General features: G+C 41.3%; 4 protein-coding genes, 1 long non-coding RNA gene and 4 pseudogenes across 15 annotated transcripts; 4 read left to right on the top strand and 5 right to left on the bottom strand.

Moving 5' to 3' along the window:
* Nucleotides 1–110,155: 110,155 nt before the first annotated feature.
* LOC110210079 (NACHT, LRR and PYD domains-containing protein 1b allele 5-like) lies at nt 110,156–169,935 on the top strand. 2 transcript variants are annotated; one of them, XM_020988854.2, is made up of 17 exons: nt 110,156–110,414; nt 123,406–123,437; nt 126,103–126,159; nt 131,341–131,379; nt 131,867–131,902; nt 136,392–136,439; nt 138,879–138,923; nt 139,016–139,062; nt 139,157–139,206; nt 141,238–141,455; nt 141,551–141,801; nt 148,147–148,281; nt 150,860–150,998; nt 153,362–153,415; nt 153,717–153,797; nt 164,397–164,666; nt 168,177–169,935. In XM_020988854.2, exons 1-17 carry the CDS (start codon nt 110,356–110,358, stop codon nt 168,188–168,190), a joined length of 1,575 nt encoding a protein of 524 aa, XP_020844513.1. In that variant the 5' UTR covers nt 110,156–110,355; the 3' UTR covers nt 168,191–169,935. The 2 variants fall into 2 exon arrangements, with proteins under 2 accessions (XP_020844513.1, XP_020844514.1); XM_020988855.2 differs by lacking the exons at nt 164,397–164,666; nt 168,177–169,935 and adding an exon at nt 154,968–155,854.
* Nucleotides 169,936–176,513: 6,578 nt separating this feature from the next.
* On the bottom strand, nt 176,514–183,458 carry IL12A (interleukin 12A). The gene is made up of 6 exons (XM_020988856.2): nt 183,375–183,458; nt 182,166–182,311; nt 179,399–179,512; nt 179,255–179,296; nt 179,024–179,167; nt 176,514–177,186 (listed from the first exon to the last, which is right to left on the bottom strand). Exons 1-6 carry the CDS (start codon nt 183,403–183,405, stop codon nt 177,028–177,030), a joined length of 636 nt encoding a protein of 211 aa, XP_020844515.1. The 5' UTR covers nt 183,406–183,458; the 3' UTR covers nt 176,514–177,027.
* On the top strand, nt 183,372–208,840 carry LOC144454762 (uncharacterized). Its single transcript, XR_013483283.1, has 2 exons — nt 183,372–183,461; nt 207,985–208,840. It is a non-coding gene; the product is annotated as an uncharacterized LOC144454762 (long non-coding RNA).
* A 21,364-nt stretch (nt 208,841–230,204) lies between these two features.
* LOC110210236 (small ribosomal subunit protein uS12 pseudogene) lies at nt 230,205–230,661 on the top strand (annotated as a pseudogene).
* A 41,322-nt stretch (nt 230,662–271,983) lies between these two features.
* SCHIP1 (schwannomin interacting protein 1) lies at nt 271,984–924,625 on the bottom strand. 10 transcript variants are annotated; one of them, XM_020988859.2, is made up of 8 exons: nt 924,104–924,625; nt 437,019–437,819; nt 314,731–314,849; nt 292,366–292,483; nt 290,911–291,108; nt 288,703–288,826; nt 281,512–281,605; nt 271,984–272,640 (listed from the first exon to the last, which is right to left on the bottom strand). In XM_020988859.2, the coding sequence occupies exons 1-8, from the start codon at nt 924,164–924,166 to the stop codon at nt 272,589–272,591; spliced, it is 1,569 nt and encodes a 522-aa protein (XP_020844518.1). In that variant the 5' UTR covers nt 924,167–924,625; the 3' UTR covers nt 271,984–272,588. The 10 variants fall into 10 exon arrangements, with proteins under 10 accessions (XP_020844518.1, XP_020844520.1, XP_020844519.1 ...); XM_020988861.2 differs by lacking the exon at nt 924,104–924,625 and adding an exon at nt 480,057–480,147; XM_020988860.2 differs by lacking the exon at nt 924,104–924,625 and adding an exon at nt 479,720–480,041.
* On the top strand, nt 733,270–736,669 carry LOC110210241 (polyamine-modulated factor 1 pseudogene; annotated as a pseudogene).
* Nucleotides 799,941–801,005, bottom strand: LOC110210197 (tropomyosin-like; annotated as a pseudogene).
* Nucleotides 924,626–938,503: 13,878 nt separating the features above from the next.
* On the bottom strand, nt 938,504–1,140,602 carry IQCJ (IQ motif containing J). The gene is made up of 4 exons (XM_078147598.1): nt 1,140,255–1,140,602; nt 963,071–963,135; nt 957,161–957,241; nt 938,504–938,962 (listed from the first exon to the last, which is right to left on the bottom strand). The coding sequence occupies exons 1-4, from the start codon at nt 1,140,261–1,140,263 to the stop codon at nt 938,782–938,784; spliced, it is 336 nt and encodes a 111-aa protein (XP_078003724.1). The 5' UTR covers nt 1,140,264–1,140,602; the 3' UTR covers nt 938,504–938,781.
* Nucleotides 1,132,618–1,133,069, bottom strand: LOC110210083 (DNA-directed RNA polymerases I, II, and III subunit RPABC2 pseudogene; annotated as a pseudogene).
* Nucleotides 1,140,603–1,153,433: the final 12,831 nt, after the last annotated feature.

Raw genomic sequence — 1,153,433 nt, 5'->3', positions numbered from 1 at the left:
GCACAATGACTGCCACATAGTAGGTGCTTAATAAATGTTTATCAATAGATTGAGTGATTACAGAGTCACCGGGATCTAACCGGGTTGTCTGAGAAAGCTGACTCAAGTTGGCGGTGGTAAAATATCCACTTTTGTGCCACAAATTAGGAGGAACATAGAAGAGTTCACAGAGTCTCCTTCTGGGTCTCCTTCTTCTCAGTACCTCAGCAGTGACAGGACTTTAACTTTGAGGGTGACCTTGCTTTCTGGAAATAGCCCTAACATCATGCCACCTCTATTGCTGCCCAGATTTTGCTGAAAAGTCCACGTAGAACATATCAGTACCATTCAGCTATGGGCCAGCTGCTGTGTCCCAAGTCTTTTTGTTTCTTTCTTCACAAACTTGTTCCACTTGACTCTAACTCAGGCAACTTTAGCTCAGTTCGGGGAACGATCACAGCCCTTACCGGGCAGGGAGGCAAGACGCGTGGCTTCCAGTCCTAACTCTGTCACTGACTAGCTGCATTGACCTTGGGCAATTAACTGGACTTCTCTGGGCCTCAGTTAATTCATCTGTAAAATGAGGAGGTAGCCCAAGTCTTAAGAGAGAGAGGTGAATAAGGTCAAGATGCATAATAAGACATGTTTTTTATTACAGCCAATGTGGGAATTGGTTTTGTTTGGTGTTGTATATTTATTAAGATAAAATCAAATAAAATGAAATTGAAGGGCAGAACTAGATGATGCCTAATTTTTTTTTTTTAGTCCTCTGACATTCTGGAATTCAGACTAACTGAAGATTATTCCTGTAAATCCCTCTAATGCAAAAAACTGAATGAGTTTACACTTATTTTTGGTCTCTCTCTAGCTGGGTGACCTTGGTTAAATTATCTACCCTCTCTGAACCTCAATTTTCTTAATCTATACAATAAGTAGGTTGGACTAGATAATTTCCAGGAGACCCTCCCTCCTCCCCCAATCCTATGACCCCACAGTCCCTTCCTGTCCCAACAGTTCATTGTTCCAGGGCTCCTCACTTTGGTATCAAACAAATTCCACTGTATAGATACTGTCAGAATCCACCACTCTCTTCTCTGCCTCCTCCACACTCCCCTCTAGGTAAATGCAGCCAGTTTCCTGAACCTTGGAGACTTTTTCTGCCCTGGAAAGATAAGGAGCCTCTGGTGGTGAGTTTAGTCTTAGAACCATGAACAGCAGAATGGCAGAGTCCTTGGATGGGGGGGGGAGCTTTTTTCTAATTTACCCATTGCCTGGATTTGGGTCTTTTCCTTGCCTAACCCTCTGATAGATCCATTCCTTCCCCTTACATGTGGTTTACCCGTGGAATCTCTGGCTTTTGGCCTAGGTGCAACTTCAGGTAGTACCAGGTGCTCTTTTCTTGGTCTGGGCCTGTGATTTCTTGGTGTGGGGAGCACTGGTGTCACGTGGCCATGCCAACTGTCCTTCAAATGATAATGTCCCAGAGTGGCCTGGGAAGAGAAGAGGCCTGACTAGTAGATTGGAATCTACGTCTTGGATACTGTAAAGTCCTTTACACATCATTAAGAAGCCATAATGTATTTTCATTTTTTAAGGGTGGGGGTCTATGTTGGAGATTGTGTCTGTATAATCTGGGTATGTAAACTCCCTCAACATGTCACCTTTAACTTAGAGTCCCAGAGAATTGTCCAGGGGCATTAGAGGATAAGTGATCTGCCCAGGGTGACACAGCCAGTCTGTGTCAAGTGTAGGATTTGAGTTCAGCTCTTTCCGGTTCCAAGCCTGGCACTGTATCTGCCCCCCTAAGCTGACTCTCAGAGGCAATGGTATTTACAATAAATTAGCTTCTCTCTCTACTCTTTACACAGACCTCTATTTATCAGTAAATCAAGCAAGAAAAATTTATTAAGCACCTGTTAGGTGCCGGGTATCGTGCTGGGTGCTTAACATATAGAGACAAATCCTAAGTAGTCCCTGCCCACAAGGAGCTTACATTCTATGGGGGAAACAACATGTACATATATAAATATATACAAAATATAAGCAAAATTAATACAAGGTAACATGGGTGATGGGAGGAAGCACTATTAACTTTGTTGTTCAGTTGTGTCTGACTCTCCATGACCCTATTTGCAGCTTTCCTGGTGAAGATACTGGAGCGGTTTGCAATTTCACTTGTCCAGTTCACTTTACAGATGAGGAAACTGAGGCAGAGTTAAGTGACTTGCCCAAGGTCACACAGCTAGTAAGTGTCTGAGGCTAAATTTGAACTCAGGAAGATAAGTCTTCCTGACTTCAGGCCCAGAGCCACCTAGCTACCCCAAGTGGGTGCTTAGTAAGCATTTATTGACTGCCTGACTTATTTGTTCTATTCATCTAACTGAAATCAATAATCTGGTCAATTGGTAGTCTTCATCCACTTGGTGTTTATTGTGTAGATGGTTAGGCTAAAGTCTTATAGCTGTCACAGATTTTGCTTAGGAGGCTATAACTGTATAGAGGCAGTTGACTCAAAAATGACTCCCATATGGCAAAGAACTAGAAACTAAAAATGTGCTTATGAATTGGGGAAAAGCTGAGCAAGTTATGGTCTATGAATGCAGTAGAATACTATTGTGCTACAAGAAATGATGAAGGGGATGGTTTCAGAAAAACTTGGATAGATTTGCATGAACTGACACAGAGTGAAATGAGAAGAACCAGGAGAATAATACACTATGCCATCAGTATTATGAAATGAACTATTCTGAAACTCTTAAGAGCTCTTTTCAACACTATGACAAACCATGATTCCAGAGGACTGATGATGGAGAATACTGCCCACCTCATGACAGAGAAATGATAGACTAATTGGCAGAATGAGAAGCATGTTTTTGGATGGGGCCAATAAGGAAATTTGCTTCATATTTGTTACAAAGTTTTTTTCTTTTTTTCTTTCTCAGTTGGGAAGAAGACAGGCTGGTTAATTTTTTTAAAATTAATTTAAAAAAATTCATAAAGAAAAAATGACTTGCATATCTGTAACCAATTATTTCCTTTTTCTTAATATATAATCAATTTCATTTAAAATTTTTTATCCATTGCTCCCCACATGCAGTGACTACTGATTGTTTTCTCAAACAAAATATTAAAGATACATGAATACGAAGTCTAGTATTATTTTCAGGTCTTTGACTTCTCTCTTTTCTTATTCATGATCTATATTTTTTAACACTTCTTTGAGATACTCATCTAGTCTCATGTTTGCATGGAAATCACCAAGGATCAAAGTCTACATTTATTAAACTGGGAGAGTGCTGTTGAATACTTTCTGAAATTTTTCTATCCTTCATTCTCTGTAACAGATGGAATATTTATTCATGAGCTCCATGATCCAAGATGGCCAAAAGTCCTGTAAAATGATATTTTTTGTTACTTTTGGACACAGTTAAGCCAACTCTGCCAATTCCTTTTTTTTGCATCTGCAAGGAGAAACTATGGGCCATCCTTCCATTGAACTGCAATTCTTTCTTCTTCATCATCTATGCCAAGCATGTCAAGATTGATTCCATTTATTTTCTCCAGTCAATCAGTCAATAAGATTTTATGAAATGCTTACTCTGTTCCGGGCAGTGAGCTAAGCACTAAACATACAACGTAAGGGGGAAAAGAGTCTCTGCTTTCAAGGAGTGTATGCTCTAAAGATGGAGAAAACATGAATATCTGGGTTCATGCAAGAAACAAAGAGAATTTGGAAGGCAGAAGGCATTAGCTGGTGAAAAGACTGAGAAAGAACTAGAGAAAGATGGTATTGGAATTGCTTCTTAAAAGAAGCTGGTGGGGGCAGCTAGGTGGCGCATGGATAAGAGCACTGGCCTTGAAGTCAGGAGGACATGAGCTCAAATGTGACCTCAAACCAAATGCTTGACACTTACTAGCTGTTTGACCCTGGGCAAGTCACTTAACCCCAATTGCCTAAAAAATAAATAAAATAAAATAAAATGAAAAATAAAAAAAAGAAGCTGGAAAAACTAAGAGGAAGAGGTAAGGAGGCAGCTGGGTCAAAGGCATGGACGTGGGAGATGGCGGATGGAGTGTCACTTTCAAGGAATTCCAAGAAGGCCAGTGTAGCTGAAGCATGAGTGCGTGAGAAGGAGTCAGGAAAGGTAGGACTGTCCACTCACAAGTAATGGCTAGGCCAATTGGACAAGGAGCTGGCATTTTAAGTACCAACAATGAAGTTCAAGTCTACGGATGGTCCAAAAATAGTTTACTTCTTAACATCATCTGCTCTACTTTCCACCTCTTTGCCTCCATCACTACAAAAACAGATGGGATGTGCAGAAGAGGAGGGCCATTTTGTGTTTTCTTTGGTTTCGTGGTTGGCAATTGCCAAAGAGGTCGGTGTTGTTCAGCCATTTTTGGCCATGTCCGACTCTTCCAGAGTCTGAATTTGAACTTAGGTCTTCCAGACTCCAGGCCCAGCACTCCATCCACTGAGCCACGTAGCTAGCATTGTCTCCTCCCACTTTGCTGCTGTCTTCTCTGAAGGACTTATCCATATGGAGCCTAATCATTAGAGAGGGTGCCATACTGGCCTTGTCGGACCTGCAGAAGTCCCTGTGTCTCCTTCACTTGGTCACTGCAACACTCCTAAAAAACGATGTCAAAGCACGACTATAACATTATGAAGTTTGTAAAGGATATTTACGTATTTTATCTCATTAGGTCCTCACAACAACCCTGAGAGGGGGGAACTGTTATTAGCTTTGTTTTACAAATGAAGAAACTGAGGCTGAGAGAGGTTAGGGAACTTGCTCTGGGCCATAAACTACCAGGCAAATCACTTCGCCTCTGTTTCTTCATTTGTAAAATGGGGCGGCTAGGTGGCGCTGTGGAGACAGCGCCAGGCCTGGAGTCAGGAAGACTTGAGCTCAAATTGGGCTTCCCTTGGACAAGTCACTTCACCGTGTTTGCTCCCTCAGCAGTCAGATGAGCTGGAGAAGGAAACGGCAAACCACTCCAGGGTCATTGCCAAGAAAACTGCACACAGGGCCATAAAGAGCTGGACATGACTGAAAGGCTTAACAAGAATGGCTGGAAAAGTCAGCATCTTTCAGCCATACTGGTGAAGAATTCTCCAAACTTTGCAAAGCTGGCTTACAGTTGCCATATGTGTGGTTCATCATTGGTTAGCCCTACTTAGCGACTGCCCAGTTGGTCAAGACCTACCAGAGATGTGTTCTGCCAGGGTAACCTTGGAGAACCTAGGGCTAACGTGAGACTCCATGATGAGGCATTAGTGCAGGACTTCAGTGAAGGTTAAAATAGTGACTTGTGACTTCAAAATAAATCTGAAAGGATGCAAGAGTAGAAAAAAGCCATATTCATATGTGTATGTGTAGGCACATACATGTATATATATAAACCTTAGAAAAACATTGATTTCTGAAAAGCGAGCATATGTTTTTTCAGCTGGGAAGAATGTTTCCTTCTTTCTCTGCCCCTTTCTCTTCTCTCTCTCCCTGCCTCAGCACTTAAAAAAGCGCAAATAATGAGCAGTGAGGGGCAGCCCCTTTCAAGATTTGAACACCTTCCATCTGTAACTCTAAAACTATTTGAGAAGCTTGAAGTCCAAAGGTCTGGCTGAACCAAAGCCACAAAGCAGGGCTACGACATTTTTTGCGACTTGCAAATACTTTCCTGTTGAGCATAAAGAAAGGAGGTTCCCATGCTGACACATGACTGTAACTGCTTCCTAGACAAGGTCATTTCTTCTGCTAACAAGCTTGGAACACATCCAGAAACAAAATCATTTCTTCAACTAAATTAAACCTTGAAATGCTGCAACAAAATCATATTCCGGATTCCGACACCGGGGACTGTATTTAACATTTTCCCTGTCTCTGCTGCTGGTGGGTGTAAGAATGATAAAGATTAGGATTTGATCCTAATAATATTTTCCTTGTCATAACAATAGCTCTGCTTAATGTCTAAGATAATAAACATGTCTGTGCAGTGACTTGTTACCAGGAAAAAAAAACGGTAAAAATCCCCTCATTCTTTTTTCAGTCCATCTGCCCAGATGATCATTAGCAGGTATTTGAATATTAAATAGAGTTCACTCTAAATCATCCAAATGTTACAATGTCTAAGGTTCAGAAAGAATACCAATCAATACACTTGGAACATTCCAGAAATTTGGGGAAAGGGCCTTTAGTAATAATAAAGAAGCTCTTTATTTTCTGGAGAGTGTGTGTGTGTGTGTGTGTGTGTGTGTGTGTGTGTGTGTGTGTGTGTGTGTGTGTGTGTAGGGGAATTTTTCAAACTACAGTTTGGTTTAGTCATGCACTTTCTCAAGAGGCAGTAATGATATGGTCATGAATTCTGAAGAGATGATTTCATAATTTCATATTTTCACTATTATTTACAACTTAACCCCCAGACTCAAGCTGCTTTCCATTACTTATTGTTAAATATAGACGCTCATTCTTGCCTGTTCATTTCTCCCCTTGGGAATTTCTTTCTTTATTTGGCCACCCACACAAGTCCCAGAGTCCTAAGTGAGACCATGAGAATGACAGGCCCCTATCGGGTAAGACCACTCTTTGGCGACTCCTCAAGGTCACTTCAGATCCAGAAGGTGAACTAATGTCTGTCTGAATTCCAGACCAAACTCTCAGAAATTAAAAAAAAAATTGGCACCATGTCCTCATAACAATGTCCTGATTTCACAAAATGTTTCTCACAATTTATATACACTTACAAACCTGCACACAGACATGCAAAAACATATACTTATATATATGCATGCATGCACACACAGAGTCGCTGGAAATGTTATATAGGTATTGGGTAGCTGGGTTGTGGGGTCTCTCCTCCCCACTCCCTTCCCAGTGAATCACATAGACAGTAAACAGATGAGCATTTAGGCAGTGGAAGGAGCTGTCAGCTTGGTTATGGAATCATCTTCTGTGAAGATACTCAATGTTAAACCCAATCCCCAGGGACCAGGGTTCAATTATAGATAATGAATTCTGTCCTGTGATGCAAACAGACAGAATTGATTACCACCAGTGAAGTTCCATTCAACCCAAATGACCCAAGGATGACGAATGGCCAGATAAGGCTGATCTACAGGCATCAGCACTCCGGCTTCTGCCGCTTATACCTGCCGGGCTGCTGGGTTAGGCACCAAGGATTCTACACTGGGTTTCTGCAAAGAATTTTTACTGACATTAAGTCCCTAAGGCCTCAAGATGGTTTCTCCATTGTAGAACTCTAAAGGGAAATGAACAAAAAAATGCCTTTTTCCTTTTTCAGTAACCTTGATACTTAAAGAAACATTACAGGTAAGACAAGACTTTAGAAACTGTCATTGGACAGATTAATTTGATTAGTGTGCATTAAACTATCCTTCTAGTGAGTTAATTGGCCACATTTACTAAGTATAAGAATGGAGACCACAGCTTGATCTTACTAACGTTTTCCCTGTGATAACATTGTCTGGCAAACATTTAAGATAAGAGAAGTAGCAGTGTTGGATTTCACGCTAGGCCTGGAGTCAGGAAGACCTGAGTCCAAATCCTGCCTCAAACATTTACTTAGTTGTGTGACCCTGGGCAGGTTACTTAAGCGTTCTCTGCCTTACTTTCTACATCTGTAAAATGGGGATAATAATAGTGCCCACCTCCCAGGGTAATTATGAGCATCAAATAGTATTTGTAAAATACTTTGCAGACCCTAACCACCAAATAAATGCTAGCGATTTTTACTAGTCTTCTTCCCTAACAAAAGGGCTCAATAAAATGCCTTTTTCTCTTATTTTCTGCAGTTGGCCTTCTCAGTCCCTTGATCTATTAATCCCTTCCCTTTTGAGGTTGCTGGCTACCTACTCTTATCTATCTTGTATGCACCTAGTTATTTCTTTTGTTTTGCTAGGCAGTGGGGTTAAGTGACATGCCCAGGGTCACACAGCTAGTAAGTATCAAGCACCTGAGGCTGGATTTGAACTCAGGTCCTCCTGACTCCAGGGTCAGTGCTCTATCCACTGTGCCACCTAGCTGCTCACTGCACCTAATTGTTTACATATGGTTTCCTCCATCAGAATATAAGCTCCTTGAAGGCAGGGACTATTTCCCCCCCCTTTTTTTTTGTAGCCCTACCCCTTACACACACACACACACACACACACACACACACACACACACAGAGTAGATGCTCAATAATTTTTAATTAAGTGATTGATACTGAAAACCTACTACAATTGGTTCCCCTCCTCCAATGGAATCTCCTTTGAGGTGTATTATTGATGCCTTTTAGATTTTTAAAACTAACACAGTGCTATCTTGCTGCGTCTGCATCACTGTTGAACCCTCCTTTGTATCTATGATAAATAATGAACCTCATCTGACAGTGCATGTAACATTCTGTACCCGTAGTACCTCTTCAAGAAAGCAGGTGGGAGTGCTAAACTGCTTTTCTTGGTTATGAGTGAGATTTATTGGCTTGGTTTGAGGGGATATATCTGTATATATACATACATATGTAACATCTATGTGTATATTTTTATATACATATATACATACATGTGAGCACATAAATATATGTCTACTAAAATATATACATGATATCTCGAATGATTATGATCTAAAAAACAAAAGACAACAATAAAACCTAAAATATAGTTAAGCACAACAAACCTAGAAGGTGTTCACATCTGTCCATGTATGCACCATTCTGCTTCCATAGCCCCCCTTCACTAGCAAGAGAAAGGAATTGTATTTCAACACATGTTCTCTGAAACCAAAACTGGTCATTGGAGGCCTTGGTTTTTCAAAGCTTTAAATGTTAGCTCAAACTTGGGAGTGACAGCAGTAATTGACAAATTGTTTTAGAGAAGACAGCATGGGTGAGAACTTATTGACTTCTCAAGAACCCATGACGACCAAGAGAAAAAGACAGTATAGACCTTTTGTAATTTTGAACAGACTTTTCACAATAGGGTTGCCATGTACAGTTTAAGTCAACTCAACCATATGCTGATTGGCTGAGTAACATCTGGCTGGCCCATCCGACCACCCAAAAGTAAGTTGTCCAGTAGCCAACTTGAAATGAAACTGTAAGTATATGAAACTTGTTTAAGAAGTAGTAAACTTTACATGCAAAAAATAATTAATTCTAAGCCAAAAACTGCTTGAGCTGGCAGAGGGATCACATATGAGGGAGAAGGGGTAGTGCAATCAATAGATTTGCAAAATGGCCAAGGGGAAATCTGTTGCCACTCGGGCAGGATATGTTTGGGAGCCTGCCATCTTCATGGCAAAGTATAATTTTGTGACAATGGAAAGAACAGTCTTTCTGACTGTGAGGTGGCTCAAACAATGGGAGTGCTGAGCTGGGAGGTGAAATGTGTCAATTCCTCAACCGGAGGGATAGAATCTTCCTCACCCTTAAGGGGACATTAATGCCCCTTTGGCTCTGAAGGAAATTATTCCCCCCTCCCACTTTGTCACCCTGCAGGGATTCATGGTTGTTGAGAATGTTAGGGATCTGAGAGATCATTCAGGCATTAATCACTCCCCTTCCGTTTTGGATAAGGAGACAGGCTCAATCAATCAAGAAGCATTTATGAAGCACTTACTGTGTGCTGGGTACCGCTGGGCCCTCAACGTCCAAGTGGAGGTTACGGGATGTTGTCTCTAAGGCCCCTGAACTATGTGTGACAATCTGGGTCCTATCCTAGACGAACGCTCCCTAGCTATGTCATCTTGAGCTTCCCCTTTTATTAGAATGTAGTGTTTTGAGGGCAGGGACCAGGTTTTGAGGGTGGATTTGGGTATGGGGTTGTAGGAAGTAGAGAAACAACGATTCATGGAGTCATAGATCTAAAGTTAGGAGGGATCTTAAAGGACATCTAGCTTAACCCTGTCTTTTACAGATGAGGAAACTGAGGCCCAGAGAAGTCAAGAACGTTGCTTGAGTTTGCACAGGTAGTAAGTGAAAGAGACAGGACTTGAACCCAGGTCCTCTACTTGCAAAGCCCATGCTCTTCCTACTGCAACACTTTGTCTTCCACACGTTCTCTAAATCAGAGATTTTGAAGTTGGGGTCTGAGAACCAGTTTTTTAAAAGAATATTTTGATAATGATATCTCACTATAACTGTTTTCTTTGGTAATCCTACGTATCTTACTTTATTCATTAAAAAATATGATTCTAAGAAGGGGGTCCCTTGACTCTTCCAGACTGACTCCCCAAGGGGTCCCGGATATGAAGAGGAAGAGCCTATGCTCTATGGAAAGATGCATGGGCATCATTCTCACAGCAAACATTAGAATAGTCAAAAGAAACTATGAAAATAACCTACCCCAACTCCCTCACTTTACTGAAGAAACCAAGGCTCAGACAGATTAAATGCCCTGTCCAAGCTTGTCCAATAAGTAAATGACAGAGCTGGACCCTAGTAAGTCCAAGCTGTCTTACAGTAACATCACCATGCCTCATACATCTTGACCCTGCAGCTCGCTTCACTCCCCTAGGGGAAGAATCCGTGTGAAGGGTGTTTTTCCCAATTCAGCCCAATATAGTGGAAAGCTTATGGAACTGGGGATGAGAGGACCCAGGCGGAGTGCAGGGGGAGGGATGGAGAGAGGGATGGGCTTTTCCCTGAAAGGTTTTCAGCAAAGGCTCCATGGCAGCGCTTCCAACAGATGGGTACTTGTTCAGATGCGTCCTTCCAAATTCTGGTATTTCGTGATTAGCAGCTGGAATTCGATGACTGGAAGAGAGAGTGAGGCAGACGACTTTGTGCAACTCTGCCTCACTTAAATCCAATTCAAGTGCAAGTCAAGACATTACCCTGTGATGTCATTTGTCTTCTTCGAAAATGAAGGATGAGCATGAACAGCAATCTTGTAATTTGGATCCCATGAGGTCAAAGGCCAGCGTGGCCCCTCCCCCTCTGGGCAGCTTTGGACAAAGTCTTCAGCCCTCTGAGCCCCAGCTTCTTACCCTGTCCAGACAGGCAGCTGCAGCATGACAACTAGGTGGATGTTGTGCTTCCCACAACAGCTGGATGAGCTGACAGGAGACAAGGAGCTTCATTCATCTAACCTGAAGCATGCCAGCAAATGTCTGGGTAACTGAGACAGTGGCGTGACTCAGTGGGAAGGATGCTGCGTTTGGAGTTGGTGAATCTGGTCGGGAGACCCAGCTCAGCCACTCACTTTTGTCATGTGACCTCGGACAAGTCATTTCCCTCTCTGAGCTTCAGCTTCCTCTTCTGTTAAATGAGGAGGTTGGGCTAGGTGGTGTTTATCAGTGACTTAAGTAAAGGCATACGTGGCATGTTCATCAAATCGGCATCTGCAGTAATCTGAGCACGACTTTTAACATGATGGACGATAGGTCAGGCTATAAACAAATCCTGACAGATTAGAGGACTGAGCTGAATCTAACAAGGTGAAATTCGATAGGGATAAATGTAAAGTCTGATACATGAGCAGAAAAACAAGCAATTTCCTAAGTCCAAGACAGTGAGGAATTTTATTTAAAAATTTTATTTTGAAATTTATTCGAAAAAATAAATTCAGTTTATTTGAAAAATATCCAAGAGTTTTAGTGGCCCACATGCTCCACTGGAATTAGCAGTGTAGACTGGCAGCCAGCGAGTTAAACGGCATCTTGGACAACATGAAGAGAGATGCGGGTCCCACCACGTTCTGCCCTCTTCAGATCACACGTAGAGTATGATGGTCAATGCCTGGCACCCCAATGTAAGGAGGACCCTGGTAAGCTTAAGATCCTACAGAGAGTGGTAATCTAGATGATGGATGTCCAGGACTGGGGTTATTAAGCCTGGAGAAGGCTCACTTGTTGTTTCCCCCATTGGATTGTGAGCTCCTTTGAGCGCAGGGGCTGCCTTTTGCTTCTTTTTGTATCTTCAGCTTCACACAGTGCCTAGCACACAGTAAGTGCTTAATAAACATTTATTGTTTGACTGATTGAAGAGATGATTCGGGGCAACCAGATAGCTCACTGTAAGTATTGAAGGATTGTCATGAGAGGGATGAGAGCTAATTTTTTACCTGGTGTGTGTGCTCTCTAGTCTGTGCTTTAACTTTCTTTATGCTTCCCCTCTTGGCTAAGACCATTAACATAGAAGAGCTAATGAATTTGACCTTGGCCTGTACCTTGACGCCTGGCTGTGTTCCTTCTGGAATGGAAATAAAGCTCTCAGATATACTAGCGACAGGGCAGCATGAAGGTCTATGGTCTGACTAGAGAGCTGGAAAATGTGATTGGCAGAGTAGTTTCTGGAAGGTGGAGCTTCCTTCTCTGATACAGGACAATCCCACGCACATTTTCTTCTACTTAAAAAGAAGGAGGGAGAGTGAGCTAGTCGACGTAGATCTGGCCAGGAGGCAGGACGCCTGGGGGTGAGCTTGGCCACTGATTAGCTATGTGGCTTTGCATATGATGTCTCTGGACACCACGGTCCTGAGAAGGCACCGGGGCACAGTGTCTGATGCTGCTGAGACATCAAAGAGACAAGAACTGGAGAAGGTTGTTGGGTTAGTAGAAAGGCTGAGGGACAAAGGGACTCTATCTAGTCCTGCCTCTGAAACTAACGAGCTGTGTGACCTCAGGCAGGTTACTTGTCTTATCTGGGCTGTGGGTGTCATATCAAATGCTATGAAAAAAATGAAGAGTCGGACTGAAAAATTATTTCCAAGATCCTTTCCAGCTGTAATTAGGTATTAATAATAATTAATATACATATATAACACTTTAAGGTTTGTAAAAAAAATGCATCATAATATCATAGATTTTGGACTTTGAAGGGACCTGAAAGGCAATTGAGTTCAAACTGCAAATTTTACAGAATATTATCTCATTTGATCCTTATAACAACCCTGTGAGGTAGGTACTGTCATCATCCCCATTTCAAAGATGAGGTATCGATATTGAGACGTTAAGTTGCTTGTCCAGGGTCTCAGAGTACTAAGGATCTGAGGAAGGATTTGAACCCAAGTCTTCTGGTAGCCTACCCCCTATACCAAGCTACTTTTGAGGTGGCTTTCAGCTCCGAGAGTCTAAAACATTCTGCTATTAGGCTATTCTGTTTTAATATGCTTCATATATGTATAATTTAAAAATCAGGAGCACTGTGTTTTCCTCCTGTGGCAGTGATATCTTTGATTACACTGGAGGCTGCCTCTTACACAATTACCATTTTTTCACTTCCAAATTTGGAAGGGCATAAGTTTCATTAATAACCAATTATTTGGTGGGGACAATTTTTTAAATGTAAATTGTGAGCCCTATTTTGATTTTCTTAAAATAAAATGACTGAGTCTTAGAAGCAATTTCAGAGGTGGGTAGTAAGAAGCCAAAAGTCAGGAGATGTTATGGTTAGTGGAGTCTACAGTGAGGAACTCCACAGAGATTCTATCCTGTGTGATTGTGGTGGAGCCCTTGAGAATGCAATTCAATCTGTTAAGAGGCATTTAAATAGTTCTTACTATGCATCCAGCAGTGGGTATATAAAAAAGGCAAATATGGGCCCTGCTCACAAGGAACTCATAAGCTAATGAGGGAGCTAATATGCAAATAACTATGTATATGTGTGTGTGTGTGTATGTATATATGTATGTATTGGGGGCAACTAGGTGGTGCAGTGGATAGAACACTGGGCTTGGAGTCAGGAAGACATCTTCCTGAGTTCAAATTTGGCCTCAGTCACTTACTAGCTGTGTGACCCTGGACAAGTCACCTAACCCTGTTTGCCTTTTCAAAGAGCAGCAAAGAGGATGATGTCACTGGATGGGAGCGAAATGTCAAAGACTGGAAAGGCAGAAGGGGAGTAGGTTCTGAAAGACTTTCAAAAGCAGAAGACTTCGTATTTGATTGTGGAGGCAATAGCAAGCCAAATAATATTATGGAAGGGGCAGGTGACCTGGTCAGATCTGCATTTGAACAAGATTACTTTGACAGTTGAATTGAGGACAGACTAGAGTAGAGAGAGACTTAAGGTAAGGAGACGTGTCATCCACTTGTGAAGTGATGAAGGTCTATACTAGGACGGCAGCTAACAAAGAAGGTGGCCCACCTGATCTTCTCAGGGCTGGAGATTGGGGGACAAGGAAGCATGAAGTTGCTTCTCCCCACTTATCTGGTGCAAGTGACCTGCCAGTATCCACCCCTGAGGTGAAAATTTTATTTTACTGTTACTATTGCTACTGATGACCACCATCACCAATAGTAGTAGTAGAAGTAGTAGTAGTAGTAGTAGTAGTAGTAGTAGTAGTAGTAGTAGTAGTAGTAGAAGTAGTAGTAGTAGCAGCAGCAGCAGCAGTAGCAGCTAGCATTTCTATGGCACTTTAATTTAGAAAGGCCAAGATCACCCACGGCTTCCTGGGCCAAAATTACCAATAGTCTTGATTCTTGTCTTGACACTGGACTTCCATGATTCTGGAAGTGAGAGCAAGGCCCACTCACACCCAGTTCGCACACAAGTCAAGACCTCCCCCACACGAGGTCATTGCTGTTCTTTGAGAATGAAGGACAAAGAGCAGTACGGGCTCCTCGAGGCAGGGCTTGTTTTTGCCTTTCTTGGCATCTTAGCACGTGCCCTGGCACAGAGTGGATGTTTACTAAATGTTTGTTGACTTGACTGAATAAACATGTAGAAGGCGGGAAAGTAAAAGAACACAGATGTTGCATCACTGAGTCTATGGGAAGTAGGGGGTTAGTTCCCATAACCACCAAAAATTGTAATCTTTCACTAGAGATTGCTAGAAAAAAAACACTTTTCTGCATATAGTTCTTTATAACAAAACATTAATTCAGATGACACACACTTTTCCTAACACAGTAACCATGAAATAACCCATAAAATGCACGGGAGAGGTGAGGCAAGAAGGGACAGGAGAGGCAGTGGATGTCAGAAGACTCTGGAGACAAAAAAGTGAAAGGGGGATCCTGCCGTCTCTAATCTGGCTTTCGGCTCTGTGGTTGAACTGCTCCCTGACAAAAAGAGAAAAGCACATGTCTTGGGGTGAGTCCCGCTGCCGCTGGAACTCCTACTCAGGGTAGCTCAGCTCAGCCCAGCCCAGCCAGGCTCTCCCCTAGTAGGAAGCCTTGGGGGTGGGCCTCTCAGAGCTCTGGTGAGAGGAGGGGAGGGCAGTATAGGGGGTGACCACCATCTCATTTACCCACAAGCTTTTCCATTTTTTTTTTCAATTCCCTCGTTATGCACTTAAGAGTTTACTTTAGCACTCTGTGGAGCAGAATCAAGAGCACTTTTTATAAGTACTTTCCTCCTTTTTGTAGATATAACAAATCATTGATTCTTTAACACCAGTTTTGCACACTTAGGCTTAGAGCCCAAAAGACTTGCACTATATATTTGGGGGCATATTTGCAACACAAAGCTTGAGTTTAAAAGGCAAACAATAGAAACATGCAAAGAAATCATGGGGAACTCTTTCCTCTACAACAGTAAGGTGAACAAGACCAGTGAAGCATCCAGAAGGATACCAGCTACTCCACAAAGTTGGTCATCAGGCCTCTCGATTTTTTCTCTACTGCCCATTGCCTTGAATATGCACTGTTGCCAATTTGAAAGTGAAAATGAGGTTACTAATAAAATGGTGCAAATGTTTGAAGACACCAAAGTTAAAGGCGAATGTTGAGGACTGACTGTAGGTATAAATCAAGTAGATACAAGGTGATTTTGGAGGAAGGGTGTTAGCAGCTGGGACAATCAGGAAAGGCTTTATGCTGGAGGTGGTGTTTAAGTGGAAAAATAGAGATTCTTGACCCCTTTTCATCGAATAAGACCTACTTTCTCAAGGGATTTGTACAGCCACCCTCAGAATTTTGCTGCTACTCTATGGTTGGGGTTGCTCCCACTAAGGAAAAGGATTGGTGTCATAGGGAGTCAGCCCCCTTCTTCCAGTCCTTCAAAGCTCATGGTAGTTGTATAGGGATGGGTCAAGGTTTTACTTCACCACATTGCAGATCTGTTCCTTGCTGCTTCTGGGCTTATACTTGGTCCCAGAACCTTTCCATTTGGCTCAGGAATTTGGGTCTTGACCAGGGATTCCTCCTTTTCTATGAGGAGGCTGGGTCTCAGAATTCCTACTACAATTGTGTCTGGTAACTACAAGCATGCAGTTCACCTGAATTCATGGAGGACAGCTGGGCATTCTTATTATCTTTTTGTTCATCTTGGACATTAGCTCTCTATCTGTCCATTTTGTTCTATCATTTCCATCATAAAGGTTATTCTCCTTTGCAGAGATGATGGAGTTTGGCAGCCCTGCCTTCTCTCTGGTGTTCATTGGCATCACACCATCCACTGCGATGGTTCTACCTCTTTGGCGATCCTTCTTTTTCTCTCCACATAGGAAAAAACCCCTCTCCTGTTTGTTGTCCTTAGCTTCCTTTGCCAGCCCTCAGGTTGCTCTAAGCTTTAGCATCCGTGACGCCATATTATACCACCATGTCACTCTCCTATTTATTTTCAGTTACTTGGCCTTAACTCCTGAATTTCCTTATAAGAGCTAAATCGTTTGATGAATTTCCTGTGCATCCACATCTATCTCTTTAGATAAATTTCATTTTTCCTTCTTGTTGAAATTGTTTCCTTTCATGTTTTCAAAAGGTCATCCTTGAGCATTCACTTCTCCTCCTGAGCTTAATGCTTTCTCTGCAGCATTTAATCTTTGGGTTTCTACCCACCTTTCCTCTAAACCCTTCAGAATCCCATTTCCCCCAAATCTGCATGTTAAACTACGTCCAGATTTCCACTCCTCTATCACAAAGTCTTGAATGGAGTGCTTACTCCCCACCCTAGTTCCCAACATTCTCTTCCTAGTTAGTCAGAATCATATCCAGAACTGAATTTCCTTTTATTGATTCCCACACCTTTTGAAGGATGAAATGATCATTAAAGCAAGACAAAAAGTTATTAGCGCCTCTTCTTTTGGCAGAAAGGGAGAGAGTTCTTCAAATGTCTGGATAATTGAAGTTTTTTCACTATTATATCACTGTCTACTACATGGGTCAGGAATTTGATCTGTTCCCCAAAGTCCTCATCTATTTCCCTTTTCTGTCCAGGTGGTCTGTAGTTTACTCTCATGATATAATCACTTCTATTCTACTCTCCTTTGACCTTCATCCAAGTATTCTCTATCTTGCTTCCCTCACCCCTCAATGTCTGGATTTCTTCACATGAGTTTACCTTTCTGATATACAATGATACTCTGTGTCATCTTTTACTTATTCTGCTTCTTTTGAATAAATTTTATCAATCTATACTGATCTACACCAGTGCTGGGTTTCATCCCATAAAATCTCGGTGATACCTTTGGGGCCAGATTGGCTATTGTGTTAACTTGTTGGTTACCTAAACTTTAGGTATGTATTTATAGACATTTTCAGCTATGGGTTTTTATTTGTTTGTTTATTTATTTATGGTGGCCACTAATAATTTTTACTTTTTAGTCTTTTTTTTGTTTGCTTTCTTATTTTATTTTTTCCAATTACATGTAAAGACAATTTCCAAGATTCATTTTTTATAAGATTTTAAGTTCCAAATTTTTCTCTGTCCTCCCTCCCCTTCCCCCTCCCAAGATGGCAAGCAATCTGACATAAGTTATAATGTGCAATCATGTAAAACATATTTCCACATTAATCATGATGTGAAAGAAGAGACAGAAAAAAAGGGAAAAAACAAAACCAAAAACGAATAAAGTGAAAATAGCATGATTTGGTCTACATTCACCTTCACTTCTTTCTCTAGATGTGGATAACATTTTTCATCATGAGTCTTTTGGAATTGTCTTGGATCTCTATGTTGCTGGGAAAAGTTAAGTCAATCATAGTTGATCATGATACAATGTTGCTGATCCTGTGTACCATGTTCTCCTGGTCCTGCTCACTTCACTCAGCATCATGTTGTGTAAGTCTTCCCGGGTTTTTCTGAAGTCAGCCTGTTCATCATTTCTTATAGCACAATAGTATTGCATTACATTCATATACCACAACTTTCTCAGCCATTCCCCAATTGATGGGCATCCCCTCAATGTCCAATTCTTTGCTGCTACAAAAATAACTGCTGTAAGTATTTTTGTACATGCAGGAGCCATGGGTTTTGTTACTATTGCTTGTCTTAGGTTTGCCTCCCATGAATCTCTGGGCATCCCATCTAATTTGGGAAATATAAATCAACAATCTTCTCCCTCCTCTATTCTTTTTAGTTTAAAGTACTTTTTGACTGAATTTACAAATCTGATGACCTTAGAGATGATCAAGTCTCGCCTTCCAGATCTGACAGATGAGGAAACTAAGGCTCAGAGAGAATATATGACTCTAAAATCCCTTCCAGCTCTAACTTCTATGACAACTGGACCACAGGATCATATAGAACTCAAAGTACCTCAGAGGTCATTCAGTCCCACCCCCTCATATCACTGATGAAGAAACTGAGGCTTAGAGAGATTAAGTAACTTGTCTTATAGGTAGTTTATGAGGGGGAATCTAGATTAGGTTATCCTTCCAGAGTCGGTGCCTTTTCCTTCACACCATATTGCGTGATGATGGTACCTGAGCTCTGGAGCAGGGCTCTCTACTGAAGACCAATCTTTGGTCTACCAGAGTGCCTCCTAGATATGTATCCCATACCAGCATTTTCTGTTCTTGGACCTTCTTTCCCCTGCCCCTTAGTGACTCACGTATTCTTGTGCCAATCCACTTCTTCAAAAAAATTGTGGGTGCAGAATCAAGGAGATGCAGTTGAAGGTTGTTGCGTCCTATCTGAACCTAGCTTCAAGGGGCACTTCTGAGAAAAATGTGTCCCAGCCTCCATGATGTGGACCAAAGGGATGCAGGCATTTTCTGAAGGCCAGCAGCTGACCAGGCTGTGGTCTGCCTGAGGAAGAAGTATCTATAGCTTTCCTGGAATATTCAGTTACTTGGACATCATTGCTTTAAAATGTGCCGAGCCAGCCCCTTTCTCCCTCACCCTGTGTTTGGGTGAGTCTTTTCACAGAACTTGTTTTGCTTCTGTTCCTCTGTTCAGCCCCACTCCCTCCCTCCCAGGGAGGGCTTTGGGAGAAATTAGGCCTGATGTCTATCCTCAGACTTAAGAACGTGGAGAATTCACAAAGGCAATGTGGTTTAGACAGGAGGATACCTAGACAAACTGGAGTTTGTGAACTGAAAAAGGATAGCCCTTCATTGGGATTTGAAAAATGTTTTTAAATGCATTAAAAACTTCACAATTTTACAAAGAAAACCAATTCTATTGAAATACAATTATAAAAAAATTTTAAAATAGGTTTTTGAGCCTCAAATTAAGAGTCCCTGCCCTAAGCAACTGGTGAACAGGCTAAAGTTTATACCTCATGGAATTTAGAATTGGCACTCACATAGCTCTCCAATGGATCTTCACCAATCTCTTTCTTTACTGAGTTCAATGAACTCAGTAGGTGCCTACTGTGTGCAAGGCACTGTGCTAGGCAATGAGAATGCAATGATGAAAGGTAATATAGTTTCTGATCTTAAGAAGTTTGTAACCCAAATAGGACACAACTTATAAAAATAAGCACAATGAAAAGTAGATTGTGAGAGAGGCAAATCCCAAGTGCTCTATGAAAATTAGAAGCAGATGATAATTCTTTCATTTAGGGTAATCATGGAAGGCTTCAAGCAAGAAGCGACAAGAGTTGGGTCTTGAGAGCAAAAACACAGTTCCATAAATAGAGAAGAGGAAGGAATGCTGTCTAGGTATGGAGAGAGAAGAGGGTCAAATGGGCTAAGATCAAATAAGCAATGAGTTTGTTTGGAAAATAGTGTGTGAAGGAGAATCATATGGTATTTTTTGATCGTATCCCCTTTCCTCTCATTCCTGAGGCACTCTGCTGCAGTAGCTCACCCAGCTCTGCTCTCCCTTGACAGTTGCCCCAAATATCTCCCAACTCCTTCTTCCTCTCTATCAAAGCTCCTATTCCCTCAGTGCTCTATTCTCAGCTAGCTATCAGGAGGAAAATAGCTTAAACTAAGGTCTATAAGACTAATAACAGACTTATACGTTACGTTATAAGACATTTTAAAAAAGAATGTTTATTAATCCAAAAGCAAAGAGTACTTTAACCTTATTCTTCTAGCACTAGTCTGGCTCTATTCTCCCTCTCAGAGTTCTAGGGATATTCTTGAGTGGCTGGGGGTATTGCTTCTCTAAAGCTTACAGTTCAAGCTCCCATTCTGGTATGGTGTCTTCCCTGTTAACTGCCAGTGATGAACTTTTCAGTTTCATTTAAGCAATTAACATTGATTTGCTTTTATAAAGGGATATTTACTTCAATGATAGAGCAGGAACAAAATTGCAAACATTCTTCTCAACACCTGAGGACACTCTCTATCCATATCACCTCAGCCCCTGGGAGAGCGGAATCAGACTTAACCCAGTTTCTAACCCAGTCTTCTGAGGATGACATCACTTGTCTCTCTGCGTTGCTGCCCCCTGGAGGATGTTCCATCTCTGCTATTCCCCACTAGGTGTTGAATCTCTCTCCAGAGGGTTTGCAACAATGTGATTATTTTCAGTCAGCTCATACCCTGTCTAATATCCAACAGGGATGCTGTGGTTAATAAATGGCTTCCTTAAAGAAGAGGGTTGCAACTTTTATCATCCACTTTCACTCTCCACTGGGGAAATGTTGTGGTTTATAAGCCTCTCCCTGAAGAGAAAAGTTGATAGCCTTCCTCAGTTGCTTTCTCAGTCAGGGGCTATGAAGTGTTCTTTAGCATAGCTGACAGCCAAAGATAGCAGCTGCACACGTGATCTTTCACTTCTTCTTTTTTAAACTAATTTCTATTATATCAGATCCACTGAGTTCCTCAGTTTATTTCTTATCTGACTTAAGGCCAGAAATTCATTTTAGTTCTTAGGTCTTTTTGTATCCTCTCATAAAGCAAAAACCCCTCAGGCTTAAACTCCTCAAATTGAAAAGAAACTGAGTGATACTGTGCTGAAGAAACTGAGTAACTTCCCCTCTCATACTCCTCTGTTTTGTGTACATTTGTGTAAGGGTTGAGCTGAACAGAGGCTGAAATGGTGGCTCCCTTTTGTCCAATTTCCCCCAGGAAAAAAATCTCTATCTCTTTTATCTCTCTGGCCTCTCTATATATGCATACCTCTTGTTTGTTAATTAGAAAGCATAATTCTCATTGACTTTAAAATCCAAAGGCCTGAACCAACCTCTATCTATTCTTTCTGGCTTCTCTACATGTATATATACCTCATTGTTTGTTAATTAGAATGCATAATTCTCACTGACTTTAAAACCCAATGGCCTAAACAAAATGGTGCAATGAATCAGTCCCTTTTCTGACCAAGACTTGGATAAATAAGGCAAAATTACTGTCCAAACACTCTAGAGAGCTATTAAAATTATGTTTTATGCAGAAGTCAGACCACTTTTCAGCTCAAAAATTGCCAGTGACATCCTATTGATTTCTAAGTAAAATTCACATTTATTTTCTTGACATTCAGGGTTATCCAAAACCTAGCACCGCCCTAATTTTCCAGCTGCGTCTTGTCTTATTTCTGTCCACAAGCTGTATACTCTAGCCAGACTAGACTTCTGTCTGTCTCCTCAATATGTCTTGTGCCTCCTGGGTCTTTTCTTAAGCAGTTCTTCATTCTTGGCATAGAGAAGTATTAAGCTGGAATTCTTTCCCTCCTCCTTCATGCCTACTGAATGAATAACAGCTTACATGCATATTACACGTTGAGATGTGAGAGGAGAGATTGCTTCATTCTTTGTACTTGAGTCACCAGTGTGTGACACAATGCCTGGTCCACAGTAGGTGCTTAACAAATGCCTGTTGTTTCGTTGAGGGTAGGGATATTTCATTAGTTGTCTTCACATTCCCAATGTCTAGCATAGTGCCTGGCATCTAGTGGGCACTTAAAATAAAAGCTTGTCGATGGATTGAAAATAAGGCTTTTCTTCTTTATATTTTAATTGTCTTCAGAGGCCTTCTGGCTATAACTTTGGATCTGTGAAATCCACCCTGAAAAGAAATCTTTCTAAGAAAGGATCCCTTTATATGGAACAGTTTTATGACCCTCCTGGAGACAGGCTTTGCAGGGCTTGGATAGAGAGGAAGCAGGTCCATGAGCCTGAGCTGTCATTGAAAGGCTGCCTTCAAGATGCTGTGGATTAAGCCTGGAAGTCTATGATAAAAGCTTGGCTCCAATTTATGAATGTGGGAGCATTTTGGAAGCTCACTCAAAAAAATTCAAAAAAGCATAAACTCATCATTGACTAATAGACATTTCCTCTCTCACAGAAACCTCAGGAATTTTAAAAACTGCTCTGTGGGCGAGAGAACTTGGAAAAATCCAAGTCTGATTTTGCTTTTCCCATGAAGTCCCTGTTACATCAGCGTCTTCTCATTATTAAGTGTTTTTCTGCCATGAGCCGCAAAAGTCTCCTTGAGCAGCCAAGGGGCTGATTTTATCATTAGGATGGAAACAGTTACTCGTTGTCCATTCCTTAGCATTACAAAGAATCAAAAACTCACTGGCCTTAGTGGGGCTCTGATGGTTGGGATAGTAGTGGGTCCCTTGTGTCAGCCAGACCCTGTATTATCTTGGAGAGATATACTTTAACTTGGACCTGACCTGGAAATCTGGAAGATTACTTGAGGCAACTTAACAATCTAATGTCAAGGAACTCCAAAAGACAAACAGAATAGATTGAGAGCCAGAAGGGCCCCTGGAGGTCTTTAAGTCCAACCCACACATTTTATAGATGAGCAGCTAAGGCCTAGAGAAATTAATTCACTTGGCTAGGGTCACACAGCTAATTAGTATCTGAGACAAGACTTGAACCCAGGTCGTCCTAATTCCAGACTCATCAATTTATTCACCATCCCAAACTTTTTCAGGCAATTGAACTACTTCAAAACAAATAAATCATCATAGTACTCCAAATGCCCCTCCATGTCATGCTCCACAATGGGCCAAAGCATTGTCTGGAGTTGCTACAGACTTGTCCAAAGTAGAAAAAGAACAGATGTTTTATCTAGCATTATTCTTTTTTAGAAAAAGAATATTTCTAGCTTTTGTTTTTACACTGCTTTAATTTCCCATTATATCCCTTGCTACTTCCCCACCCAGAGAGCCAACGAAGAATAAAAGAGGAAAAAGGGGGAAAGGAGTTGAGCAAAGCTAACTACAACAACCAGTCAGTAAAAAGTCATTCATTAAGCACTTACTGAGAGTGAGGCACTATACCAAGCCCTGCAAATACAAAGAAAAGCAAGATTAGTTCCTGCCCTCAATGAGATTACATTCTAATGAGGAGAAACATGTAAATAACTAGGCACAGATAAGACATGACCCCAGCTGCTCAGGCAGGGATAGTCCAGGCCCAGGCATTCTGAGGTCTCTAACCCTCTGTCCTGAGAGTCCAAACAGGGCTCTGAAGATCCAGGAGGGGTGAGCCCAGGGAGATAGAGGCTAGGGAGGTGGAGGCCAGGGTGAGACCCCAAGGGACTCAAAGCAAGGCCAAGCAGGGCTGACCACCTCACCTAAAAGAACAACAGGGGACAGAGCCTGGCCCTGGCCCTGGCCCAAAGCCCCAGTCTGAGAATGAAGGCTGGATAGGACAGTAAGTCAAAGAAAACACCCCAAATTATAAAAAATTGTTGCAGATCCAATTCCATAACCACTTCAAGCACAACCTCAAAAGAAAAGGATGGAATTTCCATAAGGACTACATATATTTTCATGAATGAAGCCTTGAAACAAGAGATAAAGATGAAATAAACTCTTGAGGAAAGAGTGGCAAATCTTACCCAAGAAATGGAATCTCTAAAAACTAGGATAGGTCAAAAAGAAATCAGTGACTCCACGAGACAGCAAGAATGATTTGAACACTGTAAAAAAAAAAAAAGAACTCTGATCAAAACAACAATCAACCATTTCTCCAGAAGACCTTCGATGATGCGTGTCATCCGCGTCCTGAGAAGACTGTACTGGACCCAACGAGCAGATATATACAATTTTGTATGTGGCCTCTATGTGTACTCATCTTGCTTGACTATGTTTATCTGTCACAAAGGGGTTTCCCTCTTTCTTTCTCTAGGTTAAAAGGGTAGGGAGCATGGGAAGAGGGAGTAATAATACTAGCAGTAGTAAGGCCAAAAAGGGAAAAAAAAGGGCCACTGTGATATTTTTTTAAAAACACAGATGAGAACAGAAAGAAGCACAGAAAAGCTGGATAGTTTTGAAAGTAATGTGTGAAATTTATTATACGCTTTTTTTTTAAACAAGTGGTCTGAAATGAAAATTCCCTGTTTCATATAGAGTCTTTTTGTTTGTTTTCTTCCATGTATAGAAATAATCTCTTTTCTTGGAGTTTAAATTCAGAATTTTTAAAAATTGAAGAAATATACAGCAGAAAAGGAAAGCACTAGCACCTGGGGGCACTGGGAGAGACTCTGCTGAAAGCAGGATTTTAGCAAAGACCTGAAGGAAGCTAGAGAAGCCAAGAGGAAGTTTGAGGAAGGAGAGCATTCCAGACATGCTGGATAGCTAGGGCAAAAGAATGGAGGTGGGAAACTGTGTTGTATACGTGTGAGGCATGGTACAGAGGCCAGTGTAGTGGGATCACAGAGTGTGTGGACAAGAGTGAAGTGTAAGAAGACTGGAAAGGTCTAAAAGGAATAGAATAAGAAGAGCTTTAAATGCCAGAGAAGTTTATAAAGTCCCAGAGGTAAAAGAAAACCATTGGAGTTTATTGAGCAAGGGCTTGACAATGTGGGCAGATGAGTGAAAGCTGTATTGGAGAAGAGAGAAATTTGAGGAAGCAGAGCAGTACAGAAGGCTATTGCAGTACTCCAGGCATGAGGTGATGAGAGCTTGGACTAGTCTGTGGGCTGAATAAGTGGGTAGAAGAGAATTGTGGGGAGGAAAAAAGCAACCTGATTTGGCAGTGGATTCAACATGTGGGGTGAATTTGAGTGAGGAGTCAAGAATGACACCTAACCTAGGTAACTGGATTTGACAGTAACAGGGAAGTCTGGAAAAGGGAATGGTTTGGGAGAAAGATAAAGAGTTTTGTTTTGGAAATACTGAGTTTGAGGTACCTATGGAATAACTAGTTTTAAATGTACAAAAGGCGATTGGTGATGCCAGATGAGAGCTAGGGAGAAAGACTAGGTTTGAATGGATGGATCTGGGAATCATCTGCATAGAGATGGTCATGGAACCCAGAGGAGCTGATAAGATGACCAGCTGAGACAGTGTAGAAAAAAAAAAAGAGGAGAGACAGCATAGGCAATGACCCACATCCACAGTCCCCCACCTTTGCAAAGAAGGAAGGGAGATGCATGCTCCTGCCCCTTTTCCAGGGCCAACCATGGTCATTATAATTGCCAGGCATTCCATTTCAGTTTATTCTTATTGTTGTTTCTTTTGTTGACACTGGCATAGACCTTGTCCAGATGGTTGTTCTGGTTCTGCCTACTTCACTCGTGGTTCTCCCCTCCTTGGAGATCTTGAAGCAGAGACTGGCTGACTACTTGCTGGGCAGGTCATAATAGGAATTCCTTTTGTGTACAGGTTGGACTACAGGGCCACTGAGGTCCCTGCTAACTCTCCAGTTCTATAATTCATGTAACTTTGCTCCCTGGGAACATTTTTTAAAATAAAATTTTATTGAATCTTTTGTTTTCACGTCACTTCTTCCCCTTCCTCCTCTCCTAGAGAGCAGCTAGGTGGTGTAGTAGATAAAGTGTAGGGCTCGGGAGGCGAGGCCAAGATGGCAGAGTGAAAGCAGTGACTTGCTTGAGCTCTCCCCCAAACCCCTCCAAATACTCATAAAAAATGGCTCTAAACAAATTCTGAAGCAGCAGAAGAACCCACAAAAAGACAGAGTGAAACAAATTTCCAGCCCAAGACAACCTGGATGATTGATCAGAAAGGTGTATCGCGCCGGGCTGGGAGCGCAGCGCAGTGTGGGAGTGCAGGCCCCAGCAAACCTGGAGCAGGCTTCGGAAGACTGAATCGCGGGCAGCTGTAGAGGTTTCCAGACTCCTCAATCCACCAATACCAAAGACAACTTAGAAGGTTAGTGGGGAAAGTCTGTTTCTGTCTGTGCTGAGAAAGGCGGGGTTCTCTCCATTCCCCAAGAGCGTGTGCGGGGGGGGGGCAGCTGCTTCCCGAGCTTCGGCCCACAGACTGAGGGGGAATCCAGTGGCTGATCAGAGAGGGACTGCAGGGATCTCTTTGCCAGTGCTGAGGCAGGAATCTCTTGCTTTGCCCTGTGTTTGGATCTGGGTCACAGTTCTGGCGGTGCTGCTGGGTGAGGAGGACACTGGCTGGTGGAGCTTGTAGTGGCTGTGGAGAGGAACCCCTCCCCACAGTTACAGGAAAGAAAGGAATACTTGTGGTCACAGGCCAGGAAAGGAGTAAACACCTCACCCCTTATCATACCACCTTGAAGAACTGAAAATTTACAGGTCCCTACAAGTATCTCTGAAAACAGCTGTACAAACCCCTGAAGCTTGGGACAGTACATTCTCCACATTGGAAGCAGACTCTTACCTTAACAAAGAGTTTAAAACTCAAGTAATTGGCGGATCATGAGCAAGCAGGCAAAAAGAGTCAGACTATATTATCTTACTTTGGTGAAAAGAAGATCAAAATATACAACCAGAAGAAGACAACAAAGTCAAAGCTCCTACATCCAAAGCCTCCAAGAAAAATATGAATCAGTCCCAGGCCTTGGAAGAGCTCAAAAGGGATTTTGAGAAGCAAGTAAGGGAAGTAGAGGAAAAACTGGGAAGAGAAATGAGAGTGATGCAAGAAAATCATGAAAAACAAGTCAACAGCTTGCTAAAGGAGACCCAAAAAAATACTGAAGAAAATAACACCTTAAAAAATAGCCTAACCCAAATGGCAAAAGAGGTCCAAAAAGCCAATGAGGAGAAAAATGCCCTAAAAAGCAAAATTGGCCAAATGGAAAAGGAAGTCCAAAAGATTACTGAAGAAAATACTTCCTTAAAAATTAGAATAGAGCAATTGGAAGCTAGTGACTTTATGAGAAATCAAGACACAGTAAACAAATCCAAAAGAATGAAAAATTAGAAAACAATGTGAAATATCTCATTGGAAAAACAACTGACCTGGAAAATAGATCCAGGAGAGAGAATTTAAAAATTATTGGACTATCTGAAAGCCATGATCAAAAAAAGAGCCTAGACATCATCTTTCAAGAAATTATCAAGGAAAACTGCCCTGATATAGTAGAACCAGAGGGCAAAATAGAAATTGAAAGAATCCACAGATCTCCTCCTGAAAGAGATCCCCAAAGGAAAACTCCTAGGAATATTGTAGCCAAATTCCAGAGTTCCCAGGTCAAGGAGAAAATATTACAAGCTGCCAGAAGGAAACAATTCAAGTACTGTGGAAACACAATCAGGATAACACAAGATTTAGCAGCTTCTACATTAAAGGACCACAGGGCATGGAATATAATATTCGGGAGGGCAAAGGAGATAGGATTACAACCAAGAATCACCTACCCAGCAAAACTGAGTATAATCCTTCAGGGGAAAAAATGGTCATTCAGTGAAATAGAGGACTTTCAAGCATTCCTGATGAAAAGACCAGAGCTGAATAGAAAATTTGACTTTCAAATACAGGACTCAAGTGGAACATGAAGAGGTAAACAGGAAAGAGAAATCATAAGAGACTTATTAAGATTGAACTGTTTACATTCCTGCATGGAAAGATGATATTTATAACTCATGAGACCTTTGTCAGTATTAGGGTAGTTGGAGGAAAAAATTATATGTATGTATATATAGATAGATAGATAGAGGGCACAGGGTGAGTTGAAGATTAAGGGGTCATATCTGGAGAATAAAATTAAGGGATGAGAGAGGATTATACTGGAGAAGAAGAAAGGGAGAGGTAGAATGGGGTAAATTATCTCACAAAAAAAAACAGAAAAGAAAAGTCTCTTACAGTGGAGGGGAAACAGGGGAAGGTGAGAGGGAATGAGTGAATCTTATTCTCATAGGATTTGGCTTAAGGAGGAATAACATACACATTCAATTGGGTATGGAAATCTGTCTTACCCTACAGGAAAATAGGGGGAGAAGGGGACAAGAGAGCAGGGGGATGACAGAGAGGAGGGCAGATTGGGAAAGAGGGTAATCAGAAGGAAATAGTTCTGAGGAGGGACAGGGTCAAAAGAAAGAATAGAATAAATGGGAGAGCAGGATAGGATTAAGGGAAATAGAGTTAGTTTTTCACGACATGTCTACTATGGAAGTGTTTTGCATAACTGCACATGTACAACCTATATTGAGTTGCTTGCCTTTTCAATGAGGGTGGGTGGGGAGGGAAGAAGGGAGAAAATTTGAAACCTAAAGTTTTAAAAACATATGTTTAAAAAAAATGTTTTCACATGCTAATGGGAAATAAGAAATACAGAAATTGGGGTACAGAAGTCTATCCTGCCCTACAGGAAAATAGAAGGGGAAGGGGATAAGAGAAGGGGGAGAGATAGAAGAGAGGGCAGACAGGGGAAAGGATATTCAGAATGCATGCCATCTTGGGGTGGGGGGAGGGGGGAGATGGGTGAAAATTTGGAACTCAAAAACTTGTGGAAGTGAATGTTGAAAACTAAAAATAAACAAATTTGTATTAAAAAAATAATAATAAAGTGTAGGGCACATCAGGAAGACCTGAATTCAAATCAAGTCACTTAACCCCTGACTGCCTTAATTTCCTCATTTGTGAAATTGGGATAATAACAACATCTACCTCCTGGGGTTGTTGTGAGGATCAAATGAGACAATAATTGCAAAGTGGTTAGCACAGTGCCTGGCACATAGTAGGTGCTATGTAATTGTTAGCCATCATCATCATTATTATTATTCCTTGTTAACGAAGAATTTTTAAAAACAAAAAATAGTTCAGCAAATCTAATCAACATATTGAAAAATTGGACATTATATTCATTGCTCCACATCTATAGCCCCACCTCCCTGCAAGGGAAAGGGAGGGGTGTCTTCTCCTATCACTTATTTGGGGCCAAGCTTAGTCATAATAATATTGTAGCTTTCACTTTCAATTATTTCCTTGTTCTTTCCACTTGCACTGTTGTCATCACTGCATATGTTGCATTCCTGGTTCTGCTTCCTTCACTTTGCATCAGTTCAGATAAGTCTTTGACCTAAGATCCTAAAGAAACAAACTTCCTGTTCAACCGAAGAGTCCTTGAAATCAGGGATGAATTCTCTGCCCACTTTCCACTGGGACAGAGACCAAATTGCATTGTAGGCACTACTATCACCATTTAGGACATGGGGCTGGGTTTCATCCACCCCACTTAAATTGAGAACAGGAGGAGGATACGACAGTAGCATAGTGAGCCTCATCTCATGAGGCCCATGTAAATGTTCACTGTTTCTACAGATACATTTGATTTTGAAGGAAAAGGAAGAAATAGGAAAAAAGTCAATACTCCCCCCTGCCATTGTGATGTCTCTCTGCCACTCTCTCCCTTTTCTCCTTGTGCTCCTTAGACAAATGAAGCAAGCCCTCCAATGCAGAAAAGGTCCAAGTGCAGAAAATCCTCAGTGTTGGAGGGTGTGCAGCTTCCTTCCTATTTTAATTCTGGGAGGTTTGCCTTTGACCAGATTCTTTCCAGTGTGGAGATTAGATGGTTTCTAATATAAAGGAGTGAAAAACTACCCTTGACTAATAAAGGCTAGCAAGATGGGGATAATGAGAAAGACTGGATTTGGTCTATTCGTGCTGCCACAACCTGGCTTCTCACCCAACCTTGCAGATGGATGAGAAGTGAAGTTTCTAGCCCCCATCTGTTTTTATTAGTGTCTCTGTCACCTCCGCTGTCCCCTGTGCTGCTAGAGCCAATTGGACCCAAAGTGGAGACCTTCAGGACTTGGAAAATACTCCATGGTCCTTTGGCTCCCAAGAGCCAGGGGGAAGATAATATGATAGCACTGTATGGACAATAATGATAAAATAATCCTAAAAGTTGGCCCACAAAAGGCAAAATGATGGTAAAACTCAAGTTCCTTCCAGTCGTTAGAACTTTAAAAAAATTTTTTTTTTGCTTCTGCCGCTGGAATGACTCAGCGAGTCTTCAGGCTTCGCAGTCTATTCCTAGGAGCAAAGTTAACATCTAAACTTCCTTGTGCAGAATCAACCACAAACAGACGTTTATGGCCAGCTGGGAGGAGCATGGGGCCAGCATGAGAAAATCCACAGGAACAGACCACAAATCAGAGAACCATCCGCTAGAATGTTTCCCCAGCTGGTAGCCAACCAGTGCTAATTGATGCCAATAGAAAACATCTTCTTGAAGGCCTAGTGGTGAATTTGCTCAAGGGAGACCAAACAAGAATACTTGTAACACACTAAATGGATCCGAAGTCTTGGAAAATTGGGCCTTGTGAAAGGATGCCATTTTAGAAATGAGGGGCACTGTGCTGGCATCACTTCAATGCTCAAAAAACCTTTTCCCTCCATAATTTTATATGCTAGACAATCATCATCAACAAAACTAATATTGAATTGAGAATGAGGCGGTATGGACTGGACCAGGAATTTCATCAGTGGAGAGAAAACCCCCTCTACCAAGGCTAGTTGGCACCTGCTCTGGAGGCTCTAACAGTTATGTGACTTGCCCAGGATCATGCAGCCAGAATGTAGCAGGACACAGGACATGATCCAGGGTGACTCTCTGCTCACAAAGTCACGTTGCCTTCAACACAGAAACAATTTACAAAATGATATCTCTCTCTCTTTCCTTCTCTCTTCTCTCTTTCTCTTCTGTCTATCTCTCCCTTTCTCTCTCTCCTTTTCTTTCTCTCTTCTCTCTCTCTCTGTCTCTTTCTCACACACTCACAAAACCCCAAACTCCAAACATTTATTATTTATTAGCATTCAACATTTTAACTCTATTAATGCCAAAGAGAAGAGACTGTAACTGAAATCCAGATAAAAATCAATATTCTTTAGGTATCATCAGGTAAAAATGCTGTTGGCTATAGAAATCTCCTTTCTTCTCATATATGAATAAGAGCTCACCATGCGACAGCATCTTAAAGGTGAAAAAGCACTTACTCTATGATAGACCTTCGGGAAAAATGGTACAAAGATAAGGTGCTCAATGGATAGAGCTCTGGGTTGGAATCAAGAAGACCTGAATTCAAATTCAGCCTCAGATACTTCCTACCTGTGTGACCCTGGGCAAGTCAATTAATTTCTCTCAGCCTCAGTTTCCTCATCTATAAAATGGGGATAATAACAGCACCTCCTTCCCGTGGTTATTATGAGAATCAAATGAAACTAAAATAATTAAAATTCTGTATGAGGCTTAAAGCACTATGTAGGCACATTATTATTATACAGTTGGGTTTTCAAAGACTATATCAGCAGAATATAACCTCTGTTTACCTGCCAGAAGGTCTTTGAACATGGTGCCTGTGATGAACTCTTTGTGTTTTTCCAACAACCAGCCTAGCCAGATGGGGAATGGTCCATCATCAGTAGGGTGAGGAGTTGTGGAGAATTCTTTGGCCATCAGAATCCATGGAGCGGAGGGCTCAGTGTCTGCATTGTAGGAAGCAAATCCATTCAAAATTACAGAACTAAGGCTTGAGGAAGAAATATCTTGTTAAGTGACTTGCTAAGGTCACATAGCTAGTGAGCAATGGAGCCTGTGACCCAAACTGGCTTCTTCTATCTAACACTCTAACACATGACCTCTCAAGCCAATCTAGTGAATGACATGCTAACAGCTCTTCTGAAGAAACACATGGGAGGGAGCAGGTGGCTCAGTGATGGGGAGTCAGGAAGTGCTGAGTTCAAACTCTGCCTCAGATACTTCCTGTCTGTTTGACTCTGAACAAGTCATTTAACTTTCCTCAGGCTCAGTTTCCTAATTGAAAAAAACGAGGGTAATAGTAACACCAACCTCTCAGTGTTGGCGTGAGAATCCATGATATGTAAAGCACTTTGCAAACCTTAAATGCTATAAAGAAATATAATATTGATCAATCAATATACTATATAAATATAATATAAATACAACTATAAATAAATACAATATTAATTGATGACTATAGTATATAAACACAATTATTATAAATACAATTATAAATATCTTAATATGTAGATATAACATAAATATAATAAAATTATACATATAATGACTTTAAATATATCAAAGGAATGCTGTAAAGCCAACAACATGTGAATGCACTTTAAAGTGCTCATGATAGATATCATGCTAATATGGCTATGTCTGCCCTTTACAACTTGGCAAAATGGAGTGGGGGGAACCCCATTGACTCTGAGTCAGAGGAGCCAGACTGAATCCTACCTCCCAACTTCCTGACTCCTGACCTGGGACAAGTCATATCCCATTCCTCAGCTATGAATTAAGGGGGTTAGACTAGATGATGTCTGAGGGCCTTTGCAGCCCTAAGCTATAAGCCTCTAAAGGAGTTTTCCAAGGCATAGAGAGAGGGTTTAAGTCACTTGCATGTAGCCACATAGCTAATTAATATCAGAGGCGAAATTTGAACCAGCTATAGAACTTTGACTATTCATAAATAGCAACTATTTATTAAGATGCATAAGTGAAAAGAGTAACCAGAACAGATTGTTACCTGGAACATCTCATCAGAACTATTAAGGAGGATCTAAAAATGTACAGCTTTTGTTTTCTTTATTAAGAATTCTTTGTCTTCTGGGGCAGCTAGGTGGTGCAGTGGATAGAGCACCCGTCCTGAAGTCAGAAGTTCAAATCTGGCCTCAGACCAAACACTTGACACTTACTAGCTGTGTGACTCTGGGCAAGTCACTTAACCCCAATTGCCTAAAAAAAAAAAAAAAAGAATTATTTGTCTTCCATATCACCCTAACTAACAAACTCACTGTGTTCTTTAGCCAATGCTTTTTCCCACTGAGGATCCCAGAGTTAGACTGAGTCTTCCCAGCTCCAAAACATCTCTATTCTTTCTTCTTTCTGCCTCTCGTGACAGACACAAATCATTTGGAGGAGGAGGAGGGGAGAAATCATTTAACCAGAAAAGGACAAGTCTAATTATTTTGCTTTAAGGGATGTTTTCCTGTGCTTTGATGCTGGAATAGTAAATGAGAGTCCTCTTCCATCCTTCAACGGGGAATGAATGTCTGGATAGATAACGGGGTGTTCACTTGATCCGTCCTGTGAATTCTCCATGAAGATATTCTTTGGGAAAGTGTGGAGAGAGTGTCTTGTAACATGCTTTACTTATAAAGAACCATCCCCATCTGCTGGCTAGAAGTAGGAATTAAATGAGCGTGGGCCTTCGCGAATGCTTTGCTTGGGGACTTCACTGGCATTTGAGCAAAGCTGCCACTGACCCTTAACCCACATCTCCTCCCCTCAAAGGTTATCCTAAAAGCTAGTTTCTAGTGGCGCCTTCTGAGTGAGTCCTGCTGCATCTCACCCAAGTTACTAGCAGTTTCGCCTTCTGGAAATGGTTTGAGGTAAGGGTTAGTAGTACAGATGTATGAACGGATAGGTTGTATCTTCCCAGGAGAATGAAAGCCCTCGGAAGGGAGGAACAATTTCCTTTGATCTTTGTGTCTCCTGCACCTAGCATGGGTCTTTGCACATGAAGGTTTGTTGACTGACTGACTGAAAACTGCCTCATTGGCTAGTTATGGGTGAATAGAAGCCAAAGTTTGGAGTTGGACTTGCCACAGGAAAATAGGACAAGAGTGCCCCCTCTTGCTTTGTTTGGGTATTCTCTCCAGCCACAGACTGGTAAATCTTACAGGATGCACTCCATGTCTTTCTTTCATAAAGCACACAGGAATAGTTACATGTGGTAACTAATCAGATAATATACGCAAACTAGAATGTTTTGGAGCCAGCTTCTTAACCTGAGATCCACAGGGGTCCGTGGACAGATTTCAAAGGGAAATTGGTTGGGAAAAGAAGTCCATTCTTATTTTCACTAAGCTTTAACGTCAGCATTTCCTTCATTTATTTAAAAAAGTAATTCTGAGATGGGGTCTAGAGGCTTCACCAGACTGCTAACTGGATTCAGGACACGCTGGGGTGTGGTGGAAAAAAATCTTTGGATCTAGAGTTAAAGGATTTGGATTAAATGCCATGCTCTCCAGCTTATCAGCTGTGTGGCCTCAAGCAACTTATTTCCTATTTCTAGGCCTCAGTTTTTTCATCTGTAAAAAGGAGGCATTGAACCAGTTTGCTCTGCAAAGGTTCTCCCAACTCTCATTATGGAAGCTCATGATGTTTATAGGTGGTAATCATGATGAGATTTGAGAACCAGTCCTGGTGAGTAGGAGGGAAGGGCTAAGGGAAGCTGGTGCCATCTTGCATCTCAGGAAAATGCCAGTTAATCTCTTCTGGGACCTGGAATGTCAAGACTCTAAGGTGGGCACAAAAATGCCTTCTCAAGGCAGACTGTCTCATAAATGATTTGTTGGAATCAATATGGGTCTTCCTTGTCTCTTTAGCTAGCGTGGTCTCCAGGATAATTATTAGTGGCCTATGGCTTTGAGAGCTTACAGTTGTGTGGACCAGGTAACTAGAGTTGAGCTATGGATCAGAGAATTGTTTTGGGGGAGAAGAAGGCATTGCTAGCAACTGGGGTTATGAAAGACTTGGGATTCTCATGCTGGGACCACCTGCTCCCCATTCCATCTCTCTCTCTCCCCATCTCTCTCTCTCTCTCCATATAGTATATATACATGTAAAACATATACAAATATAATATATACATATGTTATATATCTTGTTCATTTTTAAAAATATTTTATTTTTCCCCATTACATGTAAAAACAATTTTTAACATTTGTTGTTTTTTTTTTAAATTTGAGTTCCAAATTCTATCCCTTCTTCCCTTCTCTATCCCCTCTCTGAGACAGTAGTAAGCAATCTGATATAGGTTTTGCACGTACAATCATGTAAAACATTTCCACATTAGTCATTTTGTAGAAGAAGAAGAAAGGAAAGAAGGAAGGAGGGAGGGAAAGATGAAATGAAGGAAGGAAGGAAGAAAAGTGAAGTACAGTATGCTTCAGTCTGTATTCAGACATCAGTTCTTTCTCCGGAGGTGGATAGCATTTTTCATCGTGAGTCCTTTGGGATTATCTTAGATCATTGTATCGTTGAGAACAGTGAAGTCGTTCACAATCCTTCATCGTACAATATTGCTGTAATTATGTACAGTGTTTTCCTGATTCTGCTCACCTCATTTTGTATCAGTTCAGGTAAGTCTTTATAGGTTTTTCTGAGATCATCCTTCTTGTCATTTCTTATAGCATAATAATATTCCCTCACAATCACATATCACAACTTGTTTAGCCGTTCCCCAATTAATGGGCATCTCTTCGATTTCCAATTCTTTGCCACCACAAAAAGAGCTGCTATAAATGTTTTTGTACAAATAAGTCCTTTTCCTTTTTTTTTTTTAATGTCTTTGGCATATAGACCCAGCAGTAATATTGCTGGATCAAAGAGTACGTGAGGTTTCATAGCCCTTTGGGCATAGTTCCAAATTGCTCTCCAGAATGGTTGGATCATTTCACAACTCCATCAACAGTTAAATCCCTCTGCTTTCAAAAAGACATTTGGGATCAACACTAGGTCAAACTAGTTTCAACTCTGGGGACTTTTCAATAAAAAAAACCCAAAACCAGTTTTTCTACCACTGCGGGTCACCTTGGGGACATTAATATCTGCCTCATGTCTTACCTTAAAAGGAAATGTGGTTACTATGCAATAAACAAAATGTTAACTATAGAATAGACTTTATTTACCCTCATAGAAAAACAAGAGCTCTTTCACAAACCCACACATGATCAAGTCAACCTTCCTTCAATCTTGTCATGTTAGCCCATGGCCTGCTTGTAGGCAGTAATCATGATATAATGTGAAATTAAGCAGCGGCGAGTAAGAGGGGAAAGCAGCTAAATGGTGCAGTGGATAAATCCTGGTCCTTCAGTCAGGAAGACCCGAGTTCAAATCTGGCACTTACTAAGTGACAGAAGTCACTTAACTTCTGTTTGCCTTAATCCACCGATGAAGGAGATGACAAACCGTTCCAGCAGCTTTGCCAAGAAAACCTTCATGGACAGTATGGTCCACAGAGTCACAAAGAGTTGACCATGACTGAAAAACAACAAGAAGGGTAGAAAGGAAGGGCTAAATGAAGCTGGGGCCATCTTGCATTTCAGGGAAACTCCAGTTGATCTGTCCTTGGGATTTCACCTTCCACAGGGACTCATAGAGTCTTCCAGACTAATTATTCTATTTTGGGTGTTCCCTTACCCTTTAAAAGAGAAAAGAGCTGAAAGAAAGAAAGACAAAGAGAAAGAAAAAGAAAGAAAGAAAGAAAGAAAGAAAGAAAGAAAGAAAGAAAGAAAGAAAGAAAGAAAGAAAGAAAGAAAGAAAGAGAAAAGAACCCTAGGTTACCAGAGTGTTAAAAATCTCTCTTAGTCCATCAGTAACCCCCTGCTACTATGTGCCAGGCTCTGTGCTAGATGTCAGAGATACAAGTTTAAGTACTTGGAAGGAGCTTACACATAATGGAGAAGATAACAATTAAGGCTATATAAACATTTACAGCATAGAGACAAAGGGAACAAATACACACATATGCAAAGTAGTGAAATTCCAGGAAGCTTGGGAGGGTGCTTGGAAGCTGTAGGGATCAGAAAAGGCTTCACGCAGAAGCTTAGGCTTCAGCTGCATCTGAAAGGAAGAGAGAGGGCTCTATGAGCAGGAGGTCAGGGAAGGAGTGGATGTGGGAGGTCTGGGGCAAAGACAAGGAAGTTGGAGATGGCATGTTCCATGTGAGGAAGAGAGAGGGAGAAGGACAGTTTGGCTGAATTGCACAGTGTTGAGATGGAGCCATTTCCAATGAAGTTGGAAAGAGAGGTTGGGGCCAGATTGAGAAGGGCTTTAAAAGCTAAACAAAGGAGTGTCAATTTTATTATAGAGTGAACAGGAAGCCACTGGCATTGATTAAGGAAGTAACACGATCAGATTTGTGGTTGAGGAAAATTACTTTAGCTGCAGTGTGTAAGGCAGACTAGAGTGAGGAGAGATAAGGCCAATGAGGAGGCTGGTACAGTACTCTAAGGGAGAAATCATTAAGGCCAGTTAATGAAGAAATAGGGTTGGATGGGAAACCCTAAAGAGGTCAAAGACATACAGAAAGGTCCAGGGTAGACCAAAATCTTCCTAGCAGCACTTTTGGGGTAGGAAAAAGCTGGGGGAAAAAATCAGTCTCCCTTGCTTTAGGAATGGCTAAACAATATATAGTATGTGAAGAACGGGCAAATCACAGAAAAAACATTGATTAAATACTCACTCAGAGCGTAGGTAAAAAGGAAAAATGTGCTCTGAAAAAGAACTCATTGAACAGGAAGATTGGTCTGAATTGATGTGAGCAAAGAAAATAAGACTAGGAAAACGATTTAGACAATGATTAACAGTGTAAATGAAAAAGGAAGTGACCAATCTTGGCTCCAGAGAAAAGGTGACAGACTAACTAACACCTTCTGAGTGAGTGGGGGTTATTTTGTTTCAGAGTTAGAGGAACTCTGTCTGCTGTCAGAATTGGTGGGAATATTGATTGATTGGTTTGGCTTAAATCACTGCTTTTTGCTTTTCGTTTTTGTTTTTTAATTTTAAGGGAAAGTTCACTGAATTTGGAGAAAGGTATGTTCAGAAATGACTACAATATAGAAACAAAATATTAATAAAACTTTTAAGGAAATACTGATGAAGACAAAAAAATAACAGTTCACACTTCAAGAGAGCTGCAGAGTTGGGAGTGTTGGATGGCTGTGGCCATGGCAAGGGCTGTGTTTGTGGTCTGCACTTTAGAAATCTGTTATCGGTGGCTCTGTATACTTCCTTTTGAGAAGCTCCAGAGACGTTTTCAAATCCACAAAAATGGGCTCTGGGAGTGGACCAACCCCCTTTTGCTACATTTGTCTCAGCCGACCTTCAGACTGACAACTTTTGGCCTCTCCATTTCTTATAATCGCACTCCCGAAGAAAATAGTTATTAAAAATCAACCTGAAGCACATATTAAAGATTTTGTGGCTGTAGGAATTAAAATTCTTGGCTCTAGGAATGTCTTGCAAGTTGGAATGGTAGCATCGAAGCACTGGCATTTTTTCATTCCTAAAGATTTTTTTCCAAAAACATTTCTAAGGAAAAGCAGTTCCCATTGGTTTGAAACAAGGATGGCTTTGTGACAAGTCTACTCAAAGCCTCCAACAGCAAATGGCACTGTCTGGATGCTCCTTGGACCCATGACAAGGACAGCACAAGTGCCGGGTCTGTTCCAGGAGTAATACTCTGAAGAGAAGCCTTCTTCAGAGGAAAGGCCCTGTCCATTCAGTCTTCTAGCTGGTGGTTGGTGATGACCTTTCACCTTTCTGAGGGCAGCTCAATCCAAAATGACTTTTCTCTCTTTAGGAAAGAGACTTCTTTCTGTCTCTCTTCTGTGTGTGTGTGTGTGTGTGTGTTTGGGATTTGGAGACAAAGAGCTCATTTCACAGCTCGGAGCTTTGCCCGTTAGGCTGATAAGGTCCCTTTAAATCTTGGCTCTATGCAGCTGGGTTTTCTAAAAGGCTGGGCACAGGAGAGCCGTCAATGGGCCATTTCACCACTAAGCGCTGGGAACCTTGTCATAATCCCAACACAGTCCCGATACTGAGCTAGGATGCCTATTATTAGGGGCCTGGCAATAGGGTGGGATTTTCATCACTGCCCATCACTGAGCATCAGTTCCCAGCAGATGGGTTACTGTGGCGTCAGGAAGGAAAAGTTTCATGAGCCTCCAAAGAAGAATTGGCCTCTGGGGTCTTTATTCTAACTCCTTCCTGCTCTGCAGGAAGTAAACCACCCTGATTTCCAGAGTGGAGAAGAAATAAATAATTAAATTTGTTTCTGTCTCCACATCCGTGAACCGATGACCAACTAGGGGTTGTTCATGGTGCCACCAACTAGCTTTGGTCTAGGGGTTCACAAGTCCTAGGATCACAGCTCTAATGCTGGAAGCCACCGCAGATGTGCTCCTGAGCAAAAAGCCATTTACAAAAATAAACACGAACATCTTCCGAACAATGCTGAGTAGCGGCAATCTTGGAGTAGCATAGCATCCAAAGAATCAAAGTTGTGGGTGACCCAAAGGGTAAGAGAGATACACAATGGGAACATATTTCTGATGATACCATCTGTGCAAAACGCAGCTTAAGAAATGTTATTGAGGAAATACAGGATTGGAAGAGGAGATGGTTCAGTCATGTGGTGAGTGTGCAGGATAATCAATGAACAGTGCCCGTGCTCCCCTGTCACCCTCAAATGCCTGATTGTTTGATGCAGCCCCATTAAGTGTCTTGGTCAGGGGTGGGGAACTTGTGGCCTCCAGGCCACATGTGGTCCTCTAGGTCCTCAAGTGCTGACCTTTGACTGAATGCAAACTTCATAGAACAAAGGACCTAGAGGGCCACATGTGGCCTCCAGGTCACAGGTCCCTCAACACTGGTCGAGGTCTCTAGAATTAAGCTAAGTGCTGTGGGTACTCAAAGGAAGCAGAAACCATGATTCCTGCCCTCAAGGATTTTTCAGTCTCCCTGGGGAGAGTAGGCACAATTGAGCATAACACAAGAGATCAAATAACCAAATGACCCCTCAGTGTGACACAGACAACACACTCTTGATAAGTCACTGCACCAGAGAGCTGGAACCATGGCATGCAGCCTTGGTATTGCATGAGGCAGCTAGATGGCACAGTGTATATTGCATCAGACCTGGAGTCAGGAAGACCTGAATTAAAATCTATCCTCACATACTTAACTATTATGTGACTCTGGACAAGTCACTTACAGTCTGCCTCAGTTTCCTCATCTGTAAAAGTGGGATAATCATAGTACCTCCCAGGGTTGTTGTGACGATCAAATGAGATAATATTTGTAAAGTGTTTTGCAAACCTTAAAGCACTGTATAAATGCTGGCAATCGTTACTTAAAGTAATATGTAAATGTAAGCTGTTATTACTATTATACTTTAATTCTTCAGAGCGGATATGCCCTCTGTCAGTGCCTTCTACTCCTCCATGCTTTCACTTACTGTGTGATTTCCTCCTCAGAGGCAGCTATGAAGCAGTGAATCTGGGGCTTGCCTTGGAGCCACCAAGACGTGGGTTCAAGTCCTGTCTCTGACACACACTAGTCGAAGCACTCTGGGTAAGCCCTTTCACTTCTCTGTGAACTACAAGTGACCTGCAACACAGCTAAACCTAAAAAAGATTAAAATGTAATTGGGAAAAGTTAAACAAAAGAAATAAAAATACAATAAAACACAAATAATGTTAATTTGTGGTTTTCTAAATCCATTTGTATCCCGCAGGAATCCCTTACTATTTTATTTTCACACTGCTGCCCTAGGCAAACTCTGACAGTGTAAGTTATAGAGAAAGTACTGATGTGCACTAGTAAAGGGTGTTTCCTCTTCTGGGAAGTCCACATACTGTGTCAATGACAAATCAGCTCTACTCCTTATTGCATTTTTTTTTCATAGACACCCCCACAGAGAGAGTTCCTTGTCTGAGAGTACTTTGTATTAATGAAATTACAGGTTTAGTTTTTAGCCCTTAACCTTCCTATTCAAGTTTTCTAAGTCACCCTTCCTTTTTTAGTTTGGAAGGGAAAGGGACCTTCCCCAGACCCCATAGTAAAAGGCAGAATCTGGATTTGAACTCACATCTTTTAACTGAAGAGGGAGCAGAGAATGTTGTTCCACCACCTAGCCTTAGACACCGTATATCCCTACAGGCTGTATGCATTTGTACTTGTTGAATTGTAATGAAAAAGAATAAGAGAGAGAAAAGAATGAACAGAGTTCTACGTGGAAAAGGAAGTCGTAAAGATGTACTGAAATGCACAAAGATCTTACAGGTGCTAAAAACAATGTTCTCTCAGCCGAAGGCAAACCTTGTGCCTCAGATGGGCAGATGGAAAGGTTTAGGGTAGAGGTGCAGAACTCATAAAAAACGACCATCCTCCCTTGGACTTGTTTGAATCTTGTAAAAGCATCTTGTTTAAATGGTTGGGGCTGGGGGAGGGGGGCGGTGACATCTGGTATGGCCAGGACATCAAAGGAAGCCCTCTTAGTAACAGAACAAGGCATCGCCCCAAAGCAACCTGCAATCGATCGGCTTTCACTGCTTCCAGCAGAGCTTTCTTTTCAGATCAGGAGAACAGACTGCCTGTATTCTGATCTCTAGCAGGCCAGGCACAGAGCAGGTGCTCAAGGAACACTTGCTGAGCCAAATTCGTGTCTGATTGATTTTTATACGTGTGTGGACAGAGCTAGAAGGAAGCCAGGCTACATGGGACTTGGCCCTGGGGCACTCAAATTTATAGGATACAAAAATTTAAAACCATAATTTCAGTTTGCTACATTTACATAGAGATAGCACATCTACTCCTTTAGTAGGTTAGGAACAACTTGGCTTAGTGCCTAGCTAGCAGGAATAATGGCTGAAATAAGAAGCTATCAGTTAGTACGCACCAGTCTGTGAGCCAATACAGTAACTAATTCCTGATTGTTGCTCAACTGACTTTGCCTTAGTGTTGGTATTATTTTCACACTGCGAATTACAAAGTTGATTTGAAAGTCTGGTTTCTCGCTTCTTGCCCTGGTATTCTCCTTGCCCAGGAGTTCACCTAGTTACAGCTATGTGCATGTGATCAGTTAAAAGTGGTTATGGACAGAGATCAGTGGTGCCCTCTCACTTGGTTATATAGCCATCTAAGTCTGTAATCAACTATAAGAAACCTACACCGGCTGGGAAGTTTGGTGATGCTCTCTAAGGAAAGCAAGATTGCTAGTGGATGGTCACTCTGAGGCCTGCAGAGCTGACGAGCAGATGCAGGATAGTCAGAAAGTTCAAAACCAAAGGGGCTTGAATTCTTTCCTTTGGAAGTTACAAAGAGGCATATTGGGGCTTTATGTCAGGAAAAACCCCTTCTTACCAATTAGAGGTGTACCAAAGTAGAATGGGCTGTCCTATAAGCTAGTGAGCTCCCCATCACTGGAAGTCTTCAAGCCAAGTGCAGGTGACTTATTGTTGGAGATGTGGTAGAAGGGATGCCTGTTCAGATACCAGTTGGAATGGGTACTCTCTTAGGCCCCTTCTAGATCTGAGGTTCTCTGATTCTGGGAGATGGGCAAATGTTTATTTTACTTTTAATCCATTATATTGATGGCTTTTTGTCTTTTCGTATTCCTTTCCCACTCTCCTGTCCTTTCCAGTTGAACCTTCTCTTATGCCAAAGAAAAACAAGCCAAACCATCTGACCTGGATACAGTATTTCTTCTGTTAGCTTTCTACTTCCCTTGCGTGACAGAGAAACTATTGAACTGGAGATATTTGATGAAACACATTGGATCAGAAGGGAACACCTAAGGGTGATGTGCAACTCAAATAGAAATGGATTCTTGCTGCCACATATTGACTTAGAAAGCCACAAATTAACATTACGTATTTCTTGATGTACTTTTATTTATTTCATTAAACATTTTCCAATTACACCTGGTTAGAACCACACTGGGAAGTTGGGTGTCCCCCGTGTCATCAGTGATCTTGAGTTGGACATCTCTGCTATTTGCACATTCTGTGATAGTCCTTACACCCTTGAGATGGGGCCTGTAAACTCTGGAGAGCAATCTTTCCAATGATGGCCTCTCAAAGTGGGCACTGATAGCCTGAAGGGAAAAGTCCCACATTTGAACTCAGAAAACCTGAATTTAATTCTTGTCTCTTCTACTTATTATCTGGGAAACCATGGGTAAATCATTTAACCTCTTTGGGACTCAGTTTCCTCATCCGTAACATAAAGGAGTTGAACAGGACAGTGAAAAATACTGGCTTTAGAGTCAAAAGCTTCGAGTTCAAAACTTGCCTGTAACACTTGATGCCTGTGAATGTTCTTGGGCAAGTCATTTAACCTCCGTGAATCTCAAGTTCCTCATCTGTAAAATGAAACAATTGTAGTAAATAACCTCTGCCATTCTTTTCAGCACTTACACTCAGATCCTCTGATTGTCTTTGGCTCTAGGACTTCTATGGCTAGAGGAGTAAGTGACCCTGCTGGGCACTTAGGCATGGGTATCTTTGAGGCAATGGATCTAATTGAAAGAACATCAGATTTGGGGATGGAATTCCTGGGTTGTACTTCTGGCTTCACTATTTCTGAATTGTATGACCTTAAGCAAATCGCCGACCCTACCTGAGGTTCAAGTTTTCTCATCTATGAAATAGAGATAACTTCCAGTACGTCTACTGATAAAAATAGCCGTTCTTGGGCCAATCCTTTTTGTCAGTAGTCATCTTCTTCTTTGAGAAGCTTCCTTGCCACCAGCCAGTTACACCTCATTGTGCCCATTACCACTGGACTTCTCAAACCCACGCAACCATCACATGGTAGGTTTTCTTAAGATCGGGAAAGAACAAACACAGAAGAAATAACCGGAACCCCAGCTCATCCAGCTTTAGATGCTACATACTCATGGTTATGTGGCATCTGAGGGGGGAGGGTGTGGAATAAGGCCAGTAAACTAACTCTACCCTCTCCTCAGGACGCAGTTCTGACCTGATTCACAGCTGTGAGAAAGGAAGAGAAGGACTGATAGGTGTCTCTCTTTTGTACATCCATTGATAAGGGTACTTACTCTTTGTCACATCAAACGGCAAACCGTTTAGCTCCAAGTCACACGAACCCCTTGTAAGTTGTAAAGCACTAAACAAACATGAACATGAATTAAATACCAGGGGCACTCTATAACCTTACTAGGTCTGTCAGGTACCCTTTCCTGATCAAGCCAGTCAGCTTGGAGACAGTGAGAGGAATTGGTGGCAAAGGTAGCCATCCTCTTTGATCACTAGAGTAGATTAAAACCTACTCCTCCCTATTCTCTTTCCTCCTCTTTCCCCCCCCCATTCCCACTGAAACTATCTTTTATTGTTAAATTCTTTATAATGCTAGATCACTTCCTCTAACCTGCCTTCCATCTTCTTGTGCAAACCTTCCTGATGTCATGGTTCTCTTTGAGAATGAAGGACAAAAAGCAGCAACAGTGGATCTTAGGAACACACTCCTCTTGGACTCCTCTCTAAGACTGGCTTCACCTTTTGCCTACTAGGATAATGGCACCCTCAACAGAAAGAGAGAAGTTCAGGAGAGGGGCGGGCCTGGGGAGGAAGGTAAAGGTTTCTGATTTGGACATGCTGAACTTGGAATGCTAGCCTCAGAATTGGCAAGACCCATTTCTGACATATGCTGACTGTGTGAACCTGGATAAGGCACTTCGATCTCTCAGTACCCCGGAGACTTTATGACTATAAATTGCAAGGAAGGTGCCAGTGGGACCATGAAGCTTCCTCATCCTGGAGTTTCCAATGCCAATGAAAATATAAATCCATCTTCTATCCCTTTGGACAGATGCTTCGGCCAATGTGAATTTCCCCCATATGGGAAATGCTAAACATTAAATTAAGAAGTCTCTTCCTCTTTTAAACCAGAGACTCTGGCTTTTAGTGGTTTGCTCTCCTTATCATCATACTAGACTCTTTTGCCCACAACCCTCTGCCCAGAAGGATTCTTACCCTGGCATTTCTGTCAGCTCAGCTCTCTCTGACCTTCCCACTGTCTGCCGGTCTTCCTCCCCGCCCCACCCCCTTTAATGCACTCAGCACTTTTGCTGTTCTTTGATATTCTCCAAGGGATAGTAGATTAGAGCTTTACTGAAAATTTGCATCTTAGGCAGAAAAGAGCTCTGGAACACTGGGAGAGGAAAAGGACACAAAGATCAAAGTAGTTTGGGAACAAAAGAGGGAAGGAGGCGGCCATAAAATTTGAATGAGGAAGCTAGAATAACAGGTAGGAGAAAAGTTTTATCTCATAAACATTTTGTGGCTATAAATTTAAGAAAGAAGAAAAGGCCAGGGCAAGAGAGAAAAAGAGAAGGAATTTTATGTTAAGTTGCTTGGTTTAAGTAGAGTAAAGCAATTCTGCTCAAAACATCCAGCCCCCACTTCCAATATCCAGCTTCAAAGGACACAAATACATCAGCTCCATATTTAGCTGATTTGCAGAGAAATCATCGACTTAATATTTTGTCTTAGTAGAGCTCATCACCAAATGTCTTACTGTAATGGATCAAAGCATCATTTCTCAAGCTGAGGGGGAGGTTCCCAGAGATGAAGCCACTTCTGTGGTCATCACTGAGTTGCCCGGCTAATAATAGCTGACATATTCTTTGTTGAAGTGCTTTATATACATTACGTCATTCGGTCATCATGATGACCCTGGGGGATACTCACATACTAAAAACTGCTCTGTGATCTCATCGATGTGGATATTCCTTCCGACAATGCAAATCAGAACTCAGCCGCGAGGCCTGCTCATCTTGCGTGGCCCTTTTCCAGTTTCTCCCCTAAGTTCACCAAAGGAGATCCATGAGGAATATTATAGGTTGGATCCCCATTTTGCGATGAGGAAACTGAGGTTCATGGAGTGTGATTTGCTCCTAGTCACACAATGAGAAAGTGCCAGAGGTAGGACCTTGTCCTATTATGGATCATCGTATCATTGATTTGGAGCAGGAAGGGACCCGGAGAGGCCATTTAGTTCAAAGCCCCCAATCTACAGATGAAGAAACAGAGTCTCAAACAGTTAGATGATTGTCTGCAGGCACACAGCTGGTGTCAGAAATAGGATCTGAAGCCAGGTACCTCCTAATTCCAAGACCAGTGGAATCCCTGAGCAACTCCCTTTAGAGACATACAGCCTAGACTCTGTCTGTGAGGCACATGGCCTGAGGTGCTTATCCTAACTCCTGCTCAGTCTGATGAGTCAGGTCCCCAGAATGTAGCTACTATATCCCTCAGGGCTCTAGGAGTACCACTGCTGCAGCTCATGAGCCCCTGCTGGGGGCTCTGCCATGACTATCAGTTAGAAGCTGTTTAGTTAGCCAGACTTAAGTAGATATTAGAAAGATACCAAGGTGGTCTTGTTGGCACAATGCACCCCCAACCCGATCAGTCTATGCAACATTCTCTGACAAGTATACATAGCCTAAGGGAAAGTGAGCTCAGGCTTAGAGATAACTTGTGGGTCCTTGTCCCTTGCTGTCCTTTCCTCCCCTCCCCCCTCATCCCAACCCCACCGTCGTAGGGTGCTCAAGAAATTCCCTCAAGAAGTTTTGTTGCTGAGCTCTTGGTAGAGCTGGGAATCTGCATCAAGTGTTTCCTTTGTTCCTGGCATAGGCCCTAACACCAGTTTCTGCTCTCCTAGAAGAGAGATGATAGGGCCCCAGTGGGAAGAAGGGAGGGTCACCAATCACTCACTGTATGGCAGTCACAGGATTGAGATGGCACTAGAAGCACATGTGTAATTAGAATGTTCACTTGTTGACGTGTATCTTTCTATATATGGAAATCGACTGGCAACGTACATGTGCTGACAGCAGCACTGAAGAACTGACTGGTACCTTTGAGAATTAAAAGGGATATTTGGATTCTACCACAAGGAAAGGGTCTTCTAGACTTGGGTTGGCTTAGACTTCCAATCCTTGTGTGTACAAGACCATTGGAGTGATCAAGTGACCATAGATGATTCCAGTTACTAGCTTGGGACCTCCATGAAGGCAGGAATTGCCTGAACTTTGGGTCTTCTTCAGCACCCCGCACAGAACCCCCAACACAACCTTGATACCTGTTTGTTGAACTGATTTAACGATTTAGGCTAGCAGAGAACTTTTTAGAATGCATTCTAGATGGCACTTTAGGCAATGGGTAAGATATCTTCAAAAGCTCAAAAATGAAGAACAGTTCAAAGTATTAGGATGGCTTAGCTTCCAAGCCTGGAATTCCATGGCTTCATTTGTGTTTGGGTTACTGATTGCCACACAGTCAAAGCTCTAAGCCACCTGGTTATACCATATAAGTGCATCACTTTACACAGTTACTATAACCATATTACAGTCAACAAACAATTCCATGGGATTCTTGTTTGTTCAAGTTTAACTGCATACTGGGAAGGCAAAACTAAAAGAAGGAATTGCCTCTGGTTGACAAGCTATGAACATACAATTATTAGGCACTGGGACTGGGAAGAGAGGAGAGGCTGCTTGAGGAAAGAAGCAATAAACTTTGCAACTCATTAGTCCAAAGTGGTTGGACAATCAAGAAGTGTTTATTAATGACTTCTTGTGTGCCTAGGCCTGTGCTGAGCACTGGAGGAGATACCAAGGCAGCAGCCATGATACGTATTACCAAGGAGTCTGTAATACATGAAGGGAGTCAGGAGTAACTAACTGAACTTATAAAAGAACAATTAAACATGGAACCGTAACACATATATAACATCCAGTTATTCTTAGGCTCTCACCAGAAGTTGTCATATAGGCAACATAAAAAAATAATACAGTGACACAATCTATTACGTTATAACAATGAGACAATATAATTCAACACAATAACACATTACAACCTGGCTCCCATAAATTCTTGATGAATTACAATTCATTATTCCCCTTCATATACTCTCTGGTTCAGCCAAAATGCCTTTTTATTTATTTATTTTTTAGGCTAGGCAATGGGGTTAAGTGACTTGCCCAGGGTCACACAGCTAGTAAGTGTCTGAGGTCAGATTTGAACTCAGGTCCTCCTGAATCCAGAGCTGGTGCTCTATCCACTGTACCACCTAGCTGCCCCCAAAAAGTCTTTTTATGAAAGCCTAAAACTACACTAAGATTTTTAGGACACTGTGGTACATACACATTTTTGTTCAGTCATTTCAGTGGTATCCAGACTCTCCATAAACCCATTTGGGGTTTCCTTGGCAAAGATACTGCAGTGGTTTGCCATTTCCATCTCTAATTCATTTTACAGGTGAGGAAACTGAGGCAAACATGATTAAGAGACTTTCTCAGGGTCACACAACTAAGTGTCTGAGGTCAGATTCAAATTCAGGTCTTCTTGAGTCCAGGCCCTGTGCTCTATCCACTATGCCATCTAGCTGCCCCCATATATATACATATATGTTTATGTGTATACATGTATGCATGCATACATACATATATTTATGAGGTGATATAAAGGTAGAAACAAGACATGGTAACAGGTTGGGTATGTAGGGTGAGTGCAAGTGAAGGCTTGAGGATGACATTTTTGTGAAACCACCTGAGTTATCATCTTGTCTCTGACAGTAACTGTGTGACCCTGAGCAAGTGACTTAACCTCTTCAGCCTCAGTTTCCTCAGCTTTAAGATAAGGGTATTTCAGAAAAACCTGGAAAGACGTGTATGAACTGATGCACAGTGAAATGAGCAGAAATAGGAAAACATGGTACACAGTATCAGCAACATTGTGTGATGATCAACTATGAATGACTCAGCTCTTCTCAGCAATGCAATGATATAAGACAAGTACATAGGACACATGATGGAAAGTACTATCCACCTTCAGACAAAGAACTGATGGACTCTGAACACACACCGAAGCATACTTTTTCACTTTTTTTGGTGTTTTTTCCTTTTGATCTGTTTCTTCTTTCACAACTGTGACTAATGTGGAAGTATGTTTTACATAATTGCATGTATATAAGCTATGTCAAATTGCTTACCATTTTAGGAAGAGGGGAGGGAAGGGAGGGAGAAAAATTTGGAACTCAAAATCTTGGGAAAATGACTGCTAAAAATTATCTTTACACATGATTGGAAAAAATAAAATATTTTTAAAAAATAAATTACCTTCCTAGAATATATCACAGTTTTGTATGTCTTAAGGCTTAATAAATTTTTTCTTTATTCAAAAATAAAGATAAGGGTATTGCATTGTATAAGTATAAGGTGGTTTCCTGCTCTAAATATATAATCCTATGACCTATGACTTTCTTTCTTTGTTATCCTTTCTCATCAAGGGATGAGATTTTGTGTGTGTGTGTGGTTTTGGCTAGGCAATGGGGTTAAATGACTTGCCCAGGGTCACACAGCTAGTGTTATGTGTCTGAGGTCAATTTTGAACTCAGGTCCTCCTGAATCCGGGGCGGGTAACCTCTATCCACTGTGCCATCTAGCTGTCCCAAGGGATGAGATTTTCACTAAATGACTTTCACTAGCTTAGAAATTCTGGGAAGTCCTCTGCATACCAACATTGAAAAAAAGATTAAAAAAAACTACCACATATTCTGGACCATTTGTATGAGTCATATTCTCCGAAACTTCAGCCTTTTTTGTTGTAGAAAAAAACTGTGTTCCTTGTCTCCCCCTGTAGGCACTAAGTAGGCAGGGGCTGCCACTCCTGTCAGGAGCTTAAGATTGCTTAGGGGAAAAGGAGACCAGAAGTGTCCTGTCATAGGATGTCTTTTCCCCATCTCCCACCATTGAGCTTGTGGTGACAAGGAGCTGTGATTCTTCTGGACGTATTTAGGAGTATCTTGAAATAGCCTCAGGGCATTTTTCTTGAGGGGTTTTTTTTTTGTCTTTGTTTTCACAACTTGACTATTACAGAAATGTTTTGCATGACTACACATGTATAACCTGTATCAAGTTGCTTGCCTTCTCAATGGGGGTGGGGAGCGGGAGGAAGGGAGAGAATTTGGAACTTAAAGTTTTAAAAACGAATGTTAAAATTGTTTTTACACGTAACTAGAGAAAAATAAAATACTAAATTTAAAAAAATAGTCTCAGAAAAAGTGTATGTTGATCGGTGTTTTGGGGAAACTAGACTGAAGGCTGGGAGATCGTAGCATGGGAGAAGACACAATAGGCATGGGGAGAGTTCTGGGTAGAAGTGTGGAGTCTGGGAGCTATGCTAGTGTACTTGAGAACTGGTGTGAGAACAGTGGGAGTGGCCTGTGAATAAGTGTGAAATAAAGATAGCTTGGCTGTAGGGCTAACCTTAACTCTGATGTTGCTATTGCCTTCCGGACAGTGTTTGTCAGCGTGGAATCCGCCATACTGCATGAAAAGCTGTAAGGTCAGCTGTCTCAATCGGAGGCTTCTGGTCTGCTTCAGGGCTCTCTTTTGGATAAACACTGCCTGCCCAGAAAGGTGCCAGCTGGCCTAGGGTAGTGGATGAGGTGCTTATACTGATGAATTAAAAATCCTTGACACAGTGACGTTATACTGAGAGCCATAGGGCTGAGAATCAGGATCTCTGGGGCAGCGGAGAGAGCACCGGCCCTGAAGTCAGGAAGACCTGAGTTCAGATTCGGCCTCAGACCACACACTTGACACGCACTAGCTGTGTGACCCTGGGCAAGTCCCTTAACCCCAATTGCCTAAAAAAAGTAAAATAAAATAAAAATAAAAATAAAAAAAGAATCAGGATCCCTGCCTTCTAGGCTTACCTGTGCCACTAATTAGCTTTGGACTCATGGGCAAGTCACGTGCCCTCTGCGGACTTCTGTTTCCTCCCCTGTAAAATGAGAGCCTTGGACTGAAAGATTTTTTTTTCCTCAGAAGATCCTAGCTGCAGAGTTGGCAGGAACTTTAGAGAGCCTCCAGTACAACCTCCCTCCTTTCACAGACAGACTGAGGTCCTTGGAAGCTGTGATTTGTTCAAAGTTCTCTAGCTAGTAAGCATGGGATTCGAACCCAGGTTCTGTGACTCCAGAGGCAACACCCGTTCCACTGTACCACATTGCATTTATGTGATCCCCTTTACTTTTCCAGGTGCCCAGCTATCCACAAGCTCCCCCATTGTCTTTTCCCCAGCATAGTCCAGGCCTGTGTTCTGGCCTGAGCCACATTCTTCACGCATCCTGCTCTCCAGCTGCAGGTTCTAAGGAGCATGCTGGGAATTAACTAATGAGATGAGGGTTGTTTGTCCCCCCACCCCCACCCCACCTCTCAAGGCACTTCTTTGTTTCAAGCTGCAACAAATCAGAAAGTTGGGCAAAGGGAGTGAATTGACATAGTTAGAAAGCAATCTGGCATCCCCCAGAGGGCCTTGGAATGTGGATAAACAAGGCAGTTGATACAGCAAAATGATTTCTAGGAAACTGCAGCATCTCTCCGGCATGATAACATTGGCCTCGGATGACCTGTCTGGATGAGAGCAGCTCCTTTTTCAGTGGGTCTGTTTCCCTTCCCTCTTAGCGTGCTGATCTTCCTCCATCTTCTATGAAATGTCTTCTTCCATCACTGTTCTTTGAGGGGTCAGATAGAAGAGATATCAGAAGCCTGCCACGAGATGGAGAATGAGGAGATAGGTTAGTAGCGAATGTCTCTGACTCTTCCCCTAAGCTGGAGTCCCTGGCAGCTGGCCTTCACTGGCATCTGTCAGGGGAAATGCCTACCCCACCTTCTCCAAGAGGTAGAAGGTCACTGGACTCAGCTGCTCCGACAGGGGTAGCTGAAGGCTTACATTTTAACAGGTGTGTTTAATGGTGTGCCCATTCACAGCACCATAGGATGAAATAAAGTAAAATCTCAGCCTTGAGGTGGGGAGGGCTTTGGTTTGATTAGTCACAATCACAGCAGAGACTTAGAACTAGAAGGAACTTTGGAGGAGGCCATTCATTCCCAATGCACCATTCCACAGAAAGGGAAACCAAGGTACAGGGAGATAAGTGCTTCTCCCAACAACAAGGTAGTAAGTGGCAAAACCAGAATTTGAACCCAGGTCCTCTTACTCCAGATTAAGTATTCTTTCCACTGTACTGCTGCCTCCCTTTATCAGTATGCTTCAGTTTATTGATTTCACACACATACACACACATACTCACACACACACACACACACACAGCTGGTTAGGAGGTAACAGAATATTATTTTAGGAACCTCTTTTGTGAACTCCCATTTAAATAAATAGTTGATAAATGATATTCCCTGTATAAACTGCGTTTTTAGGATCATACGATTCAAAACCAGAATGGACCATAGAATTGCCTAGTTCAAATCCCTCCTTTTACAGGTGAGGAAACTGAGGCCCAGAGCAACTTGCCTGAAGTCACGGAGCTGGTGAATTGAAAAGTAAGGGTTCAAGCCTAGGCCTTTTGGTTCTAATTCCAGGACTCTCTCCAGCACATCTTTGGCTTTCTAGAAGTCAGGACTATCCCTAGAAATCTGGGTCACATAGTTGCTATATTTGTACCTAGCACAGAAAGAGCCATAAATTTCCTCAAAACATTCCCTAGTGAGTGCCCTGTATGACAAATTCATCCTTTCTGCTCATAGGAAGAAATTGGCTTTGTAATGTAAGTGTAACAGGGCCTTTGGAATATGCCCAGTTGGCCTAAGATGGTGGCATCTCTCAGGCGGGGCTTACCTGGGCATGTTCAGACCTCCTAAGATGGAGGATTTCTGTGTTCCCTACTAACAGGGCAGCCTGAATAGACCCATAAAGACAGTATCTTTAAAACTGGTCAGACAGAGATGGTGGATCCCTTCCTAGCTTGCATTCTTTCCTGTGTGCTCCTTCCTGCTGTGTCCAGAGGGTGAAGATCCCAGTGTGGGCACCAAGAACTGAGCTGATGAGACTTTTATCCCTTTTCTTCCTCTTTTACCCTGTGGCTCCAAGCAGTAAGCCTGGGGGTGTTTGCTTCTGTTCTGTGCTGTTTATTCTTCTCAGTTTTAGGTGCAGGTGGTGATCCTCACCAGAATTGGGAGGTGAGATGTAGCCAGTCAGTCAGTCAGCCCTGCTTGGAAGCCTTGACAAGCCAAAGTGCTTGGGACATGAGATGAGCGTGGTTTGGGACTTGAAAATGGAACTGAGCCCTCTAGATGCCTTTGAGGTCCCTCTAGGAACTGAGCTCTGAACCTAATTAATCCACTCTCCTCCCCAGGGTCTAGGTGGTGTGGGTGGGAATTATGCCTCTTATAAGTTGAGCAGTAAGTTTGTATACTTGCGATTATATCTGTTGAGTAAGTATTTCTTTGTAAAATCTAACCTGACTTAGTGGCTAAATGGAACTGGGGTTCGGGGACCACCCCTGACACTTGAGGAAACACTACTACTGTGAGCTAGAATCATTGGCAGACAGCCTAGACATCCCCAGCCTTCCTTAAGGGTACAGGAGAACCCTAGGGGAGTGGTAAAATATAACATTCCTGGCCTTCACAAGTTTATTGGAGGCTATTGGAATCGTTTATGGGGATGGATAGAAAGCACAAAGAATGGCAAAGCAGCAACCACCTTTTCCTTTGGAAAGCATCATCACGTAACTCATGCACTGATTTGTTTCCTGGCTGGGACACCCAGGCAGAGCAGCGATTAGGGATGCAAAGCAACAGATTCAGAGAAACCTGGGAAGGTTCATATGAACTGATACAGTGGTGGGAGCGGAATCAGAATAATAACGTACAGGATACTCCCAACCTTGTAAAGAAAAACAACTTGGAAAGATTTAAGAACTCTGATCAATGCAAAGAGCAGCCACAACTCCAGCAGGCCAATGACGGTGCATGCTTCCACCTCTCGGCGTGGAGGTGATACATCAAGAAGTATTGACTCTTCAGAGCAGTTGCATTGCACTGACTGCAGTGCTTACCCATTCAGGGTTATTGCTGGAGCCCAATTTCCAGGCCTTCGCAAGGCTTTCCTAGCTACCGTGATGATCCCAGAGCATTCAAAGTCTGCAGTGCGCATCACCTTGAGTTGCCATGGCCAACCCACCTCATGGTACAGATGACAGGTTGAATTTTCATTATTTATTTATTTGTGTATTATATGATTTCATTTTTTAGAGACTCAGTTGCTTCATCTGTAAAATGAGGGGGTTGACCTAAATGACCTTCAGAATCACCTCCAACCTCAAATATTGTGATTTGCAGATTCCCAGGGTTCTCTGTCCCATTGTGACTTCTGGGAGTTTTACCACAATTGACTCACTCTGAGTAAAGTCCTACAAGAATAGGGGTTTGACCTCATTTGCACAGCCATAGAGGGCAGAAATAGGAGTGCAGAAAGGAAAGGAGGGAAGGAGGAAAGAAGGGAGGAAGGGAAGAAGAGAGGGAGGGAGCAAAAAAGGAAGGAAGGGAGGGAGGGAGAAAGGAAGGAAGGAAGGAAAGAAGAAAGGGAGCAAAGAAAGGAGGAAGGAAGGAAGGGAAAGAGGGAGGTATGAAGGAAGTGCTTACTATGTGCCAGGCACTGTGCTAAGCACTGGGGAAATATAGCTAGCTAGCTAGCTAGATATAGATATAGATATATGCAGAAAGAAAAAGAGTCCCTGCCCTCAAGGAGCTTACATTCTAATATTAGGTAGAAGACAACCTCCAAAAAGGGTCAGAGAGAAGAGAGGGTCAGAGAGATGCAGGAGCATGATTTTGAAGCCTAGAAAATCAGGAAGGCTGAGAGGAATGAAGACAAGCTGGCCTGGGCCCCTCCATAAAATGGACACTCCATGAGGAATTCCTGGATAAGAGACAGAGCTAGAGCTGGGCCTTGTGGGAGAGATATTACATGGTGAGCAGGCCACAGGGGTAACAGGATACTCCAGGGCAAAGAGACCCCAAGCACTGAAGGAAGGCCCAGGATACCACAGCAGTAGAGGCATGATTATGAAAGTCAGGAGGAAAGTCAGGGGGGCAAATGAATCACTCAAGAGAAATGATGAAGAGGCATGTTTTGCCTTGTTAGAACTAACAGTGAGAACTGTCCCAAAATGGTCTCAACTGCCTTGGGGGATGAGTTCAGTCACTAGAAGTTTTAAATCAAATATAGTGGCCCTTGTAGAGAAGATCCTTGCTCAGGTGTGAGTTGGCATAGATGCCTTTGAGGTCCCTTCTATCTATAAGATTCTGTGATTATAATTTGTGACTTCTTTAGTTATGGAATTTGAATAGTGAACCCCAAAGAGACAGGTCAATAAATCAGACTTTCCAAATATTTTCATTTGAAAAGACTATTTCTTTAGTCGATGTCTTCATTTCATGGTTGAAATTGACTTTTCAAACTGATCTTTAAAAATCCCATTAAAAAGCTTTAGTTTCAGAGGGTATCATCATGGGTTGACTATCCTGAGAATAAGATCTCATAACATCAGCATTCTGTTAGACTGGGCCAGGACAAGACGAATTTATCTTTTTTTACAATGTACCCTTTGAACTGAATTATTTAAATACCACAACCTTTCCTTCATTAAACAAACATGACTGGTGTGTCTGGATGGAAGAAATTTATTGAAGCTTTCCAGTGTAATTGACTGGAAGAAGTATTAGTATTTTTAAAAAAAGAAGTATTAGTATTTCCCATTTCTAAAGCTTTTTAAGGGTCACAAAGTCTTTCTTCGCAATAAGCCTGTGAGGAAGGTAGTATAGGTATTCTCATTTTATCAATGTGGAAAGTAAGGCTCAGAGATCCTAAATGACTAGTCACAGTTACATGATAGACAGACAGATAGGTAGGTAGACAGGCAGAAAGAAAGAAAGATCAATGGATATTTAGATAGGCAGATAATAAAGAAAAATAGATGAATAGATAGATATTTAGATAGACAGGGAGATGAGAGAGATTGGATGGATGGATGGATGGATGGATGGATGGATGGATGTTTAAAGCATTTATTAATAATTTACTATATGTCAACCACTGTACTAAGGACCAGAGATATAAATACAAGCTACCTTCAAGAAGTTTACATTCTAAAGACAACATATAGAGAGGACGTGGAAGGTAGGAGAGTAAAGGAAGATGTGTGTATGGGGCAAAGCTGCTGGCAAAGAGAAGTTCAAAGAGTGAGAAGTGGAGGTGGTAGTGAAGTGAGTGTGGCTTGGGCACTTTATGAATGGAGATCCAGGTTAGGGCCTCACCAATCAGAAGACAGAGCTGCAAGGTAGAGGCATCTCTAGGGTCAGAAGGTTGTTGGCAAGAAGGTGTGGTAATCCAGAGAGGATGGAGTGATTAGTAAATATTGGAGGCAGAATCCAAATCCAGGTCTCCTGGATCCTAGAAAAGAACATACCCTATGCCAGGGCTTGGTGGGCACTGTAAATACAAAGACAGAGACAAAACCCAGCCTCCAAATACCTTACATTTTAACAGGAGAGAGAACGTGTACATGTATGTACGGATGGATGAATGCATATTCATGGGAACAAAAAAGATACCAGACCACCTCAGGGTGAGGCTATACAGAGAGTCTGATACTTTTCCCACCACTGCACACCATTGTGCCTTCCGGAGGGTGGGACAAAGCAGTAGACATGACCCACCATAATAAGAATTTTAAAGCTTTTGAGGCCATCTGGAACCAACTCTCTGTTGGGTAGAGCTCCTCTTCAGATGATGAATTAGCCCTTTTGCTATTAAAGTCTCTCCCAGGGCCAGAGCCACCTTTGGGCAGTGCCCTAGTTGGGGATGCCTGAGCCCAGCATGTTCTGGGGCCCTCTCTTTTGATGTATCTCATAACAACTCTTTGTTCCCATTGATGAATCAATCAATCGAAAGATAAATATTTATTAAGTGTCTATTATAGGCCCAGGACTGTGCTAAGTACTGTATATACAAAAGGAGGCAAAAGACAGTCCCTGTCTTCCAGGGATGTACAAACAAGCTATTTGCAAGAGGAACAGGAAATAATAAACGGAATGAAGACACACATTAAGAGGTGTTGGGGAAAGCTTCCTGTCAAAGATGGGATTTTAGTTGAGACTTAAAAGAAACCAGGGAGATCAGTAGGCAGAGTTGAGGAGGGGGAGTGTTCTAGCCTTGAAGGATAGCCAGAGAAAATGCTCAAAGCTGAGAAATGAAGTGTCATATTCATGGAACAGCCAGGAGGTCAGTATCACTGGACTGAGGAGTAAGGTGCAACACTGGAAAGACTACTAGGTCTGTACCCCAAAGAGAAAAAAAGCAGGGAAGGGACTTATTTGTACAAAAATATTTATAGCAGCTCTTTTTGTGATGGCAAAGAATTGGAAATTGAGAGGATGTCCATCAATTGGGGAATGGCTGAACAAGTTGTGGTATATGACTGTAATGGGAAACTATTTTGCCATAAGAGATGATGGGCAGGATGCTTTCAGAAAAACCTGGAAAGAATTACATGAGTTGATGCTGAGTGAAGTGAGGAGAATCAGGAGAACATTGTATAAAGTAATGACAAGATTGTATGATAATCAGTTGTGAATAACTTAGTTGTTCTCAGCAATACAATGATCCAAGACAATTCTAAACAACTCATGATAAAAACTGCTGTCCTCCTCCAGAGAAGGAACTGATGGAGTCTGAAGGCAGATTGAAGCATGGTGTTTTTCACTTTATATTTTTCATGTGTTTTTGTTCTGTGTTTTCTTTTACAACATGACTAACATGGAAATAGATTTTGCATGATTGCACATGTATAACCTAAATGAAATTGCTTACCATTGAAGGGAGGGAGGAAAGGAGAGAGGAGAGAATTTGGAACTGAAATTTAAAAAATGAGTGTTAAAAATTGTTTTTACATGTAATTGTGAAAAAATTAAATGTTAAAAAAAGAAGAATGAAAAGAAGTTATAAGGACTTTGAATGCCAAACAGAGGAAAATTACTTCACTCAACCCCAGTCCCTTAATAACATGCAAAAAAAGTCTGCCTTTGCCTTCATAGATTAATCATAAACCAGACATTATTTACAATTAGGTCTTGCCTGATTGGAGACTAGAGGATCACATTTTGTTTGGCAGCGATATTGTTATTCAGGCAGAGAGGAGAAAAATGTTATGATGAAAGGAAATGTTAGAACTTTTGCTAACATCTACTGGGAGGAAAAAATAGAATCAGGCCAAGGGAAATTAAGTTAATCTTGTTATCTAGAATTTATTTTTTTGCTAGACAGCTCTTTTCAATTGTTGACTAATTGAATATGAAACCCATTAAAGGACAGAGTTAATTTATCATTTGAATGACGGAAACTCAATTTCCTTGTAGAAATGGCCCACTAAAGTCTACTAGTTCAAGGACTCCATTTTCCCAAGTAAATTAAGCCCAACATTTTGGACTCAAATATTTCTAGTTCAGAAAAGAGGGAGGGGATTGAAAGTAATTTGGCTTAAAAAGAATCATCAAGTGAATCTTAAACCTTTTCAGTTCTAGTGTGTTTTTTCATTGGGTTATTTGTAAATAACTCATTGCATAGGAAGGGTAGATGCTAGAACTTCTTCCCATCAGGAATGAATGAAGAAATGAGTGAATGAAAAAGCATTTATTAAGTACTTGCTATGTGCCAGACACTGGAGAGAGAAAGACAAAAGAGAGACAGTCCCTGGCCTCACAGAGCTTACCTTCTAACAGACAGAGACAACACATATAGAGGAAGGCTGAAGTCAGAGGAATGAGTGGAACCATAGAGCAATCAATAGCTGCACCTTTTCCAGAAACAATGAGAGCATTAATTTGATTACTATTCCCAGAGCAAGTGGTAGAGGGTCTAGGAATGGGATGGGGTGGTGAGTATCAAGGCAAGAAAATTCTGTACTAAGGGACCAATTGCCTGAGTATGGTATATGACATTGTATAGTACAGGCCAACCTACTATTGTAGTAGTATCTAAGATTTAGAGCTGGGAGGGATATTAGAGGCCGTCCAGTCCAATACCCTCATTTTAAAGAAGAGGAATTTTGAGTCCCAGAGAAATTAGGTAATTTGCCCGAGCTCATACAGCCAGTAAGTGCCAGAGGCAGCATTTGACCCAAGGATACTTTGCACTCTATCACACTGATGACACATGTAGTTGGATGACTGGGTTTGGCTAGATGTAGTGAGCTCTCATCAATGAAAACGTTTGGGTGTGTAAAGGGAAGCCAAGGAAACACGAAAGTCTAAGGGCAGGTTGGAATCACTGACTCTGAGAGATAGAAGGAATCTCAGCTATTATTTAGGACAATGTGCACCGGGGTAGGCATCCCCTTTATAAAATCCTTGGCAAGTGGTTCAAGCTTCAGCTTGAAGACTCTAAGTGAGAATAGGGCTCAGGATCTCTAGAGGAAGGCCAGCTCAAATTGCTCAAAAGGGTTTCCTTATATCAAGCCCGAATCTGCCTCCCTGAAACTGACCAGAAATCAAATCAAAAGAGACCTTTGACGGCACTCCAGAAGCCATTATAAAACATGAAAACATAAGAAAATTGAGAAGCTGGAAATCGGATGCGTTTGTCATCAACTTGGAGAGAAATCTGAATTTGAGCATTAATAGACATGGGTTTTCTCCCAAAATCAAATCTTCATGGAATTAGGCAATACATGGGACTTCCTCTTTCCATCCCTTTACTATTCAGTTTTCCAACCTTGTTTAGAGTTTGCTCTTTCTCATTTCTGCCTTATTTTTTTCTAGCTACTACAGATGTGAATCTGTTAGGTGAAGGGACTGTGACAGAGTCATAGAGGGTACCTGGCAGTCTCCTCAGGTGAATCCACTAAAACCACCAAGGAATGGGATGGCTTCTCCTACATAAACCTTAATCCTGAGTCCACTGCTCCCTCCATGGTCTGTTCCACACCCTTCTTTTCTTTTTCTTTTTCTTTGTTTTTTGTTTGTTTGTTTGTTTTTGGCTGGGCAATGGGGTTAAGTGACTTGCCCAGGGTCACACAGCTAATAAGGGTCAAGTGTCTAAGGCTGGATTTGAACTCAGGTCCTCCTGGTTCCAAGGCCGGAGTTCTATCCACTGGGCCACCTAGCTGCCTCTTTATTTCTCTGTATTGCACACACTTCTTTTCTGCTACCAACAATCCTAAACCCACTGTGAAGAATTTGTTGTTATTGTGGACTTAATGAACACCAAGTATGCTCATTTCCCTGTACAAAGAACAGATTGTGCATGAAGCCATGAATCTCTGCATGAAAGCTGATAGTTTTTTTAAAGCATGTAATAAATTTAATAGAATAATTCTAATACTGTCTTACTAGTCTGAGTCTCTTTTTAAACTTTCTTCTGCTCTCATCTATGTATTTTATAAGTGTTTCATTGATCATACTTTCTTTTCTTCCTTCCTTCCCTCCTTTCTTTTTCTTCCTTCCTTCCTTCCTTCCTTCCTTCCTTCCTTCCTTCCTTCCTTCCTTCCTTCCTTCCTTCCTTCCTTCCTTCCTTCCTTCCTTCCTTCCTTCCTTTCCCTCTTGTTCTTTCTCACTATTATCACCTCTCCTTTCTAATCCTGCTCTGTTTTTCTGTTGATTGTGAATCTCTATCCCAACTGGATAGGAAAGTTGGATGCTGGAATTTATTCCCATCAAGAATGAATGCAAAGCACTTACTAAGTACTTACCCTGTGCCAGAGACTGTACTAAACACTGGAGATAGAAAGACAAAAGCCAGACAGTCCCTGTCCTCAACAACCTTACATTCTGATGGGGCAGACAAAACCTATAGAGTAAGTTGAAGTCCCCTTGCCCCATGACTCTGTCTTCCCACAAATGAATCCCCAAGCCAAACAGACCCACACATTGGCCATGTCTGACAAGGCATTGTTCATTCTCTACCTAGTCCATCGTCTTTCTGTCTGGAGGAGGGAGAGTGTGAGTCATCGCTGGGCTTCTATAGTCATCATTGTTCTTTGCCTTGATAAGAGCTCTGAAGTTTTCAAAGTTGTTTTCTTTTACAATGTTGTAGTCATTGTATAAGTTGTTCTCCTAATTATTTTTATTTCATTCTGCATCAGTGCATACAAGTCTTTTCAGATTTCTCTGAATCCATTCCTTTCCTAATTGCTTATGGAACAATTTGGAACTATATTCCATATTCCATTACATTGATATGCCACAATTTTATGATAAACATTTATTAAGTACCTATTATATGTCAGGTACAGGGGATACAAATTTAAAAAAGAAAAGAAAGACAGTTCCTACTTTCAAGGAGCTTACAATCTAATGAGGGAAGATAATACACAAAAGGAAATGGAAGGAGATGGGATGCCAGAGGGTACCTGGCTGGAGGGTATGATAATGATAGTGAAGTCAAAATAAAGCAGAGGAGCTATTGGCAAATAAATTCTCTCAGCATGCTCCAATTGATGGGCAATCTTTTTCTTGGTTTTTAAAAACAGTTTTTTTCTAGTTTTTCTAATTTCTAGTTCTTTGCTAAACAAAGTGCTGCCATATACTTTTGTACATGTGTCTCCTTTCCCTCTTTCTTTGATCTCTTTGGCGCATGACCCTGGTAGTGGCAGCTAGATCATTCAGTAGGTAAAGTACTGAGCCTGGAGTCAGGAAGATCTGAGTTCAAATTTGGTATCAGATACTCACTAGTGATGTGACCCTGGAAAAGTAACTTAACCCCCGTCTGCACATAGCAGATGTTATATAAATATTATGTAACAGCAGCAGCAGCAGCAGTGGTAGTAGTAGTGGTAGTAGTAGTGGTAGTGGTAGTGGTATACTAGTAGTAGTAGCAGTAGTAGTAGTAGTATGGTAGTGGTGTAGTAGTATTAGTAATAGTAATAAGAGTAGTTGTATTGGTAGCAGTAGTAGTTGTTAGTAGTGGTAGTGGTAGTGGTATAGTAGTAGTAGTAGCAGTAGTAGTAGTAGTATGGTAGTGGTGTAGTAGTGGTAGTGGTAGTGGTATAGTAATAGTAGTAGTAGTGGTAGTTAGTAGTAATAGTAGAGCAAAAGGTATTCACAATTTGGTCATTTGGGGGGAGTATAGTTCCAAATATGCTGTACTGTATTTATTTATTTTGTTAAGCATACCCAGAATGATTCCTGGATTTGTGGGACTGTGCAAGTTTGACTCCCCTGGCCTGGATCACAGATTTGTTGTTGTCCTTCAGTCATTTCAGTCATGCCCAACTCTTCATGACCCCATTTAGGGCTTTCGTGGCAGACACTGGAGTAATTTGCCATTTCCTTCTGCAGCTCATTTACTGAGGCAAATAGGGTTAAGTGACTTGTCCAGGGTAACGCAGCCAGTATGTGTCTGAGGCCATATCTGAACTCAGGAAGATGGGTCTTCCTGACTCCAGACCTGGTACTTTATCCACTGCATCACCTACCTGCCCTCATATATGTTTAGGGGGCAGGAATAAGAGAAACCAGAAATCCATATATCACTGTTACTCAGTTCTGCAACTCTGGAACACCACTGGTAAATACCATGCACCGCAAAGTTCACATGCTGACTATGTTCCCACAGTCCTCTCATGCAGAGCCTCAGGGCTCTCAAAGAACTCCAATTTGGATGTAAAAAAAAAATCAAGGTTTGGGTAGCACTTCCTTTTTATCAGCAGTTGAATCCTCTTTCCCCACAAAGCCTTTCACCAGAACTGCTTGCTAAATCTTGCAGCTGAATTGTTTTGTTTCCTTTTCATTTCTTTTGCCTATTATAATGGTGTCAAAAAGCATCGTGGTAACAAATGTCCAACAAAAAAGGATCCTTGAGAAACTTGAGTAACCCAGAAACCAACTCTTGAATAAGTTAACAGTTGGCTACATGTATTTAAATTTATTTTTACCTAGTGCAGATGAGAAATAGACCTCTTGCCACTTCCCCAGGAAAAAATACATGCATACACACATGCATATATGTGTGTGTGTGTGTGTGTGTGTGTGTGTGTGTGTGAATGTGCGTATTCTAATAGATTTTTCTAGAAACGGATTTGATCTTAGTAGGCTTTGAAGGAGCCCCAGTTTTATCATTGTAGGTTTTTCACTTACCTAGGTCTGGCCAACTGCCTCATTTTACAGAAGAGAAAACAGAATCTCTCTTCAAAGAGATTCATAACTTGCCCATGGTGACACAGCTAATAAGTATCAGAGGCAGAATTTAAACTGAACTTTCTCCTGATTCCAAGGTCAGGACTCTATCTACTGTTATCATGTTACCTCTTACTTGTTTGCCTTCAAGAAACCTTGGAAAATCTCTGCATGGCATCCCTAGTATACCAAGATCCATTCCCTATTCAAATACAGGGTATATAACATTCAGAAAGAGGAAATTTTAACTCATGGCTTTAATTACAGAAGGAAGCACATTTTATTGCATGAACAAAGAAAAATGAATAAAACTCTTTGGGATAGTGGCCAGAATCTCCCGAATGAACAGTCTTCTCCCAGAAATCTGTGTAAATTTCCAGTCCCTTGTGCTTCCAAATACAAGCATTTCCTGTCTGTGGTTCCCAGTTAAGAGCCTTTGGGGGATGTTCTCTGGGGCTGTTCCCAGTATGGCAGCTTGGATGCTATGGTTCACTCTGTAGTTTCCTCTGGCCCCCAGCAGAGGTCACTAAATTTCACTCTAATCTATGCCTTCAAAGTTTGTCTTTATTTTTTGCTTCCAAACATCTCTACGTGATCTGCCTGCATCTTTGAGCACTACGTTCTCAAAATTCTAGTGGTTTTTGGTCTCTTCTGAAGGAGGATTCTGCTCATTCATTAACTAGCTGTTTTTTTTGTTTTTGTTTTTTACAATCACTAGTAGTAATGACTGTGATTTCATTGCTATAAGTAATTCCCAGATGAGGAAACTCCATCTACCAATGCAAATTGGCACCTTTCTGCTATTTATAATCTCAGAGAACTTGCCTTGGGCACAGAGAGGTTAAGTGACTTGCCCAGGGTCACACAGCTTATATGTGTCAGCTACAAGGTCAATTCTCTCTATCCAATAGGTCACTGTGCCTCTCTCAATAATCATCCTATCCCTCATTTACATAACAATTCAGGGTTTGCAAAACCTTTCACATACTTGATTTCACTTGATCCCCATAGCAACTCTATGAAATGGTACAGATATTATTGCCATTTTATAGATAAGCAAACTGAGGCTGAAATTTAGAGTTAAACCCTACTAGTTATTAAGGATTTTAGTTGGCATTTGAATTCAGGTCTTCCTGACACAAAATCCTGAACTTCCCATTCTCAAGACACAGAACTTTGCATTGGGGACTAATTCACTCTATGGTGTGAGGGGCTAGTGAATCAAAATGTTATCCCTATCAGGAGTAATTGCCTTTTAAATTAAATGTGTATCTAGTGGATAGAGTGCAGGACTCTGAGTCAGGAAAACACGAGTTTGAATTCTGATTCAGATATCTACTTAGCAGGTAGCTGTGTTACCCTAGGCAAGTCATGTAATCTGGCTCTCTGCCTCAGTATTCCCATCTGTAAAATAATAACACCTACCTCACAGAGTCGTTGTGAGGATCAGATGAATTAAGATATGCAAAGTGATTTGCAAACTTTAAAGTGTTATTTAAATGCCAGTTTGTTTTTTTTTAAAAAGGAAATCCTTAACCCAAAATCATGAATCTCTCAATGGCATGCCTAGGTAGGGAAAATATTTTTTAGAGAGGGTATCTTCTTGACTTTCCTTATATTACCTCACAGAAGTGATTGCCTACATTGCTTAGGGGTAAGACTACTATTGAATTTGGACTCAGAAGACCTCAGTTAACTCTGCCACTTACTAGCTGGAGTCCGGGGACCTGGGTTCAAAACACACCTCTGCCACTTAACTGTATGGCTTTCTCCAATTCCCTTCACCTCTGTGGACCTTACTTTCCTCATCTTTAAAATGAGAGGGTTGACCTAGATGATGTAGAAGACTTTAATGTCAAGGGCCACTCCAGAAGCACTTTCTATAATTAGATGTTAGTTCTGCTCTTTAAAACAGAAAGCTCAGCAGGCCTGGGGAGGAAGTACATGATTCTGTCTGGGGGAAATCACTGAAGACAAGAACATGGGGTTAGTAGGAGGCAGTAAGAGAGAAAGAAAATATCCTGAAAAGCATTTCCATAGCTGGAAATGGTTATTTTCTGCTCAGGGGGCTTCCTATGCTATACAAGAGGTTTGAGTGTCAGACATAACCAAAGGCAAGAGGATCACTCCAAATCATAGTGGCCAAGACATGGCATGTCAGTTCTGAGCAGGACACCAGGCTCCAAAGGAAAGAATACCATTCGATATTTGGAAAGTGTAGATCGATTGGTGGCATGTTAGGGAAAAAACCAACCCAAATGACGAAAGAAACTGGGAAGGTAAGGGAAGGTAAGCAAGGAAATGTCAATAAGCATGTGGACATAGTGCCAGGTGTGGCTAAATTGTTCTGAGAACTGGCTGAGACCACAGATTCCAAGCAGTTATGGATGAACAGATCTCAGGCAGCAGGGCTATTCGTCACAATTCTGCACGAGTAGAAGCAATACTGATGAAACTGAGAATAGGGGATCCAAGACTGTGAAGTAATTGGAAGTATGCTGGAGTGCTCCTCTCCACAAACTCCTCCAAACAGACCTAGGAAATGCACCAGATCAAATCCTGATGGGAAAATCTAGAAAAGGTCACAGTGAATCATTTGTGCCTCTTGTCTGGATTCTCTGAGGCGTCTACCCAGCCACTCCCCACGACTTGTTCATCTGCTGTGCTAGTAGCTGTGTTTTCTAGTTACGTTGACACCATCCAACTAAGGCTGTGCTCCTGAGAGCTAATGGCAAAGGGTAGGGTTGAGGTGATTTTACAGATTCAGATGAGCATCAGCTAAACATCCCTAACTTCAGTCTTCTCTGGCTTTTTGTACTTCTTTATTCTAGGCCACTTCTTCCCCTTACTTGCCCCTACTTCTACTCCCAGCTCTCAAGGCCTTCACAGCACAGGAAATTCATGATTAGAAGACAAACCTCAGGCTTTGGCCTCGTGCAATTGGACTGAGCCTCTAGCAGTGTCTGAGGGGATGTAGAAGCTAAAGGTGTTTGGACGCTGGCTCTCTCCTCCATGTAGACTGTTGGTATGCTGTCCATTCTGAGGCATATTCTATGTTTGATTAAAGGTGCCTTCTGTGGCTATGTTGTTGGATTTCCTGGGGTCTGTGTAAAGTTAGAGCTAAAACATGTTCTAGGGCAAAGAGAAATGGACTTGAGAGTCACCAGGAATTGGGTTCAAAGCCTTCCTCTCTCCTCATTAGTGAAATGGGGTATTGTGCCTGCCCTACTTGGTTGTTCTAAGGATCAAAGGTGATATTGTCTGTTTAGTGGGGATGGGGACCAATTAATCAGGGAGTCCCTGATTAGCTCCCTACCCCAACAGTTAATTCCCCCAACAGCTCATTGCATTAAAGGGGCAGGTTACAGACAGCAAGGAATTAAGGACCTAAGTGTAAAGAAGGACGTACGCTTTGTTGCTTCATTAACAGGAATGAAGAAGTTCTTTCACTGGGTCAGCCACACTCCTAGTGGCCTTTAAAAATCAAGAAAGTACATTTTCTAGGCAATCAGTTGAGGCGGGAACTAGTTCTGAGAAGTGTGAACTCTGGCAGCCTAGAAGAAAGCCAACTTTGTCTTTCTTTGCCTCCTTCCTTCCTTGTTGGCTCTTGACTCCCCTGGACTTTATTATCCCTCCTCTGCACAGAGTTTGTGTTTATCTGTGTATATGTTATAGCCTGTCTACCACCATCCCCCCTAGACTGAAAGCTTTTCAAGGGCAAGAGTCTTGCCCGAGACTAGCTTTCTTTTGTCTTTGTATCAGCACAGAGTAGGTGCTTAATAAATACTGTAGACTGGAAGTGTTTTGTCAACCTTAAAATTCTACACAAATGTCAGCTAATAATACCATTAGCCATCATCTATTTGATGATGGTCCACTTCCCTCCCCAACCAGTGGGATCCAGGTCAGAATTGTCTCATGCTATGGCTTAATGGGTTCCTTGATTCTGATTAAAGCAGAAGCAGAGAAAGGAATACTCCGGAATTGGCTGCAGGGAGGTTCTGTTACCAATAAGCACCAACCAGATGCTTTGTGTGGTTCACATCCAGGATATATCTGAATAGAACTGAAGGGCCAGAGTCAGGAATCGATGCCCAGACATGACACAGGGACAAAACCAGTATGAAAACAAAGTCTAAAGGGGCCCAGGGGAGGAAGGGTCAGGGGTTGGACTTGATAAAGGGGTTTCTCTATTTGTCATACATTGGAAACTTAGGACATTTGAGGATAAAAGCTTGCTGGGAAGCTAAAACTTCCATAGGCCTACTTGGAAAACAATCAGAGTTCTACAAAATAGCTTGGAATTTTAACCTATGTCCTAGCACTCTGTCCTCACTCCCACCCACAAAGGACCCTTATACTCACAGACACTAGAGCTGACCCCAAGAGTGTCAGTTTTTTGATTTGGCTGTTTGCCCAGACCTAGAGTTAATCCAGGAAAATCTCCAAAATAAAGCTTAGATATGGCTTATGTACAGGTTTCCCCAAATATGAGTAATAATGAGTCCCCTACTCTTGTATGGGCACTCATTGTATAAAATAGGATAGCCTTTATTTTACTCCTATAGAAAATATCTAAGAAGCTAAAAACTTGGAGGAACCTATGATAATAATTTTTCATCTTTGATTTTCTTTTATTAATTTTTATGTTGGGGGCTCAGGGCTATTCCTCCTGCAAATTTTGTTTAACTTGAAGCCTGTCTTCTGTTAATATTAACCTCACCTTAGTAAAAACCTGACTCAAGGAATAATGATGTTAAGGGAACATCAGGGCCATTTCTCCCAACAGAGCAATTCTTGAGTTGGCTGAAAGCTGTTTCATTTCGTCCTTAAGCATTCCTTAGACAGGAAGCCAGAGGAAGAATGTCATCTGGTCCCTGATTCCTTGGTGACATGTAAATCCCTTCTCCCTCAGTCAGCCCATTGTGAACCCCTTAAGTGTGATACGGATCTGTAACTTGACTTAGTTTACCTATAGAGTTTGTTTAACTAGGTTTTTTTCTTTAGGGGCTGTATGAGATTATGACATTATTCAGCTAAGTTTGTTCAACTTTTATGACATTGAAGGAAGCATGGGATTATGAATTATCTTTTCTTTAACTTTTGTGACCTAAAAGAAATGTACAAGATTGCAGTAAGTAAAACTATTATTTCTCAGTTATTGTGACATAATTTTGTCTAAAAGAGGCCTTATTAAAACCTAATCTTCATTCAGTTTTTTTTTCTTTTGGTCTGAGATTTGAACCTATGCTTAAACATAGGTTTTTACCTCTACAATTTCTGTATTGTGGTAGATCAAATTCAATAGCAGTTACTTACCACATGAACTCATAAATGAGATATTTCTCCCATAATAAACCCATGAACAAATACAGAAGGAAAGTATTTGAATTGCCCATCATTCTCCCCCTGCAAAAGGGAATTGAACTTGGGGCTCTTATCAGGGTAACCCTCAGTCATTCTGGACATTCTCTCTATCCCCATAGAAGTAGTACCACCCAGTGGTTTATATGCTTCCCCTCCCCACCCCTAGAATACCTTGGCAAACATACTTTAGAGCTATATAAACAAATAAACTCCATCCCACTAGAACTTGCACAGTCTGAGTAATTCATGAGCTTTACTTTCCAAGTAGGATGTTAGATGGGGATAGCACTTTTTTATCTCTAAGAAAATATCAACAAGCCTACTTCGTTCCAGGCACTGGGGATTTAAAAAAAGGCAAAAGTGAGTCCCTACTCTCAAGGAACTCACAGCTTAATGGAGAATGGAACAAGCAAATAACTACATACAAACAAGATATATACTATATAAATTCAAGATAATCAACAGAAGGAACACACTAGAATGAAGGGGAACAGGAAAGCCTTCTTGTAGATGGTGGGATTTTAGCTGGGACCTGAAAGATACCAGGTAAGCAAGGAGGTGGAAATGAGGAGGAAGAGCATTACAGGCACGAGGGACATCTGAAAATGCCTGGAGTTCAGAAATAAAATGTCAAGTTCCAGGAACAAGGAGCCCAGTATCACTGGATCCCAAAGTACATAGTGGCTTGCAAGAAGACTAGAAAGTTACTAAGAAGGAATCAGGTTAAGGAATCAAATTTTTGTTGTTGAGTCATTTTTCAGTCATGTCATACTCTGCTTGACCCCATTTGAGTTTTTTTTGGCAGAGATTTTGAAGTAATTTGCCATTTCCTTCTCCACTCATTTTACCGATGAGGAAACTGAGGCAAACAGGGTGAAGTGACTTGCCCAAGGTCACACAGCTAGTGTCTGAGGCCAGACTTGAACTCAGGAAGATGAGTCTTCCTGACTTCAGCCTGGCACTCTATGCACTATGGCGCCATCTAGCTGTCCCATGAAGCCAAATGGACAATTTTATATGTGATCCCTTAGTGCATATAGTAGGCACTTAATAAATGTTTATTGAATTTAATTGAATATGATCTGGGATATTGAAAGCTTCTGGAGATGATTGAATCGGGAGTAGGATGGGGAGGAGAGAGAATGATATAGTGAGACCTTTGCTTTAGAAAGCTCAGATTGACAGCTAAGTGGAAAATAAACTGGAGAGGGGAAAGACGAGGCAGAAAGACCAGCCATGGGGGTTGCAATAGTCCAGGGGAAGGTGACCACCTAAACTAGGGGGGCAGCAGTATCAGAGGAGAAAAGGGGACTTATAGGAGAGATGCTATGAAGCAAGAAATGAAAGAATTTGGCAACTGATGGAATATAAAGGGGTGAAAGGGGTCAAAGAGTTTAGGATGATAACTAGGCTTTGAGCCCAGGTGACTGGGAGGATGGTGACACCCTATAGTAACAGGGATATTAGGAAGAGGGGAGGGTTTAGGGCAGAAAGAAAATCAATTCTGTTTTAGATCAGTTGAGTTTGAGATGACTATGAGCCATCCAGTTTGCAATGTCCAATAGGCAGTTGGAAATAAGAGACTAGAGGTCAGGAAACAGGTTAAGATTGTACAAATAAATCTGGTGATTATCGGCGTGGAGATAATAGCTGAATCCAGAGGAGCTGGGGGGTGGGGGTGGTTCATGGTTTATTATAATGACCGGGATGAAAATCCAGTTAAGGAGCTTGAGAAGGAATGGCTAGAGAGATAGGAGGAAAACCAGGGGAAAGCAATATCATGGAAACCTAGGAAGAAGAGAGTAACAAGGAGGAGAGGGTGATCAGCAGTGTCGGAGGCTGCAGAGAGGTCAAGAAGGATGAGGATTGAGAAAAGGCCCTTAGTTCTGTTGATTCAGAAATCATGGATAACTTTGGAGAGAGCAGTTTTGGTCTGATGAGGTCAGAAGTCACACTGCAGAGAGTTAGAAAAGGAGTGAAAGGAAATGAAGTGAAGGTATGATAGCAGACAGCTTTCTCAAGGAGTTTAGACAGAAAAGGGAGAAGAGATCTAAAATGAGAGCTAGGAAGGCTGAATGGATCTAGTGAGATGGAGAGACATGGCTGTGTTTGTAGGCAGGAGGGACGCAGGGGGTAGACCGAGTGATTGAATATAACAGAGGGAGGGAGGCGCTGATAGAAAGGGCAATCTTCAGGAGAAGACAGGATGGAATGGGATTGCTTGTGCGTGAAGAAGAGTTTGCTGTGGCAAGGAGGAGGGCTATCTCTTCGTGAGAAACAAGGAAGAGATTGTGGCAGAAGGCATCTCAGTGATAGAAGATAGAGGGGAGGATAATAGTAAATAGCTAATATTTATGTGGCACTTTCATGTTTGCAAATCACTTTTACAAATATTATCTCATTTTTCCTCATAACTGTGTAAAGTAGGTGCTATCATATCCCCCGTTTTATAGATGAGGAAACTGAAGCAGGTAGAGGTTAAAAGTTACCCAGTCACATAAGTAGTGTGAGGCAGGATTTGAACTCAGTTCTTCCTAACTCCCAGACCCATGCTCTATCCACTGCTCCAACCTAGTAAGGGGTTTTGTTTTTGTTTTTGTTTTTTACTGAAGTATGAGATAAGGCTCTTAGCTGAAAGAGTTGGGGTGGTCATGAGGGATGTGGAGAAGTGATAAGAGGTTTGAGGAGAAATGCAAAGGATTTTTGAAAAGCTGCTGTGTAGAGTGGGAGTCGGTCAATAGGCGAAGTGTGAAAGGACTGCCCTGTTGCAGTGAAGACTCCAGTTGAGATTATGTAACATAAATCTGTAGTGGACCCAAGTCAATATGATTTCATGATTTTTTTTCCAATTTGTGTGTAAGAGCAAAGGCAACAGATGTTGGGAATGATGCAAGAATGAGGTTTGACAGGACAAAATTGTTGATAGCAAAAGGGGGAAAGGGACTAGAGAGAAGAGAATAGTATAGAGTTGAACTAGTTTAGCAAGGGATCAAGATGGGAAAAGGAGGATAGTGTTTAGGTTGAGCTAAGAAACAAACACACATAAAAACAAAACCAAAGAAAACCCAACGTGTCTTATTATTTTGTCCTACACAACTACTGGTGGTTAAGCTGGATTCTCTGTTCCCATTATCTGGGGCTTTGGAGTATTGGCCAATGTCCTCAAGGGATTTTTTGCTTCTATGTTCTGGTATGGGAAGTTTAAAGACGTCCCCCCTCCCTCCAGAGGCTAGGACCTCTGGTTAATTTTATAATTCTGCCCAAAAAAGTCGTAAAACTTGAACTTTGCACTCACTTAGCTTTTCCCTGGAAGAATGAGCCTAATGGAGCCATGGCGCTTTTGTGGTCTCAGAGGCAACACTCCACTGCCCTGGAGCTAAGAGGCAACTAGAAAGAATTCTACCTCAGAGCTAGTCCCCAAAGCAAGGTCTTTGAAGATTTCTGGGTGGTTAGGAGGAGAAAGTGAGGAGAGCACAGTCAGGCTATACTTCCCAGTGATGCCTCAGGTTAAAAAAGTAAAAATAAAACAAACAAGTAAGAACAGGAAGAATAGTAAATGAAAGGAAAAGGAAAAAGGAAACTAAGCTTCCTTTACCAGAGGGAAAGTCCAATGCCAAATCAGCTCACAAGACTTGTGGAACTCTCCCAGCGTCTTTTGGAACTTGGGATAAATGGTGACTAATCCTTTGCTCTCAAGTGAAAACCCCATTTTTTTTTCAAATGATCTCTTTAGGGAAGAGAATACAACAGCTAACCTTCTGATGACAAATCTATTGATCAAGGTTCTCCTCAAAAGAGAAAGTGCTTAGGATTGCTAGACCATCAGGGAAATCCCATCCCACAGAGCTGGAGTCCATGAAGATTCTGGGAGCTAGGTGCTATTGTTATCCCCTTCTCACAGAATTAAGAAACTGAGACCGGCAGGGGTAAAGTAACTCGCCCAGGGTCACACAGCTAATAATTGTCTGAGGCTGGATTTAAACTCAACTCTTCCTGACTCCAGGCTCCTTGCTCCCTCCATCGTGCCACCTAGCTGCCCTTAGTTTTACAGTGAACAATTATTGTTCAGCATCTGCCTTTTTGTTTTTCCTTTTGAAGAAATTTAACTTTAGGAATAGAGAATGGACCTATGATTTCATTAGTAGACAACACTCGGTAAGGAAACTTCCTCTACCAAAACAGGTTAACCCCTTCTCTGAAATTAAGATTCAGAGAGTTGCCTGTGGGGCACTGAGAGGTTAGGTGACTTATACAGGGTCACACAGTCAGGACGTGTCAGAGGTAGCACTCTCTCTATCCACTATGCCACCCAACTCTAACTAGGCATCTATATCTTCTAGACCAATGTAGTAAAACTGAGGCTCCCTGAAATCATCAATTCTGTTTTTATTCCTCTTTTGGAACCCAAGAGTCCACATAGTGGGTACTATGGTGTATTAAATATCAAATTCATGGATTAATTAATCTTCTGCAATTGGGGATGTAATTTTCTGGTTTTGCTAGAATGAGTCAACTAGTGTTAACTGAGTGCCTACTGAATACATAGTGTTACAGGGCATTGTGAGTGATTGAAAAAAGGTAGAAGAATTGGTCCTCATCCTCTAAGATATTATAAACTTTGGGTTATGAGTGTTTGGGGCGACTGCAACTTGTACGAGTGAGAAGAGTGAGAATCCAGGAGGAGAAACAAAGAGTGTTTCCTCTTCTTTATTCGGTACAGTATATTACCCGTGACCTCCTGGGGGGGGGAATGGGAGAATAAAGGCCACTAGGTCAGTGTTTTTAAGTGTTTGCAGGATGTTAAGCAGCAGCAAAACATAGAATTGGCCTGGGTCTCTGTAAAATAGGTGGTGTGGTTTAAAGAAAACCTGTAATAAATCTTAATCATAGTACGCCAGTAATGAGTCATAATTGCCTGTCCAGAGAATTTAAGTGTTTTCTCTGCAAAAACCAAAACAACAACAACGATGACAAAAACCAGCCAAAGAAGACGTCCTGGCTGAGCGCATAAAGCCAGAGAGGACTTGGGGAGGTGGACTGTTTAGACCATGGAGATGACATGGCGGAAAGGAAACGATTCTAGGGAATTTTTGTGTCTCAGATTACCACTGATTTCAGTCTTCTCTTTGACCAAAAAAATAGACCAAAACAAAATACTTCAAAACGGGGTTTTTTTTGGGGGGGGCGGGGCGGGGGCGGGCAGGGTTGTGGAATCTATACCTTAGACATGTTCTTCTATTCTTTCCTCCCTTGTCCTCTCTTCCTACCCAAATACATCAGCAAAGAAAAGAATCTATGGGTGCGTGAGTCACTAAATGGATATGCATAATGTCCATGGAGAAATCACGCCTGTTTCAAATTGAGTGGTCATAATTTATAGGCTCCATTTCAGACAAGGGGAGGAGTGTAGTGTTCGGAAAAGCACATCGGACTTGAAATGAGAATCCCTGGACATGAAACCCAGCTAGCTTGGTTGCATCTGTGGGGGTCAGTAACAACTGTAAGCCCCAGTTTCTTTATGAATAAAATGATTATAACAGTCAGGTGACCCACATTTCCAGTGGGGGAAGCTAGACTCCTCTCCTCTTGGCAGATGGACTGAGTTCAATCTGGGAAATTCCCTTTAGTAACATTCAGTATGACACGCTTGCCCCCACCCAGAACTCTCTGCGAACATCTGAATTGGGTTCATTTCTACATCTCCCCTAGGGAGGATTCATTCCTCTCACTCCACCCCTGACAAGCAGCAGACTCCCAGTAAACATTTGAACATAAAGCATATTTAGCACAAAGAATATGGTTGACCTAATTGAACTTTTCCCCAAGTTTGGCAAAGGCTAATTCCTTGCCTTATCTACCATATAAGCAAGTCTCCCAAAACCAGAAGTCCCAGCATAACGTTGGATGAAGAGGGAGGAAGACTCGAGCTCAAATCCAGCCCAAGACACTTATTATTTGTGTGACCCTAGACAAATCACTTCAACTCTGTATGTCTACATCTCCTCAACTAACTGGGCATACTAAAAGCACCTACCTTCCAGGATTTTTTGTTAGGATAAAGTGAGATATTACTTGTAAAGTGATTTGTGAACCTTAAAGGACTATAATAAATACTAGCTATTGTTAGTATTATTACTATGAGTATAGCTGGAAAGCTAGGTGCAGGGATCATTTTCTCTTGGAGCTAGACTGCTTCCCCTAAGGGTCCACTTGAGGCTTCTGCACCTGTTTCTTTATCCAGCTGTTATCCACTTTTAACAAGTCAATAAACATTTCTTAAGAGTTTGACCTCCTGCTTAGCTAAAGGAATGACAATACAAGCAGGAAGAAAAACAATTTCTGCCCTCAAGGATCTTCCATTCTAATGTGGAAAGATTCATCAAAGGGAGATGAAAGGCGTTAGGGTAAAAATGAAGGTGCTGGATGCTTAGAGAAAGTCTTGTGGAGAGATGTGCCACTGCGAGAGGAATCAGAATGTACCTGGTCATCGCCTCCTCCTCAGAATGGAAGATCTTAAAGGATCCAGGCTATCAGAGGGAGAGGCCAAAGAGGGAGGATACTTCTAATGCAGGAAGTAGCCCAGGAGTGGAATGAGCTTCCAGGGTGAAGAGGTTTCTATAGCGTGGTAGAGAAAACACCATTTAGGGACACAGAAAGAATCAGGACATAGTTGGGCTGGGCATTCTCCTTAAAACGGAGGTTTGGGAGGGTACAGGCCACTTCCAATGTCAGAAGCAGCCCAGGGTGGAGGGAGCTTCCACGGTGAAGAGGTTTCTAGTAAAGAAAATCCCTCAGACATGAGTCAGGGAGCCTGGAGAAGCAAAGAAATCTCTGAGTTGGATGTAACTTCAAAGGCTCTGTTGGCCAACTTTTACCTCGACAAGAATATCGTCAAAATGCATGCAACAAATGCTTCCCTAGCCTTTGTTTGCAGACCTCAGAGAACCCATTTCTTCCAGAGGCAGCTGATCCGACTTTGGCACAGCTCTATTTGTTATGAAACTTTTCCTAATGGGAATCCTGCATTTGCTGATTCCACCACGGGGGACCGGCAAATATCCATTTTCTAGATGACATCTCTTAAGTCTCCTCTTCTGCCCCAGGTTCTTCAACTGATTCCTTTGTGGTTCACCATGCTCATTGTTTCCTATTGGCCTCCACTGAGGCCTTTGAGTGGAGATGAAAGCTGTGATGTAGACATGGCTAGGCCTCTCCCCCATCCCTGCTCTGCCAATTCGAATCCAATGAGAATGGGGTGTGGCTGAAAAATGACTTGGAACTGACATCGGTGAAAGAACAGGGAAAATTTCATTCCCTTCCTCCCCTTGTTGCCTGCAGAAGGCAGAAACTTACATCCCAATTTCTCTGTTTTGTTCATTCATGATTAATTGAATGATTAGCTAATTCATTATTTTTTATATAAACTGTAACCAATCATAGTCTTCCCCAGCATCTGGGCATTGGGCCTCTCACTAGCATCAGCACTTCCCACGAGTCTAGATAGAACATGGGTTCTCTACCTGGATCCCTTGAACTGGTTTTCTTATTACTCTCTAATGACTGTATCTCATGTATTTCAATAGAATTGTTTTCCTTTGTAATTCTATACTTGTTTTACTTTATGCATTTAATAATAATACAGCTACCATTTATGTAGCTCTACAGCTTCTAGACTGCACCCCCAAACCCCATGGGGCAACACAGATTATTCATAGGGGTGCAGAGGGATATTAAAATTATTGACCTAACTACTTAATCAACTGTTGGGTATTTCTTTTGACCTAGGGGCACTATGAAAAAATTAACAAGATACTAGAGTGCTTCCAGCTGAGAGCTTTTAAGGTTTGCAAAGAACTTTACAGATGTTCTGTACTATCTCCACTTTATATATATGGAAACTGAGGCAACAGAGGTTAAGTGACTTGCCCAGATTCACACAGCTGGTAAATGTCTCAATCCTTAATCACTCCCATCTGGGGCAGCTGGCAGGGTTATTTCTAATTTAATGGGACTGTTCTAGGGCAAGGAGGGGGAAAGGCATTGTAGTCCTTTGGCCTACTAGGCCCCAGGGACAGTAAACTTTGTAGTTCTTGCTATAGACACATCCTAGGTGGCCTAATTAGAATTCCATTTGATCAAAATGATAGCATCCTAATAACACTGCCCCCAGCCCCAATACTCTAACTTCCTTATGGGCCCCACTGAACAGCAGGCATGATTTAAGCACACAACCTGTCTTTAACCACACCAGAGGCCCCCAGACTCAATACAGCCACTGCTTCCAGATCCAATTCACATATTTGAACAGGTGTGTTCTTGTGTTCAACCACAATCTCATTATCCATTTAGCCCAAGACAGGACCACAAGACCTAATTAGCCATCTTGATCAGACAGGACCACAACAGCTAGTCAGTCATCAGAGGGCAGCATGACCAGAAATGTTTGACCATAGAATTGTAGAAGGGATCCTCCCCATTACCTAATCCCTTAACAAATCCCTCCTGCCTTTTTAATATTCAGAATTTCTGTTGTGTAATCAGCATCATTACACTATAAATTTGTCTGGGTCGTCTTACCAAGTTGCCAGTTCCTCTGGGAACCCAGGCTGCTTCTGAGGGGCGTCAGTCACCAACAAATGCCTACGTTTGGATTAGAGGTGGTCTGACTTGACTCCTTTGAGACAGTGTTGCCACAACACACCATGAAACTGCAATGAAAGGAGAGCCTTTTATAAATTCTACAACCCCCGTGCTGACTTTTTGGGGATTTTGGAGTGCTTCATAATTTTCTTTTGTTTAAAAATTTAATTTAATTTTTCAATGTACACTAATCAATTTTCTTTTTCTCCCATCTCCTCTCCCCCAATTGGTGGGAAAAATAAACAAATCTTTGTAACAAATATACAGTCAAGGAAGCAAATTCTCACAGTGGCCAATTAAAAAAAAAATAGGTTTCCTTCTGCCTCCTGAGTCCATGACCTCTCTCTCTGTCGGCTTTATCCTTTGGGATTGTGGGGAGCCAAGATGATGGAGGAGAAGAAGCACTACAGTTGAATCATCCTGACATTCCCCTACAAACAACTTTAAAATAATGGCTCAAATCTATTTCTGGAGTAGCAGAGCCAATGAAAAGTCAGGGTGAGACATTTTTCCAGCTCAAGACAACTTAGGAGGTCAGCAGGAGAAGTCTGTGACGCTGGGTTGGGGGCAAGACCATCAATGAGCCTTGGTGGCGGCTGTGACAGTAGCAGCCCCAGCTGCTGGAGCTCTCAGCCCAGAGGCAGCCAGAGGATTGGACAGCAGGTCAGAAAAAAATCCCAGGAGACCTTCAGTTGGCACTGGGTGCAGGAGAGGGTACTGTTTGGCAACTCTATTGCCCTAGTCCACTTCTGGGTCCTAGTTCCAGGGTAGAGAGGAGCATTAGCACTTATGGCTGCAGGGGAGCAGGGGCCCTTCCTGAGAAAGGACTAGAGCACAAACCAGGAGAGGAATGAATACCTGTCTCCCCAGATCACACCCCTTTGGATGTACTGAAACCTTCCACTCCCCATCCAAATAACTCTGAAAAGAGCAGCACCAAAAAGCCCCCAGGTGAGCAGAGCCCAGCATTAGCACAAAGTTCAAAAGAAAGACACAGGCTTGAAAAATGAGCAAACAACAACAAAAGGAACTTGGCCATAAAAAGCTCCTTTAGTGATAGGGAAGATCTAGACGTAAACTCAGAAGAAGACAACAAAGTAAAAACAGTTACAAGCAAAGCGCCTTCCCCCCCAATAAAAAATGCAGATTGGATATAAGCCCAACAAGAATTCCTGGAAGAGCTAAAGAAAGAGTAAAAAAATTTTTTAAATAAAATAAGAATAATAGAGGGGAAATGGGAAAAGAAATGACAGCAACACAAGAAAATTACGAAAAGAGAATTAACAGCTTGGGAAAGAAGGCACAAAAATACTGAAGAAAATAATACCTTAAAAATCAGAATTGGTCAAATGGTAAAAGAGGTATAAAATTTCACCAAAGAAAAGAACTCCTCAAGAATTGCGTTTGGGTGAGAAAGTTGGGACACTAAGGCATTGTTTCAACCATTCTGGAGAACGATTTGGAACTATGCCTAAAGGGCAATCAAACTGTGCATGCCCTTTGATCCAGCAATACCACTACTATGTCTGTATCTCAAAGAGATCATAAAAAACAGAAAAGGACCCACATGCACAAAAATATTTATAGCAGCAGTTTTTGTGGTGGCAAAAGAATTAGAAAATGAGGGAATGCCCTTTAACTGCAGAATGGCTAAACAAGTTATTTTATATGAATGTAATGGAATACTATTGTGCCATAAGAAATGATGAGCAGGTGGATTTCAAAAAAACCCAGAAAGATGTACATGAACTGATGCTGAGTGAAGTAAGCAGAACCAGGAGAACATTATACACAGTAACAGTAACACTGTGAAATGATCAACTATGATGGATTTAGCTCTTCTCAGCAATACAATGATTTAGGACAATTCCAAAGGACTCATGATTGGAAAATGCACCCACATCCAGAGAAAGAACTACGCTGTCTGAATGCAGATCAAAGCATATTATTTTCACTTCTTTTTTGTTTTTGTTTTTTGGTGGCTTTTCCCTTTTGCTCCATTTCTTCTTTCAGAACATGACTAATATGGAAATATGTTTCCATGACTGTGCATGTATAATATCAGATTGTTTGCTGTCTAAGGGAGGGAGGAGAGAAAGGAGGAAGGGAGGAAGAAGAATTTGGAACTCAAAATATTTTAAAAAATGAATGTTGAAAATTATCTTTACATGTTATTGGCAAAAAATTAAATAATATTTTTTTAAAAAGAATTGTGTTTGAGCATTCCTTATGTAGGTTTCTAAAGTTTTTCTAAGAAAATTTTAATGACAGTCAAGATAACCCAGCTGACCAAAATATCTTCAGTTATCTTTTTCACTTTGCTTTTCTTAAGTGGAGGATCTTATCTCCCAGCTGCTCGAGTTGGAACTCCAAGCCTGGCAAAGCTACAGAGTGGCTTAGTCATCATTGGAAATTTATTTCTTTGGCTTCCTCCCCTGTAAAATAGGCCCCCAGGGACCTGGTTTAACATGCAGATTCTCCTGGGAATGGTTACACCTAAAGACTTGTTTGTACTAAGATGGCAGATCCAATTTTTCTTTGAAGTCATAGTAGTAGCTGAAGAATATGCCCCTCTAAGGGTAGGGATGGTATTTAATGGGTACAGGGTAGGTTAAATAAAAGGGAATCAAGGTATAGTGAAGGAAAACTTTGTCTACTGCAAATTCTTGCATGTGTAGCCAGCCTGTTTTCTGCTCTGGGCTCACTATTCCAGAATCAAGCTGGCTAGGTTTCCTCATCAGGCTTCTTAGGATACCCTTGAAGGGTTGGAGTGTTGTCCACAGCTGCCATCAACTTAAGCCCCCATTGTATTCTCTCCCTCCCCCCACTGTTAGCTACCAATGAGTGACTAGCAGTTCCATTTAACCAATTAGCATCAATTAGCTTTTACAGAGGTTTATTTACTTCCACAAAATAGTAAGAACATAAGTACAAACATTTGCACCCAACATCTTAGAGGCACACTCTTCCATACCACCTAATTCTCTGGGGACAAAGGGTTCAGATTTAGCATAGTTTCCATGTAGCATTGTTCCCACCAAGTTCACCATGCAAATGTTTGGTCACTATGACTCTAAAGCCACACCTCAGTCAGTTTTGGTCTGGCTGCAAAGTCTGGCATGGACTCCACTCCTAGACTCCAGAACTCTCTGGCTCTCAGATGGCTAGCTCTCCCTTCCTTTTGAATCTCACAAGGTCATAGCCTCCAACTCTCTACATCAAAAAACAAATAAACGACAACAGAAAGAAAAGAAAATAAAAAACCAAAACTCCGAGGCAGGCAAAGAATGGATAAAGGCCACAAGTCAGCTTCCTGAGCAGAGAGCCCTTTGCAGCATGGCCACTCACTGAATAGCATCTCACAGGAAGGAGTCAGCTGTAGAGGAAAAAAAAATCAAACCAAGAGAGAAAAAAAGACCAAAGCTGGTCAGGCCTTTTCAAGGCACCCCTAGTTTCAGTTCCTTAATTGCAGACAACCAAAAAGGCTAACGCATGAGCTTAGCAGATAGAACCACTCACACAAGGTCTCTTCAAGATGCTTCCATTACGGTCGTCACAACTTTCCTGGAAGCAGGCTCCCAGTGTCTTCTAATCAGCACTACTCTATGCACACGTTCATTGGGACTGGGCTTATTGGCCAGTCCTCCATCACACTTTTTTTTTTTTTAGGCAATTGGGGTTAAGTGACTTGCCCAGGGTCACACAGCTAGTAAGTGTGTCAAGTGTTTGGTCTGAAGCTGAATTTGAACTCAGGTCCTCCTGACTTCAGGGCCGGTGCTGTATCCACTGTGCCACCTAGCTGCCTGATACATGTTTTCTTTATAAACCTTTACAATGTACTACACCAAACACGTATTGAGCAGCGTGATAGGTTCTAGAGAAGCTGCGTAAAATAGTGGAAGACATTCCAGACTTGGAATCAGGAAACTTGTTTTCAAATCCAGACTCCAAATGTTGCTGTGGGATTGTGGTCTACCTATGTGAGCATCACTTTTCCTTACCTGTAATGGGGGGAGGCAAATAATGCACGCACAATCTGCCCCACAAAAGTTCTACCCTGTACCAAAGTTCAGTTGTGGTTTTGGTTTTTATTTTGTTCGGCTTGTCTTACTTTGTATCTCTAACCAGTACTCAGCACAGTGCCAGGCACATGTAAGCCCCTGATAAATGCTTGCTGGTTAATTGGTTTGACTGTGTTTCATCCTGGTAGGAAGATAACTCTGGATTCTCAGAAGCTATGGCTGTGGAATAAAAGCAATGACAGCTTTTGTTAGGCTGAGAAGGCTTCAGCATCAGTTGAAGTGCAGCTGCGCCACATGGGAAATCTGCCCCACAACTGAAGAGGTGGTGTACTGCTATGGAAATGAAATCCCTATTTACCTTCTCACTAAAAAGAAATCCGAAGACATAGGAAAGGGGCACCTCCATGGAAGGATGACTGAGGCTCTCCTTGGTGGTGAATAAAGTTCACCAAAAGGCAAAAGGAAGCATCATTTCATGGCACATGTGGTCAACGGCCTTCCAAGGTTTACCAAGCCGGTAGCCAGCGGGGAAGCAGGACTCGGTGGCACTGAGGAAGGAGGGCTAGATTTAGAATGAAAGGATCTTCAGCCTTGCCACTTGTGGGGCCTTGGACAATTTGTTTGTCCTTTATGAGACATGATTTCCTCATCTAAAAAAATTATAATATCCAGCATTTATATAGCTTGCAAAGTTTATAGAATGCCTTACATATTATCTCATTTGAACCTTACAATAACCCTGGGAGGCAGATGCCATTATTACCCCCATTTTACAGATGGGGAAACTGAAGTGCCTAGAGGTTAAGTGACTTACCCAGGGTCATATAGCTAGTAAGTAGCTGAAGCAGAATTTGAACTCAGGTCTTCCTGACTGGAGGTTCAGTATTTGATCCACTTAGCCACCCAGCTGACTTTGAGTAGGCTGGCCTAGATGATCTCTGAGGTTCCTTCAGGCTCTAAATCTATGGTGCTATGATTACCTCAACAAAAAGGCCACGATGAAAGTAATTGTAGATTATGCAGCCATAATTGTTCTGGAGAGTGAAGAGATGAGGAAAGTCAATAAGGAACCTAAGACAATCTCCAGACTTCTTGGTTTCAATGTCATAGGCCATAGGGCATAGGGCATAGAGAATGATGGTTAAAAAAAAAAAACTCTTAGAAAATGTGCCCCATGATAAAGAGGCCAGTGCCTGCAGAGAACTCTGAAGCCTTCTTTAGCAAGTGAGTCAAAAGGTGACAAGTGTGATGAGCCCTGAACGTCACATCCAAGAGAGGAAAGCAAAGCAAAGCAAAATCAAACCAACCAAACCCCAAAGAGGAAAGCAAACACCACTTTGGCTCCCTCCGCCCCCCCCAAAAAAAAACAAAAAAGGAAATTGACTACATCTTAACAGACAGGAAATAACTGGTTTCTGATGTGGGAACTATTACTACATCAACTGTCTGTAGTTTGATAATCAATGAGAGTACAGGTCAATATCACATTAGAAGAAAGAATATTAGAATTATAACCATTATTAAATTATAATCATAAATTTAATATTGTAAATGATATTAAAGAATAAAGAAAAGAATAAAGCCATTTACAACTATTGAATTATAATCAATCTGACCTATTTAAACGAAGTATTGACTGTAAAGTGGAAAATAGACAAAAGAATATATTTTCTCCAGTAATCATCACTTTTTAGGAATTTTAACTGACATAAAATGGTCGCTATAATAGGGAGATCGAAAGAGGTCAGAAGCTGCATTAGGCAGCAAATGTTTATTCTCCTTGCCAAATAGAGAGACATAAAAGCTCAGGGCAACCTCCATTTAGAGCACAAACTCATTCTAAAACATTATTTGTAGGATGATAGAACATTACAAACCTATTATCCAACCCCCATGACAACCAAGAGTGGGGGAAGGGAAAATGGGTCAATAGAAAACTTGGGGTAAGGCCCATCTAAGCCAGATTGTCTTATCTAGACAATAATAATCTTATCAAGAGCATTTATACAAAGAACTGCAAAACTGGACCGACTGGTCAGCATTACCATTAGAGAGCTATTCTTTCTGTCTGTGGCAGCTGAACCACCATATTTGGAATCTGACACCTCAGTGCCTAATGTGCTAGGCTAGGGTGTAGAAATGGTACTTAAGGAATTGGAGAGTAGGAATAACTGTATCTGACCAACTACACAGAAAAGAAATCCATGTTAGAGGTGACGAAATTTGAAAAGCACTCCAGGATTAATTTCAAATATATCTCAAAGAAGAGAAAATATTCCCAAATGGAGAAAATTCACAGATGCTATTATTATACAAAAACTTTAACTAGAAGCTAGCAGCAACTACCAGTTAATATATCTAATTTCTTCTTTCCACAAAATCTTGGAGCCTCAGCTTGGCTTAATGGATAGCAAACTGGGCTCAGAACTAGTGTGAGCGAAGTTCAAATCTTGCTTCTGACACATACTGACAGTGTGACCTGGGACAAGTGATTTAATCCTTTTGTACCTTCAGTAACACTTCAAGACTGTATGTTGTAGAGACCAGGCTGGATTAGTAGAGGGACTTTCCTCATCTGGGAGTTCCCTAAACCAATGAAAGCATGAGTCTATTTCCTATTGTCATAGAATGGTCTACACTGTAGTGAAAGTATTCTTAATAAAAATATGAGCAAGAAAAAGGCAGACTTCCGTAGAGAATTTTCTACAGCGTACCCCATCTGTATAGTAAGGCAGCTAAGAATACAAATGAACAACAAAATGTATCTTGTTAACAAGAAGGCTGATGGGGAACATAGTTTTTCTTATCAGGAAGAAGGGTCTAAAGGATCATGGAGGGGAGGGGGGGAGGGTTCAGAAGCAACTTTTGAGTGGGAAAGCCTGGGGCCTTCTGAGTTCCTCAGATAGGATAGGGGCATGTGGAGACACAGTCAACTGCAAGTAAAGGGTGCTATTACTCTGAACAGAATATAACCATGAGCCCGTTGGAGCCTTGTCTCATTCACTGCCATGATTAGGACATGAACTGCCTGGGCAGACTTTGCTCCTGCCAGATCCAGGTGAATTTACTCCTCTACTTCCTTCTCTGCCTCACCACTGCCTGGAGAAAGAGCATAACATACCCTTCAATCACGTTTATTTGCTCTCTGTACTTTTATAATTTTTTTCCTCTCTAAAGATAAACCCGTTTTTATGGTACTCTGAGGGAGTGTTTGCTGTAATTAAGTAGACAACACCATGGGGAACCTCTGGACAAATAGCCCTAGACTTAACCTTGAACCTATGTTCAAGTTTTCTCTCCGCCTCCCCTCTCCCACACCTTCCCCTCACCGCATGCCTACTGCATGGTCCGTTGCCCTGGAGTAAATTCATTATAATATCCCTCATATTCTGGCAGCTAGCACTAGGCACCATTGAGGTTTATTCTGGGGCTCTTCTTAATCACCCTGAAGGGTTAGGGTGGAACTGGAGACTTTGTTCTATATTCCTATGGTTACATTCAAATCTATGCCCTAAGAGGATTCTTCTCTGCCAATAGGAAAATGCTACTCAAATTACACGACCAGTAATCCTTTAATGCCAGCCTGCTTTCTGTTTCCTTTTGTTGTTCAATCATTTCAGCTGTGTCTGACTCTTGGTGAGCCCTTTCGGGAATTTTGTGGCAAAGATACTGGAGTGGTTTGCATTTCCATTTCGTTTTACAGATGAGGAAACTGAGTGAAGGGACTTGTCCAGGGTCACACAGCTAGTAAGTGTCTGAGGTCAGATTTGACCTCAGAAAGGTGAGTCTTCTTGACTCCAGGCCAGCTCTATGCACTACACCACCTAGCTGCCTTCTGTTTCCTTGCCTGAAGTGCCTATCTGACAAACAAAGCCCTTGTGTCAACTGTATCATATAATATTTCCTCTTTTTTGTCTGCCTTCCTGACTACTTTCTTAGGACTACTTGGTGGCCTGTTGATTTTTATGTTGTGTGTCGAATATAAAACCTTTTAGGTGCTTTAATAATAATTCTCATTTTTTATAGTCTTATAGTGATTTCCACACAAAAGCCCTTTGAGGTAGGTAGAAAAATATTATCAGTGCTCTACTATAGACCCTCTTCTCTCTATACTCCTCTTGGTAATCTTATCAGCTTCTGTGGGTTCAGTTTCCTTCTCTTTCCAGATGACTCCAAGAGCTCTATATTCAGCCCTCATCTGGAGCTCCCTGCTGCATGAGAGAGAGAGAGAGAGAGAGAGAGAGAGAGAGAGAGAGAGAGAGAGAGAGAGAGAGAGAGAGAGAGAGAGAGATGCTGATTTCTCTCTCTTCCAGGACACAGACTGTTTACTTTTCACGCCTGCATCCTCAATCCCGTACACAGTGCCTAGCAGGTACTTAAAAAATCCTTGAAGAACCACCATCCCTCTGACCCACTTTAGGAAACTGAGGCTTAAGTTGCCCTAGGTTGACACCACGTCGGGAGACAGCAGGAAGGGCAGGTCCGCGGTCCGCCTCCGGCCCGGGGTCTTTCCACTGCCCCCTCTGCCCCTGGTGTCAGCGTCAAGTTCATTCGGTCGGGCTCTGGCGGGCTGCGTCTCATTTCTTCCTTCCTGCGGCCTCGCCAGTTGGCAGGCGTCCTAAGTCTGTGCGTGTGTGTGTATGGATTTCTCCGGCAGCCTTGGCTTTTCTCCTGCCGTCTCCCATAAAAAACAACTCTCCGCCGCTTTCCCGCGCTGGCTTTGTTCCTCGCCTGCTTTCTGGAAGGGCCCTGTCTTGTCTCTTCTTGTCCTCGGTCCCTCTGCCTGGGCTGCGCCTCCTTCCTGGGGCTCCCACGCGGGCTCGCTTTTGCACATCGAGGAGCCTGACCCAGCTAGTTTGGCGGCGCCCATTTTGGTCAATGCCCCCCTTACGCACAGTTCTTCCTCGGGGGCGGGGGGGGCGGGGGGAAGACGGCTAAACTGGCACCAATCCTTTGAGCGTCAGCGATCGGAGCTTTGGGTGTCGTCTCCTTCTCGAATGCTTGTCTCATTCAGCTGGAAAAATCCCTATATCCTTTGGATGCGCATGTTCTTTGAGAGATAGCATGAATGTGGTGGCAGTCATGCTAGACTGAATCACGAAGAATCATGAAGACGTGAACCTACCTTAGATGGTCACTAGCTACATAATCATTGGCAGTTCACGCGCCTCTCCGCCTGAGTTTCTCCATCTGTAAAAGAAGGCTAATACTAGCACCTATTGTAGGGTTATTGTAAGGATCCCCTGGAAAATGCTCTTGGAACTTTAACCGGACCTTCTTACTAAATTGTATCACGGACTCTTTTTGCAGTAAGTATAGTGAAGCCAGAATAATAGTTTTAAAGTGTAGAAAATAAAATACGTAGGATTACAAAGAAAACCAATTACATTAAAATGCAGTTGTCAAAACCATAAAAAAAACAGTTCAAAGACTCTAGATTTAGAACGTCTGCCTTAAAAGGTTATAGAAATGGCAGCCTGAGTGTGGCAAAAAGCAAATTCCAGGTGAAATGAGCAAGTGCTCATTTTCTTGGATTTTAAAACTCATCTGATTTAATGTGTGGCCTTCACACTCGGTTAAGAACCTCCTTCAAGGTGAGCCAATTAGAGCTAACCTTGCCCTTCTTGTGCTGAGGTGCTTTGGACAAAGCTTAACTTTAGGAACTAATGTTTCAAGCCACTGACTTGCCATTTCCTAGCAGGCCTGTTGAATTCTTTATGTAAGCTCCGCCTCTGAGCTGAAAAACAAATGTGAACCCAACAGACTACAATCTTGCAAAATCATGCCCCAGTTGGTTTTGGCAATTTATTATTCTGCCTTCCAAACAGAAAAGCCAAGGCCAATCTCCCACATTTTCTGTAGCTTAACTGGAGAGGTCCCTTCTGTCGTCTATAGTGCCAAATCCTCTGGCAAAAATCCATTTAATTCAAAAGACATTTATTAAGCACATTAAGGAAACATGGCACAGTGGAAAGAATACTGAACTTGGAGGCACAGGGCCAGAATTTGAATTCTAGCTCTGCCACTGACTACCTACCTAAATGGCCTGGACGAGTGACTTCATCTTCCTGGGCATCAGTTTCCTCATCTGGATGAAGCTTCTCTTTGTGGGGAGGGAGGAAAAGATGGAGGGAAGAGAAAGAGAGAGAGGAAGAGGAAGAAGAAGAAGAAGAAGAAGAAGAAGAAGAAGAAGAAGAAGAAGAAGAAGAAGAAGAAGAAGAAGAGGAGGAGGAGGAGGAGGAGGAGGAGGAGATGGAGGAAGAGGAGGAGATGGAGGAGGAGGAGGAGATGGAGGAGGAGGAGGCGATGGAGAAGGAGAAAGAGGAGGAAGGGAGAGAGGGAAGGATTTGGAGGGAAGGAGAGGAGGTAGAGAAAGATGGAGGGTAGGAGGGGAAGGGAGGTGGGGGGAAGGAGGGAGAGAAAAAGAGAGAGAGAGAGAGAGAGAGAGAGAGAGAGAGAGAGAGAGAGAGAGAGAGAGAGAGAGAGAGAGAGAGAGATTCAATATGGGTTTGATGTTTTGGGGGTTTTTTTTGGTAAATTTTAAAAATAATTTTAAGCCATGTACACAGTACATAAGAGAGGAATCAATTTCAAGAAAACCTATATAATAAATACTTGTTTTCAAATCTGCCCATCTTTTCTTTGCTTCCTTGGTGGTTTTCTTTCATTTTCTGCTGTGCACTTTTTACTTTATTTTCCCCCTTCCCTTCTCCCACCACCCTAAAGAAGGCTACAATTAAGCTTGGAGATATATATATATATATATATATATATATATGTATGTATACACACATATGTATATGTGTATGTATGTCTATGTGTACATGCATGTATGTATACCTATGTGTGTACATATACATATATATACACATAGATATCTATAAACATACATATATACATAGATATCTATAAATACAGACATACATATATATGTATATATATATGTATATATATATATACATATACAGTCATACACATTTATGTAAGGCCATACTATGCTCATTTCCTCCTATCATCTGTTTCTATGAAGGTGGATAGCATCTTACTTCATAAGTCTAAGTCTTTCCATGTTTTTCTAAATCAACCGCTCATCATTTCCTATACCACAGCAATGTTCCAACCCAATCACATCCTATCTGATAGATTGTCTATGAAAGTTTCCCTCCCCCCCAATTTTCTGCATTTCTTCTATTCTTGGCTACATAAGTTTTATTTGTACAAGAAAAGTTTAATTAAAAATAATCAAAATTATCCTTTTTACACTTCAACAATGCTCTCACCTTACAATATAGTTTAAGGTCTGATACTGCTCAATCTACTTCCTTTACATCTTTTTTCGCTGTTTTTTTTTAAGTTCCTGACCTTTTGTTCTTCAAATGAACTGTTATTTTTTTAACTCAGTAAAATACCTTTTTTAGTAATTTAATTGAGATGACATTGAATAAATAGGTAAAATTGTAATTTAAAAAATTATATTGACTCTAACCAAGAACAATAAATATTACTTCAGTTACTTAGATCTGAGTTTATTTGCATAAAAAGTATTTTATGTTTATATTCATATAATTCCTGTGTCTGTTTTGGCAGGTATACAATCAGGTATTTTATACTATCTAGGTATTTTAAATGTTCTAAAGCAATGTTGAATAATATTGCTGACACATAGGGTACTTTCTCTATTTTCTACTTCTGATTAAATATTTTAACTTCAATTTTGTCTGAGATCATGATTACCATCCCTGTTTTTTTTAAATACTAAATTCTACATCTGCCCCTCACTTTATCTCTGTGTGTAACTCTTATATTTATGTTTTCTGAAAGCAATATGTTTTTGAATTCAAAATTTTAGACTGCTATCTGTTTTCATTTTATAGGTAAAAGGTTTGATGTTAATTAAGTCTAGAGATGAGATCTTTGTTCAGATGTTTCCCTTTGTCTCTTCTTCTCACTCCCCCTCCCCCATAATGTGGTCCCCTCCTTTACGGCAAACAATAAGAAAATAATAAAAATCAGCATATTTTCATCTTTAAATAAGGCCCATTTGAGAAGTTACTTACAACAAATAAGCAAGAAAAGCAATACTAGTTTGCCAGGCAACAGTGAATAAGAGGAGAGGAAGTAGAGAGGGCACAAATTCACCTGGTCTTAATGTCAAGTCACCAAGTCAACAATCATTTATTAAATGCTTAGTATTACATCACTGGGCTAAGCTGGGGATAGTAATAAAGCAAAAAGAGTTCCTTCCTTCAAAGAGCTTACAATCAAATGGAGAAAAACAGAACTCAAAGTGGGTGGAGGTGGCAGATGGAGGGGTTTGGGGTGTAAGAAGGTACCCAAATGGGGCCATGGTGAACAGGTCTGGAGAATTCTCAGTTCTACAACAAATTCTGTCCAAAGAGGTCACTATTTAAGTGAATTGATGAACCAGATAAGACTCCCACTCCTCATGATTATATTCAATTTGAAGTTTTTCTCCAGAGAGCCTGATGGTTGGTTAAACATTCACCAGAACACCCCTTAATTGTTCTAAAGATGTAGCATGAGCTCAGCAGGAGTGAGAGAGAAGGTTCCGGGAATGAAGTCACCACTAAACTGGAGGCTATTATTATTATCATCATTATTGTTGTTGTCCTCATTATTATTATAGTTGGCATATCTATAGGGCTTTAAAGTTTGCAGAGTACTTTTTATCTCTTACCTCATTTTAACTTGGAGCATGAGATAAGAAAAGTCTGAGGGGGGAGATTGCTTCCATTGTGAGCCTTGAAGTAAAAGGTGAGTGCTGAGTCCTATGGCTTGTAAACAAAGGTGGGAGGAGTCCTTCTTCAAAAAGGAATCTTTTTGCTCTGTTATGTCTCTATCTATATATCTCTCTGTTGATTTCAACTGTAAAATGAAGGAGCTGCATTCAACAATCTCTAAGGCCCCTAATTTTCATTCCTATGAAACGTATTTATCCTAATTGTGTGGTGTTGGTGAAATACAACTAGACTCAGGGTCAGGGAGATTTGCCTTAGGATACAGCCTCTGACATGAGCCATGCGGCAATGGGTAAAATCACTTAACCTCTCAGATCTGTATTCCCAATAATAGTTATAATATTTATACAGCACTTATTATGTGCCAGGCACTGTGCTAAGCATTTTATAATTATTATCTCATTTGATCCTCACAACAACCCTGGGGGGTAGGTGCTTGTATTGTTCCCATTGTACAGATAAAGAAACTGAGGCAAACCGATGTTAAATGACTTGCCCAGGGTCACAGAGCCAGTAAGTGCCTGAGGATGGATTTGAACTCAGATCTTTCTGGCTCCAGGTCTGGCATTCTATCTGGTTCCCTGAACTGTAAAATTGGCATAATAAAATTGTAGTACTTACCTCACATGATTAATGTGAAAATGCAACAAGATAACATACATAAAGTGCTTTGCAAACCTTAATTAAACTCATTATCTTTTGTCCCAGAACCCTCCCCTCTTCTGAATTTCCCTATTGCTGGCGGGGGCACCGCTGGGTATCTTCAGAGTCCCCTAGATGCACATCTAAGCATCCTCCTCCTCTTCTCGCCTATCTCTCACCTCCTCCCCCTCCATGTCCAACCTGTTTTCAACGCCTGTCGATTTCACCTTTGAAATATTTCTTGAAAATGTTCCCTCCTCTCTTCTGATCCTGTGGTAGAGACCCTCCCCATCTCACACCTGGATCATTGCAATGGTCCGCGGTTAGCTTCCCTGCCTCAGGGTTCTGTCCACTACAATCCATTCTCTACTCGGCTGTCACACAGCTGTCACACTGATCTTCTGAAACTCGGGTCCGCTCATATCACCCCACTATTCAATAAACTCCAACAGCTCTCACCTCCAGGATCAAATATAAAATCCCCCGGCATTCAAAGCTCTTCATGACCTCCACCCCCTCCACCCCCTCCAGCCCTCCCCACATTTATAGTCTTCTTATACCTTACCCCCTTGATGTACTCTGATCCAGTGATGCTGGCCTCCTTGCTGCTCCTTGTAAGAGACACTTCATCTTCCCTCTATGTTCCCTCCACAAAGACATCTCCGATTCTCTGCATTTTCTTTGGGTGACCCCAATACTGGAATGCTCTCCCTCCCCATTGTCAGCTCTCAGCTCCCCTGGCTTCCTTCACATCTCAGCTGAAGTCCCACCTCTTCAAGAGGCCTTTCTCAGGCCTCCTTCATTTTAGTGCCTTCTCTCTGTTGATTACCCCCAATTTATCCAGACTACTGCTTGTTTAGACATAGTTGTTTACATATTGGCTCCCCCATTAGACTGGGAGCTCCTTGAGGGCAGGGACTGTTTGGGTTTGGGGTTGGGGTTTTTTTTGGCCTTACTTAGCTCAGTGCAGTGCCTGGAACACAATAGATGGTTTACAAATGCTAGTTGACTATTACATAAATATCAGAATACACACACACACACACACACACACACACATATGCACACAATACACATATGTATATATGCACACACACATATGCTATATATTTTTTTCCTATATCTGTGAGTTCTTTGGTCTATGGGAACTTCAGGTGGGGAAAGTCCCTTTAGTGATGCAGACCAGCATTGCTCTGTAATCTATGGTCTTAAAGGTTAGCAGGGGCATGGAAGGATAAATGACTTACTCATGGTCAGAAACTAGCATCTGTCAGAAGCAAGACTTAAATCTGTCTCTCAATCTGTCTCTCTCTCTATGTGTGTCTCACACCCATATACACAGAGACAAATAGATATATCTGTATTTGTATATCTATACATATATATATATGTGTGTGTATGTAATAAATCTATTTATTACAATAAATATATGTATTATAAATAAATATGTCTGTGTATTGTGTATTTGTACATGTGTATATGTACACACACATGTACATGTGTATATTTACAAATGTGTATATTCACACATACATGCATTTATATTTACCTCTCTGTGTGTATCTCCTACTGAGTGGGCAGTTCTTGGCTCAATCATCAATCACGTTCACCAAGAAGTCATGGGAATCAAGCAACCAGCTAGGACCTTTCAGTCTCCTGTGCCCTTTAGCTACGGTCCAGAGCACATGTGGCTGACCGGAAAAGGCTAAGGTATAAACTAATCATGATAACAACAATAGTATTTATATGGCACTTCAAGGTTTGCAAAGTGATTTGATCCTCACAACAACCCTGAGAGGGAGTGCTATTATTATTCCAATTTTACAGAGGAAGAAACTGAGGCAGGCAGAAGTTAAACGACTTGCCCAGGGTCACACAGCTGGTAAGTGTGTCATGCTGGATTTGAACTCAGGTCTTCCTTATTTCAGATCCAGAGCTATATTCACTACATCACCTAATGTGCATGCTTCATATGATCTGTCTCAATGTATATGTACATATGCATATAGTGTATATGTACACACACGTATATACACACATTATGCATGTATAATGTTCTACACTGCTATACATATATACATACTCATACATAGATACATATATACATTCATGTAGCAATATGTAATGTTATACAGTCATGCACACAATGTTCGGTAAATATATTATAGGGCAATAAGCTTTAGGGTGTGTGACACCAAGAGAGGTTTTTAACCTTTGCTGACACGTTACTTACATTGAAATGAAAATCCATCTCACCAGCATTCATGATGTCACTTCCAACAGTCACATGCAGCAGCTGCTCAGTCTCCCTGGGTTCCATTGGGAATTGAGTAATTGATCTTTCACTCTTTGACTCAGGTTTGCCTTCATATTCCCCTGGAGCTCATCTTCCTACCACAAACATGGTGAACCTGTCCTGCATCAAGTAATGAGTGTTTTGTACTCTCTTGTTGACCTTTATTCAAAGGCATCATTTTGAAGAACCTTCTAAAACTAGACTTTATTGTCTTGCTGGAAAAACAGTGGCTAATTTAAAAACTGGTGTCTAAGCACTCTTAGTAATTCTACAGAAGATATGTAAATATGAGCCAGGTAAACATGTATGGTGTGTAATCAAACACTCATTTTAACATATTCATGACATGGGGGTATGAGTATGCCTTGCGTGTAGAGTCACCAAAATTTAGATTCTGCTGAGATCCATGATCCTCAATCATGTACCCTCTTGGGAGAATATTTGTGTTGGGGGTGGGAGATTGAAATATTGATTAGGTTGAGATCATCCCAAGTTTTGTACTTTCCCCATATTCAATTCAGCCCAATCATTCTAATAATTAACATTTCTCTTCTACTTTAGACTTAAAAAGTACTTTCTCTACAACAATTCTATGAGGTAGATAGTAGACTCTGAGATAGATAAGTGATTTCCCCATGATCACATAGCTCCTAAGCATATGAGGTAGGAATCAAAACTAGGTCTTCTAACTGCAAGTCTAGCCCTCTATTTACTGTGTACACTCTGTTACCTTTCTTCTCTTCCTTTTCAACTCTGGGCCCATTTCATGTCCCTCTGCCGCAATGTTTCAAGAAATAAGTCCTGATGTTCTAACTCAAGTGGTCTGGTCCCTGAACTGCATCATAATTTGAATACTATGTATCTTTCATCCACTTTGTTTGTCTAGTGTGTATGGCTGAGCCAATTTTAAAGGATTGTGTATCTCTTTAAGATGGCACTAAAGTGTTCATGTCAGTCAACAAGCATGTATTAAAAGCCTTCTATGTGCTAGGTACTGTGCTAAGTAAGAAAGGCAAATATGACTCCTGGCCCTAAAGGAGATCACATTCTAATGGGGAAAACAACATGTAAACAGCTCTGCTCCACGCACGCATGTACACACACACATACACACACACACTAATATGTATATAAACCTATACAAACATATGTCTATATACACAGAAATATATACATATATCTACAATATATCTACACTAGCTACAATGATCACTTTCTTCTTAACGTATCTGATCAGGTCTCTTAGCTTTCCTTCCCAGACGTCATTTTCTTGAGTGACACCATAGGACATCAGGTCCCTCAAAGGTAGGGTGTAAATGTGATAGTTCCAAAGCTGCCCCTGGTAAAAACAGATGGTGAGTGGAAAGCTGGCAGGGCTATTTCCTATCACGAATATAAGTTCTGTAAATAAGTGTATTCCTCTTTCAGTCTTGGAGTGGACACTTTGACCAGACATGAGGGGCAGATAATAAAGACAAAGAGAAGGAAAGTGTTTTAGGCTCAGAGTGGCCCAATTTGCTCCTTCTAAGGAAAAGGTTATAGAGATTATGAGAGGGAAGTATCCATTCTTTTCAGACTTTGGGTGGTCAATTTGCAATTTGTAAGGGCATGGGTCAGACAGCCCTCTCAGAAGGGCCCCAGTTTCTGAAATGCCGAGTGAGCAGTTAGCAGAGACAAAGAACTTGTCCCTGAGCATTCAGGGCCTTCCAGCAGGTTTTCCACCCACTCATTTACATGAGCTCACATGAGAGACTTAATGTTTTAAAGCTGGAAAAACCTGAACTCCAGAGCAATTTGATCATTATTAAGCAAATAAGAACCATCTGGTTTATAGCCTAGCTTACAGTGAGAAACACTTCAAAAAGTGAATCTCCATTAGTCATAGAAGTCACCTCTCCATTGCCATAGCCACTAGACCCTCAAGCCCTTGACCTCTGGCCAGACTATCACAGCAGCCTCCTAATTGGACTCCCTGCCTCCAATTTCTCTGCTCTTCAGTCTGTCCTCCACCCTGCTGTCAAAGGGATTTTCCTAAAGGCATATCTGATCACTGTTGCTGTGCTTCTCTTACTCAGTAAACTCCAATGGCTCCCTATTACCTTTAAGATCAAATGTAACGTAATCTGGCATTTAAGCCCTTTCCAGCCTGGCCTCTCCTTATGCGTCTGTGATTCATGTTCTCCTCCATTCTCTGTAGTCCAGACTGACTTGCTATTCTTCCCCCATGTGGTTCCATGCCTGTCTCTGAGCCTCAGCATAATCCGGCCCAGCTGGTTCTCCACGTTTACAATGGCCTTCCTCCTCACTTCTGCTTCTTGAGATGCCTTGGCTTTCTTTAAGACTCAGCTCCATCTCCTCCAGGAGTGCTTTCCAGGTCCTCATAGGAGACCTTGTCATTCCCTACGGCTACCTTTCATCTACGCTATTCCAAGTTTATCTTGTCTATACTGACTTATATATGTTTTTGCCTCCATTAAAACATAAGCTCTTTGAGGGCAGGAACTGTTTTTGCTTTTTAAGAATTAATAATAGGGGGCAGCTAGGTGGCTTACTAGCTATGTGACCCTGGGCAAGTCACTTAACCCCACTGCCTAGCCCCCCCAAATAAATAAATAATAAAAGCTAGCATTTACATAGCAATTTAAGGTTTGCTAAACACTGCATATGTTAACTCATTTGATCTTCACAACTCTGTGAGGTAGGTGCTATTATTATCCCCATCTTACAGATGAGGAATCTGAGGCACTGTAAGGATAGATGACTTGGCTAAGATCACCCAGACAGTAAATGTATGAGGCGGGATTGGAACTGAGGTCATCCTGCCTCCTGTGCTCTTATCTAACTTAGCATAGTTGTTGTTGTTATTCAGTTGCATCTGACTCTTTGTGACTCAGTTTGGGGTTTTCTTGGCACAGACACTGGAGTGGTTTGCCATTTCCTTCTGCAGCTCATTTTACAGATGAGGAAATGGAGGCAAACAGGGTAATGTGACTTGCCCAGGGTAACATAGCTATGCTTGAGGCCAGTTTTGAACTTAGGTCATCCTGACTCTGAACCAGCACTCTCACTATGGCACCATGTAGCTGTCCACAATTTAGCATAGTAAGTGGCACATATTAATTACTTAATAAATGCCTGTTGATTGATTTATTGATAAGCTTAGGTCTCTGACTAGAGGGATACAGCTCTGTACCTAGAAGGGCCATTGAATGCTTTAACCCTTTGCTAAGATGACCCTGTTCCTTAAAGTTTCAGAGAGGTGTGTGTGTGTGTGTGTGTGTGTGTGTGTGTGTGTGTGTGTGTGTGTGTGTGTGTGTGTGTGTGTGTGTGTGTGTGTGTGTGTGTGTGTGTGTGTGTGTGTGTGTGTGTGTGTGTGCGTGCGCGCGCGCGCGCGCGCATGCGCACACACCCTTGAGAGCACATAGACGGGGATGCCTCCAAAGAACCCAGACCTAATTGAAGGCTTGCGTTCTTTCTGAAAGAGCAGAGCAGCCTCGAGGCCAGCTGCTGGTGTTAGAGACTGTGGCTCCACCAGGTCCCGAGGTGGGCAAGCTTTTCCTACCCCCTCCCTACTTTTCATCTTCCTTTTTTGTGTTACTTGTCCATTAGAATGTAAGCTGCTGGAGGGTAGAAACTGCCTTTTGCTTGTGTTTATATTCCTTACACTTAACACAGCACCTGATACATAGTAGGTTCTTAATACTTGCTTATTAACTGACTGATTGCATGAACACCCCTAAAGTAAGCTCTTCCTGATTCCAGGACAATAGGTGGACAAGAGACCTAGACCCTTTCTTTTATTTTTAAACAACTCCAGGGATTATTATTTTTTGGTTTTTTGTTTTTGCTTTTTGATGAGGTGATCAGGGTTAAGTGACTTGCCCAGAGTCACACTGCTATTAAGTGTTAATTGTCTGAGGCTGCATTTGAATTCAGGTCCTCCTGACTCCAAGGCCAGAGCTCTATTCACTGTGCCAGCTAGCTGCACCTCCAGAGATTATTTTTGAGATAAATTCTAAAAGTCTTTTCCTTGTACTGTGGAATCCCAAGGATTTTTGTCCTCTATACATGAAATGAGGGTGAATTTTTTGTATTTGTTTTGGAATTTGGGAATCTGTAATTTTACTTGTCTGTTGGCCTTAATTGGTTACAGGCCCAATTAATATTCAACAACTGTCAATTGTAACCGCCCCCCAAAAAAAACCCAACAACACACACAATTCCTCTTTAGGAATTTCCTAGTTTAGAGGAAATAATTTGCTTTAGCTGTATTCTACCAGTATTCCAAATAATCTTGTGGTTACTGCCTCCACCAACGTAGACACCACCCTCCAGATTTCAGTGGATGAGCTCATGAGTTTTTGTGAACAAAAAACAGCCAACTTTCTAGTTAGGAGGCTCTCTGGACCTTGCTATGCTGGTTCTTGCAGTGTCTGTCACTGCACTGATGCTCAGTGTTTCCAGATTTGTAGAGTCTGGCAAAGCTTTTTTCCTACTGCCATAGTCTTCAAGAATCTGGTTTCACATTCATACCATGATGAGCCATGTGGTTATGACTTTAGTGGCAGTCTTATTATGGAGAGGCTGTGTGGTACAATGGATAGAGCATTGTACCCTACAGTCATGAAGGCCTGAGTTCATTCCCACCTCAAACACTTAATGGTTATGTGACCTTGGGCATAACACTTAACTTTGGTCTGCCTCAATTTCCTCATCTATAAAATGGAGGATAATAGTAGCACCTATGGGTAGCTAGGTGGCATAGTGGATAGAGTACCCAGCCTGGAGCCAGGAAGACTCATCTTCCTGTGTTCAAATCCTAACACTTTCTAGCTGTGTGACCCTGGGCAAGTCACTTAACCCCGTTTGCCTCAGTTTCCTCACCGGTAAAATGTGCTGGAGAAGGAAATCACTTCTGTATCTTTGCCATGAAAACCCCAAATGGGGTCCTGAAGAGTCTGACATGACTGAAAAATGACCAAATGACAATAAAAATGACAACCATCTCCCAAGATTGTTATGAAGATCAAATGAGATAATACTTGTAAAGTACTTTGCAAATCTTAAAGCACCATCTAGATGCTAGCTATTATTATTTTAAACAAATTTTGTAGCGTTATGCTTCCCTCCCTGAGGATGGTTCAGGGATGTTATGGGATTTCCCTAGGGTAATACAAAGCGTATGAGTGGCAGTGAAACCTAATGGACCACTAGCCTCAGAGTGGGGAAAACCAACTCAAAGCTTACTTATTTCTGAGAAGTTGCTTTTAAATCAAATATTTGGATCACAGAATTAGAGCTGGAAGTGAACTTAGAGGTCAGTCTGACTCCTGCATTCTACAAATAAGGAAACCGAGGCACAGAACAATTAAGTGACTTGTTCAAGTTCATGCAGGTAAGCAAATAGCATAGCCAATATTATAACCCATGTCCTCTGACCTGAAATAGAATCATATTTTACATGTATAGTTAAAGCTTATTACTTAAATAATTTTTAAAAAATCAAACCAAAGAAACCACTGGCAAAGTCACCAGCCACCCCCACCCCAAACTTGATCAATTTTGTAAACTTATGGTGTCATCAATCAGGATTTGTTAGAGCAAGGCATAAAATTATTTATTACTCCCCTCACTCAGTTGCTAATGACCTGGACCGCCAGAAGGCTAAGATCTAGGTAGATACTGTAGCTTTGGCTTTTACCTTCTAAAGTGCTAATTAGGGTGATTAAGAAACACAAGCGGGTGAAAGGTGGCTCAGACCAGATTTTGGCCTTCCTGCTGAATTTGCTTGCTTGTCCAAATGAAGTGTCAAAAATATTCAGAATCTTAGAAAATAAATACTTCACCAAAGGAGACCAGCGGCATCTTTTTGACTGAAGGCAGTGTGGTACAATGGAAAGATTCAACTCTCATGCCTAATACTTTTCATACTGTGTGACCCTGGAAAGAAAATAGGACTGGCCATTAAGAGATCTGGGTTCTAGACCAGACTACGCTATTTATGGGTCTTTGAGCAAATTGCCTAAAAAAAAAACCACTTTGCTTTTTGGGGAAAATGTTGCTTTTGCTGTCCAATAAAAACCATCCTTGATGACCAGTGATCTCGACACCTTTCTCCTCTCTGGCCCTCAATTTCTTCAACTGTGAAATGAGAATATTGGACTAAGTCATAAGTATGGTGCCTTTCAGCTCTAACATTCCATGATATTGTTGTTATTCAGTCATTTCAATCATGTCCAACTCCTCATGACTCCATTTGGGGTTTTCTTGGCAAAGATACTGGGGTGCTTTGCCATTTCCTTCTCCAGCTTGTTTTACAGAGGAAGAAACTGAGGCAAAGTTAAGTGACTTGCCCAGGTCACATAGCTAACAAGTGTCTGAGGTCAGATTTGAACTCAGGAAGTTGAGTCTTCCTGACTCTAGGACCAACACTCTGTCTACTGTGCCACCCAGCTGCCCCATTCCAGGACATATAAAGTAAATTAAGTTGAATACATTACATAGACTGTATGAATAAGAATGAACTTAGAGGGATCTGGTATTTCAGGTACTTCATCAAGTTTTTCTAATTGAAGAGATTCTGAGAAGAAATCATTAACACTGGGCAGTTTCATCATACCCAATTCTACATGCACCATATCTAGTGTTAATGTAATTCTTCCTTCTGAGCCACTTGCCAGTTACCAGAACTCTAAGTTGTGATTTTACAGAGTTGCTGGAGGTTCAGGAAGGTTGTATTACCCAGGGCAGGGAAAGGGAAGCTGTGGCTTGGAGGCTGTGTGTTTTGTTCTGTGAAGTTTGAATTCAGTCAAAGAGTAGCCCTTGAGGACCTGGAGTGCCACAGATGGCCTTGAGGCTGAAGGTTCCCCACCCCTGACCTAGGGTAATACACAGAATGTGAGCTATGCCTCATGGATGGACACCTAGCTTCAGTGTGGGGAACAGCTGGATTTGACTCCTGCCCACATCATAGGCTGGCTATGCAACCTTAGGCAAGTCATTTTACCTCTAAAAGCCCTCAGACACCTCTCTGAGATTAGGAGTGGCCAGACAGATGTTGATTTGCATTGATCGGAGGAGTGCCGGCAGGGAAAGTCCCTACTCCAGTACAGTACAGGCTCAGCCTCTTACACAACAATGTCCCAAGGCTTGGGACTTCCTGACTCCAAATCCAACAGGCCACATTATCTCAAAAGTTCAGGAATCTCTAATCTCTGGATAGCTGGTCCCTTTCTAGCTTTTCATGCTTTTCTGATAGTGAATACATCTATTGCCTGCCCCTTTTTAAAGCTTTCCAACTTGGCGGAGCCTTCCAGAGCACTCAAGATGGTCTTCAGGACTTGGTGAGCTGAATTCAATTAGCCAGGCAAAATCTGATCAGACCTAAGAAGAGACCAAGTCCCATCCAACTGGAGATGTTCAGTGTTCCAGGAAAATTACTACAATGTGTAAACATCCTACTCTTAAACTCAATCATTACTTTGTGGTTACCCAACAGTCACATTTACTTTCTCTTCTCTCCACCATCTGGCAAAATGGTTCTGCAAAATCTTCCAAGTCTTAGCTATATTACAGCCAGTACTTTCAATGTGGGGCTGAGTGTTTATCCAGTAGTCAGCTCCCTGAGGAGCTAGAACAGCTGTGTGGAGCCATAGTGCACAAAGACTCATCTTTGTGAGTTCAAATCCAGCTTTAGATACTTACTAGCTGCCTGACCCTGGGCAAGTCACTTCCCTCTGCTTGCCTCAGTTTCCTCATCTGTAAAATGAGCTGGAGAAGGAGACAGCAAACCAGTCCAGTATCTCTGCCAAGAAACCTCCCAGAATGGAGTCATGAAGAGTTGGACATGACTGAAACTGACTGAACAAGAACAGCTCTCTGAGAGACTGGATTGGATAGATGGAAAGGACATGAGCTTTAGAACTGGAGGGCCTGGATTCATAATCTTCCCTCTGCCTCTTACTAGCTATGTGACTTAAGGCAAGCCTTCACCCTCTCTGAGACTCAGTTTCTTCATCTCTAAAAAGAGGCTGGACTGTACGATCTCCAAGGTAGCTTCCAGCTCTAAAAGTATTTCTACTGGAGCTCCCAGAGGCAGTGATGCACGATGGGCAGAGTGCACTAGGTTCCAATTCCTCTCTCTCCTAGGCAGGCTGTTTAACCTCTCTGAGGTCCAGGCTGCTCTTTAAGTTGGGTTTTCTCAGTTATCGATGGTTATATTCTGACTCAGTGAAGACTTGATGTAGTGAGCTCACTGTTACTGGAGGTATTTAAGTAGAGGCTGGATGATCATCTCTTAGCGAAGTTATAGAAGGGATCCTTGTGACAGTACAGCTTAGACCAGATGGGCTCTGAGGTTTTGTGATTCTTCAGATTGGGAGATCATCTATCTATCCATCCATCCATCCATCCATCCATCCATCCATCCACCCACCTACCCATCCATCCATCCATCCACCCACCTACCCATCCATCCATCCATCCATCATCCATCTTATCTAAAAGGCAGTTAGGTGGTACAGTGAATAGAGCACTGGGCCTGGAGTCAGGAAGACTCATCTTCCTGAGTTCAAATCCGACCTCAGACACTTACTTTATCCTTGGCTTCAATTTCCTCATCTGTAAAATGAGCTAGAGAAGGAAATGGTAAACCAATGTAATAACTTTGGCAAGAAAATCTCAAATGAGGTCATAAAGAGTCGGACATGGCTGAAAAACAAAAAATATATATATGTATTTATGTTATACAATTATTATGTAATATAGAATGTTATATATTTATAGAATTATTACATATTAAATAAGTTTATATCATATATACATAAATACATTATATAAACATATCCTTATAACCTCTCTTGTCTTTCTCCACTCCCTGCAGGATGCAGCCTCCCACTCAGGGAAGGGTCTGAGGCACTGCGCTGAAGCTGAAGTCTCTCGGGTAATAGGGGCTGGGGAGTGGGGTGTAGAAGAAATCCCTTCCCCTGGCTCTCTGAAGCACACTCCACAAAAGTGCTTCATGTCTCAGCTGTGTTACCTGTCTCTCAGAGGTAGCAGCAAACTTGCTTTTGAAAGGCCTCCAAGAGCATGGGCAATCTTTGGCTAGACAATGGAAAAATGCCCTCCAATTCCATTAGGGAGAACGCCATTACTCTTTTGAAATGGGGAAGAGGACTAGATAATCTTTTAACTTCTTTTAAAGCATCAGTTCCCTGCTGCTTTTTTTCTCTGCCTAAATCAACAGGGCTTGGGAACTGAGATGGGGAGCCAACTCACCCACCCCACCCCACCCCACCCCCAATATAGAGAAAATGCATCATAAAGAAAAGAGATAAAAGCTATGCCTTTTAAGGGACTTCTGGTGTAATGAAAAGGAGATATCAAGCAACCTTGGAGCAAACAGGTTGTGTTTGAGAAGATAAGGAATATTCACTCAGTCATCCAGAAAATAGTTTGTCATAGACAAATGTGCTCAGTATTGGGGAGGAGGGAAACAAAAAAAACTAAATAATCGCCCTAAAAAATGGACATTTTCCTAGAAGGAAACAACATGTACACAGACAAATCAATACTCTTTCTCTCTTCCCCTCCCTCTCTTTCATTTGTTTATTTAAATACAAAGGGTTTTTTTTTTTTGCTTTTTGGTGAGGCAATTGGGGTTAAGTGACTTGCCCAGGGTCATACAAGTAGTAGGGGTTGTCTGAGGCTGGATTTGAACTCAGGTCCTTCTGACTCCAAGGCCAGAGCGCTATTCACTGAGCCAAGTAGCTGCCCCAAATATAAAGTATTTTTGAGGGGGAAGGGGACACAGCATTAGTAACTAAGAGAATCAGGAAAAGCTTTTCATAGGAGGTGGCCTTTGATCTGAGCTTTGAAAAGATCTAGGAATTCTAAGAGGTACAGAGGGGAAAGCATTCTAGAAAGGCTGGGCAGCCCACGAAAACGCTTAGGCATAGGAATTGGAATGTCCAGTTGGGTAGGAATGGAGACGAAGGAGAAGAGATGATGTTTGGAAAGATGGCTGAAGCCCAATTGTGACTGGCTTCATAGGAAATGAGCATTTATATACAGCCATGGCCCAGGAGATGAAAAATCCAGATTCATAAAACAGAGGAGGAAGAATAGGATCACAGATTTTGAGCTGGAAGTAACCTCAGACTTCACTTTGTCCACATTTTCACTTCACAGATGAGGTAACTGAAGTCTAGGGAGAAGTTAAGGCCCCCCTCCCCGCCCCCCCCAGCTCTTCACACAGGCCGTGGCAGAGGTGGGATCTAACCCTCCAACCCCTGACTCTGGGCTTTCACCTGGACCATCCCTCATGCTACTAAAAAAAAAAACCCCAGTAGCTGACACTTCAATAGTGCTTTCCCATGCCTAAAGAAAAATTAATAGATGATTGTTGACGTGACAAAACTCTCTCAATGTAAATAAAAGAAAAAGAAAAAAGGGAGGGTCCTTTATATAATCCGTTCAGAAGAGGTCTATTTTAGAGAGTAAACTCCCCTATTACTATGTAATCATGTAATTCAACTTATGCAGGCATCATGGGATACAGTGATTATTCTAAACAGGCACACCTGTCTTCTACCTTCCCTTGGAGAATCTTGGGGTTTTTTTCCACCAAAGACAAATAACCCAAGAGAGCGAGGGTCAGAATTTGTTGTGGTTCAGTTGTTTTTCAGTCATGTCCAATGCTTCATGACTCCATTTGAGGCTTTCTTGACAGAGATACTGGAGTGGTTTGCCATTTCCTTCTCCAGCTTATTTTACAGATGAAGAAACTGAGGCAAACAGGGTTAAGTGACTTGCCCAGGGTCCCACAGCTAGCCTGTCTGAGGCTGGATTTGAACTAAGGAAGATGAGTCTTCCTAATTCTCAGCCTAGTGCTCTATCCACTGTACCACCTACCTGACCAACCTGTGAGACAGGTGCTATTATTATCTTCCCCATTCTACAGATGGGGAAACTGAGGCTCAGGAAAGTTAAATGACTTGCCCAGGATCACTCAACTAGTCAATGTTTGAGGCAGGATTCAGAGGCAGGCTTTCCTGATTCCATATCTGGCTAACTAGCCTGCAGACCAGCTAGATGATGCATTTCTCCATCTTTCCATCCTAATCCCACTCGCAAGCACCAGATTGAGAGTTTTATTACAATGGACCACAATGAGGGAGATAACAACGATTAAAAATGTGGGCTTCCACAGTGATCTCCCCTAGAGTCACTGATATTCTGTAGAAGGGGCCTGGCCTAGTCAGCTCAGTCCTGCCCAGCAAGAATACTCTGTCCACTTCAGAGGAAGAATCATCTTGCTGAGTTCAAATCTGGCCTCAAACACTTACTAGCTATGTGACCCTGGGCAAGTCACTTAACTCTGTTTGTCTTAGTTTCCTCATCTGTAAAATAAGCTGGATAAGGAAATGGCCAACCACTCCAGTATCTTCACCAAGAAAACCCCAAAAAGGCGTCTCAAAGGACACTACTGGAAAAACTACTGAACAGCAAATAGATGACACCACAGGTTCTAAATCCAGTGTTCTGGGATCCTCAGTAATGCAGATTAAACAAAGCAGAATCCGAAATACAATAGATACAGTGATTCAATAACAAGGATCAGTCCGGTGATTTCATTGATTTCGGGTAAGCCCAGGTGCGCCAGCTCCTTTGGCCAATGTAGAAGTACTAGCCCTACTCAGAGAGTTAGTATATTGAGAGCTAAAGTGGTTTGCCCAGCACTGGAGGAAAGGCCTGACTCAGGCCAGTGTTTTGATAGCTGAGGTTTGCCATTGGAATAAAATGTGCGATTCATTGATCTGACAGTTAAAAAAAGGAGACTTAATTAGCCATAGCACAGGAAGGATATCCAGGGAGGACACCAGGTTGAGTCTGCTCCCCCATTTCTTTGCTGCCTGTAACAATTAAGCACCAGGGAAAAGGTCTTTGTCCTGGTCTTTCGTTTTTGTGTCAGGTGACCAATCACATCTTGAGGATGAGTTTGATATCTTTGTTTTTTATTTTTAGGCAATTGGGGTTAAGTGACTTGCCCAGGGTCACACAGCTAGTAAGTGTCAAGCGTTTGGTCTCACGCTGGATTTGAACTCAGGTCCTCCTGACTTCAGGGCCGGTGCTCTATCCACTATGCCACCTAGCTGCCTCTGAGTTCGATACTTTTGCGGGAAAAGAATGAGACCAGCCCACATGGCAGGGCAGGGCCCTGGAAAATAGTCCTCCTCCTACACCCAGCATCATTCTGCCAACATACATCAGGGGGAGGACTTACACTCAGGTATGCCTAGCCCTGAGGCCAGCTTTCTCTCTCCACCACACTATGATGACAAAATAGAATCCTTGAAGAAAAAGGGCATATGAAAGGGGGTTACTGAAATTAAAGTGACATTCTATAATGACCTGAAAGATATATTACCCTCTGCTTTGTGGAGGCAAAAGATGATGGCATATTTTCATTTGTCTTGTATCTCTAGCCTTCCATACATGTTTTCTCCCTCATTTGAATGTGAGCTCTCTGAAAGCAGGGAATGTCTTTCTTTTCTATTTGTGCACGTAGTAAGTACTTAATAAATGCTTTATCCATTTACTTACATGGGGGATCAGACCTGCCCACTACCTCAGTTCCCTCAGCATTGGAAATTCTGGTCCAGAGTCTTCGAGTTTAGTCTTTCCCTGGCTTGTCCACGAGGCAACTGTCGAGTTGTTGTTCTGCCAAGGTCATTGCGGACTACAGTCAGGAACAGGACCGGCTCTCTGTCTTGGGGGAAGCCATTGAAAATTCCTTCCTGATTTTTCAAGTGATCACTTCTCTTCTGGGAATGATGCCAGCTAAGGGGCATTCAAGTTCCTTTGATTGTTTATGTTTCAGTGAGTGGGAGCCCAGAGCCCACAGGATCACTTGGGACGAATCCTTTGTGCCATCACCCAGAATGACTCACCCCTTTGCACATAGAGAAAATAGTCCTCCAATTCCTTTCTAGGTTAGACTCACTTATATAGCATGGGTAATCAGTGGAACCCCATACTTGTTGCACTAGGGGCCCTCATAAAGCTGGATAGGGGCTCTGGATGCTTGCTGAGGTACAGGCAAATTTCTGGGGTGCCCCTCTGAGACCCCTGATTGGAGCTCACTGTGATGAGGGCAGCATGAAACATGATTGGTAACTGAATCACAAGGACTAGACCCTCCTCTGCAGTCTATAAGGACAGCTAAGGAGAAATGACTGTCCTCTTTTGGAATTCTTTTCCAGTGCTTTCTCTCTCTGGGATTTCCAGCATGGGAGAATATGGGGAAAAAAAATTTGTCTCCCCTGCCCTCCCAGAAGCATTGGTGGTTTCCAGAACAGAGCAGAAATTACCTCCAGGACCCCCAACTCTATCCCACCAATCCATCCCCAAAACAGTGGAACAGTATCCCAAAAGAAGCTAGTGGCATTTCCCACCTTTAAATGTTCCTTCACAAGAGCTCTGTGTGTCTGTCTCACCAGCCACTCTCACAAAGCTCTAGTCAATGAGGACAGATCACTAGTTCTCTGTGTTATACTAGGGAGTAGTCGGTCTCAGCCAGAACTCAACTCCATGGGGGGTACCCCAGTCCAACAGATCATGGGGTCCTCCAGTCACCCATGCTGTGCTTAGATGGGATCTGTGATCTCATCAGTTACTCATCCCAATCTTTCCAGAGACCCCTCTCATCCTGTACAATTCTTATCTATCTGCTTTCCTTAAATCCTTGAAAGAGTACCCACCCAAGACTCCCAAGCCTGCTTCTCTTTAAAATATAAAGGCTTCCACTTGGGGTGCCCATTTATTTTTTCTCATTCTCCAGTCCTGATCAGCTCATTTCCCTCCTGAGTCACTCATGTCTGTGACAATGTAGGCCTCAGTGGTGCTGGAGTAGAGTGAGCTGTGAATGTGGAGGAGCAAACCAGGACTCAGATCCTAAGCAGGTCTGTTACCTGCTACCTGCATGACCTCAGGGAAGTCTTCCTGTGTGTTGGGTGTGGCCAAGACACAGAGACAGCTCTAAGCTGCCATAAACGCAAATCTCACTACAGCTTGAAATAAGAAGGTAGTCTCACTAGACACAACAAACATGATGGGAGCCACAGTCATTCACATCTGTGGGAATACAACAGCCATGTCCTTTGGAAGGGCAAGCTAAAGGCTAGTTGGAATGGACCCCTTAGCCCAAGACCAACCCTTGGCTGATGTCAGCTTCCCAGGTGGATGCCAGTGTCTCTGCTATGCTTGTCTAGCTGGGAGTTTATTTGAATCCTAGAACCTAGGAAACATATACTTTGTATCAGGAAAGGTTAGTGCTTTGGAAAGTTAAAAATGAGAATGCTGGTTCAAAAGACGTGAACAGCTTAGTCACTTTTCTTATATAATTCCATATTAATTAACAACCAGAATGGCACCACTAACATTTCTTTGAGTATCTCTGTCTTCCCAAAGCCCTTCCAACATTGATTATTTCAAGTTTGTATCATCTTTCCAGACTGGATGAGTAAGAGGTAAAACCTCAGAGTTGATTTAATTTGCATTTCTCTTACTAGTGAGTTAGAGCAGGTTTTCATATGGTTGCTGATAGTATGTAATTTTTCTTTTGAAAACAGTTCTTACTCTTATAGTCTTTCATCTTAAGTACTTCTGTCAATTCTTTACGCGTCTTAGAGACCAGATTTAAATCAGTGATATTGGATCAAAGGTGTTTTCCTGCTCCACAATTTCTCTTCTAATTTTGTTAGCATTGATTTTGTTCATATAAAAGCTTTTCAGTTTTATATAACTAGCATTATTTATTTTGTACTTTTTAATGACTCATCCTTTAAGAATCCACTAGGGGAAGGGTACATTTATTAAACTCCAACTGTACGCCAGGCACTATGCTAAGGACTTTAGAATATTGTCTCATTTGATCCTCATAACAACTCTGTAAGTAGGTATTATTATTATCCCTATTTTGCAAGTGAGAAACTGAGGCCCAAAGAAGTAAAGCAACTTGGTCAGGGCCTGATCAAGACCTAAAGACAAAACACCAGCTAAAGTTGATGTTAGAAGTTTATTCAACACTGGACCAGAAGAGGTTGGGCTAATTAATATTAGTGTCCATATCAATGATCCCTCACATGGGGTAAGCTATTGTGCCCAGAGCCATAACTAGATCAAGATGCCTGGTGTTCTGCCCCAGGGTTCTGGCAACATTTGTACTAAGTCAGCTATAAACAACAGAGCCTAGAACCTGGTTAGCAAGAATAATCGGTTTTGCTGGTGGTCTCAACCCAGGTGATCTCCTCGTGGTCTCGCCCCAACCTAGTCCACCTTGTTCCCTCCCCTGATAGAGGACTCCCTAGCAGAAGCAGGTCTCCCCACATGGGGAGTGTGGCAAATCTCCCCTCTAAAAGGCTTTCTGTTCTGAAGTCTCTTCCTAGATTTAGCTTCCCCCTCCCCACCAACCCCACTCCCAGTGAGAACCTTTGTACTTTCCCATTCCCACTCAGAATGGACTTCATCCTACATGCTTTCATTCCTCCTAAAACGGTCCTGCTATCTGTACTTGGTTTTTTAAAATTCAAGTTTATGAAAATTAAACCCTGAGAACTTTTAGAGTTGTAACTCTGCATAATGGTAATACTTTTCTGACACATTCTAGTAACCAAGGTCAAGAACCAGCCACCTACAGAGGCAGATCCACCAATCGGAATAATTTTTCAGGGGATACTCATGTGAACTTTCCAAAGCGCTAACCTTTCCTGATACAAGGTATATGTTTCCTAGGTTCTAGGATTCAAATAAACTCCCAGCTAGACAAGCATAGCAGAGACACTGGCATCCACCTGGGAAGCTGACATCAGCCAAGGGTTGGTCTTGGGCTAAGGGGTCCATTCCAACTAGCCTTTAGCTTGCCCTTCCAAAGGACATGGCTGTTGTATTCCCACAGATGTGAATGACTGTGGCTCCCATCATGTTTGTTGTGTCTAGTGAGACTACCTTCTTATTTCAAGCTGTAGTGAGATTTGCGTTTATGGCAGCTTAGAGCTGTCTCTGTGTCTTGGCCTACCTGAAGGCACACACCCAACACACAGGAAGACTTCCCTGAGGTCATGCAGGTAGCAGGTAACAGACCTGCTTAGGATTTGAGTCCTGGTTTGCTCCTCCACATTCACAGCTCACTCTACTCCAGCACCACTGAGGCCTACATTGTCACAGACATGAATAACTCAGGAGGGAGATGGGCTGATCAGGACTGGAGAATGAGAAAAAATAAATGGGCACCCCAAGTGGAAGCCTTGATATTTTAAAGAGAAGCAGGCTTGGGAGTCTTGGGTGGGTACTCTTTCAAGGATTTAAGGAAAGCAGATAGATAAGAATTGTACAGGATGAGAGGGGGTCTCTGGAAAGATTGGGATGAGTAACTGATGAGATCACAGATCCCATCTAAGCACAGCATGGGTGACTGGAGGACCCCATGATCTGTTGGACTGGGGTACCCCCCATGGAGTTGGACATGGGCTTTGGCTCCTTACTGAGACACAAGCTACTTTCTAGGATGACACAGAACTAGTGATCATTCCAAGCTCCCTGGACTGTACCCACAGTGACTCAATGAGGTCCAGGGTGAGTTTCATGGGACAATGGAAGCGTATTGAGGAGGGTCTAGGAAAGGCAACTGTAAGTCCCACTGAATTGACGAACAGCAGAACTGGAAGGGATGTTGGTCTAACACTTTCATTTTACAGACGAGGAAACAATTTCAGACAGCCTTGCTGAGCCTGTCACATGACTAATAGGGAAGTAACGGCCTACCTTGAGCCCACATCTCCTGAATTCCAGTACAGTGCTATTTGAAATACAAGAAGTCATTAAATTGAATTCAGTTCAAGGCATGCAAAGGTGGAAGTTGGTATAATGAAAACAGGGTTCAAATCCCTGGGCTTCAATTTTCTCCACTAAGGGGCATCTCCCCCTGGAGAGATGCCTGGTGGTCAGGCATCGAGGACAGACAGATGGCCTTAGAATCAGAAAGCCCTGGGCTCCAGTTCCACCCCTGTACTGACCGTGTAAATACGGTCACTAAAACTTCTCTGTGCCTTACTGTTCAAGCAGTAAGTAGCAAAGCAGGTGCCTTCCACCATTAGCATCTAAGAGCAGACCCTTCCTTTTACAAAGAAGGAAACTAAGGTGTTGAGCCTTGTCCAAGCTCCCACCCAGGTCTTGCAGCCAAGTGCTGCTGCGGTGAGAAAATCACGGGATTGGTTAAAACAAACAAACAAACAAACAAACTGATGGTCCGACTGGGCTCCTCTAGGCACTGAATTCACAGCCTGTGTTCCTAATGAGGAGGCAGGCGTGCTGAATGTGCTGCATTAGTAAGCAAGGCGCTATTGTCGGTGCTGGAGCAGAGACTTTAGAAACCGGCCATGAATTCTTTCTCGGTTTTCAGAAATGTATAAAGCCAGACGCGCCGCTTTGATTCTCTCAGTGTGTCTGTGTGTGTGTTGATGTGTGAGTGTGCGTACGTGTGGCTAGCAGGAGTTTCCGTTCTGGGCACCCAACTCCAGAATCGGGCTCCGCACGGCTGCAGATGCACGCCATCACCCCCCCCCCCGGCCCCCTCTCTCTTTCATCCCCTCCCTCCCTCCCTTTTCTTCCTCCTCCCTCCCGCCCTCTTCCCCCCTTCCCTCTCTGGGCTCCACGGCGCATTTGCCCCTCCCGCCACCCTCGGACGGACGCAGAGCGTTCCCCTCCGCCAACCCTCGGGCTCGGCCCTCCTTCGCAGGCGCCCCGCTTCCCCTCCGAGGTGTCCCCTCCGTCCAAGGCTGCGGGGTGTCCAGGGCCAGGCTCAGAGTCTGCCTCGAGCAGCAACAATGAGCGGCAGTGGGGCCAGCCAGGAAAGCGAGCGGCAGTCCCAGGAAGAAGGGAGCAGGTGAGGCGCGCGCGGGCGCTCGAGGCACGTAGGGGGCACGCAGGGGTGCAGGCGGCGGGCCCAGGGGCCTGCCCCGGCCCCCTTCCAGCCGCCTGCCCCCGGGACTGGCTGCGGGGTGGGGGAGATCGGAGGATGGGGCCGGCGTGGCCGCGTTGGGGGCGGGGGGCGCTTTGTGCCGGTTGAGGCGGGCGGGGGTGAGGGTGTGACGGCTCAGGGTGCTCGGAGGGGATAAAGGTGCCGGGGGCCCCATGGCTGGAAGCTCTAGCGCTGCTCGCAACCGTCCGCCGGGGCCAGCACAGGCTGGCCTCGGCTTCGGTGGCAGGGCGAGGGAGAGGAGTTCGCGCGTCCAGGGGCTGAACCTAAAGAGCAGGGCGCTTGGCATCCTTCTCCTCCCCCCTTCTCATCTTCATCTTCCTCCTCTTCTCCTCTCTCCCTCCTCCCCTGGGCTGGTTGACGGAGGTTGGAGTCCAGCGCTCCTACTGTCTGATCTCCCTGGGGTTTGGAGGCGGGGCGCGGGGGAGGGGCCTAGCTTGGGCGCGGAGACTTTGTTTACCCTGGCTCTTTTCTCTTCCGAGGCCATTGGCTCAGGGCTGCCTACCCACTTTCGAACCGCGATCGGGGCGGGAGAATTAAAGGGAGCGCACCGGAACCCCGGGTCAGGGCCGAGGTGGGGGGCAAGCCAAGGGACCGGGGCCCTCGAGCTGGCTTTCTGGGCCCCAGGCAGGACTCTGCCCTCATCTTCCATCTCACTACCTTCATATTCACCCCCGCTCCCCTCCTTGGACTTAGGAATCGCACTCCTGCTCAACTCAGCCCCGGGCACCCTGCGGCTCTTAGGCCACCTCACCCACCACTTTTGCTGATGGGAAATCGTCTTTGGGGTTAGAATCCGCTAGATTTATTCCTCGTAGGTTTGTGGGGCGCCCATGATGGTGACCCAAAGTCTTACACTCAGTCTGCGTAAACTGTTTCGCCTGAGGCTCCAGCCTTCTTTCTTCTTTTCTTGAGGCTAATCAGGTTTATTTTGACCACGTGGAAACAGTCCTGGCCAGTGCCCACCGAAAGAGAACTGGTGTTTAAGACTGATTTAAGGGTTTATGCCATGTATACGGGAGTTTTTACTTGGAATCAACTTTCCACTTTATATAACCCAGAGCATTTTAAAATAGGGAGATTATTTTAAATAGAAAGGCTTTAAAAATTGTCACTAACTCTCTTTGGGTCTAAACTTCTGGAGTGCAAGGGCTGTTCATCTTTTTATCATTGCCACAGGTTCCCCCCCCTCCCCTTTTTTCGTTGTTCATTCATTTCAGTCAAGTCCAGCTTTTCGTGACCCCATTTGAGGTTTTCTTGGCAAAGATACTGGAGCGGTTTGCCATTTCTTTCTCCAGCTCATTTTACTGATGAGGAAACTGAGGCAGAAAAGGTTAAGGGACTTACTCAGGGTCATATAGCTATTGTCCTAGGCTAAATTTGAACTCAGGTTCTCCTGGCTCCAGGTTTAGCATTTTATCCGCTGCGCCACCTAGCTGCCCCTTCGATTAATAAATGCTTATTGAATTGAATTTAAACTCCTTGGCCCCTTCCCTCTTAAGAACTTGAGTCCTGACATGTAATTGTGGATAGCTTATTGGAATATTTATTTTAATGAAGGCAGTGATCAGTCAACAATCGGAAAGCATTTAATAAGTGATTATTGTTTGCAAAACTATGCTTAGCACAAGGACTACAAAGGAAGACAGTATCTTTAGAGCGGGGCTTGTTAATGGAATTTCTATCAAGGATCCCTTGGGCTGGTTGGTGAAGCCTGTGAACTCCTCAGAATCACATTTGTAAATGAATAACATTAATTTAATAAAAATCAAATATATAGAATTGCAAAGAAATCAATTACATTGAAATACAGCTATGAAAAAAAAAAGCCCATTGGACTCTGGGTTAAGAAACTGATTTAGAGGGACCTGTTCTAATCCACCTGTGTATATCAGACCTGTCCACTGAGTCTGCACCTTCATCATTTGCTAAATGTCTTGGCAGCTGGGTCTAGCATGTCATTATTGTAGCAGTACTCTGGATGGCCCACTGACCTACTAGTTGGTTCCTTGACGGTTGAGAGTCCTATTTGGACTTTGTTATCTCCTCCTAGGGCTTAGCACACTGGGAAGGGAAAAAGGAAAGGGAGTAAACATTTTTATGTAGCACCTACTGTGTGTCAGTGGTTAAGAGACTTGCCCAAAATCACAGAGCCAGTCAGTGTCTGAAGCTAGATTTGAACTCGGGTCTCTTCCTAACTCCAGGCCATGGCTGTATGCACTGGACCACCTAGTTGCCTTGATACCTGTTGGCTTTCCTGAGGGAATATGTGTGTGCATGTATATAGGATGGTGGATTTAGAGTTGGAAGGGATAGCAGAAGGAGGCCATCTGCTCCCACCTGTCATTTAATAGATGAGGAAACTGAGGCTTAGAATGGCTAAGTGCCTCCCAAAGATAGTGTCAGGTGAGATTTGAACCCAGGTCTGTCTGATTTCCAGTAGTTTGTGGCCTCCATGGCAGTATATGTGTGCATGTTGTTTTCTCTTGCCTTTTTTTGGGGGGGGGAGGCAGTCAAAGGAGTTAAGTGACTTGTCCAGGGTCAGACAGCTAATAAGTGTCAAGTGTCTGTGGCTGGATTTGAACTCCGGTCCACTGTGCCACTTAGTTGCCCCTTTCTCTGGCTCTTTAACAATGGGGACAATTTCCTTTTTGCCTTTGTACTTCCAGCCCCTAAAACTATGACATATACTAGGTGCTTAATTCATGCTGAATTCATGATTTGAATGTCTGCAGAAACACCTGGTAGCCCCCAAGCCAACCTTCTATAGTCTTTTCTTCTGGCTATCGATGATCTGTAACGTCTCGAGTCCATCCCCCGAATTGCAGAAACCCTGACAAAAGCTACCTCCAGTAGCTAAGAATCTTGTCTTTCAGGGCCACGTCCTGCCAGCCACACTAGGAACTTGCTGCTTTGTCTAGGTCAGAGGGCAAAAGATGCTGAGGCTGAGAACCTCCCTGACTCATTGAACAGATGGCTTCTCCTCAGAGCATTGAGGCTGGTGATTTGCACCGCCCTCTGTCACTGATATCCCTGACTTGCAGGTCATGGCATCACCTCCCTGATGTCATGGTCCTCTTTGAGAAGGAAGGACAAACAGCTCTCTCTGCGAGGTAGCTTTTGCTAACTCCTCCCTAAAGGAGAGGCAGAAGCAGAAGCAGAAGCAGCTGCCTCTCTTGTTGAGCTGATCTTGCCCTGGCTTCTGCCTGTTGGGAGACGGTGCTCGAGGCTAACAGGACATTTGCACAGGAGCAGCCTATGTGGAGACTTGAAAAGAGAGTTTTTCTGTAGCAGACAGCTATTAGCCTGTCCCTACTGGAAGCTCTGGGCTTAAACTCTAGGGATGTAGGGAACAGCAAAAACAGTCTGTGTCCGAAGGAGAATATATTCTAATTAGGAAGATAAGATGTAAATAACTAGATTTGAAGGGCAGATAAAAGGCCGTCTGAGAAGGGAATTATAAAAACTGACAAAAGCATTAGGCAAGTTTTTGAAAATGTCAAAATGGTCCCAGTGTTGCAGTATACAGTTTATAAAAGGCCAGGCTGGCCCTAGGCAGTTAGGTAGTTTGTGGTCTACACCTTCCAGACCCTCCCGTTGCCACTGACTGCTCAGAATTTCCCACTGCCAGGGTTTCCCAACAACTCTGTCTCAAAGACAGAGGCTCTCCATCTTTACATCCTTGTACTCTCAAGACCTATTTTTAATAGATCCTTGTTGAACTGAATTGAATTCTTTTGTCTCCTCCCCCATCAAAATTTATCTGGCACATAAGTTAAGAGACCAGATTCAGCCACAGGCTTTATGAAGGCAGTTCATAACCCTGGCCAGCTTCTTCCTCCTGGGACTCAGCCCTTTCTGCCCATCTCCTGCTGAGGGATGTAAAAGGTTATTTGCAAATTGAGGCAAGATTTTGCCTTCAGAGAACAAAGGAGCCTCACGTGGCTTTGCAGAGATAAAGTTGTTGGTAAATTTATTCAGGAAAAGATCTCCTGGCCCTTAGCTGGAAGGGCCCCCAGAGGCCATCCAGTCCAGTCCTCTGAGGAAACTGAGGCACAGGGAGAGAGGAGGTCACAAAGGGAGTGTCAGAGTGAGGACTGGAATCCAGGACAGCAAACTTTCTTTCCCCTGTAATGTGCTACAGGAAATACTAAATTAATCTACAGTGTGGGTAAAAGAAAAACCCCATTTTTCAGATCAGTATTTTTTTTTAAAGAAATGGATGCTTTGATGTACATATTTACTAGAGCGAACTTTCATACACAAATAGACAAGTCTTTAGTTTACCTGTGACCCCATATACAAACAGGAGCTGTGCTTCCCTGCAGGTGAGGCTGCTGCTCAAGCAGGCCCTCCTCTCTTTCCCTCCCTCTGGAGACCCTGAGGTCTGGCCACTTCATCTCCTTGCCACTGTCACCCCCAGGTCTAGTCACTCCTCCTCCCCCTCGGGCCCCACCCTCTTTGTTTTTATCCTCTCTCTGCTGATGCCTGGCTAGTGGGACAGCAACCTCCCCCCTCCATGACCAGAATATCTCTCTGCTCTGTGGCCCTCATTTCTGTTTCCCCTACTCCAGGACTAGTGTGTGGGCTAGCATCCCTCCCCTCTCCCCAAACGAGTGCCAGGTGAGGTGGCCTGAGAACTAGCATGGGGATAGTGGATACAAACAACCCTTGTCTTGGAGCAAGATAGGTGAGTTCAAATGTGGTCTCAGGCACTAAGCTCTGTTACCTTGGGCAAGTCAGTTAATGATTGTCTGCCTCAGTTTTTTTGTCTGCCTCAGTTTCTTCAACTGTAAAATGGGTCCAACAATAATATCTACCTCCCAGGGTTGTGAGGATGAAATGAGATATATGCACACACACATGTTTATTGCCTGGCATGGTGTTAGGCACTTGGTAGGTGCTTAATAAATGCTCATTCCAGTAAGCCCTGGGTTCAAAACCTCCTTCTCTGGGGGACCATGCTTTCCTGATCCTCAGATTCCTCACCTTTGAAAAAAGGATGACTGATACTTGGAGTGCCCACCTCTGGTTTGCTATGGGGATTGACCCAGATTCTCTGTATGAAGTGTTTTGCAAACATTAAAAACAGCCACCGATGATAATGATGATGATTGATGGTGATGGAGACTAGACAGTTTATTTTGGCAGATAACAGCTTGTCACAACTCCTCTTGGCCTGTGGCTTCCACCCAAGCCCTCATCCTGCCCTAGGCCACTCTGCCTTTCTCCTCTCTTCCCTTCCCTCTCTCACCAGCAGTCACTTGGAGTTGGGAAGAATGTTTTCCCCACCCACTGCCAGGCAGGTTGGGGTGTGTGGTTGGTGAGGCACAGAAAGGGAGGGTGGAGTAAAGAAGGAAACCTCTTGTTCTATTGCCAGAGCATCATTCCATGGTAGGACACTCAAGGCATTTTCCCTTTAGGATCTTTAATGCTCGTATAATACCAGGCTTTAGGTACATTATGTTTTCAGCTCCCCCAGGATGTAGCATGGAAGTATAAGTCAGTCCAGTGAAGTCCTTGGCTCCATACCATATGAAGATCTAGCTGTTCTCTCTATTAAAGGACCTGGGGCTGTTCAGCTTGAACAAGAGAAGACTGTTTGGGAGTCTGTGTGTGGGGAAGGGGGGACGTGGTAGTTGTATCTGAAGGCCAGTCATGTGGACAAGGGAATAGGCTGGCTGTATAGACTCCAGGGAATAGTTGATAGAACTTGCAAAGAGGCAAATGAGATTTGTTGTCAGGCTCCCGTTCCTGCCTGGATTCCACCTCCCAGGGTCTTCAAACAACGGCTTTACAACCACTGGTCACACACACTGTAGTGGCCATTCATTCTGGCCTGCGGTTGGGACTTGATGGATACTGAATACTCTTCAGACTTATCAGCTTTGTAATTCTGAGGCTTTTTTTTTTATGGTCAATGTCCATTCCCTTTATTTGTGGCTCTGTATTGTAATAATTACAGTTTATGTTGACTTCTATGGATTGTACAAGCAATAAAAGGCAGCCAGCTATGCTTTACATCATTGTTTCACACAAAGCAAATACAGAAATATCATATTACCTAATTTTCTATTTTAAGAAATTTCTATAGGCACAAAGCAGAATGCTGGAAAATCACCATGGAAAGAATATGCATAAATAAAGAAGTATTTCTTACATCAAAAAAGTCCAAGAATCACAAAGTCTGCAGAAGCTTGGTTAATCAAATACTGCAGTACTGATTTAATCAGTATAAAATTGAAAGAGCTTTAGTTCTGTAATAAAAATTCAAATTTGGGATAGGGCAAACTTTAAACAGCAGCCAGTAAAGAAGGGAAGGGAAGGGAAAGGTAGTGGGACAGGTGAACAGGCACATTGGAAGTGTGGGAACATGTAAATCGACCACTGTCAAACCAGTGTAAGTTTCTTGGTTTCTCATGGAAAATATTTTAATTCTGAGGCTTTTAAAATGAACCTCATCCAGTGGTCCCTTGGAGAGGCGCCTCTTCTCCAAGGCCCTAATTATGAAGTGGTTTTGACTCAAATGCCATCCCCTATGTAATTTGCAGAGTGGCTTCAGTAGATCTCATTTACTTCCTCGTTTTAAGTTCTCAATCTTTGCAGGCAGTAAAAAAAGAGATCACTCAGGTAGCAAATGTGGTGGCCAGAAAGCAGTATGGTATGATGGGAAAAAAAAAACCTCCCGAAGATAGTAGGCAGGAAGTCAGGTGATTTTTGTGTAGTTCCACATCTGCCGCTGCTGGTGAGTTAATAATTCCAATTCTGTTCCTCCTTTCTCCCCACTTTATTTCTCACTTTATTTGCTGCCTCATCATCTGCATTTAACAAATACATTAAATAAATGTTATAGAATTATGAGATTGAAGATGAGAAGGGTCTTATGGGCCATAGAGTCCAGCATCCCTATTTATCAGATGAGGCAGGTTAAGTGACTTGCCCAGGGTCATATAACTTGGAAGTGTATGAGGTGGGATATGAACCCACATCTTCTTGACTTAAGGTCCAACCTTCTATCCACTATGCCATGCTCATTGAGAGTTTCCCATTTTCGAAGTGAAAGTGTTCTGCCCTGGGAGAGAAGAGAGTTTCTGTTGCTTTTTCTCCCTGTGCAGTCAAGGCAGCAGACACAGCCTCGACATGTGAAACTAAGAGGACAGTCAGACAGTTGTGACTTTGGCTTTCTAGACACAGAAGAGGATTAAAACAACAATAACAATAACAATAACCTACTTTATTCCTAACATAAAAATGGAAAAGGAGCTTTTTCAAACACGAGTAGGACACAAGAGGTGGTTCAATGTGAAGTCATTAATCTGTATTTCAGGCCACATGCCTTTATCTATTTTACTTTCTTTTTAAAAAATTTAAATTTTTTGATTTTTTAAATTTTAATTTTTAAAAAATTTATTATTTTTAGTTTTCAATATTCGCCTCCCCAAGATTTTGAGTTCCAAATTTTCTCCCCATCTCATTCCTCCCCCACCCCAAGATGGAATGCATTCTGAATACCCATTCCCCTAATCTGCCCTCCCTTCTATCTCTCCCCCCCTTCTCTTATCCCCTTCTCCTTCTATTTTCCTATAGGGCAGGATAGATTCCTATACCTCATTTCCTGTATTTCTTATTTACCAGTTGCATGTGAAAACTTTTTTTTTTAACAGGTGTTTTTAAAACTTTGGGTCCCAAATTTTCTCTCTTCCTTCCTCCCACCCACCCTCATTGAAAAGGCAAGCAGCTTGATACAGGTTATACATGTGTAGTCATACAAAACACTTCCATAGTAGTCATGTTGTGAAAAACTATATTTCCCTTAATCCCATCCTGCCCCCCATTTATTCTATTCTCTCTTTTGACACTGTCCCTCCTCAGAAGTGTTTGCTTTTGATTACCCCCTCCCCCAATCTGCCCTCCCCTCTATCATGTCCCTACTCTCTTGTCCCCTTCCCCCCCTATTTTCCTGTAGAGTAAGATAGATTTCCATACTTGAGTGTGTATGTTATTCCCTCCTTAAGCCAAATCCTATGAGAATAAGATTCACTCATTCCCTCTCACTTTCGCCCACTTCCCCTCCATTGTAAAAGCCTTTTCTTGTCTGTTTTATGTGTATCTGTGTTACTTTCAAAACTGTCCTGCTTGTCTGTGCTTCCGTCTGATCTCTTTTGGACATTTTATTTTTTATTTTATTCTTAATTAATTAATTTTTAGCTTTCAACATTCACTTCTGTAAGATTTTGAGTTCCAAATTTTCTCCCCATTTCTCCTTTCCTCCCACCCCAAGGCAGCATGTAAATTGATATAGGCTCAACATAAACATTCGTATTAAACCTATTTTCATATTAGTTATGTTGCAAAGAAGACTTAGAACCAGTGGGAGAAACCACAGAAAGAAGAAACCAAAGAGAGAGAGAGAGAGAGAGAGAGAGAGAGAGAGAGAGAGAGAGAGAGAGAGAAAGCAAATAGTATGCTTTGATCTACATTCAGACTCCATAGTTCTTTTTCTGGAAATGGATAGCATTTTCCTTCATGAGTCTTGGAGTTGTCTTAGATCCTTGCATTGCTAAGAAGACATCAGTCTGTCAAAGTCAGTCATCACACAAAGTGGCTGTTATTGTGTACAATGTTCTCTTGGTTCTACTTACTTCACTAAGCATCAGTTCATGTAAGTCTTTCCAGGTTTTTCTAAAGTCTGCCTGCTCATCATTTCTTATAGCACCATAGTATTCCATTACATTCATTTACTACAACTTGTTCAGCCATTCCCCAACTGATGGGTACCCCTTTAATTTCCAATTCATTGCCACCACAAAAAGAGCTTTTATAAATATTTTTGTACATGTAGGTTCTTCTGGACATCTTAAGGATGAGTTGCAGTAGTGGTCTTTTTTTGATATCTCTGTTGCTAATCCCTCTCTTCCATCTCTAACCTCCCACTAAAACCTAGAGAAAGAAAGAGAAGACTAAAACCCTTGTAACAGCAAAAAAGGATGCCTCGTGTCCAACATCTGTCAGGAGATTCACGTGGGAGTGCCTGATTTTGGTTATAGTATTCCTGGAACTTTGCCAAATGAAAAAAAAAGTTTTTATTAATCCTTTTTTGTCTTTATACCACATTTCACCTCCAAATTGAACCCACATAACAAAGAAAAACAATTCCGCAAAAAGCAGTCACTTAGGTCAACAATTCTATATTTGAATATAATATTCCACCCCCCCCTCAGTCTCTGCTTCTCTGTGGTAGGGAGGCATTCTGTTTTTCTGTCTTTACTGAAGCAGGTTTTAAGCCGATCTGCTCTGTACTGATTGTGCGTGAGCTTTTTGCTCCTTCAATTTAAAACAAGTTTTAGAACAAAAGAGTCATTTGTTTACATTTGTTGAGTAAGACAATTAGGGACCAACAAGCCAAGATAGCACTGGTTGACTTAGGCGATCTGATTGTTCTTTCCACACTTGGGCTGTTTGTCATTATGTCTGGCATCAGAAGATGTCCAAACCGCCACTCATTGAGTGAGGTGTGAGATCAGTGTTAAAGGTTAAGACCTCAGAACTGAAATTGAGAATGCCGGTAGTTCTTAGAACAATAGAAATCTACGGAGTGTAATTCCAAACTTGGGAATCCCTAGGACCATGGCATGAGTCGGTGGTATGCTCCCCAAGTTTGTAGAATATTGAGTATTCAGTGCTTGTCGGCTAAGGAGCCTCCACGATCTCTTGGAGATGAGGGCAGGGAAGGTGGGGGAGGGGAATCAGTTGCCTGGGCAAGGAAAGAGGCATTGAAGAGGAAACATGAGCTTGTCCAGAGCCCCAGAGGAGAATTGCTTGGCCCTGTCCAGGGCTTCATCTGTGACCTCTTTGTGGATGACTCCCAGATCTCCATGTTCTCTGATCTCCTGGCCAGCATCTCCAACTGCCTTCTCAATGTCTCTGCCTGAGATACTTCGCCAACATCTCAAACTGGGCATGTTCAAAATGGAACCCCTCATCATCTTCCAAACCTCCTCTTGTTCTGGATCTTCCCTGGTTCTCTTAATGGAGCTCTGTCCTTCCAGCCATTCAGAAAGATTCCTCAGAGTCGTCTTTGAATTTTTTCTCTTCCTCTGCTCGCCAATTCTGGTCAGAGACTAAGTTGCCAAGTAAATTCTACATCAGGAACAGCATCTCACTGCAATGTCCTCCCCCCTTCACCCCATCCCACCCTTTTCAGGCCTTAATTCCCGTTTTCTAGGATAATTGCCTGAAACAGGCTCCTTTAGGTTACCTTGCTGCTAGTATTTCCCATCCCCAATTCAGCCTTTACCCCAAAGCCAAAGTCATCTTCCTAATACATATGTCTAATTATTTCCTTTGATTGAAAACCTTCGATGTGTCCCCCATTGCCTATTTAAATTTTTTAAATTTAATTTTTAACAAAAGTCTCTTCCTACCTGTCTCCCTTTCTCTCTCCTTCCTCCCAATTGGGGAGGGAGGGGAGAGAAAAACAAAGCCCTTGTAACAAATATGCATGGTTAATTAAAACAAATTTCCATGTTGTCCATGTCTGGGTGTCTCATTCTGTACTCTTGAGTCCATCACCTCTTTGTCAGGAAGTAGATATACTTCATATTATTGGCTGGTTTTTTTTCTGTTCTGTTTTGTTTGTTCTTTCTCATGGTTCCTCCTATTCTAATTTTTCTTTACAACGTGACTAATGTGAAAATATGTTTAATAGGAATGTATATGTAGAGCCTATATCAGATTGCATGCTGTCTTGAGGAGGGAGGAGGAGAAAATTTAAAACTCAACGGCTTATGGAAGTGAATGTTGAAAATTAAAAATAAAGTAATTAATTAAAAAAAATGCTTCACTGTTGGTCCTTGGGAATCATGACTAGTAATCATATTGATTGGAGTTCTTAGAGGGCAGCTAGGTGGCACCATAGTGCATAGAGTGCTGGGCCTGGAGTCGGGAAGACTCCTCTTCCTGAGCTCAAATCCAGCCTCAGACACTCACTTGTCCCTGTTTGCCTCAGTTTCCTCATCTGCCAAATGAGCTAGAGAAGGAAATGGCAAAACACTCCGGTATCTTTGCCAAGAAAGCCCCAGATGGGATCACGAAGAGTCAGATGTGACGGCAGAGCTCTTCAGTCTTTCAAAGATGTGAGTCATTAAGATGTTGTTATGCACATTATTCTGCTTCTGCTCACTTCTCTCACCCCTCAGTTCGCACAAGTTCACAGAATGCTGAGTTCGTGCAAATGGCACACTGGCCCGTCCTTTGTTCTCCCCCATTTCCTCTTCAAGGGACTTTCCCGTCCATCTCGTTTCTAACTGCCTCTACCACCTTGTTTCTTCTTATACTCTTACATTCCAGTGAAACTGGGCTAATAGCTATTTCCTGATCTTGATGCTTCTGTGAAGGAGTCTTCCAAAGCAGAAAGGCTTTTGCCCCAAGCTCTGCCTTTTGGAATCAGCTCTTGGACCCAGATGATGAAGAGATTTGAGCCCCAGTCATGTGATGATTTCTTGAAAGAGCTGGGGACATTTAGCCTAGAGAAGAGACGACAAGGGGGCACTTGCCAGTCGGCTTCAGATATTGGAAGGACTGGTGTGGGAAACAGGAATTAGAATTTAAAGCCCAACTCAGATGTCATTACCCCAGGCAGCCTCCTCTTCAGCCTCCCAGCCAGAAGTGACTCTCTCCCAGAATCTTGCTGAATCTCTCCTGCACACAAATCACATCTAGCCATTTATTCACATTTTTGTTTGTTTATTTATTATTTTTAGTTCTAATAATTATTTATTTGTCAATTTGCAGACTGAGACTGGTAGGTACTGGCAGGTATCTCAGGGATCATCTAGTTCATCCAGACAACCAACCAACATCTCTGGCAACCGCTGGCATTTTTATTGTATTTTTCCTTTTATTTCTGCTTTTTCATTTACATTCTTTCATTTACTGGAAGAGAATTTATTGGACTCTTACTTCATGTCAGTCAGTAAATATTTATTAGGCACCACCTCTGTGCTAAGCACTGAGGATACAAAAAAAAAGGTAACAAATGGTCCCAGTCTCAAGGAGATCACAGAAATAATGGGAAGACAACATGCAGACAACCATGTAAAACAAGCTATTTACAGGACAAATCGGAAATGATCAACAGAGGGAAGACATTAGAATTTAGAGGAATCAGGAAAGGCTTCTTGTAGGAGGTGATAGGGAGCCGTAGTGAGTTGGGGGCTGGCATGGTTGGATTTACCCTGTAGGAAGATCACTTTGACAGCTGACTAGAGGATGGATTGGAATGGGGAGACGTGGCAGGTGTTTCAACCATCAGGCTATTGTGATATTCCAGGCATGAGGTGATGAGGGGACTGTACTAGGGTGATGTCAGTGTCAGAAGAGAGAAGGAGTATTCAAGAACTGTTGCAAACTTAAAATCTACGGGCCTTGGCTGTAGATTGGATATTGGGGGAAGGGGCGAGAAAGGGAGAAGTTGAGGATGGCATCTAGTTTGCAAGACTGGGTGACTGGGAGGATAGTGGTGCCCTAAATGTGGGCAGCTTGGTGGTACAGTGGATAGAGCACTGAGCCTGGAGTCAGGAAGACCTGAGTTCAGATCTGATCTCAGACATATACTAGCCGTGTGACTCTGGGTAAGTCACTTAACCCTGCCTGCCTTAGTGTCCTTATCTATAAAATGAGGTGGAGAAGGAAATGGCAAACCACTACAGTATCTTTGCCAAGAAAACCCCAACTATGGTCACAAAGAGTCAGACACGACTGAAAAAATGACTCAACAACACAAAAAATTTTTGGGAAAACATTTTATAGTGGGCATCTTGAAGAGTAGCATAACCATCTTGTCCAGAAAGCGTTCTGATTTAATGTCTTGTCTTTTATTTTTTACCCCCCATTCTAGCTGTTACGATACTTTCTCTTCACAAGATAGAGGTATGATCATTTTAAATCCATATGTATTTATTTGAAAGCCGAAACTGTACCATGTCAATATCCATTTTCTTCTTGGTAGATGATTTCCTATTTCTTGGACAAAGACGATGTTTTGTCAGACTGAGCACATTTGCAATGTCATATAAAATACAGCCCCCAACAAAAATGTGCTTTGTGGTTATTTGAAAATTAGAAATGAATTGTTTTTGATCAATTTTTTTTACAGATAACAAGAAATACAAGTCAATCAAGGCTCTCTAAAGAAGTTGGAAAAGAAACCCAATGAGAAATCAAAGGGAATTTTTTAAAAGGCTGCAATAAAAATGGTGGCAGAAATGGAAAAAAAAATCAATATGTGAAAGTTAAAATAATAGAGAGATAACATCAAGAACTACTTGTTTTGATCCTAATTAAATTGCTACCTGGTCAATAAAACCATAGAACCAACATGACCACAAAGATAAATGAAAGAGGAGCGATCCCAGTATAGGATAGAGAATGCTGAGTCTGAAGTGAGAGAAACTGGGTTTGGATTCTGGCTCTGCCACTGATTAACTATGTGATGACCTTGGGCGAGTCACATCTCTTGACTTTAGTTTTCTCATCTATAAAATAATAATTATAACTAGCATTTGCATAGTGCTTTAAAGTTCACAAAGTGCTTTACAAATGTCATTTTACCCCCGTGACAATCCTAGGAAGTAGGTGTTATTATTAACCCCATTTTACATATGAGGAAACTGAGGTAGATAGAGTTTAAGTTACTTGCCCAGGATCAGTTTCTGAGATTGGAATTGGGCTCAGGTCTTCTGGACTCCAAGAGTAAAGTGTGAAATAAAGAAGTTTCACCAGGTGACCTTTTAGGGGCCCTTTCATATTGAAACTGGTGATCCTGATTAAAAAAATAATATATACATCTTGTATCAGGGATATGCTGGTAAAAATTTAACAACTGGCCCTGGGGTAAAAACGTTATACACAGCACAGTTTTGTTACCATTTTCGTCATCACTTCCTTAAAGTCTAGAGGCCAGCAGCAATAAATGGAGCCCTGATGTGGAGCAGATGTCAATTTCTGAGGTAGACATGCCCACACTGAAAATGTAACAGTTGGCTCTTGCAAACCTCTAAGAACTGGTTGCAGAACACGACCACTTTGTGCTCCTCAAATTGGCAATAAAATAAAATAAAAGTGAGAACTCTTTTTGTTGTTGTTGTTTTGGTGAGACTGTAGGGAAGGAGGTATAATATGAAACAGCTGGGAGAATTACATTTTTCTTGGAGCTCAGTCTGGCCGAACAGTAGAAGAGATCTATAACTCATGAGCCAATGATCTTATTAATTAGAGTATATCCTGAGCATGTAATTGACAACTTGAAAAAATAGCTATATGCAATTTTCATAATTTCTTTGTAAAAAGGGAAAAATAGCTGCAAACTTAATATTCAAAGGATGGGGGAATAAACAGGCAAATTGTTTTCGAACAGTTTAGTGGGCTATGATAAGCCTACCCTGTTCAAAGTGAGAAATGTGTGAGAACTGCCAGGAAATATGGAAAAACAAATGAAATGATGATGAAATAATGCATAATAATGAAAGAACCAGGAGAGCGGCAGGAACAGATTGATATTCTGTATTAAAAAACAACCAAGCATATGGATGTATTCATATATATATTTTTACACATACAAATATAAAAGGACAGAGAATCAGGAGGAAAACATGTAATGAACATGTTGCTGATATTTGTTAAGGTATATTTTTATTCTAACTCATTCAGGTCACTGAGTTCCTGGGAGATTTTTCACTGTTATTTAGATGGTCACTTTCATAATCAATTTTTTCCCCAAACAAACAAAAGGGACCCATTGCATCTCTTCTTTGAACCATTGTATCAGATCAGAAGTGTTTCCCCCTGCACGCCGGCCCCACCTTATTTACCCAGCCTCATCACGTGATACTCTGTAGCTGGGGAACAATAACTGTTTGGCTAGGTTCATTTTCCAGAGGAGGAAACTGAGGCTCAGAAGGACAGAAAGTTCGCTACTAGCACATACTTAGTCAGTCAAGGTAAAAGAGAAAAGCATCTGGATGATCATGTGGTTAAATGGACTGTTGGCCCTGGGCAGTGCCAGACTGTTGGTACAGGAGCTTTCTATTCAGCTATCTCAGTTATATAATAGCTCTAAAAGCAGATGTTCCACTGTCCCCTTTATTACTTCCTCATTAACAATGAATGTGAGCTCTGAGCTGGCTGCACAAAGCAAACAGTAGAATTTCCTTTGTTTAAAGTAGAGTCTGATGACTAAGAGACCAAGTCAAACATTGCCCCACCCTGTGGTAGGTGGTTAGTTTGTGTTTGTTTTATATGATAATCCTTAAGACTTACTCTGTCTAAAATAATTTCCCTGCTAGAATGTAGGCCAAATATATCTTAAAGGCGTTGGTTTGATACTCAAACTTTGTTTTTGTGACATGAAATGTTAACGTTGAGGGTTTGGGGTTGTCATCAGATCAATGATTGGGTTATGAAGGTGACCTGCTTATCATATATGTGCTTGTGGGTTGTGGGATTAAAATAGACATGAATTTGCAGGTTTATGTACTGTTTACTCATTTTTGTTTTTATTCTTGTATTTTGCATCTTCTTTCTTTCCCAAATTTAGAAAGCATATTAGAGAGTACCAATTCTTCTCAGGATGCTTCTGCAGGCTCCCAATCAGGTATGGACGAGACTTTGACTATTTCATATCAGAGCTTGCTGGAATGCAGGTCAAATTGCATGAGTTCCGTGTTGGGCAGAATTAACCTGATTGGCCATGGAGGTTGGCCACATTGTCTGGTTACAGTTTTATTCTATATTGTGTAGACACAGTCAACATGTGACTATTGAAAACAAAAAAGCTGCATCTTGTTACCTGTAAAATGTTTTTGTAGTTACTAATCATAAATTCCTTATTGTGGGCTTGGAATCCACAACATGATTCAGGGTTCACTTTGGAGGCTGTGTCTGGCTTTGCCCCCTTGTTCCTGCCCTCCCTTTCCAATTACTTTGTATTTCATTGTTCTTCGTACGTTCTTCGTGTTTTCTTCTGTGCAAGTGTTGTATCTCTGCCACGGAACAGAAGTTTCATTAGGGTGGGAACTCTCCATTTTTGTCTCATTGTTTCTTATTGTCTAGTACAGTGCCCATAGCAGGTATTCAGTTCCAGCTTCCTAAATTGAATTGCATTATGTGTTATCCAAGCTTTCAGAAACTTATTCAGGAGATAGCCCTTTATTCCTGACTGACCTTTTTCTCCTAGGAAGTAGTAGGCTCACACTTATGACTGATGGAGGGACCCCAAGGCTTTTCCCAGATATAATTGGCCTTAATGCTGGAATGTTGCTTTGCAAATAGCCCGAGTAATTATGCCTGGCAAGTCAGGATTTAGCATAACCAAGGCAAAAGATGGCACTGTAATTTCTCTTGTTGGCCTGTTCTGTTGAGGCAGCATGGCCCTAGTGGAGAGATTATTGGGTTTGTAGTTAGGAAGATTTGGGTTCAGATACTGCCCATGCCTGTAATGGCAGTCATGCCACTGGCTGGGTAAATCTCTTAACATATCTGTTGCCTTGGGCAGCTTTCTAGGACTTTCCTCATCAGTTATTGATGGCTCATAATCTGCCCAGTATTTCCTGGTTGAGGAAATCCCTAATCTTCCTTGGTGTGTCCCACACCGATTACATGGGAGAAGAAGGTTGGGATTGAGGTGGCCAAATGTGTTTGTAGGCCAATGCAGTGGTACTAATTTTGGAGGTGGCACATTTGCTGTTTTACCCTCGAAGTGATGTTCCACGATTGTTTGTTGTTTCAGATGGGCATTTCATGGTGCCTTGTTCAAGCTCCTAGTGAAAAAGGAGCTAACAGGTACCACTGAGGTAGTGAACCGACACCATCCTGCCCGATACAAGACAGGCTCAAAGGGCATCCCCTGAATTTAAGTTGGGCTAAGTGAAGGGTGTTATTAAAGGGGAAAAAAGATTGAGCTGAATGAAAATTTTCATAGCCGTATTATTTGTAATGGCAAAGAAACTGGAAACAATGCACATGCCCAGTGATTGGAGAAGAGTGATTTAAACATAATGCAATGTTTTTGTAGCCTAACATGACAAAGGTGAGAAGGAGGCTGAATCTGGAGTCTGAATGAATGAGTTCTTACTCTTGGCTTTGACAATTACTACTTGTGTAATTTCAGGAAAAACCATTTCACCTCTTTGGGCCTCAGTTTTCTTATCTGTAAAATGGGAAGATTAAACCAGATAATCCCTAAATGTCCTCAATCTTATGATCCTCAGTAATGCTGATTAGAGAGGGCAGAATCAGAACCTCAATATATCCAGCGAATTTGAGCCTGAGATTGAGCCTGGGACTTAGGGAACATCCAGATGAGAAAGCTCCTTTGACCAATAGAAATTCAGCCTTTTCTGTAGTACTTCTAGACAGTCATCTAGAGCATTAGAGGCTGTATCTGGCCCATTACTGTAGGAAAAGCCAGATTCTGGACAGTCCCTTTGGAAGTTTAGGTTTGATATTAAAATGAAATGCAAAATTTGTAAAAGGGGATTTAATTAGCCCTAGCAGGGGAAGGATATTTAGAGAGGAGACTGTTTTGATTCAGCTCAGTGCTGCTTCCCCATCTCTTTGTTGTCAGTCAGCTGAAGGCCCAGTATCAGAAGGATGGAATCCTTGTGATAGCTTGAGCATGGCTTCAGAAGCTTTAAAGGAGAAGAACAGGCCCAGCCCACAGGGCAGGGGCTTCCTCCTCCCAAACCCAGGATCTCTGCCAGTATGTGTCAAGGGTGGTCTTTGAGCCCAGGTCTCCCTGCCCCTTTGGTCAGTTCTCTCTCCATTGCACCCTAACAGCGAAACAAAATCCTCAAGGAAAAGTTATGCAGATGAACAAGAGCTTGGAAAGGTATGTGAACATGTTATTCAAATTATAGTGACATTGAATAATGACGTCAAAGAGGAAACGTGGCCATCTGCTTCCCTATGGACCATGGGACTTTTCCATCTGATTTGCAGCTGAAGCCTTTCATAGGGTTTTTTGTTTGTTTTTCGTAAGCAAGCAAGGTTAAGTGACTTAGGTTATGCAGCGAGATTGAGGTTGGATTTGAACTCAGGTCCTCCTGACTGCAGGGCCCATGCTGTCCACCTAGCTGCCCCCATAGTTTTTTTTATTAGAATGGAAGCTGATCAAAAGCAGAATACTACTTTTGTAGTATTCTGTTCCCAGCACTTAGCACAGTGCTTTGTACACAGTAAGTGTTTAATATATGCTTTATTCATTTATTCAAAATTAGCATACTCATTTTCTTAACAAATTTTAAATAACTTGGGAGTTTATGATTTTATTAAGCATCTTCTTTGTTCATTTGAATGCTTTTATTGATGGTTACTAAGTTTAGAATAAAACTTATTAAATATGAAAAAAACTTTTTAGTATTCAGTGCTAGGATTTCATACTCTTGTCAGTTATTTCACTTAGCTATTGTTAATAATAATGATAATAATAATAATAATAATAATAATAATAATAATAATAATGACAGCTAACATTTACAGGTGTCAGGTGCCAGGCACTGTGCTAAATACTTTATAATTATTATCTTATTTGATCCTCACAACAGCCCTGGGAGAGGGGTGCTATTATGATGATCCCCATTTTACAGATGAAGAAACTAAGTTTTCTGGGGTTACATAGCTAGTAAATGCTGTGGCTGGATTTGAACTCAAGTCTTCTAGACTCCAGGCCCAGTGCTACACCCACTGTGCCACCTAGCTGCCAGTGTATGGTGTTGGGAGAGAATGGTTTGTCTGCATATTGTATCCATGGTACCTAGCCAACTTTCTTCCCTTGCCTCTTAGCAGGAGCTTCCTGGCACACAGTTAAACCACCAGATGGCACTAACAGCCACCAACCTGATCCTATTCATCAAAATCAGGCTCTGAAAAGTTCCTTGTTTGCCATGGCAGTCATAACCAACTCCCAACACCACTAGGAGCTGGCAGGAAGACCTAAGCTCACTGTAGTTCTCAAGAGCTAGCAACCTTGAAGTCTTAAGTTCTGCCTCTCTTTGAGTAGCCTCTCTTGCCCTGCTATTCTGAAGGATGTATCTAATCAGAATAGCTCCAAGCCCCCCTTCCAACAGGAAGCCAGGCCATAAATGAGCCCTAGTTATAAGACAGTTCTATAATGACACCTTCAACACAAGCAAAAATAGATAAGCTTAATTATATACATAATTTTTAACTCTTTAGTATAGAATCAATCAAAGAAATATAATGGAGTCTGACCAACACAGCCCCAGCCTCAGTGAATAAATCAATAAACATTTGTTAATCACCTGCTATATACCAGGTACTGTGCTAAGTGCTGAGGATAGGAAAGGAGACAAAAGACAGTGCCTGCCCTCAAGGAGCTTACAATCTAATGGGGAGAATGGGCTTTTTAAAAGAAAAATCTTTTTCTCCCCTACCACCCACTTCCCCTCCTCCCCCATCGGGAATTTTTTCATTTCAGATGAAGTCAATGAGACCCATCCAGGGGATGTGACTTGCTGAAGGTCACACTGGTGGCTGGGGTGGGGCTCTGTTATTTTCAGGAAGCTGACCCCTTCGGCCTGACTAGGCAGCTTCTTCTCCCAGTGACCTTATTCCCCCAGGGACCAGAAAGGGGGAAGATAGTACACAGCTTGGTGTCAGAAATCAGTGTAATCTGGCCAGAACTAGAAGTTTCAAGGTTAGGGCCTAGTGGAGACAGCCAGCTAAATCCAGTGTGTCAGCTTGAGGGGTGGGGTAGGAGTGGGAGGAGAGAGGATGGACTTTATTCTACTCTAAACTTGAACAGGCATGAGCAATAGAAATTATCTTTGTTACTTACCTCAGCTGCATATGAAATAGTAGTAGACTAGAGGATTCCAGGCTCTCAGCTTCCCCCCACCCCAGTGGAAAAAAAAAATTGGGGCATGATCTTGGATGGGAGATATTTCCTCCATTTTTGCCTCAAGGGAAAAAGGAAATTTAGATTATCTTGGGGACAAGATAAGGTAGCACCATTTCAGCCCAGGCCATTATTTGAAATCTTGACCCAAGAACTAGGCTATCTCTCTCCCCTTGCTGCCAAGAAATAAGAATTCTTTTTTATATTAGAGCCATTTCTTGTACTCTTCCGTAGCAGCCCTCCATTGTAATCAAGAAGGAGGGTCAAGCCAAACTGTCTGTGTATGACCCATTTGGCATCTGTAGTCCCCCCGCCAAGTGAGAGCAGGGAGAAATGTTTTTATCATTTGCCCTCTTGGAACAAAGTCTGTCATTGCCTTTGGTCAAAGTTCAGTTGCTTTTCGGGGTTGTTTTCAGTTATGTTTGTGTAGTTACTGTGTAGTAAGTACTCTGTCTGCTGTCTTCCAGCTACCTCAATTCCTATGAGTCTTCCCATGGTTTTCAAAATTTTTCATATTTGCTCTTTATTAACTGCACAGTAATATTCGAATACATCTGTGTGTCACAGTCTGTTTGCCCAGTCCCCAAAGTATGGGCATACCCATTTTGTTTCTAGTTGTTTCTGGTTTTTGCTACCACAAAATGCACTGCTATGAATGTTTTGGTATGTATAGGACCTTCTGATCTCCTTGGGGTATAAAGCTAGTTAGTAGTGGGATTGGGGGTATGAACAGTTTTGTGTGAGTCATCTCTTTTTGCGAGGTGGTATGTTTCTGACTTAAGGGGGAGTTTAACAAACTCACATGACCAAGCAGAAAATTAGGCTTTAATTAACTGAACTCTAAGTTGTCTTTAAATATTTTAAAAAATGTTTGTTTTTTATTATTTGTTTAATACATGTTATGTGATTTTTATTTAGGAGAAGAGAATTCTGATAGTGGTTCTGAAACAGAGTCTGGTGAGTTTAAAGTTATACTTAAGGGGAAAAAACCATCAACAGTAAATTATTCTTAATTAGTTAAGTGACTTCAATGAGAATAGATCTTTCGAGACCCAGGGATCCTTGGTTATTTGCCTCTCATAGGGGATTGTGCCTCTCACTTAATTCTTATGAGTCTGTTGGGCACCATTCTTTTCTGATTATTCAGAATAAGTGGACATGCCACCTTTTTTTAAACCAAAGTCATGTCCAGGGGGTTTAACAATCAGGAGATTGTGGTTCTGGGCACTTTGATAGCTGGGAAGGACTTTCTCCAGAGGCAGATAGGTTTGTAATTGGCAAATGAAAGTGGCAAAACAGGATGATGTGATGAAGAATGGTAGGAAGTGGGTGCTATGGAAACAGGTAAACCTCTGTTTTTTTATTGGCCTGTGTTTACAGCAGCCCATGTTTGAGTTCATGCTTGGTGTCATTCTGAAACTAATTAGGATGTTTTCTTTTATAGAGAGTGAAGAGTCACAGCTGGAAATAGGAAAGTCAAGTGAGTGCACTGTCTTTTGCTTTTTATTTTTTTTCACTGTTAAAAATAAGTGGAAACATTGAGAATCTTCAAGCTTAAGGTTTTCTGGTTCATCTTGCATTATACCATTTTGAATATTTTTAATAAAGCAAATTATTTTTAAACATTGAAACTGTTATGTTTGGAGGTACTGGATCACTCAGTGAACTCCAGTTTTTCCCGTTTACCTCTAGAATAAAATAAAAACTCCTCCATTTGGCATTTAAAGCCACAACCTTTTCAGCTGTATTGTACTTCATCCCCTTCTTGCCCTCCCCGGTCTGTCATATGATATTCCCTTCTTTCCTCCATCTGTTTGCTTTGGCAGGCTCCCATGCTTGGACCCCCCTCCTTCCTTACCTCTGTTCCCTAGCCTCCCTCATTTCCTTGGGTGTCACCTCCTACATGATGCCTTTCTTGATCCCCAGCTGCTAGTACCTCCCCATACCAAATTACCTTCCATTTCGTTTTTTTTCCCCAACAAAATTCAGTTAAAATTTATGAAGCACCTAGGTGCTAGGAATTTTCTTTTCATGGGAAAAAAGTCAATCCTTGCCCCAAGGAGGTTACATTCTGCTAGGATTTGACATGTACACACAGATGAATAGAGGGTAAGGTAAAATGTGGTGAGGACAAGGAAAGACGGAGAAAAATGCTCTAAGAACATTTTTTTTGGTTATTCTTTTAAAAATTATTTTTTGTTTTTTAATTAATTAATCAATTTTTAGTTTTCAACATTCATTTCCACAAGATTTTGAGTTCCAGATTTTCTCCCCATCTCCAGCATGCATTCTGAATACTCCTTCCCCTAATCTGCCCTCCCTTCTATCACCATCCCTTTCTGTTTTCCTGTAGGGCACTTCCATTTCTTTTGTATAGAATTTATAGACATTTATTTTATCTCTCCGGGTGGAGTGGATTCTTCCTTGAGAAGCCTCTCCTTTTTGTATCCCTGTTGCCTAATACAGCACTTGGCACATAGTAGGTGCTTAATAAATGCTTATTAATTGATTGGAGCACATGGATTGTGTTAACACTACTAGTACTAGCTACTGTTAGTAGCAATCTGCTTCATTAACTGAGAAGCAGTGCAGTGTAATGGTTAGAGTCATGGACTCAGAGTTAGGAAGATCTGGTTTCACATCTACCATATTCACCAGCCCTATATCCTTGAGCCTTAGTATCCATAGTTGTAGAAGGATGGTAATCATGATCGTGATAGCCACTTCTTAGGATCTGGGGGATGCCCAAGTGAGACTATGTATATATAACACCCTGCAAACTTGAAGGTACAATACAAATTTCAGTAATGGACACAGAGGCAACGTTCCAATTTCCTGATTCTGTCTTAGTACATAGAGTCAGGAAGACCTTGGCTCCTGTCCCACCTCTAAGAATACTTCATGGACTTGGGATCCCAGGGCCAGACCTCTCAGTGACTCTGAGATGGTTAGTCACTAGCCAGGGGTGGATCTGCATAGGACAGAGCCTCCACGCTGAGAGTACCCTAGGTTAGTGAAACCAAAAGGGCAAACAGCGTCCTCCAAGTCCTCCTAAATGGGGATGGTGTGCCTGCGATGGAAACCAATCTCCCAGGACTTCTCGGGAGGCTTTCATGACATATTTGTAAAGGCCTTTGCCAGCTATAGAGGGCTTTAGAAATGGCAGTTTGTGTCTGAGGCTGGATTCAAACTTGGGTCTTCCAGACTTCAGGCCCAGCAGTCTAGCCCCTGGGCTACTCAGCTGCCATTTTTACCCCATGTGTTGTGATACTGGTCACACGCCCATAATAAATGATTGCTGGATTGGGATGGACTGGACTGAATGTCTTTTGTCACCAGGAATCTAGCCAGGGTTTGGGCCAGTATAGGAAATGCAGTAGAAGAAGTTAGGAGCAGGAGAGGCTGCTGCTCTCAGGAAGCTAGCAAGGGCGTGGGTTAGGGCCTGTTGGGGCTGTTAGGAGTGGTCAGTGAGACTCCTCATGGGATGGGCCAAGGCGTGCAGAGCAAAGGGACTGAACACTGGAGCAGTCCCAGAATGGTGCCCTGGGATTGGGAATGCACTTACTACTTCTGAGGGCCGTTATCTTGAACAGCACAGACCTGCTAACTTGGCTTTGTCTCTCTCTGGAATGCTGGTTGTTAAATGGCTCTTGGCCCTTTATATGGCAGACAGCCTCAATGGAGCTAGAGAATCAGTCTCCTTTGGAAGCTCATTAAAACACTTTGCCCGTAATAAACACTCAGGAAATAGACACTGAGATGTTTGTTCTCTCTTCAAAAGCTCTCCTTCTTTGTTCTGGCCTGAATGGGGACCCCACAGGGATGCTCAGAACTGTTAGGCTGGTTCACTGGGAGGAGATACTTGTCTTCATCCTGAGATGTTTCCTCCTGGATGTCCTCTATTACAGGCCTGAGGCCAGTGTCCTGGCCTATCATCCAGGGAGGGGAAGGGAAGGGAAGGGAAGGGAAGGGAAGGGAAGAAATATTTGTTAAGCACCTACTATGTGCCAGTCTTTGTGCTAAGCATTTTACAAATATTATCTCATTTGATCCTTACAACATCCTGGGGAGAGAGGTGCTATTATTGTTCCCATTTTACAGTTGAGGAAACTGAGGCAGACAGTGACTTGCCTAGGGTCACACAGCTAATATCTGAGGCTAGATTTGAACTGAGGTCTTCCTGACTACCCATCTGGTGCTCTATCCACTTTACCACCTACCTGCCCATAAACATGGTACATAAATTATGCATAAATATAATAATCCTCAAACAGTCTTCTCTTGACTCTACCATCCCCTCAAGCTCTCCTCAGCTGAAATCCTAGAAATCCTAGAAATCAACTGTCCATGTTGTCTGCCACCTCTTCCTCTTGTTTTCAGTCCTCTGCACTCTGGCTTCTAACTTCTTCTGACCTCATTACTTGACTGAAATGGCCTTCTCCAAAGTTACCAGTGATCTCTTATTAACTATTGAAACTGACAGTCTTTTCTTAAGTCTCCATCCTCCTGAACTGATGTACCAGTACCTGGCCCGTAGGAGGGTCCTAATAAATGTTGGTTGGCATGGACCGAAGGACTGAATTGAACGTCCTTGTTTAGAAGTAGCCGTCATAGTGCAGGGATCCAGAGATCAAGAGAACTGACAGGCAAGGTTCTCAAGAAGTCTGGTTGAAAGCAGAGAACAGTTAAGGTCATGTTAAGGTAAAACAGATGGGCATCCTCCCAACCATTGTTGACTCAGCAGCTATTGGGAAAGAGGTAAAGCTAAAGCAAGATAATTCATTACTTTGCTATAAATGAACTTGGCTGTGACACTGTTTAGCCTAGATAAGCCGGGCACCATAACTGCAGTCCCTTTGCCCTGCCATTGTGTCTGCCCCAAGATCCCCTGGCCCTTACTGTCTGTCTGACCTCCTCTGTGCCAGTGGTCCATGGACAGGGAGGGTCTGTGGATAGATTTCAGAGAGTCTGGGGGGAAAAATTTGTCTTTATTTGCACTTATCTCTAAGGGAAATTGAACTTGTGCTTCCATTGTGAATGAAAGCTGAGCAGGGACCCGGGGGGTCTCCAGACTGCCAAAGGGGAGTCAATGACACACATTTAAGAGCAGCCCTCAGATCTGCAGCTCTGCTAATTCTGCTCCAAGCCTCCTGGACCTTGCCATTGCCTGACAGCTGCTCCCTAAGCCCATCAGCCTGCTCCTCCTGCCCTGCCACCGAGATCTCTTGTATAGGTCGTCTCTCCCCGTTTAGAGTGAGCTCCCAGAAAGCAGGAACGCCTCATTCGACTATTTAGATCCCTAGGGCTCAGCCCTGTACTTTCTCATTCATTTTTCATTAGCTCCTAGTCAGTGCAGCTCCTGTGACCCAGCCCTGGGGCTACTGTGCCTGCTTGGGATTGGCTGTTGTCCTTTATTCTTGAAGAGGCCCAAAATGACATCACTATGTTAGAGTCAAGTTACAATGCGGCTGACTGTGGCTGCTCAGACCAGTGTGAGCTTGGAATGTTCTACAACAGGTCAGACACAAGTAGTCTATGTGAACATTTGGGGAGGATTCTCTAAATCTGTACGTCTGGCATTTCTTTTGAGCAACTTCAGTTCTGCTTTGCCCCTGGAGCATAGCACCTTCTCTGATGAGGGCACGATGCCATGCTGGGTGGTCCTGTGCCAGTGTCTCCCATGTCACACAATCAATTCCAAGATTCTTAAGAGAGACCCTGGGAGTGTCCTTGCATTGCTTCTTTTGACTGCCACATGAACGCTTGCCCTCTGTGAGTTCTCCATTAAAGTCTTTTTTCGGCACACATCCGTTTGGCATTCTAACAATGTGGCTGGCCCATCAGAGTTGCCCTCTCTGTGGTAGAGTTTGAATGCTTGGAGTTTAGTTGCCTGGTTTTTATTACACTAGCCTCAGTGATGCATGCTGGGCTCAGGCATCCAGGTTTAATTGCTTGTTTGTTCTCGGCAGGTGAGGAGCAGACTGAGTCTTCTGCTGAGGAATCTCCATTCTCCCAAGGTAAAGTAAAGCCCCCAGTTTGCTCCCTCTCTGCCATGTGGGACCTTCTTCTTTAGAAGGCTCTCTGAGACAGAACTTGTTAGGATGAGAGTGAACAAGGCTTAAGATTGAACCAGACAGAAATAGTAAGGAGGTGGTGTCATTGATGGAAATGGCTTTTGAGATGGTGAAAGGAAATCCCCATTGCACTCAGTCAACAAGTATTTATTAAACACCTACTATGTGCCAGGCACTGTGCTAAGCACTGAGGATACAAAGAAAGACAAAAGATATCCCCTGCCCTCAAGGAGCCCTCAGGCTAATGGAGGAGACAGCTTGCAAATGACTCCACCAAAAAGAGGTCCAGGATAAATTGGGGGTAATCTCAGGGAAGGAATGGAGATGAAGAAGAACTGGGAGAGGCTTCCTATAGAAGGTGGGAATTTGGTACTTGAAGGAAGCCAGGGAAGTTGGGAGGCAGAGACAAGGAGGGAAAGCATTCCAGGGATGGGGGCTGGCCAGTCAGGAGATGCAGTATCTGCCTGGAGGAACAGCACAAGGCTGGCCTTAAGGGATCCAAGTGTCTCCCTAACGAGGCACCAGGTTTAAACTGGGCAAATTCTATAACCTCTGCAGCCTCAGTTTCCTGGTCTTTGAAATGAGGGGGTTGGAGTAGATGGTTTTTAGGCTGCCTTCCAGCTCTCAATCTGTTACTCTGATTCTGAAAAAAGAAAGAAAAATCTTCTCAAGGTGAAATATGCCTTTAAAAAAATGGAGCATTGGGGCAGCTAGGTGGCACAGTGGATAGAGCACCGGCCCTGAATTCAGGAGGACCTGAGTTCAAATCTGGCCTCAGATACATGACACTTACTAGCTGTGTGACCCTGGGCAAGTCACTTAACCCCATTGCCTAGCCAACCCCCCCCCCAAAATGGAGCATATTAAAGAAAACTAACATAAAGGGGCAGAGACTGTGGGGTCAGAAGACCAGGCTTCTAACACTCATATTGCTGTTTGCTAGCAGTGTGGCCTCCCCATTTCTTTGGGCCTCAGTTTACCCATTTGTAAAATGAGAGTGCAATGACATAAGGTTCCTTCCAGCTCTGTATCTCTGATCCCAATCTCCCCACATGTGGACCATGTGGCCTGCTTGTCTCTAGATCACAGGGTTATGCTGTGGGGATTCAAAGGAGAATGTATGTGGGAAAGTATGTGATGAGGCAGTGTGGGCAGACAACAAGCATTTATTAAACACCTACTGCGTGCCAGGCATTGGGCTAAGCATGGGGGATACAAATAAGGCAAAAATAGAGATAGTCCCTGCCCTCAAGGAGTTTACATTCTAAAGGGGAGGAGTGTGTGTGACTGCATACAGAAGGGTGTTGAAAAGCTGGCAGTCAGGTACCTTTGAGGGGCTACCCAAGAGTGAGGGTCCAGAAAACCAGATTGAAGGTTGGCTGGCCCCTAGGAAGAACTGATCACATGGAAGAAGGCGCCAGCATGGCAGAAGCCGTTCCAGGGAAAGGAGGCTCTAGGCACTGAGGGAAATTCCAGAGTGGCTGGCAGCTGAGGCCTGGGGGCAAGGTCTGGGAAATCAGAAGCAGGGCTGGGAGATGGGGGAAGTGAAAGCAATGTGAGACAATGGAAAGAATCTACATTTGTAGTCAGGACCTGGGTTCCAAAGCTGGCTTTGTCCCTTACCTGTGTAACCTTGGACAATCTCTTGGCCTCAGTAAAATGGGATTGGACTAGACCTTTTAAGGTCTCTTCCAGTTCTAAATCTATAGTTTAATGGTTTTTAAAAAAAATTTTTTTGGTAAGGCATTCGGGCTTAAGTGACTTGTCCAGGTCACACAGCTAGTAAGTGTCAAATGTTTGAAGTCGGATTTGAACTCAGGTCCTTCTGACTTCAGGGCCAGTGCTCTATCCACTGCACCACTTAGCTGCCCTAAAATCTATGGTTTTACAATGCTTTGTAATCTATGAATTGCTTTAAATATATAAGGTATTATTAAAAAGCAACCATTTTGAAAACTGTACTGTAACTTACATTCATGGTTGTGATGCCGACTTTTTTTTATTTTTTGACCCAGACCTGTGATTTTATCCCTTTAGGGAATTCCATGTATAGAAACTCCCTTCACCAATGTAGGGTACCTCACAATACAGCCTTAGGGGATGGCTTGGGTCACTGAAATAACTTGCCCAGGGTCACATAGCTGGCACGTGGTAAGGCTTGAACCTGGATCTTCCTGGCTTGAGGTTCCACTGTGTTGCCTGTGATATAGAATGGAATTCGCAAAAATGGTTTTCTGTCATTTGGAGTGACTTGGATGCCTCCCTGATGCTGACACCCATGGCTCAATGTGCTGTTCATTTAAAAACTTGCTGTTCCACTCTGAGGGTCAGAGAGTCCACAAAAACTCGTGTTTCCCATTTATGGAGGATGTTCCTTTCCAGGGGAAGACCTGACGAAGAAAGGATTCCAGGCTCCTTTCCCTTCAGGTATGGCCTCGTCTCATCTTGACCGCGTACTCATTTCACAGAAGTCAATAACATTCCTAGAAAGTAAGCAAGATTTTCTCTCTGTTATTTAGAGTTTGGCTGTCCTCGCACTCAGTGTGAACACTGCATCACTGAAAATGTAAGTGGACTCAGGATAAAAGGGGCTTTTTTTTTTATACAGAGAGCCTCTACCAGTCATTGATCCCTGTGTGTGTTTATCTTCTTGTGTTTAGAAGCAGAATGAGCAGGTGATGCCCAGGCTGCTTTCCAGGGGACAATTTCTGTGAGTGATCCTGAAAGTAATAGTAGGGCAGTTTCACGTTAGGGCTTTTTAATCCCTATCCCAAATCAGAGAATCTACAGTCACTCATTTCCAGATTGTTACGAGGCCTCGCTGTGCTGTTGTGTTTGAAGGCAAATCTTATTTGAGGGTGGGCATTGGGCTTCCCTCTCTCCCACCTTGTCTCTGCTTTTGGAAATCCAAGCCCACTTTCAAAGGCTGGCCCAAATGCCCCCTTCCCCCTCCTGAAGCCTTCCCTGATCCCTCTGGCCTGAAGGGGGCTTTCCTTCCTGGTAGCCCATGGCCCTTTTTGGGCAGCTATGTCTCTATTCCAATTTATTCACATACTGTTCTGATTCAAGTCTGGTCTGCTTGCTAATTATTTAACAGATGGATATTTACTTTGTTATTATATGCCTGCTTGTGAGGGCATGGTGGCACAGAACACAGAGAACTCGCTCCTTGGAGGCAGGGCCATCCCTGTTAGAGTCCAGGTCCTGCCTACCTCTGACACATACTGACTGTGTGATCCTAGGTGTGACCATGAGCCCCAAGCCTCTTTCTCAGACCAGAGGAGACAGAAGAGCTGCTCATCTGTATCACCAGGGCAGGGCTTGGTTCTTGGAGTCCGTGGTATCTGTGGGACTGTGCGTGTGTGTGCGTAGTTGTGTGTATGTGTGTTTCTGTGTGCATGTATGCACATGTGTTCTCTTTTGTGTGTTTGTGCGTGCATGTGTCTGTGTGAGTGCATGTTCACGTGTCTGTGTGTGTATTTGTATGTGCATGTGCACACAGTTTATGTGCGCTGTGTGGATAGGCATGTTTCTGACATCAGTACACACACGTCCACACATGATCACCATCTGTAGTTGGGCATTCATGTACAGGTTTGCACATGCATGGGTGTGCATGTGTCTGTGTCTATGTCTATGTGTACACATGCACATATGTTTTGTGTGTATTTGTGTGTGCGTGTGTCGGTGTACTCATGCACACAATTGTGTTGCATGCCTTTTCTTGTGCACATGTGTGCATATTTGTATGTGCACATGTGCATAGATTAGGTATCCGTGGAGATGTGCATAGGTGTCTATGTGCACATCTACATGCATGTAGGTGCATGTCCATTGTGTGTATTTGCATGTGCATATGTATGTGAGCATTGCACACATGTACATTTAAAAGAACTGTTTCAATGCAATTGAAAGCTTTCCTCAGTGACCCTCTGCTTTTTATTTCTCTAACTAGAAATATTATTCTGAGAAGGGGTCCATTGACCTCGCCATGCTGTCACAAGGGTCCATGAGACAAAGAAAGCTTAAGAACTTCAGAAGTAGAGGGAGTTTCCACACTGACCACATTTTAGGTCCAGATCCCACCTATTCCCCCCCTCACCCCCCACTGTCAGCTCTGTGAGGTCAGGGACCAAGACTTCATTATTGTGGTCCCTCTCTCCAGGGCTAGCATGTGCATTGAGCATAGTAGGCACTTTGCCTGTGATTATCTCCTGTTTCTCTTGGTTGTAGTCTAGTGGTTTGCTTGTAGTCTTCTCCATTAGACCATGGGCTCCTCAAGGGCAATGACTTTTTTGTCTTTCTTTGCATCTCCATCACTTAAAACATCGTAAGCACTTAAGAAATGCTTATTGATTGACTGACTGACTGACTTTTTGGGGTGTGTAGACCACGATTTCGTTGATGTAAAGAACTCCCAGTGAAGAAACCCCCTTAGCCAGTGTAGATCAGTCTTGGTTGAATGGAGTTGCTCAGAGGTTGGGCCTGAGGTCACACAGCTCTGTATTTCAGAGGGAGGACTTGACTTTGAGGTCTCTCTGACTTTGAGGTTGGCTCTTCTCCACATTGTACTGCCTCCGCTAGGCACTTTGAAATGGTTAGTACAGAATAGGGGAGAAAGGAATGCATTCGAATGAGACCATTCTTTCTCTTAGCATTTTTGAAATAAATTAAAAATGAAAAAATAACAGGGACACTGTTTTAAACTGAAGTCACTATTAACCTAAGACGTCTCATGCAGGTTGAAGGTAGACTGTGAAGGAACATACCAGTGTGCCCAGACGGGCCTGATTTTTGAAGTCAACAGGAAGACTGACATCAAGTACTCGGTTTTGTCCTGGAGCAAATACGCTGACTTGGTGGTTAAGCCCTGGATTGTTGGCGGGCCCTTATTTGACGTGAAATGTGACCCGGCCATTCTTGTCTCCATCCAGTTTCCACATTCCCTTTGCTTGGGCTGTAAGTGTCCTTCAGCTTTCTCTGCCAGCTTAAAGAGTGCTCGTTTCTGGGGTAGACCAGCAGCCCGGTAATCGTCTCTGTGCACATCTTTACAGACCATGAATCCTTGATGATGTTCAAAGTGTTCCACGTCACAAAGTCTGGTCCTGCTCTCGAATCCACTGTCAATCACTCCACCACCCACGTCAAGTGGCACGTGAGCTCCCTTTCTCCAGTGGGGCCGGTCATTCAAACCCAGGAAACTGTGCAACATCACGGGGCAGTGATTTTATACAAAGTTATTGACAGCCATCCATCCCTGTCCTTTCGCGTTTATGTGGCCACGAATAACGACTCCTTCATCAGGGTAAGGCCATTCCAATTTCAGCTCTCCTGGGCATTCGTGGGCCTAGTCCAGCTTTTAGATGCTCCTGTAAAGTTCAGCTTTATTGAGTTGGAACTTCTAAAACCAGACCTCTGAGGGGAAGAGAATGAGGGCCCATGTACAGCGTCCTTAAGTCCTCGGGGAAGCAGAGTTTGTTCATTCAGGTGAATCTCCTTGGAAAAGAATGTGGGCAATTCAGTGGTGGAGGAACAGACCTTTTTTCCCAAGCCTAGGCCAGCTTCATGAGGTCAGAGTCTGGGCATGAAAAGGCATTCTGAGCCAAGTGCTCTCTAGGCATAGGTCCAGGGTTGGAGTTTATTGAGATTGAGTCAGTGAGGAAGATGGCAAAAAAAAGCGAACCAAAACCCAAACTCTTTTACTAGATAAACAGCAACCCGGAGCCATCCACACACTGAACAAATACATGGTGCATCAGTGAGTGCAGCAGGCTGTAGGTCTCTGAAGAACAGCAGTCTGGTCTGCTGCCGCCTATATCTCCATTCTAGCTCTCTCTAGCTATGACTAGGAGCTGTGCATCCACCATGAAATTCTAACAGTGCCGTGCAGCCTATGTGAATCACATAAGACCTGAGGAGAATGTGTGGCGCTCATATGACAGGCCTACTTCTGACACCACGCCAGGTCATCATCTGTACAAAGGTCTAAAAAGGCAGATTGAAGCTTTCTGGCTCTAGCCTGAGCCCCAGGTAACAGTTCAGTCTAAGGACCTCTAGGATAGCCCTGAATCAACTCTCAGAAGGCATTTTCCCAGGAGTCCTTTGGATAGAGTTTTCCTAGGGATAGGCTAAACATTCTGGACTTACTAGTCTCCTCCTCCTCCTCTTCCTTTCTCCTCCCCCTCTGCTCCCCTCCCTGCTCCTCTTCCATAGGCAGTAGCAGGCAGCATATTTTGAAGGGATGCCTATCATGCCCTCCCCTACGAGGCAGGGCTTGGTGTAGAGAACAAACAGGCGTTCTGCAGGGTGCTTCCAGGGTGCAGGGAAGCCCACACTTTGGGCTACAAGTCAACGACAGGCTGGGTTTTGTCTATAACTTCATGCCAAGACTAGGAGAAGCATTGGTTGGTGTACATGTGGCCCAATGGTGCAGTGGTTAAAGCATTGTACTTGTCCTCAGGGAGAACTGAATTCAAGTCCTACCTTAGATACTTGCAGCCTCAGTTTACTCATCTATAAAATAAGGATAGTAATCTCACCTGCCTCACAGGGTTGTGATAAGGATCAAATGAGCTAATGTGTAAAGTGCTTTTAAAACCTTACAACACTCCATAAATATTGGCTGTTAGTATGCTCAGGGCAGCTAGTTGGTGTAGGGGATAGAGTACTGGGCTGGGAATCAGGAAGACTCATCTTCTTGAGTTCAAATCCAGCCTCAAAAACTTACTAGCTCTGTGACCCTGGGCAAATCATTTAACCTCAGTTTCCTCATCTGTAAAATGAACTGGAGAAGGAAATGGCAAAGCACCCCAGTATCTTTGCCAAGAAGACCCCAAATAGGGCCACAAAGAGTCAGACACAACTGAAAAATGACTCGGCAACAATTATTGTTGTGAAAGGATCCTCTATGGGGTAGGTAGGCTTCTGAGTACATTTCTTGTATTCAGAAATTAAAGATAGTTTGTTAATATTAACTTAAAGATTTTAGAAAGCAGTCATACTGGATTCACGAGGTGTCAACCAGCAGCTTTGGGGGCAGTTTGGTGTATTCCAGGGGTGGGAGGAGGACTTTCTAATCATTTATTGTTGGGTCCCAGAGTCTGATACAGGACAGACTGTCTTTTTGCTGTCCTTGAACGAGGACTGGGGCAATGGAAAGACAAACGTAGGGCTTAGATGTGGGATTGCCTATCTCCCTTCAGTTCACACTGAATTGGAGGCTTCTTTTAAACTGGCTTATATCAAGAAAGGGAAGATGTGGGCCTTCCTCTCTGTACCACCTTAGTGGAGGGGAGTTAGCCCACTGTAGAGCTGCTGCCTATTGGGAGCACTGTGGAAGAGGGGCCTCTTTCCGGACTGGAATTGACTGTTACCCTCATTGGTGCTATTCTGATAGTGGGTACATATATGGGGAGAATGGAAACAGGAAAGATGAGGTGTAGCATCCCACAAATAATTCGCTGCAGTCAGTATTTATTGAAAGCTGCCTGTGTGGGAATGTACTGTGTGAGGCTCTTACTCAGGTCAGTTCAACAGATTTTTCTTTTACTGTTTTAGTTCTGAATATATTCTTTCCTTTTCTCCTACCCTTAGGGCCATCCCTTATAATAAGGATTTTAAAAAATAGGAAAAAAAAGACGGTTTAGCAACACCAATCAATAGTTCAGTCCTGGGTGCCTGGGGCCTGAGCAGCTCTGATTATGTTGTCGTCAACGGCATCGTATTTGAGAGAGTATGTGTCTTCCACCCCCAAATTCCTTCATGAACCCCTAGAAAGTGGAGGGGGTTGGGAGGCCTGTTTGCTCGGCTCCTTCTCAGGCCTCGGCTCCTTATTCTCATTACAAACATTCAGTGTCATTTGATTTATTCTTTTCGTTTACATGATTCTAGTCTCATTGTTTTTTCTAATTCTGCTCACCTTGCTTTGTCTTATAGTTCATACACATCTCCCTGTGCTTCTCTGAATTTTTCTTATTGTTTCTTTTTTGGAATAGATTTTTATTCCTATCTTTTGCATCACGTGAGATTTCCCTTGGTTCACGGAGAACCATCCCTTAAAACAACAACAAAAAATTGAGAAGAGGAAAAAGCGATTCAGCAAAACTGATCAACACTATTGAAAGAAATCTGGTGGCAGATTTAATGCCCCGCAGCCCTGGGTCCCCGGGTTCTGCTGAGGAGTTAGGGGAGACGTCTTCTCTATGGGGCCAGCGATGTTCTGTATACTTCCCCAACATTGTGCTGCCTTTTCTTTCTGTTTGCATTGTTGTAGTCCTTGTGAATCTCCTCTTCCTGACTCTGTTGTCACTTTGTATCAGTTCACTTCAGTCTTTCCATGTTTCTTTGTATTCATCATGTCTGTCATTTCTTAGAGCACAAGAAGGTCCCTTTCCATCCTGCATTCCTCATCCTTGGAGTACCCATTCCCCAATCAGTGGCTGTCTACTTTGTTTCCAATTCTTTGCCTCTACAGAAAATGTTGCTAGGAATATCTTGTTATATGTGGGCACTTTGCTTTCTGTTTCTAATCGAGAAGTCTCTGCCTAGCAGTGGAAACTCTCAGTTGAAGGGGCATGGACATTTTACATCCTTTTTAAAAAAAGCATAATTCTAAATTGTTTCCAAAATGGTGGGCCTATTCTTGGTCCCTCCCAGGGCCTTCCTTTCCACAGCCTCTCCAGCATTGACCCTTTCCATCCTTTGTTTTCTTTGCTGGTTTGAAGCGTGAAATGCCAACAGACATTTATTAAATACTCACTGTGTGCCAGGTCTTGATGCATATGCAGTTTTTGTCTTTTTAACTTCTAAATCACAGCATATTGAAAACCAAATTTCCTTTTTGTGACATCTGAGGCAAGGGCAGGAGATAGTGATTTTGCTTAAAAAAAAAAACAACCCAAAACCAAACCCTTTCCCCCCTCCCAGGAAAAAAAAAACCCAAAACAAAAACCAGGTGACTTAGGCTCCAAATGAGGCTCCACCTTTCCAACCCAGTCAGCAGTTAAAAATAATTTTTAAAATTTCTCAGGTTATAAGTTTTTAAAAAGTCCTACAAAACCATTAAAAGCTCAAGAGTTCGAATGACATGGGGAATCATGTGGATGAATGAAGGATCTGAATTGTAGAAGTTTTTCCTTAAAATTGTGGCTTTGGACACAGTATAATTATAAAGGTCAGGTTTGTCTATGAAGAAGAGAGGAACAACTTCTTTCCTTTGCGAAGGGTAGGGGAGGTAGGATGTGGAGCATTTCTTATCCTGAGAAGCTCTTGACCGTCAACTGGTGTGGCTGAACCGTGTTTTTACTCTAATATTCTTTATTTTTCAATCTAACAATAATAGTAATAGCTAGTCATTGTGCTTGAAAGTTTGCAAATCACCTCACAAATATCATCTCATTTGATCCTCACAACAATCCTGGGAGGTTTTTTTTTTTGCAGTTGAGGAAACTGAGGCAGCCAGCAGTTAAGTGGGGAAGGGAAGAGGAGGAATATATTTGAAAATGAGGGTGATATGACAACAGAAAGCTAGCAATGACAGTTTTAAAAAGAAAATAAATTAGCCTGTGTTTATTAAAAATAAAACCAAAAACAGGGTATAGTTCTGTTATTTTCAAGTGCATATAGTCCTTCGGATTCACCACTCCCAAGTGGTTTTCTTGCTGACCAGGTAGCTGCCTTCTCAGATGAACTCCTCCTGCTTGGGCCTGCAGGGCAAGACTGGTGTTTGTTTCTCTTTTGCCTTTCTTGATATCTCTTGTGCTTAGCAGGTGTAGACCCTTGGTAAATGCTAGGTTGCCCCACTGACTCTTTATAATTAGGCCTAGCCATTAGCATATAAATGGTTAATGTGCTAGAAAACTTTTAAAAACTTTTTTTTTCCCTTTTAAAGCAGATTAAGCAAGCTATGCCTTCTTATTTAAATCATGATTTACTCTGGGAATCTTTCCCCTCTGGTAACTTGGCTGTATACCTCAAACCTTCCTAGGTAGAATTATCACAAATTCTGAATTTGTGACTTTGGGATTAATAAGGTGTTCCCCTAATTATTAACTAATGAAAACAAAGGAAACTAGTTTTTTAAAACCAGCCAAAGGAAGCTTTGATGAAGTTGAGGTAAGGAATAGAGGCCCCATGAGAGGTCTGATTTTTTAAAGAAAGAAAATACACTGAGGAAGGAAGTGTCTTTCATCTGTTATTTTTAGGGTGTGTGGGTTTTGGGCCTCTTTCTTCCTAGGGTGACTTTTCCTGTTTGACAGAGAGGAAAAGATAGCCCTGACCTCTGCACTCAGGAAACCTGGCTGGGTGCTAATTCTGGCTTCATACCTCCCCTGCTGTGACCTTGAATCACATCCTCATTTGTAATCTTGGAATAATACTCTCATCAACCCCCCTCCCCCACCCCAGATAGGCAGCTAGGTGGCACAGTAAATAGAGTGCCTGCCCTGGAGTCAGAAAGACCTGAGTTCAAATATGAACTCAGACACTTACTAGCTGTGTGACCCTGGGCAAGTCACTTAACTCTGTTTGCCTCTGTTTCCTCATCTGTAAAATGAGCTAGAGAAGGAAATGACAACTACTTCAGTATCTTTGCCAAGAAAACCCAAAATGGAGTCACAGAGTCAGGCATGAATGAAATGACTGAACAACAGCACCACCCCCCCCAGCCCTTCTGCTAGGTATGGCAGGGAAACAAAACAAGAGATCAATTCCTGAGTAGAAACAGGCCCCCAGAAATAAAAGTAATGGAATTATTCTGTCTGGCACCTGCCATCCTGAGACTCTACAATACTATATAAATAAACACTAATTGGGCTGAGAAGCAGTATGACCTAGGAGATAGAGAGGTAATCTGGCAAGGCCCAAATGGACATCCTGCCCCTGACCCATCCTGGGTGAGTAAGCCCTGTAGTCTGTGAGGGTTCTGCTTCTAAGATGATAAATTGCAGAGAAGGTACTTGTCTGCACTGAGGGGCAAGGATTAAATCACAAGTCTAAACAAATCAGAATGACCCTACCCAATGCTCATTCACTCCATATTCTAGGCAATGAAAAGCTTTCAAAATACAGAGAGCTAGGGAAAGAAATCAAAGCCATGGGGGATGGGATAAAGGACTGAGCCTTCCTTCCGCCTGTCTCCTCTAGAGCTCTCCCAAAGATACTTTGAGCAAGCCGAAGATGAATTTCCATCCCAATACTTTTATCACGTTACAGAAAGCAGTTGCTTTATTCATTGTAGTCCAGGGAATGATAGGTAGCAGGAATTCTAGCAGAATGGCTGCTTGCCTGTCCTTAGAGTATTTCTCTCTAAAGTCTACTGAAAAAAAAAAAAACAAACAAGAGGAGGTAAGATCATGATAATGATAGTGAGCATGTTAACAGAATTCTTCCCTGCTCAGTCAAGGACAGCTACTAATGGCTCTAGTGTCTGCTTGAGGGTTCGAGGAGCTTCAGAGGCTCCAGGCAGATTCCCCAGGGAGATCCTGCTTCTTTTTCCTGAGTTCTGGGTCAGTGGCCTTCCTAATTCCAGCAGGAAAGGCCAATAAGAACCAGGCTGGTGGGAACAGATGCTCATTGGCTTTGCTCTCCCTTTAGATGTTTTTCCAAGGTTGTCTCTGATGAATTCCAGGTTAATTCCTGTTTTTACTTTTAGGATATTGCCAAAGCTGTCAAACATTCTTCCAAGAAGTTCATAAAGATCGACAAGCCTCCCGTGTGCCTGAAACTACTGGAGAACGGGAAGCGATACCGCCTGGTCAGTGAGCCAGAAGCCGAGATCACCCCTGAGGTTGGTGGTAGCTTTGTGTTCCATAGAGCATCTGAAATGAGCAGTCTGAATGGGTCGCTTTGGGCTCTAGTATATGACTGGTCTTTCAAGTGGTAATCATTTAAGATCAAGTGAGCCCTGAAAAGGGCCAAAAACCTGAATTAATCTTTTCTGAGTGAACTAAAAATGCACCTTCCTGTGTCAGCAGCTATAGGACCAGATGAAACTGACCAGCATTCTTCCTGTTTGTGATCACTAAGGATAGGATACCTAGGACCAGACACTCTCTTGAATAGTGGGACTTTTCTTATCTTGGTATCCTGTGGACCCATGTTATGTAGGGGAAACACAGATATCCTGGATCTATAATTTCAGTTGACACTTTGACATTCTCCTATTTTATTGTATTTACTTTTTTTTGGTTTTGTTTTGTTTTAGGCAATTGTGGTTAAGTGACTTGCCCAGGGTCACACAGCTAATAAGTGTCAAGTGTTTGGTCTAAGGCCAGATTTGAACTTAGGTCCTTCTGACTTCAGGGCTGGTGTGCTATTCGCTGCTCCACCTAGCTGCCCCTATTTTATTGTATTTACAGCCTATTCAACTAAGAAACTTCTTTTCTCATGCTATATGTTAAAAACATATGGAGGCGATATTTTTTTGGGGGGGTAACAGACATCCTGAGTCAGGGTTTAAATGTCCTCCTAAAATTGCTTGAGTCAGTCAGAGTTAAAGCTCTGGCTGCATGTACATGTAACTTAAGGGAATAAACAATATGTATTTACTTATCACCTAGCTTGTTGTCTCTTTACTTTCAGGTTGACACAAGTAACCAGTTCTTAGAGTCAGAAAGACCTGAATTTAAATCCAGCCTCAGACAGTGATCCTGGCCGAGGGTCTGTTTCAGTTTCCTCAACTGTAAAATGGGAATAGTAATAGAAGCTGCTTCCTAGAGTTGTTCTGAGGATCGAATGAGATAACATTTGTACAGCATGTTTTGTGATCCTTCAAGTGCTATTACAAATGCTAGCTTTTGTTCTTTGTTGTAACTACTATCCCTAATTGTCTTGAACTAACTTCAAAAATGTAGAAAATAAATTTTAGACCTAACTTGTTCTTTTTGGCTTAGGGTTTGTTGACCTTTGGTAAAAAAAAAAATCAGGTCCCTGAAGCCAGCTAGGTGGCTCAGTAGATAGAACTCTGGCCTTGGAGTCAGGAGGACCTGAGTTCAAATGTGGCCTCAGACACATGACACTTACTAGCTGTGTGACTCTGGGCAAGTCACTTAACCCCAACTGCGTCACTGAAAAAAGCAAAAAAAAAAGCAGGACCCAGTTTTTTTATATCTCCTCTCCTCCCCACTCCATATTGTTTAGTTAGGGTTTAAATTAATTAAATTTCTTTTAAAAATTACTTTGCTTCAAATGAATAAAAACTGTAGGGCCATGGCCTACGGCATCCTTCGTCAGTATTAGGAGTGCTGGGTTTTGATTTCTGCTCTGCCCCTTAGTATCTGTGGGACCTTCGGTAAGTCATTCTTTCTGAGCCTCAGTTGTCCCATCTGTAAAATGAGGAGGTTGGACTTCCAGCTTTAAATCTGCATCTCTGTAATAAAGGCAGGAGGGACCTCAACCAAGGAAGAAAAGTTAGTTTGGAGCTTCTAGGGACTGACGAAGAATCACCTGGGAGCTGTTTCCTTAGGTGGTTTGCCCCCCAGGCTGGCCTCAGATTTCCTTATTTCTACAAGTGTTTTTGGCTTTTTTTGAGGTTTTTGTTCTGTTTATTGCTATGCCAGTTTGGCCATTCCCTGCTCCATGTTTGCCACTTGGTTTCCAGGGTTTTACTCCACAGAATGTGCCACTCAGAATATTTTGGTCTATGGCAATGGGACCTTTGTTTCTTTGACTTTCATAGAGCATGTGCGTAGGCCTGTAGATCTAGAACCCTGACTCTTAGGAAATTTGAGCTCCTCAAGAGGTCCAGAGGTCCGTGAGGACCCTGACTCAAGGCCACAGGCATTGTTAATATGGCCTCTGTGCTCTTGCTTTTTAAAAAATACATAGATATGTTTCAATAACAGTTATACAGAGGTGGAGGAATGGGGTGGGGGTGTTAGTTCCCTTGTTAAGTTTACTTGTTCAACACATAATAGATAATTGATTTCCTTTGCAGTCCTATGTATTTAACTTTATGCATTTTAAAACATGACTCTGAGAAGAGATCCATAGTTTCCCAGGCTCCAGAGGGGGGGGTCCAGGACACAAAAAGAGGAGAAGAACCCTTGTGGGAAGGTGACATGCTAAAAGGAGTATGGACAATTGAGTCAGTTTTCTCTTATAACAACAAACTGTTTTCCTGAATGGTTCGAGCTGTCATTCACGGCCCCACCCACAGGGTTAATGGGCCTTGCTTCCCACAGCCCTTTCAGCACAGACTCTTAGAATCTCTAATCAGGTTTGCCAAAATTCCATCACCTAGGCCCACGTGTGTTTGTGGCTTCAGGTTTACTGGCCTCTCCTTCTGCTTCACGATGCCCTAGGTGCTGGTGTTCTGCTGCGAATGACTTCTGTTTTTTTTTTTTTTTAATTCTTTTCTCTCAAAGGAAATTGAATTTGTCGACGGTTCCCTTCTGAAGTTGAAAAGTTACATTGAAGTCTTTTTGGAGCAACCTCTGGAGTTCAAGTTGTCTTTGGTCGAACTGGATTCTGAGGAAATTGTATGGAAAGCAAAACTCCGAGAATGTGAGTGTTCCTCATGTTGGATAAGGCTTGTTTCCTTATTCTGAAGTGAATTGGTGCTTGGATTAACTGGGGTTCAGGTCCTGCCCCTGACATGTACTGGTTGTGTGACCCTGCACAAGTCTCTTCAGTTCTCAGTGTTCTAGGCAGCTCCCTAAGGTTATTAGTTGTAGAAAAGGCATTGACCTGCATCGGTAGAGGGAATTTCCTAAACTGGGAATTCCTTATTCCAGTGAAATGACAGGTCCTGTCCCTATTCCTGTCCCTCTTAATGACCTCTCCCCATAATATTTAGAATTCTGATCATTAAATGTGGCAAACAGAACTCAGTCCCAGAGGATAGGAATAGGAATTTGCACTGAAGATGAGTAGATCTGTTGACAAGGGGATTGGGCTGTTTGAGGAAGTCAGGGAGCTTTTGCTGGAGGTCAGGGGCAGGGCAGGGCAGGGCAAGGTGGGCATGAGTGATTCTCTTCTATTATTACAAATAACTCACTTGACTAATTATATATTATATACTAGGTATCCCAAAAGTCTTAGTGCTATTTTGTGTTTTAAAATGGCACTAAGACTTTTGGGACAGCAGGTGTATTATTTATGTATGTGTGTCTCTATCTATCTATCTATCTATCATCTATCTATCTATCTATCTATCTATCTATCTATCTATCTATCTGTCTGTCTATCTGTCTATCTACAGATAGACACATATGTAGAAATACATATACATACAGGTGAGGGAACGCTACGTTTTCTCTTAAATCCTGTAATTTGTTTCTCTTTGAATGTTGAGATATTGACAACACACACACACACATACACACACAAACACATATGTGTCTCTGCAATTAAAAATGGTTTTGGCTCTATTGTAACTGTAGTGACACTCATCAGCCCTTCATTTCACAGCTGTTGTTTGTTAAGATCGACGAGAAACTGTATGTGTATATTTGGGGCAGGGCAGGGTTGTATGTAGATCCATGGTTTTATTTCTTCCTGAGACCCAGATGAAGGTGCAGCCCAGAGTGAAGGGCCCAGCATCGACATCGGTTTCCCTTCTGATCTTTGCATGGTGCAAATGAATGAAAGCCCAATTCCTCTTTATGGCATTGTCCATGCTTTTCTAAAGCTATGGCCCAGTCTGAGACTTGTATCTTTACAATCCTACTGTTTTTCTTAACAGACCTTGCAACATTCAGAATTACCAGGAGGAGAAATGTATTGTTTTCCTTGTTATTCCTGGATTTGCATAAGTAAATAAGTTACTATTTATCATGCAGTGCCATGGCTATGGGAATAATGTGCATGGACCTGTATAACAATAATAACAATAGTACAAAGAAGAATGATGAAATTTCATTCCTCATTCAGTTGATAATAGCTTCTAATTTTGTGGGGGGTGGGGATAGAAGGAACATGGATAAGAAAATTTCTTAATGGTGAGATGGGAACAGTCTCCATCCCATTCTTATTGTCCAAGGTCAATTCATTCAGAAAGATTTTCCAAAACAGTTAAGGCATTTCTATCAAATGCACTAGAAAAAGGGGTTTAATTTGAAGCTTGAATTGAAATAGAATGGTCGGCCCAGTTCCATGTGAGGCAAAAATAATTTTCGGATTATGGCTTTCCATGGATAAGAGAGTTGGAGTTCAGGGAAGCTTCAAGGGAGGAAGAATGTCGTAGGAGCTCTGTTCCAAAAGCTGCTGCCTATCTTAGTTCCAGATCCCAAGCCCAGCTGCCATATGGTGTCCTTGTCCCTACAGGAAGGGGCCGTAGCAGGGAAACAGATTAGGTAGTGGGAATTGTGCCAGTGGCTAGCACGGGACTGACCGCTGAGAGGCAATTGATAAGCTCCTGGAAAATGGGGGCAGAGTATTTCAAGTATAACATTCAATTTTAGTATCAAGCCAGTTCAAGGGTCAAATCCAGAACTACACGAAATATCAGATCCAGAGGCCAGGCTGGAAAGTGTGGTCTAAGTTTTGGGGGTGATAAGGCTGGTCCATAGAGAGCTAGATGAGGAAAACAACGCAGGGGGTGAGGCAGTTCATAATCACTCAGCTCCTTTCAACAGACTTTGATGAAGGGCCCACCATGTGCAGAACACAGTGACTTGCCCCTTCCTGCAGAGAATCAGTCCAAGGCCAGCTGTGTGTGAGATGAACCCGTGAGGGAAATCCAGTGGTAGGCTTCCTGGACGTCCTGCCTCCAAACCAATAGAAGCCAATGCAGCCCAGATTGTTATTCTTCTCTTGGAGGCATATGGATGGCTTCCATTGCCCTGGCATCTCCTGGTTCCCCAGTCCGTCTCCAAAATACCTTTTATTTCCCTTCCAAAGGTATTCATCTTTGAATGTTTTAACAGGTGACTGGGTCCAACGTGATCAGAACCAGAACATTCAGAAAAACAACACAAACCGTAAGTTGCTACAGTTGGCATTTATGGGGCATGGCATGCTAAAACAAACACACAAACCAACCCAAATCAACAGATTTATGCCCCCTTTATAGATTTTGGTCTCCTGCCCTAATGCTAAAGTATTTGAAGCATCCGTTGAGTTGGGGACTGGGGGACACACCTTCTATATCTTCTTTGGAATTATTCTGTGACTTGTTTCTGTCTGAATATCGAGTTATTTTGCATCCTGGGAGGAAGAAATGGGGGAAGGTTGAAGATGAAACAAAGAAGTTAAAGGTCATTTATTTTGTCCCTTCTTTAGTTAACAGAAGACGGAAAATGAAAGACAGTTTACCTGAAGAGGAGAATTATATGAAAAGAATGAAGCAGATTGATACTTCTGGTATGTGAAGTGGTTTGTTCTGTTTCCGTGGTTGTGCTCATTCCAGCAGCCATAGGGATCACTTGACTCATCTTTTTTTTTTTTGGCTGAGTCAGTTAGGGTTAAGTGACTTGCCCAGGGTCATACAGCTAGTGTCAAGTGTCAGAGGTTGGATTTGAACCCAGATCCTCCTGACTTCAGGGCCAGTGCTCTATCCACTGTGCTACCTAGCTGCCCTTTGACACGTCTTCTTGCCTGAAATTTCTCTCTCCCTTTTGGCTGCCCTTCTCGCTTCTGCCTCAGTAACCTTCCTAGAACATTGACCTGACTGTATTCTCTCCCTGCACAAAACCCTCCAGGCCTCCTGCAACCACCCTACCCTCTGGCCCTGAATAAAGTGTGAGCTCTTCAGCTTGGGATTCTAGGCCCTCCCCAAGATGGCCCCAGTTTGCTCACCATGGCATTTTCCAGGCCCTGCCTTCTTGCCCAACAGAGCCCCTCGCTAGTCCCTTGACCAAACTCTGCCCTTCTCCTGCTTCTGTGACTCTGTCTGTTGAAAGCCTGCCCACCTCAAATGCCACCTGTTTCAGGAAGCCTTCTCTCACCCTCCAGTCTCCCCCAGAAGTGCTTGTTTTCTTTCTTGCTCTCCCAACTTCCCACTTGGGCACCCCAAGCTCTTTCTCAGTATCTCTCTTATGGCATGTGTTCAGTCATTTTGGTCATGTCCAACTCTGCGTGACCCCATTTGGGTTTTCTTGGCAAAGACACTGGATTGGTTTGCTGCTGCCTTCTTCAGCTCATTTTACAGATGAGGAACTGAGGCACGCAGGATTGAGTCACCCCGGGGTCACACAGCTAATAAGTGTCTTAGGCTGGATTTGAATTTAGAAAGGCAAGTCTTCCTGACTCCAGGCTTGGTACTCTGTGCACTGTGGTGCCACCTAGCTGTCCACTTAACCAGATTTTATTTTGTATCCGTCTCTTCCTGATTAGAATCTGAGTCTCTTGAGTAAAAGGGATTTGTTTTTATCATTTTAACAAATAATTCAAGAAGTATGAAGAGGTCTAGGCAGTAGTGTTTTGGGAAATGTTTAACCATTGGCTCTCCCCCATCCCCCCAAACGTGCACTTGACAGACTTTTAAGTTTATCTGTGTGATTTACATTTTTTCCATCACTTTCTTAAATCTAGACAATCAACAAAACAAATCAGGCCCTGATTTACAGCAGCTGCCAACTTCTGAGGTATAAATGCTTGCGGTGGAAATTGAACATTCAGCTCCTCAGTCAGAACTCGCTCCACCACAGCCCTGGGTATAGCAGATAGATTGCCAGACCTGAAGTCAGTAAAACCTGAGTTCATTTCTGGCTTCAGACACTCACTGGCAATGTTTCACTGGCTGGGCAAGTCCCTCAACCTCTCTCAGCCTCAGTTTCCTTACCTGTAAAATGGGAATTATAGTAGCACCTACCCCACGGGGCTTGTTGTGAGAAACAAAAGAGATTCATATGGAAAGTGCTTTGGAAACCTTGACTTCTTACATAAATGCCATCTATCATCGTCATCATCATCATCATCATCACCATCACCATCATCATCGTCATCATTATTCCAGAGTGCCTTGCAGACCCTATTTAGGCACTGGAAATAGAAGCTAAAAATGAACTTGTCCCTGCCCTCAAGGAGCTTATATTCAACTTTGCATCCTTCTGTTCCCCATAGTACCTAGCTATGTCTTGCACATAGTGGGTGTGTCTTGTACATAGTAGGTGTTTACCAAGTTTTTTTTGGGGGGGGAGGTGGTCTTATTACTAATCAAAATATGGGTAACATTTTAAAAACAACTCATTAGCCAGGTGACTTGCCTTTCTGGGACAGTATAACACAGTTTGAGAAACTATTGTCTACACTCGTTGAAAAATGTATCCCTAGACTCCGAAGGCCTGCGTTGTACAGCTATGGGTTTTTCTCTTAATTCCCTGAGCATCTGTAATTAATTAATGCTCTCAATGCCTAAAATTTCTCAGAAGTTAAAAAAATGGGATAATCCTGGTATTAAAAAAAAACACCATTGTTAACCAGCCAGCTAAAGCAGTTCTCTCTAATTTCTATCTAAATTTTTTTTGTTAAAACTTCACCCAGAGAAAGTCACTCCCCCCCCGCCTTTTGAGGGTTTTAGAAGTTAGAAATTACCCAAGTTAATATAAATAGGACTAAAATAAGATTTAAAAATTATTCATGTAAATAGGAATAAAATTACGTTATGAGAATTTTAGCTCAGATTTATATTAACTCTCCCAGTGTTCTGGAGCTGGAAGGGGCCTTGGAGCTTGTCCAGCCAGACCCTGAATTCTCAGGGGGGGAAGCAGCCTTGGGGCCGGGGTCGGTGGGGATGAGGATGTGCCTTATGTCTCATTTGCTCCTCATGCCAACCCTGTGAGGTAGGGAGGGCATGAATATTATTATCCCCATTTTGATGGGTCAGAAAACTGACGTAGAGAGGTAGTGAGAATTTCAAACACATAGATGAACCGTGGAAGAGCGGCGTCTTGAACCCAGGGCTTTGAAGCAGTGCGGTTCAGTGGGAAGAACCTTGGATTTGGAGTCGGAGCACCTGGGTTCAAACTCCAGCTTTGGTGGTCACTGCCAGTGTGACCCTGGGCAAGTCACTGACCCTCTCTGAGCTTCATTGTCTTCATCTGTTAAGTGAGGGGTTTGGGCTAGGTGGGTTCCCAGCTCTACATCAGGCATTCGGGGTCTGACCCCACTCCAGGGGGCTTCAAGGCACAGTGAATGCAGATTGCCTTCCAATCATAAGGACTTGGGTTAAAATGCCATCTTTGCCACATACTGGCAATGTGCCCCTGGGCAAATCACTTACTGGCTACCCTCCCTTGGTAACTCTTTTTAAGAAGCTGTACAGCAGGTGTGAACTACATTGCTAGAGGGGCTTCCTCACTGGGAGACCCCCAATAGGAAACTCACAGATCCACTACACATGTACACACACACACACACACACACACACACACACACACACACACACACACACACACAATGTCCTAAAAGCTTTAGTGCAGTTTTAAGCTGAAGACTGTATTAAGACTTTTGAGAGACTGTATGTGTATATACACACATTGCATTCAGGTGTATCCCTATATATGCAAACCTGTGATTTCATTGGTTGAGGCAGATCCCACCTAATGAATCTGTTTCTACTAATGGGGGTGGTGGCAGGTACAGAGACAGACAGACACACACACACATGCACAGAGAACAAGCAGGTAAAAGGTCATTTAATGTGGAATTGTGTTTTGCAAATGGCCCAGTGGAGACAAGAACTTGGGTATCTTTATCCCCAGTAGTGCTAATGCCTCCACACAAGACTGGTATACCCAGAAAGAGGCAGCAGCAGGCGGTTGGACATGCTTGGGGAGAAAGGAACATAGTGAAGAGTTTTCTTTGTGACTTGAGTTAATTCTTCTGAGTCCACTCTTATTTTTCCCTAATCAACTGACTGGCCCAGGGTCACACAGCCTGTCTGTCTGTGTGTGAGGTGGGATGTAATTCTAGGTCTTCTGGCTCTGAAGTCTATAAGTAGACATTATACGTGTACATATATTCCACCCCAGGTGTTCACATGGACTATTTGTGCCCGAGCTGCGGTAGAGCATTCCGAGCTCGTGTTGGTCTGATCAGCCATAGTCAGACAGACTCAAACATGGTGATGTCATTTTGGTCCTCTTCGAGAGCGAAGGACAACCAACCATATGAATACGTGTAAATGAAAGTGATTTTTCACTAATAGTATTTGGAATCAATTTTATAAATATACTTTTGTTTGATATCACATGTATTTCCCATTGTCTTCCTTCCCCAACCCCTCACAGAGAGCCAGCCCTAATCATAAAATATAAAGAAAGGAGAAAAAAAAAGCTCAATAGCATTTCCCCCTCCCCCGCCCCATGTTCTCTGCAGTTGCCTCTACTTCTGCAAAGGCTTGGGCGGGAGGCGGAGTTTCTGTCTCTTCTTTGAAGCCGGTCTTGGTCCTTATGGGCTAATGGTGTTCTGATCATTCTTGAAAAAACGTCCCAGTTTGAAGAATGACTTTGCTTGAAGAGAATTAAGGAGCCACTAGAGGGCACTGTGTCATCTTTTAAAGTTCGTCTTTGACCAGAAGAAGCTTGGCAGCTAGGCAGATGCCCATCTTCCGTCCCAACTTCAGGTCCCATTCACCTATAGTTTTCTGCAGGAGATTAGCGTTAGGGAGTGGCTGATCTTGCTTCCTTTTCATGCTGCAGTCCCAAGGAAGGTGGATTGCCTTGAGAGTCCCCTGATTAGAACTTGGATTTTAAGGAAAGTGACATTCTGAATACCCTTTGGCTACCAAGTCAACAAGCATTTATTTAGCACGTACTCTGTGCCAGGCACTTTGATAAATGCTGGGAATATTAATAAAAGCAAGGAAGACTACTAGAGCTGGCTATCTGAAGGAAAGGATGCTATGATGATGTTTCCCTCCTCCACCATGGCATTCTTATAATCATGGTGTTCTACAGCTGGAAGAGACTTTCAGGATTCTCTAGTGCAGGGATTCTTACTCTTTTTTTGGGGGGGGGTGACGCTGTCAGGGTTAAGTGACTTGTCCAGGGTCACGCAGCTGGTAAGTGTCAAGTATCCAGAGCAGGATTTGAACTCAGGTCCTCCTGACTGGAGGGTCAGTGCCTAGGGATTCTTATTCATTTTGGGCTCATGGGTCCCTTTGGCAGCAGAGAGTGCTGAAGCCTAGGGGCCCCTTCTCAGAGTAATATGTTTAAATGTGTAAAATAAAATATGGAGAGTAATAAAATTACACGAAATACAGTTATTGAAATATTTTTTTAAAATAAGTTTTAGGATCCCAGCTTAAGAACTTTGACTCTAATGTGCCCCTCATGTTAGAGCAGATATTTTCTCAGCAGACTGGTTGGCTAGCTGACTTACTCCGGACTTCGGACAGTGAGTTTGTTCCGTCCATTACACGCACATCGTACACTGTCTGTAAGGGTCTGAGAAGATCCCTCCATTGCTCCTGTAGTGTTTTTGTTGTTGTTCAGTCGTTTCAGTCATATCCAATTTTTTTGTGACCCCATTTGGGTGTTTCCTGCAAAGGTACTGGAGTGGTTCACCATTTCTTTCTCCAGCTCATTTTACAGATGGGGAAACTGAGGCAAACAGGGTTATACTTAAGTGACTTGCCCGGAGTCACACAACTACTAAGTGTCTGAGGCTAAATTTGAACTCAGAAAGAGGAGTCTTCCTGACTCTAAGCCCAACACTCTACTGTGCCACCTAGCCGCTGCAGCTGGGAAGACCTGAGTTCAAATTCTACCTCAGGCTCTTTCTGTTTCTGTGACCCTGGGCAAGTCACTCATCCTCCCTAAGACTCTGTTTTCTGGTTTGTAAAATGTGGATGATGCTAATAGCACCCTCCTCACAGGATTCTTGTATAGTCAAACGGGATAATAATCACATACGTGTGTGACACAACATAGAGGACATATAAAACATACATGTAACATGTGAGCTCCATGGAACACACGGCAGACCTTGAATGTAGTAATGTGTGATATGTAACACATATGTAACACAGATGATATGATATGTAAGACACATGTAATGTGTGTAAAGCACTTTGCAAACCTTAAAGCACTATATAAAATATGAGCTATTATTCTGAAGGATTTTTCCCGCTCTTCTACCTGCTTCATAGGCCATTATGTCATACTATTTGAAGTTTATTGGATCCCATATTTAGAGCTAGAAGAGGCCTCAGTGGCCATCCAGTTCAACCCCCTCATTTTACAAATGGGGAAACTAAGGCTCAGGGAAGTTAAATGACTTTCCCAACATTACACGGCTAATAATCATCAGAGGCAGCATTTGAACCCAAGTTCTCAGACTCCCAAGAAGAGGGCTCTTTTCACTAGACCACACTGCCTTCTGAGATTCATTTCAATTTGTCATTCTTTCAAGGTCTCTGGGAAATCTCTTTTCTCTTCCAAATTAGTAATACTATTTCCAGGAATGCGAAGATTGTTACTGTTGTTTTCTGTGAATTCTCACATTCTTCCACAGGAAGATCCTCTTTTAATGTGGAAATGTGTTTTGCCAGTGACCCAGTGGAAACAAGAACTCAGGTATCTTGATCTCTAGCAGTGCTGATGCCTCCATACAAGACTGGCATACTCAGAAAGAGGCAACAGCAAGCAGTTGGACATGCTTGGGGAGAAAAGGGCATAGTGTAGAGTTTTCTTTGTGAGTTGAGTTAATTCTTTTGAGGTTACTCTTATTTTTCCCTGATCAAGTAATCCAATGCAAATGGAAAGAATGATTTTATTGAATGTCATCATCATTGGAGAGTTTCAAGTTCTTGTTTTCATCATGATTTTATTTTACAGGCATGGTGTCATGGGAAGACTTGGAGAACCTGGAGGTGGACCTCTGGTCTGCCAGTTTTTCTGTATGCTCCTCCTTGACCTCTCTGTTGCTCATTCTCTTCTTCTTGATACTCTCTCTTTTCTAGGTTTTTCTAGGTTCTTCTCTTACCTAGCTGACCTTTTTTCCCCCTCTATCTCCTTTGCTTGATCCTCCTCCAGATTGTGCCTTTTATTGATAGGTATCCCTCAGGCTTTTGTCCTGGGCCCTCTTCTCTTCTCCTGCCATACCACTTTACTTAGTGATCTTGTCAGCTTCCATGGATGTAATTGCCATTTGTATGATGCTGCTGCTCAAATCTACCTTTTCCACACTAATTTTCTCTGCTGACCTCTACTCTTACATCTCCAGCTGCTTCTGAGACATCTCAAACTGGATGTCCAGTAGACATCTTAAACTCAACTTGTCTGAAATGGAACCCATTATCTTTCCTTCTCATCCCCTCCCGCCTTCCCTATTACTGTAGAGGGCAACATCATCCTCTCAGTCCCTTGGGCTCCTGACCTAGGAGTCATCCTGGACTCCTTTTTTCCATATCCAAGTTGTTGCCAAGGCCTGTTGATTTCACCTCTACAGTATCTCTTGTAGATTTGACCTCTGTATCATGTCTTGTTGATGTCATCTCTGTGACATCTCTTGTTGGTTTCACCTCTGCAGCACTTCTTGTAGATTTCACCTCTGCAGCACTTCTATAGATTTCACCTCTGGAGCATCTCTTGTAGATTTCACTTCTTCAGTATCTCTTGTTGATTTCACTTTTACAGCATCTCTGGTAGATTTCACCTCTGTGGCATCTCCCCAATACATCCCCTTCTCTCTTCAGCTGCTCCTACCCTGGTGCAGACCCTCATCACCTGGGCCATTGCAACAGCTAGGGGTGGGGGAGGTGTCTGCCTGCCTTAAGTCTGTCGCCTTTCAATCCATCTTCTATTCAGCCACTAAAGTGCAGTCTGATCATGCCATGTCCTACTCAGTAAACTCCAGTGGTTCTATATTGCCTTTAGGATCAACTACAAGATGCTCTAGTTGGCATTCAAAGCCCTTTATAACCTGACCCCTTCTACCTTTCCAGCCTTCTTACCCCTTACTCCTCCCTCTATACTCTTTAATTCAGTGGCACCAATTGGCCTCTTGGCTGTTCCACAAGCAAGCGGCTCCATCTTACAGCTCTGGCCGTTCTTTTTTTTTTTTCTTCATATTTTCATGTTGTGAAAGAAGAATCAGAGCAAAAGAGAAAAACCACAAGACAGGAAAAAAAGAGAGAGAAAATAATATGCTTCTATCTGCATTCAGACTCCATAGTTCTTTCTCTGGATGTGGATAGCATCATGAGTCTTTTGGAATTGTCTTAGATCATTGCATTGTTCAGAACCAAGTTTAACCAAGTCAGTTATTGCACAATGTGGCTGTTACTGTGTGCAATGTTCTCCTAGTAGTGGTATTGCTGGATCAAAGGGTATGCATATTTTTATTTATATCCCTTTGTGCATAGTTCCAAATTGCTCTCCAGAATGGTTGGATCAGTTCACAACTTCACCAACAATGCATTAATGTTCCAGTTTTCCCACATCTTCTCCAGCATTTGTCATTTTCCTGTTTTGTCACGTTGGCCAATCTGATAGGTGTGATGTGGTACCTCAGAGTTGTTTTAATTTGCATTTCTTTAATCAATAGTGGTTTAGAACATTTTTTTTCCACATGACTATAGGTGGCTTTAATTTCTTCATCTGAAAACTGCCTGTTCATATCCTTTGACCATTTGTCAATTGCAGAATGATTTGTATTCTTATAAATTCGACTAAGTTCTCTATATATATATGTTTAGGCCTTTATCAGAGACACCATCTGTAAAAATTGTTTCTCAGCTTTCTGCTTCCCTTCTAATCATGGTTACATTGGCTTTGTTTGTGCAAAAACCTTTTAATTTAGTACAATCAGATTATTCATTTTTCATTTAATAATTTCTCTATCTCTTGTTTGGTCATAAATTCTTCCCTTCTCTGTAGATCTGACAGGTAAATTATTCTTTGCTCTCCTAATTTGCTTATAGTATCAGCCTTTATATCTAAATCATGAACCCATTTTGACTTTATTTTGGTATATGGTGTGAGATTTTCATCTATGCCCAGTTTCTGCCATATTCTTTTCCAGTTTTCCCAGCATTTTTTGTCAAATAGTGAGTTCTCCCAGAAGATGGAGTCTTTGGGTTTATCAAATAGTAGATTACTATAGTCAATTGACTATTGTGTCTTGTGTACCTAATCTATTCCACTGATCCATAATTCTGTTTCTTAGCTAGTACCAAGTAGTTTTGATGATTGGTGCTTTATAATACAGTTTTAGGTCTGGTATGGCTAGGCCACCTTCCCTAGCATTTCTTTTCATTAATTCTCTTGATATTCTGGATCATTTGTTCTTCCAGATAAATTTTGTTATTATTTTTCCTAGCTTTATAAAAATTTTTTTTTGGTAATTTGATTGATATGGCACCAAACAAGTAAATTAATTTAGGTAGAATTGTTATTTTTATTATATTATCATCTCTGGGCATTCTCACTGGCCTTCCCACATGTCTCCCCTTCCTCTGCTTTGCCTAGTAACCTTCCTGGCTTCTTTAAGTTCCTACTAAAATTCCACCTTCTGCAGGGGGCCTTGCCAAATCCCTTTTAATCCCAGTGCCTTCCCTTTGTTAATTACTTCCTATTTATCCTGTATAGAGTTTGCTTTGTATATATGTGTTTGCTTGTCTTCCCCATTAGATAGTAAGCTCCTTGAGGATGAGGACTGTCTTTTGCCTCTTCTTGTATCCCCAGCACTTAGCAGAGTACGTGTGGTACATGTTTATTCGTTGATTGCCTTGGGCCAGTCATTTAACCTTGCTGGACCAAGATTTCCTTGACCATAAAATGTGGAAAATGGATGACCTGCCAGCTCTCATTCCATTCTTCTATCTTCCTATTACTTCAACATACAGGTTGGAAAGCCACGATTCTCTGAAGTGTAGAAAATGCCAGCTAATGTCTAGTTAGTGCTTCACAGTTTGCAAAGCAATTCATATCCAGTTATCTTGTTTTATCCTCACAGTAACATTATGAAGTGGGTGCTGTTATCGCCCCATTTTACAGATGAGGAAACTGAGGGTAAGAAAGCTGTTACACAGCTAGTATCAGAGACACTCCTCACCCCCAGTTTGGTGCTTTTCCTGCTGTAGCACAATGAAAGCATTTGATAGCTTCTTTTGCCAGTCCTCTTTAATGCTAGGGCCTTTCTTCTGTTGATTATTTCCTATTTATCCTGTTTACGTCTTGTTTGCATCTTATCTCATCTATTACTAGAGATTCCTAAACTTATTTGTCCTACCGCCCCCTTTAAAAAAAAATTACTCAGTGCCCCCTAGAAATCTGCTTTCTTTAACCCTTTAACTTTTTAAAAATCTGTGTCATTTCAAAAACATATTAATTTTTTTAAAAAAATGATACATCTTAAATTTAATAAAACTTATTGTAAATTTGTGGGGTTTTTCCTGCGTTGAAATTTTCATAATGCAATATTGAGTCATGTAACTGTATAGTTTTGTAATGTAAATGAGTCATTACACACACATATCCCTGCCAATGCATGCTGGACTTCCTGACAATGCACAACATGTTCACCTGCCAACACTTGCTTGTTAAGCCCTGTTGGTGGACTTCACCACTGATTGCTTACAACTTGCATTTTGTGTGCTTATTTGGAAAATAATATAATCGCTACAGCATTAGCTCTGTTACACAACAGATGAAACGTGTATGAACTGTTTTTCAGAATTTTCTTATCTTCTTTCCTTATGCTTCCTCCGCCCCTTTATTTTTATTCAAAGCCCCCTAATTGCTCCCAAGACTATTACCAGCCTTCTGGACTGTTCCATTGCCTGGGGTGGGAGGGCACTTTGGGAGCTTATGCATTAGACCGTAAGCTTCTTGGGGGCAAGGACTGATTTTGACTTTCTTTGTATTCTGAGCACTTGACCCAGTGCCTGGCACATAGTAGGCACTTAATAAGTGTTTATTGACTGACTTTAGGGGAGTCTGTTTTCATTATAAATGGTTATAAGTGATCAGACTAGAGTCAGAACCAATTGCTGAAATTCTCCTCTGTTTTTAGATTCCATCGAGAAGGAGGTGCTATCAGATCAGCAATTGATGACTCTTGCTCGGAAATTTGGGAAGGAGTGGATTGAGCTCGGCATTGCCAATTTGGGATTAAAAATTACTGACATTGAAGCCATTCAGGAAAATTGTGAAGACATTACAGTTTGCAAGTTCAGAATGCTGAAGAAATGGCAAGATAGGGAACAGGAGAATGCAACAGCCAAGAACCTGTACAACTGCCTGGAAAATGACGCTTCTGTTGAGGTCCATGGTATCCTGAAAGGTACGTGGGAAAGACTCAGGAATTACCGCTACCCCTTCCACATCTCTGGGGTTAGGGGTTCAGTGCCCCAGAGATCTGGAAAATCTGCATAACACTTTTTGGCCTCTCCTTTGTACCAGAGAAGAAGTCTGAATTATTATAGTAGTAGAAGATGCAATATGTTGATATTGTACAATACAATACATATGTTTTATGTATTTCTGAGTTTCTAAACTTTTTCTATGTCATCTGTGGCTTCCTCCAAACTCCTCCAAAATTCCCATTTAATTTCTTATGCTGACCCATACTGTATTGAAACTGTGATGTGGAAAGTCGTGACGTGAAAGGGATAACTGTACTTTAGTCAAAGATGTGACCTCTTTGAGCATTACTGGGTTCTGTAGAACATAGCTGGGTTATATACATACATGCATATACTTACACATGCGTATACATATATACACATATATATTTGTGTTGATTATACCATCCTAATTCTTCTTGTCTATAGATTATGATGTTGGGTTTTTAAACTTTATGCAGCTCCATCTTCCTCCCCCTTTTCATTAAAATATGCCTGACTTTTCATTAAAAATATCCAAATAGTTTTATTCCTCACTTTCTGGATTTCTCCATCTCACTGCCCACCATTTTCTCACTTGGGAGATGCCTCTGGCCTGTGGCCCTTTCTGTGGATTGTTGAGTCCCTGGTCTGGACCACCATTTCATGAGGCTCCCAGGCAATGCTCACTTCATTTTTGGGAATACTTCTCACTCTCAGCACCTCTCTGTCAACCTTGCCTTTTTAAATGTTGTCTTCTTCCATTAGAATGTAAAACTCTTGGAAGGTATCCAGGGTGGGGAACTTGCAGCCTCTAGGCCACATGTGGCCTTCTAGGTTTTTGACTGAGTCCAAGTATTACAGAACAAATTCTTTTATTAAGGGGATTTGTTCTGTGAAGTTTAGGTTCAGTCAAAGGGCTGCACTTGAGGGCTCCATGTGGCCTTGAGGCTGCAGGTTCCTTACCCCTGGTATAGACTATCTTTTCTTGCTTATATTTGTAATCCTAGCATGTATCCCAGCCTGATGGACAGTAAATGCTTAATACGTGCTCTATCTATTTGTCCATCCATATATTAGCTCATCATTTATTCTACTAAAGAATTTATTACACTGTTATAACAAACTTGAAAACACAAAAAAGTCAATATTTATTGATAAAATCCTTCACACTTTTCATATTTGTTACCTATAAAGATAATAACCATAATAATCATATTAATGAGATGAATAAGCTTATTTATGGCACAGAGCATTTCAGAGCTAATGTTGGTGTCATGGATCCTGCTAATTCTGTTTCAGCTTATAATTGAGATCAATATACTGTCTTTTTTTTTTAACAGCCAGAGCAGAATACCTCATCATATTTGTCCCTGACAAATGGGCCCCTTGTCAGTTCTAGAAGGATCAAGGACTTTCAAATAAAATGATAATTGTTGCTGTGGAAGCTGTTGCATAGATAGTGCTATACAACCACACAGTCAGTGAGCTCTTTACTTCTGTTTTATTTGCAGAGTAGATATTTGTGAAATTAGGAAACATGAGTTTATTTCATAAATGAGTTTTCTGTGTCTAACTTTTTTATAACTATTGTAGAAAGAGGAAAAAAAGGGGTAACGATAGTATAATGTGGCAGGGTGCCAACAGTAGTATCAGGCATCACCCTGGTCCCCTGACCCTAGACCAAGGCTTCTTAACCAGGCATCTTGAAACTTGGGTTTTAAAAAACATTACATACATATGCACATACACACACAAGTGCACGCATGCACACGTGTACACATATGTATAAATTCTAATTCAATATCATGGTTTCTTATGTATTTTAACTATTTAAAAATATTACTCTGAGAAGATGTCAACAGGCTTCCCCAGACTGGCTGCCAAAACAGTCCAGGATAACAAAAGGATCTCCTACCTTTGGTTTCCAGTTATAGATTCATCAAATTTTCTCTGAAGTCATTTATATGATTTAGAGTAAAAAATTTAGATTAATTGCTCTTTGAGATCAGGACAGACCAAAAAGCATTCTTCCCCTCACTTATTATTTTTTGAGTTATGTTAGGAAACCAAACAAATATTTCAGGACTATGTGATGGACACCATGTTTCTCCTTCCTTTGTTTCCTTCATCTTTGGTATGATGGATGAAATTTGAGCCATGTGGCCCATCATTCTGTTATTTCATCCTTGGGCACCAAATAGATTGAGAATAGCCTGGTAGTGAGGGAACTTGGGGAATACAGAAGCCTTTCACATCATAAACCAAGGGGATGGACTTGATTTGGAATTTTGAATAGATTTCCCTTCCTTTTCCTCCAAAACACACCCATTCTAAATTGATTATGTATATGTGTGCATGTATGTGTATATGTGTGTGCAGATATGTATATTGCCGCATTCTTTTCTTTTTTATTTCTGTCTGTGGGTTCTTCAGGGAGGGGTCGTCTTCAAGGAGACGGACTTACCTCCATCTCTTCTGCAAGTTAGTAACTTACCTGGAGCACCAAGGAGTTGTTCCTTGCCTTGGGTTACACATGGGCTGGGGGGGAGGGGAGGGCATGAACTTTTAAAAATAATGTCTTGATAATATTGCGTGTCAGTGTAATTGATTTCCTTTGTAATCTTTTCTATTTTATTTTATGCGTTTAAAAACATGATTCTGAGAAGGGGTCCATAGGCTTCAGTGGGCTGACTGCCCAAGGGATCCAGGACACTAACTTGTTTTTAGAAGGTACCTTGAGATAATCAATCCATTAAGTACTAGGGCTAAGCACTGAAGATACAGAGAGGCAAAACCATACGAACAATCCCTGCCTTCAGGGAGCTTCCTTGCTAATGGGAGAAACATGTAAATAAAGAGTGATAGGGAGTAGATAGCAGGTAGAAAGGAGGGGGAAGCTTCCTGAAGAAAAAGCCCTTGAGCTGAGTCTAGGAAGAACCCAGTGATGTCAAGAGGAAGAGGTAAGGAAGGACAACCTTTCACAAGGAGGTAGAGGATGGAGTATCCTTAGCAAAGAACATTAAGTAAGCAGTGGGTTATTGAAGGTGTGGAGGATGAGGAGGTAAGTTGCTTAACCCTGTTTGCCTCAGTTGCCTCATCAGTCAAATGAGCTGGAGAAGGAAATGGCAAACCACTCCAGGATCTTTGCCAAGAAAACCCCAAATGGGGTCACAGAGAGTGACGTGGCACTGATGTGAGTGGCATGACTGACCGAAATGATTGAATGGCAGCAAAAGCCCTATTCACAAAGTCGTCTAGTATTTCAGCAAATTCCTCATATTCACCATTTCTTTCCGTCAGTCAATCAGTAAACATGTATTAAGCAGCTGCTATGTGCCAGGCACTGTGCTAAGTGCTCTGGATACCAAAAGAGGCAAAAGACAGTCCCTGCCCTCGAGGAGCTCACAATCTAATGGCACAGCTCTGTGTCCTTGTATTCACAGGCATGTATCTTTCTTTTCTCTCAGGTTTCTTGGAGTAGATGGGAAGTCTTGGAAGAGCGCCTACAAAAATGGTAACCTCAGGAAGTTTTCTAATGAGTTCAGACCATTCCTAGTGTCCATTAATTTATGCAGCTTTGAGATTACAAACCAGTGATGAAGCTGTGGTCGAGTTTCAAGGACAACCACATTTTCCAGGTCAAACAAAGCTGAGGAAAAATGGAAGATAAACTGGGCCAGAAAACAGGAAGGAGGGAAGAGCCTAGAATGTTGAGAATATTCTTCCTCTCTCCCTTTTTTCCTCAGATCAATGTAGCATTTGCTTAGATCTTCCGTGGTGCTTGAACAATGTTGACCTTTTAGCTGCAGGTGAAATGTGATCATTTTTCTTAGGGAAACTGTGAACTAAGAAATCTGCGTCGGGCATTTGAAGCCTGTTTAGCTGAAAGTGGTGGCCACGTTCTTTGTGTTAACTTCAGTTAGCTTTCCTATTGGCATTAATAAGAAACGCACTTTCCTTCTGTTATTTAATCCAGAACCTAACATAAGCATCCACATACATGCACTCAAGCACATATACACACCCTCTTTCTTGTTTGCCCTAGGATTCCTTCCACCCCTGGGGCAAGTGTACTTTTCCTATTGGACATGATCTTCACCTGTACCAGGGCTGTGCCTTGGAATTGATTGGATGGCAGACAGCTCACTTTCTTTAGATTGTTGAATCATGTTCATCCTCATGAGGGGACAGAAAGGAATGGAATTTCCTTCTACCTTCGTGCAGGTGATGAGCACAAACTAAAAACATGATCTTCTGCTGTCAAAGAATTTCAGGTTGTACATTTCCAATGGGTGTGCATACAAGCCAACCACTACGGTTACTTAACTTTCAAACTGAGATTCCTGCCTTGCCAGGGGCAAGATGCTGAGGCCCCAGCGGAGCCAAGGAAAGTTTGTTATCTCTTCTTGTGGAAGACTTTCCCCAAGGAATTATAGGCCACATTGGTTCTCTTTGTTTATTGATTTGTTCTTTTGTATGCTATTATTGTAAACCCCCTGAATCTGGCTTATTTGGGGGGGAATTGAAATGTTGACTGCCTTGAACAATTGTACCATCTACAGTCATAGCTAAGAAAGAAGAATGACGAGGAGGTCTTTGTTCTATATAATTCCCCAAGGAATTATAGGCCACATTGGTTCACTTTGATTATTGATTTGTTCTTTTGTATGCTATTATTGTAAACCCCCTGAATCTGCTTTATTTGGGGGGTGGGGATTGCAGTGTTGACTGCCTTGAACAATTGTACAATCTACAGTCATGCGTGAGAAGCAGGAATGACTAGGAGGTCCCGTGTAGAACTGAGAAAAGTGAAGGCCAATGGCCAGAGGACCTCAAAAGAAGGGAAATACAAGTTTGACCTACAGTGTTTAGCACACTATTAAAGATAACACTCATACTTGTTCAAAAAACAATTCTTGCCTATGGGTCAGGATTATTTTTAATATTCAGGAATCCATCCAGAATCTCTATGAGTTTCTTTTTTATATGTGATATAGCCTAGAAAACAAGGATGGGGATAGGGGAGAGTAGGCTTTTTAAACTACATGAATGGGCTTAGTTTAATTTTTATTTTGAGTTTTTATAAATAAATTTTTTTAATAAATAAAAATGTTCATTTCAGTGAATTTGCAGAATGAGATAATGTAATAATTTACACCATTTTTTATCAGCTTCTATTTGTCAGTGGATGGGGAGGGTAAAAAATAAATCTGCTTATGTACAGAAGTGTTTGTCTCCTTCTTTCCATATATTTTTATGCTGATTGGATGCATTGTGTTTTGGTGGTGTTCTCTCATATTCTACTCCTCTTATTAATGAGAAACAGTATGAGCTATGCTTCAGAGGGGGACAGATTTGGAGTCTGGAGAGACCAGGTTAAAGGACAGTGAGCAAAGTCACTTAACTTTCCTGATCCTCAGATAATAAGCCTTGTTGAGATCTGTGATTTTATTGGCACATAGACCCCTTCGTATGTGAGGAAACGACCTCTATCAGTGTGAACAGGAAATGACTCTATTACTTAAAGAATTGCTTGGGGATACTAGGGTTTAATGACTTAACCAAGAGCATGCAGGCAACAAGTGTCAGGGACAGTTTTTTTTGTTGTTGTTTTTTTGTCATATGATATTTTATTTTTTCCTTGATTACATGTTAAAATTTTGGTAAAGTTTTGAATTTCAAATTCTATCTCTCCCTCTCTCCCTGAGATGGTAAACAATTATATGTGTGTGTGTGTATATATACACACACACACACACACACACACACACACACACACACACACACACACACACATAGTGACACTGTTTGAATTCGTCTTCTTACTCTTTGCACTCAATCAAAAATATGATCACTTAAAAAAACCCAAAACACCAAAGACTAACTTTAATATAAATTACTTGGCACTAGAGGTCAGAATTAGGAATAATGGCTGAAAGTACATGGAAGTATTGACTTGATGTAAGTAAGGAACATTTTCTTAATAATTATTGCTGTTAGAAGAGGAAAGGGCTAGTTTTAGAGGCAGTAGGATCCCCTTTGCTGGAAGGCTTCAGATGAAGATAACCATTTGTATGAGGTAAAACTAAGTGAGTTGGTCTAGGTTCCTTTTAAAATTTATTATTATTTCTAAATCTCTATAATTCTATGATTCTCAGGTCAGTATGGCTTGGCCCCAGTAACCTGAGCTTCTTCCAAGTCTGACATTCTGTGATTCCATTTTTTCAACTGTAAAGTGGGGCTGATATTTAGCAGCCCCTCCTCCACCCCAATATCATGAGGATCAAATAAGAGTAGGTATGGAATGAGCTCTTTGTAAACCCAAAAGTTATAGGGAAAAAGTTGGGACTTACTGGTTCCTGATTTATTCATTCACTTCCCTTTCTGGGCCTGAATTTTTCTGTAAAATGGTGGTGGTGGTGGTGGTGGTAGTGTGTGTGTGTGTGTGTAGTGGTGGTAAATTAGCATAAATTCAGGCTTTCTTAACCTGGGGTCTATGAACATTAACAAATGTATTTTGGTAACTATTTCAATATAATTGATTTCCTATGTGGTATTTAATGCATTTTAAAAAGTTATTTGGAGAAGCAGGTAGGCCTTACCAGATTGGCTGCCAAAGGGCTCCATGACACCAAAGAAGTTAAGAACCCCATGTGTTAGATGACCTCTAAGGTCATTTCTACTTCTCCTACCCTGGGATTTCTTTGATAATGAGTCACTTTCTCTAGCTTAATTCCAGGCAGGTCCTCTGAAAATTAAAAGTTGGATAGAGTCCTATTTTTTTTTCTTTTTCTTACGACCTAGCCCAAATGCAGGCCAACCCAGAGACTTCTCGCCTGTCTCCCAGGCTGATGGATAGCTGGCCCTCCAAAGTGGGTCTTGGTGATTGATCCCTGCCCACGGCAGCAGGGAGTGGCTCTGTAAATTGGCTTGTTGTATTCAACGAGAAACAAAATGCCTCCTTGCTTTTTCATGAGGTTGTAAGTTTTCAGTCCATTTTGTCATTAGGAGACCACAGGGTTCTCTGATTTAAAAGAATAATCATAATAAAATAAAATGAAGTGGCCCGGAGGGAGAGCTCAGATTTCAACAGTTGGTGTAGTTTATGTTCCCCATAGCTGGAAATCTCTCTTTGGGGCTAAATACCCATTTAAACATGTCAAATCATTTGCTAATGGGTCTCATCCTGGTGGGGTATTGAGGGATTTACCACTGTAATCACAGGCATTAAGTTCAAAGGAAGGTCCCTCATTCCCATCCCATAAGCAGTAGCTCAAGATGGTCTGATGGTGGTCCTGCTTCTGGTAGGACTAAATACTCATACTGTGTTTGGATTTCTGGATTGACTCAGGATGTCAGAGCTGGCAAAAAATCTTGAGTCCAACCCTCTGATTTTATAGCTGATTTGTAGGCACACGGATGGAAAATGACGCATCCAAAGTCATCCATTTTACACTTCTGCTATGACCAATGGTTATAACCCTACATCCCTTAAAGCAGAGTGAGTTTCAACTAAATAAAGTTAGTTTAAACTAGACTAAAGTAGGGGCAGCTAGGTGGTGCAGTGGATAGAGCACCGGCCTTGGATTCAGGAGGACCTGAGTTCAAATCCGGCCTCAGACACATAACACTTACTAGCTGTGTGACCCAGGGCAAGTCACTTAACCCCATTGCCTAGCCAAAACAAAAACAAAAACAAATAAACTAGACCAAAGTTTTCCTGGATTGGAGGTGATTCAGTGGTTGAAGCTTGACTAGGGGGAATGGAAGTTTCTGCTGGTCATACTTTGTCACTGAGTTGGAGACTCTATGATAGGTGATGTGCCTCTGGTCTGACAGGTTCATCATGAAGTCGGCCATAGGGCAATAACTTTTTCAGCCACATCAGCTCATGAAGACCTACTGTGCTAAGACACGCAATCTCTATGGGTGGAGGGAAAGCTCACACCAATGGAAGACTGAAGGAATTTAAATCATTATTTAAGTGCCTTCTTCTGATGACTGGATTGGCAAAGTGGAAATAGAGTTATACTTGCAGTCAGAAGACCTAGGTTCAGATACTCCCCAAACACTGACTGATGAAGGCATTTTTGCCTGTATTTGCCTGAAACAACTCTCTGCTAGCTAAGTCAAAAGCAACAAGGTATTATGGAAATCCAGGACTGAAACATGGTGAACATCAATGGAAGCAGAAGTGAAACAGAATAATTGTCATTGGAGATTTCTGCAGACCATTTGCAGGGTAAGGATGAGCAGCGTGGCAGACAAATAGTGGGCATGGAGCATGATGGGAGATATAGTGTTAAGGGACTTCAGTTATCCAGACAACTGCTGGAACTCTTCCCAATATAGAACAGCTAGTAAGTGCATGATTTGTTTCCACGCTAATTTCATCCTTCGAAAGGTAGAAAAGCCAGCAAGGGGAGTACTATTCTTGACCTGCTCTCAGCTAACGGGATTGAATGGGGCGGGCATGATGGGAGCTTTGAGAAGGGAGCATTTCATCTTAGAGTTTGTGATAGAGAATGAGGAGAATCCAGCCATGCACCTTTGATTTTGAGAAAATGGATTTTGAGGGGTTAGAGGAAAGATAGGTAGGACCCTGTGGGATAAAATTCTATAGGGAAGCCAGGCCAGGGGCGATAGAAGCTCTCAACGATGAGATTCTGAAGATACAAAGAAAAATGATTCTGACGAGGAGGGAAAATTGGACATTGTCTAAACACATTGATGTGGATAAACAGAGACATGCCAACCAATAGGGCTTTGCTTTTCTCTTTTCTTTTTTCTTTAAAGAATCATCTTACCATCCTGTAAGAGTAGTTTCAGGAGACTTACAGTTTAGAATAGTGAGAAAAACCAAGAACCCCCCAAAAGATAGTTTTATGCAAGATCTAATTGGTAGAAAATTTTTTAAAAATCAAAGCGATACCAATATTTCTTAGGATGGATAAAATGATAATAATTAACCACAGAGACAGAAGAGCTGTTCAATTTGTATTTTTCTTGTTGCTCTGCCAAGAAAAATGACTTAGAACTGGAAAGGTCAGACCAAAGATGGTTAATAGGGAGTTGCTACCAAGCTAGGGTGGGGTGGGGTGAAGGGATGGGGGGGAGGGGAGACCAAGAGAATATCTAGCAGTCCTTGATGAGCTCAACTGGCCCAGCACAGAAGAATTCTAGCCTTGGGGATTGGAAGAGCTGCTAAATGTGATGCTACCAGCCATCTCTCAGAGATCTTGGAAAAGCCAGTCAGGCAACAAGCCTTATAATGGGAAATATACTACAGGATTGAAGAAAGGCAATTGTCCTGATTAATTTAAAAAAAAGATTATGGAAATGTTTTGCATAACTGCACATGTATAATCTATGTCAAATTGCTTGCCTTCTCAAGGGGGGGGAGAAAGGAGGGAGGGAGAGAATTTAGAACTAAAAAAAAATTAAATGTTAAAAAAAGATGACAGTAGAGCATGCAAAATATAGGTCAACGAACTTGACCTAGATTTTCTGGTAAAATCCTAGAATATTTTAGGGGTAGGTCATTAGCAAATAGGCAAAGGAAGTAGTGATCTCAAAGAGCCAGCATGGCTTAATCAAATAAAGGTCATGCCAGGCTAACATTGTTTACTTTTGGCTCGGTCACTGACTGATTAGATCAGGGAACAGCTGCAGATTTAGGTTAGTGGGGATGGGCAGATCATATGATGATTTTCTGAGAATAGGGCAGACTTGAGTGTGTGTGTGTGTGGGCAGCAGGGAAGCAGCCAGTAGATGTGGAGAGAATGAAGATAAGTGACAGTGGTAAGGATAAGAGGGCCATTCTGCTGGAGAGGCCGGGATGGAATGGGCTCACGTGTCCAGGTAGAGAGGTTGGCCTTGGAAGGAGAAGGACCAGCTCTTCATGTGAGGTAGGGAGGAAGGAGGAGATAGTGGCAGAAGGCATCTCAGTGATTTGGGAGGAGAAGCAAGGGGGGAGAAGAAGATGTTCTAGGTAAATAGCCTCATTTTTTTTTCAGTGAAATATGAGACAAGGTTCTTAGCTGAGAGGGTGGAGAGAGGAATGGCCATGAGAGGTTTGAGGAGGAAGGAAAAAGTTTGGAAAAACGGCTATGAGGAGTAGGAGAGAAAGTAAATTGTTGATGTATAGTCATTTTTCAGTTGTGTCTGACCCTGTGTGACCTCATATCGGAGTGGTTTGCCATTTCCTTCTCCAGTTCATTTTATAGATGAGGAAACTGAAGCAATTATGGTTGAGTGACTTGCCCAAGGTCATACAGCTAGTAAAAGTCTGAGGCCAGATTTGAACTCAGGTCTTCCTAACTCCAGTCTTGGTGCTCTATACGCTGTGCTGTAGCTAATTAACTAGTGAGTTAAATGGGAGGGGGGCATAAATGGACTGTCTTGTAGCAGTGAGGGCCCAGTTGAGATTATGTAACTCATTTAAATTGAACCCAAATGGGATGGTTTCATGATTTTCTCCAGCTTCGTTCAGCAGCACCAGTGGGAGTGAAAACAGTGGATGGTGGAAGTAACCCAAGGCTGAAGCTAGGGATAAGGGGCAAGGGACTAGAGAGAAGAGCCCAGTGTAAAGTTTTAACTGGTTCGCCAAGGGGCCAAGAGAGGCAAGGGAGAAGAGCATAGCTAGTGCAGTGGTGATGGCCTGGGAAAGAACAGAGGGGTCATGCAACTGGATGTCACAGTGAGAATGAAGAAGGTTTGAGGTTTCTCAGCCCAGGGAGAGGTGGAATGATAACAGATCAGATAAGAGACCTTCAGAGTTCATGAACATGGAAGTGGAGCATTTGGGGAGTACAATCATAGGTCACGCAGATGGAATCTTTGGTACTGGAAGGGGCCTTGGCCTATACTTAAATTAAGAATATGTTCTAAACTTAGAAAAGTTATCCGGCTTGAAAAGTTCTGCAGAAGGAAACCTTCAGTGAGGAGGAACCCACTTCACCATGAGGCCTGTTTGGACAGCTCTAATCATTAGGAAGCACTTCTAACCTTCATTTGCTTTGTTACCATTTCCACATAGGTTCAGGACTGAACAGCAGGGTGAGGGGAAGCTGTAGAGCACCTAGAAAAACATGAAGAGCTTCCAGTGATCCCGAGCTTACCTCTAGCACAAAGTAAAGTATCATTTTAATGCCTTCTGGTATCCTTCTAATACCTTTCTAGTGAGAGAGGTGGCATGGAGTAATGGAGAGAACCAGAATCCCACTTCTGGCATCTACCCACTGTGTGACCCTAAGCCAATCACTGGACCTCTCAGTGCTCTAAGGTAGCTCTCCAAGGTTCTACAAGTTGCAGCATAGGTGCTGACTAGCAGTGGTGGACGGAGATTCCTTGAAGGGAATTCCTTATGCCAATGAAATCCCAAGTTTGTTAAAAAAAAAATTAAAAATTATTCTGGTTGAGAGGCGGAATGGAAAAAGGAATGAGGAAGATCTGGGTTCAAATCACAAGGTCATAGATGGCTTTGTGACTATTAGGGCCCCAGCTTACCCTCAAGGCCTAGCCATTAGAGGTGAATTTCTGACCTGCATTAATGGAGGGAGTTTTCACAAAGGGAGGTCCCTACATCTTTGAAATTGCAAGCCCAAATCCCACAAAAAGAAAACATCCTTCTGGTGATATTTTATGACTTCAAAGCACGGCACATCATAATCTCTGTATCATCGAAACTTTATTTATATAAGAACAAAATTCACAAGAGAGTGTCTCAAATTAATTAGATAATAAATATTTGAATAAATATAAATAAATATAAATTACTTTTCAACATGCTTCCACAACAACTTAAAAAGGTATAAATAAATATTTCTGAATAAATATTTCTGAATAAATATTTCTGAATACATTCAAGTGTTCCATATTTCAGATAACATTTAGGTACAGAAATAGCTTATATATACTTTTTTTTCTATCAAAGTGAGAGAAAGAGTAAGATGATTGGTCAGAACATTCATAGTCACTGGTAATTTTGGTCAAGAAAACCAAGATAATTCCATCCATTGTAAACTTAGTGAAGTACATTGATCCAATGAATGGTTCATATCGAGAACAACCACGTCCTTCACGGACCATGCTATGGAGAATGTAAACAAAGGCAATATAAATAGAATAATTTAAGCAATATTAAATAGACCCCAGTCAAACCCAGCCCTTCCCTAGTTCCCCAACCCACTCCAATAAAAATCGCTATTGGTCACTATCTTAGAGACATTTCAAAGGAATGTCCCTGATGGTGACAATCTTTGAGATCCAGGCTTTACTGTTATCCCGAAGATCTAAAGTCATCGGGTGAGGAGCCCTTCACGAAGAAGCGGTCAGGAAGCTCATCATTCTATTGATGGTCACGGCCCGGATTCTGAAAGCGTGAAGGAGGATGCAGAGCTTGACCTTAGTCTTGTAAAAGTCAGGTTCTTTGGGTGAAGAGACCAGTGGCGCATTCTCACTGTTGAAATTCAGGGCCTAGGACAGTAAAGATAGAGCGCGGCATAGAATGGGTTCCAAAACGAAAACAAATCCAGCCATGATAGGTTACCATCACAGACCTAGAGCTGGACAGGACCTCAGAGATCATCCAGTCCAGCCCTCCTCATTTTACATATATATTGTACATAAGGTCTAGAAGAAGGAATTTACTTGCTCAAGACATACCTATAAGAAGTGGCTAAGCCAAGCTTTCAACCCAGGTCCCTTAACTTCTCAGCCACTGCCCTCTCCCCCATCCAATGCTGTCTTCTCATTGATTTCCCAGATCCCACGCCTGATCCCCCCAATTGTCTACCTAGAGACAAGGACCATTAGAGATCTTTGGAAAGTCTCTAGAAGCCCATTTGGAAACCGTCACCTGGGAGCTGGCTTCTGCAAAGGAACGATCCAACGAAGATGGCACCTGCTGCCATTCCTGATTATTTTTATGTGTGTTACATGAACAATTGTACTCACTTTAGAATTGGAATTGATTCACGTAATTAATCAGAACTGTCTGTCTTTGTAATCTCCTGTCACTGACGAGTCTCCATTCAGTCCTTCCCCAGGGTTAGCTTTTTCTCCCATTTGAAATGGATTTTTACATACCTTGTGTTTTCCTAAGTCAAATCAAGTCAAAAAGTATTTATTAAGTGCCTACTGTGTGCCCGGATACAAAAGAAAGACAATCTTTATCAAGCTCACACTCAAATGGCAGGATGCCATATGCCAATAACTAGGCTACAGAGAAGATATAGAGAGGGTAGATGGAAGGTAATTTGAGAGGGAATGGCATTAGCAGATGAAAGAGTTGAAATACATGTTGCATCCCCTCCTAGTAGGCTGCAAGCTCTTTAAGGGCAAGGGACTGTTTTGGTTTTGTCTTTGTATTTTCAATGTCTAGCACACAGAAGGCACTTAATAAATGCTGGGTCACGGGTTGAGTGACTTGTCTGTGGTCAAGAGCACATAGAAGGCACTTAATAAATGCTGGGTCACAGGTTGAGTGACTTGTCTATGGTCAATAGCACACAGTAGGCACTTAATAAATGCTGGGTCACAGGTTGAGTGACTTGTCTGTGGTCAATAGCACACAGTAGGCACTTAATAAATGCTGGGTCACAGGTTGAGTGACTTGTCTGTGGTTGCACAAGGTTATTTTGGAGGTCAAATTCTAACCCAGTTCCTCTGACTCCACAGACAATGCATTTTCCTTGGTAGCACACTGCCATCTTATCTATTTACAAGATGTACTACCTCCCACACAGCTAGGTGGCACCATAGTGCACAGAGTGCCAGGTCTAGAGTCAGGAAGACTTCTTTTCCTGAGTTCAAATCTGGCCTCAGACACTTAGGAACTGTGTGACCCTGGGCAAGTCACTTAACCCTATTTGCCTCAGTTTCCACATCAGTAAAATGAGCTGGAGAAGGAAATGGCAAACCACTACAGTATCTTTGCGAAGAAAACCCCAAATGGGGCTATGAAGAGTCTGACATGACTGAAAAATGACTGAACAAGAACATTGGGCTGAATTTTATTATGAGGACATTTGAAGTACTTTCTTCCTATCTACTACTATGCTGGGCACAGCTGGGTATCATTCAATAAATACTGTGGGTACTAATTGTGGGTATTAATAAATCAAGGACTCCTGTTCTCTTGCTATCCTTGAGCTCCTGGGCAGCAAGGGGACTTTCACCTTTCTTTGTATTCCCAGAGCTTAGCACAATGCTTGGCACACAGCAGTCATTTAATACATGCTTAATAAATGCTTTTTGACTGGCTGACATATAATACAAGTAGATAAACCTGAGCAATAGTTTTTTTTTTTACCTGCATCATCTCATCAATAGCAGCCAACATATTTTGGTCCAGAGAAATCTGTCTTGTAGGGTCCTTTGCAAGAGTTTCCTTGATCACATTAAACTCAGCCTTATAGATCTCCAGGTCCTCATAGATGCTTTTAAGGCAACAGTGCTGCAGGGCATAACACAAAGATTAAGGAAACACAGAAATTCACCAAGAACTTTAAAAAAAATCACAACGGGGAGTTTCCTGTTTTACCTTAACACAAAGTGTCTTTCTGGAAACCAGGCAGCTTCCATTCTAGAATCAGAAAGGTCAGATGACAGTGATTAAATTTTGCACTGATGGGTTAGAAATGAAATTTTTTTTGTAGAGAAAACAAAAAGCAAGTGTTACTTCTACCTTGGTTAATTCTGGTGGTATGCAGTCCCTCACTGTGCTGGTTCTGACTTCAGTGATATCTTCATGATCAATTTCTTGCAAGGAACAAGAGTACAGTTCAAGTTTTTGTCTTGCCTGTAGAAATAAAGGCACCAGGTAGATCAGCCTCTCAAATAGCCCAACTGGCGAATTTCACTAGAGTATTAGGGAAGTAGGTCATGGTGGGTCAGCTTGGCGCAAATATAGCTGCCCTGGCTTTCATCCTCTTGTCCTGTTCAAAATTTTGTTCAACCACAAGAAGACACTATTTCATTTCAATCATGTGCTCCTCCCACTTTGGACATGGTTTTTTCAATGACATGTTTTCCATTATACAAACACCATAAATCGTTTCAACAGACTATTCTCATTAGAACCTACCCTTCTTTGATACTTCTGTGATCCCTTCTGGGATACTTGCTTATGGCAAATAACTTCCCCCCAACCCCAGACGAATCTTTTTTCAAGTGTAACTTTCAAAGAAGGAAACAATAAGGTTGCTTTAATTTTTTGTTGCTGTTTTCACCTATGAGTTCATGTGTGTAGGGAACTTCAGCTATGGAAATTCCCTCCAATGAAGCAGATTGGCAATTCATTTGTAACTTCTGAGATCACAGTACAACTGTTCATAGAATCATGCTTTTAGAACTGGGAAGAACTTTAAAGATCTTAGGTCCTGGAGTTTTATATCAAAAAGGCAGAAATCAACTTCTTCCTCTTCAAAGATACATTGTTTCTTGTTCCTTGCAAAACAAGTAGCCATGGGTCATTTCGGCACTTCCCTCCAGCGAGTTTGACAAGGTGAATGCTATGAATAATCTGAGACTAAATACCAGAGCCTTTTCAACCCAGTTACTGTTTCTGTGAACTAACAACTCTTTCATTTAGAACATATTTTCCTCTTAAACGGAAACAGAATGGCTTGTCCTGATTGGATTTTGAAAAAACTAAAGCAGTGTATAATACATCCAATCAAAACTTTTTTTTTTCTCTTTGAAATGCTATTTCTCAGTCTGGTTAGCATCACTGGTAGGCAGCTGCTATGTGGCACAATGGATAAAACACTGGGTCTGGGGTCAGGAAGACCTGAGTTCAAATTCAGCCTCACATACTTCCTAGTTATGTGATCCTGGGCAAGTCACTTAACCTCTGTTTGCCTTAGTTTCCCCATCAATAAAAGAGGAATAAAAATAGCGTCTACCTCTCAGAGTAGTTGTAAGGACCAAACGAGATACTAATTGTAAAGTGCTCCGCACAAATGTACCATATAAATGTTAGCTATTATTACTTTTTTTTAGTCAAGATTGGACTCAGAGACAGCTTCACTTGGTTTCCCACTAGAAAACGTTAAAAGGGAAAGCCTGGGTCGAAAAGAGCCTTGTGGCACAGAAGTGAGGTGGAAAGGTATTTATATAATAATCAACAAGAAACCACCCAAGGAAAGTTTTAATACAGTTTCTGGGACACATGGAAATGTCAGTTTTTCTGCAACACATACTACATTGAGCACTTCCAAAAAGATATTGCTTGCCTTTGTATTTTAAAATGAGAAATCCAGATGTTATCAGGAGTAGGAAATAAGGTCGGGAGTTTATGTGAGGGGGTGGGGGCAAGGTCTGCCTATGCTTTGTGTGGAAATCCCCTCCATAGCCTGGCAGTTAGTTGGGAGTCTCTCTTTAGAGAGTGGTCCCCAGGAGTGAAGGTTTGAGCATAGGTCTTCTTTCCTTCAAGTGGCGTCCTCAATTCACTACGCCCTGATGCTTCTCAGATATATCTGAACTTGGGGAAAACACAGCCCACTTCACTTTCAAGATCTCCCAGTTTAAAGCTCTAATGCAAGGATGGGGAACCTGAGGTCTGGAGGCCACATGTGGCCTTCTAGGTCCTTGGGTGCAACCTTTTGACTGAGTCCAAGTTTTACAGAACACACCCTTTTTATTAAGGGGATTTGTTCTGTGAAGTTTGGATTCAAAGGGGTCAAGATTTGAGGACACAGAGGGCCGTATGTGGCCTCGAGGCTGCAGGTTCCCCATCCTTGCAAAAAGTGTTAAGTGCTATCAGCAGGGAAAAGACCATGCCAAGGTAACAGGGCAAACGAGAATTTCTGCTCTGAATTAGTTATCCATGTTACCACCGGCCCGAGATATTGCGAACACCCTTGTCACTATACCTGCCATTTCCACAATGACAATATAAATTCAGCAGCACCCTCCTCTTGGCCAATTTTAGAGCAATTCTTAAGCAAGCAATTGATCGATTAGTGCTATTCACTAATCTCTCCTTTAATGAGAGTTAACCAATTGATGAATTCCCCCCCCCCCTTTTAAGAGTGAGGGAACTGCGGCTGACAGCCATGTGCGACTTTCAAGACACATAACTTTGAAAAACTTGAGAACTCTGACCAAGGTCAAGCACAGCTCCAGAGGACCAATGTGGAAGTGAGCCATCCACATCCTAGCAGAGAGATGACGGATTTAGGGAACAGAATGAGATGTTTCTGGACATTTTTTGACGTGGCCAACATGGGAGTGTGTTTTGCTGAACTCTGAATGCTATTTATAAAGTTTTGATTTTCCTTCTTTTTTCCCCAGTTGGGGCAGGGAAGAAGAGAAAATAAATGATTTTTACTTGAAAAAATTAAAAACTTTAAAATTACTTTGGCCCATTTAGGCATTGGCAAGTAAAGAGGGGCACATTTAAAAACTACAAGATCCTAATATATCATAGAGGAAAAGAATCTTTGCTTTACCTTTTGAAGAGTGTTGCTTACAGCCTCCAACAGGTTCTTGGAGCCTCTGAGACACTGGGGCATGCTGGGTTCAGGCTGTGTCACAGGAAGGCTTTTGGCCCAGTTGACTTGGCTAAGGCCAATAAGTGTGGCAATGAGGAAGATATCTGAAAGAGAGGGTGGTCATCTCCAGCTGCCCTTTGCTCCTCTCTACTGTCCTTCTCCTGCCCCAGAACTCTCTCATGTCTTATTTAAGCTTCCTTCCCTTCACCACTCACCCCCTCTCCTATGCCAACTGCCAACTGGTTCATCACCTTTTCTGTGTCCTGCCTCTTCTCTATACTGTTCTTCCCTTCTCTCCCTATTCTCTCCCCTAGCCCTATCATATTCTTCAAATCTCTCTTTTTTCCCCCCAAAAAGAGAGATTCTTTGCTGTAAGTTTCCACTGTTAGAGGGTAGCATTTCTGTGGGCATTGACACCATGTGGCAAGCAAAGGATTTAAGTGAGGATGCTTCATTCCTGCCCATCTTTCTTCATCTTTGGGATCTCCACCCAAAGGATTTCTATTTCATCTAGTTACAGGAGACATTCAGTCCTAGGCTGGGACACGTTCTTAAAGGTCATTAGATCCAACCTCTCACTTTCCACAGGAGGAAGCTGAAGCCTGTGGGGGGAGGGGGCTTAAACAAACCCACAGAGGTAGTAAGGAGCAGAGCAGAGATTTGAACTCACAGCTTCAGACTCCAGATCTACCAAACTTTCTCCTTATCATAAGATCACAGATAAAGAGCTCATTAAGTCCAACTCCCTCATGTCGCAGTTGGGTAAACTGAGGCCTAGAGACATCAAGTAACTTCCCAAGTAGCAGAATTGGGATTTGAACCCACACTGTCTCACTCCCGATTCAGCATTTTTCCTACTGTATCATTCATCAACCCCCTTCCTCCATTTCTTTTAACAGATAATGAAAATGAAGACCCAAGCAGGTACTCAAGGTCACATGGGTATTAAATTGTGACATTCGAACTCAGGTCTCCCCTATTCCAGTTCCAGTTGGGCCCATTACAGCACCCTGCTTCTGCCAAAAGGCTGGAGTCTCTCCCAAATCGCATCCCCCCATCCCCTCCATGTCAGCCCTCTCTGCCCCCTTTGCCTGTCTCCTATGCCTAGGCTAGGGCCCGTAGGCTGCAGGGCGGTGCGAGGGGGCGCTGGTCCAGCTGGTTACTCACATCGGAGGCTAGCGTGGCGGCGTGACTCCATGACGGGAGCGCAACGGTGACTGGCGGAGCTGGGCTGGGCTGGGAGCTGCAGCGCAGGTGGGAGCTGGGTTGAAGGTGGACAGGGGGCGTCCCCTTTTATAACAACCTACTGGACTTTCCCGGATCCCCTGGGGCCCCGGACTCTTCTCGTCCCCCTCCCCCTTCTTTCTTTCTTTCTGTCTGTCTCTCCTAAGCTCCGTCTTTCTCTACATCAGCCTCTCGGTCTCACGTAGAACCGGCGGAGCCGGACTCTCTTTCGAATTAAGTCCGCGGGCCGCCCATCCCACTCATCCCGAGACCGAGCTCTGTCAGGGTGACCCATCCCCACCCATCCCCGCCCCGCCCCTCAGATCCCGTCCCGCAGCCAGCCCGGGATCCACCGCTGTAGCCCCAGGGCAAAACCGAAAGCACACCCCGGGGGTGGGGGTGGGGGTACCTGGCACCAGCGGACTCCGGGAAACTGAGCCCAGAGAGCGCAAGGCACTTCTCAGGGGACGCACAGTTACTAGTGTCAAGTGCCACTAGGAACTGGAATGTTCAGCGTCCCGCAGACTGAAGGGTCTCTAGCATTAGCTGCCCCTAGGGCTACAAGACCTGGGTACAAATTTCTTACTACCTGTGTGTGACTTTGGGGGAGACAATCAGCCTCCTTTAGCCTCAGTTTCGAGGGAATTGGTGCCCTCTGAGGCCCTTGAAATTTATGATCCTATTTGAACCTCTAGTTGTATTTCATTAGGTCGGGGGGGGGATGGGACGGGAGTGTCAATGAACTTTTTTTTATATATAACTATTTCAATGTTATTGGTTACCTTTGTAATCCTACGTATTTTATGCATTTAAAAACTTTTTTTTTCCTGAGCAAGGCAGTACCAAAATGCCAAAGGGGGTCCATGACAAAGTTAAGAGCAGGTTTTACCCATTAGACTAACACTTTTTTTTGGTCCAGTTCTACTCCATTGATCTTGTGGCCTCACTACCTGCGACGAAGAGGGGGCAGTCAGATTACTATATTGTCACAGAAGAGTGAGGGACTGGATTGGTGATTTTCCAATGTAACGTGTTCATACTATGGAACATGGATCCAAAAAGGGGAAATTCAGTACCATAAATGCAAAGATAGAGGCTTCAGAAAAATCAGCTACACAATCCGAGCTGGGAGAGGCATGCTTATAATTTGTCTGATAACAATAACAACCAGGGGGTTCATACACTAAGCTCAATATGAATCATTAATGTATTTCAATGTAATTGCTTATGTATTTTATGCATTTAAAAACATTTTTTCTGTGAAAGGGTTCTGACAAGGCAGCACCAAAATGCCAAAATCAATACAAATCAGATGATTGTTGTTCATCAGAGACTCCATTTGGGGTTTTCTTGGCAAAGATCTTTGGAGTGGTTTGCCTTTTCCTTCTCCGGCTCATTTGACGGATGAGGAAACTGAGGTAAACAGTATCAAGCTGACTTGCCTACGGTCACAGTTAGTTAAGTGTCTGGGGTCAGATTTGAACTCAGGCAGAGGAGTCTTCCTGACTCCAGGCTGGCACTCTGTGCATTATGGCGCCACCTAGCCGTCCCATTGATGTAATGCGTGAGTCAAAACGGCGAATTGGGCTGCATGAGAGAGGCAAGAGTTAGGGGAGGGACTGGAACTGTGATGTCATTGGGATAGAGAACTCGTTAGATGAGGAAATTCCCTTCTCCAATGCAGGTCAGCCCCTTTTCTGCCAGCTACTCTTGAAGAGTGGCGGGAGAGGCCAGGAGTCCAGAAATCAGGAAGTGATAGTGCCCTAGCACTCCGCCCCGGGTCTGAGCACACCTGCAGTATGTCGCTCCCTTTTGGCCTCTGATGCACAAACAGATGAACAAGGCGCATGGTGTCCCTTCTGGGTCTCTCTGTCATGAACAAGAGGGATTTGATTTGTTCTGTTTGAGTCGAGGCGTAACGCCAGGAACAGCTTTCCACCAAGCTGACTTGTCTCGGGAGGCGGAGGGCTCGCCCTGACTGGAGCAGAGAGTGGGGCCTTCCTTTGGGGGCGTTGATTGGACTGGACCGACGATGGTGTTCCTTCCAACTCGGACTTTCTGGGAACTCTTCCAAGTCTGCAGAGCACTTACGATGTATTGTCTCACTTGAGGCTAGCTCCAGTTCCATGAGATAGGCACTGTCTGGTGTAATTATCCCAACTGGTGAGCTGCAGAATCTGAGGCTCACTCAGGTGAGGTTAGCCGTTCGGGGAGCTCACCTGCCAGTGGTCATGGAGGTAGTTTGTGTCAAAGGGAGGACGGAACCGGGGCTTTCCAACTCCCTCCCCCCTTCCACCATTATAGGCTACCTACCCTATTCTCTGTGTGCTTACAGTCTATTGGAGGGAAGGGCAAGTACATATGACAATATATAGGATAAATATAAAAGTTAACAAATATATATTTATGTGTATAGACAGAGAGAATGGGGGAAGAGAGGGAGGAAAATAGGGGGGAGAGAGAGAGAGAGAGAGAGAGAGAGAGAGAGAGAGAGAGAGAGAGAGAGAGAGAGAGAGAGAGAGAGAGAGATTCAGGCCAGGTTGCAAAGGACAAAAAGCAGGTAAGATGGGGTGCTGGTTTAGAGTAAAAGGTCAAGTGGAATTATTTAGGCTCTTTCACTTTATAAAACTTTAGGCAAATACCTGGACTGGTATAGTGACATCAAGATACCTCTCTTTCCTCAACTGTAAAATGAAGAGGTTGGATGAAATGGGCTCCTATGTCATGGTAGAGTAAAAGGGCCTGTGGTCTCATTGGTATAGGAAACTCCCAGATGAGGAAAGTCCCTCTACCAATTCCGGTTGACATTCTTTTTTCTACTTGTAGTCTTGGAGTACTTAGAGTACTTAGTGCCCTGACCACAGAGAGGTTGTGTTCCTTACATAGGGTGATAGTAAGCATGGGTGAGAGACTACCTCTCTATCCATGACACCAAGTCACTTTGGAGTACAATGAACTGTATCCAGTTCAAATAAAATTTAAAAACACACACATTTGCTAAGTATCTCCTATGTGTGAAGCAATATGCCAGGCTATAGAAGGATGAATGAGACATAATCTTTGCCCTCACTGGGGAAGGGAAAAGAATAAGCATTTAGAGGTAATGCCTACTGTGTTCCCAAGATGAAAGGCTGAGAAAATGCCTTTCCCTTCCTTGTTTGCAGAGATGGGAGCCTATGGGTGGGGAACATTGGTTATGTATCAATCAGTTAGTTTTGCTGAACTCTTTTCCATCTTTCTTTTTTATTCTTTGTTATAAGAGATGATTCACTGTGTAGGGGGAGGGGAGAAATTATTCAGTAAAAACATAAGATATCAGTGCAAATTAAATTGAAATCCCCAAAGACAAGGTGTGGTGAATTCCACGTTGTGAATGTTCCTGTTGGAGACAGCTGCAGAAAAGTCTACAAAGAGCTGGTATTTAGAAAGTGGATTTTTCTTTTTGTATGTTTGCATTGCTCTGCTTAGCCACAATTCTGGGTGGGGTCAGGTGCTAGCTTGGTCAGCCCACATGGATATTCCATCCAGCTCTGCTTTCATACACTGATTTCATTTTCCTAGGGCTGGTTGTGTGTCGCCACTCCTGGGTCATTGTCTTCCCTTTTGGCAGAGGTCTGCCCAACTCCCCTAGAAGAGGACCTAGTTTATTTTTAACCAACCCCCCTCTCCCATCTTGAAACTAGCAACCATGCCCTTGCCCCCATATTGATTCTTTTCTATGCTAAACATCCCCAATTCTTTCAAGCAATCCACACATGGTCAGGTCTTAAGCCTCCTTACTGTACTGGTTTTCTTCCGGATGATGGCATGTCAATGTGCCCCCTAAAGAGTGGCACCAGAACCAAATACAATGCTCAAGAAGTGTGAGCAGCGGTACTATCACCTCCATTCTGCATATATGAAGCCTCTGATTGTGCTAGTAATTTTAAGAAAGCTGTTGTATCACATCATTGACTCATTTGAGCTTGCAATACACTTAGACACCCAGATCTTTTATACATCAACTGTTGTCTACTTATCCCCCCAAATGCTATCTTGTTTTGTGAAATCGGTTTGGGGAACCCAAGCACGTGTATCTCCAGTAAACATCATTTTAACAGAGCAGTGTTCTAGCCAGTGGATATCTTTGTTGATTCTGAGTCTGTTATCCAAGAATCAGCTAATTTAATAGGTTGTGAGCATCTCCAATGATACGTCCAATTAAAGGAAGGAAAGCAGAGACCAGAGACACCACCATGATTTTCTTTTTTAACGTGGCAGATATTTTTAGGAGTTGATTGTTTCAGAGCCCCATTTTTTCTGCACGCTAAAAATTCTCTCTCCTTTTGGATGAATATGACCTCATATTTTTGAATCTAAATTTAAAAAGAATCTTCATTAGATTAGAAAGTACTTTAAAGATTGTAACATAGAGGAGCAAAGACTACATGGAGGTCAAGTTTGACAGCTTGCATTAGTTACAAAAGTTTTCAAAGCATGTCTGAAGTTTTGCATCTTAACGATGATCTGTACTCAGTACCTAAGGTGGACGAAGTCTGAGTCTTAAGTCTACTTCTGTTACCAGATAGCTATTTGACCAAGGTAGGGGTGGATGGGAAATAACATATTGTCTGGGCCTCATTTTCTCATCTAGAACTCTAGAAATGAAGGTGTCCTTAACTTTGGAATTTGGAGATTATATACAAACATGTTAAAAAGGCTCATGAATATGGATGAGACTGGAATTTATAAATTCTCAAATAAAACCTGAAACAATTAAAAAAAATTGAAGGCATCAAATTCCCTAGTGTGGAAATTCTCTAATCATTGTGCACAGAAGGGACTGAAGCCCAGAGAAGCAACAGGCTGGAATGGAAAGGTCCTGAGTTATAGTCCTCTGGACTCTGACATTTTATAAATGCTTTCTAATAGTGTTAGGGGGTGCTTTTCTTTAGAGATGTGTAATTAGAGAATTTTAAAATAGTCTTGTGAGGACATAGTTTAAGGAAGAAAAGGGCAACCTTTCATGTTCAGGCTAGGCCTGGCTCTCCACAGGAGGGCCTTCTCTAGGCCAATATTGCTATAGCCAACAATGACCAGAAAAGGTTTTACTAGATCTAACCCATTTGGAGTGGCACCTACTGAAGACCTGGTATCAGCCATTAATTAGTAAACTGATAACATTTGCCAAGAGCAGTGATAACTGGTTATCCTACTTTGACATCCAGAGCTAAGTGACCCTTAGACTAGATGACAAAGTTAATTTATTTTGACTGATATTTAGCATATCCTAAGCTAAATTCACTTTGCCCATTTTTCTTCCTCTCTTCTTTCTGTCTTCCTCTCCTTATTTCTTTTCTCTTTCTTCTCTTTCTGTGGCAGTTTTGTCTATTTCTCCCTCTCTCCCCACCTTAATCTCATCTGCTTTTTTCTTTCCTTCTTCCTCTCTTTTTTCTCCTCTATTTCTTCTTTTCTCTTCTGTTTCTTTGATTAGCTGGCCCTAATTTGAAATCAGAGTATATTTAAAATTATTTGTTGCATTTTGAATAAAATTTTTTTGATATTCTGAATTTTTAAACCAAGTTTTATTCTCTTTCTCTCTCTGTCTTTTCCACTCTGTGCGCGCACACACACACACACACACACACACACACACACACATGCATGTATGCACACATAACTTTAGTCAATCTCTCTCAAAAAATTCTAATGAAATTAAGTTGCTTTTAACTTAAACTGCAGAAGGCCAAAAAAAGTGTAAAAGGGGTTTGGGAAGGACAATGAAGATAAAGGTTCTGGTGGTAATTTGTTTGTGCGTGTGTGTATGTGTAAAAGTCCATAGCCAGAGTTTTTTATTTCCACATTTGAGCTACTCTGATAAAGTATTGGCTACTGAGAAATTTTGTTAATTATTAACTTTTTAATGAAACTTTTCAGCATTCATTAACAAAATGCCATAATTTATATTGAACACACACACATATATATCCCTCTATTACTTGCTTTTAATTTAATTGGTTGGGTAGATTTATTTCATGCTGGATTATTTTTCCATAAAGAAATTGGCCTAGTTTTCTGTAGACAATATTATCTTCGGTGACCAAAGACCATATAAAGAAAACATTATTTTTCTTAAATTTTTAAAAAAATTATAACCTTTAAAAATATTATCTTCATTTCTAAATCTCTCTTTGCATAGCAAAACCAACCAATGTATCAACCACGTCTGCAGTATATGCAAGATTCCAAGCCCATAGTCACCCACTTGTGCAAGGAAGGGAGATGCATTTTCTAATCTCTTCTCCAGGGCTGAGATTGGGCATTCTAATTTACAAAATGGTCTTCCTTTTTTGTTTAGTTCTTTCCTTTTGCATTTGGTCATTATGCATCTTGTTTCTCTGGTTTTGCTTACTTTATTGTGCCTCCAATAATGTAAGTTTTTCCATGCTTCTCGGAATTCTTCACATCTGTGGCTTCTTACTGCACAGTGCTTTCCTGTGACATTCATATACCACAAGGAAGCACGTGTTTTCAAAACTATGGGGCTGCATATTGGATCTTTGTGAAGAGTAATGAGAATCACTTTTAAGTTGCTTCCTCTTTATTCCAGCCATCCTGCTATCTGAGGTGGCAGAACAGAAAAAGGAAAGAGCCTTGTGGTTCAGGAGTTTTTAGTTTTATCCACTCCAGGGGAGGGGGAGAACAGTGTGTATTTCTACATACACATTTTTCTCCCCTTATAGGATGTAAAGTCCTTGAGGGCAGGTTCTATTTCATCCTTATCTTTTTCTCTCTAGTGTTTACCACAATGCATGGCATAAAGGGGACATTTAATAAATACATATGGATTGATTGATTAATTGGTTATTCAATCCTGGCTTAGGTTAATTGCTTCTATTCAAGGAGGGCACTTTGAAGATAGTTCAAAATGTGTAGGGCAGTAGACATTCAGAAATGCCTAACCTCAGAGTTGGGGGGACCTCAAAGGCTGTTCAGTCCAACCGGTGCCTAACCAAGAAATGGCCTTGTAACCTGTGCGTGGAGACCCATGGTAGAGGGAACCCATCCCCTCCTGAGGCAGCATGTTCCATTTTTGACAGCTCTACTATTAGGAAGCTTGGCCTGACATGTGGCTAAATGGTTTTTTTTGCAACTTTTAGATAGTAATTTATGATCTTCCTCAGACACGTTTCCTTAACTTAATTTATGGGTACTCTTAATAAGTTCAGCCTGATGAACAAAGTAAATGCCTCTGTCCAAAAGATTCAGTTTAGAAACCAAACTTCTTTAGCTAAAGTAGCTTTTGCTACATGCACCTCCCTAGAAAAAAAACCCGTTCCTTTTGCTGACTGATCATCAATTTGTGAAGAGTAACTTTGCTCACTCTGGAAAATATAGAAATGAGTCATAGGGTATTCCCTACATACTCATTGCCCTAGTTAGAACTTTAGCTAGTTTTAAGCTGATTAGAGGAGGATATAGCCAACAGTAAGATGTTTGGTTTTCTGTTTCTGGTTCATAGGAGATAATATTTCATGTTTGGCCAGAAATTTCCTACTTACCCAGAAATTATCAAAAGATTGCAATAGCCAATACTTTTGGCTTTATTCCAAGACCAATTCTTTTTTAAGTATTGAGTAAAAATTTTGAAGATCACAGACCTAAATTTGCAACATTTCTGTCATTTTATATGTAAATTAGAATATAGTGAATTTCCACCCAATCACTTATTCTACTAAACATTTAAAATGATTGTAATATAAAATAGTAGGTAAGGATGGATGATTTTTAAAAGTCTAGGTTCATTGGCCCGTGATTAACTGAGAGTCACATAATAAAAAAGTAACTTTGCTTCATTTCTCTGAATTATTTTTTCATTAATACATGTGATTTCATTGGTCTGAGGGGCTCCCATTGTGTAAACTCACTTTACCCAGATAGAACTCCAAATGCTCTGGAACTCAGAGTCTTAGAGACATGTCTGGGACACTCAGAAGTTGTCAGTCAACTAATGTTGACCCAAGAACTAAATGACATTGTAATGTGTTAAGTAATAGGAATATGGAGAAAGGCAACAGGACTCTTGCCTCCAAGGAGCTCACATTCTAATAGGGGAGACACCATGCAAATAACTATAACTATAACTGTAATGATAATGACAACAGTAAATATATATAACTATGTATATATATATGTATGTATATATATGTCCATATCCCTACACACACACACACACACACACACACACACACACACACACATATGGAGAGAGAAAGGGACATAGAGAGAGAGAGAGATTGATTCGGTCTGGTAAAGGCCTCCTGAAGAAAGTAAGATTTGAGCCAAGTCTTGAAGGCAGCCAGGGAAGTCGGTAAGTGGAGGTGAGGAGGGGGAACATTCCAGGCATGGGGGGGATAGCCAGTGAAAATGCTCAGAGATGGAGTGTTATAGGAGAGCTATAACAAGGACAGTATTTCTAGATCACAGCTTAAGTGGAAGGAGTAAGACATAGTAAGACTGGGAAGGGAGGAAGGGGCTAGGTTGGGAATTAAGAAAGGCTATAAAAGCCAAACAGAGGATTTCTTATTTGATTATGGAGGTAATAGAGAACCAATGGAGTTTTCTGAGTGGAAGAGGGGAAAGTGGGGGATGGGGAGCATGACCTGCTCAGATCGGGACTTTAGAAAAATCTATTTGGAAGGACTCGAGGCAGGGTCATAATAATCCATGCAAAAGCTAATAAGAGTCTGTCCCTATGCGGTGGCCGAGTGAGTAGAGAGAAAGGGATATATACCAACATGGTGTAAAGGTAGAGAGGACAGAACTCACCAACAGATTGGGTGTAGGGAGTGAGTGAGAAAGGGGAGTCAAGGACCATGCTCAGGTTGCAAGCCTGGGCGATTGGGAGGATGCTGATGGCTTTGACAGTTACAAGGAAGCTAGGAAGAGGGGAAGATGAGACAGCAAACCATTCAATAAGTATAACATATATGAAGAAACAGGGCTGCTCTAGTGGGAGAGAACTATCAGAGAGACAGACCACGTCATCTCCTTTTCTCTCTTCTCCCCTTCCCACCTCCTCCAGATTTCTATTCAGGTGAAATCAGGCCAAAATGAGGTTCAGGAAGTCTTGAGAGGGGAAAATATGCCACAAACTCTTGCAAGCTGCAATTTGAAGAGATATGTGTAATAGACAGGCTGGGAGGCTGCATCCATCTTTGCTGTGGATGATGGGAGTCATGGCGGCTAGTGTTTAAGGGCTGAATTTTGTTAATTCTGCATCTCCAATTTTGTCTTAGTCTTAGCTGTTGAGCCATTGCTAGCCTCCTTTCTAGCTGACATTCTGATTCACTGCCCGTTGGCCAGGAGCATGGGGCCTCATCTCTCCAAAGTGTTAGATCTAGGCAATCACCTAAATTTTCTGTATTTTACATACATGTGCGATACATGAACACAATGCATAAATGTGCACACATGACACATAATGTATATTACACACATGTATTTTTCATGTGTTTAAATGTGTATGATATAGATATACATGTGTGCATATCTTTCTCCTTTCCCCTGAATTTATCTGATTCTCTGACATGCCTATTTTTCTCTTTTCCATTCCCATTTCTTTTTTTTTCCTTTACTGATTATAATATAGAAAAATAAAGGTATGTGTATATTAAATTACTCTCATGCTCAGGGAAGCCTTGAGAAAGCCCTAGAAGAGACAAGGGAAGGAGATGGGTAGAGCATTTGACTGTCACAATCTTGCTCTAACAGTGAAGACTCATGTCCTCAATTAGACAACATACATATAAATGTATATGTATATGTATATATACACACACATACATGTGAATGGTGGCAACATGGAAAAATTGATCTGATACTCATTAACTCTGTGACCCTGGGCAAGTCCCGTAATGTCCTCAACTTGGCTTTAGCCTGGACTCCTCATTCACCCTCATACTACATACTTAATACTTTGCCAAGTCTTGCCATCTCTAACTTTACAGTGTCTCACAGATCTTATTCCTTCTCTCCACACCCAAAGCTACCACCTCAATTCAGCCTGTCATCACCTCCTGCCTAGATTATTGCAACAGCCTCCTCAGTGATCTCCCCGACTCAGGTCTCTCCCCACTCCAGTCCTGACACAAAAAATGCCAGTCATTTTCCTTAGCTTGTAGAGTTATGTGTCTCCTATAGTCAGTAGACTCCCACTAGCTCTCTATTGCCTTTAGGATCAAATGCACACTCCTCTGTTTAGCCTTTAAAGTCCCTTACAACCTGGCCCCAACCTATTTTTTTCTCCACACACATACATAACTGTATATAGATACATAAATATATCTATCTATATTAATTTATATTTATCCTCTATGTATTTTTGTACTTGTCTCTCCCTATTAGAATGTAAACTCCTTGTGAACAAGGATTGCTTTATTCTTTTTACTTGAATCCTCAGGCCTGGGCACTTAATAAATACTTTGATTGATGGATGCAACTAACCTCTGAGTGCCTCAGGTAACCCCCTACAACACAATCTATTAAATCATAGAGGGTTTGCTCTGCAGCGGTGAACTCCTATAGGGATTTCCCAACACAGATTGGCAGAAACTTTAAATGCTGGGGAGTTGCCTCCAGCAAATGGAGGTGAAATTGACTTTCCCCAGTTGTTTGGCTGGTAAATATCAGAAAGGGTGTTTGAACCTGAGTTTTCCTGTCTAACCCAGCATCGTCTCCATAGACTCTCTGTCTCTCTCTGTCTCTCTGTCTCTCTCTCTGTCTCTCTGTCTCTCTGTCTTCCTCTCTCTCTCTTTGTCCCTCTGTCTCTCTGTCTCTCCCCCCCATCTCTGTCTCTCTGTCTCTCTCTCTCTGTCTCTCTCACTCTTACTGTCTCCTCTCTGCCTCTCTCCTCTCTGTTTCTGTCTCTGCCTCTCTCTGTCTGTCTGTTTCCTCTCTCACTCTTACTCTGTCTCTCCTCTCTCTCTGTCTCCCTCTCTCTCTCTTTGTCCCTCTGTCTCTGTCTCTCCCCCATCTCTGTCTCTCTGTCTCTCCTCTCTCTCTGTCTCTCTCTCCTGTCTCTGTCTCTCTCTGCCTCTTACTCTCTCTTTTTTCTCTTTCCTCTTTCTCTCTGTCTGTCTAATATTTCTGTCTTTGTCTCACCTCTCTCTGTCTCTCTCACTGTGTAAATATACATGTAGGTAGAGGTGTATACACACATATAAACATGTTATCAGTCAAGCCACAAGCACTTATTAGGCACCTACTTTGTGCCAGTTTCTGTGTTAGATAGAGAGAATACAAAAACAAAGATCTTTGCCTTTATGTAGCAAACTTAAGTAAATACAAGCTATATGCAAAGTAAAGTACAAGCAACACGCACACAAATAAGTAAATGCATCATATATACAAAGTCAGTAGGCAGTAATTGTAGGGGTGGGAAGGAGGCAATAGTCCTGGGGAGGGGGGGAGGGGGAGAGGATCAGCATGTAAGGGAAGCCTCAAAATAGGACGCCTATGAGGTGCCTGTGAAAAGGGGTTGGATTTTGGGGATGAGGGACAGTATATGCAAGGGCCCATCGATGGGGAATGGAACATTGTGAATGAGAAGCAGGCAAGAGCCAGGGTGGCTGTGAAGTGAAATGGAGGTAGGGGAGTACTAGGGGAGGAGCCTGGCAAGGCAGGCTGGGGCCAGATTGTAAAGAGCTTTAATTACCAAGCACAGGGCTTTATATTTTACCTAGAGACAAGAGGCAGCTTGCTGAGTAGGGATGGATATATAATAGGGATTCTTAACTTCTTTGTGTCTCATGGACCCAGTTGGGGGAAACAGGCCTCATTCCCTTTCTCAAAATCATGTCTTTAAGTGCATAAAACAACATATATGGGATTACAAAGGAAACCAATTATGTTGAAATAGTTATATATATGATGTATATGTATGTATGTGTGTGTGTATCTATCTATCTATCTATCTATCTATCTATCTATCTATCTATCTATCTCTCTATCTCTGTGTCTATCTGAATCAAGTTCATAGACCCTAGCCCAAGAACCCCTGAGTACTGTTGTTACTGGTCCTTCATTGTTGAAGAAGACCAATGCCATGGTGGGTCATGCCTTGGTTTGTGTGCGAATTGGATTGTAATGAGACAGAATTGCACAAAGTTGTCACCTTCACTCTCTCCTCCAGAGCCATCATAGTCCAGTGGCAGGGCAAAAGTTGGGACCACTGTCAATGGCCTGGGGTGCACGAGATGACCTTGGCATCTTCTATGTCTGACTGAGCTCTAGCCTCTGTATTGCCTTCTTCGGTCACCTTCACAGCCATTGGAACAAATTGTTCTTATCTGCCCATTCCCCAGAGGAAGTCTTCACATGCTTAGGGTAGACATTACTCTAACTCACCACCAAGTTTGAGTCCTGTTGGTTACCCTCAACCTGGTTGAGATGGTTTTAGCAGGTATGCGCATATTACAGGTTCTTGATGAGAGCTGGGTGACAAGGGAACACCAAAGGTGATGAGCCCTGGAAAGCACTTCACAAATCCTCACATTAGAGGTGCTAGTCTCCCCTGAATACCCATATACCCCAAGAACGCCTGATAATGTAAATTCCTGTGCGATGTATATGTAAGAGGAGACCCTGGTTGCTGCAGCAGGGTCTTGGACAGTAGCCACCAGCTTCCCCCTTCTCCTACCCCCTTTTCTAGTGCTTTCCTGAGATTTGCTTAGGCTTCAGCATAATTTAAATGGCCTTATCTTCATCACATGGGTGGGGGTGGGACACGGTGGGAGTTGGAAAGGAGAATGGAATTTAGTAACTCTAATAGAGCTGGGAGTTCATTCATTAATTCTTTTATTCATTCATTATTTATTCATTTATTCATCCATTCATCCATCCATGCCAAAGGCCTATTCTAATATTTCATGATATTAGATGAGGTGATAATGAGATCACACATTTGTATATTTAGGGGAAGGAGAAGTGAGGTCCAGGAAATGTTTTTATTCTAAAGAGGAACCTCCTTTTTGAAGAGTCTGATTCCTTAGTTTTACACAGGAGGGAATTAAAGCCCAGACCTGTAAAAAAAAATCACACAGAGAGTGAGTTCTTTTGCCTGCCAAAAACCTGTGTGAAGAAGCATCAAGGTGGTGTACTAGCATCTTCCTGAGGAAGGTTCATGTCATTAAGCGGGATTGGATTGCCGATCAATGATATGGAAAAACATCAGCATAAAAAGCTTTTATGTCAGTTTTGATTATTTAATCTCTGCTACTTCACAGATGCATCTTTAATGTTGATAAACAGTGACAGATGAAGTGACCTGAGAGATTCTCACATCTTTTGGAAATGAAAATAGAGATGCCAAAGCAATGTGAAGAATAAATAGCAATGGACAATGGCTGGTCTTCACACTGGCTCCGAAATAAAGATGTTGTGGCCTGAGAGCACCACAGTCCCATGTGTCACAGCTTTGCCTGTGATGTCAAAGTCTTCCCACTCCCCAAGTTTCATATGCCTTTAGGCAAGATGGCCTTGGGGGTTGGGCATTTTCCTCAAATTCTACCTTTGTGTTATTCTTCAAAACAAAAGCTTTCTTGTCAATGTCTTGAGGGCAAAGAATGTTTTGTTATTGTCTTTGCATTCCCTGTGCTTGGCATATAGTAAATGCTTAATTAATATTGATTGTTTCATATAGTGCTTCACATATTTAGTAGTATGATGGAGCTAAGCTGGATTCAGACCATGGCCTGACTACTTCTGTGACCTCTGGAAGTCACTTAACTATGCTGGACCTCAGTTTCTGCCTTAGGAAAAAGAAAGGAGTTGAACTCCAAGTGGTGCTTAACTGTCTCTGACCCAATGTACTCATAGCAAAAGACACGCGTGCCCAGGGCTCAGCAGGCAGTCCACTCCTCTTCTTTTACCTCCTAAATCAGTTTTGCATTTATTTTATGTATTTCCAGTCCCATTAAAAAAAAAGACCTTAGTTCTTTATTAATTATTATCTTGTGATTTGTTTTTCTCCAAGGGACTTGCAGGGGAGTGGTTTTTCCCATTGGCCTTGGTTGGTGGTAATTCCCAACCAGGTTGGTGTACCTTAATTTCCAGTATTATGCCCTCCTTTGCTCTATATTCTTGAGTGTTGGTTCATGTTTTGGACCGATAGAAACTCTGCTGTCTTAAAATCCAATAAATGGTTGAATATTGTCTTCAAAAAAGCAAAAAGGAGGGTGTTGAACAGATAACTGGATAGATAACCTGTAGGTCTCTTCCAACTTTGACATTCTCTGATTAGGAAATTAAATTCGAAGGAATCTCTAATCTGATTAGCAAGTCTTGGGAGGATGGAAAGAGTACCTGGTTGGAGTGTGAGGCTCCGAGCTCAATCCCCAGCTCTATTACTTCCTATTTTCTGGCTTCAACTTGCTTATCAATAACATATATACTTAACAATAATGATAATGCTGACACAATTTGACTTTTTTTTTAAGTTCCCGGGTCATCGTTATGAATATGAATTAGTATTCATACTGATCATTTTAGCATCTTCTGTTTAACTTTAACCAGATAGGGAAATAGCCTCTTAGCAGAGGACTTCTGGAATAAGGCCCTCATTTGTAGCCAGAGCAAATGCGCTGATTTGTTTGATTACTTCTCTGTTGCTTTTATTTTAGGAAGAATTGTAGGGAAGTAACAGCAATGTAAAAGGGAAAAAAGCCAAACCACAAAACAGCCACCAAAAAACAACAACAAAGCGTTCTCTCCCATCTCCTCCCTCCCCCATAATCATCACGTTCTAATTGTAAAATTTTTATTTAATGATTTCTTTCTTCCACCCTGGAAAAAAGAAAAGATACAAAGTCCTCGTTAAGTATAAGTATAGTCAAACGAAACAAATTCGCACATTGGCCAATTCAAGACTCCACCAACGGTAACTCTAAGCTTTCATCTCTCCCTGCCTACTGGATCAGTGCCTGCTTTCTACAAACATGCTGAAGTATTCCCAGTCTTTAAAAAATCCTCACTTGATCCCAACACTCCTTTAATTATCATCCTCTATGTCTCCTACTTTTCACAGCATTTATATGAACTAATGCAGAGTAAAGCGAGCAGAACCAGGAAACTAATTTATAATATCAATATTATAAAAATTAACGATTCTAAGAGACTCTGATCAATGCAATGATGAGCCACGATTCCAAAAGACTGATGATGGACGCTGTCCACTTCATGACATAGAGACGATAAAGTAATATGCAGACAGAGATGCACATTTTTTAACGTGGCCAATGTGGGAATTTATTTTGCTTGACTCTATTTTGGCCATGAAAGGTAGGAGACATACAGGATGATAACTAAAGGGGTGTTAGGATCAAGGGAGGATTTTTTTTTTTTTAAAGATTGGTAATACTTAAGCATGTTTGTAGAAAGCAGGCACTGATCCGGTAGGCAGGAAGAGATTAAAGCTTAGAGATACTGTTGGAGTTTTAAATTGGTCCAGTCATTCAGAAAAGTAATTTGGAACTATGTCCAAAAGGTTACTAAACCAAGCATGCTCTTTGGCCCAGAGACACCAGGACTAGGCTTGTACTCAAAAGACATCAAAGAAAAAGTTAAAGGACCCATATGCACAAAAAATATTTATAGCAGCACTCTTGTGGGAAAGAATTGGAAACTAAGGAAGTGACTATAAATTGGGGTGTGGCTAAATAAATTATGGTATATGAACATGATGCTATAGTATTTGAAGAAATGTCCTAGAAAAAATTGTCTTCTCTAGTTGACTTCACTTTCTCTTTTCTCACTCACTTTGCAGTCTGGCTTCTGGTCTCATCACTTAACTGAAATTGCTGTCTCTAAACTTAGTGCTAATCTCCCACGGCCTTTTCTCAGACATCGAGGCGTTCCCCCGGACATCCTGAGATCTCTTGGCGAATGAAGAGAAAAGCGATTGGAATGTAGGCCCGCGGACCTGGCAGACCTGTACGCAGCGACTTTCCTGACGTCTCTGCAGCATTAGACGTTGCTGATCGCCCTTTCCTCCTGAATATTTCTTTCCTCCAGGTTTTTATGACTGGATTCTTTTTCGACTTTCTTCCTCCTTCCTATTTGGCCCATCTCTCTCCGCCCCCTGTGTTGAATCATCATCCATGTTCTAAAGAGGACAGACCAGAAAATCTCCAAGGTCCATCCGCCTCTAGATCCTATCAGCCCATGAAAAATGCTCAAGCTGCATTAGATTAGATTAGTATTTATTGAGCATTTACTATGTGCCGGGCACTGTGCTCAGCACTAGAAATAATGATACAAGCAAAAGGACCTCCCTACCCTGAAGTACCTTACATTCCAATAGAGGAAGACAAAGCATACAATGGAGCTAAAGAGAGGATGTGAAATAACTTTGAGGGGATGAGGTGGCAAGGTTTAGAGAGAGGAGAGCAGAACTGGGCGATGACTGTTAGCAGGTTAAGTGGCATGGTCTTCCAGCAGAATCTAAAATAAGAAAATGAATACACGAGGGTCTGCCTGTGGGTTTGCTTAGTCCATGGGACTGGATGCCAACCACTTTTCCCCTTATTCATTAAACATGCCCAGGACGTACCATGAAGTCCATGGATGACCAAAAGGGCTCCTTGCTTTCTTTTTTTCTTTTTTTCAAAATTAATTAATTTTGAGTTGTCAACAATCACTTCTATAAGCTTTTGAGTTTTAGATTTTTCTCCCCCTCTCCTCACCTCCTTCCCCAAGACAGCGTGCATTCTGATATAGGCTATACATATACATTCCTATTGAACATATTTTTACATTAATGATGTTGTAGGAATTAGAACCAATAGGAGGATTCACCAGAAAGAGGAAACAAAACACAACAGAAGAAAAAAAAAAGCAAATAGCATGCTTCAATCTGCATTCAAACTCCTATGGAGAAGCTCTTTCTTCTTTGTGGATAGCATTTTCCATCAAGAGGCCTTTGGAGATGTCTTAGATCCTTTATTGGTGAGAAGGGTTAAGTTCATCAGTATTAGTCATCGCACAACATGACTGTTACTATGTACAACGTTCTCCTGGTTCTGCTCACTTCACTCAGCATCAGACCATACAAGTCTTTCCAGGTTTTTCTGAAGTCAGCCTGTTCATCATTTCTTATAGCACAATAGTATTCCATTACATTCATATACCACAACTTGTTCAGCCATTCCCCAACTGATGGGCATCCCCTCAATTTCCAATTCTTTGCTGCCACAAAAAGAGCTGCTATAAATATTTTTGTACATGTGGGTCCTTTTCCCATTTGTATGATCTCTTTGGGCTATAGCCCTAGAAGTGCTATTGCTGGGTCAAAGGGCATGCACATTTTTATAGCCCTTTGGGCATAGTTCCAAATTGCTCTCCAGAATGGTTGGATCAGTTCACAACTTTACTAACAATGCATTAGTGTTCCAATTTTCCCACATCTTCCCCAACATTGATCATTTTCCTGTTTTGTCATGTTGGCTGATCTGACAGGTGTGATGTGGTACCTCAGAGTTGTTTTGATTGGCATCTTGCTTTCTTGATGGAACACACTGAGAAGTTGTCTGGTTACATGCTTTGCTGAAGTGACTGGATCTGGAATGCGTGGGAAGCTGGCCTGACATAGAGAAATCCTTGAAGGGGAGGGAAGGAAGAAGGGGGTTGCACAGTGGTCCTACACTCAGAAAGGACTCCTCTCTGGTTTTGCTCCTATCTGTCTGTACCGTGGACCGTGACTTTACATAGTGTTCTTCCTATTTTCTTGTTAAAGCTTGTCCAAAGACCTGAACAGGGCCAGCCCCATTTAGGAGATGTGACTATAATGTGACCATAAAAACAAACCAAACAAAGGAAAAAACCCCAGCTACTTGAAGCAGAGGATTTGCATTAAGATCTCCTCTCATACCACTTACTTCCATATGATCTTGGGCCTCAGTTTCCTTCTCTGTAAAATAAGGGAATTGGATCAGATGATCTCTCAGCCCCCCTTGAGTTTTAAGTCTATGTATAAGGATACTTCTTGTTGAAGTCAGGATTGTCTTAGAAAATTTCAGAGACAATCAAGAAAATCAGACTTATTACCTCATAGGCAGAAAAAAATAAATTAAAACCCAACCAGCGTTAGTCAGCTTCATTGCCCATTTCATTTATCAGACTTGATCTCAAATGGTTTTTGGATGTTCCCATGGAGTGAAAATATTCAAATGATTGCATTGCAGGCTTTGAAAACAGTTCTTAAAGGAAAGTGTTAAAAGTGTTTTAAGCAACGGCAGCACCTTCAAATAGTACCTAAAGTATAAATATATTAACAAGTATCTAAAAAAGTCCCCTTCAGGGACTGCCTTGAACAGATCAACACTCATTTGATGTACAAGGATGCCTGTTGACAAAGAAAATGAACATTGCAAAGGAAATCATCACTGATACAGTTTTGTTCAGAAGGCTGTCCCAAGTCCAAGTAGGTCTCCACAAAATCTCCCTAAGCTTTTTGGAGATCCAGAAATTGGCACCCTTTGAATCAAGCTTTCAGATTAAAGTATTATCTTATAGAGTTGAGATGGTGTTTGTACAGAATGGTTGGTAAACCTCAAAACTATAAAAAAAAATGGTGACTGTAATTATTATTCTTTGAAAGATGCCACAACAAAGCTAACTTTGATGATCATGAGAGTTACAAAACAAGGAACCTCTAATGCCATGAAGGATGTCCAGTGCAGAGTCAATCTTTCAACTAAATGTTTATTAAATGCCTACTGTGTGCCAGTCACTTTTAGGTACTGGGGATACAAATATAAAGAATAAAAAAGAGCTTGTATTTTGTGGAAGACAAGCACATATACAAACACATGCAGCATAAATATGTAACATGGTTGACCCAGGCTTGACTCTCTGAAGTTCAGGACAATTTGAAGACACCAACAGTTCCTTCTATTCAGCCAATGGAAAAAGGCTCCTTCCAATTGTGTGGTAGGCCAATGAAGAACATCTACTCATACTCCAGTCCTTATGATTATCCCAGAAGCAGCAATCTAGTATTTTTTTTTCTTTTTGGTGAGGCAATTAGGGTTAAGCGACTTGTCCAGAGTCACACAGCTAAGTGTCAAGTGCCTGAGGCTGGATTTGAACTCAGGTCCTCCTGACTCCAAGGCCAGAGCTCTATCCACCACACCACCTCGCTGCCCCAATATCTTCCACATGCACAATTCCATCTTTGCAAACAGATGGTATTTGCACATTCACCAGACTCCCATCACACTCTCCCCTATGTGAAAAATTTTCCATCCCTGGCAAATATTGAATACTTTGAATACTATCTAAAATAGTCTTCTTGAGTCTCTGAAGAGGCAGAAGCCTTGTTCTTTCATCTGACCGGAGTCAGTGTCATAGAGGAAATTCTCATTTTCCGCCTGGCTGCACATCTCTGAACTTCGTTATGCTCTCTGGAATCTTATCATCTTGCAAGATTACATCACCCTGAAACTTACACCTCCTCGCTACTCCTTACCCCAGGGTCCCTCCCTTGCTCCCTCTGACTGGAGAGAGTGGAGGCTGAACATCAGAGAGCTCTTCCCATGTCATCTCCTCTCCCTTTCATTTGAGTTTCTTCCTACATGTCATTTCCCCCTATTAGAATGTCAGCTCCTTGAGGACAGGGACACCCTTTTGCCTTTCTTTGCACCTGCAACACATACCATATAGGGCCTGGCACATAGCAGGCACTTAATAAATGTTTATTGACTGACTGACTGAAAACAGCTAATGGAGTGTGGACTTATAGACAGTCCCACATATTCAGGTGAAAACAATTATGTCCCACTAGAAACTTTTGCAAATTCAACAAAAAAGGAACATTTCACAAAGTTTACCAAAGTTTACTGCTTGCTCAGTACTCAACAAATGCCTGATATTGCTTGAATGGCCTTTCTCAAGCCAAAACAAAAAAAAGAAAGAAAGAAAAAATCAAGGACCAAGAAAATCAATTTCCTGCCTTAGAAACCGAGAACTTCCTAGACCAAGTGGAGCTCTTCCCACAGGGTGTTAAGACTTGGGATCGACTAGGCATCACGCCTTCTCTCTGAAATAAGAAGCCAGCTGTCCTGGCTAACAACTCCTCCATGATTTCCTCCATACATAAGGCCATCCAAATAAGGTCTGGACACCATTTTCTAGGGATCTTTACACAGGGCAGGCCAAAATTTCTCTAGGAGCTCATAATGTACCATAACGTACCTTCTAAGAGATACAGACAAGTTTCCCCGAGTCCTATTGCAAAGGGTACCTCGAATTTCTCCCAATAGATCCCTGGACTCCAGGGTAATCCAAATGAAATTGCAAGCTTACCTAGCAAGTTCAGTAAGGAAAATGGCAAAGGCAAACACTTGGACTTTGTCAGAACGTAGGCAAACTCTATGAAGTTTTAAGGAATATTGATCTCATAATAGAACAAGCAGCATAGGTCTGTTTAAATGTAAAAAGGAGAAAAAATCCACATTTTCCAACCTGGCACCAGCATTCTAGTGATACAAACCCCATTATTTCTCATCTTAGAATCAATATCAATATTTACACAAGATTCAATAGTGCAAGTATCACTCAAGGAATCAATAAGTGGAAAATTTACAAAATTACCTTAATGGAACTGACTTGAGAAGGAACATATACTGAAATAATAATAGCTACCATGTATATAATGCTTACTACATGCCAGGCACTGTGTTAAACACTTTACAATTATTATCTCATTTGATCCACAAGCCTGGGAAGTAGGTGCTATCATTATCCCCATTTCACAGGTGGGAAAACTGAGGCAAAGAGGTTAAATGACTTATCCAGAGTCATACAGCTCGTAAATGTCTGAGGCTGCATTTGAACTTGGGTCTTCCTGATTCCAGGCCTGGTAATTCTACCCACTGTGCTACCTAGCTGTTCTGGGGGTGGGGGTGAGGGTGGGAATCAACAGTACAATTATAGCCTAAATTTTTTTTGGTCAATTTCTTATTTTTTTTTCAGTCAAAGACAAGGTTTATTAAAGATCTGCCATATTGGCCAGACTCTTAAGGAGTATGAACATTTATGAACTATTGGCTAGATTATAAGAATCTGAGTACCTTAATGGAGACAAGATGAATCTTATACACAGAAAGACTGTGGGAGGGATCTAGGAGTGGCCAAATAGTTTGGGGTGACTGGAGGAGGGGTCTAAGGAGGATCTGGATGGGAGTGACCAGTAAGCTGGGGTGAACAAGATGCCAGGGACCTGGACCACATGGCCAAGAGGGAATGGAATCTAGAGAGACTTAAGGGTGTGAAGTGGCCAGGGACAATCCGGAGGTAACAGAACAGAATTGGGAGATTGGGTTTAGCCACAATGAAAGGCTAGTTAAGTGAATTACAGCCACAGGCAAACACTGGAGATTTGGGGAAGTCCAGGGATTTTCTTTTTTGGGGTCCAGATTCCAAAGACATGGTCTTTTCCTTTAGGGGTTCAGATCCTATCCCCATCATTACCCCCTCAAACAAATGGGACCCAAATTCTTTTAGGGTAAGGGGTGAAAGTCTTGGCTTCTGAGACTGCTTCCTGATGGCAAGGGGCATAGAGCTGGCCCTGCCTTGAGGGGGTCCCAAAGAGGAGGTTGACTGGAACAGAGCACAGGCTGCATCCAGGGAACGATGGGGGGTTATTGGTTGGTACCCACTGTTTGCTACCAACTGTAGGTGAATGGCCTGTAGTCTAGAAGACAGAAATCTGTCAGAAAAGACTGCAGGGCCCCGATATGGGGAGAAGTAAAAGTGTAAGAGTCCCATTAAAATCATTTACATTTGACCTGCAGGATTATCTGATCTTGTTACTTTTTCAAAAGTTTAAGTAACACTTTTGCAGGTAGAAGTTTTCCATCCCGGGTTCAATAGTTACACAAATGAATTTGCCAGAGACTGACTTTCACTTCAATTATCACTGAATTTCTCCTCCCCAAACAAAACTGAAGATGTTTCTGATTTAATTTCAGTTGTTTGGGGATATTTAATGACTACACATTCAGGTCAAAACAGCAAGATCTCACACATTTGCATTGATCTTTTACTGACTACTTGTTGATTATAGAAATTTGCTATAAAAAGATAAAGCAGGGACTAGATTTAAGGCCCAAATATTTCAGGATAAAAGATCCTTAGCTGTTTGGCCTCAGAAAATTTACAGTTTTCCAACAATGCAGCATTAAATCCAATTCATAGTCAGTTTCAGGAATAGCCAGGTGAGTAACATTCCTTTTCAAAGGAACACAATGGGGAAACTGAGCCAGGAGGATCCCATCTTACACTGAGGCTAAAGCTGTCCTCTCAGCTTTTCCCCCATGCAGACTTCCCACCTGTATCACATTCTCCCTCAGTAGCTTGTGGCATTTCTCTCAATGGTAGATTATTGAGTATTGATTATGATCCGCCAGACAACTCAAAATAAAATCACTTACGGTCCAGTGAGCTTTTACCTCAAACAGCAAGTTTCACTAATCACAGCTCGGGGAGAACTTTTCCAGGATTTACATCTCAAATTTTAATTTGTCCTGGTGTAAAAAGCCAATCATTAGAGACTATTTCTATACACTTGCAAATTCTCAGCAAGCCATAACCCAAACAAGCTTTTTGGCAAGTTCACATATTAAAACAATAAACAACAAATTGTTTTAGCTGTAACCAAATTATGAAAAGTTGCTTGACATAACTGATATAAAAAGTTTACCAATTTCAAACTTGAAACAAACCCATTATCAATCAGGTGACTTCAGTTTTGTTAAATGAATTTCCAAATTACTTTACGCAGAGAATCAACATCTCATCATTAACAGTTAAAACTACAACTTTAAAAGAGCGTGCTTACCCAAGTTCAGAGGCCAGCTTCTTTACCTTGAGCAGGATGTGCTGGACCTGGGTGATGCTTCCAGGCAAAGGTTGCCCCAAGGCCCAAGGCTGTTGTCAGGAGGGCCCATGCTGTAGCTGCTGCCTGTCCCCCCTCTTTCCTTTTGCCAGGTGGGGGAGAGCGAATTCAGAGGTGGGGAGGGTGAAACTCTCTTCTTCTATGAGAAGGATTAACAGATGCCCTCTTGACTCAAGGGAAGGGAGTGGGAGAAGTGAGTGACCAGGGTTGCAAAGAGGAGTTTCAAAACTCCTTAATGATAGATCAAAAACCTCCAGAATCTGCTAAGATGTTTTTAGCTATTCAAACTTTTCCCTGTAACCTCCATGAAGGAGGATTCAGGGGTGTAGAGGAAAAGGAGTAAGTAAGCCTCAGGGAATCAAAAAGCACCTGAAGTTTTCCCAATTCCCTAGTGCTGAGAGAATTGACAGAATTGGGCATAGGCTTCTGGATAGGGCATATGTCCTTGTCCTCTATGCTGTAGAAGGTGTACCCAAGTCTGTGGCCTCGAACCGAACCAGTGGACCCAGAGCCTGAGAGCATCAGGCTGAGTTCAAGACAGGCTCATAACTGTCTACCCAAAAAGCACCTCCAAGCCTTCCTAGGTGCTTGGAGAGTGACCCCAACTGCAGGGCAAGAAAGAAGGGGGGAAGGCTTATATGTCTTCCAGTCTTGGCTGGAGAAGAACTTGGGGTTAGGCAGCTTCCCCATAGGGGCCACCAAAATGTTGAGATTTAGAGGCTTAGGGGTGCTGGGACTCCAAAATCATGACACACGGGTCTAACCCAAACGAATTTGACCCAAGCCTTCTTTCAGCCAAAGACAAGGTTTATTAGAACATCTGCCATATTGGCCGGACTCTGAAGGAATCTGAACATTGTGAGCTATTGGCTAGATTAGAAGAATCTGAGCTGATCAATTTCTTTAGGATCCTACAAACTAGGGTATCCAAAACTTAAATTCCAAAAGAGAGAGTCTTTCTAGTCATGTTCTTAAATATGAAAGGCCCCATTTTATCCTGCAGGAGGCCCCACATGTAACATGGTTGATTGGTACCACTCTGTAAGGGCTGGAGAGTTCCACCTGACCTTAGGATTCTCAGGTACCCTGATGGATCTCTCTTTTCTGTGCCATCATCTTGATACTCCATCCCACCCTTGGATGTGTCCTCTCATTTTTAGGTGCCCAGTGACTAGCATCCCATTTCCATTTAGCCAATTAATATTGGATAGCTTTTTACAAAGGAATATTTACTTAGAAGCTATAGCAAGAACAAATATACAAACATTCTTCCCATCAGCTCAGAGACATAACCCTCCCTCTACCCATATTTGCCTTGTCCAGTCCTTTTCAGTTATAAATAAGTTGATGCAGGCTGTGTTATACCAGGAGAAAAGTTCCCTCACACCCCAAAAGCTCAACCCTCTGCTAATCCATTGGCTCCAAAGAGTGAGTTGTCTGCAGAATGACCCAGTTGTTCTGGTTGGGCAGGTCTTTCTTTAGTTACCCCTTGAAGGAGCATTCCTGAAAAAAACCTGGTAAGTGGTGCCATGAATTATGCATAGGGGACTTATTTCAAGTCATGCATTTAAAATGGGCATTAAAAATATAACCTTGACTCTCTGTTTCCTTTGCAACCAGCCCCAGGAGCTCGCTAGCACAGAAGCAAAATGGAGTCTGATTGATTGGGTTGGAGACATTTACATACTGGGGAATTTCTCACGGAGCCAAGACTCAATCCCATAAACCCAGTCGGCTCCTAGCTGAGAACAAGCAGACTGAGCTCTCAGATGACTCTCTTCTGGATTCCTCTTACCTGAACAAGCACTAACTGATGCATCTCTCATGCTGGCCTTCCCAGTCCTGGCCTGTGCCTCTACTCTGCAGGCTGGAAAATGGAGCTTAAGTGGCTTCCAGAAGCCTCCAAATAGAAGCCCAGGAGTTTCAAGATCTAATTCTCCTTCCATCACACTCTGCCGACAGAAGCCAATGTTTAATCTTCTGATGCAACTATCCACGGGGCACTGGTGTCACTATTTTTTTTTTTTGATGCATGAATGAAATTCCGTACTGATATGAGAAGATTCCCTTTCAGCATCAGTGAGACCTAAATATGAAGGCAAAACAGAAGCATAGATACCAAGTGAAACTAAAGGAGCCAAAGAATAGGACGACCAAGACAAAAGCTGGAAAAGACTGCACAGGATCATCAGAAACTAACCTCTGTCAACAAGACAGTTGGGATAAAACTCCTATAAATCATATTGCATAACTTCCATAATGAATCTACCAATAATTTAACTGGGGGAGCCATCTTCTGCCACTCAATCCTTAATGAAAGTGGAAACGACTCAATTTCCCTCCTTATAACAATAGCTGACATTAGTATTGAAGTTCTTAGAGGGCAGGGATTGTTTTTGACCTTTTTTTGGTATCTCCAAGCACTTACCAGTGTCTGGTACATAGGGAGTGCTAAATAAATGCTTATTGATTGTCACTCATGCATATTCCACGTTTTACAATTCCACAGATTTCTAGAACCCTTTATTTACTCTAAGGTTCAATAATTATCTTGGGAGTACTTTTGCAGTAACCCAAAAGAAATATGAGATGCGCAGATTTAGAGACATATCCATGCTAAATGTTCACGTGGAGTATTTGTGCCTGACCTGTGGTAGAGCCTTCTGAGCTTGTATTGGTCTGATCAGCCGCAGTCAGACATACTGTATGCTGACCCTGACACAATGATGCCCTTTTGGTCCTCTTGGATTACGAAGGACAACCACCAGCATGGGAGTAATCAATTACACAATTTTTGACTTGATCCCCCTTCTCATACAGTTCACTACTGCCAGTCAGATAAATCCAATAGCAAAAGCATTTAATTAAAACAACGTAAACGACAATGAGGCAAACACAGATTCTTGGCACCTATACAAATGGGAGCAACTTCCTCTGCCTTCGGAGGAGTTATAATCAAATTTCCCTTTAATCCTTCTGATTCCCCAGTATAGGGGTAAAATGGAGTCACTTCAGAGCTCGCAGTCCAGTGGTAAGTGCTTAGAGAATGTGCCTCTTAGAATTTCTTTGCAGTAGACCTGGCAGAATCCCAGCCGAGCTAGTCAGCCAGCTGCGTGCCCTGACACTTTTGCATCTTGGAAGTCCACACTCCCTTCAAGATGCAGATCAGGTTCTACTTCCTCCAAAACCTTTTTCTGATTCCTCCCCCTCCTCCCCCATTGTTAACCCCTTACCCTCTGAAACCACTTTGTATTTGTCTTGTATACGGTCCCTACTTATTTATCTGTGAACAGTGAATTCTCACCAGTAGACCAGTGAGCCCTTTGAGGACGGCTGCTGTCTCACATTTAGAATTTACACCCAACAGTTAGCCCATCATAAACGCTTATTGACTGAGAATGGCTAAAGCCTCTCCCATTTCTGGTCATAAGGTTCTAATTACAGTTTCTGGGTTCAAGTATTCCATGGCCATAGAGTTCCATGTAGCCCTCTTCTGACTGAATAATTTGCTCCTCCCTTCCACCTCCCCAAGCACTGTGGGAAGTAGAGTCCTCAGGTCAGACCAACCACATCAGTAACTTTACAAAATGCTTTATATACATCAACATGCATCAAACAACATACTACATACACACAACATGCATCAACTCATTCAATGCTCCAAACAACCCAGCATGAAGGTACAGCAGACCATGCCCATTTTACAGATGAACAAGCTCAGAGACTAAGTGCTTTGCAGGGCTCATGCAGCTGCTCAGAGGTGTCATTTGAGCCTGGGCATGCTTTCTACAACACTGTCCTGCCTTTCCTTTTATGATAGATGGGAACTCCAACCCACTGAGCTATCAGGCTTCCTTTGGAGCCTATTTTGATGCTTTGGTTTCCTTCCAGCTCAGGAATTTTAGGATAAAAATGCAGATTCAATTCCATTTTGAACTTTTCACACTAGCTTTAAAAATCCTCCTCAAAACGGATCCAGTTTAGAGTTTATATCTATATATCTATATCTATATGTATATCTATATGTGTATACATATATATACACACATCATACATACATGTGTGTATATATTATATATGTATATATATTATTGTAACAGACCATTGGAGGCACAATAGAGTCCACTTTCCCCAAGAGGCTGGGAAATGTAGTACCAGTGACGACTACCCCAAGACGTGAACAGGGCAGGGATGGGAGCTAGCCTGGGGAGGCTGGTGAGTGCCGGGAGCTATCACAATAGCAATAACAACTGAAGAAGAGAAGGGGAGAGGGGAATGGGAGAGAGGGAGAGAAAGAGGATGAGAAAGGAAGAGAGAGATTCTGAGAGAGAGAGCGCAGAAAAGCAGAACTGAGAGGCTGCTGCAAATGGCAGTCAAGAACATCTAGTGCCCCACCTCCCCCCAGGACCAGCCACAAGCTGCCAAGAGCGGAGCTTTCCGGAGCTGTGAACCGCTGTAATGGAGGGGGCATTTCTTTTACCTCTTCCTCCCTCCCTGCTCTCCTCTTCTATCTGAGGGGACCAGATTTAAACCAAGTGTGTCCTACTTCCCTGGGAATGTTGCAGATGCTATGGGTGTGCTTCATGGCCAAAGAGTTGTTTGCCCCATTGTTGGGTCTTCTTTGGGGAGTCTTTTCACCGTGATGAGTGTGCAGTGTGCAGGGTGTGCGTGTATGTGTGTGTGTGTGTGTGTGTGTGTGTGTGTGTGTGTGTGTGTGTGTGTAGCTTTAAAAACGTTTTGAAAAATAGTCTCTATACTATATAAGCCAAGACCTTAAGGCTTGCTAGTCTAGAGGACCACCTGGGGGAACATTTTATGATCATTTTATCTTGTTTATTTTCATAGCATTATGAATTCCCAAAAGCAGAATGGAAATGGATGTATTGGGCCTTTTGTTCTATCTGCCCCTCAAACTGTGAGACCCTGCCCTCTTTCTATCAGGGAGGAGATCTCTCATGAAGGTGGGGGGGAAGGGCCAGGAGAAGGGGAGAGAGAGAAACAGACAGACAGACACAGAAAGAGAAAGAGAAGAGAGAGAGACAGAGAGACACAGAGAGACAGAGAAACAGACGCACAGAGAGAGAAGAGAGACACACACAGAGAGAGAGAAACAGAGAGACAGAGACAGAGACAGAGAGAGAGAGAGGGGAGGAGAGGAGAAGAGGGGAGAGGGATTCATCATCTGCGCTAGCAGAATGTGAGCTCCTTGTGGGTACTGTCTCTTGGTGGAAATGGGGAGAAGAATTTCCCTTCTGTCCCAGTAGAATGTAAGCCCCTTAAGAGCAGTATCTGTTTCCTTTCATACTTATATTATCACTTATTCCTAGTATAGGAAGAAGGGGAGAGGGAGAAAGTAAGAATGGGAAAGGCAGGGGGAGAAAGATTCACTGTCTGTTCTACTAGAATGTAAACTTCTTAAGGCACCATTTCCCCCCCTTTTGTCCTTATACCTCCACTACCTAGTGTAGTGTCCTTACACTTAGTAGATGCCTAATAAAAGTTTGCTGAATTGAATTGCCCTTCATGACCAAACTTGGTCACTACAATTAATCTGAGTTTAAATGTGTCTCTTTTTTGGGTCTGTTTAACATCATGGTAGCCATTGTGAATATCTTTTCCTAGCACTACTTTCTTCATTATACATCAATTCATGCAAGTTTTTTTTTTTAAAATTCTGCATTCATCATTTCTTCTGGTGCAATGATATTCCATCATATCCCATGCCATGATTTATTCAGTGATTTCCTAATCAGTGGGCACCCATTTTATTTCCAGTTTTTGCTACCACAAGACATTCTACTGTGAATATTTTAGCACACATGGGACCTTCATAGTGTTTTGGACCTACTTGGGGTGCCAGAATTTATGTGTCAAAGAGCATGACAAATTTGGTGGCTTCTAAGAGGAGTCCACAGGACTATGTAGGTTTAGAGCTAAAAGGCACCTCCTCGTATAATTCCAAATTGTTTTCAGAATAGAAAATGGACCACTCCCCCACATCCTATTTTACTGATTTGCAGTTTTGCCTGAGTTGGGCAAACTCTGCTCTAGAGAACCTTCCACCATCTCAGGTGATTTCTTCTTCCTCTATATTTTACAGTATGAATCTATTTTTAGAAAATAGAATATTTTCATTTTATGGATGAGGAAACTAATGCCTGGCTAGGAGAAGTGACTTGTCTGAAATCCCAAAGTAATAACTAATGGAGCTAAGGTTTGAGCCCATGTCCTCTGAATCCAAATCTAGGGCTCTTTCCAAGGCTTAGCACAGTACATGGTACTCAGGAGTGCCTAACAAATGTTTATCGATAGACTCATTGTCTCTTCCCCTTCCTTTTCCTAAGCTTATTTTATATTACTCATTTAAAATTTAACTATACTTAGGAAATAAGATTTCAAGCTAGAAGAAACCTTAGAGTTAACCTAGTCTGGTGTCTTCATTTTATAAATGAAGAAACTGAGGTCCAGAAAGAAGTGGTTGGCTCAAGATCAAGTAAATGACCAAGTTAGAATTTGAACCCAGGTCCTATCCTTCATCAGCCCAAATGAGGGCAGAAGCTCTGCTTTACATTCTTTTCTGTCTCTCCAAGTGGCTAGTCTCCTGTTGACTGGGTGCTTGCTCCTTCATGCTCTTTATTTCTCTGCCTGGAGAAAGAAGCCACACCCAGCACATGCATCAGCAAAGTACCAGCCTGCTCGCAAGTGGGGCTGGGCTGAGACTGAGGGATGTGGAGGCTGACAGGAGTTCTCCAGCGGGGCTCTTTCCGGGATGCCCTCAGTCTGCAGAGGACTTCCCCCGTAGCATGTGGCTGAGAGCACTGTGTGAAGTTGCTCTTCGCCATAATTGTAACGTAAAAAGGAAAGTGCAGGATCCCCCTCCCTCTCGCGGGCCCATTTTGACAAAAGGCTCACCAGCAGTCTGGTGGTGGGCAGCCCTGGGCATGCTGGCCAAAGTCCATGCCAGGGATGAAGCCAGGAGGTCCAAAGACAGTTTCCGGCTGTTGTTGCCTGGGAGGAATGAGGACAGCAGCCTTTTGTGGGTGCTAGACTGAAAGCTCCTAAGGGGGCTATCTCAACTTTGACACTTCCTTAGAGCCTCACGTGTTTTTCCTTGCTAGCATGGTGTTCTTTATCCCCATACCCATCCGCCCTTTTTCAAATGAACAAACATTTGTTTTTTCCTTCTTCTCCTTCCCTGAACCAAGCTACAATAATAATAAAAGACAAACAAAGCCTTTGTAACAACTACGGAAACTCTGGTGCCAGCCATGTCCGAAAACGTGTGTTTCATTCCATGTCTCTGTCAGGAGGTGGGCAGATTCCTCCTCTGTCCTCTGCAATTGGAATCAGGAGTCTCAAATTTGTTCTCATTTATAATGTTGTTATTGTCTACATTCACCTCCAGATTTTTCTCTTTATTCTGCATCAGTTTTCTCTGAAGCCACTAATTTCATCACTTTAAATAGTGCGATAATATTCCATTACGTTCATATGCAGGGCAGGTAGGTGGCTCAGAGCATAGAGTGCTGGGCCAGGAGACAGGAAGGCTCATCCTCATGAGTTCAAATCTGGCCTCGGAAACTTGCTAGCTGTGTGACCACGGGTAAGTTACTTAATCCTGTTCATCTTAGTTTCCTCATCTGTAAAATGAGCTGGAGAAGGAAATGGCAAACCCACTCCAGTATCTTTGCCAAAAAACCACCAAATGGGGTCATGAAGAGTTGGACACACCTGAAAACAAATGACTGACATTCGTATCCCATCATTTGTTCCCTCATTTCCCCAAAGATGGGCACCCTCCTAGTTTCCAGTTCTTTGCTACTGTAACAAAGAGATGCTATAAACCTTTTTGTAGAGGTGAGTACTTTTCCTCTTTCTTTGATCTCGGTGGCCTGTTGCTGTATCGCTGGATCAAAGGGAAGCAGTTTCATGATGTTTCGGTCATAGTTTCCAACTGCTTTTGAGAAACCTGCCTCAATATTCTGCACACAACAGATGCTTGATAAAAGCTTGTTGAACGAATGAAGGAATGAATGAATTGAGCAAAAGTTAGTAAAATGAGAGTATATTATAGTGGAAAGAGTCTGGTATTCAGAATCAAGAAAAGATCAATGGTGGAAACTCAATCAACCAACTAGAACAGGGACTGGATCTGTGATTTTCTTGTAGAAGGAAATTCCCAGATGAGGAAACTCAGGTGCCCAGCTGGGCACCTTTTCTGCAACTTACCTGAAAGAGCTGACTAGACTCATACTGAGAGGGTGACTTGCCCAGGGCCATCCAGACAGTGTGTGCTGGGGGCATGACTTGAACCCAGGTGTTCCTGGCTGCAAATCCAGCACTCTAGCCCTCATGTCTCCAAACTGATGAATTAATAAGAATTGACAAGTGCCAAGGCATTGTGCTAGCCCTGGGGGTACAAAACCCAAGGTGAAACGTTTCTTGCCCTCCACGATGGTGTATTCTTTCTGAGAAGACAACAAGAATTCTCCTTTACCTGCTGCTAGGTGACTGTGAGTGAGTCACAGAACCACCCTGAACATTTGTTTCCTCCCCTGTAAAATGGTGCCAAGAGTCAGGGATTTGTTTCTGTTTTGTTTTTGCATCTCTAGGGTTTGGCACGTAGTAGGTGCTTTTGTTGTTTAGTCTTTTTCCAGTCGCGTCTGATTCTCTGTGATCCCATTTGGAGTTTTCTTGGCAAAGACACTGAATAAATGCTCTGTGCTTGACTAACTGGATGGGAAGAAGCTCCTAGTTTCATAGATTCAAAGACCTGGGGTTGGAAGGGCTTGCAGAACTGAACACGCCATATGTATCAGCTTTTATTATTGATAGCAACAAGTGGGGAAGTCTCTGTTGGGGAGATGGCAGGGTCATGGAGTTGCCTGGAGCTCTCCATCCTTCAGTAAAGGCCAAGGGAGTGGGAGAACATCTTCAATGAAGAGGAAGTGAGGGTCCTCACTTTCTGTAAACTACAGCCAACCAACTCTTCTGATAGGCAAAGGCTCTTGGCTTATTCCTGAGGCCAGAGGAGTGGAGGATGCTTGCTCCATCTCATTAATAACCAATCAAATGCTCTCCCTGCTGTGGCCTAGTTTAGAGTGTGAATGCTCAAGATAGCCTTTGGACTTCTTTCTCCAAATAAATAGTGGGGGCTGCCGTAGGTGCTGGGCTTTCCAGGCTGGAGACAATGACAGTCCATTTTGTCGTGTCACATCTCCCCACAGCCCTAGGAAGCTAGCACTTCTCTCTCCAATGCTGACAACTCGTTGGAGGGCTGTGTGATACTTCTGATAGTGGGAGCTGTCCCTGGACAGTATGTCAGCACCTGAATGTTCCCTGCTCCCCAGGGCCAGTTCCTGACAAGTGCTACCCATCTCCCTACCTGAACCCCAGTTCTATCTTTTTGACAGCTGAGGGGAAAGGAAGCACAGCAGTTACCACTAGGATAGGAAAGCTGCCAGAAAACTCCATGAAGCCAAATTAAAGGAAAATCAGCTCGTGGGAAGGGTTTTTGTTAACGGTCAATTACACTGCGAAGGAACTGATTTAGCCAGTGGTAGCGGACTGGTTAGTAATGACTGTCTCTCCCCTCTGGGTCTCAGTTTCCCCATCTATAAGATAAGGAGGCGGGACTAGATGAATCCTAAAGTATCTTGCAGTCCTTAGCTGAAGATTTATGATCCTGGATGGACAGAGTTCTGTAAATGGGGATTAATGTTTTCCCATTTCCATGTGACCCAAATCCATGGGCTTCTTCTGATTGTCTGAGCTTATTGGGGTAACTTAGATGTACAAAATCCATATGTAATACAGTTCTCTTCTCCTTCTCTTCACTCCGTGTTCATCACCTTCAACCCCACCTACCTTCCTTTGAAATCTAGCGCAGTCTAATTTGAGTATCTGCTGTGTACAGAACAGTAGAGGCATTAGACACCAAGCACCGTTCAAGTAAATGATTGTGAGTGTGGTCTTGGGGAAAGAGGCTGTAACCAACTTGAAGGAATCAGGGAAGGTTTCTTGGAAAAGATGGCCTTTGAGTTGGCTGTCAGAGAATGGGCAGAAATTCACTTGTGGAGAAGAGGAACAAGAACATTATGGCATGGAAAAGAGTATCGTCAAAGGTTCAGAAGTGGGATATGTAGGGACTCCAGGTTGATTGACTGACTGCTGGCCTTTTCCTATGTGGTTGAGCTATTCCTTCTTCAGACTACTTTCTTGACATTTGAAAGGCCTTTCTTCTCTTTACATTTCAACATCTGTCTTTTGCCACCTCCGACCTTCAGCTTTATTTATAAGGTCTGTGTAAAACTGAAGACACCTATGATTATTGCTTCCTAGATCTTCATGAATGACATTTGATAAGCCAGAAGGAAATGGAGTATTGAGTCAGCTGCTTACAGCTTGAGAGAGCTTGGTCTAGTGGTTAGAGCACTGGGCTTGATGTCAGGAAGACCTGGTTCAAATCATCCTTCGGACACTTCCTAGCTGTGTCCTAGCTCCCTTCATCTCTTTGCACCTCAGCTTTTCAATTTGTAAAATGAGGAGGTGGGGCCTGATGACCTCTGAGGCCTCTCCTGGTCCTAGATCGGTGATTCTCTGACCAGTTCCTACATCTCCACTGCCTTTGAGGCAGTGGGTTCTTTGTGTAACAGTTCCAGATACATTTAAGGGCATTTTACCTCAGGTTTGGTCAATGAATTCAAACCACAGGTATGGACCTTGTATATACCAATGACGTTTTATAGTCAACCTCCTGTCCCATTGCTAACCCATTCCTAGGCTTTCTAGTTTTGTTTTCTGTGAATCAGCTGGGTGCTGATATGTCTGTTTCAGTGCAGAAATGAAAGGAAGCCAGATTTGGTTGCTGGGGAAGCTCTCAATTTCCTTCCTGTCAACCTGCTTCCTTTAATTCTGGCATTTCAAATCCCTACGTTAAAAAGGTTCTTTTTGAGTGAGTAATCAAATCTTGGAGATGTCCACTCCACTATTTGTGATGTGGAATTCAGATGACATGTTTATTCCAGACTCCTGCCATTTCCCCTTCAAGTACATCACACACAGCAGAAAGTGTTGGTAGATGTGTTTGAGTGTAACAGCAGAACCTGCTGGCTCCCAGGGCCCGGGGTACTGAGTCCTAAAGGGGGAGGCTAGCCTCCAAAGAGAGGGCTCAGCCTCCTTTTTCTTACTGTCTGTGGTTATTTAAAGCTTCACCATGGAGCCCAAGGAAGAATCACTTAAAACTTAGGTTTGGTTCATGTCTAAGATCTTCCCTAAGGGGAAGTAGGAAATTCTCAAGTATATAATATTTTCTAGGCATAGGATAGACATTTATTTGTTCCACAAAAGGAAGGTGCACATGCACATATATACACATACATATGCACACATTGACAAAGATGAACATAAAACAATAGCTTACATCTCTTATTATACTCTCCTAGGAGTATAACATGAAGCATTTAGTGAAATGTTGAAAAGGCATTCAACCTTCACCTTGGCTCTCTGCATCGTCCAATATCTCCCTCAAAGTCAATATCTTCTGGCAAGCTAGACCAGGATTTGGACTCATCTATTTTGGTGGTCATCCTCTCCCCTGAAAGTGCTTTAACAGCTGAAGTGGAAGTCTCCCAAAGTGCAGCTGCTACTGACTGAGAAACCCAGTAGCTCCCAAGAGAGCCCCTCCTGCAAAGTCCTGAAATATTTTTTTTTAAAGACTGCTGTTGCCTTGTTGTTCTCATGGGGCCAAGAAATTATATGTCATCTCATAGCATTATCAGCATTGAACCAGCACACATGGCCAATAGGAAAGGGACATATATTTAAGGACAGACAGTACATGTCACTTTGGAAGAGGTCCAACTCCAGGTATGTTCCATATTTTAGCCAGAACTGATTAATCAATTAGTAAAGGAGGTAAATAAGGTAATAGATTACCAAACTCCTCTGAGCTTCAGTTTCCTCATCTATAAAACAAAGAGGTTAGACTAGATGACCTTTGGAGTCCCTTCCCGTTCTAGGTCTGAAAGGGACACTACACCCTAGCAGATGGAAAGAGACCATTGGGAATTTTTTTCCTAACATATTTTTCAACCAGCTTTTCTCAGTCCCGTAGTTTGGTCCTCAGAAAACCTTCACAGAATCATAGGATTTGAGAGTTAGAGGAGCCCTCAGTGGCCATGTAGTCCAACCTACATATGAAAGGAACACCTACTATAACTCACCAATAAGCAATCATCTTCCCATGCTTGAAGACCTCTATTGGCGGGGAGCCCACCACTCTCAAAGTAGCCCATTCCACTATGGGACAGTTTTAATTATTAGGACGTTTTCTCTGACATCAAGTTTAAATGAATTTTCTTTCCACACATCAAACTTTGACATTTTTTAGATTATTTGTTGAACAAAGAGTTCAAGATAGGGTTGTCCAAATGTGTCCTTTGAAATAGGGAGAGCTTTCATAAAAATGTAAGTAATTGATAGAAAGGGGGTTCCAGATGAGGACCAAGAACATTGAATTTGGAGTCACAGGACTTGAGTTCAAATTCCAGCTCTCCAATTTATTGTTATGGGACCTTGGTCAAATCATGGCACCTCTCTGGGCCTCAATTTTTTCATCTGTAAAACAAGAGTGTTGCACCCAATGTATTTTAAGGATGCTTCCGGCTCTAAATCTAGTTGTAGGAACTAGATAGTTCTAGGAACTGTCCTGATGCAGAAATTACCTCAGATGCCTCAGTGGGATGATAGCCCTGTTACATTCTCTTAGAAATGGTCTATTAAGCCCCAAACATCTAGAAGAGTGATGCCCTTCCTTGGGTAATTCTGGGTATCTCAAGAACGGTCAAGAAATTCTTTTAATACCTTTAATGACCTATCTCCAGAGTTGTTGTGGGGATCAAATGAGATAATATTTGTAAAGCACTTTGCAAACCTTAAAACTTTATGTAAATGCTAAGTGTTATTTAAGTGCCTTGGAGGTCTATCCTCCCAAGTCTGGGATTCTGTGATTCTCCCAGCCGGGTTCACAAGGCTTGTGAGCAGCTGGGACTGGAGCCCAGGTCTTGGTACTTCTCACCTCCTGCTCTTTCTATCCCCCAACATTGTTTTTGAATGTCCCCACTGTATCAGGTGGGACTGCAAAGCCTGCAACATCCCCACCCCCAACCCTCAGAGCCAGAGATTGTAATACTGTATCCCCAGGGTTTTTCTCAATGTTCCACAAGAGAGAAGGCTATTTCAGCCAGCCTCCTACCCAGGCTCGTCCAATTCCAATGGGCATTTAGTCCTCCTCTGCTCTCTCACTCGGACCCCAGGAGCATAGCTCTAGGGTTGGAAGCAACCTCATGGGTCAAGTTAGACCAGCCTCCTAATTTGCAGTCAGGGAGACTGAGGGCCACAGAAGTAGTGGGATGCTCCCAAGGTCACACAGTAGTAACTTGCAGAACATGGATCTTCTCACTCCAGATCCTGTGCCCTTTCCACTGCATTTGGTTGGTAGAAATGCCTCAACTCCTGTGGAAGAATAATTTTTCTTCTACTCTGTAGCATGAAAGGCCAAATATACAAATGCTGAATTTTCCTCTTGTTTTACAGGAATCCATATTCCCTCCTCCATTTCCCTGAGGGTGCATAAAATGTAAACATTGAGGCAAGCCATGAAGGAATTCATTTCTTTTCGTGCTATGTTTTCAGGAAGTCAGAAGACGGACTGCTTCTGCTCTCAGAAACCATCAATCAAGTGCCGTCTTTCTTTGTGGGAGACACTTCCACACTCTGGTGGTGTCAAGCTCACACTTGGGAAAATTTCTCAGCCTACACATTGCTGGGTGTTTCACTACAAGTTGTCAGTGAGCCAATGTGAAATCTGAGTAGGAACAAAAGGAGAGGCAGCAAAATGGGACAGCACCAAGTTGTCATTTCTGAAGGGATTTCTGTGATGTCACAGAAATTTCTCCTCTCTAGAGGTGTGGCCTTGAATGCCAAATTATGTGGAGATGAGTGTGAGCCCTCCCCCGCCACCTTGAAGAGAGAAAGAGGAACAGGTAAGGCCTTAGCTGGGTTCTCCAAAGAATTCTTGAGAAGTCTTGAGGATATTCCAGAATTTCTAGAGGAGCTGAACTTTGACAATGGAGGGTGGTTTGCATAAACAAAAATTTAAAAACATTATGACTGTCTTTTGTTTTTACATAACCTTCACTTCCAAATATATCTTTTTTCCTCCCTCTACCCAATGCACCATTTCTTGTAATAAAGCCTGTTTTGGAAAGGAGAGAGAAAAAGTAATTTAGCAAAACCAACCAATACATCAACTATATCTGATGGCATATCTAACAGTCCACACCAGTAATCAATCCCTCAGGTATGCAAAGAAGGAAGGGAAATTCATTTCATCAACTCTTCTTCAGGGTCAAACTTGGTTAATAAAACTGTATAGCATTCAGGTTTTGGAGGGCCATTCTTCCCATTTACATTGTAATGGTCATTGTATACATTGTTTTCCTGGTTCTGTTTACATCAACACTTTTCATGAAAGTCTTCTCATGGTTTTCTGAGTTCTTCATATTTATAATTTTTAATGACTTTATAGTCATATAACACAGTTAGTTTTGCCATTCCTCAAACCTTGGGCATCTACTTTGTTTCCTTTTTTTTTTTTGTTAACTTTAAAAGTTCTGCGAGGATATTTCAGTATAAAGGAGACCTTTCTGTCTTTGTTCTCCACATGCAAATACATATAGCAGTGGGAGCTTTGGTTCAAAGACATTCTTGTCACTTTTTAAAACGTAATTCCAAATTGCTTTCCAAAGTAGTAGAACTAATTCACAACTACACCAACAATACATGCCTGCCTTTCCACGGCCCCTCCAGCATTGACTATTTCCATTTTTTGTTATCTTTACTTCCTGGGTGTGAGGTGAAGTAGAGGGTAATTTCTACTTGTGTTAAAGCTTCGAATTTAGCCTGTGGATGGATAATTCTTCTTTTCATCAGCAAGACTGAATCTCGATAGGTGTTAGGTGGTACTAGTCCATTGTCTGATGTCATTCAGTGAATAAAAGACAAATATTATAGCAAAATCTCCAGGCATTCCCAAAACAGTGCTCTGTGATTTAAGATAGATTGAAGCCTATTCTGCCTGCTCAGGGAAGAAAAAAGCAGTTTCAGGCTAACAAGCTGAAATGATTCAGAACTCAGTTCTAAGTTCTATTTATAAGTGGCTCTCTCCATTTCTGAGGGATCCTTAAAAATAGGCTATACCCTTTGCAGATATGTTGTTTTAAACAAATAGTACTCTCTCTAGGCTTCTTAGGGTCATAGACTGGGAGCTGGAAGGGCCCTTAGAGGTCATGTAGGGCAGTTCCTCTCATTTGACAGATGGAGAAACTAAGTCTTAGAGAGGGAGTTACTTGTCACATGTCACACTAGTAGCAAGTGGCAGTCAGGATTCAAACACAGGTCCTTGTGACACCAATCTAGGGTTCTGATCTAAGGCTCATATCTCATCCTGGTAACTCACTATGTGACCCTAATAGGCAAGTTTTTTTTTTTTTTTTTACCATTCTGAGTTTCAGTTTGCTCATCTGTAAAAAGGGCGTAATAGTGGAACCTACTCCACAAGGCTGCTGTGAGAATGAACTGAGATAATGTGTGCTTGTTTGCAACTCTTAAGGCAGTAGGTAATGTGAGTTTACTTCTCTTTCTATATTTGACAGAATTCAGATCATAGCCATCCTGGGATAAGTCACCTTCCTACTATTACTCTTTTTGATCTAATAGTCAGCAGTCTATTTCACAGTAGCTAAAATATTGTTGTTTTATGATTGAATAAAAGTGCCAGGATATAAGTTAATAATAAAACAAGAAATAATAATAACAAAACAATCTCTGATATGTAGTGGTAACTTAAATTCTTGTGCCCCAGATAACTCTTTAAGACCTGAAGTTGTGAATAGGCATTGAGAGAGTAATTTCCTCCTCTGGGAGTTCCTGATACCAAGGAAATCGCAGCTCACGTCTTTTCTCTAGACTACGCTGTCTATTCTTAGCTGGGAACCAGCTTCAGGGGATTATAGACTGTTGGAGAGTGATGACTCCTGCCTGGGGATTCCAGTTCCCTTCTAGACCTAGGAGATTTTTTTCACCTGCAGTAGTTCAAGCCTGGAGAATGGGTCTAATTCCAAACCCAGGGTCAGAGGTGAGGCCCCTCTGAGCTGCCAGGTGATTTTGAAATCAAATAATAGCTTTGATGATCTGGAGAACAGGAAAGGTAATTAGAATTCAGACATCAAGGCCAGGCAAATGCTGGGGTTGGGAAGAAATGTTTACCTTTGGGTACCAATAGCTGGATTGGTTATTATTGTTTGTTTTTAATGGTTGATAAAGCATGAAGCATTGACCTCAGCTGAACTCCCAGGAGATGAATCAGCACAAGTACAGTACAGTTCTCCAGGTTTCCCAGAGACATTCATTTATTCATTCATTCGACAAATATGTACCTACTCTGTCCAAAGCACTTGGATACAAAGTCAGAAATGAAACAGTCTCTGTCTTCATGGAGCTTACATTCTACTGGGAAAGATAACATACACAAGCCAGTACCAAATACAGACAATGTAATTTCCAAGCAGAATGAGTGCTAATACTGGGAGGGGGGAATCAGGCAGGAAAGACATCTACTAGGTGGTGGCAACTGACCTGTGCCTCCAACGAAGCTAAGGATTGATTCTAAGGCAAAGGTGAGAAAAGAGCACATTGTAGACACGACTGAGAGCCTGAGAGACTCAAATGGGAGATGGAATTTCATGTAAGGGGAACAATAATTAGGCCAGTTAGATGGGAATGGAGACTGTATGGAGGGAATAAGAGGACATGGAAAGGCAAAGACAGGAATCACTGTAGTTTTGGTTTTTGCAACACAATTTCAAAATCCACGTAGGATCTAATACAATGCTCACCTTGGGCATCCTTTAAAAAAACACACACAAGGATTTTATTTGGTATATTCTGTTTTCATGTCACCTTATTTTCTCCCTCTTCCTCCCTCTCCCTCTCTCTCTCACCCCACTTTTGTTACATCAAACTCCTTTTCTTGTCTTTCTGGAGCAAACTGAGCAAAGTAAGGTGGTTCCAGTAAAGTCATCTCACGGTGCAGAGTCTGACTGTAGATACTTGACACGGTGAGACCTTGCCCTCTTCCTCCTTGGGTCTCTCATCATTCATTTATTGAATGAAGGATGAGAGTTTTACAATAACGAGGAAGAGAAACTCACTGCAGGGGACACGTAAGCCAATGTGCTAGAACGCAGACTTCCCAAAAGTGTCTTCATTCAAATTTTCTTGGGGGCTGCCCTCTGTAAGAGATTATTAATGACTAAATTGAGGTGTTTTTTGGCCTTTCTATGTAGTCTGAGTCCTTAGAATAGTGTCTGGCACATAGGAAGCACTTAATAAATGTGTGTAGCCTGACTGATTGACTGAGCTACTTCAATACTTTTATATCTTTCAATATTTGGATTAAGTGATATTAATTATGCCCCAAATTCCTATTATATCCAATAAGGATTGCATGAAATAACTCAAATTTGAAGATTCCATACAAATAGCACTTAACAGATTTATTGAGCACCTACTATGTGTTACGGGCACTGTGCTAGGTGAATGAATAAATTAAAATGTTTGCTATGTGCCAAGTACATAGTAAGGTGGAGATGCAAACAAAAGCAAAGTTGTCCCTGCTCTCAGGGAGCTTACTATCTAATGGGGGAGATGCCACATAGAGAAGTGGTTGGCCAGAAGAGGCATTTTGATTCAGAGATGCCCAAATACAGTGAATGAGGGCCTGTGGTAGTAGCTTGATACAGCCCTTCCTTCCAGGAGCAATGGATGAGTTGATTTGGTCATGGCTACAGAACTTGAAGGAGGGGTAGTGATGAAGTGAAGAGTAGACCTAAAGAGGCAAGGCAGTTGGTGAGAAAATGTCCCAGGAGCAGTGAAAATATGAAGAAGCCTAGTCACTCTCCAAAACTTCATAAGTTCCTTGTGGGCACACACTATTTTTGGTTTGGTCTTTGTATCCCCAGGGTCTAGGAGGCCACCTCACTTCTTTTGGGGGGGGTGGTCTGAGAGGTCTCTAGATCTGTGTTTTAAGCAGTATAGGTAACTCCTGGTGTGGAAACTCCCTCCACTGACACAGATTAGCAACATCTCTCTAACTTTTGGATTTAGGGAGTTGCCTGTGGGGCAGTGAGGGGTAAAGTAATTTGTCTGTGGTCACACAGCTAATATATGTATGTCAGAGATAGGACGTGAACTTAAGCATCCCTCTATCCATTATACCATGCTACCTATGTAGGGAGCATTTAATAAATATATATTGGATCAGCTTGATTCACTTATAAGGGCAGGGTTGAGGACTGTACCAGGTTATAAGCCTAAAGTTATAATCTAGTTGAGATAAAAAGTTAAATATTAATACATCAATAGCTCAGTGTCTACATGAGCTCATCCATGTGGGTATTTCCCTCCATTTGTTCATATAGCAACCTGACTATAGTTTCTCATCCTATTAAATAATCAACTAACATTTATGAAGAACTTACTACTGGGACTATGACTGCTACCATTAAGAAGAGTTAGCATTTATATATCACTTTAAGTTGGTAAAAGTGCTTTACAAATATTATCTTATTTTATCCTCACAACAGTCCTGGGACACACAGATACCATTATCCTCATTTTACAGATGAGAAAACGGAGTCAGTCAATGAGTATTTATTAAGTGCCTACTATGTGCCAGGCAGGGGTAGCTAGATGGTGCAGTGGATTGAGCACCCTGTCTTGGAGTCAGGAAGACTTATCTTCCTGAGTTTAAATCTGGCCTCAGACCCTTACTAGGTATGTGACCCTAGGCAAGTCACTTCATTTTGTTTGCCTCATTTTTCTCATCTGTAAAATGAGCTGGAGAAAGAAATGGCAAACCACTGCAGTATCTTCACCAAGAAAATCTTGAAAGGGGTTATGAGGAGTGGGACACAAATGAAAAAGTGACTGAACTACAACAACAGCAACGGCCACATGTGCTGGACATTGCATTACTTCTGAGGGTACCAAAAAAAGAAAAAAGAAAAAAAAAAGCTAGTCCGGGCCCTTAAGGAGCCCATAGCCTAATGTAGCAGATGACGTGAAAAGAACTGTGCAAGGTATGTACAGAGAAATGGCAGAAAGGCATCAAGGGGATCAGGAAAGATTTCTCTAACCCTAATTCTGAGGCAGTCACACAGATATTTGGACTGGATTTGAACTCAAGTCTTCCCGATTGCAGGTCCAGTGCTCTATCTACTGAGCCACTGAGATGCCTCTGTGTCAAGTACTGTACTAACTGCTGGAGAAACAAAGGAAATCCCCTTCACCTACAGAGCCCTGAAAGATTTACCCAATGTGGTTTCAGTCTCTAGATCTTTTTACACGCTGTGGGTCCAGTGGTAAAATAAGACAATAGGTAGCCTCTGAAATCCCTCTCAGCTGTAAATCTAAGAGCCTTTGAACCTTGTTACTGATCCAGAATTGACTCACCTTCTCTTCCTATCATTCATTTTCTTTTCTTTTTTTAAAAAATGTTTTATTGATTTTTTTTTTGGCAAGGCAATTGGGGTTAAATGACTTGCCCAGGGTCACACAGCTAGTGAGTGTCATGTGTGTGAGGCTGGATTTGAACTCAAGTCCTCCTGACTGCAGGGCCAGCACACTATCCACTATCCCCCTATCATTCATTTTCTAGATGACATCCTGTGCTTAGGTCATTGTTGGAAAGACGCTGCAGCTGGCTCACACTTACAATGTGTCTCTCCATTGCCTTTTTAGCCACCTGTAAATTTGATTTTCTGTGGACTTGGATATTCTAATCGAGTTCATTCCACCAAACATTTATTAAGTACCTATTTTGTATAAAGCAATATGGCCTAATAGAGTCAGAAAGATCTGGGTTCAAGTCCTCTCTATGACACATCCCATGTCACTTAGCCTTTTGGTGTCTTGGACAGTTCTCTAAGTCTATGCATCACAAACAGATGCCAATATGCAATGTGGAGGGAATTTACTCACTGGAATCTCCCTATGCCAATGAAATCATGGGCATAACCCAAAAAGAAAAAAATCAAGGCTCTGTCCTAGGTGCTGAGGGTACAAGGACAAAATGTAAGGCAGTGGCTGCCCTCAAGGAGCTTACTGGGTGGCTTACAACAAAGTCTCTTCTCAAGTCTTTTATCTCTGGCCTGTGCTCAGAAGAGGAGGATTCTAGGATTCACAACCATATGGCACCTCCAGAAAACCAAAAATGATGTTAAAGAAGAAGCATGAGGGTGTGAATATGGGTGCATAGGTGTGTAAGGGAGCAGTCCAGGATCATCAAAAGCCATGTGCAATTGATATTTTTCATCTCTTTTGTTTTTCTTTTGTGTATTGTTGGGTTGCTCTCTTGTGAATTGCTTTTCTTGGGAATAAAATGATTGTATCCTCTCCCATCCAACCTTTTGCCAGTTACCAACAAACAATATAGAGACTAGTTTGACTTATCCTGTCTGATGGACATGATATTATGTAGTGAAGTAGTCAAAGGTGGTCATTAGGCAGGAGAAAGGAGAAAAAAAAGGGCATAATCCCTCCATAACATGGACAAACATCTAGACTGAGAGACAGTGCTTTGTTCAAGCCACTACATATTACTACTAGGTAGAACCATGAAGGTGGATTTGCTTCTCTCCATCTACTGACTTTCCTATTGATGATGAGAACCTTTGTCCAAAAGGCTGTGGACAGTGTGAAACATTGGCAGAAGAAAAGCTGACTCAGAGCAAAGCAGATTTATTCTTCCTTACCATATGATGCCATTCAACTAAAGTGGATTATTTCAGCTGGTCTTGGAGATGAACCTCTGGAGTCCAACTGTTGGACTGGCCCTTGGCTAATCTCTTATGAGAGGGAAGTGTGTGTGTGTGTGTGTGTGTGTGTGTGTGTGTGTGTGTGTGTGTGAGAAGTGAGACATACTGTGGCTATTACTCAAGAGAACAAACCAGGCCATCTGTACTGGTTTCATCTTAGGAAGAGAAAAGAATGAGTGCACCTGGGCTCATGAGTGTTCAACATTTTTTACTTGACTTTTCCCCTATTATTATAATCCATACCATCTAAACAACTTTCATTATGATCTATTTGTAACATAAGGATAGGTTGAAAGGGATATTTATTTGGTGATGATCCTGGGATAACATAATAACTGCCTTTAAGTCTTTGAATGACTGTCACAGCAGTGAAGAATTAGACTTGTTCCGAAGAAAAGAGTGGAACTTGAAAGATGATGTTAGGCTTGACATAGGAAAAAATTTCCTCAGCTGCCATGATGTCTGTTGGAACAGATTGTTCTCATCCCCTGTTCCACCAAGGGAAGTCTTTATATGCATGGGGTAGACATCTCCTTAACTCACCAACCAGTCTGAGGCTTGGGGGTTACCCTCAACCTGGTTTAGCCCATCTACTGAGGTGGTTTTACTGTAATGTGGCTGCTGCACATGTTACAGCTTCTTGGAGTCCTAGGTGAGAGTTAAGTGCCAGGTGAATGCCAAAGGTGGATGAGAAGTCCTGAAAAGAGCTCAGCAAGAACTCACATCAGAGATACTAGTGCTCCTTGGACACTCATAGGTCCCTGGTCTTCCAGTACAGGCCAGCTGACCTGCTGCAGTGGAGGTCCTCATTTATTTGTTCAAGGAAATGTTGGACTAGGTGGTCCACATCGCTTCTTTCCAGCTCTAATATTCCATGAATCCCACCTTCCTTTACTCTTCATGTGAGCAGTAGGAGAAAGGAACTGCTGAGTGAGGATAGAGAAAGTCTGAGTAATAAAAGTCAAGCCAAGTCAACAAGCATTGATCAAGTGCTTATTACATGCCAGATTCATAAATTCCCTTGAAATCTAGGTTAAGAACTTCTGATACCAAGGGAGAAGAGAAGAGGACCTATGAAGGGGCCTTAGGGGATGGTTAGTGGGTGGAACGTAGATGAGAAAATAGCAAAGGAGACTGAGAAAGAGCATTTGGAAAGATAAGAGAAGAGCCAGGGGAGAGCAGTGTTATCAAAACCAAGAGTATCCAGAAGGAGAAGATGACCAGTCATGTCTGATGCTGCAGAGGTAAAGAAAGCTGAAGATCGAGAAAGGGCCATTGGATTTGGTGAATGAGAAACGTGGGTAACTTTGAAGAGGGCAGTTTCAGTTGACTGATGATGTTGGAAACCATATGGCAGAGGGTTTTGAAGAGAGTGAGTGAGAGATTGAGTCACGGAAGTTTTCTCTGTTGGAATCAGCAGCCTCAGGAATTTGAAGGACCTGGCATTTCAGGGACTTTTTAGAGGAGACCTTTCCCCATGCCTCTCAACCACATTTGTACAAGAAGTCTTCTTATCATCTTGACTCTAGTGTATATCTTTCCCTGGAAGGAGAAATTCTCCTGGTGTTTACATGTGTGCTACCTTCTAACCATAAAGAAAAAAGATTTCATTGCCTCTAACAGCTTGTTGCAAAGGAAAATTGCTTAGGAAGGAGATGGTTCATGCAAAAAAAATCTCCTCTCCATACTCAATTTGATGAATGATACATTCAGTTCAGAAGGCCTGGAACCGGTCACTGGTCCTTCCCTCCCATAGTAGGGTTCCATTATGAGTCAGTCCACACTACTTAAAAATGACCTTCCTTGTCACTTCAAGTGGTTTCTTTGCCTTGGCTACGCAAAGTGAAGAAGAATGACTGATTCAGCATCTATGAACTGCTCATTGACTTCAGAGGGAAACTCCCAAGCAGTGCTACTTCAGATTTTGGTGGGTATTTCCTTGGTATAGCACCTGGTCATAATATCTGTTTTTTTGAACTTCTGTGGTTTGGGGATCCAGAAATACTATTATCAGGGCTCCTAACTCATTTTCAGCTAAAGTATAGTGTGCCATCCAGGCTACCGAAGAAGGAGGCCTCTGCATTTTCATTTCTCCTATTCTCTGAGCATCTTAGGAAACACCTGAGGTTCCATTGTTCACAGCTCTTCAGCTTCTCTTTGAAGTGTCATTTCAGGGCCTGGATACTGCTTAGGTTATTATTTCAGTTATTCCATCGACATCATCACAGCACAGTATAGGCAGCTCCTGTTAGAAGTGAAGAAATTAATAATATCCACATATACACATGTGATCATGAAAGTTTAGGTTGGGAAGGGGCTTTGAAAACTTAAGAGCCACAGAAACTGAGAGTTGGAAGAAACCATCTAGTTCAACCTATACCTGAGAGGAATCCTCACTATAACATATGCAGCAAGTAGCTGATCAGCTCCTGCTTGAAGTTTGGGGCACCGAGGACAGCTGTCATCGTTAGGAAGCTTTTGCCAACATCAGACTTAAATTTTCCTCTTTGGAACTTCCACTGATTTCTCCTGGTTCTGCACTAAAGGTAAGGATCTGGCACTTAGAGCCCATCACAGTCCAGTTCCAGCTTACCTTTGCAGGTTTTTCCCATGACTATCTCTCACAGCCTCTATGCTCCAGGCAAAGTGGCCTGGTAGGTGGTCATTTTTTGTCTTGGTGCTGTTACACAAATGGTCCCCCATCTCTGAATGTGCTTCCTATTGACCTCCAGCTCTGTGAATCTCAAGCCTCTCTTGAAAGCACAGCTTAGGTGTCACTTCTTATGTGAGGCTTTCTCTCATCCCTCTAGTCCTTAGCAATCTCTTCCTCTTGAAATAATTCTGAGAGCTCAAAGCCACAGGGGATTGCAGGCGTGCACTTCCTTTCTTCCTTCTCTCTTTCCTGTTGGCCCGGACGGCGGCAGCATGGGTAAGTGCTGTGGTCTTTGTACTGCTAGAAAGCTCCAAAGCCACAGGAGAGACCAAAAGTGCTATGACAAACAATATAAGAAAGCTCATTTGGGCACTGCCTTGAAGGCCAACCCATTTGGAGGAGAATCTCACGCAAAAGGGATTGTCTTGGAAAAAGTTGGTGTGGAAGCCAAGCAGCCCAATTCTGCCATCAGGAGGTGTGTGAGAGTCCAGCTGATTAAGAACAGCAAAAACAATCACTGCCTTTGTTCCCAATGATGGCTGCTTGAACTTTATTGAGGAAAATGATGACGTTTTGGTTGCTGGATTTGGTCGAAAAGGTCATCTTGTTGGTGATATTCCTGGAGTATGATTCAAGGTTGTAAAAGTTGCCAGTGTTTCTCTTCTGGCCTTGTACAAAGGCAAGAAGGAAAGGCCAAGATCATAAAAATTGTATGACGTCTTTGTCACAGTAAAAAATTTCCATGTAAAAAAAAAAGAAATAATTCTGCATTGCTTTGTATATAGATTGTGCTCACTGGCTTCTGGACTCATTGTGTCCACTTAGTACAATGTAAGCTCCTTGAGGGCAGGCACCATTGTATTGTTGCCTTTGGGCAGAGTCTCCTGTATATCATAGTTAAAGTTTTTTTTTTTTGGCTAGGCAATGGGGTTAAGTGACTTGCCCAGGGTCACACAGCTAGTAAGTGTCAAGTGTCTGAGGCCGGATTTCATAGTCAAAGTTCATTGAGTTGAATCTGGTCCAACCTCTTCAAGTCAAAAGTCCACCCATCAGATAAGCATTTATTAAATACTTCTTTTCTTCTAGACCTTGTGCTCAGTTTGTGGGATTGCAAAGCGAGGCAAAACCAGATGCACTTCCAAGGGATTTACATTTGAATGTGGGAGAAAAGATAAAAAAAATTGTATATACACAATAGATTCAGAGTAGCTGGAAGGTAACCTCAGAGGAAAAGCATGAGTCGGGGCAGAAGGTAGGATTTTGGATGAGTCTTGAAGAAAGCCAGGAAAGCCAGGAGGCAGAGGTGAGGAGAGAGAGCATTCCAGGCTGGGAGGGAGGAGACAGCTAATGCAAAGGCCTGCCATGTTCAAGCTGTAGAAAGTAGGCTGAAGTCACTGGATAGTAGGGTATTTGGAAGGGAGGAAAGGGTAAAACTATCAGGAAGGCAGGAAGGGGACAGATTGTGAAGGGCTTTAAAAGGAAGCAGAAGGTTTTCTATCTGATTCTATAGGGAATAGAAAGCCACTGGGGTTTATAGAGTACGGCAGCAATGTGGAATTTAGGAATATCACTGGTGACTGAGTGTAAGATGGACTGGAATGGGGATAGAGGTGAGGCAGAGAGACCAGCTAGAAGCCTATTGCAATAGTCCAGGAAAGAGGTGATAAGAATCCATACCAGGGTGGTGGCTAGGTGAGCAGAGAAGGGGGCATATAGGAGAAATGTTGTGAAAGTGGAAATGAAAAGATACGGTGAGAGACTGAATATGCGAGGTGGGTGAGAGTAAGGGGTTGATGATAACATCAAGGGTGTAAGCCTGGATGATTGAGAAAATGGTGGTATTCTCAAAAGTAACAGAGAAGTTTAGAAAAGGAGAGGATTTTTTTTTTTAGAGGGAGGAGGTAATGAATTCTGTTTTGGATATGTTGATATAATTCCAGGTCAGTATGCTCCAGAGGCAGTTGGTGATGCTGGAGAGAGGGCATGACATATTGACTGAGGAATCATCTATGTAGAGATGATAGTTGAATACATATGAGTTGATGAGATCATCAAGGAAGATAGTGTACAGGAAGAAAACAATAAGGACCTAGGACTGAATACTGGGGGACACTCATGGTTAGTGGGGATGACATAGGTGAAGATTTAGCAAAGGAGATTGAGGAATGGTCTGAAAGGTAAAAAGAACCATGAGAGAGCAGGGCCACAAAAACCTAGAGAGGAGAGAGGAGCCAGTAAAGAAAGGTGATCAATCATACCAAAGAGAAGTCAAGAATCATGAAATGAGGATTGGAAAAAGGCCATTAGATTAGGCAATTAAGAGATTATTGCCAACTTTGGAATTTGGCAGTTTCAGTTTAATTATAGGGTCAGAAAGCAGGATGCAGAGCGTTAAGAACCAAGGGAGATGAGAGGAAGGGAGGCGGTGAGTGTAGATGGATTATAGGATGATAGAAAGTGGGCATGGGTGGAGGAAATAAGGGTTTTTCAAGTACAAAAGAGACATATCGATAATTGCAGGCAGCAGAAAAGCAGCCAGTAGATAAGGCAATATTAAAGATTAGTGAGAGCAGGGATGACAGTGGGGGCAATCTGTTAGAGATGAGAAGATGGAGTGAAATCAAGGGTACGTGTAGGACATGCATCAAGGATACAAGGATACATCTTTGCCTTTTAAAGGGTCAGAGACACCTCTTCATGTAAGATAATGGTGAGGGAGGAGAAAGGGTGAAGACATCTGAGTGATAATCAATGGGGAGGAGGGGAGGAGAGTGGGGCTCTCATCAAACAGCTTTAATATTTTTAGTGAAGTATGAGGCAAGGTCTTCAAGTGAGATGGTGGAGTAAGGAGCTGCTGTGAGAGATTTGAGGAGGGATGAAGATATTTGAAACAGCTGCTGTGGTGAGTGGGAGATGGACTTGATCAGGGAGGTACAGAAAGGATTGCCTTCCTGCAAGACCCAACTGAGATTGTGTGACATATATGTGTGACCCAGGCACCATAGTTTTGTGATTTTTTTTCTAGTTTTCAGTGGCACTTGAATAGAAATGAAGACAGGAGATTGTGGGGATTGTTGGGATTTTGCCAGGCATGATTGGAAACAGGACAAGGGATAAGGGAGTCAAGGGCAGAGGTGAGTGTAGAATGAATGGGTCACCAATGGGTTGAAAGGGGGGAGGAAGGGGGTAGAGCCAGTGCAGTGTGTTGGCTTGAGGATGAACTGAGGGGTCAATGGATTAGAGGTCATGAGGAGGAAGAAGAACAGTTTGAGGAGCAGAATCAATGATGCAAGGATAAAAAGTTATGATCAGTTAAACGAAGTTCAGACTTGATGACCTTGGAAGTGGAACACTTGTGGGTGATGGATGGCAGGCTCATTATATGACCATCTCTGTGTGTAGTTGGGGTGGAGAGGAGAAATAAGACATGGCAATTGAGCAGTTGGAGGAATCTGGAAGTCAGGGCACTTGAGAATGTACCAATATGGGGTTCCGTTCCCAGAAGCCAAGATGGTGGAGTAAGAAGTAAGTTGCTCTTGCCCTTCCTTATTAAACTCTGAAAGCCCAGACAATATCACCAGAGGAAAGCCCCTGGAACAGCCGAACCAGCAGAAAGACAGGGCACAGCAGTCCTGCAGCCCAGGAAGCTTGAGGGGTTAACGGGAAAGGACCCTCTTGCCCTGGGGGAGGGGGAGCAGGACAGCTCCCTGAGTTTGGCTCCGTCTGGTGTTCACACTGGCAGAGCAAGATCAGTAGCCTGCAGGTGATACCGATCAGCACAGACCAGCAGCTATATAGAGAGGTAGATCAATTTAGGGACAAAAATCATGCTTTTCCTAATCTCACAATATGCGTGCTAGGAATACAGAGGGCCTCTCGTATACCCAATAACTTGTCCAAAAGTTTAGGAGCTGAATGAGGTCAGAAAAAAGCCAAAGGTAGGAGAATTTTTAAAAGGGGAAGGCCTACGTATGGAAAGTATGACGGAGGTATTGGTGCCTGGCTGGGGCGTGGGGAAGCCTGTGTGTCCCTCCTCTCTCATTGTGTGATGCTTTCTTTGTGACCTAGGCCATTTACTCCCCTCTGGGAAAAACTACCTCATCTCTCCCCCACTAGTCTTCTCCTCTCCCCTACCCCCACACTCTCCTCTCCTCCTCTCCCCTCCTCTCTCTTCCTCTCCTCTCCTCCCTCCCCTCCCCTCCTCTCCTCTCCTGTGAGAGGGGAAGAGATAAAAAAAAATTTAAAAAAAATAAAAAAATGAAAAAAGAGAGGGGAAGAGATAGACGCCAATTCCATGGTTGTACTTTGTTTAAAAAACAACAACACAAAATGGACATGATAGAGGAGTAGAGACAGTGGTTGAATGGATGAGGAGATCTCAGCACCTAATATTGTCTATCTGCAGAGCCCGTGTTGCCTTAGGAAAGATCTGCAGAAGAGTTCCTGTACTAGTAGTCTGGACATTGACCCCTCCCATCATGTCCCCCCATCCCCTCCCAGCTTTCTTTTCAGTGTGTAGCACGATGGTGGGCACCTAGTAAGCAAGTGTTTAATAAGTATTTGTTGACTTGTTATGAACAGAAAAAAAAATGCCAGATTTTTATGGGAGTACCTTGGAAAGAACTGAGCTTTGGGGTTTTGGCTTGCCTGGTCTGTATCTAGTTACTTACATGGTACTTACATATCTAGTCAACTTACATGTTGTCTCCTCTCGTAATGTGAGCTCCTTCAGGGTAGGGCTGGTTTAGCCTTTGTAACCTCATTGTTTAGTAAAATACTTATTGATTGACTATGGATTATTTCCAGTGTACCTTTACATAGCTTGTTTGTACACAGCTGTTTGCATGCCCTCTTTCAGATTTGACTGTAAGCTCCTTGAGGTCAGGGATTGTCTTTGGACTTTCTTTGTATCCTCTGCACTTAAGACAGTACTTTGCACATAGCAGGCACTTAATAAATGTTTTGACTGATTGGTCTAAGGAGATATGAGGAGGGTGGCTGGGAGGGAGGGAATAACCCCTTATTAAGCATCTACTATGTGCCAAGCATTATGCCAAGAGTGGTGAGGTGGGGGGATACAGTCTCTGGATATCTTGGTATTACTTATTTTTACTAATTTCTAACATTCTGATTAAAATTTTATACGTTATGTCCTTGAGCTAGAGGTGAAATCAATGAAGCACTCAGCCAATGACATAACAAAGTGGAATTTCTCTAGTAGGATGGAGGTCAAGGCAAGATTATTGGCTAGTCTACCCAAGGCTTCTTAAACTTTCTCCACTTGTGACCACTTTTCACATTTTGGCAGCATTGCATGGCCTGAGGGCATGTACAGTACAAAGTGCACATGCTTTGTGTTCAGAACCAAGGCTGCAGTTGCGCCATGCAACATGGGCAAGAGCTGCCAGAAACACCTTGGATTCATTGTGTATTTGATTTTGAATTAATTTTTGGTCATTGCACATTCAGAAACCTTTTACCCAGAAACCCACAGTTTAAGAAGTGCTGTTCTACACAAACCAACCCAAGACTAGAGAGAAGAGTAATGCCACTCACCATGGGCATAGTTTAAAGGGAGAGAGGCAGTCAACTCTCTGAGAGTCAGCGAGAGCTTGATGTTTACCCCAGGTCATTTTCTGTTATTTGGTGATAAGGATAGCAAGTAGAGATGTATAAGCATAAAAGCACCCTGCTTCTGAATAGAGCTGGACAACGGTGGCTCTCTACAAAGGCATTTAGGATTGATATTTTTTTGGGGGTTGGGAAGAACAGAATGATTAGATGCCCTGCCCAAGGCAATGGTGAAGCTAGGAATGCATAATCCAGGTGTTATTCTTTCCTCATTCATCAGTTTTTGTGCAAGAAGACATACTTTGACCCTATCAGCTCTGACTTCTTAATTTGGTAGAAATCACTTAATCAATTTCAAAAGATTCTAAATCTTTGGAGTTGACTCTGCATGAAAATTGCCTTTGGAGCTAGGTCAGGAACTCAAAACCTTTTCATTTCACTGAAATTTGTTTTGGGGAATAACTCTTGCCTCAGATCAATCACTCAATAGACTCTTCAATTCCATTGTCTGCTTTGGAACCTAGCTATAGTCTGTCCCATAACCCCCTTTCTCAACTCAACACCATACTCTTCTCTGTTCCCTCATGTTGGTTTGGTAAAGGCAAGGATCCAATGCGGAAATGGTGACTAAAGTTGCAGAGAAAAGAGCTGACGATATTCTCTGTGGTCCAGCAGTAGGCCAGTTGGCCTTGGGCCAACGGGCTTCAGAAGCTGGGCAAAGAAGGATACACTAACTCTTGCTCAACTGCAAAGGCTATGGAATGAAATTAAGGACACTTTTTAAAGGTACATGGCAGTTTCATCTGGGGAATGTAACATAATATGTGAAGAAGGCACTGGAGCTTGTGTCAAAGGACCTGGGTTCAAATCTCAGTTCTTATTTTCTTTGTGACCTTGAGCAAATCACCTCTGGGTCTCAGTTTCTCCATTGATAAAAGAAAGCGGTTGGAGTGGATGACCTTGGCTCTTCATCCTAGCATCCCATGAATTCACTAAGAGTTTCCAAATCTGCAATTTTGCTTTGAAAGAGTTCAATTTGATTTTCTATTTAAATAGTCTAGACTGGTCTTCAGTTTCCCACCCTAATTGCACAATGACATTCCTCAAGAGAGAGGATGTTGAGAATGATTCTCATGGTCTAGTTTCATTCATTAAGCCCTGAGAGAGAGAGAGAGAGAGAGAGAGAGAGAGGGAGAGAGAGAGAGAGAGAGAGAGAGAGAGAGAGAGAGAGAGAGAGAAGAAGAAGAAGAAGAAGAAGAAGAAGAAGAAGAAGAAGAAGAAGAAGAAGAAGAAGAAGAAGAAGAAGAAGAAGAAGAAGACATTAGAAAAGAAAGAACAAAGATTGACAGGAACATTAAGGGAAGAGAAAACACATATCTCCAGCTCTAATGCTAATGATTGACTTTTACAGAACATCTTTAAGAATACTGCAAATATTGTGTGTGTAGGATCTCATTTGATCTTGACAGTGATTCTGTGAGGTTGAACACTCCATTACTATCATCTCCATGTTGCTGATGAGGAAGCTGAGTCCCAGAAAGGTTAAGTAGCTTCCCCATGATCACACATACAATAAGGGTCAGAGGCAGGACTTGAACCCTGACCTCTCTCAAGACTCTGCCCTGGGCCCTATTTTATATACACTTATACTGTTTGATTTGGTGATCTTATCAGCCCCCATGGATTCAATTATCATCTTTATTCAGATGATTTGCAGATCTATTTATCTAGGCTTGTTTTTTTTTTTCTGAGTCCTTTATTACCAACAGCCTATTGGACAACCTGAACTGAAAGTCCTTCACATTTTAAACTCAACATGTATGAAACTGAACTCATTATCTTTTTCCCCAAACCCTCCCCTCTTCCTAGCTTCTCTGTTACTATTGAGGACACTGCCATCTTCCCCAACACCCAGACACCCAACCTAGGTGTCTATCCTCTATGGCTCAATGACTCACACTGCTTCTCTTTCATCCCTTCAAATCCAGTTTGTTGCCAACATTTGTGGATTCTGCCTTCTCTACATTCTCATATATGCCCTATTTTCTCTTCTTGACACTGCTACCACCCTAATGCAGGCCCTCATCCCCTTATGCCTGGATGAGGAAACTGAGGCAAACAGGGTTAAGTGACTTGCCCAGGGTAACACAGCTAGAAAGTGTCTGAGTCCAAATTTGAATTCAGGTCTTTCTGACTCTAGGCCGGTACCACCTATTTGCCAAGAGTGCCTATATGTCCCTAGAAAAACAGAGATCTATGGGCAGTAGCTCTGTTACATCTGTTTTTGCTGCTTCTTAGAGATTTCTGCTGCCATGGGGAGTAGTGAGGGCAGCAAAGTCAGGAGCTCTGCAGGTGAAACCAGAGGAAACTTGTGAAAAAGGCTTGGCCAGGCATAAAAACACAAGGAAAGAACCTGGGAGATCATCTCATCTAAACTCTTCATTTTATAGATCAGAAAACAGAGCCTACAGAGAAAAAATGACTTCCTCAATGCCATAGGGTCATTAGTGGCCAACCTCAAGGAACTTAACCAGCAAACTGGTAAAGATGACAAAAGATGGGGGTGGCCAATGTTGGAAGGGTTTTTGGAAAGACAGGTACACTAATGGGGCAGCTGGGTGGTACAGTAGCCCTGGAATCTTGAAGATCTGAGTTCAAATCTAGCCTCAATACAGGCTGTGCGACCCTAGCTAAGTCATTTAACCTCTGCTTGCCTCAGTTTTTCCATTTGTAAAACGGGGATCCTCCTAGCACCTACCTCCCGGGGTCATTGTTAGGATCAAATGAGATAATAATTGTAAGGTGCTTAACAATGCCTGGCACCATATAAATGTTAGCTCTTGTTATTACTATGATGATGACAATGATGCATTTTTGGTGGATCTGTAAATTAGCATAACTATTCTGAAAAGGGATTTGGAATTCTGCAAAAAAAATCACTAAAATCTCCAGTCCATTCGACCCAGCGATTCTGCTGCTAGACGTATGCCCCAAGGAAGCCAATGACTAAAAGGAAGGTTCTGTATGCACCAACATATTGCTAGCAACACTCTTTTGATGGCAAAGAACTGGAAATGAAGTGGATACCTACCAGCTGGGGAATGGCTAAACTGATTGTGGTACATGAATGCAATGGAATATTACTACAGTGAAGGAAATCATGAATATGATGAATATACAGAAGCACATGAACTGGTATGAAGTGAAGTAAGCCAAGCCAGGAGAAGGAAATACACAATGTAAATGGAAAGAATGACAACAACATAACCAGAACTGAATGCTGAGAAATTATAACGACCAAAGGTGGCTGCAAAGAAGTATGAGAAGGAAATTACCCTTCAGTCCTTACTTCCTTCCAGAAATGAAGAACTAATACATGCCTTGGTTAATTAACATTGGTTAATTTTAGTTAATTTAAATGAATTTTAATGAACCTTTCCTTCTTCCTTCCTTCCTTCCTTCCTTCCTTCCTTCCTTCCTTCCTTCCTTCCTTCCTTCCTTCCTTCCTTCCTTCCTTTCTCTCTCTTTTTGTCAAGGATGGCCTTCTCCAGGGGAAGAGAAAAGGGATACATTGGGAAATGCAGATAATGTAAAAATATGTCAACACAAATTTATTTTAAGAATAAGTCTAATCCCCTTTCACATGACAGTGCATCAAATATTTGAAGATAGCTCTGATGACCTCCCCCCCCACCTTGAATCCTCTCTTCTCCAAACTAAATAATCTTAGTTCCTTTCCCTGTTCCTCATAAGTCATGAAAGGAAGGTCCTTCACCACTCTGGCTGCTCTCCTCTGGATGCTCTTCTGCCTATCAATTTCCTTCCTAAACTGTGTCACTTAGAATTGAACAGATGTGGTCTGAGGATGTGATCTACAAAATGTAGAATACAATTGGACTCTCAAATCCTTATTGCTGGAATCTATGTCTCTCTTAATATAGCCCAAGATTGTATTCAGGTCATACTTCAAGTCCTGGGGTGCCTAGGAACAAGGACAGTGTAAGGATGGCACACTGCATGTTCTCACAGAGCCTGGGAGAAGTGAGAAGTTTCAACATCTCTTCTTTTCAAATTAATTTCATCTTCTGATGCTCATAGAAGCCTAGATTCTGCTGGAAGGCAGCTCATCCTTGCCATCTGCTCTACAACTGGACACTCCTCCCCATGCCCTTCAACCCCTTGGGCCAGGAGGAGGAGCCAGCACACTCTCTCCACCCCATTGCCACCATCTCTCAGTAACCTCTCTGCCTTTGAAACACCTTTCATCTGTCTCTATCACCCTCTCCATATCCTTATTGTTGTCACCTCCCAGAAACCAAGTCATTTTCTTCCCTTTTTTAGGGAGTTCAGGCTCTGGCTCACAGTCTTTCTTTTTGCCAGCCTTTCCTGGGGACTTCAATATTTGTAGTGATGTCTCCTGAAGCGTGAACCAATCCAGTGTGGTCTTTACTAAGTGCCAGGTTACAGAAGGCACTGGGAATCCAGAAAAGCCCCACAAACCAAACCATTCTCTTTCTTCAAGGTCCTTACATTCCTGTACCCTGTGCTACCTTTACTACCTCTCACTCCCTTATCAAGCTCTTGTAATCTGACTCCCAACTTGACCACTGTATTGAAGCTCTTCTCTTGATGGCTACAAAACAAATCAGTCAATCAGTGAGCAATTATTATGCTCCTACTATATACTAGACACTGTCCAGGGTGCTGAGACTACCAAGACAAAAATACCAAGACAATCCCTGCTCTCAAGGAATTTATATTTTATCAAGGAGGTTTGCGGTGCTACGTGAGATATTTCATGCTTAGGTAAACTGCTACTTCTTATTCAATCAACAATAACAACTCTAACATTTATGTATCACCTACTATGTGCTAGGCACTGTGTTAAGCACTTTACATTTGCATTTCATTTGATCCTCATGCATAGGTGCTATTATTATCCCCATTTTATTGATGAGGAAACTGAAGCAAATAGAGGTGAAGTGGCATTAAGTGCCTACTGGGTGCCAGTATGCTAAGCCTAAGGGATACAAAGACAAAAGTGGCACATTCTTTGTCTTTGATATCTTCATCTGATCAGTTTTTCTGAAGCTTCATCGTTCTTGACCTTTATGCTATTAATGACTCTAAAAATTACACCCTTGACCTAAATGTTATCTCATTTGGTGGTCTCCATGATGGTGTCCTTACATGTTCGTCATCCAGACTGCCTGACTGCTCTTTCTCAGGCTTTCCCTTCACCCCAGATCATTACATTTCTCCCTTTCACCTAAGTATTCTTCAACTCCCACAATCTTCTCTACTCCACTAAAGCCTCACTATCACCCTAAGCTGCCCCTCCTACATGATCTTGAACTTGTAATTTCCCTCCTTCCTCTTCCCCTTTCCTCCTGTTTCTGTTGAGACAAGATCTTTCTGGTCACCCAGTCTCACAGATTGGCAAGTCCTCTTTATTCTCCTTCACTCCCTCATAGGCAAGCAGGTGCCAAGTCCTGGTGCTTCTCTCTTCCCCAGCACCTGCCCAATCCATCTTCTCTCTACTCACTCTGCCACTGCCCTACTTTAGGTCCTTTTCACCTCTCACCTGGATTATTGCAATAGCTTCTTAACTGGTCTTCTGGTTGCCAGTCATTACCTCTCTAATCTGTCCTTTATACTACTCCAGAACTACTCTTCCTAAGGTGCAAGTCAATCTCCTGATTAAAAATAACAAAATTGCCAAAACCTTTCAATGGCTCCATATGGATAAAATGCAAACAACTTAGTCCGGCACTTAAGGCTGCCACCAAGCAGTTACAATCTACCATTTTATCTTTGTTGCATATTATTATCCCCATCACACAGATAGGGAAACTGAGGCTGGTAGAGGTTAAGTGACTTGGCCAGGGCCCCTTTCTAAAGTGTAGGTCTGACCATAGCATATTCCTGATGGATAAACTCCAATGACTCCCAATTGCCTCCGGAATCGAATATGGCATCCTCTGTAAGGCTCCTTACAACTTGGTCCTTTTCTTCCTTTCCAGGCTCTTACCTTTTTCTCTCCACACCCTCTACTCTCCACCCTGGCTTTCTTGATTTTCCTTCCACTTGACACTCTGTCTTACAAATCTGTGCCTTTTAAAAATATATTTCATTTTTTCCCCAATTGCATATTAAAACAATTTTAAACAGTTTTTTTTAAGTTTTGAGTTCCAAATTCTATCCCTCCCTCCCCTTTCCCTCCCTGAGATGGTAAACAATCTGATATAGGTTATACATGTGCAATCATGCAAACATTTCCATATTAGTCATTTTGTACAAGATGCTTGAATAAAAAAGACAGGAAGGAAGGAAGTGAAAAATAGCATGCTTCAGTCTGTATTCAAATAGTATCAGTTCTTTCTCTGAAGGTGGTTAGCATGCTTCATCATGAGTCCTTTGGGATTGCTTGGGGTCATTGTATTGCTGACAATAGCTAAGTCATTTACATCAATCTCATCATACAATATTGCTGTTACTGTGTACAACATCTCCTGGTTCTGCTCACTTCACTTTGCATCAGTTCATGTAAGTCATTCTAGATTTTTCTGAAATCATCTTTCTTGTCATTTCTTACAGTAAAGTAATATTCCATCACAATCATATACCAGAGTTTTTTAGCCATTCCTCAGTTGATGGGTATCCCTTTGATTTCCAGTTTTTAGCCACCACAAAAAGAGCTGCTATAAATATTTTTGTACAAATAGGTACTTTTCCCTTTTTTATTTGGATGTCTTTGGGATACAGACCTAGCACAGGTATTGTTGGATCAGAGGATATGCACAGTTTTATAGCCCTTTGAGCATAGTTCCAAATTGCTCTCTAGAATGGTTGGATCAGTTTACAACTCCACCAACAATGCATCAGTGTTCCAGTTTTCTTACATCCCCTCCAACATCTATCATTTTTCCTCTTTTTTTTGGTAATATTAGACAATCTGATAGTTATAAGGTGGTATCTCAGAGTTGTTTTAATTTGTATTCTCTAATTAGTAATGATTTAGAGCATTTTTCCATATGACTATAAATAGCTATGATTTCTTTGTCTGAAAACTGCTTGTTCATATCCTTCGACCATTTAACAACTGGGGACTGACCTGTATTTTTATAAATTTGACTCATTTATCTATTTGAAAAATGAGATCTTTATCAGAGATACTTGTTGCAAAAAATTTCCCTCTAGTTTTCTGCTTTCTTTTTAATTGTGGTTGCACTGGTTTTGTTTGTGCAAAAACTTTTAACTTTTATGTAATCAAAATTATCTAGTTTACGTTTTGTAATGCTCTTTATATTTTCTTCCCTTATCCATAAAATCTGTGCCTTTTCACTGGTTGCCCCACCCCCTCAAACCTAAGCCCTCCCCTACAGTTTCAATTCCACTCATGGATTTCCTGGGCTTCCTCCAAGACTCAGGTCAAATCTCACCATTCGCAGGAGGCCTTTTCCCATCTCCCCCCTGCCTCCTTACTCACTACTGCTAGTGTCTTCTCTCTTTGATTACTTTCTACTTACACCACAGGCACTTTTGAGTATATATTTTTTTCACATGTCTCCCCATTAGAACATAAGCTCCTTGAGGGGCTTTTCTTTGTCCCCCTAGCTCTTGGCATAGTGTCTGGCACATAGTAAAGGCAGCTAGGTGGCAAGGTAGATAGAGTGTTGAACCTGGAGTCAAGTAGAGCTGAGTTCAAATCCAGCTCCAGGCACTTACCAGTGTAACTGTACTAGCCTTCACCTGCCCCAGGTTCCTGATCTGTACAATGGGGATAATAATGGCGTACCTGGGCTCCATAAGTGCTTGTTGGTTTATGCTGAAGGGACCACTCACTTCTCCTTGAGTTGACCTTCTTCTTCCACGTCCTGCTACCTCTGTGTGTGCTCATGAAGGCTGGGGGTTCCTGTTCCTCAGTGCTGCTTGATGTTTCATCCCTTTCCCCCTTGAGAATCTCTTTTTTCCAACCTTTGACCCAGGTGCCACCTCCCCTTGGTATCTGTCTTTGTCCCTCCAGACACAAAGTTCTCTCACCAAATCCCTTTGTCAGCTTTCTCTTTCACCATTTAATTATATTCAATGGTATAATTTTATAACCTGTCCCCTTCCCACACTTAGAATGCAAACTATTTGAGAGAGGAAACTATGCTATTCTAATATCACCAGCACCTAGCAAAGGGACTGCACTTTTGGGGGAGACAGAGTTTCCATTCCTGGTATTTCACGGGGTAAGGAACTCCCAGAGAAGCAACTCCCTCTCCTCTAGATGTTGGCAATTCATCTTAGAAAGTTGTTTGGGAAAGTGACTTACCCAGGGTCACCCAGCCAGTATGTGTCAAAGGTTGGGGAGAGGAGAGACCACACATAGTAGGCACTCAGTAAATGCTTTTTCAATTCCTGTCAGTTTTGCCAGAAAAAGATCAGATCAGGTAGCTCTGGGTGGTGCCAGGTGTGAGTGCCTAGGGATGGGTGCTAAGCAATGGATACCCACCACCATGGTGAGAGGTTGTAATTGATGAAATTGATAATGACTCCTGAAGAAAGGGTCTGGTGCACATGTGAGGTGGGCATAAAGGCAGGGTTTAGCCACAAGTTTTGGGGGATATTGTGTTGCCCTAATCGTGTGAATAACAAGTTAATAAGGCCTGAGGTGGAGGGGGTGGTGTGTTGTATTGTTAAAAAAAAAAAGAACCAAGGTTAGCACTTAGTTTAAAACCCATCAGTGAATGGCTGGCTAGGCTGGTGTGTGGTACTGAGATAAGCAAACAGCCGGGAGACCCTCCCAGGAGAGAGCAGATTTGGCAATGCATGTTTTGTGAAGCATCGCATACCAATCAGGGGACTCAGAGAATCAAAGGCAGACTCCTTCCTGGCCTCCTCCAGCAGCAGGAATTTGCTGGTTAGATTTAGGGATGGTGCAGTTTTCCTGCAATAAAAGCTCAGAGGTCATCTCCAGAGTGATAGCCATCTCATCCACTTCAGGGATCCCTGAGGCAACAATCACTTTGCTGGCAAACTGGCCCAGCTGGAGTGCATGCATGTGGGTGTGTGCCTGAGAGAGATATGGGAAGAGACAGGGAGACAGAGACAAAGAGAAAGAGACAGAGAGAAAGGAAAGAAGAAAGGCAAGGCTAGAGGGCTTGCATATGTATGTGTGCGTTTTTGTGTGTGAAAGAGAGAGACAGAGACACAGAGAGACAGACACATGTAGAGAGAGAAACAGAAACAGATGGAGACAGAGACAGAGAAAGGAAGAGAGTGTGTGCAAGAGAGAGAGAGAGAGAGAGAAGAGAGAGAGAGAGAGAGAGAGAGAGAGAGAGAGAGAGGGGGAGAGAGAGAGAGAGAGAGAGGAAGAAGCCAAGTGCTTGTGTGTGTGTGAAAGAGAGAGAGAGAGAGAGTGAGAGAGAGAGAGAGCTGGTCGTTCATCATCACGTCTCATGGAGCCCCCTGGATCCAATCTCCAGAAACGTCCCTCCCCATCTGCTTGCATTTCCTTCCTCAAATCTCAGCCTGGACTGGAGATTGATGGTTTGTTCCCTCAAAGTCAGGCAAAGGGCAAACAAGGCCCCAGGCCTCTCGGGGGAGAGAAAGAAGAGCACAGCTGTCAGGAAGCACAGTTGTTTGTGGAGCTGTTCTGTCTTTGGGGACTTTTCAGTGTGACTTGAGAAACCCATGTTAGCAATTCTCTCTGGCTGATCATGAAGGGGGGAGGGGCCGAGAGGGGGAGCAAAGACAGCCAGAAATGCATTGACTCCTTTCTTGATTGTACCTGGATAGTACTTCCATTGGGTGTATCTTGGTTTCCTAGACCAACTGGGATTTAGGACCAGGGTCCAAGGTTCTGTTGAGTGATTTTTGTTGTTTAGAACCCCATCCTGGGTTCAAGAGGAGATGCTCTAGCTCTAAGGATACATGGCTAAGCTTTGGGGCCCTGGCTGTGAGCTGTCATTTGTTTTTTCATTCACTCACTCATCATTCATTCATTCATTCATTCATTCATTCATTTTTGGGCTTCCTTCAAAGCCCAGCTCGGGCACACCTACCTCTATTTCTGATCCTTCTAACGTCCCCTCAAAATTGCCTTGTATCTACTTTGAATATTTTTTGAGCATAATAATAATAATTAACAATAATAGCTAGCATTTACATAGCACTTTACAATTATTGAAGCAGCTAGGTGGCTCAGTAGATAGAGTTCTGGGCCTGGAGACAAGAAGACTCCTCTTCCTGAGTTCCAATCCAGCCTCAGATATTTACTAGCTTTACGACCCTGGACAAGTCACTTAAACCTGTATGTCTCAGGTCCTCATCTGCAAAAAAAAAAAAAAAGAGCTGGAGAAGGAAATGGCAAACCACTCCAGTATCTTTGCCAAGAAAACCCCAAAATGGGGTCATGAAGAGTTGGACATGACGGAAACAACTCAACAGCAAGAAATTACGATTATTATCTCACTTGATGCTGACAACAATCTTGTGAGGTAGGTGCTATTATTATCCCATCTTACAGAGAAGGAAAGTCGGGCTGAGTTAGGTTATGTTACTTGCCTGTGTTCCTACGGTAAATGTCTGAGGCAGGATTTGAATTCAGATCTTCCCGATAGCAAATCTAACACTCTACCAACTGTGTTACCGAAGCTTATACTCATACACACGTGCAGAATCATAGAGTTCAAGTGGAAAAGACCTCAGAGGTCATGTGGTCCAGCTCTAGTTTTACGGATGAGGAGGAGCAAGACCCAGAGACGTGAAAGGATTTTGAACTCGGATTCTTTGACTTTAAATCCAAACCCAGCATTCCTTCCATCGCACCTGGCACACAGTAGGAGCTTAATACATTCGTATTTGTTAATTGTTGATTGATTGATTCACCTACCGATTCATCTGTCTGTTCAACAAGCATTAATTCAGGGCTCTACTCTATTCACCGATCCAAAACAGGAAGACTGTTTCCCATGGGGCAGGGAGGGGAATCTGAGATGGGCTCTGTCTTCTCAGGCGTGGTCCACCTTGACAAGCTGGAAGCCCACATCGTTAGCTCTGACATCCAGTGTCGGGATCTCTTGGCAACTTTGGGGTCACCAGAGTCAAAGATGTATGTCTCATTTTCAAAACTCCTCCCTGCTCCATTCGCTGACTTTTTTGACGCTCTTGTGGACTCAACTGAGCTTCAGGAGGAAGAAAAATTCAAACCTCCCTCTACTCTAACTGATACTAGTTTTATGCACCTGTTTATCCTGAGGAGAAACACAGCCATGGAAGGGGGGGGCAGGGAGTTGGGAGACAAAAAAAGGGAAAACCAGATGGAAAACCAGGTGAAGAGAACATGAAAACTTGGTGTAATTTTCAATAGTTTAATTTGATCAACTTAACAAATTTTCCACAGTTCAATTTGATTCAATTTAACTCAACATGTGTTTATTAAATGACTGTCATGTACCAGATACTGTGCTATGTAGGTGGATATAAAAAACAAAAAGAAAACAAACAGTCCCTGCCCCCTGAGGGAGTGCAAATTACATCTTTTGGAGGAAAACATCTTGTACGTAGATACGTGAATGCCACATTGTTACAAGGCATTTTGTGAGGGCAGGGACAGGTAGCACCTATTATTACCGGAGGAAAACCATATAAACTGAGTTGGAGGGGTTGACTTTTAATATCAGTTGTAACATGTTGGAGAGATTGTGGAAAGGCAGGCGCATGAATACACTGTTAATAGAGTGAAGAAAGAAATTTAGAATTATGCTAAGAAAGGGGCAAAATGCCCTTAGTTTCCCCCTCCCCTTACCTTTTGATCCAGAGATTCCATTGCTAAGCATATACCCTAAGGAGGTCAAAGACAAAAAAAGATAGACTCACATCTGCCAAAATATTTATAGCAACACTTTTTAATCTCAGCATAATGGGGAACTGGCCTCCTCTAACCCTGAGTCAGATGAAGTAGAGAGTATACGATAAGCATAATGGAGGACTGGCAGTGAGTCTAATTCTTCTCATGAGTCTGGGCAAAGTGCTCGGCAGACACATTTCCATCGTAGACTTTAGCATGCATAGACATGCTATAACTGGCTCCAGTCTGCTAATCACGAGGTGAACGGGAATGTCTTTGGCTGAGGGTGGGTAATTTGCAAATTGGGTTATATTCAGAAGGTACTAGCCAACAAAAGGGTTAGATCTTCCTTTGGTTTAATTTTTTTCTGAGCTGGTAGAATTCCAGTGAAAGAAGAGATGGTGGCGTAAGGGGAGAGATAAAGGATGTTAACTACTTAAATGTAATTGGGGGGCTTTCCTCTTCTTCCTCCCCTCTAGGAGTGATTTCATCTAGACCCTTAATGAGCAATTGGATCATCTGGGACAAGCAGCATAAAAGATATCCTCAAGTCAACATTTTAAGACAAATTCAACTGGGTTGGGGGGTGGAATGGGAATTAGAGTGAGATGGTGGTAAGGAGGAGTCAAGAAACAAGATCTAATGGTGAGGAAAGTCCCTAGACTCTTTTTGTATTCCCAGGATTTAGCATAATTCCAGACACATAGTAGGTGATTGCTGACTGAATGATTGACTTTGTTCAATCATTTTTGTTCGATTTTCAGTTGTGTCTGATTCTCTGAGATTCCATTTGGGGTTTTCTGGTCAGAGATACTGGAGTGGTTTGCCATTTTCTTTTCCAGCTCATTTTACAGATGAAGGAATTGAGGCAAACAGATTAAGTGACTTGCTAGGGTCACACAGCTAGGAAGTGTTTGAGGTCAGGAAGACTAATCTTCCTGACTTCAGACCAAGCACTCTGTACACTATGGTGCCACCTAGCTGCAAACTTGTGGCACTCTGATAATAGGGCAGACCTGGGCCAGGGAAAAGCTCACCTGGTCAGGAGGAAGAAGATGGCCATCTCATAGCTTTCTATTTTAACTAATTATACTTGTAAACTAGGTGCTAAGCTGAGTTGTTTCTATCTGCTGAAGTGCTAAGAGGGATAAGTCCTCCAAGCTCTAGGGTTTCTGTAGGGGCAATCATCAAGAAAACCAGAATAGGAAGCCTAGAGTCCCCCTTACACAAGCAAGAAGGTTCTAAAGGATTTTCTCCTACAACAGTCTGTAAGGGAGGGGAGAGAGACCTCAATTCCTCCCTGAACCAATGAGATATAAAAGAAGGAAGAGTTTTTTCCAGCTGACATCTCCTTCATGCAGGAAAGTGATGTCAAGTCCAAAGCTATGAGTAATCTCCTTAAAGTGCCGGTCTGACCATTTTGCCTGAGCTCTCCTGCTCCGCACCTCCCCCCCCCCATTCAGTAAACTCCAGTATCCCTCTGTTACCTCCAAGATCAAATATAAAGTGTTTCTTGGCTTTTAGAGTCCTCCTCCACCTGATCACTCTTACCTTTCCAGGCTTCTCACACCTTACTCACCTGCACAGATTATTTGACCCAGTGACACTAGCCTCCTTGTTCCATGCAAGAGGTGCTTTATCTCTTGGTTCTGGGCTGATCCCCATACACGGAATGCTCTCCCCCTTCTCATCTCCATCTGCTGGGTTCTCTGGCCCAATCCCGCCCTCACTCCCATATATTTATTTGTACATAGTTGTTTGCATGTTGTCTAGCCCATTAGATTGTGAGCTCCTTGATAGCAGGGTCTGTCTTCTGCCTTTCTTTGCACAGTAGGGGCTTAATAAATGCTTGCTGATTTGACAAGAAAAGTGAAAAGTGGCTTGCCAACTTTTAGGCCAAGTTCTCATCAGAACTGGGATGAGAATCAGTGGATGAGAGCGGGAAGGGGACTTCCTGATTTTAATTCAGGGACTCTTCACCTTTTTCCTGTCCTGGACCTTCAGGCAGTCATTTGATGAAGCCTTAGGATGATATTTGTAAATGCATAAAATAAAATGCATACAGTTACAAAGGAAACTAATTATGTTGAAATATATTTAATTTTAAAAAAAAGTTCATGGACTCAAGGTCAAGATCTAGTCCAAGTCCTTAAATTTACACTGCAGGAAACGAGGCCCAGAGAAGTTGGTGACTGGTCCTAGATCACCCCAGTCAGAAGGAGCAGAGTCTGGGTTTGATCTTAAATCACCAAAGTCTGAATTCTGTGCTCATTTTCCTAAGACGTCGCTCTTCGTTCCATAAAGATCAAGGGATATTAAGGGAATTCTGAATGCTTTTGCAGGAAATCTGAATATATTTTCGGATTCCTTGGGCAACAAAATAAACAGGGCCAAGAAAACAATATCTGCCGTGTCTACAATGTAAATAACTGTGAAGCAATCAAAAGTGAATGATGCAGAATTACAAAGAGCCGGTATGACCCCAAGGAAAAGACACAAGAAGACCCTACAACCCCACTCCCTGGAAGAGAGGAGAGGTCCATTCGCCTGGGGGTGGGGTGGGAGGGGGGTAAGTTGCCTTTATTTTCACTTTTTTTCAGTATGCTGTGTGTCCCTAATGTCTTAGTACATTTTTAAGCCAAGAAAGCTTTGAGACAACCTGTGTTGATTGTTTTTTTCCCCTGATTTTAAAAAATCTCTTCTCTCTCTCTCTCTCTCTCTCTCTCTCTCTCTCTCTCTCTCTCTGTTATAGGGGAGAGAGGAGGATATGAGGAGAAATTCTGTAAAAACAAAATATATCAATAACATTTATTTTTTAAAAAGAAAAAATACTCTTCTAAATGAAACTGATAAAAATAAAATTGTAGAGGAAAATCAAAGCATTCTTTTTCTAGGTGTTTAGTTGAAATAAAGAAAATCCTGTGATTTCTCACAAAGACCCAAATGTTCCATCTTTTAGCCCAGAACCCTTGCCTTAACAGATCAGGAAGCTGGGACTCTCAGAGAAGTGGCTTACCCAAGGTCACACAGGGAACAAGGAGGCAGAAATCAGATTGAAATCCAACTTTTCCACCTCCAAACCAAATGCTCTCTCCATGGCCTTTTGCTCTTCAGTTAGATGAATTCTAATATTCCTTCAAAGCTTAAGCTCATGCAGTTCTGTAAAAGGCTTGAAGCTTTCTTGCTAATTCCTTTAGTAATTTCCGCAGGAGGGGGAAGAAAGGCCAAAGGTTTCCCCCTCAAACCAATCTCTAAGGACCCCAATTCTTTTTTTAGAGTTCCAGGTTTTTCTTTATGGGGTTTTCATTGTTTGGTCTGACATCCATGGGGTATGAAGAGCCCTAGAGAGCTCCTTTGACAAACACATTTGGTCATTTTCTTTAAGCATTACAAGTCCTATTAGCTAGCAAATCAATCAATCATGCAATCAATAACCTCGGTATTTGTGGAGCTTCTATTATATGCCGGACCCTGCACCAGATGTTGATTATGCAAAGACAAAAAAGAGGGAATTCATGCCCATAAGGAATTTATGCAAGTTTATGGAAGCCGTGGTGGTGGTAATGACCAGGGTTATCAGAGCTGTCCTTTGTGTAGGCTGTGCTACTCCTCCCAGCCACTCTCTCTACCCCTCCCGGAAGGTAGGACTTTCCATAAACTCTGGAGTGGAGATGTTTCCCTTTCAAATTGGTCTCTGCGAAAACAATGGGCAGAAAGGTGGCACACGCCCCATCTCCAGAGGCAGCCCAGCTGGTCCAAGTTCTCTGCCAGACTGCTGACTCATTCATTCATGACTTACCCAGAAGCCTCAGAATGGATGTTCCTTTTCTCTTGAGAATTAAAAAACAAAACAAAACAAACAAACAGATTAAATAATTATCTTTCTCACAGCTCTGAGCTCCCACCCAGAGAATGGATGGGAACTAACAATGTCTGCAGGTTGTCTCTCCTCTCTTGGGTGCTTCTTTGTGGCATCTCTACAGCATTTCAGTAAGGATAGACATGGGAAAGCAATACAATGGCTAAGGAAGTTTTTAGACTGAAAAGGCAAAGTAAACAGAAAATGAATATTAGAGACAGAGGTAAGGTTCTGGAAAGGGGGACATCCCCCTCTGTAGAGAGTGTAAGGGAAAGGAAAGATGGGACAAATGGAGGACTCACTCTTTGTGGGTCTGCATTTAGGGGAGAAGGGACTCAGTGACATAGCATCTTTTCCAATAGGTTTTGTCCATGGGGTGCACAGCCCCAATCCTGCAGTCCTAAACTTTAACTTCTCCCCTTTCTGTGTATTACTCTGGTGGTGTTTCTCTCTCTCTCTCTCTCTCTCTCTCTCTCTCTCTTCTCTCTCTCTCTTCTCTCTCTCTTCTCTCTCACTCTGTCTCTCTGTCTCTGTCTCTCTCTCTTTGTCTGTCTCTCTCTGCCTCTGTCTCTATCTCTCTGTCTCTCTGTCTGTCTGTCTCTCTGTCTCTGTGTCCACCCCCCATCTTTCTGCCTCTGTTTTTCTCTGTCCCTCTCTCTCTGTTCAGTTACCCACAATCCCTTAACTAGGAAGATAAACTTCTGCATCTCATAAGCTGCCTTCTGCTACTCCCCAGGTTAAGGCAAATATGGGGCTGGGAGAGGGGTGGAAAAAGAGTGAAACATTGGGAGACCACTGGGAGCCAGGAGCAGCAGGTACCCCTCTCCGTTCAGGGACCTGATTTCCTTGACAATGCCACAACATACATACACAATAGGGTTAGACTTAGGATTTTACTGGTATAGAGAACACCTGTTGAAGGCAACTCCCAACATTTCCAGTTGGCTCCTTCTCTGCAGCTTAATGGCCAAGAGAGTTGCCTTGAGCACTGAGAAGTTAAATGACTTACCCAGGATCACACAGACAGTATGTGTTAAATGTGGGGCTATACACACACATACATACACACATTATATATATATATATATATATATATATATATATATATATATGTGTGTGTGTGTGTGTGTGTGTGTGTGTGTATGTATATATATGTAAATACACACCCATATGAAACAATCCCTACTTGCAAGGAGTTTACATTCTAATGAGGAGACAACAAAGATGTAAAAAATATATATTCGGGGGCAGCTAGGTGAATAGAGAAGGAGTCTTGGAGTCAGGAGGACCTGAGTTCAAATCTGGCCTCAGATACTTACTAGCTGTGTGACCCTGGGCAAGTCACTTAACCCCAATTGCCTCCCTCCCCCCTAAATAAAAAAAAATATATATATACTGCACAAATACAAAGTAAATAAATAAATCTATGTATGTGTGTACATAGATACATACACATATATTTATTAATTTTATATTTATGCTATATATGTTTTTATACATCCTGTTGTTTCCTCCATTAGAATGTAAACTCCTTGGCACTAGGCCTTTTTTCATTCTTTGTACTCTCCTCATTGCCTAGCACCATGCCTGGCACATAGTGGGTACTTGCTAAACGCTTGGTGATTGATTATTTAGAAAGTCCACATGTTTGATGTCAGCTTGAGATACCAGGTGTGTCTCCAATCAGCAGAGCTCAGCTCTGATGCTTCATGCCAAGACTAAAATACTGGCTTCAAATTTTGGCTTTGCAACTTACTACCCATATAACCTTGGCTGAATCATTTTCTGCACCTCAGTTTCCTTATCTGTAAAATGAAGAGTAAGGTTCCTTTCAGTTCTAATTCTATGATCCCATGATTTTATTGATGTTAACACTTCTTAAGGATCATGCCTTAAACCCTATAATCAGGATTATACCCTGTACATACTATAGAACTGGGTCAGTCTCTTTCTCAGCCTGTCAGCCTCTCTTACGCCTTTGTCTTTTTCCTCATGCCATGAGGGGAAGTGGTCCTACTCAACTCCTTCTGATGTAGCTCAGCTCCTAACAAAGCTTCCTTAGACACTCAGGGGACAGATGAGGGCCTGGGGTGACAGGCTTTCATGAAACTCAAGAGTCTGTTCTTGTATTTCTGCTCATCAGAAAGAAAAAACCCTGTCACAGTGAGAGGGCAGAAACTTTAGATTTTTATTGATTCAGAATTCTCTAGCCAGAGAAACCTTAAAGATCACAGAGTTCAATGCCCTTCTTTCACAGATGAGCAGATGAGTTAAAGTGGCTCCCCTGAGGCAAGTCAGCAGGAGAACTCTATCTGATGTCCATGGGAGAGCTATATCTGATCCTCCCCCTTATACAAATGTAAACACACACTTGCATGTGTATGCATGGGTCTCCATAACTCTATCCATAATTGAACTCTGGGCATGCATTAAAAATGCCATGTTGGGACAGAGCCATGTTCCATCTTTCCTAATGTTCTATCAAATGGTGATACCAACGACTGTGCTGTAGGAGAGTTGTTTGTCTCAGCAAAAACCTAGAATGTTAGTGATATAGCCAGGAGTGCATTGTGTACATGCATGGAGGCTCAAGATGGTGGGATGGGAGTTGGCAATAGCTGGTAGTTTAGTTTTGTTGGAATGCTGAGCATATGAAGGGGAGTAAAGTGAGTTCTGACTGGAAAGGTTGGTTGGTGCTAGATAGAGGAAGTCCTTAAATGTCAGGCCAAGGAATTTGTCTTTTATTCTAGAAGCCAGACGGAGTCATTGAAGACTCTTGAGCAGAGGAGTGACATGTTCATAGCTCATTTTGGCACTAACAAATGATTGCCAAAGGTTACACAGATGTAGGTTTCAGAGGCAAGATTTGAGCCCAGGTCTTCTTGATTTTAAGTCCAGCCTTCCGTCCATTACCTCACCTTGCCCCATGGAGGAAGGATGAGGGTTGCCTGTAATGAAGACTGATTATCTACAGTGACTCCCTCCAGCCCCCTGTCTACAGGGGAGGTAGACCTTTGAGGTTCATTCTAGGTCTGGACCTCATGAGCCTATGAACAAAGATTCACTTGAAGACTATGCCTTAAAAAATTGACCTGGGTTTTGAGGGCATCACTGAGCGGCAATTACAAGGTATAGGACATGGCACCAGGTGCCATGGGATTTACATAATTTTGGTTAGGAAGCTTTCCCTTAAGGAGCACATCGAAGAAATGGACTAAGAATTATAATGTGTTGGTCTAGATATGGACTGTCCCTGAGTATATACCACAACCATAAAATGAGATAGATTTGAAAGGGAAAAGTATCACCAAAGAGTCATAGCAATATTTTTGTGGTAACAAAGAGCCAGAAAGAAAATAGATGCCTATCATTTGGGAAAAGGCTGAACAAACTCTGCTATATGAATGGGGCAAGATGGGATATTGCCCCACTGTGAGATGCAACAAAGGTGAGGAATTCTGAGAAGCGAGGTAGCACTTGTATGGACCAATGAGGAGGCAAGTGAGTGGATACCAAAGGACAATATGTATAATGCCTATGATGATGTAATGAAAAGTTCTAAAGGCAGGCAAATTCTGATTAATTCTAGCACCAGTTCAGGTCCAGGAGGACAGATGATTCAACACCCTTTCTCTTCTCAGTAGAGAGGTGGGGGACTATGGGTGCAGAATGTGGTAAACACTATCAGAAGCAATCATTGTTTTGGTTGGTTTTAACTTCTCTTTTCTTGGTAACAAGGAAAGATTTAATGGGAGTGAGTGTATGTTAGGAATAAATATGGATTAAAATAAAAGGAATCCATTAACCACTTTTTAAAAAGGTAATACTGTTTTTTAAAAGAAAGGAAAATGTACAAAGATACACAGTGAAAACTATTGGAGTTTAGGGCTACACTCGTGTCTTTATATATCAGATATTGGGGGGAATGTATTGCCTGCACTGGTCCTGATCCTGTCTGACAGGTACACAATGTTTTCCACATCACAGAATGTTTTCTCAAACATCATTTTTTTAGTCTTTACAACAAACAAATATGATAGACATGCCCACTTTACAGACTTGGAGATACAGGCTCAAAAGGATGAAATGACTTGCCCATAGTTACACAACGGAAAATCAGTGGAGCTGGGACTCAACCCAGTTCTTCCAGACTTGCTTTCGTTATGACATGAACAGAACATTGTAGGGAGGCAAGGTGAGGTAATGGGTGGAAGACTGGACTTGGAATCAAGAAGACCTGGGTTCAGATCTTGCCTCTGAAACCTACTATCTGTGTGACCTTTTGCAATTCACTTGTCCTTTCTCTGCCTCAGTTTTTTTATTTGTAAAAGCTTCATAGGGTTGTTGTAAGGCTAAAATGAGATGTAAAATGCTTTTCTAATCCTTTAAATGGTATATAAATGCTAGTTATGACATTGAATGGGTGTGCTGATAAATGTTTTACAGTTGGCTTTCCAAAAAAGAAAAAAGTATTCACTACAAACCTTTAAGTTTAATTCACATTATTAATATTTTCGCCATCACTTTCTTAAGGCCCTGCTGCTTGGATGGGCAACACGCCTAAGTGTGTCTAAACCATATTAAAATGGAATTGGGAAATATTTAACAAAATAAATAAAAATTCAATAAAACACTGATAACGTATTTTAAAACCAAGTCAATATGCAGGCAACAGAGATCCTTACATATGCTTCAGTGGTCCCATTTGCTGTTCAATTGTTCCGTCATGTCTGACTCTTTGTGACCCCATTTGGAGTTTTCTTGGCAAAGATACTGGAGTGGTTTGCCATTTTCTTTTCCAGCTCATTTTATAGATGAGGAAACTGAGGCAAACAGGGTTAAGTGACTTGCCCAGGGTCACACAGCTAGCAAGTGTCTGAGGCTAGTTTTGAACTCAGAATGATGAGCCTTTCTGACTCCAGGCTGGGCACTCTGTGTGCCATGACGCCACCTACCCACACATTAATAATAATAAATCCATGTTCATTGACTTACTGCTATGGCGGAAATATTCAGCTCTTGATGGCCAGCCTCTGGCAATGCAGCCCTCCATGCTGACTACCGATCCCCTGCTTCTCTGATGACAGGCATGCAGGCTGCTGCCAGGATGTGTGTGAAGGCTTTCCAGCCTTGGCAAAACCTGCCAAAATTTCCCTCTGCTGTTGTCATTTTCAGAAAGCCAAGGTCACCTCTGCACAGTGTTGGTAAATGGTAAACAATCACTCTTCACAAAAAAAAAATTACCAGGACACATTTTTAAGCTGAATTTGCATTATTACCATTTTCTCCATCACATTCTCACGTCTAGACAATCAGCCAAATGATAAACCAAGCTGTGATTTGGTATAAATGCTCAGACTGAATATTGAGCTATTGCTGTCTGGATCCTGCTCAAGCTGGCTCCAGCAAACCCTGGCCTCTACACATGAGAACATTGTGGAATATTTGTTTTAAAGAGGCTGAAGAAATCCCCCAAATCTCTCGCAGGTCTGCAGTCTCTTCCCTTAGGCAGGCACTCCCTTCAAGGATGCAAACAGCAGCCCGTGGCTGCCCGGACGAAGGCCTTGAGCACATCAGCTTGCCACAGAGGAGCGGGACCTTCCTTGAGGTCTGTTGCCCGTGTGAGGACCGCAGGGGAGCGCGCAGCTTGTCCGTCACCCTTTGCTCTGGCTGTGTTGTCTGCCTCAGTCAGACAGTGCTTTGGAGGCCTGTCTTTGTCCCACTCCCCTCCCTCTGCATCTCTCTGTCACCCTTTGCAGGGTTATGGTTCCGTGTTCTCAACCACACAGCAGAATCAGAAGAATGCGGCCCTTTGTCTTCAGGGAGAAGTGTGGAGACGTAGTTACCGAGAAAACTGAAGTCACGTTGAATTACAAGTGTGTGTTTTGGAGGCGGGGACCGTTTCATTTCTGTCTGAGCATCCCTGGCATCCAGCATCATACCTGGCACATAGTAGGGTGCCTAATAAATGCATATTGATTGGTTTTGTGTTTGGATTCAAGAAGACTTGAGTTCAAATCCTGCATTAGATACTTACTAGCTGTGTTCCCCTGGGTGAGTCACTTTACTTTTCTCATTCTGAATTTCCTCTTCAACAGGGATGACAATCACATCTACTTCTCAGGGTCGATACGAGATTTGTCAAGTGTTTTATAAACCTGAAAGCACTCTATATATTATTTGTTATTATTATTGTTGTTTGTGGTTGTGCTAATACTTGGATCCAGCTTTCTGGTAAGCCTTGGGTGGCAGTAGTGATCATAACTTTTTTTTTTTAAATCGGCAGTCTCTCTGGTCTTTGTTCTTGCCCCAGAGCTGCCTGAGACCCAGTCTCCAGCTCCCCTTGTCCTCGGCAGATATTATACTCTGCTTCCTTTGAGGCCTCATCCCTGGATAAGCCTGTATCTCCATCATTCCTCCTCCTCCTGGCCCCCTCTATTACCCACCTTACTTCTCACAATTTCTTCTTCATCTTGAGTCCCTCAGAGGTCCTAGCTCCCCTCCTGCTCTCCTAGTTACACGGCAGTGGCGCCACCATGGCACCCAATGGCCTCTGATTCCTGCTGCAAGGGCTCCTTATCCCAAACAAACAGAAGCATCCCAAACCTCAATATGCCCCCTTCTCTCCTCTGGCATGGCCGTCACCCTCGTGCAGGCCATCAACACCTCACACCCTTCTATTGGGTTCACCTGCCTTGACTCTCCACTCCGGTCTAGCCTCTAGTCAGCTGTTGAAGTGATCTTCCCAAAGCTCAGGCAGGTCTGACCAGGTCATCCCCCCTCCCCCACTCAAGAAACTCCAGTGGCTACCTATCCCCCCCTGCCCAGGAGCAAATGTGAGATCCTCAGCCTGGTGTTCAAAGCCCTTCTTAGCCTCCCCCAGTCTTTTTCATGTCTCCCTCTTGTTATCAGTGGCAGCAACAGTGAGGCACAGAACCTCAGTTTTCTGCCATGTACTCTTTGATCTAGTGACGCTGGTCTCACTGTTCTTTGAACAAGACACTCTCCGGACTCCAGGAATTTTCACGGGCATCTATGCCTTCTGGCTTCCTTCAAATCACAGTTTAAATCCCACTTTATAAAGGAAGTCTTTCCTAATCCCTCTTAATTCTCATACCTTTCTCTTTCTCTCTTCCAGTTTGTTTGTAGATATTTGTTTGCTTGCTTCTCCCCAGTAGAATGTGAGCTCCTTAAGGTTGGGCAGCATTCTACCTTTTCATCCCTGGTACTTAACTCAGTGTCTGGTGCACAGGAGGTGCTTAATAAATGTTCATTGACTGCCTAACCATCTCTAAAGTCCCTTCCCACTCTAACATTCTTTAATGATGGCACCTGAACTTGGCTCTGGTTTTAGCTCTTGCTGTCTCTCCAGCACCCCCCCCCCCCCCCCATCTTCGGAGTTCCATCGGTCCCCAGGTTACTGAGATAGAAACTTCAAGGGCCTAGCGAGTGATGAAGAAATCAAAAGTGAAAGGCCTTTGGATTGGCTCAAAAACCAAGCCACAACACCGACACAGCTCCTCAGCTCTCCCTGACATTCATTTTCAGTTCAGGCAGAAGCTCCTGACCATCCCTGGGCCTTTGAGTCTAAACATTTCCTCTTGGCTTCTAGGGATTGCCCAAAGACCCGAGTCATGGGATAAACCAGGATTAATTAGAGCAGAAGCTGATGCCATGACATTCATATTGTTCTTAGCATGTCTGAGGAATCTTTGTGACCAATCATTGACCTTGTTCCCCCCAAGCTTTTATGGGAAATCTAGCCTCCTGTTTCCACTTAATGTCTTTAAATTCACTGTGAAACTGAGGAAGACTCCCATTCATTTAAGGAGAAAAAAATCCCATTCTTAAGATTGAAGTCAAGGAGAAGAAACTCCAGCTTTGGGTTTTTTTTTTTTTTAACAAATTTTTATTGATAATTTTGTTTTTACATTACTTAAATTTCCCTCTGTATCCCTCCTTCTCCCACCTCCCAGGGAGCCATTCCATGTAATAAGAATATTTTTTTTAAAGAAAAAAGAGTAGAGAAAGAAAAAATCAGCAAAAATGATCAATGCATTAAGAAAAAAATGAAAATATATTCAATGTTCCATACTTGTAGACCTCTCACCTCTCCAAAAGAGTGAGTTTGGACTAGAGAGACTCTTCTCATGCCTTTTCTTAGGGGCTATTTGTTCTTTGTAATTTAGCAACATTCCCTTTTGGTTGTTTGGGGTGATTGTTTTTTCTCCATTTACATTGTTGTAGTCATCGCATATGTTGTTTTCCTGGTTTTGCTTACTTCACTCTATCAGTTCATAGAAGTCTTCGAACTCTTCCCTGTGTTCATTACATTCATTGTTTCTTATAGCACAGTGCTATTCCATTACGTTTGTACGCTACAATTTGTTTCCCACTCCCCAATCAATGGGCATCAACTTTGTTTCCAGTACTTTGCTCCCACAAAAAGTCCAGATTTGATTTTTAAGTAGCCAAGAGAGGAGCTCAGTTCTAAAAACAGATAAAACAATTGTAGCTTCTGTGGTGCTTTATCTCCTGTGAATTCTACTGGAGGCCATCATGAGAAAGGAACTTTTCCTAGAGTAAATGATAAGAATGAGGCTATGGCTGTGAGATCCCATCTCTACGTTGGTATAGCTGAGACAATCCTTTCAGTGACATCGGCCATATTAATACTGGGCACAAATGGAAGTTGTAGGGGTAGGTACAAATGGGAAGATCACTTCAACAACTGACTAGAGGCTAGACCGGAGTGGAGAGTCGAGGCAGGCAAACCCAATAGAAGGGTGTGAGGTGATGAAGGCCTGCACGAGGGTGACGGCAATCAGAGGAGAGAAGGGGGCATATTGAGGTTTGGGATGCTTCTGTTTATTTGGGATAGGGACTGGACCTATGATGTCGTTGGTAAAGGGGACTCCCAGGTGAGGAAACACCCTTTCAAGTTGTAGTCTCAGAGCAGAGGTTTTTAACCTGGGAGTCATCCCTAATGGGGCTGTGGATAGATTTCACAGAGTCTATTAACTTTGCTGGGAAAAAATTACAACTGTATTTTCACTAATTCCTAAGGGAAACTTAGCATTTCCTTCAACAATTTAAAAACATTGTTCCCTCCTCCCCCACTCCAAGATTGCTTTTGCTCCTCACACCTGCCTCATGGCTTTTCCAAACTCCTTAATGTGAGTGCCTTCCCACTATTCCTTATCTCCAATTGATCCTGTCTACAGCTTGTATGTACATAGCTCTTCGAATGTGCCTCCCCACTAGACTGTGAGCTCCTTGAGGGCAGGGCCTGGCTTTGCCTCTCTTTGTATCCCCAGCATTTAGCACAGTGCCTGGCATGTAGTACATATACTTTATGGATTTGACTGACTCGATTTGCCTAGAGCTCTGAGAGTTTGTGACTTGCTCAGGGTCACACAGCCAAGTGTGTGTCCCAGAAAGGACTGCAGTCTGGCTCTTTTCTGACTTTAGGGCTGACCTCGATCCATTACGCCTTGGTGTTATCACTACTACCACTGGAGAGAAATAATGTTTATTACAGAACCCTTACTATTTCCAAGGACCATGTTAAATGCTGGGGATGCAAAAAGAAAAAGAAGTCAGTCCCTGCTTTCAGGGAGCTCATACCCTCAGTGCCACACATAGGAGTGTTCAGTAATAGGGCAGACGGTTAATTGGAGCAGACCTTGGGAGCAGGGCAGGTGATCCGAGGCTTGGGGAACAGGATGGGCTCACCTGAGTTCTCCCTTCAATAGCCCTCATTGGTACTTGGACTGTAGGTAAGTGGGAAGAGAAAGGGAAATCCCTGTAATATGTTGAAAATACAATTATAAGCATTAAACAATAATAGTAGGATAGTGACTTTTCCTATTACTGGACTCCCACCAAAAAAAAATCAATTAGACAATAAGGCTTTATTAAACACCAACTAAGCGCTGAGTTAAATAGCTGGGGTTGCAAAGAAAGGACAGATCCATGAATTCAAGAGGTTGCCATTCTAATGGAGAGACAATATGTAGACAACTGTGGAAAACAAGTAGAGACCAAGTGAGTTGGAGATTATTGGCAGAAAGAAGACATTAACATTAAGGGGGATCGGGAAAGGCTTCTTCTAGAAAGTGGGACATCAGCTGAGCCTTGAAGGGAGCCAGGGACAAGAGGAGGCTGAAATGAGGAGGGAAAACATTCCAGGCATGGGGGGGGGAGAGTGACAGGTGTCAGTGCACATGCAGGGAGGTGCAGCTTGTTGGAGGAACAGCAAGGACGCTATCTGCACTGGTGGAGAGAATAGCCATACAGGTGATATTACAAATCCATTTGGGTAATAGCCAACATTTACATGGCATTTTATACTCTGACAAGTTTATAAAGCATGTTCCATACCTGATCTCATTTGCTTCTTCTTGAAACCCTGTGAGGTAGGTGGTACTGGTACTCGCCCATTCTGTAGATCAGGACACCGAGGTTCAGAGGCCAAGTAACCTTCCAAGGTCACATGGCTGGTAAGTGGTACAGCCAGGATTCAAGTCTGGTCTCTTTCCTGACTCCAAAGCCAGGGCTCTGACCATACCGAACTATACTATTCCAGGCTACCTCTATGGTATTTATTCCTACTTACATTTCGGTAGCAGTTACCTTGAAATTAAATTCTTTGAGAGATGGGGCCATACTTTATCCATCAAAATGATGAATCAAGGCAGTTTAGTTTGATGGTTCAAGCACTGGCCGTGGAGCCAGGAAGATCTGAGTTCAAACCCCACCTCCTATGGTTATTAGCTGTGAGACACTGAGTCATTTAATTTCTTTGAACCTCAGTTCCCTCCTTCGTAAAATGGGGATGATAGTGCCCACCTCATAGAGTTTTGGTGAGGATAAAATGAGACAATATATTCAAAGCATTTTGAAAACTTCACACTAGCTATCGGGCCTGGGATTGGCGTTAGGAAGGTGTGGATTCAGATCCTGTCTCAAATGTTTATGAACTGTGTGTTCCATTACTTCAACTCTGCCTCAGTTTCCTCACCTACTAAATAAGGGAGCTGGACGGAGGGACTTCTAAGGTCCTTTCCAGCTTTAAGTCAATTCTATTATTCTATTATTATTTCTCTCCTTATGTCCTTGAACATGGTTGGCTAATAAGTGTGTGAGACGGAATTTGAATCCAGGTCTTGGTGATATATGCTCTTTCCACCATAGCACACTGCCTTCTCTAATGAGAAAAGAGAAAATGGCAAAGAATCTGTTTAAAGAACTTCTGGCCCTGGCAACATAAGCAGACTGGGTATGGGGATGAGGGGAAGGCCTGAGTTCTAGCTATCCTCCAATTGGGTGGTGTGACTGAGAAACACCATCTCTGTGTCCATTTCTTTGCCTGCAAAGTAGGAATCCCACTTGCTTTTTCTCCTCATACTTGCCAACTAGCAAGGAGGCCAAAAGCAATGCTGAAATTGTTCTCTCTGGGCCCAAGGGTTTCTTTGGCAATCAGCTAGACAACTTTGGAAACTTCATTAATTTTTTTTTTGATTCTTAGCCAGCTCAGTTCATACATATCAGAAGACTCTGAGTTGAAAGACATTTTACAGACCATTTAGCCTAAGCCCCTCATTTTATACATGAGGTAGTTGAGGCTGGGAGAGGCTAGACACTTGCCCCAGAGGGAACAAATCAAATTGAATTGAGATTACTAGACTTTTGGCATCAATCCTCCCACCAGTAATAGGAAAGCTGGCTGAAGTTTCCCCGTTAAGAACTAAGTTAGGAAAGGCTTTACCATTCGAAGTTGTGGCGCAGAGATAGAGGAAGAGTCCCTGGATGGTGGGAGGGGGAGTGCCTCCAGATGATGTCAGGGGTTTGGAGTTGGGAATGACCACAGACTCTGATTCTTTGGAGTCCCAGGGATTACAGCCACCACCAAGGGGTGACTTTCATTTTCTGATGCTCTGTTAAAAGGAATGCATTTGGTTCAATTCATGACAGTGGAGGAAAATCCTCCCCGCTGTCACCTGAAACCAGAATCACTCGACCAACTTCCGGCTTTCCCCCATCCACAAGCCCGTGGGAGGCCAGGGATGGCTTGAGGCTCCCAGCTGTCGGCTTTTGGTGACCAAGGCCCCTTTCTCCGGTCCAGACCCCTTCTTGGTGCTGAGGAAATGGATTGGGAACTGGGGTTTTAAGTGGACACAGACAAGAGCTTTGAGGTTTTCTCAGCTAAAGACAGTGGTGTTTCTTTTAGGAAGTGATACCTTTCTGCGTCCTTTGAAAGAGGAAGTGGGCATCTGGACTCTTGATTCAATGGGACGGGGCAGAGTCCTGTTGCTTTCAGGCTATGCAAATCAGCCCTAGCCCAAAGCTCTGGGGAAACAGTCAGAGAGCATGGTGGGATGGAAATGAAAACTGGCTCCCACTCCAGAGGATTTTGAGGAAGGTTCTTTCAAAAAAAATGTCTAGGACTTTTTGTCTGACTTGGTTGAAGTCTACTTAATTCTCAGTTATTTATGCTGACTTGTATCCCTAGGACCTAGCACAGTCTTGGAATATATTAGGCACTTAATGTATGCTTGCTCATTGATTGATTAATATTGGAGAAGTTGTCTAGCTAGTTTCAAACTTTTTTGTTTTTAATTTTGGGACCAAATTTAAGACTCAATGGTAGGGGAAAAAATTCTTAAGGATTTTGCTGCTGTTCGGTCATTTCAGTCGTGTGTAATTCTTTGTAACCCTGTTTGGGTTTTCTTGATTTTCTCCTCCAGCTCATTTTACAGATGAGGAAACTGAGGAAAAAAAAGGATGAAGTGACTTGCCCAGAGTCACACAGCTGGTAAGTGGCTGAGGTCAGATTTGAACTCAAGAAGATGAATCTTTCTGACTCCAGGTCTAGCACTCTAACCATGGCACCATTGAGCTACTCCAAAGTAGAGGAGGTTGCCTGGGGAGAGAGTGATTTCACCTTCACTGGAGTTTCTTCAAACAGCACTTAAAGATCGTTGGGTTCACTGTAGTGGGAGGGGCGGATGACATGACCTCAGAGGGCCTTCGAATTCCAAGATTCTGTGATTCAGGGACCCAGCCTCAGTCTTTTTCTTTTTCTTTTTCTTCCTATCTACTGGTTCCTTCACTGTTGCACTAACCCAAATCTCTGTTCTCCTTAAGGAAAAAAAAATCACTAGATTCCACCATTCTTATCAGCTTCAGTCTTCAAGTATTAGAAAGTAGCTTGGTAGAGAGATGACTTATTCTAATTGGACCCAAAGTGTAAAGCTGGTAGTGATGGGCAGAACATGGTAAGGGGTGGTGGCTACCGTAAAAGGTAAAACATGATTAATCAGAGCCATTCCAAAGTGGAAAGTATCCATGGGAGGTGGTGAGCTCCCTGTTACTGAAGGTCTGCAAGCAGAGATTTCATGGCTATGCATCAGGTAGACTGGGGATTCTTCTGGGGGAATGGGTTGGGCTAAACAACCTCTGAGGGCCTGTCCAACTCTGACATGCTGTGATTCTGGGAATGTGCCAAATTTTAACCTCCCACTCCCCAAACACTTTCTTTTCCTTCAATTCGATTAATATTTGTTAAGTGCCTAATGTACACAAGCCCTGTGTTGGTGCTAGGACAAATCTAGATAATTAAAAAAGCAAGACAAGACACTTCTTCCCCACAAGGAGCTTACACTCTACTAGAATGCTAATGAGGCTGGCTTCAGGTAACATTAATTTCCCCTCAGCATCCAGTTGGGCAGCCAGGAGAGTAACTGAAATGCTCATTGGATGCCAGGGAAAAGCCATCCAGGAAGTGAAGTAGCCCCAAAGTGCATCAACCAAGACAGAATAATTCCAAGTTGATTATACATGGAGAAGAAGAGGGAGCTCATCGGACTCATCAGGTCCAGCCCATATCCAGCCCACATACCCAATGAACATATTCTACCTTTTTTAGTTCCATTGTAATCATTTTAAGGGAGGATCCAAGAACCTGCCAACTCAGACCAGAAGATTTTCAGTGTTTCTCCCCTTCCTCATGAATGGTGAATGTGGTGTTAACTGGGTGGTTCTTCCTTCCAAGAGCCCACACAATCCTTCCTGAAGAACTCCATCAATTAGGCATAGAAACAAATCAAACTGATGAGACAATGCCCCATTTGCCTTATCCATTCTTAAAATGGTGGATTCTCATTGGAACTTAAGGTTAGGCTTGGTACGGGGGAGAAAGAAGTTCAAGGAGGTGGAGGTGGAGGGGTCAGTAGCTAGGGGCAGGGTAGGCAGAGGGGCAAGGTCATGGCTGGGGAGTCAGGAGACTTGGGTTCAAATCTCCCCTTTGACATTTCCTATCTGTGGATTCGGACAAATCACTTAACCTCCTTGGGCCTCATTTTCTTCATACTTAAAATGGAATAGATGACCTCTAAGGTCTCTTCTAGATCTAGATAGATGATCCTAAAATAGCCTTTATAACAACAACTTGCATTTATGTAGCTCTTTTCAGGTTTCTAAAGTGCTTTTACTTAGGATAGATCACCTGATCTTCCTAACAACATTTTGCTGTTATCTCCATTTTACAGATGAGGAAACTCAGGTTGAAAGTGGCTAAACTGGTTTGCTCAGATTTATGGAACCAAAGGGTCTGAGGCAGGATCTAAACTCATTGGACTGATTCCAAGTCCAGTGTTCTCTGCCCTGTAGCCCTTGGCTGAGTGAGACCTGGAAGAGGTTTTAGGCTCATCTAGTCCAGGTGGTTCTTTGCCTTTTTGTTTCATTGTCCCCTCTTTGGCAGATTAGTGGGACCCAGGGACGCCTTCTCAGAATCTTGTCTTTAAATGTATCACAAAAGACTTCAATTAGATACACATAGTTATCAAAATATGGCAAGCTAGTGTTCAGTTGTTTCTTTCAGTCGTGTCTGACTTTTTATGATCCCATTTGAGGTTTTCTTGGCAAAGATAGTGGAGAGGTTTGCCATTTCCTTCTCCAGCTCATTTTACAGATGAAGAAACTGAGGCAAACACAATTAAGTACCTAGGTCACACAGCTAGTAAGTACCTGAGGGCAGATTTGAACTTAAGTCTTCCTGACTCCACGCCTGGTGCTCTATCCAGTATATCACCTAGCTGCCCCTCTCCCAATATGGCTAACAACTCCAGTATCTTTGCCAAGAAAATCCCGAATGGTATCACAAAGAGTTGGACACAACTGAACAACAAATTCACACACCCTAGGTTAAGAAGTCCCGACCAGCCACCCATTTTACAGATGAGGTAAGAGTGACTCAAGGAGTGGCAGTAATTTGCCCAGGGTCAGAGCTTCAGCTACAATGAAAGCCTTCTAATGTCAGGTCCCCATAAAGCATTGGAAGGTGGGAATGAAGGTTTTCCTCTGCTTCTCCTCCTGACTTACCTACCGTTTCAAAGGCGAATTCATTACCATCTACAAAACAAGTGGCTCCCCAATCCTTCTTCTTGCAGACTTCATTACTTCCTTCAAAAAATTGCTTACTGTGGACAAGATTTCCCACAAAGGAACAAGCATTCCTCAGCCTGATTTGTATCTCAGATGACAGCAGATATTACCGAGAGCCTCGAAGCAGAGATCAGAGTCCCCGACTTCACAGAAAGGGAGATGGATGCTCTTGCTTTAAAGTCTGACTTTTCACCCCCTTTAAGCCTCAGGTGCCTTTTCCTGTCTTCCCAATCCAATTGCCCTTGAGGCAAGGGGTTGGTTCTTAACTAATTTTTATTTTACTAATTTACTAATTGCTAACCAAAGTCAGATGTGAGTTGCAGCATTAGCCTCAAAGCCGTAACTATCACAGGGTGAACAAGACTTTGTCCCAGGAGACCAACAAGGTGGCGCCATGTTTCCTTGTGGGAAGGGGCAGTTTTTCCCTGGAGAACTAGCACCGTCTTCCTTTGGGGTCCAGCACCATAGCCTGTGATGTTGCTCTCTTGGGATTTATTTTCACCCTTAACCTCCCCAGGGCTGGGGACCACATTGTCCCCTCTCTTTGCATGGCTACTTGCATCATCTCTTTTTTCTCTTTTTAGGCAATTGGGGTTAAGTGACTTGCCCAGAGTCATGCAGCTAGTAAGTGTCAAGTGTTTCATCTGAGGCCAGATTTGAACTCAGGTCCCCCTGACTTCAGGGCCAGTGCTTTACCCATTGTGCCACCTAGCTGCCCCTAGAATCTTTTTTATTTTCTGCCACTCCAGCCATGCCTTCTGTCAATCAGCTGTTTTTTAACCAACTAGAGAGAGATCTAGTTAGGGCTCCATGTTTCTAAGGACCCACACCTCTCTCTGAGTAAGGAAGCAAAAAATGCAAGATCTTTCTCAGCAGGGCTCACACCAGAGCCAGACACCATCGTTTCCCACATTGCCTGAGGACAATTTCTTATTAAAGAGGGAAAAATCTGAAGATAAGGAAAAAAAAGTCCTTCTAACCACAGTAAAGGGGGAAATAGGTAGTTTGATTAATTAGCACCTTAACCAACCCTTTCTCTGTGTTTGGGTTAGGGAAATGGATTCACAGGACTTTAGAGGTAGGAGTGACCTTTATTGTTGTTCAGTCATTTTTCAGTCATGTGTGACTCTTTATGACCCCATTTGGGGTTTTCATGGTAAAGATACTGCAGTGGTTTGCCACTTCCTTTTCCAGCTCATTTTAGAGATGAGGAAACTGAGGCAGAAAGGGCTAAGTGACTTGCCCAGGGTCACATAGCTATTGTCCAAGGGCTGGATCTGAACTCAGGTCTTCCTGACTCCAGGCCTCATCCCCTGTCTAGCTGCCCTAGAAGCGCCCTTAGGTAGCATTTATTTCAGTTTCCTTATTTTGTGGATGAGGAAACTGAGACCTGGAAGGCACCGAAGTACAGCAGAATTCGTAACCTGCCTGGGTTCCATTCTCTGGATCTGTAGAAGAACGAGGACCGGACAATATGGCTGCTATGGCCCTTTCAGGCTCTAAAGCCTATGGTTTGGGAAGCAGAGGGCCTGGGTTCAAATCCACACTCTGTAATTTACCACCTGTCTGACGACTGTTGGGTAGCAGGTGGATCAATTAGCCCTTCCTGGTGGCTGTTTCCTCCTCTGTAGAATGGAAGGAGAGGAGGCTGGCGTCTGAGGTCCTCCCCTGGATCCAGATGCCACGAGCCTCCTTGAGGTTGGATGACTTGGCCAAGGACTCACAAGCAGTACTTGGCTGAGCCAGGGTTCAAATTCCATTTCATGAGTTACATCCCCTATTCCACATATACGAGTACCTACTTTTCCTCTCCTTCCAAGACAGAGTGGGAAGAGAACAGTTATTAAGCACCAACTATGTAGTGCCGAGCACTTTACACGTATTCTCTCATTTGATCCTCACCACAGCCCTGAGACCTATAGGGGCTATTATTATCCCCTTTTTATAGCTGAGGAAACTGGGGCAGCTAACAAGGAAGTGACTCATCCAGGGTCACACAGCTACTACGTGTACAAGATTTGAACTCAGTCTTTCTGTTCTCTCCATCCACTTGGCCACCTAGTAGTTTGTTTCTTACAACCAATTAGCCTCGGGTGAATGATTTCTCATCTGTGCTCTGAAGCCAGATCCTTTTGGGTTCTCTCTTGGTAATTAAAAGGTCATTTTAATTGGTGCTGAGCCAGAACATTAACTTATATCACTTAAAATATTAATTTATACTGACAACTGAATATATGACTCTATTAAAGTATCCCGAAAGATTCATTATCTATCAAGCTACCTTGGGATGAATGTTACATCTCATTGGTGGAGAAATGAATGTAAATACAGAAGGAAGCCTGTTCCTTCCAGGGGTTAAGATTTGGCAGGAGTGTGGGTCTCCAAGTATGATGGTCCCATCATTATGGACCATGAGTTAATAATGACAGCTAACATTTTTGTAATTCTTTAAAGTGTACCTCATATATATTGCCTTCATTGAGTCTCACAATAGCTCCTGTGAGATAAATGCTATTATTGTTCCCATTTTACAGATGAGAAGACTGAGGCTAACAGAGGTTAGATGAGTTGTCCAGGGTCACTGAGCCAGTAAGGGTTTGAGGCCAGATTTGAACTTGGGTCTTCCTGGCTCCAAGTCCAGGGCTCTATTCACTCTGTCAAAAACCATGGGATGACAGAGGTCGATGGATAAGGATTTAGAGATCCTAAGTCTCATGCTTTCAGGACTAGAAAGTTGAAGTGCTTTGTTCAAAGTGGCAACTTTGTGGCAGGGCCAGGAGTAAGACTCAGGTCTTCAAACTCCCAGAGCTTTTACCCTATTCCAACCATGGACATTCTTCCAGGGTATTTAAAGACAATGACTTCTTTTGCTAATGTGTGCCAGGCATATAATAGGTGATTAATACATGTTTATTGTTTGATTGATTTCTATCCCCCCACCTTTGACCACTACTGATGTATGGGAGAGATTCAGATGGGGACTGAGGGAGAAGAAGGCGGCTCAAAGGATCTTTCACCTTGGGATGAAAGAGCTTGAGAGTCTGGTGGTAGCTAGGTGGCACAATGGATAGAGCACCAGCCTTGGAGTCAGGAGGACCTGAGTTCGAATCCGGTCTTGACCAAACACTTGACACTTGCTAGCTGTGTGACCCTGGGCAAGTCACCTAACCCCAATTGCCTAAAAAAAAAAAAGGGAAAAAGCTTGAGAGTCACGAAGCTATAGAGAAAGGCAGGGAGACCCCATTTGGGGTTTTCTTGGCAAAGATACTAGAGTGGTTTGCCATTTCCTTCTGCAGCTCATTTTACAGATGAGGAAACTGAGGCAAGCAGGGTTAAGACTCGTCCAAGTTCACGTGGCTAGTGAGTGTCTGAGGCCAGATTTGAACTCAGGAAGAGCAGTCTTCCTGATTCCAAGCCCAGTACTCTATCCACTTTGCCACCTGGCTGCCCATTTCAACTCAACATTTATTAAGCGCCTACTGTCTGTGCTAGCCCATGGTTAGACTTGGGGTTCGAGTCAGTGCTCAAATATTTGCTCCAACAGAAGCTCAGAGTCGGAGGGTACTTCCTCCAACATTTGTGTCTAGTGGTTGTCCATACATGAAGACCTTCAAGGAGGGGAGCCCTCTCTCCCAGGTGACCCATTCCACCTGTGGATCACTCCCTGAGTCAGTTGTCTTGACCTCTTTGCGATTTCCACTCTTTGTTCTCTCTCTGAGTGAGCCTGAGTGAAATGTTACGTTTCCCGTTGGACTTCCACACGTTTAGTTGTGCACGTGCATGCAATACATGAGTTTTATACTAGAAATATTCCTCATGAAGCTATGCTATTTGACTTTCACACATCAAATGGGGGTCACTGATGGGGGAGAAGCTCAGTTGTTACTTACATATAAAAACACCTTGGTCAAAGTAAAAAGACAACTAATGTTCAGCTTTTGAAACTGATTTAACAACAAAAGGTGAGAGGTGTCATTCTCCAAGAAGCCGTTTGCACGCACAGTGGCCGCACTCTGGTAAGCTGTCTTGGCAGGTGGGACAAGCCTGGTGGAGGGTAACTGACAGGTCTCAAACCCATTGGTGAATTAGGGGGACATCTGCTCCAAGCATGTGAAGACTTCCCCATCAGAATGGGTGGATGAGCACAATTTATTCCAATGGCCACGAAGACAGCTGAAGCAGATACTCTGGAGCGCTTAGAGCTTGGTCAGACATCGTAAATGCCAAGTACATCCACCATATCCCGGGCCATCACCAGTCATCTTGACTTTTGTTTTGAACTTTGATGGCTCAGGAAGAGAGAATGAGGCTGATGACTGTGCAACTTTGCCTCACTTAAATCCAGTTCTCATGGGAGTCAAAACATCACCCATCCTCTGATGTGTCATTAGTCCTCTTCAAAAACAAAGGATAAAGTACAACAGCAATAATCCATAGGAGGGTGTGTGTCTAACATCCACTGAATGTCAGTAACTTAGTAGATCATGCCTCTGTTGACAATGCCATTTCTCAATCGAATTGTTTGTTTATCTAACTGACTACTGCTGCCCTCATTAGGGATTGTTTAGGCTTTTTGTTTTTGGATGAAGTCTATGATTTCATCAGCATAGGGAACTCTTCACTCATTCAACAACTTCGTCTTAGAGTTACCTGCGGGCATTGAGTTGCCCAGCATCACACAGCCAGAACGTATCAATTACAACTATTTAAAAGTGGAATATGCCCAGGAACAGCGGGTCCTTCCTCTTCAGTGGTCTTCAGGCAAAGACTGGATGACTACTTTTAGGGAAAGTGTTAATGCTACATGGCCCAGTTGAGGGAGCACTGGACTTGGGTCAGGAAGACCTGAGTTTAAATCCAGCCTCAGACACTTACTAGCTATGAGGTCATGGGCAACTCACTTGCCCATCTGTCTACCTCAATTTCCTCATCTGTAAAATGGGGTAATTATTGCATTTACCTTCCAGTGTTGTTGTAAGGAAATTAAATAATGTTTGTAAAGTACTTTGTAATTCTTAAAATCCAATATAAATTCTAGTTATTATTATTATTATTAAGATTCTTTTGGGGTTGGGATCGATGACCAGTAAGTTGCTTCCAACTCTGAAAATCTATCTTTCTGGGCAAAGCAATAGTTCTTCTTTGAACTCAGATCAACTCATGCAAGCTCATTGCCTCCCTGTAGGTGTTTGGGAACAGGCTGCAATGAGCTTCTCTGTAGTAAAAACCACAAGATGGAGAATTTCTCCTTGGGAAAGCAAAGGGGAAGGAGCGCCACTATGTCTGCTGTTGAACAAAAAGACATATCCTATGAAACAAATTTTCAATTTTTATTTTACATATTTATACATAAAACGTTTCAGGGAAACTCTCTGAATCCAGCTGAATGTTAATAGCACATCTAAAAATGAAGGTCAGGTAGTCAACATTTACAAAATGTTGAAAACTGATTAAAATATCCAGATGACGGAAAGCTACAACTTCACGACGAGGCAGGCAGGTATGGTTTGGACTTTGATAGCACCGGCTTCGACAGCTTTTTCTTTAGAGTGAACTACGGTGAGGAGTAAAAGTAGGCAACGGGAAAGGACGGGTTCAACTGAAAGTCTCTAAACAAATAAAAAATAAAGTTAAACTACCCTCTGTTCCCAACCAGGGTTTGTAACAGCATGGCTACTGTACATTTTCTTCTCATAACTGTATTTTATTAAAATGCCGGCTATTTAGTGGCACGAGTTAAAATGAAAATAAATTAAGAAGCAAAGGCCAATCACTGGACATGAAGCTTCGGACATCATCACTGACTAACACTGATTTTTTTGTTTCTTGCTGCACCCCTCCAAGGGTGTATCCACATTTTAGGAACACAGAAGCACAATAGTTTTCAAGCGTGGTCTCCTGGTGGGGGCTCCGGATTCATTTTGCCGGCATTTTCTCCGCCAAGTGCTTCTGCTGGCTTTCAGCATGTCTGTAAAATTAATCACAAGATTCATTATTTTGGTTCCAAAAGGAAAAGTCTCTGCTCCTCTTTGATTTTCCAAGGATGGTACCTGTTAGACAAATGGTCAGATCAGCTCAAGAAGAAATACATTCCCAAGAACCACTAAACTGCAGTCTAGTCAGACCAACTTAATTTCTGGAATGTTTCTACGCCATACAATTAACTGTATTTCTAGAATAAGCAGGTAGATCAATTGTGGGGTTATATCCACTAATTAGGGTGTGTATAACAGGTTCTCTACCTTTTTTGTACCTGGCCAACCTCTGGCAGTCAGTCTGATGAAACCTATGCACCCCTTCTCAGAATCATGTTTTTAAATGTATAAATTACACAGGAACACTAAGGAAACCAATTATATTGAATAATCGTTGTTAAAATATTTAAAAAACCCAGTTCATACACCCCAGGTTAAGGACCCCTGGTCTATAACCTAATGGTGAGAAGGAAAATTATAAGATGTGTCCAAGAATGAAAGGATGTAGGTAAAGTTCTATGGGGTTGGGGAGGTTGGTCATTGGGAAGTGTTAATAATATTAAAAAAAAACAACAAGAAAACATTGACTTTGGTGGGGGATGGGGGGGGAAGAACAAGGAGAAAGAAATTTTCAAACTCCAACTGCAAATAAATTAAACAAGGCAAAAGGACCAAGTAACCTAAGGGACATGATGGGAATCGGAGGTCAATATGTGTCTTTACTCTTACCAAGATGAATAACTACTAATAATTAACATTTGTGTATTATTTTAAAGTTTGCTATAACATCTCATTTGAGCCTCTCAGCTGAATGGCTTTGGTGGACAGAGACTGAGTTTGGAGCCAGGGAGTCCTGGGATCAAGACCTGCCTCTGGACACATCCCAGCTATGTGACCTTGGGCATGTCATTGACCTTCTCAGGGCCTTACAAATTATAGTGCAGATTCCAAGGTCAAGTGACGGAATCCAGATCTTCTTGACTCCAATCAGATTGTCAAAGGCACTACTGTTTCCAATCATCTTCATTTTTATATAGAACCACTACTGCCCCGCTCCCCCCAATCCCGGCTCAAAGAGCCAAGAATGATCTTGTCATGCACACAAGCAAATGACTCAGAGGCCCTGCTCTGGAGCATCTCCTGCCCAGGAAGCCTCTCACGTGACTAGGGAGCCTGAGGCTGCCCAGTCTGACAGCAGGCTGAACAGCGGGCACAGGAAGGCGGAATGGCCAAGTCCAAGGCTTGCCTCATGCTAACGAGCACTAATTAAACATGTTGTTTGGAAAAAATGTGCCCAAGGATAGCAAAACACAATGGATTCACCCAGATGGTTTTTGGAAGTGGCCAGGCTGGCCTGAGAAGGGAAAGGCAAACTCTCCCCTGTCCCGGGGAGGGGTGACACATTCTGTTTCCTAGCTCTTGAGTGGCTGGGGAGGGATTTCACAGATGGTGTTGAATTGGTGTGAACCCCAAATGGAACAACTTTAGGAGACTGTCGTTTACATCTCTGGATAAAACAATCTTTAAGGAAGATGACAATGCATGAGGTCTTCCTCCCCTGTCCCGAGCTCATGGCTCTGGGGGCAATGACAGATCAGGACGACAGAAGCCAGAAGCCAGGCAGAAAAATGGGCAAAGACATTGGTCATCATACAGCAAGTAATGGCATCTGGAAGGAAGGGACTGCTCCCTCCGTCACATCCATTCCCACGTCCCCTCTGGGGGTACACAGAGCCTGTTTTGCTGGGCCTGACTCCTGAAAACTTGGCACCAGAAGCAGAAAGATACCCCAATGAGCTACCATTTCTGAGACCTTGGTGCCAGGAAGTCAAGAGGATAACCATGGAGCAAGTGCCTCCTACATGCCAGGCACTGTGCCAAGACTCAGCCGATTTAATTCAATGTAGTTCAATTCAACAAACATGTAGGACTGCAGATTTAGACCTGGAGGGGGCATTAGAGGCAGAGTCCAACCTCCTCATTTTCATAGATTAGGAAAATGGGGCCTAGGGATGGTTAGTGACTTGCCCAAGGTCATATAGCTAGTTAAGTGTCAGAGCCAGGAATCAAAGGAAGAACCCCTGTAACAGATACAGTGTTCTCTCAACACCAAAGGCACTAACGTACCATTGTTAGTGTGTGTGTGTGTGTGTGTGCGTGTGTGTGTGTTTTTAATTTCTGAGGGTGGAGGTAAAGGCAAATGGGATGGGATGGAAGGCTTTAGAAATCTTCCAAATTGCATATTTACTTGAAGATGGAGTTAGCTGGGGGAATGTTGCTGCTAAGAACATTGTAAATACCATATTTATTTCCCCAAACTTACTCCCCCCCCATCCCTGTAAATACAGCCCCCCCCCACCTCCAATCACCCCCAGCAGAAGTGGAGATATTGCATTCACTTCAGTGCACTGGGAATGAGGCAACTTTAACATGAACATTTTAACATGTTGTCTTCTTTCCACGAAAAGCTCAATTGCTGAAGTCTTGACTATTTTCTCAGGCCTCGTCCTCCTTGACAGCAGCTCTGATACCACTGACTGGTCCTGGCCACTCTCTTCTTCCTTGGTTTCTGTGATGCTTCTCTCTCCTGGTTCTCCTCTGATCAGCCTGGCCACTCCTGTTCATTCAGCTTTGCTGGGCCACCCTCCATCCCCTGCCCCCTAACCATGGATGCATGGATGTTTCTGAAGGCCCTTTCCTAGACCCTCCTCTGTTTTGTTTACACTTTCCCTCATGGTGATCTCATGACCTGCCAAGGAGTTGGCCTGTCTTCTGCAAACAGATCATTCCCAGAGCTATGTGCGTAGGGCTAATGTGAATCCTGCACTCTAGCTGGCCTGCTGGCCACCTCCCCGTCAATGTCCTCAAACTTCCTGGATCCCAAATAGACCCCCTCATGCTTCCCTTGGAACTTGGCCTTCCTTCAGGTTTTCCCATTTGCTTAGGGCATCCCCCTGCCCCTCAAGTCACTAACGTTCAGAGTCAGCCTTGACCCCTCCCTCCACTCTGTCTCTCACATGGGCTGGGGGGAAGGCAGTGTGTGTATAGTGGGAAAAACACTGGCCTTAGAATCAGAGCTCGTGGGTCCGAATGCCAGCTCTAGCTTTGACTCTCTGCCACTTTGAGCAAATCATCTAACTTGTCTGAGTCTCAGTTTCTCCATCTGTAAAATGAGGAGGTTGAGCTAGATGACTTTTACAATCCCTTAAAATTACACATCTATCACCTGCCCCCATTCTCTACTTTGGATGGCTATTGGAGCCTCATTGGGATTACTGTAATCAGCTCCTGGTGGTCTCTCTGCCCCCAGTTTCTCCCCTTTCTGATCTATCTTCTTCCCAGCTGCCTGTTTCTCTTAAGACACAGATTGGATAGGGTTGCTCCCTTGCCCTGGAACCACTGGTGGCTCCCTATTGCTTGGATAAACCATAGCCTGCTTGGCACTCTTGGTGCTGCCCCACAGTAGGGCTCCAATCTGCTTTTCTTGTTTATTTTACCTTAATTTCCTTCATACCGTCTAGATTCCAGACACACTGGACTACTAGTGGTTTCAAGGACTCAGTATGAACTTAAGAGGCATGGTGGCTAGTGGGGAATGGTGGCTCTGAAATCAAAGGACCAAGGGCTCCGCTATTTACCAAGTGACCGTGGGTGAACTCTGCACTTCATTTTCCTAAGGTGCACAAGGAAGGATTTGGATCAGACCACTTCTGTGCTTTCTTCAGCTGTAAATCTACAATCCTATGTCATCTCCCACCTCCAAGCACTTGCAAATGTCATTGCCTTCCCCGATTTGTTCTTATCTTTACCTATCATAATCCTCCTTTTCCTTGAAGTCTCATCTCTGGAGCCACCTCCTCTATGAAGACTTCCCTGATCCCCTCTCCCTCTTCAAGGATTCACAAGTGGCTTGACTACATCTCTCCTTGTCAATCCTTCTCTTCCAAATCCCCACACTGTATTATGCTTAGCTAGATGTGTGTCACATCCCTCCCAATGGAATATAAATCCTTGAGATACAGAAATGTTTCTTTATCTATCCCCAGTGCTTTGTAAATTTATAATTATATATTCATCACATTATATTTTAAGTTGTAAATTATTGACAATTATAACGTATGATATTAAAATATAGCATAACAATGATATGTGATTCTAACATATAGTATTAAAATATAGTATAATGACATATAATTATAATATATTAGAATATAGCATAATAATTAATGGTGTACAATTATAATACATGATGTTAAAATATAGTAGAATAATTAATTATATATAATATTAAAATATAGTATATTATACACTATATTATAATAAATAGATTAATGCTTAATAATTAATTTAGTATAATTTGATTAACGAATACTTATTGTCACACATATAGAATAATACGATTAATAGGTTTGTTGAATGGAATTGATACCTCGTCCCTATTTGTCACCAGAGGTTTACATTTAGCTTATCAGGACACCTCCATTCCAGTGCCATTGAAACAAATCTTTTTAGCCTCGGTCTCTCCAGTACTTTCTGCTGGGAAGTGAACGTGAAATATGCTGCAATTATAAACGACTAAGGAAAGAATACTGATCATCTCTTAATCCACTTTTTGAAATTAAGAACTGCTAGTGCTGTTCCAAGTGTGTTGAGAAGGGCTCTTTCTTCTCACTGTCAGAATTCATCAGCTTTTGAGGGTTCGAAGGTGTCCGTGCGCAGACATCTTTTAGAAGGCACAACTCTGTGTGTTGGTTACGTTGGTGTCACTGTCTTTGTTCTGAGGGAAATTCACTTATTGGGGGATGGTAAGGGTGGCAAGGATTTTATATCCATATAAACCCACCATATTGTAAAAAAAAGTATTAATAATAGCAGTAACAATAAGATTTGCAAAGAACTTTACAAATATTATCTCATTTGATCGTTACAATAACCCTGGGAAGTAGGTGTTATTATTATCTCCATTTTACAGTTGAGGAAACCGAGGCAGACAGAGGTCAAGGGTCATACAATTAGTAAGTCACTGAGTCTAGAGTTGAACACTGCAGGCTCGGTGCTCTAACCACTGCACCACCCAGCCGCGTCAAGGTCAGATAGCTATTAAATATCTGTGCTTAGATTTGAACTCAGGTCTTCCTGATATCAGATCTACATTAAGTGCTATTAAAATTTTTTTAAAGAAGATATATTGACTGCGAGGTCCTGGGTCTACACGGTACCAGTAAACTGTTTCCTTCTCAGCATCGGTGTGTGGGTTTCCTTCTGCTCTTTCAAAGGATGGCTCAGGTCCCTGTCCTTCCTTCAGAAGGTCCCGGCTGAACCTCCTACTTTATAGGGCACTCCAGATGCATGTTCTATTTCCCTCACCTCCAACCCCACCCCAGAAGATTATAAGCTCCTCGAGGGCAGGGACTCATTTTTGTCTCTCTACTTCCAGCACCTGCCAAGGTGCCTGACTCCTAGTGGGTGAAAAGGAGACGTTCTACCAGTAACATTTAATCAGTAAACAGGAATCACTGTGGTTCTCAGTCTAGATTTGTGCCATAAAGTACAAGCTCACTCCCCATCCAATTACACCATTCTTTGTACCTCTGTCTCCAGTACCGAACACAGTGCCTGGCACGTTGTTGACGCTTTATAAAGACCCGACTGATTGAAAAGAAAGATTCTATTTTATCATGAGGCAGTGAGGTGGTACAGTGGATGGAACACTGAACTTGGAGTCTGGGAGATTTGAGTTAAAATCCAGCCTCAGTCACTTACTTACTACCTGTGTGACCTCGGGGAAGTCATTTACCTTCTCCCTGCCTCAGTTTCCTTATCTGTAAAGTGGGGAGTAATAATAACCTACCTCCCAGGGATTTTGTGAAAATAAAATGAGAGCATATTTAAAGTACTTTGCAAATCTAAAAATGTTAAAAATAGGTGCTATTATTATTATTATTATTATTATTATTATCATTATCATTATTATTATTATTATTATATCCTGGGATTTAGCACTCAGGCTAAGTCATGAGAAGGGAACGAAGATAAATTTTTGCATATTTTGCCTTTAGAGATGAGACCGTGAGAAATGTGAAGCACACAAAAGGAAATACTTTTTGTTTATCCTAGCGAAAACCTGGCCAAAGCCATACCACATGTCTTTGGTTACCCATTTATTTTCACATCATCTTCAGTCTTTCAGTATTTCAAGGATCTGGGTACCTGTAGGTATGAGGACTGACTCTGTAACTTGTCCTGGGCAATTATTGTGGCCCAAACCTTCACTGCCCTGTAGCTGACCAAATAACAAGCCCTTCACATCCACCCTAGGCTGGTCCTCGAATGCCGAGCCTACAGTCCCCCTCCAGGCTGATCCCTGAAGCTTTCTTAGTAAGGCAGAACCTTTCTCTATGAGTGCAGCCTGTAAGAATCCAAGATCTTCTCCATACCACCATGAGGCCCGGGAGTAGGATGTTACTGAAGTCGCCATTATTAGAAAAATTAATTTAACAAGCTCGACATAGTCAGAGAAGAGACACCACGCTAAGTGCCCTGAGCATTATTTTTGTAGTTTTTCTCACTCTCTTCCCTGAAAGAATTCTAGACCATGTAAACTAATTAGACGCATGCTCTTGACAAATGTTCTATTTATCCTCTCACCTGGACTGTGCAAACGACTCCTAATTGGACCCCAGGCTTCTGACCTCTCTCCTTCCCAATCCAGGCGCTACACGGATGAGCCTCATCACGCCTTTCAGTCTGATCGCATCCCTCCCTGCTCAAGCACACACTGTGCAGTAGGGCATTCACACAATACGGCTGCTGCCTGTCTTTCCAAACTCATTATCCGTTGTTCCCTTCACACGACCTTTTCCCCGACAAACTGGACTACCTATTTCCTGCCTCAGCACTTTTGCCCAAGCTTGCCTGATGCCGGGGATGCTCCCTCTCCCAAACTTGCTGGCTTCCTTCAGGGCTCAGCTCATCTCCTCCAGTCACCCCTCCATGATCCCCCTTGCTGCGGGTGCCCTCCTTATCTCTGAGTCACCATGTCTAGACATATGTGTTTCTGTGTCGTTTTCCCCCCGCCCAATGCTTTGTTTATGTCTCTGGTTCTCATGATTGGCACAGTGGTAGACACTTAATACATGCCTGTTGGACTGGGCTGGATCTGTAGATCAAAGCTCAATGTGGTCTTCATTTTACAGGTGAGGAAACTGAGGCAAACAGAGGTGAGAAGTGACTTGCCCAGGGTCACATGGCTAGTAAGGGTCTGAGGCAGGATCTGAACTCAGGTCTTCCTGACTTCAAACCTAGGGCTCTAGCCACTACACCGCCTAGACCCCTCATTTTATAGAGACCTTTCAAATAGTGACTTGCCCAAGGCCACATGACTAGTAAGTACGTAGTCAGAAATGGAAGCCAGGTTTTCTGTCTCTGAGTTTGGGGCTCTTTCCACTACCCCTTGCTGCCCACTAATTCTGCTTGCCTGGACCCTCATTAGTAGAGCCAGCCCTTGGCTAGGGGATAGGAGACCTGGACTTTTAGTCTTCATGCTGTTGCCCTGTGGGCACTTGGGCAACCTTGTTTCCTCGTCTGTGAAGAGAGGGGTGTGAGTCAGGCAGGTGCTAAGTTTCTTTGGGGTGGCAGCAGACTGTGTATATGTAGTGGTCATCTCAGAAATTCTGCCTCTTTCTCTAGACCAATCAGGTTGGGCCCCTGGGGAAGGAGGCATCCTACACACTGCCCAAATAGCCTCTTGGAGCATTTCAGTGTCCTGTGTCCCCTGTGATGGTCATGCGTCTTGTGGGTGAGCTTAAGAACCGTGCCATCTGACTAGCTTTGACATACTTTGTTTGTGTCTGGGGGAGGGAGGCATTTGTTACCCCTTGGCAGGGAGGCTGCTGCAGCTCAGGCCAAATGAGAGGTTCTAGTTTGAGATTCACCATGCAGGAAGCGCAATCTGTCAGCAGGTGCTGGGCCTGGTAGAAGCCAGGGCCAGGCAGGGCTCTTTCCAAGGCTACCTCCTATGCATGGGGAAGAAGGAGGTGGAGGGTGGCCTCCATGGCCTTCCTGCATGGGCTCAGGGCCCCTTCCTTACTGGGGACAGTTCTGTCTGATGGAATCAGTGGAGGTCCCACTGGGGAGTCTGTCTGTACATACTAGGACCTGGGGCTGCCTGAAAGGTTGTGATACAATGAAAATGGACCCCGCTTCTGCGGTGGCTAAGAAAGCAATGCATTTAGTCAGGACTAGGAGCTGAAAATGGCAGTCACAGAGGGGATGCTTTTTACGAGGCCTTAAAAAAAATCTGTCTTTTCCGTAGAGAAATAGCCAATATTGTCACACACACACACACACACACACACACACACACACACACACACAAACTGTGTCCTGAGCATGGTGGTATTGTGGCCAGAGCATTGGACTGGAGTTAGGAAGACCTGGGTTCAAATTTGGGCTCAGACACTTACTAGCTGTGTGATCTTGGGCAAATCCCTTCACCCTGTTTGCCTCAGTTTCCTCATCTGCAAAATGGGAATGATAACAGCACCTACCTTTCTGGGTTGTTTTGAGGATCAGTGTGATAAATCTGTAACGTGCGTAGCATAACACCTGGCATATACTCAGTGCTATACAAATGTTAGCTGTTATTATCATTACAGAAGGAATTCTGAGATGCCCTAATCCAATCCAGTCCACACAAGTGCCTACGATGTGCCAGATGCCATGTTGGGCACCGGGGGTACGAAGACAAGCAGTGAAATGGTTCCTGCCCTCAAGGAACTCACTTTCTCCCGGGAGTGGTGGCAGTGATACAGTAAGTCCATAGCACAAAGGCTAGAAATCACATTATTGCCCGCCACACTCACCTAGTCAAATCTTCTATGTCAACCAGCATGGCGTCTTGCTCTGTGTGTAGTTCATCTCGGATGAGAAGCAGCTGCACCAGCTCTTCGTTCAAGCCTGGGACCGAAGCAAAGACAGACCAGCATCAAGACGTGAAAGGGTGTGTGAGCCTGGAGCCCGACGCCTCCTTTCATTTCAGAACCGCGTGGGGGAGAAGAGAACGGCCGCTATTTATCACAGCCAGGGGTCCCTGAAGGCTCTACTGCTCTCTACCCCCAAGCCACTGACTTTTGCTTTTAGCATGAAGATTTCAAGGTAGCTGTAGTGATATGGCTGGCCAGGCTTCCAGGGTATTTCCAGGACGATAGCACTTTAGGACAGTTTTATTGATGTATCTTGTTTTGACACAATAATCCCTTTCTAATACCCCACTCCCTTAAAACAAACAGGCAAACCAATGAATAACAGTTAGGCAAATATCTGACATAGCAATCGGGAATGGTAGAGCATGTAATATTCCAAACTTATAGCTGACCAGTTCTGAAAACAAGAGTCAGCAAACATTTGAAAATAAAATTTTGTTGAATTTTAAAATGTAAAATCATTCTTAGCTTGTAGGATGTACGAAAATGGGCAGCAGGAGGTATAAAAACAGGCAGGGAGCTACATTTGGCCCTCAAGTCAGCTTGCTGACCTCTTCCTTAAAAGAAAGAAAGCAAGAATGCTTTTACACTGGTCGTATGAACCAACATTGACCATTGCAACGGACTTGACTTCAGTTAGTTTTTAGTATGTTTCTTCATTTACATTATTTTAGTTAATTCGACTGCATAAACAAGGCCAGGAATGCTGCCCATCCTCACCTCTGCCTCGTGGAAACTCAGTTTCCAAGGTGCAGCTCAGAGGCTTTCTCCTCCAAGAAGCCTTTCCAGATTTCCTCAGTTGCTAAGTGATTCTTTCGTGGAGAAATCACTTTTATTTATTTATATTCATTTAATTTATCTGTGTTGGTCCTCTGCAGGAACGACGGACAAAGAGCTTACGTGTGTAAATACAGAATTTCAGCTCAGCAGAGTGTACTCAATAGAACACAAATTCCTTCAGGTCTTTTGTCTCCCCAGTCAGGCTCATTGTACGGTACCAACTAAACATTTAGTAAATGCTACTGCGACTGAATGGAATTATTCCTGATATAGTCACCTATTCAGAGGAGATGCAAGTATGCCATGAATGTCAACAATGTGCATGTTCTGTCTGCTCCGTACATAGTAGGCATTTAATAAATACCGTTTTGGGCTGTGTTGTCTGGTGTTGTCTGGTATGATCTGGTCTGGTCTAGTCTGATCTGATGTGCTCTGGACTGGTCTGGCATTTAATTTTTATAATACATGTGGCCAGTTCCCCCAACCAGGAAATTGTGTTCCAAATAACAATGTTGAAAGAAAGAGAGTCAGGAGATTAAAAAAAAGTACAGCGCTACCAAAGTGGGAAAAGAAATTTCTATTAAGAAAATAGCTTGTTAAGGGGGAAGAAAAAAGGTAAGAATTTGTTTCAAAAAGAGCTGAGACCACATTAAAGTTTTCAAACCACCTGGTGTTCAGAGCACCATTGCTGCTCTTTGGCTTCATTCACTCTTGGGGGGTCTTACTGACTCTTGTTCACAGCATCTGCTAAGAGACCAGCCTGTAAGAGGAAAGATGTTGGGTCTTCTCTGAAGCCATATGGCCTTGGTCCTTGGAATCTATGTTTATTCTTCTTGGTTCTAGGTGAAGGGAGTGAAGACACCAACATCTTGTGAGTTCAAAGGGTCCAAGATGGTGCTTCAGAATCCTAGAATTCCAAGGTCTAGGTTCGAGACCCAGTGAAGCAATGATGCTCTGAGAAGCAAAGAGTGACCTTCAGGGCTCCAGTCCAGTGGAAGCTCAGAAAGGGACTCGTCCAGCAAAGATTTTGGCTTTGGTGGGACCAATGCTATGAAGGAACTGAGGTAAATTATGAGCTTCCCACGAGAGACCAAAGTGGAATAGAGTAGAGTATGACTGATATGTTCAGGAGACATATTTGTATGTTTGTTCTCGCTATGTCTTTGAGGTAAATATCCCTCTTGTTATAGCTATCTGTATTAAGTGGTTAAATGGAACTGGGTGTTAGTTTTTGGGCCCCTAACAATGAAGGGAACACTGCTGGTGGAAGTTTGTGGTAATCATGGTGGAAAAAGAGACCCCCCTCAAATCCCTCAGTGTACCTTAGAATCCTGAGGGGGCAGTTGGGGCATCCTGGCTCTGAGAGAGGAATTCTCTCAGCCATTCACTACATGAAGAGGCCTGGGCTGGGATAAAAAATTGAGCCTTTCTTATTTACAGGGACCCCTCAAGAGATTATTTACCCAGGACTTTCAATTTTAGAGACTCTAATTTGCGGGATCTTGGAACTCTGATCTCTATGTTGATAAATGGCTATACTTGTACAGTTGATTTTTCCAGTGCGTGTACCTTCTCGAGTCACTTTGGTTTGAGATGATTCTGCACACCTTCACACTTGTTGAATGTGTAAGTCTTGCTACTTGCTATGCTCCTGAATCCTGTACAAGTATGGACACTGAGTCTAATATGAGAAATAGGAAGGTTGCATCACTACAATGTTCCTCTGGTTGGGAGAGAGAAAAGAAGAATGCCACTTTCGTGATGAGAGTCTGAGGCCTGATGGTCTTCTATTAAGACCCACTGCTCCTAACCCTTAAAGTCACCCTGGGGAAAGATGCATGTAGTCAGCCTCCCAGCAAGAATGATGTTACAAAGAAATAAGAAATATCAGATTAGTGCTACCATCTGAAACTGGAGATACAGCAGGAAGAACTTAATTAGCCTCTTGGGAGAAGGTAGGCCCGAAAGAAAAACAACAGCAAGGCCCTGGAATAAAAGCCACATCTGTGGGAATAATTCCAGCCCTTATGGAGTAAGAGTCACATGTGCTCACTTGGCCAGCGCTACCGGAAGGGCCGGGTAAGTGGCATGTTTTTCTCTTTCCACAACAAGAATTCTCCCAGGGAGCCGTAGGGTTTCGCCTCAATAGAACTAGGCTTGTAGGTTTAACCTCCACCTGAGGACCTCCATGTGGCAGGGGGCCCAAAGAACATACGGACCCCCAGAGTCTCAGCTTTAAATATGCACCCCCATCTAAAAAGCAGTATGTATGCCTGCCTCTTCGAATCCCAGGCTTTCTTAACTTGAAGACTCAGATCAAATACTGCTTTCTTCAGGAGGCCTTTCTAGGTCTCCCCAGCTGCCTTCTCCTCTAAGGTTGCTGTCCGTCTACCCTGCACACATCTTGTTTATTTACATGTTGTCTCTCCCATTGAGACGTAAGCTCCTTGAGGGCAGGGACTGTTTTTGGTTTTGTTTGTGTCCTTATAGTTTGGCACAGGCAGATGGGCCTGGCTAAAGCATCAAGGTCCCCTGAAGGAAAGAACAGGGGCACCGTGTGCCAAGGGAGGAAAATGACGTCCCCTGGACCATCTGTATTTGTGGTCTCCCTATATTAGAGAGCCTCCTGAGGGCAGGGACTGTCTTACTTTACTACCTGTATCTCCCACATTTAGAAGAGTGTTTTGCACATCACTTTTTCATTCATTCATTTATTCATTCCTTCATTCCTTCATGCATTGTGTCTAGTACAAAGCAAGAACATAATAAATACTTACAGACTGGCTACTTGCTTCTAAAATTATAAATAGCACCAATGTTAATTCAAGATCCAATGTGACTTGAACATCCCGACAGCAGGAGCTATGCCCAAGAAGAAGGGGCTGCCACTGCGGGTAATGGGTTCCCCTTCTTTGGAGGCCTTCAAGAAAAGACGGGACGGCCACTTGCTGGGTATGCTGTAGCTGGGATTCTTGGCGAGGCGTGGGTTGGACTAGACTGGTCTCTGAGACCCCTTCCGACATGGAGAGTCTACGAACTAGAACCTCATGCGGATCTTTCAAAAACGACCAGACACCAACTCTGTGATCTCACGAACGGCGAAGAACAGAACAGGAAAATGGTGGAATGGACTTGAAAGCTCTTCTGTGACTGGCATTGGTTGTCACTTATTCTCTGTGAAGGGAAACTGTGAACTATATATTTTTTTAATTTAAGAAAAGAAAATCATTCCCAGATAGAGAATTGGCAGCTTTATTTACATACATTTTATTGAACCTGATTCTTTTTCCTCTGAGCTCCAAATAGTTTATCGATGTAAATAGATAGGAAGCAGGTTTCATCACCACTCCTCTGACGCTGGGCTTGCCAAGAGCATTCTTCTCATATTGCCTTGATGAGAGTTTGCAAGTATTTGAACACTTTTCTTTATAATACTGCAGACTTTGTATGAATGCTCCTCCTGGTTTTCTCACTTAACTCTCCTTGAGTTTATACAAGTCCTCCCAGGGTTCTCTGAACTGTACATTTTGAGGGAAGGGGGAAAGGCAAGGCAGTCGAGGTTAAGTGACTTGTCCAAGGTCACACAGCTAGTAAGTGTCAAGGGTCTGAGGTTGGATTTGAACTCAGATCCTCCTGACCCCAGGGCTGATGCTCTATCCACTGTGCCACCTAACTGCCCCTTGTACCTTTTGTTAAGGCACAAGAACATTCCATTCCATTCATATGCTAGAACTTGGTTGGCCATCCCCCAACTGATGGACCCTCATTTTCCTGTTCTTTGCTACATCAAAAAATGCTGTGAGTATTTTTGTACTGATGGGGATTTTCCTTCTTTCTTTGAACTCTTTGGGATATCAGTCTAGCAGAAGTATTGCTGGGTCAAACAATGTGTACAAGTTAGTGACTTTTTGGACCTAATTCCAAATTGTTCACAGAATAGTTGTACTAAAACATGGCTTTCTCTTGGTCTCTTGTTTGGTCAAGAGCTCTTACCCATAATTTTATCTCCTAATCGATTTGTATTTAGGTCAGGTATCTTTTGAGGCTGGTTGTGGGATATAGTGTGAAATGTTGATGTGAACCAAATTTCTGCCACATTGTTTTGCAGTTTTACCCCCAGTTTTTATTGAATAATGAGTTCTTCCATCAGTATTTGGGAACTCTGTTTTTCCTCACTCTGTGCTGTCATGCTCATGCACTTCTGAAGCGTGTTTCTGATCTGTCCCACTGATCTACTTTGCTATTTTTAACTAGCACTAAATAGCTTAGCTGATAATTGCTTTTTGGGACTGCTAAATCCTCTTCTTTCCCATTTTCCCCATTTTCCTCATGAGATTTTTGGCCATTGGCTCCTCTAGATTAATTTTGTTATTATTTTTTTCTAGTTCTACAAAGTAACCCTTCAGCAGTTTGGTTGGCATAGCACCGAAAAAATAAATTTAGGTAATGTTTACATTTGATCGTACCGGCATGGCTCAAGTATGAATAATGAGTATTTCTCCAATTATTTAAATTATTTATTGTCATTCCATTGTTGTTGCTGTTCAGTCATTTTCAGTTGTGCCTGACTCTTCGTGACTTGATTTGGGATTTTCTTGGCAAAGATACTGGAGTGGTTTGCCCTTTCCTTCTCCAGTTCATTTGACAGATGAGGAAACTGAGGAACATGGGGTTACGTGACAAAGGGTCACACAGCTAGTAAGTGTGTGAGGCCAGATTTGATCTCAGGAAAGATAAATCTTCCTGACATCAGGCCTGGTATTCTATCCACTGTGCCATCTATTTCCCTGGCCCAGATTCTCATCATTCACTGGGTTCTTATACCTCTGCCCCGCTTTTAGACCTCTGGTTATTATCTGTCTGCCAAAACTGAAGTTTGTTGTAGTTGTGGCTATGGTCCTTCCAACTTTATCTTTCCTCTTAAATTTCTTATTACCTGTCCTTAACTTGTTTCCCTCTTTAATTAAACGTTGTAATACACTAAACTCTGTATGTGTGTGTGCATGTGCGTGTGTGCATGTGTGTGTGTGTGTAAAACTCTTTTGTTTGGTCTAGATAAGAATGAAGTGAATGTTATTTCTGCACCTTACTCCTTCTCACATTATGTATATTCTTCTTACACACCCCAATTATAAGAAATAGTAAGTACTGCATCTCTCTTCCTCATTTCTTCCCTACAATCATACATACTTCCCTTTTATTTCCTTGGTTAAGGTCATCAAAACAGAAAAAAACCAACTACCAGTCCCTCCAGTTTTTCCTATTTGATTTCCACTGTGACCTTTGAAGCCATCAGGATTCTAATGTACTATTTATGTCTTGACTTCCCATTATATCATCAGTGTTGTGGAATTATCCTCTTCCGGGTTTATGTCTCGATCCATAATGCTTCTCCATAGCGGTCAGTGAGGTTCTTTGGGTTTCTTCGTATTTTGAGCCTCAGCTCCTGATTCAGGACTTTTTGCTAGGGCCTCCACCTTCTCCTACACTCTTGAATGAAGTGCTCGGGTCCCGTTTGGCTCTGAGCCTATTTTCCTGGGCGCTTGCCTCTGGCTGCCACTTTTGTTGTGTCTGCCCTCTGAGTACTGTCCAGGCACCAGATCCCCGGTCAGAGGTGGGTGGCTGGTTATCCCTGGTCAGGGTCCTACTAGAGTTTACTCCCCTCCCTGGGGCTTCCCTCACTGAGATGATGCCAGGATCTTCTTTCCCTCCTGCAGGGGCTTCTCTAGTCAGACCTCTGCCGTAGGCCCGTGATCAGTTCATCTGATTTTGTGCTGCCTTCTCTGATAGGTCCCATCTTTCAGCAACTGCAGCTTCTCATTCTGTTTTTGTCTCGGTCAGGATGAACGAGCTTTCTGATGTTTCTCTTTGGTTTTCTTGGGCATTGCTCGGTCTGGTGCCCTTTGTAGATCCCTTAAGTCAAAATGGCCTAGACCTGGGTTCCTCTGAGATTTTTACACTCTTATCTCAGCCAGAAGTCCCTGTCCCCTTCATACGAACAGATGAACACCTAAGTGGGTACTCATATACTTGTCAAATTACTATGATAAAGATATCTAGGTTATCCTCAGCTCCATCTTAAAACATTCAATGTTTCCTCACATAGCTAATTCAAGGCATAACTATTTATTTACATGTCAAGTCCTTCTAGCAGACTATCAGTTCAAGGAAGATCAAGACTGTGGTTTATCTAAACATCTCTCTGCCAGCACCTAGTACACTATATTGCATATAGCAGGTGCTTAATAAAGGTTGAATTCAGTTGGACAACATGACGTGTCTTATACTTACTCTCTATTTGGGAGTGGAGATCATTGACTATCACTTGTAGCTGCCCAATGGTCATGTCTCTCAGGTCAGTAGGTTTTAAACTTCTTTTCATCAAACATTCACTTATATGAGGCATATGTGGCAGCTAAAGATCAGGAAGGGAAGGGGAAAGAGACTTAAATAGGACTGCTTGATCAATCAGCTGCCCCAAGAAATCCACTCATCACCACCACCACCACCACCACCACCACCACCACCACCACCATCACCATCACCACCACACCACCACCACCACCACCACCACCACCACCACCACCACCACCATCACCACCACCACCACCATCACCACCATTAACATCATTACCAACACCACCATTACCACCACCACCACCACCATCACTACCATCACCACCACCACCACCACCACCACCACCATCACCATTACCACCACCACCACCATCACTACCATTAACATCATTACCAACACCACCACCACCACCACCACCACCATCACCACCACCACCATCACCATTACCACCACCACCACCATCACCATTACCACCACCACCACCATCACTACCATTAACATCATTACCAACACCACCACCACCACCACCACCCACCACCACCACCACCACCATCACCATTACCACCACCACCACCACCACCACCACCACCACCATCATCACTACCATTAACATCATTACCAACACCACCACCACCACCACCACCACCACCCACCACCACCACCACCACCACTACCATTAACATCATTACCAACACCACCACCACCATAATCATCATCCTGATTCACAATACATGATATTCTAAGGTTTATAAAGCACTTTCTTTTCAACAATCCTATGAAACGACTGATCAAGATTAAAATCCCTATTTTATAGAAGAAGGAACTTGAGAGTTTGTCATACAACTGGGAACTTAGTGAGAAGGTATTCAAATCCAGACTTCCTACTTCAAGGTCAGGACACTGTCCATTATTCCATAAAAAAGGAAGACTATGTATTGCTATTCTGTTACTATTAATTTAGGAAGTATACTTTTAAAGTATCTCAATTTATGTCTCTAGTAACAGTGCCCTGGATCAGTGGGTGTGCAGGTGCTTTTTGTCCAAACTACTTTAGAATAGTTCTTATGTCAAAAACTTTCTGACTGGCTTTTTAGTAACATTATTAAACTGGGAGTTTTCTGAAGGGATAGATCTAGGAATCTGTACTACCTTAGGGTACTATGAACCAAATGAGCAGTAAAGAGCTCTCTGATGCATCATACAACTAGGGTTGGAAATATGAAATATACAAATAAGGAAATTGATATGACCACACACTTTTTGTGGATTTATTTTGTATCCTGCTACTTTACTGAATCTATTGATTATCTCAATTAGCTTCTTTGCTAAGTCTCTGGGGTTTCTCTAAATAAAACATTATGGCATCAGCAAAAGAGATACTTTTGTCTTTTCTTTTCCTGTGTTTATGCCTTTAATTCCCCCCCCATCTGATTGCTATTACTAGCATTTCTAGACCTACGTGAATAACAATGGGGAAAATCCTTGCTTTACTCATGCATTTGTAGAGGTTTCTAGTATTTCCCCCACTGCAAAGAATGATAACTTATGACTAAACCATTTTTAAGAGATTGAATTTTAAAAATTCATTGGGGTTCAAGAGTTTCTGAACATATGGCTAATATGACCTAGGGAAACCAATTAAGACATACATATTAAGTAAAATTCAGCAAGAAATACAAATTTCAAAAATTCAGCAATTCATACAAGAAAAAATGAAAGTTTGGTAGAGCAGAAAGGACACTGGCTTGGGAGGAGGAGAGCGGTTGAAAATGAAATTTTATTACTGACTCACTATGGGGACTTGAACTAATATATTAATCTCTCTTGGCTTCAAGTTTCTATCTGTAAAATGGGCTAGAGAAGAGATTGGATGATTATTTCCAAGGTCCCTTCTAGTTCTAAATGTCCTTTTTCTAATGTCAATTTCCCTTTTGAGAAGTCTTTTGCTTATATAGCTACCATATAGCAACAGACAGAGTCCTGGGAACAAAAAGAATCTCAATGACCTGTTTCTCAATGACATTGGGTACTTTTCTAAAAAATGCCATTGAGAAATCCAGGATTGTGCAACTCTGAGTAGGGAAGGACTGAGATGACAACGGCCGCTCTACAGCTTTCTAAACGTCTGTGTGGACACTTACGAGATCGGCCACTGGAGATTTTTTCCTGTTTTGTTTCTCCACTTCTACTTGCATCTTGGCCATTGGTTTGGCCATAGCGAGCGCCATCTTGGCTTCTGCCTGCAGCTTCCTTTGTCTGGTGAGGAAATCCATATCATCCAGGGACTCCGACTCCTCTTCAGTTGTGTCTCTGTCAGAGTAGGAAGAGCTCTGCTTGCTCTGTGGGGTGACAAGAACAGCCACAATTGGGAACTTCTTTTCTTTTTCCACCTTCCAGGAAATGGATGCCCATTAGAGAGCGGCAGAATCACTCTTCTATTTTACAACAACTTTGTATGTCAGAATGCTTTGGGTTTGAATCAATGTTCGCTTTTCCACTTGTGTATCTCACTACATGATTTTGGTGTCCTTGGTGCTGAAGCTAACCCCCCAAATGCCTTTTTAGTCAATGCCAGGAGCAGAGGGAAATGAAGCTTTCTGATTTCAGTCTGAGCAGGATGAGAGGGGAATGATGCAATGAATTATAAGAGAGATTTGAATTTGTAAGATTAAAGCTTCCCTTGACCCAGCCTCTTTTTTTTTTTGTGAGTAGCCAGACAAAACAAAAAGAGTCAAAGGGCATTCTGAAATTTAATCCAAAGTTTATGCAATCCGGGGCACAACAGGGAGGATCACACTTGGTGAAGCAAAAGAAACTGTGACACTCAATGAGCAGAAATGAACCACCTCTCTCAGCATCTGATCATCAATAGAGAAAATCACCTTTGAATAGCATCTTCCCAGGCCTCCAGTGCTCCCTTCTCACTTACTCCTTTTGGAGTCTTCATTTTCCTTTAAGATTCAGCCCAGGGACTACTTTTTACATGAAGCCTTTCCCAGCCTTGCCGGTTCTTATTGCTCTCCCATAAAATTACTTTAATTGACCTTCTATGCATTTTGTATTTGTGCATCTTTGTGCCAAGTATCAGATCATAAAGTTAGAGCTGTAACAGACTTTATAGACATCTAGTCAACCTCTTCCTTTTATTAAGGAGGAAGCTAAGTGACTTGCTCAGGGTCACACAGTAAATGTCAAAGGGAGGATTTGAACCCAGGTCTTCCTGGTTCCAACTCCAACACTCTATCTACTAACCTGATGGTCTTTTTGGTGGTAACCAATAATGGCTGGAGTTTGTACTTACAAGCTCACCTGGGAAGAGAATGATGCCTCATATATTTCCTGCATTAGAATATTCAGCTTGTATTTATTTCAAAGTCACTGCATAACTTTAAAACCTTGCTTGCACTTTTAATGTACCATAATTTCCTCCTTCACTAATTATAATTTTCTAAGAGCTTAAGAAGTATGAGAAATTTCACCTGCCTTTCCAGTACCAACTCTTGTCTCCTAATGGACTGGGTAGCTTGGTGAGCTCAGTGACAGGACACATGGGGAGTTAAGTATCTCCATGGGTATCCATACCATGGCTGTCTTACCATAGGTGACAAAGGGGTGTCCAGACTTGTTTCTGTCTTACTGTCATCTGCATCACTGTCTTTGTCACTGCCGCTGTCATTCACAAAACAAATTTGCAAGTTCATCCCACTTTGTAGCCTAGACCAAAAAAGAAAAAAAAAAGAACAGTGAACTGTAACTTTGTGGTTTTCTTTTTCAGCTGCAATCAGATTATTTCCTTGAGAAAAGCGTTTTCAGGAAACGATTTCCAACAGATGCAGTGGCTTGAGAGCCTAGGGAGGGAGGAAGGGAGGGGGAGGGAGGGAGGGAGGGAGAGGAGAGAGGAGAGAGAGGGAAAGAGAGAGAGAGAGAGAGAGAGAGAGAGAGAGAGAGAGAGAGAGAGAGAGAGAGAGAGAGAGAGAGAGAATGAATGAGAATGAGAATACCAGCTTTGGAATCAGGAAGATGTAGGTTTAATTGCTGACATGCAGTAGATGTTCGACCCTGGACAAGTCACTTAGCTAACTGTTTAATGTGCCAGGCAGCTCTCTAAGGTGGTTCCAGATGACTTGTTAATGGATATTCAAAAGAAATCATAGGTCTGGCAACCTCTTTTGCTCCTCGCCCTTATCTTTCCCAAAGCAGTAACGTTATTATTGTTTAGAGTGTCTTAAACTGCATCCAGAGTCAGGAGGCACCTGGGGTTAAATTCCATGTAATTACTCACTTATTTGTGTGATCCAGGGCAAGTCACGACCCTTACTTTTGTCCTCTGCGTTAGCAAAGTGAAAAAGAGCTTTGGAATCAGGAAGCTTTAGTAGCCTCAAAATGCATTAAAGGATTTTGGGACACTCTACATACATAGTATATGCTTCACAAACCTCAAAGTCCTGGCCAAAGTCAGCCATTGATGTTGTTTTATTTTCTAAGTTCTGGTAATCCATTTCAGAGGCATCTCTGTGACATGAATGGGAAAAGCCTCATCCTCTACCCTCATGCCTGGAGTTGGAGCCGATGGGCTATTTTCTAACTGATTTTCACCCCCGGCCATATTCAGATCTACTGGAGTCTTTGGAAGGACAAAGATGGCTACTGGCTTGGGTGCTGCCTTGGTTCAGACTCGACAGTCCTGCAGTAGGTTAGATACAACTAAATACCCCAGAACAAATGCTACCTCACCTGGAGGAGAAAGCCTTCAGGAGGAGAACACAGACAATTGTTTTTTCTTTCTTTCTTTTTTTTTTTTTTTGGCTAGGCAATGGGGTTAAGTGACTTGCCCAGGATCACACAGCTAGTAAGTATTATGTGACTGAGGCCAGATTTGAACTCAGGTCCTCCTGAATCCAGGGCTGCTGCTGTATCCACTGTGCCACCTAGCTGTCCCAGACAATTGTTTTTCAAGTAATTTATAACAGGAATGTCTTAGGGAAAATATTTGCCAACCACCACCATTGAGAGTTTATGTTCTTTTTGAAAAAAAAAAAGAGCAAGCATCCACAAGTATAGAGGACCCACAGATCCAGGCCGATGCGGTCTGAAATAGCAATTGTGAACCTAGGATTTACGGACCCCTTAGGGTTCTATGGATAGATCTCAGGAGTTCAGGATGTCCGTGAACTTGGATGGAAAAAAATGGCATCTCTCTGTTTTCACTGACTTCTAACTGGAATTATTTAAACATGTTCTTTTGAGAAGAAGTCTATAGGTTTTATCTGACTGCCAAAGGGCTTCAACCCGTAAGAACAAGAATTCTTGCCCTATGAAGATTCAGTGCTGAGATATTTGGTGTTGAACGCTTGGCCCAGAGAGCCTGGAAGACCAGAAGAGCCCTTAGGAGCCACATGGACTCCAGGCAGCTGGTTCTCCACAAATCTCTAGGTGACTCAGTCTCTATGGAATGTCCTGCCTTTGGAAGTTTAGTCTCCAAAGGTAACTTAAATTACAGCTGTAGCATAGTACTGTCCATATGTGCACGTAAGCCCCTACCAGGATCTTATTCTGGGACTTCTATGTAGTATTCTTTAAGAATGCTGTATTTGGAAGTAGAAGGCCCGGGTTCAAATCCTGATGCTGTCACTTACTACCTGTATGACCTTGGGCAAGGCACAAACTCTTGGGGCCTCAGTTTTTCCATCAAGGTCTTGGACTAGATGTCTTACAGTCAATACTATTTGATAATTAGTTGAAAAGAGCATTTCCCACAGTACTACCATTAGCCCCAGTCTATATGTGATCTTCAAGAAGGGAGAGGAATTAGATCCATGATTTTATTGGTATCTGGAATTTCTGGGTGAAGGGATTCCTACCAATTCAGGGAGCCAACTTTCTGCAACTTTTGTCTTAGAAAATTGCCCATAATCCTGAAAGGTTAAGTGATTTTTTCCCAATGTCATACCATATGAGTCCAAGGTGGGATTTGAACTCGGGTCTTCTTGGCTTCAAAGCCAGTTCTTAAACCTAACTACACAGCCGCTGTCTCATGAACTCTCCCCCAGATTTCCAAGAAGTGTTCATTGAACTAATCTGAGCCAGGTCACAGGGTCTGGACTCCCATTAGCACTCCTGTCTCTTCTCTATGGCTAGTAGCAACCTCCCCCATGCATATGAAACTTTATTCCCAAATAGGCTAAATGCTAACATGCCAATTCTCCCAGAGACCACTTAAGATACTTCCTCTGATTCAAAGCAATCAGGAACAAATAAACATAAAGTGATCCGAGTTGCCAGACGACAAGGCAGCAATGGTAGTCTGGTGCCACCTATGGTTGAAATCTGTGATTAATGATAGTTTTGGGTGCTTTCTACTGCACAACACATCTGGGCTCCCCCGAGCACACGGTGCTCTCCTCTGCCCTTGGGCAGAGGCTTGTGCTAAGGAATAATAGCTGTTCAGCAACCAGTAAGTGTGTATTCAGTGCTTACTGCGTTCCAAGCACTGTCAAGTCGATGGCGGCTAGGAGAGGGGGAAGGCTTTCCTGGCACCTTTAAGAACGTTGGTCTACACATGCCACGTCTTCTGCTGGGGACACACTTTCCTTGCGTGAGACTAGTTTGATGCATCTATTTATTCATCTCTGTGTGTGTGTGTGTGTGTGTGTGTATGCTTATATATATATAGAGAGAGAGACAGAGACAAAGAGAGAGAGACAGAAAGGAGAGATAGTTAAACAGAGACAGAGAAAGGAGAGAGACAGAGACAGACAGAAACAGAGACAGACAGAAAGACACAGAGAGACATACATACAGACAGAGAGAGCACATAGAGACTGTTCCATACCTAATAGAAATAAGATCTGAGACCCAGATCTGGAAGAGACTTCAAAGACAATCAAATCCAACTCTTTTTCATTTGTAAAATGAGGAAACGGAGATCCCAGGAAGATCAAGGGCCTTGACTGAGGTTACAAGGGCAGTATATATCAGAGGAGTGATTTGAACCCAGAGCTTTTGACACTAGACACAGTGCTCTTCCCACATCACCACAGCTAAGCTTATTTAAGGCCTCTAGGTTTTTGCCTTGAATCATTGTTAATTCTGATAATAAGTTCTCCAGTCCTGTTCCAAGAGATTACTCTCAGGGGATGATGATTTCAAATTGAAGACCAAACCAGAAGCGTTTATCCAATCTAATGCTTCTAAGAGTCCAAAGGGAAGTGGGCAGGATTTAGCAGTCAGAGGGAGTGAAATAAGAAAGACCACTTGGGTAAAAATGCAAGAAATCGCCTTAGTACAGCTTTATCGCAGTGGGAAGCTACGTAGACCTTTTTGTAGGGTGAGCGCCATAATTCTTTACAGAACTAATCACCAAGAATGTGACTCTAGAAAAGGAAATTATGTGACATGACAGTGAATGGTTCTGAAGGGACTGTAGTAAAAAATACCTTACAATGGGCTCAGGTTTCAGGAGGGATTCTTTGCTTTTCGCTGAGCTCTGAGCATGGATTAAGATGAAGGGACACATTCCCAGCTAGGCTCTCAGAGCAGCTACTTGACATCTGCAGATAGGTTGGTCCTCTTGCCGGAGCTGTCCTGAGCAGGGTGATGGATTAGCTAATCTCTTGGGATCCTTTCCTCACCTAGGAAGGGTCCTGACCCAGAACGCTTCCTGAGAGGCAGGGGCTACAGCAGTGGGATGCTGCATGCTCTGCTAAATGCTTTGTTGTTTACTTTTGTGTAAATGTTTTTCTTCATTAAATGGAAGGATTTGTAGGCAGGGATCAAGTTAAAAAACCTCAAAGCATAAATAAAACATTAAAAAGATGAATGTAGTAATATGTCCAAGTTGTTTGGAATTGAAAGTCGTGCTAGGAAAAATAAAGAAATACCTTCAGCTTCATTCATGCAGCAAGGATTTATTGAAGACCTACTACGTGCCAAGAGCTGGTGCTGCTTGCCATCAATTTGAAAGACTGAAAACAAATGGAGTTTTGATCTCACAGAATTGACATTTTACTGAGGAGGGAGAATGGCATGCACATAGGAAAGAAAATATGAATCTATATGGGAAATAAACAAAATAATCTGGTGAGAGGAGAGCAGTAACCACTGGGGGAAGCTAGCTAGCACTCTGAGAATTTAGGATTTAGGTGTGGGCACAGAGACCCTCCCCTGATGCAGACCCCACCTGCTCTAGACTTTGGCAGATGGTTTCATGAGCTGCTGCAGGTGAAAATAATGCATCTTCTGCTGAGAATCTCTCAGAGCTTCCCCACTGGTCCTCAGGTGATGGGCACCCAGCCCATTGCCAGGTTCACATTCAGAGCCTTTCCAGTTTGGTGGGACCTGTCAGGGCTTATGTTCCACTGGCACACCTTCAAGAGCCCAAGGTCACCTCTGCTACCATGAGGCATCAGAAACAGGCTTTAAATAGAGGATCCACTTAATCGGGGGAGAGTTTCAAGGGATCTAAACCTGTAGTGAATATTTAACAACCAGATCTCCAAAGGAACAATGGTCTTTTAAATGTAATCTGCATTATTAACATTTTGTCCATCATTTTATTAAGCCTAGAAAATCAACACAATAATAAATCAAGCCCTGATTTGTAATGTTTGCCAACTTTTGAGATTTAAATGCTCACATTGAAAATTTAACAATCAGCTCTGGTTCTGGCACCCCCTTTGAATCTAATTTAGGTTACTCAATTACCATTTGCTCTATGGAGCATCTAAATGTGGTGTATGCTATGTTTAAAGTAGAACTTGCTGGCTGGGGACGCTTCCTAAAGGTCGACTTTCTGATTACCTAAGAAACCACCTGTCACCTATGCACCATCCAGCAATTAACAAGAAAACATGATGTCACTCCCAATGAAGTCCAGGGGTCTGAAAACAGGAGATATTCTCCATGGAGAAGGCTCAGTGAGCATGAAATGAGAAATGATCATTGTGCCTTTTGGAGAATTCCAAGGATCTAGAAGTAACTTTCTGTATTCTAATGATAGAGTCCTAGTCATCAAAAGGGGTGGAGAAGAATGAAAAGAGATTTAGAATGAAAGGAGGACAGGGAGGGAAAGAAAGAGAGAGAAGAAGGGTTGGGAGAGGGAAGGGAAAGAGAGAGAGAAGGTATGGAGGAGAGAGATGGAGAGATGAGATAGAGACAAGAGAAACACAGAGAGAGAGAGAGAGAGAAAGAGAGAGAGAGAGAGAGAGAGAGAGAGAGAGAGAGAGAGAGAGAGAGAGAGAGAGAGGACAGAGATATAGGCAACAGATTTCTGAGTTACTCTTCACTGCTGATGGATTTCCAATGCAGCATTTAGAACAGGGCGCTCAGTCAGTTTCCAACCCTCTGGGAATCACTGGCTGCTCTTCCTCTATAAGGGCCATCATTTCCAGAGATGTCACGAGTGGACTGAGGGGATGGCCAAAGTTTAAAAAAAAGGAAGGGCCTTCTTAACTACTAAGAAAATAATGATGGGATAAATTGAAGAATGGTAAATCCCCTTTCATGGAAAAATACCCTCCCTCTAGCCTGCTCTCCTCCACCCCCAAGAGAAGTAAGGGTAAGATCCTAGATGGAGAGCTGGAAGAGTTTCGGGCTCGTTTTGTCCATCTAAAGGACGAGGACCCTGAGGCCTTGGGGGGTCACAGATTTGTAGATTTAGAGCCAGAAGGGACCTTGGGCTTATCTATTCCACATTTGGCAGAGAAGGAATCTGAGGTTCAGAGAGGTGAGTGGAAGCGATAGGTTACCCAGGTATTAACAGAATGAGGATTAGAACCCGGGTGCTCTGATTTCAAATCCAGTACTCATTCATTTCCCCCAGGAAACACTATCCTGTGTTTTCCTAGTAGAGACAGCCTTGGAACAACTTTCCAGCTTACCACAAGCAAATATAACTCAGGCATTTACACACAGCCTTCTATTTTGCTGATTTTCTCTCTAAAGACATCCCTGAACAGCAGGGTCACCCTCAAGCTGCTAAGCTGTAGGCATGGACATTTGAAAGCAAGATCAATATCAAGAAAACAAACATGGTGCCTCTTGGTATTTGCTTTTCTTTCAGAGCATTCTTGGAGGTTTTTTTTTTTTGCGAGGCAATTGAGGTTAAATGACTTGCCCAGGGTCACACAGCTAGTATCAAGTGTCTGAGGCTGGATTTGAACTCAGGTCCTCCTAACTGTAGGGCTGGTATTCTATACACTATGCCACCTAGCTGCCCCTTCTTTCAGAGCATTCTTTGTTTTTGTTTTTTTTTTTTTTAAATTTGGTTAGGTAATGAGGTTAAGTGACTTGTCCAGGGTCACACAGCTAGTAAGTGTCAAGTGTCTGAGGTCGGATTTGAACACAGGTCCTCCTGACTCCAAGACTGGAACTCTATGCACCGTGCCACCTAGCTGCCTCCCAGAGCATTCTTTATGGAGGTAGAATGGATTAGTGGATTAGAGTCAGTTCCTTGGAGTCAGGAAGACCTGAGTTCAAATCCAGCCTCAGACACTTGATACTAGCTGTGTGACCCTGGGCAAGTCCTTTGGCTCCTCTGAACCTCAGTTTTGTCAATTGTTACCTTTGCTTGTGGTGACCTTTAAGACCATGGTGCTGGGGAGAGAGCATAGGATTTGGAGACCAGGTTTAGGACTCCAATCCTGGTTCTGCTTCTTACTTGTATGACCTCAGGCGGTCATTTCACCTCAGTTTTCTCCTTGTAAAATGAGGGGGGTTGGATGAGACAGCCTCCTCGCTCCAATTAGATGAAGTCACAATCTGGTTCAGCAGCTTTATTTTATAGAAGAGTCAAAAAAAAAAAAAAGGCCTAAGAGTCAAATGACTGCCCCAAAGTCACACAGGTAGTAAGCAGTACAATGAAAATTCAGATCTTGACCCTCTTGGACTGGGAATCCATTGGGCTTTCCACTCTTTGATTTTGCCAGTGTGAATACTTCTTTCTTGGGCCGAGATCAGAGCCCTAACACTACTTAGAAGACTGTTTCATGAATCATAACGGCCAATATAGAATTCACCAAGCAATGACCAGCCTTGCTTGCTAAGGCTAGCCTGGTCCTCAGACAGCAGGTAGAAATACAGCACCCGACTGGCCTTCCTGTACTCAAAGTTCGGTAAGACCTTGGGTCTTGCTTTCGAGAATCCAGGCTCACCTCTCTGACAAAAGGAGGCATCAGAGCCATACTTCAGTAGAGGCTTGAGAATAGCAAATCATGATGAAGGCAGGTTGCAATTATTTTCTTCTTGGAAAGCAGTTGTGCAGCGCTCATTGTAAAACTATTGCAGGTGTAAGTTTCCGTGGGTTTAGCTTTCATAAGTGCATTTTGCATTATCTGCCTGTGAGAGCATGACTCCAAAGCCACATGCCCAACTGTGTTATTCTTGACTCAATATTCCCAACTCTTTCCGGGACAGGCCATTAAAATACATTATTTTCCATTTGTTTTAATGGATCTTTGATGCATTATTCATAAGCAGTATATATAATGAATAATCACCCATATTTTTATGCCACATCTTTTTTTCTATTTCATGAGAATTTCAGAGGGGATGGAGCATAAAATATAAATTACCACTATCCAAGGGCAGCTGTAAACACGCAATTTTTTCTTAAAACTTGTCGCTTAGAGAGAATATGGGAAATATTCAGGTTTGTGCAAGATGGGCTCGTCATTATGTCTGTCCTAAAATACCTGCGTGTGAATTCCATACACACACAAGCCGATCCATATGCTTGGAGAGAGAGATGCGGCTTTGAATTTTGAAATGAGACACAGTCAGTAAAATGTATTTGGGGAAAAAAAGGATAATAAAATGTGATGGAAGATTAATAATAGACTAGGTTACTCTGTATGTATAGGTATTAGATAGGAGGGGGAACAGGAAACGAGTATTTATTAAATGCCTACCATGATGGAAGAGGAAATAGCCTTTTGTGAAGTTCCTACCACGTGCCAGGCACTGTGTTAAGTGCTTTACAAATATCTCATTTGGTCCTCACAACCATCCCGGAGGTAGGTACTGTTAGTATCCCCATTTTACTCATGGGGAAACTGAGGCAGACAGAGGTTAGGTGACCTGCTCAGGGTCATACAGCTAGTGTCCAAACTCAGGTCTTCCTGACTCCAGTCCTGACTCTAGCCTCTATGTCACTTAGCTGCCTCTAACCCCACTGTGATAACGCGTTACAAATATTCTCATTTGATTAGATAGATGCGATAGAGAGATTAGATGTGTGGATTAGACTTGACTTGTGATTTAATTGATACTGGAGTCCCCTAGAAATGCAGGTTGGCACCTTCTCCACAACTCACGGTCTTAGGGAATCTCCAAGAAGCACTCGGAGGGTCCAGTGAAGGAAATGACTTACCCAGGGTCACACATTGAGAATGCAGCAAAGACCTGAACTCAGGTCTTCTGAATGGGAAGCTCGCTCTCTACAGCGCCACAGAGCCTCTCTAGTGAGCCTTAATTATCCCGAAACAAGTGAGGCCTGGTGCCAGAGTCTTGATGCTGACTTGAATTGCTAGATGGTCATTATGGGCGCGTGGGTGTATGTGAAATTGCTGGCTATGTGCTTATAGACTCTGGCTCTGGTCAGTCCTTCCAGACTGGATGACACACAGCTTTCCTCCTCACAGGCCCTATCCTTCGTCCTACTGGAGATGCCTCGGGTAAGAGGCTCCGTTTCCCACCTCAGGATCTTTGCACAGGCTATCTCCCCTTCCCCATGACTGGAATGCTCTCCCTCCTCAGTGCCACCTCTCAGAACCGAGTGCCTCCTTGAAGGCCCAGTGCCAGCGCCCCCTCCTCTCACAAGCCTCCCTTCCCCTCCCTCACCCTGTTTACAGTGGGCCTGCTGAACCCTTCAAATCACTTCGCGCTTCCTGATCATCTATTTTCTATTTACTTATCTGTGTCCACGGTATTTCCCCCCGGAGAACAGCTCTGTGAGTGAGCAGCGTTTCAATTTTGGTTTTGCCCGCTGCTTGGCACAAAGCAGGTGCTTATGAAAATGTCTGTTGCATTGAAACGTGCTTTTACATTTATGACTGGGGCTGAATAAGCAGATGCCTTGTTTAGGAAAATCGAACAGCTCTGATCATGGTGGGAGGGAGGAAGGAAAGCAAAGGAGGAGGTTGTCTCTGACTCTTTATGATCCAATTTGGGGTTTTCTTGGCAGAGATACTGGAGGGTTTGCCTGTCTTTCTTCAGCTCATTTTACAGATAAGGAAACTGAGGCAAACAGGGTGAAGTGACTTGCCCAGGGTCACATAGCCAGTAAGTGTCTGAGGCTGGATTTGAACTCAGGAAGATGAGTCTTCCTGATTCCAAGCCTCAGTGCTCTATCTACTGCACCACCTAGCTGTCCTGTCTGCTAGCTCCTCTGTTTAATTTCACATTGTCTGCCCCTTTAGAATATAAGGTCCTCAAGGGCAGGGACTGTTTTTTTTTTTTGCCGGGCACATGGTAGGTGCTTATAGATGTTTTTAGTGATGGAACAATCCTGGAGAAAATTGTGAAGATGGTACTAAATCTGCAAGCCCAACCGTATTCTGGTAGTGGCGTGGCAAAGTGGGTCACTTACTGCAGATAAACCTTTCTGCAAAAGGTAAAGGGCCTACAAGATGAGAATGATCCATGCACAACCTGTGAAGGAAATGTTTGTGTTTCCTTGTCCCTTTAGGAAATTCCTCCAGTATGGGAGGAGTTGTAGTTTGTTAGGGGCTGGCTGAAGACTCAGCCACATCCCTGGTAGCCTTTAAAAAGCAAACCACATTCTGTAATGCCCGTCAGGATAGGGGCTGGCAGAGTTTGATACAGCTTGACAAAGATTCCTTCTTCTCTCATGTCGGCATCCAGAGGAGCAGAGACCTTTGTGGAGCGAGTCAGGAGGGGCTGAGGCAGCTGTGACAGCCCAGGGTTCAGCTGCCCAGGCAGTAGGTTGAGGAAGCCAGCAGGCTAGCTCTTAGGTCCTGAGTGCAGGTGGGTGAAGGGGGAGCGAGGATGCCATGAGAAAACAAAGAACAATGGAGCCCTGCTTCTTGGGATGTGTGTCCTTGGCTCTGGATACTCTCTAAGTGGGCGCCTCTCTACTAGCGTCCACGTGGGCCCATCTGTCTCGGGTCCCCTTTTCTTCTCTGGCTTTTCTCCTTTAGGGATTTCGTGAATTGGCTCCAAAAACCACATCTCTGCAGAAGACTCCCATACTTCTATCTCTTCCCTGGATCATTAGTTCCTCATTTTCAGTTGCCTTGCAGGTATCTGTGGCTGGGTATACCATCAGCACCTCAAGCTCAATCTATGCAAAGCTCCATTCATCATATGCCCCCACAGGCCTCTTCCCCAACTTCTGTTGAGGATGCCACCATTTTCCCAGTCAACTGGGCTTGAAACGTCTTTGCCTTTCCTGTTTTTCTTGCCCCCCAGGTCCAATTCAATCCCATCCCAAGTCCTGTAGATTGAATTTCTAATTCTCTTCACATCCATCTTCTCCCTCCCCTTCTCACAATGCCTGGCACACATCAGTCACTTAATAAATGTATGCTGATTGTTTGGGCATTCATTATATTCTACAGGAACTCTGAGAATAGCCTCTTAATTGGGATTTTCCACGCTAGGTGCTTTTTCCTCCACCGTCCCTCAATGCCTGAAGAACATTTCCGTCTTCCACTCCCTTCTCTCCTTGCATCTCTGCCCGATGACACATCTCCCTTCTCTCATAGTCTAATCCTCCAGGAACTATTCCCAGGTAGCTTGGAGGTGCAGTGGCTAGAGCACCGGACCAGGAGTCAGGAAGCCCTGATTTCAAACGTGACTTCAAACATTTACTAGCTGTGTGATCTTTGGCAAGCCACTTGACCTCAGTTTGCCTCAGTTTCCTCATCTGTAAAATGGGGATGATAATAACAGCACCTACATTCCCAGCGTTGTTGTGTAGATACAACAAGGTAATATTTGTAAAGGGCTTCGCAAACCTTAAAGTGCTATAAAAACAAGCTATTTTTATTATTATGCTAATGATTACTCTAGAATTCAGTCAAACAGCCTTCTTGTTGTTTCTTACACACTGCACTCCGTCCTGCATCTAGGGGCCTTTGCATGAGCTGGCCTTAATTTCAAATGAGAGTCAGATTTGGACTCTCCATCCACTTTTCTTTCCACCATACCACCCAGAGGCAGTTTCCAAGTCCTGATCATGGTGAGGATACTTTGGGGCCTGGATCAGGGAGATGATGTCCCTCCCCAACCCTCTGTCCCATGGTTCACATTTGAAAACTGACCCCCTCCTTAATCTCCTTGAACAAATGCCCAGAAGAAAAGAAATGAAGGTCACAAAGGCAGTAGAATGAAACATCCCTTTCTCTCTAGGGGTTCTTAGGAGACAGTGTGGCACAGTAGAGGGGGCACTGGCTCTGAAGTCAGAGGCCTAGGGTTCAAATCTCGCTTCTGATGCCTCCTCACTGTGTGACCTTGGGCAAGTCACTTAATCTCCCCAGACCTCTGTTTCCCCAACTGTAAAATGAAGGGATTGCCAAGATCGCCTTTGAGGCCCCTTCCAATCCCAGATTTTGACTCCTGTGATGCCCCATATCCTCTTCTCCTCTTGTTCCTTTTGGAGTAAGGATCACAGGCCAGATTCTGGACACACGCACAAGCTGAGCGATGCTGGGAATCCAGCTAGCTCTGTTAAGTGGCCATAAAACCCTCTCTCTGCTCAAAGAACAAGCCGGTTGCGGTTCTCGGTGCTTGCCAGCTTTGGCTCAAACCCCACCACAGAAGCCACTTTTTAGGATAATTATGAAAATTTGGAAAGGACAAAAGCTTTTCATCTCTGGAGCCTCAGCCTGCACGCCTTCCCTGTGGTACTCTGGAGGGCCGTGACGGCTTGGCTGTTTTACCGAGCCTGGGTCCATTTCCATCACTAACAAGCCCTCACACATGACTACACTGGGAGCCACAGAATGCTAATGTAGGAAGAGGGGAGGGTGAGAGAGCATGCTGGGTAATTCTCTGCCTTGTCTGGTACCAGGAATGAAGCCTCACCCTCTTCCGCATCTTGGCTCCGTATTAGACAATTTCTGTTTCTCTTAACTTAGGGGAAGAGACACGTAAGAAACAAAGCATCACACATCTTGTAAAACTCTAAGGACATCATTAGGAGTTAAAAAAGAGAAGGAGTAAGCAGAAAGGGAATGGGGAGGGGAGAAGGGGCAGGTGGTTAGGAGAAGTAGCACCGTGAGGCAGCATGGGCCATACAGTGGAAAGGACACTGGCCCTGGGGAGCCCTGCCTCGGATACTTCCGCTGGGGCAGCGGGGAAGTCAGGGGTCTTCTCTGGACCTCAGTTTTCTTCTTTGTAACGTGAAGGGGTTGGACTCGTTGGCCTTTGAGGTTGCTTCTAGTTCTAGCTCTCAATGCAATTATCTCAAGTCAAAGCCAGGCCAGTGGAGGAGACCTCGTGACTGAAATTATTGGACATCCTTCCTATCATGAGCCTAAATGCAAAGTTTCTAATGATCTCTCATTGGCCCGAGCTAACTGTCTTATCTCAGTGCTCACATTTCTTGACTTCTGCACTATTGCACATGTCTGACCACCATGTTCTCCTGGATTCTCTCTGAGTTTTCCTGACACCACTCTCTTGATTCTCCTTTCAGCTGTCTGGCCTACCTCAGTTTCCTCTGTTCATTCATCATCCACGTCACGTTCCATATCTGTGGATGGACGAAGGGCGTGCCCTGGCTCCTCTTTCTCCTTTCTACATTTTCTCACTTGGTGATTCCATTAGCTCCCATGGATTTAAGGATCATTTCTGACTCCATCTACCCTAGTCTTTCCCAAGAGCGTTACAGCACAAACCGCCTATTGGACATCTCACCCTGGATTTCTCTAGGGCCCCTCAAATTTCAACACACCCAGGACAGAACTCATCATCATCCCTCCTCTAAAAGGTAGAAGGCACCACTGTCCTTTCAGTCATCCAGGTGCCCAGTCTCCAACTCACCCCTTGTATCCCATCAGTTGCCAAATCTCGCTGTTCCTACTGTTGCAACATCTCTTGTGTACCTCCCCTTCTCTCCACTTGGGTAGCCACAACCCTAGTGCAGGGCCTATCCCCTCTCCCCAGACTTATTCCAATAGCTTCCCAATTAGTTTCCATGCCTCAAGTCACTCCCTACTCCAACCCATCCTTCACATAACTGCCAAAGAACAGGTATGGTCTCTACTCAATAACTCCAGTGCCTTCCTACTTCCTCGAAGGTTACAAATAAACTCCTGGGTGGGGTCTTTCAAGCCCTTCTCAACCTGGCCCCACCTGTCACACAGTCCTCTCCAGCCAGACTGCCCTTCCTGCTATACCTCCTTCTCTGCACTCGATCCCTAGCTCCAGGCCTTCACAGGGGCCATTGCCCCTGGCGGAACAGTCTCCCTCCTGGCCTTGCGTAATCACTGGTTTCTTTCATGACTCAGATCAAATGCCACCTTTTACATGAGGCCTTTCCTTATCCCTCCAGCTGCTAGACCCCTCCCCACCCCCGCCACGTTACCTGGATTGGTTTTGTTTCTTATGACTATATATGTGCATGGTGTTTCTCCTTTTAGACTATAAGCTTCTTGAGAGCAGGGGCATGTTGCTTCTGTACTCGTGTCCCCAGTGACCAGGACAGTCTTTAAGAATGAGCACTGTTTGCTTGGCTTGGTTGATCTTGGGGGCAGCTGTGTAGAGACTTCCCCCTCCCTTCCCCTCTCCTTACCATCCAAAGTACATTTTTATGTCATTAAGCTAATTTGTGAGCATTTGTCCTTCTGGGGCTCTGATTTGGCCAGAATTAGGCAATCTAGGTGGATTCCTTCCTCCAGCTGAATATATTCTGGGATTTTTAATGTCTGCGGAGTTGCCTGCATTTCAACTAAACAGAAAAGTGAGACAGCTTTTCCTGGCAGCCTTGAACAGAATTACTATGGATTATCCTACGTTTAGAGCTGGGGCTCTTAATCTGGGAGCCATGAATGTAAGGTTTTTTTTTAAATTTAATATCATAGTAACTGCATTTTAATATAATTGGCCTCCTTTGTAATTTGATGTATTTCATTTAAAAACATTCTTCTGAGAAGAGGTTCTTTGAGAGTGGGCTTTACCAGACTGCCAAAGGGGTCTAGGACCCACAAAAGGGTAAGAGCCCCTTGACAAAAGTCTTAGGTCTGGATCTTATGCTTACAAGCTCTGGGTCTCTCTTGGCCCACTGTAAAATGGAGATGAGAAAATCCCCTACGTCGTAGGGTGGTTGTGAACATCCTAGGGTGACCCTCAGATTCAGAGCTGGAAAGGATCTTCGAGGCCACAGAATCCAACTCTGAGGCATGAGTCCCCCTCCCCTTTTTGGTTACAATTAAATGAGATCAAGTGTGTAAACATTCCAGTCTTGTAACAAGCCATTTTTTATTTTCTGGCTCAGACCTATAGGGTGTTTCCAGTGGGGAAACTCCATCTACCAGTGCAGACTGGTGACTGCTCAGCAATTTTTTTTGTCTTAGAGAGGTGCCTGGGGGCGCGGAGAAGTTGGCAGTTAGTTATACAGCAGTGGCGGGATTTGATCACGGCTGGATCCAACCCTAACTGGGCTTCCTTCAGGTCCCAGTTAAAATTCTACCTTCTATAAGAAGTCTTTCCTGATCTCCTCAATTCTAGGACCTTCCCTTTGTGATTGTCCCAGTTTATCCTGTCTTTATTTTGTTTGCAAGTTACCTCCATTAGATTGTGCGTTCCCTGAGGGCAGGGACCATCTTTTGCCTTGGCATCCTCAGCTCTTGGCACTTAGTAAGTGCTTCATAAATGCCTGTTCACTTGACTGGTTTTCTTCCATTCCCTCCATTTCCCCTCTCTTTTGCAAACACTAAAGGCTAAATAAATGTTGGCTCCCACCGTTGGTTCCCCCCCCCCCCCATACTGATGGATGGATGGCTACTGCTCCTCTTTTCATTGGCTGGGTACACCTAACCTCATAAGCAACCAGCCCACAATGGGAATCAGGGCCTTGGTGAGAAAATCCCCAGGCCACCCACTGATGATGCATCTTCATTTTTAAAGATGAATACTTCTTAGAAGATACTTTAATTAACATTCTCCTGTCCAGTGTAGCCATTAAAAAATATAAAAAGCAGCCCTTTGGCCCTTTCCTCTCTACTTCCCACTCCCTTATAATAAATGCAGGCAATTTAGTCCTCATGGGTGACCGAAAAGAAAAAAATCACAAGTGAGGGTCCAGCTGGTGATGCTGCTAACTGCATGTTGAAATGAGCTCGCACAAAATTAATTGTACATAATTAAACTGGGGCCTGTGACATCGCTTTAAAGGCAGCTATTTATTAGACAAAGGAATGCTCCCTAATAGCAATTTGCTTCTCTTTCAGCTCTGGAAAAGGAATAAAATTACTTTTCATAATTCAATTGCTTTTGATCAGATTCAATATCTTATATCTCCTCCCTCACCAAAAAAAAAAGTTATCCTTCAAAAGGGCAATATTTGAGAGCATCAGGGGGTATACTTTGGACATCTGGGCATGAAACAGCTTGAAATTCATTGTGAATTTTCCAGCAAAGTCATTCATTCACTAATTTGGAACATGTGATCATTTGCATATAACTCAAGTTTATACCTTAATCTAGGAAACTAATTGTATAAATAAAGCAATGATAAGTTCCTAAAGATCCTTGCAGGGCTCCTATAGAAGATGTTATAAGAACATTCTTTTCTTTCCATGGTCTGCCGGACTAAGCTATATTATGGCTTTGAAACAAAGCTAATTTTTCCATGTTCCACTTAGAGTTCTTCTAAACCATTCTGGCCCCTTTCCTTATAGGACAGCACATTTATTGCTTATTGCTGATACTGAAAAGCAAAGAATTTTCTTTCTCCAAAATCACTTTGGTTGGATTTGCCAGGTAAACCATAGCCAAAGGTTTAGGCTTGTTTTTATCTACATACCACGCTCACCCACCTATGAACGTGCTGCTAATAATACTGTGTCCAAAGAATCTGAAAGGACTTTTAAGGAAAATTATCTTTTTTTAAATTTGACTTTAAATATTCAGCATTCTACTTGCATATTCCAGCTCTGGAAAAGGACAAGAAAGACACAAAAGTCTAGATTTGAGGGATGTTAGAATCACAGTGACATGTAAGCTGTGATCCCCAGCAAAGCAGCTGCTAACACACCCTGGGCCCCTGGGGGAATCTCTGTTTCTGACAATCACCCCCAGTGCCTGGAGAATTGCAACATTTCCTCTTCTCGGAGCACAACCCCATTAATTACATTTATACTTTATGAGAAAAGATGTCTAAGACACACAAGTGAATGAGAGGGATGGGGTGAGATATGAGAAGACAGGAGAGCATCTTACTCCTTAAAGTGGCTTCTTGACAACATGAATTTTCTCCCAAACATCACAGACCCAGAATATAAAGCAAAACTTCTATATTTATGTTATAAAGGCTCATCCATTTTAGTACGGAAGGAAAGTTTCCATCCCCTAGATTAACAAAAGGATAAACAGAGTATAAAAAGTCATGCTAAACTATGTCTATAAACACAATTTTAAAAAAAAGAGAATATAACTAAACACAGTATTTCTTTTCTTTTTCTTTTCTTTTTTTTTTAATAGATTGTGATTTCTTTGGCATACGAGGCTCCCAGGAAAGAAGCTCCCACTATCAATGCTCATTAGCACATCCTCTACAACTTACATCAATCAATGAAGCCACTGGAGGTGGAGGGGCTTGATGAAGGAGGGAGGGTCCCACAGTGTGGGTCAAGGCAGTATGACACTTGGGGTGGGGCCCACCTCTCCAATCACCATGTCTGCCTTCCTGATCTGGAGAGACCGACTTCACTTAGGGGGATTTTCCTTTGCTGATTTTTGGCCCCCATCCCTCTTTAAATCTTGTTGTTGGTTTTTTTTTAGGTCATAGAAGCATGACCAAAGCCAGAGCAATTTTTTAAAGGCCTGGCTGAGAGCATTCATTGAATGGCTTTTAGAATTCTAAAAAGCATTGACTGATTTTGCTCCTTTCGGGGAAAGCCTCACTCAGTGAGCAGTCAGAAGGGTAAGCAAGGAAGCTACGGAGTTGAGGGAGACAAGGAATGGAGGAAGTACCCATTCCTCAAGCGTTGGTGGGCCATTCAAGGTCCTCCTGGAGGTTATGGCGAGTTTCATTTCCACTCACATCATGCAACCTTTTAGACTTGACAGAAAGACCACTTCCTGAGCCACCACATCCTGGTGAGCCTAGCGGGTAGGGAAACCAACGGAGAGGGCATCACGGACCAGGCAACGAGAGAAACCACAGGAAGAGCCGCTCTCTAAGCCCCTGGTGCTGCCTGAACAGGATTCTTATAGAGTAGATGCAAATTTAATGACAATAGTCAATGCAATTGATATAAATACCAGAGTGAAGTAATCAAAACGAGGGGAAAATAGACACCAGGAAGCTAGCAATAGAAATGGAAAGAACAGCAACAGAAGCCAAAACAGAATATTGGATAATTATAATGACTCGGCTTGGATCTACAGAAGAGGGAAGGGGAATGCGTGTCCCTTCTTCTCTGTAGAGGTGGGGGGTCGTGGATGTGGAGTACTATACATCTGGTCATCCTTGGATGACCAGATTGGTTATTTTTGCTAAGATGATTTTATAAATTCTTTCTTCTAAGATAAAGCTCTCTGGCTAGGGAAGAGGGACATCTTGGGACATGAAGGTGGCATCAAAACCAATGCCATCAGTAAGAATTTTTAAAAAAGTTAAAATAAACCTTGTTCTTGGTAAGCTAAATTAGACACAGCCCCGTGATGTCAGCCATCTTGCTCAAGCTATGCTCCAGCAGAATGTGCCTATTCTTGATTGTAACTTGGGCGCATTTCATCAGAAGAATGACCAAGTCTTGGTGGCAGAAGGGACCTTTGACATTCCTTTAATCCGGAGCTTCTCAAAATATGGTCTGGGGACCCTGGACTCCTGTGGGTCCCAGACCCTTTCGGGGCCCAATAGATCAAAACAATTTTCATAACAAGAGTGAGACATTTTAATTTTTAATATGGTACATATAACCCACATAAAGTTCTTGGGGGGGGCTCAATAATTTTTAAGGGAGTAAAAGTTTTCTTAGACCAAAAAGCTAATCCAACCTACTCATTTTGCAGATGAAGAAAGGCTGTCCCAGGCAGGTTCAAGTAAGTCATCAATTTGTTGACCATTAATTTCTCTGCCTCATTATTATAAAGTGTGAGCTATTGCCTTAAATATAGTTGGTTCTCTCTCTCCCTCTCTCTCTGTCTGAATCTCTCTCCTCTCTCTATGTCTCTCTGTCCTCTCCTCTTCTCTCCTCTCTTTCTTCCCCATCTCTCTCTCTCCTCTTTCTCTGTCTCTCTCTTTCCCTGTCACTCTGTCACTCTCTCTCCTTTCTGTCTCTCTCTCTCTTCTCTATCTCCCCATCTTTCTCTCTCTCTGTCTCTCTCTTTCCCTGTCACTCTGTCACTCTCTCTCCTTTCTGTCTCTCTCTCTCTCTCTTCTCTATCTCTCCATCTTTCTCTCTCTCTGTCTCTGCCTCTCTCTGACTCTGTCTCTCTCTGCCTTTGTTTCTCTGCCTCTGTATCTCTCTTCTCTCCTCTCCTCTTTCTCTCTCTGTCTCTCTGTGTATCTTTGCATATAGGTGGTTCTGACTCATACAAAGCTTCAAGTTTCCACTGGGCTCTTCAAGGCCTCTGGGGAGAGATTCAGTCATATATGACATTAATCTATTTCCCAGGTTTTGCTTGAAAGTGAACTAAAAGTGTTAATATTCCTTAAAATGCTTAACATACACCTATAAGGCAGAAGAATTACCCATAAATATGGAATAGAAGCCCAGGGATTATCACTGGGAGTTATTAACCATAATTTCTATTCTTTGAATACAATCCTGTCTAATTCCTAACGGCCCCGGAGAACAAGAGCCTCTTACATTCTTTACAGACGTATCATAGCTTCAACACAAAGAACCGACGCAGAGCTGATGATATACAGCCTTAAAAGTAATAACCTTGTTGGATTGTCTAAAAGGGCCATAACACAGTCTATGATATGTTCGGTTGGTAGATGGTGGGAATGTAACTAGACCCTGCTTCTAGAAGGTAGAAACAATTTCAAGGGAGATAAATAACCCAGAATATGAGACATTTTATCCAGAATGAGATCCACAGAGGCTGATTTCTTCTCAAAACGTGTTGTGAGAGTGGATGTGAGGGAAAGAACACAGGCTTTGGAGTCAGAAGATCTGGGTTTAAGCCAAGCATTGCCATTGCATGGCTTTGGGCAAGTTAATTGCCCTCTTCAGTTCCCAACTGCAAAATGAAAGGGTTGGATGAAATGGCCCTAAAGGTTTCCCTCAGTTTGAAATCTATGAATAGATGACAAGAGAGTCTGAAACAAAACGAATTTGTCAGAATGCTTATAATGATCTAGCCTCATCGAACATGATGGTTGTCAAGCAATTACGTCTGAACTCTACCACTTCTGCTTGTACGTGGAGATAACGCATGGAAGGGCAACTAGATCGACTGAGCACGCACAGAAGGAACTTGTTTTAGAGGTGACTTTTTAAGGTCATCAGGCATTTATCTTTAATATATATTCCAAAGAGGTAAAGATTCCAAAAGAATGGAACAGATCATGAATGGTATTATTGAAAAACAAAGATGAATTAGATTAGAAGACATCAGCAACTGCTAATCCATACACCTACTTTCCCATCTCCATAAAATCTTTACAAGAATGGTCTATGGAGGATACGGAAGGACAGGGAGGAGAAGGGGAGGGTGAGGTGAGATTAGCCCTGGTGGAAGGAGCGCCCACACTGATGAATCCATCATGGCTCTCACAGAGCTGTGGAACTAAAGAATTAGGAAAGATCAGTCCCCTCATTCTACAAATGAGGAAACTGAGGCCAGAAAGATGAGGAGATAAAGCCCAAGGTTACAACCGTTACAAGAGGATAATCCAGGTCTGTGGACTCCAGAGATTTTTTCGTTATTGTACCTTGCTACAATCTGCCCCCAAATGGCAGAATGGTTTCATAATGGCTTCCATTCATAAAGAACATTTTATTTTTCTTTATGAGGACCTTGGAGGAAAAAGGGAGAGTTTCTAAGTTGAAGAGGGATCTAGAAACTCAAGGTGAAAGGAGCATCTCCTCACCATTGCTATCACCTTCAAGCTCTGGAACAGAGTCAGAGGACCCAGGTTTGGATCTCACCTCTGACCCTTCCCACTTGTCTGTCCTTGGGCACTCATGTAAGCTCCCTAGGCCTTCCTCATCTTCCTCATCTGGAAAAGGAGGAGACTGGACCAGACAACCTTGGAGTTCCTTTTCAGCTCAGGATTTGTGGACCTAGGGTCTTTGTTTACAATAAGGACCACCATTTGGAAGAAGTACAACCCATCACAGTATATTTAAAGAGTTGTCTTAAAGTAATGGTCTTTAAAAAAAAACCAAAGGGAAGAACAAAAGATTGGGCAGCCACATAAATCAAGGCCAGTCAAAGATGTAACGGGGATGTTGGTGCCAAGGGCAAGCTTCATAAAAATAATAACATTATCAATAATAACCAGCATTTATAGAGCCCTTCACATGTTATATCATTTGAGCCTCATCTTAGCCCTGCGGTGTGGGTGCTATTATCATTTCTATTTTACACCTGAAGAAACTGATTTTAAGTGAGATTAAATGACTTGCCTAGAGTCACACAGTTGTTAAGTGTCTGAGGAAGGATTTGAACTGAGGTCTTCCTGACTCCAAGTCTAATGCTCTATCCACTGTGCCATCTAACTGCTTTAAAAGGCATGTGGGGGTAAAGAAAAGAAAAGAAAAAGAAAAGAAAAACCCAAGGTATCTGGGTGCCGCAGTTGACAGAGCAAAGGCCATGGAGTCAGGAGGACCTGAGTTCAAATTTGACCCCAGACACTTATTAGTTGTGTGACCCTGGGCCAGTCACTTAGTTCTGATTTCCTCTTAAAAAAAGGTATTCAGGGGCCTCATCCAAGCAGTACTTGAACCGCAGGTGACTCAGTTCTACCCTGACAAATCCAAACTCCTAACTGAATGGGTTTACAAATTCAGCTAGGGAGCGTAGGTGGCGAGAGGGACCACAGGGTACAAGGATCCTGTGGGACCCCAGGGACACCAGGAGGCAGCTGGAAATGGGGGTGGGAAGCCACACCATAGGGGAGCTGCTCATTTTCATTATTTCCTCTTGTGAATTAGTTGCTGAGATCATTTGTTTCCACTTTGCTGAAGGAGTACAGGTGATGTCAGTGCCCGCACCCCAGCTGCTTCTGCACTCTTTGCACTGACTGCTCCCCAAGGACTTTAGAACTTTAAATAAATTCAAATGATCCTTCAAGAAAATCAGCCTGGGGACAAGTGAGAATGAGAGTCTCAATGTAACTCTGAGCCTGGACCCTGGAGTTCTTAGAATCACCTCCATTCCCTGCCATCCACAGCATTGCATGGACGATGCTGGCAGCTTCGGGAGGGCTTAATGGAAATGTTGGTGGGCTGCCACCTTGCTTTGGCTGCTTCTGTGGCTGCCTCAGGGTGGCTCAATTCCATCCTGGCAAATACTAAGTCATAACTGAAATAGGTCTAGAAAAGTGAAAGATAGAAAGCTGACCTCAGACAACTTGGCCACTAGAAAAGAAAAATTAAAACAACAACAACAACAACAACACAACCCAACAACCCAGTAAACCACCTTGAATTGAGACGGCCACTCGAAGGATACCATTACTCAAAGCTTCTTCAAGGTCGTTTTTCACTTGAGACATATTCTGTCCAACTTTAGGCAGATGTAAAAACTGATTGGGCAGGGGTACACGTGCAAATAGACATATCAGAGACAGTGATTCCAAGGAACAGGTGACTCACCGGGAGGAAAGGCTTGGTTTCCCACTTTTGCTGCAGCTGGTATAAATTCCCGGGCCATCATCAAAGAAACTCCCAAGCGCCAACTTCTGCCTGATAGATTCTCTCTCATTTTTCTGTGCCTAGAATTTTGGAAACAGAACCAAAGGTACCGATAAGTGCACCATGCTCGACCTCACTGCTAAGTTTCTTAGGTCTGTAACATTAGAAGGGAATTATGCCCACGTGGCTGATTCATAACAAAGGCGGCAGAAATGTTTGTGGGAGGCTGAAGTGAAACATGAGGTGCTTTGGCTTGGTGCCCTGGGCTGGCCCCTTCTCTGAAATCAGAAATCTGTTATTTCATTTCATCATATCTCTGGGATTGTTGTCATTATCTTGACCCAGTCTTTGGCAGGAGGGGACAAGGTGATTCTACAGAAAGTTTTTCCCAGTCCACCAATGTGCTAGCCCCTTCACCTCTTAGACTGCATTCCATCTACATTGCACACATCTTGTATGTACCTGGTAATTTGCACATAAGCTTCCCCATTGGAATGCAAACTCCTTGAAGGCAGGGGCTATATCTATCTATCTATCTATCTATCTATCTATCTATCTATCTATCTATCTATCTATCTATCTATCATCTATCTATCTATCTACCTATCATCTATCTATCTATCTATCTATCTATCTATCTATCTATCTATCTATCATCTATCATCTATCTATCTATCTATCTATCATCTATCTATCTATCTATCTATCTAGCATCTATCTATCTATCTATCTATCTATCTATCTATCTATCTATCATCTATCTATCTATCTATCTATCTATCTATCTATCATCTATCATCTATCTATCTATCTATCTATCATCTATCTATCTATCTATCTATCTATCTATCTATCTATCTATCTATCTATCTATCTATCATCTATCATCTATCTATCTATCTATCTATCATCTATCTATCTATCTATCTAGCATCTATCTATCTATCTATCTATCTATCTATCTATCTATCTATCTATCATCTATCTATCTATCTATCATCTATCTATCTATCTATCTATCTATCTATCTATCTATCTATCTATCTATCTATCTATCTCTCTATCTATCTCCTTTCTTTGTAACTCCAGCACTTACAACAGCATCTGGCGCATAGGTGCTTGATAAAATGCTTTTTGATTGATCGATGAGACAATGAGATTTTCTCTCTCTTAGTCAACTAGTCTAAACAAAGTTAAATGGGGAAACAATTCCCTTCAAACCAAGAGGTCTTTGTGTCAATAACATGGAATCATAGATTTAGATCAGAAAAGGACCTCAGAGGTCATCTAGTCCAATGCCCTTATTTTACAGAATAGGAAACTGAGGCTTGGAATAGTTAAGGTCACACAGACACAAAAAGTGATGCCAGAATTTAACCAAGTCTTCTGACTCCAAATTCAGTTCCATTTCCATGCCACCATCTTCCTTGCATATACATGTGGACCCCCTTTCCCTGCCCCAACATTCGCTCCTCTAATCAATCAACCAACATGCATTATGTGCCCATAGCATGCCAGGCTCTTCTGCCACCCTGCTGAAAATACAACATGCTCTCTCACCCCACTTCAGAACCCATCCTGATTATGCAAGATTTGGAATGTAGCAAAAGATTAATAATTAACATTTTATAGCACTTTATGTAACACAACTTGATTTGCAATTTGAAGCAGCTAGGTGGCAGAGTGAGTAGAACTGGGCCTGGAGTCAGGAAGACCTGAGTTCAAATTCTGACTCAGGCACTTACTAGCTGGGTCACCCTGGACAAGTCACCTAACCTTTCTCAGTCTCAGTTTCTTCATCTGTAAAATGGGAATAATGATGATGATGATGATGATGATAGCACCTACCTCACAGGGTTTTTGTCAGGCTCAAATTCAGTAATGTATGTAAAGTGCTTTGCAAATCTTAAAGCGCTCTATAATTGCTAGTTGTTATGATGATTTTGATTAAGGCTGTTCGATTTGCTTTGTACACATGCTCCATCCTTTTTTAGGGAAAAAAGTCAGTGTGGGCAGGAGAAAAGCTGTAAAATTAGACTGGAGGTGATTTACAGGTATTTACAATATCCTTCCTTTCTCCTATGGAATCCCACCAAGACAACTCCAAAATATAGAAAAAAGTAAACAGTCATCAAGAAACAGAGGGAATCCTGGAAGGAGAGCAGCTATGAGATCTTGGCTTTCCAAGCTATGTGTTTTTTTTTTTTTTGCCTTTTGGTGAGGCAACCAGGGTTAAGTGACTTGCTCAGGGTCGCACAGCTAGTAAGTGTCATGTGTCTGAGGTCACATTTGAACTCAGGTCCTCCTCATTCCAAGGCCAGAGCTCCATCCACTGCGCTACCTAGCTGCCCCTTCCCACGCTATGTTGTTGGATATCACATCAATTTTGAATTCAGGGAAGGGGGACAATTTGGTGCTCACTACATCGCATTACAGACTCAGAGTTACAGATCATAGAATGATAATGTTAGAAGGAATCTTTGGTGTTATCTAGTCCTTATTTTCTTGAGAAAAACCCAAGGACTAGAGAGTCAGGTCATTTGACCAAGGTCACATAGCCGGCCAGGGCTAAGGAGGGACCCAGAACCTTCTGGTTTCCGCACAGTGTCTTCAGCACTTCTGCAATGACCAGCTCCTAACTCTGCTTTCTCACAGTCTCACAGACGAGAGTCAGAACTAAATGTGGACTTTGGAGATCATATGACCTAAAGCTATTCCTTTTCACAGATGAGGTGGCTGAACCCCAAAGAAGTGAAACCACTCATCCAAGTCCACACAGGTTGTCAGGGAGCAGGGCTGGGTCTGCTGAATCCATGTGGGGAATGGAGAGAGGGCCCAAACCTATGATTTCATTAATGTGGGTCACTCTAGGCATTGAATGTCCTTCCAGCAGCACAAATCAAGGACTCCTCTGTATCTGTATCATTACAGAGCTGCTGGAGCACTCACAGTCCCTGAGCCAGGGGCATTGGTAGGATTTGAGCCCAGGGCTTTCTGAATCCAAACACGGAGTGTACCCACTAGAGCAGGCTGCAACTCTCTGCCTTTCACAGAATGCCTCTTCTTCCTTTTGGCACATATCCAGAGTACAAGGGGAATTGTATTACTTGTTCTTTTGTGTATGATACACATAGCTAAATGATTATTGTTGCATATACAATTACAATGCTGACTTTACGGATTTACTACTAGAGCTTTCTAGGGAAGCCCCAAGCCCTTAAAAAGCAACTAAAAGCTTGTACAGGTAAATAAGGATAATTTTAATTTTATTAATAACTTTTTCAACTTTGTATGTATACATTTCAAGAATGTAGGCCTGAGCACAGGAGGCCATCTTGGCAAAACAGAATTAAGTATCTCTTGAAATTAAAATCTCCAAGATATTGCAATCTATTAAAAATGCCAAGTTAAATCAACTTTGTTCATCAATGTCCCTCCTGGTGGGTCTTTTTCCCATTCTATATAAAAGTAGTAGGAAAACTCACCGAATTTCATACGAAAACCAAGCCTAAGGTCCTAAAGGTCTGCAAACTGGGTCACTGAAGTGGACTTTCCAAGAAATACAGTGAAGAACTCTGATCAGTACAGGGACCACTCATGTCTGATATGAAGTGTGTCTCCTGCCTCCTTTCAGAGACATGGTGGCCTATGTGGGTGTAATGAGGCATACATTGCCAGATGTGGACAGTATATCAATTTGTTGTACTTCTTTGTTACAAGGGAGAGTTCCTTACAGAAGGAGAGTAACTCTCTCTCTGTATGTTTAAAAGGTACCAATTTAGTCTTCTTTAATCAATCACAAAGTATCAGTACAATATGTTTTCCACTACCCTATTTACCTCAGTGTAAAAGTCCAAATAAATATTTGTTAAATATTGTTAGATATTTGTTAAATACTTGTTACATATTAAATGAATATTTGTCAAAGAAAAAAGAAATGCAATGCATAAGGACATATTTGGCACTGAGGGTGTGGCTAAGGTCAACATCCTTACCAAAAAAGCTGGCTCAAATTTTCTAGAAGCTAAAGCATCAAGAAAAAAAAAGATGCAGGAATACACTTTTGATTTCACGACTTGGAGGGGTTAGCCTGACGGTGGGAACGGAGTGGGGGGGCAGATTTCCATATTTTAATTTACACTGAACACAACTAGTTCCCTCAAAGTTAACATTTGGCTTCATTCTCTAACCATCTTCACCTACTGAGAGGTAAAGCAGTAGAATGGAAAGGATATCAGTCTTGAAGTTATGAGGACCTGGGTTCCAACTGCACATTTGAAGCTTAGCTGCATGGCGCATGGCAAGTCACTTCCTTTTATGAACTTCTGTTTTTTCCTCCATAGAATGAGCATAATCATAGCACCCACTTCACTAGCTTGTCAGGAGCAACTGGGGGAATGTATGGAAAGTGTTCTGCCAAGTATTGTATAAATGCTAAAATGCCACGCAAGTGGTAGCTGTTTTTTATTATTATTATCATCACTATTTTTGTTGTTGTTATTACCACTACAACTCTAAGGTCATTTTCTGAGTATAGCGGGATGCTTATTACTAAAAACATTGCACCACATCAAAGATCTGCGATTTTCTGAAGATAGGAGCTCTCTTGACTGGCACATTTTATAACCCTTAAGTTAATAGGTAACTTAGAAATGACGGAAGCTTTAAAAAAACAAGACCAAAACTTAGCCCAATACCTACTCCTCAAGGCCAGACAAGATTCATTCACCTTCATAGCACCCGCATCTTATATTTCCACCAAGCTGATTGTCTCCAGCCTTTGAAACTCCATCCTTAGATTCTCATGTGCGCCTAATTCTTTTTCGGGTGATTTCGTCTATGGAAAACAGCCAACTCTCTCAATAAGGATGTTGACCTCATCTATAAGACCAATGCCAAATATATCATTATACATTATATTTTCTTTTTTTTCTTAGTCAATTCCACTGGGGGCAAATACAATTCCAAGCATTTCAAATAATGGGCTATTGCCAAACTTAGCATCACTTATTAGGCATTCAATCAATGTGGCAGTCGGGGCCAGATGATTTTACTTTTTTCCCCTAGTTGAGCCCATGGGCATCTATATGCATTTGTAAGTTTCAAAGCCCTATTGTTTTCCCAGGATTAATGTCCTTTGGGTTCTTCCCTCCTCTGACCCCGTGAGTCCAAACCAATGAGGCAGGAGGGGAACAGCTGCACATCGCCTGTGTATCTCCCCTGCACATGAGGAGGTTTGGCAAATCTACCTCTTTTGGTCGTGGCTGGAACAAACTATGAAAAATCAGCTTTTGGAAATACTAAAAATCCACACTGTGGCACCTTCAGGCTGTGGTGATGATGAAAAGCAAAGAATCATTGATTCCCAGATTGAGATCTGGAAGGAGCCTCGGAGGTTGGCTATTCCAACCCCCTCATTTAGAGCTCAGCAAACCGAGGCCAGGAGAGGCTAATGAGTCCCTCGTCCAAGGTCAGGCAGCGAGTAAGCATCAGAAGTGGAATGGATTCTCTACCCTCTGGTTCCAAATCCCTTCTTTCCACCGGAATTGAGGTACAGAGTCTCATCTTTAGGAATCAGGAAAGTAGTTCATAGCCCAGCAAAACTAAAATCATCTTTGGATTCAGCTGTATTTAGCCCTGGGCTATCACTGCCCATACCCTCTTGCTGAATTCCCCCGTGCCATCTTCTGTAGCAAGACTGCCAAGGCTCACAAGGACTCTAACAGGGGCAAAACTAGAACTTGCCCCAGGCTAAAAGGGCTTTGCCACAGGGCACCAACATGGGGTGGGGGTAAGGAGTTGGGGAGGGGGGAAGGGAGGGAATGCTTCCTCCACACTTTCTCCATCCCCATGCCTTACACACTTCACAGTCTGGTAGAGTCAAAGGGCATGACAGCCCCTCATTCCCCACCCCCCCGGGGGCCACTGAATACCCTCTTTCGAATGCAATTGCCCAGGGGATGGTCTGGCCAGTGTAGTGTTTAATGGTAGGGCTGTAGGAGCCCAAGAACCTTTCAGAAATAACCCAATTCCCCCTCACCCAGTGCTTGCATTTATAGTCAGCTAGGTGGGGCAGTGGGTAGCACACAGGACTTGAGTCAGGAAGATCTGAGTTCAAGTCCTGCTTCAGACACTTACTAGGTATGTGACCCTGGGAGAGTCCCTTAGCTTTTTCCAGCCTGTTTTCTCGGCTGTAAGACAGGGATGATAATGATACCATTCGTTTCACAGGGTTGTTTTCAGGATCAGATGAAATAACATGTGCATAATGCTTTGCAGATCTTTAAAACGTTATACAATATGAATGCCAGCTATCACCACCACCATCATCATCATCATCATGAGAAGACTTGTACTAGTCAATGCTCAAAGTAAATGAGTACAAAAAGGGATATTTGGTAAAAGAGAAATAAAGACAAAACTGTTTTGGGACCATCAGCTGGAAGGAACCTCAGAGGGATCTAATCCAACTTATCTTGTTTTCTAGATGCGGAAGCTGAGACCCAGGTGTTATATATACACATATACACACACATATATACACACATATATACGTATATTTATATATACACATGTATGTATATGTATACACACACACACACACACACACACCCAAGTCACATAGATAGAGGTGGCATTTGGACCCAGGCTCTGATTCCAGAGGTAGAGCTCATTCTATGTGCTACTTTCCAATTTTATATGAAGAAAAAGAGATACATAAATGTTAGATGACTGGCCAAAAGTCATGTAGGTAGTCAGTGGCAGGAATAGAATTTGAACCCAGGTCCTTGGACTCTGACCCAATGGTATTTCCACTGTTCCAGTCCAGGTAAACAGAGACACAGACGGTTCCAATGGCCAATTCCCCTTTCCAGTTTGCCCTTTGTCCTCTTGGGTCTCTGGGGTCACAGTCCCATGTATTCTGGGTTCTTTTTGTCACAATAACAGATGCCTCTTTCACTGGTTCCTTCTCTTGGTTTTCACAGCCACCAACAGCCTCGTTCAGGCTTCAGCTATTCATGCTTGGATTATGACATCAGACTTTCCTTCCTCCCTGCAATTCAATGACTGTCATCCAACTCAGTCTTCAGCCTGTCCCTCTTCCACTCAGAAACCCACAATGACTTCCACTTGGCTATTTTCATAATTGATTATGAACATAAATATATGCACCTAGATGAACATTAATAATAATAATAACAACTCTAGCCTGATAATTTCCCTAGTAAAACTCAAGGCACTTTTGAGTATGTTAGTTAATTTGATTGATTTCTTTGAGGCAGCTAGGTAGTTCAGTAGATAGATTTTCAGCCTTGGAGTCAGGGAAAACCTGAATTCAAATCCTGCCCCTGATACTAACCCTACGGAAGTCACTCAACTATTTGAGCCTCAATTTCTTCATCTGTAAAAAGAGGTGGTTGGAGTAAATGGACTCTAAGGTCCTTTCTAGCTTTAAATCTATGCTCCTCTGATCCTTGTAGTTATCCTACGAGGTAGGTAAGGCAGGTGTTATCATTTATTTTCTAGGTTAGGAAACTGAAGCCCAGAGAAGTGAATGATAACAGCTTTAAACTTTCAGGTCTTAATTGATATAACTGGTCAAAAGAAGTTTTTCTTTTTCTCCCTTTCCCCTTAACTCTCTTAATTCCACATTAAGTTGTTTTTCACTGGCACGAGACCCTCGGTTGCTCCTCCCCCTCCAAAGCAATGCAACAAGCATTGATTAAGCACCTGCTATGCGCCAGGTACTGTGCTGGGACCTAGAGATACACATCCAAAGAACAGAATAAGAAGCAACAGCAAAAGTTTCCATTTGAATGGGGGAGAAAAATGAAGGACATTAAAAAGCACCTACTATGTATCAGGCACTGTGCTAAGAGCTTTATAAGGACGCATGTAAGTATCTACAAAATAGATAGAAAGAGATTCAATAGTAATAAACAAAAGTAATTAACTACAGCGTCATTTGGGGGGAGGGGATCAGAGTTGGGGAAGATTAGGACAGATCATTTTTGGCTTCTCAGATCAAATCCCAATTCCTCCGACTGGCCCAGTCCCACCTTAGAAATCTAATGTCTTCTTCCTTCGCGAAGTCCACCAGGGCTTTCCTGACCTAATCACAGAAGTGTCTTTAGGTCCCTTGGGCACAAGCCCCACTCATTCCTGCCTCTGTATCATGGCCCATGTAAGGGGCTGGGAGGGACCTTATAGGACATCTAATCCAACCTTCTTATTGTATAGACCAGGAAACTACATCCTAGAATGATGAAGTAAGCAGGAATAAGTGATTACTAGAGCCATAGCTAAGGTGAGTCAACTGGGTCTTTTTCCCAGAGTGTCTAAATTCAGAGAGTGGTGTACTCCTGAGCAGGTAGAAAAACGACTGAACCCAGCACTAGTTAGCAAGAATAATTAGTTAAATTAGGAAGCTACCAGATGGTGCCCTTCTTCCCTCCAGTGACTAATTCAGCCCAGGTGAGCTCTCCCACCTCTACTTGCTGCCCCCCCCAACTCATTCTCCAGCAATGGCCTCCTGGTACCCCAGGGCATCTCTAGGGTCATTCCAAGGCCCAAGGTTTCTTTCCCCCACCCCCAGCCAAATTCATCTTACAAAGTTGTTTTAAGAGCATCTTCCCTGCTGCTTTGGCCCAGGCTCAGAAGTGCTGTTCAGGGGTCTGATGCTATCCTTTTTTCCCCACAAATTTCTTGATACAAATGTAAGATTTAAATAATACAGCATATTAGTCCTCACATGGACTAATGTGCTATACACACACACACATACCCCCTCCCCTCTGAATTGACTAAGAACTGACTTCACGTGGCACGTTCCCAAAAGGCCCCAGAACGAGGCTAATTTCGTTTGTAAGATGTTTATGCTTTTCCCAGGTTTTGCCATATGGTCTGTTTTGAAGCAATTAGCAGGAGCCCCTGGCCTCCATGGGATCTTCAGCCTCGTGATTTCTGGCATCCTCACCCTTAGCACAAGCTTCAGGGAATAAGGCTGAGAATCTGAAGCCCCTGATGCACAGTGCTATTGTCCTTAATAAAAGAAGGTTTCTCTTGCTCCCCTCCCCAGACAGGCACAGGTAACTCTGTAGGAGTATAGCAGCATAGTTAAGTCACAGGCTACCCATCTGGAAAACCATTTGGAAACACGGGGAAAATGTCACCAAATTGTTTATACCCTTAGACCAAGCAACCCCATGCTCCTGGGACCATTCCCTAAGGAGGCCAATGACAGAATGGAAGGTCCCCTATGGAACTGCATATCCACAGCAACTCTGTGGTAGCACAACTTTGGAAACAAAATGGGTGCCTGTCATCTAGAGGATGGCTGGACAAAGAATGTTATATGAATGCATGATAATGGAGTAGGGTTGGGCCATAAGAAAGGAAGAATGTGAGGGACCTGAATCCTGCCTCCTGACGCTGCTGTGCAGCCTTGGGCAGCCTCTCTGGTCTCCTCATCTGTTGGATTGGGGGTGGGGTGGGATGGGGGTGGGGTCCCTTCCAGCTCTAATGTACTCCCAAACTATGAGGTTTCTTCTTTTTCTTTTCTGTCATTGATTAGGTGCATGTCCAATCTCTACTATTGATGGTTCTTTCTGATCTTTGAATTAGAAACCCCCTTACTAGACACTTGTGAATGGGGAAGATGGGAAGGCCTCTTGCAGAAAGTGGGAGCTGAGCTGATTCTTGAAGCAGGGGAAGCCAGAAGGCAGAGGTGAGGAGGGAGGGCATTCCAGGCATTGGGGACGGGCCAGGACAAAGGCGTGGTTGGAAGATGGAGCATCATTTATACTTGGATCTGAGGGTTCATGGAGGGGAGCAAGGTGACTAACATAGGCACCTGTAATCTAAGAGCAGGCTTCCTGAGAGATTCACATTTGTGGCTTCCTTGGTCCAAGAGGTACAAACTTGATCCTTTGGAATGGGACAGTTTATGGGGAGGAGGGAGCTCAGGACTCAGTCCAACTTCCTTATTTTACAGATGAGGAAATTGAGGCCCAGAGAAGCTCATTCCCTTGCCCAAGGTCCCTTAGCTAGTTAGTACCAGAGCCAGAAGTAGAATTGGATTCCCCCAGCTCCCAGTTCAGCATTTTTTCCAAATTACCAACAGGTCTTATAGATCCTATGATGGCTGGGGACCCACTCAACCCACAGAAGACCTGCTCTCATGGGAGGGATGAGAAAATCCAAGAGTTGAGAATCTTAAAGAGCCCAAGAGAGGGATTCAAGTTCCAGTTTGGAGAGTTTTCCAGAGTGCTGGCATGTTACCGGGCCTGGTAGAGGAATGGGGACCTTTGAATATAGCCCAACTGATTCTTAATAAGCATAAGGGTGAGAATTTTTTTTTTCACTACACATCTTTAAATATAAAATATCTTTGCATGGGGTAGACATTGCCAAATGGGACCAGCTACTCTATGATAACTTTATAGGCTCATTGAAATAAGTCATTTTATTTCAACCACCTCAAACAAAGCCATTTAGTAAGGACCCACTCTCCAAGGCGTTGTGATAGGCTATGGCCATACAAAGTTAAAAAATGGTGCCATCTCTAATACTGAGGCACTTCCAACCTATACAGGTCATAGATCTGTATGAGAAGGAACAAAAAAGGTGTGAGGTGGTTGCAAAGAAGAGATAAAGGCAAAGTATTCTCTCTAAATCCAAGGAGGGTTAGAAGACCATTTTTAGGGAGTGTTGGGAAAACAGGGGAGGCTTGGTGAAAGATGTGGCACCTTGTCTGAGCTTTGAAGGAAGAGACTGATTGTTTGCAAGGCAGAGATGAGGAGACATTGCCTTTTAGCCAGGGCAGAGAGCAGCTTGCGTGAATCCATGCCAAGAATAAGAAGCAACTAGTAATCTGGGTTGTCCAGGGTCCTTGTCTTCTCCCTTCACCCTGGAGGACTGAATTCATTCAGATTTGGAACTCTGCCCTGGGGCTGAGCCATCTGATTGGTGGGTGAGTGAAAATGCATCCAACCCACCGTGGAGACTGGGCCCAGACTATGCTTCCTATCCAATCCTGCCAGCCTGAGAATCTTGCCACACTTTCCATCCCTCCCTTGCATTTCTCCTCTCGCTCTGCTCCACTTACCATTGCTGAGACTTCACCTTCCCTGAACGTGACTCTCCTCTAGGTATTGTCTTCCTCTATTAGAATATACGCTCTGGGAGGGCAGGTGCCGGCTCACTTTTATGTATTTATGCTGAGCACCTGTTCAGTGCACAAAATAAGTGCTGAATAAATATTCAGTCATTTTTAGTTGCCAGTTTGGCTGGGGATGCAGGAAAGGGAATAAATAATAGGAAACATGGTGGTCAGGTTTGGAACTAGATGTGGCCAAATACCTGAAGCTGCCACCAAAGTCACAGGCATTTATGGGGTCTGGGCTTAGTATGCTGGCGCATCCTGGAGGAGCTATGACTGACCCAATAGGAGGGTCAACCCCCTTCTTAGATGTATATGGTTTTTGCCAATGGGATCTTAAGGGTTAAATAAAGGAAGCCAGGCAAACAAGAGATCACAAGGTTCAGTATCACATCCTAACATGGGGCTAGGAAAAGCACAGAGATGCAAGTTTTCCTCCTGTAAGACAAGACTAAGATCGAATGTGAGCCTGGGTGCTAGGAACCTCTGAGATCATCTTGTTTACCTCCAGGACTTCCTGCACAAACAATGCTTCAAGGCCAGTCTCAACTTTCTAATTCATACCATCCTCCCAACCCTAATACATACTTTCACGTTGCCAGACTATCCTTGCTAGTGAGGTCATCACTAGCTTATCCACCGGGATGTCTTTGAAGTACAAAGGAAAGTCTGCCCATCTCCACCACCCTCCCACTGTCTACACCACAGTTAACACTGATGCTGCAAAACACGTCCTAACTGTTCATTAAGGTTTTGGCTGCTCCGCACCCAGGCAAATCCAACATGAAAGTCAGCACCAATGGTAGAAAATGTAAAATTACAGGAAGCAGGGCTGTAACTAGCTTGTAAGGATCTGGGGAGATATAATTGATAATAATATTAATATAATTATGATCATGATAACAACAACGATACCAGTAACTAGCATTTCTATGGCACGGCAAGGCTCCCAAAGAGTTTTACATATGTTGTATCACTTGGTCTTCACAACAACCCAGAGATGTAGATAGTGTTATTACCCCCATTTTACAGATGAAACTGAACCTCATTGGTCCGGCATCACATACTCGTCTTATCAGAGACTTGTTTGAGGCAGGATGTGAACGCAGGTCTTCCTGCCTCCAAGTACAGTACTCTAGCCACGATGCCACCTACTTGCCTGAAGGAGAGATCAGAAACATCGAGGAAATCATGAAAAGGGAGAAGTAGGCAAATAAGGGAGAAAGGTAAGATAGAAAGATGGGGGAAAAGAAAGAGGAGTGCAGTGTGAAAAACTGAGACCAACTCTTGAATTATAATTCACTTAAAAATGTAATAATTGCCTAAAAGGTGCAATACAAAGACAGCGAGAGATTGTCCTTGTACTTGGGCAGCCTGGGGATGGTGAGAAGGGTGCATGATAACAACAATGAATACACAAAGTCATTTTGAGAAGGAGAAATGGGGGATGGGAGTTTGAATGGCGAGCCCAGTTAGAAATATAGGTGGGAGGTCGATTATTGAGGGCTTTGAATGCCAGACTGAGGATTTCACGTTTTATCCTAGAGTCAGGAAGGAGTCCTTGAAGATTTCTGAGCAGGCAAGTGACAAGATTAGGTCTGTGCTGTAGGAATATCAATGAGGCAGCCATGTGGCAGATAGATTTTGACATCGATATTAGAAAAGCGAACAATTTCGTAACTTTCATAAGCTGATGAAGAATGAAATGAGCAGAAACAGGACAACGATGTATACAATGACAACAATGCTGTAAAAACAGACATCTCTGAAAGCTATAAGAACTCTGAGCAACACAATGACCATCCATGACTCCAGAGGACTGATGAGGAAACATGCTCTCCATTACAGAGGGGTGATGGATGAATTTAGAGTACAGGATGAGACATACACACAAACATACATATATACACACGTGTACATACACAAATATATACATATATATGTATATACATACATACACACACAAACATATTTTTGTATACATCCATTGGGATAATTTGTTTTATTTGATGACGCATATTTGTTATAAGAAATTTGTTTTTCTTTCTTTTTTCCCAATGGGTAGGATGTGGGAGCAAGAAAAAACAGCTATCTGTTAATTTTTTTTAAAGAGAAGGTGTGTGTGTGGGGGGTAGGGGTGGGTTTCTTACTGAGAAATGTTGCACTCACTGTCAGACGAGGTCACCATGGTATTAATTTTATTGAACTATCTTTGCTGCAAGAGACCTCTAATAAAGTTGGAGCAATCTGTAAATGTTTGTAATGTAAAAGAAACCCCCCCCTTTAAAAAAAGATTGAATGGTGGTGAAAATGGAGGGGGTGAAGAGAGCCTGAAAACATGGAGACCAGTTCAGAGATGATAGCAAAGTCTATGTGAAAGGCTATGGTGATGGTGGTGGTGATGATGATGATGGTGATGGTGATGGTGATGAGGATGGTGATGGTGATGATGATGGTGATGATGACGGTGATGATGGTGATGGTGGTGGTGGTGGTGGTGATGATGATGATGGCAATGGTGGTGGTGGTGATGATGACGATGGTGATGATGACGATGATGGTGATGGTGGTGGTGATGATGATGATGGTGATGATGATGATGGCAATGGTGGTGGTGATGATGATGATGACGGTGATGATGATGGTGGTGGTGATGATGATGATGACGGTGATGATGATGGTGGTGGTGATGATGATGATGATGATGGTGATGATGATGATGATGATGATGACAATGATGATAGCTCTCACTTCTATAACACTGAAACGCAGGCCTGCACAACCTGTGGCTGCCAAATGATTTTGGGCGGCCCATGAAAAATGTAGAGGAAATGTAGAGGAAACCTTTTGGTGTGCAGGACACGTAGGGTGCAGGTTGTGCAGGTCTGCTTAGCACTTATCATTTGGTGCTTTTCAATAACCCTGTGAGGTAAGTGTTATTATTATCTCCATTTTACAGGTAAGGAGACTGAGGCAGAGAGTGATGAAATGATTCGCCCATAGTCCCATAACTAGCAAGCATCTGAGGTAGGACTTGAACACAGGTCTTTCTGACTCCAAGTCAAGCACTCAATTCACTGTACCACCTAGCTGTCAGTGAGAGTCTGGACTAGAATAGAAGCTTTGTGTGTTGATAGCAGGAAGCAGACATAAGAGAAGTGGAGGTGAGGCTGACATAATTTGGCAACTCTTTGGGTATAGGGGTTTTTGTATAGGAAAGACAAGTCAGAGATGACTTCAAGGTTGCAAACCCACGGGACTGGAAGGATAGAGCTGCTATGAACAGAACTTCAGAACTACAGAGGACAGATGGGATTCGGGGAAACATGGACATTCTGATTTAGAAGTGGTCAGTTTGAGATCAAAGGATCATAGAATTGACCTTGCAGGTCATGCAGTCTGACCTCCCCTCCCCAATTTTATAGATGAGGAAAGAGAAGGACAGAGATGTTAATTGACTTGCCTGAAGTAACACAGTGGCAGGGTTGGGGATTGAACCCAAGCCCTCTGATTCCACAGTTGGCAATATATGAATGGGGTGAAGGAGAGACAATGGAGCTGGATATAGAGATTGCGGATTTATCTTCATAGAGATAATAACTGAACTCCTGGGAGATGATGAAGTCACCAAAGGAGAGAATGTACAGAGAAAGAAGAGGGGCCAAGACAGAGCCTGGGGGCAGGAAGCATTCCGCAGTCCTCCATGGAGCCTGAGAAGGAGCAGTCACTGAGAATGAAGGCAAGTGAGGAAAGCTCGTTCAGGCAGTCAACAGAGGGAAAAGAGCTCAACCGACCCAACGATGAAGACCCATTGACTTGAGCAATTTTGAGACGATTGGTGATCTTGGAGGGAGCGGTTTCAGCTGGGGGTGGCCTCCAAAGGCAGATCTCTGGGACCCAGAGAAGTGACTGGAAGGAATCTAGACAACCCTTTCCCTGCATTTGGCTCTAAAAGGAGGAATTCAGTTCCATAGACATTTCTTAAGGCTTATTATGTGCCAAGGCCTTTGCTGGAAGTTAGACATAAAAAGACATAGTCCCTGGAAAGGTACAGGATCCCAAATGCTTGAGGGAATGGCCAAGTTGACAGCAACCCTGTTCCCTTTAAATGAAAAGCTTTAAGTGAAGTCAGCCAACATTGGACGGGATAAATTGCTGCAATATATAACTGGAAACCTCAGTTATTGGGAATACTCCCAGTAGGGTATAGTGGAAAGAGCTCTGGATTTGGGATCAGAAGACCTGGGTTCAAATCCTGCTTCTGTTACTTAACCACCTGTGTGGCCTTAGGAAAATCACCTCGACTTCTCAGATCCTCATGTGCAAAGCAAAGGGGAAAGGGGAAAGGTCAGATTAGATGACCTCCATGGTTCCTTCCATCTCTGTGTTTATGATCTCCCAGTCTACACAGGGAATCAGACTTACACGACCCCCAGATCAAGTCCCATGATTCTATCTGCGCTCTGTGAAGCACTGTATAAATGAGCATGCCCATTGCACTATTTAATCACTGTTTAGCTCTGGAATATTTCAAGGAACTCAAAGTCTCCTCAGCACTTACAACACCTGAACCTGTAAGGGCTAACAGAGGACAGAATCCTACAGCTGCCTTTTAATTGTATGGTAAGATGAATCCTTAGCTAGGATGGCTACCATTTGTTATGGCTTCTAACAAACATTCATTTCTATTCATCTTCAAAAGGACACAAGCCCAGCTGTGGGTATATTTTAAATAGTGTTCTTTCCAGCTTTTGAATTTTTCATGTGGTTCCCCCAAATCTTTTAACATAATGGGACCCAGAGAGCAGTACCCAGGCCAACTGTCATTTAAAATATATACATATATACATATATACATATATATATATATATACATATATTATATGTCTGTATATGTATACATATATTTTAAAAAATAGCACAAATTGTTATTCGGTCTTTTCTTTGTTTCTTCTTTCTTATGGTTTCTCCCATTGGTTTTAATTCTTCTTTACAACATAACTAATGTGAAAATAGGTTCAATATGAATGTATATGTAGAACCAAATCAGATTGCATGCCGTCTTGGGGTGGGGGGAGGGGAGAGATGGGGAGAAAAATTGCAACTCAAAATCTCATGGAAGTGAATGTTGAAAACTAAAAATAAATGAATAAATTTATTAAAAAAACATTATAAGTAGAAAAAAATAATGCAAATAAAGCTTCTTTTTGCCTGCCCAACAGAACCCATCAATACCCCTCTAATGTAACACAGAATGGCCTTTCTTGGGTTTCGTTTTCTATCTTATACCTATTTTCTCTGCTGAGACAAATTAGAGGCTGCATTGTATATAATTTCCATCATTTTCTTCCCTCTTCCTCAATCAGTATAATTTGATTTACCGTCCACCGACGGCTGCACATCCGCCCAATTTTGCAAGTCTACTGAGTACATACAGTGAGATTTGATTTGATGAGCCTGTGAGATTGGCTTTCTGGTGTTTGCTGGCTATGGCCTGAAATCCATCTATTTCATGGGGAGTTGCTAAAAACAAATTAAGAGATGGTAAGCAGGAAAGAAAGGAGAAAGATAGCCTGGATATTGTAGATGGAGGATTCTGGAAAGCCAGCTGTCTCCTTCCATCCCATCTGGCTGGAAATGGGTTTTGAGAAGCTACATTTTTTTTATTGCCATATCCCCATTATTACCAGACAACAGTGCTGCACCATCCTGTCAGCCATCAGGCCCTTCCTTCAGGAAAGGGAACAGTTACATCACCTTTTCCTTCCTCTGCCACCAGAGAATCTAATTTTAATTACAGGAAAGTGACCTTGACTAGAGGACTGTTTTGTTTGCTTTCCGAATGCTCCTAGTAAAATCAACTAAAGACATTCATCAGTGCTTTGTCCATCAATGCAACTGGTCTGTACAACTCCAGGCACGATCAACAGATGTGCTCATTCACACATCTGAGGAGTATCTCGTTTTTGCCGTAGGCAATAAGATAGCAAGATGTCTGAGAAGAAACTGTCACAAGATCAGTAGTACCCCAATGACGGTAAATTCTTTGTATGTTGTTAGATTCTCTTTCTCATCTGATACATTCTTGCTGTTTTTGTCACGTTGACTCTTCAGGGACCCCCAGCCTAGCAGTACCATTTAGAAGAATGGGACCAACACCCAGCTAGCGTGCTATCAGAATAATAACGCCACCCATGAATCTGAACTGCCTTCACCTGAAAAGATGGGCACACACTTGCAGTTAGGGGAGAAAAGTCTACCAGGGACATTTTCTCGTTTCTCATTTTCAGTAACAGAGCAAGACATACAAATGTATCCTGGAAATCTGGCCACGGACGTATCCTGGGATCCTCATCTACTGGTCCTTTGTACTGAGCCACCAATCTCCATTTCCTTTGAAATCAGCCTGAACATTACTCAGTTACAATGAGATAATGATTCAACAATGCAACTCTTTTTTTTGGTTACAGCTGTTTCAGACTGTTTCCTGCTTTTCTTTGCGATGTTTCAGATTACTGGCATACTGTTCGCTTGTTCCAGAGACCTGGTGCTGACTTCTCTAAGCCCCAGAAACTCAACACAGATCACTACTTGATCTCCTCAGCATTGATAAGAATGACGCTTGCATTTTCACAAGCCCATTTCTGTGTCTACTTTCTGTGTATGGGGCCAACTGAGGAATGAAGTTCAAGAACAAAAATATCACCTGTCAGCATTGTGAGTATCATGGAAATTAATCCCAGGGGTGTTTTTTTGAAGGGGTCCACAGGATATGGATCCTACTGATCGTCTACTCTCGCAGACTTCTTCCACACAGGAAGGCAGCAACCAAGAGGTGTTCGGGTTTTGTGACTTGGGAACTTGTCACCCTCTCTTCGTCTCACTTTCCTCTTCTTTATAATGCGTGATTCCCAAAGGCGCCTGTCTGCTTTTAACAATCCATGCTTCTATCACACTCACTCCCTGCTCGGAGCCCAGGAAAGAAGTGAGAATGAAGATTGCAATATTTTTCTGTTGGGCCTTACTCTGTTCCAAACATTTTTTATAGTTTCAAATAAAGGTTACTTAAAATACATAAAATAGACCTAAAAAACCCCACTAGCCTACTATTAGATTTGCAATCTAGAAAAAAAAAATCACATTCTACAGACTCAGGTTAAAGGACCGTGAAGCGTGGACAGACAAAAACAGAAGACAAACACTTTCCTCTTTTCAGTATTCCAACCTTGAAAAGAAGCTCAACTCACACAAGAAGAACATTAGGTCTCACTGCAAATCTTTGCAATATGTTCAGCTGGTAGAGGGGTAGTGAATAGAATCAGATGGACGTGAGTGCAAGCCCTGCTTCTGACACACAGAAAACATGCGACTATAGGTAAATTACTTAATCTCTCAGTGGTGCAGACAAATCTGAGATTTTAGATAACAGGCTAGCAGTTCATCAGCATTTGTGAAGGGGGCCCCCATAAAATCAAAGTTCAAATGCAAATAGGGAATTTATTCCATGAACTGTCACCTCCAGACCTACTGGGGTGAGACTGCAGTCCAGCCACATCCCTCACCCCACCCAGTGAACTATCCTTGACTTCTGAAAAATTAGAAGGGGGAGCAGGGACGTGGCGAGTGCCTGTGGACAGACAAGCCTATACTCTCAGTTGAATGTCATGACCTCAGCCATATAACTGCAGCTATTTTTACTTGGGTCTGTTATTACTCAGCAATTACCATATTTAAAGTTCCCCAAATATACTAGCTAACATTAGAAAGACTTAACTTATCAATTATGCTCCCCCTCCCCAAAAGGCCCCTGACAACCACCTTTCCACAATAGTGACTGTCATATTCTTCACAATAAATAGCATGTATCTCAAATACAGAAAAGGAAATTAAACTTTCCAGGATGAATTCACTGCAGGTAACATTTGTCATAACATCTTATAAGAAAAAGTTGCTGATAAGTGCTCAGGTAACATGTTCCGAACTTCTAAATGCCTGATGAGCCATGGAGATTATGCCCCAACATATATGGTCTACTTTTTTTTTTTTTTGCTGTAAAATGGAATGAAAAAGGTCTAGCTGCCAGAGAAAAAAGAAAGGTTTCCCCCCACCCTCATGCCCACCTGAGATCCAGGCAATTAATTGACTCATGAACTTCATTTCGCCGTCCTGGGTGTCACAGGTCAAGCTGCTGACTGAGGGAGCTCTTGGATCACCATAAGTTTTAGCTCTCCCTCAGCCAGAGAAAAATCATGTCACGGCAAAGAGTCCAACAAGCGCTTACCTTTTTATAATTCCCCTCTATGTCCATCGCGGACACTTTGCCAATGATGTCAGTTGTTCCGTCACTGTCCAAATTCATTCTTTACCTTTTAAAAACCTCTCAGGAGAGAGAAGATCCCCAGGATCCCAAGAGACTTATTGTCGCACCCAGTGTCCAAGCATCTTTGTGACTTTTCATCCTTTAACACGAAGAACCAGGGGAAGGCTAACCCGTGGCCGGTGTCCTTGTGATTGGGTCTACCAGGGACGCCATTCGGCACTGACTCCCCCGCCTGTGTCCCTCATGCTGGCGTGGGGACAGCTGCCGGTCACCCGACGCAGTTACAAGCTGACTCTTTCCTGACACCCGGGCCTGTTGAATGCCTGCTCTTGCCACCATCGGCTCTCACCTCCCTCTGAAGAAGCTAGCCTCTCCGAAGCACCTTCCTTGCGCCTGATTTAGGAAATGAGAGCTTCCAGGCTCCGGCTGGCTGACTCAACTCCTGAGTTCAACACTATCTGTGGGTTGGAGCAAGAGAGCAACCGTGCTCTGAACTGATGGCAGAGCAGGATAAAAATAGCCAGAAACTTGCCTCGCCGACTTCCCCCGTGAGGGGTGAGCCGGCTGGGTATCTTATGACAAAACCAACGGGCATGACCGAAGTCCGAAGGGCCGGGAGAGAGGGGGACGACAACTTTTTCTACAACAAGCATCACGTTTCCAAATCAGACAGATGTCAACATCCCCTCTCCTCTGGCGGCCCAGAACAATTTAAACATTGATTTCTCGCAAAGAGAAGCCCTTCTCTGCTTCCAGAACCACAGCCTTGTTTCACTAACATAGTCAGGGGCTGGGGCGGGAGGGCAGGGGGTTGGGGAGGAGAGGGAGTAGAGCCGTCAGCTTTTCTTTCACATCAGGCTGGCCCAGCCTTTTCACTATAGAGGCCTCCTCTTGCTACTGCTCCCTTGAACCTTTTCCCATGGCTTCCCACTCTGTTTACTGACTATATCCAGAGGAAAGAATCCCACAGCTGGAGGATGTTTCAGTGCAAGAAGCAAACGACACCCCCCCACACACACCCCTCCCCCCCCCCAAATAGCTACTAACATTCTTGAAAAATTCTTTCCTGTGTTTTAGACTCGCCAGGCTGGATAATATTGGGGGGAGGGGAGAGTTGGCTTCTGAGCTGACCTCTGAAGGTCCCTGCCAGCTCTGTATCTCTGATCCGATTTCACTGGCTTGGCCTGTCACAAAGACCAGCTGCCTGTAAGGATTTATATCATCCAAATTACCTTGTATTTATTTATTTTTTATATAGCATGTATTTACTTTGCCTATATTTAATCAATGTTTTTTTTATTGATTGAGTTTTGATTGATTGATTTTCAGTATCCACGTTTTTCCCCCTGATAAAATGTAAACAAACTCCTTGAGGTTAGAGATGATTGTACTCTTGTCTTTAAATCTCCACTGCCTAGCAAAGTGCCTGGCACACAGTGACGCTTAATAAATGCTGACTGGTTGATCTCAACAATGAGGCAAATTGGATGGAAGTTGGGGAAGGCAGTAGTGGTAGGTAGGGTAATGTCTCAGAGCTGGAGAGGCGCGTGGTGGTGAGGTTACTGTTCTTTGTCAAGAAGCACTGATCAGCAACTTCAAGTTGCCGGGCACTATGCTAAGTGCTGGGGATACAAAGAAAGGCAAAAATACTGAGTGCACCCTGAAGAGGCTCACCTTCTAATAGGAGAGACAACGTGTGAATGTCTGTGCGTGAACAAGATATATAAAGAATAAGTTGGTCGATGATCAAAAGAGGGAAAGTCCTAACATTTAGGAAGCCTGAGAAAGATTGCAGGCCATTGCAATAGTCTGGGAGTGAGGTGAGGAAGTCTTATTGCTCCATCTTGTGAGGACCACTCTCTGCTCTTTCTTTTGGATTTGGGTAATTCTGCACATTAACCAGCCACTGGAAACAGGTATCTTGACAGAAAAAGAGAATGAATGGAGACAGCCTTGTTCAAATTCTTCATCTAGGCTACTGTACATGTCAATCAACAAACACAAGAAAAAAGGGGAAAAAAATTTGTACTGCCCCCCTTTCTTCCCCCTCACTAAATATTTAAAAAAAAACCCCAATAGAACTAAACATCTTATAGGATAAAACTAATGGACATATATAGCTTTTTAAGATTTCTAATGCACTTTGCATAGGTGTCTCATTTCATCAGAGATCTCAGTTCAATATGGAGGGAAATTCGTGCTGAATCAAAACTAGATGAAAGCTCAGTCTCCAGGGAGCCTCAGCCAGCATCCGGAGAAACAGGGAACAGAGATGGGTCACAACATAGGCTTAGAGCCAGTAGGGACCTCAGAGGGCAGTATTCGCTTTCCTCCCCCTTTTTTATAGCTGAGGAAAATGAGGTCCCCAAGGTAAAATGACTGACAAAGGTCAGAAGGACAGTGGGTGGAGGGTGGGGATCTGTTTTACCCCCGAGTCACCCCTCTAGCTCAGTCCATGCCCAGTCAACGTATTTGGTGTCTTGGTGGCTTCTGTGACAATGTGACAAATGTAGAACTCTCTCTCTTTCCTCTTCTCCTCCCCTCCCCTCTCCTCTTTTCTTCTTTCCCCTCCTCTCCTCTCCTCTCCCCTTCCCTTGTCTTCTTTCTGTGTCTGTCTCTCACTCTCTTACTTGGTATTGTCTTATCTATGTCCACACTGTTTTCCCCCAATAGAATATAAGTTCCTTGAGGGCAGGCACTGCTTTCTTTTTTATCTTTCTATCCTTAGTGCCTGGCAAAGTAAGTGATTATTATCGGTGTTGGCATGTACATCAGCACATACTTTCTTTAGTCCATGATTCCTTTACCCAAGCTCATCATAAGCAGGACAACTGCTTGCATTATATTTTTTTCCTATTCCTCTAGCCCAAGTATGACTGCTTATCCTCAGGTTGTTTTTTTTTTTTAATGGGGAATTCTGTTTTCATAGAAAAAGTAATACCAAGTAGAGAAGCACGATGCTCTCTTTGTTAAGTACAGCGATGGGAAGCTGAGCTGTTCTGATAGTTCCCAAGCACCCCAAAGAATAAGGCCATATTTGATCTTTCTGTACATAAAAGATGGCTTCCCCCTTGCTCCCTCAATGTGAAAGGTCTGAAGGAGGAGGAAATCCTGTCTTGGTTTGAAAAAAGGGTAGGAGGTAGTCGGTTTTTTAAAAAAATCAAATTAGAATTAAATCCCAAAATGTCATACTTCCTTGAATCAATGGTTCTCAAATGTGTTTAAACTTTAGAAGAGTGAAATAATCTTGGCAATTCTTAAACTCGCAGCCCAAAATCAGAACTGGAGTTTAAATCTAGCCTGATACATAAATTAGCTGTGTCATCCTGGGCAAGGATAACCTCTATTTGCCTCAGTTTCCTCACTTATAAAATGGGGATCATAATAGCACCTATCTCACAGTGCTGTTGTAAGGATCGAATGAGATAATATTGGTAAAGCTCACTGTATACCTCAAAGAGAAATAGAAATAAATGGTAAGTATTATCACAGACACCTATGTGGAACAATGGATGGACTGTGAGGTCTGGAGTCAGGAAGACCTGAGTTTGAAGCCTGCCTCAATTACTAGTTGTGTGACCTTGGACAAGTCACTTAACCTTGATCTGCCTCAATTTCCTAATCTGTAAAGGGGGATAGGAGAATCTATCTCAACAGGGTTATTGCAAGGAATAAATGAGTGAACATGTAAATCATTTTGCAAATTTTAAATATATATATATATATATATATATATGTATATCATATAATTGGTAGCTATAATAATAATTGGGGCAGCCAGGTAGTGCCACGGATAGAGTGACAGGCCTGAAGTTTAGAAGATTTTTCCCCACTCCACCATCTGGCCTCCCTTTGAAGACTTCTAGAGTCGGAAATTCACAACTTCTATAGTAGTGCATTTAATATGTACCTAGCTCCACGGTGCAATGGAATCAGGAGGACCTGAGTTCAAATGTAGCCTCAGACCCTGGGCAAGTCACTTAATCCTATTTGCCTCCATTCCCTCATCCGTAAAATGAGTTGGAGAAGAAAATGGAAAACCACTCCAGTAGCTTTGCCAAGAAAACTCCAAATGGGGTCACGAACAATCAGATGTGACAAACAACTGAATAAAACAATATAAATTATCACCAATTCCATGAGAGCTTTTCAAATCACCCATGAGCCAGGCTCCAAACACCAAAACTTAACAAGCTCTTCCCTCAAAGAACATGCACATCACTAAGATGTTTTTCTGCTTACTGCTCTTATCTGTCTTTTCCACACTTAAACTCAACAACCAAAACCCCCTTCATTTTCTTCAAAGATGCTTACACTCATATTGAAAAATTGCTAACCACCTCCCAGCCACATTCCTTTGAACATGGGCCAATCCATAGGTGTTGCTTGGAACCCAACCCAGCCTCCTGCCTGATCTAACTGGAGCTGTGTTCTGTAGGACTGTGATCTGCACGCTGCTTCTATCAATAGAGCTCACAACAGCTTTATTGGGGTTGTTGCCACACTATTGACTCATACCAAGCTTATAGTCTCCCCCAAAACAAAAATGAACAAAATTCCCAGGTCACTAAATCAACTCTAGATACAGCATAAAAATGTACTGTAAAGATAAAATTTTGTTTGAAAAATACAACTTTTTACAGATAATGACATGCCATATTTTATTCTTCTTTGGTTTCTCTCAAAGTTGCTGGCAAATGATTATTCCTTGGTGTCCCTAAAATTTACTTTCTTTGTGTAAGGGAACTCTAAAAAGCTTACTAGCTTAGATGTGGGGGATTTCTTTTCCTAATGCACACACTCACTCATAAACTCAACATTTATTTCCGAGTAAATGACTATTCCCTGTGTCCAGGAGTTTCAGGGAATTCTCTAGTTTTCTTTCAGCACCGTAAGTCCACGAGCAAAGTTACAAAGACTTGCTGATCTTAGAGAACAGTGAAGGAAACACATGTCCTTTCTCTTGGCAGAATGGGGAACTATGGGGGCAGAATGCTGCATACTTTGTTAGAAGCAGTTACTACATTGGTTGTTTTTGCTTAACAGTTTCTCTTTGTTAAAGAGGCGAGTTCACTTCTGGGGGGGATTCTGGGGGATTCAATTCTGGGAGAAAAAAAGTTTATATGCAGAAATGACTGATTATCTGTATACCCAGCTATCTATGTTTGTATATGTATTATACATATATATATATATATTATATGTTTGTGTGTATATATATATATATATGTACACCCATGCATATATAGAAATATATTTTGAAAACCTTAAACATATGTTTATGTGTACACACACACACTGAAAACCTGGACAAATGCTTCTAAGCTACCATTATTAGTATTAGGAATGAATATTTTGATCATATCACTTCATTCATTTATATATCACCAAAAGATTTTTGCTAAGTGTGGATGGGGGCGGGGGAAGACTGTAGTGTAGGAAAAAGATCACTGAATGGATTTGAACCCCAGCTCTGCCACCTATTTACCTGTATGACCTTGGGCAGGTCACTTTACGTTTCTGTGCTTCAGTTTCCCCATTTTAAATTGACAGCACTGGAAAAATCCCTTCCAACTATAGCGCTATGATCCCATAAACATCACTTCTGGCTTCCCATTCTGTTGGCCCAACCTTTTTCCCTCCACCGTTAATACCCCAGTTCCATATGTTGTACAAGCTGACACTGGATCTGTAACTCTCTTTTTCAATAAACCACACTTTTTAAGTGTCCATTTGAGCCCTGCCTGCTGAAAAACAGATCAATCATTTTCAGCTAACACCCTTGGTTAGCTCAAAATGGCAAATATGACAGACACAGGAATCAAGTAAAATTGGAAATAATTTCTCTTCCACTGAGAAATTTCAGTTAAGTAAAAATATGGACGACCATGGTCTTGAGGGGTAGCTCTGATATGACGAGCTCAGAGGCAAGTGGGCCCCATCACACCATCCACAAACAGTCCTGCTAAACTTGCATTTACATTCAACTCACTTACTAATGAAGCCCCTATGCCAGGCCCTGCCCTCAAGGAGTTTACATTCTACTGAGAGAATTTAATATGTATACAGATAAGTCAAAAAGAGTAATGAACAAAATAATGCAAAGACATTTCAAAGGGGCAGCTAGGTGGAACGGTGGATAGAACACTGACCTTGGATTCAGGAGGACCTGAGTTCAAATTCGGCCGCAGACACATAACACTTATTAGCTGTGTGACCCTGGGCAAGTCACTTAACCCCACTGCCTATCCTTAAAAAAAAGTTTAATGAGCTAATAGAAACAATGAAATAAAAAACTTTATATAAAAAAAGACATTTCAAGAGGGAAAGACGATTAACCCCCAGAAGGAATCAAGAAAGGACTGAGGGAGAAGGTAGTATGTGAGCTCTGCTTATTTCCCCAGTGGAGCTGCCTTTGTATGGCCAAAGACACAGGCTGGCACACAGTAGGCGCTTAACTGATGCTTATTGATGGACTGATTGATACGAGGGAAGCTAGGATCTCGGAGGCAGAGGTGACAAGAGGGCATTCTTGACACGGAGGTCCATGTGTGCAAAGACACAAAGGTAGACATGCCAGGTTATATGTGGAGAACAGCGCAACTGACCAGAGAGACAGGAATGGAGAGTGCTTTAACATATGCCATGGTGGGAGAGTGTTCCCCCAAGCAATCCCCTGGGCATTACCTCCTCCAGTGGTATTACTCTACCTTCCACCTCAATGGGGGACATGTGTTCTTTTTTTTTTAATCATTTATTTTTTATTTTATTTTTTAATTGGGCAATGGGGGTTAAGTGACTTGCCCAGTGTCACACAGTTAGTAAGTGTTACGTGTCTGAGGCCGGATTTGAACTCAGGTCCTCCTGAATCCAGGGCCAGTGCTCTATCCACCGCGCCACCTGGCTGCCCCTCCCCCAGACATATGTTCTAAAGCTTCCATTGATGTTCATCTCCTAAAGTTACGCATTTTGTCAAAAGTTATCTTCTCCTTTGGAAGATCTTAGTTGTAGCTGCCGTTTCTTCCCTCCGTGTATTTCTAGTTTTCTCCTTGGCCATAGAGGACAAACACAAATAAACAAGCAAACATGCAAATAAATAGATAGACGATAGATGTGGTGATACAGAGAGATGACACAGACAGATGAAAGATGCGATGATAGAGATGAATAGATGATAAAGAAAGGAAGAGAAAGAAGAAAGATGGAAGAAAGAAAGAAAGAAAGAAAGAAAGAAAGAAGAAAGAAAGAAAGAAAGAAAGAAAGAAGAAAGAAAGAAAGAAAGAGAAAGGAAGGAAGGAAGGAGGGAAGGAAGGAAGGAGGGAAAGAAGGAAGGAGGGAAGGAGGGAAGGAAGGAAGGAAGGAAGGAAGGAAGGAAGGAAGGAAGGAAGGAAGGAAGGAAGGAAGGAAGGAAGAAAAAACCCAATAACTCAGCCAGGCTTGTCTCCTGTGGGGTTGAGTTTTTGTCTGTGAAGCTGTGATCTCTTACTCTGTGGCTGAGAAAAAGGGGATTGTTTTACATGAGATTGTAAAGCTCCTCGTGCCCCCCAAAGCATCTGTACAGGGATTTATTGCAATCCAGCTGTTGCATTTCTTTCCCTTCCCCCATCATCATCCTTTTCCAGGAGGAAGCAGGCAGATTCTTTAAAGTCTGGTTTCTGTTAGCACGGATGTTGTTTTTAATCACTGGGGTCGGAGTCTGGATCATGAGAGCCCTAGGGCTGCTCTGAGTATGGGTGAGGGCTTGGGCCAGCCCTATCCCTGTCTGTGGAGCTAAGTCCATCAGAGATTCTGTTTTGTCATTGTCAGCATGTGTCTAGTTCGTGGTGTGTTGCTTGGTGCTAGATTATATACCTGCTTTTATTTTTAAACCTTTTCTTTGGGTTACAGCATGCGAATACATTTTTCCATGTCTTATCATGAGATGATAGGTTTGGAAGTAGGAGGGGTCTCAGGGCTATGTAGTCCAACTTTTCGCTGTATAGATGGGAACCTGAAGGCTCCAGATGTTTAACTATCTTGCCTAAGGTAACCTGGGCAACACATGGCCGAGTCCGCATTTCATGCAAGATCCTGTAAGTGTGTCTTTTCCCAAAAGCCAGACGCACACCTTCACAATTCCAAACAACAAAATAAGAATGACTAATAGGCAGTTTCTGACCTCACAAACTGTGAAAACCTGGGAACATTTTTCTTTTTTTTAAAATCAGAATTGAAATACAAATGCTATTTCTACAGAATAAAATGAAGAATGCTTTATTAGAAGTTGTATTAAAAGAGTGTGTTATCACATGCACCATATGGGCCAATAACGTGAAATGTCACACAAGCAGGGCTCAAATAATAGCATTAACTGGTTCTGTGAAAACATGCTGTTGGGTGACATGATGTAGTTAGGTCCATGGAAACAATGCTATAGAATGGGTGAGGTGCCAAACAGAGGCTGCCACTGGGTTTGGTTCTAATGTGATGAAGTCACTGAAAAACACGGCAATCAATTACAATCTACCGAATAACTGATTTCCTAAGTACCCACCATGTGCCAGGCTCTAGAGGTGCCAAGACAGGAATGAAAGTGTCCATGTAGCTTACATCCTACAGTGGAACACAAGTATATACCAGGAATAGGGACCAGACCTGTGGTATTCAGAACTCCCAGGAAGGGAAACTCCTTCTACCAGCACAAGCTGCTGCCTCATCTACAACTTCTAGTCTCGGAGAGTTGCACAGAACATTGAGAGGGTAAGCGATTTCCCCAAGTGATTTCATACAGTCACTATGTATCAGGGGTAGGACTAGAACTCAGATCTTTTGGGGTTTGTCACTGCCTCTTTCTTTCTTTCTTTCTTTCTTTCTTTCTTTCTTTCTTTCTTTCTTTCTTCCTTCCTTCCTTCCTTCCTTCCTTCCTTCCTTCCTTCTTTCTTTCTTTCTTTCTTTCTTTCTTTCTTTCTTTCTTTCTTTCTTTCTTTCTTTCTTTCTTTCTTTCATCAATTTTTATTTTTCAACAATCACTTCCATAAGCTTTTGAGTTTTAAATTTTCTCCCCCTCCCTCCCCACCTCCCTTCCCAAGATGGCATGCAATCTGATATAGGCTCTACATATACATTCCTATTAAACATATTTTCACATTAGTCGTGTTGTAAAGAAGAATTAGAACCAATAGGAGAAACCACAAGAAAGAAGAAACAAAACAAAACAGAGGAGAAAAAAAAAAGAGCAAATAGTATGCTTCAATCTGCATTCAAACTCCATAGTTCTTTCTCTGGATGTGAATAGCATTTTTCATCATGAGACTTTTGGAGGTGTCTTAGATCCTTGTATTGCTGAGAAGGGCTAAGTCTATCAAAGTTAGTCATCGAACAGTGTGGCTGTTACTGTATACAACATTCTCCCGGTTCTGCTCACTTCACTTGGCATCAGCCCATACAAGTCTTTCCAGGTTTTTCTGAAGTCTGCCTGCTCATTATTTCTTTTTTCTTTTTTAATTTGGTTAGGCAATGGGGTTAAGTGACTTGCCCAGCGTCACAGAGCTAGTAAGTGTTATGTGACTGAGGCTGGATTTGAACTCAGGTCCTCCTGAATTCAGGGCCAGCGCTCTATCCACTGCTCTATACTCATTACTTCTTAAAGGACAATAGTATTCCATTTCATCAATATACCACAACTTGTTCAGCCATTCCCCAATTGATGGACATCCCCTCAATTTCCAATTCTTTGCCACCACAAAAAGAGCTGCTGCAAATATTTTTGTACACTTGGCTCCTTTTTCCATTTGTATGATCTCTTTGGGATACAACCTCAGAAGTGCTATTGCTGGGTCAAAGGGTATGCATATTTTTATAGCCCTTTGGGTTTATGTCACTGCCTCTTTCTATATGAAACAGATACAGAATAAATGCAAGGAATTTGGGATCAAAGCCCCAGCATTTGGGCAGATCAGGAAAAACCTTATGTGGAAGGCACTAAGCTTTAATGAAAATGATGAATTCTAGGAGGCAGAGGAGTGAGTGGCAGACATGGGGAGCATTCAGTGGAAGACCATGGAGATGGTGTCTTTTGTGGGGGATACTAAAAATATCAGTTTGGATCAATGTATACGTGTGTGTATGTGTGTGTGTGTGTGTGTGTGTGTGTGTGTGTGTGTGAGAGAGAGAGAGAGAGAGAGAGAGAGAGAGAGAGAGAAACAGGTTCTAAGCCTAGGATGGGAGCTTATAGTCAGGCTGTGAAGGGCTTTAAGTGCCTGATGTATTTAATAAATTTGAACCTATAGTGCGCAGGGAGCCACTGGCTTTTAGCAGGTAAACATTTTGTGAAGGATGCCTACAATATTCCATTTAGTTTTTTCACTATCAAAGATGACTGTGGGAATAAAATGGGCAGGATCTGAAATAACTTGAGTATGATGCCTTATGTGAATGTCGGGATAACACAGATATACAGAAAGAAGGGCCTGAGAAAGGAGCCATCTCTGGCTTGGCATCTCAAATAGTCTCTCCCTCCCCTCCCCCCTCTTTATTTTTAACCATTGCAGTCTGGGTGTATTCTTGTCAGCAGGCAGCCAAAAGGACCTAGGGTGTCCTGCTCTAAATTAAACTGGTGTCATCACACTCGACCCAGTTTTTCCATCTGTGACCTAGTTTGCAGACCTCTGATTCATTTGCTAACTCTGAGCACCACATTTCAATCATCAATTTAGAAAATGTTAAGTTCCTCCCCTGCCCCCTCAGAGAGTGATTAGTTATTCACAGAATTTTAAAGGTGGAGGGGACCCTGGAGGCCAGCCACTCCGTTCCATTCCTCCCAAAGGATTCTCGCTTTAGCACCAGCCCGTGATCATCCAGGCCCTACCTGAAACTCTCCAGCGAGGGGACCCTCTGTCTCCTGGGGCGGCTTTCACCCTGGGCTCCTGGTTCTTTCTACTTCTGGGGCTGGCCTTTCAAATACTTGAAGACAGTTATCGTGTCTCCCCAAATCTCCTCTTTTCTGCTCCCTTTGAGCAGTCCCCACATAAAATGGACTCAAGGCCGGCTTAGCTGTCCTCACCTGGAAACCCTCAGCGTCTTAATGTTCTTCCTCTGGGGGCACGGAGTCTGGTCAGGGCAGAGACCTACCTTAGATACTCTTGGAACATTCTGACATTCTTGGGAAATTAAGTGAATCAAGCAAAGAAACTCTGAGAATAGCCAGAAGTAGCTTTAGAAAGAAATATAGCTAGGAAGGCCAGCATCCTGATGGATGAATGACGGTCTAAGGACGTTAGTGAGGTCACCTGATCTGACCCCCTCATTTAAAATGAGAATCCCAGGGATAGGAAGCAGTACAGTCAGGATCTCAACCTGGGTTTCCCACCCTTAGATCCTGTGTCTTTTTCACCATGCCACATTGCCCCATTTGTATGTTGGCAAAAAGCCCTCCTCGGTGAATATCTACAAGCTTTTCCAGGCAATTCATTGGTAAACCAGCTGATTGTCAATGCCCCAGTTTTGCTACAAAGCCTTACTGTCCTGCCTAGTGTGCTGGCACTGGCCAAGGACCAAAGCAGCTCACACCAGGAAAGTGCCTGGGGGCTGTTTCGGGAGCATCTCTCCCGGTGGGGTTTGGAATTCCAGGCAGCCCCTTCAAGGCCGAGCAGAGCAGGCCTCCCGGAGCCTGGTAAACACCCGGAAGAGAGAAAAGGAATGGTTCACAGCCCATTCCCCACACTCACTCAGCCACTAGCCAAGGGCTAGTTGTGCGCCAGAATACTGTGGGCGTTGAAAACCACAATAAACAAAAACAATCATGGCTGAGGGCGAGGGGAAAGGGATAGCATTAGAGAATGATTTTAAGACACGTGGGTCCAAAGCTAACTTTGGGAAAACGACAGACTTCTTAAAAATGTAAAATGTGCCCTTCCCCCCAAGCTTCCGGAGTGATGTTATTTTTTTAAGGTAGGAGATTATTTGGGAGAGATAGCCTCTTAAAAAGTGCTCTTCCCTGAAGAGATTGGCTCTATTCCAAGAGTGGAGAACGGAGGTCGATAGCTGCGTCTCTTAACACAGCTCCCACCGTAAACGACACGTCCCTCAGTAACCCCCTCATCTCTAATACATTCCTAAGGGCTGGGGGTGGGGAAATAAGAAGCAAGCCAGACCCCAAACTCAATGAGTCAGGGGCTCTAACATACTCTGAATCACCCAGGTTACACTGGAATTATTCTCTGCTCTCTCCTCAACAACAGGAGTTAGAGAAAAATGCTGGAAGCCAAGAGAGGACCTCAACCTGTCTCCTCTGTCCTCAAGGCTAACACCTGAGCCCAGGCTTGTATGACTATAATAATATTTATATTTTGCCCATCTTCTCTCGCTTGATGCATATAACAACCCGGTGAGCTCTGTGCTTTACAGATGAGGAAACTGAGGCAGAAAAGGATTGAGTGAGTTGCCCAGGGTCACACAGCAAGTAAATGTGAGAGGCAGGTCCTCGGCTCCATCCACTGAGCCACCCACCCTGCTGCCAAGGCAACCTCTGACCACTACTCTCTGCCCTTTGTAATCTATCCTTCACGCTGCTGCCGTTAAAATAATCTTTGAAGTGAGCTAGGCACTTTCTTGTCACGGCATCCTTTTGATAAAAAGAAAAGAAAACAAAAAAAACCATCAGTGGCTCCCTATTGCTCCAAAGCAAAGTTCAAGTCCCGCCCCCCCATCCCAGCTTTTGAGGCCCTCCACAATCTGGTCCTGCCTCACCTTTCCAGCTGTAATTCCTCTTTCTCCCTTCTTCAAACGATCCTGTCCCTTCTCCTCTCCCATGCCTAGGATCCCTTTTGCTCTTTGTACCTCAGAATCCTAAAGCTGGGGCTATAAGAGATCTTAGAAGGCTTCTCATTCAATGTCCTCACTTTGTAAATGAGGAAATGCAGTGACTTGTCCAAGGTCCCCCAGATACCCCTACCAAGCATCGAGGTGGAATCTGAAGCCAGAGCCTCTGATTCCAAAGCCATTTCTCTTATAGAATCCCTAGTGCCAAAGCTCATTGAAAATGCTGCCTTCTCCAGGAAGCCTCCTCAGATGCCCTGGCTCAGGAATCACTTCCCCCAGTCCCAGCCAGTCTAAGGTCATGCCCTTCTGCACTCACATAGCGCTCTGTTTTGGACTCTCTACTACACTGTACACTTGATTCACTCCCAGCTGGACTTCTGCACCTTGCCCCTTCTGCCCTCCTACCTCCCTTTCCAGATCCCTATTATGGGTTGTCTTACTGCATTAGAATGTGAGCTCCTTGGGGGGATGGACTGTCTTGCTTAAATTTGTATACATAGCACTTTGCATAGTGCACGGTACGTAATGAGCATGTAATAATCTCTCTCTCTCTCTCTCTCTCTCTCTCTCTCTCTCTCTCTCTCTCTCTCTCTCTCTCTCTCCCTTCCTCCTTCTCCCTCTCTCCCTCTCTCTCTTTCTCTCCTTTCTTTCCCTGTCTTCTCTTTTTCCATCTACCCACCCACCCACCCATCCATCCACACGTCCAAATTAGACAGTAAACTTCACATGGAGAAGGAGATGGTACCTTATCTAAGCTTACTATTTCCTCCAGTGCCTAGCATAGCCTCTTGTTTGCAATAAGTTTAGCATGGGTGAGGCACTGAGGTTTAGCAGCTAAGATGGCAAATCTCAGCCTTCACCTTCAAGCAGTTAACCAACAAACATTTATTAAGCACCTGCTGTATGCCAGGAGCTAGGCTCCATGCTAGAGAGAAGCAGTCCCTGGCTTCAAGGAGCAGATTCCCCAGGAGGACATAACATGAACATATGTCAGAATGAGCATGAACTGAACAGGGTGGACAGGAGGTTAGCCTGGAGGGGAGTCCAGTGGATTCCTTCTCCATCAAACCTCTACAACCATTAGACTCTCCTCCCTGCCAAGGCCTCCCTGGCATCCCCCTTCTCTATTCCCCAGCTGTCACCTACTCTTAACCTGCCTACACTGTGGTTAGACCCTTATTACTCTGTGGCTCTCTTCCAACTTTGCCTCCCACTCCCCACCCCCAACAGGGAGGGGTCATGTTCTACCTCACATTGAAGCGATTCCCTAGTGGGCCTCGGCCTCTCCTGCCTGCATATATTGGCATATACCATCCTCTTCTCCTAGACCACTCCCTTCACTTTGCCTATTGGCCTCTGACCCACTTCTTCCAGACCCAGCTCCGCCATCAAGCACATGGCCTTCCTCTGAACAACTCTATCATTTGGTTTGTACTTTTCTTGTGGCATTTGCCAGGTCTGGCCTTGTATTAGAGATGTTTAGCACCTTGCTTCATCTTCGGGGCTCGATGGTGAGCTCCAAGGACCAGGTTTTATACAACTTCGCATCTTCACTGTGTCCTACAAATGCATAAATACTGAAGAAATATGTATTGAATGAATGATCTGATCAGCCAACAATTTTGTGCTCCACAAAAAGCACTGGACAGACCTATAAGGGATGTAAAAATGCAGAAGGCAAGCTCTTAGTGCTGAGGAGATGGCCAGTCTGATACCAGAGGGCTTAAAACAGCCCTCCCACCACTCTGCATTCATTTACAAAGAAATGCTGTGGGTTCATCCCAACTAAGACTTCAGTGGTCCAAGTGATGGCCTCTGAATCTGGTCAAAAGTCACAATGCCAGGCCCAGTTTGCTAAACGCTCCTGTAACGAGCCAGAGCTGCAGCCAAGAGGAGGGTGCCTTTTCCCTTCCATATCCCAGACCACCCGGATCCCACCCCCAACCTTCCTAACAATAAATAAACCCTTTCCTCTTCCTTCTTGACCGGATGGTATTGTCCCTCACGTCACTCCCTTTCCAGGAGGAACCCAGAATCCTCATCCCACTCCAACTCTTCCCTACTTTCCAATGTCAGGAGGCCAGTTCCCTGCATGCTCCCTGTCCTGCTGGAGTAGATACACTCTAAGAACCCTTAGGCCCTCCCCTTTCCCCTCCATCACACCAACAGAACCTCTGGGCCTTTCTTACCAAGTTTAGTTGAACCCCCTCCCCCCAGATGAATAGTCTTCCTCAGCAGAGTGTGAATTCCTTGAGAACAGACTGTCTTACTTTTCCATTGGCATTCCCAGTTCTTAAGAATGCTTTAAATATTTGTACCCTGCTGAAAATTCTCCCCAGATCTAAAAACACATTATGTTTACTATTTTTAAAAGATTTTTAGATATTAATTTTTTTATTTTTAAATCAATAAGTAATTTAGGACTAATATTAAGTTTCTAGGCCTGGCATCTGCTCGGTATTTCAGGTGCCAAGTTTCCCTCCCCTTTTACAATTTATTTTATATTTATCAATTAACAATATTTAAGGTTTTTAAAATATATATTTTCCCTTAGTGAAGCAGAGATTCCATTCTGAGGTACATGGTTTTGCTATTGTTGAACATCTGGAATACTCCTGCCACTGGTAATATTAATCGCCTTCTGGATACATTTAATAAATCCTTTTTCACTAATTTATTCACTCATTCATTCACCACAGAAGAGGTGTACAGGTGACATTTGCTTTGAGCCCGTTTTAAACTTGGCTCCTTTTTGGGCTCTATCTTACAGTCAAAGTTTAATCTTTTAGGAAAGGGGAGGGAGAGAAAGGGTAGGAAAGATCCTCTTGTGGACCTCTGAAGTTTTACTAGTTAAACATTTTAGAACATAAAGATATGCTATGACAAATAATCAGACACATATAACAGATTTAGTACAATGGGAAAAAATTACGGATTTGGAATCAAGGCCCCTGAGCTTGAAACTTGACCTACCATAGATTTGCTATCTGTGTGCCCTTGGACAAATAACTCTGTGAACCTCAATTTCCCTAACTGTAAGAAAAAGGAGGGGTAGACTATATAGATGATCTCTGAGGCCCCAAGTTGCTCTAAATCTGATCCTAGTAAAACAGATGCATAAAACCCAAACCCCACAACAGGCCATCTGCAGTTTCTCACATTCTAGGGATGTCACTCCTACATCAACAGGCATATTCATATCACCTGGCAACATCAACACAAGAAGACTGACCATATCACATATTTTTATATACTTGAGGAGAGAAAGTTTTGCATTAAAGAGAGATGTTCTCCCTTTATTTCTGTCATTGAGTGTGGGCCATACATGGGTACCTGTGGAAGACAGCTTGAAAATGGACTAGCCTGTAGTCAGGGCATGCTGGGCTTGAAGTTAGGAGACTTGAGTTTGAGCCTCTATTATGTTATTTAAAAGATGTGTGCCCTTCATCCCTCTGGGCCTCAGTTTCTTCATCTGTCAAATGAGAATAATGACGCTGAAACAACAACTTGATGGAGACAGAACTAGAAATGTGCTGGAAAGAAATGTGAATTATTGAAACTAATACTAATGAAAGTGTTTTTGTTGTTAAGCCAAGGGATTTGGCAGTCTTTTATTTTTAGAGATTAAAGCCCACATCAAAACCATCCCACCCAACTTACAGCAATCAAGTACCTAGTGGGTTAAATACAGCAGAATCAAAGACAAAACAAAAGTGGTTACTGCCCTCAAGAAGCTTATAGTCTGCTCAGTGAGAATCAGTATGGAAATAGATAAATACATGCATAATAATTGGAGAAGGGATAGCTAGGGTGCTATTAATTTGGGGGAGGATGAGGAATGGATTCTAACATTCCCATAGGAGTCGGCGCGTGAGCTGAGTCTTGAAAGAAGCTAAGGATTCTGAGAAGGTGATGAAGGCTCGGGAAGGAGGGACTGTCTCTGCAAAGAAACAGAGTTAAGAGTCAGAAAGAAGAGGTCAGGCAATGGCCAGTTCCACTGGAATGCAGAGTTCAGGAAGGGGAGTAACGTAAAACCAGGAGAGTTTGAAAGGCATCAAACCTCAGATCTCACAGCTGACTAAGGCAACCTCACCTGGCCTCACCAAAGGCTTAGGAAAGTAGCCCTTCCCTAACCCCGGCCACCCATGGCCTCTGCTTTGACTGTAAGGCCTGGAGTTTTGAGATGAATTTGTATTTTCCTTCAAGGTTAATAAGCTTCCCCTACCACACCCCCACCCTGCTCTATGTACCCAAACAGCAGAGTGGTTTCTAAAAGCAACTCCCTTTGCATGACAGTTCAAACTGAAGAACATCATTAAGATGTCGAATCCAATGTCTGTAATGACCCACTTATGCATTTATTTTTCTTGGGAAGGGCTGATCGGCACTATTAAAGGGACTGTGTTAATGGCCAAGCTGGAGTTCCTGAAGACTAAAGCCATTAGGATGGTCTAATCACTTCCCATCACTCAGCCCTACTGGCCGAGAACAATGGGCATGCTCTCCCACTAACCCCCCAACTCCCATGGGTGGGTCTGGAGGAACCACCATTGCCATTAGGGTGTTACAGAGCAATAAATCAACTCAACCAGCATTTATTTACTAAGAACTGTGCCAAGCACTGTGCTGGGCAGAGGGATGGAAGGGTGAAACCGACCTGGTCTTCAGGGGGCCTGTTACTGAGCCTTAACTGTATGTGACCTTGGGTAATTCACTTAAATCTCCTTGGGCCTCAGTTTCCTCATCTGTTAAAAGGGTGGCCTCTGAAGACCATTCCAGCTCTTGAGTTATGATCCTATCATCTCCCAAATTTGGAAACAATGATGCTAAATCAGCGTCAATATTTAAAAAAAAAACCAACTAGCAACCACACATTTCTTTAATACTTCAAGGTTTTCAAAAGCTTTTATTCCTAACAGCTTTATGAGGTGGGCTGCATTATGACTCCTGTTTTATTGACAGGGAAACTGAACTCAGAGACATTAAGGGACTTGTCCATGGTCACAAGATGGTGGTAGTGCCAGAATTTGAATCTGGGTTCTTCCTGATTTCAAGCCCAGTGCACTTCTCCATTAACATGATCCCTACACAATGAAAATGGAGAAAATGGATTTCCTATGGCAAGGATAGGATTATAAATCCAGGCGTTTCAGCCTCACCCTCTTTGGGGATTCCTCCCTCCCTCTCACTCCCATCCAACTCAACGAATGCATGATAAATGTAACAAACTGACAAAATCCCAAATGCTAGAACCATCACTCGGAAGACAGAATAGCTTTCTTCATCTCCAGGATCTCCACAGAAGGGAGGACCCCCTGCCACACATCTTGTCAAACATCCCTCCTGCACCTGAAACCCCATCTCCTGAAAGAAACACCTGCTCGTCTCAAGTAACAGGTCCCACGGAAGAAGGCACAGCCCAAGTTATGGAATTACACACTTCGTGTCTGGGTAACACTCTGTCAACTGAAATCATACCCCCACCAGTCAAATGCCAGCACCTGCTTGGCAGTGCAGCCAGCTGTTTAATACCGGCATTAAAAAATAAAAATGAAAACCCAGCTTAGCTTGTTATCTGTAATCACTGCACTGTTCAGGCTACTGTAAGAATCCAGGAAATCCAGAAGGAATGGCTAAGAACTGAGACCAAGCTTTACAAAAGAAACTGACTCCAACTCGTTTCATAACTCCAAACATCAAGCTAACATGGGCACCAGCCGCGAATCTACTTTAAAAAAGGGCTAGTTTGCGTAGGGTTCTGAAGCCTAAGATTTCCTGCTACGTTTATTCCCGTTTCAAGGCGACATCCTTGTTTAAAAAATAAAAGGAGCCCGGAGAAACACACAGATGCAACTTGAGACAAGTACAAGAACATAGAATGCAAAGCAGGGATCATTTTGTAAATGCCTCGTTTCAATTATTGGCCCCTCTCCCTGTAATTAGCAAAGATTTGACGAAAAACGCCGGGGGTGGACCCATTCCCACACTGAACCCAAGAAAGAAAGGCCATACATTTTGGCGTTATATAATGCTGAACAGAATATTTTTCCTTCTGTACCCCCTTCCCTGAAATTCAATTACATTTAAAGTCCCCCCCCCCCCGCACATAGAATGTGCAGAAACCGATTACCTCTGTGGATTTCGCAAACACTTTAAAGGCCAAAGAAGCAGTATTTTCTGCTACATTACTCCCAGAAAACCTAATTACAATTCAGGGGTTGTTAGGCTAGAAAGGAGGAAGCAGAGGACTGCAAAATCCCTGGGAAAACGGCGCAAAGGGGCCAACCTGCTGCTCTTGAAAAAGGCAGGCAGGCCTCTCCTCCAGAGGATGCTCGCCCTCTTACCTGATAGGAGCAGTTTTCCTGGTGTACCATCTCAGTGCATCATAGAGGGCAGACGCCAAGGCGGAGGAAGGGCTTCGGGAGCTGGGCAGTGAGTGGGTGCGCCGAGCATCCACTGAAGGGAGGACGGAGGAGAGCGAGACAGCGAGCCTTCCCGCAGGTTAAAATGGATGCTGATTCTGCTGCTCAGACTGCCGCAATGGTACTGCCTGCCTTCCCCAAGAGCAGAGCTCGAGCCGAGCAGAGCTCGAGCCGAGCTGAGCACAGCCGAGCCGAGCTGAGCACAGCCGAGCCGAGCTGAGGCGAGGCGCTCTCCCCGGGAAACCAGCAACGAAGCTTTAATAACAAGAGCCAGGGCTGTGCTGGGGGAGGGGGCTCACTCATCACTGGCACAATCAGCCAATTATATTATAGGCACAAAGGAAGGGATCAGGCCCGGGCTGCTGTGACCTTCGGGTGCTTTATGAAGGCAGCCAACTAATGTGGAAATGTGCTAGTCCTCATTAAAGGGAAGAAAAAAGGCCAAATCAAAGAGACCCATAGGCACCTCCCTGCTGTCACGGACCATTTTGACCTCCAGTGTCATCCTATTGGAATGAAACAGTTGTCCATAAAATGTCATTCACAAAAAGATGTCTCAAATAAATTTCTTTTTTAAGTTTTAGCATATGGGGAAAAAAAAACCATTCTGGATTTGGTCCCACAGAGATAAGTATTATGGGTAGCGGTGTTTTAAAAACTGCTATAAGCTCTTTCAAAGCCAAGAGCCCTGATATGTCTGTACTCATAAAATACTATTTTGCAATTTATTAAATTCCTGCTTGCATTTGGGCTTTTGTTTTTATAACAGTAAATAGCTACTGGGCTTTCCTTACCCAAATTACAGTGGTAATTATTCCATTGGATGAAAATAACTGTAGTGCGTTCATTTTTCAATATGCAAATTCTTCTAACTCAAGCTTTGGGGGACTACAGCTTTTTAGATCTATGTTTGCTCATTTGGAAACTGGAAAATGCCACATGAGGAACCATGTTTCTCTGGACCTTGAAATAGCTAACAATTATACCTAAAAGGTTCTGCTAAAAGAAAAAGCCAGTAACTAAGGCAGAGTGATCTGGGCCTTTCCCCAGGGCACTGAATTTAGAGGGAATGGACAGCATTTGCCATCTTTACATAGTTACAAACAATCGGGCTTGGCATCTAGGTAACAAAAGTAATTAGTGAAGATAGGAAGTCCCTTCCCTGCCCTGCCCTGCCTTACTGGCCTCTTATTTCCCCTGCAAAATATGCAATATCATGATCCAGACAGCCATAAAAGACAATACAAGTTTTTCCACATTTCCACAACACATCTGTGGAAATATATTCTACCTGACTCCCCCACCCCTCCACAAAGACAGTCAATTTCTAAAACATTTTAATCTCATTTATTTGATGAAGAAAACAACTAGACCTAAAATCTCCTGAAGCTGAGAAAAGAACAGTTTCTTGAAAAATGAAGGTAAATTAAATAGACCATTCTTCAATTTTCTCACAGCACCAAAGACATTTCCTTAGTCGAACTTTATTCACAGTGTTGACCCATAGTGGGTGCTCAGTTTTTGTGGACTGATTGATTAATAGACTCCCCTCACCCCCCACCATTCTTCAAAAAGGATATTCTCTGTAAGATGTCTTTACTGAACAAAAATGTCCAGAAATGACCTATCTTACTGTCAAGAGAAACTGAAGGATTGGAAAAAGCCATGCCTCCCTCAGTTAGCTGCTGGTGGAGACAAAGCTCCCCTTTGTCTCTACAATAAAATCAGCATGTTTGACAAGTTTCCATATCAAGGCCAATCTGACAGATTGGTATGAACTTATGCTAGGAATTTTTGTTAATGCGTTTTTAATTTTAAAACAATTTTCTAAGTTCCCCTGAAAGGAAACAGACATTTGCAGCCCAAAATATTGAAACTTAGGTGGAAATGGAGACACAGATACACCAAATCACCAGTGCAATGGAGCTCAGAGAAATTAGTAAACCTTTTTCTTCTTTTTTGGTGAATATGTGTCTCCATTCTGATTTTTGACAGTTCACCTGAGTTTGGCCACAGCTCACCACTGACTGCTGGCCAGTGAAGAGGTCTTAAAACGAGCCTGGGAAAGGAAGAAATCTTCTTACAAGAGTCCCAGAAGTCCCCCACCCAGAAAATCTCCCCCTCCCCCTCCAAAAAATGATTCTGTGGACATTCTTGGCCCATCTTCCTCCGTGCCCACAACTGTCTCTTTCTGCCTTGTAATCCTGCCAGTTGCAAGAGGGCACAGAGAAAAACAGGCTTCAGAGAGAAAAAAGGGAATATCAAATGAGTAGCAGGTGGAAAACAAGGAGAATTGAGGTTTTTGATTCAATTTCACAAACATTTATTAGGTTCCCACTGTGGTCAGGGCACTCTGTAAAGGCAGTCATGGCTCAGTGGAGGGATACTGGCCTCAGAGGTCCAGAGAAGGCCTGGGTTCAAGATTTCCCACTGATACATATTGGCTGTGTGACGTAGGACAGGTCACGTAACCTCTGGGTGCCCCAGACAACTCTCCAAGACTATCTAACAGAGCAGGTGTAACTTCCATTCCTGGAGGTAGTTAACACACAAGGAGTTCCCTGGAGGGTTGAAATCACAGATACCGTCCAAAAACAAGTTAGGACATTGGGCCATTTATAGGGGATCCATAGATGAAATTAGGTATAGAAGATTTGTGTGGAGAATGGAGTTGCTAATACCTCTCCCCACCAATACCAACTGTTGACCAATTGTCCTCACTCGGCACCCAAGTCCAAGAGACCCCTTCCTCCCCTGGCCCCGCTTCAGTTCTGCTTCTGGCCCAGCCCCTACAGTGCCTAGTCCTGGGAAGCAACCCTTGTAGAGAGGTGACCTGTACTCCCTGCCTTCAGTCACGTGACCAACCAGCATTTATTAAGCACCTACTGTGCCAGGCACTGTGCTAAGTGCTTGGGATACAAAGAGAGGCAAAAGGTAGTGTCTGCCTTCTGGAAGCCCTACACATCAGCCATTGCTACTGAAGGCCAGGGAAAAAAAAAGTCCTCATTAACAAAGTCCTTAGCACTGTCAGATGGCTCAGCTGATAGGGTCTTATCAGTAGAGGTGACAATAATGAAGATGTATTACCAACTGGTTTGTCACTGAACCCTGAGGACCACTGTGACCTTCTCATTCGATTTACTGGTAAAACCCTCTTTCTCTCCCTCCCCCCTTCTTTGTATGTACATACACACACACACACACACACACACACACACACACACACACATATATACATACACATAATACAGGTATATAATATACATTATAAACACATACATTTGTATGATACATGTGCATGTATACAATGGGGTTATATAACACATATATACATGCAAATACCATCTGTGTATATATGCATGTACATACATGCACACATTCATGTTTGTGTTATCTCTGCTATTAGAATGTAAAGTCCTTGAGAACAAAGGTTTTTACAAATATATCCCTAGTGCTTAAAACATGTTTATTCATTCATTCATTCATTCATTCATTCATTCATTCATTCATTCATAGTACCTGCCTTCAACGAACTTGAAGGGAATACAATTGTTAGAGAAAAAAGAGACACTTGACCTGTGCCATCTATCTCATACAAACTACCATAACAGACTAGATGGTAAATGGTGGTCCGTGGTCTCTTTCTATTTTGATGGGGACTAGACCCACCATTTCATTAATATAGAGAATCCCTGGGCAAGGAAACTCCTTCTGCCAGTGATGAATGGCACCTTCTCAGTAATGTTTAGTCTTAGGGAGCTGCCTAGACTGAGCATTGAGACAGAGTATGTGACTTGCCCAGGGTCATGTATCCAGTGGAGTCAGAGGTCGGACGTGGGACTTCCTGACTCTACCAGTCAACTCAATCCCTATATAACTACGACATATTGTCTCTATTCTACGTGAGCACCTTAATATCTGGGTTCTAGACTAAGAAATTCTAGGTGTGTCTAATAACAGAGTTCCAAGAAGTGAAACAGCCCATTCTTAAAGTCCATAAGAATTCACTCAGACCATCAGAGTTGGAAGGACCTCAAAAGCCACGTAGCCTTGACCTCTCATTCTACAGGTGGGGAAGCTGAGGCCCAGAGAGACGGAGGGACTTCACGTAGGCAATTAGTAGCAGAAAGAGGAACTGAATGGAGCTCCTCAGGCTCCAGACCCATCACTCAATACTTAATGCAGGTACTCCTGCTGTTCATGCAGGCCCCGACCCCTCCAGAGGCCAGGAGACAGTCTTCACAAGTTGCTATAGCTGAAAAAGGCCATCATTTGGTGGCATCTTTGTGGCAGTGAACCTCTCTGGTCCTAATGAGGCTGGTCCTTAGACAACATGGCACACCCATGGTCTGGCTCTGGGCTTGTGTGTCCTCAGTGACTTCAGGTTGTCAGGACCTAGCTGTCATTCTGCTGGCATCACCTTGGTGAAATTTCACATCACTCTTATACTATATCGAGTCACCAGAATAGATCTTTAATCAAATGCAGCAAAAATTCCATAATTGATACATGTGGCATAATTCCCAAACTCCTTATATCTTCACCGTCAAAAATCTATCCAGGTCACCACAGATCAAACCCCATGGCTTTAGTCCTACCAGCATAGAGCACTAGACTTATAGTCAGGAGGTCCTAGATTCAAATCCTACCTCACACATGTATTAGCTTTGTTATTCTGAGAAAGTCATCACCTCTGTAGGCCTTCGGTTTCTCACCAGTAATATGAGGGGTCTGGACTTAGGGCCTCCAAGATGCTCTTTCTAAATCTGTGGTCCTATGATCTATGAACATGGCCTGTATTATATAGGTGGTTTCAAATTTTTAAAAAATTCACTATTTTTATAGTCTTTTTTTTTTTTTAATCACAGTCCCATAAGCTGTCCCTACTATCAAACCCTTCTTTTTAACAAAATGTGAATAAGGGAAGTGGACAGTAACACTTCCCATAGAGGTAGATATGCCCTCTGGCTCTCTCCTTCTGGGACATGTGTGGCCTCTTATTAAAGGACATGTACCATCCTGCTACTCCTAAATGGCTTCTTTCCCCCCGTGTTGAAGGTTGTGCATGTCTTTTAATAGGGAGCCAGGGCTAGATGCTTGCCCAGCTCTATGGGAAAAGTCCCAGTCAGCTTCTTCTTCAAAACATAAGCCCTGACTGACTGTGTATATAGCATTCCCACATCCATAGACCCCCCACCCCTCAGAGAAGAGGAAAGAAGGCAAGAAGCTTCTCCAGGAGGATCCCTGCCCCCCACCCCCACCCCAAATGAAGGAGGAGGGCACTTGAATCCATTACATAAGTTCTTGAAGACATTTATCATGAGTAACTGCCATGAGCCTCAATGTTCCCCCACTGTTCACACTTGCTAGTCTATGAATAGTGGAGGTGACTCAGAAACTGCTTGGGAGAGAACAGATTTCTGAAGATTGTAGCCCAAATCTTGTCAAAAAACACTTCAAGGTGTAAACAAGATTAAAAAAAGAAGCTCTCAAACTTCCTTCCTTTTATAGTCATTCATCGAAAAGGACTCTGTGCAGTAACTTACCCTGTGGTTTGCTAACGCAGAAAACTTTGAAAGGGAAACCAGATGTTGGAAGATTACTGAAGCCAGAAATACTTCCCGAAGTAACACTAGCCGGCATTTTTAACTAAGTGAAATATATCAACAAAATTTACTTTGGTTGCTCGGGAGCAAAGTTCAACAAGCATTTGGGTGGTGGGTTTTTTTCCTTCCAAACAGCTATTTTCCCTTTAAGGCAATGAGGGAAAGTTAGAATTTCAGAGCTGGGAGAGGCCAAGGAGATTTCTTGGTTCAAATCTCTTACTTCATAGGTGGAAAAGATAATGAAATGACTTGTCTAATTCTTTTCAAAAAAATTTTTTTGCTGATATCTTGCCTTTTCATAACCTCTGCTTCCAAATATATCCCTCCCACCTTATCTACCCAATAGTCAACCTTTGTAAAAAAAGAAAAAAAGTGAAAAAAAACCCAGTTCTGGCAAACAAACCATCACTAAAACTGAGGCTGACAATATAGTCTGTCACCTTGGCAAGGAAGGGAGGGGACTACATTTTCTCAACTCTTCTTCAGGATCAGGTTTGGTCATTAAAATTACTGAAGCAAGATGGGGAGAAAAATAGGAACTCAAAATCCTATGGAAGTGAATGTTGAAAACTAAAAACAAAATTTTTAAATTACTGAAGCATTCAGGTTTTTGTTCTTTTCACTTACATCATTGTAGTCACTGTGTATATTCTTTCCCGGTTCTGCTTATTGATTTTGCATCAGATCATATATATCTTCCTATGCTTCTCTGAACCCCTCAAGTTCATCATTTCTTATAGTACAGTAATATAGTGCACTATATTCATACAACACAACTTGTTCAGCCATTTCGCAATCAATGGGCATCTACTCTGTTTCCAAGTCTTTGCTACCAAAAAAAAAAAGTATTGATTTATGTGGGGTCTTTCTTTCTGTCTTTGAGTTTGTGGGGTATTTACTAAATAGCGGGATATCTCTCGGTCAAAAGTTATGGTCATTTAAGTCACTTTTAGGGAGCATGATTCCAAATTACTTCCCATAATGGTTAGATCAGTTCATAGCTCCAACAACACTGTATTAGTGTGCCGATCTTTTCACAGCCCCTCCAACACTGACTTCCCATCTTCATCAATTATATGGATATGAAGTGAAACCTTAAAGTAGTTTTGATCTGCATTTCTCTATGCAAATCCACATGTACCACCTCATCTGTTATCCCTCATTCTTTCTCTATGGCAAGGCCTGGACCCTCCTAAATGCCTTCTGCATCAAGACTTTTGAGATACCCATGAGATTGGCCTAATTAATATTCCTACAGCATAGGTCTAACCATGTCACTCCCCTATTCAGGAAATCTAAATGTCCCAATGTTGTCTCCTAGATAAAATAGAAACATATTTAAAGTCATTTTGGACCTACTTTATTTTTCCAGATGGATTTCATCTTACTTTCTCTTCCATATTTTCCAACCAAAATGGTCTACTTTTTCTTCTCTGTACATTCCATTTCATCTCCTGCCACCACATCCAGGACTGGAATATCATCTCTCCTTGCCTTTGCCTTGTCTCTGCAAGGGCCATCTCCTACACAAGGCTTTTCCTGATCCCACCAGGTGTTAGAGTTACGCCTCTCCCAGTGAAATTACTGTGTCCACACAGTGTTTACTTATCTGTGCTCATGTGTTCCATTAGAATGTGAGATCCTTAATTAAGACAAAGGACCATTTATTTTTGTCTTTGTATCCCCAGTTCCTGCCCCATAGTGAATGTTTGATAAACACTTGTTGAAGATCACATGACTAGCAAGATGGAATATTAAACATTTTCTGTAAGCCTCTTTAACCCCTCCAATCTCAAAGTAAAGAATTATGAACCAAATGTAGAGCAATTATAAGTAAATCCACAGGAGATGATAGAATTCTTGGGGAAGAGAAAACATTTTATAATAATGATAATACCTAGTATTTATACAGTGCTTTGAGGTTTGCAATATGTTTAAGATTCAATATACATTATCTTATTTGACCCTCACAATAACCCCTTGAGGTAAGTGATTATCCCCATTTTAAAGATGAGGAAACTGAGGTCATGAATGAAGTTAGATATTCCATTAAATGGAGTGAGGGACCTCTCTCAGTACCCCTTCCTCACCAATCTCCCCATGGTTTATCCTACCCACCCTGGGTGGTGAGCACAAGCAATCCCTCAAGCATTGTGCTTGGGGGCCCTGCCCTTTGGTGGACTTCTAAAAGAATATGGGACAATAATGGGACTCCAAAAAAGGTCAAAAGAGAAATAAAATTCATCAGAAATGATCACTGAATTAAATTAAATTCAGGTGGAGGCATCCAATAGGCAGTTGGAAAGCTAAGATTGAAGCTCTGGGGGAAGTTTGGGGTGGAGGTAGAGATCTGGGTCATTTGTGTGGTGTTGATCATTCCAACAGAGGAGTAGACAAGATCACCAATAGTCAGCATGCAGAGAGAGTGGACAGAAACTTGGAGGGTACCCATAGGCTTGGTGAAGGAGGTGGATAACAGGCCAGTAAAAAAGGTGGTAGGGTGGTCAAAGAATCATAGGAGCACAGTCTTACGGAAATGAAAGGAGCAGACAGTTTCAAGAATGGGGCAGTGGTGAAGAACAGCATTATCGCCTCATTGCTGGACTAGCCAGGCTAAGGGAGATAGCCTACTAGGCAAACAGGTACACGATGTCTCTGATGTGGGTATTCTTCTGACAATGCAGACCACAACTGGTCCATGTCTGCCCACACTGCTCAACTCTGGACTATCTGAGGTGAGGGTGAGAACAGGAAAATTGAGGTCATTAGATTTGGTGGCAAGGCATTAGTCAGTGACCTCAGAGGGAGCTATTTCAGTGAAGTGAGGGGGATGGATGCCAGATCTCGAGGGAGTGAGGAATGAGCGGGTGTGAGGAGCTGGATGGCAGTGAGTGGCACCAAATGTCAGACAGGGCCTCAGTTTTAGAGGGTGAAAGGGTCAAGCAAAGGGTATTTTTTAAAGAATGGAGGGACCTGGACACATCTATTGGCTGAAGGAAAAGACTGATAATGACTGATGAAGCAAAGACAAGGAGTAGGGGGAAAGGAGGGGACACCAAATATATCAGTGGATGGATTTGTAGCGTGATGAAGCCCAGGATCCCCTCTCAGAATAATGGCTCTAGACATAAAATCAAAAACACAAAGTTACAAAGAGACATATCAAAATATTGTTTCCAAGACATTTTTTAAAAACAGGTTCATCGATCCAGGTAAAGAATCTTTGATCCAGAGGGAGTCTCTGAGTGACGGCAGAGCAACCTTTGGGGCCCAGAAGAGACTTTTCCACAATTTTTGTCCATCCCCAGCAGATCCCAGGGTGGAGGACCCAGCAGGGAGGAAGCAAAGAGTGACTGTATCTTCTATCTTCCTCTAGGGCTTTTGCTCTAGAAAAGACCAAACCAGTCTTACCTGGAGGGTCGGCCTCCCAAGTGAGCACAATGTGGTTTACATGTCCCCAAATCTCTCAGAGAATCACCAATTATTGTAGCTGAGAGGGGCCTTGGAGATAATCTAGTCACTTGAGAGAGGAGGAAATTAAAGTTGGCAGAGGCAGCCTAAGCCCATCTTTCCATTTGTTTGCTAATGATAGAAACTCCTGCAATGGGGACAAAGTCCTTGGTTCCACAATTCAGACTTTGTCTGGGGTACACTAAGAGCTCTCAGGAGACCCGGGCATCCTTAGCTCATCCACCCCCCAAGGCAGCAGGGGCCGAGAACAAATTTCTTCACTTAGAATGAAACTCATTCACCTTAAAGCATAATCAGTCAATCACCCGACAATCCATAGGACCCCCCTCAGATCCCTTCCTGTTTTGATAGGAGCAAGAGAGAACAAGAATCAGCATTTATATAGCACTTTAAGGTTTACAGAGCATTTTACAGGTGTTACCTCATTTGATAGTCACAACAGCCTTGTAGATTCTCTTATTATTCCCATTTTACAGATGGGGAAACTGAGGCTCCCAGAGGGTAAGTAACTTGCCCATGGTCAACAGTCGGTAAGTATGTGAGCCCACCTAGCTGTCTACACAAGCAAAAAAGGCAGTAGATGGTAAAGAGAAGGAAATTGGGTGTGTTGTAATGCTAGGTGGCACCTTATATAGTTATTTCTTATGTAGCAGCTAGGTGGCACAGCAGATAAAATAATAAACCTAGAGGTGGGAAGGCCTGAGTTCAAATCTAGCTGTCAAGTCACTTGATCTCTGACTACCTAAATTATCTCATCTTAAATGAGAGTAATGGGAGTAATAATAGCACATGAGAAATGGGAGTAAATGGGAGTAATAATATCACCTAAGAAACAAATACGGTAATATTTGTAAAGCACTTTCAAACCTTAAAATGTTACATAAATAAAATAATATCTATATTATATTCTATGATATTATATATCATAATATTGGGGCAGCTAGGTGGTGCAGTAGATATAAAGCGCCAGACCTAGAGTTGGGAAGAATTGAATTCAAATATGGCCTCGGACACTTACTAGCTGTGTGACCGTGGAAAAGTCCCTTAACTTTGCCTCAGTTTCTTTATCTGTAAAATGACCTGGAGAAGGAAATGGCAAACCATTCCAGTATCTTTGCCAAGAAAACTCCATTTGAGGTCATGAAAATTCTGACATAAATGAAATGACTGAATGACAACAAAATAATGTTATTATGATAGTTAATATATAACCTATTAAGACATTTTATATTATTGTCACTGTTATTATTATTAGTATTATTATTATTGTTGACCATTGAGAATTATGACATTAAAAAGTCAAGAGATGTAGTTTCTGGGCAATTTAATAATTTCATTAATAAGGCCAGCAGGTTATTAATAAAAAAATGGTCATTTGGTCCTCTCTGTTAGACCAAAGACCCCTAATGGCAGGGGGATCACAGTTTATATGACCTTTGAAAAGGAGGTATTCCCAAGGAGTGGCAGTCAATGTGGATTGGTTAACACAAAGACAGGTGTAGGCTATGTTAAAATGAAGGTCTTAAGGTAGGTGACTTAGGTCACTCAAATCTTGGTCAAAGAGACATCAGTTTCCGTACCACCTGTCTTGATAATAGGGAGAATGAGTCTTTTCCCCAGGCCGGTCTGAGCAAACGCAGTGAGCAGGAATATACCCATTAATCCAAACTTGGAATTTCTCTTACTGTCTGATTAGATCTCGGCCTATGTAAATCTCTAAGAGAGATTTCCTACACTAGTTGGTTACTGGATGAGGAAGTAGAAAAGGGGAAAAAACCTTGGTCCCAATACAATAATTAGTTATTAAATATAAGAGAGGAATATTAATTTCTCACAAGCTCAGCAGCTATTCTTCTATTTTGCCCGGGCTAAGAGGTGAGGTGACCTTCCCCAAGTCACATAGCCAGCATATGTCGCAGCTGGGACGTGAACCCAAGGTCTCTTCTGCTTCTAGGACCCAGCCCTCTTTCCACCGAGCTCGTCCTCTTACAGATACATATTACCATAGAAAAGGAGCTACCTGCATTAAATGTAGTTGCACATGGGCCTAGACTGCAGAGAGGAGAGGGGGCTTTTCTGTTGACCCACATGCTGCACAGTAATAACACTTGGCATAATTTTTACTGTATTATTATAAAAAGACTTCATTGTCATAGGATGGAGAGCTGGCCTTGGGGTCAGGTCCTGGGTTCAGGTCCTGCTTGTGGCAATATGACTACATACCCCTAAGCAAATCCCTAGCCTAGGACCCGAGTTGTGAATTAGTTGCTAATGTCTATGGAGAGAGAGTTTAACCACTAGTTTCTTGTGCTCATGAAAGCGCAGGTATGGAACAACAAAAGCAAACAGTGCCTACTTGTGCCTCCTGCCATTGGAGCTCTGACTGAGATGCAGCAGGAGGTCAGGCCCACCCAAGAAGCTTCTACAAGCCCTTCTTAGCCAACAGAAAAGCAGGTTTCTGTGACTGTTGTTAAAAATAAATCGATGCTTTTCATTGACATTCTTGTCCTAGCATCATCACAAACTGACGGTGTAACCTTAAAGAAATAACTTAATCTCTGTAGGCCTCAGTCTCTTCATTTGTCAGTGAGTAAAATGGCCTGTGCCCTACTTAACTCACAGAGTTGTCATGAGGACAAAATGAGTAATAGATGAATAGATAGATGAATAAATGAAAAAGGATTTATTACTATGTACTTACCAAGTACTGTGCTAAACTGAAGAGAAATACAAAAGCCAAGACAGCCTTTGTCTTCAGAGAGCTTACACTCTAACAGGTGGCACAGCACTCGGACAGAAGCAGTGACCAGGGACGTCTTTGGTCCACAAAGTAGAAGGATGTTGAGTAGGACCATGGGGGAGTACGTTAACACACTCCATTCAGGAATGATGGCAGAATTGATTCAGCCCTGGTTACTGGTTCCGGAATTAAGAGAAAAGGATTAATGGTCGAGGGAGATGAACAGGCAGTTTTCAGAAGAAATCAACGTTTTCAGTAGTCATACGAAAAAATATTCTAAATTACTAATCATTAAAGAAATGCAAATTAAAACAACTCATACCCATCAGCTTGACAAAGAGGACAGGAAAGGAAAATGACAAATGCTGGAAGGGATGTGGAAAAGCAGGGACACTAACCTATTGTTGGTGGAGGTGTGAACTGGTCCAAGCGTTCTGAAGAACATTTTGGAACTACGCCCAAAGGGCTATAAAATTGCATACTTTGAACCAGCAATACTGCTACTAGGTCTATATTCCAAAGAGATCAAAGAAAAATGAAAATGACTCACATGTACACCAATATTTGTAGCAGCTCTTTCTGTGGTAGCAAAGAATTGGAAATTGAGGGCATGCCCATCTGTTGGGGAATGGCTGAACAAGTTGTACTTTCATATGACTGTGATGGAATAGCATTGTGTTGTAAGAAATGATAAGGGGGGTGGTTTCAGAAAAACCTGGGAAGACTTAGATGAACTGATGCAAAGTGAAGTGAGTAGAACCATAACATTGCACAGTAACAGCAATTTTATAACAATGATCAACTGTGAAAGGCTTAGCTGCTCTGATCAATACAATGACCCATGAAAATTTCAAAGGACCCATGATGAAAAATGTCTCCTCGAGAGACAGAATTGATGAACTCTGAGTGCAGATTGAAGCACGCTTTTTTTTAAACTTTATTTTTCTTCATCCCTCCTCCAACACGGCTAATGGGGAAATATGCTTTGCATGACTATACACACACTCGAGCGCGCGCGCACACACACACACACACACACACACACACACACACACACTCAATGGGTATTATATTTCTTCAATGAGTGGTGGAAGGGGGTGAAGGGAGAGAAAGCATTCAGAACTGGAAATAAAAAAATACAAAATAAAAAGGGGAAAGGATGTAGGAGTAGAGGGTTGGGAAGGAAATGGTAGATTCTGTGGCAAGACAGTTGGATAAAAGGCTAAGAGCACTGCAGAAATGCAAGAGGGTATTCTATTAATATAATATTGATAATAATTTAAGGTTTTTAAATCACTTTACAAACATTATCTCATTTGATCCTCACAACAACCCTGGGAAGTAGGCTATTATGATCCCCATTTTACAGATGAGGAAAATGAGGCAGACAGAGGTCAAACGACTTGCCCACAGTCACCCAGCTAGTAAATGTCTAAGGCTGGATTTGAATTCAAGTCTTCCTAACTCCAAGTTCAATGCTTTATGTGCTGTGCCACCTAAATAATAACATAACCATTCTTATTAAATTGTAAATAATACTATTAATATCATTACTACCACCACTAATTTCAAGAATTCCTTTTCAAACTTCACCATCTTTTCCCTTAAATGTTCTCATCTCAAGGAATCCAAAAGCTTTCAAGATAATTGGAAGTCTATTCCACAGGTTGGGGAGTAAAGTCTACTTTAGACTGAGAAGACAGAAACAGCTAGGTGATGCAGTGGATACAGCACTGGACCTGGTGTCAGGAAGACCAGAATTCAAATTCTGTTTCAGGCACTTTATTAGCTGTGTGGCTAATGTTCTTCAGTTTCCTCCTCAGTAAAATGGGCATAATAATAGCAGTTACCTGAATGGGTAGCTGTGAAGATCAAATAAAATAAGAGGTGTCAAGTAACTTTGCAAAACTTGAAGGGCTTTATCATCATTATTATTGTTAGACTGCTACATTGAACTTGAATTCACTGAATATCCAAATGCTCGGGTCATTCATTCACCCACCTGAAGGCTGAGCATTTCAAATTCAGATTCTATCTGGCCTTGGACAAACCACCCTAACCTTTCTGGGCTTCAGTTTTCTCATCCGCATAATAGGATTCACACTTAAGCTTCCTTTCTCCTCTGAACTCTCCAGATCCTGAATTATCTTACTTACACTTGCAATACCCTTATAATGGAGGGGCAGCCCAGCTAACAGCAAGGCAGCAAGGTTTGATAGCAGCACAGAAGAAACACTGGCACCAGAATCAGATGACCTGGATTCAAGTTCCTGCTCTGTTCCTTACTAAGTGACCTTGGTAAAGTCATTTAATCTCTGTAAGCCTGAGTTTCCTTATTTTTAAGATGGAGATAAGATTACTTAGATGGAAAAGCTCTCCAGGGGTATATTTGTGGGATGAGGGATGTAGGTGGAAACGTACATAGTGTTAAAACAAGAGAAATCAATTAAGATTTATTTTGATACAAATTTATTTATTTTCAGTTTTCAATATTTACTTCCACAAGTTTTTGAGTTCCAAATTTTCACCCCATCTCACCCCTCCCCCTACCCCAAGATGGCATGCACTCTGAATATCCCTTCCCCTAATCTGTCCTCTCTTCTATCTCTTCCCCCCTTCTCTTATCCCCTTCCCCTTCTATTTTCCTGTAGGGCAGGACAGACTTCTGTACCCCATTTCCTGTATTTCTAAGATTTTTTTTTAAAGAATGCTTACTTTGAGAAGATCAAACAAACCAGTAGATGTCAACTGCCATATAGAGATATACCACAGTGCTGCCTTTGGGGTCTAAGGACCTGGGTTCAAATTCTGAATGTCACATACTACTTGCCTAACCTTGGACAAGTCACTTAAATTCTCTGGGCCTCAGTTTCTTTATCTGCAAACTGAAGATGCAGGACTAAATGGTCTCCAAAGTCACTTTCAGCTTGGAATCAGCTGTGATGCTTACTTTAGTATGAGAAAAAAAAAAGACTATTGTTTATGTCAGCACCAACAGGGGCTAGCACCCAGAGACCTTCTTTTGCTGGAATCTAGTGGCTTTTAATTCTTTGAAGTAATTCTTTGAAGTCTTCTGTGTATTTTTTTTTCATAGTGGAGCCTTCATCTCTGGGGTGGTTAGGGGGACAGAGTCCAGACAGGGTGGAGAAGGCAGGAGCCACTACAAATACTTTGGGGAATTCTAGGTTTTCTCGGACATAGGCTGAAACTCAATACATTGGACAGCTCTATTGTATCCCAGACCCATCACTAGCTCTCCGCCCTGCCCCCACCCCACTGCCCTTAATGAGAAGCTTTGTCTCAACAGCACAGGGCAAATCAGCATTGAATGGCCGTGGTCTGAAGTCCCCCCCCCCACCCTATATTCTTCCCAAAGCTGACTGAAATTCCCACAGAGCTGGAAATAGCAATGGATTCAAAGGCTAATTTGGGCAAAGTTTGCATGTTTCCCTTCCAAATTTGTGTCAACTTCTAAGGAACAGTCCTTTTCACTGAGCTGTTTGTTAGGTGGTGGCTCTGAACACAAAGCCCTAATCCCAAGCAAGAAGACAGTGGAAGCAGTTTAAACACACCCAGGGCAATGAGGAAGGTTCTGAATGAAAAAAAATGTTTAATGTGATCGTAATGGACAACCCATGTAATGACCATGATCTGGGTTCACGCCCTTCTTATTCCTTTTGGATAACATAGAGACACACACACACACACACACACACACACACACACACACACACACGTATGGTGACCCAAAGACATGTAGCATAAAGCTCTGGTAGACTTTCATTTCATTTCATTTCATTTCATTTTCATTATATTTATTTATTTATTAGTAGAAAAAAAGGTTTAATAGTCTATGGAAAATAAAACTTCATTGTCAGGTGGGCTTAAGGGAAAACAATTGACCTTCATCTTGTAAAAAGGTGCCCCCTAGTGGATAAGTTTCAATCAGTTTCCACATTGAAGGATAAACCTGTTGAGTCTCTACAGCGGGAAAGGCACTCAGTAGTTTTTGACTCTGTCCCCCTAATACAAAGATGTGGAAACTGAGGCTTATAGAGGTAATGTGACCTGGCAAAGATCCCACAGATAATATGTGGCAGAACCAGGATCTGAACCCAGGTCCTCTGACTGCTGATGCAGGTCACTTTCTTTCTGCTATGCCCTGCTATTAGTATATAAAAAGGGGATGTTTTCCTGAAAATTGCCTTGCTTTCCAGGACACTTTTCTGTAATAAACCTCGGCTGTGAATTTTCGCACAAACATACCTCATGGAGTTTGTTGGGAACTCCTAGGGTAGAAACTCTTTTCACTGATACAGATCGCCAGCTCTTAGGTACAGTAGAGATTCAGAGAAGCATCCTTTGCCTGTGGCCATACAGCTGGCACATGTTAAGCAGCAGGCCTCAGCGCTTGAGTAATCACTCCAAGGCTAGGTCTCTGTTTACCATGGCATGCTGACCCTCTTTGAAGTCAAATCAATCTTTCAGCTGAAATTATCAAAGCTTTACAGAAGAGGCTCTTAACTTGGGGTCCATGGATAGATTTCAGGGGGTCTATGATTAACCTGGATGGGGAAAAATGACAGATTTATCTCAATATAATTGGTTTCCTTTGAAGTTCTATGAATTATTTTATGCATTTAAAAATATGATTGTGAGAAGGGGTCCACAGGCTTTACCAGATAGACCCCCAGAGGGGTCCAGGACACATAAAAAAGTGGAGAACCCATGGGTCTTTCTTACTCTACCAATTATATACAGTCAAGTTTATAATTAAGGCAGTTGTGACTGAGGACTGAGAGCCCACCTCAGAGTCAGGACAACCAGGGGAGTGGCTGTATGACCCTGGACGTGTCACTGTCTCAGTGCCACAGGTAGTGGGATGTAGGGTGTGCTCAGGAGGACTAGTGGCTCTGGTGTGAGGGCTGCTGAGCCCTTTTCAGGACTGCGTTCCACCTTTGGTATCTACTTGATCCACCTAACTCTCACCTGTGGTTCCATGAAGCTATAGCATACACAGTGGCACACCCAGGTACACCATTTTGACAAGTTGAGGGTAAACTAAACTAGGTTGCGGGTAGCCGAGGAGTCTCAAACCCCTTGGTGAGTTATGGGGGGTGTCTACCCCAAGCATGTGAAGACTTCCCTTGGTGGAATAGATGGATGACTACAATTTGTTCCAACAGCCATGCAGGCAGCTGAAGCAGGCACTGTGGAGCACTTACAGCTTGGTTAGACACTGAAGATGCCCAGGTCATCCATGAAACTTGAGCCATCACCAGTCATTCTGATTCTGTCCTGCCTCTGGACTGTGATGTCTCTGGAGGAGAGAGTGAGGCTGATGACTTGGTGCAGCTCTGCCTCACTTAAATCTAATTTACGCATGAATCCAAAGACATCACCCACACCATTTTACCATTTTACCTCTCTCAAAGTCCTATGGTGACAGGCAAGCAACGAAGCAGCAGGTGCAGATACACTGGGAGCTGCAGTCATAACCCTGCACACAGCGGCCCAGGCCAAAGGGTCATCGTCTTCTCACTGGAAGCAGCAGTGGGATTCGGCAGCCCCTGGGTGTCTGAGCAGCCTTTTAAGGATCGCACTGCTCGCCTTCCGGTGTGAGGAAGGGGCTGGAAAAGGTGCCCTAAAAATTGTCTGCTTACCCAACCCTGGCCTGATTATCACCATCAGTACACGGAATGTGTGCACATTTATAGACAACACAAAATTCAGTAGACCCAACAGACAAATAGCTTTTGTGGCGAGAGAACTCAGCAGGTATCGCATCCAAACAGCAGTCCCGAGTGAAACAAGGCTGGTGAACTAAGGCCAGCTTACTGAAGTCAGAGCTGAATATACCTTCTGGGGCTGCAGTGAAAGGAAGTGCCATGATGCTGGTGTAGGTTTTGCAATCAAAACTAATCTAGTCATCAAGCTTGTATGCCTCCCAAAAGGAGTGAATGACAGGCTCATGACAATTCCATTGCCACTTGCAGGAAAGTACCATACACCATCGTCGGTGCCTAGGCTCCCACTGTGACTAACCCTGACATGGTCAAAGAAAAATTTTATGAAGACTTAGAGAATAAAAAATAAAGGAAAAAGTTTATAAAATATCTTCATTTTCCTGGTGTCCAAGAAAGGGTCTTGAACTAGGAACTGGAAGATGAGGCACCTTCAAATCCTAGACATGTGACCAATTGCATTATCTCTCTGTGCCTCAGTTTCCTCCTATGTAAAAGGAAAGGGTTGGACTCCTTGGCTTCTAAGGTCCCTAGCAGTAACAAATCTGTAAAAATCCCATAAAAAGGTCCCATAAAAATGAAATAATATATGCAAAAGAACTTTGAAAGCTACAAAACTTCCTTTTTCCTGGAATTCAGAGGCAATGAGCAAGGTGGAATAATGAGTAGAATCCAGAGGACCTGAGTTCAAATCTTATCTCAAATACTTATTAGTTGGGTGGCCCAGGGCAAGTTACTTAACTATTCTCAGCCTCAGTTTCCTCCTCGATAAAATGGGGATAATAATAGCACTTATCTGCCAGGGTTGCTATGAGGGTTAAATAAGATAATATACACAAACACATAAACTCTAAAGCACTTTATAAATGCAGTTATTATTATTACTTTTATGGATTCCATATTTACTTGTACACACACACACGTTTCCTCTTATTGAATGTAATCTTGAAGGCAGGATTATTTGATTTTTATCTCTGCATCCTCAGCTCCCAGCGCAGTCCTTTGCACATCCAGGGGGACTGACTGCCTGGGGATGTCACACAGGAGGGAGCAAAGCTGAGACTCAAGCACGAGCAGGTGCAGGGATCTGTCCACTAGACCACGCTGCCCCGTTGAAGACAAGTGCGTGTAAATGGACAGAATGCTGTGATGGGATCTACCCAATCCAGCCTGCACACATTTTTGTTACCACAAAATCATTTCAGAGTACAAACCGAGAACAAAAAACAAACAGAAAACAGAGCTGATACTTTCAAGGTATTTATTTACAGGACAAAGTCAATCAGTTACAGAAATGGGACAAATGCTCCATTCAGACCTAGCTTTTTATGTCTCTGATCTCTGCCTTTCCCAATAATGGGCAAAATTCTCACTGTTCTGGTGCATAACTAGTAACATCTCTCTTTAAGCTATGGAAATGAGAAAAAGAAATAATTCTTACTGGTAGAGTCTCACTGAAGTCCAAGGCAGTGGAGACATTCTTTGGAGCTCTCAGAATTGCAGATGATCAGTTACTGCCTGATATAAATACGCCTTCAGCATGAGATGGTGGAAAGAGGCTGGATTTGGAACCTGAAGACCCAAGTTTGAATCCCAGTTTAGTTACAGATGGTCAGTGTGGCCTTGGACAAGTCCCTAACCTGCTGGACCTTGGTTTTCTCTATTTTAAAAGAAAGGGGTAGGGGCAGCTAGGTGTCGCAGTGGATGGAGCACCGGCCCTGGGATCAGGAAGACCTGAGTTCAAATCTGGCCTCATACGCTTGACACTTAACTAGCTGTGTGACCCTGGGCAAGTCACTTAACATCAATTGCCTCACCAAAAAAAAAAAAAGAAAAGAAAAGAAAAAAAAAGGAAGTGGCTGGTTTAGAGGGCCCCTGAAGTTACTTCCGCTCTCAATTAAGGATTCTTGGCTTACAAGTCTTTGTTACTAGAAATAAATCTGCAACCAGTACTCTCCACTGGAATAGCAACGTAACATAGTAATGATGCCACATTGTTTCAAATTAGAATGTAAACCCCTTGTGAGTAGGGGTGCTTCTTCCTCCTTCCTTCCTTCCTTCCTTCCTCCCTTCCTCCCTTCCTTCCTTCCTCTTTCTTTCTTTCTTTCTTTCTTTCTTTCTTTCTTTCTTTCTTTCTTTCTTTCTTTCTCTCTTTCTTTCTTTCTTTCTCTCTTCCTTCCTTCCTTCCTTCCTTCCTTCCTTCCTTCCTTCCTTCCTTCCTTCCTTCCTTCCTTCCTTCCTTCCTTCCTTCCTTCCTTCCTTCCCTTCCTTCTCTTTCTATCTTTCCCCAGCACACAGGCCAATGCCTGGCATATAGTGAGTGCTTAATAAATGCTTATTGATGAATCAAAATGAACTTCCTTGGCCTCAGTTTCTTCATTTGTACAAAGAGGGAGTTGATCACTATATACTCTCCAAGGCCTCTCACAACATTGATGGTCTATGATTCTAACAAGAATGCTAGGCTTAGAGGGAGCAGGTCTGTGAGTTCAAACTTTTTATATAATTGACTGACCTAAAATATGCCTATCCAAAGGAAACATCTTTTGAAATAAGATATATATACAACTTAGATTCTTAGAGAGTCAGCTGGGGCTGTGAGAGGTTAAGTAAGTGACTTACCCAGGGTGATGCAGTCAGTATGTGTCAGAGGCAGGACCTGAACCAAGGGCTCCCTACCTTCTATCTTCCACAGCATGCTGCCCTTCTTGGCCATGACGATGACCTCATTATTCAGGCTCAGCCTTGATTGTATGTCTTCCCCCTTGAATGGCTCCTCTAAGGAATCAGAGATAGACTTTCAGCCCACACCCCACCCTAGAGTTTAGTCAGAAAACCTTCACAAAATGAGCCTAGGACATTTCCTTACCCTGGTAAACTACTGTTTCTATGCTTCTTTTGCCCTTAACGTCTTGTCTCCAATATGCCTCATGAAAGAAGAGCTTGGGGGCAGACTACAGTTAATGATGATTAAGAGTTACTGTCAAGTTTGTTTTTAAACCAAAACTAAATTTTAAAAAATCATGTCCTTTTTCCTAATGCTAGAAGTAATGTCAAAAGCTTAAACTCTAGGCTCCGAGGTAATTATTTTGTGTCATCCTCTCCTATCCCTTGTTAATTGTTTAACAAAGTGGATTTCCTGGATTATTTAAGTAAGTAGATTTCACAGCACTTCAGGAAGGGACCTTAGAGAGAGGTGTTCCCTCTGCAATACCCTCCACCCCATTATACAGATGAGGAAACTGAGACCCGATCAGGTGAGTGACAGCACAGCATTTAGCCGAGTGCCTGGCACGTGGGCAGCTCTTAATAAATGCTTGTTGATTGATCACCTCGCCCAACGTTGCAAGGCATCTTGGGTAAGTCACTAAATCTTCTAGGCCCCGGTTTCCTCATCTGTAAAATTATTATGAAGTTGGACTAGTGGATCTCCATGGCCTCTCCCTTCACTAACATTCTCTAATTCTGTGATTTCAGAAAGAGTAACATGAGTTAGTTAGTGGCTACGTTGGTCATACTGTGAAGATAAAGGCTAGAGAGATTAAAATAGCAAAGATGAGTTTTTGTTGGGGCAAGTTTGTTTGTTTTGGAGGAAAGTCTGACCATATCATTAGCCAGATTTTCAATTCCCCAAATCTGACAATCTCTTTCCCACCTTCATGCCCTCTCTCCATGTCTGGAAAGTACTTTCTTCTGATGTCACCTCTTCCAGTAGAATCCTTGGCTTCTTTCAAGACTCCAATCACGCACCAATTTCCTAAGGAAAAGCTTCTTGCACCTCCTGAATTGTGAGTGCCCTTTTTCTCCTTAAATTACTTTACATTTTTTTTTTTACTATCCTCTTTACAAGCTGGCTTACCTCCAGTAGAATATAAAGTACTTGAAGGTTGGGAATGTTTTTTATTTTGTCTTTGTATTCCTAATACATAACACAGTGCTTGGTGCAGCCACTAGCATTCTGGTAACTTGGACAAATGCTTGCCCTGTTTCTTCGGTCAACGCCATCAGAATCGGGGCTGCCACCTAGTAGGGTTCTTCTATTGAATCAATATTGGTTAATACTGAATAATGCTTCCGTAGTGTTATTCCCCACGTTTGTCAGATGACATCATATCCATTGATAGTTCACGTGACTAAACTCAGGACGTAGACGCTTAGTAGAAAGAGGATGCTACATTTCAGGAGATGCTACTCCTCTGCCTCACATGCGTTCCTGCCCATGAATTGGGATTCTTTCTCCTTGCCAAGGCCAAGTCAGCTCTCAAAATAGTGGGGAAAAAAAGCTCAGACTTAGTTCTATGCACAGAAATACTTTCAAGGAAATAAAAAATGCATGTGCTTGACATGAATGACACTAATCTGCTCATGTTTCATTGGGAGTTAAATTCAACTTGTGGGATTTTTCAGAAGCAAAATAAACAGCACTGAGAAATGATAAAGGAGGAATGGCTTAAAAAACCAAATTATGGTATATGCATGTAATGGAATGACATCATGCATATGAGGACTTCTGAGAAGTAGAGGGAAAGTTGTAGGAACTGATGCAGAAAGAAACAGGCATGCCCTGAAGAACTATATAGACAGAACAACAGCAATGGAAATGAATGAAAGAAGCACTAAAAGGAAGTCGAATTCTTAGTAATCAAAAAACCAGCGAAGGTCCCAGGAAACAGATAATGCATCTCAGTTTCCTCATTTGTAAAATGAAGGCACTGGATTCGATGGTCTCCACCTTTAGATGTGTGATCCGATGAACATACCTCCCTCTTCAGCAAAGAAGGAGGGTGGCCTGCCACAATGAGATGCTGCCTGCATATGCTGACAGGTGCCACCGATGGATTAGATGGTTTTCTTCATTGTTTTTCTTTGTTACAAGGGAGTGCTCAGTCCAGAGTTGGGGATGTATATTCCCAGAAAGGATTGCCATATAAAGATAAAAGGTATCAATTGTATTGAGGAAACAGGAGAAATTGATCAGATTACCCATGATCAACTGATCCCCCACCCCCAACAACAACAACAACAAAAAACTCAGCTGAAGAAATCACAGAACATGAGGGGTAGGTAACAGAAACAACCCCTGGGTGTTAGAGTGAAAAAAGAATATTTACGCTTTGTTACTCTTTGCAACGCATGAAAACGAGCTCATTGGGTAAAGTTGATATTAATGGAGGGCTGTTAGCCACTGCCTGGCTCAAGGCTCAGCCAAGACCTTGGGGGGGGGTGTCCTTTAAAAGTCAAGACAGAGTCTCTAGGAAGTAAGTCAAGGCAGGAGATAGCTCTGAGGACTGTGAGCTCTGGCAGCTTGGAAGAGAGCCAACCATGGGGGAATAATCCCCCTCTTGAGAGAGAATTGCTCAGGGCCTATGGAGGTGGGGGCTTGGGTCAGTGTGGGGGAGGGATTCTCTCTCCTCCTTCCTCCCATTGTCCATGGCCTCTGGCATGGGAGCTATTCCCCCAGTTAGAGACACTGCCCAGCAGGGAGCAGAGCTAGCCATGGCAGTCAGGAGTTGAGCTAGGGAGAGAAGCCAGAGGTTGGCCTGCTATTCCACCCTGCAGGGAGGGTGGGAGGGAGCGCAGTGCGAGCACATCGGGAAGATGAGAAAGGTCACTGGGGCCCTGTGCTATGGGAGATGTGCTTCTCAACAACTGGACTCAGTCTGTGCGTTGACCCCGTGTGTATTTTCAGGAGAGTATACCCCAAGTTTGTGATGGGATGGTTTTTAAGCTCCAGGTCCTTTGATAACATTTTTTTAAAAAAAATTAATTTTTCTATAAACAGCCTTTATTTTTGCTCCCTTCCCTCACTACCCCCAATTTAAAAGAAGAAAAAAATAAGACAAGAAAAGCAAAACCCTCGAGACAAATATGCAGAACAAAGCAAAACGAATTCCCACATTGTGCATGGCCAAAACCCTACATACATATGATTTCTCTATCAGGAGCCCTGCAGCATCAATCATGATGATGCCATCTTAATAAGCAGTTTTGTTCTGAGCTAATTGTGTTCTCTAGTTGATTCATAAAGGTAAATGTGCTGGTAGAGTCTTGGAAGCTACGGTTTTAGGAGTGTACAACCACGGAGTACCTGGAACCCTCTGGAGACCCATTCTGCTAATGTGAGACAGTGAGAGGTGGGAGAAAAACCCTAGAGGGGGCGCTACACAATAAAACCAGGAAGAAAGAAAAAAAAGAAAGAAAAAGAAAGGAAGGAAAGACGGAAGGAAAAAGAGAGGGAGGAAAGAAGGAAGAAAAAAACAGTCAAAAGAGAAAAAACCGAACTAGACTATGGCTTGAAGCTTCGGCTTTCTTTTTGGTAACACATTTATACATTCCTCCAATTTCTGAATAATAAATAAAATTCTCCTAATAGTTTTATGCCTTTCTAAAACCAAGGGGACCGATAATACTAGCTTCAGACTTCTATTCATCTCTTGCTTTGAGGTTTCCAAAATTCCTTTCTCCACAACCTTGTGACATGCCCTTCATGCAAATAAAAAAATAAGATTGAAATTGAAGAGTTTACCACGTTTTTGATGCTGCCAATTATTTCTTTATTTACAAATGACATGGTTTAAGATGTTTTTCATTATTTTGAAAATTCCCATCATCAGCTAAAAGCTTGAAACTGAAATCTGATGATAAAGTAAATTACCTTCTTCCACGCAATCAGCCTCCATCAATTACCTTGTTTGCATGAATAGTTAATTTCTCCCTCACCCCTCCTTTTTTGGAAAGGAGGAAGGGAGAGAAGAAAAGGATGAAAGAAATCAGAACAATAGTCACTTTATGAAGCGTAGCAGTTCCTTAAAGTTTCTGATGGGAAAAAATTCTTTGGCATTGGAGCAATAGAATAGAAAAATAATTTAGTTAATTTAATAAAAGGGGAAAAATAAAATGCATCCTGTTGAAGAAGGATTAAGATAATTTAAAAATGACTAGCAATAGAGCAATCTGGACTTAAAATGATTGTTCTATTGGACATTCATGATCAGGAAGGAGGATAACAGAGATAATGATCCCAGTTATAAAGGCTCCCAATGTTTGGGTCAGTCACTCAGGGTCTAACCAAAGTGTGGCATTCCTGTGAAAGCTATCGGAAAGATGATTTGCAACAAGGACTTAAAAAATAGAAGTCACGTTCCTTTCTCTTTTATCCATTTTATTTCCCTGGTTTAATATGCTTTAGCCCACTGTCTGCCTATTACAGAAAAATTCAGTATCTTTCCCTAGAATTCACATTAAAACTTGGACAAATTCTCCAGTGCTATCTCCCCAGACTCCTAAGTCCAGTCCTCTATCCCCAGGCCACATTCAACCAATGTCCTATCTGGGTCCAACAACCAAGATTACAATCTCAATAACAAACAGTCAATCAATACTCCTTTATGAAGTGCCTACCATGTGCCGGGCACTGAGCTAATCTAGGGATAGAAAGACAAAAGTAAATTAAAATTAAATTAAATCATTATTAAATTAAATCAAATAAAAATGAGGAATGTAATTTAAAATCTTATACTATGGTTCAGGATTATATTACAGCACAGGCCTGCAGTCATCTATTAATTTAGATTAAAAACATTTTAAATTATGTATACACATGTATAGACACATACATTTAAGTATATATTAAACCTATGTATAGTAGTGAGCAAGAATTTATTAGTCAACGACTCCATGTCAGGCACTGTGCCAAGTGCTGGGGATACAAAAAAGGGCACAAGGTGGAAGGCAGTCCTGACTTCAGAGAGTTTCCAGTCTAATGGGAGGCAATCAATAGGCAAACAATGCCCATGATGGTGGCATTGTCTGAAGAGAGAAGAGGGCATTTTTGAGACAATGCAAAGGTAGAAATGGCAGGACCTGGCCACTGATTGGATGTGTAAGGCAAGAGAGAATGAGGCATTGGGAATGCCATCTAGGGTGGGAGGCTGCGTGACTAGGAGGATGGTGCATGGGAATAGGGAGGTTTGGAAGAAGGTTAGGGAGGTAGAAAATGAGTTCAGTTTTGGAGAAGTTGAGAGTCTAAGACAAAGGCTGTTGGGATTAATAAAGGGAGAACAAAGAGAAAGGAAAGGGAAAGGGAAGTGGGCAAACAACCACTGTGTGGGAGACACAGAGAGAAGATCTTAGGGAGGGAAAATAGGAGAGGGGGAGACTCAGAGATTAAGTAGGTTCCGAAGCCTTAGGAGAAATAAATTCTTCGACTGGGCTTTTCTTCACTTGGACTACAAACTCCAGAATGTTCCCACCTCTTATTTACTATTTATTTACAAAGTAATGCTAATTTGAAAGTTAATCATTTCCCCCAGCTTTTGGAAAGCTCTTAATTCACAAATCTTTTGAGTTCCCTTAGGCAGAGATCACTCACAGAAAAATTACCTTGGGACTGATCTTAAAGGGAATTTTTCATCCTGGTAGCTCTCTAGGCTGCATCTACCTCAGATCATAAGGGGGTGATGTCTTCTGGATGAGTGAAGTTTCCATAAAACTGGAGCACACTGAAATTGGCTTCCAGTCACACAAAATCTAGGTGACAGAAAAATGATGTATTACTTTATCTCTTTTATATATGTTATTTATTAAGGTAGAGCACATCTGTAAGTGTGTGAGAAAAATTAAACAGAAGCCATTAGGTAGATTTCCATAGCGCAATATGAATAATAATAAAAGCGAACATTTATAAAGCGTTTCAAGGTTTGCAAAGCATTTTATATACATTATCTCCTATGATCCTCACAAGAACTCTGGCATGTGGGTGCTAGTATTATCATCATCCCCATTTTGCAGATGAAGAAGGCTGAGAGGGATTAGGTGATTGGCACAGGGTCACACAGCTAGAAAGTGTCTTAAGGCAGGATTTGAATTCAGGTCTTCCTGACTCCAGGTCCAGTGCTCCATCCACTACATTAGAGGTGACAAACACATGCCCCCAAATGTAGCCCAAACCAGATTAAAATGTAATTGGGAAATAGTTCACAAATAAATAAAAACACAGAAACATTACATTTTCAAATAAGTCAATGTGTGCCCCTATGGATCGTTATGTATGGATCAAAGAGGCTTTTTTTTCTATTGAGTTTGATGCCCCCCAGTGGCACACTACCCAGCTGCCTCCTCCCATTGAGGAAAAAGGTTGGATGGTAGAAATTAACACACCAACACAGAGTAGCCTAAGTGCCTTAAGCAGAAATCGACAGCTTTCATTAAATCCCGCCTATGTTGTCATATGGAACCCCTTATTTGAAAACACTACTAATGCAGTAAAAAGAATTCACCTTCGAGTCAGCATGAGTTGATGCAAATCTGATCTAATCAGTAACAAGCAAAAATCTTCTTAAAGGGACCCTTCAGAGAACAACACGTCTAATTGTTTTCTTTGATGTAGGCTGGAGAGGAAGCGACCAGTCACCACTCAAAAACATCTTCACGCTAATAGGAAAATTGCTTTAGACCTGGTTAAGTACTTTCCAAAGCAATTTTCTTCTGGTGGAAAACAGACACAATTCAAAGTCTATGTTGCTTTATATTAGGCTTAAGGTTATTAGAAATCTATTCAGTCCTCTGTTCTCAGTCAAAAACTCCCTGTGGTTTTTTCCTCCTTCTTAAATCCCCCAAGTCTTCCCAGCTGGTTATTGTAGTCATTTCTAATGCTTGAAGAAAAATTCTTCATAGGAAATAACTGCTGTGTAGCTCAATTCCATATTGTCAGTTCATTTGTGGTTGTTTTGGTTAAATGAGGTCGAACCGAAGGTGACTGGTATATCCCCGGCTGCTATGAGTATCTGACTTCAATGCAGAATTCAATTCCATGGTAATGAACTCCAAGGTCAACACCACGCTGAGCCCTAATCAAGCTGGTTTAGGCATCCTCAGGTGTGGATGACCTTGCCTCTGGGGATTTTTGTTGCTGTAACCCCAGCATGGTGTAAGGGTTAGAGATCAGGCCTGGGCTCCAACCCCACCTCCTGCTCTGGCTAGCTGTGTAACCAGGAACCACTGACTTAACCACTTCCAGGCTAAGTTTCCTCATCTGTAATTTTATAGGGTTTTTGTGAGGATCAAATGTGGTCATACATGCAAAGTGTTTTGTAAACCTAACTAGGAGACATTATTATTATTATTATTACTATCGTCATTCTTACTACCATTATTATTATTATTATCTTTGCTATCCTTATTCTCAGAGTCATGAGACATCGGCTGGTCCTGGTCAAGGCAATTAAACCAATTTATCAAATTTACTCCTTCCCTGGGTATAAAAATGAAGCCAAGGAACAGAAAATGGGGGGGGGGGACAGAACCAAGATTTTTGAGCTGACCAAAGCATTTAGGGGTGGAAAGGATTTCCAAAATAATTTTGTCCAACATCTTCATTTTTTTCAGGTAAGGAGGAGAATGGACTTGGAGATGAAATGACTTGTCCAGGATCACACGGCAGTAAGTGTTGGAGGGAGGATTTAAACCCAGGTTCTCTAACTACATAGTCAGTGGTTTTTGGTTCCATGCTGCCTCCCTAGACACCAGGCCCCTCAGTGCTACCCTTAGTCTTTTTCTAATCATTTAAACGTGACTGAGCCTTAATGGAAGGCCAGGTCAAGCAAGGCCACACCATGGCAAGCAACAATGATGAAACACGAGCAGTCTGTAGGACTGTACAAAACTCTCTTTCTGAACACCAATCCAATCTATTTCCAAACACCAATCTAAACCCAACTTATTCAGAGATCGTAGATTTAGAGGCGGAAGGCACTTTGGGGTCCTCTATTCCAAATCCATCTTATTTTTTCGTAGAAACTTGACAGCCATCATCAACAACAACAGAGAACTTCTGTATATAAAGAAGGACAGAAAAAGGATTGTATGTAAAATTGGGAATCCACAGCCCATATTTTGGTAGATTGTTTCATTATACACAGATGAGGAAACTGAGGCCCAGGGAGGTCCAGTCAGGCCAACAAGCATTTATTCAGCTCCTACTATGTGTCAGGCACTTTGCCAAGTGCTGAGGGTACAATGAAAGGTGGAATCAGTCCTTGCCTTCAAGGAGCTTCCAATCTAATTGGGGAGATAATATGAAAACAACCATGGGCAAACCAGCTATGGATAGGGTAAATCAGAGAAGATCTTGGAGGGAGGTAAGTAGAATTAAAGATGACTTGCTAGAAGTTGGGATTTGAGCTGAGTCCTTCAGGAAGCCAGAAAAGCCAAGGGTCTGCTGCAAGGAAGGAGAGGGTTCCAGGCAAAGGGACCAGCCAGTAGAAATGCAGATGGGGACATGGGGTGACTTGTGTGAGTTAGCAAGGAAGTGACTTATCCAAGGAGATCGAAGAGGTAACTGGTGGAGCCTCTGACTTGCAGGCCAAGGCTTTATCCCAACAATACACTGCTAATGCCTGATAATTAAGACAATAGCTTTGGCGACAATCAATACTTGAAGCTACCAATTTATTTCACTTCAATTACACACAGGTATGCGATTACAAAACCTTCCACCTCAGGACTATGGTAAGCCTGGGGACTTGATCACCCTATAACTGGGATTTTCATTTTTTTCATCCCACAATTTTCACCACCTCTATATTTTGCTTTCCTTCCTTCCTTCCTTTCCCCTTTGAAACAACAACAATGAGGTTTTTGCTAATTATTCTCTAGGCCTGTACTTTCCAACACCCTCTAACTCAAGTCTCAACTCCTCCCTGACCGAACTGACAGCAGTGTTTTCTTCCTCCTCTGTGAACACCTTGGCATGCACAGTAACTACACCCCATAATTTAGCACTTAATTGTGGGGCACCATTGGCAGTGTGTCCAATGTTGGATTCAAATCAAGTCAAGAGAGTTGGGTTGCAAGGTGATGAACAAAAGAGCATTTAATAAATGTTCGTTGATTGAGTTATGATTGACTGGCCTCCAATCTTGGCTTTGACATTTAACTGATTCAATTAAGAAGTATTTGACGTGTGCTTACAGGAATCCAAACCCCTAGCAAAGTGACCGGCACATAGCTGGTGCTTAATAAATGTGTATTGATTGAAACCAACCAAATGAAATGAAACAGTCCCCTGCCTCCCAGGAGCTTCCACTCTGCTGGGGAGAAGGACCTATGACCTATGACCAATGACCTGGGGAAATGGGAAAATGGAGGTGTGATGTAAGTATAGTCGAAGTCTACACTGTGAGCCCCCCTTTCCTCATTTGTAAAACGCACACTATGTTACTTGCATTGCTTGTGTGACAAGGTTATTGTGAGGAAAGCACCTTGCAAATCTCAAAGTGTTGTAGAAGTGAGAGCTATTATTAGTGAATCTTCTGGGCCTGAATTGCCTTCTCAACTGGCTTTTCACTGCTAAATAGATTTTCACAGATCCTGGGTCTAGATCGGGGGTGGAAGGAGCCTTAAAAGTCAGCTCACCAACCCCCCTCATCATGCAGATGAAGCCCATAGATTTGAAGATTTATCCAAGCTCACATAGGTAGCCAGGTGGCACAGTGGATAGGGCACCAGACTTACAGTCAGGAAGACCTGAGTTCAAATTCTCTCTTAGTCCCTTTACTAGCTGTGTGACCCTGGGCAAATCCTTTAACCCCTCTCTTGGCTTCAGTTTCCCCAGCTCTAAATCTGTGATCTTCTGAAATGAGAGGCCCAGAGGAGTTACACGATTTACTTAAGGCCACACAGATATGTTGCCCAGCTGGATTTGAACTCTGGTCCTCGGACAAGCTCTTCTCTTTTCCTACTATACACAAGACTGCCCAGAGAGCTGAGCAAAGTCATTTCATCACAGGAAATCTAATACACTGCTGGCTTCACATTATGGGTTAATAGACTTTGTGGCCAGATCTAAGCCCAGATTCACTGTGTATAACATGGATTCTCTGGGAAGATGTGTTCCACCTTCCAAAAAGCTGCCTTCCCCAAGCTCTTTTGAAGTACAGACCATTTGTCAGGGGGAAGCATCCTTCCTTTCCTTGGATCCCCCACAGAGCCTGGCAGTGCCGGCCAGCAGTGTGCTCAGGAATCGTGATGGCTGACCGAATACGTTGCTCAGTCTTCTCTGCAGCAACCCCCAAAACAACAGCAACTCACCCAGTCACATAATTTTCAATCTCAGAACACCCCGGTGAGATTGATGTCTACATTTTACAGCTGAGGAAACTGAGGCTCAGAGAACAGCAATGATTTGCCCAGTAACGGCAGGTCCTTGATTTAAACTCCTCTCCAGACCTCACTTCCAGTATATCTTTCTTTTTAATCTTATTTCATATTTTTTTCTGGTTTCCTTTCATTGTCCCACCCAATCACGTTTGTCAGACTCCCCCTTTCCTACTGAATCCTCCTTAGTAACCAAGAAAAACATTTAAGCAAAACTAGCTAATGGAGGCCATGTTTGCCAGCATATACCACATTCCCCAGTGTGCTGGGGAACGTGGCCAGTGTCCATCTCATTCAATTAAAGATGGATGTTTGGTATGAAATGAATACAAATGGACCAGGAAATCTCCTTCTAAAGCTATGATTCCATTTTTCAAATGTCACACCAAGCCAGCCCCCACCTTCAGGCAGCTACCTTGGAAATACACAACACTCCCACCTCATAGCATCCGAGCTCTTCAGAAAAACACGTCAACATCATTTATAAACTTGGCACATGAGAAAGAAAGATGGCGGAGGGTGGGGGTGGGGGGACATCAAGGCTCTTTAAAGCAGGTGTGCTGGTGGATTCGCCTCCATGTACCCTGTGCCATTCATTACTGGTCTATTTATACATCAGCCCAATTGAGCCCCAAAGAAATCTCCCAATTGTTAGTGGGAAGCTGAAGTGTGTTCAAGACTGGCCCACAGGCAGTGGGTTTTACAGCTTCAGAGTTTAGTCTGATGACCAAAAGAACTTGGGTCGATCATTTTGGGAACCCCTTAGACTTGTGGGGAATGGGTCTGTGTTATCAGAAGCGCTGGCTAGTTTGAATAAAAATGGCTCCTTTATCCCAGAAAAGACATCCGGTTGATTGCATCAGCTCTTAGCACAAGGCCTGGCACACAGCGGGCACTTAAAAAAGGCTTGTTACTGGTATTCAAGGGTACTGACATGCTCTGGCTAATGTCTAGTATACCACAAAGTAAAGAGTATATATTTACTTCAGTTTCACAGATGTGGAAATTGAGGCTGTGAGAGGTTAAATGGCTGACCACTGACCTAAAAGCTAATAAGGTGATGTGGGCAAGACTCAGTTTCCACCTCCGTAAAGTGGGGATAAGAATATCACCTACCTCACGCAGTTGTGAGGATCAAAGGAGATACTACATTAGTAGGAAGTGTCAGAATAAGGCTTGAACCCAGGCCTCCTGGCTTTATGTTTAGTGCTCTATCCCTTACATAACACCACGTCCACTAAACAAATATACCGTCCAGGTGTGATAATCAAGGTAATGGCTTAATACCATTTGTTCTCTTTAATTAAAAAATCAAGATTGAGCTTATAAAAACATGCCTTCCCCTTCAGAGGCGGATCCCTGAATCCCCTTCACATCCTATGCCTTCAATCGCCCTCGAATTGGGACTTACTTCGATTTTTTTTCTTATTACACTGTCTTCACTTGTCTCTGAAGCATGCCTACCTCCTTCTCTTCTCTCTTCAAAAGTAAAACCCGTTGTTAATTATTCTCCTGGTTTGGCAGTACATCTCACCAGCTAGGAGGGCAGGATAACTGTGGGGAGTGAGGAGGGCGGCCTCACACTCATCTCCTTGTGTTAAACAGCTCCTTGGAGTCCTGCGGTCAGAGTGGCCACAGTCTCTTAGAAATCAACTCTCCCTTAGACCCCAGATGGAGAAACGCAGCTCTAGAAATTCTGAGTCCCCACGAGCTCACCCAGCAACTTTCAGAAACTGCTCTGCTCTCAGAAGTGGCAACAGACAGACAACTTTGGCACTTTCACCAAAAGGACCTCATCTGACGTCTTGGCTGCCCCTTTCACTCAGGGGGTACTATTTTCTTTGAACCGCACCCCCCCCCCCCCCCGCTCTGTACTAGGTCCCTAGTGGGTACTCAATCAATGCTTATTGACTGGTTAAGCTTTATTCCCCCCTGGCAAGACTTCCTTTTTATACCCATGAGGCCTGAAATACAAATAAAATGATGATGACATCGATAATTCCTTACTTAAAATTGACTTAGCACCTTAAACTATGTATTTTCATGTGCATTTTCTATTTTGTCCTCATAACACTCCTGTGATCCAGAGAGGGTATTTATTACACTCTCCCTTTTATAGGTAACAGAACTGAGGTGCAAAGTGATTAAATGATTTGTCTGAGAAGGATTAGTTAGATAGGTAGGAGGAGATGTGAGAAAGAGAAAAGAGGAGAGGAGAACAGAAGAGAGGAGAAGAGAGGAGAGCATAAAAGAGGAGAGGGGAGCAGAAGAGAGGAAAGGAGAACAGAGGAGAAGAAAAGAGAGGACAAGAGAAGAGAAGAGAGGAGAGCAGAAGACAGGAGAGCAGAAGAGAAGAGAAGAGAAGAGAAGAGAGGAGAGGAGAAGAAGAGAAGAGAGGAGAGGAGAAGAAAGGAGAGCAGAAAAGAGGAGAGAGGAGCAGAAGAGAGGAAAGGAGAACAGAGGAGGAGAGGAGAAGAGAGGAGAGGAGAGCAGAAAAGAGGAGAGGGGAGCAGAAGAGAGGAAAGGTGAACAGAGGAGAAGAGAGGAGAAGAGAAGAGAGGAGAGGAGAAGACAGGAGAGCAGAAGAAAGGAGAGTAGAGAAGAAGAGAGGAGAAGAGAGAAGAGAAAAGAGAAAAAGAGAAGAGAGAAGAGGAGAAGAGAGGAGAGGTCAAGGAAAAGAGGGTGACTGATAGTCTCAAAGGCTGCAGAGAGGTCAAGAAGGATGAGGATTGAGAAGAAGCCATTAGACGTGGCAGTTAAGAAATTGTTAGTAATTACAGAAAGAGCAGTTTCAGTTAAATGATGAGGCCAGCAGACAGACCGAGTGAGAGGAAAGGAAGGTGAAGCATCAGTTGCAGCTGGTCTTCTCTCCTGGGTTTGACACCGGACCAACACTGTCCATGCGCCATTAAACAATTCCCTTAACCTGTCTGGATCTTAACTTCTTTATCTGTGACATGGGGACTGGTAATCCTGAAGGTCCATTCTAGCTAAATTCTTAAAGCTATAATACTATGCTAGCTATTCTCATTATTATAGAAGATATTACTCTAAAGAGGGGTTCTCTAGAATAAAGCTATTTCCCTAACTTCGGAAAATGGCCAAAAGGTGCTGGGTGATCTGGTTCCACAAAACGATTCCCAACCAATTATCTTGTGCAACAAATGCTTCCCCTGGTGCCTGTCCCTAATAGCTGCTATTCCAGAGAACAAAAATGCTTGATTATGCATTGTTTGTATTGTTGTAAAAATAACAGCTCACATTTGTATCTCCATGCTAATTTTTCTGGGCCCTTTCACATCAATTATCTCATTTTACATTATCATAATTAAAAGGGCCATGCAAATGTGATGCAGGTGGGTTGGCCAGTGAGTGGCAGCTCTTCCAAGCTATTGGGAAAGAAATGATTTGACAGGAACTCAGTGTCAGGCTACTCTTCTGTAATTTTGCCAGTTAGCAATGTAAAGGGATGGCATCTGGGCCCAGAGGACCTGGGTTCAAATCCTGTCTCTGACCCTCACTACTTGCGTTATCCTGGGCAATTCACTTCCCCTTTATGGCTTCAATTTCCTCATCTTGTTTGGAGGGGGGCAGATTCAGTGACCCCTAAGGTGCCTTCCAGGGTCCAAGCACCCCCTCCAGGAATAACGAAACAAAACAACACAAGAGAAACATTAAAATTTAAAATTAAACAGCCAATCTCAAGTTACCCAACTCCCTGTCTTCCTGTCTCTTTTTATGTCTCTCTCATTGTCTCTGTGCCTTTTTCTGTGTCTCTGTCTCTCTGAAATACTTAAAATGATCTATGAGCTCATGGACGTGAATGTTTCTTCTGAAAATATAGATGAGAATTCATCCAAGCCTACTCGTCCTATGTGACACGTGAGGGTGATCCTGAGTTCTCAGGGGTCCAATTAGCACACAGTCTCTGGCCAATTCTGCGGGAGCACAAAGACTTTGAGCATGGTCTCAGCAACAGACTGTGCCTGCGTGCTAAGGGCCAGCCCAGCTAAGTCTGAACAGGCTCGCTGCCGGGAGGGGGCTTCTTGCCTATGAATTCCTTGCTTATTGCAAATGTGAAGGACAGAAAGTGTGCACACGCTTTGGCACACACGATTGCAAAATCCCCATAAGTAAAAGAAAGGGGTGGGTGTTATGCCATGGAAGCCTCCTCCTCTCCTTTTTTCTAACTGGTTTTGGAGAACTTAGCCTGTTTTCCATTTCTTTGTTCTGTACAAAGAGACGGAACTCAGCTGTTTCTTTGTTGAGTCCAGAAAACCCAGAATTTGATTTCTCTCAACGTAGTCAATATAACCAGCCAATCCACAAACATTAATTAAGGGGCTACTTGGTGCTAGGCTCTGTGCTGTCCATACAAAGACCCAGGGGAAGTGATTCTGGCTTTCTACAAGCTGACATTCTAATGGGAGAGAAAACAGAAACTTAAAAAAGCACATTCATACGTGTACATCTATACACAGGCATGCATTTACATACATGTAAGTACATGGATATATATTCACACACATATACTGATGTGTACGTAAATATGTGTATTTGTATATGCATGTGTCTATATTTATGTGTATGTATAAAATGAGGTTTCGATTTCATTGTTAAGGAAATTCCTATATACCTTCCACCAGTGTAGGCCATCCCTTTCTCTGCAAACTCTGCTCAGTGTTTTTCAGTCATGTCTGACTCATTGTGACACCATTTGGGGTTTTCTTTTTTTTTCCTTTTTTCTTTTTGACAATTGGGGTTAAGTGACTTGCCCAGGGTCATACAGCTAGTAAGTGTCAAGTGTTTGGTCTGAGGCCAAATTTGAACTCAGGTTCTCCTAAATCCAGGGCCAGTGCTCTATCCACTGTGCCACCTAGCTGCCCCCAATTTGGGTTTTTCTTAGCAAAGATACTGGAGTAGTTTGCCATTTCCTTCTCCAGCTCATTTTACAGATAAGGAAACTGAGGCAACGAGGGTTAAGTGACTTGCCCAGGGTCACACAGCTAGTGTCTGAGGCCGGATTTGATCTCAGGAAGATGAGTCTTCCTGACTCCAGGCCCAGCACTCGGTGCACTGCAGCACCTAGCTGCAAATTATAGTCTCAGCGAGTTTCCTAGAGGTTAAATGACTTGCCCAAGGTCACATAGTCAGGATGAGTCAAAGATATGACTTGGACTCAGATCTTCTTGGCTCTAAGGTTGCCCTCTATTCACTACATTGCCTGTTATATATGTTAGTACATGCAAAAACATGCAAAAGAGACACCAAGGGGGTAGCTAGGTGGCGCAGTGAATAGGGCACTGGCCCTGAAGTCAGGAGGACCTGAGTTCAAATCTGGCCTCAGACCAAACACTTGACACTTACTAGCTGTGTGACCCTGGGCAAGTCACTTAACTCCAAATGCCTAAAAAGTTAAAAAAAAAAGAGATACCAGGTGACTTCAGAGGGTGGAGCTAACTTCCAGTGCAATAACGCTAGGATGCCCCATATAGTCAGAAGAACAATGGAGGTCATCATTAGCTCTGTGACCTTGAAAGATCCCTTAACCTCTCTGGATCACAGCTTTCTCATCTGCAAGAGGGGGGAGCTGGGCTAGAGGTTCACTAAGGTCCTTTCCAGATCAAATATAACATGATTCCATACAGATTATCATCATTCATTATCAGCTATGTCTAGCAATTCACTAAAAACTGCATAAGAAGTGGGATTTAATCTCATCCCAAGGCTGATTAGCAAATTACCTCCATCATTTTGCTTTAGTCCATTGGCTATAAGAGGAGATGTTGGACTAGAAGAGAGACTTCCTTAGTATTTGTTCAAAAGATCTCTTCCATCCAGTTCCATTTTTTCCTTATCAGGAAAGAGGACTAGAACAGAAGAAAATAGTGAAAACAGCCAGCTCCCTTCATATTCCCAATGCAACTGCTTCCCACCCACAGCAAGAGTCCCTTGGTGTCTGTTTGGTTGCTCAGCAGAGTAGCTGGTATTTTAATGCAATTAAAAAAGGTCTTCTGTGGAAGGCTGATAATGTTCCCATTGCAATGTGTGTATCTATATAGCCCAGGGTTGAGCTAAATCTTGGCGATTCAAAGCCCAGTCACACATCCTTCAGATAAGAGTTTTTACAGGAAATTCCTGGTGGGCTGTGAATGACTCACTTATCATCTCCTTCCCCAGAGATCACTTTGTGGAGGAGCAATTCTTGGAGAAGAAGCTGAAAAGGAAGAAAAGAAGGGAGGGAGGGAGGAGGGCAAGAAGGGAGAAAAGAGAGGAAGGGAAGGAGAGAAGAAGTAAAGGAAGAAGGAAGGGAGGGAGGTGGAGAGTAAGAAAGGAAAGGAAGGAAAGGAAGAAGGAAGTAAAGGAAAAAGGAAGGAAGAACAGGAGGGAAGAAGGAAGAAAAAAAGGAAGAAAGTAAAGAAGGAAGGAAGAGAGGCAAGGAGGGGAAGAAAGGATTATGAAGAAGGAAGGAGAAAGTGAAAAAAGAGAATGAGGGGGATGAAGAGAGAAGGAAATAAATTAGGTTTGTGATATTTATTTTTACTGAAGATCTAGGGTACTTCCAAAACAGGAAGAATCCTACATCAACTGTCTGGTGCAGAGGTGGGGAACCTTGTTCAGTGAGGTTTGGATTCAGTCAAAGGGCCGTACTTGAGAACCTAGAGGGCCACATGTGGCCTCAAGACCACAGGTTCCCTAACCCTGGTCTGGTGGAACTCATTAATACCTATGGAAAATGAAAATCCATCTAGCTTAATGTCTTCCCTTTCTGTGTGGTACACACACACACACACACACACACACACACACACACACACGCACACCCCAACTTACAAATGAGTTGTCTTCCAAAAGTTTGGAAGTTGTTTGGAACTTAGAATGCATTTTCCCATAGAAACAATGTTATAAATAGTTATTGAGTTCCTAAGCCAGCCCACAAATAACTGAGTTAAAATATTGTACATTTTCAATGGGAAAAAAATAGCAGGAAGCAATTTTTGTCACAATACTAGTTATTAAATAGGCCACCTAACTAAGAAAATGGAATATAAAATAGGTAATAAAATTTAAAAATCCACCACTTTAAAAATGAAGAGAAGCAAGTTTAAACTCCAATGATTAGGAAGTTCCACCCTCTGAGTGCCAGAGCCCTCTGCCCTCTGAAGCAGGTGTGTCTCAAAGAGAAGTAGATGGCTCATAAGGGGTTTTCAAGGTGATACTGATGTCCCTGACCTCCTGATAGAGTCTTCTTGGCTTCTCTGTTCCTAGGACAGCCTCCTCCTGCCCAGCATAAATCAGAAGACTTCCTAGGGACACCTTCTAGGGGATCACAACCAGATGGGCTCTGGGAAAGGTGCCCAGGATCACCAGAGCCTCCAGCCATATGGCCTCAATATGCAGAAATGTCAGGCAGCTCATTAGCTCTCCCTCCTCTGAAGACAATAAGCCAACAGTTCCACTGCCACCAACTTGCATGCCTTCATTTGCGGCAGGCAGTCCTAGCATGGAATCTGAGACGGGTGAAGCCCTAAGGCTAATGGCTGAATCGACTGCCTTTCCACCTCCGCAACTCAACTGCTCTGGTTTCCTTTTTGTGGTAACAATTAGAGAGGGAAGAACACAGTGACTACTAAACTAGAGATTTCCTGAAGTCAAGGACCAAGGCTTCCCTTTGTATCCTCTGATACTTAGCATAAAGCATTGCATATAGCAGGCACTCTCAATAAATATTTGTCATCCAACTGAAAGTTCGAATGAGTAAAAATTATGAAAAGATGCCTAGGGATAGAGCATTGCACTTAGAATCAGGAAGACCTGAGTTCAAATCTTGCCCAGCCACTTAGCAAATCACTCGTCTCAGCTTTAGAGAGCTGTAAAAATGTGAGGGTTGGATTCAAAGATGCTCAAGATTCCTTCAGATCTAAATCAATGATTCTATGATAATAGTTCCTTAATGTATCTAATTCCACTTTAAGTTTTCTCCTTTTCCTTAATATAATTCTGTCACTAACTCTGTTGTTCCATTTGTCTTCTCTGTGCAGGATCATGTGGGGAACGCATAGATGGAAGGAATAAGAGAGCAAGGCAAAGGAATAAGAGGTTGATTTCACGTGCGTAAAATGAGAAAGAGATTGGCTGAGATGAAATGAACCGATGTGCAGATGGGCAAAAGCAAAGGGAATGGAAACCCCCCAATTCCCCTATTAAGAAGAAAGGAAGCAGATGTAAAAAGGAATTGAGAGATAAACTAGTCCAACGATTCCCAAGTTGAGGGCTAATGACTCCTCAGAGGCCACAGTTACTGATCCAGGAAACCCAAAGGATTGTAATTGGGATCTTCATTTAGCTCAAAAATAGCAAGGTGATTTAGTGTCATAAAGAAGAAAACAATTTCTGTAGATTGCTTAACATGCTTGTACATACATATTGCAATTTCCCCAATGTATACAGATGCTATTGTGATTAATAATATAGATTCCTTTTAAATCATGACTAAATTCATAGCAGCTGTTGGACTTTCTGTATTTCCTTTTTTTATTCTATAAATTTATTTTAATTTATCATCACTTCCATAAGCTTTTGAGTTTTAAACTTTTCTCCCCCTCTGTCCCTACCTCCCTCCCCAAGGTGGCGCACAATCTGATATAGGGTACACATATAAATTCCTATTAAACATTTTCACATTAGTGATGTTTTAAGGAAGAATTAGAACCAATAGGAGGAACCACAAGAAAGAGAAAACAAAACAAAACAGAATTTAAAAAGTAGCAAATAGTATGATTTGATCTGCATTCAAACTCCATAGCTCCTTCTTTGGATGTGGATAGCATTTTCCATCAAGGGGCCTTTGGAGATGTCTTATTAATCTTTGGATACTAATGGTACAAGTACAAAACACAAGAGATGTGTTTTGATTGTTTTGATTTTCTTAAATGGGCCTTCATACTCAAGAAGATTTCTCCTCCTCCTCCTCCTCCTCCTTCTTCTTCTCTTCTTCTTCTTCTTCTTCTTCTTCTTCTTCTGCTGCTGCTGCTGCTGCTGCTGCTGCTGCTGCTGCTGCTGCTGCTGCTGAGGTTTCAGTTGTGGCCAATTCTTTGTGACCCCATGTGGGGTTTTCTTGGCAGAAATACTGGAAAGGCAAACAGGGTTAAGTAGCCTTCCCAGGGTCACAAAGCTAGTGTCTGAGGCCAGATTTGAATTCTCAAAGATGAGCTTTTGAATAAAGTTTATAAAGCATTGCATATAGCAAGCACTCTCAATAAATATTTGTCACCCAACTGAAAGTTTGAATGAATAAAAATAATGAAAAGATGCTTAAAGCTAGATGGCACTAGGGATAGAGCACTGAACTTACAATCAGGAAGACCTGAGTTCAAATCTTAACCAGTCACTTAGCAAATCACTTGTCTTGGCTTTAGAGAGCTGTAAAAATGTGAGGGTTGGACTCAGAGATGCTCAAGTTTCCTTCAGATCTAAATCAATGATTCTATGACTTCAGGCCTGGCATTCTATCTACTATGCCTCCTAGCTGCCCCTGATCTAGTATAGTGCCTTTATTTTACAGATTAGGTAACCAAAGTTCTGAGGTTAAATGATGGGAAATGCTGTCAGGAAGGGCTCTTGAAGAACTGGCCACTAGGTGGTGCCACTGATTCAGGAGAGCATGATGGCGTCGAGAGAAGGCTGGATTTGGAGTCTGAGCACTAAGGTTCAAATCCCAGCTCTGCTCTTTATAACCTGGGTGACCTCAGTCAAATCATTTAGCATTTATGGGGCTCAGTTTCCTCATCTGTAAAAGGAAAGGATAGACTCTTCCTTCCAATTCTAAATTTATGAGCCTAAGACACTGGGTTGGAGGCAGGAAGGGGCCCTTTGCAAGTAAAAGTGGCAATCAACGCAAGAAATGCCTGCGCACTCCTACCTGGTTTTGCCAAAGTCAAGTTCTTAGAGTTGAATCAGTCTTAAAATAATCTTACACTCTTCCCTTGTCCTTGACTTGCCCATCTGACTGCAAGTACTATTAATTCTACTTCCCTAACCTTTCTCACACCCATCACCTCTCCACCTTAATCCAGGCCTTCATTAGTTCTCCACTCTATTACTCCATTTGTTATACTCCTAATTGGGCCTCCAGCTTCCAGTGTGTCCCGTCTCCAAATCAATCTCCACCTAGTTGCCAGTCACAGGTCTGACAATGCCACACCTTTACTTAAAAAAATCTTCTGTGTCTCCTTCTTGCCTTTAAGAGAAACGATGAAATACATCCTACTTGGACTTATATTTTAAATCCTCCACAATCTGGTTCCCACCTTCTTGTTTTCTCCTACAGCTTCCCTCTCGTTCACCCTGTGTTCCCATCGAACTGGCCTACCAGCTGTTCTCTGGATACGACATTCCACCCCCTTCTTCTGGGACCTTCTACAGTCTGTCCTTCTTGCCTGGAATTCACTCTCTTCTCCCCTTCACGATTTAGAACTTCGAGCTTCCTTCAAAAGCACAGCCATTACCAACTGAAGGCCCCACCCAGTCCAACTCTGGTTTGTTGGTATTTCCTCTAAAAACATTTTGTATTACTGCGTATATAATTCACATTTACTCATCTATGTGCATAATGTTATCCCCACTGAAGCTCACTGAAGCCAAGGACTTTTCTGTCTTTGCCTTTGTATCCTTACCTACTACATAGCAGGTATTTAACATATTTACTGAACTGAATTTCAGGTGAACATGCCTGTCCATTATTGCTTCTGCATTTTATCACGATATCCTGCGCCCTAGTGTTCCCCAGTATATTCTTGCACTATGGCCATAGATAAAAAGAAATCTGATTTCTGACTTAACTTTCCTTCTCAGGCATGGATGTGGCAAGAAGCCAGGATGATAGACACACCTGTGGTCTGGAAAGCATGGGATCATTCACCTGAATCCATCACCTTGGGGCAACTAGCTCAGCAAATGGAATACTTCTGATGGTTACTCAACAGGGTATAAAGGTAAGGAGAGAAAGGCTCTTGAAGACAGAGATAAAGGTATGTAGGTCAAACTATTGTCCTGGCTATCAGCCCTTCTTTATTAAAACCCAAAGGTGCTCCAGAGCAGGCTGGGCTTCACTAGCAAAAGACAATGAAAAGGAAAATTCCAATGGCTCTCTAATAGCAAATTAAAAAAACCTCTAACCCTATTCGAGAGCAGAAGGCAATAATTTCAAAATCATTTTCCAGGGGAAAGTTCAGCCTCCTATTCACCATAATCTCATTTTAGGTGTAGACTATTGTCCTTGACACTTTCTCTGTTTATTAATGGTGCCTTTGTTTTTGAAGACCTGGTTATTCTGAAAATGGAATGAAAGCTGGGGTAGGGGGAAAAACACAAATTCATTTAATTCATTCATTCTTTCGGTAAGAAGTTATTAAAGGCTTACTACGAGGCAGGCACAATGCTAGACTGGATGCTAGGGATTGGAAAGGGTATTAAATAGTCTCTGCCTTCAGAGGATTTACGTTTGATGGGAACTTTCATCTGAAAATAAAGTCTATAAGTGGCTAATACCATAAGCCCAAGGGTACTAACAGTATCTGCAAGATGTCAGGAGAAAGCCAGGGAGATGAGCACTCAGGGTGAATGAACTCCTTGTGGTGAACATATTCAAAATGGCAGGTGATGGTTTGGTACATCCAATGTAATCAAAGTGCTGCACAGAATGAAAACTCTTTGAAGTCAGGATCTGTCTTATTCTTGGTCTTTGCACAGAGGACAGCTGTATACAGTAGTCACAATGGATAGAGCGCTGGGCTTAGAGTCAGGAAGACCTGAGTTCAAATCCAGCCTCAGACACATACAACTGTGTGATCCCAGGCAAGTCAGTTTGCCTTAATTTGCTACCTATAAAATGGGGAAAATAATAGCACCTTCTTCACACGCTGTGAGGATTAACTATATAATACGAGTAAAGTGCTTAGCACACACATTGCCTGGCACACAGTAGATGCTTAATAAATGCCTTGTTCTCTTACCTTCCCTTGGTATTCCCAGGACCTAGAATGGTTTCTGGCACATAGTAGCTTCTTTTTTTTCTTCTTTTTTTGGTGAGGCAATTGGGATTAAGTGACTTGTCCAGGGTCACACAGCTAGTAAATGTTAAGTGTCTGAGGCTGGATTTGAACCCAGGCCCTCCTGATCCAAGGCCATAGCTTTATTTACTGCACCACCTAGCTGCCTCTACATAGTAGCTTCTTAATGAAGGTCTGATAAATGTTAAATGAATGAATGAAAGCCAACATTTAAGTAATGATTTTCCATTATGCTGGAAAAGTTTCATGAGACAACAAGGAACAGCTAAAAAAACTGGAGGAGGCAGAATGCAGAGGCCTGGGAAATGAAGGGGAACATGGTCATGAATAACAAGTCTTAGAGATTAAACAACATTATACAACAGGCCTTGTACTGGGATGATGGAGATGGTCACCAACAGGAAGAGAAAATTTCTTAGGTTTCTAAGCATTTGAGGACCATCCTAGGAGATTCTGAAACTAGACCTTCTCGATTCGGTGCTGTGGGAATGACTCAATTTGGGTTGAATCCTGCTTCTGGCATTTGCCTCCTGGGTGATTTTGGGCTTGATTCCAGGCCTGTTTCCTAACTGTAAAATGAAGTGACTAGACTAGGTAGTTCTCTGGCTCCAAATCTGGGATCCTCTTTTATATACGATTCTGAAATGAGGGGTGGAACAAGTCCCTTCCCCTAAGCAGCTCTTTCAGGGCCCATTAGGAAACTTCCTTGAAGGAAGGTTTGAGGTTGAGCCGGTGGGTGTGGGCCTACTGGGCAATGCCATGCCAAGAGCCAAAAACAACAGGAAAATCCAGCATTAGTCATGGAAAGAGGGAATTATATAAGGCTGGTCATGGGCCTTTGGTCAGACTAAATGACCTCACTTGGGAGAAAGGAACTGGGCCTCTTGTCCAGAAGAATTCTGACTTGTTTATCTCTTTATTTAGCATTCAGTTTGGTTTTTTTCTCTATTTTCCTGTGGCATGCATTTTGGCATCTTTAATAGTAATTACCAGGCCAACATCATTATCTCTTCATATAGTATAAGCTCTAAGGAGCTTCAGGACCACATTGGCACATGGCTTCAGTGGATGTCAACTTTAGTGTGTGCCAAGCTTTATAACATTTGTTAATAGACAAGAAGAGAGGAGGGCAGAATGGATGATACCCTTAGTAAACACTTCTTCCCAGAACTAGATCTCATGCTTTATTAGAGAAACTAGTCTCCCGGATATTACAGGATCATAGCTGGGGAACTGGAGGGCCAGCCCCGCTCATTTTACAGATAGGTTCCCCGGGAACTCTGAGAGATTAAGTGACTTAGAACCCAAGTTCATGTAAATAGTAAACTTCCAGAATGTTTGTTTTTTAAATTGGGAGTCTTTAAAGAGCCCCACAAAGTTGTGTCAAAACCAAAATTGCCTAAACATATGGTTTAATCGGTTTAAGCCAAGGTACTCCTAATGAGAAAATTCCTTCTACTAATGCATCTGCTTTGCAATTTATAGTCTTAGGGAGTTTTCTGAGGTACTGTGAGGATCACACAGCCAGTATGTATCAGAGACAGGACTCAAACCCAGGTCCTCCAGAGTCTGGAGCTAGTTCTCTCTTCAGTACTCAAAGAGTACTCTCTTACTTGGTTTCTATTAGGGGCCACTGACACACAGTGGGAGAAATGATCCATATCTGTAAAATGAGGAGGTAAGAAGTGGAAAGATACACTAGCTTTGGAGTCATGGACCCCAGTTTAATATTCCACCTGTCAGGACTATGGACAGGTCACTCAATGCCTCTCTGTGGCTCATCCTCACCTGTAGAACACAGAGACTGACCTAGATGACCTTCTAAGGTTCCTTCTAACTCCAAACCTATGATCCTCTGGCCCCCCATTTTCTTGCCAATAAAGTAGGTCTAATAATTCATTTAAACAAATACTTTGGTGATCAGCCCTGTAATAAGCACTTGGAACACAGAGGAAAGCGAGACAGTCCCTCTCTTCAAAGTGCTTATATTCTAATTTGGGTGGGGTGGGATGAGGAGGAGAGATAGCCCACAATAGGGCTATAATAATATATAATATATAATATATAATTAATATATAATATATAATATATAATATATAATATATAATATATAATAATACAGGTAGGTCAGCAGCAGGGCAGGAGGAAAGTCCCCGCGGTCCCTGGTGTTCAGAGGCAGGGGGAACAGGAAAGGCCAGGAAGTTCTTAGGGTTCATTGGGAGGGCAGAAGGCGATGTCCAGATGTCTAGAGGTAAAATCTCTGCAAACAGAAGAAAGCAGCTGATGGAATGCCCAATCCAAGTAACAGAAAGTGGGTCATTTTGGCCAGAAAGTAAAGCATAATGGGAGTAATATGACAGATAGGAAAGGGAGGTGGCTGCCAGGTGGGAGAGCTTTTTAAATAGCAAGCTGAAGAGTTTACATTTTATCCTGGGGCAAAAATCACCTATGGAATCTTCTTGGTCAAATTTATGCCTCTGGAAGATTATTTGGACAGCTGTGTGGAGAAAAGGTGAGAGAGATTGCTACAGCTTACTGAGATATCCATTCTTTGAGGGCAGAAGGGCCACATTCCTTCCTAAATTGCCTTAGCCTCAAGCTCTCATTTATTCAGAAATAGCAATAGTTACAACAATGATAAACCCACACGGAGGCATGTATATAAACATTAGGGAATCCCCCAAGATGAAATGCAAATAGGATACAACTACTTTGTACTGCTCTTACAAGTAAACAAAACCAAGTAAAGATTAAGTTTTATACTTCAGTAATTTCATAATACCATAATTCTCTTCTGCATATATGGGAAACCCATTTTATTGGAGAATTTGTGGACTAATTGCAACAGTTAAGCAAGCCCTGCTGCCTCCGCATAAAACAAATGTTTAAAAAGTGCTGGGAAGATGTGAAATCTTCGGGATAAAATGACATAAAGTGCAAAGAGAGAGGACGCCATCAGTGAGGAAAGGAAGAAGGGGAAAGAACACTTCTTTGTCTCTGATTTCATCACCAAGCTGGAGGGCTGTGATGCAGCTCTGAGGTATCCTTTCTTTCAGGTTCTCCTTCCAGGAGACTTGGGCCGAACCCTCAACCTAGTTCCTTTCTGTTAACTTAGGGATAGAGCAGGTCTAGCTCACTGTGTGCTAGAGCCTTCCTGGAGGTCTAAGAACTATTAGATGATGCTTTAAGCAACAAGATAGGTTCAGGCATGGTTTGACTGCATTTGCATGAATCCTTGGAAGGGAGGACATGCTATCTGCTCCCACACTATTTTCCTCCTAGGCATTTTATGTACCTGTTCAATTTGGAAAATGTTTAAATCCCGAGGAGTTATAGGTCTGTTCAGATGGACCGGAGTATTCATCAGTTCATTCAAGGAAAGAAAGCCCATAAACCGTACATATATCCCCCAACCTCTTCTAAAAAGTTTCCTTTGAAAATCTATCACCTAAGAGAATGAGCAAGAGGACCCAGGGGCACATCCAGAATCTCATTTTCCACTTTGTAACATTGGTCAATCATTTAACCTCCCAGGACTTGGTTTCCTCATCTGTAAAATGAGGGGCTAGATTAGGTGGTCTTTGGGGTTCATGACATCTGTGATCCTATGAAATCTCATGAGATCACAGCTAGGCAGCTCTGTGCAATGGATAGAGAAGTGACCCAGGAGTCAGGAAGACCTGAGTTCAAATCTGGCTTCCGGCACTGACCTCTCCCACCCTCAGTTTCCTCATCTGTAAAATGGGGAAAATAATAGCATGTACCTCCCAAGGTGGCTGTGAGGATAAAATGAGATATTTGTGAAGTGTTTAGCAAAACTTAGAGCAGGATTGGTCCTCATCTTCTTCCTCCTTCTCCTCTTCTTCATCACCATCATTATCTGCCTCTGGGGTTACCACCTCAAGTCCCCAGAGAACAACTAATGCTCCTACTCAAGGTATTATCAGATACCTAAGGATATTGAGGTTCCTATACTGTTGCTCACAAACCCCCACTAGGGGGCTTCCCATTGATTATCAGCAAGTAGCCTCAACTAGCTTTTGCAAAACATATTTCTATACTAAAAATAGCTAATATTTATATCGTGCTTACTATGTGCTTGCTATGCATTGTTCTAAGCACTTTATAAATATTATCTCATTTGATTTTCACAACAACCCTGTTGGGGGGGGATGCTATTATTATTCCCATTTTATAGATGAGGAAACGGAGGCAAACAGAGCGTGAGTGATTTGCCCAGGATCACACAGTTAGTGTCTAAGGATGGATTTAAATTCAGGTCTTTCTGATTTGACATCCATGACTCTTACTCACTGGAACACGTAGCATTAAAACATATCCCAAAAATGTATTGTCCCCTCCCTTTCCTTCCTCTCTGCTCCTCTCTCCCTGAGTAAATCTTTGTCAAAAGCTTGGCTGGAGTTCTCTCCCCATGAGACGAGTCCACCACTGGGTATGGGAAACCCATTTCCTAACCTTACCTTATAAATAGTAGTGGTTAGAAAAATAGGGCAGGGAGCAAAATCTGATCAAATATCATTCAAAAACATTACCTTATTTGAAAGCAAGAGCTTTGTAAATCATGTCTCCAAGGCCATGCTCCCTAAATGCACAAAAGCAGACAGAAACAAGTCTTTGAGGGAATTTTGCAAATGATAACCTCGAAGGGAAAGAGGAAGGAAAAAGCAGGTTGGGTCCACATTACCAAATGGAATTCTAAAGCTCCCCAGCTCCCTCTTTCATAAATTCAGTGCATCATTCCAGCGAATGAAAAGTTGCTGTAAAAACTGAATTTTTAATAACTCACTAAAAGCATTTCAACTCTCAACGGAGCCTCGGCACTAAGATGAGCCCCGTTGAGCTGGGAGAGTGGGGTGTTTCGCGGGTCTGCTTAAAGGAAAGGAGACAGAGCCGGGTCCTCGCTGAACTGACACTCACTTTTGAGAAAAGAGAATCAATTTTAGGGGTGCTGGGCTAAAAGCCAAATTAACCAGCATTGGTTTTGTTTTAATTTTGCTGACTGTCATTCTTTGCCACACCAGCCACGGTGAGACAACAAGAAAACAAATATACACAAAGTAAGCAGGATAAAGAGGTAATAATTAACAGAGATGGGTTGAGGAAGGCTTCTTGTAAGAGGTGGGATTTTAGTTGGGACATAAAGGAAGCCAAGAGGTTAGCAGTCAGAACATTCCAGGCATGGGGGTCAGCCAGAGAAAATGTTCAGAGCCTAGAGATGGAGATCTTGTTTGACGAACAGCCAGGAGGCCATGTCACTGGATCAACAGGAGTGTTTATCGGGGAGTAAGGTGTACGAAGACTGGAAAGTTAGAAGGGTATTAGGTTATGAAGGGCTTTGAATATTAGACAGAGAACTCTGTATTTTATCCCAGAGGCAATAGGGAGCCATTGGGGTTTATTGAGTAGAGAAGTGACATGCTCAGATCTGTGTTTTAGGAAAGTCACTTTAATGGCTGAATGGATCAGAGTGGGGGGGAGACTTAAGGCAGGCAGAACCCCCCCCCCCCAAGCAGCTATTGCAGTGGTGCAAGCCCCTCTGTGTTCTTTCCTTCCTGATTTTCTTGGTACTGAAATGTTGGGTAGTAGACTTGACTGCTTTTTCTCACCTATTTGCCTGGACTGCTGGACCTCTCCTCCTGGACCCCCATTCTGTCCTATAATCTTGATTTTGGCTTGGCAGCTGGCTTCTGGCCCCTTGGACTTTTGACTTTGCTTCTTCTGTTTTATCCAACATCAGTTCTATATTTCTGACGTTACACCATAAACCCATTGTCCTTTCATGAAGGTGTGATTACATGGCAATATTGGTGTCCCCAGCCAATGCTCTCAAATTCAAGGTTGCAGAAGAGTTGCTTCCTGGCATTATTTGAGGGTGTTTGTTTACCCAGGCCACTCACTGGTCCTCACCAAAAAATTTAAAAAAAGAACCATCAGCACACCCTCACCTAATATCTGAGGGGCCATATGACATAGCACATATCTTTCCAGCCTCATTATAACCATAGCTAACATTTGTATAATGATTTAAGTTTTGCAAAGCAATTTAGAAATATTATCTCATTTGATTCTTATAACAGCTCTGAGAAGTAGGTGCTATTATTATCATCCTCATTCTACAGATGAAGAAACTGAGGCAGGGAGAGATTATGTGATTTGTCCAACAGTCACTCACACCTCGATTAAAAGTCTGAGGCAAAATTTGAATTCAGGTTTCCCTGACTCCAAATCCCTTCTCTCTGTTCCTCACACATGAGACAAAACTCCTGTCTCAATCCCTTTCCCTCACCTCTGCCTCATCTCTGCCCCATAGAAACCCTCTCTTCATTTGAGAAATAACTCAAGTACCACGCTGCTGTTCAGTCCTTTCAGTCATATCCAACTCTTTGTGACCCCATTTGGGATTTCCTTGGCAGAGATACTGGAGTGGTTTGCCATTTCCTTCTCCAGTTCATTTTATAGATGAAAAAACTGAGGCAAACAGGGTTAAGTGACTTACCCAGGGTCACACAGCTAGTAAGTATCTGAGGCTGGATTTGAACTCAGGAAGATGAGTCTTCCTGACTCTGGGCCTGGTACTCTATGCACTGTGGCACCACCTAGCTGCCCTCAACTACCATCTTCTACATGAAATCTTTGCTGATTCTCTCACCAGCTAGAGCCCTCCCAAACTAGTGTATATTTACACATACTTATTTATTCTGCATAGACTTACATATGTGTGTGTGTGTGTGTGTGTGTGTGTGCTGTCACCTCATTGGAATGTAGGCTCTTTGCTCCATTCCTTGTATTTATTATAGTAGGTGCTTAATAAACTCTTGCTGATTGATAAGCTAGAGTTTCACAGGTCTGGGTTCAAATACTGCTTGTGATCCATCTAAAACTATGATTTTGGCCAAATTCTCTGAGCCTCAGTTTCTTCCCCCGTATAAGGGGAATAATAACACCCTGTAATTTCTGTTTCCTAGGGCTGTCATGAAGTAAATAGGGAACACTGTTTGGCGATCCTTAAAGTGCTATATAAATGTCAGGGACTGTTATTGTCATAGTCCCAGTCCAAGAGGAGGGATTTAAGACAGAAGGGGGCATGGGTAGCGCTGCTCCTGACCAGGGACGAGGCAGGGAGCACACAGAGTTCTGGAGATACGGGTCCAGCTACTCTAGGCTCCCTAACACTGCCCCCAAAATCAAACCCAACTGAGTCCCAAAAAGGGATGAAGATGAGGAACTGAGAGGAGATGAGGAAACTGATATGAGCTGATACATAATAAAGCAAACCGAATCCCTACAATGACCACAACAATGCAGGCTGAAACAGAATGAAAACTCCACCTCACAGTCACCCAGAGAACAGAGGATGAAACTCCACTCCTACCTTCTCCAGAAAAGTGGAGGCCTACAGGTGTGTAGCATGGCATACCCCGATGTGTTAGCTGGCTGTGCTTAACTGTCTTTGTTATAAGAGAAAGTTTGGGTAGGGTATGGGAGCCTATTTGTTTGAAGGTACCCATGGTGTGAAAATATAAAGTATCAAAAAAACCAAAACAAAACAGAACTGACCTTAGTTAGAGTAGCTGCCTATGAATGTGCAAGCCTATAAATAGCTTCCAGCCCCTTACAAGGAAGGGGAAGCATACAGTGAACATTGTTATGGGCAGCTCTGGAGCTTCTCCAATGGGAATTTTATAGGCAAAGGATTAACTGCTGAGATCCCATGTAAAGTAATTTGGCCTCCACGTCTGCAGTCAGCTTGAAATGATTTAAAATACGTTGAGTGACGTGGTTCTTTCTTGAGATTCTCCACACACTCAGGAAGTTTGTGGTGTTTATGTGCTAAGTATGTAGCACAGTATAAAGTATAGAAGACTTGGGTTCAAATCCTCCCTGGCTGTGTGACATTAGCCAAACCCCTTAACTTGTCTCTTTCTCCATCTCCTCTCTACTCTGCTCCTCTCATCCTCTCTCCCCCTTTCCTCTTTCTTCCCGCTCTTGTTCTCTATTCTTCCCCCTCCTTTCTTTTCCTTTTTCTTCCCTGCCCTCCTTCTCTTCTTTTCCCCTTCCCTCTCTTCTCCTTCCCTATTCTCCACTCTCCCCTCCTCCTCTCCTCCTCCTCTTTTCCTTCCTTCCCCCTCATCTCCTCCCCTATTCACCTCTCTCCTTTCTTCCCCTATTACTTCCCTCTCATCCCCTCTTCTCTCCTCCCTTCCCTGTTCTTTCCTCCCGTCCCATTTCTTCCCTCTCCTCTCTTCTTTCCCTTTCCTGTCTTCTCTCAAGTCACATTCTTCTGCTCTCCCCCCACCCAACTCCCCTCTGTATGTACACACACATAATGAGTTCATTCTAGATGGCACCATCTGGAGACTCTGGTAACTCTGTGAGGACCTGCTGATACTTTAAGGACAACTGGGCAGCCTTTGACCAGCATTTACTGTAAATGATGATCTGCACTTAGAACCTTTTGCCTTGTATGTAGTCATTGATTTTAAATGACTATAACTGCAACAATCCACATTTGAGTGTGGCATTTACTTATGGTTTCTGCTAGAAGAAAATAAACCTCATATTTCTCATATATCTCACATATCTGGAAGGTACCTTAGTAATAGAGAAAAATGAAAAGAACATGATTTACTTTCAGGGATTACCCAAACCATACCAGGAAAAAAGGGGGAAAACTTTTATCAAAAACTAAGCCTAATTTCCACTTCTAAAACTGTCAGTTTGTTAGAGAAAAAACATCAGGAGGAGGATATAAAAAACCCCACACTGCGTCATAAAAATGAATCTGATAATTCCAACTGATTAATTTTCTACAAACATAATATTCTTTCTTTTGTGAAAGAAAGCCCGAGCTCTTCCACAGTGAGACAACACAGGGCTCTTTTGTGTCTGCAAAGAGCCAGTAGCTCCGGCAGCACACACTGGGGGGTTTGTTGCAATTTCTAAGAAACACTCTCTTTATTATCCAAATTAATCAACAAAATATATCTTTGGTTAAGTTGAAATAGGTGGCGTTGATGGCAATCATTTGCTGTTGTGGATTGTTTTCATTTAATCCGGCTCTGAAAGTTGACATCCAAGATATTTACTGTCTCTCTCTGCCTCCAAACAAAAAGCCATTTCTCTGCAGGAAAGGCTTTGGTATTTACATTCTGCCAAACACATCGGGATTTACCATGGCCTAGGCCTCTGACTGTCACCCGTTGGCTGCTGATCAATATTTAATCACTGTGCAGGTATGTAGAGGAAAGGAAACATCCCATCTCTTGACAACATGCCTTTAATACGAAAAAAACATGGAGATGGTTTTAGGGAGATCTAATCATGTTAAAAAGCAAAATTCAGTATGAAGTCAAAAAGCTATAGAAAAATAGAGAGAAAGAGGCAGAGGAAGAGATAGAGAAAGAGATAGAGAAAGAGAGAGACTCTCTTAATATGACATATAGGTGTATGGCGGTTGGTAGATATAGAAAACAATAATCGTAATTTGTTTCTTTGCATTTTCGTATCTTTGGGCTTAATGTGCCACAGACTGAGAAGAAAGTAGGCAACGACTGTCTCTTTTTCCTTCTAATACTGGTGTATTCACCATATGGAACACGAACCATCATATCAAGTGTAGAATACAGAAGAGCGAGAACTTCAGAGTTAGAAGAAATCAAAGACTCACACAGGCCTAGAGCTGGAAGGGGCCTCAGAGACCAAGGAATCCAACCACCTCATTTTACAGATGGGGAAACTGAGACCCAGGAGGTGAAGTGACTTGCCTGCAGTCACATGGGTAGTCAGCCAGTGGCAGAACTGGGATTTGAACCCAAGTCCTCTGAATCTGTAGCGAGGGCTCTTCTCCCGTCACTGTCAGCTGCTATGTTTATTTTATATAAATCCTGCATATACAGATTTATATAAATATTGTCTCCCCTGATAGGATGTAAGTTCTTGGGAGCAAAGACTGTTCATTTTTTGTTTTTGCACCCCCAGGGGTACAAAGTGCTCAGCACATAATATGCAGTTTTAATAAATGCTTATTGATAGGTGGCTGGGGGGCACAGTGAATAGAGCACCAGGCCTGGAGTCAGGAAGGTCTGGGTTAAAATCCAACCTCAATCATCTATTTGCCTCAGTTTCCTCATCTGTAAAATGAGTTGGAGAAGGAAATGGCAAAACACTCCAGTATCTTTGCCAAGGAAACCCCAAACAGAGTCCTGAAGATTCAGACATGACTAAACAACAATGAAAATAGATGGATTCATTGCACCAGGATTGATTTGTTCATAGAATATATTTAATTATAACATTATGGCTCTCAACATTGAAGGAGTAGAGATTTGGTAGACCATAATATTTTTCTCAAATCCAAAGTCATTAAAAGTTTGAAATGTAACAAACATTTAATTTGAATGAGCTAGTCACTGGGGCCATGCATTGGGGCCTACTACTGTAGGCTTTAACATTTTCAACCAGGTCTTCTGATTTTCTGTAGGGAGAGCCATTCATTCATCAAGCATTTACTAAGTACCTACCCTGTGCTAGCACTGGGGATACAAGATAAAAATAGAACTGTCCGTGACGTCAAGGAACTTATGTTCTGTAGGTGGGTGGTTGGGGGAGGGGAGAGACAAGGCTCACGAAAATTAAACACGAGCACACAAAATATATATAAATTAATTTCCAGAGAGAGGAAGAGAGACAGAAACAAAGATATTGAGGGGAAAGAGGAAACAGAGAAGGGAGAGGGGGAGGAGGGGGAGAGGGAGAGGGAAAGAAGAGGAGGAGAAGAGGAGGGGAGAGACCATGCTAAAAGACTGTGGTCATGGCACTTGATCCAAGCTTGGAAGGAAAATAGGGATTCAGAGAGTGAACCGATGAGGGAGTGCATTACATGCATGGCAGATGCAAAGGCATGACATTGGAAGGTGGAATGTCATGTACAAGGCCTAGTGAACAGGCCAGTTTGTCTGGACCTAGAATGGCCATGGGCTGAAGCTAGATCAGGAAGGACTTTACAAAGCCACCAGAGAAGTTTGTATTTGGTCCTAAAAACCAGAGGGAAGTCAGAGTGTCCTGAGCTGGGCTATAACTGTGCTTTCTGAACGTTGATTAGACTGCTGTATGGAGGCCAGATTGGAGAGATGTGATCATTCCTTTGTCTGAGAGGCAGCTGTACTCAGTAAACAAATAACAGGCAGGAATTTAGCAGGTAAAAAGTGTTTACAACGTCAGTCCAAAGAGCACTATTTCTCTGCTTGTGTGTCTACTAACCAGAGACTAGATGGGGGTGGGGGGAACCTACAGCCTTGAGGCCACATGTGGCACTCTAGGTCCTCAAGTGCAGCCCTTTGACTGAATCCAAACTTCACAGAACAAATCCCCTTAATAAAAGGATTTGTTCTGTAAAACTTGGACTCAGTCAACAGACTGTACCCAAGGACCTAGAAGGCCACATGTGGCCTCAAGGCCACAGGTTCCCCACCCCTGGACTAGACCATAGGTTCCCAAAGTAGGTGATACTGCCCCTTGGGGGACACTAGAGTGATTCAGGGGGACCACAGTAACCTCAATGTGATTGGGGGGCACTGAAAAAAATAAGGGGGCAGTGGAAGCATAAGGAAAGAAGAGAAGAGAATTTTGAATAACCATTCATACATCTTTTATCTGTTTCGTAACAGAGCTAAAGTTGTAGTGATTGTATTATTTTCCAAATAAACACACAAAAATGCAAGTTATAATCAGTTACAACATAACTGATCAGTGGTCAAGGCTGCTGATAGGTCTTAACAAGCAAGTGTTGGCAGGTGAGTGTGTCGCACATTGTCATTAAGTCCAGCATGCATCAGCAGGAATATGTGTGTGTGTGTGTGTGTGTGTGTGTGTGTGTGATGACTTGTTTACAACATGCTACTATATGGTTACACGATGCAATATTGTATCATCAAAATGTCAATGCAGAAAAAACCCCACAAATCTACAATAAATTATTAAATTTAAGATGCATCATTAAAAATTTATATTTTTTTAAATTATGCAAAATTTTTAAAAACCTACTAAAGGGTTAACGAAAGTGGACTTCTGGGCGAGGGGGGCTGGATAACCTTTTTAAAAAGAGGGCAGCGGGCCAAACAAGCTTGGCAACCTCTGGACTAAACTATCAAGAATGAATTATGGGTATTAGGCACAGAACAGTCATTTTAAAGTTTCGAAACGCCTTTGATATTCAACAACAGCGCTTTCAGACACCATTAAAACAGAAGGGGGATATTTGGGAGGCCCCACCTCTCCAGACACCAGCTGTGGAGGCTCCTTCCCTGGTGCCATGCTGGATTCCCTTGCCTCAGTGAACCAAAGGTAAAGGCAGAAGGGAGTGGGTCTTCCTGTATGGGGGCTGAGGCGATCAGGGCCCGATCTCTCAGGGCCATATCCCTACCCCCTATCATTCCAATCACCCAGAGCCATGGGAGCCCACAGCTACAGCTGCAAGAGACTTCACAGGCCTACTACCATCACTTCAGACTGTATGAATTCGTAAATGGAGGCCCAGGGAAGTGACCTGACTTGGCTCACATCCCAGCGCTGCGAAAGCTTGGAGATGGGAGATGGACCTGTAGCATCTGAGAGAATAATTATGTGATCAGAGATCTTGAAGAAGGGACCTCACCCGACCTCTCTGCCGAGACAGAAATCACTTCAATGCTTCCTGACGCATAGTCATTCACCACACTGCTGCTTGAATAGTGAAGTGAGGGGAAGTAATGGAAAAAGTGATGGAGCTCAAGTCAGAAAGTCATAGGTTTAAATGCTGTCTAACCAGTAAACTCACTGAGTCTGCTTCCAAATCTGAAAAATGGACCTGCTACCTGTGGTGAGACTGCTAGATTAGGACTCAGGAAGACAAGTTCAGATCCTGTCTCAGAAACTAGCTGTGTGACCCTAGACAAGTCACTTAACCACTCTGCCTCAGTTTCTTCATCTGTAAAATAGGGATAATAGTTATCTCATAGGACTGTTGTGAGAATCAGATGAGATAGTGTATATCAAGCACTTTATAAACAAAGTCAAGTCAAATGTTATTTATAAGTTGTTATTACTGTTGTTTATTATCATCATCATCATCATCATCATCATCATTACCATTATTATTATCATTACTATTATTTACAAACCAGGATTTTAACAGGGAAGAAACAACCTATTCCACTGTGAAAAAATGTATGCTTACCCCATAATAATGTTCCTGACCTCACAATTTTGAGTTTATTGTTCCTAATTAGTGTGGTTTTATTCTTAAACCCAGTTGTCTCCGCTCCAACTCCTTCCAGAGGGGTGAGGAGGCTCCTAAAGAGAAATATACACAGGAAAGGGCATGGGGCTGGGCTGGTAGGGCTTCTGTTGTCTGTACGGTCTAGTTCTGAGCCTCCTCCCAACTCTACAATGCAGGATATCTTCTTACCTGTCAACAAAAGTAACTCAGAGAAGTACCACGTGATACCTATCAGAATGGCCAATGAGACAAAACAAGTAAATGATAAATGTTGGAGAAGATGTGGGAAAATTGGAACACTAATGCATTGTTGGTGGAGTTGGGAAATGATTCAACCATTTTGGAGAGCAATTTGGAACTATGCCCAAAGGGCTGTAAAAATGTGCATACCCTTTGACCCAGCAATAGCACTTCTAGGGCTGTATCCCAAAGAGATCATAAAGATGGGAAAAGGACCCACATGTACAAAAATAGTTATAGCAGCTTTTTTTGTGGTGGCCGAGAAATGGAAATTGAGGGGATGCCCATCAATTGGGGAATAACTGAACAAGTTGTGGTATATGAATGTAATGGAATACCATTGTACTGTAAGAAATGATGAGCAGGTGGACTTCAGAAAAACCTGGAAAGACTTGTATGAACTGATGCTGAGTGAAGCAAGCAGAACCAGGAGAATGTTGTAACAGTAACGGTCCGTTATTTGACGACTAAAGACTTAGCTTTTCTCAGCAATGCAAGGATCTAAGACATCTCCAAAAGTCTCATGATGGAAAATCCAGAGAAAGAACTATGGAGTTAGAATGCAGATTGAAGCATACTATTTGCTCTTTTTTTCCTCTTCTGTTTTATTTTGTTCCTTCTTTCTTGTGGTTCCTCCTATTGGTTCTAATTCTTCTTTACAACATGACTAATGTGAAAATATGTTTAATCGGAATGTATATGTAGAGCCTATAGCAGATTGCATGCCATCTTGGGGAGGGAGGAGGGGAAAGAGGGGGAGAAATATTTTAAGCTCAAAAGCTTATGGAAGTGATTGTTGATAAATCAAAATAAATTAATAAAAAATTTTAAAAAGTAACTCAGAGAACATTGTACACAGAAACAGTAACGTACAATGATCAAATGTGAATTACTTAGCTCTTCTCAGCATTACAGTGATTCAAGACAATTCCAAAAGATTCATGATGGAAAACACTATCTACGTTCAGAGAAAGAATTGATAGAGTCTGAATGCAGATCAAAGCATACCATTTTCACTTTTTTTGGGGGGGTGTTTGTGTATTTTTTCTTTAGTTCTGTTTCTTTCACAACATGACTAATGTGAAAATATGTTTTGCATGATTGCACATATATAACCTATATCAAATTGCTTGCCATCTTGGGGAGGAGGAGGGAGGGGAGGGAGGGAGAGAGAAAACTTTGGAACTCAAAATCCTTAACAAGTGAAGGCTACAAATTGTTTTCACATGTAACTAGAAAAATAAAATACTAGAAAAAAAGTAACTCAGATACAAAGAAATGGCTGGGTACTCTACCCTAAGAGATAGGAATATGATGGATTCAGAGAAACAAGGCAGGATTTCTGTGGATTAAGGCAGAGTGAAAAATGGCAGCAAGAAAGGATTCTTTACAATGGAAATGAAAAAAAAAACCCAAAGAAATGAAACAAATGTGATATAAATATAAAGGTCCAGCTTGGCTTTACCTGCTTTCCAGAGGTGGGGGACCACGAGTGTGGAATACTGCATGTGCTTTCAGACATAATTGACGCACATGTTAGTTTTACTGAGCTGCTCTCCCACTTTAACATTTTTGTTAAAAGGGGGAGGGGGGAAAATTCTAAATGAGGGGGATGTTACAACCAAGGAACTCCTCATCTCAAGCAGCTTCACTAACTCAGGCAAAAAAAAAAAAAAGGCAGCCTAATTTCCCAACCCTCTACAACAAGAAAATACAAATGCTTCAAAATACTGAAGATCAAGTGGAAAGCGAGCAGAAGTAATTCATTTTCTTAATGGGTTCAAAGCACTTCTTTCTGTTTTTCAAATGAATTTAAAAATTAGGAAGAATAGAGCAACTTTTGCCCTTAAACTATTCCCAAACAAAAGAGAAGACTGAAAGCCTGAGGGATGCAAGTGAGTCTTTGACCTAACTTTTTGAGAGCTTCTGTAACAGATCCTTTCACTATTACCATTTTCTTCTTACCTGGGTGTTCCAACAGCTGTAAAAGAATCACAGAGCCAACAGTGATCATGTGATCATTTCTTCTGGCTACTACCAGTTGTGGCCAGAGTTGATCACATAACTTAGAGTGACAGCTTCAAGACTATGGCTCATGACTGGTCTTGGGATTCCTCTTCTACATTCCCCCCACACTGAGGGGCTCTCCTCATAGCCTTTTGGCATTGTAAAGACCCCATTGGAGCAGATGGACTGTTTACTGGCCAGGGTGTTTTTCACTCAGACATTCATCATAGGATTCTAGATCTAGAATGGACCACTGAAGCCATCTCTGAAACCAACCCCTCCTTTTACATATGGGGATACTGATGTCCATCACTGAATTTTCCTAATGCCATACAGGGAGCATATATGCTATGTGAGATTGTCCCCAGCATCCTTCTGCCTTCAGAGCTAATGGTCTTACCCCTGTACTGTACCTGCTCTCTGATGACTTCCTTCAAGCCACTTCTGTAATTCCTTGTTTGTGAGCCTGCTTCCACCCACCAAGTCCCTCTCCATAGCTCATTGAGGAATTCTCAACTTCAAGTCTTTTGAGACTGTACCAGCATTCCATGGTGCATAGCCACAATATATCACTGAAAAGTTGGTTGGTTGCTTCCTGTTCTTCATTCTCAAAGAGGACCAAAATGACATCACTATGTTGGGGGCAAGATACAGTGTGTCCGATGGTGGTTGATCAGGCCAGTATGAATTCGGCATGCTCCACCACAGGTCGGACACAAATAGGCTGCATGAACATTTGGAATGGAGATGTCTAAATGTGTGCATCTCACATTTCTTTTGAGCTACTGCAATTCTCCTTTGCTTATACAGCACAGCGCCTTCTTGGATGTATGGTTCTTTGCCCCTATTTCCCATGTCATGCAATTGATTATTCCAAAGTTCTTCAGAGAAACCTTGAAAGTGTCCTTGTATCATTTCTTCTGACTTCCATGTGAGTGCTTGCTTAATGTGAGTTCTCCATAAAATCGTCCTTTAGTCAAATGTACATTTGGCATTTGAACAACGTGACCAGCTCATCAGAGTTGCATGGGAAGAGTATTGGAGCTAGAGTCTAAAGGACCTGGGTGCAAATCCAATCCCTATCATTTACTATCTGGGTGACCTTGGGCAAGCCACTTAACGTCACTTTCTTCACCTGTAAAATGAGAGGATTGGACTACATGGTATCTAAAGTCCCCTTAAGCGCTACATCTATGAGCTCTGTGATATTGGCAGAGATAAACACACACACACACACATGATATATATATATATATATACATATATATATGTATGTGTATATATACATGTATGTGTGTATATATATGTATGTGTGTGTGTATATATATATATATATATATATGTGTATGTATGTATGTGTGTATGTATGTAGAGAGAGAGAGATCTGTATTTGGTAGAGATATCATCCTATTTTAGGGAGAAGCTTAAGGTCTATAAGGTCTAAGAACTTTGCCATTTCCAAGAGGTGAACCAGTGAAGGTGGTCAGGGGGAAGGAGCGTGGATGGTTTAGACAAGTCAATCACCAATGATGGAGAAGGAACTCAAAGCATAAACTCATGGGCTGGTGAGTCAGAAGTGTCCTCTTCCTATAGAAATGGCAGCACACAGGAAGTGATCAGGTGAGTTAGTTTCTGACCGGTAGATTATATGATTATATTATAGGTTAAATTATTTCTTTTAGATTATCATTTGATATAGATATATCATTTCTAGTGGGCATATTACAGATGATTTTTTTTAAATCATGGACCATCTTTGGCAGACTCACTGAAGTCTGAACACTTGTTATGCTGGTGGGAGTAGAGGAGGAGGGCTGGCTCCCCCTGGAGTCCTCTCTCAGGAACAGATGACAAGCCGATTCCTTTAGCTCAGGCAGAGACCCGGTCACCATCGGCTGGGCTGACCCCAGTTTGTAGCTAATCAGGAGGATTTTGCTACACAAGGCCCACAATCTGTCCGTCTTTCCCAGGTGCCAAGTTCATTATCCCCTCCCCTCTCTTTTAAAAAGGGGTGATTCATCACTTCAATTTTTTGTTCCCTAAGCATCCCTGAACATGCAATGAGTTCTTTCCTAACAGACTCTGTCAAGGGAAGGTTGTTATTTCTTTCCTATTTATATTAAAGTGATTATTAACACTGTAATAAAAAAGCTGAGCCCATTAATATTTGTTTTGATGTTAAAGGTCTCATAACAGAGGTTTCAAATAAAGGAATATGAGGCTACATAGCTTGTCAGTCATTCAGGCCTCTGAAACTAAGAACCATAAATTACAGGATCATAGAAGAGAACTTAGCCATCATCCAGTCCAACCATCTGATTTAAAAAATGAGGAAACTGAGACCCAGAGTGATGAAGTGACTGGCCCAAAGAGGCCATACAAATAATAAGCAACAGAGGCAGTATTTGAACCCATATCATCTAATTCCAAATCCATTGCTCTTTCCACTGTGTCATGGTGCCTCTTGGTCAGTTTTGGTCCTGAACAAGAGTTTCAATTCATTCCAATAAGCATTCCCAGGCCATTTATAATATATGTGCCAGGCACTACACTGGGGAACCAGGCCTCCAATGACCAAATGACCCAAAACCCCTGCCCTCCAGAAGCACACATTTGACCGGAGGAAGCAGAAGAGAGAAGGTACCTGCCTCCAGGACAGGCTTTTAGCTGCTGGATGGGGAAGTTCATCCAAAATATTTTTAAGTACTTTTCTAAGCACAAATAACCATTCAAAAGACATTCTTCCTTCTTGTCTGATAAAATGCAGGAAGGTGAAATGTATCATGGGAGCAGAGATCACGAAGTGAACAGGGCCACAGATGCCATCTTAGCCTAGCCCCCTATTTTTACAGATGAGACTTTTTACAGATGGAGACTCTGGGATATAAAGGGACTTGGACAAGGTCAAGGCAAGTCAACAATTAAGCACCTACTATGTGCCTGGCATTATGCTAAGTGCTTGGGATACAAAGAAAGACAAAAAATAGTCCCTGCCCTCAAAAAGCTCATAGTCTAATGGGGGGGATAACTTGCCAACAACTCTGTACAAACAAAATGCGTACAGGATAAACCGGGAACAACCTCTGGGGGAAAGCACTAACATCAAAGGAAAGGCTTCTTTCAGAAGATGGGATTTTAGCTGAGATTTCAAGAAGCTAGGGTGGCTCTGAAGTGGAGATGAGAAGGGAGAACATTCCAGGCATGCGGGACAGGCCATTTTGAGCAAGTGTCAGAAGTGACATTTGAACCCCAAGTATTTGTCTCCAAAGTCAGTGCTCTTTCCACTGTACCAACAATTCTGATTGGCTAAAGAAAAACCCAATGATAACAAACAAAAACCCAACCATCAAACCTTTAGAATTAATTATAGTGGATACTCTGCAAATCTTGGAGTAAAAAGGGGGTCTCACCTTCATTTATGAGTCTAGAGAATTCCTGATGGAATGCCATCAAGATTCCAAGAAGGAGACCTTCTTGTAGCACTAACTTCCCATGGGAAGGGAATGGGGGCAAAAATTTCACCAAACATGTTTTCTAACAGACTTCTCTGAGTTGGTACACAAACCGACAGAACTATTCAAGGCATCAGAGAGAGAAAGCACATAATTTTCCATGTGATCAGACCAGAGTTGTTGAAAGGGGTAGTTAGTTAGTAGCCTTATAATCTATGATACATCAAACATATAATTAGCCTGTAAAAGAACTCTGGGAAAATTAACGAGACTTGAGAAAATCATTGAGCCTGACATTGAAGGCAGGCAACCCAAAGACAAAGAATTAGTAACAATAAAGGCTTTCATTTATGTGAAATAATCACTTCACTGAGCTCAGTGTCAACTGTGTTCAAGACTATGGTTGGTCCTAATTATCATTTTACTTCTAAGAAGTCAGATAAATAATGACAAGTATGAGATTCTAGTAAACAATATCTTTTCCACTTGCATGAAGACCTTCAAATTCCAATCCTTTGTCTTTACCACTTGGGGAATTTTCTGCAGGAGCAAATGTTTCACAGAGACCTAGGTTACTACAAGTACATCTTCCTGGCATTCATTCAGTAAGCCCCCTCTCTCCTCCATTACCATTGTGGGGGGAATGGTGGCATAGCAGAAAAGAAGGCTGGCTGTGTTGTAGACTCAGTTGAGAAAGAGGATAGAGAGATGGAACTGGAGTCAGGCAGGAAGTCCCGAGTTCAAATCCAGACTCAGATACTTAGTAACCGTGTGACCCTGAGCAAGTCACTTAACCTGTTTGCCTTAATCCACTGGAGAAGGAAATGGCACACCATGCCAGTACCTTTGCTAAGAAAACCCTATGGACAGTACAGTCCATGGGGTCATGAAGAGTCAGACACGACTGGACAACAACAACAGGGTTTCTCAGCTAGGTATCATCATCATCATCATCATCATCACCTCACCCATTTTACACATGAAGATACTGAAATTCTGAGAAATTAAGTGATTTGCCCAGGATCATCTTGATAATGAGTATCAGAGGCGGGGTTTGAATCCGTTTCTTCTGACTCCAGGCTCAGCATACTTTCCCTCGGCCACATTGCTCATTCATCTAAGATCCTTTATCACAGCTGCCTTCCCCTCCCCCCCAACCCCAGCCATGCAGCTGTCAATCTTGATGACAAAGAAAGCCTTCCTCGTGTTTATATTCCATTAGGAGCACAGCCTCGTAAGACTTTTGATCTGGAAGAGACATTAAAGAATGTCCAGTCTCTTTGTACTACAGGTAAAGTGCCTAGCCTAGCACATAGTAGGTGCTTCATGAGCACCTGTTGATTGATAGTTGAACATCCTTGGGTATAATCTGTTGTTTGAATCAAGCAGTCAGTTAACAGTCAATCCGTGCGCACCATGTGCCAGACAGAATTAAAATAGAAAAGTAAAAACTATCCCTGCCCTCAAGAAGCTTCCATTCTAATGCAGGAGACTACAGGTAAGTAGGTCCATCCCAGACAGCTTCAGAGGAGATGGAAGGTAACTGGAGAGGGGAAGGCAGCAGAAGCTGGTGGTGGTGGGAGGGGGAGGGCAGGAAAGGCCTCCTGCAGAAGGTGGGCTTTGAGCTGAGTCTTAAAGGAAATCATGGATTCCAAAGGGGAGAGGTGAGGAAGGCGGGCATTCCAGACATATGGGACAGTCTGGGCAAAGGGGTGGAGAGGGGAGATGGAGCATTGGATATGAGACTTGCAAGTGGGAAAGAGAGTGAACAGAAGAATGATTTGTGAGAAGATTGGAAAAGATTTGTTTGTTTTCACTGTCTTAAAGTCCAGTGACAGGTTTTTGCAAAGGCTGTGCGCTGGTTTGGTGTCTGTGTGTTGGGACAAGCAGGGATATTGGACAAAAAGCACTGTCTTTGTCACCAATAGCAAAGTAAACAGTGGGGGGGCAGGGTAGGTGTGGGGAAGGGACTGGCCTAATGGAGCTTGAAAAGTGTGACTGTTGAGCGGCTGCTGAGCTGTGGGATGAAGAGGGCAAAGGAGGGGGCCAGGTCGAAAAGGCCAGTAATTTAGGACAGGGCGGGGTGGAGGAGTCAGAGACAACTGGACCTGAACTTGCTGTAAGGTCTACCTTCAGCCTTCCACTTCGTTTTCCAAAACCTGGGGAAGATAGCTCATTACAGCTCAGAAAACAATCTTCATTTCTAAGGATTGCTGTGGCCATGTCATTAAAGGAACAAAGCCTGGGAAGGTTTGGTAAGGCAATGGAAGCCTCTCTGAGTCTCAGTTTCCTCCTCTGTAAAATGAAGAGCTTGCCGGGTAGTCTCAAAGGTCCACTGCAGCTCAAACATTTGCTAATTGTGTGCTCACAATCCAATTCTTTCTGTAGGGTTGTTTCTTTAATCTTTTGAGTTATTTGTTGGCTCCCTATTCTGTTATCATCCCCACTAGGGTCCCATAGACCAAAACCCTGGGCTTGATTTGAAAAGCAGGCTCAGAACACTTCAGCAGATAGAGGTTTCATGAAACTCGGTTTTCATGAAACTCACAAGCACTGTGTGACGTTTCCCCCTGGGAGAAAGATTTGTGTTGGAAAGGCTGGGCCTGTGGAGGGCTTCCTTTGAGGAGTTCCCTAGTGTGGGGCGTGAGGATGAAGGCCTGGGCTGCAAATGAGGCTCAGACATTTTGTGGATTTGTGCCCCTGAGCGAGAGACCAATCTGAGTCTCAGTTCCCAAATCTTCGAATTACTATGAGATAAGAGGGGATAATGTACGTAAAATTTAAAACACAATAAAGAGGTCCATATCACCATGTTTTCACCAACACCAGCTTGATGTCCTTACTTCAGGGAACTGCTTTCAAGATGGTTTAGTGAGAGCCTATCCATAAATGCAGCTCGTGCTCAGCACCTCAAAATAACTAGGAATGTGCTATAAAAACCAAAAGAACAATAGCACCTAAAAGGGGAAAGAAAGAATACTCTCAGGAAAAAATTAGCAAAATGTTTGAAGAAATAAGCTAGACAAAAAAAGAAAAGAAAGAAAAGAAAAAAATTTTAAAGTTCATAATATAGTGAAGAAATGTGTAGTAAAAGAGGGCAGAGAGACAGTATGGAAGAGTGATAACATCTTATATTAGGAGTCAAAGACCTGTATTCAAATCCTACCCCTGAACCATACTAGCTGTGTGACCTTGGATAAATCACTTAACCTCAAGGCCTCAGGGCCCTCATCTGTAAAAATGTGGGGATTAGATTATTGGATTGACATTCTTTCCATCTCTAAAGCTATGATACAATGCTCTAACTTTGGTTTTATCTCAGCAGATTTAAAAGCAACTCACCCGAACCCCTTCTTGAGGTCAGATGCTCTCAGAAGCATAAGGTCTGTTTCTTGTACTAATACTCCAGGACTTCCTGGCAGCTGTGGACTAGCAGCTCTGCTTCAGCCTTTAATTATTTCCATCTAACTCATCTGAAAGGAGATGTGGGGTGACTCTTTTACCCCCTGGGTCCTCCACCTGCCTATTCAGTCTCTCCAGGGAGGAAATCCAGCCTTTTCTCTTTAGCATGAATTTTTTTTCATTCTTTATGGCTCGAATTTAAAGTTCCTTTTCAATATTTCTTGCTTGCTCTTTCCATGGCAAAGCAGAAAGAGGGAATACAAAACAAATCATTGGTTGACTTTTAGGTGTGTGAGGAAAACTGTGATGTTCTCCTTCCAAACAGAAAAAGACTTCTTTGGCAGTTGTTTCTATCACTCATGCTAACTCTTCTATCAATTTCGAACTTACACAGAGAAGATCGCTTTCCTAAAGCAAATTAAAAATAAAATTATTGGTGCCTTTTGTTGCTACATCGTATTCTTTCACAAACATACTCCTGTTCTATTCCCTGGTCCATTAAACCATCCCTTGTAATAATATCAAAAAAGAAGGGAAAACAGCCCAGCAAAACTTTGGATGGACTCTAACAGTTTATGTGATATTCCCCATCCATAGTCCCCCACCTCTGCCATGAGAGTTCCTCAGCTCCCAGAGGGCCGTTCAGGTCACATCAAAGGGCAGCAATAACTGACTCCCAGACTCAAGGCACTCCAGGATGTAATGGTTTACTTTTTCAGTCAACTAACACATTTCATTACCTGCTATTGATCCTATCTTTCCCTTCCTCTTTTTTCCCTTACTTTGTGACTTAATCTCTCCTTGGCTCTCTCGTCTGTGTTACTACCAACTCACTGCTATTAACTGAAGTAAAAGTTATTTTTTTGTGAAACTTCCAACCAATTTGCTTTTTACTAGTGTATAAATTTCAGGTGATTTTGTACCAAAGGTCAGTGACCATTAATAGAAAACGTCCCCTTCTTCAATAATATTCCCTTTAATATCAAAGTGAAGTGGGGGAGGGAGGGGAAAAAATAAAATACAAAGTATACAACAGAGAACAAAAGAAAACCTAGAAGGAAGCACAGAAAAGCTGGACAGCTTTGAAAACAATGCGTAAAGATTTATTACATAGTTTTCCATGAAATGGAAACGTATTGTTTTATATGAATCCTCTTGTGTTCTGCTGTGTACATGGAAATTTTTTTTCTTTTCTCATTTTGTATTTAAGTTTAAACTTAATAAAAACCTAAACAAAAGTGAAGAGATGTTATAATAGAGACATAGCCTAAAGGTCGGGAAGAATTGGGTTTAATTATTGCTTCTGAAACATACTGGCTGTGTGACCCTGGGCAAGTCCCTTCATAAACCAAGCAATAAACAGTTGTTCATTTCAGTTTTGGAATGCTGTTATTAGAAATGTCTCCAGGACATCCAGTTTGGAATGTCTAATAGGGAACTGTGGAAAGAGGGCTACAGTTTAGGGAAGAGACTAGCAGGACATAGAAATCATGGAGTCACCTGTAAAGAGATGACAATGAAAACCACAGGAACTGATGGGGTCCCAAAGAGAGAGAGAGTAAAGAGAGAACAGAAGAGATCCCAGAATGGAGCCTGGGGAGCAGCCATATTTGGTGGGCATGATATAGATGATGAGCTAGAAGAAGTAACAGGAGTGATCAGACAGGCGAGGAGAACCAGAAGCGAGCAGTAAGTGTCACAAAACCCCAGAGAAGTGGGAGTACCTAGGAGACAGCGTCAAATACTGCAGAGAGGCCGAGTAGGATGAAGATGGAGAAAAGACCAAGAGATTGGCCAACGAAGACTTGATCACTGGTAACTCTGGAAAGAGCAGTTTCAACTAAGCTAGGAGATCAGGAAACCAAGAGGAGAGGGTTAAGGAGTAAGAGGGGAGGAAGTGGGGATGCAGAGGAGTTTGGCTTGGAAAGGAAGGAGAGATCTGGGGGCTAGTGGGGCTTAGTAAAGGCTTTTTAAGGATGGGGGAGATAATGCTCCAAGATGTCTTGTAGACCTAGAGTAGATGTCTATCGGTACAAGGAATCACCTTATCAAGAGCTCCCTGCATTGGTAAACAATCACAGGTCCAATCCAAAGAAAGGTGAAAAAAAGGGGAAAAAAAAGAATGATATTAAAGTACCAAGGGAAGCAGCTGGAAAGAGCCTTGACCTTGGGGCAAGCAGATTGTGGTCAGAATCCTAGCTCATACAGATCTCAGCTGTGACCAGTTCACTGAAACCCTGTGGACCTCAGTTTCCCCATCTGCAATGGAGGGGGCAGTCTATATGGACTCTTAAGATCCCTTACACTTCCGAATCTATGATCCTCATAGAGAAAATGGGGGAAATAATATAGATACTATCTACCTCCCAGGGCTGACGTTTGGAGAGTGCTTGGTAATCCTAAGGCCTCAAAGAAAACTGTTGTTATTTTAACAATAAGCCTCTAAGTTAAATATTAATACAATGAAACTAGTTGTGATTCAGCACAACAAAGATTTATTAAGCGACTCCTACTCACAAAATGTGGCTGAGAGAGAGAGATACAAAGTTTGACCTGAGGTTTTCAAAGAGTATATTATCTAATGGTGGAGTGGGGGTGGGGAGGGGAGAGGAAGATGCCCGAGTAACTGTTACACAAGGGAGAATCAAGAAAGGGGGGGGGGGAGGGAGGAAGAGAAAGGAAGGAAGAGGAGGAGGAACAAAGACTGTTCTATACGTCAATTAATCAATAAACATGTATTAAGGACCTACTATGTGCCAGGCACTGGGCTAAATGCTGGGGATACAAAAAAGGCAAAAGACAGTCCCTGACCTCAAGGAGTTTGCAATCTAATGGGGTGGGGTGGAACAACAAATAAATGTGGACAAACAAGCCTCGTGCAGGAAGTAGGAGATTATTAACAGAGGAAAGGCACCTGAATTAAGAAGGAGTTGGGGGAAGGTTTCCTGTGGAAGGTGGGATTTTAGTTGGGAATTAAAGGAAGCCAGGGAGGTTAGCAGTTGGAATGGAGGAAGGAGAGGGTTCCAGGTAGGGGGACAACCAGAGAGAATGTCAAGAGATGAAGGATAGAATGTCTGGCTGGTGGAAGAGCCAGGAAGCCACTATCTTCTATTTCCCTAGCATATAGAAGCCCTTTAATCCCTGTGTGTTGACTGGCTAATTAGAAGAAGGGGGGCTCCCAAATTCATTCTGTGTATATTTGCTTTATCCTTGCATATGTCCATGATTTGTCTCTCCCACTGCATGTAAGCCCCTCAAGGCAGGGGATGTTTCACTTTTGTCTTTGTATGCTTAGCAATTAGGACCAGTACAAAGTACCAGGTGTTTTATCAATGTTTGTTGACTAATTGGTCCTTGAAAGGGGGTAGCATGAGATAAGGCTGGAAAGGAGGGAGTTGAGGAGGACTTTGGAGAGCAATGAGTCCAGGTTTCAGGAGTTAATAGCTTATTCCACAGACAATGGGGGTGGGAGTGGCAGAGGATCAGGAACTTTTTTGACTGAGAAAGGTCCTTTAAGATCATTTTGGTGCAGAGTAGGGATATGATCAAGGCAGTATGTTGGGAGACTCCTCTAGGAGTAGGATGGACAGGAAAGTTTAGTTTTAGTTGAATTTAAGAGGTAGCTTAGATATGAGGTGAACAGAGTGCTAGACCTTGAGTCAGAAAGCTCTGAGTCCAAATCTGACCTCAGACACTTACTAGCTGTGTGACCCTAGGGAAGTCATTTGAGCTCTGTTTCCTCACCTGTAAAATGAGAATAATAATAGCACTAAGGTCACTGAGTTGTTGGGAGGCCCATTTAAAAAGCACTTTGAAAATCTTAAAGTACAATGTAAATGCTAATTATTGTTTTAGTCATTGTTGTATCAGCAGCAGCACCATCAGTTAGAGGCTAGAGATAGTCAACACACCTTTTGTACGTGCCTGCTATGTGTCAGGCACTGTGTAAATGCTGGGGACACAAAGAAAGGCAAAAAATAGCCCCTGTTGTCAAGAAGCCCACCATCTAATGAGGGAGACAGCATGAAAATAGCTATGTATAAACAAGACACAGGCGAGGAAAAATGGAGATGCTGCTGTCCACTGATGGTCCAGCATCAATGCTTTCTTCCCCAATTTCTACCATGGGATTTCTGCTTTCCTGGGGCTACTTGTTCCCTGAAGAGGAGCCTCTGTCAGGAGCTCATTCTGGGAACCAACTTCAAGTCTGTGGGTCTATTAGTTCTCATTCTTTCCTCCTATTCTTCTTTTAAAAAGGTAAAATCTGAGGCTGTGACTCAGGTATATTATAGCATGATAGATTTAGAGTTGGAAGTGACCTCAGAGGTCATCAAGTCCAACTCTGTCATAGATATGGAAACTGAGACACAGAGAGATTAGGTAATTTGTCCGGAATCACACAGCTAATAACTATCTGAGGAGGGATTTGAACCCAGGTCTTCCTGACTCCCATGTCCAAAGCTCTATCTACTTCTAGGAGGCACTAGGATGCTTAGCCATGCATGACTTAATTGTCCTCAAGTATAGCCATAACTGAGTTGTGTCCCCCTTGTGTAGGGAGCCATCTTTAATACTCTGGCAAAAAGTCTAATCCTATGGGTTGACCATGAGGACCCAGGACAATGTCTTTCTCCCTTTCTACTCTGTGTTATCTCACATCAAAGACAGGTCTAAGGAAGGATTAATAAAAGTGGTACAAAGGTTTTGTGGACAGTCAAACCCCATTAGTGTTTATTTATGACTTACAAATGAATCTGGGACCTCTGACTTTCTACGAGCTAGCTCTTGGTTTCAAAGGTTAGGTAGGTGGTTTTCTGTGGGGGAAAGAGGAAAGGAAGGAAAGAAGGAAAGAAAAGGAGAAGGGGAAAGGTGAAGGAGAGGGCAGGGAGTCCCCCAAATAGGGTCATCTTACCCTCTATAGGTAGCTTCTAGCCTTTGTTTATTTGTTTAATTGAAATGGAACCAGTTGGAGGGAGTATTCTTTATTGGATTGCTCTAATGCTGTTTCTTTTCACATGTCTTAGAGATTATGGCTCATATTTGTTTTCATTGAAATCAAGGAAGGCTCTGTTCCTCTGGACGCTGGTATAACTGACAAAACCCCTTTCCTCTTTATGGATTACAAGAAGGAGGCCATTAGTCAGCAACTGATTTCTGCACAGTCATTTAAGTGGATTTTATTGCCTATGTCCTGGGAGATGAGATAGATTCTTTTAGAATATGCCTCCACTGTGGGAAGGATGCCTGACTCATTTGTGGTGGTTCCTTACCAAAACACACAGAGAATCTAGACCAGTAAAAAGAGAGAGAAGCTTCAGCTAGAATCCATAAAAGCCAAATTGGCTTAAAAAACCCCACAAAACCTTCCCTTTTTTCTACCATGTATAGCAGATTACCAGGGATTTAGAACTCTAAGTGACAGAAATGATTATTAAAGAACTAATTGTTAATGTGGGGGAGACAGGATTTATCCCTTTCTGAAACCTTATTAGGTAAAGCCAGCATCCAAAGGACATTCTTTCTCAATCAGGTTCAGACCTCACCCAGGTGGGGAGGCCCATTGCGTTCTACTCAGGTTTAGGTGGGATAAATTCAGTGGTCAAAGTCGACCCCCAGCCCCTCATTAGAATAGGTCCACCTCTCCTTACAATAGCCATTCTCTCTCAGTACTTGTTAATCAATCAGAATGGATTGCCACCCTCGGGAACATCCACTCTTCTAAAGGCATATAAGTATTGAGTGGTTCCATGAGGGGTTTTGACATTCCAAAGTGTCACTGACCCCTTTTATTAATAATATGCTAGCCTTATTAATAAAATGACTAATTACCCAGAATCTATTGTCTCTCCAACTTCTTATATGTCACATAAGGGAACAGAGGCCATCTAGTTCATTTCACTAATGAGGAAGTTGAGGTCCACAGAGGTTATATGACTTACCCACAATCACACCAGTAATAAATGACTAAAAGAGATGGCATTACAACTGAGGTCCTCTGGCTACAAATTTTGTTCTCTGGGTTCCCTAGAGCTAGAACTCGATAAGACCTGAGAGGTCAAGTACCCTCATCTTACAAATGAGGAAACTGAGGCCTGGGGAGTTTAAGGGACCTGGCCAAGGTCATATATGCAATAAGCATCAGTTATCAGGCAGGATAAGAGCCTAAGTTCTTGGTTTCCAAATCCTTCACTCTTTCCATTGGACCACATTGCATTGCCATTTTTCAGAGAAGGAAACTGAGGCCTCAGAAATGGAAATGACTTGTTAAAGATCTCATTATGGATAAGTAATTTATCCAAAGAATACATATATCCCCATAAACTTTCCTTGTATCCATAATTCTCTTCCCTTTCCCTACTTATTCTATAAATTATTATATTTTACTAGATAACTACCTTCCCTAGCCTCTTCCTTCCTAATTATTCCTTCCCTTATTTATAATGGCTTGGGTTTTCTCCCACACTGACATCAGCAGCCCCATAGCTATCCCATCCCCTCTCTTTCTGTTCCCCATTACTCTCTGTAGGGGGCAACAGGAGGTATAGAGCTTGGTGACTAGATGAATTAGTGACTACCAAAGGGACTGGTTCTCTTTTTCTGACTCCTAGAACTTAAGCAGATGTTTGCAGACCTTCAAAGGGATTTTCTAGGTACCAAAGAGGCTATGGGCCCAACAACTGAATTGAAGCTGGGGGTTCCAGGAAAAGAGATTTACAGGTGCTTATTCTGGAAACAGGACACGCCAATCAAAGCCTGTTCCTCTCTCGGGACATGGCTGCTTGCAGTAGAAACATTAATGTCATCAGCTGCAAACAAAGAGCTAAGAGGAAAGTCTTTATTATTGCTTTGCTAACTGCATCTCGATAGGACCTATATTGAAGGCATGACGCCTACCTCCTGACAGATACTGTTGGGTATGATCATTGTGGAAATTGTTTGGCTTGACTAATTCAAGTGAGGGCTTATGAGAATAGGGCTGATAGAAATTCCATTTGTATCCCCAGTAAGCACTTAAGAAATGCTTTTTCATCCCATTCATTCTTCCAACTGTTAATACTCTCCTCTTCTAATTACTTTGAATTAACACTTTGTTTATTATGTATTTATATTTGTACTTGGTCTCTCTTGTCCCTGGCCCCCTTTAAAATATAAACTTGCTTGCCACAAAGTAGGCACTTAACAAAGGACTACTGATATACTGATATATAGGCATACCTTGGAGATATTTCAGGTTTGGTTCCAGACCACCACAATAAAGCAAATATATACTAATGCAAGTCATATGAATTTTTTGATTTCCCAGTGCACATAAAAGTTATATTCCCATTATACTATAGTCTATTAAGTATGCAATAGTATTATGTCTAAAAAGAGCAATGTATATACCTTAATTAAAAATTCTTTATTGCTTAAAAAAAATGCTAAACATCACCTGAGCCTTCCCTGAGTCATCATTGTTTTGCTGATGGAGGATCTTGCCTCAATGTCGATGGCTGCTGACTGATCAGGGTGGTGATTGCTGAAGGCTGGGGTGGCTATGGCAATTTCTTATAATAAGACAACAAGGAAGCTTGCCACATCGATTGATTCTTCCTTTCACTTGAACACTTAGAGGCCATTGTATGGTTATTAACTGGCCTCATTTCAATATTATTTTGTCTGGGGGAATAGGGAGGCCCAAAGACAGGGAAAGAAGAAAGGCCAGAGAGTCTTATATGGGCAGGATTCATGGTGCCCCGAAACAATTACAATAATAACATCAGAGATCTCTGATCAAAGATCACCATAACAGATATAATAATAATGAATAAGTTTAAATAATCTAAGAGTTACCAAAATGTGACATAAAGATGTGATGCCAGCACACGCTATTGGAAAAATGGTGCCAATAGGCTTACTTGACACAGGGTGCCACAAATCTTCAATTTGTAAGAAAAAAAGCAATCATTTGCAAAGCACAATAGGAGGTCTACCTGTACAGAAGACATCAGTCTCTCCCTTTACCTTCATGGTATCCCCATAACTATTCTCTCCATACTATGAAGATCCCAGCATGTTGATGCCAGAGTAGATGGTCTTCTAGAGTTGTTATAGCCAAAGTAGTCATCACCCTGAGACTGTCTTGGTCTAAATTTACCTAGGCTGGTCTTGGATAAAAGATATCACCAGTTGCTAGGGGGTTCAGTGGATAGACCTGAAGTCAGGAAAAACTAAGTTCAAATCCTATCTCAGACGCTTACTAGCTGTGTGATCCCGGAAGTCATTCAACCTCAGTTTTCTCATCTCTAACATGGATATAATAATAGTACCTACTTTGGTTTGAGAATCCAACAAAATATTTATGAAATGCCTTATAAACCTTAAAACAGCATATAAATGCTAGATAGGCAAGTGGAGTAGGAGAAAATTCCAGGAAAGAACAATGGTATTCAATACCAAGTACCTTTTGGACTTGGATCAATTTCACTGGAACAAAGAGTTCAAATTCACCTTAAGCTGGCAGTCAAGTCGTAAGGGAGTGATATGATGAAACACTCATGAAATAAAACAAGTCAATGCATCCTAACCACCAGTTCCATTCATTTGATAGGGGCATGGAATTCTAATCTTACAATGACTTAAGAGAATATATGCTGTGCTTATGGAAAAAGCAGTGCATTTGGACTCATGAGATGACTTTGATTTCCAGCTCTGCTACTTAGGTATCAATTGTGTGACTTTGGGTAAGTCACTTAGTTCTCTAGGCCTACTTTCCTCATATGAAAAATGATGATATTGGATTGTAAGATTTCAAAGTCTTTGGCACACTCGAAAGTCTAGGATTCCAGATTTGCGTGTAGACAACTTAGGATCTCACTTCCAAACTCTCTCTACCTGAATGAGGTACGTTAGACACAAAGCATCATGGTCTAGTGGATAGAGCACTAGACTTGGAGTCAAAAAGACCTGGGTTCAAGTCAAGTCCTGGCACAGATTAGCTGTATGATCTTATTTAGTAAGTCACTTCACTTCTCATAAGTAAATGAAGGGGTTGGACTAGATAAGGCCCAAGATTGGCTCTAAATCTGTGATTCCCTGCCCAGGATCACATAGCTAGGATCAGAATGGCATTTGAACTCAGGTCTTTCCCACGCCAAGCTCAACACTCCATCCACCAAAGCTGGCCACCTCCACGGCCTACCTCTACACAACAATTATCTTTACCAAGCCATGAGATTTTTCACATCCTTTCCACAAAGTGATGAGGCAGCTGATTCATTCAGTCATTCAACTTCCCTGGAAACATCCCTGGAGAGCACCACACTGGGTTGTGGGGTGACTGGCAAGGAGGCTCAGTCTAAAACCTCTCAGCACCAGTGGTGCATTATTGAAGAAGAGTTTAATTCCATTTTTACTTCTCAGAAGCTTGGTTTCTTTTAGACTCTGCCCAATCCAAATTACAGGCAAAATCAATACAAAGTAATCACTGGGTGCCAAGAACATTAACAACTGGAAAAAAAGCAAGAAAGGCCTCTTGTATGAGGGGGTACTTGAACTGATTGGGCTTCTGGGAGGCAGAGGTGAGAAAGAAGAGTATGCCAAGCATGGAGAAAATGTACAGGTATTAGTTTGGCCTTGAAGGATGGATAGGATTTGGTCCAGTGGCCTTGGAAAACTCAAGGAAATTGGGCTCCAGTCTTCATTCCATCACTAACTAGATGCTTGATCCTCAGAAAGTCCTGACCTTTCTAGAAATTAGCACCCTTGTTTGAGAAATCAATAGGTTTAATCAGATGAGTAAGGATCCTGCTAGCTCTATGAATCCTATGATTTCAATAGGTAGATATCGAAGGGAAGTCATCCTTAGCTTAGGAATGGTGTGAACAGAGGCACATTCTTGGAAATATGTTCAAGAATGGAAGGGCACATTGAAAGAACCTATTTGGCTGGAAAGGCTGGCAGTACCATTGAATATTAGTCTAAGAATCTGAGGTTCACTTGGTGAGTAATAGGGAGTCATTGTAGATTTTGGGGCAGGGAAGGATGCAATTGATCAAAATTGTGCATTAGGAAGATTAAACTTTCCAGACTAATTACACACTACCTCCCTCCCCACACTCTATGGTCCAGCCATACTGGCCTTCTTGCCATTCCTCACATATGACACTCTGTGTCTTGTCTCTGTAACTTTGCAGTGTCTATCCCCCACACCGGGAATGTACTCCCTACTCACCTTAAAATCCTTTACTTTCCTTCAGACTCAGCCTAAGTGCTTCCTTCTGCAAGAGGCCTCTCTTGTCCCTCCCCTCCCCCCCAGTAACTAGTGCCTGCCCCCTTAAGATGGCCTATTATTAGAGTATATGATGCATTAGAATATAAGCACCTTGAAAGCAGGGATTGTTTCACTTTTGTCTTTGTATCTCTAGTACCTACCAGAGTGCCTGGCACACAGTGGGCATTTAATAAATTCCTGTGGTTTATTGATTAATTAATGAGACCCAAGTGAAACATTCCAAACTCCCACCCATACACAGAGGATGGGTAAAACACACACACACACACACACACACACACACACACACATACACACACACACACACACACTGAAGTTTTGATATAAGGTGGAGAAGAATTCAGAATGCTTGTGTCACAGGGTCTCAATTTTCTTAGTAAAGAAAGAGCTGAGTGAGGTCACCTTCTAAGAGGGAAGAAGTGGGAGGGGCTTAGGGTACACTTGTAAATGTCCGGAAAAAAATATATTTATGATACCCTTTTATGTTTCAACTACATCACTGATATTTTCGCCAACACTTTCTTAAGCCTGGATAATCAACAAGTTGAACTTAAGCCTTGATTTGTGTAAATGCTCACATCGAAAATTGAACAATTTGCAATTAACACATATACCTTTAAGTATTATAGAAAAGTTACTTCCAATTTACCTCAGATCAATCTTGTATGTACATAGTTATTTGCATAGTTGTGAGCTTCTTGAGGGACCTTCTTTGTATCTCTTTTGCTTGACACAGTGCCCCATACATAGTAGGTGCTTTATAGATGCTCGCTGATTTGGCTTGTTGTTGATTTATAATTCATATACATATATATTGTTGGCATATAATTCACACAGATAACTCACACACACAAGTTTCATTGTGCCACAATCTGCTCTAACATGGAATTATTTGATATATTATGGCTCTATCTTGGACCTTGTCCAAGGGATTTTATGGTCAGATGTAACAAAAGAAGGAAAGTAATAGCACCATTGTGCTTTAAAAATAAAAAAAGGTCCTGCTGAATGAGCTGAGAACAGCATTATAATAAGGCTGCAGGGCATTTATTTTCTTTTTTTAATTTCTAAAGAATTTCTTTAAATTAGCATTAAATTTTATACTTATATATTGAATTATAAGTTCAACAAAATACATTTTAAAGTTTGTAGCTTCCAGGGAGGGCCTGGGCAGCAGCTGCCTCAGGCCATCAGCCCACTGCCAGGCTGGTACCAGAAGCCCTTCCAGCAGGGGTGACTGCACTGTCCAGACTTTGATGTACTGCTGGATGGTTAGTGCCCTGAGTCAGCTCATTAGCACATACATGTCAGGCAGCCTCTGGAGATGGACAATGAGTTTGGCTCAGAGTGGAATAGCAGGAAGAGAAGAGGCTGGGTTGCATTGGCGAATCAGAATGGTGCTTTCAACCGTGGAAAGAGGCTTATAATTTTGGTATCACCCTCAACTTTTCACTCTCCTTTACCCCACAAATCCAATCTACTGCCAAATCTTGCTATTTCTACCATTATAACATCCCTTATATACATCCTCTTCTCTCTGCTCATAACAGCTACAACCCTAGTACAGGTCATCATCTCCAGACTAATGCATTAGCCTTCTCATTGGTCTCCCTCCCTCTAGTGTCTCCCCATCTGATACCAAGGCGATTTTTCTAAAGCATAGGTCTGACCATATCACAGCCTGTTCGGTGAGTTCTTCTAATGGTTCTTCGTTATATCCAAGGTCAAATATCAAGTCCTCCATCAGGCATTTAGTTTCCTGCCTTCCGGTCTTCTCACACCATGACCCCTTCCATCCATTCTCTGACCCAGCCACACTGGCCTATTTGCTCCATTTCCCATCTCCATGACTTTGCCCTGGCTGTCCCCCATGCCTGGAATGCTCTCCTTCTCCAGCTCCAACTTTTAGTTTCACAACCTCCCTTCAAGATTCAAATCAAATCCTACTTTCTGCACTGAGTGCCCCCAGATGCTCATGCCTTTCTCTCTGAGATCCCCTTCAATTTAGCCTCCAGTTTGTATGTACCTTGTTATTTTTATGTTCTTTCCCCCTTTAGAAATATGAGCTCCTTGAAGGCATGGACTACTTTTGCCTTTCTTCGGATTCCCAGAGTTTAGCCCAGTACCTGGCATACAGTAAGTGCTTAACAAATGAATGCATGCTGACTGACTCCTGGGGATGCTTTATGGTTGTCACTGATAGAATACTAGTCATTCACATTTCTTGTTATGGGCTATTGTCAAGAACTGATGTAAAGTGCATTAGCCCAGGAAATGGGAACAGGAGCGACGGAATTGGTCATGTAGCAAGACTGAGGGATAGCTGATGGCCAATGTGAGCATCACACTTGTATCAACAAAATGTGTGTGTGTGTGTGTGTGTGTGTGTGTGTGTGTCTGTGTGCGAGAGAGAGAGAGAGAGAGAGAGAGAGAGAGAGAGAGAGAGAGAGAGAGAGAAGGGCATCCTAAAAGTCTAAGTACAGGTTTGAACTTTAACTTTAAAACCTCACAAAAATCTTTGGAAAGCCATATGTATGTATTCATGCATGCAAGTATGTAAACATACATACATGTATGTGTATGCACATGTGTTTTTATATACATAGACACATTAGTGTGTACATACATACTCACACAAACACATACGTCCTCAATGACTTCCAGCAAGTCTCCAGAGCATTGGGTGGCTTTTCTGTAGAAGACTGCCAGGAGAATATGACCAAGAATTACAAAGGATGAGAGGAGGATGCCATGCTTGGGATGTGCACCGAGGAAGAGAAGAGCCATGGCAACGAGATCACAGATCCACTGATATCTTGGAGAAGAAATTCAAGTGAAGCAATGTGGATTTTGTTCTCATTCCCTGACCCCCCCCCCTCAGATCCTCTCCCCTCCTCCACTTTCTCAGCTCTGCCCTCATATCTCCCCCCATCTTTCTCAGATTCTCTCCCCTGACTCCTCTTTCTCATGTGACTCCTTTCTCCTGAGATATTCTCTCTCCACCACCTATTGAAACTATAGTATAATGAGCTGGGAGGAACTTGAGAGATCACAGCCCCCCCAACCCCCACTGGAGAAGGGACCTTCCACACTGGAAATCACATCCTGCCCCCAAATCACAATCATTCTAAGAATGCTAGCTGACATTCCTAACAGAGTGATCTCTTGTTTGTGAACGCTTTATCCCTTATCTCCTTTGATGATCACTATAGCCCCAGAAAGCTGCTACTTCAGATGCCATCTTACAAATGGGAAAGTGGTAGTTCTGAACAGCTCTGAAGCTCACACTCCTAGGAAGCTCTCCCAGCCCAGATTCAAAGCTCTAAGCTCACGGAGCTGTCCACTGCACCTAACTGCCTCTTTCTGGATTTCAGTAGAAATTTCAGGCAGAATGAAAAGTATGGTGGAAAGGGTCCTGACCTTGGGAGTCATGGAACCCAACTGTGAATCCTCTCTGTTCAGCTAAGGGATGGGCTAGATAGAGAGCTTCTAATGTCTATGCCAACTGTAAAAACTCTTTGATATTCAGATGACTCAGAAAGCCAATGCTAAAGCAGTGCCCTTGGCTTAGACTTATGATCATTCTTAAGATGCTCCAACGCTCTGATGGATCTGTGATTACATGATTATTATATTAACAACAACACCCATTTATATAGCACTGTAAGATTACATAAAACTAATGAAAGTTAGTGGCTAACATAAATGCTAAGAAAACCAATTGCGATTTTCATAAAATCTCTATGCCTGAAGAACATGAGAAGAGTTTTGAGGATTTCATTTCTTATGTTTGTACTGATATCTAGGAGAGGTACCAACAGGTAAGTGGAATTTTAAATAAATAAATTCTCTTCAATAAGACAATCCATCCTACTCATCTTTTCCTTAAATCAGGGGCTCTTAACTGGGGGTCCATGGATCCCAAAGGACTTCGGATGGGGACAAAATCAAATTTTTTTCCACTTTTTTCTTTAAGTGAAACTTAGCATTTCCTACAATTATATGAAAACATGCTTCTAAGAAGGCATCTTGTGGGCTCCACTTACTGTCAAAAGGACTCACAACACAGAAAGGTTTAGAACCCTGGATTAGATTAATACCTTCCCTTTTAAAGCAATATATCTATATCTATCTATCTATCTAGCTATATATCAATATCATGAAGTCACTTGTCCTACAGAGACCTTTTTGACGCAATCATCTCTACCATGATTGGTTGTCTTTTCTACAAAACCCCTTTGTCCCTCACAAGTTTTTCTCCTCACAGTTAACTCTGGACTAACAGTAGAAGGTAATAAACAGATACAAGGCAGCATAGCCAGATTCCTTTATTTAAATAGAAATAAAAACACACACACACCCCAAGCTCAACCCCAACTCTGCCCTACTTTTTTTTTTTTTTGACAGCATACTCTCTCAAAGGAGACTTCTGTATTAGAGTCATGGAAAAGGACAGTGGCACCAACTGGCTGAAAGAGAATGCTTAGTTCAGTCTCATTTTACAGAAGAAACTGGGTCCTAGAGAGGTCAGGTCACTTCCCCAAGGTCACACAGGTAGTATGAGCCAAGATTTGAACCTGTGTCCTCTGATTCCCAAACTAATGCTCTTTGCATCACACTATGCATTTCTCCAAGGACCATATCCTTGTGTTACATGTAAATAACGTACAGACAAAAGCATTGTAGGAAGTGGGAAGGGAACAATTAAGAGCGTACTATATGCAAGGTCCTATACTAAGGGCTTTATAAATATTGTCTCATTTGATCCTCACATCAACCCTGTGAGGTATTATTATCCCCATTTTACAGTTGGAGAAATTGAGGAAGACAGAGGTTAAGTGACTTGCCCAAGTTCACACAGTTAGTAAATGTCTGAGGCCATGTTTGAACTCAGGTCCTCCTGACTCCAAGCCCAGTGCTCTAAAGCACTACCTATGCAAATATGCATAGTATTATATGATTAGGCTGTCAATCTCAGGCATCTTGGGTTCAGATTTTCTCTTTGCCATTCCTTCTCCCCAGTATCTCAGACTACCACCCCAGTTTTCTGAATACTGTAAGTGGAAGAAGAAGAGGATGTCTGGATCCAGGAGCAGAAAGCCATAGAATGTGGTGGTGTTGGGGGCAGGAAGGGGAGGAAATGGTAGATAAGTCCATGAAGACAGTTCTTAGGAGGGCATATAATAAGGCACCAGGATGATATTCTAAGTGATCCCTATTCTGGGAGGTCATGGGTGAATTCCAGGATTCAAGCAGTATTGCATTTTGTAACTGGGGTTCAGTAGAACATACATTGAACTTTCAGAAATTTGTATCGGGTATCCTACCAAGAGTGAGAACAAATGTCTGAGAAGGTGTTCATGCTGAGTTGAACACCTTGCTACAATCATAAAGCATCCCACCAATTGTATTTTGGGTGGTTAAAAAAGATGAGCTCTATACATTGGCATGCTAAAATGTAGCAAATGATTTATCCAATACCCCAAGCTTTAATTAGTTACTACCTGGTCAATTATGGAGAAAGGCAACACGGCCCAGTACTTTCAGAGGTGGCTTAAGAGCCAGTAAGACTGGGTTCGCATGCAGCCTCTCAAACATTCAGGCTGTGTGACCCTGGGCAAGTCACTTAACTGCTCAGTCTTCTAGGAAACTCTTTAAGATTAGAAGTTGCAGGAAAATGCCAAATCATACTGGTGGATGGAACTTCCTCCCCCTGGGAGTTCTCTTGACCTTTGAAATCACAGGTCCAGTCCCTAGATATGTAAGCACGGGTGTGTGTGTGTGTGTGTGTGTGTGTGTGTGTGTGTGTGTGTGTGTGTGTGTGTGTGTGTGTTTGCGCACGCAAGAAAAAGAGACAGAGACAAATGGAGAGACAGAGACAGAGAACGGGGAGGAAGGAAATAGAGACAGAGGTGGAGGAGAGAGAAAAAGAGAAATTGCCTAAGGCTTAGAAAAGTTGAGTAGTGGGCCCATAATAATACTACTGCTAGTTAAGCAGTAATGGCTGGGTTTGAGGCCTCATCTCCCAGACCAATACTCTCTTCGATATCCCATGCTGCCTCTCCGATGAAAACATTTTGGCAAAATTGATCCCATTTCAAAAATGGCCCTACAGTCTGAGGATTGCTCCCCTGATCCACTGAGATTCCAGAGATAAAGCCTGAAAGATGAAATGTAGAGGAAGGAATGGAAGAGGCAGTATGATACCGTGGCAAGAGCCTTGCTTCCTGAGTCAGAAGATCTGGGTTCCAATTTTGCCTCTGATGCTGCCTCCCTGGATAACTCTGGGCCAGTTATTGGGCGGTCTCCTCATCTGTGATCCTGGGACTACACGACCTCCTAAATCCCTTCCAGCTCTAAAGCAATAATCACCTCCTCTCATTTTCCCCAGCTGCTTCCTATACACCATTCAACAACAACAACCATATTGAACAACTTCTCTACGGGACTTCGGCCTTAGTCATAAGTTCAGCTTGTGAACAGCCTTACTGCACATGCAATAAACCCACTGTCAACAAGCATCAAAGCATAGGCCTTGTGCTGATGGATGCCTGGATTTCTAAATATCAAAATTTCAAGTGCCCCCGATTGCACAAATGTCATCACCAGGGATACAACAGTAAAAAAAAGCTATCCCTTCTTGTCAGGAAAGGCTGGGAGGAAATACTTTATCTGTGAAGGACGAGAGAGAGAGCGAAAGAGAGAGAGAGAGAGAGAGAGAGAGAGAGAGAGTAAGAGAGAGAGAGTGAGAGAAAGAGAGAGAGAGTGAGAGAGAGAGAGAGAGAGTGAGAGAGAGAGAGTGCGCTGTGCCATTTCCCCAGTACAAGTGGGAGTATTTGGCTTTGATTGAAAGATTTCATGTCTTCAAGTCACAAAGAGGAGAATGGCAGTGGTAAACTTAACAGCCATAATTAAAACATTTTGATGTTATGTTAATTTAATATGTACTTTCTCTGGGGAGTCCAGACAGTAGCTTGTGCAAGCAGCAGCCTTGTTGAAATGTACCCCCCCATGGTTCCATTTTTTCTAGGAAATGCAGTTACGTTCCTCACCCCCTGGTGTCAGAAGTGCATGCACCCAATTTCCACTAGCCCCAGGGCCCTGGAGTCTGAAAATTATACCTGCAAGGCAAGCATTTTGTGCTGCTTCCTTACAGGCGTCACACAGAGAAGCTCATTTAAACTCTGCCCCTCAGTTGCATTGGAGGGCATCATTAATGATTTTAAACTGCAACTGGTGCTATATCTCTAAACAGTGATAAATGGGGAGCCTCAGTCTCCTTAAAAAAAAAAAGAAGCTATCTGTCCTTCTGTCACGGGCATAAAGGATTTGGGACATGTGCTAACCTGTCCAGGATTCCTATTACAGATGCTCACATAGCAGACCTCTCCTTCTCTCCCCTCCTCCCTCGACATACTCCTCCCCCGTGTCTGGGTTTCCTGAATTCAAGACAGTTGCCTCTGAGAAGGACTGCAGGTGGCCCCGTTTTCAAAACGGGGAGGTAGGCACCCTGAAAGGGGGCGGGCTCCCAGAAAGGCAAACGCTTCCCTCTCCCAGAAGCCAAGTCAATTTCGCCCGGTCTCCCAGTCAAACAATAGAGTCGATTTCAGGAAAGCCCCAAGTCCCTGCGGATGCAAGAGAACAGTCCAACTACCCAACACACAGGAGAAGGGCGAGGTGCCTTCCTGCTAGCTTCGGGGCACTGGCGGGAGGGGGAGCAAAAACCCACCACCACCACCCAACAGCTGCATCTCAGGGACTCCGGCGGCGGCAACTCCCGCCGCCTGAAGTCTTCCCTTGAGCCGCCGGGTCTGGGTGCCAAGCCTCGCCCCGGTGACTCACCCCACCCGGTACGGTAACACCGCTCTCGTCTGCAAAAGTCCATACCAGGGGGATGAGTCGCTGGTTCCCTGAATCCAAGACTTTGCGTGGCCCTCCCTCCCTCTCTGTTTCTCCCCACCCCGCCCCCCATCCTGAAAAGCCAGACAGCTTAGTCTACAGAGAGTGTGAGCAAAGGATGGGAGGGAATGGGGGAGGGCAAGAGAATGAATGGGCCAAGATCCCCGCGCTCTCTCTGCACATAGCATATTAAGGACAACCAAGCAACTTACCGAGGTGGAGTTTGGTTTCCCTTGACTCTGGTTGCGTCCCTCCTGCTCCTGAAACTGTAAGCCGGCGAGATGCCTTTCCAAAGCCTCCCAGTCCATAGTGGGGAGCTGGGGCTCCTCCTTAAGACAAGTCCCACTGTCCAAGGGGTGAAGCGGGAGGAGCCCCGCGGGCCCTGGGCCCGGGCCGCCCAGCCGCCCCCCCGCAGGCCGGCCTTTCTGCAGGGGGTTGGGGTGGCCTCCTCGGTGTCCTGTCAGCGGCCGATCGGCCACCACCACGTTGCCGTTGTGCCTGAGGTCCGGAGGGGGATGGAGGTTGCCATTGGGGACTGGGGGCGGCATGACGGTGCTCCGGGCGCCGGTGCCGGTGCGGCCGCCGCAGCCGCCGGTGGGAGGGTTGCTGACGGTGCTCCTGATGGAGGCGGGGGGCTTCACATCTCCCAGCTCCTTCGCGTAACTCCTCCCGTTGGCCGGCTTGTCATAGCGGTCGTGCCCGGCTGTGTGCCCGTAGTCCCTGTAGCCTCGGTCGTCCTTGTCCTCCTCTTCTTCCTCCTCCTCTTCCTCCTCGTCCTCTTCTTCTTCCCACTCATCAATCACCTTCTTCTGATAGACCTGGAAACTCTCCTCCTCTTCATACTCCTCCAGGGCAGCCACCAAGTCCAGGCTACCGGGGGAGGAGGAAGAGGAGGGCGAGGAGGAGGATTTGCACTCGGAGCACGGGGTCACTTTGCTGGAGTTGGACCGGGAGCTGGAGCGGCTGCTGCTGCAAGCGTCACTGGCTAAATCCATCCCATCCTCTCGGTAATCCTGGGCGGGAGCAGAGAGAGAGACACACACACAGTGAGAAAGAGAAAGAAAGACTGGTCAGAATAAGCCGCCAAGCCGGGCATCCACGGGGAACGAGACTCCCTCCTGCCGGCGGGGGGGCAGCAAGGCGGGTGCTGTTGCTGTCCGGGGAAACCAAGTCTCCTCCTCCCCTTGTCCTCTCACCCCCACCCCCGACCTCGGGGCCAGGAGGAGACCAGAGCAAACCTGAGTCCACTCTCCGGCCTCCCAGGACTCCACTCGGAAAGGGGACACTTGGGCGGATAGCAGAGGCGTCGGGGTTTCCTTTCTCACCCCACCCAGTACTCCCCCCACCCTCACCCCGCCCCCCGCTAGTCCTTCCTGAGGACCAGAAAGAGACTGAGGAGGTTGATGCACAGAGATGGACGCTCAGAGACTTTTAATGAAGGGGGAGGGGGTGGAAGAGGGGAACTGCTCCTTACAGTTTCCCTATTGCAGCTTCTCTGCGACCCCCCTCCTCTAAGAAACACACACACATACACAGACACGCACACACAGACGCAACCTTTCTGGATACAACACTTTTATATCGTCTTGGAGGGAGAGGGGGCACGAGCCACTAGTTTTGCACACTGCAGCTTGCTATCTTTGCCCCTTCTTTTCTCACCTCCCCCTGGTCCCCCACGCCAAACCGGGAGCGAGGGGGGGCGGGTCCGTCTGTGCATACAACTATGACCGCGACTTTCTGCGAGAGAAAGCGGCAAGCGGGGTGGGGCTATTGGTCCTGTCTTCCTCTTTCCTGCCCCAGCCCGGTCGGCAGCCCCTGTGTCTGCACCCGCAGCTCCCTAGCTAGCCAGGGCTAGGAGGCATTGCCTGCGTGGGTTTCCTTCCGCGCCTGCCCGCTCGGGCTGGGACCAGGGCTGGGGCCGGGGCTGATTCGCCTTTCACCGGGCTCGGCTCCGCCTCGTGGCCAGCCTAAGCTCCCGGCTCTCCCTCCTCCTCCCTCCAGCCCCGCCAGCCTGGAGTGCCCCAGCCCTGAGCCGGTTCATGCCCAGCGGAGCAGCGGCGGTTGGAGCAGCCGAGGTACCGGCACCGCCACGGAGAGCAAGCTTCTTAATGGGGACCAAAAAGCCGTCCCGGCTACAGAGCATGCCCAGACCGGGGCCTGGGCGTTTCAGGCACGCAGTCCGCTCCTCCCGGTTTTCGCTGCAGCTGGGATAGGGGTGGGGAGCTAGACAGAGAGATTCCGGGGCCGCGCTGGGATGGGGCCTTGAGTCTGAACCCTGGGCGGGAGAGAGAGAGAGAAAGGGGGAGGGGATAGGGCCCGGGGAAGGTGGCAACCTGGGGAAGAGACCCTCAGCATCACTGGACTTCGCCCTCGGTGGCCAGGGTTCCCTGCCTGGGTCTCCAAGTGTCAGCCACTCTAGGGATGCCACACATCTGCAGGCAGAGCACACAGGCGTACACACACGCACTGTGAGAGAGAGTGGGGCCATAGCTCGAGACCAGCGCGAACCTCGAGGTTCTTGGCCCGTGGTTAAAGAAGGCAATCCCCGGGCGCCTTAGTCAGAGACTCATTTGATCCCTGGCTGTGGTCCCAACCGAGGGCTTGCCCTTAAAGAATCTGGCCCTCGAAATACTCCTTCCACTGGCCCTGGGTTGGTGCCAGGAATCTCCCCAACAGAAGTCTCCTGAAGTCCCCGAGTGACCCCATGTCGGAAATCTCTCGTTTGGGAACCCGGATGACGTCCGCTTCGTGTTCACCATCATTTCCCCTCCCACCCACCATCCTCCTGGCAGCTTCCTCTCCCTGCTTTGCTTCCCTCTAATCCTCCCCCGCCCCCCACCATCCCCTTTCAAAGTTCAAGTGCCGAACCTGTTGCTGTACGTGCCTTCCTTCTCTGCCTCCCATGGGGAATGCATGACTTCTGGCAGGAAAGAAGGATGCTGGCTTGGTCCTGGTACACAGCATTCTATCTCCTGCTCCCATACCTTCGCTCCTCCTAGTCCCTAGTCTCAAATACACTCTCTTCTCACCTCTGCTTCTGATAACCCCTTTGGTCTTCGAAGCCCAGCTCTGGGTCCCCTTACTATGGGAAGGGCTTTCCTTTGACCTCTCCCACCCTGTTAGTGGTCTCTATCTTGGAAACTACTCGGTATTACTTCGTAACTGCAGGCCTGGAGTCAGAAAGACCCGAGTTCAAATCCAGCCTCAGACACTTACTAGCTGGGTGACCCTGGGCAAATCACTTAACCCTGTTTGCCTCAGTTTCCTCATCTGGAAAATGAGCTGGAGTATCACTCCATTTCATAACTTTGCCAAAATTTGCCCAACTGGGGTCATGAAGAATCGGACACAGTTTAACAGAAAGTCCCGTAGAGACTTGGATAGAATGGTTTTTTGTTTGTTTGGTTTTTTTGTGAGGCATTGGGGTTAAGTTACTTGTCCAGAGTCTCACAGCTAGTGAGTATTATATGTCTGAGGCTGCGTTTGAACTCGGGTCTTCCTGACTCCAGGGCCGGTGCTCTATCCACGGCGCCACCTAGCTGCCTCCTTGGATAGAGTGCTTGACCAGGTATCAAGAAGATGTGGGTCCCCAGTCTTGTCTTTGGCACTGCCAATTTTATGCCCGTGGATGGGAGTGCTGAGTTTTGCCCCTGAGTTTGGAATCATAGAACCTGAGGTCTGTCTAATCCAGTTCTACCACTTAACTTGGGCAGGTTACTTAATTTCTCTTGGGATTCAGTTTCTTCATCTGCGAAATGTGGGAACCGGATGAGATGATCTGAGATCCCTCGAGCTCTTAGCAGGCCTTAAATAGAAACCAGCTGATTGATAGAGCTCTACAGTCATCCTCTCTGAGCTAGTTTTCTGATCTGTGAAAAAAGGATATCTCCAGCCCTCACTTCACGGGATTGCTGCAAGGCTCGAGTGAACTCTTGTTTGTAAAGTACTTTGCAAAGTTAAAAAAAAAAAAACAACAATCACCCTATAGATATGTTATTACTATTGATGTAGCATTCCCCAATGGAACATAAGCTCTTTGAGAATATTCCCTGTCACTAGAACAAACGCAGTACTTGGAAATAGTAGCCTCTTAACAAATACTTGTTGAATGAATGAATAAATGAGACCCCTTCCAGTTTTGTTTTCAGGTTTATTTTATTCAGGCCAAAGATTTAAGGCTAAGGATATTTTCAGGGAAGAGGTCACCAGAATCTAACTTGTGGAAATAGACAATACTCTTAGCCTAGGCAGTACCCTCAGTCTGCAACTGGCAGATAAGTGATTTGGAAAACTACCACTTAACTTGTAAAGATGCTAGTGAAAAGAGTTTTGCCATAGTGCTAAATTGAGAGCAGATGATTCTTCCCAACGTGTTGGATCCAGTCTGGCTCAGCTAAACCAATTCTCCTTTAGAGTGCCAAAGTCATCTTTGAAAGAGTAGGAATGAGGAAATATTTGGAATTCTTTAAAGGGGAGGGGTTACTGCATTTACATTTTTTGCTAGAGGAGCCATTGTTTTTAAAGATTTCTGGGAAGTGAGAGGTCTTTCCTTCCTTGGGTAAACCTCTGCTGGGGAAGATAGGATTAACTATTAACTTTTCCTAATACCTGGGTCTTGTAAAATAGCTTGCCTAAGTGGTCTGGGCCTCACTCTTTAAAAACAGAATAACTCATTATTACTTTAATACGGGTCTTTTACGGTGGTTTCCATAAAATGGTTTGGCCCACGATCTTAAGGGGTCTTGATTTTGCTGAATTGTTGAGCCTGGTGTCAACTGGCTGCTGGCTGATCCTACCACAGCCATGACTGAGTTTAACATCCTGATTAAAACGTAGAGCTAGCGGAGTCACGTGTCATCAGTCATCACATAAAATAACTGTCTTTCAGATGCCAAGCCCAGCACTGCCACTCTTTGGGCTCAAAAAGTCCTGCAGGCACAACTCGGGTAGATAAACAAAGCCAGATTAAGTTCAGAGAAAGTACTTTCTGCCCATTTTCACCCCTGGGCCTTTCTTCTCTTTTCTACCCCACCCCAATGAAATCCAATCACCCTCAAGCAGGTTATCTGCCTCCGGCAGAAGGAGGCTTCCAGGTGTGGTGGACAGAATCAACTGGACTATCCTTAATCTACTTCTTGGCCTTAGCCACAGCTAGTCAGCTTCCTCATCTGTAAAATGGGGATAACACCACCAGTAGTACTGTCTTCACAGATTAATGGGTGTAAATTCCTTGTAAAACATGAAGAATCTTTAGTTTCCTTCAAGTCAGCTCAAGTACCTCCTCCTGTATGATGCCTGAGGATCCCCAGAGATGCTAGTGCCTCGTCCTGTCCTTTCCCAAATTACCTTGTATTGATTTGGGCTATTTGTTGTTCAGCCATTTTTCAGTCATGTCTGACTCTTTATGGTCCCATTTGGGTCACCTATCCTTGAACATGGTGTCTCCTTGGATGGAATGAAAGCTCTTTGAGGGCAGGGCCTTTTACTTCTGCCTTTGTATCTTCAAGGCTTAGTCTAATGTCTGGTACATAGTACTTAACAAATATTTGCAGTTGGTAATAGCCCTTTGAGGGTTATGGAAATGTGACGATTACTGCCATTGTATTTCCTCCCTCTGCTCCCCATAGGTAGGGTTAACAAAATAAAAATTTAAAACGGAACAAAACCCCAACCACTCAGCTTTTGCATCATCATAAGGGCCACCTCCTACAACCTTTCCTTATTTCCTAATATGTTGGTGTCCTCCCTAAAAATACAGTATGTAGATATTTACCATTTACTTTGTCGTGCACATGTTTTCCTTCCTTGACAGAATGTAAGCTCCTTAAGGGCAGGGATTGTTTTGTTTTTTCATGCTTTGACAGCACCTGGCACTGGCCAGAACTGCAAGTGCTTGCTCAATGGAATGGAATAAAATATTGGTCAGGCCATTTCCATACCGAGCTGCTTGATGTCTTTACCCACGTGGTAAACAGTCAGCTAATAAGGCAACTAATCTAAGGGTAGCACATTTAGGAAAGTAACTCTGCTGGGGAGTTGGGTGGGGAAAGGTCATGTATAAGATGCTGCCAAATCAAATAGGGACAGTCTTTGAATTATCAGTACTGTTGAATTATTTCAGAGGGCTCAGACATCCTAGATTGGCTGTACTTGTCCCCAGTTTTACCCTCTTCTCCCAGGGGGCCTGCTGGCCCACTTTCCCTTCCAGATCCAGTGTCTTGCCAGCAATCAACTTACCTTGGCACTACAAGCTCGGTCCCTCCCAGATGTGAAAGGGATTGAAGAAAGGAGAAAGACACAGGGAGAGAAGGGGAGAGGAGAGGAGAGGAGGGGAGAAAAGAGGAGGCGAGGGGAGAGAGAGGGGGGGAGGGGAGGAGAAGACAGGGGAAGGGAGGAGAGAGGAGAGAGAGGGGGGAGGGGAGAGACAGGGAAGGGAGGGGAGAGGGAGAGAGACAAAGAGAGACAGAGAGAGACACATGGAGAGGAGAGGGGGAGAGAGAGAGAGAGAGAGAGATGGAGGAGTCCAATGGGAGGCAGAACTTACATGTTTACACTCATGGTTTCTTTTTCTTCTACTTTTTTACCTTGGTGATATTGGGTCCTTTATTTGTTGCCTGAGCCTCTAGAGGGAAGAATTAAGTAAGAGTGATTTAACATACTTAGGTTAGGCTCTAACCTGGTGCATTGTGCTTGGCACCTAGTGGGTGTTTAAGAATGCTTGTTGACTGACTAAACATCGTGGTAGAGAGGCTAAATTTAGAGAGTCTTTTACAAGGATGGATTCCCAGAAATCCACCTTTTGAAAACATACAAGGAATCTTGGTCTAGTGAAGTTAAGATCTGCTGGGCATCATATAAGCAGTGAGCAGCAAAGCCTGCTTTTGATCCAGAGTCCTTTGACCAAATCTGGTGCCCTTTTCAGGGGACTGTCCTGTTTCTGTTAACTAGTGCAAACTAATCCTAAATCTGCAGGCCCCCAAGATGACAGGTAAACATATCAGAAAGGGCCCCTTACTCCAACCCCCATCCAAAGAAATTCTCAGGCCTCAGGCTATGCACTGAGGCATATTTTATTTTTGCAGAAAAAAAAAGAAGAGAGCTGATGAGAGCAGTCTCTCTCTCTCTCTCTGGTGCACGTGTGTGTGCGCGCGCGCGCGCACGCGCACGCACACACATACACACACTTCACCTCCTTTACCAATTTAAGTGAAGTACCACCCCCCAAATTAATAGTTTAACTGTGCAAGCAAGTAGGGGCACTGGGTCCCTCAGTGTCCTTCCTAACCAGCCACAACTTGGTATAAGGAAGGCGGGGCTGAAATGCAGTGGGGACTTAGACCCCAGTCCTGGCTTTGTCACCAAAGAGCTTTGAGACTTTCTTTTCTAGACTCAGGTCAAATCTCATCTTTAGCAGGGGGCCTGTTCCTCCCGGGCACTGTGAGTGCCTTTGTGCCCCAACCTCTGAGATGATTCCAGGTATATTAGCTGTAGGTAAGAAGCTGTTTGATTGTAGTCTCCTCCATTAGAATCTAACCTCCAGGCAGGCAGGGGCTGCTTTTGCCTTTCTTTGTGTCCCTGGCCAGAGTAAGCCCTTAGAGCTGGAAGGGACCTTAGAGATCATCAGCTCCAACCACCTCATTTGACAGATAAAGACACTGAGGCAAAGAAAGGTTGAGTGACTTCTCCAGGGTGATGTAGCTAGTAAGTGTGATGGGCTTCCATTTCCTCATTTGTAAATTGAGGGGACTGGTGCCCATTGACTGGGGGATGGTTAAACAAATTGTGGAATATAAACATAATGAATATTATAGGCTTTTGTGGGAAACAGAGACCAAGAGAGATTCTATGAAACATGGGGAAATTAATACAAACTGAGGCAAAGAGAAGGAAAGCAGAAATTAAAAAAAAAGTATATACGATGGCTACAATAATACATAGAAAAAGGCCACTGAGACAAAAGGCCCAGCTGGATAATTGTAATACTGACCTTGGTCCTAAGGAGGGTTAAAGAGACACAGCTTCTCTTTTCCTTGAAGATATGGAAGAGTAGGGGACCTGTGGGTGCTGAATATTGCATATTCTGGTACTGCTTGGTTTTGCTTAAGGACTTTCATTTGTCAGAAGGACCACTGGATTGAGATGAGTTAGAATTGGGCATAGCTGGAAAGGACTGGTCTAGGCAAAAATCATGATCATTAATTTTTTTGTTTTTTGGAGGGGTCTAGACCAGTGATTTAGCAGTTTAAATCAGTTTGCATTAAAGAAACTTCTTCAGCCAAAACTTAAGAGCAATCTTAAAGCTTCCCTGAGGGACACTTAGAAGTTAAATGACTTTCCAGGGTCATACAGTCAGTATGTACTTAACTTTAAGTAACCCCTGAATAAATGAAACATTAAAAACTTGAGTCATCACAGAATTGAGAGACGGACTGTTTTGCTTTAATAGGGAACTAACTTAGAAGGGCAGCTAAGTGCACAGTGGGTAAAGAGCCAGGCCTAGGGTCAGGAAGACTTGGGTTCAAATCCAACCTCAAACACTTAATAGCTGGATACCCCTGGACATGGTACTTAACCCTGTTTTCCTCAGTTTCTTTATCTGTAAAATGAGCTGGAGAAGGAAATGGCAAACCATTCCAGAATCTTTGCCAAGAAAACCCCAAATGGGGTCATCAAGAGTCAGACATGACTGAAACAACTGAACAACAACTGACTTAGAGACAGGAAACCAAGCAAACATTTCTCTAGATGGATCAGTGTTAAAAATCGGGGTTCCATCGGAATCAGTCCTAGATGTGACTTTCCTCAAGAAAAACATTATGGCATACTCATGAAATCATCAAAGATAATTAAAAGTAATGAAACTCAATGCTGGTAGGGTTGGGAAGAAACAGGTACACTCATTCACAGCTGGGAAAACCAAAAACATGTAGAATACTTTTGGAAAGTATTCTGGCATTACATAGCAAAAGTTACCAAAATAATCACACCTGTGAACCTAATATTTCCATAGTTGGGAATATCCTCAGGTAGTATAATCAAGGACAAAAAGTGCTCTATTTTCAGAGATTTTCATAGCAGTATTGTAATTACAGAAAAAACTGGAAGCAAAGGAATCATCCAATTAGGATTTCAATACATTGTGGTACTATAAGGTAGTGGAATACTAGCAGGCAATTAAGACCAACAGGTATGAAAAATATGGAAAAATCTAGAAAGACCTTAATGAAATAATGCAGAGTGCAAAAGTGGCAGCAGAAGAATGGTGTGTTGGGAAAGGGAAAGTGAATGACAACGTATGGACAAAGAATGCCGAGGAAAACAGAAAACTGGTTATAGTTTGTGTGTTGAAATTAATTCATTTAGCTGTAGATAGCCATCAAGCAAGTTTGATTAGTTGTACAACCAAAAGAATGGGAGTAGAACTAGGCACTGACATATATAGACATGCTAGAAAGAATTCGACTCTTTACTTTGGAAGAGTGAAAGTGCTTTAAACAGAGGCTCTGAGTTTCTAGATTCCAGGGACTGGTAGACACTGGGACTATAAACTTTGACTAAGGGATTCTGAAGAGATAGATCTATAATAATACTGTGTGTGTGGGAGAGGTATGCATTCATTGGGGGAACTCAGTCACCCCTACCTGCCACTTCATGTTTAAATCATGAAATGAAGTTATAGATAGGCAGCTAGATGGTATAATAGATAGATAGATAGATAGATAGATAGATAGATAGATAGATAGATAGATAGATAGATAGACAGTTGGACCTTGGCTCAGGAATATTTCAGTTCAAATCCTACTGTAGACATTTACTAGCTGTGTGATCCTGGGCAAGTAATTTAACCTGCCTTAGTCTCAGCTTTGCGATGTATAAAATGAGGATAGTTCTAGTACTTATCTCTTAGAGTTATTGAGAATAAAATGAGACAAAGGAGATAGAGAAATTCTCAAAGGAAGAAATCCAAATTATCAACAGTCATATAAATGTTTACTAATTAGAGAAATGTAAATTAAGGCAACTCTGAGGTTCTCTTTCATACCTATCAAAAAGAAGGAAAATGGACATATGGCTACAGGGAGTGGGCTGGGAGTGGGGGAAGGCAATTTAATACATTTTTGGTCAAGCTGTGAATTGGTTAAGCCATTCTGGAAAGCAATTTGGAACTATGTACCAAAACCCTCTAAACTGGACATATCTTTTGATGTAGTGATACCATTATCAGGCCCATCGAAGAAAGAGCAAAAAGGGCTATATAAACACAAATATTTACATCAGCTCTCTTTGTGGTGACAAAGAACCAGAAACTAAGGGAGCTCTTTCAACTGGGGAATGGCTGAACAAATTATGGTATACAAATAAAATGGAATACTCTTGTGCCAGAAGAAATGATGAAAGGGAGAGTTTCAGAGAAACTTGCAATGACTTGTATGAGCTGATGTAAGAAGAAATGAGAACTAGCAGAGCTATTTATACAGTAAGAACATTGTAAAAACAAACATCTTTGAAAGACTGAAGGATCCCTCTCAATGCGGTGACCAACCAAAGGGGGGATGATAGAGCATGCTACCCACAGAAGAGGTTTTGGATTCAAGATACATAATGAGACATACACTTTTGGACATGGCCAATGCAAGAATTTGTTTTGCTTGACTATGTTTATTTGTAATGATATTTTCTTTTTTCTTTTTTTTTTAAATGGGAGGAGGAAGAATGGGATAGAGAAAATAAATTTTCCATTGAAAAAGTAAAATTAAACCAATGCTCTTTCAACTGAGAAAACACATGTAGCGCTTTGCAAAGCTTAAAGCGCTATGTAATGCTAGCTATTACTATTCCTAAAACAACAATAACAAACAGCATTTTCTAAATCTTAAAGCACTACTTCAATTCTTTTATTTATGAGGCGGGCCAGGTGTCCATCCCCAACTCTCCTACTTCTTATCTCTGTGACCTTGGGCAGGTCACAGCTTCTCTGGGCCTCAGTTTCCTCCCTTGTGACAAATGGTGGGGTTGGATTAAGTAACTGTTAAGGTCTTTTCCATATCTAAATTCTAGGTTTAGACGAAGCCAAGAAAGACAGAGCATCCTTTCCCATTCACTCATTCTCTTTCTTTTCTCCCATTTGTTTTCTTTTCTCTTTTTTCTCTCCCTCTTCACTATCTCGTACCATTATGTCTTGCTCCATAGAGGTTGACCATATGTGATTTTTAAATGCTCTATATCTCCTAATTCTTTCCATTAGAGCAGAAAATCAGGAACTCACACTAATATTAAAACCATTTACAGGTTAAGTAATTTTTTAAATAGGAAAAAAGTCCTGCCAGTTCTAAATCATGATAGCTCACTGTGATGTTAATGTCTTCGAAGCTCCTTCACTCACTGTGACTCTGAGAGGTGATCAATACCATGGCAGCACTGAATGTTCCCTCAGGTACTAGATGAGTGTCTTACAAATGCTGATAAGTGTTCAATTGACCACCTGGCCAAGAATTGTTAAATCCTTTTGGGTGCTTTCACTTTGGATAAGACATGTAAGCACTTTGAAAACCTTTAGTGCTTAATAAATATGAGATGCTATAACTATCATTAATTTTGTTATCTCCAGGTTTGGGAAGCATTCCTCATATGGGTCTGGGCAGGAAATGTCAAAATAACTAGAAAAAAGGAAAGATGATATTAACCCATTAAGGATAACAAGAAAATGTCTAAAGAAGAAACATATATTTATGTTTATTATGCAAATTTAGCACCAATACCATGCCCTGAAACAAATGGCCCTTCTAATTATTTCTACACTTAGTGATCTCTTAATCTACACATTAGACACCATGGAAAAAAATCACCTTTGAAAGGCATGGGGGATGGCCCCTGCAAAGGCCCAGAGATGGAAGAGAAAACACCTTATGTGAAGAACACAATAGGTATTTGTAAGTCAAGTTAAGAAACGTTTATAAGTACCTACTAATGACCAGGCATTGTGCTAAACCTGGAACAAGGAGCAATATTCCATTATCTTAACAGAACAAATTAATATCCCAGACTGAGGCAACTGGGTGACCGTCACTAGAGATCTGGACATGAAGTCAAGATGGCCAGGCTTAGCTGTGTGACCCCAGGTAACCATTAGTTACCCTTTCTACCAGCCTCAGTTTCCTCATTTGTAAAATGGGGTGGTAACAGCTGTAGCCCCTACTTTACAAGCTTGTCTCCAGCTCAAATGAGAAGGCAGGTAAAGCACTTTGTAAACCTTAATGGGCTAGATAAAGTGAGTCGGTACAAATTAGTGCTGGGTGCTGGCTGTGGCTTAAGAAAGACTTTTTCCCACCTGCCATTTACAGAGGCACCTTTTAATTGAATGCTTCTCTAAAACCATTAAAAGTATCTCAACCTTCAGTCCCTTTTTGTTCTCTATAAAACCATGGGATTTCACTGTCTTGAAGAAAAAGAAAATTTCCTGAATACAAATAAAAGGCAGATTCCTTGGCAGTTTTCAACATGTGGAATACAGCTCCCAGATGGAAGATGACCACATAAAAGTCTATCAAGGACAAGTGATATTGGAGGGTATCAAAGTTCACATCAGAACGGAGGCCTGTGGTGCGGTGGGAGGCGGGAGACCTGTTCTGATCCAGACTCTGTCACTTACTGGCAGGTCATGAGATTTCTCCATGTGACCTCACTTTCCACATCTGTAAAGTGAAGGGACTGGACTGGGGGATTGGCAGGGTCCCCTCCAGCTCTACAATGATGATCCTCCTACGATCTGGAGAGCACTTGGAGCAATGGGATCAGTTGGGGTCAAGATGTAGTTGGTAGTTAGGTGGCATAGTGTGGATGGAGGGCCTAGCCTGGAGTTAGGAAGACCTGAGTTCAAATCTATCCTCAGCCACTTGTGTGACCCTGGGCAAGTCACTTAACTCTGTTTGCCTCAGTTTCTTCATCTGTAAAATGAGCTGGAGAAGGAAATGGCAAACCGCTCCAGCATCTTGGCCAAGAAAGCCCCAAATGGGGTCGTGAAGAGTCAGACCAGACTGAACAAGGTGTTGGGATCTTTTTTCCGTCAAAGTATTACTTCAAAGTGGTTGGTAGGGTTGTAGGATCGTAGACTTAGAGCCAAAAAGGAACTTTTAAAGTTTCTAGACCAACACAAATGGTGAAGCTGAGGCCCAGAGAGGTTGTGACTTGCCCAAGGTAGTGTCAGAGTGGGATCTGAACCCAGACCCCTGATCTCCAGGGATCAGAGTTAGAGGTGGAAGAGATCTCTGAAGATGAAAGTCATGTTTCCAGACTTGCCCAGATTTTTCTTAGGTTTTTCCTTCCCCTGCCTTGCCCCTCTCCACCACAGACCTGTTGTTCAGTTGTGTCTCACTTTTCCTGACTCCATTGGGGGTTTTCTGGGCAGAGACACTGGTGTGGTTTGCTATTCCTGCTCCAGCTCATTTGACAGATGAGGAGACTAAGGCAAACAGGGTTAAGTGACTTGCCCAGGGTCACACAGCTAGTAAGTGTCTGGGGCCAGATTTGAACTTGGGAAGATGAGTCGTCCTGACCTCAGGCCCAGCACTCTCCACTGTGCCACCTGGCTGCCTTTCCATATCATGGTAATTTTAGAAAACGACAGTCTATGGACAGCTCCCAATTCATTTTCTAAGACTTGATGAAAGATAAAAATCACATAAAAGGACGTTTACAGACACTAGGATAAGGTTTTGGAAGCTCTTAGGAGATCAGGACAGTGCTAAAAGCAACAGGGTCTGAAACCCTAGTGGAAATTCTGGGAAATACCAGATGAAACTCAGAAACTGCTCAAGGACCTTGTTCTGTGGCAAGGCTTAGCATGGTGGCAGTGGGAGCTCACCAGTTTGTCAAGAGAGAAGCACAATCCTCCCAATTAAGGACCAAAGGCATTATGGAAGCTTAGACTGAGAGCTGGCCCCTGACCAGGAAGATCTGGGTCCGAGGCTGACTTCTAAAACATCCTGGCTGTGTGACCCTGGAGAAATCACTCAACGTCTCTGCGCCCGGTCTACCCTTTAAGTCAAGTAAGTAGAGCTTGGGTTTCCTCACTAGTATGTTTATGCTAATACAGTCACAGGTGCAGCCCTTAGCACTAGTATTAATTAGGGACACACTAGTCTAGGCAAGTCTGATTCTCGGGGAAATAAGTGACAGGATGGGAAGAACACTAGGCTAGTCACCACCTAGAGGAGTCCCTTAGTTTCTTTGGATATAACAAGCTTTGTGCTATAGCTAAACTCAGATTCACATTTCTGGCTCGGTCACCTCTGGGACATTATGGAATTTGGTTTACCTCTCTGGGTCTCAGTTTTGTTTTTTTTTTAGGCAATTGGGATTAAGTGACTTGCCCAGGGTCACACAGCTAGTAAGTGTCAAGTGTTTGGTCTGAGGCCAGATTTGAACTCAGGTCCTCCTGACTTCAGGGCCAGTGCTGTATCTACTGTGCCACCTAGCTGCCCCCTCAGTTTTCTTTTTCATAAAATAAGAGAGTTAGATTAGAGCTGCTTATCCTTTTTGTTGTCATGGACCCCTGTGCCAGTCTGGTGAAGGCCACAGACCCCTTCTCAGAATAATGGTTTTAAATCCATAAAATAAAATGCATAGGATTACAGTGGAAATCAATTATATTAAAATTCAACCAATTGATAAACATTTATTAAGTGCCTGCTATGTACCAGGCACTGTGATAAGTGCTGGGGATTCAAAAAGAGGCAAAAAAAGTCCCTGTCCTCAAGAGCTTACGATGTAACGGGAGAAATAACAGGCAAACAAATTTATACAAATTGAGCTACATACAGGATAACAGGAAATAATTAAGAGAAGAAAGGCACTGGAATTAAGAGGAGTTTAAGAAGGCTTCCAGTGGAAGGTGGGATTATAATTGGGACTTAAATTCAGTTATTATATATATCTATATCTATATCTATATCTATATCTATATATATAGATATAGATAGATATATATATATAGATAGATAGATAGATAGATAGATAGATAGATATAGATAGATATAGATGTACATATATAATGTGTGTGTGCTAAATATATATTTATTGAATGAATGATTCAATCAAACTATATTGATACATTTTAAAAAGAGTTTGATACATACACCAGGGATTTAGACACAAAACAAAAAGAAAGCTTTTACTTCTTAAATTAGACCTTCTATGGAAAATTTATGGGAAAATATGAAAAAGAATTAGAGGGCATGAGAAGGGGTTGTGGTTTACATTGGCTGAAGCAATACTAAAGTTCACAAGCCCAGGAGGTGAAGCACTGGTGGTTAGTTCTAGCACTAAGATAACAGCCGTAGCTAACATTCTCTGAGTACTGTCAGGTTTACAAAGTGCTTCTAATAGGTTTTGTCATCTGATCTTCACAACCACTTTGTGAAGGCATTATTGTTATCATCATTTTACAGATGAGGAAACTGAGGCTTAGGAAGAGGTCACGTGACACCTATGAACAGATCATACAATTAGAGCAAAATTGTTATTAGCCTATTTACTGGCTGTGTGACATCAGGCTAGTTACATCCCTTCCCTGGGTCTCATCTGTAAAACAATAGAGATGGAATAGATGATTCCTAAGGCTCCTTTTGACTCCAAAGTCTAAGATTGTAAGTGTAGTAGCATGTAGTGATGGCTACCTGGGTACAATCAAAACGGTGCCAAGGGGTTCATAGAGGGGTGAGCCAGTGCCCTCTATAGTGGAAAGGACCTTAGAGGTGATCAAGTCCAACCCCAGCATTTTATAGATGAGTAAACAGACACCTACAGGAAGGGACCTGCCCAAAGGCACATCTCCGCATGGTCTGTTGGGATTTAGAGGCTGTGAAGGAGGCAGAGCTCCATTCTCTGGGAGCATTAGTGAGATCGGACAGAGCCCTGGTACCAACCGGTCTGGGCTGAGGCAGGATCAAAGCGATATGTCCCCGTGTGGGCCAAGCTAGAGTTCATGAGAGTAGCTGGTTGGCTTTGAGATGCCAGAAAGAACCAATAAAGACAGGAGAACTGGAGAAGTCAAAATGAAGAGCTTGGGGCTATTAAGTTTGATGATTCCTTCCCCGCCCTTCCTTTTCAGTGACATAAACAGATGACAGCGTTGTGATCAAATGGTGACCTAGGTCTGAATCATGGTTCTGATATAGGAAAGAAGTGTGGTGTGATAGAAAATGGGATTTGGAGTCAGGAAGACCTGACACTAACTGTGTGACTCCAGGCAAGTTACTTAGCCTCTCTGAGACTTGTCTGTAAAAGGAGGGGTTGGAACTGATGACCTCTTAAGGTCTAGGCTGGCCCTGTTGAATTAGGAAGCAAATTGTCCCCCACGTCTAGAATGGACTCCCTCCTTAATGCCATCTCTTAGAACACCTAATTTCCTTCACAGCTCAGCTCAAGGGCCACCCACTTCATGAGATCTTTCCTGATGTCCCCGACTCCCCTAGCTGTTAGTGTCGTCCCCTGAAATAGTTATCTTGTATTTATTTTGTGTGTATACACACGTGTATGTGTGCATACAGATACATACATATGTGTGTGTGCATGTGTGTGCCTGTGTTTTCTCCTTGAGATCAGGAGTGTTTCATTTTTATCTTTCTATCTCCAACTCCTAGCAGTGTCCAGCACACAGTAGGTACTTAATAAAGGGTTATTAATTGGTTGATTGATTTCAGGCTTTATAGTTGGGGAAAAAACAAACAGAGAACCCAAGTACTTGACAACGCATGAACTGTCACATCCTTTAAGGGGCAAGGTCAGGATTGGAATTACCATTCAGATGCAAGCTACACAGTGAGTGAAATGAGCTATATTTCTACAAGGGTCAATTTTCCTTAAGTGCTGCTGATTGATAGGATTTTTAATTTTGTTAATCACAAATAAATAACTTGCTTTCCCATTTTATTATACAATATTATGGCTCATTGATGCTTCGGATAACATGCAAATTTGCTGACTCTAACAAATGCCTTTAATAGGAGGACATATGTATGTGTTCAATTAATCTTCTCAATGGCACCCACATTAACATCTTCCCAATTAGCTTTTCAAAACCCAGACATATGTGTAAGCAACAGAGCATGGATGACTGGTGACCTTGCCCCATGGCATTCTGATAACCTTCAGGAGTTGGCATAGAACGAGTGGATGGTTTCTATGTGCCAGCATAAGAATTTAACCTAGCCAAGAACTGAACTTGGAATAGAGGGTTGAACTTGGAAGTGTTGTTTAGTAATGCAGAATGGGCTCCATGGTGTTGGTTTGTTTTTGCTGAAAATTTTAAAAAATTTCTTATTCTTTGTTATAAGGATTGTTCTGTAGGAGGGGGAGAAAGGAGGGACATATTGGGAAATGTTGGCAATATAAAAACAAAAGGAGACTAGGGACTCAGTTTGTGATTACATTGGCATGGAGAACTTCTGTCACCAATTCTGATTAGTTGTCTCCTACAGAGATGCTTAAAGCACTGAGAAGTTAGGTGAGTTGCCCAGAGCCACACAGCTTTTAGAAGTCAGAGACAAGACTTGAACTCAGGTCTTCCTGTCTCAGAGGCTGGCAGCCTGAGCCAAGCTGATACTTTATGTGAGTAGAAGATAATCAACAGTAATTTTTAAAAAGAAAAAAATGGTACTACAAGCAATCTTCCAGACATGTTAAGGGTTACAAAAAAGTCTTACTTTTTGCATTAGAAATAGCAAATAATGGAATGTTTGACTCAATGCTACTCCTTGTCTCTGACCAACATCACTTTCTTTCTACCTCTCCTATCTAAAGAGACACAGGAGAAACTTTACAATTTGGTCTATGGTGGTTTTACTTATCAGTCGTACATTTCTCCATTCTAGGTCCCCTGTGGTGCCTGGCTGTGTCATAAAAGGTTTCCTTGGTTCCTGAAGGCTGATAGAAGCCAGGCTGTGGTGGGGTTTCCCAAGCTAGAAACGGGACAGATCAATGACATTTATATAGCTCCCTTGAGTCTTGCACAGTGCTTTGTGGCTACTAATGGTTATTATTCCAAAATTTTAGATAAAATCCAAGCAGAGAAAGAACAGCAAGGTACCAAGTATTATTCTCTAAGATCAAGTTGGGGTAGGAGACATGCAAAGTCCAACCTCAGAACAGCAATCAACATAATTAATCACATCAAAAACAACAACACTCCAAGTGTTTTAGCCTATGTGAAGTAAATATTATAGGTATTGTTATCTCTGTTTGCATGTTCATGCCTTTTGCCTCTGAGAATCAGAAGTCTCCTTCAGAATTCACCTCAAGCACAACCCTCTACACAAGTCCTTTCCCAATTCCTTCATTTGATAGTAGCCTTCCTTCAAAATCCTCTTGTAGTATTATATATTTTGTATTTGTTTTTCATAGACTAATATATGTACTCAGGAAGACCTGGGGTTCAAGTCGCACATCTGAAACATCAAGCAGGTTAGTAAACTAGGCCAACATCCAAAATCCTAAGTTTTAGAGAAGATGGTGATCTGTATTGGTAGCAGGAGTTTCCTTATACAGATGTAATGTACTGTACCTACTGTAATGTGGGTCTATTGCTGAGTTGTCTTCTCAGAATTCTAAGGGAAACAGTTACGGAAGTTTCTATCTGACTCAGTTCTGAGACAGTTCCTGTGGCACTTCTGAATGTGACAACCTGTAGTCAGTCAGGCAGATATGAACACCAGAAATGTTGTAACATTATTTGGGGACTAATATAATTTATCTGATTACAGACAGAAGATCAGAATTTGACTACAGTCATATGCTAAGGTGGGGTCACCAGCAGAGAAGATCCAGAGTCCGAACCCAAAAAGACAAAGGATGAAAGATTTTAGATTTTAGATAGATTTTAGAACTGCATCAGCTAAGTTTGAAAGTGGAAGAGATGGATTCTACAGCTGCTGCAGAGAAGCTTGTTGAGGTGAGGCAGATAAATAGTTTGGAAACAGAATCATTGAAACAACTCAGTAGATCATTAGTGTGGCAGAGTGAGATGTTTGTCTCAGCTTAGCCATGGAAGCATCTATTCAACACAGAAGGTACATTCATCAAGGGAATTTATGGCCGGTTTCTGAGACAGAAAGAGGATTACTGAAGTTTTCAGTTTTAGAGATTGTTATGTTACCCTGAACACATAGGGTCTCATTACTCATGTGCCTCCTTGAAAGGTTTCTGTGTGTGCCCAGTCTCCCTCAAATTGCTGGGAATATGTAACCTGTTCATGTGTGGATTGCGGTGCACATGCTTTAATATTAAGTACCTGTGATATTATTAATGTTTCTTTTGCCTTACTGTTAATTAAATGGATATGTGTAAGATCTAAATGTATCATTAAAAAACACTTTGGAATTTTCTAGAGGTGACCCTATTTATTCCTCCTATTCAACTTGGGCTGAACTTGCTGTCTCTTTGCTACATCTAAACTACCTATGTCTACGTGCCATCTAAAGTTACTGTCTTCCTGCTTTCCTACATATGCCTATTTATGTACATTTCTCTGCTCTATGAGAATGTAAGTTTCTTTAAAAAATAATAGCAAAATTCATCTGGAGATACAAAAGGTGAAGAATCTCAAAGGGAGATAATAATAATAATAATAATAATAACAACAACAATAAGAAGAAGAAGAGGAAGAGGAAGAAGAAGAAGAAGAAGAAGAAGAAGAAGAAGAAGAAGAAGAAGAAGAAGAAGAAGAAGAAGAAGAAGAAGAAAAGAGTCAACAAAGGAGGCCCAGTAATACTAGGTCTCAGATTATGCTAAAAAGTAGTAATCATCAAAATCATTTGATATTCATTAACAAATAGGGAAGTCGGTCAGTGGGACCTTTCAGATCCACAACGTATGGAAACAAATGAACACACTGGTATAGTGTCCAATAAACCCAAAGACCATGTACTGGAGTAAGAACTTAGTATTGAATAAAAACTGCTGAGAAAACTGGAAGGTGCATTGAAATTAGGTGTAGACTAACATTTCAGACTCCAGACCAAGTTAAACTCAAAATGGACACATAGCTTAGATATAAAAGGTGACATCATGACCAAATTAGAAGAGCAAGGAATAAATTACCACTCAGATCTATGGATAGGGATGCGTTTATGGGCAAAAGATAGAGTAAATCATAGAGAAAACAAACAATTTTGATGATATAAAATTAGTTTCTGCACAAATAAAACCAATGTGTTTAAAATTAGAAGGGAAACAGGTAATTGAGGTAAAAAGTCTTTGTAGAGGGTTTCTTTAATAAAACTCTCATATCCCCAAGATATATGAGGAACTGATTCAAATTTGTAAGAAAAGGGGCAGCTAGGTGGTGCAGTCCATAGAGCACCAGCCCTGAAGTCAGGAGGCCTTAGTTCAAATCCAGCCTCAGACCAAACACTTGACACTTACTAGCTGTGTGACCCTGGGCAAGTCACTTAACCTCAATTGCCTAAAAAGAAAAGCAACAACCAAAAAAAATTGTAAGAATAAATGCTGTTTCCCAATAGACAAATGGTCAAAGGATATGAAAAAAAAGTTTTCAAAGAAAAATAATCCAAAACCTTATTAAAAAATAAAAACCGTATTAAAAATGCTCCAAACTAATAATTTGAGAAATTCACATTAAAGCAACTGAGTTTCTACCTTGTACCTATTCTATTGGTAAATATGAGAAATAAGGAATATGAGAAATGTTGGAGGGGCTTTGGGAAAACAAGTGCAGTATTCCAGTCTTAGTAGAGCTATGAATTAGTTCAGCCATTCTGGAAAGCAATTTGAAACTGCTCAGGAAGTTACCAATCTATGTATACCCTTTATTTTTTAAAAAAGAAATTAAATTTATTTTTGTCATATTTTAAATTTCAAGATATCTCCTTCTCTTCCTCCCCACCACACACTAGAGAAGGCCACCATTTGACACACATGTACACACATACATATAAACATATACACATGTGCATATATGTATGTATGCATGTGTGTACATACATATGTAAAGCCACACTATGCATACTTCTATTTATTAGTTCTTTCTCTGGAGGTAGATAGCACCTTCCTTCATAGATCCTTCACAGTTGATTTGAATATTTATAATACTCAGAATAGCTTAGTTGTTCAGTTATTCTTTGAACAATTGCTGTACCTGTCTCCATCATTCTCTTGGTTCTGCTCACTGTACTCTTCATGATTTCATATAAGTCTTTTATGTTTTTCTAAAATCAACCTGCTCATCACTTCTTACAGCACAGTACTATTCCATCACGACCACACACCACAACTTGTTTAGCCCTTCCCCAATGGATGGGGATCCCTTCAATTTCTGGTTCTTTGCCACCACAAAGACAGCCACTATAAATATTTAGAATGTATAGATTCTTTTCCTTTTTCCCTACTCATTTTGGAAAACAGACCTAATAGTGGTATTGTTGGGTCAAAGAGTATACACAGTTTTGTAACTCTTTGGGCACAATTCCAGACTGCTCTCCAAAATGGTTGGATCAGTTCACAGTCCCACCAACAGTGCATTAGTGTCCTGATTTTTGCATGTCCTGCATATACCCATTTGGCACGTCCACCCAAAGAGATCAAAGGAAAAGGGAAAAGACCCATAGTAGATAAATATATTTTTTGTAGTAGCAAAAAAGGGAGCTATTTTAAAATAAGTTGGATTCATTTGTTAGGGAATGGCTAAATGAATTATGGTATATTAATGTAATGTAGTATTATTTTGAAATAAGAAATGTGCCATTTCCAGGAAAACAGAAGATCTGTGTGAAGTAATAAAGAATTAACTAAGCAGAACCAGGAGACAATTTATACAAAGACAAGAACATTACGACCAAAGACAATTTTGAAAGACTTTGAACTCTGATCAGTGCATTGACAAACCACAATTCCAGAGGACTTAGAAAACAAGCCTCCCAATTCCTGACAAGAAGGTGAGAGATGTAAAATGCAGAAACGACACAAACTTCTAGATGTGGTGACTGAGGGAGACTGCTTCACTTGACTCTGCATATTTGTCAGGATGTTTATCCCTTTGTTGTCATTCTTGTTCAGTTGGGGAGATGTGGGAGGAAGAGAAAAGAAATGCTAGTTAGGTGAAAAATAATTAATTAAAAAAGAAGATAATCTCCTTGAGAGTGGAAGCTGTTTTCCTTTTTCTTTGGCTCTCCAGTACTTAGCACAGTGCCTGGCACATAGTAAGAATGTAAAAGCTTATTGATCGATTGGTCTACTCCTGTCTATTTATTGATAGATGAGTATTAGAGGTTGTCTAAAAATGAAACAGACAAAGTTGGATTTATGAGCAGGAAACAAAGGAAAATTTAACTTGGAAAAAGTACAAATGAATGCATCAGGGAAATCAGCTATGAGTTGATGACTGAATAGGAAGGGGAAACCTGAAAAATAGGCAGGCTGAAAAAGGACTTGAGGGAAAAGGTAGACAGCAAATTAAATGTGCATCAGAAATGTGGTCTGGCCCATTTCAAACGTTTCCATTAATGTGCTGTGGCTCAGCAAAATAGCTCAGTTGCAGAGAGAGTTGTTGCGTGGGCAGTGGCAAAGGCCAATGGCTGACCTGAGCCTGCCCAACCCTTACCTGGGTCCCTTCTTCCTCTTGTGGCAGCAAAGTTGTGGAGACAGATGGCAAAGAGTTCAAGTAAGTGGGGACAAAAATAAGCAGAGGAAGGGATTGATTGGTTAAGGACGATGAAAGGGAGCCAGACTCAGAGAGGCTGGCTGGACAAGATTCAGAAAGAAACCAGCTATTTGAAGAATGTAAACGGTGAGGCAAGATAAGAGATGAGAAGTCATAGGGTGGAACTGAGCCAAGAGGGAAGCTAGGCTGACTGACTAGCAGGCCCAGAAAACTCCCTGACAGCACGCGAGGTGTGTAGGATGGCATTCGAAATCAGCATCATATTCTAGTTTAAAACAGGACCCCTCCTAAACGGACCGGATTACATCAGAATCTTGGATAATCCTCCAAGGACTCAGACAATATTTAGAGATTTCAAAGTGAATTGGAGAGAGTGCATTCGCTGCAGGATTGGTCTCACGCTGGCTGAGCCGTGCACTGGCTGGGACTTTCTCTCTAATGTAGCATAAAGGTAAGGTCAAGCACTCCCCAATCCCACCAGATTTTTTTAATAACCGCTCAGCAAAGTCTTCACCAGTGATTACAACTCTCATACAGGGAGCACAGGGAGTGATGGCCTTAGGGCCATATTTTCAATTTTCATTTAAATCCTTATTTGGATTTTTTGGAAAGCCCTGAACTAATTGTCTCCTCGGGACCCTAGACCTGACAGTCCAAAAGCTAATTTGTGTGGATGTTCCTAATATCACATTTCTAAACCAGACTTGAAAAAAGTAATTAAAATGATCAAAGGAATGAAATAGCATCGGTGTATGCATAAACTAGCAAGATTAGGACTTTTTCATCTGGAAAAGGGCAAGGCTGTGAGGGAACATGATTGACAAATCATTCCAGGTAGGCATGAACATGTTTGCTAAGTCCCATAACCAATGGTTAGGGTTAGGTTGTATCATTCCTACCTTGAGCTGCCCGCCCTTAGTACAATCACAGAAGACAAGCCCTAAGGAGGTAAGAATTAGAGCAGGTGGTACAGACGTTGGAGGCAAGCCTAGCATTGATTATTGGGATGGGAATGGAGGTAGAATGTTGTTCATTTTGTTACCCTCTGATTGATCACCCACGCCTCTTGGTCTTACAGCCCCCACTTTGGAGACTTCTTTATTAGAGCTAATAATATGGCTCTATCTTGGATTGAAATAAGTTAGTTATTACAGTAAACATTAAAAGGACAATGTTATACAATTGTTGGAAAGAAGATGGGCCAGTTCTGTGGCGAGAGCAATGTCTACTGGGAGTTGTTAGCCCTTGTGTTCCATTGGTTTCCATGACATATCATGAAAATTAAAAGGCCCTAAGCATATTGGATGGACCTTCTGTGATGGTTTTGTGGAAAGATATAGACAAGAAATACCAGGACTAGAAAGCACAGCTAGGCTCTAACTCGCATTATTGAAGGGAGTGTCCATGGTAATGAAACCACATATCCCCCTTTATTGAGTGCCTACTATGCATTAGGCACTATGCTAAATGCTAGGGTTACAAAGAAAGGTTAATGACTCTCTCTGCCCTCAAGGAGTTCATAGTCTAGTGGGGAGACAATATTAAAATAACTAGGTAAAAACAAGATAAATACAGGATAAATTAGAGATAATTAACAAAAGGAAGTCACTAGCATGGACCCACTTTGAGGATCTCAAGAACTCCACTACAGAAAGGTTCTAGTGAATTGGAATAGTAAAAAGTATTGAATGAATAGAGGTTATTGTACTAAAAGGCTATAAATATGCTGTTTATGTGGATTAAGTACTCCCTGCTCAACATGACCTACCAGGAAATAGAAGACATTTTGGCAGAAATTAGTTTCTCTAAAAAAAAAAGCAATTAATTAATTAATTAATTTTGATTTATCAACAATCACTTCCACATGCTTTTGAGTTTAAAATTTTTCTCCCCCTTCCTCCCCACCACCCTCCCCAAGACAGCGCACAATCTTATATGGGCTATACATTTATATTCATATTAAACATATATTAGTGAAGTTGTAAGTAAAAATTAAAACCAATAGGAGGAACCATTTGAAAGAGGAAATACAACTCAACAGAAGAGAAAAAAAATGATAGTGATTCAACTTCCATAGTTTTTTGTTTGGATATGGATAGCATTTTCCATTACAAGACCTCTGGGGATGTCTTAGATCCTTGAATTGCTGAGAAAGGTTAAGTTTATCAATATTAGTCATTGCACAACATGGCTGTTATTGTGTACAATGTTCTCTTGGTTCTGCTCACTTCACTCAGCATCAGACCATACAAGTCAGAAATTAGGTTTAGAGCAGCAGCTTATACCAACTACCACAATAAGAACCAGATAGGTATATGACCTAAATACAATATCTTAAAAAGTAGAAGAGAATGCAATGTTATTCAGTTATGATAGGGTGGGGGAGTGTAATTCTTAAGTAAATAATGGATATGAGGAGATCGATAAAGATGATATAGGTAGTTATGACTGCGTAAAATTAAAAAAATGCTTTTACAGGAAGAAAATTGACACCACTAGAACAAGAACAGAAACAGTGCATTGGGAAAAATCTTTGCAGCCAATATCTCTAATAATGGGCTGATATCTGAAATACCAGATATATGGATATCTTAGAAACTGATATAAATGTATAAGAATAAGAACATTACCCAATTGATGTAAGGATCACAAGAACGTTGATTTAGACCTCTAAGGGACCTTTATTTTACGGATAAAGAAACTGAAGCCCAAAGACGATGACTTCCTCAAGTCAGAGAGGTGACTTGCCAGAAGTCACACAGGTTATTAGTAACAGTGGTGGGAGCCTAGGTCCACTGACTCCAAAGCCAAGGATCATTCCACTCTACCATGCTCTGGTGTCATCAAAGGACATGGATAAGCAGTTTTCAAAAGAAGAGATGTAATCTATCAACAGCCATATGAAAGAATGCTCCAAATCATTAAAAATAAGAAAAATACAAATCAAAATAACAGAGTTTTTACCTCATACCCATAAGATTGGCAAACACGACAAAAGAAGAAAATGGTAGATATTGGAGGAACTTTGGTAAAACAGGCACATTAATGAAATAACTGTTGGTACGGCCATGAATTGGTTCAACCATTCTGGAAAGCAATTCAGAACGACATCCCAAAAGTTCCTAAACTGTATGTACCCTTTGACCCAGTGATACCAATCTTAAGCAAATAGTCCAGGAGACCAAAGGTCAAGGAAGGGCCTCATATATGTGAAAATAGTAACAATAAAACTTCTTAATAGCAAATGACTGGGAGGAAAGTAGGTACCTTTTGATTATGGAATGCCTGAACCAGTTGTGGCAGATGTAAGTGAGTATTTTCTTGTTCCTTAAGAAATGATGAATGGGAAGAATTCAGAGAAACTTGGGAAGATTTGTACGAACTGATGTTGCATATCAAAGGAAGCAGAACTAGAACATTTTACCTATGGACCCCCAAAATGGAAAGGAATAAATTAATATTATTGTACCAAAAAAATGAAGACTGTGAAGAATTCAGAGAAACTTGGGAAGATTTATAGGAATGAATGAACAACAGTATGAAAAACCAAGAAAACAATATGCAAAGACCACAACAATGTAGAAAGACTTCAGAATGCTGATCAATGTAGTGATCAGTTATGACTTCAGACAATTGATGCCCCACCTGGGCAGAGAACAGTGGAGGGGAAAGGAAGGAGCAGACATTCTGAATACAGAAAGAGGCAGACATTTTCAGATATGACCAATGTATTGGTTTCTTTTGCTAAACTGTACTTATTTGTATTGGGGTAGCTGGTGGTGCAATGGATAAAGCAGGTCTGGACTCAGGAAGACCTGAGTCCAAATCTGGCTGCAGACTCTTATTACCTATGTGACCTTAGGTCAGTCACTTAGTCTCTATTTGCTTCTTCCATAAAATGGGGCTAATGATAGCATCTACGTCCCTGGGTTGTTGTGAAGATCAAAAGAGATAATAATTGTAAGGTGTTTAGCACAACGCCTGGTGTGTAGTACGTAATGTATCTATCTTCATCATCATCATTGCTGTTAGTACTATCTGTTACAGGACAGGGCTCTATTGAATTAAAGGTGAGAGTCATTGGAAAGTTACAGTGATGTAAAAGCAGAGCATTAAGAGGAAAAGAATGACACATAAAATAGATTTTAGGTACAATAATTGATCAAAGGCAAGTTATGAAAGTGCAGTTAGAGATGTTCAAGTGACTCAGCCTTTGAGGACATCATGGGGCTTACATGGAAATCAAAAGAAACCACATTTATCTCCCTCTTCTACCACTTACACACTCAATAACCTTTGGCAGCATACCTCCTTCCTCTCTGGGCCATAATTTCCTCATCGATAAAATGAGGGAGGGAGAGAGAAATCCATGGACCCCTTCCCAGATTCATATTTTTTAAACAATTTAATGAAATGCTAAATTCCAGTTAGAGGTTAGCGAGAATAAAGATAGAATTTCCCCCCAACTCAAGTTCATGGATAATGTGAAATCTATCCATGGACCCCTAGGAATCTAGGGAACCCAAGTAAAGAATGCCAGGACTAGATGATCTCTAAGCTTCTTTTCTGTGCTGAACCCTTTGATCCTGTGAGCTGTCTCTAAATGTGCCTTGGTGTCCAAGTTGGAGACCAGTGGCTAGAATGAAGAGACCATTGGGCTGGTCCAGTATGGCATTTCTAGGACTTTTAGGAATTATCAAGTAGCTGTAGGGGAAACTTTTAATGTACTTGATAAATTAAACATAAGGAAGGATCAAAGACTGTGCAGGGAAGGATCAAAGACTGTGCAGAGAAGATGAAGACAATCTTGGAGCTTTTAATTTGATCTGCTGGTGATGTCAGCCCACAGAGACAAGCATCCAGGGCCAGCTGGGAGCTCCCAGAATCAATCTTCTTTACTATTAGCAGCCCTCCGAAATGAGAAAAGATTATAGAAAGGCTAAGGCTAACTGAAGTGTCTCCAAAATCCCAAGGTGTTAGAAGAGCTGAGTGGACACATTGAAGATTCTAGTGATGAGAGGAGAAGCTACACTTTTCGAAAATTATTGGTTGAATATATGGAAATCATAACTCTAAAAGTCCTAGATGGTCTAGGCCAATTTAAGGAGAAATGACATCAATAGCAAAATGGTCAGGGATTAAAAGCTGGCCTTGGAGCCAAACAATCATTCAAAAAACATTTGTTAAGCCCTTATTATTCTAAGAACAACAATAAAAATAATAATAATAGCATTCATGGTACTTTAAAATGTGCAAAGAGCTTTACCAAAATTATCTCATTTTGAACTCATAACAACTCTGGGAGCTAGGATGATGCTGGATAACTAGGATGATGCTAATATTAACATTATTAATAATAACGAACACTTACATAGGGTTATTTTCTCTGGCCATCCTCAGTGCCTGGGATACTCTGTCCTCTGCTCCAATTACTGACCTCCCTGCCTTCCTTTAAGTTCTGACTAAAATTCCACCTTCTACAGGAAGCCTTCCCCAACCCTTCTGAATTACAGAAGTGCCTTTCCTCTCTTAGTTATTTCCTATTTACCTTGTATATTACTTGCTTTGTATATATTTGTTTGCATATTGTCTCCCCCATTAGATTGTAAGCTCCTTGAGGGCAGGGACTGTTTCTTTTTTGCCTCTTTTTGTATCCCCAGCTCTTAGCATACTACCTGGCACATAGTAGGTGCTTAATAAATTTTTATTGAATGAATGAATGAATGAATGAATGCTTATTGTGCCAGGCCCTGTGCTAGGCTCTTTAAAATTATTATCTCATTTGTTTCTCACAACAACCCTAGGAGGTAGGTGCTATTGTTACTCCCATTTTATAGATGAGAAGACTGGGACAGATAGAGGTTAAGTGACTTTGCCCAGGTGTCTGAGGTGAGATTTGAACTCAGGTCTCCCTGACTTCAGGCCCAGCTCTCTACTCACTATGCCACCAGCTGCCAAGTTACTTGGCCTCTTGGTGCCCCCAAATAACTCTCTAAGACCATTGTTATAAAGCCCCTTGACATACCTCACCCTCAGGAAAAGTCCCAAATATGTAGACTTGACTTTGCATCACTAGATACTCCTCATTCTCTTCTTTTCCTACGTCTGTGTTTTCTACGACTCACCTGTTGGGCTCTTTTCTCCTGAGTAGTTTAGAAGGTAGGTTTTTGTTGTATACATGGCAGAGTTCTGCTAGTCATGCTGTCTGCCCTTTGTAATTCTCTTTTCACTTGGTTTTCATGAATACCTTAGAGTAGTGATGTCCATCCCTGCCCAGGTAGCACCAGTGGCGAATTGTTCTTCTTATCAAATGAGATAATATTTGTGAGAGAGCTTAGCATGGTGCCTGTCATGGAGTGGGCTCTATATAAATGCTTTTTTCCTTCCCTTCCCTTATGTGGGTTGCCCCAGTAGTAGGGTAGGTACAGCAGAAAAAGGTGTGTCTGTATGGGGAGGGAGGTACAACCCATGTATATTTTATGATTGGCTTGCCAAGTTGGGGAGTTAAAAAAAACAAGAATGTCCAGGGTATGAATTGGGTTTGGGATGACTTGGAATTTTTTCCATTGGATGCAAAAATTAAGGGGCATTGATATCACCATCCTGAGGCTCGCTTTTCCTCCACCATGACCTGATGCAGTGGCTGACACATTGTGAGCATTTAAATGCTTTTTTATTCACTCACTTTATGGCCTCATTCCAGGGAACTTGTCTGCCTTGTCCTATTCATAACAGTGAAGCCTTGTCCAAGAGCATGCTTGTCCCTGACAGTGACTTCACTTTGGATAATAACCCCCCCCTCCCACTTTGACCCAGGTGCAAAATTTGTTAGTTATGACTCTAGGAACATCCAAGAGATGGTAAGGATGGCACTGTTAAAAATAAGTGGTACCAATGAAAATAGGGAGGTTACACCAGCTGAGATTTTGTGGGCCTAAAGTAGTGTGTAACTTATTTGCACAGCTAAAAGGCCTAATTAAAATGAATAATAAAATGCCTATATTCTCTTCAATAAAGCTAACACTTTCTTGTTACCTATTGGCTCCTTGAGATACTCTCTTAACAAAAGGAATAAAGAATTTCTCTTATTCATTCATGTGGTTCAGCGGGCACTTTAAAAAAAATGATACATGTGGGCTAATTTCTATTGACCGTTTGCAGAAAGAAATCACATCTTGATATTCAAACCACAGTCACTTTATAGCTAAATCAAATAGATTTCCTTCTGCAGCAATGAATGACTTGAAATGCATGTGGATATGGAAGGTGAGGGAGCATGGATGCGAGGGTTTATGCATGGAAGCTATGGCTACATTGTAATTTTGGGCACCATAAAAGTGGTCTATAATGGGATCTGGAAACCAATTGATTTTGAAATAGAAAATGCTCCAAGTAAAAAAAAAATCTAAACCTAATGGAGTGCACTAAATTAATTCATTGGTTTATCTATTGGGAGGAGGAAATGCGGATAGACAGTGTGCTGGACCCAGAACTGAGTGGGAGGGAGACACAAAAGCTTCATATTTTTGAGGGCGATGATTCTCCCATTGATACTATAATAATACAAGTCCTGGACCAACAAAATTTCGAAAGATCAGAGCCATAGGTGTCTCAAAAGGCAATGGAAACTCACATCCATGGTAGCCGGCATCATTGGGTCACAGCATCTCTTACTCTATGATGACTTGCACATGAGAAGTGATTGATATTCAAGTTATTATCCAGAAAATATCGGCTTGGAAAGGAGACAAGCCAGTTACACATCAGAAGTGAAAGATAACAGGAGGGCAGCTCAAGTGTGCCCACAAGTCATTCAAAGTCTAGCACAGCAGTAGTCAAACTTTTTGGTGTTGGGAGTGATCAAGAACTCCCAAGAGCTTTTGTTTATGTGGGTTTCATCTACAGACATTTACTGCAATAGAAATTAAGATGCCTGTGTTAATAGAGTTCAGATCCTGCCTCACACACTTACTGGCTAGGAGAGAGTGGATACATCACTTAATCTTTCTGAGCCAAATTCTCCTCATCTGCAAAATGGGAATAATAACATCACCAACCCTCACAGGGGTGTTTTGCAGAAGAAACGTTAACACATGAAAGCTCTGTAAATATAAGTTATTATTGTTATTATTATTTACATTACTTAGCAACTGGCCTCATGAAGTTAGGAATGCACCACAGCCCTGCAATGTTTATTGGGGTCATACAACAGAGGGAGGCTATGACTTGGAGTCAGAAGTCTCAGGTTCAAATCCTCATTATGACATTTAGGATATATGTGATCTTGGGCACACTGCTCTCCTTCTCAGTCTTACTTTCCTCACCTGTAAAATGAGAGTGTGGACTTTCTACCTCTAAAACTCTATGATTCCTGGGAGCTTAAATACCCCAGAGTAGCCCCTCGGATAGTCCCTCCCCACAATAATCCTGTGAAATGTGATTACAAGTATTATCATCCCCTTTTCTCAGATAAGGAAACTGAGACCCAAGAAGGTTCAGAAATGTGCATTTGGGCACATGGCTACTAAGTCGAATAGATAGAATTTGAACCTATGTCTTTCTGATTGTAATTCTGTCATGCCATAAGGGCAATGGTTAAGTAAACTATGGGGCAGCTAGGTGGTGCCATAGTGCATAGAGTCTTCATAGAGCCTGGAGTCATCTTCCTGAGTTCAAATCTGGTCTCAGACACTTACTAGCTGTGTGACCTTGGGCATGTCATTTAACCCTGTTTGCCTGCATTTTTTCATCTGTAAAATGAGCTGGAAAAGGAAATGGTAAACCACTCCAGTATCTTTGCCAAGAAAACCCTAACTGCGGTCACGAAGAGTCAAATATGACTTAACACCTGAACAACTAAGTAAACTATGGTATGTTACTGTTACAGTGTTACATGATCACAGAACTTCAGTCTTAGGAGAACTCTTAGGTTAATGCATATCTATAAAAGCATTCTCCTCGCAGCATGGCCTGACAAGTGATCATCTCGTCTCCTTTGAGGTAGCACGCCTCTACCTGGAGGCATATCATTCTGCTTCTGGACAGCCCCTATTGTTAGGAAGTTTTTCCTGATATCAAGTCTAGGTATACCTCTTTGCACTTCCCTGTTCCTAGTACTTCCCATGGGGGCCAAAATGACAAGTATAGACCCTCTTCCATGGGACGGTCCCTCACATAGTTGAAGCTGGCTACCATGTTTCTCTTGAACACTCTCTATAGTTTATATAAGCATCTTTGGTGATGTGTGGTCCAGTCAAAGAAGCTACAGGGCCTTGAGGACTCAAGCATTTAATTTCATTTTACTCATAAGAAATTACGTTAAGTGGGAAAGGCAGAGAACAACTTGTACATCCTGATACAACTATGCCCAAACGTTTATATGTCCATTAACAGATGGCAAAAGAGAATTTAGAGTAATGAGAATTGCAGCTTCCTTTTTTGGTAGTTTTTAAAAGTTTATACTAATTGGGGAGGGAAGAGTAAAGACTGTTGACCTGCTGAAGCTTTAGATGAGAAGCGTAGAAGCACTGACTTGTTCCTAGTAAAGGGGCAAGATGAACAGTTCCTGGCTCCCCACTAACTGTGACGTCTCCAATCAATGCTGAGTGCATTAGGTGACTCTGAAGCAACCCCACAGACAATGAGCTTGTATAACTAGATCAGATGCAGGAAAACACTTCCTAACAGTGAGAACTTCCTAATTCTAAGATTTTGTGGTTTTCTTCCAAGATAAGTCACCCATGTGAAGAAAGTATAAGAACTGAAAGCTAAGATCTAGGCACAGTTCTGACAGACTAGACTGATTTCCTTTACTGACAAGCTAATCTGGCTAGTAGATAAGGGGGACACTGTTGGCATGGAGTACTAGGAATTCATTGAAGCATTGGCGAAACCTCACAGTATGCTTGGGAAACATGGGCTAGGTGAGAGCAGAATTAAGAGGATTTGAATAATCAGACCAATTCTTAATGGTAATCTGGAGGGGTGTGTGTCTCCACTGGAATATTTTCCCCTTGGCCTCGTATGGCTCAAAATTTTTATCCAGTGACAGACTTGGATAAGGCATAAAAGACATGGCTGTCAAACCTGCAGGTGACACAAAACTTGGAATAATAGATAACATACTGGATGACAGAATCTGGACCCCAAAGGATCAAGTCAATACATCAGAACTAACAAAATTAGATAAATTTAATGGTGTTAAGAGTCAAGTGGAACCCTTGGCTTAAAAACAAAGTCAACTTTGAAGGTAACAAGATGAGGGATGTATGGTAAGATCACAGTTTGTCTAAAAAAACCACTAATGGTTTTGGTGGATCGGAAGCTCAATGTGAGTCCACAATGTTAGATGGCAGCCGAAGAAGGCAATTCTATATTAGGTTGCATTAAAAGAGGCCTGCAGTCCAAGACCAGGGGTCAGTTTTGTTCAGATGTGCCAGCTTGTGTTCATCTCTGGGGACCACATTTTAGGGGCACGTAGCTAGGCTGGAATGTGTCCAGAAGAGGAAAATCAAGATGGCAAAAGAGCCAGAAAAAATGCTAGATGAGGCTCATGCTAGGGGTGGGAACTGGGGGTACTGAGCCAGGAGAAGAGAAGCCTAAAAGGGACATTAGCACTGAACTCTTACAAAGGAGGCCTTGCTTCATTCTTTGTGCAGAGATGGAAATCTCTGGTGTCTAGCACAATTCCTGGTACACTGTAGGTGCTTAATGAATGCTTATTGATTGATTAAAGTATTTGAAGAGCAGTCATGTAAAAGAAGGATAAGACTTGGTTTGCTTTGCCCCAGAGGACATAAATAGGAGGAGGTGGAAATTGAAGAGTTACATTTAGGCTTCAAATTGAAACAACTTACATCCTGACAGAGAGGTGATGGACTCGGGACATGGATTGAGACACAGATTTTTGGTACAGGATCAATGTAGGAATTTGTTTTGTTTGACTGTGCATATTTGTTATGAGGGGTTTATTTTTTTATTTTTTCAATGGTGGAAGCAAAAGGAAGAGTTTTTTTAATTGAAAAAAATTTGCAAAAAGAAAAAAAAAAGCTTTCCAAGATTAGCACTGTCCAAGAGAAGAACTGATTGCCTCAGGAAGCAGTGGGTTCCCTTCCCCAGAAGTGGAGTACAAGTTGGATGACCACTTGTTCAGTGGATTCTTGGCCAGACATGAGCTGGATCGGTTAACCTCCAAGGTGCCTTCTGGCTCTTAGATGCTGTGATCCCATGAATGCTAGTAAGCACAGAAATGGATTTTAGAAAGAGGTCTCAGAAGCTCATTCCCTGAAGATCTTTAAAAATAAGATAGACAACCATTGGTGTGGGTTGCTATAAGTACAATTCTGCCTAAAGGCAGAAGATGTTACCCAATGCTCTCTTTAAATCCCTTTCTCATTTTATGATTCTATGAATGAAATTTATCTGACAAGCCCAAGGTGATAGAAATTCCAGAGGGGAAAAGAAGCCAAAGAGATGTCAAGAAACCCAACTTCATTCTGCAAATAGAAAGCTTTTCTGCCTGTGGATTCTATGCTGCACTGTTAGAGATCATATGGACTTTAAAAAAGGTATCATTCTCCTTTCTCCTCTTCATTGAATCTAAATACTCTACCCTTACTGACTTCCTGCCATTGCTAGTCCTCAAGTTCATTTCCCTTGGTTCCAAAAGTTTAAAAAGAAAAACAAAGTAAAGAATTTGGGATCATGTTTGTTCCAAACCTTACCTCCACTTGGTGGAGACACTTAGCACCATCCCCCGGAGATAGAGCCGTCATAGGCACTATCAGTCAGCACAGATGCCTTCCTCGATGTCCTATTGGCTAGGAAGCGAAATTACTACAAAATTTGCCTTCATTCATTAGTATGATGTAGTACGTAGGTGTCGATTACATAGCCTACACAACATTCCTGAGTGCAACCCAAACCAGATTAAAATGTAATTGGGAAATATTTATTAAAATAAATAAAACCACAATAAGACATAGATCAAACAACATTCTAAAACTAAGTCAATGTGTGGCAGACAGGGATTCTTAGATGTGGATTGGTGGTCCCCTTCTCTGTTTGATGCCTCTGCTGTAGAGAATAAAGGGGCTAGCTTTGAGGTCATAAGATCCTAGACTGAGAACAGGAATGTCTGTAGAGACCACCTAGTCCACTATCCTCACTGTATAGACAGAAAAAGGCTCAATGACTCGTGAAGACCTTTCAGGTAAGCAAGCATCAGAAGCAGGATTGAAACCCAGTTCCTCTGACTGAAGAGTCAATGACTCTCCATGACAGGTGAAATCAGGAACACCTGGGTAGGTCTTCCTTTTGACACTGGCTGATATTAAAGATATTAGCTATGTGAACATGGCAAATTGTTCAACCTTTCAATGTCCCAGTAAACTTTCCAAGACTGTTAAGTTACAGATCAGCCACTGTTCTGAATTGCTAGAGGGTGTTTCCTTCCTTAATGGAGTTCCCTTCGGCAATTATATCACAGATTGAGAAAAAACAAAAACAAAAACCCATCACCAAAGAACACGAAGTATTCTGCTCTGTTCTGTATTCAATCAACAACTGTTTGTTATGTGCCCAGCACAAGTAATATGATAGAAAGACAAAATGATACAGTTCCTGCCCTCGAGGAGAGGAATTAGCACCGGTTTTTTGGTTGAATTGGCTAATTTTCCTTTGGAGGGATTTGTTGGCCTGAGGAATCAGGCTTTAGTTGTTGATGTGATTTCCTAGTCCTAATTAGGAATAGCAGGTCTAGTGGATGGAGGATTGGTCCACCAGAGGTTTTAGTGGAATTCCTCTTGCCCTATGGGGATGCCTTCCTGACTGAGTGTTGCTGACTGCTATGGGAGAGCAGAATTCTAGTTGAGCTTAATTAGGGACTGTATCCTTTTTGATATTATCACAAATTAAGTTGCTTTTATTGAATGTTATGGCCCAGATGTTTCTCATTGCATTTTAATTCGGAGCCTGAGCTAGGTCTGCCCTAGAATATTTGGCATTTGTTTGTCAAGGCTTATTTGCTATGACTCTATGGTTAAATTCATTGTTGAAGAGGGGAAAGAATGATGCAAAAAGAAAGGGGGCTTCAGGTGGGTGAATGACCACAGACAGGTAGCCCCAGCACTTTTGCTGGGAACTCTTTCAATGGGATAAAGAGGAAACCCCCATTCACTCTGTAATGAATACTTAGGGAACTTGACACAGAAAGTTAAAAAAAAAACACAAACTTAAGCACCCTTAATTCTTAGTGATAGCTTTAGAAAAGCTGGGTCACCATTGTAAGGAAAATAATGAGAAATCATTCTGTTTGTTAGGCAATTAGAAGCAGAGGTGAATATGATTTTGATTTTCAAAGACCATGCCTTATAGGCAGAGATGGTTTATAGATCTAATAGAGATCACAGGAATATAGGGCAATTTTAATTGGAGCAAAGACTGCTAGGCTACCAGTGAAAGCTGAAAAATGTGTTAAACCCTGCGGAGGTTAAGGGTGAAAGGAAAGGAGACCAGAGCAGTGATGAAGATGAGGACTGAGATTTGGCCCCAGTAGGAAGAAGGCCTCGGGCCTATTTCCGTTACTGCACTCTAGGATATCACCTTTTAGGGAAAGACTTCCTCTATAGGGGAGCCAGAAGGTCAATAGATTTTCACTACCAAGGAACTTAGAAGGTTGCTCCAGAAGTTCAAGCAGCAAGCTAATGAACCATTAGAAAAATGGCTAATGAGGTCATAGTCTTGCCAGTTGCAGGCTTCCTTTGGCTTGGAGAGCTTCAGAGAGTTTACTTTAATACAACCAGCTGAACCAATCAGAGTCTTGAGATGGAGATGATCCTTTTTCCTTTCTCAGGTAGCCAAAACCAGCAGTTCTGCCTACTTCAGGACAGAGTTGAATTTCCTTTGTAGCTGGTTCCCAGGTGGGGGACAGCAAAGGAAAGAGTGAAGTTTTAAAAAGAGATGAGTTTGGTAGAATGGATTTGTGCCCCCTTCCCATAGACCCTCATTTCCTATGACTAGCTCCTTTCGGGGGTATAGTTAGATCCTTCTTTTGGTGGAGCCCCACCTGAACAACATCAGCTGTAACTAAATGCCTTCCCTTCCAGAAACCATGAATATCTGGGCTGATCAATTACTGAAGTTTGCATAGGAAGACGGGGCATTCTCAGCAGCTGCTTAGGCAGATGGGACTACCCACATGAATAGCGGTTTGGGGCATCATCTGAGGAAGCACCATGATGACACACTAGGTGGAGGATCTTGTAAGGAGCTTTTGAAACATGGAGTGAACAAGAAGAAGATTGATGGTTTGCTGATGGGGGTTTTAATCACATTACCGATGCTAAGGCTTCATCTGCCACTCTCAGATTTAGGGACCCTGCCCAACTTGGTTACTTCCCACCCTGTTTGATCATTCAGAGCCACCCAAGGCTCTGCCTCTATATTTGAGGGACTGATTTAGGCGCTAATCAGTAAGGCAGCAAACACTTACTAAGCTCTTACTACACGCCAGGGACTGTGTTATGTGCTGGGGATTCAAAGAAAGGCAAAGAACAATCCCTGTTCTCAAGGAGCTCACAGTCTAACAGGGGAGGCCACATCCACATTACTAGGTGTAGACATGATCTATATGGAGTATATGAAGGCAATGTGGAAGGGGATGTATTAGCATCTCCCCTAGAGTGAGGGTCAAGCTTCAACCAATGCTCAGGCATTTCTCAGTGCAGGACCACAGAGGCGCCAGAAACCAAATGCCCAATCAAGTCACTGACTTAGGAAGGCAGAGGATAAACAAAGTATTGATGCCTTATGGCTACAAGTCAAACTATGCTGCACCATCTAAACAATTAAAATTAAGCTCTCTCAATGGGCAATGCAGAGGCAGCCTTGGCATCCTTGTCAGCTCCTCCTCCTCCTTCACTCTGCGTCTCCAACCAGTTGTCAGCTTTCAACATTTCTGCCTCCACCACTCTGACATCCAACCCCTTTTCTTAACTCACAAAGCTACTATCCTAGTTCTGGACATCATCACCTCTTGCCTTAAATATTGCAAAAGCCTCCTTTCTGTCTCAAGTCTTCAGGTCCATCCTACACTATACTGTCAAGGTGATTTCCTTAAGAAGAGATCAGACTGTGTGACTCTCCTTAGTCAAATCTAGTGGCTTCCTATTGTTTCTAGAATAAAACACAAATTCCTTTTTAGTTACTGAAGCCCCTCTTAACCTGTCTCGTCAGCCTCATTGACTCTTGTCCTCTTCTCACACTCTGATCCAGCCATACTGGCCTCTTCTCTGTCCCTCTGACACAACACTCCATCTCCATCTCTATGCCTTTCCATTGGCTGATCTCCACCTTAGAATGTTCTTCTTTACATCTGCCTCATTGAGCTCTTCTGAGCTGGGTCTGACTCAGGCCAATGTCCAGGTAGTTTAGGCTTGATAATGGAAAAAAAAGGGAGACACTTTTTAGGTTATTCAACAATTAACAAAAGGAGATTTACTTGGCCATAGGAGAAGGTCCATAGAGACCTTCCTTGTCTGTGTGATCCAGCAGCCAGGCACCCAGGAGCACAGAGATGTGTTTATGATGAAAAAGTGATGCCAACAAGCTAAGCCTTAGTTCCCCAAGCCAACCAAGTCTCCAAGATGGTCCCTATACTTTTAAAGGAAAAATAGCCCAACTTGCATGGAGGCAGGGTTTAGGCTACTGCTACTGCCACAAGAATTCTTCTCTTCCTTTATGACCTAGTTCAAGCACCTCCTTCTCCTTGATCCTCCCTCCCCCAAACGCTAGTACACTTCCTCCCAAACTGGCTTGCATTTAAATACTTTTTATTTATCTTCATTTGTCCTATTTACATTTAGTCCGTATTAACTTACATATGTACTTGCGTTTTTCCCACTAGAATGTAAACTTTTTGAGATTCAGGATTATTCCATTCTTTGTACTTGTATCTCCAGGATTTGGTGCAGTGGCTGGCCCATAGTGGGCACTTAATAAATGCTTGCTGATGGATTGAATTGATGGGAGAGGAAGCTATGGCTAGGACAGAGGGAAGGCATTATTATCTCCACTTCACAGATGAGGGCACTAAGCCTCTGAGAGAGCAAATGACTTTCCCAAAGTCAGAGCTGGGAACTAGAATTTTACCTCCGAATACCATGAGATAGAGCAGAGGGGCTGCTGGAATGGGGAGTCAAGCCCTCACTCACTAGCCATGCAAGCTTCTTCAAAGTGGGGATAATGATGCCTTGCAGTGATGACTTCACCTGGTTGTCAGGAGGCTCACATAGAATGATGTATGTAAAGTACTTTGCAGATCCTTAAAGCATTTGGGAAATGTCCGTTGCTGATAGATGCTTCTGTACCTTCTTCTCTGCTAGATCTTAATGTTCTCCATCAAGTGACAAGCATATTATGGAATATTTTTATGTCAAAGGAAACTGGACAACTGCTCTCCATTTTTACTGAGCACAGAACAAAGAGAGTAGCGTAAATGGAGTCATGAGGGACGTGGGCTAGATTTAAGAACTCCCTAATAAAAGAGAGAGTTGTCAGTCACTAGAAATAGACACCTAGGGAAGCCAGGGTTAAGTGACTTGCCCAGGTCACACAGCTAGTAAGTGTCAAGTGTCTGATTTGAACCCAGGTCGTCCTGACTCCAAGGCTGGAGCTCTATCCACTGTGCCACCTAGCTGCCCCCAAGATGGCTTTTTAAAGCCAGTTGGGTCTTTCTTGGTCTACAGTAGGTTAGGCCTCAGTGGCTGAACCTCTGTGTGTCTTTGATCCCTATGGTTCTATAAATATGTTATCACTATACTCTTCAACTGAATTATTATTTTTGCCAAGCCAACAATATTATTACAAAATCCTATGATGAACTAAGGGATAGATTATAATCCCTATTTTAGAGATGAGTCCCAATGTAAATTAGGTGTTTAAAGTGATAAATCTTCAGCTGAGCATTTCTCCTTGTATCTGTGTAAACCTAAGGAAGTGCAATCATTCTTTTTTAAATAAAAAAGCTTTGATTTTGCTTACAAAAGCACCCAGCTTACCCTTTTTGGAGAGGTACTAGGGTTGTGGCTGGGCTTTGGGTTTTGGATTCTAATTCTAATTCAGACACTTTTCTCGGGTGAGCTCAAACAAATTGTTTAACCTCTCTGGGCCTAGCATATCCTAATGTGTAAGCAGAAGAGGTGGGATCAGATGACCTCTGAGGTCACTTCCCAGTTTTCTGGATTAAAAGCAGGCAACGTTGGAAGCTTCCCTCTCTCCTATATTATGAAAACAGAAGGGAATGTTTTGCTTAGGCCTTCAGTAATTTTGAATTTATGAGGCCTGATTGGAAGCCCATGAGACTCCTAGGGTCAAGAGCACACCTTTCTGTTGAGTTCATGAATAATGGCCTTGTGACCAGTCATGGAGAAAGGGAAGAGGAGGAAAGGCCTGGTTGCTGAAGATGCCTGAAAACGAAGCAAGAGGACCCTGCCTGTAGAAAGCACCGAGGCTAGATGGAGAACCTGTTAGTTAATAATGAAAAGAATTCTTCAGTGACTGTTCAGATGAATAAATATTTTAAAAAGGCACGGAGTATGTAAAGAATTTTAATCTAGCCTGGGTGTTCACTCCCCTTCACAACAACTGCTGAGAAACCTCTGGCCTCTGAATGATTCATGGGCCTAAATGCAGCTGAAGGGGACAGCAAGGATCCTACCCTAGACTTGAAAAGCGGGCTCCCTCCTCTTCTATGTCCCGGGTTGGCTTTGGGCCTTGGTGAGTGCTGAGGGGACAGGTCCTCCCCACCCCCACCTCCTCTATGGCCCCAGGGGCTCATTAAAGGTCCCCCCAGGATCACAGGGTAAGCCTAGTGAAAATGGCTAACGTTTATACAACACTTTAAGGTTTTCGAAGCGCTCTACACTGTCATCTCATTGAATCTTCCTGACAACACTAAGGTGGGTGTCATTATTAGCTCCATTTTATAGATGAGGAAACTGAGGCTGAAAAACTTTGGTATGATAGATTTGGAGATAGAAGGGAGCTGGAAGGCCCTCAGTTCCAACACCTTTACAGATAAGGTAGCTGAGGCTCAAAGAGCTTCGCTGATTATTTGCTCAGGGTCATAGTGGCTCAGTGGATAGGGCAACAAGTCCTGAGTTCAAATCCAGCCTCAGATACTACTTGCTGTATGACCCTGGGCAAGTCCCTTAACCTTATGTACCTCAGTTTCCTCCAGTATCTTTGCCAAGAAAACCCCAAATGGCAGTCACAAAGAGTCAGACACATCTGAGCAATACATGTAGTAGGTGTCAGAGCAGGATTTGAACCCACTTCCTCCTGTTGCCAACTTCAGCACATTATTCACATTGCTACGAAGTTACATACACAAGGCCACACAGTCCTGGGCACATGAAATTGAGCAAGAGTTTTGGGATCTGACAAGTGTTAGAGTGGGAAGAAGCCTGGATTTGGCCACCAAAGGCCCGAGTTCAAATTCTGAATCTGCCTCTTACCAGCTGTGTGCCTTTGGGTAAATGACTGTCCTTCCACAGATCTCAGTTTCTTCTTTTTTAATAAAAGGAAGAGGGGGCTGTTCATTAGACCACCTCTAGGGTCCCTGGTCATCCTAAATCTGATTGTTCAGCTTCTCATCTTGTGGCTGCTAATGAACAAATCACGACTCCTTACCTTTTGTTTCTTAATATGTGAAGTGCAATAACATGGTAAGGGAATTCCTTTAATATCCCCCCACCCCATGCCGGGGCCTTACTGTTTTTGTCTGTAAAAATGGGATAACAGAAGGGAAATTGTGAGGAAATCCCTTAGTAGGCAGCAAAGCATCATAGAAACGTAACCCAGTACTGCTGAGAAGATGCTGGATCACAGATATAGGGCTAGAAGGGCCCTTTGAGGTCCTTTCCCTCATGTTACAGATGAGGAAACTGAGGCCCAGAGTGGCTAAATGACTTTCTTGAGGTCACCAAGTAGAAAGAGCATTGACTCAGGAGGAAGAGGACCTAAGTCCAGATTCTACCTATGATGATGACTGTGCTGTGTGACCTTGGGAAAGTCACCTAACATCCTCAGGTCCCAGTTTCCTCATCTGTGCAAAGAGCTTGCCGGACTACATCACCTCTAGGATTCTTTCTGGCTCTAGCTCTACGATCATACGATTGAAGTCTCAGAGCCAACATTTGAACTCAGATCTTCTCACTGCAAAATCAACCTTCTTCCTACTGTTATCACACTTCCCTTCTTGACCCAGGGGATAAAGGTCTGGCCTTGGGATCTGGAAGCCACAGGATCAGGTTTTTATTTTGGAGCCTACTAGCTGTGTGACCCTAGACAAGTCACTTAACCCCTCCCCTGTAAGACATGAGTGACTGACCTGCCCTGGTGGAGGGTCTTTCCACACTAGGAGATCTCCACACCAATGAAATGGCAGGTCCAGACCAAATATAACAATAGCTAATAATAGCTATTTATAGCTAATAAAAAGAGCTAAGTAGCTAACAATAGCTGTTTATCAGGCCTTTTAAGGTTGGCAGAACATTCTACATAGATGACCTCATGTGACCCTCACAATAACAGTGAGAGGTAGGTGCCATGACTATCCCTGTTTTGCTGAGGTCACACAGCTGGTAGGTTCCAAAGGAAAACCTCAAACCTACCTCTTTCAGACTCCAAGGCCAGACCTTTATCCCCCAGATTTCCTTTTCTGATGACTTAAAAGTCTGATGAAACTGACGTGGTGGCTGACCAGGCTGCATTCAGCCCCTCTGGTGGAAGAGCTTCTCCCAGCCCCTCCGCTAAGTTTCATTGCTGTCCTGAGCTCAGAACTCCTGAGTCCAGGGTGTAAATTGCAGCATTCTGGGTCTCCACCCCCACCCCCACATTCCCCGTAACCACAGTGCTTTCTTACCTACCCATTCTGAAATCAGAGGCTCACAGAGTTTAGAGACGGAAGGGGCCTTGGAGATTTTCAGCTCAGGCCCCTCATTTTGCTCTGATCAGTTGCCCCTGCCCAGAGAATCAAGGCTCTGGTCTTGCCCTGCCCTCACTTCACATCCACGCCCAGTAGCACCACCCTCTAGTAGAGTGCTTGCATCTCTCAGCCAGAGCATGGCCGCAGGGTTTTGAACAGTTGCAGAAGCTGCCTTCCCTCGATGCCTGGGCCTGACTGGCTCTAAACCCAAAGCTCTGTTCTAAGGGGTCTGTAACTTAGCCGGCTCCACTTACCCCCTGCCCTCGTTCAGATTAACAGCCTCCTCTGGGCACAAGTCCTTACATGCGTCCTCGGGGGGCTCCAGCCGCAAGGTGGCAATGCCCGATGCCAGTCCCGGTGCCAATTCCACCGCCTTCTGTAACCTTGATGGTCCGTCCTATCCTGGAAGTTAGAGGCAGCCAGCTGCAGCTGCATGCCTACCCCTGCCATCCACGGGCAGCCGGATTCCTGCCCTGCCACTCAAACTTCTGCTAACTCAAGCCCTGGCACCCTCCCCCAACGCCATGCCAAGACTGCTAGGCCAGGGGCCTCCAGGAGGGCACACTCTGAGGGGAAGGTCCGGGAGCTCACCTGCAAAGCAGCCGGGATCGCACATTGGGGCTGAGTCTGCTGCAAAACTTCCGAGGGGATGTCTGCAGCTCAATCTCCCGGACTTAAAGAGACAGGGCCCTTTTCACCATATAAGGATAAAAGCAGCTTCTTTGCAGGGCTGCCAGGAAACCTGGGAGGCCAAGGAGGCTCATGACCTTCTGGAATGCAGCGGTTTAAGCTCGGATGTGTAGGATTCGAGTCACTCTGGAGCCCAAGGGCTAACACAGGACTTGGAGGTGGGACACAGGAAAGGCATCCTGTCACCCAGCTTATTTTAGAGATAAGGAAACAGAGAATTAGGGGGAAGTGGCTTTTTCCAGGCCAAAAAGAGAAGAACGTAGAACATAACTTTGTGGCTAGAAGGAACCAATGTCAGTGGCCACCTGATCCCACCCCTTCATGTTACAGGTGAGGAAACTGAGGCAGAGGGAGGTTAAGTGAGCCAAGTAGTAACCATCAGAAGGAGGGATTTAAAGCCAATCTTCCGATTCCAGAGTCAAGTCAACAAGCATTTATTAAGCACCTACCACACATGCCAGACACTGCTAAGGCGTGGAGATACAAAGAAAGGTAGGAACCTGTCCCTGTTCTCAAAGAGCTCATCTCAAGGTGAGAAGACGTGCAAGTCTACATCATCAGAAGAGGGATGGGAAAGGACAGGAAAGGCTTCTTGCAGAGGGTGGGATTCTTGTTCTTTGGACTTCAGGAAGGTTCCTGGGCTCATTGATTCAGAGCTGCAAGGGACCTTATCTAGATCCATGCCTCTTTTGTAGTTGAGAAAACGGAGGCTCACAGGGATTGAGTGTATCCACGGCCACCCGGTTGTACAGCGGGATTTGAATTCAGGTCTTCTACTTCACTTCCAAAGGTTGGGGAACATTTTTCTGTCTGAGTTGCTCTACCTGGCACAACAGTGTTTCATGGGGACTGAAGCCTTCTCCACAGATAGGAAAGAAAAGCATTGTCAGGTTTCCTATTCCTTATAGATTCTCCTCCTACTCCTCTAGTCTAGCTACTACTCCATCTCCCTCTTTCCTTCCATTGCCAGTCTTTTTGAAAAAAAGACATCTACATCCAGCGTCTCCATTTCCCCCATGTTGTCATTCAGTCATTTCAGACTCTTTGTGACCCCATTTGGGGTTTTCTTGGCAAAGAGACTGGAGTGGTTTGCCATTTCCTTCTCCAGCTCATTTTACAAATGAGGAAACTGAGGCAAACAGGGTGAAGTGACTTGCCCAAGGACACAGGGATAGTGTCTGAGGAGGGATTTGAACTCAGAAAGAGGAGTCTTCCTGACTCCAGGTCCAGCACTCTATCTGCTGAGCCATATGGATGCCTCATACATTTCCCCCATACACACTGTCTTCTCAACCTCTGGCATATTCAGATTTACAGTTATTCAGCTTTCATTTCATTCATTGAAACATTTATAAAGTCTCTTATGCCACCCACTATGTTAGGTACCAAGGGCACAATGAAGAGACATTCCCTGCCTTCCAAGAGCTTCCTTTTTATATTCCCCAATGGAGACTAATTAAATCACTCGACCTCCCTGGTCCCCAGCCTCCCCATTTGTAAAATAAGAGGGTTGGATTACCCGGCCTCTGGGGTCCCTTCTAACACTAGACCTATGTTCTTATGAGCCATGCAGAAGCTCAGTTCCCTCCTTCCTTGATGTTAAAGTAAGAAGGTAAGACTGTTGTTCCCCACAGAAGGTAGTGAGAGGCATAGGGCCCCTACTCTTCAGGCGCATTCTGTCCGGCATCCGTGGCTGAGAGAAGTGTTGATTATGGTCTCCCTTCGGCTGGGCCAGAGGCTAAGGTCATAGGGACATATCTTGGGACGAAGGCTGGCGGCAGGCCCCTTTCTATCCTAGACTCTTGGAGCCTCTGTCTTTCTGTCTCTCTGTCTTTTTCTCTTTGTCTCTGTCTCTTTCTCTCTTTGTGTCTCTCCCTGTCTCTCTCTCTCCCTCTGTCTCTGTCTGTCTCTTTCTCTTTCTCTGTCTCTCTATGTCTCTGTCTCTGTCTGTCTCCCTCCCCCTTTCCTTTCCCAACCCCTCCACTGACAATCACAGTTAAAGTTTGACAGATTCGTTTACCTTCAAACAGGCAGGGATTAAAACCTGAATGTGCTTAAACAAAAATTCTGCTGATCCTTCAGCGCAAAGCTGGCCTCTTGCAAAGGGGCAGATTAAAAGCAATTCCACGTTAGCTTCTGAGAAGTAAAGAGGTTTTGATGAAGCCACCCGGGAGTGGAGCACCAACCTCCCTGGCCAGGCTCTCCCCCTCTCCCCTCACCCACACACTTCCTGTACTATCTGAACAGATCTCATCCAGTTAGAGCTAAGAGGGACCTGAGAGGTAAACGAGTCCAACCCCCTACTTTTATAGGCGAGGGAACCAAGGCCTTGAGAAGTTCAGCAATCTGCCCAAGTTATCTTGTAGGCAGTAAATGACAGAGCCGAGATTCAAACTCAGATCCTCTGATGTCAAATTGAACATTCTCTGTACAGAACAACACTGTCCCCTTGAGCCTTCCTACCTTGACACTGCCCTTCTTGGATAGCCTTGGTGAGCTATTAAATGGCTTTTGGCGTTTAATTCCATTACATACATTGTGGTTCAGTAGAAAAAGCATTGGCTCTGAATCAGGAGGATCTGGTGGGAATGAGCTGTGCCATCTGGGCAAGTCACTCATCTTTTCTGAGGCTCAATGACCTCACCTATAAATCAAAGGGGTTAGATGAGGTCGTTAAACATGTCAACTCTGGGCATACAAAAAAGGCAAAAACAGTAGTATTTAGAACGCAGCTTCTCCTCCTTTTTGGGTGTCTTAGACCCCTCTGGCCGTGGAGTGGACCCTTTTCAGAATAATGTTTTTAATGCTAAAATAAAGTACATCGGCTTACAAAGGAAACCAGGCCTATTGAAATAGTGATGAAAATTATAAGCACTAACAACCAGAAGATGACCAGACCCCAGGTCAAAAAGCCCTCCAATAGGGAGGTTGGGAGGAGGGGATGGAGCCCATCTTGGTGCACTCCCCCTCCCCCCCAAGGTCCCTTCCAGCTACAATCTCTGATCTTATTCCCTAATATTTTTCTTCAATCGTTTCAAGCCTACAGACCTCACTCCAGTAAATGGGAAGGCACAAAACTCTAAGAAAGAAATGGATACTTCTGAATCCTGCCCCTCCCCAATCCCAGTTCTGTTCGTCCAGGGGGCAGTCAACAAATGCATGGGTGAATTTTTGCTTCACCCTCTCTTCTCTATCCACTGACATTCCTTTCCTTACAAGCAATTTCCCTCCTAGGACAGTGGCCAAAGAATGTCTTTAAAAGTTAATCATTGGCCCTGAAGCTTAGACATTGGCATCTCACATTACACCCCTCCCTCTGCCCAGTTGACTCCCCATTGCCTCCCACCACCTACTAAATTCTGCTCTACTAAGTGGGCCTTGAGTTTAAATCTAATAGAAAACAGAACTCTATCTAAATGCTTGTGAGACCTTAAGTGACTCTCCTGACCTCTGTGGGCCTCAGTTTCCCCATCTGTAAAATGCCGGAATTAGAGGAAATAACCTCTGAGGTCTCTTCTTGTTCTAACTCCTTTGACCTCATGCTCTCTATGCTTCTGTTTGTTTGTGACTGAGACTGTGTCTGTGTGAGGAATTCCCCTCACTTGTGGTTTAGAATGCTACAGATTTGCCACAGTCACACAGCTAGTTGTACCAGCTAGCATGTGACAAGGGGTAGAATTTGAATCCAAGTCCCTCTGACTTTAAGGCTGAGTCTGTATTCATTGGAGCCGTACAAATTCTGCAGTGTTTTCTCAGTTAATGTCAGAAGTAACCCTGTGACGAAGGGGATTTAATCCTGGTTCTTAAGTCTTTCCTTTCCACTGACTCCTTATCTGTCTATGAACATTCCCAGCTCCCCTAGAATGCCAAAGAAACCTTCTCTTGATCTCCCTCCCCCATCTAACTAACATCAAACTTCCCTTCCCTCTTTCACTGCTAGTTTTCTTGAATGTGACATCTCCTTCTTAAAGCCCGTCGTAGCTTGGCCCCTTTCTGCCATCCTTCTCTTTTTATACCTTGCTCCCCTTCAGGCACTCTGAGACCCAGTGACACTGATCTCTTGGCTGGACCTCACACAAAGCCCTCCATCTCCCAGCTCTGGGCATCTTTACCAGCTCTCCCCCATGCCTGGAACTAGATTCTTCCTTATCTCCACATTCAGTCTTCCCAGGCCTCCCCAGCTAATCCCACCTTCTGTAAGAAGTCCTTCCCAATTCCCTTTAATGCTTAATGCTTTCCCTCTGAGGTCATCTCTAATTTATCTTGTTTACATTTTATTTGTACATAGTTCTATGAATATTGATTCCCCCATTAGACTGTGAACTCCTCGAAGGTGGGGACTGTTTTTGCCTATCTTTGTATCCCCCAGAGCTTAGCTCAGTGCTCAGCATACAGTAGGTGCTTAATAAATGCTTGTTGCCTTGACTCGACTCTATCCCCACTCTTCTTAACCTTTTACAATTTGACTTTTAACCTATGGAAACTCTTCTCTCCAAAGTCACCAGTGACCTAATAGCTCAGACCAATGGCCTTTGTCCAGGCTTCTGACTTCTCTGTACCAATTGACAGAGGCAGCTATCCCTTCCTTCTGCATCATATCTACCATTTTGGCTTAGAAACCCTACACTGTTCCTGCTCCTCCTGCCTTTCCAAGGGCTGCCTCTCTGTATCCTTCGATGGTTGCAATGCCTTAAAAGTAGGTGTAAGCACCTATCCCTTACCCTTTTCTTTATATTCTCTCCTGTGGCAGGCTCCTTCACTCTCAGAGCTCCATTATCGCTTTTATACAGATGACCCCCAAACATTCATCTCCAGGACTCTTCATATGCCCAGGCCCTCAGAGCCCAACTATCTACAAAGCGTTTCCATTTGCCTGGGAATAAAGATACAGCTGGGGCCCTATTTGCATGAATGGTGGAGTGGTTGCATTATTCAAATTCATACTGCATACTTCCACTGGGCTGGAACCAATTACCTACTTACACTACTTACCTCCTAGTTACCCTAAGAAAAGCACCATAGAAATATGAGCTGCCACGATTACATTTCTCAAGTTTGGGTGTCTATATGCTGAGGTGTCTTACATATGGCCACAGCTTCATAAGACAAGTACTAAAGATGGGGTGAAGCCCAGGGTGGGAGAAGGGTTAGGAAGCTGGTTCTTTTGGCCAGACGGAAAGTTACAGGAACAAAGACAGAAGAGACTCCAATGTCCAGACGTGTGGATGGCCTTCAAATTCTCTTACGGACCTTATTATGTCCCCTGATCATATCTGCTTTAGTTTCTCCCTCTAATTAAAATGTCTCTCCATGGGAGAGCTGGGAAAAAGAAGGGTAATTCAGAGTCACAAGGTGAACCCCCTGCAGAGCTGATAATGGAAGCTGAGCCCCTTGGTGATTAGATGAATATAAGATAACACTTCTGAGTTCTCAAGGTTTTGGAAGACAGCCTCTGCTAACAGCCAGCTGGGGCTACTGTGAGAAGTCACCTATCTCCCTCAGTCCCTGTGTTACACTTTAACCTCCAGAGTTCCCAGGGATTAATTAGAACTTGCCAGCAAAGCAAATAGAGCAGAGGTGCAAATTATTTGCTCCTGGAACAAGGAGAGTACCAGGGGAGAGAGGTGGGAGGGGAGGAGAGAGAGGGAGGGAGGGAGAGAGAAAAGGAGAGAGACAGAGACAGAGAGAGAGACAGAGAAAGAGAGAGAGAGAGAGAGAGAGAGAGAGAGAGAGAGAGAGAGAGAGAGAGAGAGAGAGAGAGAGAGAGAGAGAGAGAGATGGGGGAGAGAGAAATAGGAGAAAGAAAGTAGAAAGAGAGAGAGACAGACAGACGGAGAGACAGAGATAGACCTGCATTGAGGAAGGATCTGACATCTTAGGTCATTCATTCATCAGAACTGGAAGAGACCTCAGAGGTCATTAAGTTTAACTCTAATATTCAGAAATAAAGACATGAAAGCTTGAGCAATGCAGTGTACTTGGCCAAGGTCACACACCCAGGAAGCAGTAAAGCTGGGATTTGAACTCAGCTGCTCCCAGTCCAGTCCAGCCCCAAGCTGCACAGAAGTGCTTCCTTACATCAAGCCTCAGTCCCCATCTTTGCAGCCCTGCCCACTGCTCCTTTTTCCCTTCTCTGAGACAGAGGTTCCTAACCTGGGCTTCCTGAGCTGTTTTTTCCTTCTTTAAACATTTTGGTAACTACGTTTCAGTATAAGTAGATTCCTTTGTAATCCAATGTATATTTTTATGCATTCTTTTGGACAGTCCAGACTGCTCAAAAGAAAACCAAGAATTCAGGTTCTGGGGCCAAGTAGAATATACCAGAATCCCTCTTCGAGCACCACACTGGGGAAACTTCCACCTTTCTCTACCTCTGTTTCCCCAGTAACACCTTTGCGGTAGGCAGCTGGTCAGGGTAGCAGATAAAGTCCAGGGCCTGGAGTCAGGGAGACCTACATTCAGATCCTGCCTCACATACTTACTAGCTGTGCGACCCTGGACCAAGTCACTTAATCATTGATCTGTAAAATGGGGATAATAACAGTACTTACCTCCTGGGGTTGTTGCAAGGATCAAGTGAGATAATATTTGTAAAGTACTTAGCACAGTGCCTGGCACACAGTAGGAGCTTAATGAAAGCTTATTCCCTTCCCTTTAGAGTATGACTCAATGATAATAACTGCCACTCTTATACCCTTTCAAGTTTATATACATTATCTCATTTGAGTCCAAGAACCCCTTTGAAAGAGAGGAGCTATAGGAATTTTTGCCCTGATTTTACAGATGAGGAAGAGGGTTGGTGGCTTGCTCATGGTTACACAAGCTAGTACATGTCAGACATAAGATTTGAACCCAGGTCTTCCTGATTCCAAGTCCCCAGTTCTCTATTATTTACATCACACTGTTGCCTTCCAGTCAGGAGGGACTGATTGCATTCAATCAGTGCAGGAAACACGGTGTGCATTCGACAAACTCTTGTTTATTGCTAGATTGAAGAAGAGAGCCAATGACAAAAGGCTGGATTCTGCTGGGCACCCTGCAGCTGATTGAAAAATTACAAAGGGAACTCTACATTTCAGAGACGCTAGCTGCTATGCTAGTGAGGAGAACACAAAATGTATTCAACGTTATTTGGAGCATACAGGATTTCTGGGGCAGCACGAGTGTGCTCTCAAGGTTTCCAGTGGACACCTGCCTTTCCTTGGCAATTTCTCCTTCATTAAAGTCCCTTCACTCTGATTCCCAGTGGGTTAGTTGATGCTGGATCCAGGTGAAGATTTACTGAATAAAAAGCAAAACTCGACAAGCAAGATCACATTGGATCGTGAGGTCCTTGGGGGCAGGGATTGATTTTGACTCTTTTTGTATCCCTAGGGCTTAGCACAGTGCCTGGGGCATGGTAGGCACTTATTAAATGTGTATTGATTGATAAGAAAACTAATTGTGATACTAGATGTTACTGTTATTGTTGTCATTGTTATTGTTATTACTATCATTGTCATCCACTGGGGTCCTCAAAGGCTATGTCAGTGCACCACAAACTCTAGAAAATTCTTTTCTAGGCTAGAATATTAGCCCTGTGATGAGCTGTGTGTGCCATCTAAGGACCGGCCTTGCTGAGCACAGAGGCTTAGTACAAGAACATTGGCGGATAAGTGATAAATATGAGGCTGTGGAGGAAGTAGAATCAAAACAAATCTAGTTGACATTAATATAGCACTTTGTAGGTTCCAAAGTATCATGCATACATTCTCTCATTGATTCTTATAACAACCTTGTAATGTAAGTTGTGCAGGTATCCTACCCATTTTACAGATTAAGAGACTGGGTCTCAAGGAGGTGAAATGACTCGAGTTCAAGGGAGCCCCAACAGCAACCGAGGTTTTTTCCCAACTCTTTTCTTATGAGAAGGGTGTTCATCTATTTACATGCAAAATAAAATTAAACTAGAATGCCAACTCTCTACTAAAGTGAATCTCCATGGTGGTGTGTAGAGATGACCCTGAGCTCTTGGTGATGTCACAAGGGCTCCCTCATGGACAGTGTGTGTTTGTGTGTGTGTGTGTGTGTGTGTGTGTGTGTGTGTATTTTGGGGACCAGCCTAGCTAAATTTGGAGAGGACTCATCAACTGGATAGTTGATGGTTTAGATTCCCTAAACCAGGTAATTTTTTGGGGGGTGATCCCTAGCAATTGGTAGAGGTGGTATTGTTCAGTAGAAGAACACTGGCTGTGAAGCCGGAGGACCTGGGTTCAAACCTTGCCTCTGACACTTGCTATCCATCTGACCTCAGGCAAGTGACTTACCCTCTCTGGGTCCCAGTTTTCTTATCTGAAAATGAGGAGTTTGAAGTGGGTGGTCTTTACTGTCCTTTCAGCTTCATGTCCATGATCCCAATGAGTTTTGGTAAGGCTCTGCAGGATTGTTAGCTACCTTGGTGGAAGGAATGCTCATACAGATGGATGAATGACTGAATGAATGAATGGATAAATAAATGAAAAAGTATTTATTAAGCACTTACTCTGTGCAAAACATTGTACTAAGTAAAGTCTGGGGATAAGAATATAAAAGCAAGACAAATCCCTGCCCTCAAGGAGCTCACCTTCTAACAAACGGAGACAATAGATACAGGAAGCTTCTTTGAACCACCAGAGAGGACTCTTGGCCAGTCAAGAGTTTAGCCAACCTGCTAAATTGTCAGCAGTCTGCCTGGACCTTCCTTCATCTCACCAGATTTCGAAGCTCCCTCTTCTCATTGGCTCTAAGGAGGAGGGCTTGCCAGCTGGGTGGGCACCATTGTGTGGAAAGCTGCTAGAGAAAACTCAGGCACATCTGAGGTATGTGGAACTTTCTGTCAAGAACTCAGTTTTCTAGTGGAGTATATAAGGTGAGTCACTTACTTGGCATGTCGCTATTTCAGAAGGGGCAGAGGTCAGTAGTCTTTTTTTAGTGAGGAGAGTTGTGCTCCAGAGCCAAAACTCTTGCTAACTTATTTCCATCTTTGGGCAATAAGAATGACAGCCTTCCTTAAATTCCCGAGGAAATCTTACATGTAAGCTGGAATAATGTTCAGCCTGGCTGGCTCATGAATAAACCATACGTGAAGAGATGACTCCAGGGCTGTGTTTGATAATAATCCTTAAGGAGAGCTTCAAACATTGGAGGCAGAGGAGCTGGGTGATTAACTTAGGGTGAAGATGGCCAAAGAACTTAACCTTTCAGAGTCTGCAAATCTCTATTATGAGGCTGCTGGGAGGGCTTACAGGCAGGAGCTTACATAGTGTCTGATCCCTACAAACTGCTAGAGAAAGGTGACCAGGAAATGGGTGAACTGGGTTCTAGCCTTCTCTCTCTATGGTCAGAGGTGGCTGAGAAAGGAGCTCATTTTTTTTCTGGAATCTTTGGGGGCATTCCAGATTGGATGATGCCAGAGAATATTTAGGCATTCATCAGCTGGCATCTAGAATAACTGCAATTTTCTAGGGTAGGGGGAAGCAGCAATAGCCAGTCAGCTGTCTGGGTGATGTCAGAGCATCTGCTGGTTAGAACAAAGGTCAAAATAAACACCAAAGCAAAAGAAAGACTATATGAGGAGAAAATACCTGTGTTACAGAAGTTATGACACAAATCGATTTTCAACTCCAAAATACAGAAAATGGACAAAAGTAAAGAAGGTGACTCTAGCATCATTTTTAAAGGGATTGTTGATTGATAGGAAACAGTCACCACAAAAAGGAGGTAGAAAAAACCTCGAAAGCACTCCATGGAGAAACAAGTGACCTCGTGGCTGAGCAGAGAGACACTGTTCATTTGTAAAACACTTCAGAGGAAAAGAAGGAGTGTGAGAAGTAGCTATGCTACTATCTATGTGATTTCTCAAGGCCTCAGTTTCTTCAACTGTAAAATGGAGGGGTGGATTAGAGGAGCTCAGAGGTCTTTCTAAATAATAGTAATGATAGTTAACATTTATAGTGCTTCAATGTATGTGAAGTATTTGATCCTCACAACAACCCTGGAAGATAAGTGCTATTATCACCTTCATTTTACAGTTGAGGAAGCTGAGGCAAACAGAAATAAAGTGACTTGCTATAGTTAGTAAATATCTGAGGCAGAATTTGAACGTAGCTCTTCCTCATATCAGATCTGGCACTTTATCTGCTCTGCCACCTCTGCCTAGGAGAAGATTGGGCTAGATCAAATTTTAAGGCACTGAGCTGTGCTTTCTAAAGTCCCCAACTGCTTATTTTTGTAAAAGCTTATCTTTCAAATGCTAGTATTCTCTTAGTAATACCTTGTGATTGCGGGTCAAAGAATGCCACAATCTTTTTTTTTTTTTTAAAATCCAAATTGCAAATGCCCAAAATGGCAATGAAAGAATGCATTGGGATTAAGGGTCTTATAAGCAGGTGGTATCAGGCTAAGTCATGGCTTATTACAGAAAATTGAATAAAAGATGTTATCAAGGACATGAATGACAGGAAAAGGAAGCAGTCAGTCATGGACCAGGAAAGAGAGGCAACCTATGGACATCTTGAGTGTGTCACTGCTAAAGAGAGAGGGAGAGCGCTCTAGTTTATTGGGTGGATCCTTTGTGCAGAGTGCTTGAAGAGACTTGTTGGATAAATATCATAAAGAATGAGAAGGCATGGAGGGCTTGAGAGCAGCCCCAGAAGAGGGAGTGCCTACTTCAATGAAATGATGCATTATAGATCCAGCAGAGTACCAAAACACCATGATGGGTTCATATTATCCAACTGTCCTTCAAGTATAACAGCAGCTTTGGAGGCACTCTTACTGTATCTTTAAGGAACAGTAGAATCTTGAATTTGCTTACTTAGCCATGAATCATATTCTGTTTTTTCCCCCCAGAAATTTGGAAGGTAGAATGCTACCTAGGGTATGCTACTTGAAAATTATCTTCATTACCTCCTTTGATTGGGTGGTGGGAGAAGAGATGGCTGGGTTATAAATTGTCAAATGAAATAATATTTGTGTAGTGACTTTGTCAACTTTAAAATCCATAGAAAGGAAGGGTTTTATTAGGTATAGTAGGGATGACATACATTTAGAGTGCAAGCCAGTGTCCTAAGCTGGCAGAGTCAGAGATCTAGGTTCCTGCTGGCTATATAGTCTTGGACCTGTAACCCAACCCCACCAAGCTTCAGTTTTGTCATCTGTAAAATAGGGATAATAATAGCTGCTCCCTTTGCCTATTTTGCAGGATTGCTACAAGAATCAAAGGAATCATTGCCTGATTCCTTTGAATGAATTTTACTATTATAAAACACCATACAACTGAATGGGAGAAGCAGTGGTGGGTAGAGTTTGAACGATGAAGCCTCGGATTTGAAGTCTGACATCTACTAGCTTTGTGACCTTGGTCAAGTCACCCAACCTCTTTTGACCTCAGTCTCCTCAGCTGTAAAAGGAGATAAAAAGACCAATCATCTCTGTCTCATAGGTTGTTGTGAGGCTATAATACATAGATAATACATAGAAGTGAGATAATACATAGAGAATGTTTTGCAAACTTTAAAATGTATCCAAACGTCTGTTATTATGAAGAAATGATTATTACTTATAAGAAGCAACTCCATAAGTTGCAGAAAGGGACATTATTAGAGGTGTTTCCTCACTAGCAGTTCTCTACCCCTTTAAAATGAGAGGTCAGTCACCCCTCCCTCCAATTTTTTTCATGGTGCATATCTGTACATGTCTCCCTCGATAGAATAGAAGCCACTCTAGGACAGGGACTATTTTGTTCTTGCCTCTATAGTCCCAGTCCCAGCCCCAGCACCATGTCTTGCACACAGTAGGTGTGGATAAATATTTATTGATCACTTCCTACTATGTTGCTCTTATAATATAATTTAATAGGAATTTCAGTCTTTCAATTCTCTGCCCTTCAGTTTCCTAATCTATAAAACGAGTAAGTAGGATTTATGAGTCAATGATCTCCAAGGTACTTTCCAGCTCTGAGTCATACAATTCTATGATTGCATGATTCAACTGGGCCACATGCCCTGGGTACACAATAGACACTTGTCCACTGTATACAATGGTATTCAGAATTGTCTTTTTGTTCTCAGGTCTTCACAAACCTTTATTTATGTATGGTTTAGCTTTTATCAGAATGTGATAAGTATCATTTTGCTCCTTTTGCATCAACAATGCTAACAGATTCATATTTTATTGCCTCTTCAGAGTAGAAATTCAATATTCTAGGAGTAATAGCGGTAGTGTGTGTGTGTGTGTGTGTGTGTGTGCGCGCACGTGCATGCGCGTACTAGTATTTAAACATGCCACCAAAGCAGGCAAGCTATTAGAAATCCTGAAATTCCATTAGAATTGTTGCCAAATTTCCATTCTTGTTGAAAGTCAACTTTTCCCTATTCAATTAAAAAATTCCTAGTTGACCCTGATAGCACTTCAAGGCTGACAAAGCACTTCATGTGTACTCTCTGATTTGAGTCTCACAACAGCTCTAGGAGGAACAGGTATCACCCCTGCTGTACAGACGAAGCAGCTGAGGGTCAGGACTGTTCAGGCCACACACTCAGTCAGCAGCAGAACTCTCGTTCTATTGTGGGAGTGGGTGTGGTTGAGGAAAATGAAACCTAGCTCTTGAGTAGCAGTGACCAAGAGGAGAAAGTTTGTACTCATGTCCATGTAAACCACGTAAAGGATCATCCTTCAGAGTCACGTTGGAGTTCATTTATCCATTCTCTTACTACTGGATGGGATAATTTTAGAATATACGAGGTAATCTGGTGGGATGAAAAAGACCGAACATTCTGGGCTGCAGTCCCAGCTCTGCCTCTGTGTTAAGTCACCGAACCTCTCTCGGCCTCAGTTCCTTCATCTGTAAAATGAGGTCTTGTACTGGATCGGTCAACAGGAATTTATCAATTGTTAAGTGCTAGGGATATAAAGAAAAGTAAAAATGCAAAACCAGTTTCTGCCTTCAAGGAGATTACATTCTAATGGGAGGATACAACATGGAAATAAAGAGGTCCATGTGAGATAGATGCATACAAGTGAGATGATCTCCAAGCATCAAATGACATGATCCTATAAGAAAGGTTTAGGATAAGTAAAGGAGAAGTGAAGATGTTCTTTGGGTGGTTTTTCCATTCTTGTGGAAGGGTATGAGTTCACATCATTCTATCCCAATGAAAGGAGACCCAGACCTCTCCACTGAATCTGTCAGTCAAGCAAAGGTGTAACTAAGATGCAAACATTCCTTAATTAATTTGGGAAGAATGAAGTACTTTAATCGTTGAATGTGCTGGGATTGATTGAAAGAATCAGACAGAGCTTTGTGCTTGTGTACGAAAGCATGTCAGCCAAATATTTGGAGGAGCTCGTCTAATGGTGGTCAAGAAAATGCCCCTTGGAGTCAGGAGGACCTGAGTTCAAATCCAGCCTCAGACACTTGATACTTACTAGCTGTGTGACCCTGGGCAAGTCACTTAACCTCTATTGCCTCACCAAAAAAGAAGAAAGAAAGAAAAAGAAAATGTCCCTTTGGTGGGCAGGGTAGTGATGCGGGAAAAGTTTGAGGTCTCCCTCTCTCTTCTATTCCACCTCCACATTGATCAGAGGACACCCTTATGCACTTTGAAAAGTCGTAATGAGATTTGGACAGCTCATTGGTGTCCCTGTAACAACATCAATGTCCCTGTAACAGTGGTAGATGATGGTAGCCTTTTCTCTGGATGCTGAGATACATATTGAGGACAAACTAGGTACGCTGTGGGAAGACATCTTTCACACTTTACAAGGGCACTGGCCTTCAGAGCCCAGGAGAGAGCTACACTGATGAGAGCTTCATGGGGAGAAAAGAACTTTCAGTCAGCAGAGACCATGAGTTCCCCTTTGACCATGTGTGCTGTCTTGGTTTGAGCCCATACTCTCTAGGACCCTTGTGTGTGAGGCTGTGTCCCTTTTGGAGGGAATGTTTCATACTTACTATACAATATTAGTATATATCTGTTTCTAAAAGCCAATTCTGGCCAGCTAATTGATAATCAATGTGGAGCACATGGGATGGGGGCGTATGATCAACAAGATGAGAAAAACGCAGTGTCTCATGGCCACCCCATGGCAGTAGTCAGCTGCCCTGTAAATACTCAACCTGCCAGTGCTTTGGGGGATTGAGCAGTAGCCCAGAGGAGCTGTTACGCTATTTTCTCATTTTAATCTTTCTTTCAGTTCTCTAGGCCTCTGTTTCTTTACAAAAGGTGTTTGGATTATCTCATCTTTATGTTACCTTTAGCTTTAAAATTCCTTGATACTCTGCTGGACCTGTTACTTTGTTGGCATAGCTAGATACGTATGCTCTCATATACCATAGCTTATGAGGGCACTCAGATGTTTTGTGTAGCATGGACTCGATGAGAGCGTGAGAATATTTCATTACTATCATCAGACTAGAAATTCATTTCACACTTCCACTTGATCTACTCTGATTTCAGACTTTCACACTAGGCTCCAAAGGCACTTCTTTAACCCCAAGACACTCAATGTTTTTCCAGAAGATGAAGACAGAATGACTTTTACAATGTCAATTATTCAATGGACTCATTTAGAGAATAAAAATATAATGCTTCTGTAGCCCTTAGAGCTAGCACTGACTATTTTTATACTGACAGTCCTACAGTATTTCCAAAGGTCATCCTCAATTCTTGAAGTAGCCTCTCTTGCAAAGAATTCTTCTCTTGAAATGGAAGAGATGGAAGAACAATGGTGATTGTTGATGACTGTAAAAAAAGCAGTAATTAGCAAAGGATGGCTGTGGCTTTGAGCGGGACACCAATAGCCAGAGGACAGGCTTCCTTTCTCTTTCCTATCCACAATCCTTCTGGCTGTTTTGTCCCTCTCCTAGGTCTTGCCTACCCACCAAGGTAGACTTCCCCTCAAGATGTCATCTGGCTTGAAGGCCCATGCCACATGAGGTGTCAAGAGGTGTCAAGGATCAGTGGTGAAAGTGAAGTCCTCATGGCTACCTTCCCCAGTAATGGATTCAGCTCTCAGCCTCTCTGGTCCATATCCCATTCTTCCTTGTCTTCACTCTGTGCCCAATAAAACCTTCCTTTATAAACTCCAATAATCATAGATTTAGGGTTTGAATCGACATCAGTGATCATCCAGTCCTACCACAGATGAGAAAATTGAGGGATAGAGGGGTTAGGTGACCTGGCCAAGGTCATACAGGTAGTAAGTGACAGAGCCAGGATTGGAACTCAGGTCTTCTGGCTCCAAATCCAGCAATCTTCCCACCGTTCCACTGTTCTTCCTTATTCTAGATCCCTCTTTATTCCTTTCCTTCCATGTTCTAGCACTGGAGCCTACACCCCATCTCTTGGCATCCCTTCAACCAGTGCTGTCTTCCTATCCTGTTCTACTCTAGTCAATGCCCTCCCATCTCAAACAGTCTACCCAGCAAACATTCATTAAGCACCTACTGTGTGCCAGGCACTGTGCTAAGCACTTTACAATATGATATCATTTGACCCTCACAACAACCCTGGATGATAAGGTAGTATTATTATCCCCATTTTACAGTTGAGGAAACTGAGACAGAGATGATGTGACTTGTCCAGATTCATATTGTTAGTAAGTATCTGAGGCAAGATTTGAACTTGGGTCTTCCTGACTTCATGTCCAGTGCTCTATCTACTGCACCAACTAGTGGACTTCCTAACACTTGGAGCACTCTGGCTGTCTTTTTCTCATCACTCTTTCCACTAAGTGATCACCAAGTATAATTCTTATACATTTTCCTGATGACATCTTTTATTCCTGTATCTACCTACTAAGCACCTTTTCATTGCTCTTTGTGTGACATTCATCTTATAATTCTTCTGAGACCGGCTTTGATTTATAATTCCATGTTGCATTGATAGACAGCAACGTTTTTTCACATATTCACTAAAACTGCTTAATTTTTTGTTAAATTAATCAAGTTCCCCTCCCAATGATCAAGTATTTACCTTTATCTCCTTCCTCCCCTACTCTCATGGAAAAGGAAAGAAAAACAAATCCTTTAAAACAAATGTGGATTGTCAAGAAATATGTATTTCTCCATTGGCCAAATTCAGAGATGTGCATCTCATTTGGCACCCTGAGCATGGACTCTTCTCTGTAGAGGTTCTTTGTTGGTTCTCTGGTCATGCCACTGATCACATTCTTAAGTCTTTAGAAGCATAGTGGCTTCCTTCAGAATCACATACATCTCCTTGTTTTCACCTTGAGTCAGTAGGTCAGTCAAGAAGCATTTGTGTGGTGATTGTGAGGTGCTCGGTACCTCCAGAAAGCTGCAGGCTTCCCAATGACATATGAGCTCATGTTGTTTACACAGGAAGAAAGAAAAGATCTATCTTAGGGTTATTTGCCTTGTTAGAAAAAGAGGACTGGGCTTCTCTTGCAATATTTCCCTGCCAGGCTACCTAGGCAGCTCCAGAGCTGGGTTGGATTTCATTGTAACACTGGCCAAGTTTCACTTGTGGTTGAAAGTAAGTTCTCTTCTTTATTATTTCTGATGAGATCATGTTTATAAAGGGCTTAGCATAGTCACTGGAATATAGCTGGTGCTTAATAAATGTGTGTTCCTTTACCTTTCCCCCTGCAGAAAAGGGAATGGAGCCCCTTGGTGGTAATGGCTAATGGGGGGAAAGTTCTAATTCATTCCTTTGTAGAACCTTTGGATTGTTCCTTCGTCAGAAAGCTCAGGTTCATTGCTCCATTCTCTTATCACCGAATGAACAGGTTGTTTTCCATCAGTAATTCTCACTCAGTCTGGTGAAATTTGACATTTATGCTCATTGGACAGATCTTTGCATTGCTGGTACCATATAACCTTACCCTTACAAAATGATTGGGAATAGACATGACCCAAAGCTAGCAAAATCCAGAGCATTCTCTAGCCATCCTTTCTCTACCCATATGAGAGAAAGGCTGATGGATAGGACCAATTTAGAGAGAAGGCATCCTGCTGTGAAAGTTGGCACGTACAAATGCAGACTGAGAAGGATGTTGTCCTGATGTAGATATTAGAGAGATCCCTTCATGCAAATTAGAATGCCCAGCAAAATTGTTTGGATAAATTACACATCTGGATGCATGGGGACTAGATAAACACTATGCTGTGTGAATTTGTAGCTGGGCATTTATTTACTGGTTTCTAATGTCTAATCAAGTATGAAGGAATGAAATCATTTTTATAGAAGTTGGCAGACCAGTTGGAAGACTAAACATTTCTAACGAGCATAAATTGAATGTCAATTGCAATCACAGACTATTAGGAATCGTGGAGTCCAATCCCAATCCCCCTATTTTAGGACTGAGGAAACTGAGGTCTATCACTGTAACATATGACCCAGAACTGAAGTTCTGGATTCACGGACTGGTTTCAAACTTGTGGCATTACTTAAAAAAAAAAAAGGTCTCTTTTCCCATTTGTCAGACAGGAAGAATTTATTAAACACCTACTACATGCCTGGCAGTGTGCTAAGTGATGAGGCTATAAAGAAAAGCAAAAAAAGAAAGTCCCTGCCCTGGAGGAGCTGACAGTCTAATGGGGAAGACAACATGCAAATGACCAAGTACTAACATGAAAGAGATAGGGTAGGTCAGAAATAATCAACAGAAGGAAAACAATAGAATAAAGGGGGATCAGGAATGGCTTTTTGTAGAAGGTGGGACTGCAGCTTATGCTTGAAGGAAGCCAGGGAAGCCAGGATACAGTGATGAAGAGGAAGAGAATTCCAGGCATGGGGCATAACCAGCAAAAATGCTCTGAATAGGGAAATGGAGCATTTCGTCAAGGGAAGAGCAAGGAGGCCATTATCTTTTTGGCTTAAGTTCCACTTAAGGCTTCTGAGAATACCAGACTTTGTTTTGCTTTATCCCCCCAGATTTCCATGCCCAAGTCTCTATGACAAAAGGAAAGGGCCCCAGGGTCCCATGCAAGCACTATGACTGACTATTGAATATAGGACAAGCTTGATTTCATGTGACAGAAAACAGAAGATGCAGCTGAGCCCACCCAAAATCAAAACAACTAACCCTCTGTCATTGGGAAGACACTACCCCTTCCAGAAACTTAACAGCTCTATTGCAGTGACGTGCCCATGGATAGAATACTCACGTCAGGAGGATGTGAGTTCCAATCCAGTTTATGTAGCTCTATGACCCTGGCCAAGTCACTTAAGCTCTTCCTGTCTCAATCTCCTTATCCATAAAATGGGGATAATCATAGCATCTACCTCCCAAGGTTGTTGTAAAGATACAATGAGGTAATTGAAAATCTTTAAGCTTTGTAACATTATCTACATAAATTTTATATGTATATATATATATGTATATGCATACACATATAAATGCTAGTTGTTATTTAGTCACCAATAGTAATAATAATAATACCTATAATTTATATGGGACTTCAAGGTTTACTACTACCCAGGGTTGAGTGTTACTTCCCCTCCCCAGGGGAGGGGTCACAAGGGTGGAAGAGTAATGAATTTGGAGTTCTTAACCTGGAGGCTGTGAGCTGTTTAACAAATATTTTGATAGAATTGGTCTTCTCCCTAATACTATGCATTTTGTTTTGTGCATTTAAAAATGTGCTTCAGAGAAGGGCTCCATAGGCTTCATCACTGGACTTCCCAAGAGTCCTATGAGGCCCATAAAAGGCTGAGGACCCCTAGGCCAGGGGAGCCTTAAGTCTCCTTCACATTCTAGGGCTTCTTAGTACCTGCATTACCATGGGCAACTCACAACCTCTCTGGGCCTCAATTCCTGGTGTCTTTTAAAGGAGAGATTTGGACCAGAAAGCCTTTGAGCTCCCTTCCAGCCCTAAATCTGTGGTTCCATGGCTTGCTCATGGTCTGCAGGCTCCATGGAGGAAACTGTTGGAGATGTATGTAAGGGAGGGAGAGAGAAAGGGATAGATTGAGATTTTCAGGGTTAAAAAGTAAGGCAGAAGTAGCTTTGAATGGCCAACAGAAACCATGGTCATAGCAGGCATTAGATAGAATTTCGTTTTTATTCTTTAACCATGATATTCCTTGGATTTTTGCAATATTGTGACTGAATTTATGAAACATCTGACAATGGTTGAGTATATTTACTGTCAGAATTGACTCATGAAATGAAGAACTAAAGGGTGGAGGGATTTTCTTTCTTCTTGAACCAATACAAATCACACATGGTAACTCAGAAGACCCAAGATGTAAACTGCCTCAGATGGAAGACAGAGCAATCAAACTCTAATAATCCATAGGCTTCTGGTTTTGTTTGGGAATTTCTTCCAAGTCTGCCCAAATCTACTCAGATCCTTATGATTTATAATGTATCACTTTCCTTCCCAGTCAATTTTCTCCTCATCCACTGTCTTGTAAGAGTGAGGGAAGGGGAAGGCACAGCCAGGAATATACTTTTGGCTCTTAAAGGAGTAGGTGATTCGGATATGGGAGGTACCTGGGCAGAAGTGATGCGGGAATGACGTCAGGGCCTGGCAGGACAGAATGAGCTTTGGTGAAAGGGAACAGAAACAGAGACAGAGACAATATGGCGGCAGGCACTGAGCCAGCTTGTGTCTCACCCTCCAGCTGTTTTCCTGAAATACTACTTTAAGTGGGAGCCTGGGCATAAGCCAGGCCCAGGGGCAAGTGATGAAGGCAGGTGGAGCTGATCTGACAGCAAAGACAGAGAGGAGGGAGCCAGGTTCTGGCCCTGGCTGCTATGGAGTCTATGCTGTCTCTGAAGAGAGGGCCTAACGAAGCTCCCTGGAATCTTTGCATTTCATAGACGTGGATACCTCAGAGGCTGCCTGGTCCAACTTTCCCAATTTACAGATGAGGAAACTGAGGCCCAGAAAAGGGAAGCCACTTGTCTAATGTCGCACAGGAAGCAAGTGGCCAATCTCAGACTCTGATCTGAGTTCTCTGACCCTACGTTTTCTTACTGAGTCAATTGAGTCACCTTCATTGGTTCTAAGCACCAAGCCTTCTGCTATGAATGGGAAGGCTCTGAGGACAGACCAAGGCACCTGCTAATGCTCTGCAACAATTGCCAGGAAAAAAAAAAAAGAATTGCCGGGAGTTTCTGAGTTCTTCCCTTTGGAACTTTTGTGAGTTCAAATCTTGTTGGGAGTTCTTCTTTTGGAAGAAGTGGGCTTCTGGGCTTGGGGCCAGACTGCTCATGAAGTAGGGTGGTTGCCCTAGAGAAGTCATGGGTTCCAAGGAGATGCTGGCAGCAGTCACTTTGATGCATTTCTGATAGGCTTTTGTGAACACCCTCAGAAGAAGGGTATCTGGGGCAGAGGAAGGAGAGAGTCTTTCATAAGTGGGTAGGAGGGAAGGAGGCACACACCAGGAATCTGATTGGATAAGTCCACATTAAACAGATTACATAGACAAACATTTTTTCCCCTTTTTCTCTTCTTTCTTGCCTCCTTCTCTTTCTCTCACTTTATTTTCTTTTTTCTTCTTTTCCTTCCTTCCTTCTTTCCTTCCTTCCTTCCTTCCTTCCTTCCTTCCTTCCTTCCTTCCTTCCTTCCTTCCTTCCTTCCTTCCTTCCTTCCTTCCTTCCTTCCTTCCTCCCTCTCTCTCTCTTTCTTTCTCTTCCTCTCTTTTTTCTTCCTTCCTTTCTCTTTTTTACTAGACTGATGCTTTCATCACTTTGCTGAGCTCCCCTTGAGGACCTCCCTCTGTTGATGCTGATGAGCACTTTCTCAGCAGTTTGTTGCCACTTGAGGTGCCTGGGGGGCATGGAGTTGGAGAGATTTGTCTCAAGTCAAACAGCCCAGGTTGTACTCTCATCTTCCTGATGCGATCCAGCCCTCTCTACCCATCACATGAGTTTGCCTCTCTCAGTTAAAGGAGGCGCCTTGGTCTGCAGTATTTGCTATGGACACGGGACTTTTCCTAAAACTAGTTCTTGTTCCCTGGAAAGCTCCATCACGCACCATGGAGGTCATTGCTTATATCTTAGTGGTGCAAAGTCAAATGGGCACTGGGTGTGGTTGTGACACGTAAAAAGTCTTTTTTAAAAATAATTTATTTGTTTTTAGTTTCCAACATTCATTTCCATAAGATTTTGAGTTTTAAATTTTCTCCCTCTCCTTTTCTCTCTCCCCCCAAGATGGCGTGCAATCTAATATAGATTCCACTTACACATTCATATTAAGCATATTTTCCCATTAGTCATGATGTAAAGAAAAATTAGAACTAATGGGAAGAACCACAAGAACAAGGCAATAAAACAAGACAACAAAGGAAAAGGAGAGCGAGTAATGTGCTTCCATGTGCCTTCAGACTCCATCAGTTCTTTCTCTGATGTGCACAGCATTTTCCATCGTGAGTCTTTTGGAGTTGTCTTAGATCCTTGCATTGCTGAGAAGAGCCAAGTCTGTCAAAGGCAGTCATCACACAGTGTACTGTGTACAATGTTCTCCTGGTTCTGCTCGTTTCACTCTGCATCAGTTCATATAATTCTACTCAAAAGAGTTTTTTCCCATTAGAATGTGAGCTCCATGACAGCAGAGACTGTTTTGTAATTTTATTTGTATCCTCATTGCTTAGCACAATGTTTTGCACACAGTAAGTGCTTAATAAATGCTTTCACCCATTCACTCAAGATTCACAGAATCACGGAGAAGTGCAATCCTGGCCATTTAATTTCTATAGATGAGAGGGAAGGGAGGGAACAAGCATTTATCAAGTACCTACTGTGTGCTTGGCACTGTGCTAAGGCTTTACAAATATTATTGCATTTTCCCTTCACAACTACCCATTAGACTGTAAGCTCCTGGAGAGCAGGGACTGTCTTTTGCCTCTTTTTGTATCCCTATCACCTGGCATAGTGCCTGGCACATAGTAGGTGCTTAATAAATGTTTATTGATTGATTTAGGTAGGTACTGTTTTTGTCCCCATTTTATAGCTGACAAAACTAAGGCACACAGAGGTGAAGTGACTTGTCCTGGTTCATACATTAAGGTAAGTGTCTAAGGCTGGATTTGAACTCAGGACTTCCTGACTACTGTGCAGCTGGCTGCTTCTAATGAGAAGCAGCTCAACTTCTCCCAATACTTTTTATGTCATATTTTATTCGGATGGAAAGTCCATGTTTGGGGAGGGGGAGGGAGAAGGGATCACTCCTTCCTTAAAATTCTGCACTGTGTCCTGATGTCCAGCGGATGTAGAAAACCAGTATTGATTATGCTCATTCTATTGGCTTTGTTGGAGCTGTGCAGCAAGATAATAGCTAGGTGGGGGTGGTTGTTCAGTCCTGTCTGACTCTCCACGACCCCACTGGGGATGTTATTGTCAAAGATACTAGAGTGGTTGGCTGTTTCTTTCCCTAGCTCATTTTCCAGATGAGGAAACTGAGGCAAACAGGGTGAAGTGACTTACCCAGGGTCACAGCTAATCTGAGGCCACATTTGAACTCAGGTCTTCCCGACTCCAGGCCCTGAGCTCTAACCATTGCACCACCTAGCTGCCCAATAGCTAAGTCGATAGGTAGATGATAGAGCATTGGTCCTGGAGTCAGGAAGACCTGAGTTCAAATAAGACCTCAGACACTTACTCGCTGTGTGACACTGGGCAAGTAAGTCACTTAACCTCTGCCCTGCTCAGTTTCCTTATCTATCAAGTCAGGATAATCACAGCCATGACCACTGCACCACACTGCTTCTCACCGTAACAAACATAAAGAACTCCTAAGACCCTTTGTTGAGATGAATCTTCAGATTGCTTTCACCAGCTGGACCCTTTGCTGTTTGATTAAACTCTTATCTCCTCCCGCACTTAATAGGAAAAGCTTTAGGGCAGCTGTCCACTAGGAGTTTAGGAGACCTGACTTGCTCTGACTTGTACTGGCTCTGTGTCCTTAGACAAGTCACTTGAACCCTTTGAACCTTGATTTTTCCATCTGTAAAATGGAGGAGCTGGTTCAGCGAGCTCTTAGGTCCTTAAGCTGACACAGCTGATAGACCTCTGGACCTGGAGTCAAGAAGACTTGAGTTCAAATCCAGCCTCAGACACTTAATGGGCGTGTGAATCTGGGCAAGTCCCTCAAGCTCTGCCCATCCCAGTTCTGCCATCTGTCAAGTGGGGATAGTAATAGCACCTACTCCTAGGGTTGTTGTGAGGATCAAAATGGGATAATATTGTGAAATGCTCTGAAAACTTCAAAGTACTATATAAATCAGGGGTGGGAAACCTGTGGCCCTCTAGGTCCTCAAGGGTGGCACTTTGACTGACTCCAAACTTCACAGAACAAACCCTCTTAATAAAAGGATTTGTTCTGTAAAACTTGGACTCAGTTGAAAGGCCACACCTGAGGACCTAGAAGGACGCATGTGGCGGCAGGTTTACCCACCCCTGAATAAATACTGGTCATTATTATTATTATTATATTATTAATCTACGGGTCGATTAGAAACTGAGTGCTACCTATTGCTTAACAGTCTGACAGACTTCCATTGTTACAAGGAGATAAAAGACCTAATTTAACTGTGAGTGGGATTATGGCTCCCAAAGTGAAACCAACATTTGTGTGACCCGTAATATGCAACCAGATCAGGTTAAAGTCACCAAGACAATTTAAGAAAAAAAGTTTTAAAAACTTTGAGAACTTTTTTCTTAATCAGTACTGATAATTCTCATTCCTTTTTTTTTATTTTGGATCTAATTGGGGTTAAGTGACTTGCCCAGGGTCACACAACTCGAACGTGTCTGAGGCTAGACTTGAACGCAGGTCTTCCTGACTCCAAGCCCAGCGCCCTATGTACTGCGGCCCCTTTCCCATTACTCGTGCTGGCAGGTGCTGTAGATGCCCTTACAATGAGACAGTCTGTTTAAGGAAATGAGCAAAGATTCAAAGAATTGACTTTGAAAACAATTTGTGAAATTACCATGACAATGCAAAAGAGGAATGTTGCTGAATCCCACTTTGATCTAAGCTCAGTGAGAGAAACAAGTCAGGAGCAGAGAGGGAGCCCATATAACATGCCATTGTGGGTAGCAGTGGCTGTAGGTTTGCAAAATGCTCATTTTTACAGTTGCTTCTTTCTTTTTTTTTTTCCATTCCTTTCTCAGCTTTCCCTTCTCCCGTTATTCTCTTTGACTCATGCTAGTTATTATGCAGACACAAATATAATTTTCTAATTTTAATTGCACCAGCCCAGACATTATACAAAAAATGATGATAGAACAGTGTTTGCAATCTGTGGTAGTGTCTTTGGGGCTGTCACAGTGGCTACATTTGGATAAATGAAATGCTTTTCCTTTGTCTTAGAAACAGTTATTATTCTACCTGTTTTAAAAGGGAGATTATCTATTACCATGGAGCTTTATCGCCAACTTTGTTGATATGAACTATATGAAACCTTTTGAATTTTAATGCCATTTCCCCAATGTTTTTCAATGTTTATTTGAAACTCTTTAACTGGAGAGGCCAATGCTAGGATCAGGTTCTGAAAGCTGATTTTCAGGTCAGTTCTCTGGATGCCTGAATGGGCTTTCCAATGGAAATGGTTTCATTCAAGGATCTCAGGCCAGCCCACCACAATGTGCGTTAAATAGTATCAGTGGAAGCCCTGAGCTTTGAGTGGTTCTCTCAGGCTCTCTGATCCCTGGGACCCCTTGAGTCTTAAGTCTCTTGGGGCAGGGAACAGGGAGTCAAGGGGAGGAGGCCACCGAGGCAGAAAATCAAGATGAGGTGGGGAAGACTGAGCAAAGATTTCTCCTTCAAAAGAGGGCTGTGGGTTAGAGGGCCTTTGAGGAACAGTGGCAGGGAAGGTTCCCTTGACAGCAGTCAGGTTAGCAATGGCCACTCATGGGTGTGGGTCAACAGAGCTGTAAGTAGTAGTAATTCTGTCCTCCTGAGCATCCCACAACGTTCTCTCAAATCAAGTTTTAAAGATGAATTCAATTGACAGCGGGATGGGGAGAGACTTTCAAAAGAGATGCCAGACTGCAGGATACAGAGCCCAGGAAGGAAAAGTAACTTGACCTTTGTTTGCCTCAGTTTCCTCAACTGTAAAAGAGGGGTCATAAGAGTACCTATGTCCCAGGGTTGTTGTGAAGTGCTTAGCACAGTTCTTGGCACATAGTAAGTGTTATATAAATGTTAGCCATGATGATAATGATGATGATGATGATGAAAATACTAAGCTCAGTGATTTCTACTTTCTGAGGAATAAAAGCACTATTGGCAGCTTCTAAGTTTTGGCACCGTGGGGCAAGATCCAGTTGCCCTGCCCTAGTTATGGCTCTGTAAGTCATTCTAAATCAAGTATTAGGAGATGCCCGTATACCTGTACCTAATTCTAATATTTAGAATTAAGTTGGATCCTTCTTGGAATTTTGTTATGGAAAGCTCAAAGAGTGTTCTGTCCTAGAAGGAGGGCCTGTCTTTAATGGACTGCTCAGAGTAACAAGGCTTTGGAGTAGTTGTGATGTATTTCTTTCAATGGTGCAGGTAAGTCTTCTAAGCTGACCCCATTAATGTTTTTAGTAGAGAAAACCTACATGGACCCCTTTCAATGCTGGCCCTTCCAGTATGATAGAGTGATGGGTGACCTGAGCTTCAGTCCTGTCTCACTAGCTGCGTGACCCTAAACACATCTCTTAACCTCATCTTGAAAATTGGCCTAACCCCGGGATCATCAGTGTAGAGCTGTAAAGGGCCCCCAGTAGGTCTAGAATGGGAAAGGCCCTCCAAAATAAAATATTTTAGCCTCTTTCCTTTTACATGGAGAAAATTACAGCCCAGAGAGGTGGGGATTTCTCTGGGATCACACAAGGATCTAGTGATGGAAGCAGGCTTTGAACTCTGGTCTTTTGGCTCCAAACAAATTCTCTTCCCAGTACAGAAACTGCATTACCTTTTCTGTGGGGTGTGTTGTGAGGAAGCCATTTTGTGAACCTGGAGGCTCTTTCCGAATGTGAATTTTTAGTGTGGTGATCATTCATTGCAATGTCAAAATCTAGGGACATGGTGTGACTCATCCATTGAACATGTGCCCAGCCAGGCAATTCATTTACCTGGAACCTGGAAGCAATTTTAAAAACAAAGCTGGACGAAATTCCAATGTTGCCTGATTTAATGGTGAACTGGGATGAAACAGACCCTTGTTCTAGCCGCACCCTGCTTGGCTTCAGGAATTGGCCAAGCGGCTAAGTTCTAAGAAGGAGAAAGTTTCCTACATGAATCAGTAGGTTCATAGGACCCCCTGACTCACCTCCCACAGGACGCCTGACTGACCCTCTCTAGATGCTGGTGCTTTCTCTCCTTCCTCTAAATTGTCTTAGATTTACTTATGATTTATTTGGTATTTATTTGTGTGTATGCATTGCTTCCTCTGTTAGAGTGTAAGAGTCTTGAAGGCAGGGTCTATTTTGGTTTGTCTTTGCGTCCCCAGCATTTAGAACAGCGCTTGATATATAGCAGTAGGAATAGAGTTAGGGATTCAATGTGTGATTTCATTGGTCTAAAGAATTCACAAGTGGCACAGTGGATAGAGCACCGGGCCTGGAGTCAGGAAGACCTGAGTTCGAATGTGAATTGACACTTAATAGCTGTGTGATCCTGGGGAAGTAACTGAACTCTATTTGCCTCAGTTTCCTCATCTGTAAAATGAGCTGGAGATGGAAATGGCAAGCCACTCCAGGATCTTGCTGAGAAAACCCCAAATGGGGTCACAGAGAGTCGGACATGACTGAAAGGACTGAAAAACAACAATGCAGGGGAGCATGACTGGAAATTTACAGGTTTACACTTCCAGCCACCAAAAGATTAAGTACCTTGGCCAGGGTCACACAGCTTTTAATGTGTCATGTTCTCTATTATGCCAAGCTGCCTCTCCTCCTACTATCCAGCTTACTCTCTAGCTTAACAAATGCTGACCTACTGATGGATGGAATTGTGTTGACGTCACCACGTATTTCCTTTTTCAGCCGGCTGGTCGTCCTTATCCTTAAACAGAAATTTTCAACAAAACAAGTATGTCATTAACAAGTGCATGGCAAAGAGATCTGTTCCTAGAAACCAGGAAGACATAGCTGGGCATAGCTGGACACTCAAGATGTTTTCCAAAGAGTAGCATCATTGACTTCTAGCCCGTCTCCAGCATCCCAAAAGATGTGCATTCCATAACCCAGACTGTACCGGCCCACGGTTAGTATTCCAAGGAAGACTCAGACCTCAGTCTGATGGGAACAGTGACCCAGGTTCTTTGACATTCACATCCTCAGTTCTAGCATTACCAACTGACTTTTTCATACTCTGTTGAATATTTCATATTGAAATGATTCCTTTTTGCAAAAACAGCCTCTAAAGATCATTAGCTGCTCATCCAAAAACGCTGTTTTTGGACAAATTTAAATTCAAGATTAATTTTTATGGACAACTGAAAAATTCTTGGGAATGGGAGGGATTTTTTCTTCTTATTGATGGATATGCACAGATCAGTTGCTGGCATCATAGAGGAAATATGTGTCCAGTAGAATGAAAGCTTATTGAGAGGAGGAAGAATTTCTTTTCTTGGCTTAGTGTTTGAAGGACTGGCATAGGGCCTTGCAAATAGGAGAGAAGGTACTGCAGTGTAGTGGAGAAGGCCCTGGATTTTGAGGGAGGAAGACCTGAGTGAAAATCTTGCTTATGACACTTACTAGCTGTGTGATCCTGGGCAAGTCATTTAACCTCTTGGTGCCTCAGTTTCCTCACCTGAATCATGAGAGGGGTGTGTGTGTGTGGGGGGGTTTGGACTTGGCTTCCATGGTCCTTTCTTTTTTTTTTTGCTAGGCAATGGGGTTAAGTGACTTGCCCAGGGTCACACAGCTAGTAACTGTTATGTGTCTGAGGTCAGATTTGAATTCAGGTCCTTCTGACTCCAGGGCCAGTGCTCTATCCACTGAGCCACCTAGCTGCCCCATCCTATGGTCCTTTCTAGCTCTAACTCTATAGTCCCATGCTTTTAAAATTGAATTTCAGGCACACCCAAGAATAGAGAAAAAAAGCACTTGTAACTATTTCCTTATGACTTCTAGGGGGCATTTCTGTTTTCACTAAAAGACACTGATCTCTACCTACTCCTTTGTTTGATGAGGCAGGATGGCATTATTCAAAGACGGGCATGCTTCCAATTAATTCCTTTTCTGATAATTTTGTACCCAAGGCTGCCAAACAAAAGAGTCACCTCAAGTTTTCTCCCAAATCCTCTTGCCAACGAGGAGGATTTCATCTGCTCTATATTTCTATATCCTTGAAGTTAAAGTGGGAGCTCGGAATTTGTACTCCTTTGTGTGGAGACTCTCCTTGGATGAAACCCAAACTATTTTTCAATAACATTAGCTCCTGGAATGTATTAAAACAACGAGTAAAATGGTTTTGGATCTGACAACCACAACACGGGTCCTAACTGAAAACAACTCCCTGGGGAGTAACCATGTTCAGAGATGACTCAATCAGGGTCATGTTAGATCGTACTCATACTGGAGATAAACAGCAGAGAGCCCAGCTTCAGGCTCATTGGCCAAAATAAATATTCATCTTGCCTCCACGTCTCTCTGGTCTGTGGCTTTGTGCTCATGGCACTCACCACTGTCATTCAACCCAACTGATGGAGTGCTTCTTGTGTGTGACACGCCCCCTGGATAGGTAGGTCAAACTCAGTGGGATGTTCTCATTTGTTGTTGTAGTGAATATAGCTATGATAAGAACACTGCTAGAAACCACATCCTGGTTCCATACCACTTAGAAACAAAAGGAGAACTTTAATTCTGCTTCTCTGGGATGTTAATTGGCAAGGAGAGCCCTGAATCCAGTAGGGAAGGAGGAAAGGGGACACACACATGCATTCATCCTCATCTTTCTCTTTGTTCAAGTTCTCAGTTCTTGGGTGGTTTGCTTTGAATAGGTAAATTAAGGAACTTAGGCCATTCCCACCCCCACTCCCCATTCCTGGTCAGAGGGTGGAAATATCTTAGATTGGGAGGCATGAGGAGAAAATGCTAAATGGTGGACAAAGGGCTCTGAGAGCTGAGATCTCAGCTTCTCAACACACAACAAGATAGTTTCATTAAAATAAATACTTGTTACATGGACAGGAGCCAGAGAAAACATTTGTTGTACAGACTTATTTGTTGTGAGTAGATTAACAAAACACTGTTACTTTGGGCCACCATGCTGGGACATGGAAATGGCTTTGTTATAACTTCTGAATAATAATATTCTCTGTAATGGGATTTAATCAGTATTCTATGATGTTGGAGGATGCAAAATAAATAGAAAATCTAATCCTTGCTCTTGAGAAATTTAAGTTTATTTGGTGGAGACAGAGCCTGCCTCCTGTCCTTCCCCACATACATGTATGCACATATGTGATTGAAAATCATGCATAACAAATATGTTGAGAAAGAGAAAAAGAGAGAGAAAGAGGAGAGAAAAGGAGAGGAACTGAATAAATGTTAACAATTCAGAATAAACTTAAAAGTGGGTCATGCATATATTTTTTCTGGAGAGCTGCTTGTTAAATATTTACCAAACACACCCTTGTACCCTGTGAACTCATGAGTACAGGAGTTGATAATTCTGGTGACAGGATAAGAAAAATTAGATCTAGATAAGTCTATAGAGATCATCTAGTTCAATTCCCTCATTTCACAGATGGAGAAATTTAGGCCCTGAGGGGTTAAGTGATTTTCCCAATTCCACAGTAACAGAGCCAATATTAAAATCTAAGTCCCTATGCAATGCTCCATTCACTGTACCATCCTTGGGAAATGGTATTTTAGACAGGGGAAATGTCAGGTTGAAAGGTAGGAGAGAGAGTCAGTAATATGTAGAGATTCAGAGTAGGAATAGAATGAGAGATGAAGTTGGTAAGATGGTGGTGGTGGGAGTCAATTGATGAAGGGCCAAGTGGAAGAATCTGGACATGGTATAACGGACAATAAAGGAAGTCAATGTAGGTTCTCAAGGAGGAGATGACATGATGAATATACTATTTGGGAAAGATTATTCTAGGATAAATTGGACTATAGTGAGAGGCAACTAGAATTAAATGTATTGGTTAAGAGGCCGTTGCTGTGATTGACGCGTAAGTGATGAGGACCTAGAATACTGGATTTGGCATCAAAGGGCATAAGTTAGAATCCTGGCTCCCTGAATGACCTTGGGCAAATCATTAGACCTGTCTGGGCCTCAGTTTCCTCATCTGTGAAGGGGTTGTACTAAATGCCTCTAAAGTCTTTTTCAGTTCTAAATCTATGATGGTGGTGATTGAGGTAGGTCATAGAAGGATGTGAAAAAACATTTCATGAAAAAAACAAAACAAAACAAAACAAAACAGGGAACAGGATTCAAAGCCTGAGTTCAAAGCCTGCCTTAGGCACATATTAGCTTAGGCACACAGTGACCATGTAGGAGTCATTGAACCTCTCTGCCAGTTTCCTCATCTATAAAATGGGGTTAACAGTTGACACATCTTGTAGTATTTGTTGTGAGGGTCAAATGGGCTAATATTTGTAAAGTGCTTTACAAATCTTAAAGTGCCATATAAATGCTAGCTATTAATAGGGAAATTAAGAAGAGGTGCTTCATGTATGTGCCTGAGCAGCAGCACATATGAGGGGGTTGATACATTGGGCTAAGTTTTTTATATACCATATTTATTTGCATTCATCTATCACTTTTTATTTCTGCCCACACAGACATTTTGAGATGAAAATCAAGAAAAATGAGTTCTGCCCCATATCCTCACATCTCCCTCCAGTACCCATGACTTTATATATTTTGCTTTGAAACAGCAATTCCTGCAGACAGAAGAGACTTCTCTCAGAAGAAAAGGGTTTTTTTTTTTCCAGGGAAGGCAAAGGATTAAGTTAAGGAAGCAGCCAGCTGCTTGGCACTGGCCCAAGTGGGGTGAGAAGGAAGTGACTAGTTGGGACTCGCTCTTTAAAAAGAAAGAAACAAAACCTGTATTGCTACTATATCACATTAAAAAAATTCATTTCCAAATTTATTTCAATATATTCCAAAAATAAGAGGCAACATGAACAGTGCATAGAAAGATGATCTTGGAGGTGAGAATATAATAAAAGAGTATTAACATATCGGAAGAAGATGTGTATTTTGGGACATGGATGATGTAGAGTTTTGTTTTGCTGGAATGTTGTTGTGAAGGTTTAACATTTTTTTCCCAATAGGGGAGTCAGTGGGAAGAATAGATAATAAATGTTTCTAAAAATAAATAAAAAAGAAATGAAGATGCAAAAGCAAAAGATATCAATAAAATGCAAAATAAAAAAAACAAAAATAAAATTTTCAATCTCAGAAAAAAGAGTGTCATCATAAAGGTAAAATGAGGCATCTGTTCAAAAATTCACTTATGCAGTGTTTGTAATTCCAAAGACTTGGAAGTAGCTTTACCATCCAATAATTGGTGAATGGTTGAATAAGCTTTTATATCAATGTTCAAAAAAACCAAAAATGACATTAGACAGCAAATATGAGGGAGAAAAGGAAACTTAGAAAGACACAAAATAATGTGAAGTGAAAACCAGTGACTAAAGGAAAGGAAAACTGCATACGTAAATATGAAGTCACTACTACTACTACTACTACTGCTACTACTATGCTATTACTACTAATCTCCTAAAATATGAGAAGAGTAACAGTAATGATAACTACCACCACCATCACAATAAAAGTAATAGCAGGACACATTAAAGTCAACATTTTGAATTTTAAAAAAGTTTCTTTTTCACAATAACCCTTTGAGGTAATTCCTAAGTGTATTATTATTCCCATTGTACAGATGAGGAAACTGAGGCTGAGAGAAGTGAATTGTCCAAGGCCACATTGTTAATAAGTTTTGGGGGCAGGAATCATCTTTAGGTCTGTACATTGTGCTGCCTCTCAGCCTTAAGCTTAAGCTCATAATAAATTATTTTATCAAAAAGTCAGGAAGACGTCACTGTGGAGGGGGAGATGGGAAGGGTTTGCAGCTCGCCAGAACATTAGGAAATAACCAAAGTTAACAGCCTCAATTACAAAGTGTCCCATAGAGGAATAAAGGAGAATGTAAATGAATGGAGGACAGTTCAGTGTTCATGGCTGAGCTGGGCCAATATAATAAAAATGACAATATTACCAAAGTGAATTTATGTTTTTGCCATTATACCAATCAATTATCAAAGGAATACTTTACAGAACTCAAAATAATAAAAAATTCATTCGGAGAAGCTAAAGGCCTACAATATCAAAAGAAATAATAAAAAAAAGGAAGAAACCAAGAGGGAATAGTACTTCTGGACTTCAAACTCTATTACAAAGCAGCACTCATCAAAACCATTTGGTTTTGGTCAAAAAATAGAGAAGATGAATAGAATGGATAAGAGAAAGGAGAATCAGAAACAACAGAATTCAGTAACCCAATATTGGCAAAATTGGAAAATATAAATTACTGAGGAAAGAACTTCTTGCTTATTAAAAACTATTGGCAGAACTGGGAAGCAGTTGAGCAGAAATTAGGCACAGAACAACATTTTTCTGGCAATTCCCAAAATAAATTCAAAATGGATATGCAACCTTAAGATTAAAAAAACCCCATAAAATTAGAAGAGAAGCTGATTATATATTCTGCATAGCTCTGAGGAGGAGATGGATTCTTCACTAAATAAAGCATAGAAAAAAATTACAAAAAATAGCAAGGATAATTTTAATTACATAACACTAAAATGCTTTGCGTAAACAAAGTTAACACATCTGGTATAAGAAGAGATGCATTTGATGGAAAAAATTATTTGTATCAAAATTTCCAGATAAGAGTTGGGCATCCAAGATGTATAGACAACTAAAAGATACACACACACACACACACACCACACACACCCCACACGCTCAAAAACCATTCCCCATTAGATAAATGATCAAAGGATATGAATAGATAGTTCTCAAAAGAAAAATGGCAAATTGTTTACAATCATATTAAAGAATGCCCCAAATCACTAATATTAAGAGAAAGACAAATCAAAATAACCTTGAGCCTTCACCTTTTACCCTAAAAATTGGTAGAGATGACAAAAATTGTGAATAATCAATGTTAGAGGGGTTGTGGGAAGATAGACATGCTAGTGCATTGGTGGTGGAGCTGTGAATCAGTATAACTATTTTGGAAAGCAATTTGGAATTATACAAATAAAGTAACTAAAATTTCTGGAGATTCCACTATTAGAATTATACTATAAGGAGGTCATTGATAGGTAGAAAGTCCCCATATAAACCAAAATATTTATAGCAGCACTTTTTGTCCTAGCAAAGAATTGCAAACAAAGTAGATGCCCATTGGTTGGGAAATGACTAAACAAATTGTGGTGTACGCATATCATGAAATATTACTGTGTTATGAGATGAATACAGAGAAGCATGATCTGATGCAGAGTGAAGTAAGCATAGCCAATAAAACAATATATACAGTGACTTTAACAATGCAAATAGAAAGAACAACACAAGACAATCAGAAGTGAATATTGAGAAGTTATGAAGAAGAAACATGGCCCCCAATAAAAGATAAGATAGGATACCTAGCCACCCTTTGAAGAAGTGTAAGGTCCACCCCTACAGTACGTTATATTTATATGTCTATATCTATATAGCTCAAACTTTTTCATTGTATTCATTGATTTCACTACTTTTTTCCCTTTTTCTCTTTTTCCCCCTTTAAAATGGTGTTACGTGAGATAGCTCCCTGGGTCGGGGAGGAGAGGAATACTGGGAGACTATCTGGTGATGTAAAAAGCTGGGTTTGTGTTATTGTCATTGTAGGTGGCACTTACACATGCTAATGCCACATTGTGGGTGAGAAAGGTGGATCAAAATGGCTCTTGGCAATCGCTATTACTCAACTTCATTTGCATGCCTACTAAGGAGGATCTTGCAAATGATGGGATTTATAGTCCTTCTTCCACATAGCTCCTGTGGGTTTTCTTTGGAAGAATTTCCAAAATAAGTCTTGGGAACACAGAAATACCCTTAGATATTAAATAGCAATTATGAAGAGCTATCTATCCATAAGTCAAATAGTTGTCTGAGACCATAGATTTTGGATCAGTATCAGTGCAGGCAGACAAAAGATCAGATTAAAATCTTAGCCCAGAGATGAATCCAGTAAATAGCCTTAAAGAGCTGAAGCTCAGAAGTTGGCAGGAGGAGGAGGAGGAGGCTGGCAACTATGAGAACAAAGGATATGCCTGGCAGAGACATGATGTGTATCAGAGACCAGAGCTAGGATGCTTAGTGGAAACACAGTAACGCTACTATGGATATTGGCAGGTCTATAAAATAAAAGGAATGAATTTCCTTGACCACTTATATACCTAGGCCATGCATCTCTTCTATTTGGATGCCCCCTATAGTTGTGCATTCTTGGTGTGTGCCTTTTCATGAACATTTCTTGACCACATGTGTTTCCTAATGTGCATATACTCAATGGGTATTCTCTCTGTGTGCACATTTCTCCACTGGTGGAGAAATCTACCTGTGGGATCCCGCAAATGCTTAGGGGAATATTTTCTTATGTTTTATTTTGCTACAACGTTTGATTAAGTTTTTTTTTTGTTTGAATTAATGTGTCTTCTGATTGGCTGGTAAAAGTAAATATACTGGTGGGGGCTCTTAAATTATGATTTTGAGTGGATGCTTCTACATAGGATGTCTCGAGACTAAGGTTACTTTTCTGGTTGACCGCATATGAAGAGGTATGGCAGATACCTCCAAACACTTTTAGCTTTCCTTAATACTTATAAACTCAAGAAGGATTTAAAAACACTCATGAATGATAGGTTGACAGGGAATTTCTTTAGGGAAGTAATTACTTCTCTAAGTTTACTCTCCCATGCATAATATATTTTCCCCTCTTTGTCTAAATGTTCCCTCCTTCAGATTTGAGGGTTGCTACATACCAAAGTTCAAGAGAATTTTAAAACATAACTGAAGAAAGGAGACAACTGCTTAGCTATGATTACTAAATCAGATATCACAAAGACTGGCAGGCATATCATAGGAAGACTATTAGGCATGACCAATAACTCATAGGAAATAATACTTAAGAACAATGAAGCATGTGATATTTATGATAAAATATCACCAAAACTGGAGGTTTTAAGGCAAAAGGTTATTCAGTCTCCTAAATAACACTGAAACTTGGTGTGATAGGACTTATTACAACCCCTGACATTTAGGTAGCATTTATCCTTGAAGTATTTAAAGGATTATCGCACTAAAGAGGAGTAGGATTTGTTGCGCTTGATCCAGAGAACAGAATTAGGAATAGCAATTGGAGGATAAAGAGGGATAGATTTCTGCTTGATATAAGGAAATATTTCTTGAGGACCAGAGCTTTCCCAAAGCAGAATGGGCTGCTTAGGGAGGTAGTATGTGTCTCTTCATTGGAGGTTTTTAAGTGAAGGTTAGATGACTACCAGTTAGGGATGTCGTAGAGGAAATACTTTTGGTGGGTCTGGGTTGCACTTGACGTACCTTCCAAACTGAAATTTGGTGTGATTCTATGAATCAGGCCACTGGAGGATGTTTGTCTTGATCTCTTGGGCAAATTTTTTTTCTTTCTTTCTTTTTTGTTTGTTTTAATTTTTATTTATTTTTTAAAATTTAATTTACTTGTTTGTTTTTAGTTTTCAACATTCACTTCTATAAGATTTTGAGTTCCAAATTTTCTCCCCCTCCCTTCACTCTCACCTTCTCAAGATGGCATGCAATCTGATATAGGCTATACTTGTATAATCATATTCAACATGTTTCCACATTAGTCATGTTGTAAAGAAGAATTGGAACCAAAGGGAAACCATGAGAAAGAAGAAACAAAAAAGAGAGAAAATAGTATGATTTGATCTGCATTCAGATTCCACAGTTCTTTTTCTGGATGTTCATAGCATTTTCCATCATGAGTCTTTTGGAATTGTCTTAGACTTGGATGAATTTCCTAACCTTTAATGGTTTGTGACATGGTTTTATTGTTGTTTAGTTGTTTTTTTTTTCAGTTGTGTCCAACTCTTTGTGACTCCATTTGGGGTTTTCTTGGCAAAGATACTGGAGTGGTTTGCCATTTCCTTCTCCAGCTCATTTTGCAGATGAGGAAACTGAGGTAGCCAGGGTTAAGTGACTTTCCCAGAGTCACACAGCTAGTAAGTGTCTGAGGCCAGATTTCAACTTCGGAAGATAAATCTTCCTGACTCCAGGTACAGTACTATATCCAATGAGCCATGTAGCTGCATATGTGACATTGTACAAGGACATAAAACAGTATTTCATCTCCACGTTGGAATTTTCTGGAATAATTCTGCTTCTCAGTATATCAATACGTTAATTGAAGTTTATCATTTGTCCAATGGGACGAGATTTCCTGGCCTCCAAACTCTTTTTTTTTGGCATGTGGATGTTTTCTATTATAATGAACACGCCCAGACCTTACAGCCTCACCTGGACTTCCTCTGACAACAGTTTTAGCAAAGTCTTGAATGAAAATGGAAGTTTGATCAGTAAAAGTTACCTTTCCTACTCTTCAGTACTCTAGTCTTTGAATTGTCTTGCTATCCATGGAAAACTCTTTCTTCCCAGCAGTGGCTGCCATTTTTTACTAGTCTTCTTGATCTTCTTCCAACTTTAAGAAGCCTATGCTGTACTCTAGAATTAGTTAACCACATTTATTGAGTATTTTCCATGTGCCAGGCACTGTGCTAAGCTTGGCACATAGCAAACTACAAGAGGAATCAATGATTCTCTTTCAATTTTCCAGAACCCTCTGAAGACTTTTGCTTTTTTTATGAGGATTAATTGGGCAAATTTTATAAGTTCTAAGCATTGCTTTTCTTTCTTTTTTTAAAAACACTTTTCTTTGCATGTTTTTTTATATTTTCCTTCACATTCCTAAAAAAAATGTCCTTCCCCATGCCAACAACTGCTTCGATATCTCCAACATCGCTCCAACGAAAGAGCACGTTGAAGTGTTCTCTTTGATTGTAACTTTTGCACATTTCCTTGGAATGATCAGTTGGTTGCTTGTTGTCTTTGTTCTGGAAGAGGACCAAAATGACGTCACTAGGCTAGAGTCAAGTTTCAGTGTGCCTGACTCTGGCCAATCAGACCAACATGAGCTTGGAATGCTTTACCACAGGTCAGGCACAAATAGTCCGTGTGAACATCTGGGGTGGATTCTCTAAATTTTTGCATCTTGTGCTTCTTCTGAGCTATTTCAATTCTGCTTTGCTCATAGAGCACAGCACCTTCTCTGGTTAGGGCACACCATGCTGAGCAGTCCTGTGCAGCGCCTACCATGTCACACAATCAATTCCAAAGTTCTTAAGAGTGACCTTGAGAGTGTCCTTTTATCTCTTCTTCTGACCACCATGTGAACACTTGCACTGTGTGTGTTCTCCATAAAATAGTCTTTTTGGCAAGCAAACATTTTGCATTTGAAGAACATGGTCAACCCATTGAAGTGGTGCTCTCTGAAACAGTTTGAATGCTTGGTAGTTTAGTTCAAGAAAGGACCTCAGTGTCTGGTACCTGATCTTGCCAGGTGATCTTCAAAATCTTCCTAAGATAATTCAAATGGAATCGATTTATTTTCTGGCATGGTGCTAGTATACTGTCCAGGTTTCACAGGCATATAACAATGAGGTCAGCACAACAACTCTATAGACCTTCAGTTTGGCAGTCAGTCTAATACCTCTTCTTTCCCATACTTTCCTTTGGAGCCTCCCAAACACTAAGCTAGCTCTGGCAATGATTGTTTAACTCATAATGTCAACCTCATTATCGTTGGAAAATACACTACCAAGGTAAGTGAACTTATCCACAGCATTCAAAACTTCTCCATTTGCCGTAACCAATGGTTCTACATATGGATAGTACGGTGGATAGCCATTTTTGAAAAGCACATAATTTAAAACATAAAATATAGCAATGAAACATGTGACTGTAGTATGAAATTCTACACTTAATTAAGAACTACCTCAATCCCAAAGTTGGTCTTTGGAACTAATTACATGACATGGAAGACACTGACAACTGCCCAGTGTGGCATGCCCAGGTCAAAGAAGGCTCTATGAGTGAAGCAGAATTGCAGTAGCTCAAAAGAAGTGTGAAATGCACAAATTTCAAGACATCTCCACTCCCAACATTCATATGGACTATTTGTGCCTGACCTGTGGCAGAGCATTCTTAGCTCATATGATCTAATCAGTCACAGTCTGGCACACTGCATCTTGGCTTCAACATAGTGATATTACTTTAGTCTTCTTCAAGGAAGAAGGACAACAACCAGCCAACTACAAACTACCTAAAGATAGGGGAACTAGCTCAAGTTGATTTTGTCCAGTTAAGGTCAGACATTCTGAATCACTGTGGTCTCAGTAAAAGCACAGACACATGACCCTTGCTATCACAAAATGAAATCATATAAAAACCATTGCTTGATCCAAATAATTTAGGTACCACTGTACTGTAGGCTGAACCATACTTGGATCAAAGTTAAGCTTATGCTTCCCACTTGGCTCCTAGTTTACATAGGGTCTCAGAGTTGTCATGCCATGACCTTGGTTGGCTGACGTTCCAATAGACAGTGTGGTGGTAGAAAGATCCCTGGCTTTGGAGTCAGAGAGCATGGCTTCAAATCTTCCCTCTGCCATTTGCTTGCTGGACAACATTGGGACAGCAACTTTATCTCCATGGGCCTCAGTTTCCTCATCTGAAAAAGAAAGGCTTGGCCTAAATGGCTTCCAAGATCCCTTCCAGTCCTAGATTTAGGAACCTATGACTTCTGGGGCCTGAGTCAATTGAAGTTAAGCCCCTATACTCTAATGATATCAGGCTGCCACCAAGTGGTGCTACAAGGTCTGAGCTTTCCTTCTCTAGAGTTCAAGATGGTGGCTCTGTGAAGAGACTCACATAGATTAATAAACACATTTAAAAAAAAAAGAAAAAAAGTCTTTTTTTTTTTCTAAAAAGAAATAGACTTACATAACTTTTCACTAAATATAGTGTAGAGACGATAGGTGGTGAAGCAGACAGGGTGCCAGGCCTGGAGTCAGGAAGACCTGACTTCAAATCAGGCCTCAGACTCTTACTAGCTCTGTGACCCTGGGAAAGTCACTTAACTGTTTGTCTGAGTTTTCTCCTCTGTGAAATGAACTGGGGAAGGAAATGGTAAACCTCTGTAGTATCTTTGCCAAGAAATCCCAAATGGGGTTACAAAGTATTGGACATGACTGAAAAACAACTGAATAGCAATAACTGAAAAACTGATAACTCTTTGGACAAAACTCTTTAAAATGAAAAAATGAAATGCCAAAGATACATATGTGTATTTTCAATTTCTTAATATTTTTTCTTAAACATCTTATTCAAGCCTCAGTCCTACATACCAATTCTGACATGATTACTAACCATTATTATTCTCTAACTTGGTGTCGGATTGACTCATCTCTGGGCTGTAGCTCTGGCCTTCGGAATCCTTGGTTCCACCATGCCTCCTGGTTGTTGGGCTGCATAAATTTTACTTATTACATTGAGACATCTAATTCCCTCTCCTTTCCTTCACCCAGCTAAGCCCACGCTCTAATCATATGTGTTACAGATCATAAGTCAGTCAACAGGCATTTGTAAGTACCGGCAATGTGGTAAGCCCGGAAGGTAAAAACAGTCCCTGTTCTCAAGGAGGCCAGAATCTATTGGAAGGACACGACATACAAACACCAATATATATGAAAAATATGTACAGGATAAATTAGAGGTAATCCCAGAGGGAAGGCACTTGCATGAAGGGGAGCCAGGAAAGGCTCTTTGCAGAAGGTGGGATTTGGGCTGAGCTTTTCGAAGGAAGCCAGAGAAAGCAGAGATAGAAGTCAGGAGGAAGAGTATTCCAGTTAAGAAGGTGGGACAATGCCAAGGGTTGGGAGATGGCTGATGTGCCTTATGCAAGGAACAACAAGGGAGATCACTGTTACTGGATCATTGAGTATGTGGAGAAGAGTCAGATGTAAAAGGACTGGAAAGGTAAGGAGAGGCTGCGTTATGAAGAGCTTTAAAAGCCCAAAAGAGGATTTTATAATTGAGAGGGAGTCACTGGAGTTTATTAAACAAATGGGTGACATGGATGGATGTGTATTTTAGGAAGGTCACTTTGACAGCTGAGTGGAGGATGGGCTGGAGTGGAAGAGATTGGAGGCAGGCAGACCCAACAGTAACTACTTCAATAGACCAACTGTGAAGGGCTGAGGGCCTGTACCGGGCAGGGGCAGTGTCAAAGAATGTATACAAGATAAAATGGCTAGGACTTGATCACTGATTGTGTATGGAGCATGAAAATGGTGGTGTCCTTGAGAGTAAGAAGGAAGTTAGAAAGAAAAAGTGAGTTCAGCTTTGGATATATTGAGCTTAAAATGTCTACAGGACATCTGCCTCAAGTTGCAAGAGTGGAGGTTTGGGAAGAAGTTATGGCTAGATGAACCAATCTGAGAAGCATCTGTATAGAAACAATCATCCAAACCATGGGAGATGAGAATATCACCAAAGGGTCACCGAGAGATCACCAGTAAGAAGGAGAAGAGGTCTCGGGATAGAGCGCTGGGGGATACCCACAGTTAGTAGGTGTGATATGGATGAAGATCCAGCAAAGGAGACTGAGAAGAATCGGGAATAAAACATATTTCAGAAACTAGAAAGGAGAGATCACCAAGGAGAAGAGGGTGATTGACAGTGCTGAAAGTCAAGAGGGTCAAGGTCAAGAAGGATGAGGATTGAGGAAAGGTCATTAGATTTGGCAATTAAGAGCTCAATTATCAACTTCAGAGAAAGTGTTTCATTGGATAGTGTTGGGCTCAAAAGACCAAATTCTGTCTCAGGCTTTTACCAGATATGGTCTGATGCTGGGCAAGCTGCTTAACCAACCCTGGCCTCAGGCTCCTCATCTACCAAATGGGAATAAGAATAGCATTGATACCACAGAATTTTTATGAGGATCAAATGAGAAAATGTATATAAGGGGCTCTGTGAAATTTAAGGCACAATATAAGAGCTAGCTACTATGTGTTACATGGTAGAAAATATACTATGTGTAGTTTAGAATTTTCTAAGCAGCTGCTGATACTAGAAAATATTTGGCTGTCTTCTTTGGTGAAGTAGGGGTGGATGGTGTTAAAAAAAACACTCATGAATTAGAAGGGCCAAATTCTTATTTTCATAATATTGAAAAAATAACAAGCAGCTGGACAGCAGCTGTAGAGCTTGGAATCATTATCATTGCATTGAAGAAAAATCGTGATGCATTTTGAAATCTCCCTAGAATTAAGGGCTCACAGCACAAACATGAAATGCCACTGTCTTCAGGTCGTGTCATTCTGCACAAAAGCAAATAAACAGAATTTCTTTTATTCATCAGGGTAGATAAATTTAGCATGTTCCACACAGATGAAGACCTAAGCTGGCTATTGTCCAATAACACAGACAGCTGGACATCAGGACCAGGGCAGGACCACAATTACTGATGGGTATTAGCTGGACCGTTGATTCAGCTTGCTAGAATTCCATTTTTGAACAGATGTTCTCCAACTGGAAACTTTTCAATATAAAAATAACTATCAGAGGCTGCTGACATCATCTAAGCGTGTATGGCAGAGACATAGAGATACATTTCCATCCATGATCGAGATTTAATCGTCAGATTTCGAAGTTATTCTCTGTGTGACAGATAGAGGGTAGGGAGGGAATGGTGTGCTGATGTTCTTGGCATCTTCTGATGGCTTTCTACAGTGAGGGTGCTGAGAATGTTCCCCTCCTGGGAGAGAGGAGGAGGTGCAGGCCAATAAAACCAAACCATGTGTCTGTAGAACATTCAGCCTTCTCCTGTGGGTATCTATTTCATTTTCATTTAAGTAGTAAGAGGAGACAATCATATTTAAACCAACCTTATTTTACAAAGTGGGGTAATATATGTGTGTACATATGTGTGTGTGTGTATATGTATGTATACAACCTAATTGTGCCTGAATATAGGAAATCTAAGATTTTATGTATTAAACTCATGCCATTAGCAAGTTCTCTGAACCAAATTCCTGCCTACATGTGCCTCCACAACAATGCCAGAAATTCTCTACTTTGCCTTTGGTATATTCTCTGAAATTCCCTGATCTGAAAATTGATTTGGTTGGTGGAGCCAAGATGGTGGAGTGAAAGCAGTGACTTGCTTGAGCTCTCCCCCAAACCCCTCCAAATACTCATAAAAAATGCCTCTAAACAAATTCTGAAGCAGCAGAACCCACAAAAACAGAGTGAAACAAATTTCCAGCCCAAAACAACCTGGATGATTGATCAGAAAGGTGTATCACGCCCAGCTGGGAGCACAGCGCAGCATGGGTTGGGCACACAGGCCACAGTGAACCTGGATCAGGCCTCAGAGGACTGAATTGCGGGCAGCTGTGGAGGTTTCCAGACTCCTCAATCCACCAATGCCAAAGGCAACTTAGAAGGTCAGTGGGAAAAGTCTGTTTCTGTGGGTGCTCAGAGAGGAAGGCAGGGTTTCAGCTCCATTGCCCAAGAGCATGGTCCTGGGGCAGCTGCTTCTGGAGCTTCTGGCCCATAGACTAAGGGGGAATTGAGTGGCTGATCAGAGGGGGATTGCAGGGATCTCTTTGCCAGTACTGAAGCAGGAATCTCTTGCTTTGCCTGTGTTTGGATCTGGGTCACAGTTCTGGGTGGTGGTTCTGGGGTGAGGAGGAGTGCTGGCATGGTGGAGCTTGTAGTGGCTGTGGAGAGGAACCCCTCCTCACAGTTACAGGACAGAGAGCAGTACTTGTGGTCACAGGCCAGGAAAGGAGTAAACACCTCGCCCCTTATCATACCACCTTGGAAGAACTGAAAATTTACAGGTCCCTACAAGTATCTCTGAAAACAGCTGTACAAACCCCCAAAGCTTGGGATGGTACACTCTCCACATTGGAAGCAGACTCTTAACTTAACAAAGAGTTTAAAACTCAAGTAATTGGTGGGATCATGAGCAAGCAGTGCAAAAAGAGTCAGACTATATTATCTTACTTTGGTGAAAAGAAGATCAAATACAACAACAGAAGAAGACAACAAAGTCAAAGCTCCTACATCCAAAGCCTCCAAGAAAAATAGGAATCAGTCCCAGGCCTTGGAAGAGCTCAAAAGGGATTTTGAGATGCAAATAAGGGAAGCAGAGGAAAAACTGGGAAGAGAAATGAGAGTGATGCAAGAAAATCATGAAAAAACAACAGCTTGCTAAAGGAGACCCAAAAAATACTGAAGAAAATAACACCTTAAAAAATAGCCTAACCCAAATGGCAAAAGAGGTCCAAAAAGCCAATGAGGAGAAAAATGCCCTAAAAAGAAAAAGTGGCCAAATGGAAAAGGAAGTCCAAAAGATTACTGAAGAAAATACTTCCTTAAAAATTAGAATAGAGCAATTGGAAGCTAGTGACTTTATGAGAAATCAAGACACTGTAAAACAAATCCAAAAGAATGAAAAATTAGAAAACAATGTGAAATATCTCATTGGAAAAACAACTGACCTGGAAAATAGATCCAGGAGAGAGAATTTAAAAATTATTGGACTATCTGAAAGCCATGATCAAAAAAAGCCTAGACATCATCTTTCAAGAAATTATCAAGGAAAACTGCCCTGATATATAGAACCAGAGGGCAAAATAGAAATTGAAAGAATCCACAGATCTCCTCCTGAAAGAGATCCCCAAAGGAAAACTCCTAGGAATATTGTAGCCAAATTCCAGAGTTCCCAGGTCAAGGAGAAAATATTACAAGCTGCCAGAAGGAAACAATTCAAGTACTGTGGAAACACAATCAGGATAACACAAGATTTAGCAGCTTCTACCTTAAAGGACTGCAGGGCATGGAATATAACATCTCAGAGGGCAAAGGAGATAGGATTACAACCAAGAATCACCTACCCAGCAAAACTGAGTATAATCCTTCAGGGGAAAAAATGGTCATTCAGTGAAATAGAGGACTTTCAAGCATTCCTGATGAAAAGACCAGAGCTGAATAGAAAATTTGACTTTCAAATACAGGACTCAAGTGGAACATGAAGAGGTAAACAGGAAAGAGAAATCATAAGAGACTTATTAAGATTGAATGTTTACATTCCTGCATGGAAAGATGATATTTATAACTCATGAGACCTTTGTCAGTATTAGGGTAGTTGGAGGAAAAAATTATATGTATGTATGTATAGATAGATAGATAGATAGATAGATAGATAGATAGATAGATAGAGATAGATAGAGGGCACAGGGTGAGTTGAAGATTAAGGGGTCATATCTGGAGAATAAAATTAAGGGATGAGGGAGGATGATACTCGGAGAAGAAGAAAGGGAGAGGTAGAATGGGGTAAATTATCTCACAAAAAAAAACAGAAAAGTCTCACAGTGGAGGGGAAACAGGGGAAGGTGAGAGGGAATGAGTGAATCTTATTCTCATAGGATTTGGCTTAAGGAGGGAATAACATACACATTCAATTGGGTATGGAAATCTGTCTTACCCTACAGGAAAATAGGGGGAGAAGGGGACAAGAGAGCAGGGGGATGATAGAGAGGAGGGCAGATTGGGAAAGGGGTAATCAGAAGTAAATACTTCTGAGGAGGGACAAGGTCAAAAGAAAGAATAGAATAAATAGGAGGGCAGGATAGGATTAAGGGAAATACAGTTAGTTTTTCACAACATGTTTTGCATAACTGCACATGTACAACCTATATTGAGTTGCTTGCCTTTTCAATGAGGGTGGGTGGGGACGGAGGAAGAGAGAAAATTTGAAACCTAAAGTTTTAAAAACATATGTTTAAAAAAATGTTTTCACATGCTACTGGGAAATAAGAAATACAGGAAATGGGGTACAGAAGTGTATCCTGCCCTACAGGAAAATAGAATGGGAAGGGGACAAGAGAAGGGGGGAGAGATAGAAGAGAGGACAGACTGGAGGAAGGGATATTCACAATGCATGGTGTCTTGGGGTCAGGGGAGGGGTGAGATGGGGCAAAAATTTGGAACTCAAAAACTTGTGGAAGTGAATGTTGAAAACTAAAAATAAATAAATTTATATTTAAAAAATTAAAAAAAAAAGAAAATTGATTTGGTTAAGCAAGTATTGTTCTTTAAAATATTTAAAAAACCCTAAAGGCTGGTGTTTTGGATTATCAGTCATTGACACCTTAGTATGAATTAATTTTAAAAAACACCTAATTGGTTTAATTTAATTGATTAAAATGTTAATTAATTTAATACATTTGAACACAATTGAATTTTAACACAATTGAAATCCTTCCAATTTAGGGACTGGGGACTTTTTGTAGAAGAAGAGTGCTCTGGAGGGAGAATAGATTCAGACAGGGTTCTGTAATTGTGGTTGGAATAGAGGGGGGGATGGAACTTTGTGCAATCAAGCAGTGGGTACTTGAGGAAGAAAAGGGCTAGGGAGAGATGTGAGGAGACAAGAAAGACAAACTTAATTTTCTTCAAAGTTTTGCCTAGAATCAGTCCTTTCTACCTCCAGCCATCTGATCTTTCCTCTTTGCTGAAGCATGAAGTTCCCTCTGCCTTCCTAGACTGGAATGAAAGGCAATGACCGTACTGTCTCTCCCCAATTTTCACAGAGCTCCATGTCTGAGAATATGCATCAAGTTGCATCAAAATATTTTTTCTTTGACAATATCTTGTGCCTTATATTATAAAATCACTTGTGAAGGGAAAGTACCAATGATCCTTGAAGCATTTATTTTGACAGTAAAATAGACATTTCTGAAGGACTCCCTGAGCTTAATTTGATAAATAGTAATTAGCAGTGGTTTTAAATAGAAGATTATTTCAAGAATGGCATAGGATCACACTGTTTATCTGTAGCATAATCTAAGTAATTAACTACTCTCTTGAACCTTTCTCTGTTAAAAGGGGAAGGTCCCATCTGTTTTTTTTTTGAAGAATCTTTTAGAAAGGAAGGAGACCAAAAGGCTACATCTTGGAAGCAAGACTGCCCATTGCCCATACCTCTTTCTCTATGCTCATGCAAAGATTATCTATAAGTATATTAACACACATCCATCCTCTGGCTCCTTAGCAGTACAAATCTTGTCATGAGAGCTAGAGGGAAAAAAGCATTTCTCATCTTTAAGGCATGGCATCCATTTCCAAGCTAGAGGGACCCTGATAAAGGGACTCTCAGTCTGGCAGTTAAGATCAGTGCTAAGTTAATGCTTATACCTTTCCTTCCTTTTATTTCCCATCTATCCTGCATATAGCTTGTTTGTACAGAGATGTTTGGGTGCCATCTCCTCCATTAAACTGGAAACTCCGTGAGTGGCGGGACTGTCTTTTACCTTTCCTTTTAGCCCTAATGCTTGGAACAATGCCTGGCACATAGTAGGTGCTTAATAAATTCTTCATTCCTGGCTGACACAGTAAGAGTAGCATGATAAGGTGAGGTGAAGAAGTGTGGAACAGTGGTTAGAGTGCTAACCTAAAAGTTAAGAAGACCTAGGTAGTCATCCCACATCTCACTCATGTTGACTGTGTGACCTTGGGCAAGTACCTCCCTCTTGGTGGCCCCTGGCAGCACCCTGAGACTATATGTTACAGAGAAGATGCTGATCTGCTTAAGGAGAGCTCCCTATACTCACGAAATCACAGATCTCGTCAAAAAGTGGATGGAGCAGAGAAAAAGGTGTTGGATTTGGAGGCAATAGAAACAACACTAAGGCTTGTAGCTGAGTGTCCCTTGGTCTCTCTGAGCCTTAGTGTCCTCCTCTGTAAAATGGGGATAACATTTCCTATAGTAACTGCAGCTGGAGGTGCAGTGGAGAGAGCACTGCACCTGGAGTCGGGAAGATCTGAGTTCAAATACAGCCTCAGATACTAGCTATGTGATCCAGGGCAAGTCACTTAACTCTGTCTCAGTTTCCTCATCTGTGAAATGAGCTGGAGAAGGAAATGGCAAATCACTCTAGTATCTTTGCAAAGAAAAATCCCAAATGGGGTCATGGAGAGCTGGACAGGACTGAAACAACCGAACAACAACAACAAAAACCTCCTTGTTGTGAGTATTGAGTGTCAAAATATACACAGAGGTTGCTAAGTGAATAAATAGCACTATCTGATTGCCATTGCTTTCATCAGTCATCACAAACACAGTACATTGGAAAGAACATTGGATGTGGAGTCTGGGACCCTGGGTTCCCGGCTCCATCACTTTTATTTATCTATGCGACCTTGGACAGTTCCCAGGACCCAGCTGGCTTTGGTTTCTTCAGCCCTCTGGGCAGTCTTAGTGTAGTTTGAAGCTGATTAAGGTTTAAAGCTCTGTAGAATGGTAAATTGAGAGCTGGAAGGGACCTCAGGGGGTCATCTACTCCAACCCTTTCATTATTCAGGTTGTCTCAAAAGCAATAAGCTTAACACAGTCCTCAGACTTTGAGGCTCCTTTCAGCTCTCAATCTGCAGGAAGACACTCATTCGTTGCTCATAGCTGTTTGGAGCTCTGATTTTCTGATAGAGTCTCAAACTTAATGCAAGTGCTCAGTAGATTGCTCGAACCACTGTGGTATACCGTCATCATGATCATCATTTCCTAAAACCTCCACTAGGTGCCATGGGGATGTTACAGAGAACAGACAAGCTGTGGCCCATGACCTTGACAGACATGCAGTCTAAGGGGGAAAGAAAAAGCCAAAATATCAAGTCCAGCCAACCATAGAGACATATCTGTCCACAAACATGTCTAAAATGAGAGCCAGCATGGAAGACTGGAAAAGAATGCTTGTTTTGGAGGCAGGAAAATCTGAGTTTAAATCTCATCTCTAGTACTTGCTAGCTGTATGACAGAACCTCTCCAAGTCTCCATTTCTTCATCTGTAAAATGGGGATAATAATACCTGTCACACTTTCCTCCCAGGGTTGTCTGCAGGGTTCAAGCTCTTCATAAACTCCAGCTGTTGTTCATGAAATGCAAATTTCAGTCCTGGGTCTGCCTCACACTGACTGGTCATCTTGTACAAATGTAGTGGCAGCATAGGGTTAGAGTTGGAAGGGAAGACAGATGTTATCACGTCCGATTTTATGGATGTGTAAAGTGATCCCCTTTAACGTTGAGGGGTAATAATATCTTGCATTTATATGGTCCTTTAAGAGTTATAAAGATCTTCACAAATATCTCATTTTATCTTCATAGCAACTCTGGGAGGCAGATTCTATTATTATCCTCATTTTATTTTATTTTATTTTATATTTTATTTTATTTTATTTTATTTTATATTTTATTTTATTTTATTTTATTTTATTTTATTTTATTTTATTTTATTTTATTTTATTTTATTTTATTGTTTAAAGATGAAGAAATTGAGGGAGATAGAGGTAAAGTGACTTGTCCAGGATCACATGGCTAGTAAGCATTTGAGGCTGTATTTGAATTCAGTTTTTCCTGACTCCAGGTTCAGCTCTCTAAACATTGTGCCACCAACCTGCCTAGCTCACACAGGTAATCAGCGGCAGAGATGAGATTTGTACTTTAGAGCTGGAAGCCAGTTAAATGGAATAGTAGTAATAATAATACTGATAATAATGGCTAGCATTTCTACGATCCCTTAAATTTGCAAAGGGCTATACAGAAGTGACATCATTTGATCTCTCTGAGTTGAAGTGATTTGTTGAGCTCTCAAAAGTAGAAAATGGTGGATCTGAGATTTGAACCCTGGTCTTCTGACTGAAAGGCAGGACTATTTCCACTGTGCAAGACAGGCTCCAAAGTGCCTTCCCTTTTGTGGGCTTCCTGCTTTGGAACTCTTCATGTCCTATTCTAAGTGAGGGGCAGTAAGGCTGTTTTAGAGAGGGCTCTGCCAGAAGAGTGGGGCTTGCAATTAGGAGAGCCTTGAATTCAAATTCCATCTTTGACACCTACTAGCTGCGCAATCATGAACAAGTATTTAAGCTTCAACCTTCATTTCTGCATTTATAAAATAAGGATGATAGTATTAGCATTATTTCCCTTACAGCTAGGTGGTTCAATGAATGGAGCCAGGAAGACCTGAATTCAAATCCTAACTCAGACACTCACTAGTCATGGGACCTTGGGCAAATCACTTAATTACTTCCAGCCTCCATTTCCACATCTGGAAAGTGGGGATTATTATGCTATTTTTATAAGCAGCAAATGCTACTATTATAGCATCTACCTCCCAGGGTGATTGTGAGAATCAAATGAGATAAAATCTATAAAACACTTTGAAAACCTTAAAGTACTATATTAATGCCTGCTATAATAATAATTATTATAATTATAACTCTTAAAGCACTACATATTATATATAGGAGCTAGCATGGGGTACTAGGAAGAGCCCTACTATCTACCACAGTACCTTTGAAATGTAGTAAGCTCTGTGTGATTAGAGATTACTTCATTTTTTTGTATTTGTATCCCCAGCAACTGGCAGAAGTGCCCAGCACATAGTAGGTGCTTAGTAGAAGCTTGTTGACTTATCAGTCTGACAATTAGGAAGTTCTCTGAGGGAACAGTTTCAATAGAATAATGGAGCTGTGGTGAACCTCTCCAAATTGGGGGGGCATTTAAAGCTGGAGTAGACAATATAAAAGGGGAGCAGCAATCATTGACTACTTGTTCAAGAATTTAACAGTGAATGGGAGAAGAAACTTGGGATGGTAGCTTGAAGAGACAGTTGGGTGAGAGGAAGCCTTTTTTCTTTTAGAAGAAATGGTGGGCATGTGGCTGAGAAGCTGAAGGAGTGCCCATTTCCTTTGTAGTGGGGAACCTCCGCTCCTGAGTACCCCTCATCAAAGCAGAGGAAGTTCATTTAAGGCATTTCCACATAAGAACATGTACACCTGTAACCAGTTTGTACAGATGCCAGGAATTTGGTGAGATTCCTGGTTGCAACAAAATCCACACTTGTTAAGCAAAAAGTGTGAAAAGCTTGACATCCTCATTCAATTAGATAAAGGTTCATCTGTGAAACAGGGCACTGTAAGGGCACAGAGAAATCTATTGATTGAACCAAATTAAGAGATGCAGAGCAGCCAGACACTACGTGTCAGAATGGTGACACAGGGGACATGCAGACACAGAACTTGGCTGTGACAAGATGTCTAGATTCTCTGCCCCTTGATATGAGCTGCGTTTGTTAAACCAGCCACAGACATCTTAAACAGACCAGTTTTTTCCTTTTGGGGCTACTGCATTGACGGAGATGAGGACAGGGATGGATTTGACAATGTTAGCAGGCTGCAGAACAGGAAATAAAAGTCCTTTTGAGTCTCCATCATTGGAGAACTGAGATTTTCAGTTTGCATAGTGAAGGAGAAGGAGGTAGCACAGTTTGCAAGGAGGAATTGTCTTAGCACAAACTCCAGTGGCCCAAACTGGAAATGAAACAGGGGGAGGGGGAGGGGAAAGCATATATTTGTAGTCTGGGGATTTTTTTTTCCTCTTCCACAGAATGTCCTTCCTCTCTTACCTCATATATCAGAAGTGAAGAGTGTCATACATTTTGCTGGAATGTTAAACTGAGAATAAATGCTTTTTGCCACTAGAAGTCATTCCCTCCTTTCCCACAAATAACTGTTGAATTTGAACCTCAATGCATCGATACAACATGTGAGTATCATATAAACATTTGGTGCACCTGTCATCCACGAGAGCTAAGAGGACTGATGAGCTAGGTGACCCTGGCCAAGTTACTTAACCTGTCTGAGCCTCAGAATCCTCTCTATAAAACAAAGGAGTGGCACTCAGTGGCCTCAAAGGTCCCTTCCAGCTCTGAACTGATATTCCTATGACTACTTCTGGTTCACACATTGATAATCTCATTTCATTCCTGATCTAATTAAATTCAACAAACATTTGGCATCTTTTGGATACAAGATACTGAGGCTATCAAGATAGGAGCTGTCTATCAGCCCTTGCCCTCAAGGAGCTAACATTTGAGTGTGTGGGTGTGCGTGTGCACATATGGTAACATCATTTCTACAGACAGATACAAAGTACATAGAAAGTAAATTCAAGAGAGATCTAAAAACTGGGGTGTATGGAGATGAGGAAAAGTCTCTTGTGAGAGGTGGTGTCTGAGCAGTGTTTTGATTTCAGAACATAAAGATTCTAAGAGAAAGAAGGGAGGAGAGTAGATTCCAGGCATGGGGAAGAGCAGGTATTCTGACAGCTGGCAGATCTCTTGACTGGGGCAGAGACCATGGGAAGGAGAGTAAAGTGAATAAAAGTGACCTGACCTTTGGCCACCGATTATAATCAAGAAAGTACAATAAGGGGCAGCTAGGTGGCACAGTGGATACAGCACCGGTCCTGGAGTCAGGAGGACCTGAGTTCAAATATGGCCTCAGACTGCTGATACTTACTAGCTGTGTGACCTTGGACAAGTCACTTAATCCCAATTGCCTCACCCCTCAAAAAAAGTACAGTAAAAGGAAACCAGACTCCACGAGTTACTCAAGACTGTCTTCAGGTTACCAACAATGTTGGAAAATTTGGTTCTTCATTCCCTGTGAGTTGACCACAGTTTGGTGACATACCCCATTCCAATTTTTGCTGCAAAAATTTATCTAGTCAAACTTATAGTGTTAAACAGGCATTACTTAAACTGTTTTTTTGGGAATCTACCAATTATTTGATAGAGTCAAATATCATTTTTAATACTACTCCAGTCAAGCTGGCCTGCTGCTGGCAGTCTCTGGTACCTGGCATTTCATCCTCCCCTGCCCCCCAATGCCTCCTCCTTTGCTTGCTACCCTCTGGTTGTAAAGGCAAGGGTCTAGCTCCTCAAAGATCTCCTGTGGTTCAACTCTGAAAGCAGCAGCTGGCAATGCTCCTGTTGAAATATTCTTCTTAGATGTACAGAGGCCCAGAGGTGTATCTAATTCTTTAAATCAGTCTCAGTAGATTTCATCATCTGATTTCATCCAAGGCTCTTTGTTCTTCAAAGCTAGTTTTCACTTTTGGTTGATTTATTGATTCAATAGAGGTGTCTAAGAATCATACACATCTAGTTTCTGCATTTGATTGATTCTGTAACTCGATCATGATAACGGGCATCACTGCTAAAGGTATCAGGGAATGCAGCATCTTATTGATGACATTGGTGTTAGAACACATCCTTCTTACACAAACAAGGTAGTTCCTGCCCTCAGGAAGAATACATTTTGATGAGAGAAGATAACACTTAAATAGAATCTGGGAGGGGAGAGGGGAATGAGAGGCTCTGTGGTTTGGAAAGGGTACTGGAAATGATGTAGAGGTGTGGGTCTGGGCAAGATTAAGGTGAAAGCTCATCAGATCTTGGGAGTCCCAGGAGCAGAGTGCAAGGTGCCATTTTGGTGGGGGAAGGGGGATGGGGATGACGCCTTGAGTATAGTCTGCATGGTTTGGAAATGGGGGTGGGTGGGGGAGTGGATCCATGTCTTTATTAAATTTGCTTCTCATTAAAAAAAAAAATCAAACTCACATTCCCAGGAACAATGCAGTTGTTCCAAGTACCACTTGGAGACTGAATTAATTTTTTGATGGGATTTTTTGGTTTGAGTCACATCTGCAATTTCATTGGTAGAGGGAACTCTGAGCTGGATCCCCTATACCAATGTAGCTGGGCACCTGTTTTGTGATCTATAATCTTAGAGAGATGCTTGGGACACTGTGTATGTGACTTACTTAGGGTCATAAAATCAGTATATGTCAGGGGAGGGACTTGAACCCAGGTCTTCCTGACTCCAAGGTTAGCCCTCTGGTCACTATGCAAAGTGTCTCTCGTTGTGTACGTCTCAGAGTGTCTCAATTAGGAATTATTCTGGGAGAAAGATTACAGCTAACTGGTCAAGTGACATCTTAGGAATCAGCCTTCTGGTGTAATCAAGTGAATTAATGAACTGACCCAGAACCAGATCTCTGTTCACAGAGGATCAGACTGAGATCTAGCAGGAATCTTAGAAGTTACTAAATCCAACCCCCTCATTTACAGATGAAGCCCAGAAAGGCTGAATGATTTGTCCAAGGCCACCTAAATAGTAAGTGGGGGGAGAGGTTTGAACCAGCGTCTCCTGCCACCAAATCCAGTGCTGTTTCCACTGAACCCCAGTGCCTTCTGTAGACCCCAGGCCATTAGCTCAAACATTGCCATTTTCAGATCGACCAGTGCATGGACATTTAACCTACATGTTTTCAGCTTAAGGGACCATGTTGGCAGTGCCGTTGTATGACCGAGAGCAACAGCACAAGGCTCCTCCTTGCTTCTTTTGATCAGTCCCCATGAGCCACATGAGTCTTACCTATTTAACCTTTTGGGGCTATCAGAATGAACTGAAGTTTCAATCAAGTTGGAAAGAGGCCATTAGCAGAGAAGATGCTGCTCTACAGGGTTGTGATAAACAGGAAATGCCATGGCACCAGTAGACGGTTGTATTGAGGAGGGATGATCTTACTCTGAAGGTTTCTAAAGGCAGAGAGAGAGAGCAAAAAGAGCCCTGCTTGGTCAGGGGTTTGTTTTACTTGTTTAAATTGTGCGAGCTAATAGCCCTGACTGTTTTGTGTGGTTGGATCTGTCCAGTGCAGACAGATGTATCTAAGTTGTGAATGGGCAGATTTCCACAACATCCTTGCAAATGCGCAGTCCCTACCTTCAAGTCTTGTTCTATCTATCTAAGCCTTTCCCCTTAAGGAGAGCCTTGCCTCCCACCCCTGCCCCCAGGTACACTAGTATTCTGTACAATTGATTTCTTTCTTAGAGCTTTGTTCAACATCTTCCCCTCAAGGTGAATTCCTCCTTTAGCTGTCTAGGATTCATGGGCTGATAAATCTCTGCTCCCTAGAGAGTCATCTTCCTTAGCAGATAATCTCCCCCCAAAGAGATATTCACCCATAGAATTTCACTTATGACCCAAACTCACACATGCACACCTCTCCTTCCTCATCTCTGCCTTAATGTTAACGCCTTCCTCTGTGAGCTCAGCCAGGCCTCCTGGTATTAGAACTGGATGAGAAAATGGCCTGGTTCTGATCCATCTGGAGAAAAAGAACCCTTGTGAATCATTCTTCACCTGCCATATCACAGCACATATCCATCAGAAGAGTTAGTGGGTGTCTGGCTTTGGAGTCAGGAAGTCCCAGGTTCAAGCCCCACCTCAGACACATACTGCTCAAGAGATGGCGGGTAAACCTCTTAAACTCTCTGGGCAACTCTCTAAGACTATAAGCTGTAATAGGTGCCCAAATGAATTTCTAGGAGTTTTCTCACGGACATTGAAATCACAGTTTCAGTCCCGAAAAAGAGGCTAAAATACCCCATCTTATTTTTCAAAAATGTTCTATGCTCCAGCCTCAGACATATAACACTCACTAGCTGTGTGACTCTGGGCAAGTCATTTAACCCCAATTGCCTCACTAAAAAAGAAAAAATCCTGAAAAAATGTTCTATGTTCACACAGTAGTCTGTGTGTCTACACTTCTTCTAGGATGCTATTTTTGAATCTGTAGGGTCCCTCACTCCAGAGGGCAAGGAATGTGTCTGGCTGGTTTTATCCATTGTCCAGCACTGGATCTGAATGGTGGAAAAGAGATGAGCAAGTGATGCTGATGACAGTCGGCATATCGGAGACGGAAGGGGCCTTAGAGGGCATCTAGTACGTTGTTGTTCAGTCTTCCCACTTGTGCCTGACTCTTTGTAAGCCCATGTGAGGTTTTCTTGACAAAGATACTGAAGTGGTTTGCCATTTCCTTCTTCAGCTCATTTTACAGATGAGGAAACTGAGGCAAACAAGGTTAAATGACTCGCCCAGGGTCACACAGCTAGTGTCAGTCCACATTTGAACTCAGGAAGATGAGTCTTCCTGCCTCCAGACCTGGCACTCTTTCTACTATGCCGCCTAGCATCTAGTAGGACACACATGCAAACAAGAGTCCCCACTTCCATAGCCTCAATAAGTTTTCCTCTAGGCCTTATTTGAAGACCTCTAGTGAAGGTCTTCACACTAGCTCCTGAGGACTTCCCTGGCACTTTTGTATAGTCCTAATTATTAGAGAGTTTCTCCTTGTATTGTGCCTCAGGTTCCCCTTGCAATTTCATGCTGTTGCTCCTAGTTTTTTCCTTTGATACCAAGCAGCACAAGCCTAATTCTTCTATAGAACCGTTTCTCAAATACTTGAAGACCACTATCGAGCCTATCCAAAGTCCTTTCTTTTTTAAATAACCAACAAGCATTTATTAAGGATGAATCATGCTCAGTTTATTGAACCACATGAGAGGATATTGAGACATGTCAGCGCCCTCAATGCCTTCTTTTGGACACTCGTCAGCCCAACGATGTCTTTCCGAAAACATGGTCCCTAGAACTGAGCACAAGACTTCGTTGTGGTCTGGCCAGGGCCCTGAGCTTCAGGCTTATGATCTCCTTGGTCCTGCATAGGACGGCAAGAATCCATCTCCTGCTTGTTGGTGTGAGAATTTGCATACGTTTTCACTTGTCAAATCTATTGTTTCTATCTTCACAACAACTCTCCTAATCTGTCCCTTTCTCTCCACTCCACTGCCACCATCCTAGTTCAAATCCTCGTTGCCTCTCAGCCAGACTACTGCAATGAACTCCTACTTGGTCTTCCTGTCTCTCCCCATAGCTGCCAAAATAGTGTTAGGTGCCTATCTCTCCAATAACTCCTCTATGAAGCTACAAGAAATAGTGTTAATAAGGCACAGGTCTGACCATGTTACTCTCCTGCTTAAATGCCTTGTTGGATTCCTATTGCCTCCAGGGGAAAAAAATAAAACATAATTCCTCAGCCTGGCTTTTAAACTCTTCCATAGTCTGGCTCCCACCTACCTTTCCAACCTTATCTCACATTCTTTACCCTCGGATACTTTGCATAGTAACCAAATTGGACTAATGGTTATTCCCTGACCTTGGCATTTCAACTCTTGCCTCTGGATTTTTAAAATCTGTTTCTCAAACCTGGAATGTATGCCTTCCTCTCAATTCCGTCTCTTAGAATATCTTTCTTCAAGTACTGACTCCTGTGTGTGTGTGTGTGTGTGTGTGTGTGTGTGTGTGTGTGTGTGTGTGCATCTCCAGTTGTCCTGATGTATGTCTTGCTGTTGGATACAGATGGCTGTGGAGGAGAAAGTGAGGCTGGTGACTTTGCACAACCCTCTCTCACTTAAATCCAATTCACTTGCAAGTCATGTCATCATCTTCTGATGTCATGGTCCTTTTCGAAAACAAAGGACAAACAATAACTCAGATGTAATGTCCTACAGGGGCCGCTAGGTGGCACAGTGGATACAGCACTGGGCTTAGAATCTGGAAGACTCTTTGTGAGTTCAAATCTGGTCTCAGACACTTATGAGCTTGTATGATCTCGGGCAAATAACTTAACCCTGTTTGCCTCAGTTTCTCATCTGTAAAATGAGCTGAAGAAGGACACAGCAAACCACTCCAGTACCTTTGCCAAGAAAATTCCCCCAAATGGATTCATGAAGAATTGGATATGATTGAAATGACTATTCTACAGTCTTTCCTTATTTCTCTAGCTAGTGATCTCATCATCCTCAAATTACATTGTATTTACTTATCTATATACATGCCATGTGCCCCCCCCCCAAAATGTATGTCTAGCATAGTACTTTGCACACAGTAGGCACTTAAAAGATGTTGAATTGAATGGTGAGCAATCTGACATGCACAGGTTCATCTTACAAAAACCAAATGAGCAAACAGGAACAGTAACAAAAACCCAGCTGGCCAGCAATCTGTGCTTTTGGGTCAGAAGGCCCGTTTTGAAATCTGGCCCCACCAATCACTGGCTGTGATGATAGTAGACAAGGCAACTGGACTTGGAGTCAGGAAGATCTGGATTCGAATCTTGCCTTATTACCTACGGTAGCCTGAACAGCTCACTTCATCTGTCTGTGCCTGAATTTCCTTTTCTGTAAAATGAGGAGGCTGGCCTCTGAAATCCCTTCTAGACCTAAAATTTTGATCTGGTCCTATGATTTAGAGTCAGATGAGACTACAGAAACCACATTCTAGTTCAATCCAATATCCGATAGACATTTATTAAGCACCTTCTATGTGCCAGTCACTCTGCTGGGGATACAATTAATAAAAAGGAAGACAATCTTTGTCCTCATGGAGCTTACAATCCAAAGGGGGAGACAACACATGAAAGGAGGCAACAGAGCATGGGGGAGGAGGACATCAGGGAGTACCTGGTGTGGGGGCCGTCTTGTTCCATGGATTTGAAATCAGGCAGGGAAACAGATGCAGAGTGGAGTGAGGAACCAACCTCTTTATTTTACAGATGAAGAAACTGAGGCCCAAAAAAGGAAATTACTTACCCAGGTCATACAGATATTAAACAAGAGTACTGAGGCATAGATTTTAGAGTGGAAAGGGACATTAGTGATCATTTAGTCCAATTCCTTTCATTTTACAAATGAGGAAACTGAGGTACAGATAGGTGAAATAACTTACTTAGACTTTGAGTAGGATCCCAGAGGCATAGATTTAAGAGTTACAATGTGTCTTAGACATCATCTGCTCCAACTCACCCCAATTCATTTTGTAGATGATGGGAAGACATCACAAATCATAGATAGTAGCAAAGCAGGGATTTCTTGACTCCAGATTTCCCTTTAACAGTTCACAGTGTTGTTAAGTAGGACCAATGTGACAGGGCAGGAACAATTCTTAACCATAAAGTGCCATATAAAATACATGATTAACAGGGATCAGAGAATGTTTTCACTGTGGCCCCCATCAAGACCAGAATGGGCCAGCTAAGGATGAATGATGGAGTCCTCTGGGAACATAAAATGTTCCAGCTTCTCATAGATCCAGGAGGGCCTTCGTAAACATTTGTTGTATTGTTTATTGTATCATATTGTATAGGGTATTAGGTGTAATGAAATATCTATAGCTGCTACAGTCTATGGTCTTGTAAACTTTTCTTTCTTCATTCAGAACTCCCGTTCCCAGGCAATACACACTAATGCTTGCTTGTAAATAAAACTCCAGGTCCAACAGGAGGAGGAAGAAGAAAAATTTAGTGTATGAGTGGTGAGCAGAAAGGGAGGTGAGGGAAGGAGAGGAATTAGGCCAGCATTTCCAGAAAACCCATCTGAAGTCATGAAGATTTTAGTCCTAGTGGTGAGCTCTGTCCGTTAAAAAAAAGTGACTGCTGAAATGGGAATCTTAGGTCTGGGCAAGAGCTTGAAAGGTCAGCCAGTCTGTTCCATGGCTCCACAGGAAGCAGGCCCCTATTTGTAAGTACCTACATAACAGTCCCACAGCATCTCTCCAGAAAACCCTGAAAGGAGAATCTTGGGATTGTGTAGGTCAAAGATTTAGAACTATAAAGGGCCATGGAGGTCATGTAGACTGTCTCCTCTTCTGACAGATGAAATAGAAACAGGCCCAGAAAGATAAGGTGATTTTTCTGGGTTACAAAAGTCAATCCAATCCAATTAAGTAAGCATATGTTAAGTGCCTAGTATGCACAAGGTGCCAGCTTTACAAAAACAAAAAAAGATATTCCCTGCCCTCAGGGAGCTTACATTCTAGAGTAACAAATAGAAGAGACATGATTTGAAATTGTGTCCTCTGACTCCAGATTTAAGATTTTTTTTTTCATGATGCCATATTGTTTCATAGAGAAAAAAGGAATCATATAACTTTTGTGGTCCAACTCTACAGATATGGAAACTGAGGCCCAGGGAGGCAATTAACCTGATGTCACAAGAAGTCAGTAGCAGAACCGGGATTCATGGTATCATAGGCTCATAGATATAGAGCTGGGAGGGACCTTTTGGACCAATCTAGTCCAACTCTCTCATTTTACATATGAAGAAAGTGAGATACATAGAAGTTAAGTGACTTGCCCAAAGTCACACAACTAGTGACAGAGATGGGATTTGAACCCTACCCATTGGTTTCCAGGATACCCTTTTGCCTCTGGAATACTTTGGAAATTAATTAATCAATTAACCACTCAATCAACAAACATTTATTAAGTGCCTACTAGTGATAGGCATCGTGGAAAGATGAGGGTGCAGAGTCTCTCTCCTTCCACCATAGACTTTTGGAAAAGGTAAATATGTGTGTGTGTGTGTGTGTGTGTGTGTGTGTGTGTGTGTGCACGCGCATGCGCGCGCGTGTGTGGTGCTTGTGAGTCAGGGTTGTGAAACTTCTGCAAACAGAGCAGCATCAGGTTATCACATTTTTCTTACAAGCTTTTTTTTTTTGATACAATTTTTTTTTTGGGGGGAGGCAACTCATTGCCCTGATTCTTCTCTCTAAAAGATGTATCATATCTCCAGCCTTCCCTATGCTCCCTTTATTCTCTCTCCCCATGCTCATCTATTCTCTTCTCTGAGCTAAAGCACTGGGGAATATGGCAGTGATGGAAGAATGCTCCCTCCTCTCTTTTCCTCATACCTGAATGCTAGCACTAAACAGCTGAGGTAGGAGGGAGCGGAGGAGATGCTAAACCAAGCAGGAAATTAATCATACTGGAGCCCTTCCCAAGTGTCTGCTTGGCTTTATTTTGAGCATGAATCAGAAATGCTTGCTCCTCCACATGGACTATTTGATGGCTAGAGATAATAATAAAGAAAGATTTCAGTTAGGTCTAGGGACAGTGGACCGGGAAAAATCCCAGAGTTAGAGCTAGATGGGACCTTAGGGCTCATGGGGTCATAAGATCACAGATTTGGAGTTGGACATGACCACAGAAGTCATGGGATCAATGAATCACAGATTTGGAGTTGGAAGTGACGACAGAGCTTGTGGTCTTACAGATTTGAGCCAGAAATGATCTCAGGTGTCTTGGGAACATTGATTCAGAGATGGATGGGATCTTAGTGGTCATGGCATCATGAATTCGGAGCTGCAAGTGACCTCAGAACTCATGAGATCATGGGATTTATAGATTTAGAGCTGTAAGTGACTTCAGAGCTCATGGGATCCTACATTTGGAGCTAAAAGGGACCGGACTGGTCAGTTTTCAGGGGGTCATAGACTGAGGTCCTAGGAGCATTGGCTCTCAGGACCTCAGAGGTTATCAGGTCTGACCACTTTATTTATTACGTGAGGAAATAGAAGTTCAGAGAGTTTCAACTATTCATCCAAAGTTACAGAGGCAGGAGAAAGCAGAACTGGAACTCAGAGCCAGGTCCTCTGATCCCAAATCCAGGGTTCACTCCACTGTACAGGTCTAAGGGACTTAATCCACTGCCCCCTCCATTGCCATTTTTTGGATTTAAAATTCTGTTTGTTCTCAGAGTATCACAAGTGTTCCATCTGCCAGTGACAGCAAAAATGTTTTGTGTGAGTCTCCACTAGCTGCCTTCTCTCAAGACTGCCCAGAGATCATCTGGAGAGAGGTCAGATCTCTTACCTATGAGGGGATACCTTCACTGAAGTATACTCAATGACATTCTCTTGTCTTCCTGTCTGGTTTTAGTTTCTCTGGTTCCACTTTAAAGATAGGAAAGTGGGGAGGCTCCACCATGTATAGCCAGCACAATTCAGTTGAAGAATTCTGACTTTGGAGCCCAAAGACCCTGGTTCAAATCCTGGCTCATATATTATCCGAGTGACCTTGACTGTCACTTCCTTCTCTAGACCTCATTTACCTCATTTAAAAATTGTGGCAGTGGGTGGAAAGAAGAGTTAGATTAGATGATCTCTAACATCCTTCCAGGTCTAAATCTATGACAAATAATAAGTGGGTATTGTTCCTGTCCCCTCAAAAAAGTCAGTTAAAAATAGTTAAGGAAATTCAATTAGGAAGCAACTAGAGATAGAGTTTGTGATAAGCATGGATGGGATCTATATTTTAAGGAGCTCCCAAAGCAGCTGCAGCCTATTAGGCAGATTAAAAAACCCAGGAACATTTGCTTTTTGGAAATCACAGAGGGAAGAGTAAAAAATTCTGTTGATTCACCAACATTGTTCATTCATGTGTGTTTCCTAGAGTTGCTGAGAAACATAATAAAGACCCTTCTCAAATCATACCCCATTCATCTATCCAATTCAAAATTGTCAGAATTCATTCTGGTCCAATCTGAAGTTTATCTCTATACTATTTATGCATAAAAGGTTTGCTAACAATAACAAGAATGTTAATAATGTAAATCTATAGAGAACTTTAAAGCTTACAAATTCAGTTCAATTGACAGTAAGAAAATGATTGCAGGGTCCATGGTTAATCTACTAAAAGAGAATAAATTGTAAAAACAATTTAGCATTGTGCATTGTTTGTTTGCAGATGCAGATGTCAGCCTCTTAATTGATCTTCCTGTTACTAATTTCTCCATTCTTCAATCTCTCTGCCACACAGCAGCCCAAATCATCTAATGTTTCAGACCTGAAGGGACCACAGAGGTCATGATTTTGCAGATGAGGACTAAAGGTTGGGTAAGAACTGAGACCAGCTCTGCCTCACTTAAACCCAATTCACACAGAAGTCCAGACATCACCCTCGTGATTGAGGGTGATTGATCTTTTTCAAGAACGAAGGGCAAATAACAACAACAACACCAGGTGAAGAAGCTGAGGCTCAGGGATGTTAAATCACGTGCCAACATCACACAGTTAGTAAACATCAAAGGGAGAATCTGAACCCAGGTTCTCTGACTCCATAGGCAGTGGGAATCCCTTCCCCTTTTCTATGCTGTTTGACCATGTTAATCCTAGCTCAAAAATCTTATGAGAATACCTCTAGAATAAAATGTAAATGTCTTAGTTTGCCATTCTAACCTTTTATATCCTGACTCCAAGTTACTTTTACAGACTGAATTCACATTAGTTCCTTTCATGCACTCTATATTGCAGTCAGACAAGGCTGCCTGGCATTGTCAGCACTCAGCATTCCACCCCCTGCCTTCCCTCCTGCATTCCTGGAATGTGCTTCCTCCTTTCCTGACCTGTTACACACTTTGCTTCAAGGTTGAGCTCAAATCCACCTTCCTACAGAAAGCCTTTCCTGATCCCTTAACTGTTAATGTTTCATCTCTCTTCAGATTCATTTGAATTTCCTAGTCTATGCAATGAGCTTTATGAGGGAAGGGTTTTTATTGTTGTCTCTGTAGCCACCAGTGCCCTGGCCATAGTAAGTGTTTAATAAAAGCTTGCTGAATTAAATTGAAATGATTTTTTAAAAAAATCTATCAATTCCACCTGTGCTAAGATAGACTTATTATCAATGACTCCCAGTCATTGTATCTATTTGAAAATTATAAAGCTGTGTTTTTGTATAGTCAGGCTGCTCAGAGGAAGTCCTTACTTACTGGACTGGGGTATCTTCCCACTGGCCTGAAAAACACCCTGACTATTTATCAAGGGACATGCACTTTGCTTGGACATCCCAGCACCTCTCACTTGTCCTTAGTGACTATGAGGGTGACTCTTTTCTATTTCATTTTTCATTAATTCAGACTAGTAGTCCCAGAGACACAATCCTAAAATAGAGACATGGTAGGTGTTAGTTTCTCATTTTCCAGATGAGAAAGCTGAAGGGCACCAAGGTTGAGATATACCCAGGTTCCTATGGCAAGGAAGGCAACTGACTCCTTCTCCTGGCTTCAAGTTTTGCCTCTGATATAGACTAGGTATGTAACCACCAGCAAGTTCATTTCCTCGTGGTGCCGTAGTCAAATCTCTAAGACTTTAAGTTACAGAAGAGTTGCTGATCTGTGTCACTGAAGGGAGTGTCCACAGTGGGCATCTCCAATTTATGGATGAAATCATGGATCCAGACTCCCCCTCCCTCACAGCACTCCCTGACTCCAAATATAATACTGGGGGCAGAAGACCTGGGTTTGAATCATGTCTTTAACATGACATCCATGACCTTGGACATGTTGATTCACCTTCCTGAGCCTCAGTTTCTTTTTCTGTACAATCAGGAAGTAGATGAGATGCTATTTAGGTCCCTTTCAGTGTTAGATCTATGTGCCAGTGTGTAACTACTTCAAGCATAAGGTATAAAGGTTAAGGCTGTTTCAAGGTCTTTTTTTTTTTAAGGAGGTTGGGGTTAAGTGACTTGCCCAGGGTCACACAGCTAGTAAGTGTCAAGTGTTTGGTCTGAGACCGGATCTGAACTCAGGTCCTCCTGACTTCAGGGCTGGTGCTCTATCCACTGTGCTGCCTAGCTGCCCCACTGTTTCAAGGTCTTAACAGCAACAATCTATTACTCAGGCTATATTGCTACTACCAACACCAAGGAAAGACTAGTGATGGTTGGGGAAAGATGCTGATGGAAAAGGAGGGGAATGGAAGAATCAGGGTGGTGGGGAAATTAAAGAATAAAATATTCCTTTTCTCCTGCCTTTCACACACATTTCCATTTCTACATAGGTTATTATTACTATTCCAAGCTTCCTTTTAGTCCAATAACACCTCCCTGCCCCTCCTTTCCCAATACACACATAAAAATACCAAATCCAAAACAAAGAAATAGTAAAACCTTAAATTACCAGATATGAGATCAGGCCCAATTTAAACTTCGTAGGCAATTTTATGGAGGCTTTTTATAAGATTATGTGATATTAAGGTCAAAGGAATGGTAGATTTTTTTTGTCCTCCATGCAATATTATAATTTGTGGGAATGAAATCTTTCTGTGTGCTTTAGACCATGAGCAGGAAGCTGTTGGGGAAATGTGATTAAAGTTTGAGAAATATACGACTTTAATCTTGATATTCCTGTATTTGTGCAGAGGGAGAGAGGCAGCCTAAGCCAGAACATTAATATTTAATAAGTCATGTCAAAGCCATTGGCTGGTTTGGTCAGGCCAGTCAAGTGGTCATTTTGGTATTTGTGTGTGTGTGTGTGTGTGTGTGTGTGTGTGTGTGCATATGCATGTTGTAGAAGCCTAGAATGTCAGAAATGGAGGGATCCCAGGGGACATCTAGTCTGACCCCTTCCTGGAATGTGGTTCCTGTCTGTCACATTCCAGCATGAGGTTATCCAACCTTCGGTTATAGATTTTCAATGATAGAGAGCTCACTGACTCTTAAGGTAGCTCATTCCATTTTACGGTAGCCCCAATCACTAGGAAGTTCCTCTTTATACTGAGTAAAAAATTACTTCAATGTAACTTCCACCCAATGGTCCTGCCATTTGGGGCTAAGCAGAATATGTCGAATCCTTCTTCCAAGGAAAACCCTTTACATATTGAAAATAGCCATCAACTTCTTGGTTTTCTCCAAGCATTCCCAGTTCCTTCAATACAATTCCTTCAAACCATATCTTAGGATACAGTTTCATGTCTTCTCACCATCCTGTTTAGGTTCCATATTGAACCCCAACAGAAACAGGATTCTCTCTGGTGGGTGAGGTTCTCTAAATGCCCCATTTTTGGATGGTGTTGTGATGATTTCATCACACCTCCAAACACTGTAGAGTCTCCTAAATTAGACCCATAAGTCCAATTCATATGAGTCTGGACTATCTACACAGGAGAGGCCAAGTGGATGAAAAACGTCTATCATCCAAAACATGGCAAGTGGTTGGATGGACAATCCATTGCTGATCCTTTGGTACATGTACATTGAAAATACACTGACAATGGAGAGCAAACTGAGACCCAAACTGAAGAAGAGAAGGCTTGTGGGCTAGATCATCTTTGAGAAACTGAAAAAAAAAGAGAATCACCCCCAAACTTCTCCAAACAAAACCCTATCTTTCTATTTTATTTTTTGTTTTTAATTTTTTTTTTTGGTGAGGCAATCGAGGTTAAGTGACTTGCCCAGGGTCACACAGCTAGTAAGTGTTAAGTGTCTGAGGCTGGATTTGAACTCAGGTCCTCCTGACTCCAAGGCCAGAGCTCTATTCACTGCACCACCTAGCTGCCCCACATTTTCTTTTTGAGGCCCATCTTTTAAATACTCATATTCTCCCAATGATGTTGCATGACTATAAGTCCTAGAATGTTACTATTTTCCAAAGAATTGAAGTTGAGGATTACCCATAGAGACAGGGATAGGAGCATGGTAGACGTGAATATAGTGGGTGTTAGTAGGCCACAGGGAATTACAGGCATTATAGGTAAACATGCCAAAAAGTAGGGCAGCTAGGTGGCACAGTGGATAGAGTACCAGGTCTGGAGTCAGGAAGACTTATCTTCTCAAGTTCAAATCTGGCCTCAGATGCTTGTTAGCTGTGTGACCCTGGAGAAGTTACTTAAGCCTGTTTGCCTCAGTTTTCTCACCTGTAAAATGAGCTAGAGAAGGAAATGACAAACCACTCCAGTATCTCTGCCAAGAAAACCTTAAATGGGATAACAAAGAAATGGAGGCGACTGAAAAATAACTGAACAACATGGAAAAGAAGTGGTATAACGTATCTTATTGGAGAAACAGCTAACTAGAAAAAAAGATGGGGTGGTTATGTAGTAAGAATGAGAGATAATTAATGCACAGCCTACCTGCTCCATTGGTATTCACACAATGTTAAGAGAATTCTAGAAGTTCTCTCAGTATCTTTATTGCACAAATTTACCAGAAGACATGGGCAAGAATCACACACAGGAAGGGATATGAATCTCTGGAAGGAGTACCTACACTGATGAGATCAAAGATCTATAAGGAAATAAATGATGTATAAATTTTATTAGATTTTTTTTAGATTTGTATTAGAATTTCATTAGATTTAATCCATCGTTCAACTCTGTTGAACAATTTTAGATTCTGATTCTGTCACATAGTATATTGGCCAATGCTCTCAACTTTGTGTTATCTGTAAATCTGTTAAACATGTCATCTAACGTGCATGTTCATCCAAGTCACTGATTAAAATGTTGAGCAGAGCAGGGTCAAGCCCATGGCACATAACTAGAAATATCTTTCCATGTTGAAATCCATCCAATCAATACTATGAATGTGGTCATTTAACCAATCCCCAAACCACCTAACTTCACTTTCATTAAATATGTATCTCTCCACCTCATCGAAGACAATGTCATGATGAACTTTACTATATTGCTTGTTGAAATCCAAATGTGGTATGTCTATGGAATTACTGTTATTTACTTGACTTTCCAGTATTTTAGACAAGTTCTTACAAGTTCATTTTGTTCTCATATATTTTTAGAAGTTTTTATTTTTCAACTGGTTATATCTCATTCATTGGTCTATCTTCTTTTCCTTTAGAATGAGGCAAGAGTAGGTACCTAAAATGGTGTCACTGGGGCAAGTGACTGAATTGGGAAGATGATCTATTGACACTTGCCTTCAGATTACTGCTGGCAAGGAAAGCCCCATGCTCTAGCATGCTACCATTTTGATACAATGAGTCATCCCCTGGGAGAACTAGTGACCAAGCCTTTATGACTTTCCCACAGTAATCTAAGCTGCAGACCTTCTGGTGCTAACAATTGGGAGTAGATCGCATGAGAACTCTTAACAGAGGGCAAGGAACAAACTAATTTCCCAAAGAAGAATGGCTACTTTTTATTCTGACCAAAGAATCTTCTGGGTTATTTGGAGGTGGGGAGAGAGTAAGGATGGAGAGGATCACAACTCATTTGGAAAGCAGAGGGAGAAAGGGGCTTCTTATCACAGTGAGTGTTGGATATAGGCACAGAGCTGGAAGTGGGGAAATTCTGAGAAGATCGAAGATTTAAGGCTGGAAGGCACCTGGGAGATCATGACCTGGTCCAGCCTTTTCCTTTAACAGATGAGGAGGCCGAGGCTCAGAGGAGAGAAGTGACTTACTTGTGGTCCTAGAGTTGATAAGTGGCAGAGTCATCTTGAATACTTCCACTGAGGAAGAACTTACTACTTTATTTATCAAGCCACTCCATTTTTGGACAGCTCTAGTTATCAGAAAATTCTTCCCTAGTGACCTCTTCCATCCCTTCTAGCTTGAACTTAATCATTCTTTGTGTGATTTGTATTGAGCCCACATCTTCCTTTCTGTAGTTTCTCTTCATTTGTCTGAGCTCTCATCCAAAGCCAAACAGACTAACTGTTCTTCCTTCTTCACATGAAAGCTCCTCAAATATTTGAAGATAGCATACATTTCTACCCTTAATCTTCTCTTCCCAATTCCTTCAAACAATCCTCATATGATATGATCTTGAGCCTCTGTTCCTTTCTCCTCACTCTGCTCTGCATGTCTAAGTTTGTCTCTTAAACCTATGGTGGGCAGCTAGGTGATGAAGTGGATAGAGTGTCAAGCGTGGAGTCAGGAAGACCTGAGTTCAGATCCAGCCTTAGACACTTACTAGCTGTGTGACCCTGAGCAAGTTGCTTAACCCTGTTTGCCTCAGTTTCCTCATCTTGTAAAATGAGCTGGAGAAGGAAATGGCAAAGCACACCAGTGTCTTTGCCAAGAAAACCCCAAATGTGACCATAAAGAGTCTTACAGGACTGAGATGACTGAACTGTAACAAAACAAATGTGGTGCCCAGAATGGAGGGCAGTACTCCAGCTGTGTCCTCTGATGGCTCCCAAGTAGAGTGGGACTATTGCTTGTCATATTATGGACATTGTATTTCTATGAATGCAACCAATGATTATGTCTACCTTTCGGCTTTCACTTCATACTTACAGTAAGGTAAAATGAGCTACCATTAATTCAGATCTCTCCAATCTCTTAATCCTGTACATATGAAGTTGATTTTTAATTCAACTTGCTGTAAACATTACCTTTATTCTATTAATAATGATAACTGAGATTTAGATGGTGTATTAAACTTAGCAAAGGACTTTACATATATTATCTCATTTAAATCTCACAAAAACCTTGTCCAGGCATGTACTATAGGTATTTCACCTCTATACAGTTGAGGAAACTGAGGTTCAAAGAGATAGCCTTGTCCATGACCACACAGTAAGTAGGAGGCAGGATTCGAACCTAGGTCTTTTTGATTCCAGGTCCATCACTCCGTCTGCTGTACTATTTTGCTTCTATTTCATTTCTTCTAGTTAGATTTGACCCATAGTTCCAAACTGTCATGATTTTTTGGAGTCTTGATTCTGTCACAGAAGACAGTGGATTAGCCTTCCAGCTTCATATCACCTGCAGACTTGATCAGCGCCATCTAGGCCTTCATGTGTTTGTAATTAAAATGTTGAATAGTGCAAAACACAGGATATGAGGTCCAAAGACTCACTTTAAAACACAAAGATGGATCCCATCAGGTTTATAAAAATATTTTTGAATTGGATTTATGAGCTCATTGATGAGAAAATTTCTTCACCTATACCTGCAACCTGCAATTTGTAGTTCAAGACAGATGCTGACAGCAGGACATTGGGAAACTCCCTCCAAGGTGCCATTGACCCATTCATTAATCAATATTCTTTGGGTATAATATGATCCCACCTGCCTATATGATTGTTCAACCATATTTTTCTACCCTGTGCACGAGGATTGTATAAGAGCCTTTGAAGTGACTTCCTAAATAAACATGAACTATGTTTTCAGCACTCTCCTGACCTGATAATCGAATTAACATATCCAAAGGTAAATGATATGGCTTTTTCCTGCGTAATCTATAATTTGGATGTAAGTTATAGTCATACATACACACATGTACATGTATATGTGTGTATGTATATTATATTCCTTATGCCCAGAATGCAATGCTCCCCACATCCTCCTTATACAACAATAATAATAGCTAACATTTATATAGTGCTTTAATAATAATAATAGCTAGAATTTATATAGCACTTTAAAAATTATAAAGTACTTTTGCAAATATGATCTCATTTAATCCTCACGACAAACCTGGGAGGTAGGTGCTATCATTATCCCCATTTTAAAGATCAGGAAACAGTCATAGAGGTTAAATGACTTGCTCAGGATCACACAGCTAGGAAGTATCTTCCTTTTAATGATTATCTGCAATTTATCTTGCATATATCTTGTTCATCCACAGTTGCTTTCATGTTGTCTTCCTTCTTAGGCTGTGAGCTCCTTGAGAGTAGAGACTTTTACCACTAAAAAAAAAAATCCCCAGTGTTTATACAATGCCTAGCACACAGTAAGTACTTAATAAAGGCTTGTTGACTGACTATCTGTTAAGAGGCTAAGTAACGTTTTATATATTTTATGCTCATAATAACTCTGAGGAAGGTACTACTATTCTCCCTATTTTACATATCAGAAAACTGAGGCTGACAGATATTAAGTCACCTACCAAAGGTTCACACAACTAGTTAATGTCTGAGGTTGGATTTGAATCCAGGTCTTTCTGACTCCAACCCAATCACCATAACCCCAAGGTTACCACTTTCCACTTGAAGCCTTTCCTGATCCCTCCATCTACTAGGATCTACTTTCTTTGTCTGCCTGACGGGCCTAGTACAATGCTATCATAACACTGAGTAGATGCTCTGAAAAGACTTGTTTATCATAGAATGTAAACTTTTTGAAGGTAGAGACTGTTTCATTCGTATACTAATGTCTTTAACTGGCCTTTGAGTCAGAAGACCTGGGTTCAAATCCCACCTGACATCTAACTCTGTCTTTGGTCAAGACATTTAATCTCTCATTGCCCCAGGACAACTCTCTATGACATTGAGTTATAGACAAGGTACTGATCTGCATTGATAAAAGGAATTTCCACCAGGGAATTCCTTTTTACTGTTGACATCACAGATATATAACAATCCCCACCCCGTTAACCAGCAAAATGCTTGGCATATCGCAGGAGCTTAATAAATGCTTGTTAAATTAGTTGATTGATAATTGTGGAATTTTCATTAGAACAGGCATAAAGGATGTCATCAAGAAAATGCATGATCAGAAAAAATGTGTTGATCATGTGGCAAAGATACAATAAATGCATAGCACAGGTCTTCCAATGGTATCTTCATGATGGGGAGCTAGATGGTGTAGTGAATAGAGTGCCAGGTTTGGAGTCAGGAAGACCTGAGTTCAAATCTCTCCTCAGACACTTAACTGTGTGACTTTATACACATCACTTAACTGCTGTTTGCTTCAGTTCCTCGTCTGTAAAATGGGACTAATAATAGCAACTACTTCACAGGCTTATTGTGACGATATGAGATAATGAGATAATAGTTACATGAGAAAACATCTGATAATATATTAGATATCTGAATATACAATTAAATGAGATAATAATTATAAAGCACTTAACAGTATCTGCTACATAAGTGCTCTATAAACGTTAGCTATTATTGTAACTAACTACTATGATGATGCTGATTTCAGGAGGAAGCAGGAAAGTCTTCTAGCACATTGGATGAATTTGTGGGAGGGCACGGACAAAGGCTTTACAGGTAGTCAGGCAGAGATGGGCTGTGTTTTCTCATTGGCAAGACCATATAAACTGAGGACACCAAAAATCCATTTGAATATCTGAGTTCATTAGTACCTCAGATGCTGTTGATAACATTTCTCTCATCATTGATCTCTATCAGGGTGAATGCTATGCATTATACTTATAAACCAGGAGAATATATTATCTCATCTTTAAGGAGAGAGCATCCGTTTGAATATCCTATGTATGTAAAGTTTGAAGGCCCACATACTGAAGGGAAAGGTGCTTGAGGTTAACCCAGAAGTCTCAGCCCGCAGCCTACCATCAAACGACTACTTCTGAAATCCAGATTTTGTTAAGCACAGGAAAACGTATAAAACTCCTGAAATATCCATTAGACTCAGCATTAAAAATATGCAATACCATACTCAGCTAAATTTTATAAACTTAGTGGGAGAAGCTTCTTGCTGAAATCTCAGGTTTCTTTGGCTAAATGACTCATGCAATTCGAGTCTTGGAAGGGAAAGTCCAGACATCTTTTCTCCCCCAAAGGTTCCATGGGACCCAAGCAGCCCCTGCATTAGTGGCAAGGCTTGAGAACTTATTTTCCAAAATTAAGTAAAAATAACTCACGTCAATATTGCATTTTAAGGTTTGCAGAGCACCTTTATTACAACAACCCTATCTAGGTATATAGTCTCTGCTTGGAAAAGGGACTTGCCCAAGGTCTCACAGCTAAGGAGTACCAGGGTCAGGATTTGAACACAAGTCTTTTGATTCCAAGGCCAACTCTTTTCCCTTCGTCATGCTGCCTCTCTTCAAATTCTTCGTATGCCAAAGCACTTGCCCAAAGATGGTTCTAAAGTAGAAATGAATCCTTTGAGGTTTATGTAATAATATTTTTCATTGGTCTAGATTTGAGATTTCATTGGTATAGCAAACTTCTGGTGAGGAAATTCTCTGCTCCAAAACAAATCAGCACCTACTCTGAAATTGACCTTTTTAGGGAACTTCTGGGGGCAGATTAAGGGATTGAGATAACCCAGAGATGAAGGTGCTAGGCCAGGGTCCAAGCATCAGTGCACATCAGAGGTGGGGCTTACTATTGGGTGGAAGGACACAAAATCAGAAGGATTGAGTTCATATTTTGATGAAGGGCTTACACATGTGTTGAGGTCTCATGTGTGTTGATGTGGCTTTACTGACAGTAAGCAGTGAGATTACTCAACCCAAAAGTCTGGGGCCATGGTGGAAGGTGAGATTCATTCCATTCCAGTTTATCCTATCAAGCGTTTACTAGATGCCTGTTGTATACACAGTGAGTGGGTCCATGGAGAGTCATCCTTGGAATCAGGAAGACTGAGGTTAAAATCCTTCTGTCATGTACGAGTTGTGTGACTATAGGCAAGTCACTTGGTCTCTAGATAGTTCTACATAAGTCACAGATGCCTTGCCAGTCTGCACTGGTGAGGGGAGTTTTCTGATGAAGTCTCAGTGTGGACATTCTAAATATGTACAAGGTTCCATGCTTCCTTTGTTCCATTCCTTTTAGCCAATCTCCTAAGAAATATCCTACGTTGACTTGTTCATGGAATGACCTAATCAAAACAATCAACAATTATTTATTAGGCACCTATTTTGTGTCAGGCACTAAGAATATAATGTACAAAGTGTGAAACAGTCCCTACGCTCATGGAGCTTACATTCGAATTCTGAATTATTGACTCATTGTCTTTGAGGCTCCAAATGAAGAAGGATCACCCGCCCCCATATTCTCTTTTTTATCCATGTAGTCTTTTGAAGGGTCATTGTTTATTTCTTTTCAGCCTTGAGTGGCCTGGTACTTTTCTTTTCTTTTTGTTCTCCTGCACCATAAGAAAGGGAAGCTAACTGATGGGTATCATCATAATTATCTATATACAACTCAGATTCAAAACTGGTTTCAGAAAAATAAGACAATGGCTAAAGATGTGAATGGGGAAATGTACTTTTTTCCTTTTTTATTTTTTTGCTTTTTTATGCAGGTAGTATTCCCATTTTTTATGCATATGCTGTGCTCCCTTCAAGCTATTGGGTAGTCAATTCCAATAATAATTTGTGTGGAGGAGATAAGGGAAACCAGCTGCTGTCCCCACCCCCTTGCTGTTCAGGGTTTTCTTTCCCTCTTGGTGACCATTCCTCTAGGACTCAGAGGGTGAGTTTGAAAATAGACTTTGATTCACTGGGCATCAAAAAAGGCTTAAGTCTTCCTAGCAGCTGCCAGAGTCAGAGGGAGTAAAATGTGGTGGCCAAAGATTTCAATATAATCCTCACAAAAATGACTAGATGATGTCCCAAGTTATAGGAACTTGGTTTTAACCCTTTAAGGGTCTGGAGATCTTTGGACAACATTGGGAGATTAGACACTGATCTTCCACAAAGCCTGCCTCCTCCACATTTTCATGATTCAACCTTTAGCAAGAAAAAAAAAGAAGCAACTCTGTGTCTCATTTGAATTATTCATGTGACTCTGTTCTACCAATTCTAGCATACTTTGGAAATCATTAATATGTCATGACTTTCATCTTGTCATTCTCCAATTTAAAAACGGCATTCTGATTCATTGACACAAATTCATTTTTCTATGTTTAGTTTAGGAAAAGAACACTGGACCAAGAACCAGGAAGCTTCTGGGCTCTGCCATTTAATTACTGGCTGTGTGACTTTGGGAGAGTCGTTTAATCTCGCTGAGACTCAGCTTTTTCAGATGTAAAATGATGATGATAGGAGTATAGATTTCAAGATGGAAGGGGCCTTGGACATCACTGAGTGCAACCCTCTCATTTTATAGATGAGGAAACTGAAGCCTTCAGAGCTGGCATGATGGCCAAACTCAGGTAGTCAGTCAATACCATTTGTGAAGTGCATACACGTCCCAGGCATTGTGTGATGTAGTAGGAATACAAAGAGAGGAAAAGGCACTGTCCTTGCCCTCAGGGGCAAGATTGGAATCCAGCTTTTTTTGCTTCCATATGCAGCATGTTTTCCACTGGACCATAATAATCACAGGACTTTCTTAATTGTGTAACCATTGGTAGGTCACTAAACCCCTGAGCCCCGATTACCTTATCAGGAAAATGGGCTTCATAATGTGTATCTGTATAGCACAGGCTTTGGTGAAGAAAGTGCTTTGTAATCATCACACAAATGTGAACTGTTATTGTTGATTCTCCTGCATAACCTGATGAGGGTTGATCATCCACTGCTGAAAAGCATATTCCTTTGGGATCATAGAGTTAATGTCCAAAGGGATGACTGCTATACCTCTTTGAAATTACATCTCATAGTTTCAAAACAGCTGGAAACTCTCTGTAGATGTGAAAATTAACTAGAGAATAACCAAGTAAATAAGAAGTCTAGCTGTGTAAATAGTATCTCATTTTATTCTCACAAGGAAGACCTATGTTCAATACTGTCTTTGACACTTATTAGCTCTGTGTAATGGGCATGCTACTTAACCTCAGCCTTGGTTTCCTCATCTGTAAATCAGGGGTGATAAAACCTATAATACCAAACTCCTGGGATTGTCAGGAATGAGAAAGCACTTAGCTCTCTTACTGTGCCTGACACATAGTAGGCTTTTAAATGCTGGTTGACTGACTGATGAAAGTGTTTGGCAAACCTTTAAGCTCTTTACAAATGGTAGCAATTATTACTCTTACTCTGTGTAAACATCAGGATTATTGGCATGTAAAAACTTCAGACCTGGAAAGACAACTGTGGAACCAGCCATACTTGTCTATTTGTTTCAGGGTATCTTTTAATTTCGAATCAGTAAACATTTATTAAGTGCTCACTATTAGAATCAAAATGTCAGTGTGAGTTAGAAGGGAAGGGAGTAAGCATTTATTAAAGTGCCTACTATGTGTTAGACACTGTTCTTAGTGCTTTAGAGATATGAGCTAGAAAGTAATTCCCTCGTTGGTAACATGAGGGAGCTGGAATAACCAGTTTCTGAAGTCTCCTGTAGCTTGCAATCTCTGACTCTACAAAGAAACATTCCTCCCATGTAAGCTCCCAGGCTTAGAATTCCGACTGCAATCCTCCAGGCCATTGAATGTATAGATGCTTCTCAAGCCTTCTGGTGAAGTGGCTTGTAGGACTCAACAGAAATAGTTCAGATGTGGCTGAATCCTCTCCAGGGCTCAGCTACATGGGGGTTTCTGGTATATGCTAGTGTATAGTAACAGCAAATGGCCTTTTTTTTTTTTGCATGGGATTTGAAAAGTTTGAAGTGGGAGGAGGGAGAAAAGGAAGACATGAGGCTGAATATGATTGGAATTGCCTGGCTGGTATCATCCTGGTTCTTGGCTTTTTGCATCCCAATGTCTGTCTCCTGGAGAACAGACCCATCGCCATAGCAACTGCATCCACGTAATGCACCTCCGAGTGACCCTTGAGTCCTTTTACTCTATTCTCCTCTATGGATGGCACTTATTAATTTAAAATCAAATCTAACAATTAGCTTGTCAACAGGAGGCTAATATCTCTCCTAATCCCCACTGTTATACATGTGGTTGGAAGATCCAGTAATATCCATACTGTTTCCCGGAGAGTTAAGTGACATTTGGCCCGCAGTAAATTTCTACCAATAAAATTGCCATCTAAGCGGGTAGACTTTTATCATCATTTAAATTATTCCCCACACTTGATGTGTATTTATTGGTCAGCTTAGACTTGGTGACAGATTTGCTTTGGGTCACATGGAGTGTGACTAAAGGCCTTCCCTAACAACCTTAACGACAAGCTTGGAAACGGAGCGTGGTGTAAATGCACATTGTCATCTTCTAATAATATCTCTGGGCTCATTACAGAGAAGCTCAAATAAATGAAAGGACAATAATCAGAATGCTGGAGCCCATGGAGAGACATTGATAGACACCAGGAGGCTGGCTCTGGCCTTGAAAGAGAACTTGGGCTGCACCACATAGAGGTGCACTGATTTCGTGGGACAGTTGGGTATCTCTGGACCTCAGAATTCTTAAAAGAGTGTGTGTGTGTGTGTGTGTGTGTGTGTGTGTGTGTGTGTGCACGTGCACATACGACACACATGTTCACATTCATTGTTTCTTCTTGGTTTCAGTTTCTTCTTGACATTTTTATTAAATAAGAAAAATTGCTATGGTAATTATGATTCTCTTTCCCTTCTTTTCTCCATTTTTTTTCACTCCACGGTCTTTTTCAGGCTATCAAAGTTCATCTTGTTTTTAGTTGCGTATTTGATGTAGACAGCTGTGAGTTAGAGATTTAGAGCTGAAAGGGGAATTTTGGAGATTGTTTAATCTCATTTTATAGATCAGGAAACTGAGGCCCAGAGAACTTAAATAACTTGCCTAAAGTCACACATGTAGTAGTGGTAGGGCCAGGATTTAAACCCATATCGTGGATCAGCTTTATATATGCATATCAGGGTAGTAGGCTGCATGCAGCAGGTGATTCAGGACAACCCCCCCCCCCCCCCAGCTCTTATCTTCTCACAAATATTCTACTTTTCTCCCACCCCCATGCTTGAAATCTACATCACTGGAGTTACACCTTTGGATAAGACATTGGATCTCTAAAAAGCACAGGTAGCCTGCGCAACATTGCAGGGGTAGGAGGATGGACAGAGGAAGAAAATGTGAACATGCTGAAATGCACAAATGGCGCTGTGGTCTCATCAATGAGGCGGCTCTTTCCTAAGATGTAGTGCATCCATGCCCGCTCATCCCGTGAGACTCTGACCCAGAATTAAACAGGAGGAAAACAGCTGGTTGATTGCCTTTGGGAAATCTACAAAGATTCTTTGATGACCCCACAATTCTCTCAGAAACAAAAGACCGTCTTTTAATACCAATATTCTAGCAGTGATCTTGGATGGTGTGGTTGTGAGTCCTGGAATACTCTAATTGCTAAAAAATTGAAAACGAGCTTCACATAGAGGTGCACGGTGAGTGTGAACAGACTGCTTTTTCTTTTCCTTCCCTCCTTCCCTTGTCTCCTCCCTCCCTCTCTCTCTGCTTTCTTCACTCTTTTCTTCCTTCCCTGTTTTCTTCTCTCCCTCCCTCCCTTCCTGCTCTCTCACTACACATTAGCTCACTGACCTCCCATAGAAGCCCTCCCTTTCTGTACAGATGAGTGCAGGAAAAAAAGAGAGAGCATTACTGAAACATTGCAGGCATTGTGTTAAACATACTACAAATATCCCAAATATGCTGGCAAGTGGGTGCTATTATTATCTCAATTGTACACTTAAGGAAACTGAGGCAGACTGAGATTAAGTAACTTGTACGGGATCACATAGCTAGTAAGTGTCTGGATTTGAATCCAGGTCTTCTTGATTCTCAATCCTTCAGCTCTACTTTGCGACTTAGCTGTCCGTGTTTAATTTTTAAAAAACACTATGCTAAATTATATATCACTCCATAACTAGTTCGTGATTTTATGTACAACTCTCTTTTTTGTTCTCCTTTGAAAATTGCAATGTTCATGTTTGTTTATGATTATAATATTCCTTATTAAAATAGAAAAATTTAAAAAGAAAAAATGCTATGGATTAATAACATGGCTAGAATGAGAGATAGCTGATGGATAATCCATGGATTTCACTGTCATCCTTGGAATGTCAAAAGAAAACAGCAAAGCTCCCCTCTAGTGTGGCAGTGGGTCCCCTGTAGTGAATTTATTAATCTACCAACATCCATTAGTACTATTACTGACATCAGGTGATCAGATTGTTAGGTGTCACCTGGGGAACTGGGGCATTGTCGAGGAAAGGCAGTGGGGTGCCTAAGGTAGCTAGAGCCAGAAGATGGCCTGGGAAGCCAATAAAAGGCAGTGGGGGGCAGAAAGGGCAGGCTGGTGGGAAAGGCAATTATTACCTACTCTGCCTTTCTGCTTGAGGCTAAATGACACTCTACCATATTATCTTGTATAAGTCTATTGTGCATATGTACACAACATATTTACTGTCTTAAAAAATGTGTCAGAGCTAATATCTCTCTTGTGTCCTTGACTGTCATCCATCATTTAGATATCCATGAGTCGGTTGCACTGAGCCCTAGCAAGCCCATCTCTAAGCCTGGTTCTTATGCCCTAATCACAGAAACCCGACACATGGTGTCACCTTCAGAAGCCTCTGTAAGGAATGACGATGCTTTCCACCCACACATTACCTTGTCAGAAATATTGTTAGTAGAGGTTGAAATAATACAGAAAGCATAGGGATGCATTCCAGGATGTCAGATAAGGGGAGTTATGGTGCAAAAGCACCATTAAATTTATATCAAGACGTCAAGGGTCTGTGTGATTTCATTTGTGTGAGAACTCCCACCACCAACACAGAACCAACTTAGCAGACAGTGATACAGTGGGGCTCGAGACTCAGCTCCTCTTTGGTGACTTGTCTTTAGTTACGTAACTAGTAAGTGCCAGAAGTGTGATCTAAGAACAGGTCTTCCTGACAACCAAGTCCAGTACTCCAGATGAAGGGTTTTTAACTTTGGGTTCATGGACTCCCAAGGGACCCATGAATAGATTTCAATAGCTTAGTGAATTTAATGAGAAAAAAAACCTGTGTCTTTATTATCTTTAGTCTCTAGCCTAAATTTAGCATTTTCTTTGATTATGAATTTTAAAATATATTCTGAAAAGGGGTTTACTGGTTTTGCCAGACTGCCAAAGGGGTACAGGACACACACACACACAATATTGAAGAACTTCCACTCCAGAGACTATATTATTCTGTTTCTTTCTTAAACATTTACTTTATTTATTTATATATTTACTTTATTAAGTGTTCGAAGGGATCTATGAGCTATCTCATCAATTTTCATCCATTGATATTGATCACAAGCCAGCCATGTCTGAATATTTTGTTTGTCTCATCTACTCCTCCAATAAATTTGCCTCAGGAGGTCAACTCAAAATGCCCAAGCCCTTCCTTGACTCCTCCTGACATTGTATTATTAAACATAAGGATACGAAATGTACCTGAAAGCACAAGCCACAGATTTAGGGATTATAGGATAGAACAGGAAAGCAAAGAGTTTGAGTCTGGAGGGAGGGAGTCTGCTGTAATAGGACCAGGTGGGCTCTAGTTCCTGGAAGGAGCTGGTGAGAAGGAGACACAGGCTGTTTAGCTGTGTGACTCTGGGTAAATCACTTAAGCTCTCTTTGTCATTTTTTCAATGAGTTTCTCTGATAAAGGATTCACTTCTAAGATATATGAGGAACTGGTTTAAATTTATAAGACTAAGCTATTCCCCAATAGATAAATGGTCAGAAGATATGAACAGGAAGAAATCTAAGCTATCAGCCATAATGTGGAGAATGATCTAAATTGCTAATAATTAGATAAATGCAAATTAAAACACTTTGAGGTCCCACCTCATGCCTGGCAAAGATGTGGAAAATGAGAAATGCTAGAGGAGCTGTGGGCAAACAGGTAGACCAGTGTATTCCTGGTGGAGTTGTGACTTTGTCTGGCTGTTCTTGAAAGCAGTTTGGAACTATAATCAAAAAGGTACCAAATTCTGACTACCCAGCTATACCACTACTTGGTTTATACTACAAAGGATCAAAGAAAGTAGAAAAGGACCTATCAGGGTAAAAGTATCAATTAACAGCTCTTTTTATGGTAGCCGCAAACTTGAAACTAGGAGAGAGAGTGTGGTGTGTGTGTGTGTGTGTGTGTGTGTGTGTGTGTGCGCGCTCCTATTGGGGAATGGCTAAGCAAATTGAGGTATATGAATGTACAATGCAGTGCCATGATGAATGATGAAATGGATAATTTCAAAGGAGACTGAGAAAACTTCTATGAAGTGACGTGGGGTGAAGTGAGCAAAACCAAATCGTCTCTACAATGACAATGCATAGTTTGATCGACGCAATGATCAACCAAGAATCCAAAAGAATAAAGATGAAACATGACATTCCCCTCTGGCCAGAGAGGTGGTGAACTTAAAATGCAGAAAGAGACATACATTTTTGGACATAACTAATGTGGGAATTAGTTTTCTCACACCATGTAGATTTGGATTGAGTGATTTGTTTTTCAGGTTTGTTTTTTAAATTTGCTCAGTGTACCATACTAACTCTCATTAACAAAATTGTATACTGGCACACAAACACACCCATGTATTTTTGACCCAGCTCTGTGAGATCCACCATGTAGGGCACTACTGTTGTGGAAACTCCCCCTTCTGATTATCTTATCTGTGACCTATAGTCATGGAGAGTTGGTTGCGGACACTGAGTAGTTAACTGGCTTGCCCATGGCCATGTAGCTAGTATGTGTCAGAGGGACGATTTGAACCCATGCCTTCCTAACTCCAAGTCTGGCTTTATAACCACAATACCCTGCTGCCTCTCCCATGTGCCCATATAAACTCCAAAGACTTATGGTAGGTAGGTAGATATATGAGTATTTGATAAATGGCAGAGAGAGTTGTTAGGTAAGGAAAAGATGAGGAGATATGAGAGAATGGCTGGGAAGGAGAAAAGCCAGGAAAGAGTAAGTACTTTAGACTCCAGAGATGAGGCTTTTGAGCTGGGGTCTATGATTTTAAAAAATGTTTTAACTATACTTCAATATAACTGCTATCATTGGCAATTCTAGATAATATATTTTATGCTTTTAAAAACATAATTCTGAGAAGAGATCCATAGGCTTCACCATAGGGATTGCTCAAGGGGTGCAGGACACGATGAAGAACTCAGGAATGCCTGCTCAAGAGGATGGATATCTACCCCAGTGACAACAGAGGCTAACATAAGGGATTTGGGTCCATTTCTCACTTGAAATGAAACTTTTCTTTTTTTCTTTCTCTTTCTTTCTTTCTTTCTTTCTTTCTTTCTTTCTTTCTTTCTTTCTTTCTTTCTTTCTTTCTTTCTTTCTTTCTTTCTTTCTTTCTTTCCTTCTTTCTTTTTTTTTTTAAAAATGAAACTTTTCTGAACTCCAAAGGTGTAGGAAGACAGCTGGAGTGGTAGAGTTCTCTGACACACCATTTTTTTTTTGTGATTCACATGTGAATAGGTTTCTAAACATTTATGAATGGCGATTTAAAAGAACACTCTATACCTTATGAAAGAAAACATAGGAAAAACTGACTGATGCTGATGAGAAGGGACAATTTTCTAACATGAAACCTTGGTATTCGTTTCAAACTATTAGAGTACAGTTCGAGACTAGAGCACTCCTCCCAAGGATCCCAGATCTAGAAGTGAAAGGCACTTTGAAGGCCATCTACTCTACTCTCCTCATTTCTCGAGATCACACAGGCAGGAAGTGTCAGAACTGGGGTTTAAGCCCCGTCCCTCAGACTCCACAGACTTGTTCTTTCCACTATCCCATGCTGCTCTCCTCCAGGCACCGTCTAAGATATAGCAGTCCCTACCATGTTCTCCCACAATCCCTCTACTCAATTCAGTTCAGTCCTATATCCCTATTGCCACCAGGATCTAATACAAAATCTTCTGCTTAGCTTCCCAAACCCTCTATAACCAGTCCAGTCCCACCTTTCCAGTCTTCTCATGCCTTCCGCCCCACCCCTTATTCTTTGACCCAGTGACAGTGACCTCCTTGCCGGTCAGTGAACATGACACTCCATCTCTTAGCTCTGGGCACTTTCTTTGGCTGTTCCCCTTGCCTGGAATGCTCTCCCTCCTCAGCTCTCCCTCCTGGCTTCCTTTAAGTCTCAGTTAAACTCCCATTTTCTATAGGAAACCTTTCCCAATCCCTCTTAATTCTAGCCTTTTAAGTATTTGTTTCCTATTTTACCTGTACATCACTCGGTTGTCCATATCTGTTTGCTTATCTTCCTCATTAGATTGTGAGCTCTTTGAGAATAGGGATTGTTGGGGGCAGCTAGGTGGCACAGCAGATAGAGCACCGGCCCTGGAGTCAGGAAGACCTGAGTTCAAATCCGGCCTCAGACACATAAGTGACCCTAGGCAAGTCACTTAACCCCAATTGCCTCACCAAAAAAGAAAAGAAAAAAGAAAAAAAAGAGAGAATGAGGATTGTCTTTTGCTTCCATTTGTATTCTGAGACATTATGTCATTGGGCCTCTTCCAGAATGAAGGATGAACAATAACAATTCTCTGTCTTTATGCCTGGCACATGGTAGTCATGTAAAAGAAATGTTTATTGACCGACTGACAAAGAAGTAGGAACTTGGAGTCAGAGACTCAGGTGAAGTCTTGGTGCTGGTGCTTATCTCTAAGAATTCCGTCAAGTCATTTCTCGTCTCTGGGTCTCCATTTTTTATTTGTATGATGAAAGGCTGGTTAACTCGCTGGCCTCTAAGGGCCCTGCCTGAATCTATCATTTCAAGAATGAAATTGTTTAGGAAAAGTTAATCTTGTAAAAGAAACCCAGGTCATTTGGGGGATTCCCCTTTGCCTTCTCCTGTAGTTGTTACATTCTCCTTATCATGTATATGTGTATAATCACTGGTGTTGGATAATGTCCACAGAACCCAAGTTAGCAAATCAGTGGATTCTGTCTTTGCTGAAGCTCCACAGCTCACTTTTGAGTGTCCTTGTCAGGGGTTTTTAGCACAACAAAATCTTGTGGGTTTTTTCATTTTTTTTAGTCTTAGATTTTAGTGCTGAAATGAAACAACTAGATGCAAATGGAGTTCCTCACTTTGTCCAGCTCAGTGTACTAACTAGCCCTAGCAAAGACTGCAGCCAGTCGTTAAGTAATCTGCTGGTTTATTAGAATGTCAATAATGGCCAAGTCACTACTAATTAGTTGTGATGCCCCAATAACTTCAGCTTCCCAGGTTCAAATGTGTCCCCCTCCTTCCTATAATTTTACTGCTTTTTGTTGTTCAGCCTGTCAGTTGTGTCCATCTCTTCCTAACCCCATGCACCATAGCATGCCAGTACTGTCCATGGGGTATTTCTTGGCAAAGATACTGCAGTAGTTTGCCATTTCCTTCTTCAGTGGATTAAGGTTAAGAGGTTAAGTGACTTGCCCAGGGTCACACAGCTAGTCTATATCAGAGGCTGGATTTGAACTCAGGTCCTCCTGACTCTAGGTCCAGCACTCTATCCGCTGAGCTATCTAGCTACCTCAGCTTTACTGTTAAGCTGTCCAAATTATTCTAAGTTGTAAGCTTGATTTGGGCCAGAATTTTTCAAAAACTGTAAGTTTCTTACTACAAAGTTTGTAAGGCCAGAGAAATTGTAAGATAAACGATCTCTATTATATTCATAATTGGTTTACAATTTTCTCTTCATCTGGCAGTTTCTTTTCTATTGGCACTAACGGCAAATTGTGATGTCCTTAATGCACTTATAAGAGCATAAAAGCGTTTTAATGTAGTTGAGGCCGTAATCAAGCTATCACATTGCTTGCAATCATGGCAGTGAAACTCAGCTTAATAAAGCATCTTCATGCAAATGGAATCAAAACTGGTTTTGTGGGGGACAATGTTGTTATGAAACAATATTCTAACGAAAACTTAAATTTTGATCTCTGGTATACTTTGAATAAGAACAAGGGAGGCAGCCGAAATCCCCTCATTCTAGAGTTAACATATCACAGCTGATTACTCAGAGAACGTTGGTGTTCTACTTGTCAAATGATGAACTAAACTCCATACTGAAATGGGGGGAAATGTGACTGGGGATTTTGAGTTGGGTCCTGTTTTTATTTTTTAATGCAGTATTCCATTCTCTTCCTGGGGCTGGTTTCTTGTTATTCTCTCTCTACTTTACCCTAGAGACATTCAAGAAAAGACATCTGTCCTGGATGGTTTAAATCAGATGGTCTCTCAAGGTCCCTCCCAAATTTTTTATTTTTTGATTCTATAAACTGAAGAAAAAAATCCTATCTTCAGGCTCCTGGGTGTTTGTACCTGAAATGTTGATGTTAAAGTTTTAGCGCAGTTATTCTTCCGGAAGATGAGGGAGAATGACAGAACTTTCTAAGTCGGATGGGGCCTCTGAGGCCATCTAGACTAACCCACATCCACTAGAGAGACAACATACCCAACAACCGGTCATCTAGACTCAGCTAATGACCACCAGTGAGATGTGACCTAGGGTGGTCAGGGGGAGACTAACTCATTTTCAGAGAGGAAACATTTTCATCAATAAGCTGAAATTGGCTTCTTTACACTACAGTCCATTGGTCCTACTTTCTACCCCTTGGGGTCAAGGAGAACAGGTAGATTCCCTTTTCCACATGCTAGCCATTCAAACACTGGAAAGCAACTATGATGTATCTAAGTCTCTCTCAGGCCAAACATCTCCAGCTCCTTCAACTGATTCTCAGACAGCATAGTCTCAAGAGCCTCCTCCATCCTGGTGGCTCTCCTAAAATGAGGTGTTCAGATTTGAACCCTAGAAAGGTTGACACTAATCAGACTGGCTGGAAAGCTGGGTTTGCTCAGTTTGATCTCAGGTGAGACACAAAGCTGTAACTTTGTCTCTTCCCTCTGCCATTTTATTTCTAGTAAATGGAAAATCCTTGCACATGATACCCCAGTCAGTCTTCCTCCTCTTAATCTCAGTCTGCCTTCCTCAGACACAAGCAAAATGGGGGTGGAAGGTCAGGAAGGGGAAATGGGACTGATTTTCTTGGATCTAGAGTTGGGCCATGAAAGACAAATTAAACTCAAAATACCCTCTTGGAAGAAAATTCAGCCCGAAATGATGAAGAATCAGAGCCGGAGTCAAGAGACCTGAGTCCAAATACTAGGTCTTCCTTCTTAGGGACTGTGTGTTCTTGAACAAGTCGTTGGTATTGTAGAAAGAGGACTGGATTTGGTACCACAGGATGTAGGTTGAAAAGCTTAGCGATCCTGGGTACTTAACAACTCTCATCCTCCTTTCCTTATCTGCAAAATGGGGATAATAATAGCACTTATCTCACAGGATTGTTGTGAAAATAAATTTCAATTCAATAAACATTTGTTTAGTGCTGGTGGTCAATGAGATCAAATGAGATAATATGTATAAAGTGCTTTGCAAAGCTCAAAGTGACACATAATTATTGGCTATCATCATTGCCCTCCTCTTCACTGTCATTGCTGTTGCTGTTGTAGTTGTGTTCATCCAGGCCATCTGCCAGGCCAGTCAAGCCCTCCACATCAAAATGCTTCTCTTTTCTTAAGACACATTTCCTGTTAGAATGTAAGCTTCTTGAGGGCAGGAATGGTCTTGTTCTCTTATGCGTGTATTCCCAGGGCTTTGCACACAGTAAGCGCTTCATAAATGCTTTTTCTCTCTTTACCTATCTGTCCACTTCCCCATCTCTGTTCCTGCCCTCAGGATTCTTCTGATCACCCAGGTTTGAAACTTAGAGTCATACTTGCCTCTTTCCTCTCCATCATCCTCACCCTTTGTGTCCATCCAATTGCCTTGTTCTACTGATTCTACCTCTACAATGTCTTTCATATCTGTCTTGTCTGCTCATAGACCTGCCAGTCTAGTTCAAGCATTTATTATCTTTCACCTGTGTTATTATAATCACTGGGCAGCTAGGTGAGCAGTGGATAGAGTGCTGGGCCTGGAGTCAGGAAGACCTGAATTCAAATCTGGCCTCAGATACTTACTAGCTATGTGACTCTGGGCAAGTCACTCAACCCTGTTTGCCTCAGCTTCCTCACCTGTAAAATGGGCTAGAGAAAGAAATGATAAAACACTAATATCTTTGCCAAGAAGACCCCAAATGGGGTTAGGAAGAGTCAAACATGGCCGAAATGACCAAACAACAAACATCATAATCACTACCAGGCTCTTCTGTATCCAATCCAGCTTCTACGCACTGCTAAAGTAATCACCCCAAGCCCTAGAAGTGGTACTCCTCAGCTGAAAAACCTTTGGGGGCTCCCAAATCCCAAGCCACTGTTTAGTCTGGCATTTAATGCCCTCTGTGTGGGTCTGGATCCAATCCACCTTTCCAGCCTGTCTTAATTTCTTGTTGTTGTACCTTTCATAGTCCAGCCAACCAAACCATGGATGGTTTCTCTATCTCATCTAGCCCTATCCCACCTCAGGCAGGCCACCACTCACGCCTGAAATACCTGCCTGTGGAACAGTTGCATGTTTCCATCTTTCTCTTCTTTCCAGCTTGGCTTGTGGGGTCACCCTCAGGTGGGCAAGGGAGCTGGTGTGCAGAGCAGATCAGAGACTGAGAATTTGTACAAATCTCTTATCTGTCCTGTTAGGCAGAAAGCTCATGGGTCCACAGGCTCATAGGAGCATAAACAGAGCTGGAGGGGCCCTGGAACTCATCGACTCTAAGCACATCATTTTACAGACTAGGCAAATGAGAAAGGTTAAGAGACTTGGCCAGAGCTGTGCAGCTCCTGACTCCGTGTCCATCAGGTCATTCTTCCCATCACGCTATCCCTTGAGGGAGGGGGCTGTCCCAATTTTCATCTTTGGGTCATGGGATTATCCATTTGCACGGTAGGTATTTAATAAATGCTGGTTAATTCAGCTGGAAGGGACATCAGAGGACACGAGGCCTCGATCTGCGGGCAGATCCAAACTGTTAACAATCCTCCAGGTGAGCAGGGAGAAGACCTGAGTGCACAGTAGGACCACGGGGGAGACCTGCGCTGACAGCTTCTTGGTCTGTGTTTGGAAGGTAGTACAGAGAGGGCCTGGAACTCTGCATGGTAGTCTCTGTATCCGTGCTCACACTGCTGCTTCTGCCTGGAATGCTCTCTCTCTCCGTTTTCTATCTGCCTACCTTCAGCCTGCTATTGGGACAACTAGGTGGCTCAATGGACAGAACACAGGATGTGGGATCAGGAAGACCAGAGTTCAAATCTAGCCTCAGCCACTCACTAGCTGCATGACCCTGAGCAAGTCACTTAACTTCTGTCTGCCTCAGTTTCCTCATCTGTAAAATGGGCATAATAATAGCCCTTACCTCCCAGAGGTATTGTGAGGGTAAAATGAGAAAATATTTGTAAAGTGCTTTGAAAACCTTAAAGCTCTATGTAAATGCTAATTATTATTGTTATGAATTATCATCATCATCATCATCATCAAAGACCCCCCCCTTTGGGAGGTCACAGTGTTCCCTCCCTCTCTTTAACAGTGTATCCTAGAACTTACAGTTTATCCCACTAATTTGATATACTGCCCTGTATTATTATTATTGTTGTTGTTGTTGTTATTGCTAACATGAAATAACACTTTGAGGTTTGTGAAGTATTTCACATTTGTCAGCTCATTTGATCTCACAGCAACTCTGGGAAGTAGGTGCTATTATTATCCCTATTGTACAGAGAAGGAAACTGAGGCTGAGAGAGGTGACTTGTTTAATACAGCTAGTAAGTGTGTAGGGCAAGATTTGAATTCAGATCTTCCTGACTTCCAGCCCAGTATGCTATACTCTGTACCACCTAGCTGCCCCATATCACATAAGTGTTACCGATACCTTTTGTTTTCATGTCGTCATTTCCAGATGTATTCCTGTACCCTCAACCCTGGCCTATAACAGAGGAAAACTACATAGTAACTCTGTGTCCCGGTGTATGTAGCACTCTGTACCTGTGGTCCTCATCTCTCTGCTGAGAGGACAGGACACGGAGAGGGAGCTGGAAGCTCCCATGGAGATCATCTGGTCCATCTCCTTTACTTCACAGCTAAGGAAACTGAGGCTTAATAGGTTACATCAGGTAGCACGGTAAATGGCAGAGCCTGGGTTCTAACCCAGGACCTCTGGTTACAAATGTAGCTCTCTTTGCACGGACTGCTCCATGCTGCCCGTGCTTCACTATCTGCTCTCTAGGACCACAATTACAACTAGCCAGAATTCCTCTGCCTTGTCTCCTTGGTTAAATCTTCATGCATTTGCTCCTTGAGAGCAGGACTGTGTGCGCTTCCCCGCCCCTTCCACTTCCCCCCGCCCCCGGGGAGCTTATGACGATGCTTCACATACTCAGGTGCTCAATAAATGTTTGTTGACTGCCTAGTTGTTAGCCCAACCGTGGCCACTCCAGATCTCTCAGGATTTATATTCCGAGTGAATTCTCCATCTCTGCAGACTGTGGGGCAAAGGCTGCAGGGGCGCCCTCTGAGGTCCTCCTACCACTGAGATTCCAGGATTCTCTGATAGAGCAGGGAACCTTATTCAGTGGGGAAGACGGATGATCCCACGATCTTGTAAAATGACAAAGGCAGCCTTCGGTTTGAATTCGGTGGATATAACGAAAGTCCCAGGCTCGAGCCAAGCGCCTTTGTCTCCTGTCTGCTCCCGGGAAGCAACAAACACTAGCGACCTCCCGTCCACTGATCTTTATGAAATGAGCTTGTTAGATAATCTTGATTTGATACCGTTATGGGCAACAGTATTTCACAAGAGCAAGGGAAAAAAAGGTGCAAACATTGACCGAAGGAAAGAGGAAATCCTGAATGAATGGGGAGGCTGTTTTTTTCAAATCCCACGGAATGACCCAAAGTCTGAATACAATGAAAGGTTTTTTCCTGAAATTGTGGTCTAGATCATTCATACTCTCTCTCTCTCTCTCTCTCTCTCTCTCTCTCTCTCTCTCTCTCTCTCTCTCTCTCCTCTCTCTCTCTCTCTTTCTCTCTCTCTTTCTCTTTTTTCTTTCCTTCTTTCTTTTTCTTTCCCTCCCCTCCTCCCCCTCCTTTCATCTTTCCCACCTTCCTTCCTTCCTTCCTTCCTTCCTTCCTTCCTTCCTTCCTTCCTTCCTTCCTTCCTTCCTTCCTTCCTTCCTCCTTTCCTTCCTTCATCCCTTCTTCCCTTCTCTCCCTCCCTTCCTCCTTTCATTCCTTCTTTCCAAATTTATTACAATTTTCTTAACATACAAAACAATTTTACATGTAGAATAATGCTAACATAACATAGATAGATATTTCTAATTTGTAAAATAACCATAATTATAATATTAGATTTTCTTTTTGGTGCAGTTTCTCAAAACATGGTGCTTTTGATGTCCTTGCTCCTCCTAATTATTTTTCAACTACTTATCTCTTTCTTTCCTTTTACTAATCTGCCCTCCTACACATTACTAATTGAGCCAGTGATCAGCAGCAAACCAGCTTCAGAATATTCATGAGAAGAAATGTGAGGCAGAGTGAAGACAGCAGAACCATGATAACAATATACACAATGACCAAAATCATGGAAAGGGAACCGACGCTAATAGAACTGGGACCGTGATGAAGGCAAGGACCATTTGTAACTCCAGAGAACTGACAATTAAAGAAATCTCCCTTCTTTCAGTAGGGAGGTGGTGGCCTAATGGTGAGAAACGTGGCAAACATTGTTAGATGTCAGTGTATATATTGATTTTGCTTAATTTTCCTTCTTTGTTATAAGAAACGCTTCTTTATGGGTGGGTGGAGTACTGAGAAGTAAGTAAATTCAAAAAGGACCTGTGATCTCATTAATTTGGATGTTGTCTCTAGTGATACAGATAACAATACATGCATGGCTGCCCATCCTATGTGACTCTTGTCCATACCCTCCCATGAGTTCATGAAAGACAGTCCATTCAATGTACTGAAGCTGAATATTGCTTTCTTACTTTCTCTAGACAATTTGTTGTTCTCCAATCATGTCCAACTCTTTGTGATCCCATTTGAGGTTTTCTTGGCCAAGATACTGGAGTGCCATTTCGGTCTCCAGCTCATTTTACAGATGAAGAAGCTTAGACAAACAGGATTAAGGAACTTGCTCAGGGTCACACAGCTGGTAAGTGCTGAGGCCAGATTTGTACTCGGGAAGGTGAGTCTTTCTGGCCCCCTGCCCAGCAACACATTGACACCTATCTGTGTATATATACACATTGTACACGTACACACACATGTACGTATATGTGTATATATAAAACATTGTGTTTATCTTGAATATACCTATTTATACATGTCTCTCCCAATACAACGTAAATTTCTTGAGGGCAAGGATGTTCCATTCTGCCTTTGTATCCTATGTCTGTTATGTAGTTGGAATTTAATAAATCTGTTGGTTGCTTAACGTAGTCTTGCCCTCTCGTTTCATAGACAAGGAAACTGAGGTTCAGAGAAACGACAGGCTTTTTCGAAGGTCACAGTGGCTGCACTGCCTCCTAGGGCGAGGGGGGAGACTGGCATTCCCGGATGAAGCACCCCTCTGCCAGGCAGCTCGCCACCTCCTCTGAAGTCACGGTCCGAGAGAGCTGCCCAGTGTCCTGAAAGGTCAAGTGGCTTTCTCGGCCAGGGTCACACGGCCATTCCGTGAAGGGGTTCAGCGCAGTGCTCGGTGCGTCGTGGGCATTTAATAACGGCTATTGATCAATTGCTGCAGCACAGCTGGGATTGGCTCTCCTGCCACTGTGCCATGCGGCCTTACTGCCAATGTTCTCACTAAAAACAGAACACGTGGAGACACATCCCAGGATGGAATTGGTAGATGACAAAAATAGTCCCATTTCCAGGTATACAAAAGTATAACCAAATCAGCCCTTCCCCCTCCCCCCTCCGTATGTTTTATTGTGGACTACCTCTGTCCTAAAACAACAGTCCAAGCCGAGGACTTGGTGAGAACATTTGATTATCTCTGGGATTGCCCTGTGTTTCCTTGCCCAGGCAAGTTGCTCTGCTTTTGAGATGATGCCTCTGAGCATCGTCTGATGGGCTGTAAATGCAGAATTACAATCACTTAGGAGGCAAGGCAAACACTGGGGACTCCTTCAGTAACTTAAACTAGCCATTTTTTCCTCATATTTCTTAGAAACAGAGCCCAATTTCTGGGCCATTTGTGATGTAGGTTATGTGGCAGCATTGCTATTGTCAAAAGAAGATGCTAAAATGAAAAGCCCTGTTCGGACTCTCTATCTCTCTCTGTCTCTCTCTCTCTGTCTCTCTTTCTCTCTCTGCCTCTGCCCCTGTCTCTCTCTCTTTGTCTCTGTCTATCTCACAACATACACTCACAATTTCAACTCCACTCTCTGAAACATATTAAATTTAAGAGCATGACTATTCTGTGGTAGCTCTTGGATAAATGAGATCTGCAATGATGAAATTCTCAGAGCACACAGCTGTTGGCCTTTAGCCTTCATTCATATGAAGGTTCAGTGGGGTTGGGCAGCGTAGACCTTCAGTAGAGTTAATGGTTACCAACCACTGTCACACCCTGGTTACCTCCCTAATTCTTTCTGGACACATCTCTGAGTCAGATAGCTTGGTTCATCTGACACACTCTCACCTGTTGGTCTTGGGCGTGGGGGCCCAAGTCCTCTGGCTCTGGTGGGATATGGCATGAACATTAGTTGCAGAAATTCTCTGCAAAGCCTAAAGCATTGCACAAATGTAAAGTATTGTTATCATTAAAACTCACACTGAGATGTTGCTTTCAAAAACACACTCTTTGTTCTAGGGTGACAATAATCAGAGCTGGATAATTAATCATTCAAATGTTACCAATTCAAATCAATAGTAGATGATTCTAAAAATGGAATGGGTCGTTCATATTTTGAAAAAAGGTAAGACTTTATTAAGGGCAGTTCTGAATAGGACTCTTGTTGGAAGCCCCATTTCAACCTTAACCCTTGGGATTACCCCAACCAAATCTGCCATGGAAATGAATGGCTTTCTGATGATGGTGAGGCAACCTTTAGGCCTAGGGAGCATGTGGCTTATCACTTACTCCCAGAAGGAATTGAAGGTTTTAGAAGATCAGTCGCTGACCTTTCTGAAGCATTTCACTGGCCACACTCGAGCAGCAGTTCCATGTTTTCATGGTTCTTTTGTCGAGGAGGAGACAGAAGCGAGGGTGGAGGTCATGGGTGGGGGGGAATAAACTCTGGGCCTTCAGAAAATGAGCGAACCCCACTGCTCCCTCCATAGGCTGTGAGGTTATAGCCCTATCTTGGCCTGACATTTGGGAGAAATCCAGGGGCTTTCATTTTAGGGTCAGAAGATTAAAAGTCGCATTGAAGCTCCTTTTCATAAATCAGTCCAGAAGACTGTGGGTTATCTTTTCTTTTTAACTTCTTGTACTTTTCCTCAAGAATGCCCAGTCTGCTGGCAGAGAGATAACAAAGTACCCTTTTCCCTGCTTGTATCTTCAGGTACAAAGATGAAAATCAAATTCTGAAGATGGAGGCCACAGGATAACCCAAATCACCCAATGAACAAGATTAGCTATGACCTTTCAGAGAACCACTCAGTTAAAATTCCACTATGAAAACCTTTGAGGGTCTTCCAAGAGCCTCAAGGCACACAGAAGACCAGGAAAAGACCAGTTATGTGTAGTAGTATGCTTATATGCCTTTTTAGATCCAGGAAATGAATGATTCAGTGTGATAGAAGAATGACAGTGTAGTATAATAGTTAGAGAATTGGCCTTGCACTATCCCCATCTCTAACACCTACTGGCTAGGTAGCCTTTGTCAAGTTGCTACACAGAAGACGGTGACCTACATGGGGAGAAGGGTTTTTCTCATGCACTTTCCACAGTCATTGAGATCACAGGTCCACTTCCCATTCCTATGTAATAGAATTATTATGCAACATGTAAGAATTCTACGCAATAGAATTATTGCATCATGGTATAGTGAAAAGAATGGTCTTGTACAAGTCACTTAACCCCCTGGTTCTTCTGTTTTCTCATCTGTAAAATGAGGGAGTTGGATTCCCTCACCTCTTCTGAAGTAAAGGAGGCCATCAGAGAAATATGCAAACAAAAAAAAGATGCAGGGGTCACTTGGAGAGAACAGGGAGGACATATGGACAGTGGATACTTGCCATTGCATTCTCCCATCGTCTAGAGAAAGTGAGGAAGGCCCTGAATGTGTGGAGGGTCCTCCAGTGGAGAGGACCTTATGGGAGGACGAAATGAATTGACAGGAGTGGATGGGTCATTCTCCATGTGAGATCCCAGGTCCACTGGAGTACTTGAGTATACACTTCAACTATTATTACTATTGGTGCAATGGATAGAGCAACGGCCTTGGAATCGGGAAGACCTGAGTTCAAATTCTGTCTTACCAGCTGTGTGACCCATGGTAAGTCACTTAACCTCTCTGTGCCTCAATTTCCTCATCTGTAAAATAGGGATAATAATAACACCTTTGTCTTTGTGAAGATCAAATGAGTTAGAGTATATAAAACATATAGAATATATAAAACATTTTACAAACCTTAAAGTGCTATAAAAATGCTAGTAGAATCTTACATATGAAATGTCCTTTCCTCAGCCTCCACGATGACAGAAACATGAGCTTTGGAGTAGTCATTATGAAGATGAATGAAACCATCAAAATGTAGAGGATAGATACTTCAATTAAGAGACACATTTTTACCAAGAACTTATCAGCCGCTCCATATACACGAGGCAGCTAGGTGGTGCAGTAAATAGAACGTTGGACCCGGAGTTTATATGTGACCTCTGACACTTACTAGCTTTATAACTCTAGGCAAATCACTTAAACTCAGACTGCCTCACTTTCCTTACCTATAAAATGGGTTCAATAATTGCTCCTACCTCCCACGGTTGTTATGAGGATGAAATAAGATAATATTTGCAAGGTGCTATGCAAACCAAATGTGCTTCATAAATGTTATCATTAATTGTATTCATACATCTATCTTTTCCCATGAAAAGAACACAATTTCTATAGAGAGGAATTGACCATAATTTTTTCTTTGTTCTGCAAATGTTATGGTGCTATATAAATGGGAGCTACTACTACTACTACTACTACTGCCACTGCTACTGCTGCTACTACTAGTACCACCACCACTACTACTACTACTACTACTACTACTACTACTACTACTACTACTGCTACTACTACTACTACTACCACTACTACTATTAGTACCACTACCACTTGGTGTTGCTGTTCAGTCATGTCCAACTCTTTGTGATCCTGTTTGGGATTTTCTAAAATACTGGAATGACTTGCTATCTCCTTCTCCAGCTCATTTTACATATGAGGAAACTGAGACAAAGAGGGTTATGCTACTTACACAGGGTCACATAGCTAATAAGTATCTGAGGCCAGATTTAAACTTAAGTCTTCCTGACTCCAGGTCCTGCATGCTCTCCACTGACCCACCTAGCTGCCCTTACTATTGCCACCATCACCCAACCAGGTGTTAGTGCTTTCCTCTCAAATTACTCTGTATTTATTTTGTACGTAGTTAACTGCATCTTCAGTAGAACGTAAGTTCTGTGAGGGCAGGGGCTGTTTCATTTTTATTTCAGTATCTCCAGTGCCCAACACAAAGTAAGAACTTAAATGCTCGCTGATTGTGGTGTCTCAGTTGATTTACTGCTCTTATGGAGATTTAAGTCCGATTGGCACAGAGTGTGAAGGAAGGGGAAACATTCCGGGGATGATAATGAGACTGGTTTTTATTTATTCATTTATTTATTTTTGCTAGGCAATTGGGGTTAAGTGACTTGCCCAGGGTCACACAGCTAGTGAGTATCATGCATCTGAGGCCAGATTTGAACTCAGGTCCTCCTGACTCCAGGGCTGGTGCTCTATCCATTGTACCACCTAGCCATCCCAAGATGTTTTTTTTTTTTAAAGAGTCTGCAGAACTCTACATTCAAATGAGCATAGTCTATTTCAAAGGAGCTGTGTCAAGAGGTTAGGTACTTGAAACAAGGGTGTTATTTCCCTAATGTTTTTCAAGTGTAGCACATTCTTTATAACACCTTAAATATGGGAAAACTATCATTCCTTGAGAGAATGTTTGATTTTTGGAAATCCTTAAGGAGTCTGTTGAAGAGGGTGGATAACAAGTGTTCTGCATCTAAATGTGGATGGGACACTTGTCTAACGTATGGAGTCTGATTTTCTCAATGACCAGAAATGCTGTCAGCAAAGGTAGCATTGTGAGATAGTGTGGAGACTTCCAAAGAAATTCCTTTGAAGGAAAAGTGCATTTGAATTTTACTTTCCCCTATCTTCAAGTAAAGTTGGTTTCTCAGAAACAGAATAAAATTACGTTCCTTACTCATAGGCTATAAAACCAACCAGCTAAATAACTAGGCAATTAGATAATACAGTAGCTAGTGTTGAGCTTGGACTCAGAAAGACCTGAGTTCAAATCCTACTCTGGATACTTACTAGATGTGTGACCCTGGGTAAATCGTTTGCCCTCTCTCAGCCTCCGTTTCCTATTCTGTAAAATGAGGACAAGAAGATCACTGGCTTCCCAGTGTTGTTCTGAAGATCAATCAAGATAGCAGATATAAAGCACTTTCAAAGGACTATATAAATGCTGGGTATGACAGTTATCCCTTCCACATCACAGGGGTTATGATCTGGAAAATCCATATAGAAATTTTTGGCCATCACTTTGTACCAGAGAAGTCTGAATTATTATGGTATTAAAACATAAAATGTTGACATTGCATAATACTATACATATATTTTATACCTTTCGGAGTTTCTAAACTTTTTCTGCATCATCTGCTGGCCTTCATGTGTCATCTGTGGCTTCCATAAAACTCCCAAAGAATTCCCGTTTAATGTCTTATTCCGACCCATGATCTACTGAAACCATAATGGGGAAAGTCATGATGTAGAAGGGATAACTGCATTATTACTATTGGGGGAGAGGAAGGGGTAAAAGTCAGTCATTACTTTCTAGCCAAATCATACTTTGTATGTACAAAAAAGTAAACTAAAATAATACTGCTATACTTTGAGGATCTGTAGCTTTGGTCACTGGAAATCTACTTCTCAACCAAGGTCTTCTCCAACATCTATATGGCTTAATAGATGGTCTCCAGACAACCTTGCGCTGAGCCTTTCAAATCTTAGCCAGGCTGGTCCTTGGACATCAGACATCAAGTACAGTGTGGCCCAAAAACCTTAGTGCAATTTCAAATGATTTAAGTTTAATACTGCACTACGACTTTTGGGACACCCATTATATCAGCAAGTCCATACTCAAGGCTTTCCTTTTTTTGTAGACCCCTCCAGAGCTTGCACTTTCCTGGTATAGCTTCAAGATCCCAGCATCACCAGCACCCCATAATGAGGCATCAAAGAAGGACTTCAATGGAGGCAATTGGTAATTCAGTTACTAGTAATCCAGCTAGTAATTACATATAACAGATGTCTGTAGGAATAAAAGAGTTATAAGATTATTATGGGTTGAGATGGTCAAGCGCCTAGGGTGTTGGGCAGCATGGTCCAGTAGAAACAGTACTGGCTTTGGAGTTAGAAACCTGGGATTCTATCCTGTCTCTGTCACAGACTAGTTGGGTGTCTTTGGGCAAGTCACTTAAACTCTCTGGGCCTCAGTTTCCTCATTTTTAAAATGAGGAGGCTGGATCAGAAGCCCTGTATGGCGTTTTCTAGCTCTAAATCAATAATTATGTGATCAGAGCTGTTATTCTGTGAACAGCTGCTGAATTTCAACCTCGTGCTATCCCAGGTCATCTCTATCCTGACACTTTGATTACGCTTGTATATGTTTGTGTAGTCTCCCCTGATAGAGTGAAAGCTCCTTGAGGGCAGGGATGACCTCATTTCACTCCTTGTATCTCAGAAGCTAGCACAATGCTTGACACAAAAAGGAGGTACTCAATAAACCCTTGTTGATTGATGAAAGCAACAATGACTGTTATAGCATGAAATGTCAAAAGTAAGTTTATAAAGGGATTGGTAAGGTCCAAGTCTGATTCTGTACAGTCACTCAGGAATATATAGGCTTTGGGTTGGACTAGTTTAATGAATAACAGAACTATCCAAAAGAATCAACAAGGTAAGGGAAGAAATTAATGTGAATGGATCAACTCCACAGGATTCTCCACTCACATCTTTAACCAACAGCTCATCAATTTCAGAGGTCACTGAGTTCTTGAAGGCTACTCTAATGTATTATGCACTCTAGCTGCTCCAACTCTGCTGGAAGAGTCTCCTGGGTCCACCTAGCAATGGATTGTGGGCCCAAATTCAGTGAAGCTCCTCATCAGAACATTCATCCTCCCTTGGACGACTTTTTTTATGAACCTACAGAATCTCAGAATTGGAAGGCACTAACCCTGGCCCTAGCAACTCATTAAAGCTTCCTGAAAAACTGTGGATTGGTCATGATTTGTACTGGCCAAGGGGATTCTCCCACAGACGAAGACAAAGGGTCCTAAAATAAGCACTGATAATGTGGTATGGCCAAATTGGATAACCAGTGCATCTTACTAACTTCCTTTTCCACAATAAAGTCATAGGAAATTAAGTGGAGAAAGCCTTGGTCTGATTTGGGCACTGGCCAACTTGGAACATTTCAAACTCTCTTACCTGCCAGTACTTGGCAGAAATGCTCAGCATCATGCCTGGTGCATAGTAAGCCCTCCATCAATGCTTTTGACTTGGCTTGCTGACTACAGGTGGGCAGCTGTACTTCTTGGATGGAAGCCAAAACAGAAGAATTCTGCCTAATTTTCAGCACCCTAGGGCAGAGAAAGAGTCCTGTGATATGAGTAGGTGAACAAAACAAACCCTGGTCCTTTATTGGCCAAGGTTTTCAGAAGTGATGCTAAAGTAGAGACTTTCTTAAGTTATGTTGAGAAAGCCATGGCCAAGGTCTTTTCTTGGGGATGGGGTGGGGCAGGGAGAATGGTTGAGTGGATAGAGTATGGGACTTGATGTCAGGAAGATCTGGGTTCAGGTCCTACCTTTGACACACACTGACTGTCTCACCCTAGGAGCCACTTCTCAGGGTTCTAGACCACTCTAAGACTAATTTTCAGAGAAAATTGGTATAGAGGGAGTTTCCTCACCCAAGATTTCCCTACACTAATGAAATCCCAGGTCCAGTCCCTATCCTGACACTTTGATTATGCTTATATATGTTCATGTTGTCTCTCCTGATAGACTGTAAGCTCCTTGAGGGCAGGGATAACCTCATCTCTTTCCTTGTATCCCAGAAGTTAGCGCAGTGCCTGATACATAACAGGCACTCAATAAACCTTTGCTGATTGATGAGCTGTGTGGTCCTCTTCCTTGACCAGAAAATTGGGATAATAATATCATCTGTGTATTCGCTGCCTAACAGTATTGTTGAGGGGATCAGGTGAGATCATGTGAGAAAAAAGGGCTTCCAAATTAAAAACACTCTAGAAACAGGAGATTTGACCTTGCCAGAAGTAGGATCTTCTGGAAGAAATATCAGATGAGGATCACAGGTATAGAGTTTCAAAGGGCCTCAGGGATCAATGAGTCCAACCAAATGGGGAGACTGAGGCACAGAAGCACAGATTTCATGGAACGTTAGCATTAGCAGGAATTAATTAATCTTGGTGCTACCCCTCTGAGACCACTCATAATTTACCATCTTTGTCTTATTTGTACATAGTTGTTAATGTCATTAGTGTTGTTATGTTGTCTCTCCCATTGGACTGGAGCTCCTTGAGAGAAAGGACTTTCTTTTAACTCTTTCATCCCTAGAGCTTAGCACAGTGACTGGCACATAGTAGGCGATTAATCAATGCTATTTGACTGAATTCACGGATCCCAGATTTCTGAATTCTTTTCATTTTACAGATGAGAAAACTGAGGCCCATAAGAGGGAAGGTTCATGCTCAGGAATATCAGCTAAGAGAGGCTGGGCCAGAATTGCAATCTCCTGCCTACCTGTCCAGTGCTTTTCTCACCATACCCCTTATGAGAGAGAGGAGATGTTTGTGTAAACTATAATGCTTTTATTTATGAAGATGGCAGAGTTCTCAGATTTAGGGTACTGTCCACGCTTGGGTTTTCTTCCTACTTATGTGCTGGGAAAAGTATGCCTTGGAGAGTACTTCGGGCATTCAAGACTGGAAGAAGAAAGTACTAGGGATTATAAATAACTCTTTAAAGAACATACACCTGGAAACTCAAGCAAACAACCAAACCACTTCAATATATGTGAGAATCAATGAGGACTCTATGTATTCTGAGTTTCAATTCCCTTAGAATTTTTGTTCATACTCAGAGGCAGAAAGGCCATATCCTGGGGAAACTGATTTGATCCCAAGCCACAGGTAACTTAATAAACAGGATGGGAAGGTCTCTAAACCATTATAAATCATTGACAGTTTCGCTTTTTATAGGCAGCTGAATGCAAAATGTACATGTATGTATGTATATATACACACATATAGGCAGCTGAATACAAAATGTACACATATGTATACACACATATGTATACATATGTATACTCTCTCTCTGTTATTATTTAGCTAGGTGATGCAGTAGATAAAATGCCAGACCTGGAGCTAGGAAGATTCATCTTCATGAGTTGAAATCTGGCCTCAGACATTTACTAGCTGTGTGACCCTGAGCAAGTAACTTAACCCTATTTGCCTCAGTTTCCTCACCTGTGAAATGAGCTGGAGAAAGAAATGGCAAACCATTCCAGTATCTCTGCCAAGAAAATCCTAAATGGGGTCATGAAGAGTTGGACTTAAATGAACAACGATAATAACGATGCTTTAAAAATTGTTGTTCAGATATTTGAGCTCAGGGATCTACAGTAAAATGAAACTTTGCTCAAATTGTCAGTCTGTTTTATGACCCCAACTTTAAGGTTTGCACAGCACTTTACATACAACAAAAACAACAGTGACTGTTAGCATTTATACAATATATAATGTGTATATATATATGTATATATATATATGTACACATATAATTTATATAATATGTAATGTATAATATAATGTTTACCAAGTGCTTTAAAAATATAATTTCATTTGATCCTTACAACAACGCTGGGACATCATTGTAATTATCTCCTTTTATAGATGAGGAAACTGAGGAAGTCTGAGATCTAACATCAACCCTACTTGCCCATGTATACATAGCTAGTATCCGGATCACAATTTGAACTTGGGTCTTCTTCGTTTGAGATCTGGTGCTCTGTCCATTGTACCACTTAGTTACCCCTTTGTAATCACTGATCCTCATAACAATTTCACAAGATAGCTACTACAAGTTTTGTAGTCAAGAAAACCAAGGTTGAGAGGAGTTAAGTGATTTGCTCAGTGTTAGATATGATATATGGATGCAGTTCTGACTCTGAGCCGAGGTCACTGTGCTGAAGGATTGTAACGTTCTAAGGAAATGAGTAATTTGTACCAAGTTTGGCTCACTTCTTAGAGGTAGGGAATGTTCCTTATGTTTTGATTTTGGGGTCATTACTTGCCCTTTCACTGTATCCCCAGAACTTAGTGTAGTGCCTGACATATAGTAATGCTTATTGATTAAATGGAAAAGTCACTTCTCTCTGGCCTCAGTTCCCTAATTTGTAAAATGAAGAGTCTGGACCAGATAATCTCTAAAGTTCCTTCTGGCTCAACATCTATGATCTTAAGATCCTTAGACAAGGTTGGCTTAATGGAAGGAAAACTTCCCTTCAATGAGTGCTGCCCCACAGTGGAATAAACTGCCTTGGGAGGGGGAGGGTTTTCCATTACTGTAGGTCTGTGAGCAGTGGCTGGCTGACCATTCACCCAATGTGCTACAGAAGGAATCCTTGTTTAGGTCCAGGTTGGGCCAACTGACTCCTGAGACTCTTCCAACTTGGGGATTCTGAGATTCTGTGCTGTGGGTAGTGCTTTGAAGCACCTTGTACTTTGTGCTCTAGCTTCCTACCCATGGCACCACAGCAATAAACTGAATCCTTCCCAAACATTATAGTTAGCTTAGGGAATTCTCAACAACTATCTTCCCCAAACCTGAGGAGCCAAAAGGACTGCTAATGAAGTATTGGAAAAGGTAAGATGAAACTTGGCCCACAGTCTATCCTTTGGATGTAGTTTGTATGGGTCCACTTCTATCATATTATATTAGTCATTGGGGCTCAAAAGGAAAAATTACTTTAATATACCAGAATTCTCAGTGGACCCTGGGAAAGCCAGGCAATATATCTTCTGAAAAATGTAATCCTTTGACAAATGTATCTCATGCTAGTTTGTTTCCTCTATAAAACATGCTCCTTGATGTGTGAATCCATGTTTAGGCTCCAGCTGGCCTGGCACATCACATATGCTGATTACTTCTTCATTTAAATTTCAGGAAGGAAAATAGCTGTAAATTTCATAATTAAACTGAAAGTGGTATTCCTTTGCAATTTCTTGTCCATATTCGTTGTTAACTTTCAGGATACTTAGAATTGATTTTTTTCTTACAAATCTAATTTCCTCTTGACTATTTATAGATTTCCTCCTTCTCTAATTAACTTCAGTGGAAAAAATTCAGTTATCATGACAATATTAGTTATTATTTTACTCTCTCTCCCAAAGGAGGGTGGGCTGGATAGTATTGTGAAGTTGTGTCAATGATCCCAACTGCTCTCTGCCATTAACACTCATTTTTTGACATCGATGTTTTTTTTTTTCCAGACATGAGATATGGCCATGAATCAGTGAACCCCACAATCTCAGAAGAGCCACTAGACAATAGAAAGAAATATGGTGGTTGTATATAGACTATTACAACATTTTGGCTCTAGGTCTATGATCATAATTATTATTTGCATACAAAAAACCCAGGATAATTAACCTAGAGCTGGACACCATCAAGGATGCATATGACTAGGGAAGATGGTGGCCAGCCATGCTTCCAAAGTGAGGCACCAGTATTTACAAACTATTGAAAGGACTTAAGGAAGGAAGACCTTGGGTGCATTGGGTAGACCACTTATGAAGGACTAATGGAAGGACATGGAAGAAAATCATAGAAATAGAAGGCGTGAAATGCTGTGAATACTCTAGTGGTGGCAGTAGAATCAATGGTAGAATCAATGAAATCATGGACCCATTGAAATATGAAAGAATGGCTGACAAGCAACCTAGAGAAATCCTGAGGACTTTTTTCCTATTAGGGAAGATTTTGTGCAAGAATCTTAGCAAAACTTCTATCATTTCCCTAATATCTACCACTTCAATGAGATTTTTGATGATCCAAAAGAAAACAAAACACTACCATTTTAGTGTACATTTCCGAGCCCCTCCCTCCCTTTTTCCTATTATGCACTCTAATGTCTCAGATCTTTGGGTCTGAAAGATTTCTCCCAATTTATATTTTGGCAACATTCCCTTTAGATATGGAACAATTTGAAGCCCGGGAAGATGAATGTAATGAAACTATATAGGGAGATCAATTAGAGCTTTCTGCCAGCATTTTTTGGTTATTATTTGCTGGGGATGTTGTGGTGAATAAGCCTTTCCCTGTTAAGGTGTGGTTTTAGGACAGAGCCAGAACAATGAGCCAACCACCCAACAAAAGCTAGAGGAAGTGTCTAATCTAAAATTAAATCTCTTCTTTGGACCACTCATGATATTGACTTGTATTCCTGCATTCCAGACAGTTACATGATCTAGGGTTAGAACATTCCTTTTAACCTCTATCAAATCCCCAATTGTTAGCTGGTATTCCTAAAAATTCTTTTTGTAGATATGTCCAACAAACTCCCATAAGATCTATGTGAGGGCTTTAAAGACCATGTTTGCTTCAATCCCACAATAATCCCCAATGTACATATAAATATAGCTAGGGAAGGATAAAAAAGCTAGGAGAAGAAGGTAGGACTGTTGGCTTCAGCCCCCATTTCACATTCCTGCCATCATTTGTCATTTCTGCTAGCAACAAAATCTCTGACATTTGTTCTATGTTCTGGCTAATACAGATCTGGCTCTATCTCTTCCTTGCATTACCTAAGAGAAAATACATTTGTACAATTTTTAGTAAGTATGATCCCTACCAGCTCATATAGGTCAGAGATACAGAGGGTGTGGGGAATGAGTCTAGTTTATCCTTGGGAGCTTGATTTACCAGAATGTACATGCTGACTAAATTAAAAAGCATGTGCTTTAATCCCATTTCCTCTGGGATCCAATGTATCCTAGAAGAGTGTGTTTGCCTTAGCTTGGCATTAAAGCCTTTCCCAATCTGACTCCAGTCTATAATTTCAGACATTAGACATTGCCCCTCTTCTTACATTCTGTGTTCTAGCCAAATTGATCTGCTCTGTATTCTCTGAGCTCAGCTTTCCATTCCTTTCCTCCACGACTCTGAACAGACTCCCCCCCCCCCACTTCCAGAGAAATGGACTCCCTTTGCACTTCTGCTTCTTAGGACTTCTATCTTTTTTTAAGGTTCACTTGAGGTTATGGGATCAGAGATTTTGAGCAGGAAGGACCTCAGAGATCATCTAGTTTTATGCTCTCATTTTATACAGAGAGGAAACTGGAGGCCAAAGAAATGAAATAACTTGGCTGGAGTCATACAGGGAGTAAGTGGCCACAGCAGGATGGGGGGTATTTCAGAGGGTCTATGATTTTATTGATTCCACCACTGACTCCACTCACAACTGCTACATTTCTATGAGATGTCATGTCAGACTTGGTATATCCAAGGCAAGGCAAGGCAAGGCAAGGCAAAAAGCATTTATGAAGTACTTACTATATGCCTCTGGTCTCAGCAAGCTCCCATCTTTCCTTTTTAATAGATGGAATGTAAATGGTGTTATTTCTTATACAAGGTCTTTCCTGAGCCTCCTCAGCTGCCAATGCCAAAAATTACTTTGTATACATATTTCATATATGTTTGTGTGTGTGTATGTATATATATATATGCACACACACATATATATGCACATATATGTATATATATATATATGTGTGTGTGTGTGTATATATATATATATGCACACACACATATATATGCACATATATGTATATATATATATATGTATTTGTGTATGTACACACACATATACATATGTATGTATGTATATGGCATTTGGTCCCCAGTAGAATGTAAACTCCTCAAGGGTAGGCACTATTTAATTTTTGTCTCTTTATCTCTCCAGCATCTAGAACAGTGTGTGTAAAAGCTAAGGGCAGGGATGGGATTGTAATTTCATTGGTATAGAAGGAACTCACATGTAAGGAAATTCCCCGTACTAATGCAGGCTGCAACCTATCTCAGAGAGCTTCCTAGAGTACTAAGAGGTTCAGTGACTAGCCCAGGGTCATATGGGAAGCATGTCAGAAAAGGAATTTGAACACAGGCCATGGTGGCTTTAAGATTGGTTCTCTATTCCTTTCTCCACCCTGCCTCTAATTGCTACAGAAATGCCTGTTGAATGAATGAATAATCCAGTAGCTATGGCTATGTGCTGGGTTTGCAAACTATGAAAACATGTCTGTTTTTCTGCAATGGGGTGAAGCATCTCCAAACACCAGACTAGAAATTTAATCCTTTTGTTTGTTTCACTTCATCCATCCCTTGTGTTGTCAAATTTGCATTTGAAGCGTCCATTAAAGCATCCCTTCTCTCCCTGATGACAATCTCTGCAAAACCAGAGAAATCAAGAACAGGGGAAAAGGCCGGGAAAAGAATGGCTTCAAATATGGTGATTATGCTGCAAAACACCTCATTCCCATCTAATAGATGTTCCAGCAAGTGAGGAAGTGTGTCACCTACACAGCTGAGCAAAGCCTGCAATCTGCCCCAGTGAAACTCTGGGGATTGAGACTATACGGTCTAGACAAGAATCTCAGAAACAGCAGCTGACTTGTGGCCAGGCATGTAGGCATGAGGGAATAGCTGTTAGCTCCAGCAGGAAGGCCCAGCTTCCCAGGAACAAAAGAACAATCATTCCGGGCTCTTTGCCTTCCTTAAATGGCCCACTGCAATGGGAGCAAGCCTCTGTTTCAATCGGGCAATTTGGTACTTTGAGCTCGTCCGCCTGCTGGTTCTTTGATAACTTCTGAAAGATTTGACTGAATTTGGCCACAGCTTCTACCTTGCTCAACACAGGCCTAAACGCTGATTGTGGCCTGTTGTCTTGAAACACCGTTGTAGCTGATCATAACAGGATCCTTGATTTATTTCAATGGGGAAGAGATCTTAGAAACCAATGGACAAGCATTTAGGAAGGAGCAGGCACCACGCACAGCCTGAGACATGAAGACAGGAAGGAAATGGTGCCTGCCTCCGAGGACCTGGCTGTTCGGCCCAACTGGGAGACAACAAGTACATATATTGGCATAGACAAAATATCCCCAGAAAACATACAGAGTGATTTGGCTGGGGGAGAGGAAAAGCTCCAGGAGCTGGGAGGATCAGGAAAGGCTGCGTGTTTAAGGTGATGCTTGAACTGGGACCTGAAGGATGCCAAAGAGTCTACGAGGCAGAGTTTAGGAGGGAATTCCTAACTTCCAGCACAAAGGCAGGAGAATTGAAAACAGAGGCCAGTATGACTGGGCTAGAGAGGTGGAGAATATATCTATATCCTTCTTTCTATGTCCATATATATATATATTTATATTTATATTTATAATATATTACAATCAATCAGTAATCAATCAACCAATAAACATTTATTAAACTCCTACTATGTGTCAGGCAGGGCAAGTAGGTGGTGCAATAGATAGAGTGTCAACTCTGGAGTCAGGAAGATTCATTTTCCTGAGTTCAAATCTGGGGCACTTGTTACCTGTGTGACCCTGGGCAAGTCACTTAACCCCATTGTCTAGCAAAAAAAAAAATGAACCGGAGAAGGAAATAGCAAACCATTTTAGCATCTTTGCCAGGAAAACTCCCCCCAAAATGGGGTCACAAAGAGTTGGACGTGACTGAAACAACTGAATAACAACAAAATGAAAAGATAGCCAATGGTGCAGGGTGTCTGACATGAAAAGGTGGAATGAAAAACTCCTGAATCTAAACATGAACTCTGATGACAGTTCAAAAATCAGCAGACCACATAACATCTTTTGTTCACTTTGGGATTAAGAAGTCACAGAATGGAATCTGACATTAGAGGCAATGGGGTGTAGAGGAAAGAGTTCTGGACTGAGCATCAGCAGAATTGGGTCCAAACCCAAACAAGTGGTCCAACACCACTTATTCCTTGTGTGACCTACATGGAGTCTCTTGACCTTCATGAGTCTCAGTTTCCCCATTTGTAAAATGAGGAGGTGGACTAGCTAATCTTCAAGGTCCCCTTCCAGCTGTAGATTCATGATACAAACCAATGCCATGGTCCTAAGATTCCCTAAGGCCTTCATTATAGAATCCCAGCATCTTACAGTTGGCAGGGATTTGAGAAGTTACCTAAGCCAATACAAAGTTACCTAAGAATTCACTCCAGAGTATCTCAGATCAGTGGTGCCACTGATGTGGCTTGGGGCACGCTATTTTCTGAGGCTAACAAGGATAACCTAATTCAATTCCTGGATTACTTTTGTCATGTGGAAGGTGGAAAAAATTTTACTCCGAGAAGCTTGTTGGGTCCATTCAGTAGAATGTAAGCACCCTGAGGGAAAGGGCTATTTGGTTTTTGTCACTCAGCCAGATGACAAATAGATCATTAGTAATAATATAATGTATAATACAATTATGTAAGATATAATAATAATAAATCAATGTGGAATCAAATTGAACAGCTTCCCATCCTTTCAGTAAGAGAGTTCCTATTTGCATCTGGTGTAAATCATTGAAATGCAACCTAGTTTTTCTCCATTCAGGCCTTGATAAATGAGGGAGAGAACACTGGCTTACAGAGTGGGTGAGGGAGGTGGAGGTTGGCTGTCCAACTTGAGTGCCCCCTGAATTAATAAGGCATCCAGGGACCATTTCCAAAAATGGTGTGGCCATGACTGCAGCACCATTTGGGTCCTCCCCTCTCCTAGAGTGACTCTGGGCATGGGATCGAAGGCTGCTTGAGGTTGCACCAAGAGGAATGCCCCTTCTGTACCTGGACTCAGGATGAAGAAGACTCATGGGCACACAGTAGGCCCATTGTCCTCAACCTCCTACTCCTGTGTCCTAGTAGGGATGCCAGCATCATAACACAAACACACTCTTTAGAAAACGATACACAAAAGTAGTGACTGACTTGTACCATAGATGATCACTGGTCAGATGAAAACCTCTCTCTGTAGGAGGAGGCCTATTTGCTAACATGGCATCAATGCCCCATATAGCAGGGCCAAAGAAACTATTCCATTAACCATCCAGAGAAAGTATGTCGCTTTGAAGCTGAAGATTAAACATTCCCTGCCTTGTTTGGTTGCTTGACAGCAGAATGATAGTAATGTTTTTTTAAATTTTATTAATTTATTTTGATTTATCAATAATCACTTCCATATGCTTTTGAGTTTTAAATTTTTCTCCACCTTCCTCTCCACCACCCTCCCCAAGATTGCACACAGTCTGATATAGGCTATACATTTACATTTATAATTACATATTTTCACATTAGTGGTGTTGTAAGTAAAAGTTAAAACCAATAGGAGGAAACATCAGAAAGAGGAAACAAAACTCAACAGAGGAGAAAAAAAATAGCAATTCAACTTTCATAGTTCTTTCTTTGGATGTGGATAGCATTTTTTATCACGAGGCCTCTGGAGATGTCTTAGATCCTTGTATTGCTGGGAAGGGTTAAGTTTATCAATATTAGTCATCACACAACGTGGCTGCTTTTGTGTACAATGTTCTCTTGGTTCTGCTCATTTCACTCAGCATCAGACCATACAAGTCTTTCCAGGTTTTTCTGAAGTCAGCCTGTTCATCATTTCTTATAGCACAATAGTATTCCATTACATTCATATACCACAACTTGCTCAGCCATTCCCCAATTGATGGGCATCCTCTCAATTTCCAATTCTTTGCCACCACAAAAAGAGCTGCTATGAATATTTTTTACATGTGGGTCCTTTTCCCATTTGTATGATCTCTTTGGGATATAGCCCTAGAAGTGCTATTGCTGGGTCAAAGGGTATGCACATTTTTATAGCCCTTTGGGCATAGTTCCAAATTGTTCTCCAAAATGGTTGGATCATTTCACAACTCCACCAACAATGTATTAGTGTTCCAATTTTCCCACATCTCTCCAACATTTATCATTTTCCTGTTTTGTCATGTTGGCCAATCTGATAGGTGTGATGTGGTACCTCAGAGTTGTTTTGATTTGCATTTCTCTAATCAATAATGATTTAGAGCATTTTTTCATATGACTATAGATGGCTTTAATTTCTTCATCTGAGAACTGTGTGTTCATATCCTTTGACCATTTATCAATTGGGGAATGGCTTGTATTCTTATAAATTTGACTTAATTCTCTATATATTTTAGAAATGAGGCCCTTATCAGAGAGACTGGTTGTAAAAATTCTTTCCCAATTTTCTACCTTCCTTCTAATCTTAGTTGCATTGGTTTTGTTTGTGCAAAAACTTTTCAATTTAATGTAATCAAAATTATCCATTTTGCTTTTCGTAATGTTCTCTATCTCTTGTTTGGTCATGAATTCTTCTGTTCTCCATAGATCTGATAGGTAAACTATTCCTTGCTCTCTCAGTTTGCTTATAGTATCAGCCTTTATAAGAATGATTGTAATGTTAAAAAAATGACAGTAATGTTTAAAAATGCAAACAGCTGACATTATGTGAGTCCTTGCATACCTCATCTCTTCCAGTCCTCAGAACAACCCTGTGAGGAATGTAGTGTAGGTATTATCAGAATCATAAGTTGGGTGGTGAGATACGGCTTTGTTCCCAGGGGAAGAAGCCTAGAAAATTCTGAAAGCACAGTGACAACTAGTTAGCGAGAATAATTAGCTAAAGGAGAAGTCACTACCTTCCTTACCTTGGCTCTTGCACCCCAGGTGAGCCCCTAAAACAGCCTTTCTGTGTTCCAGGGTCTCTGTTTTCCCTCTGTCTCCAATGGACAAAAGTCTTAAAGAGTTGATTTGGGGGTGATTTTTGTGCTTCTTGCCCCAGGCATGAAAAACAATAGTTATCTTGGTGCATATTATTATCCCATTTTAGAGATGAAGAAATTGAGGTTTCTTCAAAGAAAGGTTAATGATGACTTCCTTAATCTAAACCACACATGTTGGGACACAATCTGACTTTGCAAGATAGCTTCCAGTCGATTGGGACATAGGACATTGAGCCCATCCTCTAAAGAAAACCAGAATGTGGGCCATTGTTCCTTCATGCTTTGTTTTGGTTCTTTGGTCTTGGGCAATCTTTTATGGCTGATGACATGTCAGATGACCATCTAACATGGGCATTGTGTTTCACTTTCATTTTCTTTTCTGCCCCCAGCTGCTTAATGGAAAGTCATTATTCCCAGGACTTAGAGCTGGAAGGTACCTTAATTCCAAATCTGTTTCAAATAAAAAGTCACATGACCAACCCTGCATCTTGAGCTCTTCAGAAATCATTCTCAGTCACTGAACTGACATAGTAAGTCTTCCTGGTACTCTCCCTTTCTCTTCTATTCTACTTCTCAATAGAGAGTCCATCCATGTGGGTCACTGAATGGGACCCAGTGAAAGTACAATGAATCCCAAAATTCACTGACCTTGTTTCCTTAACAGATGAGCTTCTCAAAGGCCTGTGGAGTTGCTTGATAATCATAACTAAAGCATCTATTGGGTAATTTGGCTATAATGACTAAAGACCAGAAGAAGCACGTGGCATAGTGGGAAAAGGAGCAAGACCTCAGACTCAGGAGGACCTGGGCTCAAGTACCACCTGTGACATATAGAGGTGTGGAATTCTGGGCAATCACTTAACTCTCAGGGCTTCGGGCAATTCTCCAGGATTATAAACTGAGAGCAGGTACCCCCCTGCACTGGTAGAGGAAGCTGCATTTACCAGTGATTTCATGGGTCTGGCTCCTCTCCTTTCCCTCAAATATCTAAATATAGAAATGAGTTTCAGCTCAAAGGTGGCTGTCCTTTAGCTGTGCATGTGTCCCTTGGAAGCACTGTTTGAACCATCAATCAATGAACAAGTGTTTATTAAGCATCTACTACATGACAGTCCCGATGTTAGGTGTTGGGAATGTAAAGACAAAAATGAACCAGTCCCTGCCCTCAAGGAACATACATTCTACTGGATTGAGGGGGAGGGATACAATTTATAAACTTACAAACAAATAAAAAAATACAGGATACACACAAAAAAAGGACTCAATTATTTGGAGGTGATACTAACAACTGGGAAATCATGAGCAAGGTGGCATTTAAGACATGACTTGAAGGCAACCAGGGGTTCCAAGAGTCAGAGGTAAGGAGGGAGAGCATTATTGGGACCCAGACCTACACAGAAAATGTGTTGGGTGAGCAGACACACCCCGGGCTACTATTGTGATGCCACTTACTTCTGATGAAAAGGGCTAGAGATATTGTTTGTTTCAGGATATGCTAGCATACCTGGTATGCCTTCCACAGGTGTGCTCATACACGGGGAACAGAGGCAAGAAATTATCTTCATCCTCCATCTCTTCTTGCCACTCTCCATATTGTGCTCCCAGGAACTTTGATCTTTCTGGAAGACTCCATATGCCTGCCCCCACTGCCCACAAGCCTGTTCAGATCCACCCCATCCTTTAATATTCTTCGCTTCTTCCTGCCATTCTCCCAAGCTAACATTCTTTATCTCTCCTCTTTTAGGACACATGGTCTACACTTGCTGCCTTTACTTTATCACCATGAACTGATTTCTCAGCCCTTTGCAACCTGGCTCTTGACCCCACTCTTCTATTGAAACTTCTCTCTCCAGGGAAACCAAGCATCTCATAACAGCTAAATCCAGCAGCATCATCCTCCTTGACCTCTCTGCAGCTAAGGCCAGGAGACTGAGACATCATTGGCTATCTCTCCCTCCTGGATGCTCTTCCTTCCCTTGAGTTCCATCACACTGCTTTCTCTTTGTTCTTCTCCTACCTGTCTGGCCACTCTTCAGTGTCTTCTCATTGGATTATTGTTCTTATCATGAGTATATGCCCTGAGGTCTATCACGGCCCCTTTTCTGTTTTCTGTCCACACACTCTCTCTTGGTGATCTCAGCTGTCCTCATGTAGCTATTTCCTATAATTATACGAATTCTCCAGTTCTACATCATCACCAACCTTCTGGACATCTCCTAGGTAGTCTGCAAGTGCAGAAAATTCAATATCAAATGAAACTCATTATCTCCCCCTTCCCCCCCAATACCCCTCCTCCTCCACCAAGTTTGTGTTGAGGGCCCCAGTAGTCTTGTACCATCAGCATCATCCTTGTTTCTTTCTTTCCCCTTCATTCACCAAATCAAATCAAATTAGTTGCCAAGTCCTGTTGATTCTTCTGTTCCAATATAGCTTGAACCTTTCACCTTTGCACTTACATGACTATATTCCTAATTCAAACCATTATCACCTTCTGCCTGGCTGACTTTAATATCCTTGTATTTGATCTCCGTGCTTCCAGTCTCCCTCTTCTCTAAACTATTCTTCATATATCTATCAAAATCATTTTTCAAAGGCCATGTTACTTCCATTTTCCAACTCCTCAGTTTGGCATTCAAGGCCTTCTACAATCTGGCTTCCCCTTATCTTTCTAGGCCTAATTCACATTTCTCCCCTTGATGAGCTCTTTCTTACAGCCAGATTGAACTGTTAATCATTCCTCAACCTCTCCTCTCCATCAGCTGTCTGGGACATTCGCCATAATCCTCTATGGTTGGAATGAATTTTCTCTTTCTCTTCTCTCAGCTTTGTCTTCCTATATCATCTCAGCCTAACCACTTCCTCTATGAAGCCTTCTCTGACTCCACCTTAAGGATTAGTGCTTTCTCCTTCTACAATTAGCCTTTCATTATACTTATTAGTGTGTGTACCCACCTGCACACATAAATTTCCATATTTGTGTATAAGTATACATGGTATCTGACACATCTGTGCTTAATAAATGCTTTTGAATTCATCCATTTTTCTTGTACTGTAGATTGTAATCTCATTGATGGCAGGAATCATTTTGCTTTTCTGTGTTCCCTTGCACATAGTAGGAGTTGAATAAATGTTTGTTGAATTTGACGTTGTTCATGAAGAACATAGCTCAGACCTGGAATCTAGGATCTTAGAGATCATCTCCTCCACCCCGCTCATTTTACTGATGAAGAGACCTGAGTTCCACAGAGGCTCATTGGCTTGTTCAATATCACACACTGACCATAGTGTTTCTAGGATTTGGACCTATGTGCTCTGACCCCCCATTCAGGGCTCTTTCTATTAATATAATAATGATTCTCAATTCTTTTACTCTCATAATCCATTTTTACTCTCAAAAATTGTTGAGGACCCTGCCCCAAAGAGCTTTTGCTTATGTGAGTTACATCTACTGATAGTTACCTTATGAGAAATTAACATTATGAAAATACACCTCACTGACTGCCTGAAAGGGTCTTAGGCCACCCAGAAGTTCCCCAAACCCACTTTGCCCTGTACTATGTTGCAACCTCAAGGAAGCTGGTGAAATGCATCTCTCTGCTGGATGACGTCTCATCCGTGCAAAGGAATGTGATGTCACCATTGAGAGTGGTGTGGCTTTCTACATATATAAGGCTGGTGGGAACAGAGCATTCATACATACTAGATTGCCAAGATGAGCTGAGAGATTTTGCTCAGAAATGGGCCGGATACAAGGTACCTCTGCCAGAGGAACAAGAATTAGGAAAGGAGATTACTTGGAAGAGTCAGAGAACAAGTTTATGCACAATCCAGATAACAGTTTAAATGAAGCTACAACCTTTTAAAACATGAGCAACTTAGATGCCACATTCTCTTAGAAATCTGCCCTCCTTCTGTGCTCCCTGATATCTTCAGAGAGCTCTATTTAGACTTCTTCATCTTCAAGGGCCTTGGTGCTGTGCTCCTGGGGACTCCTTCTACGGATACAGCTCACAGCCCCTCCATATCTGAAGTAGACTTCTGGTCAAGGCAATGAGCACTGCTAAGTGCCAGGCATTACGTTATTCTCTGAGGACCCCAAACCAAGAGAGGAATAGTCATTCCCTCAGGGATCTTACGTTCTACTCAGGTAGGAGGGAAATACTAAAACAGCTCTACTTGGAAAATTGCTTTAGCCAAACAAATACATCACACTGCAGCCAACATAGTGATCTCTTAGATTCTGTATTTTACTCTGTATTTTACTTATTTCATGAGCGTTTCTTCCCTCTCCCTCTAATAGAATGTAAGTTCCCTGAAGGCAGGACACTCCATTATTTGTTTTCCATCTCTCCCAGAATGCCTTGCTCATCATGGCTATTTAATAAATGCTTGTTGGATTGAATTTTGACCAGCAGCCTCTACAAAGGTTGGGAGGGTATGCCTGCTGTTCCATATTTGGGTTTGGAGCACCCTGGAGTCTGTGGCTTTCCTCATTGTTCCACAAGGCTCCAGGCCAGATGACATCTGACAGATCACAAGCACTTGTCAATCCCTAGACATCTACAAGGGGTAGGTCAAGAATATAGGCCAACAGATGGGCTGCCTCAATTAACCACTAATGAATTGTTTTAGTAAGAAACCTCCCTGCATGATGACAGAACAGAGCAGTTGGGGGAAGATGTTTCACTGATGAGGACAGGCTCGATGGTCCATTTTGGCTGGTCAGGAGCAATTACTCACGCCCATAAGCACTGGTCTCTTTGCCCCTAAATGCTGCTTTGTTGTTTTCTTGCCTCTGTTGATTAGCATAAATGGTCATTTATTCATTCATGTAGAAAGGTGGGATTCTTGCATATGCTGGGACAGACTGATGATGAGACAGAAATCAGTTGGGATAAAAATAAAAGTTGATACTGCTGTGGCACTTTTGTAAGGGACGGAGGGGTGCCCTTGGAGGCAGGAAGACCTACTTTTGTCCCTTATAAACTAGACGTCCTTGGGCAAATTACTTGATTTCTCTGAATCTCAGGCAAATCTTAGGGACTATATGTGTTGTAGACAGGCTGTGATCAGCATTGGCAGATGGAGTCACCACTGAGGAAATTCCAGGTCCCTCATGTATTAAGATTCTTGCTTGGAGTCAGTCCAGGGACCAATTCAAAAGCAGATTGTGGCTCCTCCCTCTTCAGAGTTTTAGGAAGTACCCTACGTTGTCCGTGTCAGACCCACAGAATGCACATGGAACTCTTCTGTTCCCAGGGTAGGGGAGTGAAGGTGCATCTTGACTGCTAAACATTCTGGGGGAAAAGGAGGAAGTAGATGAGGGACTCACCATGAATGAATTTAATGGCATCTCTCTGACAATGTTCTGCTCCCCCTTTCCGCCATATGTTTTCTTCTCACAATAGGTGGAAGCTGATTTCTAAAACTGACTTGATTTTATACCCTTAAGAACCCACTTCCATACCAAAAAGGCCCTCTACAGTGTGCACACCTGCCTTTACTGCCCAAGGTGTCTATGTTTCATGCAGTAACTGCTTCTCAGTGGTTGCTGGGCAAAGAAGCCAGGCCTTTTCCAGCAGCTGCCTCTGTGGATTACTGAGAGGGCAGGTTCATAAAGGGTTTCATTTGGGATGTGGAGACACAGAAAGGATTATTAGAACAAACACTTCTGTGCTGTCATATTATTTCTTGAGAGGCAGGTACTAGTACTATTCTCATTTTCTACAGGAGAAAATAGTGGAACAAGAGTTGTCACTTGACCAGGCTCACACAGCTAGAAAGTCTCTAAGGCAGGATGGGGACATAGGATGGGGACTCTTAACCTGGGGTTCAAGAATTAAAAAAAATTTGATAACTATATTTAAATATAATTGATTTCTTTTGTAATCCTAGGCATTTTATTTTATGCATTTAAAAACATTATTCTGAGATGCAGACCAAAAACTTTACTGGGCTTCTGGAGGATTCCATGACCCATTCACAAAAGTTAAGAAAAATTGACCTAGGTTTTCCTGATTCAAAATAAATAGTTAGACTTTCTCTCTTTGCAAAGGACTGGTTTGCTACAGAATCACATAGGTCAACTATGTGGTCACATAGGGGCGAGTACAGCACAGTGAACTGGTCACTGGATTTGGAAGGAGAAGGTGTGGGTTCAAATCAGGCCACCTGTGTAAACTTGGGTAACCAGTGAATACCCATGGTAGCGTCCACACCTGGGATATGAGGAGGTTGGAATATATGGCCCCTGGGGCTCTTTCCCATGCATGCTAGACCTATGAACTGCACACTGAGGCTGGGTACAGATTCAGGGAGTGTTCCAGCTGAACCAGACGATACTTCCCATCATGCTGAGCATCTCTCATAGAGTTGTAGAAGTTATTTATTTCTATAATTAGGTTAGCTCAAAATTGGCAGAACCCTTGCACAATGAATGTAAAAATGGAAGTGAGGCAGCTGTGTTGACATCGCTGGTTTGGTCTTGTGCCCTGTGTCACCCACAGTAGATATTTCTCCATTAACTTTGGTCTACTCTGCTCCTGTCCATGTGCCAAGATGGTGCTCTGTCCATTCAAAAAGCCCAATGTCAGCTGTGTGACTTAAAGACAGGCCTCGGGCAGGCTGCCTAAAACCAGGGTCACTTCAGGGGTCATTCTGGTGTTTTGAGGACTATTTATTCTTTTATTAACAAGATGACAGAGGATGGTTGGCACTCACAGCTGCAAGACAGATGTCCTTATTAAAACACACTCGCCTCCAAAAGATGTTGCTGTCCTTTATGAAAGAGACAGCTACTTCCTAGTTCCCCAGATAGAAAAATGCAGTGATTAGGGTCATTCTTGGAGAACACAATTGCTTTCTTTAAGGCAGGTATTGCTCTGGGCATCTGAGACACTAGAGATGAGCACAAAGGAAGAGAAAAAAAGGAACAACAAGAAAAAAAGAACAAAGACCCGCCAACAAACTGAATGCTATTGAATTAAAACCTGAACATATTATCAGGAAGATTTAGGACTCATGGGGACTTTGTATAGCTTCCTTGGTCCTTAGAGACCCATGCTGTTTGCTGAAAAGGATGCTTCTTTTTTCCTTTGTTTGAAATTCATATCCTGTTCATAATTAGGGCATATTTGATAAATCTGGGGCTTTCTGACCTCTCGCCTCTTCTCTGATGCATTGGTTACTTCCCCGAATTCCCTGCCCTGCCTGACCACTCCCACTGCCAGCTCCGGGGCTCTCCTACCAGAGATCTGGACCAGCCACAGATGTGTCCCGGTGCCTGGAGACTACATTGGCTTGCCACTTTCCACAACAGCAAGCAACAACTCACTCCCTATTTTACTTGTGTTTGTATCCTGAGCTCAGGAAACACCAACTAGAAGGAGCCCTTGCAGGCGCGTAGTGGGAACAATTGCAGGTCCCTTTCATGAGCTGCTCGCTTTTAAAACTAATAGCATTTCTATAGCACTCTATGGCTTGCAAACCACTTGAAATGTTATTTGATTTGATTCTCACAACAGTCCAGGTGCTATCATTAGCCCCATTTTACAGATTACTACAGACTGAAAGAAGTCAAGAGAGTTGTCTGGGGGCACACAGCTCATAAATGAGGGTCCAAGGCAGAACCTGAACTCAGGTCTTCTTGACTCCAAGTCCAGTGCTTTCTTCACCGTGCCACTCAGTTGCTTTTTTAAATATATAATTAGATCAATCAGTAGCTTTCAGAGCTCACCTGCTTGTCTGGCCTTTCTGGCTTTCCCTCTGTTCTTTTCTCTCCTTAAAAAAAAGTGCTATATGTCCTACTATGATAACATGATAACATATATAATATGAACATATACATACATACATACATATATGTGTATGTCTATCTATCCATCTTATCTGAGCCTCCATTTTCTCATGTGAAATGGGAATAATGATATCCCCAATCTATTCTGAAGATTAAATGAGATACTGCTCACAAAGTCCCCCCCTTCAGAAGCCATATACATATGAGCTCTTATTGTTGTCTTTAGAATGCAGCATCTTGAAGCCCATGATCAATCTACATTGTCTCATTTGTTCCACTGGCCCTAGACAGCACTAGATTTTTATTACTCCCTCCTGTAAGACAACATCGATTTGGAAACTCCTCCCAGCTCCCCCAGACCACCATTTAAGGAAGGCATCCAAATCAGCCTTTCCATTCTGGCTCAACTCTTCGAGACTTAAGCCAAGCACCTCTCCGCCTTTTCAGCTCCTTTTTATGTGTGGGCGCTCCCATTATACTGTGAGTTCTTTGAGGGCAGGACTGACTTTTCCCTTTCTTTGTATTCCCAACACTTAGCACAATGTCTCTAGCACATGAAGTTGTTTTGTTGATTAGACTGTCTGACGCTTTGTGATCCCATTTGGGATTTTCTTGGGGAAGGCATTGCGGTGGTTTGTCATTTCCTTCTCATTCTCAGATCATTTTACAGATGAGGAAACTGAGGCCACCAGGGTTAAATGACTTGCCCAGGGTCATACATCTAGTAAGTGTCTGAAGCTAGATTTAAACTCAGGCCCTCCTGACTGTAGGCCTGGCACTCTATCCACTGTGCCATCTAGCCACACATAGTTGGTGCTTAATAAATGTTGACCGATTAAGTGACGTGTCTGTACTATCAATCTATGTCATTACTTTGACATTGGATCTTTGATCTCAGTGATCCACGCTTCTTCATCTTGTGATATTCTAGTCTATATCCTTTCACGGATTCTTACATCTTCCATGAAGAATCTGACTCAAATCCTGGAGGGGTTTTTACAGACTGTAAGGATGCGCAGAACATTCTGGCTGTTGGCTTATCAGCCCTTGCCCCTCCTGCCACAGTGACTGCCCCGCCTCCTTTTCTGATCTGACACTTCCTTGATCTTCCATGATCCTTACGCTTCTTTGTTCATGCTGGGCATCACGGTGACATGTGCACTCTCCTTCCTCCCACCATGCTTCTCTCCATCGCTCCTTGGGCCAACACCAACGTTCCTTGTAGATTGTGGTGTGCCAACATCGGCAACTATCTAACATTGTAGGAAGAACATTTGAGGTAAAACGACAGTGATGAAGGCTGGGTAGATGGGCTTCCCTCTTCCTGAAGGAAGGGGAAAGGGCATTGTGCTAAGTGTTGGGGATACAAGGAAAGGCAAAAATCTGTCCCTGTCCTCAAGGAGCTCACAGTCCAATGACAGGGAGACAACACACAGACAGAAATAGCTAGAATGACTAATGAAGATATGATTCACCTCTGACAGAAAAGGAATTCTATCAGCCCCTTAGAGCTAGACCAAACTTGGGACTCACAGTGTACTATGAAATATAAGCTCATGTCCTCTCATATCAAGTGTGTGTGTGTGTGTGTGTGTGTGTGTGTGACAGAGAGAGAGAGAGAGAGAGAGAGAGAGAGAGAGAGAGAGAGAGAGAGAGAGAGAAAAGAAGAAGAAGGAGAAGAAGGAGGAGGAGGAGGAGGAGGAAGAGAGGAGGGAGAGGAGGAAAAGGATGAAGATGTGAGAGAAACAGAAAAGTATCAATCACACTTTTTTAAAATTGCAGAGGAGGAAAAGCCCCATAAGGCATTAAAAATAGAGCAATTTTGTAAGCACCTTGTAAAATTTTACACACGCACGTGCACACACACACACACACACAGAGGCATTTATATATTGTGAAAAGTAGCACAGTGTAGCTGGCCTCAGAACCAGGAAAGACCTGAATTCAAATTCTACTCTGATACCTGCTGGCTGTGTGACCCTAAGCAAGTCACTGAACCTTTGAGTAACTGATTAGCATTGATTAGTATTTGTGTAGAATTTGAACTAGAGAGAATCTTCTCATCTTGGAATTCCCTATACCAATGAAATCACTGGTCCAGTCTCTATCTCTGCGTCTTTCTTACACTGTTTATACAGAATTAAATGTTTGCATTTGTTTGCAACTGTCAAATTCACAACAAAAAAGCACTGAACGCATTACTCAGATTTGGTACGGAATGGACAAATACTTGACTCCGTGACCATTTCTTCTCAGCTATTGTGCTACCACGGGTCCCCTCTGGGCCCTCTATCCCCAGTTCTGGAACCAGCATCAAACCAACACTGCTGTTGCTACTGGAAAGGGTGGGTCGGCCTGCTCCCTGTGGCTCCATTCACACCTCTGCAGTTTTCCAAAACCAGGATGCCTCCCTGGCCACAACTCTCCTGTACGTGCCGCCTCCTCTTAGAGTGTAGGCTCCTTGAGGGTAGGGTCTTCCTTGCCTGGGAGACTGTATTAAAGTGTTTATTAGAGAGTAAATGCTTGTTAAATGCCATTTCAATTTTTCATTCAATTTACTTCTATCAATAAATTGGTAAGCATTTATTAAGCACCTACCACGTGCCAGGAACAGATGTATAGGACATGACATCTGGTACAAGGTCATTGTGGGAAGAAGGCACTAAGGATTGGGGGTAGGGCCAGGAAGGTTTCATGTAGAAGGCAGCACTTTTACTGAGCCTGTAAGGAAATGAGTGATTTTATCAAAACTCTTGCTAGTTAAATCTATGGAGAATACCAGGAAAACAGGGTCAGAGAAAAATGGCGCTAGAGTTGATGCCATGGCGGAGTGGTTAATGATCTGCCCTTGCAGCTCCAGCTGATTTCTTGTGGGACTTGACTGAGGTGTTAAAGCTGCCTCTGGCTCAGTCATCCCAACCTCAAAGTGGGATCACCTCCTTACCTAGACACTGTGCTGTTTAAAGAGAAGCAATGGCTATGGAAAGCCAGTGAAGTCAGGCTCAGGCCATGTCTGGGCAAGCCTCTAGGGAAATCCCCTGGTCAGATGTGTGGGATGGGAAGAGGGGTGAGCCTGGTTTGGGGCAGGCACTTTGAGGCTGGTAACATCCAAAGAGTAGAATGACAGGGGCATTTCAAGAGGGGGGACAAGCATTTCTTAAGCATCCATGATGCTCCAGGCACTGTGATAAATGCTTTATAATATCCTCTCATTTGAAGTAACTTTATTCTAGCAAATCAAGTCTCGTTTTCCCAACCAGTAAGCAATAAGAGCAAGGGGATTTTGTATTCTCCAGAAATTTCAATCAATTGTAAACTGGGAAAGATGTAGTCTGCTGCTGATTATCACTGCTAAAAGCCTTTCTGTTCCCTTCTAATTCTTATATAGCAAGGTGGTACAGTGGACAGAGCCCCAGGCCTGGGTCAGGAAGTCCCAAGTTCAAATCTGGCCTCAGACACTTACTAGTTATGTGACCCTGGGCAAGTCACCTAACTTCATCTGCCTTAGTTTCTCCAACTGTAAAAAGGATGCAATGATAGCACTTCCCTGTGCAGCGATGTTGTGAGGATCAAAGGTGATAATATCTGTAAAGTGCTCAACTCTTTAAAGTGTACACAAATGCTTGTTTCCTTCTTTCTAATACTCTCATCAAAATGCTCTAACATGTGAATAAATGATTCTTATAAAATGTTTAAACAGATGGCAAAATGTTGGATTGGTCTATAGCATTGACTTCTTGGTAACCTTTGAGGGCATTGCGAGTGTGCAAGTTGAAATCTAATGGCTTTCGCTGGTATTGGAAGCCAAAATGCGAGAGAAGATTCTGGAATTGACCCTTTGTCTGAAATCAAGCTACATCCTAGCAATGGGGGGGCATTTTATGATGAAAACTTATGGGCCCCACCTCAGCCCGCTTAATGAGTGTGGATGGGCCCCTCTGCCTACTGCTAACTCTACTGCCCTTCTCCAGTCAGAGGCTCCAACCAAAGGCTTTGAGCACCTTGGAAAGGTCTCTGTACAGACTCACAAGGGACACTGTCTTAGGATCTCTTCTTTTAAATCACAATTCTCAGTTTGGAAGTGGCGGCACAAAACCCACCAACATTGCATCAAATATTGCATGATGTTAGAGTTCTCAGACAAAATGAAACCAAGATGCAGAACTGGCCAGGTCACTTTTGTGCAAGCTGTGAGATTCTAGGCCAGATTAGCAATAAAAATAAACAACGAATAAATAAACAAATAAAAACAACCAAATGAATAAATAGATAAGAGGGAGAGGGAATTCTGCTTCTGCAACTACAAACATTTATTTTGTGGCTCAGATAAACTCCTGGCAAACAATGCCCCGCCACCCAAAAATCTGAGCTGTTTGCAGGCATTGTTCTGCAAAGATCAAAGGGTCCTTACACACAGGAATGGAAAGACAATTGTCTTTGAAAGAGATGAGGTCTGAGATTAAGATCAATGTATCCTGGACTCAGGCTACATGAGAAGACAGGCTACATGCATAGATGTCGTCAGCCAACAGTGTCCTTATCACTAGCCCTATTCATTTTCCAGGTTTTTTTCCTTTTTTTTTAGGCAATTGGGGTTAAGTGACTTGTCCAGGGTCACACAGCTATTAAGTGTCAAGTGTTTGGTCGGAGACCGGATTTGAACTCAGGTTGTCCTGACTCCAGAGCTGGTGCTCTATCCACTGCACCACCCAGTTGCCCCCAATTTTCCAGTTTTCATAAGCAAGGTTCAGGGTAGACTCCCCAGGGGTGCAGCAGAAAGATCAAGGCTGTCAGCTGGGGAGAACCCTTGGGGATAGTCTTTACCCGTTCTAGATCTTGTTTGTGCTGAGTTGTTTGTGTATGGGTTCTCTCATTAGACTGTGAGCTCTTCGAGAGCAGGGACTGACTTCTGCCTTTCTTTCTATCCCTGGAGCTTAGCACAGTGCCTGGCACATAGTAGGTGCTTAATAAGTACTTACTGACCAACTAATTTGGGAACCGTAGCCTCTGAGTGTGAATTTAGCTCTACCATTAACTACCTCTGTGGTCTGAAGGAAAGCATACCTTCTCTCTGGGCCTCAGTTTCTTCACTTGCATAATGTACTTGTACTAGATGTTGGGGGCATTTAGGTGGCATAGTAGATAGAGTCCCAGACCTGGAGTCAGGGAGACTCATCTTCCTGAGTTCAAATATGGCCTCAGACTCTTGCTAGCCATGTGACCCTGGGCAAGTCACTTAATCCTGTTTGCCTCAGTTTCCTCAGCTGCAAAATGAACTGGAGAAGGAAATGGCAAACCTCTCTAGTATCTTTGCCAAGAAAACTCCAAATGCGGTCATGGAGAGTCAGACATGACTGAAATGACTCAACACCAACTAGATGGCCTGTGAGGTCCTTTCTAGCTAACTCTCCATTTATCATCTTTGCTCGATCAATCAACAAACATTTACTAATAGTTATGTGACAAGGTCTGTGTTAAGCACTAGGGATACAAAGACATCCATGAAATCGTCCTGGTATTTCAGGAGGCTCTATGTGTTCGTGTGCCCCCTCCTCCCATTAGAATGTAAGTCTATACATCATATTTACAAGATGAATAAATGGCATTTTAGAGAGTGAGCAGCTGAGGGGATCGGGAAAGGTCTGAGTCCTGAAGGAAATGAGGGATCTTAAATGGAGAGGTGAGGAGGAAGGGCATCCCAGACTCAAGGGAAATCCAGTACAAAAGAACAGAGACCGGAGATGGAGATGGTGTGTGCAGAACACTGTGCAGGCCAGGATGGTTGGGTTTCAGAGTTCAAGGAGGGGAGTAATGCATAAGAAGATTGGAAAGATATGATCCTAAGTGCAAACCAGGGAAGTCAACCACAATAGAACATCAGTATCAGTAATAATAAAGACTGACATTTACAGAGCACTTTAAATCTCCAGAAGTACATTATCTTATTCATTCAAAGTGATAGTTGGCAATGTTGAGGATTTCTAGTATGAGTGCAAAATGCACAAAGCATTTTGTAAACTTTAGAAAAACCTATATAAATGTCACTTATTATTATGCTTGTCCTTATTATTACTGGAAAGGATTTAAAGCCCATTTATGTAAAGGCTCTATTTCGTCTGTGGACTCATGAAGTTCTCCTTTTAAAACAAAAAGCAAAGGCCCACATGAGTAATTTAACTTCAGACAAATACTGATGGAAGCCTTCATCCCATAAACACTCTCCCATCTTCCCTTACCCTGCTCCTGTCTGTCTCTGTCTCAATCTTCTCTCTCTTTTTTTTTTTTACTGGGCATTATCTTTGGAACTGCTGAGGTGACCATTTCTCTCCTGATGAGCCCTGTTGCAAAGAAGGAACCAACCTTGATGACCTAATTCCTTGTCATGATTTCATTTATTTTTACCCAAAATAAAGGCTGGTCATCTGGACCATGTGGCTTCCAGGAATACATTCAATGTTTCCATACCTGTGACACCATAGGATTCCAGCCACAAAGCTATTAGCTTTTTATGAGACATGACTCAGAACAAAGTCGTGTGGAAGGCAGTGGTTCCATACAGCATTCCAAGGGCTACAGGCCTTATTATACTAGAGGGAAGAGGACTGGGCTTGGATGTGATTTCTGAAGAACTTTCCTTTGCCCATGCAGATTGGTACCTTTTCTGCAACTTTGAGTCTTAGACAGTTCCCTGAATGACTGAGAAGTTAAGTGACTGACCCAACAGTAATGCAGACCGTGTATGTCAGAGGTGAGATCCGAATCGAGGCCTTCCTAGTTTTGAAGCTGCTCCTCAATTACGCCAGGGTGTGCCAGATGCATTATAATTCCCCCTTAGGTCATACTAGGATGCCTCATTGTGGCATGCAGGTATGCCTGCATCTTTGGAGCTCTGCCGATGGGATCTAAGCCTCAGTCGGTCTTACCAAGCAGGAAAAACTTCAAGGGTGGCCAAGTCATGAATTCTCGATTTTTGTCTGGTACCGACCTAGCTAGATTGGAGCAGCTGAAACACCACCATGCACTGAACTTTGTAGCCACCTCAACCACGTTGTTGTTATTGTTACCACTACTACTACTTTGCATTGTCCTTGTGGTTTCATTGGTGTGGGGGCCTGCTGGTGAGGGAAGGCCCTTCCCAATGCAGACCAGAAACTGTCCTGCAACACGGAGTGTTGCCTAGAGCATGGAGAACAGAGCTGGCAACTCTGTTGGGGAAGAATATACTCCCTGCTGCCCACCACCACCACAGCTTCCTATCCCCCGCTAGTGTGTTTCCATTTATACAAACCCAGCCACTCATGATGATGATACATTTAGCAGACCTTGAACTCATGGTTTTCTGACTCTAAGACGAGTCCCCTACCCATCTGCAGTGCCTGGGTTATAAGTGTGTTATTAATGGGAGCCACATACCTCACTGTTGCCAATGAAATCACAAATTCTTAAAGTGTTAGGGAATTCTAGTTTAAAATCTGAAGCAAAATCCAAAAGAAACATGCTATTTCTCTGGTTGAATTAAACTTTTCCAAATCCCCTGCTTTGTTTTAAAAAAGAATAAGAGTGATTATATTCTATAGTATTAAAAATATCCCATCTGGGGTCTTTCTCTGCAAGGATATTTGCAAAGGTTGGTCAAAGTTGGGAATGTCTGCAATGTAAGAGAGGGAGAAGAAAGAAGAAGCATTGGAAACTTCCCAGCACCCATTCTTCTTCCCCCAGAGGAAGCTCAGTGACATAATACTGGGCCTGGAGGGAGGAAGACCTGATTTCAAATTTAGCCATAGACCCTTATTGGCTGTGAAATCCTGGCCAAGTCCTGTAACCTCTGTCTGCTTCTGATTCCTCAGCTGTAAAATTGGGACAACAATAGCACGCAGGGCCTGCATGAAGATCAAACAGATAATATTTGGAAAGTGCTTAGCATAGTTCCCGGCCCATAGTAGATGCGATGTAAATGCTTATTCTCTCCCCCCTTACCCTTCCTCCCAATAAAAGCTCATTGGCATCACGATGAGATGATTCCTTTCAGCACCAAATTTATTAGATATAAAATATTGGATAAATCATAATCCTTACGTATAAAGGTATGACGAGGATAATACAATGGTTGTCAGCAAAGAGAGTGAAGAAGACAGGAGCTGAACATAAAACGACAATTTTTCAGACACAAGAACAGATCTTTTTTTTGGGGGGGAGAGTCCATTAATTTCAGCTGCAACAAGATATGGAACTTAAAGCTTTGTACCTGGGAATTCCAGCACCTGGACCAAGGGAGGGAGTAGGGGAGGTGGTCAATAGTCAAAGGTATATATTAATGGATTAATAATATTTAATTTAATAATAGATTAATAATATTAATAGTATGTGCCACACATTGCACTAAGTACTGGGAGACTTGCTGGAGAGTGGGGAGGGAACAAATGGGAATGAGATGGGGCCATGAGAATCACTGAAGGAAGGAGCAGGATGGGGACAGGCTGGAGAAGAGTTATCGTGAAGCATAGGAAGGTGCTGGGGTCCTGCCTCTCTCTGGTACATCTTTACTGTGGTTTTCCCGTAAACAATTCACTCATAGTCAGATGTGTTCCCCTAGAGAGTTGCCTGTGTCCTAGAAGTGAATTCAATTCAATAAACATTTGTTAAGCACCTACTATGTGCTTAACAATGAAGGCACTGTGCCAGGTGATGAGGATACAAAAAGAGGCAAAAAGGGGCAGCTAGATGGCCCAGTGGATAGAGCACTGGCCCTGGATTCAGGAGGACCTGAGTTCAAATCCGGCCTCAGACACATAACACATACTAGCTGTGTGACCCTGGGCAAGTCACTTAAGCCCATTGCCTAGCCAAAAGAAAAAAAAAACAAAAAGAGGCAAAAAGCAAGGAGCTTACAGTCTAATGAAGCCAACAGTCTTGACCTCTCTAATCTCTGGGAGGACATATAACATGGGGGAAGTGAAGGTGGGGAACATGGTAGTGAGAAAAAGAGTGGTAGTAGTTGTCCTTTTCTACCTAACACTTAGGAAGAAGAGTGTGTGTGTGTGTGTGTGTGTGTGTGTGTGTGTGTGTATCAGAGTGGGGGCTGGGCACAGGCTAGTGGGCTGAAGACCACCAGCCACTGAGGAGCAACATGACCCTCTCAATTTCAGCGCTATGAGCCAAAGTCTTACATGTGCTTCTGTTTCAAGGTCAGATGATAAACTCCTAATGAGCAAAGGGCATACCTTCTAATTTACTTCATGACTTATGAGGATTTTGTCAGTGCAGAGACCTCCTTCACCAATGAAGATTGACACCTCCCTTAGGAGGTAGTAGCGCCTGGTTTTATACACTGAGCTAGTTTCTACTTCAAGCAGATAGAGAAGCCATCTTTGGAATATGATTGGCCTGGAGGACCAGAGCTAGAATTATTGGGTTGGCTTCCTTCCCCAAGACATAAAAAAGTCTTGTCTAAGAAAAAATTAGTGCTCTGTAGATTTTAGCAGAATTTACATTGCTTTGTCGGGTCAGCTTCTTGACCAAATGTTTTTGATTCATATAATGAATGCAGAGGCAGAGGCAGAGGCAGAGAAGAGTAGTGTTTTATCTGAATTTAACTATGAACTACATCCTTTTTAGTTTTATCACAAGTGTAAGGAGTGTTCCTTAATAGTTTACTCATCTGTGGCATAAATCTGCTTCTGAGGAAAGTAGTTATAGAGTTCAGTCTGCCTTGACAGTTCAGTTGTCTGGGGTCATGGGTCTGCTCAAAGTTCTAAGAGAAGAAATTACTCTGATTCAGAGTTCTGGGATAACAATTTCTCATTTTTAGTTGTGACAGGCTATAGAATACTGAAGCAAAGGGAGAACACGTATATGCATACATACATATATATGCATATATATGAAAAATTGCAGAATTAGTTAACTTCTGGGTTAATTATTGAGAAAATGTGGACATTAGAATTTTGCTACAATAATAGGACCAATTGTAATATAACTTATCAGAGCCAGAGGATGCAGCCAAGCTAAATGGAGAATCATCACAGGAGCAGAGAATCAGAAGTCACCTAAGAGATCATCAATTTTGATAGAGATGTCATGCCCAGTGACATATGATGGTATGAATCAACTTAGTCTGGCAGCACAAGCATCTCTTTGACATTCATTAAGAAACTTTTCTGGAGAGTTCTTGAGACAGAAATGATACCAAAGCCTGCAACCAGATTTGTGAGCTACCCCAAGCACACAAGCTTTTTGCACTCATGTGATTCCTTGCCAGGTTTGCGTAAGTGTGAGTTCATTCTCCTCTGTGGATTCTGAATGCATTCATTGGTGGGCTGTATGACCCAGGTTTATATGTAGACCGTGATAGACTTATTATTATCAAATATATTTTAATATTTGGGTACCAGTGATGTTACTATTATTTCTTTTGCCTTATTGATAAATAAAAGGTTATGTTTAAGATTTAAATGTGTCAGGGCAGTTAGGTGGTGCAGTGAATAGAGGATGGGCCCTGGAGTCAGGAGGACCTAAGTTCAAATCCGGTCTCAGACCAGACACTTGACACTTACTAGCCGTATGACCCTGGGCAAGTCACTTAACCCCAATTGCCTTCCCAACATCAACAACAGCAACAAAAAAGACTTAAATGGGTCATCATCGTGAGTGCCTGGGTTTGTATAAATAGAAGCACACTAATGGGGGATCAAAAGCTACGGTGGTGAGTAGCAGGGAGCATATTCCTCCTCAACAAAATTGCCACCAGGACCCAGAGAGACTCTAAGTGTAACTCCACGGTAGCGCTTCTTTTCTGGGAACCTGGGTCTGCTATTGTGAGAACAGAGTTAAGACAACGAGCCAGCCCAGAGAGTGAGGGTGTGCCGACATGCCCTGTGCGAAAAGCGCAAGGTACTACACAACGGATACTTATCTGACACGTGCGTTTAACTAGCAAAGTTGTTTTTATTGCATTTTATGACCCATGGATCCTCATTTTGTGGAGCCCGAATGACTGTGCCGGCCTTAGTGAGGTCTTGTTTTTAATGTCCCTTTTCAGCTACGTAAGATTTTCTGAAGCTCCTGTCCTGTTATCAGAGACTTAGGGAACCCAAGGTCACCTCTGCCCCAAGATGAATCATCAAAGGAGGAATTTAATGGGGCAGAAACAGATACGGAAAATAACATCAGAGTTTTTCATAGTACAATGTGAAAAGCATTTCAACCCTCCAGAAACGACGTACAATTAAATATAACATGACACCAAGAGAAATGAGAACTGGTTCACATTTACTTTCTATGAAGCAGTCGTCCATGGAGATATATGTAGTAACAACAGGTTGCTACTGTTGTATGAAGATGCAAAGGACTCTGCTTAGCCTTGTGATGGAAAGAGTAAATACTCAGCGTTTTTAGAGATGGTTGACCCAACCTGTTGAGCTTCCTCAGTTACACTACCCAGCATTTCACTTAGGTCTACTCTATTGCTTTGTAATAGCTTTCAAAAGAATTTATGGATTCTGAGCAAATTGAGCCAATTATTAATAGGGACCAAAGATCTAATTCAATTTGAATTCAATAAGCATGAGAGGCAATGTGGGGTTGTGGATGGAGAGAGCCAACATCAAAGTCAGGATGACTTGGGTTCAAGTCCTATGTGGGAGAAGCAGTATCCCACTCCTACCCTCCATCCCCATGCAATTTAGGCTAGTTTTTCTCTAAAACGGATTGGAACCTGCTTTGAGATTTGGTTAGCTCACAGGACTGCTGATGTCCCTTTCTTATTGTTTTGAGTACAAAGCAGCCACGAGGCCCTAGAGAGGCTCTCACATGCTTGACTGGTGGGATGAGATGGGTTAGGGTCAGATCTATTCTGCTGAATTGACTTGAGGAGTCTTCAAATGCCGATCCTTGTTAAACATCCTATTCCTGTTATGGCTAGAGAAATAATTCTCCTTTTATTACATGTTGAATACCCAATGAATATCGGATTGTATTGAGTATTGTATTGTATTGAATAAGGCATTGAGTATCAGGCCTAAACCACCAGGGCCTGGCCTGAGTCTGGCCTAGGCTAGAACATCTTACCTCTGGTACAACCTGGCTGCATGATCGTGGGCAAGTCACTTAACATCTCAGCGCTCCAGGAAACTCTCTGAGATTGTAAATTGCAGAGGTGTTGACCTGTATTTGTAGAGGGAGTTTCCTAACCTGGGCATTCACCAGACCATTGAAATCACAAGTCCCATTCCTATCCTGTCTGTAAGCATAAAGTAAGTATCCACTATGGGTAAGATTCTGGGAAGCTAGGCAGAGCAGTGAACAGAGACAGAGGAGTCAAAGGTCAGAGACGAGACCGAAGTGTTGAATCAAAGTGACCCAGGGATGTTGGTGCCATAAGAAGAAGGACAACACTTGACTTGTTTCACCTGTATCTAAAATACATTACATTCGTCTTGTGAAACAGCTCACTATTTGGACATACAATGACAGTTGCTGGGAGTTTTCAAATGGTTATGGGGGGAAGCTTTTTTTTTTATAGCAACTTTAAAATTAGAACATGAATTGAGGCTAAAGATACAAATATTTCACAAAAAAATAAACATAGGAACCTATCCTCAATCTTCCAATGAACCTTACTTAATTATCACCTTAAAAGATATTGGTGAATGGTAATTGTGGGCCTTAACTTTTACCTGATACATGGAACAAAGTCCAGTGTTCTCAGGACAACTAGCAAAATAAACAGTAACGAGGAATCTCACTTGCCAGTAGGACAAAATATGGAATATTCAGATCTTGATGATGAGGACAGATATGCTACCTCCCACTCCATCACTTATCTAGATCTACCCCTCTTGGGGTAGTCAATTTGGCTAAATTTCAAAAAATGAAAAATGCAGGTTTGGGTCCTAGCTTGTAAATTAAATCAATTTTACTTGTTATTTGTCAAAGTGACATGCTGTTTTCATGTCTTCAGCTACACCATTTGGGTGCAATAGTGACCAGAATATTTGTGCTATTTGAATAAAAATGGATTTTCTTGTTATTTAAATAAAAACAATTGGTACCACCATCATCATTGTATTCTGACCCATTGGCATTTCACCTTCTGATTCATCATGACTTAGAAGTCAATTTTTTAAAATGAAGTTTGAAAGGAAAATGTGAATGGCACCTGCATAATAACTCAAATCCCTTGAAGAATCATTTAGACATCCAGATGTTTGGTGCCACACAACACTGGGATGTTAGGTGTCATTAGTCTAACCCTCCCATTTTAGAGATGAGGAAAATGAGAAGTAAAATGATTTGTCCAAAGTCAAATGAAGGAGCAGATATAGTCATCTTGGGCTCTGGGGTACAGCTACTCTAAAGACACTTGTGATGATGCTGTCTGGGTAGCTTAGAGAACATCCTGAAGCTTGGGATGCATGTGTGTGTGTGTGTGTATGTGTGTGTGTATGTTTGGTGGGGGTCAGAGTTGAGGAGGCCCCCTTGGCTACAGAGATCCATCTGTCCCTTACCTATAGACCTTCTCCCTAGTGTCTTCATATGGGCCCTTTCCAGTCCCTAAAGGCCTCTCACCATAAGATATTCCCAGTCATCTGGTCTCATGGGACTTTCCTGGGGTTTCTGGATGGAGATCATCCCACCTCATTCGTCTTCTTCCTAGTTATGGAGCTGTTGTGAGGAAAAAAGGAATTAATTGGATTCTCTTATCTCAGAAGCTCAGGTCCTGAAACTGTAATGTCCTAAATGGTCCCCTTGGGGTTTAACAGAGTGACTTTGTCTACGAATGTTGACAATGGGAAGAATCTAGCTTAGTATCTAAAAAATGCTTTAGGATCCTTTGAGGTTAGAACTATATTCTTATACATGACTTAATTTCTTGACTTCTTCATTTCCATATTCACAAATGGGCATAATGCTAGAGGTTGAGACTCTCATGGCCTATAAAAGAAACTATAGTGAGTTTTTCTTCTTTCTCTTGCCAACTGAAAGACACAATCCTCTCTGGGGCTGGGGTGAAGGGTGGCTCTGGTGCACAAGTTGCTGACAGAAATGGATGGTTTGGTGACATTCACCCAAGCATTCCCTTTTCAAGTAGCTATGGCCAAGAAAAATTCACCACCAGATTCCTGGTGGACAATCTCCCGTTGATGAGCCTCTCTAAATTTAGCTAACATGGTCCTCACCAGATAGATTTTACTGAGCTGACATCTGAAGATTTTCGGGCTTGGGGTGAGCTACCAGAACTTGTGACTCCCTGATACAATCTCTGAGCACTTGGGTCATGATGAGGCATCAGAGGGGGCCATTAGTAGAAGATCCAAGTGTGGAAGTTAGGCAAATTACACAGCAATTAGGATGAGTTATTTGTTCCCAGAGAAGAGAAGAGTGGGTAGATGGTTTTTGGTCACACCCACTGAACACGAAACCTCTGCTGGGGATTGCAATATGGTATGGTGCAGTGGCTCCCAACATTCTTTTTTGTTCCTCAAATCCATTTCTTTCTTTCTTTCTTTCTTTCTTTCTTTCTTTCTTTCTTTCTTTCTTTCTTTCTTTCTTTCTTTCTTTTCTTTCTTTTTTTGGCTAGGCAATGGGGTTAAGTGACTTGCCTAGGGTCACACAGCTAGTAAGTGTTATGTGTCTGAGGCCAGATTTGAACTCAGGTCCTCCTGAATCCAGGGCCGGTGCTCTATCCACTGCGCCACCTAGCTGCCCCCTCAAATCCCTTTCGACAACAAGTTGTGAACCTTAGGATAATTCAATACACTAACCACAATATTCATTGTTGTTGCTAATTGTTCAATCATTTTTCAGTCATGTCCAACTCTTCATAGCCCCATTTGGGGTTTTGTTGGCAGAGGTACCAAAGTAGTTTGCCATTTATTTCTTCAGCTCATTTTATAGATGAGTAAACCTAGACAAACAGGATGAAATGACTTGGGTGTGGTCACACAGCTAGTAAGTGTCTGAGGCTGGATTTGAACTCAAGAAGAAGAGTCTTTCTGAATCCAGGCTGGGTGCTTTATCCACTGTACCACCTAACTGCCCTATTCTCTATGACTATTTACTGCTAAAGGTGTCATTAAAGAATTTTTAGCCTGAGCTCCTCGGACCATCATTGCTAGACTTGGTTAAATGATCTCTAAGGCTGTGTCTAGCCCAATATCATGCTCTTCAGAACTCTGGAGAAAGAGCTACAAGGATATAGAAAGATAGAGGTTGTATAACTCTCCAAGGGTGATACCAATAGGAGCCTCTTTCTTCTGGTGCAGCTCGAATAAAAGGTCTGTTGCCAGAGCTCTGAGCACTGCTGAAGAGAGCTAACATCCCAGCCAGACAAGAATAGGGACTCCTTAGGCACACTCTGTCAGGTGAAAAGGGCGTCCAGAGTGAGGTCCCCCAGCGATTAGCAGTGTATATCATAAAAGGAAGCCATGACAGCATAGCTGCATGAAAGGAAGGGGAGCTTGTGAGAGCATGCTCTGACTGGGGGCATCAAAGAGCTTCCGATAATATTGTTGGAGGGAGTCAAGGAAGGCAGAGTTGCTGCTGGATGGGCCTCAGAGACCCCCAGCTGAATTCACCAGACGGAGGTTTCTCATGGCTGTCTCCCCAGTGTGAGAAGGACTGCCCACGTGGGACTGTGGGGGAATTGGGGCTGCTCTAATCCATTTCTTGCTCTTTAACCTATTTTCTCTTTGAATAAAGCTTTCGGTGATATTTTCTTACAAAGCACACGGAAGTGGAGAATGGTGTCGGTGTTTGGGGCTGCCCAATGAAGAGATACTCAGGTTTTCTGAGCTGTAGCTTGAACCAGCACAAAGATGACCCCTTCCACAATTAACTTATCTCCTTTGTGTGATGGGCACATCTGAAGGAGGTTCACATTATTTAAAACAAATGTTATGGTGTTACCATGGGCTAGTCTGCATCTTTAACTAGGTAGTGCAGAAGAAAAAGAAAGTGGAGAAGAAATCAGACTCAATTAAGTATATATTAAGCACCTACTGTGTACCAAACACTGTGCTAACTGCTGGGGATCAAATAAACAAGGAATGAGACAATCGCTTTTTTTGCAATGAGTGTATAGTCTAATATGTCAGAAGGTCTGGGTTTTAGCCCTGGTTCTCCCATTTAACCAGATGTATAACCTTGGATAAGTCATGTGCCATCTATGAGGCATTTTTGTTGTTGAATCATTTCAGTTGTGTTCAACTCTCTGTGACTCCATTTGGGGTTTTCTTGGCAAAGACACTGGAGTGGTTTGTCATCTCCTTCTCTAGTTTATTTTGCAGGTGAAGAAACTGAGGCTAACAGGATTAAGTGGCTTGCCCAGGGTCACACAGCTAGTAAGTGTCTGAGGCTGGATTTGAATTCAGGTCCTCCTGGCTCCAGGGCTTTCATTCTATCCATTGTGCCATCTCGCTGCCCTGGAGGTAATGATTCTTGCACTATTTACCTCATAAGTAGAAGTTTCTACAAGCCTCAGTTTCCTCATCTGCATGATGGGAATAACACTTGAGAAGTATATGCAAATATAAGGGATACTTTAATGGATTACAGATTTAGGGCTGGAGGAGTCATTAGGGATCATTTTGTCCAAATCCTTCTCATTTTACAGATGAGGAAATTGAAGTATAGAGAAGGAGGAAGTGACTTGCCCAAGGTGATATAGCTAACAAGAAGCACGGTGATTTGAAACAAGGTCCTCCGATGCCGTATCTGGTGCTCTTAAGCTACACCTTTTCTTTCAACAAAGTGTCTGCTCCTTTCACTGGTGCAGATTACTGCCTATTTACTTCTTTGTAATGCTTGTTTGTGTCCATTCCTAAGTCCTCCAAGGACAACTACCCACTGTGCCTTTTGTATTTGGTGGACATCAGCACAGCACGTCATTTTATAATATAATATCACTTAGTAGAGATGCTGGTGAACATCTGAGGTGTAAGCAGAGTATCCAAATAAGGAAAGGTTAAACTGATTTCCCAGTTTGGGTCCAGGAAGGAATCTTTCCTCCAGGTGTTTTGCTACCTTCATTACATGGACCGCATACCTCCAGGTGACCGCATTATTTAGTAGACTGATATAAATTAAGTTGCCCACCATGCAGGAAAGGAACAGGAGTCTACATTTTAAAAATATCATTCCCAAACAAGACTGGCAGTCCAAACAAATGATACAATGGTTAGTTTCAGGACAGACTGGAGTGAATAAACCAACCCTTCTGCTTGGGGGAAGAAGAGTAGGTGATATAGCTTCAGCTTTGGCATCTTCAATGTTCAGTAGCTAAGGGACCAAGGATGATGGAGAAGAGGACACTTCCTGGAAGATGCACATTACAAGTATTTTCATAAACCATCACAAGCTAGAAACCAAAGACCAAAGATGAAATTCACTGCAATGATTCTTGGAAGCAACAAGAGAAAATCACGCCAATTCTAAGTTAAAATGAAAGCAGAGTATTCAAGCATTCCACAGCATCATCCTTCCACAATGCAAATGCCAGGAGGATTGGTGATTTCATCTACGGTGGGGTTCTCATGTAGGAATCATTGTAGATTGTGGACTGCAACTGGCTTGTGATCAAGGGGACATATCTGACAGAGCTGCCCAAGGCAACCTTGAACCATACGCAGCATCTTGGATGTCAAGATAAAAGGGATCTCAGAGGCCTTCTAGTTCTACAGATGAGGAAACTGAGGTTAAGTGACTTGCCTAAAGTTACATAAGCATCACAAGTAAGATTGCAAGCCACTTTTGCCTAACTGTAAGCCAGATCTGCTATCTTGTTTCTACCAACATTAGATGGGATAAATATAACCTTAAGAACACATTTCCATAACATAGCAAGATTTAGAAAGCACTTTTCTCCCAAATGATCATAAGTAGTAGAAGCAAAGTATTATCTTTCCATTTTGTAGGATTATAGGATTTTTGAGGCATCTACAGTGAATAAATCCCTGGACCTAGAATCAGAATATCTGAGTTCAACCCCGGCCTCAGACTTGGAGATCCTGGGTATGTCATTTGAATTCTTTCAAGCCTCGGTTTCCTCATCTTGAAAATAGGGACAATCATAGCACCTATCTCTTGGGCTTTGGGGCAGAATCACATGAGATAACATATGTAAAATGCTCTGTCAAAGTATAAAGTGCCCTAGAAAGGCTAGCTACTGTTATTAGAGTTGGAAGGGATCTTAGAGCTTATCTGAGATAAGCCTTCATTTTCTTAGTGGGGAAGAAAAGATCCTGAGCGATTAAGTGAGTTGCCCAAACATTTCAGAGAGGAAGCATTTGGCTGGGAGGTGCAAACACTGAGATATTTATCACCTGTTGGGGGGTGGGGTGGGGGCTTGGTTAATGGTCATTCAAAATGCATTACCATGTTCCCTTGGCCAAAGCTGGGTAGATCTTTCGGAGAGTTCTAGGAGCTACGTCCATGCTGATGTGTGATTGCCCTTGGCAGGGCTAAAGGAGACGTTGTACTGGTTGTGATGCCCAAAGTGACTCATGTCTTTTCTTGCTAAATCTTCTGCTCCTTCTAATGCCCCTATTTCTGTCAAGTGCACTTCTGGTCTTCCACATTTACAACCTCAGAGCCATGCTGTAGTCTTCTTTCTCCTTGACCTTCCATATCTAATCATATGTTAGGTCTGGTTGATTCAATTTCCACATCTCTTATGTCTGTCCCTCTTTGGCCCTCATATCCAGCACCATAGTTCAGGCTTTTACTTCCTCTTGCCGTGACTATTGCAATAGTCTCCCACAACCAGGCGGCGCTGTGGATCAAGTGTTGGGCTTGAAGTCAGAAAAACTCCCCTTCCTGAGTTCAAATCTGACCTCAGACACTCACTAGCTGGGTGACCCTGGTCAAATCACTCAACTCTTGCTGCCTCAGTTTCCTCATCTGTTAAATGAGCTGGAGAAGGAAATGGCAAACCACTCCATTGTCTTTGCCAAGAAAACTCCAAATGGGGTCACAAAGAGTCAGATGTGACTGAAATGACTGAACGACAACAACTTCCAACTTATTGTGTGGTTTCCAATCTCTCCCTTCTCTAATCCACCCTCCCTACAGCTACTCAGCTAATTTTCCTAAAGGATGAGTTTGATTTCTGCTCAAGAAATTTCAGTGGGTTCTGGAGTAAAATAGAATTCTGTGGCATTTGGAGCTCTTTACAATCTGACCCTAGCCTATCTTTCTGGGATTAGTTCACATTATTCCCCTTTGTGTATTCTGCGTTCTAGCCAAAATAGCCTCCTTGCTCTTCCCTGAACTTAACCCTCCCATCGTCCAACTCAGTGCATAGTAAAGTATATATTCAACAAATGCTTATTGAATCCACCTGAATTGAATGAAGTACCATGGTGTAGTGGACTCAGAGTCTAGAAAGCCTAGGTTCAAATCCTGACTCATACTTGCTAGTTGTGTGACGATCCACAAGTCATGTGAACTCTGACCTCAGATTTCCTCATCTGTGAAAATGATGGCTTCTTACGTCCTTTGCTGCTTTAATTCTATGATTCTACAGATTAACATAACAATGAATCATTTAGTCCAGAGAGGGAGGCCGTTTTGTAGCTTAGACGGTAAAGAAATGGATTGTGCAACTTTTTGTCTGTACTATTTTGGAGTGGGGAGGGAGAGTGGGATTGTCTCTAACAGATACATAAAATGTACAAATAAAAGTTTGGGGAATTGGTGCAGGAGGTAGCCTGTGACCTTCATGCTAAGTCAGCTGGGCAAAGATCACCCTCTGAATTCCAATATGGCACCACTTGAATCTCTCTCTCCTCTTTCATGGAGAGGCAGCAGCCCCAGCCTTATTTCTTTCTGGCATTTCCAGGCTTTGAGAACAAATCAGGAAGATGAAGCCCAGAAGCCATTCTTTGAAGCTCATGATTAATGACCTCCAAACCCCCACCATCACCAACCTCACAAGGCTATTTAAGAACAATTGCATTTATGGGGATCCGGAATTTAATTTGAAGACCCAAACTGAGATTGTCACCAGACAAATGGCCCAGTGAGGAAAAGACTGAATGGAAAGAGAATAAAAGAAATGGAATGGCAGAAATTAGTAAGCAGAGTGTGTTGTCACAGAGCCTATGAAGATGGCTTCAGTTTTCTCAGAAAGACATTGACGGGGACAGTCTCTGCAATAGCCAAGTGTTATTACCTAAAGCACCTTGCCAACAATATAATTTGGAAGCCTTGATTCTCAAGCAATAAGAGGCCCCCAAAGCCATTAATTTTGAAGTTTCTAGTCCTGGCTCCGCCACTCACTTGCGTCATCACCTTGGGCAAATCACTTCCTCTCTGGGCCCTAGTTTTCTTATCTATTAAAATGAAGGGGTTGGGACAGAAAACATCTAAGTTCTTGTATGTCCAGGCTGTCATTCATCGCTGGAATGTCCCCGCCGCCAATGTCGCCTGTCAAATAGTAACCTCATCTCTATCTATAGATGCACATGTTGACTCACCTCGGCAGATCGAGAGCCTTTGAGGATGGGGACCGTTTTCCTCTTGGCATTATGTCCCCAACATCCAGTGAGAACAGGCTGCCCCACAGTAGGTGCCTAATAAATGCTTATTGATTGATCAATCATGTGTTTCCAATGCCACTTGGATAAGGCAAAGCCTGGGAAATATGGCCCCAGGAGGTTGGGAAGGAGTTTTGTCTCCTCACGTAGGACAATCGGTGATCCTGGAAATCATCCCACAGGCCTGGGGTGAAGTCGTGAGGTCAGGATTCCCACCTGGGCTCTTACTCAGCTGCCTACTGAGAATCAGGCTTCAAATGAACACGCAGCTACCCTGTTCAGATCCCCATCAGGACCCTGTAGTTCCCCTGTCCTCATTCACAGTTACGTGGAGAAAAGAAAGGTTAGCACCACATCAAAGGACTAGTATTTATAATTAAAATAAGCTTGAATTTAAATCTGTCAGGCTGATTTGTTAGTTCATGTTAGCCTTTCCCATGCCAAAACACAGCTGCTTTGCCACCGGCAATATTATGTTATTTATTTACAAAAACTCCCATATCTTATCTATTATCATTTTCTGACTGGTTTTGTGAAACCCTTGTGCTTCATCTTCGATTTTATCATCCTGGCCTGCTATTAACCAGCAGTGAGACGTTGGGTAAGTCGCTCCACCTGGTTGGTCTGTTTGTTTGTTTTTAATCTATAAAATGAAAGGTTGGGGGTCACAGATTTCAAAAGTCCCTTCCTCCTCTGAAGTCCTAGGATTCTTGGATTCATGACCTGAGTCTCAATTACTTTTCAGCCCTTATGACACCCAAGAGTTCAAGCACTAGTTCAACCTCATAAATTAAGTGCCATGTTTTTAATTCATTTTGCAGGCATTTTTATGACTATGCATGTGTCGCTGTGAAAGTTAATGCGGCGGTTCAGGAACTCATCAGATGAAGATTTTGTGAATTGGAGGCTGTTCCTGGAAGCCTGCTGTTGGTAAGTCTTTTCCACTTTCTACATCCTGGGCTCAGTCTATCACCTCAACACCTGTGAAACACACAGTAACGTGTTTATTCCTATGTCCTATAATTATTTTCCATAGCCAAGCTCTTGTCAAGGCCTGTTGATTTCACCTTTGCAGCATCTCTCAAATATGCCTCCTTCTCTCCTAAGCCACTGCCCCCACTCTAGTGAGGGTCCTCATCCCCTCATGCCTGGACTATTGTACTAGCTGCTGGGGGGTCTGCCTGCCTCGGGTCCCTCCCCGCTCTAATCTATCTTCATTCAGCCACTAATCACATCACCCCACCCTCACCCCCATCCTACTCAATAAACGCCAGTGACTTCCTATCACCTCTAGGATCAAATACAAAATGCCTTGTTTGGCATTCAAAGCCCTGTATAACCTAGCCCCCTCCTACCTTTCTAGTCTTCTTACACCTTACTGCCTGACAGGTACTCTTCGATCCAGTGGTGCTGGCCTCCTGGCTATGCCACGACTATGACACTGCATCTCTCGGCCTGGGGAACTTTCTCTGACCATTCTTTATGGCTGGAATGCCCTCCTTCCTCATCTCCACCTCAGGGCCTCCTTGGCTTCCTTTATGACCCAACTAACATCCCATCTTCTACAGAAAGCCTGCCCCAGCCTCTCTTAACTGCAGTGCCTTCCCTCTCCTAATTATTTATCCTTCACGTAGCCTGCTGCACATATTTGTTTTCTTGGTGTCTCCCCCATTAGATTAGAAGCTCCTTGAGGGCAGGGACTTTCTTTTGTCTCTTTTTGTGTCCCCAGTGCTTACCACAGTGCCTGTCACATAGTTCATGTGTAATAAATGTTTTTTTTATCAGACTACAAAAAGAGATGGTTAAAAAGTCAAATCAGTGCTCCTTCACCAACAGACACAGATAATTTCATAGTCAGATGATGATGGCCTGTTCTTTTCCCAGTTGATTCTTTTTAACTGGCTTGTGTTATTTTCAAACAGATGTGGGGAATTAAAGGTCCCTTCAGTTGTACCTGTTCTTATGGAAAACCTCTGGATAGAAAATAAAGCCATCTAGATTAGGGCTCTTAGGTCTATGGACTCTTAAAGGTGTATGGCCTCCTAAAGGTCCATATAAAGATTTCAGGCATTCCAGGAATTTTCCATGGGAAAAATGACATTTATTTTCATGAGTCCATTGTAATTTTATGTATTTTATTTCATTTATTTAAAAACATATTTCTGACAAGGTGTCTACAGGATTCTCCAGACCACCAAAGGGGTCTTCTATGGTACCCACAAGGTTAAGACTCCTTGGAGTAGACCTTCTCTTGGTCTGTCACTGTGCTAGGTGCTAGGGATACAAGACAAAATCAGTGCTCACCCTCCTGGAACTTCTTTCTGCTGGGGGAATCAATGTGTTTGCCAAAAGGTAAATACAAAATGGGGGAAGGAGAATCATAACAAATAGGGGCATCATGTAAGTGAGCTGAGTCTGGAAGGAAACTAAAGGACCTGAGAGTTGGGGGACCAAGAACTCTGGAAATATCAGGGTGCTGAGCATAAAGGAGATAACACATACAGATGACTATTGGAATTTTTCGTGTTTCAGTCTATTAGCTGGTGGCCAACATAGCCTCTGGGTTGAATGCATTATGAACAGTTGGAACGGAGCATGTAAAATCATTCCTCTGCTTGCACCTGAATCCATTTACAGTCAACTCTTAATTCCCTGTTATCATGGGACATCTGACCATATTGAGGTAATGAGGGCAGGCAAAGTAGATGAGTGACCAGTTCACCTACATGATGATCTGGGGCCCCTGAGATGGCCTCATTAAGGAGATGACCACCCATGCTCACCACTGATTAATATTAACCTGCAGCCTCAGCATACAGGTGTTGCATTAAGCTTTCTGGAGCGGGGAATGTTATGCACCACAGAATAGACAGTTGCTGTTGTTTTATTTTTACAACGCACTTAGACAAGTTGAGAAAACCTGCCAAGAAATGAGTCACCTTTGCTGTAGGTAAATTTGGCATCCAGGTTCTCATGCCTCAACTCAATGCCTGATATTGGAGCTAAAGCCTTTCTGGGGAAATGAGTCGGTAATTATCTTATTACTTTGAGAAGTAAAGAGATGCAGAGGGAGATAGAAACACAGAGAGAATCAGAATGAGAGAATAGCTTGATATTTTGGCATTTTTTTCCTTCTGTTTAAAACAAAATTACAAAAAGAAATTCAGTAGCAGCTCACATCCATCGCTCCAAGACACACAGATGACTAAGATTTGTATTTCACTAGTTCTCTCCACAAAGGCAGAAGCTTTTTGACACTACTTCTCACATCTAGGTCCAGACCAAAGAAATATAGATGAATTTCCAGACTTCTTTCCTGACTTCATTTTTGGTAAGATCTCACTGCACCATAGCAGAGACATAACTAGCAATTTTGGCACCCAAAGTGAGTTTCCCAAAATGCGTGAAGGGCAAGCAGCCTGAATTATTCTTTCCTATCAACTTTTAAAGAAAAACAATCAGTTGATGTGTGTGTGTGTGTGTGTGTGTGTATGTGCGTGCGTGCGCACGTGTGTGTGTGTATGTATGTGTGTGTGCGTGTGTGTGTGTGTCTCCCATTAGGACACTTGGAGGCCTCAGTCTGAGTGCTACAAGGCAAGGGTAGAGAGTAGTTCACTTGCAGTATGGACCATTGTGTGTAGGGAGTGCACCATATGGAAGTTTCTTGTTTTAATTAATTATTCCTGCTAATGAGAAACCAAGCTCAATCATTTTTATGCTGTCAATGGTATCTAAGTAATGTCAGCTTATCCTTTAAATTTCAGCACACTGGGGCAAAGTTCTAGTCACCTTACCCTACTTATGCACCAGAGTATGCTAGCTTTGGAAGGAACCTTAGAGTACATCTAATTTGTCTTCCTCTGTTTACAGATAAGGAAAGCAAGATGAGAGAGAGGCAGTGACTCATTCAAGGTCACATGGCTAGTTAGTGAAATAGCTGGGAATAGAACCCAGGCTTCCAGATCCCCCAGTGTACTGCTTTTTTTTTTTAACATTATGGTGATTTATTCCAAACATTGGTACTTTGAAGGAATGCTACTAAAACATTTTTTTAAAAAGTCCTTGGACTTGCATGGGTGACTTGTACTGATTCTTTCATGACCCCAGCCTGGGTGGCCCTTCTAAAGGTAGGGTATTACTTAGGAATAGCCTTGGGAAAAAACCTGCCATATTTTTTCTTTGTGGGCTCCACGTCCCATTCCTGAATTCTTTCCTCCTACATGGTGCTTTTTGCCCCTATTTCACCAATGTCCCTTAAGGCTCCAGTGTTCTCTGCTTCTTTCCTGTTTCCGCTTTCCAGACAGTTCCTCAGACACAACTCTCCATCCCCTACCTTTGTATCTCTATACTGGTCATTGCCTGGAATGCTCTGCCCCTTGCTTACACCTCTTCATCTCCCTTCCTTCTTTAAGACTCAGCTCAAATCCCACCTTCTGTCAGAAGCCTTTCCCTGCCCACCTAGCAGTTAATTCCTTCCTCTCTCAGGTTGTTTTCCTTCTACTCTGCATGTATCTTTTATGTACCTGGTGATTTTTGTGTTGTCTCTCCCATTTCAATGTAAGCTTCCTGAGGGCAAGAACCGTCTTTGCCAACACTAACATAATGCGTAGCAGATAGTAAATGCTTAAGAAATGCTTGTTGACATAGAATGATCTGTTTTCACTTATTTATACCAAAGTGTAAACCGTATCGCCCTTCTCAAAAATCCTGTTACTTCCAGGACAAGACACAAATTCTATCTTTCTAGGCTAACTTCATATTGTTTCTCTTCACACATGCACCACAGTTCAGCCAAACCATCCTCCTAGCTATTTCTGAAGCTGAGAGTACATCTCCTGTCTCCTTGCCTTAGCCCACATTGTCCTTCATGCTTGCAATACACTTGGACCTCACCTCTACCTTTTAGAATTCTTCGGCTCCTCCAAGACTCAGCTCCCTTGCACCTCTCACAAGAAATCTTTCCTGGCAGGGTCAGGTGGTAGTAATCTGCCTTTTCTCAAATAACAGCTGTACCTATCTCTGTACATGTAGCTCTTGGGGGCAGTGACCATTTCAAATTGGTCCCTGCAATCCCTGGCTAGTACTTTGCTTTTTTGCTGTATGGATGGAGTGTAAATTTCAGTTATACTTCAATCACTTAGCCAATCATGTAGCCTTTATTTCTCACCTGGCAGGTGCTATACTAGGTGCTAGGGCTAAGAACAAAAAAATGAAGTAACACCTGCTCTCAAGGATATTCTATTCTATCTATTTGTCTATCTACTTGTCTGTCTATCTATCTATCTATCTATCTATCTATCTATCTATCTATCTATCTGTCTGTCTATCTATCTACTTATCTATTTATCGATCTACTTATCTATCTACTTCTCTCTCTCTCTCTGTGTCTCTCTCTCTCTCTCCATCCATCCATCTATCCATCTATTTATTCTATATTTACATTTCTAATGGGAGAGTGAAATGCTTTGTCTGTCTTTGAAGTATTATGGGACCACACCAAGCAGGAGGGCAGTTCATGAGAAACAGGAGGTTGCTTTGTGTCCCTCTAGGCAAGTTAGATACGTTAGGCCAAGATAAGGTCAATACATATGAAGAAATAAGAGAAAATTGTGAAGAGTAAATATTACTATGCTATGGCTCTGAGAATTGTGGGCATCTGCCCTCACAAATCACCTCTTCTCATGCAGTGTCAGGCACCGGGAAACTGAAAGGATTGCCCATCATCTGCCCAAAGTACCTGATCGGAGTCATTGGCATTTCTAGAGGAGCTCAGAATTCAGATTTTATAGCTGACCTGGTCTTGTATCCCTCTTGTATCCACACCTTTAGCCGAGAGCAACTCAGACTGACTCCATTTTGCTATGGAATGGGCTGTGGTAGGAGAGTACTTCTCCTTTCCAAGAACTGATGGCAGATGCCAGCAAAAAAATCATTTAAGACACTAGGGGAAAGTTGGCATTTGGTGACAGCCAAGCTCTGCAGCTCCATTCCATTCAAGGGGTTTTAATTCAACTCTCCAGACATTTAGTAAATATCTGCTTTGTGCCAGACACAGTACTAGGCACTGGGGATATAAGGCAAAAATAAAATGATCCCTAATCTTGAAGAACTTCTACTGGGAGAATAAAGCATATGCACAAGTACATATAAATGGGCAAACATATATGTTTATATAAACATGCATAAACAAATGTGTGTGTGTGTGATATAAAAATGCAAAGTAACTTCAGGAGAGAGAGAATATAATAACCAGACACAATGTGTGAGGTCCTCTGGAGGGCCCCTTATTTGACGCCTGAGCTATGGTGAGCCCTCCCTCCTGATTGACCCCTTTATTAGTATTCTCTCTGAAGGAAGCTGGGCATTCTATGAATCAAAAATATAGAGGTGGGACATGGCAGATGTGAGTGTGACTTGTACAAGGGCCATGGGCAGGAGATGCATTGTTTCATTTGGGGGAACAGCCAGCAAGCTAATTTGAAGAGAATGGAGCACTCAATGGGAAAAAGATGAAATATTACCTTAGGAAAAATAGGTGGGAACCAGATTGTGGAAGACTGTAAATGTCAGCAAGAGAATTTCATTTGTGACAGAGGCCAAACTTCTCTTCCTTTTCCCCTCTCTCAGTAGCTGACAAATTCAAGAGACAACAACAGCAGTTTGTGCTTTCAAAAGCCATTGTTTCCTTCACTAAAAGACTGAGCTGGGGGAACGGCTCCAGCGCCAGGTATAAAAATGGCATCAAAATGAATGAACTCAACCAATGGAGTTCATATTGAGGGAATGATATTATGGTTAAATCTATAAACAATTGGTTTTTCTCCAAGCTGAAGACCTTGTTAATGAATTTTCAAAAGACATTTCCTCAACTTCCCATGGCTAAATGTTATTCAAAACTCACGGTTCGCAGATTGCAGCTTCCCCAGTGAAGGCCTGGGTATAGTATATGATTGATCACTGCTTAACTTCAGCCAAGTGCTAAAAGAATTACAAACCCTACTGGCGATTCTAAGAGCCACCCAGCCTATAATTTCAAGTGCCAAAAGCTACCTGGGATGGATGGAATCCAATATTTTCATTACCTTTGTCTTCAATTAACTTTGCTTTATTCTCGTCAGGGAACATGTCTTATTGTCACTCAATGTCAGAAGGCAATTAACCCATTGACACAACATGTGAAAAAAGAATGTTCAAAGATAAAGAAAATAAGCCTGGCAAAGATTACTGGGCTATTTCCTCTGTTTATTTCTTCACTGTCAAGACCTCAGATTTTGCACGTTTTTTCTTTTTTTTGAAGTGGTTGTTTCTTTTTGTCTAGCTAACGTGAAGGAGCTAGTGAATTAATCTAATCCACGATCTGGCAACATGATGTGAACAGTGGCAGCCTCCTAGGCCTCTAGGACCACCCTCAAAATGTGTCTGTTTCATTTCTCTACACGAAGGAGCAGATTTGAGTCACAAGAGGGCCCTACCTGGAGCTGCTTCAGGATGTATTTTGGAAGACACCTTGCAGTTGTCACAACTAGAACATTTCCCAGAAATGGATGCCTCATGATCTGGCAGCCAGAAAGAGAAATCACCAAAGCAGCTGTTCAGTAGAGATAGAAACCAAGCCCCAGTAGAAGGGAGCTGGCCTCTATTGGTTATGCTAGGATTTTAAAAAATGTTTTTGACATGTATCTTAGAAAAGGGAAACAGAGAGTCTAGAAATACAGTCTATGAGTGTGCCTCCGTCACACCAGATGCATAGCTTCTCTTGCCAGACTCTTGCTGAGAATAAGAGGAGGTGACTGAGTTGCATAGTCAATAGGGTGTTGGACTTGGGAGACAGGAAGATGTGAGTTCTAATTCTGCCTCAGGCATATATTAGCTGTGTGGACCTGGCCAAGTCCTAACTACTCTCAGATTTTGTTTCCTTCTCTAGACATGGGGATAATAGCATCTATGTTCCATGGTAGGGATCAGATCAGATCTCTTTTGCAAACAGTGCTACAGAAAAATGCTAGCTATATTGCCATTGTCATCCTCATCATCTTTATTATTGTAACCTGGGCTTCTCTGGGATGCTCATATCTAACACCGAGTCACCCTTGAGGGGCTTTTGGAATAGGCCCATTTGGCCTCACCTAAAGCCCGCTGTGTCCCTTACCACCTGGGTGGGGTAGCCTCCTCTGATTGTCTGCCTTTGTCTTTAAAACTGATGAGACTGAGGGGGTGGAGCCAAGATGGCAGAGTGAAAGCAGTGACTTGCTTGAGCTCTCCCCCAAACCCCTCCAAATACTCATAAAAAATGGCTCTAAACAAATTCTGAAGCAGCAGAACTGACAAAAAGACAGAGTGAAACAAATTTCCAGCCCAAGACAACCTGGATGATTGATCAGAAAGGAGTATCGCACCGGGCTGGGAGCGCAGCGCAGCGTGGTGTGGGCACACAGGCCGCCGCCAACCTGGAGCAGGCCTCAGAGGACTGAATCGTGGGCAGCTGTGGAGGTTTCCAGACTCCTCAATCCACCAATGCCAAAGACAACTTAGAAGGTCAGTGGGAAAAGTCTGTTCTGTGGTGGTCAGAGAGGAAGGCGGGGTCTCAGCTCCATTCCCCAAGAGCGTGGCCGGGGGGGGGGCAGCTGCTTCCCGAACTTCCAGCCCACAGACCGAGGGGGAATCCAGTGGCTGATCAGAGAGGGATTGCAGGGATCTCTTTGCCAGTGCTGAGGCAGGAATCTCTTGCTTTGCCCGTGTGTGGATCTGGGTCACAGTTCTGGGCAGCGGTGCTGGGGTGAGGAGGAGCACTGGCTTGGTAGAGTTGGAGTGGCTGTGGAGAGAAACCCCTCCTCACAGTTACAGGACAGAAAGGAGTACTTGTGGTCACAGGCCAGGAAAGGAGTAAACACCTCACCCCTTATCATACCACCTTGGAAGAACTGAAAATTTACCGGTCCCTACAAGTATCTCTGAAAACAGCTGTACAAACCCCAAGCTTGGGACAGTACATCTCCACATTGGAAGCAGACTCTTACCTTAACAAAAGTTTAAAACTCAAGTAATTGGCGGGATCATGAGCAAGCAGCGCAAAAAGAGTCAGACTATATTATCTTACTTTGGTGAAAAAGAAGATCAAAATATACAACCAGAAGAAGACAACAAAGTCAAAGCTCCTACATCCAAAGCCTCCAAGAAAAATGAATCAGTCCCAGGCCTTGGAAGAGCTCAAAAGGGATTTTGAGAAGCAAGTAAGGGAAGTAGAGGAAAAACTGGGAAAGAAATGAGAGTGATGCAAGAAAATCATGAAAAACAAGTCAACAGCTTGCTAAAGGAGACCCAAAAAATACTGAAGAAAATAACACCTTAAAAAATAGCCTAACCCAAATGGCAAAAGAGGTCCAAAAAGCCAATGAGGAGAAAAATGCCCTAAAAAGAAAAATTGGCCAAATGGAAAAGGAAGTCCAAAAGCTTACTGAAGAAAATACTTCCTTAAAAATTAGAATAGAGCAATTGGAAGCTAGTGACTTTATGAGAAATCAAGACACTGAACAAATCCAAAAGAATGAAAAATTAGAAAACAATGTGAAATATCTCATTGGAAAAACAACTGACCTGGAAAATAGATCCAGGAGAGAGAATTTAAAAATTATTGGACTATCTGAAAGCCATGATCAAAAAAGAGCCTAGACATCATCTTTCAAGAAATTATCAAGGAAAACTGCCCTGATATATTAGAACCAGAGGGCAAAATAGAAATTGAAAGAATCCACAGATCTCCTCCTGAAAGAGATCCCCAAAGGAAAACTCCTAGGAATATTAGCCAAATTCCAGAGTTCCCAGGTCAAGGAGAAAATATTACAAGCTGCCAGAAGGAAACAATTCAAGTACTGTGGAAACACAATCAGGATAACACAAGATTTAGCAGCTTCTACATTAAAGGACTGCAGGGCATGGAATATAATATTCCAGAGGGCAAAGGAGATAGGATTACAACCAAGAATCACCTACCCAGCAAAACTGAGTATAATCCTTCAGGGGAAAAAATGGTCATTCAGTGAAATAGAGGACTTTCAAGCATTCTTGATGAAAAGACCAGAGCTGAATAGAAAATTTGACTTTCAAATACAGGACTCAAGTGGAACATGAAGAGGTAAACAGGAAAGAGAAATCATAAGAGACTTATTAAGATTGAACTGTTTACATTCCTGCATGGAAAGATGATATTTATAACTCATGAGACTTTGTCAGTATTAGGGTAGTTGGAGGAAAAAATTATATATATGTATATGTAGATAGATAGATAGAGGGCACAGGGTGAGCTGAAGATTAAGGGGTCATATCTGGAGAATAAAATTAAGGGATGAGAGAGGATTATACTCAGAGAAAAAGAAAGGGAGAGGTAGAATGGGGTAAATTATCTCACAAAAAAAAAACAGAAAAGTCTCTTACAGTGGAGGGGAAATGAGGGAAGGTGAGAGGGAATGAGTGAATCTTATTCTCATAGGATTTGGCTTAAGGAGGGAATAACATACACATTCAATTGGGTATGGAAATCTGTCTTACCCTACAGGAAAATAGGGGAGAAGGGGACAAGAGAGCAGGGGGATGATAGAAAGGAGGGCAGACTGGGAAAATGGGTAATCAGAAGTAAATACTTCTGAGGAGGGACAGGGTCAAAAAAAATAATAGAGTAAATGGGAGGGCAGGATAGGATTAAGGGAAATAGAGTTAGTTTTTCACAACATGTCTACTATGGACGTGTTTTGCATAACTGCACATGTACAACCTATATTGAGTTGCTTGCCTTTTCAATGAGGGTGGGTGGGGGGGAGGAAGAGAGAAAATTTGAAACCTAAAGTCTTAAAAACATATGTTTAAAAAAATGTTTTCACATGCTACTGGGAAATAAGAAATATAGGAAATGGGGTACAGAAGTCTATCCTGCCCTACAGGAAAATAGAAGGGGAAGGGGATAAGAGAAGAGGAGAGAGATAGAAGAGAGGACAGACTAGGGGAAGGGGTATTCAGAATGCATGACATCTTGGGGTGGGGGAGGGGGATATAGGGTGAAAATTTGAAACTCAAAAACTTGTGGAAGTGAATGTTGAAAACTAAAAATAAATACATTTATATTAAAAAAATTATTAAAAACAACTGATGAGACTGAGTAATCATTTTTTTTGGCTGTTTTTCCCTATATCTTTTCAGTTGTGTTCTGTTCCACCACCTTTTTGGCCATACCCAGCATGGATGCCATGAAATAAACTGGTGAAAGGAAGGACTTGCCTTCCCTTCCTATCCCTCTTTTACCCCAGCTCTGAGAAGTGAGTCTGTTGACATTTGTTTGTGTTCTATGGCCGTAGTTTTAGGTGCCAGAGGTGGTCCCCCCAGCACTCAGAAGTTGACGTCATAGAGCATGCAAGGACCATGCTGACCTTGGAGCCACGACTGTAAGTTGGGTGGTGCAGTCAGCCAGCCAGCCCAGAACGGAAGCCCTGAGAAGCCAGGGGACCTGAGACTTGAGCCCAAGGAAAGTTTTTGGACTTGGATCTGGGACTGTGCTTCATGAGAACTAAGCTGAGCTATAAACCTCATTTCTTTCCCTTCCCCAGAGACTGAAGTGGTGTGGGGGTAAGGAGGTGGACTAGGCCCCTATATGTCGGAGGAGCAAATGTGTATGTTCGTGACGATGCCTGCCGAAATAAGCATTTCTGTGTAAAAGCTAAAGTTACTGTCAGTGGCTAAGTGGAGCTGAAACATGGGAACTATCCCCTATAATTGAGGAAATGCCATTGGTGGGGGCTGCGACCACTGGCAGAGAGCCTAAACAATCCCAGGCCTCATGAGGGCACCAGAGAACCCTGAGGGTGGGGCAAAATATAACCTCCTGGGCCGCCAGGCAGTGGGGGCCAGGCTAGTACGTGGTATGGAGTTATTACAGCAGTAGCGTCCTGAGGGCAGTGGTTATTCTCTTTGAGATAGGTCTTCTCGGTGCCTTAGGAGATCCAAGTGGTCTGAGTTTCAGCCATTCAAATGAGGATGTAGTTGTCTGTGGTGGGGACTTTCTCAGTCAATTAGTCAATGAAAAAGTACTCATTAGACATCTATTTGGGGCCAGGCCTGCTCTAAGAGCTCTGTATACAGAGGGGAAAAAATGGCACATCCGTTGGCCTCAGAGAGGCCCCTCTTGGTCTCCTCTCCAGTCATGCCTTCCTAGCCAACGTCACCCTGTACTTGTTTTTTTTGTATATATCTTCTATGTACTTACATGCCTGCAAGGAACTCCCCTCAGCAAGTCAAGCCAGGTTTCTCAGGGAAGCAGAGAGCTGTCTGAGGTTAAGGCAAGTATATGGCTCGACCCTTCTTCTGTTTCACCTCTCTTCCTATATATCTTCAAGTGTGGGCTCCTTGAGGGCAAGGAGTGTGTTTTTTGCCTTTCTTTGTATACCCAGAGCTTAGCATAGTTCCAGGCATACAGTAAGCACCTAATAAATGTTTGTTGACTGACTTTAAAACCAAATTGGATAGGTCTAGTGTGACCTTTCCTTATGGACATTGAGTCCTTGCTTCCAAGGCAGTGGAACCTGGTTTTCCCCTAAAATGTAGACAAATATTACTTAAGTCTTTCCCATATTAAAACCTGCTATTACCAGTCTTTGGATCTTTGCCTTTGCTTATGGGATTGAAGTGGGGAAAAAAAGGAAGCTGAGGGAAGGGTCTAAGAAGGGAGCCTTTTAATGTTTTTTTTTTCTATGTTGTTACTAGCAACAAATTCATTAGAAAAACTCCAAAAGGATGTATCCTTGGTGAGGTACTGGGCAGGTAGGGAGGAAGCTCTAAGTTTGCTTTGTAATATAGTGGGTCAGGGAAAGATAAATCCCAAGCTGGGAAAAAAAGGTGGTGGCCATGGAAAGGTAAGATTCCTAGAGACCTCAGAAGAAAAATGATGGTGACTGGTGAGTTGTCTAGGACCTCAAAATCCAGCAGGAGGCCCATGACTTTTCTTATCTGAAGCCTTTACACCCCAACCCTCTAAAACCCCAGGACCAGGTGACAATATCAGCCCTAGTGATGTATATTTGGGATTATTTCTGCTCCCAAGAGAAGTGAAGGTCCTGGTTCTGCTGCAGCTGAGGAAGATGTTGTTCTTGGTGTTTTCTGGACTGTGAGCAAGTTTTTGAACAGAAATATTGGACTTTATGTTCTAGGGTACTGTTAGCATGGTACCATGCTTCAGGTATTATGTAGAAAAAACAGGCAATTATTGGCTAGCCTGGGAACCTCATCCTTATACACAGTTTTTTTTTTCTCTTAGAAAATTCATTCCAAATTAAAAAAAAACTCACAGGGTCACTTTGGGAATACAAACTCTTTTTTTTTAAGCTGGGTACATCAGTATAGTTGGAATGAATCTTTCAAATTTAGGGGTTGGGCAGACAGCTTTGGAAATCCTTCTCTAGGCTGAGCTCCAAAATCATTACCTGGATGGCAAAGAAAAATTCTTCAACTATAGGTTTGTCCAAGTACTTTTGACTCTACCAGTGGTTTAAGATGTCACATTACCTCCACCAAATACCAGACAAATTCATCTGTAAGAGATAATAAGCTTTTCCTTCTTATGAAAGCAATTAACTCTAACGAAAGACTCTAAAGACAGGAAATTTCCCTGTTTCTGAGGAGACAGTGACTAGAGTTATTCACTCAGGCCCTGTCTGAGTTCAGTGGTCCTCATCTTTGTAACTAATCTAACACTATGATATGACCTCTAATGAAGGTCGAAGTAGAATGACCCCAATGTTCAGGGGTTCTGATGATATAGCCAGAATGGGGGATATTGTGCCTGCTCTAATCTACGTTTTACTATTCTCTGGGCAGCATCAGAATTTGTGGCATGCTTTGTGGCAAACGCAAATCCATGCCCTTTGCAGGATAATGGGAAGAAGCAGTAAGCCCTTCGGTGAGACACATAATTGGGTCGACTTATTACCTTTCCGACAGAATGCAGATCTGTTCACGTCTCTAGGGGGAAAGATTAAAAACCCAGAGTGTAATAACACATCCTCATCAGCGATGATGAGAATAAGTGAGGGAAGAACAAAGCAACAAATCCTCTTGACTTCTAAATAATAAACATTTTTTTTTAAAAAGGGAAGGTAAAGTAGTACTCATAAAACAATGGCCTGTGAGTATTTATTAGGAAGAGACAGTAGAGAGAATACTAAGTGGGAAAAAATGGGAAAATAGGAGCGCTAATATCAGATAAGGGAATCATTGCCAGGGGAAGTCGGAATTATGTGCATCCTATTTGGTATTTATGGGGAACTTGCAATTTGATTGGAGTTTGGCCTGTGATGCTAGACATGGGTAAATGATGCAGTAGCAGGGGATCCAAGCCGAAGGATAAAGGTGTATTTGGAGTGGGAGGAGGATGACAATTAGGAAAATGATTAAGTTGATAGGGAAGATGCTTCTGCATGCCAACAGACTTTACCTTCCTATGGAAGAAAAGCCCAAAGTGCTGAAAAGACTCAGAGACATTGATTTTCAGGATGTGATTGATTAAGGAATTCCTGGCCTTGGGAGATTTAAATTATAAAGGAGCGTTTCATATCTCAGAGCTATTACCAAGCCATTTTCAAATGGGTGACTCACTTCATTTTCTCTGCTTTGCAATGCTCTGGGCTCTGAGAGAGCTCCCATTTCTTTCCAGTTGAAGTCAAGCTTACAATAGGCTATCAACTTCAGCTAAACTCATTTTCAGAATTAATGTCAGGAATCTTAGCTGAGACTAGGATCATAAAAAAATAGTGGAAGGATGATTTTAACAATTACTGTGCTTTGCTAAGGTACGAGCATACGAGACGGTTTACAATTGCCAACTACTGACTTACTTTTACATTCGTGGGGATTATACACTAGCTGGTACCACCCTTCAGTGCTTCCATGGATTTGAGATCTCATCAATGTTGCTAATTATTCAGATGGTACACGCCGCCCACTCATGCCTTCACATCCTGTTTGCCTGTTGTCAATGCCTTTCCCATAAATCTTGCACAGGTGGTCTACCCAATGTGCTGGAAACCTTTTAGACTTTTCAACACGGAAACATGGGAACAAGCATAGAGTCTGGGCTGTCTGTCTGTCCATTATTTATCCTTTGCTATTACTATATGGCTGGCCTTCTTCCCTTTCTGATCAAAATCTCTTAGATCTGAAGCCCCATGAACTTCTTTAAAATATTTTCTTGATAACTATACTTCAATATAATTCTTTTTCCTTTGCATGTCTATGTTTTTTTATTTTATCTTTTTAAAAACTTGATTCTAAGAAAGGGTCTGGCTGCACCAGACTGCCAAAGGAGGCCCCTGGAACACAAGGGAAAAAAAAGAATTTCTGCCCTGAAAGAGGTCTTTTGTGGCAATTCTGGGGCACAAGCCAGTGCAGTTTACCTGCAGCAGCCTACCTGTGCGTATCTTCATTTTCCATCCAAACACCCAGAAGCTTAATTCTTTGGAGAGTGTGGTGTTCCTTGATTTGTAACCCAATAGCATCATCAGAAGAACATCAGTTTTTAAAAGATGGACTTTTATTTCAGGGAATAACTTGGGATCCCTGGAAGAAGTGCTTATTTACTCCAAAGCAATTCAGTCTGCTCTCATATTATTTTAGCTCTGGTTTCAGCTAATTGTCTATCTGTAATGTCTGTACAAGATATGTAACCATCTTGTATATCTTGCATATATCTTGTATATTATAGATATATCTTGAGGGATTAGATCAGGGGGATATCCGCACAGTTGAGACCATACTGTTCTTAAATTTTCATTACTAAGAAAGTTTGCTATCACCTCTGATCACTTCATGAACATGCACAAAAGCCTTCGATGGCTCTCTACTGCCACTAAGTCCAAATTCTTTAACTTGCAGTTTTTGGCCCTCCAAGGATCTTGCTTTAATCTACCTTTCCAAAATAATTTGTACGACTACCTCTCACTCATTCTACACCCAACCTAAACAAGAGAACTCACCATTCTCTGAACACATGCCAAGCTTTGTTGTCTCTGGGTATTTTGTTTATACCCTTCCCTACACCTAGAATGCTTTTCTCTTTGCTTTCTTCTCCAAATCAATTCAACAAACATTTGTTAAATCCCTACCCTGCATAAGACAATCCTAATGCTAATTGTCCCTGCCTCCTAGAAGCTTAGATTCTATTGAAACAGCCTAGGGGCAACTGGGTGGCAAAGCGAATAGAGTGCTTGGAAATAGTCTTGGAATAAAGGCTTAGAATAAAGGCTTATCTTCATGAATTCAAAGTTGGCCTCAGACACTTACTTACTAGCTGTGTGACCTTGGACAAGTCACCTAATCCTATTTGCCTCAGTTCCTCATCTGTAAAATGAGCTAGAGAAGGGAATAGCAAACCACTTTAGCATCTTTGCCAAGAAAACCCCAAAATGGGTTCATGAAGAGTGGGACACAACTGAATAACACAATTGAAACAGCCCACCTTTCAAGCCTAGTTCCAATGTCATCTTTTAGTCTTCCCTGATTTCCCTAATGAAACTGATCTATCCCTCTGTGACATTTCCACAGTCCATTGTTCGTATCTCTCCTGGGCATTTCTATTCTTTTTTGTCCTTGATCATAAGTACTTACATCCAACTTGTTTTCTCTCTTCCATTAGACTAGAAGCCCCAGGGCAGGGAGCTTGTCATGTGTATATATGGTGCAGTGCTGCGCATATAGTTTGCAATAAATGTTGATCAAAGATAAAATCTGTTAATATATGTAAAGTATTTTGCAAACCTTAAAATGCTCTATAAATGTTACTTATTATTATTGAACAACTAAATGGGTCAAAATGTGAAATAGACAATATATTCCAAAAGGACAAAATTTAGAATAAAGAGTAATCTTGACTATGAACTCCAGAAGCTTAATCTGAATTGGCTGCTTTTGTATAATAAATCAGCAAGCTAATGAGCATTCGTTAATGCTTGTTTTGTACATTTTTGTATGTTTGTGTATTTTATATTTGTGTGCAGTAAATCAACAAGTCAACAAGCATATGTTGAAAGTCTACTATGTGCTAGTGACTGTGCTAAGTCCATAATAAGAAAACATTTGATAAAATTGTTTTTTAAATTCAAGAATTTTTTTTAACATCCTTGATGCTATGTGTAAGTCATAGCTAAAGACGGTAGTAGCATTGTCTGAAAGTACAAAAGACCATTGCCCATTAATTAATTTGGTTCTTATTTATATTTCCATTATAAATTACAATTATTTTTCCTTTTTAATTAAGTTGTCCTGCATTCATTAGAATTCATTTGTATCCATGAATGTGAATTTGAAAAAAAGATATATAATTCTGACCTTTAGTTGTTGCATTTTATAGTAGAAACATAGATTATCAGGGTTTGGGTAGGAAGTTTGTACTAATCAGACAGAATTCGATGGGACACAGAGAAATGGGAATATAGCTAGGTCCTGATTAGTGTGAATAATGAATTTCATGGAGTGGTTATAAGTATTTGAATTCACACTATTTGAAGTTGTCTTTTGTAAAGTATGGTGGAGAGTTATGTCTTGTTTCCTTATTCCTGCTGGTAACTAAAGAAAGGGGCAATTCCAGTCATAGTCTGGGGGCAATACCTTCAAATTCTATGGTTTAACATAAGTATTTACCAGTGATTTTTCTGTAAAGTAGAATTAGAAACAGCTTTGATTCTTGAATTTGCTAGGTATTCTTTCCTGCTGCTCATTTGGACAGTTAGAATGCAGTGAGTGTCAAACACTCAGTTCTCTGGACATAGCTGGAGAGGGGGCTGGAATTTCTACTTTTATTTTGGACTCCAAGCTTCATGAAAACACCCTTTCATGCTGTGGGGCCAGGTGTCTGTCAGAAATATTGCCTCTATTTTGGATTTAAATTTATATATTGTAAAGCCTTATTTACAGAATTCATTAAGAGTAAAAGAAAATTCTCAATTTATATGGTCAAAAAAATGCTTCCTCAATTGTTAAATGACTTCCTTCACCCAGACATAGGGTCCTCCTCAGGAAATCATTTGAGCCCTAAATGAATCTGTTAGCTGTAGCCCAAAGGGATGTCTAATGTCTGCTCACAAAAGGTGCTCTCTCAGCACTGACAGGCTGTTTTGCATTTGGGGTTTGTAGAATGGGAGGAAAGGGGGTCATCTTGTCTCTGCCGGCGGATCTTTTAAAAGGTGACATGCTTTTCATTTCCAAGAGGGGCCCCCTAGAAGAAACACACTCTGTGGACACACAAGTCCCAGTTTTGCCTGTACCTGCCATTCTCTTGGGATTTGGGAGAATAACTCAGTGAAACACTCTTTCTTTTCTAAGTGCTAGACTAAATGTCATGAAGACCTGAGTTCAAATCCAGCCTCAGACATTGGTTGTGTGACCCTGGGCAAGTCACTTTTCTCTCTGTCTCAGTTTCCTTATATGTAAAATGGGAATAATAGTTGCATTTACCTCATAAGGTTGCTGTGAGGATCAAATCATTCAACATGTAAAGTGCTTTGTAAACCTTAAAGTGCTATGTAAATGCTGTTATTATTATTGTTGTTGTTCTTCCACCAAAGCTACTTAATCATTTCAAGGAGAGACGGGGACAGGGAGAGTCTATTTCTCTCCCAATAGAAAAATGATCTGATTTGTCAGGTCCACAGACGTTTTCTTTGAGGTGGGGAGGGATGTCCAGGAATTGATAGAAAATGGTGAAAGCAATGGCATGCTTGGCCATGTGACATCTTCCCAAACCTTAGCTGCCATGGCTGGCAAGATGGATGGTCTTTCACTGGCGAGACATAGTGGAAAGAGCTCTGGCTCTTCAGTCTGAGGACCAACCCTGCCTTCGATGCTTGTTATTTGTGTAACTGACCTTGGCCTCCATTTCTTCACCTGTTAAATGGTCTTTATTGAGGTTTCCTTCTCTGGAAAACTGTTTGACAAAAAGAATTCGATTCTTGTTGGGGGATTATTCCATATTTCATGCAGCGATTTTTTTTTTAGGCAATCGGGATTAAGTGACTTGCCCAGGGTCACATAGCTAATAAGCATCAAGTGTTTGGTCTGAGGCTGCATTTGAACTCAGGTTCTCCTGACTTCAAGGCTGGTGCTCTATCCACTGCATACAGTGATTTTTATGGGATGTTTTTCAATAGGGTTATAAAGAAGATATGGTGATTTACCTCTGGATTTTGGAAGCAGACCTAACACCCAGGTCCCAGTGGTAATCATCCCATGTTCCTCTTTTTTATTAGCCTCCTTGCTCTCAGCTCCCATTTAGTGTAGATTGGTCGCTTGTGATGTATGTATCAGAAAATGAGTTAAGGGGCAGGAGCCAGATTCCACATGGCACCAAGCATATCATAGATGATTAACAAATAGTAAATAATCACTATAAGATAGGAGATAGCCTTGGCATGGGGGTTGAAAAGCTGGCACTGGAAGATTTGGGGTCAAGACGTGCCTTTAGTACATATTGGCTGTGTGACTCTCTACAAATCGCTAAGCCTCTCTGTTTCCCCAGCCATTCTCTAAGTCTAGAAGTTACAAAGTAGGTGCTGATCTACTTTTGTGGATGGATTTTCCTTCCTGGAAGTTATCTGCATGGATGAAATCACAGGTCAGGTTAAAAAAAACCCTCACCACAAAAATAGAACTAGTGATGTATAGCAGCTAGTGATATTAACGATGATGGTAATGATGATGGTGATGGTGATGGTGGTGGTGATGGTGATGGTGATGGTGATGATGACGATACCCAGCACCTATGATGTGCCGAGTACTGCAACAAGGGTGTTATATTTATTACCTCATTTGATCCTCACAACAACCTTGAGAAGTAGATCCTATTATTATTCCCATGTTACAGTTGAGGAAACTGAGGCAGACAAATGTTAAGTGACTTGCTCAGGATAACGCAACTCATAAGTGTCTGAACCTCCTATCTCCAGATTGATTTCTTTCTCTATTGTGACACCTAGTGGGCTGGGCTGGGTTCAAATCTCATCTCCAACAGTTTGATCCCACACAAGTCATTTAACATCTCTGGGCCTGAGTCAACTCCCTATGAATCATCTTCTAAGTCAGAGATCCACAAACTGTGGCCTGTATTGGATGAAGGAAGCAATGACTGAGGAAACAAAGGTTCGATCTTCTGGGAGAATTTTGGTTTATTAAGCAATTCATGCCAGTTGCCTAACAAATAGGGACCAGGTCCCTTCCTCAGCTTCAGGCTGGACCCCAAATACAGGGGGAGACAGACTTTTATGTGTCACAAGAACGGAATATTTAGATTGTTTATGTGTTTTGAAATGTATGTTAAGTCAGATCAGGAGTCTTCAAAACCCTGAAAACTGGCTGCTTTTGTGATATCTTGCAGAGCCCTTTCGTAGTCATGCATCTCCAGCAGGAACATGGTCAATTTTACAACCTGGCTGGGGAATAGATGGAAACATCCTGATCATTTCCACTTCTACTATTTTCCTCTGCCCTTGTTTTTATGCCCTTCACTGCCGCCATCCATCTAACCTACGAAGTTAATGTTTCAGAACTGAGGAAGGAAAAATGCAGCAGCATCGACATTAGCACGGGAAAATGGGCTTTTTCCTTTTCCATTTCTTTCCATCCCATTGTCTTGCACGTAGTAGGCATGTCTGGAATGGTTATTGAATTGAACAGGAGAGGTACAGCCTGCTAGCAACAACTGGAGGAGGGGGAGCTCACTTCGGCAGGGGAGAGAGGCAGGAATCAAGGAAGACCCCATGGCGGGGTGCTTGACTAGACTTGATAAAGCATTTTAAGATTTGCAAAGTGCCTTACAAATATTGTTTCATTTTATCCTCACAATGACCCTGAGAGACAGGTGCTAATATAATTCTCATTTTGCAAATGAGGGAACTGAGGGAGGGAGTGATTTGCTTAGAGTCACACCGGTCACCCAGAACATATATGTCCTGAAGTCAGGAAGACCTGAGTTCAACTCTGACTTCAGACATTTACTAGCCTATGTGACCCTGGGCAAGTCACTTAACCCTGTGTACCTCAGTTTCTTCATCTGTAAAATGAATTGAAGAAGGAAATGATAAACCACTCAAACATCTCTGCCACGAAAACCCCAAATGGGGTCAGGAAGAGTCAGGCACTACTGAAACAATCGCACAACTTGTTGCCTCGAGGTCTGGTGCTCTATCCATTGCACTACCTACCCATTGAGCTGATTCTTTCAAGTATCTCTCCACAAAGCCCAAAGGCCAGGTGCCTCTTTGAATACTCCACTGTTTTTCCTAGTTCTGTCCTTTAGGGATGCACAGGATATGTTATATTCTTGTTCCCGGTATCAGCTCTTCAAATATGAGAAGAGAGCTATCTTGTTTAGTCTTCTCCAGGCTAGACATCCCACTTCGTTTAATCCATCCCCATATGGCTGTTCCTTGAACTTACAGATTATTTCATTTATTGTATTTGTATTCCCAGTGCCCAGCACAGAATCTGACACATAGTAGGTGCTTAATAAATGCTTGCTTTATTTCCTTCCTCTGTATGTCCTTTATCAATGACCTTCTTAAAATATGGTACCCAGAAGAGAATGCACTAGTCAGGATGCAGTCTGCCTAGGGCAGAATTCAGCAGCACGATTGGAAAGAACAGCTCCAGGGACATGTAACTGTTGGGCTCATTGGTTCAGGGTCATTTATCCCCCATCGCTCCTCCCCACCTGGGATTTAGTGATTTGTGAATCTGTCTTATTTCCCTTTCTAGACTATAAGCTTCTGGAGACCAGGGACCTTGTCTTATTCATCTCCATATTCCCCATAGTGTTTTGCCTCTATTAGGCATTGGTTAGGGAATTTCATTCAATAAATATTGTTGAATGGAGTAATGCATAATTGATTAGGTCAAGAGAATGGTGGCAGATACACAAAGGTCCTTCAGAGAGCTTGAGCTCTACATGGCAGCTGCCCCTGCTGCTTTCACACACCACCTATTTACATCGCATCCTCATATTTCTGAGGGAAAGAGAGCTGGCTTCAATCGTGAGGGCTGTTTTAACAGCAATAATAGCTGGCATGTATAGAGCACATTAAGGCTTTGCAAATTGCTTTACAAACATCTCCATTGAGAAACTCAGTGGATAGAGTCCTGGGTCTGGAGTCAGGAAGACCTGGGTTCAAATCCAGCCCTTGATACTCATTAGCGGTGGGACCCTGGGCTAAACTCTATTTACCTCAGTTTTTTCATCTGAAAATTAGGATAATAATAACAATGCCTACCTTCTATGGATGTTGGTAGGATCAAATGAGATAATAATTATAAACCACTTAGCACAGTACCTGACACATAGTAAGCATGATATAAATGTTAGCTATTATTGTGATTATTTCAGCCTTTCTCACATCCCTATGAAGTAAATCCTATAGCTGTTAACTCCCATTTTAGAGATGAACTTTGGTTTTTGTTTTTAATATTTCATTTCTTTGAGCACTTTAAGGCTCATATCTCACTTTTTTAATAACAATTTCCTACAATGCAGGCATTATTGTGCCCAATTTTAGATAAGGAGGTGGTCTCAGAGAGGTTAAGTGACTTGCCCATTATTACAAAGCTAGTAAATGTAAGAGGTCAAACTTGAACCCAGCTCATTCTGATTTCTAGGTCTCCTTGTTCCACCGTTTCATGCTCTCTCATTTGATACGAGGGACAGAAAATGAATTAGCAGTGCTTCCCAGGAGCACACAGGACTTCTGGCTCCTCAGATGAGCTCATCCTGGCAAAAGCCGTTTCCATGATGTGAAATACATGTAGGGAAAAGGAAAGAGACAGTCAAAAATCAATCTGGATGCTTTTAAACATATGTATTTTTGGCATCGTTTTGAGAAAATGATGCCAAAATAAATTAAAAATGCATTTTTTTCTGTCTCCATCTGTATATTTAGCATTAGATAGACACAGCTAAAGTGAAATACTAAACCTAGTCATTTGGCATTAAGCAAGCATGTTAACCCCTCTGAGGCTCAGTTTTCTCACCTGTAAGATGGGGATAATGAAGGTTTTGCCTTTCTCAGAGGATTCTTTTTTTTTTTTTTGCTTTTTTTGGTGAGGCGATTGGGGTTAAGTGACTTGTCCAGGGTCACACAGCTAATGTTAAGTGTCCGAGGCTGGATTTGAACTCAGGTCCTCCTGACTCCAAGACCAGAGCTCTATTCACTGTGCCACCTAGCTGTCCCTCTCAGAGGATTCTTGATAAGGATTGAATGAGCTAATTGAAATAAAAGCTTCTTTAAGAAGCATTAAGATGCTATAGAAATGTAAGATGTTACTTCAGTTTTTGAAATTATTAAGGCATTTACATTTAAATACTTGAATTATCTGGACATTTCTTATGAAAATGAAGTCTTTTGAGCCTTTTGTTGCATATGATTATTGGTTATTTTAGGTGACAAGTAGAACAAATTAGGTTTTTATAGCAAATGGTATTACAGACAATTATAAGGATGGAATAAAAAAGTGGCTTGAATTTTACAGATGAAAACTGCTTCTCCATTTCTTTTAATCATCTTTTCCTGAGAATGTTGGTACTTCTTCAAATGTTAAACAAGAAATTCCAAGACTTTTTGGGGCCAGGGAAGAGTTCGGATGCCTATAAATTGGTGTAGACTGGTCAGCTCATAAAGGTCATATCGGATGCTTTTGTTGGGCCTTCTGCTGGCTCTGTGGGAGGTAGGCTGGTTAGGATAGATATAAACCATACCTGATAGTCAGCAGAAGGGTTACGGTGAATAGAGTCAAGTGGGATCAAAACATGCCTGTGTCTGTTCATGGTTTACCAGTTTTCATGGTAACCCAATAATAATCTGGGGCTTCCAATTTAACTGGAAAATGGGATTATAGATTTAGAGCTGGAAGGAACTCAGAGATGATCTAATTCAGTGCTCTTATTTTACAGATGGGGAAACTGAGACCCATGGAGGTTAAGTGAATTGCCCAGGGCCACTTAGGTGGCAGAGCCTGGATTTCGATTTAGGTCTCTGACTTTAAATCCAGTCTCTCCTCACTGCACCATGCTTTTTCCTCTCATTAAATAAAAAAAAAGTTTAAAAATACTTTCCTTTTCTGTCACAATTAATACAACTGATTCTCACCATGCTGTATATATGACAATATCCAATGTAAATTTTTCTTTTTTGAAAAGCAAGTCATGCACCTTAATTCCAAACAGCAAGGAAAAATATTGAATAATTGGCAGCTTTATTACATTAACAATTATGGAAAACTAAAACCTTCCCCCCCTACTTTTTAACCAAAACAATATTATTAAAAATGATCCCTATAAAGCAACATGCAGAAAGACTCACAAAGAGTGAGCAATCATAATTTTTGAGCAAGAACTGTCTAAAAGGTGCCATGTGACACATACAGTAGGACAGCTATGTGGCACAGTGGGTAGAGTGCCAGGCCTGGAGTCAGGAGGCCCCGAATTTAAACCTGGCCTCAGACACTTACTAGCTGTGTGATCCTGAGCAAATCACTTAACCCTGTTGACCTCAGTTTTTCCATCTGTAAAGTGAGTGGTTGGATGATTCCATTATCTTAAAATCCAGCGTCTAACATGAAAAGCTGCACAAGTATCCCCAACCAATGTCACTATCTAGCTTTGTGAAACCATGAGATTAGGGGATGTGATGTTACAGGAAGAGTTGATTTACATATGAATAATAACTAACAAAAACAGCCACTAGCACTTATATAGTATTTGAAGATTTGAAAAGTGCTTTATAAAGATCTCATTTTATCCTCATGACCACCCTGGGAGGTCAGTGCTATTGTTACCTCTATTTTGTAAGAGAGGAAACTGAGGCAAACAGAGCTTAAGTGACTTGCCCAGAGTCACACAGCTTGTGATTAGGTAGGATTTGAATTTATGTCTTGCTGACTTCCGGTCCAACGCTCTCCTCATAAATTCACCTCTAATATTGTTAGAAAACAAAAGTTACTGTGGGGTTTGCTTATGATGTCTAAGTGGTTCCTCAAAGTTGCCTCATCATGGAATAGAAAGGAATGAAGAATTCATTAAGTACTTCCTATGTGCAAAGCACTGTATTGGGCATACAAATAGAAAATTAAGGCAGTTAGCAGTCTCAAGGGCTTCACACTCTAATGGTGGATGAAACACCTAGGGAAATCATACTGAATTCTCAGTCTATACTAGCAGAACCCAAGCTCTAGCAGGTTCTAATAACCTGCAAAGACTTTGTAGATGGACCCAATAAGTCTGGGTGTGTCTGCTGTCTGAGAATCAGCCTAGCTAAGGGCAGAGAGAGATTCACTTCAAGGTTGGCTACAGATCAGGGGATAAGGGCTATAGCAATTCCCACAGGCCAATTGCTGAAGTTAAAGAAGATTTGTGACATGCATTGATAGAGTGAGTGCCCACACCACAGAATAATAGATTCTTGCAGTATTGAAATGAGAACTCCAGTTAATGAAGACAGAGCCTCTAGTTATGCACATTCATCAGAACAACACTGCCATTTGACTGACCATGTCACTCTCCTGAACAAAAACCTTCAGTGGATCCTAATCATCTCTAATAAAAAGTATCAGCTCATCGAACTGGCATTTGAGGTCCTTGACTACTTAACTTGAAATAAACTTTCTAGCCTAATTTCTCATGGAATTATAGAATCCCCACGTTGGCAGGGACCTTGAAAGACATTTGATTCTGGCTTAGAATGAACTTGGCCACCCATCTCGCATCTTGGTGCTTCCCAGATATTTGAAATGTATTTCTTTTTTATCTTCACCTTGAGGAATCCTTATCCTCATTCAAGGTTCAACTCAAGTGTGGTCCAGTGGATAGGGCACTGGACTCAGCACTGAGTTTAAATTCAGCCTCAGGCACTCACTACATGACCTTGGGCAAGTCACTTAGCCTCTATTTGTCTCAGTTTCCTCATCTGTAAAACTGGGATAATAATAGAACTTACCTCCCAGGGTTGTTATGAGGATCAAATGAGATAATAACGGTAAAGCACTTCGCACAGTGCCTGGCACATAGTAGGTGTTACCATTAGCTATTATTTTTGTGTCCCTTCTTATAATAAACCCTCCTAGCTCTCTAGTTGGTGAGGGTTCTGTCCTTCCCCAAATTACCTTACATTTTCTTAACTTGTACATGTGGTATCATTCCCCCCACTGATTGCTAGGCATCCATTTTGAATTATTTTGCATCCATTTTTGTATCCACAGCACTAGAACAATAATTGGCCTTTACAACTTGATTTATCATCCTTTAGATTTATAGATCAAATTAAGATTGAAAGTAAGCTTCTTGAGGGCAGGATCTGTTTTGCATGTGTTTTTGTGTTTCTAGAACAATGCCTTGCCCATAGTAGATACTTAATAAATACTTTTGAATTGAGTTATGTTGAATTTCATGGAATAATCAGTATCTTATCTTTTCTGTAATTTTCTCAGTCTGAGACATGAGTTTCTGCAATTCAAGCACCATGGAGAACTGGAAGGGTCAACACACTCCCCTTGACATGATGGCTGTCATTCTCTGAAACTGACTCAGAGCAAACTGCTCTTTAATAGGGAGTAGGGTTCAAATAAAAGAGATAATCATACAAAAGAATATCTGGCCATCTGAGAGTAGCAACATGGTGTCTGGAGATGGTGTGGTAGAATGGAGACAGAACACCCGCACACATATACATGCATATATATATATATGCACACATATACACATATATACATACGTGTGTGTATTTCATATGCTAGCTGTGTGTGATTTCACACCTACAGAGTTCATCACCTCTCTGTAAATAAATAGGTAGCAGGCTTCATCATCAGCCTTTGGGAGTCATGTATGGTCAGTATATTGATAAGAGTTCTTAAGTTTCCCCATATCTGTTAAATGACTTTATATCTATATCTATAGCTCTTTATATAGCTATATATCTATGGAGGCAACTAGGTGGCAGAGTGGACAGAGCCCTGGGCCTGGAATCAGAAAGATCAGAATTCAAATCCACTCTCAGACACTTACTATCTGCATGACCCTAGACAGGTCACTTAATCACTGCTTGGCCAAGTTCCTCATCTGTAAAATGGGGATAATAATTTGTTATGAAGATCAAATGAAATAATATCTGTAAAGTGCTTAGCACAAGCCCTGGCACATATTAGGTGTTATATAAATACTTATTCTCAGCCCTCCCCCTCCCCCAATCTAGGTAACGCATCCAAGCAGAGCTTCTTGCGACATATGGTGTAATATGTTGATCTAAGGTTAATTCCTGACAGGTTGCTTTCCAGTTTTCCCAGGATTTTTTGTCAAATAGTGAGTCTTGAATCCAGTAGTTGGTGTTTTTATGTTTAATGAACACTAGGCCATTACATTAGGCCATTACATTAATTTGCTTCTGGTTACTGTATCCCTAATCTATTCCACTGATGAACTTTTCTTTTTGACCAATACCAAATGCTTTGTAGTATTACCTTTCATTCTCACTACTTGACCAGCCTACTTTTTTTTCTGATGATGTCATGGATGCCATGATGCTTCCTGCCATTTCTTTCACACCAGTCATCTGCATTAATATCCTGTGGGCTTCTTAGCTCTACTGTGTATTTTCCCCACTGCTTGTAGGGTCTCTTGTAATTTGGACTCTTTGGAGATTAGGTTAGTACAAGATTTGCAGTTAGAAACTATTACTCACTCATATCATTATGTCTTCCACTTCTGTACCTCACAGGACAACACGGGCTGTTCCCATACCTGGAACAGACTTTGTCCTCACCTCCACTCCTTAGCTTCCTTCTCTAGTCTAAAAACCTCTAAGCAATAAAGATCAGCAGTTTGTGTATAACTTTGAGAGGTGATTGGGGCTCTGAGAGGTTAAATCACTTTTCCAGGGTCACACAACTAACATGAATCAGAGACAGAGTTTAACTTCAGATCCTTCTGACTCAAAGCTGACCCTCTATCCCATTATATACCACATCGTCTCTCACTGGAAGAAATAAGACATTTAAGTAAGATACTATTTCTGCCCTCATGGAGCTTACCATTGAATGGAATTTGATCCTTCCCTTTTGAGCTAAGAAAGGAGAAATCCTTCTTCTGTCCCTCTCTCCTGGTTTCCAAGGAGCCATGTGTCCGTCTTCTCCTGAAAACATGCTTTGCAGTTGCTATAGCAGCTCTCATGGCTGGGAATTCACAGTGAGCTAGCAAGTGGGCAGGTAGAAGTTTGTCCATCCATGGTGGGGCTTGTCATCGTAATAACTGGGTCCCCTTCCCTGGTCTTGGCAGGGCCTCTAAATGGGGCTGCCTGGTGGTAAGTACATGTGTGTAGAAGGGCCCTGGTCACGTAGATAATTGAAATGATTTCTCCTCCCCTAACTGGCCTCCTGCCACCCAGGAAAGTTCTGGATGGATGCCAGAGGCACCCCTGTTGTCTCCCAATAGCCCATTTCCTACTTGTAAGTCAGGGAAAATTGGACTGCCCATATTTCATTTACCTGCTGTCTGCAGTACAGCTTCCATTGGCCTTATCAATGCTGAGACATGCACTAGAATTTTTATTTTTATTTTACATTCCTAGAATACTATTACCTCTGATCTAATTGACATTCCTCATCCTGGCATTTGAAGCCCTTGAGAATCAGGCTGTGGCCAAATCTTTCTACTGCCACCCACTTTACAGTCACAAGAGCATTGATGGAGAAAGAGGAGGGAGATTCAGACCCAAGTCCTCTGATTCCAAATCCAGTGTTTTTCCCCCTCCCCCGGGGGCCTCACATTCTTGCACAAACATGCAGAGTCTCATAGGGTCCCAGATTTAGAGATGGAAGGGGCTTCAGGGGCCCTCACATTTATTTCACAATTGGAGAAACTGAAGGTAGAAGAGTGACTTGCTCAGACTCACATAGCTATTAAGTTTCCAAGGTGGGTGGGATTTGAACTCAGGTCTCCCTGGCTCCAAGTCCAGGGCTTTACTCACTGAGCCACCAAGTTTCCCTGTGTAGTGGAATTCCAAGCTCTTCCTGGCTTCTGTTTTAGATGGAACTTGCCCAGAGATTCACTGGGAAAGAGAAAATTAGTTGGCAGAGAAAACTGGGCAGGTTTTCATTTTTCTGAGATACTATTTACTTGTGGTGAAGAGGCATACTGGATAAAGAACTGGCTGTAGCTCTGGGTTCAAGTCCTTCCTCTTACAATGACTGGACGTGTGACTCTGAGCAGGTCAGCGTTCCAGGCAAGTGCAACTCTTCTAAGGCCATAACTTGCAGACTATTGGCAGAGGGAGCTTCCTCATTGGTAGTTATATAAATGAACAAAATCACAAGTCTATTCCCCTCACCCTAAATACTTCACCAATGACATTACCGTAACAAGGACACCTTTAAATAGTACTTATCACTGGAGTGACCACTTAAGTCTTCTTCCCTGTGAAAGACCCTGGGTTCTCCAAGATGTCTTCCCAAGTAGGAGAACGTTTCAGTATGAGCCTGGTAAAGACTCTGTGTATCTCTGAAGTCCCCCATAAGTCTAGAAAGGCTCCTCATAAGACATTTAACAGGAGGGAATGGATTTTCAGGCCCAGAAATTCACAAAGACCAATTACCAAAGGTTAGGTGGTTTGCGATCAGCATTGGGGATGAGAATACCCATAATGATGAAATTGCATGACCTTGAACCACTGCAGTTTACCAAGTATTTTCAAATGTATCAGATTGCCTTGTCTTCATAACATCGCTAGGAGGTGAGCAATATAAATGTTACCATTCTCCATTTTAGAGGAAACTGAAAGTTGAATGACTTACCCAAGTCATTTAGCAAATTAGGAGCAGGACCACAGGCTACATTATACCCGGCTACACAAAATCCAGTAATAATGACCATTCACATTTCACTATTGCCTTCAAATTCACAGAACAATTCTATGAAATTGATAGGACAAATATTATTCTCCTCATTTTACTGATAAGGACATTGAGACCTGCAGACACTCATCTACTACTAAATCCACATTAATAGACTAATGCTAATTTATATATCATACTAGCAATAGGAGCATTTATATTTGAAGCATTATTTTATTCGATCCTCGTAACAACTATGTGAGGTGGGCTATTATTATCCCCATTTTACAGATGAAGAAACTTGAGGCAGTCAGCGGTTAAATGACTTGCTGAAAGTCACACAGCAAGTGAGTCTTCCTGATTTCAAGTCCAGCAGCTATCCATTGGCATAGCCCAGAAATGATTTTTCCCGGGTATCCTAGCTCTTTATATTAGTTCCTGGTCCAGGACTAGACATCATGACTTCTGACTTTAGGACCAAAACTCTCTTTGCTAGTTTACTGTCAACCGAGTCCACCTCCCTAAACTAGCAAACACTCTCCCAGAGGTTTATTTCTGGGAAGACTAATTTTTTTTTCTTCCTTCCTTGACAAACAAGATATACTTAAAGTAAAATGTGACACCAAAGACACCCTATGATGTTGGCCCTGATTTTCTAAAGGGAAAAATGGCTTCCCATTTGGGAAATTACAGCATGTGTCACAGGGCAAATCTTTCTTGACAGAAGCATTTTAATGGTAGGGTGATAATTATAAGAGGCATGTGGAGAATGTTGCGAATATAAATGCTGAGCATTCTATACGTTCAACAGAACTACTGGTTATTGGTCTTAGTTGAGTAAACAGACTTCCCCTTTCATTTTGTTAAATCATATATACCACAATGAAAGACAAGAGGCAAAAATACACCTTAGAAAAGCATCCAATTAAGTTCTTCTTGGCAAAGTCTAGAGACCTGTTCGCTCCATCAAAAAGTGTGTAATGGCTATTAGTGTCAACAGGAATTATGAGCCTCTGTGGAGACAGAGAGGCCCCCTTAGCGTACAAACGTTTAACAAATATCGACCATCTGTGTCCACAACTGTCATTTCTTCTGAGGGAGAAGGAAAGGAGGGAGAAAAGGAAGACAGAATGGGAACACTGCGACCGGGCAGCAGGTAAGAAGCACTTTCCTATTGATATCAAGGCCTCTGGGGGTCAATGGAAGCCCTATTCCTATGGATTTTTCATAACTACAGAAATTGGTAGTATATCATATATTATATGAAAACATACACGAAGCAGGTAGGCCCATTCTTTTTGGGATACTGAAAGTCTCGAAGTGAGGATGAAGAATGTTTGTTTCTTCATTCAGTGAAAGGCTAAGGAAGGATCTGTGGGTTACCATTAGGGTGATTGAAATAATGATAATTCATAAGAAAGATGAGAGATGAGCCATCCCAGAAGCAACCCACCCTGGGTTTTATGTCAGTCACTAAGTCCATCAGTCATTCAAAAAGAATACACTAAACGTGCTGAATAGGCCATGGGACTAAAGTGGGAAGGAGGATTGAAGAGTCCAACCAAGAAAACAAGTGGTATGCTTCCTGCCTTCGAGTTATTTACAGTCCAATTCAGTTTATAGCATGAAAAACAGATGAAAAAGACCTAAGACCTTAGGCAATCACTGAATCTTCCTGTGCCTCGGTTTCCTCATCTGTGAATTCTGGATGTTGTATTCCATGGCCTCTGAGGCCTTCCAGCTCTAGACCTGTAGCATCCAGAGTTTGTGATTCTGCAACTTCTTCTGAAAAAGCTGTTGGGAACAGCCAAGAGAAGGCAAGGCATTCTCCTGTCTTGCCCCAGGCCCCAGGCCTTCCCATCTGTCTTGCCTCTACTCCTTATGGACCCCTAAGGGTTGTCATTTGCCGTTTGGATGTAACCTAAGGACCCCTGGGACTGCCATTTGCCCTACTGCCGAAACCTCATAACATACGGGCCTGCAGATAAACTTCTTTGCATGTGTTGTCTCCACCAGCTAGAATTTAAGCTCCTTGGGAACAAGGACTGTCCCACTTCTTCTGCTTCTTTGCCTGGTGCCTCGCACAATGCCTGGCACAAAGCAATGGCTTAATAAGTGCATTTTTATTAGTTTCATTCATTTGCCCTCTGATCCCCAACTTTTTCTAAAGAGGGAATTTATTCATGTTGATCTAGCTCTGGCATCTTGTCACCTGTCCTGGTTCAGCCTCACTTTGCCCCATCAGGGTCAGTGACCCTCTGACCCTACTGGACCATGCTACCGAGGGGAGTTAATCTACTCTGCTTTATGACTCTGTCCTGGGGCTGAGAAGGCCTGAGTGGTGGGTGAAGGACTCCCAATGGGCCTGACCCCTTATCCGGAGCAGGCCCAAACTCTGCGTCTTCTACCACGTGGTCTTCCGCTTGAACACCAGGGTCTGCCTCACGCTGACATTTTGTGCTCTGCCCTACCCATTCCCTAGCTTTCTGACTTTGGATCTCACTCTGTGAATTGTATCCAAGTTAATGCTACTGGAAAAGGACACAGCCATTCCTTCCCTTACGGTTCCATGCCCAATTCCCTTGAGAACTCAGACTAAAGCTCCTTCTCCCGACTTCCAAGATCGGAATGCAAGCTCCCCGAGGGCAGCGACTGCTTCACTTTCATGTTTGTGTCTTGATCACCTAGTGCAGAGCCCAGCTCGGAAGACACTTAACAAATGCTCATTTATCCATTAAGGCTCTAAATCAGAAGCACTTACCTGTGTGTGTGTGTGTGTGTGTGTGTGTGGGTTTCCTGGATGTCTCTGGCAGCCGGGTAAAGCCTGTGGATCCCTTTCTACAATAATGTTTTTAAATGCACAAAATCAAGTGTAAAACTTCATAAAACAAAATTTCCTTTACAACAGAAAACAATTATATTGAAATATAACTATCAAAACCTTTTTTAAAATTCATGATACCAGGTTAAGAACCTTAGCTCCAGAGAAGCAATATGGCATAAAGAAAAGAATGTTAGACATTGAGCTGAAGGTCACATGGCTCATTCCTGAGACTTGGCCACTGTCTTCCTGTCTGACCTTGGTCATATCAGGTAAGCCCTCTGGGCCTTAGTTTCCTCAATGGTAAAATGAGGGGGTTGAACTTAGGGTTCCATCCAATTTGAAATCTTGTAAAATCCATCATGTCTTAGGAAAGGGGCTTAGGGGAGCATTTAAACTTTATCATGGATGGTGAGCAATATCTACCCATCAGCTGAAATATCTGCCAGCCAGAAGTCATGGAAAGTTGGCCTGCCCACCACACACCTACCAGGCTGGACTTTGAAACTGCTGACCGCATCATGCCAGGCATCTGAATTTTCAAATGATTCCTCAGAAGAAATGAAGATTTCACAACTATAGAAATCAACAATGATGCTTTCTCTTTATGTATGTAGCCCTTCAGAATTACAAAACACTTTGTATGTTTGTATGATGACCAAAAACAGTTGTGGAGGTAGCTAGGCCAGGACTGGTATAGCTCAGGGGCACTTAGACTCGTATCTAGAGGGTCTGAGTTTAAATCCTAGCTCTGTCACTGCCCCACTGAGTGATTTTGGACACCTCTCTAAGCCTCTTTCGTCATCTGTGAAATGGGTTTCATGAACCATCTGCTTCACAGGATGGTTGTGAATGTAAAAGGGATCTGAAGAGCTGTGATTGGAGTCATGGGGCAAGAACCTGCATGTGGATTGTGCTATGGAATTGGGATAATTAACTTGAGAACAGTATGCACACCCACACATGCACACACAGACTGATATATTTACTGGTGTGTGTGTGTATGTGTATATGTATATGTACGTACACAACACACACACACACACACACACATGCACACTATTCTTATGATGTGTAGAGAATTAACTTCATAGTCAAGAAGCTCTGCATCTGAGTCTTGGCTCTGACCCATCCTGGCTGAACCCTGGGAAAGCCTTTTAACTTATTAGTGACTGAGTCTCTAAGACAGAGTTCTCCAAGTGTGGTCAGTGGACCCCTTGGGATCTCCAAGACCCTTTTAGGAGGTCTGTGAGGTCAAAACTATTTTCATAATAATACTAAGAGTTTATTAGCTTATTAAAATATCCCTCCTTTTCTCACCACATATCCAGGTGAGGGTAGATTTCCTTTACATATTTCAATCAAAACAACAATGTACCAGAGTGAAGGCTGAAGCAGATTTAAGAATCCAGCCATCTTCTATTAAGCCAGACATGAAAGAAATTTTAAAAAATGTATAACATAATGCCAGTCTTCTTGCTTAATGTTTTTTTTTGTTTTGAAAAATATATTTTTCTTAAAATATATTTTAACATATAGTAATTATTTTTAAAATGAATTAATAAACACATTTAAAATGTATCACTTTTAATTTCTAATGGGTTAAACATTGGTAGATATATTCCACGTGAACAAAAGTTCTAGAGGGTGCTCAGTATTTTTTATAAGCATAGTGCAGTTTTGAGATAAAAACATTAAAGAGCCACCACTCTGCAACCATGAGTTGCAGAACCGGTTCCCAGAACATTGGCAAAGGATCATGGGATAGAGGACACTTCTTCACTTGGAATTTACTGCACCAAAAAAGTCACAGATCTAGACCCTCCAAAAAGGCACATTTATAGGGATGCATGGTATATAGCCCAAAGGTGTCAAACTCAAACAGAAATAGGGTCAGTAAATGGCACATAAGGTCCCTTTGGCTATATGTTGACTTAGAAAACCCATATTAACATTATCTTTGTTCTGTTATACTTTTAATTAAACATTTCCCAATTCTGTTTTAATCTGGTTCAGCTGCTATAGGGTGTGTTATGGGTGTTTGACATCTTTAGTGGAGAGGATAGGATGCTGGCTTTGGACTCAGGACAACCTGGGTTCCAACAGGGCCTTAGATACTTATTAGCTGTGTGACCTTGGGCAAGTCATTTAACCTTGTTTGCCTCAGTTTCCTCACCTGTAAAATGAGTTGGAGAAGGAATGGCAAACCCCTCCAACATCTTTGCCAAGAAAACCCCAAATGGGGTCACAAAGAGTCAGACACAACTGAAAACGACTCAATAACAATTCTTGGCACAATGAAAATATGATTTGATTTGCAACAACTTGATTTGCAGACCAGCTTTCAGCAGCAAAGGGAGGCACAGAGTGGTATCACAATGACCGATAATTGATGTTTGTAAATTTCCCACTGTAAAACCTAGTGGTCATAAGACTGACATTCAGAGCAATACAGTCTATTTTGAGAAGGCTACCTACTTTCTGAAGGGGCTTTGTGATCCATCTGCCAACCAAGAAAAAGTCACACAACCATATGACAATGTGAAAAGTAGGTTCCACAGAAGTGTCTTGAGCTCTAGGGGTGGTGGGGCAACTATTATTCAAGGTGCTAGAGCATGTGATTTTTTTTTTTGTCTCAAAGTCCACAGTTTCCCCACTATGCCACATTGTTTTACAATGCTCAAAACATGTCAGGGGCTGGAGAAGGGCTTTAAAAGTAGAAAAATGAAAGAAAAGGAACTTAAAAATGGACTACTTGGGGGTTCATTAAATCCAAACTACTTAGATCTCCAAGATTTACAAGTGGGAAACAAACCACCCCTGTAACACCAGAGTAAGAATTCTCGCTACATCTGTTCAGGAGGCGGCAATGAGAGCAGTGAGCTATCATGAAAGTGCTGCCGGCCTCTCGACATTTTCCTCAAAGCTTGTCAGTGGGAAAAATCATTAAACAGCAGGAAAAGGGAAACAAAAAGGATGCTAAGTGGAGGGGGAGAGAAAGGAAAGAGAGAAATGAGAAACAAGGGGGCAAGGAGTGGTGGTATTTGTTGGACGGAAGATGTGTGGAAAATTCAGTAAAAATACTGAATGAAAGGTTAGGAGGAAAAGGAAGCACAAGGTGGGGAGGGAGGGGGGAGATCTGACCAGAAGGCTCAGGAAGAAGGCTAGTGATGCAGTGCAGGAAAATGGAGGGGGAAATCTGCCTTAAAGCTCGTATACTAACAGGGTAGGGGGAGAAGCAAGGAATGTAGGGAAAGAAAAGTAGAAGAAAGACATGCAGAGCAAATGTAAAAATGTCCTGTGGATCAGAAGTTTATCTTAAAATTTAATTTGCAAAACAATGGGCCAGAAAGCTACTCTCTGCATGTGTTTGCCAGGCCATTAGGGTACCATTACTGAGCACGAGGGAGCAGTAATTTATGAAATAGCATCTCTGCAAGGAGACAAGCACCCCTTTGTAGTACTTAACTTACACCCCAAGAGTAATTTACTTATTTAGCAAGTATGTAGCCCTCTCTGGTTTTGATTTTTTTCCAACGTGGAAAAATAGAATCATTATATATCAACATCAGAAGGCACTTCAGACACCATCTAGGTCAACTCATACCTGAACCAGTATCCTTTCTATCACATAGTCAACAAGTAACAATTCAGCCTTTACCTGGAAAGCTCCAAACTGAGGGGACTCATTATCACCATGGACAGTCCCCTCTGCTTTTAGATAGTCCTAATGGTTTGTAATCGGCCCCTAGGTGGTACAGTGGTTAGAGTGCCTGGCCTGGAGTCAGGAAGACTCATCTTCCTCAGTTCAAATACAGCCTCAGACATTTACTAGCTGTGTGATGTGACCCTGGAAAAGTTACTTAACCCTGTTTGTCTCAGCTTCCTCATCTGTAAAATGATCTGGAGAAGGAAGTGGCAAACCACTGCAGTATCCTTGCCAAAAAATGAAACCAAACCCACGTGGGGTCATAAAGAGCCAGATATGACTGAAAAGACAGCTCAATGACAACAGAAATGGTTACTAAGTTTTTTTTCCCCCTGCCTAAATGTATATCTGCAACCAAGCAGAAAGATCTCTCTTCCATGTGATCGCCCTTCAGATATTTGCAGACAGTTACTCCCCCTCTAAGTCTTCTCTGGACTCAACATCCTCCCTTCCTTTAGTCAATCCTCAGATGGCATGAAATCGAGTCCTTTCCCCATCCTGGCTGTCCTCTTCTGGACACTGCAGTGAGTTGCCCAGCACTGAAGGCCATACTTACGATGTGGTCTGACCAGGGCAGGATACAGCAGGACTACCACAACTCTCTAATCGTAGGCACAATGCATCTCTTAATACCAACTCATGTCCTATTAACATTCTTGGCTCCCATATCTTATTGAACTCATGGTCCACTAAAATTCTCAGATTATTTTCAGATAAACTTTTCTAACTATTTTATCCTGGTAAGGTTGGGTTTTTTTTATACTGTTTTATTTTCCCCCAATTACATGTTAAAATGAGGTTGATTTTTTCAGGGAACTTTATTTTTTATTTTTTAAAATTTTTATTTTAAAATTTTATTAATTTATTTTGATTTATCAACAATCACTTCCATGTGCTTTTGAGTTGAAAATTTTTCTTCCTCCTTCCTCCCCCCACCCTCCCCAAGACTGTGCACAATCTGATATAGGCTTTACATTTACCTACCCATTAAACGTATTTCCACGTTAGTGAAGTTCTAAGTAAAAATTAAAACCAATAGGAGAAACCATCAGAAAGATGAAACAAAACTCAACAGAAGGTAAAAATAAGTGATAGCGATTCGACTTCCATAGTTCTTTCTTTGGATGTGGACAGCATTTCCATCCCGAGGCCTCTGGAGATGTCTTAGATCCTTGTAATGTTGAGAAGGGTTCAGTTTAACAATATTAGTCATTGCATAACATGGCTGTTATTGTGTACAAAGTCCAAAATGAGGTTGATTTTTAAATCTTGAGTTTATGACTTTACATTTATCCTTATCACATTTCGTCTTACTAGATTTGGGCTGTTGTCCTAGAAATATATTCCATGAAAGGATTTTTAAAGAAAGATATCTGCAGAGATATGTATCTCTATTCCCTGTAATTCAGCATTCTGGAGTGATGCTGCTTAATGGGTAACATTTTCAGAAATCAAAGGAATTATACCTTGACCTTCAATGAAATTACTGCTTTCCTAAGCAAGAACAGTGTGGGCCCTTTTCTTTTTTTAGGCTATTAGATATGTGTGGGCAGGAGGTGAAGATGACTGATGCTAGATAATGATTCCCATTTGACTCATTTCTCTTTGATAATTAGTCATTTGGAAATGTTAAATTTACTTGTATTTCAGCCAAATGTTCCTCAAGTTTGACTGAATACAAAGGTTCATTGTGAAGAAAAAAAACCATTATCCCATTGACTCAATAGCAGAAATAAAAAATAACCTGACTGAGAAAATGACTCTGCATTAAAACAAACTGGTATATGAAGGAAATGTCCAATAGAGAAAGACATGGGACAGAAGTGTAGATGAGTGGCTCCATTGGGCTGCTTATCTCTGTCAGAGATGGTCTCTCGGGTGGGTATCAGATAGCTGGTTACTTCTAATTTCATGGCAGAAGTCTCCGACCTTTTCAAGCTACATACACCCTCTTTGGACCTAGTGGGACCTCAGAGATCATGCGGTCCAGTGGTGTCAGACTCAAATAGAAATGGGGGCAACTAAGCCATACTTCAAAATTCTTGTGAGCTATATTTGCCTTAACATTATCTATGTTTTATTGTATTTTAATTAGATCTTTCTCAATTACATTTTCATCTGGTTTGTGCAACACTCAAGAGTGTTGGTTGATCTAGTCCATCTGTCTGAAAGAGACTTCAGAAATAATCCAGCCCTCATTTTGCAGATAAGGAAACTGAGTCCCAAAGAAATGAAGTGACTTAACTAAGGTCACACAGGGAAGAGTCAGGTTTCAAAATTCTCTGACTTCAAAACCAACCTGCTTTCTACTGCACTAAACATTTGCTACTCTATTATGCCCTTCATTTTTCTTATGCCTTGTATGTCCTTGGAATTATATTTAGCTAAATCAGGCTGCTCAGGAAATATAATAAATGATGATGATCATCAAAATCCCTGACTAGTTGTCTTCAGTGTGTGGCTGTGACATTATGATAGTTGATATAGACTTACCCAAGTTAGTCTTTGCTTTTGAGGCAGTTTACACTCTCTCTGAGCCAGTAGCGGGCCAGGGAATAAATTGATACCTTGAATTAATGAATTGATGTCTTAAAAACAAGCAGACAGCCATTCATTCAACAAAGAAGTTAAGAGCATATACCCTTAAATTCACCAGGCACTGTCGTAGGTGCTAGGAATATAGGAAACACAAGGGAACCAGTGCCTGCCCTTGAGGGATTCACATTCCATTGGAGAAAATAACATGCATATATAAGCATATACACAGATGCAAAGCAGATACAAAATGATTTTGGGGTGAGAAGTGTCTCCAACAATTGGGAGGAGACATTAGTAAATATTCTTCATTCATTTGTCTGTTTATTCCTCCATCCACCTTTCCAGCCACTGGAGAGATACAGAGCTGCTTTTCCTCAGAGACTGAGTTTGCATTGGGCCACTTTGTGATGGGGCAGATGGAAGTCAGGAGAATTACAAGGTAGGGGTAGTGGAGGCAAAAAGAAAACTATCAAGAAGACTGGTCTACACCTTACCTCTTTGGTCTCAGTTTCCTTATTTGTGAAATGAATTAGTCAGATTAGTTGGATTTCAGAAGTCCTTTTCCTGCTCATACATACACAGACATCTGGGAATGAGGCATTCTCTTTCCTTTTCATTCCTTTTCAGACATTTAATTTAGGGACTTGGTTCATGGCATCCCTCCTAAAAGCATGGCCTCTTTTGCCTGGACTGAAATCATGGTGATATCTCACAAGAGTCATCATGACATAGCTTTGTACACATAGCGAGTTAAATCATCCCTATCCCACATCCTAACTCCATTTATAGAAGCCAGATATGACACACCTTACAAGGCAGACAATCGTCTTGTGTCTCAACTCCAACATTATGAGAAAGTTTTTCTCCTTTTATTTTTCATCAAGAGAAGGCCTGTTGCATTACTAATGAATTAGGCAGCTTATTCTGTGTCAACTGACATTTAGCTCCACTCCACACATATCTGCCCCGTTACCACTCACTGTGAGCATTAGCAAACCACTCAGTGGTTTGGAGAAGTCGGCGCTTTCAATTCTAAACTCTATACAATTGAAGCAAAAAGAAAACCCCAAAGTGAAAACAGCAGTAAGCCCTAATGACACTAAAGACCATTACAAAACTGGCAACAAAATTAACTCACAGTGTGTGCTTCAGCCTTTCAATCCACAGAGCCTGGGGTTCATTAGCTTCCTACTAAAACTGGAGTCTTAGCATCAATGTCAAACACTTTTTAAAAAGACTTTATGAAAAAGATAACAAAAATTCTACTTGTGAACCTAGGTAAGATGGCTAACATTCTTCTGAATCAGTAAAAATGCCTGTAAATACAAATACATACAGGCATAGCTTGTTTTACTGCTCTTTACTTTATTGTGCTTTACTGATATTGCTTCTTGTGTTTTTTTTTTTTCCAGATTGAATGGTTGTGGCAATCTTGCAGTGAGCAAGTCTGTCAGCACCATTTTTCCAACAGCATATGCTCATATTGTGTCTTTGTGTCACATTTTGGTAATTCTCAAAATATTTCAAACATTTTCATTATTATTATATCCATTATGGTGTTTTGTGGTGAGTGATCTTTGATGTTACTATTGTAATTGTTTGGGGGCATCATAAGATGGCAAACTTAATTGATAAATTTTGTATGTGTTCTGACTCCTCCACTGACCCACTGATCCCCTTCTCTCTCCCTCTACTCAGGCCTCCCTATTCCCTGAAACACAACAATATTGAAATTAGGTCAATTAATAACCCTATAATGGCCTCTAGGTGATCAAGTGAAAAGAAGTCAATCGACGCTGCAAACTTCATTGTTGTCTTATTGTAAGAAATTACCACAGCTACCCTGACCTTCAGCAATCACCACCTGATCAGTCAGCAGCCATCAACATCAAGGCAAGACCCTCCACCAGCCAGAGATTACAATTTACTGAAAGCTCCAGTAACGATTAGCATTTTTTAGCAATAAAATATTTTTTAATTAAGGTAGGTATGTTACTTTTTTAGACATAATACTATTACTCACTTAACAGACTATGGTATAGTATAAACACAACTTTTATGTGCACTGGGAAACCAAAAAATTTGTGTGACTTGCTTTATTGTGATTTTTGCTTTATTGTGGTAGTCTAGAACCAAACCTACAATATCTCCAAGGTATGCCTGTATAAGTAGTTCATTTAATCCTTGAGCACTCCTGTAGTGAGATAGTTTGCAGATGAAGAGACTGAAGGTCAGAGATGTTCAATGACTTACAAATTGGTTGAACTGGGACTGGAACTCCTCTATATAGATAAGTGTTCATTTTTCCTATCATCTAAACCCTACTCACTTATCCACAGCTACTTCTTCCTTGGTAGTGGGCTGTGAAGATTCTTCTAGCTGAACACTGAAATGGAAAGTTCAGGTGATCGTAGGAAGAAGCCTGGGCAATTTTCAGGGCATCATGGGAGAATGCTCCAGCAGTCAAATGTATTGTTGACCCTGTAGAGACTGGTCCTTGAGGGGTATACATGACTACTGGAAGCAGTTCTCAGTAACAAGTACCACTAATTCTGCCTCTGCCTCGGTAGTCATGTCTACATTTATGCCCCATAATACGGCAAAGGAACTTGGTGCAAGAATGTGGCTGGGGAGATATTCTCCCCCTAATGACAGTCTGATCTCATGAGGACTCTCACACTTGTGTGTAGTAACCATGAGGCACTTTGTGAATTATATTTTTTTTTATTAAAGACAGAAGACAGCATGGCCATTCTAACATATTAGCAAGAAGTAAAAGAAATAAGAGGATGAACAAATCTATTTACTTTAATGTATCAAAGATCTGGGCCCTTCCTCTATTGATGGAGTGCTCATACCTTCTATAACTTAGTGGATGGTCTTCTAGAATGGCTGTGGTTGATGAATTAATCAGCCTGAAACTTTGAAACCAACATGTGGTTGAGCCTTCTCAAACTCATCTAGATTGTGGCTAAGACAATAGCTTTCTGGTCTATCACTTAATCTACTTTGGAAGCTTTTGCATTTTGCTACAATTTTCTGAAACTTTTACTCTGCTGGCAAAAGGTTAGAAATAGCGTGTATTCTATGATAAAAGAAAAAAAAATTCTATTTTTTTTTGACCCAGGGAAAAATAGCTGACTGACAATTACGTACCAAATATCAACAAAGGTGATGGACTGAATATCTTGGGAATAATGTGGTCTTGCCTAGACCAAATTCAAGATTTATCTTTTTACTGAATCTTTCCCCAACCTTTGCCTACTACTCAGAGAATAATCTTGTCTTCTCATCACTCAAACAAAGCTGGGGTCAATTTTCTTCCCTGATCTGTGACGAGTTTTTGCTTTCTGTATTTGGATGAAGGCTTCTGTAGAGAGATTGTTATTTTTATTTCCCATGGCTTCCCTATGAGAACATTCAAAAGCTGGCCAGAGCACATGTCCATGTTGCATGCCATTTGTACCCCAAATGCTCTTAATTGGAAATACTACCTTATAAGAAAGGAAAATAATTTTCCTTGCCTGTACATAATAGGTGATGTCAGCTGAGCACTGTCTTTCACTTTTCTAATTTGTAACATGATATGATGGCATTTTTTTGGAGAGTAACTAAAATGATCTATGACCATAAAGATACAGTCTCATGGTTATAAGAAAGATTTATGATTCTGGTTATAACCAATATTTTACTCCCTGGCAACATTATAGGCATGGCTGGAAGCCCGACAAAATCGAAATAAATGCACAGAATGAGCAAGCTTGTCAGGTAATAAAGGAAGTTCTTCAAATAAATGGTAAGGTTAGGGAAGGGGCTGAAGTCTGATTACAGAGCGAACTATTCTAAAGCTATTTTATAATTCTTCTGCAAATATTTCCCAATCCACATCTGCCTGTTGTGTTTGGGAAAGTAATCTTACTCTTCAAAATAAATGAAAGGGTGGGAAGGGTTGGCTAAATGCTTTTAAAGATAGTCATCATATAATTCTACATGCCATAATTTGTTTCTATGGAAGTATTGACTTTTCCTGAAGAATGTTTTGAGAAATGGCCAGATCTGAAATCCTCCTTGATGTTCTGTGTAACGATGTTTTAGAAAGGAATGGGCTACAATTAAAAATGCAACTACTGCCACATTGACATTCAAACTTGGCGAACACAAATGGCTCCCTTCAGTAGAAGCATGGACAGGAAATGGTGATGAGGAACCTGGCTCCAAAGCTGTTGTCCAAAGCAAGGTTCCTGATTAAAATGCAAGGAGAGACAGAGGGAATAGCACACAAAGAGTAAGTGCAAATTAGGGAATTGGGCATTTCTCCTTTTGCAGGAGTTAAAATCACCCCCACTAAAGCTAATGCTGTACAGATTTTTGCTGCCAGATTAGAGAAACACCAAAAAAGAAAAAGAAAAATGTTTCCCTACAATCTTCATTCCTGCTACTCTAATGTTGCTTCTAAATGTCAGGCACAATAAGGATATTTCTGACCTCATGATTCATTTTTAGACAATTCCAATTAAGTTGATTTAATCTTTAAACCCCCCCACTTTATTCAAAAAACAACATTTAAGATAACAAAAAATCAGTTCTCATTTTGAAGAGGACCATAAGAAATCCATGATTGAAAGCAAAAGGGAAAGATGTCATTGGCACCATTTATCAATGTATCACTGTAATGGTGGCTTTGACATTTTTAGTAGGGAAAATAGAGGTATCAGGACTAGGTTATTGAGGCACTGGGATGGAATGGAAAGAACACTTGATTTAGAGTCTTGGTTTGACATGGCAAATGATGCCCAGCTCCTCAATGTATTAGGTGTGTGGCATTAGATATATCCTTTCATTAAGCCTCAATCTCCTCACCTGTAAAATGGGGATAATAATACGGTTGAGAAAGAGCATGCCTCAGAGCCAGGAGGAGTTAAGGTCAAGCCGTACCTTCAGACTCATACTGACTGTGTGGATCTGGGCAATTCACTCAACCTCTAGGCAACTAGACAGAGTAAGTGCTAACCTGCCTTGGTAGAGGGGGCTTTCTCACTTGGGAGTTCCTGATGACAATGACATCACAGGACCACTCCCTAGCCCCTACTCACTTTGTAGCATTCTTGTGAAGATCAAATGAGATAATCTACACAAGGGGATTTGTAACTGCAAGGTACTATGGATATTATTTTTAAAAATTAATATTAAATATTTCAGATGATACATAATCTCATCAATAGGAGTCTTCCCTTTTTTTTGAAAGTAAAAAAAGTATGCTTCAATCTATTTTCAGACACCATCAGTTCTGTGTCTGGGGATGGATAGCATTTTTCATCAGAAGTCCTTCAGAGTTCTTGGATTGTTGTATGGCTGAGAATAGCTAAGTCATTCACAGCTGGTCATCTTACAATATTGCTGTTCCCTTGTACATAGTACATTTCACTTTGCATTAGCCCTTGCAAGCCTTTCCAGGTTTCTCTGAGAGCAACCTGCTCATCATTTCTTATAGTACAATAGTATCACATCATAATCACATGCCACAACTTGTTCAGTCATTCCCTAATTGATGGGCTTCCCCTCAACTTCTAATTCTTTACCCCCAGAAATGAGCTGCTATAAATATTTTTTGTATGTATAGATCCTTTTCCCTTTTTTAATCTCTTTTGGGATACAAACCTAGTGCTGGTATTGCTAGGTCAAAGGGAACGGATGGTTTTATAGCCCTTTGGGCATAGTTACAAATCGCTCTGTGGAATGGTTGAATCAGTATACAACTCCACCAACAGTGCATTAAAGTCTCATTTTTCCCACATCCCCCCTAACATTCGTCATTTACCTTTTCTGTCCTATTAGCCAATCTAACAGGTATGAAATAGTACCTCAGAATAGTTTTAATTTACATTACTCCAATCAATAGTGAGTTAGAGTACTTTTTCATATGGCTTTAGATAGCTTTGATTACTTCATCTGAAAACTGATCATATCTTTTGATCATGTATCAATTGGGGAATGGCTCTTATTTTTATAAATGTGACTCAGTTCTCTATATGTTTATCAGAGAAACTTGATTCAAAATTTTTTTCATAGTTACTATTACTAACTGCATTTCCCTCCTTCCTATTCCCCTCTCCCCATTTATTCTGTTCTTTCCCTAGGAGTTGTCTTTCATTGTTGCATATTGTACCCTAGATACATCTTTTCATTCTTTGTAGCTCTTGCCCAAATTTTCACATTGAAACTTCACAGAGACCAATAAGGCAGAGGCCTTCCTATACATCTTTTGACAGTCTATGGGCACCAATGTTACAAATGCTCTAGCTGCCTATCTGTTTTTTCATTCTCTTATTCCAGGATTGGCCTGTTTCATTTTCTGGCAATACCATTGATGCCTTTAGTGCCACTTCTGGTATGTTGGACAGCATCGGGGATACTTAATAGCATAAAATTGGTAGGGGAAAAACCAATGGTAAGGATTGTTTCATTCTTTGTATTTGTATCCATGGTATCTAGCCCCATGGCTGGCATAGAGCAGGGGCTTAATAAGAATTTGTAGATTAATTGGCTAAAATCAATTTGACAAAATTATGGATTATGGGACAAGCTTGTGAAGATGCATGTAAATGCATGGAGGTGAAGGAGGCCAGGGAAACAGTCAGCAGTTCCATTTGGATGGAACATGGAGTGTATGAAAAGCAGCAACACTGAGTAAAGTTGAAAGGGATTTGAAGGACGGTCATGGAAAGTCTGGAATCCCAGGCTAAGGAATTTGTATATTATATTACAGGAAATGGGGGGGGTCATTGAGAATTTTTAGACAGGGGAGTGACATAATTAGACTTGTGCAATAGGATGATTATTTTAATCTCTTGGATTCTGGTCTCTACTTGCCTAGAATCACAATAACTCCAAGTTGGAGGGAACTTAGGGATGTGGTTAAACCAGAGCTGGATAAAGACTGCCCTAGACAACATCACTGCCAAGTGCTGATCCCTCCTCTATATGAAGACCATAAACAATGGGGAATTGATCACATCCTGAAGGAGATGATTCCAAATTTTGTTGTTGTTCAGTCATTTTAGTTGTGTTCTACTCTTTGTGATTCCATTTGGGGTTTTCTTGGCAAAGATACTGGAGTTGGTTTGCCATCTTCTTTTCCAGCTCATTTTCCAGATGAGGAAATTGAGGCGAACAGGGTGAAGCAACTTGCCCAGGGTCACACAGCTAGTAAGTGTCTGATGTCAGATTTGAACTTCGGTCTTCCCAGCTTCAGCTTCAGTGCTCTATCTACTGCACCAGTTACCTGGCCATATTCCAAATTTGATAGCTCTAATTGTTAGGAAGTTTCTTAATGCATCAAACCAACATCTGTCTCATTATACGTTCTACCCATTAGTCTTAGTGGTATCCTCTGGGGCTAAACAGTATAAATCTAATCCCCTTTAATACGATCATCTTTCACGTGGCTGAAGATTAGCTATAATATCTCCCTCTAAGTCTCCTCTTCTCCTGGAAAAAAAAGCTCCCCTTGATCTTTTAGTGGCATAGTACTGTATTCTCTCACTATTCTGATCACCTTCCTCTGGACATGATCCAGCTTGTCAATGGCCTTCTTAAAATATGGCACCAGGGGGCAGCTAGGTGGAGCAGTGGATACAGCACTGGCCCTGGATTAAGGAGGACCTGAGTTCAAATCTGGCCTCAGACACATAATACTTACTAGCTATGTAACCCTGGGCAAGTCACTTAACCCCATTGCCTAAAACCAAAACCAAAACCAAAAACCAAAAATGAAATATGGCACCAGAATTGATTTTAATACTTCAGATGTTTTCTGATCATAGGAGAGGGCACTGAGTGTATGATTATACCTACCAGTCTAGATATAATGGCTCCAGTTACACGAGTAATCAATTTCAACTCAGCATTTTGGACTGCTATATCACACTGTTGATTCATATTGAACTTGAAGCCCACTAAAACTTTGGTGGTTTTGATAGAATGTATTGTCTACCATATTGAGCTTGTGCGATCGATTTTTGAACCAAAGTATAGGACTTTACATTTGTCTCTATTGAAAAATTTTTATTAAATTTAAATCATTCTTCCAGCCTGTCAAGAACTTTTGGGATCCTAACTTTTCACATGGCTTAGCTATCATTCCCAGCTTCATACCATCTGAAAGTTTAAAAGGGATGTCATCTATGCCTTCATCCAAGACACTGATTAAGAAGTTGATCAGCATCACCAAGGGACGGACCCCTTGGGTAATCCAGTATAGTTCCCTTCAGTTAGACCTCAATCCATTAACCATGACTCTTTAAATCAGAGTGTTTTACCAGTTTGGAGGCCACCTGAATCTGTATTATCATATTGCCCACACCAGTATTCTGTCCCAAGGGTATCCTGAGAATCTTCGTCAATTGCAGTTGTGAAATCCAAGTGTATTATGCCTATGACATTCTCTTTTTCTACCAGTCTAGTAATTATGGGAAAAGGAAGTGCAGTTCATCTGGCATTAGTTCTTGATGAAGCCAGACTGGCTTTTAAGAATGTAGATTTCCTTTCTAAATGATCATAAACCCTTCCTTAATAAACATTCTGGAATTTGGGCAGGAAATGAAGTCAAGATGTAGTACAGAGGAGCACAGGGTTAATCTTAAGCCCTTGTCTTGATCATGTCAATCATCTGCTCTCTCAGATTCAGAATTATGCAAATGTCTTAGCCTGGCATCCATGGCACAGCACAAGATAGCCCCAACCTACTTTTCTAACCTCTCTTGCGACTTAAAGACAAGAACCCTTGTCTTCAGTCTACTCAGCCTCCTGACTTGCCTCTATTTCCCCCACCAATGAGCCTGCTTACATTCACAAAAGCAAGGCAGTTTCATTCCTATATAATCTCACTGAATTGCTACCACCAGTCAGTATTGCTGAGCTTGAATATTCACCTAATTTAATTCAATACCATTCAGCCAACTTTACACTCAACACCTCTTTGTGTCAAGTGTTGGGCACTGAGGATGAAGATGAAGAATAGCACAGTATTTGCCTTCAAGGAGTTCAAATCATATCTAACTCTGAGGGCTTCCTACTTCCCAATATCAAATCCACTGTCAAAACAGAATGCTAGCTCCCTAGCAGAATGTAAGCTTCTTGCAGGCAGGTACTGTTTTAGTTTTGTCTTATATTCCCAGTGCCTAGCACAGGGTCTTGGCATATAGTGGAATTTCAGAAATTTTTTTAGGAATACTGAATGAAAATACACTAAGATTTGTCATATTAGAGATGGTATTAAATATCATATTAGATGATATAAAAAAAGAATGGAAGTCGACACCAAAACAAGAGCTAGCAAAATACTTTCAAGAACACTGGTTGGTATTACTGGGAGAATCATCTGCTCCTCTAAAATAGGTGGATGCCCATTTGGATGCCCCAGTTTGACAATTCCTGTTTATGCAATGAATCTTGTTATTTCAGACTTTTGGTGTTGTCAGGGCCCTGGTTGTCTGTAAGGTTCTCATTGGCTGGACTTCTTATCTTTTATCTCTAGACTTAAATACAAACTCATCTGTTGGGCGTTGAAGGTCCTTCACAAATCGGCTCCAATCTACCTTTACAGTCTTATTATATGTTATGCCCTCTTTGGCTCACTCATTCAGTCAGACTGGCTCACTCATGGCTCTCCATGACTTTGCACAGGCTGTCCCCCATGTCAGAAATGTCCTCCCTTTTCCTGGCTGCCTCTCAGAAGGCTCAGTTTCCTTCACATCTCAGCTCAAGCACCATCTTCTATGTGAAGGCTTTCTTGTTCTCTCTCCTCTTAGCTGCTAGTACCACAACCAAGTGCCTTGTATTTATTTTGTATACATTTATAAGTGTTCATGTCTAGTCTTGGGATGTAACACCATATATAAGCCAATTAATTTTTTGTTGTTCTAATTTTGGTTTGTAATTTGATGAAATATCAATAATCCCAATGACTTCACTTTTTGGTTCCTAGTAGAGTTTTGTTCAGATCCCAATTTTTAAGTTTTTAATAACTCAACCTGAGTGAAATTGTATAGAAATATATGATACTCTTAAGTCAGTTCACCTCCTTATCTGGTCTTTTGTGGTCTGATGATCAAGACTTTTGACTACATACAATGAACTTAGAAAGAAAGGTAGTCACACCTCTCCGAAGAGACCTTTTGTGGCTTCCAATTTCCTCTAGGTTAAAATACAAAGTCCTTAGCCTATCAGGTAAAGTCCTCTGCAACTTGGCTTCCACTTTACTTCTGGTTCCTCCCTTTCAAACACTTCATGTTCCAGCAAACCTTGATTACTAGCTGGTTTTTGAAAGAACATATCATCTCTTGCTTCTACATACTGTAATGCACATCTGTATGGACTCTCTCCTCATCCTTTTAGAATCTCTTTTTCCTTCAATGTTCAGTTCAGGCCTATTTCTACGAAGGAGCATTCCTTGCTGTTCCCAAATGAAAATCTACTCACCTTCCTCAAATTTCCTAGAATATTTTGCCTCAACTTCTCTTTTTCCCTATGACTTGGTACCTTGGATTACATTTATCTACACACGTTATATTTACCTCCTCTCCCTTAATATCCTCACCATCCAATGAAACTGGCTAGAACTGGAAGGAAGAAATGATCCTCACAACATTTCTGGGAGGTAGATGCTATCAATTATCCCCATTTTATAATGGAGGAGACTGAAACAGGCAGAGGTTAAGTGATTTGCCCAGGGTCACACAGCTAGTAAGTGTGTGAGGCTGGATTCGAATTCAGGTCTGCCTGACTCCAGGCCCAGCACTGTATTCACTGCACCAAGAATGAGTCATTTTATTTTCATCCTCAGGACCTACCAGTGTCTTGCACATAACAGAAACCAAATAAAAGTTTATGGAATTGAATAGGACTCCTGGGCTATTCAATTCTGACCACTGTTTTCACAACAAGGGAAACATACAATATATTCCTTAGGTCAATTTCCTCATTTCAATTGCAATTTTAAAAGATGTAGAAGTTGACTGAGCAAGTCAATGAGAAAACAGAACAAGCCCTGGCTATTTCCCAGATTCAAGGGACCTTTCAAATGGCAGAGTCAGGGAATTCTTTGCCAGAGTATATAGTGTTATTAAGTATCTCTAGCAAGTTAGAGGCTGGATAAAACTGGTAGGTAATACAATTCCTACTCTTAGGAACTCTGTAACAATGATTGTTTCAATGGGGGTCTCTGGGTCGCTAAATGCCAATAGAATGGCTCTTTGATAGAATAAAAGGCCATGGAAACTGTGCAGAGATAGTGCCCAGTAGAGACCTGAAGCATCAGCATTTTGAGCCATATAAGTTGCTGACTTATGTGGGAGTATGATGCATAATTCTTTTCTACTTCCCCTTCCTTTTCTCTTTTCTTCCTTTCCTCTCATCCTTTCCTTCCTTCTAAAAACAAATGGGAATGAGCATAAAAGCTAGAAAAAAGGGCAAATGTCCATCCAACACTCCAAAGAAGATCCCAAAGCACCAGGGAGCAACTAGAATGCCAGTTGAGTGTAGGAGCACAGAATCAGAGTGGTAAGGGTTACTGAGGTTACTGAGTCCAACCCTTTCATTTTACAAATGAGAAAGAAGCCTGAGTCATCCAGAAATGAAACCATTTGCCCCAGGTCAAGCAGTTAATAGGTGAGACAGGTGGGCACCGAACCCTGCTCCTACCACTTCAAATTCAGTTCTCTGTTCACTGAACCATATTTCCTGTGGCAAACTCATTGTGCTCAAGCTTCAACCTCATAAAATTGAAATGGAAAACCTTCAGCTCTTGAAAAAGATGTGCTCTACATATCTCAATACAAGTTTATAGCTGCCTTTAGCTTTATTTGTTCTGATTTTCCCCTTTGAAATTCTCTGAGTTGGCCAATTTGGGACATGGAAGATATCCCCTCCCCTCCCCAAGAAGCCAAAGTGCACCCGACATTGGGGAAAGTTTAATCCTGTTTGATTGTCCAATTATTTGAGATCACAAGTCCCTTCCAATTGCTTTAAAAAGAGAATAAAAACATTACATTTGTTTCAATTAATTTTTTATTAAGAAATGATCCATGATTCCTCTAGGAAAGCGTGACTGATATCCCTGACAGAGGTGGACCCAGGCCCTGACTGGTTCTGCTAGTAAGCTCCAGCTCACCAAACAGCAAGTATCAGCCCAGCCTTGGTCTGGCATGAGAGAACCAACCTAGCTAAGTGTGGAGAAGCTTGTCTCTGAAAGGCTCACCCCAAGTAGTAGGGTTCAGTGTTGAAGAAATTGAAACCAGGCTCAAGACTCACTTCTGAGAATCCTTACAACCTGTGTGCCATTGGGCAAGACACCAACTCTCTCTGGGCCTCAGTTTCCTTGTCTGTAAAATGAGGGGGTTGGATTGGATCCACAATCCTCTGACCATAATGATGAGGATGAGTCTCTCCCTTCTGGGAAGGACTTTGTAATCAACTACCTTTTCTCTCTCTCTATTTCTTTAGCATATACTTATGTATGTTGTTGTCTCCTCCATTAGCATATAAATTACTTGAGAGTGGGCTTTGTTTCACCCTTTGCATTTATATCCCCGGTGCCTAGTACAGTGCTGGGCACATAGTAGGCACTTAATAAGGGCTTGATTGACGATGACTGATGTGAATATAGCCTTTGAAGTTTATGAAGCACTTTATATACACTGTGTCATTTAAGTTTTACAACATTCTTATGAGGTGGTATAGTTATCTGTCTTGCACAAAGGAAAATAGAGTCCCAGAGAAGTTACCTGGCTTACCCATGCTTACACAGCCAGTAAGCATCATGGACATAGTTTCAACCCAGGTTTTTCTGAATCCAAGCTTAAAACTCCATCCCTTTATATGGTTGGAAGAGTTGGAACTGACATCAGGGACACCCATATCAATGATATTACAGCTCTTCTGAGGTACAGAAGAATGAGTAAGTCTATGAAGCAGTCAGGTGGCACAGTGGCTAGAGTGCTAGATGTGGAGTCAGGAACATGGGGTCAAATCTGGACTCAGACATTTACTGGCTGTGTGATTCTGGGCAAGTCACCTAACCTCTGTCTGCCTCAGTTTCCTCATCTGTAAAATGTGAATGATAATAACAATGCCCACTTCCCAGGTTTGTTGTGAGGATCAAATAATATAATATTTGTAAAGTACTCTATAAATCTTAAAGTGCTACATAAATACCATTATTATTATTAATTAACAATAATCCATTTTTTTTCTTTCATGTATTTCATCTCTTCTCCCACTCCCCCTACTCAGAGACTGAAGTCTGACATGTAGAAATATCCATAAATCTACCAGGGACCAGGAAAATTTGTCATCTTTTCATAGGATTGGATACAGTGGATCTATGAAAATACATTTTAGTAACTACTGCCTGAGAGGTATATTAATCATATAAAGGAAAGCAATAGAAGAACCTTATCTCCATGCAGCTCTCAGACCCAACTATATTCCTCCACAGATGGCTTTTAGGTTACTCTGTGTGTGTGTGTGTGTGTGTGTGTGTGTGTGTGTGTGCTCATGCACGCCATCATGAAACTTTTATGCCCATGTCACCATCTGCACCAGCCTTCAGTTGAGTTACTATCTCAAAAACACATCTCACTCCTTTTCCAATTTAGTTTACTACACATTTTTATATCGTCAATTTCCATTGAAATCTCCAGTCGTCCCTCCAGTCTTTGGAATTCACACTGCATCAGTAGTTCAATTCTTTGGGTTACCCTTCTGCTGAGTATCTTTATTATGGAGTTCTTTCAAAAGGATGGAGGGAGTGGAGGTTCCTTCGGCTCATCTGCAGCCCGTTACACTAATGAGTTTCAAGGCAGCATTTTATCAAAGCCATGTGTCAGAGCCTTTCTATTATTGCTCCTTGTTTTGATGGGTTAGTGTTAGTTGTTAAAGGAGAACTCACGTTTTTCCTTCCCTTGACAGGGAGAGAAAGTTGAGGGCCTTCCATAATAGGTACTAGAACACAAACAGCTGGTGAACCGGCTAACGATGCATTGCTGCATTGTTAACTTAAAGCTGTTATATGCCTTGGTAAACACATAATGGGCCCCAAGAAATTAAGAGAAAATTAAAATGTAAATGTTTACCCAAACCATATTTCCTTTGTCTCTTCCTTGAGTCAAACACACCTGCAACCTATGTGTAAATAAAGTGCTGTCTTGGCATAAAAATGCTCCCTCTCCCCTGTAGAAGCAGCAAGAGCCTCCCTTCTCCCCATCCATCATGGATGGAGCTCAGGCAAAACTATGCCTATGGGGCTCCATGGGGGCACTGAGGCTGGCTATCTTCTCTAGAAATTAGAAAAGTTGGGTTCCTTCTGAGTTGGCAGCCCCCACTGTGTTCCACATCCTTCTCTCCAGAGTGAGGAAGCATGTCATCAAGCTGTCAGTTCAGAATTTTGCTAATTGATGGGAGGTGATGGTTAAAATGCATGGCCCTCTGCTTAGCTGCTTTTGAGGAGAGTGCAATAAATAACAGCAGTTGGTACTGAGAGGAATCCCACAGCACAGGAGAGAAAGAGCCCTCTCAGCAATTTCCACTAGATGAATAGGGCTGCTTGGTATAAATAACTTTTTTTCCCTGATTCATTAAGCTTACAGTCATTGGGGAACAGGGCCCCTAACTCATTGTGCAGAAGACTGGGGTGCTGCTCTAAGAGAGCCTCTCTCACTAACCCTAGAGAAAAGTATGCCCAGAAGTTACTGGAAAATTAAAGGCAGAAGCCAGCCTACAAGAGGAGAGAATAGAGGACAGGAGAAAGTAAAGGGGAAGACAAGAAAAGAAAGAAGAAAAGAAGAAGGGAAGAAAGAAGGGAAAGGGTAAAAAGTGGAGTCATTATGGCCTCCTCATTGGATGCCCTGAGAGTTCAACCATTTCATGAGCTCTTTTTGGGAAATTCTTCCATTCGCTCGCTAATAAAAACAAATAGAAACAGTAGCTGCCCTAGAAACTCTAACAACACAGGGATTTGGGCAGTTTCTGAATCAGAATTCTATCTAAGAAATTATTCTAAATCAGCATGTTTCCTGAAGATCCAAGAATAATGGTTATTTGATTTGTTTTTATGCACTTTAGGGTTCACTTACATTTTCCTTCCTCTTGACATCTTTACTAAAATTTAAGCAATTTCAATATCTGTGTGAAGACAGAGACAAAAACAGAAAAAGAGAAATGGGAGTTGATGAAAGGAGGAAGGAGTGCACGCATGAGCATTTGGTGGCTTTTTCTTACATTTCAGTTCTAGATCTTTGTTATTTTCCTTAGAATAATAGTTGAAAGATGGACAGTAATTTGGGAAGTAGATACTACCTATTAATGCCCCCTTCATTTTTTAAAACTTTATGTTCATCTATCTATCTATACCTCTCCCTTTCATGACTATACCTCTCCCTTTCATGTCTCTCTATCCATTGATCTCGCATATTTACTAGTATTATGAAAGAGACCGTGCCCAGAGTCCAGGTCAAAGAGGGATTCACTGTGGATGGTGAGGCCATCCAGATGCAACAGTTTGCAGATGACAATGTGTTTATTGGCTCAAGCCTCAGAACACTGCAGAACTTAGTGGGAGAGCTCTATAATCATTCAAGGGAGTTTGGCCTGTCCATTCACACAGGAAAGACCAAGTGGATGAAGCAGGTCTATTTTTCACATTCAAACAAGCACTTGGATGGACAAATGCACGTGCATCCAAATAGAGAGCTTGTTATCACTGTATATCCATGAGACAGACAGTACAGATGGACAATAAATTGGGCCCAGAGTCAAACAAGAAAAGGAAGGTGGACCCCCTGCGATGAGCTTATGAGAGGCCAGGAACAAGATTTTCATGAACGGGTTAGAATGTGCATCATTAGAGGGAACTTCTGAATTGATAAAACCATAGATGCATTTGACTTTTGGAGTCCTTTGCATATATTTTCTATTTGCTTACATGTGTACGCACTTGTTTACCCCAATAGAATGTAAACTCCTTGAGGAGAAAGATTGCTTTCTTTTTGTCTCTGTGTCCCAGTGCTTGGCACATAGTAGGTATTTAATAAATACTCGTTGAGTGAATGAGGTATGTTCTTGTTTGTGTCTATGTGCATACACTGCTCCGTCTTCCCTCCCCAACTTTTTATATGCCTGCATATATGTGTATAATGCATATATATATATATATACATATATTCTGTATACATACATATTCTATAATAGGGTGTATGTGAGTGTATTTATTTAAACAATCTTTACTTAATAAGTCATCAAATACTATGAGAAAGACACATGATTTTTTTTCAGTTTGAGGCCTTCCTTTCACCAACACTTTCATGACTCTTTACCCTCTTTCTGGCCATCTCCTTACCTCCACCCACATTCTGGTGGTCATCCTTCTCTCCTTCGCTGAAACTTTGGACTCTGACCCAGGTCAGCTTTTGCTTTAGTTTGCTTAGAACCAGGCCTCCATGACACTTCCAAGAAATCTTCATGCATCCTCACCCACTTTCTGCCTCTTCTTTATGTGCTATTCTACCACCCCCATTAGAATGTTAACTTCTTGAAGAAAGAGACATCTTGTTTGCTTGTATTTGCATGTCTACACATGGCACAATAATTGGCACATTGACACAATTAGTAAGTTTGTTCTATCTATCTACCTACCTATCTATCTATCTATCTATCTATCTATCTATCTATATCTATCTATCTATCTATCATCTATCAGTGGTTGGACCCCTTAAAAGTTAAGGAATTTACCCAGGCTCACATAGCTAGCAAGTATCAGAGATGGCCTTTGAATTCAGCTTTTCCTTCCTACAAGCCACAAACTCTACCTATCATACAAGGTTTTCCTTCAGAAAACTGTAACTTCTCACATGTTCTTTAAAGAAACCCTGTAGGTAGATCCCATAAATATTACGACAAGTTTTGACAACGAGAAACTAAGGCTCAGAAAGGCAGACTCAGGATTCCAGTTTTCTTATCCCCAAAGTTAGTGCTTTTCCTGATACGAAATGCTGCTTCTAAAGCAAAAATGCTGCCACAGTTTTATGTGTCTAGACACAGTCTGAATTCCTATTAACTTTATCAGAGGTGTAACTAGGGTGGGGCAATAAGAGCCTTGGTCAAGGGCATGAAATTTAAAATGTACTGATAGCACTTGCATTCTAGTAGCATAGAAATAATTGAGTGTATCATCTAATTAGGAAGAATAATAAGTTAACAGTCAAACTGATAAATAGAAGTATGTATAGAATAATTTTACATTATATATGCCTATTTGTGTCTAATGGTATCCATTACTAGGGTGGGGTGGGGAGAGGGAAGAAAAAAAGGAAAAAATTACATAACTTTATTATATATTTAAAAGGAATAGCAAGTTGTACATAATAGATTTGCAGACTCATGTGAAATAATCTTTTTTTTATTGTACTATGTTACGGAAATGCTTGTTTTATTCCATAAATTAAAGATAAAATAAATTTAAAAAAGAATCAATTAAAATGGGAAGCTATAAGATGGGGGGGGTGTTGGGTATCTTCTTCACTTCCTCTGCTTTCCCTCTTTCAACAAAGGGTATACTTTATGCTCTTTGCCCTAGGTCCATTTTCAGGTGGGAGGTGGAGGGGAGAGAAGGTCTGCACTGAGGCTTTTGTCTTTATGGCTATCTATTTAGGTAAAATATGGTTCTGATCTAATGATATCTAATGATCTAAGGATATTCACAAATCATTAGATTCCAAATTTTTAGCATCCCCATTCTGTTTACTCAGTAAATGTTACAATAGTATAATCAAGCTTAATTCAGAAATAAACTACAAGTTCAGTTCATTTATTTCATCAACCCAGTGACCATTTTGTTTTTCTGACCTTGGTCTTCTTAATTCAAAAAGTAACATTTTGCTCTCCTTCTCCCTTGCCAATTTCTGCTTAAAAGGTTAGTGTTCTCTTTAATTTACAACTAAAATACTTTGAAAAATAAATTTGAAAAGATTTCTTCCTTAAAAGCTTCTAAAATTAGCACCCAATAGCCATCTCTCCTGTATGAATTTCCAAGGACATCTCAGCGTTCTACTAGCTTCATTGAAATAGATGATATAGTAGCTCAGGATGGCCAGACTAGAAGAGAAACAAAATGTGGTGGCTGAATCTGAAACCAATTTTCAGGGTTTTAAAGTTCCCTCAGTGTGATCCTAGGAGAGACTGTTCCTTAATTACTTTATTTCAAGTAGCAGGTAGGAAAATTCCTATGGGTAAGAGGACTTCTCATGCATTTCAAAGATGATGAAAAGAAAATGTGCTGAAGTCTGGACAATTCTTGGAAAGCAATGCATTATCATATGCTTCATTTAAAAATATCTTCTTTTATAATATGGGTATCATTCAATTTCACCAGATGGAGAAGCTAATACTGACATTCAGAAAGGCAGTAGCTATGCCTGCTATAAAGGAGCCCCAATTTGAAATTTTAGTAGGCTTTGAGAAACACCGGAAAGAGCTCTGGATTTGAAGTCTGGACATCAAAGAGGAAATGTATGACTCCTGGTTAAGTCACTTCATTTCTCTAAGCCTCAGTTTTCTTATCTGTAAAATGGGGAGAATTTTTTTTTTGCTGTACTTAACTCACAAGATTATTGTGAAGAAAACACTTTCTAAATCTGAAAAATTAAATAAATGTATTGTTATTTTTTCATTTAAGACTGATATTTTAGGTGTAGGGAATTCAAGGAGTAAAAACTCTCTCCAGTGGAGAAGAACTTACCTGGTTGGGGGTGGGAGGGAAGGTCCTACTACTCATCCCATGAATGCTCTGACCATCAGGCTAGAGCAGGGACTTCCCACCTATCTTTCTGAAACTCCTCTGTATCTATACTATCCAAGGCCCAGAAACGGTTCTGAGCCTCACTCCAATCAGCAGGAGATATTCTATTAAACATCGAAGTAAGCCCTAGGGAAGAATTTATCTGGCTTGGGGGTCAGGCAGGTCTTGGGACTCTGTCTCCCATGCCTATTCAGGGAATTGCTAATCAAACCAACGTAACTTTTGTTAAGTTATAGGGAGGTGATAACAATTTACTACTTCATGGCTCTAATCAGAAGGCCTGTTCAGGCTTTCTTTTGTGGTGGCTAAGAATTGGAAATCAAAAGGATGCCCATCAACTGGGAAATGACTAGGCAAGCTGTGGGTATATGATTGTAATGGAATATTATTGTGCTATAAGAAATGACAAGCAGGATGATTTTAGAAAAACCTGGAAAGGCTTACATGAGCAGATGTGAAGTGAACAGAACCAGGAGAACATTGTACATATAAAAGCGATATTGTGAATGACTTTGCTATTCTCAGCAATACAATGATCCAAGACAATCCCAAAGGACTAATGGTGAAGCATCCTATCTACCTCCAGGGAAAGAACTGGTATTGATTGAATAGAGACTGAAACATGCTATTTTTTCACTTTCTTTTATTTGAATCTTGTTGTATAAAATGACTAATATGGAAATATGGCCTGAGACACTTTTAATTATAATGAATTAAAATGAGTTACTAATGCTATTTTTCTCTTTAAGAGAAGACATTGTACATGGTAAGCAACAAACAAAAAAAAGGAAATTTAATATATCTTAGCAGACAGAACATTGTAGGTTACTGACACGGAACATTTACAAATCATCAAACTGCATATACTCAGGCCATCTACTAATTAGAGCAAAAATAAAAATTCACACTAAATTTCAAGAAAGGGCAAAGAAAAGAATACTTTTTTGGGTGTGTGATTAAAATAGCTCTAAACCGAACTCTTTAGACAGTCCTTGAATCTGAAAAAGAGAAATGGACAAAAGGACAGACATTGACTTTATTACCAATTCTTTTATTAAAAAAAACATTTTACTGATGCTCTTTTAAAATGATCACTACACAATGATCTCACCTAGTTAAATTATCTATTACATTGAAGATGTAGCAGCCAAAAGAAATCAGCACAATGACAATGTCTGAAAATGTGTGCTTAATTCTGCATCTGTAGTCTACCACTTCCAGCTGAGAGGAGGGAGATAAGTTTCAGTCATCAGTCTTCTGAAGTCATGCCTATCACCATTTCTAACAGAAATTTGATGATGTAAAAAAAAAATAGTAGCCACAATGAGGAGTTTGAAAGAGGAAAAGACATGAGGCTGTGCTTGATGAGGAAGGAGCTGGACCCTCTGAGATGGAAGAAGCTGCTTGACTTTCAAAGAACGATAATATTTATCCACACATTCTGTCAAGTGAGAGATCCTCCAGTAGGGGGCAGAAAAATAGGAGAAGTGAGAGGAGTTGGTGACTCTGTGACAAAGTGATATTGCTGCAATTATTTTTCTTCATGATAATAATTGAGAGGTTTGCCTTCTAGCTGGGGAAATTTTTTAACAAGGACATGCCGAAAAACTTCCCAAGATTTGCTGACACTATGTTAGGTGATTCTCATGGGCACAAATGATGCTACCTACCAGAAGAAGGTGAGAAAGTGGGTTTAAGGATTATAAAGTCTTCTTGAAAAAATAATAACCTTAGAGGCACAAGTAGTATCACCATTAGTGCCAATTGTAGGCAAAGGTTGCAGAAGGCATATTTGAGAAGGGAACAGCTAGCTGGTTAAGAAGGTGGTACTTTGAATGTCTTGATCATTGTCTTAAATAGTCTGATATGCAATCTAGACTTGGAGAGAATGGATTTCAAAGCACTCAGAGAAAGGATGTGTGAGAGCAATTGGCCAAAAATTCTACAGGAGAAGCCATCTCAAGAAGGATGGGAAGCTTCTAGGGCAGTCAAAGAACCAATAGATGTGTTGTAATTACTGAGCCGCTTTTGCTGATCTTTTAAAACTATGGAGAATGAAAGAGTGCCATAAGATTGGAGGTCAAATTATAGACTTTACTAACTGGATCAAAGTAAAAGGAGAATAATGATTAGAAACAAAATGGAACAGTTTTCCCAGAATTTCTAAATGATCATTTTCAGCAGTGACATCAAAACAATGATATTTGTACTCTATGAAGAAGTGGCAATGGCCCTTCAGAAGAGAAAGGTGGAAAAAAGAAGAGTTGAGCCTGACCACGTAAGCATAGGAAAAATCTATTCTGCAGACAGTTGTTTTTAAGGCACTCAAGAATTTGTTTGAAACATTGCTAAGAGAGGGAGCATGGAATAGTGTCTAGAGAGCTGACCTTGAGGCCAAGAAGATCTGGGTTCAAATCCTGCCTCTCACCCATACTAGCTGTTCAATCCTGGTTAAAGTCACTTAACATGTCAACTCTTGAAGGCTCTTGAGTTTACAGAGAAGTGGTTGGCTTGCATTGATAGAGGAAGTTTGCTTCTCTGGGAGTTCTCTATACCCATGAGAGCATAATGGATAGCATTATCATTCAAAAAGGTCAACCAAGGAATGATCAGGAATTATTGACCCATATGCTTTGTCTTAATTATAGCATCTTTTTGAGAATAGTCTACATACATACTGAGGATATCTTTGAAGAAACTATGAGGATAGGCAGGTTTTTGTAGCTGGTTACCTGCAGATGGCCACATCTTCACACTTATACAATTGACTAAAAGGTATAGAGAATGAAAAATTCCACAGCATTTTCTATGTATGTTGATTACTGTCCTCCCCTGCCCCAAATAAAGACTTGATAGACCAAAACACAGCCAAGAAGATGTCTTCTGTGCACAAGTTAAAATCAAGATTCTTTGATAACTGTGAGTTAGATTTGTTCAACACTACCAATTATCAGTACCAAGTAAAACCTGGAGACCAGTGTTTATTAAAGCTCATTACTTAGTCACACATGGCAATGATCATACCTTTGATCTCACCATTATTCACAATTACTCCTTCTCCATGATCCACTACCCTAACATTCCTTTTTTTAAAATTTTTGACACCCGTCTTCTATCTTTCCATATCTTCTTCTGTCTCACTTCTCCCAAACTAATCAGGAGTTGTGGAAAGGGAGCTGGCTCTGTAGTCAGAGGGTTCACATCTCACCTCTATGAATTTCCACACTTGTGACCTTGACCTCGCTAGCCTCAGTTTCCTCATGTGTAAAATGAGGGAGCTTATCAGAGATGTCAAACTCAGGACCATATAGTCCCTAAAAACCCTGAGTGTTTCTCAAAATCAGATTAAAATGTAATTAGAAAATGTTTAACAAAACAAAAATTAAAAAATACAATAGAACATACATAATGTTAATTTGTGGTTTTCTAAGTCAATATATGCCCCTCAGGGATCTGTTTCTATTTGAGTTTGACACCATTGCTCTAGATGATCTTCAAGGTCTCTTCTAGCTCTAAATCTATGGTCCTTTTCTTCATATTTGCCCCCAAATGCCACTAGTTGGCTTTTTTCCCTTACTCTCCCAGTCCCCTCACCCCTGCTGTAGCTTCATATTCCCCCCTTTGCAGTACTGACTATATAGTTAACGAATTCTACTTTATACCATCTTTTGCCTGTGAATTCTTTAGTCATTTCTCCTTGACAAATCTGAACCCTCACTTACCCCCATCTTTTTCCTTCTTAGTTCTTACTCATATGCTGCTAAATGCCCAAAGGAAGTCCTGGAATCATGCCTAAATTTGCGTTATCTGAGCTCCACCAAGGTCTCAATGTTTCAGGGCAGTCCTTTGTCTTTCCTCACTGGGTCTCTATCACATTCCCCATGGTGGCCACCCCACATCTTTTCCTCTGTCTTCAAGCTTACACTACCCTCTTCTTCTCAGTAGAGGACCTTTACTGAGAAATCCATTCTGACCTTTACTTCTATTCTGTATCTCAACGCTCTTACATGTCACTCCCAGGCACTGTTACCTCTAATAATAATAGCTAGTATTTACATTGCATTTTAAGATTTGTAAAGTACTTTACTTATATTCTTCAATCTGATCCTCCCAATAACCCTGAGAGGTAGGTGCTACTATTCTCCCATTTAATAGATGAGGAAATTGAGGCTGAGAGGGTAAGTGACTTGCCCAGTTAGTAAGTGTATCTGGAAGGATTTAAAGTCATGTCTTTGAGATTCCAGGTCCATTCCTTTATCCATTGCACCATCTAGTTGCAGTTTCTGAAGACAAGATGACTCTAGTCCTTGTGATAACCAATCCTACTACTTGTGATCTCATTCATTTTTTGTCTCCTCTGGGAACATACCCTTTTTATTAGTCCTTTGCTTTATCAACTGACTTCTTCCCTAACACCTAAAAACTTGCTCAGGCTCTATCTTGTTCTCATCATCATTAAAATACTTTTACCTGATGATTTCATCCCTTAAAGCATCATCCTATTTCTCTTCCCCCCTTTCACACCTGAATTTCTAGAAAAAGTCATATATTCATGTTGCCTGCATTTCCTCATCTTCTCCACCCACTTCTCAATATCTTACAATCTGGCTTCTCACCCCATGATTCTACCAAAGCTGATCTTTCCATGGCCACCAATGACATCATAACTGAAATAATAACATTATCTACCATAATAAATGTAACGGTATTTTCTCAATCCTCTTCCTTCTTGATCTGTCTTCAGCCTTTAATCCCTTTGACTACCCTTCCCCCGGGATAGGTTGTCTTTGGTGACATCACCCTCTCCTGTTTTTCTGCCTACATATATGATTGCTCCTTCTTATACCCCTTTGACAGATGATCAATCACACATCTTCCACCCTCCTGAGAGTGACCCATAAGGCTCTACTTTGGATTTCATCTCTTCTCTTTACACTCTTGCCCTTAGTACACTCATCAATTCCTTTGGGTTTAAATATCACCTCAGTAAAGCTGACCTCCTGGTCTACATCTTACCCTAACCTCTCTGTTTTATAAATCAATTAACACAAACAATTTTAGGATGTTATATGAAATGCCACTTTCTCAAATTATGATCAGAACCAATACTTACAAATCATTGGAGACAAAGATGAGGCAGAGGCCCTCCGTACCAAAGATTCCTGATGTTTAAACACCTTACTCACGTAAGATACTTTTTTTTCTCACACATTTTACCTTTTTTATGGCAGCATTTTTGCTGTGTCAAGGTTGTAACTATGAAATATTCCTCGGCTTCTTGTCTAAAGTGGCATATTACATACAGTAAGTTATGGCTGTTGTCACCTGAGAGGATGTGTTGTATGTTTTTGAAAGAAAAAGTTCACTGTTCACTGTTCTCCCTAAGTGTTTGGAAGCTAGGTATAGCAATCTCTTTTCCATTTTAATAGCTGCTAGTTTTAAAGTAAACTTTATTGATACCTTCTGTCTGTATACCACAGTTATTTCCTGAGATATTCCACCCTTATTCCAATTCTCCCATGTAATGAAGAAAAGCAGCTAAGCAAACCTAACCAATACATCAACTGTTTCTGGCAAAATATATCATATTCTACCCCAGGAGTTCCCAATCTTGGAATCAATAGGAAGGAAGAATATATAGGAGGGAAGAGTATATAGCTTCTAGATAAGTGGTTCCCAATTTTTTTCTGTTCTATAAACCCTTTTATTAAAAAATATGCTATGAATCCCCACAGTAATAATATAGTACTCATAATATTCTGCAATTATTTAAGGCTTAAGACATTAAAGAGCTTTTAGCTTGAACCTCTTGAACCCCTAAACTGAAAACACTGCTCTATATTGGTCATTACTGATTAGTCAGAGTTCACTACCTTCTAGTTTGCTTGTTTATATTATTGTAGTTCTTGTTTTCCTAGTGAATCTAATTTTTGTTTGTATCAGTTCCTATCATCCTTCCTATGTTTCTCTGAGTATATATTTTGTCTTACATGTATGTATATATAATTTTGTTTCTCCATTCCCCAACTGACCGGTACTCACCCAATTGCTCCGCTCCCCCCAACAGAATGTAATTCCCTTGGGGGAAGGTATTATTTCATTTTTGTCCTTGTATCTCCAGTGGTTAGCAATGTGCCTCACACATAACAGGTGCTTAATAAAATGTATGTTGATTGGTTTCTTTCCAGTTCTTTGTTGCTATAAAAGTGACAGCTATTGTATGTTTTGATTTGTTTTGATCATTTTTTTTTGGTGGTGGTATGGAATGTATGGGACCTTTCTGTCTTTGGCTTTCTTTGGGTATATGCCTAGTAGTGAAACAATTTTAAAATAAATGCCAAATAAATGAAATGAGAGGATACCTAGGGTTTGGGAAGAGAGAGTAGAGGGGAAGTAAAGTCCTCCCATTATTAGTGGTAAAACCCTGCCAATTTATGATTAAATGTGCCTGTTCTTATTGGTGAATTACCATAAAGTGATTGCTTTTCTCTCCTTGAAAAAGTAATGATTGTACTTATAAAACTCCCCTTCCCTACTCCAACATCTAGGACTGGATAACCTTTGAATTTATCTTGTTTAAAAAAAAAAAACCAAAAAGAGCCACTCCTGGTATGACATCTTTTTTTTTCTTTTTAAATCTCCAGCCTCTGCATCAGAATGTTTCTAATTGCATGTCAGTGCTGTTCTCGGTTCCTTCTGAACAAGAACTCCTCATTCGTCATTGCAGCAACATGGATAATCTCCCTTGATCCATGACAGCCTGTGGATCAGGTCACAGCCAAAGATAATGTTTAATAATTTGTGTCAAGAGGTAAATGAGTTTGTGCCTGTTGGCTTCAGTGAGATGCATCGTTCTAATTTAATCTTCTGTGAATTGCCTTAATACACAACATGCACTAGTTTCCGCTGTTTATATCTGTACTTAGACTTGGATATTTAAAGCTGATAACAGCTAATTCCTCCTAAGTCCCCTGAAGAGGCTTTTCTAGTTTTATAATAAGAACTTTGACAAACTTAAATGAAGTCATAAAAGTTAATCTTGTTCTAGGGTGTGCTCATATGTATTTAGGCGGGGTCTTTCCTTTCCCTTTCTGCAGAAACTACAGCTTATATAAGCTGGTTCTGGCAGAATATCTTTGGTGCAAGGCTAATCACAGAGGGGAGGAGAATGGAGAGTGAGGAAATTGTCATGACTGAGGTGCAGGAGGCAGTAGGACAGACTAGGCTCAGGAACCTAAGGGTGGTACTCAGGTCAGGTAAAGGCTGATGGGCTAACCAGGGGAGCATAGCCAGGGGTCTGTTACTTTAGAGAGAAGAATATAGGGACAATTCATTCAATAAAATTCCTCATATACGTTATAGTGTCAAAGATATGGACGTAGAAGGGTGCTTAGAACTCAGGCTGTCCAATCCCCACTTCCCTCTCTCTCTCTCTGCATACACACACACATTATCTAATAGATAAAGAATATGATAGATTATAATTGAGGAAAAGCAAAAGGTAAGTGAGCAGCAATAGTGGGAACTGAACTGAGGTCCTGTGACTCTATGTTTTTTTAAGGACCAACTAATAGAAGTCACATGGAAGAGATGAGAGAGGTTGGATTTAGAGACAGGAAGAATTGGTTTTGATCCTGCCTCCAACACTTCTGAGTTGTGTGACCTTGGGCTAGTACCTTGACTTCTTTCACCTGTAATGTCCTCATTTGTAAAATGGGCCTGATAATAGCATTTATCTCACTTACCTCATAGGGCTCTTGTGACAAAACAGTGAGATTTTTGTATATATGTATATATATAAAATCTCATATACATAGATGTGTATATAAAAGCCTGATTTTATAATATATATGTTTAGCATAATATATGTTTATACTTATGACAAATAACACACATGTATATACAAATATACAGCAAATACATGTACACATGTATGTATACAAAATTCTTCATCTTATTATCACAATAGCTGCATGATATGAGAAAATTGCTCTATATACATATATGCATATATGTATATACATATACATATATACATATATGTATATACATATACATATATGTATATACATATACGTATATATGTATATGTATATAAGCACTTTTCAAACCTTAAATTGTTTATATAAATGTTAGCTATTATTATTAATGTATAAAAGGCTCTATGCCAAGCATTAAGGATAAGTTTTTTTTTAAAGGACACGAGAGGCTTACATTTTTTTTTTCTTTTTTAAAAAAAGAATCCAGTATATGATTTCATTAGTATAAGGAATGTCAGGGGGGAGTGAAGCAACTCTGTCAGTGAAAGTCATCATAGGTTTTGTAACTTTTGGTCTTAGAGAGTTACCTGGGGTCCATGAGAACTTAAGTGACATGCCCAGTCAGCATGTGTCTGAAGGGGGATTTGAACTCAGGTCCTGAGCTACTGCAGCAAGAGGCCTTGTAAATAGTGCCAAAGTTGGTCTAGAACCAATTATCCTATTCACCTCAGTGTGCTATCCTCAAAATCAACATGGAGGTAAAGATAATGAAGATTAAAATGTTTTAATAAAGGAATCTATATTCCATTCCCATATGCAAAAGTTTCTAGTGATTCTGTAGATGCATACACTAACATATAAAGCATCATTTATTTCAAATCAACTTTCCATCTTCATTAATTATTCCTAACTGAAAACATGAGGGATAAAAGGGAGTTCTTGTAAGTGACATTTCTTTTTGGCCTTGGCTTTGTATTTGTGCATCAGAAGTGTCTTGAACTGCTTCATTTCCATGGTAATTGCTGAACAGATGTATTTTCCAAGAGTTTAGGACAGGTGGGGAACCTGCAGTCTGGAGGCTGCATGCGGCCTTCTAGGTCCTTGGGTGCAGCCTTTTGACCGAGTCCAAGTTTTACAGAACAAATCCTTTTATTAAGAGGATTTGTTCTGTGAAGTTTGGATTCAGTCAAAGGGCTGCACTTCAGGACCTAAAGGGCCATACACGGCTTTGACACCAAAGGTTCCCCATCGCTGGTTTAGGACAAGTAGTGAAAAAAATCCTGGAAGTGAGGGCACTTGCAGGAGGAATTCCCCTCAGCTGGGGAAGGAGGAGAGGCAGGTCAGAGCATTACAAATTTTAGAGAGGAAAAGGAATGTAAAGGTCAGCACGCTTAACTCCCTTATTTTTACAAGATGAGGAAACTTGACCAGCAAGGACTTGGTCAGGGTCACACAGCTAGTAAATGTCAGAGGCAGGATTTGAACCCAGGTATTCCTGGGTGGTCCAGTGCTTTCTGGACTCTGGCGCCACCTAGCGGCTTCTGGCTATGACTTGAGGCATTCTACATTACATCCTATTCAACGAAAATGAAGTGGATCTCTCCTCAGGAACTCAGAGCTGCCAGTTGATTTTGGTAAGCCAAACTCTCCACGCTTTGTAAAGCTCCATTATTATCAATTCTTCCTTTCTTTCTTCCTTTCTTCCTTTTCCACTCTAAAATTTCCTCCTTCCTTCCTTCCTTCCTTTCTTTCTTTCTTTCTTTCTTTCTTTCTTTCTTTCTTTCTTTCTTTCTTTCTTTCTTTCTTTCTTTCCTTCTTTCTTTCTTTCTTTCCTTCTTTCTTTCTTTCCTTCTTTCTTACCAGACTTGGCATTGGTGGAGGGAATTCCTGCCAGCAGGGCAGACAGGCTGCAATGTGTCATCTCAGAGGCTTGCAAAGGGTCATTCACCGGAAGGGTGCCTTGTCTGGAGTCACACAACCACACAAGTCAGAGGCAAGGCTTGAGCCCAGGTTCTGACCCTGAAATCCACTAACCCTCACTCTTCATCTGCCTGGCCCCACCGCCCCATGCTGCCCTCCAGGCTTCTTTGTTTTAATACAGTGTTCTCTCTTACTACTGAACGTACCCAGCAAAGACAATAAGCAAGATAGGTTTCCGGCTCCTGGAAATGGTTACAGGATATAAGATCATGAAACAGCTCAAATAATTCACTGTTTTCATTAGAAACGTGCACATGAGTGTACCTGAAGACATTGAGATTTTTCTTGGTTCTTACTCAATAATGGGTCCAATAAATCACCCACTGATTGCCTATTACATTCAGGAGATTGCCCTGAGAATGACTTGCTGTAAAAGCCTCAGACTCCCAGTCACTTGTGTGCAAACAATAAACATTGTTTGCCATTTTTGTATTTATGCCAATGATTACAAAATAGGCAAAGCCAGACGATATTTGGGGGAAAGCAGCGTCCTGCATACTTACTGCAATCTTTAGGAAGAAAATTTTATCCATTCTGAATCGATCATGTTGCTGTCCTGCAAAGCTATAACGTGAAACACGCAACAATCTGAGAGGCGTCTTAGAGTTCTGCTGTCAGTTACATGGTAATGAGTTAAAGAATGTGAGCTTTCTTAATGTTGAGGTAAAGAATGCTTCCTGTGCTCTCACAAATGATATTTCTAGGTGTGTACTTCAGTCTAATAGAGGGTTACAGACAGACAGAGCTGAAACTAGGGTTGGGCATTCAGGGCTTTTTCCCAGGGTAGGGAATTTAGAGGGGGCCCACTGCACCTTCTTGGAGATGCTTCCACTACTGCTTACCCAAACCCTGACGACAATGGTCTCCGTGGGGCAGGTCTTCTTTCTTTCCTTCCTTCCTTCCTTCCTTCCTTCCTTCCTTCCTTCCTTCCTTCCTTCCTTCCTTCCTTCCTTCCTTCCTTCCTTCCTTCCTTCCTTCCCTCCTTCCTTCCCTCCTTCCTTCCCTCCTTCCTTCCTTCCTTCCTTCCTTCCTTCCTTCCCTCCTTCCTTCCCTCCTTCCTTCCCTCCTTCCTTCCTCCTTCCCTCCCTCCCTCCACCCTCCCTCCTTCCCTCCTCCTTCCTCCTCCCTCCTTCCTTCCTTCCCTCCTTCCTCCTTCCCTCCTTCCTCCTTCCCTCCTTCCCTCCTTCCCTCCTTCCTTCCTTCCTTCCTTCCTTCCTTCCTTCCTTCCTTCCTTCCCTCCTTCCCTCCTTCCCTCCTTCCCCTTCCTCCTCCCCCTCCTTCCCTCCTTCCATCCCTCCTTCCTTCCCTCCTTCCCTCCCTCCTTCCTTCCTTCCTTCCTTCCTTCCTTCCTTCCTTCCTTCCCTCCTTCCCTCCTTCCCTCCTTCCCCTTCCTTCCCTCCTTCCTTCCCTCCTTCCTTCCCTCCTTCCTCCCTCCTTCCTTCCTTCCTTCCTTCCTTCCTTCCTTCCCTCCTTCCTTCCCTCCTTCCTTCCCTCCTTCCCTCCCTCCTTCCCTCCTTCCTTCCTTCCTTCCTTCCTTCCTTCCTCCTCCTTCCTTCCCTCCTTCCCTCCTTCCCTCCTTCCCTCCTTCCCTCCTTCCCTCCTTCCCTCCTTCCCTCCTTCCCTCCTTCCCTCCTTCCCTCCTTCCCTCCCTCCTTCCCTCCTTCCCTCCTTCCCTCCTTCCCTCCTTCCCTCCTTCCTTCCTTCCTTCCTTCCTTCCTTCCTTCCTTTCCTTCCTTCCTTCCTTCCTTCCTTCCTTCCTTCCTTCCTTCCTTCCCTCCTTCCTTCCCTCCTTCCTTCCCTCCTTCCTTCCTTCCTTCTTGTAGCCGAGGAAGCCAGTGGAGCTGGTGCTGAAAGGAAGACCTGGACTTGGCTGAGTGGAGACAGAGCAGTAGGTGAGGCCAGGAGTGGGACAATTATCTCTAGGAAATGTTCTAATGGCTGTGGTGAGTAATTAATCGAGATTATTCTCAACTCTGCCTTGACACTTTGCATTTAAGAGGATAATTTATTATTGTAAGTTGTGTGAAGCTTCTAAGTGTTAGTTAACAATGACTCCAAAAAAACTAAAATAATTAAAATATTCCTGCCAGGATCATAATTCTAAAAGCATTCAAGGTCTGTGTTGAATGCAAGTACTATGGCATATAGATGGGGGCTCGGGTTCCTCTGGAGGTGACAAGAGGGGTCTTGAAGGCTGTGCTGGCAAAGGATGAGCATCTGCCGTGTTGGAAAGGCTTTGAGGACTGGCATGGTAACAGCCCAGGCAGCTCTGAGAGCCATGTCCTCAGGGGCCTGACCGCTTAGGGATCAAGTCTTTGCTTTTCATTTCATGAATTTCCATAAACATTCATTTTGTAAAATTATTTAAAAAAAACCCTGAATTTAAAGAACACCAAAAAAGAACATCCCAGATCCAAAATGGAACAGAAAAAAGTGGTTATACATGAAACTGAAAATCTTTCTCAGTGCTGCTTGTTTTTTTTAAAGTTCACATGAAAAAATAAAGTATAAGAAATTCAACATGTTACTTCTAAAGCTGATGTGCTGGTCTATATTCTGAACTTCCTTTCATTGGCTGTTGTTCATTAAAAACATCTTTCCCTGACTCTTTTCTCCCCTGGCTCCTTCCTCCCTCTATCTTGCCTGAACCAGGCCTGCCTGATGCTTCCTGCAGTCTTCTTGTCGTACCCCCTGACCACAGTCAGTATGATGTGGCAGATAGGGCACCAGACTGGGAGTCAGGAAGACCTGGATTCAAATCCTGCCTCAGGGGCTTATTAGTTGTATGACTCCAGGCAAATTACTTAACCTCTCTGGGCTCTAGTTTACTTCTCTGTAAAGGAGGGGATTAGAGTCAGTGACATTCTATGGTCTCTGCCAGCTCTTAATCTACCATCCTATGATCCTGTGAAGTGGATGGAAGCCTCTGATGGGCAGAGCCCAGATTTCTTCTCATTTCTTCCACCATTACTCTGCCATCCTCTGAGTCACCCATCATTCCCGACTGATGGCCACCCACACCTTGCAAACCTCCAGTGTGTGTGTCCTCAGTGAAAGCCTACTCTATTTTATTTTCTAATCACCCGTCATTTTCAAAATGTAAATGAGCAAATTTAAATATCTTGTTCTCAACTTAGCAATTTTATGTTTCATTCCAAGCTTGAAATAAAGCTACCCAGGTGTTCTCTTATAAATAGGACTACATGAATTTAAACAAACCTTTGCATTATTCATTCTAACAAAGGAAGCCCAAGTCCCTGCCCAGGATATAACTAATTTTAACTCTTAAAAAATAAACTCCTGAATGTAATTAGCACATCACTAATTATTTACTTTAACAGATGCATCAAGTTTTGACTTTGAAATCATTATGTCCAACAGACAATTATTCTGAAATCTACTAAAAGTTAGCTGTCATCTTTTTCCTGCTATAGTGACTTTGCATTATCATAAATTGTTTTAATTCAGGCCTTTGGCAAACAATTTAAATGAGACTGGCAACACAACAATGCTAATCTCATGGCTGAAATATTAAAAAACGCCATGCATGGAAGATTCATTGCTCTCCAAAGAGCCATCATCCTGGAAGGGAAAAAAGAAACAAACAAACAAAAAAAACCCCCTCATCCTACCCCCACCTCAAAGCTTGACTCCCAAGGGATTTGAGCTGCTTCTTTACCTAGACCCTTTAATACAATGGACTCTGATCTAGATGAGAAGAGATGCATGCTTCAAGTCTAGCTCTTCTCATGATGATAGGGTTGCCCCATAAGGAGAGAGCTTTGACTTTCCCAGCCTGAATATAAATGAGGAACTTAGGAAGACACCATTGATTTCCCTTGGAAACTAGCAGCATCGAAGAGTACCCAGTTGTTGACAGTTTAATCAGTCCAATTGAACCTAGAAAATCTTAGCCTTTGAAGGGTTTGGAGTTGGTTGGTGGTTTTTTCCTCTTTATCAGATTCTGGGAGAATCAGTCTTGGTCTCAGATTAAAGTAGGCATGGATGGGTGGCAGCAACCTACCAAAGTACTCTTGGGGTGTCTGGAGCAAATGCGGATCATGTGTCATCAGAACTTGAAGAGACTTTAGGATGATCAGATCCCACCTCCTCTTTTAATAGCTCAGGCCTTCAAAGGAAACTAAGAAAGGTTGAAGGGATTTGCCCATGGTTGCCCAGCTAAGTAAGGGCAGCACTAAGGCCAGAAAAAAAGCCTCCTGGAGCCCTGCCTGCTTCATCATGTTTCCTCCATAACTGAAAGATCTAGTTGTCTTTATTTGACACATTCTTCTTACACTCAGTGAAGCAAATTATGAATTCAAAACAGGTATCAGACCAGAGATCCTGTCTTATTTAAGCCTGGGGCAATACCCTTAGCCAAGTTTTTAAGCTCAGAGGATGTCTATTTCTTTGACGTGCGTCTCTTCTTTGACACAACATTTCTTTGATATAATTTCTGTACAGCTGCATGTTTTCATATATAAAACAGGTTGGCAGGTTATGTTCCCAAACAGAGTGAGTCTTGTATTGTACTTTTGATCTAAAATGTGCTTTACATCAGCTGTCCCCTCCTCAATTAATCAAACTCCCCACTGAAGAGGCAGGATGGTGTACCATGCAGATGGAGTACCGGATTTGGTGGTCAAGAGAACTGGGTTCACATTTTGCCTCTGACACATGCTAGTGATGACATAGTGGGCAAGTCACTTAACCTTGCCATGCTCCCAGGCAACTCTCTAAATGACATAGACTGATTGTGGCAAGGGGAGGAGTTTTTCTATATAGATGAAATTGCAGGTCTGAACTGAAGCAAACAAACAAAAACAAGAGGACCAAAAATATTTCCCCATTATTTATTTTTGTAGCATTACTTCTATTTTTTACTTTATTTCTTTTTATATGTTACCATCTCTCCAATTAGTAGATAAATGGATAAATAGAGCATTTATATGGTCCAGAAGTTAATGTGGTCCAGGCACCTTGCCAAACACAGGATAGAAATGCAGATAAGCACACAGTTCCTACCCTCAAGGAATTTCTGTTCCAATGGAGAAGCCAACCCAAAAGGAGAAGGTGGAAGGCTGGGTGGGGAAGTGATACGTTGGCATGGGGGAAAGGTGAGGTGGAGGGCTGGCTCAGCAAGGGAAGGCAAAACTTCACCCATCAGAGTTGGGGAAACCAAAGAAAAAGATAAACAAGCACTAAGGGCATCTGGGGGCAGCATATTAAGAGCTCCATATGGGAGTTTCCCATCTCTTTACTGGAAGGAAGGAGAGTCACCAGCACCCTCTTGTTTGTTCTCCGTCTATGACTGATCATTCACTATTCAGAATGCAACTTTATTTATAGTGCTGTTTGCTTTTATATGACTGTGATCATTGTCCTGGGTGCATTATTCTTCTGGCCTTCCTTGATTCACTCTGCGTCAGTTCATACTAGTCTTCTTATGTTCTTCTGCATTTCCTGTTTGTTTTTTCTTATTCAGCCATTCTTCATTTGATGGAACCTATTTAATGTCCAGTTTATTTCTACTTCAAGAAAAGCAGCAATGAGTAATTTGATATATAAAAGTACTTCCCTTCTATATTTGTAAAGGCTATAATTTAGTTGCTTTCTTCATATGATCCCAAATTATTTTCCAGAATGGTTGGACCAATTCACTGTTTCACAAACAGGGGGGGGGCCATCTCCAATCATCCTGATCTATATCTTGTCACTGGGCCCAGATGGTTCTGGAGGAGGGAGTGAGGCTGGTGACTTTGCACAGCCTTCCCTCACTTAAATCTAATTCACTTGCAAGTTTGTCCTCTTCGAGAATGAAAAAGAAACAACAATCACCAACAATGTGCTAGTATGCTATAACCTCTCCAACAGTGAACATTCCTATCTTTTGTCAGCTTTGCTCCATATTTACAATATCACACAACCCAGCTACTTTCACAGCCTGATTTTATGGCAGTGATCTTCATTCACTCTCCAGTTTAGCCAAGTTGAATTATTAACTTTTTTCCAGATTTCAATTTCCATCTCCTACCTCAGTACATTTGGACAAGTGATCTGCCATGTGCCACATCCTCCCAAACCTTCCCAGATTCCTTAGCTTTTATTACTCTCACTATTCTCAAATTATCTTGGAATTTACTTCTCTTAGTACAGCACCTTCCCTCCCTCCCCTGGGCTTCTCTTATCTCCAGTAGAATGTAAGTTCATTGAGGCCAGGGACTTTTCCATTATTATCTTTTGTGTCTAGTTCACTTGCTGAAGAAACACACTCCATAGCTCTTTAATAAATATTTGTTGAATGTAACTTTTATCCTAAGAGCTTTACCATATCCATTTTATTCTAAGAGTTCTGCCAGTTTATTCCACATAATTTTACTTATATGTTGATTGAAGAGACACTCAATCCGCCTGAATATTTGTGTGCATGCACAGAAACACAAGCATTTCATTCCCTGTACTTACCCTTCTGCCCTCATTTTAATTAGATGTGAATTTCTGTAAGGGCAATGGCCAAGTTTAACATTCCTTCCATTGTGTTGAGTTTCTGGTTTCTAACACTAAGATGGACATTAAGGGTCAGATAATGCATATTAAGCCCAATAGGGCTCTATTTTAAAAACATTAAGCAAATTATCCACCTTCTTCTCCATTAATTTCACAAGCTTGTACTATATGCACATTGGCAGGGATGATAGATCTCTTAGTGGAGAAGGTGGATGGAGCATCTTTTTTTTTTTAAGGTAAAAGTCATTTGAATAAAACAAACCTTTAAAGCATTCCCTTTCCAGCTCATTGGATAAATCACTTTGGAAAGGATGCCCTGAGACCCCTGCTTTGTGCTTCACAAGCGCTCCATTTTATTTACCAACCTAAGCATAAATCCCTGCTATGTGTTTAATGAAGATTTACTAACACCAATAAGGTAGAACCCAGGTCCCATTTCTTTTGACAAAATTATGTGTTTATGTCCTACTCCTTTGTTCCCTTTTATCCTAAGAGCTCTGCCATCTTTATTCCACATAATTTTATTTATATCTCAATTGAAGAGACACTCAGCCCACCTGAATATTTCATGTTATTTTAATTCTTGCTCACGGCTTATTGTATAAGTAACTGCCTACAGCATTCTGACACCCTCCATGGAAAGACTGCCAAATTAAACTTTTGAACTTCATGGGAAGATTAGGATTCTGTCCTGTGATCCTAGACAAGATATTTGGAATTTTAATTGGCTATTATTTTTTTCTTAGGATGGTTACTGCAGCCAGTTTCCAATGGAGAAGTATTCATAAACAATATTCTCATGAAGTAACGCCTACCTCTCTGGGTTGCTGGGAGGCTCAAATGAAATAGTTTATGTAAAACACTTTGTAAGCTTTAAGGCACTATATAAATGTCAATTATTATTTGTGTATTTCTTTAGAAAATATAGTTATATATATCTCCAAGAACAAATGTACAAATATATATCTCATGCCTGTACCTTTGAAATTACCTTCTGGGGATGGTTTTCCTTTCTCAGGTCTTTCACACTCTACTCTATCCTCCATTCAGCTCTCAAAAGGATTTTCCTAAGGGGAAGTTCTGACCATGTTCCACCTCCCCATCCCACACAGACTCCAGCATTTTCCATTATCCTCAGTATCAAATATAAAATCATTTGTTTGGCATTTTACAGCCTTGCCCAAACTGTCTCTTCCTCTCCATATACGCTCCAATCAGCAACACTGGCCTTCTTGCTGTTACTCTCCCAGGATCCTCCATCTCTTAAATCCATGCTTCTCAGTGGCTGCCCCCCAACCCTGAAATGCTCTTCCTTCCTTAACTCCACCGACTGGATTTCCTCCTGCCTTCCTTTAGACTCAGCTCAAATCCTACCTTCTATGGATGACCTTGCCCAAGACCACTCACTGTTAGTGCCTGTCCTGTGAGATGACCTCCACTGACATTGCATATACCTTGTAGGCACATAGTTGGTTGCACGTTGTCTCCCCATTAGACTGGGAGCTCTTTGAGAGCAGAGACCATCTTTTGCCTTTCTTTGTATTCCTTTGTAATCCTAGGACCTAGCACTGTGCTTGGCTCATGGTAAACCCTTAAAAATACTTGTTGAAAGGCCTCATGATGGAAAATGCTATCCACATCCAAAGAAAGAACTATGGAGTTTGAATGCAGATTGAAGCATACTATTTGCTATTTTTTTTCTTCTGTTGTGTTTTATTTCCTCTTTCTGGTGGTTCCTCCTATTGGTTCTAATTCTTACTTACAACATCATTAATGAGAAAATATGTTTAATAAGAATGTATATGTATAGCCTATATAAGATTGTGCACCATCTTGGGGAGGGAGGTGAGAAGGGACGGGGAGAAAAATTTAAAGCTCAAAAGCTTATGGAAGTGATTATTGATAATTCAAAATAAATTAATTTTAAAAAAAGAAAGTAAATAACCAAAAAAAGATACTCATTGAATTGCTTGCCTTCTCAATGAGTGGGTGGGGAGGGAAGGTGAGAATTTGGAATTCAGTTTTAAAAATCAATGTGGAAAATTGTTTTTACATGTAATTGAGGAAAAATAAAATACTAAATAAAATGTGATAAAATGTTTGTTGACTGAGTGATATTTAGAAAACACTTTACATAGACTATCTCATCTAAGCCTCCAACAGTCCTTTGAGGTAGAGTATACGCATCAATCAATCAATATTAATTAATTATTAGGTTAATTATCAATTAAATAATTGGTAATTAAGTACCTATTACGTACTAGACAATGTGTTCAGGGATAGGATGCATAAGTAAGCAATCTCTGTCCCTAAGGAGTTCATAGTCTATCAGGGGAAACATGTGTGTGTATATGGTGCATATTATATGCAACACACGTAAGTCTATATGTGTATATTAAACATACACATATTCTACTCTACTTAATACACACACTCACATCTATACCTGTGATTTCATCTGTGCGGAGAGCTCCTGGTAAGGAAACTCCCTCTATCCATGGAGGCAGTACCTTCCCTTCAACTGGTGCTCTTAGAGAGCTGTCTAAGGTACTAAGAGGTTATGTGACTTGCCCAGGGTTGCAGCCAGTATGGCTTCGTTCAGTGTACTTGTATCCTCTGCATCCAACACAGTTCTCAGGTAGTATGTGTCAGAGCTGAGATTGCCAACAGATCCTCTGCCTCTCGATCCAGTGCCCTTATCATGACACCATGGTGCTTCTTCAACAGCTTTATCACTATACTCTGACCCAATGGTGTGTGTGTATGTGAGGGGGGTAGGGAATGTATTCACATAACAAGGAACATACAAGGTGATCCATTGAGGTGGGGAATGAAAATCTTAGAACGTCTATGTATATTCATGTTTTGTTGAAAAAGAAAGAAGTCACACTTTTCTAATTTTTTAATACATGAATTGCTACCATTGCCTTCTCTTGGTTCGCAAGTCAGACAGGCACATGCCACAGAGAGTATGTGAGGTATCTTGCAGGAAGACTTGGTTTTCCACAGAATGGAGAGATTGTCAGTAGCACCCTCTCTCGTATCTTACTTTCAGCCTATTATAGCAGCATTGTACCATCTAAGTATGCCAAAGTAAGTGGATTTATAGATTATATGGCCCAATTTTAACTAAACTAAACCTCATAAGTGGTTTAAAAAGATTCCTACAAAGAAATCACTGATTAAAGATGACAAGAAAAGTCAGAGCCAACATTTCTCCTATCCCTAGTACAAACTCTTTCCCAGATCAGATTACAAAGCAAAAACAATAATAATTTCATCATATCTAAAAAGAAACTGGCCAAAGAACTTGAGATTATCAAGATTATGGGAAATATGGATTTATATCTACTATTGTTACCAATGGAATCTTACCCTAACTGAATATGACGGCTGAGAATTTAGCTAATGATGGTATGAAGACATTACGAATAGCAAGACATTAAAAAACTAAGCTTTAAATGATGTTTGCCAACTATAAAACTATCATATCTATATACTTAAAAATTTGGGGAAATAATTTTCTAATTTTTTTAAATTTAGAAATTTTTTTTAAATTTAAATTTTTAAAAATTAAAAAAAAATCTTTAACAAAATTTCGAAATGAAGTCTCAGTGGGTTTTGAACCCTTGCTAAAAATGTTAAGATGCAATGCCTTCTGATTAGTTTGTAAGAACAACTGGTGGATTCCAGAGAACATGGAACTTTACTAGCCAGGTTTCAACAAAAACATTTACAATTTTAGTAGGATTGAAAAATTAGCATTATGGTTTAGTAAGCACAGCTGAGAAGCACTTCTTTCATTTAGATCTACTGATCTACGTGACGTGACTTTTTCAGTAATGAGTGCCATGTTTTGAAGCAAGTACCAAAATAAACTGAATCCAGAGTCAGGCCTTCAGACTGCTGATTTGGGAGAGAGATTTACATATATTTTAAACCAAGATTTTAAAAAATAATGAAGCACATTCAACCTCACTATTCTCACAAAAATAGCATTACTACTACTAGTATTTTAGTGAGAAAAAAATTTTTGTACCAATAAAATAAAAATAATTAGCATATTGTTTATTCCATCTTCAGTTCAGCTTTTCAAATTTCCTATTTTGCATATGTTATAATATACATAACACTGAATAATAAACAAAAAATTCCGATATATGTTATATATACATACATTGGGAGTGGATGCTCCACAATTTTACTAATGTGTTATTAAGTAGTTTTTAAGTTGTGTCTCACTGTGACCCCATTTGTGGTTTTCTCAGCAGAGATGCTGGAGTGGTTGCCATTTCCTTCTCCAAGTGACTTGGCCAGGGTCCCACAGCTAACATCTGAGGCCAGATTTGAAATCACAAAGATGACTCTTCCTGACTCCAGCACTCTATCCACTATACCACCTAGCTGCCTTTTTTTTTTCTGGTAGAGTTACAGAAAAAGGTTCAGAAACCACTGGCTTAATAAGCCAGACTTTACATTAGATAGCAAGAAAGTAATGTCAATACTAAGGTCTTTTATAATGTTGACATATTCCATCAGGAAGCAAAGTTTCCTGAAATACCACTCTATCTAAGAAAACACATGGAAAGAAAGACAGAAGGGGAAGCGAGAAAGAGAGGGGGGAGAGGGAAGGAAACAAAGAGGGAGAGAGGGAAGAAAGGAGAAAAAGAAGGAAGTCTGCAAGGAAGGAAGAAAATGCGCTACTTTGAAGAAGTACCTGCAAGACCCACAAAAGCCCAACTTCTAGGAGAATAGCATGTCTTGGAGATGATGACCCTGATTGGTCAAAATAGCATACAGGAACCAATGATGTGGTTATAATTTCTGATCACAGGAGCCATGCTATCCATGAAGGTCAAAGCAAAGTTACAAATCACCATGGAATGGATAAGCAGAGCTGGGACCACAGATTAAAGAATGGTCTTCCTCAGTAGGCAGTGGATGTTGGGTTTTTGGAATGCTACATTGGCATACATTGGGAGCAATACCACGGGTAGCGTTTGCTTTTAATATGCACAGATGACAAAACATAGATGTTTTTTCTGGACCAGTGATCTCATTGTCATGGGGAAAAATCCTTCACTAATACACATTGGCAACACATTTGTGGCTTATAATCTTAGAGTTGACTAGGACTCAGAGATACTAAGACACCTATCCCTGGTCATCCAGAGTCAAGATGAAAATCCAAGTCTTCTTGACCCCAGTGCTGTCTATCATGCTACTCTGCTTGTCATACACAGTATTGGATTTTTAAAAAGTAATCTATAAGATGCTTTGAATTCTCTTAAAATAAAATGATACAAAATATACCATAATTACACACACATACAAATTTGAAAAAAATACGTACACTGAAATTTACTCACTCTCTGAGTGTCCATTCCTTGAAATACCTCCAAGAGAAGTGATGTGTTGCCCTGGGCCTCCTCTCTCCCTGGAGTTTCATAAGTCCAATGGCTTATGTTTGTAGAATTAGAGGATGGTCCATGATCAGGAATTTTAAGTCTTCTCTGTGCTATGCTACCTGGTCTCTATACTTATTACCTTGGCCTTATCAGGACTAGACTTAAATTCAACTAATATAAGATAAACAAAGCCTACAAATAGATACATATAATAATCTTTAAAATAATCCAGGCTTTCCCGTTTATCAGTAATTATTTGGTTATATATAGGATTAAAGGAACAAAGATTAAAAGCTGCACAGCCCCTCTAAGGTTATTGACTCCAATCCCCTTATTTTAGAGATGATAAAAATGAAGCCCAGGAAAGTTGTGACTTGCTCACGAATATAGGGCTAGTAAGTGTCTGAAGCAGGATTTGAATTTAAGTCTTCTTGACTCCATATCTGGTTCATTATTCTCTATACCACGCTGCCCTATGGGTAGACGGTTTCTTAACTCCCAGCAGAAAGCCACTATTTTGGTCACAATCATTAACAGTATCACTATAGAACAAAAAGTTTCACAGAATCACAGATTATGAGAATTTGAGGGAGCCCTCGTGCCTGGACAGTAATCTCCTGCATGTCCATTTGAAGACTTTCATTGATGGAGACCCCACTAACTGCTGTGGTAGTCCTGTTTCATTTTCAGTGGCTCTTACTGTCAGATCACCCTTTCTTATGTCAAACCTAAATTTGCCTTTCTCCAACTTCCCACCCTTTGCTCCTAGTTTGTCAAAAAAAAGAACAAATCTAAATTCTCTTCAATGGAACAATTATCCAAACACCTGATGTCAACAATCATGCCAGGTTCTGTTCTCTTCTCCAGATTAGGCATCTCCAAGTTTTTTAACCAGTTCTTGTATGGCTGAAATCCAGGTGTAGTATGCTTAAAGCATTTTCTTTATCTACTAGACCAGTAATCCTGTCACACACACACAAAGGAAATAAAGTGAATTTGGCATGCATGATCTATTCTTGATAAAGGGTAACTGCTTTCCTTTCTAAATAATCACACACCATCCCTTTAATAATGTGTTCTTGAATTTGGCAGGAATCCAAGGCAAACTCAGTGGATTTTGTTTGTAGGACTGTGCCTACTTGCTTTTCTTTTTCTTTTCTTTTTCCCCCCCCTTAAATTGGGACTATGTTTGCCCTTCTTTAGGTCTGTGGTACTCCTTTTCTTTAACATCTTTCAAAAACCCCTGGGATAGCTCAGTAATCACATCTAGCAGTATTTTAAATAAATACTGCAGTTTATGTCTGGGCTTTGTGATGAGCTCAGCTATGGCAACTAGGTGCTCTCAGAATCAATCGCCTCATTTATCTTATGGAGTAGCTTTATTTGGGTAAACCTATTATTGTAACCTGGATTGAGTTTGATCTTTCCATCTTTCCTTAGATGTTTTCTCTGACTTCTTGTCTATATTAATAAACTTCTTTTTTTGGCATACTATCTATCACCAAATTGTCTTTCAAGATATGCCCAATTATCTGAATTAACAAGGGAGAGGTACCTCTGTGGGAATAATGAATTCTTCAATCCTTTGCTTCCTTAGTCTCATAGTTTCTTTTTTGTCATTATTTTTATATTTTCACTATTGAATGTGATTCTTCCTTAATAAGATCTAAAATGAAAAAAAGACCCAAATACTTAGTAATATATTAATGCAATTAAAATGGATTCTTAACAATCCCTTGTGGTGTAACAGATGGAATGCTCAATTTGCAGTAAAAAAAATAATTCTAATCCTATTTCAGATACTGGCTGTATAACCTTGAGTAAACACTGGACTTCTGTGAGCCTCAGTTTCTTTATCTCTAAAATGGGGAGAGAAATACTTTTAGTAACTACTTCAAGGATCATTGGGAGACCAAAAAGAGAAAATGGATTTAAAGTGCTTTTTAAACTTTTAGCTTTTACTAATGACTATATAATATCAGCCATTATTTTTATGATCACTGTGTTAGTATACTTTATTTTTTAAAAATAACATAGACTGAAATATAGGAAAAAACCTAGACGTCTTTCAGTTGACATATTTTATACAAGAAGAAAGACCCAGACAGGTTAAGTGATTGATCAAAGGTCATACCTGGTATAAGTTATAGAGCTGAGATTTGAACCCAGAGCCTCTGACCCTGAATTCGGGGCAAGTCAAATTAACAGCCATGTGCTATACAATAACAAAGTGGCTGGTCATAGTTGAGTCCACTTCTTCCCAAGAGGCTGAAGCTGTTCTTTTTCCCCTAATGCCTTTTTTGAGGAGGGGTCACTTACCGTGTTATTTTTTTGCTACCCTCTTGCTGTATATTTACTAGGTATTATACACCATTCGAAATTGATCATGGTGGGTCGGCTGCTTTTCTTTTACCTGTGGCGATCAGCCTCTTGCTGTGCTCCCCACCGTGACCATACCTGGTCCTTTTATCTCATAGTACTTTTCTCTTTCTTCCAAACCCTAGGTATTTCTTCATTTGTCTGTGCTTGCTTCTTTCCTTTGATGTGAACCATCGATATCATGGCTCCTTCAATAGCCACTGGCCCCTCTTCTTTTGTGTGTGTGTGTGTGTGTGTTATTTTTTTTACCTCTCTTCTGTGCATACATTGATGAGCATACTATCTCTTAGCTTGCCTCTCTAAATTTTTATTGAATAATCTTTTAAAACATTATTCTGAGCTCTTAAAGCATATTTACAAGCAAATATCATCAGTATCATGGAATTTGCTTCTAAAATGGAAACCATCTATCATCCAAATAGAAAAAGACTGCTCCCCCAAGGCTAAACAATGGACATTCTTAATTATCTTGGTTCAGGCATCGAGACTTTCTACTGCATTTTTACCTGGATATCTCGGAAAAATCTAACCTGAAATCAACCTTGACAGGTTTTAATGAGAATGGATTGTGTATTCTCGACAAACTCATATATGTTAGGGCTGCTCATTGAGATGGAAAGTGTTGTGAAACAGATTTATTGGGGGAACAATGAAAGATGCTTAACAGCCCACAAGAAAGGAGTGGTATCAATTGTGTTTGCCATGACTGGCAAGGGCTTTGTTTGGATTTCCACTGGCAGCCTGTGTTTTTGGATATGAGAAGATTATTCTACCCAGTGTTGTCCAATCTCTCATAATCTGCCATTCAACATGTTTGTATTGTTTACTCAGAGGGTGTAGAGTGTTTTCAGCATAGCTAGAGGTCCTGAGCCAGCTTTTAAGTCTAATAGAAGAGTAGTTTTACACAAACTTGCCTTCTGTTTGAGTCTAAATATTAGGCACTAAAGACATTGCGGTGGGGTGGGGGGGGGTTATTGCCCTCAAAGAGCTTACATTCTAATGGGGGGTGGGCAACAAATAAACACAAAAGCAGTACAAGTATATACACAAAATACATAGGAAGTAATTTTGTGAGAGGAAAGGTCACTAACAACCAGAGTAATTAATCATAAGCATTTATTAATCACCTATTGTGTGCTAGGATACAAAGACAAATCAAAGTAATCCCTGTCCTCAAGGAGTTTACACCCTGATGGGAGAGACTGTACACACACAGCAGGTACATACAAAGCAGAAACAAGGTTGCCTTGGAGAAGAAATACAGGGAAAGGCTTCGTGTAGGAGAGGACGGCTTCATATCTCCTCAGAGTCACGCACATGGGAAGTCCTTAATGCAGGTTAACCGAATGGAGAAAACAAGAAAGTGCAATTGACATCTTTCTAACATTTCCCCCATTTTTTTCCTATTCCCAGTTTGACATCCATTTTCTTTTCTCCACAAAAAGAAGGGCAATCAATCAAGTTTCTACTTGGCTCATTTTCCCTTTTGTTTAGAGCGCCTCAAAATGAAATGCAGCACAGCACAAGGAGGAACTGTGAAGAAGAATCATTATTTTAAAATGCAAACACAAATTTGCAAAAATCAAGAGAAGAGCAAGCTTAGGCTCTCTGGGTGCCTGACAATTTCCCCTGAAGATGAAGGCCTGAAGGCCTCTATGTTCTGATGACTGTCCTTGGAAACCCTAGGTTTTCCATGGAAAGCTGACTTGAGTTTAGCCCGTTTGGAGAGGTGGGGGGCATAACCTAAATGAAAACCCATTTTGCTATAAATGTTCATTTGGCCAGAAGAGGCTATGTTTTATGATCAGTCCATATCAGGGAAAATTAATGGCTTGGGAAAGGAGCTCAATTAGCCAGATAATAAAAGCTCTAAGTTACTTCATCTAGTCATGGGGATAAAATAGGTCACATTTTTTTTTTCCTCAAGCAAGGATTTGCCTCAAGGCTCACAAAACACTTTTCTCAAACACGGAGGAAATGAGACTTCCAGGGTTAAGCAATTTTCCCATAGTCATATAATTAGTTAGTAGCATAACTAGAATTCAAATCTAGAGCTTCTGACCACAGGTTCTATGCCCTTCCTAACATGTCACCATGCTTTTTAAAAACGAAGGTGGACAAAGGAAGCCAAACTTACCAAAGAGAAAGGTTATGATACATAGACCAATTTTGTGGATTAACTATCTCAACAACTACTTCTTAATTGCTTACTGTGTACAGTCTTTGGCAAGGTTCTATCACTGGGAAGAAAGTCCCTGGCTTTGAAAGCCCCGCTCCACCCACTTCAGCAAATGGCTAATAAAGAGTCATTTGAATCAACTGGTTGTATGAGTTGATATTGCCAATACCTAGTGAAGGCACTGAGGGGATGACATGGTCTGTTTGTTAACAAGTATGAACATAATAAAATCATTTAAGTTAACTGTCATTGCTGCCATCTGTAAAATGGGGATAATAAGGGCCCTTACCTCCCCGGCTTCTTGTGAGGATCAAATAGGACAATTCACATAAAGCATTTTACAAGCCTTAAAGTTCGGTACATCAGCCAGTATTGCCATCATCATCATTATCATATTTAATAACTCACATTAAATTAGTAATTAGAAAACCAAGATGTCATTTCTTACAAGAATCCGTGGTGGTCTATTTAAATACTTCAGAATTCTGAGGATGGTAATGAAAATGCATAAGGCAAACTCTGTAATTATGAATACTGCACTTGGCCTCAGAGAAGGGATGAGAACATGCAACTATCTTCTTTCAGTAAAAAGAAAAGAAAAGAAAAAGACAAACTAGCCAGCATTTTTACAGTACTTGACATTTGCAAGGCATTAAGTTGCAAACATTACCTCATTTGATCCTCACAATGACGCTGGGAGATAGGTGCTATTACCTTCATTTTACAGATAAGGAAACCAAGGCAGACAGATGTTAAGTGGCTTGCCCAGGGACACATAGCTAATAAATGTGTAGGACAGAGACCACTTACTCAAAAATAAAAAACAAAGACTTAGATACCTTGAAAGTAGAAAGGAGTTTATTGCTTTCTCATGAGAAGGGGTATCCTCTTAGTTGCCATTTCAGGCAGGAGAGTACGAGCTCCTGACAGAAGTAAAGACTTATTTATGCCCTAACGCGAGCTCCTCCTCCCTAACCCCCTTCCCCTTATTCCATTGGCTGGGCTTTCGGGGTGGGGGGGGCCCAGTCTTTTCACAGAAATCTAGAACAAAGGTAGTAACACAAGTTTGACCAGAGACAAGAAACAGTGGGAAGTTTTTGCAAGGGAAAGCAGTTCAGGTTGGGGCAGGGCTTATTCTTTCTGCTAAGCATTTAAAAAAAAAAACAGGGTCTGAGTTGGGAAGGGTTTTGAAAGCATCAAGAAATATTAACAAGAACCGTTGATTCCCTGAGGAGACTTCACTTCTGAGAGATCATCTCTCACGTAAATGTCTGAGGCTATATTTGAACTCAGGTCTTCTTGATTCCTGGTTCTACATTCTCTCTGCTGCACCAGCTAGTTCTTAAAGAGGTGGTAGGACACGGGTGGGAAATGCTATATGCACTATCAGGTATAGATGGAGCGCCAGTTAATTTTACTTTGAAGTTTTTCTTTGTCACAAAGGAAGGCTCACTATGACAAAGATTTTAAAAATTATTGATATGTTTTATTTTTACATGACCTTTATTTCCAAACCTCTCTCTCTCTCCTCTCCAATCCTCTGAACCATCCCTTGTAACAAAGAATGAACGGGGTGGGGGGGAAGCAATTCAGCAAAATCAAACAATCCATTTACTGCATCTGACAGCGTGGGCAAGAATCCACGCCCAGAGTCCTCTACTTCTCCAAAGGGACACAGGAAGTGTTGGTCTTTCCTTCTATTTCTCTGAGGCCAAGCTTGCTCGTGATGATCACACAGCTCCGCAGAGCTCCGGGAAGCTGCACTCATTCTTGGTTTCACAGGAATCGTTTTATGCAAGACAAGCGCTTTTCAAATGGCCGGGGCTTTATGTCTCCGGGGAAGATGACTCCGCTCTCAAGCGGCTTCAGCTGGAAAAGAAGAGGCCAGCTCTCCAGACGGCCGCGAGCGAATCCACTCAGAAATCACCAGCAGGTCTTTCCACTGAGTCCACTGCAAATGCACCTTTGGACTGTTAGCAAGCTCACCTGGGGGTGTGTGTGTGTGTGTGTGTGTGTGTGTGTGTGTGTGTGTGTGTGTGTGTGTGTGTGTGTGTGTGTGTGTGTGGCCTTTTTACATAGAAAAGCCCATCTTCAATCCAGTTCAGAATAAGAATTTGCAGCATTATAGTCTCTGCAGCAAGGGCCATTAGGATTAGTGGCTGGAAATGCGAAGAGAGCACGGACAAGTGGAGCTCTCCACACTCTACTCACTTGCTTCTAACCATGGCTGGGGCAGGTGTGTGCATGGCTCCACTCCACTGGACACGAGCATCTGCTGCAGAAACCTAGTAACTTCTCAAGTACATTTGAACTGCTATAGTACACCTGTGATCTCCTCCCATCCCTCCCTCCCTCCCTTCCTTCCTTCCTTCCTTCCTTCCTTCCTTCCTTCCTTCCTTCCTTCCTTCCTTCCTTCCTTCCTTCCTTCCTTCCTTCCTTCCTTCCTTCCTTCCTCCCTCCCTCCCTCCCTCCCTCCCTCCCTTCTCACATGCCATCCTCTGTCATTCCTGGAGTGCACTCACTCCTCACCTCTCCCTCTCAGAATGCCTTTTTACCTGCAGAGCACATCTCACAGCCTCCTACCAAAGGCTTTTCTTCATCCTTTTTCTGATCTTTAGTTTACTCCTCTATAAACTCAGGTGTCTCTCTGGCTCTAAAGTTCCTTCCTACTTCAAATATATTATCCTCTATGATCTTTAAAGTGCCTTCTGAAGCTAATTTAGAGAAGCAGCTAGGTAACTCAGTGAATAATTGAGTGCTGGGCCTGGAGTCACAAAGATCTGAGTTCAAATCTGGCCTCACACTTTCTAGCTGTGTAATCTTGGGCAAGTCACTTAATCTCTGTTTGTCTTAATCTGCTGGAGAAGGAAATGCCAAACCATCCAGTAGTTTTGCCAAGAAAACCCATGGACAGTATTGGAGTGCTATGGTGCACAGGGTCATGAAGAGGTGGGAATGACTGAACAGCAACAAAGATAATTCAGTTAATATTTTAATAGTTGCATGATCTTATCCATATGTGCACTCCTTTCATCCATGTGAGATTGCAGCTCATCCACTTCTCATCCTGTGTGCTGCATATCCATGCCCTCCCATACACCTCTATGTGATGGGGGGGTGGGGGACAGGATTCCTCTAGCTCTCTTCTCTCTCTCTCTCTCTCTCTCTCTCTCTCTCTCTCTCTCTGTATGTATATATATATATATACATGTATATATATATATATATATATATATATATATATATATATATATATATATATATATATATATATAAATGTATGGATGTATGCACACACACACATATACTTATATGTCAGTTGATCTTTGACCAACTGACCAATACAGAAAGCCTAGAGTATAATCACAAGGCATTAATAAGTGGTTAAATGAACTATAAAGCTATATCTATGTCCTGAGGCCTTTGGAGGAAAATGAATTCTTTTCTCTGATTGGGAATTAAAAAGAGCAACCTCATGGGATGAGCAGGGCTATAAAAAGCTACGTGACAAGCCAGCAGTGGGGAGAGGGATTTTCTTTCACCCTCCCTCCCATTGGCCATGTAGCTAGCTGTAAAGAGCAATTACTTGACTGGGAGAATACACTGCACCCAGCATGGAACAGAAACCCATACTCCAGGCAGACAGAGACACAGAAGGGCCAACACTTAAAGGAGGCTATAGTTGTGAGGAACAAGACTTCTGCCAGCCAAGAAGAGAGCTAGCTTTGGGAGAGAGTAGACCCCAGGAACACAGCTAAGCAGCCTGGACAGAAGAGCAGCTGCACCTAAGAGGAACTTCATGAGAGCTCAATAAAGACAGAAAAGACTTCTGGGTCCTGCAGTACCAGGCACTGGGAGTTGTGTTTGCCCCATGCATGCCACTCTTTCCACAGACAGCATATGCATTTGTGAGTGAGTGTGCTTCAGGCTTTCAGTGGGAGTTATTTTGTAGAGACTGGCCTTTTTTCAAAAAACTATATCTTGGTAAATGCCTTGTCTAGGAACTAATTGTTCTATTGGCTGACTGTTAATGGTGAGGGGCTCATGATTTATATCATGCTAGGAGTAACCACAGTGCTAGCCTAGAACCAGAAATACACTTATCCTCTTGGGGAGGCAATCTGAAAACACATTTGCAAATTGGGGGAATTAGCTCATAGGGGGTGCTAGGTACAGGTCTCAGGTTTTACATCTATTTTCTCTCACTCTTGTTACATAACCATTCTAACTCATTTCCTTAGTCTTCATTTTCTAGAAGATAATTTTTTTCTACCACTTCTTACATGTAAATCATCACTGTTCAGATACTGTCCCCTGGTTGTGCACAGTTGGTATATCCACTGACCTTTCAGCCTCCCACACCTTTGATTTTCCAGAGGTTGTGGTGACCCATGAGTCAGAGCTACACAGTGTTTCCAGGAGATTACCGGTTTAAAAAAAAACATGAGTTTTTGCTGCAGGCAGTCGTTTGAGATAATTGAAATATATGCACAGTTTCCCAAATTCATTCTAGCCCATTCTGTTTGTCATTGTCAGTTTTGGGGCCAGAACTTTATTCATTTGCAGTTTCTGTCTAAACTTTTGACATATACAATAGTGAACAAATTTTGGGCACATCTGTGTGTTTTGCACATGCATACTTATGTATATGATGTAAGAACGTGGGCTTCTTATGGGGATACAGGGATACAGAAGGGTCATCGGACTGTGTTGTTTTCTTTTCTCTGCATCTCTGGAGCTTAGCATAGTGCTGGACACATAGTAGGTGCTTAGTGAATGCTTGACTCACTGACTGTCTGATGGAAGGTTTGACCAAGAAAATTATAAACAGGTAAAGTTTGTCTTTAGAACAACAGCATATGTCCACTGCCAGGTCTGCCATGACCAGAGTGTGAAGTCAACAATTCCAAATTTCATGCTATCTTTTTGCCCCTCTACGGGCTGGTCATTTCTATATTTCCACACTCTTCTCTCAGAACTGTCAGAATTTACCTGTCCTGGGCCGAATCCTCACAAGCCCACAACGCCTTCCAGTGTCCTGTTTGATTTTGGCCAAATCTTCTCATATCTGTGAGTCTCAGTTTACCCCTAAGACCTCTTCAAACTCTAAAGCTATGATCTTAATTTCTGAGATGCCTGGTGGTAGGGGATGCAAAGCCTCAGAAGGCAGGAAGAGCCAGGTTCAAGTCCTATCCTTGACAATGACTGGCTGCATGATGCCGGGCAGGTCCCTCGGCACTGTGGACAACTCTACCAACATAAACTGAAGAGAGATGGTTGACCTGCACTGGTAGATTGAGCTGCCTTGCTGAGGAGATCCATATACTCATGGTTATCTTCAATTAATCTTGTCTATGTTTTTTTGCACACATGTGTTTGCATTAGACTGAAAGCTCCTTGAGAGACCTTTTTGTCCTTTAAAAACATCTCCAGCACTTACCACAGTGCCTGGAACATAGCAGGTGCTTAAAAAGTACCTGTTGGCTAACAGGTGTGGATCCTGTCACTGTTGTCTATTTGTGCAGGAAACACTAAGCACGTACTTCATGTCAAACACTGTTAAGGGAGATATAAATGCTATGTAGGACTCAATGCCTAGGGTAGGCACTAGACTGATGTTTCCTTATGGTATTTCACATGGCTCTTATCTCAAGCAAGGGACTCAAAAAGTGCAATGAGCAAATTCTCTTACACAACGAAACTGCCAGGTTACTCCCTGCATTGCTCCCAAAGGGGGGCCACAACTCTGCGTTCTCCATGCTACACATTGACATGGACCCCTGGGTGCCATTACACGTCTGAAAGAGGATACTGCCAAGTCATCCATTGGTGTTGACTTACCAAGGACTTCTTGGGAAACCATCCATTTAGCAAGAGTCTCTGAATGCCATCCCTTGTATTCGAGGGTGATGCCTCAGACAGTCATTGCTATTTCTGTGTCTGCAAAGGCAAGAATGTTGCATGATGGTTTGACTTCTTGTCCTGGAGGACCGAGGGTAGGATTTTCCCCCACAATGGCCTCAGACACTTACTAACTGTGTGGCCCTGGGCAAGTTACTTAACCCAGCTGGCCTCAGTTTCCTCATCTGTAAAATGAGCTGGAGAAGGAAATGGCAAGCCACTCCAGTATCTTTGCCAAGAAAATCCCAAATGGGGTAGCAGAGAGTTAGACATGACTGAGACAGCTGGAGTAATTGTTGTTGTTGAGTTGTGTCGGAGTATTCTTTGATTTTGATAATTTGATATTTCAGTCCACAGCAGATTAAAAGTGACCTATTACAAGGGAGGGGGATGGGTTACACCAGGTGCTCACCTGGCATCTTATTGTTGTCAGGAAGGAAAAGGACAAAAAAGGGATAAAATCAGACACAAGAACCGGGAAACAGCATTCTAGGGGCAGCTGAGCCCTATATATTAATGGCAAAATATGGTAATTGGTGCTTATAATGATGCTCCTGAGGCATCAAGAAAAGGCTGAATTTTGCTTCATGTGCCCTGTTTAAGAAGGCAGTAAAAGGTAATGATCCAGTTTTAGAAAGACTTCCATCCCCTCCCCCCAAATTAAATGTCGAAAAGTAATCTCTAGTAAGCTAGACTTCAGCTTCCTCATCTGTAAAATGGGGGATAAGGGGTTAAATTAGACATTTTCTAAGACCTCTTAATTGTTTTAACATTCTATGATGCCATGCACACTTTATCAAGGGTTCTGGATAGAGATACTTTATTTTTAATAATTAAATGTAAAATTATTAAGTAATTGTTTTTAATATTAATTTTAAAAATTAACCTTAAGTGTAAAAAAGAATAAATTTCCTCTTGACATCTCCATTCCTTAGGCCTTGTTCAAAGTATATCAGTTGTCCTTGAAGCCTGTTTATTCTCCTATTCAACTTATTATTTCTCCAGAACGTTGAAATCTCTAGTGGAGATTTAAATGCACCTACCTACTTTACTTGAGAAAGAGACAAGCAACTGGCAATTTGATGTAATGGTGTATTTATTACTGGACTAATATACCACATTCTACAATATGCTGCATGCTACGATGGATGTTAATTGGAGTAATAGTACTCTGAAGGAGATGAGGAGGCTGTGTGAGTACTTCATAAGTGTTCATTCATTCATTGTTCATCTTCATCAAATTAGCCCCTCTGGGCCTCACTTTCTTTGTCTGTACAATGGGAATGGCACCAATATTTGCTGCACCATGCTCAAAGGCCTGTCATAGGGCTACAGTGAGATCGTGTAAGTAGCCCAGCGTTCTCCTAAGTCCTAGGGACAGTCCCCTTTGTAACATTTGTCACCTGTTTAAAAATACCTCAACAAAGAAAGGATCTTACAAAGACATGATGTGCAGAGATAAGAATCTTTAGTAACAACTTGTCACTGGACACAATATGAAAATGTGAGCTGTTTAAAAGAAAGGACTATTTATTTCCCCTTTGCCTCTGCTCCCCAGTGCCTGGTACACAGTAGGTGCTTAATAAATGCTCTATGCTGGATTGGCTAGATGTGGTTCCTCAGCTGTGGAATCCTTGGGGTCGGCAGTCAAGCCAGTGGTGACCATAAATAGACAAAGTCGAATCTAGTTGCACCACATAATTTACTGTTACTACCAGCAGGAGCTGACATTTATGTGGAACCTTACGGTTTACAAAGTGCTTTGCATATATTATGATGGAAATAGCTAAGACCTAGGCAGAAATAACTAGTAGAAATGGAATTGTCTACTAATGCCTTCTCTAAGGCTCCCATAGGCTGGTGGTGTTTGTCTTATATGTATTGTTGTATGTATATAGAATCTACCCCATGACAATGTAAACTTGTTGGGCTCAGTGATTGTGCTTTTCTTTTTCTTTATAACCCCAGAACTTAGCATAATGTCTGGCACATAATAAGTGTTTAATGGATGTTTCTTGATCTATTAACATGGGAAAGGCAGCATGGATCAAAACTGGGCTTGGAGTTAGGTCTTAGGTTTGAACTTGAACTCTAACACTTTCTCGCTGTGCTATTATGAGCAAGTCAATTAACTCTTCTAAGCCTTGGGTTTTTTTCATATGTTAACTGGGGGCTGGCAACCCTTGTAGTATCCATCTTTAAGACTGTAAGGAGAAAGGTATTATAATGATGTGCCTGGAAGGAATGGGTCTGGAGACAAGAATATCTGGGTTCAATTTTCTTCTCTTATACTTAGGATCTTCGGACCATCAATTTAGAGCTGAAAGGGACCTTTGAAGCCCTGTAGGTCAATCCTTCCATTTTATAAAGACTGAAAATGGGGCCCAGAGAGGTTAAGTGACTTGTTTACAGTCACATAGGCTAGCAGAACCAGGACCACGTAAGTACTCTTTTTTAATCTATCACACAGTCTCTTTGAGAATCTGTTTCCTCATCTAGCTTTTTTTGAAGGATTGCTGACTTTAATTTCTAATTTAAATTTAGTGACTTTTTTTTAAAAGAGTACACCATAAAACTTTACACTGTAAATATTTTAAATAAATGAAAACCTGCATATTTCTACCCTGTAGTAAAGCAGCTATGAAAATAAACTCTAGGCACAAGATTTTTAAAAATGTAATCCCAGGGCCAGACAACTTACGCTAACTTGTCAAAATGAACTCAGGACAAAAGTGATGATGGAGAGAGGACAATGGCAAATGGTGATCTTTATTCTCCTGGTCTTTTACTTCAACCTCCACCCGGGTTTCCAAATGCCCTCTACCACACCACATTGAAATCATTTCATTTTTACTGGAACCTAATATACATCAGTATGAGAATATTTCTTTCAGAATAACACATAAATACATAACACATCTTACTGAAAATCCTACTGAATCTTTTATCTTTATTCAGGGAAATAGGGATTCTGGAGTCTTACATTTCCCCATCACCAAAGACAAGCAAATAAAAACTCTACCCACCTGAGATTGTTACGGACAAAAGATAAATTGTTACAGAAAAACGTGAGATTGTTACAGACAACAGACATATAGTTACAGAAAAACACGAGACCGTTACAGGCAAAAGCCAAATAAGGAATCAATTAATAAGGAATTTTGGTTTCAGCTAAGCATCTCTTGAGTTTACTAGTACCCAGACTCTACTGTGATTTTAGATGTAAGATGTGAGCATTGCATAACAAGTGTTTCCAAAAGACAGAGTTCTAAGATTTCTACATATGCTAGGTACAAACTTCACTACGTCTCTGATTGGTCTATGTGCAAAGACCATTCATTCTGCTATACACCTAAGCCCTGCACACAGTAGGTATTCAGTGAATATTGCTGAATTAAATATAATGGAAGGCATTATGCTACAATAGGGAAAGTACTGGAGTCTTTGCTTTTATTCTGATCTGTGTTATTACCAGATGTGTGCCTTTCCTTTCTAAGCCTCCCCTCCTTTGGAAAATGAGGGGCTCAGACTGGATCTCCTAGAATGTTCTGTCTAAAAGCTATGCCTAAGTTTGTCTCCACTGGCCTATCAGGTCAGGTCTAATTGGGCAAGGAAGTCTACAGCCTTCATCTCTGCATGGTCAGTAATTTGAAGAGGCTTTCACATACATTGGAGGGTGCATTTTCTCCCCCCACCAGAGGCCAAATAATTTGCTTTGGCAATGAAGATGGCATGTTCAAACTACATAGTGACTGTCAAGAGTATATGTCACTCAGCCTTTGAATGACCAAGACAGTCTCCTCCACCCTTAACCATTCAGGTTTTTCATTCACAGTGTTAACCAAACAACAACAAAACTCTAAGTTATTTTCTCTATAGACCTAGGTAAAACTTTTAAAATGGATTATTTGCAAAATATATACAAGAGCACTCCTGTCCCAGTGCCGTCACAGAGCTTGGATCCACCCTCAAATTCCTCAGTGATCACTAATCCCTAAGTGCCCTCCTTGGTGGTGGGCTAGTGTTTGAGGCCTCCAAATGCTCTCCTCCCAAAGAGACAAATGCAGAAAGCTCTAGTGCTCCTCATGGCTGTCACTGCCAGATTCATTCAACTGCAAGTCATTTCAAAGGGTATTCATCATTTGGTTATTTTGGGGGGGGCGGCGCTAGGCAATGGGGTTAAGTGACTTGCCCAAGGTCAAACAGTTAGTAAATGTTATGTGTCTGAGGCTGGATTTGAACTCAGGTCCTCCTGAATACAGGGCAGGTGCTCTATCCACTGTGCCACCTAGCTGCCCTGATCATTTGGTTATTTCCTGGGGCCAGCTGGTACCTTGGCCACAGGGTGGCCAAACTGCTGGTGAGGAGGTTGTGAGGGCAAGGCCCTAGCACCTCCTCCCTCCTTTCACTGCCTGAGGAGCTCTCAGAATCGGACAAGCTGCTCTGGCTGCTGCTACCACACGCACACATGTGTGCATGCATTTGTATGTGTGTATATATATAAACATGTACATATATACATACATGTACACACAAATACCTATACATACATAGAGATTTAGATAGATATAATGCTATATGTAGATATAGATATACACACAGTATATATTCATATACGTATGTATAATACATGTTCTTATTTCTATTATGCCATTACATTGCCTTTTCATCTCCTGCTGAGAACCATTAGCTAAAATTACTGGTTGACTGTCCCTTTTACAAATAAAGTGGGTCCATTGGATAACCAGAGATTTCAACACTGTGGGGAATTAATGAATTTGAATACAAGAATAAACAAAACTGAAGGGCTGCTGAGATATACATAGAAATATATAGTTAGATAAACACCAGCTATTATTGTGCCAAAGGCTTTGTAAAACTGAGCTGCAGAAATGTCAGCTCCTATAATCGCACAACCCTACTGAAACGATACATTAGCAGCTGTCAGGACACAGAAGTGGGAATCTCGACTCCTGTTCCATTACTGATTAGCATAATCTCTTCTGTAATCAGGGTCAAATGACAATCAGGGAATCCTCCATCATTCTCCCCTTACCTTTAGCTACAGTAATCCATTTTACTGGAATGATACCCTGAGATTAATGGACATCAGGAATTTTGTAGGTGACAATCTTTCAGCTGAAGTGGTGAAGAGAGAGAAGTCATTGATTTCCAAGGTCTAACATCGGGCAACTCCTCATCTTCACCTTTAACAGGTCAGGAAACAGAAGTCAAACAGAAGTGGTCTGTTTCAAGACCCAGCATGAGGCAGTGACCCAGTAAGATTCCAGAGTCACAGTGAATGAGTTTGGGGGCTGATGCTCATTAGACCGCATAGCTTTTCAAATATATAATATCCCTCTCATGGCCCAGAAGTTCAGTTTCAGAAGCATTAGAAGTATCCTTTCCTTGAGAGGGTTACTAAGAATATTTTGCATATGACATTTCTACTTGAATATCCTGTGGTCACCACAAACTCAGCATGTCCCAAACTGAGCACACCACTGTCCCCATCCAGGGGTTAGCCTTGAGCTCTCCATCATCCGATGAGATCATTGTTCTCATTAATGTGTGTGGACCCTCCCTCCAAGGATGCACATCTGAACCCATCCAAGCCTGCTCAGCCTGGCTGTCTCTTCTTTTGCCGCACTCCCTTTCATACATTTTAGACAGGTAGTCCACCTGCTGGGTTAGTGCCCTTCCCTTTTTTTTCTTTGACATTGAGAGGACACCAACGGCACAATGAAGTTGTTTATCCCTCTTTCTATATGACCTGCCCATCTTTTTCACTCATATATTTCATTTACAAAATGCTTTATTGGGGTTCTCTTTCATTTATTCCATGCTGGTAATATATCACAGCTTGCTCACACCCATTGCATGCCAATAATGCCTTATCGCTGCCTGAAAAATCAATCTAAATACATTTGGCTGACTTTCAAGGCACTCTAAACTCTGGTCCCCATCTGCCCATCCACTACTTACTAACACAGAGACTTCCCTCCAGTCATGCTGGTCTCCCTGATTTTCCACAAGTATTTCATTTTTAAAAAGCCTATCTAAGTTATTTACTGCTATAAGAATTTCATACTTCACAAGGCTGTTTTTTAAAGATTAAAAAAATAACTATAGACTTTTCTTGGGCATTGGAATATGTTAAAAAGTGAGAAGCTATTATCATCTAAAGTCTGGGTTTTTTTTTAAAGAAAATATTATGTATATGCGGGTCAAAGGCACTCATGTCAAAATAATTCATACTTGGCATAGAAGGGCAGAGAATGAAATTGAAATTTATGAATGGGGACAGAGGGAAATTTCTATCATGGGCAATGCCTCTATCCTTATTATTTCCTTTATGAATTGATACTTCTAATTAGGGGCTTAAGGAAATGGCCAAGGTGACAGATGACGTCCTGAATTAACATAGAAGATACAAGCATTACCCTTGTAAAATAACTCCATACTGCCTTAACTCCTCTTGGAACGACCTCTCCTACAATCTTCCCTTGCACCTGCTTATCCTTCAGAAGTGAATTCAATGCCTTTTTCTTTCCTCCTTGAAGCCTTCCCAGGATATTTGGCCTCTGGCTGATCTCTTCATCTCTGAAGCAGGCAGCTAGGATAGAGTCAGGAAGAAGACACTCACTAACTATGTGACCCTGAACAAGTCACTTAGCTGCTGTTTGCCTCAGTTTCCTCACCTATAAAATGGTGATAATAATAGAACTTACCTCCTGGGTTGTAAAGATAAAATCTTAAAATGCTATATAAATTCTAATACTATTGTTGTTATCTCCTACTGGAATGATAAAGTATATTGCATATTTTAACACCAAAAGGTAGAGAGACCCACTCTTACTGCTGTACATGTTTCATGGTTTCATTTGCCTTGTTCCACTCCTCCCTCCTCTCCCCAAACTAGATTACAAGCTTCTGGAGGGCAGAGACCAGGGCTTATGCTTCTCTTGAAACCTGTTAAATCTTTAACATAGGATCAATGCTCAACAAATAATTTATTCATTGAAAAGCACAATGAGGTAGGGGGAGCTCAATGCATCAATGCTTCAAAATGGGAAAACAGAGCATTTTCAACAATTAGAGGACTACATCTTATACAGAGATAAGTAAAATCTTTGTTACTCAAAGCTTTGCTCTCAGAAAGGGCCCGGTGACTTTGAATATTGTCTCTAATCTTACCAAGCTGGACTCAGAGATTTTAATCAACGAAGAATTTAGCTTATTACTCAACTTCAGCCTGGTAGGTATCAATGAAATCTTGGGGGAGGGGAAAGGCATAGAGCAGGAAGAGGACTGAGGACTATCTAAGGCTAACCACCTTATTTTACAGGTAAGGAAGTTGATGCCCAAGAGTGGGATATGACTTGTCTAAGATCACACAAAGGGAGGGTTTCAAACCTAAGACTTTTCATCTCAAATCCAGTGCTCTTTCCATTACATTGAAGGGACTATCAAGCCATCCCTAAGCATTTATTAAGCATCTGCTATGAATCAGGCACTATGCAAAGTACTGGGGATGCAAAGAAAGGCAAAAGACAAACCCTGCTCTCAAGGAGTTCACGAGCTAATGGGGGATTTGGAAATGTTTTAATATAGACACTCAGCCTTGCTACTTCTCCAGGAGAAAGAAAGTAAGCTCTTGGAGCACAGTATCTGTTTCATTTTTGACTTTGTAGTTCTTGTGCCTAGCACAGTGCCTGGCACAGAGAACATGTTTAATAAACACATTAAAATTAATCAAATTACTATGAATAAAAATACCTAGATGACTATATAAAGACTCTAAGTTAATTTCTAGATTATCAAACAAAATTCTATGGGAGACTTTTCTGAAACAGCAAAATAAAGACCCATTCTTCTCTCTACCTCCCCCTTCCTTCAGGATATTTCTCTGGATAAAATGATTAGCCTATTTTTAGTTAATCTTTCTAACCTTTATTTTTTTCTTTTGGCAATCTGAAGCAATTTTCTCTTACAGTATAAAGAATTATCAGTTGTCCTTTTTTTTTGCATCTTTTTCATATTCATAGGGAGAATCACTGCCCTTTGAACAAGACAATTATTCACTATAAATATAGAAATGAGTTTACTTTCCCTACGGTTCTGAAGTAATTATATAAACAAAATTTTTAGGATGCAAGTGAGAATAGCTGAAGAGAATGAGTTGTTGGCAAAGTTAATTGGCCGATCTGCTTATGGAGATCTAATTTGGAATGTCAATTGAATCTTTGGAAATTATTGCTTATTTCCTTTGAGGATTATTTATTGGTACATGCAATTTGAATGTATAATATATAGTTTGCTCACCTCTGTCTCATAGTTTGATTAGGAAGAATTCTTTCTATTATGCAGGTTTAAAAAATTCATTCCTTAATCTGTTTTGTGCTTTTCCATTGTTAGTTTAAGAAAAGCACAGCAAACATTAGAGCGAGGACATCCTTGCAATCATAAACAGAGAATGCTTTCCCTTCTCCTAATTCAATTATTTACACACTTGAATGACTCCCAGCAACCCAGTAGGTTTATTGGTAAGCAGGAACTCTGTGGTTAAGAATGTGTAATGATTGATAGATTTTTAGCTCCTTACTTTGGCTTTCCACTTAGGGCCATAGAAGAACTTCTTGTAACTGTGAAGTGCCATAGGAAGGGAAATGATTGCTATTCTCATAGCAAGACCAAGAGGAAGGCTGACAGCAAGGTGAGAGGACTCTCTATGGAAGACTGATGGGAGGACATTGATGAAAAGGTAGCACTGTGCTGGACTTGGAGTCAGGAAGGCCTGAGTTCAAATCCTGCAGCAGAAGCTTACTATATGTCTCTGAGTAAGTCCCTCATCCTCTCCAGGCTTCAGCCTCCTCTTCTGTAAAATGAAGGAGTTGGATTTGCTGGTCTCTAAAGCCCCTTCCAACCCTACATTTATGAACTCACAGAATGTCAGGTCTAGAAGGGACCACCCAGTCCAACTCCTTATTCTAGGCATTGTAGACTCTCAGAGTTTGAAAGAACCTTGTACCCCCTCTAGTCAGTCAGCCTTGGCTTGAAGACCTTCGGTGAGGGGCAAACCATTACATCTCAAGGCAGCTCATTTGCTTTGGAATAGTTGCAATTGCTGGAAAGTTTGACCTGACATCAAGGCTAAATGTACCTTTTTTGGGGAAACTTCCATGCCTTGCCCTTGGGCACAGTAAGAATAAGTCTAATTTCTCTGCCCCATGAAAGTCCTTTATGCACTTGAAGATAGCTTGAAATCCTCCCTCAGTCTTCTGTTCTCCAAGCTACTCAGCCCCAGTTCCTTCAACTAATGCTCCCATTGCATGATCCTTATGATTCTCTTCAGTAATCTTCCTCTGAATGTTCTCTAGCTCCTCAGCATCCTTTCTAATACAAGGCATCCAGAATAGAATGCAGTATTCCAGAAGTACTCTGACCACATCAGAGTACAGTGAGATGATCACCTCCTTATTCCTGGAACCTTATGATTCTCTTAAGGCAAGCAGAGATCACATGAGCTTTTTGGACCAGAATAGTATTGACTCACATTGAGTTTGCCGTTCACTAAAACTGTCAGACCTTTTTTGTACAAATGGCTCCCTAACCATACATCCACCAGCTTGCACTTGTTCAGTCCCTCCATTTCAACTGATGAAGAGCTGCAGTGCAGAGAAGTGAAGGAACCTTCTGGTCACATGGAGAATAAGTTGCTTGGTTAGAGAAGTGCCAAAGAAAGTAGTACTTGCTACTTGCTACATCAAAGAAGAATAAGGCTACTATGAGACCTTGGCCTGGCATCTATTGTTAAATGATAAAGCAGATCTCATTGGGGTCATTAGACAGGCTATGAGAGTTTGGTCATCAATGCTTGAGTTCTCAAGAAAATAAATCACATCTTGAATAAAAAGTCCATTCACAATCTTATCCTAGATCTCCAGGGCCCTTTCCTGAAAATGCTCATTGCTCAGATTCATAATTGTTGAACTAATGTAATGTTTTAATTACACTTATGCCCCAGCACACACTCTTGCAGAGTGAACCATAACACTAAATGTTGTCACATTTTGATTAAGCTATGTAGAATAACTTCCCATCTTTTATTTTAAGCATGTTGCCTGGACCCAGTTGCAACTGAAATGAAATACCCAATAAGAGGCTCTTGTGGTGGAAACAGGTGTCTATATTGCATTCTATAAGTTTGGGGAGTAGAGCAATCTAGAAAAGTCCCCTTGACCTGGATATATTGAAATCAGCTGACGGTTGGCTAGTGAGATGAGTAGGAACTGAAGATAAGGACAAAGAGGAAGGAAAGAAGCCATGGAATGACCAGGGGGGTGGGACCCATTCAACAACAAAAAGGAAAAAATAAATTTGGGGAGAAAAATGGAGGCAGAAATTAATGTTTCAAAGTCCAGCCGACGGTACTTCATTTGGAGAAATGAGAGGGAGTTTATGAGTATTTTGGCAAAGCAAACATATACACACACACATATACATATGTACACACACAATATACATATATATATAATATATACATGCATGCATATATACATGCCTACATAAATAAAATATATAGTATGTTATGTATACACACATGCATGTGTATTAGTACATATGTGTATACAAGCAGCATATATGCACCTACATGTTAATATAACTATGTACACGTACTATATATATATATATTATATATATATACATATATATATATATACATATGTATCAGAGAGAACTATCATTTATATAGCATCTTAAGGTTTGCAAAACTTTACATACATTATTTCATTTGATCCTTTCAACCACCTTTCAGTTAAAAAAAAGTGAGCACACATCCATACCCAATACATACTTCCTCATAAATTCCATCCTAACTGACAAATGATGCAATTCCTTAATGCTAGTGCCTTCCCACTGATGGCTATCTCCAACTTCTCTTGAATGCATCTTATTTGTGTGAAGTTGTTTATATGTTGTCTCCCCCATTAGACTATGAGCTCTTTGAGAACAGGTTGGTTTTGCCTTTCTTTGTTTCCCCAATACTTAGCACATAGTAGGTGCTTAACAAATGCTTATTGACTGGCTACACCCCTGTCAGAATCATTATGTAATTACAAAACAAACAAAAACAGAAATTTTAAAAAGATGAGATAAAATTGAAATAATATTTGAGTCATTAGGGGGCCATTGGGGTTTCCTGAGTAGGGAGTGAGATGGTCAGACTTGTGTTAGGGAAATCACTTTAGCCACTTTGGGGAAGATGGATTGGAAAAGGAAGATATTTGAAACAAGGAGACTGTTGTAATAGTCCATGTAAGAAGTGAGAAGGGTATGAATTTGAGTGGTAGTTGTGAGAGTGGGGAAAGGGGGACAAATGAGAGAGTTGATGTAGAGAAAGAAATGGCAAGATTTGACAAGTAATTGGCTGTGGGGAGGGGATGAGTGACAGTGAGGAGTCAGGATGGGATCTGGGTGGCCAACTGAACTGACTAAAAGGGTGGTAAGGCCCTTGTCAACAATAATCTCAGAAAATGGGTGGGTTTGGAGAAGAAGAAGAAAATGTGATGAGATCTTTGATGAAAGTGACCAATCTTGTATAACTCTATCTGTCCTACCAAAAAGGAAGAAGAGGAGGGAGTACTCTTTTCAACCATTTCCCAGAACAGAAATCTAGGCTTGATGGGGATGGGAATCCTTGGGTACTAGCTCATTCTCTTGGAATTCTCTCCAAATTCCCCTGCTGCAGCCTCTGGAGTTAACATTTGAGGACCTTATGGAGTTGATGTAGATGGATTCTCAAAAATCAGAGGCTCACAGGACACAAGGGGACCTTGCCAGCAGACAGTAAGTTGGAAAGGTATCTGAATTGCAAAAGCTAGGGAAGATGTTGAAGGCAAGGAAGAACAGTTTGGTAAACAAAGCAAATGATTACCCCTCTAGCTCTCCATAGGAAGTGTATTGTAATAAAATATAGCAACTAGATGAGATCTTAGAGATCATCTAATCAGTGGATGTATGGATGCAAAGTCACAGTGTCAGGATTTGAACTCAAATCCTCTGGCCCCAAATTCAGGGCTGTTCCCACTACATTGTACTCCTTGATGAAGATGAGATGTAAAAATTGGCTGCATTACTAGAAACACTTCTCAAAGAAGTATGTGGGTGAACTCTGAGCTTACTGAATTCTCCTAGGCACAGGGAGTTATTTTCAACTTTTGACTATATGCATTCCATTGTTAAAGCTGGGGCTTGCTTTCCTCAAGGTCAAGTTCCTAAGACACTAAAAACAGAGCTATGAGATTACCATGCACAAACACAATGTAAAACAGCCATTTGCTCTTAAAAAAAAAGAGGAAGGAAAGGAAAATCCACTGTGCCAAAAAATTAAATGGTACCATCCCTAATAACCCAGTTTGGAAATTAATGAGCTATAGGAATCTGAAGCATCATCTTGACTTGGTTTAGGCAGAAAACACTGATAGAATTCGGCCCTGATGTGTCATATGGCTTTTTAATTGTTCCTTTGAATGGTCTCTGGCTTTAATTCCTGTGTGATACGTGATTTTAATAAACTCATACTGCATTTCAAGCAGCTTCTGACAGAAGCTGTAAATGTGAGTGCTACTGAAATACAAGGTCGGGGTTGGTTCTTTTAAACAGAAAAAATAGCATTGGACTAGATAGGATTGGACTAGGTGATCTCTAATGACCAAGAACTCGCAGTTTTGAAGAACTTTTTTATTTCAGGTTGCCATTTAGCTCTCTGGAAGTGTCATACACAAAAATGAAACAAACAAAAATATCTCCAAATTATTTAAACTTCTTCGTGTCTTATCTAGATGTGTAGGGCATCGGGGCAGGGTTCACGGATGTTTGAATGTGTGAAGAAGAGTAGCATCATAAACAACTCACCTTTATATAGCACTTGGACATTTACAAAGCACCTTCCTCACACCAGGCCTGTGAAGTGGGCAGGATTGTCATACCCATTTCACAGATGAGAAAAGTGAGGCTCATGGATGCTAACAGATTCAGAGAAATTAAGCCCATAGTAAGCCTGGTATTCAAACACAAAACATCTAATTCCAAATTCAGTGTTATTTACCATATATGCCATATACATTCTGATACATGAGGATCAAAATATTGTTTTGTCATTATTGTTCAGTTGTATCAGTTATGTCCAACTCTTCATGACCCCATTTGGGGTTTTCTTGGCAAAGATACTGGAGAGGTTTGCTGTTTCCTTCTCCAGCTCATTTTACAAATGAGGGAACTGAGGCAAACAGGATAAAGTGACTTGCCCAGGGTCACACAGCCAGTAAGTATCTGAGGCCAGATTTGAACTCAGGGAGATGAGACTTCCTGACTCTGGGACTGGCCTATCTCTGTCTACTGCAGATATTTTGACCCTGTATCATTAGCCAATAGCACGTGGACCTTAAAACATTTTTTTCCTCTTGCTTTCATTTCTATCCATTAGCTTCCGCCAACAAAACAGAATTAAATCTAGACTTCTCCAAATGCCCTGAAAACAAAACCGTTGTTAGAGTGTAATCTTTTGTTTTCTAATTAAGAAACAGGCAAAGCAGCACCTTGAATAAAGCAGAGGAAATCACAAAAGCTCTTCTACCCAAGCTCTCACAAAATTGTTTCTGTGTTTTGAATTATTTTAAGGGGGAAATGACCTGGTTAATAATGAGAGAAGAACTGAAGTGTCCCTGCCTATGATCCCTGAATTGTTCACTGGCCAAGCCTTGGCAGAAAGATTTCCCCAAGGTTGCAGGTACAGACCTTACCTGTATTAAAGTAGGACTAGGAACTGATGGATCTGCCCCTCCATGTTCTTTTTTCCTCCATCAAAAATTATTTTTAATTTTTTCAGTTAATAAGAATTTATTTCTTCTCCTCACTGTCCCCACTCCCAAGAGGGGAAAAGCCCCCAAACCCCCATCACAAATATGCACAGTCAAGCAAAACAGATTCATGCATTGGCCACGTCATTGAGGCTACTAAAGATGGGACCAGGTAATTCTTCAAAACCAGCACTTCAGCCCAAACAAGCCCAATGTGGAGGCGGGCAGGGTGTGGAGGGAGGGGAGGAGTGTTAGTTCTTTGGGACAGAACTAACTGGAGTACAGCTAGAGAGCTGGGGAGTAGGGACCACATATCAGCGCTGACAGTGCTAGAACTGAATGACGAATGTCGCAGGGAGTTTTAGACTGCATGTTATCATGAAGCCACATTGTGTGAGGCAATGCTATTCAGGGTGTTACTGTGCCAGGAATTAGTACTTTGATTGATCATCCTCCCTACTGCCCCCAGTAGGTTATAAGCATCTTGAGGGAGAGGGATGGAATAGAATTGGAAAAGCATTTATTAAGTCCTTGCTAAGTGACCATCGTCGTGCTAAGAATGGGGATTCAAATAGAAAATCGAGACAAGTGCTTGGTCTCCAGGAGCGTACATCATATTCAGCAGATAAAAAGAGGGTTCATGTTCCCATTTATTTCATGGCATATGGGAAGGCCAAATAGTACTTGGGCAAGGAAAGTAGGAGAGCCCAGAGGACCTTGGGGAGCAAAGGCAGGGTAGATGGTCCCTGAAGAAGAGGATGGGGTATTCAAGGGTCAGAGTAGAGTGGGCTTCTGAGTCGTCTCCAGCACAGGGAGGGACCTGGCAGTTGGAAGGTTAGGGTAATAGAGGGGAACATCCCTGGCTCCTTGCTGTGGTGGACTTTTTATATCCCTAGTGCTTCATACATGGTAGACACTCAACAAAGTTGTGCTGAATTAAATATTTATATCAGATTACATAAAGTTGCCTGCATATGTTAGAGTGATTTTTAAATCATGTCTTATTCCTAGTCACTTTAATTTGTGGTACTTGGCCATATGGCAAAATGTCTCAACTATGCTGAATTTCACTGTAACTGGAACCATAACTAGGACAGGGCAACTGGGGCTTTGTTCCACAGCCCTGACATGGAGGTGGCAGACTTCCTCACTTCAGAGTTCCTTCATGGTCCTTGGTCAGCCCTGTGCCTCCTGCAGAATTTAGCTTTCCTCCTAAAATATCCTCCCTTCTACCTCCCAGAGGGCCAGCCATTGTAATAAAAACTTATTTTAAAAAGAAAAGTAGAACAGGAAAAAAAATCCTCAGCAAAACCAATCAATAAATTGATGAAATCTGACCCTGAAATTTCTTGAGTTTGTTCTTAATAATTTCACTATATTTATCTTTGATTGCTTTGTGGTGGTGATTCTTTCCATTTATGAATGAGATCTATAAAGCTCTTTGCAACCCTAAAATGTTATGTAAATGCCAGCCATTATTATTTTATTAATAATATCCTTACCCCAGCCTTTATACCCTGCCTTCCCTTTTGGATACTACTCCCGTATCTGGGTACAAAAGCCTGTTTTGGAGAAATATACAGATGTCAGAGTCTTAGAACTCAGAGACCTCCGAGGTCCTACTGGCAAACTGCTGAATTTTATAGAACAGAAGATGTGGCCTAGAGGGAAAGGGACTTAGCCACCATCACACAGGAACTCAGTGTCAGAGCTAGATTCTGAATCCTGATTTTCCCAGATTGCTCAGATATCTAGAGACCTAACCAAGGGGGATGGGGATTTGGAGGGGAAGGGAACAAGTATTTATTAGGCACTTACTATATGCCAGGCACCTTGCTAAAGGCTTGTCAATATCATCTCATTTGATACTCACAACCTTGTGAGGTAGATACCCTTATAACTCTTTCATTCTTTATAGCTGAGGAAACAGAAACAGACAGAGGCTGTGGCTAGCCCAGGGTCGGGCCAAATTTGAACTCAAGTCTTCCTGACTCCAGGCCCAGAGCTCTATCCACTGTACTACCTAGCATTCCTTTGAGCCTGATAACTTTGTCTACCTACCTACTTATCTATCTATATCTATCTATCTATCTATCTATCTATCTATCTATCTATCTATCTATCTATCTATCTATCTATCTATCTATCTATCATCTATCTATCTATCTATCTATCTATCTATCTATCTATCTATCTATCTATCTATCTATCTATCTATCTATCTATCTATCTATCTATCTACCTATCTATCTATCTATCTATCTATCTATCTATCTATCTATCTATCTATCTATCTATCCATCTAATCTATCTGTCTGTCTGTCTGTCTGTCTCTTCATCTACCCATTTATTTGTTTATTTGTTCATTCATTCATTTGTTCATTTGTTTATTGGTCCTGCTGTCTGATTTCTCTCAGGCAATGGCTAAAATTCTAAAATTCCCTATAGAGATTAAGAGGCTGTCTTCACAGACTCTAAGGTTAAAAAAAATAATTTTCAGTAACTCAAAAAAACATAAATACTGATAAGTGGATCAGTAATTACTATTTTCTGCAATTCTTATATGCCACAAAGGTTTATGTCATCCATCCATGTCTGCCTGCCCTCATACAAGATGAAAGCAAGGCAGATGGTGCTGACCTCCCAATGAAAACCCGCTCCCTCCTTGCTAAGCAGATCTGCCAAGAAAACTTCCATGCAAAGGACAGTAGAGGAGATGGTAGGCACCCCTGCTCAGCCTGCTGTCCCGATCTTTTGACACTGCTGCACACACTGCCTGAAAGTGGAGATTTGGGGGAAATCATTTTATTAACCTCAGGTGCTGCAGTGTGTGAGTTTTCATTATGTCTAAGATCAAACTCAGGCAGATTTGATTCACTTATGGTCTCTTGGGCCAAGCAGGCTAGGGAAATGGAATTGCTCTGGGCTGGCTGAGAGTGTTGATGGGAAAGAGAAGGAGGGGCATATTTGAAGTGGGCCTTGTTAGGAGAGATAAACCCCAGTTTTCTCACCTCCTTCAGAGAAGAAAGTTAGAATAACAAATAACCAATGTGAAGATGGACCATGGAAAAGAGATGCTACTTTTCCAACCAATTCAAGAGCATAAATAGGCTTTCAACCTATCACCCTTTCCTTCTCTGTCCCTCAGCCCCCTCCCCCACAAATGGAAGCCATTTTGTAGAATCAAATATCTAGAGCTGGAAAACACCTTAGAGGCTGACCCCCTCATTTTACAAAAGAAGAAGCTGGGAAGCCAAGGGGTGAAGGGATTTGCCCAAAAGTACATAGGGAGTAAATGGCAGCACCAGATTTGAACACAGCTTCTTTGATTCTTCAGCAAAAGCTCCCATGGAGGCAATGGTACAATGGAAGATATTCTAGATTTAGAGAACTGAGTTTGAATTCTTACACTGCCACTTTCTACCTGTGCTATGTAGTCCAAACACCTCATTTTACAAAAAAGGAAACTGAGACCAAGAGAGTCAAAAGGACTTGGCCAAAGTCCCTCAAAGAGTCACTTCATCTCATTGTGCCTCAGTTTACTTATCTGTAAAATAATGGGGTTGGATTAGCTGACTTCAAAGGTGTGAATATTTAAAGCTGGGGAGGTCAGGGATGACTTTATGGAGCAGGCTGCCACTGACTTGACCCTGGAAGGAAGAGGAGGATTTACAAAGGCAGTCATGAGGAGAGGGTGCAGTCCAGTTCTCAAGCCATGATCTTAAGGTCCATTAATAAGGCCCCAATTCAAAAGGAGGCCAACTGAGCAGTGCTCTTGTCCACAGGAGGTTAAGGTCAGCACTGCCCCAGGAGTGAGAGCACACAGGAAGCTATTTTTGAGTCCAGTGCTGCTGCTAATCACTGACTAATTGTATAGGATACAAAGTTCAATGTCGTTTTATTTCTTTGTACCTCAGTGGTATATCTATAAACATAAAATGGGGGTGGGTGGGATGGGATTAGATAATTACTAAAGCTCCTTTTGGTGATAATAATTTTTTGATTTCCTGAAATAATATTAATGCACATTTGTATAGCATGTGGAGGTCTGCAAAGCACTTCCCAAATCTTACCTCAGGACTTAGCCCAGAAGACAGGCACTATTATTATCCTCAGACCATAGAAGGAAACTGAGGAGGCTCATAGGGGCTTAGAGAGACTTGCTTAAGTCAGCCAGGGATGAGATGTGTCATTTATCTCAGGAAAATCCCCTTGTTCTACTCTCTTGCATTTATGAAGGCAGGAAGGAGCATGGACACATCACAGAGAGGTGGTAAATACCCTTCAGTCCTTTTATCAGTCTTGGGCCAAGCACCTCTGCTATGATTATTCCTTCCAATAATCTGGATTCCAGCCCATCTATGCTTTCACTTCCTGTATGATGAGCCCCAAATCCTCTGTTAGACTTGTCATAGGCAGTCCACTCTACCTTCTGGGAGGTTTCCAGTGTTTTCTCCTCAAGCCTTAGTTACTCATTAAATCACATTAAACCAAATTTTTCTTTCCCTGAGCATCCTGGTTAGCCAAGGTTTTATGGCCGCATGTTTTGCTGAATTATTATTTTGAGTCAGTAATTATAATTGCAAAGCATTTAATAATCGACAATTTAACAACCGCTTAGTGACTACTCCGTGCAAACTGATGGTGCTAAGGATTGGGGTTATCATAAAAAGAAACAAAGAGTTTCTGCTCTCAAGGAGACTTCGAGTCTAGTACGTGTTTGTTGAATGGATTTCAATTCTGTGCACCTAAAGCAGCGGCTCTCAACCTCCTCACCCCAACAGCACAGTATTCCCTGCTAAGAGAAACTCCAGCTCACAAACCATCTCAGCTAGTGGTGAAGATGGTTTCTAGACCCATTCAGAACTTGGGCTTTGGGATTCATCTGCCTTTCTTGTTTCCCTCTTTTTTCTTGATTTCTCTCGGATTCATGACAGAAAAGGAGGCTGAGTGCCTCCAAGGGAATGGTGACTTTGCTTGCCAATGCTGAACCTGGAATATCAGTCAACAAATGCATGTAGGGGTGGTAGCTGGGGAATTTGGATGTCTCAGAAAAACTCAGAACATATCCTTTGACAGCCAGATTTACATGACCCTCCAACGAAGAATCAAAAACCCCAATAATTAGAAAAGTTTAGAAATATAAGGGGTCATTGGAGTAAATGGAAGTACTTGGAGAGCAGATAACTTAATTTTTGTATCCCCCAGTGGCTGATACATAGTAGGGATTTAAGAAGAGCTTGCTGGATTGAGTTGAAGGGACCTCAGACCTAATCTAGCTCTCACATGATAGAAATGAGGGAGCTGAGGTTTAAAGAGGTTAATGTCTTGCCCAAGAACACACAGTTGGTAAATAGATATGGATTATTGAATCGAATTGAATGAATTCATTCATGTCTTTTGCGAACTGGATGAAAACCGAAAGGGTAGAAGGAGAGCTGAGGAGCAATTTCTCATCCCCTACAAGCCATAGGTATGCATTTCAGTGCACTGGAGTTAATCCCCTTGCTGGCTCCTTATTCTCTCAAGGCAAGCCCAGTGAATTCTTGTGGAGAATAATAGTAGTTAATTCACCTGCTTCTCAAATTAAGGCTGAATGCCATGTCTGGGGCATCCTCTCCCCTCATTTGCCATTTCCTATTTGCTGTTTTGGGAAATTTTCAGGTTTATTGAATAACCAGCTTCACAGGCTGAGATGCTCTCTAATTTGTCAAAGACCCAGTCAATGCCAAGGTCCACTTTAAGGAGCCAAATCAATTGTGTGTTGCTCTTCACCCGGTGCCATGAAGGGGGATCTCTTTGTTTGGTGGCTATGATAATGGAGCTACCAGATGGCCAACAGACAGTTAAGACAAATAAGAGTCTGCCCCCACCATCACACCATCAGGTCAATCAATATGTTTAACAAGAGTTAAGCAATAGCCACGCCTGTTTTCCCAAATCATCCTTGGGACCACGCCTGTTTTCCCAAATCATCCTTGGGACCATCTGAAGCCAGGTCCTTGTTTGTCTGCAGAGAAGAACTTGAACCACTTTTTGGAATAAGTGACTATTGATACTGTAATCAAGATTGGGGAGGAGTGGACCGAGGAATTGTGAGGGAAGTGCTGATGACTTCATTTACAAAGGAAATAAAAACTGTCTTCACAATATTTTGGACAAATAGATGGTTCAAAATAGTTCTCATTCTCTGTTTCTACCTGTTGATGTTAAGACAATTTTTCTTGGGGATTTATAATATAAAAGGATCACAAGAAACTAACATGAAACCCAGGGATGTGGGTGAAAACGGATTCACCCTTTATTCAGATGCTTTGTTTCTACAGTACCTGCGTTCTGATAGCACTTTCCAGTTTTCCTCCAGGCTTGGAGTAAGACTGCAACAGATATTCTATAGAGGCAACTTCAGTGGATTAGGCTCCGATGGCTGCCTAGATTCTAGAAAAATAGGTTCCTGACTGCAGACCCAACAAAGCAAATTGTACAGGGTGTAATGAAATTTGCTTTTCAGGATTAATAGGATTTCCCTGAGGATGCATTTTTTCTGTCAGAACTGATCCCTGTGATCAACAGCTATGGCTCCAAGCAATACTTTAGGATTTCTGTTATTTTCATTTTTTTCTAACCTTATTCTTACATATCTTCCAAGGTCTCTTTTAACATAGGAATTGCTGACGTTTCTGTCTCCCCTCTGCTGAAACCCTCCATATTTTTAGTTAAAGGGTAGAGTAATGGAGCCGATATCTTTTTTCTTCTTTTAAGGACATTAACAAGATAATAATCCATTAGTAGCATCATGGCACTATTGAAAATACTCTGGATTAGTGGTCAGAAGGCATGGATTCAAATCCTGACTCTCCTGCTTCCTCTCTGTATGGCTTTGGGCAATTCCCAATCTCTCAGAGGGTTACCTGTGAACCCACAGCAAAAAAGGGCAAAGGCAGAATTCAAACCTGAATCTGCCTGACTCCAAATCTGGTCCTCAAGGAACTAAGCCACTCATCAAATAGTTGGGCCAAGAACAGAAATAGAGAAGTAAAGTAGGGGCAGGGTTTTTTTGGGGGGGAGCAGGGCATTGGTTAGTTTGATTTTAGACATGCAGTTTGAAGGACTAAAGGGACAGTCAGGTAGAGATGTCCAGCAAGCTATTTGGAACAGAGGCTAAGAGCTCTAAGGGAGGCTTTGGGGAATGAAGACCTCCCTAGGTCTCAGTTTCCTCAACTGTAAAATGGACTTGAAGTCACGTCAAGCCAACAAGCATTTATCGAGTACCTACTATGCTTTAAGAACTGTGCTAGAATCAATTTGAAAGGTCATTTCTCAAAAACCCAAGAGTTTTTCGGTGGTTAAAATTTACAGGTTTCTTGTGTGTGACTTGGACCCTGTTACCCTTTAATTTAATTTAATTTAATTTTTCTCTTCTAAAAAAGCTTTTCTGACAGTACTATTGTTTTAGTTTTATCAGGAATTTTTTTTAAAGTATTCAATTTATAGAGTCTGGAAAAGTGTTTCTCAATAAAGAAGTAAAACCTTTGAAAATGTGTTGAAGACACACACAGTTTATGCTGTCAAGGAGCTCACAGTCTAATGGAGTAGACAGCATACAAATAAGTGTGTAGCAACTATACACACACATATACTCACTATACATATATAACACATAGGTATATATGTATATGTGTGTACATATGTGTATGTGTATACTTGTATGTGTGTGTCTATAGATACGCATATCCATATATATAATGGATAGATAGATAGACAGACAGACAGACAGACAGACAGACAGACAGACAGACAGATAGATAGATAGATAGATAGATAGATAGATAGATAGATAGATGGATAGATAGATAGGTTTGGAATGGAAAGGATTCCTGTAGAAAGGGAGATTTTAGCGACCACTGAAAAGAAGCCAGGGAAATGTGGAGGCTGAGATGATTCATGGAATGGTAAAGATAGTGTGCTGGACAGGGATTCAGGAAGACTTAGGTTTGAATTCTGCCCCTTCAGCTCTTTAGCTGTGGGCCCATGCATAAGCCACAGAAACTTTCAGCTGCAGTTTCCTCATGTATAACATGGAGTAAATAAGACCTGTGGTATCTACTCCATTGGGTTGCTGTGGGGGCCAAATGAGATGATGTAATAGGAAGTCTTTTGCAGACATGAAAGCACTATGCAAATATAGGTTCTTTTTCCTCTTCCAATTACTCAGCCTCTACTCAGACTCTTGGAGTCACCTTCCCACTTCATCACCATCAACTTCTAATCAGTTGACAAGCCATGTCTGTTGGGCCTCTGCAATATCTCTTGCATCTCTCCCATCTTAATTCTGTTGTTCTGGTTCAAGCCCTCATCACTTTTCAGCTGGACACCTATAATAATGCACTAATTGGTTTCCTGCCCCCCAGCTATCCTGCACACTGTTGCTCACATCATCTTCTAAATGAACAGGTCTGATGCTGGCTCCACACAAAGTTTTAGCATCTTTCCGTGTTGACATGATAAAGGAAAAAATCTTCATCTCACATTCAAGGCCCAATCTGGCTCCAAACTACCCTTCTTCAAAAGGCAGAGGGGATGGTCACAGGGAAAAGAGTCCTAGCATGGGTATCAGGAAACTGGGGTGCAAATCTCACTTTAGACTCTAGCTATGTAATCATGGTCCAATCACAACCTCTCAGATCTTCAATTTCTTCATCTTTTGAACTGTATCATGATAGTTGAACTACCACACAAGGATGTTATGAAGAAAGTACATTGAAAATCTTAGTGCCCTGTGTAAATCTGAGTCATGCAACCATAGTTCTAGAGTCAGAAGGGATCTTAGAAATCATCCCATTTTACAGATGAGGAATCTGAAGCCCAGAGAGGTAAAATAAATTCCCTAGGGTCACACAGCCATAAATGTCTGAGACGGGAGTCAAGTCCTGCTCTTTTTGACTCAAAGTTTCATGTTATAGTCGTTGTACTATGCTGCCTTTTATTATTATTTCCTACTAATCTTCTTCATGTTTTCCATGTTTCAGCCAAAGTGGATGACTCAGCATTTCTTCCTGCCCTTTCCTTTCCTATCTTGGTAGCTTTTCTTGTGATGTCATCCATGTTGGGAGTAGATCTCCACCCTCATTTCCCAACAAACCCCTGTCCCGTGGTTCCACTTGCTGAATCCCTCCCTTCCTCAAGGCCCAGCTCAGTTCTTCTTATCCCCCCCTCAGCTGGACACGATCTCTCCCCCCTCAAATTTCTCATTACACTTCATCCACACTTCTGTTTTGCCCTTTCCAAATTGTACCTCTCATCCTAGTGATTAGTGTATATTTTTGATCTGCCCATTAGACCATAAGCTCCCTGGGGACAGTATCTTATTTCATCCTTATATCTCCAGAAGACATTCAATAAATAATTGCTGAATTTAATTGGTCATGTCCATTGAATAACTGGTTTGATTTTTAAACTCATTGAATGGATGAATTATTTACATGCAGACACAATCTGAGTCACACTTAGGTACAGAGGTGGTGGTGGTTAGTGTTTATTAGTGGGGGAGAGAAGAGAGGGAAGGAGGGATTTCTCTCTTATATCCCCGCCATCTTGGAGAAGAGTAACTTACCCAATAGGAGATGCTGCACCAAGAAAAAGCAAGCCCAGAAAGTCCAACTGGGTAGTATAGGTGAGCTATGAAGGGAGAACTTCCAGAGAGCACAGTGGAGCCTGGAAGAGATGCTGCACCCAGGAGGAGCAGCATGAGGATACAATGAGACACAGGAAGACTTCCGGGCCCTGCAGTGCTGGACGTGTGAACTGTCTTGGCCACGTGTGTGCCTGCTCCCTTTGTGTGTGCTCTATGTTCTATGTATGTACATACTCTTGCCATTGTGCTTTGTGTATTTGTGGGAGAGGACACCCTAGGTTTATGGGGGGAATATTCATGCAATAGTTTTGAGTAAATCCCTTTACTTTGAGGTAATTGTATCCAATGACTAATTATGAAAGGTCAGCACAATGGAGCTAAGACCCACAGGCTCCCCTTGACCTGGGGTAGTCTTACCCAGGGAAGTATCAATAAGTACACATCCATACTTTTTCCAAGTGCCCTGTTAACTTCTAAAATGAAATGAGAGTGGAGATTTTTACAGTCAGATTATAGCCCAGAAGGGGCGCTGTAATGTGAGATCTTGTCCTCGATATATTTGGGACAGTCTATGCATTTGCAGGGACCCAGAGGAAATTAGTAATTGTGTTTTGTTTTTAGAGTGTCAGGCTTCAGACTCTGTTTCCTTTACAAATCAGACAAATTTCTTTGGGACAGCTTTTGCCCAGTTGACTACTTAAGTACAGATATGTGTTGTCATAACTGGTATTCATTACAAGTATGGCAGCCAACATGAGTTGCATAGATGTTGCACCCCTTGAGTGCCGAGTACCAAACCTAGAGTTTCCTGTGTAGACTCATCTGTGGTGATGAGGAAGACTAGTGTTGTTGGTATTGTTACTTTAGACTATGCAGGGGTGGGGAACCTGCAGCCTCGAGGCCACATGTTGCAGCCCTCTAGGTCTTTGACTGAATCCAAACTTCACAGAATGCCACAGGCTCCCCACCTTTGCTTTAGAGCCATTCTAGCCTGCTTGCTTTATCATGGCACGAGTGTGAAGAGCTTGTCTGATACTATCATGGTCTTCAGGTCCATAGAATAAGGTTTTCCCTATGTTCTAGAGTCTAATGGAGTGGATGGAGTGGAATGGAGTGCCTAGACTCTAGATATTCCAAGTAATCAACCCTAGGGGCTTAATCCCTTTTGGGGGAGCCACACCTCTGGGTGCTTTTCTGAACTTGCCTGTTTATCCTAGTTTGGGGTGAGTTTCCATCTGCATTTGAAATACTCTATGTGCAGCAAGGCTTCGCTGGAAAAATTTAGCATGTCCTATGTACTTCAGGGACCTTGAAACAGCAACCTTTACTCTTAAGCATTTCAAGGAAAGGTGTTCTTCTCTATGACAGGTCACTCAATAGCACACGTATATCAGGCACCTATGAGGTGGTCAGAGCCACAGAGGAAACAAAGAGGAATAAGGCTTAGTCCCTGCCCTCATGGAGCTTACAATCTAGAGAGGGCGGTAAGATAGGCACGTAATTAAAATACAAGGCAAAATGCAAGAGTATAGAAACACAGCCTGATGCAATACAAAACATTATTAAATACCTACTGTGTGCAAGGCACCATGCTAGGCGTGCTAAGTTATTTTACAGATAGAAGAGGTGACTTCAAGTTGGGGAAGGCATCAGGGGAAAATGGCACTGGATATATCCTTGAGGAATGAATAAGAGTTAGGCAGTCGAAGCTAATGGGGAAAGGTGTTAGGAAGCCCATCATGTTATAGATAATCAACCTGAATACTACAATATAATACAACAGATATTTATAAAGCACCTACTGCATGCAGAGCACTTGGCTGAGTACTAGGGAATTTAAAGCTTAGATAAGACAGAGACTCTGCCCTCATAGTACTTACAGTCTAGGAAAGAGATAAGACTCCAAGGTGGGAGTCATCATTTACAACACAGCAAGACAAATTCATCAGGAAGTTGAGCAATAAAACTGCTACATGAAAACCAAGGGGGATGGGTATTACGAGCCTGGAGGAATCAGGGAACTGTAAGATGCAATGGTATTCATGAGAGACAGGTAGGCTGATTAACATAACAAAAGACTATAATTTCTATGACAATGGGAATGTGTGGGCTGAAGTTTGTCATAGGAAATTAAGATGAATTATTATATTGTGATATGCTGCAGCAACAAGAAAAATGGAAAAAACAAGTCAGCGCTGTCAATTATAGAAGACAGAGGGTCTTTGCTATAAAGTTGGAAGTGACCTGAGGGGTCATCAAATCCAACCCCTTCATTTTATTTACCAATGAAGAAACTGAAACACAGAGATGGTTAGAAAACTTGTCCAAGGAAGAGGAACAATTAAGTGGCAGAGCTGGGATTTGAACCCAGGATTGTTTGAGGCAGTTGCTGGCCCAGTGGACAGAGAGCTGGGCCTGGAGTCAGGAAGACCTGAGTTCAAATTTGGTCTCAGACACTTACTAGCTGTGTGAACCCGGGCAAGTCACTTAACCTCTCTTTGTCTCAGTTTTCCCATCTGTAAAATGGGGAAAATATTAGCACCTACTTCCCAGGGTTGTTCCAATGACCAAACGATATAGATAATATCTGCAAAGCACATAACACAATGCTTGGCACAAAGTAGTCACCACATAAATGTACATTCTGTCCACTGCATCTCATCACTTCTCATGATGACATCACCTTCAGAAATTTGTCTTGGAAGGGCTGGGCCAAGGTTGGATGGGTGATTCAGAAGCTATGTGTCTAGGGCAGCTAGGTGGAGCAGTGGATAGAGCACTGGTCCTGGAATCAGGAGGACCTGAGCTCAAATCTGGTCTCAGACAAGACACTTGACACTTACTAGCTGTGTGACCCTGGGCAAGTCACTTAACCCAATTGCCTTGCAAAAAACCCCCAAGCAAACAGAAGCTATGTGTCCTTGGGCAAGTCACCCTTTCTGTACTTCAGTTTTCTCACATGTAAAACAGATTGGACCTAATCTTTAAAGTCTCTAATAACATATAGTTAGTCTAGGAGTATGTGGTTTGGGGTGGGGAAGGGAAGAAGCTGAGTTTCTTTCCCTAAATGTAAAAGAAACCACATGAAACCACATGAAAGTTGTAGCTGTAAACACAAGTAGCATGACCCATCATGAATGGCTGGGTCAGCACTTAGATTGGTTAGAGGACATTGTAGAGGCAATGTGCATTTCAGTGCTAAGGTAAAACACCTGTGTCTCTCCATCCTCTCTTTCTCTGCCAGTGACCTCATCAACCCCCAATGGTTTAATCACAGTCTCTGTGCTGATGCTTCTCAAGTCTATATATGCAGCCCCTGACTCTCTCTTGAGCACATGCCCTACCCCACCAATGTGGATGTCTCCATCTTCAGGTGCTGTAGATATCTGAAACTTAACATGTCCTAACTAGAGCTCACAATCTTTCTTGCAAAAGCCACAACTCTTTCCAATTTCCCTCCAGTTACATGCATGGCCTCAGAATAATCCTTGATTCTAGCCTTCTTCATTTCCCCCAATTTCTACCTCATGTCCCATTTCCTTTGACAATTCCCTGACTTTTCTTACCTCTAAACCTTCTCTCCATTAGCCCAACCATCAGCCAGGATAAGGTCCCCCTCACATTTTGTTTGCCTAATCCTAACTGGTCTAACCAGTCTCTCTAATCCATCCTTCATACAATTGTCGCATTGCTATCCCTAGCACAGAGTTCTCATCCTATGCCTCCCTTGCTCCAAAGCTTCATTGGCTCCTACTGCTTTTGAGGTGATGTTTAGCATTTCAGGTCCTTCCTAATCTGGCCAGAATCTATCTTTCTAGAAGAATTTCACATTACTCCCTTTCACATACCCTACATTTCAGAAAAAGTGTTGTATTTGCTGTTGTCCGGACATGACAATCTATCTCCCACCTTCAAGACTTTGAATAAGCCATTTGCTCAATTTCTGTCATGCTTCTCTTCCTCACTTTTCCATGATGGAATTTAAAGATCTCTTCAAAACTCAATGCAAGTGTCATCTCCTGCATGGGGACCTTCCTGAAGCCCCCTGGTGGTAGTGTTCCACCTAAATTAACAAGCATAATGATAATAGCAAGTGTTTACATAGCATTGTAAAGTTTTCAAGGTGCTTTGCAATACAATCCTATTTTAGCCTTACAACAACCCTAGGAAATAAGCGTGATTATTATCATTGTCTAGAAGAGGAAACTGAGGCAGGGAGCAGTAAAATGACTTGCCCAGAGTCACATAGCTAGAAAGCACCTGAAGTTGGATTTGAACACAGGTCTTCCTGACTCCAGGTCAGATGCTCTATCCGTTGGCCACTAGCTGCCCTCAAATTACTTTGTATATATATTATGTTGACTTCTTGGTGTGCATGGTGCTTCTCCTCCCGGTAGAATGTAAGATGCTTAAGGGTAAGGTCTATTTCATTTTTGTCTTCAAGTTCTTTACACCTAGCAAACAGTAGGCATATAACAAATACTTGCTAAATAACATTTAATTGCCTGGGTTTTTTCTTTCCCCTACTTTCCAGCTTGATGATTTGTGCATCGTCTAAATCCAGCCACAGTCAGCTAAATTCTTCTAAAGCCATTAAGACATCCTCGCTTGAAAACTAAGGGAAACCAAGGATATTTAAAGGACCAAGGATGGACTGGACCAGAACCAAATGATTTAGTCTTTTTAATTCCCATAAGATTACCATAATGCCTACTGGTTGGCATTCCAAGCCCTGCACAGCCTGGCTTCCATGTAGCTTTCCAGACTTATTCATATTATTCTTTCTCACACACTGTTGTCCAGCCCAACTGGACTTTGAGCTAGTCACTGTCCACATGTTCCATTTCCTTTGTCTCTTATACTGGTGCTTGGAACGGTCTTTCTAACTCACCTCTCCCTCAGAATTCCTGGCTATCTTTTAAGACTGTTGGCCACCACCTTCTACATACAACTTTTCCTGATCCTCCCAGCTGGCAATGTTTTCTCCCCCTTTAAATTATTTGGTACAATTTTGTCTAGACTTTGTAATTACTCATCTGTGTTATATTCCTCCTGACCCCAGAGGAATCTAAATTCCTTGAAGGCATAGATGGCTTTAGCTTTTGTCCCTAGGCCTTGCACACAGAGGGCATGTAATAAATGCTTGTTAATTGAATGAACATTGCATTTCCTTCAAATGAGACAGGCCTTGGGGGTGCTGTGCAAAGCTAAAGCCAATCTCGGTGGAAAACAAGAGGATTTTAATATTGTTTCCTGAATTCCTCACTGCTAGTGTTTGGGACTCCTCTGATAAAGTGGGCATTAGAATGAATATTCCAGATATTTTATACTTGTAAAATAGAAGTGTTTGCCTTAGAATATTTGGTAAAATCTGTCTAGATGAAGAAATTATTATGATATTTAGTAAGCTGTGCTCTTTCAGTAAGACGAATTAGTATAGTTTGTTTTTCCTCTGATTATATCGAAGGCCTGGACAGGTTCTCGAGGACTGTTCCAGCAGAAAGCAAGCACCACCATGTCCAGCCAAGTCTCCATGCTTTGAGTACAATCCTAGTGGCTCTTTGCATATCTTTCGCCTAAGGACAATCTAGCTAGATCTAGAAAGGCTTTTTACGAGATTAGTCACAGGCTAATGAATTTTCTAATCAAAGCAGCTCCTGAAGCCAACCTCCTAAGTTACATAGGAGTTGGCTTTGGTGTCAATGCTGAAATCAGAGTTTGTCAGATGTATACATAATGTAATACAGGTTTCCAGCCCGGCCCAGAGCACTGCGTGACACCCTCTTGATTGGTAGAGAGAATGTTGATGCAACACCGTGCTGTTAGGTGGCCGGTTTGTGTGAGGGACACTGCTGTTAGAGAGTTCTGGAGAAGAGAGTCCTTCTTCATTCTTCTGGAGAGAGACACGTGGTTCTAGACTTTTCAGGGCAAACTCCAAGGAAGAGAAAAAGAAAGACTCCCAAAGATGACCAGAAAAAAACCCTCCACAAAACAACACCGGACCCAGGCCCCAGAAGGGTGAATAATACCAGTTTAAAAACATCAAGATAGTGATTTTAACATGGCGAACGCTAGCGTTGAGTAACGTCGGCAGCTGCAGTGGCGAGGTGCTGGGAAGCGAGGAGTCGTCCCTGGTGGAGGCGTCATGCCTGGCGGAGTGTTCGTCCCTGGAGGAGGGTTCGTCCCTGGCGGAGGGGTCGTCTACCGCTCACATCCCGAAAGTGAAGCTGCGGAACACCGTGGTGGACGCTTTCCTTCAGAAGCCAGTGTCTGCCGGGAGTTACGAACGATTTGCCAAGTGTTACAACCGCTTCTACAAACTTCAGCCTGAAATGACACGACTAATTTATGACCAGTTTATAACTCAGTTGCCGACATCCATCCGGGAAGAAATTTCCACGATTAAAGAAGAAGGAAACCTAGAAGCTGTTTTGAATTCCCTTGATAAGATTGTGGAGGAGGCTGAGGACCAAAAGGAGCCAACATAGCGCCCCAGTGGGATTCCTCAAGATGATACGCGCAGTACGCTAATACCCTACTTCTTACAGCAGCAATCGTCCCTGAAGCGACTGGTGCAGGAGCAGGAGCAGGAGAATGTCAAACTGGCTGAAATGGTCCTGGAAGGGCGGAAACAGGTGCTGGAGCTACAGCAACAGATATAGGCCCGGAAGCAAGCTTGGAAGGCTCCTAGCAAAAAACAGAGAGCTGGCAACAGTGTTGGAAGACCCAGAGTGAGGAGGCCAGTCAGCGGGACTCCACCCTTCTAATACTCTCAGACTACTTGTCTCTGGCTTTGGAGGGATCCACATCATCTGAACAAATTCAATTTCGTGAGGACCCATGGAGGTGGAATCCACAAGGGTTGAAACTCTGAGCTACTCTGAGAGGGGAAGCCAGCTAAGAAGAGGGCTATAAAATGCCCACTGATCCAAGAGCTGTAAAAGGATAGGCCAGAAAACAAGGATGCAGGTTAAGGCCTCTTCTTCATGTGTGTTGGGCTTCTCTGGTGCCATTCATCCTGCTCCCTAACTCCACTTGTGATTTCCTTCTGTTTCCCACTACTTTGGAGTAAGATGGGCCACAAGCTTTCGTTCATCTTGGGCTAGATTTTCATATCTCTTTCTTCACTTTGTCTCAGTTCCTCCCCTTCCTCACATCCCTCTCAGTCCAGACTGCTCCAGCCACAGAGTTCTTGAATTCTCTAGTCATGGAATCTGTTTCCAATCTCCACTGATTGCTGCCTTGCTGGCCAAGCTGCTGCCCTGTCATGTTCTCCCCACATCTGTAAATACACTTCCTACACTACACTGTCATCTCTCCACTCCCCAGATGTTTGCCCCTGTTGGCCTCAGCTGTCCCTGATTTGCTGTCCTTATGCTGGTCCCCAGGCTAACACAGAGCCTTTGGATCCAGGACCTTGAGTGCCTTCTGCAAGTAGGACAGTCTGGCTCCAATCAGTTTTCCCGGTTTACAGAACCTAGAGCCTCTAGGTCTGGGAGATAAGATGGAGCTTAACTCTAGCCCTGATAGGAGAACATGTGGGATTTCCTCAACCCCCAGCTCCATCTCAATGACTACAGGCAAATAGTTTTGTCTAACCTTGACCCTCATACCACCTTTCTTGTTTTATGTCTCGGATGATTGAAAATAAATCTATGTAACTTAAAAAACAAAAACAAAAACAAAACAAGAACAAAAACAAACAAACAAAAAACCACATCAAGATAGGCTGCAGAGGTGAGATGTAACCAAAATGGTCCAGAACTTAAATCAGCATCAAGGGGAAAATAGTGTCTGCCCAGCTGAGGGATGACCAGTTGGACAAGAGGAAGAGACAAAGAAAAAATGATTAAATTAACTGAGTGTAGATTCTGGCTGAGTGCCACATATGCAGAGCAAGTAATGAGGTCATATTTAATGTACACATTATTAAAAAATAATTTTATGACCCTGCAGTGCTGCATATGTCATTATGGTGCCTAACAGTCCACACCTATAGAAGCCCTGTAAAGTTTGCAAAGTGTTTTCTTCTCAATAGCTTTGCGGGGTAGGGAAAGAAGGCATGCTTAAATCCCATTTTAGAGCTGAGGACTCTGAGGATCTGAGAGGATAAGAGACTTGTCTACAGAGACAGAGCTAGCAAGGTTTTGGGAGCAGATCTCCCGCGTTTGGCTGCTGTTTGCAGGGCTCCTCGCCTCCTGGCATGTGATAAACTTAATGACTCTTATGGTCAGGGTTAAAAATTTTAGAAATTCTCAACTTAATTTAAAACTGTACTTGACTCAGTTTAATGATTTTCTTTTATTAAATGTACACATTCAGCAGTTAGGTTAAGTTGGTTGGGAAAATATCCCATGGCAAAGTAAAGTGGGTATTTTTTCCATAGAATGGCTTTGGTGTTTGTTCCTAATTACAAATACTTATTTTAAAAATCTTGTTTCCAAATATTCATTTTAAACAGCTTTTGCCTTATCTTTATAAAGGAAAAGATTGAGACCTCATTAAATGATTATTTTCAACTGTGTTTTGCTTCACTAAGTTTTATATGTTTATAAAAGTCCAAAAGTTACTTTAGAAGGAAAGCGAATTGTATTTTGGCAGTTCGGAAATACAAATAAAAGGTCTAATAACGATCCCTCCGAGTCTGTATGAGAATTATGTGACACAGATAACCAGAACAAGTAACAAAAATGAGCAACTTATTGTCCTACCTGTTACCCTGTCATCTAGACTAATCACGTGTAGGATAGGGAAACAGAGGGGAGTGGTGCAGGGGATAGAATTCTGGACCAGAACACACACCTGGACTCCAATACAGCTTCAGATGCTTAGTAGCTGTGAAAAAACCCCCACAACTGTGTGCCTCAGTTTCCTCATCTGCCAACCTACCTCCCAGGATTGTTTTGAGGATCAAATGAGATCATTTTTGTAAAGCACTTTGCAAACCTTAAAGCATTACATACATGCAAGCTGTTATTGTTTTATTATCTATTATGAATCAAAATGAATTTGCATGTTTTCACAAATATATTAAAATTCCATTTATCTTACATTGCATAGCAGGGCCCCAGGTTCAGCAAACACTCTTCCTGTGCTGGCATCTATAAAGATTGACCATAAGGGGTCACTTAAACTAATAAATGGTTATCATTCACCATAGAAGTATTAAAGAACCTTGACTAATTAATTCGGTAATTATTCTCCTCTCCTGTGGCTACCGGGCAATGTTCAGTCATTAGAGAGAATACGTAAACTTTTTCTTTCAGGAAATATGAAAATTTATTGGGACTCAAAGGAAATATTGACCTTGACTTTGCCTTTGTCAGTATTTTTCCCTGGGGTCAATAAATCTCTATATTTACCTGAACACAAGTGAAGATCTATTTATCATAGGCCTAGGATATCTCATTTAATCCTATGTTTCTAGAGACATAAATCAGCGTGTGAATAAAAGTATACCTGCAACTGAATATGCAGCATCGAAATGGCCTCCAGTTCCCCAACAGTTAACAACCATGTCAGCCAGAATCTAGCCAATGTGGGCCAAAACAAGGAGATCTTTTTTTTCACTTTAAAAAACAAACCAAGCCGGATTAGCATTTTTTTTTTAAAGAAGTATGTCTGATTCTTCCTCTTATTATGTCAGAGGCTCTTTCAGACAACATCCCCTGTCCCTATTGTCTTACTAGGTTAACTTGCTATGCTCTAGGTTATTTCCTGTGGGCTCTAGCCAAACCACATAATTTTCCCCAACTTCCCAGGAGTTTTTTTAAAACTAATTCCACAACTGTTTGGATTCAAGGAACCTTAAAAATCACACAGTCCCACCTCCTCAACTTACAGAGAAGACTGAGGTGTAGCAATGTAATGTAACTGATCCGAGGCCACAAGGTTAAGACAAGGGTGGAGTTGGGCATAGAACTCAGGTGTTCTGCCTCTTCCTCCTGCGCCCTTTCCAGGACGCTGGGCTCCATCACTAACACTGGTTGTATGTTTATCCTACAGATCATGATGGGGAAGGAATAAATGCAAGCATGATGGAAGATTTTTCATCTTATTTGACTGGTTTGGTCTTGTGTGGACGTGGCCTAAAATCTTCTCATTTTGGTTCAATACTGAAAAGCCCTCAGGAATACTGAGAAGAGCTGAAGTGGGTCAGGTCCGTAAACACAGAGAAGAGATCGATGTGCCTAATGATTTCCATATTTCCTTACTGAGAAAGCTAAGGGCCACCATGTTGATTCAGAAGTAGCACATTCAGTCTCTAGCCAGAGAGAAGAAAGGGGTACTGATTGCATTAATAAGAGCTCACATACCCCAAAACTATATTGTGCTTTAAGGTTTACAAAAAGTGCTTTCCTCACATCAATCCTGAGAAGTAGGGAACACACATAGCAACCTTAGCTTACAGAAAGAGGAAACTGAGGCCCAGGAGGTAAAGTTATTTGACTAGCATGACCTAGCTAGTAAATACCAAAGCCAAAAGTTGAATATAGATCTCTTTCCCTCAAGTCTAGTGTCTTTCTAATATATGACACTGCCAGGCTGTTAATGTTTTACTTCCGGCATTTTGGGGCCTCTCTTAACATAACTCCCTTTTCCAGATGTTTTCTGGCTGTGATTTGTGCTTGAGTGTGATATCCATGGGCCCAAATATGGTAGGAGGTAGGATAATTGTCCTGTATTACAGAAGGAGGAGTTGTTGTTCAGTCATTTCCTACTGTTTGTGACCCTATTTGGAGTTTTCTTGGCAAAGATACTGGAGGGATTTGCCATTTCCTTCTCCAATCCATTTTACAGATGAGAAAACTGAAGCAAACAGAGTTAAGTGACTTGCCCAGGGTCACACAGCTAGTAAGTGTCTGAGGCTGGATCTGAACTGAGGAAGATGAATCTACCTGACTTTGGGCCTGTCCTCTATGCACTATGGCACCACTGAGATGTCCCCGAAAGCCCATTAAAATTTAGACATGGGAGAATGCATGAGAAATAGGGGAAAAGTATCAGTGAAAGTTATGATTGAAAAGGGCATGGATTGTTCACGTAGCAAGGGCCAGGGAAACCTGAGGGACTGCCTGTGGGTTGCATTAGTTTTCTTGAGACATCAAGGGAACATGATGAGGGGCCCTCAGCACATTGCATGAACTCCCTCTGGCAAACTGAGGGAAAGACTAAGAAGAGAGTCAAGGTGTGTAGGCATTGATGGATTGCTATCCACAGCACTAGAAGGAATACAAATGGGGTCAAATGCCCCATTCCTCTGGAGCATGGCAGAGTCATTTAAGGTCTACAAAAAGTATTACATACAAATATGTAGAACAGTAGACTCCATTACATATACATTTAGAATTGGAAGAGTCTTTGGAAGCTACTGAGTTCACCCCCACATCCTACAGAGGAGAAAACTGAATCTGAGAGAGCATTAATGACTTTGCCCAGGGTCATACAGCTAGCAAGTGACTGAGAACAAAGTTGAACTCAGAAACAACTCATGTTGTTGATTCTTACAACAACATTGCAAGGTGACTGCTATAAGTATTATTCTCTCCATTTTACAGATGAGGAAACTGAAGCCCAGAGAGGTTGTAACTCATCCGGTGTCACACAGCTTATAAGCCTGAGGTAGGATTTGAACTCAGGGTTTCCTGACTCCACTTCCATTACATATCCCACTGCCCTTTGAAGAAAGCAATTGATTTCAATATGATGTAACTCCTAAGAAATTGACTTGCCAACTGAAATTCTTAACATTATTTTGAAGTGTATTTTGAAGGCATATTTGGATTTGACTTTTTCTGCTTTGAGAGCTTGGGATAAGATAACTGATACAGTGGAGAAGTTTTGATGTGACCTGAGCGAGGGCAGTAGGATGCAGCAAAGCAAACAGATGAGTTTGGATAAATGAAAATCAATACACAAAAAAGGGCCTCTTTCATTCAATTGATCCAAGCTCGGTGGGTAATAGCTGAGCAGTATGTGGTATGATGTTAACATAGGGTTGGTGCAAATCCCATTCATGGAGAATATAGGCAGAAAAGTGGGGGGAAAGAGCAGGCAAACTTAATGAACCATAATGATCTCTTTCCAGCAAACTTTTGAAATTTTTTGAATATTGGTGATCTTACCATGAAACCATCAGAACCTTCCAAGATCTGAGGTAACCCATCCCAGGGAGGCAATAATTATTCAAACTGAGGAAACATCAGGGTCATTTCAGAGCAGCCCCAGAGCCACCAAGAGGACCCTAGGTACATAAAATTTTTTTGTTCTGCTCACTCTGTCATGTTCAGGCAGCATGCCTTCACTACCCCTCTATGATGGCTTGGGAAAGGGGGTTCCTTTGTGGGGAGGGGAACAAGAGAGGCTGCCAGGGTTGAGTTTTCCTTCAAATGGGAAACTATCAGCCAGTGAGTGTGCCCTGCTCTCTGTTTGTTATAGAAGACAAAATCAGTGGTCAATATGAGGCCCTAAAGTCAAGAAGACATGGGTTCAAGTCCTGCCCTTGGCTTTGTGACTCCAAGCAAGTCACTTGTATTCTCAGGCTACCAGGTAGCCCTCTATGTTTGAATTCTACAGAGGAGATGTTGACCTGCATGGATTCAGACAGTCTCCATATCAAGAATTCTCATCGCCAATGAAATCACACTTACTGATGGGGAAAAATTATGCTTCTCATGGTGTCCCCAGCAGGGCTCTGTCATCAGTCCCATTCCAACAGAGATGATGATTGAAACATGGAAATGGAACTTGTATTTATGTATTTGTTTTAAAGATACTTGTAAATGCTCACATTGCCTCCTCTAATAGAATGTTTGCTTCTTGAGTTCTGGGATTGTTTTTTTTTGAAGTATCTAAAACAGGGGTGGGGAACCTGCAGCCTTGAGGCCACATGTGGCCCTCTAGGTCCTCAAGTGTGGCCCTCTGACTGAATCCAAACTTCCTAGAACAAAGCCTCTGAATAAAAAGATTTGTTCTGTAGAACTTGGACTCAGTCAAAAGGCAGCACCCAAGAACCTAGAAGGCCACATGTGGCCTGGAGACCACTGGTTGCCCACCCCTGATAAAATGTGGTGGACGTCACTAAGTGCTTATTGACTGGCTGCTTAATACATACATATCAACTGAGCAATTAATAAATGTCTCCAGGGAATGAGTTCCGAAAGGGGAGGAGGCTAAGGACAGAGCCTGGAGAACATGTACAGTGAAGGGACAGGAGGACAAGTTGAGGCAGTGAAGTGGCTCAGTCACTGGGGTGTTGGGTTTGGAGGCAGGAGGAAGACCTGCAGTGCTTGAGCCGTAGTGGGTATTGCACGAATACCTGGTCTTCTTCCTTCCCCTTCCAAGTTCAAATCCTGCCTCATACACAAACTAGCTGTGTGGCCCTAGACAAGTCACTTACCCTTCTTTGGCCCCAGTGGCCTCAACTGTAAGATAAGGATAGCACTCACTTTACAGGATTGGTATGAGAATCAAAGGAACTAACATATGTAAAGCACTTTACAAGCCTTAAGATGCATTATAAATGCTTGTTTCTTCTTCTTCTTCTTATTGTTGTTATTATTCCCTAGGAAATATCACCCGAGCCTCCTCTTGGTGGCTGCACTTGAGGACCTAGAGGGCCACATGTGCGGGGAGCTGAGCAGCTTCCCAGAATCACTCCAACAAGCCTTCAACAATAAACTACCCCTACTGCTGGCAGCGGGGAGCACTCGATTTGGCATTGACTCCTTCACTAGTAACCCCAAGTCAAGGGAAGTGGCCCAGCACTTGTACCTGCTCTGTACTCTTCCTTCCCATTGAGAAGATGAGATTTAACACATGGCTTGATTAAGTTTTGATCAAGTTTTTACAATATGTTTATGAGCTAAATATACTCAGGACAATAAAAAACATGCAGTTTCATCTCACAGTATAGGTTTACAAAGAGCTTTTACATAATATCATGCTTGAACCTATCAACCACACTAGCTAACCTCATTTTACAGATGAGGAAACTGAGGCTCTGAGAAGTTAAATGATTTGCTTAGGGTCATATGATCATAGATTTTGATATGGAAAGGACCTTAGAGGTCATCTCGTGCAATGCAGACAGCTAGATGTCACAGTGGATAGAGAGCTGGACCTGAAGTCAGGAAGACCCGAGTTCAATATGCCTTTAGACACTTACCAGCTGTGAATCCTTGGGAAAGCCACTTAACTTCGTCTGCCTCAGTTTCCTTATCTGTGAAATCTGTAAAAATGATAATAGCACCTACCTCCCAGGGTTGTAGTGAGGTTCAAATGAGATGATATTTACAAAGCATTTTATAAACCTTACAGAAATGTATAAATATTATTATTGTTATTTATTGCTGTTGTTTCTATTTGGTGTTGTGGTTGTAATCACCTTATTTTGCAGATTAAGAAACTCAAGACCAGCCATGATAGGTAATTTGCCATAGCCACACAAATAGATGTCAGAGGTGAGATTTAAGCTCAAGTCTTTGGGATTTTTATAACTTCATTATTGACAGGACTAATGACATTTGTGCCTTCAGAGGAAATGCCTTACAAAGCCTCATGTGTAGCTGCTCCTTTGCTTTCCAATTATAAATTACAATTACAAACTTCTTGCCAATGGCATAAAGAAAAAAACCCCTTATAAAATTCCACAAGCTCATATCTACCACCCTCCAAACTTGCATTCTATTACTTTTTGATTAGTGATTTCTGATCCATAACCTAAGCTGGTGGCAATGAAATCGCTGAGCTTTGAGACAAGCCTTGTAAAACCTCCGAGGCCCCCTGGGGACTAAGTACCTAGGACAGCAACGTTTCCAGACAGCTGGCGGATTTTTAAGAGGGTGTAAAGAGCACGAAGGAGCAGTAAACATGATTGAACACCTTTTTCTTTTCCTTTTCTTTTTTTTTTATTTTTTTGCAGAAACAGTTAAAGTATCCCTATTAAATTGTGTATAATTTTTAGAAGGAAAAATAGAACTTAAAATGATCTTCATTAGGACTTTCAGATATATATCTACTAGATATAATTGCATAGTATTTCTTCCTAAACTTTTGGAATAACAAGGTACAGTGACATAATTATGGAGTTTTTTTTTCTTGTGCCCAGTCCTATGATTTTATTGGTTAGGGAAATGCCAGATGAGGATACTCCCTCTTCGAATGCAGATCTGCACCTACTCTGAAATGTATGGTCTGAGAGCATTGCTGAGACCATTGACAGTACAGTGAGTATAGCCAGTACAGGAGGAAGTATTTAAACCCGGGTCATCCAGACTCAGAGGCTGGCCCTATCCACTACACCAGAGTGCTTTCCACTGTTATAGTACAATATCAGAGAAGGTAGTGTGGTGTAATGAGTAAGTACTGGACTTGAAGGCAGGAAGATCTGAGTTCAAATCCTACCTTAGACATTTATGCATTAAGCATTGACCCAGGGCAAGACACTTAACCTCTCTCTGACTCATTTTCCTTATTTGTAAAATGAGAATAATAATAGCCCTTGCCTCACAGGGTTGTGTGAGGTTCACAAAGCACTATAGCAATGTAAGCTGTGTCAGAAAAGATCAGGGCTCAAATCCCAGCTATTGTAATAGTGGTGAGACAGGCAAGACCTGTTTCAGGTTGCATTTTCCTCATCTTTAAAATGGTAAGAAGAACATTCATACTACTTACCTTACAGCGTTGTTGTGAGGAAGATGTTTTATAAACACCTTGGACATTTACCTGGTCCACCAAAATAGTTACCTTATCATGTTCTGAGCCTACTAGTCAAGGTGCTATAGAAAATCAAGTTATGGTAAAATCTACAACCCTTTGAGTTTTTTACAGGAGGAAAAAGAAAGACTTCAGAAAAAATATATCCAAAGTATATGGTCATTAAAGGCAGCAACAGGTAGAGTGTTGGCCATGTAGGCAGGAAGAACAGAGTTCAAATTTGACCTCAGACACTTACTAGCTGTGTGACCCTGGGCAAGTCATTAAACCTCTCTTAGGTTGTTTCCTTCTCTGTAAAAATGAGAGGATGGATTCAATGACTTCCAAAGTCTCTTCCAGTTTTAAATCTATATATGATGGAATCTATTATTCTAATAGATACACAAATGTATTATCAATATATAATTAGAATATAAAATTCTAATACACAAATAAATTTATACACACTCACATAAAATATATTCTCTGCCCACATATTTATTTAATAAAATAGATTTCATTCATATAAAATATATTCATGTGCAATCAGCTTGGTGTGAGTGGGTGGGGTGCTGTTGTTGGCTCATGTAGGCTACGTATGTCCACATGGGTATGTCTCAGTGTGGATCAGAGAGGCAAGAATAGACATCTCCAGCTTTTTCCTCCACTGCCTTTGTCCAAGGGAGACTTTGATTCATGCCAGGAAGGGATGCAGGAGGTTGGCGCTAGAGCACAGCATTCTACTCTCCTCAGAGAAAGAGGTACTGGGCAATTCTATCTTCTTCCTTAAATATTATTTGTCTAAGGGAAGTAATTTTCAGGTCAAAGCAGATTGCTGTTCCTTAATGGGAAAGGGGGAAGGAGTGCCCCAAGCTTTATATCCAAAGCTTGACCCCATTCCCACCAGATGTAAGTTTCACAATGAACACACATAACCTGTTCAAAGAAATCCATTTATCAAAGTTGATAACAAAAAAGAAATCAGAGGAAGTATACATAGGAGAATCTTTATGAGACAGTACAGATTGAATGAACTCTCCCTTTGGGAATGAGCCGACTGAGTTCAATCAAGAGAGGACCAGATCTCATTGAAGAGGAAATTCCCTGAAGTCTCTCATGTAGTAAACTGGGAATGGGGACATGATTGAATTTCTACATGTCAACTTCTTCCCAGTCTTTTCCCCTTCATGGACTTGAAGAGAGGTTGGAATAGCACATCTTCTCAAAGCTAGGTGCCAGAAGAGCCAAGATCTCTCTTTTCTCCAGTTCTTACCAACTCTGCCTCAAGGGGCTTTGAATAATCAATTTCCACTAATGAGAATAATGTTAAATACAATTGGCCTTTGAGCCAAAGTCCACATTTGTATACATTGTTTGATAAATTCAAATTATATGTTGCGTATTTATAATATGCATTCGTATGTTATTAGAATCACATATACACATACACACAAATATATATATATCTTCATGTATGCATAAGAGGGTAGCAATATCCCAGTCCAAGTCCAAACTATGACACATACTGGCTTTGTAATCCTGGACAAATCCCATAACCCCTCAGTGTCTCCAGGAAATTCTCTAAGACTTTAAAACACTACAGGTAGCAATCTGTAGTAGTAGAGGCAATTTATTCATCAGGAATTCCTTGCACTAATGAAATTCCCTACCTTCCCCCACAAAATGTATACATACACCTCCAATTCTCAGAGCATTTAAAATAGTCTTGCCTCAGTCACTCCTGAGAGTACACACTCCTTAGAAAAGACTTTCTGTATTTTCCAGGAAAAAAATACCTCTCACAGGATTCTTTTTTTTTAATTAAATGTCAGGATAAAAGACTAGAATTTCAGACTTCTCTCTCAATTTTCTAGCAGACATGGGTTCAAGGATAATTCCTTAATAGTATTTCACCAACAATTATTGCCTTTTTTTTTTTAAAGTCTGTGATGCCTTAGTCAATTACCTTCATTTGGTTCAATCCCCTAAGTACCTTTACTACCTATTACAAAGAGCTATTATAATCTTCCTAACCCAATAAAAATTAAAATTAAAAACCAAATCACCCCACCTATTATGAACCTGAGCTCACATATGACTTTCTATATTCACGGACAGTCTGCTTTTCGCACAGGCTGGAGAGAGCACGGGATATGGAGAAAGTCCTTGGGCCACCCTTGTGGTCTGTGCCTTTTCTAATACACTGTACCTCAAGTCTTTGGCACTTTGATGATGCTGTTTTCGAAAGATTACCAGGTCTCTGCTAGCTGGCCATATGACCCCATTGGAGGAAAAGGCAGATCCTGAGAAGGAAGTGACTTTTTCTTTCTTTTTTTTTTTTTTTAGGGAGGAAAACACTGTCCTTTGAGTAGACAACTTGCCCTTTTGTTCATAACAAGGGATGATGACTGGAAAGGAGCAGATGGACTAGAGGAATGGAACTAGTAACTGAACATGAAAAGGCAGGCAAAGAGACATAACTGCATGTGAACAAAATTGAATAAATTTGGTATAACTTCCCCAGCCCTCATGCCCAGCTCACATTTATCTGGAAAATTGGTTCAGTTCTCTGCATCACTTTGCAAATATAATTGCAGTGAAAGAATGCGCAATACTTTATGTTTCTTTGGTAGAAAGATCCCCAAAGTTGTCTCTAATAAATATGTGAATGTTCTGGTTTAATCAGTTTTTAAAGAAACATGTTTTCCAACTAAATTTTAGATAACTTTTTCTATCAAATGTTATTTAGAATTCATTTGTTTAACATGTGGCATCATTATCTCTGTAATTTCTGCCCCTCTTCTTTCCATTTAGCTATTATTTTGATTGGACCTGTGATTTCATTGGTGCAAGGAACTCCCAGTGTGTAAACTCCCTCTAACAATAAAGATCAGCACTTGCCCTGAAACCTAGAGTTGTCGCAGGTGAATGCATAGCAGTGTTTGGGTAAGATACAACTGTAGGCCATTCTTGCTTTTAAAAAAAATCATTCTTTAATAAAGCATTCCCCAGAAATGTTAAGCTAAGAAAAGGCATAGTGGTTATTGAATTTTAATATCATCACCCAAAACAAAACATTTATTAGACACCTACTGTCCATATGTTCAAGATGGAACTTAGTATCTTTCCCCTGCCCCTGCTCCTTTTCCTAACATACTTATTTCTGTCATGGGAACCTCATCTTCTAGTCACCCAGGGGTGCAAGTTCAGAGTGAGCTAGTCCTAATTCCACACAACTATTTAGCTGACAAGTCTTTTTGATTCTACCTCCGTAAAAGCTACTGGAACCACCCCCACCTCTCCACTCATATAGCCAACCTTATGACCTCTTGCTTGAACTCCCGCTTGAACTCCCGCTAATGGCCTCCTAAGACTGGGTTTTCTGCCTCAAGTTTCTCTCCTCTCGAAGCCATCTGCCACATGGCTGTCAAAATGATTTTGTAAAAGAAAAGGGGTACTTTTGGCTAGGATAATAGATTTAGAGCTAGAGGGGACCTTAGAGACCAATTCTCCATTTTACAGGTGAGAAAACTGAGGCCCACAGAGTGATCAAGGTCACATAGGTAATAAATGACCAAGGGAGTATTTGACCATGTCATTCCCCTTCTCAAGAAGCTTCCATGGCTTTTCCATTTCATCAAACATAACCTCTTCTTTTAGGCATTTAAATCACATACAATATAGTTCCAGTCTATTTTTCCGGAGTGATTTCATATCATTCCTCTACCCACACAGTATGTTCTAGCCAAACTGGTCCATTTCTTGTTTCCTGTAAACGACATTGCCTTCTCATAGGCTGTGCCTCATCCCTGCAGTTCAGTCCTGACTCACCTCCGCTTTTTACCATTCTCAGCTTCTGTCAAGGCTGAGCTCAACGCATGCCTCTTAGCTGGGACTTTCCTGATTTCCTGATTACTCTACAGTCACTTTGTATTGCTTTATGGGTTTGTGCTCTTCCTTTTCCCCCAAGAGAATGTAAACTCCTTGAAAGCAGGGAGTATTTGGCTTTTGACTTTGTATATTTTGAGTCTAGCATAGTGCCTGGCATAGAGGGAACCTTAAGAGATGATCTTGGAGTGAATGAATGAAGAATGAATGAATGAATGAGTGAGTGAGTGAATAAATGAATAAATGCCCCTGTGCTTGAGATACAGAGATAAAATTGAAACTATCCCTTTCTTCAAGGCACTTACATTCTCCTGGGGGATATTACATGTACACAGATAAGTAGAGACAACATATTTATTAAGCAATTTCAAGAGGGAAAGAACCCCAGCATCTCAGAGGCAGGGATAGGGGAGATCAAGGAAGGCCTCTTATTGGAGGTGGCAGCTGGCCTGTGCCTTGAAGGATGTATTTATTCTAGGAGGTTTCCATTGCCATTCAGTGCTATGGACAAGGAATACATTTCTCTTTTGTGCAAAGGAAAATGGGATGTCCACTATTATCGGAGAACTTCATTTTGGTTGTTCTACTTCTTCTTAATAGAATCAAAATATAATGCCAATTTGAACATTTTCTATCCTACTTCAATTTCATACAGCTCCCAGTAAATGTTTCATGATCTGTATTTCATTAGTAGAATCATTTCCCTTTGTGCTTTTACTGGATTTCATATATTTTTTTTACTATGTCTCCATTTTCATTTTGATTCAAAAGCATAACAATTTCTCCTCATTTATTTTGTGAGTATAAGTAGAAATGGGGCAGCTAGATGGCGCAGTGGATAGAGTAACAAGCCTGAAGTCAGGGAGACTCCCTTCTTCCTGAGTTCAAATCTGACTTAAGATACTTACTAGCTGTGTGACCCTCAGCAAATCACTTAACCCTGCTTGCCTCAGTTTCCTCATATGTAAAATGAGCTGGAGAAGGAAATAGCAAACCACTCCAGTATCTTTGCCAAGAAAACCCCAAATGGCATCATGAAGAGTTGGACGTGACTGAAAAGACTGAACAACAACAAAGTAGAAGTAGAGACATATTTATAAACTCAGTGATATCTGGTAGTTTGACCTTAGATGAGTTGTACCTTTGAGGATAGAGCAGAGTGAAACTGAGCTTGGAGCGGCCCACGGCCCACTGACGATCCATTGGAAGGATCAAATGAAATAATAATTGTAGGGTGCTTAGCACAGTGCCTGGCATATGGTAATCACTATAGAAATGCTAGCTGGAAAGATGGGCTGGAGTGAAGAATTTGACATACCAGACAGAGACCCCATGTCGCTTCTTGAGCTTGAGAAGGTTGGAAGGAAAACGGTCTAGTGAGTCTAGCAATGGCAATGTCTAGTGTGGGTCAGCTGTACCACTCTTGTATGTGCCAAGAAAACCCCAAATGGGGCCACAAAGAGTTGAACACAATTGAAATGACTGAACAACAACAAAGACCTTGAGCCCAGGTTGTCCTGACCCCAAGGCTGGCCTTTGCCCTAGCATGCTGCTTCACAAATACACAAGTATCCACCAAGTAATGTGGGGGGGAGCACTGACACCTGTGGGATACAATTGGGGCAGAGAGCAAGAAGCTTTGGACACTGGACCTGAGTTCATTGGATCTCAGAGTAATCGAATCTCCTTCCTGAGGCAAGAATTCTTTCCATAATATTCTTGCTGAGTAGTCATCAAGCTCTAATCTGAATATTTCTGGTGATAGGCAGCTTATTACTTCACAAGACAAGCTATGTGGATTGTGACCATTGTAAGAAAGCTTTTCTTTATGTTGAATGGAAACCTGTAATTTTGACCTATTGTACCTTTTGGGGCCAAACAGAACTAGTTTAATATTCTCTTTGCCAACCTTTCAAACATTTGAAGAAATTTTTGGCTGTTTGATATTCCTAAGTGGTCGGTTCTTGAGGCTGAACACTCCCTCTTGATTCAATGACCTCTTCGATATTCTAGTTTTTGGTCCCTTCTCATTCTGGTTATTCTCAGAAATTCTTCTGAACAGGCTTCAGTTTCTATACAAATGTGACACCAGAATAAATAGGATACTCTAGGTGTGATCTGATCACCCTTTATTCTGAGCCCAATACCTCTGTTAATGGGACCTAAGTTCATTCATATTCTCTCTCTCTGTCTCTCTCTCTCTCTGTCTCTGTCTCTCTCTCTCTCTCTGTCTCTGTCTCTCTCTCTGTCTCTGTCTCTGTCTCTGTCTCTCTCTCTCTCCCTTTATATTTGGCAGCGACGTACAATGACTGACTCACATTGAACTTGCAATTTGGTAAAACTCATAAGTGTTTTTCATATGAACTGCTATCAAATAACCTTCCACCCCTTGAACCCCTGTTCCTGCAACGTTATATGTATTGGCAATTAGTTTTTGAAGCTAAGTGTAGAATTTTACATTAATCCCTATTTAACTTTATTCTGTTAAATTTGGCCCATTGGCCTAGCCTGAAAGATCTTTTTGGCTCCCTGAATTTCATCCAACATTATTAGTCTAAGCTTCAGATTTCATAAGCATGTTAACTTCTACATTTTCATCCAAATTATTGATGAAAATGTTGGACAGAACAATATTTGGGAGTAAGAACAGTGTTAGGAGTAACAATATTTAGGAGTATGGCTTGCTAACTTAGGTCTTCCTCTATCCAGGCTAATATCAATCCACTACTCAATGTTCTTTAGGGAGAGTTATTTAAAAGCAAGAAATTCAGCTAATTTTATTAATATTTAGCCCATTTTTCTCCATCTTATCCATAAGCAAATCATGGGAGATTTGTCAAATGCCTTTTTACCACCCAGTTATATGTGTCTATATCATGTATCTGTCCCACCAGTATGGGATCCCTATCACATGCCTGAGCCAATCTGTTTGTTAACTTCCTAAATGGACTCTGTATCCCACTTACCTGTGTTAACCTTTTATCCTTCCTTGCTTTGTCTGACCTCTCTGGGCTTCCACCCTTGCCTGGGTAGGATTGCACTATTTGCGTGTGCCTTTTGTTTAACGGTACTCCTGTCCTGTGCCCACCTGGTCAGTCCTGTCCCCAAAGCTCACATGTTTCATCATGCACACACACACACACACACACACACACACACACACACACACACACACACACCCAAGAATACTATCCATACTCTCTATTAAGTTTTCTACTATCACAAAATCTTTAACTGAGCTTACATTAGGTGAAAAGCATATCAGTCAGGTAATTGCCCTCCCTTGGAAACCAATTCTACTCATTACACTATACAATTTCAGTGCTGTTAATTGCATCTCATTTCCAGGCAAAGCCAAGATATTAGAAACTCTTACTAATTCATCTCCTGCTGTCAGTAGAAAAACATATCCAAGACAACACTTTAGTTTCCTGTTCTTTTAAAACAAAAAGTCTCTCCTTACAGTAGGCACTCAGCTCTCCTATCCAAGTCTCTTTGAGATACCTCATTTTCAAGCACCTGAATAGGTACAGTATTACGAAGAAAAAAACTGAAGCAAGAAGCATGTTTCAGAATAATTTACTGTCATCTGATATGAATTTTCAAGCATGATCCTGACTTCTCAGATTAAATATTAAATGTGATGCCTATAAAAGTAAATTACACGAAGACCAAAATAAAAGGAAGAGGAATAAGGTCCCTTGTTAGAAAAGAACAGAAAGAAAGCCAGGAGGAATTATGGATGAGGAGGGCAGATTTAAAAGTTATATATTGAATTGATTAGATATTTAAAAAGAAAAGCAAATTCTACTTAATGAATTGGGACAGCCGTGTGGAATGGAAATGTTCATTTTATTTGATGTTTGCTAAATTCAGATTTTTTCCAAAAAAGGAAAATATATATACATATATATTTAAAAAAATACATTTTGCCATTTTTTTCTTTCCTGAACCCACACTAACATTTACCACATGATCAAAGTGTGGAAACTTAGGCAGGTAAAAGTTAGATGGAAGTGGATGCTTGTCCCACTTCTGAACGGACAAAAATGTTAACTCTTGTCTGGCTGTGAGTGCCAGGATCACTAAAGGCAGGAACTGAGTGAGGAGCCAAGCATAGGAGCCATGAGGCAAGGGGGAAAGGATGGCATGGAGTGAAAGTGGGCAAGGACAAAAGAAGGGGAGGAAGGCTCATAGTAGTCAAGGTAGAGCAGGCAGTCTGGGGCCATGGCCACAGTTTGGAGAAGGGAGATGTATTGATACCAGTGGTAAGAATGAAGTAGTGGACTGCAGGAAGAGAGTTAGGGGAAGCATTTAAAGACTCAGACGGGAAGTAAAGGACAAGACCTGATGGCTCCATTTGTTTGCCTACTTAGAATACAGTTTTCCCTTCCACATCATGGCTTTCCCCATAGCAGTTTCAATATATCACAGGTCAGCATAAGAAATTAAATGGAATTTCTTTTGGGGAATTTTGCAGACACCACAGACAACACACAAAGGCCAGCAGATGACATAGAGCCTATAACCAAATAACCCAAATTTTACATTAAGGTACTGTAAAAAGAAAAAGGAAAAAAAAACATTCTGTGGTATGAAGGGAAGGCCAAAAACAATATTATGTGGATTTTCCAGATTGCAGGAGTGTCACCCCTTTGCTCCCAGGATGTGGAAGAGATAACTGCAATCTAAACTCACTTCAGAGATTTAGAAAAACCCAGAAAATGAACCTGCAGGCCTATCTCAAAGCCACCCACAGTAAGGAGACCAGGAACATCTAACAGTCCCACCTTGTCCATGGAATCCAAGCCAGGATGAACTGAGTCCACGTAATGATCAGCTCATCACATTCACTTAGTGACTCCCACATTCAACATCACTTTTTATCAGCATCCCATCCATGCCTTCACCTTGTGAACTTGCTTTAACAATTGGGCCAGAATGGAAGTCACACCTCAAAGGTTAGAGAAGACGAGTCTGGGATCCAGGGACGTAATCTAGTCTACAAGCATGAGGAATTTGAAAGAGAAGGCTCTGGAAGAGTCCATGCAACAGGGACATGGTCCCAGTAATAAGGCTGATCTTAATCTCAAGCTAGCACTTTCCTTTAGCTCAGGCAGTCCCTGGTAGGGCAGGAGCCATTAGCCAAAGTTAGCTCACCTGGAACCTGGAAATAGACACAAGTGGGAGTATTAGGCTGGAGACAGGATCCAGTGACTGAAAGAGCTGCTGCTGACCACGATTAGATTGAATAGCACAGAGCCTGGTATACAGTAGGCGCTTAATAAGTGCTTATTGATTTATTAACTAGATCTGTCTGCTTTAATGAACATCATTAACCTATGGTGCCACAGATAACAGCGTTATTGATTCTTTTTTTCTTTCTTTTTAATCAAAATGCAAAACAGGATAATGTGCTGAGAATGGCTGTTGTAGCTGACAGAGGCACAGAGTCTCTGGCCTAGGGAACTCACATCTGACAAAGAATCCCTTCTATGATCTACTTGACAAGTGGCTATTCGGGCTTTCCTTGAATCAGCCCAGTGAGGCAGCCTGGTTTACTTTTGTCTGGCTCTAATTAGTTAGAAGTTTTTCCTTCCATCAGGCCTAAATTTGCTTCCTGGAAACTTGTACTCATTGCTCCCCATTCTGCCTTCTGGAGCCAAGGAGAACAAGTAAAATTCTGCTTTAGTGACAGTCCTTTGATAATAATACCAAACATTTTCATATGTCATTTTAAGGTTTGCAAAGTACTTTACATATATTATTTCATTTGATCCTCACAATAACTCCATGAGGTAGGTACTATTATTATCTCCATCTTATAGATGAGGAAACTGAGGCACAGAGAGGGTGACATGCCCAGGATCACATGGCTAACAAGTGTTCGAGGCATGATTCATACTCAGGTCACTTTTCATGTCATCAGTATCATTCCAAAAATGGGACTAGGTTGCTTTCTTTATAACAATCATGTGAGGTAGCTAGGGCAAGTTTGAGTGTCCTCATTTCATAGAAAAGGAATCAAAGGCTATGAGAGATGCCTGACCCACAGAAGGCACTTAATAAATTCTTATTTTTGATTAAGGGAATTGTCCATAATTTAATTGAAAGGACAGAGAGGGAATAGGTTCAAATCCAAACTCTGTCTTTTGCTACCAGCATGATCATGGGCAAATCACTGAACCTCTGGGGCATCAGTTACCACATCTGGAAAATGAGGCTGCTGGGTCATGTGGCCTCTAGGGTCATTCTGACTCTAGATCTATGACGTACTGATGATCACACATCAAGGAGGTGTTGAGGTGGGCCTTGAGCCCTGGTCTCCTGATCCCAAGGCCAGCATTCTGGACATCACACTATTCTTCTTCCATACCATGTTCCTTCATGTATATAATGTTCTTGAATGCAACCTGTTATCCTTGGCTTTTTTTAACTAGTAAATTTTCTTAATGATAATGGAACTGAGAGATGGCAAAAACAAGTCTTAAATAACTCAAAAAAAGCTTCTCATTTTTTCCTTCTTGGCTACATGACCTCTAGACCCATGTAGGTGGAGCAATTTCCCCCATGATTTTCACATTTTTCCCTCTCCCCATGAGAAGTGAAGAATTAGATAAGTTGATCCCCCTATTTGTTGCAGGGCAACTGGTCTCTAGGGACAGCTACATGGCAGAGTGGATAGAGCACCAGGCCTGTAGTCAGGAAGACTCTTCTTCCTAACTTCAAATCTGTCTTCAGATACTTACTAGCTGTGTGATCATGGGCAAGTCACTTAACCCCATTTGCCTCAGTTTCCTCATCTGTAAAATGCACTGGAGAAGGAAATGACAAACCACTCCAGTACCATTGTCAAGAAAACCCCAAATGGGGTCACAAAGAGTCAGGCATGGTTGAAATGATTTAGCAACAACTGGCCTCTGTGGCCAAATTCTCGTGCCTTGGGTGCTATCTTCTCCATGAAGCCTCCTCAGATTTTTAGGTACAAATCTCTGATTGTCCTGGAGGTAAGCACAGGACAGTGACAAAGATCTGGAAAGGATTATGGAATTGAATAGCATGAGCACAGTAGATAGCAATGAATGTTTCTTGAAGGAATGCACAGACAAATGAATGTGAAGGACTGCAGCTATCAATTGAATATCTTGTGCTTGAATAAAAAAGTATTGATTTAATCTTCCCCAGATTAATAGAACTGGAGTAGCATAATCTAATTAATAATGAAGGTCAATCAAAGTATAAGTCCCTGTCTTTCTAATCGACCAGCTGATTTAACTAAACTTGAAATGGCAAAGAAGACACGTGCATAAGATGTGCGCAAAAGGTCTGTCTTCTTGGAATAATATCATAAGTAGTAATTAACCAAGTATGGTTTATGTCCATGGTCCATTTCATTCAGTTTTCTGTTGCATAACTGCAAGTTATAGAACACTAAAGTCTAGGAGGAATTATAAACAAGAATCACTCCAAGGGCAAAGGAGAGTTATGCGAGTCAGATATAAAGTGATACCAAAAAGACATTATGCAAGAGAAGTAGTGAAAAGGATGTCATCCAAAAGATATATGATCAGAAAGAGAAAAGAAACATGGGCTGGTCATTTAGCAAGAGTGAGGGGAAAAATAATAGACAGTTTATGTATCACATTCTATGTATCTAAGCAATGTCAAGAGACTGCTAATGTCCTCCCTCACAAACTACTTTGTATTAAACTATGCTATCTTTATTTCCTTTTCATTTGTTTTGTATAAACTTATATGTGTCCTTGTTGTCTCTCTCATCAGAACATAGATGCCTTGGGAACAGGGATTATTTCATTTGTTCAATTCATTCATCGTATCTCCAGAACCTAGGACAGCTCCTGGAATGCATTAGCACTCCCCATCTCTCTGCCTGTCTCTGTGTTTGAATCTCTGTCTCTGTCTCACTCTCCTTCCCTCACCTCCACCTCCTGGACTCTCTGGTTTCCTTCTCGTCCCAGTTAAAACCTCACTTTCTTCAGGAAACCTTTCTCAATCCCTCTCAATTCTAGTGCCTTCTGTTGATTATCCTCTATTTATCTTGTATGAAGCTTTTCTCTACATAGTTGTTTGCATATTGTTTCCCCAGTTAGGTGGTGTGCGGCTTGAGGGCAGAGATCGCCTTTTGCCCTTCTTCAATGCCTGCTGCTTACAAAGTGGTTGGCACTCAGCAGGCGCTTAATAAGAGCTTCTTGTCTGACTGCCTGACACTTAGTAGATACTTAGTAAATGCTTGTTGATTGACTGATTGAGTGAGAATTAGGCCCCCAGCACCCTGGGTAGAACCCTTATGTTGAATTTATGGGAGGACATGAAGAGTCTCATAGGATGTGTTATGATTTGCATTGCTAGGGGAACTACTCCTGCTGTCAAGATCATATATCCATCAGTGTATCACAGTATGATTCCTATGCCACCAGGTTTTTTAAGGGATTAAAACAAGAGTAAAAAATATTATTGCTATTAAAAGGTTTGTGTAAATACCAATTTGGAAATGTTTAAAACCATAGTGAATGGTGTCCATTTTCTCCCTAATCAGAGTATACCACTCCTAATTACGTATATCTAAACTTTTAGCTGAAAGCCATAGCTCATTCCAAAATGAATTAACTGAAGTAATTGAAAACCTCATACCAATTATAAGAGAATAAATTGTGTAGAGCTAAACATTTTGTGCACTTCCAATAAAATGAGTTTTGTCAATACAGACATGCCTCACCTAATGCCATTAATTTTTTTTAAAAAGCAACATTAAGGAATAGTTATATAGAAGCAATGTCATAAATAGGTAGCTGGCAACGGGGGGGGGGAGGCATGAGATCCTAAGGTTATGGCAGTTTTTGGCTGTTAACATCAGTAATGTTATCGTGAAAATACCCTCTTTAGGGAAACATCCCAAGGGGAATCATAATGCAAAGAAATTCAGAGTTTATGCAAACATGACAAACAATGTCTTTGTTTATCACCACACCCTGTCTTCATTCCATCTGAGCTCCATAGCTCCATGGACTTACAGATTATCATGCAGTAAACCATCTTGAGGCAGAACATATATTCACAAAGAACAGAGACAGAGACAAAGATAAAGACAGGGAGAGGCAGAGAAGAAGGAAGGAAGGAAGGAAGGAAGGAAGGAAGGAAGGAAGGAAGGAAGGAAGGAAGGAAGGAAGGAAGGAAGGAAGGAAGGAAGGAAGGAAGGAAAGAAAAATACTGAAATAGTTTGTTTTTACATCCCCTTCATTTCCAAATACATCCCTTCCTCCTCCCTTACCTAAGGAGCCCTCCTTTTTGAAGCAAAGAATGAAAGAGAAAGAGGGAGTTGAAATAAACTCAGCAAAACTAACGAACATAACAGTGTATCTGAGAGTCCACCTAGTCCCTGATCTGTGGAAAGTATGGAGCGAGGCGTGTGTTCTCATTCCTTCTTTGAGGCCAAGTTTGACACATTGTGAATATGTAGCATTTACTTCATTTCCCTTGTTCTTTCCTTTTCCAGCGTATCAATCACCCTGTCTCCTAAGGGCTCCTCTCCAGAGCTTCTCGGTGGTAGGGGGCATTAATGTGATGGCATCTCCAAGGTATGGACACATTGGAAATGTAGGTATAGACACCGAATTCACTGAGGCTATAGAGAGAGCATGGCAGAATGGACTTTGGCTCAGGAGTTCTAGGTTCAAATTCTGTCTCAGATATTGGTTAGCTTTGTGACCTTGGCAGAGTAACTTTTCTTTTATTAGCCTCAGTTCTCTCACCTGTAAAATAGGAATAAAATATCTGCAATACTTACTTCTCAGGGTCATTGTGACAATCAAATGAAGGAACGTAATAAAGTATTTTTAAAAGCATTAAGTTCTGCATAAATGCTATTATTTATAGAATGAACAAAAGATGAGATTACCACTCATGTAACTCAGTGAAAACTATTTTAAGTATATTTGAATGTTACTATCAAATAAGTTCTCGCTCCAAAAAGGTCCTTAGGAAGAGGGATATTTGTTTAAATTTTAAAATGTTATTTCTTATTTTGCAGTGATATGAGTGAAAATAGTATTAACTCATTTATTTATTCCCCCTAAAGTTTATAAAGCACCTTTATAATATATTTTTGAGATAGCTCATATATCACTGCCATTTTTTTAGGGACGAGGAAACAGTCTCAGAGAGGTGAACTGACTTACAAAGCCACACATTTAATAAATAGCTGATTATAAATCAGTTCTGTTACACAACATGTTTTTAATGCGTATTTAGTATGTTTCATGATTTCTCCCTAGGTTCATACTTTGATGGATTTGTGAGTGCAGGGATGTGGGTGTTCTGAGATGTGAGACAGTCTATCCCCTGATATGGGAATTCTATCCTAAGCACATTTAATGTTCCACCTGAAGTAATGCCAAGTCTGGAAGTCTGGAAAACAGAGGCAAGCAGGGTATAATGGTCAGATAATTAGTCTTGGAAAGAAGATTGGGGTTCAAGTCCTCCCTCAGACATAATACTAAACCACATGACTACAGGCAAGTCACTGAACATGCCAGTCTCCTTCCTTTCTTGCTACTTTCTAAGACTATAAGTTACAGATGAGTTGCTGATGTCATTGATGGAGAGAGTTTTCACTTCAGGGAGTTTCTCACACTGATGAAATCACAAATCTGGAGCCCACCAGACAAAAGTCAAAAGAAACAACAATTACTCTAATGGAACAATCCTGGCTACTCAGCTGGACTTTCATATGTCTCTGTGATCACTTCATTAGGCATTTTCAACCCAAATACTTTATAGCAAATTTTGGTGATCACCAAAACACAGCCAGGTAAGACAAAGCTAAATTCAGCACACAGTTCTAGGATGGCAACATGAAAAACACATTAAGAATGCATGCCATTGCACAAATACAACTTATTTCAATCAATTTAAACTGAGGCCAATCTTGCCAATGAGAGAGAGAAATTAAGTAACTTATAATTTATAGGTCCCTTGTGTCTTCTGGATCACTAGGTATACTCTTCATAGCCCAGAAGAGGGAAGGAATCTAACATCCATTCACTCACTCATTAATTCATTCAATACCTGTTGACCCGACTCATTGCAAAAGTCTTTGTAGCCTCTGTATTCACAAAGCCAATTCCAGAAATCTGTGAACACAGAGCAAATGCCACAAACCAGATTGAGAGCAAAAGGTAAGAAACCATACTAAGGGAAAGTAGTGGAGCAGGAGACTGCTTCAGAGAGAGGAAAGAGAGATGCCAAGACACCAGCGTCAGAATGATGCTTTGAAGTAGGGCAGATATTCACCTCAGCCCACCATCTAATAGCTTTCAAGTTTTAATTAATTATTCTGGCTAATTATTTTCCAAGGGCTTTTTTCCAATTTGATAGAATGACTATAAATGCTATTAGGACCCCTTAGATTTGGCACCTTGGGGCAAAGTCCCAGGTACCCTGCCCTAGTTAGCACTCTCTTTATTTCATAACTAGAGAAACTGAGGACAGTGCTTCTGGTCAGATGGTAGAAGTGCAACTGTAGTTCTGTGAACCGTAATTGTCATTCTAGTTCTTTCATCAATAACCTACTGGATTTTAACCTAAATGACTCTACCTTAGTCACTTATCATGAAAGGGTGTCTTGAAAAACAGCATTAGTTTTCCGGTTGGATTGAATATGTGGCAGGGGTGGTTACTAACTTCAGGCTTACATTTATTTCTTAATCTGTAAAGTAAGAAAAGCAATTTTTGCAAGGCATAGCAAGGAAGAATGAAAAATACTCTAAGCCACAGTGCTATCTAATTGCAAAATAATCAATACCATCTATTTTGTTGTGATATTTTTATTCATTCTGGTCATACCCCTGGGGACACTTGTTAGCTTGAAAAGGGTTTTCAACACTGCCTGACTTGACTAGTCTCCACCCCCATGTCCACATTATTTCTAAAGATATAGAATAAAATCGTTGAAGCCTTACTTACTTAATGCACTTCCCTAGGGTTCTCCTTGCCCCCCTCCCTGGTGCATGCTGCTACTCATCACCATCATGAATCTTGTTTTCTTTTTTGTTCAATCATTTTCAGCTGTGTTCAACTCTTCGTGACCCCATCTGGTATTTCCTTGGCAATGATACTGGCGGAGTTTGCCATTTCCTTCTCCAGCTCATTTTACAGATGAGGAAACTGAGACCAACAGGAGTAAGTGACTTGCTCAGGGTCATATAGCTAGTAACTATCTGAGACCAGATTTGAACTCATAAAGAGGAGTCTTCCCGATTCCAAGCTTAATGCTCTATCCACTGCATCACCTAGCTGTCCATGGTCTGGGTTTTGCTTAACATTCTTGGGTTGAAATCCCAAATCTACACATTGCTTTTTTAAACAAATGAAGGCAAAGGAGGTGCATTGGATAAAATACTGATTCAATGATAAACTCATTCCCTGCCACGTTGTGATGAAGGAGAATCATGGCAGGTAGAGGCAAGGTATAGACAAATGATGTCAAACGCAAATAGAAACGAATCCTTGCAACCCCATATTGACTTAACACCCCTCCCCCACAAATTAGCATTCTCTATCTTGCATTACATTTCATTTATTTTGTTAAACATCTCCCAACTGCATTTTAATCTTGTTCAGGCCCCACTGGTGAGTACTGTGGTAGCTGCAAATTTGGCGCCTCTGTGAGCAGCCCTTGCCAGCAAACATATTCATGATTCTGTAAAGAGTAGCTACCAATTTAATCAGAAGACCCCCTAAAACAAAATGTGTGCGGGACTTTTTTCCCTCACTACCACTGTCCTTTCTAAGCTGATTTCCATTTCTGGATCAAGGAGGGTACAACAGAAAGAAAGTTGTAAATGGAGTCAAAAGACCCTGCCATGCATGGCCACTTTCTACCTGTGCTCAAACTACTTAAACTCTAGGGGTCCCAATGGGCCCATCTGCAAATTGAGAGTCAGACCAGGTGGCTTGGAATATGCCTCCTGGCTTTAAATCAATGGTATGGTGAATTGAATAGCAAATATAAAAGTAAGTTGATTTTACAGATGAGGAAACTGAGGCATAGCAAGGTTAGATGACTTGTCCAGAATCACACAGCCAGTAAGTGTCAGAGGTGGGATTTACAACTGAGTCTCTCCTGCTTCCAAGTCTAAGATGTTTTCTACCTCTCTTTGAAAAAACCTCCCAAATTGTCTCTGCCTCTGTTCTACGTTCCTGCAGAATGTGGTTAGATTAATTTTCCAATGTATCACTTTAATCATGTGACCCATTTACTCAAAGACAGTGATAACAGTGGAGAGGCACCTGAAATCTGTATAGGTTTTAATTTGTCCATCTTTAATGGCCTCCTATAGAATAAAATCCAGGTTATTCGTGCTGGCATTTAATGCTTTTCACAATCTGGCCTCAACTTACCTTTCCACATTTTCATCTCACTAACTCAATAGCACAGGCAGCTAGGTAGTGCAGTGGGTAGAGTGTTGGACCTGAAATCAGAAAATCTCATCTTCCTGAGTTCCAATCCAGTTTCAGACACTTACTAGCTGTGTAACCCTGGGCAAGTCACTTAACCCTGTTTGCCTCAGTTTCCTCATCTGTAAAATGAGCTGGAGAAGGACATGGTAAACCACCCCAGTATTTTTGCCAAGAAACCCCAAATAGGGTCACAAAAAATCTGACAAGACTGAAATGACTGAACTCAATGATACAGCCGTCTGCTCTAGGCTGCTGGTTCCCTCACTGTCTGTCCTCTTTTGCCGATAAGATGCATTGAATAGAATATCCTTCCCTCATCCTTCTAACATTTGCCCAAATCTTCCCTATTTTTCAAAGTCCATCTGAAGGTCCACCATAGGTGCCCTGATCTACCTGTGCTCTTTTGTCAAGGGCCAAGCCTAATTCCTCTGGTGATCAGTGATGATGAACATTTGCATAAAGGCCTTCTGAGAATTAAGTGGAGACGTGAGAGCAACGCGAATGTAAATGACCCCCACAAAAATCAAATCCATAGCCCTGATCTCATTGGTGAGGCAGATCCTTGGAGAGATTCTATGAGAAAGGGACTTAAGGCCAGGGCTAACATGCCAATGACTGTTGATAAGAGATCACTGCCACAAATGCAAGTGTGCTATTTACATGTAAATTCCATGCTAAGAAAACAAGAGGATCTTCTTAGGGCTGGCAGGGACTTCTGGGACCTTCTGGTCCAACCCCACAAAATGGTGCATTCCACCCTCAGGAAGCAAAAACTACCAGGAGATGAGGAGACCAGCAATGTTGCCACAATTCTGTGACTTCATGGGCTGGAATGGCATAATTTGGAGCACAGATCAGCTTCCCCCAAACACAACTCTTGCTGTTTATTTGGCAGATAGATGGCTGCTTACCCTCTATTTGGGAGCAATCAGAAGCATTCTCTAATCACACTAAGTGTCATGTAATGAAAAGCTCAGCCCAAGAAAGCCTACCTGATCAGAAAGATAAATGCTCTTCATAGAAAGGCCACATTTAGCATGATAAAAAGAGCAATTCATTTTTCCAGCTTCCTTTTTTTCCCCCTGATCCCATCCTGTCAGACAAAATATCAGTCACAAGTGAAATATTTTTAAACTCAAGCTGGCAGGTTTATGGAAAATTCCTCTAAATGTCTTTGAGCTCAGACCAACTCTCCCAGCCCTAGATTATTCATGATAAGCATGAGTTCCAAGTCTTGGCATTGTCAGGTTTTCCTATTAATTGTTAATGTAACAGCTATGTCTCCCCGGGGTGTGTGTTATTTTCTCATTTATAAAATCACAAACTTTGGGATAATCCCTCATTAGATCAATAATCTCCTCATCAAACAAAGGCAACCTGGTCCTAGTGATGTGCACAGTAGGTAAATGCTGAAGAAAAGCAGCGTTCTTATTAATGGGTGCACAGGTCCTCCTCAATCATGGTAAAAATGAAACAGACAATTCCTGGTGGCTGACACCATTCCTTCTGCTTGGAATGAATTCCACTTGTCCTTAGCCCCTGGGTCTCCTCAATCTCTCTCTCTCTCTCTCTCTCTCTCTCTCTCTTCTCTCTCTCTCTCTTCTCTCTTCTCTCTGCCTGCTACAATCCTACTCATCCTTCAAACCTTAATTGGATGCTACCTTTTCCCTGGAGTTTCCTGGATTTCCCTCTCCTTTGTTGGATCACTCATTTCTCTTTGAACTAGAACCCATTGCTCCTAGGATGTTGCCATGGAAACGTGATGGGCTGTCCTACCTGGTTACGGATTTTATGAATCTCTATGTATGTCACCTCCTTGCTAGATTGTAAACTCTCTGAAAGCATGGGCTGCGCCTTTTTATTAAGCCCCCAGCCTATGTCTTGCACATGTGTGATAGGCACTTAATGTAAGTTTCTTTCAGAAATGCAGGATCTAAGTTGGAAGGAATCTCAAGTTCCAACAGTGAGCAATGGGTGAAAGACCTAAAGAATGACATAGCCTCATAAGAGTGCTAGGTGGCGCCAGAGTGCGATGAGCACTGGGCTGGGAGTCAGGGGGACCTGAATTCAAAATGGACCTCAAACACTACTACTGTGAAACTGGGCAAGTCAGTCAACCTCTTGTTTACCTCAGTTTCCTCATCTGTAAAGTGAGCATCAGAGGAGCACTTACTTCATGGATTTGTTGTGAGGATAAGAAGAGATATTATGAATAAAGTGCTTAGCACAGCGGCACACAGTAGGTGCTTAAAGGGTTGTTCCCTTCATGGGGTCATAGGTTTAGAGCTGGACGGAGCCTTGGTGGCCATTGGCTCAGAGGAGGAAATCAAGTCTCGGATTAAGTGACATGACCAGGATCTCACAGCTGTAAGTCTCTGAGACAGGATTTGACCCTGGATCTTTGATACTCTTTCCATGCCTCCATCCCTTTGCCTCTCTCGAGGAATATTCTCCTAGCCATTAGAACTCTACCAAAGCACAATGAGTGCCTTGAGAAGAGAGTCCCTATCACTGGACGTATTCAAGCACAGGCTTGAGAGGAGAGCTGGCTTTCAGTGACAGGACCTGCCCCTATTACTTCCCACTCGGGCAATATTGGGTAAGTCATTTCACTTTTTGGTGACACTGTTTCCTCTTTTGTAAGATGATGACATTGGATTAGTTGGCCTCTGAGGAGCCATCTAGATCTAAATCTGTAATTCTTTGATGTGTATATCTTAGATATGTGCTGTTTATATGTTTCAATGTATTATATGAGACTATAACTTATAGCTTAGGAATGTAACCCCCTACTAGACAGGGGAATATCTTCCTTATTTAATGAACAGTGTGGGTGTCCAAGAAATATGAAGTAAGAAATCATCATGCCACAGTGATTGAATATGGAGAACCCCTTTCCATGAAACTTTGTGAAGGTTAGTAAAAGCTAAAAGCACACCAATCTTAATTTCCTTAAAAAGGCCATCGGGAAACAAAGTCTTCAGAAAAATAACCAAGCCATTCTCCATGGTTTTTCATTAACAGTCTCTAGGACTTCAGGAGTACTGTTCCTCTGCTCTATTTTGGAGAGGATGACAATGAGGTCCAAACATATTATTAAGCTTGATCCTCACGGGGCCATATCCCATTAATACAGTGGAAGGAAGAGCAGAATCTGCCTACTGATTTCTTGCCCTGTCCTAATTCTGAGTCCTTTGATACCAGACTCTTGGCTATCTCTTTCAATACTACCCTCCCTTCAGCAACCTAATCATGATCCCCATCACATTCTCATTCTTGAAACTTAACTGGTGAGGTCTCAGATCCATTACCTTTTATATCAGGGTAGATACAGGAGAAAGTTTCTAAGGTAATAACATCCCTCCGTGGCCCCACCCATTGCAATCAAGAGTTATAAAGGGGGATGATGGAGGAAAAGTTCTCTTTTCCCCTACTTCGAGCTCTGATTCCTTGTTAGGGTACAGGAAAGATAAGGTTGAGATGGAACTGGTAGCAGAAATGGATCTCTATAATCAATCCATTAACAATCTTTATTGAGAGTCAACTCTGTGATTAGCAGGGAAGTAGGCACTATGCTGGCAACAAAGAACTCTTGGAGAAGACATAGGCTATATTTCAGGGGGATTATAATTGATTGAGGGAGAAAATAGAAGCAGTCTATATACATATATGCATATACATAAATATACATGTAGACAAACATATAAATATACCAACACATGCATATATATTTAAATGTAGATAAAATTATACAGACATATGGATAGCAGCCCGATTAGCAAATAAAATTATGGTTATGATAGACAACTGGGTTCAAATTTCATTTCAGCCACTTACTAGGTACATAAATAACATGACAAGTTATTTAACGTCCAAAAGCCTCAGTTTTCTCATCTCTAAAATAGATAATTATCTCTGTAGCAATGACTTCACAGGGCTGTCATAAGAAAAGCTCCTTGAAAACTTAATCCCTACATGTAAAGAAGAGCAAAGAGGAAAGGTTTATTATTTGTCCAAGTAGACCTAGTTTGTGTGTATACATGTGTATTTTGTCTGAACTGCCAACTTCATTGCTGTAGGGAATTCTCAGTGAAGAATACCCCAGTACCCATGTAGATAGGTGACTGCTCTGCAACTTAGGCTTAGAGAGTTTCGTGGACACCTTTAAGATCAAATAGTTGGCCCAGGATCACGCGGTCAGTATACTCAAGAGGTTGGCATGACACCCAAATTTCATATTCTGGGGCTATTTCTCTATCCACCATGCCATGTTGCTTCCCTGTCCCTGTCTCTTTATGCAAATACACACACACACTCACAAACACACACACACACACCCCATAGATACATACACGTAACCAACAAGACAAAGCAATCTAGAAGAAGCGCCAGTAGGAGTTATTGTTGTTCAGTCATTTCAGTCAGGTCTAACTCTCCATGACACCATTTGGGGTCTTCTGGGCAAAGACACTACAGTGGTTTGTCATTACCTTCTCCGGCTCATTTTACAGATGAGGAAACTGAGGCAAACAGAGGTTAAAGTGACTTGCTCAAGGTCACACAGCTAGTAAGTGTCTGAAGTCAAATTTGAACTCATGACAATGAGTCTTACTGATTACAAGCCCAGTTCTCTATCCACTGCTCCAGTAAAACACTTTTACTTTGGTCTCATTCCTGGTTCTAATTCTCCAGGCCTCTATCTGGGAGGAAATGCCAAGGCTAATTGTCTAAGGGGAAATAAATGATTCTGGGTATTCTTGACATATGTTGGGTGGAAAGTCAAAATTCTGGCCAAAAATCCCTCTCTTCACCAACCAGATTTTTATTATGTAAAGGGGGCATATAAGTAATAGCAGCACACATAACAAATGTGCTATTTGCCCTCACAGTTACCGCTCAGCCTCTATTTAACTTACGTTACTAATGGTTTCCAGGTAGACTTGAGTACAAAAGTCACTAAAGAAAGCCATATTTTGCCTCCTATAATGTGATCTGGATGTACTATAGACAGTAAGAATGTCTCTTATAAGTGCAACTTAATGACAGCCATTTTGATTAGGTTTGCCAAGAATTAATTATTTTAACCATTAATATTAGAAATAAATTAACATGTGGTCAAGTATATTTCTCAGGTTGTCTCAAGATGATCCGTGCTCAGAAGCCTGGAAAAAGGTAAAAAAAAATTATTTTGTGGGTAAATTCCCTGATATTATGATCTGGTTACTAATGAAATACTTTCTACTACTGTAGGGTTACTTTTAAAATCTTTGTCCAAACCTGTGGTTTTATTGAAATTCAGTCAGTTTCTGTTCATTCCTTTTGTCAGTTATGTCTGATCCTTGTGACCGCAGTTAGGGTTTTCTTGGCAAAGATACTGGAGTGGTTTGCTATTTCCTTCTCCAGCTCGTTTTATATATGAGGAAACTGAGGCAGGAAGGGTTAAGTGACTTGTTCAGGGTAGCAAAGCTAGTGTCTGAGACAAGATTTGAACTGAGGAAGATGAGACTTCCTGACTCCAGGCTCAGTACTCTGTGCACTATGGCACCACCTAGCAGCCCTTTTATTGAAATAGAGAACTCTTGATGAGAAAACGTCTTTAGTTTTAGAGAGACTCGTAGGGCATTGACAGGTTAAATCATCAGATCATACATTGAGATCTGAAAGGGTCCTTAGAGGCCATCGAGTCCAGCCCCCTCCTTTTTACAGATGAGAAAACTGAAGCAGACGCAGGTTAAGTGTCCCAAAAAACTCCTCAGCCATGGGACCAGCAAAAGCAAGCAATCATAAGCCAGATCAAAACTGAACAGAGAACCATCCAAGAGCAAATAAGAGAGGCTCCAGAGAGCACCGTGTGATCAAGACGGCATTTGCCACTTGAGGCTGGGAGGGACTCGACTTAGTGGGAGCATCATGATGCCGTCACCAGAAAATGAAGATGGCCCCACCATCAGCTAGAGCCATGAATGACTCCTCCATGTGTGAATCCTGGTCGCGCGTGTTTCCTAAGGATATGCCCTTTCACATGTACACTCTGGTCATTAACGTTTCCTAAGCTTCCCATGTGTGTTTCCTAGACCTGTCCGCTCTTCTCATCTTTTATGTAGGAGGGTAGGCCTCACGTTTATGGAGGCTTTGTTTATTTTCATACTATGCTGTTTCATTAAATGTCTTTGCTGTTGACTAATAAAAGTAAAAACATCAGGGGGGCTTATGAGCTTTTTGTTGTTGTAGAATAGATGCAGGCTTACTAAGAACCTTGAAATTGGTTTCCTTTTTCTAAGGGTTGCCCCATATGCAAAAGGAAGGGTTCCCAAGATGTTCCACATTTTTAGCAGCTTTCTGTTCACTCTTATTTTTCCACAGAAGCTTTCAGACTTGGCTGTCAGGTCACATCAGTTAAGACACACACTTAGGAGGTGCTTATCATGCAAATACAACTAATCTGCTTTTCTGCTGTTTAGCTTGGCTGCCTGTATAGCCTTCCAGAGCGATAAGATTCAATAAACTTGGCTCTTAGAAAAAATTGAGTTACATTATAGAAAATTATTACTTCACCCACCTCAGATATCTCCAAGGATTAGAACCTCGTGCTAGAGAAGCACAAACCTGCTGAACGTAAAGAGATGCTCTTGTTTTGTTCTGAGGAGAAGACACACGTTAAGGTTGGCCAGCTTTGTGGGAATAGCTGAATGATAGTTGAATGTGAGCATAAGCTTCCTTATTAGTACATTTTGAATATTTCATTAGATAACGAGATAAAGCCTGCATTTATATCCCTAAGGCTTGGAATAATGTACCTTATCATGGGAATGAACCTTGCCTTCTTCAAAATCCAAAGGCAAGCTACTTTATCTGTCTCCCTCAGTTTGCTCTTAAAACTTAAATGATGACCCAAGAATTCCAAGGAGATACAGATGAAATCAAAGGCCACATTGCAGGAATCCATTGCAAGAGCAAAGATGATCATTCAGCTAATCTCTAAGAGATATCTGTTTGATAAGGAAGCTAAGAATAACATTTGGGATGGATATAGCCAATATTTAATTCAAGTAGGCAAATATGTGTTTAGGGCATATTATATGCAGGGCACTGTGCTCGGGAATACCAAGTAGGATTAGAAGAAGTCAGTGGTCTCGAAGAGCATTCTATGTACTGCATAAAGAAAGGATGCATAGAGAAAGACTTTAAACACTGACTTGGTAAGCATGTAATTGAGGTACAAAGAAAGTATAATTGTACAGTGGGAGTAGGACAAAAAAGGAAAGTACAGAAACATAACGAGGGTGAGGCAATCATGGCTTTGATCCTGGATACCACAATTTCATGAGTAATAAAAGTAGAAAGAACTTCACAGGTGCTCCAATCACAGCACTTCATTAGCCTGAATAATTAAAATACAAGAGAAATAAGCTAAATTAAAACCAAACTAGAGAAAAGAAAAGAAAACTCCATGAGGAATATACTCTTCCCAGCCCAGTTGAACATACTATTCCCCATATCTTTATTTCCCAGCTCAATTTTCAGTACTGTCTCCATATTAGAGGCTACCCCCTAAATTTAACTTTCCTTAACAATGACCTCATGGAACTTTGGAACATGCTTTGACAAGCCAACATGTATTTATTCAGTTTTTACTGGCTGCCAAAGCTGTGCTAAGTCTTAGAGAATACAAACAAAGGTGTTTTGGCTACAGTGGCAACCCCCAAAGTAACTCCTTCCTTGACTGCAGCAGAAGCACCACCAACCCCAAATGTTAGCTATACTCTGGGAATGTGTTTCTAGGTCAGAAAGAAAGGAGATCATTATATCAGTATATGGATTATGATAGTTCAGTGAACTACAGTGGTACTCAGAGTTACAAATTTTGGACAGGTTTTCAAAGAGAATCTCTGATGTTATGCGGATTTCTGGGTTCACAGAAAATTATAGTTCTTGATGAATATTTCAAAGACTGATCTACCTAAATCTGCTACATTAATCAAAGGTGTGTTCTTCCTATGCTGCCACCTCCCTGTCCCTGACCCATAGCCATCACTATTTAGTCACTGGAGATGCAAGAAGGGTTCAAGTCTACATGGCTACTGCCACCATCTTGTTCTCCATAACAAAAAGTTCATTGGAAGTGTGAGGCAGGTGAGAAGGGCATGGGAGTGGTTGAGTTAGACAATGGTGGCATTCTGTGTCCTCCAAAGTTTCTTGAAGTCATATCATTAGGTGGATTTTAATGCCTTAATGAATGACACAGCCATGACATCTGAGCTTTTGTGATGGTGACTTGTTTCCTAAAGAGTATCTTTGATTTTATCTGAATGCTTTGGTTTCCTAAATGAGACACTTTGGGGGAGGAAGGAGTAGCATAAGGGAAGAGAGAGTTGGAGTAGTGATAATGGTAGCAGCAAATAGCATCTCTCCTACCTTCATTCCCTCTAACTGGGAGAGATCCAAGACATAAGAGTAAGTGCCCCCCATGGTGCTGTATCCTTCCCCCATCTTACACTCCCCAGCTCTGTTTTTCATCATGGTTGAGAAGGTCTACACCTGGACTCTTTTTGTCAAAGCATTGGCTTAACTGTATTTCCTCTGGACACCCATCTTTGCTCAGGTTTTATTTCCGTTCAAGAATGCTGACAGCCAGTTTCTCCTCTCCTAAGCACTCTTCCTTCTCCCCTGGCTCTATGCCCCTCTCCCAGGCAAATAGACCACGAGCACTGATTTTATCCTTTATTTAAAAACAGCAGAGGCCAACCAAAGACTAGGTGTTAGATTGAGAGAAAAAAAGTATTATCAGCCCATAGGAAATTAGTTTAGAGAGATTTTATACCGAAGACTTTTTCTGAGAGCACAGAGAAATGTGAAGTCTAATTACTTGGCTCAGCTTGAGCCGCCTTTTCAGCTTGTACTAGACTCTCACTCAATACAAACTGTGCTTCCCCTTGCATGCAAAATGAGCCTCATTAATTCAGCTTTCCTTCCAAGTCCACTGGGAGAAGGCTGAAGTAAAACTGGGGGGCAAATTCTTCCCTTTATAACCATGTGTTAGAGGTGATGCCCTAACCCTGCCTCTCTTTGCATGGACAAGGTTTCTTTCTGTTCCTTTTGGGTCACCAGGGCCAAGCCTGGAACTAAGGGACCCTCTGTGCCCAGCGGTGTTGTCTACCATGGGAAATCTGCTACATGAGACAGTGAGTGCCTGCTAGTAAGAGCCACACAGAATTCCAAAGCCATTTAAAGGAAGCTGAATGCATTTGCCTCTCCCCATCCCCTTCCTCTGGGGGTTGGATGATAAAACCATGCTTGATTCTAGGATCACAGCTTTAAGAGCAGTAAGGGTCCCAGAGGCCATCTAGTCTGCCCACCTTCCCCCCACTCAGTTCTTAGATGAAGAAACTGAGGCCCAGAAATGAGAAGTTACTTCCTCAATTCCACATAGGCAGCAAGCTTGAGGTATTAACAAATGCTGGAATTGGTCATTAAAACAAATACATTTGTTAACTAGTGCCAAAGAGTTCTTCCTTAGTTCTTGGAGGAAACACTCTAGAGTTTCCTTGATAAACATAGTGCAGTGGAGTGAGCACTGAGACTTAGGGTGGAATGTAATCTGGTTCCACTCCTACCTCTGACACAAGCCGTGTGCCCACGAACAAGTCACTGAATCTCTCTCAGGCTTTGTTCTTTTAATGGGTTTGGATTTCATTGTTGGCAAAATTCTAATTTGCATCATAGCAGAGTTGGGTAGTGAATAGCCAGAAATCAGATATTTGTAATATTTTTAATGATGATGATGGTGATGATAATGACGCACTTAGCACAGCTTGGCACAAAGTAGGTGCTTTATAAATGCTATTATGAACTATTATTGATCACAGGGCCCAAATAGCTTCATCAAGAACAGACCATGACAACCCAACTTTAGTTCCCTTTTTGATGGGGTACCTAGATAGGTAAATCTGGGAAATGCTCTAGATATGTTTTACCTAGATCTTAGAAAAGCATTTGGCAAAATTTCCTGGGTTATTCTTATGGAAAAAAAAAACATTGAGAGTTGTGTGCTAGAAAATGGTAGAGACAAATGGATGCAGAACTGTTTGGATGGTCTGGCTAAAGGGTCAGGGTAGAAGAGTAGTCATGAATGAGTCAATGTCAGGAAGTCACCAGTGGAGGCCCCTGGAAGCTAGGTTGACTCTGTGCTATTTAATATTTTTTATCAATAACCTGGATAAAAACACAGATGTAATGCTTACCAGATTTGCAGATGAGACAAAGTATGATCTTTGACACTTTGGAAGAGAATATCTAAGTGGGAGGAGGGGACTTGTTCCTACGTTATGGCAAGTGGTGAAACCAGGAACAGTGAGTGGAAATGACTCCAAAAAAGCTTGATGTAAGGAAAAATCTAAAAATGTCAAGAGTACGGGATGAGGTACCTCAGGAGATAGCGGATTCCCATCTTTGGTGAGGGAGTTAAAGGAGAGAGTTTAAAAACTCCTTAGAGTTTTTTAAACAGTTAGGTGTCAGGCAGAGCTATCCTGTAAATATACAGCCCTCAGTACCACTAAGTGAACCAGATTAAAAGGTATTTGGGAAATACCTAACAAAATAAATAAAAAATGTAATAGAACATGGATAATGTGGATATGTGGTTTTCTAAGGCACTATGCAGTTGACAGAAACAGACAGTTTAATGGCCCCTCTTCCACTGGAGATGGACATCTCTCTGCTCTAGAGTGTACTGCCTGTGTGGCTGTGATTTGGACCAGAGGGCCTCTGAGTTCCATCAGTTACTCTGAGCTTCTGTGATTCTGTCAAGCCTTGGTTTATTTACGGAAATTGCCACGGCTAAATTTCCTTTTTGTCCTAGATGTTTAAATTAAGTACCATTTTTTAAAATTTAAGAGCCTAAGGACTACACAGTGTCCTCGATATGCACAGGGAGTCCCTGAAACCACAGGGAGTGAGTTGAATATGTGGATCGGGAGTAGAACGTAGCCTCAGGAAGAAATCATTTGGGGCCGCTACCATTACTAGTCTGATTACTTTCCTTAACTCTGGTTTCTTGTTGCTAATGTAGGTTGTATCTAAAATTAAAATAAATTACTTAATTTTTACATTAAAAATGAACAATTTCCATAATGCCAGTCTTTGTCAAAAATAAATTTTTAACAAAACTCAAGACAAGCCTATGGACTCTGAGGAGAGAGGAGAGAGAGGGAAAAGGGTAAAGTAGAGGAGAGAAAAGAGAGAGGGAGGGAGAAAGAGAGAGACAAAAAATGAGGAGAAGAAGAAGAGAGGGGAGAAGGGAACCAATAAAGAAGAAGGGGAGGAGGGAGGGAGATGAGGGAGAAATGGGGGCAGAGAGAAAGAAGGGAGAGATGGGGAGGAGGAGGAAGCATTTACTAAGCAGTTACAATGTGCTAAATCCTGGAGATTCAGGTACAAGCAAGATAATCTCTGCCCAAAAAGGAGCTTACATTCTAATGAGAGAAGATAACACACAAAGCAGGGCTGGAAAGGAAGAAACGGGGTAACAACTAGTGCCCTAGCAAGATAAGCCCCAAGTGGAGCAGCTAGGTGGTGCAGTGGATAGAACTCCGGCCCTGGAATCAGGAGGACCTGAGTTCAAATCCAGCCTCAGACACATAACACTTACTAGCTGTGTGACCCTGGGCAAGTCACTTAACCCCATTGCCTAGCAAAAAAAAAAAAAAAGATAAGCCCCAAGCTCACCTATCAGAGCTGAGGGGCCCAGTGGCAGAGTCCAGGTTAATGATGGAAGGAGGTAAAGGTGCTTGCCTGAGTATTGGAAGAAGGAGCCAGCTAGGTGGTGCAGTGGATAGAGCTCTGGCCTTAGAGTCGACTGGGAGGACCTGAGTTCAAATCTGGCCTCAGACACTTGACACTAATAGCTGTGTGACCCTGGGCAAGTCATTTAACCCTATTGCCTAGCCAAAAAAAAAAAGAGTGAGTATTGGAAGGAGAGCATGGAGTAAGCTGAGATGTCATTAAAAGATGATTATTTTCAGAAGCAGTTTAGAAGAAATTCACACCAATAGCAAGACCTAAGACTTCGAGGCAAGGTGGTGTGGTGGGCAGGATATTCACTTTCAGTCAAGAAGACCTATTTTGAGTCCAGCTACTGACACACGCTAGCGGCAGCTAGGGGGCGCCAGAGTGCACAGAGTGCCAGGCCTGGAGTCTGGAAGACTCATCTTCCTGAGTTCAAATCTGGCCTCAGACACTTACTAGCTGTGCGACTCTGGGCAAGCCACTTCATCTTGTTTGCCTCAGTTTCCTCATCTGTAAAATGAGCTGCAGAAGGAAACGGCAAAGCACTCCAGTGTCTTTGCCAAGAAAACTCCAAATAGGGTCATGAGGTATTGGACAGAACTGAGCAGCGGCTAAATAACAATGGCCACATACTAATTGCTTGACCCTGGCCAAGTCACCTAACTCCTTGATGCCCCAGGTGACAAACTCCCCGAAAGGATAAGTTGCAGAGCAGTGGCTGATGTGCATTGGTCCTTCATAGAGGGAGCTCCCCTCACCAATGAAAGCATAGGGTTGTCTTTAAAACAAAAACAAACCAAGAAATTTAAATAGCATATTGAAGTTTGCGAGATATTGTACATGCAACATCAGATTTGAGATTCACCAAAAGCCTGTAGGATTGGGCAGTCCAGGTGTTATCCCTGCCCCCATTTTATAGATTAGGAAATTAAATCTCAGAGAGGTTAGGGGACTTGCCTCTGGTCACACAGGTGCTACACATGATAAGTTGGGCCCAGGTCTTCCTGATTTCAAGTTTAGCACTCTACCCTCTACGCTGGTTTCTCTTGTTCAGTCATGTCCGATTTTTGGTGACCCCATTTGGGGTTTTCTTGGCAAAGATAGTGGAGTGGTGTGCCATTTCCTTCTCCAGTTCATTTTACAGATGAGGAAACCAAAGCAGAGTAAAGTGACTTGCCCACTTATCACACAGCTGATAAGTGTCTGAGGCCAGATTTGAACTCAGAAAGATGAGTCTTCCTCACTCCAGGCCCAACACTCCATCCACTGTACAATCTAGTTGCCCTATCATCTAGATTATCCTTTCTCTAAATCAAGAAGAGTTGGGCAGCTAAGTGGTGCAGTGGATAGAGCATTGGGCCTGGAGTCAGAAAGATCTGAGTTCAAATCTTGACTCAGATACTTACTAGCTGTGTGACCCTGGGCAAGTCCCTTAACCCTGTTTGCCTCAGTTTCCTCATCTGAAAAATGAGCTGAAGAAGGAAATGGCCAACCACTCCAGCATCTTTGTCAAGAAAACCTCAAGTGCCAGACATGATTGAAATGAGTCAACAACAAAAATGAAGAACACATTTAATCACAACAAGCATGTAGAGGGTTAGAAATAATCAGCCTAATTTAGTTAGTGATGGTTTCTCTAGGCATTCATAAAGTGCGGTATGCTTTCTCACATTTTAAAAAGTATCATAAAAGAAAGGCAGCCTGGTACATTGGAAAGAGAGATAGTTTACTCTGGAGACAGAAGACCTGAGTTCAAATTCCACCTCTGATACTTGCCTGTGTGACATTAGGTAAGTCTCTTATTTCCCTGAGCCTCAGTTTCTCCACCTGTAAAGTAAGGGATTAAACTAGATTGCCTCTGCAGTTCCTTCCAAGTCTAGAGCTATGATTTCTATGATCTCCAAGGTCTCTCTATATGATCAGATGATCCAAGTTCACCTCTGCCATTGACTGTCTGCCTTGCCTTGGTTATAATACTTCTTTGAAGCTCAGTTTTCATAACTAGATGTAGTCCATGTAAGCACTGAGGTATTTTCATCCTAATTTCCACTCTCACTTATCAGTTGGGTTCCCAGATTTGGCTAGCTACATCTCCCTCTAGGAATTCCTGGGGTACCCTGGAAGCATCACAATTAACTTTCTATAATGCCATTTACTTGAGCCTCCACTGTTACACTTCTCTCCCCTCCAAGATGATCAGCTGAGAATCATTCAGCTTCTCAAAATGGGTATTTACTAAGGTGCGCAGTAAAAACCAGTTGGTACAAACATCACATGCCCCCCTTCAAAGTCTGTAGTACACTGTCCCCAAAGTTCATGGATTGCTCATTCAGTTCCCCTTAAACACGGTGGCCTCTCTTTGCTAGACTCCTCGTTGAGCCGTGAATTCAGTCTGTCTTTGACTTCCAATGGTGCAGACACTATGGTTGATCCATGGATGCCTTTTAGAGGCTCAACTGAAGATAGGTGCTCTTGCTGTCCCAGGGGTAGTGACTTGACCAAGGTTCTCTCCCCTCCCCCACCCTAGGTATGGAGCTAGAACACTTTACTCTCCTTTCTCAATTTGCCTCCCTTCTCCATTCAAGTGATAATTTATAAATGGTCCATAGTCAGATATCCTGGGCCTGAATTCTTGTGCAATGTCATGCTATATTTAAGGTCTTTCCTTAGATAGTTGAAAGTCTTTTGATTCATTGATTGATTAGGTAATATTCTCACCTAGATAAGGTATTAGAGCGAGTTGGGATAATTTTCATTCCACCTTTATACTGGGTGTCCCAAAAGTCTCAGTGTATTTTTAAATTATTAAAGCTTTAAACTGCACTCAGATTTTTTGGGACACCCTGTAAATAAAATGAAAGAGTCAGTTACTAGATGATCTCTGGGGTCCCTTTAGCTCCCATCTCATTGATCCTTCAGTACTATCATTTTCTCTTTCACTTGAAAGAGAACACATCTGATACTTATTTTACTAGTGTTTTTCTCCCTTCTTGTGGGTCTTTGACAACAGCCCTGAAAGCCAGGGCATCAGTGGCATTCACAAGCCACTACTGTGACTGTACTTGAGCAAAACAAATGCAGCTCCAAGTCCATCTTTCCCATCTAATGTGACAAAAATTCCTCCGAGGCTTTATTTATGCAACTTGAATCCTCAGACTTAAAATGTGGTAATTTGTTTTCACAAAGGCCTCAGGCAGCTGAGTATTTATTTTATGATCCCAGACCCCATCAAAGAAATGTTCTAACTGATTCTCATGTTTGCCTTTTGGTAGATGAAAGGATGTGATATGGAAATGCCTCCTGTTTCATGGTGAGGGGAAGGAAGGAGAAGAGAGAAAGACTGGGTTAGCTGTTAATGATTCAACAGCCAATTTCATTGCTAAGTTTTATTATTTTCAATTCCCACTGACTTTTTTGTTATTAGAACAATGGACCCAGAACACAATCATAGGATCATAGATGCAGAGTTGGAAGGAACCTTAGAGCTCATTGAGTCTGACTCTCTTCATTGTACAGATAAGGAAACCAAGGCACAGAAAGACTGACTCCTCTAGGGTCACACACTCTAAATATATGTGTGTGTATGTATGCATACATATATGTATATATAACAGGTAGTAGAATGTATGTTGTACTTGAAGCCTTGCATTTGTGATTAGGGAACTTGGGAAATGGGGTCACAGCTCTGCCATTTCCCAGCTGTCTGTGTACTTATGTACGCATCCATTAAAGATCCGTATGAGTGGGCACTGTTTTGTATTTTTATCTTTATCTCACCAGCACCCAGCACAGTGTCTTGCATATAGGTGGTGCTTAATAAATGCTTGTTGAATTAAACTCGAATTGCTTTGTGGGGTTGGGGGTGGGGAGGCACAGGAAGGAGTGACAGCATCTGGTGAATATCATCTGGTAATCATATTTCTTGTGTTGTAGCTCCCATGCTAAGATTAATGACCATCCTAGGTAAAAGGGTTGTATTTCTGCTGTTGGAGAAAATGCTGCTGAAAATGAGTTTAAGAAACACTTGTAAAGACAATGAGTTTTTATAAAATTTTTTAAAAAATAACTGTTAGGAGTACCCGATCAAAAGAGTTTACAGACCACTGGGCTAGAAGACCTCTAAGGTCTCTTCCTAGACTCTTGTAAGGCTCTAATTTCTAATCTGATCTCTGATATGGTACTTATCCTCTGAACATGTCATGCCATCCCACCTGTATCCTTTTCTCATATCATTCTCCTCATTAGGAATTCTCTCTGAACTTAAATCTTAGCCATAATCTCATGTTTTGCTCACATCCTTGAGCCATTTTTGAATCTCGCCCCTCTCAATATGGATCATACTTATTGTTTGCACTAATCATTTGGTATTTAACAAAAGAATCTTTGTATTATATTTTTATTGGATCACTAATGCCTACCACTGGAGCCTACATAGCCGCTAATCAACAACTTGGATAGAAACATGCTTATTAAATTTAGTGACTCCACAAAGCTAAGAAAGATAGTGGACATAGTAAATGACAAAAGCAGGATTCAAAAAGATATCCGTTAGCTAGAACAATTGGGTCAAATCAAAGTAATATTTACAAAATACAGGTCTGACCATGACAGTGATGATAAAAATGATGACATTGAAGATAAAAGTGCCCAGACTGATGATGTTGATATCAGCAATGGAAATAGACAATAAAGAGATGGAAACTGGCAAACAAAAAAAAGTATCTTCATTCAATGTATCTGTGATCACATTGTGGTGGGAAGCTGAGTGATACATGTCCTCCAATAAATCATTTGAAGTGAATCTCCCTTAAATTCCAGGAGCCTTCTGTAAGGTCTTTGTTTTTTTTTTTTACCAGATATTGAACAAAGCCACATCTGATCAGTTCTAGGGCATTGCTTAGGATATCCACCCACTGACTCTTGCCCTCACTACATGATTGGTCTACTGCCCTGTCAACTGTGCATTTCACTGAAAATATCTCTCATATCACTTCTTATATGTATTATACCATTGTATATTGCAACATGGAGACATACCTTGAAGAAGAAGTTCTACAGTACAGTAAGGAAGTTAATTCTATCCTCTGTGCAACTCATGTATTGAACATGTAGGGTTATCCTTGCCTGCTAAAGAACAAGGCATCTACACTCTTGAGTATATCTTTCTATTCAGATTCTCATGTGGAAGGAAGATTGGTACTGTGCATGTGCTTTGATGAATGAGGGATTTACTTACACATACACACATAGTCTTATCTATCAGGTGGCATTAAAGGTGTTTATTCTACATAACTAATACTGTAGATTATGGAATAATGTTTTCTATTTCCGTTCTTCAATTCCTAATATTGAAAATCTAAATCCATTTTGAATAAACCCATCAGGCACTTTATTTCACTGTATAGTGCCTACAAATGAAAAAGTTAAGTTTGTAATCCAGCCAAGGTGCTGATCCAGCAATATACCTATGCAACCAATATGCCATGAACTTGTGAAAATTCCTCCCTCTCCAGCCCACATGGCACCAACACACAGTTTTCTTTAGAACCCCATTGATAACTGACTCCTGAGTGAGAACTACATGGTGTCTCATTGTATCCCACCATTGTGTTCTTCAGAACCATTTAGAAGTGGATACATTGATTAAAGGCACAGTGTCACTGCACAATGACTGATAGCTGCATTTCCTTCTCCTTTAGAACCTTTTGTGGGCTAACCCATTGAGAAGAACTACACAGTAGCCGATCCCAATAACTAAACACTTCCATTTTTTTTCTTTTTGTCCTTTAGAAACTTCAGTTCTTTTTGTTGGTAGAAACTTTGATAAGAACTGCTCAGTGGGATAGCTGACAACACTATTGTGTTCTTTTTTAGAACCTTCACAGAGTCTTTGGTCAGCTGACATATTGGGAAGAACTACACAGGAGACAATCACAATGGCTAACTCTACAGTTATGTTGGATTTTCCTTTAGAACCTTTTCTCAGCAGATGCCTTGAGAAGAACTGCATAGTGGCTAACAGCTACATTTTATAGTTCTCCCAGCTAGTCTTTAATTAGAAATGGAGAAAAGGAATAAAAGGGACCATTGCTTGCCAAAATGGTATCCTACGCTTGTGAAGACAGCAATTTTTTTTCCTGCATAAAAAAGAAAATGTCAGTTTATTGCCCACTATCTCAGAGACAGGTCTATCAGTGTGATATACCTGAGTGCCTAGGTTAAAATATTTAAGAGCATAATCTAAATGGAAATGAGCATTGCTATTTTTTTTTTAAAGATTATGGTTCTTTCCATATGCACAAACTAGCTTGGGTCTTTTAATGGGAAAGTCAATTAAAAAAACCCCCCTGAGATATGTCATTTCTTTTTTCCCAGTTAAGTCAGAACTGTCTATCTAATTTATAGGGCACTAGATTTAGAAACAGAAGGCCAATGGTCAAAACCCTATTTTGTCCACCTACTAAAAGGCGGACATTAGGAAATCACTTTATTTCTCTAGGCCCAATTTTCATCATCTGTATAATGATGCATTAGATTAGATGACCTCCAACTTGAAATCTTAAAAAAAACCCAAAATATACTAAATTATATTCTATTCTATAAATTTTTATTCTTATGTACTAACATTTAGTTTTATGGTAATTTGAAGTGATAAACTATTCATGCACATCATGGAATCCAGTCATCTCAAAGGAAAGAAAATCATGGGTCATTCTGATCTACCTTTCTGCATTGTCTACCCAAGATACCGTCTGCCATTGTCTGCCCTCCAAGGCCAAGCAAAATAAGTCTAATCCCTCTTCTCAATGACAGCCCTTCAAATACTTGAAGACCATTATCATGCCCCATATCAATTTTTTCCTCCCTAGGCCAAATATCTCTATTTCCTCTACCAATCTCACATGACATGGTCTGAGAGATAATTTCACAATCTTGAAGACCCTTTTCTGGAAAATCTCCAGCTTATCAGTGTCCTGTCTAAATATAGTACCCAGAACTAAATGCAATAATCCATATGTGGGATGATTAGATCAGAGCATGTCACAGCTATCACACCCCTTGTTCTGGAGCCCTTGGCTCCCAATGGGGCCTTAGATCACATCAGTAGTGGTGGTAGTAGTAGTAGTAGTAGTAGTAATAGTAGTAGTGGTAGTACTTGTAGTTATTGTTGACTGAGATATCCAGCTGATCATATTTTACCTGAAAGCAGAAACCCCTGGTGTTGAACACAGTGCTTTAAACATAATTGGTGCTTAATATATTTGTTGAATTTAATTAAATTGAATATTGCACTATTGACCTATGTTGATATTAATCCACTAAAATCCCTGGATTTTTTTCAGATAAATTACTATTACCTTTGTGCAAGGCATATTATATCTGTGAGGTTGATTTTTTGAACCAAAATATGTCTTTATATTTATCCCAATCAGACTTCATCTTCAATTAGATTTGACCCAGTGTCCTAGACAGTGCATAACTTCTTGGATCCTGACTCTGCCATTTAACATGTTAGATATAACTCTTAGCTTTGTGGCATTTGCAGATCATTCTCCAAGGAACATACAACATTATTCAACAGAGTAGGTCAAGGACAGATCCCTAGGTCATTACATTAGAGACCTCTGTCTGTGTTGACATTGGCCTACTGAGCACTAATCTTTGAGTCTGTCCCACCATTGAAGAGCTTTCAAACCCACCCACCTGTATTATTATCTAGTCTACATATCTTAATCTTGATGAAAGGGAAAGCATAAGAGATTTGGTAAAAGATTTTAAAATATGACCTTGCAAATTCAAATGAATTTCTAATTAGTGCAACGTGTGAAGTTGCCGTCTTTAAGTTGGGAGACCTCATCTTTGCCTCCTGAGCTCCAGAAGAATGGAAGAGAGTATTTGAAACCTATTTATTGAAGGTCACATGGAATTGACTATAGCAAAATAAAATAACTTTTTGAGTCTACCATAGGACTATGGGATTTAGAGCTGGGAGGAACATTCTAGTACGTCTGCTGCTATCTTTGTTTTACAGATAAGGAAACTGAAACCCAGGGTGCTGCTAATGCTGTACATCCAGTTATCATATGATCTTTAATCACCTTGCTGTGACTGGGTACACCATTAGGTAATTAGACCATATGAGGGAGGAAACAGATGATTTGGAGCCATGTAAAGACATGGACCTCACAAATCACAAAAATAACAACAATAACTAACACATATAATAATAATAATGCTGACAATAACAACCATAATAATATCACAGCTTACATTTAATATGCATCTTTAGAACCAATAGACAATAGTGGATTAGGAAAGTGTTCTTAAAAAATCCCATAGGACCTTAATAAAACAGAAGGGTCATTCCTAAGACAGCTTTGGAAAGGTTAACACTGCCTTGTCAAAAATAAGAATGATATCTGTTCTTAGAACACATTATAAAGAAATTTAAAAAAACCCTTTAGAATACTTTCAGAACAAGCAGACACAACATTGCGGAGTAACAGTAAAAGCTGGCAGCATGTGGACATGATCGGATTTGCTGAATGCAGCCAAAGCTTACTGCTGGACACAGTCTATGGAAAAACCCCAGAGGGAACCAAAAGCACCTCCATGGGCTGTATCTATGCACATTCAGCCAAGAATATGCTGACAGGGAACACATTGGACAAATGGCTGTCATGCAGAGCTGTTTGTGGAATGAGAAGGGTTTCTGAAGCAGCTAGGTGACACAGTGGATAGAGCAGTGGACCCAGAGTTAAGATGAATTGGGTTCAAATCTAGCCTCAGATACTATCTTCATGAGCCTGGATAAGTCATTTAACCTCTGCCTGCCTCAGTTTCCTTATCTATAAAAAGGGGATCATAAGAGTATCTAATTGCCAGGGTTGTTACATGGATTAAATGAGATCATATTTGTAAAGTGCTTTGCAAACCTGTTTGCCTCAGTTTCCTCATCTGTAAAATGAGCTGGAGAAGGAAATTGCAAACCACACGAGTATCTTTGCCAAGAAAACCCAAATGGGGTCACAAAGAGTTGGTCATGACTGAAACAGCTAAACAACAAAACTGCAAACCTTAAAAGATTCAGATCAATGCGACTGTCATCCTCGTCCTCGTCCTCGTCATCATCCTCGTCCTCGTCCTCGTCCTCATCCTCATCCTTGTCCTCATCCTCGTCCTCACCCTCATCCTCATCCTCATCCTCATCCTCATCCTCATTACCATGGCTTATAACAAGACAGGGTCAGGTCATCACCAGAAATTACAGAAGGGCTCTCTCTAAAGAGACTGGCGATCAACATAGGTTATGTAAGAGATGACAGGAATTGCACAGGACACAATTGCAAAATGAAAAACATTGAGCACCTATTGAATATCTAGGAAAGCATGAGCTGTGGAATAGAATTACTCTTCCTAAGTTTGCTGTCTTTCATGGACTGACAGATTTCCTGTAGATATCAACCATAAACCATATTTCAATTGAATCTTTATCATGGAATGTACTCTTGCCCATGATCACCTAGACATTTCATTGATCCACAAAAACCTTGCAGAAATGTATAGAAGTCATCAAATCGAATATGCACAATCTAAAAGCTACGTGCAAAGCAAAGCTTTTAAAATATCCAGACATTAGCAGAAATGAGAGTCCTGCAGGAAAAGAATGAGGTCTATATCATGATTGCTGCTGGCTTGTCTGCTCCAGGAATTGTACCAAGCAGGTTTGCCATGAGCCTTCAGAAGACAACCTTCCATCCCATTACTTTTATTTAACTATAAAAAGAAGGGTTTTTTTTTAATCTATCTGCGCATTAAGTATAGAAGAATAACAGCAGAAGCAGCCCTTGTCCCAGTACTTTGTCTGAGCCCTATTAAAGACATTCGAGAAAGAGATGACAATAATATTATACCTGACCTTTATATAGCTATTTAAATTTTGCAGAGCACCTTTAATGAATGATTTCACTAGAGACTCGTCAGCACTGTGAAGTAGTTACCACTGTTATGCCCATTGTACAGGTGGGGAGGCTGAGGTATAATGAAATTAAAGGGAATTGTCCATCATCAGATACCTAGCAAGTATTTTCAGAGGGAAAGTACAACATAGGTGATTTTATTTCCAGGACAAAAGCTAAATATTCAGTCTTAAAATCCATACACTTATTCACAGAGTGCAGTAAAAAGGCTATGGATCTCCTGATGTCTTTTTTCCCTCCTCTCTATAATTTCATAATTTTCAGTCACGATAAGAGAAAATATTATTTCTCTTGTATTAATAACTAATTATTGAAATTGAGACCAAGGTTTTCCCCCTTTTCTACCTCCTTATCCAGAAATCAACTAGTGTGGGAAATCTTGGGCAAAAACTTACCCAATCAGGCTGAGAGAATTGGTGAATTCCTGTTGATTGTGATTGGTCAGACAGGTCTGGAGTAGAATTGGATTCCCTCTTTGATATGTATGTTGATGAGTCTCTTTGACCAAGACTTAGGTGATCCAAGTCATATACTCCCAAGACCCTCATTGGAATATAACCCAGCCCCTCATTATAATATTCATTCTCTCATTAATTGTTAACAAATCAGAGTTGTTTGCCACCCTCAGAAACGCCTGCTCTTCCAAGGGCATATAAACTGTGAGCCCATGGCCATGAGGGGTCTTTGGCATTTGAGATGCCACTGACCTTTTTTTTAAATTAATAACATACTAGCATTATTAATGAGGTGATTAAGTTACCCAGAAACTGTCTCTCAAACTTTTTAAACACCACAAGAATAAATCAAATTGACTTCGATAATTTTTCCATTTAACTGGCTATCTCCAGAAATCTGTGCTCCTTAAATGTCAAGAAGCAACAAGCCATGATCAATATTAATTTTTCAAAACTTCAAAATTATGAATTTAAGTTAACAACTTCTCTGCCAAAGGATTCTATGAACATAGGTATTCATTGGTGATGTGGGTGTTTCCTATTTGTCTGTTTGCATCCCCTCATCTCTCCCTCTCACTACTTGATGCTTCACAGTAGAATATTCAATACTGACCGCAGAAAAAAATATGAACTCAGAATGCCAATCATGAATCTGAGGCTTTACCAGGAGAAGTGGCTTATAGAACGTAGGCACTTTATAGGTAGACAGTGGGCACTTCACAGGTAAAGGCAGCATTCAGATTTTTTTTTGACAGTTACCAAGCTGGCTATGAGGCACAAAGTTGTTGCCATGGATAATGACTTTTAAGACCTACAAAGTCAGCTTCTATTTTGTCCATCTTCAGTCTGTGGTTGTGGAAAATGAACTGAGGGCGGTTGTCCACATTCAGATACACAGCCCTGTCTACACTGCACCTTATTAGCTATGTCATGTTGTAGTTCTCATAACATCATTTGGCAAGATTTGCTGCAGACAAATCCAGGGACTGATTTATCCTGCAGACTAATGAGGTTCTGTGCCAGCAGGAGACAGGGGCTTGCTAAGCCTAGGTCAAAGTCATTAGCAGCTGAGTTGGAGGAGCTATCAAGAAAATCTGACTGGGGAAGTCTGGGAAATGACAGAAGGGCTTGGCACATAGCTCCACGCCCTGAAGCTTTGAAGATTCACAGACCCATGATGACTGCCATAGATCCCAATGGAGCAGCTTTGGAAAAAAACCCTCTCCCCCTCCTCGCTTTAGTTTTCTGTTTTCATTAACATGAGAATTATCTGGATAGCCTGGACAAGTGGTGATTAGGACTTGTTGAATAACTATAAATTGAAGGACCATCCTGGTGAAGTGAGACCCTCTTTGGGCTCCTTGGTCGGTGCAGGACCTCAGCCCAGGTCAAAGGCAGGCTGCATGTGGGTAATCCTGGATAGGGGGCATGCTATTCTACTGGATTTTTAAAGAGGCAGTGCAGCACAGTAAATAGAGCCCTAGGCCTGAAGGTTGGAATATCTGGGTTCAAATCCTCTTCTGGACTCATTCATTATATGGCCTTAACTTCTCTGAGACTCAGTTTTTCCATATATAAATTGGGATAACAATGCCTACAGGACATAAATCACAGAATTGTTGAGAGGAACAAGTGAATTTATGTCTGTGATGGCCTTGGTAAACTTTAAAGCTCTATAGAAGTGCCTATTATTATTCACTTTATTATTACTAGCTAACAATAATAATAGTTAGCATTTATAGAGCACTTTACAAATATTACCCTCATTTGATCTTTACAACAGCCCTGTAAGGTAGGTGCTATTATTATCCCAGTTTTACAGATGAGAAAACTGAGGCAGGCAGAAGTTCAGTGACTTGCCCAGGGTCACAACCAATAAACATCTGAGACTGGATCTGAACAGGTCTTCCTGACTCCAGGCCAGCACTGTATGCACTGTGGCACCACTGAGCAGATGTTTGATTTCATCAGCATGAGAAGCTTCTAGTGAGGAATATCTTCTCCAAACGCAGACTGCCACCTTTTCTACAACTTATAGTCTTAGATAATTGCCTAGAATACTTAGGGGTGAAGTGACTTGCCCAGGGTCACACAGGCAGTATCTGGCACAGGCAGAGCTGGACCTCAGCCCTTCTTGGCTCCAAGGCTGGCTCTATCCATTATATCACACTGTCTCTTAGGAAAATTTGATTGCGGCAAATGACAATAGTGACCAACATTTCCATAGTGTCTTAGAGTTTACAAAGTCCTTTCTCCATGCTTTCTCCTTAAGGTAGGCTGAGTATACCCATTTTACAGATAGAGAAATTGAGACTGAAATTAAACAACTTGCCACACAGCTTGTATAAGAGCCAGGCTAGAAGGCCCAGGCTCTAGGTTCCTGGGGCACTTGCTGCCATGGAGGGAGCATCCCTATTGCCAGAGAACAGAATCTCAATCCCTGGCCAATTCCCTAGAAGTAGCTCTTAGGTGGAAAAAAAGACTGGGTTTTCAGTCAGAATATCTGGATTCTAATCCTGACACTACCATCTATCACTTGGACACTTTGGACAATCATGTAATGTCTCTGAAACTCAATTTCCTCATTTCTATAATAAGGGGCTAGACCAGATGATTTCCAAGGTCCCTTCTTTCTCCAAACCTATGTTACTATGATCAATGACCTCTAAGTTTCCTTCTAGGGATAACTCTATTATCCTCTGATTTTAGTGGCTTGTTTCTAATACAAGGTAGAGACGCTTTAACAATTTTTTTTCACCTATCACTTAGTTATAAGGGAAAAAATCAATAGATAATCTGGTGGCGAGTTTTTTATGAGGGCCAAATAGGCCATTATTCCTTTGCTATATTATTTCCTCTTGCTATAGTAGGAAACATGCTAATTTTTTCCTCCAGATAACAATTAAGTCCTTTCTCCACTTGCATTTTGGTCTGTAGCTATCCCACAGGAATGGGAATGGCCTTATTTGCTGTGTACATTATCAGCAGGAAGGCTCAGCCCCTTGGGGCCACCTCCTCTTTCTGGAGGAGTCTAGAAGTTGAGGCAATTAGGGAAAAGGAGGCCTTGGGTTTCACTCTTCCTTCTTCCACTGACTCATGAGGAGACCCTAGCCAAGTCACTTCTCTCTGCTATTTCTTTATCTGTAAAACGATTGGCTTGGACTAAAAGGACCCCAAGCTCTCTCATATCCCTGCAACCCTCCGTCCTCACTTATGTCTTTTGAGCTGTAACTTGCCTTGTATAATAGACTCAGTTTCTGGAAGTGAATTATCCTGGGGTTTAAATGAATAGAACACTCAATCCTGGTGCCCAAAGCAGGCAGCAGGAATGATGCCCTCAGCAGCTTTTAAAGATCAGTTCAGTTGAGGGAACAGACCTCAAACCTCAGGACACAAGGCCTCATTGGGGGAAAGTCACCAGGATATGGCCTCGGAGAAGCAGAGAGACAAAACACCAAGGTCACCCCCAGGGAGGCTGCTGTCAGGGCTGAGGGCAGAGCGGGTCCTGGCAAAGAAGGGTGTGATCTCGTGGTGTGGTCATCCAAAAAAGTGAAGAACAAAGGATTTTCAAAACCTTTGCTTGGCACAGAACCTGGCACATAGTGATACAGACTGGACCCGTGATATCACTGACACACAGAACTTTTAGATGAAAAACTTCCTCTACCAATTTGTCAGGTATCGGTGTTCAGTCGTTGCAGTCATGCCCAGCTCTTCATGACCCATTTGGGGTTTTCTTGGCAAAGACACTAGAGTAGTTTGCCATTTCATTCTCCCGTCCATTTTACAGATGAGTAAACTGATGCAAATGGAGGTTAAGTGACTTGCCCAGGGTTACACAGCTAGTGAGTCTCTGAGGTCAGATTTGAACCCAGGAAGAGGAGTCTTCTGACTCCAGGCCCAGGGCTCCAACCACTGTACCACCTAGCCACTCTGAATGTAAGTCAGTACCTGCTTTACAGTCAGTACTAGGAGTTAAGTGGCATGCCCAGGTCACACAGCCAGAATATGTAAGAATCAGGACTTGAACCCAGCTCTTTCTGACTCCCAGGCCAGTAATCTATTACACTATGCTGCCTGTTGTAGGTGCATAGTAGGCTCTTAATGAACATTTATTTAAGTTCAGAAATAGTAGCCCCTAACAATAACTGTACCTTGGAAAACTGGCTAGTACTTATTCCAATAAGTCAGATCTTCAGGGAATGGGTTCCCCTCCATTGGAAGTCTTTAAGCAAAGGCTCGATGACCACTTGCTGTGTGAGCCGTCAAAGCGAACTTGTTCAATCTAACCAAAAATATATATTAAACTATTAAGTATGTGCCAGGCACCATACGAGGTACCTTGAACCGGTATGCAGGTGACAGCTAAGTGTCATCTGGGGTTCCTTCCAAACTCTGGGCTCCTTAGGATGTCATACTTTACAGAACAACCTGGAGGGTGAATGAATGAATGAATGAATGAATGAATACAGGGCAGTGGGAGACATTCATTAAGTTCTGGTTATGTGTGAAAGCGGATGGGTGGAAAGAGTATGAGTGGTTTCCCAAACCACTTGGCAATAACTTTGAGTTAAGCCAATTAACCTGCTTCAGCAACACAGTAATATGACACATAGAGATTTGGAAAGATAATCTTCTACCAACTCTACCCATTCACCCCAAACTGACAAACTGACAAATTTCACTTTCATCCGAACTGAGCTCAAGGTTGTGATAGGGAAGGCTGAGGGAACTATTTCCCCTGCCAAGATGGTAGATTCAATTCAATTTACCACACGTTTATTGATTTCCTACGATAGGCTGGAAGCTGTGCTGGGTGTTGGGGAGACTGTCACCCGCAGAAAGCTTATATTCCATTAGTGAAGCCTATGTGGAGGGAGCCCAGATTTGATTCCTTTGTGATGGCTGGGGCAATAATTCATATGCCATGATAGGCTACCAAAAGCAATCCAGATTGTGGGGAAAGGTTAATGTGTCCAAGTTTTGTTTAGCAGGATTGCCATCCTGATAAGTCAGTGGCTCTGAGCTTCAGCTTCAAAGCTGACTATCTCCCTTTCATCTGTATTAAGGAACTCTCAGCCTCAGCTAAACTGTCTATTGCAGCCTTGCTCCCTATGGCCCCAAAGCACCAGTTTGGGATACCGTAGAGTTGAGTGGCTCTTTCTAAGGTGGGAAATGACATACTTTCTCAAATGCACAAGACGTCTGTTACCACAACACAATATATCCTGATGGTTTCTTTGTAGGGGCATTTTATATGTGGCATCAATTTGTGTTCACATCTCCCAGGTACAAAATGGGATCTCAATTCTTCTTATCCACTCAATCAAAAGGTCAGGGTTTAGGACAAGAAGGGTATCCAGGGAGTCAGCTTGGCTAAATTGATGGAACACTTCACTGGGAAATCATAGAGTCGTAGATTTGGAGCCAGAAAGGAAATTAAAGGGCTTCTAGACATATCCCTTTCATGTTACAATTGAGGAAACTGAGGCCCCAAGTGTTTATGTTTCCTGTTCTAAGTCTACTTGTTATTAAATTCATCACAATATTGAACCAAAATCTGCCTCCCTATAACATCCACTCACTGGTCCTTTTGCCACTTAAGCACATATTATTTTGAATTACTACAGAATTACAGGATTTTCAAGCTAGAAGGAACATCAGAGATCATATTGTCTAATCCTTTATTTTATAAATGAGGAAACTGGCACTTCCAGAGGCTAGAAGACAAGGCCAGAGTCAGAGCGATATCACAGGGTCACTGCCAAGACCTGAAGCTGGGCAGCTTCGTTTCGTTGTTCACTGCTCCTTCTTACATAGCTTTGCACACAGTAGTTCTTTAATTGATGTTTTTTAAATTTGAATTTGTATCCTTCTCTACCATTCCCACCACCTGTTTCATGCGTCTGTGTTTTGTGATGCCACTTTTGTGAAGTTCCTTCATGGCAGGGACCCTGTCACATGTGGTTCCATATTCTTGATTGCCCTGATGATTATACCCAATGAAGAGTAGACGGGGAAGAAGATTGCAGAGCCAGAATCATGGGATTTTAATCATGAAAAAGACTTCAGAAGCCAAGTTCCAGATGTATCTCAAAACAAAAAGCTAAACCCTTCTAAAACACACCGGACGTTGGTCAGCCAGACTTTGCTTAAAGAGCTTAGGTGATGGAGACCTTATCACTTGCTGTGGAAGCTCATTCCCTTTATACCTAGCTTCCAGGGCTAGAGGCATTTTCCTTCTACAAAAAGTTAGATTTGTCTGTTTGCTAAGTCTAACCAACATTCCAATTCTACCCTTTTGGATTGGTAAGAACAGGTCTAATCACTTCCATGTAACATCCCTTCAAATACTTCAGTCTTTAATAGCTTAAAACTACATTAAGCTTTTTGGAAGCCTCTGTACTTGAAGCTAACCAAAAATGCAAACTAAACATTCCCAGTTCATTCAATCTATCTTCATGTGGCATGATCAGGAGGCCCATTCACCACATGGGTGCCGATTTCTGGATGCCCTACAGGTTCATTATGTTCTTCCTCAAGGGTGGATCCAAGGAACAAACACAGTACTCCAGATGGGGTCTGGCCAACATATCATATATCACAGCTGTCATCTTCTTAGTCTTGGCTAAGGGCTCTTGTAATCCATTAGCTTCCTTGCCTGCCATATCACACTGGTGAAGCATATTGAGCTAGCAGCCCAGGAGAATCCTGGGATCTTCTTCAGATCATAGGATCATAGATCTAGAAGCTGAAAGGGATCTCACTCAGAAGCCATCACGTTCAACTTTCTCAGTTTACAATGATAGTTGTTCAGTCATGAAATCATTTTTAAAAGCCCAATGATAGAGTTTTAAATTTATCCCTTTTATATTTCATTGCATTAAATCTGGCCCAATGCTCTAGCCTATCGAGATCTTTTGGGGTCCTGGCTCCGTTATCCAATGTGTTGGCAATTGCTTATAGCTTTATGGTATCCACAAATTTGATAAACACGCCATCTATACCTTTAACCAAATCTTTCATGAAGAGGTTAAATAGTCAATGAGCAAGTATTGCTCCCTGGGGCAGTCCTTTAGAGATTTCTTTCCATGATGACATCAAACCACATTCATGACTAAACATAGGATCAGAAATTGAGACTTGCGAGGAACCTTAGGGGCCATCTTGAACCATCTCATGAGCATAGATCATGTGCGTATATTTGTTTCCTTGGGTGTACAATGCATAGCAGAAATGCTGCACTGATGTGTTATCATGGTGTGGAAATTGTCCTGGGACATCCACAGCAATGGATGTGGAATCCATAGCAATGGGAGGGAACAGCTGAATCCTTCTCCCCAGTCCTATCTATGCCTAACAGTCCTCCATCACTCTTGAGGAACACCTGGGGAAATGGACTTCCATTTATCCTCAGTCTGTCTTCCAGGTTTTATTCAAGGTAGTCAGAAATCAGAATACTAATGAAGAGAGGTTGAAACTCATCTTCCTCAATTGAGTGCAGTGGACTCCTTTCTCTCAATAAGTACCCAACTCTGCCACAAATGAGGCTCCAAGTTGCCTAATAGTGCACTGAGTAAACAAATGGTGTTTAATGCTAGTAAGCTTATACGGTGATTGTAGAAGTGATAGAAGGAAGGAAGGAAGAAAAAAGAAAAAAGAAAGAAGGAAGGAAGGATGGAAGGAAGGAAAGGGAGGAAGGGAGGAAGGAAGAAAAAGACAAAAAAAGAAAAAAGAGAGAGAAAGAAAGGAAGGAAGGAAGGAAGAATGAAATAAAGAAAGAAAATGTGTTAGGTACTGTGTTAAGGAACAGAGTCTAAGGTTCTGGTAAGGAGGATGATGGCCCAAGTGAAGAGGCATGGAATGGAAATGGTCAGAACAATGGAATACGTGTTCAGCTAGTCCTTTCTTGCATGAACTGAGAAGCATACCTATTTGCTTAGAAATGCCAAGCAATCTATTATTGGTTATGAACTGGCAAAGATATCAATTTTACCATGCAGTACCAAGGAGATGGCTGATATCTGAGATAACCACTCAGGGAAATGCACAAGCACAACTCAGGGAAGTAGGTATTGGGAAGGGGAAACTTGCCACTTTGGGGGTGTCAGTCTTAGCCTTACTTCATCCTGGAGTTGGGTTATGGAAGAATCCATGGGAGGTGGCTGGCAGGAAAAGAGTATAATGAGACAGCTAGGTGGTATAGTGGAAAGAGACCTAGACTTGGAGCTATGAAGACCCGAGTTCAAATCCTGCCTCAAACATGAGCCGTGTGATGCTGAGCATGTCATTTACTCTACCTCAGCCTCAGTTTCTTCATCTGTAAAATGGGGTTAATAATAGCACCCACCTCACAGTGTTGCTTTGAGTACCAAATGAAATGACACATGTGAAGCATTTCATAAACTTCAAAAATACTATATAGATGTTAGTATTATCGTTTTTGTTATTATTATTATTATTATTAAAGTAGTAGTAGCTCCTGTTTTTATAGGGCCTTCAGGTTCACTCAGCATTTTAGATGCAATATATCAGTGGATTTCCCTCACAAGTAAAGTCATTCTTTGTCTACCTACAGTGCCTGACATATAGCAGGCACTTAATAAAAACTCATATAGTAACTGATGATCCTAACAACTCTGCGAGATAGAAAGCTAAGAATCATTATCCCCATTTTACAGATGAGGAAACTAGGACTCACAGAAAGTTAAAGGATTTTTGCATTTATTCCCTTTATCTATATTCTGCATGTACTTATGTATGTCACCATCTTTCCCATAAGAATGCGAGCTCCCTATAAGGAAGGATTGTTTCATTTCTTGTTTCCCCAGTGCCTAGCGTTGTGCCTAGCACATAGTAGGCACTTTAATAAGACATAGCAAGCACTCTGTAATCCTTAAGGTGCTCTGTAATTGGCAGCCATTATTACAAGTGCTGGAAGGAGTTAATGTAGGGACCAGTTACAGGTAATAGAGGCTAGAAATGTTTTTTTTTTCAGGTGTGCGCACAGCACACTTCACTGCCTCCCCCAGAAGTCCTGATGCGTCCCTTGATGCATTGATTCTAGGGGATTTCCTTTGTAGAATGTATCATTTTTACACCGAATGTTCTCAATAACACTTATTAGTGTTTTGCACTGAAATAAACACAGTCACACAGCTGCAGATGTGAAATTGAACATTTGCATGACATCATTTAAAATCCAAAGTCCAATAATATTTGAGGGGGGATGGTTTCAAGCAGAGAGAAAAAAATCAGGCCATGAGAAGGGGAGCCTTTAAGAGCTGAATTTTCTTGGCAGAGGAGAGCATGTCCACCCTAATGGGACAATTTAAATGCATAACTGTTAAAACAAACTCTTTAAACTATTCCCTGCATGTTCTGACATTCATCATGTTGACTAGCAAGACATCAATTTTTCATAAAATACTGTGTAACTGAAAAGGAGACATTTAAAGGAAGGGGGGATGGGACTGGCTGGCTCAGTTCTGTCTCTGACGATTTCAGTATTTTATATGGTGATTCAGTGATTACATGGTGGAAAGAAACGAAGGGGATGCTTCTCAGAGCTTTACGAGTTAAGTCCTCTCTGCTGGCAGTTTTGTTTATATGCATGTATTTTTACTTTTAATACCTTAGCTGTTCACAATCTTCCCCTAAGCCCCCTATCCACCCACCTACCCACCTAGGGCTGAACTGCTATGACTCTTGGGAAAATGCCTCTACTGTAAGACACTGTTTAGACAATGAGGCATTTGTTTTTGTCTCAGCAAACCCTGATGCTCACAGTGGCATGTGGTACTGCTGATTACAGCTAGGTACAACTCCATTTGGATGAAATAAAATACCCCCAATGCCTCTTTCTCAATAAAGGGAGAAATGGTTGTGATGGAAAGAGATGTTTCTAAAAGGCTTCTCTTAAAGTTGCCCCCAAATAATTTACTATGATAGGGGTGAGGAGGGGCCATCAACCATTTTCATACACTGAACCACTTTATTGCATTTCATTTTTTTTTTTGGCCCTACTTATAGAAATCCGATGGACAGTATTAGTGTGCTATTGATCTATGGGGTCCCAAAGAGTTGGACATGACTGAACAACCACAACAAAGAAACTAGGAATTACTCAAAGGGTGGGAAGATCATAGCTCTAGAGCTGGAAGTCCTAGAGTTGGAAGGGACCTTCAAAATTATTTAGTCCAGACCTCTCACTTCTGAAGTCCCAGAGAGGTTGGGTCAGATTCATGGCAGATCCGCTGGAATACAGACGGTATGAAGGGAGAAGCATCACCCAGCTGGTGAGTGGCAGAGATGGGATTCAAACCTAGATCCCAAACTCCTAACGGGTAGAATTGTATCAGGAAGGAGGCGCGTAGAGGTGGATTTAATCTTGAGGTAAAGCAACACCTTCCAACAATTAGAGTTATTCCAGAGTGGAATGGGCTGTCTTGGAATCCCCCCAGACATGTGCTGGAACCAGTTTGATAAATTTTCAGTGTCAGCATATACATCTTAGAAAGCAGCAAACAGCTACCGATCAGGCCTTGATTTATTGTTCTGTTGATGGTCTAGACTTAAGAAAGTGATGAAGAAAATGTTAATAATGCAGATTAAATTGAAAAGTGTGTCCTGCATGCATTTTCTGCTAGAAAAGTGATTGTTAACTATTTACCAGCACAGCCCCCAATTCCCTTTCATTGGAGTTCTTTGCAAAGGCTGAACAAACCATTGTCCAGGACACCATGGGGAGGATGCTGGCTTGCTTTTGAGATCAATTGGATGGTCCTTAATTCTGTGGTAAGGTCATCTCCCCCCAAACAGACACTAACCTGCATAATTAGAACTCTTCCAATTAGAATTCCCCATGGCTGCAAGTAGGTTTCCCATTACTGGAAGTCTGTAAGCAAAGGCTGGATTGTTATGGAAGCTATGGAGAGGACTATTTTTCAAGGACATATTGGGCATGCTGGCTTCTGAAGCCCATCTAAGTCTATCTGCCACATTTTCCCCAACCCCAACTAGATGTTAAGCTTCCTAAGGGCAGGTTTATGTCTTATTTTTCTCTGTGTCTACAAGAAGGTCACGTGGATCTAATCAGATCCCTCTGAGACTTTGTAACTAGTTTTTTGAGAATCATTCTAGATAAAAAGCTCATTATCCTGGTGCCAACCTCAGAATGAATACTGAATGAGGAAGGTACTTAATAAATATTGAATATTCAACAATCATGGTGAAACACTGTCCTAGTACAAACTTCAACCACAGTTTTTTGCTACCATTTATTCAAAACACATTTGTTAAACTCCATTTGCCTGTCACTGCACCTGGCAGTGCTTGGCATTGGGGATACAGAAAGAAATAGTACCTAATCTCAAGGAGATGACATCTGTGAAATTCAATGCTCAACTGACAGAGAACTGACTAAATGTGGGAAAACCGACATCATCTAGTTTTTTCTGGTTAAGTTCTGAAATTGTGAATCAATTATGAACAATCTTTAAGTAAGTACTTAGTATGTGCTATGTGCCAAGCACCATGCTTCTAGTGTCAGTAGAAGAAGAGCATTTGTATGGCCATCACTATCCCACAATGAAATCCTACCAAAATTATTGTTTGCCCCCAATTAATTCTCATTCTCTCTCTCTCTCCCTCTCTCTCTCTCTCTCTCTCTCTCTCTCTCTCTCTCTCTCTTCTCTCTCTCTCTCTCTCTCTCTCTTCCTTTCCATCCTCCTCTCTCTCCATATATATGTAAAATCATATATCATATATTTATTTATTATATCCTGTATCATTTTAAGTTTGTGCCTAGCACAGTATTGGGTTCATGATGGTTGCTTAATAATTTTTTGAAATAGTAATTGAATTAAATTGAAGAGGAGACCATAGGATTTCTGTTCCTCAAAGTTATAGCCCAATCATATATGGTTGAATCTTGGCAGGAGAAATATCCAACAAATATTCACTTCTGTCTTCACAAATGTGAGAAACACTCTCCTGACTGAGTTCTACCTAGATTGAATGGAAATTAGCCGGTGATGCCTGCTAGAGAATCAGAATCAGAACTCTCTGAAATTTGAAGGAAATAGGAGCATTCACGAGCCTATCCAACTTCACACTCATCATCAAATGTACTCATCCCACATTACCCCCGTTAGCCTGTAATTTATCTTTTTTCTTTATTTTTATTAATCCATGACTTGTACAACTGTAAAAAGAAACTGCCCTCCATGATTCGCCTAGCATAAGAACTCCCATAAACCACCTCTAGTAAATTAGGCATTTTCTTGTAAATGTGGTTCATGAGGCTATTAAAATTTACCCACGTGGAAGTGAGACTTATTTGACACCTTTATAGCGTTAATAGGGGCTCAGATCTCAATTCTTCCTTAAGCTTGGGTAAAAACGGCTGGATGATGCTGGTCTAATAATAATAGCAGCCCATATTTAGATAGTGCTTTAGGGTTCAGAAAGTGTTTTGGTTACATTATTAGTCTAATTCATGTATGTCTTGCATGGCTATAATTTGAACTGCCATTCATGCAAAAGCCAAGGGTGTCTCAGGCAGAATGAACTGGAAGCAATTGACTAGATGTCATTTTCACTAGAAGGGAGAGAACAGTTCTGTCTGCCATTGTGCTATGGGTGCAGTGGTCTGGGAGTCCACATAGGGCTCATGGTTCTGATGAAAAGGGGAGACATAAATTATAAATATGTCAATCTGAAACATGTCAGAAACATTTTGAAAACTGACAGGAAACAGGGAAACTGCAATCAATTTCCTGATATGATGGTGATACAAAATACATTGGGAGAAAAAGAGAAAAATGAAAACTCTGTGCCGTGTCTTCATAGACATGGGAATTTGTGCTAGTATTGGTCTGTATTGAAGCATTTCTGTCTATGTGAGGGTTGGGCAGTCTCAGATTTAAAAAATGAGACAGACTCTGTGGTGTAGCCCAAATGACCTCTTTACTGTTTCCCACAGATGATTTTCCATTGTATCTTTGTACTGGTGCCCACTAAGCCCAGAATACATGCTCACCGTATCTTGGCCTCTTAGAATTCCTTGTGTTTTTTTAAAAAAATCAGCTCAAATGCCACCCTCTACATGAAGCTTCTTCTGTTCCCCAAAATGCTCCTGTTTTCTCTGACAAAATTACTATGATCTGTGTAAAGGGTGCTGGACCTGGAGTCAGGAGAATCTGAGTTCAAATTCAGCCATAGACACTTGCTAACTATGTGACCCTGGGCAATATCACAATATCTGCCTGTCTCAGTTTCCCCATCTGTAAAATGGAGAGAATAATACCACCTACTTCTAGGGGTTGTTGTGAGGACCAAATAAGTTAATATTTGTAAAGTGTTTCATAAACCTTAAAGCACTATATAAGTGCTAATTGTTATGATAATTAGTGTTATTATTATCATTAATCATTGTTGGTGTTGTTTTTCAATCATTCAGTCATGTCCAACCCTATATGACCCCATGGACTTTCTTGGCAAAGATACTGGAATGATTTGCCATTTCCTTCTCCAGTGTGTGCTCATTTTTACAGATGAGGAACTATAGTATATAGAGGTTAAGTGACTTATCTAGGGTCACACAGCTAGTAAGTGTCTGAGGCTGGATTTGAACTCAGATATTCCTGACTCCAGACTCAGTGCTCTATCCATTTCACCATCTAGCTGCCCTGTCATTAATTCTTTTTTTTTTTCTGAGGGTGGAGGTGCTGGTTCTTTATTTCAAAAGACATTTTGTCAATTTTCAGTATTGAAACACTTGCTGTATTAATTCCTCTTTCTCCAGATTGGCTCCCAAACAGACCACACCAAAGGACAGTACATTTAAGCCAAAAAAGCTGCATGATGCAAACCTAACACAGACCTCACAGAAACCCGGCCTCCTCTCTAAAAAAAAAGGAATTAAAAAAGATCAGCATACTGCCAGACTGCAGACCAAAAGCACTCATAGCCAGATGGGGGTGGAAGTGGGATGGGGGTTGGCCTGGTGCTCCCACCTGACAGAAATAAAGTGTCGCCAAAAATAATATATATAAAATTTTAAAAAAAAGTTTTGTACACAAGCTATTCAAGATTTCTCCAGCGCTGAGTGATACAAAGCACAATGAGATGGCACTTTTAGAGGCAGCAGTTTCAGACCCAGGAATGGGTAATGAGTTGAATTTCACTTGACTAATCAGTGGCACAAAAACATTATTTTTCAAAGAAGGTGAAGTGGGGATAGGAGTAGACACCCCAACTTCTGGGGCACATGATCCATTCTGTGAGTGAATGAGGACAGGGAAGACAATTTGGTCTCAGAGAGGTCTTGTCTGTGTAATTTGTCTGTTTGCTACTGATACAAACGTTTAAGAGAGATAAAAAAGGAAAAGAAAAAAAAACACCCCAAGCTACCGTAAAGCTGAAAACCTGCACAGCACTCTTTTCTGGTAAACTCCTCTTGGAATGACCTTTCTGGTTTGGCTGGTTCCTGGTACAGAGCATTGAGGTTTCCCTTGGTGGAGTCGTTTCTTGGGCTATGTTTAGCTCTCAGTAGGGCATGCTAACACCTCTTTCCTTCTTCTGTGGAGAAGTGGCATTGTTTAGATAGAAAGATTTGCCATCCAAAAGAAAGAAAAGTGATTAGATGCAGCCTAAGGGGAGCTGGGGAATTGTCTGGAATATCTTACAAATGGTTGCCACAACAGCAATAAAGGTAATTACAAAATGCATGCATCATACAACATGCTTTTAAAGACACTGTTGCACTGTGCTCATGTTCCCTTAAATGTTGTTCCCAAAAGTGCTCAGCCCTTAGTCCACGTGGGATCTCTAGGGGAGAGCTGCAGACAGTTTGGTGAAATTGACATGGGGAGTTGGAGGTAGAGGTGGGGTGGGGAGAGGGTAAGCAAGGACCCAGAGAAGAAAGCAGCCTTCAGGTTAAACTTCAGCTTCAGGCAGACTGGCCTCCAGCGAAAAGTCAGTCAGTGGAAGCAGCCGTGACAGCGTGGGGCTTCGGAGCAAGAAGTTTCTACATCTCATTCAGGTCAAGCAGAGATTGGTCCAGCATCCTTCGTGTGCAGAGGTGCTCCTTTTTTGTGCATTTCAGTTTATCTTCCAAATCAGTAGATTGGCTACTGATCTCTCAGTAAACTCAGCACGGGTCTCTGCCTCTTTGAGTTTATCAGCAAGAATCTTTATCTCCTCCTCATATTTATCTTCTTTCTGAGAATACTTTTCCTCAGCACCATTCAGACACTTCAGGTTCTGGTCCATCAGTCTGATCTGCTCAGCCATCTCCCGGCAATGGGACTCAGCCAGGTCGGCCAGCTCCTCTGTGCGCTCCAAGTGCCCCTCAATAATCAACTTCCTCCTACTTCCTTCTGCTTCTTCTGCGATGTGTTGGCCTCTTCCAGTTAGATTTCTTGCACTTCCATCTCTTCATCCTTCAAGGCCCGATTTTCAATGACCTTCATACCTCTCTCACTCTCATCAGCTGTCTTCTCTGCCTCCTCTAGCTTCTGCAGAGTAGTCGCCAGGCGCTCCAGAGCACCGTCCAGCTCCTCCTCAACCAGCTGGATCCGACGGTTCAAGGAAGTTGCCTCAGCCTGTTCCCGGGCCCGCTTCTCCCCCCTCCATCTCCCGCTGGAGACGCTCGGCCCTGTCCTCCGCGTCCTCAGCCTGCTGCTGCAGATCCTGAATCTTGAGTTTCACGGCCTCGATGGTGTTGATACCAGCCACGGTGCCTGCCCCGTGCCGGCACCTGCTCCGGCTGCGGCTTCCTCCGCGGTGCTGCTGCCGTTTCTCCCCCAACATTAATTCTATATGTTTATAAATAGACATATTTCTTCCCTGATAAAATGTAAGCTTCTTAAGGAGAGGACAGTTCGATTCTCTATATTTGTATGACTAGCATCTATCACAGTTCCTGGTATATAATAGGGCCTTAGTAAATGTGGCTTAATACATTGGCTTCTCAGCAACGTCCAGGACACTTTGGAGACCCGCACTCAATGGCTCTGACTGGAAAGCACACCTCCTACTATCTTCTTTCTAATTTTCCCTACTGTCTTCTACCTTTAAAAGGAAAAAGAGAAGGGAGGTTAATTGGGATCTTTGGAGGATAGAATTCCAATTCTACATACATTGCCACTGGCCAGTATTCTGCAATATGGAATTGGGGCTGGGTTCGCCGTAGGAGGAAGGTGCCAGTGTCTGAGCAAATAAGATAATCAGTTCTCTGCTTGGCACTACTCATCTGTCTAATCTACTCTGTCCACAGAGTGCAGCTCTCCAAAAGTCAGGACATTTATTCAGTGAGCTAAAGCTTGGAAAGTACTTTACGGCTAATATGTTATTTGTGTCTCCCAAGCTCTTGTGGTTGAGACTACTGATATTGTTTTTCGCTTTTAGAGATGAGGCCCAGTGAAAGTAGCTGGCTCACTGAGACTCTCCTAGCTGACAAGCAGCAAAGGCAGGAGTTACAATCAGGTTTTTTCAACACCAAACCCGTCATTCTGTTCATCAGGAAATACCACCTCCTGCCTCTCCAAAGAAATGTGGGGACAACCCTGGACATATAAGGCATCAAAATTGAAATGAAGCTATTGCCAAAGAAATCCTAAATGAATATAAAGGATAGAGGGAGCTAATGTCAGGAAAGCTGGTAGTAAATACAGTCAAGTCTTCAATTCAACTTAAATTAATTTAATTGTAGTATTTATTTAGTGCCTACAATGTCCAAGCTGACCATTAGAATAGAAGTTCCTTGAGAGTAGAGACTATATTTCCTTTGCTTGTATCCTTAGTGCTTAGCATACTATCTGGCATATTAGTAGGTGCTTAATAAATGTTTATCGATTGATTGGGGGAGGAGGTGATACATAGATAGATAAGCCAGAAATCTGTTGCAATGGGGAAGGATACACAAATAACTATGACACAAAGGGCAGATGTCGTGGTAAAGAGTACAAGACTATGCCAAGTACTAGGAGAACTTTGAGGAGAGGGGGACTTCACTGAGGAATGTCACCTAAGCTGAGAACTGAAGAAAGAGAAGGAAACACTGCAGTGGGTGGAGATGAGTTTGGGGAAGGGGGAAGGGGGAAGGGGGTCCATTCCAGCATATGCAAAAGCACAGAAGGGATAGTGTATGCAGGAGTCTGGGGCCGGGAGAATTCAGAAGTCTGCGGGATGGAGAATGTTCAATTGGGTTGGAATATGGAGTATATGGAAGAGAATAGGGGAGGTAAGGGAGATTAGAGCCAGAATGTAAGGGCCTGGAATGACAGGATTAAGAATTTGTAAGATCACAGCAACGTAGATCTAGAGGTGGGAGAGACCTCATGGTCAAAGTCCTTCATTTTACAAATGGGGAACTGAGGCCTGGAGAGGCATCAGGTAGACAATAGGGAGCTATGGGAGGTATTTAAGGAGAGGAGACACGTGGGCAGACCTGGAAACTAGAAAGGCTATGGTGTGAAGGCTAGATTGAAGATGGCGAGAGTGAAAAAGCATTTATTAAGTACCTACTGCATGCCAGGCACTGTGCTAAGTTAAGTACTTTGAAAATGTTAATCTCCTTTGATCTTCACAACAGCTCTGAGAGATAGTGCTATGATTATCCCCATTTTACAGTTAAGGAAACTGAGATAAATGTTAAGTGACTTGTTCAACATCACAAATTTAGTAAGTGTTTGAGGCTACATTTGAACTCATGTCTTTCTGACTCCTGGCCCAGAGCTCTATTCACCATATCACCCAGCTATCTCTATGAGAAGACCATAAAATGGATCCTGCAAGACCAGTTAAAAGGGTATTACAATAATCCAGGCAAAGACTAATGGGGTGTTTCCTTATCTACAAGGCCAGGACGATCATATTTATCAGGCAAACCCTGGGCAAGTGTCTACAAGGAGCATCCTCAAGGGTTAAGTGCTTACCTCAAGGGGAGCTGCTGGTCTCAAACCTCCCAACATCAACACTCCCAGGACATAAAAAGCCAGGAAGGGCTCTGGCCCTATTCCTTCTGTTTGTAGGCACTCCCGCAGCTTCCCTTTAGCCTCTTTAAATCAACATTTAAGTGCCAACGATGTTGCAGGCACTGTGCTAAGTCAGGGAGACGTAAAGTTCAGATCGAGGCACTGCCAGAAGTAGAAATTTCTTTGCTCAGTCACGAATGGTTCATTGGTATTTTGGTGGGAAAAGCTCATTCTCAGTGTTGCTAAAATGTTGACGTGCCCTTCAGTCATTCAGGGCCCAGTTCATCCATAAAGCCAGTCTCGTGAGAGGAGAAAAGACATCTAGAGAAGGAGCTTTCTGAGGGCAGCCATATTCCCAACACAAGGCACCTTCCATGAGAGATTTCTTATAGAGTCATCAAAGGAGAGAAGATTTTTGGAGCAAACAAGACAGGAGCCAATGAACCGAGGACCTTTTCAAGCTGGGAGATTGCCTTTTATCCTCCACTTAGAAAAAGCCCTGCTTTTCAGGGTTCTGTCAAGTGTCCTGCCTATGCCACAGCTGGAGTCAAACTGCTGCCCATCCTCTCTAGGGATCTTCCAAGGAAAGAATATCTCCCTTTGTCTTCTCCTGGGCCCTGGCTGATAGATTGTGGGGTAGTTATTACTTACTCAGATGACTAGGAACTGGAGATGGCCAGGTCTGCTATAAGCTTTAACTCCTCAGGTCCTTCCAACAAGGGAACTGATACTTATCAGTACCTAAGTAGTGTGTAGTCAACTTTGGGAAGGAATTAACACCTGATAGGTGTGGACTCTAGGTGAGGCAGCTGGGTGGCAAAGTGAATTCAAATTTGGCTTTAGACACTTCTTAGCTGTGTGACCCTGGGCAAGTCACTTAATCCTGTTTGCCTCAGTTTCCTCATGTATAAAATGAGCTGGAGGAGGAAATGGCAAATCACTCCAGTGTCTTTGCAAAGAAAAGCCCAAATGGGATTTTGAATGAAACCACTGAACAACAGCAACAAATTGTTTTCTTCTATTAAGATTTTGTGCCTCCTTCTCCATTTGGCCAATTATGCTTTTTAAGGACTTATTTTCTTCAGTGTACTTTTTTCCCCCCATTTTTCAATTGTATTTTTAAGGACTTGTTTTCTGGAGTTGATTTTTGTCTTTCCTTTTCCAAGCTGTTGACTCTCTCTTGCAAACCTCTCACTTCTTTTTCCCGATTTTTCTTCTACCTCTCTTGACTTTTAAAATCCTTCTTGAGCCTTTCCAAGAAGGCTTTTTGGGCTTCAGACCAGTTCATATTGCCATCTACCTTCACTGGGCCTCATCTCTAAAAGGGAACAATAATATCAGTAGTTTCTACCACATGGGCTTGTAAGATACAAATAATATGTTAGCCATAAAGCCTTCTTGGCTCCCAGTGTGAGAGAAGATCTCTCAGAAGTGAAGCCTCCTCAGAGGGTCAATAGTTCTTGTTAATAGTTCCTGTATTGCTGCTTTCAAAACCCTCCCCCCCCCACCCTGTTTTTAAGTACTTAGCAGAAAGAATAGCCCTACCCCCAACCTGAACTCCTTGTCCTAGGAAAAACTTCCTGCCTTTTCATGTCTCTGGGCAAACTTGTGTAACTGCCTTTGTTCTCTGTTGCTGGGGAAGATTTCTGTGAATAGATTGTGCCCCCTGAAAGTCAGCTAATAGGATAAGGGAAAGGGGGTTAGGGAGGAGGATCTTGAGTTAGGGTATAAATAAGCCTTCATTTCCGTAACCAATTCGTACTCCCCTGGCTGTCACATTAGTGTACAGGGGTGGTACCCTTTCTCATGAGAAAGCAATAAACTCCTTTCTGCTTTCAAGGTATCTAGCCTTTGTTTTTATTTTGAGTAGTGGTCTTTGTCCCACACACCAGGAAGCTGGAATTCAAAACAGCAAGGTGAGAACCCAGAGCTGGGCAGTCCCACCTAGGCTCCACCCCCTAAACTTTGGTATAAAAACCCAACTCAGGCCACTGGATTCATTCTCTCCAGGCCACAGGCTGAAGATTGCAGTGAGCATCAGAGAGCTAAGACTGGAGAAATCTTTTAGAGATGAGTGAACCTCTGGAAGCCCCACACTCTGACAACACAGTGGAGCTCCCTGGACCCACTACCCCACCAAAAATAATGAATCCTGAGATTCTTGTCTTAGAAGACCGGCCAAAAATCACCTTCTGTCATCTCTCAGACCTCCTGGACCAGTTGTACCCTTCAGAAACAGAGAATTCTGAAATTCTTGTCTTTGAAGGCCAGCCAGAAACCTTCATCTATCATGCTGAAACTCTCTCAGACCTCCAGGGTCAGACGCACCCCTCAGAAAGAGTGAACCCTGAGATTCTCATGTTCCAGAACCAGCCAGAAACCTTCATCTATCATGCTGAAACTCTCTCAGGACTCCAGGGCCAGACAAACCCCTCAGAAACAGTGAATCCTGAGATTCTCATGTTCCAGAACCAGCCAGAAACCCTCATCTATTATGCTGAAACTCTCTCAGACCTCCAGGGCCAGATGCACCCCTCAGAAACAGTGAATCCTGAGATTCTCATGTTCCAGAACCAGCCAGAAACCTTCATCTATCATGCTGAAACTCTCTCAGGACTCCAGGGCCAGACAAACCCCTCAGAAACAGTGAATCCTGAGATTCTCATGTTCCAGAACCAGCCAGAAACCCTCATCTATTATGCTGAAACTCTCTCAGGCCTCCAGGGCCAGGCAAACCCCTCAGCAAGTCAAATACAACTACCAGGAATACAACTCAACGATCTGGCCAGAAGCTGGGAGAATCAGGAAGAGCCAGGGCTGGGCTTTGCCTTTAGCCAGCCAGCTGAAAGCTTTCACCAGATGCCCCAGGCGTTTCCTCCAGGTGAAGCATTGTTTCAGCTGCTCCATCTGGATAATGCCCTTCCCTCAACTGACCATATCAGGCACTTCCCAGCCAGAAGAGGCATAGCTCATGCTCTGATGCTGCAGGCTTCTGAGAACAAGAAGCTGGACTCCCGCCAGAAGGTCTTCCAGAACGCACACCGAAGATTTGCCTCTTTAATACGAAGTCGAAGGCGGCGTTTGAACAAGCTTCCGTCCACTGCCAGGAGAAGACTCACGTATAACCTTTCATCAGCCCCTCCCCCACTGACCTGGAGGAGGCCTGGCCCAATGCTGACTTCCTCTGCCCCTTACTGACTATGGGACCCTCACTTAGACACTTCCTCTTCCTAGGCCTCTGCTTCCCCACTCTCCAAAATGGGAGGCTTCCACTCAATGTTCCTTGAGCTCCCAAACTGCTCTTAGCCTCTGAGTCTTTGTATACCCCCATTGGAACATTTATAATAAATAGATTATCCTCAAAAAAAAAAAAAGACTAATGGAAGCCTGAAGTGAATAGACTTAAAAAAGGTGTGGGCGCAGCTAGGTGACAGAGTGGACAGAGCACCTGCCCTGAAGTTCAAATCTAGCCTCAGACCAAACACTTGACACTTACTAGCTGTGTGACCCTGGGTGAGTCACTTAACCCCAACTGCCTAAAAATTAAAAAAAAAAAGGAAAGAAGGGGACAGATTCATGAAATATTGAAGTAAACTTAAGAGAACTTGGCATCAGATCGGATATGTGAGATGAGGAAGAGGAAGTAGTCAAAGGCATCACTGAGGATGTGAATCTGAGACAGAGTAGAAGGTGAGAGGAAGATAGCACAATTTAGGATGGAACTTGAGGTGCCGGGGGTGGGGAAGTGAGGCAGCTGGGCTGCAAGGCTTTGGCCCCCAAGATTTCCCACTTTTCAGTTTTTGTTCTAGAAGTCACGAGGATGGTTATTGGTGTTTATGGCATTTAGAATTCATATTCAACATTGCCAGGGTTATTTCAGGCAAGCCCAAGGCTGCAGATATGGAAAGAAGAGGGATTTCTCATCTTTAAATCATAGCTCAGAGGCAGCATTTTATTTAGGGCAAGTTAACCAACAACTCATTTAGGGCCTACCATGTTCTAGGGGATAGAGACACAAAACAATCCCTGCCCTTTGGGGCCTTACACTCTACTGGCCAGGGATGAGAGTGGAGGGTATATAAATATGTACGTATATGTTTATGGATATAAATAAGCATGATGCAAATAAATATGAGCAGGGAGAATCCATATATAGCTGTGGGGATCAGGGTAGGCTTCATAGAGGCGATGACACCTAAATTAGGTGAGGCAGAGAGGTGGAGCAGAGGATAGAATGCTTGACTTGAAATCAGGAAGACTTGAGTTCAAAACCTACCTCAGATACTAACTATGAGAACATCAGTTTCCCCATTTGCAAAACAGTGATATTAATAGCACCTCCCTTATAGGGTTATTGTCAGGATGCAATGAGAGAAATTATGTAAAATGCTTTGCAAAACTTAAAATGATATATAGATGACTACTACCAGTACCACTACTACTGTTATTATTATTATTATAATTATATAGGGGTATAAATACGTTGTACACATAGGTTATGAATGTCTGCATGGGGCCACCTAGATGTGGCTGAACATTACAATGATTAAATTAAGACTTGATCAGGCATGGATCCCTGAACCTTGAATCATAGATTTAGAGCTGTCAAGGATCTTAGGACCATCCATTCCAACCACCTCATTTTACAAATGAAGAAAATGAGGTCCAGAGAATTTAAATGACTTGCCCAAGGTCACATAACTAACAGATGTCAGACCCAGGATAAGATCCCAGAGACTGCCTCCAAATCTAGCACATTTTCTGATAATACAAATTCATGGAGTCAAGGGATTCACTTCCCAGTACACGGATTGTTGGACCATAGATTTAGGTCTAACTGTCTCATTTTACAGAGAAGGAAAGTTCGTACAGGTTCAGTAGAAATCCACCAGTCCAGTGTGGCTGGAGCATCAAGTGTGTGAAGGGGAGTGAGGCAGCTGGGGACCAGATTACGGAGGGACTTCATTGTTCCTGTATCAGTTTATCAGCTCTAGGGAAACTCCTTCCCAACTCTCACTCTCCCCTCAATAACCCCATGGCTTAGTGGAAAGACTTATGGATTTTACATTAGAATAATTGAGTTTATCTCCGAGCTATGTTATTTACTCCCTGTTGTGTTGAGGAAGTCACTGCTCTCTGGACTTCAATTTCCTCATCTATAAAATGAAAGAGTGGACCTAGACATTCTCTCAGGTCCCTTTCAGCTCTATATTCTGTGCTTGCATGACTATTTTACCATCCTTTGTCCAAAGTAATATGTCAGCTCCCATGAGGACCACAGCCTTCCTCTCTCAGACTGCCTTCTATCTACTCTATATTTATCTTGTATGAGCTTGATCATTTACATACCTTCTCCACTATTAGAATGCAAGGTCAGCGAAATCAAGGACTGTTTTTGCCTTTCATTGTATTGTTCAGTATTTAGCACAGTACCTAACACATACAGTTATCCCTTTCACGTTGCAATATTCCCATCATGGTTTTGATATATCAAGTGTTGGCAGAAGAAATTAAATGGGAATTTGGGGGGAGTTTTGCAGAAATTGCAAACTAAACATGGAAGCCACAGATGAAACCAAAGGTCAACAGATGACATAGAGACTATGACCAAATATTTAACCCAAATTTTACAATAAGGTGTTGTAATGTCCCATAAAAAAGAAAAAATTACAAATGGGAAAAAGACCCACATGTGCAAAAATATGTATAGCAGCTTTTTTTGTGGTGGTAAAGAATTGGAGATTGAGAGGATGCCCATCAATTGGGGAATGGCTGAACAAGTTGTGGTGAATGAATGTAATGGAATACTATTGTGCTGTAAGAAATGATGAACAGGCTGACTTCAGGAAAACCTGGAAAGACTTGTATGTTCTGATGCTGTGTGAAGTGAGCAGAACCAAGAGAGCATTGTACACGATAACAGCCACATTGTGCAATGACTAATATTGATAAACTTAACCCTTCCCAGCAATACAAGGATCTAAGACATCTCCAAAGGCCTCACATGGAAAATGCTATCCACATCCAAAGAAAGAACTATGGAGTTTAAATGCAGATCGAAGTATACTATTTGCTATTTTTTTTCTTTGGTTAAGTTTTGTTTCCTCTTTCTGGTGGTTCCTCCTACTGGTTCTAATTTTTACTTACAACATCACTAATGTGAAAATATGTATAGCCCATATCAGATTGTGTACTGTCTTGGGGAGGGTGGTGGGGAGGAAGGAGGAGAAAAATTTTAAACTTAAAAACATATGGAAGTGATTGTTGATAAATCAAAATAAATTAATAAAAAAAGAAAAAAAGAAAAATTCAGACTTCTCTGGTAGGAAGGAAGGGCCAGAAAATTTTACACGAATTTTCCAGATTATGGGGGTGCAGTGGCCCTAACTCCTGCGATGTAGAAGGGATAACCGTACTTGATATTTAACAAATGCTCATTAACTGACTGACTCTACCCCTAACTCAGTCATTAGTGACCCTATTCTGGTCGTGATTATGAGGTGGTAGCCATGTTCCTGTTATAAGGACTTCAGTGAAAACTAGTTTCTAGTTCCTCACCTTCCCTAAAAGTAATACCACATGAAAAAAGTTGACCATCATGGCAATTGCAGTAATAATCAGAAGACAACTCAAATCTTCCAAATCAGATTAAAACCTTCAATATCTGTTTGGGGAATTAAAATTAGTTATTTCCAGTAATTACAAATTATAACACTCAATTTTATGCAGATAGTTAAAAAGACATGGAGGGCTATAAAATCATTGGCTAATGAAAAGAACATCCTAATGTGTGTGTTTTTTTAATTTATTGTTGCTGCTATCAGACAGGACCACAGCCACTATTATGAATGTGTAAATAACCTCCACAAAGGCATAATGTGTTTTTATCACCCATTTCATTGTCTGGATGAAGCTCTGGTGTCTGGCTATACTCTTTAATTAAGATCCCTTTGCTAGAAAAAGAAGCAAAGACAGTTATCAACTAATTTATGAAAGGAACAGGATGGATCTTCCACTATAACTAAGAACAGCAGGAGGAATTCTGGGTTTGGTATTGACATTATCAATTGCTCCTGTGAATGGCTAGGCAGATGCTCAAATACAAAGCACATACAAGTGGCTGGTCTCCAGGTGATGATAACAAATCATGGTTTTAGGAATCCAGTTTTCAGACCGACTCCAAATCACTCGCTTCTTTGGTCAAGAGATTGCAGAGACTTGCTCTCCTTAATGGCAGCACAAGAACAACAAAGAATATAACAGAAAACATCCTGAAAACCAGCTGTGGTTCTCAAGCCTAGAGTCCTATAAGACTAGCCTAATGAGAAGCAAACAAAAGCCTTAATGGAAATTGACTGGGGAATTTCTCGATTTATTTCCTTTGTGTTTTGTCTTCCTGGGAACCTGTGCTTGTGGGGAAATTCGTGACTGTAGCTACACATTAGCTCCCAAATGACTCATAGACTCATAGTTTTCGACATAGAAGTGACCAGAAAGGTCATTTAATTAGGCTTTTCCTCTGAATTAATTTGGGTTATGAAACATTCTAGCTCTTGGAAAAATTGCTGAAACCTATAAACGACTTTGGAGGTCTGGACATATGGGATATTCCCAAGGGCAAAGGGGAAATTTTTTGAGCAAGATAAAATAAATTGAGCCTATATTCATTTTGAAAAAATTCATATGTATCTTCAGATTTAATATTTTAGAGGGAAAGATATTGTTAGTGTCAAAATTTTCTTTTAGGCCACTTTTTTTTGACTTTTTAACATTTTTATTTAAAGTTTTGAGTTCCAAAAACTATCCCTTCCTCCCATCCTTCCCCCGTCTCTGAGATGGTAAGCGATCCAATATGGGTTACATACATGTGCAGTTATGTACAACATTTCCATGTCAGTCATTTTGTATAAGAAGAATCAAATAAAATAAAGTAAAAAATAGCACACTTTAGTCTGTATTCAAACAACATCAATTCTTTCTCTGGAGGCAGATAGTATGCTTCATCATTAGTCCACCAGAATTGTTTTGGATCATTGTTTTTCAGAGAATAGCTAAGCCATCACAATTCTTCATCAAACAGTATTGTTATTATTATGTATAATGTTATCCTGGTTCTGCACTATGCGTCAGAACATGCAAGTCTTCCCAGGTTTTTCTGAAATCATCCTGCTTGTCATTTCTTATAGCACAATAATATTCCATTATAATCATATATCACAGCTTGTTTAGCCGTTCCCCAATTGATGGGAATTCTCTCAGTTTCCAATTCTTAGCCACCACCAAAAGAGCTGCTATAAAAATTTTTGCATAAATATGTCCTTTTCCTTTTTTTGATGTCTTTGGGATATAGATCTAGCAGTGGGAAGAAGTAGGAAAGAAAAGAGAGAGAATTATTTAGAGCAGGAATTGTCACCACGTGACTTTTTAAGGGAATGTATAAATTTGTGGAGAATACTTCCTTTTAAAGGGCCAAGAGTATTTGATTTAAAACAAAAATGTTTTAAAATGTTTATCATTAGCGATTATAAATTTGGATCTGATTGGATTTAAGTTTACTGTTCTATAAAAGGAAAAAAAGTAATAATTGGTGTTATGGGAAAAAATATGATTGTGAAATGTTTAATACAATGGCATATGTTGGAAGTGGAAAAGTACTAAAAGTAATGTGATCATTTCTATATGTGATAATCTAAGGGGCAGCTAGGTGGCGCAGTGAATAGAACACCAGCCCTCAAGTCAAGAGAACCTGAGTTCAAATCTGGCCTCAGACCAAACACTTGACACTTACTAGCTGTGTGATCCTGGGCAAGTCACTTAACCCCAATTGCCTAGAAATAAAACAATTTTTTAAAAAGCTATATGTGATAATCTGGAAATGGAATTGATGTTATCTGAAGTTTATTGTTATTACTATATTTATAAATTGTATTGTATTTCTAAAACTCTTAGACTGTAAAATTTGAGGTACCATTATGATGTAGAAATGGTGTTAAAGTAACTCTTGACCTGGAATGGACCTTTCAGTGACAAAAATGAGATAATTTGAAACTGTTAAATATCTAGTGAGGTATATTTGGTTATAAGCAATAATGAGATTGATATTTAATATGATAGCAGATTTTAATTTGAAATCTTGACAATTATAAAAATACGTGGTGGTTTAAAGTTATAGTTCCAACATATTAATGATGAGATGAATGATTCTCTGTGCAAAGTGATTTGGGAGTACATTCATCTAAAGTGATAATGGGTTGTTTCAAAATTTATTACAATTGTGGAAATAATTGTATAATGTATGTCCTGTGGTATAAACATATTTTATTGTGAAAAACTAATTGATATGTATTGATTTGGAATTAATGAAATATTCTCTCATATATCAGGGCCTCAATTAGAAATTAAAAAAAAAAATTTAACCCAGGCCTTCTTTAGGCTAAAGACTGGGTTTGTTGGGGGATGGGCCATATGGGCCAGGTTCATAAGGCAGCAACTAGTGTGCTTGGGAAATCTAGGCCACTAACCATGAAATTCTTTGATTGGGAGTGTCATTGAGGTTCAATCTGGATGTGGCCCGAGGCTATCAGACCAGTAAAAAGACAATGATGGACTAGCATAGATAATAGAAAAAAAAAAGCCAGTCTATTGGAGTGGGAGTGGCCCCAGGTGACTGTTGGACCTGGTGGAGGAGTCCAGAAAGAAAGAAAGATTTTTAATTGGTTCTGTTTCAAGTTTTTAATATACTGCTTACATATTTCTGAATTTAAGTTTAAAATTGTTAACTAAGCCATTTGGAGTTATTGTTTAAGTCAAGCACTGGTAAAAAAATATTTTGTGTGTGTGTGTGTGTGTGTGTGTGTGTGTGTGTGTGTAAAGAAACTATGTAATTACACAAAAAAAGAGATTTTGTAAAATCTCATAATTCTTATCAATCCTGCACAGGGGTTATGGAACTCTTACTGAATAACTGGCTTATTACAGACATCTTTTACTAAGGAATTTAGGTAAGTAGGAATTTTATGGTAATTAAGAAATTGTAAGATGTCTTTAAGAAAAAGAGATACTTTTCTGAAGAAAATGTTTTGATGAAATCTTTGATATTCTTTTAGAGGGCCTACTAACTTTCTATTTGTAAGAAAATTATGTCCAAACCTACTATGAACTTAGAGTTTCATTCCTAGGTTTGTTGTGTCCTTGGATTGTACTTAACTGGGTGCTCTTAGAGAAATAGTCTCAGTGGAAGCAGCATCAGAGATCTAAGGCTAGTGATTAATACCGAAGCATATAAGCGTAAGTAGGGAAGATCTTACTATTTTGATCTGAATTCATTCCATGGCCTAGCAAGAGTTAAAATTCCTGTTTGAACTTATCATATGTATAGGATTCAAGCTCTGAAAGTGTCTCATTCTTTCAGATTAAGAATGGTTAGAGAAGGATAAACAAGCTTGAGAAACAGAAAGGCAAATCTATTTAGAGTAGCAACTTAATGGAAGTTTGATTTTACTCAGCATGTTATTAGGAACCAGAACATAGGTAGGAAGTTAAGCAAACTACTTAGAGCTCACTTTGGAGATGTTCCCTAATTAATGTGAAACTATAGTCACACCTGAAACCCTGATGAGGAGAATTTGCTATCCAAGATCTTGGGGACTATTAATGAACTGTTGTTCTGAGTCTAACTCCAGGTACGGTTAACAAGGAACTGATTGAGCTACTGACCCATGATGTCAGCAATCTCCAAAAAGGTTTGTGATCTGCACCTATGAGCTGCAAGAGGGTGTTCTAGTGGGAAGGTCGGGAGGACAACTTTTCTGCATGGCTGAGGTAGGATTCTCCTGACTCAATTTCCCCACTATGACACTCGGCAAACTTTAAGCTTGGCTCAGTGCAGTTGGTCATTATATAAGTAACTTCTGCCTGGAACTGACATGAATCTAGGGAAGCATTGTTCCCTTACTTGTTCCCTGTTCTTTCATGGCAAATTCCTATAATCATAAGTTTTGTAAGCATAAATATTGCATTTATCAAAAAAAATAGATTGATGCAGGAACATCTGAGGTTATTATAGTAAGATGCAAGTATAATATTGAGTTATTTGGTCTAGAACTTCAGAACTAAGTATTCAGTTTTGACATGTTACTAGTATATTCCTGTGTAAGTCAAGATCCTTTAATTTCTCATAGTGGTATGAGGATAATTAGGCCAGGAGATTGTGGAACTAGGATATTATTTTGTTACTTAGTTAATATTTAGTTAATGTTAAAGTTGTAAGTTGTCTCAGTTTGATACAATCAATTAATGTTAAAAGAAGAATAGCTTGTGACTTATATTGTAAATGCTTTGAAAGAAGCATCCATTTTAATTAAGGATTATTTATTTGTACATGATTAGAAGTTGGGATTGTTTTAGTAGTTGATATGTGCTGGTTTTAAATTAACTACCATGTATCGGAGTCTTATTAATTCCTTAGCAGAATCTCATCCTCCTGCTGGAGGAATATGAATAGGAATGAATACTGAATTAATGCAAGGTATAAAACTAGAAGTAATGGAGAGTGTAAGGCTAGGTTCTAAATTTTCTAATTTGAGTTTCTTAAAATATGGCAATTGGCCAAGGTTGCAATTTTGACCTTGTAATAGGGGAGACATGGGGGTTGAGTTAACTTTCATTATTTGCCCTGGTTATTGGCAAGGTAATTTAAAAATTATGTTGAGGCTCTGATCCGGCTTCCAGGAGCCAAGATGGCAGAGTGAAAAGGTAGTTGCTCTCACCCTCCCCTATCAACCTCTGAAAACCTAGAAAATATCACCCCAGAAAAAAAAAACCAAAACCCTGGAACACCTGAACTAGAAGAAAGACAGGGAGCAGCAGTGCAGCAGCCCAGCAAACAGGTCTCCCAGTGCCTCAGCAAAAATAAGGGAGGCAGAACTACAAGGGGCCTCAGGTGGATAAGTACCCTGCAGCATTCATCTCAAAGGAGGTGAAGAAAACAAGCTAAAGGCTTCCTAAAGCCCCAGCCTTGCTGATTCCAACCCAATACCAGGTGAGCTGTCAGAGCCCTGCAGCCTCCAATTGTGAAGAAATCCTGAAGCCCAGGTGGTAGAGCAGGCAAACACCAACACCTGGACCTCTGAGTGCCTCAGTGAGGGCAGGAGGAACCAGTGCAACCAGTTCAGAAAACCACCAGGTGCCTCAGCACTCCACTGCAAAGGAATCTCCTGGTGCATGAGCAGAAACCAGGGAGACAACACTGCAGGGGGCCCCAGGCAGATAAACACCCTGCAGCACCCATCCAAAAGGAGCTGAAGAAAGCTAAAGGAAAGGAAAAGCAGGCAACCTAGAATTGCCTGAAAGTTCCAGCCTTGCTGATTCCAGCCCAACACGAGCTAAGCTGCCAGAAACCTACAGCCTCCAACTGCCAGCATAAGAGGCCCCAGCACAAAAAGCCAGTGACCAAGACCAAGGCTCCCAACACAAGAAGCTTGGGTCAGTACCCTCTGTGCCCCAGCAGGAGAGCTCAATCTCTTTAAAGGCCAGGGAATAAAGAAACACCATGAGTAAAAAGAAACGTACCATAGATTCATATTATGAGAAGAGTGAAGATCAAGACAGAAATTCTGAAGAGGACAACATTGTCAACAAACCCACATCTGCAACAACAAAAGGGAATATGAACTGGTCTGAAGCCCAAAAAGCCTTCTTAGAAGAGCTCAAGAAGGATTTTAATAGTCAAATGAGAGAGGTAGAAGAGTCCTTCAAAAATACAATTGGCCAATTGGAAAAAAAAATACACTGAAGAAAACAAGTCCCTAAAAACACAATTGGCCAATGAAGAAGGAAGTACAAAAATAACAGAAGAGTACTGAAGAAACAAGTCCCTAAAAAACACAATTGGCCAGTTGAAGAAGGAAGTACAAAAACTAACAGAAGAAAACAATCTGTTAAAAACTAGAATTGGACAAATGGAAACTAATGTCTCTATGAGAGAGCAAGAATCAGTCAAACAGAAACAAAAAATGAAAAAATAGATGAAAATGTAAAATACCTCATCAGTAAAACAACCGACCTGGAAAATCGACTCAGGAGAGACAATTTAAAAATTATTGGACTACCTGAAAATCATGATGAAAAAAAGAGCCTGGACAGTATCTTTCAGGAAATCATAAAGGAAAACTGCCCTGAAGTCCTAGAACCAGAAGGGAAAATAACCATAGAAAGAATCCACCGATCACTACCTGTAAAAGATCCCAAATTGACAACGACACGGAATATAATAGCAAAATTCCAAAATTACCAAATGAATGAGAAGGTGCTGCAAGCAGCCAGAAAGAAACAATTTAAATATAATGGAACCATAGCCAGAATTACACAGGACCTTGCAGCTTCTACATTAAAAGACCTCAGGGAGTGGAACATGATATTCCATAAGGCAAAGGAGCTTGGAATGCAGCCAAGGATCAATTACCGAGCAAAAATGAGCATCGTTTTTCAAGGGAGGAGGTGGATATTCAACAAAATAGGAGACTTCCAAATTTTCCTGATAAAAAGACCAGAGCTCAACAAAAAATTTGATCTTCAAGTACTCAAGAAGGACTTAAAAAGGTAAATGGGACAGAAGGATACAATATGTTGTTAAGGGGGGGGGGGCTGTTTAAACCCCTACAAGGGAATATGAGACTTGCAACCCTTGAGAACTGTATTGTTATTACACCTTGTTATAGAAGTATACATAAAGAGGGTGGATATTAGTTGACTTTGACGTAATGATAAAAAAAAAACTAATCAAGTGGGTTAAATGGATCCAAATAAGTGGATCAATGTATGGGGGGGGTGGAGCCAGCATGGTGGAGTGAAAGCAGTGACTTGCTTGAGCTATCCTCCAAACCCCTCCAAATACTCATGAAAAATGGCTCTAAACAAATTCTGAAGCAGCAGAACCCACAAAAAGACAGAGTGAAATAAATTTCCAGCCCAAGATAACCTGGATGATTGATCAGAAAGGTGTATCATGCCGGGCTAGGAATGCAGCGCAGCCTGGCGTGGGTGCGCAGGCCACAGGAAACATGGAGCAGGCCTCAGAGGACTGAATCGTGGGCAGCTGTGGAGGTTTCCAGACTCCTCAATCCACCAATGTCAAAGACAACTTAGAAGGCCAGTGGGAAAAGCCTGTTTCTGTCGGTGCTGAGAAAGGAAGTCGGGGTTTCAGATCCATTCCCCAAGAGCGTGGCCCTGTGGGGGGGGGAGCAGCTGCTTCCTGAGCTTCTGGCCCACAGACTGAGGTGGAATCCAGTGGCTGATGAGAGAGGGATTGCAGGGATCTCTTTGCCAGTACTGAAGCAGTAATTTCTTGCTTTGCCCATGTTTGGATCTGGGCCACAGTTTTGGGTGGCAGTGCTGGGGTGAGGAGGAGCGCTGGCTTGGTGGAGCTTGTAATGGCTGTGGAGAGGAACCCCTTCTTACAGTTACAGGACATAAAGCAGTACTTGTAGTCACAGGCCAGGAAAGGAGTAAACACCTCGCCCCTTATCATACCACCTTGGAAGAGCTGAAAATTTACAAGTCCCTACAAGTATCTCTGAAAACAGCTGTACAAAGCCCCCGAAGCTTGGGACGGTACATTCTCCACATTGGAAGCAGATTCATACCTTAACAAAGAGTTTAAAACTCAAGTAACTGGCCGGGATCATGAGCAAGTAGCGCAAAAAGAGTCAGACTATATTATCTTACTTTGGTGAAAAAGAAGATCAAAATATACAACCAGAAGAAGACAACATAGTCAAAGCTCCTACATCCAAAGCCTCCAAGAAAAATAGGAATCAGTCCCAGGCCTTGGAAGAGCTCAAAAGGGATTTTGAGAAGCAAGTAAGAGAAGTAGAGAAAAAACTGGGAAGGGAAATGAGAGTGATGCAAGAAAATCATGAAAAACAAGTCAACAGCTTGCTAAAGGAGACCCCCAAAAATACTGAAGAAAATAACACCTTAAAAAATATCCTAACCCCAATGGCAAAAGAGGTCCAAAAAGCCAATGAGGAGAAGAATGCCCTAAAAAGAAAAAGTGGCCAAATGGAAAAGGAAGTCCAAAAGCTTACTGAAGAAAATACTTCCCTAAAAATTAGAATAGAGCAATTGGAAGCTAGTGACTTTATGAGAAATCAAGACACAGTAGAACAAATCCAAAAGAATGAAAAATTAGAAAACAATGTGAAATATCTCATTGGAAAAACAACTGACCTGGAAAATAGATCCAGGAGAGAGAATTTAAAAATTATTGGACTCTCTGAAAGCTATGATCAAAAAAAGAGCCTAGACATCATCTTTCAAGAAATTATCAAGGAAAACTGCCCTGATATAGTAGAAACAGAGGGCAAAATAGAAATTGAAAGAATCCACAGATCTCCTCCTGAAAGAGATCCCCAAAGGAAAACTCCTAGGAATATTGTAGCCAAATTCCAGAGTTCCCAGGTCAAGGAGAAAATATTACAAGCTGCCAGAAGGAAACAATTCAAGTACTGTGGAAACACAATCAGGATAACACAAGATTTAGCAGCTTCTACATTAAAGGACGCAGGGCATGGAATATAATATTCCAGAGGGCAAAGGAGATAGGATTACAACCAAGAATCACCTACCCAGCAAAACTGAGTATAATCCTTCAGGGGAAAAAATGGTCATTCAGTGAAATAGAGGACTTTCAAGCACTCTTGATGAAAAGACCAGAGCTGAATAGAAAATTTGACTTTCAAATACAGGACTCAAGTGGAACATGAAGAGGTAAACAGGAAAGAGAAATCATAAGAGACTTATTAAGATTGAACTGTTTACATTCCTGCATGGAAAGATGATATTTATAACTCATTAGACCTTTGTCAGTATTAGGGTAGTTGGAGGAAAAAAAATTATGTATGTATATGTAGATAGATAGATAGAGGGCACAGGGTGAGTTGAAGATTAAGGGGTCATATCTGGAGAATAAAATTAAGGGATGAGAGAGGATATACTGAGAAGAAGAAAGGGAGAGGTAGAATGGGGTAAATTATCTCACAAAAAAAAAAGAAAAGAAAAGTCTCTTACAGTGGAGGGGAAAGGGGAAGGTGAGAGGGAATGAGTGAATCTTATTCTCATAGGATTTGGCTTAAGGAGAATAACATACACATTCAATTGGGTATGGAAATCTGTCTTACCCTACAGGAAAATAGGGGGAGAAGGGGACAAGAGAGCAGGGGGATGATAGAGAGGAGGGCAGATTGGGAAAGGGGTAATCAGAAGAAATACTTCTGAGGAGGGACAGGGTCAAAAGAAAGAATAGAATAAATGGGAGGGCAGGATAGGATTAAGGGAAATAGAGTTAGTTTTTCACACACATGTCTACTATGGAAGTGTTTTGCATAACTGCACATGTACAACCTATATTGAGTTGCTTGCCTTTTCAATGAGGTGGGTGGGGGGGAGGAAGAGAAAATTTGAAACCTAAATTTTAAAAACATATTTTAAAAAAATGTTTTCACATGCTACTGGGAAATAAGAAATACAGGAAATGGGGTACAGAAGTCTATCCTGCCCTACAGGAAAATAGAAGGGGAAGGGGATAAGAGAAGGGAGAGAGATAGAAGAGAGGACAGACTAGGGGAAGGGATATTCAGAATGCATGCCATCTGGGGGGGAGGGGGAGATGGTGAAAATTTGGAACTCAAAAACTTGTGGAAGTGAATGTTGAAAACTAAAAATAAATAAATTTATATTTAAAAAAAGAAAAGAAAATGTACTGAGAAAGGAGGAGGAGACAAGGGTAAATTACATTACAGGAAAAGACACAAAATCCTATTACAGCAGAGGGAAAGAAGGGAGGGAGCATTGTTTGAACCTTACTCTCATCAGATTTGGCTCAAGAAGGGCATAATATAATCAGTTAGGTATAGAAATCTAACTTGCCCTATAGGCAGTAGGAGGGAAAAGGGAAAAAAGGAGGGGGGAAAAGGGAGGGGGGAAGAAGGGAGGGAAGAAGCAGTAAGACTAAAGGGGAAGAAAAGGGAAAGGGATAATAAAAGGGGGAAGGGACTGAAGGAGGCGTGGTCAAAAGCAAAACACTAGTGAAGGGGGAAAGGAAAAAGGAGAAAGAAAAGCATAAATGGGGGAAAAAGGATGGAGAAAAAGACACAGATAGTAATCATAACTGTGAATGTGAATGGGATGAACTCTCCCATAAAAGGAAATGGATTGCAGAATGGATTAAAAACCATAATCCTACAATATGTTGTTTACAGGAAACACATTTGAAAAAGAGTGACACATACAGGGTAAAGGTAAAAGGCTGGAGCAGAATATATTATGCGTCAGCTGAAGTAAAAAAGCAGGGGTAGCAATCCTGATCTCAGACAAAGCAAAAGCAAAAATAGATCTAATCAAAAGAGATAAGGAAGGAAACTACATCCTGCTAAAAGGCACCATAGACAATGAAGTAATATCATTACTAAACATATATGCACCAAATGGTATAGCATCCAAATTCTTACAAGAAATAGACAGCAAAACTATACTAGTGGGGGACCTGAACCTCCCCTCTCAGCACTAGATAAGTCTAACCACAAAATAAACAAGAAAGAAGTTAAGGAGGTGAATAGAACATTAGAAAAGTTAGGTATGATAGACCTCTGGAGAAAACTGAATGGGGATAGAAAGGAATATACTTTTTTCTCAGCAGTACATGGCAGATACGCAAAAATTGACCATGTACTACAGCATAAAAACCTCACAATCCAATGCAGAAAGGCAGAAATATTAAATGCATCCTTTTCAGATCATGATGCAATAAAAATTATATGTAATAAAGGGCCATGGAAAGATAGACTAAAAAATAATTGGAAACTAAATAATCTAATCCTAAAAAATGATTGGGTCAAACAACAAATCATAGAAACAATCAATAATTTCATTCAAGAGAATGACAATAATGAGACAACATACCAAAACCTATGGGATGCAGCGAAAGCAGTTCTTAGGGGAAGTTTTATATCTCTAAATGCTTACATAAATAAAATAGAAAAAGAGGAGATTAATGAATTGGGCATACAACTAAAAAAACTAGAAAAAGAACAAATTAAAAATCCTCAACTAAACACCAAATTAGAAATATTGAAAACCAAAGGAAAATTAATAAAATTGAAATTAAGAAAACTATTGAACTAATAAATAAAACTAAGAGCTGGTTTTATGAAAAAAACAATAAAATAGATAAGCCTTTGGTTAATTTAATTAAAAAAAGAAAGAGCTAAACCAAATTACTAGTATCAAGAATGAAAAGGGAAGCTACCACCAAGGAAGAGGAAATTAAAACAATAATTAGGAATTATTTTGCCCAACTATATGCCAACAAATTTGACAATCTTAGTGAAATGGATACATATTTACAAAAATATAAATTGCCCAGATTAACCGAAGAGGAAGTAAAATACTTAAATAACCCCATCTCAGAAAAAGAAATTGAACAAGCCATTGATGAACTCCCTAGGAAAAAATCTCCAGGGCCAGATGGATTTACATGCGAATTCTATCAAACATTTAAAGAACAATTAATTCCAATACTATATAGACTATTTGGGAAAATAGGTGAAGAAGGAGTCTTACCAAATTCTTTTTATGATACAAATATGGTGTTGATACCTAAACCAGGAAGAGTCAAAATAGAGAAAGAAAATTATAGACCAATTTCTCTAATGAATATAGATGCAAAAATTTTAAACAAAATACTAGCAAGTAGATTGCAGCAACTTATCACAAGAATAATACACTATGACCAGGTAGGATTTATACCAGGAATGCAGGGTTGGTTCAATATTAGGAAAACTATCAGCATCATTGAGCATATCAACAACAAAACCAACAGAAACCACATGATCATCTCAATAGATGCAGAAAAAGCTTTTGATAAAATACAACACCCATTCCTATTAAAAACACTAGAAAGCATAGGTATAAATGGAGTCTTCCTTAAAATAATAAATAGCATATATCTAAAACCTTCAGCAAGCATTATATGTAATGGGGACAGGCTAGAAGCATTTCCAATAAGATCGGGGGTGAAACAAGGATGTCCATTATCACCACTGTTATTCAATATTGTACTGGAAACCTTAGCTTTAGCAATAAGAGAAGAAAAAGAAATTGAAGGCATTAGAATAGGCAAAGAAGAAACAAAGCTATCACTCTTTGCAGATGACATGATGATATACTTAGAGAATCCTAGAGAATCAAGTAAAAAACTACTTGAAATAATAAACAACTTTAGCAAAGTTGCAGGCTATAAAATAAACCCACATAAATCATCAGCATTTCTATATATTACCAACAAAGCCCAACAGCAAGAGATAGAAAGAGAAATCCCATTTAAACTTACTGTAGACATTATAAAATATTTAGGAGTCTACCTCCGAAACAAACCCAGGAACTCTATGAACACAATTACAAAACACTTTTCACACAAATAAAATCAGATCTAAATAATTGGAAAAACATCAGTTGCTCATGGGTAGGCCGAGCTAATATAATAAAAATGACAATCCTACCTAAGCTAATTTACTTATTCAGTGCCATACCAATCAAACTACCAAAAAATTATTTTAGAGTTAGAAAAAATAATAACAAGATTCATTTGGAAAAACAAAAGGTCCAGAATATCAAAGGAACTAATGAAAAGAAATGCAGGGGAAGGTGGCCTAGCAATTCCAGATCTTAAATTGTATTATAAAGCAGCAATCATCAAAACTGCTTGGTACTGGCTAAGAAATTAGGAGGTGGATCAGTGGAATAGGTTAAATATGCAAGACACAGTAGTCAATGACTATAGTAATCTATTATTTGATAAACCCAAAGACCCCAGCTTCTGGGATAAGAACCCACTCTTTGAAAAAAACTGCTGGGAAAACTGGAAAAGAGTATGGCAGAAACTAGGCATAGACCCAAATCTCACACCATATACCAAAATAAAGTAAAAATGGGTTCATGACTTAGATAAAAAGGCTGATGCTGTAAGTAAACTGGGAGAACAAGGAATAGTTTACCTATCAGATCTATGGAGAACAGAAGGATTCATGACCAAACAGGAGATAGAGAACATTATGAAAAGCAAAATGGATAATTTTGATTACATTAAATTGAAAAGTTTTTGCACAAACAAAGCCAATGCAACTAAGATTAGAAGGAAGGTAGAAAATTGGGAAAGAATTTTTACAACCAGTCTCTCTGATAAAGGCCTCATTTATATATATATATATATATGGCCAAAGGATATGAGAAGGAAGTTCTCAGATGAAGAAATTAAAGCCATCTATAGTCATATGAAAAAATGCTCTAAATCATTATTGATTAGAGAAATGCAAATTAAAACAACTCTGAGGTACCACATCACACCTATCAGATTGTCCAACATGACAAAATGTTGGAGAAGATGTGGGAAAAGTGGAATACTAATACATTGGTGGTGGAGTTGTGAACTGATCCACCCATTTTGGAGAACAATTTGGAACTATGCCCAAAGGGCTACAAAAATGTGCATGCCCTTTGATCCAGCAATAGCACTCCTAGGGCTATATCCCAAAGAGATCAAACAAATGGGAAAAGGACCCACATGTGCACAAATATTCATAGCAGCTCTTTTTGTGGTGGCAAAGAATTGGAAATTGAGAGGATGCCCATTAATTGGGGAATGGCTGAGCAAGTTGTGGTATATGAATGTAATGGAATACTATTGTGCTATAAGAAATGATGAACAGGCTGACTTCAGAAAAACCTGGAAAGACTTATATGGTCTGATGCTGAGTGAAGTAAGCAGAACCAAGAGGACTTTGTACACAATAACAGCCATGTTATGTGATGACTAAGATTGTTAAACTGAACGCTTCTCAGCATTACGAGGATCTAAGACATCTCCAGAGGCCTCGGATGGAAAATGCTGTCCACATCCAAAGAAAGAACTATGGAAGTCGAATCTCTATCACTTATTTTTACCTTCTGTTGAGTTTTGTTTCATCTTTCTGATGATTCCTCCTATTGGTTTTAATTTTACTTACAACTTCACTGATGTGAAAATATGTTTAATGGGTATGTAAATGTAAAGCCTGTATCAGATTGTGCACCGTCTTGGGGAGGGTGGGGGGGGAGGAAGGGAGAGAAAAATTTTCAACTCAAAAGCATATGGAAGGGATTGTTGATAAATCAAAATAAATTAATGAAATTTAAAAAAAAATAAAAAAATAAAAATTGTGTTGAGACCAATCCTGTAGGAGAGTGGACACAAGAAGGAGGATCTGTACAAGAAGACAGTCTGTTGGACACTGTGAGGACTTCACCAGATGATATCCAGAGTACTGGACAGCTGTATGAGAAGGGACTTCTGAAGCTTTAAATGGACAATTTATCATTACTTTTGGGTCTCTGTATCTGTACTTAATAAAGTACTGCCCCTTTTTACTTTGTCAATGTGTCGGTCAATTCCTCCTTTCCTTCTCCCATATTGTTTTAAGTCCCCAAAATCCCTTGATGAAATGTTGCCCAGCAGTACAGCCCCAGATAGAACCATCATTAAGACATTGCGAGGTTTAACCACTTTAGCTAAGGAGTTGGCAGTGAACTCTTGGATAGATAACTGATTAAAGGGATGGTTAGAATCCTGGTTTGGCAATTGGAAAGCAATGGCTGTATCCTTTTAGAAGTATTAACTTCTGTAGGATGTTGTATAGTTCCATGCACTAGGGGACTGGTAAAAGAATTGGTAGAGACATCCTTCACTAAAGATTACCCCAGCAGGACCCACAGTGGGAGTTCAGAGGGCAGGCTCTGGCAATACAAGGATGATGATACCTTACGTATCAATGAGACTTTCCCCTCTGATGGAGAATGCAAAATTGTGTTAAGGAGATTAAAGGATAAGGAAATTGGGAAGGTGTGGAAACCAAATCTTTTAAAAAAAAAGTAGGAATTGTGAGAAATGAAAGTTAAGTTAAGTTTCCACATAAATAGATAAGAAATCAGCGCAGAAAGGCTAACTTCTCCTTCAGGGGTGGGGAGTGATAACACAATTCTAGGCACTATTATGTGGGGTGGGGCATAGAAGGAAGATTGTAACCCAGAAGGATTAGGACCAATCCTGATACAGAAGGGAGGAGTTAGGCAATTACTAGCTATAAAGCTTGCACTGGCTTCTTTTACCATGAGCATTTCTCTCCTTCCAAGGATGTGCACCAGCTTCTCTAGAGAATCGAAATGATGCACTTCAACTTCTTTAATAAAAAGTCTTTGAGGGGCAGCTAGGTGGCACAGTGGATAGCACACCGACCCTGAAGTCAGGAAGACCTGAGTTCAAATCCAGCCTCAAACCAAACACACTTACTAGCTGTGTGACCCTGGGCTAGTCACTTAACTCCAATTCCCTAAAAATTAAAAAAATAAATAAAAAGTCTTTGAGACACCAATCTTCACAACTGAGTCTGGGGTCATCTTTATAACATAGGAAAATAGAAGGGGAAGGGAATAAGAGAAGGGGGGAGAGATAGAAAGGAGGGAAAATTAAGGGAAGAGGTATACAGAATGCATGCCATCTTGGGGTGGGGGGAGGGATGAGAGGTGGAGAAAATTTGGAACCCACAATCTTGTAGAAGTAAATGTTGAAAACTAAAAATAAATAAATTTTTTTAAAAAGAAGGGAGGTGGGACTGAGGGAGGCATGGTCAAAAGCAAAATATTAGTGAGGAGGGAAAGGGAGAAAGAAGAAAGAAAAGCATAAACAGGGGTGGGGGGAAATGATGGAGAGAAAGACACAGAGAGTAATCATAACTGTGAATGTTATATATGAATGTAATGGAATACTATTGTGCTATAAGAAATGATGAACAGGCTGACTTCAGAAAAACCAGGGAAGACTTGTATGGTTTGATGATGAGTGAAGTGAGCAGAACCAGGAGAACGTTGTACACAGTAACAGCCACGTTATGCAATGACTAATATTGATAGACTCAACCCTTCTCAGAAATACAAGGATCTAAGACATCTGCAAAAGCCTCATGATGGAAAATGCTATCCACATCCAAAGAAAGAACTATGGAGTTTGAATGCAGATTGAAGCATACTATTCACCATTTTTTTTCTTCTGTTGTGTTTTGTTTCTTCTTTCTGGTAGTTCCTCCTATTGGTTCTAATTCACATCACTAATGTGAAAATATGTTTAATAGGAATGTATATGTAAAGCCTATATCAGATTGTGCACCATCTTGGGAACGGAGGTAGGGAGGAAGGGGGAGAAAAATGTAAAACTCTAAAGCTTATGGAAGTGATTGTTGATAAATCAAAATAAATTAATAAAAAAACAAAAAATAATGATTTAGGGCACTTTTTCATATGACTGTAGATAGCTTTGATTTCTTTGTCTGAGAACTACCTGTTCATATCCTCTGACCATTTATCAATTGGACAATGACTTAAATTTTTATGAATTTCACTCAGTTCCCTATATATTTGAGAAATGAGGCCTTTGTCAGAGATACTTCTTGTAATTTCCTCCCCACCTCCCAGTTTTTTGCCTTTCATAGATTACTTTGGTCATATCCATAGAATACAAAGGCATTATAGAACTAGGTCTGGGGAATGCCAACATTTAATCTAATCCCCTCATAATCTAGATGAGGCAGCATAGGCCCAAGGGAATAAGGTGGGTTTGTCAAGGCCAAATAGCTAGTAAGCCAAAGAGCTGGCACATGTGCTTGGGCTTTCTATGTACAGGGTTGGTTTGTCTGTCTTCCAACCATAGCTAATATTTTAGAAATGACAACAACAAAAAAAGGTCAAGTAACCTGGTTACTTGTCCAGGATACAAGTCCAGGATAAAGTATGATGTCACAGTGGAAAGATTCCCTAGCTCTAGTCAGGGGACCTTGGCCTTTAATTGTGTCATCTTTAAAATAAGATGGTTGAACTAGATGATATCTGAGATTTCTCCTTGTTCTACATATGTAATCCTATAAATGTCTAAAATATTTTCATTGTCAAAAGCACTTAGGATCAGCAGAGAAATAATTATCTGTGAAAAAAAATCTTTGCAGAGAATTTGTCTGATAAATATCCACTATCCCAGATAGATAAGGACTCCATATAAAGATATAAAGAATAGGAGTCATTCCCCAAAGGATCAAATAGTCAAAGGATATAAATAGCCAGTTATCAATCACTTATGTGCTGGGCACTATGCTAAGTAATGGGGATACAACGATGGGTAAAAACCCAGCTCTCGTCCTCAAGGACCTCACAGTCTAAAAGGAGAGACAACATGCAAAAAATTATAACATGTATATAATGCACACATCATACATGTGATGTGTATATGTGATGTGTACCCACATGTATATGTAATGTACATATGCATATGTACATATATCCATACTATATACATGCACACATACACATATATGCATACATGTGTCTGTGTATTTATGTATGTATGTGTATGTCTCATCCACATTCCCATGCCCAAGGGCTATTGATGGCTGCCTTCCCTCTGTTGATTATTTTCTATTTCTCCTGTATGTAGATTGCTTGCATGTATTTGTTTGCATGTTGTCTCCCCTACTAAACTCTGAACTCTCTGAGTAGGGGCTCTTTCTTACTGTTCTTTTTACCCCATTGCTTAGCATAGCGCCCAACGTATAAGTACTTAAAAATGGTTACTGAATTACTGAGCTATCATGAATACCTTCATTTGTCATCTATATTTCTTTATGGACTCCCATGAGTCTGACTCTAAAAATTGCTTTATGTGCATTTATTGTACCTTGAATGGCTACAATATACTATATATGGAGATATCCCCAAATAAATTTGCCCAAAGAAAGATACGCATCTTTTAAGGCTGCACCTCAGATCAAGCCATGGAGACCCAGCGTGAGGGGAAGTGGGTGGGGGGGGAGCATGAGGCAACAGTTTCCACTTATAAAGAGAAGTGATTGCTTGGTGACTAGAGAAATTAATCCCGAGTTCAGCAACACAGTCGCTTAGAGTACAGGTCTACACAGTGCTGCCTCTGTGCAGATAAGAATTTCAGTGGATTTATTAAAGGCAAAAGTCTAATGTTTCTTAGACAATTATAAGGAAAATAATCAAAGGGAAAGACATCTCTCTAACATTCTATAAGTTCTCTGAGAAATAGATAGTGATAGAGATTGTGCTCCGTATATATCATGTATTCAATAAATGTTCTCAACATTTCTTTCTACATGGATAGTGTGAGTCCAAATGTTATAGGTAAAATACAATTTTCTGAAGGGTAAGGGACATGAGATGATTAGTCATTAAGGGTGATCTGAAAAACCAATTTGCCATTTTAATCATCAGAAGATTTCACACCACTAGAGAGGAATCCATTGTAGTGTGTAGGGAAGAGCATTGGTTTGACGTTATGAAACAAGGTCCCAATCACAGCGCTATTATTATATGGCTGCATGACCCAGGGCATGCCTCTCATATTCCTAATTTACTCGTCTGTAAAAATGGGAGTCACTTAGGGGACAGGCTATTCAATTGGAGATGTCAGAACTGGAGAACGCTAAAGAACTGAAGTGTGGCAGGGGAAGGGGCAGGATAGAAAGGTCTTCTTTTTGCTCTTAGATATTTCTGTGAACTATGAGAAAGTGCTTGATGAAAGGTGTTCTCTTATATGGGCATTCCCTCTGTGGATGACAGCACAAGTCCAAACATTTTTTTAAAGGAGACTCCAAAAGGAAGGACTTTACATAAAGACAAGAGCTGTCCATGGTGTTTTTTCCTTTTAGGAGAACCCTAAACTATAGAGTGATGGTGCTGAGCCTGGAGAACTATAAAACCCTATGAAAATGGAGGACCCACCAGAATAGGAAGAAAATTGTATTGCTATTTGCATAGAGGAAGCCTTTCTTGATCCCCCTCAGCCCTTGTGTTTCTCTCTGTTGATTACTTTCTATTTATCCTGTATATGGTTTCTTTGTACATATTTGTTTGCTTGTTGTCTTCTGCATTAGATTGCAAGCTCCTTAAGGGCAGTGACAGTCCCTTACCTTTCTTTTTACCTCCAATAAATAGTACAATACCCCAGTATATTTTTGTTATTGTTCAGTTGTTTTTGTCATGTCCCAATCTTCATGACCCTATTTGGGATTTTCTTGGCAAAGATACTGGAGCAGTTTGCCATTTTCTTCTCCAGCTCATTTAAAGATGAGGAAACTGAAACAAATAGGGTTAAATGACTTGGCCAGGGTCACACAGCTAGCAAGTGTCTAAGGCTGGATTTGAATTTAGGAATATGAGACTTTCTGATTCCAATCCCACTGCTCAATCCACTGTGCCACTGAGCTGCCCTACCTGGCACATAATAAGTGCTTAATAAATGCATATTGAATGGCAAGGCTATCATGAATCTATTTGTTGTCTGTTTCTTTATGGAATCCCATGAGTCCTTTGTGTTTTCTTTTTTTTTTCATTTTTCTTGGGTGAAATTACAGTTATCTATTACCCTATGTGCATTTATTTTACCTTGAATGCCTGTCTAGGACTCTGTTACTTATATTTGTAGAAACCTAAGTTTAGGCTATGGTAAGCTTCATATGAAAATCTCCCAAAATAAATCTGATCCCCCAAAAGATAATTATCTTTTCAGGATCATCTTTGAGATTAAGTCTGGCCCACGGAGACCCAGAAGTGAAGGAGGCTGTGAAGCCATGGGTTTTACTTATGAAGAGAAGTAATAGCTGGAAAAAGGAAGCTTTAAAAAGGCATCCTTTACCAGACTTACTGATGGGGAAGCCTCTGTCCTCTGAGGGAGTTCTTGATTATGAGTGAGGATGAAGGTCCCACTTCTTGCTGATCTTCTGCAGCGGGCAAAGCCAGTTATGCTATCACCTTCCAAATCTCTTTGCTTGTACTTTGCTCAGCTGTACCTTCACTTGATAGAGTCTAAATCCATCGAACATTTTCTGCACAGTGGATGCTAATGTTACTGATGCCTTGTAAAGGGGTGGACTACCACAAGCTGACTAGGGGCCAAAAATACACAAATTAATTCTCGATTATGTAGCTCCACAAGAAAAAGAAGAAAAGTCATGCAATGGCAATGACTCACAATCCCCAGGAGAGGATTACTTCTTTCAACACATTAAAAAACCAACTGCCTCAGTAAGTCACTGACTTTGTCAGCTACCTTTAACAAAAGCACAGTCCCAAGACCGGAGCAATCACCCCGAGGCTAAATAAATGTGCACATTTGATATTGCATCTGCTTTTTGCTTAACTTAAGCTTATCTGTTCATGTAAGCTATGTATGGGGATTACAAGAAGCCGTCCACAAAGGGGGAAAATAATAGTGCATCTATCCTTGATGGCTAGTTGAAAATCAAGCTTACTAAATCTACAATGTGATGTGGAGAAAATATTTAGTGAGGTAGCACCCTGTCAAGTTATTATTGCTTGGAAAAATGTTCACAATCACAAGTTCTCATCCAAATGTCTAATTTTCAATCAATCAACTCCCAAGCAGTTGTTAAGCACCTACTGTGTGCCAGCTACTCATCCTACCAAATCAACCTCAAACTTCCCAACTTGACATTCTAGCCCTTCCATAATCTGACTCCAATTTACTTGTATGACTGCAATCCAAGCCCTCCCTATCTGTGATCATGGTCCCCCTCCTCTTTATCCAAGCTGACGTTCTCACCAGCTGAGAAATACACCCTCTTTCCTTCCTGCTTTTGCTCATTAGGATTTTCTTTTCATTATACTTTAATAGCTTAAAGCTACGCTAACACTTTAGGGACGGTATACACACATACACACACATATACATATATATATATACATATATATATGTATATATATATGTATATATATATTTATTTATATGTTATATATAGGCATACACTATACATGTATATACATATGTGTGTGTGTGTGTGTGTATATATATATATATATATACTGTATATATATGTATACACTATAAGTGTGTATATTGTTGTTCAGTTGTTTCAGTCATGTCCAAAGCTTTGTGACCCCAATTGGGGTTTTCTTGGTGGAGATACTAGAGTGGTTTGCCGTTTCCTTTTCCATTTCATTTTATAGGTGAGGAAACTGAAGTAAGCAGGGTGAAATGACTTACCCAGGGTCACACAGCTAGTTAGTGTCTGAGGCCAGATTTAGATTCAAGAAGATGAGAGTCATCCTGACTCCAGGCCTGGTACTTAATCCAATGTGCCACTTAGCTACCTATATATGTGTGTATATAACATATATATATATATATATACACACACACACACATACATACATACATACATATATGTATACAGACATATATGTATGTACATAAAAAGTAACAGTATGTATATATGTACGTGTGTGTGTGTGCGCGCGCATAATCCCATTTGGTACTTACTTTGAAAGTCACAAACATAACTCTACTGAAAGTAGTCTTCCAATCTGTGAGGTGAGAAGAGTTTCAGGAAGTTGTTTGGTGGAGAACAATGGGAAGCAGTGAGCAGAAACTCGATGAAAATGTCAAAACAGAATTGCTGACCATAAGAAACAGTGCTGTGAAGACTGAGGGGTTGTGGAGTAGAGCACAGATATAAAAGTGCCAGCCTTGACCAGCCCACACAGGAACCCAACCTGGGCTTGACTATCAGACACTAAACCCATAGAGCTCTTTAGGGAAAGCATTGTTCACTGGGGAATATCATTATCTTCCATTGGCTTAAATGTAAGCCCTCTTTCCATTAAGTTGGAATTAAAATTGTTTATGTTTAGAACCTTGTGAACCTGTGTGCTTTTAAGGGGAGTCAGTGAATAGAGTTCACCAGGAACTGAAATTCTATATCACCTGGGTGGGGACAATTTGCTAAAAGAGTGAGAAGTCCAAAAGTAGCTAAGCCCCTGATGAAAAGAGGGGCCCTTTGATACAAGGGCTGCATATCCAAAGAGGAGCATATTTAAAATTTACATTTCTCTGCCTTTCTGCAGGATTAGAACATTATGCTATGGAAAATTCCTTATACTGGATCTACTTGCTTAGGCCAATTATTTCAACTCTCTATGCTTCAGTTTTCTCATAGAGATGATATAGTGGGTAGTTACATGGCCAAAATAGGGACAATAGCATTTCTCCACACCTTACATGCTTTTTGTCAGTTGAAATGTACCAATATCTGCCATGGTCAAACCATACATAGAGCAGTGTTCATCACATTTTAAGAAAGACATGAGACAATGTCATGAGATGTTTCATTGAAAGAATTGGGATGTTTAGCCTGTGGAAGAAAAGATTTCGGGGTAGATGTGGTAGTTATTCAAGTACTTGAAGGTCAACCTCAGAGAATAAGGATTAGACTTGCTTGGCCTCAGAGACAGATCAAAGAAGCAATGGGAGGAAGTTATGAAAATGCATATATATATATTTGACATAAAAGTAAGCTTCCTAACAAAGCAGATCAGGCTTCCTTCAGAAGAAGTGAGTTCCCTATCACTGAAGGTCTTCAACCAAAGCCTGGACAGACACTTGTCAGGTATGAGGTAGAGGGAATTCTTGGTCAAGTGTGGGTCAGACAAGGTGGCTTCTGAGAACCCTTCCAAGTACTAGATTCCACACAAAAGAACTTTGCCAAAGGAAGGCTCTGGCTAAGCTGCAGGGAGTTGGTACAGACGTTTAATCAAATTAACACTTCCCTTCCATTTCCAGCTCCCAATCCTTAGGCTTTTGTGAATGGCATTCCCAGGCAGATTCCATTTTTAGCCTTAATTTGGAATCGGAGGTCCTTGTCGTTACTTTCCCAACTCTAATTAACAACGTGCACACTTGAGAAATGTAGCCGAGCTTATTTTAAGAGTGAGGTGATGTATGTGTTTTCTGTATGAGCGTCCTATTTAATTTGTTCTCTGGCTGAGAAATTAGAGATAACGGCTGTTAATTACTGGAAAAGGTAAACAAAAAAAAATTCCTACAAATATGGAATCCAGCTATGCATTCGGTGACCAGTGTTAATGTTATAGGTTCACAGACTTGGCACTCTGAGGGTCTCGGGTCATTTTCTGCTGTGACCTCATTTAATAGACAAGTCAATGGACAAGGTCTGGAGGTGATGAATAATCTAACAAAGAATACAAATGTCATAAGGGGCAGAGCCAAACTTCAAACAAGGGTCCTCTGGCTTCCTTTTGGTTTGCTGCCCACTGCTCCACACTGCCTCCATGACACATTTCTAATTCTCCATTAAAGCCATATTCAATTGCATGGATTTTTTTCCTCATAAATTTGAACGATGCTATAAGGGAATATGGGACCACTAGGTGGTGCCATAGGGCACATAGAGTGCCAGGCTTGGAATCAGGAATACTCGTGGTCCTGAATTCAAATGTGATCTCAGACACATGTAACCCTAGGCAAATCACATAACCTTGTTTGCCTCAGTTTCCTCATCTGTCAAATGAGCTGGAGAAAGAAATGGCAAAGTACTCCAGCATGCAATTTCAGGTTCTAACTTAAGTTCCTTTATCTCTACTCACAAGCCATAGTCCTAGTTTAATGCACTTATCACCTCTCACATAGCATCAGCCTTCTAACTGGTCTCCTTGCCTCAGGCCCCTTCCCACTACTATTCATCCTCTAATCGGATGTGAAGATGATTTTTTTTGAAGCAGAAGGAAGGTGAAGGAAATAAGCATGTGGCAGGCACCATGCTAAGCACTTTATCTTATTTGATCTTCATGACAAGTATGAAAGGTATATGCTATTATTAGTTGCATTTTACCATCGAGGAAACTGAGGCAAATAGAGGTTAAATGATTTCTCCACGGTCATATGGTTAGTAAGGATTTGAGGCCAGATTTGAACTCAGACCTTCCTCATTTTAGGCCCAGACCTCTGTCCACTATTCCACCAAGTTGTATAGGTCTGATCGAGTCAAACCCTTGCTCAAAAAGTTATAATTGTCCCCTATTACCTCCCGGATCAAACTCCTCTGTTTGGTATTTAAAGCTCTTCACAATCCAGTCTCTTTCTGCCCTTCTGGTCTTCTTACTGTTTATTTGGCCCTGTCCACATCCCACCCCCCACTGTACCCCACACACTCTATGAACCAGCCCTACTGGTTTCCTTGCTGTTGTTCTTCATGCAGGGTATTACATCTCCTATATCTGTGCCTTTGTATTGGCTGTGCGCCGTGCCTAGGCTGCTCTGCCCCCTTGTCTCTACCTCTTAGCTTCCCTGACTTTCTTCAAGGATCAGCTCAAATTCACATTCTGTAGAAGGCCCTTCCCATTCCCCAAACTGCTGGTGCTTTTTCCTGAGATTAACTTCCATCAATTCAGTATATGTCTATGTACCTAGTTTTCAGTTGCTTTTCAGTCATGTCTAACTTTTCATGACCCCATTTGGAATTTCCTTGGCAAAGATACTGGGAGTGGTTTACCATTTCCTTCTCCAGCTCATTTTACAGATGAGGAAACTGAGGCCAGCAGGAGTAAGACTTGGCTCAGGATCACACAGTTAGTAAGTGTCTGAAGCCAGATTTGAACTCAGGAAGATCTTTCCATTTGACATGAGCTTCCTGAGGACAGCCACTGTTTTCTACCTTTGTTTGTAGTTCCAGCACATCTCTGGCACAGAATAAACTCTTTTTTTTTTTTTAGGCAATTGAGGTTAAGTGACTTGCCCAGGGTCAGACAGCTAGTAGGTGTCAAGTGTTTGGTCTAAGGCTGGATTTGAACTCAGACTTGACTTCAGGGCCAGTGCTCTATTCACTGTGCCACCTAGCTGCCCCAGAATAAACTCTTAATAGATTCTACTTGGCTGCGTAATTGATGAAAAAGAAAAAAAGCTATCAACCGCTCATCTCTATTAACCAGACCTCTATGGTCTCTTTCAGTTTTAAATTCTTCACACTGTGAGCTACGAACCCCCAAAAGAAATGAACTGAAATATTTGGAAACATGCAGATATGTGGCATTGCATAGATCAGACTGGTGGGTGCTGAACTTGACATTTTACATTTCATCTAGTTATGCTTGGAGATGGCATTTAAATCGAGTACTTTGTGGTTTAAAAGGTATGTTCTATCTGTTAGCTTCTTAAATTAATCAGCACGTATTTATTGTGCTCATGTACCAGGGACTGAGCCTCTGACACGGTGGGGGAGGGGGTGGGGTGGGGTACAGATGCCAAATTATTACTGCTGTCATATAGTCTGTCCTATCACAGGAGATGGCAAGCACATACATTAGCATATGAAAATATGTGCAGAATAAAACCAAGGTAATTTGGGGGAAGGCACCAACAGCCAGTGTGTGTCTCTGTGGGGATGTCCCTGGAGAGGTTTCATGGAGGGGGGGCTTTTGAGCTGAGTTTTGAAAGAAGCAAAGGATTCGAAGAAGTAGAGGTGAATATTCTTCCCATTCCACGCCTGGAGGACAGTCTGCCAAGACCTTCGGTCTTCAGGCCCTCTAGGTCCTCAAGGGCAGCCCTTTGACTGAATCCAAACTTTACTAAACAAATCTAGGTCCTCACTTTGACTGAATCCAAAACTTCATAGAACAAATCCTTCCTTCAAGTCTCAATTTGTTCTGTTCCCTTGAGGACCTGAGGGCCACATGTGGCCTCGAGACTTCAGATTACCCACCCCTGCAAAGGGATGGAGTCATTTAAAAAGTTAAGTACTTACTGCGTTTGAATCAACATGCTGAAGTGACCCACGGTGTAGAGAGGGCATATGTTAGAGTTGTACCAGTTATTGGCACAGAAGTGCGTAAAAAAGAGGGCAGAGCAGGCCTGACTTGGGAGATCAGGGAGGGCTTCCGGGGGAAAGTGGCATATGAGTCACATGTTAAAGTATAGGTATGAATTCAGCAGATAAAGAAAGGGAAGGAGGATATTCCTGGCTACATAAACCAAGGCACAGAGATATGTTTGCAGGGCTGGGTGTGGTCCAGTTTGGCTGAAGGGCTGAGTGGATAGAGAGGTAGGATTAGGAAGGAGAAAGGCAGTAATGGTGGGTGGCACCAGCTTCCAGAGAGAGCCTGGAATGACATGCAAATGAGCTTAAAACTGACTGTCTCTCAGGCTTGGAATTCTCTGCCTCCTCGTCTCTGCATCCTGGCTTCCCTGGCTTCCTTCGAGTCTCAGTAAAAAGCCTCCCCTTCTGCAAGAAGCTTTTCTTGGCCTCCCTTCCTGCCGTGTCTTCCCTCTGTGATTACCTCCAGTTTATTTTGGATATAATCTTGTTTGCACATTAAACTGTGAATTCCTTGATAGCAAGGAATTTTTTTCTCCTTTTGTATGTATCCTTGGTGCCTAGCACAATGCATGGCACATAGTTTGCTGTTATTGTTCACTCATTTCAGTCATGCCTGACTCTTCATGACTCCATTTGGGGTTTTCTTGTTTGTTTGTTTGTTTTGTGAGGCAATTGGGGTTAAGTGACTTGTCCAGGGTCACACAGCTAGTGAGTATCAAGTGTCTGAGGTCGAATTTGAACTCAGGTCCTCCTGACTCCAAGGTCAGAGCTCTATCCACTGAGCTACCTAGCTGCCCCTCATTTGGACTTTTCTTAGCAAAGATACTGGAGTGGTTTGCCATTTCTTTCTCCCGTTCATTTTACAGATGAGGAAATTGAGGCAAACAGAGTTAAATTACTTGCTTAGGGTCACACAACTAGTAAGTGTCTGAGGCCAAATTTGGACTCAGTTCTTCCAAACTCTGGACTGTTGCTCTATCCACTGCACCACTTAGCTGCCTGACACATAGTAGGTACTTAATAAAGGCTTGACTTGGTAAGACTTTGAGAACTACTTAATATTTTTAAGCAAAAATATGACATGATTACACACTCTCACAATATATACATATATGTAACAGCCTTCATACAACATCAAGAGTAATGTTCCACAAATATGCAGACACGCACACACAAGTCAACAGGTATGTGCACACACCTGCATTCCTGTATACATGTTTCTATATATCCATGCATGCATATGGAACATCACTCTGAAGGTGGTATAAAGAGTGGTTTGTGGATGGGGAGGGGGAGAAAAACATTGGGAGACCAGTTAGAAAGTTCCTGCTATGTCAAGAGAAGTAGTAATGGGGGTCTGTATAGAGAAGTACCTTGTGATAGCAGCTAGACCATTGGACTCAAAGTCAGGAAGCTAAAGGTTGGAACTCTACCTCTGACACTCGTGAATTGTGTGACTCTACACAAATCATTCAATGTCTTGGCCTTTGTCTCATCATCTGCAAGATGGGAATCACACTAGCACTGACTCTCACACAGGTATGGTAAGGATCAAACGAGATGATGTATGGGAAACACTGTCAAGGAGAAGCTTCCTACAATGGCTCCACACCTTCATACTCCACAGAAGGATCATTCTAGGAGCCAATGACAGACTGGTCCTGTCAGGGAATATTCCCACAGTAGGACGTCTATCTGTGAAGTGACGCCAGCATCGAAAGCACAATTGGATTAGTCTTCGTACCTGACGGCAGAGGCTGTCAAAGTACCATTGTCCGGCGCCCTTGCAATCCTTCTCTCTCTGGGAATCCTGCGTGCCAGGTTTGGGATTGGTAATGACTTTGGTTGCCATTCAGGTTCACCTGGTTCTGCAGCTCTGTCACTTCCAGTTCTTGCCATGAAAATAAATGCTCAATTTAGCGAGTCATTGCAGTGGATGACTGAACTACAAGCCTAGTAGACTCTTCTTTATTGTGCTGAGAAGGTTTTAAAACATAATCAGCAAATCCTCTTATTCCTCCTGGGAACCTTGGAGGAAATGAACACACACACACACACACACACACACACACACACACACACACAGATTACTCTAGGAATGATCTAAGCAATATATGTACTGCACTAGATTTTGTAGGTAAAGGACCAAGTATGCCCTTCTGTGAAATACACAAAGGTCCAAGGTTCATACTAAGCCCAACACCTTGCAGCCATTTTTCTCCAATTAGAAGGGATAGTACTCTTCCACAGTCACCATAGATTACAACCAATCACCCATTTAGAAAGTGTCTCCTATGTGCCAGGGACCATGCTAGGAACTGAGTTCACAGATAAAAGTGACACAGGGCCTGCTTCAAGGAGCTTATTAAGTTCTTCTGGACTCACTCATGAAATTCTCTCACTCTTCTGTTTTAATTTCCATACGATGAGCAGTGGTATTGAAGTATTTGCCATGGAAGGCAGCTAGAAAGGCAAGCAGATACCCATGTGGAGAACCAGCTGGAAATATGGCATTCTCCAAAGCAGTAAAACACAGACACACACTCACCATTAATGATAACTTTGCGTACATGTAAAATAAATGTTTATCACTATCACTCAGGCCCTCACTAGCCTTCCCTCTGACAGAAAATTGGACTCTGTCCTTGAAACTCCTATGGGCTTTGCCAGACAAGCAATGGCCTCTCCTCATTTCCAGCTCTCCTTTGTGTGTTGTATTTCCCTGTTAGAATATTAGCTCCTCAAGGGGAGGGACTGTCTGGCTTGTAATTATACCCAGCACTTAACTCAGTGCCTAGACTATAATAAGCACTTAACAAATGTTCTATTTGTCACCTTCCTTCTTTCTTCCCTCCCTCCTTCTCTCCCTCTCTTCCTCCTCTGTCTCTCTCTCTCTGTCTCTCTCTCTGTCTGTCTGTCTGTCTCTCTCTGTCTCTCTCTGTCTCTCTATCTCTCTCTGTCTCTGTCTCTCTCTGTCTCTCTCTCTCTCTCTCTCTCTCTCTCTCTCTCTCTCTCTCTCTCTCTCTCTCTCTCCATTGCACCATTTCTATGCTGCTATGAAATTTCAGGTTTAGTCATTATCCTCTATCTTCCTATTATGAGTTATATTATGATGGGAAGAGACCTCTCTCTTTAAGTCCATATGATCTCACATAGTATGAAATAGCAGAAAGAACAGTACCTCAGGAGTAAGGAGACTGCTTTCAATTTCCACCTCTTTCTCTTACTACTTTGTGGCCAAATGGTTAGCTCTTTCTCTGAACCTCAGTTTTGTTATGTGTAAAATGAAGGCAGTTGGAATAGGAGATCTCTACCATCCCTTACAGCTTCATCATTCTATGAGGCTATGATTCTAATCAGTCAACAAATACTGATTAAATCTTTTCTCCACATTATATTATTATTTGAATTATCACATACATTACTATTTGAATTTTTTGAATAATTCTCTCTAAACATAATACTCTGTGTGTGTGTGTGTGTGTGCATGTGTGCGCGTGTGTGTCCTTATAATGAAAGAAAAACAGAGACCAGAGTTTGGTTTCAGATTGTGTCTTTTCAATAAGGAAGGAAACTTCTTGGTTTTGACTGAGTTCTAGTTAAATAAAAGACAACAATTTGAATCTGTTTTCCAGTTTGCATCCTGGTCCTCATAGATGCCCTCCCTCATTCTTCCCCAGGCGCTTTGCAAAAATAGATCTCATTATCAAGAGCTCACAACCTGCCTTTATTCTTCTGGCAGAATAAGGGTAAATGATACCAAACACTCTTTGTCTAGAAAATAAGTTTGCAAATCCAAGTCCTGGCTTAAAATAGCCTTCTCAAATGGAATGATTGAGAGCTGGTTGAAAGATTGAGAGCTGGGTCTCAGAGGTCACTTAGTCCAACATCTTTTACAGATAAGGAAACTGACTCCCATGGAGGTGAAGTCACTCACCCAGGGTCACACAGGCAGTTCTGAACTCAGTCCTCTAATTCCAGAGTCAGCCTTCTTTTCTTCAGTACTTCCCTGCTTCTCAACATGAAGCAGACGTCTCTGTTTGGCAGCTAGGTGGAGCAGTGGATAAAATGCTGAAGTCAAAAAACCTGAGTTCAAATCTGGCCCCAGACACTTGCTGGCTGTGACCCTGGGCAAGTTACTTTATCTTGGCTGCGTCAGTTTCCTCAGTAGGAAGTAGGTGCTAATGAAAGCACCTGCTCCATAGGATTGTTGTGAGGGCCAAAGGAGATAATACTTGTATTTCGCAAACCTTCACTTTTTATATAAATACTAATAATTGTTGTTGGCAGAGATATTGGGTTAGCATTTTTTCAAGGGACTAAGACCTCAATAATGATGAATGAAGAAGAGAAGAGAAGAAGGAACAGGAGAGAAGGAAAGGGAAGGGGAGGAGGAAAAAAAGAAGGAGAGGGGTCTTTCTAGACCTTGAGCTCAGCCCTGCCACCAGCCTGAGTTTTCATCAATGGAACAGCTGCTCTGATCAGATACTATCTACACATCCATGGGCAACTCAGCTTCTATTTTACACATCTGTGGCATTTGTTGGCTCCTCAAATGAAAGATCCTTGGTATTTAGCATTCCCAAGTGCTAGGTGGTAATTTACTGGTCCCTAAATTTATTTATTTGTTTTACCAATAAAACTCATAAATTTTTCAAAAGCCAATTTTCCCTTCATGGCTCTTACCTCACCTTTTCATTTGAACAATTTCACCCAAGGTTCTGGTCAGGTCCTGCTTGTCCGCTACACGTTTCACTTGGATAGCGTATTTCTTTTCTCCTTATGGACGTTTGTTCATCTGTCCTGTCTCTATCTTGTGTATTTATCTTGTTCTCTTTCCCACATTGTGGGGAGCAAGGGGCGTGGTGCCCCTGTGATCTAGAAAATCCATGTACAATTTTTTGGCCCTCCCTTTGCACCGGAGAAGAAGTCTGAATTATTATGATATTAAAAGATAAAACATGTTGACATTATACCCAACTATATATATATATTTATGCATTTTTGAATTTCTAAAATTTTTCTGTGTCATCTGCTGACCTTTGCATGTCATCTGTGGCTTCCTCCAAACTCCCCAAATATCCACATTTCATTTTTTATGCTGACCTGCAGATATATCAAAACATGATAGGGAAAGTCCTGATGTAGGCATGGTAACTATAGTTATTTGCCTATTGTCTTTTCTTCCCGAATGTAAGCTCTGTGAATGTTTTCTTTGCTTTTTGTATCCCTGGCACTTAGCACAGTGCTCGGCACATAGTACATGCTTAATAAATGCTTACTGGTCGATTCATGGGTAGATTTGACTGCGGCCTTCACCTGGGATATGTGCACATGCACACGTAAGTCCACGTGCACACGCAGACATCCTTACATACATGCACACAGCTACATGCCCATATAGTTGAATACAGGCAGGGCTTCACAATGACTTATTCCAGAAATTGGAACACATGCTAATTTTTACTGTAGTCACCAAACTTAACACATTTATTCCAACAACTGACAACTTTCTGCTTTCAAGAGCAAAAAAAGAGAAATTATTTGCAACATGTTGCAATTATGTACCACATTTTGAACATCTGATCATCCTCAAATTTAATCCCTCTGAGACATTTTTAAAAACCCTTAATAGGGCTGAGCATGGTGGCACTCAGCTGTCATCCCTCCCTAACAATAGGGGAGGCTGGGGCTGGGAAGTCACTTGAGCTCCGGAGTTCTGATCTGTCCATTGTAAGGCTAAAGTGAATTAGGACCTAGCACTGATATAGGTGCAGGGGGCCCCAGGCTGCTTGTGGAGGGGCAAAACTGCCCAGCTTAGAAAAGGAGTGAGTCAAAGTTTTTGTGCTGATCCACAGTGAAATTGGGCCTGTGAGTGTCTACTGTGCTTACAGTCTGGGTGAGAAGGGGAGACCCAGACTCAGCAGGCAGACAGATGAAAGATGAATGAATGAATAAATGGATGAATGAATGAACGAATGGCCTTAAAACATGACTGTCATATTCTAAGGGAAGGGCTCTGTCTTGTGCAGAGGTTCATTATTTATTTACTTTTTATTTCTTAACTTATTGTTAAAAGTGAGCATCAGAACATTCCAGGATAATAAACAATTATCCATGATATGACCTAGATGGTAAGATGATTGTATAGAGCTTGAATGGATATAGAGATGAATGGATAGATCTGAAGAGCAGTCATCAATAATTTGTTATTAAATGGGAAATGAGTCTCCAGTGGGCTGCCCCAGGGATCTCTGCTTTGCCCTGCGCTGATCAAAATTGGTATCAATAACTTGGATGAAGGCATAGCAGGCATGATTACTACATTTTCAAGGGTAGCTAACATGTTAAATGATTCATGAAGAAAAAGACCTTTAATACTCTAATAGTGGACCAATTGTAGAAAGATGACATTCAAGAAAAATGTGAAGTCTAGCATTTCAGTTTAAGAGTCAGCTTTACAAATGAATATAAGGGAGTCATGGTGAGATAGCATTCATTCCAATTAGTCAATTAGCATTATTGTTTGCCTACTGTATGCCTATGTACCAGGGACTGTGTTAAGCGATGGGGGTACAAATATGAAAAAAGACAGTCCCTGCCCTCAGGGGATTTACAATTCAATGGGGTAAGAAAATATACAAAAAGAAGCTGAAAAGAGGGAGAGAGGGAAAGATACACAATGTGGGGGCAACTGGGTAGGGGAATGGGCATTTTAAAAAGATATAAGGGCTGTTATAAAAAATAATGAGAGAGATGGTCAGAGAAATCTGAGAAGACTGGTAATGACCTGACAGAGTAAAGCAAGCAGGACAAGGTGAATACCTTACATACTAACGACAACACTGTAAAAAGGAAAAAGAAAAACTTTGAAATATTTAAAAGCTGTGATCAATTCAATGAACAATCACAACTCCAGGGGAACCATGATGAAGCATGCTATCCATCCCCCGACAGAGAGGAGGTGGACTCAAGCTACAAAATGAAACACACATTTCTGTACATGGACATTATGGGAACTGGGTTTGCTTGAATAAGCATAGTTAGGATTACACTTTTGTTTTTTGTTTTTTTGAAGAGGGAAGTATTAGGAGGAAGAGAAAATAAAAGAGAAAATAAATTTCTGTTGATTAATAATTAAATAAATTTCTGCTAATTAATAATAAAAATAAAAATAAACAAAAAAGATGCAGGGATCTTTAATGGACTCATGTATAATTTGGCAGCCAAAATGCTGTCAGGTATGATTATTTTTATTATATAAGTTAGAAAACATCCAAAAAGAGGGGACCAAGATGATGAAGTGGGTTGGGATCATGCCATATGAAGATCTTTTAGTGGAAGTAGGGTTGCTTAGCCCCAAGAAGTGAAGTCTTGAGGCAAGGCATAATAGATGTCTTTAATAATCTGAAAGACTATGACAGGGAAAGAAGGATTTAGTTTGTTAAGCTTGACATCAAAAAGCAGACTTCAGATCAGTGGATAGAAAGCTGGAAAAAGGACAAGACATCCATCTGTTGAATTCTTTCCCTTCCTTCTAGACAACTCTTTCAGATGATATCTCCTTTATGAGACCTATTACCCTCCTCTACTTTCCCAACCAAGTGAAGATGATCTTTGTCACCAAATTTGTCAAAGTTTAACCCATAGCCCTTTCCTTTGTACTTATAATCATGACACCTAGGCACACCAAATCAATCATTATGCACCCTTGTCACTTTCTTGCCACACTGCCTTGCTCCTGGCCCTCCAGTTCTGGCCCTAAGGCCCTGTGCTCTTGATGAGTGAGAGTTTTCCACATCTAGGGACTCTAGACCCACCACAATGCACTCTAGACATCTTCGCCCCTTTCTGTCTCATTCTACTCTCAACCTTTGACTAGAAACCCTAAGCAACACTAATCAAATTAATGCTCTCATTCCTAGAAAGGGCATGTCATCAATTCCCTGTCGACAAATCCATCATACAGATGACTTTCCAGAAAGGAAAAACCCACCTCCCTGGGTTCTGCTCCTATATTTTTGTCTTCCCTTATTAGAATGAAAGCTCCTTAAGGGCAGGGACAATCTTCCTTTCTTGTATTTCTATCCCTAGTGTCTGCAGCATATGATGTGCTTAAATAATGCCTTTTCATTCACTCATTCATTCATTTTCTCTGGTATCAGAGTTATGTGTGTGTATGCCTTCCCCTACTCTCTATCAGACAATACAGTTCTTGAGAGCAGGATTCAGGATATATCTCTGTCTCATCAGTGCCGAGCATGTAATAGGTATTTAATAAATGTTTGTTGGATTGAATGGAATTGAATCTAATTCAGTTTCTCGGATCATCATAGTCTTATTAATTTTTGTATTGACTTTAGAGTGGGAATTTCCTAATCGGACAAAGAGCACGGTGATAAATCTCCACAGCTTTCGCCTTGATTCTGAATTCCTTAGTGGCATCAGAGCTTTCACTCAGCCTTATCTGACTTTGAAATGGATCGGCATATAACCTGCCCAGTTTGCCAACCCCTTGAAAGATTGATGAGGCACTAAGCTGCCCAGACACGTGACTCGATTTTCCCATGAAATTCGAAGTGAGCAATAGTTCTCATCTCTGTGTTCACATCCGTGTTTCACCACCAAATGACCTCATTAGTACAGGTCTTCCCATGTCCAGGTCACTTGGTTCTTATTTATCCTTGGCAGGTTATGTCATGCCTTTTTCTTCATGGTGCTGTCCTTACAAATTGCTTTGCAGATTTCGCTTATATAGCATGACTTTAACTACAGCAAGTTTCAGCTGCTATCATAGCAATCCTTCCATACAGCTCTTGTTAAGCACCTATAGATTCTGCTGTGCATACGTGCCTTTTATCCTTAAAAGACATAGGCCCAATGCTCCAAACATGTCTGACAAGGGCAGAATATTATTCGACTATCAATTGTCTAGTCTTGAATGTTCTAATACCTCCAAATGATTTGTAATTTCATTGATGTGGGTAACTCCCTCCCGAAATGCAGATTGTAACCCATCCGTGCCTGTCATCTCCCATAAACCCATCACAAAGGAGTCCACCAACATCCTGGGCATTTCCTTCATGTAATCAATGACCCAGTGCCTTGGGAGCAGCCTTTTGACTGAGTCCAAGTTTTACAGAATAAATCCTTTTATTAAGGAGATTTGTTCTGTGGAGTTTGGATTTAATCAAAGGGGCATACTTGAGAACCTAGAGGGCCACATGTAGCCCTGAGGCTGCACGTTCCCCACCCCTCACCCAGATCCTACTTCAAAAGATGTGGGATCACATGGGCTATCTAAAACTTGGAGGAATACCCGAAGAGGATCTGTTTCTTTCTTTGGCTCTTCTCATTGGAAGTCCAGCCCCAATGTCAAAGGCAAATGGAGGAAGGGGGAAAAAAAAACATGTCCCTTGCCTGGTCATGGCTCTGTCCTTTCAGCCAGTAAGCATAATATCCAGAACACCCCCAGGGGCTGGGAAATAATGGCAGTCAAGAGCCTGGACGCTCAATGAGAGGACAGAGGGGCAACCCTTAGCGTTGTCATCAACATTTGCCTCTTTAACTCATCATAATTTCCCCCCGGGTCCAGGGGGAAATATTAAGAATAATTCAGAGAGACAACAGAATGATACACGATGGGTCATGGTTACACTTGAGTCCCTTTGACACTGCATGAACATCACAGAGCACAGAGCAGGGGTCTCTTCACTGTTTACCCCCTTGCTTTACTAAGCGACCAGCCAAGACTCTTTCTGGTCCTACGGCTCTTTGACAACATCTTTATATCCGGTCTCCTGCATAACTCTTCCTGTAAGTTGTCTTATACATTTTCCATGCATTTCTCCATTGACTTTGGTTATCTTCACCTTCCACCCTTAGAAGATTGGGGACACTTCTAACTTAATTTTAGGTGACATTAGCATCTGTTTATTTACATGTTGTCTCCCTCACTAGAATGTAAGCTCCTTGAAGGAGGCGGCTGTCTTTGCTTTTCTTTGTAATCTCAGTACTTAGCGCTGTGCCTGAAACATTATAAATGCCTAATAAGTACTCATTGCCTGGCTATCTAGTAACAGCAATAATAGCTAATATTTATATAGCATTTCCTCTGTGCCCGGCACTGTGCTAAGTGTGTTCCAATCATTATTTCATTTGATTGTCACAGTGACTGGGATGAGTGCAGGGCAGCTGCTGTTATAATCCCCATTTTTTTTTTAAATGAGGAATCTAAAGCAAATATTAAGTGACTTGGCTAGGGTCACAAGGCTGGGTCTTTCTGACTCCAGGCCTAGCATTCTATCCATTGCAGCAGCACCTAGCTGCCCTAGATGGTGACAGTCTGTGTTGTCTAACTGGGAAGTTGATTTTTCTCAACCTTACTTTTCAGACTTTAAGTTTATCTTTATTCTATTATATTATACATTTTGGCCCACCATTTAAGTCCTTTGAGGCCTTTTGGATCCTGACTGTCATTTAACACAGTCATGTTCTCTCCTCCCCAGATCCTGCCCTCACACTAGGGGACTTCAATATTGCATATTGATTCTCCCTTAACTACCTAACCAATCAGTTCCTCAATCTACTCACCTCCCATAAGCTACTCTTTCACCTCACCTCAATCACACACAAAGATGGTCATGCCCTTGGCCCTGCCATCACCCTCAAATACACCACTTCCATATTCAATAATTCTGAAATTCCTTTATCTGACTATAATCTATTGGCTTTTTACTTCTCCCTCTGTCTTCTTTTACATAAGTCTTCTCTTCTTCTACACTATGACCTTCAGTCCCTTGACCCCTCAGTTCTCTCCCAGGCCATCTCCCCTACACTAGCCTCTCTCTCCTCTTATTCCCATCTTTACTCTTGGGTGAACCAATTCAACATTGTCCTTCTTTCTTGAATCCCTCACTCCCTTAGTATTGCACCAATAATACCCAGCCAATCCTCAGCCTTGGATCAGTTCCAGCATTCACTGACTTAATGCCAACACACATGCTGCTGAATGAAGGTAAAGAAAATCATGTAATCATTCTGACTGGGTCCACTGCAAATTCATTTTACATAACTTCAACTGGGCCCTCACTGCTGTTAGGCAATCCTGCTGTATCTTCCCTTATTAACTCATTATTGCACTCTCTGCAGTAACTCTCCCAAACGTTTTCATCCCTCCTCAAACCTCCAGTTTCCTCTCCTCTCAGTTGAGAGCCTTGCCTTATATTTTACAGAAAAAAATAAGACCATTTGTTGTGAACTCTCTCTTCCCCCCTCTACCTCATCTCCTATCACTCACATGCCTTCTGCCACTCTCTCCTCCTTCACCCTTGTTTCACATGATGAAGTGGCCTTATTGCTTAGCCAGATTAACCCCTCTGCTTCTTCAAGAAATCCCATTCCATCCTGTCTCTTCTGATAAATTACCGCCTTTGTCATCCCCACCCTTTCACTTATTTTCAATTTCTTGCTATCTGTACTAGCTCATTTCCTGCTGCCTACAAACATGCCCTTGTTTCCCCTATCCTGAAAAAACCCTCACTTAATCCTTCCACCCCACTATTGTCCTATACCTCTTCGGCCCTTTGTAGTTCAACTCAAAAAGGCCATCTACGATAGGTGCCCCCATGAGCTCTCCTTTCACTTTTTTCTGAACCCCTTACAATCTGGCTTCTGACTTTACCCCTTGAAACTTCTCTTTCCAAACTTACTTATTATCTTTTAGTTTCCAAACCCAATGGTCTTTTTTCAGCCCTCATTCTTTTTCACTTCCGAGTAGCCTTTGACTCTGCTGATCATTTCCCCTTTTTTGATGCTATTTTCTCTCTAGGTTTTCAGGACACCACTCTCTCCTGGCTTTTCTCCTGCCTATCTGACCACTACTTCTCTGTCTTTTTTGTCAATTTCTCCTCCAGATTACACCCTCTAGCTGTAGGTGTCTCTCAGGCTTAGAAATAGGAAGACCTGAGCTGACATGCCACCTTTGGTACTCATTACCAATGCAACTTTAAGCAAGTGAATACAACTTTTTGTACCTCATGCAACTCCCTGGATTGCATCTATGAAGTCAGAAGTGTTAAAACATGTGGGCCATAGGCTGCATTGCACCCTGCAACACTCCCAAGTATGCCCAAACCAGTTTAAAATGTAATTGGGAGGGGCAGCTAGGTGTCTCAGTGGATAGAGCACCGGCCCAGGAGTCAGGAGGACCTGAGTTTAAATCTGGCCACAGACACTTGACACTTACTAGATATGTGACCCTGAGCAAGTCACTTAACCCCATTGCCTAGCAAAAAACCAAATGTAATTGGGAAATATTTAACAAAATGCATAAAAATATTACAGAACATAGTCATTAATAAGTGGTATTCTCAGTCAATATGCAGTCCCCAGGGATCCTTACATATGGTTCAGTGGCCCCCATTTCTACTTGAGGTTGATACCATTGGACAATGTCATAACAGCTTCTGATCTGCACTGATGGAAGGATTTTCTCATGCTGATGAAACTACGGATCCTATTTGTTCCTATTTGTCTATCAACAAAAGCATTTATGGTCATCACTAAAATTCCTTCATTACTGTTTCAACATTTCACAAACATCAGTTATATAGCCATTTAATTTTTTTGAAGGTGATCTTAATCCCAGTTACTCTACAAAAATATATGCAGCATAGGGGCAATGGAAAGTATGCTGGATTCTGATGATCTGGGTTCAAATCCTGACTCAATTGCTTTTTGTAATCTCAGGCAAATCACTTCCTTTCAGTGAACCTAGTTTCCTCATCTGTTAAATGAGGGAGTTCAGCTACATGAACTTTAAAATTCTGTGATTTTCTAGAACTTCTTTTTTTATCAAATAAATAAAGTTATACCTCTCCCTTGCTAGTTTCTCTACATGCAGATGTCTGACTGATAAACTGTGGAATATTCTTTGGGGGTCCCTCTCCTATACTTGGATTTCATTAGCCTCCCTTTAATAACTAAAACCATCACTGCTAGACAATGAAACATTTTGAATTCCAGTTATATTTGATAATAGGAAAGCTACCACTTTCTCCCCTGAAACAAGTCTCTCTCTTTATACAAGCTCCTTCTCTAAATTTGTATTAAGGTGATTTATCTTAAATTTGATCTAACCCAATTCAACTAATGTGGATTGCATTGAGATTATGGGGAAAAGAATACATAAAACTAGGTTGGTTGTTCAGATTTATTTTTCCTTCAGATATTCAATTTGGTTTAAATGAATTGAATTCGTTTGCCATGTTCTTGTTCATAGGCATTGTGAGAAAGTATAATTTAGAATGGCTCTCTCCTTTTCTAAGGCCACTGCAAGACATAATGGGGGCTCTCTATGCGGCCTTCTGATATAATGAACACCATTCTACCCATCTGCCCAGATGTAAACTGCTTCTCCAGGTACAAGGTTAAAAATATAATGAGCCAAATTCTCCCAGGATACAGATTACTCCTTGGCAGCAAATTAGGCATCTTTGGAAGCTTAACTCTTTCACACCACTAGAAATACTTAGGACAGTGAATCATTGCTAATGGACCAAGAGAGTTGATACAGTTTCCAAAGTTGGCTAATTAGCTACAGCATAACTCAGGTGCTGAGAGACTATAGCACACTACCTTTGGGAGGCAGATGAATTTCCACTTCCCAACTTCCCTTCCCCATCCATTTACCCAATAGTTATCTAATTATAAAATATTGACGATAAAACCAAAGCCAAAGCTTTCAGACCAAAAAAACCCAAAAAACAAAAAACAAATGTGGCCCAACAGCCTGAGTGTAGTGACTTCCCCTAAGCAAGATGAAGGTAAGAAGGAAAGAATGATGAATAAAAGAAAAAAACTATTAAATGCTTATTTGCAAAGAACTTTGATACACTCAGATAACACATAGAAAGCAGAGGCAGTTCCTGCTGTCAAGGACCTCCTACTATAATGGAGGAGATAAAATGTGGAGGAATTCTCTGATGGAAAGGTGCCATGGTCTTTAGGGGATAGCAGCAAAGTAAGTGGTAATCCATTGGAAGTACAAGACTTGCCCTGATCTGGATGGGATGGAGTGTATGTTGACTACCAGGGGATTGGAGGATGGTAAGGATAATGGCTAAATCCTTTGTATCAGGTTAGGGTATTTCCAGCATGGAAACTCCTTCCAGTTACACATCTGATAATCAATTAGCATTTATTTAGCATCTGATATGTGCTACCAGGAGTGGGGAACCTATGGCCTCAAGGCCACATGTGGCCCTCTAGGTCCTCAAGTGTGGCCCTTTGACTGAAGCCAAAAGCCATAGGTTCCCCAACTCTATTAAGCTAGGCACTATACTAGGCTGGGTATTTGTAGTAAAATGTAAGATTAAAAAAACAAAAATAATTCAATTTAAAATAAAATAAAATAAAATAATTCAATTTAAAAAGTTACTTGCCAAATAAACATCTCTTTTTCTTAGAGGGGTTTCTAAACTACATTTCTTCACCACTACCACCTAATCTCTAAAATTAAACAGCAGGTATGTTTTGCATGTCTTCATATGTAAAATTGAGAGTATCTTACTTGCCTTCTCAGGGGTTGGGGGAGGGATGGGAGGGAAGGAGAGAATTTGGAGCTCAAAAGATTTAAAAATGAGAGACAGAGAGAGACAGAGACAGAGAGACAGATAGAGAGAGAATCCTAAACTACTAGGGTTTTTCTCAGAATATTTGAACCTCAAACTCAGCCTCCCTCCCCTATTCTTTCACCATGGGGAAAGAGAACAGCAAAAAGCTGCTCAGCTCCAGTATTAGTCAGGAGAGAAACCTGAAAGTGAGGCCTGGGGAGGGGGGCAGGGTGCTGTGGAAGACATGGATGGAAATGATCCCCTCTCCCAGGAACTGACCACAATTTTCAGTCTTGGGTAAGTGCTGGGCAGCAGAAGTACAACAGATGCTTATCAAGCTTCCATTTCATGCATCTGAGGAAATTGATTTTCAGATTTTGAAGGACTGAGCTATCTGATCGGGTGTAATATCGCTTTCCTGGGCGCTAATGACTAAGATGAATGTTCTCAGCTCTTGCTGTTTGGATCTAGTCATTTCCTTGTTTGCAAGCTCAGACAGTGATAGCATTGGGTGGCTCAGGGTGAGACAGGCTTTCTATTTGGAGAGAGCCGTTGATTTATGCCCTCTGACAGGCTTTCATGAAGTAAATTAGGAGGCCCTTTTTATTCTTTTACAGTACTTTTCCAATTACTTTAACCTTCTTCCTGCAGTGAATTCCTTCTTCTGAAAATGCCTCATTTCCTCAGAATTGCTCAGATCACCACAAAGTCGGCCAGTGGATACAATTCCTAAGATCGACCAAAGGTGACTTACAAACTTCTTTTGCCTCCAAGGTGGCTCCAGTTGCTACAGAGCTGCATCAAGAACTGGCAAGCGCTTGCTGAACACATTCAAGTTGAACATTCATCTTGTGTTTGAGAATAAAGTGACTCCAGCAACCAAGCCATTTGGTTCTAGCACTCTTCGCTGGGAAAACCAGCAGAGTGCCAACTCAAGATGATCACCATTCCTGTCGTTGTTTCTTCCTTCTGAAGCCTGCCACCAAGACCTATCTTTCTCTCACCTCTTTTTCATGTGTGCCTTCCTGACACATTTTCAGAATGCTAGCATTCTGGCTCATCTCATGTTAAATATCTATTGTATTTACTGGGCATGGAGACAAATGTTTGGTCATTTATTATTATATCATTGTTAGATACCCTGCCAAATCAGATTCATAGCATCACGGATTTAAAGATGGAAGAAGCACCTTGGAGATCATCTAACCTAAACCCTTCATTTTGCATTGGAGGAAACAGAACCACAGAGAGGTCCAGTGACTCATTCGATGTCACAAAGTTGGGATATGAACCCAGACCCTTTGACTCTAAATTCAAGACTCCTTCTACCTTACCAAGCCAGCTCCTATTAGAACAAAGAAGAGTCAAAAGCCATTCTTGAATATAATTATCAACCATAAGTGCATTGTTATCTGCAATTTTTCCAACAAAGGTAACATTTTACTCTCCAATATTCCAGTAGAGAGAATCTCAATAAAAAGCTTGATTTTTAAAATATAAAGAAAAGAACTAAGATTTTTTCCTGAGAAAATCATTAACAAAAGTAGAAATATTCTTTTGGTGAAAGAGAAAGCCCACTGCCTGCCTTCATAATATACAGTTTTAAAAAAACTCTATGAATTAATGCAGTGATAAATATTACAGATATAGCCTGTAGATACATAGTAGCATGATGTTGCTAATTCAGATGCAGCAAGAGTCTCAAATACAAAATGGTTCTTTAACATTAAGAGCCAGAATTAGAAATGCTTGTGTTAAAGCACATCAACCCATTTCCATTGGGTATTTTCAGTAGAAATTGGCTAAATTTATTTTGGGGGGAACACGAAAATTGTAGAGTAAATCCAGCTGAAAGAACAGATTTGTTTTCTATGCCATAAGTCAGGCAGTTGTAGAATTTTTCATTCAACTTTCTTGTGTTTAGAATTTCATCATCAGGAGAATTTTGTATGGCTGCAAGAAGTCATGGAAATCCACAGTCCCTGAAGAAGTGAAGTTGACCCTTACTCAAATGGGGGTGGGGGAGTGGGGGGATGCACAGTGGGCATGAGTAGAAATCAATGATCAACAAGCCTTTGTTAAGCCCATACTACATGCCAGACACTGGGATTACATATAGGCACGTGAACCTTGTCTTTGATCTTCAGGAGTTTATATTCTACCAGAGAGATACAACATGATATTGCAACCCATAGCCAGAGAAGTGGCATCAAGCCTGGCATAGAGGTGATAGATCAATCAACAGTTGAGTGCTCACAATTTGCCAGGCACTGTACTGAGCGCTGGCTTGACCAAAAGATTTGGGCCAGTCATGTAATAAGAGCAAGGGGTAACCAATGAGAGCTTTTGGGATCCGTCGATAATGACAGAATGTGAAAAGATGCAGAAGACCTCTAGTATGTTAAGGGAGAAGAAGGCAAACAGTCATGCTTGAGCAGCTATCATCCTATGGCCCTCTTCCCTTTTTTGGTTAAACTCTTTGATAAAGCTGTCTACAATTAATGCCTCCACTTCCTCTCTTCTCACTTTTTTCTATAACCTCTGAATTCTAATTCTGACCTCATATTTCAATTGAAATTGCTCCTTCCAAAATTGCCAATAATCTTTTAATTGCCAGATCTAAAGGCTTTTTCTTGATCCTCATGCTTCTTAACCTCTCTGCAGCCTCATGATTAACCTCTTATCCTGAATACTCTCTTTTCCGTGTTTTTACCATACTGCTCTCTCCCAGTTCTCCAACCTCATCTCCTTCCTGATTTCTCCTTAAGCTTCTCTGTGGGCTTTTCTTCAGAATCACACCCACTAACTGTGGGTGCCCCCCAAAGCTTTGTTTGGGCCTTCTCTTCTCCCTCTATAGAATCTCACTTGTTATCTTACCAGCTTCCATGGGTTCAGTTATCATCTCTATGATGATGCTTCTTTTATCAATTTGTCAAGCCTTGGTCTCTTCTCCTGACCTTAGGTCTCATATCACCAACTGCCTATTATACATTGGAAGTGAATGCACATAAGACATCTCAAAAAATCAAAATATTCAAGAGAGAACTCATTGTTTTTTTCCCAAACCCTCGCTTTAAAAAAAATTTCCTTATTACTGTTAAAGGTGCCACCATCCTCCAAGTCACTCGAGCTTGCAGCCTCAGTGCCCTCCTTTGTCTCCTCACTCTGCTGCCAAGTCTTGTTGTTTATATCTTTGTAATATCTTCCTTATCTATTCTCCCTCTGCTCACTCTCATGGCCATCACCCTGGGGCAAGTCCTCATAGCTTTAAGCTTAAACTGCTGTGAAAGCCTTTTGCTTGGTCTCCTAGCCTCAAGCTCCTCCCCATTCCAAACTAGCACCCCCTCAATGGCCAAAATGATCTTCCTAAAGTGCAGGGCTGATCACGCCACCCTCTCTTCATTGAAGTCCAATAGTCCCCTATTACCTCCAACATCAAGTGGTAAATATTCTCTTTGGCTTTGAAAGCCTTCCATGACTTGGCCCCTTCCCACCTTTCTAGTCTTCTTCAGCTTTATTCTGCTCAAATGGGGCTCTAAAATCTAGAGGTGCTGGCCTGCTTATTGTTTCCTCTATATAACAATCCATCTCCCAGCTCTGTACTTTTTGCTGGCTAGCCTTCATGCCTAGAATGCTTTCTCTTCTCACCTCTGCCTCTTAGCTTCCCTGGCTTCCTATAAGATTCAGCACAAATCCCATCTTCTTCTAGAGACTTTTGCTTAGTAACTCCTCCCCCACTGCTGGTGTTTTTCCTCTGAGATTACCTCTCAATCACACTGTATTTATTTTATACAGGCATACCTAATTTTACTGTGAATTGCAGATTTTTTTTTCAAAAATTTTTACAATTTTTTTTTTTACAAATTGAAAGTCTGTAGCAACCCTGCATTGAGCAAGTCTACCAATAAGCCATTTTTCCAATGGCTTTGGGGTGCCACAAACCACTGCAACTGTATAAGACAGTGAACTTCATTGATAAATGGTGTGTGTATGTGTGTGTTGTGTGTGTGTGTGTGTGTGTGTGTGTGTGTACTGCCTGCTCCACCTACTTGCTGTTACCTGTCTCTCCCCTCCTGAAGCTTCTCTATTGCCTGAGACACAATATTAGAAAATATTACATAAATTTAGTTGCAAAAGCAGCAGACTTTGAAAGGATTAACTCCAATTTTGAAAGAAGTTCTACCTTGAATAAAATGCTATCAAACAGCATCACATACTACAGAGAAATCTTTTATGAAAGGAAGAGTCAGTCAATGAGGCAAACTTCATTTTTGTCTTATTTTAAGAAATTGCCACAGACACTCCAGCCTTCAGCAACCACCACCCTGATCAGTTAGCAGCCATCAACACTGAAGCACGGCTCTCACCAGCAAATAGATTATGACTCACTTAAGGCTCAGAGGATGGTTAGCATTTTTTAGCAATAAAATATCTTTTAATTAAAGTATATACATTTTTTAGACATAGTACTATTATCCACGTAATAGACTATAGTATAGTTTCAACATAATTTTATATGCACTAGGAAGCCAGGAAATCCACATGACTCACTTTATTGTGATATTGTTGACAGGATTGTCAGGCATTGGTCAACTGCAGTGTTGAGAGGACTACCCACATTGACAATACTGTGGCATTGCAGACCCATTCATGTATTAGAATTTCATAAAAAATAGAAGCATGTCTATGTATTTTTAAAAAAAGAAAAATAATACCCAACATCTTAACAGTTTTCACAAAATTTAATCTGTGGTTCATCAGCAAATGAAGCTATGTGGTGAGATAAGAATTTCAAAAAGTTTATGATGTTAAATCCAACAAAGTTCAAAGGAGGGAGCACATGTGTAAACGATTTTAAAATTTCTTGTTGATATATTTTGCTTTAATATTACCTAAATTTCCCTCTGCATCCCCTTCTCCCTTTTCCAAAATGCCATTCCATAGAACAAAGATTTTTTTAAAGAAAAAAAAAAACAGGAAGAAGAAAAAAATCAGTAAAACCTATCAAAACATTGAAAAAATCTGAAAATATATGCAATGTTTCATATCTGCGAACCTCTTACCTCCTTGAAGGGGCAGATATGAGTATCCTCTCATATTTCTTATTCTCCATCACAATGGGGAAGAGTTTTCCCATTCAGTGTTTCTGTTCTAATCCTAGATGCATTATTTTTGTTTGTGCAAAAGCTTTTCGATTTAATATAATCAAAATGTCTAGTTTATCTTTTATAATTTCCTTTATCTCCTGTTGGGTTAAGAACCCATCTTTTATCCATAGAAAAGACATATGATCTGCTTTTCTTCTAATTATTTTATGTGACATTTAATATTCAGGTCACATACTCGTTTTGCATTGATTATGGAATATAGCATAAGATGTTGGTTGAAGCCTAATTTCTGGCAGATTGCTTTCCATTTTTCTACTACTTTTTATCAGATGAGGAGTTCTTTCCTAAGTAATCTGTTTTGAGGTTTATTAAACATTTGGTTATTGATTTCCATGATTGTTGATTCTCCTTTATGTAGTCACATGTTTTAATCTATGTAAAGTACTATGTAAATGATAGCTATTGTTATTGCTATTATTACTAGTCTTTTCCATTTTTTCCTCCCTTCTTTAACCATATTGTTTGGATTTTGATGGCTTAGATGGAGTATAAATAGCAGTTGTTTCTATTCTGGCCAGAAATTGAGGGTTTCCCCCTCTCATATTGATTCTTTTGTGAAGTCAAACTAGGCCACCTTTTGCCTCAATTCTTATCTAGCCTTTAATCACTGATTGGGTTTTGCCTCAGATAAACCTAGACCTGGTAAAGACCTTAGCTTAAAAAAGCCAAGGTCTTCCACTACATCGGAGGCCATCTCCAGTCATCCTGACCTGTGTCTTGCCACTGGACTCCAATGACTCTGGAAGAAAGCATGAGGCTGATGACTTTGCATAGTGCTGCTTCACTTCAATCCAATTCACTTGCAAATTAAGATATCGCCCTCCTGACATCATTGGTTCTATTTGAGAATGAAGGAACAACAACAAATAATCCTTTAACTAATACCATGATGACCGATGCTTTAATCATAGTTTGATGTCAGGACATGTTAGCCACCTTATATTGACAAGCAAAGGTACTGTAGTATCCTAGAAAGAACATTTGCCTCCTGACTTCCCTAAGCCTAAACTTCCTCATCTGAAAAATGGGAATAATAACACTTGTACTACTTACCTCACAACTGTAGAGAATGTGCTTTGTAAACTTTGAATAATGTACAATATGAATGTGAACTATTATTATTATTTATCAATCAGTTTGTAATATTTGTCAATGCTTGCTAAGTGCCTAGCTAAAACTACTTATTACACTTGGATGACTTCCATGGGTGTGGGATCACATCAATGTGGCTACTTCCTCCAGTGGTTCAGATTGCAACGCATCCCTCTCTTCTCATCCCTTGGAACTCTTCTCCATATCCATAAATCCTCTACACAAAATCCTCCCAATACGGAGCTAAGGGCCTCTTCTAGATCTCTTGACATTGTGATGACACCAAAGTTTGGTCGTGCTTTGGTTCTTCCTTTTTCTTGGTTATATGAATTCCCCATCTCCTTTTCCAGACAAAAAAATGGGTCTGATGACTTCTCCTCCTTCCCAGCTCCTGGTTTCTCTGCCAGAAGTCATTGCTAGTAACCCACTGCAGATATAACTAAAATCATATTTCAGTAAACTGCCTTTTTCACACACACACACACACACACACACACACACACACACACACACATCCTTTCCAGAGTTACCTCACATCTCTTTTCTTTGTAGGCTCTATATTCTGTCTTAACTAGCCTCCTTGCTTATAGACCTTTGTACAAGTCTCCTTGAACACTTAAATGAACTCTCTCTGCCTCTCAAAATTCTTTCAAGGCTCAGTTCAGGTGTGACATTTTATAGGAAGTCTTTCCTAATTTCCCTAGTTGGTAATGTTCTCTCCATCATAAAATGATCATGCATTTTTAAAAATTAATTTTCTTTTTTTTTTTGATTAATAAGCTTGTATTGTCTCCTACACCACACCAAAAAAAAAGAAGAAAAAACCAAAAGCCTTGTCACAAATATGTATAGTCAAGAAAGACAAGTTCCTGAATTGGTCATGACCAGTAGAAAATGAGCTTCTTTGAGGGCAGGGATTGTTTCATATCCCCAGCCCTGAGCAAAGCACTTTGTATAGAACAGGCTCTAAATCACTGCTTGTTAACTACGCTGGCAGCCATGGCAACAACATCCCTGGAGATCATGCCATGGGACATTTGCTTGAAGGAACTGGGAATATTTGATTTGGAGAAGAGAAGATGTGGGGAAAACATCTTCAAGCCTTGGAAGGGCCATTGCCTGAGAGATATTAGACTTGTTCTACTTGCCTCAAGACAGCCAAACAAGGAGCAAGGGGAGGAAGCTGAAGAAACAGATTTAGATCCTACTTGTGGAAGGAGAAATGAGCTAATAATGAGAATTATCCTAGAGTGCAACTGGCTACCCAGAGATCCCCAAGCACAGAATGTATGGCTAGGGATGGGAAGGGATTCCTAATGCAGGTGCACTTCAGACTAGATGGCCCAGAGGCCCCTTTGAACTTGTATTCTGTGATTCTCTGATCTCTAACTGGTACTGCTTATCTCACATAATTGCATAAGAATGTATATACATACACATATATATATGTATATATATATGTGTGTGTATATATGTATATATACATATATATGTATATATATAAGTTCTTTTCAGAATTAGACAGAATTTAAGCTGCTAAAGGGCAAGGTCTGATTCATTTTTCTCTTTCTACATCTAGAGACTAGCATCATTCTTGGCACATAGTAGATACTTAATAAATGCTATTGGATTATCATCATCATTATCCTTATGCCAAATAATGTGTATATGTGTGCATATACATACATGCACAATAATTAACACATAGCATTTACTATGTTCTAGGTAATACATACATATATACATGCATGTGTATACTTATGTTGGGTATAGTAAGTTCAAATTAAAGATCTGTTTGTCTGTGTCTATATACGTACACATATATACATATACACACATACACATTGTGTGTGTGTGGCTTTTTTTTTGCTGGAGAGCTCCCTATACCATCTGTGTCACTATATCTGTATCTGTATCTATAGCTATATAGATATCTACATATCTGAGTACACGTTTAAACTTATTATGCCCAATATGGGCAAACAGTTAAAAGAGCACTGGAAAATTTTGTTTACCCAACAATTATCACCAATCCTGGAAAATACAGCCCTAGGGATGAGTATCAGCTTTCACAGGGAAATGAGGGCACTCCTTTCAATCCCACAGGCAACTCTCTTTGCATAATGGCCCCATTCCGTGTTACTTACCTGCACTAACTCAGCAAGCAGCCATTCCATTTGCACCAACAATGTGTTAGATGAGGCAGCAGCAGTGACCAGATTCCTTAAAGATTCCTACCTAGATTGGATAGGAATTCTTTTTCCAACTAATCCATTATCTTTCGTAGAGATAGAAAGGAGAAAGTACAAATGAATGACCTACAAGGGAAGGGGCTTTGTCCCCAGGATAGTTCAAAATAGGTGGCAAGCAGGATCGTAATTTCCTTCCAATTGCATAGCCCTTCTGCTTATTAAATTTTGAAGAGGTTATCAATTTGGAATATAACCTAAAGAGTTTATGTTTCATAATTTTACTTTATCACTGAAATATTTATGCAAATATTCAGTGTAGGAAGATGCTGCCAGATGGAAATGCAATAGCTGTGGAATTCTTCGTGGCATTTCCGACAGAATATATAATACCAAATCGCTTTATGCTAATGTGTTCCAATGGAATACATATTTTATAGCTACTTTGAAATGCAAATTTTAAAGATTTGAACACTTCAGAAGCCATGCCAATGCAAAATAAAACAATAGAAAAAATAGAAGTTAGATCTATAAATTACAACCATGTCATATCAGTGGCATTTTGGTAAAAGTAATGAGCCATGTCTTCACCGGCTTTGTGTAAATACATTTAAATCTTTAAAATAAAAGTGTTTTTCTAGGAAGATTAATGTTAAATAACATATAGATACAGCACCTGTCAAAGATCTTGCTGTTATAAAATGCTGGCAAGTACACTTAATTTTGTCATTCCCCTTTCTCACCCTACAAATTTCCATAATTGGTATGTCCCTTCTAGTTCTGTTGTGTCCCCATTGCATCTGGAGTGCCAATAGATTGGCACGGGAATCTGGAGGACTTGGCTAACAAGGCCAGAGTCTTAAAAAGATTAAAACTGCATTCTCTTAGAGGTGGTGAAGATGAAGATTTGGAAAGGCTACAACTTCACCAGGTAGTTTCTATCACTGAGTAATAATACAGAGGCGTCATGATATAGTGAGGACACGGCTGGGCTTGGAGTCATGAAGACCTGGGTTCAAGACCTGCTTCTGCCACGTATGATCTTTGTGACTCTGAAGAAATCACTTAATCGTTCACTTGTCAAGCCAACTTTCTCAGACTCTATTGCAAAGAAGACAGTGATCCACATTTCTTGAAAGAATTTCCTCACTGGAAATTCCTAGCCTGGTGAAATCACAGATTTGCTTAAAAAAGGGTGTGTGTGTGTGTGTGTGTGTGTGATGTTTACTGGCGAGTCCCTGATATCATCTTTATCAGCCATATTTATGCTTATATCTGCCTATGTCAGCTATATTTATATAAATCAATGCACATTTATTAAGCACCTAATATGTGTCAGATACTGTGCTAATTCCTAAAATAGAATAAAAGAAATTCATTCTCTTAATGAAACTACTATTTAATGAAGGGGACAAGAAGTACTTATATAAATACATACATACATACATAAGCATAAATATGAAGTCAACATACAAGGTAGTTTAGGAAGGCAGGTGCTAGTAGTTAGGGGAATCAGGAAAAGATTTATTTAGCTGCACCTTAAAGAGAGGGACTCTGTGAGGTGGAAATGAGGGATTGAATCTGGTCATGGGGGATACCAGGGCAAAGACATGGAGGTGGGAGACGGAGTATCCTGTGTGAAGAACACAGAGAACACCAGTTTGACTAGATCCATGAGTGAGACAGTAGGAGTGATGTCCAATGAGGCTGAAAAGACAGAGCCAGGTGGTATATACATTTTCTTCTAGGGGTAATAGGCAGCCATTGGAGTTAATTGAATAAAGGAGTCACATGACTCAAATTTGTGCTCAAAGAAAATGATACATGGCATGGATTGGAGTTGTGAGAGAGTTGAGGCAAGAAGATCAGTTAAGACACTGCTGTAATAACCTAGGCAAGAGTTGATGAGGAGTTAAACTAAGGTGGTATCTGTGTGAGTGGAGAGAAGAGATCAGATGTGAGAGATGTGGTAAACGTAGAAACAGCAAGGTTTGGCAGCTGGTTGGACATGTGGGGTAGTGAGGGAGAGTGAAGAGTTGAGGGCAATGCTGAGGTTACAAAGCTGAGACTGATTAGGTGGTGTGCCTTTGACAGAAATGTAAGGGAGTAGCTATTGGTACTGATTTGACCCTAATTTGATTATTATATCTTGTAACTCATCTTGAAATATTAGTAAAGAAAAAATTTGGCAGTTACCTGGTATTTCAAAGATACCTGACATTCTGGGATCACCAAAACACATTTATATGAAAATGGTAAATAATAATAACAATAATAATAATGCAGCTAATATATGTTGAACCTCTGGTCCTAACCTATGTTTTCAAATTATGAATAAACACTTATCTATATTTCTGGTATCAGTTGATTTTTTTTTATTTTCTTACAGACAAAAAAAAAGAGTAGAGAGCTCTGTAGATAACTCAGTAGATCAAGTCACTTGGTTGCATCGTAGATGGACTTTGTTTTCAGGAATGAGCTGGACAAAAGGAGCCGTGAAGTTCCTGCCAGCTCAGATTCTATGGTTGTAATCTCTCCATGCATCTTTGTCTCTCGTTCTTTCTCCTTGGCTCTCTCGCTCCCTCCCTCTCTCTTTTTGTCTTTTCCCCTTATCTTTATTATTGCCTTTATTTCCATATATCTTAAAGAAATTAAAGGATCTAACCCTTGTTAAATATCTGTCGAACAATTTTTAACGATATTGGTTTACTTTTCAATTAGGAATGAACACCTAAACCACCAAAATAGCAATAAAATATTTATGAAAAAATCTCTTTAGGTTTTCTTCATTTTGCCAGGCTTGTGATGGATGCTATTGGGATTCTGAAGGATAAAAGGCATGTTGAAAAGCATGACGGCTCTTGCTTATAGTTTAGGGATTTGTTTTTTTCATGTTCTGGACTGGGATTATGATTTCATCAATATGGGCTATTTCAAGTGAGGAAATTCCCTGTAATGATGAAGATTAGCAACCTGTTCTGCAATTTATAGTTTTATAGAACTGTCTAGGCATAGTGTAAGGTTAATGAAGTGACTTACCTAGGTTCTTACAGTATATTTCTTAGGCAGGGATCCAACCCAGCTGAGATTTAAATTTCTGTGGTTAGTTTGGACTGTTTTCCTATGCCCAGATTTGACCCTAAGTCACAAAACCTCTCTGGGTCTCAGTTTCTGTATCTGTAAAATGAGGGTATTGAACTAGAAGTCCTTTGAGGTCCTTTCTAGTTCCAGATGTATGATCCTATGATTGGGAAAAGGATATAGGAGAACTAATCCCATTCTTGCCTTACCCTCTCAATTAAAATCCCTCATCACCATTCTGTGCAGAATCCTCTCTCCCATGTGACATTTGACTCCAATGTCTTCTTACAAGTAAAACGTTTGAGTCTCTTTACAAACTCCATGACAATGTGACCCCCCCCCCAGCTGTCTTATGCATTGAGGGAAAATAAGAGCCATTTTCTTCTTTCTACACAAAACTTCTCCATTGTGGTACTGAATCCACGTGTGTGGGTTACTAAAGAGAAGTGGAAGAAACCAAGTTTGCCCAAGCTCACATGGTTCCCCAGCTCAAAAGTGAAGTGCAGAAGAATTATTTTGCATAGCAAGATTATTCTTTTCTATAAGGCACCCGCTCCAGCTAATCAAAAATGAATCATGTGGCTCCCAACACATTTGAGGTAAATTAGGAATCACCATCTGTCACAGAGCTTTTCTTCCTAAAATTACTCGCCCCCTTTTAAATTAAAACATGTTTTAATTAAATATAGACATGTCAAGCAGCACTGTGTATCAATTATATGACTGAGAATATGCTTTCACTTTTTTATGAAACATATAAACCACAAAGGGATGGCGTGGCTCCTCTCATGAGAAATGGTCAATTTCGGAACTGAAGAACAAAGAGACATGGCCAACAGTAGCTTTGCCTTTGTCAAAATAAAATGCAGCTTAAGGGGAAGCCTGATTTACAGAAAGGTTGATTGTTTTTATTTTCTGGATTTGGGAAGCAGTGATGTCTCTTTTTGCAAGAAATTTCAGAAGTGATTCTACCCACCCCACCCAAGCCCCCAATGTCACCAACTGTTTCAGAGAAATCATTCTAAAATCATTTTCACTAAGGTCAATCAATCAATCAATCAATCAATCAATCAATAAGTAAGCATTTATTAAGCACCTGCTCTGTGCCAGGTACTGTGGGAAAGAAAAGGCAAGTGACTTATCCACAGTGACACAGCTAATAAGTGTCTGAGGTCTGAGGTGAGGTTTGAACCCAAGTCTTCCTGACTCCAGTAAAGCCATGCTACCTCTCCTCTGAGGCTTCTTCCCATCAGTCTCCATAATTATTGAGAGAGAGAGTGAGAATGAATGATTACCTGTATGGATTACTTTGATAACATCTCCTTTTCTAAGAATTAATTAAAACTCTTTCAAATAAGAAAACATAAAAGTAGAGAAAACATCTTTTGGTTCTTAAAGTATAAATATTAGTTCATGATTTGTTAGTGGCTTCCACATCTGTTCCATTTATATACTTATATTTTCATTCATTGAGGCAACTGGGTGGCACAATGGCTATAGTGTGGGACTTAGATTTTGGAAAGCCTGAGTTCAAATCCAGCCTCAGCCACTAGCTAGCTATGTTAGGTGTGTGTGACCCTTGGTAAATTACTCAACTTCTGTTTTCCCCAGTTTCCTTATCTATAAAATGGAGATAATAAGAGCACCTACCTCTTAGGCTTATTGTGAGGGTCAAATGGGATAATATTTGAAAAGTAATTTTCAAACCTGAAAGTGCCACATAAGTGCTAACTAGCCCTTATATTAGGACCATCATGAAATGTCATCTGGAGCAATTCATGAGAAACAAATATGTATTAAGGGTATTTAAGCCAGATATCTTGAGCACATTTGGATAATGGGGGTCTAGACCTATCATTTACTCTTTGCTCTAAATACAGGCGATATTTCAAATAACAAAAACATAATTTACCCCAGGTGCTCTAGAAACATGTTAATAAAACCCAGTTGATTTCAAATAGCTGAGGGTGGGGAGAGGAGTTCAGTCTAAATCTGGGAAAAGTTTGAAGTTATAAACTATTATTTAAAATTCATTTTGATAACTTTCAAATATATGTAGACGCTAGAGCTTGCATAACAAAGGGTTGCTTAGTGGAGGCCCTTGGAGGATTTGCTTTAATGAATAGATCAGAAATATCCATAAGTAACATCTCACTTGTTTTGCACGACTGCCTCTGAAGTATTTGTGTTATAAAATAGCTCCAATTAATTTACATATTCTCCAGCCATCTTGCTCCATATATTCATCTGCACCATGAATAAAGAGTCTATTACTCCTTGAGTTTTCTTTATATCCAATAGTGTCTAATGCAGATCCATGTATGCAGTAGGGACATACGAAATGTTTCTTGGATTGGATTGGAGTATAAAGGGCAATGTTTGGCCCAACTTCTGTCCAAATTAGTTATTTCAAATTACAGCTCAGCAGAGTTTGAGTTAACAAAGTTTCCAAATATATCCTAGTGGATAACTTCCTGTCCAACATGGTTTTGATCAGTCATTTGCTACAGCCTCGTTAAACCCATTTAGAATAGCCTAGGAGTTCATACTCAATGGATTAGGATGACTAGCTTTGAGTTTTCCAAAGGAAAGTTGTTTCACGAAGACCATTTGTCTTTCAATTGTGTTTGATTTGTAGCAAAAATATTTTAAAATTGTGATCTTCTGAATATAATCTCTATTCAAATCCAACATGGATATTTATAAAAATGAAACGCAGATGAATGACACCCAAAGAGCAAGCTACTTGTTAAGTGATAGCAGTCATGAATGGCAAAAAGTTTGCTTAGTAAATAATTTTTCATTTGATAATGTATTACTGAGAAAAATAAATCAGTTTTCATTTAATATACTTAGGTAGCAAAGTGTGAATTTCTATACTTAATAAATTTTGATTGGAACTTAAAAATATGTCATGACCAAAATTAGAGTTATACTAAGAGGCAGCAGAGTGACATGGTGGATAGAGCATTGGGCCCGGGATCAGAAAGACCTGACTTCAAATCTAGCTTTTATGAACTTCGTAGTTATGTGACCTTGGAAAAGTCACTTAACTTCTGTCAGCATTAGTTTCCTCATCTGTAAAATAAGGATAATAAGACTTACCTCTCACCCAGAGTTGTTGTGAGAATAAAATGCAATAATATTTGTAAAGCATTTCATAAATTTTAAGGCACAAGGTAAATGCTATTAGCTACTATGAAGAGGTGGAGACATAACTAGGAATTCCGATAGCCAGGCAAATTCAGTTGATCGCGGTTTTGGGGTAGTTGGAAGGGCAATTCAGAGTGCAGCCTACTCATTTGGTGTGGTCGCTCTGGGAGAAGGGCTGGTGGTGTCCTAGAAAAGCCTATCCCTTGCTGCTAGTCCATGCCACTGCTGATATCCTGACCTTCAGGAGGAGGTATGGAGAGCTGAGCATAGGAGATGGAGCTGGTGACAGGCTACTACATGGTGGGGGGGGGTGGAGAGAACTACCACTGGGAGAGTGCATTAGATGGGTAGGAGGACTGATATTTCCAGGAAGCACAGCCCCTTAATGTTGGGACCTTATGGCAAAGCCAGAATGACCTACCTTAGCTTGAGTCTGCCAGCTATCTTTGGTGTTAAAACAGTAATATTCATTTTGCATCACTTTAACCATCCCAGAAAAAAAGCACATTTCTTCACCAGAAATGAATTTCTTTTCCTTACTTTATGTCTACTCAGCATTTTGGACTTCTGTAGTTGTTAGCACAACGGGGAAGACAATACAGCTGAACAAGAAAGTGGTAATGGAGTAGGTTAAGTTGTTGCACTAGTAGTACAAACTTGCATGTCTGCCTTTGACTGCAGAATGTCACGTAGACAGAGTATTTAAGTGGTCAGAAGGATTGCTATCATTGCCAGTGTCTGAGACTGGCTCATTATAATTCTGTGGACATGAAACAATACTGTGTGGAGGGAGTTGTCAAGGCAATGAACATTTATTAAGCACTTACTATTTTGCAGGCACTGTACTGAGCACCAGGATACAAAAGAAAGGCAAACACACACACACACACACACACACACACACACACACACACCCCCCAAATAAACAAAAAAATAAAAACCAGTTCATGTGCTCAAGGAGCACAGGAGGACAGGAATCAGGTAGGACTTCCTCCTGGTAAGACAGCATAGCTACAGGAGAGGGCTACCAGGCCCCAGGAGCTGACCATGGGGATGTGGACTTGCAAGGTTTCTAAGGGTGTCTTGTAAGCAAGTATGCTGCCCTGAGGTCCCAGTATGCTCTATACTGCTCAGGCACTGGTCTGCTGTGACTCTGTTCCAGCACCATATTTTGCTGCCCTCATGATAATCCAATAACAAGATAATCTGATTAATAGGTATCAAACATTTCTGAATATGGCAGACACTGTTTGTGATCTAGACACTGTTTGGCTCTAGGATGAGCCTCACTATTTATAGGCTCACATGTTGCTGGGTTTTCCTGATATAGAGATAGCAAGCTGAAAGCTGTCAGTAAGCTCAGCTTCCTCCAAAGCACAAAGGAAAGAAGCCCACTGATAAAGAAGGGAATGAAGCCAAGATTGGCAGCCTTAAGATTCTGATGAAACTGAAAGCCTGAAGAGAAGAGTTTAGTCTGGAAAGTTGGGACTTCAGACCATTGTTTCACCCACATTTTTCATGAGCTATAGTCAAAATCACTGGGTAAAACAAGATTGTATTTATTTCATTGAATTGGTGATTTCATTTGAATGGGGAAATGCTGGTGAGAAACTACCTCCACTAACTGAAGTCAGCACTGCTCTGTAACTTCATGTTTTAGAATAGGGATTCTTATCCTTTTTCATGCCCATAAACTCTTTTTGCATTTTGGTACAACCATCAGACTTCTTGGAATCATTTGTTTAAATGCATAAAGTAAAATGCATAGGATTACAAAAGAAATCAGTTACATCAAAGTTCAGTTACCAAAACTTTTTTTTTTATAAACAAGTTCAAGAATCTTGGATTAAGACCCCCTGCCACAGAGCACTGAAGTACCTGGAGCACTAGAAGGTTGTAATTTGCAGAGGGTCACAAAGTCAGGACATGTCAGGAGGCAGGACTTGTCTTGATGCCAAGGTTGGCTCTCTAGCCTCTAAGAGCCAGTAGATTTCTCTGTATCAAGATGAACTTTCTAACAATGGAGTCATAGGTTGGTTTTCATGAATGGTATGGCTCCTCTCCCTACCGGTCAGCAGGGTTGGTTGGGCTGGAGATGCATAGGGATGGAGGACAGTGGGATAGCCAAAGGACAGGCAGATGGAGCAGGCAGGAAACTCACTGAAAGAACTGGAGTACTGGAGCATGGACCCTGACCCCTGGAAGCACTACTCCTTGGCAGACCCACAATTGGCCAACAGAGATCAGAGATAGGCAGACAGTGATTCTTACCTTGGCCAAACACGAAGAGGGAGCCAGAAATGGCAAAGATCTCTAAATGGCAGACAAACAGAGATTATGGAGAAGTTGGGCTGGGGAGTACTACTATAGGTCATATATCATGTTGTAGTCATGCAGCTCAGGTCCATGAGTACTGTCACTTTACCACAGGACAGAATGACCAGAAAATTCTTGGGAGGAGGCTTTCTGTCACCTCTCAAAACATTTTTTATTCAGTTAGCACTTGTTAAATGCCTACTATGTGCTAGTCACTCTGCAAAGAAAGGAGATATAAGAGCAAACATGGAAAGGACCTTTCCTTCAAAGAGCCAGTTCCGCATGACTTGTTTTTGAAATATTTTCAAATGATTAAGACAACAATTAGGAGATGGGATGTTTTAACACAGTTCCTATCCTCATTGCCCAGAGGGGCTGACACCTGATGCTGCCTCAAGTCTCTCTTGAAACCAACCCCTTCTCCACTAAGCTGCCAAGTCTGCGTCTGTCACCTCCACTGTTCAAGGAGCTCCAGTGGATTACTGTTATCACCAGGCTCCAGAATAAAGTCTTCTGATTGGCATTTCCAGCTCTTCACAGCATCCTCAATTTCAAGCTTTCTTACACCTTAACTCCCTCCCAATCTCTCTGTGATCCCACTACATGGACCTACTTGCTGTTGCTTGAATGCAGCATTCCTTGTCCTGTCTCCAAGTCTCTGTCTGTCTGTTCCTCATGCCTGGAATGTTCTGCCCTCTCACCTCAGCCTCCAGTTCCCTGGATTCCTCCAAGGTTTAGCTCAATGCCTTCTTCAGGAGCCCTTTCTTGGTCTCCCTAGCTCTGAATACCTCCTCCTTTCAGATTTCCTTTGCATACTCTGTGTATATCTTGTACATATCTAGAGAGTTACATGTTTATCATTAGACTATGAGCTCCTTGAAAGCAGGGGCCGTGGTCATTAGTGTGTGTACGTGTTTTTGTTTTCCTTTTTATCTCAAGTGCTTAGCAGAGTGCCTGACATGTAAACTGGTGCTTAATAAATGGCTTTTGATGACTGATTGTGATTCCTTTTACAGTACAGTTATCCCTTCCACATTTTGACTTTCTCCATCAAGATTTTGATATATCACAGGTAAGCACAAGAAGTTAATTGGGAGTTTTGCAAAAGCCACAGTAACACACAAAGGCCAGCAGACAACACAGAAACAGTTTAGAAACTCAGAACTGAGTAAAACACATGTATGTTATTGTATAATATCAATGTATTTTATCTCTTAATACCATAATAATTCAGACTTCTTCTCAGGTGCAAAAGGAGGGCCAAAAAATTTGACCCAGATTTTCCAGATCATGGGAATGCATGCCCCTAACCCCCATGATGTGAAAGGGATATCTGTATCTTATTTCTGCAATGTACCCCATCATAATGTGATGCACTTCACATCATATTTTCCCTTGGTATGCAGCGGACCTGGACCATACTTTCCCAAGCCACTCTGACCCCATTACATGTTAATTTATTAATCAGAGGAATGTCCTGGAGGAGCTTTGGCTCTTCTCTTAAATATCTTCCTTGGCTCAATCCAGCAAATAGTATTCATAGTAAGACTTCATAATTGAGTAGTTTGACCATATGTTCAAATAAGTAAAGCTTATATTTGAAAATCTAAAGGCCAGTGTTTACTTCAGAAAAATTATTAGAATTAGTACATTTGCCCTTCATTTAAGTTAGGGCATTTTTTTTTCACAGAAAGAGCTGATGGAAATGATGCCCAGAGGCTGCTTCTGAAAGCTTCAGAGTACTTATTTTCATTTCCAGACTGAAATAAAAGGGAAAATATCTTTAATAAAGGGTGAGTCCATCAAACACATATACAAGGAGAACCTACTGAGGGAATGGTGACATGGTTTTTGAATGAGAAAAAATAATAATAATGGCTAACTTACAATGTGCTAATATAGTTCTTATGATGTGCCAGGCACTGCACTGAGCACTTTACAATTATTTCCTCATTTGATCCTGATACCAACTCATTGAACAAGATGCTCTTATCTCTGTTTTACAAATGAGGAAACTGAGACCAGTTAAAATCCACAAAGGTCCAATTATATATGAGTATTGTGTTCAGCTATGAGTACCACATTTTAGGAAGAACATTAATAAGCCAGAGAGCATCCATTGGAGGGCAACCAGGAGAGTGAAGGACCTTGAGCTCATGCCGTGGCAGGATTGTTTGAAGGGACTTATGAGAAGGGTCTTGGGGGATCATGAGAACTGATTTTAAGAACCCGAAAGTCAGTGATTTCAAAGAGAGATTAGATTTGCTCTGTCTGGCCTCACAGGGCAGACCTGGGAACAATGGGTGGAAGTTATAAAGAAAGTTACAAGTTTAGGCTTGAAATTACTCCCTAATAATTACTGCTCTCTAGAGGTGGAATGGTCTCCCTCAGGATGTACAGTGTCCAACTGCTTACAATACACATGCTTCCCTGGGCTTAGCACAGTGTCTGGCATACAGTAGGCACTTAATAACTGCTAGTTGACTGCTTCCTCTGATAGAATGTAAGCACCTTGAAGGCAAGGACTACTTCATTAATGTCTTTGTTTTCTTAGCGCCAGGGCCAGGCATACATAGAGGTTTCATAAATGCTTCTTTACTGATTAATGTCTTTACTGTAGACAAGTTTGTTGTTGTTGTTGTCGAGTTGGGCTTCTGCAGTCTGACCTCTGACACTCTGTCAACATACCAAGAGGTCTCTGAGACAGTAAATAGCACATTGCCCAGGGGTGGAGCCAGAGGCATACCTAAATGATGCAGCCTTCCTTGTGGGCACTGGGGCCTTTCCTAAATCTGAGTAGGCTTGAATTTCACAACAGCATTTGAATTTGACCAGTCTCACTTTCCTCATCAGGAATGCAATTAACAAATAGCTTAAGTGGAAGACTGCAAACATTCCAACAGGGAAGCCCTCCTAGGAACTCAAAATTGGAAGAGGAAAGGTCCTAATGGGAGAGAGTTATGAAAAGTCATTTTTACGGATGAATTTGCTCACTGCTTGTGTAATGAAATAGTCACTGAGGATGTGATGTTTACAACTGGAGGCACTGGCTTACAAGGTTGAAGCTCATGATTTGGCTCTGGAGATTTTATGTATTGGGAGTAGACCATGGAGATGGATATGCACAGTTAAGTGTGGATGCCCCAGTGCTTACGGAATTTAAATCAACATCAGTCAATATGACAGTCATGTGGTTCTATGTAAAGGTCTAGGGGCTGACAGGGTTTGGGGAATGCAACACGTACTCATTTTTTATACTTTACAGATTATGAGAGTTAAATCTATATCCATCAATTACAAAAGAATTAAAGGGCCATGCATCAGAATTTTCACTGCACTATTCATATGTCTCCATCTTCAAGAACTGCTTGTGTGTCCATAATTCTAATGCCAAGAATGAAGCAGTATCGGTTTCAAGATATGTTAGAAAGACACAATGCTCTGTGGCTTCAGGGAAAAGAGAGAATGCCTCACTCAAAAGATGGTATTTCTGCAATGAGATACATACAATTTAAATTTTATAACAGGATAATTTCCCAAGGTAAAATGTGGCCAGTTTGTAATACAGGGTGGGTTGTATGTATTTTGAGAAAATAAAGGAGATACATATTTTGAATCCTCTCATATTCTACTGTGCACATGGTGTTTTTTTCTTATTTTATATTTAAGTTTTAATATATGTTTATAATGTTTCTTTTTCTTTTCTTATTATGTATTTAAGTTTTAATAAAAAATTTAAAAAAGGAAATAAAGGAAATATCTATTTACTCCAAAATAAATGCTTTGTATCTGTGAATTCATTGGAGGAGGAAAAACTTCATCTACCAATTCAGATGAGCCATTATTACAGACATCTTAGTCTTAGACAGTTGTCTGGGGGCACAGGACATTTCATGACTTTTTCAGGGTGACTCAGTCAAATGGGACTTGGACTCAAATTCTTACAGATGCCAAGATTTCTGTGTGCTATGCTGTGCTGTCTCTGAATATCTATTAATTCAGCTGTGAATCAAAAGTGCAAAAGCATTATGGGAAGAGAACTGCATTGAGAGCCAGGAAGGAAGGAAGGAAGGAAGGAAAGGATGGACACACAGAGACTCCAATTAGCATGTGAGGCTCTTTTCTCTTTCTCACTCCCAGATTCATGGCTCTACCTCGGCTTTAAGCATCTCTAGATTTTTATCGGGTATAGTTCTTTATGGCCTGTCCATTCAATGACTAATGAGGCACGCTGAAAGTTAACCAGGTAAAATTTTTAAAAATCTGTATCTGTATCTGTCATTTTGATGGAAGAATTACGATCCTTCAAATCCATAAAGATTCATATTTTTAACTGGAATGTTTTAACATGAATACTCATTAAAATCCTGTGACAGCACAAAAGAACATGGAGGGATCACCAAAGCCCTGGTCTGAGAAGCCACAGCCCCTCATGCTCGGGCCCTGTCCCCTTGAGGTCTGTGCTGTATCAGAGGCTCATGCTCCTGGAAGCCTCTTTGACTGATGCCTTCAAACTTTCCCTGGCAGCCCTTGCTATCTCTTCTCACTCATGTTGGTGTTTAGCCTTCGGTCCTCTTTGCCATCTGCTGTGGGCAGAATTCTTTGTTTTTCAATAATTCAAATCAATGCAATAAATATTTATTACATGCCTACTATATGCCAGGCATTGTGCTAAGTGCAATTGATGCCTTTTTAAACTTTCTCTGTCATGTGGCCCAATGACATACACCCACTGAAAGGACCCTTCCTTTAACAGTGAAAGCAAAATAAGTCCCCACATGGGCCGTGTTTGCTTCATTCCATACCCCCTGCTTATGGCCAAGAGATAGTGGGAAGGTCTCGTCATGTCAGGCTCTAGGAGTCACCATGGGACCCGCGGTGACCAGATGTCTGAAGCTTCTCAATACTGGTTTTCCTTCTATGCCTGTGGCCATTATGTGAATAATTTTCCTAGTTTTGTTTACTTTGCTACATATTCATTCACACAAATCTTTGCAAACTTCTTAGAATATTCCGTATTCATAATTTCTTATGATGCAAAATATTTCATTATATTCACATCCCCAATTTGTTCAGCCAAGACCCACCCACAGGCAGCAATGTTCCTTCCGCTTCTTGGCTACTATAAAAAAGTCACCACAACTATGTGTGTGTGTGTGTGTGTGTGTGTGTGTGTGTGTGTGTGTGTGGATGTGTGTGGATGTATGGATGTATTTCTTTCCCTTTCTACACACATGCATACACACATACCCATATACATGCATGCATGCACGCCAATTCATGGACATTGTTTATACACATAGAGAGATGTGTATACACGTACACATATGTATATATGCACATGCATGTGCACAAGTACATATGTGTGTATGAGAGGGAAAGGGAGGGCAGGAGGGAAAAAGAGAGGAAAGACTGTTCATGAATGGATATCTCAATGACAAAAGTCTAGTTATATAAATTATTTGAATTATACAAAATCTTGCTGGCCTGTCATATTCTCACAATCAAGGATGATGTGGCTACCTTCATAATCTCCTTATATCAGTGGTCATCATTCCATAAATGGATACAAAATTTTGTGACTGGGGTATATAAGTGAAATGTAGATGTTAATGTGAAGTCTGGTATCTAGTAGGCCTGTTCAGTGGAATTGACCGGAATCATGTAGTACTTTAAGGTTTCCATGAGAGTCAGTTTGGCAGAGTGAGCAGAGAACCAGTCTTGGAATTAGGAAGGTCTGGATTCAAGTCCTGGCTTTGACCTATACTGATGGACTCATCCTTCACACGTCCAGTCTTCTCAGTCCTCCAGAACGCTGGAGCAGAAAGCTGATGATGAGATTGGTTATTGTTACTGTTGTTGTTGTGGAGATTAAACGAAGGCTATATGGAGGGAGGAATAGATTCTAAATGCACGTAATAATAACGAAAGCACTGAAAAGGCTTTTCCTGACCCCTCGGTCATGAGGGCTCTTGCCTACCCTGAACTTAGTATGTGTCTGTGTTGTAGATTTTCTATTTACTGATCCGTGTTGGTGTTATTTCTCTCCAATAGAATGTAAGGTCCTTGAGGGCAACAGCTATTTCATTTTTGCCTGTGTCCCCAGCATACAGTCTGACGCTATGCACCTAGCACAGAGTAGGGGCTTAATAAAAGCCTCTTGAATTTAATTGAATTCTTCAGCCTCTCACTTCCTGGATGGCTACAAAATATGATTGTGTTTCCTGGAGTTTTTCATCACTTCATGTAATACATGGTCATAAAAATATAGAAGGAGGATTCAAACCCCTGAGTGAAATGTACCAAGAAAATATCAGCCTGATTCGATAACAGCAGCCATAATGAATGGCAAGTTTATTAGCAAATACTGGGGGAAACAACTGGGGATTCAAGTAAACTTTGGTCCTTTTGTTTGTCTACCCCATTTCATGTTTCTGGGTCTCCTTGGTCACTTGAGTCCTATCACCTGTGACCAAAGACATAGGTCAGAGGACCAAAAATGGAGTGGGCAAGGACATTGGAGGTCAACTAATTCTACCCTTTCATTATATAGAAACTGAGGCCCATGGAGTTGGAATAGCTTGTTCGGGACAGTGTCAGGGTCCCTGGAACCTGGGGACCCTGAGTCCAAAGCCAGAACTTTCTCCAGTGTTCTGCACTGCTTTTCTCTTCTTTATCAAAGATCCAGACCCTGAGAGTCTTGTTAAATTCAAACTTTCTGTCCTAGATTCCCAACTAGCTTCCAACAAAATTCCCTGTAGATATCCCTGAGAAAACTTTTTTCTAAAAAGCGGTTGTCTAATCCACTTCAGTGTACCGATTGAATGGGGGTAGCAACAGAATTATGAGCCATGCTCTTGCCTCAGTGATTCCCAAGACCATCTCCCTCACAGAGGCCAAACATGTGTGAATTCGCTGCATCAAGTGCTAGGTCTCTGTGAGATAGACTTTAGAAAAAAATTTAAAAGGTTATGTCATCAAGATCTTGATTCAGGTTCACAATTTGAATTTTAGTCCCTGAGTCTAAATTCCAATTCATGTTTTGGTTTTGTTTAACTCAACACAGTAGGCACATAGTAGGTGTTTAATAAATGTTTGTTGACTTTACCTAACTTATTGACCAGACACATCTTCTGAGAAGATTAAACTGCCAATATCCCATAACATGATCCCACAGTAGAGAAGGGATAGTATGGCTGGAGAATTTCTGTAATTTTCCTCCACTGAGGAATGTAGGGACGAGATTGAGAAAAGGGGAGAAGAGGAGAACCACATGGTGACAGAGGGTGTGTGTGTGTGTGTGTGTGTGTGTGATGGGAGTTAAGACTTTGTTTTCTCCTGACTCTTTATCTTCTATTCCAATGCCCTTTCTAGAAACCCAGCTCTGATACTCTCTTAATACAACAATGCTTAGAATTACAAGGTCAAAAGAGACTTTAATGAGTCCAGCTGTTGTCATGTTATAAACATGAATGTGTTAAGGAAACAGTCCCCAAACCACTGATATGATCTCCTTGTCTTCGGATACCTTTATATTTATATAAAGATATAAGATTTATATAAATATATAAGAATATCTTTAAGCCACACCCAGTAGATTAGTAGAAATGTCATTTTTAAAGTGCCATCAAAGAAGATGACAGCCAAGACTCCCTTAGTCACCTGTGGCAGTATTTAGTAGCCTTTAGGGCAGGAAATTTTCCCTTACATCTTACTCCAATCCTTCCTGCTGCCATCAACCCTATTCCCTTATGGTAATATCCTCAGTGAGAAAAAATGTCTTTTTTTTTCCACAGTGAAATCCCTCATCTACTAAATTATTCATATATTCATGTTAAGAGAAGCATTTTTTTATTTGATGCTTTATTAGCTTTCACAAGAGGTCATGGGATCAGGGATCACGGGATCACAGGCTTAGCACTAAAACAGCCCTCAGAAGCTGTCTAGGCCAGAGCCTTCCTTTTAGAGATCATGAAAGGGAGACTCAGAGACATAGAGTAACTTATCTTCCTCTCTCTACTTTTCAAGGTCTTAGCTCGGCTTCAACCTAGCTTTCTAGTTTTCTTATATACTACTGCCCTTTTGGCACTGTAAGGTGCATCCAGACTGGCCTCACATCCTACACTCCATCCATCATCTCAATGCATTTATACTGTCCATCCCCAATACTTGGGATGCACACTTCACAGAAACCTCATTCTTGTCAAGTTTCAGCTCAAATACCACCTTCGACGTGAAGCTTTCCTGGAGCTACGCCTGCCCCCAAGCCACTAGTGCTGGCCTTCTGTATATACATCTACACACACACATACATATAGATATTATGTATACATAGAGGCATACACACATATACACACATAAGCATGTATCTATCTCTTTGCATGTAAAGATATATCGACACACACAAGTACACACTAATTTCCTGGACAGAGAAGGGAAAGTTTCCTGGGAAGTACAGTTCCAGAAGAGGGGTTGCCTGTATTATTATCAGGGGGTGTATATACATGTATGCATGTATATATATATGCATAAATGTATCATGCACATATGTACCACAAATATGTATTATATCTATATACAGGGGCAGCTAGGTTGCATAATTGCTAGAACACCTGAGCCTGGAGTCAAGAATACCTGATTTCAAATCTGGCCTTGGACAGCGACTAGGTGTGTGACCCTGGGTAGGTCACTTAACCCTATTTGCCTCAGTTTTCTCATCTGTAAAGTGAGCTGGAGAAGGAAATGGGAAACCACTCCAGTATCTTGGCCAAGAAAATTCCAAATGGGGTCATGACTGAAAAGCTCAAACAACAGCACCAACATTGATGTCTACATCTCTATACGCACCTGTGATCTCCTTAAGAAGAGATTGCTTCTTTTTTGTGCATATGTATCTGCGTTTCTAGCACCTAACATGGTCCCTGGCCCATAGATGTTGCTTAATAAATGCCTGCTGAATGACTGAATGACCAATCGAAGGTCCAGGTTACATGGCTAGAAAGTGGCAGAGGCAGGATTTGAATCCAGGTCTTCCTGACTCCAAGTTTGAACTTGGAAAAGGAGGCATCAAGACTAAGGAGGAAGCTTCCTATTATCAACAGAATTGTACTTCCTGGTTTCAGACATGACCTGACCCTCGTTGTGAAGGTCGGTGCACAGCTCAGAGGGCAGAGGACCCATCTGGAATGCAACCCTTTCTTCTAGTGTAAGGATAAAGGCAATTACCTGGCACCAAACTGCACTGGAAGGGGTAAGGAGGATCAACGAACAAGCATTTCCCGAATGCCTACAAGGTGTCAGGCACTGTTGGGAGCCAGAGACACAAAGGCAAACGTGAAACAGTCCTTGCCCTCAAGAAACTTATGGTCTGTTCTGGAGGGCCTAAGGAAGACACTCATAGAACTGAAGAGATCTTTGGTCTCTTTCCGCCACAGGAGTAAGGAGACTCTCTCTCGTTTTCTGAATCAGACTGGTTTCACTCATTGTCTTTTATCCCCGAGATCCAGCAAAGGGTACGCACCTGATGGGTGCTTACTAAGTGCTTGGTGATTGATTGTGCCAGAAAGCAGACCTCACTTTTCATTTCCAGCAGCTAGATCAGAGGCCTTGGTTCTCTGGCTCCATGGCACACACAACGATATTCTATCTTTGCTGCTCTGCATAGTAGCGATGCAGTTAAATAGCTCTTTTTCCCTCCTTTTTTATCTTTCCCAGCCTGGTTCCCCTCCACCCCCCTATTTTCTGGAGATCTGGTGTGTCATGAGATCTCGCGTCAAGTACACAAGTCCAGCAGGTCCCAGGGAGGTACTGATTTGGAATCTAATCCCATTATCTTTGTAGGAAGGCTTATGTGAATGTGAACTTAAGGTTAGCGTTCAGTGGCATATTCTCAATTTAGAGAAAGTGATTTTTATAGATTTGCACATCCATACTGAGCCGGCAGTTTCTCCTGAAGTCTAGGTACTTGCAAACAGTCCTCATTACCTCTCTCTATTGCATCTGTTTTATTGAGTGAAATTCAGCAGACTGCAGCATTCTGTTGACCATTTGCTTATAAGACTCAGAATTTCCTACATGGCAAAATCTCTTTCTGGAGCAGTGTTGGTAGAGTCTGGCAGAAAATACAGGAAAATAATTCAAGATCAATGCACTGCTAATATATCCGACCACAAGATGCCTCCTCCATGTAAAGCAGTGCCCCTCACATTTCAGCCTAAGATGAGATATTTCCAATGCTCTTGATTTGCCATCATAGGCCCATGTGAAGATGCTTCCACTCAGCTTTTCTGGACTTCTCTCAAGCTTGCCTTACTTCAGCTCTTCGATGTATTTGTGATATCATCGATGTGGATATTAGCTCCAACAATGCAGACCCCAGCCCATCCATGACCCTTCATCTGGCATGACTCTTGCTCATGACCTTCTGAAGAACAACCTTTCTTTAGATCAGAAGGGTCAAAAATGCTGCCCATGGCCCGTAACACTGCTGAGCCTCGACCAGTGAAAAATGTAATTGGGAAATAATTAACAAAATAAAGGGAACATCACATTTTAAAACTGTCAATATGCAACCTGAAGGGCTCCTTGTCAAGGATTAGGGGCCCCATGGTTCTATTTGAGGTTGACACTACTGCTTAGATATTTGGTTTTGTATGGATATTAATGGAGCATACAGACAACCCATCAGTTTTTCCTTATGCCAGCCATTAATTTGGTACTGAGAGTTTAAGTGATTGGTTTATGGTCACACAGTCAGTGTGCTTCAGAGTTAGGATCTAAATTCACGTTTTCCTTACTCCAAGGCCGACCCTGTACCCATTACTACAGAATGGATCTCTTTTCCAGTCATATATTTCCCCATTGACACCCTTCCTGCCACTTTATTGTACTCAGTGCCCAATAAAATACAGGACCAAAGGATCTTAGGTTTTGTGATTTAGAGTTGGAAGGGACCTTTGCAGGCATCACGCATGCCCTCCTCATTATAAAGATGAGGAAACTAAGACGAGGCCATCTAGACAGCTTGGGGCAGAGACAGGTTTTGGATCTGGGGCCTCCAAGACTTAATCCAACAACCTTTCCACTTTATCAACATTCTCAAAGGCCAAAGACGACTACTTGTAGACCTGGATAAATGTAACTAGTGAATCCCTTGAAGTGGTAGCATTGTTTCAAATTCATACTGCATGTATCCATTGGACTGGAATAACTCACCGTATTTTACACAATTATAATTTCAGATAATGTGAATTCAAAGACATGGACAACTTTAGCAGGATTCATTATTTGCACTAAGTGGGACCTAGCTTCATTTCTGTCTTTGTATCCCTAGCACCCGGGACCAGGTTTTGCACTTTTAAAACTATTTTCAGATCATATCCTTCCATTTCATTGGTGTGGGGAACTCCCACTGCAGAAGCTCCTCCCTCCACAATTCTGACCACCACTTGCTCTGCAACTTAGAGACTTAGATCTGCCCCAAATCTAAGAGGACTTGCCCAGAGTCACACAGTCATTATGGATCAGAGACAGGACTCAAGCCCAAGTCTTCCTGATTCTGAAACCCCCTTTCTAGCCACTATCTCACACTGCCTAGAATACTACAGGCTTTTAATAAGTGCTTGTTGAATTGTATTGGATCGCTCGTCCTCTCTTCACACTCTCCGCTCCCATGTGCTCCTCTCTTGTCGTTTGGATGATCCTCAACTTCTTTCTTTGGAAAGAACACATGAAGAACATATTAAACAATCCCGAATTTGAGAACGTCTCATGGAAATTACCGGTCGTCTCATGGCGACATGGATCTACCACTGCCCCTTCAACATGTGTACTGAAGGGGGGTGGGCAGCCACTTGTTTATGGGAAAATAAAACACAGCAGAACAAACCCAGACTCTTCCCATTTCCTTATTGGCGGGATGCTCTGGTTAAAACTGGACAGCAAAAATTATCGAAAGATCAGTCCATACGTAGGAGTTAACAAGAAGAATGGAGTGGTTGTCAGAAGAGTAGAAATCAAGATGTTTAGAAATGTATTTTAATAGAATCAGATACAATGGCTATCATAAAATCATATAGTTTCAGAATCAGAAGGGGCTAGAATACTCATTGAATACAATCCATATCTGAAAAATAAACACTTCTAAAACACAACCAAAAAGGGTTTGGAGATATCTAAGGGGGTGAAACCTACTGACTTCTGAGAGTAATACAATCCACTTGTAGGATATTCTAATTCTATTTGCCTCTTTGCACCTTTCACCTTGCTTCCAGTTCAGCCTGGGACCAAGCAGATTAAATCTAAAGCTTCCTTCACACGAGAGCTTGTCAAATGCTTGAAGATGGCTATCCTATCCCCTCTAATTCTTCTCTACTCTACTCTCAACATACCATGTTCTATTAACTGGCTCACATGGCCTGAATCATTATAGATACCCTCCTCTGAACACAGTCCATCTTCCTAAAAGGTTTGCTATCACTGTGTTGAGCACTCAGGAAAGGGCTCAAAGATTGGGTCAGTTGTCTTCATGAGAATGACCATCTAGATACACAACCTTGAGACCAGGTTCCTAATATTCTTGTTGGATGTCAATGGTCATTCAAATTAGTGCCCAAATAACTGTGTTTGGGATTAATATAATATAGCTCTAATTTCCAAATGACAAGCCATCATCCCAGCAAACTGCACACAAACACAGGAAAAATGCCAGCAACTACAGTAGAGCCTTGCTAGAACCTGGCTCCATTACACTGTTTCAAATACCTCTCAAACCAAGGAGGGAAAGAAGCAAAGGAAATAAACTGCTGAGTACTTTGCAAATATTATCTCATTTGATCCTCACAACAACCTTGGGATGTAGGTACTATTATTATTTCCTTTTACAGTTGATGAAACTGAGACAGACAGAGGTTGTGTCTTGCCACCATGTCTTTCTGACTCTAGGGCCAGTGCTCTATTTACTGCATCACTTAGCTGCCTAACGATGATCCTCAAAATATGCTAAGTATATGCTAAAGTTATTTTTAGCATAAGTAGAAAGGAAATATTAGTCCTGTCCCTTAAAATCACCTATACAAAGGAGATCCTGTGCGTGTTCAATGGTTAATGTCTCCAAAGCTAGAGTTTGGTTTTTATTCTTAAATGAAATGAAATTCAACTTTATAAGTGTTTGTTGAATGTATACTAGATGCACAGCTCTGTGCAAGATATTAAAATGTCTTTTATTCTCAATTAACTCTAAAGGATTATCCTGGGCAAAATTGTTCTGTCTGGGAGTACAACTGACCCCACAGAAGTATGAACTCCATTCTCTAGATAATGAATGTAATTATTTAACTGTATCTTTATGTAAGAAAACTAAAGGGAGATGAGCATTGGACTGTGACATTGGGATAAGGCAACATGAGTTTCAAGCCAGCATTTGCCATTAGAATGCTACTTTTGCAGACCGAAAGGTCATTACTTCTGAGTGAGATATCTGTACAGTTCCGTCTGGCGTTTACAGATTAAACAGGGTAATGGAAATGTACATATATATGATTTACTCTTCAAGCAAAAGAGTTTGACATCTACTAAATAAATGTCCCAGTTTACCAGGGTACAACTTTTATTCTCAGATGTAGTACTTTCAGAATATTTTCTTCCTGGAAAATAAATGTCTCAAGGTGCTATCTGTGTAACCTTGGCCAATGCATCTCTGGGCCTCTTTTGTAAAATGAAGAGTTTGGGTCCCCAGTCCTCAGGTTCTAGGAGTATACTGTGGGTATACTAATACTATATAGTATTATGTTAATACTATATAACTAAGATTATATAACAATAATAATGTAATTCTATATAACTCAGGAGCCCACATTGGTGTATTTCCCATTGACAGCCAGCCAGTAGACATAATTGCAAACAGAGACATTTATTAAGATGGCAGAGTTAGAATAGAAGCAACAAAACATTCTTCCCATAAACCTCGAGGACTTTCTCTTACTAACATACGGAGTGTCCAGCCTTTTTCTGAGTCTTTATTCCTTGACTTCTCTGCAGCTTTTGAAATTGTCACCTACCTGTCTACCTGGTGACCCTTTTCTCCCTTTCACACACTGCTCATTCATTTGTTCTCAGACCAATGTGACCAGACGTTCCCTTTCTCCTTTGCTTTATCATCATTCCTGTCCTGTTGATTAACTGTGAGTTCCCCCCACCTCAATCCTCTGTCCTTGGGGTTTCTTCTCTCTATATATCTCCTTCTTAGAAATCTGATCAGATCTCATAGGTTCACCTCCTCACAGATTAGTAATGGACACAATGCAAAGGAGATTTTAGTTTTTGCTTTAGTGCTTTTGTGTCATAACGGAGGATTTTTTTATTTACTTGTTTGGGACTTAGAAGGAAGATGGAAAAGATAACGGTGATGCCAAAACACAATAAAAGAAAACATGGGATTGAAGTACTTAAGAAAACAGAGACGGGAAAGAAATTCAGAGGGACACACAGACAAGCAACATGACGTTGAAACTAACATGTTGATTTTATGTTTTTAAGAAATCTATTTGTAGAGGCGGAGCCAAGATGGCAGAGTGAAAGCAGTGACTTGCCTGAGCTCTCCTCCAAACCCCCGCAAATACTCATAAAAAATGACTCTAAACAAATTCTGAAGCAGCAGGACCCACAAAAAGACAGAGTTAAACAAATCTCCAGCACAAGACAACCTGGATGATTGATCAGAAAGGTTTATCACGCTGGGCTGGGAGCGCAGCGCAGCGTGGTGTGGACACGCAGGCTGCTGCCAACCTGGAGCAGGCCTCAGAGGACTGAATCTCTAGAAGCTGTGGAGGTTTCCAGACTCCTCAATCCACCAATGCCAAAGACAACTTAGAAGGTCAGTGGGAAAAGTCTCTTTCTGTCGGTGCTGAGAAAGGAAGGCGAGGTTTCAGCTCCATTCCCAAAGAGCATGGCGCTGGGGGGGCAGCTGCTTCCTGAGCTTCTGGCCCACAGACTGAGGGGGAATCCAGTGGCTGATCACACAGGGATTACAGGGATCTCTTTGCCAGTGCTGAGGCAGGAATCTCTTGCTTTGCCCTTGTTTGGGTCTGGGCTACAGTTCTAGGCGGAGGTGCTGGGGTGAGGAAGAGGGCTGCCTTGGTGGAGCTTGTAGTGATTGTGAAGAGGAGCCCCTCCTCACAGTTACAGGACAGAAAGGAGTACTTGTAGTCACAGGCCAGGAAAGGAGTAAACACCTCACGCCTTATCATACCACCTTGGAAGAACTGAAAATTTACAGGTCCTTACAAGTATCTCTGAAAACAGCTACACAAACTCCTGAAGCTTGGGACAGTACATTCTCCACATTGGAAGGAGACTCTTACCTTAACAAAGAGTTTAAAACTCAAGTAACTGGCCGGGATCACAAGCAAGCAGCGCAAGAAGAGTCAGACTATATTATCTTACTTTGGTGAAAAAAAGATCAAAATATACAACCAGAAGAAGACAACAAAGTCAAAGCTCCTACATCCAAAGCCTCCAAGAAAAATATGAATCAGTCCCAGGCCTTGGAAGAGCTCAAAAGGGATTTTGAGAAGCAAGTAAGGGAAGTAGAGGAAAAACTGGGAAGAGAAATGAGAGTGATGCAAGAAAATCATGAAAAACAAGTCAACAGCTTGCTAAAGGAGACCCAAAAAATACTGAAGAAAATAACACCTTAAAAAATAGCCTAACCCAAATGGCAAAAGAGGTCCAAAAAGCCAATGAGGAGAAAAATGCCCTAAAAAGAAAAATTGGCCAAATGGAAAAGGAAGTCCAAAAGCTTACTGAAGAAAATACTTCCTTAAAAATTAGAATAGAGCAATTGGAAGCTAGTGACTTTATGAGAAATCACGACACAGTAGAACAAATCCAAAAGAATGAAAAATTAGAAAACAATGTGAAATATCTCATTGGAAAAACAACTGACCTGGAAAATAGATCCAGGAGAGAGAATTTAAAAATTATTGGACTATCTGAAAGCCATGATCAAAAAAAGAGCCTAGACATCATCTTTCAAGAAATTATCAAGGAAAACTGCCCTGATATAGTAGAACCAGAGGGCAAAATAGAAATTGAAAGAATCCACAGATCTCCTCCTGAAAGAGATCCCCAAAGGAAAACTCCTAGGAATATTGTAGCCAAATTCCAGAGTTCCCAGGTCAAGGAGAAAATATTACAAGCTGCCAGAAGGAAACATTCAAGTACTGTGGAAACACAATCAGGATAACACAAGATTTAGCAGCTTCTACATTAAAGGACCGCAGGGCATGGAATATAATATTCCAGAGGGCAAAGGAGATAGGATTACAACCAAGAATCACCTACCCAGCAAAACTGAGTATAATCCTTCAGGGGAAAAAAAAATGGTCATTCAGTGAAATAGAGGACTTTCAAGCATTCTTGATGAAAAGACCAGAGCTGAATAGAAAATTTGACTTTCAAATACAGGACTCAAGGAACATGAAGAGGTAAACAGGAAAGAGAAATCATAAGAGACTTATTAAGATTGAACTGTTTACATTCCTGCATAGAAAGATGATATTTATAACTCATGAGACCTTTGTCAGTATTAGGGTAGTTGGAGGAAAAAATTATATTATGTAGTATATGTAGATAGATAGATAGAGGGCACAGGGTGAGTTGAAGATTAAGGGGTCATATCTGGAGAATAAAATTAAGGGATGAGAGGATATATACTCAGAGAAGAAGAAAGGGAGAGGTAGAATGGGGTAAATTATCTCACAAAAAAAACAGAAAAGAAAAGTCTCTTACAGTGGAGGGAAAGGGGAAGGTGAGAGGGAATGAGTGAATCTTATTCTCATAGGATTTGGCTTAAGGAGGGAATAACATACACATTCAATTGGGTATGGAAATCTGTCTTACCCTACAGGAAAATAGGGGGAGAAGGGGACAAGAGAGCAGGGGGATGATAGAGAGGAGGGCAGATTGGGAAAGGGGTAATCAGAAGAAATACTTCTGAGGAGGGACAGGGTCAAAAGAAAGAATAGAATAAATGGGAGGGCAGGATAGGATTAAGAGAAATAGAGTTAGTTTTTCACAACATGTCTACTATGGACGTGTTTTGCGTAACTGCACATGTACAACCTATATTGAGTTGCTTGCCTTTTCAATGAGGGTGGGTGGGGAGGGAGGAAGAGAGAAAATTTGAAACCTAAAGTTTTAAAAACATGTTTAAAAAAAATGTTTTCACATGCTACTGGGAAATAAGAAATACAGGAAATGGGGTACAGAAGTCTATCCTGCCCTACAGAAAAATAGAAGGGGAAGGGGATAAGAGAAGGGGAGAGATAGAAGAGAGGACAGACTAGGGGAAGGGATATTCAGAATGCAATATCTTGGGGTGGGGGGAGGGAATGGGGTGAAAATTTGGAACTCAAAAACGTGTGGAAGTGAATGTTGAAAACTAAAAATAAATTTATATTTAAAAAAATCTATTTGTAATAGAGATTCATAGTTTCATACACCATTGCCTTTTTGTTTTTGTATGGAAATTTTCATAATAATTAGAATTTATTAAGTTCAGAATAAAAAATAAAATTAGTTTTTAAAAATTCCCTTGAGTTCAAAAATCATCTCTATGCAAATGGCTTCACAAACTAAGTAGCTAGCCATTTTCTCTTCTGTGCCAGTTCTGGCTTTCTGGATATCTTCTCCTGAGGTTCTGAATGAATCTTAAATTCAATGCATCCAGAGATATCTGATTATATGTGCTTCCAAACCCATTCTTTTCCCAAACATCCCTTTTTTCTGTGCAGAGTACCACCATCATCTACAACCCAGGAATCACCCTTGGTTCTTCCTGCTGTCCACTCCCCTTCTTACCCACTCAGTTACCAAGTCATCATTTGTGTCTATAGTAGCTGCCACCCTTTATGTGTCCACCCTCATAGTTTAAGCCCTCATCATTTCTGACCTGGACTATTGTAATAGACTTCTAGTGGATTTCCTTGTTTACAGGCTTTCCCTTCTCCAATTTAGAAAGAAAAGGAAAGAAAATGGCACAATCCCTGTCATTGATGAATTTACAACTTCCTCTGTTGTGTTTTAGGGAAGCTCCTCCAATGTTTCACAATATTCCTTGATCACTCCTTGATAATCTAATATTATATCCATTATGGAGTCACCCTATTGTTTTCTTAAAATGTTTTCATTATACGTTCTTTTGCCTTAGCAAAATATCAGCTCCTAAGATACAACACTGAAGTTGGACTCTGTGTCCAAGGTCAAGGAGAACGTAGACATGACATAGAAATTATAATACCATCAGACAGCAATTGGAAATTTCAATATCCTCCTTCAACAGTCATTCAGAAAGTCTAGCATTTATTAATCTCCTTCTATATGCCAGGCACTGTGCTAAGCACCAGGATACAGAGAAAGGCAAAAGATAGTCCCTGCTCTCAGGGAGCTCACAGTCTATTGCAGAAGACAATATGTAAACAATCATATACAAATAAGACACTTACAGGAAAATTGGTGGCAGTCTCAGAAGGCAGGCATTGAGATTAAAGAGAACAGGGAAAGGCTTTGACATGGCCTGGCTTAGGAAGCAGTCATTAAATATGCAAGAACTTCAAGGATCATTAATTTCATCAAAGTGGAGACAAACTGCACCAATGTAGTTCATAATCCATCCAGTACTTTGAAAGCCATTCTCTATGTTATCAAAGCCAGAGCACATATCACTTCACTGCCAACCCAATGATGAGCCTCTCAGGCTTCACCAGGCTGGACCTTGGACAAGACATGCAATCCATCACTGGACCCATGCTCAAAACTTTCCCAGCCTGGGAGAGTTTTCAGATGACCTTGAGCTCTGCTGGCAAGAGCTCCAACAATCAAAGGTCATCTCTACACCATGCTGTGGGTTAAAGTAAGACTTTAGCTCATAAAGGCTAAAAGTATGGTTTTCATACTTTATGGCAGAGATTTTTAAACTGGGGCCCATAAACCTAGTTTTTAAAAAGTACTTTAGTAATCGTATTTCAATAAAATTGATCTCCTTTGTAATTCTATGTATTTTATTAACACATTTTAACACACTATCCTGATGATGGGTCTCTAGGCCTCACGAGGTTCTCAAAAAAGTTATGATAGGAAATTGGTTAAAAATCCATATTTAAAGTCATATTTGTAAGAAAATCATCAAACTAATGGAAGATATTTGAGGGACCCTAAACCAGGCATGGGGAACTTGCATCCTCAAGGCCACATGTGGCCCTCTAGTTCCTCAAGTGTGGCCCTTTTATTGAATCCAAACTTCACAGAACAAATACCTTTAATAAAAGAATTTGTTCTGTAAAACTTGGCCTCAGTCGAAAGGCCGCTACCCAAGGACCTAGAAGGCCACATGTGACCTTAAGGACATAAGTTCCCTACCCCTGCACTAAACCATCTTCTTATCTATAAGGAAGAACAAACTCTAACTGTGAAGTCAGCCATAAGGCATAGGTTAGTTGGAGAAAGCCTTGATTAAGTGTGTAGTGGTGGGCAGAGCATTGAACTTTTAAAAAGCTAAGAGAGTTGGGGCTACATCTCTGCTGCAGACATTTACTGTCTGTTTGACTTTAGGTAAGTCATTTAACCTAGCTGGCCTTGTATTCTCATTTGTAAAGTAGGAAAGTTGGATTTGATTACCTCTAAGGTCCTTCTTAGCTCTAAATCTATGATGTTATGGCTTAATGTTCTTTTGCTAAAATTCAGCATCAGTTCCTTCTCCCAGATGACCATTAGCTTTTAATGAATCTATAAGACAAAACTGGCCTTGAGGGGGCTCTGTGCCCTCCTCACATGAAAAGTAAACAGAAGCAACAGCCTGGAGATGGGGAGAAGATGGCTGCCACCCTTCTGGTTCTATAATGACAGAGGTCATTTAAGTGTCCAGAAGAAGACTTTGGAGGTTTCCCTCTCCTCAGCCAGTTTGACCTGATGCAAAAAAAGTTTACCTAAGTCATCCTAGATTGATCTAGAGCTACTCTCCTTTTCTAATGGGCAATTATAAGACACTCCTTTGAACACTGTTGAAGTATCTCAAAGTTTGAGGTAAATTCAATTCAGTAGACCTTGTCTTAGTACCAACTGTTTGCTTGGCACTGTGCTAGGTGCTGGGAATCCAAAGACAAAAGCTTAAACTATCGTGTCCTCAAGGACCACAGGTACCATGATGAATGTGTCCTATGCTGCACAGAGAGCACTTAATAAATGCTCATTGAACATCATCAGTTAGGAAAGTCTTAGGTCTAAACATTTACCTGCTACAATAGACTACAACTTCTTCCAATCTGTATTAATCTTTACCTATGATTATATCTCCAATGTAAAGTGAAGTTCATTGTTTAGGTAATGAACATGCCTCGAGTCAATCTTTTCTCCAAAGCTATGGAGTACCTGAGCTGCCCACAAGAATCAGAGAGTGGGTGGGATTAGAATGAACATATGGGATGTCGCCACCTGTTGGGACTATTCAAGAAGAAAGAAGGCAGATATAGACCCAAGATAATGAATAACATGAAGCCAGTCTGGTTTTTTTTTCCCTGTCCACTTGCCTGCAACCAGATTTTAATAACAAAGCTGTATTCTTGGGTCTGAGTGGAAACAGGGGTATAGTCTAGTGCAGCCATGAGAAGCAGGAGGCATGGTCAGATAAAAGCAACCAATGGAACTAAGGGGGAGACGGAAAGCACAGGAGCAGGAGTCAGCTAGGACCTCCAGTATCCAGCCTAGGTATAAAAAACAAGAAAGGAGCTGAAACAATCTCTCTCTCTCTCTCTCTCTCTCTCTCTCTCCTCTCTCTTCTCTCCTCCTCTCTCTCTCTCTCTCTCTCTCTCCCTCTCCCCTCTCTCTCCCTCTCTCTTCTTCTCTCCCTCTCTCTCTCTCTCTCTCTTCTCTCTCTCTCTCCCTTCTCTCTCTCTCTCTCCTCCTCCCTCTCTCTCCCTCTCTCTCTCTCTCTCTCTCTCTCTCTCTCTCTCTCTCTCTCTCTCTCTCTCTCTCTCTCTCCCTCTCTCTCTCTCTCTCTCTCCTCCCCTCTCTCTCTCTCTCCCTCCCTCTTTCTCTCTCTCCCTCTCTCCATCAGCAGGATGAAAGGCTTGTATCTGACAGGCACATGAGCTGTGTTTATTTGAGATCTTGTGTTTTGCCATGCCTACAGATAAAGGAGGGGGGTTAGTTGTCTGAGATCAGAGGAAGCCTACGGTATCCATGGTGGTTAAGTGCATGGTTAACTGTATTTGATTTTATACATTTCTTTCCATCCTATTTCTTTTTCTTTACATTCAGTTCATACACACACATATGTATATGTACACACATGTATGTATGTACATACACACACATGTATATGTACACACATGTATGTATGTATATATCCTGTATGTACATACATGATTATAGTTAGTTTTGTGTGTCTATACATAGATGTAAACTATATCCAATTCTTAAATGTGTGTCAAACATACTGTGTAATCAAACATATATTAAATAACTGGATATAGTTAATATTTATATGTTTACATATGCATGGGTCTATATGTATATTTATATGTACATTTATATACACAGATGTTAAAGAATTGGATATAGGTTGTGACTATGTATATGACTTCAATTAAATTACAACAGAAATGGAAGGGAAATGATTTTTCTAGTAAGACAGGGGCTGAGCCAGAGGAAATCCTATTAGATAAATGTTCATGCCTTACATCCTTAGATTGATGAGTACTGCCATCCACAAAGAATGTTGAGCACAGAAAAAGAAGTAGCTAGCCAGCTTTTTGAGAGCCAGAGAGAGTTTGACATTACCCTTGCCCCAAGCACCCTCTCGTGTTGGGCACAGTGCATACCCATCACGGATAAGTGAAGACATCATTCTGTGATGTCATTGGTCTTTGAAAACAGACAAACAACAACAGGCTTATTATGACTTTTAACATGACCATTGGTAATAAATAGCACTGGGCAACTAATTCACAGTGCACCCTTGTGGTTAAATTTGGGAAGCTGTGCATGTTGTTTTCAATTTATACATAATGAATTAGTTGGGAAAAAAAAAGTAAATGTATTTCTATACTGTCTGGCTTTCTGGGCCTTTGAGGAGAAAAAATCATCATGTTCTCAGAGATATTGTCAAATAATACATGGTTTCCCTGGGGCCAAAACACAACCTTAGATTTTTTTTAAACCAAATAATTCATTTTTCTATAGCTGAAGTTTTCAGTCAAATCAAACAAGCCTAAATTCTGAATTAACTTAGTACAAGATTTATGGGAAAGGTTCAAATCTTCACTTATTTTCTGACCACTTTTACAATGCAAGCCATTGCCTGAAACTCCCATTATAGAGAGGCTTATGTTTTTGTGTTGTGGATCTGAACAGATAGCAGTTCTATTCTCTAAAAATGGTACCAATTCTTGATTAAAAAAAAAGTAGTAGTAAATGAAAAAGGAACAATGAGTCATTTTTTAAAAATTGTTTTCTCTTCATTCCTATCTCTGCCTGAGTAACTCAATCACTGGCCTAATTGCTTTGTATTTAAGTATTAATCTATAGCCTGTGGGAAACTGCATGTTCTGTTAAGGAGGAAACAGGCTTCCTCTGTTTTTCCCCTTCCCAGCCTAAATAGGATGAAAATAAACCTGAAGTATTAAATGAAGGTAAGGCATCTGTTAAAGCCACTTGTCGTTGTGTATGTTGGGGGAGGGATCCACGAAGGCCTTGATGGCATTTTTGTTGGTGGTTACAAATTGTTTTAATTAGGGGAGATCTCCTAGAAAGATAAATACAGCAGAAGAGTGGGAAGGGGCTTAGTCAATGGGAGGTAGTTTTTATAGAAAGCCACAGCACTCATTCTGTGTTGATAAGGGATGGCTAATGAATCCAAATGTCACAAAGGCGTGGGTCAGGCTTGCATTTTGTAGTCTGAGGGGGATTCAATAGGACTGGCTTTGCAGGGCAAGTCTACTTCATTATCTATAGATCAAGGTGATCTTTGTTAGAATAAACTGTCAACAGAGAGAACCTATGAAATATTTCACCACTTAATTGGCCAAAATTAAGCCATTAGCCAACACTAAGTATAACCTGATAAATGGAGTAAAGAGTAAATTAGATTATGTGAAGGGGGGGCAAAATGAATTTTGCCATTAATTACCTTCAGAAACTAGAAACCAGCAAGTTTCCCAGTATATATTCAACTTGAAATGATGCCATGAATGGGCTACCAAGAAATAACAAAACCAAAAGAAAGTAAACTAACAAACAATAAATAATACCACTAGAAATCCAAACATATCAATAACGAAGGCAAATAAACCTAACCAGGATCATATAATGGGTTGGGCCTAGCTAGTTAGAATAGTCCATGAAAAGCTCCTTTCATAAATATTTTAATGGAAGCCAAATATGCTCATTGGAGGAATAAGAGGCTTTTCAGTCCATGAGGGTCAGACATAACACACAGAAGAAGAGTGAATACACACTAGGTACATGGTGTGAGATAATTTGGTCTAAGGCAAGAGGCCTAGCTATAACTGGAGTTAAGAGAGACCTGGTCTCAAACCCTGTCTCTGACACTTACTAGCTACATGAACCTGAGGAAGTCTTTGAGCCTCCATTTCCCATGGTACTGAATTCAACAAGGTGGTTTTGAGGGGAAAAGCATATTGTGTAGATAAAGGGCTTTTCAAGGATGAAAGTGCTATAGAAATTCCAGTTATCATCATCATCATCATCATCATTGTTATCATTAGGTATAAGCAGGTTAGCAGAAGTGCCATTCAACAATAGGCCACATCTTTATTGTTACACAATTGATGGAAAAATGTAGAGAATATAAGATCTCACTGTTATTATCATTTGTTGATTATAAAAAGCATTTGATTCGTTAGAGCAAAACAGTGCCCTACGGGCTCTTTTCCAACAAATATCTCCTATTTATGAGTCAACAAGAATAGCTAATAATAACATACAAGTATATAAAACTTTAAATTCTACAAAGCATTTTGCATATATTATCTTACTTGAACCTTCCAACAGTCCTGCAAGGTAAATTCTGTCATTATTTACATTTGAATAATGAGGAAACTGAGACTAATGACGTTTAAGTGATTTACCCAGGATCACGTTATCTAGTAAGTATCTGAGCATGGACTCAGACTCAGGTCTTTCTAACTCTAAGTCTAGCTATCTCACCTTACTTCCCACTTTGACTCTAATTCCAACTCCAACAAAAAGCATCCTCACAATCAGATTCATTCAAGATTCCTTCAAAGTTATTGCAATAGTTACAGCCCTATCCAACTCTCTGAGCAAAAACCCTAGTCCATCTTCACAAAATTAATTTTTTTTCAGTGATTCAAGGCCCAAATTGACCATTTTTGGGGAGGGGCAATCTTTCAGGCAACTTGGTACAGAAAATCCAAGTGTCTATTTCCATCCTGTTGCCTGTCAATGGACAAGCTGATTGGATTGCCATTTTTTGTATCCCAAGTACTGAGCACAGTTGTCTGGTACACATTAAGCAATAAATATTTGTTGACTTGACCTCTCTGGACATCATTTCCTCTTATTAAGGAGTTGGGGCCTTTCAGGGCCCCCTAGATCCAGATCAATGATTCTGTGAGACAAGGTCTACTTAAAGCTCTGAGGGTCTTGTTACTGCGACATGCATTTCTCACTCTGCTTGCAGTCAAAGGTTTCAATATTAGAGGAACATGTTCTCTGTTGGTCTGAGACATACTCACCAGTTCTATGGAAACAGATATCTAGCAGATGTCTGCAGTGAAGAACCCATCTTCTCACTAGATAAATTAAGATGAGTATCCATAAAATATAGAGAAACTTATAGGGAGAGCAGGGAAACAAGGTGGTGCAGTGGGTAGAGTGCTGGGCCTGAAGTCAGGAAGACACATCTTGGAGTTCAAATTTGACTGCAGACACTTACTAGCTGTGTGACCCTGGGCAAGTCACTTCACCCTATTTGCCTTAGTTTCCTCATCTATACAATGGGCTGGGGAAGGTAACGGCAAATCATTCCAATATATCTGCCAAGAAACTCCAAATGGGGTCACAAAAAGTGAGACATGACTGAAATGACCGGACAATCAATTATAGGGAGAACGCATTAACAGCTAAGAAAATGAGAAAAGGTCTCCTTATAAGAGAGGCACAACGAATAGAATGTTGGATCTAAAGTCAGGAAGACCTGTATTCAAATCCAATCTCAGATATCTATTATCTATGTGACCCTAGGCAAGTCACTTCACCACTGTCATCAATAAAATGAGAATACAAAAAGCACCTATCTGAGAGGTTGTTATAAGGATGAGAAAATATTTTATGAAAAACTCTTTATATCCTTAAAGTGCCATATAAATGCTAATGATGATGATGATAGATGTGGCATTTGTGCTGGGCTCTGAAGAAAGCTAGGAATTTTAAGAGATGGTAGTAAAATGCGCATTGTAAACGTGAGGGACTACCTGGGCAAAAACTTAGATGCAAGGGATGTAATGTCTTACACAGAGAACAGCTCCCAGGTCAGTTTGACTAAAGTGAAGAGCACATGAAGGAGAGTAATAGAAAATGGACCTGGGAAAGGAGGTGGGAGTCACATGGGGAAGGCCTTCAGGGGCCAGCCAGAGGATTTTGAATTTTATCTTGAAGGAATTAGGGAGTCATTGAAGATTATTGAGTACGGGAGTGCCAGAGATGCATTTTCTTAGTAATATCAAATTGGCAACCATGTGCAGGATGGATTGGAAAGAGGAGAGCCTAGAATCAGGAAAAACATTTCAGAGACTTTTGTAATACTCTAGACAAGAGGTTAGATCAGGTTTCCTAAACCCAGAAGAAAGAAGGGAATGCCTGTGGAGACTTATTCCTAAGTCTGAGATGTTGTGATCTTGAACAAGTCATTCTATCTTGCAGTCCTCAGTTTCATCATCATAAAATAAGACAGTTGGATTAGATGACCTCTTCTACTTTTAAATCTCTTCTCCTATGACCTTGCACACAAAGGATAAACAAATGGCATCATACTTCTTTTTCAGCACCATAACCCATTGGATTTGATGATGAGTAAACCATAATTCTATTAAGGGAGCAGTAAATATCAGGAGCTTTTATTTAAGCTATAACTTGTTTGCTATTCCAATTTCAAAATTTGAGTTTCACAATAAAAATTCCCCAACAAAGATAAGCAGTCTGTAATATAATTGTCCTACTTCCTCTATGGCAGTGGCAGTTGTGTGGAACAACAGAGACAATATCATGGTCCCTGGACACTGACCGTAAAAACAGGAAAATAGAAAGTACCCAAGTGGTTTAGGGACATGGAGAAGGATATAAAATGGCAAAAAAAATGGATGTTAAGAAATGAAACCGCTCTGCCATTATCCTAATTCCTTCCTCTACCTGTTATAATATGCTCCAGCAATTGTTTTCATCTCAGATTTTTGCACTCCTAAATCTTCTCCATTCCTCCTTGCAGTCACTGAGAAAGCAACATCTTTCTTTGTGGGCTAACTCCATTATGTTGTTTAAAGAATATAAGAACTGTGGTGTCTCACTGAAAAGTCTTCACCATCTGACTGAACTACCTTCAAGAGAACAGGCGAACGCAAACTCGGGGTTCAGGGATATTATTCAGGTATTAGCATCAGTCACTTCAGATGCAGAGCCCCATGCAAGCTTCAGAAGCAAGAGGAGAGAGGCTTCCTAGCTACATTATCTACTTTCTCCCCCACAAAAAATTTTGTTCATGGATATTCCTTTTAATTTGGGAAATGTGAGATCTGAGATAGACAGAATACTTAACCTGGGAGTCAGGAAGACATGTTTCAAATTCTTCCTCAGCCATTTACAAGATATGTGACTCTGAAGAAGTCATCTTTTTGAGCCTCAGTCTCCACATCTGTGAAATAAGGATAATTCTAGCACCTACCTTATAGTGTGGGCACCTAGGTGGCACAGTAAAGAAAGTGCCAGCCCTGGAGTCAGGAAGATGTCAGTTCTAATGTGGCCTCAGACACTTACTAGCTGTATGACCCTGGGCAAGTCACTTAAACCTGTTTGCTTCAGTTCCTCATCTGTAAAATAAGCTCGAGAAGGAAATGGAAAACCATGCCAATATCTTTGCCAAGAGAGCCTCAAATGGAGTCACAGAGAGTTGGATATGATTAAAATGACTGAAGAATAAAAGCTTATAGGGTTATTATGGGAATAAAATAAGACAATGCATGTAGAGTGATTTGCGAATATCAAAGAATTATATAAATTCCAGCTATTACTATCATTAGATACTATTAAGTATCACAACATTATGTTATTAATGCTCTTACAGTGAGGGGAAAGATCAGTGATTTAATTGGGGCTAAGACTCTCCCAGTGAGCAAACTCCTTCTACCACTGCAGAATACCACAGACTCTTCAAAGTATACAGATAGTCAGAGAGCAAAGAGAGGTGTAGGGGCTCACCAGGATCACCCAGCCAGTGTGTGCCAGATGTTGTACTTAAACCCCAAAGGGGATTCTCTGTAGCTTCCTCTAATGGCACTTATAACAACAACCACCACCATAACTCATAAACCAAAGTATTTAAGATGTACTTAGACTGAAACAAAAGAGTGCCTTCTTTTCAGAAGGGCTTTTTGAGGCTCCTTTTATTACTGTCATAGTCAAAGGACACACAAAGAAATGAAAACTGTTCTCTCCCTTCAGCTACAGTTGTCACTTAATTCCCAAATTTTGGTCATTCAATCAAGCACCATCCTGGAAAATGGCTCAGATGAGGATCTTGCACAAAGAATAAATCAGTGGTAAAGGAACTTTGAGGGACATCTTCTGCCTCTGCAGGGGAGGGCTAGTGGCAAACACCCTGGGCACACAGAGCAAGGAAGGGTGAGAAGAGGGCTGCAATCACAGAGAGGGAGAGAGCTGGGATTGAATACTGTTGCTCCTACCTAGTAAATGTGTGACCACTCAGCTCCTTGGAAATGAGATGCAATGGGCATTTATTAAGCACTTAGAGTGTACACAACAGGATGCTAGGCTGGGAATAAAAAAAAATAAATAAAATGCCTTCAGGGAGCTTTCATTACACTCAGAAAGTATGAACTTCATGAATCTTTAAACAATATAATATGCCCTCTATTATTACAGCTAGATCCCAATTAGTGCAAACAATGAATCCCCTGAAGTGGTCACAAGTATTTGAGTTCTTACTATTTGAAATTCTAACTAGGTAACATGTGGTTTGGAGCTCCAGCCCCAGAGGAAATATGCAGTACAAAGCTGAATAACGTGACACTTTCAGGGGATTCCTTCTTTGTACTACTCAGGACCTAGCTCAGCACCTTACCCCTATTTCTTGAATTACTCATTGGGTAATTACATGCTAAAAATAATTTGCAATAGCATGGCATAAATAAAAAAGACTGAATCTAAAATGATTCTGCTCAGAAGCTATTGACTCAATAATATCAAGATAAGACATCCCTGGAGAAAACTGATCTCCATCACGCACCACACCTGGGTAGCCCGAAATCTAAGTCTGCACTAAAAGGCTATGCATAAAAATTAATTCTGAGCAAAATTTCCCATTCAATGGAATTTCAAACTGATAAGAATTGCCTCCATTGGCAAACTGGGGGTAATTCTTGATTTTCTGGATCATTAAACCCAAATAGATATTTCCCAAATAGACATTTCTCCACATTCCACCATGGCAGTTAAGAAATCATTTTAGTTTAGGCTATTTTTCCACAACAGGTACTTTGGATAGGGGTCTTTTTGTTCATTTGTTTGTTTGCTTTGGTTTTTAACAAAGAGAACATCAATGTCTACGATAAGATGAAGGTTAATTAGAAAACATTTTTTTTCCCACTTGATAACCAGTGAGACTTTTTTTTTGAGAGCAGAAAGTGGGTGGGAGGGGAATCAAGCATCACAAAGCCCTCCCTCTGAGAGGTGGAAAGGACCTTGAAGATATTCAAGGCCAGCTTTGTTGTACTTCTCTCAATACATTCACCTCCCATTGGCTTAAATATGGACCACATTTCCATGTCACATCTTGATGTAGAGTTATAATTGACGCAGAGTTTTGATTCAGGGTACCATCTGAGGCCAATATTATCAGAGTCTTCCTCACCATTGCTGTAATTTACTATCACAATGTGGTTAATCTACCCTGTGAATTCATCCCAAAAGATGCTGAAATTCCAAGTTATCCCTGGGACCTCTTTGAAGCGTGCTGTACCGCATTGAATTTCTGTCCCAAATAGCTGATTTAAGCCCTTGATATAGTATAGCAGGTGCCCCATTCATTGTGTTATCATTTTATACAGTCAGTCCATAAAAACCCCAAGAGAAGAATGCACTGTCTGTCCATGAAAAATAACCCACTGTCTGTGGCTCATGGATACAGCGATAGAATTTTAAATACCTGGGAAAAGCCAGGTGGAGCTGAAGAAGTTGGTGTTTGGCGTTTTGATACCCTGTCCTTGCTCTTCCAGTGGAAAGACAGCATTTAAATAAAAAAAAAATAACAATAATAACCCAATTAAATATGCTGCTTAAGAAGGACCCCAAAATTAAGATGTTTTTGTCAGTGTTCAAAACAAAAGCTTCCAAAATTAAAATAACAAAGTAGCCTGACTGCTGGTGAGAAGTAAGGAATGCATTATTAGCCCCAGCAGTAAATGCCAAATATAATATACTACTGCAATAGTCTTCAGTTTGACTGTGGCTGCTTTATTTCTTGTTCTTCCAGGGCTCCTGCTGTTAACTGTTCATCTCCCATCAATTTTCTCCTCATCAGCAGTTGCCCCAGTCAGGCAGAAAGATCGTTTTTGTTTAATTAAATGCCCCAACTAATAAGGCAAAGTTAAGCAAGTGCAGGCATGCCTCAAGCATCAAGGTTCCCATTTAAGCAGGAAGGCAACAATGGTGAGGTTCCCAAGAATCCTTGGATCGGCTGATTTTTAACAAGAAGAAGGATATTGTGTCCCAAATCACTCCTCTATACCAAAAGCTCCAGGAGGTAATCTACATCGAAGTAATTGTTATTGATTTCCATGCAAGGGAATCCAGTCATCGTAACTTCATAGAAATGATGCACATGATGAATTTCCCACAAAATCAAAACAAGGAAACTAAATGTTACTATATGAATGGTAGGAGAGGTTTCACTAAAGATCAAGTTTAAGGGAAATATGATTTAAATGTTAACATGTTTGAAGAAATAGTCTGAAGCATTGCTTCATCTGGGATGAAGTGTCTTCAACTGAAGCATCTTCAATCATATGGGAAACATGGATGTCACTCATTTATCTTTATGAAATTATTTATTTTGTATCTAGCTTTTATTTACTTAGGATTATAGATCTAGAAGAGAACCTAGAGGTCATTGAGTCCAAACCCTCACTTTACAGATCAGGAAAATGAGGCCCAGAGAGGTTAAGTGATTCTGAGTGTCACACAACAAGCAAGTGGCTGAGGCAGGATTCAAACCCAGATCTTTCCATGTCCAAGTCTGGCATGCAGCACAGCATGCCTCTTTTCCATGTGTATATATATTTCTCTGTGTGTGTGTATGTGTATGGTATGTGGCGTGTGTGTGTGTGTGTGTGTGTGTGTATTCCTTATAGAATATAAGCTTCTTGAAGGAAGGCTTAAGAGGTAGCTTAATAATGCTTGTTGAATTTCACCGTATTGAATAGCAAAAGGGGGAGGAGAGAGCAATGAGTGTTATCTTTAAGGTGTTTCAGAAGTAAATAGCTCTTCCAAAGTTGGTATGTCAATAAACATTTATTAAATATCTACTGTGTGCCGGGCACTCTACTAAGTGTGGCTGATATGAAGAAAGGCAATGTAACTAAACAATTAGAAACACATACAATCTGATGGAAGTCATGGCATAAAATTTCACTTCTTTCCAAACAAGAAAAAAATGATTACTATGAAACATCTTCACCGAAATCAGAAAAAACACTGTGCCATAGTCATCTTTGGATAGAAACAAGTGGTGGTTCCACACTCATCTGGGCAAATTGCATACTGCTGAAAGATGAGATTGGATTGATTCGTTCCTGAGAACATTTTAGTAACTCTTGAGTAAGAAAATGAACAAGTATCAGGCCTTCTCCTAAGATTACTACTCTCCCATGGTAGCAATCATGATGCATGTCGCTGAATCCTCACTAAGTCTGACCAGTTCTGGGTAGAAGACACTTTTGAATTAGTGTGTGACCTGAATTACAAACTATGGTTACTATATATATTTTTAATCACTAAAGTACATACATTCATTTGAATAAGGGTAATAAAGGAGTTGTATACAGATCCATAAAGGATGTACTTTAATACGTAGAAAGAATTAGGAGCAGCTTGGTAAGATAGACAAAAGGATGGCCTTGGAGTCAAGGAAGCACTAGGTCTTTGACATATACTGGCTATGTGAATGTGGGCAATGAGATCATAGATTTAAATCTAGAAGGGACCTTAGAGGCAGTCAACTATAACCCCCTCATTTTACAAGCAAAATATAATTGAGATCCAAGGGTTGGGCGTAGTGAGTAGCAATGGTGAGATCTGAACCCAAGTTCTTTAACCTCTCAGTGCCCTAGATGACTCTCTCAGACTACAAGACGTGGGGTCATGCCTAAATAATGAATGAATGTGTGCATGCAGGCAATGCACTGTAATCAACATATCAGCTGTTTCAGGGAAATAGGTTTTTCTTTAGTGTTTAAAATACAGTTTATTCTCTATTATAACTCTAGGATCAAATATAAACACTTTGGTTCAACATTTAAAGCCCTTGACAACCTGCTCCTTTTCCAATTTGCTAATACACTGCTTCCTTCCTTGCACTCTGTGATCTCTCCATACTAACCTCCTTGTTATTCTGCACACATGAAACTCTATCTCCCATCTCCATATCATCAGCTGTACCCCATGCCCAAAATGCACTCCCTCTTCACCTTGGAATCTCTGGATTCCTTCAAGACTGAAGTCAAGTGCCACCTCCTAAACTCAACTTTTCTTCATTCTTTCCCTACTCCCCACTCTTAGGACACCCCCTCCCCAAAGTAGCCTGTATTCACTTTATACACACACACACACACACACACACACATTCCATATATATATATATATATATATTCCATATATACATACATACATACATGTATATATACATACACACACATTCCATATATATATACATTCCATATATACATGCATACATACATGTATATATTCCATATATACATACATACATACATACATGTATACACACACACACACACACACACACACACACACACACACACACACATATATATATACCCCACAGAATTAAACTTGTTGGGTCCATTTGCTGTGCTGGATCTGGAAGAACTCCATATATATATATATATATATATATATATATATATATATATGGAATATATACCAATAGATGCCTCTGTTGTCTCCCCTATTAGAATGCAAGGTTCTCAAGGGAAGGGAGTATTGCACTTTTTTTTTCCATCCCCAGCTTTTCAGAATAAATACTTAATAAATATTTGTTGGTTGATTGACTTCAGCAAACATTTCCCCAGAAATCTTGCTTTGCTTCTAGTTTGGTTTCTTTGGAAACTCTTTCTTCCCTGATAGTTCAAAGATACCCTTCAATTTAGCCCCTGTCTAAATGATTACACAAATTCTGAACCCTAAACTGGATTCTTTTTTCATACAAATAATCAATTCTTTAATTGGAGCTAAATGTGCATCAGTGTTCCTTATGTTGCAAGAAACTGCTAGGGGTTGGGAGCCTTGTTTGTGTTCCTTGTGGGTGTGGCTCACTCCCACAATCCAGGCTCTGCAGGCAGCAGTCCCTGTCAGATGTTGACACTAATGGCTGTCCTGGGGTTTTTATGTGCAGCTGCTGTTTGCGGAGCCTGAGCTGGTTTCCCTGTGATGGGAAAGGAGCTGAGTTGTCTCTCATTCCTCAGGTCAATCTGTCCATCTCTGAAATTTTTTAGCAGTCTCAGTGCTGTTCCCCTCAAAATAATGCTTCTGTATGTGAATCCGAAAGGCTGTACAGAATACCTCATGTCATCCTAGACACACATGTGCACACAGACACACACAATTACAGGAAAATAAAATAAGCATCATTATATCAGTTAGGCTGACACCAGAATATCTTCCACAAATATCTGGCAAAATTACTCACATTTTAGCCTGGTATTTTAGGATCAATCACAGAGATGTAATCTGGAGATTCTTTATCTTTTTCTATTACTTATTCCTCCGGAATTTTGGGAAAGCCTATGGCCCCCTTCTCAAAATCAGGTTTTTAAACAATTGAAGTTAATGCTAAATTTCAGTTAGAAGTTAGTGAAAATGAAGGTAAGATTTTTTTCCATCCAAGTTTACACACACACACACACACACACACACACACACACACACACACACACCCCTGAAATCTATTCATAGACTCCTTTAGGGCATTGTGGACCTGGAGTAAGAGCCCCTGATCTAGTCCAAACTCTCATTTTATAGAGGAGAGAACTGAAGCCCGGGGAAGAGAAATTTACCCACAGTTGTAATACAGCTATAATTCCATGCCTGGAAATATCATTTATAATATTGGAGAGTCGCCTGGGGACACTACAAGTATGAGCAAATTATCTGAGTACACAGTTAATGTGTGTCAGAGAAAAGACTTTATCCAGGTATCCTTCTTCAAAGGTATCACTCTACCCAAAATGCCAAACTGCTACCACCACCACCATCACCATCGACAACATCATTATCATTACCATCACCTTCAACAACAATATCATTGTCACCATCATGACAATAATATGTCCAAATGGCTAAAATTTCACATGTGAAGGCAGTTGGTGATCCATAAATGTCACTCAGCAGAGAGTTCCAGTTGGATATATGGAACTGAAAGCCATCTACATAAAGAAGGGGGTTGAACAATGGTAGCTGATGAGACAACCAAGTGAGATGGTATATAGAGTGAAAAGAGAAGAGCAAGCCCTGTGGGATAATGAATACTGTCAAAGATTGCAGAAGGGTGTTAAGAAAAATCAAGAATTGCCGTTAGATTTGATAACTAAGAGATCACAGGTAACCTTGCAGAGGGCAATTTCCATTGGATGATGAGGTCAGAAGCCAAAGAGCTTAGAAAAGGGTTGAGAAGAGATTTAGGGGTGAGGAAGTAGAGGCATCAATTATAGATGGTTTCCTCAAGGCAATTAGTCATTAAGAGAAGGTGAGATGGAGGGTGATTGCTAGTGTGGATGGTTAGATCAAGAGAGAGGTTTTTAATGATGGCCATGTGGATGGGGGAAACAAGGGTGTGTGTTTGTGTGTAGCCATAAGGAAAAGAGGTGGGGAGAGATTAAAGATAAGAGAGAGTAGGAATGACAACTGGGCAATCTTCTAGAGAATTCAGGATGGGATGGAAACAAGCATGTAAAAGGATTGGCTTTGGCAAGGAGGACCAATAAAATGGGATATGTCATATGCCCAACTACTGGGGAATGTTAGAACAAAATTATAGTATACTCAAATCCTGTCTCCAACACTTAACTATGCTTGTGACCTTGGACTTCAGTTTCCTCACCTGTAAAATGGGAACTATAATACTTACACTACCTATTTCACAGGGTTGTTATAGCAAAAGCTCTTTTTAAAACTTGAGGTGGTATATCTGTGTGTGAACTGCTTGTCATTTGATTGTTATTAATAGCACTGTAAGAATGACAGACATGACAAATGCAAAGAAATATGAGAATGTATGTAAGTGAAGCAGTAACATAATAATAACATTCTTGCTGATCATAGATGTCACTGAGTCACTGTGTTACATAATCGTTAATTATGACTATGCAAAAATAATAACAGAAGCAAAATCTCAAAGAGACACATAGAAGAGAGGCCAGAAATAAAACCAGAGAAACTTCATTCTCTGCTGTCATTTTATTTGTTAATATAGTCATTTAAAAACAAATGTGATAATTCTTTATTTTGCTTATTTGGATGTTAATTTTTGTTGATAGTTTATAAATTAAAAATAGTTGATGGTTATTAACTGCAGCATAATTTTTAATATGCATCTGCAGAATTGCTAATATGCATAGGACAAACAAGACCTGACTACCAAATCCATCACAGACTTGTGATTTCATCTCTGTTCATAATGCCTTCATCAATGCAGGTTGCAACTTGTTGAGGGGCTAGTACATGGTTTTTGAGAGGTGCTTGACCAGAAATTTCATTCATTCCCTCGTGCCACTGACGTTGCTAGGCTGATTTTTGGGTGGCAGACCTACAATCTATCATTGGGGATATAGTAGAGTATTTAAAAATATTTTAGATCAACCTTTTCATAGATATAATCTTTAACAAATGATTGCCTGAATTCCTGGAGGTAAAATAGCTATCACTGCTAGTAATATTACCAGCCTTGGTATCTTCCTACCTTGAAAAAAATCAGCTCTGAACAAATGGTCCTTGGCAGGACAGATAACTCTAGACATGTCAAAGCCCAGTAATTCCTACTTACCTGGATCTGAAGATTACTCTTCACAGAAATAGCCTGACCAATGGGGACAGGGTTGAAGTGACTTGTCATTTTGACATCATACACCTAATTTTCTTTCCTACCCATAGCAACCAATATGAAAGCCTAGCAACAGCAGCTGGCACACAAGGACAACATGGTTTAAAATAAACATTTTTCTCTGTTGGCATTGGCAAGAGATTTTTTAACTCTCTTCTTTATCTCTCCACCATTTAAAATATAAATGTGAATTTAAGTTTGATAGAAATGCAAAACAAATAAAATGTGTGATAGTGGGGAGGGTACCTGGAAGAAAAGTAATCTGAAAGGAAAATGTTAAGTGCCAACTTGTATTTATGATTCTTGCTTTAATTCCCACTTGAAATTCCACTATGGGATAAATTAGAAGGATGTGCTTAAGGGTTCCTCCAAATTTGAATGTGAAACCCTATCTGTGAAAAGCCATTTCCGGCCAAAAGCCTTGGTCTCCAACTGCGATTTTAAAGCTGATCACTGTGTGCTAATACTCGATCTCAAGCACAGACTCTATCCAGAGTTGCAAATAGGAATTTTCACACACGATACCATAAAAAGAGCCCAAGGAAGACAGAGCATGTCCAGAGACCTATACTATGAGATCCTAGTAGGGGAAAAAGACTAGGATGGGAGAAGATCTTAATCCAACCTATCATTAGGTACCTGGCATGTGAAAGATAAAATGACTGAGGAAACAAAGGCTTGAGCTTCTGAACATGTCAATTTGTTAAGCAATGGAGGTCAGTTGCCCAACAAATCAGGACCAGTCTCCTTCCTCAACTTTGGCACTAGATCCCAGATACAGGGGAGACAGATATTTTACACATTAGAAGTAATTAATCAAATAAGACCACTGAATTAATTAACCAGGATACAAAATTAAGTAATATGATTTCTATTTGGAGGAAAGAGTAGGCACTTTTTAAATTGGGAGTATGAGAGCAAATAGGTGTAAATTCCCTGAATTCAGAAAAAGAGGGGTCCCACTCCCTTCAATGTATTTAATCAAAGGAACATGGATACAATAATTCATTGACCAGTGTAGGGACAGTTTTCAGATAAGACATATGGGTTGCTTCAGATGTATAATTGTGAGAAAACTTCTTGCATAAATCTTTGGATTTGACTGGGTTTCTGTTCAGCAAAGACTGGGTCCCTTAGTTAGGGGTCTCTAAGCATCAGGCAGAGGTGCTCCAACTTCCCAGTCATGCAGGGCTAAGTACAAACAATGCAATAAAGTTTTCTTACATTTCCCACAATTTAATAAAGCTTTGTCATGACAGAAATTTGACTAGACCCATAATAGAATAGAAAGGGAGCTGAGCTAGCTGCAGAATTGAGTCACAAGGTGAAATCAGTGAGTTTTATTCAATCCCCACCACCACTTGCTGTTCTAATCCCCTCAATTCCTTCATATCTGAGTGCTTATTTTTTTTACTATTTTTATTTTTATGAAGGATTCAAAGTGTTATCAGTACTCTCTAGCTTTGGGACAATCCAAGTTGGGTACCCTTTACATTCAGGGTTTTGGTTCAAAGTCTCAGTTGGCTTATCTTGGTTAAGGATCTCTATGCCACTGGCTGAAGAAGCAGGACTTGGGATCTGTCATTCCAAGCTTATCTGGGGGCAGCTTTAGGAGACCTAGGTCCCACTCAAATTGTTCAGTAGCAGTATGGAACAAAAATGCAAGAGAACCATAAACTCAACCAGAGAGATGGCAGAATAATTTTTTTCTTTCACATAATCATTAGTTTCTAGTTATAAAATAATACTTAAAAAACACTTCCCAAGACTTGGGGTGATCTGAAGTAGTTGAAACATTTACTTAAATTTCATTAAGATGTGAAGATTCATCTCTCATGGAAACTCCCTTTTTTGAGTCACTTTTTCTTCAAGTCTGTTCACTACCTTTAAGTAGTTAGATTTCCATTTTCTTCCATGAGATTGTGACCCTCTGAGTACTTCAGTTAAGCAGAGCTTGTCCCTGTCTAGATTCAGTTCTGCCATACATGACTATGAAGGCAATTAAGAAACTACCAATGCTAAGAAATAATACAGCCATTTCCCAAGAGAATGGGGGGGGGGGGAAAGCACAAATAGAGCAAAAATACAATAATCCTAAACCTAAAGAGTGTGACTACCTATTTACACAGATTGAGCTGACTCTTTTCATTGTTTAGCAAAGATGGTAATTGTATACGTCAATGGATCCATGATTTCATTGATGTGAGTATTCTTGGCAACAGCACAGATTGGACTGGAAGCATTTATTTTAGCAACAAAATCTTCATTTGTGGGAAACAGAAAACTAATAAATAGGGGGAATTTAAAGGAATTTTAAATTGTGGCATATGAATGTGATGGTATGCTATTGTGCTATATGAAATAAGGAAATAGATGATTTCAAAGAGATATGGAAAAAACTGCCATAAATTGGTACAGTGCTATAAGTAGAATAAAAAATTAATTTATACTTTAATATCAATATCATAAAAACAATTAAATTTGAAAACATAGATTGGTTCAAAATTAAACAAGCAGAATTAGGAAAAATAATCTTTATAATAACAACACTGGAAAACCAAACAACATTGAAAACCCTAAAAACCATGATCAATACAATGACAATCCATGATTCTGATAAAAACAATTAAAACATATTATCTGCCTCCTGACAGAGACATGATAGATTTAGGGTACAGAACCAGGCATACATTTTTGTGAATAGCCAAGGAGAAAATGTTTTGCTTAAATACGTATGTTTGATATAAAGAATTTCTTTTTCTTTTTTAATGGGGTGGGAGGCGAAAAGCAGAGAAAATTGGTTTATGTTCATGTGAAAATTACAAAATAGAGAGGGGGGCTACAGATGTAGAATATTGCACACACTTTTAGACAAGGTCATTGTATTGTTGGTTTTTACTAATTGTTGTACTTTGTTATAGGAGCTTTCTCATAGAACAGTAGTAATCTCAAAAGGTTTGTGACATCAAAACAAAACGTATCAATAGAACTTTCTTAAAAGACATTTAAGGGAATTGTTTTCTAAAATTATTGTTATATCAACTGCTCAATCAGCAAGCATTTTCAAACGCTTATAATATGCCAGGTATGTGCGGGGCGCTGGGGGTGAGGCAAAAATGAATGTGACCCTGACTCGAAGGGGCCTACATGCTATTGGAAGAAACAATAAAGGTCTAAAAATCACTATGTCTGATAGCTGATAACCAGGACCAATACTGAAGCAAACAGAAATGAATACTGAAGAAACCTTATACCCAAGATAAACCTTATTTGGTGATAATAATAACTAGCATTATGTATGTATGTCTATACACATACATAATATATATACATGTATATATATGTATATATGTATGTATGTATGTATATAGCTTTGAAGTTTGCAAAGTGCTTTAAATATGTCACCTTATTTGATTCTCCCAACAAACCAGGGCAGGGAGGGATGCTGTTTTTAAATACATTTTACAGATGAGGAAACTGAGGCACAGAGAAGTAAAGTGAGTTGACTTTGCCAGAGTCAATAGCTAGTGCCCAAGGCAGGATTTGAATTCAGGACTTCCTGATTCCAAGTCTGGCACTTTATACAGTGCTCTGACTGGTTACCAAAAACCTGGCCATAGCATATTTGTAAGTTTAAAAATTCTCCTGCCTTAATTAGGTAGTTGCTTGAAGGAGTTGGGTGCAATTCATTTTTTTAAACTTGCAAAACAATCACTTCATTTCTCTGTGCCTCACTGTCTCCATCTCTCTAGTGGGAGAAATGATCCTCTTCTTCCCAAAATTATGAGCCTCAACTAGCGTTATGCCTGGAAAAAAAAAACTTTCAAGCATTGCTTGAATTTCAGTTAGTCTTATTTCAATGAAATGATAAACAGCTTCATTTCTTTCTCCTCATTTGGGTCTCTTGGTATCTAAGAGACAATGCTCTGCACAGTCAGGATGTGACCACCGTTTCAATTCCTCAAGTATCAAATGTATGCTGATGGGGAAAACCTTGGAAATGGAAGAGGCTCTCAGGAATGTCTATAACACATCTCCTTTGGCATCATTGTCATATCCTCGTGCTAAGCTAGTGGCTGACACCAAAGAAACAGTAACGCATCTAACATGAAAAAAAAATTGCCTGGAACAATTAATAATGAACTCTTTAAAAAGTAGAAACTCAGAAGCAGTTGCCTGGGGGTAAGGAAAGCCTGGACTGATGTCTACATTGCAGAAGAACAGGAAGACTTTTCAGATATCAAGGAAACATGGCTAGACATCAATATTCACTCCACCCAGTTCTTGCAGAAGCAATCTGGCACAATTCAACAAATGCTGGATTGGGTGGCAGAGGTGAGGGTGAATCCTGGCTCTGCCATTTATTATTTGTGTGATCTTGTGTAAATCACTTCACCTTCCTGGGCTTCACTTTCCTCATTTGGAAAATGAAAGGGTTAGCCTCTGAAGTCCCTTTCAGATTGGAGTCCAAGTTCCTATGATTCCTTTGTAAAGTTTCTGGATCCCAAACTATCCTGTTTATCATTTTCAGGGTAATTAATAAAGGGGAACCCCTTGGTAAAAGCAGCTGATATTTACATTGTGTGTTAGGGTTTCCAAAACACTTTGCATGCCTCATCTCATGAAAACCTCTCAACAACCCTCCCCAAAGAAGAGGAAGCTGAGGTTAAGAAAGATTAAGTGACTTACTCAGGCCAGACACCTAAATTGTATCAGAGATAGGATTCAAACCTTGATCTCTCTTGATTTCAGGTACAAAATTTGTTCTAATATGCCTTTCTGCCTCTGCTGATCTGAATTCCAAATATCTAAGTGTTGTCTGCTACTTCACAGACTCAGGAATTTGTTCAGTTTTCACATTCTATTCACCAACACTGATCATGACCTTTCTAGCCATGTTCTTTGAGAGTTGCAATGACTGAAATAATCCATCCCCTGTCATCTTTGCATCATCAGTACCTAGTACGGTGCCTAGCACGTAGTAAGTATTTAATAAATATTTGTTGATTGACTGATGAGCCTCTCTACTTTAAGTAGGCTGATTCTCAGGCTAGAGACATGCAGTCTATCAATGGACCCATACTCAAAGCCTTTCCAATATGGTAGAGCCTGCCAGAGTTTGGGTTCCATTGACATAATCTTCAAGAACCTTGGGTCACCTTCATTCCATGAGACATCAGAAGAGGATGTGAGTAGAAGAGTCTCTAGGTCACACAGTCAAATGTACTAAAGAAAAATACATTGACTCAGCTACAAGATAAGATATTTGATGATGTCAGTTATATGGATAGAAGTTGCTTACAATTTTATTTAGGGAGACATTCTTATTTTTTAATATCGTCACGTGCTCTCAGGGAGGCAGAATAGCGCATGGAAATTCATATTGAATTTGGAGTTAGAGAATTTGTGTTCTAATCCTGGTTCGTGCACTTGCTGTCTGTGAGACCATGGGCAAGTCCATTCATATCTCTCTGGGGATCAACATCTTGATCTACAAAATGAGAGGTCTGGACTCAATGACCTCCTGTTGCTGTTGTTGCTGTTACTGTTGTTGTTCAGTTGTTTGGTCATGTCCAACTCTGTGACCCTGTGGTCTGTATGTAGGAAACCTCTCTCATTTGGTTTTTGATATTTGTACTACATAATGGCATGACTTTATTAAGGATGGATCCTCCTGAGATAACTGTAGCTTACATTTATATAGCCCTTCAAGGTTTGAAAAAAGTTTTACACACTTCTCATTTAATTCTCACAGCTGTCTTTTGGGGTTGTTGCTATTAGTAAGTCCACTTTGCAGGTGAATAAACTGAGGCTCAGAGAATTTAAATGATTTTCTTAGGCTCAACCCTCCAGTAACTAAGAGGAAATAGAACCTAGGTTTTGCTTTTTCTAAGTATAGCACTCTATCCACCACTTTTGATTAGCCTATATTCAAATTCAAGATTTGTTAATAAGAAATAGGCAGTGTGAAGAAGGGAAGAGATTTGGATTTTGTAAAATCAAGTTTGGGGAGTTGGAATAGACCTCAATGGCCACATAGTCCAAATGTTCCCCACTCTAACATAACCAGTAACAGACTCAGCCTCAACCAAGAATCACCAACCCAGCAAAACTGAGTATAATCCTTCAGGGGGGAAAATGGATATTCAATGAGATAGAGGACTTTCAAGTGTTCTTGATGAAAAGACCAGAGTTTTAGAGAAGTTAGAATGAGTGTTTATGGACAGAGGACACAGGTGTGAGTTGAATATGAAAGGATGATATCTTAAATAAAATTAAGGGTTGAGAGAGGAATGTACTGGGAGAAAGATAAAGGGAGAGGTAGAACGGGGTAAATTATCTCTAAGAGAGGAAAGAAAACACTTTTACAGTGGAGTGGAAGGAGAGGAAGTGAGGGGAAGTGAGTGAACCTTACTGTCATCAGAATTGGCCCAAAGAGGGAATAACATACACATACAATTTGGTATAGAAATCTCTTACCTTACAGGAAAGTAGGAGGGTAAGGGAATATGAGAAGGGAGGATGGAAATGAGGGCAGATTGAGGGACGGGGTAGTCAGAAAGAATACACTGTTGAGGAGGGACAGGGTAAAAGGAAAAAAGAGAATAGAATAAATGGAGATGGGGTGGGGAATGAGGTGGAGGAAAATACAGTTATTGTGGTTTTTCCCTTTTGTTTTCATTCTTCCTTCACAACATTACTAATGTGGAAATATGTGTATTAGGATTATACGTATATAGCCTATATCAGATTGCATGCTGTCTTGGGGAAGGGAGAGGGGAAAGAGTCAGAAAAATTTGCAACTCAAAATCTTAGAAAAGTGAGTGTTGAAAACTATCTTTATGTATAATTGAAAAAATAAGATATTATTATGTGGGAAAAATAAAATTCTAGGTTTCTCTGGATAATTACAAGGATTTGTGTGTATGTGCGTGGGTGTGGTTTCATGTGTTTTTCTTGATGATCTGCATGAAGAACTTAACATGTTGTAGTTGGAACTCTTAGTATCTAGAAAAATAACTAAATGTATTTGGCAAGATTTGTATAATTTTTCAAATTTTTGCAGCATATGCAGACAATATCCAAATAAAGTTATAAATCATGCTGTGCCACTCGAGAGTGCTGTTGAAAAGAAAAATGTCATCTCAGATCTCCGCCAAAAGGTAGGTTATAAATAAATGCCCATATATTCTCAAGTTACGATTTCTAAAGCTGTTTTACTGCTCAAGGCAGGGGGTGGGGGGAAGGGGAGGGAGGCATACATTTTAAAAGTATCTTGTTAGTGGTTCTATCTTTTACAAAATTCATTGCAAATTCACAGGCAAACCCTGGCTGTCCATGTAAGTCATTGGCATTTAATGTTTATGGAAAGATGAAACTCTATAAACATCCCTTTAGCAGTAAAATGAAGATAATCTTCTAACTTTTCAAGTTGTCAAAAAAAAAATCCCCTAAACCCAAGTTTGTAATTTTAGGAAATCCCCTCCTTACCCTGAGATAAGAGAGGGTGTAGCAGAATCTCTTAGTGGTGCCTGGAATGGAATGCTCTCATGCTTTATACATCTACCTGAGGAGTCAGATACAGGCTTTGGGTATCTATTGCCACCCTGCTACCATCCTTGGGGATAACCAGGCCCTCTTAGCCCATATACCTGGACCCCTGGAGACAGCAGTATCAACCATCATTGCCATCAACCATCATCTATATAGTATAGATAGATATAGATATAATGTGCGTATGCTAATATGTGAATATATATATCATGCATGTACATGTGTGTGCATGTGTGTATATGTATACACATATATACACATGTGTAGTAATATATCCCTTATGGTGTATATGTATGTGGATGTATGTATATGTATATTAGTGTATTCATCTATTAACACATATATGTATGCATATGTATTCTGTAATGTATTTATAGTATATATACTTTATAGTTCATATGTGTATATATGTATATACATATATGTATATGGACGTACAGTATACATACTTTACAGTGTGATAGTGTGTGCATATATATGTATGTATGTGTGTATATACACACATACATAAATATGTAATTTGATTCTTACAACAGTCATATGATATAGGTCATAGTCTTATCCTTATGTTCTAGTTAGAGAAAATGAGACTTTAAAAGATTAAATGAATTTATCAGGGTCAGTCAGCTAGTCCAAGTTCCTGAGGTGAGATCTGAACCCAAGTCTTCCTGAATGCAAGTCCAGAGTACCCTATTGCTTCTCATATAAAGGAGCTGGATGGTGTAATGGATAGAGCACTGGATTTGGAATCAGGAAGACCTGTGACTAACCCTGCCTCAGACATCTCCTTGTTGTGTGACCCTGGACAAGTCACTTAACTATTTGTAGTCTCAGTTTCTTCATTTGCATATCGGGGATAATGATAGTATCTACTTCACAGGTTTATGGTGAGGATCAAAAGAAACAATATATGTAAGGCACTTGGCAAACCTTAAAATGCTATATAAAAGTGAATTACTATTGTTAAAAACATGTTATTGAAATAGAGTTGCAAAAGAAAAGGATCCCCTTGGGACCACCCCAGTTCAAATCCCTATCATGAAGAGAGTCATAGAGCTTTCTCTGGTTTTATCCTATAAGACAGAGTAGATCAGGTTCAGCAAACACCTGTGGCCCCCAAAGAGTTGGCTTGGATTTTGTCAATAACAGCAAGGATCTGTCACAGGTATGCCATGGGGAAAGGAACATGGTCTCAGAAATTCGTGTTAGGCATGTAGCAACAGCTGTGCCTGCAGTGTTCCAATCATCCTCGCCCAAACACTCTCTGGGTGCTTGATGTGGCCATGCCCCTCAGGAGCTCTCCAACACGGACTCAGACATAGCACACAACCAAGAGAACCCACATGAGACAAGCTTTCGTGGCTGCCTTCTTTGGATGTGAGACCAACCACCAGAGTGCACAGATGGAGAGAGGCATATATACACATGGGGAAACCAAGCCACTGTGGCCCAGTGTAGGCACTTGTCATGTGAAATATGTAAAAGGAAGGTCTTGAACTTGATCCCTAGGTCCCTTCAAGCTTTCAATCCATCAGGGAGCCATACATAAGCATTAATTAAGCACCTACCACATGCCAGGCACTGCACGAAGCACTAGGAATACAAAGTGAGGCAAAGGACAGTCCTTACAGTCAAGGAGCTCATCGTCTAATGGGGGACAAAATGTGCAAACAACTACGTACAAAGAGGAGAAATTGGAGCTAATAAACAGAAGGAAGGGGGAATCCATGGGCTTATGACACTACGACCCTAGCTGGGAAGAAGAATTCTCTTAAACAATCATTGATGACTTCTCTTAAACAATCATTAATGACATCTCTTCCAGCATAAGAAAATAGTTACACCCCACCCCCCAAAGAGGGGCTACATTGGCGCTCTCCTGCCACCACTGCCCAGGAGACATCTGCCTTTGGTAGCAGTCACCCAATATGGATGTCCTCATCTCAGTACATAGACTTCCAAGGATAGAAAGCTCTAGGAAGAGCAGAATAAAGCTCTTGTCTATGTCAAGGGCATGGCTCAAGCATAGGACGAGCCATGCTTCAATTAACCACAGATAGGGACATTTTCACATCATGGAAAGAGAAATCTCTTCAAAGACATCACAAAGTCTCAATCAGTGGGTAACAAGGAAATCAATGTTTGATGTACATCTTTCATATCAGGCAGGGTAGTATGCTGGGAATTTGCGATAGGTAGGTAGATAGAGTTACAGATATAGATATCACTATTTAGCTAACTGTAACATAAAGCTATATGTAGCATACATACCAAGTTACAAAAACTATATGTAATTGTATAGTATATATGCTATATATACACACAACTATATATTACATAACCATACATAAATATATATAAACATGAAGTTATAGATAATGCATATACCAAGTTATATACATAAATGATATATAGTTGTATACTGTATGTATAACCGTATATAGTTATATATAACATAAAATTGTATATAACGTATATACAAGTTATATACATAGAAGTATATTTGCATACACACATGCATATGTGTATGCATATACGTATGTATGTGTGTGTATGTAGTAGATAATGAAAGCATGGGTTGATCAAACAGCTGAGCCATATCCTTAACCTAAACTATACATACATACATAAAATGTATATGTATGTATATATGTGCATTATGCAACTATATATACACATATATAAGTATGTGTATAAACACACAAATGCATATGACTAGATATATACTTGTATGTATATACATATACACATGCATATATACATTTATGCAGTACATATATACATATGTACACAAACATCCATGCATATATATTTTCATAACTGTTTCAGAATAATTGGTTGACTTTTTAATCTTCTGTATCTTATTTTACACATTTAAAATCATTTTTCCCAAGAAAGGATCTGTAAGTTTCACCAAACAATCAAAAGGGTCCATTGCAAGGATGTGCTAGCAATGTGCTCTCTGGAAAAATATATAAGATGACATATTTCTAAATTTTATCTGAATTCTTAACATTTTCTCCATCACTTCCCTCAAATCTAGACAATCAAGAAAACAATAAATGAAGCCCTAATTTGTAGCTGGCCAATATCTGAGGTGTGAAAATTTAACAATTGTCTCCCAGTTGGTTCAAGCTGACTGCAGCATGTTCCTAAGTCTGTGACATGCAAAAAAAAAAAAAGTTAAGAACCCTTGGGATCTACATATTTTAAAAATACAATTTAGTAATCTATTAGCTGCAAGATATGAGTAATCATATTTGTTGCAGGGTTTCAAAGACTTATAAAACTTAGGTACAATGTAGCATCTTGCTAATTCTCCTATTTGTTATCAGCAAGTAGTATCTGAGTTGGGAAACATACTCTGAAGCCCATTTTTACTTTGTCTCAGCTTCAGGTCATCCAGGTGTGGAAAGGAACTCCAGGTCTTAGGCTGTCCCAGGTAGCTCCAGGTCTTAGGCTACCCACTGTAACCCTCTTGTGTGTTTATCCATCCAGCTCCCTACCTTGTCTTACCCTTCACTGCAGCATTTCTGTCTCTAGCTCTGATAAATAGATCTTAATCTTATCTTTCCCTGACAAACTTTCTATTTGCTTCATTCTACATTCAGAGAAGTGAGCCCCTATTCCCACCTTTCTGGTTCCTTGTTTCTCTCTCCTTATATCCCTAAGTGAAGAGAATGCCCCTGACAGAAAACAAACAAACCAGGCTGACAACGTGTGGTTCTTCTGATCATTACTCCTCACCCTTTTGCAGGTGAAATAAAATGTATTTAATCCACCAGAGCAATGACAGGGCAAGTCACTCACTGTTCCTTGGACTCTTACTCTCACTTTATCATGAACAAATCACCTCCTTTTATGACCATCCTGGAATTCCAGAGGCAGGTTTGAGTGTTTTTGTTTTGTTTTCCAAATCTAGATTTGTAAATAGTTTCTGCCCTCCTTTATTCCTGTAAACCTTTAAAAGCAAATTTTGATCCCAGCCAAAAAGCAAATGATCTTAAATGATTTCATTGTGGGCTTTTCACAAAGGAAAACCCTGATTCCTGTGTAGACTTAGTAAACGCATACCACCTAAAGCAGCATACATTTTTAATATTTTCTAATTACATGGTGCCTATTGCAATGTTGAATACGTGTCCTCAAAGGTGCTAAAAAGAGATTAAGTCTATGAATTCTTCCTCTAGCCCTGAGGCTTCTTAGTTTTTTTTCAAACCTTACTCTGTCGCCAGATTTACAAATCTCAAATTGTCCCCTTTGTCCATTTCAGTTTGGGTGAAATAATCACCTGGGCCCAAACATCTAGGGGTTTTTTGTTACCATCCAAGACAGAACTAAGGAAAAGAATTCCAAAGTAGTTTTGATATATTTGAGAGAAAGTTGCCATAGTCAAGAAGTCCACTTGCATTGGTACCCTTTTGATTTGTGACCATGATGGAAACATTCTATTTGGCAGCATTTTCCACGTACACACACAGTGACAAAGGTAAAAGACATCTTGATGCTTCCCAATACGGAGCTCCAGCAACCAGAGAGTTATCCTGAAAATAACAGGCTTTCTAAGTCTAGGGGTTAATTTGTATTTAGGATATCAAAAGGAAAAAGGAAGGAGGGATGAGGGAAGATAGCCATTTTTTTATTTGTCTTATGTCCCTTTAGCATTAAACACTTCCTATGTTTGATTTATAATCTTTCTGGTCTGTCTATTACACTATGTTGTCAACACTGACCTCTCAGAAGAACAGCATGGCTTTAGGCCACGGTTCAGAATAGTCGAAGCATGGAAGATAGAGAAATACAGGGGATAAAAATCAAGCCCTCTGAACTTCATCCATTCATAGAACACTGATCCCACCAGGAGTTAGGGAATAGTTGTAGCTGCACAGAGATGTTTCTAAAGACCTCAAGGCTTTCTGTACAATGGGGTGGATAGCCCCCAGTGATGAAAGAATTGATGCTTTCCTTTCTGATCAATACCCATTACAAACAAAGAAGTGAGCTACACAAAACACTCTCATTTTCTGTCCTGCAAGAAGCCATGATTGTGGACAATCAAAAAATAGACCTAGAAGCTGGAGTTCAAATGAGGTATAGTACTTCTAGAAAGCCCTTCCATCTTAAAAGATTGAAGTATGATACAAGGGGAAGGTGAAAGGACTCTGGAATAAAATCCCACTGAGAGGGAGGAGGAGGGGCAGAAGGAGAGAGGGAGAGGGAGGGAAGAGGGAGGAAAGGGGAGAGGGGAAGGGAGGGGGAGAGGAGAGAGGGGAGGTGAGGAATAGAGATGGAGGAGAAAGATGGAGGGGGAAGAGGAGGGAATGGTGATGACCATCTGCTAAGCCATGGATGAGTTACAATCTGCCAATACGTGGAATAAAAGGACTAAGGAAATCTTGATCCTTCAAGTATTGAAGCAGTGAAATCTCTTCTGGCTGAATCTAATCAGGCTGATTTTTGTATTCACCTCAGACTGGAAATGTCTTCCAAAGTCTTTGAGACATTTATCCAAGAGATGTTACAGGCTGAGCAGGTTCATACTTGAAGTGTGAAGACATTAATGAAGACACAGGAGAGACACTGAATCATTTCAGCAGCATCTGCACCACCCTGTGGACTGACATTGCTGCTGCTGTGGCCACCAGGGTGGTGGCAGTGTCAGAGGAGTACAGAGGGCATATGTAAGAGATGTCATGAAGGCAAAATTGACAGAACTTGGTGACTGATTAGATGGAGGGCATGAGAGAGTGAGGAGATGAGGATGACACCTAGGTTCTGAGCCTGGGTAACTGTGAGGATTGGTGGTACCCTCAAGAGTAACAATAAAGTTAGCTAGAGAGAAGAGTTTTGGACATGATGAGTTTAAGATTCATCTGGTTTGAGATGTATATGCAGAAGCCAGACGGCAGAAAGTTAATTAAAAAAAAGTGAGAGTAGAATAAGTAGAGACGCTGATTAGCAAAAGGAAGAAGAGATATAGGATAGTAGCTAATAGGATAAGATGGATCAAGTGAGAATTTCTTAGGGATAAGGGAGACACGAGCATGTGGCGCATAGTAAGGAAGTGGCCAGTAGGAAGAGGAAGACTGAAGACTAATGAGAGAGTGGTGATGGCAGAGGGGGGAAATCTACTGAAAAGGATGAAATGGAATAACATCACCTGGGCGTGTAGAGGGATTTGCCTGGCAAGGGGAAGGGCCACCTCTTTGTATGAGATAGCAGTTAAAGCAGAGAAAATGGCAGAAGAGATTTGGGTGATACAAGATGAAGAGGAATGAAGAAGAGAGAACTCTTAGTGAATAGTCTCATTTTTAAAATGAAATATGAGGCAAGGTTCTCGGCCTAGAGAGTGGTGAGAGAGGGGGAGGTTAGAGGAGAGATGACAAGATTTGGAAAAGCCACTGTGGTGAATCCCCTCACTGGGATAGTGAGGTAATTAGGTAGGATAAAAGGATTGCTATGTCAGAGTGAGGGCCTACTTGACATTATAACATTTATTAACATAAATTTGTAGTGGACCCATTCAGCATGGTATCATGATTTTATCTAGATTTATTCAGCTGCTCCTGTGTAAGGACAAAGTCAGTAGATTATGGGTGTAATCCAAGACTGAAGTTTGTCAGGATAATATCTTTAATGGAATGAAGGGAAAAGAGACTGAATCAAAATGTGTTCCCGGTCTTACATCCACTAGGTCACACTGTCTTCTGTACAGCCTATTAAGATTCATCTTAGACAAACAGAAGGTAAAAACATTACTTTATCTGAATACTAAGGAAGTACACTGTATCATGACTTAACTTCTTTAAGCAGAAAGCTGAAGGGGGAGCTAGAACATCTTTCCAAAAACTCCAAAATTCTAGTGGACTCTACGATTTTCAAAAGCAAGACCATGCAGTTTGATCTTGCTATCTACCCCTGGTGCCCATCTAGCACCTTGGACAGAGTTGATTTTAATAAATGTTTGTTGAACTGGATTTGCATCTGAAGACACCGTATACTTTGCTCTATTTTTCCATGCTAATTTTTTTTTTGTTAAAGATTCAGAAATAGCAAGATGTTTCAAGGATAAAAATGAAGTAAAAGGCAATATTAAGATGTACGGAAATTCAAAGTACACACTTAGTTGGTGAATTGATCAGGGTAGGGGACACTTCAAGTGAAGAAGGCGCATTAATTGGTGCCCATTAGCAGTTCTGTCATTTAGGTTGTCAGAGAGAAAATTCCTTAGGGGCACTGAGAGATTAAAGTATCTTACCCATGGTCACACAGCCAATATATGTTAGAAGCAGACTTTGAATCCAGGTTTTTCTGAAACCCAGGCTAGCCCTCTATTTACAATGTCATGCTGCTCTCATCTTTAGCAGTATCAGACTTAAATATATAAAGCTTGTGTGTGTGTGTGTGTGTGTGTGTGTGTGTATGTGTGATTGAGTGAATGTGATTATGAGTATGAGAGGGAAAGAAGTTGACCTGTGATTTGATTGATACAGGGCTAAAGAAACTTTCTCCACTACTGCCAATCTGTAAGTGCTGTCACTTACAGTCTTAGAGGATTCTCTAGAGAAATGAATGGTTAAGTGACTTGCCCAAGGTCACACTGCCAGTGTGCATTAGAGGTGAGATTTTGGAACCCGTATTTTCAAGAATGTAAGACCGACTCTCTATCCCCTATACCACACAGTCGAGTATGGTCCTGTCCAAACGTGGAAAACTCAAGAGGCTGTCAAAACCATTAGTACATTAGTTTTGTTTCAAGTAACATGAATAAACAACTCCTTCACTTATTTTCTAACCAATGCTGCTGCTTTTATCTGTCTTAATAAGGCCATTAAAATGATGTTGTCAAAGTCTTCATGTTTCCTTAATTCCTTATTTATTCTGCTTATGAGAAGTACCCTGATATTTGCATTACCTCAGGCCCTCTTCCAACCTGCATTGCCACTTTGGGATGTTTTGCATGACCATAAACAGTGCTCTGAACTCAGGTGAAACCCATATGTCACTTCACAGCCAGGCTGGCCTATCTACAAATGGGCAGGCCTATGGACAAAAAGGAAGGCCTCTTTCTAAACAGCCAGCTTTCCACAATTAACAAGTGCATCTGTGGAGTCATTAGTTCTACTTTCATAGGCCTGTTCTCTTGGAGCAAGCCAGAGTTGTTATGAGAGGAAGGGAAGTGCCAATCATCATTTGCAGGCCTTGAATTGCTTTGCATTTGTTTCATTCTATTTTGCCTTTCATAATAGTGGGATTTTTGAAGGATATAACTCTGGTACAACATCATCCTTTACAATCACCTAATTCTGTCACTGAGGAAGAAAATACTGTGGGTGCTGAAAAAGAGAGCTTTGAGCTATTTGGTGCCATGAAAAAAAAAAACAGGCACCAATCCAAGAGGCCTCAAAGCTAAAGTGGAATTGACAAAGTGCCAAAGATCTCCTTGGCATTAAGTTTTCACTTTTTTTTTCTTTTGAGTTAACAGCTTGTGAAAATAATAATGTGATAATACCACCTTATATTCCAAAGACCTCAAAGCACTTCTTTCTCAGTATGCCTTTGAGAATGATAAGGAGGCAATTGTGGTTGGTAAGGACAAGCAGGCAGGTCAGGTGGTTTGCTCAAAGTCAATGAGACCCACTAGAGTCAGGGTTCAGGACAAAACTTAAGCTCTGCTAACTTTTCTCTCCAGTCTTTTCCATAGCAAACAACATCAACTTGTTTGTAAGATCCTTACTTGATGTCAAATATATAAGTAAGCTATAAATAATCACCATACCCAGTAGTTCATGGGAACACTGATTTGGGGGGGAAGGCACATTGAAGGCCACATAGTCCAACCCCTTTCTTACACGATTGAGGAAACTGAGCTCAGAGGCCTTATTTGTTCAAGGTCACACAGGTAGAGAGTAGCAGTGATGGGACTGGAACCAAGGTCCTGTAAATCCAAATCTAATGTTCTTTCTATTGCATCATATGAGCTTCATATCAAGTCCCTCAGGAGGTATGCAGAGAGTTCATCATTGTCAGAATTTGAATTGACCTAAATTACTTACTTAGAAGGGAATGGTTATTTTCTTTACTTTGACCTACTATTCTTTCTTCCGAGTGAAATAATATAAATTTCTTTAGCCTTTTCTCATAGATTCTCTGTTTCTTGCTCACTCTACCACCAATGTTTAATCTTCTCTGTGCCTCCTTGCCAACTTTTCAGTCCTCAGAAACCAATACTCTGAAAATGTTCAATATTATTGAATATGAGCATAATTCCCTTAGAACCGTAAATTCTGTGCTCTCTTCTATGACTCTCAGTAGCCCTTTCATGCATTCTCTTCTCTTTCTTGATTCCCTTTCACTCTTTTCTCACTCCTTTCTTCTCTTTCTTTTCTATCTAACCAAAAGTGGTAAGTGGAGGATATGTTCAGAGCTGGGTAAAATCTCCTGCAACTCTGGGTTTTCTTCTTGTCTTTATTAAATCAGTCAAACACAAATTACCCCAAGTGATATCTTTCCCTCTCAGAGTCCACCATGAGCTTCAGAAAACCTCTTGTTAGAGAGTCACTTGTCATCTTTGCCCAGGGCCAAGCCACCTAGCGCTCTTCCTGTTTTTATCGCTTGCCAGACCTTGTCCGTAAGGAAGCATTTTGGGGGCCATTTAGTTGAGTCACTCTCTCAAAACAAGAATTCCTTCCACAGCATGCCAGACATGCAGATTTTCAAAGATTAGGAACTCACTACTTTTATAGCCCTATTTAATTAATTAATTAATTTATTCACTTATTTATGTATTTATTTATTTGTTCGTTTGCTCATTTATTTATGTATTTATTATTTATGTAGTTATTATTTATTTTCAATTCATGCAACAAGATAAGCATTTCCATAACAAAGTACGATTAAAAAAGAGGATTGCACATAGGAGTGGGATGGGAGTAGGTAACAAGAACATGGTAAAAAGAGAGGCTGAGACGGCCTGACTATTTCACTGCTGAACAATTTTAAGTATTAGTGGGTGTCCATTAATTAGAGAATGGCCAAATTTTTATGTATGAATGTAGTGAAACAAATGTGAATAAATCAGAGAAACTTGGGAAGACATGTATGAACTGTTGTGTAGTGAAGTAAGCAGAACCAAATTTACACAAAGGCCCAACAATGTAAAGGAAAAGAAGATCAAAAGACATCAGAACTCTGGTCAGTGACATTATGGTAAAATACCTCAGCAGATAGGTGGTAGACTACAGGTCCAGAACGGGGCACACTATATCATATATGGCATGTGTGTGCATATACGTGTAGATGTGTTTTATTTGACTATTTCATTGTTATGAGGAAAGGTTAAGTCTGATGGGGGCATCATTAGGAAGAGAAAGCAATAGAACAAAGAATCGATAAATCAAACATGTTAAATTAAGTAAAATGGAGAAGTTTGAGCAAATTTCTAAATCTTCTTTTTGTCCCAGTCTATGAAAATATGGCTACATGCTCACTAAGCCCCAGTCAGCCCTGATGCTATGATAATATGACCCGTGTCCTGTTTCTTAATGTCCACACACATACAGCACTGCCAGACAAGTTTGTTATTCACTCAAGTAAAATTAATACATTTTTGCAACACTCCCTGTCCCTAGACAGCCTAAACTCACCTCTCTTCCCATGACCTAACAACCTTTGGGTCTTACCTAGGCCACTTTTTCCTTTATATTACTCACTGGAACAGCACCTGGCAAGGAGTTTCCTAAGGGAAGGCGAAATTTGCAGTTGAGATCGTGTGTGTGTGTGTGTGTGTGTGTGTGTGTGTGTGTGTGTGTGTGTGTGTAAGTCCCTATGTAGAAGCTGGAGGGGAGGAAGAAGGGAAATGTTGCTTCAGGAGGACTAGTTTGTAATCTAAGGAATGGTCTCAAAATCAACATTCTCCTCTAAGGGTTGGATTGGCTGGCAGGGAGGGGTATGAAATTCAATCACAGAATTGTGTGTGATTGATAAGTCAGCTCCAGTCATGTTTAGCTATCAAGTATTGGAGCTTGGGGGTATGTTTTACAGGCATCTAATGAGGCCCCCAGAGTCTTTAGTTCACATGGGCAACAAAAGCCCTTTGGGGATTTGTGGGCCAAGGAAAAAAGCATGTTGAGAACATTTTTGCACTGGCAATTTAAAAAATGTCATTCAACTAAACTTAAGAACTTCCACAAACATCTGCTACCACCAGAATGCTAGAAAGGAGGGAGGTGAGTGGGAGGAGGGAGAGGCATGTTTATAGCTTCAGAGTCAAGTGGCTGTGAAGTGGACTGGGCAAAGCCAGGCACTTTCTACCATTCAGGTGACTTATGTGGTTTCATGGATGACTGAGAGGATATCACAAATGTTTGTGGTTTGCTCTGCAACAATCATTTCTGATCCAATAAATATGTAGAGAAGCACGTCGAAACTATGTGATACAAGCCAAACAGCTGTGGTTATAAATCCAGAGGCATTGTCAAAAGGGCAACACAAGCAGAATGTTAACCAAGGGAGAATGAATTACTGAATGAGGGGCAGCTGTCCCAGCCCATCCTTAATTAGAAAATAGATTTGAATTACCGCACAAAACTAGGATCCAGTTGATCACAGTATCACAGCCTAAAGAGCCAGGATGAATTATTCAAACTCCACTGGCAGCATTGAAAGGGCACAACTCCTCTCAAAAGAGCAATCAATACTTAAAACCCCCAGATACATGCCCCCTGGTGGTGCTAAAGGCACTATTCACTCACCTATAAAATCAGACTCATTTTAAAAGTTGGAAAGAAAGGAAACTAAAACTGCAGGTATCCTAGACTGCTCCACTATCTTTCTATACCATTGACCTATTCTAGGTTACCCACAAAGTAAACATTCAGGTATTTTCTGGGAGACCAAACTAATAAAAGTGTGCCTGTTCTGTTTGAGAAATGAAATTTAGACTCCTTCCCTGAAACCCAATACCACATACAACATCAATGCAGAAATGCCATTTTCAGAACGTGGTATTCCCAGTTACTCAATCTAACATGAGCAAGCCTTTTGGAGCTGCTTATACCTATGAGGATTACGCGTAATTAAGTTGTGGGACTTGTCTAAGAAATTTGTATTTTACATGCCTTTTTTCCCCTTTGAAATAGAAAACAAATAGAGGGGGTAGAATTTCACATAACAAGACTATCAAAAACGAGATTTCTCACAATTGCTCTTAAAAGAAAAGGTTTAGAATAAATGCATTTCTCTGACTATCCCACAGTACAAGTTTATTTTTAAAAATAAGCAATTTTAAGATTATATGTGTGTGTGTGTGTGTGTACACACACACACACACATATATATATATATATATATATATACATACATATATATATATTTAAGATTATATATTTTTACACTTTGGGCTCTACTTATTTAAAATTATGTAATTTCATGAACATTATCAAAATAGTTGAACTTGCTAGCTATCCAAAATTCTTTCTTTTTTATTGCTCCCTCTCTCTGCTTTATCTCTCTCTCTTTTCCCTCACTCCTCTTTCTCTTTGCATTTCCCTCTTCTTCCCTCTCCCTCTCTGATTATAACATCTGAATTATATTATTAAGGCATTATTATGGAAAGATCAGATGACTCTCTCCAATCTTGAAAAAAAAATTCTTTTTTCTGGTTGTAACAATTTAACTAGCATACTTTTAATTAAGTAAATACTTCCTAATGAAGGATGAAGGTATACTTGGTGTTACAAAAGACAGAGACCAAGGGGTTCATGTCAATCACTTTACAAGAAGATATCACCGCATTTTTAACTAGCAGAAATATTTTTAGCTACACGTTGCCAATTTTTTCCAAAGAAAATTTTTAAAATTGGAAAGATAACCCACATGATTCCAGATAGAGTTATTTGCTCTGTTTCAGTGTTCCGATGAGTATCCTGAATTCTAAGGAATATATACCTAACAGACTAAACTTACTCTCATCACTTACTTGTTGAAGTATTGACATGACCAATAAATGTAAATCCAAAAATGACAATTAACCTTGGGTGGATTATTCAATTTGAAAGAAAATCACACTTCTAAAATTAGTGACCAATAATTTTCATAAAAAAATAGTGTTGTAAGTCATGCAATTTACCCACACTGCTTACATAAAAACATTAAATTATTTTGGGAGTGAAGGGAAGACCTACCATACTACGGTTGCCTTCGATTTGACCTCATCTAGAGTATGGCCTTATGTTTTATCAGTAGCATGTCCAAATACGGTTCATGTAAGATGGGAAAATATTTTGGAGCACTTACATTGTCAGATTTTTTGTCCTGGCCAGACTCCCATAAGAGTTGTTGCTGTCCTGAGCTCTCCATCGTGCTGAAGAGAGTAAACCTTGCCCATTTGAAAGGAAAGAGTTGTTTATTTGGATGGCAGGAGAGAGAGATCCATGAAGTATTGTTCTAGAAAGTGAACTTGTCTGAAGAATATCTCTAACATACACTACAAAGAAAGTGCTGCTGCCTTCGGTTATCCAACACAGCTCTTAAGCAGCCCAAAGTGAGACTGAACAGCAGAAATCTTCAAACACCAACTGAAAAAGTGGTGAGCTCTTTGCAAGCTGGGTTTAGGCTGAATTTCATCAGTTCTCTTCAGACTGAAACATACGCAACAGAGAATCCAGGATTTCAGACAACTACTTGATCCTAATTCAGAGGCCAGGCTCCCTTCAGTCCAGAGTCGCTAATGCTTTTCATCCTGTCAGATGCTTTTACTTCTAAAATAAATAAATAAATAAGTAAATGAAATGAGACCTAGGACTCCATTGCTGCAACGTACAAACTCTCCTGACTTAGGGCTGCTGTATCCCTGCCATTGCTTGTCATCGTTTCTGCTTGCCCAGACCTAGCACGGGCAGGAATGAGGCACTGGTGGCTTTCACAGATTATCTCTTTCTGAGACTGAACTGTTAAGGAGCCACATGACACCCTATGATGTCAGCTCTAAAACAGGTCACAGTGGCTGCTGTATGGAGATGAAGCCTTTCTAGTGAAGTGTTTGGCATAATGATTTCCTTGAAAACCCAGTGGAACTAAAGGGTTTGGTCTTTTGCTAACACACTTAACTCTGAAGGCAAAATCAGACTGATACTCATACCCATCAGAATCACTGCGCAAACCACAGGCAGCTTTTTATTCTGCTCAGGAAAGAAATTTTAATGCAAAGTTGCTCCAATTTAAAAAGGGGGTTTCCTTTCCCCACTTAAGAAGAATAGTTGCCATAACTGTGGGAAGAAATAAAATGTGCTTTTAAAACACCTTCTTGGTTTTACCAGATCTTTTCTTTATAATCAGTTAGTTTTTTGACAATCTCTGAAAATTACAAGATAAAAATGAGTGGATTTATATTTAGGATCGAACCAAATATATCCTAAAGGAATAAAAACAATCCTGCCTGTGTAAGGCAGAAGCTTATGAGGATATGTTTTGTTTTCTTTTTAATTTCAGAAAGTGTCTTACCATGCATAGATTTTTCTAGTCTAAAAACTCATGAACTCTTCAGTCTTTAGTTCATGTGGTTTTAATTCGTCTGCGTATGTAATTGGTAATAGATAGTATATGTAGATATTGCCTTTAATGAATCATTCATGTAGATTAGGAAGTAAAAGATTCCATTTCATGTAATTTATAACTTTAATGCCAGCCAAGATACTTAGTCATACTCTAGAATGCAGGATTTTCTGGTTATAATTGACATTCCCTCCTGCTAATACATAAAACATCTCATACCCTTTGATGTTCACTAAATAACCCAGACTTAAAAACAAAGACCACCTCTAAACTAATTTGTTCAGTTTCTTTAAACAGAAATCATTAACACAGTGATATTCTCATTTAAGGAAATTCTCATTTTGTGTGACCCTGGGCAAGTCACTTAGCATCTCTATATGCCTCAGTTTCCTCAAACATAAAATGGGGATTACAATAGCACCTATCTCAAAGGGTTATTGTGAGGATCAAATTAGATAATATTTATAAAGTACTTAGCACAGAGTAGGTTCTTAACAAATTCTGGTTCCGTTCCCTTCTTATGATAAAGAAATGTAAACATGGAGAAAGCCATGAATGCAATTCCAAAGTCAACTTAAATCTCTAATATTTATGTGAAATATATGAGATCAATCCAAGAGGCCAACTTTTCTTCTTGACTTAATCAAGATAGGAGTTGTTATGATTTTGTCTCTGTATCTTTAGCACTTGGCACATACTAGGCATAACAAATGATTGTTACAGTAAATGTTTCATGGCACATGAATTTACAAATAAATTACCAAAGTATATCTACCCTCTTGTTAAACCAGCTTGATGAAAAAAGAAAAACTCACCTAATCAGACAAATTTTAGTTGTTGAAGAAATATAGCCATTTTTAGTTGTTTAGGATATTCTAAAGCCCAACTTAACCCATTTCCTCCCAGAACCTTCCCAACAGTCTGCTTTGCTCCTCTCTGATGCATTCATATGCAATACTCTGGATTACAGCTGTTAATGATGGAACCTCAGCCTCCCGCTGAACTAACTCTAAGTGTCATGATGGCCAGACTTTCTTCTCTAAAACTCTGTGTCCTCCTCAGCATGAGGAACAATGCTCTATAAACATTAGGGACTTAAATGTTGGCTGAATTCTAATTCTGGCTTGCAAGAGAATTCATGGAAAAGTTATCTTTCTGCTCCCTTATCTGTTAAAATGAGGCACTTGGATTAGAATAGGAGTCCTTAACACTTTTTTTTTCCTGTCCTGAAGCCCTTTGGTAGTCTGGTGAAGCCATAAACCTCTTCTTAGAATGATATTTTAATGCATAAAATAAATTACGTAGGATTATAAAGAACACCAATTACATTGAAATATAGTTATCAATTTAAAAAAATAAGTTCACTGACCCCATGTTAAGAACTCATGGACTAGATGAACTCTGACATATAATCCTGTGATCCTCAGTTACTCTAAGTGGAAGACAAATGTACAGAGTCTGATGATAATAATAGTAGATATCATATAGCAATTTAAAGTTTGCAAAGCACTTTATAAATTCAATTCAACTCAATAAATATTTATCAAGTGTCTACTATGTGCTTGGCATTGTGCTAAGTGCTGAGGATACAAAAAGAGTCAAAAGACAGTCCTTGCCCCCAAGGAGTTTATGATCTATGGGTGACAACATGCAAACAAATATATACAAAGCAAACTATATATAAGATAAATAGGAAATAATTAACAGAGGGAAGAGATTGGAATTCAGATGGATTAGGGAAGGCTTCCTGTAGGAGATGGGATTTTAGTTTGGACTTAGAGGAAGCTAGGAAGGTTGGTGGTCAGAGTAGAGAAGAGAGAGCATTCCAGTCATGGGCGACAGCCAGAGAGACTGGTGGGACCCCAAAAGATGGAGTGTCTTGTTCATTGAACAGCCAGAAGGTGAGTGTCACAGGATCAATGAGTGAGGGGATTGAGGTGTAAGAAGTTTTGAAAGGTAAGAGGGGGCTAAGTTTTGGAGGTCTTCAATGCCAATAGAGCACACTGTATTTGAACCTGGAGGCAATGGGGAGCCACAGGAGTTTATTGAAGTGGGGAGCAGTGTGACAGTATCAGATCTGTGTTCTAGAAAAATCACTTTAAGTGGCTGAATGTAGAATGGACTGGAGTGGGGAGAGATTTGAGGTAGGCAGACCCTCCAAGAACTATTGTATTAATCCAGGCATAAGCTGAGGCCCTGGGCAGGGTGGTAGCAGTGTCAGAGGAGAAGGAGGCCTTTTCAGGAGATGTTGCAAAGATGGGATTAGCAGGGCTTGGTACCAGGTCGGATTATCTATTCTGAGCCTCCTAGTTTGAGAGGTTAGGTGCTATTATTACCATCCCCATGTTACAAAGAAGGGCAAGTCCCTTAACCCAAGAGAAGTTAAATGACTTGCCCAGGGTAACACAGCCAGAGAAGTTTTGAGGCAGAATTCCAAATCAATTATTTCTGATTGCAATTCCTGCTCTGTCCGGGGGCCACTATGTGGCAATTCTAATAATGTCATAAAGTATTCACAAATAAAACCAAAGAGTCCTAAATACTGTCTCTAACTGCCGCATTTTCTCCCAGAATTGTCTATTGAAGTATAAATTGCAACCAACTCTATAATTCAAATAGACAATTATGTCAATTTTACTTTAATATGAGAATAACAATAGAATTCTTCCCTGCCAGTAGCCAATAGTCATGTTTTCTTTTTTTATTTTCAGTTCTACCTGGGCTATCTTTTAAGTGAAATAATACTATGCAGCTAATATCGCCAGTCCATCTCCCCTGCCCCCACCCCCTACCTTGTGATCTAGGATTAGGAAACTGTAACTTAGCCTCTTTCAAATTATGGCTGTGAGGACCAAATGAGAAATAATATGTAAAATGCTTTATTAACCTTAAAGTAATATATAAATGTCAAGTATTTTGTCTACATTCTTGACTCAAATTTCAGGTGCCTGAAAATAATGCTGGCTGATAGGAGAGATGCTATTGTCTTTCAATGGGCTGGCAGTAGAGTAGAACTTTTCCCTGGGAGCTAGACCTTCCAAGTGTTCTAATCTAGCTATATCCATATTTAGAATGCTAATTCCAGTAACACTGTAAATATCTACTGGGAGCAGGGAAGGTAGCTCTCCTCTTTAAGGGAGAGTGGAAAATTACTCCCTTCTGATTATAGATAGTCTTGAGGTAAGTGGTTTCTTTCCCTAAAGAAAAGTTACAGGAACTGCTGAGGCAGCTATAGAAGTGGAGAGGGCAGACCAGTGTCTGCCCTTGGATCAGCATTTAGGTAGTCAGGTATCTCCCACTAGAAAAAGGAATAAATCCTGGAGGAACTTTGCTGCCAAGTGAAGCAACTGAACCCCAAAGCTATGGTAGAAAGGATTGGAAGATAACAACAAGAGAAACAAGGTGAGTTATAAAGGAAAATCCTCATCAAGTTCTGTAAGGGGCCATTGTGGGGTCATGGAGAGCGGAATGGATTTGGAGCTGGAAGACATGAGTTCAAAACCTCCATCTGCCACTTACTAACCTGTCTCACTACTATGGGCAAGTCACCTCTTCTCTGGTCCTTTGTTTTTTCCTTGTAGAATGAGGATGAGCTCTTGAATCTCTTCTAACTTTAAATCTTATAATCTTACAAATAAGATCATTATTGTTATTCAGGCATTTTCAGCCACGTCCAGTTCTTCATGACCCCATTTGGGGTTTTCTTGGCAAAGATACTGGAGTGGTTTGCCATTTCCTTCTCTAGATCACTTTCCAGATGAAGAAACTGAAGCAAACAGTTAAGTTACTTGACCAGGGCCACACAGCTACTAAGTGTCTGAAATCAGATTTGAACTTAGGTCTTCTTGACTTCAAGCCCAACCTCTATCCACTGTGCCACCTAGCTGCCCATACAGGTAAGATTAACAACTGATTAAAAAGTATAACAGTTCAGTTTCAGTGAGAAAGATAACAAATCCTACCTAAGTAGGGTTATTTTGTTTTTGTTTTTGTTGTTCTGGTCCAGATCAGTGATTTCATTGATGTAAGGACTTTTCAGTGAGGAAAAAGGTCTTCTACCGATGCAGATTGGTGCTTATGCCACAACTCATAGCCTTAGAGACCTTCCTGGAGCTTCCAGGCTCACAGAGCCAACTTGTGTCAGCATCAAACTTAAACCTGGGCCTTTTTGATTCAAGGCTGGCTCTCTAACCACTATGGAACACTGTCTCCCAAACTAAGGTAGTTCTTTAAAACTGGTTCCCGTGATCATATATTTAAACTATTATCTTTATCTTTTTAATTCTGACATTTGTTGTAAAGCATGAGAATAAGGAGGAAAATTGTGTCTATTCCAATCTCAGGGAATGGATCCAGCCTGCTGGCCTAACCCAGTCACCAAAACTATGACACTACAACACCCAGAGGCAGCTCCCCCCCATGTAGATGTTCACTTCTTTCAAAGATGAGTGTCTCTTTATAGTTGATACTGAAAACCTGCTAAGTAAGGTGGTGACAGCAGATATCAGGCAACACTAATTCACTCGTTCCCTCTTCCCAAAATGACTTCGGACATTTCATCATTACAAAAAAATTAAAAAAGGAAAATCATTTTCCACCATAGAATTTATGCTATTTTCCTTTTTTTTTTTTTTTTTTTTGGCTAGGCAATGGGGTTAAGTGACTTGCCCAGGGTCACACAGCTAGTAAGTATCATGTGTCTGAGGCCAGATTTGAACTCAGGTCCTCCTGAATCCAGGGCCAGTGCTCTATCCACTGCACCACCTAGCTGCCCCCTGCTATTTTCCTTTTTAAGCCACCACCAGGGAAATCCAAATCCTCATTATTAGGATTTCTTTTGCAAAGCCACAGCATCTAAGAGAACATGCCCCAGTTGGATTTTTTTATTCATGCAAACATTAAAGGTCAATTTTACCTATGCCATTCAATGAACATGTATAATGCACCTACTAATTATGAGGTGAAAGCAGAATGGTGTGGTGGATCCTGAGCTGGCCTAGGAGTTAGGAAGACCTGGGTTCAAGTCCTGTCTGCCCCATCCTGGCTGTGTCACTCGCCTCTCAATGCCCTCTGGCAACTCTCTACAAAGGTTCTTAACCTGGGATTTCTAGACTTGCTTTGTAAAATACTTCGATGATTCTTTTGCAATATAATTTGCTTGCTTTTAAATCCAACTTATTGGGGCAGCTAGGTGGCGCAGTGGATAGAGCTCCAGCCTTGAAGTCAGGAGGACCTGAGTTCAAATCCGGTCTCAGACACACAACATGTACTAGCTGTGTGACCCTGGGAAAGTCACTTAACCCCAATTGTCCAGCAAAAAGCAAAAAAAAAAAAATCCAACTTATTTTATAAATTTAAAAACATTATTCTGAGAGATAAGTCCATGGGTTTCACAAGCTGTCCAAAAGTGTTCGTGAGACTGTGCAGTATTGAGCACGTGCTGCTCTGCATTGGTCGGAGAAGTCCCTTGCTGGGAGTTAGCTGCACCAAAGAAGTCACAAGTTTGTTTTTTCAAAAATGTAGAAGACACCCACCACTATTTACTGAATACCTCCTCTTTGAACAGCACTTAGGCCACAAGAGTTCCCATCCAAAGGCAAAGGGCTGGTGGTGATTTGACACAACAGGCTTTGAATCCAACCATAAATAGCAAACTTTAGTACCACATCACTGTCCATAGACATTTTTCTTCAGGAAGCTGAGCATTCCCTCACACTGTACTCCCTCCTACTTTCTCTTTGGGCCTAGAATATCATTCACACTCACTGACTCCAGGGAAAAGCTGCAATGTGATCCTCAAACCAGGGTCTATGACAGAAGCACTTCTCTGTGTTTAATTTTAAGGAGCCAGTGATTTATCCAACTCCAAGCCCTGCAATAAGGACATGACAGTAGGTATAATCTGTCTGAGTACAAATGCGGAGAATGTGCTAGCAATACTCTGGAAAAATATGAGTCTTCCCTGGAACATCTTTCTCAGATAAAGAAGTGGTTAATCCAAAGGTCTTTGAATCCATACATGTAAGATCAATAGGCTCTGAGCGTGTGCGGGAGAATTTGTCACCACAGATGGATGAGTCAGCAGTCAAAAGCTGGGCTGTAAACCCAGCCAATTCTCCTGAATATGGCACCTGTTCAATGTTAGCAGCTTCTCCAAAATCAAGCCCTCCCAAAGCTCAACTTTAAGCACATTTTTAAGCCATGGAAGCTGTGAGAGAAATAGCTGGAGAGTTTTTTAATCCATTAAGTTTGTCAAAAGAATAATTGTGGATGACGAGTATTACAGAATCATAGGTTGTTGAAGCAGAAAGGGACTGTAAGGATGTGTAGGGTTAGCAGAGACAGAGTGGGAGGGGCATTCCAGGAAGGGGGGAAAGAAGGAGAAAAAGGCAGTGAGCCAAATTATACTTGTAAAATACCTTGATGGATCTGAGCTCAGCAGATACTTCCACTCAACAAATCAATACTGTACAAATATACACTGGGACCTCAGTAGAACACGGCCCTGAAGAGCTAGGAATTTAAGGTAAGAAGTATCAGCTCAGAGGAGACTGTCTCACACTATCTCACATATAAACATCCCAAACAGTCATCTCTGCTCCTCCCACATAGCACTCCATTCCTCATTTTTGTGTCTTCGCAGTGGTCATTTTCCATATCTGGCATTCACTCACCCATCAACACCTCAGAGAACCCCTCTATTCCTTCAAAATGTAACTCAAGTATGACTTTCTCCATGATACTTTCCACGACTGTCCTTCTACCTAACTGCTAGTGACATCACTCCATAACCACCTTGTGGGTATTTGGGATTTTTCTATAGATGTAGTTTGTGCTTCCACCTAAAGATTATAAGAATATATTATTGAGCATAAAGATAGTTGCATTCCTTGTAGCTGTCACAATTGAAATTAAGATAAACTGAGGCACAAAGTTCTGAGCACATTCACTTTATTGGTAAGGCTAGCAATTACCAATAAAATAAAATAGATTTCTCAGCTCCCCAGTCAGCCAAAAGACCATGAAATAGGACGTGCTAACTTATCGGTAGTTTAAGGAAGTACAGAGAACACAGACCAGGAATCATCACAGTTGGAAAAAAAAATGTGATTTGCTACAAAGTCTGAAGTATCATAGATGAAGGAAAACAAGAGGATTGCTGGAATGCAAGGCTAGCAACAACCCTTCCTTCCATCTTGTTGCTGCGAATGCTCATCAGTGGTGCCCACTTGCATGGCTAGTTAGTGTCACAGAAATACCAGGCCAGACTTTCTTGAAGGACAGCCAGAGTTGCAGAGCTAACCAGACCAGACTCCCTAGCATCCAACTGCATCCTTCAAGGATAAGAGATTTCTTCTAATTGTACAAGGGCAGCTAGTGGTACAGAGATAACATTGTTCTTTAAATTAAAGTGATTTATAGGGAAACTTAACTTAGAGAAGAAAATGGAAGTTCTGGACTCATGAACTTCTGAACTTAACAAAGACAAAGAAACATGGCTCAGGCAGTTACAGAATAGAATCAATTACAGAATGGAATCAAATAGAAAACACTAAATCAATACTTAATTTTCTCACACATAATAGGTGGTCATCGAGTGCTTATTGATAAACATGGCCTCGTAGGAACTTGGTGGCACAATATTTAGAGCACTGGACTTGTAGTCAGGAAGACCTGAGTTCAAATCCACTCTCAAATACTTTAATTTCATGAGCCTGGGCAAGTCAGTGAAACTGTCTGTGCCTCAATTGTCTCATTTGTAAAATGGAATTAATAATAGCACTTCCCTCCTAGAGTTATTGTGAAGATTAAATGAGATAGTATATGAAAAGCAATTTGCAAACCCTAAAGCCCTATAGAAATATTTAGTATTATCATTAGTTACTATTATCATTATATTTTTCTGACATAAGCTGTGAGAAAAGTGTTTCAGCAAAGCTCCAGTATACTTAGTTTTCTAGTCATTTAGTAGAACATAAACTATTGACTGCTAGAATTTGTCTCTTTTATCTGCATGCCACTGCAGAACCTCAGATAATGAAGATGCCACAGAGATGATGTCACAGGATCATAGAATCATAGGACTACATATTCAGAGCTGGAAGGAATGTTAAAGATCATTAATTCCAATTCCCATCATTTTAAAGGCAAAGAAACTAATTTCCAGAGTGGTTTTAGTGATTTTCTCAAGGTCACCCAGCTCATGAGTAGTAGAAACAGTATCGGAACCCAGGTTCTCAAACTCCAAATACAGCATTTCCCCAACTGTACCATGATGCCCCCTCTAGCCATATTTTGCAGGTAGTCAAAGGGGAATCCACTGAGGTGGAGTGCCTTATCCAAAGCTGTCTGGCTAGTAGGTGGCAAAAATGTGATCCCCACCTATCAGTTGACAGATAAGGACACTAAGACAAGATAAAGACTGCCCCTGGGTCACACACAGGCAGAGTCCAGACTGGAATACATCTCCTGAGATTCAGTCCTCACAACCCTTTCCATAACACCCAGCATGCTGTGTCTCTTCAGTAAATATTTACTCCTCCAGTTACTGATAAGAAAGTCTACATACACCAAAATATTTATAGCAAATATTTTTGCTATAGTAAAGAATTGGAAGCAAGGTAAATGCTTATTCATTGGAGAATGGCTAAACAAATTGTGACAGATGAATGTGATGGAATATTACTGTGCTGTAAGAAACAGTGAATATGACAAATACAAAGAAGCACGGAAAGATTGACACGATCTAATGCAGTGGGAAGTGAGCAGAGCTGAGAAAACAATATACTTAATGACTACAGCAATGTAAAAAGAAACAACAATCACAACAAATCAAAAGCAAGTTTGGAAAATTTCAAAGAACAACCACAGTCCCAAAGAAAACATTTTTCCCTACTGCTTTGCCAATGTGGGAGGTACATGTATATACATATACATATATGTGTGCATGCATACACACAAATATATAAACACATGTACATATGTGTACATATAGGCATATATAAACGCACACATATGTGTGTATACACATATTTTCAGACTTTTTGATATAGTGATTGGTTTTGCAGATTTTGATCTGCTTCTTTTCCTTTTTTCCTTTAAAACATATTCTTTGCTTAATGGGATGGTTCATTGAGAGCAGGAGAGGAAGCATACTGGAAGAAATTTAAGAAACAATAAAGCAAAAGTTATCAGTGAAAGTCCTCCAGAAGGCAATGGGAACAGATTACAGGGAGACAGCAGATTTTGCCTTGAAAGAATTTCCAAAAACTTTTGCAATATCAATGAATTATTACTAATATCAAGGATGATTCTGTTATTTTGTCAGGAAAATACCTAAGAGTGAAACAGGCTCTCTTAGCAGGAAATTCCTGTTTCATGTATGGGTGGGGCCAGATGACCTCTGAAGTCCTTTCCAATGCTTTAAGCAAATGATTCTATGGCTACATTTACCTTACAGGCCATCTATAAATTCCACTCAAGTGTGATTCTGCCATTGTGTGACAATAAAATTTGGTAATTATGAGAAACAGGATAATTTTAAAAGTGGAAAAGCAACTTCAACTATTGAATTAACCATGAATTTCCCTAATTTTGCAGAGTAAAAGAACTAACGTGTGACTCTTTCTCTTCTTCTATTACCACTGATCCATTTCCTAACCATGAAACCATTACTGTTCAAAATGACTTTTTGCTAAAACAGAAATTTTCTATTGCCACATGATATATTATAGTATGAGGTTACTTAATATGCAAATTGCTAATATAATTTAATATTATCTTCCCTCCTGTTGCTCTTTAATTTGGCCCTGAGCAACTGAGGATTAAGGTTTTAATCAAAGAACACTGAGGAGGCAATTCACAAGCTCAAACAAGGGTTTTTTCCCCAATCATTTTATCCACTGTTTATAACCTACCAATTGTGAAATTGTCATGGAAATAGATTGCCTTATTACCACTCCCGTGGTTATATCCTGGTTTGGTTTTGGATGCTACAGCTATGGGGGAATATATTGAAACTTAAGACACAGCCCAAGTTTCATGCTCTTTCTACTTATTTCCATGAACCACAATGACCATGATGATTGACTAAACTGATAAATATAGATTTCTGGGTTATTGTAACATGCAGAAGTATCCATCACTCCCAACATCAGTAACATTAAGGACTCAGCTAAGTAAACCCAGTTGCCTCTCCAGAGTAGGGTTGGGCGATGCAGGAGTCATAGATAGTTTTCAAAATTGGGTTCCGGGGGACAGCTAGGTGGCACAGTGGATAGAGCACTGGCCCTGGAGTCAGAAAGACCTGAGTTCAAATCCAGCCTTAGACACATATTTCCCAGCTATGTGACTCTGAGCAAGTCACTTAACCCCAATTGCCTCACTATAACTAACTAAATGAATGAATGAATGAATGAATGAATGCTTTTAAAAAAAAAAATTGGGGTCCATATAATCAAGGCAGGCAGTTTTGTTTTGTTTTGTTTTGTTTTTTATCAGAGACTGAGCATCAAGTCAGAAGTTAGGGTTCAAAACAGGCAAAGACTGCTTTACTCAGATAAAGGAGTCAGGTGTGCTGAGAACTACAGAGAGACAAAGTCAAGTACCAAGGACAGCTCCTTGGGAACTAAGGTGATGAATTAAGACTGAGGATTTCCTGCTCAGAGCCTCACACTTACTCAATTGTCTCTACCCTCTATCTTGGAATCAGAGGTAATGGAGCTGGAAGGGACTTAGAGACCATCTAGTTCAACACCTTCATTTCACAGGTGAAGAGGCTCGGGGTAAGTTGTCCAAGGTCACACAGATACGTATCAGAGGCAGATTTTTGAACTCATTCCTCTGACTCCAGAGTGAGTGTTCCTTCTGCTGTACCATGCTGCTTCTCATATCTAGCAGGAATTATTTGGCTGTCATACGGAAATTATGCATTTTTACCAGGCTTATGTCCCTCCAGATCTACAGTCATAGCATATAAGTTTCTAAAGGCAGAAACTATACATTATTTTGTCTTTGTTATCTCCAGCACTTGGCAGAGTGACTGGTAGATGCTAAATACTTAACGAATGCTCACTGAATTGACATCTCATGATCCCTAAAGCCTATGGCCTCCTCACCACAAGGCAGAACCACATTTTTTTGCCCTGACTTGGGTCACTTTGGGGATGACAATGTCCCATAAAGTTTATTTGGCAGCTTGACCAAGAGACCTTATCTTCTTTTTTGATCCCTCTCTGGGAACTCTTTGTTTACTGATCCAGATTAAAGAATCTGTGTGGGGCTGGGCCTGTCAGCTGACATGTATTGATTAGTAGGATTGAAATTTGCAATTATAATGGTTACAGTTGGCATCAGTCTGCCACCCTGTGGGTATCTACAGCCTAAACTGACAGACTTGTGCAGATACTGCTTTGACATAAGGTCAAAATGGCTGGATTGAAAATTGAAAAGAATCATTCGTCTGGGTGTTTTGCCCATGTCACAGACACATATATGGATATTTGGACGTTTCCATATGATAACTGGATTTTCTTTCATTCAGATAGTTGGTATAATTTAATCAATCAATAGAGTATTGAAAACATCAATGCAATCTAGGAATACAAGTGATTCTTTGAAATGTCAGTCACCATCCATATATTTTAAAATAGTTTGTTTTCCTTTTATAACAGACTATATTTGCAATGTTTTATATCAAAATAGATTCTAAATTCTCCCAAACCAATCTTATGTGGGCTAGCTTCCATCAAAAATTAATATGACCCTCCCTTTACAGCACAGAGAGAAGAGCTGATTATGGTAGGATGAAAGGATGGCCCTCAAGACACATCTACTCCTATAATGGCACTCTCAGTTCTAGTGGCTTCATATCAAATGGAACCAGAGACAAGACCTCTTTTCACATAATAAAGGACTTCTGTGTGAGGCTAGAATTTAAAAATCTGTCTGGAACTTTAAGAGAAGAAATATCCAAGAGCTATAAAGTCATGAACTACAAATAAGGCTGAGGTTAACAATAATATTCACCCACTCTTGAAATATTTAAAGATAAACACACAACATTTGAAATAAGCAGCAGAAACAAAACGATGTCTCTAAGTCTTTCGGTATTTCATCCAAACAAAATTTTGAACACAATTAAAACAACCCCAAAACCATTAGCTATCTCACGGTCTCAGCTGTCTAGGTAAAGAAATACTGAAATGTTGCAGCAATTGAGGTTGATAAAACTAGTTAGCAAAGGTAGGTACAGAATCAATGAAACCAAACCCCTAAACCGCACAGGAGAAGTGATTTCTGACCTTGCATTGATAGAGTTCAAATATGATCTTACAAAAATGATTCTAATAGCATTCACAGTGAAGGCAATCGAAATGACCAGCTTTCCATATAATTTTTCACTCCCAAATCATGAATTGACAATAAGAATGGCAAACCCCAATGCATTTCTACATGGTAGAAGAGAGACCTCTAGTGGCATTTCATCTACTCACAGCAACCAAATGAAAACACTTGCTTGAAGGAAACCATGCCTGCTAAAACCATTTCTAGTGTCAGCCCAGAATAAATCTTTCTTCACTATTATTTGCCTGACTGTAAGTTCCTTTCATTGCCTCCTTTTTAAAATTCATGATGTGATAAGAGCTGTTTATTAAAATAAATACAAATAAGTCATTTTCAAAACATCTCAAATAAGATGACATTGCATTAACTTCCTCCCTAAATGTATACCATGTTCCAAATGAAGCAAAATGACTTATGACTGAACAAACAATGCTGTGAAGGTCAGCAACAATGGAAGTTTTTTTTTCAATACCTATGGACGATAATTTCATTTCTCTCCCAAGTGCTTCTTTTAAAAAACACCAATCTAATGAAGTAAACCAACCTACTCACAACCATTTTCTACTAGAAATATTAAATTCATGTAACTCAGCACTATAAATGACACAGATAATCATTTCTTCTCAAATTGTTTATAGAGTATATATATGTATATATGCAAATATATACATATATATGGTATAATGGAGACAAGATGCAAAAAGCCGTTTCATACACGATAGAAATCTCTGCTATACAAGGAGAAAACCAAACAGTTTTACTATAATGTTGCCTTCATAAAATCTCACCAGCCCAAGATACCATGACTATTCTGACCATGAATAAGACCAACTAAGGTGAATGTAGGGAAAACTCAGTTTCCCTCATGGCACATTTTAGATACATTTCAAATGCGAAATACTTTCTTCCTAAAAATCTCTTCAAATTTATAAATTCAATCTCTAGTTGAACACACTAGAGATGACCAAAATAAATCACTTCCCACAAGTCCTTATATTCACAATCAAACCAACTTTTTAGATCTCCTTAGGAAATTCGTCTCATGGCTTCAAAGCTCTGAGCATTGCTTGTGTACATCAAAGAAAAAAAAGAACTAGATGACTCACAGGTGTGCTGCCATCTGAAAAGGTGTTCATGCTGATAGAGCTGCTCATCTTATCAGAGGAGACAGAAGGGGGAGACGGACTCCGCTTCTCCAGGTGGCCCTGGTGGGACAGATCCTGACGTTGGAGATATTCCCGCCATGCTCTCTGGATGCTGGAACCAGAAGCAAAACACAGAGAGTTATGGGCCGATCATAGCCCGACACTTCAGAAAAACAGCAAAGCTCACAGAGCATTGACTTTGGAGAGAAGAAGGTTCTAAGGCCGCTAGTCGTAACTGTGCCACAGTTGCCCCGATGTTTTGATTTATTTGATGATTGGTCAAATAGGCTCAAACTATCTCAGCTTGGTGCAAAAGTTAGCCAATCAAGGGTCAAAGTCATTAGTGGACATAAATGTGGTTTGGTTTTGGAACTTTCATATATCATCATCGTCATAATTTATATTGTGTTCTTATCTCTGTTTTTATAGATGTGGAAACTGAGGCTAAAAGAAGTAAAATGACTGGCCCATGACCCACATAGGGTCTGCAGAAGGATTTCATATCAGATCTTCCTGACTTCATGCTTAGTGCTCTATCCAACATGCCGCCTAGCTGCCTATTATACATGAGAGTACATGTTTAGGGATAAAATCACGTTGTAGATGTGAAAAGCCCATTCTTTTAGAGGAAGAATTGCACTTAGCATGTGCCACTTCATTTTTAATTTGCATTTTATGTTTTGATGTACATGTGGCTCCCTCAGATGATAATGTGTTCCCCCTCATTGGAAGTCTTCAAGCAAATATTGGGTGTCCATCTGGAAGGCAAATTGATGGGGGATCCTTGTTCAGAAACGGGGGTAGGAATATATAATACTGATGCTCCTCCCAACTCTGAATTTCTGAGATTCTGCGATTTTCATCTGACCTGCTAGACTCTAAGTTTCATAAGAACATGGATAGGATCTTATTAATTTTTAAATCAACCTGAGGATGCAGTACAATGCCTCATACAAAGTAAGTGCTCAAAGTATTGTTGAATGAATGGGGGGGGGATGGTGATAGTTCAATGTATATTTAGATAGTTAGATCCATCTATATAATTGGTTGTTTCTCTGGCAAACTGCTTACACTCTTTTGTTTAACTGGTTGGGTCAATTCGATCTCTTTCAATCATCTAGAAGACAAAAAGATTACCTTAAAGATTGCTCTTTGAGTGGATGGAAGTGTTTTAAGGATATTTATTAAGATTCTGTTTTATTTCTCAGTGAAAATACTTATAAGCTCCTGCGAAACAATAGTTTTCCGTTTATGATTTGTCACACTGGGAAAAATACCAAACTGAACATGCTCATGGGGTGTTTACAGAGTAGATGCTTATAACATGGTTTGCTGAGCTACTTTGAGAGATGAACCACCTTGCCATACTCTTAAGTATCTGTAAATCCTTCCCAGTGCCCTCCATCTAATATAAACATTTTTCCCTTTGAGACATTATATGGCAATTAGTTTTTATATCTCACTAATGAGAAGAAGTGTCATAGAGAGTAGAAGGTACACTGGCCTTGGCATTAAGGGCTTTGAAGTCAAATTCTGCCTCTGTTATTTCCCACCTATTTGAGTTTGGACAATTTACTTTACTCTTCTGAGTTAAGTTGGTCTAGATGGCCTCTAAGCTCTAAAACAATGATGTTTTGATAACATTATAATTACCTCTGTGTCATATTTCCCTATTAGACTGTAAACTTCTTGAGGTTTAGAGGTACCCAGAACAGTGTATCATTTACAGTAGATGCTTACTAAATGTTGGTTAAATTGGCTAGAACCAGGAAGGTATAATGGAAAGACCATGGAACTAGGAATTGGAGTACTCCACTGCCTTCTAGATCTGGGACCTTGGGAAAATTGCCTTCCCTTGATGCTCCTTAATTGGGGAATGGATGAACAAGTTGTGGTATATGATTGTAATGTAATATTACTGTGCTATAAAAATGATGAGCAGGTGTGTTTCAGAAAAACCTGGAAAGACTTGTATGAACTGATGCAAAGTGAGCAAAATCAGGAAAACAGCGTACACAGTAACAACAATACTGTACAATGATCAATTGTCAAAGGCTTAAGTATTCTCAGCAATACAATGATTCGAGACAATTCCAAAGGAATTGATGAAAAATGGTATCTGCCTCCAGAGAAAGAACTGATGGAGTCTGAATGCAGATCAAAGCATACTATTTTTCACTTTCCATATTTTTTTCATTGTTTCTTTTTTCCTTCAGGTCTGTGTCTTCTTTTACAGCTTGACTAATACAGTAATATGTTTTACATGATTTAATGTGTATAATCTATGTCAAATTGCTTATTGTCTCAGGGAGGGAGGAAGTGAGAGGGGGAAAGGAAAAATTCAGAACTCAAAACATTTTTAAATGAAGGTTAAAAATTGTCTTTACATGTAACTGGGGAAAATAAAAAAATATTATTTTTAAAAATTGCTTTCCCTCACTAGGACTTAGTTCACTCATTTGTAAAATGAGAGAGTTGTAGGAGAACAATTTAGGCATAAAAGTTTAGCCCGAGAAAAGTCATGAAAGCAAGAAATGAAATTTTGTGTACATTCAAGAGAAAGTGTGCCAGGTTGTCTGAAATGTAAAGTATTTGAGGGAGGATTAAAGTGAAATAAATGTGGAAGAAAGATTGGAGATGTGCTGGGAAAGGTTCTAAATACCAAAAAAAGACAATTTTATCCCAGAAGAAATAGGGAGTCAATGAAAATGCTTGAGCAGAAGATATGATCAAACCTTTGTCAAACAAATGTCAACAGGTGCTTAATACATGTTTACTGAGTGATTAGATTGGAGAGAGAAAACACTGGAGTCTGGAAGACCAAGCAGGAGGCTATGGAGATAGTCAGAGTAAGTGGTGATGAGGGCCTGAATGAGGGTGGTACCTTTGTTAATGGAAAGAAAATGATGGAAATCAGAGATGAGGTAGAATTAGAATGAACAATATTTGGCAGCTAATTGGGCATGGGGGAAAGGGAAAGGATAAGAAAGGCATCAAAGAACTTCAATGCTGTAAATCTAACTGACTAACAATGGTGGTACACTCATAGAGATAAGGAAGTTAGGAAGAGGTTAAAAGGAGGAAGAAAATGAGTTGTGTTTGAGCTATATTAAATGTAAGATGCCTATGGAATTTCTAGGCAAAGATGTCCAACAGGCACTTGGAGATAAAGAATTAGAAGTCAGGAGAGAATGAGGGATGTAATATGAAGATTTGGGAAACATCTGCAGGGAAGATTGCTGAACTTCTGGGACCTGATGAGACTGCCAAGAGAGAAAGTTTAGAGGTAAGAGAGAAGAGGTCCTAGGGCCGAGACTTTTAGTACACACACACACACACACACACACACACACACACACATTCATGGATATGTGACAAGAATGACGTCCAGGAAAGCAGACTGAAAAGCCATGATCTAAAAGGTAAGAGGACAACCAGGGAAGAGCCGCATTATAAAAGCCCACAGAGGAGAATATATCCAGAAGACAATGGGTAATCTGTTAACAATCATTTAGTAAGTGCTAACTGTGGGCCAGGCAACAGTATCAAATATTCTAGAGAGATTGGGAAAAAGTCATTAGATTTGACAAGTAAGAGTTCAGGTATAAGTTAGAATGAGAAGAGAAACAGTGAACTAGGAAATTATTTGCAGCAAATTTCTCTTACAAAGATCCAACATCCAAGATACATGGAGAATTGGTAAAATCATATAAGAACAAGATCTACTCTCCAAATGATAAGTGGCCAACAATTACGAATAGGCAGTTCTCAAAAGAAGAAATTCAAGCTATCAATAACCATATGAAGAATGTTTCAAATTACTAGTAACAAGAAAAGATGCCAATAGATAAGAAGAAATTAAAAATTAGAAAGATAGAAAGAAATTGCAGTCTCCCAGAAGAGGCAGGATTAGAAGACGAGAGGCTGCCGTGGACAAGAAGAGCCAAATAAAAGAGATCTAATCTAACCTCCTCATTTTATAGATAGGGAAATTGAGGCACATAGAGAATCATTGGTTTGCCCAGCATCACATAGGTACTAAGTGGCAGGGCTTAGATTTGAATTCAGGTCTTCTTACTCTAATAACTGTTGTTGGATGATATAATAGTTAATTAGGAAAGAAAACAGGGAATGCCATGTACGAACGAGAGCCTAATTAAGATAAAATAACAGAGGCAGAATTTGACTTCAAGTCCTTTAGCTCTGAGGCCAGTGTGCCTTTTATTCTTTATGATGCTTCTTCTCATTAGTGAGATGCAAAAACATCCCCCAAAAAACAAACAAACAAACAAAAACAATTGCCATATGATGTGTCAAGGGGGGAAACATTTGTATTAAATGGAGATGTGGAGAAGAATGCACAGAGATCTAGGAACATGGGAAGGAACATCTCTCCAAATTCTGCCCCTCTTTCCACTGCTCCCCAATCCATTGAGAAGACAAGAAACACAATACTCGTTATACTCTGAAGTCATGTAGAACCCATTTCTACATTAGCCATGTTTGGGGGAGGAGGACAAGAAAAAAATAAAAGCGAAAAATATACTGCAATAGGCACTCAGAGTTCCAGTCTTCTCCATCTGGAGGTGAATATCATGTTTCATCAGGTAAGGGAGTCAAAGTTGCCTGGGGCATTGAGAGATTGTGACTTGTCCAGGATCACACAGACAATGAGGGACAAAACATTTTTAGTCTGCAATGCTGCAGGCCTTTCAGGAAAGATTCAGATACTTTCATTTTGTTTATGGTTATTCCTGGTATCCTATAAGCCAAAAATTAGGTAAGGAATAACAGGAAAAACCTTAAGCTTACATGCTAAGGCTTTCTATTTGAATGTCTCAAAAATCCAACTGCTTTAATGAATATTTGTTGGGGGTCACTAAATAATAGTAAAGCCCTACACTTTCTCACCATAGGTCAGTGGCAACTACGTAATGTTGGAAAGTCCCTTCCCTTCTCTGGATCTCAGTTTCCTGATCTGTAAAATGCGGAGGTTGCACCAACTAGCCCTTGTTGTTTCTTCTGGCTCTGGTTCTGTATCCATGATCATGTCATGGAATCCCTAGTGACTTCTGCATGAGGTGTTAACACCTGCCCTCATGATTTACTTTAGAGTTCCATTCTTTTAGGAAAGTAGATAAGAATCTGTGCTGATGTGGATCTTCTGCTGCTTCATTGAAGATCTTTGTTTTCCAATAAATCAGTACCTGGGCATTTGTTGAGAAGCTGCTGAGTGGCTAGTACTTTCCTAGGCCTTACGGGAAGATTTTAAAGAAAGGTAGACTTATTTATGGTACTCGGTCTCTGCCAGCAATGAGCTAACAATATTTTAGGAGCTTGGGGTTCAAGTTTGTTATGTGAACTTTTTTGAGCTTCTATTTAACTTGCCACCTTCCTACCTACCACCACCCCACCCTCATAATCAATGACTTCAGTATTCATATTGATGTCCTTACAAGCGTCCTGACTTCCCATTTCAAAACTCTCCCTAACTACTCCATTTTAGTTCAGTCCCCATAGGGTTGGTCAAACTGTAACAGCGACCCTGAACTCTGAAATTTCCTTCTATGGAATAGTTTCCTATTGTTTTTTCTTTCTATCTCACTCTTCCATAATTATTTATCATGCTTCCACTGACCTCTAGTCTAACTAGGCTGTCTTCTCTGACCTTACGTTTTTCTCTTCAGTCTAGATTTCACATTTGATCATTTCATCCTTAAGCCCCATGGCCCTTTTCCTTAGCACCCCTTTGTGCTTTGACAAACCCTGGCTCAGGGTTAACCCCCACCATCAATCTTCTTCACTGTAAAAATAAGCTCCACAAATAAATAAAATCCAGCAAGACAGTTCCCACCCTCAAAAAAACTTACCCTCTAATGGGGGAAAACACACACAAAATGGATCTTGACAGGGGTAAGGAGTCACAAGGGCCTGGAGAGAAATGTCCAGGAAGTAGAGACTTGGAACCAAGTGAGATGAGGCCAAAGCTGGCCTATCAGAGCCTACGGGGACTCAGGAGAGTAAACCCATTTTCCCATGGAAAACATGTGGAAGTTATGGCCTAAATGGAGTGCAGATAACATGGCTAGAGATATCCAGGATTAACTTGGAAATCTTTACAACAATGAATTAATAATCTAAGAAATAAATTTAAACATCAATTAATTAGGTAAAATTCATTGTTTTTGCTAATGTGGGTCAACAAACTTGAACATCAGGTTTATAGAAAAGGATAATAAAAAAGAAAACAGGAAAAAAAGAACCTTTTCTGGTTCCTGAACTTCCAAAGTGTTATAGAAGACCAGAAAATGATTATGGTTCATGCGAATTTCAAGCTCAGCCCTTGACCTTACTCGGCTCCCTTAAGTTCAAGTTTGTTTCTCCTTCAGTGAGCAAAAGCTGCTAGATACAAGTTCTAAACTGGCCCCTCATCTGTAGAATGAGGAGATATAACCAGATGACCTCTGGGGTCCCTTTAGAGCTCTGAATTGATCATCCTACATCACAGAGAAAACCCCTACAATTGAGTGGAAGGTTGGACCTGGAGTGCTAAGTTTCCTTCCAAAACTAGGGTCTCATTGGTCTATTCTGTATTTTTTTGTGAAATTAAGTGGGAGGTTATATATCGTCTATTAGAGAACACAAAGTATTCTTCAGATGGATGGAAGAAATATGAGTGTTTCTCAAAGTAAAGTTCCTTTTGCCTCCCCATATTCCCTCCTGTTATTACAAAAACAAGAGGTGTGGCCTAGAATGATGGGAAGAATTTAGGCTTAGAGAAAAGAAGAGTTCAGTTCATATCTTACCTCTGACACTTAATCAGTTGTGTGACTGAGCAAAATGATAATGATGATAATAATAATGATTATAGCTAGCATTTAGATAGCCCTTGTTATGTACCAGGCACTGTGCTAAACACTTTAGAAATATTATCTCATTTGTTCTTCACAACCACCCTGGGACATAAATGTTAGTATAATCCCCACTTCGCATTGGAGGAAATTGAGGAAAACAGAGGTTAAGTGACTTTCCCAAGGTCACACAGCTAGTAAGTATCCGATGCTAGATTTGAATTCAGGTCTTCCTGACTCTAGGCTCAGTGCTCTATCCATTGTTTCACTTTGCTACCTACTTACCTAAGCTCCCTCTACTTCACCCTACTCCCTAAGACTTATTTACTGGGTCATAGATGGGATGTTCTCTGCTTTGCAAGGAAAGGTTCTCATTTCTTTATCCTGAGCAAAACCAGAGCTCCTTGATATACTTCTATATACTGTACATGTAACTTCATACACTATTATAAAGACAGTTTGGAATCACAGAATTTGAGAGTTGGAACAGTCCTCAATGGCCATCTTGTCCAACACGTACACAAAAGGAGTCTTCACTGTTTCAAGAAGACTTACATTTGGTGATGGAAAATTTGAACAGAAGCAGCCAGAAGATAAAAATTCCAGAAATCAGACATCAGGACTTTTAGTCGGGAGATGGAGAAAGAACACATTTAATATCTAGGAAACAAGTTAAAAGATCTAAAAACTGGGCCGCTAGGTGGCGAAGTAGATAGAGCACTGGCCCTGGAGTCAGGAGGACCTGAGTTCAAATCTGGCCTTAGACACATAATACTTCCTAGCTGTGTGACTTTGGGCAAGTCACTTAACCCCGATTGCCTCACTAAATAGAATCTAAAAACTAATGACCCAGTACTGTACAACAATGGCAATACCCATAGCTAACAATGGACCAGTTCAATCAAAACAAGTAATGCTGATGCTGATGGTGACATTAATGATGATTATAAAAATAATGATGGTTAATCCTTCTGTAGCACTTTAGCATAGACAAAGCATACATTATCTCATTTGATCCTCACAACCACCCATAGTGCTGTGTATCATTCCCAGCTTATCCAGGGGTAGCTCAGTAGTGATGTGGATTGAGTGGTGGACTTGGAGTCAGGAGAGCTTCATAGCCTCAGTTTCCTCAACTGAAAAATGAGGATAATAATAGTATAAAATAGTATAAAAGTATTTTAAAAGCTTCAAAGTATATATATATATTTATTTATATTTAAATATATATATATGTAGAAAGCATATATATACATATATATATATATATATTGCATACACTCACATACACACCCTCATGTATGTCTATATGTGTGTGCACATGTTACTTATTATAACTGTACTCTATAGTTGAGGAAACTGAAGGTTAGAAAGGCTTAGTATCTTGCATGGGACCTGTAGCTGATAATAACAGTATCTGAGATTTCTATCATGCTATACAAATATTATTATTCCCATTTTATAAATGAGTAAATGGAGGCCAGAGAAGTTTAGTGACTTGCTCGGGGGCCTGAATCTCATAATAAAAGGATCTGGCATTTCTATACAACTTGACAGATTTGCAAAGAACCTTACAAACATGATCTCATTTTATCCCTACAATAGCCCAGTGAGGAAGATATTACAACACCCATTTTGCAGATGAGGAAACTGAGATTTTGGCAAGTGAAGTGACTTGCCCCTCATGACAACAAATCAATCTCCTAGTTGGGATCTGAACCCAGCTGTCATCTCATTCTAAAATAGACACTCTTCCCATCATGCCACAAGGGGGACTGAACTCAGTTTTCACCTAACTTTTTTTACCTGATATCTCAGCACTCTTTTATACCAGAACTGACCTTCAACTGTGCAGATAGGTTATATTTGAAATGTGAAGGAAATTATTACTGTAGGGGCAAAATCTTTAACTTATGTTAACAGAGAAGGAAATGGAACTTTCCTCAGGCAACATTGATATTATCTACTCCTTGAGAATATTTCCTATGTAGAGTAAAGCCATCCTAGCAGGGCTAGATGCAGTATTTATTAACAACAAGAAACATAAAGTCAAGATGGACCCTACTAAACATGGGATACATGGGCTTCAGACATCCTCAAATATTCCCATATTGTTATATCCCTGACCAGCTGAGAATTAGCCCTTTTTCCTGGAGTCCAATCAGCCAATCAATAAAACCCTGTGCTTCCCTTCCCTCCTTTGGATGGAAATATGCTATGGAAGTTATAGGGTAGCATGTATGGGTGTTACAGACGTAGGAGTGTATCTCAAGCGGCTTTTCTAATTCTGTAGAATTATAATAAAAATTGGGGGAAGATAATAATAATAATATAATAATAATAATAATAATAATAATATTGACAGACCCGGGAGTCATCTGTACTTCTCAACATCTCTCACTACCCCCCCATGTCCAATCTCTTGCTAACATCTGTCCATTTCACCTTCATAGTATTTCTCCAATCACCCCCTTCTTGCCTCTGACCCTACCCCTCCACCTTGGTGCAGGGCCCCATCACCTCACCCCTGGACTATCCCAACAGCTGCTGATGGGTCTGCCTTTCCCATGTCTCTCCCTACTCTAGCCCATCCTCCATTCAGCCAAAAGTGTTTTCCTAAATCACAGGTCTAATCATGTCACCCCTCCTCCCCACCACACACACTCAATAAACTTCAGTGGCTGCCTATTGCCTCTGGGATCAAAAACAAAATGTTCTGCCTCACATTCGAACCCTTTCCTAATCTGTCCTCCTCTTATCTTTCCAGTCTTCTCATACCGTGCTCTCCAACATGTATTGATTCTTCAGTCCAGTGACACTGGCCTCCTGGCTTTTCTATAAACAAGATCTGTTTCTTGGCTATGGGCATTATCTCTAACTGTCCCCCATGCCTGGAATGCTCTCTCTCCTTCACTCTGATTTCTGACATACTTGGCTTCCTTTAATTACAACTAAAACCCAACCTTCTATAGAAAGCCTTCCCTATCTCTTAATTCTACTGCTTTCCCCTCTGTCAATTATATCCTATTTATCCTTTATACAGCTTGCTTCATGTATATTTCTGTGCATATTGTCTCTCCCATTAGATTGTAAGCTCCTTGAGGGCAGGGTTTGTCTTTTGCCTCCTTCTGCATATCTAGCTCTTAGCCCAGTGCCAGGCACATAATAGGTATTTAATAAATGTTTATTTATTGATTGATATAATATCATTTTAATTCTATAGAATTATAACAATTATATCATGATATTATAATTATTCTATAATAATTGTAATTCGCCATCTCTAGCAAAGCACAGTGCTCACAACAACATATTTCAAAAATCTTTATCCCACTTTGGCAGGGAGGAGTGGGGCAGCTGGGAAAACTACTGAATTCATTAGCATAGGGAGTTCCTGGTGAAGAAATCCCCTCCACCCACATGGCTGTGTAACTCATCTGCAATAGAGATTATTAGAGAGTTGTCCAGAATGCCAAAAGGTTTAGTCACTTGCTCAGTGACCCCACAATCAGTGAAGGATCATTTAAGAAGTGCTAGGCCAGACACTTTGCTAGATTCTGGAGATACAAAAATTGAACCAAACCAGCCCCTGTCCCAAGGCATGAAAAGCTCTGTATCAGAGAGGCCTGAGCTCACAGTGCCCTGAGCATGAGGCCTGTATCATGTAGCTTCTCTTCCCCATTTTACCGATAATAGAATGAAAGGTGAGAAAAGTTAACAGTCTTGCCCAAAGTTGAGCTAGATTTCTAGGTTTTAGTCTCAATTTAACCCAGAGCTAAATAGATTTTTATGAGTGACCTTGGGCAAGTCACCCAACTTGAATGACCTTTGATTTCTTCATCTGAAAAATGAGAATAATGATGGTAGATGTGGGCAGCTTTTTTGAATTCAAGCCTTTCCATTTGGCTATCATGACTCCCATTACTCTATCAGCTATTTGTGGGATCACGCTTTGTTCCTTCTTTCCTCCTTCACAGAAAACTTGACAGATTTCCTTAAAAAACATTGTATGTATTTCAGGTCCCTTTGAAGTTCCTACATCTACATATTCAGGTGAGACCTAGCTGGTCCTTCCCCTGAACAATATGCCTAGAACTCATGACAGTAAGTTTAAAAGGCAATTAAAGGGCATGGTGAAGATTCAACACCCCAAAAATGTAAGAAAGCTAATTGACCTCCAAGGAAAGTTCAGCTCTTTTTTTTTGCTTCATCTGGGTTTTCAGGCAAGTTAGGAAAACTCACAGGGAAAGTCTTTATTTATTCCGTTGCTCTTCTTAGAAGGAAACTTTTGCATATTCTACACCAGAGGGCAGTGTGACATTTTAAAAGCACAAAGCTGAACATTTTGCAGCTCAAGATGGCGACATTGACAAAGTAAATTCATGTGCACTTTCCAGATTCCTTCTGGAGGTGAGATCTTCTCTGGAGGTTGGTGGGGGGCTTTAGAGTTTTCTTTAAATTTAAGGCTCTAAATCTCTAGGCTAGCATTTTTAGTTTGCCTCCTTTCACTCCGTACAGATAGTTACCTAATAAACCACAAACTTCATATCAGTGCTAATGTTACACAATTTGGGGCGGAATCACATGCTACTAGATTTATATTGATTATACTTTTTGATTGAGTCAGTCAGAAAGCATTTAGCCAGCACCTGCTATGTGACAGGCAGTGTACTAAAGCCTTGGGATAAAAAGAAAAGCCCTCCCGAATCCAGTTCCTGCTCTCAAGGAGCAAAAGTCTACTGGGCATTCTTATGTTTGGGGAAACTGACAGAGAGCTGTGCTGCTATTGTTCTGCCGCATTGTTATATATCTTCAGAAAGGCAGTGTGGTACAGTGGGCAGAGTAACAACACTTGAAGGCAGGAAGACTGGGCATTGTATCCCACCTTAGACACTTAGCAGCTGTGTGACCCTGACCAAGTCTTACCTCTCTGATCTTTAGTCTTCTCATCTATAAAATAGGGATAATAATAGCATGTATCTCTCACAGTTGTGAGAACCAAATAATATAATTTATGTAAAAGATTTGCATATCTTTTTCCTTTGTGAGGGCAATTGGGATTTGCCCAGGGTCACATAGCTAGTAAGTGTTTTGTGTCTGAGGCCAGATTTGAACTCAGGTCCTCCTGAATCCAAGGCAAGAGCTCTACCCACTGCACTACCTAGCTGCCCTGAGATTTTCATATCTTAAAGCAGCACATAAATGGGGACAATTATTATTTTCTTGTCCCACAAAGATTTAACATATAATAGGCCTAATTAATGCAAGTAGTAGAAGAATATCCTACAAATTATGAAGGACTCCAAATGTTCCTATTTTTTATATGACAATATATTAATTGCATCCAGCCCTGGAAATCACCACAAAGCATCATCTGTGGCAGCTACAGCAGAGGAAAAGGAGTCAGTTGGGCTATCCACATCAGGAAAACAAAGAGGAACATGCTGGCTTTTCAGATTGTGATGTTTAGCTAGACAGACTGCTCATTGAATTGCTTAATTTAATTCTGAGGTAGCTACGTAGTGCAGTGGGTGGAGCACGGGGCCTGGACTCAGGAAGATCTGAGTTCAAATCCGATTTCAAATTCTTGCTAGCTGTGTGACTCTAGTCAAGCTATCTGCCTCAGTTTCCTCAACTATAAAATGAAGATAATAACAACACCTACCTTTCAGGGTTGTCGTGAGGATCAAATGAGATATTTGTAAGGTGCTTAGCTCTGTGCCTGGCACACAGAAGGTGTCTCTTTCCTTCCTTCCTTCATCTAAGTGTGACAGTGCCTTAGGGAGGCATTGAAGAGGAAGTGTGAAGTTGGTCCAGAGTAGAATAGGAAGAAGATAATGGGGCAGATTGATTTGGGGAAACTGCACAGAGCTTTCAGTGGTCCTGAGCTTCTCCCTGTCACAAAAGTTAATGCCCCACTGGTGATACCCCATGGCTGAATTCCAAGGACTCTGAAGGTCCAGGGAAAGAGGTAGGACATGACATTTCTTTTTCACACCTGGGTCCATTGATGTCCCTGTAGCCATTCCAACTCACTTGGCTCTGATCAGGAAACTGTGAGCTTTTTATGAAGTGTCCCAGAATCCTGGAGTTGGAATAGACCTTAACATTCATCTAACACAGCCCAGGGAGTCCCTCCTCAATGCTCAAAACATAATCATCAATCCCTTCTGTTAAATTCTCTTACCCCGCCCTATCCATTTGACGTGGCTGTTGACCAAGAGGACATTGTCAGCTTCCTGACAAGAGCAGAAATGATCTAGGAATTAGTCCCCTTCCCTTCTAAGGAAAACTTGGCTTCCAGTCCCATCTGTTCCATTAGATTGTAAGCTCCTTAAGGGCAGGGACTGTCTTTTACCTCTTTTTGTATCCCCAGAGCTTAGCACAGTGCCTGGCACATAGTAGGTGCTTAATAAATGTTTATTGAATTGAATTGAGCCTCTGACATACACTGGATGTTTGACCCCAACCAGGGAAGTCACTTAACCTCTCAATGTTCTAGGCCAGTGGTATCAAACTCAAATAGAAATGGGGGCCACTCAACCATATATAAGAACCCCTTGGATCACACACTAACTTAGAAAACCACACATGTTTATACATATCTTTTTTGGTAAGACATCAACACATTAAAATCAGATGCTGTTGTTCAATTGTTTCAATTTGTACAACTCTTCACGACCCCACTTGGGGTTTTCTTAGCAAAGACACTGGAGTAGTTTGCCATCCCCTTCTCCAGCTCATTTACAGATGAAGAAACTGAGGCAAACAGAGTTAAGTGACTTGCCCAGGGTCACAGGGCTAGTAAATGTCTGAGGCCAGATTTGAACTCCATTTTTCTGACTCCACTGCACCACCTAGCTGCCCCTTAAAATCAGAAAAGACCTACATTTTCATCTAGTTTCTGCTGCATTTGGAACTATTGAGGGTAGCATTGCCGTGAGCCTCATGTTTGACCCTTCTGTTCTAGGTAATGCTTTGAGATTCTAAGTTGCAGACAAGGTACTGACCTACATTGGTAGAAGATGTTTTCTCATCCAGAAATTCGCCACGTCAATGAAATAATAGGTGCAGTCCCTATCCCTTGACTTAAGTGCTTATAAGAGCTGAGATTTTATTATGTAGTTACTCCTTCCACTGATGCTCCCGACTTTTCCACTCATGCCTTTTTGAGTTACCACATCCAAAAAAATTGATCAACTAGTCCAGCGATGATACACATTTTTTGGCTGGTCCTCAGATGGCAGACACTCAATCCATTTCCCAGCCCTACCTGAAGCCATCCCATCTGGGTAGAATGAAGCAGAGCTCATATTCCACTAGCATGGACTTGAGGGCCCAGGGTCATTTCTCTGTCAGGATGAGGCACTGGAGCAGGACTTTAATGGAGAAAATATGATGCTGATATTTTTGAAAAACAGGAATGAAATTGAATATATGCTAGGCAGAGATTTTTAAATAATTGCATGCAAAAAAAATTCAATCCCTTTTTTTACTTTTGGCAAGATGTGATCTTAAAATAGGGGCACAGATTTCCATGTGGCTTGTAAAACCAGGTTTCTTACTTCGCGGCCAGCCCTCTGTACCTAGAAATGCCCACCTTTCATTTTCATTCGTCTTTCTGCCGACACTTGTTTAGCTCTCTGGCTATTAAGAGTACAATAGTATCTTCTTTACGCTCCTGGGTTGAAAGCCTTCGTTTTTCCCCCTTTTATGATTCCTTTTTCCTTCACTAAATTTTGTGACTTGTGAGGCTTGAATCTGCTTATTCTTCAGAAAACCCCGCTTTCTTGGCTCCAAATGACTGCTTTCTAAAGGAAGTACCCTCTTCCTTCTCTTGGCTTTTTTCAATTGGGTCCCTTGATCTTTCGAGTCTAAAACTTCCAATTACCTCTTAATATTTGTTGTCCTCTTCCAGGTTCCTTCTGTATCACCATTTCAACATGCTTTTAAATTCCATTAGCAATCCATCTCTCTGTTTATAGATTTTTTTTTAAACATTCAAAGTCACTTTATACATCATGCCAAACACTTATCAATGTAATAGTGTCTGGATTTACTCCTACCAATGGCCATATTGCTCAAAGGGCAATTTAATGCTTGTAGTTCAAAATACTCTTTCCTCTTTTGGGCTAGGAGGGACAGGAGATGGCCAGAACAGCCATTTCAAGGGTATAGAGAACTCTCAGGATACATTCTTGCTTCTCCTACAGACACTGGCAATTCATCTATAATTTGAATCACTCAATTAACAAGTATTTATTGACTGTGTGCTATTTGCCAGGCACTATGCTAGTCTCCGAGTATATACAGAAAGAAATGAAACAGACTCTGCCCTCTAAGAGCTTATATCCTAATGATGGAGTTAGCATTCCCATATATTGGTACACAGATACAAAGTAACTTATAATCTTAAAAAGTTCCCGTGGGCAGTGTACTCAGTTAAGTGACTTTATTCATGGTCACTTAGCTAACGTTAGAGGCTGGAATTGAACCCCAGAGTTCAAGTCTTCCTGACTCCAAGGCTGACCACATTATACCATTATGCCTCACACAGTCTTTTCTCCCTTTTCATAGACTCATATAATCTGTTAAAATAAAAGGAAATTTAGAGATCACCTAGTCTAACCACCTCTATTGACAGGAGGAAAATGGGAGAGAGACAGAGAGATAGAGACTCTATTTCAGTATCTGACTTACCCATTCTGAATGATCATTTTTGTGTACAAAATTCCATAGTCTTGCCTCCAATTTATCATTCTAATTCTTGGGGAGGAAGTGTTGCATAGCAGACAGGGTTCTAGACTGAGAGTAAGGTGGACCTAGATTCAAATACCACATCTGAAACTTGGCTTTGTGACCATAGGTAAGTCACTAACATCTGGGCAATCCTAGGCAACCATGATGAAAATATATTACTCATGGAAAAAATGAATAAATATTTATTCAGTAATAGCTCAGGGTTTTTTCCATCTGTAAAATGGGTATAGCAATACCTCTAGTACTTACCTCATAGGGTTATTATGAGTCACCAGTGAGATAATGTCTGAAAAGTGCTTTGCAAATTTTAAAGTATTATATAAATAGGAGGCAATATACTTATTCATTCTGAGCATTATCCATTTCCAAATTTGAGTCCAGCTCTCTCTTCACTATACCAGGCTGCCTCTCACAAAGGCTTTTATACTACAAGACAAATCAATAATGATGATAGAGGTAGTGATAATGATGATACATCAGATACATGCTTAAAATAGTGCTTTTGCTTTGAGTCTCACTCTCTGCTTCCAGGAAATGGCTTGTAATTTTATTTGTTCCATGAATTTGCTACAGTCTTCCTAGCAGCAAGCCAAATTGATGATGATGATGGGTTGTATTTTGTCCTGAGAGGGGACATGATACGCTAGCTCTGGAGCGGATTTTTCCACAAACAACGTCATCAGCTGATCGTGTGTGGGAGCTTTCTGATTGTGTCTTGTATATGGTCTCTGTGTCACATCTCTTCCCAATTTTGGGGACAATTCTCTCTCTACTATACTAGGCTACCTCTCACAAAGGTAAATACTACAAGGATTATCATCCCCATTTTATAGATGAAGAAACTCAGTTTCCTAAAGATTGAATAACTTGGCCGACATTATTCAGCTAGGAGATGGAAGAGTTGAGTCTTGAATCTAAGTTTTTTGACTCTAAGAATCAAAATATCTCAGAAGCAGAGATTCAGAGATGCAAGTAACCTTAGGATCTGTCAAGGCCAATGCCTTCATTTTACAGATACAGAAACTGAGGGACACAGAGGTTAAGTGACTTGCTCAGAGTCAAACAGCTGGCAAACGTCTGAGATGAGATTTGGACCCATACATTCCTGATTCTAAGCTTATTGCCATTCTGATCATGCTGCCTCTTCAAATTATTCTTGGGGGGAGGGGAAGAGAAAGAGAGAGAGAGAGAGAGAGAGAGAGAGAGAGAGAGAGAGAGAGAGAGAGTGAGCACAGATTCCAGGTAGAATGAGGACAGGCATTGGGCTGGGAAGTGGTCCCCTGACCACAATCTAACTTTAAGTGGAGGCTGACCATGGTCTCATCCCACTTGGGTGGTACTCTGGAGAAGGAGTAAAATTTTTCTGGTTGCAGAAGATCTCAAGGAGAGGGGGACTTTCAAGGGTCTCATGACAGGTTCTACCTGAGCAGACAGGGCACTTTAGGGCCTCGGACCCTCTAGGGACAGGGGTGTCTATCAAACACATTCATTTCAAGAAGTTTGGCATAGCCTTTAAATGATCATTATGGTAAGAACTAGTCTCTTGAACCAAGATCATTGTCCTCTAACAATCTGATAGGGTACCTACTATAGTCCTATTGTTCCTGTCTCCAACCTGCCACAGCATCTCAGATCATTAAAGGTTCCTAAGGGCCCAGCAAGAACAAGCTAGAAGGAGCTCTTCCTCTCCTGCTCCACTCTCATTGCTTTCTCCTGATTGGATGCTGCCACTCTCATACTTACCACAGCCCCAGAGGTAACTCAGCATCCACCCCCATTCTTATCCTCACAATAATTAGTTCCTTGCCAGAATTAATTGTTGAGGGACATGGCCACTCATACCTCTTGGTTGAGCAGGAATTTATCAACTATAATCCTTATGGTAAGATGCTGCTATGTGCTCTGGACTCTACACAGCAACCTTTCTTTGTGCCAATGCACCCTAAGGATTCCTGGGCTTCATCAACCTCCCTGCCATTATAGCTGGAGGATTCTTGGATCATGCCATATGCCCTGAAATTGAACCCTCCTCATTACACAGATGTGTTATCTCCCCTAATTAGAATGAGCTTCTTGTGACTTTCTTTTCTATTTGTGTCCTCTTTATTAGCACAATTCTTGGCACATACTAAGTTTTTAATGAATTTTTCCACCCCATACTCTTCAATTTATTTTGAACCAGGAAATGGAATTCTTGTAGTTCTGTCTGTCATGATTAGCCAGGAGGCCAAGGAATCGCAAGAAGGGGAAAAGAAAGAAGAGAACGATTTTCTAAAGGCAGTAAGGAAAGATTGGGAAGAGGAGGAGGACAAATAGGACACATGTGAAGGGGATCAAGGAATCAGGTGCTTGGACAGAAATTAACTTAGAAGAAAGAAGGAAAAGATAGAAAAACAGCATGTGCAAGTACTCTCAGAAAGGCAAGTAGAAAAATTAAGTTGGATCAGAAAATTCCCCATATTGGCCACTAGGTGGCACCATCAGCTCAAGACAACTTGGTGAGAGGTACACGACATTAGGCAATGCAGAGAAGAAAAGAGTGGAGGCAGTGTGGAACCAGATGGTCATATATACAAGATGGTCATAAAGCCACTGTTTGTAATGCAGGCAGTGCTTGTAACAGGAAAAATCCAACCAAAAGCCCCACAAAATCTGAAATGTAGCACTAATATCACAAAGGACATTTTGAGATTACTTACATTTTCACTTTTGATTCCAAGGGCTGAAGATTGAGGTGATATTTTTCAATATTATTCTCCATATCCATGGCAATCTGGTGGCTGGAAGAATAATTAATTTTTTAATGTTTATTTAAGTAGATATATTTATTTTCAAGGCTAATTGATATTCATTTTACAGTCACCACAAATTTACCTTTGTTTGCCTTTATATATGAACAGATTATTAGTATTTACTAATGATGCATCCACCATGTAGAAATAAACAAATATGATAGAAGAAAAATGCAATTTCACCTTTTATCTTCTCTCTTCCTTTTTTTTGTATGTTATTTTAATTTAAGGATAAAATAGTAGTATGTTATGATGAAAGAACAAAAGAACTGAAATTTGCGAAGTGCTTTGCATAAATTAAGTATTTTGGTGACCATTATCACAATTATCTTGTCATGTAGGTAGCACAGGTATTATTATATCCATTGCATGGATGAAAAAACTAAGGCTCAGAGGGATGAAATAATTCACCCATAGCTATATGGTTACTAAATGTTAGAGATGGTATTCAAATGCAGGTTTCTTTGTTTCTACCAGTGGTCCTCCCATGTACTAAACAAGATGTGAGAAAAGACTTATTAGGAAGACATTTAGCAACTGGAAAGTTTTGAAGAGTTTATAAATTAACTTATAGAGATATTGGTGTCATTGACTCCTTCTTAAGGCAAGTTAAATGCTTCCCAGAATGAGCCACTAGATTGTACCATAAGTACAGCTTTGTTACTGATCAGTAAAAAGGGAAGAGAAACAGGAGAATAGAGGAGAAAGCTCTGAGGATGATGTATTGACTTCAGCAGAGGAAAAAAGAAAACCAGCATTTAGTAAGCCCCTACTATATGCCAGGCATTGTGCTAAACACTTTACCAATATTACCTTATTTAATCCTCACAATATAATTCTCATTTGTCTCTGACAAAAGTTGTCTGTGTGTTGAATTCATGAAGCAACATGGAATTTTGGGGACTAACAAACATGGGTAGTTGGCCTTCTTGCCATTTGTGGCTGAAAACTGAGGTAGATAGAGGTTGGGACTTGCCCAGGGTCACAGAGTTAGAAAATGCCTGAGGCTAGATTTGAATTCAGGTCTTCCTTCCTCTAAGCTGGCTTCTTGCTGGCTTCTTGCAGCCTCTATATTAAGGGAAGAAATATGAAGGCAGTCAAATATTGTAGAAATGTTTCATCATATTCTAATGGGCATTCTGGAGAGATCTATACTCTTACTCCTCCTATGCCACCTCAGACAGCCATGATGAGAATCTATGTTGGTCATTAATATGCAACAATACATCTCTTCCATGGTGGAAGAGATATTCTACTGGATTCTTTGGAATATTCGATGTAGTGAACATTTATTAAGTATCTACTCTGTGCAAGGCATTGTGCTGGAAACTGGGGATATGAAGACAAAAAATCAAACCATCCTTCCCCGCAAGAAGTTTATAGTATACTGTTAGGGTTCAAAATAATCACATTATTAATATCTGCAATTTATAATTATAATATTTATATAATTTTAGTATAGAGATATATTCTGAATATATAAGTATATTTATGTTTCTAAAATATACATTTCCATTTTATGAAAATATAAATATATTTTAAAAGCAATAATTGATAATATTAATTATAAAATTTAAATGAATTTCATAATCTGATATAATTAATGATAATTATTAATAACAACAATAACATTTATATGATATTTAGTCTGTGCCAGGCACTGTGCTAATTGCTTTACAATTATTATCTAATTTGATCCTCCCAACACTTGGCAGTATGCTTATGTAAGCTTGGAGGTAAGCTATACTTACCCCATTTTACAGATAAGGAAACTGAGGCAAAAAGCGGTTAAATGACTTGCCTGGGGCCATGGCTAGTAAGTGTCTGAGGACAGATTTTAACTCGGGTCTTCTGACTTTTGGACAGATGCTCTATTCATTGAGCTATCTGGCTGCTACTGCAGACAAGTAAATCCAAGGCAATTTGAAGTAGAGAGAACTAGAGGCTTTGTGTAGGAGATGATCCCTCGAGCCCTGAAGAAAAGTGTGGCTTCTTGGACAGAGAGGTGAAGATAGAACATATTGTAGTCATGGATAACAGCCTGTGCAAAGATACTGAATTGAAGATCAGAGTAAATGTCAAATTTAGCAAACTCCTGGCAGGCCAGCTGGCTGGTGTGTAGCCTGGGTTCGTGTCTCACCTCTGATGGGTGATAGTGTGGAAGCCCTAGCCCTAATTCTTCCTTCCTTTGCCCTTCTCTCTCCCTTCCTCCCTTTCTCTCCTACTCTCTTTTTCCTTCTCTTTCTTTAGATAAGACAAGGTGGTGTGACAACTACTCTCACAAGGGGCTTGGAATTAAGCAGTACAATGAGCCACCCCCACGAAAGACTGGATGTAAAGACAGAGGAGAAAGGTCATTGGGAATCAGAAAGATCAGGAAGAGCTAGTCAGTGGAAAGGGGCAGGGGAGGCCACCTAATAACAGAACATCCATCTTTAAACATCCATGTGAGAAGGCAGAGCTAGAAAAGCTCCTCTACCACACTCATATCCATCAAGCTTTGGGTGTAACTTATTACAATGTTGGGGTCAATTAACATGAGCATACACACACACACACACACACACACACACACACACACATAAAGCACCATTCAGGGTTCATTTCCTAGATTTAAATTAATAATGAGACCAAAAGAGGAAAGTTCTACAAAAGTACATTGAGGCATGTTTAGAAGGCCATTGTCCTGGGGAATTATCTATCACCAGGCCATCACTGGCTAGCCAGCAAGGATTGAAAATGTATCCCTGGAAAATTCTACTACAACACCAATGTCCATATAATGAAATTATTTTCAAATGTCAGAGAGAAAGGGGGGGTGGGGGAGAGGAGAGAGAGAAAGAAAGAGAGAGAGAGAGAGAAACAAAACCTTCCTGAAATTGTTATTCCTAATAGGTGTTGGGGAGAAAGTAGAGAAGATATAAAGAATCACAATTAATTCTGAATTATCCACATTATTTGGAGCCTGGGACACCATGATCCAGGAACATCATTGCAGCTCATGAACTCAAGATCTTTCTCAACAAACCCTTCACCAACAGTTCTAACAAATGACAAACAGCCAGAGAAGGCTGTTGGAGTTTTGCTCACTCCTGTCCTGGGGCAGGTTCCAAATGGGAATCAGGGCTGCCTTGGAGCAACCCAGCATCATTGTAGGGCTCTCTCCAAGGATGAGCCATTTCCTACAATCAATTTCTGAAGCAACACAGAGCCTTGAGACTCCCAAACATGGGTAGCTGGCCATTTTACACATTCTTTTTTACTTCTAAAGAAGCCAAGTTGGGGCAGGCAGGTGGCACAGTGGATACAGCACTGGTCCTGGATTCAGGAGGACCTGAGTTCAAATTCAGCTTGAGACACATAACACTTACTAGCTGTGTGACCCTGGGCAAGTCACTTAATCCCATTGTCTAGCCAAAAAAAAAAAAAGAACGATAAAGAAGCCAAGTAGAAAAAAGGGAGCAGGGCCTTCTTATTTCAACCAATTTTTGATGTAACAAATCAATCAGACAATATTTATTAAGCACCTACTACATGTAAGGCATTGTACATCCTATACCTGTCATGAGAATACCAACAATTAGTCAATCATTAGGCACGTATTACATGTCAACACTTTGCCAAGTGGTAGGTGTACAAGAAAGAGAAAAGGTGTCCCTGTTCCCTTGGAATGAGGGAGATAACATTCAGGTACACAAAAGCTATAAAGGAAGATTCACTGATCTGGCGGCAGTGTGCAGGATGGATGGGACAGGCCTGGGGCAAGGAGGCCAGGCCAAGACCCTGCCTGCAATGAGACTTTTTTTAGGAGTCCCCCAAATCATTCCCATCTTTCCCTTCTAAAGAAATTAATTCCTAGAAGTTGAGATTTGTGTTGGCCTTTCCCCTTTGGATGGCACTTGGATGTGTTTCTAGGAGAAAGAGGCGAACAAAAGAAGCTCAATAATTTGGGCATCATTTAATTTAGCAAAATATATGTCCAATGTTTAGTGAGATAAAAAGTAAGCACATATACATATATATATATATATATATATATATATATATATATATAAAATAAATATCCAATATATTTGTATAAACATATATATTAAATATATGTTAAAATATAAATTAAGTGAGATAAAATAAAAAGCAACAGGGCTATTGCCAAGCAGCCAGTTCCTCCACCCCAGAAACAGCAGCAACAGCTAGCAATAGTAATGATACAAAGCAGCACCATCAGTAGAGCCCCCAGTCTGGAATCAGAAAAACCTGAAACAAATCTGCTTCACATACTTATGAGCTTTGTCACCCTAGGCAAGTCACTTAACCCCTGTTTGTCTCAGTTTCTTCATCTGTAAAATAGGGATAATAATAACATCTATCTTCCAGACTTGTTATGAGGATCGAATGAGATACTTATAAAGCTCTTAGTAAAGTGCCTGGCACATAGTAGGATCCATATAAATGTTAGCTATCATCATCTCATCATTACATTGTACTTCAAAATGGATCAATCTATTTATACAGGTACATATATACTTCTATATATCTACATATGAATGTGTATACACACATACACACATACATATTTTTACACACACACATATACATATATACACATAAAATACCTACTATGTGCCAGGCACTATACTAAGCCCTGGGGATACAAAGAAACTGCAAAAACAGTCTGTACTCTCAGGTAGCTTACATTCTGCTAAAACAATTATGGTAAAAGGAACTCCCTCCTCCACAGAGAATCATTTCATTGTTTGACAACTCAATTAGCACCCTCTCAAGATCTTTGCGGCTCCTACTTCTCCTCTATGGAACTTTATAGGATAATTATAAAATCCAGTTCCCAAAAGATATTTCTTCAAATATTTGGAGAAAAAGGCCCTGTAAATTATCTTTTCTATAAGAAAACCATCTGTAGCTTCATAATCCATTTTTCATATGGTTTTTAGATTCCCTACCATCTTGGTGCCCCTTCCTAGGTACATTCAATTTGCTGGTGCTCCATTTAAAATGTGGTGCCCTGGGGCAGCTAGGCGGCACAGTGGATGGAGTGCTGGCCTGGAGTCAGGACGACCTGAGTTCAAATCTGGCCTCAGACACTTGACACGTACTAGCTGTGTGACTCTGAGCAAGTCACTTAACCCCAACTGCCTAATCAAAAAAAAAAATTAAATTTGGTGCCCAGAATTTTTAAAAATTCTGTAGCTGTGATGAAAAATTTTGATTAGCCAGCCGGATACGGCATTTATTTATTTTTTTTATTACCCTTTCCACACTGTTGGCTCATAGCAAGCCCGTGGTCAACTAAAGCTCCAGATTTTACATATGGACATAATCCACAGATCCACGTCTTCTCAGTCCTAGATTTGCGTGGCTGATATTCTAAACTTAAATCCGGGGTTTTACAGAGTTTGGCCCGGGTAAATGCTATCTTTTTTTTTCTTTTAGGCAATTGGGGTTAAGTGACTTGCCCAGGGTCACACAGCTAGTAAGTGTGTCAAGTGTTTGGTCTGAAGCTGGATTTGAACTCAGGTCCTCCTGACTTCAGGGCCGGTGCTCTATCCACTACGCCACCTAGCTGCCCCCAGGTAAATGCTGTCTTGCTGGCTTCACTTCATAATTTCAGTTTCTTAAGCTTATGTTGAATCTTGATTCTTTCATCCTTAGAGCTAGAAGACACATCCCAAACCACCTGGGCCAACACCTTCATTTTCTGTGCATATCTTTACATTTTCCTATCATGACAAAGCATGAACATTTCACACTTGGAGCTGTATTCTAAAGCATTTTAGCAATCAATTACTTTTTAATACTTACTTTTCAAGTGCATATTTTCCATCGCTAACTTGTTCTATTGTTGGCTGCAATCTTTTCAGTTCTTCCTATAAAAAGAAAACGTAGCTTGATTATACACCTTAATGACCTCACTCTTGATCATATACAATAACCCAAAAGGATTTATATATGAAAGATTTCTGACCTCATCAGCAGGAACCTTTCAATGTAGAAATTTCCCCTACAGATATCAATCACAAATTGTCTATAACTTAATTGGTAAGTACAGAACACTGCTTGAGGCACAGACATGTTAAATGACACCCCCCCCCCCGGGTCACACAATTAATAGTTGTCAGAGGAGGAATTGAAACCTGCATCTTTTCAAATCCATTGTCAAACACTCTAGGCAGGTATCATGACGCCTTGCTGCTTCTTCAGGAGGCACATACATAGACATGTGGAGGGGATAAAACATATTTAGAAGAAATTATAGTTCAGAGCACCATGACAGTAGACCTTTCCAGTGATGAAAACTGATGAGAAGGGTTCAAATAAGCAATGCAATTCTTCAGTCAGTTAAGAACAAATGCTGTATCTCTCTCCTTTCATTGGAGAAGAGTGGGGACTATGGGCATGGAATGTTGCATACATTTTCATACTCAATTGATGTGTTAGTTAATTTGCTGAATTGCCTTCTTTTTTGACTGTTTTCCTTTTTTGTTGTTGCAAAGGATAGCCCTTTAGATAGAGGAGAAGGATAGACGTATTTGGAAATTAATGGTATAAAAGCAAAATATATCAATAAATTTAAAATGAAATTAATTTATCTCAAAAAGAAGAATAAATTCCTTAGTTTAATATAATTTACTTTCCTTCCTATAGGGAGATAAGGTTTTGAGTGTTTCCTAGTAACAAAGAAAGTTCTTCATAGAAAGATCCATATGCATTCACCTGTTATGATCATACCTGTGGGGTTAGCAGTGTTGCTAAAGAATATATTTTTTAAAAAGACAAAGTCTTAATCTTTTTAGAAGAACCAACTATACTACAAATATATATATATATATATATATATATATATATATAGTGTGTGTGTATGTATATATATACACATATATATTTGTATATATGTAACTACAAATAAATATATATATACGTATACACACACACACATATTTGTAGTTAGTTGGCAGTTGTAGCAGCACCTCACATAATTGCTTGAGAAGAGACACAGACAGAGGATGCTCTGATTTGAGACAGAAGGCAGAACAGAAAAAGAAGAGAATTAGAAGATAGAAGCTAATCTAAGAAGCCTACAGAGCTAAGAGATGACAATAAGAGAAAGAGTGGAGACTGAAGATGAAATGGAGCCCATCTGGGACAAACGAAGTAGAGCAAGCCCTGCAGTTGATTTTGGGGAGCTGATTTGATTGCATGGAAGTTCTGATGCTGGAAGCTGACTGGACAGAACAGTGTCCTCTGCTGTTTCAAGAGCTGACTGCATGCCTTGCTTTGTGGTGCTGTTTCCAGCTTAAGATAGAGGACACCTTTCAGAAGCTGCCAATATTACTCTGGCTTGAGATAGTAAAGCCGAAAAAGCCCAGAGAAGTGTCCTAAATAGCTTTGCAAATCTCGAGCTTAAAAGAACTGCTCTTCATTGAAAGAGTATAATGTGCTGCAGAGCCCAACCAAGGCAGCAGATCTGGGAAGCTCTGCAGATTCCAGGCTTAGGGCTACTTCAGACTAAAGCAGCTTACCACTGCCTCACTGGCCTATGAATAGCAGAGAAGCAGGTTCATGGGGAAAGAAAGTAGATAGACTCAGGTTAGGAACAGTCCCACCCTGCAGGGTGACATATAGCACAGACTATTCCCTAAAGACACTAAGGGTAGGAAAGCCAAAAGTAAGTTGTCTCATAAGTTTCTTCACTCTTGTGCCCCATAGACATTATATGCATGGGTGGGAAAGTGAGACAAAGGCTAACGAATGAACTGTCATGTCGGATTATGTTTATTATCTCTTTGCCACCTGTTGTAAGTTTTAGATAATTTAGATAATAGCTACCATTTATAGAGTACTTTAAGGTTACCAAAGCACTTTACATATGTTATCTCATCTGATAACATCTCACAACAACTCTACGAGGTGGGTACTATCATTTATCTCCATATTCCATTTTCCATCTGCTGCCCTGCCTGGTTTCAACTCCTTGAAATAAGATGCCCCTTCCAGGATAAGCACATCAGTTCTAAACTCAACACCATGCTGTTGATTCAAGCCTTGATTGACTCCACCTCCTTCAGCCTCCCCTCCTCTCTGGAGGACTGGAGCGGGGAGTACCAAATTCCTCACAATGCCTTTCTTTAGAGAGGACACGAATTGGATTCTCAGATCACTCCACTTTTCATCTGAAAATCTGGTCTCAACTCTACAGCACAAAAGTCCCCCACTTTGGAGTCTCCCTCCCCATGGTTTCCTGTCTCCTTCTGTGTGTGGTCTCTCCATTTAGATTGTAAACTCCTTGAGGGCAGGGACTTTCTTTTGATTAATTGTATCCCCAGCACTTAGTACATTGCTTGGCATATTGTAGGCACTTTAATAAATATTTATTGGATTGGACTGGATTTTATTGATGAGGAGACTGAGCTCAGAGAGGTTTAGTAACTTGGTCATACCAAGTAAGTATCTGAAGCAGGTTTTCAACTCAAGTCTTCCTGATTCCAATTCTAGAACTCTATCTTCTGTATCACCTAGCTACCTCTCAAAATCTAATGAATTCCCCTTGGTTAATTTGTTTAAATGGGAAGGCCACTGGTGGGGGCCTGAGGAGCTAAAGTAATGTATAGTTACCATATACTTTTTTGCACCATAATTATCCCTAAGATCTTGAGTATTATTTGCAGTAGTATGGCTATCTCTTTGGGAAAATATCTTGATTTTCCAGGTAAACAAGCCTGTCTCAGCCTAGGAAGAGAGCCTTGAGAGAGTTAGGGGTTTACCCTACAGTGATGGGCTATATATAGAATTCATAGAGTCATAGGTGGCCAGTATTATAAGAGTCCTTGAAGAAAACTCTTCATAGGATCATATTTTTAGATCTGAAAGGGGCTTCAGAAGTCATTAAGTATGTTCCTCTCTCTTCACAGATGAGAAGCTGAGGTTCAGACAAGTGATTTCCCAGCATCACTTAGCTAATAAGTATCTTAGGAGGGATTTGGACCCACATCTTGCAGACTCCCAGTCCAGCAATCTGTCTCCCTTTCTGTGATGCCTGTCCTCTGTCCATTGATTAGATACGTGAATTTTGGCTGCTTGCTTGATCTCTCCAGACTTTACTTTCCTCATCAAGAGATAAGCCCAAATTCACACGGCTGATCCATGGGCAGAGTCAGGGCTAAAGCCTAGTTCCTGTGATTCCTAGTCCAATTCCCCCATTCAATGGATTAAATGAGGTTTCCTTAGGATTTCATGTTGGACTAAGTTTTTCCAAAACATTTTTTTAGTTAAGGTGGTGTTATGGCATGATAATAATCGTAGCTGACTTTAAATAATGCATAGCATTTTAAAATTTGCTAAATTATTTTTTCATGTACTATCCCACTTAAACTTATAACAACCCTGTAAGGTAAGGCTATTGCTATCTTCTTTTTACAAATAAGGAAACTGAGATCTAGAGAGTTTTAATGACTTGCTCATTGTCCCAAAGCTGCTAAGTGTGAGGGGCAGTATTTGGATTCTGTGTGTGTACCTGTATGTTTTCAGAACTTGTCTATAGCTGGCACATCTTAATATCATAAGTAGTCACCTATATCTTATTTTTTTAAAAAATTAGTTAAATTTTCATCTCTTGAATTTAATGAACAAAAATACATTAAATAAATATCCATCTTAAAAAATAAAGTTCCCTAGGTGTACCTCCTAATGAAATGTGCTGTGGACGCCCACACTTTTGATTCAAGTCTCCAAATCCTGTCCTATATCCACCACACCATACACTCTCTTAAAGCATAGTAGAAAAAAGCATTGGAATTTGAGAAGGAAGATGAAGGTGGTTTACATGCCAGGCCTGACATTTTCCAGTTCTGTAAACTTGCTCACTACAATGGTTCTAATAATATTTTCACTAAGCATCTCCCAATATTATGTGAAGAAAGCTTAAAACCTAACCTAAGTGTTCCCTGTCACTGAATTACCTTTTGGACCTAGCATCTAGCTACTCAACTTCATTAAGAAATGTATTCCACTGTCTCTAAACCCTTGCTCCAGAAAAATGCCCTCCTTTCTTTGTGCCTATCTCCCCAGTCTTAATTTTATTTTCAATTTAAAATTATTTTTTTTTAATTTTTAGTTTTCAACATTCACTTCCACAAGATTTTTAGTTCCAGTTTTTCTCCCCATCTCATCCCTCACCCCACCCCAAGATGGCACGCATTCTGAATACCTTTTCCCTTAATCTGCCCTCCCTTCTATCACCCCACCCCTTTATCCCCTTGCCCTTCAGTTTTCCTTTAGGGCAGGATAGATGTCTATGCCCCATTGCCTGTACTTCTTATTTCCCAGCTGCATGTGAAAACAGTTTTTAACATTTGTTTTTAAAATTTTGGGTTCCAAATTTTCTCCCTTTCTCCCTCCCCACCCACCCTAATTGAGAAAGCAAGCAACTCTATACAGGTTACACATGTGTAGTCATGCAAAACATTCCCATAGTAGTCATGTTGTGAAAAACTAACTATATTTCCTTTCATCCTATCTCACTTCCCCCTTTGTTCTATTCTCTTTTTTTGACTCTATCCCTCCTTAGAAGTGTTTGCTTCTGATTACCCCCTCCCCCAATCTGCCTTCCCCTCTATCATCCCCCCATTCTCTTATCCCCTTCCCCCCTATTTTCCTGTAGGGTAAGATAGATTTCCATACCCAATTGAGTGTGTATGGTATTCCCTCCTTAAGCCAAATCCAATGAGAATAAGATTCACTTATTCCCTCTCACCTTCCCCCATTTCTCCTCCACTGTAAAAGCTTTTCTTGTCTGTTTTGTATGAGATAATTTACCCCATTCTACATCTTCGTTTCTCCTTCTCCAAGTATAATCCTCTCTCACCCCTTGATCTCATTTTCCAGATATCACCCCTATGTCTTCAACTCACCCTGTGCCCTCTACCTATCTATCTATATATACATATATATTTTTTTCCCTCCAGCTACCTTAATACTTAAGAAGGTCTCTTGAGTTACAAATATCATCTTTCCATGTAGGAATGTAAACAGTTCACCCTTAAAAGATCCCTTATGACTTCTCTTTCCTGTTTACCTCTTCATGCTTCTCTTGAGTCTTGTATTTGAAAGTCTAATTTTCTATTCAGCTCTGGTCTTTTCATCAAGAATGCTTGAAAGTCCTCTATTTCAACAAATATCCTTTTTTCCCCTGAAGGATTATACTCAGTTTTGCTGGGTAGGTGATTCTTGGATGTAATCCTATCTCCTTTGACCTCTGGAATATTATATTCCACGCCCTCCAATCCATTAAGGTAGAAGCTGCTGAATCTGTGTTATCCTGATTGTGTTTCCACAATACTTGAATTCTTTCTTTCTGGCTGCTTGCAATATTTTCTCCTTGACCTGGGAACTCTGGAATTTGGCTATAATATTCCTAGGAGTTTTGCTTGGGGATCTCTTTCAGGAGGTGATTGGTGGATTCTTTCAATTTCTATTTTGCCCTCTGATTCTAGAATATCAGGGCAGTTTTTCTTGATAATTTCTTGAAACATGATGTCTAGGCTCTTTTTCGTCATGGCTTTCAGATAGTCCAATAATTTTAAAATTATGTCTCCTGGATCTATTTTCCAAGTCAGTTGTTGGTCCAGTGAGATATTTCATGTTTTCTTCTATTTTTTCATTCTATTGTTTTTTTTTACTATTTCTTGATTTCTCATAAAGTCACTAGTTTCCATTTGCTCCATTCTAATTTTTAAGGAAGTATTTTCTTCAGTGAGCTTTTTGACTTCATTTTCCATTTGGCCAATTTGGCATTTTAAGGCATTCTTAAAGTTTTTTGGACCTCTTTTGCCATTTGGGTTAGGCTATTTTTAAGGTGTTATTTTCTTCAGTATTTTTTGGATCTCCTTGTTGATCTCCTATTGACTTGTTTTTTCATGATTTTCTTCCATCACTTTTATTTCTGTTCTCAGTTTTTCTTCTACTTCTCTTATTTGCTTCTCAAAATCCTTTTTTAGCTCTTCCATGGCCTGAGACTGATTCATATTTTTCTTAGAGGCTTTGGATGTAGGAGCGTTTACTTTGTTGTTTTCTTCTGGTTGTATGTTTTGATCTTCTTTGTCCCCAAAGAAACATTGTATGGTCTGACTTTTTGCACAGTTTGCTCATGTTTCTAGCCAATTACTTGAGTTTTAACCTCTTTGTTAAGGTAGGCGTCTGCTTCCAGTGTGGAGAATGTACTGTCGCAAGCTACTGAGGTTTTGTGCAGCTGTTTTCAGAGATACTTCTAGGGACCTGTATATGTTCTGTTCTTCCAAGGTGGTACAATCAAGGGTGAGGTGTTTACTCCTTTCCTGGCCTGTGCTCTGGTCTATGAGTGATCACAAGCACTCTTTTATGCCTTGGAACTGTGAGGAGGATTTGCTCTTTACTGCCACTACAAGCTCCAACATGCCAGCACTCTTCCTTGCCCCAGGACCACCACCCAGAACTGTGACTCAGATCCAAGCCTGAGCAAAGCAAGAGAATCCTACCTTAGTACCAGCAAAGAGAACCTGCAGTCTCCTCTGATCATCCACTTGATTTCCCCTCCATCTCTCCAGGGAGAGCTCCTGAAGCAGCCACAGCCCTGGGGCTGTGCTGGGACTGGGGCTGGGACTGACCTTCTCTCTCACTGTAGTCACAGACCTTTCCTACTTACCTTCTAAATTGTCTTTGGTGTTTGTGGGTTGAGAAGTCTGGAAACTGCCACATCTTCTGGTGATTCAATCCACTGAGACCTGCTCCAGGTTTGCTGAGGCCTGGTCTTTGCCTGTGCGCCCACACTGAACTGTGCTCTTCTCCCAGCCCAGCACAATAGACCTTTCCAATCAACCATCCAGATTGTCTTGGGCTGGAAATTTGTTTCACTCTCTCATTTTGGAGGTTCAGCTGCTCTAGAATTTGTTTAGAGCTATGTTTTTACAGATATTTGGAGGAATTTTGGGGAGAGCTCAAGCAAGTCACTGTTTTTACTTCACCATCTTGGCTTCCCCCCCTCCCCCAGTCTTAATTTTAAGGTGTTTACACAAAGGACTTTGAAAAATCTTGGTGTAGCTGAATTTTTTTTTTGTGTGAGCAGGAGAAGGTATAGTATAAATATCCTACCTCTCATAGAGGTGGAAGGCAGGGACAAGGAAGGGTCTGGACCAGGGTGGGGAACCTGCAGTCTCGAGGCTACATGTGGCCCTCTAGGTCCTCAAGTGTGGCCCTTTGGCTGAATCCAAACTACATAGAACAAATCCCCTTAATAAAAGGATTTCTTTTGTGAAGTTTGGATTCAAAGGGCCACACTTGAGCACCTAGAGGGCTACATGTGGCCTCCAGGTTTCAGGTTCCCTGCCCCTCCCCTGGGGACTGGTTGGTTCATGGTTCTTATCTATTAATGAGTAGGCAAGAAACCAGGAAGTTGGGGTTGTTCAGAGTTTTCCCCTCTTTCTTGGTATCACTTTCTTATTTCATTTCCTCTAGGATATGGAGTGTTGCAGGAAATATTTTTCCTTACAAAAACATACCCACTGCCCTCGCTGACAATCCTTTCCCTGAAGAGAGCTGGGGGAGAAGGCCATCCATACAATATTCCTTTAATTCAACTTCCTACATTCTATGAAATCCTATTGAACAGAAGGTCAATGACTACTCGGAACATTCCAAACAGCTGCTTAACTGACAATGTGGAGGATTGATTTCTGCATTTGGCGATTTAAGCTAACTATATGGAGATGCCACAATGCAATTGGCAGAGGTTTTTTAACTCTGTGTGTGTGTGTGTGTGTGTGTGTGTGTGTATGTATGTGTGTGAGCATGTGTGTGTGCGTGGTATATCTGGGTAAGTGTATGAGTAAGAGAGATAATGAGACAGAAACAAAGACAGAGTTGGCAGAAAGGAAAGTCTTATTCATGACTAAGCCCTTACTTAAGCCCACCAACCTTCCATTGATCTAGGACTATGATTGCATAGGTTTGGGATTTCTAGGTCAGAAAACCTCCTCCAATGATGCAGATTGGCTACTCATCTCCACCTTTCATTTTAGAGAACTTCTTGGACCACTGAGAAGTTATCTGACTTGCTTCACTTGTGAAGAAGGTATAGAGAATAAGTGTGTGAAATTCTGTATCTTTGTTGCACTTGAATAATTCAAGATCAGGTTCACAGAATCAGGAAGAGAATTTCAGCACCCACCATAGTGCATTGAGCTGGGACACATAGCCAGTGTGTTTCAGAGGCAGGGCTTGGACCCAGGTCTTTCTGACTCCAAGGCTGGCCTAACGTACATTGCACCATGTTGTCTTGAATTATACTTCATAGCTTCCAGAATTCTAATTGTGTAGAAATTTAATATGAAAAATTTCTATTGTTATTTGATCTTCCCACCATTTCCCCCAATTATACTTCCCTCCAGAAGAACAGAAAAAGCCCAAAGGTCAAAGAAATCTCAAAAGTCCTCTTCTAGTCCCAGGTCTCCTCTCTTACCCACCTCCAGCCATCATCTTTTACTTCCTTTTTCTTTTTTACATTAAGTTGATATCTTATGAGGAGCAGAAAGTGTGGTACCTATTGATTCCTTAGGCTTGTGTGGAGGCAGCTTTCAGCCCATTCAGCAGGGGAATCAGCATCAAATTCTTTCTTTGATATTTACTACTTATATGACTTTGGAAAAGCCACTCAGTCTCCACATCTGTAAAAGGACAATTGCACTAGATGGCCTCTGAGGTCCCTTCCAAAGACCTAGGGAGTTAAATGGTGCAGCAGATAGAGGGCTGGTCCTGGAGTCAGGAAGACCTGAGTTCAAATCTGACCTCAGACACTTACTAGCTGTGTGACCCTGGGCAAGCCACTTAACCCCTTACTGCTTCAACTGTAAAGTGCAGATAATAATAGCAGCTACCTCTCAGGTTGTTGTGAGAACCCAATGAGATAATTTTGTAAAGTACTTAGTAAGTACCTGGCATGACGGGCATTCAATAAATGTATGTTTCCTTCCTTCCAGCTCCAGATCTGTGATCCTATCTTTTCCCAGCTCAATGCACTATGGTGGGTGCTGAAATTCTCTTCCTTGTGTTCCTCTGTATAAATCTTGGCCTTCCTTGATTTAGGGTTAAGCCACTCTGTGAACCTGATCTTGAATTATTCAAGTGCAACAAAGATACAGAATTTCACACACTTATTCTCTATACCTTCTTCACAAGTGAAATTTGTGCTGTAAAAATTTAGGATGCATCCACAACTATGACAAAACAATCACTGTGTAATTTTTATAAAACACCATAGATCAGCAGTAACAGATTTGCTACCAACACCAATGTTTCTGGTGTCTGTCCTTAGACCTGCCTGTCATTCCAAGATACACAGGCAGTAACTGGTTGGCAGGACTGTGAATGCAGAATTTCACCCTTTGATTTGCCAGATTGGTCCTCCTGCTCTTGTCCCTATAGACTTTCCTCTTACATAAATATTAAAATAGTAGTTAGAAATCTTATCACTTCCAGCCAGTTAGGCAGCCATTGGAGCTGTCCAGCAATCAACCTGCTTCCTTGGCTTTCCTCATAGAATATCCACCTTCCAATCTCACATGTCCTTTTGACAGTTTAAAAATCTGAAACTACTTCAAATTTGCTTTCCTCTACCATGTGCTTGTGTCTGAAAGCTAACCTTTTAACCCTAGGACTTACCACTCCAGCCATTTTCCTACCTGTATAACCCAGAATCATGCATGGTCATTTAAAGCAGAAATAATCTGCAATTTACTTCATTCACAGCTTTAGGTGACAAAACCCACACTGCCTACATAAATCATAGTGTACATTTAGGATAATTTTATCTTAACCTAAGGATGTCTTTTTAAAAAGCTAAAAAATGGTTTTGACATTTTGACTGTTAAATCATTCGATTTTATATAACTGGGCATTGCTTTTTAGGTTTTTTTGTGTGTTTTTTTAATGAAAGTATAATAAGCAAGTAGAAAAGGGATTACTAATGTTTGTATAATTTGGGAAAGCAGAAGACATAAAAATCTATACTAATTTTTGCTTTGCATCATTAAACATGAAGTATTGATTATTGCTCTTTGCAACAAAATTTATGGAGCTGGCTGTGTTGCTGTGTCCACATAAAGTGATTCTGATGTTTTGCCCTCAGACCCCAATGGCTGTAAATGATGGTCCTTGGTGACAGCTGGGATGTCATGGTTCCAATCCACAGCCTTAAGAGATACATTTCACAGATTAGACTACGAGTGACCCAGCTGCAAACTCGAACTTCAGAAAATTAAATTGGAAAGAATCCAAACTTCTGTTGGAATAACTGTGTGAATTACAATGCCTCTATAAACCTTGCTGTAATGTAAATGTACTTTCAAATTTACTGCCATTTCCCTGCTAGCCCTGCTGTGAATTTGGACATTAATAGTCATCTCATATAACCCTCCCCTTGCCAAAAAAAAGGCATTGAGGATAAAAATACAAGATTCATTTTTCCCCCTCTCTGAAGCAAAAAATTCAAATCCTTTTTTTTTCTTTCGCCACCATTTTTCAGGGATAGTATAAGTTTTGTTTATGTTTTATTCATTAATATTTTTATGGATGACAGATCTGTAAATTTCATAGAGCAACATTACGTTGCAACTGAACATGATTTTCTTTGGGGGGAAAATCTAGTGGTGTATCAGCAACTCATTTAAAGGCTTCCTCCAATGCAGTTATGGGTAAATAAGACATGTGAGGGGCAACAGTTGACTTCAGAAGGTGTTCTCATCTCTTTCCAGCACTTTCCACACTCATTTTGAAACTTCTTCAAACTACAACACAAAGTCCCTCTGTGACTACAACAGGAGGTAAATTATTATTCTCCATCTCCATAGGATCATCTTTGTGGCTTCTGCTACATTGTCTCAGGCACAGGAACCATCCCACTGTATAGAAATATGATGGGGTGATCAGAGTTGTTTCAACGTCACCATTTCTTTTCTTCTTGCCTTCCTACCAAGGTTATGTTTATTGGCATGTTAGGTACTATTTTCTTGTCTGACAACCATGAGGACAAAGCTAATATCTGAATTTGTTCAACCAGACAAAAAATGAAAGTAGATTCAGATCAAGAGCCAAGGTATAGTTCTTTACGTCACTTAACATGGGCTAGGGACAGCCATCTGTCAGTGAGCCATCCATTCAAAGAGTGTCCTACAATAGGTCTTCAGAAATCATGTGAGCCTGGCTCCTGTTTATAAACTGCCCTCTACCACTTCGTATCCTCGCCTCAGGTTTCTCCCCTTCTCCAGCCCATCCACACACTTACTCAAAAGTGATTTTGCTAACACGTGCACTCTGACCATGTCACTTCCCCACTCAGTAAATCCAGATGGCTCCTATTGCCTTTAGGGTCAAGTATCAGCTCTTCTAATAGGCATTTGAAGTCCAACCAACCTTTCCAGTGGTATCACACATAGCTCCCTTTTATACAGCCTTTCAGCAAGCCAGACTTGCACTCTTGTGGTTCTTCATCTACAGTGTTCCCTAGCTTGTCATTGAGTCTTTGCATAGGATGACCCCCATGCCTGAATTCCCTTCTTCCTCACCTCTGCTTCTTTGAATCCCTAGTGTCTGCCAAAGCTCACCTCAAGAGTCACCTCTCCCATGAATTCTTCCTGGATCCTCTGAGCCGTACGTGCCCCCCATTAGCTCATATTTATTTTATATAGACTTATATGTGGACATGTGGAATGTATACTCCTTGAAGGCAAGAACTGCTCACTCTTGTCTTTCTCTCCCCAGTGTCTGGCATATATTGTTGCTGTTGATGAGTCAGGTCCAACTTTTTGTGAACCTATTTGGGGTTTTCTTGCCAAACATATTGGACTGGTTTGCCATTTCCTTCTCCAGCTCATTTTACAGATGGGGAGACTAAGGTAAATAGGGTTAAGTGACTTGCCCAGGGTCACATAGCTAGTAAGTGTCTGAGTCTATATTTTAACTCATGAAGATGAGTCTTCCTAATTCCAAGATCATTGCTCCATCCACTGCACCATCTAGCTGACCTAGCTGGCATACAGCAGGTGCTTAATAAATGCTTGATGGGATTGTCTTCGCATGCTGTATGTGTCTCTAGGGAAGCTTTGTGCACTGGGCTGTACTTTAAACTGCTTCGTGTTTTGGGCACAAAAAAAAAACCCCAGAAGGATTGTCACAATGTCAGAAAGAGATATATCTGAAACATTATTTCCTTAGCCCTCCTCTATACTCTCAGGTGTTCTGATATTAAGGGTAATGCAACTCAGGTGGTATGAAGACACTGGACCTCACCACTAGCCAGGCCATGTCTTCAGATATGGAACAACTACAAAGTAATGGTTTCCTTAGCTCAGGATTGAGCTTGGACCCCTAACTTACTATTATGTAGTATCTGCAAACTACTCATCTAAAAATCTGAACTCTTTTCACAGTTAGACCATGGCCCACCTTGGGGGATGTCACTTGGCTCTCACTTTGGAGATGATTGACCTACAGTAAAGAATCAATTCATTTAAAAATTACACAATTTGCACTAGATTTCTGAAGGTATATAATCAACCTTGACTCTTTTCTTTCTCTCCTACTCCAATATGTGTGCATCTTCCAAGTACTAACAATTCGAATTTCCTGCATATATCCTCTTGTCTTTACTCACATGGCTATCAGCCCATTGAGATCTGCATCACCTCTCACTGATATGCTGTTGCAATAGACATTGAATTGGTCATTGAATATTGTGGTGGTCATCTATTTGTTTCCAGTGTTTCTCCTTTCTAATCCATCCTTCACACAGCTGTCAAAATATTCTCCCTAAGGAACGGATTTTAATATGTCAAAATCAAATTAACAAACATTTATTAAACATTTACTGCATGTCAGCCAGCGACACCTTCACTAGCTACATATTGCCATTAGGTAGGCAGTTTTCAGGGGAAGAGATTAATGTTATCTATGGTCATATGAAAAAAATGCCTTACATCACTGTTGTTTAGAGAAATGCAAGTCAAAATGACTCTGAGGTACCACATCACACCTATCAGACTGGCTAACATGACAAAACAGGTAAATGATGAATGTTAGAGAAGATGTGGGAAAATTGGAACACTAATGCATTGTTAGTGAAGTTATGAACTGATCCGACCATTCTGGAGAGCAATTTGGAACTATGCTCAAAGAAATTTGGAACTGTGCATACCCTTTGACCCAGCAATACCACTTCTAGGTCTACATCCCAAAGAGACCATAAAAATAGGAAAAGGACCCACATGTACAAAAATATTTATAGCAGCTCTTTTTTATGGTGGCAAAGAATTGGACATTGAGGGGAATGCCTCTCAATTGGGGAATAGCTGAACAAGTTATGATATATGAATGTAATGGAATACTATTGTGCTATAAGAAATGATGAGCAAGCAGACTTCAGAAAAACCTGGAAAGACTTACATGAACTGATGCTGAGTGAAATGAGCAGAACCACAACATTGTATACAATAACAGCTACATTGTGTGATGACTGACTTTGGTAGACTTAGCTCTTCTCAGCAATGTAGGGATCTAAGACAACTCCAAACGACTCACAATGAAAAATGCTGTCTATACCCAGAGAAAGAACTATGGAATCTGAAGGCAGATGGAAGCATACTATTTGCTCTCCTTTTCCTTTGTTGTTTTCTTTTATTGCTTCATTCTCCTGTTTCCTCCCATTAGTTCTAATTGTTCTATATATCATGACTAATGTGAAAATATGCTTAATATGAATGTATAAATAGAGCCTATATCAGATTACACACTGTCTTGGGAAAGGGGGAGGACAGAGAGGGAAAGAAAATTTAAAACTCAAAATCTTATGAAGTGAATGTTGAAAACTAAAACTAAATAATTGTATATATATACATATATGATAGATAGATAGATAGATAGATAGATAGATAGATAGATAGATAGATAGATAGATAGATAGTCATTAGGACAAAAGAAAAATTCCTAGCCCTCTACAAACAAGCTCTATCCTATATTTCCAACATTATTTCTTACTACTCCCTTCATGTCCTCTAAATTCCAACGAAACTGGACAATTAACTGTGTCTGAAATTGATATTTCACCTCCGACTTTAGAACATAGTTTCACAAAAAACAGAATCTCATATCTGCATTCTTTCTTCACTCCTTCCATTGAACACATCAATCTGTTTTAGGTGTTTGAGGTAAGACTCCCTGCAACTGTGCTGTCTGTCTCTGTTTCTCTTTCTCTCTATATATTTTTCTCTCTCTGTCCCTCCCTTCTTCCTTCCCTTTCCTCTCTCTGTACACAGAGTAGTACTAGGTAGTTATGGCTTCTATGCAGGAAGTGTCCTATCAATATATGTTGGCTATTGGATTGATTGTTGATATTTTTAAAATAGCTGAATGAGTGAATGAATAAATGATGAAACTTAAGAAATATTACTTTAAACCTTTAGTAAGCCCTATAAATATGTATTTGCAGTCATATTAAATAGAAGTACCAGTAGTATTAAATGGCATGTGGATAACACGAACTCTCATAAGGCACAGATACATAATTGAGAGAATATATAGAAGGAAGTGAGTTTTTCTAAAACAAAAAGAGGGAAGCAAAAGACAGAAGATGATGGCATACCATGTTCGAGGGTGTAGAACTTGAAGGAACCTGAGAGAATATCAAGTCCAGAAGCTCTTAAAGGGTGGCCCATGGAATCATGGAAGACCTTGAGACCCTTTCAGGAAGTCTGCACAGTCAAAACTACTTTCACAGTAATACTAAGATGTTTCTAATATGCCAAATATCAATAAATATAACCTACACAGGCAAAAGCTCTTGGTTGGGGGGGGATCCTCACTAATTTCAAGAATGTTAAAATATTCCTAAGACTGAAAAGTTTGAGAACTACTGGTCTAGTCTGCACCTCTCATTTTATAAAGATGAGGAAACTGAGACTGAGGGGAAGTTGGGTGATTTGCCCAAGGTGACACAGCTAGTAAGTGTTTGCAGGTGAATTTGAACTCAGGCCTCCCTGACTCCAAGTCCAGCTTGCTCTCTTTACTCCACCACCAATCTATGATCATAGGATCACAGTTTTTAGAGCTAGAAAGGTTGAAAGGTGTCATCTAGATTAATGGGGTCAAACTCAAACAAAAATTAATCCCTGTGGACTGCATATGGACTTAGACAACTTCTGCTACTTTTAGGAATGACTGAGCTATGCATAAGGACTTTGAAATATGATTTATTGATAACTTTTGTTTTTAAATCACTTAAGTTGTGGGGCAGAGCCAAGATGGCAGAGTGAAAGCAGTGACTTGCTTGAGCTCTCCTCCAAACCCCTCCAAATACTCATAAAAAATGGCTCTAAACAAATTCTGAAGCAGCAGAACCCACAAAAAGACAGAGTGAAACAAATGTCCAGCCCAAGACAACCTGGATGACTGATGAGAAAGGTGTATCGCCCCGGGCTGGGAGCATAGCACAGCGCAGCCCAGCGTGGGCGCGCAGGCCACAGCAAACCTGGAGCAGGCCTCAGAGGACTGAATCATGGGCAGCTGTGGAGGTTTCCAGACTCCTCAATCCACCAATGCCAAAGACAACTTAGAAGGTCAGTGGGAAAAGTCTGTTTCTGTCGGTGGTCAGAGAGGAAGGCGGGGTCTCAGCTCCATTCCCCAAGAGCCTGGCCCTGGGGGGGGCAGCTGCTTCCCGAGCTTCTGGCCCACAGACTGAGGGGGAATCCAGTGGCTGATCAGAGAGGGACTGCAGGGATCTCTTTGCCAGTGCTGAGGCAGGAATCTCTTGCTTTGCCCGTGTGTGGATCTGGGTCACAGTTCTGGGTGGCAGTGCTGGGGTGAGGAGGAGCCCTGGCATGGTGGAGCTTGTAGTGGCTGTGGAGAGGAACCCTCCTCACAGTTACAGGACAGAAAGGAATACTTGTGGTCACAGGCCAGGAAAGGAGTAAACACCTCGCCCCTTATCATACCACCTTGGAAGAACTGAAAATTTACAGGTCCCTACAAGTATCTCTGAAAACAGCTTACAAACCCCTGAAGCTTGGGACAGTACACTCTCACATTGGAAGCAGACTCTTACCTTAACAAAGAGTTTAAAACTCAAGTAATTGGCTGGGATCATGAGCAAGCAGCACAAAAAGAGTCAGACTATATTATCTTACTTTGGTGAAAAAGAAGATCAAAATATACAACCAGAAGAAGACAACAAAGTCAAAGCTCCTACATCCAAAGCCTCCAAGAAAAATATGAATCAGTCCCAGGCCTTGGAAGAGCTCAAAAGGGATTTTGAGAAGCAAGTAAGGGAAGTAGAGGAAAAACTGGGAAGAGAAATGAGAGTGATGCAAGAAAATCATGAAAAACAAGTCAACAGCTTGCTAAAGGAGACCCAAAAAAATACTGAAGAAAATAACACCTTAAAAAATAGCCTAACCCAAATGGCAAAAGAGGTCCAAAAAGCCAATGAGGAGAAAATGCCCTAAAAAGAAAAATTGGCCAAATGGAAAAGGTCCAAAAGATTACTGAAGAAAATACTTCCTTAAAAATTAGAATAGAGCAATTGGAAGACAGTGACTTTATGAGAAATCAAGACACTGTAAAACAAATCCAAAAGAATGAAAAATTAGAAAACAATGTGAAATATCTCATTGGAAAAACAACTGACCTGGAAAATAGATCCAGGAGAGAGAATTTAAAAATTATTGGACTATCTGAAAGCCATGATCAAAAAAAGAGCCTAGACATCATCTTTCAAGAAATTATCAAGGAAAACTGCCCTGATATATAGAACCAGAGGGCAAAATAGAAATTGAAAGAATCCACAGATCTCCTCCTGAAAGAGATCCCCAAAGGAAAACTCCTAGGAATATTGTAGCCAAATTCCAGAGTTCCCAGGTCAAGGAGAAAATATTACAAGCTGCCAGAAGGAAACAATTCAAGTACTGTGGAAACACAATCAGGATAACACAAGATTTAGCAGCTTCTACATTAAAGGACCAGGGCATGGAATATAATATTCCGAGGGCAAAGGAGATAGGATTACAACCAAGAATCACCTACCCAGCAAAACTGAGTATAATCCTTCAGGGGAAAAAATGGTCATTCAGTGAAATAGAGGACTTTCAAGCATTCCTGATGAAAAGACCAGAGCTAAGAAAATTTGACTTTCAAATACAGGACTCCAGTGGAACATGAAGAGGTAAACAGGAAAGAGAAATCATAAGAGACTTATTAAGATTGAACTGTTTACATTCCTGCATGGAAAGATGATATTTGTAACTCATGAGAACTTTGTCAGTATTAGGGTAGTTGAAGGAAAAAAATTGTATGTATGTATATATAGATAGATAGAGGGCACAGGGTGAGTTGAAGATTAAGGGGTCATATCTGGAGAATAAAATTAAGGGATGAGAGAGGATGATACTCGGAGAAGAAAGGGAGAGGTAGAATGGGGTAAATTATCTCACAAAAAAAAAGAAAAGAAAAGTCTCTCACAGTGGAGGGGAAACAGGGGAAGGTGAGAGGGAATGAGGAATCTTATTCTCATAGGATTTGGCTTAAGGAGAGAATAACATACACATTCAATTGGGTATGGAAATCTGTCTTACCCTACAGGAAAATAGGGGGAGAAGGGGACAAGAGAGCAGGGGGTGATAGAGAGGAGGGCAGATTGGGAAAGAGGGTAATCAGAAGCAAATACTTCTGAGGAGGACAGGGTCAAAAGAAAGAATAGAATAAATGGGAGGGCAGGATAGGATCAAGGGAAATAGAGTTAGTTTTTCACAACATGTCTACTAAGGAAGTGTTTTGCATAACTGCACATGTACAACCTTTATTGAGTTGCTTGCCTTTTCAATGAGGGTGGGTGGGGAGGGAGGAAGAGAGAAAATTTGGAACCTAAAATTTTAAAAACACATGTTTTAAAAAAAAATGTTTTCACATGCAACTGAGAAATAAGAAATACAGGAAATGGGGTACAGAAGTCTATCCTGCCCTACAGAAAAATAGAAAGGGAAGGGGATAAGAGAAGGGAGGGGGGAGAGATAGAACAGAGGGCAGACCAGGGGAAGGGGTATTCAGAATGCATGCCATCTTGGGGTGGGAGGAGGGGTGAGAAATTTGGAACTCAAAAACTTGTGGAAGTGAATGTTGAAAACTAAAAATAAATAACTGTATGTTTAAAATAAATAAATAAACAAATAAATAAAATTTTAAAATAAGAAGAAAAATAAATCACTTAAGTTGTTGGATATAGCCCACTCCAGCCCCCAATGGAACCTACCTTTGTATCAAAGAAAAATGACAAAACCAAAGAAACACCCAGTGTGGTAAAATGGTTGTACATAACAGTGTATGCACCATTCTGTCCCCATTGCATGCCACCTCTCAGAGGAGAGAAGGGAAGTAATAAGATCCTAGGATCATAGGTTTAGATATGAATTGGACATCAGAGGTCATCTAGTCCAAGCCATTCATTTTTCAGATGAAGATATTGAGGTTCAGAGAGTTGTGGTGATTTGCCCAAGAACCACAGGTAATAAATGGCAGACAGAGCTCCCCAAAGCTGAGCCTTGTCTTATAAGGAAGAAAAATAGGCAAAATGATGCCACATGACGCCACTTCTGACAATGCAGCCAACATTCTGGCATCACACCCTTTATCCCCTAGCATCACTACCCAGAGGACTCAGAACTGTTCATCATAGTTGGTGGTGGTTGTCTTCCTTCATTCTTGAAGAGGATCAAAATGACATCACTACGTTAGAGTCAAGTTACAGTGCATGTGAGAGTGGCTAGTCAGACCAGAATGAACTAGTCCTTGTGAACATATGGGGAGGATTCTCTAAATTTGTGCATCTCACATTTCTCTTGAGCTACTTTGCTTTGCTCTTAGAGCACAGTACCTTCTCTGATGAAGGCATACCATGCTAAGTGATCCTGTGCCAGTGACTTCCGTGACACACAACCAGTTCCAAAGCTCTTAAAAGAGACCTTGAGAGTGCCCTTGTCTGACCATATGTGAGCACTTGCCCTGTGTGAGTTCTCCCTAAAATAATCTCTTTGGCAAGCGTATGTTTGACATTCAAACAACATGACCAGTCCATCATAGTTGTGCTCTCTGCTGAGTTCGAATTGACAGTTTAGTTCAAGAAAGAACTCAGTACCTTATCCTGCCAGGTGATTGTCAGAATCTTCCTAAGACAATTTGAATGAAAGTTATTCCAATTTCTGATGTGGCATTGGTGTACTGTCCAGGTTTTACAGGCATACAACAACGAGGTCAGCACAACATCTCTGCTTGGTAGTCAATCTAATACCTCTTCTCTCCCACACTTTGTTGGGAGGCTCATCATAGTAAACACTAATTAGATACCTCTGAGTCCATCACACCATACACAGCAATACACAAGATGCTGGGGTAGGAAGACACATATCATCCATAATGCTTTATATTTAAAGAGGCAGCTACAATGCTGTTAAGCACCATGTGAGACCCAAATTTAAAGAGGTCACATACATTTAGGAATTGTAGCTGAAGGGAAGGAAGCATGACATGTAACAAAGAATAAAAGGCCTTAGCACAAGGTTCCCACGTCTCAAAAATATCAACAAAGATAGTTGTAAACCTTAATAGACCTCAGAAATCAATTAGGCACAGTTTTCTGTAGGCCTAATAATTTATGATAATTACAAATTCACTAGAACAAAATTTATTGTAGTCATACTTTGGGGTTTCCTGGTATCTGAGGAAATGTACATTCTTAAGGTCAAATGTGTCATCTTCTTTGTTCATGAAGCCAATGCAAAGCCACCCAAAGTCTGATTTGAATGATTGACAAAGCATCCCATTACTTCAGCCTGGATCATTTGGAGTTTTTTCCTGTTAACTCAAGACATAAACCTACCAGCCTTGCACCATCTCATTAAACCTCCTGACTTTAGCATCTGTCTGGTATTAACTGAAATCAATCTAATGTATGTGTTTAACTGACCCTCGTTCACCTTTCTTTCCAATCAGCAAATAAAAGCAAATCCAGCACGTGTAAGCACTCTCCTTCCCTCCCCCACTCCTGACACGCAAACTTTTATTTGGTTTTTATTTGAGCTAATACTCTCTGGATCCTTTGGTCTATAAAATAAATTAAGCGATACTTTTAATTGCAGAGTTGTCAAGGCATTTCTCCAGTTCCCAAAACTTTAATATTTGAGCGCCATGGGGAAGCACATGTCCCAAGTATCCTATCTATCTAGCAAAAGTCCATGTTAAAATTCCTTGCCAATATCAATCAGCATGTATGTCTTTTTCTAATGAAATGAAATTTGAAATAGTCTGCTAGATTCTCCTCTTTTGCTGCCTCATGTTGGATCCTCTTAGTATTTTCCAGCTCTTGGCACTCACTTACCTCCAAAATCTTTCACTTGGCCTTTAAAACCCTTCACTCCAGCTCTTTGAGCTTCTCTTTAATTCTCCTTCACAAGCTCTCCATTGAAATCAAACTGGCCTGCTTGTATGTCTAATTGCAACTCTAGTCCTCTGACTACCTGCAGGCCACTACCATTCCCCATATCAAGTTTTCTCTTCTCCAAAGTAAACCTGCCTTGTTCCTTTAAGCTAAGCTTCCTGTATGGCATGGCCCCAAGGTCATTCACTCTCTTTATTGTCCTCTTCCAGATCCTCTCCAACTTATTGATGTCCTTCCTAAGCTGTGGTGCCCAGAACTGCACATGATATTCCCAATAAGGTCTGACAAAGACAGAAGACAGAGGGATTGCTCAGTCCCTGTTCCTGGAAAATCTCCATCTTTTATAGAAAAAAAGGCTATCTAATCATACTTCCTTTATTTTATACTTGTGATGTTGATTTGTATCAGTACTGAGTTTCATGTTATTAGATTTAACCTACCAAGATCTCTTTGTATCCTTACTCTGTCATCCAAAGTGTTAGGTATCCTACCCAACTTGCTGTCATCTGCAAATTGGATAAAACATATGCCTGTATCCAAGACATTGATCAAAATGTTAAACAGCACAGGACCAAGCATAGATCCCTGGGACACTCCACTGGAGACCTCCAGCCAAGCTAACATTGAACCACTTACAAAGACTCTTTGAGCCTGAATATCCATCCATTCTGAATCCATTTGATTATATTATCATTTGATCAATTTGTCTTCATCTTCTCTACCAGGACAGTATGAGATACTTTACCAAAATGTTTGCTAAAATCTAAGAAAACCATATGGCTATAGTTCCTCCGTTATTCCAACATTCCCTTCATATGCTACTTTAGTAATGCTCTCAAAAAAGAAATGAAATTTATTCATGACATATTTATGATGAAGCCATCCTGGCTTTTTGCAGTCATGTATATCCCTTTCTTGATGTTTGCCAGTCATCTCTTCAATGATCTGCTCTAGAAAGGAAGTTTTTCTAGGAAAGGAAGTTAAGCCTATTGACTGCACTTGACAAACTCTGATTTCTTTCCTTATTATCAATTGGGATAACTTTTTCCCTTCCCCGATATTGTGGTTTCTCTCCCATTTTCATCATTTAAGACTCTCAGAAAATAGCTTCAAAAGCACATCTGCCAGTTCTTTCAAGATTTAAGGATTTTGTTCATCTGGTCCAGGTAAACTGAATTAATCAAGGGCAACTAGAAATTCCTTATTTATCTTGAATAACAACTCATTGTTTGGCCTTTTTATGTCATTTCCAGCATCAAGGCCATTCTTCTTTGAAGAGAAAATATAAACAAATAAGAATGAAGCAGTTTTTCAGTTCTCCTTATCCCAACCTCACCAAGCACAGGGGTTACCCATTCAGTGATGCTCCTTATTCTCTCAATATAGTTTTATAAACTCTTTTTCTTAGCCATGAGCTTCCCTCACTAGCTCTGGGTCATTTTGATTAACTTTCCTGGCAGGACCATACAACACTCTTATATTCATAGTATACATATTTCATTTTAAAAGAAACATTTTTTGGTAACTTTCTTGGGCATTCACTTTAGCCTCCTCAGACAAATACTATTTTGCCTCCCCTTTGGAACTGTTTACCTTTATATTCTCAGAATTTCCTTCTTAAGCACCTCCCATCCTTCCTGGGCTGACTTCCCTGAAGTATTATATTCCATTAGCTCCTACTTATCTTTCCTCTGAACCCTTCAAATTCTGTTTTTCCCCAAATCTAGGCTATATGTCAGACCACCCCCAGATTTTTCTCCTTTATCACAGACTCTGAAGCTGAATGGTCGTGGAATTCCCCTAAAGTTTCCCATCATGTCTATCCTAGCAGTCAGTTCTTCCCCATTAGTGAGAATCAAATCCAGAAGAGAATTTTTTCATATTGGCTCCTCCTCATTATTGAAGAATAAAATGATAACCAAGGCAAGTCAATAAACAATTAGAGGATTTCTTTTTATCATAGAAAGCTCCAGCAGTTATCTGGATAACTGAAGTCCCCCATCACTGACCTCTCATGCCTTGGTGCTAGGTTTGTGCTCTGTTCTTCAAGCTCTTCTTTTTCCTGTCTGTTTTTCTAATCCTAAGACAAAATCAATTGGTTTCCCAATCCTTTGACCTTCACCCAAATATTCTCCATCATGCTTCTTTTTCTCTGGTTCCTGGATTTCTAGACATGAGGATACCTTCTTAATACACAATGCTACCCCAGCATCCTTTTAAAATGTTTTTAACTAAGTATACCCATCCAAAGCCATAGTCTAGTCCTGGGCTTTATTCCATCAAATCTCAATGGTGCATATGAGGTCCAATATGTCCTCTCTCCACCTTGGGTTAGGACTATTTACTCTTGCTCACTTGACTAAACTTTGCTTATTGGTGTATAGACACTCCAGACCATGAATTTTTCTCCTGGCTCCTTGGTTGGATGCTGTCACCTGTAAAGTTATAGGTGTCAAAACTGCTATTCCTCTTCCTTTTCCATGGCCACTATCTGTGGAATATCTGGCATATACATTCTTATCAGCCATTTAGGTACATTTCATCTCTAGCCAGCAATCTGTCAACTATATTTATAAGCTGTGATGCACAAATCCAAATCTCATTCCTAGATACCACTTTTTAATCAGCTATTCACTTTCAGAATTAATTTTTCTCATTTGCATCTCTTCCCATAAATGGGCAAAAGTGAGGAAAACACAACTTGTATCCTAATGGTCTCCAGTTTTGTGATGAAGGAAATGCATTGGAAAGCACGTTGATAATGATAAAGTTCCATACCAAAGTAAGTGGCAACAATGATAATAACAATATTTTATATTTACATAGCTCTTTAAGTTTTGCAAAGCACAACTTAAACTATCCTTCAGGCAGTAGAGTAAGAATTATTATTATTACCATTTTACACATAAGAAAACTAAGGCTCTAAATGGTGAGGTGAGGGAAAGGTGTGAGGTCAATAATGGTATATAAGGGATTAGATTTATTTGGTTTAACACAGTGCCTGGCATGTTGTGAATGCTTTCATAAATGCTTCTTGGCTTGCTTCTTTAGGGCAAAATTTTTAGAAGTCATGAATAGAAGTTGCAAAGAAGAGCACTTAGGTTTGAATTAAACAAAAACTTTCCAAAGTTGAACTTGTCTAAAGGTGGGATGGACTCCTTCATGAGACCGTTGGCTCCCCCTTTCTAGAGGTCTTTAAGCAAAGATGAAATGAGGTGCTTGAGTCTGTAGTATACGTTTTTGCTCAGATATTTGGTAGCCTCTAATATTCTATGATTCTGTGACTTATGCATGGCCACAGACTTCAAAACTAGAGCATTAATCATTACATCATGATGTCCCCATTTCCTCCTGTGTCCATCAGGAAGCAACAGGAAAGACCTTAAATGAGCACCAATTTGGGATCTCTCTGAGGAGGGGCTCTTAGAGTCGTGGGACTTCAAAGCTTCTGCAGGTTGTTTCAACTTCAAGGAAGCTGTCATGATTTATAATGACTTCAGCGACTCCCTGTAGAAAACCACTCAGATGCAATCACCTTCAGGCATCTTCCTCCAGGACTTCGGACAGCAGCCACGTGATCACTTTAAAATCACATCTTTTAAAAGTGTCCCTTAGCCCTTGAAGCTTCCCTCTCAGCAGAGGCCTTATGGTCCTAGACAGCTTGACATGTGTGGGGAAAAAATACCTTTGTGGCTATAACTCCATTTGTTTTTCTGTCTCCTTCCTTCATTCACGTGCCTTCTCTTCTCTCATTCTCAAATTGATTTTCTGATGCTGGTAACTCAACTGTTGTTTCCCTCCCAATGCCAGATTTCCCTTCCACATATACAAAATCTCTGTATTCAAATCCCAGAAGAAGCAAATGAACAGAAATGTAACTAAATTGCACATTTATTCTTCCCCAGTGCACCCATTCTTAGCTCTCTTTTTCTAAACACTCTGTATAGCCTTCCATCTCAAGTTTGACACAGTAGAATAAAAAGAATATGTCAGACTCTTAAAGGAGCGTGCTGTTGAATTCAGATGGATGAAAAACAGGAAAAAACTATACTAGATTTTTTTCCCTTTTATCATTTCTTGCATTCAGAAAGAAAAATTTTAAATAAGAGGAAATGAACAAGCTGAAAACTTTCTCTAGAAAAGCCATTTAGATAAAAGGAACTCTTCCTATTAGAAGGAGCTTTTTCCTTACAGAAGCGATGAAGTAATATGCCCTGTTGGCTTGACATGGGCAGTAGGATTTCAGACTTGAAAGTGAAATAGAAATACATGGGGGAAATGTCCTTAGAAGGAATCAGATCATAATTTTCAAATGAAGAATTTTACAGTGAGGTGCTCTTTCCACCAACACTAATATAAAAACCCCTCTATACCTTAGCACACAATCTTAGATAATGAGTACAGCTAAAACATTCTTCACCCTGAAGCCAATATGGTCAGGAGCCTCTTTCAATTCATTTAAGACTGACCTTTCATTGACAGCATGTTATCTTTCTTCAAGCCCAAAATCACTTTGTTCTTTGTGCATCACTGAAATGTTTCTTTGGGTTTGGGGTCTGGGGGACTACAAGAACAATTCTAGAACCAACATGCCTGCCTTCTCACCCATCTCATTTCAAGCCATAATTGGCCTAAGTGTATCTACTCAAACTAAGATACAAAACACCCCTTCCAGCAGAATTATATTTCTTTAAGCTATTTGATTGAAGCCTCTCTCTAGCTTGCCCCAAGCAAAAATTAAATAGAAAATCTCCCTTTCCTTTGCCCCCCAAATGTAAAAAAAAAAACAAAAACAAACCTAAGCCTCAAAACTCCTAGCTCTCTCTTCTTTCATTCCCCAATGCCTGCCCCATTTTTCCTACCCCTACAGGTCCAAGCTATACAAGAAAAGGAAGCTCTCTGTTATCCCAGATTTCAAGTGATGTAATTAAGTCCTTATATTTCTTCCTTCTCTGCCTTTATCAACATGAGAAATATTTAATAATTTTCCCCAAAATTATACTGGGTGTCCTGTGTCCTGCCATTAAGTAATAACTGGTTGCATGATTTTAGGAAAGTCACATCACATCTCTGGGCCTCAGTTAAGTCAACTGTAGATTTCTGGATCTGGAGATGAGAAGGAAGTATACCTGTTTATGAGGATATTCAGTGTAAAGGCATGAAATAAGGAGAGATGGAGAGTCATGTGTCAGATGGCCAGTTTGGCAGAACCCAAAGGGGAGTAATGTATAATCAGTTTGAAAATACAGGTAAGAGCCAGATAATTAAGGACCTTAAAATCCAGAGGAGATTAGAGGAGATATGGAGTCATTGGTGTTTATTGAGTAGAGCAGCACCATGGCCAGGTCTAGATTCAAGAAAAATAATTTGTAGAGCTATGTGGTGGATGGATTGGTGGCAAGACACTGAAGGCAAGGAACTCTGTGAATCACAACTTCTCTAAACGTTACTAGATGGTCTTTATGTATTGCTGTGGCCAAAAATATTAATCATCTTATGGTCAGTCATAGGCAGTGCCCTGAACCTGGCTGGACTGGCCAGATGCACATTTACTTTTTGGGGTGTAGAGGAAGTCTTTCCAGTTTTGAAGGATCTGCTTATGCCCTACTATAACACCCTTCAGGAAGACAGGGTATTCTCCAGACCAGGGTAGGCATGTGTGTGGGCTTATATTGAATAAGGTAATATATATTTGTTAAATGTTTATTATGTGCCAGCCACTGTGTCAAATAATTTCCAAATATATCATTTGATCTCACGATGGTCTTGTTTGGTAGATGCTACCCTGTGACGTAGGTGGTAATGATCATCTGTCAACATGCAGAGTTTATCCTTTGCCCCTTAAAATCTTTGGCTTTCTTTAAGACCCATATCTTGCAGGAGGCCTTTTTTGGGCTTTCACCCTGTCCCATGCCACCCCCCCAAGCTGATAGAGCTTTCCACTCTAAAAGTGACCTTCCAACTACTCTGTAGTTATCTTGTATGTACCAATTTCCATATATATGTTTCCCCTTTTAGAATGTAAGCTCTCTGAGAGAAAGGGATGTTTTTGCCTTTTCTTTGTATTACTCAGCACAGTGTCTGGCACAGAGTAGGTGCTTAAGGAGGGTTTGTTGATTCATTGGAGTTCTTGATATCACACGGAAAGAATTTCAGCAAAGGGCATTACCACATAACAAAATGTCTTTAAAGTTATTCAGTAGCCTTTTCCCTAAGATCTTAAATGACAGTTTTCAAAGATCGCACACCTTATCTAGCAAAGTAGAGAGTCCTTGGACCTCAATTTCTGCACATTTCAGTCTACTAGGGGCAACATCCATCTCTTTAATTGGTGAAGTGAGGAGCAGTACTTCGGATAGTCAATTTCCCTGAGCATACTAGCTCGCCTCACTACCTTCATATATTATCACAGCCACACCATTTGCTCCCCTTTTCTTCAAAAAATGTCATTATTATCTTTCTGTCAAGGGTAGCTCGAGGAGGCAAGTTGCTAAAAATTCTTTCTTTTATTTCCAAACTGAAAAGCACACTGATTAGAAACTGGCTGTGTGGGCTCTCACTCAGACATTTGTCTCTAAGAAGAAAAAAAAAATGTGCATGTGTGTCACTCAAGAAGCAAGACACAAGCTTGGGCAGAAATGCCTAGACTGAGGAGAAGATGAAGAAAAGATCAGGAAACAAAGGGCATCCTAATGAGTCCCTTTCAAGCTAAACACAGGCTTACGGACTAAGGAGGATTCTGGCAGGAACAATGATAAGGTGACTGGTTGTTTATTAAGGAACTGTTCGTGTAAATTACTTGATTGATAGCCCTACAAGTAGGCTGCCTAAGATTCCATCGATAAGATAGGACTTAAGGACACATTGGACATTAAACAATTTGGCCAACATATTCCAAGAAGCAAGATTTGAGAATTTTTTGTAGCATGGGTTTAAGGAAGGAAGGAAAGAAAGAAAGAAGAAAGAAAGAAAGAAAGAAAGAAAGAAAGAAAGAAAGAAAGAGAAAAAGGAAGGAGGGAGGGAGAAAGGAGGGAGAAAGGAAATGAAGGAGGGAGGAAAGGAAGGAGGGAAGAAGGAAAGAAGACATTCCATTTGATTCTCACAACCCTGTAAGGTAGGTGTTATTATAATCCTCATTTTGCAGATGAGGAAACTGCAGCAAACAGGTTAAGTGACTAGCCTAGAGTCACAAAACTAAGAAAGCATCCATATTTGAACTCAGAGTTTCTAGACAACAGTACCCTATTCATTAAGCTTCCTGTCTCTGGAGGAAAAATAACAGTATTTTTTCCTCTACTAATTAACAATATCCCTTAAGAAATTGCACCAGATTTAACAAAGATGATAAAACAAACAAAAAGCATCTGTCATTGTCTGGTTTGTTGACGTCTTCCTGCCCCCCCCTTCTCCAACATTCTTTCAGTCATTATTCATTAGTGCACCTATCCATCCATTCATCCATCTGTTCATTAAGGATCTACTGGACTACAATAAACTGGACACAAGAGATACAAAGTTGGAAATGGTGCCTGTCTTGCAATCCAGAGAAGGGGGGGTGGGTTTGAATGAGACATGTACAAAAATAGCACCATCCATGGTAATGATGATTATAATAATCTTTATCTGCTACAAGAGGGATCCCAAAGACACTTTCAGTAATCCCACAGAACATAAACTTGTACCAAAATCCCTTTACAGTGGCAAAAGGCAATCATGTATCTACCTGGGCAAGAGTGTGCCAAATGTTAAATATGAAAGAATAATAGTATCAAAATTATTTGTTCCAGGACTGCTTCTACCCAAATTCTTTAGAATATAAAATGAGGATAATGCAAACAATAATGACAACAACAGTAGTAATAATAATAACAGGCACTTATATAGTGCCTTTAAGTTTTCATAATACTTGACACATATTACCCTATCTGAACCTCACAACTACTTGATGAGATAGGCCCTACAAGTCTACTTCTATTTTACAGATGAGGAAATGTCTAAGCCCCAGTTATGTGACAAATGTGGTCACACAACTAACACCTGTTGAAATCAGGATTTAAACTCAAGTCTTCCTGAGTTTGAATTGATCACTTTATCAATAAATCAACAACCAAGGAGTATTTTAAAGGGCTACTGTGTGCCAAGCATTGTGCTTGGCACTAAGGAATCAGACACAAAGAATGAAACAATCCCTACTTGCAAGAAACAAATTAGTGGGAAAATCACAAAGTATATATAAAAATATATACAGCACAAAATAAAGTGAACAAATAAAATATATAAGAAGTAGTTAAACACAAGGTCCCTTGAGAGGGGAGGTACTAGCAGTTGGAGGGACATGGAAAAGCCTCCATGCAGAAGATGGTGCTTCAGCTGCATCGGAAAGACCCAATGAGACAGAAATAAGAAGGGAATGTATTCCAGGCATGGAGGGGGACATGGACACAGAAGACAGAGTGGTGTGTAGGATGGACAGAGAGAAGGCCAGCTTGACAGACCACAGAGGATGAGAGGGAGAGTGATATCCAATGAGACTAGAAAGATAGTTTGAGGCCAGATAATACAAGGCCTTAAAAAGTAAATGAAGGAATTACTGTTTTATCCTAGATGCCACAGAAAGCCATTGGAGATAGTTGAATGGAAAGGTCACATGTTTAGAACTGTACTTAAAGAAAATACTTTTGCTACAGTGTGTAGTATAGACAGAAGAGGAAAGCTAATTGAAGAGGGAGACCTATTAGCAAGCTGTTGCAATGACCTCAGTGAGACATTCCAGGCACCTTAACCAAGGCAGAAACTGCCTGAATGGAGAGCAGTGGCTGGATGCAAGAGATGTTTTGAAGGTAGAAATGACAAGATTTGGCAATTGATATGGGGTGAGGGAGAGAGAAGAACTCAGGCTAATGCTGAGGTTACAAACCTAGGAAATTGCAAGGATGGTTGTTCCTCTGACAGAAACAGGGAAGTTGGGGAGAGGAAAGGGTTCGGGAGAAAAGCTAAGAAGTTCAGTTTAGGACAGCTGGAGTTTTAGGTATCTTTGGGACATCAAGTTTGGGACATCACAGTTAGAAAACCTAACCCCAACCCTAACCCTAACCCTAACCCTAACCCAATAGGCATTTGGTGATGCAAGATTGAAGGTCAAGGGGGGGACTTGTACATAGCTATATATGTACATATGTGTATGCATTCACATATACATAAATGCATGTATTCATATGCGCATACACACATGTGGGCTTATGTGTTCCAGCCTCATTCTCTCCTCTGACTTTCAATTCAGCATCATCAGTTGCCTTTTGAACTTTTCCAAATGGATGTTGCTAAAATATCTAAAGCTCAACATGTCCAAAATGGAAATCTACATTTGCATGTATGCAATATACATCTGTGTGTGTGTGTTTGTAAGTATATATACTCATGTGCACATGCACATTTATATGTATCTATATATGAGTCATCTTCATAGAAGTGATATGTACACCCATGGGAGCTGATGAATTTACTAAGAAGGAGGGTACAGAGGGAAAAGGTAAGAGGACTGAGGCCAGAAGCTTGGGGAATACTCAGTTAGTTAAAAGGCATGATAGGGATGATGAACTATCAGAGGAAACTGAGGAGAGGTCAGACAAAGAACCAAAAGAAGGAGGGTCACAAAAACCCAGAGATGGAAGAGAGACAAATAAAATGTAGCTTATAGGTCGAGGATAAAGACTGAGAAAAGACCAGTAGATTTGGTAATTAAGAGATCATTGGTAACTTTTGTGGTATTCATTGAGAGATAAGGCTGGAAGCCAGATTGCAATGCAGTTAGTGTAGACAGATTTGTTCAAGGAGTTAAGTTGAGAAATGGAGAAGAGATAGAGAATGATAGGTTCAGGGGATGATCAGATCTAGTCCATATGTTTTTTCACAGATACGAAACCTGGAGTCTTTTGTGCTTCCCATTTTATACCCTTAACCCACTGGATTGTACTCAACATGTCCACTCTTTCAAATCGGGTTTTCTTTTTTTGAAATTAATTAAGTTCCATCACTAAAATTATTTAAGATACCTGTACAACTCAAAAGCATATATGTGTGTATACATATACATACACACACACACACACACATATTTCCTAGTTCTCTTTTTATACAAGAAAACAATCTGCTCTATACCCCCAAAAAAATAAAGTATGGGAGAGATAAAGGCATGTTTGAAGGCAGTAGGAAAGGAATTGGTTGATTGGTTAAAAGAATTAAAGGTGTTGGTTAAAGCTTAGAGAGAGGGAATTCTGAGGATGTCATCTGAATATGAGAGGAGATGGGATCTAGTGTATACGTAGAGGAGCTGGCAATGGCAAAAAGGAGGGCTAGCTCTTTGTCAGAGACTTTGGGTGGAAAAGAGAAGAGATAAGAAGTGATTTCAAAGGGCTATGATATGAAGAGAATGAGAAGAAAGAGCTCATATTGAGTGGCCTCAATTTTCTCAGTAAAATAAGAGGCCACATCCTTCGCTGAGGAGAGAGAGGGAGTGGTACGGTGCTTGAAGAGGAAATAGAAAGCTTAGAAAAGCTCTATGAGGAATGAGATAGGGGATCCCATAGGAGGAATAAAAGGACTGCCTTGTGTCATTGAGGACTCAGCTGAGGTTGGACTGCATGACTTTGTAATATACCCAATCCACATGATTATGCAACTTCTTCAAAACTCACTCAACTGCTTGTGAGCAACAGTGAGAAGGCATGTGATAAGAGTAATCCAGAGCTAAGGTTTGGCAGAAGAAGGAAGGAAGTAGTAAAGGTCAAGGGGGTGAGGAATTAGAGAAACATGTGCAACCTCTGAGTTTCCTGGCCTCCCAAGGAGACACTTACTAAATGAATTCTTTTGGATCAATTGGAAAACTGATCCAAATAAAAAAGGTAAGAGGGAGAGTTGACTTACCACTATGGGGATATGGGGAATAGCTTCAAGAAGAAGGCATTTGAGTTGACAGTGGCATGGCAATAGGGAGAGATGGAAGGTGGAGGCATAAAGGGGGTAAGGGAGTTACAGAGGGAATTTGAGGTAGAAGGAGTGGCACAAAGGTTTGATGTCAGGAAAGTAGGTTTCGTCAGAGGCTGGCAAAGAGTCCAGTCTGGTTGAAACATGATCTAAGTAAAAAAATAACAGATCACATAATCTTCAAGTTGTGAGGGACCTCAGAGATAGTTTAGTCCATCCTGAATCTAAAAAGGATCTTCTCTACAACATGCCCAACCAGCCTTTCCTTGAACACTTCCATTGATGGGGAAATTGCTACCATTTGGCAACCCATTCTGTTTTTGGAAAGTCACCCACACAAACACCATCACACTAGAATATTTGTCCTTCTATGACGTCTAACCTTGTGTCTATTAATCTTCTACCCATTCCTCCTTCTTCCCTTCTCTAGGGCCCAGCAGAAGTAATTGAATTCATCTTCCTCATACCCTTAAAACATTTGAATACAGCAATCAAGTACCAGCCCATTCTCCTTCCCCAGGCTAAACAGGCAAGAGGGAATAATGTGATAAGACTAGCTAAGGAGGTTAGAGTCAGACTTGGGGGACCTTGAATGCTGAACGAGTTTGGTTTTCATCTTCGTGGACAACATGGAATCCCTCCAAGGTTTTGAGCCTGGGGATCATATGACCCAATGTGCAGGATGCTTTAGAAGGAAGAAAAATTTGAGGCTGACAAGTCAGTGTAGACTCAACAACTGTGGAAGTAAGGAAGTCCTTCCCCCCTCCTTTTTTTTTCTTTTTGAGCTCTTCTTCTTTCTTTCTTCTCTAACTCTGATAATAACCCTTCTTCTGAGGATGGGCTTCTAACCTTAGTTCTCTCTTGAGTCATTGTCTCCCATCAAGCCATTTCTGATCACTCTTTTGAAGTGTTTCCCTTACTTTGGCTCACAGTTTTCCTTCCCTATGAATAAATAGAAACCTAGGATTTAGGGCAGGAAGGGACCTTCGGCAAAGGAGCAGAGATCTGGAGCTGGTAAGGGTTGTAAAGGCCATCTAGTCCTTTCCCTGAAATAATCTTGTGACTCTTTGTGTAGCCTAGACTGTAAAAGTCTCAAGAGTGAGGACTTTCACTCTTGGCTTTGTAATCTCAGAGCCCAGTACATGTTAGGCACAATTAAGCATTTTAGGCACATTAGACATAAATGTTTGTGGATTGATTGATTTAGTTTAATATTCATTTTACAGATGAGGAAACTGAGACCAAGGAGGTGAGGTGACTTGCCTAGAGTCACACAGGCACTGTCAGAGGTGGTACTTGAACTCAGGTTCTCTAAAGTGCTTAATATGGTGCCTGGCAATTGTAGCACAAGCATAAATGCTCATTGTCTCCCCCCTCAATCTTCCTCCAGGCTTTTGCACAGGCTGTCCCCCAGGCCTGGAATCCTCCCCCTAATCCTATGTTTCTTGGACTTTCTATCCTCAATCAAAGCTCAAATTACATTGTACGGAACTTGTATTTGCTTATCCATGTGTCTATTCTTTTCCCTCCAATGGATTATAAGCTTATTGAAGGCAGAAACTTTTTTTTTGTTTTGCCTTTCGATCCCCACAGCCTTTTACAGTGCCCTCTGAATATAGTAGGCATTTAATAAATGATGCTTGGACTAAACTGGATTGATAAATGCCCCCCCAGACCTGAAAAATACAATAGGAATTGATGAATATATAACTCTTTTTCTCTCTGATGAATCAATATTGGACATACACAGCTATGTCTGGGAGGAAGCAGGGCAGAGAACTCCTTGGAGCCAGGAAGACCTGAATTCAAATCCTGCCTCAGATACTTCAGAGCACATTTAATAAATAAATAACATTTAATAAAATGTGAGTTGATTCCTGTATCAATACCTTCCTTTGACACTTAAGGAAACTGAAGTCCATGGTGCTGAAATGACTTGCCTAAGTTTTCACAGGCAGAGTCAAAGGCAGGACTTGAATCCAGGTCCTCTGAAACAGAGTCAGTGTTCCCTCCACTCTAGAACAATGAGTGGGCCCAGCAGTGATGTGACAGGAAAAGTAAATCACTTGACACTCATTCAGCTCTCCAAGACTATAAGCTATTGTAGTAATCATGACACCTAGAGGTACCTGGCATACAGTAGATGCTTAATACATGCTTATTGACTAATTGACTATTGGAAAAGCTGACAATTGTTTGTCTCATCCATAAGCAGGTCTTCTGAACGTGACTCCAAATTTTAAAAAAATTAATTCTGAGTAAGTTATTTAGTGTTTGCAGGTCCTGGTCTGTGGTTAGTTTCACACTGCTGACTTACCATCAATATTGCCCTTATTTGCTTATTAAATATAATCATCACATATCTCAGACAACACACATGAGCCATGAGCTGGGCCCAAAGTTGAACAGGAAGAAGAGAGCAACCTGGAATCCATTTGGGAAACTGCTCAATGATCCCAAGCTTCTCCCTGACACAGAAAAACCAGTCTTTTAAACTCTCACTTTCTCCCATCCTTGATAGCTATGAATCTTAGCCCTCTAAGAATCAAGGTCAGAGGAGATGAGATCAAAGAGCTATGGAGAGACTACAATATGAATAAGTAGGAGGCAGTGGATTGCCAATGATTAATTACATGCTGTAGGCAATAAATGTTTACTGATTAATGAATGAGTGGAAAGATGTCTTCTTGCGTTGTTCCTTTCCCATAAAGCATGCCTAGACCCATAGGCAGACAGTGATCTATCTGTCCTGTGATCTCTTAGCACTCATTATTTATGCTGCTCATTTAGAGATTCATAACATCCTTTGCATTTTTCTAATTATTGCTATATAAATACTGCCCTCTCATTTAACTCTTCATGTGCTGAGCTATTTTCTCCCCACTAGGTTAAAAGGTTCTTGAAGGAGAAACCATGGCCACATGCTAGACACCTTACGTCACCTCACCTCAACTCCTGCATCAACACACTGATGGCATTGGCCTCGATGACCTGTAAGACCCCTTCCAGCTCTGACATTCTTAAAGACTGAACCCTAACACTTCTTTGTAAGACTGGCACCTAAATAGGGCCTGGAGGCATTCAGTGATGACTGGCTGATTAGACTGAATTTGTTTTAATAAGCATAGTCACTCCAGCCAATGCACCCCATCTAGCAAGAGAGAAAGTTCCCTTCCCCCCCATACAGGACTTGCAATCCAAGGAATGCTTTAGGAAGAGACTCTTTCAAATGAAAAGGTCTCTGGACTTGATGGTCCATGAAGACTCAATGAGTTCATTTTTTCTCACTTCTCTGGGGCTTCACTCCTACACCTATAAACTGCACATTCGTTATCTTGTCACAACTCTGCTAAAGGGTAATTTTAAAATGACTGACTCAGGACAGCAGCCCTAATTGCCACCAAATAAAATCATTTGTTTTTTAAATGTGTGTATACAAATAAAGTGGGATGAAGGGTTGGCATTTACTTTCCTGTTTATTCAGTCCCAGAAGCACAAGGAACAAATCAGTATGATTTTCAAAGGATTAGTCCAATGCAACTGAATAAGCATTTATTAAGTACCTACTAAGCACAAAGCTAGAGATAAAAAAAAAAAAAAACAATAAATAAACCATTCAGCAAGCAATACATGCTTTCTGTGTGCCAGGCTGCTGCTCTAGGTGCTAGGGCCAGAAAAATGATCAATCAAAAAGCATGTACCGGGTGGCTTACGTGCTAGTCACTTCCTATGGACCCGGGATTCAAGGACAATAATTAACCTCCTGCTCTCAAGGACTTCCTAATCTACCGGGGGTGATGCATCATGGGAACAGATAAATACATTCATCATAATTTGAGGAGAAAAGAGACAACACCTAAGGAGATCAAGAAAGTTCCCCAGTAGGTGCTTGCCCATGAAATGAGCAAGGAAGTTAGTGATTCCAAGAGGCAAAGATAAGGGAATCCATTAGAAGAATGGAGGACAGCATGTCCAAAGGTGGAGAAGCAGAAAACAGGGCTGAGTCTGGGGAACAGGAAATGGGCCAATTCACCTCAAAAGCAGGGTGTATTAAGTGGGCTAATAAGCCAGGAAAAGGAGGTGCATGAAGGTCTGGACGCTCCAAAGCAAAGAGCTCAGTGTTTGTCTTAACAGCAATGGGGATGGATCCATTGTAAAGTTTTTGAGCAAGGGAATGACAAGGCCAGATTTGTACTTTAAGATTATTTCAACAGCTGTTTGGAAGATGGGTTTGAGGGGGGTGAGATTGTAAGCATGGAGATGAATTAAAAGGCTATTGCGACAGTCTAGGTGAGAGGTTATGGAGGCTTGAACTCTGTGTGAGTGGGGAGCAAGAGACCCAGCTCCCCCGAATGCTGATGAGAAAGGTAACACACAGAAAATCATTCACCTAGATCTAGAGGGCAGAGGATTTGGAGTCCAAACACTCCAAGGTTTGGAATTCCAAAAATTTGGAATCTTTGCTATAATGGTAGGGTATGTCCTTGGGCAAATAAGCCCACGTCTTTGATACTCAGTTTCCTCAATCTGTAAAGTGAGAACTTTGGATGTGTTAAACTTCAGAGGAAGTTCAAAATCCCCATGAATAATCCCATTTTACAATGAAAGCAGAGATTTCATAACTACTACTGAGTTGTGCTATATATATGCCACTGCTCAGGCTTCCTCCCCTCCCATCTGTTCTTGTGGTCTGATCAGAAATATTGTTTAAGGCTTTTATAACGTAGTCTATTGCTCCTCTCGGCAGTTTTACCCTCATGACATCAGGGCTGTGATCACCATGAAACCCATTCTGCCAACAAAAATGTGACTCCCAGAGCCCCACTTGCTTCTTTTCCCCCCAAAAAAAGTATAATGCTTGTTTGGTCATCACCTTCTGGATGGCTTTGTGGTGCCTTGGGTTTCTCCCATAACTTTATTTCAAAATACCCCAGCTCTCAGCTTTCATATTTTATCAAATAAAAAAAAGATGAATGAAAATAAAATAATAAAACCTTCTCGGTCTGTAGGTTTTATCACCCAGCATAGCTGAATGCTAAAGTAAATTGGATATTGAGGAAAGGCTCTGAAGCAATACAGCAATCATAGGATATTAACTATGCAATGAAGTTACAGAAAAAGCAGAGAAGGACTTGCAAAATAGGACATGTATAAATACAAACTACATGTGTAAATATGTATAACTAAAGCAATACAGGATATATTAGAGTGTAATGATGTAGATGGAGACAAATGGGGCTCATGCCTTGAGTTCTTAGGAAAAAGTCTTTGGCAGTAAATCCAAGGCATCATGGAAGTTTGTTGTGGTTTTGGCATTGATGGGCAAGGATGATGCCTGCCTTACAGGAGAGAGACCAAGGTGTGTTAGCAAAGTTAACGGCACTGGCCAACACCAAGAGAATGGTGTATCATTCTTATTTACTTCTCTGCATTTGATTGGAGTTAGAATATTACTTTTCATATCTTATCATTCTGCTTTGTTTTCACTTTGCATTATATCAGAAAGGTGTTTCTAGAGCTCTTTGTTTTCTTCATAATTGGCCATCCTAATTGTATTTTATTATCCCATTTTGGTTTCTTTGGGTTTTTGGTTCAGCACCAAAAGGAACCTCCAAGTGAGGATCCTTTCACCAATGCATAGCTGCACATCATAGAATTTAGGGATACTGGGACCATGAGAAGTTAAGTGACTTGCCCAGGGTCAGGTGGGCAGCCATTATATCACTGTAGGACTTGAACCCAGCTCTTCCTGACTCAGCTACCAGCACTCTATACACTATGCTACATTGTTCTCATTATATTAACGCCCTGTGAATTATTTAACCACTCTCCTATTGTTGGACATTTAGGTTGTTTCTAGGGGTTTTATATTATATATTACTATTACGTATTCAATAATATATTGAATAATAATGCATTTCAATTACATTCTGAAATCACTGATTTCATTTTATTTCATTTGTTTTGATAAGGCTATATTAAAGTATATCATTTTAAAAACTAAAAGAGAGGACAATATCCCTCAGAAGAGAAACCAGGAAATCAGCATATTTGATGCCACAGCACATTAAGATGTCAGTATATGGCTTTCATATTTGGCCATGCAAGATACCCATAAGAGGCCTTAGGTTTTGAGAAACAGCTATTATATAATGAAAAGACCACTGAATTTGGGATCTGGGACCTGGAATCAGATGCTCGCTCAATTTTTTTTTCACTCTTCTAGTGACTCATACAAGCAATTTTGCCTCCATACACTTCAGTTTCCTCATTCATAAAATGAGTTGGACTTGACCTCTAAGAATTGTTCAGCTGTAAATCTAGAATCCTAAGGTCCTGTGAAAACAGGACAAGAAGCACACACACTGAATTTGCCCTTCTTACAAGATGGCTCAAAGCAACTAGAGCCCAAGAAAGCCTGACAAAGATGGGCAAGCAGAAGCAGCAGATGGATAAAAGCAGGCTCTAACTTAACAGAAATTAACGAAGGATAATCTCAAAGGGAGCACAGAGCAAATAACTATTGAAATGGACAAGGCTCTGGCTTTACTGTAGTAAAATGTCCAGTACTCACTCAAAATGGCACAGCCAGCAATAAAGCATGGTGGGTGTACTACAAATGCTGATTTTTGTGCTCAAAGATAGCTGGTCCACCATCAGTAAGCTAGGCCTTTAGAAGGCTTTTCTAGAGGTGGTGATAAGCTGTCCCAAGCCATCCACACTCTCCTGTCTCTGCTCAATGGCACACATTTGTAAGGTGATTAGTCTCGCTACAAATGATTCTTCCAGAATATGCAAAATAAGAAGTTTACTTCCAGTGTGGAGCAATGGAAAAAGACCTGAATTGTGAGCTGGAGCTTCTCACTTCAAATCCCAGCTCTGACATATATGTGACCTTAGCTGTTGTTGTTACTGCATCATTTTCAGTCATGTCCAATTCTTCATGACCCATTTGGGGTTTTCTTGGCAGAAATACTGGAGTGGTTTACCATTTCCTTCTCCAGCTCATTTTACTGATGAGGAAACTGAGGCAAACAGGGTTAAGTGACTTGCACAGGGTCACACAGTTAACAAGTGTCTGAGGCTGGATTGGAACTCAGGAAGATGAATTTTGATGACTCCAAGCCCACTATTCTATATACTGTGCCACCTAGCTGCTCTATGATCTTAGGCAAGTCACTAGACCTCTAACTTCTGTTTCCTCTTCCATAAAAAGAGGGCTCCTCTAGAAATGAGAAGAGCTCCAGGGTCCCTTACAATTTTCAGATGAGATCTGATCATTGGATTCTATGAGTTTTTTTGGTTTTTATAAGAGCACATTATTCAGTTTGGTCTCAGCTCAAATTCCACCTTTACAGAAGCCTTTCCTGTCTCTCCCTGCCCCCATTAGGGTCTTCTCCCTTCAGATTCCCTTCCAGCTGATCTTTGTATATCTAGATATTTGCATGTTGCTTCCGCCATTAGAATATGAGTTCCTTGACCGAAGAGGCTGTTTTTGCCTTTCTTTGCATCCCTGCCATTTAACTTAACACATGTAAATGCTTATTAAGAGTTTGCTGCCTGGAGCCCTATTTCTGAAGAGTGGTATAAACTCTCTATAGGGAAGAGAATTACAAGTGCAAAAGATTTGAAAAGTAAGTCTGCTGAAGTCACAACAAAGAAATGATTAAAAAATATAGGGGGATCAAACGTAATAGAGAAGGTGTGTCAGTGAACAGACCGCAGGAGACAGATTTCAGTTCAGTTCAGTTCAACAGCATTCATTAAAAGGCTGTGCTCAGCATTGGGGATACATGGCAGAAACAAAATAGCTCCTGTCCTCAGTGAGCTTACATACTATTGGGAGAGACAATATATATGTAGACAAGTAGAAGCAAAGCATATGCCATGGAATAAAGCAATGGTAAGAGAAAGACAATACTAATCAGTAGAAGAATTGGGAAAGGATGTGGCATCTGAGGTGTACATTTAAATAACCTAGGAGTTCTACAAGATGGAGAATATTTTGATAAGTGGGTTTTAAAAATCAACACTGGTGGGCCCCCTGGGGCTAATCCTCTCTTCCCTCAGTTTACATTTACAGACTGGGATCTCTTGGGAAAGGGCTACCACATACTTGAGATAATATGAGATATAATCATAGTTTATAATCATAAGCTATAGCTTTATAGCTCATAAGCCCCCACCTAAGGTGCACATCTTTAATAGGCAGCAAGTAGATACAATTAGCTCAAAGCAAAAGTATTTACTGAGAAGACCAAAAAAAGAACAATAGTAAGGAAACATTCCCCAGTGAAACCTGGGGCACACTCTCTTGTGACTTCACTTGGTGTCAGTGAGAAGAATGAACATACACATAAAGTACACAGGCAGACATTTGGCCCAGGGAAGTCACGCATCCAGTAATGCAGAGCCCCTGCAGCCTTCTCACGATATACTCATACTTCGCCCCCTAGAAGCATTGCTGGGAAGAGTGTTCATCTGAACTCCCTGGACCTGTTCCTCTCTACAGTTCAACACCCAATGGCTCGTGATACATTGTGGTCACATTCCTCAAAATATTCTCCTGCCTGGTCTTTTGGGAATGCTTCTTGCTAGGGGTGGTGCAGGCAAATCCTTTCAGGACACTATAGCCAAAAGGGAGAGTAGAGAGAGGGAAGAGATATCAATTTTCCCTTCCTCCTGAGAAGAAAAAAAACAGTTCAAGAGTTGGATTGAACCTGTGGTCTCATTGGTATAGGGAACACCCAGTGAGGAAACTCCCTCTACCATGCCATTCACCTGCTGAGTAAGGTAATGTTTTAGAAAGTTGCCTGAGATCCTGAGAGGTTAAATGACCTGCCCTGGGTCTCATGGCCATTATGTGTTAGAAACAGAACTGAACCCAGGTTTTCCTGACTTTAGGCCTGCTCACCCTTCAGTATACCATTCTGCCTCTTGACCACTCACAGAGTAGGCACTTGAAAACATTTGTCCAACTAAATGGTAGGAGTTGAGGCCTCACAGGAGGGAAAGAGGATGCCCTGATACAGGAGATATTTAGGGGCAGGTGGGTGATGGCTTGTCCCAAATTATGGCTCAATGAACATGAAGACTGCTCCTGGTGATTGTACCAGACAAGATGCTCTATGTAAAAATGAATCTGCCTCATTTCCCATCTTGAGTGGCCTGAAACCTATATCAGGAGGAAGGAAAAAGGCCACCAGGAGCCATGCAAAGTTATTTCATTTCTGGTTAACGATGTGCACAGAGCTGCAAGGGGCTTACTTAATGACACATTTCTTTGGATAGTAGATCAACAACAGCTATTAGGTAAGGGTCAGAAAGCAGTTTGAAACTTTATATCCAATTAAATATCCATTGTACCTTATACAAATAATCTGTTTTGCTTGTCTGTAGGCTCAGCTGTGAGCACCGAGCTGAAAAGAAAGCCATTCCCACTAACTCCTTTTCACAAATAGCACATGCAGCAATCTTCACAATTATGCTTCTTTACTGCACGTAAGGGGTGCCCCTAAACAAGAACTGTGATTTCAGCATTGAAAATCTGCTTAGCTCTTCAATGCCAAATATTCTCCTTCTTTGCAGCTTGAAATCAGGAGAGGAAGACAATAGTGAAAGATATCCTGCCATGTCAATCCCCTGTGGCCCTTCCATGCCTGCAGAAATAACCCCATTGTGTGGTGTCTGCAACCCATTAGAAGGGAATCCAAAATGGGGGGAAGTCTTTCTTAACTACTTATAAATGAGAGGGATTGACTAAGATGGCCCTGAGAGCCAAGAGCTTTGATCCCAAGAGCCAGAGTCCAGGAAGCTGCTGAATGGGCTGGCAAGGGAAAATCTGTTTCTTTTTTCAGAATCTCCGGATTTCAGGGGTTAAAGGGCCTTCAGAGGCCATCTAGCACAACCTATACATGAATGAGAATCCCCTCTCCTCACAGGTAGTCATTCATTCTTTGCTCCAAGACCTCCAGTGAGAGGGAATCCATTCCCTCCTGAGGCAAGCCTTTCTTTCCACTTTTGGTTAGCTCTGGTCAGGAGCTAATGTCTAGCCAAACTTTACCTTTGTAATTGACACCCATCTCTCCTAATTCTGCCTCTGGGTATAAAGAGTATAAGTTGGATTCTGTCACATGACAGAACTTCAAATACTAGAAGTCAACAATCTTGTTTCCCCCATTCCCCTAGTGATCTCTAGGCCAAACAGCCAAAATTACTTCAACCAATCATCGTAGGGTAGAGGATGGTAATCATAATGCTTGGGATTGCCACCCTCTGGACACTCTTCACCTCATCAAAGTCCTTGCTACAATATGGTAGCTACACGGAATATGGTCCTAAAGATGTGACCTGACTAGAGCTTCCCCAGCCCCACTTCATCCTGAATACTCTCTCTTTCTCTGACAACTCTCTCTTGGCAACCACAGCTCAATTAACTTCCATTGAACTTAAAATCCGCTAAAATTCCAAATCTTTTTCTATTCCAGATTAACTGAGATCTAGCCATATCTAGCAACCTTAACTTGTTTTTTTTTTAATTTTAGTTTGATTTTGATTTATTAGCAATCACTTCCATATGCTTTTGAGTTGAAAATAGCAACCTTAACTTGTGAAGTTGAATTTTGGAAGTCAAGCTTAAGAGTTTTACATTTCTACCTACTAAATTCTATTTTATCAAATTCCACCAACATTTCTAGCCTCTCAGTTTTTACACAAGTAGTCATGAAACCTCCCTAAACTTCAGTTTCTTCCACTATAAAATGTAAGCATTAAAGCTGATAATTAAGTTCTCCTTCAGATTTATAATTCTGTAAGTCTATAACTAGTGTTGTATTTTGTTATTATTTGGCCATGTGACTTAAGTTGCTGTTGTTAGTGTGTCATTTTCAGTCATATCCATCTCTTCACGACCCCATTTGGGGTTTTCTTGGCAAAGATACCAGAGTGGCTGGCCATTTCCTTCTCCAGCCCATTTTACAGATGAGGAAACTCAGGCAAACACGATAAAGTGACTTACCCAGGGTCATAGCTAGTAAGTGTCTAACACTAGATTTAAAGTTATGTCTTCCTGACTCCAGGCCTGGCACTCTCTATATTTTTAAATATCCATTAAGAGAATCAAGCCCTGAATCTGAATGTAACTTCTTGAGGGCAGGGACTGGCTCCATTTATAACTCCATCTTAGGTACACCAAAAATGCTTGATGACTTCTTGACTGGCTCTGTAACCTACACCTCCTGTCCTGACAGAAGATTTCAAAATCTGGGTTTAGATTAAGAGTAGTGAAGACATGATGAGTTTTGTCTCTTTGCTTTCTTCCGTTATAGCATGGTCCCTTCCAGTTCTAAATGGAATTAGATTCCTATTCAATCCGCCTATAAGACAAATACATTAAGAGAAGATAAACTTTCTTTAATGGATCACCCAGCAGCTCTTGAAGCACAACACTGACTTTGGAAAAGCTAATTCATGGGAGAATCACACTGTACCAACACTATTGTTTTTAAATCTCCCTTTATCCCACAAACCTTGGCGGCTTCAGAAGATCCTGGTCAGTGGATTTTTTTTTAACCCACACAATCACATCAACTCCAAATCTTCTCTTTATAAAGAGATTTAGGAGCATCTATATTTAGGGACAGAACTGCCAAGTCAGGTTAAAACTGACTCTAACTTGGGCATATGCAGACATAACATATACCTGCATGGATCATAAATTCATAGTTCCTCATACTAGCATTAAAATTCAATTAGTCTATTAGGACTCTGTGGAAGGAAGAGAAGGGAAGGCAAGAGGGAGAAAGAGGAGAAAAAGAGAAAGAAAGAAAGAAAGAAAGAAAGAAAGAAAGAAAGAAAGAAAGAAAGAAAGAAAGAAAGAAAGAAAGAAAGAAAGGAAGGAAGGAAGGAAGGAAGGAAGGAAGGAAGGAAAGGAAGGAAGGAAGGAAGGAAGGAAGGAAGGAAGGAAGGAAGGAAGGAAGGAAGGAGGGAGGGAGGGAGGGAGGAAGGGAGAGAGGAAGGAAGGGAGAGAGTGAGGAAGGGGGGAGGGAAGAAGGGAAGAAGGAAGGAAGGAAGGAAGGAAGGAAGGAAGGAAGGAAGGAAGGAAGGAAGCAAGGAAGGGAGAGAAGAAGGAAGGGAGAGAGGGATGGAGGGAGGAAACTGTTCTTACTTCCCTTGGGTCCTACATTCACTACAAAGTCAAATATAAACTCCTAACATTACCATGACCACAAGGCATGATGACAAAGTTTTTGGGCTTATAGTTAGACAATCTGTTCTGGAATCTGCGTTGCAAAACCTTAGCCTTTGAATACCATTTAATCTCTTGGGCCTTAGTTTCCTCATCTATAAAATAGGAGCAGGGTTGGACTAGATGATGGTTAGGGCCCTTTGCACCTCAAAGTTTACAATCCCATAAGTCCGTCCTCCTGCCCTTGCCGTTGGTACCAGCTTTCTAGTCCCTGCCTGGAAATCAAAGTCCTTTTTTAACCATTACTAACTGTGTGACTTTGGATCACTTAACCTCCCTGAGACTCAGTATTATCATCTGTAAAATGGGAGTAAAAATAATGTCATAGGGCCTATTTCACTGGGTTGAATGAGATAAGGGATGTGAGGTACCCTGAAAACCTTCCAATGCTCTGTAAATGGAAGCTCTTTCTGTTTCCCACCCCCTGGGGATGGTACCAGCCAACAAGGTGGTTAGTTCCCCCTGCTACCCCAATCTTACTTAGCTCATTGACTTTCCACCTACTTCCCCAAAAGCCTAGACTCAGAAAGGTCAGCCAGGCTGGCTTTTCAAACTCTTTTCATTAATACTGGGGGACTCCTACTGTTAAGTATCAGAGAAACTTGCCTGAGTGGGGAAATGTTCAGCTGGTGAGCCATGGGCATTTGATTACAATTTCACAGCCCATCTAGTCACCTTATAACCACGGAGGAAAGAAGACTCCTTTTTGGCCGTCTCTTGCCTGTGTAATGGGATGAATCTCATTTTGAAGATTGCTGGAGAGCACTTTTCATTAGGTTTTATGGGGCCTCATTGTCAAATTTGTGACATCAGGCTATTTGCAGCTGAACCAGAGATTCCCTGCATTCAGAGGGGCAAACAGGAACCTGTGAGATAGCACTTCCTGGCTAGACCTGCCACTGCTCCCACAGGGGCCTCCTTCTAGCCATTCAAGAAAAGAAGATGAGATTGAGTAGTTCTTTCTATGCTTTGGTAAAGACACTCAAATGTGAGATCTGATCACTGGGGCTGTTTTGGGGAATTTTCAGATCCCAGAGCTAAAGCTGGAAAGAATCTCAGAGGTCATCTGGTCCAACCCCCTCATTTCACAAATGAGGAAACGGAGGCCCAGGAGAAGTTAAGTGACTTGAGATATGTCTTGTAGACAGATGTCCCATATTCTCTGTGGGCTTACAGTCTGAGATCTCCTCTTGTAGAATATAGAACAAAATCACAAATGATTCATTCTTTTGTATTTTTATAAAGGGGGTTTTCAAACTGCAATTCAAATCTGCCAGATTTGACAGTTTTAGTAGAAGTAGGTAAACTGTTAAAATCTCATTATCAAACAAAGTCTATCCCTTGTAATTTGTGTCCCAAACCAAGACCCCCGACAAGATGAGTCAGGTCAACAATCATTTATTAAGAGGTTACGATGTGCTAGGCACTGTGTAAAGCATGGGGACCCTCCCAAAAAAAGACCCACTACTATTAAAGACAATTGTGGCCTCAAGTCTTCAGGAATAATTAAACCTCTCGAAGACTGGCCTTAAAAACCTAGAAACAGCATCTGTCACAGCATTACACAGAAGCAATAGCTCTTAGCAAGGGAAAGCCAGGTTGTAGTCCTGGCTCTGCCACTGCTAAGCTGTGTGGTCTTGGCCAAGTCACTTATTCACCTGGGCCTCAGTTTCCTCATCAGTAAAATGAGCCGCTTGGACTCTAAGCTCCCTTTCAGCTCTTATATTCCACAAGTATTCACTAATGACCTGGAATGGTCCATTTCCAAACACATTCCATTGCCTACCATGTGGGAGTCTATCCAGAAACTGATAAAGGAGTCACAATGTTCTCATGTTCTTAGCACTGATGAATTCACACATGTTTATGCCATTATTGCAAGGGAAGTCAAATTGTAATTTTAGACTTGGAAGATATGGCAATGAAGCTGGTCTAGTCCCCTTATTTCCCAGATGCAGAAACTGAGGTCCAGAGAGATGAGCGGATTTGCCCAAAGTTCACAGAGGTATGAAGTGGAAGCTCCAAGTTGGGAACCCACGACCTCGGACTCCACCTCCAGAATTCTTCTCACTCTGCTGCACTGTTTCCCAAGGAATATCCAAGAGGGGAACCAAAACTCTGGCTTCCCCAGGCAACATTTCATTCCAAGACCTTGACCAAGGGCCCAAAATGCAGAGCAGTATGGCAGCTGCTACAGCTTTCCAGTGACCATCCCATCCAGTGACCACAAGTGAGTCTTACTCACTTCACCTTCGTTTGCCTCATATATAAAAACAGGAAGCATAATAGCACCTACTTTGCAAGGTGGTTTTGAGGGTCAAATGAGATAATATTTATAAAGTTCTTCAAAAACCTTAAAGTACTATATAACTGCTAGCTATGATTGTTATTATTATTATTATTTTTACCATCATCATTATTATTTTATTATTGTTATAGGCAGTTGGTGCACTGGATAAAGGGCTCAGCCTAGAGACAGAAGACTGAGTTCAGATTTGGCCTCAGACATTTACTAGCTGTATGAGCCTGGGCATGTCATTTAACCTCTGTCTGCCTCAGTTTCCTCAAATGTAAAATGAGGATATTAATACCCTACATAGCACAGTTGTTGCGAGGATCAAATGAGATATTTGTAAGAGCATTTTGCATAGCAGATGATGCATAGTAGGCCAATATAGAAATGCTTTTCCCCTCCTATTATTAATATTATCTTTTTTATTATTATTATCATTTCTGGCTCATGTCCATCACACAAGAACACCAGCATGTTGAGATGGGGGAAAGGAATAACTACTCCACTGAGAGATAGGGCTGGCCCCAGATAAAGTAAACTTTGGCAGTCAATGAGTAAGCATTTATTAAGCATCTCATACGTTCCAGGCACTATGCAAATCAATAAGGATACAAAGAAAAGCAAAAGACAGTGCTTACTTGCAAGGTCACCTAGGTCAGATTTCTAGCTCTGCCCTTGGGCACATCACTTTTCAGGGCCTCAGTTTCTTCATCTGTAAAATAAAGATGCTGGACTACATGATGTATAAATCAAAGGCTCCTTTCTATCTTTGAAAGTCTAATTCTAGAAATGTCATTTTGTCATCCCTCAATCTTCTATTTCTACTCCCTTTTATTCCTCTGGTGGCCTGTACCCTCTATCACTCCTCATTTGCCACATTATCCTAAGCCTACTTAGGCTGAGGTTGGGTACCTCTCAGTTGGTTTTCATGGCCATTCAGGGTTTTCACATTCCCTAACTTCCCAGGCTTTTGTTCCCCTGAACTCTACATATCTCCTTAGGCCTAACCTCCAGGTCTATAGGTCAATCCCTCCCTTCTTTCCTCCATCAAAACTTATAATGTTATGCCTCATTCCCATAGGACTCTGTTAAATGATGAGCCAATTTATCTGGTAAATTGATTCGAACTACAGTGTCAGTGGCTGAATATCATTCTTCCAGGATAACATTTGGTTTAACCAGGTTCTCCTGGAGACATAGTACTATAGCAGAAAGGTAGAACTCTCTTAGCTGGGGATTTCTAGGGCTGTGACAAGGCATGTACATGTGTGGGTCTATGTCACCTGCCCTGTAATTTCCTTGATGTAGCAGATTCCTGAAGCAAGGAAGCTCCCTGAGCCAGGGCAGGTCAGCTCCTTCTCTTAGAGCATTGATCACATGAGGTAAGTGCCTTGGTGAGGGTCATGCAGCCAATATGATCTCCCTTTCCTATCTCCCTTCCCCAAAGAGCCCATTGTGGAAACCAGGGAGACCTGGGTTCAAGAGCTTCCTCTCACACATAGAGGCTCTGTGACCCTCTGCAAGTCACTTACCCTCTTGCAATCTAGACTATTTTTAAGACAATACATAGCAAAGAAGGAGCTGCTCTACATTGTTCAGTCAGTCAATAAACATTTGTTAAGCACCTACTATGTTCCAGGCACAGTGCTAAGCATTGGTAGAGGGCTTGTCATTATCCAAGAGTTCCCTGTACCAGCCAAATCACAATTCTAGTCTTTCTCCTTTATTTCCTTTCCTTTCCTTACTTCCGCCTAGCCTTTCTTTCCTTTTCTTTGTTTCTGCCTGTACTTATCCATTATAGTTGTCTTCAAGTATCTCAGTCAGTCAGCAAACATCTATTAAGCACCTACTCTGTGTCAGGTACTATGCTAATAATTGAGGATACAGAGAAGGGGGGGAAATCAGTTCCTGCCCCCAAGGAGCTCCCAGTCTCATAGGGAGGACATATGCAAGCAACTATATATGATGCTACTGATACCTAAACCAGGAAGAGTGAAAATAGAGAAAGAAAATTATAGACCAATTCTATTAGTGTACATGGATGCAAAAATCCTAAATAAAATACTAGCTAAAAGATTACAACAATATATCAGAAAAATTATATGTTATGATCAAGTGGGATTTATACCAGGAATGCAAGGATGGTTTAAAAAGTGAAAGCTATTAACATGCTTGATTAAATCAGTAATAAAAGTTTTTAAAAATCATAGGATTACATCAATAGATACAGGAAAAGCTTTTGATCAAGTTCAACGCTCATTTCCATTAAAAACACTTAAAAGTATTGGTATAAATGGATTTTTCCTTAAGTTGATAAAAAGCATTTATCTAAAACCATCAACAAACAAGCTATATGCAAGATAAATTAGAAATAATCAGAGCTGAAGGGTTCAGAAGGAACTTGCCCCGCTTGACCCCGGAGGACAAAACTGGGAACAATTGGTAGACATTGAAAAGGGGAGAATTTATGCTTGATTTAAGGGGGAAATCCCAAAGGATGGGAATTATTCCAAAGTAGAAAGGGTTATCTCCACAGAATAAGGGTTCCCCCACACTGGAGGTCTTCAAGCAAAGGCTAAGCGACGTGTGGTATGGAGAGGATCCTATCCAAGGTATGGGTAGGACTAGCTGACCTTTTGGGTCCCTTCCACCTCAGAGATTCTGTAACTCTGTCATACGCAAAAGATGAAGAACTAAAAAGTATAGTAGAGATAGCAATCCTGGCTTGTATTTAGAATGTCTTTTTAAGGTTTGCAAAGCACTTCACAAGTATTACTTCATTTCATCCTCACAACAACCACGGGAGGTAGGTGCTGTTATTAATCCCATCTTATAGATGAGGAAACCAAGGCAGACAGAGGTTGACTTGCCCACAGCCACACAGATGTGAACTGTCTGAGGCTAGATTAGAGATAATCCAATCTGACCTTTTTATGTTAAAGATTAGGCCTAGATATTCTTTATGGAAGGCTTTTTAATTACTCCTAAAATAACAATGTGTAGGTGGTTGCCTACTAAACCACCTTTATCAACTTACTGACTGGGACTTTAGAAATAGACTTGACAGTTCTGGTAGGATCTATTCCCTCCTCCCTCCCCCATGTGCGGGGCCCCCCTCCCCCCTTTGAGAAAGGACCTCTCATTGTCTTGTCTCAGGACGTGCTGGACAAGACCTCATTCTCAGACTAGAAAGTCTACTCAAGTCCACAAAGGGAAACCAGAAGAACAGAAAACCCAAATCAGGTCACTGGTGGGCTTGCTGTCCACCCCAAAAAAGGACGATGAGAACAATAATAATAATGAGGAGAATGCTCTAAATGTAAAGAGGTTTGCGTCCTCTAAAGTATTATCTAAATGCCCATGGTTATTACTCAAATAGGGAAGGGGGTCTTTGGGGACCCCTGTTAACCATCTGTGAGGAAAAACCTACCAGAGACAATGAGAAGAAATGCCATGCCACATTGAAAAGCTTCTCTAATGGGCAGACTGGCACTGAGGGCCGGGTTTCAGACACGTGCTCTGTGCTTCTAGATCCAATGTAGCATTTTTCACCTCGACCAGATTGTTCTCAGTCTGGCTTCATATTAACTTGTAACAGAGATAGAATCATCCTGTTAAAATAGCTATAATATTAGTTACCTCTGGGCGATGCTGTCAGGCTTTATAAAGCACTTTGTAGCTCCCCGGATTAAAGCCCAGAAAGGCCTGCAGTGTTATTATTTATTAGCTCGGAGGGCTATTTGGCTAACCCTCCATGTGAACTCACCTAATAAACTGACTCAAAAGGCCCTATGAGCTATAAATCCATTCTCCCACTTTCCTTCAGCAAAGATGGAGGGAACAAGATGACCGTTTGCCATTTGAACCTTGAAGAGGATCCCTTATTCAGGCCCACAGCAGTGGGAAGAATGGGGAGGAGGCATGCATTGGAGCCAGTCTGGACTCATGGTCAGGTTCTGGTGGCCAGGTTCTAATCTCATGTCCGGGCAGAGTTGCCTGGTTTCAATCTAAACAGAACAGGGAGGAACCGATTTAATTCAATTTAATGAGATTTATTACAAAGTGTGCTACGTGCCAGGTACAAAGGCTACCAACATAATGAGGGGAAACAGCTCCAATCCTCAAAGAGCATATGTTTCACTGAGAAGAAACGTGTGTGCAGATATGTAAATACAAACCACATGCACAAATACAAAGTAAGGAAGGAGGGGAAGGAGGGCAGACACTAACAAACAGCAGGGGAAACCAAGGAAGGCCACTCACAGGAGATGGAACCTGAAGGGAGCTTGTGGTTACTAGAGAAGATGTCAAGGTGTCAATCAGGAGAAGTCCAAGGAGTCTAACCCAGGCTTTGGTCATCACACCGTGTGTTGAACTTTGTGTCTAAAAATCTGGGTTCAAATCCTGTTTCTAAACTTACTACATGACCATGGTTAAGTCACTGAACCTTTGTGAGGTCTGGTTTCCTCATCTATGAAAGAAAAAGGTTGAATTAGATGGTCTCTATTATTTCTTCTAGCTCTCAAGCTATGATCCCATGATTTACTTCTGGGCAGACATTTTGGAGAATAGGTGCAGTGTTATTTCCCTCAAAAACAAAACAAACAAACAAACAAAAACAGAAGTTAAGTAATTTGCCCAGGATCACACAGCTAGTAAGAGTCTGAGATCAGATTTGAACTCAGGTCTTCCTGACTTCAGGCCCAGCACTCTATCCACTGCACCACCTACCAGCCTTTACAATTTACAAAATTATTTGTGAAATAGGCTCAGAATTTCAGGCCAGTTTTCCTTGTTTGTTTTCCCACTTGCTGATTAAAATGTAAACATTCAAAGAGAGGTCCTCATATTTATTAAGCCACTTCCACATTAATGTGATTGAGTTTATTAGCTCCTCCTTTAGAAATGACCTCATGGATAGAAAGATGACCAGGATTCAGGTCCTTCTTCTGACACTTTATGCTTCTCTGACCTTGGGCAAGTAACTTATCTCTCAGACCCTTAGGCAACTCTCTCTAAGACTAAAAATTTCAGGACAAGTGCTCATCAGCCTTAGGGAGACCTTCGGAGCTCTGGTACCAACCTGGACAGGACTGGGGGCTGAAGGGTTTGAGGAAATGTTCTGTTGCTGTACCTTCTGATTAGACTCAACTAGACAGGATGTAAATCAGTCATGGTCTCTCTGAGTTATGAGGAAATTAATTTCTTTGTATGTCATGTGATTGACAGCTTCCCTATCACCTCCATCACAGATACAGGGAGAACTGATTTCAGATGTAGCCTCAGAAACTTGCTATTTCTGTAACCCAGGATAAGTCACTTAACTGCTGTTTGCCTCAGTTTCCTCATCATGAAAGTGAGAATAATAGTAGCACTTACCTTCCAGGGAGAGTTGCTATGAATATAAATATTTGTAAAATGTTTTGCAAACCCAAAAGCAATTTATAAACACTAGCAATTTTATCATCATCATCATTGTCATTATTCCTCAGATGTGTAGGTCCTTTCCAGGATTTTGGGGGCTGTGGTACTTTTACTGGACATGAGTAATCTAACAGTTAATTGAGCCTCCTTAAGAGTCTTAAAGACAGAAATTGGGGAGGTGGAATACAAGTGGCCTTATTAGCCATTTTTTGCTTTCTTTTGGAAAAGCAAATTATTCACCTCCAAAGGAATGCAAGTAGAGAGCCAAAAGTTAAAAGTTTTGATGATTTGGAGACTAATCTTCTTAAGTGACATCTTCCAATTTACAGTGAGTTTTCTAAAATTTAAGAATCAATGAGTTGAAGTTGACCTGATAGAGCTTATATGGCAAGATGCTCATATTAATAACACAGGAGGAAATCCAGATTTAGACAGAACAAGGTACCTGACCACAGACAGTTGGCCAGCTTGGGACAGCAATGACAAGGACTTAGGTGTTCTGGCCCACCATCCCCTGCTCTCTCCACTATCCTTCCAACAAAAACTTAGTTATATTAACATGTATATTAACACATACAACCAGATGAATGCCATTCTAAATCCCATACTCTGCAGTTCATATGAGTAAAAGCATGATCAAGGTCCTTATTCTATTTTTATTTGTATGACATTAACAGGCAGCATAGAGGTAGTCACTGTATAGAGTAGAAAGAGCTGGCCTGGGAGTTAGGAAGACCCAGATTCAAGTCTAGCCTCTGACACATGCTGTCTGTGTGAGATAGGGCAAGTCACTGAACCTCTTGGTGAACCCAGGTAATTCAATATTACTAGGAGTTGCAGAGCAGGGACAGATCTGTATTGGCAGAGACTTTCCTCATTGAGAATTCCCAACACCAATGAATCACATCAAAAAAAGGCAATACGAAAGTTAGAGGATATATAGGTCACTGGAGTCAGAAGACCTGGTCTTGAAATCTCTCTCACACATTGGCTGGGTAATCTTGTACAAATCACTTAATCTCTCTGGGTCTTGGTTTTCTCATCTGTAAAATGGGGCTAATAATTTTTGTATGACATACCTCAAAGGTTCATTTCAAGGAAAGTGTTTTGAAACTGAAAAAGTCACATAAATGTATTATTACTTTGTGCCATGTCTTATGTCCCTATTAGATTATAAGCTCCTTGAGAGCAAGAGAGTGTGTATGCATTGTATAATATACATGATATCATGTACCATACACATGATATAATCATTGTATCTTGCTCAAGTACTCAGCTGAGTACACTACACATGGTGGGTGTTTATCCAGTGTCAGGTGGCACATAACAGACTAGGAGGTAGGTACTAGTCCCAGCCCCCAATATCAGTAGAATGAAGTCACATTTTCAAGCAGTGTTCTGTGTGATGGGATGTGTCTGCCTTCAGCAACATTATCTAAACGTTTTCTTCCCATCTCATAAAATTGACAGAATGACAAAAAAGTCCTGTTATGATGACCAGCCAGCCATCCAGCCCCTTTCCCCAATCCCCACATCAGTTTAAGGACAAAATTGTTATGCTAGTTTACAGCTTCTAGGAGACATTAAGGTGTAAAAAATTGGCCACTCTTTCAGAAAGTGCATCTTGCTAGATGGAAAGCATCTTTTCAAGAAAAGCAGGAGGACTGCTCTGCAGAGGAGCTTGGTATTAAGTAGGACAATCACAGCCACCTCTTCTCCCATGGCATTTGTAGGGCTGAGAGAGCAAAAACTTTTATGTTGCTAGAAAGAAAAGGCTCTAAGATCAGGATTATGTGGGGTTGTTGACTTATGTTTAACTGTAGCTCCTCTCTACTGATTTCCAGTCCTCAAGGAAAGACACCAAAGAATTTTCATGCACAATTTAGGGATGTTTGAGTCACCTGGAGTCCCTTGAAACATCTGGCTGTCTTACATTAAAGGTACCCCATGGGTAGCAAGATGGCCAGCCACCTGGTTTAGCCCATTCATTTCAAAGATAAGTTCAGCTTTGACAAGTTTCAAGTTGAAATGGGTCTTCTCAGAATAGCCTAGAGCAATCAGTTACTGGAAACTCCAGTCCCAGTGGATCCAGCCCTGTCTTGTACTTTCTGGTGTAGATCTATGCTTCCACTGGCAAAGAGAATTCTCAGTGAGGGAACTTCCTCTACCTCTATAAATGTATGTCAATAATCTGTAACTTATGGTCCTAGTTACCTGGGGCATCAAGAGATTAAGTGCCCTTAGTCAGACAGCCAGGTGTAGCAATGGATAGAGTATTGGACTTGGAGCCAAAAAGACATGAGGTCAAATTCTCCCTCTGACATTCAGTAGCTATATGACTTTGGCAACTCATTTAACCTGCCCCAATCTAAGTTTCCTCATCTCTAAAAGAGGCTAATAATAGAACCTCCCTCCCAGAGGTATTGTAAGAATCAAATGAGATAGCATATATAAATTCTTCCAATAAACATTCAATAATCGCCTATTATGTACTAGGACTGTGCTAAGTGCTGGGGAAACAAAAAGAGGCAAAAAAAAAAAGTCCAATTCTCAAGGAGCTTACAATATATAAAATATTTACAAACCTTAAAGCACTATATAAATGCTATTATTATTACAATAAGTGTTAGATATTATTATTATTATTATTATTATTATTATTATTATTATTATTATTATTATGTGTCAGAGGTGGGACTTCAACCTTGGTTTTCTAATTCTGATTTGGTTAGTTCTCTATGTAGTACACCATGGTGATATGAGAACAATCTGACTGCAACATCTGTTACCCCAATAATTGTCATGGTTGATTGGGATTATGAACCTAGCAGGAGGTGGGGTAGGGTGCAAGAGAAGCTTGTCTCTTCCTCCCAATCAACTCCATGTGCTGCAACGGAAACTGCAATAAGTGGAAGAAAATTACTTTCCTTGATAGAGGTCTATCAATCCTTGGTCAAGGGTAACAGCCCACTCCTATTAGAACAAACTCCCACAGAATTTGTCTTAGGAGACGAAATTGTTTCCCTGTTTCCCTGACCTATACCTTCACTCCTATGTACTCCCCCAGGATTCACGTTTCTCTTGGATGGACCCAGTCAGACTCTTCTTTTAATGCTTCAAGGGTCTGGGCCTTTGCTAGTGAGGGTATTTTCAATATTTAGGAAGCTCATGACAAGGTTAAGTGTGTTACCCAAGGTCACATAACTAGCAAGAGCCCAGACCCAATTCTCACCTAACTCCAAATGTGGCATGCTTTCCATTGTATCTATCAGACAAAATGTATTGAATGTATACTATATGTAAAGTACTATTCCAGGCATGAAGTTAAAGGGAACATATACATATATGTATGTGTGTATATATAGAGATATGTGTATACTAACTTACATATACATATATGTACAAATACATGTTAGTTTCCCCACCATTCATTCATTAATAAGCAGTTATTTTTAATCAACAGGCATTTATAGAGCACCTATTATGTGCTATATTCTGGGGATCCAAAGAGAAAACCCAGGCAATCCCTGACCTCAAGGATCTTATGTTCTTAACAACATGTATATAGATAAGTACATGTAGAATAGCTAGATACAGAGTAATTTTAAGGAGAAGGCCCTAGCAACTGGGGGAGTTAAGAAGAGCTTCATGTAGGTGGCAGCAATTAAATTAGACCCTGAAGAAGCAAAGTATTCTAAGGGGGAAGGTGAAGAGACAGAATACAGCCCTGTTCTCCACCAATAGCACTTTGCACATAGAAGGAGTTTAAGAAACTTTGTGAAATTGAATTTAGTTCCAGTAAGCTCCTTGAGGGCAGGAATTAATTTTCTTTCTGTCATCTCATTTCTACTACCTAGCATAGTGCCTGGCACATAGGAAATACTTAACAAATGCTTAATTCTTGTATAACTAATTACAAAGTGTTTGTTGAGTGTGGGGCCCTGGCTAAGTCACTTAATCTTTCTATGCCTTAGTTTTCTTATCTGTAAAATAAATAATGTCCTTTAAGGTTTCCTTCTAGACCTTTTTTGTGTATTCAGTCATGTCCAACTCTTTGTGACCCCATGGACCAAAATGTCCAGGGGGTTTTCTTTGCAAAGATATTGGAGTGGATTAAGGCAAAATAGAGGTTAAGTGACTTGCCCAGGGTCACACAGTTAGTAAGTGTCTGAGACCAGATTTGAACTCAGGTTTTCCTGACTCCAGGCCCAGCACTGTATCCACCAAGCCACCTAGCTTTCTCCTGCTTCTGGCCCTAAATCTATGATATCATAACTGAGGTGTTTAATGAGTTTTCATTAAATGAATTGAATTAAAATGATTTTAATTTATCTATATTTTTAAAACAGCATTTAGAAAGAAGAAAGGACAAGGACCTTAAAATCAACAAACTAAAGATACTCCTCTCCCTCACAAAAAAGCCCCAGTAAGCAGGGTCAAAAATAGTCACCTCAATGCCTCATAGCTTTCCATTACCTCATGTTTGCCAGTGTAGAACAGAATGAAGATGAAACCACACAAAATGCAGAGCAGCCACGAATCTGCATATATAAATGTTTTTCATCAATATGTGTGTTTATATTCATATCTATACATATGTTACACATATGTGGATATATAAACGGTATAGATGTACATAAACTTGGTAGCCTGCCAAGATAAAAAGAGAGTTTTGCGAGTCGCAGGATGTCCTGAATATGCCAATTCTACTTTTGATCTCGATGAAAGGCTTCCCTAAACTGATTGCCATCTATTTGGTTTCTTCAGCGAGTGACCAGAACAAGGAATTGTCAATCAAAGCAGCATTGCTTTGGTGTTCCTATATCCAAAGTGCCATGTTCTTGTTGTTCAGTCATTTTGCCGGTAATGTCCAACTCTCGGTGACCCCATTTGGGATTTTCTCGGCAAGGATACTGGAGCAGTTTGCCATTTTCGTCTCCAGCTCATTTTACAAATAGAGAAACTGAGGCAGACAGGGTTAAGTGACTTGTCCTGGTCACATAGGTAGTAAGTATCTGAGGCCAGATTTGAACTCAGGAAGAGTTTGTGATTTCAAGTCCAGTGCTCTATCCACTGGGCAATTTAGCTGCCCACAAGTACCACAAGCCTATAATAAACCATGAACCCAATCTCCTATATGTATATATTCCTGTATCTTGGTTTCACCTTTCTGCTTAAAACTCTCTTACATGAATACCACCTAATGGTGTCCTAGTTCATCCATGAAACTCTCTTCAGTATTCATTCTAAGACACCGGATTGGAATCAGGTCACCAAAATGTAAAGAGTAGTAGAAAGAATGAACCTTCATCATCTCTTACTTGGATGTTCAGGCTGGGCTGGGATCTCTCCTAACTGCCATTTGCTTATTTCTACAAATCATTGGTCTGCTTGTGCCCCAACGTCTCCCCCTCTCCAAATCCTCCTGCATAGGGCCACCATTTTTCCCCCTAAGACACTTGTCTAACCATGATTTTGCTGATATGGGAAATTCCCAAAGGAAAAACTCCCTCTGCCACTGAAGAAGCATGAGAGCTCTCTGCACTGTCTAGTTTTAGGAAGCTGCCCAGAACCCTGAGAGGTGAAAAAACTTGCATAGGATTCCAAAGCCAGTGTGTGTCAAAGGTGAGACTTGGCCAGCTAGGTGATCGAGAGCAAATCCCTTAACCACTCTGATCCTCAGGCAGCTCTCTGGGATGTATCACACAAATTGTAGACAGAGTGCAATCTGCAAGGAAATCCCAGGTAACTGATCTTTCTTGTAACTAGCACAGGGAGAGATGTGTACTAGACAGCTCAATGGGGAATGATACTAGATCCATGATTACATGGTTTAGGGGATTCTCCAATGAGGAAACCCTTTCTACCTGGACAAGTCAAGTCAGCATCGTCTCTGAACCCTCTAATCTCAGGAAGCTGTCCAGATCCTCAAAAGACCATGGAGAAAATGCTAGGCTTGACTGGGGTCAAATAGCCAATGTGTGTCAAAGGTGAGACTTGAACCCAGATCTTCCTGGCTTTGAGGCCAGCTCTATCTAGGATGCCTCACTGCCTCTCAGGTGGCTCAAACTGACTTCAAAGCCAACAGTTATTATACATCTATTTGTACCAGGCACAGTGCTAGCTCCAAACAGAGACTACAATTTAGAAAGCCTTTGTCCTGAAGTAACTCATCTTCTCCTGAGGGACAAAACACATGCATAGATAAAGAAATTGAAGAAAATCTAAAGAGGAAGAAAAGACTGGCAAATGGAGTGGGGAGAGGGAGGGGAGGCAGTACCTGACCTAAGCTTTGAAGAAAGAAGGCTAAAGAGTCTAAAAGATAAAAATGAGGAGGTACAGAATGCCAGGCATAGGGGTGGCCTGTGTGGATGCCCTGAAAGGAGGGGAGATTTTATGTTGAACTCAGGGAAGATCTTAGAGGGAAAAGAGAGCTCATGAATGGGAGTTGTCCAAAATGAGGCTAGGTAGGCAGGTTGGAGTCAGATTGTACAAGTACTCAAATGTCAGGCTGAGGAGTTTTTATTTTATCCAAGAGGCACTAGGGAGTCACTGATGATTTCTGAGTAGGGGATGATGCGGTTAGATCTGAGCCCTGGGAAGTTTACTTGGGGATATTAGATTGCAGGAGAAAGAGAATTGAGGCAGGAGGCCTAATTAGGAGGCCAATGCCGCAGCTGAGGTATGAGGTGATGCAGTAGGGTGGTGGCCTTCAAGCAGAGAGATGGGAGCAGAAAGGCCTTCTTCTGGAGAAAAGAAACAAAATAGAGAAGACTACCGATGGAAGCATCCTCTGCACCAAGTTATTGCTAGAGCTAATTTTGTCTTTAATGAGGTCAAACAAGCTCTGTTGCTAAGGGCAGTCATCGGGATCTCACAAATATTCTCCATCTAGTGTGTTTTCTGCTGCCATGGTAGTCATTGTAATGAGATTAGCCCTACTAAATATTTCCTTAAATAAGAACATGATATTTATAGCAGTTCCGCTGGACCTTAGTGGTGGACTAGTCCAATGCCTACATTTTACACATGAGAAAGCTGACACTCAGAGATGGGGTAGAGCCTTGGGTCTTGGATTCCCCCATGTCCTTTCCAGTATGCCAATCTTGGGAACTGGCAGAGACTAATAATTCTCTGAGCTCTTATGGGAAACTAGTAGAGAATTAGTATTTCCATGGCAGAATTAGACTTTTATACAAATGCCTCTAACCTCCACTGTCACAGAGGAAGACAAAAAGATCAATTTTATTTCTTGCTTTATCAATTATAAAAATGAAGCAGCAGCTCACCCCTTCAGGTTGTGCATGTGTGTGTATGGTGTGTGTGTGTGTGTGTGTGTGTGTGTGTGTGTGTGTGTGTGTGCAGGCATGTAGATACATTTTCCTCTAGCCTATGTAATACTTAATAGGAAGAAGAATCAACCTTCTTTCTCTCCTTCTGTCACCTGAGCAGTATTGTATCACAGAAACTAGACAATAGCCCCAGGTGTGTAGGGACAATGGGCCGACACTCACAGCAAGTAGCAATTATACCACGTGGGGGAAATGCTGGAGCATTTGGGCCACAGCTTAGAGAATATTTTTGAAAGCCTATAGATTTTGCCAAGATGAAAAAGGAGTAGCAAGAAGACTTTGAAACTGAAGCAAAAAGTTAAAATATTTTATCTCTGAGTTGGCCAAGAATGTGATTTTTTTCATCCTTCTGAATTTGGCTGGTTGCAAAGCGAGCAGTTTAAAAGAAGAAAAAGGAAATGAGGCTCTCAAGAGATATGCAGGGAAATAGGGAAAGTCTCTAAATACAGCGGTGCCAAAGAGGGTGACTAGAGAAAACATCACACCTTTATTAGGTGGAAAACCAAGGCTAATATTAGATGGCACCAAAAAGACGAATGATTTCAGTGAGTTTTTCAGATGCTCAGTCTTTGCAGAGGCAGCTAAGGGGAAATCTGTCATCAGCACAAGGTTAGTAGAAGCTCTCTGCCACGGTGGATCATCACACACAGGGCCACTGCCTCTCACCCAGATGAGTAATGGACCACAGCAGGTCGTACAGACCAGCCTTTAATGCTCAGAACCATCTGCCTCTGCCAGGGTCAGTTGGCTTCTCCCTACACCATCTAAAAACCTAATAAGTCACCCCCTTAATTGGATATTCCACAATCAAGCTAAAATAAGACAAGACATAGAGAAAGAATTGAAAGTGGGGGGCAGCAAAAAATGGGGGTGTCGTTTTTTAAGAAAAAAAGAACATTGAACAGGAAGTCAGGAGACTTGGCTTTGGGTACTGTCTGCTCAGCTACTGCATGTGGGCCACCTGTATAAGTCACCTGAATGGAATGATGGTAAAAGGGCTGAACATGAAACCACGCGAGGCCTCAGATCTGCCACCTACCACTTATTCATCGTGGACAGGTGCCTTAACCGTATTGGGCCTCCCTTTCTTCATCTACAAAATGTGGGGTTGGAATAGATTACCTCCAAGGTCCCCTCTAAATCTGGGATACTATGACCTTTCTGGACCTCACTTTTCTCATCCATAAAATTAGGTGATTGGACTTTTATAATTTTATCTTTGACAGACAAAGATTTTTTTTTAAATCGGAGGGATAAATCCATTTTATTTATTTTTGCTCTGAAAACCTCAAAGGTCCAGAATCTGAAAGAAATTAAACAAAGCTAAAAATTATTTAAAAATTGAGCAGACAATAATAGTAGAACTATACTTCAGGCTAATGAGAGTCACTGTTTTTAGACCCTGTGCTATGATTTGAGCACAAGAATGCTGGTGTGACCCACAGTTCTCTCCATTCAGGGCATACCTTCGTAGCCTTCTGCATTCACCACCAGGTTGCTCTCCTTAGAACCTCTCCATCATGTCCCCATTTCTTCTCCCCTCTCACTTTCAACTTCCCTTCCTGTGTTATCTTCTATTAGAATGTAACCTTCTTGAGGGGAAGGGGAATCATCTTTCTCTTTTGCATTTGTAGCCCCAGTATTTAGACAGTATCTGGCCCATAGTAGACATTTAATGTTTGTTGATTATTGACTGACTGATTGACTGATCTTCTCCTCCAAATAATCTACTCTAGTTCCTGACTCCAGAACTCATCCTATATTCCCCTAGATTTCATTTGAAGTCTTGACTGTGGCTCCCCCACTTTTCCACTGCAGCCCAGATGCTTGGAACCAGACCCAACAGAAGGCAGCTGTGTGCTACATACCGGCAAGGATTAAACATTGTGCTCCCCTTCTCAACTCCACAGCTCCTCAGTATGTGAACATTGCAGTATCTGTGGGTTACTGCTCAGTAAAAGCTTTCAGCTTTCCTCAGAGACACAGCTACGTCTAGGAGGCCATTGCAGCAGTTAAAACATTCTCTACAGGCCAGTCACTCTTATTATTACCGTATTGGTCTGGCCCTGTGTCTCCAGCGGTATCAGGAGCCACCTAGAGAGGAAATGGCCTCTACCAATGTATAGCAGGACCTCAGGATCTGAAGTCCAGAGCCGGAAGAGACTCCAGAGGATATCTAGGACAGCCCTCTCATTTTACAGAAGAAGAAATTGAGGCCAATGGAGCTTAATTAAGTTACCCAAAGTTTCATGGGGAGTAAGCATCAGAGGCAGGATTTGAACCCAGGTCTTTTGACTCCAGAGTCAGTGTTCTTTCCATTGTATCACACAACCTGTGGCCCTGGAAGTGTTGTCTAGGTCCCTGAGAAGTTAAGGGACTTGTCCACAGTCACACAGCCAGTATGTGTAAAGGCAGCCCTTGAAAACCTGTGTAGCCTATGTGACTCCAAACCAAGTTCTCTGTCTACCTTTCCATGCTATCCATCATCATCATCACCATCATCATCATCATCATCATCACATCATCATCATTATCATCATCGTCATCACCATCATCATCATCATCACCATCACCATCATCATCATCATCATCGTCATCACCATCACCATCATCATCATCATCATCATCATCACCATCATCATCATCACCATCATCATCATCACCATCATCTACATCATCATCATTATTATTATTATTATTACCCCAGAATAAGTGCCTACATGCTAAAGAGTACAGGACTGCTTGGCATTACATGTGGCCTCTTAGGGAGTCACCTTAAAAAGCAGCCCTTATGGCTCCCCTCATGGCCCCTGAACCAGAATCAATGTGGATAAGTTGCAAAAATGAAAATTTAGCATTCATGTAAAGGAAAAACTTCCTAATGATTCAAGGAGTCCAAAAGGCAAGTGAGAAGCTCCTTTCCTGAACATCTTCAAGGAAAGGCTGGATTGTCCCTCGCCAATGATGTTAATCATGAGTTATGGGCATTTTGGAGAGAGATTCTTTGCCTGCTTCTGACCAAGCATGTGTGTGGTTCTTCACACACACACTATTGGTTGGGACTTGGTGCTTTGGTAGGAAGATGAAAGGACTGGGTGCTTTGGTGCTGTGGCACGACACGGCCAACCCTGGGTAGCCTCTTTGTCTTCTCCCTGCCCACGACAGTGGCAAGGCTAAGGTGTTAGGGAAAATAAAGAGAGTTTCCCTCCTCTTTCTATCTTTCTTCCTCCTAGTCTCCCTTCTCTCTTAGCCTCTGGGTGCCTTTCTCATTTTGTGTGAATAGATCGCTATCACTACTCTTAAGATGGACATGTCCAGGCTGAACACTAGACCTGATGGACCTAAAGACCTCTCTTACTTTCATGGTCACCTTTAAGCCTGGACATGTCCATCTTGAGAACAATGATAGTGACTTATTCACAAAAGGAGACATGAGATGGAAAAGGCCCCCAGACCGGAGTCAGAGGATCTGAGCTCAAATCCTACCTTTGCACTTCATTCTTTGTCGGTAAGTCACTTCGTCTCTCTGGGCCTTAGTGTGCTTATTGGTAAACAGAGATCTATGGTTTTATAAACTCACTATTGTTGACCCAAATGGCTTTTGGCCTTAAGGCTGATGATCAGTGCCCTGTCTATTTGGCAGAGAGGGCAAGGCAGCACGGTCCAGGTACCTAAGGCATTTCTTTTGTTAGAGCAATTTTTTTAACTCATTTCAGAAGTGAAGAAGCAAGTGCTAAAGTTTCGTAATGAACCCAGAAGTCATTTTTCTAAAATACCCAATAATTCTTCCAGTACAGCCTCAACTCCAAGGACCATGTTCTTCCCCCCCGAAATAAATTATACTAATGCTACTGTCTGAGGCAGTCATATTGGCAACGCCATCTGTGAGAATGGCTGGGGGAACAGGACCCAGGGGCTGATGGGTCACTTGACCCACATTGAAAATTGCAGACTTGGAAGTAAAGCTGTTGTTGATGATTTCATGGCCAAAGAAGTATGAGGAGTGAGAGAAAGAGGCCAGAATCTGTGCAGGCTACTCCTGTCTGGAGAGAGACGACTGGCGAGTGAGCTCATTTCTTACATGCTCGCAGACGTTTAAAAGGAAGGTAGTGGTGATTGAGTGGTGCGGGGTGTGTGTGTGTGTGTGTGTGTGTGTGTGTGTGTGTGTGTGTGTGTGTGTGTGTGTGTGTGTGCAGGCGAGCACGGCACATGTGTGTACGTTGTATTGCTTTTTTAGCACTGAAAACGGTTGCCTAGCAATTTGTCCTTACATTGCACGTTGCCATTATGATTTCCACCTGCTGCAGACAAACGCCAACATAACAATTTCTTTGGAAATGAGAGAAATAACAAAATGAAGTTTTTCCTCAGCATGAATTCACACCAGACTTCGAAGATGAAGACTACCAAAGACGTGTATGCACTTATGAAAAGGAAATATGCCTCTGTATTCACATACACACATATATACACACATATGCATGTATGTGCATGTGTGTATATGTGTATGTGTGTATATGTGACATATTACACACACATACATGTACCTATGTAAATACATGTATATATACATATACACTGGCTCCTATGGTGGTATTCTATCACAAATGTGTTGAATTTCAAGTATCAATCCAGTCGGTTGACCATAAGTCAACAAGAGAAAGCAGTCTTCAGCTGGTACATCTGAGAGACATGACAAAAATGGTGTGCACTCAGAAATGCTTCCTCCACGGCCCTGCCGCTGAACCAGAAATCAGCAGCATTTCAGACACTCGGGCTCACGCAGGCCCTGCTGAAAGGTTGTTCCTGGAAGAGGTAAAGCAGATAAGCAGCTGGTGATGTTGGGGAGCATCGCATCCTGCGTTTAGGTTCGTCAGTTGAACTTCCAAGAGATTTATTCCTGGCTCAGGAAAACCTCCCTTTGGGTACGCTGCCATCAGGAAGCAGTGATTCTTTAGCCATAATTCAATGATTAAAAGAACAGGCTTATGCTATAAGCAGGATTGGCCTAAAGATATTTGGATGTAGCTGGCAATTTTATATATTCACATTACAGATTAAATAAAATCTTGCGGTTTAACCTGGGTACTTTACCATTATGGTGGCATGATGAAGCAGATAAAGAAAAAAAAAAAGGACTCTTGCATTTGAACTTAAAGGACCTATATTTAAGTCCTGACTTTCCTCCTTAGTAGCTGTGTGACCTTGGCCACCTTCCTTATCCCCTCTGGGCTTTAGTTTCTTCATTTGTAAAATGGGGGGTGGGGAGGATAGAATACATGACTATTAATAGGGGACCCCTAACAGTACTAAATCTAATACCCTATGATGAAATATCAGTTCAGTATGAAAATGTATTCAGAATTCCAATGACCCAACTTAAAAGTTAAATTTTAGAACATAACTTATTTGTAAACTGGGGATTATTTGCAGAGTTTGGGATTTTTTTTTAAATTTTCAAGAAATGACTACCATGGTGTAGTTTGAGAACTTTACCACTAATTCTTATCTTTAATTAACCACAGTAAAACTGAACCTGCTCGTAACCACAGATGATTTGAATGTCTCTAGATTCCCCCTTGTATTTTCTCTTGAAGTCAGAGCTGTGAAGTGTTTTCAGGAACCCCAGGACTTCAGTCCAAGTTGACTTTGAAGGCCTTTGTGCAAGCTCACACTTGATAGCTAGAAAAGTTCTTAATGAGGTCTCTCTAATTGCTATGAATGTCGTACTAAATGGGTAGTGCTCAGTATCCTGGCTATCTATTTCCTGAGTTTTTTTCCAGCCATTGCCTGGAGAAGAAATGGCCAGAGAAAAGAAAAAACGTCTCTCTCATTCCCTGTCTTAGTTTTCCTGGTCTTCAATGCACTCAAGAGATCATTGCTGCTCAGTTGCATCTGACTCCTGGTAATCCCATGTGGGGTTTTCTTGGCAAAGATAGAGTGCTTTGCCATTTCCTTCTCCATTTCATTTTACAAATGAGAAAAGTGAGGCAAACAGGGTTAAGTGACTTGCCCAGGGTCACACAGCTAGTAAGTATCTTGATTTGAACTCAGGCCTTCCTGACCCAGGCCTGGCACTCTATCCACTGTAGTAGCTAGCTGCCCTCATTCAAGAGTAAGAGGAAGTATAAACAGGGCACATAATATGGTCTCCTTATCAGCAGCATGAAATTGATCTGAATATCTTATGTTCATTTCACATGCCTTAGTTTATGCTTCCAGAACTTAGATTAGACCTGAGACCTAAGAGTCCCTTCCATCTGGCTGAACAGAAAAATTATAGTCACATTCGGTGTCATTCTGTTGAAAAACAAAACAAAACAAAAACAAAAGCCTGTGTATCAGGTGTGTTGTAGAGAGGATGCTCATTAAGATATAGATTAAACTAGATGGCCTCTGAGGTCAATTGAAACTCCATGAAGATGTGAGGAATTATCCCCAATGAGAAGGGAATGATTTTTCCATGAAGTAGGAAGAAATCTTTCCTTTCCCAACAGAATCTTCAGCATAATTTCCAGAGAGCTAACATGGATTGGAATCTAATATTTTATTAGCCTTCTCTAGCTGCTGACAATTCTATAAGAGGAATTCTTGGATTTGATTTCCAAAAAGAGGGTTCATCTTTCCCATAAAAGCATTAGGTTTTGAGTATTTTTATTTTTTTCTTGTTTAATTTATTTAGTATCTTATTTTCCCCAGTTACATGTAAAACCAATTTTTGGCATTTGTTTTAAAATTTTTATTTCAAATTCTCTTCCTCCCTCCTTCCACACATCCCCTCATCGAGAAGGCAAGCAATTTAATATAGGTTATATATGTGTAGTCATGAAAACATATCCATAATAGTCATCTTGTGAAAGAAAACATAGACCAAAAAAAAAACCCTCAAGAAAAATAAAGTTTAAAAAAAGTATGCTTGAATCTGTATTCAGACACCATCAGTTCTTTGTATGGAGATGGATAGCATTTTTCATCCTAAGTCCTTCAGAGTTGTCTTGGACTGTTGCATTGCTGAGAATAGCTAAGTCATTCACAGCTGATCATCATACAATGTTGCTGTTACTTTGTACACAGTACATTTCACTTTGCATCAACCCATGCAAGTCTTTCCAGTTTTTTCTGAGAGCATCCTGCTCATCATTTCTTACAGCACAATAGTTTGAATATTTTTAAACAGAAAGCATAAGAAACTCTTTTTAAAGAGTTAAAGTAATTTTATGACATACCCAATATACAACTAACAGATACACAATCTTATTTTCTTTCCTCTCAGACTAGGTCATATCTGCACCCTCCAAAACCCAACTAGAATGTTAGCTCCTTGAGTACGGATATTGTTTTGTCTCTTTGCCTTGTATATACATGGGCACTTAACAAGTAGGTACTGAATGGATGACTTCAGATATTTTAACTCACCAATTTTCTGCAAATAAGTTTTGCCAACTTCCCAGTTTTGCTTGGAAGCATTAATAGATGCTGAGGGGTTTTTTACTAAAGAAGATATAAAAGCTTCTAGAAGTCAGGACTGTCACTGAAAACAGGCTGTGTACTCCTCCCTCGGCTTTCTTTGCAGAGATGGGAGGCTGAGTGTAGAACACTGCATATGTTAAGGTTTTTCAGTGTGCTGGCTAGTTTTCCAGAGCTGGCTTTTTCCTTCTTTTTTTCTTCTTTGTTATAAACGATGACTTTCAAAGGAGGAATATGTATGGATATATTTGGACATGTAGGTGATGTCAAAACAAGAGATGTGAAAAATAAGAATTTTTAAACACCTGTGTGGTGGTATCTTTATAAAGTTCAAGTTCATGTTTTTTTAAAGAGAGTTACTTAAGACATCATTCATTTTTGAGACAAATGGAGCAGTCTGACTGAAATGTGAAAGAGCCCTGACCATTCTTGATTACCATGTCTTACATGTCTTCCAATTAAATTTCAGATTCTAAGGTTTGGGAGGTAGCTCAGTGGCTTGGAACTGATGTCTGCAAAATACCATCCATCCATATTAGGCAAGAAGCTTGCCTTTCCTCATCAACTTCTCGCCAAGAGAAGCTCACTTGCCATAACATGAGGTAGCATGGAATTCTGCCACTTCGGGACAGCTCTCATCTTTAGAAAGTTCCTCCTAAAGTCAAAGCTAAGTCTACCTTTTTTCCACTTGCCCCCATTGTTCTTTGTTCTGGCCTTTGGGGCCAATCACACCAAGGCTAGTCCCTCCTTTAAGGTTAATTCCTCGGCAATCCTTGAAATACAGCTATCAGAGTACTTGACCAGCTCTTACATCTGAGCTAACTTTCTTCTGATACCAAAGACTGTGCCCCTTCTCAGCTTCCCCCTCTGCTCTCAGCAATGCCTTCCCTCTCCTCCCCATTTTCCAGCCATTGTGTACTCAGAAAATGCAGACTAGTTTTTATATTAAACAAAGGAAAACATAGCCAGGAAGGTAAATCTTCTGGAGAAAAGATAATCAAATACATGACTAAGCCAAATAGAAATGACTTTTTGATTATTTGCTCTTGCAAAATATCCCTTCTATGAGACCAGATAAGCAGACATTGGCTATAGGCATTTCAGTGAAGGGAAATTATCCTGATAATCCATCTAAGTGCCCTTTAAAACCTTCCCCAAGACACTGCATAGCATATCTCCTATGACTTCTCTCCGGGCCTTTTTTGAAATTTCAGTGTATTCCTTATGAGTAAAAGATGCTAGCAGAAGCAGCATAGATGGAGGGATAAGTGCTGCATTCTGAGTCAAGAGAGCTCTGGGTTCAAAGTTGACTCAGGCATTAGTTGTGTGACCACAAGCTAAGTCCTCAGTCTCCTCATCTGTTAGCTGAGGATAATAAGAAAGGAGGAAGGAACAAAGACTTGTAAAGAGCCTACTATGTTCCAGGCACTGTCCTAAGAACTTTACAAATATTAACTCATTTGATCCCCATGGTGATAGTGGTTGGCCTTCATTCTTGAAGAGGATCAAAATGGCATCATTATGTCGGGCCAAGGTGCAATGTGTCCAACTGTGTCTGATCAGACCAATATGAGCTTGGAAGATTCTACCACAGGTAGGTCAGGCACAGAGATGAATCTAAATTTGCACATCTCATGTTTCTATCTCATTTTATCCTGATAACAACCTGGGAAGGTAGATGCTGTTATTATACCAATCTTGCAGTTGAGAAAATGGAGGTAGTCAGAGGTTAAGGTAACAGAACTAGTGAATGTCTGAGGCCAGATTGGAACTTTTAGGTTCCAGAACAGATCTTTTAGTAGATTTACAAGATAAAAATTATTTTCATAAGAATACTAAAATGCTATTTGCCTATTAAACACCCCTCCTTTCCCAATCTGTGTCCAGTCAGATTTTCTTCACATACTTCAGAGAAAGCAACATATCACAACACATTGAATGTAGAAGCAGATACAACATCCAACTGTCTTCTATTTACTCAGACATTAAACAGATTGCAAAAATATGCAAAACAATGTGGCCGTGCCATTCTTCTTAATAATTTTTATGGCTACTTTTTCATTAAACATACTATTCATGCTAATATACAAAAAGTTTATTTTCGTTGTTTTAAATCAATTCATAATTTTAAAAAATGTATCAGTTTTAATTTCTAAGATGGTAAATATTAATAGTTACAGTAAGCTACATAGACAAAAGATTTTGGGGATCCTCAATAATTTTTAAGAGTGTAAAGGGGTCCTAACACCAAAATGCTTGAGAACTGCTGGTTAAAGTCCTATGTACCTCTACAATGATGATCCTATAAATCTTAGAGAATGGTCTAAGATATAGAGAGATTGAATGATTTTTTCAGGGTCACACAGCAACTGTTATAGGCTGGGTTTGAACCCTGACTCTGAATCCAGACATTTTATCACTAAGTGTTAGGGCTCAAGTCTGTCTCTTTCTTGCTATATGACCATGACCTCCACTTACTTAACCCTGAGGTTTTTCATTTGTAAAATGTTTCAGTGGTCTATAATTTCACCAGCTGTCATTTTTATAGCACTTTAAGACTTTCAGAGTACTGTACCTTACAAAAATGATCTCCTTTCATCCTTACAACAACCCTGGGAGGTAGGTGCTATTATTATCTCCATTGTATGGATGAGAAAACTGAGGCACAGAGAGGTTAAGTGACTTAGCAAGGGTCACCCAGCTAGTAAGTGTCTAAGACTGGATTTGAACTCAAGTCTTTCTGACTCCAGGCCCAGCACTCTATCCACTGTGCCACCTAGCTGACTCTATTGATTCAAATTGGAACTCCCCAATAACTAAAATTTGGGGGGGAAATTCAAGAGACATTGTGGCCAAGACATCCATGCTGCAACCAGTCTGGTGATGAGCACCCCCAATCTTAGTTAGGTTGGTTCTTGGCCAACAGACATACAATCCCTCACCAAGCCTGTATGTCTGTAAAACAGGTATAGTAATTGCTTCCACAATCTCCTTGACAGGGTTATTATGAGACCCAAGTGAAACAATGTGTGTACCGTACCTTGTAGACTATAAAATATTACATAAATGTCAACTACTATTTTCATTTTAAGATTCAGGAATATTCGAAGGCTAGAATATCCATTCATTCTCTGGCTCAACATGAACATGGTATGTATGTAGAGCATTTATATTGTTATGAGGAGAGCAAAGAAGACAAAGGACATGGTCGTGGCTTTGAAAGAATTTACCAGATAGGTGGGAAGAAGATAAATGCACATAAAGGCATTAGAGAAAGATTCCAAAGTGACATAGTACCAAATGTGGTCCCTCGTCAGGAAATGCATCCTGGAATCTTAGCCCGGTTACTTACTAGCCATGGGCCCATGGGCAAGTCACTTGACCACTGCTAGTTTTTTCATCTGTAAAATAGGGATAATAATCCCTATTTTATTGCCTTTTTGTGTCAAGTGGGCACACCAATGAAAATGTTCCATAAAACATAAACTGCTATGTATGTGTGAATTATCATTTCCAAGATGTGATTTTCTGCATAGCATCTCTCTCCTTCATTTAAGATATTCATTGACAGACCCTTCCCCCCATTGGACTACAAGAGAAAATTCCTTTATACATATTACATACAAGTATATATACATATATGTATCTATATGCAACACATATATGTATCTATATGCAATACATATATGTATCTATATGCAACACATATATGTATCTATATGACACACACATATGTGTGTCTCTATGACATACACATATATGTATATGAACACAGCATAGTAGATAGCATGATAGAATTAGGAATACCTGGTTTTGAATCCTGCCTCAGACACAAAGTAACTGTAAAATGGGGAGCATAGTTATACCAGCCTCACAAATGAAATAATGCAAGCAAAATGTATACAAATCTTAAGGTACCATAAAAATGTTAGCTAACACTATATTGCTCTCATATTTTACATATGGGTGTATGTATAAAAACTGGACCTGCCATTTCATTTCCACAGGGAAGCCCTGAATGACTTTCTTATGAAGTTTTGCTACTTCTAGTATGGATCAGAAGGAAGATTTGAACTCAGATCTTCCAGACTCAAAGACCAGCTCAAAAACAAGCCATATGTATGAATGTGTGCATGGGCCTGTTTGGATGTGGACTGTTATTGATTCTCCCTGAAAAAAACCTTCAGGTATGTGAAAAGTACCTGTCTTCTTTAGGTTGTCAGTAGGGCTCTATTGTGCTGCTTCAGAATCCAGACGCAGATCACAGCATTGAAGGAGCTGGGTAGGATATACCTGTACTCCAGAGTCAGCCCAAAACTGTATTCTAACTGTCCAGGAGAAGTGCATCTCCATCCCTGAGAAACATGCTTATACCACAGTTCGGTCAGACTAAGCAGAAAGGGAGTGCAATCCAATGTTGAATTTAGAGTCAGGTAGACCTGAATTTAAATCCTGCTTCACTTACTAGCTACATGATTCTGGGCAAATCACTTAACCTCTCTGAGCCTCAGTTTCTTCATCTGTAAAATGGAGATAATAGCACTTACCTCATGGGGTTGTGATGAGGATTAAATGATATAAGATACATAATGTACAATCTTAAAGTATTCCATATAAATGGTAGCAATGATGATGACGATGGTAATGATGACTGAATATCAGTCAGACCTAACAGTTAATATTAAGATGACCAACGTACTATGGATAGTAGCCAACATTTAAAAAAAAATACGAATATGTATAGCAACAGATTTTGGATTTTATCATTCATTCCTACCATTTGAAAGATATCTAAGTTCATTGGTATTAAATCAAATGAGTAAAAGAAATTTCTGGATCTGAACCAATGAATTTTTTTGTTTTAGAGAACTCCCAGCATGAAAAGTCACTTCATCAATGCAGATCAACACCTTAGTTGTTATTTTAGACTTGGAGAGATACCAGTGTCTAAAGGGTATTGAGGGGGTAAGTGACTTGTCCAGGGTTACACAGTTAATATGTGTTTGAGCCAAGACCTGAAGCTGGTTTTATGGACTCCATGGCTGGCTTGCCATCTCTATGTCTTTCTGTCTTTCCAAATAGGTATAAAAAAGCAATTTGGATCTGTAACTTGAGACCTGAATAGTTCACTTATTTCTCTAGGCATCTTTTTTCATCTGTAAAAAAGGCAAATGAATAATCATTCTAATTTATTTTTGAGGTCAACAGCAATCCATTAGCAAGTATTTACTGAGTTGCCATATGGCGTGTGCCACTCCACAAAGATCTTCTTAACTTTGTTGGGTGACTAATAAACATTATTGTAAAGTCTCATATGAAGCTGATGAGTTTTATTATGCCTAAATTTCTAGTTGCTTCCTGGAATTTCAAGTGAGTTACAAGTTTCTGAAATGTTAGACATTTAATATTTATAAAAGTCTTAAGGAAAATGGTAACTACACTTGGGTACAATAAACTAAAATAGACTAAGGGTGATTGAAAAACTCATTTAGAGCATTTATACATGAATAACAATGGAGAGGGCAATAAAAATGAATAGTTCTTTCTTAGAACACTCTATAACTTGAGTACTTTTGTAATCCAATAACAGAAATATACTACGGCAAATCAATTTTAAATGAATCGATAAATAAGGTCCCATATAAAATTCTGACAGTGCACACAAAAGAGGAAAGGAAAATCCATTGATGTGGGGCAAGAAGAAATGATTAATTACCCTTGTTGACCCCCACACCAAAGGAAAGACTGAAAGAAGCATCTGGTGTAGATCAGACTAAGGACTGTACCCAAGTGTTTAACAAATGTTAACTGGCCAAAAAATAAAAAGGAATCCATGTTTTGTCAATCACCATTGCCTCATAAGAGGAGAGAAATATAAAAGTGAAAGAGAGATTTGGGAACTAAAAGTGTTTTAAAAAATAATCATTTACTTTTCTTCCTTCTGCATTGACACAGCATTCAAAAATCAATCAACAGGCCTTTACTGAGTGATTTCTCCATGCCAGGCATTATTCTAGGCACTGAAGGGTACAGAGACCAAAACAAAACAGTTCTTGCCCACAGAGAGCCAGCATTCTAACAGGGAAAACAACAGATACACATATAAGTAAGTGCCACATTTATACAAGTAAATACAATGCATTTCAGGGAAATAAACATGCTGGATTTGTAGGCAGGAGGATCAGCAAAGGTGTCATGTAGAAGACAGCACCTCGGTCCAACTTTGAAAGGAGCTAATGATTCCACAATGGGTAATAAAGGCTTCCTTGAGAAAGGTAGTTAGAAACCACAAGAAGTTAAGGGATGCTGGCACCATTCCCCAATAGTTAAATAGTCAAAGGATATGAACAGTTCTCAAAAGAGGAATTGCAAATTCTTTACAACTATATGAAAGAATGCTCCAAATTACTAAAAAGAGAAGTATGAATCAAAGCAGCCCTGATATTTGAACTTACACTCTACAAATTGGCAAAAATGACCCCCAAATGGCAAGATTAATATTGGAGGAGTTGTGAAATGATGGACACACATACTGTTTTTTGGTGGGGGCTGTGAAATAATACAACCGTTTTGGAAAGCAATTTGGAATTACGCAAATAAAGTGGCAAAAATGTCCATACCCTCTGACTTAGAGACTCCAATACTGGGGTCAACCCCAAGGAAGCCACAGATAAAAAGAAAGTCCCCACATAACATTTATAGCAGCATTTTTGTGATAGCAAAGAATTGGAAATAAAGTTGATGCCCCTAAGTTGGGGAATGGCTAAACAAATTGTGGTACATGCATGTAATGGAATATGACTGAGCCGTAAGAAATGATGTGTGTGATGAATACAGAGAAGCCTGGAAATATCTGTATGAACTGATGCAGAGTGAAGTAGGTAAATCCAAGAAAGCAATCTACACAGTAACCACAAAAATGGATTTGGAAAGAGCAACACACCGAAAAATCCAGTGAATGTAACACATTACAAAGATAACGGACTTAAATGAAGAGATATGAGAGGCCACCTGCTTTCATGGAGGCAGGGTGCTCATGGCTATGCCACGTTGTACAAGTTTTTAGGCCTTTTTCAGTGTATTAACCAGTTAGGCTCATTTTTTTCTCTCTAAAAGTACAATTTGTTATATGAGATGGCTCTCTGGGAGAGGGAGGGGGAAGGATATGTGGGACCACTATGATGATGTAAAAAACAGAAGATGTCAATAAAAACTTATTTAAAATAAAATAAACGAGATGAGGAAAGGGTGAGGTGGAGATCTTGGCCCCTCATAGGAGTCTTCCCTAGAGCCTCCAGGGGCATCTTAATGGAAACCATGTTATTATTGTATTGTCTTTAGAAAAGAAAGAGCACAGTCCAGCATTTTGACAAGGAGCACCTTGGAGAGGAAGGCAGACAGTGCATCTGCAAACAATCAGGTGAGTCCTGGTTGGTATGGGAAGGTCTGTCGTTCCTCTAAAGAGGGCAGGGAGCAGGTCCACCACTTTTTGGTGCCTTACATTCATATATGGTTGTACTGTTTTCAACACCTTTTCACACATATTAGCTCACTTGATTCCCATAACATTCCTATGAGTTAGACAGGGGATGGAATATGATAATATGATCCCCGTTTTACAGAAGAGGCAACTGAAGATGAGATGTTGAGGGTTTCCCCCGAGATCAAACAGCTTGCCTGACTTAGGACTGGTACTGGAATCTAGATTTCTCTGATCCCGACCCAGTTTTCTTTCCATGATACAATAAATAGATGCTGCAGAAAACTAAACACAAGTACATATTTAGTTTTTCATTTCAAACATCTTTCTAAAATGTATCTCATACTTCCCTGACTCTTTAAACAAAGGATCTTGAACAGAATTTAACCTTTTTTTTTTAGCAATTTGGTTGCTAAACAGTAATTATTATCACATATGACAGTGGAAAGGGCATTAAATCAGGAATCAGAAAACCTAGGTTCAGATTCCATTCCAGATACATTAGCTTATAACTTTATCTCTCAGAGCCTCAGTTTCCTTATCTGTACAATGAAGACACTAATACTTGTACTACCTACCCTCAAAGTGTTGTTAGGGAAACAGATTGTATACTTTGAAAAGTTAGACAAATGTAAACTACTATTGGTATTATACTCTTCTCCCCTTAGGAGCTATTGACGTGCCTTCACACAGGCAGGGGTGTGGGTGTGCTTAGGTGGCTTAGCCCAGAGATTGGTGGATTTGTAGCCCAGAAGACCTTGTTCAGATTCTGCCTCAGGTACTACTTGGTTGTGTAATCACAGCCAAGTCATTCCTCCTTTCTTAGCCTCACTTCCTCAATTGAAAAATAAAGATAATCATGGCATCCACCTCAGACGATGCTACAGTAATATATGTAAGACATTATAATAGAGTAATATATGCATATATACTATAAGAATGGGTATATATGGTATAATATGTATATATGGCATAATAAGGTAATACATGTAATATAATAAAGTAATACATAATAAAATAATACAATGTAGGTATGTATAATATAATAAGGTAATATGTAACATAATAAAGTAATATATGCACTATAATAATGTAATTTGCGTATACATAGTATAATAACGCAAATCTTACTGCTCTTTATTGACATGAGCCATAATTAAAATTATTCTATTTCCTCCCTCAGTTCAGCTATCAGAGGCTAGTTGTTAACACAGTCAGCGTACTTACTTTTGTCACAACTGTCTGTTCTGAATTTTCTCTTTCTGATCTTCAATGTATAGGCTGGGAAGCCCATGATCAGTCCTGTTAAAATTCTCTTCAAAATAAGGGTAAGAAGGGGGCAGTTAGGTGGCACAGTGAACAGAGCACTGGCCCTGAAGTCAGAAGGACCTGAGTTCAAATCTGGCCTGAGACCAAACACTTGACACTTACTAGCTGTGTGACCCTGGGCAAGTCACTTAACCCCAATTGCCTAAAAATAAATAAATAAATAAAAAAGGGTAAGAAGACGCCAAACAAAGGCCTCCTTGGCCCTCCTGGGAGTAAAGGGCATGGGTTATAGATGGATGGAGCTTTAGTGCATGGTACTTGTGACTTCCCGGTGCCCCATTGTGACTGGCTGCTCACCCTCTGGGACCCAACTGGTTCTCCCATCCAGATATAGGAGCTGTGATTGTTTTCATCAGTTTTCTGATTTTATTTCATTTTCTAAACAAGCAGCTATTGAGGAAAGAAATGTGCTGATGAGGTGACACAGGTATTAGCTTGGTCACTCTATTTCTCACGAATTACTGGGTTGGCTTTCTGGCCCAAAATCAGTGACGAGAATGCCTCTCTAACCCCATCTCTGCTACCTGTCGAGAAGCCATAATCAGAGCCAACGGACGCCCACAATACTCCAGCTCTGCAGCTAATTATGCCCTCCTTACTGAGGCCCAGAATCACAGCATGGCTGAGGCGGAGGGACCTTGGAGAGCAGGAGAAATAGAAGGACATGAATAGGACTACCCTTGAACCAGGAGAAAGGTGAAAGAAGTGGTAGATGAGACAACATCTCGACGTCTGAAGAATTGAGCACCCTCTCTGTTTTGTTTGTTTGTTTGTTTGGCTAGGCAATGGGGTTAAGTGACTTGCCCAGGGTCACACAGCTAGTAAACGTTATGTGTCTGAGACCAGATTTGAACTCAGGTCCTCCTGAATCCAGGGCTGGTACTCTATCCACTACGCCACCTAGCGGCCCCACACCTTCTCTTTCTGGATATCTTCTGGATGCTCTGTCCTCTGTGGGAGTGTTTTTTGGGGCAAAGTGTTTGTTTTTGACACTACTCTCTCCTGGCTCTTTTCCTACACATCTGACCACTCCTCAGTCTTCTTTACAGGAGTCTCAGCTTTATCATACCCACTAACCATGGGGAGTGGAGGGCACAGAGAAGGAAAAAGGCATTTATTAAGCATCTACTAGCTTCCAGGGACTATGCTAAATGCTTCACAGATACTATTTCATTTGATCCTCACAAAAACCTTGGGAGGTAGGTCCTAGAATTATCTTCATTTTCCAGATGAGGGAACTGATGCTAACAGAGACTTGCCCAGCATCACACAGACGGTAAATATCTGAGGCTGCATTTGAATTCAGGTCTTCCTGACTCCAGCTGCAACTACTCAGTGGATACACTGAGCTACCTGGCCGCCTAGGGGTGTCTCCCCAGGTTCTGCCTGGGCCCTTTTATTTCTCTATTCTCTCAGCGTATGGGGTGCTCGGGGAGGATTAACACCTCTGGTGTGAGGCTAGCCAAGCCCTTTTTAGGGCTGCTCATCCACCTTTGGTGTGCACCTGACTCACCCAACTGTCACCTCTGGTGCCAAGTAGCTGTAGCAGGTGCAGTGGCCACATCGTGTTAAAGCCATCTCAGCAGACAGCCTGAACCAGGTTGAGGGTAACCAACATCCTCACACCTGTTGGTGAGTTAAGCGAACGTCTACCCCAAACATATAAAGACTTCCCCCAGAGGAGAGGGCAGAAGAGAACTATTTGTTCCAATGCTATGAAGGCAGCTGAAGCAGGTGGTGTGAAGCACTTAGAGCTTGATCAGACATCAGAGGTGCCACAGGCTTCTACTGCATCCCGGACCATCGCCAGTCATCTTGACTTTTGTCCTGCCACCAGACTTAAATGGCTCCAGAAGAGTGAGGCCGATGACTTTGGGCAACTCTGCTTTGCTTAAATCCAGTTTATACCCAAGTCAAAACATTACCCCCGGTGTCACTGGTCCTCTTCTAGAACGAAGGATGAACAACAACATCTCATTTGGTGGTCAATAGTTCCTATGGCTTTGACGATCATTTCTATGCGCATGATTCCCACCTCCATTTATCCAACCTTGTTCTGTCTACAGAACCTATATCAGATCACCAGCTTTTGGACAGTTCAACCTGGATGGCCCATGTGAGCTATCATTCAGTTAGTCCTGGGGAGGAGTGGATTCACTCTGCTTAGTCCCATAGAGGCAAATAGAAACAATAAGTTGTAGAGAAACAAATTTCAGCTTGATTTGAGGGGAAATTCCCTTATGTCATTTAGAGGACAGAGGTAAACAAGCATTTATTATTTTTTTTTTGCTAGGCAATGGGGTTAAGTGACTTGCCCAGGGTCACACAGCTAAGAAGAATCATGTATCTAAGGCTGCATTTGAACTCAGGTCCTCCTGACTCTAGGGCCAGTGCTCTATCCACTGTGCCACCTAGCTGCCCCACAAGCATTTATTATTAAATGCTTACTATGTGTCAGGCAGTGTGCTAAGTTCTGGGATACAGATAAAAACAAAAGGATATTCCTTGCCCTCAAAGAGCTTACAATCTCATGGAAGTCACCACCCAAAAGGAAGCTGAAAACCAGGGGAAGGAAGGCAGTCAATAAAGGTCCATGATGCTTGGGTGTGACTTTAAAGTCAAGAAAGTCGGAAGCAAAGTATGGAGAGGAATGAAGACTAACTAGTCCGGGCCCCTCCATAAAAAAGGAGGCCCTAGGAGAAATTCACCAATGAGAGGAAAAGGCAGGCCAGGCAGTGGGATACTCCAGGGCTAGAAGACCACAGAGGTAGTCAGGTGCTCCAGGACGAAAAGAGCACAGGTATAGTTTGATGTTGCAGGAGGAGAAGACCACAGGAGTAGTCAGTTACTCCACATGTGTAATTGGGTATTCTGATACAAGGAAGCTCCAGGAGCTAAGAGAAGTTCCAGCATGGACCAGCAACAGAGACATGAGTTTGAAGTCCAGAAAGTCAGCAGCAGAGCCAGGAGGGGAAGAGAGCTATCCAGAAATGGAATTGAAGGCTTCCCGCTGGGAAGTCACCAAGCAAAGTTCAATGGCCATTTTTCAGGAATGTTGTAAAGTGAATTTGGGGACAGGGGAAGGTTTGGGCCCATAGACCAAGTGGCCACTAAAGTCCTTTGGAACTCTTAAATTCTATGATTCCATAAAAGAGGGGATAGTCTATGCTTTAGTTACAGGATGACTCTGGCCTTGCTGTTATTAGCTATGCAAAACACAAGACCTAGCCTAGATATCCCTGAAAATCTCATCTTATTCTCAAATTGTATCAAGTTGAAATTTTCAACTGCCTCATCTTACAGCAGTCATTTACCCTAAAATGCCTCTTTGAAAGCACCAACATATTCCAAAATGGCACCCAGAAAGTGACATTAGCCCAAGGAGGTGAGCTTCCAGGGATGGTTCTGTGCTCCCTCCCTGCCTTTCCAAGGAAAACCTCAGTATTAGCCACAATATAGGATAGTAATGTTTAGTGTTCTGTTGATACTACCCTGATCAGAAGCATCCAGGAGGTGCTCTGAACATAAAAGCCAGCCCATTAAAAAAACACCCAACAAAAAGGAAGCTAGATGGAAAGCCGTATGAAAGGTGCTAGCCCCCTTCACTATGAGAAAGAGCTGTAGTTTATATGAATAATTCAAAAACAGCTACAGACAAATGATCCTGGGCTTATATGGAAATAGAAAAACCTCCGGAGTCTGCCGTTCCTTTTATTATAGCCTGGTTCACACTGAGCACTGTTTTCTCTGGGGTTGTTTCTTCTCTAAATGTGCAGTCAATAAGGCAAGAGCTGCCTCCGATTGCTCCTGGGTGACAGCCTAAAGACGAATCATTTTTATCTTCTATTCATTTTCACCTTGTAAATTATTCATTTACATGGATTGGACAATTGGGTGAAAATTAAAAATAAGCAAATTAGTCTTCATTTGTTTATGTTAATTATTCCACAGGCTCAGTAGTTTGTATTATGAGCTGTTCTAAGGGCTGAAGCTCGAGGCTGAAGATCTGTGTTGGCTCTACAGACATGAAAGAAACGAGTGTGGCAGGACTGCCTTTCAAGGGGGCTTTAGAAACAGGGCATTGGTGCCCAGATGCTTTAATTGCCATTATGGCTGACATGCAATGTCTTAATTATTGCATTACCCCAGGCATATTTCAGTGGCATATTGAAAAAACTGGATGCTTTGGTATTCCTAAAACACAGAACTGAATTTGTCACACAGAGTACACATACACCCCCCCCCAAAAAAAAGCTCCCACAGTTCCTTGTCGCTGTTAGTATTAAATACAAATCTTTCAGAGAAGCAGTGTTACAAAGAGCATGGAGAGCTGGTCTTGAATCCAGGAGGACCTGGGTTTAAGTCTTGCCTCTAATATACATTGGCTATATGAACCTCGTAGTCTTAGTGTTCCAAGAAGCTAAGATTGTATGTTGCTAAGAAGTTGATGACCTGTATTGGTAAAGGGAGTTTCCTCACCTGGGAGTTCCCTATATTAAAGAAATGACAGGTCAAGTGGCTAATCTATTCTCTATCCTTGAACCTAAAACTCTACACAATCTGTCCCTCAAGGACCTTTCTAGTATTTTTCATATTATTCTCCTCTACACATTCTCCATTCCAGGAAAATTGACCTCTTACCTCTTCCTCATCATATATTCCATCTCTCTATACTTGGAATGCATTCCCTCCTCTCTGCCTCATGAAATTGTAGTTTCCTTCAAAGCATATCTCAGGTAGCGCTTCCTACAAGAGGTCTTCCCTGATTCCCCCAGTTATTAGTATTCTCTCTCCTACTTAAAATTACCTTGCAGTACTTAATATGTGGGCAGCTAGGTGGCACTGCAGGGGATAGAGCGTCAGACCTGGAGTCAGGAAGACAAAGCTTCCTGAGTTCAGGTCTCAGACACTTGGCTGTATGACCCTGGGCAAGTCATTTAACCTTATTTGTCTCAGTATCCTCACCTGAGAAATGAGCTGGAGAAGGAAATGGCAAAGTACTCCAGTATCTTGGCCAGGAAAACTTGAAATGAGGTTATGAAGAGTCAGACACACTAAAATGACTGAAACAACATGATATATACTTTTCATTAATTAATAATAATCATAGCTAGCATTTACATGGTGTTTAAAGTTTTTGAAGGACTTTGCAAATATTATCTCATTTTATCTTTACAATAACCCTAGGAGATAGGCGCTATCATTATCTCCATTTTACAAATGAGGAAACTGAAGGAGGGAGAGGTGAAGGCTCATACAGCCAATGAATTTCTGGATCCAGATTTGAACTTAAATCTTTCTGAGTCCAGGTGCAGTTCTCTATCCCTTGTGCTATTGAGATGCTATTTACTGACTTTTATGTATGTAGTATCCCATTTACTCACCCCCACTCAGTAGAATGTAAGCCCTTTGAGACCAGATTGTTTCACTTTCTTTTTGTATCCCCAGTAACCAATACATTGCCTTGCACATAGTAGGCAATTTATGAACACTTGTTGAATTAAATATTTACATAGAAAGTCTAAAGTTTATGTAGCTATGCCATTATTCTTTGAAATGAATGTAATCAGAAACTGCCACCTTTTTTTCTATCCTTTCCTGTACAAATTATTGAATAGATTTCATCTTTCTTAGAATGTGTTAAGGGCCAGTATACAAAAGATAGATACCATCAGTGTAGGAATTCTCTCCATCAATACAGATAGCTATCTGTTTATTCCTTACAGTAATGTGGGGTTGCCTCAGGCTGGGAGCAGTTAAACGGTTTGTCCATGATAACTCAACTAGTACAGAAGCAGGATTAGAACCCATCTCCCTGCCTTCAATCCCAGAACATTGTTGCCACTTTTTCAACATGTGTTAAAAACACCATAAAATCACAGCAGCAAGTTCAAAGAAGAGTCCTTTTCACAGCAGAGACAATTCCTTCCAAGCAGTTTTTATGTCAGGAAGACATGCTAGAAGCCTGTCAGAGGAAATTAGGAATGATCATTTGAAAATATCTGTGTTAATGGATTGCTTGGGATATGTGAGAGAATGTGATGTTCTGAATTTCAGTCAAAACTAATAGAAATGTTCCAGCATATGTCTCCCCAACTCATTCTATTCATAGTTTATTTATAAAATTTACACTTAAATTAAATTATTTTGTAATTCTTTTGTTATTTTATACAGACAATCTAATCTGAAAAGAAACAACTTGAACTAAAAACTGATCAACCATACAATCACTTTCTCTTTTCTTATGCCAACTTTTTTGTACATCATTATAACTTCCCAACAATCGTCTCTGCCTCTAAACTCTTCATTTGAACAAATAAGAGAAGTCAAGCAAACAAATCAACAAATTGACCTTATCCGAAAATATATTCTCTAACCCACACTTCTAGTCCATCATCTCTCTGCTGTAGGTAAGATACATGCTTCCTTATCACTCCTATGAAGTCACAGTTGGGGACTGCATTGTGTTTCCATTTTTCCCCCTTTATATGACTGTGGTTATTCTATAAATGGGCCTCCTATATCTATGTATTTCATTCCATATTGGTTCAGATAAGTCTTCCCAAGTTACATTGAATTCTACATATTTAAAAGAAATGTGTTTATATATGTTCTTATATAAGCACTTACAAATTATGAAAATGACTTATAAATGTTTTTTGATTTGATTTTACAAACCTTAAGGCACTACATAAATGTTGGATACTGCTACTATTATTATTCTTCCTCATTTCTTACAGTGTAATAAAATCCCATTACCATCGTATAACACAATTCCTCAGTCAATGGGCCCCCAGACATTCTAGCTCTTTGCTATGACAAAAGGTGCTATTAAAATTATTTTTGTATAAATGGGACCTTCCTCTCTTTGCCTCTCTTGAGATGTGTGCCTAGCAGTATAACAGTTCCCCAAATGAAACTTCCATTTTTTTTCATAAAATAGGACTGGAATTTAATATAATTTAAAAGTATACCAGAGTCAATGAGTTCACATGAATATTTATCAGGTTAAACCATGGAAACTTCTGAAAGAAACACATTAGAAATAAAGAGCTTGTGGCACAGGGGATAGAGGTTAGACCTGAAGTCAGAAAGACCTGAGTCCAAATCCTCTCTCAGACAGTTATAAACTATGTGATCTAGGAAAGTCACTTAATCTTTCTTAGCCTCAGTTTCCTCATCTGTAAAATAGAGATAACAGCACTTACCTCACATTTATTGCAAGAACCTGAAGAGATAGTGCATGGAAATTGCTTTGGGAACCTTAAATCATTATATAAATGCTTTGGTTGTTAAGTCATTTCAGCTGTGTCCAGCTCTCTATGAGGGGTTTTCTTGGCAAAGATACTGAAGAGGTTTGCCATTTCCTTCTCCAGCTCATTTTGCACATGAGGAAACTGAGGCAAACAGTGTTAAGTGACTTGCCTAAGTCCAATGGGATGTGTACCACTATTATTCAGACTAATGAGTGTCGGAAGCCAGATTTGAACTCATGGAGATGAGTCTTCCTGACTCCAGGCCCAGCACTTTATCCACTACAGTGCCACTCAGCTGTCACATATAAATGCTAGCTATTATTATATTTAAAAAAAAAAAAAGAATGCTGGATAGGGATCCTAGAATCATCTAGCTCAACTAGGCCACTTTGCAGCTGAAGACACTGAGGATAAATCCACTTCAGCTCAGCAATGATCACACCAAACAAAAGTCACAGGACTTTTTATAGGGAAGAAATGATCGTGGCCACTATAGTTTCACTGATTCAGCCCGAGTTGGTGTGGCTTGGGAACTATTCATCAGTGACATTTGAAGAGTTTCCAGATGGGGGAAGAGGTGGAACTAACAGTTCTTGAACGATGAAAGGACACATTTTGGCTAGAGCAGGTTGGGTGTGAGAGTCTGGAGAAGCCTGTGGAACCCTCCTAGACTATGTCTGCAAATGCCTACCATAAAATACACAGGATTACAAAGGAGCCCAATTATATTTAAGGATAGTTATCAAAGTATATTTTTTTAAACAAGTCCAGTTATGGGTATTAGGTTAAGAATCCTTTGCTTATAGCCATAGGTCACCAACAACAATGGGAAAGACAAAAAATGAAACCAAACCAGTTATTTGGAAGTACATGGGGCAGAGGGACCACTATAAAATGTGAAGATTTCATTGAGACTTATTTAAAACTACAGCACAAGCGAAGAGAACAATCATACTACCACTCGTTTCTTCATCTATAAAACTGGGGGCTTGGCCTGTCTGGCCTCCAAGGTCCCTTCCTGCTTTCAATCCTTGATGGCAACAAATCTCATTAGGGTGTGCACTCAGGGAATATTTTTTAAAAGCAAACATCTATTGAATATTCAATCATACATGGCACTTTTTTTTCATCAAAGAAACTAAGGCAACTTAATTTTAAAAAATTAACAATTCAACATTGCTCCAAAAATACTCATACAAAATAAGATGCAAAAGGTTACATTTTCACTGTAGTATGTGAAGCATGTAAAGGAGCATGTAAAGGCAGTCAGTTTTCATGACTGTTATTTTAACTTATTAATGAATGTATCCCAAATGACCAAAACAAATCCCGGTTTCATCTTATTTATCACTCTCAAAGTGTAGGTTACAGGCTGAAATTCTTCATGGTAATTAAGTGATGAAGCCAATTCTTGTTCAGTATACAAAAATGGGAGTCAAGGTATAACATTCTTTTTAGCTTATTTTTTCACAAGAACTGATTTCAAAGAAGTTCTTTCATGTAAAGAGCTGGCAGTAAGCAAGACTGAAAAGGCACTTTTTTAGAGACACTGAGTTGTCTAAGTACTTTGCAAACCTATTTCATTACTACCTAGGTACACATTGCATAGCAACGCAGGCCCTTGATTCTATAAGTAAATCTAAGGTAACCCAGTTATCTCTGCAGAGCCAAAACTATGCCCAGAGAAAATCCAGTTAAGGGGGAGGGAGGAAGCAAGCAAGTCTCTGATGTGTGGGGTGAAAGTAAAGGATCAGTTGGACCGGAAAGGGATAGGGAGTGTGCCTCGCCATGGGTGTACCATCACCAGAAGAGGGCAGCTTGTCCCCCAGAGAGTTTGCTAACTGGAAGAAGGATGTATGGTAAGGCAGCCTCCCAGAAAGGAGTGAACTGTCCACCCCCCCCCATCTCCACCGCTCATGTCAATACCCTGAGACAGTCCCATTCGTCTCACAGTAGTTCCATCTCTGACCCTAGACTCTGTTGGGTCAGTTTCTGTTCCGTCTGTTGTTTTGGAATTTTTTAAAAGGCTAGCTATACCTTCAAAACAAAACAAAAATATACATCAAGTGTCCTTCTTGGTTCATATTATCATTATTATTATTATTATTATTATTATTATTATTATTATTATTATTTACTTTCAGTCCTAGTAAAGAGTCTGTTTCTCCCTCTCAAGAAGTCACCAGGAAGAGGAAGAGTGAAAACACAGCCTGAAAAGTGGACTGTTTCCTCAGATTGCAGGCTTTCTTGCCTGCTGAAAATGATAGCCTTTTATGCCTTCATGAATATTTGGAGCACAGTCCAAATTCCAGCCTCAGGTATAAATAAATAAATATATATATAAATATACATAAATATATGTATGTATATATATATGTATATATGTGTGTATGTGTGTGTGTATACACACACACACACACATATATATTATAAATAAATAAATATATATATAAATATACATAAATATATGTATGTATATATATATGTATATATGTGTGTATGTGTGTGTGTATACACACACACACACACACACACATATATATTTATATATTTATATTTTTATATCTATACCTGCAGGTATAAATCACCTCCCTTTGGCCAAACAGGCAAAACTGTCTTCTGTCCCCAAATCACCAGATGCCAAAGACCTCTTTTTCTTGGGAAGGGAATGTTTCTAACTCAAGCAAACAAATGCCACTTTTTACCCAGAAGCGTTAAAGGGAAATCATATTCACCTGAAAAGCCAAGGGGGCACCTTCTATAAGAAAATCCCCAGCCTTGAGAATGATGTGATTCTAATAATTCATAGGAAATGGATACACCCCCCATTGACGGACAAGGATAAAAATACGACACTTCTGAGTGCACTTTGTTCACTTAGGTTAATAACTGACAGGAAGTTTTAATTATTCATGATAATTCTTAATAGGACCTTTTGTAACAGTTATGAAGCCTTGGTAAGCCAAGTCCGCCTGCCAGCTCTCAACTATTTAATCTTTATTGAAAAATGGGATGGGACCATGAGGCTCAGAGCAGAAACTCTGGGGCTTATGAATTAATAACAGAAGAAGGTGTGCACTTATTCCCCTGATGCTGCAAGTGACTGTGTGGGTTCTCTCACTGCAGAAGAATCACACTCTATACGATGGGGCCCCTTTTCCAGCCCTGAGATTCTCTAGTCTATGATGGGGGAGGAGTGGCAAGGGGATAGTGGAGAGGTGGGAATACAGAGTACGGAGACATCCTACTGGTGGCAGGTGGGCAGCTAGGTGGTGCAGTTTATAGAGTAGTGGGCCTAGAGTCAGAAAGACCACAAAGAGCAGAGTTCAAATCAGTCCTCAGATTATTACTAGCTGTATGACCTTGGGCAAGTCACTTAACCCCATCTGCATAAAACTGGAGAAGGAAATGGCAAACCACTCCAGTCTCTTTGCCAAGAAAAGACTTTCGACAATTGGTCCACGGGTCACAAAAAGTCAGACACAACTGAACAATAGCAAAAGGGATTAGCAAACGCTAGACGCTCAAAAAATATTGATTGATTGGTTGATTAGAAATGCCAGCTAATATTATCTTTCCTCATTTTTGTACTGAATTAGTTTCCTCTTGTGGACAGGAAGTACACACTTAAAATCACATTACCCAGAGACCTGCCAGATAGTAACAGAACAAAAAGATGTTTAAGCCCCAATTGATGTCTCAATTATTTTAAATCACTTTTGATGTAAGAAAATGAGTGTGGACGAGCCTTTGGAGCTCACTGTAAAGAGAGGTAACTTAAAGTATGCACTTCTGCCACTCAGTGACTGTGGGACCTTGGGCAAAGCACTTCATCTTTCTGGGCCTCAGTTTCCTCATCTATAAAGTGAGAGACTTGAACTTGATCATCTCTGAGGTACCCTGCAGATGAAAATCTATTTTAATAACAGGGCAACTTTCCCCACACCGCGAGGTGGAAAATGCTGCATAAGGCTGCCTGCTGCCCAGTCTCTCCCTGGCTATCCTAGCATCCCCATCTGCCACAACCCCTGAGAGGTACAAACACACAGCAGGGATTTGTGATGTAGCCAGCCTCTTATCCATGTGCTTTCTAAAAGCTGCATGAATTAGCTGATCATCTCAGAGAGTTCTTATGACTAAAAGTTTCATCCCTCTGTGGGCTGTTCTCTAGACTAAATGTCCCTCATTCCTTCATACAGCATCGGTGTAAGTCCCCACAGCATACTCGATGGCCTCTTCTCCACTCCCCGCAAATTTGTTAATGTGCTCCCTAAAATGAGGAGCCCAAACAGAATCTACACTCCCCATGTGCCCCTGTCTTTTCTAGCTCCCTGGCCATTCCGTCCATGCATTTGGAGATCCTAGAATTTTAAAATCCTCACATCTTGTTTTATCTGAACTGTTGTCTAAATATAGCCCCTTACCCCGACCTCAGCAGCACCCCCTCCCCCACTCCTGCACTAGAACTATTGGTCTTTTGAAGACAGGTGTGAGACTACACAATGTATGTGTGTATACACATACTTAAACACACATACATAGGTATATATAACTTAAGTTTCATCTTATTAGATTTGGTCCACCATTTTAGATCAAGAAGATCTTTTTGGAAGCTGCTTCTGCCATCCAATATGTGAACTAGCCCTCCAAGCTTCATGACATCTAGAAATTTTAAAAGTGCACCATCTGGTACATTCATCCAAATCATTGATTAAACACACACACACACACACACACACACACACACATACACACACACACACACAAGAATAGGGTCAAGAATAGAACCCTGTGGTCCTCTTGAGAGAAAAAAAAAACTTTCAAGTGGAAATTGATACATTAACCATATTCATTAGTCCACTCATTCAACTAAATTCAAATTTACCTATTACCCAGCCTACATCATTCTAGGCATCATTCTAGACCCAGTTAGAATAAGGAAGATCTGAGTTCAGATTCTCTCTAACTGTGTGACCTTGGGCAAGGCACTTAACCTATGCCTGCTTCAGTTTCCTCTTCAGTAAAATGAAGATAATAATAGGACCAACTTCACATGATTGTTGTAAAGATCAAACGAAATACATGTGTATGTAGCATTTTGCAAATACTAAAGTATTATGTGATGATGGTGATTATTATAATGTCCACAAGGATATCTCAAGAGCCCTTGCCAAATGCCTTGCTAAAATCAAGATACACTATGTTCATCATGTAAATTCTAACCTTACCAATAAAGAAAGTGTCAACTGCAATTATTTGTAATGAATCCACCCATTAGCGCTCACAGTGATTGCTGCTGTCTTTTCTCTGAGCTCCCAAACCATCCTTTTCATTATTAATTCAAGACTGTTGCCAGGCTTTAAGTCAGGTTGACCAGCCTATTCTTCATTCTCTCTTTTGAGCTCTCAAGAACATTTAGGGTTAAGTGTTAACCTTCAACATGGTTCATCATAATTTTTATTCAAATAATACATATATGTAAAAAGAACAACATCGGGGCAAGTCAATTAATCCTATCTTCCTCAGTTTCCTCATCTGTAAAATGAGCTGGAGACAGAAATGGCAAACCACTCCAGTATCTTTGCCAAGAAAACCCTAAATGGGGTCATGAAGAGTCTGACAAGACTGGAATGACTGAACCACACTCCAGCAAATCATATCAATAAGGAAAATGTGCAAACCTTTTCATTCATTGACCAAAATTCCCCCCCTATGCCATCTTTATGAGTTCATTTATATGGACTAACTTTCATAGCAATCCTGTCATCATGAGGAGCTTCTCAGACCTTCCTGTCTGGGTCAGCCTCTTCAAAGAAAAAGGAAATAACATTCATTTATAAGGGTTTTATTTTGGTTTCTTAGAATCATAGAACATTTGCATTGGAAAGGACCTTAGAAATCAACTGTTCTAACTCATTCATTTTACAAATTAAAAAACTGAGCCCCAGAGAGGTAAGGGTGATGATGATGCTAATAAATGGCATTAATAGAGTACTCTAAGTCTTACAAAACAGTTTACAATTATTCTCTTATTTTATCCTCACGAAAACCTGAGGGGGTAGAGGCTATTATTATCCCCATTGAACAGATGGAGAAATGGAAGTAGGCAGGGGTTAAGTGATTTACTCAGGGTTATAAAGCTAATAAGTGTCTGAGACTGGATTTAAACTCAGACCTTCCTCTCCCCAGGTCCAGTGCACCACCCATTGTACCACCTTGCTGCCCCATAGCTCACTCAGAAGTGAGTTCAGTCAATTAGTCAATTAACACTTATTAAATACAGACTGCATGCCAGGCACATGTCAAGCACTGGGTAGACAAAGAAAGGAGGAAAAAATCAGGCCCTGCTTTCAAGGAGCTCCAAGGTCACATAATTAGATTTGAACTCTTGCAAAGGTGATCTTTCTGTCTCTAGACCCTCTCTCTCATTTCATTAATCCAATCTATGCTGCCTCAACCTGGTTTCGGAGAGTCATACATTTATAGCTAGAAGTGATGCCCTCATTTCACAGATGGGGAAACTGAGGCACAGAAAGGGTAAGTGACTTCCCCAGGGTCATACAACTAGTGTCTTCCTCCCTCCAAGTCCACTGACCTGTCCACTATTACCATACTACCTCACAATTTTCTTTTTAAAAATGTAGAATATTTAAAATTGAAAAAAGAAAATAATTTAGGCATTGAGAGTTTCTCAACTATGGTAATTTCTTCTATCAATCACATTCATTATCTAAGTCCTAAGTGGGCAAAAAATGACACTCAAAAACACAACCTTTTGTAGTTGGAAGACCCCTAATGATGTATTTTATCCTCCACACCATAAAGCCCTTTCCTTGTTTCTTCCCATAATTCACCTGGACTTTCCTTTGGTTGCTTTGAATGAATTAATACTGCTTTGCTTCACAGACAAGAAGTGACCTGTGGAAACCTTGATGCCTCTCACTTGATCTGCCTCCATCCCACCATCCTCTCCACAACCCTCTTTCTTCTTTCTTCAGTTTCTGTCTTTATTGTTAGGGAGTCACCATGGCAACCATCTGAAATAAATCAATTCAGCAACTTTTTTCTAGATGTTACAGCCCTGTTCTGAGGTCAGGTTTCAAAGAAATCAGAAAACTGAAGTTTCTGACACATGAATGATATAGATTTTTTTTTCTGTTCATCAGAATAATATCTGTGAAAAGAATCAGAAGATGATCTCATCATTATATACTTCTTCCAGTGAGGCTGTTGTAAAAAAAAAAAAGTCACCAGATTTCCTTTGAAGACATTTTAAACCATCTGGGATCAGAACTAAGAGCTTATCCTGCAATGATATTTTTTTAATGGATAGAGAAAGTTGACATGGAGCAAGAGTACTGTAGAGAAGACAGATTGAGTTCAAGTCCTCATTGGTTCACCTCTGTGGGCCTCAGTTTCCTCATCCATAAAACAAGGGGACTGGACTAGATTTCCTCCTGAAAATACCATGATGTTACATCTCTCTGTATTCAAAACAGCCTAGGTAAGTGAACACTGAGAGATCCAAAGCGAGGAAGTAAAAAAGGGTTTTTTTGAGGGAAGAGCAGGGAGTACTACACAGGAGGACAGACCTGGGGGCGTCCATGAAATGGGGTACCCTGGACAGCCAGAAGTCAATATGTATAGTGAGGGACTGTTGATAGAGCTGAGAAGGGCCCAAAGGAAGAAGGAATCCAAAGGTTTGCCTGTCTGGGCCAGGATCAAGAATAACCACCTCATGGTACCTGTTTGGCTTCATTCTGGTTTTTGTTGTTGTTTTGTTTTTGTTTTTAGGCAATTGGGGTTAAGTGACTTGCCCAGGGTCACACAGCTAGTAAGTGTCAAGTGTTTGGTCTGAGGCCGGATTTAAACTCAGGTCCTCCTGACTTCAGGGCTGATGCTCTATCCACTGCGCCACGTAGCTGCCCCCTTAATAATATTTTAGAAGAAAGTCATGCTCAGGTATAGCTAGACTGGAAGAGGGCACTTACAGTTCTGAACATCTATGATTCAGTGCTGTGTGTATTAATTGGGATAGAGTAAAATAATTAAATTTATTAACACGCAATAAACTACACAAATTTTCACATCTTGAAAAACTTTATTCTACACCATGTTCTCTTTTTGTTACAACTATTGATTTTAAGTAGCTTGGCACTAAAGCATAAGAGTCTGACACATTCTTTCATTCTTTGTCATGAAGTTCCACTTTCAACACATTGGATATTAAATACACCTTTGACAGACTCCATTTTTCCAAGCAGAGTTTTGATTATGGTAAACCACACAAGGTCCTAGACCATTGAACAGGTTTGTCTCCATCTCTGATAAACTTCTTAACTATCATGGCATGTGTGCAAGATCACGTTGTATAATTGGAAATATTGCATTTGAAAATTTACAAATTTACCAAAAACTTGCTTTTCAGTATATTAGTATATTTCTTAGAGTTCAACATTTCCTCAATACGGTTAAGACTTCCAGGCCCACTGGAAGTAAAACATTTGCAAAACATTTGGAGGGGAGGGGTTAATACTTTACAGTCCGATAAAGATATCTAGATCTCATAAGCTCACTTGGACTTTTTATCACAATGGTTTTGGAATTGCCTTGAATGAAAAGAGTTCCATCAGTGAAAACTACCTTTATTCAATATTTAGTACTCCAGTTTTGATACTGCCTTGTATATGATGAAATTTTTTTTAATTTTTTTTTTAATTTTTAGGCAATTGGGGTTAACTGACTTGCCCAGGGTCACACAGCTAGTAAGTGTCAAGTGTTTGGTCTGAGGCCGGATTTAAACTCAGGTCCTCCTGACTTCAGGACCAGTGCTCTATCCACTGTGCCACCTAGCTGCCCTTATATGATGAAATTTTAATTAAGCTGTATCACAGCAATAACTTGTCATTGTTGCTGTTTCATTTTTCACTCTACTTTGTGCTTTAGTACAGCTGATCCTGTTTCATTATAGATTGACTGGTCTTTAAAGCTTTTGATTTTCCCATACCAATACCACTGCGATATCTCTAACAGACAGTGAAGTGCGCTCTTGAAGAGCCACAACTAATGCACATTTCCTTGGAGTGATCAATATCCATTCTTGAAAACCACAGAGTTGAAAATATAGCAAAAGAGAGCAGTGAAATATGTGTATGGCACACAATCTAGCACCCAACTGGCAAGGATCAGACTAAAGGCAGGGAAACTAGTTCAGTCCAGTTTCATATGGTCAAGGTCAGACATTCAGAATTAGCCAGGTGTCAGCAGAAACACATATACAAATGTCTATTGCTGTCACAAAATAAGACCATATAAAAATCATTGCTTGTTACAAATAATTCACACAGCACTGTCTATGTTCCAATAAACTAACTCAATGGGCTACCTTGACATGTCTGTGCTATACATGTTTTTTCATTCACTTTATGCTCCCATTATAAATTGTTAGATGGATCTCATTCCCACTGCCAAGGTTTCACTGAGAAGACTTTGTAATGTTCTGGCCCTTAGCGTAGTCAAGTACACTATCGTCTATGAGCAGGAACATTTGAAGAATCTCACCATCACTTGGGAATCATTCAGCTGTTGTTTTTATAGGAAATCTTTCACAACAGTTTGAGCTCACACTTGTGGCATGCCTTGAAATGGTTTCCTTATAACAACTCTGGGAGGTGGTTGCTATCCCAATGTTTTGGATAAGGTAACTAAGAAACATGTAGGTTAGGCAACTTTCTCAGCATCACACGGCTAGCAAGTTTCAGAGGTAGGTATCAACACTAAACTTCTTGCCTCTAGGTTCAAGCACTGATCATGCCATATTTTAGGTGGGTAGATGGGGACAGAATGAAATATTTTACCTCTCTCACCCTCTTTTACAATGTATGATGCTGATATTCAGTGGAGAGTGCAAACATCTCCACTTTCCAGGATGCGTTGGATATCGTGAGAACCAAACAGAAAAATGAAACTTATTTTATCTTAACAAACAGGAATTGACTAGTTACAGAGAGTCATCTGTGTATAGTCAGGTCCTCAAGTGGTTAGGAAAAAGGTCCAAGAAAATATCCAATTAGAAGAAAAGATAAAATAGGAAGACTCTGAATGAGATTCCAGCAGCAGCTCGCCTTCCTCCTCCCCAGTCTGTTTAAGCAAGCTGTCAACTTGGGGGAAAATGAGAAATTGATTAAAGTAAAGCTGTTGACTCTATTATCATTTCTGAGGGAACTTTAGTTTTATGCCAAAGAGTCATCACATTAAAGACACTGAAATAGATCAGAAATTGCCAGCAAATACTTCATCTCCCTGACATAGCAAGAGACATGTGGAAGGCACAGGCAGCATCAGATCAGAATGCAAATTGCAAAACATCACAGAGGAGAAAGACCACGAGCAGGAAGACTTCACTGAAGGTTAAAGAGTAGTTGACAAAATAAACATACCTTCACAGTGCCTGATGTGAGACCCAGCTGAGCCAACCATTCCAAGAAGATGTAGAGATGAAACCCGGGGAAAAACAAATAGACACAGGATGGAACAGATCTGCCCACACAGTGATCTATCTTAATCAGTAGCAATGACTAGTTACAGATAAAGTCAACTACATCAGTATGGATGAATATATTTGCAATTTGTCATATCAGAAGCAGATTACTGTATGAGGAAATAATATTTATGAAGATGGAGTTGGAAATAGTGGCTGGACTGCACCCAAACCATGTGGAAGAAATCCACAATGGAGGCAACACAATTTTCAAGCTCTCCAAGGACTGATTTTTCAAAATATTTCAAAGAAGGAAAGATTTTGAAAGCAGATAAAATAGCGTAGACATTGCTTTTACCAAAATGATACAACCAAGAAGATTTCAGCAACTCTGACCCATCTGCACACAAAATACAAATGGTTTCTAGTAATAAAGATTTGCATATCACTTGATATGCTCTCATTCAACAAGTATTTATAAAGTGCAGAGTATGTCCCAGGCATACTGTTGGGTGCTAGGCATAGATAAACAAAGATCAAATAGCTGTTGCCCTCAAGAAGCTTACACTCTAGTTGGGGGGGAAATGTAAATACAGGAGAATACTAAAGGAGGAGAATACTTAACAATGGTGGGATCAGCACAGGTTTTGTGTAGGAGGTAACACATAAACTGAGATTTAAAAGAATCTGGCAATTCTGATAGGAGGAGATGAGGAAAGAGTATCTCTCAGGAACTGGGGACTCTCCAGGCAAAAGCATAACAAAGGGAAAGAGGATGCCACACACAAGAGGGAAAGAAATAAACATTTATGTAGCATCAATTACATGTAAGGCATTAGGTATTACTTCATTTGATTCTTATAATGACCTTGCAAGGTAAGTGGTATTATCCCCATTTTTACAGTTGAAGAAACTAGGACAAACAGTTTAAGTGACTTGCCCAGGGTCACACAGCTAGTGAGTATCTGAGGCCAGATTTGAACTCAGGTCTTACTGACTCCAGGTTCAGGGTTCTATCCATTGAGCCGCCTACCTGGCTAAAATATAAGAAATGGGTGAAATGAGGTGTGAATGGAGGGGAATTATATATAATAAGGCTTGAACACTCAGCTGGGGCAGGATTGGGGAGGGGATATCAAATGCCAAACAAAGGAGTCTGTTGCAATAAAGAGCCACTAAGGCTTTGGGGGAAAAGAAGTAACACAGTCAAGCCTATGCTTTGGGAATCTCAGTTTGGCAGCTGTGTGGAGGATGGAGTGAAGATTGGAGATACATGAGCAAGGAGATTAACTAGAAGGTTAATGCTCATGTCTCCTTCAACCTTAAAAAAAACCTCACCCTTGAGAAAGTCATCTGCATTCAGTATCTCCACTCCTCAGTACCTTCTGCCTTTATGATTGGATCCTCTGAGTGGAGGGCAGGACCATGGGTTCCAGGGCCTCTATTGAATGAGAAGCCTCAGCACAGCCTTGTCCCCGTGCCCCACCAGCTACCTGGTTTTTGGACTCTTTTATGCTACCCTTCCACAATGGATCCATAGCCCTTCCCCCTTTTCAGCTTCCTCTTGTATGTTATCTTCCCCCATTAGATTGTAAGCTCCTTGAAAACAGGGACTGTCTTTTTTTATTTGTATTTATATGTCCAGCACTTAACAAAGGACCTGCTTCATAGTAGGTACTTAATAAATGTTTATTGACTAACCGGTTCCATTTTCACTCCTTTCACTCAATTCTCAATCCTCTGCTGTCAGACTTCCTACCCTGTCATTCAACTAAAACTGCTCTTTCCAAAGTCACCAATTGTGTCTTCATTGCCAGATCAAGTGGCCTTTTTTGAGTGTTCATCCTTCTTGATCTCTCTGAAGGCATTAGCACTGTTGATGACCCTTTTTTCCTGGATACTTTCTACTTTCTTTAGGTTTTCATGACACTGTTCTCTCATAGATCTCCTCCTAGCTGTCTGACCACTCCTTCTCAATCTTTTTTGTTGAATCTTCATCCAAGGTGAGTCCATTAACCAAGAGCACCCTCCACTGATGATCTGTCCCAGACCCTCTTTTCTCCCACCAAACTATTTCACTTGGTGATCTTACCAGCATCCAGGGATTCAATTATCATCTCTATGTAGGTGATTCCTACATCTATATGTCTCTTTCCTAACCTCCAGCGTCACAATCACTAACTCTTTCTTAGACATTTCAAACGGGATGTCCTGTAGATATCTCAAACATGTCTAAAACAGAACTCATTTTCTTTGCCCCACAAAACTTTCCTTCTTCAAATTGTCTTATTATATTCTTGTCAAGGGAGCCACCATTCCCGCAGCCAATCATACTCACAACTTCAACGTCATCCTTGACTTATACTCACTCTACATATTGAATTTCTTGCCAATTCTTTTCTATTTTGCTTTTGTAAAATCTTTCCTATGTTCCCTCTTCTCTCATCTGACACTATACCTTCACCCTGGTATAGGTTTTCATGGCCTCATGCCTGGACTAGTACAATAGCTTGTTGGTAGGTCTGCCAAAGTAACCTTCCTAAAGTAGAGGGAGGACCACCTTGCCCTCCACTCACAAAAAAAACTCCAGTTGCCTCTCCATTGCCTCTAAGATAAAGTATAATCTTCTCTGTTTTGTATTTAAAGCTCTTTGGACCCTTCCCACTTTTTCAGTTTTCTTATACTTCACTCCCCTCCACATACTCTATGATTGAATAAGACTGGCCTTCTTGTCATGTATAGACATAGTTCCATAAGTAGTATAGACATAGTTCAAGTGGAAGCTATTCCTGACTCTATAAGAACCCTTTGGTTCTGCTCACACAAAAGCCCCCAAATATTTAGGAGATTAAAATATGGTTGCCTGGATGTCATTGTTTTACCTGATGTATGTCCTGGGACAAATGTAGTCAATAGTCAGTAAATATTTGTTAAGCATCTATTCTGTGCCAAGCACAGTGCTAAGTGCTGGGGATACAAAAGGAGGCAAAAGACAAAGCCTGCCCTCAAGAAGCTTTTAATCTAATAGGGCAAACAAATGACACTCCATCTCCAAACAAAGCATTCTATCTCCCAGTTTCATACCTTTTCATTGACTGTCCTCCATGCTGAGAGTACTCTCCCTCTCACCTTAGTCTCCTGGGCTTTCATGCTTGTCTCAAAATTCAGCTGAAAACCCTCTTCTACAAGAAGCATTTCCTGGTCACCTTTAATGTTACTGCCTTCCCTCTGGAATTATCTCCCATTTACATTGAACTTTTTTGCATGTTGTCTTCTTCATTAGACTGTGAACTTAGCACAATTCCAGGCACATGTGAATGCTTCATAAATGTTCATTGATTGAATAATAACCCAATAACAGACAATGAGAGTGTTAAATAGAGTAGTGGGACTCTCAGTGCTTGGAAGATCTTTGTAGATAATGCACTGGATTCAAATAAAGACCCGGATTCAAATGCTCCCTCCAGCATTTACTTGCTATGCAATCTCTAGGAAATCATTTACCCTCTCTCTACCTCAGTTTTCTCATCTCTAAATTATAGATTTGGACTCCATGGATTCTAAAGTTGTATCTAATTCTAAATCTATGGTTCTAAGATTCTGTGAACCCTGTGAAGAGATGATATAGATATTGCTATTATCATTTTGTAGATAAAGAAATTAAGTCTCAGAGAGATTAAGTGACTTAGACATGGTCACAGAGCTCAGTATCTGAAGTGCAATATTCCAACCCTGATATCATTGAAACAATTCCAGATTTCTTTCCATTATACTACGTTTGCTCTCAATGGCTGTTTTACACATGCATCAAAGGTATTCTCCATGCAAATATAAGAGCCTAGCTTTCTACAATAGACTATATCTCTACAGTCACACAACTGAAAGGTAGGAGCCCACTCTGTCAAGGTAGGGGACTCTGGATGTGAAATCAAGTACACATTATTTGATTTGATTGATGGGTTTACTTTTGCTGGAGTGTTTTCCTCTATTTTTTGCTATTGTGGTGATTTAAAAAAAAAAAAAGATATTGGCAAAAATCTGTTTTTACTGACTTAAAAAAAGAATTTGACTCCAAAGACCAATATAAAGACTTGGAGACACTCCTCACACAGGATGTCTCCCATGTATATATGTGTGTGTGTGTATATATGTGTGTGTGTGTATGTGTGTGTATATGTGTGTGTGTATATACATATATATACATATATATGTGTATATATATACATATATACATATATTATATATATATATACATATATATATATATATATATATATATATATATATATATATATACACACAAAAATTATACAAGAGAAAAGAAGTAAATCAATGACAATACTAAGACTATTTCCATTGAGGAATGTTTTTTTTTTCTCCAGCAGGTCAGAATGCTTCACAGAATCACAGAATTTAGAGTTGGTAGGAGCCTTGGCAGCCACCTAATAGAAAAGAATCCACCATAATATTCCTGACAGATGATCATCCAGGTCCTGTTTGAAGACCTCCAAATGGCATGGACCCACCACCCCTAGGGGGAGCCCATTCTATCTATGATGCTGATGGAAGATTTCTGGATAGTCAGCCTAAATCTGCCTCTTTTCAGCTCCCACCCTTTGCTCTTGGATTTGTCCTCTGGGACCAAACAGAAAACTTGAAGAGGGTTCTCATGTCTATCCAAAGTCTACTCTTTTCTAGGACTGAGTCCCTTCATATACAGGCACTCACAAAACTTACCAATCTCCCAATCTTAAATGGAGTAGAATATTCAAACACCTGTTGGGTAGGTCCTGGAGTCAATGTAAGAAAAGGACCATCAGGATTTTAAAACAACCATATTCTCCTACTATAGATGCCACGGTTGACTTCAATTTGTCACAACTTAGACAGAGGCTGTGTCTCCTTTGAGTCACTGGCTCAAATCTTTTATTTAAAGGCATTTGGCTAAGGGTTCTTCTGTACAATAGAACGAAAAAATGTTCTCTGGAGAAGACTATTTTTTGGCTAGAATGAAAAATCTTTCAATCCACATTACAGGAGCTTGAAGAAGGCAGTTGGGACTTTTAAGGTTAACTACTACATATGTCCCTCAAAAACCTTTCCAAGAGTTGCCTTGCTGGTGGACACATCTGTCCATCAATTTTAGCCACTAACCAATCAGTTAGCCTGTATAAAAATATACAGTTATGCGTAAAAATGGTCAAACCAGTTAGGGCTTGTTGAAGTAGAAGACACCATTCCCAGAACATACATCAGGTAAAACAATGACACCCAGGCAATCGTGTTTTAATCTTCCAAATATTTGGGTGCTTTTGTGTAAGCAGAGCCAAAGGGTTCTTGTAGAGTCAAGAGTAGCTTCCACTTGAACTGTCTGTACATGTCTATACTATGAATAGAACTATGTCTGTATATGACAAACTGAAGTAATTGGTTGAAATGGTCTGTTTGCTTGAATCATCTAAACAGTCAATTCAATTCACTTCATGATCAATCCTATTGATGAGGCCGTAGCCAATTGTTAGCACAAACCAGGAAAAAGCATTGGCAGTGTGGATACTCCAAAGCATGGCTTTAACTCTGCTAATTACTGATTCTGAGACTGGGAAGGACCTCAGCGGCCATGGAACATCTGTTTTACTTGTGCATCTAAAATTTTACCTGACACACAGGTATCCAGCCCTTGCTTGAAGACTTCCAGGGAGCAGGGATGCACCACGTCTCATGGCAGACCATTCCAATTTTGGACATCTCTCATTGTTAAGGAGTTTTTCCTTATCCTAAGCCTACATTTGTCTTTTCAACTATCTCCCATCCGTTACTCTTAGTTCATAGAATATCAGAATTGGAAGAAACCTTAGAGGACACTTGGTGCAAGTTAAATTTTTCTTAGCACAGTGATACAAAAATGCTAGCTGACTTACATGTACAGCTTTTCAAATATTTGTAAAGGCCATAATGTTTTCCCCCCAAGCCTTCTCTTTTCTACCTAGGTAGCTAGGTAGTACAGTAGATAGAACACTGGGGCTGGAATCAGGAAAATTTGAGTTCAAACCTGCCTCAGACACTTGCTAGTTGCATGACCCTAGGCAAATCATTTTAATCTCTATCTGCCTCAGTTTCCACAACTGTAAAACAGGGATAATAACAGTACTTACATCACAGGGTTATTGTGAAGATCAAATGAGATAATATTTGCAAAGTACTTAGCACAATGCCTGGCACAGAGGAAATGCTCTATTAATAAAGTATTAATAACACCTTTCAACATCATGGCCTTTCATCCTCTTCATTTTTTTTTCATTTTTTTTAGAATGAGTATACTTAGTTCCTTCTACCTAAACCTGTATGGCATCCTTGTAATTCCCTTCATCACCCTGCTTTCCAGCCTCTAGACAATCCCCAGATTATCAATGTCTTTTCTACTCTTTGATGCCCAAACCAAATCCAATTTTCCAGTGAGATCTGTCACCTAATGGTGTTATGTATCTTTCCTTTCTGCAATAGGAGAGAAATCTTAACAAGAGATGTTCAGGTAGGGTCTGATCGGGCGGCCCTGCAATCTGAAAAAGAAATGTTCAAGTTGGGTCTGGATATGTTTTCAGGTAGCTCTCAAAGGAAGAAACCCAGACTACCATTAGCCAATTTTTCAAATGTTCCAAATCACTTATAATTAGAGAAGAATTAGGATAATTCAGAAAACAACTCTGAGGTTCCACCTCACATCCCAGTGTTGCAGGTGTTATAGTAAAATAGGTATGTTCATTCATTGCCAGTGGAATTGTGGACTAGTCCATTCATTCCGAAAAGCAATTTGGAACTGTGCCCCCAAATCACCTTTGAACTTTTGATACAGCTACACCCTTCCAGTAGCCAACCATTCATATCCTACTCCCACCCAGTCTCTGAACATGTCCCACACAATAGTACCTAGTGATAGCAAATATCATTTTAATCCTAATGATACTGGCAGAACTCTACCACCCTGTGCCCAGGGAATCATTTTACCTCTCTTAATTAGCTATACAGGTAGATGATGCTGATAAAGCTGTGTAAAAGACCAGAGCAGACATAAGAAATGACAAATATGAAAGATTCCAAATGAAATGAGAAGCCAGATAGACTAATGAAGAAAGGAGAAATGGGAGAAGAGTATACAAAGTGAGCTTAATAATGGGAACTAAAAAACCCTAAAAGGAAGGTGCATGTGATGTAACTATGATGGCCGCTCTGGACCCCAGGGAAAGAAAGTTGGAAATGTGTGTCCTTCCCTTCTTTGCAGAGGTGAGACGCAATGGATGGGGAGCGTGGCTACAAGGCCAGACACGGCTGGGTCACTTGGCTTTGCTGCACTATTTTTCTTTGTTTAAGGGAAGGCTCACTACAAAAGTTGCAATGAGGCAGAGGGCAAAAGGAAGCACATTATTAAGGAAGATAGCTGCAACATAAAGAAGAAAGGCATCAATAAACCAGTTTTTAAAAGCTGAGGTCGAGCCAAGCCACAGTCCCACAGTAATAAAGTGCCTAAAAGTTGTCCATAATAAAAGAGCATATTTTCAAAGTAATATTGTTTGCACACACTGCTTTAAAAAATAAATAGAAATATCTGAGTTCACTCCTCCTTTAATTTTGTTACTTGGAGGCCTAAGAGTAGACAGAACAAGCTTAGGACTCATTTTTCCATTAATATGTTGGAGTACCGAGTACAAATGATCGCTCAAAGACCATACAGAGCAACAGCCAGCCCTGTTTTCATATCCTTTTCAATCATGAAAATCAATTTCTGTAAATGGGTGACTGTGAATATACAAATTTACCTACATATTAATTTGGTTTCTTAAGGAAATGAAGAAATGCATTTCGAAGCCTCAGCTATGCAAAAGAAAAATTACTATTTAGTTCAAGGCTGAATGACAAACAGATCCTCTAATCAAATCCTCAGGTCTCGGATTCAAGACTTTATTGCTAGAAGCAAGTGGCTGCTTTTCATACAAACATAAATCAATACTTTATAGGGAAATCCCAAATTGCTTCTCATAAAAGACAAACACAAAGAAAAAGGCATCTACGGTAATGTATCAACAATCAGTTTGAGGGAGAGCTGGAGAAGAATGTCAAATTAAGCTGAATCCTCAGGATTTGAAAGACTAGAGCAGACCAGGTGTGAGCTCAGACCCCACTTTATAGAAAATATAATCTGAAGCTTTAGAATTACAAGGGTTCTTGGAGGCTGTCTTGACCAACTCATTCATTGGGCAGATGAAAAAACTTAATACCCAAAGGGGAAGGAACCTGGTTAGCTTTGCAGGAGCAGACTTCAAACGCATGTCCTCAGATCAGGGATGGATCTAGGGATTCTCTCACCTGGGGTAAAAACAGTTGGAGGGACAGCACAGGATGAGGAATAGGCCCATCCCTCCCGAAATCAGTCCATAGGTACCACGGTGCTTTAAGGGGCTGGTACTTGGGGCACCTGCCCTGAAAAGACCAGTGAAGGATTGTGAGGGGAGGTGTAGGGATGGTGATTACAAGAGGGAATAAATACACTCTTTGCAGGAGGAAACATGGCCCCCTTGAATGTCAGTGGCCTTGGGCAAAGCCCATTCAACATGTGCTATTTATTATTCTGCCTGGGACTAGTTATATGATGCTCATTCCACCGTGCTATATGATCTCTGTTTGCCTTCTCTTTTATGAAAAAGGGACCAAGTTCCCTGGACCCATACCAGAAACTAAAAAGCCATGCAAATAAATCTGCTTCATGTGGTCCCAATCTGGCTATATCAGAGAATTTTTCAGTCTCATTCACCTCCATTCTGTCTACTATTTTCACTACAGGTACCATAGCCTTTGACCCTTTAGAAAGAGGGACTTAATCTCTGCGTGTGTTATAGTTCCCAGTGGCCCCCAGTGAAACCTATGTCAGACTCTTCTGAAGAATGTTTGTTAATGCAGAAAATACAAAAGCTTACCAAGGAAACCAATGACCTTAAAATATAGCTACCAAAATCTTCATTCTTATCCAAGTTCCCAGGCCCCCAGAAATCTATCCATGGACCCCTTGGGAATATATGGACCTTAGGTTAAGGACTCACACCCTAGATGAGATGTAGTCAATCAAAGTTTGGCAGGGGTATACAGAAATCTCCCTTTTCTAAAGCTGATGTATATTATTTGACACCAAAGTGTTCAGTGCAATATTTGGTATACAATTTTTATTCTGGCTGACCACAGCTGTATTTCAATGATACATCCACTGGGAATGTCACACCTCTAAGAAAAAATTTGGAACTCATTTAAACCTTTCAGCAAATCACTGTTATCTGAGGAAATTGGGTGGAGGTTTTTGGGCTTGGTTTTTCATTTGGTAGAATTGTGGGTGTTAAGAGATTAATTGAAGCAAAGTCATATTCTAATGTTATCACTATAGTTTTGAAATTGACTTCTTTCATTCCTATTCTTCAATCAAGAAATTGATAGGAAAAGAATATAGATGAGTCCCCTGGAGGAGGCAATAGATCATAGTTAGATGGTGCCATGGGCACCCTTGTGATGTCAGGAGAAATCAAGAGAGACTGCTGGCATGTTGGGTGGATGCCTTGAGGCAAAATGATAAGAGATAAGGAGCCATGGATGAAAGTCATACAACATGAGTAGGTAGGGACTAGCTCTGAAAGGTATTGGTGGAGGAAGTTTCTTAAATGATGAGATCACAGTCCTATTTTAGCAGTTGAATGTTAAAACAGAAATAGCAGCAACTTGGCATGGTGAGAGAGAGCTCATTTTGGAGGTAGGGAATTCTGAGATTGAAGCTGTGTTAGGCTGGGTGTGACTTAACCTCTATGTGCACCTCAGGCCATGCATGTATTAAGCATCTGTTATGGGCTGGGCACTGGACTAGATATACATAAAATACAAAGACAAAATAAAGCATCTCCTTCCTCTCAAGGAGTTTACAATCTAACGCTGGGACGATGGGAAGAGAAGGGAAGCATGTAAATAAATGAGTGTACATGAAATATGTATGAAATAAATGCAAGGCAATTTGAGGGTGGGGGAGGTATTGCCTAGTAACTGGTTTCTTTACCTGGACCATGAAATGTCTGGACAATTGTTGTGCAAAATAAGACTGGAAAGGTAGAATGGGGCCGTGTTGTAAAGAGCAGGGTGGTTTACATTTGGCCCTGGAAGCAATAGGGATCTATGTGAAGTAATTGAGTTGGAAGTGAATTGGTCAGATCTTTGATTCAAAGAGGAAATCACTATGGCAGCCATTTGGAGGAAATTTGGAGAGGGGAGAGACGGGAGGCAGGAAAACCGAACAGGAGGCCACTGCAGAGGCCTAAGCCAGAGGTGCACAGGGCAGCGGATGCCAGGATTTGAACACTGTAGCCTTACTTCAAGGCCAACACCTTTGATACCCTGTCTGAATGTAAGCTCCTTGGGGGCAGGGACTGCTTTGTATCCCCATCACCTACTATAGTTCCTGTAGTGACCAATTACATTATTAGGCACATAATAGTTGCATTATTAGGTCTCTAATAATGAGTGAAAGGTTGACCCCATATTCAAACAGGCTCCCTCTCCCATAAAGTGCTTCAGAATCAGCACTGTATTTCTTTGGTGACATCATCCTGGGGGCACCTGTCCTGAAAAGACCAGTGACAGTGTAACTTCATAGAAACAGCACTAGATTTGGCATCAGGAGAAACCTGGGTCCGAATCTCATTTCTGAGATTCTAGCTGTGTGACCCTGGACAAGTCACTTAACCTTTTTAAGTCACTTTATTTCTCATCTGAACAATTCCCATATGTTACAATATTATAGTGATATTATACCACCTACGTCACAGAGTTGCTGTGAGGAAAATACTTAGGAAACTTTTAAAACACTACCAAACCCAATAAACACTTATTATTACTTCTTCTGTGGAGCACACTGTGCCAGGAGCTGAAAATAAAATAAAATAAGACTGGAGGAGAGAATGCGTGTGTGTGCAGAAAAGTATAATACATGGTCGAGTGAAATGGAGGCAAAGGGGAGATACAAAAATAATGCTGTAGGAAAATTGAAGGTGAGGGGACGGAGGGAAAAAGGACCCTTTGGAATGATGTGGAGCAGAGCCAAGAAGAGAGGACCAGGGAAAATTTCACAGACGAAATGTTGCCTGAGCTGCAGGAAGGTAAGTAATCTGCATGGCAGAGATTAAGCAATCAATAAACTTACAGTAAATGCTTCTTATTTGCCAGGCACTATGCTAAATCCTGGGGTTAAAAAGAGGCAAAAGACAGTTCCTGCCCTCAAGGAGCTTAAGATCAAAAGGGGGAGACAATTTGCAAACAAATATATGCAAAGCAAACTACATAGAGGATGAATAGGAAATAATTGAAAGAGAAAAGGCCCTAGAATTAGAGAAGGAGAGAGCGGATTTCAGGCACAAGAGAGAATCTCTGTGATTGTAAAAAGGTCAAAGGCAGCTCATGCATCTGGAAAATTTCAAATGGGGAGTTTGTGTAGAATAGAGTAGAGGATGGATAGGGAAATCAGTGGAAGTCAGATGGCAGGGGACCTTCTAAGTCAAGCTGGGGAGTTTGTTTGTTTGTTTTTTCCTAGAGACAATAAGGAGCCACTGAAGACTTTTGAGCAGCAAAGAAACTTGGTGTGACAACAAAATGCCCCCTCCTGGGAGTCCCCAGACAAGATCTCCCTCTTCTGGCCATCACTCCCATACATGCATGGAATATATTCTTCTTGAGGACAGGGACTCACACTTGGTCTTTGTATATCCAGCACTTAGCACAGTGCCTGGCACATAGTAGGTGTTTAGTTTTTGCATTCATTTATCCACAATCAAACCACGGGGGAGATTATTTTAATGACTGTATGAAGAATAAATTGGGGTGGGGAATGTGAAAAAATGATTTCTCTTGGCAATCTGTGTCTTGGAGATTCAGCACTCCCAGCTCCACTGCCCACCCTAGCCTTCTGTCCAAAGTTCTTTAGAAGGATACTACTAATAATGAGATAGCACTGAATCTTCTTATCTTGGTCAAACTCCAACTCAGGCCTGAATTGATTTTATCCTACTCAGGTTTGGGTGGAGACAGATTCTCAAGACTGGGAGGGATATTTCTTCTGTCTGGATGGCAGGTGATACCAGCCCTTTTTGACCAAGACAGTGACATAAGCCAGGTAGTCAAGATCTCATTTTAATATAACCTACATCCCAGTGTTTTGACCAATAAGAGTTGATTGTCGTCCCTTGGGAACACCTACTCTTTGAAGGGCATATAACCCTGTAGCCCCAAATCCCAAATCAAACCAGTTCTGAACTGGCCCTTTTGGGGGGTCCAGTTTTGGACTGAACTCTCATGTAATGCATGTCAAGCCAGCTTGAGAGAAATTAAACAGTGGACACACACACCCTAATTTTGTTTGTCTCTTTCTTAGAACAGACGGTAATTTATTGGGGTTCAACAGGAGACTGGAGCCAAAGAGAATATTAAAACAGTTCAGGTGAGAGGTGATGAGGATCTGAAAGAGTTGGTGCTATGTGAGGAGGGAGGAGGAGATGGATTTGAGAGAGACTGCGAAGATAGGGTCACCAACAAGCAATTGTTATTAACTGCTTGAGGGAAAGGACCATTGCACCTGGGTTTCATAATCCCAGCATCTAACAAGGTACATAGCACATAGCAGGCACATAATCAATGCTTGTTGACTGACAAGATATTGGGGGAGATAAAAAGGGAGAGGGATGCATTAAAAAATCAGAGCCAGTGAACCTGGGTGACTGCAAGGGAGGTTATTGGTGACAGAAACACAGTAGTTGAGAAGATGGGAAGATTTGCAGAGGAAAGATTAGTTCAATTTTGGCCAAGTTAAGTTTGTGCTGCTAGTGAGATATCACATAGAAATGAGTTATTATTATTATTTAAGTAAAAGATCACAGTCATAAAGAAGCAGGAGCCCTGGCTGCAACAGCCTCCCATAAATGTAATTAAAAGAGGAAAAGCAGCAATGCTTTGCCGCACATTTAGGTCTAGTATTTTTAGGGGGCATATGGCTTTCATGATGCATCTATCAAAATCTGAAGATTTGAGACAAAGGTTAAAAAGACTGGTCTTTATCTAATCTTTTTTTTCTTTATAGATTGAAAGTGTGAAATAGTAAAGGTCAGATCACCAATGCCAGGATATTCCTTCATATCCTTCACAACCTTTACTCACGAAGAAGCATGAAGGGCAAATCAGTAGTTTTATGTAATATTTTTTGCACCAAAGTAAACTTTAATCATTCGTGGGATTTTCTAGGGCTCAATATGTTTGTGAATGCCAGGAGCTGCCAGCACAGATTTAGAAGTGCTATTTGTGCTATCAATCCTTAATATGCGAGACATACCAAGATAGCTCCGAGGTTAAGATTATCGAAAATTAACTTGTAGTCATATCCTGCCCTTCATGGATTGAATGGGTGCATTGTCTCACACACACACACACACACACACACACACACACACACACACACACACACACACACCCTTTTTTCCCCTTTGGCTTATAACTACCTGAGAAACCTAATCATGACGCTTTCACTGGGCACCTCAAATTGTGAGCAGCAAACTCCTTCAAGCAAAAAGAAGCTGGGGATCTCAGAAATCTAGGATTTAGTCAAAGATGGCTTGCTGTCATGACAAACTCCTGTATTCCACCACTTACTAATCACATACTAGAAGGAATACACTAGTGAATATTTAACAACCAGCTCTCGGAGAAAACAAAATGTATGCATGACCTAATTTTCAATTGAATCTGCCTTCACATCTTCTTTCACTTTTTAAAGTTTAGACCCTCAACAAAATAATAAGTCAAGCCCTGGTTTTCAGTATTTGCCAAATTTAATAACTGGCTCCAGAGCCAGGCTGATCTGGCTTGCTATTCTTAGAGGGGTTAGTTAACCTTTCAGGCCTCAGTTTCCTAATCAGTGAAATGGAGATGACAATATCTCATCTGCCTTAAAGCGAGGAATTAGAACTGATGGTATCAGAGTTCCTTTCACCTCCAAGGTTTACCTTCTTTCATTTGCATCCATTGTTCCTTGCCTTTTATCTCCAAATATCTTAAAAGTAAGCCTTTAATGAAGAGGAAACCAGAAGCCCCCACCACTTCAAGGTTCACTTGCCACACCCCATTGTTACTATGATTGGCATTATTTGTAGCAGTTACATAGCACTTCAGGGTTTGCAATGCACTTTACACCTCATTTAAAATCAATTCACCACCCTCCAGATAGCATTGATCATCTTCCAGAATGAAAGACAAACAGTGGCATTGACAAATATTATCTCATTTTATCTTCACAACAACCTTAGAAGTGCTATTATCAGCACCATTTTTACAGGTGTAGAAATTGAGGAAGATAGAGATCAAGTGACTTCCCTAAAGTCACACAGCTAGTAAGTGTCTGAGGCCAGGCTTTAACTCAGGTCTTCCTAAAGGTCAATAACTCCACACATTATGCCATCTGGCTGCTTTGGATTCCTTTGAGTTAAGACTTTGGAAGACCTCAGGAAATGCAGGGAGGGCGACATAAAGGCATTATTGACTACTAAAACTTTCTCTGGAATTGCTTGACTAGATGAGTTAGCCAGCCACTTCTCAGGGTTCTGAGAGAAAGGAGATCAGAACAGGTGCATTTTGATAGGAGGAAGTCCAATAGCACAAAATAGGGACCTGGGCTATTTGGTGGCCCACATGAGTACACCAGGTATATAATGATGGACTGCTGAAAGGCAGCAAAAATCAGGTTAGGCAGCAAGAAAGATAGTCTACCAGTCAACTAGAATTGATTAAGCACCTTAGATGTACCAGGTGCTGTGCCAAGTTGGGAAGATCTGTTTCACATTGGTCCCCAGGAGCCTCAATGGTGCCTAGCCACTCCTGAGATTGTCTTCTTTGGGCTCGGTCCGTACGCATAAAACCATTTGACAGACCCAACTGACACTTCTTGACTGATTTGCTCAGGGAAATAAAGTCTTAGCATTTTATATTGCTACAGGCTGGCGTATGTACAACAATTATTCCCACTTGGGTTGTAAATAATAATAACAGCTGATTTTTATGTAGTGTTTTGAGGTTACTAAAACACTTTAAACATGTCACTTGTGGCCCTGACAATTTAGCCCCATCTCAGCTTCTCTCAGGTTCAAAGTATAGTTTTGAGTGATTATTCATTCTGAAATTATGGCTCTGAACCCCCACCAATACATGAACACACCAAATGCACCAGGTGACACAATAACTCAGGGCAAAAGGAATAGAAAAGTTAAAATAAATAACAAGGAAGTGAATCATACAGATGTCCTTCCCTGCATGGAACAGAATAGCTGCCACCTGCCCTACCTTCCAGGTAGAGTTCAGTCAGCTCCCAATAGCTCCATCACTGCTACCAAAGACTAAAGAAGCATTTTCCTCTCAATCTTGGACCCCTAGTCCAATCACCATTAACTTCTTGTCAGGGTACTGACAATCTAAATGGTGCTAATTGAACCAGACAACCCCTGAAGCCTTTTCTCCTCTCTGTCATTGGCATGGTCTCAATGGGATGTCCTTTCTTCTCATAACTCCCATATCATTAATAAAGAGGAATGCCTACTCCTTTCAGTCCACATCTCACCATCTTTTTTACTGCCACCTTGCAGAATATACTTGTGGTTGTTTTTATTTTTTAAATCTTATATATTGCAGAGCCTCCTCCCCAATATAAGTCTATACCAAGAGATGTGCTGGTACTACAGGCTCATACACAATCTTCTGGGAAATTCAATCCAGAGAATTCTCCTTTGTATGCACATACTTCTGCTAATGTGGAAGATGGAATTGAAAATACTCCAGAAATTCAAAGGAGAGGGGCAAAAGTATCTGTAGTAAAATTGGAAATGACAATCAAATACCAAATATACCTACCCTGTTGCAGGAAGGGAAAGACCGCCAACCAGTAAAAATGGTCTTCCCCCGCATCCTCTTAACCCATAACCAGCAGAGTTCTTACACTAGAAAAAGAGAGTTAACTTCTGTTGTTTTCTTTATTAGGAGCAGTTTGCTTATTTATGCTGACCTCCTTGTCAAGGAAAGGCCTAAAGCAGAGGCCGGATAATCATCTGTCACAGATGGCACAGTAGAAGGGATTTCAGTCAGAGGTTGGAATAGATGGCCCATAAGCTGGCTTCCAACTCAAAGATTTTATTATTCTAAGAAGTAACTCTGTCAACTGAAAAATGGGTTGTTAAAAACAATCCAGGAGCTGCTAGACTATTTAAAGTGTAATCTTTAGCGTTTTCATCAATCAAAAACATTATTGTTTGCTACGTGCTAAGCCCTGCTAAGGCTGAGAATACAAATACAAACAGAAAGATGGTTCCAGTCCTCAAGGAGCTTACCTTCTAATGGAGGAAGACAATACATGGAAGGGGAGGGGATGAAGGTACCCAGCTCAGAGATCTGGTAGAGAAAGCCCAGAGTGTGTCCTGGAAAAGAATGAAACGTAACTGTTCTGTCTCCTTTAAATGGAGTTTCTGGGAGGAGCCATCCTATCAGACAGTTATTGGTCTGTCTTGAAGAGGACTATGACATCATGAAGGTGATGTCATGACTTGCAAGTAAATTGGATGTTAGTGAGGCAGCAAGTGCTGTGCAAGGTCACCAGCCTCACCTTCTCCTCCAGAGCCATCTGGGGCCACTGGCAAGACATAGATCAGGATGACTAGAGATGGTCCCCTATCAGAGAGAGAGAGAGTGGTCACAGAATACAGGGTATTTCCAATGTGTGAATTACAGGGCTGGAGGAAACTTCAAGAATGAAGAGATTCCTGGGGCACAGCAGAGAAGATCAAGAGAGCATCCTGGAGGGAAATAAGATGACTACTCACTCTCCTTAAATGCAGGCTCTTATTTTATGCAAAATAACTTGTATACAAATAGGAAGCCCCAAAAGAGAGTTATAGGGTGAGTCAGCTAGCTACAGAATGTGCCATCAAAGCAAGATTGGCTGGTAACCTGCTCTTGACTGGAATAAGACCATCATGTGAAAATACCACGTGTGCTACCCCACAGCTTCTTCTACATTTCTACTTAATCATAAGAAATGTCGGTCAACAAACATCCATTAACTATGAAGGACTGAGAATACTAAGAAAAGCAAAAGACCGTCCCTGCTCTGAAGGAGCTCACATTCTGTACAGCCAAACTATGGGGAAACAGCCATTTCTGTGGGAGAAGAAAGGCAAAAGATACCGCATTTAGACCAGGAAAAAACTCCGAGACGTAGAGTAGTCCAGGAAGACAATGAGAGCTTCTCTTACCATTTGATAGTTAATGTAAGCAGTGGTAAGCAGAAGCCTGTAAGCTGGCTTTGATGTAAGCTGAAACAGGCCCTCTGGGGAAGCTGTGGATTACCCCCAGAATAAAAATTAAAGATTTTCTTGAAATCAAAAATGAAAACTAGGATTAGATTAAGTTGCAATCGATAACTGAATTTAGAGCAAGAATGACTCCAGGTTCTAGTCAGGTTTTGGAAAGAGTTCTGAACGTCAAGGATGCCAGAGCAAGTCTTGGCTCTGCTATGTACTCATTTGATGCCCATGGGCTGGTAGTTGTCAAGAGATCGTAGAAGCTCAGAATTCTGAGGTACCTGAGCTTGTGTTGGTCTGATCAGCCATAGCTGGATACGCTGTAACTTGACCCTGCCATAGAGGCCTTTTGGTCCTCCTCAGCCATGAAGGACAGCAACCAGGCAACTATGTGACTTGGATTTGACCTATCCTGCTTCAGTTTCTTCATCTGCAAATCGAGAAAATAATAATTCTATCTATCTTGCAGAGAAGCTGTGAAGGGCAATCACGCAACCAACAAGCACGTAGCAGGACCAGAATTTAAGGCCTCAAAGGATCCAGGTGTGTCAATTGACACTGTGTACTTATACATACTAGAGATGACAAACAGAGGATTTTGCATCTGACCCCAAAGCCATGGAGTCCACTGGGCCTTGGAGAGTGAGTGAGTGCAATGATCAGACCCATGCTTCAGAGATATCAGTTTGGAAGCTATGAGAATGATCATTTGGAGAGAGGAGGGACTTGAAACCTAATTAGGAGGCTATTGCAACAGTCCAGGTGACAGGTGATGAGGACCTATTGTGGTAATCTTCTAAGCAGAGAGAAGGGGGAAGATGCAAGAGATAGAATGGAGACAGAATCAACAGATCTTGTCAATCAACTAGATATGTGGGGTGAGTCAGGAATGTCACCATACTTGTTAGCCTGGGTGATAGAAATGAGGGTGGTATGCTTGACAGAAATAGGAAAGTTCAGAAGACACAAGGGTTTGGGGAGGAAATAATGACTTCTCTCTTGGACACCTTGATTTTGAAATGTCTCTGGGACACCTGGTTCCAATAGGCAGCTGATAATACAGAGCAAGAGATTAGAAAAAATACCAGGGATAGATAAATCAATATATATGATTAGAGTAGAAAGTAAGTTAAGGGGAGAGCAAGTTAAATGCCTTTCATATCAAAGGCATAATCAATCTGGGAATCATCTGTGTAGATGTAAAAATTGAAGCTATAATAGTGGATGAAGTGTTGGAGAACAAGAGCAGAGGAAAAGTGAGCCTAGAACAGAGCTTTGGGTCATTCCCACAGATGAGGGTCAGGATCTAAATAATGACCCAGCAACGGAAACCAATATGGACGTGTAGTATATGGGAAGTCAAATGAGATCATGTATGGGAAAGTGTTTTGAAGAAGTTGAACATGCAATGTAAACCTGAATTTGCATTGTTAGTTTCTCCTTAAGCCTCCCCAGCTGTGGGGCTTCCTCCACAGCCATAACAACTGTTTTAATGTCAAGCCAACTATTTGCCCAAGTTACTCTACATGCAGATTGTATGGGATTTAAGGGCTTAAGGCTGCCAGGAAAAAATGCCAGAGTCTTCCTTCCTGATTGGCAAATTGAATATTATGATTCTTATTCACCTTAGACAATGTCACAGCTCTCCTTGCTCACCTGCATACCACTGTAGCTAACCTCCATCTGGAGGTGTGCTGGTAAATGTTTAGCAATTGGCTCTCCAAAAGAAATGTACAAACAACATATTTTTATATTTAAGATTATTGATTAATTTTGTTTAATATTAATTATTAATAACTTAATTTATGTTTGGTGTTATTATTATGTTTAATATTATTAACATTTTCTCCAACTTTCTTAAGTCTGGACAATCAACAAAATAATAAATCAATCCAGGATTTATAGCACTGACCAATTTCCAAGGTGGAAACGCTTACTTTGAAAATTTAACAATCAGGGCAGCTAGGTGGCGCAGTGCATAGAGCACCTGCCCTGAAGTCAGGAGGACCTGAGTTCAAATGTGGCCTCAGACCAAACACTTGACACTTACTAGCTGTGTGACCCTGGGCAAGTCACTTAACCCCAACTGCCTTTGAAAAAAAAGAAAATTTAACAATCAGCTTTGGTAAGCCCATAGGGGCTCACTGAAGCATACCACAGCAATCTCACACTCACTCCTCTTTGTTTCCTCTCTTACAGCAGGGGGGGAAAATATTACCTTTAGTACCTTAAAACTTACCCACAATACATTGCTGCTAAGTTAGGAGATGGAGTTCATCACCATGGTAGTCAATATCAAACTACTGCTTAGGAGGCTATCACTCAAATTCTTTTAGACATACACTCTCTCCATATGGGAATTGTTCTTGGAGAGCTGAGAATCATAGGCACAGAAATGTGAAGGAGCTTAGAGATCAGTAAGTTCAACCTCATTATTTTTAGAGAATGAGGAAACAGTGTCCACAAGGGAAAGTACCCAAGGTCATAACTCGCCCACAGTCACAACATCAAAGATCTAAAGCTAAGAAGGAACTTGGAAGTTATTTCTTCCAACCCTGTCATTTTACAGATGAGGAAACTGAGACCCAGAGGAGTTGAGTGGTCCAAGGTCACATAGCTAATAAGTATCTTCACTCCAAGTTCAGTACTCTTCTACTGTACCATACTTCCTCCCGTTGGTCACATAGATGAGGTAGCTAGGTGACAGAGTGGATACAGTGCTAGACGTGGAGTCACAAAGATCTGAGTTCAAATTCCACCTTAGATACTTACTAGCCATGTGACGCTGGGTAAGTCATTTAGCCCAGTGGTGTCAGACTCAAATAGAAATGGGGACCACTCAACCAAGGATCCTTGAGAGCTGCAAATTGACTTGGAAAAACACATATTAACATTACCTATGGTCTATTGTGTTTTCATTTCTTTTGTAAAATATTTCCCAATTATATTTTAATCTGGCTCAGCCAGTATTTGACACCTCTGACTTAACTTCTATCTGCTTCAGTTTGTTCATCTGTAAAATGGGAATAATAATAGCTCCTATCTCTCAGAGTTGTTGTAAGGCTCAAAATTAAATGATATAATATTTATAAAGCACTTTTCAACCTTAGACCACTATATAAATGATCGTTGCTGTTGTTGTTATAACCCAAGTCTCAGAGCTGCCCAGTTCAGGTTACTTTGTACTAGTTCATGCTGATAAAGAGCACAGTGACTCTTTCCCCTGTTAATAGAAAGAAGAAAGCTTATGGGAGAATGAGCATCAGAAAATAATAAAAAATAGTAATGAACCTAAATGTTTGAAAAACGTTGTGTGAGCTGTAGCTCACACAAATCTATGCAAATTAAATCCTAACTGCGAGTTAAGTGTTCACCAGCCATGTAGAAGATGGTGACTCTTCTTTGCATGTTACAGGATTCAGTTCAATTAAACAAATCTGTATAAAGCACCCATTATATGCAAGATACTATCCTGGCCCCTGGGAATACCAAACAGCTCCTGCCCTCAAGGCTCTCTGATTCCATTTGAGGACTACCATCTGTACCCAAGTAAGTCCATAGAAAACATATGCAAATATATATATATATATATATATATATATATACATATATATATATATACATATATATATATATACATATATATATATATACACATGTATATGTATATACACATACAGAGAGAGAGAGAGAGAGAGAGAGAGAGAGAGAGAGAGAGAGAGAGCAATTCATTTCTGGAGGGAAAGAGAACTAATAGCCAGGAGGATCTTGGGAATGCCTTGTGTAAAAGATGACAGTTGAGCTATGCCTTGGGAAAACAGGGATTGCGAGAAGGGGAGTGAAGAGAGAAAACATCTCAGACATGGGTAACCTCCCGCCCATTCACCTGCCCATTCAAAGGCACTGAGGTGGGAGATGGGACGCTGCATAGAGGGAAGAAGTAGCTCATCAATTTAATAGAACAGAGAGTAAGTTAAGAGGAGTAATATTAAGGGAGACTAGAGAGGTAGGTGGGACTTATACCAGGAAGAATTATAAGAGCATTTCATTATCGGTAGGTTTTTGATTATAAGAACCAACAATGCCTCCCATCGACATAACCTCATGGACACTATCCAGGCCCTACCACCAATAAAGGTACAGTCATTCAACCACATCAAAATGACCCAGAGACCTAGGAGCCCTGGGCGTGCAGACAATGTGAGTCACCAGTTTTGCCAGAGCATGATTCCTGGTCTCCTCCAAATTCCACTCTCAGCTCCAGTCCTTCTTCTCATTCTTGGGTTCTCCTGCATTAGACACTCTGATTCTTAGACCTGCTTCCTTTCCAGCCAGATTTCCAGACATGACTCATTCTAGAAAGCTGCTTCCTTTGCTTAATCTATTGATGCCGTCAGGGCAACCCAGTGGGGACCAGCCTGTTCACAACGGATACTAAGTTTGATAAAGGACAGCCTGGGAAATTCTCACATTTCTTTGAGGTTGATGGTTGCAATGTTGGATTTGGGGGCTCCCCAATTCTCCTTCCAGGCCAGTCTTCTGGATCTTTTGTAGTTAATCAAAAGAGAATTTGTACTATACCCACACGATCCTTTGAAATAGAGGAGAAAATCTATGTAAAGTGCTTTGCAGAATCTCAGTACAAAAACATCGGTTGTAATTGTTGTTCTTCATCTTTCCCAATGCCCCTTCACGCTCATGCCTTCTCTCTGCTGATGACTCCAATTTATATATGTGTATACAGATGTATATATGCATCTATCTATATACATACACACATGTAGATACACTATGGACATATATGTATACATGTACATGTATGTATATGCAGCTGTGTGTTGGTTTGTGTACTTATACGTATATGTATGCAGGTACACGTATATACCATTTGTACATAGCTGTTTGCATGTTGTCTAGTCCATTAGACTGTAAGCTCCTCAAGAACACGGACTACCTTTTGCCTTTCTTTGTATCACCAGTGCTTAGCACAGTGCTGGCACATAGCAGGCACTTAATAAATGCTTGTTGACTATCATTTTTCTTATTCTTCTCATTTTATATTCAATAGATTTTAGGTAGAAATTACTCCAGGTAAAGTCATTATCTTACCCTTATTCTTTTATATTTCATATTAATCACAAGTTGGGCAAGTGGATCATTTATATGGATACCTTTTGGACAGAGGCACCTAGGTGGCACAGTAGATGAAGTGAAGGACCTGGAGTCAGTTAAAACCTGAGTTCAAATTCAGCCTCAGATACTTACTAGCTGTGTGACCCTGAGTAAGTTGCTTAATATCTCTTTACCTCAGTTTCCTCATCTATGAAGTGGGGATAGCCCCTGTCCTGTCCATTGATACTGTTGTAGTCAGTGTATATAGTATTTTCCTGCTTCTGTCATCTTCACTTTGCATCAGTTCATATAAGTCTTCTCATGCTTTCCTGTATTCTTCACAGTTATCTTTTTTTTTTTTTTTGCTTTTTGGTGAGGCAGTCAGGGTTAAGTGACTGGCCCAGCATCACACAGCTAGTAAGTGTCAAGTGTCTAAGGTCAGATCTGAACTCAGGTCCTCCTGACTCCAAGGCTGGAGCTCTATCCACTGCACCACCTAGCTACCCCCCCGTCATCATTTCTTAAAGCACCATAATCTTCCGTTGCATTCATGCAATCCTATTTAACCATTCCCCAATCGAGGAACGTTTCCTTTGTTCCCAGTCCTTTGCTACAGTAAAAAGCAGTGCATGGCTCCTTTCTATCTTGTTCAAACAAAGTACAGTCTCCCAAACATCACTTGGCCAGTCCTCGGCTGCTACCTCCCCTGCCCCACAGCAAATGCCTGGAATGCTCTCCTTTCTTGCCTCTGCTTCCTGGAACCCTTAGCTCAGTTCAAGGCTCAGATCCCATCTCTCCTCTTATACGATTCCTTGCTGACTCTCCCAGCTCTTAGTGCTTTCCCCCACCCTCTAACATTGATTGGGTACAACATTTAGATGTTTTCCCTCAAGTAGAATGTGAGCTTCTTGAGGGTGACGATGATTTCATCTTTTTGTACTTAGCATAATGTCTGACAAATAATAGAGGCTAAATAAACACCTATCAAATGGAAGTGACAGTGGGAGAGATGCCTTTTCTCTCTGTCCATGATACCTTTGTCTTCTTTCCTTCTTCCTTAGTATCAAATATATATGTACATACACACATACAGACACACATACATATGTATGTATGTAATGAGTCTGAGTTGAAGCCAGACTTAGTTGTCTTACAGGCTGCAACGATGGTGACCCATAAATGGCAGTTTCAAATAGTGCCCCCTGCATCCTCTCAAATAATTATAAATTTAAAAACCCTTGTTCTGCCTTTAAAAAGGCACCAGTAATAACTTGTAAGAAATCAATGACAACAGTCAACCATACATGCACTGCCAGATTATGGTAATGCCAAGATTAGAGAAGCGGCATTTCTCATTACTCTTCTGCACTGCAGCAGGATCTTTGATAAACTCTGTGAAGAAAACCCCAAGCACCTCCCACTGGGTTTTAATTAAATATCATTCCTACTGAGTTAATAAGTATGCTATCTGTCAGTAGCGTGGCTTTCCCTTAATGTTACAATAATAATAGCTGAAGCTGTGTTTGGTAATTACTGATAGATTTGATAAAAATTCTTTCATTGCTACTCTCCTCTAGCCATCATTACCTAGCGTAGCATTCCTTGGGAGTCCATAAACAATTAACCTTTCTACCACTAATGCTTTGACAAAACAGGAGGAGCCCAGAATCCAAGTTCACCTGGTAAATGACGTCACCGGGAAGCTACTCTACGAAACATTCGCTCGTTTCTTTGTAATAAGTATAACTGACATTTGTGCCCAAATGGCTATGGGACCTCATCCATTTGGAAGTTCCTGCCAATAACACAGATGGTGACCTTTCCATTCCTGTCCATCCTGTATGATTCCTATCTACTCATGCCCTCCCATAAATTAGCCACAGGACTTAAGTTAGCCACTCAACACACTTTCTCTTGACATTGAGAAGAGACCAGGAAAGCACTAGGACAATCCATCCATCATTCCTCACATGACCCGCCCATCTTCTCTTCTTATCATACATTTCCCTGATGAAGTCTTTGATACCTCTTCTTCTCCAAAGTACTTCACTGGTAAAAAAAAAATAAATGCTAAAAACTTTCTTGACATGTAACTGGGGAAAAAACCAAAATACTATTAATAATAAAAAAAAAAAGTACTTCACTAATCACATGTTGCAGCCTGCTCTCACCTGCCAAGGGTCTCCCTGTTTCCCTCTCTGTAATACCCACTTTCAGTTTTTCAGGGCCTGATGTATCCCACATCTCCTTGCTGATAGATTGTGGAGATTTAAAAGATGAGTCTGCTTCTAGAAGAAGCTTGTGGTCATTAAAGAAGCTGTGCAATTTCCTAAGAGCATTTTAATAGCTCTAAAGATAGCAAAGCACTTTCTATAAATAACATCTGGTTTTAGCCACCAGGCAGCCCTGTGAGGTAGGGACTCCAGGTCTCTCTATCCCCATTCTGCAGATGAGATCACTCCTCTGATGGGTTTGTTTTTGACTCTCCAGACTTTGCTATGCCCCAGAAGATTGCTCTCCCTGGAAGACGCCTCTGCCTTTGCAGCCTTCCCATGCTGGAAAGCCCTTCTGCTCTGATAGCCCTTTCTTGTTATTGGTGAGTTCCTCCTAGTACCTCCATGTTGAGATACTCCAAGGCCAACCATGCTCACTCACTCCTTCCTTCCTCTCTCAGCTCTGACCCTGATCTTCTAGACTCTTCCATGCCTGGGCTACTCCCCCAGATCCCACTTTTCAATTCCTTTTATGTATTATATTCCCCCATTGGAATATAAACTCCTTGAAGGTAGACACTTCCTATTTTGCTTATATTTGCATTCCCAGTGCTTAGCACTAATGCCTGGCACATAGCTCTTAAGAAATTCTTGTTGACTTAGTGTCAAAGTGGTTAAATAATTTGTCTATGGATACCAAGGTAGTAAGTATCCAAGCCAAGATGTGAACCCACATCTTGCTGATCTCTTGACCACCGAGCTATCCACTAAGTTGTACTGCTTGTTTCTCTTTCAATTGCTGGGATCATAGATGGAGAGATGGAAGGATCGTTAGAGGTCATCAAGTCCAGTCCCCTCATTTTACAGATGGAGAAATTGTGACCAAAAGATATTATTGACTTGCCCAGAGAACTGGGCAAGGATCTGAGGCAGGATTTGAATCTAGGTCTTCCTGTCTCTAAGTCTAGTATTCTATTCACCATGCTACATCGTTTCCCTTCCAGGAACATTTACCTATTTCCTACCATGTCATTCCAGACACTAGGTTTGTTGTCATTATTGTTCAGTCGTTTAAGTCGTGTCCAACTCTCCATGGCACTATTTGAGGTTTTCTTGGCAAAGATACTGGAGTGGTTTGCCATTTCCTTCTCCAGCTAATTTTACAGATGAGGAAACTGAGGCAAACAGGGTTAAGTGACTTGCCTAGGATCAAACAGCTAACAAGTGTCTGTGACCAAATATGAACTCAGGTCTTCCTGACTCCAGGCCTGGTGGTCTATCCATTATGCTACCTAGCTGCCCTTAAATTTACACATAGTTTATTTGGTATGAGAGTAATTACTTGTCATCACTGTACACCTGGTAGTGTAAGCATTGACTTGGCCATACAATTATAGGATCTGGAACTAAAAAGGACCTTGACATCAACTCATCCAACTCTTTCTTTCTAGAAATGGAGAGCTGAAAGGTTTGATGATTTTCCTGAGACCATAGAGGTATTAAGTCTTTGCAGGATTAGTAAAGTTACTTCCACCCAGATACAAAGCATGTGCTCTGATTCCAAATCTGGGTCTCTGCTACACAGCACCATGATGGTTTCCATGTCACAGCCTCCTAGATTTAGGCTGGAGAGATCCTTCGATGTCATCCAGTTTAACCCCTTCATTTTAGACATGGGAAAACCTGGGACCCAAAGAGCTGAAATGACCTACTCAAGGCCACATAGATAGTAATAATAATCTTAACAATTATAAATGTTTTAGTTAATGTTTTCAAAACACTTTACATGTATTATCTCATTTGAGTTTCACAACAAGCCTAATGAGGTAAGGACTGCAGGTACCACAATGATCAATTTACAAATGAGAGAAATGAGGCTTAGAGAGGTCTTGTGACATTCAGTCAATATGTTGAACCCCCAAATTCCTGACTCCAAATCCAGTCCATGGAAAATGCCATGCTGTATCCAAAGTAAGTCCTAGATACATGCCTAGCATCCTAAATGTTCATTTCCTAAATACCTGTTAAGTCACTAATCTTTCCCATATCAATTCACATGGTAAATTACAGATAGGGTGTGATCTGCATTAGCGAAGGGAGTTCCCATATCAAGAAAGTCCCAAGTCTTCGATGCATTAATGGGTCTCTCTCTCTCTCTCTCTCTCTCTCTCTCTCTCTCTCTCTCTCTCTCTCTCTCTCTCTCTGTCTCTGTCGCTCTCCAACTAACTTATATACACACACACATGCATACACACATACACTCAAGTACATGTGGACACACACATACACACACACACACACACACACAAGACAACAAGGCTAGAGGCCAAGCTAAGCCTGTGCAGTGATTCCCCCTGGGGCTCAGGACAATGCCCAGGGTTTGACTCACTCTGGCTCTGTGTCCTGTCAGCAACATCAAGCTAGTCTGAAGGCAGCACATGCTAGGCTTGCATGTGACAAGCATTTTCAATTAACTCGAAAGAATGAGATTAAAAAAAAAAAAGAATGCCAGGGAGCTCACTTCTTGGAAGATAAGCCCTCACCTGGGTAGAAAGCAGCCTGTGAGTGTTTTAGGATAGAGTCTCAGATTTGAAAGAGCTCCTGTCAGTTTAGTTCTCCAGACTAGAGACTCAAGAAAACACCCAACATATTTTGAAGAGCTTTCCTCCATAGAGATCCGTGTGGCAGGAAACTTGAACGTTGAGAGAGACAGACAGACAGATACAAAGACAGACAGACAGAGGCAGACAGACAGATACAGAGACAGAGAGAGAGAGAGAGATGGGAACCCATCAATGCATCAAAGACTTGGGACTTTCTTGATATGGGAACTCCTTTCACTAATGCAGATCACACCCTATCTGTAATTTACAATGTTACAAAGCTTGCCTAGATCCAGACCAGCTCAGTACAAACACCAATATCCTTCAGGCTCAGCAAGGTCAAGTGACTTGTCCAGGACCATGTAGTTCACAGTTCAGTAAAGAGGCAGAGATGGAATTTGAACCTCCTGATGCCAAGTTAGTATTCTAAGCACTGACAGACACTGCTCCTTTTATCAGGAATATGAGAAATCAGATGGCAATTCAAAGGGGACCCACCTAATTCCCTACCTTTTCTCTACTAGGTCCCATTAGCCATGTGGCTGAATTAATTTAAGCATAATTTTTTACTTCCTGTCAAAATGAAAATTTACTATTTTGAAAGAGAAAAATCTACTGCTACCTCTCCTTGTGAATTCAGTGGCCAGCTGGGCTTGAGGCTGTTTTCTCTGTGATAGGACAAATTCCTATAAAAGACTATGATGAAGGAAAACCATAATAATAATAGATATCATCAGCATTCATCTTAGGAGTCATTACCCATTCATCCCAGCCCCCGTAGAGATTTAAGCTCTGCTTAAAATGCAAAAAGGGAAATAGATTGAAGAATTTAGTGTATTTATTTACTTTGCAGTGGAAACTCTATCCTGCTACCCAAGGACTTTTAATGAGGTCTTGACAGCTGAAATTACTCCTTATCCTAGCAAAGAGCTCTGGGAGAATGAGACATTAATGAAGAATCTGGTTTTCCCCTTCCTTCTCACTTAGGAAGGCAATGTTTACAAAGGGCAGCTCAAAAAGGGAAGTCTAGTCCAGAAGAATGCAAACTCTGGAAAGAGCCAAGCCTAAGCGAATTTTTGGGTGAGCCCAAAGTAATGTCAACAGACGCTAACATTTCAATCGCTTTTACGTTTGCCAACAACATGGCATCCATTGTAACATTTCATCCTGGCCATGACTCCTCTGTAGGCACTACAGGCTTACATAATAATAATAGCTAACATTTAGATGGCGCTTACTATGTGCCAGGCACTGTGCTATGTACTTTACAATTATTATCTCATTTGATTCTCACGACAACCTTGGGAGGTAGATGCCATTATTGACCCCCATTTTGCAGATGAGGAAACTGAGGAAAATCAAGGTTAAGTGACTTGTGCAAGGTCAAATAGCTAGTGAGTGTCTGAGGTGGGATTTGAACTCAGGTCTTCCTGATTCCAGACCCAGCACTCTATCTACTTCATCATTTCATGCTACAGATGATAAAACTGAGGTTTAGATTGGGTTTGTGACTTTCCCGATCAATAAAGCAATTAGCAAGCATCTAAATAACTAACATGTACCCGGCACAGCACACACTATACACAGTACATGCTTGAAGCAGGATTTGGACCCAAATCTTCCTGCTTTCAGCTCCAACACCTTTTCACTGAGCCATGCTGCCCAAGAGTGGCCAGCTCAGTGAAAATGCCAGTTTCCCTTGAGTTACACGGAAATAATAATTCTTCCAAGTCTGCAAAGTGCTTTACAAATATTATCTTATTTTATTCTCCCAACAACCCTCCCTGGGAGGCAGGCACTATTATTCTCCTCATTTTACAGATGAGGGAACCAAGGCAGACAGTTTTTAAGTGAGTTGCCCAGGGTCACATATCTAGTAAATGTGGGTCTTCCTGACTCTAGGTCCAGTGTTATATTCACTGAGCCACCTCATTGTGCGTTCAGTGATGCCTAAAATGTATGCAGAATTTCTTGGAGTCAGCAAGTCTGGATCTGAGTTGTGGCTTTAGAATTTACTAAGCATAAAAATTTGGGTGGGTCTCCTAATCTCTCTGAGTTTCAGTTTCTTCATCTTTAACAAAAACGGGAGGTTAGAAGTCACTTAAAGCTTATATCATTGCACGTTGGTGCTAAAGGAATATTTGGGCACAAAAAGGAAAGAACACATTGCTGATCTTGGGAAATCCATCCTAAAAGAGGGTCTGGGAACTCTAGCAAAAGCCAGGGACTAAGAACGTTGCTTTATGGAAACACTATCCATGGAGCTAGGGTTGCTGCAAGGGTTAGGTCTGACCCCCCCCTCCTTCTCCCTCGAAGATGATAATCATGCCACATCTGACCCCACCATAGGTTGTCCAGAGCAAAGTAAGGACAGGGTGTGGGGGAAAAGGAGAGGAATCCCTTACAAAAGAGAGGCAAGGGAGAAAGGGAGGGAAATCCCAAGTGGGAACAGTTCAGGGATAGGGAGTCATTTGGCCAACACTCCTTTTCTGGGGTGGCCAGTCATACAGAAAAGGTAACATATAACTCAAGGATTCTTGTCGCTAAAATAGAAGGCCATAAGAAAAGGGATAAGTGACTCAAGAGGATGGACAAAAGTAATAGAGAAGTACACAGATGGGAGGGATCACTTTGGACTGAGGTGTCATGGGGAAAACTGAAGGAAGACCTGGGTTCAGATTCTGCCCCTCTTATTTACTGCCTATGTGACCTAAGAAAAGGCCCTCCCCCCACCCTTCAGCCTCAGTTTCCTCTTCTATAAAATCAGGACACTGGATTGTGTGATCTCTAATTTCCTCTCCAGCCCTAAATCCTATAGTCCTAGGAAGTGGCATGAAAGCCAGACTTGGAAGGGTGGATAGTATTTAGGAAGATGCGTGTGGGAGATGGACATTATAGGGAATGGTTCAAACAAAAGTCCAGAGATGGGAAAGTAAGTAGTGAAAATTGGTAGAGTGAAGGGTGTGTGTGTAGGTGAGTGCTGGTAGATGGGGCTGGACAGGTAGGTTGCAATCAGATTATAAAAAAGTCTTGAATTGTTTCACCAAATGTTTCTTAAGTACTGCTTAGTTAAAGCACCAAGTTAATCACTGGGGTAGAAAGATGAACAATAATACAGTCTTCACCCACTAGGAGTTTGCAATCTACACAAATAATTACAGCATCAGTTTGAATGTCATCAGTGCACAGACAAGATCATGGAGAAAAAGGTGAAGATTGGGAGAGGGAAGGATCCTTTGTGGCTGCAGGAGAACACAGAAGAATTCATGAAGGAATTAGGGAGAAGGTCTGAGATGGACCCTTGAAGGAAAACAAGGCTAAGGGAAGGAAGAGATTCACTTGGCAGGCAGTGGGATCCTTGCACAGTTTGAGAGCATGGAAGGGCCACAGCCAGCACTGGGCATCAGGAAGGTTAACCAAGCAATAGCAGGCAAGATAGATTGAAGGAAAGATGGGGCTAGAGGCCTCACAAGCTCTGAGAGTCCAAAGGAAATGAGAGATTGGAAAATGGCACTAGAAAAGAAAACTTAGAAGGTCAGTGGGAAAAGTCTGTTCCTGCGGTGCTGAGAGAGGAAGGCAGGGTCTCAGATCCAGTTCCCCGAGAATGCTAGGGTGGACAGCTGTTTCCCGAGCTTCCAGCCTACAGACTGAGGGGGAATCGAGTGGCTGATCAGAGGGGGATTGCAGGGATCTCTCTGCTGGTGCTGAGGCAGGAATCTCTTGCTTTGCCTGTGCTTGGATCTAGGTCACAGTTCTGGACACGGGTCCTGGGGTGAGGAAGAGCGCTGGCACAGTGGAGGTTGTAGTGGCTGTGGACAGGAAATCTTCTTCACAGTTCCAGAACAGAAAGGGGTGCTTGTGGTCACTAATAGACCACAGCACAGGCCAGGAAAGGAGTAAACACCTTGCCCCTTATCATACCACCTTGCAAGAACTGAAAATTTACAGGTCCCTACAAGTATCTCTGAAAACAGCTACACAAACCCCTGAAGCTTGGGACAGTACACTCTCCACATTGGAAGCAGACTCTTACCTTAGCAAAGAGTTTAAAACTCAAATAATTGGCGGGATCATGTACAAGCAGCACAAAAAGAGTCAGACTATATTATCTTACTTTGGTGACAAAGAAGATCAAAATATACAACCAGAAGAAGACAACAAAGTCAAAGCTCCTACATCCAAAGCCTCCAAGAAAAATATGAATCAGTCCCAGGCCTTGGAAGAGCTCAAAAGGGATTTTGAGAAGCAAGTAAGGGAAGTAGAGGAAAAACTGGGAAGAGAAATGAGAGTGATGCAAGAAAATCATGAAAAACAAGTCAACAGCTTGCTAAAGGAGACCCAAAAAAATACTGAAGAAAATAACACCTTAAAAAATAGCCTAACCCAAATGGCAAAAGAGGTCCAAAAAGCCAATGAGGAGAAGAATGCCCTAAAAAGAAAAATTGGCCAAATGGAAAAGGAAGTCCAAAAGATTACTGAAGAAAATACTTCCTTAAAAATTAGAATAGAGCAATTGGAAGATAGTGACTTTATGAGAAATCAAGACACTGTAAAACAAATCCAAAAGAATGAAAAATTAGAAAACAATGTGAAATATCTCATTGGAAAAACAACTGACCTGGAAAATAGATCCAGGAGAAAGAATTTAAAAATTATTGGACTATCTGAAAGCCATGATCAAAAAAAGAGCCTAGACATCATCTTTCAAGAAATTATCAAGGAAAACTGCCCTGATATATAGAACCAGAGGGCAAAATAGAAATTGAAAGAATCCACAGATCTCCTCCTGAAAGAGATCCCCAAAGGAAAACTCCTAGGAATATTGTAGCCAAATTCCAGAGTTCCCAGGTCAAGGAGAAAATATTACAAGCTGCCAGAAGGAAACAATTCAAGTACTGTGGAAACACAATCAGGATAACACAAGATTTAGCAGCTTCTACATTAAAGGACGCAGGGCATGGAATATAATATTCCAGAGGGCAAAGGAGATAGGATTACAACCAAGAATCACCTACCCAGCAAAACTGAGTATAATCCTTCAGGGGAAAAAATGGTCATTCAGTGAAATAGAGGACTTTCAAGCATTCTGATGAAAAGACCAGAGCTGAATAGAAAATTTGACTTTCAAATACAGGACCAGTGGAACATGAAGAGGTAAACAGGAAAGAGAAATCATAAGAGACTTATTAAGATTGAACTGTTTACATTCCTGCATGGAAAGATATTTTAACTCATGAGACCTTTGTCAGTATTAGGGTAGTTGAAGGAAAAAAATTGTATGTATGTATATATAGATAGATAGAGGGCACAGGGTGAGTTGAAGATTAAGGGGTCATATCTGGAGAATAAAATTAAGGGATGAGAGAGGATGATACTTGGAGAAGAAAGGAGAGGTAGAATGGGGTAAATTATCTCACAAAAAACAAAAGAAAAGTCTCTACAGTGGAGGGGAAAGGGGAAGGTGAGAGGGAATGAGTGAATCTTATTCTCATAGGATTTGGCTTAAGGAAGAATAACATACACATTCAATTGGGTATGGAAATCTGTCTTACCCTACAGGAAAATAGGGGGAGAAGGGGACAAGAGAGCAGGGGATGATAGAGGAGGGCAGATTGGGAAAGGGTAATCAGAAGCAAATACTTCTGAGGAGGGACAGGGTCAAAAGAAAGAATAGAATAAATGGGAGGGCAGGATAGGATTAAGGGAAATAGAGTTAGTTTTTCACAACATGTCTACTATGGAAGTGTTTTGCATAACTGCACATGTAACCTATATTGAGTTGCTTGCCTTTTCAATGAGGGTGGTGGGGAGGGAGGAAGAGAAAATTTGAAACCTAAAGTTTTAAAAACATATGTTTAAAAAAATGTTTTCACATGCTACTGGGAAATAAGAAATACAGGAAATGGGGTACAGAAGTCTATCCTGCCTACAGGAAAATAGAAGGGGAAGGGATAAGAGAAGGGGAAGAGATAGAAGAGAGACAGACTAGGGGAAGGGATATTCAGAATGCATGCCATCTTGGGTGGGGGGGGTGAGATGGGGTGAAAATTTGGAACTCAAAATCTTGTGGAAGTAAATATTGAAAACTGAAAATAAATAAATTTATATCAAAACATAAAATAAATAAATAAATAAATTCTAAAAAATCCATTTGGTATTGACTTAAAAAAAAAGGAAAGAAAATGGCACTGGATTTAGTGACTGGGCAGTCATTGGTGATACCTGAAAGAGGTATTAAGCCAGGGCTAAGGACAGATCTGAGATTATAAGTACCCAGAGAGTGAATGCCCAGTAAGGAGCAGTCCACTGTATATGCCACCTTCTGTACAGGAGGCCTTTCCCAGCCCTGCCCTTCCACTGCCAGTGCCTCTTCCTTTAAGATTACCTTATACCTACTTTGTGTGTGTATGTACCTGTATATGTACATGTTGTCTCCCCATTACAATGCAAGCTCCTTGAGGACAGGGACTGGTTTTGCCATTTTTTGTATCTCTAACAACTGGCACATAGTAAGTACTTAATAATTCATTAATTCATTCATAAATATTTGTTGATTGGCTGACAACAAAAGGGTAGAGATACAAAGGTAGCTTGAGCTAATGTAAAATAAAATCAAAGTAAATTCATTTAAGCAAATTTAAACACCTACTGTGTCAGCCCTGATGTTAGGATTTCAAGGTGACTTGTAGGTGTCTCTTCCCCTCTCTTGGGGAAGACCTTTCTTAGAATAGCAAAATCATCAAATTTTGTTTTGGGGGCCATCCCCCTTACTGCATCAACATTCCTTTTTTCTCTCCCGGCATCTGAGTTCCACCAAGGATGTTACAAAGAATGGCGTACCAATAGTGTTGGCACTGGGATGAGAGGATTTGGGCGTTACCATTCTATATATGTGACTCTTGGGACTGTTCCCTCTCTGAGCGTCCATTCCTGCCTGAGGAAGGGAATGTACTATTTGGGGCACTTGGGGTTTGTTTGCTTGTTATTTATTGCAATGGGGAAAAAGAAGGATGGGCCAGGACTGATGCTTAGAAAAGAAAGATGAACAAGAGAATGAAGGAAAAGCTGCTCAGCTTCTCTTTGGCTTCTGTTCTCTCTGCCAAGGACAATGATCTCTGGGCTGAAAAGAGTGGAACCCAAAAGACTGATGGGGAAACAAAACCTGTACAAGGAGGAGGGAGAGTTAGAGAGTCCCGAGTTCCCTGGACTGAGTTCAGATCATCACGCACAGATGAACTCCATCCCAGCATCAGATGTGGTTGTGGACCCACTGTCTGTGCTCGGAGGATGTTGGACAGATCATGACCAATCATAGACAGGTCACAGGACTGAGAAAGAAGAATATACTGAGTTTGTTGTTGTTGTTGTTAAGGGAAGAGAAAGGAGTCCGCCAATGACTGGCCTGTGTGACATTGTTGCATTATTAAAAGGTGGGGCTTCTGGTTGGGATGGTAAGGCCAAGCAAGCAGGTGGGGGAGGAGGGCGTTGCTGTTCCCAGGGCTGTTGGCCTTTAAATTCTGGACTCTTGAAAATTGATTTTCCAGACACAAAGAATAAAATGACAATGATGGAATGAGAGGCCAGAGGACAAGAGCAATTTTCGAAGGCAGGGATCACAGACTGACGCCCTCTCAAATCACTGAGGAAACATTCTCCCACCCTACCTACCAGTTAGGCCAGTGCTGAACTCCTCCATTCGTGGGGAGGAGACAAACGCTGCTGTTCTTCAGTCATTTCAGTCATGTCTGATTCTTCACGATTCCATTTGAGGTTTTCTTAGCAGAGACAATGGAATGGTTTGCTATTTCCTTCTCTAGCTCATTTGACAGATGAGGAAACTGAGGCAAACAGAGATGGCTCATCCAGGATCACACAGCTAGTATCCAAGGCCAGATCTGAACTCACAAAGATGAGTCTTTCTCAGGTCTGGAACTCAATCCATCGCACTACCTAGCTGCCCAATGTTGGTCTAATTCATAGCAAAACCGGCCGTGCTTTCTAAAGTGGGACCCAAAGCACTGAAGGACATTGCTCCACTAAGGGACGTCTATGCTCCTCCTAGACACTCCCCTCCCCTTACTTATTTTACCTTCTTTTCCTTCTTCAACATTATCCAGATGAACTGACAGTCAGGCATAGACCCATTGACCACCATGTAACTAATGAAAGCCATGCTGGCCAGCCTGATGCTAGTTGTCAGCTCAGCTCAGCAGGGATGATGGGAGAAAGAGGGAGAGAAAGGCCCCCGACTCATACATTGCTATGTGACTCATAATTATTTCTAATGTAGCCTAAAATTCCTGCGTATCGGGCAGTTACAAGGAAAGCATTTTGTAAACAGTAGAAGGCTAGACAAAGTGAGGGATTAATTTTGATGATTATGGGCCTAATACAGTAGGAGTTTAATGAATGCTTATTGACTGACCTCTACTGAAACACACCTCTCTGACTCCAGTCAATTTCCAGTAGTAACTAGAAATGTAGACAACAGGAAGACATGATTTTCTACATTTTATTACTGCTTTTAGATTTGTTGTTGTTGGCATTTTGTTTACCTTGCTGTCCTAACTTTCCCCCTCATAGAGCCTTCTTTGTACTTAAAAAAATAGAGAAAATAAATGGGGATGCAACCATGACTAATAGCATATGCAGCATTCTGCACCCATAGGCCACCCCTTCTCCACAGAGAGGTGGGGATTCTGGGTGACTGTGTGATACTGCATACATAAAGCTGAACTCAGAGTCACAGGCCTTAAGTTTGAATTTCAGCTCTGCTACTGTAAGACCCTGGTTTCACCTCTGTGGGTATTAGGATTCTCAGCTGTAAAATGAAGGGGTTCAGGGGCATTTTCCTTTCCATAACTGGTTCTCTTGGTTTTCCCCTTTTCCCTGAGTATCAATTCACAAGCACCTTCCTACATTTCTCCAAATTCATCATATTCATCAATCAATAAACATTTATTAAGAATCTAGTATGTGCCAAGCACTGTAATAAATGCTGGATTCTTAAGGTGCAAAGATATTCATTTACATTCCTCGAGGACCATTTGTTTAGCCGATCCTCAAGCAATTGACACCCACCCAGGGTCCAGTTTTGGTTTTTATTTGTTATGTTTTGGGTGGGGCATGGGGAATTCTGCCCCAAAAAGTTCTCTTTAGAATATTTTGGCATGCATCAGAATGCTCCCACTTTTTTGACCTCTTTGAGGTCATGGCTCCTAAGAAAAGTGATTTTTCAACATTCTTTCCTTCCCCTCGTGAATTATTCATTTGCACACAGTAGTCAGGCCTGAAGTACAAACAACCACAGGGCCAGAACCCCTGGATGTCTAGCTGAATCTCTCATTTTCATTTTAATTTCCAGAACAGAATAAAGGGGAGAGGAGGAAAGGGAAAACACAAAGCAAGGGAAAGTTATATGGGCTCTTGATGATATGAAAATCAGATGCCATTTTAAAGCTTCAGTCAGCAAGCATTAATTAAATGTCTGCTGTGTCCCAGTCATTGTGTTAATTGCAGAGCATGATGTTTAGAGTGAGGAAGTGCTGAATTCAAATCCAACTTCAGATACTTACTTAGCTGTGTAACCCTGGGTAAGGCACCAAACCTCTATCTGATTCAATTTCTTCAACTGTAAAACAAGAATAATAATAATTCCTACCTTGTAGGGTTGTTGTAAGGATCAAATGAGACAATTTTTATAAAACACTTGACATAGTGTATGGCACACAATAGGGTGCTTAATAAATGTGTGTTTCCTTCCTCCCTTAACTGCTGGGCCTTCTGCTCTGTGGATTTGGTGAAAATACCACACATAATACCAGCAGGGCAGAGGCACATGATTTTCTCCTACAATTTCCATGTTTCTCTCTCTTTGAATTGAAGGTGCAAAGCAGCTCCAAATTTAGCCCAAAGAAACTACATAAAATGATTTAGAAACAAGAAGTCTTGCGTGAAATTAAGGCTGGTGATAAGTGTGAAATGCCTAAGAATTATTCCTATAGCAGAGGACAACAGAGCCCTCAGCATCCACTTTCCCTGCAGAGATGACCCAAGGTTCTGGTGAGCTCAGCCAAAGAATGTTCAGATGCCACTTCTCCTCATCCATCCAAAAAAGCTGCCCACCAATTGCCCACGCTTAGATAGTGAGCTCTAAAATGGCTCAGTGACTTCCTTTGGATTTGGGGGGGGGGGGCGATTTGAGAAAGCAATCATACTCCAATGATGCTTGGCAGCCAACTTTTGCATTGAAAACAATAGTCAGTTTCAAGGGATCTTCTCACCATTGTCTCTAGCTAGCTTGCACTGTCAAACATTTACATCTATTCCTAAACGATTAGGGCCTCTTAATTTTCCAAGGTATAAGAAGAAAATCTTTCAGACTCCTTTTCTCCCTGATTATGGGACCATTAATCTTACCTGCTACTTCAGGCCCCAGAGGTTCAATACAATGTGTATGCCGTCAGAGATCATGGAGAAAGTCATAGTTAATTATAAATGGAAGGCTTAGAATTACAGAACGCTTTCTTCCAGCAGGTCCCTCCTGCCACCACCCTCTGAATTCTGACAGCTATCAGCAGTGGAATTACTGTCTCAGCCTGTTTTATCTTAGTGCACAAGATAGCATTTCACAAGCTGAATATTGTCAAGTTGGTCGCTATCTCTGAACTCTGTGCTACTTATCAAATGAACATAAAGCAATCCCATAGGCGACAAAACCCAATATTTTACATTATTCCTGGAAGAATATTCATGGACTTCTTGGCAACAAGATCTGTCACTGGGGTCTATATGAAATTGCTTTCCCCCCCTCCCTTTGAATATGTTTGCTGTCCTCATGATAGATCTACAGTTGATTCCATGCAGAAGAAAAATGGTTGGGACTTCTCCACTTGCCGGAACTGGAGGCTACATCCATCATCCCCCCAGTGACTCTCTTACCTCTAATTACCACACTTCACTAGACATTTGACTTCAAATCATAAGTGTAAGGAGAACCCAGGTTTTCATTTACAGAGCTCCAGCTAAATATCATTCTTCCTGAACCATATTTCACAGTCAAGTGAAAAGTCATGGGGGCTCTTTAAACCAGCCAGAAAACATGGCCATTTGTCTTGAGACTGAGATTTTTTGCTAAAAATCAAAGCTAAGTTCACCTACATCCCATCTGCCCATAAGTTACTATAAGATTACATTCAGCCAGCTGCCACATGGCATACCCTGGCTTGAATTAATCACACATTAGAGAGAAATTTTCTTAAATGGACCATTTCCTCAGAAACTTTCAACAGTTGATTTAAACCTATCTTTTGGGCTAGATAGATCTTTCAATTCAATCCAGATTTTGCTTCAGTGCAGAAAGTTCTCTCTATCTCTTTCTTCCCCTTCACTCTTCCCCTCCTTCTCTTGTTCTAGCACTCTTTCATATCCCCTTCTATCCACATCTCTTTTCCCTCTCTCCCTCCCTTCATCCTTCTCCTTTCTCACTCCTCCCTTTGCTGCCTGTTTGTTTTCATTTTAAAATAAAAATAGCAAGCATGCACATAGCACTTTAAGGTTTACAAAGTGCTTTACAAATATTATCTCATTTTATCCTCACAACAACTTCAGGAAATTAGTGTTATTATTACCATTCCCATTTTACAGATGAGGAAATTGAGGCAGACAGTGGCTACTTGACTTGCTCAGGGTCACAAAGCTAGTAAATATCTGAGGCATGATTCCTGACTTCAGAGCCAAATTTCTATCTAATGTGCCACCTAATCCCCCCTCCCGTTCTATTACTTCTATCTTCCCCACATTCCTATTTCTTTCTTTTTCTTCTACTCCTCTTCCTTCTTCTCTTTCTTTTTCTCCTACCTCTCTCCTTCTCCCTAATTCAATCTCTTTTTTCCCACAATCCCTTTTCTTCCCTCTGCTTCTCACTCACCCTCATTTTCTTTTTCAACCCTACCCTAAATTCATCTTATTCCCCTCCAAGTCCCACTCTAGTGAGACCAAGGAAACTACTCATCTGGGGCCCTGTATTAACTTTGCATGAACAAGCAGACCAATTCATTAGGCACTGACGACAGGATGGAATAGAGCTCATACTGAATATAACTGAGCTGTCTCAACTCCCTCAATGCACAAAAGTGAAGGGTGTGCATGTCAGCATGTCCTTGTGCAAGACAGACAGATTTACCAGTGAGACTTCACACAGGCTAAGATAATGTGTGGTTTCTAGAATAACGGCCTGGATGGTCTAGCGGATGGTTCTAGATCAATGGCCAGGATGGTCTAGCTGGTGGTTCTAGATCAATGGCCAGGACAGTCTGGCTGATGGTTCTAAGGCATGCTATACAGCAGGCTTTTGGTAGCAAGGTGAAAACCCTTGTGACTACTGCCCTGGAGGGCAAGATTTTAATGTGTCCACTTTTTTAAAAATTATTTTTGTCATTCATTTTTACAAGATTTTGAGTTCCAAATTTTCTTCCTTCCTCCATCTTCTCCTCTCTTCCAAAAATGTTAGGCATTCTGATAGAGGTTATACATGTGCTATCGTGTAAAATATATTTCCATATTAGTCACAGTTGTGAAAGAAGAAACAGATCAAAAAGGAAAAAAAACACAAAAAAGAATAAATTAAGTGGAAAAAATATGCTTCAATTTGCAATCAGAGTCTATCAGTTCATTATCTGGATGTGGATAGCATTTTCCTTCATGAGTCCTTTGTACTTGTCTTGGATCATTGTGTTGCTGGGAAGAGCTGAGCCATTCATAGTTGAACATCACATGATGTTGCTGTTACTGTGTACAGTGTTTTCCTGGTTGTGCTTATTTCACTCTGCATCAGTTCATACAAGTCTTTCCAGGTTTTTCCAAAATCCACATGTTCATCATTTCTTATAGCACAATAGTATTCCATTACATTCATATACTACATCTTGTTCAGCCATTCCCCAATTGATGGGCATCCCCTCAATTTCCAATTCTTTGCCACTACAAAAAGAGCTGCTAGAAATATTTTTGCACGTGTAGGTCCTTTTCCCTTTTTTTATGATCTCTTTGGGATACAGCCCTAAAAATGCTATTGCTGAATCAAAGGGTATGCACATTTTTATAGCCCTTTGTTCCTTGGAAGATGTAAACTGTGAAAACGTGTTTACCATAGGAAAAGGCAGGCACTGATGGCTCCTGAGACTGAAGGCTTCTGAAGGACTTGGAAAATAGAAGGAAAGTGGGGAGACCTGTCCATGGTCCTTAATGGAGTCAAGTGTCAGATGTTTACAGAGTTACAAGTGCTAATAGGTTTTTCCTGTTTATCTTTGTCATTAGAATGTGAAATGGCCCTTTCATATCAGGAATTCATTCTAGTAGGGGGATAGAGGATAAAGTAAGGAGAAGGATAAAATAAGGCATCCTCAAAATAACATTTACAATTCATTTACAAGTTTTGAGATCCATGATATACTGTTGGCATATATGCTGCTTTTTTTTTTTAACACATATTCACTGAAATAAAAATTGTGGTAATTTTAAAAAAGAAAACTAAATGAGTTATGTTTTACAAATGTTGTGTTGGGGATGTGTTTGGGATAGCTAGTTCAAAATGTCCAATAAGCAGTTCATGATGTGGGATTAGAGCTAGGGGGTGGATACTAGAGGTGAATATATAGATCTGAGAACACTCTGAATAGAGATGAAAAGTGAACCCATTGGAACTAATGAAATCACCAAGTGAAAGAGCATAGAACAAAAAAAGAGTTGATGACCCATGATAGAACTGTGAGGGAGACTCACGGTCAGTGGGCATGGCATGGATGAAGATCCCTCAAAGGAGGCTGAGAAGGAACAATCAGACAAGAAGGAAGTTTAGGAGAGAACAATGGTATGAAAACCCAGAGAAAAGAAAATATCTGTGAGGAAAAAAGTTAATCAGCAAAGTCAAAAGCTACAGCAGAAAGGTCAAGAAGGATGATGATCGAGAATGCATTCATGGTCCCCGAGACAAGCATTGTTCCATTTAATCTCCACAATACTCCCATGAGGTGAGTCCTAAAAGCATTATTATTCTCATTTTACAGAGGAAGAAACTTAGACTCAGGTAGGTTGATGGATTTGCCAATGGGAGGACAACTGGAAGAGCCGAAATCAGGATCTGAATCCAGGATTCTGCTGACTCCAGGTCACAGAGTTAGTTAATTACAGAGTAGAAATGTTGATGCAGATCTTTTGACTCTCCTGTAGCAGGGCTCTTTTCACCATGGGATACCTCTTCTAGGGCTGACCACCTCCTCTTTGGCAAAAATGAAGTAACAATCTGGTCAGCTCCTCAAACTGCACTGTTCTAATGATACACAAAGGGTGAATGATTAATGAAAAGTATCAAACATGGCTCCAGTAAGCAATGAAACTCCCCTCTGCTCTACTGTCAAAGCATTTTTAATTACAAGCTTTGGGCAAAAAAAGAAATGGTGTTGCTGATCTTTTGGTCTTCTGACTTCTTGGAGGTGGGAGGTGAAAAATTAACACAAACAACATGTTGTTCTTCTGAGGTATTCTCCCATTTGTCAACCAACTGGTTTTCCTAAATCTTAAAGCAAGTGGAAGGTCAGTGATTCAGTGATTGACATGTGAAAACTATTATGGTTTATGAACACCCTAGGAGATAGGGAGTTCTTAGTCTCTCTGCCCACTCCAACAGCGGGAAAATGAAATAATGACTTCCTGAGGAGACAAGCAAAGGGGCTTGGAGAGAATGTTTGATTTCCTTTGGCTTATGCCCGCTTCCTGGACTGAAGAACTATGCTGGCCAACATCAGAAATGTGAGCTCCCACAGCCTCTAGCTGTCCAAAGTGTCAGCAAACACAGATTCTCCTCCACTGGCTCCTAGAAAACTGGGCAGGGAGCAAAACACACACACACACACACACACACACACACACACACACACACACACACACAGCCATTTACAATGAACCCCTTCGCTATTTTGTTAATTTCAGAGTTGATTCTGTGACAGAACAGTAGCAATGAAAGTTATCAAGATAGTGGGATATTTCTGCTAAGATAATCTTGGGGGATTGAATACCAACAAAGGTCTTCAATGCTCTTTGGAAGCCAATCTGTACATTAAAATGCAAGTCCTTCTTTGTCTTTCTTCTTCTTTTCCCTTAGAAAGGCCAAGATTCCCCCTTCCCCCCCTCCCACATCCAGGCACTTCTCCAGTCATCCTGATCTATATCTGGTCACTGGACTCACATGGCTCTGGAGGAGAGAGGATGGGGATGGCGACTTTGTACCCCCCTCATCCTCACTTAAATCCAATTCGCTTGCACATCATGGCATCACCGCCCTGATGTCATGGTCCTCTTCAAGAACAAAGGACAAACAGCAACCTTTTCACAACATAGATAAGCAGAGGAGTAGAACTTACATTAAAGTCTGGATAAATAGAAAAATGTTCTTTTCCTTCCCTGTTACCTCTTTCACACAGGAAGGAATTAAGATATCCATTAAGTCCTAGGATTATAGATTTTGAACTAAAAGAGACCACAGAGGTCACCTAGTCTGGTCCTTTCATTTTGAAGGCCATAGGACTATGGATTTAGAACTAGAAGAGACCTTAGAGGCTGTCTTATCCAACTTCCTGGATGTTCAGATGACTTGCTCAGGACCACACAGCTAGCTAGTACTTGGTAGAGCTGACTTATAAAACCACAGCCTCTGACATCAGACCTAAATTTCTTTCATCATTTTCTGAGTAGCCCTGGCCCGTCCAAGATGAAGAAGCCTCTTGCCAAGGCTACTCAGAAAATCAATGACAGTTAGGACTTGAATCTAGGTTTTCTGACTCCAAATCCAAAACCACTAGATCACCTATTGGGTGTGTGTGGTGCCACTTCTGAGACAGCATAGCAGTCATGGCATTTAAATAGAGGCATTTTAGTAGAGGGGATATGTCAGTGGATAGGAAGTAAAATGACTTGACTGACAGTCACATGACCTCCCCAGACCTCAGTTTCCTCATCTATAAAAATGAGAGGAGTGGATTACCTGATCTCTGAGGTCTTCATCAGTGTTCATATGGCACAGAGGATAGATTATTAGACCTGTTGTCAGAAAGACTTGAGTTCAAATCTCACTTCAGACATTTATCAGCTATGTTCCCCTCGGCAAGTCTCTTAACTTCTGTTTGCCTCAATTTCCTCATCTGTAAACCAGGGATAATAGCAACCACTATCTCCCGGGGTTGTTGTGAGGATAAGATGAAATATTGGTAAGGGGCTTAGTGAACCTTAAAGCACTATGTAAATGTGAGTTATTATCAGCACAATTATAATTCTGTGATTCTGTGAATAAGGAAAAGCACCAGGTCAAGTCACAGATGCCTCTGGCTTTATCTTTTCTCACTACTTGGGATCACCTTGTCTTCTCCTTTATTTATTTAAATGAAGGAAGTTTGAGGTTTAACCAGGGGTGATTAACAAAATACTTGCAATAAATCTAGGCATTCCTTTTAACCAGTTTCTCCTTGACAGTTGCTGACCAAGGAGGAAAGTGCTGAATTTCATCTCCAGTTTGTCAATATTTACACTCTGTAAATAAAGCAGCCACCTCACCAGCTAGCTTGTTCGGGTAAGAGAAGGGTCCCTGGATTGCAGATGTTTTCATTTCACTGGTATGAGCCCAAAGTAGTTAATATCCTTAAGACCCAATGCCAGTCTTCAATTTCTCTGGGTCTCTTCTTCTCTGGGACATTTATGCTCATATATCCTGGGAGCAATGCCAAAATCTAGGCCAACAGTGCTCAGCAAGATCACAGGAGGATTCAGGAAATGCCAGGAGGAGAAGATGGAGTCTTTCTCCCTGTTTGTAAAGATAGCCATTAACTTTAGAAGAAGTTGTATGTGCCTAGCATCACGAGAACTTGCTTCAGTGCAAAGAGATAGTGTGTATGGAGTCAGAGGATCTGGGTTCCAACCCTGACTCTGCCACTTACTGTCTCTATGACCCTGGATAAGTCCCCTCTCCTCCCTGTGCTTCTGTTTCCTCATCTACAAAATGATGGAATAAGACGATGCTTTTTAAGGTCCCTGTGAGCTCTAAGTCCATGATCCAATGAACCCATCACCCCCCACCTTCTCTGAAACTTACAGTCCCTAAATGGTTGCCTAGAGTATTGAAAGAATAAATTACTTGCCCAAGGTCACATAGCCAGGACATGTTGGAGTGGAGACTCAAAACCCCATCCTTCCTGGCTTCAAGGCTAGAGCCTCTCCAGTTGCTGAAACTTTGAGTGTTTTTTCTTTAAATAGTGAGGTCCTCTAGAGCAGAGATGACAAATCCATGGATCACTATACTCTCATGTGCCACAGGAATCAGATTAAAACATAATTGGGAAATCTTTAACAAAATAAATAAAATACAACATAACAGAGATAACATTACATTTTAAGACTAAGTCAATATTCAGCCTGTAGAAATCCTTGTGTACTAATTAGTGACCTCTGTTTCTATTTGAGTTAGACACCTTGGGTCTAGTGCTTTTAAAACTGACACTAAAAATAAACAAAAAGTTGTTAAGTTATATGTTAATTTTGAGGGAAATGACCAGCAGGTACTTCCTGGATCTCTCCCATCTCATTTGAGGGCCTAATGAACTGGAGGAAATATAAAGCTTAAAGTCTATTCATAGATGAATCTTGAATCTATGGAGAGGCCAGCCACTTTCTTCCCCCTTAACACACACTCATATAAAGGCAATGATTTTTTTACGTATTTGGAACCCACCTGAAACCAGTGCTCCTTTCATCCAATATTCTACACATCCTTTTATCAATTCAACATAGAAGCTGTCACCATTTGGTTTGGTATTATGTTTTAATATATCACCAGATCAATGACCTCATCCACATGGATATTCCCTCCTGTGGTACAGATTACAATCTACCCATGCCCTTTCACCCTATACCATTCCTGTCCACATTCTTCTATAGCGCCTTCATAGAGGATCCACTTGAGATCTTCTTGAGATATATACTTGAGATCTTCTGGGTTTTTAGACAATCTGGAAGGAGAATTGGACTACCAGGCTGGCCATCCACTGCCCTTCACTGGCAATACATGACCAGCTAACTTTGCTTCTAATTATACATTTTCTCAATGAGATTCCTTATTCATTTTCATTAAATACCCTTATTTGAAGAACTTCAAAAGGTATAAAACATAGCCTTATTCACATTAGTGAAAACTTAAAAATTAAATATATACATGACACTCAGATGGAAAACTCTAGTCACATGAGGTAACATGCCTTTCATTTGAAGAGATTGGCACCATGAACTGCTGAGTTATTTGGACTGGATACTGTGTGATAAGACATAAAGAAAACATTATATTTGCCTTCAACATTTGTGCTTGAAATTCTTTTAAAAACCCATATCCCCACAACAAAAATCACATATTTCAGATATCATAGAATCTTGGAATTAAATGAAACTTTAGATTTCCTCTGATCTAACTACTTTTCCAATGTATGAATGACCTTCTATGATATCCTCCAAAAGCAAGGCATTATCCAGCTTCTATTTAGATACTTCCAGTGATGGGGAACTTATTATCTCCCAAGGAAGTCCATTTGGTTTTTGGACCATTCTAATTGTTAGGAAGTTCTTCTTTTTGGTGAATTAAAATTAGTCTTTATAAATTTGTAAATTTGAAGGTGATTCAGTTCACAAGATGTGATATTCCTGAGTCAGATTCCACAGAGATGTTATCATTGTGGAAATCAAAAACCTTTTTAAAAAGTGAGTCCAAAATAAGTCAGAAATATTTTATTTCTAAGCAGCAGGTTAAGTTCTGATCACTTTTGTTGTTCAAAATTGATCTGCAAAATCAGCATAAAACGTCTTGGTTCTGGGGGTTGATGAGAGTACAGGTTCTAAAACATTCCCAAATCAAAGCATATGCAGTGATAACTGCATTTTCTATGTAATTTACTCACAACATACTCTGATGGCAGAATATCACACACTTCAGCAAGCTTTTCAAAATGTACACTGAAACACTTGTTGGCAGCCAGAAGAAAGAAAACAAAGGTCATCATTTTATCTATGAAAGATAGAATTCTCCAGGAGGGATATCTTATTTCCTGTATCCAATGGAAAATGCCCAGCTGTGCTTGCAAATAAGTAATTATGAATACAATTTGCAAAAGAAAGACTAATGGTCTATAGTAGCATCTCCTGCATGAACAACTTGGGTGACATCTTGTGTGACACGGTATCTAGCATGGTGTTCTGCACATATGACAATAAAATGTCAAGGACTTTTATAAATGTGGCAACTCCTTCCATGAAGGCATATCACAACCTTCTCTAACTTATAATCTTGGACGGTTGCCTGAGGCCCAAAGAGGCTGAGGTAATTTTCCCAGGGTCACATCTGCTAGTAGAGTCAGAAGCTGGATATGAACCCAGATCTTCGGGCTTCCAAGTCCAGCACTTCATGCATCTAGTCTGTTATACACTAGCCATTTAATAAGAGCTTGTTAAATTGAATTGAGCTGCCTTATAAATAGCATCCTTATAACCAAAATGCTGACACTGATGAAAGTCAGTGACAAAATCGCATCCCACAAGATGTCACACAAGTTGTCCACATAGAAGATAGACCTTAATGGCTGCTGCAGGCCATTACTCTTTCTTTTACAAGTTGTGCTCATAATTACTTATTTGTGAGCACAGATGGACATTTTCCATTGGATACAGAAAATAGATATCCCACCTAGAGAATTCTATCATTCATAAGTAAAAATGATGACCTTTCTTCTTCTTTTTTTCTGGCTACTAACACACGGTCTGGTAACCAAACCACCTGAAATCCATTTATAATGTCAACTTTGGGGGAAGGGGCGAGGGCAACAAAAATGGACAGCTTCTACTTTCAGACTCTAGGTATTTTTTTTTAGCAACAAACTTTTATTTTTAAGCAAAAAGGCAGGCATGGGCTCTGTTTAGTTACTATGATAAATGAAGTTCAATCAATTTAGCAATAGTTACATAGGAAACAATGACATTTTAGCATGACACCTCAAAAACCTGAGGCCTGTTCTGAAGTACATAATGTAAGAAGTCGCCAAGTTTTACAATTTCCTCTATTTTATACCTTAGAGCTAAAGACTCAGTGATGACATCAACAGTGGAGAAATATTAGGTGATTCATTAAATATGTTCCTGCGTGCACTGTCATAGTGATGATTAATTATTTATCTGTCTGATGGAAGAGGTTCTTAGCTTCATTAAGGCCACTTGTGTCAATAAGTAAAAATTGCATTTCCAGAAGCCTTCTATTTCTTGGCCAGTAACCCAGCTCAGAATTTTCTATCTCTTTCCATAGTCCTTCTCTTCACCTATTGTCTTGCCATCCTGGAGGAGCCTCTGCCTTAAGAGCCTCCTCTCCTGAATGGTAACTCTCCCCCCTCACCTTACGCTGGAAGGACTCTAGACATGATTCATCACACACTTGCCAGGTAATGACTGAACCGTTGGTGTATATGAATGTAATGGAATACTGTTGTTCCAAAAGAAACGACGAGGGGATTTCAGAAAAACCTGGAAAGACTTACATTAGCTGATGCTGAGTAAAGTGAGCAGGACCAGGAAAACACTATGCACAGTGACAGTAACATTGTGTGATGACCAATTTTGATAGACTTAGCTCTTCTCAGCAGTGTAATGATCTAAGACAATTCCAAAAGACGCATGATGGAAAATGTTATCCACAACCAGAAAAAGAACTATGGAATCTAAATACAGATTGAAACACACTATTTTCTTTTTTATTTGGTTTTTCTTTCTTGTGGTTTTCCCCTTTTGTTCTGATTCTTCTTTCACAACTAGACTAATGTAGAAATATGTTTACTTTTTTTTTTTATTTCTTGAGAGGCAACCAGGGTTAAGTGACTTGTCCAGAATCACACAGCTAGTGTCAAGTGTCTGAGGCCAGATTTGAACTCAGGTCCTCCTGACTCCAGGGCTGGTACTCTATCTACTACACCACCTAGCTGTCCCTGGAAATGTGTTTAATGTGATTGTACATGTATAGCCGATATCAGACTGCATGCTGTCTTGGGGAAGGAAAGAGAAGAAAGGGGAAAATTTAGAACTCAAAGTCTCATGGAAGTGAATTTGAAAACTGAAAATACATAAAGTGGGGGGAGGAAATAACTGCTCATCTTGGTATCTTACCTAGGTAGCTAAAAGCCTATCTCACCCACATCTTTCCTACAGCTAAAGTATATAAATATTCTCAGGATAACTAATGATTATCCTTTGAAATAGATGTATAGACAGAACCTTAATCATGAATTCATTGTCTCCCACCCTAGGTAGAAATTACACAACATTTGATCAGAAAGGAACCTCAGAGGTACCACATCACACCTATCAGATTGGCTAACATGACAAAACAGGAAAATGATAAGTGTTAGAGAAGATGTGGGAAATTTGGAACACTAATGCATCGTTGGTGGAATTGTGAATTGATCCAACCATTTCTGGAGAGCAATTTGGAACTATGCCCAAAGGGCTGTAAAAATGTGCATACCCTTTGACCCAGCAATACCACTTCTAGGGCTGTATCCCAAAGAGATCATAAAAATGTGAAAAGGATCCACATGTACAAAAATATTTATAGCAGCTCTTTCTGAGGGGATGCCCATTCATTGGGGAATGGCTGAACAAGTTGTGGTATATGAATGTAATGGAATACTATTGTGCTATGAGAAATGATGAGCAAGTAGACTTCAGAAAAACCTGGAAAGACTTGTATGGACTGATGCTGAGTGAAGTGAGCAGAACCAGGAGAATGTTGTATATGGGAATAGCCACGTTGTGTGATGACTAACTTTGATAGACTTAGCTCCTCTCAGTAATGCAAGGATCTAAGACATCTCCAAAAGTCTCATGATGAAAATGCTATCCACATCCAGAGAAAGAACTATGGAGTCTAAATACAGATCGAAGCATACTATTTGATATTTTTTCCTTCTGTTTTGTTTTGTTTCTTCTTTCTTGTGATTCCTTCTATTGGTTCTAATTCTTCTTTACAACATGGCTAATGTGAAAATATGTTTAATAGGAATATATACATAGAGCCTATATCAGATTGCACACTGTCTTCGGGATGGGGTGGGAAGGGAGAGGGAGAAAATTTAAAACTCAAAAGCTTACGGAAGTGAATGTTGAAAAATAAATTAATCAAAAAATTCAGACAATGTGAAAACAAAAGTTCAATTAAAAAGTATTTAAAAAAAAAAGAAAGGAACCTCAGAGATCATCTAAAAAAATTAAAATTATGAAGATGAAGAGAAAGATAGCTCATATTTCTATAGTTTCATAAGGTTTAAAAGGAACTTTGCATTCTTTAAATAAGTAATAATAACAGCTCATGCCTGTATAGTGAAATAAGGATTGCAATGTGTTTCTTCACAACCCTGTAAGTGGTAGTATTCCCATTTTACAGATAAGGAAACGGAGAGCTCAAGAGATTTGCCTAAAGTCCCATAGCTAAGTAAATGTCTGAGTTAGGATTTGAACTAAATTTGCTTCTGACTCCAAACTCAGCCCTCTTTACACCAGACTTGAACACTAAGGTCCATTTAAACCATCATATTCTATAAAATGATTCATATACTCCAATATCCCCATTTCACAGGGGCCATAGAAAAGTGCAACCAAAGGTAATACAAAGGCAACCACTGAGGCATACAGTGTCTGCTTGTAGGTCTCGAGCATCATCATTGTACGACTACTCTCTATTGCAGACTTCCCAAATTTCTCTATAGATTTGTCCTTTGTCACTCTCTCCCTCTGTGCTAAGGAGGATAAATACTATTATCAAGGTATGCTGAGGAAGTGAATATATTTTAATAGGATTATGATAAGAGAGAATTTTTATCCTGTGACTTTGACAAAGAGAATAGAGAGAGAGAGAACAACTTATGTTTTAAGATCAAAGAATAGACATTCAAATGAAAAGAGGATTATCTTATTAGCATGCTACCTGATGGGACACTCTCAATGTCATGTTTCTTGTTTGGAAGGAGGATGGGCACCAGGTGAATGCCTCTGCAGAGCTGCTGGCACAATAGACACTTTAGCAAAAAAAATAAAAAATTAAAAACTTGGTCACCGACAAAGCCATCCATTTGCATAAAGAGTGATATGGAACTCTAGGCAAATCATGCCAGATGTGATTGCTCTTTTTCTGAAGTTGAAAGGAAATCTAATGGACCACTAGCTAAAGGTATACAGCTGCTAACGCATCTAGAAAGCATATAAATACTCTAGGAAAATCTAACCCAAAAATCTGCTTGCAAAAGCTGCTTGGAAAGAAACATTTCCAAAAGGACCATGAAACCATTTAAGTGGCATATCCTTCTTCACCCTGAAAAAGAAGTGTGTCTAATTGAGCTCAGGGGAAACCACCTGGCCACATAGAAGGGAAGAGGCTGGGTTTGGGGTCGGGGGCAGGGAACCTGTGGCCTCGAGGCTATGTGTGGCCCTCTAGGTCCTCAAGTGTAGCCCTTTGACTGAAACTTGACATGGCCATGTGTGACCTCAAGACTGTAGGTTCCCCACCACTGATGGGGCTCACTGAAACCTCTTCATTAATTGTCTTTTAGTCTGGGAAAGCAGCGCTTTTCCCATTAAACACTCCAGAACACACATGCAAAGGATTTGAAAATACTCTTAGCAATGGTTGTGTACATCTCTTGTACACATGTACAAGTACAAATGTGCCCAAATAATACATTGTCTTAACTTGTTTCAATAGTTCTCAGGGAAATTCGGGCTAAGGGAGAATTATGAAACAGACTGTGTAGCATTTATTTAATGATTTGAGGTTTGCAAAGCATTTTACAATTTGATCCTCACAACCACCCTGGGGAGGGTGAGTGCTATTATTATCCCCATTTTACAGAAGAGGGAACTGAGGTAGAGAGTGGTTAAGTGACTTGCCTAGGGTCACCCAGTTAGTGTCTAAGACTAGATTTATACTGTAGTCATCCTGACTCCTCTGGAGCTAGACTATTCATTGTGCTACCTAGCTGCCTCTATTTTTAATAATGGGTCATCATTGACCAATATTTAGCAATAATGGCAGAAATCTATTCTACTGTCGCAGATTATTTTGTGGGTTTTGCTAGATCTTGCCTCTCAAACATAAATACATTTAATAAAAGCTTCAATTTCTGACAGAATGGGCAGAGGGTGAACTAGAGAGATGAAATCAAAGGTCTCTTCCTGCTCCAAACTTCTATGATATCCTGATTTGAGAATGTTGGCTGATAACATAGATTTTAATCATGTCGCCCAACACCCCTGTTTAGCAACCTCCAACATCTCTGTTCTTCCCAAATCCTCAAACCCATTTACAAAAAAACGTGGATGGCAGATTTTGCTATTTCAATTTGACAAACATTTCTTAAGTACCTACCACATAGAAGGCCTCATGCTTGGTAATGGAGATACAAGGATAAAAACTAAATCATTCCTGACCTCAAGGAGCTTATATTCCACTAGGCAAACCCTTGTACAGGTAGGTAAATATAGATTAAATACAAAATAATAGAAATAATTTCCAAAAGGGGAGTACATTAACAACTGGAAGAATCACCTAAGCTGGGACTTGAAGGAAGCTAAGCTTTTCCATTCACTTCCATGCCCAAGATAAGGAAAAGGGTAAAAGGAAGTGAATTCTGGGCTACTATATGATTTATTGAAACTTCTCTCTCTCAACCCTTTGTAGGAATAGCAAATTAGATACTAACCAGATAGCATCCATTAGAAGTCTGGGGGTAACACAGCGGCAAGAAAGATTCATGAGTTCAATGAAATCATTGATTTCTTCTAGAAAGACCTCAAATACTAGATTCAAAATTGAACGCTTGAAGACTAAGGAAATGTATTATAGACACTTCTTTCCTTTTGTTTTTTTTTCTTTTTCCTATATTGGTAGCTAAAAGAAAAATTTTAATAAGAAGAATGAAAAGTAGACTATGTAACCAAATGCCCCCCCCAAAGGAAAGGGAGGCTGGAGTATAGGGTGGATAATAAGAGCTGAGCATTATGAAGGATGAGCAAAGAAATGAACTTAAATCTTTAGAAAATTACACTGCGCAAGAGAACCATTTAGAAAGCATTTGCAAAAGACCATCCCTTGAATGCATTAAAACCTAAGCAACCACGAGAATGGGGAAGGCAAAGGAAACTGAAGCTAGGAAGTCAAAATCCTATCATTCCTCATTTCCAGTTATTACCCTTAAGAAGTCACTACCTAATGAGCTGAACAGACTTCAACTAAAGCTTGGCTGGGGCTGGGGGATGGAGGTGGGGGTGGCGGGGCAAGGACAACTTAAGTTCTACCTGCAAAATTGTCATAGATGACTAACAAAATGGCAGGGGGGATCATGCAAGCTTACTCACATGTAGCAATTCTGGGATGAGAATTTGGGAGAAAGTCTTTGAAGGGCACAGGAGATTAAGAAGAATCTGAGAGTCTGCTTCTCTGTCACTGGGGAAGAATTAAGTTAAGATTAGACAGAAGAGCCAGGAAAACAGGAGAGACAAAAGACAGACTACCTCAGGCTAGTGCTAAATGAAGCAGCTTGATCATTTGAAATGAGAAATGGCCAGACTGATAGTTGGAAAGTCAAAGATCAAGGGAGATTACATCTACATGGCCAATCCAATTGCATTTCTGTGGATGTCTACCCAGTTATTTCTAATCGAGAACTTTATCACATTTGAAGAGATGAGACCCAGGTAAACTGCAACTCTAAGAAGCTGGAGAAGAAGAGAAATTCAGTGCTTCAAGGATCCCTGATTTTATCAATGAGGGCTCTTCCCTCCACATCTGCAGGTCACAAACCCTTATATTTCATTCAATTGAGTAAGCATTTATTAAGCACCTACTATATTCCAAGGCCTGCTGGGCCCAAGGAATATGAACACACACACGCAAAAAGAGTCATCCCTTCCCTCAAACAGCATATGTTCTATTGGAATTTATGTTTCCTATGCCTTAGTAGGCCATCTCCATGAGCTGGGGGTGCCGGGCTCCGGACCCCATTCTTAAAGGCTTTCTAACTTGGAAAATAGCACTTTGCTAGTAAAGACATCTAGAACCCAGGGTCAAATCCATGCCAGAAAGAGGCAGTGAAGTATGACTTACATGGAAGATGAAAAAATTACTTACATTAATAATCTAAAAATAATTTTGAAAAATGGGCATGAAGCAATCAGATTGAAAGGTACTTTCTTTGAACAAAAAAAAATTCTACCTTATATTATTATGGTGGCAAAAATCTAAATAACACCAGTGCCCAGATTTTTACCAATAACATATGAGATTATGATAGATATTCTATACTAAGAATCTCTTGAGAACAAACCCCTAAGGAGAAAAATAAGAATTTGGTTTACTTATATTCTGGATCATCTATAAATATGAAGCTAAAAGTCTTCTTTTCTGATTTCCTGTTAGCTATAGTTCTATATATAGTTTAGAAACTATGATAGCTATCCAAAATAATTTAGGGAAAAATCAGTGCACTTTAAAGGGGAAAAATGACTTTGGCTCAGTTTCCTAAAAAGTAGAAAGGTGAGGTGGCTTTTCCAAGATGTGTGCATGAGCCAAAGCAAGCTGCCAACTGGAGTAATTTGAACAAATAGGTAAATGTACTTTGGGGAAGGCAGATGTTTATGGCATCAGGCAAACAAACAGTTTGGCTACATTGACCACTTTTTCAACTGGAAGTGGTCTGTCTTTCCTACAATTCCAGACAATCTTACGTTGGTGGTGGTGGTGGTTGTTGTTTGTCCTTCGATTTTGCAAAGGACCAATGGCATCTTGACGTGATGGATGATGTCTTGAAATGGATTTAAGTGAGGCAGAGTGGCACAAAATCATCAGCCTCACTCTGCCCTCCAGAGTTACTGAAGTCCAGTGGCCCAGAATGCAATGGATGACCCGGGCCTCTCCAACGTCTGCCCAGGCTCTAATTGCTCCTGAAACAGCATCTGCTTCACATGCCTTCATGGCCATCAGAACAAATTGCTCTCATCTGCCCGTGCTATGGAGAGATGATTATACTAGACCTAAAAAGGCACTAAAAACTCAGAAGATTAGCTTAGACTGTAACACCAACAAAACTTTAGTGGGATCGAGCACATGGTCTCAGAGTCACGGAGTTGGAAAGGAAGTCAAAGGCCATCTTATCCAACCCAAAACCTAGATAAAAGTCCCTTCCACAATACAACAGTCAAGTGGTCATCCAAGACCTCCAGCAAAGTAGGACCCATAACCTCCCTTTCCATTTTGGCAAAACTCTCATGGTTAGAAAGTTGTCTTTTTCTCCTTATATCAAACCTAAACTCTCTCCTTTGCACCTCCCACCTAGTGTTCTGGTTCTGTCCTCGGAGTCCAAGGAGAACAATTCAATCCCCTTTTCCATGGGATGGCCCTTCTGAACTTGAGGACAGCTGCAATGGCCATTCTCTCCTCCACCTGGTCTTCTCTTTTGCAGGTGAAATATCTCCAGTCCATTACAGCAATTTACACATAGCTCTGTTTTGAGGCTCTTCACCATGCTGGTCGCAATCCTCTGGACGCACTGTGGTTTGTCAATGTCCTTTCTAAAATGGGATGGGCAGGACTCAACTTAGTACTCCAGATGTGACTTAATCAGGGCAAAGTATGGGGAGTTATCACCTCCCTATCGAACTGCATTCGGTTGATTTGCTGTTCCTTCCCCCACGTTCCAAGTATGGGAAATGCTCTGCTTCTTTACCTTTACCTCCAAATATCCCTCACTTCACTCAAGACTCAGTTCAAAAGCCACCTTCTTCCTGGTTCCAGTCTGTTCCCCAAGCTAGAGACCTCCCCCAACTATTTATTGACATGTTATCTACAGTTCTTAGAATGTTACCTCCTTCAAGGCAAAGGGTTTTTGTTTTTGCCTTCCTTTAAATTTGTAATTCTTAACACAATCAGCACTTAATAAATGTTACTTGCACAACTAGACAATGCATTTCTCAATACAGTCTAAAATGACATTAGCTTTTATAGCTACCACATCATTGTTGACTTATACTGTGTTTGAAAGCCACTCAAACCCCAGATCTTTTTTAGATGAACTGTGATGTATTCACAGGTTGACTGTACCAACTATTTTAAGCCTTCCAATGAAGCAACTGTTTTGACTGATATTTTTCACAGAATTGACCAGCTGCTTTATTGGATTGATCACCTTGGCTAAAATGTGCAGAGAGAGCCTCCGAGGGAAAATGATGCCAATAGCAGCCTGAGGATGAGTGACTATGCTGTGGAAAAGGAAAAATCCAGAACTTAACTGTGAAAGAAAATCCATGAAGCACCCCAGGTATACTTCACACCAGGGCATTGTCCATCTTCAGTTTCCATGGAAATGTGTGTTTCTGCACATCCTCTCAGTATGTCAACAAGGCATAGGGTGAAAGAGCTGAAGAAGGTTGGATAATTTATTGAAGAGTAAAAATACATAACCCTAGCACTGAAGGGTGGTTAAGTCACAATAGCAAGATTTGCCATGTTACGGACTATTCTAAGGAAATACTATGGAGAGTTTACAAAGTTGTCATACAAATTGTTCTCCTGGCTTTGTTCATTTCACTCTGCATCAGTTCATACAAGTAACCCCAAGTTTGTTGAAATCACCCCCTTTCATCATGCACCAAAATACAAATATTTTGAAGGAAAAGAAAAAAAAACCTACGGATTCAGGTATAATATATGGTCTTTTTAAAATGTTGTTTTCTAGAAAATACATAGGAAGAATATAATTCTCATATCAAAGCCATTCAGAATGTAGATGTAACTAGCAAGAAACAAAATGACTTCTTAACATGCTGTTGGAGTAGAATGGGCAAGGTGGCATTCGATAAAGTACATACTAACTAGGAAGGAGTTCAGAGATGTTGGCCCAACTCAAACCTCACATTCTAGTGCTGACTATGTGATCCATCTTAGATTCTAAGCTGATAAATACACTCATTCAGGTCAGTGGATCGTTTTTTCAGATGAATACATGACTTTGTTCTCTATTTCCCACCAACAAATTTGCTGGAAGAGGTGTGGGTGTCATTAACATTCATTTCTACTAAAAAAAGAAAAAAAGGGCTCCAAGATGTTGTTTCTGGTACAATGCCCAGGGTGGCACAGGAAGGTTTGGACTTGGTCACCTTTGTCTAGAGAGAAAATTAATGCAAAGTAAAAGAGCTAATAGTCCCTGGATTGTTTCTACTGACTCCTTCAAGACAGCAGGAGGGTTGGATTCATAGACTGTGTGTAGCCCATTTGTAATGTATGAGTTTCCATCCCAGATTCCTCCAGTTTCAATTATATTCCACCAAAAGCTACAGACTGTCTTTTTGGAGGTTAAGTATATTCCTCAGGGTGAATTCTTTCCCTCTTCAGGAAAACTAAGTTGCTTGGGGCACTGTGAATGCATTGTTATGTGGAATGAAAATATAAACAGGAAGAAAATATTTTAAACCTAAAAAACTGAGAACATAGCTATTAAATACCTGTTCTACTGACCTAGCAAAGTGATTGTTTACCTGAAGTATTTTCATTTAAATTCAGTACACACGTATCAAAGGTCAGGGCATGATACGAAGATTTATGATGCAAGTTCTTACCTTCAAGAAACTTCCAAGCTAGCTAGGGAAAAATAAGACAAAAGAGATAGCCAGGTAGAGGGGCGGGAGAGTTGGGAGACAGGAGGACCTTGATCCAGTCCTCACCCTGATGTCACCTTGCTGAATAAATCTGGGCAGGTCACTGTACCTCTTCACCTCAGTTTCCTCATCTATAAAATGATAGGTCAGAAAGACGACCTCAAATGTATATCTAAGAGCCAATGTTCCTAATTTCTCTAACGCTGCCTCAACTCTAGGACAGGCTCTTATTTCCTCATGCCTGGTCTATCTATTGCACTAGCTGCTGCTGGGTCTGCCTGCCTCAGGACTCTCCCCACTCCAGTCCGTCCCTACACCCGGCTAGCCAATTAATCTTAAAGGGCAGAGCTGACCACATCAGTCACACCCCCATTCAGTAAACTCCATTGACTCCCTATAACTTCAAGGATCTTTTTCTTTTAATCCTCTAGTGTTGAAAGCTCTTCATAATTTGCCTTTGTCCACTTTTCAGTCTTTTGACATTCCACATTCTCCTAGGGTGTCTTCAGTCCCGTGACACTGAACTTCTTGCTCTTCCTCACACCAGGGACATTTTCATTGGCTGCCTCCCAGGCCTGGAATGTTCTCCTTCCCCTCCTCCTCCTTGGCTTCCTTGGCTTCCTTCAAGTCCTAGCTAAAATCCCACCTCTTGCAGGAAGCCTTTCCTGGTCTTTCATATTTCTTCTGCCTTTCCTCGGCTGATTCTTTCCAATTTATTCTGTTTAAAGATCATTTGTGCATAGTTATTTGCATGTTGTTTCCCTCCATTAGAATGCGAACTCCTTCAGAGCAGGGATTGTCTTCTGCCTCTTTTTGTATCCCTAGTGCTTTGCGCATTGCCTGGCACATAGTAGGTGTTTAATAAATATTTATTGGCTGACTGACTTGGAGCTACAGCTAGGTCCCCATTATTTCAAATACTGAATCCTCTGGAGCGCTCATGTTATCTGAATTCACTTATACATTCACGTGTTTCCATTGGGCTGAAACCAGTGAACATATTTTACACAATTAATTACTTCAAATAGTGTAAATTCAAATACATGTATTTAACAAACAAAGCTAAGGTAAGTGTGTGGGGGCAACTTTGGGGCAATAATCAATGTGATGACAATTTTGAAAGAGGAAAACATTATCAAAAGATTTTGAAAAGAAAATGGCCACAATGTGCAGAACAAAAGGAACTTCAGAGAAGACATTTTCCTTCTTGGGGCCTTTATTTCCTCATTTGTAAAATGAGGGGGTTGGCCTTGATGATTTCCAAGTTCCCTCTCAATTCAGAACCTTTGATCCCCTGATCTGATTCATTTCAAAGAAGGGAGGAAATAAAACACAGTAACATTTGCTTGGTTAAAGTATGAATCTGACCTTTATTCTACCACAAGGGAGCTTTAAATAATCTGGGCACATTTTTTCCTCTGGACCAAACCTGTGATTTCACCAGCCTGTGGAACAAAATGAAGAAACTCCCTCCACCAATAGAGATATGCACTTGCTTCAGAACTTTAGAGTCCAGAAAATTATCTGGGGCATCAAGGTTAAGAGAAGTGTTCAGTCACACAGCCAAGATGTATCAGAAGTAGAATTTGAACCCAGCCCTTCCCAACTCAGAGACCACCTTTCTATTCATCACACCACTCCAACAAAGGGAAAATTGATGTCCTTCTGGAACACTGAACCATATGTAAAATCAGGTGTTGAACCTCCACCAACCGAGAAAGCAAACATCACGATGCCTCAAAAGTTTGAGAATCAGTGATTTCATCTATGTTCAGCAATAGAAATTCCAACCTCTCCATGAGTTAGCAAATGGCCTTCAGTACTAGTTACGGTCAAAAACTTCATCCCCGTCAGTCACTCCAGGGATGAGCCTCTGTACACTTAGCAACACTGGTTTTCAGACGAAAGATTCATAGACTTTAAACCTTGGTAGGACATTCAAGAGGTTGGGGTCCAATCTTACAGCCTTCAAGAACCCATGATATTCATGGTCCCATCAAGCATCATAATAGGTATATAGTAAGGATCATAGGACCAAGAATTTGAAGCTAGAAAATCCTTTAAAGGTCCAGTCAAACACCTTATTTTATAGATGGGTGAATTGAGGCCTATAGTCTTCTCTGGGCTAAACATCCCCAGTTCCTTTAACTGCTTCTCAAATGGCATGAGCCTTAGGAAGTAATTGGAACATCCACAACTTAAATGCATGTCCTCTGACACCATGCCAAGCTCTCTCCATCACGGCATATTGCCTCCCCTATGTACTATAAAGCAGGTCGTACATGTCATTTCAAATGCAATCTGTATGTGGATTCACTCTAAGGGGTTCAAATGGGGAAAGACATCTAGGTGATGGGAATGAGATGAGCTAGATGGCCCAGTGGATAGAATGCTATACCTGGAGTTGCAAAGACCCAAGTCCAAATATAGCCTCTCACTTAACTAACTTAACTGGGCAAGTCACTTCACCTCTATTTGCCTCAGTTTCCCTACCTGTAAAATGGGGATAAGAACAGTACCTACTTATCAGGGTTATTATGAAGACTATATTTGTAAAGTGCTTTGCAACCATTGGGGTACTATACAAATGTTAGCTGTTACTATGGAAATGGGAAGAGAGAAGAGGAAGCTCTTAGTGAATTGCTCTCAGTTTTTGAGTGAAGTATGAAACAAGGTTCTCAGCTGAGACAGTGGGAAGAAGGTGTGCCATAAAGGCCTTGAAAAGTGTTGAGATAGTTTAGAACAGCAGCTGTAGTGAGTGGGAGAGTGAATAGATTAGTGTAAAAGGTTGCCTTGCTGCAGTGACAGCCCAATCACTATTGGCTATGAAACATAAATTTGTAGAAGACCCAGTTAATGCAATTTCATGATTTCCTCCAGCTCCATTCAACAGCACATGAAGAAAAAGAAAAAAGGTGGATGATGGGAGTGTAAGGACAGGGTTTGGTGATACCTTATCTAAGCTATGGCAAGGGGAGAAGGGATTAAAGGATAAAGTGAACTAATTCCCTAAGGGGTAGATAGGGAAAAGAGGACAGTATAGGCAGTGCAGGAACGATAAGAACTCAAGTGTAAAGGATTAAAGGACAAGGGGAGAGGGAACTCAGCTTCTGCTTTATCTCTGTTGGAGACTTTGTCCTATTGAGGATATGGCTGAGACCCTGGATGTAGCACCTTTGAGGCAAGCAGCAGCTCCAAGTCAGTTTAGTGAAATGAAGAGATTAAAACCAGCTCTGCACTAACTCATGGTGTGACCTTACAAATGAGGAGTTCTCTAAGCCTCAATTGTCCCATTTGTTAAATGGAAATAAAGTACCAGCCCTACCTACCTTACACAGTTTTGTGCAAATCAGGTGAGATTAAGAAGGTAAGAGTGCTTTGGAAAGTATAGCTGCATACAGTGGTTGCTGTTGTTAGTATATGTGTGTGTGTGTATATATATGTGTGTGTGTGTGTGTGTGTGCGTGTGTGTGTGTGTGTGTGTGTGTGTGTGTGTGTGTGTGTGTGTGTGTGTGTGTGTGTGTGTGTGTGCGTGTGTGTGTGTGTGTGTGTGTGCATATATATGTAACATGTAATATATAAAAATCTATATTGTGTATGATGTTATATGATACAGAATACAGAATATAATATTGCTAATGTATATGACAAGAAATAATACCCTGTAAACTAAACTTTTCAAAGCACTCTCATATTTTTTATTTTGCTTGATTATGTCCACAATATAATATATTTTATATCATATATTATGATGTAATATACAACATATTATATATAACAATCTATACAGTTATACTTTCCAAAGTACTCTTCTCAACCTCACCTGATTTTATATACATATATAATATATATATAATTATATCATATTATAACATGTTCTATATGATATATAATATATAATTTAATAATAAATTCATTGTACAGATATACTTTCCAAAGCACTCTCATGGTTTTGAATATGTTATCATATTATAACATTAGACTATAATATTTTATTATAATATATGTTATATAATAAAGTAATACATCATATAAGATAGTATTATTATTATTATTATTATACTACCATGTCAAAGTCACTTAAGAACTGAAGACTGGGACCACAATGAGACATTCTCATATTTTCTGAGGGATTGTAGGATTGAAAAAAGAAACTCCGGTCAGGCCTTGCTCTCAGGTTCCCAGCTCAGGTGAGCTGTTTTTCCATGTTTCACATTCACGTTAGTAAGTCCTGAGAAGGCCCTTGACTCAATGCTTCTTTCTCACAGCTAGGGCTCTGATTTCATGCTTCTCCTCAAAGTGCATGAACTTTGGAAACAACAGCAATTTGAGTCCCCAGATTTACAACTGCCATGAGACTTGTTATAAGAAAATATCCTTCACCACTCCCATTTCTGCTACAGAAGGTTGGGAGCGGGGGAGAAACTCTCTGGATTTTTGCTTATAATGGTTAGGCTTTGCTCAATGTCTTTCAAATGCTTTGCCAAGGCTTAAGTTTGGTTGCAAATAGAACAAATCATTTAATTGGCTAGTCTTCTGTTAAAAGTCCTCTGCTTGCTAGGCCTTCTAAAAATGTGTTACAAATGTCAAAACCAATCTTTCTCCAAAGACCTGCTGAGGATTCCCACCTCCCTCTGAGTCAGGAAAGAAGTGATGGGCTCCAGATCTGAATGAGCCTCTATTGTTGGAGGCTACTGCTGAGACGAACTGGTTTTCTTTGCTATAAGTGAGATTTCTGTTACGAGCAGAGATGTCCAAAATAAAAATCAACACTAAAATATCTTAATGTGTTAAAAAATACACATACATACACACAAAAGCATTCGGCTTAAGATGGATAATGACATTCATTGAATTTGGAATCTCACCTTAAAAATTATTTCCCTATCCCATTCAAATAAAATTAATAAATGTCACCTAGTTTAACCTTATTTTACAAAGGAAAAAACTGAGGACCAGAGATGTTAAATGACTTGCCTAAAGTCACACAGCTAGCAAGCAAATGGCAGAGTTGGGATTTAAACTCAGGTCCTGTGCCTCCAAGTTCAGCACCCTTTTCACCTCATACTTCATCTGTAAAGTTGTAAAGAGTCAAATTTAGGCCTAATGTCAGGAAAAACTTCCTAATATAATTAGAGTTATCCAGAAGTAGACTAGACTACCCCAGAAGAGAGTCCAGTCCCCTCCCTCTGCCCCTGCCATGGAGGTCTTCAGGCAAAGAACAATATGGCTGACCACTTGACATTTATGACACTGAAGAGATTCTTGATCAGGTCTAGGTTGGACTAGATGGTTTCTGAGGTCCCTTCCAACTCTGAGACTTTGTGGTTCTATGATTTTCACTAAGTCCCATCTGTAAAATGGGGTTAATTACATTATCTACCTCTCAACACGTTGGAACGGGAGAGCCTCAAAGTGGGTAGATGTTATTACTAACTCCCAATCAACAAGAATGGCACATAAAGAAATCATTGGTGGCAGCTAGGTGGCACAGTGGATAGAGCACCGGCCCTAGAGTCAGGAGAAGTTGAGTTCAAATCCGGCCTCAGACGTGTAATACTTCCTAGCTGTGTGACTCTGGGCAAGTCACTTAACCCCAACTGTCTCACTGAAAGAAAAAAAAAGAAAAGAAAAGAAAAGAAATCATTGCAGTGCTGATAATCACTTCTCTGTGGCTTTCAAATATGCCCAACATTCTTGCAACAGGTGCCTTTTTTATATTACTAAGTCAACTCAAAAGACATGGGTTGCAGGAGACAATTTCTAATTTTCTACAAAGCTTTCTTCAGCATTAAACCATGGGCTCTGTTGTACATATCAGCTCTCAGACTCAAGGTGACTTCGTCTATTTTTTGAGGGGGCAGAAAGGGAATAGTTTCAGGGTAATCTGATGAACCTTTGAGTTATGAGGCCATGAAAATTCAAGAGGTTCATTTTAAAACAGTACTCTGACCTTTCTGATCCTTCATAACTCAAAACTGCCTGCAGTTAAAAGTTCAGGCTTGTCATGCAGCTAAACTTGAAAAGGACAAGCTCCTGGCATGCTTAGGGGAGATGCAGAGAGCCAGAGGTCAGCACCCTTAGGGCTTCTTCATATTCAGGTGGGACCTGCAGAGCCATGACCCCACATACACCATGATGGTGACTTTCTGGGCCCCAACCTGGGAGGCAGCACCTGGGGAGGGTGCTGAAGGGGCCTCAAAGACCATCTGGTCTGACCCCTTCATTTTAGTGGTTGCAAGCCAAAATCAAGAGAGGCTTGCCCAAAGTTGAAGAGGGAATAAGGATCAGAGGTAGAGCTTGAGTGGAAAGAAGGATGAATTTGGAGTCAGAGGATATGAGTTCAAATCCTCATTTTGCCACTTGCTGCCTATTACCAAGTAATTTCACTTCTGTGGAGCTCAGATTCCTTCTTAGTAGAATGAGAGGTTTCTACTAGATGCCCTCTCTGGTCTCTCCAACCATGTCTATGATCATATGATTTTTATTTGGCATAGCTGATCTGTCGGAAATGCTGTGGATGCGATAATGGTATGGGATAGGAGGTAGAATTAGATGAACTCTTCAGTCTCTTCCATTTCAGAGCTTCAATGAGGCCCATTAGGTCATCTAGAACGAGAATGACCCTTTCCCAACAAAACTTGTTTGCCAATGTCTTCTCCAATTCATTGTCCAGCCAACTCAAAAAATCAACTCTCAATTCCTCCCTGCACATGTTTTTTTTTTTCCTAATTCCAGTTTGGCTTCTCTATGACACCCCATTTGGGTTGGTGTGTGCTCAGGGAATGCAAATGTATTTTAATAATATTTAGTATTCCCAATGAATTGCTCATTGAACATAATTTATTAATAATTTTATCGGCATCAAATAATTTATGGAGACAAAGCTCCTACTGAGAAAAATCATCTAATGTATCCCAAAGCCAAATACAAACTTTTTTTGGATTATCCATTTGCTGTATGACCCTGGGCAAGTTAACTTCATCTCTGTTTGCCTCAAATGTAAAATGGGGATAATAATAGCATATAGCTCTCAGGGTTGTGAGGCTCAACTGAGATAATATTTATAAAGTGCTTAGCATGATATCTGGCACACAGTAAACACTTGATAAATGCTTTTTTCTTTCCTTCCTCCTTTCATCCTGTCCTTCCTTCCTTCCTTCCTTCTTTCCTTCCATGATGGTCCCACCACTGAAGTCTTGCTCCAATGCCTCATTGTGGCATAGAGGTGGTCCAGGGATTTCTCCACAGTTGTTCTAACAGAGTAAGAACAGCAGCAGGTTTTTCCCACCTGAAAAGACACTAAGCATATAGGTCCAATCACGGACATGAATACCACTCCAATGCTAGCTTAACTGAATCAAAGACAATTATCACTATGTGGACTACAAGCTGGGGGTTTTTAAGGCACGACAGCTTCCAACAACCAAGTACTTGGGTCATAGAGAGGCTTTGAGCTGGAGGAGACAGAAGAGAGAAGCTAATTAACTTCCTGAGTTTACAGATAGAGAAACTGAGCTCAGTTTGCACACAGGTAGACTTGTTCATGGGCAGGAAGAGTGGGAAAAGCACCGGCTTTGGAACCAGAGGAGCCAAGTTTCAAAGCTGATCTCCATTACTCCATACCTGGGTGGTTTCGGGCAAATCACTTCACCAATAGGGGCCACAGTTTCCTCAGCTGTAAAATTAAGGAGCTAGACTAGATGACCCATGATGCTCCTTCTAGCCCTACATCCTAGGACCCTAGAAAACAGCTCCTAATGCAGATTGAAGCATACTATTTGCTATTTTTTTCTCTTCTGTTGAGTTTTGTTTCCTCTTTCTGGTGGTTCCTCCTATTGGTTCTAATTTTTACTTACAACATCACTAATGTGAAAATATGTTTAATAGGAATGTGTATGTATAGCCTATATCAGATTGTGCACTGTCTTGGGGAGGTTGGTGGGGAGGAAGGGGGGAGAAAAATTTTAAACTCAAAAGCATACGGAAGTGATTGTTGATAAATCAAAATAAATTAAGAAAACAAAAAAGAAAACAAAAACAGGTCCCAAGTATCCTACCTAAAAGCTAGGTGTCATGAGTACTGGGCCAGTTCTCAGACTGCTCTTGAGGTTTGACTTCACCCAGATATCAGCTGGAATCATGGATTCATAGATCCTTGAGCTACAAGGAATCTTCAGGGAGAGGTCCCTCTCTCTGCCTTCAGCCAGGTGAGGTACTGTCATCTCTGTTCTCATAAGCCAGCAAAATTGGGTAGAGACTAAGAGTAAGCCAAAATCACACAGTAGAAGACTAGTATTCAAGCCTCCTCCATCCATCATTCCTGCTCTGTCTACCAGGTAATTCATCCCAAACTGAGCTGAAGAAGGCCTGTACCGGAACAGATGCTATAATTCTCATCTGGCTGAAGACATGGAGAAAGCTGGACCTCTCTTCAGACTACTTTGGAGAAGGAGGAAAAATCTAAGGCCAAGAAAGATTCTAAGGATAAGTTTCACAAGCTTCAATCTGCTTCCACTTGGTCAGCTGAGAACAGAACCAAGAGTGGTTTTTGTCTGTGTGTTTTGTTTGGAGCTTCCTTTTCCAGCCCTCGTTCTCTTAGATCTCTCTGCAATACTTGACACTGTTGAGTATTTTCCTCTTTCTCTTTTCTCTAGATTTTCATGACACATCTTTTCATCATTCTTCTCTCTCTACACTCTTGGTAACCTCATCAGCTTCATAGGGTTTAGTTATCACTTCCATGTAGACAACTCACATATCAATATACCATGTATCAATATAGCCCCTCCTGGTCTTTTGCCCGAGCTTCAGTCCCACACCACGTATTGGCCATGTTAAGCTGGATGTCCTGTAAGTATCTGGAACTTAACTTGTCCAAACCAGAACTATCTTCTCATGCCCCAACCCTCCCCTTTTCCAAAGTCCCCTATTTCTGTTGAAGGTACTACTATCTTTCCAGTCTCCCAAATCAATAACTTAAATATCAGATTACTCTCTCTCGCCCCACAGAGCCAGTGGCCAAATCCTGGCATCTCTCCCTCCACATCTTTACATCCAACTCCCCTCTATTCATACACCATGCTCATTCAGGCCTCATCACCTCTTGCTTAGAGGTTGCAATAGCTTTCTTCACTCAAGTCTCTCTCCACTTCAGTCCATTCTTCACATGTCTGTTAATGTGATTTCCCTTAAATGAAGATCTGCCTTTGTCACCCCCTACTCAATAAACTTGTCTTTCCCCATTCTCTCTAGGACAAAAACCAAATTCCTTTATTTGGCTTTTAAAGTCTCACACAACCTGGCCCCATTCTATCTTTCCATTTTCATTGTAAATTATTCCCCTTCCTTCACCATACAGTATAATCAAACTGGCCTTCTCCCTGGTCTTGGCACATGGGACTTCATCTCCCATACTTGGAATGCACTTCCTCATCACCACTGCCTCATAGAATCTTCCTCTTCCTTCAACGTGAACTTCAACCTTCTGTATAAAGCTGTATAAACCCTCAAGCTGCTAATGCCCTCCATACCTACCTTGCATTGATTTTGTATTTATTCTACAAGCATCTCCCAAAAATCTTAGTTCTGTTTTAAATTTTAATAGCTTAAAAAAACTCTCTATATACTCATAGAAGACAGAGTAAGCTCCTTAAGAATCAGGATTGTTTCAAATTTGTATTTGTATCTCTAGCATCTGACACAATGCTGAGCAACCAGTAGGAATTTAATAAGCACTTATTGATAGGATGACATGTGACTTCATTAATATGATGAATTTGTTGTTGTTCAGTCATTTCTGACTCTTTCTGACCATTTGGGGTTTTCTTGGCAAAGATACCAGAGTGGTTTGTCATTCCTTCACCAGCTCATTTCAAAGATGAGGAAACTGAGGCAAACTGGGGGTTAAGTGACTCATCCAAGGTCACACAGCTAGTAAGTGTCCCAGGTTGGATTTGAACTCAGGATGATGAGTCTTCCTGACTTTAGGCCTACTGTGCCACCTAGTTTCCCTGGTTTAATGTATACCTAACATTCAAAACTTCCTCCATTGGTGCAGGTTTGGAAAATTAGTCTATATTTTATGGATATCGAGACTGTAAGTGTCTTGCCCATGGTTACATGGCAAGTTCACAGTACCAAGGGGCACACGAGTTAATTGCAAATTTTACCTTTTCTTGTGGTTGTGTGTTTTTGTTCTTCTTTCTCAAAGAGGACCATAACATCAGGACAATGATGTTATGAAGTGAATTGAATATAAGTGAAGGAGGGCAGTGCAAAGTCACTAGCTTCACTTTCTCCACCAAGACCATCTGGGTCCAGTGGCCAAATATAGGTCAGGACAACTGGAGATGGCCTAGGATGTAGTGGGAGACCTTGGCCTTTTTAAGCTAAGGTCTTCCCCAGTTCTCACTTTGTTTTTGTTTTTTTAATTATTTTTAGGCAATTGGGGTTAAGTGACTTGCCTAGGGTTACACAGCTAGTAAGTGTCAAGTGTTTGGTCCGAGGCCGGATTTGAACTCAGGCCCTCCTGACTTCAGGGCCAATGCCCTATCCACTGCACTAGCTAGCTGCCCCTCCAGTTCTCACTTTGAGGCAATACCCATTCTGTGATTTGAGCTGTTGAAGAAGTGAGTTGGGGGGCAGAGCCAAGATGACGGAGTAAAAGCATTGACTTGCTTGAGTTCTCCCCAAAACCCCTCCAAATACCCGTAAAAAGGATTCTAAACAAATTCTAAAGCAGCAGAACCCACAAAAAGATAGGGTGAAACAAATTTCCAGCCCAAGACACCCTGAATGGTTGATTAGAAAGGTCTGTTGTGTCAGGCTGGGAGAGGAACACAGTTCGGTGTGGGTGGGCAGGCAAAATAGGCCTCAGTGAACCTGGAGGGGCCCTCAGAGCACTGAATCACGGGCAGTTGTGGCAGTTTCCAGGCTTCTCAACCCACAAATGCCAAAGACAACTTAAAAGGTCAGTAGGAAAAGTCTGTGACCTCAGTGAGAGAGAGAAGCTCAGTCCCAGCCCCAGACCCGGCACAGCCCTCGTGGCAGCAGCTGCTTCCAGAGCTTCTGGCCCTCAGACTGAGGGGGAATTGGGTGGCTGATCAGAGGGGGATTGCAGGGATCTCTTCGCTGGTGCTAAGGCAGGATTCTCTTGCTTTGCCCGTGCCTTCTGAGTCACAGTTCTGGGTGGCAGTCCTGGGGCAAGGAGAAGTACTGGCATTGTAGAGCTTGTAGTGGTGGTGGAGAAGGAATTTTCCTAGCAGTTCCAAGGCAGAAAAGAGCACTTGTGGTCACTCATAGACCAGAGCACAGGCCAGGAAAGGAGTAAACACCTCACTCTTGATCATACCACCTTGGGAGAACTGAAAATTTACAGGTCCTTACAAGTATCTCTGGAAACAGCAGCACAAAACCCCTGAAGCTTGGAACAGTATATTCTGCACATTGGAAGCTGATCCCTACCTTAACAAAGAGTTTCAAAGTTAAGTAATTGGCTGGGAACATGAGCAAACTGTGCAAAAAAGTCAGACCATAGAATCTTTCTTTGGTGACAAAGAGGATCAAAGCATACAACCAGAAGAAGACAACAAAGTCAAAGCTCCTACATCCAAAGCCTCCAAGAAAAATATGAATTGATCCCAGGCCATGGAAGACCTCAAAAAGGATTTTGAGAAGCAAGTAAGAGAAGCAAAGGAAAAATTGGGAAGAGAAATGAGAGTGATACAAGAAAATCATGAAAAACAAGTCAACAGCTTGCTAAAGGAGATCTAAAAAATACTGAAGAAAATGACACCTTAAAAAACAGACTAACCCAAATTACAAAATACATCCAAAAAGCCAATGAGGAGAAGAATGCCTTAAAAAGCAGAACTGGCCGAATGGAAAAGGAAATCCAAAAGCTCACTTAAAAATTAGAATGGAGAAAATGGAAGCTAGTGACATTATGAGAAATCAAGAATTGTAAAACAAAACCAAAAGAATGAAAAAACAATGTGAAACATCTTATTGGAAAAACTACTGAGCTGGAAAATAGATTCAGGAGAGATAATTTTAAAAATTATTGGACTCTCTGAAAGTCATGATCAAAAAAAGAGCCTAGACATCATCTTTCAAGAAATTATCAAGGAAAACTCCCCTGATATTTTAGAACCAGAGAGCAAAATAGAAATTGAAAGAATCCACCAATCTCCTCCTAAAAGAGACCCCCAAAGGAAAACTCCCAGGAATATTGTAGCCAAATTCCAGAGTGCCCGGGTCAAGGACAAAATATTGCAAGCAGCCAGAAAGAAACAATTCAAGTACCATGGGAACACAATCAGGATAACACAAGATTTAGTAGCTTCTACATTAAGGAACTGGAATACAATATTCTGGAGGGCAAAGGAAATCAGACTACAAGCAAGAATCACCTACCAGAAAAACTGAGTATAATCCTTCAGGGGGAAAAAACATTCAGTGAAATAGAGGACTTTCAAGCACTCTTAATGAAAAGACCAGAGCTGAATAGAAAATTTGACCTTAAAATACAAGACTCAAGAGAAGCATGAAGAGGTAAACAGGATAGAGAAATCATAAGGGGACTTATTAAGGTTGAACTGTTTACATTCCTGCATGGAAAGATGATATTTGTAACTCAAGGAACCTTTGTCAGTATTAGGATAGTTGGAAGGAAAAAAATATATGTATAGATAGATAGATAGATAGATAGATAGATAGAGGGCACAGGGTGAGTTGAAGATGTAGGGGTGATATCTGGAGAATAAAATTAAGGAGTGTGAGAGGATTATACTGGGAGAAGGAGAAAGGGACAGGTAGAATAGGGTAAATTACCTCACATAAAACAGACAAGAAAAGCTTTTACAGTGATGGGCAAGTGGGGCAAGGTGAGAGGGAATGAGTGAATCTTACTCTCATTGGATTTGGCTTAAGGAGGAATACCATACACACTCAACTGGATATGGAAATCTATCTTACCCTACAGGAAAATAGGGGAGAAGGAGATAAGAGAGCAGGGTGATGATACAGGGGAGGGCAGATTGGGGAATGGGGTAATCAGAAGCAAATAATTCTAAGGAGGGACAGGGTCAAAAAGAGAGAATAGAATAAATGGGGGGGGATAGAATGAAGGGGAATATAGTTAGTTTTTCACAACATGACTACTATGGAAGTGTTTTGCATGAGTACACATGTATAACCTGTATTGAGTTGCTTGCCTTTTCAATGAGGGTGGGTATGGAGGGAGGGAGGGAGAAAATTTGGAACCCAAAGTTTTAAAAGTGAATGTTAAGAATTGTTTTCACATGCAACTGGGAAGTAATATATACAGGCAATGGGGTATAGTAATCTATCCTGCCCTATAGGAAAATAGAAGAGGAAGGGGATAAGAAAAGGGGGGAGATAGAAGGAGGGCAGATTAGGGGAAGGGGGATTCAGAATGTAGGCCATCTTGGGGTGGGGGGGATGAGATGGGGAGAAAATTTTGAACTCAAAATCTTGTGGAAGTGAATGTTGAAAACTAAAAATAAATAAATTAATAAAATCTGGGGGAAAAAAGTGAGTCAATGGATGGCCCCTTTATAATTTTTTTTTGGCTAGGCAATGGGGTTAACTTGCCCAGGGTCACACAGCTAGTAAGTGTCAAGTGTCTGAGGCCTATTTGAACTCAAGTGCTCCCGATGCCAGGGCCAGTGCTCTATCCACTGTGCTACCTCGCTGCCCCAGGAGATGGCCCCTTTATTAAAAAAAATCAAACTGGGAGTGGACGACCCACAGGGTTTCTGGCCAAAAGAGAAACAATTACTATTACATTCACTTTGAGCCATCAAGGCCCAAAAAATAACCATTAAGTGGTGCTTGGCAACAACCTATTGCTAGCCAATCAAGGACAGCCAGAGTCAATTGGGTTGGAGGCATGGTTTTTAAAAAAGAAATCTAGCCAGTAAACCCCAAGATAGGAAAGTAGGTTTCAGCCAACAACATTGACCTTCCTTTGGGCACCCTGAGGTTAGGGCATGATACCTCATGTGGAGAGAGGAGAGAAGAGGAGATACTGCTGAGTTGCCTGACTGGAACTAGCCAGTTGGGTCCCAATGAGGCCAGCTCAGACAGCTCATGGATTTTGGTCTGTCCTTTATTCTCAAAGAGGACCATGACATCAGGGAGATGATGCTATGACTTGCAAGTGAACTGGATTTAAGTGAGGGAAGGCTATGCAAAGCCACTAGTCTCACTCTCTGCTCCAGAGCCACCTGGGTCCAGTGGCCACATATAAATACCTTTTCTACATTGCACTCAATGGTCTTCAAGGAGAAAAATTCCTAACCCCCAAGGGTTCTGGTAATACTCTCTATTCAAAAGGTTAAGGCTTCAAGAGAGGGTTGCCAGGTATCCTAGAAAGCAAGTTCATCCCTCATTTATTGTCTTTTCTTGTTTTTGTAGCTGTCAGGATGACTAATTATCCCATATAGGATACCATCAGGAAGGCAGCTCCTATACATGATGCATGACAGTCTCCTACCTAGCTCACCATTACACACCCTTAATTAGAAATTTAGCAGCCCTGGTCAAGCATGTGGTGTGTGGTTAAGTCACTGTGTGGCATGGCCAAGATGAAATATACGTTGCTAGGTCCCTGGTCTTACCTGTGCTCAGGGAGTCCAACCCAGGATCTATCTACAGTGCTATTAATAGAATATAAGTGCGATTCTCATTTTAAAATTTCCTTTTCTTATATACCACATGCACTAATGTGAGTCACTTCAGTTCAAACAATCAATATGCTTCCATATTCTATAGGCAGATTCTTCAAATTCAGGAAATTCTGCCAATACTTTCACTGCACTGATTCGTTCATCTATTTTGCAGCAAAACTAAATAGGTTTTTGGTCACCACATTGCAGAGCAAACCCATGTATAATTAATTCACTATCCATTTCTCAGGAAGGACAAGATAATAAATGAAGTGGGGGGAAGCATGGACAGTATTATTATGCAAAAAAGATAGTTGAACGGTCATAACCAACTACCAATCCATAAGCATACTTTCTTTGGGTTTATGAAAATCTTTATAAGAATGCTCTATACTCATATCAAGGGAACTGAAGATGAAAATGTCAGAAGGAAACTCAGACTTTAATGAGTCATTTTCTACAGCAGACCCCAGCTTTACAGTCACACTGAAAGGTGCAGACAATCCCAGATCCTACTGTGTTTGTTACTGGGGGAGGGGAGGAGGCTGGAAGAAGCATTCAATGTCATAGAGCAAAATGCTACCTTAAAGGCTCTCCTCTCATGAGGAATGTGTCATTCACATGCTACTAAAACACAAGGTTCCAAGATAAGTTCAATTACCCTCTTATTATTCATGGCAATAAGACAAAAATCTTGAGATGTAGGCTTGTCAAAAGTGTTTGGCACTGTGGAATTCATGCATGGGACACAAATGAAAAAGGCAGCCCCAACTGTTTTTGAGACTGGGCTAGAGCACAGCAGCCATTCTTGGTCCTAAACCAATGATGACAGGTAGGAAAGCTTTAATATGCTCTGTATTTCTAACAGCCTTTCTTGGGTAGTCCTGTGCTCACAGTTATTCATTATATTAACATCTTGCTTAGTGCAGACACCTAATGAACTTTGGCCCTATTGCAGCTTAGAACACTAGAACCTAGAGGATCCACCAGTCTCAGCTGGCACACTCAGTAGTGGGGATTATTGCTGTACCCCCACCCTAGACACACACACACACACACACACACACTCACACACACACATACCTGGCAAGACATCCCCCATTGATGGTGAGGTCAGATCCTCCCAGATTCTCCTGTTGTGAATGACAATTGCATTGAGCTCACTGCAACAAAACCCAGAATATTTTGCAGCCTCCTCATTGAGAACCATGATTGCTTAAAAGACATCCAAACCAAATCCAACAATCTACATAAGAGGAAACTAAATGGATGAAAAATGGTTGTTCTTCAGTTTCTGGCGTGTTGCTTATCTAGTCACAGAACTGAAGAGCAAGAAATGACTCTCAGATACCTTCTAGTCCAACTTGACCTTGGACAATAATCCCCTCTCTACAAACACCATAACGAGTGGTCATCTGGCCTCTGCTTAGAGCACCATCACTTCCTAGAACAGCCTACTCCGTTAGGGAACACATCAGCTGGTAAAGGTTTAGCCCTTTAGATCCAGCTTAAATCGACCTTTCTGCAACATTCTAGACACAATGATGTCATCTAACTCAATTTATTCCACCAACATTTACTGAGGGCCCACTAGGTATAAGCTACTGCTTAGAAAGACACGATCAGAAGGCAGAAACAAAACAATGCTTGCCCTCCAGGATTTTCCAGGGTCCTTAAGTGATACCTGCCTGAGTAGGAGTAAGTCAATGCAAAGTTATTTCAAGATGGAGAGAGAACTACCAAAAAGGGCATCAGAAGAGGCTTCCCACCGGAAGGGAGCCAGGGTTTCTAAGAGGCAGAGATGAAGAGGAAAGGCTGGAGGAGGAGGAGACTCTGAGCTGTAGGAAAAACGGAGAACCATGTTGTTCCACGGACAACTTATACTGTTCTCTTCCTCCTGCTCCATTCAGGGTCCAGCTCACTGTCAATCTGCAGTGTTCTTCCGACATTTTAGATTGTGTGTGTGTGTGTGTGTGTGTGTGTGTGTGTGTGTGTGTGTAAAGATAGATGTTGAAGAGAGAGGAGAAAGAAGCAGAAAGAGAGGAGGAGAAGGAGGAAGAGGAATGATAGGAGAGGAAGAGGGAGTGAGTGGAAGGAAATGGGGAAGAAAGAGGGAGAGGAGTGGGATACAGAAAGAGAATAGGGAAGGGGGAAGGAAAGGAGAAGAGAGGAAGGGGAAAAGAAGGAAATGAGGAGAGAGGGAAGAGAGAAGGGGAGGGGAGGGAAGGGGAGGGAGAAAAATAGGCCCAAAACTATAGGTGATGAAACATAATTCCACTCTCTCAGCAGAGAGGTACAAGACGACTAGGGCAAAACATTGGCCAGATTTCCAGACACATTCACTTTATCAGCTGCTTTTGCTTAACTATTTTTCTTTCCCACAAATGATGTTTCTATTTCTGGGTGGGAGAGGGGGGAAAGGAAAATAGTTCCAGAAATGGTCATAATGTCCAAACAAAAAGCATCAATAAACTTCTTTAAGGAGGAAATATATATCTATATCTAGATAGATAGATAGATAGATAGATGGATGGATGGATGGATAGATATGCTGAGACCTAGCTTTACAGCAGGGATTCTTAACCTTTTTTGTGTCTCCCTCATGAGACTCTGGGCTCCACCAGGGTAGGAACTGTCTTTTCCTTTTCTTTCCTTTTCTTTCCTTTCCTTCTCTTCTCTTCTCTTCTCTTCTCTTCTCTTCTCTTCTCTTCTCTTCTCTTCTCTTCTCTTCTCTTCTCTTCTCTTCTCTTCTCTTCTCTTCTCTTCTCTTCTCTTCTTTCTCTGTCCCAGCACTTAGTGTAGTGCCTGGCAGGACGTAGGTACTTATTTTTAAGTACTTGCTGCCGTTGTTTTTCACTCACGTCCAGCTGTCTGGACACCTTTTGGTGTGACATGTTTTCTTGGCAGAGATACTGGAGTGGTTTGGCATTTCCTTCTCCAGAGGAAATGAAGCAAATAGGGTAAAGTGACTTGCCCAAGGTCACACAACTAGTAAGTATCTGAAGCAGATTTGAACTCAGGAAAATGAGTCTTCCTGACTCCAGGCCTGGCACTCTATCCACTGTGCCACGTAGTACTTAATAGTGCTTAATAGATGTTTGTTGACTTGACTTTGTTGATCTGAGAAAGCCTATGAACCCTTCCTGAGAAAAATGATTTTAAATTTATAAAATAAAATCAGAGGAATACAAAGGAAACCAATATATTGAAATACAGATATCAAGATATTTCTTTAAAAAAAAATTGGCAGAGCCCAGTTTGAGAGCCATTGCCTGCCACAAGCTGCCCATGCAACTGTATATCCAAAGCTAAGTAATGGCCAACATTCAAGGGGTAAACCATTCTTCTACTCCCAGCTTCCCAAGTTTGGTTGCTGTAAGGAAAATACTTAAGATCTAAACTGCTCTATAAATGTGAGTTATTATTTTTCCCCTTGTTTGTAACTGTCTGGAAGTTGGAACTAGGTCTTCTTCATCTTCCCCCACCCCTACCCCCACCCCCACCTCCGTCACTTTTGGCCCAGTTCTTGGGCTCTGTTAGACTTGGAATGCCTACGTGTTGATGAATGAGCTAGCGACCCTGAAATTTAAACCCATGGTCTCATAGGTGGCTTTTTCTTTTGTTTTGTTATTTGTTTGGTTTTTATTTTGTGTCCTTTTTTCAAGCTTTGCAAGATAAAGGGGACATCCACATTCAGAATGCCCACCTGCTCCAAATTCAGTCACAGGGAGCTAGCTTTTTTAGCCCACATCCTTGTGGATATTTTTAGCTCAGTTACTCCAGGGCGGGACTAGTTTGAATCCTTTGAAGAGGCAGCAGTATTGTTTCTGGACCTCCTGAGAAGAGGCAGAATGGTGTCCAACATCACCTTGTCCTACTTCAAGCCCTGTTTGAACACTTGCAGCCTGAGAAATCACAAGTCACGAAAAAAGAAGAGTCCTTTTTTTTCTGGCTATTTTATGGGAAGAAATGGAGTGCAATTAATCAATCAAGACCCAAGTAATTATGAGCAAACTGTTCTGTACTTAGCACTGTGCTAGGCACTCTGGAAGATGGTAAGCAAAAGAACAGAAAGCCCCTGCCTTCAAAAAGTTTACAATTTATTTGGGGAGGTAAACCTGATGCAAATGTCTTTAAAAAAGCAACAATAATAATGACAGAACTGGGGAGTGAGAAGGGACCTCTGCTGGCATCTTAACCCTATAAGCATCCCTCTTCCAACCCACTCAACAAGTGGTTATTCAGGCCGTGCTTGGACACCTGCCAGCTCCCAAGGCAGCCCACTGGGCTTCAGGACAGCTCTGAGGGGGAGGAAATCTTTTCCTGACTTCAAGCCTTAATTGCACTTCCCACACACTGCTCTGTCCTCTTGGACCAACAGACCAAGTCCAAACCCTCTCCCACTGGCGGCTCTCCAAAGACATCAACAAAACTGACATGTTTGTCTTGAGTTTTTTTTCTCTAGGCTAAAGATTCACAGTCCCTCCAAACAACACTCTCTGGCATGGACTCAAAGCAGCTAGATATCACAGTAAAAAGAGCATTGAACCTGGCATCAGCAAGACCTGAGTTCAAATCTGCCCTCTGACACTTACTAGCTATGGGACCGTGGGGAACCTGTGTTTTTGTTTTTGTTTTTTTGAGAGTGAATAGGTTTTATTACCCATAGAGAAAAACAACGGAGCATCGAAAGGACCAGGGGCAGGGGCTGGGCAGGGGCAGGGGCCGGGCACGGGCAAAGGCCGCTCAGTCGGAGATGATGAGCTCGTCCACGCCCCAGTCTTTGTAGCTCCCATTGGGCAGGTAACGGCGGATGATGATGGGGATTGAGCTCTTTCATGGCCATGAGCAGTGGGTCAGTCTCCCCTTCCAGCTCCGCCATCACAGGGGCACACACTACAGTCTGAAGGGCCCGGGTACCCAAAACCCGGCCTCGCTCATACTCGGTGATGTAGGGAGTAGTGATCCTTTTCTGGTCGGCCTGCTGCCCTTCCCCAGAGGGAAGGATCTCCACATTCTCCTGGCCCTCTTCCTCGGGATTCTCCAAGTCGTCGAGACCCTCATCTTCCTCCACGTCATTGAAGTCATCACCATCATAATTGTCCTCGTTGTCAGACATGCCTGCGGATCCTCGGGCTCGGGCCGAATGGCCGCCTGAGCCAGGAGGAACTGTCCCGGGGCAGCGATTTCTTCACAGAAGCCGAGGAGCCGCAGTCCCCGGGCCCGGCCTCACGCGCTGCTCGCGCTCGCTCCGCAGAGACCAAACTCACGCTTCTAGCACCCACGTCCGGGTCGGCCCTACCAGAACCCCCTTGGGAACCCGTGTTAACATCTGTGTGTCATCTGTAAAAGAAAATGAGGCTAATGATAGCACCTACCTTGCAGGGCTGTGAGGACCAAATGTGAGAGTTGTAAAGCTCTTTGTTAATATTCTAAGCACGCTAACTCTTCACCAACCTGATCACCCTCCTCTAGATGCTCTCTCGATTATTAATTGACAGCCTTCCAGAACTGTGATGACTGGACTCGAACAGGATACACCAAATATAGACTTAATAGGGCAATAGTAAAAATGAGGAAGAGATAGAGAGGCAGTGCGTGCGATGTAGTTGACCTTGGCATCAAGAAGAGCTGCATTTTAGTCTCGCTTCTGACACCTACTGGTACCGGACTTTGGGCAAGTCATTTAATCTCTCATTGTCCCCACACAATTTGGTAAGTTGAAGAATAATTGCATATGTATATTTGCGGAGGGGGTGTCCTCACCTGGGAGTTCCCTGTACCAATGAAGTTATGTGAGCAGGCCAATAGATAGATACCTAGATACGTAGTCAAAAATAGATGAGGTCTGAGTTGTATGGTACAAATTCTAAGTGCCAGGGTAGGCCAGCATTAATACAGGGAGAACGGGAGAGCGAAATGGACATTGCCATGAAATTGGGGGTGCTGGCTTTGGATTCTGGCTCTGCCTCTTCCCACCCATGGGAAATCGGACAAATCAGGCTATCTGTCTGGGTCAGCTTCCTTGCCAATTAAATAAGGGACTTGGACCACGTGATTCCCAAGTCGCCATCCTGCACGACCAAGTCTCAACTGAATTCTGCCTGGATCTGACCCTGATGAAATTGATCCCAGCTGCTTCTTCCATCATCTTGCCCCTGGTCAGTGCCTGACGCATGCTAAGTGCCGAATAAATATTTGATGACTGACTGGTTAGTTGGCTGAATTTACTCTCATCTAATACAGACCTCCCTCCAGAGTCCCAGAGTTTGGTTGCTTGAATGCTCCCAGGGTTTGGCCATCTAAGAATCTAGAACAAGACAAAACTTTCCCTGATGTTTACTACATATGTGAACTTGGGGAATAATAATAACAATAGCTAATGTTCACAAAGTACTTTAAAGTTTTTCATATAGTTTATGTGAAGTAGGTGCTATTATTATCCCCACTTTACAGATGAGGAACCTGAGGGTAAGTGATTTGTTCAGAATCACACAGTAAGAAACTGTCTGAGGCAGGATTAAAACTCAGTTCTTCCTTAATCCAAGTCCAGACCTCTATCTACTATGTCACTTAGCTGAATGATTTGCCCTCTCTGGGTCTTAGTTCCCCTACCTGTAAAATGAAGGAATTAGATAAGATGACCTCTAAGATCCCTTATGGATCTAGGTTTTACGATCCAATGTATAAGGTTACTGCTCCCATCTCTACCCCTGGCAAATTTAGGTCTGGATTTTTGCCCATTTATGTCCAATAGCTCCAAACAAGCTTCTCCATAATTCATGATATTTTAGTCTTGAGACCATCTGGTCAACGGCCAGTTGTCTGCCCAGGGCCTAGCTTTGCTCAGGATCATTTAGCTGCTAGGGTCATTCAGCATAAGGTCCTGGCCTGTGGCCCACACAGTTGAGACATATAGGAAGGGGCCTCAGGGAAAGAGAATCTGGGAAGAAGCTGGAGTATAAGTGGGGGCAGTCAAGGAACTGGCAAGGTGTGGTTTAGACCCATGGGGCTGGGGTCAATGGAACTACATGGTATATATGTCTCTTAGGCAATTGAAAACAATGAAAGTAAAGCACAGATGAGATACTACGGTTGAAGAATTAGATCAGGGAAAGAAAGGGAAGTAATGTGTGTATACATGAATATATATACACATGGCTTCATAAATATATGGGAATATAGGGTGAGGATTTTTTTGTTCATTTTCCCATGGAATTTCCCAAAGTGGATGATTATTAGGCTAATCAAGTTTAATTAAGACATTTAAAAATTACATTGGTGGGTTCCCTAACTAGCTTTCTCATTATTCTACAATTTGGCTCCTCTTCTCTAGTTAAAATAATCTGGCAAAGCTTAAGCCTTCCCACCTCCATCTTATTCTGTGCACACTGCTCCATCCACCTCTTTCACCCTTCCCCCTTCTCTCCATCAGTCTGTCACCAACCTTTGACAAGCTACATGGGGTATTAACAAAAATAATCCTGGATCTGGTGGTAGTAGACCTGGGTTACCTGGTTCTACTTTTCCATTACCTATTTATTACCTGTACAACCTTGGGCAATTCATTTCTATTTTCTGGTTCTCCATGTGCTCATCTATAAAACAGGAGGATTGAACTAAATGTTCTCCAAGGTCCCTTTCAGTTCTGAATTCTAAAAAAGATCCAAATCTTCAAATACTGGCTCAAAATTTAGCTCTTGCAGAAAGCCTTCTCTAATTAATGCATCTAACTCTGTTGACTTATCTACTTTGCACTCATCTCAAACACATATCAATCAATCAACAAACATTTATTAAGCTCCTACAGTTTTCAGGCACTGTGCTAGGTTCTTGGGGTGGGGGGAGAATTTATTAAGTATCTACCATATGCCAGGCGCTTTATTAAGAATTTTCAAATATTATCTCACTTGATCCTCACAACTCTGAGGATTCGGTGCTTTATGATATCCATTTTTACAGCTGAGGAAACTGAGGCAGACAGGGGTTACATGATTTGCCCAGAGTCATACAGTATCTGTGAGTATCTTGGGTTGGACTTGATCTCAGGTTTTCCTGACTCCAATCCACTGTGCCACTAGCTGCTTCTGGAGATATAAAGAAAAAAAGACATCCCCTGTCCTCAAGGGGCTTATATTCCAATGGACTAAGCAAAGATATACTATTTTGTGCCTAACAAGGTCCCAAACTGCAACCTCATGAAGAGCCACCCAGTTTGGGGCTCCAAAGCACTCTCATAATGCCTCTGGCCCCTCCCACTCAATCTCTCCCTTTTGATCAATAACAATGTTACCACATGAGCTCACATCGTAGTGAGGACAAGAACAATTTGTTTAAAATAGAAAACCTCACACTCTCAAGAAAGCCTCCAAAGGCAAATAGCATAAAATGGATCAAACATAATCACTGTCTTGAGACCACTTCCTTGCATTCTCCAAATGCCTAGCCCTCAGCTAACTAGAGCCAGGGGTCTGCAGTTGCATGCCTGTTCTATACCTGTTCTAAATTGATGGGCACAGTGGGCATAGGACTTGCCACCAATGGCTTCAAAAAGGGTTGTATCTAAGTGCCGGCAATAGCTGGGTCTCTTGCCATTAGACGAGTGTGGTCTCTGCCCAACCTGCATAATCCTGCAGCCACAGCGCGGCCCTAGGAAGAGGAAGGCTCAAGTACTATGTGCCCACAGCAGGCTCTTAGATGTGGCATCAGCAGGAATGAAAGAAGCTTGACTACTGTGTCATCACATCTCTGAACCTACCCTTTACCCTACCATCGGCACGAACAAGAAAATATCAATTACTGAAATACTGTCCACAGGACCCAACAAGGCTTACAAACACCTGGCCACAGCTGGTGTACTTCTTTCTCCCCAATTCTATCTTCCTCTTCCTGCTCCATATCCTAATGTTAGAATGTCTTCTGTCTTCATCTCCCCCTAAGATTTGCACCATCCAATGTGGCCCGGCCCATGACATGGGGGCTCTAAGGTTGTACCAGAGGCTTCCACTGATGGCAGCTACCGGAAAGGAGCTCAGAGTAACCTGGGAGCTGTGTCAACTAATACACAGCCATCACGTGCCTTACACTTCGGTCATTTCATGGGTGTAGATTTTCTCCCCAAGAACCTGTAAATTTCTCAAGAACAAAAGACAATCTTCCCTGTTCATTAGAACTCTGACTCGAGAATCAGAAGAATTAGCCTCAAATCCCACCTATGAAACTTACTGTCTGCATGACCCTGAGCAAGTCATTTGACCTCCACAGCCTTCAGTTTCTTCACCTGTAAAATGGAGTAATTAGACTAAATAGACCCTCCCACCCCTTCTAGCTCTGCAGCTCTGAACCTAAGATCCTATGTTCAGCCTGCCCTAAAGCTTTTATGCAATGTTCTGCCTCAGTGGGTACTCAGTAAATGTTTATTGGATAAATGGTCTCCTAACATTGATATACGTTCAGTCTGCATGGTATGTTTCTCTACTTCAGCCTATGAGATTTAAAAAATGAAATATTTGGAAAGACATCCTCAGGCACAAGAAAAAGCATCATATCTGATCTGTCCAAGCATCAGTCATATCATAGAGAAACTCTCACATGGGCTAAGAGAGGGGGATTACAATACTTTCAGGTATTACGTATAATAAAAGCCATGTTTTTTTAATTAGATGTTTAAGCTGGCAGAAAAACCTCCACTAGAGACATATGGCAAATAGACCATCTTTTTCCCTCTCTAGTGAATCCTTGCAAAATTCTTTATAAAATGGCACCAGACTTTTTTCCTGTAACCAAACAGTCAGGCGTGAGCTTAAGAAAATAAGATAATAAGATTCTTTGTTTTTGTCTGTGTTGTTGGCATCAGACAAAACAATGAACTTAAAGGAGTAAAGGAGAGAGAGAGAGAGAGAGAGACAGAGAGACAGAGAAACAGAGAGACAGAGAGAGACAGAGAGAGACAGAGATTTGGCAATGTGGGCTAATGCTGCTAAAAAGTCCTGCCCCATTTGACACCTTCACTATACATTAATATTGTCATATGTGTCATTAAGTCTTCAGATGCTCCTCTTTCACAACATCATAAACTCTCCTTCAAGCAAATCTGCTTTCTGTCTCACCACCACAGCACATATTTTATAATATTGGAAAAGACTGAGATCTAAAATTAAGATGTTACACACAGGGAAATCCATGGATGTCATGTTAATATCTTGCACCAGATTTTAATGGCTGCTAATGGAGCATACCATTCCAAAGGACCCTCTCTGCCTTTGAAATATCTCTACCTTTGGATAGTTCTAAATTTGAAAACAGGTTTTTAAATTTAAAGTTACCTAGGTAATAAAACAAAGTTATATGACATTTTTTAAGCATTCACAATCACTTCATTTTTAAGCGCACAGTTGTAGAAAGAATACCAGAACTTTTAACTCCCAAAATAAATCTAAATATTGTGTACGGTCTGAATCCCAAAGCATGAATTTTCAATGGGGCTGATCAGCTTTTATACATTTGCTGGTTTTCTTAGTCAAAAAAAAAGTTGAAAAACAATGGATCAGTAACACAAAGTCAATATAATTAATTTATAACTGATAAAACATTTTGACCACACTAATGCCTATTTCTTAAATACAGAATACCTCAAAATGTCTTAGTGCAGTTTTAAGCTTTTTAATGTTTTTTTAAAATTATATGAAGAACTACTGTTGATGATGAAATATCTAACATTAATATCATCTGCCTGATTTTTAAAAGGTAACACTTGAAGCTATCAAACAGCGAGCATTTATTAAATCCACACTGTGTTCCCAGGACTCTGCTAGGCACTGTCCTATAAGAATCAGTCTTTTACAAATATACACACACTCAAGCATGGACACACAGACTATTTGGTGAATTTCATCTAAAATCTACCATTTTCAACGTCTCAGAAACCCCCTGCCAATGAGTTCCACCTACTTCCCCTTTGAGTGTTCTTTGGGTGGCTATGATACTTCACCATCTTCATTATAATTAGGGACCATCAATCTCTTCAAGAACTAGTGGGACGTGATATTAAAGAGATATCATTTGCTATTAATAAGAAATGAACAGAATGTAAAAATAGATAAAGTATTTCTGTTATACAAAGATGAGAGATCATAGAAAATTTTTTTTAAAACCTGCTGTGGTTATTTTTTTTTCTCAATAGCACACAGCTCACTGTGTTCCTAAGCGCTCAGCCACTCCAGGTTTGAACACGTTTTAACCTGTAAAGGAAGTCTTTTAAACAGAGTGGAGAGTGTCCATGGAGCATCTCTTTAGCTGAGGAATCATAACCTCATTGAAGTCAGAAATAGACTTTGGACCACTAACTCATTACTCTCTACTGCTAATGATGCCAAGCCCTGAGAATGTAAATCTCCCTAAATGAGAAAAGGGATGCTGGATTTGATTATTAATTGCTAAGCATTCTCTTAATTTTAGACCTCGGTGGCACCCAGGGGAAATGTGATTTAGTAAGCCCACATTTTTCACAGGACCTTCCGAGTTCAATAAACACATGCACACCATATATGTACAGAGTTTGATGTGATTGCTACATGTCAGAAAATGTAGAAAGACTCAGCTACAGGCAATCTACCCTGATGTACTTATTATTCAAGGACTAGTATTTAGAATACCTACTCTGTCTACTGAACACTGCAGCTCAAAATCCCTATGGGCTTACTGTGAACCATAACCACATTTTTTCCCCTCAGTGATTATTGAGTTAAAAAAGAAGCGGGTAAGGCTGTATAGAAATTCTCTACCAGTAAAAAACATAACTCTCCTGCCACAATTTTAAACAAAACGCTATTTTTCCCAGCCAGGAAAGGAAGAACAGGGGTTGTTGTTACTGCTGTTATTTTTAATAGGTGTCTAAAACATTAGGAATGTGTAAAACTAGGGGAAATGATGCCCTTGCTCCTAACTGTTAATTTACAAGATGCTTGCCAATCTGGATGGTGAATACTGTATCTATACTGAAAAGTACTGTCTCCATGAACATTGCTTTAGTATAATCTGCCTGTGCACACATATCTAGATAGATAGACTGAGAGACAGACAAACTGACAGAAACAGATAGACAGATAGAGATAGGTGGTAGGATAGATAGATAAATAAATATAGACAGACAGACAGACAGACTGACTGACCACCTATACGTAGGCAGACATTTACAGAGATAGAAATATACACAGATACAAACCCCTGGGCTGCCAACTAACACGACACTATGCCCTAGCCTCTCTAGATCTTTTCAAATTCACTTTATTCCAAAGACACTAAAAACAAAAACAAAAAGAGCCAGCAGACAGCTCTACACTATGAACCACAAAGTAGCTTATTTGGAAAATTAAATACATTACCAGACGCATCTTGAAGTTTCTGGAGCACCTGCACGTAAAAGGAGGCTGTGAATCTGCTGTTGATACCGGTATTCTGGAATCTCACAGAGACCGATGTGAGTGTCGGGGAATATCTGGCGAGTGTGAGGCTGAAAATCCTTTTGAGTTGAGCTTACTCTAGGCATCAGAAAGCCTCAAAGAGGGAGGGAGAAAAAAAAAAACCCAGCAACCCACAGACAGCTAGATGAGAAACTTCTGGCATCTCTCCAGCTCAGGAATGAATTCTCTGTAATTTGGAGATGGATAGTTATGGAAATAAAAGGAAACCTGGATTTCCAGATGAATTGGATCGTGCCTTAGTGGCCATGCAGAAACGTGCAGGTAGCGGTCTCTCAGCTCATTTTAAAACAGTCATCAAGGAACAATACTGAATGGGGAGGGGGACGGGGATAAACTGGCATTCCTTTTTAAAAGGGGAAGGCTACTCTAGCCAGCTCCCCAAGATGACTGTGGAAACTTCAAATGCTTCACTCCATCAGTTACATATTTTTATTAATCCCAGCATGGAGGTAAACTAGAAAATCTAATTCTTTTATGTAGAAAATGGGATTTATTGCTTCTTTTATAATGTACTTCAGACATATAAATACATAGATTTATTTATGGGTTTTTGGTTGCTTAGGTAAAATTACCACTGTACAGCTCAGATAAAATGCTAAAAAAGCTAATTCACAGCTTTTCCAGCAAGTGGGGAGGGGTGTTTTTAATACTCAGGAGCTGAACAAAGTCCAAATATTTAAATTTAGAGCCGGAAGCAAAATAGGACATAAAGGGAGAGACCTCAGCAATTGACACAAGAAATATGGTTTCACATGAGAATGTTGGGTGTGCAGGTGGGTACAGTCCATAAATACATAAATAATTAAGGGCGGGAAGAAAACAGCTTTAGCAAATTAAGTTTTTAGAACAACAGCTGAGACTCTGGGGGGTAAGTTTTGCAAAAAGGTTAATGATTTATGGAAACAGCCTGCAGTACTTCACAACGACTAAAGAATACCTAAAATGGAGTTTGCCCAGCCATGTCCCTGTCGCCAATTGTATAAAACCCTGCCAGGTGTCATCTCATGGAGACAACGTGGACTCCAGCACTGGGGAAGGAGGTGAAGTACCTTCAGAAAGTCCTTGAGTTAATCACAGTAAGCACTCCCTCCTCTAAACCATACTGATACCGCCACACCTGAATAAAATGAGTTCTTAAGTGGGGGGTGGGGAACCACCCTCAACAAAAACCTAACCAGTACTTAGTAGTCAGCCTCATCATAGACCTAGAAACACGAAGGACATTAGAAATCATTGAATTCAACCCCTCTCCACCATCCCCCACATAGAATAGATGTTCACTGAAATCAGGAACTATTCAATTTCCATTTTAGTATCTCCCTCACTTAGCATCATACCTGGCACATGTTCAGTCATTTCAGTTATGTCCAACTCTTTGTGATCCCATTTAGAGTTTTTGTTTTGTTTTGTTTTTTGTTTTTGGCATAGATACAAGAGTGGTTTGCCATTTTCTCCTCCAGCTAATTTTACAGATTAGGAAACTGAAGCAAAGTTAAGTGATGTACCCAGGGGTCACACAACTAGTGTCTGAGACTGGATTTAGGGTCTTTCTGACTCCAGACCCAGAGTTCTATCCACTGAACCACCTAGTTGCCCTATCCCTGGCACATAGTAGGCATTTAATGAAGGCCTTTCATGTTGTTCATTTCCCACCTGAAGAGCACTCCTGGATTTCAGCATGGTTTCCAGAAACTCAAGATCCTGAAAAAATCACATCAGCTCTGAAACTCACACCTCATCAATACCCCCTCCCCTTGGGTCCCATCTCTCCCTCTCTCTGATTGGAGAGGGTAGATGATGGACATCAGAGAACTCCCTGATCCTCCACTTAAGGAGGATGTCTACCTGGCTGTAGAATTTCATCTACCCTGCCTCCCACCACCCCTCCTTTTTAATGTGTTGTCTTCTCCCATTAAATTGTGAGCTCCATGTACTCTAAGAACTGTTTTTTGCCTCTCTTTGTATCCCCAATGCTAAGCATGATACCTGGCACCTAAGTGCTAATCAGCGTTTATCGACTGCTTCTTGTTGAATGAATTGACCAGATGAAGAGACTAGCTTGCCCATAGTGGGATCCATCACCATAAATCCATAGCTGGAATGAACCCTAGAGTTAATCTTGTTCAAGAGAACATAACCTATGGTCTATGAATTTGTTTGTAAAAACTATTTTGAGAATTGAATATCAATATAATTAGTTTCTTTTGTAACCCTATGTATTTTATTCTGTTCATTCAAAATTATTCCGAGAAGGGAACCATAGATTTCATCAGACTGACTGTCCATGAGATGAAAAAGGCTAAGAACCCCTAACCTAGTCCAACTTTCCCCCTTTTAGGATGACCAACTGAGGCCTAGAAAAAGGAAGGGAACTCTCCAAGGTCACACAGGTGGTGAGTGGCAGAGTCAGGATTTGAACTCAGACGCTCTGGCTCCAGATCTGAAACCCATTCTATTCTGATATGCAGCTTCAGCAGATGACTGGTTCTATTTTACAGATGAGGAAAACCAATTTCGGGAGATTTCCCCATGGTTTATTCAAGTTTCAGAGGCAGATTGAGATATTTCTGACTCTAAGTCAAGACACTCTTCCCACCACCCAAGTCCTCATACAAATGTGTAAAGCTGTTGACATTTTCTTTCTAATCCTTTTAAAGTCTAGTGCCCTACACGATCCTATCCAGCACTTTCTGGGCCCTTGGGGCCATATGTGGCCATTCTTCAGGGTATGATCCATCACAGCTGACTTCCTGGGCTGGGAGAGGGGAGTCAACATCAAGCTCCATTGGGAATCTTCCACCCCTTGCTCTATCTCATGATTACTTACAAGGAAGTTCATCTCCCTGGAGTCATTTCCTCATCTGCAAAATAAAGACCATACTCCTTGCCCCACATACCTCAGAGGGTAGTGACAAACAAATGGGGTGATGCCAGCATCCCACTGAAGTAAAAACATTTTACATGGTAGGGAATAATATTCCCAGGTTTTGGTTGCTCACTGTGATGAGGGTCAGGTTGCAGTGTGGTGGGATGTCTCAAAGAATTTCAAAGACTCAGGCCCACTCCAAGCCAGGGAGAGATTTATTGTGGATCTGAGGCTTCACACTCTGGAGAGTAGCTAAGTTCCTTAGAGAAACTTGCAATTTTAGTAAGGTAAGACAGACAACTTTATAGGGTGCATGGTGCTGATTACACAGTCAAATTTACATAGAATATAGGAATATGGTTGATATTAGAAAGGCAGGAGGGGTTTGTTAAGGGCTTAGGTAATAGGGGAGGGGCTCATTTTTATGGTTCGGTGGTCAAACATCCTGGTCGTGGCACTCTCTGATTGGCTAGCTATTGTGGTCCTGTCTGGTCAAGAGGGATAGTTAGGTATGTGGTCCCGTCTTGGGCTAAATGGATGGTGTGATTGTGGTTGGGTACAAATGTGTGGATTGGCAGTGGCCAGACAGAGATAGCGGGCACGCTGTTCAGTGTGGCCCATAAGGAAGTTGGGATATTGGGGCTGGGGGCAGCTTTAGGACTCCATCAATTTCATTCTGGAGGATTGTACTCCATATGTAGTTTGGTATGTGTGTATGTATGTGTGTGTATACATATACATATATATAATATTATATATAATGGGCTATGAAAGATAAGGTTATCATCAAGATAAACTACCAACTGGTCCTTGTTCCAGTATTTCATGAAATAACCCATCCATGAAATCTGAAAAGATTATGTAAGCATGACTGACATAAACCAACCTAAATAACAAAGTATCCATATAGGACACATTGAGTCTCTAAGGAAAGCTCCCATTTGTTGCCCATTGTTATTTGAACCTGTAGGTCTGATGCGGTGAATATCACCGTTCCTAGCAAGTGGTCCATCAGCTCAGGTATTTAGAGGAGCTGGCATTAATCCCAGACGACAAAAGTATCCAGGGCTATTATTATCATTTCATTCTTCTTATCTTTCTGGATGGAGTTCAGATACAAATCATTTGGGGGCAAGTTGTCATCCTATTGGTCTTTCATATTTAATGTTCTCTAGATTCTTGTGCAGGGAGATAAAATAAATTGCCTTTTGTAACTTAGTGAGAACAGAGAGATGTAAGCTCATCCTCTGTAGGCTCCCTGAAAGCTTCTTTGGGACAGCTTTAGTAGAAGGAATGATGGGAATGATGTGTAATTCAGCATCTTCCCACGTGGCTCTACTTTCTTTCACTAGGTCTCTGTATTTTAAAAGTTTTTCATGTCATGTAACTTGGAAATTATGAAAAGTCAGCATGGCACCATCTATTTTAAAGGTTCCTAAATTTTTGTGGATACATGTTATGACCATATGATTATAGGCAAAAGTTTTATATGTAATACTTATTCCAATACAGTTTTTTTTAACTCTCCAGGATATCTGATGAGCTGTATTTGTATTGTCAGGATTTGTCATGGTAGTTCATAAGGAAGTAATGGTGAGCTATTGGCTCATTATTCTATCATTACTATCATCATCTTTTTATTACTATAGGTCAATCATATAATCAAATGGCCTATGTGGAGATAATTATTCTTTCCTGACTCCAAGAAGTATGCCCCCAGATTCCTGATAGAAGCAAATGGCATCTCAGGATTCTAGCCAAAGCAGCCATCAATACGAGGACCAGAAAGTGAGTGAGATCCTTTAGTTCCAGGCAATGGCCCAACCCACCAATCTCCATCCTTCTGAGAATAGACAAAAGTCTATTTAGGTGCAGTATTTTGTAACATTTTTTCACTCTGACCCACAGGGGTTCCATTTCATGGGTCACTGGTCCACAATGAAATGGTCACCCTATGGATTACTTCAACTACCACTGGATTATTTTAACTACTGACACTGAGTCAAATCATAGCTGGAATCCACAATGTGAATGGGCCTGGCAGGTCAACCTCAAAGATTGGAAATTTGTGGCCTATGGGGTGAAATAGGAGAAGTGGTCAGTATATTGATAAGATTTTGTTGTTAAATATACATAGCAGTTCTTTTAGAGTGGCAAAAAAAATTTGAAACTCTGGGGACACTGATCAAAATGTGGTATATGAATGTAATGGATAGTATAGCTCATTAAGAAATTGTGAAAGAGATACTTTCAAAGAAACTGAGGAAGAATTTCATGAACTCATGAATAGAATCAAGAAGACAATTTACAATAAAAACAACATTGGAAAGATAAACAACTTGAAAGACATATGAACTCTGATCAATTCAATGACCAACCGTTATTCCAGAGGACTGATAACCATAATTCCAGAGGAATAAGGGTAAACCATGCTACCTATTTTCCGACAGAGAAGTAATGAATTCAAGTTGCAGAATAATATATACAACTTTAGACACAGCCAATACAGAAATTTGCTTTACTTGACTATGCATATTTGTTTAAAAAAAAATTTTAATTTTTCTTTTTTTTTCTTCCATAGGGTGGGGGGAATGGTAAGGAGGAAAACCAAATGCTTGTTTATTTGAAAAAAAAAGGCTTTGTTGTTTACTTGTAGTGGCAGACAAGCTAGTCAATGGGCAATTGTCAACTAGTTACCTAGACATCAAGGGTAGGTAGGCCAGATAGAAGAGTTCCCCCACCTCAAGCTACGTCACTTTCACTCATTATGTGACAAACTTCTACTGACTGCTAGAGGACTCAAGGTACAGCCCAATTTCACCTGTAAGCAAAGGTAGGACCTGATGCCCACACATTGCCCAATAAAAAATTGGCAGGTCAGTAACCATATCCATATGAGTTAATTCATCATAGATAGGAATGGCCAAGCTCTCTGATAACTGATCTAGTAACTTGATGATAAATCCTGATTTAAAGGACATTAGGAGATGGTGTATTCTATAACACTGTTGTCTCTTGTCCTAGAAGCAGGATTGTAGAAACCTACAAATCTTCTGCTCGGTAATCTAAGCATTAAGAGTGGATATGAGAAGTTTTCTTGAGCTCTGAAGAAATCCCTTCACATTGCCCACTAAGGGACTGTGAGGCAGGGAGATGCTTGCTGGGCAGGACACTACAAAAACCACCTAAGCCTAGCCCATGGGTAACCCCTAGCAAGGACATCCATAAGTAATTTTCACTGGGCCAGGAGTACTAGGACTCATTCCATACAGTGAAATATTCTAGAGCAGGAGTGGGGAACCTGGAGCCTCAAGGCCACATGCGGCCTTCTATGTCCTTGGGTGCAGCCTTTTGACTGAGTCCATGTTTTACAGAACAAATCCTTTTATTAAGCAGATTTGTTCTGTGAAGCTTGGATTCAAAGGGCCACCCTTGAGGACCTGCAGGGCCGCGTGTGTCCTCAAGGCCATGGGTTCCCCACCTCTGTTAGAAGCTTCAGGTACTATCAGGTCAAGGGTTCATAACTTCTGTTGTGTGGCTGATCCCTTTGGCAGCTGATGAAGCTTAGGGACTCTTCTCAGAACAATTTTTTAATTGCAGAAAATGAAATACGTAGGATTTCAAAGGAAACTTATCACATATTGAAGTAAAGATGTATTTTTCCCATCCAAATAGGTGGATCCCTGAAATCCAGCCATTGTTAATAATCCCTGTATTAGGGGCCAAGGGCCAGCACTGATCATTCTAGTCATTAGCTGAGCCCCAAGGACCGCCTGTACTCCACAGCAAAGCCTGTTCCTCAAAAGTCTGTGCTGACTTTTGTGTATGCTCTAGTGTCTGCTCAAGGGGGACTTTGAGAACAGAAAATAGCTCTGCCATTGAGAGCCGAGGTCTGTTTAGGGAGCCCAACGGTATTATACAGGAAAGGCACATAGATTTATACCTATGATTCAAGCAACTGCTAGGTCTGAGGAAGGGTAGGTCCCTCCTGGAGAAAAGGAAAAGAGTCGGAATGCTCTAAGTGAGTAGGGTCAGGTCAGGACCAGGGAATCTGCTGAGTTTCCAAGTCCAAGGCAGTTGGAAGAGAAAGGAACAATGCTAGGGTGGGGACAACCTACGGATCAGAGCATCACACAGCAAGAGTAGAGGAGTTGAACGTCTGTAAGACTCCACCTGTCTCCCAAAGTTTTAGCCTTTTACGGTGGTTACATGCATGGCACACTCCCAACCTGTGCTGACCCGTGAGTGGGACTGCAGGCCTGGTCTCCTGTGTCCCTGCTGACTGAGTCATGCTAATCACGCACGCACATGCCACAGCTGCCATAGCATGTTCACAAAAACACACTTTTCCTACTTTGGTCTTAACACATGACCTCAGCTAACTTCATGCCATTTTCCCCTAACAGCACCTGATGACTTCACTTTCTCCCACCACTAGTCATCATGAGACTCAGAACTCCTGATCCCATTTGGGGTCTTCTTTTTTTAATTTATTTTTTATTTTTAATTTTTAGGCAATTGGGGTTAAATTGCTTGCCCAAAGCACACAGCTAGTAAGTGTCAAATGTTTGGTCTGAGGGCGGATTTGAACTCAGGTCGTCTTGACTTCAGGGCCAGTGCTCTATCCACTACACCACCTAGCTGCTTTCCCCCCCCCTCCCCATTTGGGGTCTTCTTGGCAGAGATAATGGAGTGGTTTGCCATTTCCTTCTCCATCCCATTTTACAGATGAGGGAACTGAGGCAAACAGAATTACATGACTTGCCCAGGGTCACACAGTTAGTAAGTGTCTGAGGCCGTATCTGAGCTCAGGAAGATGAATCTTAACTGACTCCAGTCCTGGCACTTTATCCAGCCGCCCATTCCAAGTTTAAGCAGTCCTAATTATTAAGAATGTTTTTCCTGACCTCAAAACTGACTCTGTCTCTTTCCAATTTCCATTCATCATTCCTAGTTCTGTCCCAGGGGGCTTAACTGAACAAGACTAATCCCTCTTCCACATGACATTCTTTCAAGTACCTGAAGAGAGCTATCATAACTCCCTAGAGCCTCTTCTTCTCCAAGCTAAATATTTCCCATTGCTTTTACCAGCCATTATTCTGACATGGACTCAAGGTCCTTCCCAGCTTGCAAGCCCACCTCTGAATACTCTCCAGCTCATCAATGGCCTTTCTAAAGTGCTAAGATCTGAACAGAACACTCTAGATGGTGTCTGAGCAAACATGAATCTCAATGGCCCACCCTTCATGCCTGTCACACTTCCTAGATAGTGAGGCTTTGGGTTAGAGGGTAGAGTCACTCTTAACACCTTCAACTGCTGCACTGTTCTCAAAGCTTGTTTGGGAAAAATCCATGTATGGAGGCCAAAAGCAAAACTTAGATGCTTTGTTCCTGCTCCTTTCCACCTCCTCAAATAGAATGTAAGCACCTTGAAGGCAAGGATTATTTTGTTTTTGTATTCCTAAAGCCTGGCATGTTGCCTGGCAAGTAGTAGGGGCTTAATAAATTTTTCTCGAATGAATGATTGAATACCTCAAACAGAATTCGAAAATTCTACTTGAAAATATGTCTCTCTTGACTTCAAGATTCTACTAGCATATATACTAGCAGAATATACATGTGTATATACACTGTGTGTATACATATATGTATATATACATTGTGCATTTACCTATATGTATATACATATATGTACAAATGTACTGTGTATATATATATATACATATGTGTATATATCCATATATATTCTACTCGTATATATGCTAGTAGAATATATATAATATATATTACAGTCATCTCTTTTACATTATGACTTTCCCCATCATGGTTTTGATATATTGCATGTCAGCATAAGAAATTAAATGGGAATTTTGGAGGAGTTTTGCAGAAGCTGCAGATGACATGTAAAGGCCAGCAAATGACACAGAGCCTATGACCAAATACTTAACCCAAATTTTATACTAAGGTACTGTAAAAACCCCATAAAAAAATAAAAAATTCAAACGCCTACAACGTGGAAGGGATAACTGTGTTGTGTGTATGCACTCATGAGTGTGCATATGTATAAAATAGTCATCCCTCAATAGACAAATGGTGAAAGGATATGAACAAAATTATCAAAAGAACTTCAAAATATCCACAACCACATTTTAAAAATGCTCCAAATCACTCATAATAAGAGAGACACAAATTTAAACCATCCTGAGTATCACAAAAAATGGCAACAGTCAATGTTAGGGGAGATATGGAAAGATAGGCAAACTAATACATTGTTGGTAGAGCTGAGAAATGGCACAACTGTTTTGGAAAGCAATTTGGAATTGTACAAATAAAGTACTAAAATGTCTGTACCTTTTGAACTAGAGACTCCAGTACTGAGCTTATATTCCAAGGAAGCCAGTGATAAGAAAAGAGTCCCCATTTACTCCAAGTATTTATACAATATTTTTTGTGATAGCTAAGAACTAAAAAGAAAATAAATGCCCATTAACTGGGGACTAGCTAGATAAATTATGGTACAAGAATATAATGAAATATTACTGTGCTCTAAGAAACGACATGTGTGCCAAGAAAACAGTCTACCCGTAACTACAACAATGTGGGTGGAAAGAACGACACACCAAAAAATCAAAAGTGAATGTAACAAAATTATATAGATCAAGTAGGATTTGAATGAAGAGATATGTGAAGATTTCTCCCCTCCCCCACTTGGTCCACAGGTGTCACATCACATGTTTGAGGACTTTTTCAATGTATCAATCAGTTGTGCCAACTTTTTTTTTCTCTTCTAAAAAATACTATTTGCTATGGATCTCTAGGACAGGGAAAAGAAGGGATACTTGGGATGCTATGGTGACATAAGAAATAGAATCAATAAAAACCTATTTTTTTTAAAAAAAAGATTCCACTACCTAAACAAGGCTTTTCTCTTTTCCTTCAGTTTTCATACTTGAAAAATCAGAAAGCCTTCTTGAAACCCACCTAGCTAAGGGCAGGCTGCCTACTGTAAATAAAGATGGACCCAGAATCATGGGCAGAAATCCAGATGAAAATTATCAAGTGTTGATTCAATCTTGACAACTTCTTCCCAAGAAAAGGGATTCTGTTTTTTGTTTTTGTTTTTTAGCAGTAGCTTCAGATCAGCCAAGGAGAACAGATAACATAATTGGATGGAGCCCATTTTGACTATTTGGGTTACTTTCCCTTGGATCTTGGGAATATTTATTCCTATTGCTACTGAGCTGCAAGCCTGTTAAAGAGCAGGTTTTCCATTTATCTCTGTAATCAGTCCACTGAGATCAACAGAAAGTCCCTTTGTCCTTTTTTTTCTTTTTTTGGCTTTTTAAAAATTTTTATTTACTTTATTCTGAACTTAATAAAACAAGCATTTTCATGACATAGTAGAATAGGGGAAAAAAGATGATTATACATGAACCTGCAAATCTATTATATATAGCTTGCTAGTCCTCCTAAATATATAATAAAGTTACCTTGTAACTTTTTTCCTTTTTTTTCTTCCCTCCCCCATACCCCACTCCCACCCCATCATAGAGATGGCTACCATTAGACATAAATGTGTGTGTGTGTGTGTATGTAAAACCATTTTATGCATGCTTCTATTCATCAGTTCTTTCTGTGGATGCAGATAGCATCTTCCTTCATAAGTCTTTTGTATTTAATTTGTCCTTTTTGAAGACATTCTAAGATTTTTCATCTCCTAACAGGGGATGGTTCCCCATTCATTTCCTCAACTGTTTAAACTCTAGGTCACTCAAATCCAAGGGTATCTGGCTTGGCGATTTTATGTTTTTAAGAGCAACCAGGTTTTTTAATTAAAGTTTCAGCGATCTGGCCACGGTTATTTTTTTTCTGAAAGAGAAGCAATATCAGTTCTTCCAGTCAGAATATTTCATAACAGAGGCCTCACAGACTGCTGTGACTGACAGTGGCAGAGGTGAGCTCCTAGCAAACCTTCTGTGCTTATTTAACACTCATCCTGCCCTCACCAGACCAAGCCAGGAGGATGAATGCCCTCAGGTCAGAGCAACTGTTTGGATATTTTAAGCAGACAGTTAATGATTCAGCAGTAAGCCTGGCTTAATGATTTAAGATGATCATTTTTCCCATCATTCAGTTTTTATTTTAAATTATGTTTGTTTTAGGAACGTGGGCAAATTTATTACTAGGTAACAATCCAAATGCCCCAGTGCTGGGCTGGACTACTCCTACAGTCAGGGATGAAGCATATGGAAACATGGCATTTCCACTGTCCCTCACACTCACGGGTAAGTGATTTTGAATGGAAAATGGACCAAAATGATAGTTGGTGGGTTAGTCAGGTGATTTCACAGATGCCATTTCCACCCCTCTGGAAAGTTGGTTTTAGCGTACTTGGATTACTTGATAATTGGAACCCCATTGAGTGAACTCATTCCCCTCCTCCTCCTCCTAGCCTCCCCAGCTTCCTTCAAAGTAGAGCTCAGCTGCACCTCCTACATCAAGAAGACCTTTTATTTGCTTCCTTGTGAACATGACTTCCAGCGGAAAACAAGCTCCCGCGGGGCGAGGATTCTTCCATTTTTGTTTTGGAATCCTCAGTACCATTTTTATTTATTGAATTAAATTCTACTGAAGCCGAATTCAATCAAGCAATGAGTATCAAGTGCCTACTATGTGCTAGGCACTGAATTGAATCCATTGTTACAGAGAAGCCAAGAACAGCCACCAAACCCTCGATTAATCTGAAAAGCATGTGTCTGCTTTGGGACAGTGTGGGCACAAGGATAGCTTTATTTGCCACAATTCCATGTGGGGCTCCCTTTATATTCCAAAATAGAGGCATTTGTGAGTGACCCATTTAGGAGCTGGCGAGCCATCATGGCCAGAATGATGCCTAGCGTGGAGATTTCTGGTGGCTGGCTAGTCTCAGAGGCAATAATCCCATGATCAAGCCAGGAACCACAGATGTTAAACAGCCCAGCCCCTCCATCATTGCCTGAGTGGCAGAAAGCCATGGAACTGTACCTGAAGCCTTGGCCACAGGGCTATTTGGATGGTTTGACAAGCCCTCTATATTTGGAACAAAATCCAGAGCTGAGGACAATAGGCTGCAATGGGGATTGATGACGCCCTGCCACTAAAGCTCTTCAGAGAGCTCTAGCACCTGTAGGTAGATTTCCTTCATGGAAAATGAGCATGTGATGCTTCTTCTTTACTGACTTGGCAGTGAGAAATTCCATATTTCCTGGAACCGGGTCTGATTTTTGAAAATGAAAAGCCCGGGGTCCAGAGAGATGAAATAGTAATTGCCAGAGCCAGGGTTCAAGCCCAGGTTATCTGCCTCCAAAACCCACTCTCTTTCCCCTGCGCAAGACTGCCTCAATATATCTAATTGTGCCTACACAAACATTATTACAATGACAATAATAATAATGGGGCAGGCCTGTGATTTTATTGGTACAGGAATTCCCAGAGGGGAAAACTCTCTCTTTTTCTGAGAAAGTTGCCTAGAACATGGACAGAGAAGTTACCCAAGGTCGCATGGCCAGTATCTGTCAGAAGGGAAGATGTGAATCTAGGTCTTCCTGACTTCAAGCCTAGCTTTCTATCCACTAAGGCCATGCTGCTACTTTAACAGAAGCCATGATAATAGCTAACATTTATATAAGAATCTTCCGTGGTGGCCTGGAGAAGCTGCTTAGTTAATAATTGTTGGCATGGATGACTCTTGACCTTGAAACCAAAACCATCTGAGGCTGCCTGCACCTCTGGCCACAAGAGAGCTAGAGCTTGGGCAAGCAGAGATTCTTTATCTGAGGATTATCTGAGGAAGAAAAAGCATCAGACTCGATATGAGGGTGCCCCCCTAATAAAACCACCTGACTGGAATCCTTTCAATACTTTTCAATGTGGGTAGTCCATATATTTGACTTCAGCCTTCAATCAGCATCACAGAGGTCAGTAACCAATGGTGCAGAGTTGTTTTATTTAGCTCTCTTTGCTGACAGCTTCTCAAAGAGTCACAGATGTAGGCCTGGAAGAGACCTTATCTGATGACCTAGTCATCTAGTCCAATGCCCTCATTTTACAAGTGAAGAACTAAAATCCAGAAAAGAGAATGGATCTGCCCAAGGTCACACAGACAGTAAGTGGCAGAGCCATGGTTTAAACCTAGGTCCTCTGATTACAAATCCAGTGTTCATCCCATTGTAATA

Source organism: Phascolarctos cinereus, unplaced genomic scaffold, assembly GCF_003287225.1.
Source record: "Phascolarctos cinereus isolate Bilbo 61053 unplaced genomic scaffold, phaCin_HiC Scaffold_7;HRSCAF=346, whole genome shotgun sequence".
NCBI lineage: Eukaryota > Metazoa > Chordata > Mammalia > Diprotodontia > Phascolarctidae > Phascolarctos > Phascolarctos cinereus.
This window is presented reverse-complemented; position numbering and strand designations above follow the sequence as displayed.

Excerpts from the sequence above, each read along its gene's own strand:
- IQCJ (XM_078147598.1), bottom strand. Across the intron at positions 957,242-963,070 it reads GGAAAATATGCACTTGAAAA|CCACCAGATTGCCATGGATA; the intron begins GTAAGTATTAAA and ends TTATTCTTCCAG. Across the intron at positions 938,963-957,160 it reads TTGGAATCAAAAGTGAAAAT|CATCCAGAGAGCATGGCGGG; the intron begins GTAAGTAATCTC and ends TTCTGGTTCCAG.
- LOC110210079 (XM_020988854.2), top strand. The coding sequence starts at position 110,356 with ATGAGCGGCAGTGGGGCCAGCCAGGAAAGCGAGCGGCAGTCCCAGGAA. Across the intron at positions 139,063-139,156 it reads AACACTGCATCACTGAAAAT|AAGCAGAATGAGCAGGTGAT; the intron begins GTAAGTGGACTC and ends TCTTGTGTTTAG. Across the intron at positions 153,798-164,396 it reads GAAGCAGATTGATACTTCTG|ATTCCATCGAGAAGGAGGTG; the intron begins GTATGTGAAGTG and ends CTCTGTTTTTAG.
- SCHIP1 (XM_020988858.2), bottom strand. The coding sequence starts at position 479,915 with ATGGCAGGGGTAGGCATGCAGCTGCAGCTGGCTGCCTCTAACTTCCAG. Across the intron at positions 314,850-437,018 it reads GGAAACCAAACTCCACCTCG|GCACAGAAAAATGAGAGAGA; the intron begins GTAAGTTGCTTG and ends CCAAAATTCTAG. Across the intron at positions 291,109-292,365 it reads ACACCCCTTTGTCACCTATG|AGCAAGCAGAGCTCTTCCTA; the intron begins GTAAGACAGCCA and ends GTCACCCCACAG.
- IL12A (XM_020988856.2), bottom strand. The coding sequence starts at position 183,405 with ATGGAGTCACGCCGCCACGCTAGCCTCCGAT. Across the intron at positions 179,297-179,398 it reads TACCACCAGAATTAACCAAG|AATGGAAGCTGCCTGGTTTC; the intron begins GTAGAAGTAACA and ends TTCTGATTCTAG. Across the intron at positions 179,168-179,254 it reads GAAAGACACTTTGTGTTAAG|CACTGTTGCCTTAAAAGCAT; the intron begins GTAAAACAGGAA and ends TATGCCCTGCAG.